Source organism: Lepus europaeus, chromosome 1, assembly GCF_033115175.1.
Source record: "Lepus europaeus isolate LE1 chromosome 1, mLepTim1.pri, whole genome shotgun sequence".
Classification (NCBI taxonomy): domain Eukaryota; kingdom Metazoa; phylum Chordata; class Mammalia; order Lagomorpha; family Leporidae; genus Lepus; species Lepus europaeus.
Genome location: NC_084827.1, coordinates 69,916,509 through 71,069,941, shown reverse-complemented (window position 1 = coordinate 71,069,941; position 1,153,433 = coordinate 69,916,509). Strand labels below are relative to the sequence as shown.

General features: G+C 37.1%; 1 protein-coding gene and 3 pseudogenes across 2 annotated transcripts; 3 read left to right on the top strand and 1 right to left on the bottom strand.

The window, feature by feature from the left end:
* The first annotated feature begins 249,465 nt into the window (after positions 1–249,465).
* On the top strand, positions 249,466–1,040,994 carry DPP10 (dipeptidyl peptidase like 10). Of its 2 annotated transcripts, XM_062199266.1 has the most exons (29): positions 249,466–249,537; positions 391,519–391,633; positions 438,405–438,500; positions 606,145–606,239; positions 646,192–646,266; positions 669,023–669,049; positions 678,264–678,278; positions 787,719–787,751; positions 861,577–861,629; positions 861,726–861,807; positions 923,299–923,419; positions 936,783–936,937; positions 943,431–943,528; positions 952,442–952,565; positions 962,063–962,101; positions 969,405–969,512; positions 984,510–984,601; positions 985,008–985,055; positions 989,393–989,514; positions 990,817–990,864; positions 1,001,327–1,001,425; positions 1,001,533–1,001,602; positions 1,023,748–1,023,942; positions 1,024,614–1,024,668; positions 1,034,129–1,034,228; positions 1,034,478–1,034,536; positions 1,034,632–1,034,704; positions 1,038,517–1,038,590; positions 1,040,860–1,040,994. In XM_062199266.1, exons 1-29 carry the CDS (start codon positions 249,466–249,468, stop codon positions 1,040,992–1,040,994), a joined length of 2,478 nt encoding a protein of 825 aa, XP_062055250.1. The 2 variants fall into 2 exon arrangements, with proteins under 2 accessions (XP_062055250.1, XP_062055258.1); XM_062199274.1 differs by lacking the exons at positions 669,023–669,049; positions 678,264–678,278; positions 787,719–787,751.
* LOC133766285 (rab GDP dissociation inhibitor beta-like) lies at positions 517,673–521,570 on the top strand (annotated as a pseudogene).
* On the top strand, positions 892,929–913,385 carry LOC133765884 (ribose-phosphate pyrophosphokinase 1-like; annotated as a pseudogene).
* On the bottom strand, positions 1,028,472–1,029,026 carry LOC133765710 (securin-like; annotated as a pseudogene).
* Positions 1,040,995–1,153,433: the final 112,439 nt, after the last annotated feature.

The following is a 1,153,433-nucleotide window of genomic DNA, read 5'->3' as shown; positions in this document are numbered from 1 at the left end:
TCTCACATGCAGAGACCCTTCATGTAGGACTTTTTTTTTGCCAAAATATCTTTGCTTTCCATGCATCAAATGCCGTTGTGGGCTTTTCAGTCAGATCAGGATGCCTTAAAGGCTGATTCTGAGGTAAAAGTGCTACTTATTCTATAAGTATTGTTATTCTATAAGTCTGCTGTGTGAACTGCTTCCCATGTTGGCACATTCACTCCTTTTTAATTCTATTTATTATTATTACTAGACAATCCTAATCATATAATCACGTTAACACTTAATCTATATAAGCTTGCTTTATTTTGTTGTCTAATTTTCCTGGTTGTATCTTGTAGTATAATTCTGAATAGAAGTAGTGAGAGTGGCCACTCTTGAAGTGTTTGTGCTCTAATTAGAAAACCAATCAGTCCTTAAAATTTTTAGTATGATGCTATCTTGGAGAATTCATAGATGCCTTTTTATTGGTTGAAGCATGCTTCTGTTTCTAGTTCATTGAGGATCCTTTTCATGAAATGTTTTGAATTTTTTTCTTATTCTATTTCTTGGCTATTGAGATGATCAGTGGCGTTTTTTCTTGAGTATATAAATACATCTAACAAGAGGGAGGTTTCTCTACAGCTATCCTCTTTATTTCAGAGCCATTACTAGAAGTACCCTTAAAGTTCATATTACAAGCATCCTTCTTAACATTCCTCCATCACCTACATATTGCATGGTTCTAAAGCCTCTTGCATATTTCATGTGTCTTGCTTTTTTTTTTTAAATCAAATATGCATTAGTCAATTGAAGATGCTGAAATTAAATGCCACAAACTTTCTAATTTTTAAGAAAACCAAACATGATGAAAACTGCCCTTAATATTTTGGAAGTTACAAAGTCAAAGATCAAATAATTTGCAAGATATATTTCTTTCTGAGACCTCTTCTGTATTTCCTTAATATAGAATATTATTTTATTTATTTTTTTTGCTAAACAAACCTTGCATCCTTGGTATAAATCACACCTGCTCAGGGTATGTATGCTATTTATATGATGCTGAATTTAGTGTGCTGGTAGCTGAATAAGTTTTCTGCCTTTTTTCAGAACATATATTTTTCAATTTTCTTAACATGTCTTTGTCTTATTTGAAGTCAAGACGTCATAGAAGGAGTTTGGAAGTATTCCCCTCTTTTTTATATTTTGGAACAGTGTGTGAAAGATAATTTTATTTCTTCAAATGTGTGGTATAATTCAATAGTGCAGCCATCTGGTCCTGAGATTTTATTTGTGGGAAGTTTTAAGATTTCTCATTTATTCTCTTTGCTTCTTATCAATCTGTTAAGACATTTAAATTCTTTTTGAGTCAGTGTTGATATTTTGTGTGTTTCTAGAATATTTTCCATTTTGTATATATTGTCTGATTTGGGGCATATACTTTTTTGTTGAATTTCCTTGTAATCAATTTATTAGGTATTTCTTTAAGGTCAATGGTGATTTTAACAATTTCAATCGTTGTTTCTTTTGGATAAATCCAGATGATATTCCTCATTTTATTTATTTTTAAATCATGGCTTTTACTCCTTGACTTTCTCTATCATTTTCTATTCTGTGTTTCATTAATTTATATCCTATTATTACTCTGTATGCTTGTTTTAAGGTTAATATTTTTTTCCCTTTTCCAAGCAGGTTAGAATGGAAAATTAGAGTGATTATTTGAGATATTTATTCTTTTTGAATACAGGATTTACAGATATAAATGTCTTTTTTTGTGACATACTTTATATTTTTTAAAGATTCATTCAGGGGCCGGCACCGTGGCTCATTTGGCTAATCCTCCACCTGCAGTGCCAGCATCCCATTTGGGCGCCGGGTTCTAGTCCCGGTTGCTTCTCTTCCAGTCCAGCTCTCTCCTGTGGCCTTAGAGAGAAGTGGAGGATGGCCCAGGTGCTTGGGCCCTGCACCCGCATGAGAGACCAGGAAGAAGCACCTGGCTCCTGGCTTCGGATTGGCGCAATGCTGGCCGTCGCAGCCATTTGGCGAGTGAACCAACGGAAGGAAGACCTTTCTCTCTCTCTCTCTCTCTCTCTCTCTCTCTCTCATTGTCTATAACTATACCTGTCAAATAAAAAAAATAAAATAATAAAAAAAGATTCATTCATTTATTTGAAAGACAAAGATACAGAGAGCAGTGGGTGGGGGTGGGTCTTCCTTCAGCTGGTTCACTCCCCAGATGGCCGCAGCAGCCAGAGCTGCAACAATCCGAAGCCAGGAGCCAGGAACCAGGAACCTCTTCCGGGTCTCCCATGCAGGTTTAGGGGCCCAAGGACTTGAGCTGCCTCCTACTGCTTTCCCAGGCCATAGCAGAGAAATCTGGATTGAAAGTGGAGCAGCTGGGATTTGAATCTGTGCCTATGTGGGATGCCGACACTACAGCTGGCAGCTTTACCTGATATGCCACAGCACCGGCACCAATGATCTACTCTTTAATAGATTATTTAACCCATTCACATTCAATGTTATTTGTCTTTTAGAATTCAGAAAAGCAATTCTTTTTTTTTTAATTTTCTATGTGGCCTGTTTCCCTCTGTATTACCTCTATTTTCATTTCCACTGGATAAATATTTATAGTGTAACATTTTAAGCATTTTGAGTATTTTGAGCTACACCTTTTTCATCTAGTTTCTTAGCAGTTACTCTAGAGCAGAAGTAGGGAACGTCCAACCCAGAGGCCATAGAAGATCCAAGAAATCATTTGATCTGACCCTGCCAAGGCAATCTCAGGCAGGACTCAAAATTCAATAAGTGTATAGCTGACAAATTTTAAGTCGATTGGTTTTGTATGCCCTCTAATGACATTATAAATATCAAAATGACTCTTGTCAGAAAAACATCTTTCTGCCTCTGCTAGGGCTTGCAACACACACTTTATCTTCTTATAATTTATATCAGCTTTATACTAACTTAATTTCCATGAGTGTGATAAGCCTTCCTCTTACCGAGCTCTTTGACTTACAACTTCTAGCAGAATATCTGTAACTATGATATAATTGCTTCCTAAAATTTCTAATGTTACTATCTTAGCCTGAATTATTCTTTGAAAAATATTTTAACATTTCTAGTGGTTATTAATGGTGGGCTATTTCTTCTGTGTCTGTCTCAGTAGATTATATATTTCTAGAAAAATGTCCTTTAAACCTGAATTTTCAAGTTTAGATTTCAAATTTTAAAAATTTGTTAGATTCCACATATGTAAACACACACACACACACACACATTCTAATAAATGGACCACTGTGTAATTTTGTCATTATGTAAATACCATAGTGTATTGTATTTATAACACCAAGACAGCAAGGATATCACTGAGTAAAATAATTTTATGCAATTATCATCATATAGGTGGTCTGTTGTTGACCAAAACTTTAATATATAATACATAATACATGGCTCTACCTTAATATTATAAATCAAAATTTTTTTTCTTCAACCAAAAATTAATTTTTGTCCAACTTTAAAATTAGAACATTTTGGGGCCCCTAGGCTATGTACTCTACACAGTTTATCTACTGTATCCAATCAGTAATTTGACTCTAGAGGAAACAACATGACTCTGTCAACAACCAGATTTGGAAAAAAAAAACAAATAGAACTTCTAGTGTTTAAAAAAAATTCATTTATAAAATTTAAAGGCTTAATATATAGTATAATAGTTAATTGGACACATCTGAGGAAAGAATTACAGTAGTATACTGATATAGATTTTTAAATATTCATCATGTGTCACAGAAATAGGAAACAAGAAAATAAAATAGCAGATTAGAATACTTAGAGGAAAAAGTAAGAATATCAAACACACACATCTTATCAATGTTCCAAAGGGACTATTGAACAATAATAGGTGTACATAATGGCTAGGAAATTCTTAGAATTAATTAAAGATAGAAATCTTCAGTGAATCTGTAGGATGTACTAGTTGACTTCAATTAAAATAGGGACAGTACTTTCAATTTAAACAGCAAACTAAATTTCTTAAAGAAGTAACTAATTAAAAACTGAAGACAAATGATATCCCTAGTATTCTCATGGACACTAGTTGAACAATAATGGACAGAACCAACAAATATAATTTGATAATCTGTTATTCAGCTTAAAAGAAGAATCATTATATTGAGAATTTCAGAATCAACACAATTTGTTAAACAACCATCCATAGATAGTAACCAGTAGTTGGACATAATCTAAGTATTGAAGGCTGACTTTACAGGGAGTAAGATGTGTTAATTAACTATGATTGAATTACATGAAAACTGAGGGGATTTATTTTTGCAAGCTTCCCTTGCAATCTTTTCTATGTCTCTTGAAAATACAGTGTTTATAGAGTAGCCTGAGTCATATTATTTTTCTTGGCAGAAGTGGCTTCAGTGTATTTTCATTTGTTGCCTATTTTTCGATAGTGCAAAGCTCTGTTTTGCTTATAACATTTCTTCAGAATTACCCAAAGCCTCTGAGTAAACTGTCTGCCCTTTATTCTGGAATTAATATTTTGTTGTTACTCTTAGTGGAGAACATCTGCTTTGCACCTTAGCATTCTTTATCCTTTTGTGAATTCCTAAGGATCTAAAAAGATGCATTCTCTTTTTGAAAATTGACCATTTCTTTAAAAGTCTAAAATGTTTTTAGAATTCTGTTCCTTTAAGAACGCTCTTATCTATTCATGGAATTTTAAATCTCGGAAGAGATCTTAGAAATAATTCAGTTTGGCCTTCTCATTTTACATCTGATAACACTGAGAGATGAAGCCATTTGCTCAAGGTCACCTAGTGTTTCAGATGCACATTCTAACTTAAAATACATTTTCTCATTTCCAATGCAATAATGTTTTCTGTAAATTCTGTTTTTTTAACAGGGCATTTGATAGTCATTTGTTTTTTGCCAAAAAATGTGCTCTATGGAATGAGAAGACACAATAGTAAATATTTATCTATATTTATAGCCATATCTATATCAATATCTGATCCATGCCCTTTGGAAATCCCATAAAGCTTTGTGTCCAGAAAACCTGTAGCAAGAAACTTTTAAAATAAAGGTTAAAATAAAATTGCACCTTTAAAATATAAATGTTCATGCTCACAAACATCCAGTATTGTTTAGAGTATACCTCTTTTTTTTTTTTTTTTAAGTAGGTAAGACTTTATTTTAGGTGTGTCAGAATGGGGATGGAGGAGACAAAGAGAGTGGGCATTGAGTCTGCTGGAAAAGAGGTCAAGGGGTTTGAAACCAGGCTTCCTTCCATTTGAGCAACAGGCAGAGTATCGAACTTAAACTTTCGAAGTTTTTTTCAACTTTGCCTTGAGCTTTGCTTTTTAAAATAATCTATAATTATTTCCTTTGACTCTCTTCCCTCTAAGAAGAGAAGACTTTGAAAAACTATATGGCCTTTTCCTATTGTTTAAGATTCAAACGTAAAAAAAAAAAAAAAAAAAAGATTCAAACGTGGCTTTTGCTCCAACTATAGATAACCAATTTATGTTTTTGACTTATTCAGTAGGTAGTAAGGCCTCATAAATCAAGGAATACGCCTAATATGGTCTCTATCCCTTCAAGTGACTTTCATGGTAATGAAATACTATAGGGCAAATAAAATTTCAAAATCAATAGAAAATAGAGAATCTTCACTTTTGATCGTATTTTTAGATTTTTTTATGTGTCTTGAATATCCTTTCAAAGCCCAGGTGACAAATAAAAACCTACAAGCAAATATGAAATCTGTTTTTGAATGATTGCATGTATATGACCCCAGTGAATCCATTGACTTGTGTATTTTGTTCTTTAGTAGAAATCTATTGGCTACCCTCTCTTTGTCAAACTTAATGCTTACCACTAAAAATAAAACATGAAGAGTAAAAAGATCTCTGTCTTCTCGGATTACAGTGGAGTAAGTGAAAAATAAATAGGTAGCAAGTAGAATAATTGATTCACGATTGCATGGATTATGAACTAGGTATCAGAAAGGAAAATACACAAAGGTAGTTACTTTAGATAAGATTTCAGGAAAGCCCTCTTTGGGGCAGTAATGTTAATGTGGGGGTCCTGAGGGTGTGAAGAAGCCAACCATGCTCAATCAGGGAGTAAAGCAATGCCTGCAGAGGGAACAACCCTGCCAAATCCCTAGGTGGGAAATAAATGGAGTGGCCATGGAACTGAAATGATGTCATATCACGGGAGCTTTATAAGGCATGGTGGGTAGGCTACTACAGTGGGAGACTGGGGTCTGTTTTAACCAGGAGAGCAATAGTGAGATTAATGTTTCTTTATGCTTGTTTTTCTGTGAAGAATGGGTGGGTGAGGCAGCGTGCAACAAGAAGAGGTTTTGGGATGCCCTGGTAGCAGCCACATTGAGATATGGTGAGGACTCTGACTGGATATAGACCTATAACGATAATACCTTTATGTTTCTACATGGTTAACTCTCTGTGAGTGAATTTTACTAAAACTTTGGACCTTGCCCTAGTAGTAAAAGCTTTGGAAGTTAAAATATGATTAATTATGAGGCTGATGCTGTGGCACAGCGGGTTATGCCATAGCCTGCCGAGCTGGCCCATATAAGTGTCAGTTCAAGTCCTGACTGCTCTACTTCCAATCCAACTCCCTGCTAATGTGCCTGGAAAAGCAGTGGAAGATGGCCTAAGTGCTTGGGCCCCTGCACTCATGTGGGAGACCCTGAGGAAGCTCATAGCTCCTGGTTTTGGCCTGGCAAACCCTGGTCGTTGTGGCTATTTGGGGAATGAACCAGCAGATAGAAGATCTCTGTCTCTCCTTCTCTCTCTGTGTAACTTTCAAATAAATAAATATATTTTTTTAAAAAAGTGTCAACCCAGCCCAGTCACTCAGCCACCCACAGGTGTGCCATCCCCACCCTCAGGGACAGGCACAGAGAGGGGCCCTGTACATCCTGAACCTTCCAGGAACCCTGGGAAAAAAGTGTGATTAATTAGATAGTCATAGGTTATCCAAAAAGATATACCTACATAGTAACTTTGGATACAATTGTCTTATCATCCACCTGCAAACACAGTTGTCCCTCAGTACCCACAGGGGATTGATTCCAGAATCCCCCTTGGATACTAAAATGCACAGTTACTCAAATGGCATAGTGTGTGCATGTAACCTGCATACTACTCTTGTATACATTAAATCATCTCTAGATTAATTATACTACCTAATAAATGCAAATGATATATAAATGTCTGTCAGACTATATTGTTTAGGGAATCATGATAAACGAAAAAATCTATATCCATTCAGTACAGACACATTTTTTTCAAATATTTTTTATCCATGCTTCCTTAATTCAAGACTGTAACCCACAGATACAGAGGAATGAGACAACACTTTAGAAGTTCCATTTACAAGCCAGAGGACATGAATTAAGGGGCCTTTCAAAGTTGAATTTTTTTCAAACTTAAGAGCAAAAGCTTTTTCTGCATTTTTTAGGAGAGGTGGCAAAACATCTTTCCCTCCACTATATTACCATCTGTATACATGCTGTCATGATTCCTCATCTACCATGAGGATCCTATAGTGTCAGATAAAGTCTAACTCCCCAAAAATTGGAGCAGTGTTGCCCTACAGCCATTAATCCTATGAATACATAAAATCTGTCTATTGTCTAGAAAGCATTATGTTTACATTCATGAAAATACTACTAAATATAGATGTTAGTTTAGTCAAAGACTAAAAGTAGACAGAATTGAAAATATTTTTATTGTGATACAAGAAAATTTTCTGATGTATTAAGCAAGGATTGGGGGATAAAAGGAATGGTCAATGATGACTCCAAGATTTAATTAAGTAGTTGAATAAGAATGACATTATTTCTTGAGAAGAGGAAATACTAAGAGAGAAGCAGATAGTGGTTAGAAAAATGAAAACCTCTTTCAAGTGTTAGATAACTATAAGGCATAACAATAAGTTGTCGGATAGACAATTGAATGTTTGTATTTTAGTTGGGAAAATTAGCTACATATTGTACTCTTAAGGGAATTTTTAATTACATTATCACTTTTATTTCACTATGGCCTAAAAATATTCACAAATATGGCTTGCTTTTTAAACGATAAAGAGTCAAATGACCACTCTGCTAGCTTAATATGACCAGACCTTAAAGAATGATAGGAATTTCCTAGAGCTAACTTACAAACTAATCTTTTATCTTTCACACTGCTATATACTGGAAAATATTTAATATTTTAACTCTATAACTTCATAATTATATGATTCTAATTAATTTTATTAATTTTTATTACTAAATACATATAGATAACTCAAGTTGCAATTTTATGTGAAAACCTTCCTGTGAGGTTGCACCAAACATTGTTCAATAAATATTGTAGAAAAATTTTGTAGAAATTGACAACTCTGGTTAATAATTGCTTCTAACAATTCACCCCAAAAAAAGAGCTGCCTTAAATAGTTATTGCAATCTATTGACTGGCATAGCGGAATAGTTCTCATTTGATCTGTTGTTTAACTGCAGTCAGATGGCTTTGGACTGGAGACATGTGAAGACAGCTTCAATCACATTTTTAATGGCTGGGCTAGAATGGCTAGATAAGATGGGTGTGAGCTGGGCATTTCTCTCTATATACAGCTACAGCCTTGTCAGATAGCTAGCTTGGGTTTCCTAAGAGCCTTGTATCAGCTTCTTAGGGCATCAGCTTCTTTCATGGAAGTTAGCTTTTTTCATGTGATCCAAGAGACCTGAGTGGAAGTGACATTTCTTTCACTGATTTGATCACAGACATATCACAGTCACAATTTTTATTGGTTAGAGCAGTCACAGAGAAATGGAGCAGACTCCATTTCTCAATGGTTTGTTTGTATAGGAAATAGAAAGGATTTGTAACATTCATTTTGGAAACAATCTACCAAATCAGTGGAAAACAGGGGAGCTGAACAGATGCAGTAGCTAGTGGGCTGATAATGGTTATATGAACAAAATGAGTAGGTCTATTTCTGCTCTACTTTTTTATCACTTAATGCTGTTTTACTTATTTCTTATTAGTTTGATTTCACCTTTGAACTGTAGGTCACAATACTTCTAGGATAATGCCTTTCTATCATGGTTATGCCCCAGTTGCCTAACATAATGCCTCACATTTAGTGGACATTCAATAAATGAATAAAATGCTTGAATGAATGGGTACCTAAACAAAAGGACAGATGTATAGAAGGCAATGGCTTTCTTACTTAAATTTCTTCTGATTTGTGTCTGATCTCCCTACTCAAGTATATCTGGAGGTTTAATGTTTTTAATATTAATATCTTTATCATGATGCTATGCTATCCATTTTGCTAGAATTTGAAGATGCTACATGTTATTTGGTTTACTATTCAATTTTTTCAACCAAAGTTTTATTTAGATATAATTTACATACCATAAAGTTAATTCTTTTTATTTTCAGTATAAAATGCAATTTTAAGTGAATTCTATAAAATTGTAAAGTGATCACTGCTCTCTAATTTCAGAACATTACATGCAACTAAAAAAGAAACCTCAGACTCAGAAGCAGTCATTTCCACTTTCATCCTTGGTAACTACTAATTCCCATGTGTCTCTACAGATTTTCCTATTCTGGACAATTTATATAAATAGGATCATGCAGTGCATAGTCTTCTGTGACTGGATTCTGTCAGTTAATATAATATTTTTTAAAGATGTATTGCTTTATTTGAAAGTCAGAGTTACACAGAGAGACAAGGAGAGGCAGAGAAAGAGAGAAAGAGAGAAAGAGAGAGAGAGAGAGAGGTCTTCCATCCGCTGGTTCACTCTCCAGTTGGCCACAAAAGCCAGAGCTGCATCAATCCAAAGCCAGGAGCCAGGAGCTTCTTCCGGGTCTCCTACATAGGTACAGGGGCCCAAAGACTTGAGCCATCTTCCATTGCTTTCCCAGGCCACAACAGAGAGCTGGATCAGAAGTGGAGCAGCCAGGACTTGGACCAGCACCCGTATGGGGTGCCAGCACTGCAGGTGGCAGCTTTACCTGTTATACCACAGCACCAGCCCCTATCAGTTAATATAATATTTACAAGGTTCGTTTTTCTTGTAACATACATTAGTATTTCATTGTTTAAAAATTGCTGAACATTATTCCTTATTATCAATATATCACATTTTGTTTATCCTCTCATCAATTTATTGGCATTTGGTTTTTTTTTTTCACTTTTCAGTGATGAGAACTAATGTTGCTCTGAGTGTTTATGTACAAGTTTTTATTGACCTATATTTTTTTCTTATGTATTTAAGGAGGATAATAATTATTGGGTTATATGATAACTCTTTGCTTAACATTTTGAGGAACTCATGACTGTTTTCCAAAATGAGTACATCATTTTACAATTCAACCAACAACATAGGGGGTTTCCACTTCCTCCATAACCTCACTAAAAATCATTGTCTTCCATTTTGGATGACAGTCATTGACTTGATCAGCTCTTGTCCTGACTGTTGATGTACAATGCAGTACCAGTGGTTTTGAATTGCTTTTCTCTTATGACTACTTACGTTGAGTATCTTTTCACAGAATTAATGGCCACTTATTCAATTCTGTTGGAGAAATTTGTCTTCAAATACTTTGCCTATTTTTAAAATGGGTTGTCTGCATGGTTTCTTGTTACTATGTGATCACTCTGTGGAAGGCACTGTGGTGCTCTAGGTTCTGTCGTAGTTTGTGATGCTGGCATCCCTGGCCCAGCCCTGGCCATTGTGGCCCTCTAGGGAGTGAACTAGCAGGTGGAAGTTCCTTCTCTCTGCCACTCTCCCTCCCTCCCTCCCTCTCTCTCTCCCTCCCCCTTAGTCCCTCCCTCCTTCTTTCTTCTCCTTCCTTCCTCCATCTTCTATCTTTCAAATAAATAACTATTTTTTTAAATGTAAGTGTCCTTTATGTATTCTGGATACAAGTACATCATAAAATGTGTGATGTATAAATACTTTCTCCAGTTTTGTGCCAATTTCTACTCCATTTTTCTTCATAGTGTAGTTTACAGCACAGTTTTGAACAATTTGGATGCAGTCCAATTTATGTACTTTTTCTATTGTAATGTGAGCTTTTGTTGTCATATCTAAGAACACTGCTTTAGTTGTAATTATACTTGTTAAAAAACATAAGTCATGGCCATCCTAATTCACTTGCTCTGTGTGGTTTCCCTCACATCGAGTGCAAATCTGATAGCTAGAACTGCTATATGTTTTCTCTTAAATAAAGCTATAATGGAGCATGCATCACCAGAAATACCCCTCCTACTGTCTGAGACCTACAGATCCTTTTAAAAATGGCCAGAATAGTGGGCTTGGCTGCCACCTGTGACACTGGCATCACATGTGGACACTGGTAAGAGTGTTCCACTTTTGATCCAGCTCCTTGCTAATGCACCTGAGAAAGCAACAGAGGATGATCCTGGACCTTGCGCCCCAGCACTCACGTAGGAGACCCAGATGAATCTCCTGGCTTCTGGCTTCGCCAATGTGCCTGGGCCATTGAGGCCATTTGGGGAGTGAGTCAGTGGATGAAAGATCTCTTTTTATGTAGCTCTCCCTCTCTGTGTATCTCTATGCAACTCTACCTTTGAAATAAAAGGTGGGGGTGGGCTTTGCTAAATTTCAAAAAGCAAAAGTGAGAAGCAAATAAGGAAGAAAAGCATAGGAGAATGTAAGGGTCTTTTAGTGTGAGAGTCTTGTTTTTTCTAGAAAAAGAAACAAGACCGGTCTGGTGGAGGTGATATCACCTTTCCATTACTAGCCTTACAATGAGGATTCCAAAATGAAATGCATCAAACATTTCAGGATAATAACAAAACACACCAAAAAGTGCAGCTTCTGAAGGTGTGAAATAACTGTAAGCACATGGTGATGAAGAACAGTGATTCTCATACTTTATTGTACACAGGGATCTTCTGTTAAACCCAAAAATCCTGACTTAGCAGGTCCATTGAGGAGACTACAAAGGCTACATTTTTATTTATATTAATACCTATTTGAACATTTTTATGGATTATAGTATAATATTTAAATATGTATTTACAGCACAAAATGATCAAATCACAAATTATCACTTCCATTTCCTTATCTTTTCCTATATTTGGAGTCCATGAACTACTCTCATATAATCCTTTAAGTGACATATAATGTAATATTGTCAACTTTACTCACCCCACTATCCTGTGGAACACTAGAACTTATTACTTTTATCTAATTGTGTTGGGTTATCAGTTATCTAACCTCCCTCTATCTCTCTCCAGTGAAACTTCCCAGCCTGTAGTAATCATCACTTCAAGTTCAGATCAACTATTTTAACTTTCACTTTTAAAAGAGGATATATGCCTTTGTCTCTCTGTGTCTGACTTATTTCACTTAACATAATACCTGTGGTTTCATTCATTATGCTTCAAATGACAACATTTAATTATTTTTATGGCTGAATGTTATCCCATTATTTGTACATAGTATATATGTATGCATTATATATATATATACATACATACATACAGTATATAATGTTTTCTTGTTCCATTCGTCCATCAGTGGACATCACAGCTGATCGTCTATCTTGGCTAATATGCATAGTGCTGCAATGAACATGGGGGTGTGAGTCTCTTTCTGATATGCTGATTTCATTTTTTGGATATACCTACAAGGGGGATTGTTGGATCATATGGTAGATCATGTTCAATGTTCAAAGGAACATTCACACTCTTCTGCATAATGACACCTTAATATACTAAAGTGCATTCTCACAAATAGTGTGTAAGAGTTTTTTTTTTTTTTTTTTTTTTTTTTTTTTTTTTTTTTTTTTTTTTTTTAAGTCAACACCTATGTTGGAAAGAACATTAAGAAAATGGCTGGCCAGTGTTTATAATGTTGGACTACAAAAGAATCCTGAACTGACAGGCAGCAAGGGTCACAGTTCTGTCTCTTTAAAAAAAAGTATTGCTATTATAATAAAAGACTTCATGTATTTCATACATACAATTCTTTTTTTATTTATTTTATTTTTTTGACAGGCAGAGTGAACAGTGAGAGAGAGACAGAAAGAAAGGTCTTCCTTTTTCCGTTGGTTCACCCCCCAATGGCTGCTGAGGCCGGCACCTGAAGCTAGGAGCCAGGTGGTTCTCCTGGTCTCCCATGCGGGTGCATAGCCCAAGGACTTGGGCCATCCTCTATTGCACTCCTGGGCCAGAGCAGAGAGCTGGACAGGAAGAGGAGCAACCAGGACAGAATCGGGTGCCCCAACCGGGACTAGAACCCGGTGTGCCGGCGCCGCAGGCAGAGGATTAGCCTATTGAGCCATGGCGCAAGCCTTCATACATACAATTCTAAGAAGATAGCCATACTTGCCTCTTTTTCTCCCTCCATCAACCTCTCCTTCTTTTCTTTCTTTTTTCTTTTTTTTTTTTTGTTTAATTTTGCTGTAACATTTTTTGGATTTCATCTATATAGTTTTGAAAGCATAATGATACTTCCCATCACATTTTACTTCTTTCTCTCACACCCATGCCCCCTCTACTTTTCTTATTTCTCTTTTAATTTTTGCAATCACAATCTTTCAATTTTCCTTGTAATCACAAGCTTAACCCTGCACTAAATAAAGGATTCAGCAAGTCATAAGTAGAAAAGAAACATTGTTCCTCAAGAGTATAGACAAGGGCTATAGACAATAAAATCCCAAAATGTCATCTCGGTTCATATACATTACTTTCTTTTGTACCCTGTATATTAGTTACCACAAATCAGGGAAAACATATTATATTGGTCTTTATGTGATTGGCTTATTTCACTAAGCATAGTCTCCAGTTGCATCTCAATGAAGACAAAATTAGAGAAATGGGATTACATCAAGCTAAGAAATTTATGCACACCAAAGGAAACACTAAACAAAGTAAATAGGCAACAAATAGAATGGGAGAAAATATTTGCAAACTCTGCAACTGATAATGGATTAATATCCAGGCAACTCTGCAACTGATAATGGACTAATATCCAGAATCAATAAAGAGCTCAAGAAATTACAACAAAACAAGCAATCCAGTTAAGAAATGGTCTAATGATATGAACAGGTATTTTTCAAAGCATGAAATATAAATGGACAATAAACACATGAGAAAATGCTCAGGATCACTAGCCATTAGGGAAACGCAAAAAAAAAAAAAAAAAAAAAAAACAAAAAAACCCACAATGATATTTCACCTCAGTGCAGTTAGAATGTTTATCATTCAAAAATCAAAAAAAAAATAACAAATGCTGGTGATGATGTAGGGAAATAGGTATCCTAATACACTGCTGGTCGGACTACAAACTAGTACAACTATTATGGAAGACATCATGAAGTTTCCATAAAAATCTGGAAATAGATCTACTTTATGACCCAGTCATTCCAATCCTGGGAATTTACCCAAATAAATGAAATCAGTGGATGAAATATTTAGATGTATCCTAATGTGTATAGAAGCGCAACTCACAATAAATAATATATTGAATCAGCCAGATCTCCATCAGCTGATGACTGCATAAAGAAATTGTGATATATATATTCATGGAATACAACTCAGCTGTAAAGGAGTTCTTTTTTTTTTTTTACAGTTCCACCAGAATTGGTTATTTTTTGTCTTTTTGTTTATCTTATATGAATGAGGTGATACTTTATTGAGGTTTTCAATTGCATATCCTTGATAGTGAGTTCAAGCACATTTCATGTATTTCTTGATCATTTGTTTTTCTTTTTTTGAGTAGTGTCGATTCAGATCCTTTGACCATTTCTGTACTGGGTTGTTAGTTTTTGGTGTTGCTATTATTGAGTTGTCTTGAATTCTTTACATATTCTATTAATCCTTTGTCAGGTGAATAGTTTTCAAATATTTTTCCTGCTGTGTTCTTTTCATTCAATTGATGGTTTCCTTTGCTGTACAGAGTACCTTTGTACAATATAATCCCTTTTGTCAAGCCTGTTTCTTGCCTGTGCTTTAGGGTTCCTACCCAATATGGCTTACCTATGTCAATGTCTTGCAATGTTTCCATTAGGTTTTTTTCTAGTTTACATTTTTAACAAGATCCAGGTACTGCCAATGCTTCTGGTCAGCCACCACAATTGGAATACCAAGGACATAGAAACCTAATGGAAGTAAATAATGCATTCTGCCTGCAGAAGAGAAGGACGTTTCACTTTTCAGTCAGGCTGTTTTTCAAGATGACCTTTTTTTGCATGTGTTCAGACTTAAAGGTCAGATTTGTTTTCTTTTCTGCAGCTGCATGGGAATTGCTCATCTTGCACATGCTGCATAAGCGTTGATCAGAAAGTTTCACAATAGCTTGAAGGAAAAAGACAAACAACCTCTAATAGCTTCCAGCACTCAAGGACTCAACCAACTCTATACAGGCAAACTTTCAAAGGCAACTTCTCACTACATCTCTGGCCCAAAAGTGAGGGCCCAGAAACTATCTCCCCAAGAACCTTTTTGATTGTGTGTGTGTGTGTGTAAGTATGTTGTAGATCCTGTTCTCACTAATAAATCTCCGTTTGGGAAAACACTGTCCTCAAACGTGCCACTAAAAGCTTCCACAAGCTAGCATAAAGCCCAATTGTACAAGGTAGTCTGTCCTTGTGGACTACAGAGGAAAACCAACCAACCTGACATACACTCCAGTGTATGTAGTTCATACGAAGCATAGTGTGAGTGTCCAAGGTACATAGATTAGAAAGTGATCTCCAAAGTACACAGCTTCTTGATGTGACTGACAGACAACTGCAGTGTAATAAACTGAAGTGGTGTCAGGCTTAAACACAGATTGGAGAGAGGTCCTTTTTAGCCCTAAAGGCAGGAAGTGCAGGGAAAACAGTTGGTGGGATGGGCTTGACCTTTCCTTTCTCTTTCTTTATCCTTCCAAATGTTATATATTTTCAAAATTCTTCTCTTAAGAAGAGAGAATCATAACAGTACCTTCATTTGATGTATTGATGATGGAATAATCTATGATACCTGATCTAAGTACTGAACCTTGCATTTCAAAATATTTTCAGCACTGCAAACTATTCTTTTTTTTTAATTTTTCTTTTTTTCTTTTTTTTATTAAAATTTATTTAATGAATATAAATATCCAAAGTACAGCTTATGGGTTACAATGGCTTCCCCCTCCCAAAACTTCCCTCCCACCCACAACCCTCCCCTTTCCCGCTCCCTCTCCCCTTCCAATCACATCATGATTCATTTTCAATTCTCTTTATATACAGAAGATCAGTTTAGTATATATTAGGTAACGATTTCAACAGTTTGCCCCCATATAGCAACACAAAGTGAAAAAAAATACTGTTGGAGTACTAGTTATAGCATTAAATAAGGGTGTACAGCACATTAAAGACAGAGATCCTACATAATATTTTTTTAAAAAAATTAATTAATTCTCTATGCCATTTCCAATTTAACACCAGGTTTGTTTTTTTTTTTTCATTTCCAATTATCTTTATATACAGAAGATCAATTCAGTATATAATTAGTAAAGATCTCATCAGTTTGTACCCACGCAGAAACACGAAGCGTAAAAATACTGTTTCGGTACTAGTTATAGCATCACTGCACATTAGACAACACATTAAGGACAGATCTCACATGGGATGTAAGTACACAGTGACTTCTGTTGCTGACTTAACAATTTGACACTCCTGTTCATGGCATCAGTAATCTCCCTAGGCTCTAGTCATGAGTTGCCAGGGCTATGGAAGCCTTTAGAGTTCGCTGACTTTTCTTAACATCAAAGACCAAGATAATAATAATTGAGTCTCACCTCTTAACATGATATAATATTAGGGGGCTTTAACCTTTATTTTATTTAGAATCCTTAAAATCACACCTGTAGGATGACTATTGATATTTATCAGAATCTGAGTCATCCTTTAAAAGTTTTTCCTGGAAGAGAGCTCTCTTCTATGAGCTAGCAGATTTATCTGGGCTTGCCTTGGTTTTTTGTACTGGAGGTAAATTTTTCCCATATAAATGTGGTTCAAATATTGCCTAGGACATACTTATACTAAAATTTATTTTCTGTTTGAAATTGAAATTTAACTGTGCACCCTCTATTTTCTTTGCTATAATCTGAAAATTTTAGAATCAGTCTTGATAGGCCAGTTTAAGGCAAAATAAAATTTAACTTTAAAATCTCAATGAAACATTCTAATTAGCCATTTGTGATTCTCTAAATATAGCCCTAAGTCAAGCAGCAGCAACATTACCTGGAAACTTTAGAAATGTGATTCACTGGATCCAATCAGATATACTGAATCTGAAATTCTGGGGGTGAAACATAGCAATCTGTGTTTTAGCAAGACTCCTATAAGACCCTGATAGACTGACATTTTGAGAACCACTGGGCACATTTGCAGAATAGTCAGAAGCTAAGCTTGTATCTGTCATTGTAGCCTAAAAATTCCACTACATTTTCTCTTACCAAGATAATTAAGTTCATTTTCTACCAAAATACATTTTTGGAATTTTCAAAATGGCTTTATATATAATAGCCCAAAGATGAAACAACCGAAATATCCATGAACAGGAGAAAAGATAAAGTGTGCTATTTATAATATAACACTGAAAAGGACAAATGACTTATATGGGAAACAATCTGGCTGAATCTCACAACCATCATTTCGAGTGAAAAGAGTGATGCACAGAAAATATGCCCCAGGAGATTTTATTTGTATAAAGTTCCCAGATGAGGTAAATCTCATCTATTTTGATAGAAATTGGAATAGAGATTTCTAGGTTCTTGTGGGGGATTGTATTGAGTAGGAAGATATGAAGAACCTGCTGAGATGCTAGAAATATTTTGCATCTTGAGTTGGCCATGATTACACAACAGTATTCATATGTGTAGATTTATACACAAGTCACTCCAGAATAGTATGATTTATATTTACATAAAGAAGAAAGGAAACATCTTGACCTGGTCATGGATACATTGTTATTTTGGTAGAAAAAAATTGAACTCTATGTGCAGTTTTTTTCATGATAAGAATTTTTATTAACTTTTTGAAGACCTCTCATGTATATATATTTACACATATAAATTTAAACACATGTGCACTTAATACTATTGTACTTTATATATGTTACCCCTCAAAAGGAGGAAAGAAAAATGATTATAGGAAATCTTAATGGCTAAGACAACAAAAATTTTGCTTTGGTCCTATTACAATGGCAGTTAATGGCTTCCACTCAACTCACATGATGCAACCATTTATGTGATATTGCCTGGCTTCAAATGAGTAGAACAATGCATCTTTCCTAGTGGGAGGGTGATAGAGTAAAATATACGTCAACAACCTTAGTGATTCCAGTATAACTATTTCTTGGATTTCTATGTATAAAACAAGTTTTCATTCTCATTAATTTTTCAACAAATGTTTACTGAGTACCTAATATAAACAAGACCCTTTGTTGGGCATGTGAGATCCATGGATGACTGAAATAGAATGATCTTGCCATTATAGGAATTATACTCAAGTTAGAAAAGAGACATTAACATAGACTACAGAATTATTCTTAGAATTAATTAGAATTCATTAAAATTGATCAAGCTAGATTTTGGCCACTATTTCTTACCAGTTTCTTAACTTCTATGTGGTACTCTGGGAGCAGCAGCTAAGGTTTGTGTCAAATAGGCTAAACTCATCTTTTCCCATTCTTCAATACCTCAGGAACTACATGAGTCATCATCAATTCATACATGAAATAGAGGGTAATATTATCCATACTGGTGTTAAAAGCAAGAGATTGAGACGTTAGCCTGCCTCAAGAGCTGAATGCAGAATTTTAAATGATTGAATAGGCAAAGAAATAAGTCAAATGAGCTTTACATTCACTGCTGATCCTCTGAAAGCCCAGGATCCAAGCAGATATGGAGAATCCACTAAGCAGGCAACAGTGGAAAGCAGAAAAATGTAATGGCAAATAAACCAACACAGAAAGCAACAGCAGCAACAGCAAAATATATCAAAGGGTGAAAGATGTGATTAATATAGCCAGAAAAATATTAAACATCAGCAACAGAACTTCTCAAACTTGAGCGTGCATCAGAATTACCTGGAAGACTGGTTACCAGGTTGCTGAGCCCTACACCAAGTTTCTGATCCAGTGGATCCAGAGAGGAGCCTAAGAATCTGCAATTCTAGTAAATCCCAGGTCATGCTGATGTTATCAAAAATTGCAGACCTACAGTTTATTTTTTTAAAGGTTATTTATTTATTTGAAAGGCAGAGAAAGAGAGAAGTTTATCTTCCATCTGCTGGTGCAGTATCTGCAATGGTCAGGGCTGAGCCAGCCTAAAGCTAGGAGGCTGGAACTCTGGGTCCCCCATGTAGGTAGTAGAGAACCAAGTACTTCAGCATTCACCTGCTGCCCCTTGGGTTATGCATTATCATGGAGTCAGAATTGGAAACAGAGACAAGACTTGATCCCACACACTCTTGTATGTGGCAAGGGCATTCCAAACATTGGCTTAACTCGCTGAACAAGGGCTGCTCCTAAATTAAAATCTTAAAACCATGTCACTCATTCCCTTGAGATTCAACCCCAATGCCTCCCATTTTTGTCCTGCTATATTTTATTATACTCTGTTATTCGATTTCTTATCTCCCCCTACCCTCCTGATCATCTTGTCAGTTTATGTTCTCTTTCGTAGTCCTGTTCCTCCTATTGAAAGTTAACATCCTCTCAGTGCCTTTAAACTCAACTCACCCTTATCCAACTTTTGAAATCTATTTCCACTAAAACCTCTTACCTCCACTTAAACCCAGAGACAGTACTCTTGTTCTGTTAAATTCTTTAGGACCTAATGTGTCCATAAGGCACTTAATTGTGTACAGTATTACATTTGTATTGAATCATGTCTTGGATAAGCAGCATCCTCCCCTTGAGATTTTAATCTATCAGAATTAGAGATAGGATTTGCTGTCTCTTAGCAGAATTTTCTTTCCAGAGCAGTGCCATTTAGGGCTGCATAATTTCCTCATAGACACCATGATTACAAGTTGATCAGTCATCTCCAAGCATCTCGTGGATTGCTTAAGTGTGTGTGTTTTGCATGTGTATGTGTATGTGAGTGTGTGCGTGTGTATTGTTCATCCCTGCCTAAATCTTAGGTCTACTATATCAGAATTTTAGGTGATCTCAGAATTTCTAGTACTATGTCTAGGGAATTTGTATTTTATTTATTATTTATTTTCACTTAATTTGAAAGTGAGAAAGACACACAAAGGTTTTCACATGTTTAGGGAAATTAAGAAATGGTGACTTAGAGTATTCTTTCATTAAGCATTCATCGAATTGTTCTTTTTGTGAGTTATCTCTTTGAGGCTTATTCATAATTTGTAAGAGAGAGTTATATAATGAACATCCGTATGATTATTGTCCCTTTTTTGCTTTCATCATGCTCATACCCTTTTAAAAGATCCTTAATGAGTTTTAATGTTAAATTTATCAATCTTCTTCAAGAAGCTTCCTGTTTTTTTAAAAGATCCACTTATTTATTTGAAAGTCAGAGTTTATATATATATATATATAACATATTGATATACATTTTACATCATTTGTGTTACCACATCTTCATCATAGATATGCATACCAGATAGCACAGTCTTATTTCACTTTTATAATGAATTTAAATATTTTTATGCCTAACTACACAAACTACTTATAGTTAAAGATAATGAAAAATGAATTTAACACATAGTTAAAAATTCACAGTAAATTTCCACTATTTTCCAAACTACTTAAATCAAATTGATATACTTCTTTTTTTTTTTTTTTTTTTTTTTTGACAGGCAGAGTGGACAGTGAGAGAGAGAGACAGAGAGAAAGGTCTTCCTTTTGCCGTTGGTTCACCCTCCAGTGGCCGCCGCGGTAGCGCGCTGCGGCTGGCGCACCACGCTGATCCGATGGCAGGAGCCAGGTGCTTCTCCTGGTCTCCCATGGGGTGCAGAGCCCAAGGACTTGGGCCATCCTCCACTGCACTCCCTGGCCACAGCAGAGAGCTGGCCTGGAAGAGGGGCAACCGGGACAGGATCGGTGCCCCGACCAGGACTAGAACCCGGTGTGCCGGCGCCACAAGGCGGAGGATTAGCCTGTTGAGCCACGGCGCCGGCTGATATACTTCTTTTAATAGTGAAGGAAGTTATTTCATTTTTGCTGGCTCATATTTTATAGATGATATGTAACTTGTGCTCTGCTATCTTTGGACATTTTCCGCAGGTTCCTAGCCTCTCTGCTTAGAGGTTTTTAACTTTACAAAATACTTTGATGCATATCTCTTGCTCATACCAAGGGTATTGTAGTGAAATCAACATTTGATTTCAGACTGTATGCTTTATGTACAGAATGTGATTCATAATAAAATTTTCTGAAGCACATTTACTGCATAAGTGGAGGACTATGGGTCTACAGAGGGTCATGAAATACATGTCCAGAATATTCTAATTGGCATCTATGGTAAAATGAAACACACAGACAGCAACAGAACAGCCTCTTCCATTGATCTCCTGTGGCATTTACTTATTCACCCTGCATTTGTACAAGGGAAAATCAAAAAGTTTATTGAAAAATGGAATTAAAGTATCATGTAGCTTTTTCATGAACTTTTTGAAGGACTCTCCTATTTATTACACATGCATGTTAATTCCCAGAAATTATATAAATATTGATAATATGCACACAAACAATTATTGAAGAGATGTCTTCCTTCCAGAAGCAGCGAAAATCAAAGGTTACTGTACAATCTAATTTTGCCCTTTCAGGATCAAATCTGTAACTGTTACACTGGAAAAATCTCAGAAATCGCTCTATTCCACCAAGAAGCTCACACTGCTGTTTGGCATACCACCCTTTGGTATGTCCATCTTGTTATGTTTCAGTTGATACAATAATCAGTTAGAGGCCAGACACATGTGTATTATTATAGCAAACAGAGTGCATCTGCTGTAGGGATCAGAGAAAGGAAGATACAAGATTTGACAGCCATAAGCTTCTAAAAACCAACTGGCCTGAAATGAAAAATTCTGGAGCTAGAGCAGTTAGTGTTGTGGCAATCAGTTTATATCTAAATAACAGAATCTCTATCAAAGACACTCAAAGAAAACGGTCTTTTAATAAGACTCTTGCACGTTTGCATTGGTTCAGCCAACATGCAGTGTAGCAAAGCTCAGATCGAGATATGAAACTTTGCCTTTACCTTGTGTTGAGGGAATATCAATTAGGTAGAAAAGAAATTAAAATGTCAGGCCTTGATAATATAGCATTAAATGATAAACTGAACTGCCAAGACAGCAAAGCCATTATGTTAACGGTATTGCGCATTACTATGACTTCTGTTTACTCCTGTGCGGCACATATTTTATTCTGACTGTGCATTCTAGTCTCTAGCCTCTTAAAATGATTAAAAGCTGTAATTTTTCCTTAAATATATCTCCTAAGTCACTAATTACATTCGCTAGACTCTTACATTCTTATTCATGTGACCATTGCTTGTATTTTACAATGGGGCTATTGTCAGCTGAACAATCCCACTTAATACCCAGGCAAGGCCACACACTCTCAATGCTAAATCACATTACTGAATACCTTCTTCCTGGAACTTGTTTTATCGATCACTTGAGAGAGGTTTAATTGTAACAGTGCTAAATGGGAAGCCAAAGAATGTATTCCTTTTTTCTAAGTAAAGTTGAAATTGCTGTGTTTAAGGCAAGTAATGTTGCCTGTGATGTGCAGTGTTCCCAGACCCTGCTCAGATCTCCCTGGGCAACACCTGTGCTAGGTACCAGTCTTGTCAAGTGTTCACTCACAGTGTATTTGCTGAAAGGCACTAACTTTATTTAGTGACTCTGAGCTCCTGTTTTCTTTTTCTCAATTACATATCATTCAGTTGTAAAAATCTAAATATCAAAGAGGTACCCAGAGGAGTCTCATCATGAACAATAACTGCTTATTCCATAAACGAGCCAGATGTTCCCAAGAAATTAGTTATTCTTTAGATATTACAAGTTACCAAACAACTATTGTGAAGGTATTTCACTATAGGGGATACACTAGCAGTAACTATAATATTATTATTATTTAACATACCTAGAACATTTCATGATCTCCAGATACTTCTTCATCTTTATACGAAGAGAAAATATGCTACGATTGTTCAGAAGTTTGCTACATTACAACAGATGCTAATTTTTTTAGATTAATTCAATATACTCTTACAGAAAACCGTTATCTGTCATTCACTTGCCCAGTGTGTCAGGTAATGGACTCCTTGTTGACAGGCAATTGAAAAAGCACACCCATAGATGCCAATAGCTATAAGATTTCATTTTTTCTGTCACACACATGATGACCTCTATGGGGGAGCTGTGAAACATGGGGAATGTGGGAGAATTTTACAATGACCTATATGGAAAGAGTTTGGGGATAAGATGAAATTAATATGGAGACGGTGATCTCAAATAACCCCTCTTGTATTTTGTCAGATCAAAAATTATGAGTGTTTAATTGTATAATTATTCAAATCTTCAATTGTATAATTGTTTAATATTTAACCAATTCAATTCATTAATCTATATGGGGAGGATGATTGAAGGAATGAAACCAATGTCTATAATGACTGCATTAATTATTTTTTATTTGATTTCTTGTTTTTCTAGACAGTATTTGCTATGCCTACTGCAGCTAGTGTAGGCCCTGTTGCTTTGGTCAAATTGTCAATTGTATATCTTAATTCCAGAATTATCTCCCATAAACATTCCTAGGGTAATAACAACACCCATTGCTGTTACTATTCTCCTTTACTTACAAATATATCTGTGACCATTATACCTTGTCAATCTCTGAAATACAAATAATATATGCTAAAACAATATTATTATGGGCACTCATTTTTGAAGCTTCATAGTAAGCCATGCTTGCAAAAACCTAGTAAGAACTGAATTACTGAAATAATTATTTTATGTAAAATGTATTTTATATACATTAGTTTATATCAAAATAAAACTTTTTGTAATATAACATTTATTGTGAGTGTTATAGAAATGCATAAATATGAAAATATTTTAAAATAAGCCATCATTCTAGAAAAAGCTGTCACTAAGATGCTACTGTATATCCTTTTATTTAAAAAAAATCATTGAGCCGGCGCCGTGGCTCAACAGGCTAATCCTCCGCCTTGCGGCGCCGGCACACTGGGTTCTAGTCCCGGTCGGGGCACCAATCCTGTCCCGGTTGCCCCTCTTCCAGGCCAGCTCTCTGCTGTGGCCAGGGAGTGCAGTGGAGGATGGCCCAAGTCCTTGGGCCCTGCACCCCATGGGAGACCAGGATAAGCACCTGGCTCCTGCCATCGGAACAGCGCAGTGCGCCGGCCGCAGCGCGCTACCGCGGCGGCCATTGGAGGGTGAACCAACGGCAAAGGAAGACCTTTCTCTCTGTCTCTCTCTCACTGTCCACTCTGCCTGTCAAAAAATAAAAATAAAAAATAAAAATAAAATAAAATAAAAAAAAAAATAAAAAATCATTGAATATAAATATATAAATAAATATAAATACACACACAGCACAAACATTTTCCAATGTTGTTATTGTTTTGCTTTCAATATAAGATATGGTTGCAAGATATCATGCTGTGTTAGTGTGCTGTAATATATTTATTTTTTTTATTATTTTTTATATCATTATATAATTTTACAATAAACATCTTCGGGTGAGCTATTTTCTCTTCATTTCAATTTTCTTCTATATAGTAGTTTTCCATTTGTAGAAAATTTTACATTAAAAGTATTTTTGACCAATTTGCTTTCCCTGTTATGTACATTTACAGAAAATATTATTTTCTTGCTATTATTAATAATTCAATTAGTAATCACATTTACAGATTCTACACTGTTAATGCTATGATGCATATCAGTAGTGCATGTAGATTACATTTCTATTTCAATATTTTCTGGCTTTGGATAGCTCGTCTCATTTCAAAAAACAAAAATTGTACTGCCATTTCATTAGGGTTTAGTTTGCATGGATACAGGTGAATTTGACATGTGAGATAGTTTGTTAAGCATTCTCACTTCACTTTATAAAATCAATTTTATATTTAACTGTCTACTCTTTAGATTCACTTGCATTTCATTCTTTTTTATCTTAAATTATATGTTTTCTTGCCCTACTTTGGGAATATAGGCACATCATAGTTTATACCAGGACTCTTTTACCACTACACAAATATTTCTTAATATTTCTTAGGGCAGTGTTAAAAATGCTTCTCTTTCTATTAGAACTATGAATATTTTTTTAGATTTCTATACTTTTTATTTCTATCCACAGTATAAACAAGGCCAGAATATGTGAAATTGTGCACTAATCTGACATTTCTGTCTACTACATAAATACACACAACTTACTAATACTTTTCAGTTTCTGTTGTTTATTTGCTACCGGAAGCCAAATGAGGGTACTTTAACAAGTTGTTGAAAACTGGAATTAAAAAATATATTTATTTGGTACAAATAAATTTTGAGATCCATATGTTGAAGGCATCCTCAAGAAGTTTGTGGAAAATTCACATTATTTTTTCAAAGTTGAATAACTACTAGATACTTTGTAATATTTGATTTTGTCATGTTCTTATCTAATTTTGATCTCAAGAGTTTATTATGTACTTAAATGCATTCAAAACCTTCCACAACTATAAAATTTTTCTCCTTAAGGGGAATTCCATTGATTGATTTTGTAAAAGTGAGAAGCCAGTCATTTAATTCCTGGAGTGCATTCACGTTTTATTATCTTTTTAATGTAGCGATGAATTTAGTTGGCTAATATTTCAATTAGGATTTTTGTACATATATTAATGAGGTGTAATTGATTGTCTTCTGAGGGCCAACATTGTGATACATCAGGTTAAGCTGTTCCTCAAGATGCCAGCATCACATATGAGTGTGGATTTGGGTCCAGGCTCTTCCACTTCTGACCCTGCTACCGGCGAATGCCCCTCAAAAAGCAGGGGAAGATGGTCCAAGTACTTAGAATTCTGCCACCCACATGAGAGATCCAGCTGGGGTTTCAGGCTCCAGGCTTCAGTCTGGCTCAAGCCTGGCAGTTGTGGTCATTTGCAGAATTTGGGGAATGGACCAATGGAAGGAAATCAATCAATTCTCTCTCTCTCTCTCTCTCTCATCTCTCATGTCTCTCTGTGTGTGTGAATCTTCATTTTAAATAAAAATTAAAATCTTTAAGGAATTATCTTCTCCTTTTTTAACATTCTTTTTTAACTTTTATTTAATGAATATAAATTTCCAATGTACAGCTTATGGATTACAATGGCTTCCCCCTCCCATAACTTCCCTCCCACCCGCAACCCTCCCCTCTCCCGCTCCCTCTCCCCTTCCATTCACATCAAAATTCATTTTCAATTCTCTTTATATGCAGGAGATCAATTTAGTATATATTAAGTAAAGATTTCAACAATTTGCACCCACATAGAAACACAAAGTGAAACATACTGTTTGAGTACTAGTTATAGCATTAAATCACAATGGTGCAAGATGGCGGAATAGGAAGGGAGCACACTGATAGTCCGGGGAGAGACAGTTTAATATAAGTGGAGATACTGCAGGGTCAAGGAAGAGTAGGGGAAGAAACAGCTAAGGAAACTCTTCCGGAACTAGTGATTCACAGTGGACCTGTGTGGAGAGCATGGGAGCCCAAGTTCGGGACACCAGCGGCAGACTCAACACACCAGTACTGGAACGTGAGGTGAGCCGAACCTCAATAGCCCGAGACACCAGCGGGCAAGTGGAAAGAGGAGACTAGAGGGAACAAGGCTTGAAACCCGTGGGGAAAAGTTCACCAGGCTAACTAGAAGAGAGAGAGAAAAAGTGACCAATACGGACACGAGTTTCTCTCTCTCTGCTCACCTCTCAAAGGCTAGCAAGACAAAGAGCAGTCGCCATTTTGGACATACGTCATAAGCAGAGCGTCCGCAGGTCTGCACCAGCCCTGAGCCTAGCAGAAAAACCTGACTCTGGGGGGAGGGGTGAAATAACAGGAGATTAGGATTTAATGAATGTGTGGTGCTAATGAACTGCGACTGTGAAAAAAAGAGACGGTTGGGGAGAGAACTTACAGTTGTGGAGAGAACTTACGGAATTCACGTGAGTACTCTCCAGAGAAGCTACAATTCGGTAACCTTGGCAACCCAGTGGGAGACTGCAGGAGAATTTGAGCCCACACTGAGGGCAGCAGAGATTCCCTGTGTGGTCCTTGAGTAAGAGCTTCCAATCTCTGGCTCCTGTGGGTATATCATTCGCCTGCTAACTACCTCCAATTACGTTCAGCTGTGTAGAATTACTTCCCTTTTGAATCAAAGAAAGAAAGAAAGAAAGAAAGAGAGAGAGAGAGAGAGAGATTTACCACGCCTAACCTGGGAGTGTCACCTTTGACACACCCTCAACCCTGAGGAACCCAACAGAGCTCTCAGGCCACACCCATCTCAAGTCTCTAAGGCTCCATCGAAAGCAGACAGTCCACTTATTCTAGAGTCACAGGATAAAAAGAAAAAAACACCACAGTGAAGAAACCAAAGAATATCTCCAATATGTCAAACAACAAATGCAAAAACCGAGGTAACAAGAACAAGGAAGACACTATGACGCCCCCAAATGAAAAAGACACCCCAATTCAAGATTATGAAGATGATGAGATCGAAGAAATGCAAGAAGCAGATCTCAAAAATTTGATAAGAACATTAAGAAGTTCTCAAAAACAAATTCTTGAACTACAGAAATCCTTCATGGACAAGATAGAAAATCTCTCTCATGAAAATGAAATATTAAGGAGGAATCAAAATGAAATGAAATAACTAGTAGAACAAGAAACTGTGATAGTGACAAGAAATCATAATGAAATGAAGAATTCAATAGATCAAATGACAAACACATTAGAGAGCCTTAAAAACATTCTTATAAAAACTTTGAGGTTATATTAGCATTATAAAATGTTTTGAAAAGTGTTTCCATCTCCTTTTGCTATGAGGGTAATATAGAATTGATATTATTTGTTTCTTAGATATTTGAAATAATTTTCTAATGGAAATTTCTTAGTTTATAGTTTTATTTCTTAGATAGATCTTAAAAGTGCATTATAGTGCTAGGCTGGGTTAAGTTGCTGCCTGCAATGCTGACATTTCTATGGGCACCAGTTAGAGTCCTGACTGCTCCACATCAGATCCAGCTCCCTGCTGATGTGCCTGGAAGAGCAGCAGAGCAGGGCCCAAGTCCTTGGGCCCCTTTACCCACGTCAGGGAACCAGATGAAACTCAGGATGCTGGCTTCATTCTGACCCAACACTTCCGGTTGCAGACATCTGGTGAGTGAACAAGCACATGGAAGATAGATCTCTCTCTGTCTTTCATTCCAGCTCTTGCTCTCGCTCTCTCTCTGTCTCCCCTCCATACACTCTGTAAGTCTGTCTTTCAAATAAATAATTATTTTTATGCAGTGAGTTGTTTCATAAACATTTCTAAGAATCTTCACATTTTCTATTTCTTATGTCAGTTTAAAAAGTGATGTTTTTCAAGGAATATGAACATTTCATCTATTGTTCAAATGTCTTACATGAAACAGGGGTGGGGAGACTTTTTATTTTTTATTTTTTTTTTGGCCAAGACCATTTGGATAATTTTTTTGGTAAACATTTGTTTTTATTTATTTGAAAGGCACAGTTACAGGGCAGGGCGTGGAGGGTTGGGGGCAGATAGATCTTCCATCTGCCTGTTCATTCCCCAAATGGCTGCAACAGTCAGGGCTGAGCCAGACTGAAACCAGGAGCCAGGACTTCTTCCAAATCTTACATGTGCGTTCAGGGGCCCAAGAACTTTGTCCATCATCCGCTGCTCTCCCAAGTTCCATTCGTTAGGAGCTAAATTGGAAGTGGAGCAACCAGGTCTTGAATGGGTGCCTATGTTGGATGCCAGTGGTGCAGGCAGCAGTTTTATCCACTACACCACAATGCCAGCCCCATTATTTGAATATTTATATCATTATCCACAGATCATACAAAATTTACAACTTTAAAATTAGCCTGTTACAGATGTATTGAATTTTGAATTCCAAATGAAGTTGCCTTGGCAGGATCAGAACCACTGATTTTGCCCAGATGGGTGGAAGAGGCCCAAGCATTTAGGCCTCTATTGCCTTTATAAACTTATTAGTAGGAAGCTAGATCTGCAGGGAATTAGCCAGGATTGAAATTGGCACTCCTCTATTGGATGCTAGCCTCATGAACAGTTACCTGCACCATAACCCTGGCCCTTCCACATCTATTTTTAAACATTAATTATTCATATCCCCATGTCTACATATCCTATTTATTTATCCATTTTCCTCAAAAATAAAAAAGTTCTTTAAGTTTTTTTTTTTTTTTTTTTTTTTTTTTGTAAACTACTCTCGATCCCTGTCTAATGTGTTGGAAATCTTTTTCCTTTATTGTTGCTTGGGTTAACATTAAAATTTTGCTATTTGCCTATTCCTGTCCTCATATTTATTTTGGCTTTTATTTCAGCTATTTCTCATAATAACCCTTTTCAAGAGGATTTTAATCAGATGAATCACCTGAATATGTGTAACTTGTTAGCCTCTTCATTTAAAAAAGTAATTCTCATAGACATACATTCTAGGTTTAATTATTTTTTCCTGACATATACTTCTCTGTAGATTTGAGCTATTCCCCTCAAGAAGCTTTGAAATTTTCTTTTGATTTTTACATTATTAAATTTAATTTAGTGTGTTCACAAGCCCCTCACCTTCTATCTTTTTGGTTCAGTAAAATAAGAATCCTTTAATCTGAGGTCATACAGCTTTCTTTAGTTCTGAACCATTTGTGGTCACTCTTCAAATATTCTTCTCTCTCTTTAGTAATCTCCTGGGACAACTGTTAAAGGACTTCTCTCTTTGTATCTTCCATGTCTCTAACCTTACCTTTTCTTTCTCTTTATTCCTACCCTTTGCCTTCTGGGAGAATTCCTGGACTTAATTTTTCAGCTTATTAATTTATTCTTTAGTTGAATTCATTTACCCTTTAACCCTTTAGTTTAAAATATATTAATTTATTTTTGTTTATTTGAAAGGCAGAAAGTGAGAGGCAGAGAAAGAGTGTTCTGGTGTGTTCCCAAGCGTTTATAATTTGAGCCTGGGGCAGGCCAAAGCCAGGAGCCTGGAATTCCCATCTGGGTGGCCTATGTGGGTGCAGACATCCATGTATTTTAGCTCCATCTGCTGTCTCCCAGGATACAACATAGCAGGAAGCTAGATGGGAAGTAGATACCCAACTTGAAACCAGGCACTCTGACATGGGATATGGGTATACAAACACCAACTTAAAGGCTGTGCCAATTGCCCACCTTTTAAAATTTTTTTAGAAATGCATTTTATTTATTTGAAAGAGTTACAGACACAGACAGAAGGAAAGATATTCCATCTGCTCGTTCACTCCCCTGATGGCAACAATGGCCTGGGACTGGGTCAGCCTGAAGTCAGGAGCCAGGCTGTTCTTCCAGGTCTCCCATGTGGGTAACAGAGGCCCAACATTTGGACCATATTCTGCTGCTTTTCCTAGGTTATTAGCAGGAAATTGGATCAGAAGTGGAGCCACTGAGATTTGAACTACCACTCATATGGGATCCTTTCAGGCTTAACCTGTTATGCCACAACTCTGACCTGTATTTTTAATTTCCTATTTCTTTCTGTACTAAGCGCTTCTCTGCTTTTTTTTTTTTTTTTTTTTTTTTAGTGCTTGCTGTCAGTTTATATTTCCAATATTGTGCTTATCTCTACAAGTATATTTATTTTGCTTTTTAAAAAATGTTGTCTCTGGAGCAAGTGCTATGGTATTGTAGGTTAAGTATCTGCTTGTGGACCTGGCCTCACATATGGGTGCAGGTTGGAGTCCCAGCTACTCCACTTCCAATCCAGCTCCCTGCTGCGGCCTGGGAAAGTAGTACAAGATGGAACAAATACTTGGGTTCCTGCACCTGCATGGAAAACTGGGAGGAAGCTCCTGGCTCTTGTGTTTAGTTTAGCTCAGCTCCAGCCATTGTGGCATTTGGGGGAGTGAACCAGTAGATAGAAGATCTCTCTCTCTCTTTCTCCCTCTCTCTGTCTGTAACTCTGCCTCTCAAATAAATCTTTTGAAAAATTGTCTCTTACTGCTTATTTAATTTTATCTCATCCAGTTTATTGTTGTATAGCTTGCCTTCCTAAAATATTCTTCAGATATTACACAATGTAAAGATGAATCAAAATAACACATGATATGCTATCAATAGGTAGAATGTTTCTGGGTCTGTTAAAACACCTTGTTAATAAAAATCACTGAGAAAATTCTGCTCATCAGTTGCCTTAGCTTGCCGTTCTGTGGTGCAGTTCTCCCAGGGATCACAAACGCTTATAATCATCTATATTTGAAAGAATACTAATATCTTCTGCTCTATCTGGGACTTCAGGGACAGATGGAGCATCTGACCAGAGATCTGAAATACCAAAGAGGTGGACCAAACCACTTCCTTTTTCCCTCCTGCCAATGACCATTTTCCCTTAGGGATTCTGTTTCTTGATTTATTACTAACCTATCAAGAGCTGCTGTACTATGAAAAGATAGGCTATTGCTGGCAGCCATCCTAGCAGGACTGTAGGGCTTGTCATACTTGAATGTTTATCGGAAGCACCAGGAGGGTTTGTTCATACAGATTAGTGGGCCTCACTTCAGAATTTGGATTTTCTTAAGATTCAAAGGTGGGGCTTGGAGTTTGTGCTTCACATGCACTCAAATGTGGCCCATGCTGCTGAACTGGGACCATCCTGGACAATCCCACATTTATTAACTGAAACTCTCTGGCCAGAGTTGGGCGAGTTCTGCTGTTTATCCTCTCTGTTAGTTGTCTGTCTTTCAGAGCTAATGATAGAGGGAGAATCCATTCACCCAGTGCAATGTGGGGCTCAGGGTGTGACAGAGGGAGCAATGTGAGAGTTCTTTCCCACCTGAGCTCATGTGCTGGAATTCAGCTACCAACCACATGAACCTCCTAAGAATCTTTAGTTTCAATGTTACCATCTAGCAGTCATGCAGTTGCTTGTTTCTGTGACATCTTCCATTAGGACAGATTTCTGGATATGGACCCAGAATCTTGGTTGGTTCACCATCTTTTCAGAATTTTGAAATACAATGTGGCTTGATGTAAATTCTTAAAAAGTCATTAAACACTATTTCACATAGCTATATGCCATTTAATTGGCTAACCACTTGTATTTAAGATGGTCTATCCTAGCTAACAATGATTATGTCAGTGTAAACTCTGGACTCATGCAATTTACTTCAGTGAATTATGTTTTTTTATATATCCTTAAGAGTTTTTGTGGTCAAATGTAAAATTGTCAAGATCACTGATCTACTTGAACAGCAGTGTAGTGATTTGAATTCAGCACCTCAACTTTTTTTTTAATATAACACCTTCAATAAATTTTATATCTAACATCATGTACACAATTAGAATACATCTGAGGTTTTTTTTTTTTTTTTTTTTTTTTTTTTTACCATGCCTTCCACATGTAGAACCCCATTTAGATACTTAGGTTCCATGGCTTCTCGGCCTTTTGGCTAAGATCAAGTGTAGATACTTAGGTTCCAGTGTAACAACATTTCAATAGGATGATATGTTTTTCCAGAGCATGAATGAGTTTGCCAAATCAGGGCCAGGGTTTCAAATACTGTAAAAGGTTGGAGTCTTTTCAAGGACTGGAAAATAAATGATATGAAAAGACAATATATGACAATGAGACAGATGTGAGCTCATTTCTGGTAATGAGGGTCCACAGACCATTTATTTAGTGGGTTGGCCTGACATTTGCATTTATGTCAATTCTATGGATTATAAGGAAAGCTTCTCTTGTTGGGATGACAATAGCAAGACACAAAGCAACAATGGAATCTAATTGTTATTAGCTATTGCACTGGAATGTCAATGAGGGGTTGCATTGTGCAAAAGCTGGCATTGGCGAAGTTATTAAATTGGTTGGTTCATGAGGGAATATAGTACATTAGTGAGCTATTCAGCCGTGACTGAGTGCATGCATTAGAAAGCAAGCCTTTGTAAGTTTCCAACATCATAAATCAAGGCAAGATTTAGTATACAACACTCGCAGGAAGGGGCAATCATATATTTTACCAGGCTTAGCTCAGGTAAGCTCAACCTTCAATCATATTTGGGTCAGTATTTCATTTTCATAATTTGCTCCATACTATTGTCATGTTTATTAAATTTAGTCCTTGTACAAGAAGCTTTATAAATGTGATTAGAGCTGAGTGATAAATATAAAAAAAAATCCCTGTATTTTTCCGTTGAATTCCCTCTCTGCTTGGTAAATAAATAGTGTTTTTTGACTTTTAATTATATATGCTTAATACCGATCCTAATCAACCAACTTTGCATTTATTTCCCATAAGTAATTCCTCCAAACTATTAGATACACATCTAAATATTGTAAAATCCCCTTAAGCCAGACTGAAAATGAAGGGTTTTTTTTAACAATAAAAGAACAGAATTTTTAAGTAACAAAATTAGAAGTTTATTTTTGTATTTATACGATTCTAGTCCAAATATCTCCCTCTTTTGTCAAGTCTTTTCTGGCCTTTTTAATCTTAATTATTATCACATCATTGGACCATTGAACATTATTACTCCATTTTACATTTATTATAGTTCTTAACTCATTTGGCTCACATTATAATTGTCCACATATCTATTTCTATGACTGTTTCTATCAGCCTGTTGAAAACAGGAAGCACATAAGCTTAATTTAAATATTCTTTTTTCTCTTTCCTGTGATACACTGACATTTCAAAACTCAATATATTTTGTAAGTAAGTTAACATTTATCTTATGTTAAGTATAGGACTTCTTAAAATCTTATCAAGTGCTTGCTTTGGCTTAGTAATCATTACTGTATTATAATTGCATTCTGTAAATATTAGTTTATTATGTCGTAGTAAACCATGTTTAGATATATAAACTTATTATATACCATACTAACAAAATAAAATATCAACAAAAGATATTTTATTATAAAATATTCTGTTATTAAAATATGCATCCATGTGGAAGAGTTCATATGCATAAGCTTATAAACATGAGCTTTTATTTAAAATTCACATTTTTATACAACACATATATACAAATTGTAGAAATGTATTCACAAGCATGGCACACACACAAAACAAACCTTGTTTTGTAGTTTTCCATGAAAATACACATAAATACCCCATTCATTATTGTTTTCATGATGAAATATTAGCATGTTAAAGACAGTATCCTGTGGTAGACAGTGTGACTGCCTTAAGGATGTGAGGCTTAAACTGTAATCTTAACACAAACAACTACTATTTGTTAATTAGGAAATTGTCTAATTTTTCTAGTCGCTGATATCCTACCCCTCTAAAATATCTATGCCAAATTCAAGTTTTACTCTAAACCTTCTTCTAAGGCTGCCATATCCTTAGCAGTATACCGGGAATTCTGGAGTCTGTGTGTTTGATACGATTGAGTACAACCTTTATCAGGAGAGAATAACACAGAAAATACACAGCGAACACACTTGCTGTTCATGAGGAGCTACAAATTTGCTGGCGTAGGTGTAGATACGATTGCCCAATAAATATTTATGACAAGCCTAGAATTATTTATATACACTAGTCGGGCAAGGCCTTTGGAGGAAGCATCATCTAAATGGGCTTAAAGGATAGAAGAAACAATGTGTGCCTCATGAAAACCTTCCCTGCAAATAAAACATAAGCTACAGACATGTGAGACACAATAGGCTTTGCTCTTTTGAGTTTTTGTTGTTGTCTGTCCTGTGTTTCTGTTGGGTACTGTGGGAAATGTTCCAGGACAGAAGCCACATACTCCCTGCCCATCCTCAAGGGATACCTGCCGGAACCCCTGTTTGCCTGAAACTGAATAGTATGGATCTCTCTATATTTTGTTTTTCCTATACAAACATGTGCAACTTAAGGCCTTTTCAATCTTAATATACATCTTAGCCAGAACTATCACCGTTTGAAGGTTACAGTAAAAGTGGTGCCAATTTCTTCCTCCTCACATTTTCAACACTAAAAATTTATTTTATTATAGATTTCAGCAACTGAGAATTTGTTTTTGTTCTTTCCACATTAAGCCTAGAATTTCTACCTTTATGGCATTTATTGATAGCATGCCTACCCTTGCACTTTGTGCCATCATTAGGCAAAATGAGAATGACTTGAGCATAAGCACTGCAATACCATGACAGTTTCACAAATGGCGTGGATACTAAGTGGCTAACCGTCAGGTGGAGCCTAGACACAGACATACTGTACAGCAGCACTTCCTGGGTAGGATGTGGTGGGATGGCGCAAGATTTCATCACATTGCTCAGAACAATGTACAACTTAAATTATCCGTTGCAGCAGGCACTTAGCTTAATGGTTAAGAGGCCTACATCTCACATCAGAGTACTGGGTTTGATTCCTGTCTCCATCCTGGTTTGTGTTTGTGTTCCTTGCTTCAACCCTGGCCCAGTTGTGACTATTGTGGGCATTTTGGTAGTGGAACAGCAGATGAGAGCTCTGCCTGTCTCTCTGTGTGTCTCTTTGCCCCCCAAATTTAAAAAAAAAAAAAAAAAAAAACTTACTTAAAAAAAAAACAAAAACACATGAATCATTTGTCTCTGGAATTTTCCTTTTAATATGTTCAGATTGAAATTGTCTATGGGAATTGTCTACGGAAAGCAAAACTCATATAAAGGGGGACTACTGTACCCAGAAAACCAACAATCTTTTGTAAATACCATTAAAATGCTAAATAATTCCTACTTCTAAAACTTTTATAAGTGTTACAATCTTGCATAAGATAATAAAGCAATAGAACTTCAGATATGAAAGGAACATCTACATGAATCTAGTCCAGTGGTTTTCAGTGCAACAATCTTATATTTATTTAGAAACTTATTAATAAAGTCTGTTTCCTTCATTTTTGCTAAAATTTCAATTTATGAAGGCAAAAAATGAACTGTGTTATAAACCAAAATATTAGCATATGAGACATCATCAACATAATAACTTTTGCTCCAAGTCTGACATTTTGTTTTCTGAGAACTTCAGAGTAAAGCTTTTCCTACTTTGCATATGTGTGCCATGTTTAGAACTAAGATATTTTGAAAGGTTGCATCCAACTATTGGTATTCTCTGAATGTAGGCTTACATGTGCATATTCTCATAAACTTAACAAGAATATTCATAGCATGTACATGTTATATTTAATTGCATTTTAGGTTGAAGTGGACCCAAATTTTTGGTATGTGTTATAAATGCAAATAATAATTACTTCATGACAACTAAATAAAAAAATTAGTCACTTTAATGACACAGTATTCCTGGAAATTGTAATGTTAATTATTTTGTATATTTTGATTCAACATTTAAATTTATGATATATAGTATTATTTTCTGAAATTTTTAAGTAGAAATTCTTTCGTAATTCTAGAATCTTTAAAGTGAAAAGACATTATAAACATATCATTTAGACTGTTCACAGCTATTTATTTTTATAAATCAGATTTTCTTGAAATTGTTAAACCAAATAAAAACATTAAATAATTCCTGCTCCTAGCAATCAATGTGTGAAACAAGAAATTAAAAGGGAAATAAAATGAAAATGAAAACACAAAGTACTAAAACTTACAAGATGTGGCAAAGAACATTTTAAGACAAAGATTTATAAACCGTGAGTGCTTACATAAAATAATCTCAAATAAGCAATATAATAATACACCTGGAGGAACTGAAAAGCAAAACTAACCAAAAGGAAACTCAATAGCAGCAAATAAATAAATAAATAAATAAATATCACCACAGAAATAAATGAAAGAGACTAAGACAATAGAAAAGATCAAAGAAACTGAGGTATTCTTTGAAATGAAATGTAAATGATATAACTTTCTTCAGACTAAGAAAAAAGATTCAAGTAAATAAAATTAGAAATGTAAAAGGTGTTAGTACAACTGATACCACACAAGTACAAAGGTTCATAAGAGAACACTATGCCAGTCAATTGGATAACTTAAAAGAAATGGATGCAATTCTAGAAACTTAAACTTAAACTGAATAATTGGGGCTGGTGCTGTGGCGCAGTGAGTTAAAGCCCTGGCCTGGAGCGCCGGCATCCCATATGGCCACCACTTTGAATCCCGGCTGGTCCTCTTTAGATCCAGCTCTCTGCTATGGCCTGGGATAGGAGTAGAAGATGGCCCAAGTCCTTGGGCCCCTGCACCCGCTGTGTGGGAGACCCGGAGGAAGCTCCTGTCTCCTGGCTTCAGATCGGCGCAGCTCTGGCCGTTGCAGCCTTCTGGGGAGTGAACCAGTGGGTAGAAGACCTCTCTCTGTGTCTCTACCTCTCTCTGTAACTATGTCTTTCAAATAAATTTAAAAAAATAAATATTTAAAAAAACTGAATAATCAAGAATTTTTTTAAAAAATCTCAATAGAAAAAGAGTAAGTAAGGAGACTTAATAATTTTTTAAATCCCATCAAAAATTTAGAAAGCACAGGAACAGATGGTTTCACAATGAAATTCTGTCAAACATTAAAAAAAAAAACCTAATATCAATCCTCCTCAATTTCTTCCTAAAATTTTTGCTCTTATGAGGCCAGCATTATTGTGATACAAAATCCAGGAAGTAATTAATTGTGTAATGAAAGAGTTTTTAAAACAATATTCCTAATCTATTTTATGTAAATATCTTCAACAAACATTAGAACTAATAAATGGAATAAATATACAAGGTAGACAAGCAGCATGCAGAAATCAGTAGTACTAACAATAAGCTATCTGAAAAAGAAATTGAATAATCAATCCCATTCACAGTAGGATCAAAAACAAATACTGACTACTAGCTTTAACTAAGGGAATGAGAAATCTATAGTCAAAAATTATAAAATATTGTCATAAGAAATTGAAGAAGACACAAATAAATGGAAAGGTACCTGATGCTTATAAATTGAAATTAATGTCATTAAAATGTCCAAACTACCCAAAGCAATATACACATTCAATGTCATCCATATCAAAATTCCAACATCACTTTTTACAGAAATAGAAGAAGCATGACCCAGCAGTTAAGACACCAGTTAGTTGGAACATGCATATGCCAAATCAGAATGAGTGAGTTTGACTCCCTGCTGGTGCAGACTTTGGAATATAGTATTCTTCGTTCAAATGAATTCTTCCACCCAGGTGGAAGGCCTGAATTAATTTCCCTGCTCCCAGATTCAGCCTCAATTCTTGTCTTCACAGGCATTTGGAGAGTGAAGCAGCAGATGAGAGCTCTCTATCTCTCTCTTTTAACTCTCTGTGTGTCTGTGTGCCTCCCAAAAATAAAATAAAAAATTTTAAAAAGAAATAATCCCCAAATTTCTATGGAACTACAAAAGGTCCTGAGTGCAAAACCCATCCTGAGAACAATAATACAGATGGAAGCATCACTTTACCTGACTTCAAAATCTATTACAAAACCGTAGTAATCAAAACAGAATATTACTAGTGATCTTGAACATTTTTTCATGTGTCTGTTGGCCATTTGGATTTCCTCTTTGGAAAGATGTCTGTTGAGGTCTTTGGCCCATCTCTTAAGTGGGTTGTTTGTTTTGATGTTGTGGAGTTTCTTGATTTCTTTGTAGATTCTGGTTATCAACCCTTTATCTGTTGCATAGTTTGCAAATATTTTTTCCCATTCTGTCAGTTTCCTATTCACTTTCCTTACTGTTTTTTTGAAGTACAGAAACTTCTCAGTTTGATGCAATCCCAATAGTTAATTTTGGCTTTGACTGCCTGTGCTCCTGGGGTCTTTTCCAAGAAGTCTTTACCTGTGCCTATATCTTGCAGGGTTTCTCCAATGCTCTCTAATAATTTGATGGTATCAGGTCGAAGATTTAAGTCTTTAATCCATGTTGAGTGAATTTTTGTGTAAGGTGAAAGGTAGGGATCTTGCTTCATGATTCTGCACATGGAAATCCAGTTTTCCCAGCACCATTTATTGAATAGACTGTCCTTACTCCAGGAATTGGTTTTGGATCCTTGATGAAATATGAGTTGGCTGTAGATGTTTGGGTTGATTTCTGGTGTTTCTATTCTGTTCCATTGGTCTATCCATCTGTTTCTGTACCAGTACCATGCTGTTTTGATTACTACTGCCCTGTAGTATGACCTGAAATCTGGTATTGTGATGCCTCTGGCTTTGTTTTTGTTGTACAAGATTGCTTTGGCTATTCGAGGTCTCCTGTGTCTCCATATGAATTTCAGCATCATTTTTTCCATATCTGAGAAGAATGCCTTTGGTATTTTGATTGGTATTGCATTGAATCTGTAAATTGCTTTTGGGAGAATGGACATTTTGATGATGTTGATTCTTCCAATCCATGAGCATGGAAGATTTTTCCATTTTTTGGTACCCTCTTCTATTTCTTTCTTTAAGGTTTTATAATTTTCATCGTGGAGATCTTTAATGTCCTTGGTTAAGTTTATTCCAAGGTATTTGATTGTTTTTGTAGCTATTGAGAATGGGATTGAACTTAGAAGTTCTTCCTCAGCTGTGGCATTGTCTGTGTATACAAAGGCTGTTGATTTTTGTGCATTGATTTTATATCCTGCTACTTTGCCAAACTCTTCTATGAGTTCCAATAGTCTCTTAGTGGAGTTCTTTGGGTCCCCTAAATAAAGAATCATATCGTCTGCAAAGAGGGATAGTTTAGGGAAATGCAAATCAAAACCACAATGAGGTTTCACCTCACCCCGGTTAGAATGACTCACATTCAGAAATCTACCAACAATAGATGCTGGAGAGGATGTGGGGGAAAAGGGACACTAACCCACTGTTGGTGGGAATGCAAACTGGTTAAGCCACTATGGAAGTCAGTCTGGAGATTCCTCAGAAAACTGAATATAACCCTACCATTCAACCCAGCCATACCACTCCTTGGAATTTACCCAAAGGAAATTAAATTGGCAAACAAAAAAGCCATCTGCACATTAATGTTTATTGCAGCTCAGTTCACAATAGCTAAGACCTGGAACCCACCCAAATGCCCATCAACAGTAGACTGGATAAAGAAATTATGGGACATGTACTCTATAGAATACTATACAGCAGTCAAAAACAATGAAACCCGGTCATTTGCAACAAGATGGAGGAATCTGGAAAACATCATGTTGAGTGAATTAAGCCAGTCCCAAAGAGACAAATATCATTTGTTTTCCCTGATCAGTGACAACTAACTGAGCACCAAAGGGGAAACCTGTGGAAGTGAAATGGACACTATGAGAAACAGTGACTTGATCAGCTCCTGTGCTGACTGTTGATGTACAATGTAATACTTTATCCATTTTAGTATTTTTTTGTTCTAGTACTAGTGGTTGAACTCTGTAATTAACACACAATTATTCTTAGGTGTTTAAATCTTAACTGAAAAGTGATCCCTGTTAAATATAAGAATGAGAAAAAGAGAGGGAGGAGATGTACAATTGGGGACATGCTCAATCAGACTTGCCCCAAATGATGGAGTTAGAAATGTGCCAGGGGATTCCAACACAATCCCATCAAGGTGGCATGTACCAATGCCATCTCACTAGTCCAGGTGATCAATTTCAGTTCACAATTGATCATACTGATAGATCTAAGAGTCAAAGGGATCACACAAACAAGGCTAATGTCTGCTAATACTAAATGATAAAACCAAAAAAGGAGGGAAGGATCCAACATGGGAAGGGGGAGACACAGCAGACTCATAGAATGGCAGATGCCCTAAATAGCACTCTGGCCTCAGAATCAGCCCTTAAGGCATTTGGATCTGGCTGAAGAGCCTATGAGAGTATTTTAGGCATGGAAAGCCAAGACACTCTGGGAAAAGAAGAAGAAGAAGAAAAAGAAGAAGAAGAAGGAGAAGGAGAAGGAGAAGGAGAAGGAGAAGGAGAAGAAGAGCTAAATGAAGGATCTCAGCGAGTATGATCCCAGTGGAAAGAATGGGGCCATCAAGGTAGGAGGTACCTTTCTCTGAAGGGAGGAGAGAACTTCCACTTTGACTATGACCCTGTCGGAATAAGATCAAAGTCGGCGAACCCTAAACTCTTCCATAGCCTCGGCAACTCATGACTAGAGCCTAGGGAGATTACTGACGCCATAAACAAGAGTGTTAAGTTGTGAAATCAACATCAAGAGTCACTGTGTACTTACGTCCCATGTGGGATCTGTTCTTAATGAGGTGTCCAATGTGAAGTAATGATATAGCTAGTACTGAAACAGTATTTTTACACTTTGTGGTTAGGTGTGGGTGCAAACTGATGAAATCTTTACTTAGTATATACTGAAGCGATCTTCTGTATATAAAGATAATTGATGAAAAAAAAAAAAAAAAACCCTTGGTGTTAAATTGGAAATTACATAGAAAAATAATCAATTTTTTTAAAAAGATATAATGCAGGATCTCTGTCATTAAAGTGCTGTACACTGTTATTTAATGCTATAACTAGTACTCCAACAGTATTTTTTCACTTAGCGTCGCTATGTGAGGGCAAACTGTTGAAATCTTTATATATACTAAACTGATCTTCTGTATATAAAGAGAATTGAAAATGAATCTTGATGTGAATGGAAGGGGAGAGAGAGTGGGAAAGGGGAGGGTTGCAGGTGGGAGGGAAGTTATGGGGGTGAGGAGCCATTGTAATCCATAAGCTGTACTTTGGAAATTTATATTCATTAAATCAAAGATTAAAAAAAGGAAAAAAACCAGAATATTACTATGATAAAAGCGAACTGATTAATAGAACAGAATAGACAGTAGAATACAAAGTTAACCAGTGGATGGAAGATCTCTCTCTGTCTCTGCCTCTGTCTCTCTGTAACTCTTCCTTTCAAATAAACGAATAAATCTTTTAAGAAAATGTGTTTCCAAATTAATTTGCTAGTTGACAGTCAGTGCCTTTCCAAAGGCAAGGCAGTTATTTTTATGAACTTTCACTTTGAAAATGATAGTTGGAAACAAAGAGATGTAGTTACAGTTGGTTCTACCTATCAGAAGTAGATTTCTAAAAGAAAATATTTGTGATGGACGGCAGAGGAGATGCATCAGTGTCTCTGGGCAGAGTATAGGTTGAACATATATATATATATATTTTTGTTGCATGAGACATGACCAAAATTCTACTGGAAAATCAAGTTATTGATTTATTCTTTGTAAAGTTAATTTTACTCATTTAAGGAAATATAGGTACTTTTATTGCATTTATTTTAAGGGACTGGTAAGTGAGAAAACAAAAAAAGCTTACAAAGGTAGAATCTTGTTGTCTATCCTGAAGAACATTTAATGAAAATTCAGTAGTAATCATAATTACATAATAACACTCTACACAGAGGTTATAGGCTCCATAGAATTTCTGCTCCAGTGAAATTCTATTTTTAGAAAATATTGTATGCTGTTCACTTGCTGGACATTCAAGTGTAATGGGATGTCATTTGTATAAGCAATATGAACTGTAATCTTCTGTCAAGTGGACATGTGTTCAAGAACAGGTGACTTTGAAAAATCTTCTATTTGTGGTAGCTGACTAATATATTTTGTTGGTTATTAATTTCAGATAAGTTCACTGAGTAGTGATGATTCGTATTTTATTAAAAATAGACAACTATCAGTAAGATTAAAACAGATCATACAAAATTCCAGAAAATGTGACTTCTGCTAGGTAATGACCCTATGTCTCAAAGGGCGCTGATAACACCTTTTTAGAAAATGTAATCCGAAGATTTATCACACTGTAATTCTGTGTGTGTGTATGAGTGTGTCTGTTGTAGAGGAACCTGAGAAATAATTAAAAGGTAAAGAATATGCAATTCATCTTCATTTTGCCAGCACCTAGTGCAGTGTCTGGCATTTAAAAAAGCATCTAGTTTTAATTCATGAATTGATTACTAGAGCATCTTTGTTAGATTTGCTGCTGTGACTACTACCATTATCCATGTTATTGTTAACTGTTATTTATTGGTTGCTGATTATGTACTAAGATATTTTCATTTTATATCATTTAATCCGCATAAGTGTGTATCATATGGTGTGCTTATTATCTCAGTATTTTCCATGAAAAAAATGTAGTTGTACAGAAACTAATTCCAGGAAGAGACTGTACTTTTATAAGGTCATTTTTGATTTGTGCGTGTGTGTACATCTGTGCATTGGTTCATGTTGTTGCCACATACAGAATCTGTAGAAAATGTGGATGTAGGGAGCTGGGATCCAGCGTCTGTCTCAGACTCGGGCACATGAGGTTTCACTCCGCCCCTCATGTTTGTGTGGCTAGGAAAAAGGGGAGTGGAGATGTACATGTGATTCTTTAGTTCAAGCTTCCAGGAGAAAATATCATACCTTTTATTTGTTTTTCCTGTTCCAAAATCACACTACAAAACATGTCCAAAATGGATATAGTAATCACTAAATATTTATATGAAGTGTGCCTGCTGCATATTTTCTTTGATAAGGAATCATGGTGACAATACTTTGGATTGTGATGTCTGCCTTTTGAAAGAAAGAGAACTCAAAGTAAGCGCAGCCTATCTCAGCTTGCTGGAGATATGAATCTCTTGGCACCTATTAGCATAATCTACTTATGGAAGAGACATAAACGTGGAGTGAAAGACTTGCAAGATGATTTGCTGGGCACTGTTGTTGAGCCCTAATTTAAATCTCTTGGTTTTTTTCAATTATTATTCCAAAGCCTCATCTGAATCCTTCTGACACTAAATGTACTTTATAGGGACAATATATCCCCATAACTTGCAGAATCTTTAGTGTAAGATTTATATATCTTCTGTGAGATGGATGAGAATAATTACTTTGAATCTTGTTAAGTTCCTTCAAGCAATGCTGTTACACATTTGTATAACAGAAAGAATTAAAATGTCATAAGATATATTTCTGAGGATAACAACCATAGCATTTAAAGACATCCTTATGCACAGAATTTTTAAAACAAAATCCACAGATTTTCTTCACATATACTTACACATGAGGACAATGTGCTTTTTCTGAAACCATTAGGTAACTATACTTGTGGTTCATTGTAAGTATGGCTCAGATTGATCTATGTGGAGGAAGTTGGCTAGAGTCATGGGATCACTATATTTTTGTTTGAAGATTTATTTATTTTAATTGAAAGTCAGAGTTACACAGATAGAGAAGGAGAGGTAGAGAGAGAGAGAGGTCTTCCATCCACTGGTTCACTCCCCAGATGGCCACAACGGACGGAGCTGCGCCAATCCGAATCCAGGAGCCAGGAGCTTCCTGCAAGTCTCCCACGCGGCGGGTACAGGGGCCCAAAGACTTGGGTCATCTTCTGCTGCTTTTCCAGGCCATAGCAGAGAGCTGGAGTGGAAGTGGAACAGCTGGGGTGCGAACTGGCGTCCAAATGGGATGCTGGCACTGCAGGGGGCAGCTTCACCTGCCAGCCCCTGGGATCATTGTATTTTAATCAACAAATGTTAAGTCATATCACTGAAAAAACTTGGAAAGCCTGAGTACAAACTCCATTACCTGCCAGAGAAAGCATAATAAAAATTAATTTACCAAAAATTATTAATAGAATCCTTTTTTACCTATAGGAGAGAAAATCATACTCTCCTGTGTCAAAGAAAAGTACCTCTCCCACAATGGTATCTTTTCAAAATAAAGATGTTTAGATTTCTGGAGCAGCTATTTGACCTAGCAGTTACAACACCACTGCTTGAGATGCCCACATATCACAAAAGGGTGCCTGAGTCCTAGTTCTGGCTCTGCTCAAATTCCAGATTCCTCCTAATGCAGACACTGGGCGACAGCTGCAGTGGCTCAAGTAATTGCATTTTTGCCACCCTGGCCATCATGGACATTTGTAAAGTCTTTCTCTGTGTGTCTTTCTCTCTCTTTCCTTCTGTCAAATAAAAATATGTTAAGGCTTCTATGCCAAGAAAGAAGTATTAGTTCCATCATATGTCATAATCATATCGGATTTTAAAATATGTGGTTTGCTAAATACTTGCAAAAGGAAAGGCAAGTGGAGCCAGAAACTTCTAGCTGCATCACTGAAAGCTTGGAAGTTCACTGAGCTATCATCTTTAGAAAATCACAATTTATTATACCTAATATTAGTTTCATTTTGCTTTAACTTGAAAATTCATACACTTGTGTATTGCCTATTTGTTGACTTTTTGTAATGTGCTTGGCACTGATCTAGACACACTATGCAGTGAGCAAGAAAATAAAAAAATTCCTTGCCCTCATAATGCTTATTTTCTGGTGAAAGAGATGAGACAAACAATTAAATAATGGTCCCATATTTGGCTATTACTCAAAATGAGATGAACAGACACTGGAGCACTTTGAGCAGGGGAATGACACAGTATGATTCAGTTTTAATCAGCATGTGTTGGCTGATTTGTGGAGGATAGACCAAGGAGAAATTAAGAAGGTAGTGCAAAACTGTAGATGAAGAGAAGGTGGTGACTTGACCCAGGGTTGGGACATATAAAATGTTAAGATGCAGGCCGGTGCCGTGGCTCAACAGGCTAATCCTCCGCCTAGCAGCGCCAGCACACTGGGTTCTAGTCCCAGTTGGGGCGCCGCATTCTGTCCTGGTTGCCCCTCTTCCAGGCCAGCTCTCTGCTGTGGCCAGGGAGTGCAGTGGAGGATGGCCCAAGTGCTTGGGCCCTGCACCCCATGGGAGACCAGGAGAAGCATCTGGCTCCTGCCTTCGGATCAGCGCGGTGTGCCGGCTGCAGCGCGCTGGCCGAGGCGGCCATTGGAGGGTGAACCAAGGGCAAAGGAAGACCTTTCTCTCTCTCTCTCTCTCTCTCTCTCTCTCTCACTGTCCACTCTGCCTGTCAAAAATTTTTAAAAAATAATAAAAATAAAAAATAAAAAAAGTTGAGATGAAAATAAGATTCTACATAACTTTAATTGTCCAGCTGACAGATCTGCATGTGAATCAGACCAACTATGCAAAAAATTCAAGGAAAAATATGCTTTTATTTCAGCTACATATGTAGATGTACACACTGTGTATCAAAAATTTAATGTATTATCTTATTTAAATGAGGCAAAGATCAAGGTAGATATTCTACATGTGATAAGCATTTTTGAAGTTTGATATGTGTACATTCTTATGTGGTATCTTTAGCTCACATTTCAATGTTTGTTTCATGTCATGGGAGCAAATATGACTTTGCAGATTGTTTTAATGACTTTACAGCCAATGTATCATATCTTCAAGATAGTACTTTTAACCATGGGTGGAGTATATGTTTTAATACAGATATGTGTACGTTTGAGGGAATCATACTCTTCCTTTAAAATGAGAAAAGTATGCATGTCAATTCTATTTCAGGTGAGGTTGGCTTGCAATGTACAGATGACATGGTAAATCTATTTAAAGGGATAATGTAGTGTTGCTCAAGAAAAAGAATTAACTTGTACAGCTCATGATTCTTCGTGGTGCCTATGCCAGAAAGGAAGTAAAAGTCAACAGATTTCTGCCACAGCAAAGGTGAAGCAGTGCTTTATTACGCAGTTCTCTTGAGGAAACTGAATTTATGGCAGGATAAAGGTTCACGAGCATGTGAGATTTGATGTTGAACGGATGAGAGAACAGCTATGCAAGATTTACTTTGACACTTGACCTCTCATTGGAGCTATGTTAGTTAGGAAAATGAACAAGAATGAGAGGCTGTGATTTAAATGACTATTCTAAATTGAAAGGACTTGCTTTGCCTTTGATATATTAGGATAACAAAGTATTTCATATATTAACAAAACATGCTTGTCCCAGTGTCAAAGGTTTTCATAAATTCGTTCATTCATTTTTCCTTGAAAAGAATGAAGTAAAGAAATTAAGCCTGGATTCCAAGAGGTGCCTCTTTAGGAAGAATTTTTATTTAAAGAATAAATTAAAATAAAATGCCCTTTATTATCTTAATAGAGTTAGATTTATGGTGTGTGTGTGTGTGTGTGTAGGAGAGGGAGAGAAAGAGGGCAGGAGAGAGAGAGAGCTGACACCAGAATCTGATCCCACAGTATTGCAGAGGCTGGGTAGGCATTATTTGTAAAAATTCTGGCTTTCACAAATAACCCTGGAATTGGAATCCCACAGAGTTGGGAAGAGAAGAAGGGGACAAGGAACAACTGGAAAATACACAAGCTGAAGCCCATGTGGATGAGCTACAATCCATGTCAGCCCTGTTTACTCTAACTCTGGTTATGAGTATGGATGACTTGGAGTCCTGTATGGTAGACCTGAACTCACATTGTGTTCAGGTGTGAGAAAAGCTGCAGAGGACTGAAGGGAAAGCTAGGCAGTTGCAGTCCCACTGCTGCCTCCCGTGAACCAGGTAAAGCAGCAGGTCAGTGACAGTGTAGGAGGCACCAGATACCTGCTTCTTCCCTCTTGCCCACCGTGTCCCTCACCAGAATCTCTATAGTGGCCCCCCTACCTGAAAACTTTTTGTAAAGAGAATTCTTGGAAATGTAGTCCAACTTAGTCAGCACAATTGATGTATTTGGACATGTGTGTCTAGACACAGGAAAACTGGGCTCAAATCTCAGGCTGCTGCTGAATAATTATGAATTTGGAGGGTCATACTCACATAACCTGTTGTGCTTGCCTCTCTAATCCGCAAACTGCAGTTAATAATGGGTAGTTGGAAAGATTAATGTAGATGTTGTGTTTTCAACAAATTAGAAAGTATATGGCTCATTTTGACAAATAATAGCACTAATTTTATTTATCCATGTCCTATTAAAAAGCTCCCATATGGGCACCAGTTTTAGTCCCGGCTGCTCCTCTTCTGATCCAGCTCTCTGCTATGGCTTGGGAAAGCATTAGAAGATGGCCCAAGTCCTTGGGCCCCTGCATGCATGTGGGAGACCCAGAAGAAGCTCCTGACTCCTGGCTTCGGATCGGTGCAGCTCTGGCCATTGGGGAGTGAACCATTGGATGGAAGACCTCTCTCTCCTCTCTCTGTGTAACTCTGACTTTCAAATAAATAAATCTTTAAAAAAGTAAATTAAAAAAAAAGCAGTGGTCATTATTTATTTCATAGCTGTCTTTTAAAATCATAAAATAATACTTTTCTGAACAATGTTTAAACTGGAGCTAAAACATTCCTGAGAATTCTAAACCATCTGACTTTTTAAAAAAAAGATTTATTTAATTATTTGAAAGGCAGAGTTACACAGAGGGAGAGAGAGAGAGAGAGAGAGAGAGAGAGAGAGAGAGAGAGGTATTCCATCCACTGGTTCAATCACCAGATGGCTGCAATGGCCAGAACTGCACTGATCTGAAGCCGGGAGCCAGGAGCTTCTTCCAGGTCTCCCATGTGGGTGCAGGGGCCCAAGGACTTGGGCCATCTTTTACTGCTTTCCCAGGCCATAACAGAGAGCTGGATGGGAAGTGGAGCAGCCAGGACTAGAACCGGGGCCCATATGGGATGCCAGCAATGCAGGTGGCGGCTTTACCTGCTATGCCATAGTGCCAGCCCCAAACTCTCTTTAAAAGTTGAGTCTTAAATGCCCTAAATAGCACTGTGACTCAGAATCAGCCCTTAAGGCATTCAGATCTGGCTGTACAGCCCATGAGATCATTTCAGGCATGGAAAGCCAAGACACTGTGGCAAAAAATCATCTAAACGAAGCATCTCAGTGAGATCCCAGTGGAAAGAAGGGGCGATCAACAAAAAATGTACTTTTCTCTGAAGGGAGGAGAGAACTTCCACTTTGCTTATGGCCCTGTGTAAATACTGACAGAGTTTGTGGAATCAAAAGGCTTCCATAGCCTTGGGAGCTCATGACAAGAGCCTTGGTGATCACTGAGATAAATAAGAGTGCCAATTGTTAAGTCAACAACAGGAGTCACTGTGCACTTGCTCCCCATGTAGGACCTCTGTCCTTAATGAGGTGTACTATGAGAATTAACGATAAAACTTGTCTTCAAGCAGTACTTTACACTTTGTGTGTCTATGTGGGTGTAAACTGTTGCAATCTTTACTTAGAATATAGTTGATGTTTTGTATATAAATATAATTAAAAATGAATCTTAATGAAGAATGGGATGGGAGAGGGAGTAGAAGTTGGGACAGTTTGGGGTTGTGAGGGCAGATATGGGAGGAAGAACTGCTATATTCCAAAAACTGTACCTATGAAATTTATATCTATATAAAATAAAAGTTTTTTTAAAAGTTGAGTCTTTTTGATTATAGTACCCGATGAAAATATTTTAAAAGCATGAATAATATCCAAATGCTTATATTAAATGATATTTAAATATAGAACTTAAATACCTTTGCTGGAATCCAAATTTATCATCTTCTCTGAGAAAAATAAATAAAAATGGTAATAGAATGTGAGAAAAAAGCCTAAGGGAAAATGGACAAAAAACATTGATCCATTGTTAGATTAAATATACAGGAGTAAGTACCAGTATATAACACATACACATGAGACATATAAAATTTATATGGGACAGTAAAGCACCACCTTGTAGATTCCCTTCTCTCCATAACCAAATTGATGCTTTGAGCCAATGTAAATAATTCAGTTATTACAGCTCTTGGCCCAGCAAAAAGCAAAGGGATTCAGAGTAATGTTGCCTTGAGCTCTCACCATTGCAGTATCAGGAGCTGAGCTGAGAACTTACCTACAGTTTGAATAAGGCAGTAAAAAGACTTCACCTAGAGGATCTGGAATCTACAGAGGTTTTCTGACGATACAAAAGGTGAAGGGTGTTGAGAAACCTGGCAGAGTAGAACTATAGCAGCAGTTTTCTAAAGCAGAATCTACAAGTAGTCTTTGTAGCAAAGGTACAGAGCAGAAAGAATGGGTTGTAAAAGTGCTTTTGGGGGCCAGCACTGTGCAGTAGCAGGTAAAGCCACCATCTGCAGTGTCAGAATCCATATGGGCACCGGTTCGAGTCCTGGCTGCTCCACTTCCAATCCAGCTCTCTTCTGTAGCCTAGGGAAGTAGTAAAAGATGACCCAAATTCTTGGGCCCCTGCACCAGTGCAGGAGACCCAGAAGAAGCTCCTGGCTCCAGGCTGCTTGTCTTCATTACAAAAAGCTTATGAAGATTAAATATGACAATGGATATGAGAACACTTTACAAAAGTAAAATCTACATATAAGTGTGAGCTATTATTCTGTTAACTTTCTTTCCTTTTTCCTTTACTTTCTTTCCACTCAACAAATATTTCATGACAATTTAGTATGTGCCAAATATTCAATATCCCATGTGTGTAGATAAAATTCCCTGCCCCGATAGAGCTTACAGTTAACCTAGAGGACCATAAAGCAAACAAAATAATGTATTCCATGAAATCATGTGCTATGGAGAATAGTAAGTAAGCAAAGGAGGATTGAAAAATTGAAATATTAAACTGGGTGGGCATGAAAGTACCTCCTGAGAAAGTAACAATTTATTAAAGACAAAAATATATGAAAAATGAATCATGAAACTTTCTGGGATAGTACTACCCATACAAAGGGAAGAAAACTTGCAAAGGACCTAGGGCAGAAAGAAAGCTAACTAATTCCAGGATTTTCAAGAAAGGAAAGTAAGGTTGGAACAAAGAAGAGAAGATAAACTAGAGACGATGTCAGAAAGGTAATGGGGACAGATCACCTGGAATCTGCAAGGTCTTGGTGAGGATTTTGGATTTTCCTCTGAATGCAAGGGAAGCTGGACACAGCCAGGCAGCTCACTTTGAATTTCAAATTGAGAATAGACCCAAGAAATCCAAATGTTTAAAAAGCCACCTGCTAAACATAAACTGAAATAATTCAAGTATAGAACTATTTGATGTGGAATAGAGTTATAGCAATGAAATTGTGAAAAAATGTAAAGATTTATTAATATAATGTTAAAGTAGACAGAACTCAAAACATTAGTTTGAGGTTTGGTGAAGGTTAATAAAGAGATTAGGTAGCAATGAGAAAACCGAAGGATGGAGTTGATACTCACTGAGAGTGGGGGAGGAAGGCCATCAATAGTTCACCTTTGAACAGATTAATTTATGGAAGTATATTAAATGTCTAAATGGAGATTTCAAAGAGCCTTTGGATAAAAATCTAAAGGCCAGGAAAGTACATCTAGTTGAATTTGGGCATTGCTAAAATAGAGCTGATTTTTAAAAATCTATGAAACTGGTTAAAACTGAGAGAATGATGATAGAAAGAGCAGGGATCAGGAGTCCATGGGAAGGAGTTGTACTGAAGAATGTCTGGGAGCCATGCTCTGAGGAAGCAGGAAAGGCAGTACACTGTGTGGACACAGTTGATTTTAGGTTGGATGTGATGGGAAGCACCTGTAGAGGCTCTCTGTTGAGTGGCTCTAAGTCCTCAAAGGAAAATGAAATAATGGTAAGGCTGCTACTGCATTTATGGATACATACAGTAGATGGTCCGAAAGTGGGAGAGAAAATGGACTGGAAAAGTATAGTTTGATAACTGGGCTGTATTCCATAGAATCCAGTAATAGGAAATTCAAAGTACCCCAAACCTCAATGCCTTGTACTTTCCTGAATATACCCACTTTCAACTGTCAAATTCAGATAATGAGTATGCAGAGGACTTGGTTTAACCAGGGGTCTTGTATATCATAGTAAGTGCAATGTGTTGTCGGGTAAGGGAGCTAGGGGACTAGGCAATGAGGTCAAGTGATCACAATTGACCATTTAAGCAAGGTGAAAAACAAGTGAGAAATGGAGGTAATAGGGGATGAATGTGAAAGATGGTGAAAAGCTGGGAGGTTTGTACATCCAGTAAGGTAGAAGGATTATTTGCACATCTTCAAAGCCTCATATTGGTCCTAAGACAACATAAGTCTTGATCCTTCCTTTTGCCAAAAAAGACTTCATTTTCTTTTTATCCTTATTGCCAGTGCCTTATTTTGTGGTATCATTATTATGGGCATATCTCAGAGATAGTGCTGGTTCAGTTCTAAACAGCTACAATAAAGCAAACATCACTATAAGCAAAAATGTTTGGTTCCTAAGTGCATATAAAAGTTATGTTAATGTCCATCTATTTGACCTAGGCATTAAGAGTGTCTAGATTCTACTCCTGGCATAGCTCCTAAAACACCATCCTGCACATGCAGATCCTGGGAAGTAATGGTGATGACTCCAGTAATTGGGTTTATGCCACCCATGAGGGAAACCTGGATTGCATTCCACTCTCTTTGTTTCAGCTACCCAATCATTGCAGACATTTGGGAAGAGAGCCAGCTGGTGGGCTCTTTCCCCCCATCTCTCTCTCTCCCTCTCAAATCAATAAGTAGAAAGGTTATGTTTACATTATACTAGGTCCACTCCATATACAATAGACTTATGCCTTGAAAAAGTACATACATTAATTAAAACATCACTAAAATACTAATGATAATCTGAGTCTTCATGAGACATAACTTTTTTGGAGATTTTGGCCTTTTGGTTGATAGTTAATGACTAGACAGGGGAGTGATTGCTGCATTTGGGATGGTTATGGCAAGTTTCTTAAAACAAGACAGTAGGCCGGCGCTGCGGGGGTGAACCAACGGAAGGAAGACCTTTCTGTCTGTCTCTTTCTCTCTCACTGTCTAACTCTGCCTGTCAAAAAAAAATAAAAAATTAAAAAATTAAAAAATAAAACAAGACAGTAAAGCTTGCCACATCAATTGACATTTCCTTTCACAAAAAGATTTCTCTGTAGCATGCAACATGGTTTTGGTAGTATTTACTCATAGAAGAGCTTCTTTCAAAATTGGAGTGAAACCCTGTTGCTGCTTTATGAAATATTTACAATATTCTGAATCACTTTGGTTTATTTACAGGATTCACAATATTATTCTCTGAGAATAGATTCTATCTCAAGAATCCACTCTTGGCCAGCGCTGTGGCTCACAAGGCTAATTCTCCGCCTGCGGCGCCGGCACACCGGGTTCTAGTCCCAGTCAGGTTCCGGATTCTGTCCGTGCACTCACATGGGAGACCAGGAGAAGCACCTGGCTCCAGGCTTCAGATCAGCACAGTGCGCCGCCGCAGCGCACCGGCCGCAGCGGCCATTAGAGCATGAACCAATGGTAAAGGAAGATCTTTCTCTCTGTCTCTCTCTGTCCACTCTGCCTGTAAAAAGTTAAAAAAAAAAAAAAAAAAGAATCCACTCTTTGTTCATCCATTGGTACAACTCTTTATCTGCAAAAGTTTCATTATGTATTGGCAGGAATTCAGTCACAGTTTGAGACTTCCATTTGAATTATTATCTTACTATTTTCACCTTATTAGCAATCACTAACTCCACAGAAGCCATCCATGAGAATTGGAATCAACGTCTAGATTCCTGTTGATACTGATTTTTTTTTAATCATCAGTGTTAATGTCATTTAGAATGGTGAATCCTTTCAGAATATTTTCAGATTACTTTGTTCAGATCCATCAAAGGTATCATTATTTGTGGTAGCTGTAGCCTTATAAAATGTATTTCTTAAATTACAATACTTCAAATCAAAATTAAACATTGATCCAATGGTTGCAGAATGAATGTTGATGTTGTATAAACAGGCATGAAAACAACATGGATCTCCTTGTTCATCTCCATCAGAGCCCTTGAGTGACCAGGGCAACTTTCACCGAGCACTATTAATTTTAAATTTTTCTTGAGCAATAGGTCTAAACAGTGGACTTAGGATATTTGGGAAGCCATGTTGTAAACATGTGTGTTCCCGCCTAGTCTTTGTTACTCATTTATAGAACTCAGAGTATATTTGGTAAAATTCTTAAGGTCCTAGGAATTAAATGATCATTGGCTTCAGCATGATGTGACCAGTTGCATTAGCCCCCAACAAGAGCCAGCCTATCCTTTACATCTCTGGATGCAGACGTTATCTTCTCTCTAGCTATGAAAATCCTAGATGGCATCTACTTCCAAAAAGTATGCTATCTATTCTATATTGAAAACCTGTTGTTAATCTTCATGAATTCTCTCAGCTAGGTCTTGCTTCTTCTCCATCATCACTTGTTGGTGGATCTTGCACTTTCATTTGATGGACGTGGTTTCTTTCCTTAAATCTCATGAACCTGCCTCTGCTAGCTTCAGATTTTTCTTCTGTAACTTTGTCACCTTTCTCAGCTTCCACTCACAGGATTGGTGAGTGTTAGGGCCTTGCTCATGGGAATGTTGTGATCTTCCATACAGACAACTAAAACTTTTTTCATATCAGTAGTTAGTAAGGCCGTTTCTTTTTTTTTTTTTTTTTTTTTCCATCTGTGTTAACACTGGAGTAGCACTTTTGATGTCCTTTAAAAACTTTTCCTCAGCAAACACAGTTTGGCTATCTTTTGGCAAACGAGTCTAGCTTTCAGTGTATCTCAAATTTTTGACATACTTTCCTCTGCAAGGTTAATCATTTCTACATTGCTTGTTAATTTAAAGTGAATGATGTGTGACTTTTCCTTTCACTTAAATACATAACATGTTGTTAATTGACCTAATTTCAATACTGTTGAATCTCAAGGAATAAGGAGGACAGAGGAGAGGAAGAGACATTGGGGAAATTATGGATCAGTGGAGTAGTCAGAGCACATTTAATGATTTAGGTCTGGCATCTTATATGGCTGCAGTTTGTGGTGTTCCAAACAATTATAATAGTAACATTGAAAATCTGGATCATAGATGATCATGACACATAATAAAAGTAATAAAATAAAGTTTAATATATTGCATGAATCACCAAATGTGACATAGTATACCAAGTGGGCTATTGGAAAACTAGCACTGATAGATTTGCTTGATGTAAGATAATCATAAAATTCAATTTGTAAAACAATGCAAATCTGGGTGGGCATTTGGCCTGGCAGTTACGATACTGGTTAAGACCTTTGTGATCTGTATCAGAGTGCTTAGGTTCCTTCCCCGGCTCTAGCTCCCAACTCCAATGTCATTTCAACTCAGGACTTCGGAGGTGATGGTTCAAGTAATTGAGTCCCCACCAGCTGTTCGGGAGGACTGGGTTGTGTTACTGGCTCCTGGTTATGATCCGACCAAATTGTAGGCATCTGGGGAGAGAATCAGCAGACAAGAGTTCTCTCTCCTCTCTATCTCTCTTCTCAAATAAATAAATAAGCATAATGTATTTTTAAAAATGTGATATGTGAGAAATGCAATAAATAAAAGTATGCCTGTTTTTATAGAGAAATTTCCATGATTTTGCTATCATGCTAACCCAATTATCGCATAGCAGCAGTTTAAGCATCATTTGGAAGCTTACTAGAAATGCAAATTCTTGGGCCTCCATGTAGGCATATTGCACAATAATCTTTAGGAATGGAGCTCAGGTGATTTTTCCATATGTAACGTGTGAAAATCACTGCTCTTACTGCATTCCATTCTCCATACAGACACCCTAGGGATTTGTCAAATAGGCAAATCTCATATGTGAGGTTTCTTTTCAAAATTCATCTCTGTGTGTCCATTACCTAAAGCATAACATCTAAAATCTCTTGCTTACTTTGCTCCTGTATCCACACCTTGTGCTCTCATCTTGTTTTTTTCTTTTCATAAGTTCATGTCTTAGCCTCTGCTGCTCTGTTCACTCTGGAGGATCCTCTTTATCTTGCTACACAGACAGAAAAAAATATTACTCAGTTTTCACCTCCAAGTTGAAACCTTTTCTGACTTCCTTAGGTCAGATCAGATGTTCCTTCCCTTTGATTACATTGAATTTACTCTACATTTCCATTTTAATAAGCATCTCATTATAAACTTAATTTTTGTTATTAGTTCTCTCCAGTAGACAGAAAGCTTCTTGATGGTTATGAAATTTTTGTTTTGTCTTTGTAGACCAGTATCTTGAACAGTTATCAGGTATGCATTATGTATTTTTGAAGGATAAGCAGCTGAATGAGATATTCCAAAGTAAAATGATTTCTGAATCAAATGCTGTGCCATGTCCAAATTTGATTCACAGAAATTTATTATGTATTGAACATAGCCATAAATAATGAACAATCTGTATTTTCTTATACCAGGTTATTTATTTATTTATTATATCTTCATTTATGATGATATTAAATAATTTAAAGTATTTTTAGTCCTTGAATGGTAAAATTAAACAAACCTTTACTGATATTTCAGGATTATGTTTTGATTTGACTGACTTATTTTATTTGAACTATACAAGAGTTTTCCCAACTATTCATATTCTTTCCTCAGAGTATCCTTGATGTCCCTGACAATATTTATAACGTGACTAGCTGTGGATTTTGTAACAAATCTTTTCAGTTTGAGCAAAGATTGGGGCCATGATAATGACCTCATGAATTACACATTCTGGACAACTAAGCCACCCAGGCTCATGCAGATTTGCTGTGCAGTTCATTTCATGGGGTCATACTAAGCAAACATTGCTGTTAATCTCTGACAGCTGATTAAACTAACACATTTAAACAGGAGAAAAGATATCATTGGACAATGGAGATATGAAATGACAAAGTGATTAATTTGCTTGTATTTGTATCCAATGGCATAACTGAAATTTAGTCTTCTCATTTATTCTTGGTAGGTAAATAGAATCATCTGAAAGGTAAACTACTGAAGATTTTGGTTCCAACATTTCTGGTTGATGACATATACTTTCCAAACAATAATACAGATTCCTGTTACACTCAAATGGTTATAGAAAATGTTTGACTTGCTGTAAGAACTAAAATTGGGGCTGGTGCTGTGCTGTAGTTGATAAAGCCACTGCTTGGGATGCCCACATGCCATGTTGGAGTGCCAATTCAAATCCAGCTACATGGTTCACAAGTTCACAATCCAGTTTCCTGCTAATGTGCCTGAGAAAGGTAGTGGATGATGACCCAAGTGCTTGAGTTTCTGCTGCTAATGTGGGAGACTAGGATGGAATTCTTGGTTCCAGGTTTGGGCCTGTACCATCCCTGTCTGTTGTAGGCATTTGTGTAATGAACCAACAGATGGAAGTTACATCTTTCCCTCTCACTCTGTCACTCTGATTTTCAAATAAAGAAATAAATGTTTTTTTTTTAAAGAATCAGAATTATATATTACTCTACAGTATTAAAGTATATATATATTTCAGAACATCTATTTGTTTTAGAAGAGGATTACAAACTTTATAAGTGAATTCACACAGCTTTCCTAAGAACCTCGTCCTTTAGATTTTGTTTTCTCATTTATACAGAGATTAACACCTAGCATCTATATATTTATTTATATGTACATACAGTAAATTAAAATGACCTGTCAAGGATTCATTCATAAAGTTACATAGCCTTAGGTTGATACTCTTAAGGAATATTTGTTTGAACTTTTCAAATCCCTCATGGCTAGATTTTCTCTCTTACTGAGTACAAAATAGACTATAGCTTCCAGAAGTCTTACTGTGTGGCTTAAATCTGGTCAATGTAATATGGATGAATGGTACTGATGTATGGCTTTTCTAGACGAGTCCCCCCATTCCCCAGACATCCCTAGCCTACTTTTCCTATCAGGCTGAATGAAGAATATTCTAAAGATCTAGAAGAGACATCTCACTCCAAACTTGCTCAGTGGAGCACAGTCCCATGAGACCCTAGTCTCCACAAATCCACACTGAATTGTTATTTGATCAAGAAACTCACATTATTTTGAACCACTCCAATTTCAAGACTTATCTTATATAGATACTTCTATAATTTGTCTTCATTCACATCTGAATCTATTCTGCACAACTTAGAGCCATTATTCTCCTACCATTTCTGTTTTTTTTTTAAGTTTCTTTTATTTTTATTTATTTGAAAAGCAGAGGTACAGAGAGGAGGATACACACACACACACACACTTTACTTTCCAAATGACTGCAATTTCTATGGCTGGGTCAGGCCAAAGCTCAGAGCCTGGAGCTTCTTCTGGGTCCCCTGCATGGGTGTAGGGGTCCAAGCACTTGGGCTATTTGTTGCTGATTTCCCAGGCACATTAGTAGTGAACTGATTTGGAAGTGGAGCAGCCATGTCTCAAATCAGTGCCCATATGGGATGGCAGCATCTCAGGAAGTGTTTTAACCTGCTATGTCAGAAGTAGAGCGGCTGGACTCAAACCAGAGGTTTGAACCAATGTATCACAGTTCTGGCCCACTCTCTTACCCTTAACTCTACCTCAAGTATGTTTAAATGTCCCAGCTCTACTTGGCAAAGATGATTTAATAAATAAGAGAAAAACTGAAAACTTGGGCACAGATAAAGGCAAAAGATGACCAAACTTCACCTGGAGCAGGAATAAGTTTTGAAGTTAATTATTGACAGGTTTATTTATGGCCTAATAATGAAATGAGTAGAATATTACAATGTGAAAATAAATTTGATTTAAGAATACCCCATGTGAAGAGATAGATAGGTCTGGGCCTCTTAACTTACAAGGCCTAAAGCCCAACAGATTATTATCAAGCCCCTTCTATCAGGTTCTATTTGCCTCTCAATCAGAAAACTTAATTGTAGCTTAGACAGCACCTTTCTTAGCTCCTCTAATAATGACTCTGTCCTTTGTTCTAGACCCTGTCTAGCGTACTTGGGTCTCATTCCTTTGTAATCATAACCTCTACTCTACCACCAATGGCTCTACTCCCAACCTGTGTGTACTGATGGTCCTCTTCCCCACTTAATGCTGTATAATCGTTCAAACCTGGTAAATGCCACTCTTAGGATCATTGGTTACTATCCTCACTCTGTCTTTTATGACCTTGTCTAAATATGATCAGAGTCGGCAAACTTGGAAGGCTTCCATAGCCTTGGCAACTCATGATGACAGCCTAGGGTGGTTACTGGCACCATAAACTAGAGTGTCAATTTGTTGGGTCAACAACAGGAGCCACTGTGCACTTGCTCCTCATGTGGTATCTCTGTCCTTAATGTGCTGTACATTTTGATTTGATGCTATAACTCGTACTCAAACAGTATGTTTCACTTTGTGTGTCTATGTGAGTGAAAACTGTTGAAACCTTTATACTAAATTGATCTTCTGTATATAAAGAGAATTGAAAATGAATCTTGATGCAAAAGGAAGGGGAGAGGGAGCGGGAGAGGGGAGGGTTGCGGGTGGGAGGGAAGTAATGGGAGGGGGAAGCCACTGTAATCCATAAGCTGTACACTGGAAATTTATATTCATTAAATAAAAGTTTAAAAAAAAATTTAAAAAAAGAATATTAGTATGGCCTAGATTAATGTGGGGTATGAGACAATAACGGAAACTTGCTGTAGGATTTTATACTATATTAATTTATTGATCAAAGCAAATGTCAGCATGCTCTGACCCATTATAGCTGCTGTGTGTTTTAAAAGACCTCCTTTATAAAGATGAAAGCTGTTTCAAATGTTGGTAATTTTCTGTATATGTATTTCAATGTATTTTTCTTCCCATATATATTTGATGAAAATATGTTCATGAAAAAATGGATTTAAAAAAATTTGTGGTAGAAAAATATTTTGGTTTCCATGTACAATTAATATTTTCTATGAAATTTTTGAAGAAACTTCATACTTGATGGGGTTGATGCATGAACAAGGATTCATGGACAGTAGGTAATCATTATGGTACTTAATTTCCTACTAGTTATCAGATTAGTTTCTCAGGACAAAAGAAAATCCACCTGCATTTTGCCTAAAACCATGGGATCTAAGCATTTCTTCCCATCGATTTTCAAAGAATTTTAGCTATTCATATTGACAAATATTTCATTCTTAGTTACAAAGTACTATTAATGCAACTTTGTTTATTTCACTTCAAATTAAGTAGGATTTAGCAATAAATTCATTGGGTTTTGTTTATTATTTCATGTAAAACCAAGATTATGCATCTCTAGTAACTTAATAACAGTCTTGAACTCAAAGCTTAGTGGAATTGACATGCAAGTGATTGATGGGTTAAACACAGGATCATAATAGATCAAATAGAGTGCAAACTAAGTAATTAAGTTATATGCATGTATCTAACTTGCAGACTAGGGATGGAGGAGGAGCACTCATAAGTCTCTGTTTAAAAAGTCATGATGGCCGGCGCCGTGGCTTAACAGGCTAATCCTCCGCCTTGCGGCGCCGGCACACCAGGTTCTAGTCCCTGTTGGGGCGCTGGATTCTATTCCGGATTCTACCCCCAGGCCAGCTCTCTGCTATGGCCCGGGAAGGCAGTGGAGGATGGCCCAAGTCCTTGGGCCCTGCACCCGCATGGGAGACCAGGAGAAGCACCTAGCTCCTGGCTTTGGATCAGCACAATGCTCTGGCCGCAGCGGCCATTGGAGGGTGAACCAACGGCAAAAAGGATGACCCTTCTCTCTGTCTCTCTCTCACTATCCACTCTGCCTGTCCCCCAAAAAAAGAGAAAAAAAAGAAAACAAAAATTAAAAAAAAAGTCATGACATACAAAAGACAACCCAATTACGTAAATCATATAAATGAGTTTTATAACATGTATTTTGCAAATGTAACAGACTTTGTTGCTCAATACATGTTCAATTTGACTAAGGGTCAAGAGTGAACAACTTTTGTGTATCTGATGTGGTGCTCCATGCTTTATAAGTGTTGTCACCCTAGGAGCTCATGACAGACCTGCAAAATTGATGTAAAATTTGAGAAATAAGAAATCAGATTTGAATTTAAAACTGATTGAAAATCTAACCAGATACCCTGATTTATGGCTTTCTAGTTAATTTCATAAAGTAATGTCTTTATTTTTTCAGCCGTAGTTTAACTTGTTAGTTTGCTTTACCTATTTACCTATTATTTTGTCAAATAGGCAAACTAGATTATAATCACATGATACCACTGTGATCCCTTGGAAAAGAGCTTTCTCATCCTCTTAAAACCACAGCTACCTGCTCACATACATTTTGAATATGTTTTAGAAGGAATGAAGGTATCTTTCCATTACTTGAGTTGCAACTTTAGAGAGAATACACTACTTGGAAGAATAACCACATTAAAACTGATACATACATATATGAGTATCACACTTTATTTTCCTGTGACAGGAGCAAAATTATAGTTTATTTATACTGTAACTAAAAAGTAAAAACTAGGACGATCAAGTAGAATTAACAAAATGGAGAGAAAATTGCCACGAACTTTATAAGAGTCACAGGTAAAACACAGGGCAAAAGATATTGAATAGAACTCTGAGACTATTCATTTTCTCTAAGGCATAACCTATTGAGATGATTGATTTTTCATCATTAAAGTATATAACCAACCAAACTTTAAAAATAATTGTTTTTCTAGATGAAACATATCTATTATTTTAAATATTGAGACAATCAAGTTTTATTCATTCATGTTTTTGACTAAGTATTGTAATAAATTGCTGAAGGGCATTCTCATGGAGTATGATGAAAATCAAGCCAGAAAACTTGGATTATCTAGTGTTACTCATTTAAAACAAGTTAGAGAACTATGAGTAAGCTTTTCTCCATGATTTTATATACTGCTTTGTTAAAACCCGTGTGAAAGAGGGTGATTTACATGGGGATCATAACTATTCTAATTGCTAATCCTTCTTGAGGCATCACTTTTTGTTGTTGTCCTGAAGAGTCACCAGTTTTTAACTTGTTTCAGTTCATTTTTATGGCAAGTTCTAAGTTGTACAGAAATAGTTGAATCCATTCTCACCACTATTTTTACTGACTTAATTTGAATTTAATGAAACATCTCATTAGCGCAAATCCTTGAATGCCATATATGTTATATTCAGCTTTTAAAAAAATTAATTAATTAATTTGAAAGGCAGAGCAATAAAGACACACTAGTTCACAAATGATCACAACAGCTAGGGCTAGACCAGGCTGACGTCAGGAGCCAGGAACTCCACCTGGGTATACCCTGTGGGTGAAAGGAACACAAGTTCCTAGGCCATCATCTGCTGTCTACCAGGCATGTTCTCTGAAAGTTGAATCATAGGGGTGGCAGGACTTGATCCTAATTGGGATATGGGTGTCCCAAATTGTCACCTGCTCTTCCATTCAGTCTTGAAGGCTGTTGGATAGAAGAATCACTACAAAAGTGGTTATAATTGGCCGGCGCCACGGTTCACTAGGCTAATTCTCCGCCTGTGGCGTTGGCATCCCAGGTTCTAGTCCCAGTCGGGGCGCCGGATTCTGTCCCGGTTGCTCCTCTTCCAGTCCGGCTCTCTGCTGTGGCCCAGGAGTGCAGTGGAGGATGGCCCAAGTGCTTGGGCCCTGCACCCGCATGGGAGACCAGGAGAAGCACCTGGCTCCTGGCTTCAGATCAGTGTGGTGCTCCGGCCGCAGTGCGCCACCGGAGTGGCCATTGGGGGGTGAACCAAAGGAAAAGGAAGACCTTTCTTTCTGTCTCTCTCTCTCTCATTGTCCACTCAGCCTGTCAAAAAAAAAAAGTGGTTATAATTATATTCAACTCTACATTTGGGTATTGTTTATTATTATAAGGTATGAAAGACTGGTAGTCTTAATTGACATGTGAATTTGTCAATGAGGATACATCAGGTATCTACTCAACCCAACTTAATGTACTGGAAGACATACTTGATCATCTAACAGTAGTATAGAGGGTAGGATGCATCACAGAGCTGGTAATATCATTAGCTCAATGCTATTAAAGAATTCAACAATCATTTCCCCATGTTATATGTCATCTTATATTGCTCTTCATTGTAGCTGAAGGATAATTGGTATTAGAAGAGGAGGCCACATGTTTGCATATATATATATATATATATATGTATATATACACACACACACACACATGCACTCACATGTGTATGCATGTTGAAAAAAAGTTTCTGTTCAATACCTTAATCAAAATGAGTTCTACAATTTAAAATGATTGAATTTTCTTTTTTTTTTTTAATTTTTGACAGGCAGAGTGGACAGTGAGAGAGAGAGAGACAGAGAGAAAGGTCTTCCTTTGCCGTTGGTTCACCCTCTAATGGCCGCCGCGGTAGCGCGCTGCGGCCGGCGCACCGCGCTGTTCCGATGGCAGGAGCCAGGTGCTTATCCTGGTCTCCCATGGGGTGCAGAGCCCAAACACTTGGGCCATCCTCCACTGCACTCCCGGGCCACAGCAGAGAGCTGGCCTGGAAGAGGGGCAACCGGGACAGGATCGGTGCCCCGACCGGGACTAGAACCCGGTGTGCCGGCGCCGCAAGGCGGAGGATTAGCCTGTTGAGCCACGGCGCCGGCAAAATGATTGAATTTTCTAAATGCTATGGCCAGACTTATTACTGACAGCAGTGTTAGGAGACAACAATATGCTAATTATATTCCACTAAAGCACATGGAACATATGAAGGACAGATTTCTTAGTTATTTCAAAAGGAACAAGGGTCAATATTTGTGAATTTACAGCCCAAATTATCCACAATGGCCTACTGAAAATTTGATTAGGATGTACTCTTCATTTTATTTTTGGTTCATGGCTTGTAGTTTTGTTTATTTTTTTAATTGCACAGTTAATAAGTAGTTACATATTGATAGTTAATAATATATATACTAATATATGGTTATAAATAGTACAAATATAGTACAGACTCATAGAAAGACAATCGCCTTAAGTAGCACTCTGACCTCAGAATCAGCCCTTAAGGCATTCTGGTATGGATGTAAAGCCCAGGGGAGAATTTCAGGCATGGGAAGCCGGGACACCTTGGCTAAAAATTTTCTACATGAAGGACCTCTGTGGGTGAGATCCCAGTGGAAAGAAGTGGTCATCAAAGAAGAATGTACTTTTCTCTGGAGGAGAGAACTTCCACTCTTCTTATGCCCTTGTCGAAAACTGAAGGAGTTTGTGGATCCAAAAGGCTTCCATAACCTAGGCACCTCATGTCAAGTGTCTTCAGTGATCACTGACATCATACATAAGAGTATTAATTATTCAATAAACAACAGGAATCATTGTGCACTAACTTCCCATGTAGGACCTCTGTCCTCAAAGTGTTGTATTATGAGACTTAATAGTAAAATTTGATCCCAAAGAATTACTTTGTTTTAGTGTATTAAGTGGAGGATATTCTAATGTCTTATAAGTGATAATTAAGTCTAAATCCTCACAAAAGATGTATCATTCTTGGGTTCAAATTAGTGAGTTGTATTACTGAGTTTCTTAACACTGGTGTTATTTTGTGTGTGTATGTGTAAACATACCATCTAACCTCTCTCTATGCATATATGTGTATTGAATAAACACTAAACATAATGTATTTATGTATAAAAATACCACTTAATGTCCCATAAATATTTGCAATTTTTCACACACATATGCGCACACACATATATAATGAAAGCTTAAGATAGTAACATGTAAGAATGAGATCACACTTTATGCTGTTTTATAAGGAGGACCATGGAGGTTTTCTAAACTGACATCTGTCTGATTGCCTGTGAGGCAATGAATGTTCAAGAATAATAGGCAACTCTCCAGTATATTCACACACTTTGGTTGCTACCTACTGAGTTGTGCATTTTTAAAGAATTAGGTTTTTTCCCAATCATACCTATACAATTTATACTTGCTCTTTGAATTATACAGTTTAATGATATATTATATAAACTGATAAAACATGAGGTTGTAAAAAAATTCTATCTACAAAAATAAAAAGGAATGTTTTTGAAAGACTTATGCAAATAAGTTGTTAAAATTTCTGTGAAATTTATGTGGGTTAGGCAAATATAAAATCACTGAAATGAAACCAGAAAAATTTCAAGAGAAATTTGCAATTAGACCACATATCAGTGGATGTGTACCCAAAGAAACTGTCCTACATCAAATAACTAATGAACAGTGACTAGTGAAAATAGGATTTCAGATTACATAAAAATTTGTTTATCTTTCCTATTTTAAGTTAATAATTTTAAACTCAGTTATCAGTTGCTATAAATGAGATGTGTTTTAATGTTTTTTATGTTACACAATTCAACTAAACATCAATTAAGCCAATTCAATTTTATTTTATTTTAATGCAACAAAATATTTTGAATAAAGATATTAAACAGAATTTAAATAAATTATTTTATTACAGGAATTTTAAATACCCCCCAAATTTTTAAAAAGTGAAAAATCATTTAATTGCTATGTTTAAGCTTCATATTTCATTTTACAGGATCAGTTGATTCTTTTCTGTGGAAGAGATGCTGAATAGTAATTTCTTCTTCCTTATTTTATGCTCCCACTTTCTATTCTGATTTTTTGTTTTATTCAATATTTATTTGTCTTTTTGGGTCCATATGTCATTATCATTTTATCTAAGCATAATATGCAATTAAATCAATGCTTTCTACTACCTTTTCTACTACATTGTCTCCAATTTTTAGTTATTCCATTCGGTTGAATTTTACCACTTGGGCAGTTAATTATTTTATCCAAGAAGAATATGAGCACAGAATTCCCTGAAATCTTTTTGGTTCACATTTAAAAATTGTCTGTTGTTTTTTTACTCAAACGTCAGTGTAATTGGAAATAAGTAGAATTATTGAATCACACTTTCCTTTTTGAACTTTGTGGTTTCTCAGTCTCACATTGTCTTGAAGCATAGAGCATTACATTGGGGAAATTTGAAAATCTACTGCTTCCCCTTTGCAAGTGACTGTGCTATAAGAATTCGTTCTTTATCCTTGAAGTTGAATAGAAAATTAGGACATATATGCATGCTGGTAGTTCAGTGACAAATTTTCATACTTTATGTTTATTGTATCTTTTATGGCCTATAGTTAAATGCTATCCTATTTCAGGAAATTTTTCCCAGTATTATCTTCTTCAATACCTTTTCCATTTGTTAGATTTTCTAATTAGAGAACATCAAATACCTTCATGTTTAATCTTCCTTGTCAACCCTCCATATATCTCATCTTCTAACTGCTTTGATCAATCTTTCCATTCACTTTGAATATTTCTTTCCCTTCATGCTTATGTCCTTAATATTCTGAGACCCACAGTACATATCGTGGTTTCCATGCATTATTTACACTTGTACTGATATTATTTTGATATTTATAAGTTTGGATATTTTTTATCCTCTACTTAGCATTTTTCCTTTTTGTTGAATATATTTTTATGTTTATTTCTTCACAATTTATCCTCTGCAAATCTATTTAGATAAGTTTCAAGCCATTTAAAAATCACACTCATTTTTAAGATGGACTTCACTGCCCACACCTTCTATTAAATTTGATGTGTTATGGATGAATACTTGACACTATCACCATCTTGTATAATACTTTTGCTTTTTTCTTGAGGTTTTAATTTGAATAGTGGCTTCTGGGTTTAATCTATCTTTCATATCTAAAGTCCTAAAGACAGGGAAGGGGACTGTAATAGATAAAACTGACAATTCTTTGCCGGACCATCTAGCTGTGTTCTCTTCTTTGAAATAATATTGAAAGTTTTGTACTAGAGCCAGCTCTCATAGTTAGGTAAGTGAATAAACCTTTTCCCCTTTCTGCAGCTTTTCCTGTATTTTCCAAAGCTTTATCAATACTGTAGACTATGTACAATACACACACATATATATGTATTACTTATATAAATGTATATATAAAGTCCTCCAAACGTAAAAGATAATTTAATTCAAAAAAATTTCTACTTAACTGTTTCCATTTTTAGTATGTTTCCTTCCAAACTGCAAACTGCTAAATATTATTAAAGTTATGTATACCTAACTACCTCCTCTTCACTTGGTTATATTGTACCTAATTCTAGAATCTTCTGTCTTTTCCCTGATTCTTGTTTTTATTTTTTTTTAACTTTTATTTAATGAATATAAATTTCCAGTGTACAGCTTATGGATTACAGTGGCTTCCCCCTCCCATAACTTCCCTCCCACCCGCAACCCTCCCCTCTCCAGCTCCCTCTCCCCTTCCATTTGCATCTTGTTTTTAGATGTTTATATTTATTTACTGCTGCTGAATCTTATCAATTTCTTTTCACAGTTTATTTTATTTACTTGAAAGAGTTTTGTTTTGTTTTGTTTTGTTTTTTACTTGAAAGCGGATGGTGGGTGGAGAGAACTTGCATCTCTTGTTTCACTCTCCAAGTGGTCACAATAGCCAGGGCTGGGCCAGGCTGAAGCCAGGAGTGAGGAACTCCATCTGGATCTCCTATAGTGATGACAGGAACTCAGGTGCGTGAGTCATCAGCCTCTGCTTCCCAGGTGAATTAGAAGGGAACTGCACTGGAAGTAGAACACCCAGGACTTGAGTTGGCACTCTAATATGGGATGCAGGTTTAACCAGCTGTGCCACAACACCAGCTTTTTGTCAATTTTTGACTGTTTTTGTACTGTGAAAATTTAAGAGAGAGATTTAGCAATACAACCTCCCTCAGACACCTTATCCCCAAATTCGCTGGTTTACAGAATAACATTGTTTACCATAAACATGAAGTAAAAGGAACAAAGCATAGGAAAGAGTTCTAGAAGATTTCAAAAAGTTAAGATTAGCAGGATGAATTCAGCAGTTTGAGGAATTGTCATGATCCAGGCAGTGTTACCTAAGAAATTTCTATGGTAATGTAAATATTCCATATCTTTACAGCACAATATGGTAACTACAGGCCAAATGTGGCCTTGAGGACTTCAAATGTGCCTAATATGGGTGAATATCTTATTTTAATTTGAACAAATCTAAATGGTCCATGTGGCTAGTACCTCCCACATTGAGGAGCTCATCTATTGACCTTGACATTTTAGCATGCATAGCAAGTCTCTCTGTGTAGATTACTGTGCTTCAGCCCAATGACTCTCCCTCACTAGGCCTGGGTTATGACCATTGACCTGTCTAGGTTACCACACTCTGAAAAACAGTGAGCTAGGTAAGTGACATTTCTTAACAAATCAAAAGCACATCATTTATAGAATTGTCACAGGAAAAGTACCAGTGGGCTACAAAATCATGATACTTAGTGATAGATTCTTGAGAATCTCAGGTTATGGTCTCCAGGAAAAGGGAAGACTAAGCTCTCTGTCCTTTCCTAATTAAAAAAAAAAAAAAAAAAAAAGCTACTTTCACTCTTCCCCACCCCTTTTAATTTTCACCTGGTGTCTTACAATAATAGAGTTACAAACTTCCAAGTCCTACTTTAAGATTTTAAAGACCTTTTAATATTTGGGTTTACTTCCAAATAGAAGATAATGGCATTAATATTTTAATATAGGTGTATATTCAAATAAAACCTCCATGACATTGCTGGATAATTTTATCCATAATTCAGTGAGGCCACTGAGAATTGAAAGTGTTTTATGTCATACATACCTGTCACCAACAACAATGCTAGGATTGTAATTATTTCTTCTTGTCACACTTACCCCTGACACATTTGACATTTATAATGGTTTTGTACCCTATAATTCAGAATGGCTTGTGCCACATAACATAGGACAATTTATTCAGTTTATCATGTTCTTATACAGAGAAAAAATTTTTTCCAGAATTTCCTAGAGAAGAAAAATCAGCAACATCTTTTTTCCACTGAATAATCTCATATTATAGTATCATTGGTCTGATGGAGTATTTATTGTATGAATTAGTTGAATTTTGGAACCATTTTTAAAAAATGTTTCATTGAGAAATTCTTATGACTTGAAGTGGCAAATTCCTTCATCAGTCTTTATTAGAAATGTTAACCAAGCTCATAGGGAAAGGAGAATGAAGAATATCAGGACAGCTATTTTGAATATTTCATTTAGAAGTTTTTATCTTTACTATATGATAGAATCCAACAGTTTTCTTTTTTCTTTTTTTCTTTTCTTTTTTTGCCCAGGAGAGGTTTATTTGCTGTGCACGCCGAGGTCATCTGCACTTTCACACCAGTCCACAGCCAGACTCAGCTCTGGCCCTGCTGCTGTCGCTGCGAGACCTCCTCTAACATTTTTTATTAAAGATGTATTCATTCATTCTTTTAAAAGGCAGGGAGAGACTGGAGAGAGAGAGAGAGAGAGAGAGAGAGAGAGAGAGAGAGAGAGAGAAGATTGGTTCTCTCAACTAATTGCCCCAAAAGCTCAAGTTGAGCTAGGTTGAAATCAAGATTCAAGAACTCCATCCAGGTCTCCCACATGGATGACAGTGGCCCAGGCTCTTGGGCCAGTTTCTGTTGCTTCCCCAGGTGTATTAGCATGGAGCTGGATTGGAAATGGAGCAGCTGGGAATAATAAGCACTCATATGGGTGCTGATGTCACAGGCGGCTCCCCAACCTGCTGTGTCACAACACCAGCCCCTCTTTTAACGGTTCTGATTTGTCCTGTCTTCTTTCTCATTTTTTTGGTCTTGATTTGCATTATTATTGGTTGATTTTTTTTTTTAGTCTATTTTCCCTATTCTTGCTGTGGTTTTGTGCCAGTTATGTTAGTTTTCTGTCACTGATTAAGTGAAAGTATTTGATATTTGATGATTACTGAAAAATCTGTCATACAACATAATAAGTAAATAGTAGTGCCATATAACCTCATCGTTTGAAAATCTGCTACTGCAAAACACACGCTTTAACCTTGAGTGAGTCACCAAGTGAGATTCATTCAGGGTTCATTTTAAGTTTTTACCACATGCATGAGTATGCTGCTTTGAAGTTTACATGATAAACAATAAATGATAATTAGCTACATTTGTTAATATGCCAGGCAATTAGTGTGGAGGAATCATTTTAAACTTGCAAAAAACAATTTTAACAGTAAATCCTGCATTTAGTTGTAGTTACTTTATAATCTAAGTAGGCAGAATCAAACATTAATTTTCTGCCTGTTTAGCACAAATGTCAACTGGTTTCTTTCTATGAAAATTTTGTCTTTTCTACAGATTTTTTTACAATAACCAATAGGTATTGTGGGCTTGAGGTTTTTCTTCAGTTTCTTTTTTGCTTGTTTTATTGTTAAGCCTGCATTAACCAAATATAATGAAGAGAGTCTTTCAATTTTTTAACAGAAGTGCCTTTGTTTCTTCACCTTTTATAACTGCTTTTTTAGTATTATCAAAGTACAATTGATAAATAAAATTGGCATATAGCCAAGATGGAAAACGTGATGGTTTAATCTATGTATACACTTAGAAATTTCAATCAGTTTTCCTTGATTCTTCAATAACATAGCCCCTCTGTGAGCAAGAGATGTAGATGCAGCATGTGTGTGTGTGTGTGTTTTACTACTTCAAACCAAATATCTAAGAAAACAATGGGAAGCAAGTGGAAAAAGTAAAACTCTGTGATCTTAATTATATTTTAATAATTAATATAGTCATGAATCTTATTTCCTCTAATACTATAAATGACTGAGGACATATTTTAAATTTCACTGTAAAATTACATTGACATTCTAGAATGATTAAGATTTATTACTCTGGGGCTGGCATTGTGATGCAGACAGGTGAGCCACCACCTGCAAAGCTAGCATCCAATACGAGTGACAGTTTGAGCCCCAGCTGCTCCCCTTCATATCCAACTACCTGCCAATGCACCTGAAAAAGCAGTGGAAGATAATCCAAGTGCTTGGGCTCCTGCCATTCACATCAGGGACCTAGATGGAGCTCATGGCTCCTGGTTTCAACCAGGAATAGCCCAGGTGGTCATGGCCATTTGGTAATGAACCAGTACATGGAAGATTCTCTCTCTCTCTTTTTCTCTCTCTCTCTCTTCTCTACCTCTTTCTCTATCTCTCCATCTCTACCTTCTTTTGTCAATATGCCTTTAAAAATAAATATTTAAAAAAACACTTTATAAAATCATCAGGATTTCAAATGACTGTTGGAAAAATTAATTTAGCTTATACAGCATACAGTTAGAAAAAGACACTTTTTATAAAGAGCTCCTAGAATTGAAAGAACAAAAGAAGATACTCCAGAAAAATAAACAAAGCACATGATGAAAAAACCTCTGAAATCACAATCCAAATGGCCAAAACCCTATTCTACTCTCAATTAAAGCAAGTCTCCAAACTGCAGACACAAGAATTTAAAACCAACAGACTTTTAGAAAACATAAAGATTAATAAAACATTGTGTTATGGAGAATAAAATAAGACTGGACTCATCATATCTTATTGACAAGAGAGTATATAGCCACAACCATTTTGCAGAACAATTTGACATATTTCTTAAGCATTTAAATGCTCAAATCCATCAACTCTATTGATAAATTCTGTTTCTAAGAATCAGTTCTGCAAAGAACTCAACACACTGGTGTAATTGGCTCCTGAAACAATGCAAATAATGGTTAAATATTGGAAATTATCTCACTTCTAATCTCTGGTAAATTAAATTATCATGAATCAGTAGAATGATTACTTGCAGCCATCAGAAAATGTGAAACTTATTTTTTACTTACAATTAAAAAATGGATTTAATTATAATTCATTTATTTTTCACATAAAATATATACCCATGTATGAATATGCATTTATGAATATATATGAATGTCTAAATTATGAGTCCATGTGTTTTGTAAGTACAAGAATATGCTTGAAAATTGTACATTGTTAACCACCAAGAATTTATATAATCTATCGTTTTATGTTTTAAAAAATATTTAAATTACACAACCTTATTCAAATATATAATATCATTGTTTTGGTCTGAAACTAAAATATAATCAGGTAAATTAAATATGTATGTCATATAAAAACTTAATAACTTGAGGCAAGTTTTTTGGGGGTAATATATCAATTTTAACTCTTCAGTTTCTGTAACCATTATTACCAAAGTGTATTTTAATTTCTAACATTGTAGACCATTAATATTCCATATTGCACAATTTCAGATAGATATGCCATTATATTTTGGAGATTCTTCAACTCTTCCATCTATATACAAAGTTTATATTGATCTTTAAAATGTCTCCCAGGAAGAGAGTCAGTAAATTTTGATATAACTACTGTTGTGACATTCCTATTGTATAATGTCACTACTTTATTGCTCTAATGGTCGAGGTGGCTGTAATGAAATAGTGACTGAATAAAATGAATACTTCTAAAATGAATGAAGTTTAAGCAAAAAAAAATTAAGGAAGTTCACAATTATTTATGCTTCAGATATAATACAATTTTTCTTATTGAACTTTTACATGATTATTTTTATCACTTACACATTATCAACCAACTAAAATATTACATCTACACATTAACTATCCTCCAGTGATTTTGTTTAGGATCAGAATCAATTTTCTTTGACAGGATAGTAATGGCACTATTGAAAACTAATGATGCATTATATATTTGATTATTACTTTTTTGTGCTTTTTTTAAACGAATGGGAAAACTAGATATGAAGAAAATGCCCATGGTCCTTATTAATGTGAAGGTTTCCTTTCAATGACTTTAAATTAGGTTTACCAGATGATCTAATTTCTTCCTGAAAGGTTTAATTACTTACATTTGTTGATAAGTTTCACATAGTTCCTAGATGCTTTATATTTAAGACTTTCATAATTAAATGTCATATTATAAAACCTGTTCTTGCTTCTGCATTAACTTATTAAAGGATATTGAATTAAAACATAAAGCCTAATACTTACTGATGAACATTGAATCTGGACTAATAAACAGTTGGCATATGGACATTCTTATTGAAATATAGCACATTTTTACTGGCAAATACACTTTTCCATTTAAAAGTTTTTATGCTGATATAATATAATTGGTTCCATTAAGCCATTACAATATAAATTGCATTCCCCTAAGGTCATTTTAGCCTTTACACATGGTTGAAGGCTTTCATCCGTTGTATAAAATTGAGTGCTGCCAATGAATTTTCCTCTTGAGTAGTGGACTGCTCAGGAAACTGAATAACTGAAAAAAGAGGAGAAAAAGTAAAGTAGTGATAAAAAAAGATAACACTTATGTAGACCTTCAAATAGGCAATTTTATATTGCCCCACCTATGTTAACTCATCTAGTTTTCTAAATAACCATATCTGTATTAGAGCTGAAGAAACTGAGGCATAGAGAGATCAAATGACTTACCTGATGCCGTATAGATAGTTCGAAATTAAGCTAAACATAACATGATCTGTCTCCCTCGGGCATTCTCTGATTTAACCATTAGGTCACACTGTCTCTCCATGCAAATTGACTTTGTGTGACTGACATAGGTACTTGCCATCAAGTGACAGAAAACTGCAGACACAGATGAACTGAAATTTCATGACTCCAATTTGCTTCCATAAACCCACTGTCCAGAATTTAGGAATGCTGGTTCCTCCACTTACTTTTACTTAATTAGGCTACATCAGTAAATCTGATTGGGTTCCATTTTGTTGACAGCAAGTGTTAAAGTCTGAGGAGGTGCAGTTGGAAGCTTCCAATGTCTGACAGACACTGAAAGTAAAAACAGACGAGCTTTCTCGTCAAGAGCATTGTTGCTGGGCCTTCATTTCAGGGCCTTATTTTTCTTTTTTTTTTTTTTAACTTTTATTTAATGCATATAAATTTCTAGTGTACAGCTTAATGGATTACAATGGCTTCCCCCTCCCATTACTTCCCTCCCACCCGCAACCCTCCCCTCTCCCGCTCCCTCTTCCCTTGCATTTGCATCAAGATTCATTTTCAATTCTCTTTATATACAGAAGATCAATTTAGTATAAAGATTTCAACAGTTTGCACCCACATAGAAACACAAAGTGAAACATACTGTTTGAGTACTAGTTATAGCATTAAATCAAAATGTATAGCACATTAAGGACAGAGATCCCACATGAGGAGCAAGTGCACCGTGGCTCCTGTTGTTGACCCAACAAATTGACACTCTAGTTTATGGCGCCAGTTACCACCCTAGGCTGTCATCATGAGTTGCCAAGGCTATGGAAGCCTTCCAAGTTTGCCGACTCTGATCATATTTAGACAAGGTCATAAAAGACAGAGTGAGGATAGTAACCAATGATCCTAAGAGTGGCATTTACCAGGTTTGAACAATTATACAGCATTAAGTGGGGAAGAGGACCATCAGTACACACAGGTTGGGAGTAGAGCCATTGGAGGTAGAGTAGAGGTTATGATTACAAAGGAATGAGGCCCAAGTACGCTAGACAGGGCCTAGAACAAAGGACAGAGTCATTATTAGAGGAGCTAAGAAAGGTGCCGTCTAAGCTACAATTAAGTTTTCTGATTGAGAGGCAAATAGAACCTGACAGAAGGGGCTTGATAATAATCTGTTGGGCTTTAGGCCTTGTAAGTTAAGAGGCCCAGACCTATCTATCTCTTCCCATGGGGTATATCCTAAGGGAGGTGTGAACCTCCTAGGGGAAGGCACTCTGCTGACTTTCATTACTTGGCTGGCCTGGGAGGAGAGCTGGCCAGGTAAAGGCAGGGGGCATCTCTAACAAGAAATTTACAGTTCTGCCTGCAATGTTGCTGACCCTACTTGACCATCCCCTCAGCTGCAGTGGTCACTTTGGAAGTTGGGCTGAGTGAAGGGCTTTTCAGCTTAGAGTCAGGGCCTTATTTTTCTAATATTTTTGTTAGGAGACACAATTTGCATTTAAAAAGCAGACTCTGGCTTGTGGAGTGGGTGAGGCCCTTGCACATTTGTGATTGCTGCCTTTGGGTTCAGAAGACCAGACTGAACCACAAGGATTGTTATTTTAGATGACTGCAGTTTACAAAACTTTTGTGCTAAAAGCAAAGGGAAAAGACGCAGTTCAATGGAATGAGTCATTCCCCAGGCATATTAAAAATGAACAGGGGCACCTGTGTTGTGGCACAGATTAAACTGCTGCTTGCTGGCACTCCATATCAGGGTGCTTGGTTCCAGTTGCAGCTGATCTGCTTCTGACCCAGCTTCCTGCTGGTGGGTCTGGGAAGGGAGTGGAAATGGTCAAGTACACTGGCCCTTGCCACGTACCTGGGAGACCAGAATGGAGTCCGTGGCTCATGGTTTTGGCCTGGTCCAATTCAGGCTGTTGCAGCTATTTGGAGAGTGAATCAGTGGGTGGAAGATTCTCTCTCTCTCTCTCTCTCTCTCTCTCTGTTACTCTGCTTTGCAAATTACAAAAAAAAAAAAAAAAAAAAAAAACCAAAAAAAAACCTCTTTTTTTTAAAAAACAGAGACTGAAGATAAAAAAACATTGTTATCAAATAAACCATCAGACACTTTTGACCTACTCAAAAAGCTAACTAGAGTATTATCTTAATTTATTCTTCTTTTTAAAAGATATATTTATTTATTTGAAAGGCACAGAGAGAGGGAAGGAGGGAGGGGAAAAGAAAGAGAGAGAGAGAGAGAGAGAGTCACAACAGACAGTGGTAGGCCAGACTGACACAAGCGTTAGACACTTCATTTGGGTGACTATAACCCAAGCACTTGGGCCATCATCTGCTGTCTCCCAGATGCATCAGCAGGAAGTTGAAATTGAAGCAGAGTTGCTGGGAATTAAATAGGCACTCTGAGATGCCAGTCACAAGAGATGGCTTAACCCATTATGCCACAATACTGGTCCCCTTAATTTCTTCTTTCTTTCATTCCTTATGCTGAAATCAGATGTTGTTAGGAAACTCAGATTCTTGTCTTGCTTAAAATTTTCTTCTGTGAAAATGAGAAAATTCCAATGAATGTTAGGATAAAATTTATACTCCTTGGCTTTTTCTAATCCAGTCACTTTTTTTTTTAAGATTTTATTTATTTATTTGACAGAGTTACAGACAGTGAGAGAGAGAGAGAGAGAGAGAGAGAGAGAAAGGTCTTCCTTCTGTTGGTTTACTCTCCAGGTGGTCGCAACGGCCAGAGTTGCACTGATCTGAAGCCAGGAGCCAGGTGCTTCCTCCAAGTCTCCCATGTGGGTGCAGGGACCCAAGCACTTCGGCCATCTTCTACTGCTTTCCCAGGTCATAGTAGAGAGCTGGACTGGAAGAGGAGCAACCAGGACTAGAACTGGCGCCCATGTGGGATGCCGGTGCAGCAGGCGGAGGATTAACCTAGTGTGCCACGGCGCCGGCCCCAATCCAGTCACTTTTTTTTCCCACACCTCTCCCTGCCTGGTTACTTATTATCCATTCTACTCTCATATTTTCCAAATATCTTTATACTCCTTGACTGAGTGTTTTTATACATTTTTTCTGTCTTGAATTCTCTGCTCAAGACCTTTGAAGGCCCAGTTCAAGATCATTCAGGTCTCAGTTCAACATCAACTTCAGAGAAGATTTTGCTCAACTCTGAAAAGATTCCCAATGCTTAAATTATCTCTTTGATTGCTTGCTTATGTATGCATTGTCTGCTCTCTGTTCCACTAGGCTGTATTCTTTACCAAAGTAGAGACTACCTCTGGTTTATTTGGACTGTGTGCCTTATGTTGAGTAGAATGCCTAAATAGCACATGTGTGTCATGCACAAGTCAGCTGACTGAATGAAACTGATGGCGACCTGTGTCAAGAATTAGGTCAAGGAAATGGCTCAGAACTGAGACCACGTCATTTTAATGTTCATGCTACCAGAGAGAAATGCTGGAGGAAGTCTTATGTGGGCTAAACTCCCTAAAATGTATTCAGCACAAAGTAATAAAGTGAAGACAGGGTAAAAAACCAACTGTTTATACTCTTTATCAGTCTATGTAGTTTGTGGATGAAATATTGTCAGTGGTATCCTTTCATAAAATTCACATAGTATTTGGTAGTTTTCAAACAATTATAAAATGATCATAATTAAAATAGCAATATAGATTTAGAAAATTAATTTAATATATAGATGCATATCATTTTGCCAGAAATTAGAGGATTTCATTTCTTTTTATGCCAAATAATATTCCACTTTCTATATCTACTATATTTTCTCTATTCACCTGTTAATACACACCTTGGTTGAGTCCATATCCTGGCTATTGTAAATAATGCTGTAGTAATCATGCTGTACCATATAACTACTTGATAAAATGATGTCATGTCTTATATATATATATATATATGTGTGTGTGTGTGTATATATATTTATATATGTATATATTTATATATGTTTGTATATATATTTATATATGTATATATTTATATATGTATATATATTTATATATATATAAAAACATAAACCAGATACAAATACCACACATTCTCCTAATAGGCAAAAGCTAAAAAATACTCAGTCTGAAGAAAGAATAGTAATTACCATAGAACGAGAAGTGTCATGGAATGGGTGGAGTTTAGATAACGTGTAGTAAATCAGAGTTAGATTGAAGGAATAGGACCCTAGTGCTACAGAGCCCAGTGGAATTACTTCAGTTTACAATAACTTGATGTATGTTTCATGAGCACAAAGAAAAAAAAACTCCCAAACTCCAATAATCAAGGAAATGTTGATCATCCTGATTAGATAAGTAAACATTGTTTACATGTGTTAGAATGCCACACTGTATCCCATAATTATGTATAATTATTTTTTATTTTAAAAAGATGGGACTAGTATTTTGGTATAGTGGATTATGCCACTGAATGCAATGCCGGCATCCCATATGGGTACCAATTTGAGTCCCAGCTGTACTACCTCCAAGCCAACTCCCTGTTAATGTACCTTGGAAAGCAGTGGGAGATGGCCCAAGTGCTTGGACCCCTGCACCCACGTGGAAGATCTGGAATAAACTCCTGTCTCTGGGCTTTGGCCTGGTCCAGCCCTGACATTTGGGACCATTTGGGAGGTGAACATTGAGACAGAAGATCTCTCTCTCTCTGTCAATCCCTCTATCTCTCTAAAAATCCCTTCTTCTCTCTCTCTCTCTCTGTGTGTGTGTGCGTGTGTGTGTAAAACTCTGCCTTTCAAATAAAAACATTTTAGAAAGCAAAACACATGCTTCTAAGAATTTGGAAGTTGAAAATTAATTGATATATCTTGATTATCATATCAGATTCAGCAAAAAGATTCTTCTATCACATTACATATTCATTGAAATATTATCATTTTTGTGTTTCAAGGTTTCAGATGACTGACTTACAGTTTGAAAGAAAAAAAATTTTTACTAAAACTAAACTGAACTGGTGGCAGTCATATTAGTTAAATTTTAGAACTGGCAAATACTTGGGAGACATTCTGGTTCTGCTTTAGACTCAAAATCCCTGCTGATATGTGCCCCAAGAAGCAGCAGGTGATGGTTCAAGTATTTGGATCCCTGACACCCACATGGGAGATTCAAGATTTGAGTTCGGGGCTTTAGCCTCTCAGAGCCTCTGCTATTTCAATCATTTGGCAGAGTGAATCATGGATAGGAGATCTTTTGCTGGCTGGCTGGCTGACTGCTTTTCCAATAAATATAATTTTAAGAAAAATTAGAATGCTGTCTTTAATAGATCCCATATGTGTTTTATTTGTCGTTCAATTTTTGTATAATCAAGCCATTCCAGAAACCTGCAAACACATAGAAATGTGAGAAAATCTGAAACTGAATTGACAATTATTCCTATGTGTAGAATTTCTAGTCAATTTGGACTGGGCCTTAGGTTTGCAATAATTACCACAAAATTTAATTAAAGCTTAGCAAACTTTTAAGGTGGAAGTTATTACATCCGTGCTATTTGCAGAATTCTGTGCAATATCATTTACACCCTATTCCTGAGGTTAAATTTCTTAAAACCCTTCTGGATATAATTATGTAGGGAGTAAAAAAAATCTTTGCAAATGGTTCCAAGAAGGCATTCAGGATTTTTATTATAACTGGCATGACCAATCAATTCCAAATACAATTTTAAGAACACAAGTCCATAAAGATAACAATAAAGTTACCAAACTCATTATTTATTAAGAAAAAAGTAAAACAATACAAATAAAATAATTTAATAGCAAATGATAATGTGGGTCTACAAGTTTGAGAGGATCCATAAAAGGTTTTTACAGATTCATATTAGTAGGATGGATTTCCTAATTGCCTTTAAGGAGTTTGGAAAAAAATGGCACATCAAAAACTCATTGAACTATACACTTATCAGAATGAATTTTATGTTATGTCAGTTGTACTTAGTAAAGTTGTTAGAAAAGCTATATATCCAAACTTTTCTTCCAGTCTCATCTCTTCTCCATGTCTTCCAATGTGACCAGTCAATATCATAGTCTCTTTTCTCCTGTCCACCATGTACTTGTCTTTTCCATCATTTGCTTGAATCCAAATTTCATCACCTGTTTAATTAAATCTTCTAACACTTTATACTTGATTTAACCTCACAGTTGAGTAAGCTTTTCTTAATCATAACTTCATATAACTTCACCTTTTGATTTTCTTTCTTCTGGTATCATTTCCTCTTCTTTTTTGTTCTGTTTTTATTTTATTTTAGCTATATTATACATTTATTCTCTTGTTCACCCTTAAAGTAGATAAACTGTGAAGGGCTAGTGCTTCTTTGAGATTGTCCATACTTCGGGTTGCAAATTATTATCAGGCACTTTATTAAGAATGAAATTAATAGAAATTACTATTAATCTTTTTATATAGGAAGCATATTTGGGGTTTTTTAAGATTTATTTTATTTTTATTTGAAAGGCAAATGCACACACACACACACAAAGAGAGAGAGAAAAAGAGAGAGGTCTTCCATCTGCTGATCCACTCCCCAGATGGCCGCAACTGCCAGAGCTGCGCCCATCCAAAGCCAGGAGCCAGGAGCTTCTTCTGGGTCTCCCTCATGGGGGCAGGGGCCCAAGGACTTGGGTCATCTTCCACTGCTTTTTCCAGGCCATAACAGATAACTGAATCGGAAGAGGAGCAGCCGGGACTAGAACTGGCACCCTTAAGGGATGCCCGCACTGTAGGCGGTGGCTTTACCCTCTATGCCAGAGCACTGGCCCCAAGGAAGCATATTTGATTTCATCAGGATGCTAGGTCTCATTGCCATCAAGACTATAATCCTTGAGTGAAGAGAAGGTGTCTAACTTGCCTTCCCATGCATCTGCCATACCTGAACATCTAACACAGTAACCAAAATCAGTAATCACTAAATTTTACAAATGAATAGTCATGTTTGAAAGCTGTGAATGATGACTATTAAAAATGTCAAAAAAGTGTGTAAATTTACTCATATTCAGGCAAGTTTACAGAGTGGAAGTGACTTAGCTGGAGCAGAAACAAGCATGGGCTTAGAGTATACCTGTGTAAATTGAAAATCAGGCCAAATAAAACAATTATGAATCCAAAATCAATGGCCTGAAAACTAACCCCTGTTCAATAAAGGCTATTGCAGGAGCTGAGACATATATGTAAGCCTAGTTAAATGAGCACAGAAATGCCATGCTAAGGAACTCATGGTGTCTTAAAAGGACTGATATAAGTATATAGGCAACTGAAGATCATAATTAAGACTGTCCTTCACATTCCCGAACAGCTTAGATTTCTGCACCTGCAATAACTAACACACTTATAGAATAAAAATAAGGATTAAAGTCCTGACCCAAAGTGCAGATCCAAGGGACATTTAATGTCAAAATCAATAGAGTTTGGTGATAAAATTCCTTTATAAGGAAAATAACAGAAAAGTGAAAAAGCAAAAGTAACTGAACAGTTGTAAAGTTGAGAACAAATGAGAAGGATATGGTAAAATCAATAACTAGGAAATTAACTGTTCTATTTGTGATTTGCATGCCATCCACACATGCATGTTCTATTTATTCAATAAACTTGGGTATTAGTATCTCAACTATTTCATAAACAAGTGATATTTGGCTTTCTATATTGTGTTCTCTCAGGGTTGCTACCCAATTGTCAAGTATTTTGAATATTTTCAATATACATTGAATATTGAATAATATATTGACTATTTTATACCCTCAAATGTGTGTATATTTGTGCTCAAGTTGTTTATCCATCATTGAGTAACATTTTCTCATTTATATAATATAAGTTGTAACTGTAAATCCTCGTAATCAAAAAAGACATCTTCAGGTTTATTTTTTCAATACTTTCTATTATAAGCTTCTCCTAATAGTCCATTGCCAATTTTCAGTCTATCATATTAGTGATTTTATTCACTTTTTTCATTTCTATAGATATTTTTAAAATTTAGCAATTTTTAACATTTTGCCACATGCACTCCATACATAGATATTATAGACACATATATATAATTGAAAAGGACAGATATCATATGTTTTCCCCGACCTGAGGTAACTAATAGAGTACTTAAAATGTAATGTTTAAGAGTGAAATGGATGTTTTGACATTGAATTATTGTTTTTTTTTAACTTTTATTTAATGCATATAAATTACCAAAATACAGTTTATGGATTACAATGGTTTTCCCCCCCCATAACTTCCCTCCCACCCACAACCCTTCCCTTTCCCGCTCCCTCTCCCCTTCCATTCACATCAAGATTCATTTTCAATTCTCTTTATATACAGAAGATCAGTTTAGTATATATTAAGTAAAGATTTCAACAGTTTGCACCCACATAGAAACACAAAATGAAAAATACTGTTTGAATACTAGTTATAGTGTTAAATCACAATGTACAGCACATTAAGGACAGAGATCCTACATGAGGAGTAAGTGCACAGTGACTCCTGTTGTTGACTTAACAAATTGACAGTCTTGTTTATGGCATAAGTAATCACCCTAGGCTCTTGTCATGAGTTGCCAAGGCTATGGAAGCCTTTTGAGTTCACCGATTCTTATCATATTTAGACAAGGTCATAGTCAAAGTGGAAGTTCTCTCCTCCCTTCAGAGAAAGGTACCTCCTTTGATGACATTGAATTATTGTTTACAGCCCTTGTCTCTTCTGTTGAAGAACAAATTTTTTTCATAACATTTGTTGAACTCTTTTACTTAGTGTAAGGTTAATTATAAATCATTAAGCAAACAAAATAGATCTTTGTAATAATTAAGAATGTGAATGTGAGAGGGAGGAGGAATAAGGATTGGAGCTTTGGTGAGAGGTAGCACAGGTATATATAAATCCATATATATGAAACACATGAAACTTATATAACTTAAATAAAATTTTAAAAATCACAAAATCAGGTATTCATGACAGTTATTGCAACATGGGGAAATAAGATTATACTATCATGTAGGTATAGTTTAATAAAGCAATATTTATAACTATAAACTGAATGATATAATGTCCTCATGATTTTAATTTTGTCTCTCTTTATATATGTATATATATGTATATATAAACTTCCACAAATAAGAGAAAATGTGATATTTATATTTCTAGATATGGCTTATTTCACCTAGCATAATCTCCAGTTCCAGCCATGTTTTTGCAAATGGAAGGATTTCATTCCTTTTTGTAACATATTCCATCATGTATATATACCACATTTTCTTTATTCAACATCTGTTGATGGGCATCTAGGTTGATCACACATATTTGCTATTGTAAATTGAGTTGATATAAACTTGGGAATATTGGTATTTCTTTGATTTGCTGATTTCACTTGCTTTGGATATATTCCCAGGAGTGAGATAGTTGGTTCATATGGTGAGTTTATTTTTCATTTTCTGAGGAATCTCCATACTGTTTCCCATAATAGGCCGTAGTCTACCATAAGTTCCAGAAAGTGGGGTTGTGACATATCCTTCATTGCATGCTTTAATTTGTAGTATACACTATGAAGATAAAATAAACTTTTCAGTATTGTGGTACTTAGCTGTTATGTTCAATGTAGCTAAGGGATGGTTTCTTTTTTGTATATTTATACAATGTAATTAATGTTTTAATATAAGTATCCATTCCTTTTTATGCAAAGCCAAATTGCACAGTATACATATAATTTTCATAGTATATATATGTTAAAAATAATTCATGTTCTGCTACTTTTAATCTACTCACATGTTATATAACTGTCTCATCAAGGGCATGTGTGTGTATGTATATGAACATACGAATCTGTATACATCATGACACTGGCATAGCCTTTATTTTAGTACAGTAACCTCATTTCCATAAAACCAAAATAGTGAACTGAATGCTGTAAACCTGGGTTTTGTTGTTGCCATTGTTGACTGACAAACTTAAGTATTTATTTTGGCTGTGCCTGATATAATGACTGATATATATGTATAAAATGTAAAAGGGATTTCGAAAGCACTTGAAACGTGCATTAAGACTTTGAGTAGAGAACAATGACTATGTCTAACTGTTATGTGGAGTAGCGAGTAGCAGAGTAGATCTTAGATTACATGAGTAATTTACCTGGAAATAAACACACACATATACATATACATGCATGTGTGTTTTATGTATATATGTATGTATATGTTTAAAATGAATATGATCAGTACTGAGTTTCAAAAACAGTGTGAAGAAATAGGAATTATACTGAACATTGCTATAGTTGCCTTTTTATATCCATTTCTCCATGCAACCAGTCCCTTCCACACTTCTCATTCCTCCTCCTTTCTCAACTCAGTTAAAACCTACTCCAGTGAGGAATTATTTACCTTGACATGTCCACTGCTTTCCCAGGTGAATTAGCAGAGAGCAAGATGAGACATGGAATGGGAAGTGAAGCATATGCAATGCCAGCAACACAGGAAGTAACTTAATCTGCTGTGCCACAATGTCAGCCCACAGAAAGTATTTTCTAGTATATAGCAATTGTTTAAATTGAATTATATCTATTATCTATTTTATCAACTTTAATATTGTACTTATAACACTGCACTTATTGCTGTATATAATTTTTATGTTATATTGAAAAATAAATGACTCTAATTTATTAACCCTCCCATATCCTTTTACAATGTTACTTCTGTTAGGTGCTCAAGTATAAGCTTGACCATGTAATTTACTTTAACCATGGGATGTTAGAAAATGTGATGTAAGCAGTGGTTTGAAATGAGCTTGTGCATTAAGCCTTGTTTGTTCCTTTCCCTTGATGTTGCCATGAGAATTTGCCCAGATTAGCTTGCCAGAAAATGATACATTGAATGGAGCCATATTACCTCTGTCATCTGTCATAGCCATCCTGGATCCAATGCTGTTTGTCAGTATGGTTATTACACATCATCAGAGTGAAAGATAACTAATGAAATTGCTTTGTCTCTATTTTGTGCATTATATATAAATCATCTATGATGTTATTAACCCTGTTTGTTTTATGCCTAGAAAAGTTATTGATCTAATATGTTTTACCTATATTGAACTTGATAAATATCATTTAATCCTTTCCCAGAGGAAGTTAATTTGATATCTTAGTTCTAATTGATAACTAAAATATTTGATGTCTTGCTTAAAGAAATTCTATATAAAAAATAATGGGAGAAAATTAAATAATCTCCCTAAAGGCATAAGGATATACATACAGAAGTTCACCTACCCCCGTTAGTCAGAGGCTTATCAGAATAAAATCTTATATATGTTCCTTAGCAGTCATTAAGTAGTGTTTTTAAAAGATTTATTTATTTATTTATTTATTTGAAAGACAGAGAGACAGAGGCAGAGAGAGAGAGGCTCACTCCCCAGATGGCCACAACAACCAGAGCTGCCAGCACTACAGGTGGCAGCCTTAACCACTATGCCACAGCGCCAGCTCCAGTAGTGTTCTTTATCTCTCTAAAACTGACTGTGGAGCTTTTGGCTTTTTTTAGGGTGGAAGGAGGAGAGAAGAAGTTTGGAGCCATCATACATTTCCTTTTTTCACATTTTTTTCTATAAAAAATAATAGAAACTGTATGTCTAATAAGTAATAGCTAGTGTTTCATGTGCTTGATAAAGTACGATTTCTCATATACATTGCTGAATAAAATTATCTATTAATTTGCAAGACCAGCAAGTATAACTAAATCAAGCAAGTTTTCACTTTTGTCTAAATAACAAAAATCCCACACCCAAAATATGAATTTTCTGGAAAGATTAGGAACTCTAGGATTCAGCATATTTGAGGAGATTGCTCTGACCTCTTGCACAAAGGACTTTCCTTTTGAGCTGTGAGGGAATCAATCTATGTAAGGATATTTCTCTAAGCTGCTAGTCCAAAAGTAATAAACATCAAGCTTACAGATGGGTGTGGAAACTGAATGGCTTTGCTTTTCTTCTGAGGGATTTAATTTATTTTTAATATCACTGGTGGCTTGAGGCAAGGTGTAATCATCTGTCACTCTTCAGTTAAATCATATCACCTCACTTCTGAAATATTCTTTGATCTCCCTACTTGTAAATCACATTCTACTTTCTTTGTCATAGACTGCAGTGTGTAGATGTAATAATGGCATTGCAAATTGCCCAAGAAGGTGGGGAGTAAATCCATTTAAAAGATGACTGAGAGACAAAATACATTCAAATACTAACCCAGAAATTCGCTTTTTAATTTTTTTCTTTTTTTTCTGGGTTCACTTGCCAAAAATTAGAAATTATATTAAAGTATAAAGACATTTTAAAGTTATTTAAAAGATATCAAACATTCGTTTTGTGTTTGTTTATATTTTAGATGAAACTGGTGATTCAAATCTGGCATTCTATACTTCTGAAGTTCAGGTTATCCACTGAGCAGATCCATAATTCAAGTTGAGCTTTTCTACATGTATTTAATGTTAGCATAATAATATTTGATATTAATATATCTTAATTTACAAGAAATTTCAAAAGGGATAAATAGGTATGGTATGCCTGGTTATTTCACAATAAAAAGAATCTTTGCTCCCCCAGTCAATATAATCATTAAATAGTTTATAATAAATTTGAGTATTATAAAATGCTACCAATTCTCTTGAATGATGCTCATGAATGGGCTGCATGATCATCACTGATTCATGAAAAAATGTGTATATATATATATATTTCCTATATATGATCTGTTGAAGTGAAAAGCAGAAAAACGCACTCTGAAAACAGCTTTACTGTCTAAATGATAAGGTCTGGCAGTGAGAATGAATGGAATGAATGGAAGATACACATTTATAGGAGGAAGGAATTCTGGAGAAATAAGGAAAAGTGAGATGTGATCTCTGCAACCACAGTGTCTAATAGAAACTATTTTAAATTTGATATCAGCTGCTGAACGATTTTAAATTATGAGACTAGTCAAATCACAGCTAGCGTCATCAGAGGAGCAATAATTGCTGAAAAACTTAAGCATTAAATTCATAAAGATTAACTTATGTGAATTTATGCAAAGAACTATAACATTGATTCTACCAACAAAACTACATAAGGAGAGTGGCATGAAGCAAATTTATTACTTTCTTTTATTAGGTACAACCGGGCTGAAATTCTGTCTGTATTTACAGCTATACAATTGAAAGGACCAGCTTGAACAGGAATCACATGCGAGTGGTTTTGTTTCAAAATTAGAATTTTTATATTTTCTTTGTGTATGTTAGACATGTAACAACACAAATGTGTCAATTGATATCTACATGGTTAATGTATATCCATGGAAAACATATACTTGGGATTCAGGTAGCCAAATGCTACTCCAACCTGAGCAAGAGTTTTTACAGGCTCATAATATGTAAGCAATTAAACTAATCTGGGCTTGTAAGGTTTTAGAAATACAGCTTGTGATGCCCACATAAGGCAGTAGGGAGATTCATAATCCCACCCAAAATCTGTTATTTTCCATGGATATCCTATTTTAAGAATGTCTAGCTTTGAGGTGGTATTATAAATCCTCATTGTCTAGGTTTTCTCTTTTGAGCCTCATAAGAACTTTATAAGGCAGTAGTTAGAACACATTTAAATTATAACTGCTTTACAAATGAGCAAAGTAAGGTTGAGTAATATATATTCTTGCTCAGAGTAAGATACTATTCTCCAGTCTATCTCCTGGGCTCTGTGCAACACTGCTCCTTTCCCTCCACAGTCAACACCTGTGTTGAACAGTCAACACCTGTGCAGAAAATGGCTGGCTAATATTTATATTGTTGGACTAAAAAAGAATCCTGAACTGAGAGTCAGCAAGTGTCACAGTTCTGTAACATCTTATTTTAAAGTGTTTATTAATATAAAGATTTCATGTATTTCATAGATACTATTCTTTTTTTAAAGATTTATTTATTTAATTGAAAGTCAGAGTTACACAGAGAGAAGAGAGGCAGAGAGAGAGGGATGTCTTCCATCCACTGCTTCACTCCCCAACTGGCTGCAATGGCCGGAGCTGGGCTGATCCGAAGCCAGGAGTCAGGAGCTTCTTCCAGGTCTCCCACATGGGTGCAGGGGCCCAAGGAATTGGGCCATCTCCTACTGCTTTCCCAAACCATAGCAGAGAGCTGGATCAGAAGAGGAGGAGCCAGGACTCAAACCAGCATCCATATGGGACACTGGCACTGCAGGCAGCAGCTTTACCCACTACACCACAGATAAGATAACCATACTTATCTCTCCTCCTCCCTCTCTCAAACTACCCTTCTGCATTCTATTTTTCCCTTCAACTTTTGCAATAACTTTTTTTTAATTTCACATATACACTTGAAGGAGCACAATGACACTTCCCACCATATCCTCCCTACGTCCTCCTTCTTTTCTTATTTTTCTTCTACTATTTACAATGACATAGTTTCAATTTTCTTTATAATAATGTGCCTAGTCCTACACTAAAGAAAGAATTCAACAACTAGTAAGCCAAAAAACCACTAACTGAGCACCAAAAAGGAAATCTGTTGGAAGTGAAATGGACACTGTGAGAAACAGTGACTTGATCAGCCCTTGTCCTGACTGTTGATGTACAATGGAACACTTTATCCCTTTTAGTATTTTTTTTTCTTCTAGTACTATTGGTTGAACTCCGTAATTAACACACAATTATTCTTAGGTGTTTGAATTTAACTGAAAAGTAATCCCTGTTAAATATAAGAGTGGGAGTAAGAGAGGTAGGAGATGTACAGTTTGGGACATGCTCAATCGGACTTGCCCCAAATGGTGGAGTTAGAAATGTGCCAAGGGATTCCAATACAATCCTATCAAGGTGACACGTACCAATGCCATCTCACTAGTCCAAGTGATTAATCTCAGTTCACAATTGATCACACTGATAGGTCTAAGAGTCAAAGGGATCACACAAATAAGACTAGTGTCTGCTAATACTAACTGATAGAATTAAAAAGGAGAGAACAATCCAACATGGGAAGTGGGATACACAGCAGACTCATAGAATGGCAGATGTCCTAAATAACACTCTGGCCTCAGAATCAGTCCTTAAGGCATTCGGATCTGGCTGAAGAGCCCATGAGAGTATTTTAGGCATGGAAAGCCAAGACACTCTGGAAAAAAAAAAAAATACAACACCTAAATGAAAGATCTCTGTGAGTGAGATCCCAGTGGAAAGAACAGGGCCATCAAAGAAGGAGGTACCATGGCTGGCACCATGGCTCAATAGGCTAATCCTCCACCTGCAGTGCCTGCACACGGAGTTCTAGTCCCGGTTGGGGCACCGGATTCTGTCCCAGTTGCCCCTCTTCCAGGCCAGCTCTCTTCTGTGGCCAGGGAGTGCAGTGGAGGATGGCCAAGTTCTTGGGCCCTGCACCCACATGGGAGACCAGGAGAAGCACCTGGCTCCTGCCTTCGGATCAGCGTGGTGCGCTGGCCACAGCGGCCATTGGAGGGTGAACCAACAGCAAAGGAAGACCTTTCTTTCTCTCTGTCTCTCTCACTGTCCACACTGCCTGTCAAAAAAAAAAAAAAAAAAAAGAGGTGCCATTCTCTGAAGGGAGGAAAGAACTTCCACTTCGACTATTACCTTGTCTAAATAAGATTGGAGTTGGAGAACTCAAAAGGCTTCCATAGCCTTGGCAACTCATGACAAGAGCCTAGGGAGATTACTGATGCCATAAACAAGAGTGTCAATTTGTTAAGTCAACAACAGGAGTCACTGTGTACTTACTCCTCATGTAGAATCTCTGTCCTTAAGGTGTTGTTCAATGTGAATTAATGCTATAACTAGTACTGAAACAGTATTTTACACTTTATGTTCTGTGTGGGTGCAAATTGATGAAATCTTTACTTAATATATACTAAATTGATCTTCTGTATATAAATATAATTGAGAATGAATCTTGATGTGAATGGAATGGGAGAGGGAGTGGGAGATGGGAGGGTTGTGGGTGGGAGGGAAGTTATGGGGGAGGAAAAGTCATTGTAATTCATAAACTGTACTTTGGAAATTTATATTTACTAAATAAAAGTTTAAAAAAAATTTAAAAAGCAAAAAAAAAAAAGAAGAAGAAGTGATATTGACACTTAGAGAAGCAATGAGTTGAACAGCACCTTCTTGACTGTGGAGGAACAGTATTTTTTTTTCCTTAATGGAGAATGGAGAATGGGAATGGGAATGGGAGAGGGAGGATGAGGTGGGGTTGGAGTTGAGGCGGGAGGGCAGGCATGGTGGGAAGATTCTCTATATTCTTAAAAAGTTGTACTTAAGAAATTTGTACCTATTTAATAAAAGGTTTCTTTGGAAAAAATTAATATTCATGCAAACTCAAAAAAAAGATTACTTATTATATGTTTTATGAAGAACTGGATGAGGGAAGCTCATTCCCTCCAAACATAAAGCAATGATGAGGAAATTGAAAAGCTAATCACTCTGCTTTGATCATTATCCACTGTGTACATGTGTTGAAATATCACACTGTATCCTAAAGATATGTACAATTAATGCATGTAAATCAAAAATGTATAAAACCCAGTAGAATATAAATGAATAAATTAAAATCACAAAAAAGGAAAAAAAAAGGTCTATAAACAATAACTACATTTCAGAATGTCAGTTTTTATACATTATGGTTTTTGTACTTGGTATATTAATAACCACAAATCAGGGAAAATATATTTATTTTGGGATTGGCTGATTTCACTAAGCATTATGGTCTCCAGTTTCATCCATTTTGTTGCTAAAGACAGGATTTCATTCTTTTTTTTGTGTCTGAATATTATCTCCATGTTTATAGGAGCTCAACTCATAATAATTAAGATACATAATGCACCCAGATCTCCATCAACTGATGCTGGATAAAGAAAATATGGTATACGTACACAATGAAATACCAGTCAGCTAACTCCTCTTGGAAATAGTACAGCATGCTACATAGGCAATGAACAATTGTCAATACATATACTAGAATATAGTACTCATCATGCCAGCATTGGTCATATTCATGGTATTTTCAAGTTATTTTATAATATTTCTTTTTCATGAAAATGCTGTCCTAATATTTATGTTATTAGATCAAAAACTGACAAGCATATTAGAGGGTATAGGATTCTCAAAATAACTGTATTATTCATGGTTTATTTATCTGAATATTATCAAATTCATTTCCCAATTATTCATAGTACCTTTTGTCACATATCTTCAAATTCTTACATCAAGAACATATTATCCCTGGATTAATGGAGTTTCTTGGTAATGAGGTAGCATGCTTTTAGTTGGAAGTAAAATTAGTTTTTGAAAACTGCTGGTTCGAGCAGTCATGGTAAGCAGCAATGCACTCAGGTCTCTAGAAGTACACAAGACAAAAATTGCTCTAACAGAATAATTTAAGTACTCTCTCTTTCTGCCCAGTGTTTCTTAACTGAATTCATCTTATCAGTCAGTGTTGATCATAAGGAGTCATTTCCACTCGGAGGCCTGAAGGTGCAGGGAGAGAACAGGAAGCTCTGAGACAGAAGTTGCATGGAGGGGAATCCAATAAGGTACGCATAACCCCCAACATCTCAGAACATGCACTAAGAAACCCTCTGATGATGTCTTTTTTTCTTTTGGACATTTCTTCTTTGTTGCATCACCCGAAATCCTCTCCTCCCATCTCTCTCATCACAGCTGGGAAAGGTTTTCTACTTTTCAAGATTTATGTAATTAGATTGGAACCATAAGAGTAACTCATGATTATCGCCCCATTGTGAAGTCTTTAACTGACATCAGCAAAATCCATTTTATACTGTAATGCAACTAATTCAGAGATTCTATGTATTAGGGCATAGAACTCTTTTGAGTGGTTCTGGCTACCATAATCCTGAGTTTATTATGTTGTTACAAGGAATAAATGATAAAATGCATTAAAAATTTTGGAGGGTCTGGAATTGTGGCATAGTGGGTTAAGCCACTGCCTGGGATGCCATCGACCCATTTGGGTGCCAGTTCAAGTCCAGGCTGTCCCACTTCCCATCCAGCTCCCTGCTAATGGCCTGGGATAAGCAGCAGCAGATGGCCCAAGTGTTTGGGCCCTTTTACCCATGTGAGAGACCTGGATGAAGCACCTAGTACCTGACTCCTGTCTGGTGTTGCCCTGTCCATTGCAGCCATTTGGAGACTGAGGTGGCAGATCAAAGAATCTCTCTCTCTCTCTCTGAACTCTGCCTTTCAAACAAATAAATATTTTTAAATATTTGGAGTAGAATTTTGCAAACAAAAAGAGATTGTCAATAAAAGTTGGAGGACAAGACTTGAGGTGCACAAGTTAAGCTGCTGCTTTGGACACCTCCATCCCATACTACAGTACCAGTTAAGGTCCCAATTCCTTTGCTTCCTATCCAGCTTCTTGCTAGTGCTTCCTGGGAGATAGCAGATGATGGCTCAAGTTCTTGAGTCTCTACAACCCACATCGGAGATCAGGACAGAGTTTTGGGCTCATTGTTTTGGACCACTTCTAGTTGTTGAATGCCTTTGGGGAATGAATGAGTGGATGGAATATTCCTTTCCCTCTCACTCCACTTTTCAAATAATTAAAACTACAAAAAAGTGTTGCAACTGTAATACATTATGAGTAGGAAAGCAGTTTACTAGGAAAAATAAGTTAAAGTAATATATGTTTTTTTAAAATCTATTTATTTAATCTAAAATATCTGACCTTTTGCCTCAATGCTTGAAATATCATCAGAATCATGTTTCTTTTTTTGGAGGGAAGCGGGGGAAGGTTCTAGAATAAAAACTGTCCTGAAACAATTAAGGCTTTTTTTGACAGGCAGAGTGAGAGAGAGAGAGAGACAGAGAAAAAGGTCCTCCTTTTCCGTTGGTTCACCTGCAGCGGTGCAGCGCGCTGATCCGAAGCCAGGAGCCAGGTGCTTCTCCTGGTCTCCCATGGGGTGCAGGGCCAGAGGACCATCCTCCACTGCACTCCCAGGCCACAGCAGAGAGCTGGCCTGAAAGAGGGACAACCAGGACAGAATCTGGGGCCCTACCAGGACTAGAACCCGGTGTGCCGGCGCCATAGGCGGAGGGTTAGCCTATTGAGCTGCGGCGCCAGCCTAATTAAGGCATTTTTAAAAGTACTTTTTCAGCATAGGGAAGTTGTTCTGAAAGGATATCACCTTGCTGAGAGCAGAGATTTTGTTTTTTTCTTTAACCTCAGTGTAGAGAACAGCCTTTGGCACATACAAGGAATGAAATATATATTAGTAGAATGAATGAATGTTGAATGAATGAATGTGTGAGTGAATGAGTAAAGAGAGCCACTTTGAGAGGCTAGGTTTGTAGTTTGGAGGAGCAGTGACAGGGCAAAGAGTGAAGCGGCTTCAACTACATAACCAGTGCTGCTCTGGAGGCTCTCGTCTCCCCACAAGACTGCCCAAAGTCCCTGTGTGCTCTCCCGCATTATCTGATCCTCATTTTACAGCTAGAATGGGGTTCCTTTTAGCAAAACCTCTCGCCTGCCTGGTTAAATTCCAAGCAGGATTCCCTTTAGCCAGTTGAAAAACTCAAAGTCCTACAACTTTCTTTAGAAAAAAAAAATTATTTACGTATTTGAAAGTCAGAGATACACTGAGAAGGAGAAGCAGAGACACAGAGAGAGAGAGGTCTTCCATCTGCTGGTTCACTCCCCGACTGGCCACAACAGCCAGAGCTGTGCCGTTCCAAAGCCAGGAGCCAGGAGCTTCTCACGGGTCTCCCATGTGGGTACAGAGGCCCAAGGACTTGGGCCGACTTCTACTGCTTTCCCAAGCCATAGCAGAGAGCTGGATGGGAAGTGGAGCAGCCAGAACATGAACTGGTGTCCATATGGGATGCCAGCACTGCAGGTGGCAGCTTTATCCACTATACCACAGCGTTGGCCTCCGTACACTTTCTACACACATTTTTTTGTTTGCAGATACGGGTATGTTTTCTCTTTGGTTCTGCTTATCTGGATGTCTTCATGAACATCAATTCCTCTGATATATACTCTCCATATTGATATGCCCCTAATCAGCACCATATTTTCATTTTAAAACTCAAGAAATGGGTTCCAGCCTTCATGAAGCTTCCTGGACATCTGAGCTACAGTACTGCTCCTGCAGCACAGTCTGTGTGGTTTTCTCCACTCTCGGAGGATACCCTATCCAGTTGTTTTGGTCTCTTTCCTATCAATGTAACCTGGGCAAAAACAAAACAACATAAAACGAAACTTTATTTTAATTCTTTTTTTGTATTCCCCTTATTTGGCATAGAACTTAAGAAGAATCTAAATGACAAATGATCTAACAGTGACAAAACAACAGATGTCTTACTTTACCAAGACAGGTGTTAGGAAAGTCAGATATTAAATAACCAAAAATATGGGAAGAACACCTCTACCCTGCGATTGCATACCAGTACAAGGAGGTCAGAACTGGGGAAAGAGTAACAGACCATTCATTGACGATGTAGGCCTGGGCATATTGCTGCACTTTCTACTCTATATCCTCATTTGCCAAAAATCAATGTAATAGCTTAATGCTTAGAAATTGTGCAAGGACTAACTGAGAAAAAAGGTATGTTTAAGAAAGAAGTCCTATGCAATTATGAGATTTATAAGATCTATATATATTTCTGAAATTTATTTATAAGTATCAAATTCACAAAGAAAAAATAAAAATGTCCAATAAATTTGTGTGAACAGTGAACATTCTTAAACCAGCAGTTAGAAAGTATGATTAAAAGTGATAAAATTAGAATTATTTTCAGATTATAATTATTCTTCAGATTATCATTTAAGATTTATACAATCTGGTACTAGCAAGAAAAGTATACAAAAGAGAGGAATCTATTGCTGAATGGACTAGCATTACAGTATTTCCAAAAGAAGGAGATCTTCAAGTTTTTATTTGAAGATTTAATTAATTAGCATTTTTAAAGGTATGCTAACTAGTCGATATGGAGAAACAAAAGCTTGTGTTTAGTTTTTCTGCACTTGTATTATTAATTATGCTTTAATTTTAATTTTGTATTAGGGTATAGGGATGCTATAAAAGTTTCAGTACTTATAGTCCATAATTGTATTCTAGCTTAGGATAGAAATATAGATTATTATAAATTGGTATTATCAGTTATAATAAAATGTGTAAAGATTTTCAGAGTATTTTGTCAAGCAGCTCCAATTTGGGAAATCTATTTTATGGCAATGGCAGCATAAATAAATCATTTTATATTAAAATATTTGCTGCATACTGTTTGAAGTAAAAAATCTGAAATCAAGCACATTTCATCAATAATGGCAAGGTGAATAAAATTAAGGTAACTGCATCTACGTAAAGGAATGAGAACATATAATTGTAACTGTGGAGACACGCACATGTCATACATTTGAGATAGGTAGAAAATTCCACTTTTTGTGAATAGGAGCTTCTCTGTTCCGCTCGTCTACTTCCACATCTGTAAATTAGCCATGGCCATCAGCAACTCTCTCACATAATCCTCCTGAATGGTGCCTGTGGCTTCTGATGATGTCTTCAGGGTCAGTGCCATTCAACTTCTCACCAAACATCGTGGCCAACACAGTGAAACTGATGGGCCTAGAGCCTCATTCATCACGGCATCAAGGTACACATCTGTGGTTCTTCCCCAGAAGCAGAAACTTGGGCAAATCTCTTGTAAGTGAAACCATCTGGGTTCTGATCAATCGTGGAACTCCTGAATCTGTGACCAGTCAAACATAGCAAACACACTGGATATTTCAATCTGAGGGTGCATCTTTGTGGCCTTGTCTTGGTCTTTTTGCCTGACAACATGGCTGTTTAATTCTGGGGTCAGACAGGAGAACAGGGGCTGCCCTGAGTGAGAGCATGAGTGACTGGGACCAGCACAGGGCTGTCATAAATTGAATATTCTATGTGACAAATTCAATTTATTTTAATTATTCATTTTATTTATTTACTTTTACTAGTATAAAGGGAACAGATTTCATGTATTTCATAGGTACAGGTTCAATCACACTGAGTTCACAGTTATCCTTAAACATGGAGCAGAAGACAAGGGTGACTGAAAGAACATTAGATAAAACCTTCTCTGACTGCCTCACTGTATTTTACATCTCATACATTTTCCCCACCCTCATAGAACCTGTTGCATGCAGCTTAGTTTCACAGCTTTTCAGGTGTTTTGAGGTATTTTTTCCAGATCTTTCTGCCACTTAGCACTTGTATAATCAGAGCAGAAATTGGGACAAAGTTGTAAATTGTATTGAAAAAGAGATTTCAAGTAAAAATTTAAAAAACTGAAAAAATTGAATTAAAAAATAAAAGTAAAAAAACAAGTTACAGATTGACGCAAGTGGGAAAATCATTAAAATAAATAGAAATATTATATATGTGATGTGTTTGAATGAGTACAGAGATAGTTGTGGAAAATTATGTATACATCAGACTTTAACTTGGATCACATCAGTGGGTGCGGATTTAGAGTGCAATGTTAGAGGACATATAAATTTTCTAAGAATTTAAATATTATTTTTTAATTTCAAACTAAGAATGATAAAAACATCTACAAGTTTAAAATAAAATTTCAGATTGTATGACTTGCTTGATGTGAAGTATTAATTGAAAAAAGTGAGAGAAATCTTGGAGGTGATAGAAATGTTCTTTATCTTGGAGGTGATAGAAATGTTCTCTATCTATGATAGAGTTACATGGGTGTGTGTATGTGTGTGCATGTATATTTAGCTAAATTAACTGAGTTGTTCCTTTCTGGTACATTTTATGCTATGTATGTAAGAACATGTTAATGTAGATTTTAAAAGAAAATACAAATTACAAAATAATTTATTTTTATCCCCATTTCCACATTTAGATGTGCCCCAAAAGGTATTAAGCATACTGTTTACTTTGAATAGTTGCAATATGCTGTCAAAAAGTGAACACCATTGTGACCCATAACAATGTACAGTCAACCATTCAGATCTGTGCTCTCTACTTTCACAGATCCAATCAACTATAGATTGAAAATGTTGGTGAGAAAACAGTGCTGTCCATTTATAAACTCTTTTTTGTCATTTTTTCCTAGACAATATAGTAAGACAACTATTAACATAATAGTTAATAACTAGTAACATATATTAACATAACTTGAACCAGTGCATTGGAATATGTGTCATAAATAACCTGAGCATGATTTAAAGTACATAAGAAGATATCCAAAGGTTTTATGTAAATACTGTAATAAGAAACTTGAGTACCTAAAGTTTTTGGCATCCATGGAATATCCTGGAATACGAACATCAGAGACAACTGCATGAGTCTTCCTGCCAATGCAATCCAGTTTTCCCTAAGGAAATGCTATCCACGTGTATATGATTTTACTGTTTTGTTCATTATTTTAACCATGAGATTTTTGATATTAATTGTTGTCCTTTTCTCTTATTACTATCTAAACACACAATCAAATTTCCAGCTGAAGACCAGCATTTGCTTGAGCTGTTAAGTCTCCAAATAAGAGATTCACTTTGGAACCAGCACTGTGATACTGTGGGTTAGGCCTCCAGTGTCCACAATACTAGCATCCCATATTGGAATGTCACTTAGAGCCTGGCTATTACGCTTGTAATTCAGCTCCCTGCTAATGTGCCTGGGAAAACAGCAGATGATAATTTGAGTACTTGGGTGTGACCCTGCCACCCACTTGGAGAATCAGATGAAGTCCTAGTTTCTAGGCATTGGGTGTGGTCATTTTGGGGATTGAACCAGCATATAGCCTCTCTCTCTCTCTCTCTCTCTCTCTCTCTCTCTCTCTCTCTCTCCATTTCCTTCTCCCTCTCCCTCTCCCACTCCCTTTCCCCTCTGTGGCTTTGCCTTTCAAATAAATAAAATAATCTTAAAAAAAAAAAAAAAAAAAAAACCTGTCCTACTCCTGACTCCAGCATTCCTGCTAATAAGAATAAGACTCAGTAAGGCAACAGTGATGCCTGTTGTAGTTTGGTCCCTGCCACTTAGGAGGGAGACCTGAATTTCGTTTAATTCTCTTCTTGTTCAGGCCATCATTGGCATTCAGAGAATGAACTAGTAGATGGTCTGACCCTGCCTGTCTCTCTCCCTCACTGTCTTTTCTGTTTATTTGCCTCTCAAATAATAAGGAAAAAAAATCCAGCTCAATTACATTTAATCTGGTTTATTTTATAATCTTTACATTTGTGTTTTCTCATCCAACTTCTCAATCTAAATCCACACAAGAATACAGTGTTGAATCCCCATTTTAATTAGCTTTTAGCTTATGTTTAAAAATTCTTGTTTATGCACATTTTTGTGATGTCTAACGTGATTTGTAGTAAGTTTGTATTTTTTATTTATCTAGAACTAACTAAATATGAAAATAAGCAATCCCACCAAAAAAATTAGGGAACCTAGGTCCTAGAGGTGTGAATTGTTATCCTCAATATTTTCCTTTTTTAGAAATTAGCAACTCCAGAAAACAAATATTTCCAAAAAGGCTGTGTTCTGTAATATAGGGAAAAAATAGTTAGCTTATAAAGATGTTTTTTCAGTACTTATATTTAAGAATAAATTTATATTATTAATTTTGATTCCTGTTCTTACAGTAAACAGCCTTGGATGGTAATAATCCACTCTGTTTCTTGTAAAATGGATTTGTTCTATTCATCATTTGTTCCGTAAGTTGCTCTTTATTTCTGTTTGTTGCTTCCATGCTCATAAAAGATACTACTTTAATAGTTTTTAATCAAACAATAATACTATAAAACAGTATCTGAGGTGGTTATCTAAACCATTTTAATGCTGAGACAAAATAATTAATTTCCTTCCTTTATATGTCTCAAGGCATAAAAAAGTGAAAACCTCCTTCCTGGAAAAATCCAAAATTCTGTCCAATTTAGTTTGGGGCTACTAGTAATTGCTATACAGACAAATCATTTCCATTGTGCAAAAAGAATATAATTAACACATGGAAACTTTCTCTATCCTTTATTATTTTAAAACTGAGAAAATCAATACATATTTTGTATCTTAGTTTTGTGACATGAAAGTATTCATGACTTTTCAGAGCAAAAATGTAAATAGAACTCATCATATAAAATTTGAGAGCCATAACTTCTTTTACTGTACCTCCACAGTATTCTATAGTGCTACATTAACATTCTTTGTATTGCTACTTTTTAAAAGAAGATATATTTATTTAATTTACAGGTAGAGTGACACAGAGAGAGGGAGACACAAAGGAAAACTGAGATCTTCAATCTACTGGTTCACTTCCCAAATAGCCACAACAGCCAGGGCTGGGCCAGGCTGAAGCCAGGAACCAGGAACTCCTTCCTGCCCATGTACTTGGGACCATCTTCTGCTGCTTTCCTGGGTACATTAGCAAGGAGCTGGATTAGAAATAGAGCAGCCAAAACTTGAACCAGTGCCCATATGGGATCCAGGTCTCACAGCAGCAGTTTGATCTGCTATGCCACAACGCTGGTCCCTGTATTGTTTTGTTTTGTTTTTTCAACTTTTATTTAACAAATATAAATTTCCAAAGTACAGCTTATGGATTACAGTGGCTTCCTCCACCCCATAACTTCCCTCCCACCCGCAACCCTCCCATCTCCCGCTCCCTCTCCCATTCCATTCACATCAAGATTCATGTTCAATTATCTTTATATACAGAAGATCAATTTAGCATATATTAAGTAAAGATTTCAACGGTTTGCACCCACACAGAAATGCAAAGTGTAAAGTACTGTTTGAGTACTAGTTATAGCATTAAATCACATTGTATAACACATTAAAGACAGAGATCCTACATGAGAAGTAAGTGCACAGTGACTCCTGTTGTTGACTCAACAAATTGACACTCTTGTTTATGGTGTCAGTAATCACCCTAGACTCTTGTCATGAGTTGCCAAGGCTATGGAATCCTTTTGAGTTCGCCGACTCCGATATTATTTAGATGAGATCATAATCAAAGTGGAGGTTCTCTGCTCCCTTCAGAAAAAGGTACCTCCTTCTTTGATGGCCTATTCTTTCCACTGGGATCTCACTCCCAGAGATCTTTCATTTAGTTTTTTTTTTTTTTCTTTCCCAGAGTGCCTTGGCTTTCCACGCCTAAAATACTTTCATGGGCTCTTCAGCCAGATCACTTAAGGGCTGATTCTGAGGCCAGAGTGCTGTTTAGGACATCTGCCATTCTATGAGTCTGCTGTGTATCCCGCTTCCCATGTTGGATCATTGTCTCCTTTTTTTGATTCTATCAATTACTATTAGCAGACACTAGTCTTGTTTATGTGATCCCTTTGACTCTTAACATTTGTGTGCTAGGGTACTCTGGCAGTAGATGGTAGATCTTTCAATAATTTCTATGTGTTCTTTAGCTTGCCAATTCTTTCATTTTGTTGAAACCAGTTGCATTTGAATACCTTTGTCCTATCTTGAAGATTTTGCCATTTGTGATTGGTTTATAGAAGTAGACAGGTTTATGATTTTAAAATATTTTATTGTATAAATTCTGGATCCAATAAAGTAATGCAATCCAGAAATTTGAATGCAAAGTTTATTGTAGATAGCAACACACTGTGCAACATTCTGTACACATGAATGAAACAATCAAATTACATTTTCAATTTATCTCTGCTGGTAGATAATAGCAGGGAGTCAGGGAGATTGATGTGCACTTGCTATTTATTCAGTCTGACGTTGTTTTAGACTAAGCACAATGCGTAAGGCCTTTTTTCTGCCTCATTAAATAAGTTAATCATGTAAATCACAGGGAATTTTAGAAAATAGGGGTATAGTTTGAACATAAATGAAGCACATTTCATTGCTGAGAATAAAAACAGATGTGACAATACTCAGGTGTCAGTTACAAAACATTATCATCCTTCGGTGTCTAATGCTAATGAATAGATAACGCAAGGTCAATATGTATGTATCTATTTGACCTTTTATATTGCTATCTGTGGAACATGATCAGCACTACAAATCATTCTCCATAATTAAAATCAGTCTACAGGGTTTAATGTTGTGAGAAGAATTGAAAATAAGATTCAAACCATATTTTAAATTGAATTGAAACACTTTTAAAAGGAAACAACAAAAATTCACCAACTAATCACCGAATAATCTATTAATACAAATATAAGGAGTTCATGATAACAAATTCAGCCTGGCAAGACCCTTTATTCTTCCTAACCCTTCAGTCTTGCACATGTCTTCTATTATAACATGGGAAATTTGCCAGACAGAAAGTACAGCACCACATTAAAAAAAAAAAAGAATATATATCAATTTTCTTTTTTTACTTTTTCTCTTTTTTGTTTCTTTTTTTTCTATAAGGGTTGTCATTTTCAATCAATTTGAAATACTTTTCAGTTATATTTTGATTTCTTATTTGATCTATAGGCATTTCATTTTAAATATTTGGTGATTTTCCACAAATATTGTGTTTCTTGTTTCCAATTTTATCCTATGGTGACCTGAGAACACTCTTTGTGTGGTTTTAAATATTTTAGACTTACTGAAGCATTTTGTGACTCAGGATATGGCCTATCTTGTTAAAAACTTTGTGGGCACTTGAAAATGAGGAGCATTCGTTTTCTTCTATAAATGTCAGGTAAAGTTGTTTATGGTGCTGTTCACATCGTATGTCCTTACTGATTTCCTCTACACTATATTAATTATTGAGAGAAGAGCCTTAAAATATCTAAACGTAATTGTAGATTTGTCTGTTGTTCATAATTATACTATCATGTTTGATTCACAAATGTTGCTTTATTCTTAGGCAGATAAACTTTTAGAACTGTTTTGTTCTCAAGAGTAACTAAACTTCTTTATCTTCGATACTATTTTTTGCTCTAAAATTTACTCTGCCTAGTATTCAAATAATTCACCTAGCTGTAGTTGACTTAGTATTAGCATGGTATGTTCTAGTCCATGACTTTAATTTTAACCTATTTACATACTTATATAATTAGGGGGTTTCTTATAGAGAGTATATAGTTAAGTCAATTTTAAATCTGGTTTAATAATTTCTATTTTCAGTTGGAAGAGTCTGGCTATTTACATGTAATATAAATATTAATATGGTTACTGACAGCTTCCTATTGCTTTCATTTCTTCTTTGTACCCATTTCCCTGTTTTCTGATTTTTTATCATAAAATTTGATGAGTCTAGTTTATCTGCTTTGATTGTAAATTTTTATTAGTATTAAAATTTAATGATTGATTTAGGAAAGATAGAACTTAATTCAAATTATATCTATACCTTGTCACATAGAGTGAAATTCATTCCAAAAAAATGCCTCCAACAATTGTGCTATTATTTTGACATATTGCATATATATATATATATATATATTCTAAACTTTATGATATTTTGTGGTTACCTTATATGGTTAAATATGTTTTATAAATAAATAATAAGAAAAGTATTTTTTTGATCACCTAGTATCAGGACTTTTTAAGATTTTTTTATTCATTTATTTGAGAGGCAGTTACATAAAGAAGGAGAGACAGAGATAAAGGTCTTCCATCTACTTGTTCACTCCCCAAATGTCCCCAGTGGCTGGAAACAGGACAACCTGAAGCCAGGAGCCAGGAGCTTGCCCTAGGTCTCTCACGTGGATGCAGGTGCCCAAGCACTTGGGCCACTCTCCACTGCTCTCCCAGACCCTAAGCAGAGAGCTGGATCAGAAGAGGAGCAGCCAGACACAAGCCAGAGCCCATATAGGATGCAGGGACAGCAAGCATAGGCACAGCCTCTTAAGCCACATTGTTGACGCTAGTATCAGGTTTCGGTGCCTTTCATTCCCATGTACCAATCCAAGATTCTATCTGGTATCCTTTTTCTTCTATATGAAGAACTTCCTTGAATAGTTCTTGTTATGTGCTTCTGCTAGTTACAAAGTTCAGTTATTATGTTTATAAATTCTTCATTTCATTCTAATTTAAAAATGGTTTTACTTGATCTAGAAATCAAAGTTGAGAGATTATCTTTTTTCTGATAGTTCAATAGTAAAGGTGTTACTCACAGGCCTTTTGATTTCTGTAGATTCTGCTGAGAGACTGCTAACTTCTCTGTATTATCTTTTTCACTACTCATGGGTTGTAAAATTTTACATTTGTCATTGATTTTAAGTGGGTTAATTTTAATGTGGCTTGGTATCATTAACTTCTTTGGATTAGAGTACTTTGAGCCTTTCTTCTGTGGAATATGGTTATCATTAAATTTGGAAAAAATATATTTCTCATTATTTCTTCAAATATTTTTCCTACACCCACTCTTCTCTCCTTTAAGGATTCAACTACATGTATGTTTTGCTGCTTGATGTTGTCCCATTGCATACTGATGATCTGTTCATTGCTTTCTCAGTCTTTTTCTGTGTGTATTTCATTTTGAACAGTTTGTATTCATTTCTTTTCATATTCAACAGTATCCTGTAGTGTTCATTTTCTGTTTCTCTCACCCAGCATTTTTCTTCTCAATCATTATTTTCATGTCCTTGTAGCAGCATTCATTGTGACACAATGGGTTAAGCTTGGGACTCCCTCATCCTAAATTGGAGTGATACCCTGCTTACAATCCAGCTTCCTGCTAATGCACCCTGGAAGTCACCAGCAACTTGGGAGTCAGTGATTGGACCCTTGCCACAGGTTTGGGAGTCCTAGATGGAATCCCTGGCCCCTGGCTTCAACCCAGCCCAGCCCTGGCTGTTGTAGGCATTTGGGGAATGAATCAGCAGATAAAGAATTCCTCTCTTCTCTCTTTCTCTCTCTCTCTCTCTCTCTCTCTCTCTGCATTTGTCTCTGCCTCTCTGTCACTTTGCCTTACAAGTAGATGAAAATAAATTTTAAAAATAAACACTTCAAGTTCCTTATATACTATTCTATCATTGTGTTTTTAGGAAGGTTTCCTTAGCTTTTCTCATTTTGAGTTTTATTTTCTTGATTCTTCAAATGCCTCATTTTTTTTTTAAAGTTTTATCTATTTGATAGACAATCCAACAGAATATTAGAGAGAGACAGAGAGAGATCTTCTGTCCATGGATTCACTCCTCAAGTGGCTGTAACAGACAGCATTTGCCAGTCTGAAGCCAGGAGCCAGAAAATCCATCCTGGCCATGCACATGGTTGACAGGGGCCTGAGCACTTGGGCCATCACCCACTGCCTTCCAAGGCATATTAGCATGAAGCTAGATCAGATGCAGAGAACCTAGGACCTGAACTGGGCCTCCAATATGGGATGTCAGCATTGCAAATGGTGGCTTCACTCTCTGGATCACAGTGCTGGCCCCAGAATGCCTGAATTTACTGCATGACAAAACTTGTGAGTTTTATCATTTTTGAATGCTGAACATTTTCGTATTCATATAAACATGATTGCTCTTTGTTATAAGATGTAGTCAAATTTTTATTTTCAGTTTGACTCCTTTACATCTTACATTTAAGCTTTATTTAGCAGATCAGAGTATTGTTTATTTAGCCCAAGTCTAATTTTGCCCCATTATTGAGGCAAAATTTCTGAGTCTGCACCTGAATGCCCTGTGAATTACAAAAAGGAATTCTTTCGCTGACTCAGGGAGCATCTAAAGGGACCTTCTGCAGATCTCCAGTGGTGTTCCAATGCAGCTCTCCCCTTGCCAGTTCTCTGCCCAGCAATCTCATGGAAACTTCACCAATGATGACTTGCCACTACTATTTTTTTTTTCAACTCAGAGAGGCCTCAGGATTCTGCCTACAACATTCTTCTGGCAGTATGTCCTGGGACCTGTCTCATTAGTAAGCTCAAACAATCTGAGGACTTGTTTATTGAGTATTTTCTCTCTCTCAAAATCATTATCCTTCATTGCTTGATATAAAATGTCATGAAAAATATTGATTCATACTTTTTTTCTAGTTTCTTATATTTGTTTTCATTTGCCTTTGTTTTCATTTTCAGTTTTGTCTTGCAAGATATTCCCTGTTACTGAATTTGCTCCTGAAATGGATATATTCAATGTAGACTACATTTTACCTTGTAAGACAGGGTTCACTTAAGAATATAATTTCCAAATATGTCATTCAATGTATAATATAATTATTCTCTAATGTTTCACTTGATCATTATATCAAAATATAGCCTCATAATTCTATGGAATTTATTATTATTGAAAAACTCTTGCCATGTAGTCCCTAGGATGGAAGCGCCCATGTCATAAAGAATGTGCCACACATATGCATCAATACTGCATTTTCTCCAGAAAATTATTTGTCATTGTACTACTCTTACAAGAAGTACTTAGAAATATTTATACAGTCAATTCAGTGCACACCTGGAGGCAAGAATGTGGGATAAATTGAAAAATATGAACTTGGGTCAATCTTTATGTGGCATCATGATACTGACTACTCAATCTTCATTGGTAGCTGGTGAGACTTACAGGCTGTCTAATTGACTTATCAGAGCTGACTAGAAGTACTTTGGTTTAATTTTGCCTAATCAAGATGTATTTGCAATGCAATTAATTAATTTTTTCCTTCCCTCTGTTGACCTTCAAGGAAATAAATAGTGATGTTCCTAGATGGTTGAACCTTAGCTTTCTCTAATGTACAGTAATTCTTCTGTATGCAGGTTTCCTATTGAACCTAAATAGTTTCATGGATGTTTATTTTAATTGTTAAAGTAAAAAGAAACATTTATGACAGTTGAGCATGTTTTTTCTGTTTAACTTCTCCAATGATTTCACATAAGGGTAAACCTTTACAAAAATTCCAAAATATTATAAGAATTTTAAAAAATTATTAGCTTACTGGGGCCGGCACCGTGGCTCACTTGGTTAATCCTCCGCCTGTGGCACCGGCACCCCGTATGGGTGCCGGTTCTAGTCCCAGTTGCTCCTCTTCCAGTCCAGCTCTCTGCTGTGGTCTGGGAGTGGAGGATGGCCCAAGTACTTGGGCCCTGACCCACATGGGAGACCAGGAGGAAGCATCTGGCTCCTGGCTTCGGATAGGCGCAGCGCGCCGGCCGTAGCGGCCATTTGGGAGGTGACCAACGGAAGGAAGACCTTTCTCTCTGTCTGTCTATAACTCTGTCAAATAAATTTTTAAAAATTAGCTTACTTTTATTTATTTGAAAGACAGAAAAAGAGAGGAGAGGGAGAGGGAGAGAGAGAGATCAAAAACAGCCAGGATGGGAACAGGCTGAAGTTTAGGAACCTGGAACTTTCTCTGGATCTCCCACATGGGTGGAAGTACTCATGTACTTAGCCATCTCCTGCTATTTCCCAGGGTATGTGTTAGCAGGAAGGCTTAGTGGAGAATAGAGCTCGGACTAGAACCCATGCACTCCAACAGGGGATGTAGTCATCTTAAGCAATATCTTCACTGCTGAATGAAAGTTTGTCACCTCAGAATTTTAAAAAATAAGGTGAACAATGTAGCTTTTAGTAGTTTAATATTTCTTTTTTTAAAAGAATATTTATTTTATTTATTTGAATGTCTCAGTGACAAAGAGAGAAGTGGAAAGAAAGAGATGTTTCATCTGCTGGTTCACTCCTCCAGTGTCCATAACAGTCAGTGTTGGGCCAGGCCAAAGCAGAATACTGGGACTATACCTGGGTCTCCCTCTGAGTTTAGGAACCAAAGTACTTGGGCCATCTTCTGCTACTTTCCCAGGTGCATTATCAGGGAGCTAGATCAGAAGCAGAGTCGCCAGGACTCAAACTGTCACTTCAATATAGGATGTGGATGGGGCAAGTGGCAACTTAACCTGAACCATAATAGTGTCCCCAGTAGTTTAGTTTTTCTTTTTTTCTTTTGTTTAAGTTATACAACTTTTATGTATGTCATATACATAGATTTAGGAACATAGTGACACTTTTTCCCCTACCCTCCATTTCTCCCATGCTCCAACCCTTCCTCCTTTTTCCTCTCACATTCTCACTTTTAATTTTTACAAAGATCTATTTTCAATTTGCTTAATAATTGTATAGTTAACCCTACACTAAGTAAAAAGAGTTCAATAACTCATATGAAGAGAAAAAAAAAAAAACACTGTTCCTCTTTGGAAGAGACAAGGACTATAAACAAGCATCAGATCTCAAAATGTGTATTTCACTTCAATACATTGCATTTCAGGTACTATATTAGTTACCTTGGATCAGGGAAACCATATGGTCTTTTGGGGACTGGCTTATTTCACAAAGCTGCATCTATCTTGTTGCAAAAGATAGGAATTCATTATTTTACAGCTGAATAGTACTCCATAGTATATATATATATATATATATATATATATATATATATATATAATAATTTCTTTATCCAGTCAATAGTTGATGGACATCTGGGTTGATTCCATATCTTACCTATTGTGAATTGTGCTGCAATGAACATGGAGGTACAGATAACTCTTTCATATACTGATTTCTTTTGGTTTGGGTAAATCCCCAGGAGTGGGATGGCTAGATCCTACCCCAGGCCTATATTCAGATTCCTGAGGTATCTCCATACAACAGTGGTTGCACCAGTTTACATCCTACCAACATTGCACCAGAGTAGTTTTCCCCTACATCCTTGGCAGCATTTGTAGTTTGTTGATTTCTGTATGAGAGCCATTCTAAGTGGAGTGAGGTGAAACCTCATTGTGGTTTTTATTTGCACTTCTCTGAGGCTAGTGATCCTGAGCATATTCTCAAGTGTCTGTTGGCTATTTGAATTTCCTCTCTTGAAAAATGCCTATTCAAGACCTTTGCTCATTTCTTAACTGAATTGTTTGTTTTGTTGTTGTTGAATTTCTTGAGCTCTTAATAGATTCTTGATGTTAACACTTTATCAGTTACATAGATTGCAAATATTTTCTCTCATTCTGTTGATTGCATATTTTAGAATCTTTTTTTTTTATTTCACAATTGAAAGTTTGACTATGATGCTTTGTGTTGTAGATCTTTTCTTGTTATGTCTGTAAGGAGTTCTGTGTACCTCCTATACTTGGACATCCTTTTCGTTCTCCAAATTAGGGAAGTTTTCTGTAATTGTTTCACTAAATAGGCCTTCTAGTCCATTTTCTCTATCCACACCTTCAGGAACTCCTAAGACTCATATGTTGGTTTGTTTGATAGCATTCCATAAACCTTCAACACTGTTTTTACGTTTTATATTTTCTTCTTCTTTTTTTTTTTTTAGTCTGACTATAAGATTTCCAAAGATTTTTCTTCTAGTTCAGATATTCTTTCTCCTGCCATGCCAAATCTGCTATTTAGAATTTCAACTGCATTTTTTACTTGATCTATTGACTTCTTCATTTCTAATATTTCATTTTGATTTCTCTATAAAATCTCAATTTCATGGGAAAAAAATTTCTTCATGTCATGTATGGTTTCCTTTAGTTCATAGATTTGCTTCTGATTGCTTTTTGAGTAATCCTACAATTAATTTTTTGAATTCCACTTCTGGCATTTCCTCAATCTCTTCATCTTCACATTCTAATACTGAAATGTTGAAATGTTGTGTTCCTTGGGAGGGGGGGCGGTCACGTTGTCTTCCTTATTTTTGTTTCTTGAATTTCTGCATTTGTTTTTAGACATTCGTGGAGTGGATTTTTTTTTTCCTCTGATGGCTTATCTTTGAGCTATGCCTCTGTGGTATAGTGGAATGTCTGCACTTTTATTGAATACCAAGAGGTGTATGGTAGATGTGGCCAGGGAGCTCTGCAGGTTAGGTTGAGTGTCCAGAATAACTCCCATGTTGGGCATGGTAAACTCCAATGCCTGGGTGTTAACCCTCAGTGTATTCAATATTCATCTGTGCTACATATGAACCACACAATGATCTGCTCAGTCCTCACTATGAGAACAGTTCCCGCTACAAAGACCTGACGTAGGCAACCAATAACTCCAGGTGTGTGGAGCAGCACCCAGTAACTGCCAAGAGACCCAGCTATACCCTGTCCTCTCTCATGTAACCACTGTGTTCCCACATCTTAGCACACACGGCTCCCACAGTCTCTGGGTCCAGAGATTTTGTTCTGCCCTGACAACCTGTCCAGTCAACAGAGAGGCACATGTTCCCTGAGCTAACTCCGCCTAGGAACCTTGATCCTGGGAGGCTGTGGGCTCCTCACCATTCTATGTAGTTGCCCAGCCATCTCTTAGCCAGACTTAAAGTCAGTGGGGACTGCAGATTTTTCCTTCTACCAGAATATCTGGATCACAGATGTACACAAGATCTGTTGGCTGAACAATGCTCTCTCCCAGCCACTCCTGCCAGTACTTCCAAAAAGATGGCAGCCTGTCTTAGCCAGTTGCTGTGTGCATGCATAAAGTCTTCAACAGCTCCTGCCCAGACCCAACAAGGCATCCACTCTTTCTCAGCAAGGCAGCAGACGCTGTTGTGGGGAAGCTGGAGCGAGATAAATATTTCCCCTCTACTTCTGTCGGATTCAGGGCAACCCCTAGCCACTGCTAGCCCCAGGGCTCCAGTCCAGACTCACGCCACACTCTCCCTACATCTATATCACCACAGGCTGCTGCAGTTTGGTCTTGCCTCCATCTCCAAGATGCCACCTGTTCTGGCTCTCAACTGCTGCAGTTATACTTGTGTTTGTGCTATGCAGCCACATCCTCCACACAGGTCCTTGGCATTCCTCTTAGCAATTCCCAGTGCGGTTTTCTCTCCAGTTCTCCCCAAGAGTGTACTTGCTACACTTTATTTTACTTTTTATCCCTAGCCTAGTGCAGTATCTCATTCCATAATCCACTATCTTGACCTGTCCTGGTTTAGTATTTCTAACATTGCTTTCTGACTTATGGGAAAATCACTTTGGTTTCTTCTTTATCCATTATTTATTTGAAAAAGCAGAGAGAAGGAGAGGGAGAGGGAGAGGGGGAGGGAGAGGGAGAGAGAGAGAGAGAGAAATAGGTGTGGGGGGAAGGGAGGGTGGGAGACAGATTTTCCATCCTTCAGTTTAATCCCCAAATGCCTGCAATAAGCAGGGCTGGACCAGGACAAGCCAGGAACCAGGAACTTTGTCCATATATACTATGCCGATGGCAGGGACTCGTGTATTTGTGTTATCATCTGCTGCCTCCCAGAATGCACCTTAGCAGGAAGTTGGAAAGAAAGCAGAGGAATCAATCAAACTCAGACCCTCAGATACATATGGCATTCAAAGTGATGATAGAAGCGGCACTAAAACAACTGCATCAATTATTCCTATTTTTAATATTTGCCATGGTATTGAATGCAATACTTGAAACTATTATATATGTGTAAATGTATTATTAAAACACTAAAAGATGAATTGCAATAGAATAACAAGTATCTCTCTGAGTTCAAAATAATCATCACAAGAATTATGATAATATGGCTGAAAGAAAAAGCAGACAATATTTGCTAATGATAAGAGAAAACAATCTGGAATCCATTTTTGTTAGCAAAAGAAAGAACACTTTTCATGTCAGGTCCACTCTGGAAGTCATTATTTCCCTAGCAAAATGCCAAGAATCTCCATACCTTGAAGGAGAGATCATGCAAATCATGGAAGTCATTTCCAGAGGATGTCCCCGTAATTGACATTTTGAAGAAGCATTTGAAAAAGAAGACCTTGGAATTTTAACATTATATATTTCTGTGTAGTTATTTAAAAAATTAATCATAATTTTCATAAGACTATTCCTTGAACCATTATATATAGTGGGGCTAAAAATACATGAAGTTAAATATTTGTGTGAACATTGTGATTCAGAATACAAAACAGAAATTGCCCTTAGCAATAAATAATGAGTGTAAATATTCCTCGAAATGGAGAATATTTATAAACTGTACAAAATATTTTTAAAATAATAAAAGCAAGTTCCATGTATATTAAGAATATAAGGTTCCATATCAGATAGCCTTTATAATGATTTTTGCCCAGTTTTCTTCTTTGCTTTAATCAGAAAAATTAGTGATTTTATTCTTTTCCACAGTGACTTGGCACTTTTTTTTCTAGATTTTTTTATTTTATTTGAAAGACAGAGTTACAGAGAGGCAGAGAAAGAGAGAGAGAGAGAGAGAGAGAGAGACCTTCCATCGCTGATTCACTTCACAAATGGCCTCAATGGCCTGAGATGGGCCAATATGAAGCCAGGAGCCAGGAGCTTCTTCTTCTGGTTGCCCATGCTGGTGCAGGGGTCCAAGGACTTGGGTCATTTCCCCTGATTTCCCAGGCCATAGCAGAGAGCTGGATCAGAAGTGGAGCAGTCAGGACTCAAACCAACATTCATATGAGATGCTGGCACTGCAGGCAGCAGCTTTACTCACTACACTACAGTGCTGGCTGGTTTTTCTTTTTTAAGATTTTTTTATAATAAAATCCTGTGTTTTGCAACAAAATGAGTGCAACTGGCAACCATTATCTTTCTTAAAAATGTTCCCTTCATTACCTTGTTACTCCTAATCTTTTTTCTACATAATTTTGGTTATCTTTTTATCCTCTCCTCTTATTTAGTTCCAAGAATTCCAACCTTTATTCTCCCTTATTTTTTTGTGTAGTATCATTGACTCACACAAAAAGAGGCCTAAATTTTATCTCCAGCCCTGACTCCTTAATGTAGGACCTGTATCATAAAGAAAATGGTAAGCATCTCTTGAAAGCTATGTGGGCTTCTCAAATATTCTGAACAGCAAGCACATGCTTTCTCATTTCTCTGCATATTTTTCCTTTTTAATTATCTATATTTGAACTGAGAATGACTATTCTGTTACCTAAGCTTAAAACCCAAGAACCTTCTAAGTTATTTAAAACATTTAACATGTTTAGAAGCGATTGTATGTTGCAAGCTCTCAATAATTATTATTGAAATGGCTGACTTTGTTGAATGACAATAAAATTACCTCTGACTACTTACTCTTCTTGACTTTCCGTATGTTTCTGACCTCCAGCTGGAGGCAATTCTCTCAGTCTCCTAAGTCATGGAACTCCTTGATTCTCTCTCTTTATTTGTTACCATGTTTTATTGCCTTCATTCTACCTATTTTGGAATACCTGAACCAGTCTCTTTGACTTGAGATTCTAACCATTACCATTCTAACATTCTAAATTACAAACACTCACTGCGTACAGGTTATCCTGCTAAAATCTAGGTGGGTTCAGGTATCCTCTGTGGTAAATTCTGTACTCATGCCATGGAAGGTCTTTCCCAGCCTAGAAACAAGCTACCATACCAGTCACACCCACTGCCATTTACCCTGTAACACACTTCACATTATGTTCCAGTCAGAATTACTTCTCAAAGACTACCCTCTGCCTTCCCTTCATGCCCTTTAAATTTATTTTAATATAAAGAGAACAGATTTCATGTATTTCATAGGGGTAAATTTAAAAGATAACCATATTTCGTTCCAATTCTCTCCCTTCTTCAATCGTCCTTCCTTCTTTTCTTTTTTCTCTAATTTTTACAAGAACATAATTTCAATACACTCTTTATCACAGACTTAATGCACCACTAACCATAATATTCAACAAGTTAGAGGTACAAAGACCATAGTTCCACAGGAGTATAAAAGGCTAAAACAGCACTGAAATCACAAGTTATCTGTTTCATTCCTACACTTTTTTTTTTTTTTTTTTTTTTTTTGGTATTCCACATTAACTGCCACGTTTCAGAGAAAAGATCATACTCTTTTAATACACATACTTTCTCTTCTTTTCTTTTGGCTAAGAAAACTTTTAATAATGAGTTTAAACATCAGTATTTTTCCATCTTTTGCTGTAGCTACTTCTATTGCTACTCCTATCAGTTGGAATGGAATGCTATCTCTGCAGAGATGCTAGGCAAATTTTTGGAGATCAGTTTTATAATGGAAAGTTTTTAAAAACAATTATTTCTGTAATATCAAAGTTTTATAATATTATTTTTATACACATTGTGTAATGCTAATTACAACCATAATAAATGTCAAAAGAGAAAATTTAGTCTTATTTATCTTTGTAGCTTCAGACTCATTCATATTCTGGCACTTAAAAACTTAGCAACATCTCAAAATGTTTGGGATGAATGAAATTGAACAGCTCTTAGGGTTTGTCATCTCAGATAACCTAGTGTTAGTAATCACAGTAGATACTGCCTTTACAATTTATGCCATTCATCACATACTTTTGAATTTACCCCCAACATGAATCTCTAGGAAGTCTCTATATAACTGTATGCTTTAATTTCTTCCACTGTCAAATGCTGGAACTATTTCATGAGGTTGTCATGGAATTTAACTTTATATACATAAAACCTTTATAACTGACATCTGTCTAATAGCTAATAAAATTAACTGTTACTATCATTACTTATTTATTTTCATGTTCTTATTTCCTCTGCTATGTTTGTGTGCATTGCTACTAGGGTTTTCATAGGTTTTCCCCACATAAAAAGGCGTGATCAGTGATTCTACTTGAAAGTGGAGAGACAAAAGTTGTTTGTCCATCATATGCTCCTTAGTGAGAAATGATGAGAGTTTTAACTACAATAGTAAGGACTTTTAGTGCTATTATTTTACAATTATGATAAACTCTTAGTGAATTTATAGTCAAATTATTATAGTCTCCTGTTTAAAAAAAAAGTATCGAATAGTTCTAAAGGTGCAACAAAGGAAATCTGATGATGTTGCTCTTATTTTCTCTTAGCATCTACACCTGTAAACTATTCTCCATTTTTTTGGATTATTCTCAGTTAATGTTGCATGTGATCACAGTGGTTGTCGATGGTTGGTGGTTGGTTTTACATCATTGCTTGTATTTTAAGCACTTTATGCTCATCAGCCTATCATCAACACACAGATTTCAATGCAATTTCTTGTTATAAGTTTCTTTTAGTACAGTGAAGGGGACCCCCAATCTTCTTCAAAAAGGGAAAAAATATTAAGTAATAGAGAAAAGGATGTATCTGTGACCTTCACCAAATCTAGAAGGTATGAAACACCTCTTATCACTCGCTCTTACAGGCTACAGGCTACAACAGGCTCTGAACGAAGATAATGAGGTGGTTTTTCTGAGAGAGGAAAGCAGTGGAGGCATTTTCCGTTTTCTCATTATCCAAATGGATTCAGCTGCAATAGAGCCCATTTGTGTACTAAACCCAGAGTAACTCATGAGCAAAACCTAGGTCACATGAGATACAGGAAGCAGCAACCGTTGAGGTGTATGAGAAACTTACAAACACTCTTGTTTGATTATCAAATCATCTAATATTTATACTATTTCAATTGTTTATGTCTTACTTATTATTTTTGATTGAAAATGAAGGACCAGCAAATTGTAATTGATGAATATACTGATATAGTTATATATATCATATATACATATGTATGTATACATACTATGTATATACATAGACAATGATTTTTTTCTTTTGTTCATTATTTCTAAAATTTCAGGTGATATGCTGATCTGTTCATTTTTTTTTTATTTCATTTGTAGGGCATATCACATTTGACAGCCATTAATTTCCAATAGCTTTACTTGGCAAGAAACTAGAGAGAAATAAGACTGCCTGGCCAAAATGAACTTATACTTGGTGATTCGGAAAGTGTAGTCCTTCTTATCTGTATTGGGAGTACTTTGCCTGTTCTTAGGCGTGTACACAACTGGCCTCAAAGTGTATTTAAACAGCTTCCTAGTTTTTTTCTCTTTTTTTTATAATTTTTTACACTGATCTATTGCTTTACAGAAAGTCAGAAATGTTTCTCAGGCACACCTATGGAAAGGGGGAGTATTATTCTAGTCATAGATACAACCTGTATAATAAAGAGCATAAAATATGTGAGGCCACACTATATATAAGCAATTATTTAAAAAAGCTTTAATTTTGTGGGTGTACATTATGGTAAGTGGAGTAAACAACTGCTTGAGAGGCTCAAATATCAGAGTTCCAGTTCAAGTCCTGGCTACACTGCTTCTGCTCCAGCTTCCTGTTAATGTACCTGGGAAGTAGTAGATGATGACTCAAGTACTTGAGTCTTGACCACTCACATGGGAGACCTCCATGGAGTTCCTGGCACAGTCCAGTATCCTGCAGTCATTTGGGGTGTAAACCAGCGGATGATAGAACTTTTTTTCTTTCTCTGTCCTAACTATATTTGTCTTTCAAATAAGTAAGTGGATAAATCTTTCGGAAATTTTTTTTTTTATTTTTAAAAGTTCCACCACACTGATTTCACCTAGAAACAACAAATGGACAGCATTTCCTACCCCAATACCATCTTAATTAGACTCTGCATTTTAATTTGTCATTAAAGGTGTTTTTTCCACTTTAAAGTCTGAGAAGCACTTGTCTAGCCTATTTCAGGAGCCAACCACATGATGAAATTATGTGGTAGATTAAAGAATGCTGTGTGAAACACCCCTTACAAATATACTCCAGAACTTGAATTCTACCATCATATTTTTCCTATTTTTAACAGTTATCAGGTGAATCTGTTTAAATAATTTACTTGGATTTCTTGGTGTGCTTTTTTTTTTTTTTTTTGATTACTCAAATTTTTTAAAAGTATATATTGACATTAAACTTTTTTGGAAGTTTATTATTTATTTGAAACGCAGAATTGTATATATATATATATATATATATATATAGAGAGAGAGAGAGAGAGAGAGAGGGAGACAGAAAGAACTTCTGTCCACTGGTTTGCTCTCCAAATGACCCATGACAGTGGGGCTGGGCCAGACTGAAGCTAGGAGCCAGGATCTCCATCTAGGTCTTACAAGTGGTTGAGAGGGGTCCAAGTACTTGGGGCATCTTTTCTGCCTTTGTAGATGCATCAACAGGGAACTAGGAAGTAAGAAGAGAGCTGTAACTTCAGCTAGAGTTGCAATATGGGATGCTGGTGTTGCATGCAAAAGATTAACGCACTGCACCATAACACAGATCTCTAGCACTAAAATTTGTAAATGGAGTAATGTGCACCTTTCACTGAGTTGCTTAGTGTCTGAATCCCTGTTACTGGTTTGATGAAGGGGGATTTGGATGAGGAATATATACAGATTATTTATTATTTACAAAAGTAAACACTAGAAGTGAAAGGGGGCTCAGCCTACCTTCATTCTTCCATCCATTTTATTCAACAAGTATTTATGCAGCTTCTTTCATCATTCAAAGATTTAAGGAGTATTTAAAATATTAATGAAAGTATTTAAAATATTAATGGTCCAAATACTTATGGATAATTTTGGCTACATATGGGATACTATCCTTAATTGTTACATGTGTTACAGCTTTTAATTTTCATGACACTGTAGTGGAAGGATTGTGATTATGCCTGTCATACAAGTGAAGAGGATGAAGCTTAACAAGGGACAGGCAGAGAGAGAGAGAGAGAAAGGTTACTTGCTCAAAGTCACCTTGTTAGAATGCTATAATGAAGGTAAATTGACCCTTGAACTCACATCTGCTTTATCAAAGTTCTTCCTCATAACTGGTATGCTGTACTACTGTACAGAAAGCTGGGAGTTACACCACCAATATTCTTAATTAGACACATGAATGAAAATGACGGCCATGCTAGTTTTGAGGCAAACAGGAGGTTTAGTGGAAGCACGAAGGGAAGGAAGATTTCATTTGATGAGTCAGAGAAGACTCGAAGATGTCTCCTGGGTGCATTTATGGGGAGGTGTCAGAATTTTAGCCATCTGGCACAGCATGCACAATAGCATCAAAAATCAGGACTCTAGGGCATGTTGAGACAACTATAAATTTCTTTGTCCTGCAGGAGTATAAGTTTTGAGATGGAGGGGAAGTAAGAAATAGTGGACAAAAAGTAAAGGGCTAGAATTTGAAGAAAATTTTATTCTATGCTAGGATTCTTGGATTTCTTCTAGAAGTGATGCAAGAAGATTGAAAAATTTTGAACAATTTATTCTAGTTCACCTTATTGAAATTGATTTTCGAAGATGATAATTCAAAGTACCTACTTTTAGATAATTATGAATCCAAGTGCTTGGTACTCCAAATTTTAGTCTGGGGGAATACATTAAAAAAACAGCTGTGTTTCTAAGCATTTGCAGGTATTCTGGCCCTGAGGCAAGAGTAAGTGTGATGTGACTTCTCCTACTGGAAAACAGGACTTTCCCAATCATTTTTCTGACCTGGGTGATTATGTGTGAACATTTTTTCCCTGTGGGTCATTATTGCTGCTCTTGTACGTCAGCTGCTTTCAAAAATTATTTTATGTTTACCCTTGTAAAGATGACTGGTCTTTAAGCCACAATTTAAAAAATAATACCTAGGTTATTTGGCACTTTGGGGTTCTAGAGACTATAATATGTTTATAGGACTTTAATATGTTTAGAATACATAATAACTACTTGTTCTAGACTCTACTGACATACCAATGTACATATCTATAAGCCAGTCTTTGTAGAGCAATTTTAGAGGGAATATCTTAGTACAACACCAACTCCAAGTACAAAGCAACACAATACCTATAAACCTCTACTTGCTGAAGCCATCCAGGAAACCATTTGAAGACCATGCAATACAAGCATAGATGATGCCACAATCCTCCTCTTCTTACCCCCTCATAAGGTCTGTTCAAATCTACACACGTGTACTTTTATCCTAAAATTTTTTTCAAAAAATTTTTATTCTAATTTATTTAAAAGTGAACTAACTTATAATAGACTTGGCTTATATAATATAATTGGTTATAATTTTGAGTACACACTAATGGGGAAGGAGGAGGACTTCAACAACTGAATGACCAGGTCTGAGGGAGGTATTTTTGTGCTCTTCTGGCAAATAGAATGCCATTACATGTGGATGTAGTCTTTTTCACTAAGTAAATTTCAAGAAATACCATTTGTGCTATCACTGATATGATTTCCAGTATCTGATACGTTCATCTTAATGCAGCAAATAATCATTGGTTCCTCACTTGGTGGTTGGCCTGGCATTGGCCCAGGAAAGAAAGGCTGTTTGTCATTTTTCCTAACCATGAGATATTGCTTGTGTGATAAGATAAAGCAGACAGCATCTCCAGTTTAGTGGCTTTTTTATGACCCAAATCAGGATATGAACTCAAGCATCGCTGGCCTTATGCATTGACAAGCTATATTCTTTATACATTTTTCATAGTAACAGCACTATTTCTTGGTGTTTCTTTGCTGTTCCCCTCTTTGTATCATAGTGGAGCTCATCTACTTTGCTTTTTCCACACAGTATATCTTTCTAGGTCACACCCTTGCTGCCTCAAGAATTTTAATGAGAGTTATAAATCTACAGTGTCCGGATACCTGGAAATCTCTTCCTGACCTTATCCTTCATAATTTTTACATGAGAATTTGGTGTGACTTTGAGTAATGGGGTGTTTTAAGAAAACATATTATGGAAACAGGTGGTGCACAACAAGGAAGCCATCAGCTCCCTGGCCTTCTGTTAATAGGTCATTTTGCTGGTTGCTGGTTTTCCAGCAGTAGAGATGTCATTATAAAACTCTAATTTTCTTTTTTTACATTAAGCTGTGCTATTGCGTTTGTTTTATTTGTTTTCTTTTAATCAACAACCTATATTTCAGTGAAAATACAATGGGAATTCAAGAAAAATGCAGATTTGAAATCAGGTTTCATCACCTTCCTGTTAAATGATTCTCAGCTACCACATCTGTGAACTGGCTAAAACAAGGGCAAATTCTAAGGATTGATATAAATTTTAAACTATGCACCAAGTAAAATGCTACTTCTGTTTTTTTCTGTAAGAACAGTTCTCATTAATACTTACAGCCATTGCTATCACAATATTTTCAACACATTTTTTACCCTTGGTTGTTGACTCATAGTGTGTTAGAACTGAAACATATCATCATTTTAGTCCCTCATGTTGGATTTTAGGAAAGCATGGGGTAGAGAGGACGTATGAGTTGACAGCAAGGGGTCACAAGGGGCCTCAAAATGCCTGTCACACAGCTTCGATTTGTGCTATAATGTATTTTATAACTCCTGCTTCAGCAGTATTCTTCTCCCTGCTCTCCCCTTAGCATTTGCTTCCATCCATTTGAATTTAATAATTGATTCTATCTAGTAATGCCCTGGATCCTGTCTAGTGTTTCCTGTAGAATTCTGAGACTTCATGATATTTTGCATGTTAAATAGCTGCACAATTTTAATACTTTGTTTCATTAATGAGGTATGCAAAATTACCTTATGGTGTCATCAGACCAAACCCACAGTCCTCAATACAGAGATACAGCAGGTTTCCCAAGCTTAGTAGTGCCGGAATATATTTAAACCTTAGCATTCAGAAGAGCTACAATGATTCATTGAGAGAATTATGAGAAACAAATTATTTTTGAGAATACCTAAGTGATAATTTGTGTGATGTCCAGGAAAATTTTATTTTTTCAGCTTTTTCTCTTTAAGAAATATTGTAATATGCCATGACTGATCCAGCTAACCCTGATTGTTAGAAAAACATGAATTTCCAAAAGGCCAGATTTACTGGAAAAAGCAGTTGATTGATATTAAAAGAACAAAATCTCCAAGATCACTGAATTTGAGAAAGGCCTCATGTTTTTGCTTTCATTTATTTGTAAGCATCCTAATCACATTATGTAGACAAGCTAATATTAACAACTTGTGGATCTATTCATTGAAAAAGTCTTATTCAGTTAAAAGCATATAAAGCTTCATAGATTCAGTGACTGCCATTCACCCACCACATGTAACTATCAAAACCATTGGTCGTGAACTCTCAATTACTCGGGGATTATGCAGTCTGTCAGTATATATGAGTTTTTGATTTTTGCTTCTCTCCTTACTGCATGTACTGTGGTTACATTAGTACTCATAAAGAACTCAAACAGAATGATGAGATGAAACTAAGAAAAATACAAATTAAACTATCATATTTTTAGCATCATGCTTACTTTAAAAATTTAATGGAAATCATTTGGAATATTGTATTATGTGTAGAAAACTGAGACTCTGTATATGTGAGATATCAAAGCTCTTCCTCTCCATTATTTTAGCTACATGAAGGACAGAAATAATGATTGACATATAATTTATTCATGTTTTTGTTGTTATGATTATTGATGATTTGGTTTCTTTTTTACTGATTTTATGTGTAATTGTGTTTGTACAAGAGAGGCATATAAATATTTGCTGGAAGGCTGTGTGCATGTGTGTGTGTATGTGTTATACTGTGAAATAAATTCAAATATTTCTAATTTTGAATTTATCAGCATTTTATCATTTAGAAGTAATGTTTTTAGTTAAAGTGTGATAGAACTTAAAACTCTGGCACTTGAGATATAAGCATCCCTAAATTGTTTTCCTAAGTGAAATAATAATTTTCACAAATAATATATTTTAAAGCAATAATGTAGACTAGCTCTGTTTATAAAGTTGTTATTTTTGTTTAACATATTTACTCAAAATCATTCCATTTCAATTCTTGGAATCTGACAAATTAAAAAAAAAAAAAGATCTACTTTTCACATCCCAAGGGAATTTCTTAAAATATTTTATTTATTTTATTTGAAATAGAGAGAGAGAGAAAGCAAGAGAGAAAGCGAGAGATAGTATCTTCCATCTATAGGGGTTCACTTTCCAAATGACCACAATAGCCAGGGCTGGGCTGGGCCAAAGTCTAGCACCATGAGCTTCTTCCAGGTCTCCCATATCATTGCAGGGCCCAAGCACTTGGACCATCTTCCTCTGCTTTATTAAGCATGTTAGAAAGGAGTTGAATTGAAAGTGGATCAGCTGGGAAACAAACCAGCACCCTTTTGGGATGTAATCTAACCCACTATACTACAACACTGGACCCCCAACCATGGGTATTTTTAAAAAGCAACATAGTATGATTCTTGACTTGATGAAGAAATAAAATAAAAATTTCTCTTTAGAATATCTTATGTTATAGTCAATAACAATGACTCTCTGAAGTTATCCTAAATCAGAGAGAGTGATAACTACAATTTCCAACCTGAGATTCCATCTTAGTTTGTAACCTGAAAAGTACATGCTTGGTAGTAGCCACCAATTTAATATGGGAAACATCTAAAAATTCCTTGTATATAAAGACCAAAACATTCAATTGTCTAAAAATACTACGGACAGAAGGATATAGCCAAATATAGATTTAAGCAAATAATGTTGTTACATTTACTAAAAAAATTTTTTTTTTTTTTTGACAGGCAGAGTGGTTAGTGAGAGAGAGAGATAGAGAGAAAGGTCTTCCTTTTTGCCGTTGGTTCACCCTCCAATGGCCGCCGTGGCCAGCGCATCTCGCTGATCCGAAGCCAGGAGCCAGGTACCTCTCCTGGTCTCACATGCGGGTGCAGGGCCCAAGGATTTGGGCCATCCTCCACTGCCTTCCGGGGCCATAGCAGAGAGCTGGCCTGGAAGAGGGGTAACCGGGATAGAATCCGGCGCCCCAACCGGGACTAGAACCCGGTGTGCCGGCGCCGCAAGGCAGAGGATTAGCCTGTTAAGCCATGGCGCCGGCCCATTTACTAAAGAATTTATTAGTTGTTGTTTTTCACAGTTTTTAATTATTTTAGTTTATACTTTCTCTTCCTGTCCTTGTGATTTACTAATCAAAATCGCCATTTATATTTCATGTTTTTATTTTTTTTTCTTCTATAAGATTTATCTTGTTCATATTAAACATGGAATATACCCTCATTGAATCATGCTCTGAAACCAAAGTTGAAGAGTTATTACTATTATAGTACTTTTCACCATTTATTATTTATAATAATTGTCAAGAACTATAACTTTAATAGTACTAACATGTGTATACATGAAATCTTTCAAAGTTTTATGGGAAATATATTGTATGTAATAGAACTATGCATAATTTTCAAAATTTTTAGAATTCTAATTCTAAAATTAGAGAATCTGAAAGTAACATATATTAGTAATATCTGTAACAAAGAGGCTAGTATAATTTTTGTTAGAATCTACTGCAAATATTCCCCATCAGCCTTCACAGATTGCCTCTTTGTGAAATTACTCCTCACTTGCTTATTCCAGACCGAGTTACCCTCTACAACCACAGTTCACTCAGTGTTCTGAAAATAGTATACAATTCAGTTGCATGATTTACTTACTATCTAGTGGTATCTCATCTCAATTTTGCATCAAAATGTCTTATTTTCTTAACTAAATTTCAGAGTCATTGAGAATGAGGAGCAAATTATACACAGTTGGATTGCCCATGATATCTGATTTGCACTGTGGCTAATGACATTATAAATCTAAACTTGGATGTTTGGATAAAGTTGAATAGAATAACTTATTTATCATCAACTTCTCTTTCCTTGCATCCATGTATCTCAATTGAGTAGCTTCCACATGTTTCCCATTGGTCCAATCAAATAAGAGAAATTATCATCCCCAAACTAACAAGTAAGAAAGCCCTCTCTAGTACACATTCTTAATATATCTCGAACTAAACCAGTCACTTCCATTGCTACTGTCCTAGTTCAACTCACTGTTATCTATCACCTAGCTAACAGTAGCCGGATACATGGTATCTGCTCAGAATTGCTTCTCTCCAACACTTGTTTGTTCTGTATCCAGAACAAACTAAATTTTCTAGATTGAATGCTTAAGTGCATAAGTTAATATTCTCAAATTATTAATGATTTTCAACTTTATTCTTGAAAAAACTCAACAGGATAGTATAAAAAAAAAACACCTTTTTTTTAACTATCTGTCCTCTGCCCACTTAACCACCTCATAACAATCAGGTCCCATGATCCCTCTTGATAATTTACTGTATGAAATTACATCAAATACCTTTCCATCTTATACAACACTAGGCTTTTTATAATTTTAAATTGTCCTTACATCAATTTTCCAACATTTTTAGACTTAGCTATTTTCAAAAATCTTAGTTCATCCCTCCCTTTCCCATTTTTGTGCTATTTGAAGTTTTTTACATAATTTCTTCTACATCATATAATTTATTAAACTCTCCCTATTTTAATATTTGTCACCAACAATAATTTAAGTTTTCTGTTCCCCAAGTTTTCCATTGTAAATTAAATGCAGAGAACTATGTTTTACCCAGAGTTTTATTTGTAGCACTTAATATAGTTACAGTCAAAAATATTTTTTCATGAGTGAATGTATGATTGGATAGATGGCTGATTAGATCAATAATATTTTTTAAAGTTTTTTTTTTATTTATTTGAAAGTCAGAATTACACAAAGAGAGAGGAGAGGCAGGGGGCATGTGGTTCCATCCACTGATTCACTCCCCAATTGACCGCAATGGTCGGAGCTGTGCCAATCTGAAGCCAGGAGCCAGGAGCTTCTTCCAGGTCTCCCACGTGGGTGCAGGGGCCCAAGCAGTTGGGCCATCTTCCACTGCTTTCCCAGGCCATAGCAGAGAGCTGGATCAGAAGAGGAGTAGCCAGGACCAGAACCAGTGCCCAAATGGTTTGCTGGTGCTTCAGGCCAAGGCGTTAACCTGCTGTGCCATAGCGCCAGCCCCTAGATGAATAATTTTTAAGACAATAAATGTGTTGAATAAAAAATAAAATTATATAACATTGATACAATAATGTATAATTTCCTTTAAACTAGATTATAAATCAACTTAATAACTCATTGATTTAATTATATTAATAATAAAAATAATGGGATTGAACATCAAAAATCATTAGAAAAATATTGTGGACCAATCACCATCAGTCAGGTATTTTGATATATATATTTCTTTTACTACTATATGTGTTGCACTTAATTGCTGATTTTCTTACCAAGCTTAAGAAAAGAGTAGTTCAGATCATAGAAATATAGCAACAGTTTCTGTTTCAACACTCAAACTTTTTACTTAAAGTTTTTCATTCTTTCACCTTATCTTTGCAATGGAGACAGTATTTGATGACTTTATGACAAAATAGTTGTAAGAAATGAGGAACAATGTTGAAAATGATTTTAAACTCTTAGACTATAGAAACTGGATATATGTCATTCCTTTTCTAAATTGTAGTTTCTGTTTCTCCAATATAAGGAAATAGTGTTACTCTCATTCATATCAAAAGTACTCTACTTGTGAACCTTTCATTACAGTCAATCTGATATACACACTGTATTCCAAATAGCCATGAAAGACATATGTGAAGTCAGAATTATATTGTGCATTTCTGCATTCTTTCTCCTGGGTTCAACCAACAATTTAGTTCTGATAGTTCTGTTTTCCTAACTTCTTTGTCTTTATAGATTTTTTAAGTGGCATTTGGATGTATGTAAGTCACTCCAAATCCTTTTTTTGTGGGGGAACAATCTAGGAGGATAATGATCTAGAAATCATGGAAATAAAATATCAGAAACAAGGATTGCCTCAACTATCCAGTTATATTATTTTTTAACCACCACATTAGTGTCTATGGAGTGAATTATTTCAAAAGATATTTCCAATACAGCAGATATGGCACAGTAAGGAACTGAAAACTCTGTATCAATAAAAACATCACAGACGATGGCAAAAACTGTCTGAATTGATATTAGGACCTCTGGAAAATAAAATTTTTCATAGATCAGAGCAATACTTCAAGAAAAAATACCAGCTAAATCTTGGTAAGAATGATGTATTTGGTGATGTTTTAATTTGCCCTGGTCCCAACCCATATTCTCATCAGAGTGGTGGCAGTGCAGGACATATCCAGTGTTCCCAAAAGAGGCATCAGTACTTTGGGGAGCAGAATAGAATTCATTCACAAGGAATTTTTGTTTTGACCCACCTGGTAGCTTCGTGTAAGACCTGGGCAAATCAGTCATAACTTAGAATTCTATGAGGGTAGGGGCCGATGCCATGACTCACTTGGTTAATCCTCCGCCTGCAGCACCAACATCCCTTATGGGCACCGGATTCTAGTCCCAGGTTGCTCCTCTTCCAGTCCAGTTCTCTGCTGTGGCCTGGGATAGCAGTAGAAGATGGCCCAAGTGCTTGGGCTCCTACACCCTCATGAGAGACCAGTTAGAAGCACCTGGCTCCTGGCTTCGGATCGGCACAACACTGGCCGTAGCAGCCTTTGGGGAGTGAACCAGCAGAAGGAAGACCTTTCTCTCTCTCTCTCTTTCTGTCTCTCACTGTCTAACTCTATCTGTCAAACAAACAAACAAACAAAAGAATTCTACGAGGGTAGATGGAATTTGTCAAAAATAGATACAGGAAAATGAAGTAGTCATTATTGCCTGGGGCTGTGAACATCAGATCAAAAATAAGTTAACCAAATGCTTATATTGTAAGGCTTGGGAAGTAAGATGCTTGAGGGAATAATGTTTTGAAAATCTCCAACATATATCTGAGAATGTAAAGGCAGGGTGCAGTGCAGTTGTTCACGGAAAGTCTGAAAAGGCTGTGCTCTCTCACCTCATCCTTCAGACCCTGAGTCAGCAGGAAGTTAAGTACTAGGGCAGAGATGTAAACTGTCAGACTAGTGTTGAACACCCAAACTCACAGAGCTTATGCCCAAATACTGGAAGGTTGTTTTATTTTATTATTATTATTATTATTATTATTATTATTATTATTATTATTTAGTTATAGGCTTGTATTTTTTTCAATTACTAGCTTCCTACTAAAATAACTGAAAAGGGACTTCTTTGGTCACACATGACAAAGAATCCTTTTTTTTTTAATACATTGAAAAGGAGAGACAGAGAGAGAGGGATAGAGAGAGGGAGAGGGAGAAAGAGAGAGATCTTCTATCCACTGGAGCTGTGTCAGGTTGAAGCTGGTAGCCAGGAGATTGATCCAGGTTTCCCACATGTTTTCAGGGGCCCAAGAACTTGGACCATCTTCTGCTGCTTTCCTCTGTCCATTGGCAGGGAGCTGGAACAGAAGTGGAGCAGCAAAGACTCAGACAGACACCCATATGGGATGCTGGCATTGTAGGCAGTGGCTTCACCCATTACTCCAAAGGGCCAGCCCCCAAAGAATATATCTTTAAAATGTTAGTTCAGGGACTGGCAACATGGTACAGTGTGTCAAGCCACCACCTATTATGAGCCAATTTGAGTTCCACCTGCTCCACTTCTAACCCAGTTCCCTGACAATGGGCCTGGGAAAGCAGTACAAGATAGCGCAAGTGGTTGGAAAAATAAAAAATTAGAGTCCAGAAAGAAATCCACAAGTCCATGGCCAATTGATTATCAATTAAAGTGTCAAAACCAGAATAGGGAAAAATTTATTTTATTTTGGGAAAACTTGCATAGCCACAAGGAAAATAATGAATTTGGATACCTCTTTTATGCCAAATACAAAAATTGATTCAAGGTAGAACAAAGATCTATATGTAAAACCTAAAACTATAAAATTCTGAGAAGGAAACATGAGTGTAAAATATTTTTTTGTATTTCAGTTAGGTGATTTTTTTAAAAGACACTAGAAGCACAAGTGGTAGAAATATATTGGTAACTTGAACTTAACTTTGTACATCCAAGGATATTATCAAAGAAGTATAAATGTAATCCATACACAGGAGATAACATTTGTAAATAATATATCTGATAAGGATCTTTATCCAGAATGTATAAAGAACTCACACAACTTAGCAACAATAGGAGGGGCAAACAACACAATTGAAAAATGATCTGCATAAATATATCTCCAAAGAAGATGCATATAAATAACCCATGAAAGGAAGCTTAGTATCATTAGTAACCAAGGAAATGAAAATCAAAACAACAATAAAATATAATTTCAGACCTATGTTAATGGCAATTAGGTTTACCTTTTTTTAACCCTTTTAATACATGTTTGTTTATCTTCATCTACTTGAAAGGCAAAGATAGAGAAACAGAGAGGGAGAGAAAGAGAGAGGAAAAAAAAGGGAAAAAGAAAGAGAGATTTTTTAGCTTCAGTTCACTTCTCAAACACCCGAAGTAGTGAGGACTGGATCAGGCAAAACACAGGAAGCTAGAATTCAATCTAGGTCTCCCACCTGGGCAGCAGAGGCCCAAGCACTGAGTTGTTTTCTGCTCCCTCCAAGAATGCATAGCAGAAGGCTCCATCAGAGGAGTAGCCCAGAATAGAACCAGCATTCCAATATGAGATGTGGGTAACCCAAGTGTTAGTCTGCACCTCCTTTGCTATAGTGCCTCTCTCTGGATGACAATACTTTCTCTTTTTTTAAGATTTATTTATTTATTTGAAAGTCAGAGTTACAGAGAGAGAGAGAGAGAGAGAGAGAGAGAGAGAGCGTGAGAGAGGTCTTCCATCCGCTGGTTCACTCCCAAATTGGCCACTGGAGCTGCACCGATCCAAAGCCAGGAGCCAGGAGCCTCCTCCAGGTGTCCCATGTGGGTGCAAGGGCCGAAGCACTTGGGCCAGCTTCTACTGCTTTCCCAGGCCACAGCAGAGAGCTGGATTGGAAGTGGAGCAGCCAGGTCTCAACCCAGCATCCACAGGGGATGCCAGCACTTCAGGCTAGGGTGTTAACCTGCTGTGCCACACAGCTGGCCCTGACAATACTTTCAAAAAATGGAAAATTATGAATTTTTCTGAGATGAAACAACTACAACTCTAACATATCATTAATGGACATAGAAAATGAGCAGCAAATATGAAGGACAGTTTGGTAGATCCTCCAAAATTGAAACATAGACATATTATATGACCCAACAATTCTATTCCTAAATACAGCCAAGAGACCTGAAAATAAAAGTTTACACAACAAATTGTACACAGATATGCATGGCAACATTGCTTCTAATAGCCAAAGGTGGAAAGAATTCAAATTCTATCAGCTGATGAATGTGTAGACAATATGTGGCATGTGCATGTAATTGAATATGATTCATACATAAAAAAGGGGAAAAAAGATACAGGCTACAACATTCTGGAATTCTGAAAACATTATACTATACTAAGCAATAAATCTAGATGCAAAGGCCACGTGTTGTAAGATTCCATGAGTATGAAAAGTCTAGAATACATAGACAGATGCTTAGGGATGCAAACAAGTTAGTGCTCAAAAGAGCTAAGGACTGAAGTGTAATTGATAATGACTCCTTAATTATTGTGTAATGTAATCATTCTAATGTGATGAAAATGTTTTGAATGACATCATAATGATGAACAAAATTGTGATTTTAATAAAGGCTAAGTCAATATGTATCTTCAAATGGTTAAAGCGGCAAAATTCATTCCAGTTTGAAAACATATAGAAAAGATATTTCTGGGAGAATTAAGCCTAGTGAACGAAGCACCTGCATCCATCCCACATCTGAGTGCCTGGTTTCTATTCCCAGTTCTAGCTCCTGACTCCAGCTTCTCACCAGTGCAGACATACGTAGGCAGCAGTAATAACTCAAGAAAACTGAATTCCTGCCACCCTTGTGAGAGATGTAGGTTGTGTTCCAGATCTTGGCTTCAGTTCTAGTTCAGCCCTGGCCATTGCAGATTGCATTCACTTGGGGAATGAACCAGTTGATGAGAGCACATTGTTTCTCTCTCTCTCCCTCTCTGTGTGTGTGTGTGTGGGTGTGTGTGAGTGCTTGCCGCTCAAATAAAGTAAATTTTTAAAGGAAATTTCTAATACCAGTTGTGGGGGAAACAGGGAAAGTTATTCCATTGGATGTTATATGTTTACTCCAAGATTTCTTAAAAGATAATGCCTTTCTTTCACTTGTTTTTATTCTGAAACTTGTGTGTTGTAACACTAGCATTACTCAATAACCATTTATAGAGTAGAGGCTAGAATATATTATCTTTCCTAGTAATCTCTAAGCATCTTTAAGATATGACTTTTTTATGATCAATTTAGTTGACTCTTAGAAACTCAGTCTCTTACAAAGAATAAGCATATCAATAAATAACTGATTTCGTGGCTTTGGGGAGCCTTCAAAAAATTCATAGAAAATGAAAAGGTTTCAAAAATTCCTCTGCACAGAAATAAATTTATCTTTTAATTTTTCTACACAATTTTGTAGTTTCCTACTGTGTTAACACTTGACCATTTCTTGCTTTTAGATTTGAATACAACAAGCATGGTTTCCCTTCATATTTGCAGGTAGTATAAAATAGCTAACACATGTTATGTTCAAAGAGATAGCTCAAGCACTAAAAATATACTAAATTTGAATTAAAAAATTCAGATACCCATAGAAACATCACCTCATATGGTATGAAAAGTTATTGTCATCATTTCTTTCAGTACTAAAACATATATAGCTTCTTAAATCCTAGGATAAAGTAAGAGAATTTGGAGAATGACCCACTTTCAAATAAATGAGATGAATTTCATATTCAGCTCTTATTTTGTAACTTTTTTTAAAGTATATGTATGCTTTACTTACTCCAATATCATTTTCTTTTTTTAAAGATTTTTTTTTATTTATTTGCAAGTCAGAGTTACACAGAGAGAGGAGAAGCAGAGAGAGAGAGAGAGAGAGAGAGAGGTCTTCCATCTTCCATCTGACGGTTCACACTCCAATTGTCTGCAATGGCCGGAGCTGCGCTGATCTGAAGCCAGGAGCAAGTTTCTTCTGGGTATCCCATGCAGATGCAGGGCCCCAAGGACTTGGGCCATCTTCTACTGCTTTCCCAGGACATAGCAGAGAGCTGGATCAGAAGTGGAGCAGCCAGGACTAGAACCAGAGCCCATATGAGTTGCCGGCACTTCAGGCCAGGGCTTTAACCCACTGCGCCACAGAGCTAGACCCTCATTTTCTTTTTTTTTAAATATGAAATATTTGTTAAAATATAGACTAATTGTCTTATGCTTAAATGTCAGTGTGGCTATGTGACTTCCATATACTATAACTAATTGTAAGGGGCTCTTCACAAATGCACACAGCACAGAAATAAAATAAAAATAAGCAGACCCTGTCCAAAAAAAAAAAGAAAAGAAAAAAGAAAAAGAAAAAAGAAACAACTGCCAGAACAGGGCTATTTCAGACATGATCCCCTTAAAGTGGATACATGCTAGAAAATGGAATTGCACATTCTTTACATTTTCACCAACATTCATGGGAACAGTCTATCACAGGCAGAAGGGTCACTATGACCACAAGTCTCTTTATACTTCCTATGTGGTTTTATATTTGAGCTATGAATATCAGTTATCAGAGCCAAACTTCTTCTTGGCAAGTAGAATTTTTTATGTCCATTCCATCTCTTATCCTTTCTGGACCTATTCATTTGCAGAAAGGAGTGGACACCATAACCAGGTTCATCTCATGCATCCAAGTGTGATGCCAAGTCTTCATATGCTCTCTAACTTCTGTAAGACAAAAGCAGTGACTCGCAGCAGGGCCGTGTAGCTGAGGAAGTTCTACATGGAGCATATCATATCCTGGCACATCTTCCATTTCGTCTCTGGGTCCAGCTTTGGTGCAAGGCCCTCCATTCAGAACATCTGTTCACTGGCTTCCAGCTGCTGGCAGCACTGTGCTCTCCCCATCTCAGGGGCCGCCTCACACCAGAACTCCCAATGTCATTTTCATACGTGGTACTTCATTGCAAAGTGCATCAGGTAACACAGTAAAATGACTCCTCCATATTATTGGAAACAAAAGTGAACTGATGGATTAGTTTCTGTAGTTTCTTGTAGCATCCTAATTTAAATTAAAGCTTTAAACAACTAAAGTTAACATCCCCTTTCTTAATTTAACTCCTTGTCTGTTATATTTTCATGGCTGAGCTTAAACATAGAAATATATATCATCACTACTATACATATTTTTTTTCAAAATATAATGTATTTAATTTTACTTTTTATATTTCTTTTCCCATGTACTTTTTTTTTCTATTTTTTTTTGACAGGCAGAATGGACAGTGAGAGAGAGAGACAGACAGAAAGGTCTTCCTTTCCCGTTGGTTCACCCTCCAATGGCCACCGCGGCTGGCATGCTGCGACCGGCGGACCGCACTGATCTGAAGGCAGGAGCCAGGTGCTTCTCCTGGTCTCCCATGGGGTGCAGGGCCCAAGCACTTGGGCTATCCTCCACTGCACTTCCCGGGCCACAGCAGAGAGCTGGCCTGGAAGAGGGACAACCGGGGGACAGAATCCGGCACCCTGACTGGGACTAGAACCCGGTGTGCCGGCGCTGCAAGGCGGAGGATTAGCCTATTGAGCCGTGGCGCCGGCCCCATGTACTTTATTTCAGCATTCTTTTTAAATTGCCCACTCTTCTTTAACAATATTGCTGATATTTATTTTTGTGGTACTTGAATTAAGAATATTCTACTAGTCTACCTTGTGTGCAATTTCTCAACCAGGTTGTTTTCTTTCCCTGAGTCTAGCTTCTACTAAAGCAAAAATATGATGTGAACTAGCAGTATCTTGGCTACTTTATACCCCTGAAAACTGTGTTTTTCATTATTATTTTTAATTTTCATATAAATTGTCCTGATTTTAACCCATTTTTCATAAGTTATTGAGTGATGCAACTCAACATAGGAAGTAACACAAATAAAACTACTTCCAAGGACTATCATTAGGAAATTTTGAATGAAATTTGTTTTGTTATGAATATAATAGAATTACAGTTTATCAAAGTCATTCTTGGAAATGTGATTTTCTTTTTCAATGACGGCAGAATGTACTTTGACACAGTGGTAGCAAAATAAAAAGGTTAAAACTCACATGAATGGGTAACTTTTAGAGTTCTTTAATGAGTCCTTCCAACTTGAAATTCTATGCTCTCAAGTTCATAATTTTTATAGTAAGCCTCCAAAATAAAATGGATATTTAATGAGCAAAGTATTGGGAAATATTTTCAACCAGTTGTTGAACAGTGATTTGAGGAACGTCAAGGAAGGAAGGAAGGAAGGAAGGCTGGCTCTATATCTTCTTTAGTTTCTTTTCTGCAAAAGCTGATTCCTGAAACAAGTTGTACAATTGCAGCTGCTATTTCCTACTCAGCCCTTCCTTGATTCTCTTAGACATTAACTGAAAGAGAATTACGTTCAGGAATCACCTTATGGCCACTGGATATCCCCCACTCTCCCTTTACCCACTACCTGGGCTGTACTACTCTGCTACCTGAGGTGGAATTAGAGTTCTGACTGCAAAATGACTTCATCTTGCATTTATTAGGTGTGGTAAGATATTATTTTTGAGTTGAATGATAGGCTGAAGGAACTATTTTTAGAAACCTTACATCTGACTAAAGAGTGATAAAAAGTTCTTTCTTTTTCAAAGTCAACAGTTTTTATTTATTAGCCCAACAATTCTATCAAAGTAGATAATTAGATATAATAGAATCATTCTAAGATAAGCAATCAGAGTCTGAGTGACTTCCTAAGAAGTTATGGCCCTGATTATTTTGCTAGGTGGTGTTGTTTTGCTAAGGAAAGGACAGAAGGGCAGAGTTTGTTTCAGTATTTTTGCTTGTTTTTAGTGAGTGCTCATTTAGTGATAAAGAACTAAACACTGAAGAAGCAGGATGTGGTAAATTATTCACTTTATGACTTCAAAAAGCTTCTACATTATGGACAGCAACCTCATAAATCAATAGATAATGGACATAAATAAGAATTTGAAAGTAGGAGTTGGACAAGAGTTTTGAGGTCATTCTGGGTAATCCCTCCTAAGGGGCTGCCCTATTGGAACATTTCTGAGAAAAATTTTGACTTGATGTAAGCTTGCTTTATCTTTGGCTTTTCACAAAGCAGTAAATAAACAGGCCAAGGACAACAAAGAAGCTAAATTCTTTAAACTGGCCATAAATGCGCTCTGGGTTCACTTTGGCACAATCTTCTCTTACTTGCCCCTGTTCTAGAAGAGCAAAAGACTTCTCAGTTTGCCCCATTCATGCTTCCTGTGAGCCACCTTGCCCATGATCCAGAACACACAGCCCAGACTCTGTGAGAACATCTGTTATAATAGGGAACTTGACGATATCACCAACATGTCTCTTTCAATTTTGGAAACATTAATTGTCAGACTTTCCTCTCCAGCCTTCTGGCTGATATCTAAACTAGTTTTGAATCCTGTAATGTCAGAAAACATATCCCGGCCGACGCCGCATCTCACTAGGTTAATCCTCAGCCTGCGGCGCCAGCACACTGGGTTCTAGTCCCGGTTGGGGCACCTGATTCTTTCCTGGTTGCTCCTCTTCCAGTCCAGCTCTCTGCTGTGGCCCGGGAGTGCAGTGGAGGATGGCCCAAGTACTTGGGCCCTGCACCCACATGGGAGGCCAGGAGGAAGCACCTGGCTCCTGGCTTTGGATCAGCGCAGCACCGGCCATAGCGGCAATTGGGGAGTGAACCAATGGAAGGAAGACCTTTCTCTCTCTCTCTCTCACTAACGCTGCCTGTCCAAAAAAAAAAAAACAAAAAACAAAAAACAAAAAACAACAACAACAACATATTCCTCAAAGATTCCCAGTTTCTACGGCTTTGTTGGCAGCCCCTCCCTTTCGTGGAGACAAGAAAGTCATCTCTTAAATTTCAGATTCTTTGTCATGCTTTTGCAGTTTGAAACAGCACAGAAAAAGCCAACAATTTAATTTTTTTTTGCAGCACAACCATGCAAATTTTTGGAAGAATTACTTTCCCTCTATAGTCACTTCCAGATTTGATCTTAATTCTTGTATTTCTAGTCTCTCAAACCTGGTACAACTTCTCCATAACAAAAATTATTTTTCCATCGTGTATGTCTAGCAGAACATTCTCCATTTTTTCATTTCCAGTTGCAAAGTGCAGATCTCATAGCTGACCCTACCTGAATCCCAGTCATTTTCCTAGGATATCACGATTTTACCAGGAATTTATTTATATCATGATAAAGAATCCCATACAATTGGTCCCTGATGATGGCTTCACTTACGATTTTGACCTTACAATGATGCCAAAGAGGTCCAAATTTCGAAATAATCCGATGCTCATTTTGAAGCAGGCTGTGTGTGTGTGTATGTGTGTGTAGCTGCTCTTACTATTGGTAAACTCCTGTCTTGCTACTTTTTTTAATCCTACTTTGTCAACTTGCTTTTTCTCATTTCAAGGGATTTTTTAAGTAGTAACCTGAAATTGTGTATTTAGTCTACACATTTGATCCAGTTTACAGTATGTTTTCTAGTTAATTTTATATTTTTGTTAGTCTTTATTTCTATTTAAACTTATTTGTGTAATAAACCCATCTTAGTTAATTGAATTATGAAAATAAAGAGTTTGTGATAGGGTAAGCATTTAGACTAATGGTTAAGACACCCATATTCCAGATCATTGTACCAGGGTTCAATTTCCAGCTCTAGCTTCTGATGTCAGCTTTTTGCTAATGCAGACCCTGGTAAATAGCAATTATGCCTCAAGTACTGGGTTCCTACCACTCACATGGGAGACCTGGGTTCCTGATTGGTTCTTTTTTTAATTTATTTCTTTTGTGGCCAGCGCTGTGGCATAATGGATAAAGCTGCCACCTTCAGTGCCAACATGCCATATTGGCGCCAGTTCAAGTCCCAGCTGCTCCACTTCCAATCCAGCTCTCTGTTATGGCCTGGTAAAGCAATAGAAGATGGCCCAAGTCATTGGTCCCCTGAACCCATGTGGGAGACCTGGAAGAAGCTCCTGGCTTCGGATCGGGTCCACTCCAGTCATTGTAGCCATCTGGCGAGTGAACCAACGGATAGATGAGCTCTCTCTGTGCCTCTTCTTCTCTGTGTAACTCAGACTTTCAAAATAAATCTTAAAAAAAAGATTATTTTCTCTGTCTTCTAAGTCTGATATTCTCTCTTCTGCTTCACCCATTCTGTTTTTAAGGCTCTCTAATGTGTTTGTCATTTGATCTATTGAGTTCTTCATTTCATTATGGTTTCTTGTCACTATCACAGTTTCATGTTCTACTAGTTGTTTCATTTCATTTTGATTCCTCCTTAATGTTTCATTTTCGCGTGACAGATTTTCTATCTTTTCCATTAAGGATTTCTGTAGTTCAAGAATTTGTTTTTGAGAACTTCTTAATGTTCTTATCAATTTTTTGAGATCCACTTCTTGCATTTCCTCTATCTCTTCATCTTCATAATCTTGAATTGGGGTATCTTGTTCATTTGGGGTGTCTTGTTCATTTGGGGGCATCATAGTGTCTTCCTTGCTCTTGTTACCTCAGTTTCTACATTTGTTGTTTGTCATGTTGGAGATAATTTATGGGTTTTTTTGTTTTTTTTGGCTGTGGTGTTTTTTCTCGTTATACTATGCCTCTAAGTGGGCTGTCTGCTTTGATGGATCCTTAGAGGCTGTGATAGGTGTGGCCAGAGAGCTCTGCTTGAATATTCAGGTTTAAGGCTGTGTAAAAAGTGACTCACCCAGATTGTTCTCTCCCTTGCTCCTTGCTGGATCTCTCTTTTTTTTTTTTTTAAACTCAGTTGGGAAGTAATTCAGCACAGCTGAGTGGAATTGAGGGTAGTTGAAATCTGGCCTCTGTGAGTATTCGTTTGATCTACCCCTGGGGCCACACACAGAGTTTATGCAGCCCTCAATGTGTTCTCAAATTTCGCCACAGTCCCAAGGTTACCGAGTTTGTGTACTGGGTGAGTTCGCTCATCCCCCTCGGATTTTCACAGTCGCAGATCATTAGTTTCACCTGTTTTCACTAGATTCTAACCTCCTGTTATTTCTCCTGACCAGAGTCAAGTTTTTCTGCCTGGCTACTCGAAGTTGCCACTTTACATATGTAAAATGGCGCCTGCTCTTTGTTTTGCTCGGTTTTGTAAGGTGAGTGGAGAGAGAGGCTAGTGTCCGTGCTGGTTCCCCTGATTTATTTGTTTTTTTTTTTTTTTCTCTCCTCCAGTCAGCCTGGTGAACTTTGCCCAGTGGGGCCTCAGGCCTCTGCCTTTCCCTGCCAATGTCTTGGGTTTCTGATGTTTTTGTCTTACCTCCGATTCCCGCGCCGGCAAGATTCTGTGGCTCCTCTGTGTCACATCCACTAGATCCGGAAGTGTTTCCTCTGCAGTTTTTTTCTTGAGTCTTTTCCTGAGGCTACAGTAATTCCACTTTTATTAAACTATCTTTTCCCAGACTATCTGTGCACGTCCTCACTATCCGCCATCTTGACTTCCACTTTGACTATGACCCTATCGGAATAAGATCAAAGTCAGCGAACTCTAAACGCTTCCATAGCCTTGGCAACTCATGACTAGAGCCTAGGGAGATTACTGACGCCATAAACAAGAGTGTCAAATTGTTAAGTCAGCAACAGGAGTCACTGTGTACTTACATCTCATGTGGGATCTGTCCTTAATGTGTTGTCTAATGTGAAGTGATGCTACACTTCGTGTTTCTGTGTGGGTGCAAACTGATGAGATCTTTACTAATTATATACAGAATCGATCTTCTGTATATAAAGATAATTGGAAATGAAAAAAAAAAAACAAACCTGCTGTTAAATTGGAAATGGCATAGAAAATTAATTAACTTTTAAAAAAAATATCATGTAGGATCTCTGTTTTTAATGTGCTGTACACTGTTATTTAATGCTATAACCAGTACTCCAGCAGTATTTTTTTCACTTTGTGTTGCTATATGGGGGCAAACTGTTGAAATCTTTACTTAATATATGCTAAACTGATCTTCTGTATATAAAGAGAATTGAAAATGAATCTTGATGTGAATGGAAGGGGAGAGGGAGTGGGAAAGGGGAGGGTTGTGGGTGGGAGGGAAGTTATGGGAGGGGGGAAGCCATTGTAATCCATAAGCTGTACTTTGGAAATTTATATTCATTAAATAAAAGTTTAATTTAAAAAAAGATTATTTTTATATTTGAAAGGCAGAGTAACAGAGAGGCAGAGGCAGAGAGAGAAAGAGAAGTCTTCCATCTGCTGGTTCGTTTCCCAAGTGGCCACAATGGCTGGATCTGAGCAGGTCCAAAGCCAGTAGACAGGAGCTTCTTCTAGGTATTCATGAAGGTACAGAGGCTCAAGGATGTGGGCCATGTTCTACGGCTTTCCCAGGCCACAGCAGAGAGCTGGAATGGAAGTGGAGCTGCTGAGACTCAAACTGGCACCCATAGGGGAAGCTAGCACGGCAGGCAGTGGCTTTACCCATTATGCAACAGTGTCGGCTCCCCTGATTGGGTCTTGACTTTAATGCAGCCCAATCTATGCCATTGCTGATATTTTGTGGACAGACCAGTGAATGGAAAAGCTCTCTCCCTCCTTCTGTTTCTGTCTCTATCTCTCTTTCTCTCTCAGCCTCTCAAATAAAACAAAGTTTGTAGAAAATATAATTCAAGGATAAATTTATTTTGCTGCAAAAATTTTGAAGTTCATACATTTGTTGGATCTTCAAAAAGTTCATAGAAAAGTGTACTATGAATAAATTCTGCATGGGTATTTTTGGTCCACAATGAACTTATCATTTAATTCTATTCCCCACAAACTTTAAAAGTACCCTCACAGTATCTTTCAGCCTGTTGAGTGAATAATATTATTAACTATAGAACATGTTGACATTGACATTTACACAGCTATTACCTGTCATCCTGTAGTGGACTTATTTTCTCAATTGGAGCTATATTTAATTAAAGTGATACATAAATAAGCAAAGTATTTAGACCTACCTTCACTCTAAATTCTGTGATTTGACAAGTTACATGTTACTGCCTGTGAATAAAATTAAATATGGAAATTTTATAAGGTATAAACTATTTATATGAACCTAATCTTGTAAAGATATCATGAATAAGAATTCAGACCCATATATTCACATATATGTGTGCATATATTATACATTATGACTAAAGATTATACTCAAGGAAATTCAAAATACCAAAAAATACAAATAAAATATGAAGTCCTAATATAGTTATTTGTTCTACCTAAATATAGAATTAGAGCATGCCTCATACATCTAATGGGATTAGAGTTCCCTTAGATGGTATGACTGACTTAAAAGGAGAATATCTCTCAAATTTTGAAACTTACAACTTGCCCTCAATTTAAATCTAATGAAAACAAAAAATGTGAACAGAACACATGACATCAGCCAAGTTGATTCTAAAGGACCACCTGTTCCTCATATCTGTAATTTCCTCAATAGATAATTATTGGGGACACGTTATTCAGTACCATATCAGGCCTTATAAGATAGACAAGGGAACAAAAGAATTCAAGATGATTCTTTTCTTAATATTTCCCACAATTTTCTTGAAGTATAATTGACACACACATATTATTTATATTTACAACGTATTATGTAATATTTTGATATGTGTTTGCATTGTGAAAACACCACCATAATAATCCTAGTTAACATATACATCACCTCATTTAGGTCTTCTTTTTTTTTTTTTCTTTTCCATGGTATCTTGGCTTTCCATGCCTACAATACTCTCATGGGCTCTTCAGCCAGATCCGAATGCCTTAAGAGCTGATTCTGAGGCCAGAGTGTTGTTTAGGATGTCTGCCATTCTATGAGTCTGCTGTGTATCCCACTTCCCATGTTGGAACTTTCTCTCCCTTTTTGATTCTATCAGCTAGTATTAGCAGACACTTGTCTTGTTTGTGTGATCCCTATGATTCTTTGACCTAGCAGAGCCATCGATTGTGAACTGAAATTGATCACTTGGACTAGTGAGATGGCATTGGTACATGCCACCTTGATGGGATTGTATTGGAATCCCCTGGCACATTTCTAACTCCATCATTTGGGGCAAGTCTGATTGTGCATGTCCCAAATTGTACATCTCCTCCCTCTCTTTTTCCACTCTTAAATTTAACATGGATCATTTTTCAGTTAAAATTTAAACACCTAAGAATAATTGTGTGTTAATTACAGAGTTCAACCACTAGTACTAGAACAACAACAACAACAACAAATACTAAAAAGGATAAAGTATTATATTGTACATCTAGAGTCAGGAAATGAAAGATCTCTGTGAGTGAGATCCCAGTGGAAAGAACGGGGCCATCAAAGAAGGAGGTACCTTTCTCTGAAGGAAGGAGAGAACTTCCACTTTGACTATGACCCTATCGGAATAAGATCAAAGTCAGCGAACTCTAAACGCTTCCATAGCCTTGGCAACTCATGACTAGAGCCTAGGGAGATTACTGACACCATGAACAGGAGTGTCAAATTGTTAAGTCAGCAACAGGAGTCACTGTGTACTTACATCTCATGTGGGATCTATCCTTAATGTGTTGTCTAATGTGCAGTGATGCTATAACTAGTACTGAAACAGTATGTTTACACTTTGTGTTTCTGTGTGGGTACAAACTGATGAGATCTTTACTAATTATATACTGAATTGATCTTCTGTATGTAAAGATAATTGGAAATGAAAAAAAAAACCTAGTGTTAATTGGAAATGGCATAGAAAATTAATTAATTTTTTAAAAAAATATTATGTAGGATCTCTGTTTTTAATGTGCTGTACACTCTTATTTAATGCTATAACCAGTACTCCAGCAGTATTTTTTTCACTTTGTGTTGCTATATGTGGGCAAACTGTTGAAATCGTTACCTAATATATACTAAACTGATCTTCTGTATATAAAGAGAATTGAAAATGAATCATGATGTGATTGGAAGGGGAGAGGGAGTGGGAAAGGGGAGGGTTGTGGGTGGGAGGGAAGTTTTGTGAGGGGGAAGCCGTTGTAACCCATAAGCTGTACTTTGGAAATTTATATTCATTAAATAAAAGTTTAATAAAAAAATAAAGTGGTAAAGGAGAAAAAAAATTCAATTCAATTCAATTCTAAATATATATATATATATATATATATATATATATATATATCACCTCAAAGAGTTATCTTTTTTCTGTGTGTGGTTAAAATAGTTAAGAACATGTGTCTTGGTAACTGCCTCAAAAGCAATATGATATCAGTAACTATAGTCACTATTAATCAGGTTTCCAAGAGTGACTCAATTCTGCATAACTGTAACATTGTGTCCTTTGACAAAAGTCCCCTCATTTCCCCCACCCCCAGTCCCTGGAAATCATGATTCTTCTCTCTGCTTCTATAAATTCCACTTTGTGTAGTCTGCTTGTGAAATCATCCCTATTTTATTGTACTTCAAATAGTATCTCTTGTGCTTCTCCATGTTATTTCAGATAACATAGAAAACCCCTTCTTTATTAAGCTAAATAATACCCAGTGTGTGTATTATATATTCTTTGTCCATGCATTCATCAATGGGCACTTAGGTTGATTCCATATTTTGTATCTTATGAATACTGCAGTAAACATGCCAATACCATGTTTCATATCTGTTTGACATACTGATTTCATCTCCTTGGATATGAAATTACACACTAGTGGGATTGATAAGTCATGCAGTAATTCTACTTTTAATTTTTGAGGAACCTACATATAGTTTTTTAAACTGGCTGTTCTGGGGAAAGCATTGTGATATAGTAGGTAAAGCCACTGCCTGTGATGCCAGCATCCCATATGGGCACCTGTTCATGTCCCAGCTACTTCACTTCCAAGCAAGCTCTTCCATGATGACCTAGGAAAAGTAGTAGAAGATGATCCAAGCCCTTGGACATTTGCCACCCACATGGAAAACCCAGATGAAGCTCCTGGCTTCATCCTGGCTCAGCCAACCCTGGTCATAGTTGCCACTTAGGGAGTGATTCAGTGGATAGAAGGTCTCTCTCTCCCTCTCTCTCCCTCCTCCAGCCCCATTTTCTCTCTCTCTCCATAACTCTACATTTAAATAAATAAACAAATCTTTAAAATTTTTTAAAAATAAATTGGATGTACCATTTTATTCTCACATGAAGAATGCATAAGAGACCCATTTTCTTAAAAGATAACACTAAGTTTTTTGGATAGTAGTCATTCTAATAGGTATGAAGTGATATATGAGTTTTAACATGCATTTCCTTAATGATTAGTGATTTTGAACATATTATTGTATACTTGTTAACCATTTGTCCTCATTTGTTTTCTTTTGAAATAGCTACTAAGGTCATTTGCCTATATAATTTTTAAAAAATTTATTTCATTCACTTGAAAGAGTTTCAAAGAGAGAGAAAGAGAGAGAGAGAGAGATCCTCTACCCACTGTTCTTCATCTCCCAAATGGCCTCAAAGGCCTGGTCTGGGCCAGGCCAAAGACAGAGTTAGGAACTCCCAACTGGGTCTCCCACATGAGTGGCAAGGTCCCAAGCATTTCAGTAGTGGTTTAACACATTTTTTTTTCCCCTTTGCCCAATTTTAATTGGTCATTTTTATTGCTATTGAATTGCCTGAGTTATTTACATATTCTAGATATTAATCCCTCACCAGATATATGAATTACAAATGTTTTCTTTCTCCTACTTCATAAGTTGTCTCTTCACTCTGTTAACTATTCCCCTTGCTGTGCAAGGCCTTTGCATTTGATGCAATCTGATTTGCTATGTTTTATTTTGTTTCCTGTATTTTAGTGGTCATAACTAAAAACACTGCCCCTCAACAGCTTTACTCAATGTGGAATTCTGGTAATCTTAAAGATTTGGGTCTTTTTGGCTGGCACCACGGCTCAATAGGCTAATCCTCTGCCTGCGGCGCCAGCACACTGGGTTCTAGTCGTGGTCGGAGCACCAGATTCTGTCCTGGTTGTCCCTCTTTCAGGCCAGCTCTCTGCTGTGGCCTGGGAAGTGCAGTGGAGGATGGCCCAAGTGCTTGGGCCCTGCACCCCATGGGAGACCAGGAGAAGCACCTGGCTCCTGCCTTCGGATCAGCGCGGTACGCCAGGCGCAGCGCACCGCTCCAGCCGCGGTGGCCATTGGAGGGTCAAACAACGGCAAAGGAAGACCTTTCTCTCTGTCTCTCTCACTGTCCACTCTGCCTGTCAAAAATATATATATATATATATAAAATTTTTTTATATTTCTTTAATCCATTTGTATTGAATTTTGTATGTAGCATGAAACTTACTGCAATCCCTAGGAGATTTCCAGTGGATTCAGTCTTCTGCATGTCCAAACACATTCATTGAGGAGAATATCATTTACCTGTTGTGTGTGACTGGTACATTCCCTGAAGAGTCATTGACCTTAAGTTCATGGGTTTATTTTTATATCTCTATTCTTTTACATTGGCTTATCTATTTATTTTATGCCAGTATCATGCTGTTTTGATTGTATTGTTTTGTAGTACATTTTGAAAGCAAGTAGTTTCATGCTTCCAGCTTTCTTCTTACTCAGAATTATCTTGGTCATTTGGTGAAATTAATAGTTCTATATGAATTTTAAGATTTTGTTTCCCATTTCTGTGCAAAATGCATTATAATTTTGATCGGTATTACATTGCATCTGTACTTTGGGCAATTTGGACATTTTAACAACACTAATTCTTTGAATTCACTAACAGGATATCTTTTCACTTACTTGTATCTATTTTTTTTAAGAAAAGTGGTTTATTTAGTTCATAGTATTGGCTTCTGTTGAGGGCTTCATTGTGGGAGGTCTTTTTTTTAACTATGACATTTAGGCATTCTTTAATAAATATCTATTTAATAAATGTTTACAGAATTAATTAAATTATTTTTTAAATTTCACAGATTCAATGTAGTTCATAGATATAATTCTCATAATATAATGATACTCCCTTTTTCCTTCCCACTCTTGCTGTTTTTCCTTTTTTTTTACTGTCTTTCTGTCTAGTGTTTGAGACAATTTATTTTTAACCTAAGATTCTAATCAATGGCTTATTACTCCTTTAAATAAAGAAATCAATGAATAAAAAGTAAAGACTCTATTTAAGCAGGAATATAGCCATGTGTCGTACTAAATTTCATTTAATGAAAATGTATTATTGCTTTCATGGTATAGGTCTTTCACCTCCTTGATTAGATTTTTCTTTCCTGTGTGCTATTGTGAGTGAAACGCCCTCTTAATTTCTTTTTTGGATTGTTTATTGCTAAGATATAGAAATGCATCACATTATTGCATGTTAATTGTGTTTCCTGCAACTTTATTATTAATTTTTATTGATTTTTAAAACCTTTTTGATGGAGTCTTTAGTCTTTCTCAATATAGAACAACATGGCATCCTCAAACAGAAACAATTTAACTTTTCATCCTCTAGTTGGTTTAGTGTTTGCAGAAATTACAATTTCCACCTCAATAATCTCAAAAGATTTAAAATACAAATAAAATGATCAACATATCTTTGCTTTTGTTGGAAATAGAAAAATTTTCTTTTATTCAGTTTCTCATAGCAATAGGTTCTACAGGCTTTGACCTTAGACCAATGCAAATTCTCATTCTGTTTGTTCTCTTACATTCTTTGCTGATGGATTTAGGAAAACTAGCTAACCTGACTGAGAATCTTTTATTCTTTTATGATTTTTAATATCAGCATAATGGTCACAATTGTATACAGTTAATTTTAGGATCTCTTGAAGAGCCCTTTGCATATGTATATTTATTTTATCTATCTAAATTAATATAATACTTACCATAAAAGCATCAAAATGATTTTAATATCCTTACTTGTAAGTGTTCATTGTGGTATGTATTAAGAAATCTAGTGTGTGTGTTTCTAGTGTCCAAATTTAAATAAATACATTTGAACACTATAGCCTGGACTATCAGGCTTATATCATCACAATCTATTAGGTTTAAACGCTGATGCTCTAAAATAAACACAATGAAACTGCACAAGCTCACAAAAGTAGACTGAGAAATATATTAGGTGGTGACAAGAGCTAATACTTCATACAAATATTGCATGACACACCCCTTTTCATTCACAACCATTCTTCGCAGCTATGCAAGTGCTAGGCGTTATTTCTTAACAAGGGTCCTTAAAGAGCAAAATGAAGAAGATTCTATATTTCACTCAGTTGGCACATTATTTTATTGTAGCTTTTAAATAAAACTAAGAAGAGTAAGATCACATTACCATCTTTAATCAACATTCAGAACAAATGTATTGCAAATAATCATTAAACGATATCTCGGGCCGGCGCCGTGGCTCACTTGGTTGATCCTCCGCCTGTGGCTCCAGCATCCCATGTGGGCGCCGGATTCTGTCCCAGTTGCTCCTCTTGCAGTCTCGCTCTCTGCTGTGGCCTGGGAAGGCAGTGGAGGATGGCCCAAGTGCTTGGGCCCCTGCACCCACATGGGACACCAGGAAGAAGCACTGGCTCCTAGCTTCAGATCGGCATAGCTCCAGTCATAGTGGCCATTTGGGGGGTGAACCAGAGGAAGGAAGACCTTTCTCTCTGTCTCTCTCTTTTTCACTGTCTAACTCTATCTGTCAAAGAAATAAAATAAAATAATAAATAAATAAATAACAATATCTCAAGCAGACTGTCCAGAAGACATGCCATGTCAAATCACATAAGCTAATTCAGATAATAAATTACAAAAAATGTATGCTGATGTTTTATCTCTGAATTCTAATAATGGGTATACAATAATGTAACTGTCATTCATTAAATATATTTATTAGCACTCTAACTTTCCAGTAATCATAATATTGACTATCCAACAGATAAGAAGACATAACTGTAAAAATATAGGTTATTTATATCATGTTGGTTCAATTACCCTAGGAATAATAATTATAAAGATAATTGTAAAGGGCCCAGCATGACTCCTGCATCTCATAGGGGGTCCAGTTTGTGTCCTGGCTTCTCTGCTTCTGGTTCAGCTCCCTGTTAATGATCTGTGAAAAATCTCAATACATGGCCTAAGGATTTGGACTCCAGCCACCCACTTGGGAGACCTGGAAGAAGTTCTTGGATCCTGGCTTTCGTCAGGTCTAGCCTTGGCCATTGCAGCCATTTGGGGAGTCAACCAGCAGATGGAAGATCGATCTCTCTCTCTCTCCCTCCCTCTCTCTCTCTCCGTCTCTGTAGCTCTTTCAAATAAATAAATAAATCTTTTCAAAAAAGACATAGGTATATAAACACTAGTTTGTTAATAACACGTGCTTTAAGTTTATTCTACTTGCCCATTCTACTTGCCTCCCTCAGTTACAAAAAGGAAATATATTAAAATCTTTGAATTTTCTCAAATTCATTTATTAACTCACTTAGCCTTTACCTAATAACAATGTTTACTTGGCTTCAGGCAACGAACTTACCAGACAGTCAAAAATCTGTCTGCCAAATCAATGCCAATAATCTTCTTTGTATTTTGAAAATTAATATTTATGAAGGGAAGGCTACTTTTGTAACTTTGTAATTAGATGTCTATTTTCTCTTCATAAACAGAAATTAATGACTTGATGTTTATGCAATTGTCTGCTTTCCAAGTAAACATTTATCTTAGAAATTCATAAAAGTCCCTGTTTTTTTTTTATGGTTTCACTTTATTTTCTTGTTTGGTTTCATTTTATTTTTTTCTCTTTTATTGAGATAACATTTAAATTTGTATTATAGTCGAAGGCATAATGTTCCACTAAATTTAGTAATATACAGTTCTTAACAAATATTTAAAACAAAGCTTGACAAAATATTATAATTACAACAAAAGTGGTGCACAGGCATTTCTTTCTTTTTTGTTTTTTTTTTATTTTTATTTATTTATTTATTTTTTTTTTAGTTTCAGCTACCTCATATACCATCTAGCCTTGCTTTTTGAAGAGTCAACAACGGAGTTTTCCTGCTTTTCCCCCTTCCTCTAACCTTCCTTCTTTCTCCTGAACCATTTGTCTTTCCTTTTCTTGGCCTCATATTCCTTGCTCTTGACTTTTCTTCATTCTCCTCATCCTCCATGAAGTGAGTGTCCGTTGGTGGAATCACATGAAGTAATGTAGGAAGCAGCCAATGGGGTGTGACAGAGGCAGAGGAGAGTCCTAATGTTCACAAGGCCAGGTCACCTTGGTCAAATCATTTATACCAGAGGGCAAGGTTCCTGGTCCATAACCTAGGGATCCCCTCAAATTTTTCATTTTGTTTTTCTCAATAAAGGGAGTGATACCTGACCAAATTTTTCCCTCTCATTGGCAGTGAAAGAAAGACAGGGCCAATGAAGCAAGAGTTTAAATGGACAACAAGGAAGAGTTCTTCAGTTTTGTAAATTTGATAAGTTCAGATGCCAGTTGAGATAGTATAGTGGATCTGCACAAGACAGGGTATAGACAGAGGGATGTATAAAGAATAGAGGCTTGGCCGGCGCAACAGCTCACTTGGCTAATCCTCCACCTGCGGCGCTAGCACCCCGGGTTCTAGTCCCGGTCAGGGCGCCAGATTCTGCCCCGGTTGCTCCTCTTCCAGGCCAGCTCTCTGCTGTGGCCCAAGAGTGCAGTGGAGGATGGCCCAGGTCCTTGGGCTCTACACCCAATGGGAGACCAGGAGAAGCACCTGGCTCCTGCCTTCGGATCAGCACAGTGCGCTGGCCGCAGCGGCCATTGGGGGCTGAACCGACGGAAAAAGGAAGACCTTTCTCTCTGTCTCTCTCACTGTCCACTCTGTCAAAAAAAAAAAAAAAAAAAAGAAAAGAAAAAGAATAGAGGCTTTCTGAGGGGGGAAAAGGCATTGTAATCCAAAAGCAGTACTTTGGAATTTATATTTATTAAATAAAAGTTAAAAAATAAATATAAATCTTTTTTTTAAAAAAAGAAGAGGCACAGTAGAATTCAGCAGTTGGTTAAAGAGAGACAGAAATGAACCACAGATTGGAAATGGAATAAATGCACATTTATGCCGTCTTCCCCTGCTGTTTTTATAAAAAGCACATATATTACCTGATGGTTATCTGAGAGAGAGCCTGGCCGAAAAGGATGACAACCACACTAAGCCAAGCAGACAAGGAGCATTGCTATGGGGAACAGTCCTAGAAACGGGTTTTACGATTTAGCATAGATATGTCTTTTTTTTTCTTAAGAGAAACAATCTTGGCTTATATTTTATTCATAGAAATCATTCTTTACTCCTTTGCCTTGAGTGAGTTTGGCTGCGTACAGATGTGAGCCTAGTAGCTTTAAATTCACCTGTGCCCTTGAAACAGCAGTCTGTAGTTCGTTCCACATTGTTACACTGTCTGCATCTATTCTGCTTTCTATGTGAGCTCCTTATGCATCTCCCCTTCTTAGAAAATCGTGTTCTGATATTGTTGTTGAGTTAACACTTTGCTTAAATGTATAAACACACACACATCTCACAGGGAATATATAAATAACTCGAGAACAGCAAAATTGTGTAGTCTTCAGGAAAAGCAATTAAACTGTCTAAAACATTTGTATTTATCCAAATAGAGGACAAATGTGCAGGGGTTCATTAATAATGAGTGAACATGATTCCTGTTAAACAGAAAGTTAAAGTAGGTATTTCCTTCAGACACAAATAACAAGCGTAATCCTCCTGATTTTGCTCCCACATTAACAATTACCTGTTGTATTCTCAAAATGTAAAGTTCATTTGTACATTGAACTCTAAAGTACAAGGATACATCCCCAAAAAGAATTTCAGTCATGATTCCAAACCTTATTTTCACATTGGAATCTTGTGTAGAGTTTTAAATATCACTAAAATTTGAATTTTTCCCTGAGAGATTCTAGTTTTAAAATTCTGTTCAATTTAATGCATAGCCAAACCAAGCATCACTCTATAAGGGCCTGCATTTGTCTGGGAAAAAAAAAAATCTCTCTTCCAAACTCAACTAACTATAAGAAGGGATGTGAGAGGGCAGTTCTTTCTGAACGTTAAATGTAAAATGAACCACTCAGTTTATAATTATTTTGTTGGATAAGCCTGGGTTGAGTTAATCTGGACCACCCCTTGCTTAGAAAAAACATAAGCTACTTGCAAGAGCAGGAATTTTACAACCCACCCCAACTGGAGACTTGGCTCTGGCCAATTGCTTGCTGAGATACTTTGAAAAAATGATTGGGTCTCTTGTGGCATCAGTCTCCTCAACTATAAATTAGAGGGCTGGCACCGCGGCTCAATAGGCTAATCCTGTACCTTGCAGCGCCGGCACACCGGGTTCTAGTCCCGGTCGGGGCACTGGATTCTGTCCTGGTTGCCCTTCTTCCAGGCCAGCTCTCTGCTGTGGCCCGGGAGTGCAGTGGAGGATGGCCCAAATGCTTGGGCCCTGCACCCACATGGGAGACCAGGAGAAGCACCTGGCTCCCGGCTTCGGATCAGCGCAGTGCGCCGGCCGCATGGCGCCAACCGCAGCGGCCATTGGAGGGTGAACCAATGGCAAAGGAAGACCTTTCTCTCTTCTCTGTCTCTCACTGTCCACTCTGCCTGTCAAAAAAAAAACAAAAACAAAAACAAAAACAAAACAGACAAAAAAACGTATAAATTAGAGATGATAAATTAACAATTCTGAGGCTTATGAAGTTAATAAAAGATATTCTGTATAATATTTATCACAAAGGAAGTACTCAGTGTGCATTAATTTTCTTCTTCTTTACTACAGAATTGTAGCATTTACCTACCATCTTGTGCACCTGAGTGGAACAGGCAAAGTCAAGTGAAAGCAGTCAAAAGCAATTTAGCACATTGGATATTTTGGCAATGTTCCTGTAACAACTGGGGAGAGAGTTGGAACTTTAAAGGGAGGGAAATGATTTTTTTGGAACACAAATAGCAGAGCATTTTTGTCTAAGTGCTAAGTTAAAACACTTACCATTGAGAGCTATGATGCCAAAGATGTTGCTGCTACAAAAGTTTTCATGTCCACCCAGGTGGAACTGTTTTCCAGAGAGTATAGTACAAAATTTAGACTGGTGATAACATACAATGGCAAGAGATTAAGGATATTAACTAGAAAAAAAAGACAAGTTTTCTCCCTAGAGTTTACCTTCTAGATGAATGTGGATTTTTATTCAATAATATCATGGATATTGAGAATAAATAAAATGGCATAATAGGAAGAAAGGAAATGTGGAAAACAATGGATCATTTAAAAGGTAATTGAAGTTTTCCAAGGAGAAAGATGATAATGTCCTGGCCCAGGTGGGGTCGTAGAGATAGAGAACTGTAGACTTATACAAATTGTTTAGAAGTAGGGCAAATGAGGCTTGAGTATGTGGGATTCATATATACTACAGTAGACTTACATGCAGCAAAACCTGTAAAAGAAGCTTGTGCACGAAATGTCTTATCTGAGCAATCAGAGGAGTGATGCTGCTAGTCAGTAAAATCAGGAGAACTAAATACATCTCTTATCTGGAGTTGGATATCATGTTTTGAATATGGTGTGTTTGCAATACCTTTGAAGTATCCGAGATGAGATGCTAGATGAGTAGTCGGGGAGATGCCACAGTCCCACAGAGGAGAGATCTGGGAAGCAGGCACCCACAGTCACTGAGTGCAGATGGCAAGGTGTCCAATGAGGCCATGAGTGTGAGAAGTCCTATTCCAAAAAGGCACACAATGAGAAGGCAAACTCTACAAAGGTTTTGTTAAGGACTTCCAGGGATAGCATTGACTGCCCATCATGCTCATAGTTTGCAGAAAACAGCTTAATCCAACCTACACATTCCCTTTCTTGGAAGTTGTTTAGAAGGGAAAGAAAAGTTTCTCTCCAAGAAATGTCTCTTGCATATATTTGGAAGCCCTAGAAAAGAAGCCAGAATTTCCAAATGGTCCTTTACAGAAGAGATGTCAGCGGAAATCCCAACTTTGAAGATTGAAGAACTTTGAAGATTGTCTTGCCATTTGTCTTTCTAGCTAACTCCAGAATCCTGAGATTTTTTTGTTCCTTAAAAACATAGTCACCGCTTGAGATTTTTTCAAAATAGTCTTCTTGAAAAAATAACTTTCACATTTTCCAGATGCAGTCTGCAATTGAAAATTTAATTAGGGATGCTAAATCTCTCTTGAATCTATCATTCTCTTAACCACTTTAAAGACATCTAAACTTCCCAGTTCTACCTATCTTAGTGCAGGGAAAAGAGTGAAAAAGCAATGATGGATGAATTTTCCTATGTTAGGCAATTAACTCTCATACCTAAAGCAGAAAATATCCTTTATAGTTATATATATATATATATATATATATATATATATATATATATTTATAGGTGAACAGGCCATCAAAGAAGGAGGTACCTTTCTCTGAAGGGAGGAAAGAACTTCCACTTTGACTATGGCCTTGTCTAAATATGATCAGAGTTGGCAAACTCAAGAGGCTTCCTTAGCCTTGCCAGCTCATGTCAAGAGCCTAGGGTGATTACTGACATCATAAATAAGAGCATCAATTGTTAAATCAACAACAGGAGTCACTGTGCACTTACTCCTCATGTAGGATCTCTGTCCTTAATGTGTTGTACTATGTGAATTAACAGCATAACTAGTACTCAAACAGTACTTTATACTTTGTGTTTCTGTGTGGGTACAAAATGTTGAAATCTTTACTTAGTACATACTAAATTTATCTTCTGTGTATAAAGATAATTGAAAATGAATCTTGATGTGAAAGGGGTGGGAGAGGGAGTGGGAGATGGGATAGTTGCAGGTGGAAGGGAGGTCATGGGGGAAAAAAGCCACCATAATCCAAAAGCTGTACTTTGGAAATTTATATCTATATAATAAAAGTTTAAAAATACATTAATTTTAATATTAATTTTAATATATTTTATATATACATTTAGTTGAGTAGTTGAATTCTTACAATGAAGGGACAGTGAATTGATTTAAAATTCTGTAAAGTAAAACGTAGCCTGCATCAAAAAATTTAAACTTATGCTTCTTGTTGAAGCATTAAACACTCAGATTCTAAATAAAGTACAGGGAGCACCTGTGAAGGGTGCTATTGTGAACCGGGCACCTTGTTCACAATGGAAAGTTGCTGGTTTCCAGTGCCCCGCATGGCACTCAATGGTTTCTGATCCACTGTCTAGGCAATAGAAACATTTCTCAGCTCCTTAAATCCATAACTGTCTTGCAAAGATGTGGTCTCTTTGTTGTTTGTTACCATCAATTTTAAGGTTTGTGGTGAAATATGTCAAACACTCAGTTAAGAGTAAATTACTATAAAAAGTTTCATAACATTGTATTTCTTTAACATTTTATTTCAGAATAGTTTAAATTTACAAAACCAAAATAATGAGGTAGTAATAGAATGTTCTGGTCTACCCGTCATTCCATTTCCCCTTCTAACAGTTTACACTAGTACGTTTGTCATGATTAATGAACCACACCCAGCTTCCCCTATATCAGATTTATCAAATGTTAGTCGTAGGAAGTATTGTTCCATGATATTTTCAGAAAATAAACATTACAGATTTAATTAAGGTTCTTTTTTTCTACCCCCTCCATATAATTTCCTCACTTTTCCTGCAACAAAATCACAATTAATAATTCAGCACACATAAAACCAACGTTTTTGTGGGAAGCCTGAAGGTTTCCTAGTCCCTTACCAGTGACGATAGAGGGAGGGAACAGAGAGTGTGATGAATTGATAGGTGCTGCCCTAAAGCTAAAATATTATAATTATTTCTATATGTGTATTCTGCACTTGAATCACATAGTCATGTATCTGTAAGTATTTGCTGTTTGGGTCACCGCTTTTGAAATAGTCTTGTAATATTTGTAACATTTTACAGCTTACTTTCACTAAATATTTTTTTCGAGTTTTATTTATGTTGGTAATGGTAACTCTAATCCACTTCAACTACTGTATTTCTGAGTATATCACAGTGCTCTTCCATGTTCCTACTGATGAACTTTAGGTTGTTTAAAAGTCTTTATTATGAATAATGAAGCAATGAACATTATTGTTTTAGCACAAGCCTTGTATCCACATAAAAGAGTTTTATATATAAGATTTTTTAATTGATGTGAATAATCACATTGCTCACCTTTAGCTGTCACATTTTTTGCTAAATTACTATCTGATGCTGGTGTGCAAATTTGTACTCTCAGTAGCAGTGAATGAGAGTTCTCATGTTTCCTTATTTTTGCCCATATCTAGTGTTTTCTTTATCTGTCTTTGCTAGGTTTTAGATCAGAATTTCATAGCTGAGTCTATTGCCACTGCCATCCCTCCTTGACAACACTAGCTCCCTGCCTTTTCCATATGGGCAGTTCTTGAATACTTAGGTGCAACAAAATAGGCCAAACAGTACGTGGAGAAAGACTACAGTGATCTGCTACATAACTGTGCAAAATTAAAAGAGCATGTATAAAATCTTTATATTATTATTTATATAAATATAAATTATATAAATATAAATATAAATTTATGAAGTATATAAATATATAATATATATTTATATTATATATAAATATAAATCTTTATATTATTATATTATTCATGATATGTTAGCTAAATGGTGACAAATAATTATAACTCCATTGGATAATAAAAATAAGAGTGTTATGTAATTTTGATGAGAACCTATCTGAGAGATATGCAAAATCTTGCTCTTGCTTGGATCAGATACAAAGGCACATAAAAAGTTTGTGGAGTTAATGTGAAAGACCTATACAATTTATGGAGTATAGTGAAACAAAGATAGTTGCAGTGATAAAATAGTTCACTTCTGAGTTGAATCATATTTTTCCAAAATTAATATAATACTTTTATTAATCACATACACATTAATTAAAGTAAAATAATAATTAACACTTTCTAATGTTTATAAAAATTGATTAAATGACAAGTTTATTTTCTTCAAAAATAATGGAAATCCAGAGGCCAATGTTGTAGCACAGCTAGTTAAGCTGCTACCTACAATGCCAGCATCACATATGGACACCAGTTTCAGTCCTGGCTGCTCTACTTCAGATCCAACTCCTGCTAATGCTCTTGAGAAAGCAGCAGAAGATATCCCAAATTCTTAGGGCCTTTCCACCTACATGAGAGACCTGGAATGAGTTTCAGCCTCTTGGCTTTGGTTTGGCCCAGCTTTACTTTTGTGACCATCTGGGGAGCAAATCAAATAAATAAGTCCTTGAAAAATGGAAATATATGCTGTTTTTTTTTTTTTTCAGAAAAGCACATTTTCCATGAAATTTTTGAAGACTATTCATATATTCATCTAATCACAATAGTAAACTAGGAAACTGATCACATTATTAAACAATTCTTTAGCTTTGTACAGCTCTTCTTTGTATCCCTTATTTTTTATAATAAAAAAGAATGTATTAACAATATTGCTAAAACTCCTTATTTAAAATTTATAAATGAATTTGTCAAATTGTGAAACTCAGCGAGACTAAATTCATACAACAACCTTTCACCTCTGCTTTTACATGATGATTTCGGAAGGAAGACCCTGCAATGTGCTGTGCTCATTGCTGTCCTCTTGCCATCAGGAATAGCTCAAGAGATCAAGATGCCTCTGACCCACTTATTTACTATCTTAACTATTTCACTTATAATTCCAGGACTTCCCCCTCACTAATCAGGTAAAATAACTAAGCCAGCATTGAAAGTGCCTAAATGCCCTGTCCATTTTTCACATTATCCAAGAGAGAACTTTCTCAGTTTCTTTATAAGCCTCCCAAAATATTATTCAATAAGCACCAACTTAATCTTCTTAAATGCATGTGGGGAATGGAAATAATTTTTAGCATTTGTCTTATTTTAATTTTCCTAGATACCTTTAAAAAAACTCCACCCCATAAAGGCCTAAGACAATCACAATCACCATTTAAACTCAGAGACAAGCACAGCATGCTAATGGAACTAAACAAACATGAAGGTAGCAATTTGTTTTTAATGTAGATTAAATATTGTTAAATTATAATGAAACATTTAAGAAAATATATGTGGCATTCAAATAAACACCAAGTGATTTCATTTCACACCAGTCAATATTAAATTAACTCCATATTACATGAAAATGTTAAACATTACTGGAATAAGCAATAAAAGAAAATTATGCTGTAATATCACAAGCACATCATGGATAGAAATTTGTTATTAAAAAAAGATTAAGGCATATATTGTAAAAATGTTTTAAAGTCAATTATTTTTAAAAGAATTAGAAGAAAAAAATTATCATGTGAGTAGTTTTATTAAGTGTTTTAAATTAATGAACAAATGAAACACACTAAAATGTAGGCAGTCATAAACAAATTTGTACAATGCAATTCTTATTAAAGATTATTTAAGTAAGATATTAAAATTTAAACAACATTAAGAGTCTTTAAATGGTTGCTTTTAGAATCATGCATCACAATTAAAAGTTGAAATAATCAACCAAGGGTTGTTAATCAGTTCTGAATTTTTTTTAGCTACTCATATAATTAATCAGCTAATATCAGTATTTAAATTGTTTCAAAATATGCACTAGATAAAACAGAAATTTCTTGGGTCTTTATATTCATTCTCATTATTTCTACACATTCACTCAAGTGAAAGACATTATTTAAATATTACAGATAACTTAAATTACTCCAGTGATCAGTTAAATTGCTGAAAGAGTACACCATCATTACTATACAATAATATTTTGATTATTTTGACCTCTTTCTAATCATGCTCAAGAGATATTTATGTGCTACTTGATTAATGGGTGATTTTTATTTAAATTGATTCTATGATAAAGTTATGCAGTATTTTTTTCTTCAACCAGTAATTCATTCACACATGCACACATACATACACACCTTAATTCACTGCCCACTCTACACAGTCCTGGGACTCAGAAATAAGAGATCCACAAGGAAACCACAGCCCATTGTGGAAGGCAGATGAACAAGGACGTGTTTGATGCACTATGCCTGGGGACACTAACAGCACTATGGGGGGACAGAGAAACCAAAGGCACTGAACCTGATCAGCATCACTTTCTGGACAAAGGTTTGCTGTGGCCTGAGCTTGAAAGATTAAAAATTGTCAACTGGACAACCTGGGGTAGGTGGTTGTGGATAGGTGCAGACAGTCCATCTCCTCGGTACTCAGCACCCAGGAGGCAATGCTGCCTATGTGTGCTATGTGAGGAGTTTGGGTCGAGGAAGAGGGAGAAATATCTTGGGAAGAAGGGTGAATGCCAGATCACAAAGGCCCACAATGTCAAGGTGAAAAATCAGAACTTCAGCAGCCATTGTAAATAGGAAAACAGCATTATCAGATCTGTGTTTCAGAGGATGCATCCCAGCTGTTTTCATTGTCACTGAATATTTCCTATGGGGAATGCTTTTGATGATCACTCTGGGCTTTTCTGTGAGGGAAGTATCAGGGCTTCTCTGATGGAAGTATCAGAGCCCTTGCTGAATTTATGGGTATCAGCCCTGTGTATATTTGTCTAAAAAATAAAGAAAATATGTGAGCTTTCTGAATTATTATCCCTTCTTCCAAAGTTGGGAGGTAAACTAAAAGAACTCAAGAAATAGAGCTCAAAGTTGCCTTATGTGAAAAGTCTGAAAACTCTGATCTCCAGACCACATAAGGCCCACTGTCTGATTCTCTAAGCAGAATTTTATTGAAACTGCATCTCATTCTCGTTCATTTACACATTGTCTGTGACTATTTTTGCACCATAATACAGAATATCACAAACAGACCATATGGCATGAAAAGTCTAAAATTCTTACAATCTGGCCCTGTAGAGAAAAGCCTGCCAACCCCTTACTTACGAGATCACTCAGTCTACAGTGTATTATTTTGCACATATTTCCTCCCTTTTTTCCACTTCATTCCTTCTTAAACCTCAGCTATACCTGGGATCACTTTCCTTTGATTTGAAGGGAACCTTTCCAAATGTCTGCAGTGGAAGTCAGCCATAGAGACCCTCTTAAGATTGTATGAAAACTACTTTTATCACCAACATTCATGACATATTCTGTGTGCTGTAATCCTTATTGTTTAGTGGCATTAAAAAGATTATCCAACTCCTTACTTCATTGCTATTGCTTCTTTGAAGGTAAATTGCTTTTTCTATTCACCTTTGACCTCTCTTATGATTTTTCTCTTAGTCTATTTTTTCCCAGCAGTTTCAACATGATGCATTGATTGTAGATTCCTCTATAATTTTCCAACATGGAATCTGTGGGCTTCTTTTTTATATATATAAAATTATTTATGTATTTGAGAGGCAGGCAGACAGAAGAGAAAGACAGAAAGAGCACCCAAACGCTGACTCACGCCTCAAATGCCCACAATAGCTGGGATTAGGACAAGAAAAGTCAGGATCCAGGGACACAGTCTGAGTCTCCTATATGAGTGACAGGAACCTAATTATGTGAGCCATCACCACTGCCTTCTATGGTCTTCAGTGACAGGAAGCTGGAGTCAGGACAGGAGGCTGGGTGTTGCATACATGGATTTAACTGCTGTGTCCAAAAAAAAACTACTTCTGGGCTTAATGTATTTACCAATCACTGACTTTCAGATACAGAAAACCCTCAACTGCTTTCTCTTCAGATACATGGGCATCCCATATTCTTTCCTTTCTACATACAGGACTCTAATTGTTATATTTCCTAAACCTTAATTTGGTGTCATCCATGTATCTCTCTCATATATATTCTTCCTTGGGTATTTTGCGATTGAACTCAGTCTCTTCAAGTGATCTTCATAGGTTCTGGTCTACTTTTAGCTACCTTCAGTATTTTATTGTTAAGGTCACTCACAGAGATTGTGATTTCCATTATGTGCTTTTTCCAGTTGTTTCTCATTATTTGTCCCTTTTGGCATTTCCCTATCATTTGCAGATATTGTAACCTGGTCCTTCATTTACTTAAACATTGTTGACACAGTTGTATTAAAGTTGCTAAGTATTTCAACACCTGCTGTCTTTATCTTTTGCTACATCTCTGGTTTTCAAATATTCTGGATATTTTCTGCTTATTTTTATAGATTAACATGTACATGCACACTGTTACCACTTTTGATGGAATAAACATTCTCTTTGCAAAACTGTTTTTTAACTTTTATTTAATAAATATAAATTTCCAAAGTACAACGTTTGAATTATAGCAGATTTTTTCCCCCATAACCTCCCTCCCACCCGCAACCATCCCATCTCCCACTCCCTCTCCCATCCCATTCACATCAAGATTCATTTTCAATTATCTTTATACACAAAAGATCAATTTAGCATATACTAAGTAAAGATTTCAGCAGTTTGCTCCCACAAAGAAACATAAAGTATAAAGTATTGTTTGAGTACTAGTTATGCTGTTAATTCACATAGTACAACACATTAAGGACAGAGATCCTACATGAGGAGTAGGTGCACAGTGATTCCTGTTGTTGATTTAACAATTGACGCTCTTATTTATGACGTCAGTAATCACCCTAGGCTCTTGACATGAGCTGGCAAGGCTAAGGAAGCCTCTTGAGTTTGCCAACTCTGCTCATATTTAGACAAGGCCATAGTCAAAGTGGAAGTTCTCTTCTCCCTTCAGAGAAAGGTACCTCCTTCTTTGATGGCCTGTTCTTTCCACTGGGATCTCACAGAGATCTTTCATTTAGGTCATTTTTTTTTTTTTGCCACTGTGTCTTGACTGTCCATGCCTGAAACACTCTCATGGGCTCTTGAGCCAGATCCGAATGCCTTAAGGGCTGATTCTGAGGCCAGAGTGCTACATAGGACATCTGCCATTCTATGAATCTGCTGTGTATCAGGCTTCCCATGTTGGATTGTTCTCTCCTTTTTGATTCTATCAGTTAGTATTAGCAGACACTAGTCTTGTTTATATGATCCCTTTGACACTTAATCCTATCATTATGATCAAACATTTTGCAAAAGAGAATATTTGTTGTTGCATTAAGTTCGAGACCAATAATTCAGTATATGATTAATTCTACTCTGGCACTTCCATTCAGCCCTACCTGCCTGTTAACATGGTAGGATCTCATCTTACCAAGTAAATTATTGGACCTCTCCAGTTTAAATAAATTTTGGCTTTAATTTCAGTTTCTTTCTTGGAAGACTACTGCTTAGAAATCAAATATCTTTAGGGCAAAAACGGGTCTTGTGCTGTCACAAATTTCTAATCTTTCATTAGTCCTTCTGTTTTGTCCTGATAGTTTCTTACTTTCTTGAGTAATACTTTTAAGAATTTATTTTATAAAATTTTATCTAACTCTTTTAGATTTTGTCAATAGTAGTGTTTATCAAAACATGCTGGCACTGTCATTCCTATAAACTGAAATTCTTCTGAACATTCAACTTAAAAGTGAGAATATCATGTTAAGTGAGGCTTTAAATAAAGACCTAGCTTTCTGCTGAGGACAAAGCTTCCTCTGCTGCTTTAGTGAGCAGTGGTGGGGAGGGGTTCTTGATCTTTCACTGTTCTGTAGACTTTAAGGGTCATAGTCAGACTGTGCCATTTTCTCCTCCAACATGGCACAAAGACTGTGATAAAACAACTGATTGAAGCCATTTTTGTCTGTAAAGGGCTATGAATACAGTAAGTAACCCACAATCTAAGAATTCTGCTGATGTTGTGGTATGTTGCAAAAATGGCAATCCATTCTTTGCAGCTATTCGTGCTGCAGAGTCTATTTCTCCACCCTTTGAATCTGGACTGCTTTGTAGCTTTCTTGGTTAATACAATGCTACAGAAAGGATTTTGTATGTGTTATGAATAGTCTGGAGAGTGTTTGGTCATGGCTATTCTTACTTTTGGAACCCTGTGAACTTCATATGAACAAGCCAGGAATAGATTGCTGGAGATTATAAAACATGTGGAATGAATCCTTATTCACTCCAGGCAGCAAACTCACCAGCTGACCAACAATGGATCCATGAGCAAACCCATATGAGATCAACTGCGCTTAGCCAAGTATGGTCCAGGGTAGAAAAACCACCTAACCAGACATACCCTAGACTGCCAACCTGTCGATTTGTGAACTAGGTAACTAGTTGTTGTTTTAAGATGCTTATTCAGGTGAGATCCAGTTTGCAGGAAAAGTTAACACTTAAAGCTGTATTACTTCATTCTTGTTAAAGTCATCAATAACCTCATCTTGTCAAATCAATGAACATTTTTCAGAACTTATCTAATGAGAACATTTTTGCATCATCTGAGAGTGTTAATGACTCTTTAAAAATCGGTATTCTCTTAGTTTTTGTGACAGCTTAGCTCTTGCTTCCATCAGACCTTCCATACTTTTCATTTTCTATTTCCCTTGTGGATTATATTTCCTCTTGTTTTTACTATAAGTATGCACTTACCAGGTTTCAATCACCTTACCTCTTTTTCATCTACAAACTCTCCTTGTTGAATTTCCCTCACTACTTTTTATTTCTATTGCAACCTACATGGTTATGATAACATAAGCTTTACCTTTGTGTGTTACAGATTTAAATATGTAATCTGACAGTTAGAAAACAGTCACATATATGTACCCAGGTCCTAAGATTCCACATATCTCCCAGTCTGTAATCATGTCCTTCTCTGCCATCTGCTGGCTGGAGGCCTCTCTTGTGTTTCACGTAGTGTCACTACCAGTCACCCAGAAACTTTGTATAGCACTAGGCTCATCTTCTTCATCATAGCTAGATTAATGTCCTCTGTTTCCCTCATGAAGCCTTCACCCAACTCTTCCTTGGCTCTCCATGAAACTCTATATTTCCTAAGCACTCTCATATATTTTTCATATTCCTTCTAAATTTAGTTGCCAAAATAAGTTATTGAACCACAACAATCACCACTTTCAGAGTCTTAGCATTCACTGTGGCAGGTTTGGCCAACAATAAGCTCTTATGCTACCACAGTTACTTTTTCTGGTCATGAGCATGATCTATAAGAGACTTCTGCATTGTTTACATGTAAAGACTATAGTACGACCCTACACAGACAGCCATTACTATAGGGTTAGCAGATAGCTTTAAAGCTGAAATTGATTTGTCTCAGGATTGCCAAATACAAGCAATGCTGGGCATTAGTTGAAGTGGTCAGGATACATTTTACCAATAATACACTGTTGCAATAGTATATTGAAGTGAACTGATCTTTTTATTTGTTTTGTTAACTGGAGAGAGAGAGAGATCTTTTATGCTAGGTTACTTTCCAAATGTGTGCTGTAAAACTATGGCCAGGCTGAAGCCAGGATCCAGGAACTCAATTCAGATCTCCTGTGCAGGTTGCATAGCAGGAACCCAACCACTTGTGCCATTACTTGTTGCTTCCCAGGGTAACATTAGCTGGACACTAGAATTTGGAGAGCAGCCAGGGCTCGAAACTAGGCATTGGGATAGGGGATATGTGTATCTTAAGCAGTGTCTTAAATGATAGACCGAATGCCTGTCCCAAGACTCTTTCCTAATCACATTGCAAAGGAATTGCTTAATGGTCCGTGGCAAAGGCACTTCTGAGTTGTAGGTAAAGAAAGTATTCATAATTTTAGGCCTATTGTCTGAAGCCTATTGAATGTCAGCATGAACAGTAAATTTAAATTTCTTTTGGCGGACTTGAACTTCCACTGGCAGGCACCTATAGTTGATCTGAGGTCATCCTAGGGATATAGTCTTTTTTTTTCTTTCTTTCTTTCTTTTTTTTTTTGACAGGCAAAGTGGACAGTGAGAGAGAGACAGAGAGAAAGATCTTCCTTTTCCATTGGTTTACCCCCCAATGCCCGCTGTGGCTGGCGCACCACGCTGATCCAAAGCCAGGGGCCAGGTGCTTCTTCTGGTCTCCCATGTGGGTGCAGGGCCCAAGAACTTGGACCATCCTCCACTGCCTTCCCAGGCCACAGCAGAGAGCTCAACTGGAAGAGGAGCAACCAACCGGGACAGAATCCAGGGCCCCAACTGGGACTAGAACCCAGTGTGCCGGCGCCGCAAGCGGAGGATTAGCCTGTTGAGCAGCGGTGCTGGCCTAGGGATATAGTCTTTAACTATTAGAAACTGTATTGTTGGGGTCTGCTTTGTGGCATAGCAGGCGAGGCTGCTGCCTGTGATGCTGGCATTCCACATAGGCACTGGTTTGTGTCCTGGCTGTTCCACTTACAATCCAGCTCCCTGCTAATAGCCTGGGAAAGGCAGCAGAGGATGGCCCAAATACTTGGGCCTTTGCCACCCACGTGGGAGATCCAGAGAAGGCTCCTGGCTCCTGGCTTCAGCCTAGCTCAACCCTGGCTTCTGCAGCCACCTGAGAAGAACCAACAGATGGAGGACTGACTCTCTCTCTCTCTCTCTCTCTCTCTGTCTGTTTGTGTGTGTGTATGTGTGTGTCTCCCTCTCTCTCCATAGCTCTGGGTCTGACTTTCAAATTTATATATTTTTTAAAAGAAAACTGTGTTGGTGTTTGATTATTGTAATGCAGAAGATGTGGGAGGAGAGACCAAACAACTTGCTTTGAGAATTTGTAGTCTCCATAGGTCAAGGTGGAGGCCCAGTTTAGAAGAGGGTCAGAGAAATTTATCTATAGGTTTGTAAAGAAGAAAATCTTTATTGGTATTAAAGTTTAAATTTCATAACTTTAGATTATAAGAACATAATAAGCACTCTGTCAAATTTAGTGATTGTTCTGGTTAATTATATTGTTACCAACTAAATAAACACAAAACATTGTGTCTAGAGGCTGGCAGATTGGTGCTGGCTGGAGGCTATGAGTTCAGGCTGTGCAGCTGATCGGGAACTGCCATCCTTCTCTGTGGCATAATGTGTCTCTACATGTGGTTACTTGGGCTTCCTCACAGCATGGTGACCAGATTCCATAAACAAAAATGATGAGAGGCTTGTGCTATGAGAATGGTTAAGATACTATTTGGGAAATCCCAGGTCACTTTTTTTATCAACCAGATATTAACACCAATCCAAATTCAAGGGCAGAGTAATCTACTTGTTGATGAATGGAATGTAAAAAAACATGTGGCCATTTTTAAATTGGCACACTGAGCCTCTGAATAAATGAGTAATAAATCAATGAATACTGTATTAAAATTTTCCAATCTATATCTTTTAAATTATTTTTTACATTCTTTCCTAGGGATTTTATATAAAAATAAACAAATCCAATCCTTGTCTTCTTCATATACCACCCTTTCTTTTTGCTTCTGTGTCTCTGTTTATGCTGCTGCTTCTACCAAGACTATCCTTCTATTCTCCTACAATTTATTCTACTTACCACTATACCTCTTTAACAATTTAACTCAGTTTTCTCTCAGGTATCATTTTATGAACCATATAGTGTCAGTTAGAGGCTATATTTTTGTTATCCTGTCAAAACCTGTGTGGATTCCTATAAATACACCAGCATTCAATTTTGCAAGTATTTGATGATGTATCTATTTATGTCATTAGAATGCTTCAGAATCAAGTGTTGTATCCCCAATATCTTTGTATGCCCAGCATCTAGCATAGTACTTCATATTTATTGCCACTGATTGATTCTAAAATTCAGGTGACAAAATCTTAAAATACTTTTAAACTCAACATAATCTGGTAACTGGTCACTCAGCAGAATTTTGATTCCAAAATAACTAAGCCTATCGATAACCTATTCTCCTGTCTCAGGAAATAGCCCAAAAAGTCCTACTCTTTGTGCACATGTGTTGTCGGACAAAGGGTTGTGATATCCGTTCCACAGTTCCCTCCGGTTCTGCTAATGTTATGATTACAGCGTCTGAGCTTCTTGAATTTCCTGGGCAACTGTACACCATGCTGTAATAATTCAGAAGCTGTTTTTGTGTTCTTGAAACATATGGTGCTAGCTCAGATTTGTCTTGGGAAAAGCTGGTCAGGAAGAGAAACTGCTGAAGAGCTGAAATCTCTCCCAGCAGCTAAGGAAACTAGGAAGGGGCACTGGCGTCCTTCCTCAGGAGCTCGGGCTCCCTGCCAGTTTGTGGTCCATATGCTGAACACTGAAAGCCATCTCATTCTAATAATGATTGCTTCAAGTTGTGGAAGGCTGGTAGTTCCCCAGAGATCTCAAGTTGTCAATCCTACCTAAACGTACTGGTTTGAAAGCACGGACTCAGAAAAAAAAAATAGATTAATACTCCTAAGAAAAGCATTTGTTTTCATTCTTCCTGGTTACAAAGCTGCGAGTTGCCTTGTTCAGAAGGCGTTCTTTTTTGCATCATACTGACGTTCCGTTGGATACAGGTTTTTTCCTAGGGAGCGCACACAGCACTAAATGTGGTGGTAAGTGGCAACAGAGAAAATGCCAAGTGCCTCCTGGTTTATCTCTTTGTATTTACAGTGGGGCGAAGACCACCTGAATTGAATAACAAATTGAAACTTCAGTCTGAATTTCACAGGGTAACTTATTGTCTCGTTATATTAGATTAAATTTGAACCAACAAATAGTTTGCCCAGGGAATAAAGAAGTCTTACTTGAGTTGTTTTGCATGCTCTTTTTAAATACTTGCTTCATCTACTTAGGCAGAACAACAAGCTAGCAATGCTAGAATCCTTCATTTTTATTCCTTCCTTTCCCTTCCCCATACATACATAGGTGTGTGTGTGCATGTTTGTGTGTATGTTTGCATCCAATCTGTTATGACAAATAAAGCATATCATTTTCTAGAGCAGGTTAAGTATTCTCCCTAGATATTAAAATGTTTAGAATATCTATTTCCATAAAGAATAAAAGTGAAAATTTCAACCCAGTCTTTTCCAAATTATAATCAATGACTCCGGTATGAATAAATGAGTTTATGTAATTATTTTTAGAATATGCATAGATAAAAGGAAACATCCTAATAAAAATGATACTTTAAAAAAGCTGCGTTTCAGACTGAAAATTTGGTAGGTACAGCCTGAATATTGGGCGATTGTCACTAAGATACAAGTTAGGAAAACTTTAAGTTTCTTAACATTCTCATTTTAAAAAAAGTCCCTTCAAAAGTATATGCAGGTTCCATTTAATTCCAACTCATTAAATACTGTTTGTACCCAAACTATTTTATCAAATATATATGTGATAAAATATATTACCTTCAGCTACATAAATAAAAATAAACACATAGTATGTACATTAGATAAATATGCACCTGAACACACTCCCCTGTACTATCCAAAATGTGCTCTCAACCCACAAGGCAAACCCTGTAGTGTGTGTGGCATGTTCTAATATGATGAGTATTGACTGGTCACAGTACAGACATTCTCAGCCAATGGGTACTTTGTGTGTGTCAAGTCAATGGTTCCTTAATATGTTTTATTTATTTTGTTACACTTTATCACTCTGTCATTTATTTTAAGCAGTTTTGCTCCAATATAGTTAAAAAAGATGAATTTGCTAGACTAATATAGTTTTAAAAAGTAGTGTTATGATAAGTGCCTTTAAGGAAGATTGAGGAGAGAAATGTTTATGAAGGATCAGTAGAAATCCTGTAATACATCTATAGATATCCATGAAACTTCACAAAATGAATTACTACCAAAAACTTCCAGGGCAAGTGTCTTCTAGCCCAAGTGTGCCTCAGAATCACATGCTAGGATAATTCAACCAGAGATTGCTGGTACATCTCCAGAGTCTCTCTTGAGTAAATACAGTGTATGTTCTAAGGACATGCATCTCTAAGGTGTTCCCAAGCTGATGCTATTATTGATGTTTTAGTTTATTTGAGCTGCTACAACACAATAACATGAGCTGGGTAGCTTGTAAATCACATAAAATTATTTCTCACAGCTGGGGAGGCTAGAAGTCCAAGATCAAGACTTCAGAAGATAAGGTGTCTGCTGAGGTCCCACCTTTGGGTTCACAGATGGCAGGTTCTCTCTTTCTCCTCACATCATGGCAGGGGTGACCAAACTTCCCTGTGACTCTTCCAGAAGACACTAAGCCAAATCTTGAGGGCTTCACCCTTGTCACCTATTCACCTTCCAAATGCCCAATATTCTAATTCCATCATTGGGAGTTAGGATTTCAACAGAATAATTTTCAGGAGACAGAGAAGCAGTAGAAAACACACTTGGAGAATGATTGTTCTAAAGTAAGACCTAGAGTGTTTTCCAGTCTGGATTTCATAAGGATTACAGAAATGTTATTTGAGAAAAACAGAAATAGTATTAACTAGAACAAAAAATACTAAAATGGATAAAGTATTAAATTAAATACTATTGGTTGAACTCTGTAATTAACACACAATTATTCTTAGGTGTTTAAATTTAACTGAAAAGCGATCTCTGTTAAATATAAGAGTGGGAATAAAAGAGGGAGGAGATGTACAGTTTGGGACATGCTCAATTGGACTTGCCCCAAATGGTGGAGTTAGAAATGCACCAGGGGATTCCAATACCATCCCATCAAGATTGCATATACCAATGCCATCTCACTAGTCCAAGTGATCAATTTCAGTTCACAATTGATCACATTGATAGGTCTAAGAGTCAAAGGGATCACACAAACAAGACTAGTGTCTGCTAATACTAACTGATAGAATCAAAAAGGGAGAGAACAATCCAACATGGGAAGTGGGATACACAGCAGACTCATAGAATGGCAAATGTCCTAAATAGCACTCTGACCTCAGAATCAGCCCTTAAGGCATTCGGATCTGGCTCAAGAGCCCATGAGAGTATTTTAGGCATGGAAAGCCAAGACACTGTGGCAAAAAAAAAAAAAAACCCTAAATGAAAGATCTCTGCGAGTGAGATCCCAGTAGAAAGAACGGGCCATCAAAGAAGGAGGTACCTTTCTCTGAAGGGAGGAGAGAACTTCCACTTTGACTATGACCTTGTCTAAATAAGATCGAAGTCTGAGAAAAACAGAAATAATGCCACCTCACTCACTTTCATCCAGAAAACGAGACAACTTTTTTTTAAAAAATGCAGTGTGTTTCTATTAACTATGTATTCCTTTTCCACTGAGCAATTAATAAATGTTTAGTAAAATTTAAGCCAAAAGTTAACTGAGAAAAAGACTTCATGCTGACATGACCTGAACTCCTGGACACAGTTGGCTGACTATCCTATGATTTCCATTGCCTTTGCAGCCCTCTCATTTCATAGTAGGTGATGGGAAAGTAGACAAAATTTAAGTGCTCAGAAACAAGGTGGATCCATCATCTGGACTTTTATGTAAAATAAAATAGATAAGTGGATCTGCTCCACTGAAATAATTTCTTGAATTTTCTCCTAAAGTGTGCTGTGAGGTTTGTGTCCACTCTGACTCATTTTCATATCTACCTCCAGCAGCTAACTTGATACTTTTCCATCACAGAGCCCTCTCCTAAATGAGTCAAAGGACCTTTCCTCTTTTGCAATTGTTGAAGTTTTACTGGCCCTCACTTTGTTTCCATAGTTATGGCCTCTGAGTCTTCTCTTCTTGAGTGGCACTTTTTGCATTATGTTTTATTTGCTTATCCATCTGCCAAATATTCACATCTCTTTTTAAGTAAGTACAAAAAAGACATAAAAGTGTAAAGAATCCTACTCATCCATAAGTAACCATTGCAAGTGTGCATCCACCGAATGACATTTTGGCAAACCTCAATGCATATTTAAAATTTTCACTCCCTGGGTCTTATTCTGTTATCCCTCTGTTATAATCCCATTTTCAGAGAAGTAGAAAGGTTGGGTTAGAATTCTCCCTACAGTGGCTCTTTGAAGATAATGCTTCAAATATAATTACCCATATGGCAGGCATTTTTTTCCATGGAGGGGGCGACACTGACACTCGCCTTGGAACAACCTAAAACATTATTTTGAGTTTGGTTTCTCAAATATACTCTCACAAAATCTGTTACGTCCTCTCCTTAACAGTATCTAGCTGTCTGTTCAGCTTTTGACTTTCGAATAAGACTGTGGAACACAGCTAAGTCTATGATGGGATGGGATGATTACTGCCTCCTCTTCCTCCTTGTTCTCCTGTGTCCAACCATGCCTGTGTATCAAGAAGCAGGATGGATAAGAAAAGCAGCAAGCATGTCAGCATAATCCAATGTTAGGATCCCCTTTCTTCTTCTACTCTGTAGTAGTGGTCCTCTACTCAGTCACTCTCCCCTCCTCTCCTCTCCTCCCTCACATCATCCATATGTCTAGACTTTGTCAGCATTCTCTGCAATTTGAAACAATGGTTAAGACATCATTCGGGGCACCTGAATCATATATTAGAATTAACAGGTTCTAGTATGGGCTCTGCTCCTGATTCCAACTTCCTGCTAAAGCACACTCTGGGAGGTAGCAGGTGACTCCCCAAATAGTTGGATCCCTGCTAGCCATGTAGGAGACACGGATTGAGTTCCCATCTCCTGGTTTTGGCCTGAACCAACACCAGACATCTTGGGCATTTAGGGAGTGAAACAGAGGATGTTCTCTATATGTCTCTTTCTACTTGTTTCTCAAATAAATAAATCAAAATTAAAAAGGATCATTGGAGGTCAGTATTATAGTACAATGGGGTAAACTACTGCTTGAGCTGCTGGCATTACATATCAAAGAGCAAGCTCAAGTCTGTGAGTTCTCTCCCCCACAGTCTCTTTTTTCACAGTCTCAGTTCATTAGCACCACGCATTCACTAGGTCCTAATCTCCTGTTATTTCACCCCCACCCCCCAGAGTCTATTTTTTCTGCTTGGCTGAGGGCAGGCGCAGACCTGAGGTTGTGCTGCTTGTGACGTATGTCCAAAATGGCACCTTGACCTGCAACTCAATTCAATTTCTCTCTTTGAGTACACATGTTCAGCCCAACTACATATTAATGGTGTTATCTGTCATTATAGCTTGTTTGTTGTTAGGTACTGAGGGTAGCATCCTGTCAGTGTAAGTTTAAAAGAGTTGTGATGGTGTTCTGGAAACACCTTCCCAGGCAACACCATTAGTTATCCTGACTTCAGCAAGCTAGGGATACTACTATTACTACTAACTTACCAATAACAATAACTGTGGCCACATATTGAGTGCATACATCACACCAGGTACACTGCTAAGGGCTCTTATATATTCAAATCTTTTCAGAAGCCTGATACATGTCTGCTATATCCATATTTCTAAAATAAATAAACTGAACCTCAGAAAGCCTAAAAGATTTGTGCTAGTTCATCACACTGATAAGTCGTGGACTCTCTTTCACTCCAACATCTATATTCTTGAACACTGTCCAAACTAATACAAATAACTCACTCTCCAAACACTACATGTCCATTATCACCTCATTAATTAGTTCATTTTATTGCTTATTTCCAGAATGGTGCTGCCACTCCTCTTAACATAAAGCATCCCATCCACTCTTAAAGAGCCAGTTTATATCTCATTTAATATCTTATCCTTCCCCTGATTATGCAGCCTGAATAGTCATTCTTCTGTGTTACTGGGTATGTGTGTTTTTTAACACTTGCTTTTAATGTGTCAGTTCATTTTATCATCAGTGCATTTTATCACCTATAGGTCTCAGAGCTGTATTTCTAGTCTCTCACTATTCCTGGTACAGGACTGTTGTTTTGTTTTTGCTTTCAGCCTTGATATAAGCACATAGGGCGAAAAGAGGAAGAAGGGTAAAATGAAAAAAATAATATAACCATAGATATAGGAAGATTATGATACAATAAGTTCAATTTTAATATTTACTGGCTGTGTAATAGTAGAAGATGCTACAAGCACCACTGGACATCAATATTGTCAACTGTAAAAATGATCATCATAGTAAAACTACTTCTTTCACCTTTCATTGAGTTTTTAAGAGAAAATCAAATACAATGATTGGTATAGATGTGTTTTATAACTCAAAGTCCTTTGTAACAGTATTTTGTCATTGCTAATAAAAATAGTTGATTGATCAATTGATTATTTCATTGACTTTTAGGCAGGTATGCAGTGAGCAGTAAAAGAAATATAAAAACCAAGACTGAGAACCTGAAATAGGGCTATAAGAGTTGTTGATGCTCTTTCCTTCAGCTGAAGTAACTGGATTCTGCATTGCCTCCAGGGTTTCCATCATCTATTAAGATAAAAGGCTGTAAGATAAAGAACTGGGAAAATTGTAGAAGTGAGGTTAAAGCCTATCTAGAATTCAGTGAAGCAAACCAAGATAAGCAAATTTTTGGAAAGGAGGCCTGAAGATTTGTGAAAATTGTCACACTGAGTAATTGTCACTCAGTGAAATAAAGTTACTTTTAAAATGTCATAGGGGTGCTCCTGTTAAATCAGCCAACATGAATTAAGTCATATAGGTAAAATCATATGATCAGAAATAATACTATAAATGTCAATAATTGGTTCTAAATTGATTTGACTAATAACTATACTATATTATTAATGTATATTATTTGCTTTTTAACATAAATAAAATTTAAAAACAAATTTTTGTTTGTAATCTGGATTTTTAAATGAATGATAGCTACAAAATTTATTTTGCTTTCAAATGAATGCAAATTGGGAGACAAATCTGTGTTCCAAAATACCTAAGAAATAAGACCTGTTATATAATATATACTTGTTGAGTAAATAAATAAAGAGATGCCACTAGCATAAGCTGAAAATCCTTTGTGAGCAAAAGACAAAGCTGAAACAATGATTCCTATATCTTGTAAGTGCTAAATTGTTAATTTTGCACACACACACATATAAACTTTAAAAAATTAAATTTTAGAGAAAAAATAATTTCTTTAGATTTACTTGATCTATTTGAAAGACAGAGTTACAGACAAAGAAGTAGAGACAGAGAGAGAGGTCTTCCATCTACTGGTTCACTCCTCAAATGGCCCTAGTGGTCAGAGCTGAGCCAATCCAAAGCAGGAGCCAGGAGCTTCTTCCTACTCTCCCACATGGATACAGGGGCCAAAGGCTTTGGACCATCCTCTGCTGCTTTCCAAGGCTCATTAGCAGGGAGCTGGATTGGAAGGGGAACAGCCAGGATTTGAACCAGCACCCATATGAAATGCCAGCGCTGTAGCCCAGGGCTTTAAACCACTCAGCCACAGTACCGGCCCTAAATAATTTTAACTAGCATTTCTACTGTTCTGCTAATTTTTTTATTTATGAGTATAATTATTATAACTTGTGTTTGTGTAGATACATTTATAAACCAATTAATATAATATTTTCTTTTAAATTTACCCCCAAATTACAAAGTTTAAAGAATTGTATAAAATAGAGTGTATAATTTACTCACAGTGTGATTTCTTTTATGATGGAATATGAGGCCTGAAGTCATATCTACTATTTTTTAGGGGAATCCAGTACAAGAGTAATTAAGTTATGAATGTGAGTGATGGAGTTCAAGTTTCTGTGAAACCTAAGGAGACAAATGTTCATATACTAGTCAGTTTAATTGTTACTTTATACCATGATGTGCAAATTAAAATTAGTAACATGTCATTTAAATGGGCTTAGGAGTTACCCAGAGTTAGAAATAAGACAGCAGCTGACCTTTATTGTTATGTTTTAATGCAAGAAAAACTTGCTGGATGTTATTCAATTTCCAGTATGAATTGACTCAGGGTAATAAATGAAGTCAAATCTCTGGGCAGAGGTATATATTTTAGGAAAAAGAAAAATTACTTTCTTACCTTCAGTAAAATTTCTCATTGATCATAAGAGTCAAAAGGAAATTTTCAATTCTAACTTACAACAGGTGGTAAATACTTTGATTGTAATCCATAAAATGAAATGCAAAGGTGATATTCCACAAGTAAAATGAAGAGACTCTGTTGAATTGTGAGACTATTTTCTGATTAATTTTTGCATCTTTTGCCCTAGAAAATATCTGTTTAAAACAATGCCTCTTTGGATGCTCGCTAAACTCATCAGAAATTAATTATATACTCTTCAATATAGTTAAACTACCTTGAATTTAAATAGTCCTACTTGGCTGATAGTGACAACCCTAGCATAAAACTGGCCTAGCAAGTATCTGAGAGATAAGTGAACATCTTCTGTACAGGGCCACATGGTAAGTTTTTTAACATGGAATGTTGGAAAGCAAAGTACAGGATACTAGGCAGGGACATATATAACAATGTAAAACGTAACTTTAAAAAAAGTCTTAGATCATAAACCATGGAAAAAAATGAGGCAGACATTTTGTGTATGAGCTATAGTTTGCAATTCCCTGAGTAGATTTTTTGTGCAACAAAATTGAAGATTATGTCCACAGAGTTGACATAAAAAATTCCACATATTTGGTCCTCCAAGATGCAAATTTACATAGATAAAAATGGTAGTCAAGTGAAGGATTGACATAAATTTCTTGTGAGCTTAGAGAAAACAATTGAAACAAATTATTCAACTATGTCTTCAACTCACCAAATATGTGTGCAACTTCTGTCAGTCAACTAAATAATATGTATAAAAAAAGGTGTTAAGTGAGTGGGGCCTCTACTGAGCAGTACTCCATTATAAAAAGAGGAAAAAAATCCAATGTATTCTAAAGTATGTCTTTGAAAGACTATAGAGTTAGATAGGGAAAATCTCTTCCCTTGGGTATTAGGAGGAAGGCCATACTCAAATGTGCTTTGGGAGGAGTATGAGGATGAATTCACTGGAGCAGGAACCATGTAACCCTTGCCTGGATGTCTGTAGAAGGTTGTTCTTGAGGTCTATGGTGCTGGGAAGCTTAAGGCAGAAGAAGATCTCTTCAGGAAACTGTGATCACTCCTTCCCAAAAGGAATTCTGTAGTTCCAACTGAACAAAAGATGCAGTAAAGTACATATAAACAAAGGAAGTAATTAACTAGTCAATTAATTTATATATTTTGAATGTGATTCATTATGGAACATAATCATTATCTTGCAAATGTAGCCACAAGTAATTTTTCTAGACTATAAATTTTTACATGTAGCAGCACTGAGTAGCATATTAATAAAATTTAAAAGAATACAAAAAAGTAGTAAGATAGGCAAGGCACTTAACTTTTTTGAATCTTAGCTTTTCATGGAAGAAAACTGAAGAGGTTTTATTTAATGACTGTCAGAGATGTATTTATATTTTACAATATGAAGAAACCATGAACTTTCCATAGTTGAATATCTAAAGTGCAAAATCACTCACAAAACCACTGCACTCATATGTACTCATGTACTCACATATTACTTAGACCTGCAGGTCTTGGACTGGATGTGAAACTACCATGGGAAACAGACAGCTGTGAAAACTCCTACCTGAAAGTTGATCAGTTTTTTTTTTTTTTCTTTTTTTTGACAGGCAGAGTTAGACAGTGAGAGAGAGAGAGAGACAGAGAGAAAGGTCTTCCTTCCATTGGTTCACCCCTCAAATGGCTGCCACGGCTGGTGCATTGCGTCGATCCAAAGCCAGGAGCCAGGTGCTTCTTCCTGGTCTCCCATGCGGATGTAGGGCCCAAGCACTTGGGCCATCCTCCACTGCCTTCCCAGGACACAGCAGAGAGCTGGACTGGAAGAGGAGCAACCGGGACAGAATCCAGTGCCCCAACCGGGACTAGAACCCGGGGGCCAGCGCCGCAGGCGGAGGATTAGCCTAGTGAGCCGAGGTGCCGGCCGAAAGTTGATCAGTTTCAACTTCAGATAGTTACCTTCCATTATGACAGTTGCTGTGACAAACAGCAATCACCACATGAAAATATGAAGGTAGCAGTTTTCAATCTGATTTCAAAATTTGAGATATTGTGTAAGAATCAAATATGTGTCAGGACATAATCACTTATTACTTTTGGTGGGGAGAGATTTACTTAATAAAAAAATCTGATACTTTGCACATCCTGGCAGCACTGACAAAAAATATTTGCAAGACACTAATAATTCCATGAACCTAGACATTTTAGGAACCTCTGGAATTGTGTATATACATCATTACTGGATCAATTTTCCCCAATAGATGTGTTTTCTCAAGATCACTAGTACAAATATTAAACATATCTGTCATAGATATTGTGGGTCAAACACCACAATTTCATGTGTTTCATCTGAGCTATTCTACTTCAGTACTTTATACTCATAAGATTAACCCTACACTAAGTAAAAGTTCAACAAATAGTATGAAGAAGAAAAACACTGTCCTCAACAGTATAGACAAGAGATGAAAACAATCAAACCATCTCAAAATGTGTATTCCAAAAATCAGGGAAAACATATAGTGTTGTGGTTGATTCGTTCTGAGAGGAGGAGCGTGATGGAAGCAAGAGGCGCGGAGTCACCACACAGACCCCGGGAGTTGGGTGAAAGCGGGCCATAGGTGAACAGCCCACAGACTCATTTATTTTGGTTGGTACAGCGGCTTAAATAGCCAAGGCAGCCAATCCGGTCAAGGGGAAGTTTATGCCCTAACCAGTCACAGCCTGTTGCCAGGCAGGCTCTATTTGCCATGTGGTTTCCAAAGCCATCCAATCACAGCCTGTTGCCTGGCAGGCTCCATTGTCAGGTGAGTTTCAAAGCCATTCCTGAGTAACTGACGCTGGCTTGCCAGCGGCCATCTTGGCATGGCCTTCTCATTCCACCACAATATAGCATCTGTCTTTTTGAGAGTGGCTTATTTCACTAACTATTATAATTTCCAGTGCGTCCATTTTGCTACAAAAGCTAGGATTTCTTTGCTTTTTCTGCTGAGCAGCATTCCATAGTGTATATACATAATAATTTCTAATCCACTCATCAGTTGTTGGACATCTGAGTTGATCCCATATCTTAACTGTTGTGAATTGAGCTGCAATGAATATGGAGGTAGAGATAACTTGATCATCTGCTGATTTCATCTGTTTTGGTAAATTCCAAGGAGTGGGATGGCTGGGTCATATTGTAGATCTGTTTTCAGACCTCTAAGGCATCTTCATACCATCTTCCACAATGGCTGCAGCAGTTTACATTCCCAACAAAAGTGGATTAGAGTACCTTTTCCCCACTTCCTCAGCAGTTTTTATGGTTTGTTGATTTCTCTATGAAACCCATTTAACTGGGGTTGTGGTTTTGATTTGCATCTCCCTTATGGCTAGTGATCCTGAGCATTTTTTGTTTTTTCGTTTTTGTTTAAAAAAAAAAAAAAAGCTCTTCATTTCACTGATCTTTTGTATTCTATTTTGGTTTAAATTTTGTTTACTTCTTTTCTAACTTTAACTATGTATTTCCTCCTACCAATGGTGGGTTGGATTTGTTGTTATTTTTCTAGGTCTTTGAGATGCATTTATGGCTCATTTATTTGGTGCCTTTCCAATTTCTTGATGTAGGCATCAATTGCTATAAACTTCCCTTTTACCACTTCTTTTGCTGTATCCCATAAGTTTTGATATGATCTATCATCTTCTTCATTTGCTTCCACAATTTTTTAATTTCTCTTTTGATTTATTCAATGACTCACAGTTCATTTAGGAGTATGTTGTTCAGTCTCCTTGTATTTACATAAGTTCTAGAGATTCTTAAGTTGTTGATCTCCAGCTTCATTCCATTGTGTCAGAAAATATGAATGATAAGATTTTGATTTTTTGTAATTTATTGAGACTTGGTTATGTCCAAGCATATGGTCTACCCTGGAGCAAGTTCCATACACTGATGAAATGAATGTGTATTCTGCAACTGTGGGATGAAAGGTTTGTACATACCAAGTCAATTTAGCCCAGTGTTGATCAGCCCTGATGTTTTTTGTCAATTTTCTTTCTAGTTGATCTGTCCATTTCTGAAAGTGGGGTGTTGGAAGTCCCCCATTACTATTGTATTGGTCTATGTCTTCCTATAGATCCATTAACATTTCTCTTAAATAGCCAAGTACTCTGGCATTGGATGCATATACATTTACTTTAGTCACATATTTCTATTGAACTGATTCCTTAAGCATTACATACGGTCCTTCTTAGTCTGTTTTAACAGTTTTTGTGTTAAAGTCTATTTTGTCTGATATCAATGTGGCTACACCTTCTCACTTCTGCTTTCTATTAACATGGGATATCTTTTGCCACCCTTTCATTTTCAGTCTGTGTGTATTTTTGTTGGTAAAGTGTGTTTCTTGTAGGCAGCAAATAGATGGATCTTGTTTTTAAATTCATTCAGCTAGTATATATTTTTTAGTTCTAGAGTTTAGGCTATTTACTTTCAAAGATACTATTTTTTTTTAATTTTTTTTTTTACAGAGTGGACAGTGAGAGAGAGAGACAGAGAGAAAGGTCTTCCTTCCATTGGTTCATGCCACAATGGCCACTGTGGCTGGCCCGCTGCACTGATCCGAAGCCAAGAGCCAGGTGCTTCTCCTGGTCTCCCATGTGAGTGCAGGGCCCAAGCACTTGGGCAGTCCTCCACTGCCTTCCCGGACCACAGCAGAGAGCTGGACTGGAAGAGGAGCAACTGGGACAGAATCCGGTGCCCTGACTGGTACTAGAACCCCAGGAGCCGGCGCCACAGATGGAGGATTAGCCTATTGAGCCGCGGCACCGGCCCAAAGATAGTATTAATAAATAACAACTTCTCCCATCCATGTTTCCATAGATATTCTGTCTTCTTTGGATTTCCTTTGTACTTTTACAGGGAGATTTTTTTGCCTTCACTTTCTTTCATAGTGATGACCATGTTTCTGTGTTTCTGTGTGGAGCACATCCTTAAGCATCTTTCACAAGGCTGGATGAGTGGTGACAAATACTTCCAATTTCCCTTTGTTAGGGAATGTTTTCTTTCACCTTCATTCATAAATGAGAGCTTTGCCAGACACTGTATTCTGGGTTGACAGTTTTTTTCTCTTGTGTCTTGGGCTGTGTCTCTCTATTCTCTCCTAACCTGTAGGGTTTGTGATGACAAGTCATCTGTGAGTCTAATTGGAGATCTTCTGAAAGTAATCTGGCATTTTTCCTGTATACATTTAACAATATTTCCTTTCTGTTTTACTGCTGAAAATTTTTCTGTAGTGCTTTGTGGTGAAAATCTTTTCTGATCCTATCTAAGGAGTTATATGTGCCTCATGTACTTGGACACCCCTTTCTTTTCCCAAATTAGGGAAGTTCCATAATTATTTCACTGAATAGGCCTTCTACTTCATTCTCTCTTTCCACATCTTCAGGAACTCCTCAGACCCATATGTTGTGTCGTTTGATAGTATGTCATAAATCTCCAACACTGTTTTTAATTTTTCTAATTCCTTCTTTTTTTCTATTGATCTGACTGAAAAATTTCCAAAGATTTGGCTTCAAACTTGGATATTTTTTCTTCTGCTTCACCAATTCTGTTGTTAAAATTTTCCGTGGTATTTTTTATTTGACACACTGAATTCTTCATTCCTAATAGTTCATTTTGATTTCTCTTCAAATTCTCAATTGCATGGGAAAATTTTTCATTCATGTCAAGAATAGATTTCTTTAATTTGTGAATTTGTTTCTCATTATTTCAGTGTTATCACTATGATTAATCTTTTGAATTCTGTTTCTGGCATTTCATCAATCTCTCATCTTCACATTCTAATATTGATGTGTTGTGTTTTGGGGGGAGGGTCATGTTGTCTTCCTTATTCTTATTTCTTTAATTTCTGCACTTATTTTCTGGCATCTGTGGAAATGCTTGTGGTTTTTTTTTTTTTTTTTTTTTTTTTTTTTTGTGCACTTGTGTTTTTTTTTTTTTTTCCCAGAAGTGTGTTCTAGGTGTGGCAAGGTAGCTCTGGTCAGTACTCCAGGTTGGGGAAAGTATCCAGGTGACACCCAAGTTGGGCATAATATATCTCCTCTTTTTAGCAGAAAAGAGAGTATTACTATGTCTGTTTGCATAATGACACCCTTGCCTCCTCTCTTCCAAGATAATCAATATTCTTGTGTTAGCCCACAGTGAGTGTAACACTCATCTGTGCTACCATATGAACAGCACCAATGATCTGTGCAGTACTCAGTGTGAACACAGATCCCATTGCAATGACACCCTCCCCACTTCCACCCAGGCAATCAAGGAGCTCAGGGCATATGGAGCTGCTCACATTGATTACCCAGAGTCCTAGCTACACCCTGTGCCCTCTCATACAATCACAGAGTTCCCACAGTCTCAGAACACAAGGTTCTGATAGTTACAGGGTATGGAGGATCTGCTCCATCCTGCTTGCCTGTCCTGTCCACAGAGAGCCAGAAATGTTCCCAGAGCCAGCTGCCTGTGGGTACTCCACCTAAGAGGTTTGAGCTCCAGAGCCTGTGATATGTTGAGAGGCTCTGGGCACCTCACAGTGCTACATAGGTGCTCAGCCATCACTAATCCTCCCAGCCAGACTCAAAGTCAGTTGGGAACCCAGATTTTTCCTTCTGGTAGAATCTCTGGATCACATGCATGTCCAAGAGTGACTGGCCACCACCCTTACTCATTTCCCATGTAACTTTTTCCTCACCAGTTGCTGACTGTACACCCCCGAGCTGCTGCCATCACTACTGCAAAATGGCATCATGTCTTGACCAGTTGCTAGGTGCACACATCGGAGCTTCCACTGCTGCTGCTTAGGTCCAAAATGGCACTTGCCCTCTCAGTGACTTTTACAGGAACCATTGTGGGGGTATGGAGAGAGAGAAACGTGACCCCTCTTTTTTTCATTGGGCTAATGGGTACCCTGTCCCCGTCAGGGCTCCAGACCAGACTCACACCAAACTCTCCTATAGGCTATATCACCAGTGGCATGGGCTCCTGCAGTCTGACCTTGCCTCACTCTCCAAGGCTGGCTTTTCCTGTGGCTTGTCTGTGTGTGATCCTGCTGTATATCCACACCTTCCACACAAATCCATAGAATTCCTCTTCCTTCTGTAGAATTTCCACTGTGGTTTTCTAGCTCTCCTCTGAGAATGTACTTCCTCTGCTTTTTTTTTTTCTTTTTACTATTTACCCCAGCCTAGAATAGTATACCCTTCCTATTCTGTCTTGTGTGATCTTTCTAATCTTATCCTGTAATTCCACATACTCTTTTACAAGAGATCGTCAAAAAGTTTATGGAAAATATTGATTATGAACAGACTATGAATGGATTTCAAAAAAATTTTGAGCAAAATAAACTTATCTTTTAATTCTATTTTTCCATGAAGTTTTTGAAGTACTCTTATATGTACAATAAGAATTTAAAGTGTAGAATGAGAACTAGGAGGAGAAAGAGCATGAACAAGGGGAAATTATTAATGATTAAGCATCTGAACAGACAACCTACATAAAATAGCAAGGGTTAGGTCCAATCAGTGAATATGATTGCACAGTTGTTAGCCATTAGGACTAGAAAACCGATGTGGTCATTCAGGAAATTGGACTTTCCAAGTAGCTATGGACAATCCTTTAAAGAAAAAGAAAATTTCAGACCTATCCTAATTAAGTGATTATTAAATACAAGACTTAGCTTGATGCTGCAGGAAGGTGTGCTATCATAAATAATTGTACATGGTAGACATTGGGAAACAAAACACAAACTAGAAGCTGAACCAAAGTAACAAATGCTGAATATATAACAGTCACTGTTCTCCTAGGCAGAGAAAAATGTTTCTATTTGCAATGCAAACAGGAGGAAAAAAAAAAAACAGAATTTGTCCAGAAAAGGGGACCGAAATAGAAGACATCAGCAGAAAGGCAGGTGTTTCAATAATTTATCTTAACAACATACAGAAAGAGTCAAAGACACCCCACAAATGATAAATTCCTAAGGCAGTAATATTAGTAAATACAGTGGGTCTATTAAGGACATATCCTGTGAAAGATCAATATAAACCAGACTTCCAAATTCAAATGTCATAGGCAACAAGAATGAGAGGATGTGGGTTACTAGCAGATGTTGCTGTCAGGATGTATCAGCAGGGACCAGTGCTGTGGTGCAGTGAGTCAAGGCGCTTCACGCGGCGTCAGCATCCCATATGGGTGCCAGATTGAGTCCTGGCTGTTCCACTTCAGATCCAGCTCCCTGCTAATGCACCTGGGAAAACAGCGGAGGATGGCCCACATCCTTGGACTGCTACCACACATATCAAAGACTTGGAAGAAGCTCCTGACTCCTAGCTTTGGCCTGGCCCAGCCCTGGCCATTGGGACCATTTGGGGAGTAAACCAACAAATAGAAGATCTCTTTCTCTCTCCCTACCTCTCTGTAATTCTGCCTTTCAATAAATGATAAAATCGCTAACTTCCAAATTAAATCAGCCACTCCCAAGCCTTTTTTGAATAATTGTCAGATGGAAAAGAGCTGTTAGTATCACCAGATCTCCTAACTTCAGATAAGTCAGATATCTGAGTTTTGTAGTATATACAAGTTGAGCTTCCCTAAACCAAACATTTGAAATATGAATGCTACAAAATGTGGAAGTTTTTAACAATGACATAACATCACTAGTAGAAAATCTCACATCTGAGTTCAAGTGTCAGGTCCCAGTCAACCTTCAGATGAGCTAAAACTATATTTACCTTTAGGCTATTTAAATATTATGTGTATGAAGCATAAATGAACTTCATGTTTAGACTTGTGTTTCTAACTCCAAGATATCTCATTATGTATATGAAAATATTCCAAAATATGAAAAAATATGAAATCTGAACTGTTATTATTAAGTATTTATATAAAGGGATATAAAATACTGTGCCATTTTTAAAAAAATCCTAGTGCATAAAGATTTGTTGGCTGGTGCCACAGCTCAGTAGGCTAATCTTCCACCTTGCAGCGCCGGCACACTGGGTTCTAGTCCTGGTCGGGGCGCCAGATTCTGTCCCAGTTGCCCCTCTTCCAGGCCAGCTCACTGCTATGGCCCAGGAGTGCAGTGGAGGATAGCCCAAGTGCTTGGGCCCTGCACCCGCATGGGAGACCAGGAGAAGCACCTGGCTTCGGATCAGTGCGATGAGTAGGCCTCAGCGCACCGTCCGCAGAGGCCATTGGAGGGTGAACCAATGGAAAAGGAACACCTTTCTCTCTGTCTCTCTCTCTCTCACTGTCCACGCTGTCAGAAAAAAAAAAAAAAGATTTGTGATCTAGAAATAGCTTTTTTTAAATATGAAAACAATGTATGTGTGTGTGCATTGAGAGAAACACATCATAACTGCCAGTTCTTCACTAACACTTATAAAGTTGGGACTATGTTTTTCTCAAATGTCTTCCAAGTTATCTGGACAGAAGTCCATTTCAAGGAAGGCTGCTGACATGGACCAAACTTGTCTGAGAATCTTGGTGACTTAATAAAATTTAACTGATTAAAATAGTGACTGGGATTAGCATTCATAGCAAAACTATGTACTTTCTACCTAGACATAATACTAACATTTTAAATTAATAATTCAAAAATTTTAATTTTCCAGTCAATGACTAGAAGTACAAAATTAGAAGTATCAAATGAAAACTGAGAACATAGGATTTTAAAAATCTATTTGATCACTTGGTATAGGGAAAACTGTCCCATAAAATTATATTTGTCAGTAATCCCAAGGACATTGCTATTTTAGAGGTTTGTATAAATAATACCAGAGAATAAAATGATGAATAATGTAAGCTATTTTATAATCCCATATTCTCTACAGAATGGCAGGATGAAGTGCTAGGGAAAGTTACAAATTTTCTACCATGAATATTTCCAATTTTCAAATAGTTTGTTTTAGAAGTGCCAGAAAACACTTATGTATTTATTTGAATGCCAGAGTTACACAGAGAGGGAGAGACAGAGCAAGAAATCTTCCATCCACTGGCTCATTCTCCAAATACTTGTAAGAGCCAGGGCTTAATCAGGCCAAAGTCAAGAGCCAGTAGCCTCTTCTGAATCTCTCACATGGGTGCCAAGGGCCCAAGCACTTGAATCATCTTCTTAGTCCTTTCTCAAACTCTGATCCAAAGTGAGACAGTCAGTATACCAACTGGTGCCCATATTGGACACCAATGTCACAAGTGGTGACTTAACACATTATACTATAACACTGTTCTCCTGGAAAACATTTTACATTAGCAGTTCATTCCCTGAAGTTGACAGCTAATATCACTGCTATATAGGATATAGATGAGTGTGGTACATTGTGAAAAACTGGCCATGCATCCTTCTAATTTCTTTATTATAGATGTGATTTTTTCCAATCCTCCCAACAAGAAGTGGATTCAGTTGATACTTGATTGATCTCACATGATTTGCTATAGCTAATAGAATTTGACAAATGTGATAATCCAAATTCACAATCCATGTTACCTTGTAGTTTCTGTTCTTGTTTTCTTGGAATTCTGCCCCTAGTAGAAACATGAGAAAAAAAACAGAATTCTTAAGGATAGAACACCACGTGGGAGAGTTTCTAGCCAACAGCTAGCATCAGACACCAGACAGAGCAGTAGGGCTTTCTTAGACCTTTCTGAGTGATCAGCTGACTTCAATTGTGTTAGAGAACCCAGAACAGACCTGCAGAAAAATTAACCAGATTGATTCAGTCCAAATTGTTAAAAATCAGTTTTGGGATCTAGTAATGATGACTACTATTTTAGTACAAGAAATTTCAAGATGGTTGCTTACCTAGCAAAAGATGCCTAGTACAATGAAGATATATCAAGGGCATCAAACCTTTTTTTAAATGGCTACATCATTAAATTTTAGGCTTGTGGTTCATACAGTTTTCTACATACCCACTGGACTCCATTATTATAATACAGAAACAAATATAGATAATATGTAAACAAATGAGCAAGGCTGTATTATAATAAAATATTATTTGCAAAAAGAGAAGGCCAACATACAATTTGTAATTTATTTAACTGTGGTATACATACACATATAATTATATGTATACCATAAATGCATGTGTCCATATACTTTCGAGAAACATACAAATACGTAGAGAGTTCCATGATTGATGAATAAGGGAGTGAAAAAGGAAATAATAAGTAGAGAAGATTGTAACAATAATAGGCAAATACTTAAGTGATGAATGGGGAGAAGAAAGACAGGAGCTAGGCTATGACATGGGTTAAAAGGAAGGAAAATCACTGATCATGGAAAAGAGGTTGACACATTTGTTTTATATAGATAAATAAATATTTATGTCTCCACATATGATTCATTATCATATATATCCACATATATACATATATATATCCTTAGAAATGTATATGAAGAGTTTAATAATTTCATTATATATACATATATTCATATATATATATTTGCATAGTATATATACATGTCTGTATTTATGTATTTAATTTTGGTTTGCCTATGAAATATTGCTTGTAAGTTTGTTAGTCATTCATGGCAACAACTCATGTCAGAAGTGATAGATATATCTAGAGCCTATTATTCTGAAACTTGTATAAAGTTTTAAGGATAAATAAATCAATGAATGTCCACTTCAAACCTAATATTTCACAAGTTTGAACTCATTCCCTTGATGTTGTCTCTTAAGTAGTAACAAAAGGTTTTGTGCAAGCAGAATGCTTGTTTAGTCTACACATTATACTCTTATGAAAATAACCACTTTGGTGAAAAAGAGGTAGATAACCTGATAGAGATTAAATTGTGACTGCCATGTGTTTGTGTGGCTAACATTCAGCTGGCCATGCTATCAAACTCCAAGATGACATAACATTTTCTGTATATAAATAAAGGTGATAATGGCAATAAGGCTGTTGCAATCTTGCTATCAGAGAACTTCAAAACTCCTTTCCACTTAGTTGTATCTCTGATCCTAGTTAAAAATCAAATTTTTAATATATGGAGACCTCAGATCTGTATCTGCATTGAATTCTAATGTAAGGACATTTGCTAGAATGCTTTGAAAGAGATTAGAAATATTGATTTTCATTTAAGTACTCGTAGATCATCAAAATCTCACTAATGAAGAATTTCTTTAGATAATGAGTCCTATTGGCTAGTTAACAAACTATATCATGAACATGTAATACATTAATCCCTCAATAAACATGACCTGAAATCCCTAAATTATAAAAGTATCCTTTGTCTTTCTTCCTGTAATTGATTAAAATAAAGCACTATTCTTCTTACTCAAAGTTCATATGAACATAATTTTTAAGGAATAATAGGGCATCAAAATATATTAAAAATTTTATTTGACTAACAGGTTGGGAATTCGAGGTACCGTTGAATCACCTTAAGTGGCAGATAAATTACAGAGAGAATATAAAGTTTGCATTTCTTCCTAGAACAGTTTTGTTTTCTTAATAGTTCATGTTATAACTGAATCCTTCTAATTACTCCAGCCTCAGACCAAATACTGTCCTGGAGAGAGATAACTTTTTGATCTCTTCTTTTTTAAAAAAAATTACTTATTTATTTATTTACTTATTTATTGTAAAGAGTTACACAGAGGAAGGAGGTAAGGCAGAGAGAGAGAGAGGTCTTCCATCCACTGTTTCACTCCCCAATTGCTTGCAATGGCTGGTGCTTTGCCGATCTGAAGCCAGAAGCCAGGAGCTTCTTTTGGATCTCCCATGTGGTTGCGGAGGCCCAAGGACTTGGGCCATCTTCTTTTACCTGAGAAATGGAGCAGTCAGGTCTTGAGCTAGTACCCATATGGGATGCCTGTACTGTAGGCGGCAGCTTTATCTGCTATGCCACAGCTCCGGCCCCTTGATCTTTTCATAAGTAGGGCTCTCTTATAAGTTAGACTTGGGACAGAAATGTGCATGTTGAAAGTTTAACAAGAAAAGCCTTTTTTTAAACTTTTATTTAATGCATATAAATTTCCAAAGTATAGCTTATGGATTACAATGGCTTTCCCCTCCATAACTTCCCTCCCACCCGCAACCCTCCTCTTTCCTGCTCCCTCTACCCTTCCATTCACATCAAGATTCATTTTCAATTCTCTTTATATACAGAAGATCAGTTTAGTATATATTAAGTAAAGATTTCAACAGTTTGCACCCACATAGAAACACAAAGTGAAAAATACTGTTTAAGTACTAGTTATAGCATTAAATCACAATGGACAGCACTTTTAAAAAGCCTTTGTAATTAACACCTGTTGAGGAAGGAAGGATGCTGGACTGGGCTAAGGAGTCAAAATTAATTAAGACCTTAGCAATTCCATCTTTCTTACCAGGAGTTCTAGTGCTGGGATGTACTTATAGAATTATCCCAACTTTCCCCAGGGCATAGGCGTTTATACCCCCTTAACAGTCAGTTATTGAGTGTGAGTGGGGCATCATCATGTGTGTCCTTGCCCTCAAGGCTTAGATCAATTCCCTAGTTAGATCATGGATGGCTGCTGCCCACCAAAAAACACTTCCAGAAGTTGGAGCAGTAAGTGCCTTGGACCTGAAGGGAAAGTGGATGGCTGAAATTTGTGGGGACAGGAAGCACAAATTATCTAAGTAGGTCCATATATTGCACTTGTTGAAGACACAGTTATGCATAATAGTCCTCTACAATACAATGCATAATGTATCCTGGAGGACGCACTCCATCATCTCAGGGAATCATTTCTAAGCTAGTGTCAGTATTGTGTCTCCATTAGGAGCTTCTTTGCTCTGTTTGAGTGACAGCTTCTGACTTGACGATTGAATGACATACAAGAGAACTAATAGGATCCATGTGTCTTCACTGCATCTCCTTTGCTGAAGTATAGGTTCATTGGTTCAATATGAACCGTGCAAGCATGGGTGAAATGTCTAACAGTCTTTATTCCATTATCTAATAGTATTAACACAGTCTTCTTGGTATTTGGACAATTCCAGCCAAGACATATACCATATATAGGGCTTCAATTTGTAAATATGGAGGGAATGTGTTCTGTCCATAAAATGAGGAAATTCTGTTAAATAGTCCTTTTTAAATTTTTTATTTATATAAGGGGAACATATTTAATGCATTTAATGTATACAATTTTAACATATTTCCCACCTTCCATCTCCTTATTTCTTTTTTACTTTTAACATACTTTCAATTTACTTTATAATCATAAGCTTATTTCTCCACTAAATAAAGAATTTAACAAGGAGTAAGTGGACAGATCGCTGTTCCTCAAGAGTACAAAGTATAAACACAATCAAATCTCAGGATGCCAATTTCACTTATATATTACATTTTTGCACTATATATAGTACAAATCAGAGAAAACATAGTATTTGTGCTTTTGGAACTGGCTATTTCACTAAGCATAGTGGTTTACAATGCATCAATCTTGCTGCAAGACATATGATTTCACTCTTTTTTATGGCTCAGTACTATACCATTGTGTATATTTACACCACGTTTTCTGTTTCCAGTCATTGGTTGACAAACATCTGAGTTTTTTCACTGATGAAATGAGAGGGTCACAAAGTCAGCATTGCTCCAAACCATCATATTCTTTTCACATAACATTCCACTGTCTGCATCTGTAACAGTTATTTTGTTGCTATGTAAACGACAAACAAGGAAAAAGGGGGCCAGTACACTGAAAATAGCTAGAAGGTGATAATCTTCCAGGATTTTGATAATATTCTTAAACTATGAAATTTGAGCTGGGACCATTTGTGTTATTTAAGATAGCAGTAGATGCACAGAATAAGTTCTACAAAATTAATAACTTGATACTATAAAAATTATATCTCTGCTTCCTAAGAGCTAAAACACGCAGTTTCCAATTGGGTCCCTCTTCTTTCAACAATGATTTTCCAAGACTTCTTTCAAATTTTAGCTATATCATCCTTAAAGCCTGGCTTCCAAAGTTACCCTGGGGACCACCTCCATTTCAGCTGTAAGAAAGGGAAAAATATGGTTGATCATGCATTGAAAGTTTTTAATGGATTAAGCCTCGAACCAAGACATGTGATCCATCTTAACTATAAGAGAGAATATGAAATTATATTTCCATATAGAAGCAGAGTGTGTGTGTTGATTGGCTGAGAATATAACCGTCTAGTCTCACATACGCTTTTTCTGCTTTTTTCCACGTTAAACACATTCACTCCCTCTACAGAAAGACAAAGTCCCAAACAGCCGCGCTACCTGCAGCTCTACATTCAGGATTTTCAGGTGCAGTGATAGGTTTCCTTTCAGCCCAGTTTTGGCCACCTATCAACCAGCAGTGAAATTGTTTCTGACTTCTGACCTAACATGCCATGAAGGGTCCAGCAGACAATAACGGAAGTGAAAATTCTCATTCAGGAGCAGAGCAGAAGAGTAAAAAATACACAGTAAACCTTGGCCTCTTATTACTTATGATGCCTTGTTAGGAAGGAGTCATGAGGGTTTCCTAAATTGGGGATAGAGTTAGTTCTGTATCAGATTCTGATTCATCTTTCTGTCAGAAACGCCTCTTGTTCATATCCTCTGTGGTCCCTGACTCCCCTCTCCGTGGCAACATCTGAAGGAATGTTGTGAACTCATGTAGGAGAAGAACATCTCTCAGCATGCCTCCTGCTCATGAAAGCTTTTGAGCACAAGAGTTGTTTTCAAGCTCCACATGTCAAAGGCCTTTTTAAAGAATAAGTATATGGAGGTCTTGGAAATACAATTCCTTCAAAAATTTTGTAGTATATGACCTGTTTTGTTCTACTCAGTTTCCTAAAGCTGTAATTATTCCAGACATGTTTCTCAGGCTTAGTCAGTTTGTTTAATGTTTGCATTCATGCTTTGTATTTTATGGAGTGATGATGATTGGGGTTTTCTGGCATAACAGTTGTGAGTGAAATAGCCACAGACATAATCTGATCTTTACTTTAGGACCAGATACGTATTATCACTTATCAATCAAAGTCTGTGTCTTATGTGTTACTATTTGTAGTCTAGGCAGTACACCTCTGGAAGCATTTAGGATTCTCAAATTGGCATTCTCAATTCCTTTTTATTTCTATTGTCAATTTTTCTTGTATAACTGTCTCAAATTCACAATTATTCTTACCTTTTCCACCCATTTTCTATAGAGCTGCTTACTAACTGGGCACTCAGTCTGCTTTCCAAGTTACTGCAGACAACAGTTTTACCAAATGGGTTTTAACTATAATTATATGAGTTCTCATATGATCTGTTTCCAGTATCAGTTCCCTTGGTGCTTTCTACTCAACCACTAGCCACTGAAGCATAGTTTATATGTTTGTTATGAAAGGACCCTATTTCCCATACCAACCTTTGTTTCAGGCTTATCAGTGCCATTTTTTTTAATAAAAATCTCCAAATCTCATTGGCTTTACGTGCACAAAATAATATTTCTTGCTCATGATAGTGTCCCTGGATTTTTCTTAGCAGGATCATTCAGAAACCAATCCCTTTCATTTTATGGCTGCAAGAGATAATTCCAAGGATATCTGGAGATCAGTTAGGCATCCCTACTTTAACATGCTGTCATGACAAAGGAAGGATTTTCTGTGCAGGTATCTCAAAAAGATCACTTCTGACCACATTCTATTGGTTAGGACTAAAGTTAGCTTGGCATGCACAGTGTAGAGAAAAGGGGGAAATCAGTAAAGTACTTAGTGAGTATCTCAGAATTGATTAGCTCTGTCCAGAGAAGGCTGCCCTCATCCTTCGTGCAAACCATTCTCTCTCACTCCCTCACTTTGTTTCTTCATACCACATCCCACTATCAGAAAAGTTCACATTTGTATTGTTTTCACTTTTTTTGCTGTCAGCCCTTTCCTATTAAAATGTAAGTTTTGAGGGTGAAGATCATGTCTTTCATGGCCTTATCCTGTGCCTAGAACAATGCCTGAGTCATAGCGTAAACTTAGTATATAATCATTTAATACATGATCTTCCTTGCTGTTTCATAGGCAAGATCGTATTTCTAAGTCTACAAACAAGTCTTGCAAGCATTTTATACGATCATACTGTGAGGTCCTGCTTATACTCAAACTCTGAATTCTAGAGAAATAATTAAATTGATTTTGTCAATTATTTATAGATCATAATTTCATATATATTGGGGCCGGCGCCGTGGTGCAGTATGTTAATCCTCCTCCTACGGTGCCAGCATCCCATATGGGTGCCAGTTCTAGTCCCAGCTGCCCCTCTTCCAATCCAGCTCTCTGCTATGGCCTGAGAAAGCAGTAGAAGATGGCCCAAGTCCTTGGGCCCCTGTATCCATATGGGAGACCAGGAAGAAGCTCCTGGCTCCTGGCTTCGGATCGGTGCAGCCATTTGGGGAGTGAACCAATGGAAGGAAGACCTTTCTCTCTGTCTCTCCCTCTCACTGTCCGTAACTCTCTCAAATAAAATAAATAAAATCTCAAAAAAAAAAAAAAACCTTCCCCAGCCATCAGCTTCCTCTCATTTCTTTTCTCCAGCCTGCTCTGAGTACAAAAAAAAAAAATCCATATATATGCATAATTTCATATTATACAGAAACATAGGCAAATAAAATCCTTAGAAGAAATATTGCATCCTCATAACAACACAAAGCTTCTAATTTATATTTGTATATACTGACAATAGCAATCTGCCATCTTCCTTAGTAACATTATATATGATCCCCACGGTTCTTCATACTGTGTGAGGTCTCATCAGTGTTTTATTAAGAGTTAGTCTTTCTCATTTTCTTGCCAATAATCAGAGCTTTGTTGTCCAGCTTAACCTTAAAAATGCCTGACCAACTTAGTAAAACATTTACTCAATCTTCTCTTTTGTTATATAGCAGAAAAACTGTTTTGTGAGATCAGTGTTTGCTTAATTTGGTTCTATTTCCCCGTGTTTACAAGGGAAAAATATAGTTTGTCAAAGATGAATTAGAATTGATGTTCTATTTCCTGCTTGGGTATATGTCTACATCTATATTAATTGTGCATCCTTAATTTTTTTCTCTTATATGGCTATGTCATGATCCTAAAAATGTGTATGTTTGTATACATCAAAAAAGATTAGCACAGGTATAAATCATCTGATGATGTGCACATACATTTGATATGCCATTCTCTTCTCTGTTTATTCCATTTTAATTACTAGATTTTAGTGATTATACTGAAAAGCATGCAGGAAAAAGATTCCAAACAAACAAATAAAAGTCCATCAGAGAAATATTTTATCATTATAGCAACACTAAGCTTCTAATTCATTTTTTAATGTAACTTAGGTGCTTCAAAGAACAGATTAGACTAAATACTACTTAAGGTTTTTCTTTACCTAAAGACATGAGCATACATATAATATCCATCTTCTGGGGTGTTTTGGAATCACTGTTTTGGAATCACTGTCATGGCCTATTGTACTTCTGCAAATTATTTTATCTCCTTTGCTGGATTATACTTCTTTCAATGCCACATGTCTGATAATGTCAATTTGAACCGTGATTGTGGGAATGTTCATAGCTACTGATAATTTTCAGACATTATCTCCTAGTGAAGAGGATATTTTCCATTCTATGCAAGTATTATAAAGTGACTGATTTCCTACAAGATGGCTTTCTTGGCATCCAATACAAAGACTTTAATCTCAAGAGAGAACTCTATGTACAAATCAGAAATGGAGAAAAAAAGTTTCTTAAAATAGAATTGCATTGGAAGATGTGTTCTTTTTTAGCAAGTTCCAGAAACAACTATTGTCTATATAACTAGTTAATGATTCCTACAACCCCAAGCACAATATAATTGAAGTAAAAAATATTTTAAAATCTTTTTTCTTGAGTTTTTTTTTTTTAATTTTATTTGTGTATGAAGAGAACAGAGACCACCTATTTGGGGGAGTCTTCTTTGGACTAATTATGTGTTCACAAGGCTGAGAATTTTACAAAATCTTAAAGAAAGAAATAGAGGAGGATACCAAAAAATGGAAAAATCTTCCATGCTCATGGATTGGAAGAATCAATGTCATCAAAATGGCCATTCTCCGAAAAGCAATTTACAGATTCAACACGATACCAATCAAAATACCAAAGACATTCCTCTCAGTTTTGGAAAAAATGATGCTGAAATTCATATGGAGGCACAGGAGACCTCGAATAACTAAAGCAATCTTGTACAACAAAAACAAAGCCAGAGGCATCACAATACTAGATTTCAGGACATACTACAGGGTAGTTGTTATCAAAACAGCATGGTACTGGTACAGAAACAGATGGATAGACCAATGGAACAGAATAGAAACACCAGAAATCAATCCAAACATCGATAGCCAACTTATATTTGATCAAGGATCTAAACCCAAATCATGGAGGAAGGACAGTCTATTCAACAAATGGTTCCTGGGAAAACTGGATTTCCACATGCAGAAGCATGAAGCAAGACCCCTACCTTACACCTTACACAAAAATCCACTCAACATGGATTAAAGATCTAAATCTACGACCCGACACCATCAAATTATTAGAGAACATTGGAGAAACCCTGCAAGAGTTTATTTGAAATATTAAAACTCGAAGGTTAAGCATAAATTACTTAGTAAGAGAAGAGAGAACCCATGAAGCTGATAGGAAAGATAATAAAAAAGAAGTAAAAATAAGCTTTAGAATTTGTTATAGCTTTATTATTATTTTTTTAATTTTAGGGGCTAGTCATGAAACTTGTCATATATCAAAGAGGCAGAAAATTAAAATATATATTTTTAAAAACCAATTATAAAATGTCAACTGATACTATTTTAATATATTTCACATTAGGTAAATTAATGGATAAATAAGACATAAACAGGGCAAAATCTTTTTCAATTTAACTCAAGATGCTCTTATTCATTACCATATTATCATAATCTCAAAATGTAATCTAAAATGTTAATTTATAAAAAATACAATGCCTAAAGCAATTTTACAGTATTTGTGATTTCTGTCATTACTTGCTTGCTTATAGATTCAAAAGACTTTTAGAACATTTTGGTAAGTCAAGAAAATCTCAGCATGCAAACCACAAAATAACACATTCTCTTTAAAAATCAATGTATTCATATAATTTTTGGAAGTAAAAATTAATTGAAGTGACTTTAGTCTATTTCAACTTATTGAATCCACAAGAATCTTGATCAGCATAAATTTTGAGATTACCACTTACAGTATTTTTTCATAATTATTTCATAATTATTACTTACCACATAGTAAACCAGTGATTTATTGATTTTTTTTGTGATTTTTTAAAGGGAATTTCCAATGTGATATATGCATCTTCTCTGGATATTTGTTCCTGGGAATAAGAATCTATCCACCTCCAATATTTTTGTGTCTTAAGTTATTTAAATTAAAAAACACGGAAAGGAAATTGTAGATTGAAAACCTAGAGTAGAATCAAAGGGTCATAGTACTTGTAGACCTAAACTTTCAAACTCAGGTGCCATTTGGGGGCTTAGCAGATAATGCCAGTGTACTGAGCAGGTAGGTATAAGCTAATAAGCTGTGGTGACTGTGAAAGGCCATGCCAGGGTCAAACCAAAAGAACGTCTTCAAAAGTCAAGCAAATTATTTCTATACTTAAATGTGGAGTAAACCTTATCAAGATAGGAAGAGAATCCATTGTTTTATTTCCAGAGTTAAAGTAGGTAACTAAAATCATTAATGTACAAACCACATAAAAGGTGTATCTGAAGAAATGTGACAAAGCATTAGCTTTAAAAACTATAGTTTTCCAAACATTGAAACCTATGCTAATATTTAGTGTAAGAATTACAAATGCTATAAGAGGAATCTTACAAAGAAGTAAATTTTTATTTTAGTTTAAAAATCTTTCAACACTATTTGGTTCTGCATTCTGGCATTTCTTAATGTCTTACACAATTTAACTTTATTCACTTACTTGCTCACAGGCCTCTGAATACCCCTTCAATTGTAACTAATGTTAATGAACAAATCTCAAGGCAATGTTGATGTTGAGCACTCAGCAGTGGAAGAGAGAGTATATGTATGGTTGAGTATTAAGAGTTTTAAGAGATTGATTGACAGGTTGTATCATGGAACTGCGACAATATACTTTATCTATCAGGTGGGGAACATATTTTTATCCACTTGGGTATCCATAAATACATTAAAAAAAAAAAAAACTTGAATTCACACCAGTAAAGTGTTTGATGTTAAAGTAGTAACTGATCGCTGGGAACCAAAGAATAGGAAGGCAGGGGCCGATGTGGTTCCAGACTAGGTTAAGCTTCTTCCTGAATTGCTGGCATCCCATATGAGTGCCTGTTTGAGTCCTGGCTGCTCCACTTCTGATCCAGCTTCCTGCTAATGTGCCTGAGAAAGCAGTGGAGGCTGACCCAAGTGCTTGAGCCTCTGCACTCATGTGGGGAACCTGGAAGAAGCTCCTGGCTCCTGGCTTTGGCCTGGCCCAACCCAGACATTTGTATCCATTTGGGGAGTGAACCAGCAAATGGAAGACCTCTCATTCTCTCTCTCTCTCTTCCTCCCTAACTCTATCTGCATCTGGCTTTGTCCAGGGCAAATAGGGGAACAACTGTCTTACCTAAGTCATATGAGGAAAGATGTCTCCTTGCAGTAACACTTTTCCTGAACACAAAAGTGTTATACTTTCCTTAATCAAAGGTTGAATTAAAATTCATCATTCTCACTAAAAATTTTACAGCAATGTTTAAAGAAAAAGCTAGAAAGAATTTAAATTCAAGGAAATTAAGTCTCATGGATGAGAGACCCTATAATACACCACAAGAAGATAATCTATGTCTGTAGAACACTCAGCAGGGGTATCCCTTTCACCATGTCCCCAGGGGATGTCAGGAAGCACATTTGGTTGTCATAAATGGAAGTGCAGATGTTACTGTCCTTGAGTGGGAAGAGACCAGGGTTACTGATTAATCAACATCCTATAAATACAAAAAGGAACGATCTGGCCCCAAATTTCCATACTGCTGACTTTGGCAGATTCTACTGCATGGGGAAAACACAAGTTTGTCATTTTCTAAGTGACTCTCACAAGTAACTTTGCTACATTGAGTCTCAATTTCCTTTCATGATAACTGAGAACAATACTACATATTTCGTAGGGGTTGTAGTGAGGATGAATGAAGTAAAATATGCATAAGTACCAACCACAGCTCCTGGAAAGTAAAAGTCAGGTAGAAAATTGTAATTTCTTTTCCATTTCCCATTCTTGCATGTACCCCCCCCCCTCTTTATTTCAGTGATCACTCATTTCACAATGATTGGGAAAGGAGACTAATGAATATTCTGGGGTTAGAAGGAAGGAGAATAGAGCTTTAGCCAGCAGTAGTTTTATGGCCTTTGGGAAAGAACTGTACTCTCCCTGTCCTTTAGTTGTCATAACTGTCAAAAGAGCAGGACATTTTCTCCTACCTGTTTCAGATGCAAAGAACTGAGTTACAAAGGAAAACAATGGTTTCCCCAGAATAAGTGATCAATAAATGACTTCCACAACACATAAAAGTACTTTTAGAAGTTATGCAAGTTGAGTTCCAGAGGTGTGGTGTAGTAAGTTAAGCTATTGCTTGTGATGCCAGCAACCCATGTGGGCCCCTGTTTGTGTCCCTCCAATCCAGTTCCCTGCTAATGTGCTGGGAAGGCAGTGGAAGATGGCGCAAATACTTGGGCCCCTGCCGCCCACACGGGAGACTTGATTGAAGCTCCTGGTTTCAGGCCTGACCATTGTGACCACCAGGGAGTGAACCAGAGGATTGAATATCTCTCTGTCTATCTGTCTGTCTCTCTCTATATATATATAACTCTGCCTTTCAAATAAAAATCTTTAAAAAAAATAGACGTTATGCATGTTATTTAAATTGAAAAATTTAAATGGCCATTAAAATTTATTTTCCTATATTCACCCAAGTTTTTGTTGACAAGGAAGCCCTTTACCTTGAAAAAAATACATGCTTTAAATTAAAGAATCATCTGTGATATTCACAAATGTATATATGCTTCAAATTGAGATTATAAGAGTGAGCATTTGGTTCAGCAGTTAAGATGCTGTGTCAGGGCCAGCGCTGCGGCTCAATAGGCTAATCCTCTGCCTGCGGCGCCGGCACCCCGAATTCTAGTCCCAGTCAGGGCGCCGGATTCTGTCCCGGCTGCTCCTCTTCCAGTCCAGCTCTCTGCTGTGGCCTGGGAGTGCAGTGGAGGATGACCCAAGTCCTTGGGCCCTGCACCCATGTGGGAGACCAGGAGAAGCACCTGGCTCTTGGCTTCGGATCAGCACTGTGCGCCGGCCACAACGCGCTGGCCATAGCGGCCATTGAAGGGTGACCCAATGGAAAAAGGAAGACCTTTCTCTCTGTCTCTCTCTCGCTGTCCACTCTGCCTGTTAAAAAAAAACAAAACAAAAAAAAAAAAACAAAAAAAAAAAACCATGCTGCTTCAGACAACCGAATACCATTTTGAAGTGCCTGGGTTCTTGTCTCCAGTTCTTGATTGGCTTCTTACTGTGTTTACCCTGGGAGGTAGCAGGTGATGATTAGTTGTGCCCCTGCCACCTGGGAGATCCAGATTGAGTCCCCAGTTCCTGGCTTCACCCCAGCCTGCCCCACGTGCTGCAGGAATTTGGGGAGCTCCTCCTCTCTCTCTCCCTCTTTCCCGTCCCTTCCCCTCTCCTCTCCTCTCCTCTCCTCTCCTCTCCTCTCCTCTCCTCTCCTCTCCTTTCCTCTCCTCTCCTCCCCTCTCCTCTCCACCTTTTCTCTCCTCCCTATTCCTCCTCTCTCTGCCTTTCAAATAAATAAAATTTTAAAATAAAGAAGATGAATTCTTCACACATGGATGCCTATTTCTATTCTGGATAGTCAATTTCTTTTCATGGTAAAGTATGTTTTATTTTTTCAGGTGGTGTTCTTTTAATATTTTTATTTTTGCTTTATGAACTTCATTCAGTATCATTGATTCCAGTTTTCAAAACATATAGTGACTTGGCCAGCCATATATTCCTTCTCCTTCTCCTGAAGTTTACTGTTTACATGATTATTTTAACTTTGTATGTTTGCAAAGTTTGTATTGGATATGTAGCTAAATTTGTGTGTCATTTTATTATATTCTGATTCTAAAAGTCTAAGCACAATTCAAATTATATTTATAGTTTTTTAATTATGTAAATTATTCCAAATGAAGCTGTGGAAAAGATAATCAATCCTATAATATTGAAATTTTAATGATCAAAGGAAAATATTCGAAATATCCTCATCCAATGGCTTTTCCTTTCTTGTCTTCTGACTTCATATTTTCTGCATACATCTTTAGTGATCGCTAAATCATATTCATATTCTTTCTCATTTTCTTTCCTAAGTGATCTTTGTAAAAAAAAATACATTCTTCTATGTAACTTTCTTAGTACAAAGTTTATCTCTCAGAAAGTAGGCTTTGTAATAGAGGCTTGTGCTTGAGAAATTGATGGGATCTTATTTCTAAAAGTCAGCCTGCTGCGGGAGGAGGAGAGGAATTGAAAAACGAAGTCAGGAAGTGACATTGAGCCCAGGTTTAAGATGCTTGCCTCCCATGTCCAAGTGTCTGGGTTCCATTCCCATTTTCCTGATCTTTACTCCAGCTTCCTGCTAATGCAGACCCTGTAAGACAGAGGTTTTGGCTCAAGTCTTTGGGTTCCTGGATTGTGTTCTCAACCCTGGCCCAGCCCCTGCCACTGAACCATTTCTAGAGTGAGCCAACTGATGTAAATAATGTTGTTCACTCTCTCTCAAATACATGCATATATTAAAAACAAAAACAGAAAAGAAAAGGGAGGCAAGTTTGTATAAAAGGAAAAGCTGGACTGTGACACAGTCACAACAGAGGCTCAACAGATCTGAAGGAGGTGTTACATGTGGGTTACATCAAGGAAGACTGGTGACTTTGGGCATGATAAGTCTCATTAGCCAATATTGACAAGATTTGGGAAATGAACGAGGGGAACCCAACTGCAAAGTGTTGCCCACCAGTACTGCAGCATCTGGTAGAATGCAAATCTCAGTATGAAAGGAGTAATAGCTAGGGAAGGGATCAGGCAGCAGGCACTAGGATCCAAAAAGTCCTTGTGGTGTTTCCTTTCTTTATTTTTCAATTTTATTTAATAAATATAAATGTCCAAAGTACAGCTTTTGGATTACAATGGCTTTTTCCCCCCATAACCTCCCTCCCACCAGCAACCATCCCATCCCCCCCTCCCTCTCCCATCCCATTCACATCAAGATTCATTTTCAATTATCTTTATATGCAGAAGATAAATTTAGTATATGCTAATTAAAGATTGCAACAGTTTGCACCTACACAGAAATACAAAGTATAAAGTACTGTTTGAGTGCTAGTTATACCGTTAATTCACATTGTACAACACATTAAGGACACAGAGACCTTTCTTATGAGATCCTTCAATATTTTTTCACATGACTTTTGTATTTTGTCTAATACTAAAAGAATTAGTAACAAATTACTTTTAACATTCCTCAAAAAAAAGAAAAATTCTCACCTGATTGTGACAATGTGTTTCTACTTTGAGAGTTACCAGTGTTGCATTAGAACAACCGTATAGATTAGTTCCTTGACTTAAGGAGAAAACCGCTAACATGGGAGGTGAGAAAAAGTGTTCCAATGCCTGTGAATTACAGGCTTTATTAGCATGCCACTTTCTGAAGACATGAGGAGCCATAAGATAGTATATTGGTTTAGTACTTGAAATGGTACAGGTACACTTTCTCATCTGTATGATTGTGTTGTGTATGTTGGGAAGCTGGGGACAGGTCTGTAGGAAACCTTACAGAAAACTGTTCTTTCTTCACAATTTTGCTAGGTTTTCCTTTTGTCCTCCAACAACCATTGTGTCCATAGGTAAAGGAGCTGTAGAGCATTGTTTGAGTAAATGACTGAGCTGTGGGAAAAAGTAAATGATCCAAAGGCAGAAAGATATGAAGAGACCTGCCAAGCCTTCAGTACCTGACACTCTGTTGCTGTGGCAACCATTCTTAGCATAACAATAAGATCCAGGGTTACCTTTATGGTTGTGTTGAGTTTTTGGAGAAAAATTAGAAAAGAATGTGGTTCATCCATTCTCAGGAGAGCCATCTGAATCACTGAAGCTTAATGTCATTTGTCTGTATCTCTTTCAACGATTCAATCCACATATCAATTTGCTTAAACGGTGGGTGTACTTGCCAAATCTAATTATCCCTTACCTCACAAAGTCATTAATCATTCCTATCCTTTATTCATTGACTACCAAGAGCTACTCCAAACTTTAGTACATGAAACTTCAATACATATTATAATACAATATTTATAAGTGGCATTTTCCCTGAAATCACGGAATTCTTAGGTTACACAAAATATTCTTGGCATGAAAACCTTTGATATATCGTGAGGCATCACTTGCATAACTTGTAAAATTAATTCTATAAAAATACTATGCTAAGGACAACTCTGGACCCTATCTATAACTATTTATTGTGATGTTTACTAACACAGTGGATTGAAAATTGTATGCAACCTAAACACTACCTAAGGATGTTTACTCACTTTAAAAAGCAATCTTAAATTATCAAAAACATCAAAAGGAGCTCTCGTGATGTGAATATTAGATTATTTAAAAGATATGAATAATATGAAATTGATGGCGATGCTATTATTCTCCCATAATTTTACATCCTCACCTGCTGTACTCGATACAGTTGATACTGCCTTATGTGCACTTCAGCCTTTCGTGTTCTTCCAAAATCTTCTAGTCATTCTGAAATAGACATAAATAATGATTAAATAGAAACTCCATTTTTTTTTACCAAACACACTTAGAGAGTCTGTGGCTCAAAAGAGATTTTCACAGAGTTCCACTGACTGCAATTCAAAGCCGTTTCATCCATGACTAGTAAGAGATAAAATAAAAAATTTTTCAGGGTCTCCTACATAACCAGTTATTCACAGAGTAATTACATCCCATATTCCAAAGCAAATTTAAAAGATTAATTTATCTATTTATATATATGTATATATATATATATATATATATATATATATATATAACACTTAGTCTGTCTATTTGTATAGTTGAGGAAATTGAGGATTATCTGGGTAAAGTATCTTGACCAAAATTCCAAGGACAAAGAAGGCTGCCATGATTTGAATTTGACTCTGTCACATTCCTACTGTAATGAATACAATTCTGAAACTCTAGATTTTATTCATTTCATAGCATGCTGGGCAAGAAGGAGGAGATTATTCTTTCTATATATAAAATCTAATGTGATATTCCATAGATAGCACATAATCAAATTTCCCCATTTTAAAGATGAAAAAACTGAGACTCAGAGTAGGTACCTCTTTGAAAATATATAATTGCTTTTATTTTTATTAATATAATGAGAAAGAGAATAGATTTCATGTATTTCATAGGTAGAATTCTAAGATAACCATAATGCCTCTCTGTCCCCCTCCCTCAAGCCCCCTCCTTCCTTTCTTTTTTTATTAGTTTTTTCAAACCCATAATTTCAGTCCACTCTATAATAACAGGTTTAATTCACCACTAACCATAATATTCATCAAGTAAAATCTATAAAGACCATAGTTCCACAAGAGTATAAACAAGGAATAAAAACAACAATCAAATCACAAGATTTATGTTTTGTTCCTTACTTTTTTTTTATTTTATATTAACCACTACATCTTAGAGAAAACAAATGATATTTGCCTTTTTGGGACAGGATTTTTCACTAAGTATAATGAGTTCCAGTTGCATCCATTTTATTTCAAAAGACAGGATTTCATTCATTTTTATGGCTGAATAGTATTCCATAGTGCATATTTTCTGTATCTAGTTATCAGTTCATGGACAACTGTGTTAATTCCCTATCTTAGCTATTATAAATTGAACTGCAATAAACATGGGGTACAGACAGATCTTTCATATGCTGATTTCACTTTGGGTAAATTTCCAGGAGTGAGATGCCTGGGTCATATGGTAGATCTATTTTCAGATTTCTGAGGAATCTCCATACTGTCTTCCCCAAAGGCTATACTAGTTTATATTCCTACCTACAGTGGATTAGGAAATTTTCCCCCACATCCTTGCCAGCATTTATTATTTTTTAAAAGAGTTTTTGATGATAACCATTCTAACTCGGGTAAAGTGAAATTTCATTGTGTGTGTGTGTGTGTGTTTTGGTTTTTTGTTTTGTTTTGTTTTTTTGTTTTTTTTTTGTTTTTTGTTTTTTTAGGCTGAGAGAAAGAGAGAGAGGGAGAGAGATTGATAGTCCATCTGTAGGTTCACTCCCCAAATGGCTACAACAGGTGGAGCTGTGCCAAGCCAAAGCCAGGAGCCAGGAGCTTCTTCCAGGTCTCCCAACTGGGTGTTGGGGCCCAGTACTTGGACCATCTTCCACTGCTTTCCCAGCCACATTAGCAGGGAGTTAGATGGGAAGTGGAACAGCGGGACTAGGACCAATGCCCATATGGACTGCTGACGCAGCAGGCAGAGGCTTAACCTACTCTGCCACATTGCGGTTTTGATTTGCATTTACCTGATGGCTAGTGATCTTGTGTGTTTTTTCATGTATCTGTTGACCATTTGTATTTCATATTCTGAAAAATGCCTGTTCATATCCTTTGTCCATTTCTTAATTGGATTTTGTGTTAATTGAGCTCTTTATAGATCATAGATATTAATGCTTTATCAATTGCATAGTTTCAAATATTTTCTCCCATTCTATCAGTACTCTTCACTCTGCCTATTATTTCCTTTGCAATGCAGAAGCATCTTAGATTGATGTAATTTGTCTTTTTTTTTTTTTTCTTTTATTGCCTGTGCTTCTGAGGTCTTTTCCAAGAAGTCTTTGCTTATGTCAATGTCTGGTAGACTTTCCCCAATGTTTTCCCTTAGTAATTTGATGGTATCAAGTTGTAGATTTGGATCATTGATCCACTGTGAGTTGATTTTTGTATAAGGTGTAAGGTAGGGGTCTTGCTTCTGACTTCTTCATGCATAGATCCAATTTCCATAACACCATTTATTGAAGAGACTGTCCTTCCTCCAGAGATTGATTATAGCTCATTTACCAAAGATTATTTGGTTGTAGTTTAACAAATTAATTCCTGGGGTTTCTATTCTGTTTCATTGGTCTACATGTACGTTTTTGTGCCAGTATCAGGCTGTTTTGATTTATAGCTGCCCTGTAGTGTGTTTTGAAATCTGGTATTGTTATGCCTCTGGCTTTGTTTTTGTTATTTAATATTGCATTAGCTACTCTCTGTATCTTGTGTTTCCATATGAATTTAAGCATTGTTTTTTTCTAGGTCTAAGAATGCCCTTTGTATTTTGATTGGTATCCCATTAAATTTGTGACTTCCTTTAAATATTAGACATTTTGATTATAGTAATTCTTCCAATCCAGGAACCTGAAAGATTCCTCCATTTTTTGTGTTTTCTTCTATTTCTTTCTCTCTATTTTAAAGAGTTATTTATTTATTTGAAAGTCAAAGTTACACAGAGAGAGGAGATGCAAAAGGGGAGAGACTCCTTTCATCTGCTGGTTCACTCCCAATTGGCTGCAATGGCCAGAGCTGCGCCTATCTGAAGCCAGGAGCCAGGAGCTTCTTCCTGGTCTTCCAAACGGGTGCAGGGGCCCAAGGACTTGGGCCACCTTCTACTGCTTTCCCAGGCCATAGCAGAGAGCTGGATCAGAAGCAGAGCAACCGGGTCTCGAACCGGCGCCCATATGGAATGCTGACACTGTAGAATAGGGCGTTAATCTGCTGCACCACAGCGCTGGCCCCGTTTCTTTCTTTAATGTTTTGTAATTTTTATTGTAGAGATCTTTCACATTCTTAGCCATAGCATTGTCTGTGTATACAAAGTCTAGTGAATTTTTGTGTGTTGATTTTATATCCTGCAACTTTACCTAACTCTCTTATGAGTTCCAATAGTCTCTGAAGACTCTAAATAGTTGTTAAAATTGTGGTAAAAGACATATTTCTTAATATTTAGTATTATTAATATATTTCCTACAACACCATACTCATAATTGGAATACCATATTATATTTGTATTTTTCATTTCCTTTCCTTCAAGCTAAAATCTCTACACAATGTAAGAGTGAGCTTAAAAATCTATATTCTGTAAATTCTTACCAAATTACCAAATTATCCTTTTTTGGAGCTAATATAATATATACATGGAACAATTAATCTTTATTAACTTTCCTTTTTTTATTTGTCCCTCCTCATAGCCACTCATCCCGTTTTAAGCATACTTGTTCCATACACTACGTAATGTTCTATTATAAAAACACACACTTCCTTGCAGCTTCTGACCGGGTCTGTTGTATTATCTTTACCAGGGTGCGCACTCAATCAGTGTTTTGTGATTGCTAGATTAATGCTTGACCAGGACATAGAATAGATTTTTTAGTTTATTTACAAGGTACAGTAAGTCAAATAATATGTGGTTTTATTATTAAAAAGGGAAAAGAGAAATAGACTTTGGAAATTCAGTGCAGAATGCCATCAGCTGCTATAGAAATAGAAAGCCAGAACAGCAGTATTACCAGCCAGCTATTCCTATGGTGTGCTTCTAGAACAGTACACTCAATATTTTGATGTGAATTGTTTTAAAAATAACTGTTGATATTTGTATTTCAAAATGTGTCCATACTGCACATATTTATCACACATTTGTAATACTGAGTTTTGTATAGATTCCTAAAATGTCTTTGTAAACTCAACACAAGTTGAAAAGTAAGGTGACCTGAATCTGACCTGATCTGGCTACAAACTGCTGTGAAGTTTAAACATCACCTGATACAATTGGACAAGGGAGTTCAAGAAAAGGGGGCGGGAATTTAGATGTCTTCTCTCTCTTTTGGTCCTTCTCTGCATGTATTGATTGTCTCAAACACCTTCATAGTGACCGTATTGAGAGAAACATGGAAAGAAACTAGGAGAAGTTAAAAATAAGTAAATAATAAAGCATGATTAACCAAATATAAAGAAAAACTTGATATCTGAATGCAGGTATCTTCTGGGATAGATTTTCCGAAATATTTGTGTCACAATATCTTTTCCTTTAACAAAATAGTTTTCATTCCGTAAAAAGACAAAATTACAAAAAAACACTTATAGTTCTAAATGACTGATTTGTGATTCATTATTCAGGACAACCTACATTCAATGAAGCAGAGCAGAATTCCCACTCAGCAACAGCATACCAGTGGGTTATGAAGGGTAGAACAAGCAAGCAAAGCAATAGGAAACAAGTGGATTCATTAACTTCAGTTACCTCAGGCTACTTTTTGTACAAGTTAAAGTAGAGGGAACTTCCTTATTTCCATAATTTGGGTAGACTGATCTCTCCAGTTTTTATGAAAAATACTCTGTTTGGAAATCTTTCTCCTTCTTTAAAATTTCTGTTTGATTATTTGGCATTTAGCATGAGTGACTCCAGAATGGTTTGATCGGGTGTGTAGAGGTCTAGTGCAGGTCCTGGTATGAGCAATGACCTCCCATGGTTTTCTTTAACAACTCTTATCTGCCTTGTCTCTGGGTTAGGTTATTACTGATAAATTGTACCACCATCCACCCACCTACTCAAGCTCAAAACCTGGATATTATGGTTGACACTTTTCTCTCTGTTGCTTACTAAATCCATCACCCATCATCTTCTATTAAGCCTCTTTCTCAAATATCTCTTCAACTTTTCCATTTCTCTCCAATTTGCTACTGTCACCAAGATCTAAACCAATTATATCTACTTAGACCATTTATTCTTCAAACTCATTTTCATCCCGTTATTAGCAAATAATTTTTTATTAAACTTTTATTTAATGAATATAAATTTCCAAAGTATAGCTCATGGGTTACAATGGCTTCCCCCTCCCAAAACTTCCCTCCCACCCACAACCCTCCCCTTTCCCGCTCCCTCTCCCCTTCCATTCACATCATGATTCATTTTCAATTCTCTTTATATACAAAAGATCAGTTTAGTATAAATTAGGTAACGATTTCAACAGTTTGCCCCCATATAGCAACACAAAGGGAAAAAAGAAAATACTGTTGGAGTACTAGTTATAGCATTAAATAAGAGTGTACAGCACATTAAAGACAGAGATCCTACATAATATTTTTTTAAAAAATTAATTAATTTTCTATGCCATTTCCATTTTAACACCAGGTTGTTTTTTTTTCATTTCCAATTATCTTTATATACAGAAGACCGATTCAGTATATAATTAGTAAAGATCTCATCAGTTTGTACCCACGCAGAAACACAAAGTGTAAACATACTGTTTCAGTACTAGTTATAGCATCACTGCACATTAGACAACACATTTTGGACAGATCCCACATGGGATGTAAGTACACAGTGACTCCTGTTGCTGACTTAACAATTTGACACTCCTGTTCATGGCGTCAGTAATCTCCCTAGGCTCTAGTCATGAGTTGCCAGGGCTATGGAAGCCTTTAGGGTTCGCTGACTTTGATCTTATTCCGATAGGGTCACAGTCAAAGTGGAAGTTCTCTCCTCCCTTCAGAGAAAGGTACCTCCTTCTTTGATGGTCCTGTTCTTTCCACTGGGATCTCACTCACAGAGATCTTTCATTTAGGTCTTCTTCTTTTTTTCTTTTCCATGGTATCTTGGCTTTCCGTGCCTACAATACTCTCATGGGCTCTTCAGCCAGATCTGAATGCCTTAAGGGCTGATTCTGAGGCCAGAGTGTTGTTTAGGACATCTGCCATTCTATGAGTCTGCTGTGTATCCCACTTCCCATGCTGGATCTTTCTCTCCCTTTTTGATTCTATCAGTTAGTATTAGCAGACATTTGTCTTGTTTGTGTGATCACTTTGTTTCTTAGACCTATCCAAGACATCTAATGTGAACTGAAATTGATCACTTGGACTAGTGAGATGGCATTGGTACATGCCACCTTGATGGGATTGTATTGGAATCCCCTGGCACATTTCTAACTCCATCATTTGGGGCAAGACTGATTGTGCATGTCCCAAACTGTGCATCTCCTCCCTCTCTTTTTCCGCTCTGAAATTTAACAGGGATCACTTTTCAGTTAAAATTTAAACACCTAAGAATAATTGTGTGTTAATTACAGAGTTCAACCACTAGTACTAGAACAACAACAACAACAACAAATACTAAAAAGGATAAAGTATTACATTGTACATCTAGAGTCAGGACAAAAGCTGATCAGGTCATTGTTTCTTATAGTGTCCATTTCACTTCAACAGGTTTCCCCTTTGGTGCTCAGTTGTCGCCGATCAGGGAAAACAAATGATATTTGTCTCTTTGGGACTGGCTTAATTCACTCAGCATGATGCTTTCCAGATCCTTCCATCTTGTTGCAAATGACTGGGTTTCATTGTTCCTTACTGCTGTATAGTATTCTATGGAGTACATGTCCCATAATTTCTTTATCCAGTCTACTGTTGATGGGCATTTGGGTTGGTTCCAGGTCTTAGCTATTGTGAATTGAGCTGCAATAAACATTAATATGCAGATGGCGACACAGAAGACCTCGAATAGCCAAAGCAATCTTGTACAACAAAAACAAAGCCAGAGGCATCACAATACCAGATTTCAGGGCATACTACAGGGCAGTTGTTATCAAAACAGCATGGTACTGGTACAGAAACAGATGGATAGACCAATGGAACAGAATAGAAACACCAGAAATCAATCCAAACATCTACAGCCAACTTATATTTGATCAAAGATCCAAAACTAATCCCTGGAATAAGGACAGCCTATTCAATAAATGGTGCTGGGAAAATTGGATTTCCATGTGCAGAAGCTTGAAGCAAGACCCATACCTTTCACCTTACACAAAAATTCACTCAACGTGGATTAAAGACTTAAATCTACGACCCGAAACCATCAAATTATTAGAGAGCATTGGAGAAACCCTGCAAGATATAGGTACAGGCAAAGACTTCTTGGAAAAGACCCCAGGAGCACAGGCAGTCAAAACCAAAATTAACATTTGGGATTGCATCAAATTGAGAAGTTTCTGTACTTCAAAAGAAACAGTCAGGAAAGTGAAGAGGCAACCAACAGAATGGGAAAAAATATTTGCAAACTGTACTACAGATAAAGGGTTGATAACCAGAATCTACAAAGAAATCAAGAAAATCCACAACAACAGAACAAACAACCCACTGAAGAGATGGGCCAAGGAACTCAATAGACATTTTTCAAAAGAGGAAATCCAAATGGCCAACAGACACATGAAAAAATGTTCAAGATCACTAGCAATCAGAGAAATGCAAATCAAAACCACAGTGAGGTTTCACCTCACCCCTGTGAGAATGGCTCACATCCAGAAATCTACCAACAATAGATGCTGGAGAGGATGTGGGGAAAAAGGGACACTAACCCACTGTTGGTGGGAATGCAAACTGGTTAAGCCACTATGGAAGTCTATCTGGAGATTCCTCAGAAACCTGAACATAACCCTACCATTCAACCCAGCCATCCCACTCCTTGGAATTTACCCAAAGGAAATTAATTTGGCTAATAAATTTCTTTTTTTAATTTTTTTTTTAATTTTTGCAGGCAGAGTTATACAGTGACAGAGAGAGACAGAGAGAGACTTATAGACAGTAAGAGAAAGAGACAGAGAGAAAGGTCTTCCTTCCATTGGTTCACCCCCCAAATGGCCACTACAGCCAGCGCGCTGTGCCTATCCGAAGCCAGGAGCCAGGTGCTTCCTCCTGGTCTCCCATGCGGGTGCAGGGCCCAAGCACTTGGGCCAGCCTCCACTGCCTTCCCGGGCCACAGCAGAGAGCTGGACTGGAAGAGGAGCAACCAGGACAGAATCCGGTGCCCGGACTGGGACTAGAAAGCCAATAAGTTTCATAAATGATAGTGTCAGCTTTCAACACAGACTGTTCATGCATTAGCTGAGTGAAATTGGGGGAGGGAGGATTTCTTAACTTCTTGTAAATTGGAAATGATAATGATATTTACCTCACCGAGTCTTTATGAATACTAATGTGTCTAGGAGTGCTCAGCAAATATCAGATGTTATTATTACGGTGTCCTTGCTTAGAGATATATAAAATATCTGATTTTGCCCACCTTTCTTTTAAAGATTTATTTATTTATTAAAAGTCAGAGTTACACAGAGAGAAGGAGAGTCAGAGAGAGGGAGAGAGAGGTCTTCTATCCACTGGTTCATTCCCCAATTGGCTGCAACGACCGGAGCTGTGCCAGTCCGAAACCAGGAGCCAGGAGCTTCCTCCAGATTTCCCACGTGGATGCAGGGGCCCAAGAACCTGAGCCATCTTCCACTGCTTTCTCAGGCCACAGCAGAGAGCTAGATTGGAAGTGGAGCAGCTAGGACTCAAACCAGCGCCCATATAGGATGCCAGCACTGCAGGCAGCGGCTTCACCTGCTATGCCACAGTGCTGGACCCTTGCCCAATTTTTTAAAGCTTAAAACCATTTGAAGACTTCTCATAATTTTTGAAATGAATTCTAGAATTCTTAATACAGCTCTAAATGAGCTGGCTAGATGTTCTCCCCTGCACACTTCTCCAGCTAAGTTTTGCTATTCACCCTTTCCACTATTATCTGATCTTTGGTAGTAATTTTTGATGTAAATTTCTGAGACACATAGGACTGATATTTTTCTAAGCTCTTACATATTCAGCTCTCTTTCACCTTTCTTGGGTGGACTTCTCATCTTCCCTTCATTCCTGATTTTCTTTTATGACCCAATTTAAGCAGTATTTTCTAAATGGCATTAAATTATGTGATAATTTTATGTAACTACTCAAAACTATATTAGGGCTCACTTTTATGCAATTTTATAACACCTAGATTTATAGCTAATTAATTACTTACATAATTACATGTCATTATTCCTAACATGTTAAATTTTACATTTATTTTGTCGCAAAATGAGTAATACCTATTTTTAACCATTGATCAATAGTGCCTTAAACAGTATCCTAAAAATAGTTCATACTTAATAGATATTGAATAAGTCGATAGCACATCAAAGGATTAGAAAAACAACTATAAATTGGCACCCATTTTGATCTTTGATTTTTTTATAGGTCCATCTGGATCTACTTATTAGTGGGAGAGCCAGGGTCATGATCATTCATCCCTAATCTGCATTTCACAAATATATCCAGATAGTCCATGCAGCAATAACAAATGTCTTTCTCAACATTTGTCTTCACAAGTTCTATTGTTTTTCTATTATAACTCCAAAAGGCATCCCATTTTTTTTAGATTTATTTTTATTTATTTGGAAGGCAGAGTGACAGAGGGAGAGAGGGAGAGATAGAGAGAGAAAGTGATCTTCCATCCAGTGGTTCATTCCCCAAATGGCCACTACCCTTGGGTCCTGGGCCAGGAAGAAGCCAGGAGCCTAAAACTCCATCTGATTTTGCCCACATGAGTGGCAGGAGTGCAAGTACTTTGGGCTGTCTTCTGCTGCTTCCCAGGCATGTTAGTAGGGAGCTGGAACAAAAGCAGAGCAGCTGGGACTTGAACCTGTGTTCTGATGTGGGAGGCCGGTATCCAGGTATGGGCTTAACCTGCTGTTTCACAACCCTGGTCCCAGGAATCTCAGCATTTAACTTGGGCATTAGTGGGGAGCTATTCTCTTCATTCTTGTTCTGATGATGTTTTCTGTTCCACTTCGTGTTTCACTGACATTTTATTCTTTGTTTCTTAACTTCATCTCTCTCTGATTACAGGCCTTGTGTTAATTACTCACTGTGATTCCAGGGTGCCACAGAAACAGCTTTGTTCTCACATCTGCAAAGGAGTATGAACCATCAATATGCAGTAGGGAGTTCTTGAAAATAACCCGTGACCTTTGATAATAGATATTCCTCTAGTACCTAAAAACTCAATAAAAATATGCATCCAGTAAGTGTACTTGTGAGATTCCATACACTTCTCAAATGAATTTATTTACAATGAAAAAATGTTCATAATACAGTAATACAAAAGTAAATATTTTATCAGTTCACATGTAAAGATGGAAATGTCTAGTAAGTCGAATGTTCATTACTCTGGGGTTAGAACTTCTTTTTCTTTGTTTTTGGAAGATTTTATCTATTTATTTGAGAGGTAGAGTTACAGGCAGAGAGAAAGGTCTTCTATCCTCTGATTCACTCTCCAAAGGGCCACAACAGCCAGAGCTAAGCATATCTGAGGCCTGGAACCAGGAGCTTATTCCAGGTTTCCCACACCGGTGCAGGGACCCAAGTGCCTGGCTGTCTTCTGCTCTCCCAGGACATAGCAGAGAGCTGGGTCAGAAGAGGAACAGCTGGGACATGAACTGGCACCCTTATGGGTTGTCAGCACTGTAAGCAGAGACTTAGCTTACTAGCCATAATGTCAGGCCCAGACTTTAGAACTTTCTACCAAATAGAATGCAAAGTAATAACATCTCCTAATTGCGAAAAAAAGAAAGTTTATTATTGTTGCATTTTATTTCATGAATATAAAAAAGAAGCAGGCACACTCTGTAGAATCTTGAGTGTTTGTTTTGTTTTGTTTTGTTTTTTGCCAATGGAATTCTGACACTAGAGTTAACATGTTATGCCCTATTTTCGAAAAAGCAGATGGTATCCCATAATACCTGGGTTGCTGTCCTCTGCTGAAAAACATGAACTCAGTCAACTTTAAGGTATTACAAAAGCCACTGCTTCACAGCGGTGGCTGGGCCCTTGCAGGGAGGTGGATTCTCCAGGTCATCTTCAACTCCATGTCTGTGCGTGTCCTACACACACTAAACATAAATCTGGGTGGCATTACTCTATTGTTTCCCTAACAATAAAGTTTGGGGAAAAAGTATTTCTATCATGAGTGTTACAATTAAAAAGAAACTCAATAGTTGCATGTTTCAAGTACAAGAGAAGTAGTACAAGGATGAAGAATATTTTTATGAAGGCAAAGAACATTCCATGTATATAGTTTATAATGGGATCTATGTAAAAAAACACATCTTTAATATAGGACCCTCTATACTTTTCTGTGCACATTTATATTAGCTTTCTCTCCTCGTTGGAATTTAGTTAACAGCCACTGTGGCTGCAATATGTCAACCATAGCAAAAGCTGACTTTTAGAAAATGGACATCTGAATATGTGCATGCTTAGAAAAAAGTAGCAAATAATGTACTCATAATGTCAATTCTTTATATCCATTTAACCAGATTATGAGTGATTTTAACTTGTTTACTTATTTATTTTTTTTGTTTTGAATTTTTCATCATGTTCTTATATTTAAAAACAGAAAAACAATGAAATAAGACAGACTAAAGATATGGTTTGGTTAGAATGCTAAAGACAAATTCCCTGTTTGTTCCCCTCTGGATGCAATTAATGCATACTTCAATCTTCATAGAGCACAACCCCAAATGCAAGGGTCTTTATAATCAGCCTTCCCAAATTGATTTTCACTCAATCAAAACCCTTCTCTCCAGGCATATTGATTTTCTCATTGTTTTTTAAACACACCTGAACTCTGAACCATTTTCTCCTCCACATTTTTATTTATTCTGTTAACCCTCTTGACTTCCATTCCAAGCCAGAATATCTTATTTTGTTGATGCATCAAATACACATATCATTCAAGCGAGCTAAAACTCCTTAGTCATATGATTTCCCTACATTCCTAAAATGATTGCTCTTCTAATTACAATTATACTAAAGTGATTGTAGAAAACAATTTCATCTTTACAATAATATTTCTTGATTTTCCCTTGAGGAACACCAAGATCCTAAGATATTCATATAACATATAAAAAGGTTCTCTGGCTTAAACACAAAACAAATATCTTCTGAATTCTGTCTTAAGGAGAGTTAACTAAATTTACTTACTATAGTACTTCTTAGGACTATTAAGATATGCATGCATGCTTTCTTATTATTGAAGAAAAATGGCTTTAAGGTACATTATTTTACAAATTCTTGTTGGCAACAAACTCCCTTTTTTCACACTTATTTTCTGGTAGAATTTCACAAAATGTTACTCTGTGCAAGGCTATTCAGGAAATTCCAGCACATAATATAATTTTATGTTTATTCCTTTCTTCTAACCAAGCTAGCAGATTTCTAAAGGCAACAGACTTGTTCCCAAAAATCTCTTTGTGCTTTAAAATTCTTGAAAAGTTACAAACTGTTGGAACAATAGCAAGAAGGGTGCATTCCAGATTCAGAGAAAGAAGAAACCCCTAACAAGCTTGAGGTGATCTCTGAAGGCCTACCACTGTTTCTCTCTTCATCACACTTGCTCCTTGCTGCTCTTCTGCCTAAACAAAATGATTTCAAGCTCATGTTTCCTGTAGCTTCACTACTGTGAGAGAGGCTTAAGGAGATACCATCACTTCAATTCAAGGTGCAGAGTCAGTTTCCCTTCTACTATTCACAAATTGATAAGAACTTAACATCTGTCATGTCTTCCTTTGAAGATGACTGTAGGGTGAGTGGATGATAATGTACTTCAATATTTATTCAATTTCAAAATGAATGACAAGCTGAAAACCCTTCACGAAGTCAATCCACGGGAGCATTAGGGCTGTCTACTCACCATCTCTAACAGATTTGAGCTTTCGTTTTTTGCTGGAGTACTGACATATGCATGTATTCATTAATGGAATTGTTCATTTTATCTCATACATGTTATGATATCCTTAAACTTCCAGAGAGCAGACTCAATGTTTCTTAATTGATTCTTAGCAAAGAAACATGTACAGGTTAAGTAGAATTGAGCACAAGATTAACAAATATTTGTCAATTGTTTTAGAATGCATTCTTGTTTCTCCAGCACATCCATGCCATGTCAAACTATCACAGTTTCTGTCTTTTGTCATACTGAAAGAAGTTCTTATTTTGCATTTACACCAGATAAGCCAGCTTACTTGAGTTGGCCTATTGTCCTCTGTGTCCTTATTTTTCAAAATGTTGTCAAGGAACCGATGGCTTAGACCCCACCCTAGGACCCATCAGAAATGCAGGATCACAGGTTCAACCCCACATATATTAATTTGGATTACACATTTAAACAAAACGGAGGGCTTAGGCATGTGGCTCATAGATTTCTGTCCCTTCTGCTTTTTCCTGTTCTGGAGGATGTCTTCAGCTTTTCTTTCTTCTCCCTTTCATCAAGACAGCATGCTTAGGATTCACTAAACTATGTTCACAGGTACTTTTCTATGCAATTCATACTTGCCTGCCTGTATATTCCCATTACTACTCCACAAATAATTGGAACCCATGTATCCTATTATTAGCTAACTCAGGTAGAATTCCTTCAACAGTATGATGAGTAGCCTACTTCACTTCCCAGACATTTCCAGTTCATTGTCTGCCTTCCTGCTCCATCATTCCCCGGAAACCTCTTCAATTCCAATTACTTAAACTGCTAAACATATACAGCGCTTTTCAAACTTCACTTGCCTGGCCATTCTGTGGCCTTTGATGCTGTTGATGAGTTCTTCCTGTAAACTCTCTTTTCCCTTGGCTTCTGTGGAGAAATCCTCTTCTGGTTCTATGAAGACTTAGGTAGCTCCTCTACTGCCCACCTCTGCATTCCCATTAAATTTGCAGTCTCCACCTCTCCTCAACTTTCTTCTTTTATCCCTCTTCTATTATCTTTAAGGGATGCTACTGACTCTAAAAGTGTCAATTATCAGATTTAGAGCTAGTAGCTTATTTTATCTATGGGCCATCTTTTCTCCTGAGCTCCAGGTTCAGGCTGCTCCCTGCATGTCACATGCCCCTCCCTGTCATTATGGCCTAAAGTCAATTCACTTTCTATTCTTTTCTCCCATTCTATATTTCTTAGCAGGGCTGGTAGAATCAAAAAGTATTTCTCAACACTTCCTTTTTTGGCCTGCACACTCAATTATCCTCTGAGCTCTGACAAGTCTGCAGCCTTAACAGCTCAAACCCATCCTGCTTCCCTTTCTCATTGTTACCAACTTACTTGAGTGTTTCTTCATCATTTCTCACTTTCACTGTCATAATTGTTCCTTACTAGGTTTCCCTGCTCTTCACCTGCAGAGTTCTTTCTAATCAATCTTCCTTCCTTCCTCTACAGTGAAAATGCTCCCTTGCTCCCATTACTGCCACTTTAAAGGGCTTCTTCATACAGGACCAGGCAGTCAGAAAGGTCACCCAAGGTCATCCCAATGTGAAAGGTCAGGAGGGTAAATAACTCAAAAGAGATATGAACTTTTTGGCCCACAATGTGATATAACATTGAGGAAAATATATAAAAAAGATCAAGCAAAATTAAAAATATATTAAAAATAGCAAAAATGACAGGAAAAACAATAAATGAAGATATAACATCTATTATACATCAAAAAGATGTTTACATACATTCTTTTTTTTTAATATTTTATTTGTTTACTTGAAACTCAGAGTTACAGAGAAGCAGAGGCAAAGAGAGAGAGAGAGAGGTCTCCATCCGCTGGTTCACTCCCCAACTGGCCGCAACTGCCGGAGCTGCACCAGTCCTAAGCCAGGAGTCAGGTGCTTCTTCTGAGTCTCCCATGTGGATGTAGGGGCCCAAGGACTTGGGCCATTTCCACTGCTCTCCAACACCACAGCAGAGAGCTGGATTGGAAGTGGAGAAGCCAGGACTCGAACCGGCGTCCATATGGGACAGCCTTACACACTCCACCACAGCGCAGGTCCCAACAAACATTCTTTTTATTTTTTAAAAGATCTGCTTATTTATTTATTTGAAAAGCAGAGTTATGCAGAGAGAAAGAGAGAGAAGGAGAGGCAGAGGCAGAGAGACAGAGGTCTTTCAACTGCTGGTTTACTCCCAAATTGGTCGCAACAGCTGGAACTGGGCTGATCCAAAGCCAGGAGCCAAGAGCTTCCTCCAGGTCTCCCACATGGGTGCAGGTGCCCAAGGACTTGGGCCATCTTCCACTGCTTTTCCAGGCCATCGCAGAGAGTGGATGGGAAGTGGAGCAGCCAGGACTTGAATTGGTGTAGATATGGGATGCTGGCACTGCAGGCGGCAACTTTACCTGCTATGCCACAGCAACAGCCCCATCAACAAACATTCTTAATGTTGTCTATTTTAGCCTTTGCTCAGTGATTATTAAAGTAAGTCCCACTAATTACCTATCCAATTTTGATATGATTTATTCATTCATGTGAAACACCCTCCACTTTCAAATTTTACACTGACACTTAAAAACTGTTCAGGGATTATCTCCTTTCATCCCTGTATTATCCAACCCCAAGTAGATTTATCAATTTCCTTTTCCCAAACCTAACTCTTCTGAAAGGGAGTCTCGAAAACTATCTTATATTTTAGACTTATGGGCTAATGTCAAGACATGGAAAATGTTCCAGGAGTTTGTAATGAATTCTAAAATCTGAAGACAGAAACCTAAAAGTCAATATTTTATGACCCAGAGACAGGGATCAGAATTACTAAACAAGCCCCTCAAATATTCAATACCAAAACTGAGCCTTATGACAGCAGTAATTCAAGATCCTGGTAGATAAGAGCATGTGTAAGGAGAAAAGTCTATGGCAATTGCTTTGCATTACTGTTGGTTGGGCATTATACAGAATGGGTTGGGGTGGGGGCTTCCGAGGCTTGCATTCATGTTCTGGCACTTTTTGAGTATATGGGTGACCCTGTCATATTTCACAAAACTGGATTGAGCAGGCATCATCTCCTATAACCTTTTAGTGTGGGCAAAATAGCTTTTATTTTCACTGTAGGCTTTATTGTCACGACATACCTATGTCTATATGAGGAAGCCCAAGCTAAATGAGGAAGTATAGAATTTCCTAGATTAATAATGGGAATGACTACAATTTCAGGTAGCTTGCCTAGCAGTGTGAAGAAAAGATGTATGCCACGCTGTGTACAAACTCTGAAAGACATTGGCATTAGCAAAGAGTTCTTGGAAAAGACCCCAGAGGTGCAGGAATCAAAGCCAAAATTGACAAATGGGATTACATCAAATTGAGAAGCTTTTGCACTGCAAAAGAAACACTCAAAAGTGAAGAGGCAACCGACAGCATAGAAAAAGTTATTTACAAACTATGCAGCTGATAAAGGATTGACATCCAGAATATACAAAGAGCTCAAGAAACTCAGCAGCAATAAAACATACAACCCAGTTAAGAAATGGGCAAAGGACTTAAACAGGCAATTTCCAAATGAATAAATCCAAATGGCCAATAGACACATGAAAAAATGCTCAGGATCATTAGCCATCAGGGAAATGCAACCACAATGAGGTGTCATCTCATGTTTAAGATGTTCCCATTATACCCTTCCATGTGGATAGATTTGGGGCTGTCTTCAAAATGGAGTCAGAGTTCAGAAAGCTATAAGTCAAATTAAAGAATTTCAGTGTCATTGCCACAAAAGTAAACGCATAAGACATAATTTCTTATGTATTCAGGTACAGAAGAAAATAACATACAATCCATTAATGTTTTATTTTGCTCTCCTCAATGTCCATGTGGAAATGTGTTAACACATTAAAAATTATCTAAATGAATAATCTTTCCTAGACTCCAAGACCTGCCATTGATGATTTACATATGTTTTCTAATTTAATCCTTATACAACTCTGCTCTATGTGGAGGAAAAATTAGGACAAATAAATGAAAATAAAAATACTTATTAAGGGTTAACTTTACTAAGTAACTTGGGGTATTCATTATATAAGTGCTTAGATCATGGTCTAAGAAAATGAGTGATTTGCTCAAAGAAACACAGCACTTAACTGGTAAAGGAAGAATCTGAAGCTTTGTTTATTTGACTTGAAGTCCAATTTGTTTTCGTTATAATCATCTACAACCTTTAACACAGATGAAGGCCATTTTGGACACAGGGGACCTGAATTGCTTCTCTAGGTCTCTCTGCAATGGTGTCCTCCAGCTATTTTGTATTCACCACACAATACCTAGGACTGTGCTCTACAACACACAACAATCAATAAATGTTTGCTGAATAGATAGATGTGTGCTATTAAAGAAACTCCAGAGACTATTTTGTTGTCCTGTTAATAAACACCTGTTTATGACACATTTCTTTTTTTTTTTGACAGTCAGAGTGGACAGTGAGAGAGAGAGACAGAGAGAAAGGTCTTCCTTTGCCGTTGGTTCACCCTCCATTGGCCGCCGTGGCCAGCATGCCCACCGCGCTGATCTGACCTGGAGCCAGGTGCTTTTCCTGGTCTCCCACATGGGTGCAGAGCCCAAGCACTTGGGCCAGCCTCCACTGCACTCCCGGGCCACAGCAGAGAGCTGGCCTGGAAGAGGGGCAACTGGGACAGAATCCAGCGCACCGACCAGGACTAGAACCCAGGGTGCCGGTGCCACAGGCAGAGGATTAGCCTATTGAGTTGCAGCGCCAGCCTTATGACACATTTCTTAAAGAAAATAAAAATCACTCTCCTCTGGAAATACATCCAGTTTAAATGAGAATTTTCCTATTACTTGGTTTGTTTTTTAACATATTGATATTAAATACAGTTAAATAGCTATATAACTGAGAATAACAGTAGGGAAAATACCTTATGAGACAAATAAAGAATAATTTCTTGGTATACAGGTTGCAATACAAATTCACACCAATATTTTTGAAGAATATTCTGATTCATTGTTTTGTGATCAAGTACCCAATAAAATGTTTTAATGGATAAGTTCATATATATGCTACTCACCAGTGTACCTCAAGTAAGCAAATTTAACACTGTCCTCTACAGATTAGGAAAGTGAGTGACATTTGTTGTACGTCTGCTGTGCACTAAGTGGCTGGCTCACTTGTGCACATGGATTAACATTGGTATTAAAAACAATCATATGTGTTACTAGGGTCACATTTAGATGGGAAAAGAGATTCAGGGAGAGGCTAAATGGCCTGATTTATATATGCCTTGTATATGTTAACGTCAGAATTTAAACCCACCTATCTGATTTCAAAGTCTTTGACCTTGACACTAACTTTGTGACATAGAAAGTTAAGCTAGCACTTGTGAGGCCCACAGCCCATATTGCAGTGCTAACTCAAGTTCCTATTCGTATTCTTCTGATATAGCTTTCTGTCAGTGGATCCTGGGAGGCAGAGCATACTGGCTCAAGTGCCTGGGTTCCTGCTTCTCATGGAGGAGACCCAGATGAACTTCAGCCTGGTCTAGCCTTGGATTTTTCAGGCATTTGGGGACTGAATCAGGGGATGGAAGATCAATCTCTCCCTGTGTGTGTGTGTGTCTGTCTGTCTGTCTGTCTTTCTCATTCTGTTTCTCTCTCCCCTCTCTTTGTCTCTCTCTGCCTTTCAAGTAGATAAAATAAATAATAAACATTAAAAACAAAGTCTTTGTCCACTCTACTTCTACCACATTGTCTCCAATAGCCCAAAATATAAGGAAGGCACTGTGATACAACTAAGGCCTTTACCAAAAAGCTCAGAGTAATAGGGTAAGGATAATAAAATATTTACAATATCAACAGCGTCAAGGATAAATGCATTTTTGGAAAAAGAAAAAAAAAGGACTGGAAGGAAACACCACAGTGTGAACAGTGGTTACATTGCAATACATTACGTTTCGCTATTTTAGTAATGGAAAATTTTAAACTCAGGAAAGCAGAGTAACTGCATTTTTAAGCCCGGATATACATTCTATCAAAGAGGAATTCTGGGAGATGAGCAGTGTACTGCATCTTCTTGCCTGGGTAGAGGCAAGGAACATTCCACACTGCTGTCCTGACTGAATACAAGTGATGGGGTGAAGCACCAACTTGTGAAATCACACATTAGTTTCAAACCCATATTAGAAAGGCAGTTTCGCTGGAGAAGAATGTTGCAGAAGAGAGTGATGGTGTGGTTCCTTTTACCACAAACAGATGGACAGGTTCTACACTGATAAGGTAGGCAGCATGATAGATGTTGGAGGAAGCAAGTTGAACACAGGCAGGTAGAGAAGTTAAACATGATGTAGGAGCAAGGGGTTCCACTCCATCTGGGCTCTACACTTTCATGAATACTCTGGAGAGAGGCACTGGGAATATGTATTTATCACAAGATGCTCACATGCTATCTTCTTGCAATTTGAATGACTGTAGAATGGTAATGAAAGCAAATAGAATTTAGTAGATGTTTTCCTTCCTGCATATCTTTGACCCTTCCCTACCATCCTCCCATCTTCTCAAATACATACTTTCTGCTTAAATTCCCCACCTAATTCCTTATTAATATTTTGTGCAGCTTTGAAGAAAATATCACTTTTGGATTTCCTTATCAACAGTATGCAACCTATCTATATTATTAAACAATCCATGCTTCATTTATTCATTTGTTGATGAAAACCTTGGCTGATTCCATATCTTTGCTATTGTGACTACTGATATAATAAATATAGTGGTGAAGTTGGGTCACTGATAAAATGATTTCATGTCTCTTGGATATATATATATATATATATATATATACATATACATATATACATATATATGTATGTATATTTCCTCTATATTTTCTTACAGCAACTTCATAGCTTCAGATTTACATTTAGGTTTTTGATCCATTTTTCAGCCATAAAAAAGAATAAAATCCTGTCATTTGCAACAAAATGGATGTAAAGAGGACATAGCATTTAATAGAATAACGCAGACATAAAATGACAAATGCTGCTTATACTTTCTCAGATGTGGAAGCTTTAAAAATGTCAATCTGCATGCAGAATAGTAATTACTGGAGGCTAACAGAAATGGGGGCCATTAAAGAGAGGTAGAAAAACAGATATCAACTCAAAGAGAGAGGGAATAGGTTCCTACTGTTAATATGGTAAAGTAGGATGACCATAATTCACAATATACTAGTATGTATTTTCTGAGCAAATAGAAGAGAGAGCCTCCAAGGCTCTGATCATAAAATAATGACATAGAGAGGAAAACATTATTCTGATTTGATTGCTGCACATTGTTAAATGTATTGAAATGTCACAATGAACCACATAAGTATGTATAATTATTGTTAATTGTAAAAATCAATATTTATAAATTACGGCAAATAAATAAAAATATTGCAAATAAATAATATTTGAAAAATTTTAGATTTGTAAAGCCCATGTCTTGCATTCTATTTTTAACTTCCAAGAAGAAAAAAAAAGGCATCATTGGAGTGCTACCTAATGATTATAGATATAATGACCCATTGTTGAAAACACTATTTGGGGCCGTTGCTGTGGCTCACTAGGTTAATCCTCTGCCTGCAGTGTCGGCATCCCATATGGGCACCGGGTTCTAGTCCCAATCGCTCCTCTTCCAATCCAACTCTCTGCTGTGGCCCGGGAAGGCAGTGGAGGATGGCCCAAGTGCTTGGGCCCCTGCACCCACATGGGAGACCACAAGGAAGCACCTGGCTCCTGGCTTCAGATCGGTGTAGCTCTGGTTGTGGTGGCCATTTGGGGGGTGAACCAATGGAAGGAAGACCTTTCTCTCTGTCTCTCTCTCTCTCTCTCTCTCTCTCTCTCACTGTCTAACTCTATCTGTGAAACAAATAAAAAAACAAAGAAAGAAAACACTATTCATGATTAAAATGGAGCATTATAAAACCCATTGAAATCCTTCCTGGTCTCCAGTAAAATGAACTTTTCTTCTATCAGCTCCGGAAGGGTCGGCCTGAACATGGTAAATTGGGGCCTTTCAGTTGTCTGGTTGTCCTTGTGAATAAGACCAGGTCTTCAACCTGGTCCCGGGAACAATTTCCTGTGAGTCTAACATACTGAGTAATCAGTCTTTTTTTATTTTTTATTTTTTGAGATTTAAAAATATTTATTAGAGTCAAAGGCCTCCAGCCAGAGTGGATGGAGGGGGGGATTCCAAACCCAAAGGGACTGGTGGCAGTTGGCTTTTTAAGTACAATTTTGAAGGAAAAAAAAAAAAAAAACTTGACAATCAGATTGGTATTCAGTTACCAGGCTGAGACCAAAAAATATCAAAAGACCTCATTTTCAATTCTCCATCCTGTCTGGCCTGCTAAGAGTGGGATAGGTAACTTTTTTCACAATAAACTGTGAGCTCAGGAAGAGCTCCTTGCTATTCTCATGGTAAATTTGGAGATTCCAAAGGAGGGCTGCCTGTTCTGGTCTGTTCTTGCTATAGATAACTTTTGAGGGAAGGAAGCAAATATTTTACACCCCAAATTCTATTGGGATCCCCTGACTATCTGTTAACCCATCTGACTCCTCACATTCCCACTTCCTGAAGATGGAAACCCTAACATCTGTTAGGAGGAACTGGGTGATGATCGCTCTGGCTCATTCATGCTGAAAAGGGGCCTCAGTGGGATGGGGAGCTAAGACAGGGTTCCAGCAGGAGGTGGCTTCTCCAGGGGGATGCAGTGCCAGCTTACAGAAACTGCTTCCATCAGAGGTTTCATGTACATGGCCACCTAGAATTTTACTTATTTTAATTCTGGAGAAAACAAATATAACAAGCAGTTTAAACCCACAGGATCTAAAGCCAAGGACAGAGTCATTAGTACAGGCCCTAAGGAAAATGTCTAAACCATGAGCAAGTTTTTTCATTGCTAGGCAAATACAAACTGACAGGCCTTGAGAATAATCAGGTGGGCTTAAAGGGCTTGTCAGTTATGAGGCTCAGATCTATTGTCTTCACAGGTGGTACATCATAAGGGAGATGCCCTGTTGTCCTCCATTATCTAGCTGGCCTGGGAGGAGAGCTGGCTCAAAGAGAAGGTAGTCAGCATTTCTAAAAGGAAAACATTTATTAGTTAATATACAATTCTCCTGCAATCTTGTTGACCCTATTTGGCCATCCCCTCAATAGCAGTGGTTACTTTGGAAGCTGGGGTGAGTGAAGGACTTTTCAGCTTAGAGTGAACGAGGTCTGTGGCTCTGACTTAGAGCTCTTTGACTCCAGGGCAGGTCCATTTCCAGTGACCCATGAGTAATCGGTCTTATATGATCTACACATAATCCCTGGCTGTATTACTAAAACCTCCTTAGTTTGTTTTAAATATTTATTTATTTTAGTATTGAAAGGTAGAGTTACAGAGAGAGAGAGAAAGAGAAAATGAATATCCAATCCATTGATTCACTCTCCAGATGCTCACAATGGCCAACTGTGCTAGACCAAAGCCAGGAGCCAAGAGCTTCTTCCAGATTTCCCACATGAGTGGCAGGGGTTCAAGCACTTGAGCCATCTTCTGCTGCTTTCCCAGGGTCATTAGCAGGGAGCTGGGTTGGAAGTGGAGCAGGTGGGAATCAAAGAGGCTCTCACATAGGATGTCTGTTCTGCAGGCAGCAGATTAACCAGCTGTGCCACAGCACCAGCCCCCAACCTCCTTGTTTTCTATGTTAAAAAGGGAGGGTATGAAATACATGAAATTTGTTCACCTTAAACAAAATCTTTTTAAAAATAAAAAGAAAATAATGAAAGGAAAGTGTTTTCATGGATTGTGACTCTTAGGTGGAGAGTGAATGTATGGGAAGGCAGCAAGCAAGAAAGGAGCTTAGCACATCTCCTTTAACTTAAGTTGTCTGGGGCTGCTCATTCAGCTCCCTACTGTTTCTTTCACCAAGAGAGTTCTGTGAGAAAAGAGAGGCAAAGCAGTTAGGCAAATAGATTGACTTAATTATTTTTAAGCAGAAGAAGGAACTGGAATGATTAAAGATTTACACTGTGTCTCTGAGGAGTTCATCATGTATTAAACTTTAGGGTACAAAGTAACAGTTTCTTGATTTTTCCTAAAAAAAAATATGTGAATGCAAATCATGATGCAGCAAGAACTGAGCAGGGCTTTGCAAACCAGATACATTCAGCATAGCTGAGTGTGTTAGTTTCCATTAACAAGAATGTATTTGAGTCTGTGCATGGAAGAATACACCTGTGTGAGCTCTGTCACAGGATTTCTGTGATGGTATGTATGTGCTATTAAGTATGATATTTGGAATGAATGGCAGTGTTTTTCTAGTCTTGATGTTAATCCCTTGGTATTTACAGGGACACATCAACTAGGCAGAGATGCAGCTATGAGAATAAAAAGCAAAGCCATATATTCAAAAATCATTCTCCTTAAAAGCCCATTCTCCTTAAAATCCCATATTCAAAGGGTGTCTCCAGGAGCCTGGCCAGAACCAGTGTATCTTCATGTTATGACCTATTCTGTCAAACATGGTTATCTCAGCTCCCAGGTCAAAACATTTTAACAGGGTAACTACTTTGAGTAATTGGCAAAGGTGGAAAATGCAAAAGGAGTGGGTGGAGAAATCATTAAACATATAAAATGATTCTCAGCATGACACAGTCTATAGGCAGATGTTTGAGAAATCAGCAACTACATCTATGTTTAGAATCTTTGGGTGCATAGCACAAAAACTTTGTTCCAGATGTTGACCATCATCATGAAATCATCATGTTTAAAATCCCTAGTGTAAGAAAGAACAGTATAATAAATTTAGAAAACTGTCCATCTAGAAAAGGTTTTTGAAATAGTTTAAAGTTTAAAATATACAGATTTTAAAGAGGATATTTCCTTTACAAGTGTTGTGGGATAAATTAGGAGTTATTCTATTTGGTTCCAAAGATTATTTAGCTCAGTTATTTTCAGCATTTGGAGAAGGTAATGGCTACTCCCTTAAATGGTCCAGATAGTCCACTCTTTTTCAGCAAGGCAATGCAGAGCAGTTATCATGCAAACCATGTCCAGGTGTATGTGGGAGGGAGGGAGCTGATAGTAAGAGAAGGTTGTCTGTGCTAATGGAAAACAAACTCAAAGACATACCCAGCAGCACCTTCACATGTGAAGGGCATCTATTTGGAATTTCCATTTTCTGATATGAAGTGGTAGCATTACAACTAATACAATAAATAAATAAAGCTTTAGGAACTACAACAAAATAGTTTCAACCCTGGCCACTGATTTGATTTGCTCTAGTTTATCAATTTGATGGAGCCCTCTGGCAGGGAACCAGCATATCACAACACCAATGAGTGTAGTGTTGAGGTAGGCTAGTCCCTTAGCAAACTCACTGGTGGGAAAAGTGCAGGGTGTGTCAAGGCTGAAATAGACAAATACCAGTCTGCAGTGGCTATCAAAACAGAAGAGAAAATAGTGATGCATATTACTCTTATTGGAATATTTGGCCAGGCAAGCTGTGAAATGGGCCTAGTGTCCACACCAAGGGATGTCTTAACAGCAGGTGGCCAGGTATGAAGGGAATTAAGACTCTAGTTAAGAGTGACTATGGTTTGGAGAATGTTGTCCATTTGTAATTTGAGTGGGGCAGGCATAGGAATCAGAAACCATTCCCTAAAGAGATGAAGAGTTAAGAGAGATGGACTGGACTCTAATTCCCCAAAGGAAGAACCAATTAAGAGACTGATTAGACTGCAACTAAGAGGGCTTACAAAGGAACAGAAAAGCTCCAAAGATAGATAGGAAGTACATGGAGACTGTTGTGATCTAAAGGTTATACAACTGAGTATTTCCCAGGAGCACCTGTGCTATTAGACCATGAGAGCAAGAGCTAATTCAAAGTTCCATTCAACTCTAGGACTTGGCTATCAATACTTCCCACCATGTCACACTTTACTGGGATAGCTTTGCACAGAGAAATACAAAGCTACCTGCATAAAGATACACAAGTTCAGAGGTAAAGAAGTAAAATGTAGAAGCTGTAAGGTGAAGGAACTGGTACACAGTATACTGGATCAAATAATTTTCTCGTTCTAATTTGCCTTGCCAAATGTTATATGCATAAACACTTGCATTGCTTCATTTCATCCAAATGGGGAGCTGGGATGGCTATCTGGAGGAAAAAGGAAAAAAGCTTATCAGTTATTTTTTTAGTACCCTATTGAACACATCACTGCATTTTAATCTGGGACAGAGGGTTGAAAATGGCATCTGGTTAATCAGGGGTTCATAGATTATTTGGTGATACAACTTAACTGTGTTGATGATGAAATGAGAAATGGTGTGACTTCCCTAGAGCAGCATTATAAAGCATCCTGGCTGGTGCTTAAAATTGATTGTGCATTATATTGGTTAAAGAGTAGCATTTTGAAAATAAAATTAGGGCTGATTTGCATTTGTGCTGAAATAGTTGCACATGCATTTAATAAGAATAGTTTTTTTCTTTTAGAACACATTTATAATTTGCATTAGTTTACATTAACTCAATGTTTTCTCAACACTGTTTCAAAGGCAAGACAAACATGGATATAATTGCTCTTAAGGAAAACAGCTTATGATTGAGAATGATTGCTATGTATTTCGTTTGGGAAAATAAAATGCAAATGTATTTTTATTAAATAGAGCACATGCAATACCTCAGCAAATTTACTAAGGTGATTCAGTTTTTTTAATTGACAGCTTTAGAAAGTATTGAGATGCATTATATATTATTAACTTTCACATCTAAAGTTACATTTTTCAGATACTTTCAGAGTCTTTGATCAATATCTGTTTATTATGATTTAAGCTCCATGACTTAGTTGCATTATGTTTTATTTATGTGTATTTCCTTGATTCACAATCTATAGTAAATTCTTACTGCTTAGATCTGGGCAAAATGTCTTTAAAATTATCAATAACTTCCAGGCAGTAGAAAAACTGAATTCCACATTGATGAAAAAGCACAACAAACTGTTCATTTTTATACACACACGTTTATTAACTAAACAAGTCTTCCACCTTCACATGTAATGAGTTGTATATTCTTTCTAGAAAAATTCCATTTTTCAAGGTAGTGTTTGCAAAGACATTTTAGTAGCAATTAAGATAGCAACTCTTGAAGTAATTGTAATAAGAAACTTGGAAATACATGAAAAATAATAGAACAACTATCTTAATGAATTTATAGTGTATTACATTATCTTTGAAAAGGGACTCAGGGGACTGGCTGTTCAAAAATTTTAATCACCTAATGAAAAACATATTGTTATAGAACTGGTGTTGTAAGCTGGTGCTAGAGAGAAAAATATTAAGGAAGTTTATCTATTTTGCTTTTGTGTTTTGTTATTTTGTGTTAATCATTAGTGGACTCTGAGAAGACATAAGCAATCTCCCCCACCTCCTCTTTCCTCTCCCCTATGTCTCCACTCCTACACACACACAAACACACACACACACACGTTAAAAGCTTTACATTTTAAAAGACCAGGCAAATGCTACTAAGACAGTAAAATATATAGTAAGCACATGGTTGTAAATCTAACCATAATCATCTAGAAAGATTGGCTATAAAATGGACATTTTGGGCTGAGTGTCAAAGGTTTAATAAATTAAAGTTTGTCAGGCAGGAGAGGGAATTGAGTTTCAAAGCGGCTCAGAGGTGAAACGCAAGCATGGTGTATTAGTCAGATTTTGTCAGTATAACAAATACCTGAGAGAAACCACTTATGAAGGTATGAAAGTTTATTTCAGCTCGCAGATTTAGAGTTCCTTAGGACAAGGTCAAGTGGCTCCATTGATCTGGCTTCAGATGAGCACCATGAATGATAGAAAGGGCATAGAAGAAGGGTCACATGGTAAGCCAGTAAGCAGAGAGGGAGAAGCTAGGAGAAATCTGGCTTATATAACCAATCCTCCCATAGGAATGCCCTTTCTAGGACTCATTCCCAATGACTTATGGACCTCATGCTAAGCCTACTTTTTATTTGTTTGGTTTTGTTTGTTTGTTTGTTTGTTTTAAAGAGAGGCAGCGAGAGAGGTCTTCGATCCACTGGTTCACTCCCCAAATGGCTGCAATGGCTGGAGCTGTGCCATCCAGAGCCAGGAGCCAGGAGCTTCTTCCAGGTCTCCCACCTGGGTGCAGGGGCTCAAAGACTTGGGCCATCTTCTGCTTTTCCAGGCCATAGCAGAGAGCTGGATTGGAAGTGGAGCAGCCGGGTCTCAAACCAGTGCCTATATGGGGTGCTGGCACTGCAAGCGGCCTTACCCACTATGCCACAGAGCTATCCCTGCTAGGTCCACTTTCTAAACCTCATAATTACATCAAGTCTCTATCCTTAATCCAATAACCATTAACATAAGACTTCAAGGATGCAGGGTTTGGGGTAACCCAAACTAATATCTAACATGGAAAGGGGGTTTTGTGATATACTTAAGGAATCCTGCTGAGTAACTTTCATTTGGAATATAGATCTGAGAAGTGAAAATTATAAACTCAATCGTGAGACTATTTGTTGTAAAACAACTGGATGATTCTGCATTAATAATACAGGAGTCAATCTCCTACCACTGAATTTGATCAGTGAAATGGCTGTAATGTGAACCTTTTTGCCAAAGACAAACATTTGTAACACAGAAAGTTTAAGCCATTGAATATGGTATCTAATTAGATAGGACATGGCATTCATGCATCATAATGCACAGGTACCCATTAAGGGCTGCTCAAGGGATAGACACCCTACAGGATTCCTAAGGCATATAAGTGAACAAGATAGAAAAAGGCCCTGAGATGTGGACTTTATATTACACCAAGAGAAGGGAAAAGATAGAAAAGCAAACAACTTCTATGTGGTTGTGGGCAACCTAAAATTAATGAGTTGGAGTAAGGAGAATAGAAGTAAGAGGGATGATATTGTAGAGGAGATGACAGGAAAGATCTTCCAGTCATAGTGACATTTGACAGAAACCTGGGATCTGTGAACAATGAACAATGTGGGATTTTGTTATAGAAGTATGCTCCTGGCAAAGGAAACAGCAGTAACAACTCAGTTTGTTTAAGATCATCAAAATAGCCAGCGAGACTGAAGACCTAGAAACAACAGGGGGGAATGATGAGAGGTAGAGCCTCAGAGCTGGTGGCAGTAAAGGGGCCAGGTCAGTAAGAGCCTTTGGGCCACTAGCAATGCTTTTTCCTTTCACTAAGGCAAGAGGCCATTAGACATTTTTAGAGAAAAGAGATGGAATCTGATTTTTCTTTTAAGTAGCTTATTTTGCCTGCTCTGAGGAAATTGGAAGGGAAGCAAGTATGCAGAATACATAACAACAAGATTATGCAACAACCTAGACAAAAGATGCTAATAGTTTGGACCAGAATTCTAGCAATAAAAGTAGTGAGAAGTCAAGCTATATATTGAAATGAGAATGAATGGGATTTGCTGATAGGTTCTGTGCATCGTGTGAGAGGGAAGAGAAGTAGTGGACACCAGGTTTTCTGATCTGACTAATTAAAAGGCTAGAGCTGCTATTTACTGAAGTTGGGTACATTATGGTAATGAGGCAAACCAGAAGTCCACTTGGGGAACTCGATCATTTTGACATGCCTATTAGACATTCAAAGACAGAGCGGGAGATGTGATGAATTTGTCTCAGAAACAGGATGAATGGATTAGAGGAATATAGCAATATTACCAGGTAGCCCTAAAAATCCTCCAGAGGTTGTCTATATTCTCCAAGCATTTCTAATTTGCCATTCGGAATAAGAACTGTTGAGTTAGGGCAAGAAGGTGAGGGTGTTTGGTGGAGTGGTTAAGGCTCAGGGAAAAAAAAATCACTGGAAATATTTCACTGTATTCACAAAACAGGGGTGTGTGGGATTAGGGGATGATATGACAAATTACATGGTTTGGCAATGTCATTTGGTTGATTCTTACTGCTCCTTTCCAAGATGCTTATCACTAACATAAGTACAGAGAGAACATCTCTTTCAGGAACATTCTCTCAAAGCACAGAGATGGGCCATTCAGTAAGGTAAGGAAAGCTGTACTGGAGGAATGGCTGTTGCAATCCAGACACGCACTGTGCTTCTTTGCTCAAATTATCTGAGTTAATTACCCAACTTGTTTTTGAGGTGGAAACTCTTATTTTCATCTTAGAGGTGAAGAAAATGAGAATAAGTAATTAAATTCACATAAGATAGGTAGGTCAGGATAGAGTCAGGACTTTGGAGTCAGGATAGAGTGAGTAATTTTTACCCAAGGGATTCCTCCAAATGTTTTGGTGTGAGATGGTGTACATAAATACTTAAGCTAATAATTTGTCTTAGTAGGCAATATATGTGTACAGCAATACATTAATTCTGGAAAGAAATAGTTTTAGAATTTCTAGCTTCATGAGGATATATAGTCCATGCTGTCTTAGATACAGGCATATTCTTATATTTTTCATTCATCTAACATTCTTTCAGTGCTTACAATAGGCAAGGAGTTATGTACTCCATGGCTAAATAAGACACAGTTCTTGTTCTCAAGGATTCTCTATATGGAGAGTCAGATAATAGCACACTGTTTCTGATTTAAAGGCTGTACTCCTCTTGCCTGTTTAATATTCATCAAGCGCCTATAATCCAGGGCTTTGCAAAAATCATTCACTGCTTTCTTCAGTGATCAGTTAATCAAGCAAGGCCACAAAGGGACTCAAGCAAGGATTGTAGGTGGTTGGATTCTAGAATTCAGGAAAAGCCTCTGCTATAGCCAGAGCCTGGTTTTCTAAATATATAGTCAGAGGCTAGGAACAAAGCAAAGTGTGCTCACAGGTAACCTGAGCCATAAGATCAGCCCAGGGATGGAAGATCAGATGGAAGCCAACACTGTTGGTCTCAATAGAGGCAAACCAAGTTTAGAAACTGAACCACAGAGGCTCAACTATTTCAAAGAGGAGATTTATTGCTTTGAAAAAATATAAAATGAAAAGCAGCTGTAGGTGTGCAGAGTCCCAAAGCTCCCACAGAGCGGGTGCTAACTGGGGCACCATGTGTGGCCCCTTTGGCTTGAGACTTTTCTTCCATCAAGACCCAGGGAAAGAGGGGCTGTTCCCTGGGAGTACTTACTGCTACCAGGTAGAAGAAACAAAGCTACAGTCCCACATATCCCCAGCTCCAGAGGCCCTTGTGAGTTGTTGTTCTAGTTCAGGTCCACTATAAACATGCCTTGCTTTGAGAAGTGTTTTCTTCCTCCAAGAGGTACCTAATACCTTTGCTGTTGATGGGAGATATCTTATATCTTATTACCTGCCTCTGGCTACTTCATAGAGTCAGAGTTGAACTTAAAGTTTCATCAAGTGACAAGGTGCTTATTTTTTTCTGCTTTCTAACAAAACCCAATATTGCACACTGTACAATTGGCCTTTGGATTTCTGGAGATACTACCTTTTCTTACTCTCCCTGCTGGATTCCCCTGCCTTAAGATATTCCCTGGCTCTAGGAGGGAGAGTTTGCTATTCAGTGGCAGCAATAGATGATCATAACATTGTGAGAGGCTGGCTGGAATGTCTCTGAATAAAGCAGAGGAACAACAGGTCAGAGCACATACTGTTGGCATCTCATGAGACAGCCCATGGATGAAAGGAAAAATGATGGCCCCTGTCAGAGGCTGGATGTTGAAACAATGGCTAGGAAACTAAAGAGAATAGAGAGCTAGCTAGAATGGTGACTCATTATGATTATTAAAGCAATGGCACCAATAACAATCCCTAGGCTAAGGGGATATTCAAAGTATTAAAAGATGCCCAGGTAGAATAGGTCTGATCCACAAAGTTGAAAATTTCATTAAATATGGGGCAAAAACTAATCGCAGAAAAGGAAAGCATTGGATCAATGGATGAATCACTTTCCAAGATGTAGAGTGATTTTCACAAGGCTTTGAATTCTGTAACAGCAGTTTATGTCAGGGAAAGGACAAGAAGTTTAAAATGCACTGGAATCCTAAATATACCAACACAGTGCAATGTCCAGGATGCCTGATCCTGCTGGGAATGGTCCTGTCTTGAGTTTAGTCTTCTGAATCTCAGACCATTGGTATGGTCTAAAGACATGGAGATGTGTGGTATCATGTGATATTGGAGCAGGCTCCTTAGAAACCTAAGGGAACCTGGAGCATCTCCTCTTGTTCTTATCCTGCTACAAATAGAAGTTCGAGTAGCTCTCACATACAACTTATGCCAGTTTGTAGATTGCTTCAGCCTGGTCTTCATGTAGTCACAGGGAGATGGTCTTTGTTTCTCCTTTGCCTGGTACCAGTTTGTACTTCATATTCTGTCTGGCTAAATGGTGAGAAAATGCAGACATACTTTGAGCTGAGACCCTTTGTGCTACACTGCATTATAGAAAATCATAAAGCATATGTACTTCATGGGGTGGGATTCCCTTGGCTTATTTTCAACACTTAAAACAGGAAATTTTGTTTTTAAACAAATGATTTGATTGGTTCATTCAGGTACCTGCAGAAGGTCTAAAGCTTTTGAATAACTTTGTAACCCTCCCCCTCCAGCACCACCCCATTAAGCAAAGTAAATAAATATTATCACCCTTGGATGAGTATACCTTACTCTCACCCATGATTCCAGTGTCAGTGTGAATAATTTTTCCATATCTAGTACTTCTCTTCACTATGGATTTTACTTATCTAGGACCATTGTTATGTGGATAAAATATTGTTCTTCCATGCACATGTTAGGGTTCAGAGCAAGTAGTCTCTTAGCTCTTGTCATGTAGAATAGTTCACAGTCATTATCATTCAGCGAATTGTAATATTGAGGGGTGTGTGTGTGTGTGTGTATATATATATATATATATATATATATATATATATATATAATCAGTTCTTGTTCTCTAACCCACGTCTGTAGTCCACAGGCCAACAAAAGAACTTGGCTTATTTTACATGATATTTTAATTGCCCTTCAAGGCTGCAAGATACAGACCGAAATCTTTCCCCTGGATGGAAGCTGGAAAAACAGAAAACTCACTCAGTGCTGCTCCCTCTTGCAAGTATTGACTCCATCACATAATTTGACTTCTTTTTCAATCACCAGTAGCTTCAACTGGTTGATTTTTGTAGTTAGTTGTCCAGTGTTCATGGTTATTATCTGAAAGAAGGGCAGTCTGAACAAAATTTAGTCAGCCATTCTAGTAGGCACCCTTTAGGAAACAGAAAGATTTTGAAATGCTCTTTGCCTTGATGTTAAAATAGTATACAATTACTTTTAAGTTTGTTTGCTCTTGAATGCAAATGATCAAAGCCTGTGTGTGTGTTCTCCAATTTTAGTTAGTTTGACTTAAGTTTTGACTTTATTATGACACAAAAGCATACTCACACAGCCATTTGGTTAGTAAAATACTCAATAAGTTCATGATATACTCAACATTTATTGTAAAATAGAATTTTTGTGATTTTTTTTTGCTCAACTGTGGGCTAATGCAATTGTTCGAGTATATTTAAGATAGGTAGGCTAAGCAATTATGTTTGGTATATTAGTTGCATGATATGTCTCCAAATTATATTTCCAAAGCACAATGGGTTTGTTTGAACACAGTATTATCGTAAGTCAAGAAGGATCTGTGTATCAGAAAAAAAAAAAGAGGAAATAAAGGAAAGGCATTAAGAAAAATGAATGGGAGAATGTGAAATAAAGCAAAGATGAGACAAGCAAAGAATGCAGAAATAATTGTGAGCTAATAGTGGGCACATTGGGAGCACTTAAGAGTAGGTACCTGAGAGTCTACTCGGGTGACTGACCAAGGGAAGAGTGACCATCTTATAAGGGCTAGAGCCAGGGAAGAAAGTGAGAAGAGCTGGGAGGAAGAGGAGAAACCCAGCTGCCAGTAAGAGACATGTGACAAACACACACAGGAATCCAACCAGGATTCCAATAAGTCATATCCTTAGGTACTCCCTTTCCCTTGAGTGTAGGCAGAACCCATGGCTTGTTTCTGACCAGAATACTCCTGTATTTACATGACTTTAAATGAGGGGACTTCAAAGAGTTTGTAGGAACATGCAATTAAAAGATACATACATTTTGGTGTGGAAAATTTTTAAATTCATGTATAGTTTTTTCATAATACATATGTTCCATGAATTCTTTAAAAGCACTTCATATCAGAGTCCTTTTTTGCAAAATGGAGTGATAGTTGCTCCTGCTGACTTGAGGTAGCAGAGAGCTATATTGTAAGCTGCCTATGAAGAGAATCGTGTGGTACGGAGTAACTAAGGGTGCCCTCAAAGGCTTCAGGGCAGCCTCAAGTCAGATGTTGGGAAGAACCAGTGTCATCATTCATAATACAGAGGCAAGAAGATGAGCTTGCTACAAACTGAGTGAGCTCTGAAACAGATTCTCTCTGAGTCTAGCCTCCAGATGAGAACATAGTCTGACACTTTGATTGCAGCATTACTGAATCCCAAGCTGAGGACTAAGCCAAGCTGTTCCTGTAGCCATCATCCATGGAAATGCTGAGATAATGCACATGTTACACAGTAAAGGAAACTAACGTGGGGTATAAGGCAAAACACACTGTTCGTGAAAATTAAGAGTACCTCCAAGAAGTCAAGAACATGACTGTTCAGTCTGGATACTAAGGGAACACACCAGAAGTCCAACTCAAAGTTAAATTGGCGAGTTACTTGTAGGGGCTCTGGAGGCGACTCAGTGCAGAGGTTGTGATTAGCAATGGAAGATGGAAAGATGAGGCGATGCCTGGAGCATTAAACTGGTATTGATTGTTGATTAGAATCAACAGTGCGAAAGTGATAATTAAAACGTTTTGATTATAAAAAAAAAAAAGATCAATACAAGAAAAAAGAGTGACAATGTTGATGAGACAGTGGCACCACCAAAAGATGGCCATATACTACATACTTAGCGGCCAGCGCCACGGCTCAATAGGCTAATCCTCCACCTTCGGCGCCGGCACCCCAGGGTTCTAGTCCCAGTCGGGGCACTGGATTCTGTCCCAGTTGCCCCTCTTCCAGGCCAGCTCTCTGCTGTGGCCTGGGAAGTGCAGTGGAGGATGGTCCAAGTCCTTGGGCCCTGCACCTGCATGGGAGACCAGGAGAAGCACCTGGCTCCTGGCTTTGAATCAGTGCAGCAGCCATTGGAGGGTGAACCAATGGCAAAAGGAAGACCTTTCTCTCTGTCTGTCTCTCTCTCTCTCTCACTGTCCACTCTGCCTGTCAAACACACACACACACACACACACTACATACTTCGCTAAGAATTTCATAGATGAGCACTATTCAAGAGAAAGTAAGCAAAATATAAAATTTAATTTGAAAGAGTTACAGAGAGGCAGAAGGGAGAGAGAGAGAGAGAGAGAGAGAGAGAGAGAGAGAGAGAGAGAGAGAGAGATTTTCCACCCACTAGTTCACACTTCAAATGGCTGCAACGGCCAGAGCTGAGCCAGGCCAAAACCAGGAGCCAGGGACTTCTTCTGGGTCTCCCACTGGGTGCAGGGGCCCAAGCACTTGGATCATCTCACACTGCCTTCCCAGGCACATTAGCAGAGAGCTGGATTGGAAATGGAATTGGAATGGCTGGGACTTGAACCCACACCCATATAGGATGCCAGAACTGCAAGCAGAGGCTTTACCCGCTATACCACGACACTGGCCACAATTTAAAAATTTTCAGTAGCCAAATTTAAAAAGGTAAAGAGAAATGTGTGAAATTAATTTTGACAATATATTTTATTTAGTTTAATATATCCAATATGAAGTTGTAATTAGTAATCAATAGAAACATTATTAGTGGGGCTGGCACTGTGGCATAGTGGGTAAAGCCACTGTCTGCAGTGCTGGCATCCCATATGGGCTCCAGTTGGAGTTCCGGCTGCTCTTCTTCTGGTACAGCTCTCTGCTATGGCCTGGGAAAGCAGTAGAAGATGGCCCAAGTCCTTAGGCCCCGGGACATGCGTGGGAGACCTTGAGGAGGCTCCTGGTTCCTGGTTTTGGATCAGCGCAGCTCCGGCCACGGCGGCCATTAGGGAGTGAACCAGCGGATGGAAGACTTCTCTCTCTGTGTAACTCTGACTTTCAAATAAATAAATAAATCTAAAAAAAATTATTAATTAGAAATTTCCCTCCTCTTTGTAATTACATCTTTAAAATCCAGTTGTGTCTTTTTCACATAGAACTCATCTCAGTATGAACTAATTACATATCAAGTGCTCAATAGTTGCATGTAACCTGCTGTACTGGACAGAATATTCGTAGGTGTCATCACACAATAAAACAAACTCTCTGCAGTTGTTGTCACCCATTTCATAGGAAGAGACAGAAATTTGGAATTATTATGAAATTTGTCCAAGTTCACACAGCTGAAGCATAGAGACACAAACTTCAGGTACAGTCCTGAGCTTATTTGATGTTGTGCTTTCATATTTGGACATTCCATCAACAACTGCATTTTACATTTTATTTCTAAATTAATTGATTTCAATTTTTACAGAAGTTTTAAGTGTACAAAAAACAAATGAATAGAAACTACAGGGTCCCTATACACTCCTTACCCCACCTCATACACACACTCAGATGGCCCTACTCTCATTAATTTTTAATGATTTATTTATTTATTTGAAAGTTAGAGATACAGAGAGAAGAAGAGAAAGAGAGAGAGGTCTTCCATCCATGGGTATACTCTACAGATGATGACAATGGCCAGAACGGAATAGACCTAAGCCAGGAACCAGGACCTTCTAAGCATCCCATGTGTGTGGCACAGGCCAAAGCACTTGAGCCATCTGCTGCTGCTTTTCCCAGGCCATTCGCAAGGAGCTGGATCAGAAGTGGAGCAACCAGGACACGAACCACACTGTGTACATGGGATACCAGCATGGCAGGCGGTGGTTTTACCCACTATACCACAATGCCAATCCCTGTTTGCCCTGTTATTATATCGAGCTTTAATGTAATACGTTTGTTATAACTGATGAAACAATATTAATACATCATTATTAACTAAGTCCAGTCTTCGCAATTGTCCTTTTTATGTTGTATATTCTATGGGTTATGATTTATGTGTAATGATATTTGTAAAATCACACCATCACAAAAGAGTTTCACTGCCCTAAAAATCCCCTGTTCTTCTTCTATTTATCCTTTTCTCCTGTCAAACTCCTTATGGCCATTGATTTTTTCAGTATCTCCATAGTTTTGCTCTTTATAACAGGTCATATAATTGGAACCATACAGTTTGTAGCCTTTTAAGATAGTTTTTCTTTTTCATACTTAGAAATGCATACTTAAAATTCCTCTATGTCTTTTCATGACTTGATACCTCCTTTTATTTTAGCACTGAATAATGTTTCATTTTTCGGATGTACCACAGTTTTTCCTTCCTTTGGTCTACTTAAGGATACCTTTGTCATTTCCAAGTTTTGGTAGTTAAAAAGTGTTATCAACACCTCGGTACAGATTGTTGTATGGATGTAAAGTTTCAATTCATTTGGGTAAACACCAGAGATTGCTATTTCATGTGGTAAGTACATTTAGTTTTAGTTTTAGAAATTGCCAAAATGTCTTCCCAGGGTGGTTTGCCATTCCCACCATAAATGAGAGTTCCAGTTGGTCCATATTCCAGACAGCATTTACTGTAGTATTTTGTATTCTTGCCATTCTAGTAAATGTGCAGTGAAATCTCAATATTTTAAATTGCCATTCCCCAGTGACATAGGAAGCTGAAAACAAATATTTTTACAATTATAAATAAATATAATAACTACTAATACTTAAGTACACTTATTTTGTCACTTCCTATGTATCAGGCACTAAGCAATCACTTTCCAGGTATACAAATGATACAAGAAACAAACAAAATATCAAAACTAAGTTTTAGAAAAGTAGTTTTTGAGTATAGGTTGAAACTATTACTCTTGGATCTTTATGACTCAAAACCTTATTTCTGAATTTCTACATCCTTTTTTCTTCAGAGTATCATTCCTGACTGTCCTACTTACAAATCATTTCACATATTAGTAAAAATACAAATTTCTAGACTCTATACTACTGCATCAGGATCTTTTTACAGGGGATCTAGAATGGAAAATCTGAGGCATACCAGTGCTGAGAACCAGTGTATCACCATACTGGGATTACTCAACCCAATAAAAGTTTTGTTATGTTGTTTGCATGTTATATCAAATATATAGCCTTAAGTATACTTATAAAAACACAATTACTTATAAAAAGTAAATTATACTGGAGACAATGATAATATATCTTTTTTTTTTACTTTTTTATTTATATAAGGGAGAAATACTCTACCTTCCCTTCCTCTCTCACTCCTACTCTCCCTCCTCCAACACTTCTTATTTTTCTTTTAATTTTTATAATAGCATACTTTTAATTTATAATCACAAGCTTAACCATTATAAAAGGAATTCAACAAGTAGTGAGTAGAAAAACCATTGTTCCTCAAGAGTATAGATAAGGGCTATAAAAAATAATGAATCTCAAAATCAACTTCACTCACATAGATAACTCTTTTTGTGTTCTGCATATTAGTTGCTACAAATCACAGTAACATATAAGAAATCATGAAAAACATGATATTTTTCTTTTGGGACTGGCTTAATTCAGTAAGCATAATGGTCTCCAAAAACTGTGATATATATATACATATATAATATATATGTATTTATATTTATATTTATGTTTATATAAATATATATGTATTTATATTTATATTAATATATGATATATATTGCATATCATATAATATATATGATAGAATACTACTCAGCCATCAAAAATAATAAAAATCACAGTGAAATGGATGCAACTTAAGAATACATATTAGGGGCCAGCGCCGTGGCTCACTTGGTTAATCCTCCACCTGCGGTGCTGGTATCCCATTTGGGCGCCATGTTCTAGTCCCAGTTGCTCCTCCTCCAGTCCAGCTCTGCTGTGGCCCGGGAAGGTAGTGGAGGATGGCCCAAGAACTTGGGCCCCTGCACCCACATGGGAGACCAGGAGGAAGCACCTGGCTCCTGGCTTTGGACTGGCGCAGTGTGCCGGCTGTAGCGGCCATTTGGGGGGTGAACCAATGGAAGGAAGACCTTTCTCTCTGTCTCTCTCTCTCACTGTCTAACTCTATCTGTAAAAATAAATAAAAATTTTAAAAAACTAAAAAGAATACATATTAAATATAAGTGAATTGGTTATTTTCTATGACCTTCCATTAGAAGATCCCATAAAATCTTTTCCTCACCAGCTTCCAAACTAGTGATACATTTGATAACTAAGGAAAGCTTCTGTAGAACATTTTCTACATGCTGAATAAATTCATATGCTGAGTTCTAAACACCAATATATTGGTATTTGTGGGTGGGATCTTGAAGAGATAATTAGGTCATGATGGTGGAGACCACTTAAATGGGGTTAGTGCTTTTATAAAAGAGGCCCCAGTATCTTAGGATTCACAGCCTGTATAACTATGAGAAATAATTTTCTGTTGATTATGTGCCAGCATGTTTATGATATTTTTGTTATAGTAGCCAAAGTGGATTAAAATACTTTCTGTACTAATAAATTTGACAAAAATAATACAAAGTACTTCTGGGTTTTTGATCAATTGCTCTACCTATACAAGTATATGTTCTTACCTTCATATTATTTAGCAAACACTGTGTGTATGTATATGCACTTTATGATAATTCCAGGCTATGCAAAATGTCAGTAAAGCAGGCACTCTATGAAACTTGAGTAACATAAGCCCACATCTATTATTTATGACTTTTGATCTAAGACAAGACACTATTAAGGTTACTAATAGTGGGATTGCTTGTGTTCAAATTCCTGTTACATCTATCAATAGTTTTGGGTCCTTAGGCAAGCTTCAATATCATCTTATAGGTCTTGGTATACCTGATGCTGAATGAAGATAGTGATATCATCTATCCCCTAAAGTTATTGCATTAAAAGCATTTGACAGTACCTGATTCCCATAAAGCAGTCAATAAATATGAGCCATTATTGTTTTCACTGTTATTATAATTCACAGGAAAAATTCCAAAATGGGAATGGACTCAGCAGAGTGGTAGAGTGGAAAGAGGACTAGCATGGTACTGAGATAGCTAATGGTATAAAGGAATAAATGGCATGTGACAAATGCACAGTGTAGAAATTAAGTACGCAGGGAATGGAAAACAGAAGAAATCACTTTTCACTGGTGTAGGCAAGGATAACTTCTTTGAGGAAGCTACATGAAATTGCAAGCATTTTTAGATGGAGAAAATGAATCTTTGGAATTAGTGTCCTTAGGCATGTGCAAATTCTGAGGTTTTGGCACTTATTGGCAGATAAAGAAACCTCATTATACATTAGACACAGCCCAGTGTGCCAAGACACAGTAATGTAAGAAAAGATGTTGCCAAGACAGATGCTACGTAAGATGGAATATTGGACTTGTGAGGAGAAGGCTTCATTCTAATATTAATTGAAGCTCAGTTTGAATAGCAAGCTACATGCTCATTTATTGCCAGACAATTGCAGATTGAAAACCATAGACCTTTAAACAAGCATATCACTGACCTCAGGAAGGCAAGAGACAGAGTTATCGGAAATCTCAAATCCTGTGAAGAAGAGCATTAATTGTTCTCTGGCTCACAGACTTTTTAGTTCTGTAATCAATAGGAAAAGCGTGGGTTCAGGTTGGGACTCAATGCTTTTTCTAGGTAAGTGTGCCATTGAACAAATAGTTCTCAATGTACACTTTTCTAGTGCTGGTTAAGTTTGCATGATGTTTAGCAACATTTAAGTGAATTAATGCTTTGCAATGAGGACCTCCAGCAACAGGAAGTGCCATTCTCCCTACCTCTTTGGTCTGTCCTGGTGTTTGCAACCTCTGGAAATATAAACAAGGTTACCATTCTGTTTCACTGCCATAAGTGAATTTTGGAAAGGCAGGAACAATTTTATAGCTGTACATATATAGGAGAGAGAACTTGAGCCTCTAGAGCTGGAGGTTTCTCATCACTTTAAAAGATAATAGTTTGAAAGAAATTGTTATAAATGAAGTCTCTGACTTTTACTTTATATTCCTTAATAGCTACCTTTTATTTACTATGAGCCAGGAACTCTATTAGGCTCTTTTTAAACTTTCATTTTAAAATATGGCACAGATACAAACAAACACATAACATGATTTTAAGGAAAATATCATTTTAGCTGCCATCCATGTCAAAGATTGAAACAATATTAGCAATCCAGAAGTTTCACAACATTTTCTGTCCTGTCTCCAAAAATAGCTGTTTCCTAGTAATCTCTTTATCGTATTTCTTTGTTTTTTGGAATTTAAGTATGCTTCCCATAGTGTATTTGTCAATTAACAAACTGAGATGTCATTCAGCTACAGTTTAATCAACATGTCATCTCTGTTGTCTTCAGAAATACCCTTTTTCTTTTCCTTGAAATGAGTATGTTGACAAATTTGATCTGCCTGTCCTGTTAAGTTTTTCCCAGGTGAGTTTAATGATTGCATACTCATGGTGCCAATTTACATGTTCTTTTCTTCTCTGCATTTCCTGCAAATGAACATCAAGACCACTGATAAGATTCAGCTTTGATATCTCTGGCACCACTATAGGTATGCTGAGTTCTTTATAAAGAGGCACGCTGATGCCTCCTACATAGATTAATTGTTTTTACTGAAAATTCAAAATTGGTAATACTCTATCCATTATTTTTAAACATTAGCTTAAACAATTTTACATATTATGAGATGCTTCTTCTCATCTAAAATTTGGTTACCTGTGGTATAAACCCCAGAAAGGAAGAATCAAGAATTGATTTTTTCATTTTACCTAGTTTTTATGTTAACAAATTGATCCCTCATTGCTGTGGTTATGTTATTGAATGCCCCTAAAGGCCCACGTGTTAGGAGTTGGCTGGGTGATGTTATCACAAAGTGTGGAACCTTTAAGAGGGGTGAGGACTAGTGGGAGGTCGTTAGGTTATTGGGGAAGTGCCCCAGGAGGAAAGGTACCCTGGGAGGGTTGATACAAAGCCTGAGTTTGGCCCCACCTGGTTGCGCTCTGCTCCTACATTGCTTTGTGATTCTTCTTATGCACGTTCTCTACCACACAAACTGAGGCCTTCACTGGGTCCTGTGTCCTACCATTTGAACATTTAGCCTCCAAAACTGAGTTGACTACTCCTCTCTTTTCTTCTTAAATAGATCATTTAAAGCATTTCATTATGGTAATGAAAAGCTGGCTAACACTCATCATTCTCAGAAGACAACCAATTAGGGGCCAGTATTGTAACCTAGCGAGTAAAGCCACTGCCTGCAATGCTGGCATCCCAAATGGGTTCTAGTTCAATCCCCAGCTGCTACATTTCCAATCCAGTTCCCTGCTAATGGCTTGGGAAAAGCAGCCTAAGATGGCCCAAGTATTTGGGCTCTGACACTCACGTGGAAGATTTGGATGAAACTCCTGGCTCCTGGCTTTGTATGGCCCAGCCCTTCCATCTGGGGAGTGAACCAGTAGGTGGAAAATCTCTGTTTCTTTCTTTGTAACTCTGACTTTCAGATAAATAAATACTTAAAAAAAAAAGAAAACCAACTAGGGTTTAAACAGATCTGATGACTCTTGGTTCACTGTAATGTTTGACTTCTTCAAAGCTCAAACTTCTTGTTATTTTTCCAGCTGGAAGCTTTTCAAGGTTGGCTTCTTGTTTATATATTTTAAGGTAGTTTGAGAAGGAAAAAGGGGAAAAAGAAGCTTTCCATTCACTGTTAACACTCCCCCATAATGGACAGGGTTGGTCTGGGCCAAAGCCAGGAGTTAAGATCTTAATCCAAATCTCCAGCAGGAATCCAAACACTTGACAATGATTAAGATGCCAACTGAGATACTCACTTTCCATATTAGAGTACCTTGGTTTGATACTCAGCTCCTGCTCCCGACTACAGCTTCTGGCTAAAGCAGATCCTGGAAGGTAGTGGTGATGATGACTCAAGTAATTGGGTCCCTGTCACTCTCATGGGAGACCTCCACTGGATCTTCATCTCCTGGCTTTGGCCGGATCCAATCTAGTCACATTAATTTCAAGTTTGGAGAGTAAGCCAGTGGATGGAGTGCCCTGTCTCTCTCTTCCCTCTCTGTTTCTATCCTTCTCTTTCTCTTTCTCACAAATAAGTTTAAAAATTAATAGTCACAAATGGTCCACATATGACATACCTATACTAAAAACATTATTTTTAAATCTGGAAACACAAATTTTACTGGTCCCTCTGTTTTAAATGATGACTACTATTAAATAGATCAATGCTTTTATATTGCAGTAAGTCCTCTAAGAAGCAGGTGCAAGTAGATGTGAAAGAGCAATTGGAGGATATGTCTGTGAGGAAGAAAGAGACAGAGGTCTTCCATCCGATGGGTCACTTCTTAGAATGCCACAATGGCCAGAGCTGCGACAATCCGAAGCCAGGGCCAGGAGCTTCTTCCAGGTCTCCCACGTGGGTGCAGGGGCCCAAGGACTTGAGCCATCTTCTACTGTTTTCCCAGGCCATAGCAGAGAGCTGGAGCGGAAGAGGAGCAGCCAGGACAAGAACCAGCGCCCATATGGGATGCTGGCACTTCAGGCCAGGGCTTTAACCCACTGCACCACAGCACTGGCCCCCACCCTCTCTTTTCTAGAATGTCTTAAATAGATTGCTTTAGTTTTTCTTTTAAAATGGAATTTTTGTGGAAAAGTTTAATTATAATCTAATATTAATCCCTTCTTAAGTATTTTTGCCAAATAACCAAATAATTATTTTTTTTTCTTTAATATCTCTTCTTATTTCATATGAATGTCTGTGTTGATATTATCAGGTACACTATGTGATTTTTTTCCAATAAATTTAAATTGTTCTTTATATTTCAGGATAATTTTCTGAATTATAGTTTCTAGTATTTGTTATTTCAATTTACTTTTTGTCCTTGCTGTGTTCTTTCATTCAGGAACTTCCATGACTCACATGTTAGATAACCTTTGCCACTTATAATATATGTCAATTTTCTTGAAAGCGCTTTATTTCTTTCTTCATTTCTCTTTATAAAATTTTTATCCTTCCTATTTGATTCCTCAGACTATCTTTGTGTCTATTTTACTATATTCCTTCTAGATTAGTTCTTATTTCTAATGTGATCCTCTTATTTTAATTATTTTTAAATTATTATTTGTATTTATTTGAGAATCAGACATGTGCACACAGAGAGAGAGAGAGAGAGAGAGAGAGAGAGAGAGAGAGAGACATCTTTCATCTGTTCGTACTCTCTCCAAATATCCCCAGTAGCAAGGACTGGGCCAAGCCAAAGCCAGGAGCTTGGAACTCAATTCAGGTCTCCCACATGGGTGGCAGTTATCAACTACTGGCGTTATCCCTGCTACCTCCTAGGTTATGCATTAACAGGGAGCTGGAATTGGAAGTGAAGCTAGGACTTGAAACCAGACACTCTAAGGGATGCAGTACAAGTCAGTGTCTTAAGCACTCTGTTAAATGTCTTCTTGTTTTAATTCTTTCTTGAAGTCTACCATTGCTTAAAGTTATAATTAAGATGATTCTTCCATGTATCATGATTTCAATAATGTCCTTTAGCTCATTTTGAAGTAGGATGTTACAATTTTAAAACTTCTTCAGCATGCTAGTTTTAAGCAGGACTTTTATTTGTCAATAATAGAAGTTGTCAAACTTCTTACAAGACTTAAGACTAAATAATTTACAATATACAAACAATTTTGTTTCTAACACAAATATTAGATAGTTTCATTGTAGTCACTATAAATGATTAAGTATGATTATGGTCCAATAAAGCTACTTGGGGGCCAACGTTATTGTGTAATGGGTTAAGCCTCTGACTGTGACACAGGCATCCAACATGCACATAGGTTTGAAACCCTGCTGGTCTACTTCCAATCCAGATCCCTGGATGGCCCAGGTGGTTGGGCCCCTGCACCCATATAGGAGACCTGGAGGAAGCTCTGGGCTCCTGGTTTTGACTTGGTCCAGCCCTGGCCATTTCAGCAATTTAGGGAGTGAACAAGCAGATGGAAGATGGCTCTCTCTTTCTCTCTCTGACTCTCCTCCTCTGATTGTAACTGTGCCTTTCAAGTGAATAGAAGAAAATCTTAAACAAACAAAAACATGTGGACTGATTTGGCTCATTGGCTATTGATTTGCTAATTCCTAGTATATAGGGACATCATTGTCTTTTTTTATTTATAGTAACTTTGCATCTGAGGCTGAACTCTACATGTGTTTTGAAATGATAGCTTTCTGTGGCCCATTTTTATATTAGTTTTCTTGAACTTTTAGGTAGTTAAAATTTCAGATATACTTTTCAACTTCAATGAGATCCTTCTCATGTTGTTATATAGTGGTAAAAAAAATATGTTGGCTGGCTTTCTTAGATTTCCATGATCTGTTCACTTATTATCTGAATGTTCTCTTTCTTTGATCTTTTCTAATTCTATTCTGTTCAACTTTGATCCCACTTCCAGTACTTTCTCTCAGTGTGGAGTCCTGTGTTGGAAAGGAATCATGGACGTTCACTTTAAAGAGTCCATAGGATTTAGACAGCTCCACTTACCTAAGCTCTGATATAGGTTTCTTAAAAACTATAAATATCTGCAATTTTGTAGTGATTACAACCTAGTTGTAGCCTAACTGTTAGTTAGCCTAACAGTTTCAGGATGTTGGCAAAATACATGAGACTCCTGCAACAGACACTAAGAGTCTCAATACTCTTGGTGCAGCAAATAATGAGAACATCAGCATATTTGTGTTACTTTTCCTTGTCCTGAAATCAAAGGAGGGGAATAATTGAGCCCTGATGGATGCTTGCTTGCCCATTCAGTAGATTGTGACATTAAAAAAAAAAAAAAAATCCTGAACTTAAGGAACCCAATCTTTTATAATGGGAAGTATGTGAGCCTGCTGTTTGCAATAGAGGGAGACATTATCTATTCTATACTGCACATTAAGAAAGCTTGCCTATTGCTCCACAGGGAGACACTATTCCCTCTTCACAGGCTACCTACAATGCATGTATCCTTCAAAAAATGTTCTAGAACAAAGATGTTATAGAGCAGTTTTGTTCATAATAAAAATGCAGGCATGTTAGATACCAATGGAACATTGGTTCCCAGTAAGGCTCCTTTCAGTGACTATCATAGACATAAATCTATTTTTGTTGAGTGATCTTAAAACGGTCCACTGTGCTTTCCAGTGATTATTAATTTAATGCATCTGATTCTCTCCTTGAATATTGCGAATTTCTCATGTCTTTCATTTGTCCCACAGCTTTCTTCTGTTTACTCCCTCTTAAAGGTATACAGGCTATACAGTTTTTGGTATTTAGGCATTTGTAGAAGTTTCTTTTTATCTAGAATTATCAATTTTGTACTTTTGATGCTTATATCTAATTTCCTATCTGACTTAAATCCATGCTGGCATCACTATAGCCCATTTTCCAAATATAATCCTGTCTTTTAAAAACAGTATGCTAAGCCTAATTTCACATACTTGGAAGGTTTCATTTTTTTTAAAGATTTATTTATTTATTTGAAAGTCAGAGTTATAGAGAGAGGAGAGGCAGAGAGAGAGAGAGAGAGAGAGAGAGAGAGAGAGAGAGAGAGATCTTCCATCTTTTGGGTCACTCCCCAGATGGCCGCAACGGCCGGAGCTGTGCTGATCTGAAGCCAGGAACCAGGAGCTTCTTCTCAGTCTCCCAAGTGGGTGTAGGGGCCCAAGGACTTGAGCCATCTTCTACTGCTTTCCCAGGCCATAGCAGAGAGCTGGATCAGAAGTGGAGCAGCCGGGACTAGAACCAGCGCCCATATGGGATGCCGGCACCGCGAGCCAGGGCGTTAACCTGCTGTGCCACAGTGCCGGCCCCGGAAGTTTTCATTTTGAATATCAACCTTATTGCATTGGTTTAGTTAAACCCTAAGGTCTTACTAAATTCCATAAGGTTGCTTGTCTGTCTTCCCCTCTCCCCACACTAAGTATACTGAGTTGTTATCTTAAGTGAAGGGTCCAATAGTTTTTTCTATAAGAATATCTGCTTTTCCTCCTTTCTACACTTGTGTATCTCATCCAACAATTATTCTTAGCATTTTTAAAAACATTTAGTGCAAAAACTATTAAAATAGATAAACAAATTGGTTTAAAATATATGCAGAGTATGTAAAGAAAAATAATCTCTGAGATTGGGCATGATACTAGAAGATTATATCGAACTTTGACTCTTTTTGGCACTATATGGACAGCCCATAGGAATTTAATCTGCATTGTGTAATATTGCAACCTTGATAATTTTGCCTAATATAACTCCTCCTCTCTTAATTTCTGGATATTAGTTAAATATTATATAAAATATTATTTAAATATTAAGTAATCATTCAAATTATTTAGTTATTTTAATTATTAAAAATATTTAAGTATTATTTAAATATTAGCAGATAAATAGAATAAGTTATGAGTGATGTTATCAATATAACTTGAATGAGGAAAGGATGTGAGAGGAGCTGGGTCCTAACAGAGCAATTATGTTTGGGAAGATAGAAAAGTGAAGGAAAGGCTGCTTAGGAGAAAGGATTGGTGACCACTACAGAGAACTTCTCATCCATTCTGTGCGGTTTTTATGTCCTAAAAACTAAGGTTAAACTCTCACATAAGCACTGTTGAGCTGATGAAATGATTAAAGGGTATTTTCCACATCATTGGTTTAAGTGAACTATTGTATTTGCTATATTCTTTTTGCCTCCTACACTAACCCTCATGCCAACTTATTAAGCAGAATAAATGTTAAAATATTATAAGAAAATAAACTTGAAATTATTGAGAATGTCAAATATAAATGTTTATATATAAAAATGAGCAAGTTACAGATTGGACTCTAAAGAATAATGTATAAAATATACATAGAATATAACCATTGACCAGTGCATTCAATGTTTGAGACTTGGCCAATAATATTTATGGTACTTTATAGTCCTCACAAGAGTATTTAACAAATAAAAGAGTTAATATACCCTAACACCCCTAACATCTTCTTAATATATTGTCTTGGCTTTTCCCCCTCCTTTTTTCTCTTCTCCCACTTCTTGTCTCTTCTTCTTTGCTTCTCCTTCTTTGATTTGATTGAAGAATTGACTAAAGAATTTGAGTAACAATTTGCAGGATAGAAATTGAGTGACTTAAAAACCTTTCTGTAATCTAAAATGTATATAGATAAGTGAAAGATAGACACAAGAAGGGACCTATATCACCAGGGAGCAACACACCTAGGCTAACAGAACAGTGTTTAATGGTAATATACATTTTAATTTATCTCATTTCAACCTAGGTGGCACCCCATGATGTCCTGAAACTATATTATTGTTTGTACAATCTAAATGGATGATTCTATGTACTGAAAGGACTAGGCTAAGAAACCAAAGGCTTAGCTTCAAGTTTCCTTTGGAGACTATAGAACAATTCCAGTGGTAGAAAGTTAATTGGTGGAGAAAAATTTTGAGGCCTATTTGATTTCAGTGGATGCCCTACCACCATGACATGCATGTATCTTTATTTGATGATCCTAAACTATCTTTTGTTTTGAAGAGGAAAATTCATGGAGGAATCTGAGTATAGTACTGAATCATTAAAAATAAATTGAGCATTGTTAAAGGGTTATAAATGATACCAGGAGTGTTAGAAAAGTTCATGGAAATATGAATATGAAATAATTATGCATGAATTTAAAAAATTTTGCACAAAAAAACTTATCTTTTAATTCCAGATTTAAGTATGCTTTTTAAAGTATCTTCATAGAAACCCACCCTTCAGACCAAAAATTAATGCAAATCTTTCAGTAACGTTTTCTACTTCAATTCATGAAAGATTTCCCAGAATGGGAATTTTGTTTTGTGCTCTTCTGGACATTATGTGGAGAAAAAAAAAGGCAGGTAACCACTGAATAAAGGAGCAGGCTCAGTAATATTGTACTTTGCAAAGACAGAGAGATTATTTTGAGTCATTACACAATCATTTTGGTTATGAAAACAAAAAATACCAGGTTCAGAGAAATTTATTCATCAAAGGCAAACGCATTATCTGAAAGGGACAAATATTATGCCAGAGTTCCTAAATATTCTTCCATATCTGTCACTTGTAGAAAGAATCTGATTTGGAAAACTTATTTTTTCCTAAAGAAATATGAAGATTAGGAATATAACCACTAATAATAATAATAATCACTAATACCAGCTAGAGAGATTTTTCACTTTTATTATTACAGTATAACTAATTCATTAAGTTATTACTATTTTTTAAGAAATTAAAATAATTGTAAGTCCCATGTTTAGACTTAATGGATAAAATTGTAACAGCTGGGGCCGGCACCGTGGCTCACTTGGTTAATCCTCCACCTGCAGTGCCGGCATCCCCTATGGGCACCGGGTTCTAGTCCTGGCTGCTCCTCTTCCAGTCCAGCTCTCTACTGTGGCCTGGGAAGGCAGTGGAGGATGACCCAAGTACTTGGGCCCTGCACCCACATGGGAGACCAGGAGGAAGCTCCTGGCTCCTTGCTTCGGATTGGCGCAGCGCTGCCTGTAGTGGCCATTCGGGGGGTGAACCAGTGGAAGGAAGACCTTTCTCTCTGTCTCTCTCTCTCACTGTCTAAATCTATCTGTCAAATAAATTTTTAAAAAAAATTGTAACAGCTGGTAAATTTCTCACAGTCAAAAACTGTGTTAGTGTTCTGAAAATAATCATACAGGGAAATGTTCGTCTGCACTGTTTTACTTTCTCCATGTACATATATTTCTCAATCTGCATCATGGAAGGGCACAGGGTAAAAGTAAGATGTGAGGTCTGTGCAAACATAACAACCAAAGGGATTCTCCAGTATGGGAACTCAGGATGAATACGCAGTTTGTCAATATCTTCAGGTCTCTAGTGAATAACAAGAATGGCTCTCAGGATATTGCAACTCTGTCTGCTTCCACCAGAGATCATAATTGGGCTATGAATTTTTATAACAGGAAAGTCTTGCTGTCATAGACAGACAAGGACAAAAAAATTTTTACTAAATGCTAAATAGAATCTCAAAGCTGTATGAGAAATGCCCATGAATATCACTTAAATATGCAGTGTCTTTATGTGTTTTCTTTCTTTTAATTTAAATATCTCCCATAGTTTACTTGTTTAGAGTTTCTAAAACAAAGCTTGTTTTTGAGGATTGCCCACCATACCAGTTTTCTGTCCAAGGACATGATAGGCAATTTGGGGAATTTAAGAAGCCAACTGAGGTGAGTAGAGGTGATTTATAAATCGAAACTAAGTGATAGCAGAAGACATGCACTAAAGCTATTTCTTCATCTGCAAAGAACTAATTGGGCACATTTCAGGCCAGGTCTCCAAAGACACAGCTCATGAACCCTGTCTTCCTGATACTGTGCTCATTACAGACACTCGATAGAGGATTGGTTCATTCTCGGGGAATTCCATTAAGATGGCCTTTACAATGATGCTGCAGATTTACCTCAGGAAGGAGAGAGAAGAAAATAGTGAGAGGTTTTAGAAAACTAGCTGCTTACCGTCCTATTTGCCTGATGTCATTAATCTGAAACTGAAGAGTTTATTTCTGAAGTCTACCCTGCCTCACAGATTGACCCAGGATATTTGTCTTACTCTGTCAAATCGGACTTTTTCCAAACCTTATTTGTTACCTGGTGGTTATTAGTGTAAACTTCAATTATTTGTTCTCCTGTCTATGATTTGATTTGAAAGACTGAAGACACAATGTATAACTCACATATTTTTCAAAAAATTCTTGTTGCCTCTAATGCCAGTATATTTTAATGATAATAATTAAAATGTTGTCTACACCTTATAGTCTATCCTCAATTATTCACCTTAACATTTCTAAGTAAAAAGAGATGTACTGCTCTTGTTTTTCCCTTTTCAACAACCAAATATCAAGGAAAAAAGGACATTGTTCAGTGTTATGTGTGACAAGATTTCTGAGTGACTTCAGAATCCCAAATAAATATATTGAAGAAGCAGCTTTGTAGGTTATATTTACATGGGAACTGGAAGCTAGGATTTGAGGCAAAACAGTTTTTAGAGGGAGGTGGTAAGATTTGAATCCAAGGAAATCTTTCAGAATAAAGTGACCTAGTTTTCAAGGTTTAAACATTTATAATTCAAACAGAGAAAATTTTACTGGACAATCACTCTAGAATTTTTCAATTATAAGAATATGTTTCCAACCCATGAAAATAGTAGTGAAATTTGATTGATCATTGCATGAGTATTATAAAATATATGTTCATCATAATAGTTCATCAATGAATGATATGATAAAAGCAATCTGTTTGGATTTTTTGAGCATTTGATTCTCCCTGCAAGTTTCAAATGTATATGGACGTATTCAGAAAATTCACAGAAAATGGTATTATGACAAAACTATGGATAGATTTCAAAATTTTGACATTAAAATAACTTATCTTTTATTTCCATGTGCTTCTCAAATTTATTTTGAACAAATAATTTATTCAGATGATTGTCTATTTATAAAATACAAAAAATATAGACATTGAGAGAAAAAAGGATCATACTGGCCATACAGCTCAAACCTTTACTTTTTCCAGGTAAGGAAGTAGAGGTGATGGATAAGGGATCCTGGCCCTCATCTCCAAGCCCTGATGAAGGAAGAGCTCCAAGTTGCTGATTTCTAGTCTGCTTCTGGTCCCTCTTGCCTCTACTGCATTTGGGTTATATCTACTTGAATGGTTTTAAAATTTTGTAAACATTTGATTATAAATCGGTGTTTCTAATTTTTGTTTTAATGATAACATCAGACACTCCACATAACAGAACTGCAAATATCTTTTTCTGTTAGGGTGCAAGGCATTTCTTCCTTTTGGGAGGGTTTTAAAGCAGCCATTGAGGGTGAACCAACGGAAAAGGAAGACCTTTCTCTCTGTCTCTCTCTCTCTCTCACTATCCACTCTGCCTGTCAAAAAAAAAAAAATGCATAATAAGAAATTAAGTTGGAATCAAAGGAGAGAAGCTTACATTATAATCCAAGCATATCACATAGCAAAAGTAAGTAGTGAAGTTGGGACAAATTTATATATGATTAAGTTTTAGTTAGTGCTCTTAGTCTAGATCTCAAGAGCTAAAAGATACCATTCTTAGCTTGAAAAAATAACCCAACCCAAAAGATAAAGAATTAGAGAAATTCCCTGAAAAAAAAAAGATTCACACATACTTCACACACACACACACAGAGTATATGAAACATATAATAAATTACATCTTGATTTATAACCAAAGTGAATTTTATGCTGAATACTGAAAATGGATGCAAGTTCAGCTGTAAATTCAAATAAGAAATCTTAAATAGAATGAGGATAATTCCCTCTGGTGTATACTTGTCCTGTGTAACAGAAATTTTTGTCAGAAAGAAAATTTCTTCCAGTGAAGCAGATTGTGCAAAATGGAAACATTGAAAATGTGAATATACTCAAATAATGAACAGGAGAAAAAGTAGAAAGAAGTATAAACACTTTTTAAATAATGCAGATCTTAACCTCCCTCCCCCAAAGTTCCATGTAAGAGAAAATCTGGATTGAAATTTTTATTGGATGAACTTCCTGATAGCTATTTTACTTCATTGTTTACATTTGTTTTCTATATTTACAAATGGCAGTTTTTCCTAACAAAAAGTTATTTCTATTAAAGTGAAACAAATAAAGCACTTTGGTACTCACTGGAATATATATTCTATCTGTACACTACAGATCACTTATTTCTTTAAAAAATGTACTTTAAAGGAACTGTAGTTACAATTAATGCTCAAAACAAGCATTATAATTCATGTTTGAGGAAGGGCCCAGGCATCTGCGACAATCCTACAACAGCCCCTCTGCTAAGAAATGCCTAGCTCCTAGGCTGAGTGACGCTGAAGGGAGCCAGTCCTTAGCTAATATAACCCAACTTGGTGGTGGTGGTGGTGGTGGGGTTACAGTTCTCTGTCCCTACTGCCAGAATTGCCTCACAGCAGTTGTCTTGAATTCATTAACATCAAGATTTTTTAACTCTCTCCTGCCTTTTCCCTGGTGAGCAATTCCCAACTAGCTGCGTCTAAGCCTGGGCAACGGCCCCTAGTCTGTCTGCTTGAGGCAGAGCCTTCCTGGCACCGTGGGGAAATCCACTGCTACTGGACCTGCAGGAAACTGGCGGACTTTGTGATACACACTGCCAGAGAGCTACCTCTACTCACTCACAGACTTACTCCCTGATCTCCCTCTGACAGAAGCTCTGAGGATTTGAGTAGGTTTGTCTTATAGCTCAGTCTCTCCCTTGTAGTCCCTCTATTTTGTGGTGTGTTTGGCACGTGATAGGTAACCACTAAACATACTTTGAATGGGAGAGGGTTGTGTTTACCAAAAGGACTTAAAAATCACAGGTTTTTCTACATGCGTCCAGCAAAAAGGATAAAGGGAAAAAAGTGTCAGATTATTATCATGATGGTTATTAATGTTTTTAACCAACCTTTCGAAATTCCACTGGCATTAACCAGGCAGCTAGCAGGGAAATGCGAGTTGGAGAGTAAAGGGTGCCCATTGCCCCCAATCAAGAGGAGCACAGCCTCAGGTCACGATCCGGGACAATCCCTCAGGTCTGGACAGGGGCTGCCGGCCTACCCGCGGACCCTGTCCCCCGCTGCCCTCTGTCTTCGCAGAGCTCTGGAGCATGCCCAGTGGCCGCGCCGGAGGCATCGAGGGCTTCTCACGGGTGCACTCCGCTTCTCCGGGTTTTAGCAGGAGCCCACGGGGGGCGGAGGGGCTGGGGGGACCCGCGGAGCCCGGCTGCACGGGCAGTGCGAGTGGGGAGCTCGCGCGCCGCGCAAGGCTCTCTCCCGCGCTGCGGTTGCTGGGGAGATGCTGGAGCGCGGCTCCGGGCTGCTCCACCTGGTGCTCTGAGCGCCGCGCCGGGAGCCCCCAAGGGCGGGCGGCGGTGCGGGCGGGCGGGGGGCGCGGACTGCGGTAGAATGCGAGCCAGGCTCCTCCCGCGCTGCGAGACGCCGCTCCAGCGCGGTCAGGTGCCGGGAGCCCGCCGCTCGCCGCTCCACTAACTTGCCACTTGGTCGCCTCCGGCCCCCGAGGCTCTCTGCGCTTTGGGGAGGAGGGGGCAAGGGGAGAGGGGAGTTTGCGGGTCTGCGGTAGCCGGAGAAGGCATCGTGCAAGGGGGGAGCTGCTTGCCGCCGCGCTACTTCCCCTCCCCGACGCTCCCCTCCCCCCACCCCGTCGCTCTGCCTTCCGCCAATTCGGGGAGAGAGACGGGCGCCTGTGACATGAGACCGCTGCCAAGTGACGGTCCCCGAGTCTGAAGTGCCCGCGAGGAAGTGAGCGCCAACGCGGGCCGCCAGCGATGACAGCCATGAAGCAGGAGCAGCAGCCCACCCCGGGGGCCAGGGCGAGCCAGGCGCAGCCGGCGGACCAGGTGAGAGTTGGCGGCTGCGCCCAGGCCCTCCGGGGAGGGGTGGCTCCAGCCCGCGTTTCCCCCGCCTCTCCCCCACCCGGCTCGGCCCCCACGCCTCCTTCTCCCCACCCTCCCCCCCGCCCCAGTTCCAGGCTCTCCTCCGCTCATCCATGGACTCCGCAGGAACTTAGAGCATCTTAGTGCGCTCCGGGGCCGGGAGAGAGGATGCGCAAGGTGGAGAGCCGCGGGGAAGGGGTGAGAGAGGTAAAGGCTGGGGATGCCCCGGGGAGCCCCCCGGCGGGCGGGCCACCGGGGGAGAGAGGTGGCCCGGCCAGGGAATGGGGTCTTGACTCCCAATTCACTAGCGCCGGAGGAATCAGACGCGCTCCTGGAGACCTCTACTTGCTGTGATCCAGCCCGATCTGCTGGGAGCCGGGGCGCACGCTGGCAGAAGCGACCCGAGTAGGCAAATGACCTTTAGGCCGGCGGAGTTTTTTCTTTGCTTTCCCGTTTTCTTTACAGGAGAGGAGGGTGAGGGGACCGGGGCGCGGGGTGGGGGTGGGGGTGCACCGGGCATCTGTAGTCTGCTGAGTGAAACGGAGCTAAGGGGAGCAGGAAGGCATTCGTTATGAAGGGGGAGATGGGAAAGCGGTCGCTGTGGTGATTTGTTGGGTCTGGCTGTGCTGTGTCTGCAGAGGTGAGGTCCCCCGTGCTGCCTGGGTTATTCTGTCCCCTGTCAGTCCTTAGGCATCCGCCACCTCCTTTTTGTTTCAGTCCCCAGGGTACTGTAGCATATCCGTCGGGCAGATCCCCATCTTGTCTGTGTTCCTGGACTGGGGGGGGGGGGGGGGGGGGGATCTGGGAGTTCCGTGTCGCTTTTTGCCAAAGTTGGAGGGTCGGAAGCGCCCAGATGCCCTGGTGAGGAGGAGGGAGGCTGCGATAAGCCGGCTGCAGGTGCGATCATGTTGACATCAATTAGACTCCCGGGCTGAGAGAGCTGCACTTAGGTCAACGGGTAACCAGGAAGCTGGAGGGCCCAGGCACTGGGGTACCGGGAGTGGGGCTCCTTGCCCGAGTGCGTTGTCTAGGGCCGCCGCCAGAGGCGTTCCCGGCAGAGACACTCCCAGCTCTTCGCCAGAAGTGGGGCGATGGGGCTTCAAGCAGCTCGGCCCCCGCAGCGGCTCGGCTCTTCGCGGATGCTAAGCACTGAAGAGCATGTTGAGGGAGCTGTCCAAATCTCCCAGGAGTGGCGGCGAGGCAGCGGAGGCGATGCCAGAGATGCTGATATTAATATTCCAGTCTTGGTCATCTTGCCTGGCTTGTGGTCTCTTTTCTCCCTGTCTCTTCCCTTTTCATTTCCCTCACATATGTTTCACACAGGTGGTGGGAATTACTCAATGTCTTAAAGCTCTCTCTCCCTTTACAGGGGCAAGGACGATACATGTTGCAGTTTTTACAAAGCATTTTGTTTTCTTAAACCATCTTTTTTTGCTCTGTATCCTGTGATAAGTACAAAAAGCCCAAGATGTTAATTATCTTTCCCTTCCTCTTGTGCCCATCTCCCCATACAACACAAGGTAGAAACTAGTATGTATGTGTGAATGTATGTGTATAATATATATAAATTATATATAGTTATTTTATATAAAAATATAATTTCTGGACTGGAGTGTAGATTTAACATCCTCTTCCAGGCAGACTGCTGTTAAATTTCATTAACAAGCCCCTGAGCCTTTCTACTGCTTTTGGAATGATGCTACCAATAAGAATGATTAGTCAGATGAGAGTCCCCATGTGAAACCTTTGCTCACTAACCTGTGACACCAGCTGGTTACTTGAGGTGCTGCAAACAGTTCAGTGATGGTGGAGGCAGGGAGGTAGATACAAGGCAGAGCTGAAAATGTACAAGTCAACTATGGACAAGTTGTATATGCACAGCAAGTCTTTTTGTGGGGAGGGATCTGGAAATTACAATTCATATGAGGAATAAATTCAAGCTTGAATCCATTTTTTCTTGTTAGGCATTTTTTATGGTCACTACAAGTATTTGGGGTGTGGCCATTTGCAAAATTATTGTTCTAATTCAGTATATTTAAGTCAGTTTCTGAGCATGTACATGGTTTTAAAATGTCAGTTGTATTCATTTTGTAAGAGAGATCAATTCAAATATGAGAGACTGAGTCTGCAAGGGGAAAGAAAGTCAGAGTGAAATATACAGGAAAGCAATGCTGTGAGATTTTTCAAGTGCTCCCAGGAAATACCTAGTTCTAGCATTCTTTGTTCAAAGCTTGACATAAGAAATCTTGGCTAAATAGTGTGGGTGATTGCTGTGAATGCTCATCCTACCTTCTGCAAGACTTCTTATGCACGATATTGGTCATTACAGCTTAATTCTACAGTTGACACAAAACTTTCACGTAATACCAGATATAAAACCTCTGTAAAGATGTGACTAATTGTATTGGTTTCCATGATATTAAAGGAAAAGGTCTCACAAACTTAAATGAAAATGTACCTTTATAAAATTCTACCTAGTGATTAAATAGGGAGCATGTTCCATCTAATCACTCACTCTGTATTGATTTTGAATGATTTAAGCCTTTGAATGTTGTCAAACTTGTCTTTCACTTTCTGTGGTTGAGATTTTTATGGAACCCTAAAGAAACTTTGTCCTGAGCCACAAACAGCTACCTCCACCTACAGCACAGAAGAAAACCTTAGTCTTTTCTCTGTGTGAGCATGTTTATGAATCATATAATTTGGTTATTGTTACAGTCCTGTAGAGAGCTTACCCTTCCTGTTCATTTATTTGTTACTGTCCTCTGCCATAGAGTGCCATGGCAAGAGGCAGCCCTTCCCAAGGAGCCAACAGTGATAAACATGTCAGGGACTGTATACTTTTATGACTATTCTGAATCATTGGATATACTTTTTTTTTATTATCTAATGATCTTTCTTTTAAAGCTTCATTGATTAAAAAATGTCTACACAGGTATGTTTTGTTTTCATAAAACTGCGCATTGACAAGAGTAGCTATAGTCATTTCCACTTAACAGGATCAATATCCCATTTTCCATTGAGGTGGCTAAATATAATTTATTATTATTTTAAAGAATTACCTCCTGAATATTTGCCACATACAGAGCGTTGTTCTGGGCATTGATATGGTAACATTTGTTGAATGGACTTGGCTGTCTGATGCTCAAAACAAGTTTTTGAGGAGTATGCTGTTGCTATCCCCAATTTAGAGATGAGAATAGAGGGGATTAAAGAAATCAAGCAAGTTGGCCAAGCTTGTCTTCAAAAGTGAAGAAAGTGAGATTCAGCCCAGATCCCATTTAAGTCTGAAGTTTCACCTCCTGAATTCTACACAATCACAATAAAACAGATTCCTATGAAAAATAACTGCAAATTGTGTGTATGTGTGTGAGTAGGCACGAATTTACCTTGAATGTAAAATGGATGAAAAGTTTGTTTAAAGCTTCAACTAAAAATGTAAATAATTATTCTTGAAACTTTGAAGTTAATATCCTCTTAATTCATCTGAATAATACTAAAAAAAATCCAAGTAGAACCTCATAAGTACATAGGGAATTTTTAAAAATAATCTTTGTATTATTTGCTTTTTGTAAGAATGAAACTCAAGTTTGTTAAATTAAGTACTTTTTTGGTAAGTCAGAGAAAGCTTAGATCCTGCTAACATTTCCACCAGATGGCACCCTTCTGCTGAATCCAGTGGGTAAAAATATTGCCTTAAATACTTGACTTTCCTTTCATCTCCAAAAACCAAACCAAAACAACCACACAAAAGCAAAACATTTAAAAAAACTTACATTCTAGAGTATGACTAAATGGTGCATTTTTAAAAGCAACTACTTGGCTGCAAAGATAGCATTAATTATAGTTTTCTTTAAAACATGCAATTTTATGGAAAACCAATACCTGACAATTGAACATCATAGCATTAGGTCTATTATTTTAACATTTTACAGCCTATCACATTTTCAGTACACAAATTTTTATGATTACATATGAATTTGTGCATGCATGTGTATATTAATAGTTTTGAAAATCATGCCTAATTAGGCAGACATCCAGGATTCAAAATATGCTGTTCCATCCTTATTTCCTTTCAATTAAAACTTGTTTCGGGACTGGTGTGCCACGGCTCACTTGGTTAATCCTCCGCCTGTGGCACTGGCATCCCATTTGGACGCCGGGTTCTAGTCCTGGTTGCTCCTCTTCCAGTCCAGCTCTCTGCTGTGGCCAGGGAGGGCAGAAGAAGATGGCCCAAGTGCTTGGGCCCTGCACCCACATGGGAGACCAGGAGGAAGCACCTGGCTCCTGGCTTTGGATCAGCACAGCACCAGCTGTAGCGGCCATTTGGCGGGATGAGACAACGGAAGGAAGACCTTTCTCTCTGTCTGTCTCTCTCTCACTGTATAACTCTATCTGTCAAAACAAAACAAAACAAAACAAAAACTTGTTTCTTTACTGTCCTACCCTGTAAGGGGTCAGGCTGAAAGTAAATACTGGCTACTGAATACATTGCATGTTGTTTTCAATGCAAAGCACTTCATAAGAAAATTAGCATTATAAAGAGGATATTGGAAGAAAAGAGAGATGTGTTAAAGCAGAGAGTGAGATTTCAGTCCAGGTAGCAGGAGAATTGCATTGCAGTGGAAACTTTAGGACTCCAGAGAGGGTGGCCTTAAGACTGTTAATGATGTGTATGTGGGGGCATGGGTAGATTGGGCTATGCATAATGCAGTTGTTCACACAAATTTGTCTACAGATATTTCTATACAACACTTAAACACACATGCCACTTCTTGATATTCCAACTATTAAACCTCCTACTACATATATTCATACTTGCAGAATTACTTTGTGTGTTTTCTAACCAATTTCACATACTACTTCAACTTTATAATAGGGACATGTACAAAGATGAACATCAACCAAGACAGTTTAGAGTTTTTTTCCCCCATCTCACGACTTGTATGAGGTCCAAAACAGGCCAAAGAAATGAAGGAGGGAATGCAAACTTCTCTACAGAAGAAGAAGTAAAAGTTTCCTTAGGTGAACTTGGAAATGTCTCCGCTCTAATGTAGGCAGAAGCATACAGCTTAGCATTGATTATTAGCAGCTCACTATTATTTTAAAGTTTGCATTGTCCTGATGCCAAACACTTCAGGTTTATTTTTTTTCTATCTTGATAGCACCTGTTCACTTGGACTTTTAAACTGAACACCTACCTTCCCTCCACCTGGTAGCCATTCTTATCATCCAGCATCTGCTGACCATAGGAAAGCTTTTTGTTTCCCAGCAGTAGGGAAGGCTGGGACGTAGGTTCAATGGGCAGCATGAGGCACTTAAGAGAAAGCTCTTCTCATGTAGTTTTTTTTTTTTTTCTTTTCTCCTGTGTTAAACTGCCCTGAATTCACAGACATTCATACATATCCAAATGTACTAGTACAGATAACATCTACTGCCATACTAATTATAGAAAACATGGTTTTCTCCAAAACTGATCTTGTAATTGCTTTGTTTTGTGCTGTTTGTTCAGTAATTGTTAACGGAACTCTTTGTTTCGTCTTTTACATAAAATGACTTTCCTTTTCTTTCTGTAAGTGTGTGTATATGTGTGTGTATATACATATATAGTCAATATCTAAATGTCATTGGTATTTTCTAGTTCCATTATTACAGAGTATTAGATAAAAATCAAATTGTGCCAACTTCATTTTTTCCCACTATTTTTAGGTAATAATTTTTGCTTCCCCAAAAGACTTTGTATCTTGTTTGGTCATGGTTTGGTTTATCATTCTCTTTCCAAAAGTTTTCTCAGCAAGAATTGACTTAAAAATTCTTTACATAAAGTAAATGATAAGTTGAAATTTAAAAGTTAGTTAAATGCATAATCAAATCTGATTTTACATTCAGGAATATTCTTCAGTCAAATTGCATTTTATCTGCCTTCAATATTATTGTTACTTCATGATTTTCAATTTTCTTAGGAGAAAAAATTATGTATCAGGTTATAAGATAGCAAATGAATAAAATAGGGGAAAGGTTACTTTTATTATCTTCATCACTACCTCTTTTCTGAGCTCTACATAAAGATTCATTTTATTTATTACAACTAAGGGTCTTTTCTCTGTAAACAAAATGTGACAAATGTGAATTACATAATTGAGAATTTGAATGGCAGGTTCTCTCATGATTGATTTTCAAATAATGGACCAGAGAGACCACTTGAAGTTGCATTAATAATGTTTGTACAGGGAGAAGTAGGCCTTTCCTGTTATTGGAACATGAGTTTACTTTTGGCAAGAGAAATGAGTAAGTGAAAACTCTGATACACTTCCATTAATCACATTTTACCTCCAGGAATTATTTTAATATAAGCTGATGAATGCAAGACATGACTGTTTTTCTTTTCATATGTTTGGAAGCAAGTACTAGAAATCTTTTCTATAAACAACCTTTAAATCAATGTTCCACAAACTTGCGTAATGATACTTCTTTTTTAGATATGGAATTGAAGATTAGGAACTGAGGTAATATTGAAACAGAGATCTAAGATACAACTTTTCAAGAGAAAAAACATTCTGAAACCCGTAAAGAATTTCTCAAATTTAAAAATAGGCAATTCATTTGACTTTGTTAGTCTATATTTCAGGTTTCCTACGATCTCTAAACTTATAATAGTTTTTCTGTCTGTTCCATAACTTTCAGGGGTTTTAGAGGAAAACTAGATATTTCAGTTCTTTGTTCACTTTTTGAGTACTGGAAAAGAAATGTGTTCCGAGAAATAAATTGAGTACATTTTAAAGGTATAGTCTTCATCGGGGTTATTTTTTTTCTCTAATCCTAGAAAGTGTGTGTATGCTACTTCTTCTGGTCATGCCTTCAGTGATAAGCATGTGTGATTCAAACTTAGAGTTTAAATGGAAGAGATTCACCATCTGACTTCATATCTATAGAGTTTGTTTACAGCTGCCCTAAAAAGAGCCTTATGCATCTTTGGTGCCATGAGTGATTTGTTCTGCATATGCTACTTCTTGCAAATTTCTCTTTGCTCACAGAGTCAGTCTCTCTGTGACACAGAATGGTACTTTTGATTCTTTTTTCTCTCCTTGCATCTGTGCCATCTCTAAACCCAAAACCAGTTTCTGGCACTTTCCTTTATTTCCAAGAGCCTCTTCTTCCAAAACCTGATTTCTGATGTGTTGAATATTTTGACATCAGCCCCCTTGCCTTTCCAAACTCTTCCCTTTAACTATATATCACATATATATTGTTAAGATTTCAAGGAACTGTTCTTCCTGACTCTAACACCGTTGTTTTCAGATTAGGAAACAGACTATGGAGAGTTTAAGTGATTTGTCTAAGATCACACAATTGGAAGCATACTTGGTTCTAGGTATCTTCACATATGACCATTTTCTGTGTGTCATCTTTCCAGACTGAATGGTGACATAACAGCCCCGATAGTGTCTGGATGGCACATCTGTCTTCCTTAGCTCTTGACATCAGTGTAACCAAATGTGTATATCCATGTATGTCTGTGTCTCTCTGTGTGTGTCTTTAAAAGTGTTGAGTCCATAGGTAATACTCACTTGACATTTCCTGATTTTTTTCCTTTGTGAGATTTTAGTTCTAAACTATTTTCCTTTAGTTTTGGCATCATCACAAGACTTAAAGAGCTGCATATACATCTTCTCCAATTTTCCATTGTCAGGGAATCACCACCGGAGCCATAAAGTCATTCTGAAAGTCAACTCTGAGATCAACTGCTCCAAGAAAATGACAACACCTCCCACTACACAAGCAGAAGCTGACTTTCCGGAAGATTTCTCTTGTCCTCAGCTTGAATGAGCAACTATTGATTATACACTCAGCATTTGAAGTTGCAACTCAATAGCAAAGGAGTAGCGAGTGGATGATTTCCTCATGAAGGAGGGATGAGCTTAAGAACTCTGAAATCCATGCTGGTTAATATTAGAACCTTCTTGGACAGTTAATAGAAACAAACAACTTCTAAGTCACTGAATTTCTTGGTAGATAAGGCTTTTCCAGAAATAGAAATTGTGATTTTTTTCTTCCTACATGTGTTTGTCTGAGTACCAAGTTCCAATATTAGACCTGAGAAATATTTATATGGTAAATAAAAGTCCAGTTAAAGAATTGAGTCAGTAAGATTTTTTTTTTAATTCATTTGATCTGACATCAGAGTCTAGCCCTTTAATTTACTAGTTTGAGCAACTTACCTTGTCTGTCTCTACAATGGATACTTTGTCTGAAATTGGAATGATTATTACTTCGCAGAATTACTGGTAGGGTTAAAAATGTTATAGGTTTATTATCCAATAGATGTTCAAAAATGACAGTACTTATTATTTGATTACTAGTATGTGTTCTGTAGCAATACCAGACAAAGGCAGAGTGATGGAAAATCAAACAACACTGGGTATTCAGTTTCCCAGAAGTTAGAAATTCCAGTTTTAAAGTATCTTTCTCCATTTTTTTTTTGTTTACCACATCAAAAACTTATGGCCTCCTTTATTATTTAGTTCCTGTTTTTATTGATATGGAGATTTTACAATGTCATCTTGGCTCAAAAGCAAATGTGGATTATGAGTTGATTATGAAAATTTATGGTATACATTTTGTATGCCATATACAAGTGCAGAGAAGCTGACAAAGTTTGGCTTTCAAATTTGGAGAACTAAATATGCATTCGCTCTCTTAAATTTGTACATTTCTTTTCCCATCCTGTGGTTAAATTCCATCTCATGCTTATAATACATTCTGTATTCTGTGTGCTGCTTCATTCCTTCTCAGAACTACAATTTTTGAGCTGTAACAGTGAATCCAAAAATACTAATGTGGAATCACAGATGGTGCAAATATTTGAAAATAGGTAAATACAATCTAGGATTAGCTGCTTGGGCTCAGAAATGTCAGCTTCACATTGCTTATGGGTTACACAAAGCAATTTTAGTTAAGGAAAATCCAAGGCAAAGACAGCATGATGTAAAATTGCTGATTTGGAGTAGTGCAACATAGCAAGCCCATAATTGTTATGTAAACCTCAAAATTAGTCATGCTATAATAAGAAAAATGTATTTCAGAGGAGTCAAAAAGTGCCAAGAGGTTACACAGGTGATAAAAAATTAAGTACATAGCATGGTATTGTTACACAGTACCATCTGCTGATTTCCATTTAAAACCAATTTTTAAGGAGAAACTATCTATTATTTTGTGGATAAACACATATTACCTAAGCTTTGAAAGCAACATTGCCAGAATAATCTTCAGGTGATGGTTATTAATAACATGTTCTTTGTGCTCCTCGTAACCTAGAATTTTAAATAATAGAATAGGCTCTCAATTTTTCTTCTTTAAGGGAAATATGTCTTTAAAAATTTTATAATTGGCACATGATTAAGTCAAGTACTTTACTGTTAAAGACACTGAGAATGGCAAAGACCAACTCACACAACATCTCACCAGAGATGAGTTTTGTAGATTAGAGCAACAGTTCCTCCCTACTTATTTGGATGCTTATGTACCTGTCAGAATCATAGATGTCATTTGTTAGTCCGTAGTAATATCAGTTAAGGAAAACGTTGATTAGAATTAAAGAAGGAAGTTCCAGCTGTTTTAATGATTTTCCAAAAATCTTTTTCTGGGCCATATATTTATTAAGACAAGATCTATTATGTAAAGTCTATCCAGAAGCAACACTGTTACCTGTGCCATGGTTTTAGTGACATTTTGATTTTTTGCAATTTCTCATTTCTCAGACGAAAAAGACTCCCAAAGACTAGGGAGACCAGCTCCAGATAAGACATGGAGGTCTATGAAGGTCTATAGCATTAAACCTTGTCAAAGTAAAAGGTTATAAAAATGACTCATTTAGATGTGTAGTAAACATACATCAAGAACTAACTCATTAACAAAAGAACTACCAAGTTGGTAAAGTGTTTCAGAGAACATTTGTGGAGGGTGGCGATTATAATCATTCAGGAAAAGACTTGCTACCAAAGTTTGCAGAATTATACACAAATATGGTTATTATCTGACAGAGCATTTAAACTAACACTTTTGGTTGCCTTTTTTAGAAAGCAGTATTCTTTGGCAACCCATCTATCTTCAATACATAACATCTAATTTCATATATTTTGCGCATCTGTTACATAGTAAAAATTGTAAGTCAAAGACACACAGTGTCCTAAAGTTATATAATCTTCGTGTGGACTGATTAAATAATGCCCTAGTTTGACATTGAAAAGATGGACCTGCAGACAGACTTGAGTTTTATTCACAGCCTCAAGAATTTTTATTGACTTTTCTAACTTCAGAAAAATGGTGCAATCTAGGCTTATACTTGGTGTCACAGCCAGCTTCTTAAGCAATTTTATCAAAGCTTTCTACAAACCCCACGGAGCTTCGATTGTCAGATTTGATTCACCAGCAGCAAGGTGTTGGAATGTAGCCAGTAGGCCAACCCTGCTTGTCACATTCATCCCAACAAATTGGTCCAGGTGTCTTTGAAGGATAGTGCAGAACAATTTGGTAAACCCAAATTGCTCTTCTGTGGAGAAGATGAGATAGGATAATTGCACACAAGGAAATGAAAATCATTCTTTAGGATTTCGCAAAGTATGGTTCAGATCAAGTTGCATGGTAGGATTCTACCTAAAGATGGCTGCCTTCAGTGCTTCCTTTAGAGAAGAGATAAGTCATCCCCATGAACTGATTTCAAATGTATCAGAAGTTTTCCTTCCTCTGTCATTCACTTTCATGACCACCAGTACCCCAACAGACAGCTTTTCTAATCTGTTTCATAGATCTGGAATTCCACCATGACTTCTTTTCTTGTTACTTTTTTTCTAATTTTTGATTATTCATCTTTCCATGATTGCATGGTATATTCTGTCTTTAGAACTGATCTTGTAGGGAGGAGCAGAGAAAATAAGTACTTATGAATGTAACAGTGGAGGCAGGAGAAATAAACAGAGAACTGGGGCTGTATAGAGAATGAGCACCTGCACATGGAGCAAGTCATTCCCTTCCCTGGCGCTCAGCTTTCTCATCAGCTCTTTCTTTAAGAAAGTTAGGTTTAGAATGACAATTTGTCTGTGTACACAAAGGGTTCCAGTGAATTATTTTTGTAATTAAACTTATTGAATTATTGAAATTATTTTTCTAAAATATATTTTTCTTTCTCATAAAAAAAGTCTAGAGCAGCACTGTCTTGTACATTTTGGAGTGATGAAAATGTTCCATATTTGTGCTTCCCAATATTGGTAATCAACGGCCACTTGTGGCTAGTGGACACTCAATTTTATTGCTATTATCGCTGAAGAAATGAATTTAAAATTTTATTTAATTTTAATTAGTTTAAATTTAAGTATGTGGCTGGCGGCTAGTGTATTTGTTTTACATCATTATTTTTCAAATTTTAATATTCATGTGATTTATTTTGGGATCTTGACAAAAAGGGATTCTCCTAAACTTTCTTGAAAATTTAGTTTATTGTTAGTTATTTTTTAAAATAAAATTTTTATTTGACAGATAGATTTAGACAGCGAGAGAGAGAAACAGAGAGAAAGGTCCTCCTTCTGTTGGTTCACCCCTCAAATGGCTGCTACAGCCAGCACACTGCACCAATCCGAAGCCAGGAGCCAGGTGCTTCCTCCTGGTCTCCCATGTGGGTGCAGAGCCCAGGCACTTGGGCCATCCTCCACTGCCTTCCCGGGCCACAGCAGAGAGCTGGACTGGAAGAGGAGCAGCCGGGACTAGAACCCGGTGCCCATATGGGATGCCGGCACCGCAGGCGGAGGATTAACCTAGTGAACCACGGCGCCGGCCCCTTATTGTTAGTTATATGAAAGACAGAGAGACAGAGGCTGATAGAGGGAGCTGTTTCATCTACTGGTTCATTCCCCAAATGCCCACAATATCCAAGGCTGGGTGAGGCCAAAGCTAGGATCTGGGAACTCAATCTGGGGCTCCCATGTGGGTTTCAAGGAACCAAGTACTTGGCCATCACCTGCTGCCTCCCAGGGTACACATTAGCAGGAATTCTGGGATCAGGAGAAGAGCTAGGGCTGAATACAGGTGTCCAAGGTGTGATGGGGTCAATTCAAGTATCATCTTAACCACTATACAAAATGCCTACTGCATCCTCTGTTCTCCCCCCAAAAAGCAGATTCTAATCCAGTACATCTGGGGTCAGGGCCAAGATTCTACATTTATAGCATGTGCCAGATGGTGGCTATTCAGTGGACCATATGCTGAAATGTGACATTTTATTTATTCCCAGCAATGATATTTTATTGTAATTTATGATTTTGGTCATGCTGGCATTTGTTATAAAAGAGGAGTCTGTGGGGTGAGCATCGTAATGCAGCAGGTCAGGATATACTCTGAATGACTGTATCCCCAGAGTGCCAGGGATGGGATCTTACCTCTGCTTCTGATCCAGTTTCCTGCCAATACACACCCTGGGTGGTAGTAGATAACAGCCCAAGGACTTGGGCTCCTGCCACTCACAGGAAAGACCTGGATGGAGTTATTGGCTGCAGCCTGGCCCAACCCTGACTGTTGTAGGCATTTAGTAAATGAATTAATGGCTTCATATTCTCTCTCTCTCTCTCCCTCCCTCCCTCCCTCACTCACTCTCTATTTCTATCAAATAAATAAAAATAACTAAATTTAAAAAAATGATTCTGAAAGGCCTGTAGCAAAATCACAATGTATGACTTTCCAATTATAAAAGTAAAGTAATTTTAGCACCAAAATTATTGGCCTTTTGTGATCACTGACAATAGCTAAATTTTTATGTATATACTATTTATTTATTTAAGAGGTATAGTTACAGACAGAGAGACAGAGAGAAAGGTCTTCACGCTGCTGGTTCACTCCCCAAAAGGCAGCAATGGCACAACTGGGCTGATCTGAAGCCAGGAGTCAGGAGCTTCTTCTGGGTTTCTCAAAAAGGGTCAGGCGCCCAAGGACTTGGGCCATCCTCTACTGCTTTCCCAGGCCATTAGCAGAGAGCTAGATCATAAGAGGAGCAACAGAGACATACACCATTGCCCATATGGGATGCAAGTGCCATAGGCGGAGGCTTAGCCTACTACGCCACAGTTTCTATCCTATGTGTATACTATTTATGTGTATAATGCAATTGTCAAATTCCTAAATCAATTTAGTAATCACCTTAATTCTACATAATGGATGCTGCATTTATTCCAGTTTGGCATAAGAGCTAAGAACTGAAAATGTTATAGATACCCACAGTAGTAGCACAGGTAGTAAATGGAGAAGCTGTCTCTGAGACATATGCAATCCTATGTATCATAATAATCATCAATAACTTTCCTTTAATAAATTGAGGCCAGTGGTTTGCTATATGTGATTGACAAATCGATCATATTTGATGGTAGTTGTAGTAGTAATGCTTATTAGAATTCTCTTATGTTAGTGTCATCTTCATTTTAAAGATGGAGAAAAAAGCTCAGAGAAGTAAAAAAAAAAAAAAATTCACCAGGGCCTTGTGACTGCTGAGAGCAGGATTTCTGTCTTTTGTGTGTCCAGCTGGAAATGAAGTTTGCTTTGAAAATTTTAGCCATGTAGAATTTCATGCTTGTCAAAAATATTTTTCAGACTTATGTATTTATTTTAAAGGTCAATTGAGAGAGAGAGAGAGAGAGAGAGAGAGAGAGAGAGAGGTCCTCCATCCACTGTTTCACTCCCCAAATTGCTACAATGTCTGTGGCTGGGCCAGGCCAAAGCCAGGAGCCAGGAATTCCGTCTGGGTCTCCCACATTGGCAATACTTGGGTCATCTTCTACTGCTTTCCCAGGTGCATTTACAGGGAGCTGAATTGAAGAAGATTGAAACTGTTGCTCTGATAGGAGATGCCAGTATCACAGGCAGTTCCTCATTCCACCATTCTCTCAATAGAATCACTATTATTATTTTCATTGTTTTTTTGTTTCAGATAAAGTTTTATGTGATCAGGCTAATCCAGACTCTTTCCTCACTTTTCTTTTTATATAAGTATTAGCAGACACATTCATGTAAAGTATACAATCTTTTTACATTTTTTATTTTAAAGTTTGGATGCTATCTAAATAAGTTCTCTACTGTTGGCTTTTTTAAAACAATTCTTCGCCATTATTTAGGATGTGTATCTCATAAACTTGATACAGGAGTATGCATGTACACTTGTCTATAGATAGACAATGCTATCAACACTCTGCCTGTAAACAGTGGCCATTCACTGTATACCTGAGAGTGTGACTGAAGAGGCAGACAGCCAAGTTTCAAATCATGGATCTAACATGTAGAAGCATGTGATCCTAGTCAAATTATGTTCTCTGAATTGGTTTCCTCTTCTTTAAAATAGAGGCAGAAATATTAACTTACAACAGAATTCTAATGAACATTATGACTATAACTATTATTATGGCTACTACTGCTATAAATTGTGGGAAAGAATAAAATATTTTATTGATACACCACATGCAACAAATCATTGGCTTCAATTTCATAGCATAAAGTTATTGATGATTATTATGATATGTGTAATTATATGTAACCAAAGTCAGTTTCTTCATTTACTAGCTTTGTGATCTTGAGAATCTTTTAACCTCTCTGAACCACAATGCATCATTAACAAAACTAGAAGAAGGTAGCAGGTGCCCAGCCTAGTGGTTAGGATGTTGACCTCCAAATATGAGTGCCTGCATTGTTGGATTCCCAACTCTGGCACCGGACTGCATCTTCCTGGTAATGCAAACACTGGTGGGAGGCAGAAGTGATAGCTCAAGTAATTGGATTCCTGTCACCCACATGGAAGACCTGGATTGTGTTCCCATCTTCAGATATGGCCCTGGCCCAGTGCCAGCACTGTGGGCGTTTGGAGAGTAAACCAGTGGACAGGCGCTCTCGGTCTCTTATTCTCCCCTTTTCTCCTCTGCCTCTCAAAATTTTTTTTTAGATTTATTTTACTTGAAAGTCATAGTTACACACAGAAAAAAGGAGATGCAGAGAAAGAGAATGAGAGGCAGAGAGAGAGGTCTTCCATCCGCTGGTTCGCTCCCCAGATGGCCGCAATGGCCAGAGCTGTGCCGATCGGAAGCCAAGAGCCAGCAGCCTCTTCCTGGTCTCCCATGTGGGTGCAGGGGCCCTAGGCCTTGGGCCATCTTCTACTGCTTTCCTAGGCCATAGCAGAGAGCTGGATCGGAAGTGGAGCAGTCAGGTCTTGAACCAGCACCCATATGGGATACTGGCACTGCAGGCAGCAGCTTTACTTGCTATGTCACAGTGCCAGCCCCTCAATTTTTTTTTTAATCTGCAATAAAAATATTTTGCTTGTGGGTATTCACCTCAATGTGTTTGAATGTGCATACAGTCATCCCCCAGTATTAGAGGGGCACTGGATTCTTAGATACCAAAATGCAGATGTTCAAGCGCCTGATATGAAATGATATAGAATTCACATATAAGCTATGCCTATCCTCCTATGTACTTTTAGAAGCTCTATATTACTTAAAACACCTAATACAATGTAAATTCTATGAAAATAGCTGTTATATTGTATACTTTAAGGAATTGTAGCGAGAAAAAAAGTGTCTGTACATGTTTAGTGCAGGTGCAACTTTTATCTATATACTTTTGAACCATGGTTGGTTTAAGCCACAAATGTGAAACCTATGAGTGTGGAAGACTAAATGTACATATAATATCTTTATTTATAAAAATTGGAATGTATGTATCAATAGAGGGTTTTTTTTTTTTTTTGGAAGGAAGGTATCTTCTTGTTCACCCTCAATATTAGCTTCAGAAATGTCAGCATTTTCACATTCTAATTATTTGAGATAATTGATGAGCCTTTCCCAGTAGAAAGGTAAAAAGGAAATGAGCTACTATTTTCATATTCTTAAAAACATTTATATCTTATGAGATCTTCATGTTATGGAAATAATGAAACAATATTTTGAATTTCTAACATAGAATTTAATAAATACTCTGCACTTTACATTATTATAAGGAATGGGTATATTTGAAGATGTATGGATAATACTAACAACACTAAAACCTGCTAATGGACTAGTTCCAGCATTGTGAAAATTTTATATATTATATTATTATTAAGTAATATAGAGAATCTCAGTATATGATGAAGAATACATGAGATGCATCCTATAGGATTAATGTAACTTGGGAAATTGGAGGTATATCTTCAAGGAATACACTGTGTACCCCATTCACTTGTCTTATTTAGTCTGGAAAGACTGCTAGTGCTCTCAGACACCACTGTTCACCTCAACCCAGTGAATACAAAAGAGGATTCTAATGGTTGAAAGAGAGATTGAAGACCTCAGTCTGTACAGCACACATTTTTTTATTTCCAAAGAAAAATTACCTCTGCAAATTATAAATTCATGAAGTTTCTTGTTTTTATCACTGCATGTATTCAGGTTGTTGAGAAATTTTTGAAGCCAGTAAATTTATTTGGCCAAAATATTCCTCTCCATTCCACCAAGTAGTATTGAAAATTATTAACAAGCATACCAGGAAGAAAAATTGCGATGCTGAAATGTTTTATTGATCCACTAAAGATGACCAGCTGTACCAAGACTGCAAACCATTTCACAGGGGGAATTTTTAGTTTCTTAACAATAGGAAAAATAAGTTTTTTATAAAAAAAAGTTTCATTTAAGATTCTATAAAGATTACAGAGCTATTTAAAATCAAATAACCTCTTTTCTCTGTAAAAGTTTAAAGAAAAATCAATTGTTTTTGCAATACACCTGCTGAATTACAGAAGGTCATACTTGGTAACTGCTGGTCTTTGAACACTAGGCTAAAAAAAGTTTAGTTTCTAATGCTTCAGTGGAGTCAAGCTACTGAATGGGGAAGTGTTTTTTTTTTTTTTTTCCCGAGTTCAGATCAGCAGATCAGAAATTAACACTTGAGTTACTTTTTGAGATATTAGAGGAAGACTTGGGGATCGCAGTGCGGGGAAATGTGCATTGATAGAAATCAAGGATTACTTACATTTCCTTTAATTTTAAAAACTATATATAAATCACACAGAAAGGTGTATAAAATGATATCAGGAGGATTCTTTATCCTGTGATATAATCTAGTGGAAGAATATGACCTAAACTTTATTGGTTACTAATTACATATTGATACATATAAGCTAGGTAATGATACCAGTTGATTTTATTATAAGCACACTCAACCCTCCTGAGTGTTCTAATTCAGATCTCTTAGGTTAGACCAATTGTATTTGCAAATTAGTTTGTAAATCCTGTCAGGTAATATAATTTACAATAATTTAGGGCAGTTAATCAGGAAGTCAGGATTCCTCTGTCTTTTGGAATTTTAGTGTGTTTTGGTGAAACAATGAACACTCTATTATGCTCTGATACTATCTAACATTAACATCCTGTCACCAGAAATCCACAGATGCATTTAGACACACAGTCTTATACTCCTAGAAAGCTCTTCTTAATTTGGGGTGGGGGGGTGGGGGGGAAGAAGTGCGAATAAACCCTTTCTGCTAATTTTATCTCAATATCCTTTTAGGTAAGTATTCAGGACAACCTCAAGTTCTCTTGATTATAATAATCTCTTCCTCTCTCCTCCCTCCCTTCCTTCCTTCCTTATGCAAAGATGCAAGATGAAATACAGAGATGAATACCAATCATTCTCTTCTTCTAAAACAAAAACATCTCACCCATATTTGATGAATAAAGACCACTTAGAAGCTGTTTTCTACCATGCAGTGACTTTACATGTAGATCTTGTAATGCACATATGCTCTTTCTTTCTTTTTTTTTTTTAAATTTTTTGACAGGCAGAGTGGACAGTGAAAGAGAGACAGAGAGAAAGGTCTTCCTTTTTGCCATTGGTTCACCCTCCAATGGCCGCCGCGGCTGGTGCGCTGCAGCCGGCGCACCGCGCTGATCCGATGGCAGGAGCCAGGTGCTTATCCTGGTCTCCCATGGGGTGCAGGGCCCAAGCACTTGGGCCATCCTCCACTGTACTCCCGGGCCACAGCAGAGAGCTGGCCTGGAAAAGGGGCAACTGGGACAGAATGCAGTGCCCAGACCGGGACTAGAACCCAGTGTGCTGGCGCCGCAAGGCGGAGGATTAGCCTATTGAGCCGTGGCGCAGGCTAACACATATGCTCTTTCTTATCTTGGATTCTGAAAAATAGTTTTCAGACAACCAGTGTGGGTGTGAAAATACTTAAAATGGCCAATTTGCTTTGTTCTTTTAAGTTATCACAATGGAAGGTTTGGTGAATTATTTGCTAACTTGCAGGTATTCAGAAAATATTTTATGCGGCTTATCTTTTGTCTACTACTTTATAACACTTTGCTCTATCATTTGGTTGCTTAAAACACCCACTGTTTTGATTTCTTTATAGTTCTGTTGGACAGAAGTTAAAGCAGGACTTGGTAAGCAACACTTTTGCTCCAGGGGTTATTGGCTGGAGTACTTACCTCATCTGTATTCAGCTGGTAAATGGGCAGTAATGGAGACCAAAAAGGCTTCATTTGTATGTCTTGGTGCCTTTTCAGGTGATGTTTATGCCCTCATGGATGTCTTAGACTTTCTTATGCACAGGTAGTTGCCTTCCAAAAGGGAACACTCCATGCAATGAGGGCAGAAATTGTTCTTTTAAGGCACAACCTTCGAAATTGTAGAGAATCTCTTCTGTCACATTTTGTTGAACAAAGCAGGGCATAGGATCAGTCCAAATACAAAGGGAGGCTAAATGGACTCCTTGTTCCCTTAAGAGAAGTGCTAAAGAGTTTGCAAACATCTCAAATACACCAAAGACTTAATATTGTTGGCCAAAACCATAGTAAATGGAAATATTCTCTATAGGCATATGTGAATAATTTAAGGGCATTCAGATGTTGAAAATATTATGAGTAGAGTGATTCCATGATGTCACTGCTATACTTAAGTGCTGTACCATAATTCATCAATATATGCTCTTTGGTATGTGAGAGTGAGTTATAATTGATAGAAAACTGTCCTTCATGTACGATGATGCTTAAAAAGATAAAAAATTATATTTCACTATAAAATGGAAATATAAAACAACTGCATTTATCTAGATGTAGTTCAGGAATAAATTTAATGTGTTGTTTGATTTAAAAAGATGGTATTTTCTAAATAATATCTTAGCTTTGGGGAAATTATGACCATCTAGATTAATTTGGAGTCATAAAGTAAAACATTTAATTGGACTTTTACACTTGGTCTTAGCAAAAAGGCTGAGAAGTGATTAACTGGACCTCTGTGTAGGTGTATCTTATAAATTAAATGGCAATGTGTACTGAGAAGTCAATTATTAAGGCTCTAAAAGTACTTTAATTCTGAGATGTGAGGGTACTTCAAAGGGCTCATGGAAAATTGAATTTAAAAGATTTTTATTTTGATGCAAAAATTTTGAATTCCATACATATGCAAAAGTTAATAGAAAATGTGTGCTATGAAAAACTATGCATGGATTTCAAAGGGTTTTTTTGCACCAAAATAGCATCTTTTAATTCCAATTTTCCATTGAATTTTTGAAATGACCTTGTATAATTAACTTTTTTTTTTTTTTAACTTTTATTTAATGAATATAAATTTCCAGTATACAGCTTATGGATTACAATGGCTTCCCCTTCCCATAACTTCCCTCCTACCCGCAACCCTCCCCTCTCCCGCTCCCTCTCCCCTTCCATTCACATCAAGATTCATTTTCAATTCTATTTATATACAGAAGATCAATTTAGTATAAAATACTTCAACAGTTTGCACCCACATAGCAACACAAAGTGAAACATACTGTTTGAGTACTAGTTATAGCATTAAATCAAAATGTACAGTACATCAAGGACAGAGATCCCACATCAGGAGCAAGCGCACAGTGGCTCCTGTTGTTGACCCAACAAATTGACACTCTAGTTTATGGCGCCAGTAACCACCCTAGGCTGTCGTCATGAGTTGCCAAGGCTATGGAAGCCTTCCAAGTTCCCCGACTCTGATCATATTTAGACAAGGTCATAAAAGACAGGGTGAGGATAGTAACCAATTAACTTTAAGGAAAACCACAGTGAAATCTTTTATATTGTTGTATTTCATTTTAGAAGAAGCAGCTGAGATGCTATTGGTTGGGTTCTAAAGATTTCACATAAAGTAAGCTTTGTCAGATGGGGGAAAATGATCTGGGAAGAAATCTTGGGAGTTCTCAGAAAGAAAATGTGTCTCTCTGTGGAATGTCTTTTTTAATTGCCCTGGTCCTCCTTGCACATTAACAGTGCATGGAAGATATCTGTTGTGAATTGTATAACTCTTTGAGAGGGACTGCAGTACAAAATGTGAATAGCCCTGACCATGGAAAATGTCTCTTTTGTGGACAAATTTCTCTTTTACCCCTTGGATCAGGTAAAGACACTTTAACTCCAAGGGAAGGTGGGGAAGCCACCTCAGAAGAACACACCTGCAGAACTTGAGAGATGGCGGCTGCCTTTCTTGTGCTCTGCCCTCCTGCATGATACCTGCTCTGCCTAAAATATTCCTTTATCCTCCAGTTGTCCTTCACTGTCACAGCATATGGATATGCAGAAACTAAGATGTCCCAACGTCGCTGTCCCACCTGAGAAGAGCAGTGTGGCATATGCAACATAGACAGCAGGCTCCTGGGTGTCTTTTATGGACCATGAAACACTTACACACATACATAAAGAAAAAGAAAATTTACTCCAATACTTCCCTTGGTGTGGTAGCATGCATTCTATATGAACTAGTTGTGACCATGCTTTAATTCAGTCTCTTACAAAAAGTGGACAAGAAAAATGACGAAAAGCAGAAAAGAACATAGAGGAAAATCATCCACTGCTGTAATGTGATATTACTCAACCCCAGATTCCATGTAAAAATTTTCTTCCATTTCTTAGAGATGTTTTCCTCAATTAACACTCCAAAATTTGTGAAAAAAAAGAATACATTCTTCCAAATTGATTCTTACCTGTGGAACTTGGGAATAATGGTACATGTTCAAGTTGAGCCCACCCATCTGAGAGACTGTGGCTGTGTGTCCTGCAGAGGTGCTCCTGAGCACAATTTCTCCCCTCCATCATATTTTGAAACCACCTGTTTCCTGGTCTTTGTCAAACTTTGTTAATTCTGAATCATCAATGAGAAGTCTCAAGAATATTTGTGAATTTGTGTTTGTAGTAGAAATGTTTTGAAGGGAAAGGAGTTTGGGATTTAGGACAGGGGCCCCGTGGCAATCTTTATTAAGCTGATCAGTATCTACCGTATCCTCTGACCTGTGCATCCTTGTAAGAGTACCAGACCAGGGAAGCTGACAAGGCCTGATAATCTCAGCCTGATACTTGTAATGAATATTTAGCCTTTTGGCATATAGCTAAGTCTCACAGAGAATATCTAAAGTGAACTGATGTACATCAGAAGGACAAGAAATGTGTCGGAAGAGCTTTATAGGAACTGGGAAGAGCAGATTCAAGAGACACAAAGTCTACAGGGTGCAGGGGTGACAGGGATCTGTGTTTCCTGTGATCCACCCCAAGTCCCCTGGAAATAATGCCAGTAATGAGAGTCCCCATGGGACCATAAAGTGAAGCACACAAACTAATCTGATATCTACAAACCAATATCTATGTAATATCAAGCTAAATTGATACCCACAAACTAATATCTAGTATCTAGACAGCATTGCAGCATTTGTTTTAACTTTAAAATGTAATCAACACCTCTGAAAGTGTGGCTTGGAGAGAGAGAAAGAATTGGGGATTGAATGACTTTTTGGAATAAGCAATAGAACCAAACACTTTTTAAATGTAATGATACGAATAATGGGCCCAGGGAGTAGGACCTGATCCTGAGGGACGTTATGGGCCCAAATCGAGACAGCACTTTAAACTTGTGACCAGTCATCTAATGTGTGTAAGCTGTGGCCATTACTACTTCTTTACCATAATGTAATATGAGACATATTGTGCTTCCTGATGGGGGTTTTTCTGTGCATTTGTGCTGACTGTGCCAACTGCATTGGATAGGGATGAAGAACATGTAATTTCAAATAAAAGGAGAAAGTACAGGAAGGTGGTTATGGATATCTTCAGATGACATGTGTGAAGTCATATTTCTTGTGTCTTGGACTTTTACAAGTTGATGGCAGTGGCAATCAGGAACTTAACAAGAGTAACACTCTTATAGGAGACTGCCCTTGAGGACTGTTTCCATTTATCACATCCGAACAGAAGTCACATAGGGGAGAACAACAACAGGCAAAGCCAAGCCAGCTGTAATTAATGACCCAAGTCAATATTGGTCTTTGAAGTATTCAGATATTAATAAATGTAAGATAAGAAAGCCAACTATTTATCTCTTCACACAAATACGCCTTCAAACATTTGTACAAGAGATAGATATTCTAATGTAAACATTTGCAGCCTCACATTCCGTCAGAATCTCTGAACTGTGACAAGTGACAAACAGGTTGCCTTAATAATGGCAATGAGGCAGAATCTAGTAGAAGCTATTGTTCTCCAAAGTAACATTTTTCTAAAAAACATAGTCAAGAAAAAAACCACTAACAGTTTTTAGTAATTCATAATATGAGACTCGAAAAGAATTTTGAGGTATGGACATTTATTTATGTATTCAAGGATTTTTGTTTATTTATTTGAGACTTAGAGTTATAGACAGAGGGAGAGACAGAAAGAAAGGTCCTCCATCCACCAGTCCATTCCCCAAATGGCCGCAATGGCCAGAGCTGAGCCGGTATGAAGCCAGGGACCAGCAGATTCTTCCAGGTCTCCCACATGGATGCAGGGGCCCAAGCACTGAAACGATCTTCCACTGCTTTCACAGGCCATAAGCAGAGAGCTAGATTGGAAGAGGATAGCCAGGTCTCAAGCAGGTGCCCATATGGGACGCAGGTGCTGCAGATGGAGGCCAAGCCCACTATGCTACAGTGCAGGCCCTGAGGGATAGACATTTAGATACACAGTGAAGACACCAATTAAGATGTCCACATCCTATATCAGAGCACCTAAATTCAATATCAGGCTCTGGCTTCTGACTCCTGCTTCCTGCTGATAAAGACCATGGGAGGTAGAAGATGATGGCTCAACTAGTTAGATCCATGGTACCCACTGAGATTTCTGGATTGAGTTCCTGACTGGTGGCTTTGGCATTTTTTGAAAGACTTACAGAGAGGGAGAGGTAGAGGCAGAGAGAGAGAGAGAGAGAGAGGTCTTTCTTCCGCTGGTTCACTTCCCAAATGGCCACAGCAGCTGGGGCTGGGCCAGGCTGAAGCCAGGAGCCAGGAGCTTCTTCTGAGTCTCCCATGTGGGAGCAGGGGCTCAAGCACTTGGACCATCCTTTCCCAGGTGCATTAGCAAGAAGCTGGGTCAGATGTGGAGCAGCCGAGACTTGAATCAGCACCTGTATAGGATGCCAGCACTGCAGGCGGAGGCTTTACGTACTAAGCCACAGCGTCGACTATATCCAGACCAATTCTTGTTGCTCACATTTGTTAAGTGAACTAGCTGATCGCTCTCTTTCTCCCTCCCTCCCTGTCTTTGCAACTTAAATAAATCAATAGTTGCAAAAGCAATATTAAGACTTTAAAGAATGTTTATTGTCAAGTTTCATTACTGCTTGAGAAAAGTAAATTTCCTATGGTATAACATATTTCAAGGGTTTAATTCTAGAGAAAGGAGTAGGAAAGTTTTTTTGGTGTCTTTTTTTTTTACATTGTGTTTTACATTTTAAATTGTTGAACATAAAAAAATTACAGGAGCCTGATATATGCTATTAAAGGGTTGGAAGCTGAACTGCACCATATTCATTATCAATGACTTAATGTTTAAGAATTTAAATTTCCAGCCGGCGCCTTGGTTCACAGGCTAATCCTCCGCCTGCGGCGCCATACTCCAGGTTCTAGTCCTGGTTGGGGTGCTGGTTCTGTTCCGGTTGCTCCTCTTCCAGTCCAGCTCTCTGCTGTGGCCCTGGAAGGCAGTAGAGGATTGCCCAAGTGCTTGGGCCCCTGCACCCGCATGGGAGACCAGGAGGAAGCACGTGGCTCCTGGCTTTGGATTGGTGCAGCGCACCGGCTGTAGCGGCCATTTGAGGGGTGAACCAATGAATGGAAGACCTTTCTCTATGTATTTCTCTCTTACTCTCTAACTGCCTGTCAAAAAAAAAAAAAAAAGAATTTAAATTTAATTTCCAATGCCCATTAACACATATTAAGAGCATTCAGCAAGAAAATAAATTGTCAAAAGTTTTAAAGCTCTGATAGAATCTCTACTGAAAAAGAAACCATGGGATATTACTGAACCATTTAACCAAATTTATTATGCAGAACAATTATCACATTTAAAAACGATGAAGCTGTTCAAAAGCAAAAGGGACATAAAATTTGTTATTTAGAATTTTCTTAAGTTTATGTAACTATATTAAAATTGTACATTTGTTATTTTCTGATGAAAATTACATTAACAGTATATAGATATTTTAGAATTATAATAAGCAAACCTAATGGAAAAAAGCATAAACATACATATATATACATATATGTATACATATACATATATATATATATATACACACACATTTGATATTATCTAGTTGGGCATAGATAAAGATGGCTCTTATTCATTGTGACAGGAACTCCAGAAAGCTAATTTTAACAAAAGGATGTAATATGGACCATATTAAACATTCAGGTCCCTGAATTTAGAGGCAATTACTGTAATTTTAAGCCTACTAGTGCAGGTTGCATTGCAAGTGTGTTGTATTAGAGATCTACAGGAATTATCTCCACTTCTTTGTGAAAAATATAAAAAATTAATTCAAGAATAAAGCTGATGGCAGTACAATAGTGTAACTCCCCAGCACTTCTACTTGTAATAAATAGACCCCACATTAAGATATTACTTATGAATTTCATGAAATGCATCGATTAGTTGAAGTTATGTTATGCTGATTTACTTTTTTCTAACTCTTTTACAAGTAAATGGAAATTTTCTTTTATGTCTTCCCTATTCCTCACTCTTACTTAGTAACTCCACTTTCTATGATCTTCCTCATTCCTGGTCTTAATTTTCTTTGCTTTGGTCTGTTATATTTGTAAGCTCCTTTTTCTGTGGAACCTTTTCAGTAAGGCATATTCTCTGTTCTTGGGACAATAAACAGATGCCGAGAGTGACATGAGCTCCTTTTGAGCTTACAGAGGACTATAGGCAGAAACATCCGCACAGTGGTTTGGTGCCTGTAATAATGGATGCAGCCAATGCTGTGGGTCTCTTGTATGAGCTTTGCTTAGCTCATTCACGTTGGTAGTATTGGAAGGGAAGCAAAGTGTTTTTTCTGGAGCAGGTGATCTTTGACTTCACCCTCGTGACCTTTGAAATAAGAGCAAACTATTGGATGAAGAAGGGAGATGATAAAAAGTGGTCATTTCATCTCTTTTTTTTTTTTAAAAAAAAAAACCTATTTATTTGAAAGGTAGAGTTAGACAAAGAAAGATAAGAGAGAGAGAGAGAAAGATAACAAATCGATTCCATCTGCTGGATCACTCTCCAAGTGGCCACAATAGACAGGGTTCGGAAAGGCTGAATCTAGGAACCTAGAATTTCATCAGGTCTCCCACATAGGTTGCAGGGACACAAGAACTTGGGTCATCTACTGCTGCTGTCTCAGAGGCTTTAGCAGGAAGCTGGATTGAAGTGGAGCAGGCAGGGCTCAAACCAGGGCTCATCTGGTATGCTGGAATTGCAGGTACAGCTTAACTCACAGCACCACGATGCTGGATCCAAGGTCTTCATTCCAAGAAGTAGGCAGCATCATGGGTGGATTTTTTAGGACCTAAATACATGATATTTATGGAAAAATTACAAGCAATTTTATCTAAAGTTGAGGAAAATAATGTATGATGAGGTTGGAGAAGCAATTCATAGAACCTGTTGAAGGATAGTCACAGCATTCGGGTCTTTACTCTAGGATACAAAAAGCCAGTTAGAGGACTTTAAACAGATAACCAAGATGATTGACTGCAAATGTGTTATTTTGGGTGCAGGATGGACCCAAGAGGGTAGGGCACCTAGACAGATTCTGCCAACAAGTTTCACCTGAGATAACAAAGGATCTGAACTAAAATCAGTGTCCAGAATGTTCCAGTTTTTCTACCTCTATAGACTGAATTAAGGGAGATGTGCAAAGACTCAGCATACATATGGAGAAACAAATCTGGGTGAGGAGAATAACTTAGTATTTGCTATAGAAAGTCTGAAGTGCTTATGGGTATTTTGCATATGAATAAGTCTTGAAGCAAAGAAGGAAGAAGACATAAATTGGGGAGCTACCAAGATATACATAGTAGTAAAAGCTAGAAGTGGATGAACAAATGTTTAAATTTAGTTTATATAAAAGTCATTGGTAAAAAAATGACATTGGTATTCCAGGCAACAGTCTCAGAAAAAATATCCAAGGTACAGATGGAGAAAGAGAAATTCACCAGGACCACCAATACCACATGGCAAGAACAGTAAGTGTAAAAAAGGGAAAAGATGTCATGGAACCCAAGGATGAAGGAGATTTCAATTATCAGGGAGGAATTTCCATGTTAAGGGGAATAGAGTGAGCTGAGATTGATATCGATAAATTGCATAGCATGTTTGGAAGGAGAAATGATTGAAAAATTGAACGGGTTGAAGCATCAGGAAGCACATGTGAGAAGCAAAATTTCGAGAGTTTTGAGGAGCTAGGAGGGAGAAGAAAGCAGAGACATGGAATTCAGAATATTTTCTTGATATTTGTTTGACATTATATGTGTAATTTTTTTAATTTTTTGTGACAAAGAGAATTGAGGCAAAGAGTCAGTTGAGACTAAGGTTGAGGCTATTGGAGAAGAGGGATCATTAAGGAAGGCAGGTCTTGAGAAATGTCAAATATCTTTCTGTACAAAGATAAATTTGGGCTGATATCTAGAATTACATTACAGTTGTTGACCATTCATTGGATTTAACTGGACAATGTATTCAGGATGCATTCAGGACAGATGTGTCCATTGAGAAGATTCATGTACCAGGACATAAATAAAGGAAACATAAGAAGGGTCAATAATAGAGAATAGTTAGAAAAATGAAAATTTTCCTGATCATATACAATGAACATCATATGTGCTTAGAAAAAAAGAACAAGAAATTTGAACTACACTGAAATCTCATTTGTCAGTTTTTGGATTGGCAGAAGTCCCAAGGTGTGGCATTATATACGGTTGTAGGAACTGCTGATAAAATGCAAAGTGGAATTTTCAGTTTGGTGAAGTTGTCTGTACATTTACCCTTTGACCTTAGAGTTTTGTGAATATTAGCAACAATATGAAAAACTGCACACAATGTTATACATTTTAAATCCATTTGTAAAAGACTGTGAATACAGCAACTTTCCTTTATTTATTGTAATACATTTACACAATTGCAGCACTTTGCTGTCATAAGATGATTGAGAAATATAAATATAGGATATAGTCATCATTAAATTTGTACAAATATTATGTGTGTCTCTGTGTGCGTGTATACACAGATACTGCATGACTTAGGGTTACATCCTGATAAGCTCATGGTAAATAAACATATTCTAAGTAAAAAACGTGTTTCCTGCACCTAAACTGATCGTCATTGCTCAATAACGCAGCACACTGCGAAGGGTCAGCTGTTTCCCCTCTTGATGAGTGATTGGGTGCTGCAGTTCACTGCTATTGCCCTGCATCATGAGAAACAATCATGTTGCGTATCACTGGCTGAGAAAAGGATCGGAATTCAGAGATGGACCGAGGGTCTCTATTGAATGTGTATCACTTTTGCACTATTACAAAGTCCAAATTGTATAAAATGAACCATTGTAAGTTAGGGACTGTCTCTAATGTATAAATATATAAATATTATGCATGCACACACATATATTTAGGGGAAAGCACAAAAGTGGAGAAAAGTTTATTTTTGTATCAGTGACCCCTGTATTTTCAAGAGGAGTGATGTGTTTTCTTGGTACATAATATATGTGGATAGTTGTATACACATTTATTTCTGCAGTGAGTGTCAGAAAATCGCGAGCATATTCTTCTTAGACTATACATTATTTTGCAGAATTGATTTTGAATGTCTGTAAATAATTTACCAAATTTAGTTGTGAAAAATTAAATCAAAAGAGGAATTCATTAATATTAAAAAGGAAGACAGACTGATAAACCTAAATATGTATGCAGTTTGTGACACAATTGCACCTGGAAGGAGTTATTCCTAGTGACCATAAGATACAGCTGCCTAAATATTGTATGCCTGTGGAGTATCCTTTGATTAAAAAATAAACTTCTGTCAGAAATGGAAACAGTTTTCAGTTACCTGGGTTTTGGAGTGTCACTGTCGTTATTCTGGGACTTGTGTGAATCTGTGATGTGTGCTAGATGTCATAATCTGTAACGTATGGATGAAGAAAATGAGTTCTAGAGAGGTATGAAAGTGCAAACATTGACAGAGCCAGCTTCAAGATGAGATCTCACAAGTGTATCCTCTGCTGTTCCACCACTCTTGTTAGATCCTACAATTATTCTCAAGCCTTTGTTACCTGCTACTTTATGATCTCCTATGAACAGCTGTGGAATATAGACTGGATGCTTATGGATGACATTTCATATGATATCACATGTTTGATGCAGCAGAAAATTACTCTGTGTTTCACAGTCTTGTACACTAGTATTTATAGGCACAGTGTCTATGTTTGTCAGAAGGCAACACTTAATGAAGAACCTTCACAGTTATACATAGGGGAAGAATTGCGGTAGGCCACTTTTTGGTGTGGAGGTTTGCCTGTGTGATAAATTTAAACTGGGAGAGATAAATTGAAAAGGGATGCATATTTAGGGGCATGCTTTGGACATTTAGTGCATGTTTCTAGCAACCACTGACTGGACAAACTTACGTTGAATAACAGCATTGTAATTAGAATATGAGAATGACTTTGTATTTCAAAACCCATTATACCTATGAGAAAGTGTAGGGAATTCTAGTTCTGATTCAATATGCTTTTCAATAAAGATATTTATATAACATCATTTGATCCTTGACTTGCCATGCTTTTTTTTAAATTTTTGTTTCCTCCTGAAGATGTCACAAGTAAATGTTGTTTATGTTCTAGTGTGCTGACACCTTGTCCCCATCCCCCAAACCTTCCAAAGTAGTCTACTAGACTTAGAATCGTAGAAGGTGGAGGCTTATTTTGCTCATTTGTCTTTTAAAGGTGTGTTTGTATTTCTTGATATCATTTTGATCATGTGTTTCAAAATGTTATGCACACTGCATCTAAGAAGTATGCACATATTCACGTTCTCATGTCTGCTTGCACTCATTTGTTTATGTGATTGCTGTATCATACACACTGCGTTTACCTTTGGTTTCTGTATGTATTCCTTCCTGTAATAGCTATGCAATGTATTTTGTGACATTCCACCCTAAGCAAAGAACAGGGAAACTCTTCAGTGAATTTTAGAAGTGTCTCAATTCCCTTCCACATTTACTCGTGTACCAGCACACAGTGGATCTTTTACTTTACTACTTCCAGTCTAGGGAAGAAGTGGATTTGTCATGACAGCCAAGTAGTTAATGGAACAGAGTTGTAGATAAAGAACACATCTTGAAAGGAATACACAGAGCAATATTTCATGTCAATCTGAAGTGTTTTCAGTTTTGAGGAAAAAATACATATCTTTGAAGGGCCATTTATTTTCAGGGAGCAGATGTTCATTTTATTTATTAATTTTGGACAATCCCTCAAACCCAGCAATATTTTCCCAGTGATTTTGTGCTATGGTTTTCCAAATTATTTGAAATGTAGAAAAAGAAAAATTTCTATTGGACAAGAAGAATTAGAGTTCCTCTTGCATGTATTCAGTCAGTGCAGCATATTCGCTCTCCAGACATCAAATATCTAACAAAACATGGTAACTTTTACTTTGCTTGAATCACTGGTCTGTTAGACTTCTGTTAACTGAACTTATATGTTGACAATCACATACTTGATACATTTTCTCTTCTCTACATTATGAAGCATATGTTCAAAGCTTTTCTATAAGATCAAATCTATTTAAAACATTGTTCAAATAACTGTAGTTTGAAAAGTTTAATTTTCAAAATATATTCATAATTTTGCTTTCATTTTATTGACCCACAACAGCTAAGATTAAATTTACAGTTAAAAAATTATATTTTGCTTCATTTTAGTAGGTGGCTCTCACCATGCAAGAAAAACACTTTTTGAAAGCTGACTTTTACATTTATTGTTATTATAAATACAATCAGAAAAAATGCTGACTATGTTCTCTTCGATATCAAGGCATTGCTGAATCTTTATGGGGCTCTTAGCTTGCACTTTACTGGAATTTATGAAGATATGGGTGTGGTATGCAGACTAACTGTCCTGAAGGAGCTTGTCAGAGAAATACTCAGAGGACAGAGCACAGTAAAACTGAAGCACAAAGTTGAACATAACCACATCCTATGATAACCTATGTACGGTAGAAAAGAGAAGAACTTCCTAGCAAGGGTTGTTTTATTGCAACATTAGAACTAGTCAAATCTTATGTGTGTTTCAATAAGGTTTATCATGGTGTTGCTGAGTTGGTGGACATCACTGGCAGGTTGATATTACATGGACAGAGGTTTAATCATGCTATATCCAGAGAACTGGAGTAGAGTTGAGATGCTGGACTCATAGACTTACATCTAGGAATTAATGGGAGACTTACACATCGACATGGGACATAGTCAACTGCAACCATTTTTAGTCACTGCAATTTAGATCATAATTCAAATTTTAGGATAATATATCTTATTAGCCATTTCCTCATGTTAAGAATTCCTTTACTGAATTTAAAGCCCATCGTAAATCATAGCAGTTGACTTGATTCATATCTGTGGCCAAAATTTGGATGCTGGTAAACCTAAGGATTTGAGAACTATCTCAATCTACATCCCATTTCAATGGAGAAACTGGATTTTGGAGTCTTGAAATATCTTGTTTGCTGTGAGTCAGAATTTCAGCTACCTTTGTCTGTATTCTTTAAGACATTATCAATAACTTTCATAGTGCTTCTCAAAGAGTGATTTCAGTAATTTTTGGTATATATAGGCCCATGATAAATGCTATGACTTCACCATAATTTGTAATAGTAGTGGTTTTCACTGTATAAGATTTAATGAGATTTGCTGATTGATTTAGGACATTGCTTCTCAAAGGTTTTTTTTTTTTTCTGTGTTTCTCATTCACTTTATTCTCATCACAATTTGGTGATCATATCAATCTCAGTTCCTTGTAAATAATCAGATAATTGCCAGACTAATTAAAATAGGTATGTCTGCACTGAATAATTAGGCTAAGGTTTCGTTGAGCAACTTTCAGCTAAAAATACTCCATCTTGCTCAGAGTAAAATCCAAAATTCTCAGTGCAGTTTATAAGACGCAAGATGATCTAATACCCAGCTTCCTGAATTTTTCTCTTCCCTTTCTGTCTTAAATCATTCATTTTAGTGGCACTGCTTTGGGTTGAGCTGGGAGCAGCAAAGAAAATGTAGTCTCAGTTTAGAGCATGTGTGTAGTATTCATGTACTTTCACATTTGGAAAGTTTTTACCTCTTACTGTAACTGCATACCAATCTGTATATACAGCCTGGAATTCCTGCTGCTCCTCACCTATTCTTTTGCTATTGCTGTTCCATTTCTCCGAAATTGTCTGTCCTCAGATTCTTCATGGGTTACTCCCTCAGCTTCTTAACAACATCGTTCAGGGGCCAATGTTGTGGCATGGCAGGTAAAGCAGGTGCCTGCAATATGAGCATCTCATCCCGTATGGAACCTGGTTCATGTCTCAGTTACTCTACTTCCAATCCAGCTTCCTAATAATGGCCTGGGAAAAGCAGCAGAAGATGGCCCAAGTGTTTGGGCTTCTGCCAGCTGCGTGGGAGACTTGGAAAAAGCTTCTGGATCCTGGCTTTGACCTGTCTCATTACTGTCCATTGTGGCAATCTGGGGAGTGAATGAATGGAAGATTTTCTCTTTCTCTCTCTGTATGTGTGTGTGTGTGTGTCTCTGTAAATCTTTCAAAGAAATAAATAATTAAAAACACATTTTTATTTATTTATTTATTTAATTTTTTTTTTATTTTTGACAGGCAGAGTGGACAGTGAGAGAGAGAGAGACAGAGAGAAAGGTCTTCCTTTTTGCCGTTGGTTCACCCTCTAATGGCCGCCGCGGTAGCGCGCTGCTGCCAGCGCACCACGCTGTTCCGATGGCAGGAGCCAGGTTCTTCTCCTGGTCTCCCATTGGGTGCAGAGCCCAAACACTTGGGCCATCCTCCACTGCACTCCCTGGCCACAGCAGAGAGCTGGCCTGGAAGAGGGGCAACCGGGACAGGATCGGTGCCCCGACCGGGACTAGAACCCAGTGTGCCGGCGCCGCAAGGCGGAGGATTAGCCTGTTGAGCCACGGCGCCGGCTAAAAACACATTTTTAAAATTACTTCTCAGTAAAACTTACCATGGAGGGATTTACTTAATTAAATCTATCCTCTTTATATTATTAAAGCTTTTTTGAAATGCACCACTTTCTTTCCAATATGCTTGATCCCTCCTTCTCCCTTTATTTATTTATTTATTTTTTTGGTCACAGCACTTACCATCATCTACCCACAGGGGCCAGATTTCATACATCGACTACCATCTAAATGTATTCTTTACTTATTTATTCCATTTGTTATTTATGCTCCATATCCAGCCACCCTGGAACATAAATGCAGTGAAAAACAGGATTTTTCCTTGTTGTTTTTCATTACCGAATTTCCATTCTACACATTAAGACATGAGGTTTAATAAACGTGTGTTAAGTGGATGAAGGAAATCCTCTTCTAAAGAAGAATCTATCATCTATCAGCTCTTAAGACAATAAGAAGTGGAAAAGCTCTTTTTATTTTTTATTGCAGTTCAAAATTTTTGCGATGCTTGAAACATTAAGTGGAACCAAATATCTAGATTTCTTTCTATTTACATCTCCAAACATTTCCCATCTATTTAGGAGAAAAGGTACAGGATAATCATGATGATGTAGATAATAATATAATAGCAATAGTGATAAAAATATATAAGATTTGTTGAAGCCTTTTTAACCTCATAGTTTTTATGTAATCATTAGTAAATTTTATTTATTTAATATGCTATGGACCAATATAATGACTTCATATTCAGTGTAGCCTAGCCGTAACGATTCACAGGACTCTTAATTCCCTTTCTTTTTTATGTATTTACTTATTTAGTTGTGTGCATTTAGGTATGTATTTTCTATTTGAGATCTAGGTAGATTTGCATGTGGATTGTATCATAGACATATGAGTTATTTCAAAAAGTTTATGGAAAAAATAGAATGGAAAGTGTGAGTTTATTATGGTACAAAACCAATTTTAAAATCTGCAGTTTTTTATAAAATGTATTTTCACCACATTATAAACATTTTTTGCAACAAAAGTCTTTCTTATGCCAATCTAAAGTCATACTTTGAATTCCATGTTTCTATGAATGTTTTGAACTACACTCATTCGTGGTATGGAAAGTATCAATGTTAGGCAAATTCTATTATTTCTTTTGTAATCTATTGGATTTTAAGCAATAGGCATCCAAAGCAAACATAAATAACTATTAAGCTTTTATTTGCCTATTTTGACTATTTTTAACTTTGTGAACTAAAGAAATCATCATTCATTACCTCATTTGACTGTCTGACTCTTAGGTTTGAGTATAACACATATCAAGGAAAGGTTCTTTGCTTAGCAAGAGCTGTATACCTATATGTTTGTTTTAATATCATACCTTCTTCTCACATTTACTTGAGAGGAAATTGTGATTCTTTAGTCTTAGACATTTATTGTTTCTACAATTTATGTTGCTGTCCGTTTGTGTCCACACCCACTTTCATTATCTTTGTGTTCATAACATTGCATTCTTTTTATTTATTTATTTAAATTTTTTTTGACAGGCAGAGTGGACAGTGAGAGAGAGAGAGAGAGAGAAAGGTCTTCCTTTACCATTGGTTCACCCTCCAATGGCCACTGTGGCCAGTTTGCTGCGGCCTGCACACAGCGCTGATCCGAAGCCAGGAGCCAGGTGCTTCTCCTGGTCTCCCATGCAGGTGCAGGGCCCAAACACATGGGCCATCCTCCCTGCACTCCTGGGCCACAGTAGAGAGCTGGACAGGAAGAGGTGCAAGTGGGACAGAATCCGGTGCCCCGACCAGGACTAGAACCCGAACCCGGTGTGCCTGCGCCTCAGGGGGAGGATTAGCCTATTGAGCCGCTACACCCGCCCATTGCATTCTTTTTAAATTTGTACTTAAACTGCAGTCAAGTTGAAGAATATAGTCCTATTTTTATTCATTTTTCATGCATTTTCTTCATGGAATAATTAAAATATATGGACTCCATAAGACATAACTTACAGCTTGTAGATCAGACTTTGAGTGCCTGTAGAATAATATAAATATAACCCCTGCTTGATATGCTTGAGATTAAAGTTCGTCAAAACACCCACAGTGTTTTAAAATAAAGCTGGGGGTCAGCCTCCTAGACTGTAGACCTTTAGCCCAGAGGAAGTACATGCATTGTCTGTGGAGTGGAATGATAATATTCCAAAATTAGATTACACAGAAATGATGCTCGCGATTGATTCCAATGCTAGATTGTGCAACAGTTGTTCGTTTGAGATGTGGAGTCTTTTTGTTCCCCTACAGTTCATCTAGTTTGAAGTAAGAAAATTTCAGAGTGCAGCAAAACAAACAGCCTTTTCCAGCTGAACTCTATCTTCTCTGACAGATGGTTCTGTTGGGCGTCTTTTCCTTCCAGAGCAGTGCTGAATTTGAAGAATGAAAGCACTGAGAGAGAGATCATTTGTTGTCGAGAGGCAGAGTTTCAAATAACCCTTACTAGTGCCAATCTCTACTGCAACTCTTGGATTTTCACATAGGTATACAACAAGCACTGTGGTGAATTTAAGCATTCAGCTAATGTGTTTTTTTCCCCAAAGTCATTAACCACCTAACATTTAATCTATTATATATGCAGATTAAAAATGAAGGTTGATTAAGTAACAACAAAAGGAGATTCATTCAGAAAAACTCTGGCATACTCTTTGGTGTCTTTGTGGAAATGACAAATTTATTATGCAGAACAATAAGGTTTCTTTAGAATGGTATTTCCTTAAACAGGCACAGGACTTGAGAAAGTTATGGAAAACCTATATTCCTGTGCAAACCTGTCCCTCTGGTCATTTCTCCAGCCAGTGCCTTTGTCTATTTTTGACACAGGATTTAGGGCTTCACGCTAGTCTAGTGAATACAAATCTGGCACTGGAGCCTTCCTGATCCCTTTCTTGAGTATGGAGATTTGATTATTCTGTTTACTTGTCTCTTAGGTCATTCCACATAATGGGAACTTATTTTTTATATGAATTTAAGCGAAGATGCTTAAATACTAACTGACTTACTTAATACATTTGTATTTTCTTGAGGACCTCAGAGCTTTATCTCAAAAAAAAAAAATAATCTTAAATCATGAGAGGCAGATGTGGTAGTTGTACATTGGAGAGGAAGGAGGCAGAGATCATTATTTGGAATGAAGGGAGATTTCCCGGTTCTTCAATTCATAACATTTACCCAGACTTATTTTAGATCATCCTCTTAATCCTATTAAGAGAATGAATAGGACTCCAGCATTACAAAACCTAAAACTGCTTTTAAAAAAATCTCAACAATATAGAATGAAAAATAACTTTTAAGCTCTGTTGTTGGGCTTACTAGCCAAAACACATTTCACAGGTTTTTGTGTTTTGTTTTGCTTAAGTTTTTGTTTATTTCAAAAGCACAGAGGTAGAAACATAGGCAGGGAAAGGAGAGAGAGAGATTGAGATATAGATGACAGAGATGATAGAGAGAGATCTTCTGTCCGCTGTTTAACTCCCCAAATATCTGCAGAGGTCAAATTCTGGAATTAAATCCAGGTCTGCCATGTGAATGGCAGACATCCAACTACCTGAACCTTTACCTGCTGCCTTCCAGGGTCTGTATTAGGTGAAAGCTTGAATCAGAAGAGTGGGGACTCAAACTCAAATATGAAATGTGGGCATCCCTAGCAGGGGGATAACCACTATGCCAAATCCATGCCCACATATTTTACAGTTTTAAATACACAAAGCCAATCTGTTGTTCCCTTTGGTAACTGTTCAGATTTTTTCACGTGGCTTCTGCTAATTGTGTCTGGATACACCAGCAACATGGAAGTGAGTTCATGAGAGGAAAAGAATCATTCCTTGACAAGTAGACTCTTTTCTTTCTGAGAGCCAATGGAATCCTCCAGGTGTGTAGAAATCCTTGTTGTGTACTGTTCTCCATGGCAGAGCAGTAAGAGGGGGAGAGAAAGCTTGTGTCTTCAGGAGTAATTCTTTCGCATATCCACCATTGCGACTTCTGGAAATCTGGAGGTTGAAAGACTTTATTTGAAGAAGTGAATGAAATATTAGAAAATTTTAGGATAATGTCTTTCACTTCCTCCTATATTAATATCATTCTTTAATATGTAGTGTGCTCTATTTCTTAGGGAAAGATTCCTGTGATGTGAGGGGCTCTAATTTTGCATTAAATCAGTGGATTCTTACTTTATGAATTAGCAAAGTACTCTAATTTTTTTTTATCAAAACACAACTTCAGCCTACCCCAGTAGGTATTGTGGTGCCACAAATTAAGTTGCCATTTGGAATGCCTGTATCACTTAATAAAAGTGTTGGTTAGAGTCTGAGTCCCTCAGCGTGCAATCCAGATTTCTGGTAGTGTACCTGGAAAAGTAGAAGATGATGATCAAGTATTTGGACTTCTGCCACCCAGTTGGGAGACATGGATAAAGTTCTTTGCTCCTGGTTGTGGGCATTTGTGGACTGAACCAGTGGATGAAAGATCTGTTTGTCTCTCCCTTTCTGTCTCTCTGTCACTTTGCCTTTCTAATATATTAATAAATACATATTTAAAAATCAATATATAATAAATAATCTGTTGTATATATATTTTTAAAATTTGGCTGCAGTTTCATAATGTTTCTATTGTTTAACTAATTGAAATTTCAAAAATAATGGCTGCTGAGTTTAAAGCTAAGCTGTTTTCTATGACTAGCATTCTAAAGTACAACCTTTTCTGTTTTGTAATGGGAAAATCATGGCTTTGTGAAATTGAACTCATTTTTTCAGTTTTCTGATTAAAGTCCCCTGGAATTTTAATCTCATCTAATTCAACTTCTTACTGAGAATTTTTTTAATTTGATAGCTTTAGTCTAAATACTTCCAATGGGTCTATTTCTCTGTTTTTCTTTTCTTAGAAAGTCTGTATCACAGAGTTGCATAACTTTGATTCAAAGTTTGATTTTATATTACTTTACTGGCTGTGTGTTCTCCTCAGAGGAAGACATAGTGAACTCTAGAAGAACGTTCCCTAAGATTACCTTGTTTTATATCTATCCAGTGCTGACATTTGGACTTGGAACAAGTGTAGCTAAATAAATGAATTTTGAATTTTATCATATTTTAACTAAATTAAATTAAAATAGGTGTGCATGACTAGTGTTGCTATATTGTATAATGTAGTTCTAGACATTTTGCTTTCATCAGGGTTACAGTTTTAAAATTTCCTTTTATAATTTCATTTCATAAATATTTTGGGAAAACAATGACTTTTGGAGTTAATTTTTTGGTTTTGCACAGAGACAAAGGCGTTAGGAAAATTGCAATGTATGGCCAACTCAAGCTTAGAAAATAGTTCTCTATGGTAACTGATCAAGGAAGAGATGGATCAGGAAGGTACGAAAGGAGAGATAGAAAGAAATCACTTAAGGATTCCATGTTAGGGCAACCAAGCAGTAGCAATAATCCAACCACAGTGACCAAGTTCATGTTTTTTGCAGGAATGAATGGGCCTTTGGTATGAGGAATAGGATTAGCCTGGGTCTAGTCTTACAGTTTTTTTCTGTCCATTCTTATATTTCCCCCAACTCAAGTTGCAGCTAGTGTGCATAATTAAGAATAGCAGTGATAGTTCTTTAGCTACCTCTACTGAAAAAAGACAATGTGCTATTGAGTTGAGGGGATGGAGGGTCATGCACCTTAGCTGTCATCAATTCTGTTAAAACCAACAAAATGTAACTTAGTGACTCCTTCCATAATCTGTTCACCCTGGAATAAAGAACAGAGGAAAATCATAGACAAGTTCAAAGAGAAGTGTGTAAGAATGGTATCCTCCCAGAGTACTATTGGATTCTTTTTTCAGCTTCATGCAACCCATGGAGCTAGCACCATGCCTTGAGTGTTTCATGTCTCTATGATGTTCTTTATCACTTGCCTCATGGTACCTGTCCAAACATAAAATATTTTACACTATATATTTTATCACATTTTTCTCAGGATACATCTCTCTTGCTGCACTCTGTTCAGTTGAAACTCTTTCTTATTTATAAAGGTTTACAGAATGATTGAAATTGACATCATTATCACACTAACGTAACTCATAATAAATTTCTCCCAAAGAAGTTATTTATCATTACAAATATCATAGAGAACTTTCATTCTTCCATTGAGTATCCAGATGATTGACTTCTGTAGGGATGCAGGACTGAGCAGAACAGATTTCCCCTTGTTTACTTGTGAAGAAAAATATATTTCACTAATTCATGAAATTGTCATCCAGTGTTAAAAATGTATTATGACTTGTCCCTGTTTGGGCTATAAAGCTTTGTGTAAGCTGGAGCTCTCTTGAAGCACTAAGTTGACTGATTGTAATTAACACAAAAATAAAAGAACAAGTAACAAAGAGATTCATTTCACTCACTCTAGGGAAGTCATTCTTTAAATGTGCACCAAGTGTCAGACATTATCCTAAGTATTCACAGAAAGAAAAAAAAAAAGATAAAGTCTTTCTTGCAGCTGACAGAGTCAGTAGAAACTATGTGGACAATGTAAATCTAACTTCTAATTTTGGTGATTCTCTGATAGTAACAAAATAAAATTGTATGTTGAGATTTTAACAATGTCAGGACTTTACAAAGCATTTTACTTACTGACAAAGGTGGCATCAGCAAAGCAACCCCCAAAGCATATTTTTTTCACCTTCATTTTACAAGTAGGGATTTTGAAGTTCAGAGTGGTTTCAATAGATGAAAACTCTGGGCTCTGAGCCTGGTTGCAAGAATAGACAGAAAACAAAGTATCCATTTATTTAGGGCAAACAGGTCACAAAAGAAAGAGGAAGTGGATCAATTTCTTTTCCTACCTTTCCTATCAGATAGTGACAGCTCCTCCTTAGGGGAACAGTGAATTAGTGAGTGAGAGGAATACAAAATGTGGAGAAGCGGCTTCCCAATCCAAGAATGTTTTCTTTCAGAACTACAAAGGAATTTCAAAAAAAAAAAATTGGTGGGAAGTTCAATTAAAAGATAAGTTTATTTTGGTGCAAAAATTTCCAAAATCTATGCATAAATGGGTCATAAGAAATGTCATGGAAAATACATATTGTGAAAAAACTATGAACGGATTTCAAAATGTTTTTGCATTTAAGTGATCTTTTAATTCTGTTTTTCCATGAAGTTTTTGTAGTTCCCTCATGTTTTTATGTACATGCACACTTGAATACTTAAATTGTTTTATAAGAGTATGCAAGGGTTCAGCATTGTACTATAATGGGTTAAGCCACCATCTGCGATGCCAGAATCCCCCATGGGTGGCAGTTCATGTCCCACTGCTACACATCCCAACCAGCTCCCTGCTGAAAGCCTGCAAAAAGTGGTGGAAGGTTTTTGGGCCCCTTCCACCCATGTGAAAGACTCAGATGAAATATTTGTATATGTTTTATACATGCATACACGTTTTCTTATGGGAATAGGAGAGTAAGGAAATGATATGTCCCCTATAAGATGAGTGGTATGCTAAACTGATGTATTAGGCAATATGTTAGTGTGTGATAATGTACTAGGTCCCACTGGAAATCAGTTTTATTTTTTTAACCACCCATCACATCTTGAATTGACAATTTCTATTACGATTTCCACGTTAAAAACTATTCTCTGGGACGGCGCCGTGGCTCAGTAGGCTAATCCTCTGCCTTGCGGTGCCGGCACACCGGGATCTAGTCCTGGTTGAGTCCCGGTTGGGGCGCCGGATTCTGTCCTGGTTGCCCCTCTTCCAGTCCAGCTCTCTGCTATGGCCTGGGAGTGCAGTGGAGGATGGCCCACATGTTTGGGCCCTGCACCCGCATGCGAGACCAGGAGCACCTGGCTCCTGGCTTCGGATCAGCGTGGTGTGCCAGCCACAGCGCGCCGGCCACGGCGGCCATTGGAGGGTGAACCAAGGGCAAAGGAAGACCTTTCTCTCTGTCTCTCTCTCACTGTCCATTCTGCCTGTCCAAAAAAAAAAAAAAAACTATTCTCTGAAACAGAGTTTCATGAACAGTTTTATTTAAAGCACATATGGAGAAATTTCTATGAGATTCTTTTCCTCAAAGCTCTGAGAAGTACTGCAATAGAGAAACTGCTGAGTTTGTTTAAAACCTTTCTTTCCTCATTTCCCACTATGTTTGATTATCTTCCAAAGTCAAACTTTTACCATATCTTTTCTGCATAACACATTTGAGAAGTGGTTCATTAAGCCAAAGAGGTGAGAGATTTGGGAAATACAGGTATCACGGCGAGATTAAAGAAATTTTTTTGACAGGGTGTGGGTTGTGATCATCCATTTATTATATAGTTTATCTAGGTTTTTACCTCTGTTTAGATGGTATAAATATCTAGTTTTCTGGAGAAAAAAAATGAATTGTTTATTTCAGTTGTCACCTAAATGCTAAAGTGTTTTTAAGCAATAATGCTAAGATTATGTACAAGATTTTTGTTTAATCTAATTACAAGCTTGGTGCTGATCAAGAGTTATATAATTCAGCTAGGCTTTGGGTGCTGTCTCTTTTTGTTTTAAAGATTTATTTATTTATTTTAAAGTTAGAATTATAGAAAGAGGGACACACAAACACACACACACACACACACAGAGAGAGAGAGAGAGGAAAGAGAGAGAGGTCTTCCATCTGCTGGTTCACTCCCCAGCCAGGGCTGTGCCAGGAGCAAAGAGCCTCATCTGGGGTCTGCCTCGTTAGTGTCAGGGACTCAAATAATTGTGCCATCTTCCTCTGCTTTTCCCAGCCCATTAGCAGGGAGCTGGATCAGAAGTGGAGCATCCAGGACACAGAAACCAGCACCAATATGAGATGCTGGAGTTGCAGGTGGTGGTTTTATCTGCTGGGCCGCAACACTGCCCCTGGTGCTGTCTTTTGAACAGTCTTCACCTATGGGATTATAAAGCTTGTAGAACTAGTTGCAGAATATGACTAAACAAATATGAGGGTTGGAAATTTTTCCAACTGCCAACAAGTGTTTTGTTGACTGTTCCAGACTTTTAAAAGTGCTGTAACTTCAACATTCGAATCTCCTTTTTGTGTGCATAATAAACATTCCTGCTCTGTGTAATTTTAACTAGACTGAACGATGCTTACAGTTTCCAGATACCAGCTGTTGAAGCAGCAACTTTCAAATGATTTTGCAGATCGGCAAACACATTATATCATTGTGTGTTTTGCAGCTGTCTCTTCAGTTAGCCTTGCTTTGCTTTTTGCAGAATAACTTGTGTACAGTTACAGAAGAGCATTTGTTTTCCTCCACCAGTCTTGGCAATTAGTGCTTTCCTAGTTCCAGTTTTTCTTCACTGTACTAGGTAGCTTGTATTGTGGACCATTTACGTATCAAGGTAATGATTGAAATGTTTACAAAGACGAACTACTCTACCCTCTCCCTATCAAAGGGAATACCCTGCCCTGGCTTAAGTCATTTTATTTTATTTTTTTTTACTTAAGAAATATTTGTGTTCCTAATATGTTATTGGTGTTCTGCTAGATGTTTTTCATCCATTGAGCAGTAAATATTAGAAGTTAGTTAGATAAAAAGTAAATGTGAATATTGTTCTAATGCACACAAAAATTTTGATGATCCATTAGAAGGAAACCTGGTGAGGTTCCAGAGAACAGTCCAAATGAAAACATCTTAAAATAGAACTGGGAATGCAAGGGGTAGATTGTGGAAGAGCTTTGAGTGCAACTGAATTTGGGATTAATGAAAATCCTTTGGAGGATCTTCAGCAGAAAGGTATAAAGATCAGATTTTTCTTCTGTGAAGAAATCCATTAGTATGATTGGAAGAATCAATTCCAGGGAGCCAGACTGGGTGTCAGTAAAGCAGGAAGGATGGCATTGCCTGGTTCCACCACTGGGTTGGCAAGAAGGGGCCAGTGGAGATGAAGAGTCCTCATTAGTTTACTTAGTAAGTTTCTAGCTGATGGGCAATTATCAGTTAGAGAATGATATCAGTTTAGAGCTGGAAAATCCACTAAAATCTAAGCTGCTGGTTTACGATATGGAAACTAAGTGCCAGGGAAATTCGATCACCTTGCTAAAAGTTTTAAAGCCAGTTAGTGCCAAGCTAGAGTCAGAATCCACCTGTCCAGGGAAAGTGCTCTGCATCACCTCTCCCTTTGTATTTTATTCTGTAGTTTATCACCCTCTTCATTTAGTCTTTTTTTATTTTTTATTTTTATTTATTTATTTATTTATTTTTAATTTTTGACAGGCAGAGTGGTTTGTGGCCGGCCCCGCAGCTCACTTGGCTAATCCTGCACCTGTGGCACTGGCACCCCGGGTTCTAGTCCCGGTTGCTCCTCTTCCAGTCCAGCTCTCTGCTGTGGCTGGGAAGACAGTGTGTAAGACCCCTTAAGCAGGCGTCCCACAAACCGGACCCCAGAAACACAGACTCCACTCCAATCGATGCAAAAGCAAGAGGAAAGTTTATTACATTTGCAAATGGGCCGTCTCAGCAGCACCCTCTGGTAGGGTGCAGAGAGAGAGCGGCCCCGAACAATAGCTTTACAGAGTATTTAAAGCTAAAAACCACAACATTAGCATACTTAATTGTGTTACAATCCTATTGGGCAAGCTACAGGTTACTAGCATTTTATTAGGTAAGTTAATGGTTGCTAAGGTAAGGGGCTTGGGATGGGGGTCACGGGCAGTTTCTTCTTATCAGCTAAAGCAAGCAAGGACGAGGATGGCAGTACAAAACCTTATTGTAACTCTTTTCCAGACTCCTGCAAGTGTTATCGCGTGAGACCGTTACACAGAGCAGTCACACAAGGCAGTTTCCCAAGGTTATTTTGCAGGCAGGTGGAGACACAGTTATCTTAAGGAATGGCTACTGTCAGCAGCCAAACTTTTTAACCCTTGCTAAAATTATTTTAATATTTACTTTTAGCAGGGGTCTTATAAGTGGAGGATGGCCCAAGTGCTTGGGCTCCTACACCCACATGGGAGACCAGGAGGAAGCACTTGGGTGCTGGCTTCGAATCGGCACAGTGCCGGTCGTGGCGGCCATTACGGGAGTGAACCAACAGAAGGAAGACCTTCCTGTCTCTCTCTTTCTCTCTCACTGTCTCTATCTCTACCTGTAAAAAAAAAAAAAACAAAAAAACAAACAACAAAAAAAAAAAAACCCAAAACAAACTCCCTTCAAAGTGACATTGGAAAGTATAAGTGGTCAATGAATGAATATTTATAGTGCACCTACTATGCGCTAAGGATTATATTACATCTTAGAGGTTTCATGATGCATAAGATATTGAAAAGAGATAGTAACAGCAGAAAATGTGCCTGTGTCCATTTAAGTGGCTTAGTTGGTGACTGAAGAAAATTCTTCTTTCCAGAGTACAAATAACTGGTTTCAGGTTATGGCAATTGAATAACAATGAGAAACCAGTTTTGAAACCAGAGTGCAGTAGAGGATGGCCCTAGTCCTTGAGCCCTGCACCTGCAAGGGAGACCCGGAGGAATCACCTGGCTCCTGGCTTCGGATCGGCACATCGTGCCAGCTGCAGCGCACTGGCCATAGCGGCCATTTGGGGGATGAACCAAAGGAAGGAAGACCTTTCTCTCTGTCTTTCTCTCTCACTGTCTAACTCTGCCTGTCAAAAAAAAAAAAAAAGATTAGTTTGTTTATTTATTTGAAAAGCAGAGTTACAGAGAGAGAGGAAGAGGCTCTTCAAATGGCTGCAATGGCTGAGACTGAGAAGGCTGAAGCCAGGAATCCCATGTGGGTGGCAGGGGCCCAAGTACTTAGGCCATCATCTGCTGCTTTCTGAGGCACTTTAGCAAGGAGCTGGGTCAGAAGTGGAGCAGGTAGAACTCAAACAATGGCTCATGTGGAGCGCAAGCTCTGTCACAATATTGGCCCCCATCATTTAGTATTAACCAGAGTTGAGTTAAAAGGGTTTTGTTTTATGTATTTTTAGTTGTTTGGAGATTTATTTATTTGAAAGGAAGAATGAAAGAGACTGATCTTCCATCTGCTGGTTTGTTCTCCAAATGGCAGCAATGGCTGGAGCTGGGCCAGGTCTAAGCCAGGAGCCAGGAAAACCATCTAGGTCTCCCAAATGGGTGGCAGAGGCCCATGATGTTGGGCCATCTTCTTCTGCCTTCCCAGGTGCATTAGCAGGGGTATGTATGGGAGGCAGAACAACCAGGACTTGAACTAGTGCTCTGATACAAGATTCTGGAATCACAAGTAATGGTTCAACCTGTTGTGCCACACCATCACCCTACAAGTGTTTTATTTTAATTTCTTTGCTTATAAAATACTAAACATGAGGTCTTAGACCAGTGGAGAAGTGTTTCATGGCGGCAGCTTCCTCCACCTCTTGTTACTTCACTTGGGGAATTGTATTTATTCAGCTCCAAAAATCTCATTGATAGTTTTTATTATGCCAGTCTCACTTGTATCTGTTATTCAGTGAGTAAATATCAATCACAAGTTTTGGGTATACATTACAGGTGAAGCTCTGTCCTTGAGGTTTTATTCCGTGTAGGATAAAGGGACAAGGTTGAAAGACTAAGCACAGCTGCTCTGAACCTGTGGTAACAGGACATCCAGGCTGTTCTAAGGAGCTAAGAAAGGTTTCTTGGTGTGGAATTTGCTTAAGGGCGATGCCAGTGTGATAGTATCAGGTTGTCTGCAAGTGTACGTTTAAGAGAAAGTTTATAAATCTACAGAGATTTCATATTTCATGTTTGTATGTAGTACCTGACCTTTGTCATTGGCTCCAACATGTGCATTTAACTGGGACTGACTTTGTGTGAGGACAATATGTGGGTTCCCAGATCTGACAGTTGAGCTAACCAGTACAGTACTGGATTTCTTGACCAGGCCTTACTGCTTAGTTGTGATGCCAAAGGTGCTCAGCTCTGGATTTTCTTTCTGATTCCAGAAAATGTCAACTTGATTGAGAGGAAATGTCCTTGGTCATAAACACCTCCCCTCAACATTAGGCTATGATTGAGTTAAAAAGCCATATATTGTCATCTCAAAGACAGTATTGCTGTTCTCATATAAACCACATTCTTTCCAGAGGCCAGATACATCCCTGCAAGAAACATGAGCATGTTGACAAAGAATAAGCTGGTTACAAATCTTACATTTGCTTTCTGAATACTTTTTCTTTGTCCAGTTTAACTTTCTTCTTTTATGTCTTGCTTTAATCATCTGGATTTTGCTTTTGTTCATCCCCTGAACAGTCATATAAACGTCTGGGCAATGTCATCTCACTGCCCAGAATAGCAAAGAAAAAAAATACACATCCCAAGAACTGTTAGGAAGAAACTGTGTTTCCTGGAGAGGAATTCTTGCCAAAGCAGATGCAAGGAGAAGCTGCACTGGCAGAGACAGGGAGAATTAGAGATGTCTCTCAAGTTTATACTTCTCAGAATTCAGTCACAATGATTATAGTAGAGGAAAAGCATTGCCTTTCTACTACATCCTATTAGAGATTCCAGTAATAAGGTGAGAAAGAACAAATAAGTCAAAGCAATACAAATAAGAAATGTTCAAGACAATTGTGTTTAACACAATTTGTTTACTTTGCAAAAAGCAATATAAAACTATCTGTGGTATAATTTTTGCTACAATATTTGTTCTATGCTCAGAATTAATGTATAACTTGAATAGTGCTACTTATTAAATTTTGCTAAATGAATTATTATAATTTGCTAAATTTATGTGTTCTTTGCAGACGGATGATTACTGACTTATTTTCTTTTATTGATCTCATTGATGTGTTGTTGCTGCTTTGTTTTTTTGTTTAGGTCCTACCATTTCTTATAAGAAATTATTTTTAAAATGACAATTTATTAGTGAGCCTTAAAAAAACACAGTTTTCCCACAGACTTAAAATCTTTGACTAGAAAAAAATCAATATTCTTTTTGACCCAGAAAATTTGACATTATATGTGACTTTTCCTATGGCAATGTTTTTATTTCTTCTATTTTGTAGAAAAAAAATCATTGTTATTTATATGTAACACATTTGAAAATTTAAAAAATGCAATTAAAACTACAAATAACAATGTCACTAAGTTACTTTCAAGCAGTCCTGTTTATTTTAAACTTTGAACATAGTGATTATATCCTAGAGAAAGATCCAGATTGAAAAGGAAATATTAGAGTTTTTAATGTATTCTAGGATTTTCTTAAATCGCTCTTACAACTACTAGATTCACTAATACAGATAAAAGACTGCTCAAGTGATTTAGAGGATCAGCTTGTCAACATTCCGTCCAAGAAGCAGAAGTTTGCATTGCTGCTTCTTCACTTTGTGACATAAATAAATTAGGGTGCTCTCTAGGCCTCATGATTCTTAATTGTAAAATGACCCAAATATCGTTTCCTACCTGAGAAGAACTGTGAGACAAAGCATGAAAATTCTTTAGCATGGCTAACCTCTAGGAAGGACTGAATAAATTGCCTTTGGTTATTATTATTATTATTATTATTATTGTCATTTCTATAAGTTGTACTAGTTCCTGCTTATGAGATTAGTCATCCATCACCCATTCTCAAGGCAGGCATATTTTGGAGTTAATTACATTGGCTGGTCTTTCTATTGAATTTTATCTTGCTGACATCAAAATCCTTCATTATAAAAATATATATTTTTGCTTTTCTCCTTGAAATATTGGCACAGGAAGGGGACACTTACCCTCTGTGCTTTCATTTAATATGAGAGTAAACTGTCATATGACAGTCAGCCTTTACTGTCAACAGAAGCAATAAATTAAAAAAACCACTTCAGTGCATTCATATTTTGATATATTTTCTCCTTATAATTAGAATCTCTTTTAAGAAACAAATGATGTCTATACTTGAGCTCAATAGAGTGGAATATAGTCTAAGTTATTTATGCTTTTATTTTTGTGTGTGTGTGTGTTGGGAGCAGCCAGTACTTTGAGCAGTTAGAATATTTTCATATTGAATTTCTTCTTCTTTTCTTGATTAAAAAGCATATGCAGTTAAAGCCATTTGATGCTGTGACTGTTCAGCTCTTCATGCAAAAGAGAGGTCAAAACCATTTGATTTGTTTAGCTGTGTATTCAGCATTAACCAAAAGCAAGAACCCAGGATGCATAGCATAACTCTGATCTTAGTCTGCAATTACTTCTCAGTGAAGCTCTGCCCTGTGTTGCCTTTGTCAAGTACTTGTACTTTATCCATAAATTAGCTAATTTTCAAGTTGTAAGGTTAATCTTTTCTATGTTACCTTTAAGCTAAATACTTATTGTTCCCTAAAGCACTTTAGTGCTTTAGAAAACAGGGGGTGAACCTCTTTGCATGAGTCTGTTATGTCATAACCTTTCATTACAGACTCTTTTGAAGCTGTGGGGCAGTTTTACATTAAGCAAAGACTATCTCAGCTCTATGGAAAGAAAGAATCCGACCTACATGACTTGCTCCAGTACTTCCCTTTGCCAAAGGCCATGTGCTAATAATTCAGAACACAGCCTACCTTATGTTACTGTAGACAAAATACTCCACTTCATCCTACCTCCTCTAAAATTCAACATCAACTTTGTAAAGCATGCCTTTGAAAAGTCCATGCTGACACCTGGAGAAGTCACTACATAACAGCATGCTCTTTTAACACACGAGGCAAAGTGATACTTTGCATAGTACTTTCGTGTTCAGTGGAATGGTCACACATGTAGTGATCAAACAAAATCAGTTTTTTTTCCATTGCTACATACCTGAAGCACAATCAGATATGCCAAAATGCCTTTCACCTTCATGTATTTATACTATAATTTACATTAGTATGCTTAGATATATTTGAGTGGAGTTTTCATCAATCCTTAAAATGGTATGGTTATATATGCTGTGTCAGAAATATGTTCAATATGTTATTTCAGAATGAGAAATGTGTGTTATTCATATTGAGTTCATATATTTGCAGTTGAAAGACGCTATTTTGTTTTCCTTTCAAGCTACATAAATAGTTCAGTTGTATAAATACCAAATAGAGACTCACTCCATAACTAGCCCTGCTCATCCATTAATATGTAATTTTCATCATCCTGTTATCCTTGAAATGAGTTCTTAAATGTAACTCTTGCAAGGTCAATGGAGTACATTCCACAGATTATAGACTGTTAGGGTAGAATTTCCAAGAAGACTATGAAAAAGTCTTTACTGAGGATGTTCTTGGGCTATCCTGGATATGTATCTGCCCTCTGCTGTAGCAGCACACCATGCATTTTCATTTCCCATATTTTGTCACAGAATCAATAATAGATAATTTGAAGCTGGTGATGTGGCGTAGCGGGTAAAGCCTCCACCTGCAGTGTCCACATCCCATATGGGTGCTGGTTCAAGTCCCGGCTGCTCCACTTCTTATCCAGCTCTCTGCTATGGCCTTGGAAAGCAGTAGAAGATGGCCCAAGTCCTTGGGCTCCTGCACCCATTTGGGAGACCCAGAAGAAGCTCCTGGCTCCTGGCTTCAGATCGGCCCAGCTCTGGCCATTGCAGCCAACTGAGTGCCAGCATCCTAAATGGGCACCAGTTTGAGACTCCGCTGCTCCACTTCTGACCCAGCTCTCTGTTATGGCCTGGGAAAGCGGTGGACGATGGCCCAAGTCCTTGGGCACCTGCACCCGCATGGGAAGACCTGGAGGAAGCAGTTGAGGCCAATTGGGGAGTGACCAAGCAGATGGAAGACCTCTCCATCTCTCTCACTGCTTCTCCTTCTCTCTGTGCGTAACTCTGATTTTCAAATAAATAAATAAATCTTTAAAAAAACAATAGATAATTTGGAGGAGGCAACCACAGTATTCTTGAATAGCATCAATTTAGAAGAAACTGAGGTTGTATATGCAAACATATTTGGAGATCCATTTTACAAATCTCATACTCATAAAAAATGCCTCATATAATTACCCTGATATCTACCTTTAGTGTGACAGGGTAATGTTCTTAAGGCTTCTGTTTTTTTTTTTTTTTTTTAAGTTTTCCTGAGTCTGTGCATGTGTACTATTTCCATCCTTCCCTAATCATATGCTGCTTACCTTTCCTCTTTTCAGACTTGTTTTTCTTTTCATTTGTTGCTTGTGAGTGGATACTCTGATGTTATTATTCCATTGAGTTTTGATTTATGAATAAACCTGTGTTTTGTGTGTGTGTTGTGTGAGTGCCCGCATGTGCCACCTAACTGGAAATATGTGAGCCTACTATGGATTTCTAGTGAGGGAGAAGTTGATGTTTTTGTTTATCATTTCTTCCTAATTACTTCTTGATTTTATTGTTAGTTGTATCACTGCAGTTAATGTTAACACCTATGTGCTTAACCCAAGATGAGTACTATCATGACAGATTACAGTGTATAGTATGTCAAGATGATGCCTGAGTATTAAGTATTACCACAGTAAGCTCAGGTCTCTAGGACCTAGACTACAGTCATTTCAGTCTTACTACAATCAGTAGATTTTTAAAACATATTTAAGAGCTATATAAACTGACTCAGATTCCTAAGGTCTGTTTATTTTATAGAAATAAAGGCAGGTTTTATAGTTGGGAAAAATCAGCAGAAAGCTGTGTTGAACATAAAAGCATTAGGGTAAAATGAATTCTGTAAATAGTATTTAACATTTGGATTTTAGTTTTGCAAATAAATTCTGTGTTTCAGATGCAGTCCCAGAGTTGGGAAGCAAACTTGGGAAGGAAACATAATATTCTAGCAAATGTGGCCAGCAGGTTGGAGAGTGCCATGCAAACTGAGAACTGAGAACAGTTGTGGATGTGGAATGAATGGGGGTTTGGTCTGAGTGCCAAGTCAATGTAAGGAATGAAAGCGACATCCCATGAAGATGGTTTAGTGACAACTCTGGCTTTCAGCAAGTTGATGAAAAGCTTTATTATTCTAATTCTGCTGCAGTTGCAGGAATCTTTTCAGGGGTTAAGCTTACCCAAGAGTATCACACCATTGCCAAGTGAGAAATGGTATGAAATTGTTTAACCCTGTGGATTTAGAATGTCATCTATATCAGAAGAAATGAGATCATTTTTTGATTAATTCTATTTCAGTTAGTTTGAGAGGCAAGATAGGGAAATACTAAACAATAATATTATGGGCTGTGTGTTTTACATGTAATATACTTCCTTGTGTTATTGAACATGTGTTTTTTCTGGAATTCATAAGAGGTTGTCAGATTCTGACCTTAATTCTGACTGCCTTCTTCCTACGTTATTCAGAAATACTCAATGGACCTCTATTGTTCGAAATGTGAAGTTCTCTGTCTCTGAGGGACTGTGAATGATTGGCCTGATTTTCTGTACCAATTCATCAAAGCACTTCCATTCCCATACCACCCTCCTATGTTCTTCCTTGCTTGACAGAAGTGTCACCCCTTTGTGTCCCTTCAACCTCCTGTTCCCAATTCACTCAATCTGATGATGCTGATAGACTCCTTTGTAACCACTGTGCGCATCTGGTAGAGAAGCTGCTATCTATGATGTAGACATGGCACAAATCAAGAAAAATGGGCTTTTAAAATTTGTGCTTTTACTCCATAGGAGGCAATTTGTGTTGTGATTTATCCATATTGGTACTATTTGTTGAACGTTTTCAATATTAATTATCCAAATTTGTCTCAGAACAAAGATGTTGCCATTATTCTATAGGTTAGTTGTTATATTGTGCTTTGATTATGCCATTTCAAAGAGTAGCTTATTGTATTGGACCAAATCACTTTATTGGACCAAATTATATTACATTATATTCTATCAAATTAAGAAACATTCTATTCCCATCTAACAGGAATTCACATAATTTTTTAATAATGAAATTTTTGTGGCTGGCATTGTGGCACAGCGAGTTAAGCCACTGCCTACAATGCTGGCATCCCATATGGGAGCTGGTTCCTGTCCTGGCTGCTCTACTTCTGATCCAGCTCCCTGCTAATGCTCCTTGGAAAGCCACAGAGGATGTCCCCAAGTGTTTGGGCCCCTGGTACCCCTGTGGGAGACCCAAATGAAGCTCCTGGCTCCTGGCTTTGGCCTGACGCAGCTCTAGCAGTTTTGGACATCTGGGGGCTGAACCAGCTTCAGATCTCTCTTTCTCATTCACTCTCTGGCTTTCAAGTAGGTAAATAAATCTGTTAAAAAATGAAATTTCTAAGTTCTTCAATGTGACTGGCTTATTAAGTTGTAATTTTAACATTGAATAAAATAAAGTATTATAAAATTTGTCATATGATTTTAGATGGATGTGAAATCCATGGGGAAAAACTTAAATTTTAAAATAGGATACATATTGTTTTAACTGATGTATAGATGGAAAAACTTAAATACAGTAAGGTCTATGGAGAGGTCATGGATGTTCAAAATTTTAGTGAGCAATTTTATAAATTTGTGCATCTCTCTGACTTAACATAAGCAAGACCATGCTCTGAAATATTTAAGAGCTTAACTCAGTATGTACTATGTGTTTGCATTTAGCCTTTAATCTATCTGACAAACTTCTATTTATCCTTAAGACCCCATTCATGTATTGTTTCCCATCTTCTCACAGATGAATTGTTTTCATCAAATAATTTTATTGAAACACTTCATAATTAGGAGAAAAGTATCAGAAAATTTAGGTGTTTTTAAACATCCATTTTATTTATTTGAAAGACAGAGTGACCGAGAGAGGGAGAGAGACAGAAAGGTAGAGAGATCTTTCATCCACTGGTTCACTCTCCAGTCAGGACTTGGCCAAGTGGAAGCCAGGAGACCAGAACTCCATCTGGGTCTTCCACATGGGTGGGAGGGGTCCAAATATTTGGGCCATCTTCTGCTGATTCTCCAGACACCTTAGCAGGCAACTGGATCAGCAGTGGAGACTCAAACTCATATGGGATGCTGGTTTCCCAAACAATGACTTTAACTGCTGAACCACAATGCTGGCCCTGACAATTTAGTTTTGAATCCTATGTCTGTTAACTACTGGTATTCTAACATTAGGATACTCACCCAATAGTTTTTCCTTTTCTTTTTTTTTAATGTTTATTTATTTATTTATTTGAAAGGCAGAGTTACACAGACAGAGAAGGAGAGGCAGGAAGGGAGAAAGAGGTCTTCCATCCTCTGGTTTACTCTCCAAATGGCCACAACGGATGGAGCTGAGTCAATCTTAAGCCAGGAGCCAGGAGCTTCTTCCAGGTCTCCCATGTGGGTGCAGGGGCCCAAGGACTTGGGCTATCTTCTACTGCTTTCCCAGGCCATAGCAGAGAGCTGGATGGGAAGTGGAGCAGCCAAGACTCGAACCGGTGCCCATATGGGATGCCATCACTGCAGTTGGTGGCTTTACCTGCCATGCCACAGCGCCAGCCTCACCCAGTAGTTTTTATATTATAATTTCTTCATCTGCAAAATGGTACAATACTAGCTATTTAATAATAATACATTATAATAAATAATAATTACCAAAATCCAAAAATAATATGATGGTAAGCACATTTAGAGAAATTGCCACATAAGGTTCACTGCATATTTTGTTTTTCTGGATGGCTCATTATTATGGTTGATTTGGGATGTTGGCATTATTTACCGATTTCCCTGTATAACTCCTTTAACTACTGAACTGGAACTATTTCCTAACAGTGATGATTGGTATACATTGGTATTCCTCAGGAGCTGACACATGTCAGAAATATAGTAAATATTTAATTAATTCAGAGAAAATGAACAAAGAGTACGATTTCTTTACAAAACACCAGCAGAGGAAGTCACTAGGTACACGTGTGATTTTATTTTAGTTTACTGTTACCTGTCACTGTTTGTAAGGAATCTCATCTCCTGCACATGAGAATCAAACTCTTTTAAGAACTTCACTGCTCTGATTGGCTCTGGTCACATTATCCACTCCTTTTTTAAACTGAATCATTTTGTTCTCCAGAGCCCACTAAAGGTTTACCTGTATTTTGGCTTTTGCTCATGTAATTATTAGCTACTTATGTCTAGACTTGTCCTTGCCTATTTATCTGTCTGACTGACTTGCTTCTTTCAGACCTGGCTCCAGCATCATCTTCCCTCACACCCAAGTCAGGTGGAAGTGCTCTTCCTGCATGTTCTGACTTGCAACTATAATAACCATTATAATCATTAGTTGCTTTTGTCTTTTACCCCTGATATTATATTCTCTTCAAAGGCAATGACAGTTTTAATGTTTTAATTAATTATGAATGCTTTGCTAGAGAGTTAGTTCTTAGCCTTTTCATAAGATACAGTAAAATGTGTTGCACTGTACTAAATATTTTATATACAGTTCTACTTTCTTGATGTAGCTTCTTGACTTGAATTCAGAAGGATACAATTTATATTTTTGCATTTGGCTGTGTGAAATGTTACTTTGTGGACTTTGTATCTTAGCTGTCAAAGTGAAGTAAAAACATAAACTCAAGAGGTAAATAGCTTTGAGGTTTGGGGAATGGAAAGAATAAAGACTTAAATTCTTCCTGAAGCATGATCTCTAGACACACATATCTTACTTTTGATTTTAATCAGTGTATAGTAAGATAGTTGTGCTGGTTCCTTACATTTTCTAGAAACATTTTTATTCCCTGACTTCTACTATCCCTTCCTTAGAGCATTGCGTTGCAATGAAATTTGTACCTTAAGAAAAGTGTATTTCTTTTAAGCTGTGTGGTTTTCAGTATTCTGCTAGCATAACATTCAAAAGTAGAGACCCAATGTCAAATCTTGGGAAGGAAGAAAATATCCTTTAATAAACTGCAAAGTAAATTGATTTCTTTTCCTAAACTTCTCTCCTCTTCAAACAAATCCAAGGACAATCAAAGTAACTCTGTTACTGTGAAGATTCCTGTATTTTTTAAATATAGTAATTGGGGAAGCAAGTTGTTGTTGCCTTTTTTTAAGATTTGCTTATTTATTTATTTGAAAGGCAGAGTTACGCAGAAAGAGAATGAGAGGCAAAGATAAAGAGAGGGGTCTTTCATCCACTGGTTCACTTCCCAATTGGCCACAAGGGCCAGAATTGCGCCAATCCAAAGCCAGGAGCCAGGAGGAGCTTCTACCAGGTCTCCCATGTGGGTACAGGGGACCCAAAGACTTGGACCTTCTTATACTGCTTTCCCACGTCATAGCAGAGAGCTGGATTGGAAGTGGAGCACTTGGGACTCGAATTGTGCCCTTACAGAGGCTTACCTGCTAATCATAGTGCTGGCCCCTTGTTGCCTTTCAGTTCACTGAGTCAGGCTCTATCATCCATCTAAACTTTTTTGTTGAGAATAATATTCATAAAACATGGGCTCTCTTTGTCTATAAGAGACATCTTCTGTAAAATTGCATACCGTGGATATACTTATAATGAAATATACTATTGATTTCTTATGTAAATATTTAGTTCTCTAATGTACATGAACTTTATAAATCAGTTTTGTGTTACTTGCTTTTGAATCATAATTTCAACAAAAGTATGACTGGATTAATTTGTTTTTAGCAATAAATGAGAAGTTAACCTTTATAATATATTTTACTAAGAAGGGTTAGTATCATAGGTTCCAAATAGAATTTGAATTGATTATCCTGTTAGAATTAGAAGCATAAATATCACACCTCCTACTATCCATGACTTTCATCCACCAAAGCACGTTAAGTGTCTGCCATATACCAGACTCTGTGTTTGCTGGTAATAATTATCTTATTTATAAAAGTGTCTAAAATCTTATCCCTCTTTTATAGCTACCAAAAAGACCCACAGAAATGTCAAAGTTGCATTTGAACAAAATACCAGGTTAATAAATGGAATTATTCCATGGTAATAAACAAATACTAATAACACAATGTTGCAGTTAATCTGCTTATTTCATAAAGTTCTAGGCTGAGCAGTTTTGGTTTTTGGAATGAATTCCTTGAAAATGAACAGTTACATTACATTTATTACCTCACCATTACATTAAAGGAATTCCATGGATTCTTGTATTGGACTCCAGGATCCATGCCAATATTTACATGATTCAAGATTTTTTCAGCTCTGACTCTAAAATACTTCACCTGTTTTTCCTTTTGTTCTAGGCTGCCAATAGACATCTGTATCTTTACTAAAGATTATTCTCTGTCCATAGTGCTGAAACAAACCAATAAGCTGTTCCATATAGCAAAATAGATAATAAAGCCTGCTATATTTATCAACAGCACAATGTTTGATACTTATCATACCTAGTATACAAAACAGGGATATTTTTGTGTCTTGAAATTACACTCACTCTGAATTCTTAATTTAAAAGTTCTGATGAATTAATAGCTAGGAGAATAAAATAACCTTAAGAATGATTGTGAGGAAAAGCAGTCTAAAAGACTGGCTGAATTTTCAGAAATAGTTTGCAATTCAGGTTATAGGAAAACCTTAATACACTGACTTGTTCTGCTATCCTTCAAAGAGTTTATCTTGCCAATCTCTTTGCCAATAAAGAGAAAAACTGTCTTGGAAAATGTGGATGGCTGAATTTTTAGCAGAATTTATCATCTTTCATCAAAAACTGGAGATATTTAAGCCATTTAGCCTATCTAACTATTTTCTGTTATGGCAGTGACTGTAACAACAACAACTAGCATTTATGGAGCACTTACTCTGATCTGTATAAACATCATTTATTTAGCTTTTAGTTCTATACCATGAAACTAAAATTTCCATTTTGAATATGAGAAACATGTTCTTTGGGGAGATTTAGTCGCCAGTTTTCTTTGGCATTTGTGCCATTTCTTTGTTTTTATCCAAGTTATCTATCACCATAAAGTAAAGTCTTAATAATTATTCTATACTATCTACTTTATTTCATATTTCTGTTTCTACTGGTAACTATCAGAATTGTAGGCATTGCCACTCCAAAGACTACCTTTCTGATACTCTGTGAAACAGTAATCTAAAAAAATAGTGTATTTCCAATCAGTGCCCTTTGTGAAGTTTTTCTATGTGACAGTATGAGGATGCCTTGAGTTAAATGCAACCTTAAGGAAAGTAAATTCAGAAAGAATTGTGTTACAAAGTAATTTGCAGATGACTATGTGTAGTAGATACAACTGATCCTTGATAGAGCAGCAATACGTCACTCACAGAAATGAGCTTGGACCTAACTTAACTTGGAATTTGTTTAGTTGATGTTGCCAAAAAAGAAAACACAACACAACACAACTATGCCTTTGATAATTCTTGAGAAGTTTAAAAAGGAAAAATAGTATCCCACTTCCCTGCCAGGCACTGTACTACAGAGTTCACAAATTTTACTTCTAATTATCATGGTCTATCTATCTCTCTATCTCTCTATATCTATCTATTTATCTATCTATCTATCATCTATCTATCTATTATGTGTCTGGTCCATATGTATGGATTATATATACTATGTATTATATATACTAATATATATCTATGTATTATAAATACTAATATATATCTATGTATTATATATACTAATATATATGTATATATATATATTATGTATTATATATCTATGTATATATGTGTATTATATATACTATATATCTATGTATTATATATACTAATACATGCATCACTTAATTACTTATATGTAACTAAAATCTTACATAGTTAAGGAACAACACAGTCAGAATTGTAATTGGTTTATTTTAATTCCAAATATGTATGGCTGGGGACTGGCACTATAGCATGGTGGGCTAGGCCTCTGCCTGCATCACCGGCATCCCATATGGGCACTGGTTCATTTCCTGGCTGCTCATCTTCTGATCCAGCCCTCTGCTATGACATGGGAAAGCAGTGGAAGATGGCCAAAGTGCCTGGGCCCCTGTACCTGCGTGGGAAACCTGGAATAGGCACTTGGCTCTTGGTTTCAGATTAGCCCAGCTCTGGCCGTTGATGCCATTTGGGGAGTGAACCAGTGGATAGAAGACATTTCTCTGTCTCTCCCTCTCCCTGTAACTCTACCTCTCAAATAAATAAATAAATAAATAATTTTTTAAAATAACGTATATGGATGCCATCAACATCAGATGTTAAAAACTGACCAAAGAGTCTTATTGCAAAATATATTGCATGTGTATTTCAATATGTATATGTATATATTTTGTATTTGTTGCCACTGTTGGAGTTTACTGATAGCTTTTCTAAATTAGGTAATTTCATAAAGACATACAGATTTCAATCTCTTGAAATATTAATAATCTGACAATAATGAGCTCACATTCATATGTGGATTTATTGACTCAAGCAAAGTGGAATTTAAATGAGAATGCTTATTTTGAGTACCCCAGAGTCTCCACTTGGCCCTGCAGACATTAAAGTTTGTTACTTTTGCTTTGTGCTCAAATGCACTAAAACAGGCTTCATCAAACCAGGACAAAGGGACAGCCTATTTTTAGGTATGAGCCAAGGATGAATTCTACTTTTTCAGAGGGTTAAAGAGAAGAAAAAGTGAGTGTGGCAGTGACTATATGTGGTCCAAAAAGCCTAAAATATTGATCATCTTGCCCTATATTGAAAGCTGGCTGATTCCTTCCTTAGATGATTGTCTGTATCCTGCTTATCCTACACTGGTTTTGACTCTTTGAAAAAGTATTAAAAGTATCGATAGTATTACTTAAATCAATGATAGACCCTAGAAAGCGCTTTATCTGTAGAGAATTGCCTGGCTATGTTGGACAAAATTAGAAACTTTGATGCTTGCTCTGCTGTTTTTCTCTGAACTAGCAGAAAACAATGGCCTATATTTCTATAAACAAAACTAATAGCTCCACATGGACAGCTGAATTCTGTTTACCTCTGCTTCTAAAGCAACACTGAGTATCAAAAGATTGCCTGAAGTGTTCATTGGAACTATTTGTTTGAAGATGATTAATGTGATGAAAATTCTAAGTGTGAGTAAGCCATGTTATTTCAAACTGGGCTTTGTGGACTTTTTCCAGCAGAGGGACCTAATTTAGCTGTTGGAAAGGGTAAAGCTTTCTTGTTACTGGGAATCTTGGAGCATTTTGGAGATCAAGTTCAGAAACAGAGGTTGAGTATGAAGCATGGTACCACTATAGGGTGAAGTCTTCTAATACCTAAGAGGTTAATAAGTATTGTACATGAGCAAAAAGGGCTAGAAATGAATCCCTAATGTTCTCTCAGCCAAAGACTTTAAACAAAGGAGAAGCATGGTAAAGAGCATTATGCTCATTCAAATCAAAGAGGCTTCTGGTTCAATTTAGACAATATTTTAGTTTAGAGATTCTGGTTTAGAGTCAGTCTCTGAGTATGAGCAGAAGATATTTGAAGACAAATTTGTCCATTTCCATTTCATCAAGAATGAGCAAAAAAATAAAAAAAAAAAACTAAAAATTAAAAAAAAAAAACAAAGACTCTCCCAGGTTCTCCTTAGAGTCAGTGTTGTGATCTAGATATCTTGCTTAAAATTCAAGATCGTTGTTACTACATTGTCTGATTACATTGATATTTTTCTTCTAACAAGCTTATACAATCAGACTTCTGGTGCTTTTGAGGCTCATGCTAGAAGTAGAAATTTTCTAAACTAAATAATAAATTTAATGAACATTTATAACACTATGTAAATGTAGTTTGATTCATACTGATAGATTCTGGGTTCACATGATGCATCTGTACATAATCTTTTACCATCTTTGGATTCACATCTTGCTTGATGAGTACTCAGATAAATAAGAAAGCCAGGGCATCATGTCGGACACAGAATTGACTCATTGTAAAGATGTAATAAACATAAGAAAGGCAACAGGAGGTCCCTCAGGTCAGTTTTGATTAAACACTTCAACTTTAGGGAAGTCTATTTGAGTTTGGAAATCACTATGGCACCATATTTCTTATTAAAATAGTCACCGATTAATGTGTTGATTTTTAGGCACAGCAGTGTGTGTGTATGTGTGTGTGTGTGTGTGTGTTTCAACAAGTAGGATTCAGGAAAGACAAAACTTAACTTTGTCACAGTATATGGGACAGAGATGACAGGGCCCAGTGAAAGAGCTAGGAGGCATGGTTTTAGTAGGGCTGTGCCCATTGCTCAATGTGGGGTTTTTAGCAAGTAATTTAAATCCTAAATCTGCTAATTTCCTAAAAGAAGAATAAAGTATTCCTAGGTACATACCATGAAATATATGGGAATCTAAAAATTAACAATTCATATAAATGCTTTTGGAGAAATCAAAAGGAATGAGTATTTTTAGTAAACTCTATTCAAGAGGATGGTGAAGCAAAGACATGCCCACCAAAAAAAGGAGAACATTAAATGATAACTATGAAACATAGGAAGATGGTAAGCAAGAATGAAGTCTAGAAGCAGTAACACACTGGGGTAGAAAGCTCTTAGTGTCAGACTGAAGGAATGAAAAGCAATTGCAGGGGAAACTTCGAAAGTTTTCTGAGAAATAATGATAAATTGCACTGAGATACCTCAGAATTCCATCACACTGGTACTATCATGGAATTTGGAAGTAATTCCACTTTAACCAAAGTTGTTGATTTCATAAGCCACATTGCCACATTCTATAAATATTTTTGGAATATTATGAAACTAGTAAAGTTTTCTTACATAAGTGTATCCATTAACAGCAAAGGTATAAATCAGTTAACTTATTTATAAAATTTTACTTATGCCCTTTTATGCATGGTTACTGAAGATTCAATGATGAATCAAAATTAACACAGTCTCTTTCAGTTTTCAGCAAACAAGGTGTGTCTATGCTGAACATCTTGCTGCTGAGAATACCATTTGCATTTGTCTGGTTCACAGAGTTGGTTGTCAGGCACATTTAGGAACATTCTGGGCATGTCCCAGCAAGACTCTCTCAATATTATCTTATAATACTGTTTATCATGCACTGTTTGATGCGTTCTTTATTAACAGACTCAATTGTTTATAGTTTTAGATATGTGTGTTAGTGTATTGTACATATGTGTAAATGTGTACCAAAAATATTTGTTAAAGCTGATAGATTTCTACAAAAATACAGTGGAACAAAGGAGATAATGATAAGTTTTCCGTTAGTCAGAGAAGTCGCCATTTAGTTATCATATTCTATATTTCTATATTTCCATGAAACTCATTTGGATCTATGTAAACTAATATATATATTTTTTTGACAGGCAGAGTGGATAGTGAGAGAGAGACAGAGAGAAAGAGAGAAAGGTCTTCCTTTTTGCCGTTGGTTCACCCTCCAATGGCCGCCGCGGCCAGCGCATCTTGCTGATCCGAAGCCAGGAGCCAGGCGCTTCTCCTGGTCTCCCATGCGGGTGCAGGGCCCAAGGACTTGAGCCATCCTCTGCTGCCTTCCTGGGCCATAGCAGAGAGCTGGCCTGGAAGAGGGGCAACCGGGATAGAATCCGGCACCCCAACCGGGACTAGAACCCGGTGTGCCAGCGCCGCAAGGTGGAGCATTAGCCTGTTAAGCCATGGCACCGGCAGTAAACTAATATTTTAATGCAATATTTTTAATATGCTGTCAGTGATCAAGGAAACCAAATGAAGCTTTAAAACTGTGAACTGGGCTGGTGCCGTGGCTTACTTGGTTAATCCTCCGCCGGTGGTGCTGGCATCCCATATGGGCGCCGGGTTTTAGTCCCAGTTGTTCCTCTTCCAGTCCAGCTCTCTGCTATGGCCCCGGAAGGCAGTGGAGGATGGCCCAAGTGCTTGGGCCCCTGTACCCGCATAGGAGACCAGGAGGAAGCACCTGGCTCCTGGCTTCGGATCGGTGTAACTCCAGCCGTGGCGGCCATTTGTGGGGTGAACCAACCGAAGAAAGACCTTTCTCTCTGTCTCTCCCTCTCACTAACTCTGTCAAAAAAATTTAAAAAATTTTAAAAAAACTGTGAGCCAAGTTTTATCTGTCATGTAATATTGTGTCAAGTAATTTTATTTGGCTATGAAACACTTAATACTTTATAAATGACATTTTACTGAGCACTTCTATCTATATTTGAGTTTATGAAAGTGTTCATTTTAACCACTTTTAACAGTGTACCACTGTAGTATTTCCACAAATGTAGTTGGAAAAAGCTTAATGTGATAAGTATCTGGGAGGAGGAAATTGATTTTGGAGCAAAAGTCATTTTTTTTTCAAATTACTTTTGCACTTAAGATTTTGCTCAGTGCTAATGACATTACCTTCACATAAGCAATTGTAATGCATTAAACTTTCCATGTACCCTAATGAATCTGTTCATGTCTGAAGAACTACAGATATCAATTAAAACCAAATGAAATAAGGTGTTTCCAAAACAAGGCACTGTAATACATATATCAAAGCACATTTAATTTTTTTGTTTAAGAAATTATTTTTTAATTTTACTTAAGTTATACAAGTTTGTTGTATTTCACATATGCAGATTTAGGAACATAGTGACACTTCCTCCTTCCTGTGCTGCAACCCTTCCACCTCCTCCCTCTCACATTCCCACTCTTAATTTTACAAAGATCTGTTTTCAGTCTACTTAATGGACGTAATCCTACACTATGTAAAAGAGTTTAACAGATAGTATGAAGAACAAAAAAAAAACACTGTTCCTCAATGGAAGATACAAGGACTGTAAGCAATCATCATCTCTCTCTCTTTTTTAAAGACTTTATTTATTTGAGAGGTAGAGTTACAGACAGTAAGAGGGAGAGGCAGAGAGAAAGGTCTTCCTTCTGTTGGTTCACTCCTCAAATGACCGCAACGGCCGGAGTTGCGCCAATCCGAAGCCAGGAGCCAGGAGCTTCTTCCCAGTCTTCCCACATGGGTGCAGGGGTCCAAGGACTTGGGCCATCTTCTACTGCCTTCCCAGGCCACAGCAGAGAGCTGGATTGGAAAAAGAGCAACCAGGACTAGAACCGGCACCCATATGGGATGCCGGCGCTGCAGGTGGAGGATTATCCTACTGCTCCACAGCAATGGCCCCCATCAAATCCCAAAAATGTCTATTTCACTCCAATACATTACATTTCAGGTACTCTATTAAAAGCTGGCAGAGCCGGTGTTGTAAAGCTGCCAACTGCAGCACTGGTATCCCATATGGTCACCAGTTCATTTCCCAGCAGCTCCTCTTCCAATCCAGCTCTCTGTTGATGGCTTGAGAAAGCAGTGGAAGATGGATCAAGTGTTTGGGCACCTGAGTCCATGTGGGAGACTCAGAGGAAGCTCCTGGTTCCTGGCTTTGGATCAGCCCGGATCTGGGCATTCTGGCCATTTGGGGAGTGAACCAGTGGTTAGAAGACCTTTCTCACTGTCTCTCCATTTCTCTCTCTCTCTCTCTCTCTCTCTCTCTCGCCCTGTGATTCTGCCTTTCAAATGCATAAATTTAAAAGAAATAGCCATAAATCCTATATAATCATGTCACTGGGATGTTCTTATAGGCAAAAATAGGACAATTTATTAAAAAAATAAAGACAACCACATCTTCCCGCACTATGAGTTCAAAACTTTCGAACAGTATTGATCTTCTCATTGTTTTTATTACTTAATGTAATGTAATTATTTTGCTTATTTCTGTGTGTGAGGGAGAGAGAGAGAGAGAAAGAGAGTGAGAGAGAAAGAGAGGAACACTCCTATCCACTGATTCACTCTTGAAATGCCTGCAACAGCTGACACTGGGCTGGGATCAAAGTCAGGAACTAAGTACTCAACTCAAGTCTCCCATGGTGACAGGAACCAAACTACACTTACAGGAAGCTGAGGTCACAGATGTAGGAACTCTAATGTGGGAAATGTGCATCCTAACCAATGTCTTACCTGCTAGGCTAAATACAAGCCTCAATTTAAATTTAAATTTTTTGGGGGGAGTCATATTTGAAGCTTGCGTGTCCTTCCTTCTCAAGTTACACAAAATAAAATGTTATGCATAGAGTGAATTATATGAACATGTGAGATTCTAGGGATATAATTCAACAAATGTATTTTTCATTTCAGTACAAATGCTATTTTTAGTATTATTTGTCAGTAAGGTCAGTTTTCAGAGTACATGAAATCCTTGAGAAATAATTATCTTGTAGTACAGAAATTGTGGGAATCCAAGTTTTCTTTTCTTTTTCTCTTTTTCTGTTGTCATGCCTTTTAAGATGAAATTTATGTACTTGTTCTTTCTACTAACCTGTTCTAAATTTTGACCAATATGTTTGGTCAAATAAGTGCTACCAAAGTTCAGATACAGAGCATTTGCCAGGACCACCTGTGCCCCTCTTCAGTCACCTTTCCTTGACTCTCACTCCTTGAAAGAAACTCATTTATTTTCTATGCAGACAGCTTTGCCTTCTCCAGATTATCATAAAAGTAAAAACTCCTCAATATGAATGTAGCCTTTAGTGACACAATGCATTTGATATCCCTCATGCTGCTATGTGAATCAGTAATCCATTTCTTTTACTACTGAATAGTATCCCGTTGAATGGATATGGCAGTCTGTGGAGTTGTTCTATGCTTTCTTTTAATTTTGAAGGTAGTGTTCCTACCATGAATGCCAGCATTAGTTAACATTTTCACTAATTATTGTTTTGACTACTTTTCTTCTGGGATTTTTCCAAGACGTCTTATGATTTTGGTCTTTAGAAAAAAGGGAGCTTATATTAAATTATCATATTATTGTCATACATTTACATATTAATGAATATTGCATTTTGTGAAGAAGAAATTGTGTTAGGAAAGATTCTACTAAAGCTGCCAAGATCTGGTAATTATTTGCGTACTGTATATTTTGGGGGTGCTTTTTGATATCAAATTAAATGTAAAATTTGCAAACTGCAGATACATATAAAAGAAGAAGAATCTATAATGCTCTAATATTGCAGATAGTTTGCTAGAAAGGAAATATAAATAATTTTTCAGTAACACATTAAAATCAATTTTGAAGATTGATAGCTACTGACATGCTCTAGTAGAAACTTTTAAACCAAAGTGAAAATTAATTCATTTACATAATTGAGGGGGGGATGGAAGCTGAGCCTCCAGAGTAGGGATGAGGAAAACGGAATGCTTCAGTGTTCAAAGCCATAAAGAAGAAAAAGGAGAAAGAAGAGAATTTAACAAAGAGGAAAAAGAGAAAACTGTATTTTATTATTTGAAGTAGACTCTCTCCTGTGGAGTTGTATGCTTTTATTATCCTATATTTCTGTGTTTGAAGTAATTTTTTAAAAGATTTTCTTATTTATTTTTTTAAAGATTTTATTTATTTATTTGAGAGGTAGAGTTACAGACAGTGAGAGAGAGAGAGAGAGAGGGAGAGAGAAAGATCTTCCTTCCATTGGTTCACTCTCCAGGTGGTCGCAACGGCCCGAGCTGCGCTGATCGGAAGCCAAGAGCCAGGTGCTTTTTCCTGGTCTCCCATGAGAGTGCAGGGGCCCAAGCACTTGGGCTATCCTCCACTCCTCCACTGCTTTCCCAGACCACAGCAGAGAACTGGATTGAAAGAGGGGCAGCTCGGACTTGAACTGGCACCCATATGGAATGCCGGCACTGCAGGCAGAGGATTAACTGCATGGCGCCGGCTTTGAAATAGGTTTAAACTGAGATATTTTAAATTCTCTAGTGGAAACAAAGTTAATATAGAATAATTAACGAAAAATAAGTCATAGAATTCCAAATCTGAAGTTATTTAGTAGGAATCAGTAACTCTAAACTTGATAGATTAAATCAAGAATGTGTATGTTCTTTTTCCTTTATCCCTTTCTATAAAGATATGTGTTTGACTTACCAATGTGTATGCTTATCATAAGCTGCCTATGTTGTGTAAATTGTTTTGATTATATTTCTCACATTTCATGATAAAGAATTTAGTAGTTTTGGGTACTATATACCTAGTTTCAGAGGTGGAGAAAAAAAATCATCATACTCCAAGGGTTTCATTTTTCTAAAGAAATCCATCTCTTTAATAGGAAAAAGAAAGTTCCAGTGCATTTAAGGACCTTCAAGTCCCAATTAGGGATCTCTCCTATTCATCAATCCATCATTAGGCTGCAGTGAATCTCACCAGGCTTCTTTGCATAATGTGCTCTAGTCCCTAAATATTGTGTTTAAGAAGTAGAGCTCTGTCAAATAAACCCAGCCCTGCTTGCTTTTTCCCTGGATCTCCCCATCTCTGCTCTTCTCTGGTCCCCTAACCATGGTTCTTGATCAGCCCTACCGTATCTGTCATCAGAGCAATGGTTCTCAAAGCCTAGTGGTTATTAGAATCACTTGGAGAATATTGATAAACATCCAGGTCCATGCTCATTGAAGTAGAATAGGACCTGAGTCTGTTTTTTCCAGTTCTCTGGGAGATTTTCATCCCTACTAAATTTGATCCCATTTTAACTGAAGTTTAGAAGTGCTTATGAGTCTCCTGCATGTGATTTCCCCTTTCCCATTCTCTTCCTTCCTTGCAAGTGGAAATTGACTGATAGAAATCTACGACTAGGCTAGGTTCATTGTTTCATTCTGAATAGGTGTCACTGGCATCCACATTGCGTCACACCTTCCACCAGAGCACTCAAGGCTTTGGCCTACATTTCTAGCACACCTGAGCTCCTCTTTGAGATGAAAAGATGAAAGTGTGATTTCTGTTCTCAGAAGCTTGAATTAAACTTATAGCTACTTTAATGGAACATTACTGGGCCTCACCGTATTTTTCTTGAAAAAAAGACAAAATTGTGCAGTTTTTCTTTGTTTTAATGAGCTTTGAATGTCATATCTTAGATGCTGAGATGCTGGGCATACGGAAAATGCATTTAATAAACTTGGGAATGATAATGTGATAGATTGGTCCAGAAAAGCATGTTATCCCTTTTCACATCTCGTTAATTTGCCTACTATGATTAACTGAACCTCTTGTTTGAGCTTCAATTTTTGGGTTTGATTTTTCTGATTCCCTGATGTCTTTGCATTTCCCAAGTGTGGTAGACCTTCTTCTTCAGAGCATGTGTAGCATCATCATGTAGAGACTGCTAACAAACACTCTGCCCTATGTGAGTGCTAGTGTGCATTCCACATTATCCTCACACAAAGCAACCAAGCCAATTTTATTCTTTTCATAATCAGTGAACATGACAAGTTCCCAAAAATGCATATTGAATGAGATGAATGCATTCATTTTGGGCTCTGAATCTGTATAAGCACTAATATTTCCTGTAATCATAATAACAGATGCTGTTTATTCAGTAGCTAATATGTTCTACCCTTGGTGCTAAGCATTCTATGCATGTTCCCATTATTAGATGTCCTTGCAACAAGTACTCTGCAATGTGTATGAGTTAACTTCATTTCAATATAAGGTTCAATCAAAAACAATTCATGAAAATTAAAAATCTTATTAAATCACAATAGTTGGTGATGACCAAAGTTGAGTCATAAAAACAAACTACTAGCAACTTTATTATAATCATCTTAATACTGACTAGGTTTTAGTGCACTTAAAGTAACAAAGCAAATAGGTAACTATATTGCCAATTTATAAAGGATTACATCAAAGAATATATTCTGTTACACAAATAAATGGTCACCTTTCAAGCGAGTTAGGCCAGTTTTGCAATTGTGTTGGTGTATCGTGTGTACATGTGTGGCTTGGGGTGTGTGTGGTGGATGTTTGCGTGCAGGTCAACTGAGGTTTGGTAAGTAGTATTATGTTCTCCAATAAATGCTCCCACAGTAAAATAATCTGATTTCATAGCATTTCAGACATTTTTGGTTATTTAGAGTCTCATGGATTTGTTAAGACCTGGTGCTAAAGTGGGATGTAGTCCTTTGTGTGTTGATAAGCTCTTGATTCCTTCCAGCCTTCGCTGGGTCCAGGTTGGACTGTAATGCATATGCATCATTAGGGGCTGGAGAGTGTCTGTTCTTTCTCTGGGCTCTGCATGTTTGGCCTACTTTTACCACTGGCGGTATACTTTACAGAGAACATTCAAATATGAGTTCCCTCTGAGATACATTCAGTAGTTTTTTAGAGAATCTATTTCCCATCCAAGATTTTCTAGCAGAGGGACTCCACCTCTGCCAAAAACAACTGACAACAGCACAAACCACAGGTATAAACTTTTTCCCAAATTTGCAGCACTGGAGGCCAATCCCTGTGGAATTTCAGCAGCATCCTTTGACTCAGAACATTCCCTGAACTTGGCCATAGCAGCTCTGCTGTTCCCTACTCTCTGACATGGACAGTGCCCCTGCTCACTTGTCTTTCCCTTAGCTCTTCTCCTGTTTGACAGTATCAAGTAGATCTAAAATAGAAAATTCAAGGCAGGAAATACAAATCAGTCCTCAAATCAGAATGAACTATAGAGGAGGGAGTAGGAGAAATACTTTCAGTTTACTTCAATATTAAAGAAATAAAGGAATTCCCATAAATGTAAGAATGAAGGTAAGGGATTTGCTGCATTCTCTCAAATACAATTATCCCACAGGTACTTTATCCAAATCAGTGCTTATCACTTCTTCCTCAGTAGTGTACACTAAGAAATATATTTAGCCTAATGTAGGGGAGAGATGAGAGAGAGAGAGAGCGCGCACTCCCATCTATTAGTTAGTTTCCCAAATGCCCATGGTGGTCAGGTCAGGGCTGAGCTGATGCCAGAAGCCAGGAACTCAATGTAGGTCTCCCACAAGGGTGACAGGGCCCCAATTATTTGAGCCATTACTTCTGTCTCCCAAGAGCAGTGCTCTTAGAACTAGGCTCTCAATTTTGGGATATGGGGGTTTCTTTTTCTTTAAAGATTTACTTATTTTACTTGCAAGGCAGAATTACAGAGAGAAAGGAAAAGACAGAGGCAAAGATGGGGGTGAGGAGAAGGAAGGTATGTGTGTGTGTGTGTGTGTGTGTGTGATAGAGAGAGAGAGAGATCAATCCTCCATCTGATGATTCCCTCCCCAAATGGCTGCAACAGCCAGGGCTGACCCAGGCCAACGCCAGGAACCAAGAACTCCATCTGGGTCTCCCATGTAGGTGCAGAGGCCCAAGTACTTGAACCATCTTCCTCTGCTTTCCCAGGCGCATTAGCAGGGAGTTGGATCAGAGGTGGAGCAGCTGAGTCTTGAACTGGCAACCTTATAGGATGCCAATATCACAGTCAGTGGCTTAAAAATACCAGGCTCGGATATGGGGATTCTAGGTGGTGTCATGACCACTAGGCCAAATGCTTACCACTCACATAATTTTTAACTCTAATGCATTTGTATGCTTCATGCTTTGTGCTATATTTTCTTTTCTTTTTCCGTTCAGCCCTATCAGTGTTTAAGACACTTGTTTCTTGACCCACTAAACTGATTAGATAACCTTTGGATGGGTCAAGTCTCACAATTAATAAAGCACTGCTGTAGAACATAAAGAGTATAAAGATGTTGCTTTGTCCTTTACCCTCTTAGTACAATGGATTCTCAGGTCAATAAGTGGACTTCCCTAAAAGTGGTTCTAAAATGTTGAAATTTTAATCCTCAACAGGACTTTCCTGTGCTGTAAACCCTGCACTATTGGGAAGTAAAAAGAGGAAAGAAATAGTAGGCATGCCATTCTCTCACTGTGTACCCTGGACTAGAGAAGAGCCACGTGAGCATGTATTTAGGTTTGCTGGATCAATTTTATTGTTTTCCCTGAAAATGACAATACATGGTTATTGTTGAAAAACTGTTCTGAAAGGTGGGAGAGCGGCAAGATGGCGGAATAGACAGGGAGCACACTATTAGTCCGGGGGAAAGACAGTTTAATATAAGTGGAGATATTGCATGGTCAAGGAAGAGTAGGGGATGAAACAGCAGAGGAAACTCTTCCGGAACTAGTGATTCACAGTGGACCTGCGTGGAGAGCGTGGAAACCCAAGTTCGGGACACTAGCGGCAGACTCAACGCACCAGCGCTGGAACGCGAGGTGAGCCGAATCTCAATAGCCCGAGACACCAGTGGGCAAGCAGAAAGAGGAGGCTAGAGGGAACGAGGCTTGAAACTCCATGGGGAAAAATTCACCAGGCTAACTAGAAGAGAGAGAGGAAAAAAATAAAAAAAGTGACCGATACGGACACGAGTTTCTCTCTCTCCGCTCACCTCTCAAAGGCAAGCAAGACAGAGCAGGCGCCATTTTGGACATACGTCATAAGCAGGGCGACCTCAGGTCTGCACCAGCCCTGAGCCTAGCAGAAACACCTGACTCTGGGGGGAGAGGTGAAATAACAGGAGATTAGCATCTAACTTGGCAACCCAGGGGGAGACTGCAGGAGAATTGGAGCCCACACTGAGGGCAGCACAGATTCCCTGTGTGGTCCTTGGGAAAGAGCTTCCGATCTCTGGCTCCTGTGGGTATATCATTCGCTTGCTAACTAACTGTGCGGAATTACTTCCCTTTTGAATCAAAAAAAGAAAGAGAGATTTACCACGCCTAACCTGGGAGTGTCATCTTTGACACACCCTCAACCCTGAGGAACCAAACACAGCTCTCAGTCCACACTCACCTGAAGCCTCTAAGGCTCCACTGAAAGCAGACAGTCCACTTAATATAGAGCCATAGTGTAACAAGAAAAAACACCACAGTGAAGAAACCAAATATCTCCAATATGCCAAACAACAAACGCAAAAACCAAGCTAACAAGAACAAGGAAGACACTATGACGCCCCCAAATGAAAAAGACACGCCAATGCAAGATTATGAAGATGATGAGATTGAAGAAATGCAAGAAGCGGATCTCAAAAAATTGATAAGAACATTAAGAAGTTCTCACAAACAAATTCTTGAACTACAGAAATCCTTAATGGACAAGATAGAAAATCTTTCTCGTGAAAATGAAATGATAGTGACAAGAAATCATAATGAAATGAAGAATTCAATAGATCAAATGACAAACACATTAGAGAGCCTTAAAAACAGAATGGGCAAAGCAGAAGAGAGAATATCAGACTTAGAAGACAGAGAACAGGAAAGGAAACAGGCAAACCAAAGAAAAGAAGAAGAAATTAGAAATCTAAAAAATATTGTTGGGAATCTACAGGATACTATTAAAAAACCCAACATTCGGGTTCTAGGAGTTCCTGAAGGCATGGAGAGGGAGAAAGGATATACTTTTCAGTGAGATACTAGCAGAAAATTTCCCAGGTTTGGAGAAGGACAGAGGCATCTTAGTACAGGAAGCTTATAGAACCCCTAATAAACATGACCAAAAGAGATCCTCACCACGACATGTTGTAATCAAACTCACCACAGTGAAACATAAAGAAAAGATCCTAAAATGTGCAAGAGAGAAACGTCAGATTACTCTCAGAGGATCTCCAATTAGACTCACAGCAGACTTCTCATCAGAAACCCTACAAGCTAGAAGGGAATGGAGAGACATAGCCCAGGTACTAAGAGAGAACAACTGCCAGCCCAGAATACTATATCCTGCAAAGCTCTCATTTGTGAATGAAGGTGAAATTAAGACTTTTCATAGCAAACAGAAACTGAAAGAATTTGTTGCCACTCATCCTGCCCTGCAAAAGATGCTTAAAGATGTGTTACACACAGAAACACAGAAACATGGTCACCAATATGAAAGAAGGTAAAGGAAGGAAAGGTATACATAAAACAGTTACTCAGCCTCTCTCACATCCATAGAGAAACCACTATTTTAGGGTTACTGGCCCTACACAACATAAACACACACACATGCTTGTATCTTAGTAGTCTTTTCTGTTGGACCCTTTTTATTCTTTTTTTTTAAAAAAAAAGATTTATTTATTTATTTGTAAGGTAGAGTTACAGAGAGCCAAAGAGCCCGAGAGCCAGAGGAAGAGGCAGAGGCAGAGAGAGAGGGAAGTCTTCCATCCACTGATTCACTCTCCAAATGGCCGCAATGGCCAGAGCTGGGCCAATCTGAAGCCAGAACCCAGGAGCTTCTTCCCGGTTTCTCATGTGGGCGCAGGGCCCCAAGCACTTGGGCCATCTTCTACTGCTTTTCCGGGCCATAGCAGAGAGCTGGATAGGAAGTGCAGCAGCTGATACTTGAACTGGTGCCCATATGGGATGCCGGCACTGCAGGCAGCTTTACTCTATAAGCCTTGACTCTTTTTATTCTGAAAATTGATCAGTGCAGGCAACATAACCTTGATTTGAAAATCTGCTCTTGCCCTGAACTTTAAACTGGCATCTTGCCAATGCCTTGAAGGATAAATTTATGATCTCTTAAGTGAGAATATGATTCTTTAGACTCTACTAGCTTTTCTCTAGCTTCTTTCTCATTTAACATGAAAATATTTGAGTTTCTCTTTGTAACTTTTTCCCAGCTTTTATTGTATAGTTGCTAATTTTGTTCTCAGTGTGACCTCTTTGATATACATAGGGAAGCACAAATGACTCCAGAAATCTCAGTGCAAGGAAGTTCAGAGAAATAGATTTTTTTTTTTGTAAGAACAATATGGGCTGGAGTTTGTTTACTGGGACACACAAAACTCTTCACGTATAACAAGATCAGAAAGTAGAAGTAATGATCTGGATGCCAAAAATAGCAATAAAGACTTCACCTCATTTCTTAAAAAAATTTATTTGCCATCTGATTAATTGCAATGTGAGTCTGTATTTTCTAGTCAAATAATCCCTAAATATGAAAAGACTATTTGTGATGAAGATTCTTTTAAAACACTATAACTAAGTAAATTTGCCTTACCTGATTATTTCCAGACCAAGTATGTGTGTGTGTGTGTGTGTGTGTATTAGGGATGTGGGAGCATTTTGAGGAGTGATTAAGATACAACTTGGGATGCGCACATTTTATATTGGAGTTCCTGGGTTCAAATCCCTCATATACTTCCAATTCTAGTGTTCTGCTAATACATACTCTGGGAAGCAGCCGTGATGGCTCACTTTGGTCCCAGTCACCCACATGGCAGATCCACATAGGGCCTCCTGTTTACGGCTTCAGCCTAGTCAGTTCCCACATGTCATGGGCATTTGGATAGGAGTTCTCTCTTTCCTGTCACTCTAAGTAAATTAATTGAAGAAATCATTTTTTAGAAAGACCAAGTATTTGATTCTATTTTGGAAGAGCTCCAGTTTACTCTGACATAGAAATGTATTCAGGATGTTGCCTCCCAAAATACATTGTGCATGATGGCTGTGGATTTTGTGCCCCAAGGATTATTTCTCTGTGAGGTATTTACATTTCTCTTTAAGTCCCAACACTACTTCCCTATCTTATGATTAAAATGAAAATTTCTGTCCTGGCTAAGGAGTACAGGAAACAAACAAGCAAGAAGCAAGGAAAGCAAAGCCTAAACATACTCTGCCCCCAGCACACACTCTCTAATGTAATGTTCATCAAGATTATTGCATCCATATATCCAGTAATTTTTGTCTGACATCATGCTAAACATTGGTGTTCAGTCCTCAAATGAAATCTTTTAGGTGAATGTTTTCCCTTTTATCGGTAAGATAAAGTTTTCATTTTTTGTTTGTTTGTTTGTTTTTTAGTCAATATCAGACTGGTGTTAACATTAATCCCAAGTCTTTCAGAATATTCTCAGTGCATGGGTGAAAGATAAATGTGCAGGTGTATAGTTGTCCGTCCTTGATTCATAGTAAGTGTCCTTTTCTATGTCTGGTGGGAATAAAGTAGCTATATTTTCTATCAATAATGATTAAATAGGTAGGGGTGCTGAGCTTTTAGTAGAGTGATTAAGAAGCCACTTGTGCTGCCTGCGTCCAATACTGAAGTGCCTGAGTTTCATTCCTGGCTCCACCCCCTACTTCTAGCTTGCCAGTAATGTACAACCTAAGAGGCAACAAGTGATGACTCAAGTACTTGGGTCCCTGCCACTCTCATGGGGTTTAGTTACCATTTCCTGGTTTTGGCCTTGACCTAGCCCCAGTGTTATGGGTATCTGGGGAGTAAACTGGTGGATGGGAGACTTGTCTCTTTGTCACTGTCTCTGTCTTTTTGTCTCTTTGCTTTTCAAAAAATAAAATGCTTCAAAGAATGCACAGTAATGTTTTCTTTGGTTCTATTTTTTCAGAACAAAATTTCTGTATTAGTCATGAACTCCCCGAACAAGCACCAAAGATTCTCACTGACTTTGTTTTCCTATGGCAGACACTGACCATAGAATTATCTTGCAATAAAATCCTCCAAAAACAGCACTCTAGCCAGATGGCACCAATCAATTGCTTATGACATCATAACTAAAACCAGTGTGCCACTGCCATTTTATTTTATTGTGTAACTATCTTATTAGTGATTGAAAAGGCAATTTCATGTTTGTCACTGAAATTCTGGAGACATGCTATTTTCAAAAATGTTTATTAAATGTTACACAGAATAAGCTGGTTAACTCATAGGCTGTCCTCTCTTGCACAGCTTTCTTTATTAATTGAAACAAGGTTAGCATCTTAGTGTCCCAGTGAGTTAAGAAGTTTAAGAAGGAGGCATTACGTTTATACTTTAGATTCTGTAACTGAACTTAAGCACGTTAAATGCAAAGATTAGGATCTTCAAAATCATTGTTTTTTTTTTTTTTCCTGGTAAGTCCTTAATATATGGCAGCAGCAACAACCACCATAATCATGATGAAACTTTCCAAGGTTACAGTTATGAAGCTAAGCTCTACACTAGGTATTCTCCGTGGATTCAAAAGCAATTTTCAGAAAAGTCACTTAAGATAGTTTCTTTCATTAAAAATCAAAATGAAGTGTCTGCAGTTCAGTAACTTACTGATCAACAACACAGCTATATGCTGATCTGAATTCTATCTTTTTGTTTTTAAAATTTGTGATGTAAGAACTAAATTGCAGGCAACTTTACTAAAATCAGTAGTGTTTACAATATCTCTAAGACTGTATGAATTGCATGTGTAAATTATATAAGTTGCATGCTTAAACATTTTTTAGACTGCAGTGTTTTGAATTTTTTTTTTATTTGACAGATAGAGTTAGACAGTGAGGGAGAGAGACAGAGAGAAAGGTCTTCCTTCCGTTGGTTCACTCCCCAAATGGCCGCTACAGCCGGCACACTGCGCCAATCCAAAGCCAGGTGCTTCTTCCTGGTCTCCCATGCGGGTGCAGGTGCACAAGCACTTGGGCCATCCTCCACTGCCTTCCCAGGCCACAGCAGAGAGCTGGACTGGAAGAGGAGCAACCGGGACTAGAACTCTGCGCCCATATGGGATGCTGGCGCCGTAGGCGGAGGATTAACCAAGTGAGCCATGGCGCCGGCCCTGAATGTTCTTTTGTTCCTTATAGGCATAAGTTTTCTGGACCAACCTTCTTTATTCTTATGTCTGACAAAACAAAATCTATCTCACTTCTTAAATCTTCAGAATATTGTTTTATACAAACCAGTAACATAAAGCGGTATATACTTTTCTATAAATATATATGTATAGATTTCTTATTTATAATAAATCAGTAATAGCACATTGCTCTCTTGCTGCTCTCCTTACTGGTCTTGGTGATATCTGTGGTGGAATTCTGTAAGCCATGGAGTAGTAATGAAAGGAATCTACATGCTAGCCTTCTGATGTTAATGAAACAATTTCTATTTCTCCTTGACTTTTCATTAGACTTAATTTGGATTTATATAATACAGAAGTACTTCATACTCTGGAGTTGAACTTGACTTTGAGTCTTCAACTTTGTTGTTTGACATTGGTTAAATCAGTGAATCATTCTGTGCTTTGTAAGTTTATTTGGAAATAGGGATAAATTTAAGTAAAAAGTTGTCATAAATCTTAATTTGTTCATTAGGAATTCCTTTGAATTTATGAGTGGACATTGTCTGGTATTATATCACAAGACTACTTTAATATATATAATGTGTGTAATTTTTAAGTAGCTGTTAAGCACATATGCTAAGATCTTTTATTTTGAACACAAGCTTGAAGGGAAACTATTCAACAGAAAAAGGAATGTTAGTATTGATTATTGAAAAACTTGTGGTATAGTTGATGGTATTTCTATCACCTCACACAAACTTCTCTTACATATCACATAAATCATAATAATGGTTATAGATATGCATATACTTATATATGCAAATATAAGGGAGTGTGTGTGTATGCATAGCATTTGTTGTGTTTTACTAAATAATAGGCACACGTTTTCCCTCCTGATTTATTGCAGAAAAGTTTCCCAAGTGTTTCATCACTGCATAACATGGAAAATAATCTTGCCGGTCTCTAATAGGCTTCTTGACACTAGTGGCCTACCTGCTAACATAATGGCAACTATTTGTGGTTTAATTGTGGCAATGTCCCAATTTTGTTACCTGTTTTGGCATAAGGTTGATTATGGCTGGCACGTTAACACTATTCACAGAATGTCTTATGTGACTGAGTACACAGAATGTTTACCTCTCATTCAGGCTACATGCCTGGGAAGATTGTTACCTGACTCTACAGGGCAACAATTCTTCTGATTGGTTATTCAAAATTCAGGTTCTTTCTACTTTGTGGCTTGGTTTTTTAAACACCAAGCATGGTATTACCATCCAAGGTACAGAGAACAGCAGAGAAACTCACGAAGATTTATACAGAATCAGCCCATATATGATACAAAGAAACTGGGAAATTCATATCTCTTGCTGATCCAGTAGAAGAGAACCAGATGATAGAGTACTAGGACTATTTATCATGCATGGTGGTTTTCAGAAGGTCGCATACAACAGTAAACTTTGGAGCAGAAATTTGCCCACTGTTTTCTATGTTTATTGATACTCAAGCCATTTTGAATGCTACATTGTGATGCTGAAAGAGACATTAAACTCAAGATGGAAGATTTATACTTATCTTGATTTTTTATTCTAAAAAAGATGAAATAATTTCCTTTTTTCATAATTTGTTAAGAGTTGTTATCATGGGGTCCTGTGCCGTGGTTCACTTGGTTAATCCTCCACCTGCGGCACCAGCATCCCATATGGGCGCTGGGTTCTAGTCCCAGTTGCTCCTCTTCCAGTCCAGCTCTCTGCTATGGCCCAGGAAGGCAGTGGAGGATGGCCCAAGTGCTTGGGCACCTGCACCTGCATGGGAAACAGGAAGAAGCGCCTGGCTCCTGGCTTTGGATCGGTGCAGCGCCGGCCATGGAGGCCATTTGGGGAGTGAACGAACAGAAGAAAGACCTTTCTCTCTGTCTCCTCACTGTCTAACTCTGTCTGTCAAAAAAAAAATTTTTTTTAAAAAGAATTGTTATCATGAGAAGGTGTGGAATTATGTGAAATGACTTTCTGGCACCTGTTGTTATGGTCATCTGATGTTTTTTAACCTTCATTCTGTTAATTGGGTGTATTACATTGAAGGAATTTACATCAACACAGTTAATAAAGTTGAAAGCCAGCATCATACTATTTAATGAAAACTGAAAATTTTCACTCTAATATCTACAGCAAGGCAAAGATGCACACAATAGTCAATTTTATTCAGTATGAGGCTGGACATCCTAATTAGGGCAATTATGGAAGTAAAAGTAATAAAAGGCTTTTAAAACAGAAAGAAATAATTAGAAGCATTTTTTGTAGGTAACATCATCTTATATTTAGAACATCCTAAGGATTCTACAAAATACATAAAACTAGTAAATAAATTCCAGAGTATAAAGGATACAAAATCAACATTGAAAAAAAAATAAGTTTTCTTTCTATGCACTAGCAAAAACATATTTCAAAATGGAATACAAAACAACCACATTTATATTAGAGACAAAAATAATTTAAAAGAAATATATGTATATATGTGCATATATATATACACACATATGTATATACACATACATATGTATACACACACACACACACACAGAAGCCCAGAGGCCCAGAACTCAATCCAAGCCTTCCACGTGAATGGCAGACACCCAAGTAATTGAGCCATCACCTCCTGCCTACCAGGATGTGCATTTGCAGGAATCTGGAATAGGAATCCTGGCTAGGACTCAAATAGGCACTCCTATATAGGATGGGACCATCCAAGCCCACCACCACCCATGAACTTTGTGAAGTAGCCTCATATACTTGAATATTATTCACCATTAAAAGGAAGAGAATCCTGCTATTTGCATCAGTATGAGTGAACCTAGAGAAAATTATGCTAAGCAAAAAACATCATACGCAGGAGAACAGGTACTACACAATACCACTTATATGAGAAATTTTAAATACTCAGTCTCATTGAAACAGACAGTTGAATGGTGGTACTGGAGACTAGGAAGAGAAGAAATGGGAGAGATGTCAGTCAAATGGCACAAAGTTTCAGTTATTCAAGATAAATAACATATAGAGATTTACTGTTTAACATAATGCCTATCATTAGGCATGCTATATTAGATATTTAAAATTTACTGAGAAGATAGATCTTTTTTTTTCTTTTTTATTTATTAATTTTTTCATTATAATATTTACTTTACTTAATGCAAGGTATGGAAAACAATTTGTATAAATTAAGGGTAAGTACCAAGTGTTTGAATTATTCAAATCTGTATCATGGTGCTGATTGACTCAAGATACTGACTTCTTTTTTATCGTTTCTTTCTCTATTTTCTTTTCTTTTTTTTTATTTCATAAATATGAATTTACAAAGTGCAACTTTTGTATTGTTGTGGCTTCCCCCCAACCTCCCTCCCTCCCACGGCCCTCCCCTTTCCCTCTCCCATCCCGCCCTTTATCGAGTTTCATTTTTAATTACCTTCATATACTGAAGATCAACTTAGTATATACTAAGCAAGGATTTCAACAGGCTGCATTCACACGTCTCTATTTTATTTTCAATCATTTTTCTCCTATAGCTACCAGAGAATGTGTATGGGCAGTTCAGATAAATACCCAACAGTGTTTATAAACAATATTTTGATTTTTAATTAATTTATTTAGTTAATTAAGTGGAAGGCAGAGTGAGAGAAAGAGAGAGAAACGGGAGACACCCTCTAGTCTACTCCCCAAATGCCCACAATAGCGGGGTTAGGACAGGTCAAAGCCCTCCATTCAGGTCTCCCACAGGAGTAGCAGGAACTCAAGTATTTGGACCAATGATTACTGCTTTCCAGATCATTAGCAAACAGCTAGATTGGAAGCATGAAGTAGTTGGGACTTGAACCAGATACTCCAGTGTGGGATGACACAACACCCATCCCTTAGTGTGTCATTGAGTGTGTATTTGTGCAAAAAGTAGTTAATTATGTTGACAAAATAGATAGTCCACAGTCCAAAATATATTTGGTAGACTACTTATAGAATCAATTGTCATTATTTTGAAATCTGAATGTATAATCTTCAGTCTTAAAATTTAAATCTCTTTATGAGTTTGCTGCTTATTAAAGAAAAGTGACATATTAAAATTTTAAAAATGCTACCAAAGTATGTACATTAATCAAAAATCAATTGATATTAAAATGAAATCATGTGGCATTTATTTTTGTATATGTTAGTTCTAGAACTAACAAACAGCAAAAGCATAGTAGATTATTTTTTTTTCTTTTTTGACAGGCAGAGTGGACAGTGAGAGAGAGAGAAACAGAGAGAAAGGTCTTCCTTTTGCCGTTGGTTCACCCTCCAATGGCCGCCACGGTAGCGCGCTGCGGCCGGCGCACCGCGCTGATCCGATGGCAGGAGCCAGGTGCTTATCCTGGTCTCCCATGGGGTGCAGGGCCCAAGCACTTGGGCCATCCTCCACTGCACTCCCTGGCCACAGCAGAGAGCTGGCCTGGAAGAGGGGCAACCGGGACAGGATCGGTGCCCCGACCGGGACTAGAACCCGGTGTGCCGGCACCGCTAGGCGGAGGATTAGCCTAGTGAGCCGCGGCGCCGGCCGCATAGTAGATTATTAAGTTTGGGAAACAATAAGGATAAACATGAATGTATATAGTGATACACTGTTTTTTTGAATTCTACAATTGCTATCTTTAAACCATAGTAATCATAAAATATTGCAAAGGGATATAACAGTTGCAATGATGAAGTTATAATTTAAAATAAGCACATTACACAATTAAAATTTGGCTTTATATCTAAATTTTTAAAAGTAATCATTGTGAACACTTCATAAAATGATAGAGAGAGAATGCATTTTGTTTAGAAGCTGAAGAAATAGAAAATATGGCATTTTCACATATCTTAATTCTTTATTTTCACTTCTTTGAATAAATTTCAATAAATTAAAAATGGATGGGTTAGCATTGTGATACAGAGGGTTAGGCTACTGCTTGTGACATTGGAATTCCCATATTTGAGTGCTGGCTTGAGTCCCAGTTGCTGCGCTTCTGATCTGGCTCCCTGCTAATGCTCCTGGGAAAGCAGTTAATGGTGGTGCAAGTACTTGGGCCCCTGACACTCATGTGGGAGATCCAGATGAAGCTTCTGGCTCCTGAATTCAGCTTTAGCCCAGCCGTGGCTGTTGTGGGCAATTAGGGAATCAGTCAGTAAATGGAAGTTCTCTATCTCCATCTCTCTATATGTCTGTCTATTTATCTCTCCCTCTCTCTGCCTCTTTCAAATAAATAAACCTATGTCTGCATCAATTTTATATACATTATATATATATATATATATATATATATATATATATATATATATAATCTTTCCAATCTGCATCCCAAGAGTACCATTGTCTTTCTCGTTGCTCTTAAATTTTTACATTGCAGAGTGATAGAAGTTATATGAAACAACAGAAGTACATTAGTTTGGTTGCTAACTTATGCATTTGAGGTTTCTCTCATGTAAAAGTCAGCCACAAAATTAATGAATCCTATGACCACCTTATAAATATCCTAATGAGGTCAACATTGAAGTGGGATATTAATTGAAATTTAGATACATAAGCTATTTCATATATAAGCTATAAAGTTTTGAATTGTGTACTAATGTTAGTTTTTATTGGGAAAACATATTCAGTGAGATTCAAACCTTCTGTTTACAAGTGATATTTTAAAATGTGGATATTGAATACAGAAATTCTATTTAAAGATGCATAGGTGAAGAAAATACATTGGAATATAGGGATCAAATTTTCATATTTAACAGCTTTTAAAGCCCACCTCCAACTGGATACTTTTTTGCAATGAGAGATTGTGTGATCTGCTCTTCCCAGTTGTCTACAAAACTGGTTAGCTTTACCTCCATTCAGAGCATATTTATAAGCCCTTCATTCTATTTTGGCATGATGTTACATTCTGCTATTCAGAGATAAAATGAAGCTCACTGACATTGTAATAGGGAGCACAGATAATTTCCTGAATGATCTACCAGTAGAATTACCTAAGCACTTTGTTAGCAGAGAAGGAGAGCTCTACTATATTTGGGAGAACCAATGCATTTTCCAGAAGAGGAAATCCTTGGCTAAAGTTTTAAAGAATTGTGAGATGTTTTCAAATAGGGACTTTACTGAGAACACCTTAAACTAATTACATTGGCCATAAGTGACCTGGTAGAGGCAGCAGAAATGACCACTAGTTAGGTGCTCATTGCAAAAGTCTGGTGGAAATATAAAAAGGAAGAGTAATAAAAAAATGTGGTTGATTGGATGAACACTGAAATAGAGAGGGTTCAATGCATGGACACACAGATGCTGCTGGGCTAGAGGATAGGACATTGGAACTGAATTTGAACCCTTCTTTTACTACATTTATACTTATTTTACCTAATAGGATACAATGCACACAATCTGATAATAAAATAAGTATCACTACATTTACCATGCCCATAGCATGAAAAGCGTTGAAAAGATCAAAGGACCTACCTTCCATAAACTTGTTTTGATCCAGAGAGACCATACTCCATGCAGGATCCTGAGAAACCATACTCCATGCAGAAGGAAGAGGGAATGTTGCTATAGATTTGAAAGAAGGAATAAGGGAGTAAAGAACATTAGAGCCAGCGCCGTGGCTGAATAGGCTAATCCTCCGCCTTGCGGCGCCGGCACACCGGGTTCTAGTCCCGATCGGGGCCCCAGATTCTGTCCCAGTTGCCCCTCTTCCAGGCCAGCTCTCTGCTATGGCCCGGGAGTGCAGTAGAGGATGGCCCAAGTCCTTGGGCCCTGCACTCGCATGGGAGACCAGGAGAAGCACCTGGCTCCTGGCTTCAGATCAGTGCGGTGTGCCGGCCGCAGCGCGCCACCCGCAGCTGCCATTGGAGGGTGAACCAATGGCAAAGGAAGACCTTTCTCTCTGTTTCTCTCTCTCTCACTGTCCACTCTGCCTGTCAAAAAAAAAAAAGAAGAAGAAGAAGAAGAACATTAGAAAACTAGAAAACCTGCTGTTGGCACTTAAGCCAGTTCTTTCAAAAGCTTAATTAACAAAGTTAATAATAAATTAAAAGTGATAAAATTAGGGGAGATGTCTACATTTGTCACTGTTGTCAGAAGCACGTTATCAGAAGTAGGAAAAGGAAAGAAACATATATAACAAGTTTTTGTTTAAATTTTTGATGAATGGTAAGACTCTGAACAAGATAAAGAATGAAGCAGAAAAGTTAAGAGAAGCAGGGGAGAGACTTCAGGCAGCATCTAATTTGTTTCACTGAGTGTGAAACACAGCATGTGCTTTACACAGAAGTATGATTTTGTTTTGAAGCCAACCAAGATATAAAGACTATGCCATCAGTGTACAGATGGCAAGTGCTGTGGTGGGTGGACAAGTGATGTACAGGAAGTTGTGCTCATGTGCTAGTTTGAATATCATGTATAGAAAGAAAGTTAAAATACTAGGTAAAGTCATACACAGCATCTACTTAAGAGACTAAGAAGACTCTGAAATGAGCAAAATGTATTTATTTGACTGGCAATTGAAAGGAGTCATGGGGGGAAGGGTGGGAAGAGTTTCAGCATGGGATGCGATGTGAGCACTATATGGGAGAGGAATAGGATGAAACTAAAAAGAGGTCTTTGATCTTGCTCCAGAGGAGTTGATGGCATCTTGGGTTAGTACTTAGGTAAAGTGGTAGGAGATAAAATGAAAGCACAGGATGTTAAAGAGTATGTGCAAGTAAAAATAAAGAAGTTGAAAGAAATTTAGATATGATTAAATCAGTTAGAAAACTAGGATGCAAGTAAACTAGTAATGAGAAGATACTTTGAAAACAGGTTCATAGGAAAAAATTGCTGTATCTTTTATAATCTTCAGAACAATAATTTGAAGATGAAAGTTCTCCAAATTTTATTAAAGGTAAAAAAGCAGTGAATCTTGATATCTTCATTATTCTGAAGCTTATACCTCATTGTTGTTCATGAATTCTTTTTTGTAGGAAACAGGTTACTTATCAACATTTAGTATGTAAAATAAATGGCACTATAGTCATTTATTGCTGAATCTGATAAAATGTATATCATGTCTAATAAATATCGTTATGTAAGATGCATTGTAAAATATTAAATATCAGGGCCAGCATTGTGACACAGCAGATTAAGCTACCACTCACCATGTCAGAAATCATATTAGCATCACTTGTATCCCAGCTGCTCTGCTTCTTATCCAGCGTCCTGCTGAGGTTCCTGGGAAGGCAGCCAGTGATGGACCAAGTACATAGGCCCCTGAAACACATGTGGGAGAGCAGGATGGAGTTCAGTGCTTGTGGCTTCAGCTTTGCACATCCCCATCTGTTGGGGACTTTTAAAAAGTAAAACAGTGGATGGAAGATGTTTCTGTTCATCTTGCCTTCTGTCATTGCCTCTCTGCCTTTCAAATAAATAAGTAAATTTTAAAAACTATTACTTATTAAAAATAAACAAATGTTAGGTATTATAGGAAGGAACTGAAGATGTTCAAGCAGACTATGTACATATACATACTGAGTCTTTAAAATTTCACAGAAAATGTGCATAATTAAATAAAGTATGTATGAATTTTAAGATATTTTTGCACCAAATTAATTTACCTTTCAATTTCATTTTCAACAAATATTTTAATTATTTCCAAAGGAGAGAGAGAGAGCTCTCATCCAGTAGTTCATTCCAAGATGTCCTCAGGAGCAGAAGCTGGGATGGGGCCAATGCAGGAACTAGGTATGTGACCCAGGTCTTCCATGTGGTGGTCAGACCTAATTCTGGAAACCATCAGCACCACTTCCCTTGCATGTGTTGGTAGGAAGATGGAGTCAGAAGCTGAAGATGGGTATCAAATCCAGTTTCCCATATGTGGGATATAGGCATCTTAACTGGTTTCTTATCCACCCCACCATGAATTTTTTTGACATACTCACAGATTGTGGTCAGAAGAAGGCTTGTTACTTAGTATATACTGAACCGATCTTCTGTATATAAAGATAATTGAAAATAAAAAAAAAGCTTGGTGTTAAATTGGAAATTGCATAGAAACTTAATCAATTCTTAAAAAAAAAAATCATGTAGGATCTCTGTCCTTAATGTGCTGTACATTGTGATTTAATGCTATAACTAGTACTCTATCAGTATTTTTCACTTGATGTTGCTATGTGAGGGCAAACTGTTGAAATCTTTACTTAATATATACTAAACTGATCTTCTGTATATAAAGAGAATTGAAAATGATTCTTGATGTGAATGGAAGGGGAGATGGAGAGGGAAAGGGGAGGGTTGTGAGTGGGAGGGAAGTTATGGGTGGGGGAGCCATTGTAATCCATAAGCTGTACTTTGGAAATTTATATTCATTAAATAAAAGTTTAAAAAAATAAAAAAAGAAGAAGGCTTGTAAACATTAGGGCAAAAATATAATAATAAATAGTGCATAGAAATGAAAAGGAAAATATAGTGTGTTCCTAGTAGATAAAGCCACATAGTCAGTATGGCAGAAGATATTATGCAATGAGCACATCGTGTGCTTTATTTTGGGGGGAATCAAACAGTTTATGAGAGAAGAGAAATGAGGTTGAAAATGTAATCTGAAACCAAGTCATTGCATACCTTAATAAAAAGTTTGGTTTTATCTGGATAATTTCATCAAATCAGGCCAAATATCAAATGACACTTTCTAAGATTTTACAAGAAGTTACTGCAGACTGTTGAGTTATACTTTATTTTTTCCTTTAAAGAACTTCTGCAGAAGAAGATTCAAGGCCATAGATTAACCATCGAAGTAACAGGAACTTTGATTTTCTTCCTTAAAATGATGCCTAGTGGCAGTGAAAAAGGTCAACCTTGTTCCAGCAAACAGACAGTAAACCTCTGAGGTCAGGAAAGCTATTGTGGTGAATGAATAGCTTCATAAAATGATCAAATAGTCCTGAATGACTGTGATTATGGCAGTTGAGCAATGCTATAATTGACTTGTATTTATCAAATTTTTGCAATGGGTGAATTATCAGACAGAAAAGAAATCTGTCCAGTAAGCTGATCAACCACTAACCAGACAATAAAAGTGGGATGCTTTTGGTTTTGGAACTCACTAAGCATTTCCTCAAAACACTAGTTATTTCTTTTTTCTTTTTCTATCTTTCTCTTGTTGTCTCCTGATTGTTCATGAGCTATTACTTATTCTAGAATATATTTCATGACCACACTTTTTCTTATGTATCTTCCGGGTGGCGATTGATCCTGTGGATGATGTGCTTTCTTTATTTTATGGAGTAAATATATACTGAGAGACTACAGTGCAGCAGACCCTTCAACCAAGATCAGTTAACCCACTGAATGACACTTATCAGGTAGCTTCTCCACTATAAAGCTGCATGGAAATACAGATCTTGCCTTCCATGGCCAATGTTAAATCTAGAAGTTCACCTTAAGGAGTAAAAGTTAATAGAGACGTGTTGGACCATGTACAAAGATCTTTGAGCACAAAGGCCTGTAGAAAAGAAAGAAAGGAACAGACATGTGTGGGTGCTGCATGAAAGGAACAGAGAATCAAAGAGTAATTATGAGTGATGGAAACTTTGAGGCCATGTGATATGGCAACACTAGCCCAGATTCTCAGGATGCTCATGTTATACCCTCTTCTTAGGTTCCTGGAGAGTTTTCCTGGAACAAAATAGTGTTGCCAAGGATGTCAACATATAAAATGGCTTATGCTTCCAAATTGCATTCATTAGATAACTATTGGAACTGTAGGACTTCATTCCAGCAATAGTGAAAAGGGAAATGAATGTGAGAGAGAAACTGGGATCACTTCTGGGAAAATGGCATGACTTTCTTCCCCAGAAGCTTGGATGAATATGTTGCTGCAACTAGAAATAATGGTACCAGTAGGTACCTAGAGCTAGGTCTGTGCACTTTTTTTTTTTCTAACATGAAGGTACAAAGGGATCATAAATTTGGTGGAAATAATTTTTTATATTCATTGTGGTTACAATGTGATGGACAATTACATATTTTAAAAATAGTCAAAGCTATTTCTATACACCAGGGGAAATCTGATGGATTCGATGTATCGTTTGCCTTAAATAATTAAGGTTTTGTTTTAAATTAAGTCATAAGGATAAGGAGTTGTTGGATTTTACTTTATGTTCTTGAATGAAATTAGCTTGAATTATTCAAATCTCCAAAGTCTCAAATTAATTGGTTTCTCTGATGTAATGCTTCTCTCTCTTCTGATTGCATTGAAATGAAAAAATATCTTGCTAACCCTCCAGCGAGGAGTTTGCCCAAGGCAAAGTTGTTAACAAAGATTTTTATTTCTGACCCATGATTCTAACATTCTTTCCATTTTAATAGTTATTATGAACATAATATGTTTCAGGATGTGTGACATTTTATCTTGAAATGTGAAAAACTAGGTAGAAACCATATCATTTTCAAATAGGCATAGAATTTTTTCCTGTTACATAAATTTATTATCTATATTAATCCAAATGACATGAATCTTCTCTGATAACATCTGTTAAATTGCTGTCTAAATTTATTACATAGGTTTTTTAAAGTCAGTGATGTCAATGGAATTGAATTTAAAATTATAAAGTATTAAAAAAGATATTGCTGTTAAGGAAAGGAATCAAGAGGTAAAAAGACAATGTACCCTTATTCCAGTTGCAACCAAAATGTTTGTAGCCTGACTGTTCTCTTCCCATCTCCTCTTATTACTCTTAATCCTTAAATAGAAACAGCTGCCACAACAATTTGAAAATATTTCTGTTTAAACTGCAAATATACTTCACTGATGCCAGGAGCAAGAATAAAACAAATGCACTTTCAAAATATTAAATTAGTCATTTTAGTAGTCTACTAACATAGGCTTTCTTCTATTTTATGTGTCTGTATTAGCATGTTACAGAAAAAGATTAGAAATGGAAGACTTAAGCAAGTCAACAATGAAGATGCTACCAGTAGCTAATATTAATTGAACACATGCTGTGTGTGCCAGCTACATGCATAATTCTCTCTCAATTTTCATGGCAACCCACCAAAATTGGTGCCATTCTTAATTTATATGTGGCAAAGCTATTCCAATAATCTAAATAACTGACTGGAAATTAGAAGAATATAGATAAGTATTCAGGAATAAATAAAATTTTAAAAATATTCTAGATTGAAACCTCTAGAATTCAATTTGGCAAATCAAATCTCTATAAAACTTAAATAAATTATAATTAATTTCAAATAATGTTAAATATAATATTTAATAAGTATACATTCAGTATGTTAAATGAAAAAAGCAAATTGTACAGTCCAGACATAATGATTCTATTTTTTAAAATATACTTATATTCAAAAATCACTACTGAATATTTAGTTCAAGCAAATTTAACAGGATAACACAAATAGCAGAAATTTTAGCAAAGTCAAGTTATTTCTGTTTCATGTAAGGAAAATCCATATGTAGTCACCTGAGGGCAGTCAGAGCAACAGTCATTGTTTCTTCTACCTTATTAACCTGTCCAAATTGAGGATCATTTTATAATGTGGAGCTGCTATTGGAGTTGCAGTCATTGTGACTACCTTCCAGGTAGCAGAAGCTTAGAAAGAGCAAAAGAACCATAATTCAGCTAATAAGGAGACTATCCAGGATAACTTTTAAAAAAAGGCCTTTTACTTATATTCTCTTGTCAAGGACTTATTCATATGGTCTAGCTTAGTTGCAAGAGATTTTAGGAAATAAATTCTGTGTACCTAGAAACTGTTTTGCTCTAAGTATAATTCTCAGGTGACTAATTAGCAGTCTCTCTTATGATGTATTTTCACTAATATGCAATGATTTTTAAAGGACACACACACACATATATATGTGAAACGAACTGTATGATATATGACATATATTACTACATTTACTAACTGCATATTTCTGTGCTTCAAATGTTTAATTTAGTCTTATTTTCTTGAGTGTATGTAGTAGTGTTAGATTAATGGAGCATATGTTTTCTTTTTTAATTCTATAATTTTTAATATATTTCAAAATCATAGATGTTTGGAAAAAATTATTGTAAATTTTTTCTATTTATTCACTATTTTTCTAAAATAACACTTTCAGAATTAAGCAGATACTGTAATACTTATATTATTAATAAGTCACTGTTTTTCATAAATAGTATCTATTTATATCATTTATATCTATATATCTGAATCTGTCTATGCACTTGTACCTATATAACATAGGAGTAGTTTTTTCAAGTATTTTGTTAGTATCAGAATGTCTGATATAGAAGTTAGGAAATTGGAAATGGGTTCAAATCGTTCTGTTTGTAGTGATTTGGACTTCTTTTCTCTCATGGTATGAAGGTTTCCTGTTGTTGCTTACTTTTTGTCATCCTAAGTTGAAGAATGGGAAGATCATGTGAGTGTACTTGTAATTCAGTTGAAGGTCAGATGTCCAACTCAATAAAGATTTGGCAAGAGATTCACTGTGCTATAAAGGGACCCCTTAAACACAAGCTACTACCAAGGATGAAACAGAGCAGATTTATGTGCTTTAAAACATCTCAATGATACATAGGATGGTTTGTTTCAGTATAAGTACTCATATTCATGAATATGTTTAGTTTAGAGAACTGGACTCCAAATTTCTATCATACGAATAATAGTCTGTGATTAGTGAGGCAAAAGTAATTAATTATATGAATTTTACATCCCCTTTTTGTTGCTGTTCTTTAGAGTTTTATTTTCTGAGTTTTTTCACCATACATATATTTTAACTGAAAGTGTGCTTTTGAAAAGTGAAACTGAAAACTTAGGTGGGGTAATAGTTTTAAAGTCAAGATCTACTCTTGAGTTCATTAGTTCATTCAATTAGGAAATTAAAAGGAGAAGAAACTGACAAGGAAATTGGGACATACTGTGGAATTGCTCTCAAAGCTAACCATGAAAGTAAAACCGTGTCAAAATCATAATTAGTATTTGTCCTTGAATTGTCCTTGTTAACAGAAATGGAACAGTGGAAAATACTGCATAGGAGCCTTGGCTGGAAACTGCATTTCATAGCCAATAAATCCCAACCAACTCAGTGGAATGTAATTAAGAGGAGGAGCTATAATCTCTGAGGTTTGATTTAAAAAAAATTAAAAAAAAAAAAAAAGCGGAGCACATCCTGCTCTACGTTTCTAACTTGCATGATGGAATCAGTTGAATCTATGCCATTTAAGATTTAATTGGCACCAGTTAAAAAGTGCACAGGGATTTTAACAAAATTTTAGTTGACCCATTTTTGGTGAACCTAAATTGCTTTGTTGGATCATTTCCAATTTGGACATCTCTCATGCATAGACTGAGTGTTTTAGGAAGCTCTTGTGAAGAAGTGTGGTTAAATGGACCAGGAAGTTTGGAAACTTTGGGTTCCTGGAGAATTCCCATTCAAGCTTGAACATTTTAAACTGTGTTGTCTTTTTAGTCTCAAGACTAAATTGCTTTGCTTGTTAAAAGGAAATAAAGTTGTTATAATTTCTTGAGTGTTGGAGAGGACAAAGAGAGGGAGTTTATTTGTATGGAAACCAATGTTTTGTGTATGTTGCAAAATCAAGAGTGTTTAAGGATGATGAACAGTTTGATAGGCATGCTATCCCCTTGATCTACACGTAGTGACTATTATAAAGTTTCTCAAAAAAAAATAAAAAAAAATAAAAAGAATAAATAAAAAAGTTTCTCAGCCCTTGATTATCCTTTTACAAATTCTACTGACTGTGACACAGAATTTTGTTTCTTTCCAGATTGCCATGTCATTTGCAATGTTTAGTTATAGTATTACAACTCTTCTCAAAAGGCACAAGCTTCCTTCTAAAACATGCCTCATCAAGTTTTACTGGATAGGTAGAGACTGCCTTCCCTTGACCTCAGGTAATCAGGGTCTCAGAGGGTTTTGTCATTTTTAGATTTCAGCTACAGACAACTGACAAAGGAGAGAGGGAACCCAACAAGCAGACCAAAGAACTAATGCTTCCATGCCACTAACTTCTAAAACTAGAATCCTGAGCTTACTGTTCTCTTTTTTGAGGTACCATTTTCACATGATGATTCTATCTTTTAACACAATTAGGTAATTTAATTAATAGAATATAAGTATTTTAAAATGTAGATATAAACAATTAATCTCACATTTCCATAACTAATAGGAGGAAGAGGGCATACATTGATTTAATGGATCAATTTGAAAACAGTCAAAAATCCTTGAGCTATTTTTTTAAACTTTCTTTTCATTATACACATCTGTGACTTTGATTAAATTTCTTGCATTTTCTTCCAATATTTTATTACCAATTCGAGTCAAAATAATTATTTGCTACCATAATTTTCATTTATTCACCATTTTTGTTTTCAAAAATATTCTTTCAGAATCCTAAAATCTCAGTGAACATACCTCATTTTAGCTATGTGTATAGAAAGTGACTTAATCTAAAGCTGTAATTATGAAATATTTATCTGCACTTGAACCTGTTATTTTTTCAAGATTTTTTTCAAGGATTTTCAAGAGTGCTAATGGATATTTCTAATACATTTTTTAGATTTATTTTATTTATTTGAAAGACAGAGTTACAGAGAGAAGTAGAGACAGAGAGAAAGGTCTTCCATCCTATGGTTCACTCCCCAGATGGCCGCAACACCTGGAGCTGCGCCAATCCGAAGCCAGGAGCCAGGAGCTTCTTCCAGATCTCCCACATGGGTGCAGGGGCCCAAGGACTTGGGCCATATTCCACTGCTTTCCCAGGCCATAGCAGAGGCTGGATCGGAAGTGGAGCAGACGGGACTAGAATCAGCGTCCATATGGACCAGGGCGTTAACCCGCTGAACCACAGCACTGGCCCCTCTAATATATTTTTAAACATTGATTTAGTGGCTATATTGTGATAGTTTAAAATATTAAATGTTAGTCAGTTTTTGCTCAAATAGTACTGTGTAACAAATAATCCCAAATCTCATTGATTAATGACATCTAACTATCCCTCACTGAAATATCCATATGTTGTTTGGTGTGACTCTGTTTCAGGCTATTGTTTTTGCTCAAGTCGCCATGTGTCTCATTTTGGGACCTGTACTTGCTTAAGTAACAATATTTGTATAATGTACTACAGCATTGCATACACAAATCAAAACACACATGTTGAATAAGATTCCTTATATATCAACATACATCCCATTAGTCATGGCAAGTCAGAAGGTAAAGCCCAAACTCAGTGTAGAGAACAAAATATACATTTGGCTAAACCAAAATATACTGTTTAAAATAGGGAAAGAAGAATTTGGAACGAATTATTTTATTTTCCATGTGAAATACACTTGGTAATATTTCATTTTGTTTAGGATTCTTCACACAATAAATTCAATTTATACATTTAGAAAGAGTAGACAAAAGATGCTTTGTGTTTTGAAACTGTATTTTTAAACAAATGGTGCTTTTACAGCTTGTCAGTTATTTAATATTTATTTATATGTCATCTTTATTTTAAAATATAAAGCTCTGTTTACAAAGTGGAAGTGAAAAGTAGATACCAAATTCTATGCTGTGTAATAGGACAAGAATGGAAATAGTCTTAAGAAAATAATGAATTTATAAAAAACACCATTGATGGATTTCATTAAGGATGCTAAATGTTTCAGCTTACACATGAAAGAAAAATGAGTCCTATATTTCTGTGCAGTATGACTTGTTGCTGTAGATTACATTTGAGTTGGAAAAAAATCCACAACAATGGCAAGGGCCAGTCAATGTTTGATGACAATGCTGAAGCCTGCACTCAGTCCGGTCTCTCCCATGTGAGCCCAATTGAGCCATCACTGTTGCCTCCCAGGTTCTATATAAGCAGGAAGCTGGAATCAGGAGCCAGGGCTGAGAATCAGACCCATGTACCCATGTGCACTAAATGCCTGGCCCAAACATAACATTTAGATATTTAGATGTACCGTGGAACTGTTAATTCAAACTAATTGACATATCCATTGTCCCACATATCATTTTTTGGTGGTAAGAACTTAAAATCTGTTCTTGTCACTCACCATCCCTACTTGTGATGATCACTGACATGTACTGTGTATGTTAAGATTTTTGTATGGATTGGTTTTTATTTAATCTTCAGAACAACACTGCTATGAGGGAGGCTCTTGTGTTATCTCTGTTTTCCAGAACAAGAAAATGAGAGTTATACAGGTTAAACTGCTTGCTTAAGTGTCACTAGATCAAAGAGAGGAAGCTTGAATTCAGCTCTGAAGACTGAATTCTTAGAGTCTGGGCACTCATCCCGCACTACACTCCTCCTATTATTCCAAGGTCTCTTTCCCGTTGGTGCTGAGGTGCTGCCAAGAGGACATGTTCCCTGTCAGTCACCCACCTACTCCTCCTCTCTCAGCTATCTCCTGTTAAGGCAGTAGGGAAGACATAACCACACCCTAAACAAGCCTATCATGAGGCAAATGGATAACAGACAGAAGAGCATAGATCAGAGAGTTGAGAATCAACTACAGAAAGCAGGAGGAGGAATTCAGAGAATGATAACCAATGAAAGTGTTAGCAACCTGAGGGCAGCCAGAGAGCACCATCACCATCTTCTGCTCAAAGGTGACTGTGCTTATCATGTACCAGGAAGCACTCTCAGAAATACAGGGACGCACATCTGGGTTGTCAATACTGTCCTGTGGCTATATATATATATATATATATATATTTCACTACCTGGTCTTTATGAATATTCTATACTATCTGGCCCTTAAAAATAGCCTGTATATGGATTGCATGAATTTTATATGCATATATATATGTAAAATATACCCCCAGTGTCACTCCGTTTGTGCCCTACCCCTTTTGAGCATCTATTTAAACAAACTTCTTTATTAAACACTTTAAGTAAGTAGGAAACATGTTTCCATAGGATGATGACATTCAAGCTTTTTATAACAAAATCATGACACATTATAGGAAACAGATTTTCACTACAATCTGCTGTACATATACATAAAACAAAAGTTTCATACCTAATAGTACTCTTACCGCATGTGATACATTTTGATCTATTCTATTTTGTTCAGAATAAGGATTGGTAGCAATTCACTAAATCAGCATCAGTCTAACTAATGTGTTTCATCTCACTTTAAAATTATGCATTCATATATTTAGATTCAACTGTTGGCCATAGAAAAAGGACTGAGGCAGGGACACCCTCAGGTATTCTGATATCATTAAAGAGTTAATAAATGGAGCAGATCATAAGTGATAAAACTGTTTAGAAAAGGAAAAAAGTAATTTTGGCTAAAATAGTAAACATTAGACCTTAATAAGGATGAAGATGTGGAAGTTGTGTTTTATATTGGTGTCTCAGAAAAAAATCGATATGAGAAGGCAATTTAATTGTTATATATGGCCATCAGCATGACATACTTTAGAGACCACAGATTAGATGAGAAGGGTTAGTGATAGTGATTCGTTTTGATAATAAAGATAAATATGAAATTAAAGATGTATTTCATATCATGTCTGAACATGAATTCAAGGCCAAGTATATTAACTTTATCCTCTGGGAAATTTCTAGGGTTCTTATTTGGAGGCTGGGATGATGTAAGTTGTGTTTTAGAAGATGAATTTGGTATGTAGCATGGTTTGCTATCTGGTATTATATTTTTTCATGTTTTTCTTAGATTTTCAATACAATTTCACCACATCAGCTCTGAACTTTTACTTTTAAAAGGAGTTAAGCTAAGTAGTGATTTAACTCTATGGAAGTGGTAAGTATGAACAATCATGAGACAGATGTCCAAGGGGATGTGATGTATTTATTGTACAGGTCACAGGTTCTATCCTGAGAACTCTCTGGGTTGTTTAAAGCAATATTCCAAGTGGCTGATATATGCCAAGTAATGGGCAGATTGGATTGTCTCTGGTAGTAATCATTTTGAGGACTATGTAAATCAACTTCAAATTTGAGAATATGGCCTTTGTGCACTGACTCATCAATTTATAAGGAGGTTTTGAAAGGCCAGAATAGCATAGAATATCCATAGAGAACAGATTGTGAACAATACTGAGTTTTTGTTTATCCTCTTAAACTATTTGACTGAGAATATAAGCCAGTATCTTGTGTTTTTATTTCTTTTTGAGTGGGAAAATTTGATTATATTTTAAATTATTGATTTTTATCTTATTGTAGATAAGACATTCATTTTTCAGAGTATTGGTCATTATCAATGTCAGAGAAGTGTGAAACTGGCTATCTCATTTCCAACTCTGGGGGGCTCACTACCTTAAAACTCCTTGAATGCCATACATCTTTGAAAACTTTCTTTAACTTCCAGAAAGATGCTGATATTTATTCATCAGAGGAAATCAAGCACTGATTAGAGGGACTAATCCTGTATTTTCTAAACTATCATATTCTAAGCAAATCATGCTTTCTGTGAGATGTTCCTCAGTGTCTCTTTAGGAGACAGGTTAAAAGGCTGTGATGCCATGGGTCTGCCCTCTGGGTGAATTTAGCTTAACTGATTTATTTTTTGAAAAAGTTTGTTCATTCATTTTCACTTTACTTTATTTGAAAGGGAAAGGCACACACACACACATACAGACAGAGAGAGAGAGATCTTCCACCTGCCTACTTATTTCCCCAGAGACCCACTGTGGCTTAGATTGGGAGAGGCAGAAGTCAGGAGTCCAGACTCAATCCACATCTCCCATATGGGTGACAGGGACCCAGTAGGAGACTTATCATCTGCAGTCCCCAGAGTGTGCATTAGCAGGAAGCTGGATCACAAGCAGAGGAGCCAGAACTCCAATCAGCACTCTGAGATAGAATGCTGGCATCGAAGCAGCATCTTCAATGCTGCACCAGCTACATACCCTAGCTTAATTAATTTATAATATATGAATGTCATCCTTGATTAGCTACCCCCACCCCCACCCCAGTCTTCATAATCTGGCCTTGTTTGCGGCTGTCCTACAAATTCTAAGTGGTGTGCTTATTTTCTGAGATTGTGTTTACTTCTGCTATTTTAGCACTAGATGGCAGCCTAACGTGAGGTTTGCTGTAAGTCAACTGTCAGTGCATTGTCACTATTTCAGTACTAGAGGGCCCTCAATGCCCAGAGATGCCCCCAGTTCACCTGGGTTTGTTGTTCAGAGTAAACTGATGAAGTGTCTACAAAGTGAACATCTGTTCCTTCAAGCCTCTTCCCTGGCCCAAAGAAGGCCTGATGTCTAGTCCAGTGGCCACTGGTGCTGCAATGGTGGACCACTCCCAGAGACCCAGGCTGAGGAAATCAGCACAGCAAAGGGATGAGACCAAATTCCGGTCTGGGCTGACTGCTGCTGAGGAGGACTCACAATCCAAAGCTGTTGCAACCCAAGCCAGGAGTGGTGCTGACTGGGGTATGCATCCACTCAGCTAGCGCCACAGAACTTGTCAGTAGGGCAGGTCCAAATTTTCCCATCTTGGGGGTTTTACCATCCAGCACTGAGTTCCAAGACACAGTTCTGTGGCCACTTGCTGTCTGCACAAGGTTGGGGAAAAGGTTTTAAAAGCAGCCTATTAGCTGCCTAGGTTGCTACCTAGCTGAATCACACCTGGGTCTCACAGTCACCAGGCCCTATGTCAGTCTCCAGGGTACAAACAAGGACTACATTAGGACAAGATCATCCCACCATGGGGCAGGTCCCTGTCTAATGCCAAGGCAAGTCTCTAGGCTGTATCTTTAAGCCCTGAGGGCACAGAGATCTTTTGGCTTGTCAGGTGATGAATATCCCCAAGGATGGCCCAGCTATGATCTCCAAACCAATATCCAAAATTTCTTGACTTTCCTTACTCCCCAGAAGTTGGAGTTTTGTTCGACTCTCTGCTGGAGATTGATAGAGGAGTAACAGAGGTTTCTCCTCAACTGTGTGGCTAAGGAGTTTTTAAAGACTCAATCTGCAGATATAGGTCTGGGGACATGGGGCTTTGTGGCTCTGTTTTGTATCATGGAAGCCCCGGTACTGGGGTGCAAGTCTAAAGACTGGACTTATTTATTCTCCTCCATTACTTGGAGCTGGGTGAGGGGAGGTGCAGGCAACTCTTTCTTTCCTGCTTTCTTCCATATGACTTTCTTACTATGATACCAAAACAAGAACCTGTAGCCTTTCACCTGGCTTCTTTAGCTCTTGGGTTTGCACTTGTTTGCAGTTTCTTCAATCATGATTCTCTTCATCTTATAGGTAAATATTATTACTAACCATTTTTTCAAAATCCATCTGAAATCACAGAGTCTTCAAGAAGTTTCTCAAAGCTTCCATCATAATTTGATGTCCCCATCTTTGCCATGATTTGTGCTTTTTATTTGTTGTTATCCTTCTTTGTCTCATTTCATGGTGACTGCATGTGTCAATTCCCCTCATAATGTTCTACTTAGGTCAAGGTCTATGTCTGCCTCATGTGTATCTTACTCTTCAACACAGAGATTTATACATAGCTGGCCCTCAGTGTATATTTAAATTGAATCTTGTCTGTGAGTCAATTTTCAGTCTATCTAGGACTTTAACCATACTTTATTCATGCTGTCATTTAATGAGAAATCTCTTTCAAAGACTGCTTGTGCTCTGATATTGGGTAGTGTTTCTTACTTCCTGTCCTCGTGTGTAATTTCCATTTATTGCATTTAAATTATATACCAGACTCACCACTAATTCTGAACTTGATATAACTCATTTTGTTTCTTTTTTTAATTTTTTTTAAAATTTATTTGACAGGTAGTTATAGACAGTGAGAGAGAGAGAGAGACAGAGAGAAAGACCTTCTTTTCGTTGGTTCACTCCCCAAATGGCCGCTACGGCCTGCACTGCGCTGATCTGAAGCCAGGAGCCAGGTGCTTCTTCCTGGTCTCCCATGTGGGTGCAGGGGCCCAAGCACTTGGGCCATCCTCCACTGCCCTCTCAGGCCACAGAAGAGAGCTGGACTGGAAGAAGAGCAGCCGGGACTAGAACCTGGCGCCCATACAGATGGTGGTGCTGCAGGCAGAGGATTAACCAAGTGAGCCATTGGCAGTGGCCCAACTCGTTTCATTTCATTCAGGATAACTCTCTGAATAGGTGGGCGTTAATATCTACAATATATGGAGAAAACAAAATACGGATCAGAGACCAAATTTACTTCCTCAGGTTTTAACATGCTAGTAACTGATAGAACCAGGATGAGAGCTCTGGAAATTCTGATTTGGGAAGCATCACTTTCTGCAAAACCAGAACAATTGAATGAATGAACAATCATGAACTTGCAATTACAACATATGTCCATCAGGATAGAGAAAGCTCTATGTCACTTCTCAAAATAAGATGCATTAGGGGCTGACATAGTGGACTCCCTCTTTTCGACATCTATTTGATTGAATCTACTATGCTTAGCAGTTCTGTGAATCCTGATCTTGGGCCATATGAGTTGTCAGGTTGTGACCCCTGGAAAGAAAGATTCTGTGTCTGGGTTCATTATCCATGAGAGGCAATTCAGTGGAAAAATACAATGGGAGATAGATGGTGGGTCCATTTATTATGGATGGAAGGTGATTTATCATAATTTTGTGCTGTGGGTATTTTTTATTTTCTTCTTCATTGTAAGTTTCTAGTTTATTGTAACCATTTTTGATAAAAGGATAAGGTGCTTTTATATCTGCTAAAATTGTACACAGTATGATTTATGAAACAAAATCAAATGTTACTTGGGAGAAAGAGATAGCTGGTGAAAAGCTGTTCTGAACTAAGAGTAGAAGGGGTCAATTAGAATTACCTTTACACGTGGTCATCTATATATGAATGCTGAATTATTTTAAAATGAAATAAAAGTTGTTGTTTACTTCATGTAGTACAAATTCACTCCAACAGCAGGTAAAGCTTCGACTTGCAGTGCCAGCATCCAGTATGGGTGCCTATTTGAGTCCCTGCTGCTCCACTTCCCATACAGCCCTCTGCTATGGTCTGGGAAAGCAGCAGAAGATGGCCCAAGTCATTGGGCCCCTGTACCTGCATGGGAAACCCAAAAGAAGCTCCAGGCTTTGGATCAGCAGCTCTGGCCTTTGCAACCAACTGGAGAGTGAACCAGCAGATAGAAGATCTCTCTTTCTCTGCTTCTCCTTCTCTCCCTTTTTAACTCTTTCAAATAAATAAATAAATCTTTAAAAAAAGCAAGTCTAAATTATGCTCTATAAAATAACATAAGCAACAAATTATTGAGTTCCTGTTAAGGCATTGCAGGAGTAAGAATACAGGCACCTATTTTAATTATTAAAAACGTGTGGCTTTTAACTAACCTTTATGCTCTCACATTTTCTTTGGTTAAGCACCCAGTACCTCTGATTTAAGGGTAATAAGCTTGAGGTCAAACAGGTGGCAGGTGCTGCAGTCTCATCAGGGGATGGCTGAGAGGGAATCTACTTCAAGGCTCCCACATGTGAATCTCAGGCACTCTCTGCCTGTGGCCCAGAGCCCTCTCTGTTGCTTCCATAGAGGTTACTGCAGACCTGCTGCTGGATTTCTCCAGGTTGAGCAGCCCAGGGAGTGTTTATCCGAGATAAAAGGTGCGGTGCTTTTTTCTTTTTTTTTTTTTTTAAGATTTTTTATTTGAAAGGCAGGGGAATAAATAAAGAGAGGGGAGAGAAAGGAGAGAGAAGGAAGAGAGAAAAGAGAGAGGGGAGAGAGAAAGGAGAGAGAGAGAGGAGAGAGGAGAGCTGGGGAGAGAGGGAGAGAGGAGAGAGAGAAATCTTTCATCAGCTGGTTCACTTCCCAAATGGTTGCAATGGCCAGAAACTGGGCCAGGTTTAGCCAGGAGCTTCTTCTGGATCTCCTACATGGGTGCTGGTCCCATGTATTTGGGTTGTCTTGTGCTGCTCCTCCCAGGCACAATAGCAGGGGGCCAGATTGGAAGTAGAGTAGCTGGGACTTGAACCAGTGCCAATATGGGATGCCAGTGCCACAAACAGAGGTTTACCTGCCACGCCACAGCGCTGGCCTTGGTGCATGCTTTAATAATCCAAATTGGAAGTGGCTTTTCTTCACTTCTGCCAGATCCTCTTGCTTTGTAGTAAGTCACATTATCCATCTCACATTAAAGACAAGAAAATTATAGGTCATAGATACTAGCAGGAAAATCTGGGGGATCCATAGCCATTCTCTCTACTCATTGCTTCTCTCTAATTTGTTCTTGAGGACTCTTTCTAGAGAGTGGCTATAAACTTTGACCCTGCCTGATGGATTTTGGGAGAGTTGGTTGTGGATGTTTATAATGTGCCTTTCACGGGGTATTTCTTCATTGTATTGAACTGCGTAATGCATATGTGTCTGACCCATCTTCAGGTGCCCCTTTCACTAGAAACGTGTTTATACTGGCAGACACCCTTGGGGCTCTTGTCTCATCTGTGCCCAGTTTATTACCATTCAGGATAGCAAGTCTAAAAACCTTGATTAGGATGAAAATTAGTCCAGGTGTCTCGGTGAAGTGAGGCAGATGAGAAAGCACAACACTGCCTAGGACATGACAGAGCAATTTCTTAGTCACAGGTCCTGGGGATGAGAGGGATCCAAAGGAGGGCAGGCAGGGAGGTTGCAGGGGCAGTGTGCGCAATCCTCAGCTGAGGAGTCCTAAGAAAGAGAACTCTGGGTGTTCTGCATTATTAGAGGTCCATGGTGGTTCTCTCTCAGGCTTCCTTCTAGGTTTGCAAATTGGCTATTTGTTTAAAGAAAGCACAATCGAAGAGGAGGACTTAGTCTCAAGGCTCTGGTGTTGCTATTAGAATTAGTGCTTGCTGGGGCCGGTGCCATGGCTCACTTGGTTAATCCTCCGCCTGCGGTGCCAGTATACCATATGGGCGCTGGGTTCTAGTCCCAGTTGCTCCTCTTCCAGTCCAGCTCTCTGCTGTGGCCCGGGAGGGCAATAAGAGGATGGCCCAAGTGCTTGGGCCCCTGCACCCACATGGGAGAACAGGAGGAGGGTCCTGGCTCCTGGCTTCAGATTCGCACAGCGCTGGCCGTAGCGGCCATTTGGGGAGTGTACCAACAGAAAGAAGGCCTTTCTCTCTGTCTCTCAATCTCTCACTGTCTATAACTCTACCTGTCAAATAAAAATAAATAAAATTTAAAAAATGAATTAGTGATTGCCAACTGTGGAGTATGTTGAGTTGTGAATCAGTAAGAGGAGGAACAAGTGGACTAAATTGCAAACAACCAAGATGGGATGGGCAGTTTTAACTAGTCCAGGCACAATAGGCAGGACTGGTTACACATAACTTCTATCCCAAGCCTAAAGTAGAAGTGGAGCCAGAAATAAAAGAGGCTATGTGCTCATGCTCATTGGACATATTAGAAATTGATCATATTATTTTCCACTGAGAGTAGGCTTCAGCCAATAAAATCATTCTCAACTTGATGTCCTAGGAAGCCACCTATCGGTATTCATTTTGAGTTGGTGCTCCATTTGTAATCTGTCCTTTCTATTATAAAAAAAAAAAAAAAAAAAAAAAAAAAAAAAAAAAAAAAAAACTTCCTAAAATTCCTGAAAACTAGATCTTCTAATGCCTCTTTGGAGAATCAACAACAAAAATATTAATAAATACCAAAATTATCCAGTGATATATTTGTAGCCAGTATGTTCAAATCCAATTCAACCTACTGAAAAATGTTCCAGCTCTTTGCATTACATTATAGCTCTTTCAGTATTTCCTTATTGCACCTTAAAGGAAGGTCTTATTTAGATATGGGAGCAATATTAACAAATTGATGTTACTGGTACGACTTTTGACTTTTTGGAAGAAATTGAATCCAATTAGATTAGGTTGGATTGAACAGCAATAAAGAAAATAGTCATCATACTCTATATTTATACCCATTACTGACAATTTTATAACAGTCAGATGTATTACTAGTAGGTGAGATTTTGGAATAAGTAAATACAGATAGAAGTTATAAATAGTGTGTTCTTTATTCTTTCAAACTGTGAAAACTATGCACTTTCCATGAGAGTAGATTTTAAAGTCACACAAGGGATCATGCTGAAAATTGACTTCTAGAGTCTTTGCTCTGCAGGTTGCTGCATTTTTTTCTGTACTATTGAACACTCCTTGTTCATGTTTTTTTTTTTTTTCTTACTGCTTTCTGAAGTGTGGTGCCAAGCTCCAAAATTCTACAGAAAGAATAAGTAGAGATGGTATTGAACAGCTGTGGTGTCTTTTGAAGATATTTATTCAGTTGAACTAGAACTTCAAAACCTTTCTGAAAGCTAAAATATAAGTTCAAAAAACAAATGCAGGTTTGAAATAAACTATAGGTGAAAAATTTTTGAGTAAGAATGTAAGAAAAAAGCATATACTTTGAGAATTTTATGGCTTCAATAAAGCATAGTGCTTATATTTTATTAAAATTTGACAAATATTAACAAAATATAAAAGTGAAAATTATAAATGTTTTAAGTATAAAATTGACAGTATCTTAAAAAAATCTTCTATGATTTCTAATTGGAGGAGAACATTTCTTATTTAATCAAATATATGTACCTCATATTTACTAATAATCCTTTGAGTTTATTTTTAAAAATTTACTTTTGCTTGAAAGGCAGATTTGCAGAGAAGGGGGAGAGGGGGAGAGGAGGAAAAGGGGAGAGGGGGAGGGAGGGAGGGAGGGAGGGAGGGAGAGAAGGAGAGAGCTCTTCCATCTACTAGTTCACTACCCAAATGGATGCAATGGCCAGGGCTGGGCCAGGCCCAAGCCATGAGCCAGGAACTGCATCTTGGTCTTCTGGATGGATGATAGGGCCACACACTGATTTTCCAGGTGCATTAGCAGGGAGCTGGATCAGAAGTGAAGCAGCTGGCACTTGAACCAGTGTCCATGTGGGATGCCAGCATTGCAGGCAGTGACTTAATTCATTTTGCCACAACATAGGCCCCCTTGTCAGAGTTTTAATAAATGATTCATGGTCTAACATTGTATCTCAGTGGGTTAAACTGCCACTTGTGATAGCGGAATCCCATATCAGATTGACAGTTTCAGTCCTGGCTGCTCTGCTTCTAATCCAGCTTCCTGCTAACATGCCTGGGAAAGCAGTGGAAAATGACTCAAGGACTTGTGCCCCTATTGTGGGAGATCAGAGTGGAGACTGAGATTCCTGGCTTAAGCCAGTTGTGGTCATCTGGGGAGTGAACCCACAGATGGAAGGTCTTTCTGTCTCCATCTCTGTCTGCCTTTTAAAATAAATAAATAAATTAATTAATTAATTAATATTTTTAGACAAATTTGGAAAAAAAATTATGTTACCAAAGTAAGCAACTATATGAAACTGACTAGTTACATTATATTTACATGCTGTTCTGGAAATAGTCTATTAATGATAGGTGTTTTAGAAATATTTACATAATGAAACTGAACAAATAGGCTTTTGAGGAAGGTGATGTTACTATTATGCAGGTCATATTGCTGTAAGCCATTCTTCATATAACAATATCTTATTGTGAGTATTTTCTGTGAAACTAATCCACCTTGGCACTTAAACCATGTAGTAGGAATTTGATAAAAGAATGCTAGATGAAGACATGTGGATTTGGCATAAAAATAGACATCCTTAGACCGACAGGGATGTTGGTCTATACTTTTAGTGCCTAAAAATGATCATGCCGAAATTTGATTATGAAAAAAAAAACCTGTTTGTATAACATGTAAAATCATTCAAAGTGAACAGAAAAACTGCATTTTACCTATAACGTACAGATTTCTTAATGCATAAGAATGTAAAATGTATATTAAATTTGAACTTGCATTTGCCATGAGCCATTAACAGGAAAAGAGAATATAAACACTTTTCAAGTGTTACTTTCAAGTTTCAAATTTTAGGAAAAGGACCTTGTTAACATCTCCAGTGAGTGATTCAGTGTGTATAATTTTTCTTCATTACAAATGAAGCAAGCAGTTATTCTAAACCACCTTCCAATACAACATCAGTGTTAAAGATATATCCCTTGTCCATTTTGCACCATTCTAGTTGCTAATACAACAACAGATCTCTCTGTTCTGTGTGCCACCCCCATGTCCAACCCTAACCCTGCCCATGCACTTACACTTGCTCACATGGCTGTACTTTGTCTGCTTGTGATGCTAAGTGGAAATGACAGCGCTATTCCAGAGGAGTCTGAAATGTTTGATTCCTCTTTTTATTTAATTCACTCAGAATCAGTAAGTTGAAACCTATTTGTGCTAAGAATGTGAAATGTTTTGTCATCCAAATATTTCTAAGTTCATTTATGAACTCAAATTTTGTTCTGTTGAAAACAAAAAAAACACCTGTCAAACTTACATCACATATGTCACACACACTGTCACATGTCACACATTGATATTGGAATATCTGAAAGAGTGGACTTATTGTCCTCTAACTTACTACCATTGTCTAAGGTTACATGGTAAAAATGAACATAGAAAATGTTGAATAAGCACAACTTTTTGTTTCATATAAGGTGTTTTGAAAATAGATTAGAGGCAGAGGCAGAAACAGAGCCAGAGCCAGAATCTGTATGCATATCAGCTTTTCTTCTGATTTTTTGGAAAATCTTGTATTTTCCTCTTCAATGGAAATTTGTTTGTTCAGGTATAGAATATATTTATTTTTTTTCAAAGCAGCACAGCTTTTCCTGTATTACTCTCTGATTAATTCACTAAATATGCACTTGAATGTATGCTTAGCACTGCTCCGGATGACCAACATTCTGCACTTTTTTTTTTTTTTCCAGTTACTGCAGGCTTTAAAAGAACTCTCAGAAACAGCATGTGCTTATGACTGGTTTTTGATCTAAAATGTTTTATCTCAGATTTTTTTTCTAGAAATTTGCAATAATGTTCTTAAAAAGCTTTAAACTTACTGATTGATGTGTTCTTTGAAGCTCAGTGGCCAACAGTATTCTGCAGGTTAAACGGGGAACATGAAGACAATTTAGTATTTTACTAAGCTGTTTTGAGGTGAGCACTAGTGCCACGTTTGTTTAATAGTATTCCCTGGCAAACAGATTTGGGAATTACCGAGGTAAGCCACTCTTCGCTGTCCTGTGGAAGACTTCGCAGAGCGCTCACGGTGCTGCGATGCAGCATGCGTGGTCCCCCTCTGGGTGCTGTTTTCAGCCTTGGTGGAACAGAGCGATCAAAGCAGTCCTGCCCCGCTCTGCAGAGCGTGCTGAGGAAAGAGTTTGGGTGTGGAAAATTTCCAGCTAGCAGTTACTGCCTTTCCCAGATCAGTTCTCTATTTGTATGGTGTTCCTATTGTTGGAGATGGTATAACTATAATTGAAATTACCACCTGATTTCCAGCTAGCAGTTACTGCCTTTCCCAGATCAGTTCTCTATTTGTATGGTGTTCCTATTGTTGGAGATGGTATAACTATAATTGAAATTACCACCTGATTGCTTTACTTGTTTAGTTATGTGAAAGAAGGAGAGGAAGACAGGGACAAAGAGAGAGCATCCCCAGGTTGATTCTCCAAGTGCCCTTATTAGCCAGAGCTGGGCCAAGCAAAAGCCAGAAGGCCAGAACTTAATCCAGACCTCCCACTTGCATGCTGTGGACTCAGTCACTTGAGGTATCATCCGCCTCACATGGTGTGCAGTAGCAGGGAGCTGAAACTGAGAGTAGAACCAGGACTTGCACCCAGATACCCATATGGGAAATGAACCATCCCAAGTAGTATCTTAACTGCTAAGCTAAACATCCCAAACCTTCTCTATCCACTTATTTTCAACTGTGAATTTAAAACTCCTCTATTAACATTTTAAAACTTCACATCATAATGAGATTCTTTAGCAAAGAACCTACAGACTACCTTCAACTCTGATATCACCAACTTTTTGTGAGGTAAATTTGTAGATGAGCTTAGATGTTTGGTTTGTTATTGCTCTTATAAAGTGGCCAAAGTGCTTTTCCCCATATTTTCATTTTTATTTCATCTGCAGAGAAGTTCTGAGACCTTCCAGAGCTCTGATGGAAAGAACTGTACAGTGCATCCACTGCCAAAAGATGTAATAAAAAATTTACACAGTGGCAGCCTTAGTTAAATGAATTATTCATTGAAAACTATCCATCAGGGAATTAGAAGTTTATGGCAACATGAACTGTGGAAAATAGAAAAAAATTACCCATCACCAACTTTTTAAATGGAAAACTCAGAAACTCGCAATTTGGATTTAACCCATGCACAAACAAAGACACTATGCAGACTGCTGAAAAGGGTGACAGATTTCTTACGCAACTCATTATTTGATAAACATATAATCAGCTGTCAATGACCAGTTGTAGGGCCTTGTTCTTTATATTCCTGCTTCCCTCTCTCCCTTTCTTCCATCTATCTTTCTTTCCCCTGTTAGGTATAGTAATAATAAATGTATAGGAAGCATGGCTTATTTTCTAAATTTAACAAGCCTCTCTAAGATCATATGTTCTTGGCACCCCAAGCTGGATTGTATTCCCAAAATAGATCCTATTTGGTTTTCCTTTATATTAGATACAGTGCTTTGCATCTTCACAAGGCATTATGAACCAGGGAAGAAAGGTCAATGATTTAAACCAGCTTTAGTCAAAGCATCTATAGAAGCTGTTTCTTAGCTTTCTGAAATGAGTTCTACAAATAATTCTAAATGAAAATACTTCATGCAGGTCACTTCAAAAAACAGACATTCTGAAGCTGCAGGTTGACCTGTACTGAAGAAGGAAAAGTACTCTGAGAGTCAGGACACTTTCTATCTTGAGTGTCTTGATTAAGTAACATTCTGTATCTTCCTCCCTTTCTCTGGCTAGTCATCCATTCATAAGCATGTATATATACATTCAAATATATGTTTCATAATTTATGTATATTAATGAGTAATTGCTATGAATTCAGCACATGCTGTGGGGATGAAATTTCATGTGAACTTTGCAAAATCTGAGGAAAAATAGGATTAGTAATATTTTTTTCATATAGCAAAACAGGTTCAAAAAGTTGTAGCAGTTTTTCACATTGACATACTAAGAGAAAAAGTTACTATGGAAATTACTTCAGCAGAAATGCCAATCTTTTTTTCTGGATATTTTATAGAAGTTATATAGGAAAAGGCTCTTTTTAGACATTTACCATAAGCACAGTTCCTCAGCTCCCATTATATTATAATATACTTCCTCTCTTTGGAGCAGTAATATCTTTCTTGAATCTCACCTAGAAGTGAATTGTATGCTCTCTTCTTTTAGCTGAATGAATATGTGGAGGGGCTGATTACCGTTCTGCGTTGCTCAGAGTTTTTAGCATAGTTAAATGCTAAACCTCAGAAAACCTCAAATGGCATGTTGCCAATCAAACATGAGAACGTAAATATCTAGCAGTCAGGTTTTAACCATTCTCTGTGGTTTCCGTTGCCAGTGGTCAGTCTCGGTCTGAAAATATTAAATGACACATTCCTGAAATAAAGAGTTAAAAAGTTTTCCATTGTCAGGCCGGCGCCGTGGCTCAGTAGTTTAATCCTCCGCCTTGCTGCGCCGGCACACCGGGTTCTAGTCCCGGTCGGGGCATCGATCCTGTCCCGGTTGCCCCTCTTCCAGGCCAGCTCTCTGCTGTGGCCAGGGAGTGCAGTGGAGGATGGCCCAAGTGCTTGGGTCCTGCACCCCAGGGGAGACCAGGAGAAGCACCTGGCTCCTGCCATCGGAACAGCGCGGTGCGCTGGCCGCAGCGCGCTACCGCGGTGGCCATTGGAGGGTGAACCAATGGCAAAAAGGAAGACCTTTCTCTCTGTCTCCCTCTACTGTCCACTCTGCCTGTCAAAAAAAAAAAAAAGTTTTCCATTGTGATTGGCGTGATAAAAATCTCAAGCTGTCAGTCTCCGCCATACACAGGATGCACAGCATCCCTTGTGGCCTGTGGCCACCCTTTATGTGCCCTCCCCCATCAGCCACATGCTAGCCTGCTTGAATATCAGATTGAATGCTGTGGTATCTAAGCGCTAGTGTTCAGATAAGCATTGTTTTACTTACCCACGGCCCCAAAGCACAGAAGCAGTGATATGATCATTTTAAAAATGTATATTGTGGCCGGCGCCGTGGCTCACTAGGCTAATCCTCCACCTGCGGCACCGGCACTCCAGGTTCTAGTCCCAGTCAGGGCGCCGGATTCTGTCCCAGTTGCTCCTCTTCCAGTCCAGCTCTCTTCTGTGGCCCAGGAAGGCAGTGGAGGATGGCCCAAGTGCTTGGGCCCTGCACCCACTTGGGAGACCAGGAGAGAGCACGTGGCTCTAGTGGCCATTTGAGGGGTGAACCAACAGAAGGAAGACCTTTCTCTCTATCTCTCTAACTCTGCCTGTCATAAAAAAAAATGTATATTGTGATAACTGTTATATTTGCTATTATTAGTTACTATGAAAATTTGTAAATTAAAAATTATCACAGGTATTTTGTGTAGGAAAAAAACATAGACTGCATAGTGTTCAGTACTGTTCACCATTTCAGGCATTCACTTGGGGTTTTTGGAAGATTTCTGCTGCAGGTAAGAAAGCCGCTATACTCAAAACCTAGGCTGTGTTAATTTGAGGCAATCAACTTTTTAGAAATGGGAAGGTCCTAAGGTTGCTAATGAATCCTGCCACTTGTATCCCTCAAGAAGAAAATTTTTAAATAGTTTGTAGAGAATACCAAACCAGAATATATTCTCTGAAAAGCTGAAAGCACATTATATTGAGCCAATTTTCTCTGCATTTTTAGTCTTAAAGAAAAGATGCTTTTAGAATTCCACAAGCAAATACATTTTTTTTCCTGGATGTAAGTTACATCCAGGGTTCTAAAGTCACTCCTTAGGGGGAGAACACAATGCTATGTTGAGGGTCCCAGTAGAGACTGTTGCAGGAGTTAGTACTTTAGTGAGAAAGGAGACATTATAGCCGAGGAACTTAATGATGCCATTTATTTCCTGGTGCTCCCAGGCACAGCTCCCATTTAGATGGATTACTCTGAGGATTCTGGGAGATATCCAGTGAGATACAATCACCTTTATTGGTGGCACTATAAAGGCAAGCCTCAGAGATTTTGGCAAGATCATCCTTTTTAGAGACACATTTATCATTTTCCTTTTTTCCCTCTTTATTAAGTAGGTGCTCATCTTGTTTCTGATTCAGTGCTATTCTACTCCCAGGACAGCACTAACAGGGTAATTTTCATAAACGTCTTGGCTGAGAACTCCTGTTATTGACCCTTGCCCCTATCTATATACGTTGACCCAGAAAGTGTCATAGCATTAAATACATGCCAACAAGAGCTTAAAGTTTAGACATTTTAAAGTCTGTGTCTCTTTCTTGTTTACCCATAAGAGATCTTAAAGTGAATGTCCTGAACAACTTTAGCAAGATTAAAAAATGCAAATCTTGTAAATTGGTATAGCTGTCATAATTCTCATATTCCATAATACTCATATCTTCTTATAAGAGAAATCAAGGAGTAAATTCCTAAAAAAAATAACATTTTGCATTTTTGTACTTCAGCATTGGAATGAAGAAGTACTATAAACTGAAGTAGGTAATGCATTGTCAATTGTCCGTCAACAGGGTCATGGTGTGTATGCTCCTTCATTTCTTAGAGGCCAGTAAAACCTGTGCAGGCAGATGCAGTGGAAGTAGCAACCTTATAAAATGACCAGTCTTTGAAGCCTGACAGCTGGGGAGACTGTACTATTTTTTAGCACAATGTGCTTTTTGAGATTGCTCTAGGGATCTAAGAGAATGATAATTATACTTAAATCCTGCCAGGTTTTTTTTTCTATAGTCACTAGCAATTTCCTTGTACTTCATACCTGTCATTACAGTATAGAATAAAGTGTCTTACAAAATGTTTATAAGTCATTTGGGTATTTTAGCTACTATGTCCTTGGATACTTATAAAAGAATACCTAGTTTTGTAGTAAAGACCATTTTAGTGATAAATGGGTACCTTACTGCTTTACTCATATGTTTCTCTGTTAGAAGTTAAATCTTAATGAAATATTAGATAAGGAGAGCAGTTTATAAGATAATTTCTAAGTTTTTAGAAAAAATTATGAAATATATATGCAAGATACTGTTTATGACCACTTTAAAACAGTCATATTTAACTATCATTGTAAGATTTTAATACAACTTCTGTTAATATTATCAGAAATAAGTAATGGTACTTATAAATAGGTGTTTCTTTGCCCTAGAGTGATGAGATGGTAAAGACCATGGTTTGGGAGACATGACAATCCTTAGACAAGGACTCCAGTCTTGGCCCACACATTTCTAGTTGTGCTGTTTGGGTGGCATATCACCTGTGCTTTCTTAGGTTCATTTTACTAGTCAGTACATGTGGAAATACTGTCTTTTTATAATAATGCTATTATGGGGTTTTGGTACCTTCATGCATTTGTGCAAAAAGTACTCTATGCGTACAAACATCATGATTGCTTCCCTGCGATAATGCTACTCAAACGATGATCGATTCCCAGCCTCTGATGTAAAGTTTTCCTGTGTGGCTGGTCTAGAGCCTGAGCTTTTCTGAAATGATCATTAGCTAATTATACTGCTTATTTCTCTGTTATAATCAGTTATAGAAGCCTTTTAGAATATGACTACTCAAGGTCCTCTTTAAAATAACAGCTTTAATGATGAAGTACATACTACATAGTTGGCCAGTTTAAAGTGTACTATTCAATGTCTTTCAGTGTATTCACAGAAGTGTGCTATCACCATCTCAATGAAACTGGAAACTTTAAAAGAAAATGTAGAGTAAATCTGCTTTATTTGATGTTAGGCAATGATTTCTCCAGTTTGACACCAGAAGCCCAAGTGATGAAACAGAAGATAGAAAAGGTGGACTGCAAGGGAAAATTTGAAAATTTTTAAGCTTCTTAGAGCATAGACAGCATAGTAAGTCATTCTTATAGTATGTGACTGGCCCATGGGCATAAGTTATGGACCAGAAACTGGTGTTAAACACATAATAGACTGACATAGTTTCACTCATGTTAAAATTTAAAAAGCACACAGGGAAATCTGAAATATAATCTCTTTGGACCTAAAAATTGCAAAATTAAAAAAACCCTATGAACTATGGAATAATGATGGTAAGGGTGAAACAGCAAATCAAAAAAAAGAGGAGGAGAAAGAACAGAGGAGGAAGAGAGAACAGCTTAGTTTAGGCTAGCACTATTCAAAACGTGTAGAGTAAATTGGTGCTGGCTCATAAAATCCTTTATTGTGGAAGAGTGAATAATTTATTACAAGATTCTGAATTTGGACTTAGATTCTTTTTAAGGCAAACAACTAATATGATAAATTATCATGGAAGTATCCAAAATCCTAATCATACTAGTAAGTAAAGAATAGTTTCTTAATATTTTACTAAGATATCCACAAAACCTTAAAATCTATGTCTTTTTCAGGCATGTAAGTGCAATTATTAGTAACCATTTTTCTGTGTAAATACACACACACACACATATATATATATATATATATATATATATATATACACTCTGGAAGCCTTGAATTTGAAGGCTAGAAAGTCAGGCATTCCCCAGGAGGACTGTGTCTTCTTGACACCTACAGCTGTACTCTGGGATTTTAAAGTTAAGTCCTGAGATATAATAAGTCAACATCAGCCTCAAAGTTCAGGGGTCACCTTTTATGATTTCTCACGCAAGAGCAATATCATGCTGATTAGCTATACACTCAACCAATATTTGGCTTCAGGAAAGTAATCTGTTACTAACCAAGATATCAGATTTGTTTTGTCTTTCACCTGTATTGAGAAATCATATTTCTTGAAGATTTCTTTAGTTAACCTTGGACCTCGCCTTTGCTGGAAGGTTTGAAAAACTTCATTTTCTCCACTCACTGAGATTTATTACAGATGTTCTGCTTCCTGGATTTTTGATAGAGAGAGGGAAAGAGAGAGAGAGAGTCAGAGGCCAGCAATATTATTCTTGGTTACCTAGGAACAATCCAATGAGGGAACACCTTGGTTATGCTAAATCCATTTCTGTGGATAACTTTGTATCTTTGTACTCATTTCTTTCACATTTCTTTAAACATGAGAATTATCTTATACTTTATAAAAGCTATAATTGAAATAAATTTGTCATTAAACATGGGAAGGTTAAAAGATATAAAGATAGAATGATGCTTGTAAACAATACTACTCATTCTCACACTGCATTTTTGTCCAGCTGAACGTGTGTAATAGATTTCATGTCTTCCTTCCTTCTTTTTTTTTTTTTGTCTACGTACTTCTGAACAGATTTATGCTACATTCCCCAAACTTTAATTTCCCTCCACTGTTCGCTCTTAGGAAGCAGTGGAGTTCTTTTATTTCATTAGGAGTTAGAAATGGGTGTCTTAATGAGGTAACCGTGATTCCATTAAAGTACTGGGTAAAACTTTGGTTTCTCATTTGAAAAGCAAAGATAAGCCTCTGTGCTTGCCAGTATATGTTCCAGAGACATTTTATTTCTTTTGGGTTTTTTTTCCCCATTATGTCTACTGGTTAGAAATGAGAAAGAATTCCCATGGGGTAATTGTCAATGAAAAAACACGAAAGCTTTATGGAAGAGCATCCTCCCTCCTCAGTGGAGCTCATTTGCTAACAGAAGTCATGTAGCAAGATGGGTGTAGGTTCGGAGTGGGATTCCTGGTATTGCTAGGTTTCTGGGTGAAATTACCTGTGTCTATCAGAAATAGGAAGAACCCTTGGAAGTAAACATAACTTCTCAGTTTTGAAAAGTACATATAATCTTATGCTTGTTTTTTAAGTTTTTACATTTATTATTGATATTTTGTCCTTATTAGTGTGTGGCAAAAAAAAACTCATAAAATATTAGTTGAATAATAAATGAATCTATTTAATGAAGTAATGTAGAATAAATTAATATTTTTATCCAGTGACTCACAGACTATTCACAGACTATAATACTGCAAAAACATTGGATATCTAAAAGCATTATAAAGTTAAGTATGAAAAATTATTGCTATGCTTTATGATTTATAAAGGAAGAATATGTACATATGAAATAGTTTAAAATGCCAAGATGTCTAAAGAGTAAGGTGGAGTTTTCAAATTCATGAATTCTGACCCAGCAATGATTTTTGTTTGATATTGAATTTGAATTTTCATATATGCCCTTTCAGTAACTTTGTTATTATTATATTTATATAGTATTACTCTTTTCAGTAATAAATTTTGCTTTGAGATGGAGTGAGAAGGTTGTTTAAAAGAGGAACAGAGTTGGGGCCTGCACTGTGGCGCAATGGGTTAACACCCTGCCCGAAGCGCTGGCATCCAATGTGGGTGCTGGTTCGAGACCTGGCTGCTCCACTTCTGATCCAGCTCTTCTGCTATTGACTGAGAAAGCAGTAGAGGATGGTCCAAGTCCTTGGGCCCCTGCACCCGCATGGAAGACCCGGAAGAGGTTCCTGGCTCCTGGCTTCGTATCGGCGTAGATCCGGCTGTTGCAGCCGTCTAGGGAGTGAACCAGTGAATGGAAGACGTTTCTCTCTCTCTCTCTCTCTCTCTCTCTCTCTCTCTCTGCCTCTCTTCTCTCTGTGTAACTCTGACTTTCAAATAAATAAATCTTCTTTAAAAAGATTTTTTTAACTTTTATTTAACAAATATAAATTTCCAAAGTACAGCTTATGAATTACAGTGGCTTCCCCACCCCCATAACTTCCCTCCTACCTGCAACCCTCCCATCTCCTGCTCCCTCTCCCATTCCATTCACATCAAGATCATTTTCAATTATCTTTATATACAGAAGATCAATTTAGTATATATTAAGTAAAGATTTCAATAGTTTGCACCTACACAGAAACACAAAGTGTAAAGTACTATTTGAGTACTAGTTGTAGCATTAATTCACATTGTACAACACATTAAGGGCAGAGATCCTACATGGGGAGTAAGTGCACAGTGACTTCTGTTGTTGACTTAACAAATTGACTCTTGTTTATGGCGAATTTATATTAACTACCAATCAACTGGATCATTTTATTTTATTATTATTATTCTTTAAATAACTATCCCTTGACTTTTTTTTTTTTTTGGACAGGCAGAGTTAGACAGAGAGTTAGAGAGAGAGACAGAGAGAAAGGTCTTCCTTTGCCATTGGTTCACCACCAATGGCCGCTGCGGCCGGCACGCTGTGGTGATCCAAAGCCAGGAGCCAGGTGGTTCCTCCTGGTCTCCCATGTGGGTGCAAGGCCCAAGCACTTGGGCCATCCTCCACTGCCTTCCCGGGCCACAGCAGAGAGCTGGACTGGAAGAGGAGCAACTGGGACAGAATCTGGTGCCTCAACCAGGACCCAGGGTGCTGGCGCTGCAGTTATTTTAATAACTTTCAAAACATATATGAATCCTGCCAACTTGTAGCATATTCTTTATAAGAGAGTTTAAAAAACAATCACGTTAGACTTTTACAATACAATTCTTTCTCACTTTTCTTGTTTTTGTAGTTTTCTAAGTATATGCATTTTATGATGAGTTGATTACACATTTTTTCCTTTTTTAATTTTATTTTTAGTTGAAAGAATAAAACAGTTTTGGTAGAGGTATACAATGTGCAGTGTCAAGGCAAAGTAATTAAAATGTCCATAATCTCAAATATTTATTCTTTCATTGGAATGAGGACATTTAAAATCTTTTAGCCCTTTTGACATATTCATTATTACAGCTGTAGTCACCCTGATATGCGATGGAACCCCTCCTACCTCATTGTAACTTTACAACTTATTGACCAACATCTCCCTTTCCCTAGCCACTCCCCCTTCCCAGCTCTTGCAGTCACCATTCCACTTTCCATTTCCAAGAGTTCCATGTTTTTAGATTCCACATAAGTGACATGAAAATTTCTCTGTGTCTCACTCATTTCACTTAACATAAATGTATTCTGGGTTCATGTATCCATTTTGCTGTAAATGACAGAATTATCTGTTTTTGTTTGTTTTTCAATATTTACTCATCTTTTATTTATTTGAAAGTCAGAAAGGTCTTCAGTCTGCTGATTCAATCCCCAGATGCCTGCAAGGTAGAGTACTGGGGCAGGCGGAAGCTGAGAGTTCGGAACTCGATCCAGGTCTCCCATGTGAGTGGTAGGTAGTGAAGTCCTTGAATCAACCCTGCAGCCTCCCTGGTTCTGCATTAACAGGAAGCTGAATCTGTTCTCAAACCAAGGCACTCCAATATGGTTGTGGGCAACCAAATCGACATCGTAACCTTTGCACCCAAAGGCATCCAAATTTGCACCCAAATGCAAAGGTTACGTTTTTAAGCATCCAAACTAATTTTTATTATGTTCAGTTAACAATATTGAGTTATAATTTTTATATAATAAAATAGTACAACCTCAAATATGCAATTTGGTTAGTTTTGGCAAATATATATAGTTAGATAACCATCATCATATTACATATAAAGCATTTACATTGTTCAAGGTCACTATGACATTTTATGATTCCTTTTAACATTTTTCTAGTTTAGATCTTCTGTTTAAGTCTAAAACCTTTCAATAGATGTTATTTTATGGAACATGAGAATATGAATACAGATTATTACTTTGTGTGAATAATCAAATATCCCAGCATCATTTGTTGAAAGATTATCTTTTTCCCATCAATTTCCTTTAAAATTTATGTTAAAAATCAATTAGCCACTTATGTGTAGGTTAGTTTTTGGCATTGTGTTCTATTTGATTCATTTATGTACCTGTCTTTTCCTCAGTATCATATTGTCTTGATTATTGTAGCTTTAACAAGTTTTGAAACAGGAAATATGAGTCCTTATGATTTATTTTTCACTTTCAAAATTGGTGAGACTGAATTTAAAAATAAAATTTAATGTTAGATGCCTGCATCCTACATTAGAATACTTGGCTTTGATACCTAACTCTAGCTCCTGACTCCAGCTTCCTGCCAATACCAGCCCTTAGAGAATGGAGAAATGGCTTAGGTAACTGGATTCCTGCATCCCAGATGATAGACCTGGATTGAGTTCCTAGCTCCTGGTTTAAGCTTGGACCACGGTCCATTTTTGGTAGTAAACTATCGGATGGGAACACATTGTCTGTCTCTCTCTGACTCCATCTCTCTCTGTGTCTGTTTCTTATATAAATAACTAAATTTTAGGACCAACTTGTCAATTGGTACAAAAAGCCTGGTATTGATAGAGTTGAGGTGAATTTATAGATCAATAAGAGGAGAAACTATATTTTAATATCAGATCTTCCCAATTAGTAATATGGTGAATCTTTCCATGTCTTTTTCTCTATTACTTTTTTCTCGGTGAATATTAGTTTCAGTGATCAGATATTCTACATATCTCATTAAAATTATTCCTAAATAGTCATATTTAATGGTATTATAAATGATCCTTTCATTTTAAGATTTATTTATTTGAAAGGCAGGGTGACACAGGGAATGGGAGCAGGAGAGAGAGATAGAAAATGAGAGAATCTTCCATCTGCTGATTTATTCCCCACATGCCAAAGTAACCAGGGTTTTGCCAGACCAAAGCCAGGATCCAGGGACTCTATCCAGGTCTCCTACATGCAGCGCAGGGGTCCAAGTAATATAAGCATCATTCCCTGCTTCCAGGAGGCATTAACAGAAAGCTGTATTGGAACCAAAGTGACCAGGTCTCAGACTGATATTCTGATATGGGTTGCAGGTATCCCAAGTCACAGCTTAATGATTCTCACTCTCTCTCTCTCTTCACATACATATAATATATACATATATTATATATATGGAAGACAGAGTTATGGCAAGAGAGACAGAGAGAGAAATGCAACTGATATCTTCTATCCAGTGATTTATTCCCCAAATGCCTACAGCATCCAGTGCTAGGCTTAGCACAGCCAGTAGCCCAGAACTCCAACTGGGTCTCTTACATGAATGGCTGGGGTCCCTGCACTTGGGCCATCATCTCATGACTCCCAGACTCATTTACAGGAGCCTGGATCAATAGTGCAAAGTGGCTGGGATTTGAACCAGTCGTTCTGATATGGGGTATAGGCGTGTCACGTGGCAGCTTCACTCACTGTGCCTCAATGCTCACACCAAATTATACTTTGCATGTGTATTATATTAATAGATTTAAAATATACCTATCATAAAACTAACTTTTGCTATATTAAGCAGATATACTCATACCTTACTATACTCATATAATAGTTCTTGAAAATTTTCTATAGATGCATTAGGTTGTTCTGCAAGAAGAGGGTTTTATCTTTGCTTTATCCTACTTAAATGACTAGGATTAATAAATTGATCTTGTTTTTGCTTGTGTATACTTTTCTGAAAGTATAATCAAAACTAATGAAATGCACCCTCCATGACTCTCACTTTCAACTATTAGAAAGCTATATTTCTTACATTTTATATTTATAGAAAGGGAGAGGGCATATAGAAAGGGAAAATAGGCCCTTTCATAAGACTGATTCATGCATTTGGTGGTTAGAATCACGAAGGTTTGTTACCCATCTCACCTAGGGAATAACCTGCCTGGAATCTCACATTACCTAAGTTTCCTTAAAATTTTCTTAGAATGTGCCACAGCCTACCTAAATGTGAAGCAAGTGTCCTTTCAGGTATTGTTTGGGAATAGGAGATGATATCCACTTTCAATCTATTATGATTTTACTAATAGCATGCACAAATTTTGAGACACATTTGTTTCAGGCTCGTTGTCAAAATACATTTCTTATTTCATACATTATTTCCTGGTTTGGGCAAAAAAATCTTCAGTAACATAAATACTCCTACAGACACACTTCTCTTTCCTCTCCTATATAAGAATCAAATATTGTATATGCTTAAAATCTGATTTAGACTATTAACTAATTTCTAAAGTGCAATGATAGTGCTATTTTTCAATTCACAAATTAGAATCAATGAAAAACTTTAATATAGAGATTTGCATTTCTTGAAATTCTAGTGGTTAAGAAGTAATATCTACTGAAGGTCGACATTGGTTGATTTTCTATATGCTAGCTAATTTTTTAAGATTTTTATTTTTTATTTATTTGAAAGAGTTACAGAGAGGGGTAGAGACAGAGAGGTCTTCCATCTGCTGGTTCACTCCCCAGATGGCTGCAACAGCCAGAGCTGTGCCGATCCAAAGCCAGGAGTCAGGAGCTTCTTCCGGGCCTCCCACGTGGGTGCAGGGGCCCAAGCACTTGGGCCATCTTCTACTGCTTTCCCAGGCCATAGCAGAGAGCTGGATCAGAAGAGGAGCAGCCGGGACTAGAACCAGCATCCAAATGGGATGCCGGCGCTTCAGGACAGGGCTTTAACCTACTGTGCCAAAGCGCCGGCCCCTATACTAGCTATTTTAGCTGATGATTATTTATTGTCATGTTGTTTGAGGTATTTTCCAATGTCCAAATAAGTATTCATTCTTAAAAACTGTTTACTACATTATATCTAAAGTAGATGATACAATTTTTGAAAGGTTTGATGATTAAAGGTTATTCTTAAGTGTTTACTCTTTGCTCTGAGTTTAACTTAGTCTGAGGTGAGGAAAGGGACAATATCCATATTGACTCTTAATCTGTCAGTATTTAAAAATGTAGTTTGTTAAATATATATGAATATGACATTTGGTTGTGATCATTTCTCCATTGCAAACAAAATATATATCACTATTATGTGATTCTAGTAAAGAATTCACAGAAAGGGGCCGGTGTCATGGTGTAGCAGGTTAAACCACTGCCTGTGATACTGATGTCTCGTATGGGTGCCGGTTCAAGTCCTGGCTGCTCCATTTCTGATCCAGCTCCCTGCCAATGCACCTAGGAAACCAGCAGAAGATGCCCCATGTGCTTGGGCCCCTGCACTGATGTGGGAGACGTGGTAGAAGCTCCTGGCTCCTGGCTTTGGCCTGGCCCAGCCCTGGCTATTGTGGCCATTTGGGGAGTACCCAGTGGAAGGAATGTCTGTTTGTCTCTCTCTTTCTCTAACTTGGCCTTTCAAATAAACAAACATATCTTAAAAAAAAAAACTCATAGAAAGGAGTATCTACATCAATTTGCTGAAAAATGCTATGTAGTTTCTATGTAATCTTGGCTGTTAGTAATATACTCTATTAATTTTTGGTGACAAAATGCAAATTACTTTCATAACATAACTGTTCTCTGTAGCACTCTGATTTGTTTCTATTAAACTAATTCAGTGGTGAAGATCTGTCAACTTATAAGTACTTCATTGTCTTTCAGAAACCCAATTATTGTTTTGCTTATAATCTCTGAGTAAACTCAGTAAGTCAAAACATGACCTCATATTCTAACTTGTCAGACCTTTAGGCATCAAGCAAAGTTTCTTGCACTTTTAATTAGCAGCACAAGAGTCTATCTTTAATGAACTATTTATGCTAATGACTTATGATACAAAATAAGACATAACTAGCTTTTGATTTAGCAGTGAAGAGAGAAGTAAGTGATTTTTTTGTGTGTGTTTGATGAAGTATATTGGGGATAGCTCTGTGACATAGTGGGCTAAACCACTGCCTGCAGTGCTGCCATACCATAGGGGTGTCCATTCATGTTATGGCTGCCCTTCTTCCAATCTAGCTCTCTGCCAATGGCCTGGGAAAGCAGTACAAGATGGCCTAAGTGCTTGAGTGCTTGCACCCACCTGGGAGACTGGGAAGAAGCTCCTGGCTCATGGCTTCAGATCAGCCCAGCTCCAGTCATTACAGCCATTTGGGGATTGAACCAGCAGTTGGAAGACTTTTCTGTCTCTCCTTCTCTCCTTCTACAATTCTACTTCTCAAATAAATAAATGTCTTTAATTTAAAAAAAAAAGATTAAGTATGTTAGAATGTTGTATCCAAAAAAATACTACTGAAATGAATTTATGGGTAAGGAAATGTGTGAGTTAAAATATGCAGTTTATAAACTAATATATCGAACAGTCATATAGAAGTGGATTGAATTGAGTCTGGTAGGTAGTCATTAGAGTAAAGAGATTGGTTTAAAACCTTATTTTGTTAATTGCTAATTTATCCTCTAGATTATTTCCCTTTAGTATTGTTTTCTTAGAAGTTACTGTTGTCCAAAATTATAAGTATTTCTCATAATTATGTAAAATTCAGTTTCTCAGTAGTGTTCCTTACCCACTGTGTTGTGATGCCTGCATTTCATAATAGCTAGTGTCAAAATAGCTATCTTGCTATGCATGTCCATAACATGACTGGTTATGTGTTAAGGGCTTAAAATTGCTTTACCTCATTTAAACCTCATAACACTCTGAAATTTAGACTTCTATAAACCCTGTGAATAAGGATGACAAGACTTCAGGAATTTAGTCACTAAGTCAGGAAAGTGGTGGAGCAGGCCTAGGGTCTGTCTACAGTAACACCCAGGCCTTTAACCACTGCTGTTCTCATATCACCCAGGAATTCTTTATTTTGCTGTCTTACAAAAAAGGAATTAGCACGAGCTATGTCAAAAGCAGAAAGATAATTTGCCCATGGTATTAGAATGCATATCTCTCATCATATATTCAAATAGCAAATAATAAACATGCATTGCAAAGAAAAAAGGAGGTTATAAGAGAAAGGATCCTTATCTGTATGTGCTGATTTATATTAAAAATTCCTTTCAGTGTACATTAGCATCTTGGAATGTGTGCAGGTTACACTGGTGACCTTTCTGCATCGAAGTCCAGTGAGAAAAGGCATCCCATTGTTAGATGAAATGCTTTTCATTTCAAGCATGTAAGCAGTACTACACTTGGTGGATTAAAGATCGATTGATCTCAGCAAGCAAAGAACATTGTTAAATTGGTCAGTCCTCCTTTCTGGCTCTCTTTCTTTGCTAAGAATGGCAACAGAAATGCCCTTGCTCTCTGTTCTCTCATACTGTTGTACCTAGGGCTACAATAGCTGCAAAAAAGAATTTTTAAAAAACCTAAAGAACAACTGGCTATGGTTTCCAAGTATAATTACATTATAGCTGCTTCTCTTTTGCCTGTAGCCACATTTGCAATTTGTGATTAAAGTATTAGTCGAAATGATAGGAAATGATACATTGCAGTTAATGAAACATTTTCTCTATTTGTTGTTTCTTCAATGCCTTTATTTTCGTCCACAGGATAATGTATTTATGTAATTTTTATGCATGCTGTTGTTAGGTTTCTGTATATTAGGGAAACTTTTGCATTAGCAGTAATAAATGAACTGTTAAGTTTTAAATCATAGTCTTTGAGCTACCTAATTTATATGTATTTACTCTTTTTCATCATAGTAGGAGGAAACATCCCCCGATGTTTTATTTTTATAATAAAATATGCTGAGAAAGAGTTATTATGGGTCCTAATACTGGTATGCAAACACCATTAAAGTTTATACAACAATAGCTTTTAATAACATTTGAAGAGATTTTGGCTGATGCAATTTTTGTGCTAATGTTTCTGCTTCAAGATAAGAAAAACTGAGTTTAATCTTTTCTAGAATTCTGGGAATATTGGTGTTATTTCTAAATGAAGATTTAGAAGCATTTAAGTAAGCTTCCTTTAAAAGTATACATATATACTCACATCTTTTTCACTTTGAAAGTTTTAAATATGATTTATCTTTCTGTGTCAGGTAGCCCATGGAGTTTAAAGTGAAAAAGATAAGCTAGGTCTGAGAATTGAACCAGTATTGACTCATTCTTAACTATGGCAATTGGCAAAAAGAGAATTTGAGAATGAGAATGTAAGGGTGTGTGTGCAAGAGGGAGGAGAGGGTACAGATATGGAGTAGCAGCCGTGAGACCAGAGAGCAGCAGGAAGGGAAAAATCTTGTTACATCCTGCCCTGCAAAGTGCTCAATACTTTGAATGGTCTATCTACTGTTGTGTTGACTTGCCATTAACAATGAATAAGAGGAGCCAATTTTAATGTGCTTTTAATAGCAAAGGAATTAAAATGTGCAAGTCCTTGGCAGGGGACTTCCTAAAGTCACATGACAGTAATCTACTATCAAACAGATGCACAGTAGCAACCTATCCTATTCAAATCCCCTGCTTCTGAGCACAAAGATCTCTCTGAGAGTTGGCTAAACTTTGAAGAATGTACAGAAACATTCAAAAGTACAAATCGATGTGTGCCTTATGAAATAGAAGGATTAATGAGAGTTTAATAATTGGATTTTTTCACTCTGGATATGCAAAAAAAAATGTTGAACCATAGAGTCAACACTGAGAAAATGAATAAAGATGTAGGTAAAGAGAGCAATGAAGGATAAAGTCCCATGAATATATATATCATAGTGTGTGGTAAGAGTCATAGCACTAGAGGCATTTGCTGAATTTTGAAAGAAACAAATATCAAGGGCAAATGAAAAGTGATAGCTGAGTCATTTGAGATTATGCACATTACTGAATTTCAGTGACATTTATCCTTAAAATTAAAACAAATACTCATAGTAAAATATAGTTAATGTTATATATATTGGGGTGTCAAGAAGTAAGGTTCACAGAATTCTTGGAGCATATCCAAAATTATTACAAGTTATCTTGGAATGTTCAAGTTAACCAAATATATATCCAAAATTAATAGAGATCAATGGATGGGTGGACTTAAAAGTAGTTTCATGGATGAATAGAGGCTGGTAAATATGGATAGATTGGTAGATATGTGATAAAGCAAATATAGTGAAGTATTAATTCTAGAATCAAGGAACTTGGTACAAGACAATTCACTGTGCATTTATCTCAATTCCCTATGTGTTTGAAAAATTTCATAATACAATTGGGTTAAAAAAGTAAAATTATCTGAAACAATGGTGAGAAAATCCATAATTCTATTTAAGTTATACTAGCTAAAAATGAAATTATTCAAAGAAAATATCATGGTTTATAAAAGCAATATTCATCTCCATAAAGGCGCCAATGTTCTGGCATTGTCCATACCCCAGACTAGACACAAAGTTAATTTAATCACAAATATCCCATTTTTATATGCTTTTGATGTAAAAGAAATTGTAGTATACAAATCCTTGGCAGAACATATCCTTAAGACCTGTGACACTGATCTCTAAATCAGATGTGTGGTAGCGGTATTTCATACTCAAATCCCTTGCTTCTGGGCATAGAGTACTTCAATACCTGGATTGGCTGCAACCTTGCCAAATCATTAGACTGGAGACTGAAGTCCGTATCTGGGAACTCTATGAGAACTAAATGGAAAATACTTTTTAAAAGGTAGGTATTTGGCCTAGTATTTAAAATTCTTGCATTGCACATTGAAGCACCTGGTTATAAAACCCTGCTCCAGCCCCTGACTACAAGCTACATCCTAATGTGGACCTTTGGAGACAACATGATTAACAAGTAACTGCATCCCAGCCGTCCACATGGGAGGTCTGGATTGGATTCCCAGGTTTAGCTTTCTGCTGCCCAGTCCTGGTCATTGTAGGCATTAGGGCAGTGAACCAGTAGATGAGAACTTGTTCTCTCACTTGCTCTCTCCCTCCCTCTGTCAAATAAATAGATTAAACCTTATTTAAAAAGTTAAATAGGCTTTAAGAGAAGATAACTTCTGTGTTCAAAAGACATCACTGACATAGGCTAGTATCTCTCTAAGTTGCTGTAGTATATACTTGGGGAGAAAGATACTTCCTTTTCTCTTCCTAAATCATAATGCATTAAAAAATCATACAGTTGCAATAAGGCTTATTTTGATTTACTCCAGCATTCCAGTGTCACTTGTGGGCAAAATTCTTCTTAAAGCTAGAAAGGAGTGTTCTGTCTACCTTAAAGGGAGATGAAGATAAAGCAAGTGACAATCTGTGAAGCAAGGTCGTCCCTGTAGCCTGCTGCTCTGCAGTCTCTCCACCTCCAAACCACGGGGAGGCACGGGGGCTTGTCTTCTGACTACAGATCATACGCTCTTCCTTTCTTCCCATTTGTTCCTTCTCCCCTGGACTAAAGAATCAACATCATTAATAAAATGTCATAACATTTAGAAACATAAAAATTCTAAGCTTTACTAACCCACATAATATATTGAATTTTTCTCACCACATATTGGTAAATTAATTATGTATTTGTTTTTCCTCTTTCAATAGTGGATGAAGTAAAGCCCAGTTGTATACTGACATCATAATCCTTGTCTTTGTGAACAATTTGTACAGCCAAAGTATCAACAATTTATTTATTCACATATTGTTCCACCAGCACCTTTACTTGAAGGATGGGTGTGTTGATGTTAAGCTCATTCATCAATAAGAATGAAATAACTACTGCTGGAAAACTTCTGTGAGTTATATAGCCATGAGAATTTCAGAACTGGTCTTTTATGGCGATGAAATGGTCACTGACCAAATCGTCAATGTAGACTCATTATTTTCGAAACATTCGTCAATTCCAAGGTCTTGATGGTGACTGGACTTTACGAATCTATAGCACTGTGCCACCGTGCGCTCCTTAACAATCTATTACATAGGATAGCCTATGTTTCCCCAAGCTTATGACAGGGAAATTAATAGCCTTTCCTGTAAGTTGATTCACTCAGAAAAACCTAGAACTGCAAAGTGTTTTATGCAGTCGCTCAGGTCAAGCATTTGTTTCCTTATGGAATTCTTTTTTAAACTATCCAACACAGACAGTGTCAGGTCCTGTTATAACATATTTATGGAGAAAATATTCCTTTTAAATAATGCTGTATATGTATCCAATCCTTAATTATGTCCAGTGAGTTGCCTCATTTTCTTTAGTGCAGTTTAACTTTTACTCATCTAAATTTCAATTCCATATAGATGATTCCCCCACTAATACATCCCCATGCTGAACATCATATATGCATAAAACTAAATATACATGCATAAGCAATAATACTTCTCTCAGTACTTTTTATAATGTACAATCAAAACTCTTTTGAACTTATTTTAGAGTGACACTTTTTTTAAATTTGACAGGTAGAGTTATAGACAGTGAGAGAGCGACAGAGAGAAAAGTCTTCCTTCCATTGGTTCACTCCCCAAATGGTCACCAGGGCCGGTGCTGTGCTGATCCAAAGCCAGGAACCAGGTGCTTCTTTCTGGTCTCCCACACAGGTGCAGGCACCCAAGCCCTTGGGCCATCCCCCACTGCCCTCTCAGGCCACAGCAGAGAACTGGACTGGAAAAGGAGCAACCAGGACTAGAACCTGGCGCCCATATGGGATGCTGGCGCCACAGGCGGAGGATTAACCAAATGAGCCATGGCGCCGTCAAGAATAACACTTTTTTTTTTTTAAGATCTATTAATATGAGAGGCAGAGCTCAGATGGAGGGAGGGAGAGAGAGACAGAGAATTCCTCCCTGCAATGGTTCACTCCCCAAATGGTTGCAATGGCCAGAGAGAGGCTGATCTGAAGCCAGGAGCCTCCTCCAGACCAAGCACTTGGGCCATCCTCCACTGCTTTCCCAGGCCACAAGCAGAGAGCTAGATTGGAAGAGCAGCTAGGGCATGCACGGGTGCCCATATAGGATACTGGCACCACAGGTAGAGATTTAACCTACTACACCACAGCATGGGCCCTGAAGAACAGTATTCTTTAAACTTCCCCATTATATACTCACAGTAGCAAGGAAGCTTAGAAATTCGATAAAAATGACTTGAAATACCTCAGGATCCAACTGTTTGTCTTAAGACATGCATGTGGTTTTTTATTATTCCTCCATAATGAAACTTTTTTTTTTTGCTTTAAAACACTGTATTTTAACTTATTCATTAGACAGAACACTTCTGCACATCAAGGGCTTGTGTGCAATGAATTCTGTTTGGATGAATTTTGGATCTGTAGTATCACTTCTCTTACCCCTGCTAATCTGTTCCTGCCATAGTTATGTATCCAAAATATGAAGACTGTAGCTTCAGTGGCTCACAAGCATGATACAGTCCCATATTCCTTACTGACTAGGGCCTTGTTTGAAAACTACATTGTGATGCAATTTTGTTGTGGGACACACATCACAGGTATACTTTCAGAAACCAAGGTGGTGTGGCTTATCACATGCCTAGGCTATGTGGTATGTGTGTGTGCTTGATATAGATACATAAGTATGTAGTAATACCTGGGCTGTATGGTACATGCACACACACATAACATTGGTCAGTACTCAGACTCTCAGTAAAATCAACTGTGTGTGTGTACCATATAGCCTAGATATATAACAAATATGACAGCACACATATATGAAGGTACTTCAAAACTTCATGGAAAATTGAGTTAAAATGGAATTAAAAGACATACTTATTTTAATGCAAAAAGTTTTGAAAATCATGCATACTTTTTTCATAATCATATTTTCTATGAACTTTTTGAAGATTTTTGTGGGATATATATATGTGACATGCGATTGATTCCAGTGCTATGCCTAGCAAATCAACACAAGGTTAGATCAAGCACAGAAGATTATGCAGAGATGTGGAGAGCTCAAGATGTGCAAGGCCGCTACCAGCAAAACAGAGAATACTGGCCGTTGCTGCGGCTCACTAGGCTAATCCTCCGCCTGTGGCGCCAGTACTCCAGGTTCTAGTCCCAGTTGGGGAGCTGGTTCTGTCCCGGTTGATCCTCTTCCAGTCCAGCTCTCTGCTGTGGCCCAGGAAGGCAGTGGAGGATGGCCTAAGTGCTTGGGCCCTGCACCCGCATGGGAAACCAGGAGGAAGCACCTGGCTCCTGGCTTTGGATTGACGCAGTGTGCTGACCGTAGCGGCCATCTGAGGAGTGAACCAAAGGAAGGAAGACCTTTCTCTCTGTCTCTCTCTCACTGTCTAACTCTGCCTGTCAGAAAAAAAAAAAAACCAAAAAACAGAGAATAGTGTTCTGCAGAATATTTTTTAAAAATAAATAGTTGTTAAATTTAATATAATTGTTAAGAGTACAATATAATAAATATTTAAACTAGTAACATAGTTAATTATTGCTACTGACTATTAAAAACATAATGATATGTGCTACACTTTTTTATAACTGGCAGCACATAGTTTTGTTTACATCAGCATCCCCAGGTGCACAATACAATGTGTTTCATTAAAATACTGTGATGGCCGTGACTCTACCAGGTAATTGTAGTTTCTCAGTCTCATTATACTCTTAGGAGACCACTATTATGTGCAGTCTGTCATTAACCAAAACATTGTTACATGGCACGTTGTTGCATATCATCATTACTGTTACTATTGTTGGTGGTGTTGCTGTTTACCAAAAATAGTCTCCTATAATTTTCATCATGTTATCAAGTTGAACTATCTGATTTTACTAAGGGTCTGAGCATTGTCCAATGCTGTATTAGTTTGTACTGTTGCAAAATACCCTTCTGACCATAATGGCTGAATACTTGGAATATTTTTACTATGAAAGTTTGAAAGGCAGGTGAAAGCCAAGGTCAGGCTATCACTCAGCAAAGTCAACTGGCTGGCTGCCCACATTTCTCATAACATCCCATTTACTTTGATGGATTCACCCAGGTACAAGTTTTGGCACTCAGGTTTGGGGCACAGATACTTTGATGCTTATAAACACATTAAATGGATTCATCTCTTGGGTACAGATTCACATTAACCAAGGGCACAGAGACTAGCAAATAAACCACAGTGCTAAAGTGTAAATTGATAAAGAAAAGAAAAATAGATTTGCAGCCTGCATGAAGTACATCAGTATTTTCAGATCTTTCTGTCACTATTGGTGGCTATTTTGGGGAAAGAAAATGAACTATGTTGTATAGTGACTATCAATCGGAGTATAGAAAGTCAATTTTAGGATGAAGATATTTAGTAGTATGAACCAAATGCTTCCTTAAACAATTTCTTCAATGAGGATTTACATGGGGGAATCAGAGAAAGCTGGCTCTTGCCTTCTGATCATGTCACAGATCTTCTAGATCGATTAATGTATTAGTGTAATCAAGACATAAGCAGTGTCTTTCTCCTTAGACTGGACCAATTCCATTTCTATGACTTGTCTCTGAGAAGGTGGTTCTTGATTCTACTCCCTATATCTTTGTTGCACCACCACATAATGCAAGCAACCTTCTTGCAAGGAACAAATGAAGGGAATTTCACAAACTAAATTTAGTGACACAGAGCAGCATTGAAGCAATGAATCTCATCAGTGGGAGGACAGGTAGAATGGATATTTGGAGATGATTTTTTTTTTGACAGGCAGAGTGGACAGTGAGAGAGAGAGAGAGACAGAAAGAAAGGTCTTCCTTTGCCGTTGGTTCACCCTCCAATGGCTGCTGCGGCCGGTGCACCGTGCTGATCCCAAGGCAGGAGCCAGGTGCTTATCCTGGTCTCCCATGGGGTGCAGGACCCAAGCACTTGGGCCATCCTCCACTGCACTCCCTGGCCACAGCAGAGGGCTGGCCTGGAAGAGGGGCAACTGGGACAGAATCCAGTGCCCCGACCGGGACTAGAACCCGGTGTGCCGGTGCCGCATAGTGGAGGATTAGCCTATTGAGCTGTGGCGCTGGCTTGGAGATGATTTTTAAGAAGGGAGGAAGAAAGGGAGAAAGAGACAAATGGCAGTTATATTACTCTTGGGTCCTGAGTGATTTTATAGAAGTTCATATTTGTCTCCACTATGGTTTGCTGCCACCAAAACTCTTGATGAGGCTTGGTTCCCAATGTAACAGTGTTGGGAGGAATTGGGGCCTTTAAGAGGGGTTAAAGCCTTTGTTGTGGGAGTTGAGTTCTTACTCTTGTAGGATTGTTTGGTTATCCTGAGAATGGGTTGTTAACAAGAAAGCTTGTTACCCCTCATTCGTCTGTCACACACATGTTCTTCTGCACACAAATGTTTCCACCTTCACTGTTCCACAAGGAGTTGAATTGCTCCTTTTCAGAAGCCAAGCAGTTATTGAGACCATGATCTTGGAGTGCCAGAACTGCAGGCTACATATAGTTCATTCCTATACAAAGTACCTGAGAATCAGGCATGTAGTTATAGCAAAAAGGAGTAAGACAATTGCTGGAATCTGAATCAACATGGATGTCTCTGAGTCTCTATTTTTGCTGAAGGAGTAAACTAAGGCTAGAGAGAAGCATATTGTTATTGATTTACAATTGTTATTGATTTCCAAATCAAAGGAAAGAGATAATAAGGAATTTTATAATGTGAAAATTAATAACAAATATCTTTCCTGAAAAGGAAGCTACTACATCTCACAGTTAGTGGGCATTTCATGCTAGTCATTCTCACTCTGTTCCTCTAGTATCTAGTGATTGAAGAAATGGTCTAGTGGAAGAGGTGCAGAAAACTGGACAATCAGATGCAGTTTCATAAGTGCCCCAAATGGATAAGCCAAGGTGCCATGAATAAACTCAAGAGAGGACCTCATCTAGCCTTAGGGTTTCCCCTAGATCATTCTAGAAAGGTGCTTTAACTAATGGGTTAACCAGTGAGTGCAAGTGGAAGTATGCCTTTTTATATAAAGATGTATGTGTTTATTTGAAAGAGAGATTTTCCATCTGCAGGGTCACTCCCCTAATTGTTGCAAGGCTGGCGCTGGGCCAAGCCAAAGTCAGGAACCTGGTATGCCTTTCAGGTCTCCAATGTTGGTAATAAGGGCCCAGGCTCTTGGGCCATGTTGCACTGCTTACTTAGGACAACTCCAGGGAGTGTGAATGGGAAGTGGAGCTACTAGGACTGGAACTGACACTCATTGGCACTCAAAAGGGATGCCAGATTCACTGGCAGTGGCTTAACCAGTTGTGCAACGATGCCAACCGCTGCCTTTGGTATTAAAAATTATTTATCTGCAAAATACATGCTTCAGTTCTTCTACACCTTAGACTTTGATTATAAAATGGATACAATGAATAAAAGAAATAAATACAACTTGCATGGAGTTCATGTATTAGGTAGATTTCATTTATTTTTGGATTTGCTTCTGTAATCTTACATCTGGAAGGATTGTTATTACTGTTTTTTTCTTCTCTCTTTATCATTTATGTATCTGTCCATGCCCCTCTCGCCCCGTCCACCTCCTCCTCCCCCACCCTTTTTCCCTCTCCCTTTGTCCCCTTTCCTCCGTCCCTCCTTCTCCTTCTCCCTCCCGCTGTGGTATTTTGTGGGGAGGCAATTTCCAAAATACTATTTAAGCCTTTTCTTTTTCAAAAAATAGTTCTTCAATGTATCCTCACACATCTCTTCTGAAAAATATAACAACATGGAACTATACTGGGTCTACAGCAGTAGCTTTTCAATTGTGACCATTCACACAGATCCTCACCCTGTGTGTTTTCTGAGAAGCATGGGCTGGACTTGAGACAACTATTACACATCTTTAAATCCCCAGAGTGCTTTTAGTGTACTGATAAGGGCTAGCAAAATGAATTGATGTTTCTCATGTGGCCAAAGCAATGATAATTTTACTGGAGAGGGAAACATGAAGTTGGTTTTCTCTTCCTAGCAGAAGGGTTGGCACTTCACCCACCCCCACCTCCTGCCCAGACAAGCTGAAAATGGCTGACATGATTTTGTTTTCTTCTGTCAGGAGATAAAAATATTGTGAAAAACACAAAACAAAACCCTAATTCAGATCGAATGTACCTGTAATCTAATCAGTCAGGCAGAATGAATCTTTAGAGTAAGCTTCTTTTAAAAATACATGTGGGCGGGGCTGTTTTTGACTAGTGACACAGAGAGAACATTCGGAGACTGCTTCAGATGCTGGGTAGTCTATTTACAAAGACTAAAGAAAAAGAAGGCTCTCTTCAGTAGATGAATGGAAACATTGACTGGCTTTGGGTCCAGTAATTGCCTTACTCCTCCATACAAAAATTTCAGCCAGAGGACTCCTAGCTGAAGCAGAGCACAAATGATGTATGATGCATACTTATGAAGATGAAGTGTAACGTACCTTGGGCTTATTGATTATTACTGGTACATAGAGAGTCTGAAAGAATATCCAGGAATAACAGATTCAAATCAAAGGTCCATATCTTTGTTAACTTCTTTTTTTTTTAAATTGTGTATTTTGTATGTCATATATGTGTGTTAGAATTGGTTACTAACCATCACGAAGTCATGGAGAAGTTAAAACAAACATATTTTTTAAAACTTATATTTAAACAGGAATATTAATATGTGGGGATAAGACATTTATTTTTTTGAATAATCTACTACCATTTTTAATGGCCAAGCAATAATTATAATTAAAATAATTTTCAGTTTCTATTCTGCCTCATTTCACTAATTCCTGCTTTTGTTTTTCTTTTGAAGAAAAGTTGTAAAATTAATTCAGCTATAGTTGCATTTTTCAGTTATTAAAATTCCAGTGTGAAGAAGGTATTAGAAAAATTTTCTTCTATACAATACTATCTTTCAACTTAAAATATAAAAAGTGACTATTTCTATTGCTCCTTTTTAAAAGGCAGAGTTGAATTTTTTTACAGTACATCAAATACACAAAGTTTATTACATTTGAACTTTTCAGAGTTAGTATTATAGATGTTCAATAATAAATGTATGGGAGAAACAATGCTTGAGTTATATCAAATATGTCTGTTTCTGTTTCAATATTTGTTTTGGCTCCTGAGAAAGCCAAAATTTTTCCTACTGAAAATGGAGAATTCTTCCTAGTCAGAAGTTTGTGCTCTGGAGAACTAAACAGAAATGATATCTTAGCTCTGGAAGCCAAAAGAATTCCTTGATGCTATCTTGCTGGGAAGGTTTTTGGCTTGGGACTTAGTGGTGGGGAAAGAGCTCAGTTAGTCAGGAGTTCAGGTGAATTGCCAAGCCTTTCCCCAGTAGCTCAGCAGCTTCTAAAGGTCAGCAGCATTATGAAGGGAGAATTAATAATGCAGGGCGTGAATCTACCTTGAAGCCATAGCAGCACTTGTTCTTTTCAAGTAGTTGCATTTTGCTTAACCTTTGTTTGGGATCATATTTGACTCTTAGCAATTACTGGTACAACCTTTAACTAACACTACAAAAGGGAGCATATTAAGTACTCCTTGTTCAACCTGAAGAAATAACAGGAGGTTGGGAGTTCCTCAGGCCGCAGTGACCTCCTGCTTTTCAGAACTGAGTTCCTTCTGATCTGCATTCTGTAGTGGGGAAAGGGTCAGAACAGAGTTGATCTTCAACCTGTTAGCTCTTAATGCCATCAGGGAGCTCTCTTTCTTGATTTCCTTTCACACTCAACTTCTTGCACAATGAGGATTTTTAAAAATGTATTGTTTTCTCTTTCATCTTTCCAATGTCTTAATGAACTATTACTCTTCAAACTACTAAGCCATGAGGCATCCACCACATACCACTGAGTCTAAGACAGATCAGTTTAGCAGTTCCAGGACTTTCACTCTCCAGGACTTAATTTCTGTAGTAGAGATTCTCTAACTATAGTGTGAACAGGAATCATCTGGAGAGTTTGTTAAAAAAAAAAAAAATATTCAGTCCCTCCCTAGAAACTCAGTAGATTTGGGTCCGATAAGAATCATAAGTGTTTATGCAAACTTAGAGGTGACATTGCCCATACTTTGATTATCATTGACCTTGAGGGATGTTTCTCAAACCGTAGCATGCAGCAGGATCACCTGCAGAGCTTGTTAGGAGAAACTATTGAAGCTGTCCTGGCTCTGGAGATTCAGACGTGCTATAATGGGACTGAATAATTTTTATTTCAAACAAGCTTTCAGATGATGCTGACCCTGCTGCTCTAAAGATTTCATAGAGCTAAAAAAAACTGTCTAAATAGGTGAATAAAAGCAACCTACTAAGAAACCTAATTTTGAAAAATGTAAAACTTGAGACCAAAATATATGATGTACTTAGCATGGAGCCCTCTCATCACAGAAGCTGGAAAAAAGGTAGGAAAGGGTGAGTGGTGTAAATCTCAAGGACAATTTTGAGAGGCAGTAGGCACTAAAAATAGAAAAATGCTGTTGATATGTAAGGAAGCTGTTTTATAGTGAGAGGGCGAGAGTAGTACGTTTGAAGGATGTTGTGATACAATTTGTTTTCTGCAGTTATAAGTCAGCTTTCTCTTTTTAAGTATATATTTTCCACACATTTTCTTATTAATATAAACATGCAAAGTTGACAGAAAATTTGAGTGAGAGAAGAAGTAATGATACACAGTGTTCACAAAAAGAAACGAGGTGCGCCAAGGTCATGGCCTGGGGAACTCGACAGTTCAGATGAATAGAAGTTATTAGCAGTGGGTATAAAAGCAAGAGAAACAGGGTGTATGGTCATAAGAGACAAGAAAAAGCCCTACTGAGAGGCCTGAGAAATGAATAGATGGGACTGCTCTAAGCAGTGTTGTAAGACAACAGGTAAATTAACTGTATGACAGCACCATGGAGCTCGGGAGGTATATCTTTGGAATGTTGTCTACAACTCCAATTATCCTTCGTTGAAGAAAGAAAGTGCAATGAAGAAGTGGAGACCAAAATATAAATAATTCTGTCTGTATGTGTTTCTGTGTGAGATATAGTTTATTTTCTAGTTTTAATTCTTATATAGTATATTTTATTTGCATCATATGCTTTTCAATAACTGATACCCATCATAGTATTTTTTACAAAATTATTGTTTTTAAATTGTGAATTTAAAATCATTTTGTTTAGAAAAAACTATTTTGGTTAGAATTTTCCATCATAAGTTCTTTTAAAATTTAGACTAATATAAGAAGATTGAACATATTTGCCCTGTTGGAATTGGAACTATTTAATATCAATTTGATTATATTCTGTGTGGTTTTTAAAATTCCCCAGTAAAGTCTCATGGTTTTCTCTTTTTGGACACCAGAGCTTTCTTAAGTCAATTAATATATTTTTGCTGTTGTGAATGTTGCAAGTCTTTTTTTTAAAACTTTTATTTAATGAATATAAATTTCCAAAGTACAGCTTATGGGTTACAATGGCTTCCCCCCTCCCACAACTTCCCTCCCACCCGCAACCCTCCCCTTTCCCACTCCCTCTCTCCTTCCAATCACATCAAGATTCATTTTCAATTCTCTTTATATACAGAAGATCAGTTTAGTATATATTAGTTAAAGATTTCAACAGTTTGCCCCCATATAGCAACACAAAGTGAAGTCTTTTTTTAAAGATTTATTTCATTTTATTGAAAGCCAGAGTGACAGAGAGAAAAGGAGAGACAGAGAAAGAAAAGAACTTTCCAAATGCTGGATTAAGCCCCAGATGGCTGCAATGGCCAAAGCCAGACACCTGGAACTCCATCTAGGCTTCCCATGTCTCTGGCAGGGAACCTATCACTTGGGCTATCGTCTACAGCTCTCCAAGGAACATTATCAGGGTGCTGGATTGGAAGCAGAGCAGCTGGTACTAGAACCAGTGCTTAGATATGGGATGCTGGTGCTGAAGGTGGCAGCTTATCCAACTACCCCATAATATGGGCTCCCAATACTGCTATTTTTAAATTTTCTAAATTTGTTATTTATTTGGAAATCAGACAGAGGCTGCAATCTTCCATCTACTGGGTCACTCCCAAAATGCCAACAACTATTAGAGTTAGGCCAAGTAAAAGCCAGGAGCCTAGAACCCACTTTTAGGATCCAGATGCATGGCAGGGACCCCAGTACTTGAGCTGTCAACGTTGCTCCTCTCCAGTGCACATTAGCAGGAAGCTGGAATTGGAAGCTGAGCTGGGGCTCGAACCCAAGAACTCCACTATGGAATGTCAATGTCTCTAGCAGTGTCTTAACCACTGTAACAAATGCCCACCCATGAATGTAGCTATTTTATATTTTAATGTTTTGTATCTATATATACATATATATATATGTATATATATATATATATATATATATATATATATATATATATACACCTCTCTATATACTTACAGCCTCAAATTTAACATTTTAATCATCTCAAAATGTACAGCTCCATGGAAGTTAGTATGTCATGCTGTGTTGTCATCACCTCACCTTTCTTTGGAACTTTTGTCATCTTCTCCAACTGAAACACCTATTAAAAAACCCTCATTTTCTCTTCCTCTCAGACCCAGAACAGTAATACTGCACTGTGTGTCTGTTTATTGGGCTTTGCTGGATACCTCATCTGTGTGAAATAAAATTTTTGACTCTTTCCTTTTTTGAAAAATGCATATTTTTTAAAAGTTTTTATTTAATGAATACAATTTTCATAGGTGCAGCTTTAGGAATATAGTGGTTCTTCCTCCCATACTGACCCTCTCACCACCACTCCCTTCCCACCTCCTACTCCCTCTTAATCTTTATTACGATTAATTTTTTGTGACTCTCTTATTTCTCCTAGAAAAATGGGTTTATGGTTCTTCCATATTGTAGTGACTGTCAAAACTTTCTCAATTTTTAAAGCTGAACAAGATGTGTTTGTGTGTGTGTGTGTCTGTGTGTACACATACAAAGGGGCTATAAGGAGTTGTGGAAAAGTGTGACTGAAAAAAAAATTAACAAAGATGAGCTTTATTTTTCAAAATAAGCTCCATAAAATTCAAGACATATTTTTAAGTTATTGTACCAGCCATTTCATCCAACTCTAAAGAATTGAGCACCCTGGAAATTTAACCATGCCCTCTCTCTCTCTTTCTCTCTCCCTCCCCTCTCCCCTTTGTCCATCCCCTTCCCTCTCACTCTATTTTTTACAGTACTAACTGAAGAAGAGTGAGTACCCATCAAAGATTTTTTTTTTATGACTAGAAGACAAAAAGTTAAAAGGAGCTATATCAGAACTGAGGGTGGATGCCTAATTATTTCCCACCACATCCTTTACAAAACGTCCCTTGTTTGAAGAGAGGAGTGAGCAGGAGCATTGCTGTGGTAGAGACAGACTGACTCTATAATAAAGAGCTAACTTTCTCAAAATATCCTCACAATAAACAGATGTTACTGTTCTTTGGTGCTCCAAAAAGTCAACAAACAAAATGCCTTGAGCACCTCTAAAAACTTGTTACCATGGCATTTGCTCTTGACGGGCCCTCCTTTGGTTGACTGGACCACTTCAACCTCTTGTTAGCTGTTGCCTTGATGGTGCTTTGGCTTAAGAATTGTACTTACAATGTTCCTTGTCCTGTTACATTCCTTCAATTAATGCTCCAGGATCTTAATCCGATTTGTTTAAAATGTCCACTGGAAGCTTGCTTAGTGTCTGCCTGTGATCTGTGTGAAATAGTTTTCCCAATCTTGAGTAGAAAGCTTGTTCCGTTTTAACTTTTTAAGCAGTCTTTTATAAGCTGGACAGATTGAGATGTCTATGATGTTGTCTATTGTTTCTGCTTTAGTCATCAGTCTTCTTCAGTGATGTCATGGATTAAATTATTTTTTCTTTGAATGATGATATGGTTTGTCTATTGATCCTAAATGTTTCCAGAATTACATATATATAACCTCTCCCAAGATCTCTAAAACATGACACTTGAAATATAAACTAATACTGTATAATATACTGAGGATAGCTGGCATCTTTGTTTTGTTTTTAATTTGAAGGTAATACATCTAAGTGTGTGTTCCAGACAATCATAATTATTTGGGAGTTATATGTACCAAAATTCAATGGATGTAATTGCTATGTCATTTATAAATAAATTAATGGTAAACAAGTAAAACCAATCAAAGTAAAATAACAACAACAAAGTAAGGCAAACTGCAACAAAAGACACTCTGCTTTTCTAGCAAATTTGCAGGTAAGGTCCATGCTGCTATTTCTTCCAATATCACTGATTCACAATGCTTTATATAGATCAATAGCACAACCCTAAAATGAATATAATTTTGAAAAATGTGTAACTTGTAATCATCTACAAGCATGTACTTACCAATGAGGCAAGATAAATAATGAAATTTTGAATCATGATCAATTCTAAAAAGTGTAGGTACTATGAGTATTAACTGAAAATTACATATGACACATATTCCCTATGATTTTATGTGTTCTTCATTGATAGTCTTAACTATGACTGTATCTCCTAATAGTAGCCAATATACAAGTCCTACATTTAATTTACTTAAGTTTGTATTTGCATTTAATTATGTAATTGATTTTAAAATTTTTGTAGCATCTTTTCAGATATAGTATCAAGAAAATATTAACAAAATTTTAATTTTTTACTTTTTTCAAAATGTTATAAAATTTATCAGATAGCATAGAAATTATTTACTTATTGGAGAAAAAAATCTTTGGCCTTTAACTTTTGGGAGCTTCTTGAAAACGTTCTCAGATTTTTCTATTTTTATTGATCTGTTCTCATTCATAAATTTTGTCAATTATTTTTGCTTGAAGGGGAAAAATGCATACTTTGTTGAGACTTCCAGATATCTAAGCATGTATTTTTATATACCTGTTCACTTAAAAAACTGCTCTTTCGAGAACTTCCACTTTGACTATGACCCTGTCGGAATAAGATCGAAGTCGGCAAACACTAAAGGCTTCCATAGCCTCGGCAACTCATGGCTAGAGCCTAGGGAGATTACTGACGCCACAAACAAGAGTGTCAAATTGTTAAATCAACAACAGGAGTCACTGTGTACTTTCGTCTCATGTAGGATCTGTCCTTAATGTGTTGTCCAATGTGAAGTAATGCTATAACCAGTACTGAAACAGTATTTTTACACTTTGTGTTTCTGTGTGGGTGCACACTGATGAAATCCTTACTTAGTATATACTGAATCGATCTTCCGTATATAAAAATAATTGAAAATGAAAAAAAAAACTTGGTTTTAAATTGGATATTACATAGAAAATTAATCAATTTTTAAAAAAATATCATGTAGGATCTCTGTCCTTAATGTGCTGTACATTGTGATTTAATGCTATAACTAGTACTCCAACAGTATTTTTTACTTTGTGTTACTATGTGGGTGCAAACTGTTGAAATCTTTACTTTATATATACTAAACTGATTTTCTGTATATAAAGAGAATTGAGAATGAAGCTTGATGCAAATGGAAGGGGAGAGGGAGCGGGAAAGGGGAGGGTTGCGGGTGGGAGTGAAGTTATGGGGGGGGAAGCCATTGTAATCCATAAGCTGTACTTTGGAAATTTATATTTATTAAATAAAAGTTTAAAAAAATTAAATTAAAAAACTGCTCTTTCACTCCAGATTTTGTATAGCTAGCTAATTCCACCATTTATAGCACCTTTTTTAAAAAAAGAATTGTTTATTTATTTGAGTAGAGTTACAGACAGAGAGGGAGAGATAGAGAGGTCTTCCATCTGCTGGCTTACTCCCCAAAGAGCCGCAGTGGCTGGAGGTAGGCCAATTCAAATCTAGGAGCCAGGAGCTCCCTCCAGTTCCCCTTGTGGGTACAGGGTCCCAAGCATTTGCTCCATTTATCACTGCTTTCCCAGGCCACAGCAGAGAGCTGGATGGAGAGAGGAGCAACTGGGACTCCAAACAGCACCCATGGGATGGTGGCACCACAGCAGAGGCTTAGCCTACTATGTGACAATGCTTGCCCCTACAGCACCCTTTTTAATGAAATATTGATTAAATGTGTAAAATGAATATCTTATAGCAACATAGTGAAACTAATAACTAATACTCATTTTTCCTAGCAAATTTTTATATTTTGTACTTTATCTTATTTATGTAATATTATATTGGTCATTAGCAAATCCTTCATTACACTTTATGCTAACTGGTGATATATCTTATTTTCATTTGTATTCCCAATTGCATGTAGTGCAGTATTCAGAACCCTAAAATATTTCTGTACATGCTCTTCAACGATAAGTAGGATTATATAAAGGGAATTAGCTAATCCCTAGATTTCAGTTTTGAAATCCTGTATTTCCACTTTGAGGAATTTCACTGGTTTTATTTCACAAAACATGGAGTGTCTTTGTTTGTGAAGAGCTAAGCATATCAGAAGGTTAAAGTGAAGAATTCAGGTTTTGAATGAGTGGGTGTACTGAGAATCAATATGAAAAAAAGTTAATATTCTAAGCCTAAAAAACAAAGTTGACTTTTCAAGCAGGAATAAAGGTTTTTTTAAGGAAACTTCCTAGCACTTCACAAAAAGTAAAATATGGTTGAAAAAAATCTTTTATTAAAATTCATCCCATCTAGAGACATAATTTCAATACCTCATTGTCTTTTTTTCCTTGGATTTGCTGTAAAGCCCCATATTTATTTTAGAGAGGATGGTCAGGCAAGGTTTCTCTGAGGAAGGAACATTAGAAAGGAGACTAATATGATGACCTAAAGTGGACATGTATTTCCACATATTTTGAAAGGAAACATCATAGGCAGTTTACTTAGTGTGAACTTCCTTATTTTATACTTAGATAAGGGTTCTGTTTGAGTTATATCATCTTAATCCTTGTAATATTTAAAAATTAATCATCAATATTATTCCAATTATTTGAATTTTTTAACAAATGAGATTCAGAAAAATTTTAACATGTTTATAATCAAATAACTATTAAATAGCAGAATTGGATTAAAACCTGTTGGTACAATGTATTTTGGGTTTTTTAATTGAATACTGTAGCAAACTTTCAAGAGGGATACATTTGAGCAGGATGTTGAATGACTGACAGTGTCAAGAACTGGATGTATAGGGCAGGCATTGTGGTATAATGTATTAAGCCGCCACCTGCAAAGTTGGCATGCCTTATGGATTCTAGCTCAACTCCTGGATGCCCCATTTCTAATCCAGCTCCCTGCTACTGTGTCTGAGAAAACAATGATATGGCCCAAGTGTTTGGGTCCCTGAACTTATGTGAGAGACCCAGATGAAGCTCTTTGCTTTGGCCTGGCCCAGCCCCAGCTGTTGCGGCCACTGGGGAAGTGAACCAGAGAATGGAGGATCTGTCTCTCTCTCTCTCTGTCTCTAACTCTGCCTCTCAACAAATACAATAAATCTCTTTTTTTTTAACGATTTAATTATTTATTTGAAAGGCAGAGTAACAGAGACAAAGAGCCAGAGAGAGAGAGAGATCTTCCATCTGCTGATTCACTCCCCAAATGGTCATAATGGTGGAGCTGGACCAATCCAAAACCAGGAGCCTGGAGCTTCTTCCAGGTATCCTACAGAGGTGCAGAGGCCCAAGGAGTTGGGCCATCTTCTACTGCTTTCTCAGGCTGCAGGAGAGTGCTGGAGTGGACTTGAGCCCGCACCCATGTGGGATGCTGGCACTGCAGGCAGTAGCTATATCCGCCACGCCACTGTGCCGGCCTCTAAATACAATAAATATTAACAACAACAATAATAACAACAGCAAAAATAAGATGAAGAAAAATGGGATGTGTATGGAAGGGGTTGAAGGACGAATTAGGAAGGAAATGGTGAGGTCAGTGTTGAAGTACCTGAGGGAACTTGAGAAATGATCTTCATTGTATGTGATACAAGGCTTTTTCTCTAAAGAACATCATGCTGGGTGAGGAGACTGGAGCTTGAATATAAACAGGTATTTTTATTTTTCTAGACCCATGCACTTTTATTTTATTCTTTAGGTAGTGAAGGGAAATTAAAGGACTTTGGACTATAAGGTGGCATAAGCAAAACCACGCTTTGGGGATATTATTATTGAAGAGAATGTAAGGTAGATCGAATGGCGAGTGTTATCAGTCAAAGGAGTTCGTTAAGTTAGTACTCCCTAAACAGGGTTTTTTAGATGCTGTGGGCATTGTTGAGTCTTTATTTATTTATTTATTATTTACTTATTTAAAGATTAATTAATCTTTTGAAAGTCGCAGTTATAAGAGAGATTGTCTGGTTTACTCCTCAGATGGCTGCCATGGCTAGGGTTGAGCCAGAATGAAGCCAGGAGCCAGGGGTTTCTTTGAGTTTCCAACATGGGTGTCAGGAGCCCAAACCCTCAGGTGATCTTCAGCTGCTTTTCTAGGCCATTAACACAGAGCTGAATTGGAAATGAAGTACATGGGACACTAGCCAGTGCCCATATGGGATGACAGCATCATAGATGGCAGATTTACCTGCTATGCCACAATGTCAACCCCTGTTGAATCATCTTAGAGGAGTCTCACGTTCTTATGTGCTTTATGAACAGAAAAATAACGTTAATGTACAATTATATTAGATATGAGTCCAAGTAATACACTGATTTTGATTCCTTAATTCACTTGTTGTATAAGTGTTTATCTTTAAAAGTGGCATATTAAAATGGTTAATATGAAACTTAGTCAAACTGGACCCCAAGTCTCTTACTTATTGACAATATATGAATTTGCCACTTATTTCTCTAAATTGCATTTTTTGTCTTGTGCAAATATGTCAAAATTTTAGTCATCTCACCTGAATATCAGGGGGATTATGTGTTATTACAAACGTAACACCCAGTACAATACTAGGCGCATAGAAAGACACCTAAGTTGTCATTCTGTGTTAGAGAATGTTGGTAAACATTACATGGTCCTATCATGCTCAAACAGTGAGCAACAATCTGAAGTCATTTTTCTCAAAGTTTACCTTTAAAGTGACCCTGAATGCAGATCGCAGTCAGTCAATTTGAATTCAAAATTTATCCTGGATTCTTTTACTAAATCAAAAGCTAAAATTTCTGAATCCATGTTCCATTTCCTTTCCTGTGCACTAAGAAGTATAATGGCTGCTCATGACCCTTCCAGGTTCCAGATATGAACGTGTTTATGATCCTCGACATAGGCATCCACTTGCGGGTGGTTACTGACTTTCCTTTCACTCTCTTCGTTCTCGAGTTCAGTGTTCCACAACGTTCAGAACTATTGAAGGCTTTGATTTTAGCTGTGGCCTGCCTACTTCTGTGGCTCTGGCTTCGGAGGAGCCTTGAAGTAGGGTATAATTATAGGAAATCCCTGTTCACCACAGCACACACATTCCGTGAAGGAATTCACCAAGAACCTTGCAGGAACACTACATTTGGAAAAGGTACTGGGGCAACTTTTGCTCATCTTGATGATGTTGCTTCTCTAAATTAATCATTTGGAAGAGCACTGTCTTGATTTATGTGGCAAATAGGGATGGAAATTCTAACTAAAGTACAAGAGCAAGTGTCAGATAACAAGAATTATTGGAGGGGGTGTAGAGAGACTAATTTAAAAAAACTGATTGGAATTGACTTCTGCTGCATTTGGGTCATCAAAATGACACATGCAGCTGTCTGGAGAAGGCAAATGGGAAAAGCAACAAAGCACCCTCTGTGCATTTTGGGTTCCATTTACTTAGAGCCTTGATATTTAAAACTCGAATGCATTTATGGCCGAATTCAATGCCAAAATCAGGGAGAAAATTAATGTTTTAATCTGTGAGTCACAGGAACCCATTTATAATTAACTAAACAATTGTTATTCTGTTTAATTCTGTTTAAAACAATTATACTAGGGTGATTTTGCATACCTAGTGTATAGACACCTTCATATTTTGCTTCATTATTCTTGAAGTAAGCTTTTTCTGAATAAAGATTGTATTGGGAAAGGAAGGAAAGAGGTTGAGTAATGGGATTGGAAGAAAGAAATGAGGGGTGTATTTTATAAACTTTATTGCAAAGAAAAACTGGCATACATTTCAATCTGGTGTGTTCTGTGGCTCTTGTATGATGCTCACACATTTTGAGTTGACTGACTAGAGCACAGAAAATGTGAAAAAAAAAAAGACTAGTTTCAATATAGGCATTGTGAGAGATGTCCAAGTTTCTCTTGCTCCTTCACTTTCATCTCCTTGCCAGTATCATGCATATTGCCCAGTGAGAGAATATTGTGAACCATTGGTGGATATTTTATTGCTTTTATGACTGGTGAGGAAACTGTCTAAAAAGGTCCCACTATGTGGACAAATATGCAGTGATCTGCAGTAAGGGGAATTCTGAATGAATTTCCCAATTCTGTTCTTTTCCCCTGACCAGTTACAGAAGTAGTTTTACGTGATTCAAGCAAATCTGTGTTCAAATATTTATTGGAGGCTCCATTGTGACAAGAACATATGCGAACAGATGCACTTTTTTTCCCATAATTATTTTGCAGAGTATGTTGGCAATAATCCTGGTATTTTCAGTCAAGGCATTTAACCCTGTCTACATTTTGGATGGCAGTCATAAAGCTCTACTGCTTTATCTCATAGAGAAATAAGATTGCCCCCCAAAAGGTAGTCATTTATAAAATATGCACCTTTGAATAATTAAATGAGCTACCAAAGAGGAACAAACTCTAATCAGCTTTCACACTGTGATTGTGCCATGTGCTGAATCATTCCGTTATGAATATGTTTCTCTTGGAGCATGTATAATTATGGATTTTTTTTTCTGTCTTGGTAGGAACTGGGAAGTAACAGCCCTCCACAGAGAAACTGGAAGGGAATTGCTATTGCCCTGCTGGTGATTTTAGTTGTATGCTCACTCATCACTATGTCAGTCATCCTCTTAACCCCAGGTAATCTGTCTTTATTCCTCTCTTATTATGGTATTGTGGATGATAATTGCACATTCAAATGCCTTAAGAGGGTAGCAATATATGGGATCTCAGCGTACATTAGCTTTAGTTGGAATTCTTTAAAAATAAAAAAGCTGTATCAGACATTTTGCAAATGGCACAGTAGTTCTGCAGTTCAAAATATCATGCCGACTTCTGGAGGAGGTGAAAAAAAGTAAAATACATAAACGAAAATGCCAAGGAGATTTTTTGTCTCCATTGCTGCTTAGAGACTTCTTATGTTTGTCAGTTTGATAACTGCATGGGGGCATTTGAGTTTTATTGTGATTTAATGAGGGCAGAGTGGATCTGGAAGTTCTCATACATAGATGGTAGATGACTATTATGTTGTATGGAAATGTAAAGGGAGGAGTAGAGAGAAAAGATCAGCTCAATTGAGAATCTGAAGTTTTTTTTCCTGAATTTTTTACACTCTGAATTTTCCTTCTGTGTAAAGAAACTCTCCAAATTGCTCTGGTGATGATCTTCAGACTGTATTCTTCAGATGAAAGAGTTTCACTCTGATACATAAATTAACCAGTCAGTCAGTAGTATTCTAAACTATTTTCCATGACTTTTACACTCTATAGTTGTTGATAATAAAGAAGGCAGAGATAAGGGGCTTACCTTTTAAACTTCTTAGATTGTCTTCTAGAAACAAATGAATTTGGCACACCCAGCTTTTTTCCTCAAAGACCTGACACCCATACATACATGAGTCAGAATGATGGAAAATGGTCATTTTGTCCAAAAATCAACTGAGTGGTTTTTACTTAAACTTCAGTTGGTGACCCATCTTTTGTATTTTAAGAACGTTCAAATGCAGTGAACTTATTTGCCAATGTACAAAATGTAATTAACAGTGACTCTTTTTCAGTCATTTAATCAAATAATTAGTGACTAATTATACCTATAGTCATTATCAATCATTTCAACGTGATACTTTGTGAAATATCTCATCTTGGTTAAAATATTGGCTTTGAAATATATAAATTTCAACTATAAACTTTTTTTCTTAGTGAAATAAGCAAGTCCCAAAAAGACAAATACCTTATGTTTTCTTTGATATGTGGCATTTAATATAGAATATTAAAAGACTGTATAGGAATGAAATGGACATCTAGTGATATAATTGCTGATTTTAGCCCTTGTTTATACTCCTGTGGTACTGTGGTCTTCCTACTTTTTACTTGTTGAATAGTCTGGTTAGTGATTAATGAAGCCTGTGACTATACAGTGGACTGAAACTATGTCTTTGCAAAAATTGAAGGAAAAAAGGAAGGAGGGGGATTGAGTAAGGGATAAATTGAGAGAGGGAAGTATGGTTATCTTCTTAGAACTGTACCTAGGAAATCTTTCTTTTTACATTATTAAAAATAAAAAATATAGCCTGTGCTGCGGCTCAATAGGCTAATCCTCCACCTGCGGCGCCGGCACCCTGGGTTCTAGTCCTGGTCGGGCACCGGATTCTGTCCCAGTTGCTCCTCTTCCAGTCCAGTTCTCTGGTGTGGCCCAGGAGTGCAGTGGAGGATGGCCCAAGTGCTTGGGCTCTGCACCCGCATGGGAGACCAGGAGGAAGCACCTGGCTCCTGGCTTCGGAGGATCCGCGCATTGTGCTGTTGCCCTGGTCACAACACGCTGGCTGCAGCAGCCATTGAGGGGTGAACCAACAGAAAAGGAGGACCTTTCTCTCTGTCTCTCTCTCTCTCACTCTCCACTCTGCCTGTCAAAACTAACTAAATAAATAAATAAGTAAAAATATATTGCCAAAAATATGGCTTGTGATTGTTATTTAACATTTGAAGGGATTAAGAAAGAAATTAAGAGAACCAAGAGGGAGGAAAGAGGAGAGAAAGAAAAGAGAAGAGGAAAGGAAAGAAAGAAGGGTGTGGGGAGGGAGAAGGAACATTTCTTGGGAAGAGCTGGTTTATTCACATTGACTTCAGGAACCTTCTCTTAACTGCACCATTTGTGCATGTATAGCACAATATAATTGAGCAATGTGATGGCTCCAAGGTGCTACGGGATGCCACGGATCTTTGTTGCAATAGATGCCCTTATGTTCAGCATAATGTTTCACTTGATGTATGAATTTAGAATAATTAGAAAAAACGAATGACTTGGTTTTGCCAGGCAGAAAGGATTTGTATATAGTGCCTATATATTTCTCTTGAACTCCTTTCTTCAATCTTGATTCTAGTGTCCTTGTTTTAGTGACTCACTTGCTCTAATTCCTTGTTACTCATTTAGTGATACTTTGGGGTCCTTAAGAGTTTGACACAACAAAAAGCATATAGTTTGTCACTCACTAAATTAAATACCCCCTACACAACTCTGTCCATCTTCTTCCAGTATAAAGCCACAGCAGAGTTCTGTACCTTTTGTCATGCACTTGTTCATTTATTAAAGCAGGAATTTTAGCAACAAACCCTTTCATTTAAGTTCTGGCTTTTCAATTCACTAATTTTGGAACTTGGTAGATTAACATAATTTCTCATGCTATTTGTGTTATAGGTATAATATAAGAGCAATAATACACTGCAGGTGTTTAGTGTAGCGCCTAGCATTGCTGCTGTTATTCTGATTATTCTTATTGATTACCAGACGCTGTGCAAACACTGTGTTACAGACCGAGTATTTCCCCAAAGAATGTGTCAAGTGTCTGTGACTTCAATTTCAAGTTAATAATAAATGGAAAGGGATTGAATACAATCTTTAATTTGTCTTATTAAAGGATTAGGATCAAAGGAGGATGTAGCAATTAATTAAGAAGAGAGAGCTTAGTTGAATAAGGTTATAAAGCACACACATACCACATGTCAGCTTCCTCAAATACTTTAAATACCACAACATGTAGTCATAAAATTATATATAAGAGGAGATGAATTGTAGTTTAATTGTTTTCTCATTTGTTCATTCATTCCTTGACATTCTAGTTACTGTGATGGTTGGCCTTACATTTCTGCTGTTTTATATCTTTTATATCCAACCCTCTTCCAATTATACAAACTCACAAATCAGAAAACTCACATACTCTCAGTCCAAATGCTTAACATCCTATGGGATTGATCACTCATGGAATTGGCAATTATTGTTTAGATTTACACTTCACATATCACATGTTTAAATGTCTTTGGATTTCACTGTTGTTTTTGAAAGGGAGAGATTAAAATAAGAAATAAAGTCATTGTGCTGGAATAGAAAAGTTGTTAGTTTAAGAAGCAGACACCTGTGTTTTCCACCTTCTTTGTAAATTCAGTGCCACCAAGGGCTGGGAGGATTACATAAATTTGACAGAAAAGGTAGGTGTAGTGATAGTGATTAGGACTTCTCTTGAGTTGTGATGAAGCTTAATATCATTCTCTCTACACGGCCTTATTGTGGATTCAAACCAAACTATCAGAGTAACAGAAAAGACAAGAACTCTAGTGTTTTGTAGCCAAGACTTGAATCATAAGTGGGGAAGCACTCTTAGAAGTTACCTAGTCTTACTTCCCTCATTGGACAGGGAAAAATGAAGCAACATGAGTTTGCATACCTTTTTCTTCTATGGATAAGAAATATCTTCCCCTTTTTTAAGATTTATTTAATTGAAAGTCAAAGTTGTACTAAGAGAGAAGGAGAGGCAGAGAGAGAATTCTGCCATTGCTGATTCACTCCCAATATGGCTGTAACAACCAGATACACTTTTTAAAAAGATTTATTTAATTATTTGAAAGTGGGAGAGAGAGAAAGAGAGAGAGAGAGAAAGAGATCTTGATCTTCTATCTGCTGGTTCACTCTCCAAATGGCCACAATGACCATGGCTGGGTCGGGTCAAAGCCAGGAGTTTCATCTCCCAAATGAGTCGCAGGGGCCCAAGTACTTGGACCATCTTCTGCTGCTCTCCCAGGTTGTTAAAGGCAGTTGGATCAGCAATGGAAAAGCTGGGACATGAACTGTTGCCCATATGGGAAGCTGGTGTGGCAGGTGGCAACTTTACTCACTAAGCCACAGTGCCAGCCCCTAGTGTACACGTTGATCTAGCACATGTGTGTGACTGTACATACTTTATTTAGGTACTAATTGATTGCACCAAGCCTTCCTTTTCTAACCATTAGGCTGAGAGCGCCTCCACTGTGTGAGGGAAAATTCATAAGGAAAAACGTCTGTCTGGAAATAAAGTATTAGGACACTTCCTTTCAAATCCCCCCTTGTTCAATAAGACATCCCCAAGTCCGAGCTTTCTAAGCAAAACCACTAAGATTGGCAGAAATTTTCAACCAGGAAAAGTAATCCATGTCAGGAAGAAAATCTGATTTTGAAATTAAGAAATAAAATATTGGACATTTTAGGACACAGGGCTGACACTTCTTCCAATAAGGATGAAGATCAGAAATTCATAAGGCTTTTATAACTACCTAACTTTAGGAAAATCACTTACCTCCTTTGTCAAGTGTTTCCTTTATAAAAAGGCACCTTTAGTTTGCTAGAATGTGCTCTCTTGAAGTTTATTATAAGTCCTTTGCCTATGAACTAATGTAATAATAGCAACAGCAATCATACTGGCTTTTTTTAGTGACAGATAGCAACAATTTAAATCCATTGTGCTCTTTCAGTAAGCCTTTTATGCCACACACACACACACACACACTCACACACACACATATAGTGTTTTTCAATTTTTGAAGAGGAAGGCAAACAAAAGTTATCTAGTCTAGGAAGTGATTTAGAAACACTTTTGCTCAAAATAGCAACGTAGTTTGCAGGAGTGCTAAGGAATGCAAGCTTATAACCAGAGAACCTTATGTTCATTGTAATTTTAGTTTGATTGCAAATTTTATTACAGAAGTAATTTGACACAGGTGCCTTAATTTCCAAGATTCTCAGGATCTTCCTTACCTTGTGAGGATAAATTCTAATTATTTTTGAAAGTATTTCCCTTATTAAGTAATTATTTCTGAAAAGAACCTACTATTCCTTCCACTTTTTTTTTTTAATTAAAAGGCAGATGTGGATGCATTGATCAAGCCCTACATATCTTTAGATTATTGGATTTGTTTAAAGGAAAAAAAAGAAACCAACATTTATTTTCAGAATATATTAACTATAAGATCAATAATAATTCTTTAGAAATATATGGGAGTACATTCATGCTTGAAGTTGTGCAAACCAACTAATGTAGCTATGCATTTATTTTAGTCTAATTTTGACATTTAATATGAGAATGACCAGGCTCTGGAAAACATTTCATGTAGAATACATTTACTGATTTTGATCTGCTTTCAAAAGAGAAGTGTATATTTTATGAGTGAAAATGTATTTGTAAAGAACAATCCTCAAGCTCTACAATTCATCTCCCACTTTGACGTTATTACCTGTGGCCTGTGTATACTCCACAATCTTTCAGCAACAGTAGCCTGTATGTTTGACTGTGTCTGCAATCAATCAATGCCAAGACAGACTCATCATGCTCATTTACTATGGTGGCTGACAAAGGACAAAATTGTGAAGTTCGTGAATTTTGTTTTCCTTTTTACCTCTCACTCTTGCTCCCTTTGGCAACTACCCATCTAGATGAGTATCTCAGGCTGCTCTTTCCAGGTTTATCAGAGAATCAAGCATTTATGTGTGAACCTTCAGAGATCTGCTTGACATTAGTTGAACAAGAATTTAATAGGAATGGTTCCATCAGATGCCCTTATTTTCACTCTAGAAGTATCTCTGATATTAAGCATTTTAGCTAGGTTCAGAAGCCATGTTGGGAAATAATTTCCAAAGATAAATTGCCACAGTGTTGTTCATGGTTATCCAACTCTCATCAGATAGAAAGTAGATTCTTGAAGCTATGTTCAATTATTTCATTTGACCAAGATACACAACTAAGGAGGTAGAGGATCCCAGATCGATAAAAGCAGCCCTATGCAGAAAAATGACCAAAACAAACAAAAAGTTGAAGTCAACAATTAAGGAATTACACCTCTCTGTGAATAACACACACTTTAGTATGTGCATGATTATCTAGTGTAACCATCATAATTTTTCCCACATTATGATCATTATCATAAACCATCACTTTGTGATATTAATATCTCTCAAGAAGAAATAGTATATATGTGTATGTATATAATTTCTGCATATGAAGTAAATATGTCAAAATGTTAAAAAGTGTTAACTTTTAAAACAAAAAAAGTTATAAGAAAATTCCGGTAAAAGCTTAAGTGAAACAATTCTAGTGCAAAAGATTATGTAGAAATATGTTGCTATTTCTCACATGACTGAAACAAAGGGAAAGCAGAATAATTTTCTAACTAACACAGGAAAGGCCAGAAGATTGGGATCATTTAGGCAGCTAATTTGAGAAGGAAATAGAATGGTAGATGGCATGATTAAATCATTGTTGGTATCAGACTGGATTGGATGCAGGCCTTAAGCTTGATATTTGCCTACAAATATGACTTTGAGGTAAGGAATTCTGTTTCAACTGTTTAAGATTCGATATTTAAAAATAATAATAATCATTCGACCTTTTGAAAAAAAAGTGTTCAAAATATTCAGGTGTTTGAGAGACAAAGAGAGAGCATTCTCTGGAAGGCTTTGCTAAAATAAGAACTTCATTGAACTAGTGACAGCTGATTTGTCATTGTTATGCATAAATCCAAAGCAAGTTTATTCTAGTTACTATTATGCTCTATCAAAATAGCTATCAAAATAGCTTCTGGTAGTAGTTAAAATGTCATGTTATGTTATGTTGGAAAGGATCTCTTGACAGCTGTAATTTCAAAGGTGTCATTTAAGCATATGACCTGTGTCTTAAAATGTCAAAGCAACAATTAAAGCACCCCATTATGCTTTAATATGAGGAAAACAATGTTTTACTGATTTTGAGATTTACATTACTTGTAAACATCAACATCAAACAAGATTCCTATTGTTGATTTTATTTTGTTGAATTAAATAGATAGGACATGTTGTATCAATAGGCATAAGCTAATATGCCTCTGCTTGTATTTTCCAAGAACAGCACAGATGAACATATTTGAATATAGATTTATCCAGGCATATCAGGCTGCCAAAGAAAAAAGGACAGATTCTAACAGCTGCCCCACCCACAGAAGCCAGGAGCCCCTGTTTACATGGACTGTCATTGGTTTTTAAAGAGATCTGTTTCTGTTGTTGAGAACATTTTCTCTAGGATTAATACAATAAGAGCATTCGTATTTTCTTCTTTGCTTTCTAGTTGCATTTCTATTTTATCAAATTGGGTTCCCTTCTTCTCATCATCTTCTCTTGTCCAGTTAAATAATAATTTTAGTTTACATTATAAAGTGTTCAGTTTTACAGGAGTCAGAAAGGAATGTGTTTTAATAAGTCATATTTATTTATTCCTGCTGGTAACATGCCAGATGTTATACTAAGTGCTTGTCATGTGCTATTTTATTTATCTTCATACCACTAACATAAAATAGATACTATAATTTATTCATACTCCACAGTACTCATTCAAATATTAAAAATAAATTGCCCAGTGTTACACAACTAGAAGGTACAGAAGTTGAATCCCTTTTCCAAGTTGTTTTGGCTCTTGCATGTGTCTCAACGCTTTTAATATGGGTGGAGATATACTCTAGCCATGGACAATGTGGATCAAAAATGTGACACAAGTTAAAAATAAGCTCTGCTTTATTCTGCTCCTGATTTTTTAAATGAATGAAGTTATTTGATGTAAAGTAAATGCAGAGCAAAGAAGGAGTTCAGCTGCAGCTGAGGATAGAAGTATAAAAACCTGGACCAAGGACAGATAGGAAAGGAGTGATGAAGTGGGAAATTGAAATTCATAAACACAAAACCCATATGAATTTTCCATAAGTTATATTTTCTTAGGACCTCAGATTCCCATGATAAAATAAATGAGCAAATTTTCTTTCCTAAACCACGTTATACTAAACTATTTAAACTTGTATTTATTTAATTTTTAAAGTCAGAGGGTCACAGAGATCTTCCATCCACTGGTTTATTCTCCCCAGTTCCCACAACAGCCTGAGATAAACCAGACAGAAGCCAGGAGCCAGCAACTCCATCCACATCTTCCACAAGGGTTGTAGGGGCCCAAGTAATTCAGTCATCATCTGCTGCCCCTCATTTTGTGAATTAGAGGAAACTGGATCAGAATCAGTCAGGACTCAAACCACACATTCTACTATGGGATGTCAGTGTCACAAGCTGTGTCTTAACCCCTGTGCCAAACATCTCTCTAATTAAAATATTTTAAACCAAATAATATGCCACTTTCTTTGTTCTAGAATATGAGAATTTAGTTGGAGAAATTTTAGTATTTCTTCACTTCTTTAGAATATTTAACCACATACTTCTCTTCATCCAACAGTCCAATTAAATGAATTCTCTAGAATAAGGGGAACCAGGGAAGCCAGAGCTAGGAGACATGCTTATTTAAATAGAAGACTGCAGTTTAAATCCGAGAATCACAATTTGGTTTTTGCATGAGTTGTAGACAATCTTTGACCCAATATTTGTAGCTTATCCTTTGCTTTCCTGAGACATCATCAATAACTACATAATACTAGAGAGACAATGTTAACTATTTCATTTGAGGTATATCTCTGTGCTCAGGAGTAGTAGTTAAGTCCCCATCACATTCATCATCTTTCTTCATGTCAAATCAATACTGCTGATAACTGATAAAAACTCATTGAGATGAAATTCACATTACAAAGTTATCCATTTTAAAGTAAATACTTGGGGCTGGCACTGTGACGTAGCAGGTAAAGGCACCACCTGCAATGTCAGCATCCCATATGGGCTCTTGTTCATGTCCCGGCTGTTCCACTTCTGATCCAGCTCTCTGCTATGGCCTGGGAAGCAGCAGAAGATGGCCCAAGCAGCAGGGTGCCTGCACCCACATGGGAGACCCAGAAGAAGCTCCTGGCTCCTGGCCTTTGGATCTCATCTTCGGCTGTTGCAGCCATCTGGGGAATGAACCAGCAGATGGAAGAAGTCCCTTTCTCTGCCTCTCCTTCTCTCTGTGTGTAGCTCTTTCAAACAGATAAATAAATCTTTTTTAAAAAATAAAGTAAATACTTCTGGACCATTGAGTACATTTAAAACATGCCCAACATGTCAAATCACTCCCTCTATCTAGATCTAAAATACCCCAAAAAGAAATCTGTGACCCATTAAGCAAATACTCCTTATATTCCCTTGTTCTCAGCCCCTGACAATCACCAGTCTGCTTTTTCAGTCTCTAAAGACTTGCCTATTCTGGATATTTAATGTAAAAGGGACCAAACAATATGTGACCTTTGATGTCTAACTTCTTTCACTTAGCATAACTTTTTAGGAATAATCCACATTTTACAACTGTCAGTATTTCATTTTTTTAAAAAAGATTTTATTTATTTATTAGAGAGGTAAAGTTACAGAAAGTGAGAGGAAGAGACAGAGAGAAAGGTCTTCCCTCCACTGTTTCACTCTCCAAATGGCCGCACAGCCAGAGCTGCACCAATCCGGTGCCAGGAATTTCTTCCAGGTCTCCCACGTAGTGCAGGGGCCCAAGGACTTGGGCCATCTTCTACTGCTTCTATAGCAGAAAGCTGGATTGGAAGAGGAGCAGCCGGGACTAGAACCGGCACCCATATGGGATGCCGGTGCCACAGGCAGAGGATTAACCCACTGCACCTTCATTTCTTTTTAATGACTGCACAATATTCCATTGTATAGCTTTTTCACAGTTTGTAAATTTAACCACCTAATGATGGAAATTTGAATTGCTTTCACTTTTTGATGAGGAACTGTGTTTGAATACTTGTTTTTAGTCTTTCTGGTTATCTATCTATGAATGGAATTGCTTGATCATATGACAACTTCATACCTGATTTTTTGGGGAATTTTTTCCACAGTGCTGGATTGTCTTACATTTCCAGCATCAAAATACATGTGATCCATTTTCTCCACATCCTTGCCAACATTTGCTGTTTTACAATTATTTTATTGTAGGCATTCAAGAAGTGTGAAATGGGATCTCATTTGGTTTGAATTGATATTTCTCTGATGATTAGAGATGTTAATAATCCCCTTTCTGGTTTATTGTCCATTTGAATAGCTTCTTTGGATAAATTTCTTTTATTTTTAAATTTTTTTTAATTTTTTTATTTTTGACAGGCAGAGTGGACAGTGAGAGAGAGACGGAGAAAAAGGTCTTCCTTTTTGCTGTTGGTTCACTTTTCAATGGCCGCCGCGGCCAGCGCGCTGCGGCTGGCGCATCACGCTAATCTGAAGCCAGGAACCAGGTGCTTCTCCTGGTCTCCCATGGGGTACAGGGCCCAAGCACTTGGGCCATCCTTCCCTGCACTCCCGGGCCACAGCAGAGAGCTGGCCTGGAAGAGGGGCAACCGGGACAGAATCCGGCGCCCCGACCGGGACTAGAACCCGGTGTGCCGGTGCTGCAGGTGGAGGATTAGCCTATTGAGCTGCAGCGCCGGCCTGGATAAATTTCTAAAACAGTTTATTGTCCATTTTTAAAATTTATATTTGAAAGCAGAGTTACAGGTAGACAGAAGAAGACTAGAGAGAGAGACAGAGAAAGAGAGAGAAGAGATTGAGGGAGAGAGAGAGGAAGAGATCTTCCATCTGCTGGTTTACTCCCCAAATGGCCGCAACCACCAGGGCTGGGTCAGGCGGAAGTCAGGAGCCAGAAGCTTCCTCCTCGTCTCCCACATGGGTTAGGGGTCTAAAAATTTGGGCTTATCATCCTCTGCTTTCCCAGGTGCATTAGCAGGAAGCTGGATTGGAAGTTGAGCATCCGGGACTCAAATCAGCACCCATATAGGATTCTGGTACTACAGTCCATGGCTTAACCAGCTGTGCCACAGTGCCAGCCCCTATTTTCCATTTTATAGTAGAGCTGTTTTTATTGTTGTTGCTTTGCATTTTTAAAATGTTTACTCATTTATTTGAAAATCAGATTTTATGGGGGAAGGAGAGACAGAGATCTTTCATCTATCTGTTGATTCACTTTCCAAATGGCAGCAACAGTCAGGCCTGGGCAGAGCCATAGCCAGAAGCTAGGATATTCTTCTGGGTCTCCCACATGGATGACAGGAGCCCAAACACTCGGGTCATACTCTATTGCTTTCCCAGACCGTTAGCAGGGAACTGGATTGGAAGTGAATCAGCTATGCCACAACACTGGCCCATGTGTTCTGGATATTAATCTCTTATCAGATCTATGATTTTCAGATAGTTTCTTCTGTAATATAGGTTGTCATTTTCCCTTTGTGATAGTGTTGCTTTATGCATAAAAATTCTTAATTTTTTTCTTTATTTGTTTCTCATGTTTTTGAGCGCACTTATATTTCTAATTCCAGGCTCATGAAGAATGAATTCTGTGTTTTTTAAAAAAGAGATCTAAGATTTTAGCTTATCTGTTTGGGTCAATAATCTACTTTGAATTAATTTTTGTATGATTTGAGGTAAGGAGTCTATTTTCTTGCATGTGGACATCCATTTAACCTAGCATGATTTATTAAAGAGGCTATTTTTCCCCCACTAAATACTTTTGTCACCCTTTCTGGTTGCTGTTGGTCATAGATATATAAATTACTTCTGCATTCACTATTATTCTTTTGAGTGTTACCGTGCATATAGTTGATACCTTTATACCCCTTTGTGATTTATCATTGCTACTCTATAGAAACACAACTGACTTTTGAGTTTAAATATAATCATCTACTTTGTGAATTGCCTTATAAGCCCTAGTATATTATTGTAGATTCTTTGGAGCTTTTATTTTGGTAAGTACAGAGCATCATGCCATATGTAACTAGAGATAATTTTACTCCTTCATTTACAAGTTGACTGGATTTTACTGTTTATTTTTTCTTGTCTCATTACTCTGGATAGAACTTCTAGTCAATGGTGGATACCAGTGGTGAAAATGGGTATCCTTGTCTTTCCCCCAATCACATGGAGAAAGTTTCAGTCTTTTGCCACTGAGAAGTCTTAACTATGACATTTACTAAATGCCCTTTATCACTTTGAGGAAGTTTTTTTCCATTCTTAGTTTTAAAACATCTTATAAGAAATGGTCATTAAACTGTGGTGGATGCATTTTAGCAATCAGTTGACATGATCATCTTTTTTTTTTTAATCTTTTTGTAGTTATGTGCATATCACAGTGATAGTCTTTTATTAGACCAGGCTTAAATTTCTTGAATAAATTCCACTTGTTGAGGTGGGTGTTTGGTGGAGTGGCTAAGTTACCACTTGGAACAACTGCATCCCATATAGAGTAACTGTTTGAAGTCCTCATTATTTCACTTCTGATTCAGCTCCCTGCTAATCTGCATTCTGGGAGACAGCAAATGATGACCCGAGTTCTTGGGACCTATCTACCAACATGGTGGACCTGGCTAGAGTTCTGAGCTCTTGGCTTCAATCTAGTTCTATCCTGGCTGCTGCAGATATTTGGGGGAGTGAATCAGCAGGTAGACGATCTCTATTTCCCTGTTTCTCTGCCTTTCACATAAAAGGAAAATAAATAAAAGCTATTAGAAAACTAGACTTTTTCATGGTGTGTAAACACTTTCTTATGTTGAATAATTCCATTTGCTAATATTAAGCATTTTGCCTCCACATTCAAATAATCTCTAATTTTCTTTTAAGTCTTTGATATCAGAATAATTCTAACTTAACAGAATCAGTAATTCTTCTGGAAGGATTGATGCTGTTTTTCCTTTAAATCATTCATAAGGGAAGTCATTAGTCTTGAGCTTTTCCTCATTGGGAATTTTTTGATTAATTATTTCACTTAAATGCATTTTATTTGTTGGAATTCTGTTAAGATTGTTTATTTCATCTTGACTCAGTTTGGTAATTTGTATTTTCTGAAAAGTTTTCCATTCCATATATATCTAAGTTATATAATTTTTCCATGTTCTCTCATGATTCTTGTTTCTGTAAAGTGTGGTTATGTTCCTACTCTCCTTCTGAATTTCTGTTTTTATGCTCTCCATTTTTCTTCTTAGTCTACTTTAAGGCTTGTTTATATTGATTATCACAAGAATTCACTTTTCATTTTTTTGATTCTCTCCATTGTTTTATTTATTGCAACTCTAATTTTAATTTCCTGTTCCCTCCCTTCTGTTAGTTGTTAGTCAGTATTCTCTTTTTTTTCTAACTTCTTAACATGAAAAGTTATTGTTTTGAGATAATTCCTCTTTATTATTGAGGGTGTTTATATTCATAAATTTTAGTTTTATTTTTTCAATGAATTTTTGAAATACCTTCATATCTATCATTATTTATAAGATTAACAATTTACAAATTTATTTCTGAGTTTTAAGACATAACATTTAATAAGTCCTTTAAAATAAAAATATTTAGCAAATACATGTAAATGTAAACAGCATGTAATAAATAGTTATCTTTTTAAAAAATCTGGAAAAGAGGTACTCTTTTGCATTTTTGCAAATATATTAACTATCTGACCCAGTGGAAGATAGCAGAATTCTATTATGTATTCCTCCTGCAGCAGGTTGTTTTCTTTGAGTTACATGAAGGAATTCTGTACTTAAAGATGTACTTTAAAAACTAGTTCAGAAAATTATAGATGTTCTTCCCTGACATTTTTTGAAAACTAGACAAGTGGTAGATTCTTGAATTTTTTTAGCATTTGAAATCTGAATGGAATTTCAGTACTCTGCTACATTAAAATATCATTAATTATCTACCAATGTGTCCATCATCAGATGAATGTGCAAGGAAATGTGTAATGTCTACTTACACACATACTTACACACACATGAATATAATTCAGCCATAACCATAAATTAAATTATCATTTACAACAAAATGGGTGGAACTGGAAGACACCATGTTAAAATAAGCCAGACATAGAAAGACAAATGCTGCATATTCTCACTCATATGTAGAAGTTTAACAAATAATCTGAGCACAGAATGGTGATTACTAGAAACTAGGAGGGATGATGGGATAGAGAGAACTTGGATAATGTGTACCAAATCAGTGTTAGATCAAAGGCATACATTCCTAGTATTAAATAGCATAGTGAGGAGACTATAGTTCATAATAACCTAGTCTATATTATAGCATCAACTATAAGGAAGAAGCTGTAAGCCACCACTGAAAAAATAATGACAAGTGGGAAATGATGATTATGATTATCCTGTTTTGGTAATTAAATTGGTACACAGTAGCCCATAAATATGTACAATTATTGTTAATAAACTTTAAATTCATGAGTGGATTTTACATCTTAAAGGACCTTTAATCCTTGCATGACCCTAGACATTTGGAAACTATTAGTTCCCTGGTATATGCTCATATTCCAAGTGGTGGTGGTGTTAAATATATAATAAAAATCAATCATGATTACTATTATCAAAGCATTCACTAGGAAAGTCTCATTAGGCAAATATTATAAAGAAATTAATCTCAAGGTAGAGAATAACATGTTTCCCTATTTTTTCTTTGAAAGACTGAATTTTTAAAAAGATTTTATTTATTTATTTGATAAGCAGAGTTAGAGACAGAGAGAAATGTTTTCTATCTGCTGGTTCACTCTCCAAATGGCCACAATGGCCAGCGCTGGGCCAATCTGATGCCAGGAGCCAGGAACTTCTTCAGGGTCTCCCACGTGGATGCAGGGGCCCAAGTGCTTGGGTGATCTTCTACTGCTTTTTCAGGCCATAACAGAGAGCTGGATCGGAAGAGGAACAGGTGGGACTAGACTCAGCACCTATATGGGATGCTGGGGCCACAGGGGGAAGATTAACCTATTGTGCCACAGCGCAGGCCCCAACATCCTGAGTTTTATCATTTCTAACAAATATAGCCAGTTGCTCATTTTTCTTTCTTTTTAAAATTTGTTTGACAAGCATACAGAGAGAGGGATAGAGATGGACAAAGTATTGACATCTGCTGGTTCATTTCAAAAAATGCCCACAAGGGCTGTGGCTGGGCCAAGCCAAACTCAGAGCTGGGAACACAATCCAAAGCTTCCACAGGGTAACAGGACTCCAACTCCTTGAACCATCAACTGCTATCTCGATGGTAAGGATTTGGAATCAGAAATAGAGCCAGGACTCAAACCCGGGCACTGTTGTATTGGATGCATGCCACAGCAGTGTTTTAAACATAGGGTCAAATGTCTTCCCCAGTGTACATTTTTCTGAAAAAAAAAAAAAAAAAGATTTACTTCATTCATTTTAAAAAATAATCAGAAAGATAACTGAGTATTTAGTTATTCATTCCTTTTAGGAAACGTGATTTTTCATGGAAAAAAAGGTGATGTGTTCAGCTCTTAGGCAATTTCTCACATGGCATTTCATGAGACAACTATTGTGTTTGATATATGGTGAAAGTTATTTTAATTTTGCCACACAGTTATTTTTTATTTGACAGGCAGAGTTAGACAGTGAGAGAGAGAGACTGAAAGAAAGGTCTTCCTTCCGTTGGTTCACCCCCCAAATGGCCGTTACAGCCGGCGAACTGTGCCAATCCGAAGCCAGGAGCCAGGTGCTTCCTCCTGGTCTCCCATACGGGTGCAGGGCCCAAGCACTCGGGCCATCCTCCACTGCCCTCCTGGGCCACAGCAGAGAGCTGGACTGGAAGCGGAGCAACCGGGTCAGAACCAGCGCCCAACCAGAACTAGAACCCGGAGTACCAGTGCCAGAGGTGGAGGATTAGCCTAGTGAGCCACGGCGCTGGCTAGCCACACAGTTATTAAAAAACAAATCTTAAGAAGGTTGAGGTTTGAGATATTATTTTAGTACATAATCAAGGTAACAGTATTTCATCTTAATTTTAGAATTTTTGAGATAAAATATTTATAATTTAATTATAATCAAAGACTAAATGTGTTGTTGACTGAATAAATAGTTCAACAAATAAAAACTACAAACCAGAGTTGTGCAGAAAAATAGGTACCAGTTATAACCAATAATCAAAGGCAAAGATGTTTAACTTCACTCATTTAAAGTAAATTTTAAAATAGAAAATCATTAAAAGTATAGTAGTAAATCATTCTTTTATTTTTTAATATAGCTTTTTATTTTCAGGTAGTTTTTTTAAAAAAGATTATTTATTTATTTATTTGAAAGTCAGATTTACAGAAAAGAAGCAGAGAGAGAGAGAGAGAGAGAGAGCGCTTTCATCCACTGACTTACTCCTCAGATAGCTGCAATGACCAGAAATGGGCCAGGCTGAAACCAGGAGCCAAGAGTTTCTTCCAGGTCTCCTACATGGGTAGCAAAGGTGCAAGCACTCCGGCCATCTTTTGCTGCTTTTCCCAGCCCATTAGAGGGAAACAGATTGGAAGTGGAGTAGCTGGGACATGAACCAGCACCTACATAGGATGCTGGGGTGGCTGGCAGTATCTTTATCCTCTATGCCTCAATGCTAGTCTCTTCAGTTAGTTAGCTTTCTTTTTTTTTTTTTTTAAAGATCTACTTATTTATTTATTTGAAAGGCAGAAATACAGAGAGAGGACGAGAGGAAGAGAGGGAGAGACAAAGAGAGAGACTCATCAAAATGCTGATTCATTCCCCTAATGGCCAAAACAAGGACCTCCCTTGATCTCCCACATGGGTGGCAAGGGCCCAAGGACTTGGATCATCTTCTGATGCTTCCCCAGGCTCATTAACATTGAGCTGGATCTGAAGTAGAGCAGCTAGTACTTGAACTGGTGCCTCTGTGGAATGCCTGAACTGCAAGTAGTGGCTTAACCTTCTATCCCACAGCACCAGCCCCTTTAGTTATTTTTTTAACAGATGTAATATAGTTTGTAATAAAATTTTAAGAATATAATAATATTCCCACCTTAACTCTACCTCCTTCCTTCTCTTTCTCTTTCTCTCTCTTTCTTTTTCTAGTTTTTCATATAGCGTATTTTAAATTTCATTGCTGTCATGGGATTAATGCTTCACCAAATAAGAGGTTTAACAAGTAAAAAGCAAAAAGACCCTAATGTAGCAGGAATATAGGCAATGACTATAAGCAATAATAAGTGGAAAGATGACTATTTAATTAATATACAGTAAATTTTAAAATAATCATAGATCATTAAAACTATAGTAGTAGACCATTTCTAACTATTGATTTGAAAAAGGAATGAAACAAAGGTTGACAAAACTGTATTTGCAACAATATTGATACACACAAGCATTTCTTTTTTTAAAAAAAGGTTTATTTATTTATTTGAAAGTCAGAGTTACACAGAGAGAGGAGAGACAGAGAAAGAGAGAGAGAGAGAGTTGTCTTCCATCCGATGGTTCACTCTCCAGCTGGCCACAATGGCTGAAACTGCACAGATCTGAAGCCAGGGGCCAAGGACTTCTTCCAGGTCTCCCACATGGGGTGGGGGCCCAAGGACTTGGGCCATCTTCCACTGTTTTTCTAGACCATAACAGAGAGCTGGATCAGAAGTGGAGCAGCCGGATCTCGAACTGGCACCCATGTGGGTTGCCGGTGCTTCAGGCCAGAGCATTAACCCATTATGTCACAGCCCCTGCCCCACACAGGCATTTCTTTTTCATTTTTTACTTTGCTTTTAGTTTTTTTTTTTTTTTTAAATTTTAGCTCCCACATATATGTCCTCCAATGACACCCATTTTTTATGCAAATGGTAGAATTTCATTGTTTTTTATAGCCAAATAATATTCCATTGTGAATATATATCACATTTTCTGTATCCATTCACCTGATGATGGACACCTTAATTGATTCCATGTTTTGATTATTGTGAACAGTGCTGATACAAACATGATGGTTCAGGTATCTCTTTGGTAAAACGTGTTCATGTCATATACCCAGTAGTGGGATTGCTGGATCATATGGCAAATCTATTTCTGGTTTTTAAGAAATCTCAGTAGTGTTTTCTACAGTGGCTGTAGTAATTGACATTTCCACCGACAGTCTATAAGTATCTCCTCTTTTCCACATCCTTGCCAGCATTTCTTACTGTTTTTTAACCATTTTGACAGAGATGAGGTAATATCCCAATAAACAGTTCTCAAAGGAAGAAATACAAATTAGCAACAAATACGTGAAAAAAAAAAGTTCAACATCACTAACAATCAGTTGTGCATAATTCTTAACAATTTAAATAAGATTTAGCCAGCGCCACTGCTCACTTGGCTAATCCTCTACCTGTGGCGCTGGCACCCCGGGGTTCTAGTCCAGGGCGGGGCACCGGATTCTGTACCAGTTGCTCCTCTTCCATTCCAGCTCTCTGCTGTGGCCCGGGAGGGCAGTGGAGGATGGCCCAAGTGCTTGGGCCCTGCACCCGCATGGGAGACCAGGAGGTAGCACCTGGCTTCTGGCTTCGGATCGCCACAGCGCGCCGGCTGCAGCGGCCATTTGGGGGGTGAACCAATGGAAGGAAGACCTTTCTCTCTGTCTCTCTCACTGCCTAACTCTGCCTGTCAAAAAAAATAAAATAAAATAAACAACAATTTAAATAAGATTTAAAATAAATTTGAAAAAACACTGTATTTGCAGCAAAACTGATATACACAGGAATTTTTTTAATTTTGTTTTTGTTTTTGATTTTTTTAAATTTAACTTTCATGGGTTGGCACTGTGGCATAGCTGGTGATATAACACCTGCAATACCAGCATCCCAGATGGGTGCCGTTTCTAGTCCTGGCTGCTCCAGTTCTGATCCAGCGCCCTGCTAATGAGTCTGCGAAAGCATCAGAAGATGACACAAGTCTTTGGGCCCCTGCCACCCATTTGGAAGACCAAGAAGAAACTGCTGATTTTATTTATTTGTTTGAAAGGCAGAGTTAGGGGGAAGGAGGAAAGAAGGGAGGGAGGGAGGGAGGGAAGAGAGGGAGAGGGAGGGAGGGAGGGAAAGAGTTAGGGAGAGAGAGATTGAAAAATGGAGATTGGGATTGAGATTGAAAGCATCTTCCATCTGCTGCAACTGATGTTGGGCTGTCAATGCTGAGTCAGGAGCTTCTTCCAGGTCTCCTCTGTGGGTGCAGGTGTCCAAGCATTTGGGCCATCTTTCCACTGATTCATCAGGGATATCATGGGATTCTGGCATTGCAGGTGGTAGCTTAACCCACTACACAACAATGTGGTCCCTGCAATGATAGTTTGATGTCACACTGTCGACTTTTGATAGGGTGCCTTGAGTTTTAGTTATCATTTGTTTGTACCTGAATGGAAAATCTCAATCCAGTGAGAAGGAAGACAAGTCTTTGCATTTTAAATAATCCTGCTTTGTACACACATGTTGGGAGTAGAGCCATTGGTGGTAGAGTAGAGGTTATAATTACAAAGGAATGAGGCCCAAGTGCACTAGACAGGGCCTAGAACAAAGGACAGAGTCATTATTAGAGGAGCTAAGAAAGGTGCTGTCTAAGCTACAATGAAGTTTTCTGATTAAGAGGCAAATAGAATCTGATAGAAGGGGCTTGATAATAATCTGGTGGGCTTCAGGCCTTGTAAATTCAGAGGCCAAGACCTATCTATCTCTTCACATGGGGTATATCCTAAGGGAGGTGTGAACCTCCTAGGGGAAGGCACTCTGTTGACTTTCATTACTTGGCTGGCCTGGGAGGAGAGCTGGCCAGGTAAAGGCAGGGGGCATCTCTAACAAGAAATTTACAGTTCTGCCTGCAATGTTGCTGACCCTACTTGACCATCCCCTCAGCTGCAGTGGTCACTTTGGAAGTTGGCTGAGTGGTCCTCTTCCCCACTTAATGCTGTATAATTGTTCAAACCTGGTAAATGCCACTCTTAGGATCATTGGTTACTATCCTCACTCTGTCTTGTATGACCTTGTCTAAATATGATCAGAGTCGGCAAACTTGGAAGGCTTCCATAGCCTTGGCAACTCATGACGACAGCCTAGGATGGTTACTGGCGCCATAAACTAGAGTGTCAATTTGTTGGGTCAACAACAGGAGCCACTGTGCACTTGCTCCTCATGTGGGATCTCTGTCCTTAATGTGCTGTCCATTGTGATTTAATGCTATAACTAGTACTCCAACAGTATGTTTCACTTTGTGTTTCTATGTGGGTGCAAACTGTTGAAATCTTTATACTAAATTGATCTTCTGTATATAAAGAGAATTGAAAATGAATCTTGATGCAAATGGAAGGGGAGAGGGAGCGGGAGAGGGGAGGGTTGCGGGTGGGAGGGAAGTTATGGGGGGGGGGGAAGCCATTGTAATCCATAAGCTGTACACTGGAAATTTATATTCATTAAATAAAAGTTAAAAAAAAAGAATAAAAAAAAATAATCCTGCTTTGATATCTAGGACCTCTGTTGCCCAAGAACATATCAGATACACACTGAAAATTCTGCTGTAGAATAATGAAAGCATGGAATAATTTTACTCATATAAGAGTTCAATGTAGAGCTATAGTTCAGAGTAAAAAGAAAGCACTGTTCAAGTGTGCAGTTTTCCTATCCTTGTCAGAGTGCAAAAATCCTTCCTGCAAATCCATATCTCTTGTTTAGATTCTTCACTCAAATTCAGGAGATTTTAGTTTGAAGAAGGTCTCAAAAAGAGGTTTGAGAATCATTAGCATTTCAAATAATTGGCTAATTTGACTAATTAACCATATGAGTAAATCTTAAAGCTCTTGAGTTATTTATTCAAGGGATGATAAGTTTGAGGTAGAATTTAATAATTAACCTTCAGAACATGGAAGTATAATTCTTACTCGATGAGCTTTTTAAAGTCTGATGAAAACAAGAAGAAAAGCTACTAGAAGACAAAAAAGAAATTAGAGGATCTTAGGGATGCAAGATCTTTGTGGGCCATTGTGTGTGTCTGCACGTGTGTTGTGTGTGTGGTGCATGTATGTATGCATAGTGATTCCAGTGAAATTCTGTATAAACAAACTCATTAAAGCAGTAAAGGTTTGATCCACATGAAATCAATCCTTTAACCCTCTCTGTACTATAAGAACTTCTAGAAGTCTCAGATCACAGTCAGGAGTGATTTATGCCAATCTTTTTACATAAGAAGAAACTTATTCCTAAAGAAATGGAGTGACCTAGCCAAGTGTATATATGCTAGTGAAAGGTTGACCTAGAACTAAATTCTGATCTCCCAGCTCTGACTCCAGTTAATGAAGCAAGACTGATTGTCTTAGTTTGAGAATACAGAAGGTAGACTAGGTTCTTTACTATGTTTGGGACATTCCAGAAAAGATGAATGAACTGTAGGTAGTAAAATTCATGGAATTTATAATTGAATCTTTTAAATTCAATGTAAGGTTCCTAAAAATTTTCACAAATGAAGTGAAAAAAGGGTAGAAGTTAGGGGAGTGGGTAGTGTTCTGGCATAGCGAATAAAGCAGATGCCTATAACACTGGTATCCCATACTTGGCATCAGTTCATGTCCTGGTTTCTCCACTTCTGATTCAGCAAGGAATGGGTGGAGTGAAGTTCACAATACTAAGTGACAAGGTACTTGAAGTCTCCTTAATTAATGAGAAAATCTAAGTTATTATTTGATTTATATTTTGGACTTCAAAATTCAACATGGTAAAAGACTTCTATTTTTCTAGAGACTTTCAGGTCACTTTTTCATTTCACTATATTTTTTCATTAACTATTGAACAACAACTCAGTATTATACTTCTGGTGTGTAAATATAAAATAAACATGGTAAAATTTAGACTGAAGAGAATGAAGGAAGAGACAACTATTCTTTTTTTTGTTAAGATTTATTTATTATTTATGTTTTATTTATTTATTATTTATTTATTTGGAAGGCAGAATTACAGAGAATCAGAGAAAGAGAGAGGTCTTCCATCCACTGGTTCATTCCCCAGATGGCTGCAAAGGTAGGAACCTAGCTGATCTGAAGCCCAGAGCCAGGTGCCAGGAACTCCCTCTGATTCTCCCATGTGGGTGCAGGGGCCCAAGGAATTAGGCCTCCACTGCTTTCCCATGCCATAGCAGAGAGCTGGATCAGAAGTGGAGCTGCTGGGACTCAAACTGGCACCCATATGGGATGCTGGCGCTGCAGCTGGTGGCTTACCTGCTATGCCTCAGTGCTGGCCTCGAGACAAATATTGTAAAAGAATGTAAAGCTATTCTCTGTGATTCTGAAGTTGAACAATAGAAAGTACCTTATATTGTATTATACATTTTAAACCGTAATAATGATAATACTAGACATGAAATGGTTGAGTACTTTGAAATTTTTATTATGTAAAAAATAAAAAACAAAGTTGACGCAATTTTATCATGACATATCTCATTTTGTTCTGCTGTAATAATACATACTTCTGCTCCTTAAATTTATATTAAGAACCACATATTTTTTCTTTCTTTTTCTCTGCTTCTTTTTCATTTTTATTTTTTTTAATTTTAGCTCTCACATATAAGGGAGAACATGTGGCATTTGTCTTTTTGGGTTTGGCTTATTACACTCAATATGATGTCATCCAATGGCATCCATTTTGGGGCAAATGGTAGAATTTAACTTTTTTTCAAAAGCTGAATAATATTACATATGGTATATATACCATATTTTCTTTATTTTTTTAAGATTTATTTATTTGAAAGGAAGAGATATAGTGAGAGCCAGAGACAGAGAGATAAAGAGAGAGAGATCTTTTTTTTTTTTTTTCAGATTTATTTACTTATTCCCCCCCTACACACCAAAGTAACCTTTTACTTAAGGAATACAGACTTCATGCATTTCATAAGTACAACTTTAGGAATATAGTGTTTCTTCCCTCTGTACCCACCTTCCCATGCTCCTCCTCCTCCCTCTCCTATTCCCAGTCCCCTGAGAGAGATACCTTCTCTCCACTGATTCTCTCTCCCAAATGGCCAAAATGGCAAGGGCTGGGCCAGGCTGAAGCCAGGAGCCAGAAGCTTCCTCTGGGTCTCCCATGTGGGTGCAGGGGCCCAAGGACTTGGGCCATATTCTGCTGCTTTCCCAGGTGCAGTAGTAGGAAGCTGGATGGGAAGTGGAGCAGCCAGGACTCCAACTGGCACTCACATGTGATGCCAGCACTGTGGGCTGAGGCTTTACCTTCTATGCCACAGCGCTGGCCCTGCTACATTTTTTTTATCCATTCAAAAGAAAGAAATGTCTGTGTATATAAGTATTGCTACAAATCTAGTTTTTAAAAACTTTGTTTTATATCTTTGTCAATGCAATGGCCAAGAATGTTTTACTACTATAGTTTTAATGACTTGTGGTTACTTTGAAAGTTACTATACATGGGTGAAGTGGTCCTTTTTTCATTCAATTGTGTGTAGCTGTTGTCTATATTCCCACTAAACTGAGCTCTTTGTTTGCTTTTTTGTTGTTAAATTTATTATTTGGTGAAGTATTAAGCCTTTTTACTGTAATTGAATTTTGAAATACGTAATCTCGAAAACTAAAATAAAGGGAAAAGGAAAGAGAGTGGGAGGGAGAGAAGGTTAGGGAGGGAAGAAGAGACTATCATTATGTTCTTAGAATTATATCTAGAAATCCCATTGAATCTGTTAAAAAACAATTAAAATTAAAATTAAAATTATAATATACTCCCCTCAAAAATAAACAGCATGATTTAATTTCTTAAGAAGAAAATAGGAAAACCTTGTTATTTTCCTAGTTGACAACCTTAGGAAATATTAAAAGAACTTGTTATCTTTCATTGATTTGAAATGGTGTAATTTTTGACAACATCTAATTTTCTGTGTAGTGTTTCAGTATACAGAGATATTTTCAGTGAGCTATTTAATAATATTTAAAGTGGAAATGCGCTAGAAGACTCACTGATACTTACATAACCGTGGAAAATTATAGCAGTGAAGAATAAATGAAGACATACATTGTAGCAGTGGAAATGGAGGTGTTGGTATGGGGAAGGGGGAATGAAGAGGGCAGAAAGGGAAATGACTTTGTTCTTCTTGTGGGAAATTATGAGTAACTGCCTGAGTAGACTTTCCTTTTTATCCCTGAACTAAAAAGAAATTATTTCAAATAGGGTTTAAATTAAAAGTAGTCTTTCTGAACCTCTGATATCAAGAATAAACTAGATAAAAAGTTACACAATTTTCAATAAAGAGAAACCAAGAACTAAAAGTAATAAATGAATTTTTCTTTAGTTCAATGCTGAAGAACGTGTTTTTTTCTTCTAAGATTATGCAGCCAACTCATTTCAAAAGGCCATTTAAAAGCAAGATTGGATTTTTGAAAGACAGCACAGAAATACCAATAGCAGCCTATGATCTTAAATGACAGACTGGAGAAGAAAAGAACATGGAGTGAATTATTCAACTTTAGGCCTGACCACATTCACAATGGCAGAGCTGAATGTTTTGGTGATTATTTCCCTTGTAACTATTTAACAAATAATTATGTTTCCAGTTCTGCAAATAATTGGGATTATTAGACTGTGCACTTCTATGGATGTTCTGCTGAGATTCATAATCATAACATAGGGTTTTAAAAAGTGAGCAAATGTTTGCCCTTTTTAAAAGATTTATTTATTTGGAAGGCATAAAGGTAGGAGGAAGGGAGGAAGGGGACAGAGAGAGAGAGAAAGAGAGAAGTGGGGGAATCTTTCTGGTTCACTCCTTAAACGCCTGTAGTAGGCATAACTGGACCAGGGCAAAGCCCAGTCTCCCATGTTTGTAGCAGGGACCGAATACTTTGACTAGGCACATTAGCAGGAAGCTAGATCAGAATCAGAGGATCCCGGACTGGAACTGGCACTCTGGAATGGTATGCAGGCTTTGAAGAAGGGACATTACCTGCTAACTGCAATGCCTGCCCCTATCTAACTGTTTAATAACAACTCTTAATACATAATATATTTTCACAGTTTTATATGAACACGAACACTAACACACCTATGAGAGGTGTGCCATACTTAGGTACTAAATAATCAGAAAAAAGATTTATTATCAGATACCTTACTAGTATAAAGCCTATGATAAGTGAATATTAAATTTTAGCTACATTTTCTTTGTACTGGGGACAAGGTATTGATTTTAGAATTTGGTCTTCTGATAATTAATAAGAAAATAACTTTATATGATGCAATCTCTCAAAATGATTTGTAATATTACTACCAATTAACTTCTGAGCTACCTTCTCAGTAATCAGTTGTAACAGGGATGAATAATTTGTATCTAAGATTCTCTGTTTACTGATGCCTTAGAGTTAAAATACAAAGAAAATGATTAAAATTACATTAAATAGTAAGATTACTCCTGCTAACTAACCTACCTTTGATTCTAACATAAATAAAGGTTCTGAGAATGTAATGTGCATTATAAATATTTGCTGATGAGCTGTGATGCAAATGATACAGAAGTTACAACTCTTTAAAGAGTGCATACCAATGAGTAGAGGGCAAATTTGGAATTTGGGGCTAGCATTTTGTACACAAGTTTCTTGAAGAAAGCAAATAAGTGAGTGCTGTGACACTGCTCTGTTTGAGAAAGAGAGGGAATATGGTAATGCCACCTGCATAGTCACAGAGAGGCAAACTGGGTTGCTAATGAAGTCCAGAAGTACAGACCCAGAGGAGCTGGATTCCAGTTGAGAGGAAAGTTATTGTAGCTGAAAGGAAATGGGAATATTCTTCAAATATTATTTACAAAATTGTAGATTGTCTTATGAAATAGCAAAATTAATATATGATGAAAGAAGGGGAGAAAGGACATTTATTTGGGGAGATAGCAAATGAGAGAGAGAGAGAGAGAGAAAGAGAACCTAAAGTCAAAGAAATAGGCTCCGATTTCATCGCGGTCACTTAGTAGCCATCTGATCTTTGTTGACTTTTCTGGGTTCATTTGTCTATGACACCAGGGGGATTTGGGGGCCTTTTGGAAAAGAGAGACTGATAACAAAGGATAAACATCCCAAAGGGTTATGATGAGATGTGTTCTTGAAACAGACAGGAGGTGGAAGCCTGTTTCAGAGTTTGTTAAAGAGAAACTTATCTGTCCATTACCTGCACTACAAGTCCTTAATCTAGCATGGAAAAAAATCAAGAGATATCATATCAGATATAGTGGAAACTAAAATCTAAAAAGAAAACAAAAGCAAAACCTAAGAGAAATATCTGTGTGTATCACTATTGCTGCAAATATAGTTTTGTCAGACTTTTACATCTTTGCCAAACAATGGTAAAGAATGATATGCATAGGCTGTGGCATAGCAGGTAAAACTGCCTCCTGTGACACTGCCAGCACCACTTTTGGGCCCGTTTGTGTCCCAGCAGCTCCATTTCCAATCTAGCTCTCTGCTGATGGCCTGGGAAAAGCAGTATAATGTGGCCCAAATACGTGGGCACTTGCCACTCTTATGGGAGACCTGGATGAAGCTGTTGGCTCTTGGCTTTGGGGTGGCCCAGGCTTGGCCATTGCAGCCATCTGGGGAGTAAACCAGTAGATGGACGATCTTTCTCTTGATCTCTGCCACTCTCTCTGTAACTCAAAGTAAATAAATAAATCTTTTTTACACTTGATCTCAGCCAAAAGGCAGAGAAGCGATAATAAATCTCTTTTTAAAGGAATGATATACCACTAAAGTTTACAGATCTTGATTATTTTAAAATTTACTGTACATACTTGACACCGATACCTTTTCATGTGATTATTGTACATAGTCCTTGCCTGTATTCCTGATGAACTATGGTCTTCTTGACTTTTTACTTGTTGAACTCTTCCTTTAGTTTAGCATTGAGCCTTTGACTATAATGTGAATTAAAAATATGTTATCTGGGCCGGCGCCGTGGTTTAACAGGCTAATCCTCCTCTTTGTGGCGCCAGCACACCGGGTTCTAGTCCCGGTTGGGGCGCCGGATTCTATCCCGGTTGCCCCTCTTCCAGGCCAGCTCTCTGCTATGGCCCGGGAAGGCAGTGGAGGATGGCCCAAGTCCTTGGGCCCTGCACCCTCATGGGAGACCAGGAAAAGCACCTGGCTCCTGGCTCCGGATCAGCACGATGCGCCGGCCGCAGCGGCCATTGGAGGGTGAACCAACGGCAAAAAGGAAAGACCTTTCTCTCTGTCTCTCTCTCTCACTATCCACTCTGCCTATAAATATATATATATATATATATATATATATATATATATATATATATGTTATCTGAAAAATAGAGGTAGAAGAAGGATGAGGAGGAGGAGAGAAGGGAAGAGAAGGAGGAAAGGGCACAGCAAAGTATTACATTTTTTTTTAAAAAAGTATTTATTTGGAAAGCAGAGTTACACACAAACACACACACATACACACACACAGAGAGAGAAAGAGAGATCTCCCATCTGCTGGTTCACTCCCTAAATGGGCGCAATGACTGGGGCTGAGCCTGGCCAAAGGCAGGAACTGGAACACCATCTGGATCTTCCTTGTGTGTGGCAGTGGGCCAATCCCTTGGGCCATCTTCTGCTGCCTTGCTAGGTGCAATAGCAGGAAGCTGGATTGGAAGTGAACACCTGGATTGGAACTGGCGTTTAACATGGGAGGCCTTTGACACTTACCAGAGTGTACCACAATATCACTGCTATGTTCCTAAAATTGGTCTAATGAACTACATTGAATATGTTCTCTATTAATATCACGTTAACATGAGAATTATGTTTTAAAAACCTAAACAAACAAAACAGTGCAGGACTTAGGGAAAATGATGACAGCAGAACAGGAACAATGAATGGAAAGGAGTTTATTCTCTTGGGCTCATATTCCAGAAGATGCTCTGGGAGCTGTTATCTTGCAACACTGGACTCAGAGGTGAACAGAAAAACCACAAAAAAGGAAAATTGCAAAAACTGTCAGTGTCTGATGTTTGAGCATGCATTGTATAGAAATGTATGTTGCTGAGCAGGAAGGGCCCTCTTACTTCCCCTTTTCTGCATCCTGAACACTCCCTTAACTTTTGCTATAAAAGTCTTGGCACACTGTTTCTCTGGGAGTCACTTTCCTCAGGGAACAATACCTTCCCACTGTCTCCTTTACTTGTCACAAATAAATAGAATCTTGCTTTGTTGGCCATCAGAGAATGATGTACTTTTCTCTAAAGAGAGGAGAGAATTTCCATTTTCCTTATGGCCTTATGCAAATACTGATGGAGTTTGTGGATTCAAAATGCTTCCATAGCGTGAGCTGCTCATGTCAAGAGCCTCAGGTGGTCACTGACGTCATACATGAGAGTGTTAATTGTTAAATTAACAATAGGAGTCACTGTGCACAAACTCCTCATGCAAGACCTGTATCCATAATGAGTTATGTTATGACAGCTAACTGTAAAACTAGTTCTCAAACAGATTTTTTTATATGTGTGTGTGTGTATGCAAATTGTTGAAATCTTTACTCAGTATAGAGCTGGTCTTCTGTGTACAGAATTAATTGAAAATAAATCTTAATGGGGAATGGGACTGGCAAAGGGAGATGGAGGAGGAGAAGGAGGGGTGGGAGTGTATGTGAGAGGGTGGGTATGCTGGGAAGCATAACCATATTCCTAAAGTTGTACTTATGAAATCTGTATTTCTTTTTTTTTCTTTTTTTTTAACTTTTATTTAATGAATATAAATTTCCAAAGTACAGCTTATGGATTACAATGGCTCCCCCCCCCATAACTTCACTCCCACCCGCAACCCTCCCCTTTCCCGCTCCCTCTCCCCTTCCATTCACATCAAGATTCATTTTCAATTCTCTTTATATACAGAAGATTAGTTCAGTATATATTAAGCAAAGATTTCAACAGTTTGCACCCACATAGCAACACAAGGTGAAAAATACTGTTGGAGTACTAGTTATAGCATTAAATAACAGTGTACAGCACATTAAAGACAGAGATCCTACATGATATTTTTTAAAAATTAATTAATTTTCTATGCAATTTCCAATTTAACACCAGGTTTTTTTTTTCATTTTCAATTATCTTTATATAAAGATCAATTCGGTATATACTAAGTAAAGATTTCATCAATTTGCACCCACACAGGAACACAAAGTGTAAAAATACTGTTTCAGTACTAGTTATAGCATCACTTCACATTAGACAACACATTAAGGACAGATCCCACATGAGATAGGACTCTGGCCTCAGAATCAGCCCTTAAGGCATTCGGATCTGGCTGAAGAGCCCATGAGAGTATTGTAGGCATGGAAAGCCAAGACACCCTGGGGAGAAAAAAAAAAAAAAAAAAAAAGACCTAAATGAAAGATCTCTTCCAGTGAGATCCCAGTGGAAAGAACAGGGCCATCAAAGAAGGAGGTACCTTTCTCTGAAGGGAGGAGAGAACTTCCACTTTGACTATGACCCTATCAGAATAAGATCAAAGTTGGCAAACCCTAAAGGCTTCCATAGCCTTGGCATCTCATGACTAGAGCCTAGGGAGATTACTGACGCCATAAACAAGAGTGTCAAATTGTTAAGTCCACAACAGGAGTTACTGTGTACTTACATCTCATGTGGGAAATCTGTATTTCTTAAGAAGAAATTAAAATAAAATAAAACTTAAACATGCACACACACACACACACAGAACCTTGCTTTTAGTGCCCCCGCCTGAAGCGGATTATTTGTTGATACTGCTTGTGAATGGACTCCTAGTGTATGGTAACACCATATAAGAAGATAATAAAAGTAGTTATTTTTAAAAAAAAAAATTAAAGATTTTCTGTCTCTTGACCTCTTTCTGTCTCTCAATCTCTCTGTCTCTCAGCCTCTCTTTCTCAATCTCTTTATCTCACTCTCGATCTCTCTCTTACGCTCTCCTTCCCTCTCCTTTCCTTTTTTACCCCTTCCCTCCGATCTGTTGGGTTTCCCCACCAATAAACCCTTTCCCTTAAAAAGAAAAAAAAGTTAAAGAAATAGACACAGAAACAAAACTAAGCAAAGGAGTGAAGTATAAAGTTTACTTTCTCAGTGATAAATAAAATGAAGAAATCAATCAAATATATCTGCTTAAAGGGCAGAATTAAACAAAATAATTGAATTATTTGAAGATTGACTTTAAAATAAACTGCAAGGAAAATTGAAATTAAAAGAAAAAGTCTTCTAATTAAAAATATTAAACTATTCCAGATAGCACAAATAAATGAAAGCTTAAAAGTATTTAATGTTTGAAAGGATAAATATGTTTAACCTGGTTGAACATTTTACAGTATATACATGTAATCAAATATCACATAGCAACTCATAAATATGGACAACTTTATATTTGTGCTAAATTTTTTAACAAAAAATTAAAAGTTTAAATTTTTAAATATATGATGATCAATATAATACAAAATAGAAAGGCAGTGAATATGTAATTTCATTTATCAACAGATATCTAAACATTTAAATAAAAGTCCAGCATATTAACTTAATGTTATAATGATGTGTGATCAATTAGACTTTGCTGCAGACGTATAGTGTGGCTGGAAATAGGACATTTCCTTTACACAGGTTTATGTTAACACATTAATTGAGTAAAATTATGTTTACATAAAGGAACATGGAAGTATATATCAGGACATAGCAACAATTTCTAATAAAAATTCTAAGTGATAGGAACATAAACAACTGTAAAAATTCTCTGGAAAGTTAGAAAAAATAACTAAATGTAGAAATATGGGTGATGTTGCCAACTAGAAGGAAAACATTCAGAGTCACTGCAACCGTTGTCACACAGACTTACTTTTCACATTAAAGCCAAGAAAATAATCACTGAAATGAAATGACTGCTTTCAACAAATGGAAATGGGCATCCAAAGGTAAAAATAATAATAGTAATATTGATAATACTAAAGACATATGTATCTTCATTCCATGTACAAGCATGTAGAAGAAGAAACTCAAAGCGGAGCAGGAAGGTACATTAAAAATATAAAATTGCATATATTTTAAGAGAAAAAGAAAGCAATCTAGGACTAGATGGAAGAATTACTGAAGTTCACACTATAGCATGATTCCTCATGGGAAAAACAATAAATCAGACCTCATTAAGATTAAAAATTTTTCCTCCAAAAGTATTTTTTAGAAGTGAAAAAATAAATTACACACTAGGAGAAAATATTTGAAATTCACATATTCAATAAAAGACTTGTATCCGAGAAAGACAAAAAACTCTTCAGACTCAGTAGTTAAATGAATACATCTGGCCGGCACCGCGGCTCACTAGGCTAATCCTCTGCCTTGCAGCGCCGGCACACTGGGTTCTAGTCCCGGTCGGGGCACCGGATTCTGTCCCGGTTGCCCCTCTTCCAGTCCAGCTCTCTGCTGTGGCCCGGGAGTGCAGTGGAGGATGGCCCAAGTGCTTGGGCCCTGCACCCCATGGGAGACCAAGAGAAGCACCTGGCTCCTGGCTTCGGATCAGCGCGGTGCACCGGCCGCAGCACACCGGCGGCAACGGCCATTGGAGGGTGAACCAATGGCAAAAAGGAAGACCTTTCTCTCTGTCTCTCTCTCTCTCTCACTGTCCACTCTGCCTGTCAAAAAAAAATTTTTAAAAAATTAAAAAAAATGAATACATCGACAAAAACAATCCAATCAGAAAATGGGCAATTGACATGAACAGATGAGGATAGTCAAAATCACAAATAAATACGTTAACAGATGTCCACTATCACTAGCTATTATAGAAATGCAAATTAAAAGCAAAATGGGATATTATTCTACATCTACCAGAACAGATAAAATTAAAAGAAAAGAGACAAAATATAGCCAAGGATGCAGAGAAACTGCTGAGAATTAAAATGGGCCAACTACTCTAGAAAAACACAATGAATTAGAAAAAAGAAAAAGAAAAAATAAACATGCACTTATTACTGGGTCCAGCTACGAAATACTTTTGTCACAAAGTGAAATTTATATTCACACAAAATATCCAAAGAAATATTCATAGCAGCTTTGTGCCCCCAAACTGGAAATGACAGCAACTCAAATATCCTTCAACAAATGAATGATTAAACAAATTGTGGTATATTCATAGCATGTAATATTACTGAGTAATCAAAGAGAATAAATGATTGATACACAACCACTTGGCTGGATCTTAAGGCAATTATACTGAGTGAAACAAGCCAATCTAGAATGGTTACCTATTGCATAAGTTAAATTATACAGCATTTTTGAAATTACAGAATTTTAGAGATAAAGAATCGAGACATATTTCCAAGGGGGTGGTGGAATATGGAAACTAAAGGTTAGCTCAAGAGATCATGGTGATGACACTGTGCTTTACCTTGATTGGGGTGCTGGTCTCTTCTGAGTAAACTGCAAAGAATTAAATGCAATTCTACACAAATGAATACATGCAAGCAGTGAAATATGAATAAAACTGGTGGAGCATATCAATATCAACTTCCTTTGTGATATTATTGTACAATATGTTATTTATCATTGAAGGAAACTATAATATTCACAACAAATTAAAAGTTACTCTACAATTATCTGCAAAAATTGTTTATAGAGTATGACATGTTTTTAAACTTTGATAAAGAAAATCATAAAAGACTTTTAAAACCAAATAATTGAATATGTAGGGAAATGAAATACTCAATTACTGTTTGTCTTCAGAAAATGTGAGATTATATATAACATAATCATTACTTTTATAAATAAACTAGTTAAACTGTATAATATTCTGTTTACAATAATAGTAAATATTTTGGACTAAATCTAGTAGGAAACAGAAAGCATATGTATTAAAATTAAAAGATAAAACATCATGAATGTATGATTGGATTAAGTATATCTGAATGAAATGCCTTGATTTGGTACTAAAAAATGTTTAAATTTTTCCAATTTACAATTTCTGATTAACTGAGTTGCAATTTGGCTTCAAAGCTCAAATGAAAGAAATATTTGAGAACCACCAAAATACAATTTGGAAAATTATCTGAAAATGGTAATTTTTGGTACATTTGCTTTATACTTTTTATATTAACATCTATATAAAAATACAGTAAATAAAATATGTAGAATTCATTAAGAATGGACAAAATATTTTTGGAATTTAAAAAGATGCTTGTATATAAAGAGTATTCAAAAATAATACAATTAAAATTGCAATTTATTAGATAATGATAATTTGTTTAATGATGTGTTAGCATAATCTCTTCCATTGGAATGGACAATTTGATGTCTACTGTGGCCTTTTACCTATATAAATTCATTACATCAAATAAATAAATTTGATTCAAACAGAGATGGTAAGAAATAATTCCTTTTCCCCCTAAAGACACCTTTAGTTAAGGAATACAGAATTCATATATTTCATAAGTACAACTTTAGGAATATAGTGGTTCTTCCCACCATACCACCCTCCCAACACTCTACCACCCATCCTTCTCCTCTGTCTCCCATTCCCAGTCCCATTCTCCACTAAGATCCATTTTTGATTAACTTCATACACAGAAGACCAACTCTATACTAAGTAAAGTGTTCAACAATTTGCATCAAAAAAAGCCAAAAAGAAAGCAAAAACAAACAAACAAAAAAACAATAAAACTGTTCCTCAACAGTTGAGACAAGGGCTGTTCAAAGTCATTGAATCTTGAAGTTAATTTCACTTTTTAAAAAATTTATTTGAAAGACAGAGTTACAGAGAAAGGTAGAGAAAGAGAGAGGTCTTCCATCTGCTGGTTCACTCCCCAGATGGCTGCAATGGCTGGAGCTGCGCTGATCCGAAGCCAGAACCAAGAGATTCTTCCAAGTCTCCCATGTAGGTGCAGGGGCCCAAGGACTTGTGCCATCTTCTACTGCTATCCCAGGCCATAGCCAAGAGCTGAATCAGAAGAAAAGCAGCCAGGACTAGAACTGGTACCTATATGGGATGCCAGTGATCATGCCATGGCTTTAACCTGCTGTGCCACAGTGCCCCCTACCCCTTTTTTAGAAACTTCATTAACTATAAAGAAGCAACCAAGAATGATACATCTTTTGTGGGTACTTAGACATTAAATATAATATAACGCTTTGAACATAGATGTTCTGCATGGGAAGTTAGTGATTCTTGTTAATTTAAAATTAACACTCTTTCAATGTGGTAAGCCTGGGCTTCAGCAGAAGTCAGCTTGTGAAGAGCCCTGGCAGCTCTGCCAAGAGTTGGATCACTGGAAATGGACCTGCCCTGGAGTCGAAGGATGCCCAGGTCAGAGCCACAGATCTTATTGGCTCTAAGCTGAAAAGCCCTTCACTCAGCCCAACTTCCAAAGTGACCACTGCAGCTGAGGATATGGTCAAGTAGGGTCATCAACATTACAGGCAGAAGTGTAAACTTCTTGTTAGAGATGCCCCCTGCCTTTACCTGGCCAGCTCTCCTCCCAGCCCAGCCAAGTCATGAAAGTCAACAGAGTGCCTTCCCCTAGGAGGTTCACACCTCCCTTAGGACATACCCCATGTGAAGAGATAGATAGGTCTGGGCCTCTTAACTTACAAGGCCTAAAGCCCACCAGATTATTATCAAGCCCCTTCTATCAGGTCCTATTTGCCTCTCAATCAGAAAACTTAATTGTAGCTTAGACAGCACCTTTCTTAGCACATCTAATAATGACTCTGTCCTTTGTTCTAGACCCTGTCTAGCACACTTGGGCCTCATACCTTTGTAATCATAACCTCTACTCTACCACCAATGGCTCTACTCCCAACCTGTGTGTACTGATGGTCCTCTTCCCCACTTAATGCTGTATAATTGTTCAAACCTGGTAAATGCCACTCTTAGGATCATTGGTAACTATCCTCACTCTGTCTTTTATGACCTTGTCTAAATATGATCAGAGTCGGCAAACTTGGAAGGCTTCCATAGCCTTGGCAACTCATGACGACAGCCTAGGACGGTTACTGGCGCCATAAACTAGAGTGTCAATTTGTTGGGTCAACAACAGGAGCCACTGTGCACTTGCTCCTTGTGTGGGATCTCTGTCCTTAATGTACTGTACATTTTGATTTAATGCTATAACTAGTACTCCAACAGTATGTTTCACTTTGTGTTTCTATGTGGGTGCAAACTGTTGAAATCTTTATACTAAATTGATCTTCTGTATATAAAGAGAATTGAAAATGAATCTTGATGCAAATGGAAGGGGAGAGGGAGTGGGAGAGGGGAGGGTTGTGGTTGGGAGGGAAGTTATGGGAGGGGGAAGCCATTGTAACCCATAAGCTGTACACTGGAAATTTATATTCATTAAATAAAAGTTAAAAAAAAAATAAATAAAAAAAATAAAAAAAATAAAATTGTGATGTCAACTTTAACCTTAAATACACTAAATTAAATCTACAAAATGAGACATCACAGACCTTTACTGATGAAAAAGCTTTTGCTTTCCAGTGGTCAGATTACCAAAAAGCCTATTGTTTTTGTGAATTAAAGCCTTTGTTATTACTCCTGCTTTGAAGATGATAATATTCTGTGTGGACAAAAAAAAAAAAAAAATTAACACTCTTACGTATGACATCAGTGATCACCTCAGGCTCTTAAGATGAGCTGCCTAGGCTGTGGAAGCCTTTTGAAAGCACAAACTCCATCAATATTTAGATAAGGCCATAAGCAAAGTGGAAGTCCTCTCCTCCCTTCAGAGAAAAGTACCTCCTTCTTTGATAACCACTTTTTTCCACTGGGGTCTCACCCACTGAGGTCCTTCATGAAGGACATTTTTTGCCTTGTTTCTTGGCTTTCCATGCCTGAACTGCTCTCCTGGGTTTTTCAGCCAGATCAAAAGGCCTTAAGGGCTGATTCTGAGGTCAGAGTGCTACTTAAATGACTGTCAGTCTATGAGTCTGCTCTGTGGACTGCTTCCCATGTTGGAGCATTTACTCCTTTTCAATTCTATCTATTATTATTACCGGACCCTTAATCCCATCCATATGATCACTTTAACAATTAGGATGATATTTTCACCACCTAGCTTAAGGGGATTTGCGGTCTCAGTTTATATATTGTACCCTTAGAAGTAAATCCATAGGAATGTATGCAGAACTATACTGCTATACTTTAGGAACATGGTGATCTTCCCACCATGTCCACCTTTCCACCCATACTCCCAACCCCCATTCCTCCTTCCTCTCTTATTCCCACTCTCATTTTCTACTGAGACCTATTTTCAACTGAATTTATACACATATGTTTAAATCTATGTTAAGTAAAGAGTTCAACAAGTAGCATAAAAAAAAAAAAACTGTTCCTTGTTGCTTCCCAATGTGTCAATTTCACTTCTATAGGTTGCCTGTTAGGTGCTCTATTAGTTATCATAGGTCAGAGAGAACATGTGGTATTTGTTCCTTTGAGACTGGCTTATTTCACTAAGTATGATGTTTTCCAGATTCATCCGCAAAGGAGGACCTTTCTCTCTGTCTCTCTCTCTCACTGTCCACTCTGCCTGTCAAAAAAAATTATCTCTTTAAGTCCTTTGCCCATCTCTTAACTGAGTTGTTTGTTTTGTTGTCTTGGAGTTTCTTGATCTCTTTGTAAATTCTGGTTATTAATTCTTTATCATTTGCATAGTTTGCAAGTAATTTCTATCATTCTGTCAGTTGCCTCTTTACTTTCCTGTTTCTTTTGTTGTACAGAAGCTTCTAAATTTGATGTAATCCCATTTTTGAATTTCAGCTTTGATTACTTGTGCATCTCAGATCTTTTCCAAGAAGTCTTTTCTTATGCCAGTGTCTTGCAGGTTTTCCCCAATGTTTTCTTTTTTTTTTATTTCAAAAATACCTTTATTGCAGGAAGCAGTTATTAACTGCTTCCCAATGTTTTCTAATAATTTTATGGTACTGGGTTGTAGATTTAGATCTTTAATCTATTTTGAGTGGATTTTTGAGTAAGGTATAATGTAGGGGTCTTGCTTCATACTTTGTATGTGGAAATCCAATTTTCCCAGCACCATTTGTTGAAGAGACTATTGTAGCTCCAGGAATTTATTTTAGCTCCTTTGTCAAAAATAAGTTTGTTATAGATGCTTGGATTGATTTCTGTTGTTTCTATTCTGTTCCGTTGTTCTGTCCATCTGTTTTTATACCAGTAACAGGCTGTTTCATTGTAACTGCCTTATTATATGTCTTGAAATCTGATATTGTGATGCCTTCTGCTTTGTTTTTGTTATAAAAGATTTCTTTAGCTATTCAAGGTCTACTGTGTTTCCATAAGAATTTCAAAATCATTTTTTCTATGTCTGAGAAGAATTTCCTGGGTATTTTGATTGATCTTTTATTAAATATGTAAATTACTTTTGGAAGTATGGACATTTTGATGATATTGATTTTTCCAACCCATAAACATGGAAGATTTTTCCATTTTTTGTATCTTTTTCTATTTCTTTCTTTTGTATCTTCTATTTCTATATCTTCTTTATATTTTTTTGTGATTCACATAATAGAGATCTTTGACATCCTTAAATTTAAGTTAAATTTATTCCAAGATGTTTGAATTTTTTTGTAGCTATTGTGAATGGGATTGATCTTAGAAGTTCATTCTCAGCTGTGGCATTGTCTCTGTATACAAAGGCTGTTGATTTTATTGTATTGATTTATATACTGTGACTTTACCAACTCTTCTATGAGTTCAGTAGTCTCTTAGTGGAGTCTTTTGGATCCCCAATATATAGAAATATGTCATCGGCAAATAGGAATAGTTTGACTTCTTCCTCCTAATTTGTATCCCTTTGATTTCTTTTTCTTTTCTAATGACTCTGGCTAAAACTTTCAGGATTATGTTGAATAGCAATTTTGAGAATGGGCATCCTTGCCTGGTTCTGGATCTCAGTGGGAATGCTTTCATCTTTCCCCCCATTAAATAGGATGCCTGCCATGGGTTTGTCATAAATTGCCTTTATTTTGTTGAGTAGTGTTCCTTCTATATGCGATTTGCTTAGAATTTTCATCATGGAAGGTTGTGGTATTTTATCAAATGCTTTATCTGCATATATTGAGATAATCATATGGTTTTTGTTCTTCAGTTTGTTAATATTATATATCACAATGATTGATTTGCAGATGTTGAACCATCCCTGGGATAAATCCCACTTGGTCCTTGTGAATGATCTTTTTGATGTGTTGTTGGATTCGATTGGCTAGAATTTTATTGAGGAGTTTTGTATCTGTGTTCATCAGGGAAATTGGTCTGGAGTTCACTTTCTCATTTGCATGTTTTCCAGATTTAGGAATTAAGATGATGCTGGCTTCATAGAAATAATTTGGGAAGATTCCCTCCCTTTCAATTGTTTTGAATAGCTTGTGAAGAATTGGAGTTGGTTCTTTAAATGTCTGGTGGACATTAAAGCAGTGAATCCAACCAATCCTGGGCTCTTCTTTGTTGGGATGTGCATTATTAATGATTCAGTTTCCATTCTGGTTATGTGTCTGTTTAGGTTTTCTGTACCTTCCTGGTTCAATTTAGGTAGTTTGTATGTGTCCAGGAATCTATGCATTTCTTGTAGGTTTGCCTATTTGTTGCCATACATCTCTTTGTAGTAATTTCTGATAATTCTTTTTATTTCTCTGGCATCTGTTGTTATGTTTCTTTTTTCATCTCTAATTTTATTAATTTAGGTCTTCTCTCTGTTTTTTTTTTTTGTTAGTTGTGCCAATGCCTTGTCAAATTTTGTTTATTTTTTCATAAAACCAGCTCTTCATTTTGCTAATCTTACATAATTTTTTTTCAATTTTGTTGACTTATTCTCCGATTAAATTATTTCCTTTCTCCAACTAGTTTGTCTTTGATTTGCCATTGTTTTTCTAGATCCTCGAGATACATCATTAGTTCATTTATTTGGTGGCTTTCAAATTTCTTGATGTAGGCCCCAATTGCTATAACCTTTCCTTTTATTACTGCTTCTGCTGTGTCCCATCAGTTCTGATGTGTTGTATTGTCATTTTCATTTTGTTTCAAGTAATTTTTTTTATTTCACTTTTAATTCCTTCAGTGACCAACTGTTCATTAAGGAGCATATTCTTCAGGTCCCATGAGTTTTCACATATCCTAGGATTCCAGAGTTGCTGATTTCCAGCTTCCTTCCATGTAGTTTGAGAAGATGCATGGTCTGATTTTGATATTTTTTAATTTGCTGAGACTTGCTTTATGGCCTAGCATGTAATCAATCCTAGAGAAGTTCAATGCACTTGTGAGAAGAATGTGTATTTTCCAAATGTAGTATAGAAAGTTCTGTAGATATCTCTTAGTTACATTTGGTCTAATATGTCAATTAACTCTGTTATTTCCTTGAAGATTTTCTGTGTGGTTGATCTGTCTATTGCTGAGAATGGGGTATTATAATCCCCCAGTACTATTATATTGGAGTATATGTCTCCCTGTGGATCCCTTAACCTTTCTTTTAAATAGTCAGGTATCCTGTAATTAGGTACATATTCATTTATAATAGTTACATCTTCCTGTTGAAGTGATCTGTTAATCATTACATAGTGCCATTCTTTGTCTTTTAACAATTTTTTTGTTAAAGTCTATTTTGTCTGATATTAGGATGTCTACACCAGCTCTTTCTCAGTTTTTGTTAGCATGGAATAACTTTTTCTATCCTTTCACTTTCAGTAAGCATGCATCTTTGTTGGTGATATGTGTTTCTTTTAGGTAGCAAATAGATGGGTTTGTTTTTTAATCCATACAGCCAGTCTGTGTCTTTTAACTGGAGAGTTGAGGCCATTTACATTCAAAGTGACTATTAATAAGTAATGACTTTGCCCTGCCGTTTTTCTATAAATATTCCTATTTTTTACTCTGGATATTCTTTGTACTTTTTCTGGGAGAAATTCTGGCCTTACCTTCATTCATAGTGATGACCATGTTTCTGTGTTTTGTGTGTAATGCACCCTTAAGCATCTTTTCAAGGCTGGACAGGAGGTCACACATTCTTACAATTTCTGTTTGTTATGGAAGGTCTTTATTTTACCTTCATTCATAAATGAGAGCTTTGCATGGTACAGTATTCTGGTTTGCCAGTTTTCTCTCTCTCTCTTTTTTTTTCCTGACTGTATAATTGCCTGTGATTTGTATTCTAATTTAGATATTCCTTCTTCTGCTTCACTGATTCTTTTGTATGGCTTTCCACTTCATTTTTTATTTGTTCTACTGAATTCTTCATTTCCAAGATTTCATTTTTCTTTCTCTTTAAGATCTCAATTTCATGGGAGAAATATTCTTTCATGTCATGTATAGATTTCTTTGGTTCATGCATTTGCTTCTAATTACTTCTAAGTAATCCTATAATCATTTTTGAATTACATTTCTGGCATTCAAACTCTTCATCTTGACAATCTAGTTTTGAAGTGTTGTATTATTTTGGGGGCATCATGTTGTGTACCTTGTTTTTGTTTCTTGAATTGCTGCATTTATTATTCAGCATTTGTGGAGATACTCATTGATGTCTTTTTTTTTTTTTTTGACTTTTATCTTTAGACTATATCTGTGTGGATTGTGGAGTGTCTGCCTTCAGGGAATACCTAGAGGCATGTGGTGGTTGTGATCAGGGAGCTGTGTTCAGTGCTCTAGGGTGAAGGGAGTATTAAGGTGACACCCAGACTAGGTGTGTTAAATCTCTCTCTCTTTTTTTTTTTAATCAGAGGGGATGTTTTTCTCTTCTGTTAGACTAGACTCAGCTCATTTCCTCTTGTCAAAGAGACCAGTGCCTGGGCGATAGCCCCAATGGGATTAATATTTGTCCTCACTTCTACAAGGACCACAGAAAGGATCTGTGCAGTGCTTGGTGAAAGCAGATTCCCTAGCACTGTTCCTCACCAGGGAAACAGGGAGCCCAGAGCATGTGGAGCCTCTCACAGTGACTGCCAAAGTCCCAGCCACACCCTGAGCCTTCCCACACAGCCTCAGTGTTTTCAAAGCCCTGTAGTCTCGGAGTTTTCACAGTCCTGAGACACAAGCCTCCCAAACTCAGGAGCACCCAGCCCCCTGTCAGTTCTCCCTGCCAGACTCAGGCTTCTCCTCTCAGCTGGTTGCTTGGTGTGCAGACACGAGCTGGCACAGCTGTTATGTTTGTCCAAAATGACCTCTGCTCTGTACTGGCTTGTTACAGGATGCCGTTTTAGAGTGGGGAGAGAGAAACATGCCCCCCGCCCCGTTTTTCTCCCCTAATTTGGTGAGTACACTATCCTGCAGAGGTCCCCAAGCTGGATACCCCCAGGCTTCTCCTGCAGCTTTATCACCAGTGGCTTGGGCTCCTGCAGTCTGGTTTCACCTCTCTCTAAAGCTGGTTCTGAGGCTCTCGGCTGTTGGGGTTCTGACTTGTGCATGTCCACATCCTCCATGTAAGTCCACTGTGTCCCTCTAATTTGTATGGAGTTTCCTCTCCCTTTTTCTCCTTAACTGTTCCCTGAGACTTCACTCTTTCCACATTTTAAAAAAATCTAATAAAATTAACTCTGATTAAAATCTCCAACTTATGTGATGGAAAATGAATTCTAGAATTAAAGTTTCTTTGGTTTTTCAGACAACGTTCATCCTTTTATTTCTCCTCTTCTCTTGCCTGTGACATTCCCTTCCTCTGTCTTTAGAAGCCTGTAATGTCCAAGTAATTTTATTTTTTCCTAGATAATTTTTAGAAAAGTTTTAGGTCCAAAGCAAAGTTGAGAGGAAGGTACAGAAATTTTTCATATATGCATTCTGCCTACTGATGCCCCTTCTTCTCTAATAACACCTGAGTGGTACATTGGTTACAACTGATGAACCTGCAGACAGATCATTATTACCCTAAATCCATATTTGACATGGTGCATATTCTAAGGGATTGGACATATATTTACCATTGCTTTACTATACAGAGTAGTTTCCCCTAAAAGTCATCTGTGCTGGCCTTTTCATCTTTCTCCCCAATAACCCCTGACAACCACTGATCTTTTCCTTGGCTCCATTGTTTTGTTTTTCCCAGAGTGTCATTTAGTTAGAATTATACATGCGTGTAACCTTTTCAAATGGTTTTTCACTTAGTGGTATGCATTTCAGATTCCCTCATGCCTTTTCATTGCTTGATAGCTCATTAAAAAAATATGAGCACGGAATGATAACCCATTATTTTTATATAACACAGTTTACCATCCATTCACCTAATGAAGGACATTGTGATTGTTTCCATACTTTACCAATTACAAATTAAGCTCCTATAATCACCCATGTGGAATTCATAAGTGTGGTCAAAATTTTTAACTCTTTTGGGTAAATACCATTGACAGTGATTAATGGGTTATATGATAATAGTATGTTTAGTTTTTTAAGAAATCACAAAATTGTTTTCCAAAGTGACTATTCCTTTTTTTTGTTCTTACCAGCCATTTTATTCACCGAAGCATTCCTTGACTACTTTAGCCAAATATTTCTCTTTCTCCAAACTCTTAGTACTTGGTGTCCTTATTCTGACAACTATCGCGTTCTTTGCTGTGTCAGCATAAGCTCCTCAGAAACAAAGAACAGAAATATCTCCTACCCCATACAGTACTTCAGTTGTTATCTTAAAATTTTTTCAATGAATTTAGAAAGGTCACATTTTTGTGTGCTCTAGTGTCATAAAAATAATATGTATCAGTGCTTAATTTGGAATCAAATCTACTAATTTTTGCTACTAATGTATATGTTAAATTATTTCTTGACTTATTTTGTAGGCTAAGTCCATGATTGATTCATGTGAAAAAGAATTGAACTTTTAAAGTTATTAGCTCTTTGTCCCAGCTTTTTACCTGAAAAACATTGCCCTTCCTGTAGTAAGTGCTGAACATTTTACAAATACACAAAAATAAAATCAGAGGAAGTTAGTATACATCTTTGACATTTTATTTTTAGCTAGAATGAAGGTCACAGCTGAAAGGTCACAAAGATGATTTTATACAGCACATAATGCATTTTTTGCAAAGAAAATGAAATATTGTCTGTAGCCTTTTGCATCTAAAAGATAATGTCAGGGGTTATTTTTGATATTTAAGCTCTATTGCTCTCCCATTTCTCAGAACTTTGAATCTAAAAATGAGATTACACTTATCTGTCAAGTACTAATGTAAAATTTGTGCTTTTCATTGATATCCTAGGTTTTATTACTTAAACTATACCTGTGAATCTTCAATCTGTTTAGTATTTGTTGGTCAGTAATTGTTTGCTGGAACCTGGTGTTTACACTATTGATTTGGTGAATTTCCTTCTGGGATGCAAAGTTTTCTTTATATGTTCAGGTCCCTCAACTATTCTGCCTTTGATTTTACAACAAACTGTCAATTTACTGCTAAAGAGAATATGCCAAAGTGAGTTTGGAAAGTGAGAGGGTAGTTTATGGTTAAAACATGAAAAATGTGTCATTTTAAACATAAAATACAATAGGATTTCAAAAGTGCTTTCATATATTTTATTACACTACATTATATGGGATTGATACAAAAATCTGTCATATAGCAAGGGACTTTAAAATTAAAATAAAATTTAATTTAGTAAAAATGTGTCAAAGTGATTGCTTTCTATTATTATGCAGCTAACAGATTTTTGGAAACAATAAAATTTTAAGATTTTTAAATTTTATTTACTTTTTAAGATTTTTTTTTGTTTGAGCTGCAGGGAACATCAGGGTGCAGATAACTCTTTCATATACTGATTTCATTTTATTTGGGCAAATTCCCAGGTGGGGTACCTGAGTCATATGGTAGATCTATTTTCAGATTTCTGAGGATTCTTCATACTGTCTACCACAATGACTACTAGTTTACATTTCTGCCAAGAGTTTATTAGGGTACCTTTTCCCCCACATCCTTTTCAGCATTTGTTATTTATTGATTTCTGTGTGAGACACATTCTAACTGGAGTGAAGTGAAACATCATTATGGTTTTGATTTACATTTCTCTGCTAGCTAGTGATCCTGAGCATTTTTTCATGTGTCTGTTGGCTATTTTAATTTCATTCTTTGAAAAATGCATGTTCAAGTCTTCTGCCCATTTCTTAGCTGGATTGTTTGTGGTGTTGTTGAGTTCCTTGAGTTCTTTGGAGATCCTGGATATTTATCCCTTATGTGTTACATAGTTTGAAAATTGTTTTCTCTCATTCTTTGGTTGCTTCTTCACTTTGTTGAGCTTCCTTTGCAGTGTAGAAGCTTCTTAGATAGATTTAATCCCATTTATCTATTTTTGCTTTGATTGCCTATGCTTCTGGGTTCTTTTCCAAGAAGTCTTTACTTATGGTAATGTCTTGCAAAGTTTTTCAAATCTCCTTTAGTAACTTGATGGTATTAGGTCGTGGATTTAGATTCTTAATCCATTTCAGTTGATTTTTATATAAGGTATAAGGCAGGGGAGTTGTTTCATACTTCTGCATGCGGAGAACCAGTTTTCCCAGTATCATTTGTTACAAAGACTGGTGTTTATCTTGGGATTGATTTTAGCTCCTTTGTTAAAGATTAGTTAGTTGTATAATGTGTGAATTGATTTCTGGAATCTCTATTCTGTTCCACTGATCTACGTGATTATTTTTGTGCCAGTACCAGGTTTTTTTGATTATAACTTCCCTGTAAAAATCTTGAATTCTGGTATTATGATGCCCCTGGCTTCATTTTTGTGTTTAAGATTGCTTTATATATTTGGGATCTATTGTGTTTCTATATGAATTTTAGCATCATTTCTTCTAGATGCAAAAAGAGTGTCATTAGCATTTTCATTGGGATCACATTATCTTTAAATAGCTTTCAGTTATATGGACATTTTGATGACATTAATTCTTCCAATCCATGAACATGGAAGATTCTTCCATTTTGTGTGTGTGTGTCTTCTTTTGTTTATTTATGGAATCAACCCAGATGTCCATCAACTGAAAACTAGATAAAGAAAGTGTCCTATATATACACTATGGAATACTATTCCAATGTAAAAAAAAAGTCTTTGTAACAAAATAGATGTGACTGGATACCATCACACTTAGTGAAGTAAGCCAGTCCCCAAAAGACAGATATGTTTTCTCTGCTATGTGAAAACTAATAAAATAGCAAAAAGTGTAATGTACATGAGTGAAATTGACATTTTAAGATTTTAGTATTGTTTATAGCCCTTGTCTCTACTGTTGAGGAACTTTTTGCTTGTTTTTCATTTTACTATTTGTTGAATTCTTTTCTTAATTGAGTACTTACGATTATAAAGTAAAATGAAAATGTCATTGTAAAGATTAAAAGCATTAAGAAAGTAAAGCGGAGGGAGGGTGGGAACATGGGCGGGATGGAGGGTAGGGTCGAAAATATGACTATGTTCCTAATTCTATATATATGAAATACATGAAATTTGTTTACCTTATATAAATAAAATATCATTAAAAATATGAAAGAAGATAAAATGAAGGAATAGAGCTTCAACAATCAAGTAAAGAAATTGGAGATATCTTTTAGGAAATAGGAAAGGATATTCTTTAAATTACTACATTATTTTACAAAGAAATGTCACAGTTCAAAGGAGAGAATGTGAATAACTGTTTTCTATCTCATATGTGCATTTAACATTTTTCTTCTTTGTAATATTGTTGACTCAATGAGACAAGATAGTTTCTATAATTTCTTCTAATGCAACTATAATATATAAATTTACCTAATAGTAATATAAATATAGTAATTTTAATGCAATAGTAGAGAGGTAAATTCTTAAATGTAGTTTATGTATTACAGGCATGGTTCAACATGAAATGACACTACCATAAAAAGAATATTTGCCTATACCATTATTAAGCATAATAGCATTATAGAGAATTATTGGCATTTCTAAAAGTATAGGTAAGAGTGAGAGCTATACATCTGCCTGACAGTTTTCTCAGATTTTTAGGGAAATAAATCAACCAGTCAGTTGGTAGGGAATACAGTGGCCACAGCAAACAACATGATTTTATTTATTAATATGTTCCATCTTTCATTCTAAAGTTGGTAGTTCTATTTCTTTAGTTCATAGAGGATGGTTGGAAATGAAATGTTGTTTAGTATAACATTGAAATTAATAAAGAAAAAGAGGAAAAAAGGATAATGAAAATAGAATTGGGAGGGAGGAGAAGATAGCTGAAATAGAAAAGGTGGAAGAGATGGCAAGAAAGAGGAGGGGGATGAATTAAAAAGTGAATAAGAGAGTTGACGCTTTTTATGTGTTTTTTGGCACACTCCAAGAGAGTTTAGGTTAAAAAGCTTAAGCAAACTTTCTATCTTAGGTAATCAATACATAGATGAAGACTTATTTTCCAGGTACTACCAAAATTTTCCATTTTATTGACTTCTAGCTTTGAGTGATAAGCTTGTGCAAACTAGAAAGAAAAATTGGGGGAGAGAGAGGAAGATTAATGGAAGTATGGTTATCTTCTTTAAACTATACTGATAAAATACATGATATCTGTTCTATTTATGTTATTAAAATTTATAAAATTAGAAAAAAATGAGTATATGAAAGATTTTTAAAAATTTTTATTTATTTGAAAAGTAGAGAGAAAGAGAGAATGAGAGAGAGAAACAAAGAGAGAGAGAGAGAGAGAGAGAGAGAGGAAGATCTTTCATCTGCTAGTTCACTCTGCAAATGGCCGCAACTGCCAGGGCTGGGCCTAGCTGAAGCTTCATCTGAGTTTTCCACGTGGGTACAGGAGCCCAACCCTGGGGCCATCTTCCAATGCTTTCCCAAGTGCAACAGCAGAGAGCTGGTTCAGAAATGGAGCAGCCAGGACTTCAACCAGTGCCATATGTGATGCTGGCATTGTAGGCAATGGCTTGACCCACTGTGTCACAGTGCCATCCCCAATTTTTTAAATTTTAAAACCAATGTGAGATAGTTATCTAATGTAGAATTTCTTTTATTTTAGATGAACTCACAAATTCATCAGAAACCAGATTGTCTTTAGAAGACCTCTTCAGGAAAGAATTTGTGCTTCATGATCCAGAAGCTCGATGGATCAATGGTATGCATTACTTATATTCAATTTGACTTCTGTATAATTAAAAATAATGTTCTTTATGGTTAATATTTTAATTGACATGATTCTTAAAAGATTAAATATTTTAATTTAAAATTAAAGGTTTGCCTATGTATTAGAAAATCAATTTCTAAAATAATGCAGCTATAAAACTATACTCCAAATATTAGGACGACTATTCTATACCTGCATTTCTCTTGTGATCGTTAGTTGTGTGGCTTTAAGAATGTGTTACATCTCTATCACTTCCCTGAATACTCTTCTTAGCATAGTGCGGTAGATTTTGGTAACCTGTATATATGTGCAAATGCTTCAAATTTGACCACATAATTAGTTTTCATTTCTCTCTTTGTTCCTTTTTTTTTAAGCTTAAGTGCTGCAAACTAGAGAGATTATTTGCAAAGTTGAAATGACTTGGAAATGATATGAAAATATATATACCTTGTCTTTTTTTCTGGTCTGGCAAAGAAACAACCTCAGTTTTTCATAAGTCATTTCTTAAGATTAAAATAACAAGATAAAATAAAATCACCAGGAGCCACCTTGGGCTTTTGTTTGTCTTTATGGAAAGTTTTAAGGGTTCAGTTGATCAAATGAAATATACTTGTGAAAAGGTAGTTAGGCACTTATTCCTTGAATATTCTGATTTCCCTAACAATACTCATCATTGTGGTTGGATAGTTGTTAATCTTTTTCTTTCGCTTCATTTAGACATAATATCTTTGCTTATTTTCAAGGCATAGAGTCAATTATATGTATGATAGATAAAAGGAGCTTTGCCTTTTTATCTAATAAAGATGGTCTCCTTTGTAATACATTCCTCTTTCTCTAGTATTCTAATTAAGTACATTTATGCCTGCAAATTACAGTTTAATTTATGGAGACTATAAAAAGATTGTAATTTAACTCATGGGATCAGGAACCAAGCAACACTTGTTTACTGGAACTGATATTGTCCCTCAAGATCAATGGGCATTGAAAATTTGTTTTTTTTTTTTTTTTTGAATAAAAGAATGAATGCTTTCAATTGAAGTCCAGGGTCATTTGCCCATAAGTTTGTGTTTCAGTTGAATTCAGTTGGAATATGAATGTGTATTATGGTGTTGATATAGAACCGGATAGTGACTTCCATCTCTAGTTTTGTGTTTTCATTTTGAATTTCGAGCTATATGTCTGCCTTTGCAATATTATTGCTTCAGATTTACAGTATGTTTAATATAAAGGAACACTATAACTATACAAGGCTGGAGAAATGTGTATTATTGCCAAGCATTAATACACAAATCTCTCATAAGTCATTTTTCTGAGGTGCTATTGTAATTATGCAAGCCATGTATTTACTCTCTAGTTAGTATGTTCTATTGAGCGAGATGGCAAACATGAAGGTTGGCAGCATTTTTAAAAAGTCATATTGAGAATTATTAGATATGAAATGTGTAATCTTCTATTTTATTCACAATTATTTTGAATAAGCAATAGAAATTTGTGTAGCCTTGGACTTTGGGCAAAGGAGAAAAAAATCATGGGTCTCATCTCCCTTCTCATATCAGCTTGGACTAATATTTAAAGAGACATTTACTCCTATGTGTAATTGACACTTTGCTTTTGAAGCTCCTAAGGACTGAATGGATATTTAAGCAGTGAACGGCATGCTGAATTAAGTCAAATTTCAATATCTGGGACACAGATTTTACTCTTAACACTTCATAAAATAAAATATATTTGAGTTCAGCATTTTTCTGAATTTCCTGAGCAATCATTGGTAAACTTGATCTTGGTAAAGCATACTGGGACAAACTATTTTAGAAATTCTTAAGAAATATAATGTTTATATAAGATTTTGATGTAAAATGATGCTTTAAAATGGAAAAACAGAATTTGAGTTCTGAAAGCATGTGCTGTTTATGAATTCCATGGAAGGAATGGGCTCACTGTCAATAATTTGTGTGCACTGAATTGCTTTTTGAGTAGTGAAATGAATTTGTGCTCTCATCAAACCTCGATGTGCTTTCTAACAATCACTAGATCTTGACTTATTTCTTTATTCCTCACATACTCAGGTCAGAACATATGATAAGTATGTTTGAACTTGGCCTTGTGGTCACCAATTATATCTAAATGTGAAATTTAAGCTTTTTCTTTATTTTCAAGAAATGTTTTAGCAGGTTTTCTTAGAACATAAGTCATTTGAAGGACTCCAAGAGAGGCTTACTTGAATGCTTCATTTAATTTTTGGAGGGCATCATATAGGAACACTTGTATTACTAGTCAATGGGAAGGGGGGAGTTGAAATAGCCTTGGCATGTGCAGGCTGTAGTGAAGCCATGCCATTCATTATGCTGGTTCTCAAATAGTTATCTGACAATGTCATTGCAATCTTGAATGATTTTCGTGTTCATGGTTAACTGAACTTCCTAACCCCAAATCTCATTTCCTTGAAATCTCCATTTTTATAGCAACTTCTTCCTACTTATGTCACCTTGAAACACGGCAATGCATCTTGTTTAAAATTGGTCAACTTCCCACATACATTTAATGATCAATGGATCATCAAAGAAAGACATAACATTGAATGTTCATATGTTAAACTCTGTGAAAGATGCTTTATATTCATATTTTATATAATAACATATGACATTAAAATTAAACACAGAAAACTGAAAGTGAACCCAGTAATTTATCCAGAGACAAATCTAATAAGAGGCCTAGCCTGCTTCAATGATCATGATTAAGTATAAAACTTACCCAATTTCATATTTCAGTGCAACATGCCACTCTCATATATAATAGAAATGAGGGCACATCATAAAGTTTTTGGAAAAGAAATTAAAATATACATAAATATAAGTTTGTTTTGGTGAAAGCATCTTTTGATGGTCATGAATAACTTTGTTCATAATACACACTTCTCATGAACTTATGTAAAACCCCTCATATGTGAATTCCTCCCAGACAACCTCATTTCTTCACTTCTCATTGTTATTGAATATTTTGTGTTTAGTGTTACAATTATGTATGCATCTCCCCAAGTATAACCATGTAGTATGAACTTATGCAGTCATTAAAAATCAAGTAGAAGATCCTACTTATTGACATGTTCACATTTGTGTTCTTAAACATTGATCAAAGATGACTTCCAAATAGTGCTGGTAGGATGATTTATCATGTTGCCCATGCTGTATAAGAGGTACTGTCTCCAGATTATTATTATTTTTTTGCCTGGTGCATTTTTCTCAATTGATAATGATGAGACAAGATATGGGAGTTTTCCACCCAAGAACAGTGTCGGATAGCCCCTAGCTAGCACTTTTTAGTGTGGAGTACAAACAACTATACACACAGGCTAGCACATAAACATGGTAGTATAATAATTAAAGCTTATTAAAGGAACAAAGAAAACCAAGCTTTAATGTTCCATGACAAAGGGTGGTGAGGTGATCCACATCATGCAGTATGTTTTGATCTATATCACAAGTATTCAAAGCCTAGCTCAATATTTCAAGTTCCCGAAACCATCATACATCACTGGTGACAGATTACCCATCCTGCTGCTTCATTCCATTGGGAGGGTGAGCCCTCACCCAGCCTGCATAGGCAGAGGCAGGACTGCCGCCATGTCCTATTCCAGCAGAGTTTGCTTCCCTGAGGACATTTGGGCAGCATCTTCTACACTGCATTGTCAATTTTCTTCAACAAATGTGTTTATATGGTTGTTTATAAATAATGAAGAAGAAAAAGATTGTCTTCTCTGTTTTTAGATTCATGAGTTTCCAATTGGTCTAATTAGTTTCCTGCAAAATACAACATTTTAAGTTTCAGTGAATAACTGTGCTTCTCAAAAGCCATCTGAGGAACCTTTTTAACCAACTTAAAAATGTGCCGCAGTCCTCCCTTTGTATTTCTTTTTTGTTTAATTTTTATCTATTATTTATTTGAAAGGTAAAGTGAAAGAGTGACAAAAAGACAAAGAGAGACCTTCTATCTGGTTTGGTTCACTCCCCCAATGCCCACAACACCAGGGCTTGGCCAGAGTGAAGTCAGAAACTCAATCTGGATCTCCACTTGGGTGACAGAGACCCAACTACTTGAGCTGCTTTCCCAGGGTGTGCATCAGCATGAAACTGGATCAGAAATAGAGCCAAGATATAACCAGGTACTCGGATATGGGATATGGGTATCCCAAGCAGCATGTTAACTACCACACCAAATGTCTGCCCTTCATATATATTTTTATAAATTTTTATTTATTTTATATGTTTCACTCAGTTTATTCACTTTGACTTTTGTCCAAGATAAATCAAATAATATTGATTTTTTTAAACTTTTGCTTCAACTCTGTAGCTGTAGCCAGTTCCAAAATTTATCTCATAGAATATAAATAATTTAAATTGCCTCTTGATAAAATTAGATTCCATATTTTAAATGCGTTGGGGGTACATACAGCAGGTGAACTAACCTTAAATTACAGAATCTTGTTATGAGGCTGTGCTGTGTACACTACTGCACCATTTGTTCATCCCCTGAATTTGACAACATCAGCTTTGTAAGATTTGTCTAGTTATCATGTGTTGACTCTTATACCATTGTCTAATTGCTATGATGCTTAATCTCAAACTTACCCTGTTCCGGACAAGTAACCAACTGGCTGCAGTCTGCAAATGACACTCAACACAACTCGACTCTAAGGGATAGTAAACCATGGAGAATAGGATTTGTGCACTGTCACATTTGAGTCAACCCAGCTATTTGCACATTGCCTGGACTGCCACAGTGCTCACTAAAGGGTAGGGTTGTCACATGAGAAAAATGATTGCATTTGCTTGATGTTTAAAGGTGGACCCATTCGACCCATAATCATTTGTGTTAATTATGGTACTTTTCCCAATGTAAGGCGTATCTATTTCTTTTTTATATATATACTTTTAATTTTATTTTCTTCTTCTTTTTTTAAATTTTATTTAATGAACATAAATTTCCAAAGTACAGCTTATGGATTACAATAGCTTCCCCTCCCATAACTTCCCTCCCACCCACAACACTCCCCTCTCCCCTTCCATTCACATCAAGATTAATTTTCAATTATCTTTATATACAGAAGATCAATTTAGCATATATTAAGTAAAGATTTCAACAGTTTGCACCCACAGAGAAACACAAAGTGTAAAATACTATTTGGGCACTAGTTATAGCATTAATTAAACACCTAAGAATAATTGTGTATTAATTACAGAGTTCAACCAATAGTTTTAAGTAGAACATAAAAAAATACTAAAAGGGTAAAGTATTAAGTTCTTTTTTTTCTTTTTTTTGTTTGTTATATAGTTATTTTTTTTATTTAATAAATGTGAATTTACAAAGTGCAACTTTTGTATTGTTGTGGCTCCCCCCCCCACAACCTCCCTCCCTCCCACGGCCCTCCCCTCTCCCACTCCCTCTCCCATCCCGTCCTTCATCGAGTTGCATTTTCAATTACCTTCATATACTGAAGATCAACTTAGTATATACTAAGCAAGGATTTCAACAGGCTGCACTCACACAACCGCACAAGGTATAGGATATTGTTCGACTAGTAGTGTTGTTTTTAAGTTTCATAGTAAAACACATTAAGGACAGAGATCCTACGTGGGGAGCATGTACCCAGTGACTGCCGTTGTTGATTTAACAATTGGCACTCTTATTTATGACGTCAGCAATCACCTGAGACTCTTGCTATGAGCTGTCTAGGCTGTGGAAGCCCCTTGAGTTCACCGACTCTGAACTTGTTTAGTCAAGGCCGTATCACAGTGGAGGTACCTTCCTCCCTTTGGAGAAAGGCACCTCTCTCCTTGATGGTCTGCTCTTTCTGCTGGGGTCTTGTTCACCGGGATCTTTCATTTAGATTGTTTTTTGCCACCGTGTTATGGCTTTCCATGCCTGTGACACTCTCATGGACCTTTTAGCCAGATCCAAATGTCCCAAGGGTTGATTTTTTTTTTTTCATTTGCATAAGATGAGTTCAGTATATAATGTGATGTGAGTTGTACACCTCTTTTTTTTTTTTTTTTTTTTTTTTAAGTAGCTGTTTGGAATGAGTGGTGGAATCTAAGACTCTATTGTGACTTGATCCTATTAGACTCCAGTTGGAGCCAACTAGACTCATTTGCCACATGATATTTAAACATAGACATTTAAACATGTTATCTTTTAAGGAGCATGTGAGTGTGTAATATACCGAAATGTTAAAGGTGCTAAACCGAAGCAAGCCAGGGTCTTTCAGGAAGTTATTTAAGCTGCTTGAGGCTTTTTGTTGTTGTTATTCTTGTTTCCTTTTTGTTCACCTCAAGTGGGAATAATACTATCATAGCCAGAATCATATTGAAAATAAATATGAAAAATATGTAAAGAATAAAGATAGAAAGTCAAAAGGTAAAGAAAAGAATAGAAATAAAAGGCAAATGTCTATAGCTAAGTAGATCCTTGAAAGTTGGGATCTATATGACTGCTTTTAGATTCATTCTGGGCATCTGACATTTCATAATGGAATTTTATCAAGTATTTTTTTTAGAGATATATTTATTTATTTGAAAAGTTGAGTTACTGGGAGGGAGAGACAGAGAGAGAGAGAGAGAGAGAGAGAGAGAGAGAGAGAGGTCTTCTATCTGCTGGTTCACTTCCCAAATGGCTGCAATGGCCAGGATTTGCTCAAGCTGAAGCCAGGAGCCAGGAACTTCACATGGGTTTCCCATGTGGCTGCAGGAGCCCAACACTTGGACCATTTTCTATAGTTTTCCCAGGCCACAAGCAAAGAACTTGATTGGAAGTGGAGCAGCCGGAACTTGAACCGGTGCCCATATTGGATGAATTGGCACAGAACACAGCTTAACCTGCTACACCACAGTGCTGAACCCCTATCCAGTATCTTGATATGTGGTGAAAAGTTACTGTTGTAACTTTTGTAAAAAAAAAAAAAAACAAAAAGAGAATTAATAAGGAGAAAGGAGATAAAATAAATAAGTCTATTTTATTGTTTGCTCATTTGTTTGGTACTACTTAATTAGGCTAGGATTTTTGTCCATCAAGTTAATTGTATTGAAGAAGCTGTTGGGTTTTTAGTGCACAGAAGTTTGTTTAGATGTCCATCAGCATTATTGCTCCTCTCTTACCCTACACTCAGCCATGATCAGAATTATCTTATTTATTTTATCTCTTGATCAAAAGTTTACTTGTTTCAATTAGCAACCAAAATGAAGTTCAATAAGTTAGAGTTCAGTTTATGTCTATGAGGCTATTAAAACCAACATATTAGGGAAGCATTGTGGTGCAATTGTTTACACCACTAATTGTAACGCTGGCATCCCATATCACAGAGCCCATTTCTGATCCAACTCCTTCTTGATGCTCCTGGAAAAGCAATGAAGAATGGCCCAAGTACTTGTGTCCTGGTCACCCACGTGGGAGATATGGATGGAGTTCTAGACTCCTGGCTTCAGTCTGGCCCAGTCCTGGCTGTTGTAGCCATTTAGGGAGTGAATAAGTGGATGGAATATTCATTCTTTCTGTCTCTCTCTCTCTCCACCCCCCATCTCTGTTTCTTTCTGTCCCTCTGCATTTCAGATAAACAAAATAAATAGTTTAAAAAGTAAATAAAGATAATATATGTTTTATTATAATAAGATTTATACAAAGAATTAAATATTAAATATACAAAAGCGACATGATTAAATAATCATTTTTATATTAAATGGAACAGCAGGAATCCATTAAGTTAATCATTTGAAAGAATTAAAGACAGTAGAACATGCTCAGAATAAAATATTTAATGAAAAGTGTAGAATACAGAATATATATTTAATGTATTCACAACAGCATCACATGTATATACTTGAATATGCAAAGCAAATAATAGCATAATTAAATTCCTGAAATACCCTATAATATTCTGATATAATAAATGTGAATTGCTGTTTTTACTTTTGTATCTTTGCCTAGATCTTCCAAGTTTATAAAAAAAATGACACTACTATTATAAAAGCAAAGGTGTTATTAAAATTCTGATGAAAATGTCAATACCCTCAGGTAGCCAAATACACATACTTTGTTGTTTTTTATGGGACTTGTTTTTTATTTGAAAATAAGTTAGAGATGCAGGTCAAAATGAGGATTGTTGAGTGGTTTGGAGGAGTCACAGAGCCCTAAAAGGTATGCAAAGGGGCATATGTCTTATGTAAGGGTTGAGATACTTGTTGGGATGTTCAAGTCCTCATCAGAGGGGGTTTGATGCCCAGATTTCTCTCCTGACCTCAGTGTAATGCTAATAGGAACCCTAAGAAGCAGCAGTGAGGGATTAAGTAGTTGAATCCCTGCTACCCAAGTGGGAGACCTGGATGGATGGAATTTGTGGCTCTAGCTTCAGTCTGGCCCAGCCCAGTCATTGCAGGCATTTAGGGGTGAGCCAGTGGACGGACTATCTCTTTCATTCTACCTTTCTCTCTCTCTCTCCTTTTCTCTCTACATCTCAGCAAAATAAATTTTTTATAACTTAGAAATTATAAAAGATGAAGAAGGACATGGGAAGTATAGTCTCATGTGTACAGGAGGCCTAAAAAAGAGCCCCCAGCTCCAAACTCTAGAATGAAAGACCGATTCTCTTCCTTGTTTTCTAAATCCTCACAGGAGAAGGGGCCTACAGAGAGGAACAGCACATTGTTGCTAACTATGAGAGAATGTGAAAATCTCAGCAAAAGAAAAGGGGGTATGATACTTCTCTCAGAATGACCAACAGATGTTTATTGCTATTTACCAAAGTTTAAGTTTAATTTCATCTATATTAACACTATTTGAAATCACAAATAAAATAAAAATATCTTCTGTACAAACCCATGATGTGGCAATCATTTATATTAACTGTAGGTAATAAAACTTTTGTTTGAAATTCAAATCTAAACAGTTTCTTTAAGTAAATGTTTTTAAGGTCCCAGTTTATCTTAAAATGGCAATATTTATGTCAAGAGAGAATAACACTAAGAAAAAGGAAAAGAATTTGCCCATAAAACCCACTGTTAACATTTTAGAAAAAAAAAAAAACTATCCCAGAAAAAACTCTGTATATTTTAGAAATATAATGATTATACTCTTTAGAAGGAATTTGAATTAAAAGCTGAACTTTATAAGAACTAAACATGATGTTATCATCAACATGTTGAAATAGAAAACTAAATCTTGATTTTTTAACAGAAGAAAAAAAGCCCGAGCAAATGAGATTAAGCAGTTACATTTATAGTTTATTTACCACAGTTTATTGAGTTCCAAATATGTGTCTTGTACAGAGCTTTGTATATTCCAGGAGGGATCTGTTGATACTTCAAAGGTTTGCAGTAAAATAAATGATATCTCATAGTCCTATTTCATTCAACACAGTTGTTGTTGGCATTAGCATTGTTGACCCAGGAACGGTGTATGCTGATACAAATGCAGACCTGTAGACATGTTAACATGTTGACGTGGACATCCTTCTTCCCATATACATATCCATCTATCTTTCCATTTATTCAATACATATTTATTCATTTTATTGATTCATTGCATTTATTCCTGTTATAGGGATAGAAATAAACATATTCCTATCACTCATGGAAATTATGAATAGGATTCTGCCCCCAATCTTGCACAATATTGTCTCTGAATTCTTGGTAATACAAAATGAAATTAGTAATCAAAAGACTGAATGGACCAGGAAGTAGAGATTATTGGAGAGTTGCAAGAAATAGTCAACGCAAGCTGTGAGGGATTTGATTAATCATCTTTTCCCACAAATCCAAAACACATTCACATATCACAAAACTCTGTTCACTATGGTACAGGGAATGCACACTATTTTTTTTCTTTTCTCTTTTCATTTAACAGTCTTCATGTACATATATGCTAATAGTTATGATTAAAATATACATGTATCACTAGCATGTTCAAAGAAAGTATAAATATAACTATGGTGTCCAGAGGATATAGAAACTAGTTGAAAATAACTGATATTGCTGGCGCCGTGGCTCAACAGGCTAATCCTCCGCCTCGTGGCGCTGGCACACTGGGTTCTAGTCCCGGTCGGGGCACCGATCCTGTCCCGGTTGCCCCTCTTCCAGGCCAGCTCTCTGCTGTGGCCAGGGAGTGCAGTGGAGGATGGCCCAAGTGCTTGGGCCCTGCACCCCATGGGAGACCAGGATAAGCACCTGGCTCCTGCCATCGGATCAGTGCGGTGTGCCGGCCGCAGTGCGCCTACCACGGCGGCCATTGGAGGGTGAACCAACGGCAAAGGAAGACCTTTCTCTCTGTCTCTCTCTCACTGTGCACTCTGCCTGTCAAAAAAAAAAGAAAAAAAAAGAAAAAAAAACTGATATTAAGCAATTAGACAATACTGAAGTGGTACATTTTTGGATTACAATTTTTGAAAACAATTGTTGGGACTGTGAGGAATCAGTTTCAAATAAGAATATTTTGATCAGTCTTAGAGAAAAGATGTAGTTTAGTCTTGGCACATAGATGGTAGATGAACCCAGAGGATGAAAGAGGACAGTACTAGAAGAAGAACAAGTATGACTTATGATGGAATAATGGATAACGTAGTATATAAGATTAACTGCGAGGAAAATGTGTGTGTGTGTATTCATGTATGTGTATGTGTGTGTGTGTGAGAGAGAGAGAGACAGAGACAGAATAAAGTTGATGACAGATTGGCATGTACTTAAAATATTTATATTGATAAAGTTAGTATAATAATTAAACCTCAATGTACTTTCAGATTTATAATTTTATTAATTATAGTTTTGAAACTGAATAATCTGAATTTGTTTATATAACAAATTTGTTTTATTTTAATGGGAAGATATTAGTAATATAGATTTTTATCTAAAATGTTGATAGTTTTTGCATACATACATGTTTCTACTTTTCTAGGATATTTCTGTATATTTATTTGTTTGAGTATTTCTTTCAAAAATTATACTTGAGAAGCAGAGTTAGCATTAATTTTGCCTTATAGATAAGTAAGTTAAGACACTGAAAAGAATTTTCCACTTCTCCTAGCTTCAACATCAGTAATGAGTTCTGGCTAGTAGCCAGGTCTTCTATGTTCAGCATTAGGTGGGATGCATGGTAATAGAGAAAATGTTTACAGTAAATATATAGTATTATTATGAAACTAACCTTCAATAATGTTTACATATTAATTTTGTAAGTATCTATAGATTGATGAAAAAAAATATTAAGGGAAGGACAAGTAATGATATGGGAAGATATCCCTGATAATCATATTAGAATTTTGGGTTTTTTGTTTTAAAGATGTATTTATTTATTTATTTATTTGAAAGGCAAAGTTATAGAAAGAGAGGGGGAGAGAGAAAGCATGTCCAGAGAGAGACAGAGAGAGATCTTCCATCCACTGGTTCTTCCCCCAAATGGTTGCAACAGCCAGGGCTGAGCAAGGCTGAAGCCAGGAACCCACAGCTTCATCCAGGCCTCTGACATGGGTGGAAAGAGCCCAAGCCCTTGGACCATCTTCTGCTGCTTTCTAGGCACACTAGCAGGAGCTGGATCAAAAGTGGAGCAGAGCAGCTGGGAGAGGAACCAGTGCCCAAATGGTATGCTGACCTTGCAGGCAGTGGCTCAACTTGCTGTGCCACAACACAGGCCCCCATATTGGAATATTTTAATTTCATTAAATTGTTTAAAAGATACTGAGAAAATGTAATCATTTATATTTCTTTAAGTGTAGCTTAATTTTTTAAAAAAAAAAAAAAGTAGTCTGAAACTAGCCAGAATAATAAATTCACAATTAGGACAGATTTTTCTTTTAATCTTTTAATTCAACACATTTGCTGGGGTCATGTTTTCCTGTGTGGGTATGTATATGTGCATTGGAATTTTTGCTGAAGGGATAGTTGTACTTAATCGAGTTAGTTATAGAGTTATATGAATGAGCCATTGAGACTTTTGGATAACAAAACCAAGTATTTTAACCCTTTAGTTTCTATGGTATAAATAGACATTAATCATAAAGGCATCTGCCAAAAAGTCTTTAGATAAGTAGAAAAATTGCTGAAGTGAATATTATTTATAATCCAACCTCTAGACTTCGCTATAGTGAATCATTTTAAGACAAGTATTTAACTATCTAAAATCTGTTCATGGTGTTTGGTTTCATGTGTGTCTATTTGTGCATACACAAACGTAGATCTAGTAGATCTAATACTTCTGCTCAATACAATTTGTCTTTTCATTTTATTCTTTTTGAAAATTAATGCACAAAAATAAAGTAGTAATGTCTGCCTTCATCCATTCATTTTTACTTTTAGTAATATAAGTTGTGTTTAGGGGCCAGTGTTGTAGCATAGCAAGTAAGACACTGGTGTCTTATGTAGGCACCAATTCATGTCCAGGCTTTTCCACTTCCAATCCAGCTCCCTACTAATGGCCTTAGAAAAGCAGTGAGAGATGATCCAAGTGTTTGGGCCGCTTCCACCCATGTGGGAGACCTAGATGAGGCTCTTGGCTCTTGGCTTTGGCCTGGTGCATTGCTGGATGTTGTTTTGCGGCGGCCTTACAGAGGTGGCATCCAAATAGTAGCTAGGCACCATGCTTTGTGTATTTATTTTACTATAGATAATGTTTATAGTTTTCTAACTTAGATAGAACTATGCTCAAATCTGGGTGGGACATGTAGCAGCAGAGAAATGTTTAAATGTATACTATTATTATGAAAGTAATGCTCACTTTATAATGAAGAATTGGAATTTATACAAATAGTTTACTTAGTCAAGGCCATACAGCTAGAAGGCAGCAAAATCTTATTTCAATTTGTATATTCTACATGCCACAGTGAGCACAGTAGTCATGACCACAAAAGGTTTGAGGAAAAGAATATTAAGGAAATGAGAAATAACATGAAAAGAAATAATTTTCAGGCACATTAAGTGTATGCTATTTAATTAATATAGGGAAAATGAAACTTTTGTAATAAATTTACACAGGAACTCTGAGATAAGATGACACTGACCTAAAATTTGAAAGTCTGTAAGGGAATAGGAAATACAGTTTGTATTGAGAATCAGGAAGCCTGGCTCAATGGTTGAACCTTAGCCTTGGGAAATACTCATCACTTTGTTTGATCTCATATCCTTTGTCTGCATGATTACATGGCTTGACTGAATGACGCATGATATTTTCCCAGTTTTCTTATTTTGAAATTACCAAAATCTGGATTTGTAGTCCCTGGAGCAAATGACAATGTGTTTCTAGTTTGCTTAGTTCCAGACTTCACATCACTTTGTTCAAGTGGGAGTTTTATTATTATTAGGAGTACTGGTAGTAGAAGTATTTTTACAGTTCTTTGCTATCAGTTTTAAAACTTGATTCTATTCTATCTTCTAGTAGACTTGCTAAATTATATGAATCTGAGTAATAATACAAGTTATGGTTTTATATAATGTGGAATTTCTTATATAATCATCAATAGTTTAATGCCCTTAGAGATTTTTACTGATATATATATAATAAATATTATAAACATAATTATTATAACTATTACATTAAAATACGTTTCAAATGAGAATCAAGAGTTCTATGCAGTGTGAAAAGTGTATGAAGGGAATGTTCTTGTCATGGCACCTTTTCATAAAACTTTTTTGTGTAAGTATTTTCCATGATACATGAAAGTGTATGGTATAATGAACTTCCAGGTATTCATTAAAACTAGAGAATATTTCTCAAAATTTTATGAATCTCGTTTAATCCAAGGAAATAAATATAAGTGCTGACTTCAAGGGTTAGAAAATCTGAAGAGATAACTCTAATTGGAACATAGGGAAGAAATGGTGATATTATTGAAGATACAGTTAAGAAGAGAGTTGCCGGGTTGGTGTTGTGGCACAGCTGGTCAAGCTAATGTATGAGACACTGTCATCCAATAGCAGATTGCCAGTTCAAGTCTCATTGCTGCACTTCTGATCCAGCTTCCTGCTAATGCACCTGGACAACAGTAGAAGACTGGCCAATTAGTTGGGCTCCACCATCCTTGTGGGAGACCAGTGTGGAGTTTCTGGCTCCTGATTTAAGCCTTTCCCAGACCTGTCAGTTGTAACCATCTGGGGAGTGAACCAGGAGATGGAAGATCTATTTTTCTCTCTTTCCCTTTCTTTCTCTCTGCCTTTAAAATAAATAAATCTTTAAAAAAGAAAACAAAATGAATATTTAAAAATAAGAATAGACTGATAATATCTAATTTCAAGAATCATCTTAATTCTAAATAAGGCATTTTATCATTAAGTGCATAAGTTTGGAAATAAATCATAATCATATACTGGAATCCCTAAAATCAGGTTTAAAAATCAGAGCTAAAGAGACACAGGATTAGAGATCTTATCAGACCCAGCTTTGGGTGTAGAAGACATCTTGTACGTTAGCAATTTGGTTTATCATTTAGACTTTAGAATGGCTCAACCAAATGAGGACATATTTGGCAAGTCTAGTGTTCCAACTTTTTTCTTTTTCCTAGATTGAAAACAGTACATTCTCCATACCTGCTAATATTGTATAGAAGTTATATGATTATGTGATAAAAATAAGTGAATGAGATTTATTTAATCGATATGAAATTGTGTAAGATGACCTGTAAATCCAAGTGTAGTTTCAAGATTTCATCATTTTATCTCCATATCAACATAAAGGTTTGCTTTAAACTCCTTTTAATACAGTTCTTTGGTTTTGGAGATCAATTGTTACATTGGTGTAGGACATTTCCTAGGGTTGACATCAGCTTTCACAGAAATTCCTTCGATTCTCATTTCCACACAGGAAACCTCCAGTGTGTGACATAAAGCTTTCTTCTTTTTGGTTTAACTGGCCACATGGAGTTGCAGAAAATAATTTAACTCTCATCTGGTTTCAAAACTTTTTAATTGAAAGGCAGAGAGAGACGGAAAACAATCTCTCATCTCCTAGTTCACTCTCCAAGTGTCTCTAACAGCTAAGGCTGGGTTGGGTCAAGCCAAAGCCAGGGGCCTGGAATTTACTCTTGGTCTCCCAGATGGATTTCAGGGACCCAAGTACTTGAGCCACACCTGCTGCCTCCTAGATTGCACATTAACAGGAAGTTGGAATCGGTTTGTAGTTCGCACTGGTAACACCTTGATATATCTGTTTGTGCTGTCAATACTCATGCCAGTTTTAATGAGCTTGAACATTCCTTACTAGCACTGTGTGTTCAAGCCATTAACCTGTCACTGCTATGTGCTTGCAAACAGCATCCTAAAGTAGCTTGTTTGCACCTCTCTGGTCTCTGATGATGTTCAATTTGGAAGTGAAAAAAATTACATATGTTAATTTGTTACATTCATTTTCTGTCATTACCAATGCTGCTAATTGTTTTAATTTTCTTCTGTTTCTGTATAACCATGATGAAACTTTTTTTTTACATTGTACTCCTTTGGGGGTGAGAAACATCTGGCCCAAGGGCCATATAAGGTCCCCAAAATCATGTGGTTGGGCCTACCAAGGCAACTGCAGACATGACTCAAAATTCAATGAATCTCTAGCAGGCTAATTTTTAAGTTGATAATTTTGTATAGCCTGTGAGTGAAGTTGTAAATATCCAAGTGGCTCTTGGCAGCAAAAAGGTTCCCCATTCTTTCTAGTTTTCATTCCCCTCTAGCATTTAGCATATTCAAGAGATTGAAAGTATTATCTCTTATTTCGAAAAGGGAGCGAAGCATTGGGAGCATAAGGATTGCGTTATTCTCAGAATCATTATCCAGTGGCAGCACTGCTCTGAACCATTTGGCTGTGCTATTCTTGGTGGCACAACCAGGCATCAGGTGGAGAAGGAGCCCATCTGTGTGTGATGTTGGAGGACCTGGCAGGGGATAGATCAAACTCCAGAAATCAGAGCTTGAGTTATGTATCAGTCTAGCTGACTCACTCAGAAGACTGAGAAGATAATTATTTGTATGTCTTTATTCTTAAGGCAATGAAAGCATCACAAGACATAGATAGTCTCTAAAACTTTTAAACAACGTTGAATAATTTGCCTCTATTTTTATTGAAGAGTAAGATTGATTTTCACTTCACTGGACTCTATGGCTTTGAGCACCCAAGCCCGTATTTCTGACTTCTTTGCATCATTGTCTTCAAAGCACCAGAGCGATACAGCAACAACTGGTTATTTACTGGGAATTGAGGATGTGCCAGGCACTGGGCCTGTAAGGCTATGCTAATGATTTTATGTACTCCTCACAACAACCGTATGGATTATTTTTATTATTTCTACTTTACTGCTGAGCAGAATGAGCAGAGACAGTAACTTTCTACAGGCTCACACAACTAATAACAAGTATAGCTGGAAGTAAAAATGTTGGAATTAGTAAGAGAAGACAGACTGGAATAATTCAGAGCTTGGCCTGGACCATTCATTTCTCTATGATAGAGAACAAAATAGTTGCTGTTTCAGTTTTATTTTGACCAACTTTGTCCAAGCCTTTATGTCCCAATGGTACTGCTTAACTGCTGTGAAATTCAAACTGCTATTATACATTTAGGGTCCAAAGAGCAGAGAAGCTAATCAACATGGTATGAGGCGAACGTGATTACCACTACACTATGGAAACCAGGTAATCAACAAGGTGGAAAAGGCTCTTCACTAGCTTCTCTAGGGAGCTCAAGCTCATGCTATGTCGAGGTTTCTGTTGTTTAGAGACCCTGTAACTCACTGGAAGAGCTAAAAGCCCTGAATTTCCCTCCTGTGCCAATATGTTATCTCCCTGCACTACCCCTTTTCAAAACGTTTTCAATGGGCAGTGTTCAAGTCAGGCAAAGTGACAACATTGTTGTTTATATCCCCAAACCAGATCTGTTTTTCCAGTATTATGAAAGCATTATGAAAGAAATATAAAAACAGTATTGTGACAATTAAAATTATAACAAAATATATGGCTTCCTTTTGTTAAAAATAAAACACATATATCAAATATTCATGTATAAATATATAATCTAGATAGGGACTGAGGCCAAATTCAAGCGATATCTTTTTACATGATATGTTTCTTCCTGAAATTTATTCTCTTTTGTATACCAAAAGCAAATTCTTGTTCTTCCATATGAAACATTAGTTCTGCACTATAGTCAACCATGACTTTCCCAAAAACTTATATTAAAAAAAACAAGCTCCCTAAACAATTTTTAAGCTCAACCATCTTTCAATTCCACTCTTCTATATTTTCCCTTTATTTATTTTATTAATATAAAGATAAAAGATTTCATGTAGTTCATGATACAATGCTTAGAATGTAATGGTACTTCCCTCCTTTCTCCCTCCCTCCCTCTCTCCTTCCTCCTTTTTCTCTCTTTTTACATTTTATGATAATATACTTTGACTTTATAATCACATGCTTAATATGACATTAAATAAAGAGTTCAATATGTAAAGAGTAAAAAACCACTCCTCAGCAGAAATCTAGACAAGGGCTTTAATAGTAATCATGTCTCAATATTTTATTTTCACTCATATACATTAAAGGTTTTTTGTACATTATCTATTAGCTATGGCAAATATGAGAAACCATGTGATATTTGTCTTTTTGGATCTGGCTTATTTCATTAGGCATAATGGATTCCAGTTGCATCCATTTTAATGCAAAAGACAGAATTTCATTATTTTTATGGCTTACTACTCAGCCATAAAAAGAGAGAGAGAGACAGAGATACCATATTTTCATAATTAATTTTATCTGACCAAATTGGGTCCATATCCACCAGTTTCCAGCACCTAACTTCATCATTTCAAGCTCCATTTAGAATTTTAAAGAAAGTCAATTCTAGGATGATTATGGCTTTTCTCATGGCCACAAAAGCAGAGGCAGTTACATTTAAAACATACAGGTTGGTTGCTTTGTATTTGTTATAAACCAGTACCAATACATGACTAGACTTTCTGACCTACTATAATGAAAGTTTCTGATTATACATTTATTGACTTTTTGAAAGTCTGAAAGGTCAATTTTAAAGACCAAGGACACTGACAGTGATTGGTAGTCAGTACCTGAGATTTGCTGTCAAGTGGTGCATCATGAATTAAGTACTGTTTTCTTCCCCAAAGATTTCTACAATGCTTTGGATGACACTTAGTCTGAGCCTTTAGTGTCTATCATCACATCCCTTATAGATATTTCCACTATCCTTCATATTCTGACAGCTTTCCAAATTTGCCTTCCATTATTAGTTACATTTTTATAACCCTCATTAAAACATTTTTTAATTTTAAATTTTGGTTCCTTAATGAGTAGTTACACTCCTTATTGTCCTCATTCTATAGTCTTTTTTCTTCTTGTTTTCTTCCTTAGAGTTGTATACTCTATGCACAATGTACGTTGGTATATATCCTTTAAATTACTAAATGGATTTTAACTGTTTTTAAGGAAAAAATATCTAGTCTTTTTGCTTCTTTTCTGAGTCCTCAGGATGAAATTGTAAATTTTTCTTCATAAACATGAACTTATTTTCCTTATTTGTCTTCTGAGGGAGGACCATTTATCTGTACTCAGTGTTCATTCCTCTTGACTCTGCCAGATCAGTCAAGATCCACAAGAAAGACAAGTGGAGCTACCTAGTTCTCAATTCCCTTCTCAGTGTCTAATAAACCAGTGGATCAGTATCAGATCCTTTTCTGTTCTTCCAGTTCTCATCTCTAAATATATTGTCTATGACAAATCACATTGCATTCACAAGAATTCCCTTTCAAGACGATGTGTCCTGTTTATGCCCACTTCCATAACTCTTAACTTTTAGGACAGCACATTGTATAGTATGTGAGCATTATCAATGTCTCTCTCTACCTATCTTATATATAAGGATATTTTAAAAAGTTTTGGACAGATGGAGTTAAAAGATAAGTTTATTTTGACAAAAAACTTTGAAATCTTATTTTTTTTCTGAAGATTTATCTACTTATTAGAAAGGAAGAGGCAGAGAGAAAGAAATCTTCCATCCACTGGTACACTCTAAAATGGTCACAACAGTCAGAACTGAGTCAATGCAGAGCAGGAGTTTCTTCTGGGTCTCCCATGCAGGTGCAGGGGTCCAAGCACCTGGGCCATCTTCCACTGCTTTCCTAGGCCATAACAGAGAGCTGGATTGAAAGTGGAGAAGCCGGGACTGGAACTCGTGCACGTGTGGGATGCCAGCACTGCAGGTGGCAGCTTTACTCACTATGCCACAGCACTGGCCCAAAAACTATGAAATCTGTATACAGTTTTTTTTTTTTCATAATATACATTTTGTGTGAATCTTTTGCAGTACCCTCAAATTCAGATGTTTTCTGGAGTTTGGCATACCTAATGGCTTTTCTAAGAATGATACTGTGGGTAAGAATGAGTTCAGAAGCATTACAGGTCAGATAGTTCAGGTAGTACCTAAGCAGCCGCCAGAAGGCACCTAATTATCCAGCTGATACACCATTTGGATTTTAGGTCTAAGGAACATAGTGGTGGTTTTGATTTTGTTGAATTTCTTTTATTGATAGCAAGTTTTTAGGAACATAGCCTAATATTTTGATGTAAATATAGTGACATTTGGTACAATTCCTATAGGTCATCGAAATTCTATGCAGTTTCTTAGAGGGTGACAGTTACAGCTTTGAGAGTAGTATTGTATTTAGTTAATACAACTACATTTCTCTCCATTTACAATTGAACAAGTGGTAGGTACCACTAATTAGATACCATTAAATATTAGCAACTTAATGACATTGTTTACTGTTGAGGTTTTTTATATGTTAACCATCTTTTTTAAAGAGCTTTTATTTAATAAATATAAATTTCAAAAGTACAATTATAGCAGTTTTGGATTATAGCAGTTTTCCACTCCATAACTACTCTCCCACCCACAAACCATCCTGTCTCCTTCTCCCTCTCCCATCCCATTCTTCATTAAGATTCATTTTTAATGATCTCTATATACAGATCAACTTAGTATTTACTAAGTAAAGATTTCAACAGATTGCACCCACACAGACACACAAAGTATAAAGTACTGTTTGAATACTAGTTTTACCATTAATTTGCATAGTACAACACATTAAGGACAGAGATCCTACATGGGGAGCAAGTTCTCAGTGATTCTTGTTGATTTAACAATTAACACTCTTATTTATGACATCAGTAATCACCGTAGGCTCTTGTCAGGAGCTGCCAAGGCTATGAGAGCCTCTTGAGTTCACCAACTCTGATCTTATTTAGACAAGGTCATAGTCACAGTGAAAGTTCTCTCCTCCCTTCAGAGAAAGGTACCTCCTTCTTTGATGGCCCATTCTTTCCACTGGGATCTCACTCACAGAGATCTTTCATTTAGGTCATTTTTTTTGCCACAGTGTCTTGGCATTCCATGCGTGAGATATTCTCGTGTTCTTTTTAGCTGAATCCAAATGCCTTATGGGCTGATTCTGAGGTACTGTTGAGTTTTCAAAGTCATTTTTTGGTCTTGACCACTTCAAAATTATTCAAATTACTAAATCATCTCTTGTAATTTAAAGGAAAGATAGAATCAAATCACTTGAACTTCTGTAAGATGTACTATCAAAGTAACTTCTACTTGTAGTGGTATGAAAAGTCTACCACATAAGGTTCAATGTTATTTTTTATCAATATATAGTTTTATAAAGTATTCATTGTCTTTTTCCAGTCCATTATTCTAAACACCATCCCATAGTATACTTATCATTAATTTGCAAGTTTTTTTTGCAATATTTAAATTGTATCACTAATTTGGGTTGAATTTTATAAACAGTGAATTAGTTGAAATACTAACTTGTATAAATGCAATGTGGAAAATCAAGACATTTTTATGATCAAGTGGATGTGTCAACTTGTTTTAATTCATGTGATGTTTTTAACCAAAGGGCTGCATGTTGTTATTCATCCTTACAAATATGTGGTGATTGATTTCTTTTTTAATTTGAAGTACTTCAAAGTATTTCTTTAAATAAAATATGACACTGTCATGGGCACTAATATTGATGGGCCACTTTATGTAGTAACACTCATATTTACTGTACTTGTTACTGTATATAATATATTTGCTATTTTTGTTAATTATATCAGTTACTTTATGGCTCTGAATATATTAGAGGTTGTTTAAGTTCTAGAGTTACTTGCAATGACTTCCCAAGAATTTATTGCATAAGTGATGATAATCTTTCTTAGAATAAGGTGGAATTTCAGATATCTAATGACAGATGATCATACTGCTACACAGACAGTGAGATTTCTCCTATTTTGTTAGACTTAAAGTATAATTGAAAAACTTTATAGCACACACTTCTGATAAGGAAATACCTTCAGAAGTATTTCAAAAATCAAGATTATTTTGTAAATATATATATATATATATATACTCACAATACAGCAGAAAGTTAAGACTTGTATTATTATGAAAAAAATCACTCATCTCAGCTACCATCAATTTTTCTATGAATCCTTTAAAATTTACATGGATAATTGCCTGATTTTTCCTTTTTAGTTTTGATTAGTTAAATATGTATTTGTTGAATGCCTATTATGCACCATACCTTTATTTGGTGTTGGAAATAGAAAGCTATATAGAGTCTCATAACAATTAAAATGATGAGATAGCAATATTGCTAGATAATTCCAGTGAAATGTTTGGGTATTAAGTAATTATGAAAGCAGAGAGATTGACTTTTCGTGGTCAGATCATTGACAAGGAAGTAGAGCTTTAGTAGTCTTTTCAAGAATGGACAGAAGTTGCTAAATGAAGAAAGAAAGAATTAGAGTATCTTTAGGCTAAGGGATTAATTGTGCCATTGCTTGTAAGTTGTGGCCTGAAGGCATTTCTATTTGTAGTGAAATTCAAGTTTTTCCTGAACATTTGGTAATTGAGCTTGCTGAAACTTACAATAGATTAACAGAAGAAAAGGCAAGCAAATGCATGAACTTGCATATGTATGTGGGAGCCATAGGAAATATGAAACTCAGAGGGACCAAAAATTTGAGACTTAAATGCACTCTTTCTAGGACAGAGTGAGATGGTGAGGAGGAGATACTATAGGCAATTGTGGAGGCAAACCTCATGCGTTTTAGAGGAGAGAATGAGCTCAGAGAATAGATGAGGGCATGGGGCGAAGTTCCTCTGGGTTTTCTAGGTATGATGTTTGACTTTTAATCTCTTCCTTTGTGATTTGAGTGTAATCTTCCTTGGTTGGTGTAATTTCAGTGAGAATGTTAAAGACGATTGTGTTTCTCTTTTGGGGATCTTGTCTTTAAGTAGATAAGGGAATGTCAAGGAAAGCCCCCTTCCTGTAGTTTTGGAGAGAATGAGTATCCAGAGAAAGAAAAGTAGTAGTTGAAGGGAATGAAGTAGGCAGGCATACAGGCTAAAATCATTAGATTTGTGAACTGGAAGTCCACACCTTCGCCACACCCCTGTGTGACTTCACACCCTACCTGATACCTTTGCCATGCCCCTGTGTGGCCTCTTCCCCCTAACTGGCCACACCTGGGTGCCCACCAGCCAATCAGGTTAATTAACTACTCCCCTTTGGAAGTGGGTTAAGAACCTGGACACGGTGTGGCCCAGCCCCGCTCTTCTTCCCTGGCCTCTTGCTAGAAGGGGGCTTGCTGTAGCCCTGTGCATCCAGGGCGCATGGCCTTCAGGCCATGTGCTCTAGGCTTCCTGGCCCAGAAACAGGCCTAGATGCTCTTCCACGTGGCTGGTTCCTGGTGCTTGGTATGAACCCCTGTTTACCTCTCTCTCTCTTAAATAAGTTCTCACTCCTATGCATCTTTCTCACTAAATAAAAGCTTAAAACCTACCATGCTGCCTTGTTTATCTGTACTGGTATTTAGAATTCTTCTCTAAATATTAGGCAAGAACCCTCTTGGGCTTACTAATATTGGGGATTTATTAGTAAGCACATGGATAAATCATATGGCACCCCAAATTCCGGTAGCATGGTGGCACCCCAGATAGCACTTCTGGGGAATCTAAAGGGGCCACATTTTAGTGTAAATTTTAGGGGGTCTTCTCCGATTTCAGGGAAGAGAGGCCTGGAGGCCACTTTTGTCAGCCTGTCAAAGCAATGCTTTGGAGTGTGAGTTTCTCAGCCCAAACATGCTCAGTACCTGAGAAATTTATTATTTCTCTCTTCTGTTGTTCATTGTACTGGCTGATTAATCTGTCCAAGCAAAAACATTTTTCTGTTCATGTTAATTCATGTAAATCTACCTGTAGAGATACTCGCAGAAGGAAATGCTATAAATCAATGCTTTTACACTTACATGTGCAAAAATTTGATTTCCAAAGATATATCTTTGGAGCTATGAAAGAAACTGCTGTGTGAAAACATTTCTTGATACTCTGCTTCAACCAAAACAATTGCAATTTAAACTAGTTTTGATATCAATGTTTCTCATTATTTGGAGTTAAAAAACAGCATTCATTTGCAAAATGTAAATATGTTTAACTAAAATCTCCTATCAAAGATTTACCTTTGTGGTCATTTTTTTTTCTTTCTTAATCTATTCCAGAAGACAGGAAAATTGAGAACTTGTTTATATTCTTGGGAACACTTATCCTTTGAAATCCATATCTACTTACTTGAAGGTCAGTTGTTTTTGCCCCCTGATGATTTTAGAAAATGTCAGGAAAGCAGACATAGCAATTGATCACGTTAGGATGGAGTGAATCCACAAAGCATTGAAAGTTTGGTCTTGAGGGCAAGATGGCGGAATAGGCAGGGAGCACACTTAGTCCGGGGGGACAGAAAGTTTAATATAAGTGGAGATACTGCAGGGTCAAGGAAGAGTAGGGGATGAAACAGCAGAGGAAACTCTTCCGGAACTAGTGATTCACAGTGGACCTGCATGGAGAGCGTGGGAGCCCAAGTTCGGGACACCAGCGGCAGACTCAATGCACCAGCGCTGGAACGCGAGGTGAGCCGAACCACAATACCCCAAGACACCAGCGGGGAAGCGGAAAGAGGAGACTAGAGGGAACGAGGCTTGAAACTCTGTGGGGAAAAGTTCACCAGGCTAACTAGAAGAGAGAGAGGAAAAAAATAAAAAAAAGCGACCGATACGGACACAAGTTTCTCTCTCTCCGCTCACCTCTCAAAGGCGAGCAAGACAGAGCAGGCGCCATTTTGACATACGTCATAAGCAGGGCGACCTCAGGTCTGCACCAGCCCTGAGCCTAGCAGAAAAACCTGACTCTGTGGGGAGGGGTGAAATAACAGGAGATTAGCATCTAACTTGGCAACCCAGTGGGAGACTGCAGGAGAATTGGAGCCCACACTGAGGGCAGCACAGATTCCCTGTGTGGTCCTTGGGAAAGAGCTTCCAATCTCTGGCTCCTGTGGGTATATCATTTGCCTGCTAACTACCTCCAATTACGTTCAGCTGTGCGGAATTACTTCCCTTTTAAATCAAAAAAAGAAAGAGAGATTTACCACACCTAACCTGGGAGTGTCATCTTTGACACACCCTAAACCCTGAGGAACCAAACACAGCTCTCAGTCCACACTCATCTCAAGCCTCTAAGGCTCCACTGAAAGCAGACAGTCCACTTAATATAGAGCCATAGTGTAACAAGAAAAAACACCACAGTGAAGAAACCAAATATCTCCAACATGCCAAACAACAAATGCAAAAACCAAGCTAACAAGAACAAGGAAGAAACTATGACGCCCCCAAACGAAAAAGACACCCCAATTCAAGATTATGAAGATGATGAGATCGAAGAAATGCAAGAAGCGGATCTCAAAAAATTGATAAGAACATTAAGAAGTTCTCAAAAACAAATTCTTGAACTACAGAAATCCTTCATAGACAAGATAGAAAATCTCTCTCATGAAAGTGAAATATTAAGGAGGAATCAAAATGAAATGAAACAACTAGTGGAACAAGAAATTCTGATAGTGACTAGAAATCATAATGAAATGAAGAGTTCAATAGATCAAATGACAAACACATTAGAGAGCCTTAAAAACAGAATGGGCGAAGCAGAAGAGAGAATATCAGACTTAGAAGACAGAGAACAGGAAAGGAAACAGGCAAACCAAAGGAAAGAAGAAGAAATTAGAAATCTAAAAAATATTGTCGGGAATCTACAGGATACTATTAAAAAACCCAACATTCGGGTTCTAGGAGTTCCTGAAGGCATGGAGAGGGAGAAAGGATTAGAAGGCGTTTTCAGTGAGATACTAGCAGAAAATTTCCCAGGTTTGGAGAAGGACAGAGGCATCTTAGTACAGGAAGCTTATAGAACCCCTAATAAACATGACCAAAAGAGATCCTCACCACGACATGTTGTAATCAAACTCACCAGAGTGAAACATAAAGAAAAGATCCTAAAATGTGCAAGAGAGAAACGTCAGATCACTCTTAGAGGATCTCCAATTAGACTCACAGCAGACTTCTCATCAGAAACCCTACAAGCTAGAAGGGAATGGCGAGACATAGCCCAGGTACTAAGAGAGAAAAACTGCCAGCCCAGAATACTATATCCTGCAAAGTTCTCATTTGTGAATGAAGGTGAAATTAAGACTTTTCATAGCAAACAGAAACTGAAAGAATTTGTTGCCACTCATCCTGCCCTGCAAAAGATGCTTAAAGATGTCTTACACACAGAAACACAGAAACATGGTCACCAATATGAAAGAAGGTAAAGGAAGGAAACCTCACAGCAAAAGATCACAGGAAGCTCAATTTCTCTTTGACATAGAATTAAACTCTGATGCTCTGTTAAAGCAATGTGTTAAAGTAATCTATTATGTTCTCTTGATGTCTGTTAAATTCTAATTGTTCAAAAACAGCTGAATTTTTATTAAGAGCTATGGGTTATTTAAATATGTGCTTTTTTCAAAAATTTGAATAATCACCTTGTAACAATGATCAAATTTGGTCTATGTTATGTCATGATTTTAAGAAATCTTATTTCAACCAGATATTTTGGATTTTGAGCCTTCTTGGCATTCTTGACAGGCATTCAAAAAATCAAAGTTTCAAACAATCTGGTCTCTAAAATTTCCAGTAAATCCTGGACTTTGGTTTTTCCAGTTTGGGCCCAACTGAAAAAATCGAAGGACCTATGTCTCTCATCTTATAGAGACACCAACTAATCAGTCTATTTGGAGTATATTAGAAGGACTGTCAAGATGTGATGTGGTACCAGACTTTAAGTTTCTAGAAAATGCTATTAATACAAATGTTTGAGAATTAAAAAGTCTAATGATCTTGTGTTACTAGACATGATAGTTATCTTAATGAGAAAGCCCCAGAGGCTTAAAGGGTTAAATACTTGTAAAATCCTACAGGTGCTTTCAAAAATACTGTGAAGTAAGCAAGTGCCTCTTGTTGGTTGATGAGTTTATAATTTTAAACATGGCGACTTAAAGTCTTTTGTCATCCACAGTTATATATGATCTGCTGCTCATAAAACTAAAGCGTTGTTGGTTCTGGGTTTAGCTGTCCTCCTATAGGTTCCTATGGACTTTTTCCAGCCACTTTTATTGTATTCAGTACTTTGGGATGGCTCTGTAAACAGATGAAGCCAATAATGTATTAACAGTACCAACTGAGAGAAAGTATGGTTAACTGAGGTTACTAAAAAGAAAAAGCAATTCAAATCAATTGGCAATCTACAAAAAGAGTTAAAGATTTTAAAAGCTATTATTAAAATTGCTATATTGGTCTATTACGCTATGTTATATGTGTGTACATATTGTATGTCCACATGGGGAAATTTTATTAAGAGTTTTATTTTAAATGGCTTATAGATAAGATTGTCCATAAATTTAAGCTGCTAAAATCAATCAAAGATACATTTTAATTTGTGTGACCTGAATCTGTGTATCATATGTTTTAGACTTGTTGGTAGAAAGAAACTAAAAACATTTTAGATGGTTGTGCTTAAGTTTACTGGCTAAACAAACTACACCATGTTAGATATTTCAGAGGTGTTTTCAAATACATGATTCTTAAAATTTATAGAAGGCATTGGACCTTCTGGTAAATGTTTTCTTAAGTTGTTATCTAATGGTTGAAACTGTTTGCTAAGTATTCATGTGATATTGCTATTGTCAGCAAGCGATCTAGGACTTGCTCCCTCATTTCTCTATTCTAAGCCCAACTTGTTCTTTCATTTCTCTATTCTCTTCAAGGTAGGAAAATAATTCTATTATGAAGGAATCTGTAGGATGCACAATTTAATCTTTAGACCTTATAAAAGAGATGGCTAACATTTTTCTGCAATAGCATAGCCAAAATAAGAACTTAAATAATAATCTCATAGCTAGATTCACTTCGCCATCAGCGAAGTATACAGTAAGTAGAAAAAACCTCCCTTTCAGACCAAAGGGAAAGAAAGTTTTAAAGTGAGAATATAATTTTCCTCATGGGCATTGTCTACCTTAGAAAAACTACTACAGAACATGCCTGTGACTATAGACTTGTAGTTCAGGCCACCGAAGATTAGAGATGGGACTTGGGCACTCCCTTGACTTGCATCCTCTGGTCTGCTTTAACACAAACCAGGAGGAAAAGAAAGCTAGGCATCAGAAGCAATGGGTGGCAGGCCTATTAATGGCTGATCTGTACAGTGATCTGCCCTCAAGGAGACCCAACAGGCCAGTCCACTGCAGTGGCTTTCAATGTGGTAAGCCTGGGCTTCAGCAGAAGTCAGCTTGTGAAGAGCCCTGGCAGCTCTGCCAAGAGTTGGATCACTGGAAATGGACCTGCCCTGGAGTCGAAGGATGCCCAGGTCAGAGCCACAGATCTTATTGGCTCTAAGCTGAAAAGCCCTTCACTCAGCCCAACTTCCAAAGGGACCACTGCAGCTGAGGGGATGGTCAAGTAGGGTCAGCAACATTGCAGGCAGAACTGTAAATTTCTTGTTAGAGATGCCACCTGCCTTTACCTGGCCAGCTCTCCTCCCAGGCCAGCCAAGTAATGAAAGTCAACAGAGTGCCTTCCCCTAGGAGGTTCACACCTCCCTTAGGATATACCCCATGTGAAGAGATAGATAGGTCTGGGCCTCTGAATTTACAAGGCCTAAAGCCCACCAGATTATTATCAAGCCCCTTCTATCAGGTTCTATTTGCCTCTCAATCAGAAAACTTAATTGTAGCTTAGACAGCACCTTTCTTAGCTCCTCTAATAATGACTCTGTCCTTTGTTCTAGGCCCTGTCTAGTGCACTTGGGCCTCATTCCTTTGTAATCATAACCTCTACTCTACCACCAATGGCTCTACTCCCAACCTGTGTGTACTGATGGTCCTCTTCCCCACTTAATGCTGTATAATTGTTCAAACCTGGTAAATGCCACTCTTAGGATCATTGGTTACTATCCTCACTCTGTCTTTTATGACCTTGTCTAAATATGATCAGAGTCGGCAAACTTAGAAGGCTTCCATAGCCTTGGCAACTCATGACGAGAGCCTAGGATGGTTACTGGCGCCATAAACTAGAGTGTCAATTTGTTGGGTCAACAACAGGAGCCACTGTGCACTTGCTCCTCATGTGGGATCTCTGTCCTTAATGTGCTGTACATTGCGATTTAATGCTATAACTAGTACTCAAACAGTATGTTTCACTTTGTGTTTCTATGTGGGTGCAAACTGTTGAAATCTTTATACTAAATTGATCTTCTGTATATAAAGAGAATTGAAAATGAATCTTGATGCAAATGGAAGGGGAGAGGGAGCGGGAGAGGGGAGGGTTGCGGGTGGGAGGGAAGTTATGGGGGGGGGAAGCCATTGTAATCCATAAGCTGTACTTTGGAAATTTATATTCATTAAATAAAAGTTAAAAAAAAAAAAAGCAAGTTTGGTCTTGAAGCTACAGTGTACGTCATGAGGATTTGTAGAGGAGAAAATAACCAAACACCTGCAGAAAGCAGAAAAAACACAAAGAAGCTGTGAAGTGTCAAGGACTGGATCACTGGTCCCAATTCCATCCCTTTATAAACAAAATGAACAATGGAATGATGAGGTTGCTTTTCTGGATTGCATGTTTTGTAAAACAGAAAGATAGATTTAAACAAGAAGATAAATTTAAGCAAGCATTGTGTATCCTGGAATTCTTTATCCATCTATTTCACCTACTCTCAACACATGAAGTAGAAAACAAGGATAAATCAAACTTTATCATGCATCAGAATCATTTGGGGAGCTTGTTCAACATAAATTTTTGGCCCTTACTCTCAGGGTTTCCAAATGAGTATGTCCATGGTGGGCATGAGAATTTGCATCTCATAAATGTCAGGTGGAAAAGCTGCTAGTTCCAGAGATAATTCAAAGAATCACTGAATTAAGCAAACCACATGAGTTTCAATTCCTGATATTTAGTCTTCAAATAAAAAAAAATAAATAAATAAGGCTCATCTTTCTGCATGAAGACTTACGGAAGCCATTATTATAAACAAATTAATTTTATTTCAGAAATTAAAAAATTTAAGTATGTACAAATAGCCACTGTTTTTACTTTAGCTCATTTTTCAGGCTCCTGTGACAATTTCCTGTTGTGCTATTCCACACGGTTTGATGAATGCATCTGTTTCACCCATTCTATACCTCTGCTTTTATCAGATTCCTGTCATGCAGATTAAATTTAACATTTAGAGTTCCAAGATGAACTCTCAAGTTGAACTCTGTGCCCCTCATATGCTTGTCCTATAACGTGAATAAATGCTAACAGATGAAAAAAAAAATATCTTGGGGCCGGTGCTGTGGCACAGAGGGTTAAAGCCACGGCCTGCAGCACTACCATCCCATATGGGTGCTGGTTCAAGTCCCAGTTGCTCCAGTATAGATCCAGCTCCCTACAGATGTACCTGGAAAGCAGCGGAGGATAGCCCAAGTCCTTGGGCCCCTGCACCCATGTTGGAAACTGGAGGAAATTTATAAATTTATCTATGTATTTGAAAACCGAGCTACAGATGGGCTGAGGCAGAGAGAGAGAGAGAGAGAGAGCTCTTCCATACACTGGTTCTCTCTCCAAAGGCCACTATGGCTGGAATTGGGCTAGTCTGAAGCCAGGAGCCCGGAGCCTCTTCCGGGTCTCCCACGTGGGTGCAGGGCCCCAAGGAATGAGCCATCTTCCACTGCTTTCCCTGGCTATAGCAGAGAACTGTATCATAAAAGAAGCAGCTGGGACTTGAACCGGCACCCATATGGGATGCGGGCACTACAGGCGGTGGCTTTACCTGCTACGCCACCGCGCCAGCCCAGGTACTTTTAAATCTTAGAGCTCTAAGTAGGAGAAATGTTATTCTCAACATTAACTAAGGAACAAAAACAATTTAAAAGATGAAAAAGAAGAAAGAAAGATCTTAGAAATGAGAAAGAACACAAATACAGGAAGCATCATTGGGTTTAAAAGTTTTAATAACTGACTTTGTGAAAGTATTTTGATAATTTAAATTTTGTTTGGGTTTCTTTCACTTCTGGGTGAATGAAGGATAATCACTGCCACTCAGTGGTGAACAAAAATCTCAGGTCTTATAAAACCTATTTGATTTCAATAAACATTAAAAGGTTTTGTGATTTTACAGGGTTCTGCATTCTGTGTAATGCCAAGATTGATTCTGCTCTGAGCTCAGCAGGATGGATCTCTTAGCAACTATGAAACGCTTTTAATTGGCCCACATCCTTTCAGTGGGATGCTCACCCAGCCAGAGGCCATTACTTGTAGTAACTGGCTATTGATTCCACAACTGGACTAGAGAAAAAGGATGTTAATGAACATTTATAAGAGACCAGATTAGCTGGCCAGCCCCTGGAGTTGATAATCCAGCATATGAAATAAACATATAACTGTTATAAAAGTCAGTAATTAAAGCGTTTTACTTGAAGGCCATGTTGTGTAAGAGGAATGAGTACAGTCATTTCTGTCAGACATGTGTAGCCAAGACATTTGCTTTGACACTATGCCAACATTTTAACTGAAGCATTGGAAATCTAAATGTACTCAAGATGTACTTACTCTCTGCGTTCAAGGTAGTTATGATCAATGTGATCAGTTGTTGATGCTGCCAAGTTATTGATATCATGATTTATAACATAGTCTGTAGACAATTGCAATAGAGATTTATAGTGAAATGATTATTGCCATAAAGTCTGTCCTTGGAAGCCATTAGAAGATGGCCTGATGAAAGAGATCAAAGACTGTTTCTGAAACCAGAAGAAAAAGTAGAAGCAGTAACTCTTTAGTAAATATTTATTGAGTACCTGTCTCTCAAGAGTTAAACACTCAGATAATAAGCATATATATTAACTACTTTAGTAGGACACACCAAGAAAATAGGAGATCTTATCATTCCCTTCTTCTGGATGAGAACTGAATTCATAAAGAATTTATATAAAGATCTTTTCTTGTACAACCTATTTTAGTTGAGCTAGGAGTCACAGTGAAGTTAATAGTTTCAATTCCTATGCAATACTATAGAGTTTTAGACAAATGGAAACTCAAATCTGTTCTCTAAAGATTATATGGTAGCTTTGAAAACAGATGAGAATAATTGCTCACAGAAAGAGGGGGGAGAAGATCTGAGCACTGTACCAGGTGCTCCCTTCCCTTAGGAGGGAAGAATATAAAAAACAAAAATAGCCAAAATGTAAGTGAAGAAACTATAAATGGGAAGAATGTTTCAAAGAAAATATGCACAACAGAGGTACATGGTCCAGGAATTAAGCGAGAAGATAGAATAAAACTCTGATGGATTTAGCACTTTGCAATTCACTAGCAGTGCTTGATGTAAGAGTATTTATTAGGCTGTTGAGAGTGGAAATAGAGAAACAAAGATGGCATTAGTGGACAGGTATTGAGAGCAATACAATCTATTTTTGCTTAAATCATTGGTGAAAGTACAGAAGTATGTATGAACACATTAAATAAATATGTATTTGTTTGCTCACAAGAGACATTTTAAGGAAATTAATCCTCTTGCTGCTATTACACCATTTTGTTCTCAATTTTTGGAATCTCATAGGAATACAAAAGCCTAAAATATAAATTTCAAAATTATACTGCGTAAATTTTATGCATGAACACCTAGAGGTATTTTCAGTTTTGTTCTCTGTATTAGGAAAATATGTGATTTCACAAGAAGCCTTCCAAGGATTAGAAAGCCTGGCATTTGAAATATTACCAAGGGAATGATGTGTCCTTTTTGATTTTGGTATGTTTTGTTTGTTTTAGCTCTGTCCTTGGATAATGACATTCAGAACTTGAATTTCACAAATGAGTTCTCATTGATTCTAATGATCACTTTCTAATGCTATGCCTGGGTTTAGCTTGCAAGACTGTTTTCTTCTGGTAAATGGCTTTTAATAAAGGACAGATGTGAAGTAAAGTATGGACATTTTACTCTCAAGCAGAGCTTGAATTGGATATTTAAAAAAAATAAAGAATGAGCTGGACTAGTTATTGCCTTACTGCCTCTTCGTGTTTCCATTTGTTGACACAAATTCAATTATACTTTTAAAGGAGTCTGGAGGAAGTTATGGGGAAGTGAAGAGACTGAAGACAAGAAAAGTTAGAGAGGGTATTTTAGAACAAGGTGTAGTAACTGACTTAGAGAAAAAGTGAAGTCAGAGGGCACCAGAGTCTATCCTTTCTGCTCTTTGCCCCAACAGATTTGAAGCAATGCTTTTGGTAATAATCTGTATATCAGATATGCTATTACCTGACAACTCCTTAGCACTATTGCATTTATCATCACATTTAAGAGTTGTCTGGAGAGGAGCCTACACAAAACAGGAGGAACAGTGGAGAGCAGCTAATATTGAAGGGTAATGGGTTATGATTTCCCAGATTGAAGTAAAACAACAACAAAAACGTCTGAGGCCTTGAATTATATAATCACATAGAGATTGAGGTTTTGATGCAGCAGTAAGACATCCCTTGAGACACCTACATCCCATATTTTTGTGTTGGGGTTCAAGTTGCAGCTCTGCCTCTGAGTCTAATTTCCTTAGAATGTGCATTTTTGAAGGTAGAAGGTTATGGCTCTAGTGCTTCTGTCCCTACTACCTAAATGGGATACCTAGACTGTTCTAGACACCAGGTTCTGTGCCAGGCCAGCCCCAGTTGTTGTTGGTACTTTGGGGAGAAAGCCAGAATATGGAAGATCTTTATTTCTCAATCTGTCTCTCTGATTTTCAAGTTAATAAAAATAAATAAATAAGCCATTTTTAATCATCACAATGTGTATTGAATGGAATAAATAATAATCCAGCTACATGAACCTGGAAATATTGTTTTGCTGAAGATGATCAGGCAGGATTTCTGCCATTTGAGATGAGAATAAATTAGTATTTTTAAGATTTCTCCTAATTTCTACTCACCAATTCTAGGTGGGAACACTTATTTTACCACAGTATTTGCAATTCATGTATATTAAAATATTAAATACTTATTTAATGATTTGATATATAATTTGTGTTTTATAGAATAATTACCATTAATATACTGCATTAAAATGGATTACTCTTCAGCTGTCCCAGTGTTGCTTGTTTTGCATCAGCTAAACAAGTTTAGGTAAGATGATTTCCCAGTAGTGTAGGGCTATTTTGCTCAAAATCTATCTTATCTATTTTTCTGTTTACCCATAAAAATAAATATAGCATAAGAAAAATGACCTTATGGTTAGACAAATAAAATTCTGCATCCTTTGCCCACATGCATATATAATGTATAAATACATTTTCGTGTTTTTTAAACAAAATTACCAAACACAAACAGATGGGCTGTAATGATATTCCATGAGTAATTTGCCTCCTGGGAGCAAAGTTGACAATGCAGTCTGGGATGAATAGTAAGATTTATTAAATTTATTGCTTTAAACGTTTTAATGCTATGGTATAATTAGTGATTTGGCGGTTTATATACCTTAGACTCATTATAGAAAATCCTGTGGGAAATTAATTGTATTTGAAAAGATTATAAAGAATAGTCGTTTAAATATTATTAATTAGAAGCTTCATTTCAGGTAGTTAAGTTTTTCGTTTCCGGTGTTTTAAGAAAAAGTAGAAAATTTTGTGTCACAGTGTAGAAGAGGAAAAAATATTTTTTCTCTCTTAATCTAACCACTATGGATTGGACTTATAAGATTGAGGAGAGATAAATTTACAAGAGAAAAACAGAAAACACCTGGACTTGGGAGCACTCATTGATGAATAATTAGAGTTTGTTTCAGATCTTAGCAAACAGCATTAAATTTTTAGGGAAAGGACAAAACATAGCAAAAGAACTTTGTGCTGCTAGGGGCACAAATTGTGCAAAGGCAAATATATGGGAAACTAATGGTAGACAGGTACTATGTAGTCAGGTGTGCCAGGTAGATTCCTGCCATGCCCATTCTGTTTCAGGAATAAGCGGTCTAGTCCAACAATAATTACAGGAATTAATTTCTATATTTCTTGGTAGAGGAAGAGGAGAAACTCCTTCACAAATTTATGTCCTGATTGTAGGCAAATAAGGGCAGGGAAGAAAATTTGTTTTGTATCTGTTTCTCCTCAGTTATCTTCAGTTAATAATCATTTTACAAAAGTGACAAATTGGGTAGCTTATTCTGCTGCTTTCATCAAATTTATCTTTTTCAATATTTTCACCAATCAATAAATACTTATTGATTACACGTCACTTCTCTAAAACCAGAAAAAATATGTTGTGTGAGCATATTAAAACATGAAGTGTGCACTGCCTCATCTTAAAGTGTTTCAAATTTAGTTGAATATATCATTTCATGCACACAGAAGTGAAGAGAAAAATGTAATGAGATCTCTGCAGCTCTTGGGCTGTTTGTGCTTCTACATTCTCATTACTTCAGCCTGTTCCTCTGTGGGCTCTGTGGTGAGAGAGCCAGATTCTTCCAGGGTGATTTTCAACACCAGTTGCTTCTAACAATGGAAGACTCCAGTGGCTCCAGTGGGAGATATGAGGAAGAAAATGAAAATCCCCAAGGATTTTCTTTCCTGCCTTTTATAATTTTTGCCTTCAAAGAACATGTTGACAGATTGCCTTATTTGTTTCATGAGCTCTTTTTTTTTTTTTTTGCTTAAATAATTTAAAATGAATTATAGTCGTCATGGTATTTTAGCTATAAATAAAACTGCATACATCTGTGGGAAAAACACTTCTTAGAATGGTTTGACTTAATGATTTAATGATTTGATTGAATGTACCACTTTATGGTTGTGCAAAATGATAGGCGTTTGGCAGAAGCCATACTTTGAATTTTGAAGTTGATCTTTTCCCAAGGTAGGGGTATGCAGTGTAGTTCTCTCTCATGGTTCTGGGTGGAGGCAGTGAGCACAGCTCCTAGTCACCTGGCAATCACCAGGGGAGCACATCTACTTTAAAATCAACTTGTAATGTTCTCAATCTATGGTAGACCATAACCCTATTGTATGTCAAGGAACATCTCTATACCCATAATATCACTTTTAGTGTTTTAATATTCCTAAATCTCCTAAAAGTCTCTTTATGACTGGTTTATTTGAATCCCACTCCAATAAACACCATCACATTTTAATACAAGTGGGTCACAGACAATTAGGGACAAATTTATATTAAAATAACCTTTTTCTTTCTCTACTATTAAAACTCAGATTCAGTGTTCTGTGTTTTTATTAAATCTAGTAATCATACTCACATTTCACTTGGATCTTATGGTTTTATAGATATTATTGGTCACAAATTTTAATAAGCTCTGGTTCAGTAGTTAGTGGTAAATATGGTAAGATAGCCAAGGAGCAATGGGCCTTACATTAGATTTAACAGTGGCAAACAGTGATAAACAATTAAGTAAAAAGATATTGATCATTGCAATACAGGAAAAACAAAGAAAAGTGGTGAAAGTGACTGGGAAATACAGATTCACATACACTGGGAATTGTGGCCAGACTTCTCTGAGGAAGTGAGAAAGTGACATTGGTCCAATAGCCAGATTATGGAAAGTACTCCTACATGGGTGATTATTAATAAAATATTGAAGGGATGGAAAACATGAACTTCTTGAGGTAGGAACCAGTATAATTTACTGAACAAATGTAAAAAGCTTTTGAAGGCTGAGAAATGTTGAGTATGGTTGGAGTAACCCAGAAGGATACTTTGAGATAGCATTCAGGCAGTAGCTAGGTGGGATGTTTATTTTATTTTATATTTTTAATTTTATGTCCTGAAGTGGGGAGGTATAATTTGGAACCTAATCTAAGTATGTTAAAAGCTTTAACATAAAAGAAGGACAAGGAATAGTTTCCTGTTACAGGCTAATCTAGCTGCCAATGATTATTATATAAGTCAAAGGTAGAAGCCTTGGGCTGCCGGCGCTGTGGCTCAATAGGCTAATCCTCCACCTGCAGCGCTGGCACCCCAGGTTCTAGTCCTGGTTGGGGTGCCGGATTCTGTCCTGGTTGCTCCTCTTCCAGTCCAGCTCTCTGCTGTGGCCCGGAGGTGCAGTGGAGGATGGCCCAAGTGCTTGGGCCCTGCACCCGCATGGTAGACCAGGAGGAAGCACCTGGCTCCTGGCTTCAGATTAGCGCGGTGCGCCGGCCACGGCGGCCATTGGAGGGTGAACCAACGGTAAAGGAAGACTTTTCGCTCTGTCTCTCTCACTGTCCACTCTGCCTGTCCAAAAAAAAAAAAAAAAAAAAAAAAAGCCTTGGGCTGACTAGGTGGGCATGTTTGTGGGAGGTTAGATAAGAGATATCTGTGATTCAGACCAGAATGTAGCTGTGGAGGTGGAGAGAAAAGGATGGATTCAAAACGCTACTCAAATAGTTGTTGACTTTTCAGAACTATTTGACTGGCTCTTCTTAGTTCTTTCTTTATGCTTCCAACAGAATCATGAGTGAACTTCCAGGATATCATCTAAAACACCATATTGAAATTCCTGATTATGTAATCTCCCAAAAAAACAAGACTGTAAACTGCTAGAGGATAGAAACAATGGGCCTCTTATAGCATCTTACTCATAGTCAATGCTCGATGCTTAATGGGAAATTCATTTAACAGTCCATCACTTCACTGTCCACAAATGCTTTTCAAAAAATTGTTCTCCTAAAATTCTGATAATTAAAAAGACTTCAACATTAGACAAAATAAATTATTGTCTGATATGTAATTATTATAGAAACTTTAAATCATGTTTCTTTTTAAATCTTCGAAGCCTAAGCTTGAGAAAATAAGTTCATGAGCTACTGGGGTCAAAGCAAAAATAAACACACAGAGTTCTTAGCCTTCTGTGGGAAACCAGTATGACTTTTTCTTTTTCAAGGCATATTACTGATACCTGAGCTCTTCTTTTCTCCTTTGCAATTCAGGATACTCCAATTCTCCTATTATCTTGGTGAAAAATGTTTTATGTGACATCTTGACATACCAGCTTAATGAAATCTGATTTTTAAATGTTAGGGCAAACACAATTCACAGAGCTACAACATTCACCCTATTGCAGTTAGATGCAGTATAACTTCTAATTTCTTTCAAAATTGATTAATTGTTTTTGTGATAACTTGCTTAAATTTGTGCTAACCCCTTAACATTCCAGGAAAGAATAATTTCTACTTTGTTAATTTACTATCTGCTACCCTTCATGTGTGCCTGATACTTGGACTTCAACCTATTTTAATGAATAAGTATAATATATAAGAATATATAAGAGCTAAGTCACAACATTATAGAACTTAATGTTATAAACTCAGGATTAGTAGTTACAATAAGACTGTGAAAAGGGTGAGAGAGTGCCAAGGGTCCAGTTAGTGTAATACCATGAATTACAATATCTTCTAGTAACAAAAGAAAAAACCCTCATGTTCTACAGTAGCTCAAAATCATCTGTGAGGATTTTGGGTAACACTTAAGAACACTATTCATAAGAGTAGTGTTCAGGATATGCTTTTTTTTTTTTATTTTAGAGCCTCTGTATGAATATCTATTTGGTAGAAATATAGATTTATAAAATTATCCAACATGATCTTTTAAAAATTGACTAATTTTTTATTTATTTCTCTTGCTCATTGTTTGTTTTAAAATGCCCTCTATTCTTTTCTAAAACTAAATTCTTAAATATCAAAGCTAATTGATACCTTTTTATCATAAGTAGGGTCTTGAGGATGGTAGGAAGAACACTTATTAATAAGGAATGAAGTACATTGGCATTCAAGACTCATGTTTTAAAAATGAGCTCAAGTTTTCTAGTATGATATGCCTCTCTAGGTCTTCTTACAGCGATTGGCATCTTAGACATACTCGAATACTATTGTCATGAGTTGAATGAAGAAATGGCACTTGAGTTGAAACTAGGAAAAGGCAGCTCTTAACAGCAATGCTTTTTGAGTACACATAAACACCATACTGATGCTGAGACATCCAAATAAATAAAGCTAAGCTGAGATAATTTTCACAAGGCTATTTTTAGTCAGTAATAATTATTCCAACTGGTATTTTCTGCCAGAGGGAGATGGCATTTCAGTGATGATAAGTTGCATGTGCTTTCCGGCTGCATCTTCATGGCACAACAGCCTTTCTCCAAGTCACTCTGTAATAGGTCTGGAGTTGTTCAAATAGCTTTGCTTGTTTTGTCATTCCTCTGCTTTACTCTCCACTTGATGTGAATAAGGGTACTGGTGATTTCTTAAATGATAATTCTTACTATTTTCCCTCACAATATCAATTTTTTTCTAATGCTGAGAGAAAAATGAAGGATGCCTCCTTTCCCAAAAGAGTTCTTTGGTGATTATATTTAATTAACAGGATAAACATTTTTTTCTTTTGAAGACAAAATAAAATAACCCACTTGCCAAGGTTTCACACTGTGTGGATGAAGATTTATACACACATATTTAACTAAATGCCAAAACCATCTAAAACCCAGTTAAAAGTAGAATGTAACCCTTATCATTTCAGTTGAGAAGTTTAAATTAAGAAAAGGTAAATAATTTATCTGCAATCAATCATCTCAGAATTATTCACTCTATTTAAATTTTCTCTTTTGTCTCAGTGAATGATATTTTTTTAACAAAACCCCCATGTTTTCTATGTATCATCCTATCTATCTATCTATCTAATCTATGTATGTATTTATTTGAAAAGTAGAGCAATGAAGAAACAGAGAAATAGAGAGAGAGTAATAAAAGATTTATCAATGAGTTCATATTTAATAGGTTTTTTTTTATTTTAATGGCCATGATTTGAACTAAAGTATATATTTAAAATTTGCATACTAATATGTTGTTGAAGAGATGTTAGTTCTTTCAATTCATAATCATTAAATGAGTTTTTCAGTATAGCATACATGATATTTTTTCTCTTATGGGTATTTCTTTATAAAAATCATTTTTTTACTTAAAAACATCTATTATCCTCAAAATAGTCAGAATGTTTTTTATTTATCAGTAGGAAGAACTCAAACTATTGTTATTTGTATAGTTCTATTCATTGTCCTTTTGTTTTTTATATCATTTCCAGTTCTGTTAAGCATATTTGTGAATAAATAAGATTAAAATGAAATATATCTAATACTACTAAATGAAACTGATAAAATTGAACAATTTAGCAAGGTCTGAATGACATAGAATGTTCTAATGATAGGCAAGAGAGTGACACCATTTCCCACTACTGCAAAATGTTGACAAATTGTGACAGAACTCTGCCCAAGGTCTTTAAACCCTTGAATTCTAGTTGCTGTTAGAAATCCCGTATTGAGGTAAGTTGGGGCAATTTTAGAAAGGACAATACTGAATTTGTTAAAAGCCAGTCTGTTTTTGTTGCAATCCAAAACTTTGTAAATTCTAGGGCAAATTCTAGGGAGCTTGGAACTTGTTGCTTTTTCTATTGCACAGTTCATGCAAGGCAGACCTTTCTTTCTTCTGGCTTGGTTAAAGGGTTTAAGAAGAAGGTAGGTCAACATCTCAGACCTGATGTATCTGGAGTGCTTTCTAAGAGCAGAAAATTATAAGTTAGTGTGGGAAATGTGAATTGAAGTTGCCCAGGCCAAGAAACAATGATGTATTAGGGTGCTTGGGCTGATGGAATCACATATAGGGGAGTCTATAGGTAAAAGACCATAGTGTATCCTGGACTTGAAAGAAGTCCGTAGTTAATGAAATTTAGACATGGAGTTTGCTGGATAGGGGACTGGGGATTCATGGGATGAGATGGGAGAATGCGGGAAAATTATAGTATTATGAATATTTTTATTGCATACACAATGAAATTTGTATTTTGATTCTATAAGCTGTGAAGAGTTAACAAAGTGGTTTTAGTGGAAAGGAACCTGACCAGATTTCAATTCTGAAACTTGAAATTTGAAATTGTTTGAGTTAAAGCATTTTAGAACCTCTTAAAGCTAGGGGACAACAGTTGGCTTGCTGATATTTCAAATGAGAATAGAGATCTCCAAAGATGTGAAATGACTTGCCTTACATCACATTCCTCTTAAAAATATTAGTGAAAGGAACTGATAAAACCCAGACCACCGCTCCCAAGGGTACTCTTATAGGAGTATAGAAGATGCTAAAATTTTTAATTAAAATTACCAGTTTATTATAGATTATTATGAGTGATTTAACCTTATAAAAAAAGAAGTAAAAATAAAAATGAAAACCCTGAATGTTGTATTTCAGTGTGTTAAGCTTCTGCTTAATTCCCATTAGAGGATGCTGGTTCAAGTACCAGGTACTCTCCTTCCAATCCAGCTTCATACTAATGTGCTCAGGAGGCAGCAGAAGATGACTCATGCTTGGGCGCCTCCCACCCGCATGGGAGATCCAGAGGAAGTTCTCTGTATCTCTCTGTGTGTCTCTCTCTCTTTCACTGTTGCAAGCTGGGCAACTCAAGTAGATAACAATGAAGTGTGTAAACATCTCCCCATAACATTAACATTTAAAAATTTCCCCATCAACATAACATGTCATCTTCCTATAACATTAATGAAATGGATGAAAAAATATTTAGGAGCATTTATCCTAGGGTGCACAACATTCTTTCATGATAAGAAAATGGAGAATTAATTATCAAAATTGTTCATATCAGGTGCAGTCCTTTTCCTGAGAAACAAAACTATTACAGAATGTGACTCTAAAGTTTTGTTTCTTTATTTTGAGAAGCAGGAAGACAGAAAGAGAGGGAAAAATGGAGTGTTTCCATCTGCCAGTTTACTTACCAAACGCATGTAATAGTCGCTGACTAGGACCTTAAGCTAGGACACAGGAACTCAATCTAGGTCTCCAATTTTGGTTATCTAATAAATTGAGCTATCACATCTGCCTACCAAGGTCTTCATTAGCAGGTGCACCTCAGAGAATCTTCTTGTACATTCAGATTTCCTCTTCTTAGAGTGACAGTAATCAAATTGGAGTTATACTCACTCTAAAGACAGTGTTTTAATTATCTCTTCAAAGACTTTTTCCAAACACAGTTAACTTTTGAGGGGCTAGTGGGTAGTGCTTCAATATATGAATGTGAGATGGCCTCTATTTAGTCCATAACAACCTCCAAAGGATCTAAGGTCACCTTATAACCAACTCAAAGTATCTCCAACTTTCTTTCTAGGCCTTAGTTTATTTGCCTTGCCCCACTAATTAAAGTATATGCATCCTTGCATGTGAGGCTTGGCTTCCCAGTGAATACCTACACCATATTTCTCAACATTCTACTTAGTATTAGCTGTATCACTCAGCTCTATGTCTTCTAACTTTCTTTATAGATAATTTTCCTCTACAGGAAATTCACAATAAAGTCATACACAAATTTCCACTTAATTTTGTATGCTTTTTCCTCAGTTACTAAATGTCTATTTCTATTATCTATCTATCCACAGTCATTGATGAGGATATGAATGATACTTTATATTCGTTTTGTATCTTTGTATGTGCTTTACATATTTCATACAGCAATAGTGTTGTGTACATATTATATTCTCAAATGATCTTATGTGATTGAATTTTTGATTCATGAGATATGCACCTACTTCGTTCTGCTTTTCATTGAGAAAATCACTCTTTCATTCACCATGTTATTTTATGATACTCTATACAGCTGGAGCAGGCTGAACATTTGCTGCATTAGAAAGCATTCTAGGGAGGAGGAAGGTGTATGGCCTTCTGATTGCGAGGCTTGTTTTTCTGACGTGGATGATTATTTGGATATCTTTGTCAACTCTCAGCTCTCTCCTGTATGCCTTTTCAAGAAGATGACCTTACCTGTCCCAAACTTTGTTTGAGTCAAGTTTATGCAAGCATCTGTGCTCTTTGTAATAATCTTGAAAGTCATTGACACTGTTGGGCTGGATTACTGTGTTTGGTGAAAGATTTATCTTGATGAATTATCTATGTTAATTATAAGAACATTTGTGGAATAATGATTGGAAAAGATTTGCTACCTGAACTAAGTATCCGGTAATTCAAGTAATTTCTCCCAAGTGATTCCTTAAAATGGAAATCATATAATCTGGCTCCTTCACCTTGAAATAATACACAAAATGTTATCATGGAAAAAGTCCCTTGGTAGTTATTGCCTCTTTACCGTTTATTCTTTGTTTGTTGCATTGTCACTTAAAGAGAAAAAAAGCCTTTAGTGTCAACAACTCCCACTGTGCTAGTTTTTTACTGTCCTGACATATGTCCTGTGTTTAAAAAAGGAATAAAAGGTTGCTGCTTCCACAGTCATTAGCTTTAGTTGTTGTAGTCAATCATCCATAGAGGTCACAGCCATATCAATTTTTTCCATCATCTTTGCACAAGCAATTCTAGCCATTGTTCTTGGTTATCATTAGAGGAAAAATGACTCAAGGAAACAGCCATGACTCAAAAGTGACAACAATTGTTGCCACTTATTTGAGAGAGGGTGCCACAATTGTATTGAGTAAAAAATAAAAATATGACAGGTTAGCACTATAAATGGAATTTTAGTCATATCAATGTCAAATAAGTTAATTAGTTTTAAATGCTTTCATTCACGAAATGATGTAACTGGCAGAGATTCTTAAATAAGATAAAAGTTCATCTTGTCTCAGATGACTTGATCACTTCTAGTTAGGCCATAGTTATGAAAGTCAGCAATATGATTTCATCCATTTGTTGTTTGATACATCTACAAAGTCAAGAATTAAAAGCAAAATACATTTGGCAATATTTGAATGCTCTTACTAGGTTATGTAACCTTGAAACAATTTTAACATGAGTAAGGATATCAAATTAACAAACTCTCTGTGAACAAATAAATTATAAATATAAGCATTTTTATATTTACTTTCATCTCACCCTCTATTTTCTATGCATTATATCATTTTAACTTAAGAATTTTCATTTATAATGTAGTTTGCATTTCTTACATTCTAATTCCAAAACGAGGTAGTGTGACCACAGTCATATATAATTATAAGCAATTGGAGTTACATTCCAAGTCTTTTGACATTTGATAAAAATGTAAAAATTGGGTTAAGTGGATGTGGATTACGAAACATACATTTCAATGTGGGCATCCAAGCATGATTATGAGAACTGTACACAAGTGGCCATACCCATTACAAGTTTTCTCAATAAACGGGCAGAAAGGGAATGATGTGGAAATTGTTACTCATGCTCAGCTTCCACTTTACTCCCAGACAAGATTTGTGCCAGGATAATTTTCCTCTGCTTTTGGCCAGAACTCTCTGATTACTGAAACTACTGCTGCTTTTAAAATGGTAGAAATCATTTAAACTATAATCGTATGTATTCCTATCAATGCCTTATATGAGTGAAATTGAACATCTTTTCATTTGATTATTGTTAACCCTATTTTACTGCTGGACTATGATCTTTTTACTTTTTATTTGTTGAACTCTTTCTTTAGTAGTGCCATTAATCCTTTGACTATAATGTAATTTTTTAACTATAATATAAATTTAAAATATGTTATCTCAAAGAAATTAAGTAAAAAATACCTCAGTAAGTTGCCGGCTTATTATCGTGAGGATTGATCTGGCAATGTAAAACACAGAACAAATATTTATGACTACTTTCTAATTTGATAGAGTGGTGATATTTATGAATACTTTGCTCATGACGATGGCCACCATGTAAATATTGCATATTATTTCAAAATTTATTCATGAGATTGACCTAAGGACGCCTGGTGTAAAAAACTAGGATGGTAATGTCACAAACACACACATATAGATCAATAGAAATTAAGACAAACATTTACAATCAATCAATTTTCAGAATATTCTTTGGAGAAAGGATAGTCTTTTCAATAAATAGTGCTGGAGAAAGTGCAGATTTTGAAATTTGAAACCTCACACCTTATACAAAATAACTTCAAAATGGAGCAAGACCTAAATGTAACAATTAAAAATACTAAACTACTAGAAGAAAATGTGGGGAAAACATGTCAAGGTATCAATAAAGGAAATTACATATTTTGATAAGACCCAGAAAAGCACAGAAAACAAAAATCAAAGCTGGACAAATGGGATTATATCAAACTCAGAAGTTTCTGCACAATAAGAAGAGACAGTTAACACAATGGGAGGGCGTATTTGCAATCCAATCATCTGACAAAGGATTGCTTTCCAGAATATGTAAAGAACTCTAAAAACTCAACAGCCATAAGATACCAAACAATCCAGTTAAGCATTTGAAAATGACATGAATAGGCATTCTTCAAGAGGAGAAATACTAATGACCAACCAATACATGAAAAAATGTTCGGCACTAGCCATTAGAGAAACACAAATAAAAACCACAATGAAATATTATCTCATTCTAGTTAGAATAACTATTATCAAAAAACAAAAAAATACTGGCAAAGATGTGGAAAAAAGGGAACCCCTGTGTACGCTTGGTCAAATATAAATTAGTAAAGCCATTCTGGAGATTAGTGTGAAGATCCCACAAAAACCTAAAACTAGATCTACCAAATAACCCAGCTCTATTCCACTTATGCACGCATATATGAAGATCATGAGGTCATCGTATGGAAGAGATACCTGACTTCTATATTGCATTATTCATAATAGCCAAGATATGGAATCAGTCTAGGCACCTAAGTTGATGGATGAAGGAAATGTGGTACACACACACACACACACACAGAATGGAATAGCATTCATTCATTAAAAAATGAAATCCAGGACCCAGAATTGTGAGGTAGCAAGTTAAACTACCACTTGCATCCTAGGCACCCCATATCAGAGTGGCAGTTCAAGTCCAGCTGCTATGCTTATGAGCCAGCACCTTGCTCATATGTCTGGAAAAAAGTGGGTGATGGTCCAAATACTTGAGTTCCTAAAACCCACAGACCAGGATGAAATTTCTGGCTCCTGACTTTCGCCTGGCCCAGATCTGGCTGTTGTGGTCACTTGGTAAGTGAACAAGAAGAAAATCTTATGCATGTGTATTGTTAATTTTCTAAAAAAACTGGTTTAGAGATTCTTTTGAATGTATATCTTTGGTTTTTAATTACATGTAATTTTTATCTTGTTCTTTTATCTGTCATTATATTAAACTGTTTCTGACTATTAGCACTGCTTAATAAATTAGAGTATTTCTTTCCATATAAATATATAATAAAACATATTACAGTGTATATAATTTATTAAACTGAGTCACCCCTGAAGAAATGCATTATTTAGTAGTTAAAAAAAATTCATAACATGTCCTTAACACAGTGAGAGTGCCTTAGAGGAGCTTATTCATGCAATAAATATGTATTTAACAAAATTGCTTAAAATGAATCACCTTAATGAATTTTTATAATTATTGTTCTTATTTAAGACTTAGATATATAATGCATAAATAACAGGATGTGTTTTTCACATAGGGTTGTGGTTTGTTTTTTAATGAAAATGGTAATATATTTTCTTTGTGAATATACAATAAAATGCTTTTTTGTGTCATTGAAATTCCTTCATAGGCTGTGGTGACCTCACACACAGTCTCTACACTATGCACAGCTACATTTCTACTTTGAGATTTAAAGGGACATATACAATTGGAAAACTTAATGTGATTTTCAAACTGAATATTGCACTCCTGTTTCAAGCATTTGGTTGTGAAATGGATCTCTTAAATTTTGACTTCTATGTTTCCAGTCAGATGTGTTCAAGAAAAAAAGTGCCATCTGAAATAGAGATGCTTCTCCACTTACGTCACTTTTGGAGATATATTACATAAAATGGGCAAGCCTCCCAAGACAACTGGGATAATTTTCTCATGGGTTTTATCACAAAGTAAAAACCACTGTAAGAGATGTACTTTCCATTTTGCTAAGTATTTATTCACATATAGATTTGTGCTGTTACTTTAGCATTAAGCACTTTGACGAAATAGTCTGAGTCATTGTCCTTGACCTTTTTTTGCTCTTGGTGCTCTTCTCTCTTCACTACTTCAGTATCATGTATTATAATTACTACAATTAATGTGTGTTTACACTGTGTCTAACATTAGCAAAAGTACTTCTTTTTTTATTTATTTTTTAATTTAATTTAATTTAATTTAATTTTTTATTTTTTGACAGGCAGAGTGGACAGTGAGAGAGAGAGAGACAGAGAGAAAGGTCTTCCTTTTGCCATTGGTTCACCCTCCAATGGCCGCCGTGGCTGGCACGCTGTGGCCGGCGCACTGCGCTGATCCGATGGCAGGAGCCAGGTGCTTCTCCTGGTCTCCCATGGGGTGCAGGGCCCAAGCACTTGGACCATCCTCCACTGCACTCCTGGCCACAGCAGAGAGCTGGCCTGGAAGAGGGGCAACCGGGACAGGATCGGTGCCCCGACCGGGACTAGAACCCTGTGTACTGGCGCCGCAAGGTGGAGGATTAGCCTATTGAGCCACGGCGCCGGCCAAAGGTACTTCTTTTAAGTACATTGCAGATAAATAAACTGAAACTATTTGATTTGAAAAAAAATGCACAAAGGAAATGGGTTGGAAGAATAATTATTTTTTCATTATATATGTATTCAATTTGTAAATACAAATAGTTAACATTGTAAACTACCATCTAAATTGTTATTGATTGAACATTTACAATGCAATACATGTGCATTCTTTAATTTTTTATATTTATGATTCATTAAACTTGTGTATTTGAATAATATTAAAATCATTCTTTGCTTTTTAAAATACTTTTCTTGCATCCCAAAGAATATTAAAATCTTAAACAGGCCAAGAAATATTTTTCACAACAATTCTTAAACTATTTAATTTTGAAAATAAAGGTTTAATTTTGGGGCCAATGCTGAGGTTTACTGGGTAAAGCTGCTTCCTGATGCGCTGGCATCGTATATGGGCACCAGTTGAAGTCCCAGCTGCTCCACTTCTAATCAAACTTCCTGATAATGCACCTGGGAAAATTGCAGAGGATGGCTCAAGTACTTGGGCCCCTGCACCCAGGTGGGAGACCCATAGGAAGCTCCTTGCTTCTGGATTCCAATTGGTCCAGCTTTAGCAGTTGTGGTCATTTGGAGAGTGAACCACTGAATGGAAGACATACCTTTCTTTCTTTCCTTTTCTTGTAACACTGCCTTTCAAATAAATATTTGAAAAATATTTAATTTTGGCTTGAAATCCATTAACAGTACATATTACAGTTTTCTTCATCTTTTTATTCTGAAGTTTGTAGTATATTAATTTATATGTTGGAAGTCCACGTGGATGTGACGTTATTTGATAAAAAATAACTTGAAAATAATTTTTATTTTATCACAACTGAATCAAAGTCCTTTATAATAATGCTTAGATTTTCCTGACTGGAAAATTTACAAGACCAATTGTGAGAGAAGAGAATGAATTCTGGACTGTAAATGTATTTCAGGTTAAATATTTTAAGAAAGTAGAAGTACATTTATATTTAAATTAATTTGTAATAAGCTTCCAGTTACATCTGCATGAAGATGTTGTCAACTTATCCTAAAATATCAAATATAATATGGGAAGAAATTTGTCAGGCACAATTTTTCAGGGCACTGAATACCAACCAAAAGTAGACAACAAGTTGCTAAAACAGTTACTCTTGAAATTGATGTAGAGCCAGCACTGTGGAACAGTGGTTAAGCCACCTCCTGAGACATTGGTATTATATATGAGTGTCAGTTCAAGTCCTGTCTACTCCACTTCTGATCCAGCTCCCTGCAAATTCACCTGGGAAATCATCAGGTGATGGCCCAAGTACTTGGGCCCCTGCAGCCCATGTGGGAGACCTGATGGAGTTCGAGGCCCCTGGCCTTGGCTTGGCCTAGTCCTGATCATTGTGGCCATTCAAGGAGTGAATCACAAAATGGAAGATCTTTCTCTTCATTTTCTCTCTGTAACTCTGCCTTTCAAACAACTAAAATTTTTAGACATAAGTATTGAAGCTGTAGGTTAGAAGAGTGAACATTCATGCCGTTCTTGTGAAGGCAGCTCCCATTTTCACTCACTATTCTTCTAAGGTGAGCAAGAAGTTTTAAGCTCTCATTGAAACCCATAGATTGGAGGATGCATATACCTGATTCAGTTTGGAGTAGTAAGAGAAAACCTATGCTTTGCTAGCTAAAATTGAAAACGCAGGTGAGATGAATTCTGAAGCACAGAGGTGTGTTAACCTAAGGCAGTGCTCCTGTTTAGTGAGGGCAATGAATCATCCAGATAATTAACCAACAGATTGTGGAGATAAGAGAGCCATAGAGGGGCTCAGATGAATTCTCCCTCTGTCACTGCCTGATATGGGAAGCTGTATACATCTGTTTGCATGATCTGAGAGGCATTTGAGAAATTCTGAAAAAAGACTTGAGAACTAGCTACAATTTTTTTTATAATTTTTTATTAATATGGACAATGGATTTCATGTATTTCATAGGTTCAATTTTAAAATAATAACCATTCTTACCTCCCTTCCTTTCCCTCTTTCTCCTCAACCCCTCCATTCTTCCTTTCTTTTTTCTTAATTTTTGCAAAAACACAATTTCAGCCCACTCTATAATCACAGGCTTAATGCACCACTACCGCAGGCTTAATGCACCACTAATCATAATACTCAAAAAGTGGAAATACCACAGCTCCACAACGGTATACACAAGGGCTAAAGACAATAATCACGTCAAAAGATGTCCATTTTCATCTGCACATTAATGTTTATTGCAGCTCAATTCACAATAGCTAAGACCTGGAACCAACCCAAATGCCCATCAACAGTAGACTGGATAAGGAAACTATGGGACATGTACTCTATAGAATACTATACAGCAGTCAAAAACAATGAAACCCGGCCATTTGCAACAAGATGGAGCAATCTGGAAAACATCATGCTGAGTGAATTAAGCCAGTCCCAAAGAGACAAATATCATTTGTTTTCCCTGATCTGTGACAACTAACTGAGCACCAAAGGGAAACCTGTGGAAGTGAAATGGACACTATGAGAAATAGTGACTTGATCAGCTCTTGTGCTGACTGTTGATGTACAATGTAATACTTTATCCATTTTAGTATTTTTTTTGTTCTAGTACTAGTGGTTGAAATCTGTAATTAACACACAATTATTCTTAGGTGTTTAAATCTTAACTGAAAAGTGATTCCGGTTAAATATAAGAATGAGAAAAAGAGAGGGAGGAGATATACAATTGGGGACATGCTCAATCGGACTTGCCCCAAATGATGGAGTTAGAAACGTACCAGGGGATTCCAATACAATCCCATCAAGGTGGCATGTACCAATGCCATCTCACTAGTCCAGGTGATCAATTTCAGTTCACAATTGATCACACTGATAGATCTAAGAGTCAAAGGGATCACACAAACAAGACTAATGTCTGCTAATACTAACTGATAAAACCAAAAAAGGGAGAGAAGAATCCAACATGGGAAAGGGGAGACACAGCAGACTCATAGAATGGCAGATGTCCTAAACAACACTCTGGCCTCAGAATCAGCCCTTAAGGCATTCGGATCTGGCTGAAGAGCCTATGAGAGTATTTTAGGCATGGAAAGCCAAGACACTCTGGAAAAAAAAAAAAAAAGAAGAAGAAGAAGACCTAAATGAAGGATCTCAGTGAGTGTGATCCCAGTGAAATAACGGGGCCATCAAGGTAGGAGGTACCTTTCTCTGAAGGGAGGAGAGAACTTCCACTTTGTTTATGACCCTGTCAGAATAAGATCGAAGTCAGCGTACCCTAAAGGCTTCCATAGCCTCGGCAACTCATGACTAGAGCCTAGGGAGATTACTGATGACATAAACAAGAGTGTTAAATTGTTAAATCAACATCAAGAGTCACTGTGTACTTACGTCCCATGTGGGATCTGTCCTTAATGGGTTGTCCAATGTGAAGTAATGATATAGCTTGTACTGAAACAGTATTTTTACACTTTGTGGTTAGGTGTGGGTGCAAACTGATGAAATCTTTACTTAGTATATACTGAATTGATCTTCTGTATATAAAGATAATTGAAAATGAAAAAAAGAACCTTGGTGTTAAATTGGAAATTACATAGAAAATTAATCAATCTTTTGTAAAAAATATCATGCAGGATCTCTGTCATTAATGTGCTGTACACTGTTATTTAATGCTATAACTAGTACTCCAACAGTATTTTTTCACTTTGTGTTGCTATGTGAGGGCAAACTGTTGAAATCTTTATATACACTAACCTGATTTTCTGTATATAAAGAGAATTGAAAATGAATCTTGATGTGAATGGAAGGGGAGAGGGAGTGGGAAAGGGGAGGGTTGCGGGGGGGAGGGAAGTTGTGTGGGGGGGAAACCATTATAATCCATAAGCTGTACTTTGGAAATTTATATTCACTAAATTAAAAAAAAAGATGTCCATTTTCATTCATATATGTTTTTTGTATTGTATATTAACTATTACATTCCAGAGAAAATAAATGAAGGCTGTCTTTTGGGGACCAGCTTATTTCACTAAGCATAATGGCTTCCAGTTCCAAAAGATAGGATTTCATTCTTTTTTATGACTGAATAGTATTCCATCATGTATCTATACCACCTTTTCTTTATCCAGTCATCAGTTGATGGAAATCTGTATTGACTCCATGTCCTAGCTATTATGAATTGAGCTGCAATAAGCAAATAATACAGATAACCCTTTCATATACTTATTTAATTTATTTTGAGAAAATTCCCAGGAGAAGGACTGGGTCATATGGCAGATCTATTTACATATTTCTGAGTAATCTCCAAACTGTCTTCCATTATGATTTCTACTAGTTTACATTCCCAACAATGATGTATTAGGGTACCTTTTTCTCAGCATCCTCGGCAGAATTTTTTTTTTTTTAATTTTTGGATGATAGCCATTCTAATATGGGTGAAGTGATATGTCATTTGTTTTTTATTTGCATTTCTCTGTTGGCTAGTGATCCTGAGCATTTTTTATGTCTATTGGCCATTTGCATTTCATTAATTGAAAAATACCTATTTCTTAACTGGATTTTTTGTTTTGTTGTTGAATGTCTTGAGCTCTTTATGGATTGTGAATATTAATCCTCTATCAGTTGCATAGTTTGAAAAAATTTTTCCATTCTGTTAGTTACCTCTTCACTTTATTGAGTGCTTCCTTTGCAGTGCAAAAGCTTCTCTGCTTAGAGTAATCCCATTTGTCTATTTTGACTTTGGTTGCCTGTACCTGTGCCTTTTTTCCAAAAAGTCTTTGCCTATGGCAGTGTTTTGCAGAGTTTCTGTAATGCTTTTCTCTAATACTTTGATGGTATTGGGTTGCAGATATAGATACTTGATCCATTTTGAGTTTTTTTTTTTTTTAATGAAATGTAAGGGGTTTTGTATCATACTTCTGCACTTGTAGATCCAGTTTTCCCAACACTATTTATTGAAGAGACTGCCCTTTCTCCAGGGATTGATTTTAGTTCTTTTGTCAAAGATTAATTGGTTGTAGCCCTGTGGATTAATATCTAGTGTTTCTATTCTGTTCCATTCTACATATCTATTGCTATGGCAGTACCAGGCTGTTTTGATTATTATTATTCAAGTTGAGGAAGGTAAGCACCTTATGAAAACAAATAGTTTTAAAAGAATTTTGAACAATAATTGAATACTAAATCATAAATACATGACAGAGATTCCTAGAAAGACATAAAATGTATAATAATAACAAATATAAAATCAAGTATAGAATCAGTAGCTGCACACATGATAAAGACAGATTACACACTTAAGTTCAAGGAGTTAAAGAAACACAGAGATATAAAAAATTCCATTAGTTGGTATATTTTCTAAAATGTTGTTTTTTTTTATAAGAAGGTTTTTTTTTTTTTTTTTTTTTTTTGACAGGCAGAGTGGATAGTGAGAGAGAGAGACAGAGAGCAAGGTCTTCCTTTTTGCCATTGGTTCACCCTCCAATGGCCGCTGCGGCCACATCATGCTGATCTGAAGCCAGGAGCCAGGTGCTTCTCCTGGTCTCCCATGCGGGTGCAGGGCCCAAGGACTTGGGCCATCCTACACTGCCTTCCCGGGCCATAGCAGAGAGCTGGCCTGGAAGAGGGGCAACCGGGATAGAATCCGGCGCCCCAATCGGGACTAGAACCCGGTGTGCCAGCGCCGCAAGGTGGAGGATTAGCCTGTTATGCCACGGCGCCGGCTCTAAAATGTTAAGTTTTAACCAAAACTTCTGAAGTATTCAAAGAAACATGAAAATTTGACAAAGTCTCAAGGGCATTGCACTAATAGAAAATGACTCTTCCTAAGGCCAAGTATGGAATCATTATGAAAAATTCAAAACAGCTATGTATTTTAAAGAATTATGAAAACGATTTTGAAAAAAATAAAGAAAAAGTGCTGGAGTTTTACTGTAGCAAGTAAAGCTGCCTCCTGCAACACTGGCATCTCACAGGGTCGCTGGTTTGGCTTTCAGCTGTTCTACCTCTGTTCCAGCTCCCTGGTGATGGCCAGGGAAATCAACAGAGTATAGCCCAAGTGCTTGGGCCACTGCACCTATATGGGAGATCCAGGAGAAACTCCTGGCTCCTGGCTTTCAACCTGCTCAGCTCCAGCCTTTGCAGCTATTTGGAGACTGAACCAATGGATGGAAGACTTTTCTCTCCCCCTCCCCGTCTCTCTCTCTCCCTCTCTCTATGTGACTCTGCCTTTCAAATAAATAATTAAATCTTAAAAGGAAAATAAAGGATATAGGGGTGAAAGTTCTGGCATAGTGGGTTAATTTGCCGCCTGCATGCTATATTTGTGCCAGTTCAAGTCCCAGCTACTCAACGTTCAATCCAGCTCCCTGATGATGCACCTGGGAAAGCAGTGGAAGATGGCCCAAGAACTTGAGCCCCTGGCACCCATGTTGAAGACTTGGATGAAGCTTCTGGTTCCCGGCTTCAGCCTTGCCCAGCCCTGGCCTTTGAGGCCATTTGGAGAATGAACCAGCGCATGAAAGATATCTCCCTCTTGATCTCTCCCCTTTCTCTGTAACTTTACCTTTCAAACAAATAAAAAATAAGTCTTTAAAAAAGAGGGAATGAAGTGCTCCATAAATTACAAACATGATGATAAATATATAAAAGATTGAGTCTGTGTTCTTGTGCATGTGTAAAATTATTTTCTTGTTTTGAAAAATTAGATAATTTGAAGCAAGAACCATGAGATTGCATTTGTAGAGTTATTTATATTCATAAATATGTATTTTAATATATGTATTAATAATATAAAATAGTAGAGTAAGAATGTAAAATAACTCCATTGTAGGAAAATTAAATCATCCTTAACATGAAGTAGATTTTAATAAGTTATACTTACTTATCGTAATCCCCACAGCAAATACATATACACAGATACACAGGATCAGTCAGAAGCACACAAAATAGGAGTTAAAAGGGTAAAGTAAAACTATTTGCTTAAGTAAAAAATAGGCAGTTGATGATAAACAAGAGGAGCAAAAAAATGACATGAGATATACTAAGGCAAAAAATGGCAAAATGACAGGCCTGAATACAACCATTTCAATTCTAACTGACTGAGAATGGCCCTAGCACTGTATTCAAAAACAGAAGAGGGCATGTGGCCTAGTAGGAACAAGTGCATGACCTGGCAGGTAAATCACCAGCCTTGCCTGTCAGAGTACCAGGTTCAATTCCTGGCTCCACCTCCTGACTCCAGATTCCTGCTAATGTAGTGATGGGAAGCAGTGATGGTAACTCAGGTAATTAGGTTGCTGCCAGGTGTGTTGGAATCCTAGATTGAGTTACGGATTCGTGGCTTCTGAAAATAATGGCTTTTGTGGATTTTGAGGGAATGAACCAGGGGATGGGAGCTCTTTCTATCGGTTTGATTCTGTGCCTCTCAAATAAATAGATACAAAGTATGCCTTTTCATAGATAACAAGACAGATCTGACTCTGTTCTGTATATAAGAGATGATATTCACTTTAGACTGAAAGACAAAAGGAAACTTTAAGTAAATTGACTATAATCCAGATTGGGGCAGGTGATTGGTTCCCGGCTTTGGCACCCATAAGGGATGTTGTAAGCATTCGGGGAGTTAACCAGGGGATTGGATTTCTCAGGGGATTGGGTGTGTGTGTGTGTGTGTGTGTGTGTCTGTGCGTTTCTCTCTCTCTCTGTTTCTCTCCCTCCCTCTCAAATACATACATAAATGAATATCCTTTAAAAACAAAATAATAAAATGTGTAAGAGAGCTGTAGGGGTCACATTAAAATCAGACAAAGATATACTTTATAAGGTGGAAGATTACTAGTTACAAAGAAGAAACCTTTTAAAAAAGCTTCACTACATGAAGAAAATAATAAGGACTGAGGTTTATATGATAACTTTTTGTATTGCTACCTAACAATTTTTGTGGTTTTTTTTTTAATTTAAAACTATTCTGAAATAAAATGTTAAATAAAGTATACCAACACTATAAGTTTAGAATGTATGGAACAAAAACAGAGAATTGAAAAAAGTAGAAATTCAGCATTTACAATTGGGATTTCATTTCTCTCTCTTTTTAAGATTTAGTTATTTAGGATATCAGTGTTATAGACAGAGAGAGACAGACAGAGAGAGACAGAGATCCTACATCAGTTGGTTTGCAATGGTCAACACTGGACCAGGCTGAAATCAGGATACAAGAGCTTCCTCTGGGTCTCCCCCATTTGTGGCAGGGGTCCAAACACTTGGGGCATCACTGATTTTTCCAGACCGTTTAGCAGGGAACTGGATCAGCAGCATAGCAGTTGGGATATGAACCAGGGCCCATATGGGGTGCCATTGTAAGTGGAGGCTTTACGTGCTATTCCAAAAAGCTGACCCTGTTTCACTTCTCTAAATGATTGATAGAACAAAAAGAAACTATGGGGCTGCCATTAGGGTGTTGCTGGTAAAGCCACTACCTGCAACAACAGAGGCATCCCATGTGGGCACCAATTCAAGTTTCAGCTGTTCTACCTCTGATCCAGCTCTTTGCCAATGGCATGGGAAAAGCTGCAGAAGATGGCCCAAGCATTTGGGGACCCCAACCACGTGGAAGAACCATCATAATCTCCTGGCTTCTGGCTCCTGACTTCAACCTGACCCACTCCCGACCATTAGTGCCATACGGGAAATAAACCTGTGGATGAAAGATCTCTCTGTCTCTGTCTCTCGCTCTCTCTGTGTAACCCTTTCAAATAAATAAATAAATATTATAAAAAGAACAAACTAAATAAGTAAATATATAGACAACTTAAAAATTATATTAATAAACTCTATTTAATAGACATTTGTAGCTACAGTACATTCTTTTCAGGCATGGAAGGTTCTCAAAGATGGACTATGTACTGGGCAGTAACTATCATCTTAATGAACTTAAAAGTTGGACTGAAATCATATGAACTGAGTTCTTAGATACCTATCGAATCTTGTTAGGCATCAAAAACAGATTGATGTTTCGAAAACATTAAAAATTTGAAAATCAAATCACAACTTTCTATATCCATTGTGAAAGAAGACCCCATAAGTATGCAAGGAAAATATTGACCTGACTGAAAATAGAAATATGAAATATAAAAAAAAACTACACAATTTAGGGGCTCATGTTGTGGAGTAATGGGTTAAGCTGCTGCCTAGAGTGCCAGGATCCCATTTGGGTGCCTGTTTGAATCCTGGCTGCTCCACTTCCAATTCAGCCCCCTGCTAATGCACCAGGGAAAGCCGTAGAAGGTGACCAAGTCCTTGGGACCTTGCACTCAAATGGGAGACCCAGAAGAAGCTCCTGGGATTCTGCTCTCACCTCACTCTCCATAGCTGGCGTATCTTATTGCTCTTGGCTACGAGGGTCATGTGTGGTCTCTGTGCTGGTTTCTGTGCATCTGTCCTTCCTATGTTGCTCCACAGTGTCCCTCTTTATTCTGTAGAATTTCCACTGCAAATTTCTCTCCAAGTCTTCCCTGGAAATGCACTTCCTCTGCTCTTTATCCTCTTTTTCTAAAGCAGTATGTCTTTTTCCTTTCAGCCAGTTTGGAATCCTTCTGTCTTATTTTTTGAATAGACTAACATATTTATTTCAGGTTAATTTATATCTGAGAACAGTAACTATGAAAACTTCAACATAACGATAACGATATTTTTTTCTATAGCACTGTTTTATGAAATGTTTGAATATACTGGAATTTGAAAGAAAAATTGGTGGAGTGGCCAGTGCCACGGCTCAATAGGCTAATCCTCCCCTGCGGCGCTGGCACACCAGGTTCTAGTCCCGGTTGGGGTCCCGGATTCTGTCCTGGTTGCTCCTCTTCCAGTCCAGCTCTCTGCTGTGGCCCGGGAGTGCCGTGGAGGATGGCCCAAGTGCTTGGGCCCTGCACCCACATGGGAGACCAGGAGATGGACCTGGTTCCTGGCTTTGGATCAGCGCGGTGCACCCGCCACAGCGCACCACCAGAGCAGCCATTGGGGTGTGAACCAATGGCAAAGGAAGACCTTTCTCTCTGTCTCCCTCTCACTGTCGACTCTGCCTGTCAAAAAAAAAAAAAAAAAAAAAAGAAAGAAAAAAAAAAGAAAGAAAGAAAGAAAAAAGAAAAATTGGTGGAGCACCATATCTACTATCAACATTGAAGGTTGATAGTAGTTTACCTTATTTGTGACATCTATATACATGCAACATTGATCTACATATATAGTACCATTTAAATTGAAGTAGGCAACATCATAGTATAGCATTTGTAAATGCTTATGCATGCAACTCTACTCATATTTTATTCATTTAATTGGATTATGTTTTACTATTTTTTAGACTTATTTATTTATATGAAAGTCAGAGTTAAACAGAGAGAGAAGGAGAGGTAGAGGCAGAGAGAGAGAGGTCTTCCATCCGCTGGTTCACTCCCTAATTGGCTGTAATGGCCAGAGCTGTGCCGATCTGAAGCTAGGAGCCAGGAGCTTCTTCCAGGTCTCCCACACAGGTGCAGGGGCCCAAGGACTTGGGCCATCTTCTACTGCTTTCCCAGGCCATAGCAGAGAGCAAGATTGGAAGTGGAGCATATGGGATGCCAGCACTGCAGGTGATGGCTTTTGCTCTATGCCACAGCACCAGCCCCACTATTTGCTTTTAATCCCAGTCTTTCCTCCCTCCTTTGTAATTTATTTTTTATGTGTTTGTTTTTTGTCTTAAATTGTCTTGGAGAATGTCACATATTTCAGATCAGACTTTTTCTCATTTGTGTTGCTTGCTTTTTTCCAAGACCACTTTAAATATTGCATACTGGAAGTTGAATTTAAGAAATTAATTAAGCCATTGTGACACTTGAGATACCCACATCCTGTACCAGAGTGCCTGGAATGGAGTGGTCTCTTTTACTGCTTTCCAAGGCCATAGCAGAGAGCTGAATTGGAATTGGAGCAGCTGGGACTTGAACTAGAGCCCACATCATTGCCGGCACTGCAGGCGGTGGCTTTACCCACTAAGCCACAGTGCCGAGACCTGTTGTTGGTTTTGTAAAAGCAATTCAGAAGTTGCTCTATATATTTTACATTGCATCACATCTCTGAACACATTTTGGCGGAAAGTTCATTTATTAGGATGCTGAGTTTGATGATTTGATTAAGGATGTGCTCATCAGATCTCTCCATTACAGGAGTATGTTCTTTTGAGTTGAGCAAGTAATCTTTAGATGCTCAATTCAGTGCACACTTCTCAACTACAACCATTCACTGAAGGATTTGAAAATACATTTGTAACATTTACGTAAGTTAGATTTTAAATTGGAACTTACATAATTGTGATTGTTTTCATATTCCTATCATTCAGGTTATATTTTTATATATCATTTTATGAAAATGAATTTCCCCTTATCAGATGTCAATAAGTACATATCTCCTTTAAAAAGTTAAGGAAATACTAATATTTATCTTTTTCCTTTTTCCTTACCTGCCATTTTATTAAGAGGCTATATTTATGGTAAATGCTTGTCCTTTTCTGCTTTCCTTCTGTTTCCCCCCCCTCCCTCTCTTCCTCTTCCCCTCCTATTTGTCCCCTCTTTTTCCCTCTCCCTCTTTTCCTCCCTCTCTCTCTCTGTTTGTGGACACATTACATTTTACTATCAGTCTCAATTCCAAGTTCAGAAAGAATTAATCCTTTCTCCAAAAGACTTTGTTGTAGTGGATTTAGGGAGCTAGTATTTTAAAAAACAACATTGAGAAGTAAAACACATATATGGCTTAAAATTATGTATATATGTATATAAATATACATTTTAAATTCACACATTAATTTTAACACTCAATCTTAATAGTTTCTTCCTGAAATATTTTGTATTTGGAATCTCTGTTTTCTTCTCTAGAAAATTTTTATTCCTGATAAATATTAGAATATTTACTTAGTTCATCACCTTATAATATTCATACTTCTTTCACAGTTATAATAGAATTTTAGTAATAACATAATTGGATGAACTACAATCCTCTTTGAATATAAGAATATAAGTAAATGCCATGAAACAACTTAGACAAAAGTCATTTAAAATAATTATCATCTTAAAATAATTTAAAAGTCACAGAGTAATTTTATGTTAGTCGTTGCATTAATTTTCCTATGAAATTAGATTGACTTGTCTTCCATTTTATGATAGTCTTTGCTTTTTATTTGATTACATGTAATTTGTGAAACTTTTCTGTAGTTCAAATCTCAAAGACTATATTTTGAAAAAAAAAAAAACACACACACACACAGAAAAGTTTCACTGTATTCTATGCATTTTTGGAATGCTAGTTGACCTATAGCATTTTCAAAACAATTACTTAGGGACAGGAGTTTGGCACAGAGGTTAAGATGGTGATTAGGATGCCCACATCTGGTATTGGGGTATCTTGATTTGAGTCTGGCTGTGCTCTTGGTTCCAGGTTCCTGCCTATGTACAACCTGGGGACAGCAGGTGATGGCTTCAGTAGTGGGATACCCATATTGAGTTTCTAGTTCTTGCTTTGACCCAGCCCAGTCATTTAGGAATGTGAACCAGTAGTTGGGAATATGGGAGTGTGCAAATGCTATCTCTTGCTCTCTCCCTCTCTCCCCTCTGACCCCCCTCTTAGATAACAAACTATAAAAACCCACAATTGGTTAATTCAAAACTTTTGGGTATTCCTTCCATGGTAAAAGACTCATATCTTTACAGAGCCAGTAAATTCTTCAGTGGGAAGTGCAAAATAGAATTATTTATAAGATTTGGTATATGATTTAAAATTTTTTATAAGAAAATGAATAAGTATGAACAAGATTTTTATATGACAACAGTTTCAGTTTAATTAGTATTGTATAGCAGGTGTTTTGTGAGGAAGACTTAAAAGTGTTTGGGAGAAACTGAACAAATCGATGCTTATTTATTTGACATTTCCAGGAAGTTCATGGAATGAAAAGTTATTGCTAGTTTTTTATTTTTTTTCCTTCTTGCACAACTTGCAGGAGTAATGAAGCCTTATGGACACAGCCAGAGAAGTCACTAAATTCTGAGGATATAGGCATACACTTTTATGTTGTACATGGCTTATATTATGTAACTTGCATTGTAAGTTTCTGGGGGATTGGTTTTGATATTCACCATTCATCCCGAATTCCTTTCTTTCCTGTACGTTGCTATTTTTATAGTTTCTTCATTATTCTTATCATCTCAGGTTTATTTTTTAATCTAATTGCAGAGATAGGCTAACCTTTTAGACAGTTATTACATCTCACTACACATTAACCTGATCATCTGCAATGAAACACAGAGGGCAATAGGCTTTATGGCTAAAAATGATCTAAATTTTTAAAAAATGAGCTTTTACTCCAAGTAAATACTTACTTCAATGTCCAGGTTACACTGCCGAAGTTATGCAATTCAAATGAAAGAGGCTTTCAGGAATAGGTAAAGAGTGGGAAGGGGTGGTGCTGGCACCCAGGTTCTAGTCCTGATTGGGGTGCCGCATTCTGTCCCGGTTGCTCCTCTTCCAGTCCAGCTCTCTGCTGTGACCCGGGAGTGCCGTGGAGGATGGCCCAAGTGCTTGGGCCCTGCACCCGCATCGGAGACCAGGAAAAGCACCTGGCTAGTGGCTTCGGATCCGCACAGCATGCTGGCAGTAGCGGCCATTGCGGGGTGAACCAACAGAAAAAGGAAGACCTTTCTTTCTGTCTCTCTCTCTCACTGTCCACTCTGCCTGTCAAAAAATAAAAAAAATAATAATTAATTAATTAAAAGAAGGGGGCTAGTGTCTAGGGACTATATGTTGTCTGTAGACAGTTGCTACATCCATTGATCAAACTAATGCTTATAAAGATTTTCTTTTTGCATAGGAATAAATTAAAATGGATATGGTATGAAATTTATATAATTTTAACTGCCTTCTAATTAAAACATTCTAGATTCATGAACCATAGCTCATATCTTGGTAGTTTGACTTAAAAGAGCAGACTTTGAAGAACAAAAAAATGTTTTGTAAAAACAAGCGTGTACTTGTGGGGTCACTAAAATTTAAATCTGTTCAGAATTCTGCTCAGTGAGTTTCAACTAATATTTTCATCTGAATCCTTGCAGCATTATTAGTCTAGGGTTGGAGTCTTTTCCCTTTCAAGTGAATCTGGGTGGCTGAATTAGGCATTTTCCTTGCCAGAAGACTGGGACATATGTGATCTACTTAATGGAGAGCAAATACCTGGGATTACTCATCCTTGTCTAATTAATGAATTGAAAAGTGCTTCCCTCTCATATTTTTCAACATGTCATTTATGATAAATAAGACCTTTAACAATTATTAGGAGAGGAGATGCAGACATTCATTCATTCTAGATAAAGTAGTTGAGTACTTCTTTGCATTATTATAGGGAATTGAGTTGAGAATTCATGTTCTATCAGGGCACAGTGCAGTATTCATGACTATTTGTAATGTGTTTATACTTAGACCATAAGTAATTCCTCTTAATGTACTAACATCAGGTATTCTGCCACATGTGATTTCCTTTTCCTGAGCTGTGTCAGTGTGGGTACCATTGCCAAATCCTTGTTCTATGTTATCCTCTATCTAAAGGCCATCCAGCACTGTACCATGCAGCCCTCCAAACCCCACTACAACTAATGAGACCTAAGAAACTCATCTGTGCAGGTGACAGTTGTCAGTAGGCTAGTCATGAGGTTACCCAGGGACCTCACTCAAGATTGCTCTACTAAATAATGATTGGTCAGCTATTCAGTAAATCCTGCAGTATTTCAATGTAGAGAATAGTGAAGGCAGGTATAAAGAGATACACAGAAAACGTTACTAAACAGAGGCCATGAGCCTGCAAACTCCATGAAATTGAGCGATGTGAATATCAACATGCAGAAAATAGTGGCAGAGTTCTCTCCATCCAGTGAGGTTTGTTCATATTAGATTTCTGTCTTTACATTTTCTCTGTTTTTAAAATAGTTTATAAGAAGAAAACATTACTTTCATGATTGGAATGATATATTCAAATTACACAATGTTTCTAAAAATTTTAAAACTCACTAGTTTTATTTAACAGACTTTTCCTTTGTATATCATCATGACACTGCAAAAATGACACCATCTGTGATTTTTATGAATGAAATGCTGATTGGGCTAGTTAAAAAAACAGTTTTCAGGATATCCTAGTTAGGCAACTCCAAAAGCCCAATTACTGAGCCAGATGTAGGCTTCTACAATGTGTTTCAGTTAGGGGCAGTCGTAAACAGGGATAAGGTCAAGTCTGTTAGTCATCAAATTCAATTCCTATTGCACACATTTTGTTTGTTTGACTTTTTCTAAGAGAGGTAGTTCTATGACTGAATTTTTTTCTACCTACATTTCTCTGTCATAATTGATATCTGATTTCTGACTAGAGCCCATGGAATTTGATATATGTGTCTTATTCAGTGGTCCAAGAAGTTAAAGATGCACATTTTATTCTGAGAAAGAACCTGGAGCTTTTTCCTTCCATTCAGTGCAAATTTAGCTAATGCCAGGTTTATTCAGGAACAATTTGAGTGATTAACAAAAACTGTAGTTATCATGCCCCAAATTCATTCTTTGTAGGACTGGATTTAAAAACCTGATTTTAGCCCAAGCATATTTTGGAAATAATTTAGTCTAACCCTTTTCTTATAAAGGTGAATGAATGCTTTCTAAGACAAGTAAACTAATTGTCAATATTATACTAAAGTACATGGCAGAGTCTAGCTATGTTCTGTCATTTCTACCTATTTTTAGTTCTATGATACTTTAGGAGAGGTAAATTTTCATTGATCTCTTATCATAATATTTAATATATTCCCCAATTGGTCTCCACCATAATAGGAGACTAATTAATGCTATTTCAATGAATACTGAATACATACCATAACATATATCAAAGAAGCATATGATTTGCTTTTGGAAAACTTTTTCCTATAGTGTACATTGTTATGACAATATGTGATACTAGTATATAGTTAAAATCAAAGAACCCTTACTATAAACATGAATTATACCTGACGTTTTACTGAGATTTGTCCAAAGAAAGTATTATAAAATTAGTTTTGTTGGCCGGCGCCGCGGCTCACTAGGCTAATCCTCCGCCTTGAGGCGCCGGCACACCGGGTTCTAGTCCTGGTCGGGGCACCGATCCTGTCCCGGTTGCCGCTCTTCCAGGCCAGCTCTCTGCTATGGCCCGGGAGTGCAGTGGAGGATGGCCCAAGTGCTTGGGCCCTGCACCCCATGGGAGACCAGGAGAAGCACCTGGCTCCTGCCATCGGATCAGCGCGGTGCGCTGGCCACAGCGCGCCAGCCGGGCGGCCATTGGAGGGTGAACCAATAGCAAAAGGAAGAACTTTCTCTCGTCTCTCTCTCTCACTGTCCACTCTGCCTGTAAAAATAAGTAAATAAATAAATAAAATAAATAATTAAAAAAATTAGCTTTGTCTTTCTAAATATTTACTATCTCACAAGAAGTCAAGAGAGAGAGAGAAAGTGAGAGAGAGAGAGAGAGAGAGAGAGAGATCTAAGTAGAAAATGATGAGTTACTGAGAACTTTTAGCAAGGCATGCATCAAAGACCAAACTGAAAGCCCCTTTTTCCCAGATCAGATAAGGATGCAATGCTGTCATTAGGAAGAGGCTTGGAAAAAAGCACTGTTGGGAGGCAAAATATCTAGAATCCATCTGATAACTGATGATTGTTAAATGGGGATGGATTTTTTGGCAGTGCAACTGCCAAGATCAACTTCGACTTTTCCTGTATCTTTGGGAGACTTCATTATTATCTCAGAACCTATCATTTCTGGTGCCCTTTCTTATTTTGTAACCCTTGCTTGTTCTTGCAGTCTACGATCCTGTTGTTACCCTGTCCTTAGTTACCTTTTTTCTTGGTAAAAGATGTATTTTCCTCTGCTCAAATTTCTGCTTTGTATGTCCTAATTAGCCTTTCATCATCAGTTTATCCTTCTCTCCTTTCCTTCCTCCTTAACTTCTTTCCTTCTTAAAATTTTTCCCTTTTTTCCTGCATATAATTATTCTGTCTCAGCACCTGTTCATATGCTTTAGGCAATTTCATTTTTTATGATCATTTGGTTTTATTGATTGCCTATACATCATTCAAGTTCACCTCTGCTGGAAAATTTCCAGCTCCATCACGGACCAGGCATTTACAGTAACAGCTGCCTCTGTATCTGCATTTTAGCATCTGTGCTCATGTACATTAATCCTTTATTAATGGCCGTTTCTAAAGGGTTAATCATTAAAGTCTGTCTCTGTGCATATGATATCTGATAAAGTGAAATGAGAAGTAACAAGGTCTATATTAATTAAAAGGTCCATTAAGGGCTCAATGCCAAGAATTGAATAGACAAAAGCTTGCCAAGTACACAGGTCCAGAAGCTTAATTGTGCCTTTCTTTAGCAAGAGTTCTATAAGCTGTGTTCTCAAATATATGACCTTTCTTTAATTTTGTGCTAATGTATAAAATGAAGGTCATATTTGTTTTTGTGTTTTCATGACATATATGCATGTATGTCATAATCGAGCTTGTGTATATATATGTGAAATTATAGTTCATGGCTTCATGTCAGTACAAAATAGATTGTGCACATGGATCTGTCTGCATATCTTATATATATAATGATGTAAATATATGTGCATTCAAATTTATTTTAATGGAAAAACATTTGAGAATATTTACAATGAGTTTTTTTTTTTTTTTTTTTTTTTTTTTTTTTAGTGAATATAAATTTCCAAAGTGCAGCTTATGGATTACAAAGGCTTTCCCCCCAACAACTTCCCCCCCCACCCGCAACCCTCCCCCCTCCCACTCGCTCTCCCCTTCCATTCCCATCAAGATTCATTTTCAATTCTCTTTATATATAGAAAATCAGTTTAGTGTATATATATATATATACATATATATATATATATTTCAACAGTTTGTCCTCCCATAGCAACACAAAGTGAAAAAATACTGTTGGAGTACTAGTTATAGCATTAAATAACAGTGTACATCACATTAATGACCGAGATTCTGCAAGATATTTTTTTAAAAAAAAGATTATTTTTCTATGTAATTTCCAATTTAAAACCAAGGGTTTTTTTTTTCATTTTCAATTATCTTTATATACAGAAGATCGCTTCAGTATATACTAAGCAAAGCTTTCATCAGTTTGCACCCACACTTAACCACAAAGTGTAAACATAGCATTATGTATTCTATTTCTAGAATTTCACTATTTTGCTGTACAACCTCTAAAGTAATCATTACACAAAACTTAAAGCAAAACAGTAAACTTGAAGTCATCTATGTATGTTTTCTGAGAATATCAGGATAATTAGACTGAAGAGTATTTTTTTCCAAAACTTAAATTATATTTTGATACTTACAACTAGATTACATTAAAGAAAGTGTGTATGTTGCCATGAAATGGTCACTCCAATGGCTGTTGAGGAACCATTTTTCATAACCAAATCACAATGGTAAGTAATGATGTGGATTCAATGTTGGTAAAATTCAATGTTGATAAAAGATCCAGTCCACATTTTCTGGTTCCCTGTTGTACAGTAAAATGTGCTCTGGGATTTCAGATAAAGGTTAATCAAAGTATTTATTCCTTTATTCTTATAATTTGCTGATGCAGTTTCATAACCATTTCAAGCAGAAAATGATGTAGCTGGGCCAGCGCCGCAGCTCACTAGGCTAATCCTCCGCCTGTGGCGCCAACACCCCAGGTTCTAATCCTGGTTGGGGTGCAGGATTCTGTCCCAGTTGCTTCTCTTCCAGTCCAGCTCTCTGCTGTGGCTTGGGAAGGCAGTGGAGGATGGCCCAAGTGCTTGGGCCCTGCACCCGCAAGGGAGACTAGGAAGGAGCACCTGGCTCCTGGCTTCAGATTGGCGAAGCACGCCAGCCGTAGTGGCCTTCTGGGGGGTGAACCAACAGAAGGAAGACCTTTCTCTCTCTCTCTCTCTCATTGTCTAACTCTGCCTGTCCAAAAAAAAAAAAAAAAGATGTAGCTGAAAAATGGTACCTTCCTTGCTGAGTATCTAATGTAAGTATATAAGCAACACTGAAGCCATGACTGAATCTAGTCAATGCATGTGCATAAAATATTAATATGAACAATTTGGAAGATCCTGATCCATACTACTCTGTAACATTACTTTATTCTTATCATTATCTTCATCATATATTAACTACTAACTTAAGCTTATACTGAAGAACAAGAACTAGGAAAATCTCCTAGACATTCAAATACTCAGTATTCCTTACATGACCAATCAGTCAATTAATTAAACCATATTTGTCTACTTGTGATGTTGTGATCACTTGATCAGCTTTGGTCTCATTAGAGATAAACTGTTCCTGCCTACTGAGATCTCAGAGGCTATTGTGGGAGTCAGACCAATTATTAGGTTGCTGTATAGGTTTTGGAATAGCAATTTCTAATAGCAATGACTAAACTTCTCTGAGAATTTAATCCTAGGAAGGGCTGTTTTTTCAGACACTATGCCGGAGCAGGGCATGCCCTTTGCCTTCTGTTGATTTCCTGTGGGCCTTTTTATATATAACATTTTGGAAACTTATTCTGAAGCTCAAAAACAGGTGTCAAATTCTGTCATTTCCACTTGTGCTTAATATGTTAGCTTTTTTTATGAAGCACTGGTGTTGGATACAGCTTCATATGATTGAATTTAAGTGGTCCCCATTACAAATGTGTCAGAGCTCCCAATATTGATTCACGGCTTTCCTAAATTTGTGGCGCTGTATAAAATAAGTTGTCAAGAGACCACCAGAAAAAAAAACACATGTAAATGTAAATGTCCAAAGTAGTAGAAAAATATCATCTCTCTTGGTTCTTGGGTAGCGATGTCAGCTTCTTTGTAAGTGATATGTTTTTTACGGAAATGAGAGAGGGGTGCAATTTAAACAAGACTTGGAAGTAACATGCATTTTGAAAAAGAGTTACATATATAACATATATTAATATATCCTAGTCATTTACTTTAATATTAATAATAATTACAAGGAAAGTTCAAAAAGTTCATGGAAATGTTTAGGAGGAATAGTTTAAAAGCTTGTATAAATATATAATGTGAAAATCTGTGGATGCATTTCAAAAATTTTTTCATGAAAATAAACTAATCTTTCACTTGCATTTTTCCTCAGTTTTTAGTATCTTCATATCACAATGGTATGCTTAGAATAATATATATGTATGCTTAGCATATCTTAATCCTTTTGATTTATACTAATCTGTGAATTAGTTTTTTGTGTTACTTATTTTATATACAAGAAAGCAGAGGCAAAGAAGGTCAATATTATCCAAGACCACATCCAATAAGTATCAAAGCCTAAGCAGAAATCTAGGCAGCCTACTTCTAGGACCCTTAGTCTTAACCTCATTCACTTGATACTGTCTCAGAATTTGTGACACCTTACTTCATCTCCTATGCTGTTATAATAACACAATAGTCTTTGTTAAATTTTCAATCAAATCACCTGTATTTGATTGGTGTGCAGTCATGCCAGCCATTTATTTTTAACTGTTACAGTTGAACAAATTCACTCTGGCTATTTGTGATGACCATTGCCTCCAGGATATGTGACAAGGGTCAGTCTTGCCTTAGTAGGACTACTTCGGTTGTTTTTTCTATGTTATATTGGCTTTGAGGTTATGCTACGTATTCTTACAATGATAATGTTCATTTAAGTAAAGTAGCTTCAGTAATCTCGCTGAAAGTTAAGAGTGTGAGGACAGGTAGCCAGAGTCTGTCATTTGAAAGGCAGAATTTACAGGAGTTTCCGATGGTTAGAGAATTCAAGGATGACCTACTTGTATTTTTTGTTGGATTCAGCTGGTCTGACAAATTAAATAGAGGAATATTGCATTCCTACTAAGAATGGGAGATGTGGGAAAAGCAAGTTTGAGGGGAAGATCAGGAACATGTATTTATAGATATCTCCGCTTTTGCCTAAATACAAAATTTGCAGCGCAAACCTCCGAGCTCGAAATTCTAGCAATAGTTCCTTTTGAATTCTCAAGTCAGAAGGCAGTCTACAGGCAGAATTCCGTTCCTTTCAGAGAACATCATTGTTTTCTACTGAGACTTCAAATTATTGTATAAGTCCCACACACAATCTGAAGGACAATTTGTTTTCCTCAAGGTCTACTAATTTAAATATTAAAGGTATCTAAAAATACCATCGCTGTAACATCTAGCATTTGACCAGTGAGACATCACAAATTAATCAAGCTGACACATAAAATTGACCATTACAGCATGTTGAGGTTTTAGATGCCTAACATTCCAGTGGAGATATTACATAGCCATTACATACAAGACAGAATTCTAGGCAACAGACATAAATACTTGAGTCTTTACCACATAGTTGACATTTAAGCCTTGCCATTGCATGAGAAAGTCTTGTTTCAGCATTCAAATGAAGAAGGTGGCTCAAAGAGGGGTTGATTACTTACATTAATGCTGCTGAAAAGCAGACTACTGATAATAGTTGTATAGAAGTCATCATTGTCTTTGAATTTCCATAGAGTAGTGTATGACTGGTTGAGGCAGAACCAAAGGAGAATGAAAGGAGAGAAATTAGAAAAAACTCTTTCAAGGAATTTTGGTGAAAAGAATAATAGTAAGAAGGGGAAGTAGCTGTGGCTGAGGAGAGATGTGAGATCCACTGAATTTTTTTAATTAAATGTATTTTTCCAAGCTGTAAGCTAATATAAATGAGCTAGAGATAAAGCCCACTATTAGCTTCATGATTTAATGCTTTGTTCAACTTATCATAGTATCCAAATTGTTAAAGACAAATTATTTAATAATGCATCATATATCTGCTCCTTTGACTTAAATGACTCAATTTTACCTCCAAAATATACATGGTGCTTGAATTTTATAGAAAACAAAAAACTAAATATGAAATCTTTAAAATGTTACCTTGTGATATTTAAAACAAAAAATAGGGCTACTACTTGCTTAAGTACTATATTAATAATGTGATGGTTGGCTGACTCTTCTCCTGGGGTTCTAGAACTTTCCTATTATAACTGTATATAGTCATAAATCATGTTTTTTTTTAAGTTAAAGACTTGTTTATTTAAAAATTAGAGTGACAGAGAAAGAGGGAGAGACAGAAAGTGGAAGATCTTACATCTGTAGGTCCATGCCCAAATAGCCGCAACTGCCAGGTCTGGGCCAAGCTGAGGTAAGCAGCCAGGAAATCCATCCTGGTCTCCCACATGGGTGATAGGGACACAAGTACTCAGGCCATTCTCTGCCACCTTCCCAGTTGGATTAGCAGGGAGCTACATCAGAAGTAGAGTAGCTGGAATTTGAATCAGTACACCAACATAAGGTGCTGGTATAACCAGTTTTGTCACAATGCTGGTCCCAACATCTATTATTTTTTTTTTAATATTTTTTTATTTTTTTGACAGGCAGAGTGGACAGTGAGAGAGAGAGACAGAGAGAAAGGTCTTCCTTTTGCTGTTGGTTCACCCTCCAATGGCCGCCATGGCCAGTACGCTGTGGCCAGCGCACCGCGCTGATTCGATGGCAGGAGCCAGGTGCTTCTCCTGGTCTCCCATGGGGTGCAGGGCCCAAGCACTTGGACCATCCTCCACTGCACTCCCGGGCCACAGCAGAGAGCTGGCCTGGAAGAGGGGCAACCGGGACAGAATCCATCGCCCCGACCGGGACTAGAACCCGGTGTGCCAGCGCCGCAAGGCGGAGGATTAGCCTAGTGAGTCGCGACGCCGGCCAATATTTTTTTATTTATCTGAAAAGCATAGTTATAGAGAGGCGACACAGAAAAAGAGAGAGGTCTTCCATCCACTGGTTCACTCCCCAAATAGCTGCAACCGCCGGAGCTGAGCCAATCCAAAGTCAGGAGCCAGGAGCTTCTTCTGGGTCTCCCATGTGGGTGCAGGGACCCAAGGACTTGAACTGTCTTCTATTGCTTTCCCAGGCCATAGCATAGAGCTGGATTGGAAGTGGAGCAGCCGGGACTTGAACCAGATGCATATGAGATGTGGGCACTGCAGGTGACAGCTTTATCCACTATGCCACAGTGCTGGCCCCCAACACCAACTATTTTTAACTAAAGTATAAAGAATATTTTATGGAAGTATTTTTGACTTAGATGAATACACTTTATGAAAAATGTCAAATGTAAATTATAGTGGCAAAGGCAAAGCTTTGGCATTTTTACAAGATATTTTGGTTCTTTACATGATACACCCAAATTCTGTCCAGCTACTCACAAATTCTTCCCATGGTGTTTTGGAGAGACTCTGTATTTTAATATCAACATATCACTTTAAAAATAGTGACATGCAAATGCCTTATGATGCAATGCAGATATTGGGACAAAGGATGAGTTCACCTAAACCTTACAAGAATTTTATATTTCTCTCCTTAATGTTGATCTTACTACTAGAATAACAAGCATATGTGCAATAAAGAAGATGAGATTTCTGAGAAAAAATAATCTATTGTTTTTGTAGATAATGCAGAACAGAACTGAAATTGCAAGGTAGGGGCCAGGAGGGAATGGATCATGGATGATTGCTATTGTGAAGGCACTTTAATATCCTAATAAACGCCTTCTATTCTGACTAATGAGATTTTCAACTCATTCTTCATGGAAAAATCTCAAAAAAGACTTGTTTGAGAATAATGTCAGACGCGAAACATAATGTTTTGAAGATGTTGGACTTCTTTAGTCTTTCAGCTCAATTGATGGAACTTAGTGACTGGCTACTACTTTGCAGGGGTCTGCTTCAACTCACTAAAGATATGAAGGAAATAATGAAAAATTAGGAAACTTAAATGACTTGGCTTGATTTTCTAAGCAATTCAATAGATCTACCACTGAAATCTGATTCTGAATTTTTTAGACTGATACCATTCATATGTAAAATGGCTGTTTTCATGGGATTCTGAAGTGTTAGGCCTATTGGTGAGAATATACTACTGTGAGTCTATTTCCCATGTAAGAATGAGGTATGACCTAGAAGAAAACTATATTTAATGCATGTAAGTTTTTTGTGACTTGACCCAAAACAGAATCTGTGTTGGATAGAGTTTTATACAAGAGATGTTGGGATGAGGTCAGGATTTGGATTGCACATGCAGCCAAATATCCCTGACTCATGTATTCCACTGACATAGTCTTCATATATAAGACATGAAGGAATTAGAGACTGGGTATGGCACTAAAGGGTCAGATAGTGTAAGGCATAAAGCTCAAAAGCTGTACTGCAGGTTGTCTGTCAAGCAGTTTAACAAAAGCAGGGTGAGATTTTTGCCTCTTCAGTCTAAGACGTGTTACTTGCACACAGTGGAGCTCCGAAAAAAAAAAAGTGCAAATACGGCTTTTGTTTCTTAAGAAGACTATCAGCAGCTACTCCTGAAAGCAAAGACTGGTCATGGAGATCTCCCCTGAGACAGAAACCTGTGATCAGAAAGCAGAGTGGCCCTGGTTCCTTTCCAGGTATCAGTGGCAGGAGTGATTTTTGAGAGGCAACAGCAAGCTTCTCTGTGACAGCAGGAATTTCAAGGCAAAACCTCAGTCCGTGGGCCAGAATAGATGATGAGGAAAATATCAGGTATCAAAGGAAATGGAATACATCTCATAGTTCCAAGAAAATATCAGATGATTAAGAAATGACTCAGCAGACAGCAGGAATTCACAATAGCAGGTAAAAATAGAAGCCAAAAATGCATAATTAATTTTACTGCTGGTGTGATCTAATCTGTAACACCTCTCCCTGGGCTAATCTGAAATCAGAAGCTGTGGCAAACAGAAGGTTGCTGCTGCCTCTGTTCCAGAAGACAGCAGTCACATTTTTAGCTGGTGCTGCCTCTGTTTATATTTGTGGCTTGTTTCCCACCCCTCCTTCTCTTTCTCAAGTGCCTTTAGTTCAACAATTATTTATTAAATTCTTAGCATGTTTGTACGGTTAGGAAATTTCTCACTGCGTTTATTCCTAGGAAGGCAAGCCTGAAAATGATCTTCAGTCATATCAATTTGCTTAAATTAATTTGAATAAATTAGACTTAAGCAAATAGTGAAAATTATAGGAGGGAATTCCATGAAGGACTAAATTAAATATGGATTCATAATTTTCCACACTTGCTAAAATATAAGGGTGTCAATTTCAGGGCCTCTTTAAACATGAAAATTTTCTTCCATCTCTAAATAAGTATATAAGCTCCCTCTGACTCTTATAGATTAGGTGATATAAATAGTTCCTCCAACTCACTTGGTTTTATTCCTAGAGCAGATGAGAAGTGACTGCTCTGTGGCAGCCACTATGGGAGATTCCTTAGCAAACTCACATGCATTTGAGGGAGAAAATTGTTGGTGCAAAGTGGTTTAATGAGTTCTGTTATTTCAAGGTGACATCAGTCCTTCCAAGGATTATTTACTGTGAGAAACAGAAGGGAAATACCTTAGTGTGGTAAGTTGTTATGTTGATGTTTATAGCACAGGCAATATAGAGTTCTCAAGTTTGAGTCAGTTTTTTCTTCCAAGCGAATGTAATTTAATACTAGTTATTTATTTCAACCATGGGTATTTGGGAAAGAATTTTCATTTGGGAATTTTCTTGGCTTGGTGGTTTAGGTAAGAAGTCTGTGTGACTATACGAACTGATATTCTTTGTAACAAGAATATGCATTATCCTGTCGAAAAAGGCAAAATTATTTACTCAACAAACAAAAATTATTGGAAAACTGAAAACTTAAAGAAAAATTCTACCCATAGCTCTTCATTGCCTATGACTTTAATTCTGTCCTTGTGGTTCAGGAAATGGCTTGATATAGTTCAACACATGTCACAGTTCATCTTTGTAATCTAGCTTTTTAAAAATATTTTAAACCCTAAATAAACTCTCTCTATCTTTCCATCTCTCTCTTTCTTTAACTCTTCCTTTCAAATACATAAGTAGATCCTTTAAAAAAAAAAAAAACTTGTATTGAAAATGAAGAGAATAAATAAGATCCAGTATGTCAATTTAGATATTGTGTGTTAATTAGATTAAAAAAAAGAATTAAAATGATAGAAATTTATATCTCTATCAGTTTCTTAGTGGTAGAACTATTTGCTCAGATTTATTTACATTTATTCCACATTTTTGAAAAAAATTATTTATTGATTTGAAAGTCAGAATTACAGAGAGGGAGAGACATAGAAAGAGATTTTCCAGCCACCGGTTCACTCCCCAAATGGTGGCAATGGTGTGGACTGGGCCAGCCCAGAGCCAGGAGCCAGGAGGTGGGTGCCATCTTCTGCTGTTTTCCCAGGCACATTGGCAGGGAGCTGAATCGGAGGTGGAGCAGCCAGGACTTGAGCAGGCACCCATATGGGAAGCATAAACTACAGGAGGATACTGAACATTCTACGCCACAGCACAGGCCCTGAAATTTGTTCCACATTTTAAAACAATTTACTGTTGAGACAGTGAAATCCTTTCAGTGGGCACTTCCTTACAGTGTCTGGCCAGTTCTGAAAGCATCCTCTCTGTGGTATGAGAGGCTCGTTGCCTAATTTAAATGTGAGTCTTCAATACGAACCTCAAAATTGACAAGTAGCCACATAGAGAAAATAAAACAGGCCAAATTAATTTTAATAAAATAATTTCATTGACTTAATATATATGCTAGTTTCATCAAATAACTAATATAAAAACTATTACTTATATACTTTATATTCTCTAGTATAGTTCGCATTTTAACCTTATAAAATATTCCAGTTCACACAAACCACATTTGAAGTGTTCAGTAGCCAAACATGGCTACTGTGACTACTTTATTTGTACATACACCATCTAGGGTTGTCTTACTGTAGATCTAGAAAACAACTATTTTGAAAAATTATCATTAGAAATAAGACACTAAATTGCTAAAGATAATTCTATTGACATTCATGTTTTTTATAATTGTGTATGTATAAAAACACACAGTGCAAATTCATAACTTGAAATAGAAATTTTCTATCTATAGATAGCTCCCCTTTCTGTGAAAAATTTCTTTAGAGGAAAATGAAATATGAGGAAAAGAATCATTTTGTCTGTGTTAGTGGTTGAGAAAACTGAGGAAAGGACTAATTAAATGAATTTTAACTTAAACATGAAGCATCATAAATTTCATAAGGAACACTAAGTGAGAGAGATAGCATAATTGCATGTTATGCTGCACAATTAGGTGTTTCACTAGTGTAGCTTTGCCTTATTACTGCTCTCTGAGTTTTGCTTTCCTGCTGTCAACCACACTCTGAAAATATTCAATGAAAAATTTTAGCAATAATCAATTTCTGTTTTATAAACTGTGTGGTGTTCTGATTTATGTGATGAAATTTCACACTGAACCTATCCATGCTGCCTGGGATTTGAATCATCCTTTGGTTCATACTGCTCACAATATATGCACTCTCTGCCCATCAGTCACTTGGGAGTTGTCTCAGTTATCAGATTGACGGTCATAGTATCTAATACTTGTATTCAAAAAACCACCCTTACTTTACACAATAACATCCTCACAGTACAAGAATAGAGATGCTAGCGATACTATTAAATTTTATTTTTATAATTTTCCTATTTTGTTGTTAATTTCTTACTGCATATAATTTATAAATAAGACTTTATATAGGTAGGTGTATATAGGAGAAAATATAATATTTATGTGAAGCGGATGGTTGCTACCATCTGCAGCTTCAAGTGTCCACTGGCAGTGTTGCAATTTTTCCCTTGTAGGTGAAGGGTACACTACTGTATTGCCCACTGATACTAGTTGAAAAAGCAGTTATTTGAGAAGTATGGTTATTTTATTTTATTACAATTGTCTTCATAAGCAATATATATAGTGACTGTTATATTTCCTTATCATTTTTTATTTTAACTTGTATTGATTTGTCTTTGGCAAAGGCTGATTTTATAAAAAAAACAAACTATAATTTGCATATCTCAGTAAGCCAGACTCCTCAGGGACAGTTAGCTGCCAAATACTAACATCTTCTGGCACAAAGGAACTTCAGGACCTGATGATTCAGAATCTAATCAAAATCATTGTTGAAATCGACAGAACCTCAGTCCATTGGGAGTCTTTGTAATCTTCCTCCAATCTGGCCAGAAGCCAACTAGCCAGGTGATGAGACATCATGATAGAAAACATGCCTTTCAAAGATGACCATAGCAACCAGCATTCAATATTGTTAAAAGCAATTCTAGGGGTAGATGTTTAGTGCAGTGGTTTTGCCACATCCTATTTCATGACTGCTTGGGTTTGAGTCCTGGATCCTCTTTTGTTTCACCTTCCTGCTAATGTGCATATGCATCATGGGAGGAAGCAAGTGATGGCTCAAGTAGTTGGGGTACTGTCAATCATGTAGACCTAGATTGAGATCATAGATCCAGACTTCAGCCTGGTCCAATCCTGGCTGTTGCAGACAGTGAATTAGCAGATGGGAACTCTCTCCCTGTCAGTCTCTCTGTATGTCTCACTGCCTTTCAAATAAATAAAATAATAAATTTTTAAAAAATCCTAAATGTATTCAATTTTTCCACTTGTCAATATAATAAAAATAATAGTATTACTATATTTAACATTTATGTTTTCTGTAACATTAGTTTTTACATTCAGCAGAATTCATCTTTTTTCTGAAAACACAAATGTATTGAACTTTACATTGAAAAGCCTGATTGAATTAGAATATGTAATCCAATACCTTTGCAATATATAATGTTGTATATTTGAGAATATTATTATTTTAATCACATATTATTCTCCTTTAGTGTAGTGTTGATTATTTCTCAACAGGTAAAGACTATTAAAAAGAAACTTAAGTGAAATGAACTATTGCTGTGGCTCCTAGGAGTCTGTTTTATTAAATTACTGTTTTCTAGTCACTTTTTTACTTTTCTGTCACCTTACATTGGTATCTATTTTGTCTAGTAAGATGTGTTTTAAATACAAATAGGAAAGGATAAATGTACAATAAAATCAAGAATAATGAAATAATGCATCTACATACATATCTAATTAGATTGTTACAAGCATATTTAAAAGACAGATCTTAGTAGCTGATAGACGTAACGATATATGGATCTTGATTTTATTGGCACCAGTCACTTAGATAAAAACCATCTTTTTTATTGCTAAGGTCAATCTGAGTGATTTGGGGGTCTGACTAATGGCTTATAATCTACTGGCTGTAGAAAGGAACTGTGGTGAGTCTGAACTAATGGGCTATTTTTGAGGGATATTTTGCTCTGCCCAAGGGATCTGAAAAGTAAAATATGTGCATAATCAAGTGACTGGAAAAAAGAAGTAGCATAATTGAGCAATGAATGGAGGAAGAAGATGATGCCTTGCAAGTGCATCGGTTGCTTTCTGAGGAAGTAATCCCATGATTATGTTCAAAGGACAGCAAAATGCACAGAAGAGAAAGTGGGCTATAAGAGAAAGCAACTGGACAGGAGGTGCTGCCCTTGAAGAGTTTCATTCCATTTTCTAATTGACTGCTTTCAGGAGAGAAGCAATGGGCTTGCCAAATTCAATGAGATGACAAGTGACATACATAAAATGTAATTGGAGGAATATAGAATGGGCAATTGCAGATTCTGCTGCAGGTATTAAAATGATTTTGATTTGAATTCAAATGCTGAAGATATGAATACTCAACATAGTGCCTATCATTAAAGAATATCTTTCCTTCCATTTTACCATTTTTGGAGACTACATAATTTTTTCAAAATTGTGTATCTTGGAATCTTGTCCCAGTAATAAACATTTGATGTCTTGCATCAATGCTAATTTCAATCTTCTTTAAGAGTTGGAAAGGGGGTCATGCTGAAAGAGAAGGAAACTTTTTTTTAATCACCGAAGTATTGGTGGAGGCCATTTCCTTTTTCTATAAGACAATGGCTAGATAATGAAGTAAGAATGTGGATAACCTGACTCTTCTTCCTGTATTGTAAATTGGAGGACACTAGTTGCAAGAAATGTGAAAGAACAGAAAACATGTACAGAATCTTGGAAACTACATAAATTTATGGAAATGAGATGACATTTTTCTGAAAACTAATGGATCAAAGAAGAAACAATGGAGAAAAATGAAAAATTGTCTTGGAATAAATGAGAATGGAAACACAACACACCAAAGCCTTTGGATATAGCTTAAGAAATACTAAAAGGGAAGTTTATAGAAATAAATAGCTGTATCAATGGCTTGAGACATCACCTCATGCCAGTGAAGAGTACCTCAGTGCCCCATGTCAGCAGAAGTAGCTCTAAAGACAGATCATCATCCCTCTGCCCCTCCTGGACTTTTGGGACTAATGTAATCCCATACAACTCCTGCTTTATAAAAAACAAAAGGGGGGAATGTTAGTAAAATGGCACAGTCTTATCTATGGCATGATCTACACCCTGACACCATCCTAGGCTCCAGCCCCCGCTGCCATTGCTTGAAGCCAGGTGGCCACATGGCTCAACCATCAGTGTCAGTCCCACCCCCATCCTAATGGGCTTTGCTGCTCCTTCTTCCCTGCCCACCCCTTGGCAAAGTTTTAAAAGGACCTGTTTCTGAACATGTGGCTCTCTCTCTCTCTTCTCTCTGTCTCCTGATCTGTGTCTCTCTCTCTGTCTTTTCTTCTCTCCCTTCTCCTTCTTCACCCCTTCTCTCTGATCTGTTGGGTTCTCTCTCAATAAACCCTTTCCCTTAAAAAAAAAAAAAAGAAATATCTGTATCAATAAGACAGAAATGTTTCAAATACATAACTTATCACTGTAATTCAAGGAACTAGAAAAAAAATAAACTAAATCCAAAATTGGTAGAATGAAACAAAATAAAACTTGGAGTAGAAGTAAATTACAAAGGGATTAAAAAACTACAAAAAAAGAAATGAATAGCCAATTCTTTGAAAAGATAAGGTTGATAACTTGTTGCTAGACTAACTAAGATAAAAGAAAATTCACAAATAGATTTGAAAATGGTGACATTGTGACTGACACACCAGAAATACAAAAGAATGTTAGAGATTGTTATGAACTACTATTTGTTAGCAAATTCAGTAGCCTAGTAAGGATGTGAAAGGCATCTAATGAAAATTCTAAAACATTAAAGAAAGAAATAGAAGAAGACAAAAATTTGGAAGAATCTTCCATGCTTATGGATTAGAAGTATTAATATCATCAAACTGCCCATACTATCCCAAGCAGTGTACAGATTGAATATGATCCCAATCAAAATGCCAATGAAACTCTTTTATGATCAGGAAAAAATAGCAAAAATTCAAACTGAAACATAAGAGATCCTGAATAGCTAAAGAAATATTAAAGAACAAAAACAAAGCCAGAGGCATCACAATGCCAGATTTCAAGACATACTACAGGGCAGTAATAATCAAAACAACCTGGAACTTGTACAAAAAGAGATGTGCAGACCAACGGAACAGAATAAAAACCCCAGAAAGCAATCCACAGAGCTATAACCAAATAATCTTTGATAAAGAAGCTAAAATCAATCCATGGAAAATTACAGTCTCTTCAACAAATGGTGTTGGGAAAATTAAATCTATGTACACAGAAGCATGAAACAAGACATCTACACTACATTTTATACAAAAATCAACTTTAAATGGTTCAAGGATCTAAATCCATAGCCTGATACCATCAAATTATTAGAGAAAATAACAAAAAAAATCAGAAAAGCATTGGCATAGGCAAAGATATTTTGGAAATGACCCCAGAAGTATAGGCAATCAAAGCCAAAATTGACAAACAAGATTACATCAATATAAGAAGCTTCTGAACTGCAAAGGATACACTCAACAAAGTAAAGAAGCAACCAACAGAATGAGAGAAAAAATTTGTAAACTATGCAACATGTAAAAGATAAATATTCAGGATCTATAAAGAACTCACAAAAACCATCCACAATAAAACAAACAATCCTGTTAAGAAATAGGAGAAGGTCATAAACAGACAGTTTTAAAATAATGAAATACAAATGGACAATAAACACATGAAAAATGCTCAGGATCACTAGCCATCAGGAGAGTTTAAAGAAATACCACAATAAGCTTTCTCCACACACCAGTTAGAATGGATATCATCCAAAAATCACAAATAAAATAAAATAAATGCTCGTGAGGATATGGAGGAAAAGGTACCATAATACGCTATTGGTGGAAATATAAGCTCATAAACTAGCACAACCATTATGGAAGACACTATGGATGTTCGTAAGTAATCTGAAAATAGATGTACCATGTAATCCAGCCATCCTACCCATGAAAATTTACCCAAAATAAATAATATAAACGTATGAAAGTGTTATTTGTACCTCCATGTTTATTGCAGCTCAATTCACAGTAGCTAAGATATGGAATTGTCCATCAACTGTTGACTGGATAAAGAAAATTTGGTGTATATGATTGATAGAGTACTACTCAGCCATAAAAATAATGAAAACCTGTGTTTTGCAACAAAATGGGTACAACTAGAAACCATTATGCTAGTAAAATAAGCTGGTTTCCAAAAGACAAATATATGCATTCCCTGCTATGTAGTAGTGGTATAGAATATGAACAATCTGGAAATATTTTCATATGATTGTTTTCTTTAACCCTTGTTTATACTCTCATAGAACTGTGGTCTTTCTACATTTTACTTGTTGACTAATATAGTTAGTGCTGTCTTAAGTAAGTGATTATGCAGTACACTGAAATTATTTTCTTCTTTCTCTTTATTTAAAAGATTTATTTATTTATTTAAAAGTCAAAGTTACACAGAGAGAGGAGAGGTAGAGAGAGAGAGAGAGAGAGAGAGAGAGAGAGAGGTCTTCCATCCGATGGTTCATTCCCCAATTGGCCACAACTACCAGAGCTGCGCCAATCTGAAGCCAGGAGCCAGGAGCTTCTTCCAGGTCTCTCACGTGGGTGCAGGAGCCCAAGGACTTGGGCCATCTTCTACTGCTTTCCCAAGCCATAGCAGAGAGCTGGATCAGAAGTGGAGCAGCCAGGTCTCAAACCAGCGCCTTTATGGGATGCCGACACTTCAAGCCTTGGTGTTAACCCGCTGGGCCACAGCACTGGCCACTGAAATTATTTTCTTGCAAAAATTTTTAAAAGAAAGAAAGGTGAGTAATTGAAGGAGGGAAAGAAAAAGGGAAGGATGTATGGTTGTCTTCTTCGAATTGTCTCTGAAATACATAAATTTGTTAGCTTTATATTAATAAACATAAAAATAAATAAAAGATATGGACAGATTCTGGGAAACATATATTTGACCAAGATTGAACAAAATAAAATACCTATTGCTGACAAGGTAGCAAGTAATGAGACTGAATCAGTAACAAAAGTTTTTCCAAAAAATATTCCAGGGCCAGATGGCATACATGCTGAATTCTACCAAACTTTTAAAGAAGAATTAACACCAAATCTTCATTAAGTTGTTTAAAAAACAGAAAAAAAGAGGAAATTCTTTCAATTTCATTCTATGAGTCTGGCATTCTTTGATACAAAAACCAGACAAGGACAAAATGAAAACCAGAGTTTCAGACCAATATCTTTGATGAACATAGATTGATAAATCCTTAATTAAATACTAGTAAATTCAATCCAAGAGCACATTAAAAACATCGTATGCTATGATCAAGCAGGATTCATCCTTAGGATGCAAATATAGTTCAATATATGCAAGTGTATAAATGTGGTATACAACAACAAACAATGAAGGAAAAAATCATATAATCATTTAAATAGATGCAGGAAAGACACGTGATACATTTAAAAATCTTCATGATAAAAACTCTGGTTACAGTAGGTGTAGAAAGGAACATAGCTCAATATAATGTAGGCCATATATAACAAGGCAACAGCTAGCATCATATGAATGGGAAAAAGGTAAATTTTTTCTCTGTAAGATCAGGAACAAGACAAGGATGGCCTCTGTCACTGCTTTTATTCAATATAGTACTGATAATTTTAGGGTAATTAGGAAGGGAAAAAATAAAAGGCAAAAAATAAATTAAAAAAAAAAATCCAAATCAGAAAGGGGGAAGTCAAATTGCCACTGTGATCTTAAAAACAAAACACAAAGATTCACCAAAAATCTATTAGAACCAATTAATAAATTTAGAAGATATATAAGATACAAAATCACTGTACAAAAACCAACAGCAGTTATACACCAATAGTGAATCATCTGAGCAAGGAAGCAAGAATTCAACCTCATTTCTAATAACTATAAAAACAAACAGATTAAAAATCTATAATGAAAATCATAAAACATTGATGAAAGAAATTGAGGACACAAAGAAATGGAATAATTTCCTATCTTCATGAATTGGAAAAATAAATATAGTTAAAATATGCATACTACCCAAATGAATTTATATATTTCCTATAATCCTAATCAAAGTCCCAAAGACATTTTTTTGCATACATAGAATACACTTATAAAATTTTTATGGAACCACAAAAGACTCTGAATTGCCAAAATGATCTTGAGATAAAAGGTTAAAGCAGAAGGCATTACACTTCCTGACATTAAAATAAATTACAAGTAATTAAAGCAGCATAATATTAGGATAAAAACAGTTGCTTAGACAAATGAAACAGAATGGAAAACTAATGGCACAGAACCCAGAAGTAAAACCAGACATCTTCAGTCAATTGATCTTTGACAAAGATGCTAAGAACATACATTGGAAAAAAGATAGACTTTTTAATATCTGATGTTAGTAAAGCAGTATATCCACATGCAGAAGAATCTTGGACTGCAATTGGATTTTAGGAGCAAAGTTGTAGTGCAGTGGGTTAAGCCACGGCCATCCCATATGGGCATGGGTTAGAGTCCTGGCTGCTCCAGTTAGAATTGAGCTCCCTGATAGTGTGCTTGAGCACCAGAAGATGGCATAAACCTTTGTGTCCCTGCTTCTACCTGCGAGGCCCCAGTAAAGCTCTTGGCTCCTGGCTTTGGCATGGTCCAGCTGTATAGAGATGAATCAGTGGATGTAAGATATTTCTCTCTCTCTCTCTCTCTCTCTCTCTCTCTCTCTCTCTCTAACTGTGCCTTTCAAATAAACAAAACAAATATTTCAAAAAATAAAATATAGACCTAAATTTGAAACTTTGCACTTACAAAAAGAAAACAAAGTGTAGACAATTTATGATGTTTGAATGGTAAGGACTTTCTAGATCAGACCCAAAAGCACAGGAAATAACAGCAACAAAGACAAATGGATTACATCAAAATAAAGCACTTTTGCACAGCAAAGGGAAAAACAGAACAAAGAGAAAATTTAAAGAATGAGAGAAAATATTTGCAATGTATGCATTTGACAAGGGGTTAATATCCAGAATATATAAGGAATTCAAGCAACTTAATAGAAAACAAGCAAACAATAATATGATTTAAAACAGGCAGTAGGAGACAGGGCAAAAGCCCATAGCTTTATCTACTCTATGGCCTTGTAGGACTGCCACAAGGATCTGCAAGGCTGAATGCTGTTTATGGTCCTACCTATATGCTGAATAAACATATCATGGAATCATGTGCAGAATGGGAAAGTGGTTGGTGTAAAATCCAAAGGAGAGATTGCTTGCTGTAAGTAGCTCATCTGTGACTGAGCTACATAAAAGATCGAATGGAGAAAGTGGGCCAGGCGATCAGTTATCTGCATCTTTAGCCACCCCATCAAGAATACCAGTGATGCCAACTCCTGCCAGAACATTATTCTACAAAACCAAGTCAACTGAAAGTCAGATATCTATGTGTGCATGATTTCCTCTGCACACGGTGTGACAGCACAAGGAAAGCACATTGTCATAGTTAATACAGCTGTGGAAAGTAAGGCACCTAAGGAGGAAATCAGATCAGCTCTGGAGCTCTTGGAGCCAACTGAACAGAAATTTGTTAGCATCAGTGACCTCCTTGTACTGAAAAATTTGGGAAAAGAAAGCCAGATCTTTATTTCCTGCACATATGATATTACAACTCACTTTGAGACAACTTGTAATAATATTCAAAACTTCTGTAAGAGGATGACAGGATCAGAGTTTGTGTTTGAGGAAATGAAATTCAAGAAAAAAAATGACATCTATGGAAAACACTAACAACAGTACGTATTACCAAATTAGGGCAAATTTAAAATTCATCAAATAACGCCTATTGTATGAAATCAATATTGTAAAGCCTGCTTTTGTAATCAAAATGGAGGAACTGAAGAGTGTTGTGCCAATAAATGTTAATCCCCCTTCATCTTTCTAATCTTGGAGTGGCTATTCAGAACTGGCAGCTTCCCACATTCTGCTCCAATTTAACCAGACAACCCCATGCTCTGTGGAGGATCAGGTTTAAACAAATTTTATGATACTGATGTAGTGAACACAATACAGTATTTGTATCTTTTAATCAGCGTACCTTTTTCAGTTGTGCGCTTCTGCTGCTCAAGGACTAGATCTGTACAACATGTGTGCCATTTGTCCTTTTGACATTGAGATTATATACTGAATATTTCATAATTTGAAACAGCACCCCCACATTCTCCCTATAATTTTGTTTTGCTTTGTACCAGTTGTTATTATATGGCAGGTATTGTTTTGCATTTTATCAAGTATTATATATGTCAGGGCCCAAATAGTATAGCCACAGGTTTGGATTATGTAGGCATAATATTCTAACCATCTCCAAACTTAGGGGTCATTTTGGAAGAAGCAAATTTGTGGTATTTTAACATAATGAAATTAGACCAAGGAGAAAGGAATCTATCATAAAGCAGGTAAAATGTAGAAGCATCTTTTATATCACAGGTGTGGCTTCTTCAGTGGACCAAGCTGCAATGTCATATTGATTTGACAGAGCCTCTACTTTAGTCTGTCTTAAAATGGCTCCAGATGATTTCTGTACTGCAAAATAAAACCATATCCTGGGGGGAAAAAGGGTGGTAGATCTAAACAGAAATTTATCAAAGGAAGATTTACAAATGGGCAACAGGTATTTGAAAAGATGCTCAACATCACTAATTGTCAGGGAAATGAATACCAAAACCACAATGAGATAGCACCTTACTCCAATCACGTTGGCTATTATAAAAAACACAAAAGATATCAAGTGTTGACAAGAATGTAGAGAAAAGGAAATCTGCACATAGTAAGGGGGAATATAAATTAGTACAGCCATTGTGGAAAATAGTATTGAAGTTGCTCAAAGAACTAAAAGTGGAGCTCCCATATCATCCAGTTATCCCACTCATTGGTATATAACCAAGAGAAATGAAATCCATCTATCAAAGAGACATTTGTACTCTCATGTGTACTGCAGAACTGTTCACAATAGCCAAGAAATGAAAACAGCTTAAATGGCACCCACCAATGAATACAGAAACAAAATGTGGTAACGTATATACATATTAAATGTGGTGTGTGTGTGTGTGCGTGTGTGTTAAAAAAAAAAAAGATGAAATCTTCTCATTTGCAACAACATGAACGGGACTGGAAGCTATTATGTTAAAAGAAACAAGCTAAGCACAGAAAGACAGAACGTGATCTCACTCATATGTGTAATCTAAAAACAAAAAAAAAAGGATGATCTCATAGATGCTGAAAATTTAATGGTCATTACCAGAGACTGAGGAGGGAAGTGAGGAGGGAGAAATGGGTAAATTTTGATGGGTGATAAATTGTGGATAGATATGAGTAAAAAGTTCTGGGTTTCTATTACAAAGTTGAGTGAATATAGACAATGTTAAATTATTGCATATTATATATGAAAATCGTAGAAGATAGTTTTTGAATGTTTTTGCTATAAAAACATGTTAAATGCTTGGAATGATAAATATATTTACCCTCACTGGCATGATACCATATACACATGCACAAAACATAACGTAATACTCCATAAGTACATAAATTTTAAAAAGAAAACACTTACTGAGAATGTAATAAAAGCCTTGAATATGAAGTGTGTTTGAAACTTATCTTAGTAATGAAAAATGTAGGACAAAAAGTAATTGGAGACTCAAGATAATAAAAATTAATAAAAAGGAGGGGAGGAAGTTTGAATTTTCAGTACCTAGAGAGGTTAAGAATACCCTTTGTGGAATTTAGATGAAAAAGACATGATTGTATATTCGAATGTATGATTTATATGGCATTGTTAATTTTTTTGGAAGTGAGAAGTTCTAACAGTGCAGTTCTAACAAAATTTTGATCTACATATTTCTTAACCAGCAATGGGATTTCTAGGAGCTCAGTCTTCAAAATTACTCACTTCAAAGGTATATTCATAATAATAGTTCTTATAGAATTATTTATCACAGGACAAATTAAAGCTCGTCAAAGTTCAGTAAATAAGGAAGTGGTTAAAAATTAGGTATCAGTTTTATATATTACTCCACTTTTTAAAAATGAAGCATATTGTTAAACAAATGAAGAATTCGATTTGTTTTTTTTTTTTAAATTATACTTTGTGGATTGATTGGTGGATAGAAGGAAAAATAAGCAGAAAGGAAAAAGTGCTTATCAGTGTACAGAAGAAAGTAAAACAAAGAAAGACTTTAAAATGATAAATGAAGTTATTTTTTTAATAAACTTGTAATAAGTACATGATAATTCTTCAGGATTTTGTTGTTGTTGTTGTTGTTTTTGTTGCTTTATCCATTTAAGAACTTTCCCCTTAACACCAAAGCTAATATGCAAACTACAGCAGTGATATTCTCTGTTTTTTAAGAAATGCTGAAGGCATGGGAGCTGGGGCTTTGCTGTGCTTGAGTTCCCATTTCTGCATGACTCTATTTTTGCTCTGTTAGTCTATTTATCTATTCTGGCACAGACATCGCACTTTTTTATTATTAGAGACTTAAAATATATTTGGAAATCTAGAAACCTATGTCTTTCCCCATGTTCTCAAGATGCTCAAAATTGTCTTGACTGATATTGTAGACTAAATGTTCCACACCAAATTTATAATCAGCTTTGCATGTTAATTAAAAATCCTTGAGAATGTCAGATAGATAATAAATTATTTATAAATCTAAGCAATTATTTTTAAAATAAATTTATAGTTTGGTGTCTCATTGCTTTCTTTTTTTATTTATTTATTTATTTATTTATTTGACAGGCAGAGTGGACAGTGAGAGAGAGAGACAGAGAGAAAGGTCTTCCTTTTCCCGTTGGTTCACCCTCCAATGGCTGCTGCGGCCGGTGCGCTGCAGCAGGCGCACCGCGCTGATCCAATGGCAGGAGCCAGGTGCTTCTCCTGGTCTCCCATGCAGGTCTCCCACTGCACTCCGTGGCCACAGCAGAGAGCTGGCCTGGAAAAGGGGCAACTGGGACAGAATCTGGCGCCCTGACTGGGACTAGAACCGGGTGTGCCAGCGCTGCAGGCGGAGGATTAGCCTATTGAGAGCCGCGGCGCCGGCTCTCATTGTTTTCATAAGGAGACAAACTTAAAAAAGAACTTTCCCCTCTCAATCTTTTTATATTATATCTGAAATACATTAAATAAAGAAGAGAATGAACATGTTTACATGTATATACTTATTTGGGAATTTCTGTGATATTTAAACTGAATTGTATTCATTAATATACTCATTTTGAGAAATGAATTAGAGTTTACAAAGATATGTAATGCTCAACAAGCTACAGTACATAAAATTCATGCGAAAAATAAATGGCAAGGCAAGATGTAACCATAAAACAGAGTAGTGCTATGAATTTGAAATGCATAACGTGCAGTCCAAAAATGTGGTTTCATCATAACTTGCACATAATAAGAACTGAAAAGAAGAAGTATTTATTTTACGTTCCTAATAACAATGGCCAAGTGACAAAAATAAGGATGCCGCTGAAAAGTTAGGTATGTCCTTATCATAGAATTTTATCTCACTTTTTCAAAAACGTTGAATTTAATAATTTATTATGTTTTTAATGATAAATAACTGATTAATGGGTAGAAATATATAAGAAATAAAGCTAAAAATTAAAAAAAAACATTAATTCAGAGAAAGAACAAGAAAAGTATACACACAGGAATTTCAAAAATTCTTGTATATTTTAAAAATGGAGAAAACATTAAGAATTTGACTTCTGTACCTGCTTTCCTAGCATCCAATCTTCTCTCAAACACTCTCTTGATTGATTTTATCAGTAATATATGTAAGAACCTTAAACCAGTTTGTGGAAAATACATATTATGAAAAACTCATGGGGCCAGCATAGTGGTGTAGTGGGCAAAGCTGCTGCCTGCAATGCTAACATCCTACATGGGTGCTGGTTTGTGTCCTGGCTGCTCCACTTCAGATCCAGCTATCTGATAATGAATGTCCTGGGAAAAGCAGTGGAAGATGGTCCAAGTGCTTGGGCCCCTGGCACCTACATGAGAGACCTGGATGAAGCTCCTAGCTCCTGGTTTGGCCTGGCCCAGTCCCAGAAATTGAGGTTATCTGGGGAGTAAACCTATCTGTTTTTCTCTCTGTCTCTGTCTCTGTTTCTCTCTCTTTCTCTTTCTCATCTCTCTGACTCCCCCTCTTTCTGTATTTCTGACTTTCAAATAAAAGTAATTCAAATAAATCTTTTTAAAAGTTTATGCATGTTTTTCAAGATTGTTTTACACCAAAGTAAACATCCTTTAATTATATTTTTTCACAAACATTTTGAAGTACCCTCAAAGGGAAATTGAACCTTCACCTTGGAAAATACAATTAAGTTGAAAGCATTAGCAGCATAAGGTAGACAATGAGACAGGTTTTGACTGAGAATCATCTAGAATATTGAATGGCACTTGTATCACATGTTATTCTGTTGAAAAAAAAAATGCCTGGGATACTATATGCAGTTCTGTTTTTATTATTTAAAAATCCTTGTGAAAAACCCAGGCATGTTTATTTTTTATTTTATTTAAGGTATACAGATTTCATGTATTTCATATATACAGATTTAGGAACATATTGATACTTGTCACCCCATCTACCCTCCCCACTGCCCACACTCCCACCATTCTTCTTCATTCCCTCTCCTATTCCCACTCTTAATTTTTACAAAGATCTATCTTCAGTTTACTTTATACCATTAGGATTAACCCTATACTAAGTAAAGAGTTCAACAAATAGTATGAAGAAAAAAAGTGCTGTTCCTCAACAGTAGAGACAAGGGCTGTAATCAATCATTGAATCTCAAAATGTCAATTTCACTCCAATACATTAAATTTTAGGTACTCTACTAGCTACCACAGATCAGGGAAAACACATGTTATCTATCTTTTAAGGACTGGCTTATTTCACTAAGTATAATGTTTTCCAGTTGCATTCATTTTGTTGGAAAAGACAGAATTTCATTTGTTTTTACTACTGAGTAGTATTCCATAGTGTATATATACCATAATTTCTTATCTATTCTTCAGTTGATGAACATCTGGGTTGATTCCATATCTTAGCTATTGTGAATTGAGCTGTAATAAACATGGGGTTACAGATAACTCTTTCATATGCTGATATAATTTTGTTCATAAATCCAGTCATGTTTAGAGGAATATGAGTGGAAGGGCATATGACAGAGAATTGAAGTATTTCTTTTTGGATACCTACAAGAAAGAGTTGGGACACAAGAACTGCCTGATATCCATTTTCAAATATTTTAAAAGACATTTTCAAATACTTTAAGGTAACTCATTAGTGGAAAAATGAAATAGACGCATGAACGAATTAATACTTGCAGGTGGAAGGTGTTTTAGGATTGACCTAAGATTTTGTAATGAGCAGATTTATCCATTGATTAAATTAATTGCCTCGCAAAGTACTACCTGCTATTTAGCTTACACTGAGTGATCACAAGGTTGGGACTCAAACAGAAAACTTTCCTGAGCTAGATTATTCTAAGATCTCTGATGTATAATTAAACATCCTTAATTCTTTCTCAATCGTTAGTGGGTAGGAAACTAATGTGAAATATCATGAAGCATAAAAGTGCAAAATGGCATCGAAATATTATATCTGTTAAGGTAGCATAGGGAAAAATAATATTTTAACCTTGAAAAAAATAATGTTGTGATCATCATCTAGGTAGATTCTAAAGCTATTTGTCAATACAATTTTTAAGCGTATGTAGAATCCAGCTATTTACCTGAAATAGGATAGGCCAAGTAATACAAACAGTATATTACACTCTTATATATTACATAATCTAAAATATTTTGAATCTCAATGTATTTCTGAGTGTGAAAAATTAATTTAAGAACTCACACTCTAATCCTAGGAGGAACAAGTGAGAAAACAGTACTCGTTTTACAACATGTATGAAGAAGCAACTGAATTGATCATCTCAGATTTTTACTTTGTATTGAATTTCCTAACTGCAAAGCCTTAGGTGGTACTATTTCAAGAATGGTGTTCTCTTCATATATGACTTTAATAAAGACAACACACTACTGGCATACAGGACACGGTGGATGAGCAAATTGCTCTGTGTTTCACTGTTCACTCGACTGCAGCATTCATAGTATTTGATAAGCAGGACTTAAATGGTTGCACTCATACATTCACTTCTTTTTCTTGTAACGGACCGTTACTCTGAAAACTTAAATGAAACATGCTAAGATAAGGTAGCATATATTTCCCTCCTTATGTACTAACATGCAGTACATAACATTCATCCAGTACTGTGTTAGGTACATTGTTTAAGTTGGATAAACAGATATGATAGTAGCATTTTAGAGGAAAGAAAATCATTCAGCAACAAGGTAGAGATACAGGGTTCTTACCTGCCAGTGTACTGTGATTCTTCATAAACTCTTGTCTTTCAGAAAGAAGGCAGGGATGCTGTGTTAAATACTGGATGACATGTCCTGCCCAGAGATTTAAGGGTTGAAGTCAGTCATGAGAGGTTTCCAATGGTCTAGAGGACAAGACCATGGGTCGGTGATGTCATAAGAAGGAAGCAAACACTATCACCTGGGCATGGGTGCAGTCAATAAAAGTAGACAGCCAAAGGAATGGCACAAGAGATAAAAGGTCAGTGTAACAGTGGGACTGTTCACCCTAGTATAGGATAATCACATCATGGAATCTATAGTCCCAACAAAAACTTCTGCATAATAGTAGATCAGGATCTAGATAAGGAACAAAGTACACATGGACTGAAAGAATGATGTTTGTTACTGAAGTTATATAGGGCTGGTGCTACCTGCATTATTCTGCGTGAGGCTGGATATATTAGGGTGAGATTGTCTGAAAGTAAATGGCTTTTAGAGGTTTTTTTAACAGAAACTCTTCACATCTTCGGAAATTTTGTTCTTTCAATCATGCTAGTCATAGTAATTGCTAGTCTCTCAACACTTTGAGAGTCTAATCAAATATTTTCCTTATATTTCTGACCCAACTTGTCTCCAATGCACAGGATGTAGATATCAACCTGCCATTTATCTAAACCCAATATGATCTCTACACTCCTTAGAGATCTGAGTTTGAAATAGTTTTTGCCCAAATATTCATGTGAGCTGTATTATGAAGAGTAGCATCCTGAATCTTTGTTACAGCAGAGTATCTATGAATCTAAGTTTGGAATTTATTAGAGTAATGTCAGGATTATTAATAATAAATAATCTTTCAAAGCTGAGCATGAAACTAATATGCTTTATTCCAAGAAGCATCATATCAGAAAGTATGATCACAAAATCTCTATAAATTAACAATACTCCAGATGGAAGAGGAGACAAAACACAGCCAGAAAAGCGATGTCAGATGGCACAGTCAGCATCAAAACTTGATTTTTATATGCTGAAAGCCATTGTTGTCTATTAATTCTATCAATTTTTCCCTTAGATAAGATCAAGTTTATGAACAAGTATACTTGATTATATTCATTAAAATGCTTAGCTTCAGGACAAGGCTCATCAGTTGACTGTTCTTTTATTTAAACTATTATAGACTTAACCAAAATCTGAATGAAAGTAGAAGAAATTTTTCTAGGAAATAATGTTTGAAATGAAAGGCTTGATTTCAAGTGATAATGATACATGTGAACAGAAAGACAACTCATTAGCTGTCTACAGCACATTTTATCTCAACAAATATTGAACAATGAGGCATTTTTACTATCAAAGGTAATGGAGGATAGTAATACCTTGTGGTTGGAGGCCACAAATACTGTAGAAGATCCATATGTGCACAAAACAGCTGTCCTGCAACAAATAATTACATGATCCAAAATATCAACAGTGCCAAGATTATCAAATCCTGAAGCAAGCTAAGGCATGGATTGGCATTATACCACATCCTGCAAGATGTAGTAATGTAAGTGGAAGTGGTTTATCATCTAAATCACGCGGCATAATCCTTTGTGTTCCCATAAGGAAAGGGTCTCTATTTCTTGTCTCATATGGGAAGGGTTTGATTGGAGATCATCTTTGTCCACCTAGTTGACAACACACCTAATTATGAGGTTAACAGTCATGGTTAGAGAATTCAATTTACTTTTAATAAGCATTTTCTTTGTGCACTATTGGAATAATTTTCATAAATATTGCATGGTATGTGAAAAAATTACATTTTTCATTTACAGTCCACAGCATTATATATGTATAAATAAAATTAGTATTATAAATTGCCAGTTAGTTCTTTTATACCAATAAGGAGACTTTCATTGATTTATGCATCTTAATGACTTTCTGCATTCAAGGAGGGATGATTTCACTATCTGTGTCTGTATATATGTGTGTACAAATTTAAAATAAATAAATATGTAAACATAAAAAAGCAAATGTAAAGATATTACTAAAAGAAATACATTTTTTACTTCCATGATTACTTCCATTAGTAAGATACTATTCTCTATGTAACACACACATTTTTTTTTGTAGTTAGGATTTACATTCACTGAATGCTTTAGGTACTCTTGATTGCATTTTTAACATAGAACATTAGGCTAACATATGGCTGTTTTTTATATTGGAACAACCCACAATGTCACAAATACTGAACCATCCAGTCCTTTCTTTTCCCTTTATGCCATTTATTTCTTTAGTGACGAGAAGCTGAAGATGGGTATTTCCAATAATGAAGCTGTCTAGGTGAACTACCTATGTAAATGTATTTGACTAAGATCCCCCTTCATATACCCTTCAGACAGTGTGACTTTTGTGGTGAAATCCACATTCAAATTTTTGTTTTATGAAATTGTGTTTCTGGAGACCTGAATTCAATCTGACTTCACCAGTCATTATCTCTATGTCTTAGGTAAGTAATTTCTACACACTGGATCACTTTACTTTTAAATATTCTAATCATAGCTTTTTCCTTAGTTTTCCTCAGAAATAGAATGTAGTTGTAAATATTAAAGGACTCTGAAACACATTAATGGCTATGGAAGATGGTGGAAATATAATTTATACATTAGACAGCAAAAACAAGAGCAAAACAAAGATAAAATTGAATAGAGCCCAAAAAAGGCTATTGTATAAAATTTTCTGAGAAATCTTAGTATTATGTCATATAACCAACTTATAATTCAGAATTGGTAAATGGGTTTGATCTTCATTATCAAGCTTCTGAAACACTAACTAATATTATGGCCAACTAAATTGTGTCTTTTTTCATACAAAATTTGATTGGATACCTGCCTCTTGCCAGATGTTGCATTAGATTTTGAGAGAATCAGGAAGAATTAATTTGGTTCCATATTCTGAGGAAGCTTCCAGGACAGATAAAATGAAATAACAACTGCAATAATGGATCTGTATAGGATGAAGAGTGGAGCAAACAGAAGCTCTGATAAACACTCCTTGGTAAGGGATCTCCTGAAACACTCCACAAAGGAGGGAATGCTTGAGCTGGTATTTTCTGTGTCTGTACTTATCTTGAAGATGGTATAAATATTTCTATACAATCCTTACTTTGAAATTCTGGTCTGTTTTGGAGCAGACATTTATTGTAAGTGCAATAGAAACTATCATTGAGACTGGACCAGTATTGCTACCTCTGGACTTGAGACCACATTGGGGCATCCTCTACTGATGCCCTTTAGGCTATGGGTTTGCCATCACTGTGATCATTGAAACTTGAAATGCTGTTGAAAAATTATTTAAGAAGAATTTTTCTGAAATTAGAGATTACACATATTGAACACCAAAAAGTTCCTTTTATGTTTCATCCTATGTGAATTATTTTTCTATTTTGTGAATGAAAATTTTCTTTGCCAAAAAAGCATACTTTGATGTTCAGCATTTATAAACATGCACTAAAGGTATACTTTGGGTATGTTCTATATTTCCAGAAAATATTTCAGAAATTTAAGATATTGTTTTATTTGTCTTTTTAAGGCAATCAGTTATATAAGTGTCAATGTAACACATTTTTCAAAGTAGTGTTTTCCCCTTGTACTTATCTCTAAACTAGTATATTCTTTGAAAATGTGTCCCTCTTCTAATTGCATATTAAAATTACTTTACAAGTGTTTGATACAAAAATGCAAAGTAACTTTTTTACTTTATAGTGAAAAAATAATGTGCATAAAATGATGCTTTCAGCAGATAAAAGCTCTTTGGAGATAATTTAAAATGAGGATACATGCTCTGCAAGCGTAATCTGAAATATCTGAGGCACTGTCCTATTAACAACTAAGAACCTGGATTGGATTTTTGAATCTCAATCTATTTCTGAGTGTAACAAATTGTTTAGAGAAGTTTCCTCGATCTGAGAAAGCAGGGTTGAGTCTTTGTTCCCCTGACCTTCTCTCTCAGAACCGACCTACTTCTCTTTACTTACTTGATAGATGTAGGTTCATTTTTCATCGCTCAATAGGGTCGTTTTCTTGATTAGACCTTTTCAAATCTCATCTTCCTGTACCTTCCTTCTTTCCTCAGTCTTGCAGAGCTGATCACATGTCCCTGGAACCCACATTTGCTCAAATTCTAGAGCAAGCCTGATGTGTGCTAGGTGGCAATTGTTAAATAGAGGCTTAATTATATGCAAACATTGCTTAATGGCTGATGAGCCCTTACAAGAGTTACTTCCATATTTCTACAGTGTAGTAGGCTATAGGACTCTCTATAATTTTTATGTTTGAATGAATGTGCTAGGCTCTCTACGGCCTGAAGGATGGGAAGGAGTTGTCTGATGAGTGCAGAGTATCACAGGGTTGGGGTTAGGGTTGAGGTTTCTTTTTTTTTTTTTTTTTTGACAGGCAGAGTGGACAGTGAGAGAGAGACAGAGAGAAAGGTCTTCCTTTTGCCGTTGGTTCACCTTCCAATGGCTGCCGCGGTAGGCGCGCTGCGGCCGGCACACCGCGCTGATCCAATGGCAGGAGCCAGGTGCTTCTCCTGGTCTCCCATGGGGTGCAGGGCCCAAGCACTTGGGCCATCCTCCACTGCACTCCCTGGCCACAGCAGAGAGCTGGCCTGGAAGAGGGGCAACCGGGACAGGATCGGTTCCCCGACCGGGACTAGAACCCGGTGTGCCAGCGCTGCAAGGCAGAGGATTAGCCTAGTGAGCTGCGGCGCCAGCCAGGGTTGAGGTTTCTAGCTCTAGAATTTCTGAACTATTTCTGCAATTAAATTATAGTGTAAGAGCAGGCTGTGATTACGTTCTCTGAGTTCAGCCACTTATTTTGTGTCCTGAGAAACTCTATGGTGTGCATTCATATGAAATTACTGATATGATGCACTCTTCTGAAAGAAAGAAATTGGTTCTTCTGAGGGTGGGTCCATGGCTATCATTTTGAGATCACTAGAAATCAATCTGGAATCACTGTTTGTGAGTTAGATTACAGGGGGTCGTTGCCCTGCTGCATTTACTGAAGCCATCTGGAAAAGAGATTGTGCATTTGGAGGCAGGGAAAGAAACTTGCTCTGCAAAGTATTAGTAGTTCTGATGAATTTTGAAACTTAGAAATGAATTGAGAAGCCTAAGAAGAGTTTTTCAAAAGATAAATATGTATACCAGGTTGGTTTTGCCCTTGAGGATAGGATCATGATAAAAATCAATAATCAGTCAGTCTTAATTCTCATTTTTTTTCACTGTTAACTGCTGCCTAGCTGATCTTTGATCATCACTCTCACATTTATGTGAAACACAGAAATATGTTTCTTTAACTTTTCCAAAGTCTACATATGCTGTCAATGCCTAGATTTCTTCTTACACTAAACACTCTGTAACTACTATTTTTATTTACTCCACTCTCTCCATTTCTTCTTTACACTTGTAATGCACTCATGTTCTTTGATCCACCCCTCAACTTTTCCTGCTCCTTTTGTTCGCTGTAGCCATGGTGGATGATCTGTCTTACTATTGCAATCCTCAATTATTTCCAATGATTGTATACCATACTGTGTGTATACCACAGTTGATATACATCTGGGTTGATTCCATATCTTAGCTATTGTGAATAGAGCTGCAATAAACAGAGAGGTACAGATAATTCTTTCAAATGTTAATTTCATAATCTTTGAGTTAATTCCCAGGAGTAGGATGGCTGGATCAGATGGTAGATCTATTTTCAGATTTTTGAGGAATCTCCAGACTGTCTTCCATAATGGTTGTACTAGTTTACCTTCCCACCAACAGTGTAGTGGCCCATAAAAAAGAATGAAATCCTGTCATTTGCAACAAAATGGATGCAACTGGAAGCCATTATGTTTAGTGAAATAAGCCATCCCCCAAAAGACAAATATCATGTTTTTCCTGATTTGTGGTAATTAATATACAGGGCATGAAAAAAAATGTAATGTATATGAGTAAACTTGATATTTTGAAATTTGATTATTCTTTGCAACCTTGTCTCTATTCTTAAAGAAATGTGTTTCTTGCTACTTGCTACTTGTTGGATTCTTTATTTGGTAGAGGGTCAAGCCTAATTACAAGATAAACTGAAAGTATGTCGTTGCAAAAATTTAAAGAAAAAATAAGAAAGAGAGGAAGCAGGAGAGAAGATGGGAGCATTGGCAGAATGGAAAATGGTGTAGGAAATATCACTATTCTCTAACTTTATATATGAACTACATGAAATTTTCTCACCTAATATAAATTTTAAAAATTGAAATTAAAAAAGAAAATAAATTTGGATGATTAGGCAGGTCTTACAAAAAATTATAACCATCTATCTTAGTGTTTGACAAATGTCACTAATCGTCAAGGGCATTTTGATATACAGTTCTTACATTAGAACCATCGACAGTAGATGTTGATAGTTATAAATTTGCAACCTGGGAAGTCAAACTGTAAGGTAACACTCCAACTAGTTTTGGTTATAAGCCAATTTGATGGTCCGAAAAACAAATGTATGTGTGTGCATGTGTGTGTAGAGAAAAATGTATATAGAGAGTATTATTTACTAGTTAAAGATGGGTCTCTTTCATCATTGTTTCAGCTGTGTCACAGGCATTGCTTTCTCCTAATATGTGTTGGAAATCCTTTAAATTTTTAAGGCTAAATTATACATCATGTATGTATATACACATATTATTCACATATCATTATACAGTATAATATAACAATACTGTATATTATTGTTATTAATTATATGACATTATAATATGAATACAATGTGTACCTTCTTATCACATTACAGATAATGCTTTTTGAACTGAACTGAATTTAAGAAGTATTTCTGGTACTTCTGATTTTTTTTCTAAATAAGTGGAAGGAGGAATGTTGGAGTGCGGTTTTAGCTCATAGGGTGAAGCACCTGTTTCATGGCAGGTGTTTTGAGTGAAGTAAATAAGAGGGAACCAGTGTCACTGACGTATCTTGGCTCAGTTAATGAATGAGAATAGCAGCAGAAGTGTCCCCAAGTTTCTATTTTAAGCAGGAAAGCTGGCAAGGTACTCATCTTGGTACAAAACACAAAGAAGATATTGGAAAGCAAAAATACACATGCATACACATATACAATCAGTCCTCATTTTTCAGTTTGAATTCAGTTATCATGGTTTAGCTGAATAGTATCCATTTTCTAACAAATGGCTTAAATTCCAGTTATCGTGGTATATTAGCTGTGAATAATTTGCATAATACACATTAATGATAGCTCTTCAGCCCACAAATCACTATGTAAATAAAACATTTGCATCATGATCTGTGACCAATCATATCACTTCTTTCAAAATATGTGACTTGTCACTGTGTATGCATCTGCTACAGAGTTCACACATAGACGACAAAGTTTGCTGTCTCAAATTGATGAACACATGTGGCATCTTACAAAAATGGATTGTTGAATGTGGAAATGGGCTCACCAAGATAAAAGTACATCAATTAAATGAAAAGTGACAATGCTGGAAATGAAACCAGAAGGCATGGAAATGGAGTTGTAGAAGTAGCTGACTTGGGAATGTTGACACTGCTGCCATCCAAAAGGCTGCAGATATGCAGCTGGGAGAACTGAGTGAATGTGAATACACTGAGTGTATTATTAAACTCAGGATGCTATAACAAAATACCATATGCTGGTGACTAACAGAATCCTATTTCTCTCAGTTCTGGGAACTGAAAGTACAACATCAAGGTACCAGGTGACTCAGTTACTGGTGAGGATATAACCTTTCTGGCCCATGGATGGCTGACTTCCCACTGTATCCTCACATGGAAGGGCAAGACTAAGCAAATTCCCTGGTGTCTCTTTTTTAAAGACACTGATCATATTTGACCAGAATACCATTCATTCCCTCTTCTAAACTTACCTCATCTCCAATGTCTACTCTCCAAATTCTATCACGCTATAGGTATGTAAGGCTTCTATACATGAATTTTGGGGGTGCACACACATTTGATCCGGAATATCAACATAAATGAGCAAAATAGTTTTGAAAAAAGAGAAGATATCCTGGAAAATATGTGCTGACCTAAAAAACTTAACACTAAAGGCATTTTCAGAGATAATTCACAAGATTTAAAGTACAAAAGATAAGATGTTAGGGGCAGACCTAAGCTTAGAAAAGACTGTAACCTACATTGACCCTGTTCTTTTTGTAATAATATGGCCCTAACATGAAGAAAAAAATAAAGTTAAAAAAAAAAGGAGAAAGAGAGAAGAGAGACAAAACTCCTCTCTGCTGGTTCTCTCCCTAAATGCCACAATGGATCCACCCTGAGGCTGAAGCCAGGAATCAGAGACTCAATTCCAGTCTCCCACATGGGTGATGGCAACCCAATCCCTCGAGCCTTTGCTGCGGCCTCTCAGTGTGTGCATTTTCAGGAAGCTGGAATCCGGAGCAGAGTCAGGTTTTAAACTCAGGTGTTCCACTTAAGGGATGCAGACATCCTAACAAGCGTCTCAACCATAAGACTAAATACCATACCTGAATAACCATTTTTACAGCCCCGCTTAATTTAAAAGGGAGGGTTGCTTGCATATTCTCTGATGCTATGTCTGAGTTGGCAAGAAAGTAAAGGGAATCCCTTGAACCAGGAACAAAATAACAAGTGCCACGCTAAGAATATAAGCACTAGGAAAATCCATGGATCCCAGGCTTTGAGGACTTATGAGTAAGAACATCCTACACAGATGGAAACAAACAACAACAACAAAAAAAAAAAAACAAGAAAATTATTGTTATCATCATGGTTTTTGTAAAGACAGTATTGGCGTGCAGTTGTTGGAAATGTGAGGTGAATGTTAGCAGTGATGGGATTCCTAGATTTTTTTTTTTTTATCTAGTGACAAATTTGGAATTTTCTAGATCAAAAGCATTTGGCAAAAGCATTTGGACAGATGGCATTGAAATTGGCAATATCGTTTTTTAAGTTTTATTTATTTATTAGAAAGTCAAAGTTATACAGAGAGAGAGAGAAGGAGAGGCTGGTTCACTCCCCAATTGGCCACAACAGTCGGAGCTGTGCAGAGCCGAAGCCAGGAATCAGGAGCTTTCTCCGGGTCTCCCACGTGGATGCAGGGCCCCAAGGACTTGGGTCATCTTTCACTGCTTTCCCAGGCAGAATGCTGCATCAGAAGTAGAGCAACCAAGACTGGAACTGGCGCCCATATGGGATGCTGGCACTGCAGGCGACGGCTTTACCACTACGCCACGGTGCTGGCCCTGGCAATATCATTTTTGCTATTTGAAACAACTCTGATCTTAGTGTAAATGTTAGGAAAAAATGAAAACAAAAATGTTTTTCAGAGATACCAGTAAAAACTACATCAGTGCAAAATAAGTTGAATATATTACGTGAAGAATGATGAAAAAAATCTGAAATCTTAGTTAAGAAGTTCCTTTAAACAGGCCATCAGAGAAGGAGGTACCTTTCTCTGAAGAGAAGAGAGAACTTCTTTGATTATGGCCTTGTCTAAATAAGGTCAGAGATTGTGAACTCAAGAGCTTTCCATAGCCTTGGCAGCTCATGAAGAGAACCTCGGGTGATCACTGACATCATAAATTAGAGTGTCAATTGTTAAATCAACAACAGGAGTCACTGTGCACTTACTCCCCATATAGAGTCTCTGTCCTTAATGTGTTGTACTATGTGAATTAACGGTAAAACTAGTCTTCAAAGACTACTTTATACTTTATATGTCTGTGTGGATGCAATCTGTTGAAATCTTTACTTAGTATATACTAAGTTGATCTTCTGTATATAAAGATAATTAAAAATGAATCTTAATGAAGAATGGGATGGGAGACGGAGTAGGAGAGGGGATGGTTTGCAGGTGGGAGGGAGGTTATGGGGGGAAAACTGCTATAATCCAAAAGTTGTACTTTCAAAATTTATATTTATTTAATAAATTTTTTCTAAAAAATATTTCTCTTTAAAAGCAATTATCATGTTGCAAATATAATATGTGCCTATCTCTGTGTTCAGCATCATCTATAAAGTAAGTACAGTGTTAAACTTGATGGAGTTTGGTTTAAATTTCAGTGTACAAATTTAGATGTAAAAGTTTAGTGTTTTGGATGTTATTGATCTTGAGACAAATAAATTGCAAATAGATCATTTTAATTTTCTTTAAATTCTCAGGTGTTGAGTGTAACTTACAGAAATGCTATTAAGTGGCATAATTTAAAAATTTAAATATTGATTTAAGAATTTAAGTCTCAATTAGAAAGTATCTGCTTTCAGAAAATTGATGGATGCTTAGACATACTTGTTAGAGCTCAAATATTAGATGTAGGCAATCAGCCACTTTTAATCACTATTTATAGAAGAGCATTTGGAGTCCTGGCTTGGTAACATTTGGATGTTACACACTAAATGGTGCCTGAAAAACAACATGGATTAATAATGGTAAGCTCCATGGGGCCAGCGCTGTGGCATAGTAGGTTAAGCCTTTGCCTGACATGCTGGCAACCTATAGTGGCATGGTTCAAGTCCAGGCTGCTCCTCTTCCAATTCAGCTCCCTGCTAATGGCCTGGGAAAGCAATGGAAGATGGTCCAAGTGCTTGGGCCTCTGCTCCCACATGGGAGACCTGCATGAAGCTCCTAGCTTCTGGCTTTGGATTGGCCCAAATCTGGCTGTTGTGGCCATTTGGGGAGTGAACCATAGGATGGAAGACTTTTCTCCCTGCCCCCCTGCCTCTTTCTCTCTGTAACTCTGCCTCTCAAATAAATAAAACTTTTAAAAAAAATAAATAATGGTAAGCTACAGAACAAGCACAGGAAGAATTTTACAAACATGGGAAGCTACTTGTCTATTTGAAGTTTTCTTCCTTTCTGGACTTCACTTCATGTTGTGTGAATAAATATGTTTTTAAATAAGCATGGCATCTATAAGAAGCACATCCAAACTGAAGCATACCTAGTTCAATTAACAACTTATCCTACCCAAATAATAGTTCATAATCCAACCTACCTACAGTAAATTCAACTTTTGGCCTTGTTATATGTAAACAATGGCAATTTCACAAAGTGTAAGATACAGTATTTCTCTAAATGAAACATATGGTTCCATTGATAACTGAACACTTTGACTGCATGACGTTAAATCAGAATCTTATTTACTGCTAACTACATGTCAAAGAAGTGCAAAATTTTTAGAGTTATAAGAGATGTCAAATGTTACCTCTTTCAATCATCTACTTGACCTCATGAAAAATATATCTGAATTAACCTAACATAATTGGTGAATAAGGTGAAGACATTCCCTAATATCACCAAGAGAAGTCACTGTGAATTATTTTTGTGTAGTGCATAGATCAAAAGCAATCTCAACCCTCATTTATCCGTACAAAATACCTTGTAATTGAAACCTTGTAGATTGGCCTCCGGCTTTTAGGAAGAAATTATTTGCCATTTTTAAAACTTCATAGAGAAAATTGAAAGGGTGATCTGATGTACTACCCACTGTTGTCTCAAGTACAGACACTTCCTTCGGGAGCCGCTCCTTGTTTGGAGTACAGCAGGTATTGGTTAAAGTACCTGGAGAGAGTCTCAGCTCTTCCTGGAGACTCAAGTCGTGACAGATTCAAAAGAAGGTGTCTGTGGAGTCAGAGATAAATGAAAGTGATTAAAAGAGGAGCTTGCTCAGTGACATAAGCTGTTTAAATGAAATGTATTAGTAGATGATCGGGGAGGAATCTAACAGAGCAGAGAGAGCAGTCACAACCACCTCCCATGTGTTCAGGTTGATAAGAGGAGCTTTAGTGTTATCTAAGTTATTTATGACTACAACAGTCCCACAGATAAATGTCTGTGTGGTGGTTTTAAAATTGGAAAGTGATGCTGGATATCAAAACAGGTGGAAACTGAAATATTCATAATCCAGTGTCTCTTCATCTTAATCATGTGGTAATCAACAGCTTGTAGTTCAGTGTAGGAGATCGCATTAACAATGTGAGGAAAGGGACAATTAAGTCACTGCCTGGGATGCTCATATCCAATATCAGGGTTCTTGGATCTAGTTGCAACTCCTCCACTTCCGATTCAGCCCCCTGCTAATGTGTACCCTTGAAGGCAGCAGGAGGATGGCTGAAGTACTTGGGTTCCTACCACCCGTGTGGAAACCCACGTGGAATTCTGAACTCCTAGTTTTGGCCTGGCTCAGCCCTGGCTGTTGGAGGCATCTCTCCCAAATGAAATGAAAATACATGGAAAAATTGTGATAAGAATATGACTAAATTATTTAACATTTTTAAGGAAGTAAATGTTAACTTTCAAGGTAATAAATGTCTCTTTGGAAGGTATTCTAACATCTCTCACTAATAAATACAAGAACTAAAATAATACAATATTTTCCTAGTGTCTACACTTTCATTCAAACACAGTATAATTTATTTCATAGTATGCATTTTATTGAATACATCTTTTGTACCACACAGTGCCAAACAGCTGACATTCAAGCACTTCAAGAACAAAAATTTTGTCTTAAATTGTATGTTGAAAATAATAACTCTTGGCCAGCGCCGTGGCTCACTTGACTAATCCTCTGCCTGCAGCACCAACACCCCAGGTTCTAGTCGCGGCTGGGGCGCCGAGTACTAGTCCCGGTTGCTCCTCTTCCAGTCCAGCTCTCTGCTGTGGCCCGGGAGGGCAGTGGAGGATGGCCCAAGTGCTTTGGTCCCTGCACCCGCGTGGGAAACCTGGAGAAAGCACCTGGCTCCTGGCTTCGGATCAGCGCGGTGCCAGCAGCCATTGGGGGAGGGAAATAACGGAAGGAAGACCTTTCTCTCTGTCTCTCTCTCACTGTCCATAACTCTCTCTCTGTCTCTCTCACTGTCTAACTCTGCCTGGCAAAAAATAAATAAATAAATAAAAGAATAACTTTCTTTATCTAAGGGTTCAAGGTCTCTTTATTTTATCAGAATTTCAAGTTAAACAAAAACTGTGATTTAAAGGGCAGGAATAAGCCCATGAAAAGTTGCTCAGCATCACTAATCATTAGAGAAATGCAAATGAAATCCACAGGGAGATATCATTTCATTCTTAGTAGGATGCGAATGATCCAAATTAAATACACACAAAACAAAACAAAACTGAAATGAAAGTATTGGCAAAGATGAAGAGAAACTGAAATTGTTTTGCACTCCTTATAGAAGTGCAAAATAGTGCAACCACTGTGGGAGATTTGATTGTCCCTTCAAAAGTTAAGCATGCAAGCATATGGAAATTCCACTACCTGGTTTATATTCAAAATAATTGAAAGCAAGGACTCACACGGGCATTTGTACACCAGTGTTCATTGCAGTATCATTATGTGTAGCCCAGTGGCTAAAAACTACCCAGGTTCCTTGATGGATAAATGAAAATGTAGTACATACATGCTGCAAAATATTATTCAGAAGGAAATTATGATATATGCTACAACATGAAGAAATCCTGAGTTACTACTGAAGGTAAAACAAGACTAATCTGTAGGAATATTTGTTGAGGCCAGCATTGTGCAGCAGGTTGAGCTAGCACCTATAACGCTGGAATCCCATATGAGTGCCTGCTTGAATCATCGCTCTTCCACTTCAAATTCAACTCCCTGTTTGAAAACAACACAAAGTGAAATAACAGAAACAAGAAATATTTTGTGACTCTATTAATGTGAAGTCTCTGACAGTCAAATTCATGTAAATAGAATAGTGACTACAAGAGTCTGAGCTGAGGGAATAACAGGAAATTATTGTTTAATGGGTACAGAATTTCAGTTGCCATTTGGAGAACTGAACTTGTTCTTTTGCATGGCAATTTTAAGCTATCAATCATGAAATAGTTCATCATTTCGAAAGACAGTAATGTATATGTGTGTTTCTAGGTATATGAGTTTAGAAATAGTACATATATTATATAAAAAGGTGAATTTTAGTGGCAAGAAATGTTTTTCCAAGAATAAACACCTTTCTTCCATTAAGATAGTAAAGATTATTGAACTGACATTGTGTTCGTCTTACATTCATTATCATAAATTTCAGAGGCATGTTTAACTGCATTAGCTATCTAGAGTTAAATTTATCTATTTCATTCCTTTCCTATCTTTTTTCCTATATATTCCTTCTTTGTCTGCATTTTTTCCCTATTGGTTTTCTGTAATGCATGTTTTATTATTTTACAGTAGAGTTTCTTACCTTAACTCCAGAAAGATCTTGAGGTAAATAAATCATGAAATCTCTACTTTTTGGGTATTTTCAGAGATTTGTTTTATTTGTATTGGAAAGGCAGAGTTACAGAGACAGGTAAAGCACATAGAGAGAGAGAGAGAGGGATCTTTCATCCACTAGTTCACTCCCCAAATGGCCAAAGCTAGGCCAGACTGAAGTCAGGATCCAAGAGCTTCATCCAGGTCTCCCATGTGTGTGCAGGGACCCAAGTACTTGCGACATCATCTGCTGCTTTCCTAAGTCCATTAGTAGGGAACTGGATTTGAAGTGGAGCAGCTGGGAATGAACTGACTTCTATATGAGATGCCAATTTTGCAGGTGGTAGGTAAACCCATTATGACATATCACCAGCCCCAAATCATTAATTTTATAAAATAAAATTATAAATTGTCACATGGAAAGATAGATAATGTACTGTTATGGGTGAAAAATGAGTTGAATAAAAGGTAGTTCTGTAGGAATCTGACATCAATGTTAACATGACTTCCAGTTGTAGTGCTTTAGCAAACTGTGGTATACATATGTTACATTTAACTTGTGATACAGGGTTTGTTAGGAGGCAAACATTTTCTTATGTGAAGTTTTGACTGATGGAGTTTGGAAGGGCTATTGTATTTGGTCAATAATTGTCTATTTGCCATTTGAAGTCAGACTAGCTCCCAACTTTTCTTTGAAAATTTTCTTAATTCCATCTGTTAACGTTTTGGGCAAATAATAACTATGATTTATCTGAGATGCCCTTGAATATTACTTCTCCATTTAATATTTCACACTAGCAATGTTCGATAAAATAGCTACTAGGACAAATGTGGGTATTAAGCATTTGGAATGTAACTACATTTTAGCTTTGCATTTCCCTAACCACATGGTAAATGTAACTCTAGACTGCAAACTTATGAGGAAACATAAAACTAGTAATTTAATTTTTCATGATCTGTTTGTTGCTCAGATCTGGATCAAGAGAAGCTCTTCTAATTTCTTTTTTTTAATTAATTAATTTATTTATTTTTGACAGGCAGAGTGGATAGTGAGAGAGAGAGAGAAAGGTCTTCCTTTTGCCGTTGGTTCACCCTCCAATGGCCGCCGTGGCCGGTGTGCTGTGGCCGGCGCACCGCACTGATCTGAAGCCAGGAGCCAGGTGCTTCTCCTGGTCTCCCATGGGGTGCAGGGCCCAAGGACTTTGGCCATCCTCCACTGCACTCCCTGGCCATAGCAGAGAGCTGGCCTGGAAGAGGGGCAACCGGGACAGAATCCAGTGCCCCGAGCAGGACTAGAACCCAGTGTGCTGGTGCCGCAGGCGGAAAGATTAGCCTATTGAGCCGTGGCGCCGGCCCTAATTTCTTTTTATTAAGATTTATTTGCTTATTTGAAAGGCAGTGTTTCAGAGGTGCAGAGGCAGAGGAGAGAGAGGTCTTCCATCGACTGGTTCACTCCCCAAATGGCCACATTGGCCGGAGCTGTGCTGATCCAAAGGCAGGAGTGAGGAGCTTCTTCCATGTCTCCCACGAGGGTGCAGAGTCCCATGGACTCGGGCCATATTCTACTGCTTTTCCAGGAAACATATAGCTTATAGCAGAGAGATGGATTGGATGTGGAGCAGCCAGGACTCAAACCGGCAACCATATGAGATCCCAGCACTGTAGGCAGCAGCTTTACCTGCTAACCAAAGCACCAGCCCACTCTTGTTAATTTCCTGCATTGATAAGTAAAGTTTTTTTTTTTTCTTCAATGGATTTGTACTTGCTTAAAGTCTTAGTTTCAATTCTAACCAGTCTTTGAAAGTCCAAGATCTGATCTTCCCTCTAAGGACATAATAATCCAATTCCCTTATCATATCTAGATCTGGGCTCCATTGCTTCTATCAATAAGCTGAGCAGCTTGCAGCTCTTGATTTTTATTTATTCTTTCACTCATGAGCACAACTATACTATGGTATCTTTGTGTGGATGTGTGTATGTGTTTCAGTCAATATTTGTTGGAGTTATTGCAGGAATTATTCTAAATTTAAATTCTCGATTTTCTGGGTCCAGAAGATTTTTGATAACAGTATTGTATTTAGTAGAATATCATTTAATATTTTTTAGGAAAGAAAGATACCAAAAGATCAAAACAGTACTTTAGAAAAACTTGTCTAGTTATTCGCATATGAGTAGATGAAAGAAGAAAAAATAATAAATCAAGATGCCACTTATTTAATGCATTTGATTATTACTAAGAGATATCAATTTAGTTGAACACAAATCAAAATAATTTTACTACATAAATTTTGTCTTTTACATATCTATATCTATATCTAGTCTATATAATGTCTATATCTAGTCATTCTTCTTTGCAATGATATTTAAAACTAGTATCACATTTTTCCTCAAGAGGCTTCATTTTTAAGAGAAATGTAGAGGGGAAAATATGTTACTGGATGCTTGTCAGAATTAGCAATATTTTGTTAATAATCTATCTAAAATGAGGTGTCTTCAACAGTTCTGTATACCATGTGTCTCCAGTTTGTCTGAAACTATCAGAAGGTTAGGAAACTAAGGCCTAAAGCCCACCAGATTATTATCAAGCCCCTTCTATCAGGTTCTATTTGCCTCTCAATCAGAAAACTTAATTGTAGCTTAGACAGCACCTTTCTTAGCACATCTAATAATGACTCTGTCCTTTGTTCTAGGCCCTGTCTAGCACACTTGGGCCTCATTCCTTTGTAATCATAACCTCTACTCTACCACCAATGGCTCTACTTCCAACCTGTGTGTACTGATGGTCCTCTTCCCCACTTAATGCTGTATAATTGTTCAAACCTGGTAAATGCCACTCTTAGGATCATTGGTTACTATCCTCACTCTGTCTTTTATGACCTTGTCTAAATATGATCAGAGTCGGCAAACTTGGAAGGCTTCCATAGCCATGGCAACTCATGACGACAGCCTAGGGTGGTTACTGGCGCCATAAACTAGAGTGTCAATTTGTTGGGTCAACAACAGGAGCCACTGTGCACTTGCTCCTCATGTAGGATCTCTGTCCTTAATGTGCTGTACATTGTGATTTAATGCTATAACTAGTACTCAAACAGTATGTTTCACTTTGTGTTTCTATGTGGGTGCAAACTGTTGAAATCTTTATACTAAATTGATCTTCTGTATATAAAGAGAATTGAAAATGAATCTTGATGTGAATGGAAGGGGAGAGGGAGCGGGAGAGGGGAGGGTTGTGGGTGGGAGGGAAGTTATGGGAGGGGGAAGCCATTGTAATCCATAAGCTGTACACTGGAAATTTATATTCATTAAATAAAAGTTAAAAAAAAAACAATTCATACACACACACACACACACACAAAAAGAAGGTTAGGAAACTAGAGATGACAGTGACAGGGTAAGAAATAAGGTCTATAACAACGATTGAGGCTATTGGCTTACATTGTAAATATTTTATTCATTTATACTATTTTTCTTTTTTCTTTCACCATCCATCTAATAAAAAGACTTTTAAAAATTTTAACATGATATTCTAATAAGTCTTTTCTTTGATTTGGAAAGGCTAATTTATGAGACAGTCATGAAATGTTCATTAATATTAATCATGTATAAATATTTTAGAGTGACTTCTTAAAAGCTATAAACAATTTAGTACAAATTTATTGATGCTTTTCATATTCAAGCAGTAGATAGCCCATAGTAGCCAATGTCATCCCCAGGTTTTTAATCGGTTAATATTAATACGTATGGGGCTGGCGCTGTGGTGCAGCAGGTAAAGCCAATGCCTGCAGTGCCAATATCCCATATGGGTTCAGGATTGAGTCCCACCTGCTCCACTTCTGATTCAGCTCTCTGCTGTGGCCTGGGAAAGTAGTAGAAAATGGCCCATGTCCTTTGGCTCTGCACCCACATGGAAACCTGGAAAAAGCTTCTGGCTCCTGGCTTCAGATCGATGCAGCTCCTGCCATTGTGGCCATCAGGGAAGTGAACCAGCAGATGAAGGATCTCTCTCTCTCTCTCTCTCTCTCTCTCTCTCTCTCTCTGCCTCTGCCTCTCTGTAACTCTCCCTTCCAAATAAATAAATAAATAAATCTTTAAAAAATACCTATAACTAAGTAGCACTTTTTTGTAATTGAAATGGACTCAGAGATAAGCAACTCATTGGCTTTAAAATAGTATAACCATTCTAAAATTTAAGCTCAAAAAATCTCATTCCTTGCAAATTTGACTCCTGCTGTGTGAATATGCAGTGCTGAATTGGGCAGATTTTGTTCTGATGGAGTTTAGAATCTAGAAGAAAAGAAAGACATCACATATATAGCTTTGGATATGACACATTGTATGGAAACAGGAAATATCAACTTTTATGAGTGCTAGAATTGCAAATTCTAGAACTCCACCCAAGGCCTACTGATTTAGAACTGTTAGAAATGGCACTAATCAATCAAACAAACTCTCCTGGTAGTTCTAATGGCTAGGTTGTAAAAACAGTAGCTTCCCAGGGCAGGTTTCCCAACTTGCACACTCTTGCTATTTGAATCAGATCATTCTTTGTTGTAGGAGCCTCTTGGTGGACAGTAGTTTGTTTAACAACTTTCCTGGCCTCTAACCACTAGATGCCAGTAGCATCCCCCGTAGTGATAGCCAAGGATAGAAGTCCAGTTATGTTTACTTGCTTCTCACCTCACATTTCCATACAACATTCAAATAAGTAGACCTATCCTTTATTTTGTTACCCTCCTGTGTGTAGTAAGTGCTCCAGAATAGTAAAAGGAACTTCACCGTGTTTATTCATCATAAAAGTTCTAAATGAGTTGGATCTCAAATCCACAGATGATTTATAATCTGGTCACTTAAATTTCCTTTTTTTTCTTGCTTTCAACCTATTTCTATTCTCATGGCAATAAACATATGTATTTTTATTTGAAAGATAGACTTAGAGAGAGAGACAGAGAGATATTCAGATCTTGTATCCACTGGTTCACTCCCTAAATGACTGCTACAACTAGAGCTGGACCAGGCTGAATCCAGGATCCAGGAGCTTCATCGGATTCTTCTATGTAGGTGAAGGGTCCCAAGAACTTGGACCATCTTCTGCTGCTTTCCCAAGCAAATTAGCAAGGGGTTGGATTGGAAGTGGAGCAGCCAGGATTCAAACAGGTGCTCAAATGGGATGCCAGTGTTGTAGGTGCCAGCTTAACCTGCTGTACTACAATGCTGGCCCCAATAAATATTCCTATGGATTAGACTTATTTTGACATTAAGTAGTAAGTCATTCTGTTTATTTTTTTAACTTTGTTATTTTTGTATGCATTTATTTTTCAAATTCATGTGGTAATTACACGAGATTCACTTTCACATAAATTAGATGGAAGCAACTGCTCTTTTGTAACATAATTAAGGACATGAATGGCACAATTTTCCTTTTGTCTTTTTTAATAATATGTTAAAAAATCTTCATTGATGAGGTATGTTATAATAGAACATTCTGTCACTCTCTTATTCTCTTCACAATTTGTTTCTTACCAAAAAAAAAAAAAAAAAAAAAAACAGTCTTTTCTGTAGTTACTCATCAACCGTATTTCATAAGTTTTCCAAAGTTATGGTTATGGAGTAGGATGATTAGGTTTCTGATGTCTCAGAAACAAATTCAAACATGTTTTAGTTTTCTGGGTTTTCAATGATAGAAGTCAATTTTGGGAGAGGAGGCAAAATACACAAGAGGAATTGCAATTAGAAAGCAGTAGTGCATTTTAATAGATTCATAAACGTGTACACATTCTAAACATTCTAAAATGAATAGATTGCTTTGCACCTACCATGTTTCCAGCAGGTTAATAGTTATGCTGATAAGCCTGTAATAAGACTGTGATTTCATTAGCATTTGGCTGACCTTAGCTAACTGATAGGGACCAAGGAGACTCAAGGATATTGTACGTTGAGTAACAACAGATTCTTAAGTAGGATGACAGTAATACGTTAAATGGCAGAGGATGTAATGATGATGATTATGATTTGATGATAACCATTATATAATTGGAACAAGCTTCAAAAAGGTATGTTTTATAGACTGTAGAAGTTTGAAAAAAAATGGACAGTATTAGAATTTATAGAACACCTTTTATGGCCCTGACAGAAGTGAAGAACCGACTCTGAGTAAGGAAGACTGAGGACAAGTGTGATTGATGGTGATTCATCTTCTCAGCTTCTAGGAAGACTAGGATGAATTTCTTGGAAAATTCATAGGAAAGAAGAGGCAGACATTAAAAATTCCACTATAGAGAGGAAGCAACCACACTGGAGAGCGAAGATGTCCCTTACATGGTCAGTGGGTTAGGAAAAAAATGAATCAACCATAATGAAGAGAACACTGTTCAAACAAAATATTATCAAAGAATAGAAGATGTCAGTTAAAAACAGGTCAGTGATAGCAATCACCAAAAGCAATAAAACCTAAAGTCTGTGTATGTAACAGAAACTGCACAACTGCCCTTCTGTGTAACAAGAGAAGCATGTACTCTTGAACCATCTCAGCCAAGTGAAACACTTAAGCCCTCAAGCATCATTTGTTATTGCAAAACAAACATAACAAGACATGTTTAATCTGGATCAAAAAGAAAATAGAAGGCAACATTCATTAAACTTCCTTTATAAAGAAAAATATCACCTACACTTGCTGGACAACTAAAGTTTAAGATACAAAACTCCAGGGAGAATGCATTTTTCCCCGTTAAGATATCTGTGTCTCACACTAAAATTCCTGGGTTCACTTCTCAGTTCTGGTTCAGCACCCGGTTCTAGATTCCTACCAATGTAGACTCTGGAAGGCAGCAAGTGATGACTCAAATAATTGAATTTCTGATACCTACATGGGAGATATGGGTTGCATTCCATCTCTTGGATTCTGCCTTGGGCCAGCTTCATTTAGGAAGTGAACCAGTGAATGAGAATTATCTCCCTCTCTCTGTCCAATCTCTCTTTCTCTTTTTCTTCTCTCTCTCTCTCTCTGTCTGTGTATCTGCCTCTCTAATAGATAATTTTTTTTCATTCTTACATTCTCTCTCTGTCTCCCAGATACATTAAATGAATAAATAGAAATGTTAAAGTGCTGATTCCATTCTGTTAAGTGTTCGGCTGAACTAAGCACTGTTGTTATGGCTTCTCAGACCACACCTTCTAACTTTTCCTCCATCATTCTGTTCACTGCAAATATTACTTCATAAAGTTTAACCATATAATTTCTTTAGTTTATTTTCAGTAACTTCTACAATATATATACCATGTAAGCAGTGAGTTCATTTGTTTTAGCTTATGTCTCCTATCTAAAATAATGCTAGCCAAATATAAGGCACTCATTAAATATTTGTTGAGTGAATGAATCATTGAATGAATTTTATTAAGATATTTTGAATACATTTCCATATGAAAGAAAATGAAATGATGAGCTTTTCATCAGATTTATGTATGTATTAGCAGTGGGACCAATCCCTTTACTTCAAGTTCTATATAAAAATGTTTGGAATTCTTGATACTATAATTATAACATGAGAATAATGTTTTTTAAATAACTAAGCTTGCACATTTTGCAAAATATTTGGCATAAGATATGCTGGGAAATTGCCCTGAGATCTTGCCAATAGATTTTTTATTTTGCTTGCAATTTTAATAAAACAGTAGGATCACTGATATTGCTTCCCTTCAGAAAGAATTATTGAAGCAACATATGCTTAGAGGAGAGATGAGAATGAAGAGCACAAAGTCTACTTGACCTCAACAGTTGAGGCAATTCTATTACGATGGGGAGTGGGCAGAACAACAGTGCTGTTCTGGTTTGAGTATTCACCATCCTCTTGTCCTTGATGCCAAATCTCGATGTTTTATAAAATGTGATGAGAGAATGGTTTATCTTTCCCTTTAGTTAGGACCTATATAATGTTTTTACTACATGTGTTTGACACTATGATGAACACATCCTAACGTCCCTACTAGTTAAATGTTAAAATTAGGATCAAGGGGTTACATCCTTTGAAAGGTTGACAGAGGTCCTGATTGCCATTTAGGACTAAGGTTCATACCATCTAACATGGATTGCAGAATTGTCCCCACAGTGCTGCAAAAGTGTAAGCCATGGGCACTCCATCAGATCCTCAGCACATATAATTGGAATTTATGACTGGAAATAATGGAAGTCATGGAAGTTACATGAAAATTAGTCTGTGTTATAGTCATAGGTATTTATGGTAAGAGTATCATTAAATTTAAGACATTTTCATCTGGAATTTTCCTTTCTCTGTTGAGGAACACATACAGTAGAGCTGTGAGGAGTGAAAGTTTTTTCCTGAAGCTCATTGTTCATTAGCAGAACAAAGGCATAAACTGAAGCCTCCTGACTTTCAATTCTTTGGCACTTTCTTATCTATGGTACTTATCTATAAAGAATCAACTAGAACTAATGGGATAATAATGCCACCAATTAATATTCTTAATGTAAAACTTTTATTTGAAACAAATTAAGATAAACATAGATGTATCCTGGGCCAATCCTTACACTGTAATAGGAAATCAAACCTTAAAATAAGATTTTATGTTAGTCAAGTTTCCATATTACACTAGATGCTTGACACAGGCTACTTGTAAAGAAAATTTATATATAGATTTATATAGAAAGATTTATATAGGCTAACAGTTTTGGAGGTTTTAGCCCAAGATCAAGTGGACGCCACTGATTCAGGATTTGGAGAGACTGGAGGATGACAGTGGTGGAGCATGGTAAATATGATGTGACATGTACTTTTTCTTTGCTTTTTGCTTTTTATTTTCTTTTTGTGTAAAAGTTGTCTTTAAGCTGAAAGAAGCTGCTAAGTCATTTATATACTTTTTGATGATTTAGAGTTCTGAAAACATAGTCATTTCCAAGTTGTCTACCTAGAGCTCTCTTTCCTTCTTAACAACTCATCTATACATAATTTTATATCTTAATTGTTTTAATATTGAAAATTAGAAACAATGAAAATATTAATGTAAATTTCTAGAATTTATAAAATATTATCTCTCATTAAATGTAAAATCTTGAACAATAGAACCAGTGTCCTATGGTTGTCTTATTCATAAGGGAATCTGAGGTTCATAGGTTTTGTTTTGTTTTTAAAGATTTATTTTATTTATTTGAAAGAGTTACAGAGAGAGGTAGAGACAGAGAGAGAGGTCTTCCATCCGTAGGTTCACTCCCCAGATGACCGCAATGGCTGGAGCTGCGCCGATCCAAAGCCAGGAGTCAGGAGCTTCTTCCGGGTCTTCCAAGTGGGTGCAGGGTCCCAAGGGCTTGGGGCATCTTCTACTGCTATCCCAGTCCTTAGCAGAGAGCTGGATTGGAAGAGGAGCAGCCAGGACTAAAACTGTTGCCCATATGGGATGCAGGCGCTTCAGGCCAGGGTTTTAGCCCGCTGTGCCACAGCACCAGCACCGGGCCGGTTCATAGGTTTTGATTTGACACAAATTACAAACAAAACACAGGGTGGGGCTTCTAAAGAAAACCAGCATTTTTCTACTGTGTTGCTTGCAACATCTATTAACAGTCTTATTGTTATTTTAAAAACCCTGTCATCTTTTAAAAGCAAATTATTATTTAAAATGTTTTCTAAAAAGTGTCAGCATAATAAATAGTGTATTCTATTAACAAGGATAGGTATTTTGAATTACATATAAAAGGTTAAATGGTAGAATTTTAAATATATATAATTTATTCTTTAAGATACTTCTAATAAAGAAGATTCCTTTTCTAGAACTTCAGTAAATGTATTAAGTCAGCATTCTCAAAAATTTTTAGTCTGCCAAGTTTTGTGGATTAAAATATAATTTCTTGAAAGCATCTTACCACTTGTTTTCTCTCATTTTTGTACTGAAAGACTTGTAGGGGTATTACAAATTATAATTTTCATTCTACAATCTCCCTAACATTATATTTTAAAAGAATAAAAATATATTTTAAATATTTATATTTATATTTTATATATATTTATATATAATATATTTAAAATATATTTTAAAAATTAAAATAAAAACTGAATTAAAAATATTCAGAGGGTAGCTAAAATTTAAGAAATCACATTAAATTATCTGGATCCAAGTACCATGACAAATATATCCTTTGATTAGTTTTCATTCACATTCAAGAAATATTTGTTTTGTATACTGGTTAGTACTTGTTTTAATATGTGAAGGAAAAATTTGTGTTAAATACAAAATAATGATGAAAGAGACTGGTGCTGTGGCTTAGCAGTTTAAAGCCCTGGCCTGAACTTCCAGCATCCCATATGGGCGCCAGTTCTAGTACCGACTTCTCCTCTTCCTATCCAGTTCTCTGCTATGGCCTGGAAAAGCAGTGGAAGATGGCCCAAGTGCTTGGACCCCTGTACCCATGTGGGAGACCTGGAAGAAGCTCCTGGCTCCTGGCTTTGGATCAGCATAGCTCTGGCCATTGCGGCCATCTGGGGAGTGAACTAGCGGATGGAAGCCCTCTCTCTCTCTATCTGTAACTCTGTCTTTCAAATAAATAAATCTTTAAAAAAAAATGATGAAAGCAAGTAAAAGAATGTAAATATTGATGTTTCTATATATGTGAATTTATAATAAAAATAATTTTTAAAAAAATATTTATTTGAGAGGTAAAGTTAGAGACAGTGAGAAGGGGAGACAGAGAGGTCTTCCATCTGCTGGTTCACTCCACAAAATGACCACAATGGCTGGAGCTGGGCCAATCGGAAGCCAGGAACTACTTTTGGGTCTCCCATGTGGGTGCAGGGGCCCAAACGATTGGGCCATCTTCTATTGCTTTCCCAGGTCATAGGAGAGAGCTGGTTCAGAAGAAGAGCAGCCAGGACTAGAACTGGTGCCTTAGGCTATGCTGGCACTGCAGGCAGAAGATTAACCCACTGCGCCACCATGCCGGCCCCAAATAAGAATGTTTTAGGATGAGCAAAATATGGACTGTACAGAGGAGTGTGTTTATGTGTGTGTGTGTGTGTGTGTTTAGAGAGATGTCAAGAATCCATTTAATCCCAAAAAAGGCTGACCTGGGTTGTGATATTCCAGTCTATCTGGCCTCCCTGGACCACTTTTCTGATCAACAAATCAGATCTAAGAGACTATAAAACAAAATTTAAAGTTACATTTTGTCGGTAGCAGAGGCAAAACTAGAAGATGAACTTCTCATTCTTGAATGAGTTCATTTCTCTCATTACTCTGTTCATTCTTCAGTTTTAGTTATATAATTTTATTAAATGTATAGCTCATTTTTCAGCTGGCATACTGGCATGCCTATGAGTTTTGCTAACTTGCTACATGTGATGCTAAAGGGACTACTATATGGAGAATCTTGCAGGGAATTCCCTTGTACGCAGGGAATTTTCTTAGTCATAACATTGATATATGATGACTATCAATAACCACTTGGAAATCTATAGCATGCTCCACAATCCACACCTTCAATTTGAACATGTTGGTACAATAAGGGCCTGTAGCCTCCACACTCCCTAATCCATAACACTTTTCTTTTCCATCCTAATGTAAATCAAGTCTGATTGAACTTGGTCAGTGAAGAATCCTTGTAAGCAGAATGACAGCTCATGATAATAAGATAAAGTCAGTCATATGGGTCATCAATATCTTTAGCATTTATACAGCAGACAGCTAGAGGGAAGGTCCTACTCAGTGCTTAATGTAAGAGTTATTATATTTGCTGAAATAAAACCTTACCTTATGTATGTTTTCAGATGTACTTGCCTTAATCCTTAAAGAGGGCACATTTTTTGCAGTGGCCTCTTTCTTAAAATATTGTTGAGTAGTTATTTCTAACTATCAAGTCACGGAATAATTAAATTTAACTCAAATGACTGAATGTTTACTTTTGAAAAATATATTATTGCCAGAAGAAATGTATATTTTTAATCAACATAGTCTGTATTTATCCGTACTTTTTTATCATATCCGCAATTTTCCAACTAACAAGGACAAAAATTTTTCTCTTGGAATAACAATAAAGAAAATCACAATGTTCTAAGCTAAAAGTGAATGAAGTTTCTCCCCATTAGAATAGGTATGCTCCCTTAAAAAACAGAATTAGAGGTCAAATACATAAATAAATTTGAAAAATGCCCAAATATTTGCAAATTTTAAAATTCACTTCTAAATACCAAGAAGTCAAAAAGGGGTAACAGAGAATAATAAAATATTTTGAATTACTTAAAAGCTAGCACTCAACATTCATGTGATTCCATTAAAATAGTGTTTAAGGGATGGTACCAATCATAATCCCAAAAGACAAAATCCCAATGTTGAGATCCCAAAAGATTAAAATCCCTAAAATCTAAAACTTCTAAAATCCAGAATCTTTAAAATCATAATCACAAATGGAGAGCGGCAAGATGGCGGAATAGGAACGGAGCACACGATTAGTCTGGGGGACAGACGGGTTAATAAAAGTGGAGATACTGCAGGGTCAAGGAAGAGTAGGGGAAGAAACAGCAGAGGAAACTCTTCCGGAACTAGTGATTCACAGTGGACCTGCGTGAAGAGCGTGGGAGACCAAGTTCGGGACACCAGCGGCAGACTCAACACACCAGCGCTGGAACACGAGGTGAGATGAACCTCAATAGCCCGAGATACCAGCGGGCAAGTGGAAAGAGGAGGCTAGAGGGAACGAGGCTTGAAACTCCGTGGGGAAAAGTTCACCAGGCTAACTAGAAGAGAGAGAGGGGAAAAAAAAAGTGACCAATACGGACACGAGTTTCTCTCTCTCCGCTCACCCCTCAAAGGCTAACAAGACAAAGAGCAGGCGCCATTTTGGACATACGTCATAAGCAGGGCGACCTCAGGTCTGTACCGGCCCTGAGCCTAGCAGAAAAACCTGACTCTGGGGGGAGGGGTGAAATAACAGGAGATTAGCATCTAACTTGGCAACCCAGTGGGAGACTGCAGGAGAATTGGAGCCCACACTGAGGGCAGCACAGATTCCCTGTGTGGTCCTTGGGAAAGAGCTTCTGATCTCTGGCTCCTGTGGGTATATCATTTGCCTGCTAACTACCTCCAATTACGTTCAGCTGTGCGGAATTACTTCCCTTTTGAATCAAAATAAGAAAGAAAGAAAGAGATTTACCACACCTAATCTGGGAGTGTCATCTTTGACACACCCTCAACCCTGAGGAACCAAACACAGCTCTCAGGCCACACTCATCTCAAGCCTCTAAGGCTCCACTGAAAGCAGACAGTCCACTTAATATAGAGCCATAGTGTAACAAGAAAAAACACCACAGTGAAGAAACCAAATATCTCCAACATGCCAAACAACAAACGCAAAAACCAAGCTAACAAGAACAAGGAAGACACTATGACGCCCCCAAATGAAAAAGACACCCCAATTCAAGATTATGAAGATGATGAGATAGAAGAAATGCAAGAAGCAGATCTCAAAAAATTGATAAGAACATTAAGAAGTTCTCAAAAACAAATTCTTGAACTACAGAAATCCTTAATAGACAAGATAGAAAATCTCTCTCGTGAAAATGAAATGTTAAGGAGGAATCAAAATGAAATGAAACAACTAGTAGAACAAGAAACTGTGATAGTGACGAGAAATCATAATGAAATGAAGAATTCAATAGATCAAATGACAAACACATTAGAGAGCCTTAAAAACAGAATGGTTGAAGCAGAAGAGAGAATATCAGACTTAGAAGACAGAGAACAGGAAAGGAAACAGGCAAACCTAAGAAAAGAAGAAGAAATTAGAAATCTAAAAAATATTGTCGGGAATCTACAGGATACTGTTAAAAAACCTAACATTCGGGTTCTAGGAGTTCCTGAAGGCATGGAGAGGGAGAAAGGATTAGAAGGCATTTTCAGTGAGATACTAGCAGAAAATTTCCCAGGTTTGGAGAAGGACAGAGGCATCTTAGTACAGGAAGCTTATAGAACCCCTAATAAACATGACCAAAAGAGATCCTCACCACGACACGTCGTAATCAAACTCACCACAGTGAAACATAAAGAAAAGATCCTAAAATGTGCAAGAGAGAAACGTCAGATTACTCTCAGAGGATCTCCAATTAGACTCACAGCAGACTTCTCATCAGAAACCCTACAAGCTAGAAGGGAATGGCGAGACATAGCCCAGGTACTAAGAGAGAAAAACTGCCAGCCCAGAATATTATATCCTGCAAAGCTCTCATTTGTGAGTGAAGGTGAAATTAAGACTTTTCATAGCAAACAGAAACTGAAAGAATTTCTTGCCACTCATCCTGCCCTGCAAAAGATACTTAAAGATGTGTTACACACAGAAACACAGAAACATGGTCACCAATATGAAAGAAGGTAAAGGAAGGAAACCTCACAGCAAAAGATCACAGGAAGCTCAATTTCTCTTTGACATAGAATTAAACTCTGATGCTCTGTTAAAGGAATGTGTTAAAGTAATCTATTATGTTCTCTTGATGTCTGTTAAATTCTAATTGTTCAAAGACAGCTGAATTTTTATTAAGAGCTATGGGTTATTGAAATATGTGCTTATTTTCAAAGATTTGAATAATCACCTGTAACAATGATCAAATTTGGTCTATATTATGTCATGATTTTAAGGAATCTTATTTCAACCAGATATTTTGGATTTTGAGCCTTCTTGGCATTCTTGACAGGCATTCAAAAAATCAAAGTTTCAAACAATCTGGTCTCTAAAATTTCCAGTAAATCCTGGACTTTGGTTTTTCCAGTTTGGGCCCAACTGAAAAAATCGAAGGACCTATGTCTCTCATCTTATAGAGACACCGACTAATCAGGCTATTTGGATTATATTAGAAGTACTGTCGAGATGTGACGTGGTACCAAGTTTTAAGTTTCTATAATGGAAAATGCTATTAATACAAATGTTTGAGAATTAAAAAGTCTAATGATCTTGTGTTACTAGACATGATAGTTATCTTAATGAGAAAGCCCCAGAGGCCTAAAGGGTTAAATAATTGTAAAATCCTACAGGTGCTTTCAAAAATACTGTAAAGTAAGCAAGTGCCTCTTGTTGGTTGATGAGTTTATAATTTTAAACATGGCGACTTAAAGTCTTTTGTCATCCACAGTTATATATGATCTGCTGCTCATAAAACTAAAGCGTTGTTGGTTCTGGGTTTAGCTGTCCTCCTATAGGTTCCTATGGACTTTTTCCAGCCACTTTTATTGTATTCAGTACTTTGGGATGGCTCTGTAAACAGATGAAGCCAATAATGTATTAACAGTACCAACTGAGAGAAAGTATGGTTAACTGAGGTTACTAAAAAGAAAAAGCAATTCAAATCAATTGGCAATCTACAAAAAGAGTTAAAGATTTTAAAAGCTATTATTAAAATTGCTATATTGGTCTATTACGCTATGTTATATGTGTGTACATATTGTATGTCCACATGGGGAAATTTTATTAAGAGTTTTATTTTAAATGGCTGATAGATAAGATTGTCCATAAATTTAAGCTGCTAAAATCAATCAAAGATACATTTTAATTTGTGTGACCTGAATCTGTGTATCATATGTTTTAAACTTGTTGGTAGAAAGAAACTAAAAACATTTTATATGGTTGTGCTTAAGTTTACTGGTTAAACAAACGACACCATGTTAGATATTTAAGAGGTGTTTTCAAATACATGATTCTTAAAATTTATAGAAGGCATTGGACCTTCTGGTAAATGTTTTCTTAAGTTGTTATCTAATAGTTGAAACTGTTTGCTAAGTATTCATGTGATATTGCTATTGTCAGCAAGCGATCTAGGACTTGCTCCCTCATTTCTCTATTCTAAGCCCAACTTGTTCTTTCATTTCTCTATTCTCTTCAAGGTAGGAAACTAATTCTATTATGAAGGAATCTGTAGGACGCACAATTTAATCTTTAGACCTTATAAAAGAGATGGCTAACATTTTTCTGTAATAGCATAGCCAAAATAAGAACTTAAATAATAATCTCATTGCTAGATTCACTTCGCCATCAGCAAAGTATACAGTAAGCAGAAAAAACCTCCCTTTCAGACAAAAGGGAAAGAAAGTTTTTAAGCGAGAATATAATTTTCCTCATAGGCATTGTCTACCTTAGAAAAACTACTACAGAACATGCCTGTGACTATAGACTTGTAGTTCAGGCCACCGAAGATTAGAGATGGGACTTGAGCACTCCCTTGACTTGCATCCTCTGGTCTGCTTTAACACAAACCAGAAGGAAAAGAAAGCTAGGCATCAGAAGCAATGGGTGGCAGGCCTATTAATGGCTGATCTGTACAGTGATCTGCCCTCAAGGAGACCCAACAGGCCAGTCCACTGCAGTGGCTTTCAAAATGGTAAGCCTGGGCTTCAGCAGAAGTCAGCTTGTGAAGAGCCCTGGCAGCTCTGCCAAGAGTTGGATCACTGGAAATGGACCTGCCCTGGAGTCGAAGGATGCCCAGGTCAGAGCCACAGATCTTATTGGCTCTAAGCTGAAAAGCCCTTCACTCAGCCCAACTTCCAAAGTGACCACTGCAGCTGAGGGGATGGTCAAGTAGGGTCAGCAACATTGCAGGCAGAACTGTAAATTTCTTGTTAGAGATGCCACCTGCCTTTACCTGGCCATCTCTCCTCCCAGGCCAGCCAAGTAATGAAAGTCAACAGAGTGCCCTCCCCTAGGAGGTTCACACCTCCCTTAGGATATACCCCACGTGAAGAGATAGATAGGTCTGGGCCTCTGAATTTACAAGGCCTAAAGCCCACCAGATTATTATCAAGCCCCTTCTATCAGGTTCTATTTGCCTCTCAATCAGAAAACTTAATTGTAGCTTAGACAGCACCTTTCTTAGCTCCTCTAATAATGACTCTGTCCTTTGTTCTAGGCCCTGTCTAGTGCACTTGGGCCTCATTCCTTTGTAATCATAACCTCTACTCTACCACCAATGGCTCTACTCCCAACCTGTGTGTACTGATGGTCCTCTTCCCCACTTAATGCTGTATAATTGTTCAAACCTGGTAAATGCCACTCTTAGGATCATTGGTTACTATCCTCACTCTGTCTTTTATGACCTTGTCTAAATATGATCAGAGTCGGCAAACTTGGAAGGCTTCCATAGCCTTGGCAACTCATGACGACAGCCTAGGGTGGTTACTGGCACCATAAACTAGAGTGTCAATTTGTTGGGTCAACAACAGGAGCCACTGTGCACTTGCTCCTCATGTGGGATCTCTGTCCTTAATGTGCTGTCCATTGTGATTTAATGCTATAACTAGTACTCAAACAGTATGTTTCACTTTGTGTTTCTATGTGGGTGCAAACTGTTGAAATCTTTATACTAAATTGATCTTCTGTATATAAGGAGAATTGAAAATGAATCTTGATGTGAGTGGAAGGGGAGAGGGAGTGGGAGAGGGGAGGGTTGCGGGTGGGAGGGAAGTTGTGGGGGGGGGAAGCCATTGTAATCCATAAGATGCACACTGGAAATTTATATTCATTAAATAAAAGTTTAAAAAAAATCATAATCCCAATGATTAAGGTCCTGAATGTTGAAATGCTGAATAAAGACATCTCAAAACCATAACCCTATGAATAAAAGATGCCACATAATGTGAGTTCACAGCCGAATTGTGATGAAGGGATTTGCCAGCAATACAAGAAGGAGAACTTCAATTTAGGAATGTGTCATTTTTCTGCACCAGCATTCCTTCCAGCTGATAGTTAGAGGAGTTTTTAATGAATTAACCTATACATGCCAGAAGAAACCAGAAAAGCTACTGACTGCAAAATAATTTTGTGCAAGGTAGGATAAGAAGTCCTTAATAGTGTTGTTATTTGATCACCAGTATTGTTTCCCCACAATTTTTCATCTGAATATGGGTGCCTGCACATACTCAGAATAAGATAGAAGCATAGCACAGAAGTTGGGGAGCGTGATATGAAGTGTTCATGTTGGTGCAAATAACAGAATAATTTCAAAACAAGCAGAGTCAGGTGGAAAATGCGTAAAAATATAATTCTCTTTTAGGAAAGCCAAGCCCTAAAAGGACAAAAGAAAAAGCAATTATTCATTGCCCTACAAATCTTTTGAATGCAGTTACCGTTGTAAATATTAGCAAGTTATTATGCATTACATCTATGCAATTTCCAATATTTTATCCCTTTAATATACATTCTTTTATAGCAAATTTTCCTTTTAGCTTTAGATGTCAGTTTTATTACTATTACTATTTACAGTTCACTGTGCATTTTATCTTCTGTTTATAACTTTTTTTAGATTTATTTATTTATTTGAAAGACAGAGTTACACAGAGAGAGGGAGAGACAGCGAATCTTCCATGCACTGGTTCAGTCCCTATATGGCCGCAACAACCAGGGCCGGGTTATGATGATGTCAGAAGCCATTAGCTTCATCCAGCTCTCCCACTTTGGTGATAGGGTCCCAAACTTAGGTCATCTTCTGCTGCGTTTCCCAGACCATTAGCAGGGAACCAGATTGGAGATGGTGCAGCCTAGAATTGAACTGGCCCCATATGGAATGACCCAGCATCTCAGGTGATTATTTTATCCACTATTCCATAATGTTGCCCCAGTTTACACAATTTTAAAGAGTTCCAATTCATCTCATGTATGTTTTGCAAATTTGATCCCACGAAAAGTCCATTATGGCGAACTTGATTGTGTGTAAGCATTGCGCACATATAAAGGTATTGAAACTTCTTAAATTAATAAAATGATGCCACTTTTGTACATCCACATTTAGGAAGAATGTTTGTCAATATCTCAGCACCATAGTTGACCGTATTACATGATCATGACCCAGACTGGCTTTTACTGATGTCTTGAAAGAATTCAAGTGTTCCTCATGGTAGTCCTTTTTTTTTTTTTTTTTTAATATTTATTTATTTACTTGAAAGTCAGAGTTACACACAGAGAGAAGCAGAGGCACAGAGAGAGACAGAGAGAGAGAGAGATCCTCCATCCACTGGTTCACTACCTCAATGGCTGCAATGGCCGGAGCTGTGCCGATCTGAAGCCAGGAGCCAGAAGTTCTTCCAGGTCTCCCAAATGGGTGCAAAGGCGCAAGTCATTGGGCCATCTTCTACTACTTCCCCAAGCCATAGCAGAGTGCTAGATCAGAAGTGGAGCAGCCAGTTCTCAAACTGGTGCCCATATGGGGTGCCGGAACTGCAGGCAGTGGCTTTATCTGCTAAGCCACAGCACTGGACCCCCTCATGGTATTTCTAATGAAAATAGTTATAAGTCTGAGTGCACACAATTACTGACCTCAAAGATAAGTCTTCATACGTCTTCCTCTTTGACCCATCTCTTTATGAATATAATTTTGTATGCTCATAACTCAAAGGATTATGACTCTTGTTAGTGAATCTGAGTATATATGCTTTCAAGAATATGTTAATATTGTCTGCTCATATTTTATTGTGTAAAGTGGCCTTTGAATGTTCTGTTGTGTTTCTATGTTTCTCAAACAAATCCTATTTTGAAATGAAAATGTCATTTAAGATATTTTAAAATTAGTCTTCAAAAATGATATTATGAAAATCTGATTTTTCAGGTTTTTAAAAGTTAAGTAGTGTGATGTTTGGGCATTTCAACATTCTAGAGTAGACAACTGAGATTTTTGTTCAGTACCCTCACATGGGCACTTGCACTTTTAAAAACAGCCTAGTTCATTAAAGAAGAATGTTCTCAAATTAATAATTTCAGCTTAAATTCACGAAACTAGAAACTAAAAAAAAAAAAAAAAAACAAAAAACCTGATTCAAAGTGAGCATATGGAAGGAAATAATAAAGATAATATGGAATTAAATAAAAACCAAAAAATAAAGTTCAATTCTTTAAGAAGACAAAAATGGTAAAACCTTACCTGATTAAGCAAAAATATATGAGAAAAAATACATACAGTAAGACTGAGAATGAAAGAGGGAAAATTGCTACAATCTTATAGAAGTTTAAAAATATTTTAATAGAATATTATGAAAATTTATTATAATAAAATAGGAGCAGAAGATGGAAAAGTCATAAAAGACTCAAATGCTAAACTAAGGTCAAGAAGAATTAAAAATATGAATAGATCTATAAAATTGAATTAGCAATTTAAGATCTCTTAAAACAATTCCTAGATCAAATAGCTCTAGTCATGAATTCTCTAAAACATTTAATGAAGAAATAGTACAGATCTTTCCTACTATTGCTGATATGAACCACCACAGTGTTTATGCTATGGAAATATTGCATCAATTCTCACATCAGACAAAACTGTCACATGGAAAACAACAAGCAGATATGAATAAAAATATATAACTTAATAGTATTTAATATGTTAATATAATATGCCAATCAAAACACGCTCAACACCATATAAAAAGGATTATATATCATAAAGTAGGATTTTTCCCAGAAATTGAAGGTTGATTTCTTGTTCAAAATTGCATAATGCTCTAGTCATATTGACAGAATAAAGAACAAAATTATGTGATTATCTCCCTCATACAAAAAAAAAATTTTTGAATAAAATCTTATACTCAGTCCTGATTAAAAACCCTCAGCAAACTAAGAATAAAAGAGAACATCTTCAAACTGATAGATGATACGTAGATCAGAGCTAATGCCATTCTTACTGATGAAAGAGAGAAAATTTTCCCATTAAGACCTGGAATAAGATAAAAATGTCTTTTCTGATCGTTTCTATACAGTATTGCACTAGAAGATCTAACCAGTGCCTTAGAAGGGAAAGAGTAATTGACAACATCCATATTGAAACGCAAATGTAACATTCTTGTCCTCAGGTGACATGCTCCCCTCCCATATACAAAAATTGCAAAGAAGCCCACTATAAAGCTTGTTGAACTAATAAACAAACTTACCAATGTCACAGATTATAAGATCAATATAAAAGCATTATTGCTTTTCTGTATAATAGTAAGAAACGATCCAAAATTAAGTTATAAAAACAATTCCGTTGGTAACATCATGTAACCAAAAGAGCAATACTTGTGGTGAAAATCAGAAAATACTGCTGAGATAAATTGTAAAATAGCTATATAAAATGAGAAATATCCCATGTTCATGAATTTTTTCTCTAAAAGATTGCATTTATTTATTTGAGAGGTGGAGTTACATACAGTGAGTAGTGAGAGGGCGAGACAGAGAGTTCTTCCACCTGCTGGTTCACTCTCCAAATGGCAATAACTCTACTGCTTCCCCAGGCCATAGCAGAGAGCCGAATTGGAAGAGGATCAGATGGGACTAGAATCGGCGCCTATATGGGATGCTGGTGCTGTAGGCAGAGGACTAACCTATTGCTACATGGCACCAGCCCCGCATGTTCATGAATTGTAAGACTTTCATATCGTTAGGATGGCAAAATTTCCTAAAATTGAATCACAAATTCAATGAAATTTCCATCAAAATCTAATAAACTTTTTCGGGGAGACAAAAATTGATGAACTGATCCTAAAATTTACATGAAAATTCACAATTTTTTATTTATTTTTATTTTATTTGAAACACAAGGGGGAGGGGAGAGAGAGAGAAACAGAAAGAGGGAAACAGAAACAGAGAAAGAAAGAGAAATCTTTTACTCACTGGTTCACTTCTCAAATACCCACAACTGTCATGACTGGGCCAGGCCAAAGCCAGAAGCTTGGTACTCAGCTTGGTTCTCCCACATGGTTGTCAGGGACACAAATAGTTGAGCCATTACTACTACCACCCATGGTGCACATTAACAGAAGACTTGATTGGAGGCAAAGAAGACAGAACACAAACATGATACTCCAATATGGTATGTAGGTGTCCCCAAAAGCATCTTAGTTGTTGTGCCAAATGCACATGCCAACATGAAAATTTAAAAGCTAAAATCACCAAAATAATTTTGAAAAAATTAAAAAATTGGAGGAATTACTCTACCTGATTTCAAAAGTAATTAGGGACCAGTGCTGTGCTGTAATAAGTTAAGTTTCTGCCTGTTTAACCAGAATCCCATGGGGGCACCAGTTTGAGTCCTGGCTGCTCCTCTTCCTATCCATTTCTCTGCTATGGCCTGGAAAAGCAGTTTAAGATGGTCCAAGTGCTTGGGCCCTGCACCCATGTGGCAGACTTGGAAGATGCTCCTGGCTCTTGGCTTTGGATTGGCCCAGCACCAGCCATTGCAGCCTCTGGGAGAGTGAACCAGTGGATGGAGAACCTCTCTCTGTCTCTCCCTCTCTTTGTCTATAACTCTGCCTCTCAAGTGAATAAATAAATCTTTTAAAAATGTAATTATAGAGTTAGAGTTGTCAAGAAAGCTTTACCATTAAAATGACAGACATATATAAATTGATGGAATAAAGTCAAAAGTCAAGAAATAGCTCTGAAATTTGTGGTCAATTGAAATATAAAATGGTAACAAAACACTTCAATGGAGAAGAGGTATTTTCAGCAAATGCTGATAGAACAATTGTGTAACTACTTGTAAAAATGTGAATTTTGGTCCTTTAACACAATATTTTAAAAAATTAGATGTTTTCTTTTTTAAAAAAGATTTATTTATTTATTTGAAAGGCAGAGTTACAGAGAGGTGGAGAGAGAGGCCCTCTCTTCTCTGATTCATTCCCCGAGTGGCCACAACGGCCGGAGCTGGGCTGATCCGAAGCCAGGAGCCAGGAGCTCTTTCTGTGTATCCCACATGGGTAAGGGGCCCAAGGACTTGAGGGCCATCTTCTACTACTTTCCCAGGCCACAGCACAGAGCTGGATTGGAAGCAGAGCAGCCAGGACTCGATCTGGTCCCTATATGGGATGCCAGCACTTCAGGCAGCAGGCAGCTTTGCCCACTAGGCCACAGCACCGGCCACTTGAGGTTTTCAAAAGATTCATAGAAAGTGTGTATTATGAAAAACTGTACACAAATTTAAAAATTTTTGCATCATACTAAATTATCTTTTAATTCATTTTTCTGTGAACCCCTCATAGGCTAAATGTTAATTAGGAAACTCAATCAGAACCTAATATTGCCCTATATTACTCCACAGTAAAACTAGAAGTTTTCAAAAATTTTTGTGATTAATAGTATAAAATAGTGCATTTCAACTTTGTGGTCAGTTGGCACTTGCTGGCTCATGAGGGAATCCACACTCTTTGTGTATCCTCAGCCTGCCATGGGTTTCCACGTTGTGGCTTAGTTTACTTCAGCTCTGACTGTATTCCTGTTTCCTTTATTTTGGAATATATCTGAAACTCTGACTTCCCTCTTATTAATTTGTCACCTATATTTATAACTATGCCAATTTAAAGTGTTGTTCCTATTATTTATTAGGCTTAATTTCTGTTGTAACAGAGAATGAAAATCGATAAAGTCTCAGGGAGTCCAATCATGATCAAATAAATGGACTGAGCATCCACATCTTTGAGGTGTATGTATGAATAACTAAGCTCTCTAATGGTTCAATCAACTTATACACCAGGCTTTTAAAAATTTTTTATTTGCATATGGTGAACGATTTCAGATATATAGATTCAGAACCTAATGATACTCCCCACTCTACCCTTTCTACCGCCCACGCTCCCAATCCCTCCTCTTCCACCCTTTATTTATTTATTTATTTTTTTGACAGGCAGAGTGGACAGTGAGAGAGAGACAGAGAGAAAGGTCTTCCTTTGCCGTTGGTTCACCCTCCAATGGCCGCCGCGGCTGGCGCACCGTGCTGATCCGAAGCCAGGAGCCAGGTGCTTCTCCTGGTCTCCCATGGGGTGCAGGGCCCAAGCACTTGGGCCATCCTCCACTGCACTCCCAGGCCACAACAGAGAGCTGGCCTGGAAGAGGGGCAAACAGGACAGAATCCGGCGCCCCGACTGGGTCTAGAACCCGGTGTGCCAGCGCTGCAAGGCAGAGGATTAGCCTATTGAGCCGCAGTGCCAGCCTATTTTTTCTTTTAATTTTACAATTACATACTTTCAGTTGGTTCTCTAATCACAACCTTAACCCTCCACTAAATAAAGAATTAAGTAATAAGTAGCAGAACTATTGTTCCTCAAGAGTGTAGACAAGAGAAAATATCAAAATATCAATTTCAGTCATATACGTTACAGTTTTTTTATATTCTGTATATTATTTACCACAAGTCAGTGAAAATATATATTTGTCTTTTTGGTACTGGATTATTTCACAAAGCATAATGTTTTCAGTTTTATCTATTATGTTGCAAAACACAAGATTTCATTTTTTTAATGGTTGAGTAGTTTCCATAGTGTGTGTGTGTTCTTTATCCAGTCATCAGTTATGGGCATCTGGGTTGATTTGATATCGTTGCTATTGTGAGTTGGGCTTCAATAGACATGGAGTATAGATAACTTTCATATGCTGATTTAATTTCATTTGGGTAAATTCCCAGGAATGGATACACCAGTTTAGGCATTGCTAGACTATTGGAACTTTAGGGTTGTCTGGTATTGTAAAGTTACCCATGGTATACAGAACAAAAACAAGAAAAATAACTTTTTGAAAATGAAAGGAATGCGTTCATACTATGAATATATGGTGTATATGTCTCATTTACATGATACTTAATGCATACCTGTAATAAATGGACTTGAATTATTTTATAAGGTTCTTTTCTAATCGTAAATTTTAATTTAATTAAAACATTGTCTTTTCTTTTTGCCAACATGCTAACAGCAAAGACAATGAGAAAATCCAGTGGCATGGTGCAGTATAGTAAAAACTTACAGTTGAAAATTACTCTGGCAAACAGTATTTATTAGCACTGTATTAAAATTGTTGGAGATGCCATTGACATCATAGACCTATAGCAGTCAATTGTCAACATTGGAGTAAGTCAGTTTTCATTTTGCAAGTTTAATTTCAATGTAAAATATTTTAAGCCTATGAGGTGGCTTCCATAGATTCATTATTGTGCCTACCACTGATATTTGCATTTTTTCGTGCAGTTGGTATAGCATTGTGAAACACAAAATATGTACTAAAACTTAATCCTCTGAGAGTAGCCACTAGTCCTCCCCATAACAGGTTGATCTCTAAAGATGAAAAAAAGCAGTAAGAGGAAATATGAACCAGGAAGTTGCCTGTAATATATTGCTAAAATGAAAATTTCAAGAAAAAAGAGAATATACTATAAACAAAATTGTGTGTAAATTTCCAAATACAATCTGTCCCACTTCAAACAAGTTGAAGAATCCTGATCACAAGTTGGAAAGGACTACTATGTCATCAGATTACCCTTTGGAAAAATTGTTTGCAAGAATTACATAAGGAATATGTGTATATATATATATATATACACATATATATCTTTGTTCATATCACTACACTAGATTCTATGGATACAAAATAGAAAAAAGATAAAAACTGTTCTTAAGGATTAAAAATTATTTTTCTTTTTTCTCATCAAATAACTGTTAAATGCAATAATTTTCCTTTTGATAATTAGTAACCAAGTAATCATTTAAATACTCGGTGGTGAATAGTTTCAACATTTAGTTTTTATTTTTATTTTATTTTATTTTTTTGACAGGCAGAGTGGACAGTGAGAGAGAGAGACAGAGAGAAAGGTCTTCCTTTTGCCATTGCTTCACCCTCCAATGGCCGCCGCGGTTGGCGCGCTGCTGCCGGCGGCACCGCGCTGATCCGATGGCAGGAGCCAGGTGCTTCTCCTGGTCTCCCATGGGGTGCAGGGCCCAAGCACTTGGGCCATCCTCCACTGCACTCCCTGGCCACAGCAGAGAGCTGGCCTGGAAGAGGGGCAACCGGGACAGGATTGGTGCTCCGACCAGGACTAGAACCCGGTGTGCCAGCGCTGCAAGGCGGAGGATTAGCCTAGTGAGCCGCGGCGCCAGCCTCAACATTTAGTTTTATAGACAGTTCCTAGTGACTGATATAATAGGTTTCAGAGCCCCAGTCACAACACTTGGTGTCCACAAAAGAAAGCACACAATCTATTATGTGGATGGATTACATTTTTTATAATGAAATGCAAATATAAAACCTTTCTTTCTCCTTCTTAGCTATTCTCTCTTGGCACATAGTAGAAAAGACATAATGAAGTATCAGGAGCTTTATCTATTTAATCTCAAGCAGTATCTCCCAAGGTGACATTCTTATGGTAAAGAAAAGCAGTCTTCTTGGTTTTTTGTTTTAAAAAAAATTTATTTAATCTAGATTTAGAGGATACTTTTCTGTATTATTTTGGAAATGCTGAGCAGTCCTGAAGTTAAGCATTATTCTTTATAAATATATTCAGACTGACTCTCTGTTTTCCTATTTTTGACTAGTTATCTATACATTTCTCTAAAAAAAATTGCATCATGCTAACCAGAGAATAGTTTCATAATAATGTCCCTACTGTTTGATTCTGGGCTCTCTAACAATCAAAATCATGAGAAATGGCTGAGGAAGGTCACTGGAGGTCTGGCCAATGATAGGCCTTGTGAATGAGAAGACGTTGAAGTGCATGATGAGCTATTGGATTGCTATAAAGTGAATCTTAACAGGAGGTATTGCCTGGTAGCTCCAAGGTCTTTTTGTGAATGGGATTATTTTAAATGAGTCACAATTTTTCAGGGAAGTGACTATTTCAAACAAAATTTCAGTTAAAATGTACTGTCTATTCTATTCATTCTGAGGACATACACCAGAAGAAAGATGAAATTAAATGCAGTAGAAGTATGTTAATAAATGTAACAATTAGTGTTTAACAGTTTTGACTGACTAGTTTCTCTGTGATCTCTATGTTGTGGACAAAGAGATGAATAAAATAAGCGTAAACCCTTATCATCTATAAATTCCAAAGTACTCTTCAACATATTAATATTTAAAACCTAGTAGCTGAAGAACTATGAATGTTTCTTGTAGTACAGGTGCTTCGTATTTTTGCTTGTAATTTTAGTTATATTCTTGCATATATTTGTCAAGATCCATTAAGCTATAGTTTTAAATGGAAGGTTTTTTTAATTATATATTTATTTGGTAGAAGTACAGAGTAGGGGGGACTCCCCAGATAGCCTCAATGGCTGGGTTTGGGCCAGGCCCAAAGTCAGGAGCCAGGAGCTTCTTTCAGGTCTCTCATTTGGGTGCAGGGACCCAAGCACCTAGCCCATCCCCTGCTCCTTTTATCAGGGAGCTGAATTGAAAGTGGAGCAAGCCAGAACTCTAACCCATGCCCATACGGAATGCTGACATTCACCCACTATACCATAAAACCAGTCCCAGGAATAAATTTTATTATGTGTAAATTACTTTCAAAGAAAGCTGATATTAGTCAAAATATACAAGTTTCCAGTTATGTATGGATAAGTTCTGGAGAGCTAATGCACAACACAATGATTATCATATTGTGTATCTATATACTGCTAATACAGTAGATCTTAAGTGTTCTCACCACATACACAAATAAAAAATGACAACTATATGTGGTGATGGATATGACAATTTGCTTGATTATGACAATCATTTCACAATGTATGCCTACCTCAAAACAGCATATTATATACCATAAGTACACACAAGTTTATTTGCTAATTATACCTCAATAGTGTGAAACAGATAAATAAAAATAGTAGCTTATATTTACCTCTTACTAATATGATAGACAATTATTACTTCAGGAAAATGGTATTATTATGCAGAATATTTCCAGTATATATTCATGCTCTAACAAATTATTTCTCCTTTGATTCGATGACTTAATTATGGAATAGTTACTGAATGTATTGTCAATTCCAGTCTCTCTTTCTGTTCCTCTTATTCTGTCTTAATCACATAAACAGAAAATATTCTTTGAGTAATAGAGTAATTTGTTGTGGGCCTCTCTGACACTATCATACTTTGGAATGTCTTTTATTTCAGTAAATTTTACAAATTTTGATTATATTTAAAACCTTTAACATTTTGCTTTAACATTGCTTTTCCACCAAAGAAAGGGATCTATTTATTTGTATTAATACAAAGAAAACAAACTTTATGTAGCTCATAGATATCATTTTTAGATGATCTACATCCACCTCAAACTCAGCAGGTTGCAAGTTGAACTCCCTATCCTTCCTCACCAACTTAGATCTTCTGCTTTCTAAGTAGTGATACCATCACTTGCCACTCACACAAGACAGCAGTCTTGAATTCTTCCAGGCCTCTTTTACTGATCCCCTATTTCCAAATGAAATCCAAGTTCAGTTAACTCCACGTCCTTACCACTTCTTAAGTCCATTCCTTTGTAGTCATAATTTTACTTTCACCTCATTCAAGATCCATTCATCTTTTCCTAGTATAGTGCTTGTACTATGTGTTCTTACTGTCTTGGCTGCCTCCAGTTCAAACAGCAACAGCAGCAAGATGATCATTATAATATCAGAATGGTTGTGTCTATTCCTGGCTTGAATCTTGACCAATTTCCCAATGTCAGCTAGATCAATATCAAAAGTCCTTGATATAACATCCAAGGCCATCAATGACATGGAGCTTGTCACTTCTTCAGTAATACTTACCAAACCCAACCATATTGAATAGTTTGATGTCAGTACCACCAAATGTCTTTATTTGTTTCATCTACTTTGAATGGCTTTACCCAAATGGGGCCAACTAGTAATGTAACTTCTTAGCTCAAATCAACCACCTTTGAAAAATTATCCATATTGTTGAAACATAATTGAACAGTATTTTCTTATGCCACCCCCAGCATCCTGTTTCTATGAATTCATCCCTTTATATGCAACATCCATGACTGTTTCATCTCTGAAATTCCTACACCAACCCTGACATCTGACATAAGATAATCACCAAATCTTTGGCAAGTTAATGATGGTTATTCATTTCTTTTATTCATTTAGGCTGAAAAATTATGATGTTTCAAGGGCTTGAATAACAGGCTTTTAAGATCAATGATGCCCTATCAAGTTAATTGAATAATTGGTGTCTGTGGTGTTTAGGCTGGTAGGATAATAAAACTGTCAGTAGCCATTCCTTTAAAAATATAAGAGTGATATACAAATATATTTATACATGAGTAGTAGTATAGCACAATTACTTCTACTTCAAAGAGAAAATTTAACTTACTTTTTCTTTAACTGATTTGAACTTCTATATGAGCTAAGTACTGAAAAAGTATACTTCATTTTTGTCCACTGACATCTAATTATTACATTAACATATAATACTCTAGATTCAGCTGTCCCTTTATACAATGCTGACTCTCTTAGTTAAAAATGCTTACAGTCTCTCATCTAGTCTACTTCTGACTTATCTAGGGGAATGCTTGAATTTTTAACTTTGTGGTGTCGAGATAAGACCTGTGCATAATAAATGTGGCAAATGTGAATTGAATTGCTCCATGTTTGTTTTGTTTTATTTTCTCCTGTGTCCCTGTGATTGCTGCTGAGCTGACCCTATGGCTGAGTTCCTAAACTGAGTCCAGAGTAATATCTTTCATCTGCATTGCAGATGAACTGGACGTCCTGTCTCGCTTTCTCAGCTTCCCTTTGGCTCCCTCAATCCTGACTTCAGTTTCCTTCAGGTTCTCACCTTTCAAATTCTGGGTTACTTTGCCAGCTCAACTCTAACTCATGACTCCCCAATAATAATTCAAATGATACGATTCCATTCCTATTGAGTGGTGATAGGATCAGAGCAAGCCTAGTCATAACATCCTTTGGAATCAGAGCAAGAATGTAAAAAGAAATACCTTTTTACCTTAAATGATTATTTCCTAAAGCAAACTGATTGTCTATTAAATAAAATAATTTGCATCCTCCTACCATGACAAAATACCTCCTGAGCCATCTGGAAAGTCAGGGTTGAAATGAAAATCTCAGACTCCTTTCAGTTCAGCACCAAAACCAATGGCACAGAGGAGGAGCCCCTTGCATCTTCTGTATATCCAAATCCCCTATTTGTCTTCCCATTCCTGCTCCTTTTAGTATCTTGAGGAGCCTTAAACAGATGTGAATGATACTGTAGCTCCATGCTGAAACTGTTTACACCATCCTCTAAACAAATATCCTATGCCATTTCTCAGGCCCCACCCACCATACAGGTGGCTCAGTCTGTGCCAGAGGACTGAGGAAGGAGTTCCTAGAGTTCTGGACAGTATGCACTCCAGCTACATGTATTTCCCATGGGTAACTATGGCATCCTCTTGTCCAAATGGAATTCTTGTCCTGTGAATTCCTTCCACCCAAAGGAAGGATAGAGGGCCTAGGATGTCCTTCAACTAAGGCCTACATGTAGTCAGTACACAGGAGAATTTTCAGAATTACAAGATCAAAATGTATGTGCTCCTACCCACCAGTACCTTTATTTCCTACTCTATGGTCTTCTCTTTAGCTATCTCATGGTCTAGTTTTCCATTTATCTACCTGAAGACAATAAATCACTAACAAAACCCATCTGGGATTATTACCTTTGATCTCATAGAATAAACAAGATAAAAAAGATTCAAGGTAAAAATAATACAGAGAGTATTAGTGCATGTGACTTAAATATGTGCAGTATATTTTAACTGTTAGACATATCTTATAATTGGCTCTAGGCCAGATTGATATGGACTCAAACATTCAGTTGTTAACTACTCTGGTTCTAGAAATAATGTTGTCGATTAATTCTTTAAAACATACAGTTTCCCCTATTATTCAGTGTGAATTTTGGAAAAAAATAAAATATAACTGTAAGTGAAAGATCTAGTATATTTTCCACACAAAGAATTGAAAATCTATTTAAGTAAATTGTGCTGTGGGCCTGCGCCGTGCCTTAACAGGCTAATCCTCCACCTGCGGTGCCAGCACACCGGGTTCTAGTCCCAGTCGGGGCGCCAGATTCTGTCCCGGTTGCCCCTCTTCCAGGCCAGCTCTCTGCTATGGCCCGGGAGTGCAGTGGAGGATGGCCCAAGTCCTTGGGCCCTGTATCCACATGGGAGACCAAGAGAAGCACCTGGCTCCTGGCTTTGGATCAGCGTGGTGCGCCGGCCACAGTGCGCCGGCCACAGCGGCCATTGGAGAGTGAACCAATGGCAAAAGGAAGACCTTTCTCTCTGTCTCTCTCTCTCTCACTATCCACTCTGCCTGTCAAAAATAAAAAAAATAAAAAAAATTTAAAAAAGTAAATTGTACTGTGTCAAAGTGTTAAGGATAGGCCATAATGCTTAATGGCAATAGTTGAGTATCCTTATCTAAGTATGAGAAATTAAAATTTAAGTCTTGATGAAATTATAAATATTTTGAAATGGGAAATGTGAAATAATAAGCAGAATGTTTTGATCATTGGTTGATTTTTATTCCTATAGGTTTTGATTTTACTATGAGTAAAACTTTATGGTTCCCCAAATGAATTAACTTTCATTATAATTTGCCTTTATAAACACTTGATACAGAATTCCATCTGAGGTAATACAATTAATTTTATTTTAAAAGAATTAGTTGTAACTATTTACTAAGTTGAAAGTAACAAAATATTTATTTGGATCTATATCACACAGATGTTTTCCAATAAACACGCACAAGTTATTTCTAATCTCTTATAAAAGATATATGTGTGCTTTACAAACTCAAGTATGGAAAATTTTAACCCAGAGAAATCTTTGTCTTCTTGTGCCCCACAGAGGCCTTTTCAGAAACTTTAATGTGCATTTCGAAATGTCTAAGATAAGATTTACAATGCAGTGGGCCTGAATTTTCAAAATCATAGTGTTGGGGAGGCTGAATCCGGAGAGGCCTAGAGGAACTTCCTAAGCCTGCCTTGAGTTTGAAGACCTGTCTTTAAGTTTCAAATCCCTGGCAGCAAACAACCCAGCCCCAGAGCACTTTTGGCTAATGATCACTGAGGTGCTATAATAAGGTTGGCTAAAACCCTTTTGCGTCACATCACCCCACCCCTTGCCCGCATCCTCTCTGTACAGCAGCTTTATAAACACCTCCCTTTTACAATAAAGTGAGATCCTGCTTTGACTCAACTTCCCACCGTGTCTGATCGTCCCCTGGGTTCGGGGAGGCTGAGTGGCGGGTGGTGCACTTCCCCTCCTCAGCCAAGACAGGCTGTAGGCAGCCTGCCTAGTTCTCTGGCGGTGAAAAGGAAGAGTCACCAAAATTTAGACCACCAAGTAACATTTTATAGAGCTGATATTCCTCATAACATGCTTTGAGAAATCCTTTAATGGAAATACTTTATATGAATAGGAAATTTTAGGAATATTGACATTCCCAAATTATACTGAAACCTACTCTTATTTGATTTATCAGTGATGCAGTGGCCTATTTCAGTATTTCAAGATCATTGCCAAAGCTTTTTTTTTCCCATAAAAATATCCTAAAATAAGTTCAGTACAGTCTGTTTGTGGTGCTGATAATTTGTACAGTATTATCTGAGATGACTGGGTAATATAAATCATGTTTGTGAAAATAGAAATGACTACAAAAGAAAACCTTTATTTTCTAGAATTTGGCTTTCTTGAAGTTTGCAAAACAATGAGATAGCACTAAGCATGGATGTTCCTGGCAGAAAACTACTTCAGTCTTAGGCTTTTCTCTTATTATCAACATGACTAAGGGCAGATTTGTTTAATCATAAAAAGTGGAATAATATCATCTTCCTAAAATAGTTGTGACATTAAAGAGATAATCTGTATATGTAAAGTAACTGCCACCATCTTATATTTCATATATTATTCCTGAGGAATCACCTTTAGGTAACAGTGAAGGTCCTTAACTCCCAACAAAGACTCCAAGAAAGGAATGAGCTGTGCTGTGATGCTTAGTTTTGAAAGGTTGAAGTTCAGAAATTTGGAATATTGGGGGAAAACTTAGGGGAGTAATAGAAAAAGAAAAGGAGAAATGTGAACAGCTTCAGTCTTAACAAAGTGAAAGCATAAATATGCAGGTACACTCATACATGCCTAACCACACGTGCACACATTCATGAATGCTCACTAACCACAAACATGCTCACAGACAAGGAAGAGACACTAAAATAGAGAATGGACTTTGATGCTCACTCTTCATATGGAGTTGATATAACTAAATGAACTGTGATTCAGCATGGCAAACTTTAATGTACAAGACATTTTGAGTTAATATTTTTTAATATGAGACGAATTTTATTTGAATCTTTTACTGGTATTAGGAAAAGAGTGCAGATTGATGCCTCCTCACATGGAGCACCAAAAATGCTATACAACTAGTGGCACAGAATAGAGAGGAAGCAGTATATGAATCTATAGCCAGACCAAATATATTCAGAGAAAATAAATTCTCAGAGGCGGGTGAGCGACTCCCAGCGTGCACATTGAAACAACATGTGACAGAAGGCCCCGCCCCAGGGGCCAGGCCTTTTTATATCTTAGGAGAGCTAGAAATGGGGGAAGAGGACAGCAGGTGGAAGTGAATTCCTGGAGCAGGTCTTTCAGGTGGCCAAGCAGCTGGTCTTTCAGGTTACCTCCAGGGCCTCCAGTATCTGGGGAAGAATGTGGGGGTAAGGTATGAAGGCAATAGAGTGTGAGACATAATTGTGATTCAAGGACGAAGAATAAATTACAATGTTTATCTATCATATGGGCAAGGAGCGATAATGCTTAAGGCTTATGTCTTTGTTCCATCAACTGTTAATTTCCATGGCAAAATTTATTATGTAGAGTATTCTGTACACAGGCAGGAGTTTGTGAAGCAAATTTGTAAGGCTCAATGACTAGGAGCAATTACAAAAATACTAAACTAGCAGAACAAAGAACTTATTAGCATGCTGTGTTCTCCAATTTCACTGAAAATCTGTTAAAGGAATTTAAAGAAATAGAGTATCATGAAGACATTATCAAGAAAAAATAAAGCAATGATTTTAAAAGATTTATTTGTAAAGAAAAACCAAGGAAGTATTCAAATTAAAATATTATTAAATAAATTTCAAAATTAAATTTAATCTAGCAACACATTTCTTATTGAATATTAGATAACAATGTACAAAACTGAAAGAGTGAAACCACATGACAAAAATTTATTGGTTGTCACTTTGTATTTTGTGGTTTTACACTCAATAAATATTAAAGATCTGGTATTTAGGTGTTTTCCCTCTACTACGATGACTAAACCTTTTTAACTTTAATTTTATCTCTGTACAAAGAATCGATATCCTTTGAAAAGTTCTACAGTTGCAGATTGAAATTATTTTTGAAAAACTTTAGCCTCCCCAGGTTCTATTTTAAAAACTAGTTTCTTAAAAATATAACTATTAGTTAATGCTTGTGAATTTTATTGCATTTTTAGTGCATTGAGTGAATTCATTGAATGAAACATGTGCCAAATCTTGTTTTAAGGTGCAGAGACTTCACTACACAGAATGTTACCTTGATTTGTCCTTTTATTTCAGAATTTTCAAGAATATGAAGTGGTTACTTATAGTAAATAAACTTCTCATCTATAAAATTTTTTCCTACACAAAAATTCTGAATTTGTGGATTTATATTAAAAAATTTCCTTGTTTATAGATACAGTAGGTATTAGTTGTTTGACTTAGAAACAATGAATGTGTTTCAGGGAAGGCATGTTAGCAAAATTGTCTCTGTTGCCAAGAATCTCAGCGGACAGCCTGACCTTTTCACATGATGAGTCGCATTCATCACTCTGTCACTGCATCATCCCTTTCCAGGTTCATCCTGGCCCAGGCTTTCATGGCACAGAAAGTCAGCTGGGCACCAAACTCTAGCATAGGAACAAGTGGATGGCCCAAATGCATGAAAGCACAAACACGCCTCAGTCATTGGGCACTGATTGAGAGAGTTTTGAAGCCCATTTTTTTTGCAATTTCAGTTCAGACTAGGAACTGTGTCCAAATGAGAAACAATTTGAATGTTGTATGGATTTGGATTTTGATAGCTTCTGTCACATTCCATCACTGAGTGAACATTCTGCAATCCACCATCCCAACGTGGAAGCCATTGCTGCATCATTTTTTCCCCTCTGTATTGCTTGTAGATTTTTTTTTCAATTTTTAAATTTTCTATTGTTTTCTTCCCCAATTTCAGTTAGCTTTGCATGCAATATTATGATCAGTAAAAATATTAACTCCTAAGGAGTTAGATCCTGAAATGACATTGAACTTGACATAAATAATCCATATTGATATTTATATTTTCTTTCCTTTTTATTTGTCACTATCTGAAGATGCAGTCTTAGCTAGAATTTCAATATTCTCAAAATTATTTGATTATGTCATTCACAACCAGTAGTATGAAAATGTAAGATGGGAAAAGTCATAAATGGAAGGAAGACAGTAATGCTTACCCATGAATGAATGGTGAATATGGGCTGGACTTGAGACTGTGCTGGACAGCTCTCTGTAGTGACAAAAGGGGTGTGCCTGACACAAGGGCAAAGCTGCTGGCCGTCAGTGCCATGTTCAGTGCCACTCCAGGTGAAGTATGATGGAGAAATACTCCAGGTGGAGCATGATGGAGAAAAAAAACCTACAAGCAATACAGAGGGGAAACCAACTTGGAGAAGTCTGCTAATAACATTCTCCAAAGAAATACCTCAGGTCTCTATCGTGATCTCACCAAGTGAGAGCATGTACCCTGGCATGTCATAGAACGCAGCAAATTAAGACAGAGAACATTAAAGGCAGAGAAATGCAGTCTTCCTAGGGGAAAAAGAATAGGAAGACTGTAATCAAACTTAACTATTTTGGTAGTATTGCCTTTTATTTATTGTAAGTTTCCCCTGCCAAAAATTTAACACATAGTGTGTAGACATATATTTGTCTTTTGCTTTTATATCATTATCCTATATATCTTTTTTTAAGATTTATTTTATTTATTTGAAAGAGAGTTACAGCAAGAAGTAAAGACAGAGAGAGAGGTCTTCCATCCACTGGTTCACTCCCCAGATGGTCACAACGGCCAGAGCTGTGCCGATCCAAAGCCAAGAGTCATTAGCTTCTTCCAGGAATCCGTGTGGGTGCAGGGGCCCAAGGACTTGGGCCATCGTCTACTACTATCCCAGGCCATAGCAGAGACCTGGATCAGAAGAGGAGCAGCCAGGACTAGAACTGGCGCCCATATGGATGCCGGTGCTTCAGGCCAGGGCTTTAACCTACTGCACCACAGCGCTGACCCCTATCCTATATATCTTAATATCCTATATATCTTGTATTTGAAACTTAATTCACCTGAAGTTAACTTTCTTATTATTTGATTGCCATCCTGCCATGAATATGTAACTACCTAGAGCTCTAACAGAAAGGAATAATTTCAAAAGATCTTGCAAACTTTTCCCTTGACCTGGTGATAGGTCTGTCTAATTTTAATTTGTCCTTGAAAGTTATAAACATACACTTGGAGTCCATCAATAATCATAATAGAATCTGAGTATTAATATTTATTTTGGTGGGCCATAGCAATTTCTAAAATCCAACATTTATTTTCATAAGTTAGCTTATAGTAGATGGGTTACATGAGTACAAAGAGCTTGTTGCCTTAATAGGCTCAATCCACAGAAAAGGATAAGTGGCTACCTGCACAAAAATATCCATACCTTAAGAGTCAGATATAGGGGAAGGAGAAAATTAACTTGAATGTTCAGAAATGGCCTTTATGTTTTAGTAATTGCCTACGCGACTTCTTATTCCCATTGCATTTGTCCTGTTTGTGTATTACTTTGGACTCATCTGTGACAGGATGGTCAGTTTTATACAGAGAATATAAAATTTCATAAATTTCTTATAATATAGTGTATATAGCATATAGTGAGCTGGCTCTACACTACCTCTAGGATCACCACTGCTTCCAAACAGTTTGCAATCTTATTCCTTGAAAACCATTTTTTGTTCCTGGAATGGATCATAGTTGTTTCAAGTGTGAGTGACTACTTCTATTGTTCCCTATTCTTGGCATATTCTACTCCTCCAATTTCACTTGGACAGCTTCCTAACATTTAAGGATTTACACAAGTGTAACTTTTGTGGGTTGAGTTGGGTAAACTTTCTATGTAATAACTTGCGCTGTGCGTACTTCTTTAATACGAACGGAACTTCATATGTTTTAAGTCATTTTCTAGTCCTTACAATCCTGCTCAGTAAACAACTGTAATTATCAACAGTCCCGTTTTGTACATGGGGAAACTGCAAATAAAATTAATTAACTTGTCTAACATCATACAGCTACCAAGTGATAGAATAAACTTGAAGACGTGAGGTTTAGCATCACATTCCATATCAGTGCTGTTCAATAGAAACCTCGTGTGAACTACAAGTGCAAATTTAAATTTTGTTCAAATATATTACAAACCTAAAAATAAACAGGTACAATTAATTTTGTTAATATATTTTGCTTAATGGGATATATCCCAAATATCATTTAAACATGTAGCCATTATATAAAATAATGAAATATTTATATTTTTTCATGTCATGTTTTCAAAATCCAGTGTATATTTTACATTTACAGTGATCTCGCTTCACATTGGTACTCTAGTCTAGAACCAGCACATGTGTCTTATGGTTAACTCTAGCTGACAAAACACATCTTTGCTCTAACAGAATTTACTTTGTATTGAAATGGTTTTATTTGAACACATCCCTCATTACATTTTATACTGCTTTACTGTATGAAGAATGTGTTGTTCATCTATTTTTATTCCTAACACTTAGACTAAAGTTTAACATACAGTTAAAATAATAAATGTTTATTAGATTTCACTGGTGAAGGATTGCAGTCACTTCAGAATATAAAAATATATGAATACATTTTTTGCAATTTGTTGAGTTGAAACTCTCTAAGAGATTCAAAATCCACAACCAAATTTCTTTTAAGGTATCGTTTGCCACTTCTGAGTAGGTCATATGAGAAAATTAGAAAGATATCCAGTAAGTTAATTGTAGCTCTCTCACACAGTAGAATATGTCAAAAGGTCCACGTTAAGAATGGATGGAAATGAGATTAGTTTATAGATATATGATCTAAAAACGTTTTTGAAAATGTTCCCAGTTATTATATAACACTACTTATGTTACCATTGCTTATTAGAAAAGGGACACAGAATTAATATTGTAATGCCAAACTGGTGAAATCATGAATGGAAGTATACCTCAAACATAAGAATTGCCTAGTAAGTATTACCTCATTTGATTTATTGGAACTGGTTTATGAAGCTCAGTTCCTACAGGTGTTCATTATTTATCTGAAAGCCTATCCAACTTGCCCTCAACTGGGACAGGCTGGGACAGCTCCTTAAAATGAAGTCCATTATAGTCAAATTGTTCCATCTGTTTTCCCTAAATGAAAGAAGCTTCCCTTGGTGCTAGTCAGAGAGTGAGGGCTCCTTGACTCAGAACCAGATGCAGGCTTTATACGAGCCTTTCATTTCAACCCAATTACATTCTTGGCAGCCAGTGAGACTCATGGGGTAAACTTTTTATAACAATTATCAATATCAGCCAATTTTTCAGAATGGGCAGGAATAAACTTCAATGGCTCCAGGGTGAGTTTTCTATCTTCCAACGGCTCTCTTTGGCGGGCTGCCATGGAGAAAATGTAGCAGCAAAAAGGCTGTAGTTTTCTGTAACATTCTAGAAATCAGCTGACTTTATCTACTTAGATTGTTAAGATTTTTTTTTATAAAATTAGCTATTTAACATTGCCTGGGGCAATGTTTTTAGAATATATGGAAAGTGATTTTTTTCTTTGATATTTTTGTATATGGAATGCCAGGTGAGTGTGTGTGTGTGTGTATGTGTGTGCTAATGATTTAGCAATGTTTGCATACTGGCCTATCATTGACTCCTTTACAAAACTATTGTAGAAGAAAAAAGGAAAACATATTACTGATGGGCTATAAGTTCAATAAAAACCTGGAATTTTAGAAGTCTCATTGGGTGGTTTTGTATGTATTATGATGGAAGGTTCTTTTGAAAGTACAGATGGAATTTAGGGTGCTGTGATGTATTTTGTCTTGGAACCCAGGAATGACTAAATCCTGTAATTATCCTATAATCCCTATGTCTTGTGACCTTAGGAAGATCATTTAAAAAGGCAAATGCCAATTATATGCAAGTACTACTCTATTATTCATGGAATGTCTATAACCACACAAGGAAAAAAAAATTAAAAGACTTATTTTTATTTAGTTTGAAAAGCAGAATTAAAAAAGAAACACACACATAGAAAGAGAGAGAGATATCTTCCCCCAATTGCTTCACTCCCCAGATGCCTGAAACAGCCAGTTCTGGGCCAGGCTAAAGCTAGGAGCCAAAATTACATCCTAATCACCAGCATGACTGCCAGGAGCCCAAGTGTTTGTACCGCCACCCATTGCTTTCCCAGGCGCATAAGCAGGAAGATGTATTGGAAGCAGAGCCTAGAACTGGGACTTGATGAGGATGATAATGTTGCAACTATTAGTTTAATCCACTATGCCAGCCCCAGAAATGAGGCTTGTGATAACTATTTGGAAGGGAGATAATTATGGTGCTTTGGGCAATGCGAGAGACACTGGTCCATTTGAGGGTCAAAGTAGCTTTACAAAGCCAGTAACGAAGATTCAGCAAGTGGCTGTTTTAACGAGGTGTCAGATCCATCAGTCAATAATAAATTCGGAAATATTTAATAATTTAATAATTCTTCATACTGTAATAATTTTCAGCCATTACAAAAATGCAAAACAGTATTTAGTCTTCTAGAATGACTTTTCCATCACTTCAGATAAAATCAAGTCATCATACTATCTGGATAAAAGTCCATTCAGTATGATATAAAACTTTTCTTTTATTTTCTAAAATGAATTGTGTTGCTCCTCAGGTCATAAAAACAGGATAGGGGATTACAGGAGGATGGCAGAGCAGGACCCACCAGGAATCTCTCTCCCTACCCAGACAAAAATTACACTGACAGAGTCTGTCTGATGTAACTATTTTAGAACTCTGGAGTCTATTGAAGGCTTGCCATTTCCAGGTGCGTTGTTTGAATGGTAGGCTGTGGTTAATATCAGTTCATTTCAGCTCTTAGCTCAGTAGCAGCTACCCATTCTCAGTCAACAGCCCTGTGGCAGGCAGCTGTGCATGTATTCATGGAGCAGTTTGCATGTAGCTTGTAGGAGCCAGTGTGAACATAAAGGACCTTTTCTCTACATAGGAGAGTCCTGGGCTCTAATCATTGATTGCTGCTTCTGTTAACAGAAGTGCAGACAGAAGATGTGGCCATTAAGTCTGTCCCTCATCCCATTGTTGCAACCCTTCCCATCTTGACTGAAATGACGCGTCCCAGGGGATGTAAAGGACAAGAACTCCTTTCTTCTGATTTTTCTCTTTTTTTTATTCTAAGGGTCAGACATGAAAGATCAGAACATTTAAAAATAACAGCATATAGAGGGAAAATATACAGTCACCGTGCATGACAAGATAAAAGAACGGTATCAGAAAAGGCCTGAGAAGAGCTTAAATTTACACTTTAGACTGTTCCCCTACTCAGGGACTCATCACATACAAAGGGCCTTCATTAAGTTATCAGTAGATTTCTCATCAGAAACATTGGAGGCCAGGAGGAAATACTCTTAGATATTCAAAGTACTAAAAGAAAAAAACAAACATAGAATATTATATCCAATAAAACTGTGAGGCAGGAATTAAGGCTTCCCCTCAAAAAGTTGAGGAAATGTGCATTACTACTAGAACTGCCTCACAAGAAATGCTGAAGGGAGCTTCTTGCAGTTGATTTCAGAGCACATTGCATGGTAATCTGCAGCCGCATGAATGTAGACAAATCCGAGTAGAGGCAAATGCATGGGAAATTATACATGCTAGTACTGTAACCATGGCATTTCGTTTTCAAGATGATTTAAGAGACAAACTCTTTTAAAAGCAAACTATTAATCTAAAATAAATATTGTAACTTTGACTTGTAACTTTATATTGTGTTTTTTACATCTAATGAGACCAAAGAGTTGTTGGTTTATGTTTATGTTTATGGGATATAGTATAAAAATAAATAGTATTATGACATTAGCAACAGAAAGTAACATGATTAGTCCTGTAAAGGAGCACAATATGTGTATGATGTTAATGTTAATCTGGTACAAATTCAACTTAGAGCCCTATAACGTTAGAATATTAGATGTTGCCCATCACAACCACAAATAAAACAGTATATGAATACACATGAAAACAAATAAGAAAATATGTAAATGCTTCATGAAAAGCATCAACTAAACGCACAGAAAAAATACATTAATATAGCAAATGAGGGACAAACAGCAATAAGGCGTATGAAAACAAATAACAAAAAGATATATATTGCTCCTATCAATAATTATTTTAATATAAAAAATTAAATGCTCCAATAAAAAGAAATTGGAAGAATTGACTTTTTAAAAAGTGTCTAAGAACAGCCCATCTATAATAATCTTTCTTTAGATAAAAAAAAATACAAATAATTTGAAAATGAAAAATGTAAATGTTACAATGCAATACTAACCAAAAGAAAGTTGGGTGGGTATATGAGCATAAGACAAAATAGAAATAAATTTGAAAGCATACAGAGAGAAAAACATACATGATATATCAATAAAAGTTTCAGAACAACAAGAAGATAAAACAGTTCCTAAACGTTTTCGTGCCTGGTAATAGATCATCAAATCACTCATTTATGAGCAAAAAAATGACATAACAGGAAGGAAAAAATAATTGACATAAAACTCTTAGATGAAAATATAGGACAAAGACATCAAGACATTGGATTTGTTAGTAACATTTTTTTGGTTATGATAACAAAGGTACAGGCACTAAAAGAAAGAGTAGACCAATTGGGCTTGAATTTTTTTGAGAAACATTTTGCATCAAAAGACACTATCAACAGAATAGTAAGGAAATCCAGATAATGAGAGGAAATGCTTTAAAGTTATTAATAAAAGATTAATATGCAGAATATTTTGAAAACTTTCCAAACTCAGCAGTGACAATGGGGACAATAAATAACCCAGCTTATAAATGAGCACAAGACTTGAATAGACATTTCTCAAAAAAAGATATACAAATGGTCAATTAGCACATGAAAAATTGCTCTCCACTGATGGATGAATTGATATGCAAAATTTAGTATACACATAAGATGCAATATTATTCATCTTTAAAGAGGAAGTCAGTTCCAACAAATGCTACCACATGGATAGGCCTTGAACACATTGTTTTAGGGGAATTCAGCTAGACAAATACTATATGGCTCTATTTAAGTGTGGTACTTAAGAGTATTCAAACTCTTGGTTACAGAAAGTACAATGGCTTCCCTAGAAGGGGAGTTCTTCTCAGGGTCCACCATTGAAGAGGTTGATTAAACCAATCCAAGTGTAGATGTAGCATTGTTACAGTAGAATCTAGAAGGGCCCAAACTTGCAGAAAATCTATGGTAGTTTTGAAGTTCAGCTACTAAAAAAATGGATATTTTTAGTAGTTGAATATGGGACATGTTCGCAGAGAATGAAAATGACATTGCATTTTATAAGCACTGAATTCTACGTAGAAATACATTGTCTTAAAGTAAGCTCTTTAAAATTGGCAAAAAAAAAAAAAGTAAAATGGTGTTTCCACAGGCTAGGGATAGAAAATGGAGAGTTATTGTTTATAGGTACAGATGTACAGATTTTTCAGTTTTGCAAGATGAAGAGTTTTGGATATGGATAATGTTGATGATTGTCCAACAATATTAATGTATTTAATACGATTGAATTGTACAATTGTAATGGTAAATGTTATATTAGGTGCATTTTACTTCAATAAATATTTATAAAAAGGAAGAAAGTAAACAACCTTGTGTGTACCATAATTACTTTTTAAATTAAAAAACGCATATATATGTCTTGGATATGAAGACATGGGTTCTTGTATAAGACCAGGGGGAGTTATTCAAATTGACTCTAGTCTCATGATTCTCTTTTAATCTGTTGCACGTGTCATCACATCCTTGCTGAGTACCAAAGATATGTTTGCAATCAATCTGGCAAGGACTGTACTGTTTGCCAGCTGCTGTTGTGTTGCTATCATGGTTTCTCACAAGAAGCTGATAGCTGACACCTGCGAGATTGAAAGAAGCACTAGAATGCACCCTAAAGAATAGAAATGGATGTGTATACGCCTTAATTTGCCATATTCAGACCTCAGTCACTTCACACAATGGAGCAAATGTGGATACTACAAGGACTTTCAGGATCCTCCCATTCAGCTGCTGCCTCTGAGAGCTGCAGGTCTGGCCCAGGTGGGATGTGTGGCACAAAGGGATAGAGATCATGAAGAAGCATCCCTTGGAATTTACTCCGTCTCTCATTGCCAAAGTATATTTGCAGACTGTCAGAATTCTTGCTCCACCATTCTCTTAATTGTATGATGTTAGTCCAGTTAATTAAGTTTCCTGCAGCACAATTTTTCATATTTCAAAAGGTCCTTATTGTGAGAATTAAATGAGTTAAAAATAAATGCCTTACAACATGCCTTTCCCATTGTAGGTCTTAACAGATGGCTTAAAAAAATATCAGGAACAACTCAGCAGGTTAAGCCACTGCTTGGGACTCCCATATCGTGTATCAGTGCCTGGACTCAGTCCTACCCCCACTTCCAATCCAGCTCCCTGCTAATACATGTGAGAGACAGCAGATTATGACCCAACTACTTGATTTCCTGTCACCCACATAAGAGATCAGCATGGAGTAACAGCTCTTGGTTTCACCCTGCCCAGCCCTCTATGTTGGGGGCATTTGGGGAGTGAACCAATGGATGGAAGAGCTCTCTCGCTGTCTCTGTCTCCTCTGTCACTCTGCCTTTCAAATACTTTTTAAAAAAACACAATATTTTGTCTAGATATTAGTGCCTTGTTCCTTCTCTTTTTCATTTCCTAAGAACATCATAAACACTTAACAAATGCTTGATTGAATTTGAAAAATTGTGTGCATTATCTTGTTACTTGTTTGCTACATCAAAATGGTTTGATAACAAAAAACTGCATATTTTCTGTATCATATCTGTATCTGTAAAGCAGTTATCTGCTTTTTATTGGATTTGTGCTTCCAGCTGTGCCCCAGAGCAAATGTTATGAAGTTAAAATGCAGGTGAAGTGAGGCAGGATCTGCAGATTGTGGCTCTTATCTGCTTAATGATGTGTTCAGTAAGTGTTGTATTAGAGAGATGAACAGGAAGGCTCATCTTTTTGAAACAGAAACATTATGTTTGGGCAAAGCATCTCATATCATGTTTTTGAGAAGATCACGGGAGAAAAAAATAGTGAAATAAAATGCTGATGGAGAGACATCTGTTCTCTCTGATTCTTTAACTCACTTTCACCCTGAAGACACAAAGCAAAGGGACAGTTTAACTCTTGTGTTTTGTCAGGTCCAGATCTTTAGCTCCTGCATAAAAGTGAGCAAGCTGCCATCTGTACAAACAGGTGGCTTGAATTAAATATGATGCTGAGTATTCAGAAAAAAAAAATCATATTTAAACAGATGACAAGAAACAAAGAAATTATATAAACTGCTAGTATTTTAATAAGAAAAGAAATGTGTACCATCAACTGTAAGTTGGAAGTATGAAAATATTTGGTCAAAAGATTTTAAATGCTTTTATACTTCACATTTGCCCTTTGGTCATTTTTTAAAAGATTTATGAACTTATTTATTTATTTGAAAGGCAGAGCTACAGAAAGAGAAGGGGAGAGAGAGAGAAAGAGAGATCCTCCATCTGCTGGTTCTCTCCCTAAATGGCCACAACAGCCTGGTCTGGGCCACTCCAAAACCAGGAGCCAGCAAGTCCATTGTGGTCAATTCCATGTGTGGCAGTGACCCAAGTACTTGGGCCATTCTCTACTGCCTTCCCAGGTACACTAGAAAGGAATGGATAATAAAATTTTAAGCCAGGGCTCAAATCAGCACTCTGATACAGGATGCCTGTGCTGCAAGGAGTGGCTTAACCTAGTACACCACAATGCAGGCCCTTGCCCCCTGGTAATTCTATCATCAGTGTACTCACCCCAAAACAGCAGATGAAGCATAGTTACTCTTGTGCCCCTTCAACAGCTTATAGTGGACCAATGAAGCAATCTTGAAACAGTAGTGGGAAAAATGTTTTTGTAACAAAATTACTAAAGCATTGCTCACTGAAGCCTTAATGACTTAATACTAACTCTCTTTGTTTCATAAAGTACATTCTTAAACATCGTGAAGCTAAGTGAAAAGTCAGTATCACTCATTTGTTAAGAGATAACTCGTTTGTAGAAACTGCACTGGACATGAAATCCTAATCTGAGAGCTTTACTTACTTATTCCACACTGGGTTCACCTACTTTTTAACAGCTTTTATTATTGTTGTTATTAAACAGCAGTCACTAGACAAGATGACCTCTTTGGTCTCTCCCATCTGTGTAAAGTATTGTAGAGCCATTTAAATTGTCAATTTTATTCTCAAGGCTCCTTTATAGAAATAATATATAAAAATTAATCACAAGGCCATTAAATAGCTTAGTACATTATATATGACTAAAATATTAAATATTCACAGTTCATTCAGGATCTGCTATTTGTAGAGCCCTGCATTAGTCAAAACAAGGATGAGAAAGTTTGAAGAAGATGAGATATAGATGGCAAACATAGGACAAAAATACATGGTGTGTGTTTCAGAGCTGATGAGTTTAATTTAATTTTGATGATTGAAACAAATACCAGTCAAATACCACGTTTTTTAATTGTCTATTTCACTTATAGTTTTGATTTTATAATGCAAAGAATTTTAAAGTTTTGTATTTTAAATATTTGATATCTCAGTCTGTGGTCAGTAGTTCATTTTTATAATTTACATTGTTTTTACATGAAATAATTATGAAATGAAAATTAGTATTCATAGTATTCATCCCTTTAAAGGATGAGGGAACTTCAAAAAGTCCACAGAAAATATAATTAAAAGGTTGATTTCTTTTGGAACAAAAACATTTGAAACTGAAAAGTTCTTTCATAATATACATTTTTTTTAATTTCTTTTTATTTATTTGAAAGGCTGAGTTACAGAGAGGCAGAGGCAGAGAGACAAAGAGAGAGAGATAGAGAGAGAGAGAGAGAGAGAGATCTTCAATCGACTGATTCACTTTCCAGATGGCTACAATGGCTGGAGCTGCGCCAATCCGAAGCCAAGAGCCAGGAGCCAGGAGCTTCCCCTGGGTCTCCCATGTGCATCCAGGGCCCAAGCACTTGGGCCATGCTCCAAGGCCTTCCTAGGCCATAGCAGAGAGTTGGATCTGGATCGGAAGTGGAGCAGGCGGCCCCACCCATCATGCCACAGAGCTGGCTCCCATAATACAAATTTTCTATGGACTTTTTGATATCCCCTTCTCTGGAATTCATTGGTTTTTAATATTATCACAGAGTTATCTAACCAATATTAATCTTTTTCCAAAATGTTTTCAGAAAGAGAAACATGGTACATATTAGCAGTCACTTCTCATTCTCCATCCCTACTAGCCATTAGTGATTACTAATCTACTTTGTCTTTCTGTGCATTTTCTTATTTGGATATTTCCTTTGCGTTAAGTCATATAATTTGCAGCTCTTTTGACTACCTTTTTCAATTAGATTTTTTTTTTTTTTTGACAGAGTGGATAGTGAGAGAGAGAGAGACAGAGAGAAAGGTCTTCCTTTTTGCCGTTGATTCACCCTCCAATGGCTGCTGCGGCCGGCACACTGCGGCTGGCGCACCACGCTGATCCAAAGGCAGGAGCCAGGTGCCTCTCCTGGTCTCCCATAGGGTGCAGGGCCCAAGGATTTGGGCCATCCTCCACTGCCTTCCTAGGCCATAGCAGAGAGCTGGCCTGGAAGAGGGGCAACCGGGATAGAATCCGGCGCCCCGACCGGGACTAGAACCCGGTGTGCTGGCGCTGCAAGGTGGAGGATTAGCCTGTTAAGCCACGGCGCCGGCCATCAGATTATTATTTTCAAGATTGATTGCTGTTTTTTTTTTTTTTTAGCTGATAAAAACTATTCTATTACATGGAGTACCACATTTTATCAATTCATAAGTTCATGATACTGGATTAGTTTCCACTCAACATTGCCTTGTGACCCTAATACCTTCTTATTTTTTTTTATTAGTGTATAATTTAACCTTTATTATTTATTCTTTTTGCCTAAATGCCATCAAATGCATAAAGGACCCATAAAGCTGTGGGAATTCAGATTAAATAAATGCAAACTTTTCATGAAAAATTTTTAAAGATTTATCTATTTTTTTTATAAGGCAGAGTTACAGAGAGAGAGAGCACACATGCTTCCATTCACAGGCATACTCCCCCAAAAGGCTGCAATGTCTATGCTGGGCCAAGACAAAAGCAGAAACCAGGAGCCTCATCCAGGTCTCCCTCGTGAGTGGCAGGGGCCCAAGCACTTGGGCCAGCTTCTTCTGCTTTAGCCAGACCGTTAACAGGGAGCTGGATCAAAAGTGGAGCAGCTGGAACTCCAGTCTGAGCCCATATGGGAAGCCAGCACTGCAGGGGCAGCTTAATCTGCTGCTCCAGAGTGCCAGCCTCTTTCCATGAATTTCTGAAAACTTTTGGTATGTTAGTTATATAATACCCAAGTGGAAGTATTTAGACATTGCTTCAATAAATTATATACATAGCCAGTCCACTCCTTACTATCCTAAGGTAATTTGTATCTCTCCTTCTAGTGGAACACACTCATTTTCCTGATTAAAAATGTCTGATAACCGTAAGGATGGGATATAGATAGGTAAAGTAAAGTAAAAGTAAAGTAAAAGATCACTAACTAAATCACCACAGCTAACAGCACTACCACTGTTATATTATATCTAGATCACATACTGGGCTATTTCTCTGTGCCAGCTACTGCATCTTTAACCTATATTATACTATTTGATCCTAAAGCAGCATACCAGTATTTAGGGCATTTTTTTTCAGTTGATAAAAACGAGTTACAGATAGCTAATGTAACCATTCCCCCAAATTAAACAGTTACAGGAGTCAGATTCCTCCCAAATGTCTGAAATAAACTTTCATACAAACCAATACAGATATAGAAATGGATATAGTTACATAAGTGTGTGTTTGTTTATGTGCCTATACATATGCAAATCTGGAATTGTTTGGAGAGAATCTGTGATTCATGGGAGGAATAATTTTGAACTTGTCTGTGATGTTTAAAAGGGAGATTCAATTAATCGTAATCAGAGGGAGGTGCAGTCAATAATTTGAGAAAAATTAGCAGAGCAATAAAATTACACTTTGGGACTGCCATTTAGTTTACTAGTTAAGACACCCATGCCCCACATCAAAGTGTTGATGTCAGTTCCTAACTCTGGCTCCTAATTCAAGCTTCCTGCCTATGCAGATCCTGGGAGGCAGCAGTAAACTTCAGTAATTGGGTTTCTGCCACACATATGGGAAATCTGCTGGCCAGGCCCTGACTATTGTAGGAACTCTCTAATCATTTGTCTGTTCTTTATCTCTCTGACTCTCAAGTAAAATTTAAAAAATAATTGTAAAAATTGTACTTCCTGTTCTAACACTGATGGATTTTAAAATTATGTTTAGAATTTATCCTTATTGGCAGGACTCATTTGTAAATTCAGTCTATTTTTTGTCAAATCTGAAAACTCCTAACAACTCAACAGAAGACTCAACACTTTAATGGAGATTCATGATCCTTCCAGGTCATATAGTTGCATATTATCAGAAGTCGCAGTCTGATTTGCTTCCAACACATGTTCCCCCTCTCAGTAGAATGAATTCCTCCCTACATTACCTGGCAGAAGCACACAATCCTCCTGGCAATATTACCCTATGAACACCAACAAATTTGAGATTTTAGGCAAATAATTTTTCTCCAGAGGAGATATGACTTAGATAGGTGGCTGACCTTAGACAAACTGCAAACTTTGATCAGAAGTTTTGAAATTATTTAAATCTATTTCTTATTATGGTCTTGTTCTTTGGCACCAAGTATATGCACATTTTCAATCAGTTGAGCTGCACTTTGTGCATAATGAAATGCCAGTTTATAATAAATTTGGGAGGCATTGTTTTCGTTACAAATAGCATTTGTAATAAAAGTAAAAACATCTACCATCAATGCACCCACACTGTGAAATAGATGTATTGTCTGTTTCATTAGCTAGCTTTTACCCTTTTTCTGGCATTCAGAGCACATGCCAGCACATATGCCACCCTTAGCAGGAGTGGGCATGCAATTTAGAACTGTGCCTGTCAGGGCTGCATACTGCTAACACAAAGGCCTGTCTGAATGGAACTAACAATGGCAAATCATATCCCAGATCCCTGACAACTTCATTGGTGCCTGCATGAGGTAATGCTTTTCTACATGAAGCCAGATATAGTCATTTGGGAGATTATGCCATTCAGGGTTACAGTTCTGATACTTGAAAAAGAAGTGTCTTTTCTCCCACTTCCTTCCCTGAGATAGAAACACTGACAGTGACTTATCCATGCATTTTTCTGTGATCGGCCTTCTTCTAAAAACATTAACTTGTATAATAGATGTTTACAGACAAATTGCATCCTGGGGTGTGGGTGTGGATGTGGGTAGGGGGAAAACTGTGGTGTACAGGTTTAAGCCACCACCTGCAACACCAATATCTCATATGAGCAAGATTTGGAGTCCTGCCTGCTCTGTGTCCAGCCCAGTTCCCTGCTATTGTGCCTGAAGGAAAAGGCAGCGCACCGGCCACGGTGGCCACTGGAGGGTGAACCAATGGCAAAAGGAAGACCTTTCTCTCTCTCTCTCTCTCTCTCACTGTCCACTCTGCCTGTCCAAAAAAAAAAAAAAAAAATAGTCATAGAGAGAGCTGTAGTTTTCTGATAGCTGTAACCATGCTGTGACTATTTCCTAATATGTAGTTTCTTTTTTTAAATTTATTTGACAGGTAGAGTTATAGACAGTAAGAGAGAGAGACAGAGAGAAAGGTCTTCCTTCTTTTGGATCACTCCCCAAATGGCCGCTATGGCCGGAACTACACCAATCTGAAGCCAGGAGTTTCATATATCCTATATTTCCACAGTTCTTCCCAGAAACTGGTTCTCTTTGACTATTTGAATTTTATTCATTCCTGTTGTCATATTTTTCAAAGCTGTTTCTCTTTAAATCAATGAAATACTCCCAGTTTATTCAAATAAGTCAATTTTCTATTCAATTAAGTCTTACCTTATGGTTTAATTATATACTTGCTGGAGTGCCGTGATCGATTTTCCTCTCTAGAGATTTAATTGAAATATGCTGAAATTGATAAAGGTATGCTATTATGCATTTGAACAATAACAGCATCTGTTGTTTAGATGTAGGAATTAGTTTGTCAGACAATGAAATTCTTCAGTGATACTTTATGTAATGATGTTCAGGGTTATAAAATCTTCATTTCCACTTTTCTGCATTTTAAATATTGCCACATTTTCTTTTCTGTATTTCCAATTATCATGTTTCAATTTATTTTTCCTTCCTGAAAGGACAATTTGAGTTGAGGATGTTAGGTGTTTGAAATAGCCAATGGAGAATTTCAATGTTAGAATATAATGTTGATCTTTGATTTTAATGGAATAAAGGTCTATGTAAACCTTGGTATACATTGTGAATGCAACTAGGAGTTTTGTAAGGGAATGGCTTTTGAACATCCCCATAGTTATTTTTCTTTCATATGTTTGCATCATACAAGTTTTCCTCAATGAAAATACACACACACACACGTATCTGTAAAATAAGAAAAAATTAACGAATGATTATTATCTTTGTTCTCTTGTCTTTTTATTTTGTCTTCTTAGACATGCAAATATTAAGCATGATTGCAACAACATATCTATAGCATTAGAAAACATGCTTAATATTAGCTGGAACCAGATGCATAAACTGTGTTCATCTATATATTCAATTGAAAGGTCAATGGAAATATTGTTTCCTGATAGTGAGGGTGAAATGGCTGGTGGTAGAGAAAATAGTAATTCGGCTCTTTGATCACATGGAAGAAGAATCTCCAAGCTCAAAAGGCAGAGAGAAAAGCAATATTTATTTTAGTCAGAGACCTCCTGACAGAGTGGCTAGGAGGGGTGCGCCAAGAGAGGTAAAAACCAAATGGGGCTGGTGATAGTAGGGTTTTTAAGCACAATTTAGGGGAGGAAAGAAAAAAAAAAAGAAAACTTGACAATCAGGAACAAGGTAGGGACAAAACCCACAAAAGGCCTGATTTTTAATCTTATTTATACGTTCTGGGTTGCTCGTGATAAAATGCCATCCTAGGGTTGAGATAGGTAACTTGTTTTCATGGTAAACTGAGCTCATAAGGCTGAAATCCCATTCCCTTGCTGGTCTCATGATAAGATTGGGAGCTCCAAAGAGTGGGACAGGCACTTTTAACTTCCTTTTTTATTTTTTTAATTTTTTTTTTTTGACAGGTAGAGTGGACAGTGAGAGAGAGAGAGAGAGAGAGAGAGAGAGAAAGGTCTTCCTTCTGTTGGTTCACCCCCCAATGGCCTCTACAGCCAGCGCGCTGTGGCCAGCGCACCACGCCGATCTGAAGCCATGGGCCAGGTGCTTCTCCTAGTCTCCCATGGGGTGCAGGGCCCAAGCACTTGGGCCATACTCCACTGCACTCCCGGGCCACAGCAGAGAGCTGTACTGGAAGAGGAGCAAAAGGGACAAAATCCAGTGCCCCGACCGGGACTAGAACCCAGTGTGCCGGCGCTGCAGGCAGAGGATTAGCCTATTGAGCCACAGCGCTGGCCACTTTTTAACTTTCTAAAGATAGCTTTTGGGAGAAGCAAGCATTTTACATCCTCAGTTTCCACCTGGACCAACCTGATTGCCTATTAGCCTGTCTGAATTCTCACAATAGGAGGAAATACCCTTAACAAAGATGCTGGACAGTAAACATGTTTGTCAGTGGGACAACTTCTATACTCAATGGAAACCAGCGAAAGGTCATGGGCTGCCCATGAAGGGTCCATGAAGGATATCAAAACAGCTGAGCAGTGGATGACTCACTTTTTCCTGATAGATACTTAAATAGTGTAATGTAGAGCTTTAAATGACACTCCATGTTGCAGGATCAAAGCACAAATGAGATTTGTGCAGTTCACTTGAGTTTCCAATTTATAAGATTGATGAAGGTTTATTTGATTTATGATTAAGTTAATGAAAAATTACCATGCAATTTGAAGCCATTTTATTAGTGGTATAAAAATTAAAATTAAAGCCTCAGTTAAAAAAAAAGAGTGGGAGGGATGTTTGGAACTGAGGAAAGATAACTTTCAAATGAGTAACTATAATGTCGGAGATTTTACTCTGCTTACAAATATAAGTTGGTCTGCTGAAGTGATTTGTATAAATGTAAACATGAGAATTCCGGGTGAGAGACAGGAAAGTTTATTAACCATAATGTTGCAGATTTTTCTTTCTGTTGAATTTTTAGAAATGCTATAGCTCTTTTGTGTTACAGCTCTTACTCTCGACTGGGTTCTTTGTCTCAAGACCACAGGGAAAGAGAAAGCAAAAGTGAAAGAGCTCGGGGCCATGCCTGCAGGGGTCCCAGAAAGGCAGGCAGAAGAAGGCCTCTGTAAGGTTTTTTTTTTTTTTTTTAAAGTTTTTAATGGGCTTTCCCGGATTGGTTACTATATAGGCTAATAAGGTGAAAACCTCTAGTACTGGATATGTACCACTCAGGGAGCAGCTGCCAGAATTACCTTGTTTTGCATAGATTTGCTAAAGAGGTGAAACTTAGGCCCTTCTCACAAACTGCTCAGAGATCCAGCCACTCAGAGGTCAGAACTGGAGGAACTCCTTTTCCAAAAGGAAGTTGTTAGTGTTCAGACAGGTCCTTGTTGGCCCAGTCCTTTGGCTGATGGGACCTTCTCTGGTGATTCCAGTGATTGTTATTATTCTTCCTCAAAGTCCCTTGTCCCTCTCTACCTGCCTGGATTAAGAATTTGCCAGTGTACTATCTCTATCAATAGCAACAGACAAATTACCCTGGGCAAATGTGAAGAGAGACACATCTTACCTATACAAGCAGTGGTGTGGCTTACTGGATAGAACTCCCAGATAGAAAATTCTCTCTCATGTGGGATTGCTGGTAACCTGCCCATTCTCCTAAAACACAGTTGGAAACTGAAATAAACTTCTTTTACTCTTCTCAGCATAGGCAAGAAACTGTTGAGATGATAGTGGATGACAGAAAAAACCAAAAAGAAATAGGAGAGGAGTAGTTAGATATTTTCTCAGTCTTTTATTTTTTCTTCATATTATAAAGTTCTCATGCTTTAAATAAACTGTTGGCTGCATATGTCACTTCTGTGTAGACTTCAAGCCTTTGTATTTGTTTTATATGAGATGCTTGGTGGAGATAAGACATAATTCTGCCTACACCTTTCTTTGCCAACTTATTTCTATAGACTTGTTGTTGAGTATATTGGTTTGAAGTAAAGAAAGCTTTAGGTAAATGTTTTGAGTGAAAAAAAACTTCAGAACCAATTAAAACTGGTGCCTAGGGTACTGTTATGTAAACACCTTTTCTGAGGGGAAAGAGGTGTTTGAAATTCTAGGGAGAGGTTTTACTCTCCTCTTATGTGATCCTTTTTTGCAAATAATCTGAAGAATGCAATGATCTTGTGAAAATTGTTGCTATTCACATTTTAGATACAAATCAGAAAGACCTCATTTAGTTGAGTGGCTATCAACTGCTCTATTATCTCTCCCGGAAAGGACTCTTTATCACTGGAAGTGCCATTCACAGGACCGACACTTCCATATGAATTAATGATGATTGCTTATAATTAAGACTGCTTTAAATGAAGATAACCTTTATTCTGTTACCCTTTAGGAAAACACATGTATTTTTATGTACTAAACTTTATTTTATTTACTAGGAATTTTATTCATTTTATGGAAAATATATTCCTTGTGCCAGGTTTAGTGGAAAAATCCTTTACAGGGTATGGATATCTTAGAAATTTTTAAGAGCAGCCTTTTAGTGACATTATAGTGGTCACTGACTACATTAACATTTACAAATATAGGAAGGAAGAGTGTGTTCTTGGGATGAGGCAAACAGTTCTAGGAGTAGAGGCCAATAGATTTTTTTCTCTAAAAGACCATGAGGAAATATTTTAGGTTTTGTGGGCCACAGGATCTCTGTTGCAACTACCTAACTCTGCTGTTGTAGTATGAAATCAGTTGATACATAAATGAATAAACTTAGCTGTGTTATTTATTTACAAAAGAGGAATAGTTGAGCCAGTCTTGGCCCACAACTACAATTTGTGATCCCTGGTCTGGTACAGATAACTGGATAGGTAAACAGATTAGATAGATGATTGAAAGACAGATTTTTTTTTTATTTGAAAGGTAGAGTGATAGGAGGTAGGGAAAGAGAGAGAGAGAGAACACTTCTATTTGTTTGGTTCCTCCTCAAATGTCTGGAGCAAGCAGAGCTGGGCCAGGCTGAAGGCAATAACCAAGAATTCCATCCAGATATCCCTTTGAAATCGGACATGACCTCCTAAAATCTATACAAAATGTGGCCCTTTAAGGTTCTCCAGAAGCGCCATCTGGGATGCCACATATGCTACCAGAATTTGGGGTGCCATACGATATCATCATATGCTTATTAATAAATCCCCAATATTAATAAGCTTGAGAGAGTTCTTGCCTAATATTTAGGGAAGAATTCTAAATACTGGCACAGATAAACGAGGCAGCATAGTACATTTTAAGCTTTTATTTAGTGAGAAAGATGCGTAGAAGAGTGAGAGCTTTATTTAAGAGAGAGAGGCAAATCTGGGTTCATACTGAGCACCAGGAACCAGCCACCTGGAGGAGCATCTAGGCCAGGAAGCCTAGCGCGTGTGGCCCATAGGCCATGAACCCTAGAGGCACAGGGCTACAGCAAGCCCCCTCCTGGCAAGAGGCCAGGGAAAAGAGAAGGGTGGGACACACTGTGTCCCAGGCTTTTAACTCACTTCCAAAGGGGAGTGGTTAATTAACCTGATTGGCTGGTGGGCACCCAGGTGTGTCCAGGTAGGGGGATGAGGTCACTCAGAGGCTTGGCGAAGGCATGGTCTTCCAACTCACAAGCCTAATTAATTTTAACCTGTATGCCTGCCTACTTCACCTTGTGGGTTGCAGAAAGCCACCCGAGTAATAGCCCATCAACTTCTGCCTTCCAGACATTGTAGCAGAAAGTGGGATCAGAATTGTGAATTTAATGCTAGAACATTATGAAATAGATTATACAAATTTATTTTATAAAGTAATATGAAAAAGCATCATGCTGCCATTTATTGAACCCTCAAGGGAGACTTTATTCAGAACTGTTATATTTATAATAGGGGAGAGACTGAATTCCACTCCAAAGACAGCAAAGGCATAGTCAATGAGCAGAGTGGGCATCAGAGGACGGAATGTTACTATGAAGGGTTAACAAGGGTTGGGGAAATCTTAGTGGACTGACTTAACAGTGTTCTTGCTAAAGGAAAGCCAAAGGCTTGGATTTCAAAAATGAAGAATTTAAAATTTGATCAAATATCAAGGGGCGGGAACTTTTACTAAATCAGCCTAGCAGGATTCTTCCTCAAAACAGGCCTAGGTGGGGGCTAGTCAATAAGAGGATTCTGATGAACCTGACTAAATTCTGGCCAAGGGTGGTATCTGTGGAGTGTTAATGTATTTCCAAATCAAGTCATAAGCAGAGAGCTGGGTCAGAAGAAGAGCAGTCAGGACATGAACTAGTGACCATATGGGATGCTGGTGCTGCACATGAAGGCTTAGCCTACTACCCCACAGTGCTGGGACCCCCAAATCAAATTATAACAGTAACTATGTATATACATACATCACACATAAATATATAAATGATAAATGTACTCAAAAATAACCTCATAGTTACGGGGAAACAGCAGTGGAGAAATTATTATTACCTCGGTTCTTTGTCTCACATGGAAGAAGTTCCAGGCAGAAAAGCAGAGAGATTTTAAAAAGCAAGATTTATTAGAGTCATAGACCTCCAGCCAGAGTGACATGGAGAGAGGCTTCAAGAGAGGAAAAAACCTGAAAGGGTTGGTGGTAGTGGGGTTTTTAAGTACAATTTTGAGGAAGAAACTGTCAATCAATGAGGTGGGGACAAACCCAACAAAAGACCTGATTTACAATCCTTTATTCTGCTTGGCTTGCTCAGGATAAAATGATAAAACAAAAGAACCAGCACAAGGGTGGGATACTAACTTGTTTTCACAATAAACTGGGAGCTCAGAAGGGTGGAGTCCCCACTCCCAAGATAGGATTGCAGCTCCCAAGGAATGGGCAGGCAGGCACTTTTGACCTTGCCCAGGATAACTTCTCGGGGGAGCATTTCCCACCCTCAATTTCCAGACTGCTTATTAACCCATGACTCCTCACAATAGGAGACAAATAGCTGTTGAGATTTTTCCATGGACCAGCAGTTATATTATATACCATATAAATTGAAATATTTGAATGCTGGCTCCCCAGATACCACCACAATCACCTGCTAAACATGCTGAAGCATTGCTGAGGTTACCCCTACTTTGATAGTGATCACTGTTCTCACAGAAAGGGAGCAGCTTGTGAAAAGGAATGAGCAACTGAGGTCTGTTTCAGTTTTTAGAGGTTTCAGCTTACTGTTTTCTTTTGAAGATTTTTTTTTTTTTTTTGAAAGGCTGAATGACAGAGAAAGAGAGATCTTCCATCCTCTGGTTTACTCTCCCAAATGTCCACAAGCCAGGAGCCTGGAACTCCAGCTGTCTCTCCTATATGGGTGGCAACAGCCTAGGTTCTTAGACCATCATCTGCTGCTTTTTCAGGTGCATTAGCAGGGAGCTGAATCAGAAAAGGAGCAATCAGGACTGGAACTGTCACTCTGATAATGGGATACCTGCGTAGCAGCTGGTGGCTTAACCCACTGCTCCATAACAGGTCTTTCAGTAAATACTATTGATTAGAATTCTACAGAATTTATGTTGTAAGAGTTTAGGGTTGGTGAATTCAGGGAGGTAAGGGCTTTGGATTGGCTCTTGATTAGTAACCAGTCATTTGCCTGAGCTACATGTTCTGAAAAAAGAAATATTTACTCTGGTGAACCTTAGTTGAGCAGTCTATTTTTCAAATAAATGGAGTTTCAGAAAGTTCCTTAAATAACCGATGAAGTTATTTGCAACTTCATCTCTTGCCAAGAATTTCCTGAAATATTAAAGTCATATTAATGCCGGCAGTTGAATAGTAAACTCATGTTGACGTACCCAGTGAAGAGTGTGGGTGTAGATCATTTCAGTTCTTAAAGGAACAAGAAGTAGATGTCTTTGAGTTTATAAAGTAATTGAGAATCTAAAACAAGCACAGCAAAATTAAATAAAAATGGACAGTAAAAAAATGTTGAAAGTAATTATATGATTAAATATTAATTGACTGCCATAGGAGTTCAGAAGAGGAAAACAGTGGATGAGTGCTTGAAAAGTCTTGGGAATTTTAACAATGCTTTGAAAAAGATGCAAAGTCTAAGACAGGACCTGGGGTGCTTGTTAGTGGATATCATAAGCAAGTATGTCTTAGAATGAGATACAAGATTTGTGGATAACTGCAAACAACACTGGTGAATAATATATATGGAAATATGTGTTGAATATCGTAATTTATTATTCAGGAGCTGTATTTAAAAACTTATTTAAAAGGCAGAGTGACAGAAAGAGGAAGAGAAGGAGAGAAAAAGACCATTTTTCCACCCAAATGGCTGCAACAGCCAGGGTGGGGCCAGGTTGAAGTCAGAATCCAGAAACTCTGGGTGCCCCACATGAATGGCCAGGGCCCAATACTTGGACCATCATCCACTGCTTTCCCAGGTGCATTACGGGTAATTGAATTAGAAGTGGAGCAGCTTGGACTTGAGCCAGTGCTCCAATAGGAGATACTGGCAGTACTAGTGGCAGCTTAATTTGCTGTGCCACAATGCCGGACTGAGAGTCATAAATCTTTTTGTCGCATGTAAAACAATATGAAATATTGTGTAGAATACATTGAGCTGCATGATGGGACTAAACAGAGGCATAGAAAACAGTTAAAGGATTAATAATTGCTGAGAGCATATAAATAACAATATTGAGGGAGGAAATAGAGAGAAAACAGGTATTGAATTGAACAGGGTATGTATGTATGTATGTGGAATTTGGAGGCAGGATATAGCCAAAAATACAGTGAGGAGTATAATTTTAGCCTCACAAGTAACAGTGTGATTTATTATAGAACTAGAAATATAGAATTGGTATATGGGAATAGTTGGATTTGAGTTGAAAGTTTAAGAATCAATACAGTCAGGTGAAAGGATCACTCAGAGGGAAGCTTCTGGAAAAATAAAACGAAAGCCCAGAGCTGAGCTTTGAAGGATGCTTTTGTTTAGATAGTAATTGGGAGGATAAATCACATAGACATTTTTAAAGAAAGAGTACCAGGCCACTGCAGTGATTCTAAGTCTAGGGAAGAGGATTTCAAAACCCTTTTGTTTGTCCTCAGCATCTCAGGCTGTGAACATGAGGGAGAGGAGACTCACCTTAAGCATGTGGCAGGAGTGTATTGGATTTGGTTACTGCAGGTCAGGGGTGATGTGGGAAGTGTGATGTTTCAGAGTGAGTATTGTAATTGCACTGCAGATGTGAAGAGTAGCATGTATGATGTGTGTTCAAAAGAAGGCCAAAACCCTTTTACATAGGATCTAGTAGCTTTTTTGTGCAAAGGAGAAGGAACGTGCTTGTTTATTATTTTTAATATACAAAAGGACTATATTTCTTAAGAAAAGTATAAGTATCTGGCAAGAGAAAGCAGAAATCAAAGATTTTTAAGAGCTTAGAGCACAGTGATTTGGTTATAGATTTTGTTACAGAACAGATATTTTCTTTGCAAAGGGCAAAGATGATCACCCAAGCATTTGGGGAAAAAGAACAGTGTGCATGGAACGAGATTTTGAGTTAGAGAAAAAGGACGGGGAAGCCATTTCTTATAGACCTCAATTTTCTTAGGTAAATTTTTGGAGGCTAGAGCTCCTGAAAAAATGTTACTGGGTGAAATTAGGCTTCGGCTGCTTGAAACTGAACAATCAGTTCACCAGAGATGAGAGCTGATGCATAGGAAAAGGTTTACTTAAGAATCAGGCCTTCCTGGGGGAGGAGCAGACCTCATTGGTCTAAAATATGCTACTCCCCTCCAGCTCATTAAAAAGGAGAAAGGGGATTTGGAGAGAGGTTAGGGACAATTGCTATACAGATATCTGGGGTCCCAGGTGGTGTCAGTTAGGTGGAGGCTTCTTTGATATGAAACTTGGCGGAAGCTTTTTTGATATCACACCTGGCCCTTTCCAGTGGTGGTCAGAAATTCTTCATTTAGGGTCTGCTGCTTCAGCCATCGCCTTGCAATCAGCTTCTGAAACTCCTAGGCCTGTTGAATAAACATTCTGGTTAGCCACAAGTGAGCTTTTATTAATTAGACTGTGAAAAGAAAAGGAATATATACTTTTTTTTACAGTTGCAAATGTGTGACTGTTCAAAAAATAATCAAAATGTGAAAAGGAGAATGAAGATGTATTCAGTATGGTTACAAAAGTGTGGAAGGTTTTGCATCCTTGTGAGCATGTTTTAGGACAACTGAAAGAAAGGCTGTGTTTCTATTATAAATAGCTAAGTCAGATTCTGGATTTACCGATGATTTATTCAGTTAATTAATAAAATCTTAACTATTTAATAATTTCTCCCTAATTTCATTTGAAAATTTTCTGTGATAACTATTTCATTATTTTGTTCACAACTTCTAACTTTAATTTCTCAGATTATTGTGCAAGTGTGTAGTTTCTATTATAAACATGGATGATATATAACTTTTACTTTAGTATTCCAAAAATAGATTGTTTTAAATGAAAATAGTGTTTGGATTAAAGTGTCTCAGAGAACTCATTTGCCAGGATTTTTCCTCTTTTTCAAAACTTTTTATGGGTAAATAGATGATGAATATATAGATTGATTTAAGTTTGAGCCCTTAAAAGAAAATTTGTCAAAATGAAAGCATACTTACAATATGAATAATAATAACAAGAAAGAAAAAACTAATAAGATGGCTTTACATTGATATATCTGTAAGATGAATTTTGTCACTATTAACTTTGAGAAAACTTCCAGGATAATCTGTTCAACAACACTGAGTTTATTACTTCCTGCTTTCAAGGAGGATAGCATCTTGCAGGAGTATTACAGCGCCCAGAATTGAGGGGACTAGGGAGAGGTAAGGATAGAGACAAGGATCTGGGTTGTAGTGATGAAGATAGTTCTTTTGATGTGATGATTTGGTTAGTGACACAGAGAGGAAAGTACCTTAAAGTGATTTGTTTTTCAATTGAGCAACTTGCCCAGATTTAGGAATTTATGATACAGGTAAATTAATTTTAAACAAGTTACCAAAAATCAATGAAAACATGTTTTGATTTAAAGCCTTGACTTAAGAACAAGAACATCCTGAAACAGTGAATTACACTGACTTGACCACCTTGCTCTTGTTCCTGATAGTTAAGCAGATGCAGAGGTTACCATGCTTAATATCATTAACACTGAGAACTTGCCTATGGTGGAAAATGCCTTATTATTTGCTTTTTGTGAAGATATATAAGGTTGTGTTTACCCAAGTGACCTTAAACTAGGATATACTACAGTATCCTTCCTTTGGTTAACCAAATTATAGGGGAAAAAATCAGACAGAAATCAGAATAATGAATATTTAGGTGTATTGCCGACTGAAAATCCATGCTGGGATCTTCAGAAGGAAATGCTAGACAGTTAGTCCTACTTTTCATTAAAAAAAAAAAAAGCTGATTGAGAGGTAGGCATTTGATATAACAATTAAGAAGCTGCTTGGGATGATTGCATCCCATGTCAAAAATGCCTTGACTACTCAGCTTCAGATACCAGTTTCCTACTAATGTACATCCTATGAGAGAGCAGGTGATGACTCAAGTGCTTGGGTCCCTGCTACCCATGTTGGAGACCTAAATGAGTTGTGAGGTTCTGGCTTCAACCTGGCTCAGCCCTGGCTTTTGCAGGCATTTGGGGAGGGAACCAGTGTGTGTAAAATCATTATCTCTTTGCCTTTCAAATAAAATAAAAAGTATATTATAAAAAAAAAAGAAATAAAAAAAACTGAGTTCAGGATAATTGGCTTTTAACTTCCAATGAGCTGAAAAGAAGGGAACAATAACTTAAAGTACTATATAGACATGCATAATTATTTAAGAATACTTCTAGTGCCCCTACCTGAATCATCCTGTATTAATTCACTTTATTCATTGATCTGATTCATTCATATTTCATTACCTAACATTAAACCAAATATGAGATAGTTATTTTGAATAGAGTTTCTGAGTAAAATGTATCAATACGGGAGTAGGAGTTATCTAAACTAGGAGATTCCATTTGCAATTATAAGTTACACAGCAAAGTAGGATAAGTTTGAGACCCAGAATAACAGATTGTCTGAGGGCATTCAAAATGTTCATGACAAAATGGAATTTAAACATTTCTTTTATTGCAAAAAAATTGATTTTCTTCCAGAGTTTTTTTCACGATATACATTTTTTTAAGAATTTTGTAGACAAATTTTTTTCAGAAAGGACAGAAAACATTAAAATGAATTAGTAAAAGCAGACATTAGGTGCTTTTTTTTTTTTTTTTTGGCAGATAGAGTTAGACAGTGAGAGAGAGAGACAGAGAGAAAGGTCTTCCTTCTGTTGGTTCACCCCTCAAATGGCCTCTACGGCCGGAGCTACACCAATCTGAAGCCAGGAGCCAGATGCTTCCCCCAGTCTCCCATACGGGTGCAGGAGCCCAAGCACTTGGGCCATCCTCCACTGCCTTCCCAGGCCACAGCAGAGAGCTGGACTGGAAGAGGAGTAACCGGGACTAGAATCCGGCATCCATATGGGATGCCAGCACCACAGGCGGAGGATTAACCAAGTGAGCCACAGTGCCGGCCCCATTAGGTGCTTTTAAAATAGCATGCAAGGATATTAAATACTAAACTGCATAATTATAATTCCATTAAAGATGTGTCTTCTAATGCAGCACAAGAAAGTCTAATGATAAAATTTACAGAAGTGTAGACCTGAAGGTACTTAAAAATCTCAAATCTGTGTCGATTGTTCTCAAGTCCAAACATAGACTTTACATAAATCAATATTAATTAAAGGTACATCTTATTTTAAAATCTTATAGGACTCTTTCTGAATTCATCCGTCTGGCCCCAGAGAGTTAACTGAAAACATCCCCTCCTCAGCTCCTTCCTCCCTCCCTGAAACACCATTTGTCTGTCCCTGTCTCCCAGTCACAGTCTAGCATGTCACTAGCCTTACCCCTTGATATGAAGACCAGGAACCATCAGACCACGATGCCATCCTTGCCTCTAATAGAGCAGTGATATTGAACTTTTTGTCTTTTTAATGAAACACTGAAGAAAAATGACATTTTTCTACTGTTAATTGCCTCTCATTGTATAGATTCTGAGTGTTACTGTTACAATATTGAAATGACTAGTGAATGGATCACAGAATCTTGTTATGCCAAAAGTATCAGACATGTCCATGTACATCATTGTGGTTAATCTTCATAAGCTATCACACAGTACTTGTATTCCCATGATGCAGTTAAGACATTCAGGTTCTGAGAGACTGTAATTTATGCAAATTCATTTTCTGTAAATAGTGTCCCCAATGCTCTTTTTCTCAAGAATGGACAGGGAGTTGGGAAGTGTATGCTGTACTATGGAAAAGGTTAGAATTGGCTAAAACTGGAAAGTACATTATCACTTTAAACAGAAAAAAAAAATATTCAAGACCACTTTTATTTGGCTGTGTTTCTTTTTTACCCAATTTTATGCACAGTAATAATATTTTTAACTTCCAAGTATCCTGTTGTGTGATCAATTTTCCTCAGGTTAATAATTTTGATCAAAGATATTTCAATATGACTTATTTTTTACAAACATGGCTAAATTTTACTAAAAATATATAAAATCTATCATCCAGAAGCAATGTGACTATATCAAATGAAAACATTATTCTCCTAACATTGACAAAGTGGATTCCATGCTATGGCTTGCTAGCAGCCTCAAAAATTTTGAGTTGTGATCACGCAAATCAGAGTAGATACCAGAGAAAAAAATTAAACCCCAAAGTGGAAGTGATAGAATAAAACTTGAGTGGTTGTAGAAGGACTAGGTATGCAGGAATTGAGTCAGTATGAGGAGATTTAGGATTGCTGTGTCATAGTACACTGGCAGCCCTTAGTGAAAGTTAAAGATACATCACTCTTCAATACTAGCTGACTTTGGAAAATTGAGGCACTTCTTTTAATCCCTCCTTTCACATTAGAATAGGAAACAGATTGCTCATATTTTAATTAATTTTTACTTGTTAAACCATGAATCTCAGTGGCCCTCCTGCTAATCCTGTGTTTATTACACAACAGACCATGTTTAGGAGGGCTTCTTGATCTTTCAAGAGAATTAATGTGAGCCAAGTACAGAAATCAGCTGGGGATATTGAAGGCTAACAATGATTGCTCTGGTGTGTCTGTTTATTGTACCCATTTTCTCCCCTACAGTTGTTATATTACCTAGCCAATGGATCTGTCATTGTTACTGTCTTTGTTGTTGCAGATACAGATGTGGTGTATAAGAGCGAGAATGGACATGTCATTAAACTGAATATAGAGACAAATGCTACCACATTATTATTGGAAAATACAACTTTTGTAAGTAATGAAAACTTACTTTATGCATTTCAGAACTGTTTAGAATGCTCCCTAGGTGTCCAAATTAATGCTTCAGCTTCAGCACTTGTATGTCATTTCAGTTGGAAAGACAGGATTGAAATGCTAGAACTGGTAGAATGATTGACCAAAAATAATTCTGTGACCATCTTGTCCCCATTGACCCTTTTTAGTAATTGAATATGCATTTCTAGAAATAAGAGCTGCTTAGACTGAATACTTTTTTCAACATTTTTATGCAAGATTAGTCACACAAATGTGAAGACTAAAACATGGTTAGCCTAACCCTTTACTTTTTACATTCTTCATTTATCCTCATTCTGTTCTTTTCTGGATCAGGCAGAAAGATAGCTTTATAAAACTATCCTTCTGTGCTGGCATTTAATGTTTTAGTGTTAGAAGTGACTCTTTTGTTGTCATCAATCACTGTTTGACCAACAATGTTTAAATAACTGAAAATATTTATATAACACTTATAGAAGAAGGTAGCTATATCTTTCTAATAAATCTAATCCCTCTGAGGTTAGAAAATTTAGCTAGAATTACCTATTGAGCAAGTTATAAATGAAATAACTATTGAAAATGTTCAAAATCTAACTACCAAGCACCTTTGAAAAGCAATACATAGTTATTTCTTCATTTTTATGTATCAGAGTTTCAATGTATCATCTACTCTGTGAGCTTATATGATACAGGCAAAATAAACCAAACAGCCTCAGAAGATTTCCTTTACAAAATAAAACAATAAGCAAAATCACTGGCTATTTCTTTTATTTATCTCACTTGTAAAATTAGAAAACACATTGAAACTTTATAATTTTTATATGATGGTCAGTTGGAACAGATGGACTAGGAATATTCTCTTGTTTAGTGGCTTCTGCATTAAAAAATAACCATCACTGAAATGATGGAGATTGAACACACACTTGTATATCTTGCACACACACTTGTATATCTTGCTAGCTAAATGTAACCATTACCTTATATACATTAATAATTAAGTCACTAACTGGAAGAAAAAATGGCATTTCTGTTTTTTAAACTAATCTATTAGTTCACAGATATTTGAGGAATAGCTATTTTGCATGCAACTTCTTATAGCACTTATGGAATATCAAAGAAGCTATGATGAGCATTTTCTGTGGTCATTTAGGTGTCACTTCAGATGCCCACATCTGATATTACAGTGCCTGAGCTCCAAATTTGACTCCTTCTCTAATTCCATCTTCCTAGTAATGTATACCCTGGGAGACAGTAGGTGGTGGCGCTGGAATTTGACCCAAACAGAGGAGACTTAGACTGAATTCTAGACTCTGGCTTTGGCCTGGCCTTGCCCCGGATGTTGCAGGCATTTGGGGAGTAAACCAGTGGATGAAAGTTGTCTCTCACTGTCTCTTTCTGTCTCTCTCTTTCTGTGTGTTTGTGTGTGTGTATATGTGTTTGTGTGTGTGTACTTCTCTGTCTTTTTAATAAAATGAAAATAAATAATAAAAATTTTAAAATATATTTATATGTAAGGCAGATGGCTCACTAGGAAAATGGATTCCCTTTAGTAAGATAACACTAGCCCTCATGGAATATCTGGATAAATAGCACAGAGCAGAATCTAATCTTTCTTCATTGGAGGGGCGTCAGAGATACTGGAGAAGAGGCAAGGGAATTCATGAGAGATACTTTCTTCAGTGGACAAGAATTCCTTATTGGGAAGATGGATGGGAGGCAGAATTCAGGAACTGATAATGATGATGATGAGAGAGTGTTTCAATGATACCCTTATAAAGCCAATATGAGTTTTCTGTCCATGAATTATTTTGGGAAAAATTTAAATGTCTTCTCAGTTTGGTTTCCTTTATCAACATGTAAAGTTTTTTGAGTGAAGATGATAGTCAAATATTCGGAAACTTAGCTCATGAGTATCTTGTTATATGACTGTTCATTACTGATCATTCCTTAAGTTTATGAAGTGTTTTCATTGATTACTGCTTATGTGTCTTTTTATCTAGCATTTGTTCAGTGTTGAATTAGACTCCAGGGAACATCAAAAAGAAACAAAAGCATATAAGTTATTATTCCATTATTCAAATTCTTCAGTTGATTTTACACACCACTACCCACTCATCTCTTTGTAGATTTCTACATGTGCTAATTAATTCTGTTTTATCTTTATGCCTATGTATTTAATCTTCTTAAAATCCTTTGGAGGTCTGTTCCTGTTTTTCTCTTTGTGGCCATGACTCTTAATTACAGAGTCATATTTAGAAAACTCACTAAGTTACTGATCTTTTAAGACTCATAGGCTCCCTGAAGTCATTTATGTCACAGCACAGATAATTAAACAATTTATAAGTCCTAAAAGTGTCAGAATATGATAGGGGTGGGAGGAGTCAGTGGAGTGGAGAATAGCATATATTTGAAATCAGTTAACCCAAAACTGAAAACAAGTATGCACATTATCATGTTTTCAGAGGAATTAGTTTAATAATTTCCTCCACGCTTCAAAATAACATTACTGAATACAATTGTGTTTCTAAAGCTCATATTAGGCTAAAGTCTGAATTTACTTTTTCTCTCAGGTCATCCTGTTGAAAAGAAATCTCTACACAGCTAACATTCGTATTCATACTGCAAGTTTTTCTGTAAAAATTATCAATATTTTAATTAGAATCATAATCAATTGGATCAGATCATTATAACAAGTTTTTGTACTAAGAGGATACCAAGTCAACTGAGAAAATAAACTAATAGAATGTTGGTTTAATAACAATATTAACCAGCTCTAGCATTCTTGATTTTTAAAAATGAAAACTGAGGCAAACCCATTTTCAATAACTGTGAATTCCTTCTGTACTAAAAAAGCTTAAATTTTACTTTTCCCAAATAAATATATCAGAAATGTAGGTATTCTCTGTGTTTTTCTGAGAATAAAATCTCAGATGTGGAGTGCTGTTTAATAACAATATTATGCTAAGATATCACTGCCAATTTATATTAATAGTTAAGATAATTTAACATTTCATTAATATTTTCCCAACTTAATCACATTTTAATAATGGGTAGCAGACATTGAGTAATGATAATACTGGCTATGGCTGTTAAAAATAAGACCAAAAATAATTTTCATGAGATAATTGTATTAAGGTGTTCTTTGGGCTTGAAATTAGGTCAGTTTCTGATGAAGGAGGAAATTAAAGAGCATATAAGTTTTTGAATAGGAATATAGGGGGAAAAAGTGATTAGTCCCCAAACTGCTCTTAATCATTCCAAAGTGTTTGGAGCTGTTATCTGTTAAAGTCAGAACTGTTTCAGAGAAAAGCTCATTCACAATGGCATAATGAGGAAAAATGTTCCATAAGTATTAGCTGTACCGTTTCTGCTGTCAATAATTTGATATCATCATTGGTTTTGGCAGAAAACACCAGCAGCTATAAATTATTTTGTCAAATCACTTTTTGAAATTAGAAAAGAATTGGAAATATGAGTCTGAATTCCACACATTCAAATTGTATAAAGCATGAAAAAAGAGAGATTATATGTACTAGTTTAAGAAAGAGTAACTGAGAGATAAGACTAATCTTAAATCTCTGAAAATGCACAAGCCTTTAAATATATTCTGTGCAAAAAGCCTAAAACTAAGAGGATGGAGGAAGTTCCTATATGGCAGCAGATTGATTCCAAGGAAAAGATTTTCTATGCATTTTCTTTCACCATTTAGAGGCCATTACAAAATAATAGGTTTGACTGGAGCCAGGGAATATTCAATTGACTTATCATTAGAGTACCTATTGGTCTCCCATGGGATTCTGGAGTGTTGTTTTGTTTTGTTTTATTTTGTTTGTTGTTGTTGTTGTTTGTTCTTTTGGTTTTAGTTCCACTGGGTATGTGGGGTGATAAAGCCAACTCTTTGTGCTACAATCAAGAAATTTATATTCTGTTTTGTGTTTGAGGAAATAGAAGTTCCATGAAAAAAATAGAATAATGCAAATGAAGTGTTGTTGGATAAAGACACCCAGAATTCTCATTGGCCATGTGGCAACACATAGGGCTCTAGTTACATTATTTTCTTAAGTTCTGGGCTTACCAGTGTATGTCAAGTGTCCCAATATTAGTTGATATCAGCAGTGCAGTTAATACTGTTGGAGCAACAGGGACTATCTGGCTATGAATGTTGGTGTGTTCTGAACAGTACAGCTCTTTCCTTAGATAATAGCTCTCCTGCCGCCCCCAGGAGACATTCAGCAACTCTGGAGGTATTCCTGGTTGTCTTGATTGGAGTGAGGTGTTTGATCTGGAGATCCAATGAGTAGAGGGGAAGAACAAGCATCCTACAGTGCCAAGACAGTACCTCACACTCGCAGCAAAGTCTTATCCACCAGAAGTGTCAGTGGTGTAAAAAAATGAAAAACAAAAACAAAAAAACTGTGTTCTAAACAGAGAAACCATATGATGATTGGACGATTTCATTTATTTATTTTTTTTATTTTTGAGGTGAGATCAAAGTAATAATTCTTGAGTAGGTAACTGTAAGGATATCTTTTCTATATTTATTTATTTAAAAGGTGGAATTACAAATAGAGAGGGGCATAGAGAGAGAAAAGTCTTTCATCTGCTGGTATACTCCTGAAGTTGCCGCAATGGCCACAGCTCAGGTTTCCGCGTGGGTGCGGAGGCCCAAGCACTTGGGCCACCTTTCACTGTTTGTCAGGCATTTTAGCATAGAGTTGGATGGGAGACCGAGCAGCCAGGGCTTGAACTGGCTCCCATTTGGGATATTGGCACATCAGATGGCAGCTTAACTGGCTAACCACAACCCTAGGCCCTCTAAGGAGATCTTAAGTTGTGGCTTGCAGCTTCTTTAGGTAGAGATATATTTCTTATTTATAAGAAATTTTTTTAAAATATTTTTTTTAATTTTTTTAATATTTATTTATAAGGACAGCTCTGCATGCAGGAGTAGGATCACGTTGCTTCTATTTCTTTGCCTTTCTACATCACCAAGTATAGGCTAAATGTGTGGTTCCAATTTTCTTATAATATTTTGTAGATATTTCTAATTCAGGCATTTTTTTTTTCCAGACAAGTATCACTCACCTAGCTTTTGCCAACTCTCTCTCTCTCTCTCTCTCTCTCTTTCGTTTAAATCAGGAATCAGCCGTTGCTTTTTAATATAGAGGATACAAACTGTTGCCTCTGAAGACTCCAGACAGCTTAATAGCTTTAATTAGTATAGTGTGTTAATGAATAATTGACTTTCATAGTCTTTAGATTGGGCAGTTACAACTCCCTTTTGTTGGGCACTTCCATGTTTCTTGTATTTTTATTTTCCACTTTTATAATGTCTACATAAATTTTTATATCCACATTACTCATTCTGAAAATGATTATTAAATTTATTTATAATATTTACATAGTTTCCAGCTGTTAGTCAACAAAACCAAATCTTTATTCATATAATCTATGCACATTTAGGAAGACAAGTGAAGTAATGTCTGTATCAGCAAAGACTGAAATGTTTTTCTATGTTCATTTAGGAAGTAGACTTAATTTTATCACAAATATTTGGCTGTGAAAAAGAATAGCTGTTTTTTTTTTTTCCCCAAAGAGACCTTTTATTTAAGGAGTACGCATTTCATAAGTACAACTTTAGGAATATAGTGATTCTTCCCACCATACCTGCTCTTCCACCCCCACTCCAACAACAACTCCTCCTACCTCTCCCATTCCCAGTCCCATTCTCCATTAAGATTCATATTCAAATAACTTTGTACACAGATGACCAACTCTATATTGATTAAAGATTTCAACAATTTTCACACACACACACACACACACACAAACTGACAACAATTTTTTCAGTTAACTCTCATAATACAACTCATTGAGGACAGAGGTCCTGCATGGGAGGTTAGTGCACAGTGACTCCTGTTGTTAATTTAACAATTAACACTCTTATATATGATGTCAGTGACCACATGAGGCTTTTGAAATGAGCTGCGTAGGCTATGGAAACCTTTTGAATCCATAAACTCCGTCATTATTTAGATAAGGTCATAGCAAAGTAGAAGTTCTCTCCTCCATTCAGAGAAAAGTGCATCCTTCTTTGATGGCCACTTCTTTCCCTTGGAGTCTCACTCACAGAGGACCTTCATGTAGAACATTTTTTTGCCACAATGTCTTGGCTTTCCATGCCTGAAATGCTATCATGAGCTTTTCAGCCAGATCAGGAAGTCTTAAGGGGTGATTCTGAGGTTAGAGTGTTATTTAAAGTGATTGTCATCCTAGGAGTCTGCTGTGTAGACTGCTTAACATGTTAGAACATTCTTTCCCTTTTAATTCTATTATTATTACTAGGCACTTGATCCTATTTACATGATCACTTTTCATCCTCAATTGATTTACCCACATGTGATTAATTATATGTTAAAAAGTAACACATGGCCGGCACCGTGGCATAACAGGCTAATCCTCCTTCTTGTGGTGCCAGCACACCGGGTTCTAGTCCTGGTTGGGGTGCCGGATTCTATCCCGGTTGCCCCTCTTCCAGGCCAGCTCTCTGCTATGGCCCGGGAAGGCAGTGGAGGATGACCCAAGTGCTTAGGCCCTGCACCCGCATGGGAGACCAGGAGAAGCACCTGGCTCCTGGCTTCGGATCAGCACGATGCGCTGGCCGAGGCGGCCATTGGAGGGTGAACCAACAGCAAAAAGGAAGACCTTTCTCTCTGTCTCTCTTTCAGTATCCACTCTGCCTGTAAAAAAAAAAAAAAAGTAACACATATTATGTAAAGAGTTCAAGTTCAGCAAATATTATGAAGAAAAATAATAAAAGAAGCCTGCTTCTCAAAAGTCAAGACAAGAGCCACTCAAATCATCCTTTCTCAAAGTGTTCATTGCACTCCTACTGAATACATTTTAGGTGCTCTATTATTTCTCACAGATCAGGGACAATATAGGGTGTTTTTCCCTTTGGGATTGCTTTACTTCATTAAGTGTATTTTCCAGATTCATCCATTTTGTTTTAAATGATCATATTTCATTTTTTTACTGCTGTGTAGTATTCCATAGTTTACATATCCCATAATTTTTATCCTGTTTTTGGTTGGTGGGCACTTAGGTTGATTTCATGTCTTAGCTATTGTGAATTGAGCTGCAATAAATATGGAGATACAGATAACTCTTTACGTACTGATTTCTTGTCCTTTGGGTAAATTCCCAGGAATGGGATGGCTGGGTCATATGATAGGTCTATATTCAGATTTCTGACATATCTCCATGTTGTCTTCCATAGTGGTTACCAGTTAACTATCCCAACATTGGATTAGGGTACCTTTTTCCCCACATCCTCACCAGCATTTGTTGTTTCTTGATTTCTGTATGAAAGCCATTCTAACAGGAGTGAGGTGAAACCTGATTGTGGTTTTGATTTGCATTTTCCTAAGTCTAGTGATCCTGAACATTTTTTCATGTGTCTGTTGGCCATTTGGATTTCCTCTTTTGAAAAATGTCTGTTGAAGTCCTTGGCCCACATCTTAACTGGGTTGTTTGTTTTGTATTTATGGAGTTCTTAATCTCTTTGTATTTTTATTAATCCTTAATCTTTTTTATTAATCCTTAATCAGTTGCATAATTTGCAAATAATTTCTACCATTCTGTTGATTGCCTCTTCACTCTCTGTTTCTTTTTCAGTATAGAGCTTCTCAATTTGATGTAATCCCATATGTTAATTTTGGCTTTGATTGCCTATGCATTTGGGGTCCTTTCCAAGAACTCTTGGCCTGTGCCAATATCTTGCAGGGTTTCTCCAATGTTCTCTAATAATTTGATGGTGTCACATTGTAGATTTAGATCTTTAATCCATGTTGAGTGAAATTTTTTGTAAGGTATAAGGTAGCAGTCCTGCTGCATACTTTGTATGTGGAAATCTAGTTTTCACAGCACTATCTGCTGAATAGACTGTCCTTGCTCCAGGGACTGGTTTTAGCTCCGTGGTCAAATACAAGTTGGTTGTAGATCTTTGGATTGATTTCTCACATTTCTATTCTGTTGCATTGGTCTGTCCATCTATTTTTGAACTAGTACCAGGCTGTTTTGATTATAATTGCCTTGAAGTATGTTGTGACATCCAGTATTGTGATGCCTCCGTCTTTGTTTTTGTTGTATAAAATTGTTTTAGCCATTCTAGGACCTCTGTGTTTCCATATGAATTTCAGCATCATTTTTTCCAGATCTGAAAAGAATGTCTTTGGTATTTTGATTAGTATTGCATTGAATCTGTATATTGCTTTTGGAAGAATTGACATTTTGATGATATTGATTCTCCTAATACAAGAACATGAAAGATTTTTCCATGTTCTTGTATCTTCCTCTATTTCTTTCATTAATTTTTTGTAATTCTCATAATAGAGGTCTTTGACATCCTTGATTAAACTTATTCCAAAGTATTTGATTTGTTTTGTAGGTATTTTGGTAGAATTGATCTAGAAGTTCATTCTCAGCCTTGTCATTGTCTGTGTATACAAAGGCTATTGATTTTTGTGTATTGATTTTATATCTTGATACTTTACCAAACTCTTCTATGAGTCCAATAGTCTCTTATTAGAATTCTTTGGATCCCCTAAGTAAATAGTCATATCATCTGCAAAGAGGGATAGTTTGACTTCTTCCTTCTCAATTTGTATTCCTTTAATTTCTTTTTCTTGTCTAATGGCTCTAGCTAAAACTTCCAGAATTATATTGAATAGCAATGGGAAGAGTGGGCATCCTTGTCTAGTTCCAGATCTCAGTGGGAATGCTGCCATGGGTTTGTCATAAATTGCCTTGATTTTATTGAGGAATGTTCCTTTTATAAACAATTTGTTTAGAGTTTTCATAATGAAAAGGTGTTGTATTTATCAAATGATTTCTCTGCATCTATTGAGATAATCATATTTTTTTTCTTCATTTTGTTGTTGTGATGTATCACATTGATTGATTTGCAAATGTTGAACCATCCCAGTATACCAGGGATAAATCCCATTTGGTCCTTGTGGATGATCTTTCTGATGTGTTGTTGGATTCTTTTGGCTAGATTTTTGCTGAGGAATTTTGTATCTATTCTCATCAGGAAAATTGGTCTGTAGTTCTCTTTCTAATTTGCATCTTTTTCAAGATTAGGAATTAAGGTGGTGCTGGCTTCATAGAAAGAATTTGGGAGTATTCCCTCCCTTTTGATTGCTTTGAATAGTTTTTGAAGAATTGGAGTTAGTTCTTTAAATATCTGGTTGAATTCAGTAGTGAATCCAACCGGTCCTGGGATTTTCTTTGTTGGGAGGGCCTTCATTACTCATTCAATTTCCATCTTGGTTATGTTTCTATTTAGGTTTTCAGTGTCTTCTTGGCTCAATTTAGGTAGGAACCTATCCATTTCTTCTAGATTTCTCGGTTTGTTGCCATACAGCTCTTTATTTGTGATTTCTATGATTCTTTATATTTCTGTGATGTCTGTTGTCTCATTTCCTTTTTCATCTCTAATTTTATTAATTTGGGTCTTCTTTCACCAATGATATGTCAATTTTTTTTTCAAAAAACCAACCCTTCGTTTTGCTGATCATTTTGTTTGGTTTCAGTTTTGTTGATTTCTTTTCTAATTTTAATTATTTCCTTTCCTCTACTAGTTTGGATTTTGTTTGCTATTGTTTTTCTAGATCCTTGAGATGCATTATAGCTAATTATTTGGTTCCTCTCCAGTTTGTTGATATAGGCACCAACTGCTATGAACTTTCCTCTTTACACTGCTTTTGCTGTGTCCCATCAGTTTTGATATGTTGTCATCTTATTTTGTTTCCAGAAAGTTTTTGATTTCTCTTTTGATTTCTTCAATGACCCACTGTTCATTCAGTAGCATGTTGTTCAGTCTCCATGTGTCTGCATACATTCTAGAGATTCCTGAGTTGCTGATTTCTAGCTTCATTTCATTGATTTTGATATTTCTGAACTTGCTGATATTTGCTTTATGGGCTAGCATGTCATAAATCCTAGGGAAAATACCATGCTGGTGAGAAGAATGTGTATTCTGCAACTGTAGGATGGAAATTTCTGTAGATATCTCTTAGATCCATTTGGTCTAACATGTTGATTAACTCGGTTGTTTCCTTTCTGATTTTCTGTCTGGCTGATCTGCCCATTGGTGAAAATGGAGTATTGAAGTCCCCCACTGCAATTGTATTTGATTCTATGTCCCTTTTATATCCCTTACCATTTTTTAAAAGCCATGTGCTCTGTATTTAGGTGCATATCCATTTATATTTGTTATATCTTCCTCTTGAATTGACCCCTTAAGCATGACATAGTGCCCTTCTTTGTCTCTTTGAACAGTTTTTGTGTTAAAGTCTATTTTGTCTGATGTTAGGATGACTACACAGGCTCTTTTTTGTTTCTGTTGGCATGGAATATCTTTTTCCATTTTTCCCCTTTCAATTGCTTGCATATTTGTTGGTGAGAAATGTTTCTTGTAAGCAGCAAATAGATGGGTTTTGTTTTTTAATCCATTCAGTCATTCTGTGTATTTTGACTGGAGAGTTGAGGCCATTTACATTCAATGTGACTATTGATAAGTAACGACTTTGCCCTGTCATTTTTCCAAAGATATTCCTATTTTTCACTTTGGATTACCTTGTACTTTTACTGGGAGATTTTATTCCTTTACCTTCTTTTGTTGTGATGACTATGTTTCTGTGTTTCTGTGTGAAGCACATCCTTAAGCATCTTTTGCAGGGCTGGACAGGTGATGACAAATTCTTTCAGTTTCTGTTTGTCTTGGAAGGTCTTTATTTCACCTTCATTCACAAATGAGAGCTTTGCAAGATATAGTATTCTGGGTTGACAGTTTTTTTTTTTCTCTTAAGATTTGGATGATGTCTCGCCATTTTCTCCTTGCCTATAGGGTTTCTGATGAGAAGTCTGTTGTGAGTCTAACTGGAGATCCTCTGTAAATAATCTGGCATTTCTCTTGTGCACATTTTAGAATCTTTTCTTTATGTTTTACTGTAGTGAGTTTAATTACAGTGTATCCTAGCAAGGATCTTTTCTGTTCATGTCTATTAGGAGTTCTATGTGCTTCCTTTACTTTAATGTGCCTTTCTTTTTCCAAATTAGGGATGTTTCCTGGCATTATTTTACTAAAAATGCCTTCTAATTCTTTTTCTCTTTTCACGCCTTCAGGAACTCCTAGAACCTGTATGTTGGGTCATATGATAGTAAACTATAGATTCCCAACAGTGTTTTTTAGTTTTCTAATTTCTTCTTGTTTTCGGTCTGACTGTATAATTTCCTGTGCTTTGTCTCCTATGTCAGATATTATTTCTCCTACTTCACCAATTCTGTTGTTAAGGCTTTCCACTGCATTTCTTATTGGTTCTACTGAATTCTTCATTTCATTTTGCTTTCTCTTTAGAGCTCCATTTCATGGAGAAATTTTCTTAAATATCATATACGGATTTCAGTAGTTCATGCATTTGCTTCCAATTACTTCTATGTAGTCTTTTTTTAAAAAATATTTATTTATTTACTTGAAAGTCAGAGTTACACAGAGAGAAAAGGAGAGGCAGAGAGAGAGAAAGGACTTCCACTGCTGGTTTACTCCCCAGTTGAATGCAATGAATGGAGCTGTGCTGATCTGAAGCCAGGAGCCAGGAGCTTCTTCTAAGTCTCCCACAGGGGCCCAAGGACTTAGGCCATTTTCTGCTTTCCCAGGCCATAGAAAAGATGGATCAGAAATGGAGCAACCAGGACTTGAACCGGCACCCATATGGGACACTGTCACCTCAGGAGATGCCTTACCACTATGCCACATTGCAGGCCTCTTCTATTTAGTCTTATGATCAATTTTTTGAATTGCATTTCCGGCATTTATTTGATCTCATCATCTTCACAATCTAGTATTGAAGTTTTCTGTTCTTTTGAGGGGCATCATGTTGTCTTCCTTATTCTTGTTTCTTATATTGGTGCATTGGTGGAGATGCTCGTTTGTTTCTTCTTTGTTACTTCACTGTGGTTACCTTCATCTTCATACTATGTCTCTGTAGACAAGTGGAGTGTCTGCTGTAAGTGAATATCTAGAAGTGTATAGTGATTGTGGCCAAGGAGCACTTTTCAGTTCTCAAGGGTGAAGGGCATGTCTAAGGTGACACACCCAGCCTTGGCATGGTAGATCTCCTCTTTTTTTTTTTTTATCAGTGGGAAGGTTCATTCTGCTTAGCTGAGCTTCTCTCCACAAGGGAATCCAGTGCCTTAATGCTAGCCTCAGTCATAATATTCATTTTCTTTGCCACAAAGACCACACAAAGGATCTATTCAGTCTCAGTGTAAGCTCAGATTCCCCAGCAATGTCCCTCACCAGGTAACCAGGGTTCCCTGAGCATGTGGATTCTCTCACAGTGACTGCCAAAAGTCCCAGCCACACTGTGAGTCCTCCCACACAGCCTAAGTATTTTCACAGTCCTGGCACACAAGCCTCCCACAGTTATGAGCACCCAGTGCCCTGTTAGTTCTCCTCATGAGTCAGGAGTCTCGACTCCACTGGTTGCTGGGCACAGACAAGAGCTGGCAGTGCTCTTACATATGTCCAAAAGGGCACCCACTCTATCAGCTTGTTATACTGCACCATTGCAGGATGATCAGGATAGAGAAATGTGCCCCTCCTTCTTTTTCCTCTACATTGGCAGGTACACTAACCCCCATGGGCTCCATGCCAGGTTCCCTCCAGGCTCTTACTGCAACTTTAGCTCCAGTGGCTTAGGTGACTGAAGTCTGTCCTTACCTTACTCTCCAGCGCTGGTGCAGAAGCTCTTGGTGGCTGGGGTTCTGAGTTGCAGATGTCCATTCCATCCATGTAGGTCCACTGTATCCCTCTAATTTGTGTAGAGTTTCCTCTGCCATCTTCTCCCTAACTCTTCCCTGAGACTGCACTCTGTCCACTTTTTTAACACTATCTTCTCCTAGACTAGAGCAGTAAGCTCCCTCCCTACCCTGCTATCTTGGAAGCCTTGGTAAAGCAGTTTTAAAAAATAGATTTATTATTTATTTATTTGTAAAACATACTGACAGAGAAGAAAGATCTTCCATATATTGATTCACTCCCCAAATGCCTATGATAGCCAAGACTAGGCCAGGCGAAAACTGGAAGACAGGAAGTCTGTCACAGTGTCACACATGTGTGACAGGGACCCAAGCATTTGGGTCATCATCTCTCCATTAGTATTTAGACAAGGCTGTAAGGAAAGTGGAAGTTCTCTCCTCCCTTAAGTGAAAAATTACTTTATCTTTTCAAAGTGATAGTCATGAAAAATAAGGAAATTGGGAAAAAATGTTGCCTTGGGGATTTACTCAGTCACAAATTCAACTTAAATTATGAGGAGAGATAATATTACTATCTCCATGTGTTTGCAATGATGACATGATTATTCTTGGGTTCCATAGAGTGATTTATTCATGTAGTATGTCCTAGGTGAAAAGAGACTAAAACAGTACTCCATTTTTATGTTTCACCCAAAATTATCATTGAGATTGATCTAGAAATTAGATTTTATGACAAATTTTATCATTGGGCAAAATATTTCAGATGGCATAATCATTTTAATTCTGAGTCAATTGTTCCTAAGAAATCCACATCTATATTTAATCATGAGCATTCTTAAAAAGTATCTCGACAGAAATGAAAATTATCTAGATAAAATGTCTAAAGGTCTAGTTTAACAAATTAAAACCATGTAAATATTGCATTTTTATTATTAGACATCACTTGTTTAACCATTTGAATAAGATCTTGGTTCAGTCTTGTCTTTGCCTTATATATGCTCTTAGATATGAGAAATAAAATGACTACAAACTCCAGTAATAATTTTTTTTGGAGATTCACATTTACTCGTTTTGGAGCTTGAGGTGTGTGTCTGATAGGATGCTGGAAGACAGTAGGTAAACAGATCTATTTCAATTACAGTGATTACAATTGTTTCAGAATTTGGCTTCCAGAGGAGTCAGCTATCTGAATTGTAGCCAGGGTCAGTCAGTTGTTTTGAGAAATTTCAGTCTCTAGTTACATCCCCTTGAACATCTGGGAGACAATTCTGCTTTCATTTTCTTTCCCAATAGTTTTATATATGGCTGACTCTAAGTCATGGTAAAACAATTGAAAACTTTTTTCTAAATGTTAGTAAAAAAAATAAAATTTCAGATAGACATGGTAAAAAATTTTTGCCTGGCAAGGTATTACCATAGTTAATAATAACATAAATTTCAAAATTGATGAATATAAATTTCAAATGTCTAACCACAAAACAATAATGAATAAGGGAGGTGATGGATATCTTAATTACCTTTATTTATCTTTCATGTGATATTTATATAAAACATCAAATTTTACCCCATATATACAATTATTATTGATCTGTTAAATAAAAAATTAAAAGATACTTAAGATTTTTAATTCATGTTGGAATTCTTTTTCAAAGATTCATTTTATTTGAGAGGTAGAGTTACAGAGAGAGAGAAAGACAGAGACAGAGACAGAGACAAAGGGAATGGTCGTAATGGCTAAAACTGGACCAGACCAAAGGCAGAAACCTTCTTTTGGGTCTCTCACATGGGTTCAGGGGCCCAAGCAGTTGGGTCATTTTCCACTGCTTTCCCAGGTGCATTAGCAGGGAACTGGATCATAAGTGGAACAGCTGGAACTTGAACTGGTGTACATATGGGATGCCAGTGTTGCAGGCAGCAGCCACAATGTCACTATACCACAGCACCAGCCACCATGCTTAAGTGTAGTTTAAGCAAACAAAATACATTTTTCAAGAGATCTTTGAAGCTTTTAAGATCATTATATTGAAATAATCTATGCCTTCCCACTCACCACACCTTTTGACTGGTCAGAACATTTCACTCTATGCAACTTTGTTTTAAAACCAGCCACTGATAAGAATTCTGCAACTTATAATTATAATGGAATACAGATAGTTTAATAGTATAAAACAAATATGTTAATATTTTGGTTTGCTTGTGGAACATGTATCAGTATTTGAAGTTCAATTTTTGATTAATATTATGTGATAATGGCAATGCATTCTAGATCTGGAAAGCATTGGGTCTCCTATTTCATTTTTAATAAAAATAAAAATAGACCCAGAAATAGAGACTTGCTGGGTGCAAGTCTTCAAACTAGAGTACAAATATCTTGAATCACAGTTGAGGGTTTTCTTAGAGTACCTCAGTATTCCATTCAAAATCCCTTTCAAAGAAATGCTGAAATAAATTACAATTCCTTAGTATTTTATATATAAAAAAAATTCTTTGTATTTTGTTTTTATACTTAAGTCTTTTAGGAATATGTATGTAAGTATTTATCTGAGTGTTTGATCAATTGTTTGATTACATGTTTTGTATCAAACACTTCTTTATTTTTTAAAGATATATTTTCTTATTTGAAAAACAGAGTTATTGCGTAAGAGAGAGGGAGAGGCAGGGGGTAGGGGTGAGAGAGGGAGAAAAGGAGGGAGGTGTCATCCATCTGCATATTCACTATCCAAATGGTCACAATGGCCGGGGCAGAGCCAGGTGGAAGCCAGGAACCTGGAATTTGGTATTTTTTGTTTTCAGTTCATTTTCATTTTTTGCTTTATGGGTGAATTTTTGGCATTCTGTTATTAGTTTCCTATTATTTAAAATTGATATATTTTCCTGATGAAATTACTTACTGACCAGTATGGATTTCTTTGTCTCCATTAACAAATTTTGCCTTACAGTCTATTCTATATGATATTGGTGAAGCCACTTTATCTCTTTTTTTTTTTTTTTTTTTGACAGGCAGAGTGGATAGTGAGAGAGAGACAGAGAGCAGAGAGAAAGGTCTTCTTTTGCCGTTGGTTCACCCTCCAATGGCCGCCGCGGTAGCGCACTGTGGCCGGCGCACCGCACTGATCCGAAGCCAGGAGCCAGGTGCTTCTCCTGGTCTCCCATGGGGTGCAGGGCCCAGGGACCTGGGCCATCCTCCACTGCACTCCCTGGCCACAGCAGAGAGCTGGCCTGGAAGAGGGGCAACCAGGACAGGATCGGTGCCCCGACCGGGACTAGAACCCGGTGTGCCGGCGCTGCAAGGCAGAGGATTAGTCTAGTGAGCCGCGGCGCTGGCCCTCTGTTTTGTTCATAACATGTGTAGCATATCTCCCACCCATTTTATTTTCAACATTTTTATTTACTGAACCCAGAATATGCTTTTGTATATGACATATAATTGGATGATGCTTTTTAAAATGGCAGTTCTGTCAGCCTCCAATTTTGATTCAGGTGTTTAATCTATTTGCATTTAATGCAGTTTCTTATAAGGAAAATTTATGACTGTCATTCACTTTTCTCTATATAGTTTTTTTTCTGTGTCAGATTTTCCTCTATTCTTTGATTCCTGACTTTAGTTGAGTTAAACAGATATATTCTACTGTATGTTTTACTTGTCATTATTGTTTGCTATTTAAAAATATAACTGATTTGAGAAAGAGAGAGAGAGAGGGAAATGGAGAGAGAGAGAGAGAGAGGGAGAGAGAGAGAGGGAGATGGAGAGAGAGAGAGAGAGAGGGATAGAGAACCTCCATCTGCTGGATCACTTGCCAAATCTCTGTAATTGTCAGGAGGATTCAATGGGACCAAAGCCAGGAACCAGCAACTCAACTCAGATTTCCCACATGGGTGGCAGAAACTCAACTGTTTGATCCATCATTACTGCCTCCAAAGCTCTGCATTAACAGGAGTCTAGAATCTGTAGCTGGAGATGGATGTTGAACCATGATATGGGACACACGTGTCTTAAATAATGTCTTAACTGCTATGCTGAATGCTCACCCCAGTTTTACTAATTTTTGTCATGCATTTAGTCATTTGGCTTTTGATGTTACAACTAACATCTTAATTTAGAATAATCTAGTTCAGATTAAGTATCAATTTAATTTGAGTGGTACATAATGTTTTCCTGTGTACCTGCATTACTTCTCTCTCCTTTATTCTATCATTGTTAATCAAGTTATAGCTATACACAACATAAAGGTTTTATTTAGTTATAAATAGTTTAATTTATCCATCATAATTTTTATGTCTATTCATTTTAATTTATTTGAAAGGCAGAGCAAGAAAGAAAGAGAGAAAGGGAGAATGACAATGAGAGATTGAGATTGAGATCTTCCATTTGGGAAATCCCAAATGCCTGCAGTAGCCTGGATTAGACTCAGCCACATTTGGAAGCCAGGAAATCTGTCCAGGTCTCTAACATGTGTAGTACAGACTCATGTTTAGCTATCATCTGCTGCATCCCCAGGTTCACTAGCAGGGGTCTGGTTTGCAAGCACACAAGGAGACAGACCTCCATCCCTGACACTCCAGTTTGGCATGTGTGTGCCCCAAGCCGTGGCTTAAGCTAATGCACCACAGCACCAACCCTCCCCTCATTTTCAAAGGAGCTTTTACCTAAATGTGGAATTGTTTGCGGTCATTTTCTTATAATACTTTGAAAATATCATTCTAATTCTGTTCTGTCCTCTGTGGCTTCTTATGAGATGATGTGAAGTTACTTTTCCCTTGCTCTTTTCATTATTTTATTTTTGTTAGAGTTTTGTTATTTTGATAGGATGTATCTGTGAGGATCTTTCTGAGTTTGCTATATTTGGAATTTGTTGGGCTTCCTAAATAAGTACATTAATATTTCTTACCAAATTACAAAGTTTTGAGTGATTAGTTTTTGAATTTTTTTCTGCTTTTTTCCCCATCTTTAGTCTCATACATGCTTTTTATGTGTTATATTCTGCTTTAATGAAACAGAAAGGAGCAAAAAGAATTTCAAAAAATAATATAGACTAAGTCTAACATTAATTGATGTTCTCTGCATAACAATTACAACATCATTTCCATTTTGAAAAAAATGGCTTAGAAGATTTTGTTTTGTGTGCTGTGTATTTTTTTATTTAGATAATAGGTTTTCTTATATTAATTGAATCATTGCATCCTCTCATTCATCAATGGTCAGAAAGTAACTACTTGAATTAGAAGAGACTATAATGAAAATTTTACCCTCTCAATTGGACTAATATGTATCTTTTTTAGCCTACTTCAAATTCATAAACTAACTTAAAAAAGGCTCTCCTTTATTTATACTAATTTAAAAAGTGTCTTTCAGAACACACACGTTCTAAACCATTTTTGTTGGGATGTTTTTGATGGTTGTGATTAATGTGCTTACCTTAAAAAAAAAAAGAAGAAGAAAGGTCCAGACAAAAATATACCTATCATGTACACCACTGCTTAAAAAAAAAAAAAAAAACTATGGGAGAAAAAATAACTAAAGTAAATTAATAACTGCATTATAATTTAAGAATTTACATTATTATAAATGCACATTGTAACTGAAGGGTGGGAAAATCATGTTCAATGCATAATGAGAAAGATTATTCACTTCATTATATATGGGTAGTGCTATGATGATATTGTTTTAAAATACTTGAAATCACATTCTATTTACTATAAAAATAGCAAGTTAAAATGTAATTATTATATATACACATATAATTTTATATTATTTTTAAAATTTATTTAAAAAGCAACAGAAATTCATATTGTAAGTCTACTTTAGAGAATAAAATATTTATTTTCATAAGCTGTAAGTAAATGAGAACTTATTTTTGTGACACTGTTTTTTACACGTCTATGTCATTGCTCCATTTTTATTTGTGATTATGTCTCTGACTACCACTTATAAATGTTCTTTAAAAATAACTTTAATTGGTATTTTAATAAAATATAGTGTTAATTATAAATGCAAATATTACTTTCAGTCTCTGTTGACTTTTTTTTTTTTAACATTTTAAGCTTAAGCTTTTATTTAGTGTGAAAGATACATAGGAGTGTGAGGACTTTATCTAAGAAAGAGAGGTAAATCTGGGTTCATACTGAGTACCAGGAACCAGGCATGTGGTGGAGCATCTAAGCCAGGAAGCCTAGGGCAGGTAGCCGGAGGGTCATGTACCCTGGAGGTGCAGGGCTACAGCCAGCCCCCTCCTGGGCAGAGGCCAGGGCAACGGAGGGAGGAAAAGGCCGACAACCCTGTTCCAGGCTGCTAATGCACTCTCAAAGGGGAGGGGTTAATTAACCTGATAGGCTGGTGGGCACTCAGGTATGGCCAGGTAGGGGCATGAGGTCACACAGGGGCGTGGCGAAGTCTTGGTCTTCCAGCTCACAAACCTAGTCAATTTTAACCTGTATGTCTGCCTACTTCATTCCCCCCTCAGAGACTCCATCCCTTAATCCTAAGGGAAGTTGACGGACGTCGAATCATCTCTTCTGTAACTGCTTCCTGCTTATGAGGGGCATAGTGCAGGCCCTGCCTGCCTATCCAGGGTCTGGAAGTCTCTGTCTATCCTATCTACAAATTCGCTTTGTGAGCAGAGCACTCTCAGTCATTGCCAACGTCTGTGTCCCCTGTGTGGTCAGTTACTCCCAGAAGTCCAGTTCTGAAACATATAAGTTTGTTATTAGCATAAGCAGAACTGGAACAAAACCAATTATAAATGGGGTGCCCCTTTAGATGAAAAGAACATATCTTACAGATTCCCAGATAGTGGGTAGTGATAGGCTACCCTTATGTAGATTATAAACCCATTTAGCTTGAGTATAGAGAATTATAATAGAAGAACCCATTGGGTAGCTTTATTATCAATAACAGTTCCCAGAGATAATAGAAAATGCAGGTACGGTATGTTTGTCTTAAAGAGACAAAGGCAAAAGTCTTTCTTATCCTTTTTGCTTTGAAGAGGTACTAAGGTTTCTGATTGGCTTAAAGGAACAGTCAGGCATGTCTTTCGCATTCACCTGTGAAGACTTAAGAGGTAGAAGTTTAATCCTAATTGTATTGTGGTAGTCGCTCTCAGTAGCACCTGGTAAGGGCCCTTTTATTTAAGCTGAAACTGATCCGAAGAGGATCTTCTTATGAATGGCTTTTTCGGGAATTTCTAATGTTGGAGTTTTTGTTAAAACTCCTTGATTCCTTGGAACACCTTTTGTAGCTCCCCTGTCCAGCACAGTGTGTCTGTGTCAGAGGCTTTTAAAACAAACACAAGGCTTAGAATCCAAATCCTGGAATCCATAACAACTTGTGTTGCTACTCTTTTCAGTACAGAGTCTGTATCAGGGAGTCTTTAAAGCTATATACAAAAGCTTAGAATCCAAATATTGGAATCCAAATTCCACAGAACCCTGTCATCAGCAATTCCCAATACTGGAGCTTTAGTTAGAAGCTCCTTAGTTCTCTGGAACAACTTTTGCAGCTACCCTTTTCAGTACAGAGTCTATATCAGGGCTTCTTTAAAGCTATATACAAAAGTTTGGAATCCGAATCTTAGAATCTGTAGCTCTTTGATAACAGAGGTCCTGCATGGGAAGTTATCAAAGAGCTACAGTATTAACTTTAATGATAAAACCCGATTCCAAAGATTTACTTTGTTCTATTATGTGATATTATGCATATATGTTCTAGTTATTTCTAAGGTCAAACTCCATTGTCTGTATTCCTTAGTTCTCTGGAACAACTTTTGCAGCTACTCTTTTCAGTAGAGTCTATATCAGGGTGTCTTTAAAGCTATATACAAAAGTTTGGAATCCGAATTTTAGAATCTGAATTCCACAGAATTTTGCCATTCCCAGAAATCTCCTCGGCTGCCTTTAAATATCTGATCCTATGTTAAAACATACAATTTAATCTTTAGACCTTATAAAAGAGATGGCTAACATTTTTCTGTAATAGCATAGCCAAAATAAGAACTTAAATAATAATCTCATAGCTAGATTCACTTCGCCATCAGCGAAGTATACAGTAAGTAGAAAAAACCTCCCTTTCAGACTAAAGGGAAAGAAATTTTTAAAGTGAGAACAGAATTTTCCTCATGGGCATTGTCTACCTTAGAAAAACTACTACAGAACATGCCTGTGACTATAGACTTGTAGTTCAGGCCACCGAAGATTAGAGATGGGACTTGGGCACTCCCTTGACTTGCATCCTCTAGTCTGCTTTAACACAAACCAGGAGGAAAAGAAAGCTAGGCATCAGAAGCAATGGGTGGCAGGCCTATTAATGACTGATCTGTACAGTGATCTGCCCTCAAGCAGACCCAACAGGCCAGTCCACTGCAGTGGCTTTCAATGTGGTAAGCCTGGGCTTCAGCAGAAGTCAGCTTGTGAAGAGCCCTGGCAGCTCTGCCAAGAGTTGGATCACTGGAAATGGACCTGCCCTGGAGTCGAAGGATGCCCAGGTCAGAGCCACAGATCTTATTGGCTCTAAGCAGAAAAGCCCTTCACTCAGCCCAACTTCCAAAGTGACCACTGCAGCTGAGGGGATGGTCAAGTAGGGTCAGCAACATTGAAGGCAGAACTGTAAATTTCTTGTTAGAGATGCCCCCTGCCTTTACCTGGCCAGCTCTCCTCCCAGGCCAGCCAAGTAATGAAAGTCAATAGAGTGCCTTCCCCTAGGAGGTTCACACCTCCCTTAGGATATACCCCATGTGAAGAGATAGATAGGTCTGGGCCTCTGAATTTACAAGGCCTAAAGCCCACCAGATTATTATCAAGCCCCTTCAATCAGGTTCTATTTGCCTCTCAATCAGAAAACTTAATTGTAGCTTAGACAGCACCTTTCTTAGCTCCTCTAATAATGACTCTGTCCTTTGTTCTAGGCCCTGTCTAGTGCACTTGGGCCTCATTCCTTTGTAATCATAACCTCTACTCTACCACCAATGGCTCTACTCCCAACCTGTGTGTACTGATGGTCCTCTTCCCCACTTAATGCTGTATAATTGTTCAAACCTGGTAAATGCCACTCTTAGGATCATTGGTTACTATCCTCACTCTGTCTTTTATGACCTTGTCTAAATATGATCAGAGTCGGCAAACTTGGAAGGCTTCCATAGCCTTGGCAACTCATGACGACAGCCTAGGGTGGTTACTGGCGCCATAAACTAGAGTGTCAATTTGTTGGGTCAACAACAGGAGCCACTGTGCACTTGCTCCTCATGTGGGATCTCTGTCCTTAATGTGCTGTACATTTTGATTTAATGCTATAACTAGTACTCAAACAGTATGTTTCACTTTGTGTTTCTATCTGGGTGCAAACTGTTGAAATCTTTATACTAAATTGATCTTCTGTATATAAAGAGAATTGAAAATGAATCTTGATGTGAGTGGAAGGGGAGAGGGAGTGGGAGAGAGGAGGGTTGCGGGTGGGAGGGAAGTTATGGGAGGGGGAAGCCATTGTAATCCATAAGCTGTACTTTGGAAATTTATATTCATTAAATAAAAGTTAAAAAAAATTAAAAAAAAAACACACTAGATGGGCCGGCGCTGCGGCCCACTTGGCTAATCCTCCGCTTGCAGCACCAGCACCCCAGGTTCTAGTCCTGATTGGGGTGCCAGATTCTGTCCCGGTTACTCCTCTTCCATTCCAGCTCTCTGCTATGGCCCGGGAGTGCAGTGGAAGATGGCCTATGGATCTTATTTGGTTATTGAATACATCACTTGTAGCTTATATGGATGAAGGATGAAATTTTTAATTTTTAATTACTTTAATTAAAAATCAAATTAGGGGTTAATGTTTTGGCTGCATCCTATGTTGTGGTATCTAGGTTCAAATCCCATCTCCAACTCTTGACTCCAACTTCCTATTAATGCAGATCTGGGAGGCAGGAGTGGTAGCTCTATAACTCACATGAGAGATCTGATTGCATTTCTAGCTCCTGGCTTTGACTGGGACCCAACACTTATTTTTACAGGTATCTGGAACATGTGTGGGAGTTTTCTCTTTCTGTTTCCATGTCTTTCAAATAAATGAACACAGATTAAAAATAAACTAATACAGTTAAATAGCCACACGTGGCTAGTAACTATTTAAGTATGCATTTTTTTTTCTTGTTTTAAAACCTCCCTGGGTGAGACCCCAGTGGAAAGGAGAGGTCATCAAAGCAGGATATACTTTTCTCTGGAGGGACGAGAGAACTTCCACTTTGCTTATGGCCTTATCTAAATACTGGTTGAGTTTATGGAACTCAAAAGGCTTCCATGGCCCAGACAGTTCATGTCAAGAGCCTCCGGTGATCACTGATGTCACACATAAGAGTGTTAATTATTAAATTAACAATAGGAGTAACTGTGTACTAACTTCCCATGCAGGACCTCTGTTATCAAAATCCTTGGCTACCACATTGGACAGTGAAGTTATGAAACATTTCTAACATTTCTATCATTATAAAAAGTTCTATATAGGTGTATATATACTATCTATAATAAAAAAATTCCCTTCATATCACTCAGTGTGCCTTTCTGAAGATAATCATGTATTATGTGTACATGTCCAAAAACCTCTAGAAATATATCTGCTTGGCTCTTCTTAGATTTTATGTAAACAATATAATATTTAAACAACATATACACTCTTCTGTCTATATACCTATGTAAGTGTGTATGTTGATACATGTGATTGTGCATATATATATCTAATTTCAACAATATGGATGGCCTATACTTTTTATCTAATTAATAATGCAATTTGAAGATTCTTTTAACATAAACTCTTTTGTTTATCTATATTATCACTTAATGATGTAGACCTCATGATGTGCTAGCATTTACTTATATAATTTTCTTACTTATTTTCTATTATTATTTCACACCTGATGAAAAAATTAATAGGCATTTTTAAAGTATTTTTGTAGGTGAAATACATAGAAGTAAAATTGCTAAGTCAAAGGAAAGATCATTTGAAATTTAATAGAATACGTCAAATTGTGTTAATTATGCCCACCAAGAGTAGGAGAGTTCTTGAAAAAGTTTTGCAGGAAAATGAAATTAAAGAAATTCATTTTGGTCGAGAATGAGAATCTTTTAAAATTCAATAAATTTTCATAATATGCATTTTCCAAGAATCTTTAGAAGATTCTTTATATATACTATTGCCTAATAATGTATTTTTGCTCTCACTGATTATTGTCAAAATTTTAATTTGTATCGATTGTGCTAATGAGTATTACGTTTAATTTGCCTAGTAATTTGTAATTATTTGAGAATGAGTGAGGTTGAGTATCATCTTTTCTTATGTGCTTTGACAATTTTTTTTGAGTGAGATACTTTGCATAGTGCAAAATGCTAATCCTGGCAAGTGATAGTTATTTGCAAGTGTTAGTCATGAGCAGCAACATTTCTTCTTTAGATATCTTTACTGAGTTTGAACTTTACTGGAATCATTCATTCTCTATCATTTGGAAAATCCAGCCCAAAGGTCTCAGCGTTTCAGATTTCTTAGTCCTGTGACTGCTGTTAAGTGTCTGAAAGAAGAAATGAGTGAAGGAAAAGGAAGGTAGTACAATAGGAAAAGTTGGGAGCAAATGCCTGCAACCAACTCACTCAGCTAGACATGCTTTGATAAAAGCTGCAGCACTCATCTACCCACTAAGACCTTGGCATTGTAATCCTTAAATGTTCCTTCAACTTTCCACACAAAATAATGAAGTGACTGACTGAGACTGACTGGTCCTGGTGGTGAAAGAATTCACTAGAACAGTCGGAGTTGCAAAGAGAGTTATTTATTGAACATGCTGCAGGAGAGCAGTGGGCAGGCAGCACGGTGGGGCTGACTGTTGTGATGCAGTCTGTAATCCCCGGAGTAGGGCTGTAAAGGCAGCCTCCTCGGAGTTAGGATGAGTTTGTTCTCTTGCAGTCCAGTGGGTTCTCCCAGCTAGCCACTCTGCCTTTCTCGTCAGAGAGAGGAAGTTTTTATTGTGCCCTGGTGACCTCCACAAGAAAGAAATGTGTGGACTGAACACCTTCTCCAAGCCTTATGCTTAATGCAACTCTTATATGGACCTTTAATATCATGCAGAAATGACACTAATCTTACCATTCTGTACATCTTATAACACAGCTGAAGCTATTGATGAACATTTCGGAGGAAGTGAACGATACAAGAAATGACCTTTGGCATTGGGCCGTAAAAACGTTTAGTAAATGATGGCTCACCTCCAGGAAATATCTGACTCAGTTCCTAAGCACAGCTGAGAGACTGCGGGGTTTGCTGCTGTGACTATGAGACAAGAAAATAAAACCAGATCTCACTTCAGAACTTGGAATGTGAGCTCCAGAAATTGAATAAGGAGGCAGCTCCTGATTATTCCTTATTGGGGTTGCACTGAATTGGACTCCATTTTATAGACCCTCTCTCTTTCTCCAACAGAACAGGATGTATTGTGCCAGTAGGGATGTACATCCAAAATTACCAATTTCTTTTATATTGTTCTTTGCTTTTATAGAGAGGGGCCATTTACAAATGGTGACAAATGACCTAGAAACTGTTTTTATGAGTCCTAAGCATGAAGAGTAATATCCCACTTTTTAATATATGCAACAAATATTGATCTTCAAAGCTAGGCCTGTGTTTTTTGGCTTTGTCATATTCCTATTATTTTTGTTTCTTGCCTATCTCTATTACAGATTCCTGTAACAAATACAAAACCAGAGTATTTTAGTATACCAATGAATGCCAAATGGTTAATAATAAAGACATGGTGAAAAACACTAGTTAACTGAGAAAATTTTAGTGTAATCAATATAAAGAACACTTCCAAATCAATTAAAAATGAACTAAATAGGGGCCAGTGTTGTGGCACAGTGAGTTAAACTACTACCTGCTTCTCCAGCATCCCATATGAGTGCTGGTTCAAGTCCAGGGTGCTCCACTTCCCATCCAGATCCATGCTAGCATGCCTGAGAAAGCAGTGAAGGTGACCAAGTGCCTGGTCCTCTGCATCCATGTAGGAGAGAGACCCTGAGGGAATTTCAGACTCCTGGCTTTGGTTTGGACTGTCCCTAGTCGTTGTGGCCATCTGGGGTAGCAAACCAATAGATGGAAGATCTTTCTCTCTCTTTCTCTGTGCATCTCCCTCTATCTCTCTGTAACTCTGCCTTTTAGATAAATAAATATGTCTAATTTTTAACAAAGAGGCAGACATGTTGAAAAGCAAATCAAAAATGGTTAACATTTATAAACAAACATGTTTATGAACAAGGGCATAGCATTTGCATCTGTCCCGTAGGGAAAGCTTAACGCTCATGTTCATGACCAATGATTGGATAGAAGGTGGAATAACAAGGTCTCTTACACACTGAAAGTGAGAGTGTAATTTATGTTTTACTTTGCTAAGACTGCCATTATTATGTGGTGGAACATTCACATACTTACATAACCCGCCAAGCACTCTCTTAGTATGTACCATAAGAAAACAGTTACAAGCATCTGCTGGTCTTTTCAGCTGTACCTGGGAGATATTAATGGACTTTTCTGAGCATATGGAAAATTAGGAATGACTTTAACACTGAATAATTATTGTGCAAGTTTAGTACATTACAATTCATCTTTTAAACTAATTCACTCCATAAATCATTCTTATATTTGGGCCTCTGGCAAATGCTTAAATTTGCTTTGCTACTTATAAATGCTTGCCTACATGACATATTATTTATTCTTAATTGGCTTTGGACTTTTAAAGGAGGCATCTGTGATCTTCATATATTTCACTTTATAATTCAGCATTCTGTTTCTCAATTGTGCATATTTGCGTTTCGTTGTAATTCACTTTTCTTCACAACTAAGGAATATTCCATTCTCTTGATGTGACTTTCATGTTTATATGCTTTATCAATATTTTAAGAAATAACAATATGTATCTGTTGATTAACTGATGTCAGATTTAACTGCGATCTTGTATTTTGATTTGATAAATATCATGATTGACAGTATGTCAAGAGACACTTATGGGAGCCAGCTCTGTGGCACAGCGGATTAAAGGCCTGGTCTGCAGCACCGGCATCCCATGTGGGTGCCAGTTCAAGTCTCGGCTGCTCCACTTCCAATCTAGCTCTCTGCTGTGGCCTGGGGAAGCAATAGAAGATGGCCCAAGTCTTTGAGTCCTGCACCCACAAGGGAGACTTGGAAGAAGCTCCAGGCTCCTGGCTTCAGATCAGCCCAGCTCCAGCCATTGCAGCCATTTGGGTAGTGAACCAGCACGTGGAATACCTTTCTCTCTCTCTTTCTCTGCCTCTCTGTAACTTTGCCTTTCAACTAAATAAATAAATCTTTTTTTTTAAAAAGGAGAGACAGTTATGACTAATCTAATTCAAAAGAGAAAATGGAAAGGAAAAAGTAGATATCAAATATAGTATTTTGAGGAATATATGAGAAAATATAAAATCTAGCACAAGTAAGTTTTTTTTTTATTATTAACCTAGTTCCTCTTGTTCTTTGGAATTATTAATGCTAATGCTAAATTCTGGGATTATACCAGTTTCAAATAAGCCTTTGAAATAAGAAAAATTGATCATTTGTTAGGAAGATTTATTCTTTTTTTTTTTTTTTTTTTTGACAGGCAGAGTGGATAGTGAGAGAGAGAGACAGAGAGAAAGGTCTTCCTTTTTGCCGTTGGTTCACCCTCCAATGGCCGCTGCGGCCGGCGCATCTCGCTGATCCAAAGCCAGGAGCCAGGTGCTTCTCCTGGTCTCCCATGCGGGTGCAGGGCCCAAGCACTTGGGCCATCCTCCACTGCCTTCCCGGGCCATAGCAGAGAGCTGGCCTGGAAGAGGGGCAACCGGGACAGAATCCGGCACCCCGACCAGGACTAGAACCCGGTGTGCCGGCGCCGCAAGGCGGAGGATTAGCCTGTTAAGCCACAGCGCCGGCCAGGAAGATTTATTCTTTAAAGCACTACTTTATTAAACATTTAAATTTCTGAATCAAATCAATATTGGTCATATATTTTACTTTAGTTTTACTAATATCAGATTTGCAAAGTTTTTGTAAGCCATGTTCTTGCCTATACCAGAAATAAAATCATATTAACAGAAATACTTGAAATGTACATATCATGCTTTAAAACATTAACTATACTACTAAGGTTTATGAAATCCTAGTCTGTGCAATTTGATGAAATATCATAATAAAAATGAATTTAAGTAATTTTATGGAAAACTTAAGTAATATTTTGGAAAATTTCTGGAAAACTCTAGTACACTCATCTATTTTGGTAAGCATTGTATCAAAAATTGTTTAAGGCCATGGTAGAGAAAACTGATCCTGCATTTCTAATGTGATATATTTTAGGATTTCCATTGCTTTTACTTTCTTCTTCGTGTTAAAGGTTTATTCATTTATTTATTTGCAAGGCAGAGCAACAGAGAGAGAGGGAGAGACATCTTCCATCTACTGGTTCAATCCCAAAATGGCCACAATAACAGAAGCTGGTCCAGGCCAGTTCCTGGAGCCAGGAACTACATCCAGGTCTACCACATGTCTGGTAGGGGTCCAGGTACTTGGTTCATCATCTTCTGCTTTCTCAGATACATTAACAGGGTGCTGGATTGGAAACAATGCAACTGAAATGTGAAGCAACCAAAACTCAAACCAGTGCTCCAGTGTAACATGCTAGCATTGCAAGCTTCAGCTTAACACACAGCACCATGATGCTGGCCTTTAATCTTTCTTTCTACACTGTGTGCAGCTGTATTTGAATGTGACAGCACCATTTAAGAGAAAAATATATTTGAAATATGATGATTAGAAAGCATTAAGACAATTCAAAGATTCATTAGACCAAGACAAACTGAACTTCCAAGAAATAATTTGCATAAATATGCAAGTTACAGTATCTCTTTCTTTCCTCAGCCATAACTTTTCTAATTTATTGACTTTGTGTGGAGAAATGCTGGCATTCTTCTCAAAGTCACCTTGTCTACTCTGTTTTTAAATTTTATTTTATTAATAGACTTCAGTGGCCATTAATTTTAATCTTTTTAAAAAAATAAAACATTGTTTTATAAATATTTTATATACAGCCTCAGCCTATGTCTGTATTGATTCTAAGTCAACATAATATAATTTTGGCTTTCATATTTATTGAGCAATGAATATATATATTCATTGCATATATATATATATATATATGTACATGCAAGGCAATCTACATGGATTAGTAAGTACTGATTCAATAGTCTTAAAATCTACCTGGAATGTTCTGCATTGAGTTGTTTTATAAAATACTCCAGAATCAATAAAATATATGTGACCAAAGAAAACAAGAGAGAGATAGACACATAGAGAAAATGCATTATGTTTACATAACACAACATGGATTCTGTGAATGTTATAAAGCAAGATAATTAATTAATCTAGTAATTAATTGGATAGCTAAGAAAAGACAAAACAAGGGCCAGCGTTGTGGCATAGCAAGTAAAGCTGCCACCTGAGATGCTGGCAGCCCATATGGGCACTGATTCGAGTCCTGGCTGTTCTGCTTCCAATCCAGCTCCCTGCTAATGTGCCTGGGAAAGCAGCAGCAGATGACCCAAGTGCTTGGACCCCTGTATCCCCGAGGGAGACCTGGAGAAGCTCCTGGATCCTGGCTTCCACCTGGCCTAGCCTTTGCCATTGAGGCCATTTAGGGACTGAACCAGAAGATAGATCTCTCTGTCTCTCACTCTCTTTCTGTAACTCTGTTTTTCAAATAAATAAAATAAATAATTTAAAATAAAGGACAACACAACAAATGCACTATAAAAAATTCAATAGTAAAAATGCCCTGTGTAGAAACTCAGTTTGCTATAGTAGACAAATCATGGGTTTGTTTAGAGGTAAAAGATAAAAGCCTATCTATCTGCTTCTTCTTTGATCATTTGATTTGAAGTGAGGCAGTGGAAAAGAGCCCATCTTTGGCCTCATACCATGGACTGTAGTTTGGTCACTTTGTTTTCCAACTTCTTTTTATTTTCCTTTTCTCTACCTCAGCTGAATAGTCACTCGTCTCCCTCCTCCCACCAACTTCATGTCAACTGGCTTTGAAACTCTCCCTCATGCTCAAGCAAGGGAATTTAATTATCCATAGACTGCACTATCAGAGAAACTGATTCATAATATATACTTAATTACACTTCAGCAAAATTAATCATTAATTTTCCTGCAATGATAAATGACTCTCTAAACATTTTTGTCAGTTATCAATAAACTAGTAATGAGATTGAGTAGTGAGGGAAGGCATAACTCAAGTCAATTAAACATTGTGTGTGTGTGTGTGTGTGTGTATGTTAGGGAGTTTGGTGGAGTTTGAGGGAGTAGAAATAAAAAAAACCATAGGGTTCATTACCACTTGCATTCTTGTTTTCATTGTTCTCTGTTACAAATATATGCACATGGAGGCATTGTGGTACAGTGAGTTAAGCCACCACTTCTGACACATCCCATTTCAGAGTGCCATTTTGAGGTCCAGCTACACCACTCCTGATCCAGTTCCCTGCTAAGAGGTCTGAGAAGCAATGGATGATGGCTCAAGTTCTTGAGTCCTTGCCACCCACAAGGGAGATCCAGATGGCTTGGGTCCAGTCCTTGCTTTTGCAGGCATTTGGGGAAAGAACCAGTGGAGAGGAGATCTCTGTCTTTCTCTGTCTCATACTCTGCTTTTCAAATAAATGAACAAAAAATAAAAATAAAAAAACTCCAACAAATATATGTGCCTACTTTTTTTAGACTTAGAGGATTCTTCAGCTGAAATTTCTGGGTCAAGATATTTTCATATATAGAGATGTCTATAGTTTTTTTTTTAACTTTTATTTAATGAATATAAATTTCCAAAGTACAGCTTATGAATTACAATGGATTTCCCCCCGCCCCATAACTTCCCTCCCACCCGCAACCCTCCCCTTTCCCACTCCCTCTCCCCTTCCATTCACATCAAGATTCATTTTCAATTCTCTTTATGTACAGAAGATCAGTTTAGTATATATTAAGTAAAGATTTCAACAGTTTGCACCCACATAGCAACATAAAGTGAAAAATACTATTGGAGTACTAGTTATAGCATTAAATCACAATGTACAGCACATTAAGGACAGAGATCCTACATGATATTTTTTAAAAATTGATTAATTTTCTATGCAATTTCCAATTTAACACCAAGTTTTTTTTTTCATTTTCAATTATCTTTATATACAGAAGATCGATTCAGTATATACTAAGTAAAGATTTCATCAGTTTGCACCCACACAGAAACACAAAGTGTAAAAATACTGTTTCAGTACTAGTTATAGCATTACTTCACATTAGACAACACATTAAAGACAGATCCCACATGAGACGTAAGTACACAGTGACTCCTGTTGCTGACTTAACAATTTGACACTCCTGTTCATGGCGTCAGTAATCTCCCTAGGCTCTAGTCATGAGTGGCCAAGGCTATGGAAGCCTTTAGGGTTCGCCGAGTTTGATCTTATTCCGATAGGGTCATAGTCAAAGTGGAAGTTCTCTCCTCCCTTCAGAGAAAGGTACCTCCTTCTTTGATGGCCCTGTTCTTTCCATTGGGATCTCACTCGCAGAGATCTTTTATTTAGGGTTTTTTGTTTTTTTTTTTTTTTTTTTTTTTTTTTTGACAGAGTGCCTTGGCTTTCCATGCCTACAATACTCTCATGGGCTCTTCAGCCAGATCTGAATGCCTTAAGGGCTGATTCTGAGGCCAGAGTGCTATTTAGGACATCTGCCATTCTATGAGTCTGCTGTGTCTCCCACTTCCCATGTTGGATCCTTCTCTCCCTTTTTCATTCTATCAGTTAGTATTAGCAGACACTTGTCTTGTTTGTGTGATCCCTTTGACTCTTAGACCTATCAGTGTGATCAACTGTGAACTGAAGTTGATCACTTGGAGTAGTGAGATGGCATTGGTACATGCCACCTTGATGGGATTGTATTGGAATCCCCTGGCACATTTCTAACTCCACCATTTGGGGCAAGTCTGATTGAACATGTCCCAAATTGTACATCTCCTCCCTCTCTTTTTCCCACTCTTATATTTAACAGGGATCACTTTTCAGTTAAAATTTAAACACCAAAGAATAATTTTGTGTTAATTACAGAGTTCAAACAATAGTACTAGAACAAACAAAATACTATAATGGATAAAGTATTGCATACATCAACAGTCAGGACAAGAGCTGATGAAGTCACTGTTTCTCATAGTGTCCAATTCACTTCAACAGGTTTCCCCTTTGGTGCTCAGTTAGTTGTCACCGATCAGGGAGAACATATGATATTTGTCCCTTTGGGACTGGCTTAATTCACTCAGCATAATGTTTTCCAGATTCCTCCATCTTGTTGCAAATGACCGGGTTTCATTGTTTTTGACTGCTGTATAGTATTCTATAGAGCACATGTCCCATAATTTCTTTATCCAGTCTACTGTTGATGGGCATTTGGGTTGGTTCCAGGTCTTAGCTATTGTGAACTGAGCTGCAATAAACATTAATGTGCAGACAGCTTTTTTGTTTGCCAATTTAATTTCCTTTGGGTAAATTCCAAGAAGTGGTATGGCTGGGTTGTATGTAGGGTTATATTCAGATTTCTGAGGCATCTCCAGACTGACTTCCATAGTGGCTTAACCAGTTTGCATTCCCACCAACAGTGGATTAGTGTCCCTTTTTCCCCACATCCTCTCCAGCATCTATTGTTGGTAGATTTCTGAATGTGAGCCATTCTAACCGGGGTGAGGTGAAACCTCATTGTGGTTTTGATTTGCATTTCCCTGATTGCTAGTGATCTTGAACATTTTTTCATGTGTCTGTTGGTCATTTGGATTTCCGCTTTGGAAAAATGTCTATTGAGGTCCTTGGCCCATCTCTTAAGTGGGTTGTTTGTTTTGATGTTGTGGAGTTTCTTGATTTCTTTGTAGATTCTGGTTATCAACCCTTTATCTGTTGCATAGTTTGCAAATATTTTTTCTCATTCTGTTGGTTGCCTCTTCACTTTCCTGACTGTATCTTTTGAAGTACAGAAACTTCTCAATTTGAAGCAATCCCAAATGTTAATTTTGGCTTTGACTGCTTGTGCTTCTGGGGTTTTTTCCAAGAAGTCTTTGCCTGTACCTATATCTTGCAGGGTTTCTCCAGTGCTCTCTAATAATTTGATGGTGTTGGGTCAGTACAGAAACAGATGGATAGACCAATGGAACAGAATAGAAACACCAGAAATCAATCCAAACATCTATAGCCAACTTATATTTGATCAAGGATCCAAAACCATTCCCTGGAGTAAAGACAGTCTATTCAATAAATGGTGTTTGGAAAATTGGATTTCCACATGCAGAACCATGAAGCAAGACCCCTACCTTTCACTTTACACAAAAATTCACTCAACATGGATTAAAGACTTAAATCTACGACCCAACACCATCAAATTATAGTTATTTTTTAAACACCAAATTGTTTGAAGAACTACAGCAATTCTTAACCCAAGAGCTCATTTCCTATGCTTATGCCGTTTCTCAGTTTTAAGGCAATCAAGTCTTTCTCACCAACATGTGTTAATTATTACCACATCTTTCATTCTCCTCTTGCTCTGTCCTTTTTCGGCCTCAAGCCATTTGAATGCATATTTCATATTTTCTGGCACTTCTGACATTTAAGTTTGTGTTTAATGATTTCTTGCCATGGTCTTTAATATCTGACATCTTGGAACACCATCATTATGCTATTTCTACCTCTAGTTATAATGTTTCTGACAAAAGTGAATCATTGCAATGGAACCTCTTAATAGGAACATTACTGTAGCAATAAAAGATGTAAATTGCAGTTCCAAACAACTTAGATGAGTGATCACGAATCAGTGATCAATTGTGAGATGAGCTGCACATATAATAATATACATATGAGGTCAGATGAATAAGTTGAGCTAAGGAGGACAGGGAAGGCTTAAAGGAAGAAGAGTACAATGATATTTTACAGAAAGCTTTGTACAGTTTGAATAGGGAGAAGAGAGAGGTGAAGGTATTTTACCAAGCGGAACAGGTGGAACAAAAGTAAGGAGAAAGAAAACATTCATATTTAAATGATAAAAGTAATGTTAAATAACATCCATGACAAATTCAGTGTTACTATCCATTCCTGTACAGGGTGTTGGTCGAGTAGTTTCATTCTTTTCTTTAAAGGGGATGGATTTGTATTGAATATGAATTTTTGTCTAATAATTCTTATAGTATATTAAAGATGAGGCTTCCAGATAGCTCTCTTTTTTACACAAATCCTGAACATTTCCTATTGGATGTCTTACAGCAAATATAACCCTGAAATATCTAAAATTGTCATGTTGGGGTAGGGTTTAGCCTAGCACTTCAGATACTTGTGTTCCACATAGAAGTACCTGGGTTTGTTACCCAGCTTTGACTCCTGAATCCAGCTTCCTGCCAATGTAGATTCAAGGAGGCAGAAGTGACAGCCTATATGATTGGGATTCCTGCTGCTCATCTGGGAGATGTGGATTGATTTCCCAGCTCCTGGCTTCAGCCTGACTAAATCCTGGCCATTGTGGGCATTTGGAAAGTCAACTCTCTCTCTCTCTCTCTCTCTTTCTGTGTGTGTGTGTCTTGCAAGTAAGTAAATAAATTTCCATCTCTAAAGTATAACTCAAAATATTATTCTCTTCCCTTTTCTCCCAGTTTGGGTTCACCCGGTGATAAATTAAAAAGCAGAAGTTATTGTGTATACTTCCTTCTTTGTCATTCTTAAAATATAACCCAATGAGGCCGGCGCCACTGCTCAATAGGCTAATCCTCTGCCTGTGGCGTCGGCACACCGGGTTCTAGTCCCGGTAGGGGTGCCAGATTCTGTCCTGGTTGCCCCTCTTCCAGTCCAGCTCTTTGCTGTGGCCCGGGAGTGCAGTGGAGGGTGGCCCAGGTCCTTGGGCCCTGCACCCACATGGGAGACCAGGAGAAGCACCTGGCTCCTGCCATCGGATCAGCGCGGTGCGCCAGCTGCAGCGCGCCGGCTGCGGTGGCCATTGGAGGGTGAACCAACGGCAAAGGAAGACCTTGCTCTCTGTCTCTCTCTCTCTCTCACTATCCACTCTGCCTGTCAAAAAAGAAAAAGAAAAAAATATATATAACCCAACGAAACGAATCTTTTCTTTTTGTGCACAGTCTTCTTTAAACACATACCCTCTTCTGTATGCCCCCGCCCCCCCTTTGCTTCTTGACATGGCAGGTCTGGATTGTCATGAGAGGCTTTTCAGGTCCAACTCATTTTAACCCAGCTACCAAAGTGAGGACTCTGAGTTGGGATCTGATTTTGGAGCACCTTTGGTTTAAATGTTTCCTCATGTGGAAACAATGATGGGCTGCACCATATTCACATTGATAATAACACAAACACTACTTTTTTAAAGATTTATTTATTTATTTGAAAGGCAAAGTTACAGAGAAGCAGAGGCAGAGAGATCTCCTATCCGCTAGTTCACTCCCCAGATAGCCGCAATGGCTGGACCTGTGCTGATCCGAAGGCAGGAGCCAGGAGCTTCTTCTGGGTCTTTCGTGTGAATGCAGGGCCCAAGGACTTAGGCCATCTTCTACTGCTTTTCCAGGCCATAGCAGAGAGCTGGATCAGAAACAGAGCAGCCAGGACTCGAACTGGTGACCAAATGGAATGCTGGCACTGCAGGTGGCGGCTTTACCTGCTATACCACAGTGCGGGTCCTAACACAAGCACTGTTAACATGAGCAATCCTCCAGGGCACTGTCCCCAACCTCCCCAGTAGTTTTTAAAGCTTTTTGTGCATTTTGTTTGGAGTGTATCATTTCATCTAACTAGCAATCATTGGATAATGAAATTTTCACTTATGTTACTACCAAATACATAAAAAATTTTTTAAAGATTTACTTTTCATTTATTTGAAAGAGTTACAGAGAGAGGTAGAGACACAGAAAGAGGTCTTCCATCTGTTGATTCACTCCCCAAATGATCACAATGGCTGGAGCTGAGCCGATCTGAAGCCAGAAGCCTGGATGTTCCTCTGGGTCTCCCATATGGGTGCAGGTGCCCAAGAACTTGGGCCATCCTCCACTGCTTTCCCAGGCACATTAGCAGGGAGCTGGATCAGAAGTGGAGCAGCCAGGACTCAACTGGGGATTGAGTGGGATGCCAACACTGCAGGCCAGGGCTTTTACACACTGCGCAACAGCACTGGCCCCAGATTTTGTTGTTTAAACCTGATAGCCTGTCTTTTCTCTCTTCAGTCAATCTTATATAAAGTATTACTTAACCAAAAAATTAGTCAATTGATAAATCCAGGAAAGAATATAGTCCTCAAATGACTGCAACAGCTGCAGCTGATTGAGCCGAAGCCAGGAGCCCAGAACTATATCTGGGTCTCCCTGTAGGGGTTGTAGGGGGACCCACCTTTTGCACCTTCCCTGGCAAATTAGCAGGGAGCTGGATCAAATGCAGAGCAGCTGGGACCTGAAGCAGTGCTCCAACATGGGATGCTGGTGGCAGCTTAGCTCATTGCAGCACGGCATTGGCTCCTAGATTACAAATTTTAAATCATAACATTTTAACTTAGTCTTGACTTTTAGCTTGTAAAATATTTTGAAATGTGCCAATGTTTATTTGTCTCACAAGACAGTTCTTATCTCTAGCTGAGGGGCCACTGCCCCTTTTATACAGCTGGACACTCCATCTGTCCTCTTCTTGCCCAAGCAGGTTCATTCTGACTCTCCAAACCCAGCCCTTTAAGGCATTTAACATTTGGGTCCTGGGTCCAGCACTGTGGCATAGAGGGTAAAGCCACTGCCTGCAGAGCCGGCTTCCCGTATGGGCTCTGGTTGGCATCCCAGCTGCCCCACGTCTGATCCTGTTCCCTTCTAATGTACTTGGAAAGCAGCAGAAGATGGATCAAGTCCTTGGGCCCCTGTACCCATGTGGGAGATCCAGAATAAGCTCCTGGCTCCTGGTTCCTAGCTCCTGGCTCCTGGCTTCTGATCAGACCAGCTCCGGCCACTGTGGCCATTTTGGGAGTGAACTAGCAGATGGAAAACTTCTCCCAGTTTGTAACTATACCTTTCAAGTGAAAAAAAAATGAATCTTAAAAAACAAAAACAAAAAATAAAAGATTTGGGTCTCACCGCCACCACCACAACCATGGACTACAGTCACTCCTGGTGCTTGATTTATCCTGCTCAATATGGGATGGAAAACACAGTTTGATTCCCTTCTACCATCATCAGTATCTACTGTGGTGCGGTGCTTATCATGTAGTGAATGTGGAACAACTGAGTTTTGGTGGAAATGAATGATACATTCAAATAAGGCACCAAAACACACTCACAAGCTGTCTGAAAGCAAGCTTTCCTTTTTTTAACTTGGTCAAATGTCTTGTCTTTATTGTTTAATCGGTCTAGCTAGTCCCCTGCATATTTACTTTCCTGTGTTTATCCTACCTTGTCTAGCTGTAATGTTCCTACATGTCACAATTCGTGAATTTTTATGCTCTCTTCACTCTGGTGTCAAATATGTATAGGTAGACATCATTGCTGAGTAATGGCAATCAATAAACACATATAACTACTGTTTCTGCATCTTCTACTATCTCAATAGTGATTAGCTTATCAAATATGTAGGTGATATATAGCATTATTGGCAATAATTTGCTTCCCAAAGCACTAATTTGAAGCCATGTTGAGCAGAGACTAAGCAGAATTATATTAATGTCTGCAATTAGGGTCAATGTCAACCAAGGGGTCTCCTGTGGCTGGTTGAAAAATCTAATCCCCCAGATGCAACAGAGAGACCATTATTGGCTTATCCTAAGAGGGATTTGCCAGAGACACTCAAAGTCCCTTGAGTAAGCCATTAGGGTGCTTCTTTTACCCCATCATCATAAGGCTCTTCACAGCCCCAGTTATCTGCATACCACTCTGTAAATTCAAAGATTCAGCAGCTTGGGTCCTTGCAAAGATATTTGGAAGCTTTCCCAGTTTGTGTGCTGCATAAGCTGGAAAGAGTATACTGATAATTAATAAAGTGCCAGCCTGGCTAATTGTAGAAACTGTAAAAGATACTAAAATGTTGTTAATGAAGGCCTAGACACACCTGTGAGAGCGTGAAGTTAATTTGTGTGAGAGACATTACATGAGGGTGGTTGAGGAGAAGGAAGGTGAGATTTTGTTTAAATAATTTAGAACCCAAATCGGGATGCTTTTTGCAAAAACTGTCTGGTGAGATGATACAAGGCTTATGCAAGGCGACCTCCTGGATGCTCTTGATGTGTTTGCTTCTCTTCGACCTTGAAAAAGATTAACAACTAGTAAGTTAGAGAAGTCTAATCCCAGTAGGATGCAGGACATTACCTTCTTAACTGATTTGTAAACAACAATAGGCTTTCTGATACTGTCCTCTTAATAATCTCTCAATAGAACAATACAGTTCTAGACACAGTAATGTTAGGAGAGCTGACCTTGTGTCTTCAGTGTCTCCCTACATTCTCCCACAGACCAATTGCTATCAAATTTCAATGCACAATAAGCTGATGAAGGGGAGGGTGGGGAATGAGGATATCTACTTCACAGTAACTCTCTGAGGACTATTAGGATTGTGATAAGCACAAATTTCTTAGCAACTGGCAGATCATGATAGATGACTAACCAATGGTAGCTACTAACATTGTTACTATTGTTGCTTTTATTACTATTGAAATGGGTCTTTTAAAAATGAAAGGCAAAATTCTTTTTTAAAAAAAATATTTATTTATTTTGAAAGGCACAGTGACAGAGATCTTCCAGTTGCTCAGGTTCACTCCCCAAATGGCTACAACAGCCAGGGCTGAGCCAAGCTGAAACCAGCAGCCAGGAGCTTCTTCCAGATCTCCTACTTGGGTACAGGAGGCCAAGGAGTTGGGCTGCCTTCCTCTGCTTTACGAGGAACATTAGGAGGGAGCTAGATGGGGAAGTGGAGCAGGTGAGAATCAAACCTGAAGCCAGCGCTGCAGGCAGTAGTTTAACCTGTTAAGCCATGAGGTTCCACTGCTTTGATCTTTATACAATGATGCAACCGGGAGTAGGCTGGTGTTAGCCAGTTACTTTTCTATTGTTCTGTCTCCCTCTCACCACCTTATAAGGAAAGTAGCTTTGTTCTTTGTTTATGCTTTTTTCAGCCATTCTTATTTTATTAATTTTATTTATGTTAAACATAAATTCTTAGTTTATTCTTATTTTTTAATTTATTTATGTTAAACAAGTTTCATATAATTCACATACACTGATTTAGGAACAAAGTGGCACTTCCCCCCCTACTCTCCCTCCAACCTACCCTCTAACCTTTCCTCCCCCTCCCTCCTGCATTCCCACTCTCAATTTTTACAAAGATCTATTTTCAGTATACTTAACTATTCTGCTTACTCTATTGGAACACTTATTACATTTTGTGGAATGAAGTGTCACCTCATTCTAGAATAAAAAATGGGGTGAGCATTTCCTTATTTGTTAAGATGCTCATGTCCTACATTGGATGGAGTGCTTGGGTTTGATTGAGCTTCCAGCTTCCCACCAAGACAGAACCTGGGAGACAGCAGGTGAGATGGCTCAAGTAGTTGGGTTTCTTTCCACCAAATAGGAGAGTAGGATTGAGTTCCCAACTCTTGGCTTCACTCCCAAGTGTCAGCTTAACCTGCTGGACCAAGAATCTTGCCTATTTATAAGTTTTTATATTCAGTATCATGACCTCCACCCTTCTCCAAGTTTTTATATCCATTACATAATCATACATGCCCGTATATATATGCAAATATAGAATAAAAATGAGAATGTCTATTTGACAGTGTTATAATGAGAATTGAAATTTCTTGATATTTATGCAAGAGGATTTTCAAAAGCTCAAGGAATAATAGAATTTAAACATACTTTTTGTTGTAAAACAATGTGAAATTTATATATAGTTTTTATAATAAGTATTTTCCATAAAATTTTTAAGGTCATCATATATCCAAATACATGTTAATTTCTTTGTTATTAAGATTTTTAAGATAATTCTTTCTCTTTTTCTCTAGGTAACCTTCAAAGCATCAAAACATTCAGTTTCACCAGATTTAAAATATGTCCTCCTGGCATATGATGTCAAACAGGTAAAAGAGTTATTTTCTTTCAATAACACATTTCTTTGTGATGCAGTCAGTTGATGGTTCATAGTTTTGCTTAGCCATCTACACGTGTAGGGAAAACTTGGCATATCTAATAACTGCAGAGGGACACTGCCAGCCAGGTTGCACAACAGAGGTTTGAAGACAGTTTTCTTTTTTTCCACATCTGGATAGCAAGTAATTGGAACAATTTGTCTGGTGCTTGAGCTGATCCAAGTCCATTCCTTTTCAGAGGGCACAATGTCAGGCTTTAGGAAATCCAACAATGAGGGCTTCTGAACTTTTCGGGTTCAGCTTTACTATATAGTTGAGTACTTTCTGTGTGTGCAGATCAGGAGGTTGCTGCTGACGGTGCTCTGAGCTGCAGTATGTATATTGGGAAGGGACTGGTGAGAACATTGTTTCAGTTTGTGGCCAATGGACTCCTTGGTGACATTTGATAGTAGGCTTTATGGTTGTAATTATGCAAGTAGGGCAAGCCAAGAAATTAATTCTGAACAAATAAAATGTTCTAATTGCAATTAGTGTTTCATTATTCTGTGTCAGCTCTAAAGCACAATTAGAGCAGTATGTATGGTTGCTGAGTATTTTGTACTTAGATATAATTTGCGCAGTTAAAAGCAAAGTAAATGTTGGAAAGACAATTCAGCAGATTAGTTTCTGTGGAGAATAAATGATTGGAAATCATTCAAGAAAGTTTTATGAGCTTTACAATAGACAATAAAAATTTATGGACTTAAGGCAGAAAGACTCATAATGCTTTCAAAGCCTTGGAACACATGGAATTTCACAGTTCAAAAGACCTCTTTGAAGGTTTTAGTCTATTGGACTATATTCATGCATATGGTCTATTCTTATAGGAGTTTATATTTTCTCATTTAAAATTAATTTATGCTGACAAAGACAGGGACATTGTAACCAAAGACATCTTTTCCTAATATTTATCAGGTTTTGGCCTTTTTCCTTAACTTTGATTCTATGCTATTTCTAGTCATTGGGAGATTGTAAGACTCATCTTTCAGTGAAAAGAAAAAAATACTCTTATGAATAAAAATATTGAATATCCTAAAAAGTTATTAAAATGACATCATCCACCTATAGATTTAAATTTAAAGGGACTGCTATGTGTATAATGATAATGAACCTTAAAAAAATATTTCAATGACTGTAGCAAGCAAGGGTGGATCTGGCAGCATCATAGACACAGATCAATGAATGCGAATAGAGAACCAAAAAATAGGTCCTCCCAAATATGTCTGATTGATTGTTGGCAAAGGTGCAAAAGTAATTCCATGGATGAAAAATGGCCTTTTCAACAAATGAAACAGGAGCTATTGGATATCCATTGGCAAAACAGAAAACACACAACAAAACAAAGACAGCATGTAGACCTAAGCCTCACATCTCTTATAAACTCCAAATAAATCATAAATTTAAAGTAAAATATAAATCTGTAAAACTTGGAGAGGAAAAACAACATAGGAAAAATGGAATCTAAGGCTAGGAAAAGAGTTACTAAATTATACACTAAAGGTATGGTTCATAAAAAGAAAAACAATTGCTCCATGTAAGACCCTGCTGTGAAGACAAAAATACAAGCTACAGTCTAAAAGAAAATATTTGAAATTCACATAGTACTTGATAAAGGACCAGCGTTCTCAAGTTAAAGAACTCACAAAATAGAACTCTTAAAAACAATAAAGAAAATAGAACAACAACAAAATGAGAGCAGTGACAAAAATGGAACAACTATGCAATCAGCAATATGTCAGCCGTGAACAGACATTACACTGGAGAGACTAAGTAGGAGGCAGAAGAGTACATGAAACTATTTCAACATCAGTAGCCATCAAGCCAGTTAAAACCACAATGGCATGTCACAACAACACACCTTTCAGAATGGCTAAAACAAAGAAAAATAAACAGCAATGCCAAATGCTGGCAAGTATGCACTGAAACTTTTAGGATTGTATAATGGTGCAGCTTCTCTGGAAGATATTTTGGTAATTTTCTGAAATAATGGATACGCAACCAACATCCAACCTAACCACCACATTTATCTGAAAAAAAAAAAAAAAAAAACGAAAATTTATGCTCCCATAAAAACCTGCACACAGTTTATCATGATTTTATTTATAGTAACCAATACTTGAAACAAGCAAGATGATCCTCAATGGATGAATGGCTAAACTGTGTTATGCCCATATAATAAATGCTTTGAAAAATCAAAAGGAACAAATTTTGATGTGTGTAGCAACTTGGAGGAATCAGTGAAATTTTTCTGAGTGAAAATATAAGCTAGTCCTAAAAGAAGACTGTTTATGACATTGCATTTGTGCAACATTCTGGGAATGATAAAATTATAGAAATAGAGTACAGACTACTGGCTTTCAGAGGATAAGGAAGGAAGGAAGAATGGCCTTATTTGCTTCATGGAGCAGTGTGAAAGTTCTTTGTGGATATGGAAATATTCCGTTACCTTGTTTAAGTATAGGTCAGTCTCTTGTTTGCCATCATGTGCTCTTTTGTGAGATGCTGTGATCAGGGAGAGCATGAGGTTGCTTTGTGTTATTTCCTACAACTGCATGTGAATCAGTACCTACCGCAAAATAAAAATTTGAATTCATAAGAAGCTATTGCTGATTAATTTCTTAAAATGAAACTGATAATTAGGAAAATTCAGGTTCCATTTGTTACATCAAATATATAGATTATGCCAAGTCTCTGAAATCTTAGGCCTCAAATATGTGGGTGTAAAGAAGTGAGAAATGTTTTAGTTCTGACTTTCATGTTTATAGTTTTATACAAATTTGATATGGTTTTCAAAGAATTGGGAATGATAAAGTTTAAAAATAGAAAAACATGATAATTTATTAAGCATACTTAGTACCATTACTTTGAGAAATTTCCATCCCTGTCTATGTCACTCAATGTCTATTTAGATAAGTTTTTAGTATTGCTTTCAGATAAGTTGGTTTACTGTGTATGAAAAGTAAAGCTATGCCATGCCACATCCACTCATCCCAGATAATATCATCGATGAGCATGCTCTAACCACAGAAATTGACCATGTTTTTTCATCCTCTGTTTTTACCTACTAATTTTTTGTAAATCTAGGGTTATTTTTGAAGAAAGACATTATTTATAAAGTAGAAAAAAACTAAATTAACTTTGGATATTTGGAGAAAACATACAAAAATAAGTGAATATAATTAATAATATAAGTTTATACTTGCAACTCAGTCTTCATTTTATTGTATTTTTTAACTTCAGAAATAAAAGATACTCTAAGACAGCACAATCACTGTAAGTGAGAAGGTATTTAAAAAATAAAAAAAAACTAATTTTCTCAGTCTTATTTCATTCATTGATTGATTTTATTTATTCATCATCTTCCAGCTGCAAACCACTGGGCTAGACATTATGCAGTATGTGTGTGTGTGTATGTGTGTTTATGTTTATGTTTGTGTGAACCATCTCCTTCAAGAAATATTTGAGGAATGGAATTAAAAGATACATTTATTTTGGTGTAAAATTATTTTGAAGCATATACTTGGCTTTTAATAATACGCTTTCCTCCATGTTTGAAGTACTCTCATACAATCAAATAGAGGTAATATAACACAGACATTTATATCTACTGCATGCAGCGTTGTATGATGTAACACGTGAGTGGTAATATCAAAGAATAGAGAAAATTTCCACTCTAGGCAATCATGTTGGAGAGGGAAGATTATCCTGAGCTTTGAAGAGCAGCCAGATAAAGATGGATAGAAAAGCATTCCAGTTCGGCAGGTAATATAGAACTTCAGGGAAGTTGCATTAAGTATGAGGGATAGCAGTCAATTCAAATGAGCTAGCTAGAGGTTGACAATTTAGAAAGAAAAAAACCTGGAAATCTCATTCAGTCTAAATTATAGAAGAACTTGAATCCCATTTTATTTGATGCAGTTTATAATGAGATAGTAATTTGAAGTCATTGATGATTTTAAACAGATGCTCTGGTTAACTTCTATGTGTATGTATGTGTTGGGGGGTGGTACACCCATGTTTGTAATAACCATTAACAATTATGGGAATAAAATTAAGAACAAAGAAAATATAAAATTAAAGAAAGGGAAATATCATGTATTAAGCATTGTATTAGACAGATACTATTATTCTAATTTCAATAACAAGAAAATCTAATCTCAGAAAAACTGTAAAAGAAGTGTATTTGTATGTGTATACAATTCTAAGACTATAATGATATTCCCTTCTCCCCTCCCTCTTGGTATATGTTCTCAATTTCGCTGTGAATAATTATTTTTAAAACTCCATTTGTTTATCTTCTACAGACTTTTATTTTTTAAAACATCAATTTCTATAAATTATTCATTAAATTTTCATTTTTTAAAATGTTACTAATTTAGAGGCTTTAATTATTTTTTAACAGAAAATTTTAACTTCAGAATAAAATCTTTTACTTTGTTTTCTTTAGTCTCTAGACTTAGGAAATGACCACCACTAAGATTAATACACATTATTGTACACTTGTTCTATTTTTGTGTGTTTTTATACATAGATGCTTTGTTTTCAATTGTTTATGGTGACAGATGATCAAAACCTATCTTCCTTAAATATTATTATATTCGAAAGTATGTCGTTAATAATGATAATCATATTCAGATGCCTTGACAGACTCTAGAGGAACATTTTTGATGTACCCTTAGGAGGTCCCACAACAAAATTGACAGGTGTAATCTGAGTCCTGCGTGCCTCCCATATCTTTAGTCAGTTTTTTTTTTTTTCATGGCTATGATGAAGGGGAAAACATGAGCACATCTCAGATTGACTATCTTGAATACCTGCCTGGTGTAAGGAGAAAGGCATATGCTAATTAAGCCAGTGCTTATATGCTTGATGGAGTAACTATAAAGTATCTAGCACATTTTTGGTTTGTTTAGGATCAGCATAGATTGTTCCCGAAAGCTATGTTAATGCTTCCTTCCTAGTATCATCCTTAATTGAGACAAATGTTAATTGTTTAGTGTAGGGCAATTTAGAAATCTGTCTTTATTTTTCAGGCAGCAAACGTTCTAAGCATGACTCAGTCAAGGTTTGTGGGACTAAATCAGACATTCACTATGGTGGGGGTACCGGTGAATCACTTGGAGAATTTTCAAAAATTATTCTTAGTGCTACTCTGCAGAAAAATCTAGGTTAATTGATTGGCAGTGTAGCTCAAACCTTGGATTTTGAAAAATTCCCTAGGGGATTAAGTGTACAGCCAAGGTTAAAGACAACTGAATGTAAGTGAGTTGGTCTCTTCTATCGGTTGGGAACTTTCCAGACTTCAGACATGGGAAAGGTTGGAAATAAAAATAAAAATAGCTGCTTTCTAACACTGCATCTACTTTGTGTCAGTCTTTACTTGCACACCTTTAATCCTTACAACTTCTCTTTATAGATGTTGGTGTTATTCTTGTTTTATTGGTGAAAATATAAAGGCTGAGATCTTTCTAAATTTTCTTAATGTGAGTTAGGATAAAAGCCTTTATTTCTGGACCACTGTGTTTCAGTGGCTAGCCTCAGCATAGCAGTTGGGAGTTTATGAGAAATGTCCACTGTCTAGTCCCAGACTCTCAGTGGGTATGTCCCAGGATTCATGGTTTGAGAAGCACACCCAAGTGAATCTGATGCACACCCAGCACTGAAAACCCCTGGTTTATAGGAGCCAAATCTTTAAAATACAAGAGCTTTACCTGTGAACACCTTAGCAACCAGAACCTAACAACATACAGGGAAAGGATTTAGAGAAAATATCACTTAAGAGCAATGATTTTCTTTGTGTGTGTGTGTGTGCATGTGTTTCACAGTCCCTTTTTCCTATTTAATCTCCAACTCTTCCTTTCTGACCTTGGATACTGGAATGGCCTCATATACCCTTCTAAACTGATACTTGATGTGTCATAATTACATATGGCATAGTAGATCATGCATGGAACTTAGAGCAAAATATGTGTTTAGGGGCCGGCGCTGTGGGGCAGCAGGTTAACACCCTGGCCTGAAGTGCCAGCATCCCATATGGGTGCCAGTTCTAGTCCTGACTGCTCCTCTTCTGATCCAGCTCTCTGTTATGGCCTGGGAAAGCAGTAGAAGACAGCCCAAGTCCTTGGGCCCCTGCACTGCATGGGAGGCCTGGAAGAAGCTCCTGGCTCATGGCTTCGGATTGGTGCAGCTCCGGCCATTGCGGCCAATTGGGGAGTGAACCATCAGTTGGAACACCTCTCTCTCTGCCTCTCTTCTCTCTATGTAACTCTCTGACTTTAGAATAAATAACTAAAAAAATCTTTAAAAAATATGTGTTTAACGTCAAATTATTCATATTAAAATTCATTTCGATATCTACATGAAGGAATTTTCATATATTTCTATTTTGAGGATTTCCTGATAGATTTTGGTAAACTAAACACTGCCCTTTACCCATCACCCAAAAGAAGCAAAACATTGCAGTGCTCCTTTGCAGTCACTAATCATTACAAGTGGGACCACTGTCTAAATAATAGGTTAGTTTTGCCTGTTTTTGTGTTTTATGTAAATAGACCCATACAGGATAAATGCCTGCATACCCTCTTTCACAAACTTTTCAATAGTTGCATGGTAAAATGTTCATTCTTAGGAGCCGGTGCTGTGGTTCAGTGGGTTAATGCCCTGTCCTGAGGCGCCAGCATCCCATATGAGTGCCAGTTCTGGTCCCGGCTACTTCCAATCCAGCTCTCTGCTATGGCCTTGGAAAGCAGGAGGAGATGGCCAAGTCCTTGGGCCCCTGCACCCACGTGGGAGATCCGGAGGAAGCTCTTGGCTCCTGGCTTCTGGCTCCTTGCTTCGGATCGGTGCAGCTCTGTCTGTTGCGAAGAGTTGGGGAGTGAACCGGCAGATGGAAGACCTCTCTCTCTCCCTCTCCTCTTTCTGTGTAACTCTGACTCGCAAATAAATAAATATTTTAAAAAATTAAATGTACATTTTTACTGTTATAGAGTATGCCATTGCATATAATAGTACTGTGAAAAGTTCATGGAAACATGAAATTAAAAGATAAGCTTATTTTGATGCTAAAATTTTGTTTAAACATTTTTGTCATATAGTATATATATCAATAAATGCACATAAATTTGCAGATGAATGAGATTTTTTTCTCTGATCACACTGATAGCCAGTACCCAAATTAAGAGCATAGCATTACTAGTACCCCAAGAGTTCTGACTTCACCCTCTCTCTATTTCTTTTTCTTTTTTAAAAAAGATTTATTTATATATTTGAAAGACAGACTTTACAGAGAGAGGGAGAGACAGAGAGATTTTCCATCCTCTGGTTCAATCTCCATATGGCCACAATGGCTGGAGCTGGGCTGGTTCAAAGCCAGGAGCAAGGAACTTCTTGCGAGTTTCCACATGGGTTAAGGGTCCAATAACTTGGGCCATCTTCCTTTGCTTTCCCAGGCCATTAGCAGGAACAGCTGGGATTCGAACCAGAGCCCTTAGATGATGCCTGCATCACAGGCGGCAGCTTTCCTTGCTCTACCCCAACCCTGGCTCTTCTTTCTTTTAACGTGGAAAGAATAATATATTGCAATTTATATAGTGAAACAATATTTATAACTATATACCCAAATGATATGACATTCACACAATTTTTATATTCTGTATTAACTACATCATAAAAGAGAAAACATGTGATAATTGTGTTTTGGGTTCTGGCTTATTTCAGTTAACATAATGACTTCTGGTTGCATTTATTTTATTACTAGTGTTAGGATTTCGTCCTTCATTATGGCTGAGTAATATTCCATCCTGTCAATATCCACATTTTCTTTATCTGATCACCAGTTTTTTTTTTTTTTTTTTTTTTTTTTTTTTTTTTTTTTACAGGCAGAGTGGATAGTGAGAGAGAGACAGAGAGAAAGATCTTCCTTTTTGCCGTTGGTTCACCCTCCAATGGCCGCTGCAGTAGGCGTGCTGCGGCCAGTGCACCACACTGATCCGATGGCAGGAGCCAGGTACTTCTCCTGGTCTCCCATGGGGTGCAGGGCCCAAGCACTTGGGCCATCCTCCACTGCACTCCCTGGCCACAGCAGAGAGCTGGACTGGAAGAGGGGCAACCGGGACAGAATCCAGCGCCCCGACCGGGACTAGAACTCAGTGTGCCGGCGCCGCAAGGCGGAGGATTAGCCTGTTGAGCCATGGCGCCGGCCTCTGATCACCAGTTGATGGACATCGAGGTTGATCCCATATCTTAGCTATCATGAGTTGAGCTGCTATAAACATAGAAATACAGATAATTCTTTTGTATGCCGATTTCATTTCCTTTGGATATATCCCCAGGAGTGAGAATGCTGGTTCATTTTGTAAGTTGATTTTTAGGTTTTGTGGGAATCTTCATACAGTTTTCCATAATGTTGTGCAATTCGCATTCCCAATTTTTGAAATCACAGTTTATTCATTATTCTGTTGATTAGCGTTTTAAAAATATATACACAGAAAAGAGCTGTTTGGCCAGCGCTGCGGCTCACTTGGCTAATCCTCCGCTTGTAGTGCCGGCACCCCAGGTTCTAGTCCTGATTGGGGCGCCAGATTCTGTCATGGTTGCTCCTCTTCCAGGCCAGCTCTCTGCTGTGGCCTGGGAGTACAGTGGAGGATGGCCCAAGTGCTTGGGCCCTGCACCCCATCGGAGACCAGGAGGAAGCACCTGGCCCTGGCTTCGGATCGCCACAGCGTGCCGGCCGTAGCAGCCATTTAGGGGGTGAACCAATGGAAGGAAGACCTTTCTCTCTGTCTCTCTCTCTTTCTCTGTCACTAACTCTGCCTATCAAAAAAAAAAAAAAAAAAAAGAGGTTTTTGTGTTGTGTTATTTCTCTGTTCATTCCTTTCCCATGCTTTACCCTGATTCTGTTTTGACAGTTACTTCAGACAAGTGATTATAGGAGTGAATGCTTGGCACGGTGATTATTACAGCACTTGGGATGTCTTCTTCCCATTTTGTAGAGCCTGATTTGAGTGCCTGCTACTCCACTTCCAGTCCAGCTTCCTGCTAGTGTGCAATCTGTGAGCAACAGTTTATAGTTTAAATGCTTGTGTCCCTTCAGCCGACGTGAAACACCCAGTTTGTCTCTTGGCTTCTGCCTGGCCTAGCCTCAACTGTTTCCAGTATCTGGAGAGTAAGCCAGTGAATGGAAGAGCTGCATTCTCTCTGTCTGTTTCTCTGTTTCTTTCTCTTTGTCTCTCTGCCTTTCAAATAAAATGAGATTTTTTTTTTTTAATTTTAAATAATAGATTGTTCAAAAGGGAACAAACTCTTGCTGAGTATTTATTGCCATTGACATGGGATGTGTGTTTATCACTTTAAACCTTCCAAAGTCTTTATCTCTTGGATGTGATATCTTATGTTAGAGAGGAGGAAGAGCTAGAGATGTTAACTACTTTTCTCAAGAGCCCTACTTCACAGTTGCAGAACTGAAACTAAGTGCCATAATTGTAACTCCAATGTCTATAGACTTTTTATTACACTATCATTTTGAGAAAGGGTTTGCGTATCTGCATAGATTTATTCCATACTCTGACATAATAATTCCCTCATTGACTTGAAATCTTATCAGCTGGCTTTGCATTAATTTAATCGAAGGCAAGTGAATGTTACATTATATATATATTATTTTTAATATTGGCTGGCATTTATTATACTTCTCCAGGTTTAGAGAGTATGCTTTTGATTTTTGTTTCTATTTCCTTTTAATTATTTCTCAAAAATAATGAACTAGATAACTGCCAGATGCATTTCAGTGCACAAGATTGAAATATATTTTTCCAAAGAGAAAATATTCCAAAAATCATGAAATTTTGATATGCTAACATGTTAGTAATAATACTTGTGATTATGAATTATCATCTTGTATTTTGGCATTCATCATTTTAGCCTATAATTCTCGATTTGTCTGAATCATGCATGCAAATAGTTTAAATTAAACTATAAAACCTGTTTTATTTCAATATATTTAGAATTATTTGAATTTTTTGAATTGTTTAACAATTGTTTTTCTAAGTCATTCTTGGAAAGACATTAGAGTTTTATATAAAACATTTCCTTCATGTTTTTTTTTTAAATTTTTCATGAATCTATAATACTGTACACCTTCATTGGACACAGGAAATATTTCAACAACTGCAAAAGCATAAAAGAACTGATAAAATCAGGTATGAAGTAGGAGCAAATATATTTTAGCAAATCTCCTTAAGCTAATTCTCAGAGTTTTCTTATTGCATGTTAAGTGAACTAGTTAACTATTTTACACTGTCAACTTTTTCCTTAGCATGTCTTACAATTGTGATCAGAAACTTGAATTTACTATTGCTTCAACATAATTAGAATGTATACGTGCACATAGAGAATTAGCTACTTATGAGTATAAAAGTAATACTTGAGGCCGGCGCCGTGGCTCAACAGGCTAATCCTCCACCTTGCGGCGCCAGCACACTGGGTTCTAGTCCCGGTCGGGGCGCTGGATTCTGTCCCGGTTGCCCCCCTTCCAGGCCAGCTCTCTGCTATGGCCTTGGAGTGCAGTGGAGGATGGCCCAAGTCCTTGGGCCCTGCACCCCTCGGGAGACTAGGAGAAGCACCTGGCTCCTGCCTTCGGATCAGCATGGTGCGCCGGCTGCAGCGCGCCGGCCACGGCAGCCATTGGAGTGTGAACCAACAGCAAAGGAAGACCTTTCTCTCTGTCTCTCTCTCTCACTGTCCACTCTGCCTGTCAAAAAGAAAAAAAAAAGAAAAAAAAAGTAATACTTGAATGATTCCTTTAAACTCCATCTAATGAAGGGAACAAATCAACTATTCCTATGCTGCATCTGCTGGATTGGTATCTTGTCCTCCAAATTTGATGCTCTGAGGAAGAATGATAGCATTATGCACTTATTTCAGTGTAGAACTATAAAAGTCGTGTAGCTCTGCAGACAAAATCTTCAGTATGATAAATATCTATTTTAGCTAAAATTTAATCACTGTAAAATGAATCCTGCATGCACCGCTGCTTGAAAAAGTAAGTCTTCTCTAGTGAGTTATCTAATTACGTCCTGGGCTTAGTATTCAGTGCTCTACAATTACAGACACATAGTTCAGAAGTTTGTGGGAGAGCATGATCTGGTCATGGGTTTGTCTAGGCAGTTAAGCTTCATACACTTGTGGTACACTAATATTTCAAAAAAAATCTCTCTAATGACAAACTTGAAGAAAGTACAGTCTAGAAAAATGCCTGTATCCAAATGTGTGGGACTTAGTGTTCACACTGAAGTCCCCCTGCCTTCCAGTGCCTATTGAATGCCTGTCTTTCTCTGTTGTTCTTGCGGCTGCTACCAGATTGCTTTCTAGTTAACCTTTTTATTAAAGAAAGATGATAATGTGTGAAAAATATGTTAGTATCAGTTTTGGCTATATTGTACTTAGTTAAAGCAGAAGAAAACAAAAATTCCTTAGAGGGGACAATAAATGGAGAGAAGGTGGGAGGAAGGGAGGGAGGAAGGGAGAAAGAGAGGGAGGGGCTTAAGAAATTTGAGAAAGATTTTTGAAAGCCAGTTTTTACAAATTTTCTTTTTTTGTGATAGATATTAATACAGGTACAAATTTATCACAGATTCAATTAAATTTTTAAAAAATATTTATTTATTTATTTATTTATTTATTTGAAAGTCAGAGTTACACAGAGAGAGGAGAGGCAAAGAGAGAGAGAGAGAGAGAGAGAGGGAGGAACTCCATCCGATGGTTCACTCCCCAGATGGCCACAATGGCCGGAGCTGCGCCGATCTGAAGCCAGGAGCCAGGAGCTTCTTCTGGTTCTCTGCTCTTCTTCTGGGTGCAGGGACCCAAGGACTTGGGCCATTTTCCACTGCTTTCCCAGGCCATAGCAGAGAGCTGGATCAGAAGTGGAGCAGCTGGGCTCAAACTTCACCCATATGGGATGTCAGCACTGCAGGCCAGGGTGTTATCCTGCTGCACCATAGCGCTGGCCCCCAATTAAATGTTTTGAAATTATATTTTTCTTTTTATGTATAAAATAATGTATGTATATTATAGAGAATCTGAAAATACTGACAAAAATAAAGACAATAATTATCTTTTTTCATCACTTTTAGGAAAAAGCCACCGTTGATACGTTGGTTTATCTCATCTAAGTCTAGTCTTTTTGTCATTAATATGTATATACATTTCCATGGGTAGATAAAATCATAGTGTAGTCTAGTACAGTTTACTCTTCTGAACATTCCATCATGAGCTTTATCCCTGAAGTATTTTTCAGAAACATAATTTTTCATTGCTCCACATTCCTTTCAAGAAGTTATACAGTAATTAATTTATTCATTTTCTTCCTTTGATATTAAGAGCACTTTAATCCATCACTATTACAAAACAACTGTGGCATTGAACATCCTTGTATTTAATAAATGCCTTTGATTATTTCAAATTAATTAATGGAGTTGGAATCAGTAGATTAAATATTGGTTGCACAATTAAAGTTCTTGGGGCATATTCTAAAATGCCCACTAGAGAATGTATGTAAAAAAGAATGCTTCTCCCACAAATATACAGAATTCAAAGTTTATTTCATTTCAGGATTTTGTTTCAGGGGACATTGGTGTTATCTTAAACTAAAGAAATAAAAACATAATATGAAATAACTTATCAGTAAGAGAATCTCTGATATGTGCATAGAGAAATAAACTCTATAATATATAGTATATAGTATAGACACCTAAGCTCAAGTAATTGGGAAAGTAAGTGTTTTTTGTTTTGTTTTTTAAAAAACAGTTTCAGTTTCAAGTAATTGCTCCAGATACTCTGGTAAAATATCACCAGAAATAATAAAAGAATAGAATTAGCAAATGATGGAGTACAAACAGTTTTCTAGGTAGCAGAATTTTTTTTTCTTGAGAAATTTTTGCTGCCCATGGCAGTCTTTTAATAGTAAAATATAATAGAATCCTCATTTGTATTTATATACTAGTGGTTTATTTCTCCCAAAAACATGTCAGGTTTTGATTTTCAACTACAAGATAGAGCACCCAGCTTTAGTTCTTCATATGTTTACAACATACATGTAGATATATACATATATGTATATATGCATATATATGTTATATATATGTTAAGTCAATTGAATCTTTAGTTTTTTATTTCTCTGGAAAAGTCTGATACTTACTTTTTCTGTCATAAGGATCTAAGATGATTAAATGACCTATTTCCTAATAGTGTGTTGTATTAGTAAAAAATTCCTCATTCTTATAGAGGTCCACAAAAGTATAATAGGCTTAATATGGTGGGAAAAAGTAGAGTCTATGTGCATTGAGGAAGTGACAGACTGAATTATGGTTCAGCAGAGATCTCTACTAAAAGGCATCACAGACATTTTAATCAACTGCATCAAAAATCATCAAATGGGAAAAAACATATTCAGTGTATCTCAAACTCACTCAACATTTTTTTTTTGAGATTTATTTATGTATCTGAGAGGCAGAATACAGACAGAGATACAGAAGGAGAGGTCTTCTACCTGCTGGTTCATTTCCCAAATGGCTGCAATGGCCTGAGCTGTACCAATCTGAAGTCAGGAACCAGGAGCTTCTTCCAACTCTCTCATGTGAGTGTAGGGGCCCAAGCACTTGGGCTATCTACCACTACTTTTCCAGGCCATTAGCAAGGAGCTGGATCAGAAGTGGAGCAGCCGGGACTTGAACTTGCACCCATATGGGATGCCAGTGCGACAGGTGGAAGCTTAACCTACTGTGCCACAGCACAGGGCCCCAGAACATTCTTTATTCTTGGATGAGTTTATGAGACATACTTTGGGAAACACAGTATTTTTTTAAGATCTATTTTATTTATTTGAGATTCAGAGTTACACAGAGAGAGGAAAGGCAGAGAGAGAGAGAGAGAGAGTGAGGTCCTCCATCCGATGGTTCACTCCCCAGATGGCCGCAATGGCTGGAGCTGCACCGATCTGAAGCCAGGAGCCAGGAGCTTCTTCTAGGTCTCCCACGTGGGTGTAGGGGCCCAAGGACTTGGGCCATCTTCTACTGCTTTCCCAGGCCACAGCAGAGAGCTGGATTGGAAGAGAAGCAGCCGGGACTCGAACTGGCGCTGATGCCACAGCGCCGGCCCCGGAAACACAGTATTAACAAAAGATTATCATACTAAGTACTAAGATGTTATTTTGTGTTCCTAATGCTGCATATGCAAAAAATAATTATATACAATAGTAATTTATCAAGATTATGAATTCTGTATATGGTGACTTCTGGAAAGGTTTGGATGCACAGTTCCAACTTGAGGTATCTTGTGTGATTGATGTCAGTTGTGGCAACTAAAGCCATCTAAGGCTTGACTAGAACTGGATATTCTGTACTTCAGTAGGGGTTCAATCACATGACTGGCAATTAGCTACCAGCTGTGGGCTGAAAAGCCTCAGTTTCCATGTGAACCTCTCCACAACGCTACTTGTGGGTCCCAATAGCGATTTATCTGTTTTCCCCCAGGGAGGGTTAAATTGTGATAGTTGGGCCAGGTGAGGTATGCATGCTTTTTTGGACCTATTCTTGAAATGTATAAACGATTACTATTGCTATTTGTTATATAGAAGCAACTGTGATCCAGGTGAAAAGAGAGTGCCCGCAGGCATGAAAATAAAGAGATGAGAATCACTGATGGCTCTTTTGGTTACCATAGGTCCTAAGACGAAGGAAGCAAGTTGTGTAAAGGCTTTGGATAATATGAAAATCATTGTGGAGTAGGGAAGAGATGATGTGGTAAATGCTCATGCAGTTAGGCAGCTTTCAATCTGGCTAAATCGCCATGTCTAGAAAATTATAATTTATACATATATATGCCAGGGCCTTATGTGTATTATTAGCAGATATTGCTTTCTTGACACTCTCCTTTAACATATACTTAAATGACATTTAAATAGAGAAAAGAATACTTACTACAGTTTTGAATGAACAAATGGGAATGAGAAGTTGCTTTAGTAAACTAGTGATAAGGGTGAATTTAAGCATTCAGTTTATAAAAAATCAGGTTCTCAAAATATAGATGAGAGATAGAAATAGACATGCTAATTTAGGTGTTTTTTTTTTTTTTTGAGATTTTATTTATTTATTTGAGAGGTAGAGTTACAGACAGTGAGAGGGAGAGACAGAAAGAAAGGTCATCCTTTCGTTGGTTCACTCCCCAGATGGCTGCAATGGCCGGAGCTGGGCAGATCCAAAGCCAGGAGCCAGGTGCTTATTCCTGGTCTCCCATGTGGGTGCAGGGGCCCAAGGGCTTGAGCCATCTTCTACTGCTTTCCCAGGCCATAGCAGAGAGCTGGATTGGAAGTGGAGCAGCTGGGAATTGACCCAGCACTCATATGGGATGCCGGCATTGCAGGTGGAAGATTAATCTACTGCTCCATGGTGCCGGCCCTTATTGACCATAGCTCCATATGAATTTAGGGTGTTACATGAACTTTAAAAACACTGATGAAATTTTGGATTGGTAAGCTAGCTAGAAGTGTGCTTCTAATTCTGTATCCACCAGGCACATATATCCATTGGGTACTTGCAATGTACTAGTCTGAATTGAGATGTAAAATGCCCACTAAAGAATTTGAACATTTAATAAAAATATAAAAATTTAAAATATTAATAATGTGTCATATCCATGAGATGTTGAAACAATATTTTGGATATACTGGGTGAAATGAAATATATAAATAAACCTGAACCCAGTCTCTTTATTTTTTATTAATATGGCTACTAAAAATTAAGTTTGCATATGTAGGGTTTTATTGTTTGCCTTTTACTCAGTGATACTCTGAAACACAGGCTTTGCATGTTCCAGTGTTCTACCTGCCAACTGGAAGTCCCTGGGCCACTGTATGCACTTGGAGACTGAATAGAACACAATCACAGTTCTCAGAGCCTTAGAAATTGGGGTGAAAGGGTTATAAATGCAGAAGCAGAACACTTAGCAAATTATAAGGAGAATAACAGACACCTTCAGTGTTGAAGGACTTTCGCAGAACAGAAGTCAATGTATTTTCCAGCATGAAACTTAGGCAATTCACAGCTGTTAACGAGCTGTTTGGATTTCCTGGGTGCCAGGATGGCAGTGGGTGAGTGTGAGTGCTGGCTGTACTGCTAATGCACATGCTGGCAGGACGCAGATGAAGCCTTTGACAGACCTAGACTGAGTTCCAAAGTTCTGGCTTTGGCCTCTGACCCAGTTATGTTGATACAGGCATTTGGGAATGGGACAGCTGCTGGAAGGTTTTTTTTCTCTCTCTTTTTTTTTTTGGACAGGCAGAGTAAACAGTGAGAGAGAGAGACAGAGAGAAAGGTCTTCCTTTGCTGTTGGTTCACCCTCCAATGGCCGCTGTGGCTGGCGCTCTGCGGCCGGCGCCGCACTGATCTGAAGGCAGGAGCCAGGTGCTTCTCCTGGTCTCCCATGGGGTGCAGGGCCCAAGCACTTGGGCCATCCTCCACTGCACTCCCGGGCCATAGCAGAGAGCTGGCCTGGAAGAGGGGCAAGCGGGACAGAATCCGGCGACCCGACGGGGACTAGAACCTGGTGTGCTGGCGCCGCAAGGCGGAGGATTAGCCTCGTGAGCCGCGTGCCGGCCTTTTCTCTCCTTTTCTCTCTGTCTCTGCCTTTGAAATAAAAAAAAAAAATACATGAATCAATAAACAAAAACAAAGACTCTTGATATCAAACAATATGGGAAGGCAGATTCTGGCCCAGCATGAAGAAATTCTCTATGAAACTTATTTCTTTACTAAAATGGCCTGGATGTCTATATTTCTTTAGAAATTTTCAAAAGGTGGGTAAATGTCCTTCGTAGGCATTATGTTACGATGTTAAGATATCTTGAACCAATGAACTATGTTGTCGAATTTCAATATCTTTCATTAATCCAGGAAGAATAACAGTTTTCTCTCTGAATACAGGGGGAAGAGATATGACTTTTAAAATAATATGTCATGTTTAAAATCTTGCGGGTTATATGGTCTTTGAATTTTCATGTTCAAAGTTCAGCCAAAAGCAGGAGAGTTTGATCCATATATATTCATATCTATTTTGAAAATTGTCAAGTATAGGATGACTTTTCAGAACACAATAGCAATAATAATTCTTACTGGAAGTGGAAAACTCCAAGTAAAAGGAAAAAGAATGCAAACATAATTTGCACACAGAATTCAGAAGCAATGTTTTCTGCTTATACTGACACAGTAATGTTGTGATTCCTAATTGGAGTTATGCTAATTAACTTTAACTGCTTTCATGGTGACTTTTTTTTTTAAACAAAAACAGTTAAAGTTTGTATGTGAGCACATTAACCATCTCATGATAGTGTGTAGTGTGGGAAGGTCTCTTAATTAGCCAAATGGAAAGGACCTTAATGATTCCGAGAACAGAAAGAGTAGAGAACGTAATTAGAGTCACAGGCCAATGAATTCTTCAAAGACCTCAGCCAGAAAAAGACCACACTATTGTGAACTTCAATTGTAAGTGAAAAATTTTTGTTGAGTTGTGAGGTTTTATTCACTATAATGAAGTAAGTATGCTTCACTGTATTTAACTGTATTTATAGTTAATTATGCTTAATTTAAATTTTCACATATTTTACCTCCTTGTGCCCTTGAATCATTTAAAGTTTTAGCTGTAATTAGAACTACAATTCTGTGTGGTATCTCAAAAAACAAGCGTAATATATGTGAACACAAGAGTCTTGTGTTTGTATCTTGAATAAGTGAACAATCAGAGGATAAGAAAACTTGTCTTCTCAGAGAAAGAAAGAACATAAATTTATTCCTTGCCTCTTCTTATCTCACTCTCAAAGAACCTGTTTGAAAATAAGAGATATTTTACAGGCTGATGAAAAATGAGTGGTATTTGTATGAATTTTGATCTTCATAAAATATAAATAATTGAAATTTTCACATATAATTTTCCAAGATATACTAGGTTTTTCATATTTAACTTCAACTTAAATAGATAAATAGTGTTTGGCAATGAATTTCATCATTTTTTTCTTTTTGGTCTAAAAAAATTATTTCTGTCCAAATATATTTTCTTTTTTAAAAAAAGATTTATTTATTTATTTGAAAGGGAGAGCTACAGAGAGAGAGAGAGAGAGACAGAGATCTTCCATCTGCTGGTTCACTCCCCCCAGATGGCTGCAACGGCCAGAGCTGAGCTGATCTGAAGCCAGGAGCCAGGAACTTCTCCTGGGTCTCTCACGTGGGTGCAGGGGCCCAAGGACTTGGGCCATCTTCTGCTGGTTTCCCAGGCCACAGCAGAGAGCTGGATCAGAAGTGGAGCAGCCAGGACTTGGACCGGTGCCCACATGGGATGCTGGCACTGCAGGCAGCAGCTTTACCTGCTACACCACAGCAATGGCCCCCAGATATTTTCTAAATGAAAAAATATTTCTGTCCAAATATATATTCTAAATGAATAATCATTAACAATAATTTTCAGTATGGGTCTATCACTTTGTCATTGTTAGTTTTCCTTATGGAATTTAGGAACAGATATGTTTTTCTTTCTTTTTTTTTTGCTTTTGAGATAACATTTTTATTTTACAATATAGTCAAAGACTTAATGCTTGACTACATAAAGAGTTCAATTGCATTTCACTTTTTTATGTTGTTAAACTTTAATGATTTTTTATTTATTTTCATTTTATTTGAAGGGAGACAGAGAAAGAGGGGGAGAGAGAGAGAGAGAAAGCGAGCACTTATCTGCTGTTTATCTGCAAGAGCTAGGAATGGGCAGGCTGAAGCCAGGAGCTGGGAAATCAATCTGGGTTTCCCAAGTGAGCAGCAGGAACCCAACTACTTGGACCATCACCTGCTCTTTCATAAGATGCTCAATAGTAGGAAGCTGAAATCAAAAGTGGAAGTGAGACTTAACACCCAGGCATTCTGATATAGGGTGTGGTGGTTGCATCTCAACAGCTGGACCACCCACCCACCCTGCATTTCATTTAATCTACTTGCTTGGCATGTTTGATAACTCTTTTTGGGAGAAGGTATTAATAATTCACATTGTTTACAGATTCAATTATGGCATGAGATCAAAATAATGGAATTCACACTCACTCTTTCTTTTAATTTACAAATTAAATATTTTCCCATTTATTTGTATAATGGAAAATATAGGTATGTTATAGAAGATACTGTTAAAAGGGAACTTTAATAACTAATAGATACAGTGGCAGACATGATGTTGCTGAAGAATAGACATTTGAGATATGACTAAGTTATTGTGAATTAGAACTCTATTTACAAGTAATTCCTTCATAAAATTAGATCTTTGTTTTCAGAAAAATGCTCCAAATTATGATATATTACACCAAAAATATATAGACCTTTATTCATTATTGGACATTCAGGTTACTTCAAATTTTCCAACTTTTTTTTTTTTTAGTTATGTGTTTATTTGAAAGGCATGACAACAGAAAGAGATCTTCCATCTGCTGGCTCGTTCCCTGAAGGGTCACAGCAGCCAGGTCTGGGCCAGCTCAAAGCTGGGAGTCAGGAACTCCATCATGGTCTCTCATATAGATGACAGGGCCCCAAGTACTGGGACCATCTTCCACTCCATTCCTAGGCACATTAGCAACAAGCTGAATTGGAAGTGGAGCAGGTGGGGTTTGAACTGGTATTTCAGTATGGAATGCTGGCATAACAAGTCACAGCTTAACATGCTGAGCCAAAAGGCCACTCACCCCATGGTTATTAATAATGCTTTGATGGTCATCTTGGCACTTAAAACAGTAGCTACATCTCTGATAAATCACTGTGTCATATACTAACTTTGTAAAGGTCATTGGAATATATTCATTTGTAAGAAGTTTATGTGAAATGATATTTCTGCTAGCTGTGTATTATAATATGATTTTTAGATTCAATATCTTAAGCATTATTAATTTATTGAATGAGAAAAGTATACAAAGTTTCAACTGATTTAATAAAGCTCTAGATAGTATCAAAGCTAGCATCATAATCAGAGGTCATGATAGTAGGAATAATAAGATGATTTTAAATGTATTATAGATATTAATCATAATATAGTATTACTTCATAGAGCTTTTTAAAAAAGTTTATTTATTTATTTGAATGTCAAAGTTACAGAAAGAGAGGGAGAGAGATCTATCAATTGGTTCATTCCCCAGATGGCCTCAATGACCAAGTGTGTGCCAGCCAAAGCCAGGAGCTTCTTCCTGGTCTCCTATGTGAGTGACAGAGGCCTAAGCACTTAGGTCATCTTCTGCTGCTTTTCCCAGGTCATTAGCAGGGATCTGGATAGGGAGTGGAGCATCTGGGACACAAACCAGCACCTATATGAGATGCCAGCATACCAGGAGGTGGCTTTATCTGCTATGCCACAACATTGGCCCTCCATAGAGAGCTTAATGTGTACCCACTATTGCACTATGTGCCATGGATACAGCATGGAACAACGCAGGTGAGAATCCCTGGCCTGCGTGGGGCTCACATCCTAGTGGAAGAGAGACAGAATAAAGGAAATAAACAAGTAAATTATGTAGCATGTAAGATGATGCTAAGGGTTAGAGAGGATCCCTTTTACTTTCCATTTTATTTTTATTGCTTTTTATATATAAACTCATAGGACTTTTAAAAAATAGTATGGAAATCACTGTCTCTTATACCCCTCTGAATGGCGACATCTTGTTTAGTAGCAGAACATTATCCAAAATAAGAAACTGGGGCCGGCGCCGTGGCTCAACAGGCTAATCCTCCGCCTTGCGGCGCCGGCACACCGGGTTCTAGTCCCGGTCGGGGCACCGATCCTGTCCCGGTTGCCCCTCTTCCAGGCCAGCTCTCTGCTGTGGCCAGGGAGTGCAGTGGAGGATGGCCCAAGTGTTTGGGCCCTGCACCTCATGGGAGACCAGGATAAGCACCTGGCTCCTGCCATCGGAACAGCGCGGTGCGCCGGCCGCAGCGCGCCTACCGCGGCGGCCATTGGAGGGTGAACCAATGGCAAAAGGAAGACCTTTCTCTCTGTCTCTCTCTCTCACTGTCCACTCTGCCTGTCAAAAATAAAAAAAAAAAAAAAAAAAAAGAAACTGAGTGACTCAATACTTTTTTAGATTATAGATCTTATACAGGTGTACCAATTGTGTGCATACACTTTTTTGTTGTTTTTGTGTGTAGTGCTTTACATGTCATCATACTTCACGATCGGCACAAGCATCACCACCACAACTGAAACACAGAACAGTTCTAACACAAAGGAGGTCTCTGATGCTGCCCCTTTAGACTCACACCCTGTGTCTCCTCCTCTAAGAATCTGGCAACCATTGTTCTCCATATTTGTAATTTTGTCATCTCCAGAATGATATGTAATGGAATTGTACAATAGATAATGTTTTGAAATTGGCCTTTTTTTATTATTCATTATAGTACCCTTAAGGTGCATCTAAATTGTTCACTGTACCAATAGTTTGTCCCCTTTTATTGCTAGGTAGCATACAGGGAAAGCAAGCAAGGAAGAATATGCCATTCTTCAAAGGTACAGATTTCAATACAGGGGCTGGCAAAGACACGCAAGCATAGACTTAAGGGGGTGACAGTGACCTCCTGTATGTGTTTAGGAGAAGAGTTGCCTGTGTAACAGGAACTTCAGGATGTTTGTCCTTGGTAAAAATTTACTGTTTCAAGGAAGCACAGTGCAGTCTTAGGAAGGGAGAGAGTGCAAGAATTAGGAGATGACATCTAGGCTAACAGGAGGTAGTGCTTGCTGTGGAACTGAAGTCATTGCGTAATAGTAGTGCCTCAGCATCTGCTCATAGAGTTGTTTCCTAAAGCTGAGAAGATGAAAAGACTCCCTTCCCTGACAATGTAGCAAAATTTCTACTTTACAATAGTGAAATGCCTCTTGGAATTTTATCTTTAGAAGAGATGAAATGAACTTTATATTCCATTTATGAAGTTGCTATGTTGCTTTCATCAAACCTCAAAGCAAATTTGGCATGCAGCGAGAAGCACACACTATTACTTTTCACCATTTAGGCTTAGGGTACAAAGGCTAAGAATTTACTGGAAGAACAGAGATGACTTCCTCCTGTGATGCAGAGGTCATTGCATCAGGATGGGGGTCCTCACACAGCAGAGAGTATCATGGAAGGCAGGGGAATGGAGATGAAGTCTTTCCTCACAGACAATAGCTCCAGTTCTTTGAGGTTATGTCAGAGAGCACACACTAAGCAGGCCCACCATAAAATCCCTGTCCATTTGCGAAATTATATGACCTAAGCCAAGTCCCAGCCTTTTACCATGTCTAATAAAAAGTGTACAAGTCCTTTTGGCAGGTCTCTAAAGCATCTAAGTAAATGAACAAAGCTCAGGAAGTCAGAGTTGCCAATGTTAATGGAAGGACTGAATTGAACTGGTGGCTGGAGGTCCTCATCTGATTTTCACAAACATGCCAGTAATAAACTCTGAAGTGAAAGCACAGCCAAATAAATAGAAATGCATTCATTTTGGCTAAACACTAGCTTGGCCATGAAATTTAGATTTTTAAAATTTCTATGCTGTGTAATTGGATACCAATCCCTTGGTGTTTGTTATGTGTTTCCATCATCACTTATAAGCTCCCTGAGGGCAGACATTCTGCTAACATTTTATTCATTTATTTTCCCTACTATGCTCAGAATGCAGTAGAAAGCAGTAGTCACTCTGTCACTTGTGAAAAGAATTTCTGGCCGGCGCCGTGGCTCAACAAGCTAATCCTCCACCTTGCGGCGCCGGCACACCGGGTTCTAGTCCCAGTTGGGGCGCTGGATTCTGTCCCGGTTGCCTCTCTTCCAGGCCAGCTCTCTGCTGTGGCTTGGGAGTGCAGTGGAGGATGGGCCCAAGTGCTTGGGCCCTGCACCCCATGGGAGACCAGGAGAAGCACCTGGCTCCTGGCTTCAGATCAGCGCGGTGCGCCGGCCACAGCGGCCATTGGAGGGTGAACCAACGGCAAAGGAAAACCTTTCTCTCTGTCTCTCTGTCTCTCTCTCACTGTCCACTCTGCCTGTAAAAAATAAAAAATAAAAAAAAAAGAAAAGAATTTCTTTCTTTAACATCAAAGAACTACTTGCTCTCAGGTGCAAGAGGCAGTGTGAGTGCTGCTGTGAAGACATCTACATAATACCTTCAGTGAGTATCTGTTCTGATTAATATTCCTCCTACTTAGGACAAAATATTAACAGATGAGTTCTAACAGCCATGAATCAATAGGGGGAAGAAATCATTGTGCTGATTTCAATGGCAAGTTACATTAATATTAATTTTATTTAACAATTTTATTTTCAAAAGGGACAGAAAAATTAATTACCTGAAAAAATTCCCAAGCCTTTCCCCCTGCTGTACTGGTAAGAAGGAAAGAACAAGAACAACAAAAATCCTGAACACTAACACTCAACTGAGTGCTTTCTTCCTGAAAGTGGTAGACAGTAAAAACTGAGAAATAATTTAAAATGTGTTTTTTTTGTGTATTTATAACATTGTGTCACAAAACATCCATGAAAATTCCATATGGTGTTCATTTGTAAAATATTAAATAATCTTTAGAAAACTATCAATGTGGTCAGCTCTTTGGAATTACAAGTATTTGTTCTTGTTGCTATTGTTCTAATTTCTTGTTTTTATAAGATTTAAATCTCCTGGGCTACCTCCGGCATCAATGTCCATGATGAAACATAAAGTTTTGTTTTTGCAAGTCTTCTCATGCTGAGGTCATGTTTCTCATTTTCTTCACAGTAATTCATACTCAAGTCTTTAAAATAGGTTGGCGAGTTTCCTCTCAATAGAAGACTTGGGAAATACAAAACAATCTGGTGAAGGTTTTAACCCTCTCTCTCTTTTTGTTTTTTTTTTAAACCTTTTTTTTTAAGATTTATTTCATTTTAATTATTTGAAAGACAGAGTTACAGAGAGAGGTAGAGACAGAGAGAGAGGTCTTGCATCCACTGGTTCACTCCCCAGATGGTGCAATGGCTGGAGCTGCGCTGATCCGAAGCCAGGAGCCAGGAGTTTCTTCTGGGCCTCCCACGTGGGTGCAGGGGTCCAAGGACTTGGGCCATCTTCTACTGCTTCCCCAGACCATAGCAGAGAGCTGGATTGGAAGTAGAGCAGCCGGGACTGGAACCATAGCCTACATGGGATGCCAACAGTTCAGGCTAGGGCTTTAACCCACTGCGTCACAGCGCCGGCCCTTTAACCCTCTCTTATGGGATTATTTTGTATTTGACCCAGAATTCATTCTAGCACAAAAGGGAACTTCCAACACACCCTAAAACTATTTATTCAGCCACTTCCTCTTTTCAAGAGTTAAACTCTGATTGCAGGCTTTAAATCTATCTCAGGGGTGGTGCCTATGTTAAGGGTCAAAGCCAAATTAGATGACTCGCATTTAGACTGGCTCAGACTTACATTTGCCATCCTTAAGGGCAACACAACACAGGAAACTCATGCATATTCTGCTGCAAAGTGGGACTTATGTAGAAACCAGTGCACAGTGCTACTCACTGCTGCCAAAAAGAAATTGCGTTTTAGAAGTGAGGTTGTTGGCAATTTCAAGATGTTTCATTTTACTTTGTCTTGTATTTTCTGATAGAGAATGGAGACTGGTTTTCTAATGAAAATTTGTCCTGATTGTTGCCTAAATTGTTTCCTTTATTCTAGATAAAAGAAAGTACTCTGGCATAGTAGTCATGAAATTACAGCATTTTTTTTTTTGTTAGAGGGGACTGAAGACCCCCTGATTATTGCTGAGGAAATTGAGGCCCCAAAACTTCAAATGACGAAGACCTAGGCAGTGGCAGAGTTTGACCTACAATAACAGGTTTCCAAATCTCAAATAAGAGACTTTTGCACCACAATATTATTTAAAATATTCCACATCTGGGGCTGGTGTTGTAGCCAATGCCTGAGTTGCAAGCATCCCATCCCATATGGGTGTCAGTTCATGTGCTGGCTGCTCCACTTCTGATCCAGCTGCCTACTAATGGCCAGGGAAAAGCAGAAGATGGTCCACTTACTTGGGCCCCTGGCATCCATGCGGAAGACCAGAAGAAGCTCCTGGCCCCTTGCTTTGGCCTGGCCCAGACCTGGCCATTGCAGGAATCTGGGGAGTGAACCAGTGGATGGAAAATCTCTTTCTCTCTGTATCTCCCTCTCTCTCTATAAAATCTGACTTTCAAAAATAAATAAACAAATCTTAAAAATAAGATAAAATTTTCCATATCAGTGAGAAAGGTAAAGATTTACTCCCTCCTGAAATATTAGAAAGGACATGCTTATCTTAATCCTTATTAAACACTATTACCTAGCTTTTTTCCACACATCTAATGATTCATATTCAAATAATTAAATTTCAGAAAATGTGCTAGGCACTAAGACCAAAAATAATTATGTGTAAATCCTGTCTTCCATTTAAGAGTTCACAGTATAGTGGGGGGAATTGTACAAATAGAAGAATTATAGTGCATTGGGGCAAGTAAGCCAGGAAAAGCTCAGTATTCCAAGATGGTATCCAAACTGTGTCATGTAGATTGAATAGGAGTTTTCTAGGGTTTGAAAATGGATCTAACGGAACAGATTAAGAAACCCAGCTCCAGCTCCTGACTGCAGCTTCCTGTCAATGTAGATCCTGGGAGGCACAGAGGTGACTCAAGTGATTATATTTCTGCCATCCACATGGGAGTCCTGGGATTTAGGTTCAGATACCCAACCTTGGCCTGGTCTTCTTTCACTGACTGGAGGCATTCAGTGAGTGAATAAAAGTGGGATTGCCCCCCATCTCTCTTCCTAATATCTCTGTTTCTGTCATCTCTCTGTATGTGCCAAATAAATTAAAAATGCATATTTAAAAATGGAACCATTTAAATGCATATTTAAAAAAGGGAACCAGCATAGTGGCTTAAACTGACACCTGTGATGCCAGCATCCCATGTAGGTGCCAGTTCAAGTTCCAGCTGCTCCACTCCAGTCTAGGTCTCTGATAATTATGCCTGGGAAAATGAAAACAATGGAGACCTGGATGAAGCTCCTGGTTCCTGGCTTTGGCCTGGCCCATTTGAGCTTTTGGAGACATTTGGCGAGTGCACCAGCAGATGGAAGTTCTCTCTGTCTCTCCCTCACTCTCTGTAACTCTGACTTTCAAATAAATAAGTAAGTATTTAATAAAAAGAATAATCTCCCATTCTAAAGAGAAAGTGAGAAGATGCTTTTAGCCATGCACAGAACAAATCCTGAAAGTTTCTAGCATGTGCAGACAGAACAGTGAAAGACTTTGTGTGGTTGGAGTTTTGGGAAATAGAGTGGACATGAATCAGAAGTTTAATCGAGGCATTTGCTAATTACTTTCAATCTGTGAAGTGAGTTGTGATGAGATTAGATGACAAATCTCTAAATCCTGAATCCTCTGCAGGCTTGTGATAAGTATATGAGCTGTTCGATCAGGCAATGGCTGCCTGCTTATTATGTAGGAGTAGTCTTGTATGACACTTCTGCCCCTCACAAGCTTTGCAAGATCACAGCTTCCAACTTGTGACCTAGAACTGCAGTAGTATTGATTGCCTTTCTTCCATGTTCTCATGCTTGGCACTGAGGGTCTATAGAATGCATCTTGGCCTTTCTAGTACCTTTTCTAGCAAGGTAGGGAAAAAGGGACAAGAGGAAGATCTGAGCAAGCCATAGATTTAGTAATGATGCTTAAACCTAAGGTCTCGTTCTGTTTTGGTGAGCAAGTACATCTTTTGTGGTTTTCTGCTTCTGCAAGTCAGTGACACTGATGAGTCCCACACCCTTCCTCCCCAATTGACCACTGAAATATCTGCCCAAGGCAAAATAACCAGTACCAGTTCTGTTCCAACCCAATATTAAGTATGTGTTATATATATATGTATTTGTGCATATATATATATATGTGTGTGTATATATGTACATATATGTCATTTTTGTCAGGAAATCCTGTAGTTGTTTTTGTAAAGTGTCATCTGTATAAACCAAAACTTAGAAGAAATAATGGGTTCCCTTGCTAGGGGATAGAAAATGTATTTCCTTCCCTTCCCACTCATTCATTTTGGGTTCCTGTCATTGTATCTATTAATTCTTTCAACATTTTACTCCTCATTTATTTTATGCCCTGGTAATCACAACTAACTAAGGATAATCTACTCTCACTAGGATGCTAGGTAATCATGGTCCTTATAAAATATTCATATAGGTGTAGGGATAATAAAAAAGAAGACACAGGTAACAGAAACTCTCATAACCAGAAGCCACGTGCATTCAGCTCCTTCCTTTGTAGACTATAAGAAGCTTAGGGAGTGTTATTTAAGGAATTAACGTTCTAAATCTTTGGGAAGACTTGTCAAAGATGATGCTATAGTGGACAGCAATAAAATGTTGTGCCTTAGGAAAAGTGATATGTTCCTATTTCATTATTGTTAGAGTACAAGACCCCAGCTCATCCTATTATCTTTGCATAATTTTAGGTGTATCACATGCACAAATGCACTTTTATTCAAACATTAATTATTGGACTTCTTCTAATAGATCTTAGAGCTATTGAGGCTATTGGGGTTGACAAGAAATGCACATGAAATCCTTAGAAGCTATAACCCTGGCCTTTGAGAAGTTTATAATTTGATATTCTCTCCTTGACTTACATTTAGTTTTGCATACTATGCTTTATTTCTTACATCAAATGTCACTCTCTGTCCATTTGCATCCCAGTATTATCCTACAGAAAAGCTCTAACCAAGACATGAATGATAACTTGTAATAAAATTCTAGTGAGGTCATTCTTCATCTTTCATTTGTTAGATAATTGGAGAACAGTATTTTAAAAGCTGTCTGGCTATAAATACAAAGCCATTTTAGAAGGATGCTTTTGCAGACTTATAGCACTGAAGTAATTTTTATTAGAACTTCATAATCTTTGAAAAATTCTCTTTGTAAGTGGGAATATTTAAGATTTTTATGAATCAGAAGTAACATATTAAAAATAATGCCTTATCTCGTTTTGCTGTTTTTAAATTCCTTCATAAGTCTGTATCAGATGCACTATTCTTAAAATGGCTTAGAGCGAATTTTATTAGAGCCAAATGTTAGAGGATCTGCCATATTTAATACTTCTTTACATGTAAGAAAGCGACTCACCTAAAAGTCTTAAATAAAATTGGCATCTTAATTTAAAATAAAATCTTTATCTTTTATGTTTAGTTTTATTTAAAAATCCAATTAGACCTGAAAATAGAATGATTATGTGATTTTAACTTTTGCACAATAAAACCTGGATTAGTTAGAATAAAAGAAACTAGAATTATCAATTAGCCAGAAGGAATTATATATATATATATATATATATATATATATATATATATATCTTCTCAATACCATTTGTGTGTGTGTGTCTATATATATATATATATATATATGCACTCAAAAGTGTCTGGAAAAAACTGGGGGAAGTATAATGAAGGTTGTAAGCAAGCATACAAATTTGATGTAGTTGTTTTTGTTGTTGTTCTATCATTATTCCTTAGATATTTAAAATCTTCTGGAGTCATTAGAGTAAACTTTCTTTTCTGCATTGAATTTTTCCTACAACCTGAAAAAATGGAATATATTTGTCAGCAACAGAAACTAAAAGAAAAGATTCTGATGGTTCTTAAGTAACTTGGAACCTTCCGCAAAACTCTGCTTTCCCAAACTTGAAATGCTATCCTGAAAATTCACACATAGAGGAGATGGTAGCCTGGAAAAGGAGTTAGTCAAGTGGAAACTAGACAGTTTAAGACAAAGAAGTATGGGCCGGCGCCGTGGCTCAACAGGCTAATCCTCCGCCTTGCGGCGCCGGCACACCGGGTTCTAGTCCCGGTCGGGGCACCGATCCTGTCCCGGTTGCCCCTCTTCCAGGCCAGCTCTCTGCTGTGGCCAGGGAGTGCAGTGGAGGATGGCCCAAGTGCTTGGGCCCTGCACCCCATGGGAGACCAGGAGAAGCACCTGGCTCCTGCCATCGGAACAGCGCGGTGTGCCGGCCGCAGCGCGCTACCGCGGCGGCCATTGGAGGGTGAACCAACGGCAAAAGGAAGACCTTTCTCTCTGTCTCTCTCTCACTGTCCACTCTGCCTGTCAAAAAAAAAAAAAAAAAAGACAAAGAAGTATGTATAAAGGCTCATTGTATATAGGGGTATTCTCCAAACATCAGTGTAGAAAAGTCAGTGATGCAATGAGGTGCTCTCTATAGGAACGGTAACTCTAATCAGCCACCAGGCCTTTCACTATTACAAACATTCATGTCTCTGATGAAGGTATATTTCTTTGCTTCCATGAATTTATCATCTTATGATAGATGGTCATGGGAAGTCAGTAATTGAATTAGTAAAGCAGTCATCAACAAAATCATTATCATTTTAAGTATCTATGATACAAACACACGTGGATTTTCAAACAGCTGTGTATTCATTTGAACATAGCACTAGTCCCATCTCAGATCCAAAAACATGTTGCTTAATTCTATGAAGGTATGGCAATAGCTTCATGTATGACAGATTTAAACTACTGGTATAAGCGGTATAATTATTCTCTTCTTTTGTCAAGCCACAATATTCTCTTGATTTTTCTGTTTCTAGTAAAAGCATCATTCCCTACCTAACTAACCAAGCTTGAAGACTCAGATATCTTTGCACCATCCCTATCACTCATCCACTTGTGTTTAACTAGAAAAAAAAAAGCCATTTTTTTCTCTGCATTTCCACTGTCAAACTTGTAATCAGCTCCCTTCCAGTCCCCTCTTTAGTTCTAATTCCAGAAGCTATGGCCCTTCTACTACCAGTTTTATACTAGGAAAGCATAACTTTGCCCCTTGGAGACATCATTTTCCTGAAAACGTTAGCTGGTTTTGTGTCTTCTGATCAATAATGTACACACCAATCAATCGGTATCAAGGTCAATGCTGTAAGCCTACAGCTGCCTTTCTGACATCACTTTCCATATCTGCGTTGTGCTCCCTGTGTGTCCAAATCTGTGTGATTATTCCTCACCCTTCTCAATACCATTTGGCCTGTCTTATTAACTGTAGTCACTTACAGATATTGCTTCTTTGACTGTCATCTCTTTCCATGTATCCTCATCCTTCAACATTTAGTCCAAAGATCTTATCTTCATGCATTCTTTCTGTTTGCCCTCACTTTTGCCACAACAATCTCCTTCCCCTCCTGTGTTACTATACATATTGAACTGTAGGAGACTAAGCATCCATGTATCACTGGGCTGTGACGGTTAATTGCACTTCTACACTATCACACTAGCCAGCACCTTTATCATCTTTCCTTTGGATTGCTACAACAGACCCTTGACTGGTCTGTCTTCTGTTGCAGTATCCCGTCTTCTCTCTAGAACACTCTCCACACAGAAACCAGAATGATACACACACATGAACACACACACAAATACAAAATAAATCACTTGCTTAACATCTATCAGTGGCACTGCATGTAGGATTAGCTTCCTATTCTTCACAAAGTCTACAATGATTTACAAGCCCTGGCTTGTCTACGTCTATAAACGTTTCGTTTCCCACTAATTTCTAGGCATATGTTTGAGTGTATTGGATGCTCCTTTCTTCAGTCTTTGCACATCATTTTCCTAACTGCTAGGTTGTCCTCTTTCCCATCCTTGGGGCAATCATGGTGAAAATGGAATTCCACCACTCAGTGTAGACAAATCCAGTCCAGTATGTAAGTTGGGTGGAATTGCAAGTCATTTAAGTCATTCAAAAAGAAGGATCAGCAATTTATCAAAGGGAATTCCAAATGTTAGAAGAAAAGAGTTTTTGTGTTAAAGCCTATTATGTCAGATATTTGAAATACTTAAAACTTATATAACTTAAATAAAATTTTTTAAAAAAGAAGAAAAGAAAGGAAATAGATACAAGATAGGCAAAAATGAAACTTCACTACAGTTGGTAGCTTATATAATAGAGAATTACAAAACTTCTTTTAAAGTGGATATGTAGTATAGTGAATTAGATAGTGAGGTACGAGTGAAAATGAAGAAAATTCATTATCGTACCTTGCATGCATTTAGCTAAAGGCTAAATGGTGACTTGCTGCTTTGTCCCAGTTAGAAATTTTTACTCTTATAACACCAATGATTTTAACATTACTGTTATCATTGCACCTATAAAGTTTCTTAAATATGTTTATTTATTTATTTATTTATTTTCATTTACTTGAAAGGCAGAGTGGGGAGAGATATCTCCTTTTCACTGATTCACACTCCAAATGCCCACAGCAGTAAGCCAAAGCCAGGAGATCAGAGCTCCATCTGGATATCAAATAGGGATGGCAGGAGAACAAGTACTGAGTCATCTTCTGCTCCATCTCAGAATGACTTAGCAGATAACAGGGATTGGAAGAATAGCCAGGATTCAAATTAGCACTTCACTATGGAGTATGGGCATCTCAAGTGACAGCTTAACTTGCTGTGCCACAATACTGAGCCCTATAAAGCATTTTTAAGATTTATTGGGGCTACTGTGTGGTTCACTGGATTACGTCACTTGCTTGTGCAACTACCATCTCATATTGGAGTGCAAGTTCAAATCCTGACTGTTTTGCTTTCTATACACCTCCTTGCCGATGCACCTGGGAAAATAGCAGAGTACTGAGGCCCCTGCCACTCTTGTGGGATACCCAAATCAAGTTTTCAGCTCCCAGTTTCAACTTTCTCCAGTCCCAACCATTATGGCCATTTTGAGAGAGAACCCGCAGATGGAAGATCTCTCTTTCTCTCTGTCTCTGTCTCTGTTTCAGTGTCCCTCTCTGTGTCTCTCTTTCAAATAAATCTCCAAAAAAGTAATTGTGGGCATCTGGGGGGTGAACCTGTGGATGGAAGATATCACCACCCCTTGTGTGTGTGTGTGTGTGTGTAACTACTTTTCAAAAAATTAATAAAATCTTAAAAATGTAAGCATTTTGAGAATGAACCAGTTGATGAAAGAGCTCTGTCTCTGTTATTTGTTTTATTTTTCTCTATTCTGTTAAAATAAAATGAAAATACACAAATGAAAATTTAAGAAAATCATTTATATCTAAAGTAAAGTGTTTCACATTTACAAATTGTGCTTAAAGCTGTGTCACATGGTGATGCACAGCACAATATTGAGGCAGAGGAAGAGAGAATCTGTGGTGCACTTTGCCACCGAGAAATATCAAACTCACTTTCTAGAGGTTTTTTTCATGCAGAAACTGACCCTCATTCTTATATTTTTTGCATGAAATTCACAGTAGCCATCTGCTTAGGCTGTGACCTATTTTCATTCTCAACTTTTCAGTTGAAATGAGAATCAACTTTAAAGCTTATTTAAAGGAATGTGAAAAAGCTAAATATGGGGTTGCAGCTGGTTCAGACTTTCTGTTGCAATTCTCATGCCCCGATATTGAGATCTATTTATGTAATTGTAGTGAAGTAGAAAAACAACCAAAGAAAGCTGTTTGTTGCATCATTTTGTCGAAGGGAGATGATTTTTTTTTTTTGAAGATTTATCTATTTATTTGAAAGTCAGAGTTACAGAGAAAGGGAGAGCAGAAATCATCCATCCACTGTTTCATTCTCCAGATTGCCACAATGGCCAGTCTGAAGCCACGAGCCAGGACATAGGTGGCAGAGGCCCAAACACGTGGCCCATCTTCCACTGCTTTTACCAGTCCATCAGCAGGGAGCTTGATCTGAATTGGGGCAGCTGGGACACGAACCACAATCATGAGTTGCTTCACACACTATACCACAACACTGGCTCCTAAAAGGGATATTTCAAAAATGACATTGTCTTGGTATTCTTATGTGAAGAATTTGAGTCTACAATTGTTATCTGGCTCACTCCCAGACATGTTTGGGCTGACCTATAGTTTTGGCCCAAACATTGAGTAAAAAATTCCAAAAAATATTAGTTGCAAGCATTTACAAATTTTAAAACTTTATATAAAAATCCACATTCCTCATTTTTTCTCTTGAAAACTTGGATGATTTCTCAATATACACCTACCAAGATGACATTTTCTGATATTCATCACTGATTCTCCTCATAGTCAGGCATTCCTTCTTCACTCGGCTTTCATAATTTTCTCTGATTATTGCAACTCTATTTGTTTATACTACTTGTTAAACCTCTGTAGATCTTTCATATTTAAATAAGTGTCACAATATGAACTTCTGAAACAAAGGATTTGATCAAAATGAGCAATGTAAGCTCAACGTGCAATATCAATTTTAAAGGTTAAAAACAAATCTCTCAAGTGATTAAGCCCAAGTTATAAACTCATTTGAAATCTTTTCAGCTATAAGCAAAAAGAAAACTCAAACACAATTGGTTATTAATTTCACATGATAAGATGTCTGTAGTTTGCAGCTACTGTTTTTTGTTATTTGCCTTTACAATAGCAGAGCTGGCATCTATAAAAGCCCTGAACCCTTCCTCAGGCTGTTACTTTGCTGTTATAAAACAGTTGCAATAGTTCCAGCTTCTATAAAACTACTGAAAGCAGAGTAGTGAAGGGAATCAAAAAGGTAGGAAACAAGGCATTTCATGTAGCCTCAGCTAGGTGACTTTTTTTTTTTTTTTGACAGGCAGAGTGGACAGTGAGAGAGAGAGACAAAGAGAAAGGTCTTTCTTTTGCCTTCGGTTCACCCTCCAATGGCTGCCGCGGCGCCGGCACACCGGGTTCTAGTCCTGGTCGGGGCGCCTGATTCTGTCCCGGTTGCCCTTTTTCCACGCCAGCTCTCTGCTATGGCAGGGAGTGCAGAGGAGGATGGCCCAAGTACTTGGGCCCTGCTCCCATGGGAGACCAGGAGAAGCACCTGGCTCCTGCCATCAGATCAGCTAGGTGACTTTAATTAGAGTGAATCTCTGGGCAGAAGAATGAGATTCTATTGTTCATTTGGAACAATCATAACGTATCCCCTGGTGATAACACAGGGATTGTCCTCCCTGAGACTGTGTTTCTTTCCCAAGATTTGTAACACAGAATCTGAGGTGGAAGTGAAGTAGTTAATGTGAGCAGTGGACAAAGTCTGTCACCTAAACCTTGTATGCCCCATCAATTTCAAATTGTATTATAAATTTCATTCTTAGTTTTAAGAAGGCTCCTTCCAGAATAACTACTGTCTCACACTTTACATCTACAGTGTCAATCCAATCCATATTTTCTGATAGGTGAGGCTGCTGAGATGTTTATTCTGCAGGTCTCCTTTCATTTTTACCTCTTCTATTGGATTGCGGATGACCTTAAGTCAAATGTATGTTGAAGGAGGTGAAAAATGTTTCTCAGACAGTATTATTTTAGGATGTGCTAAAATCAAGGGGAAAAATTTTAAAAGTGTCTTTGTTAACGTAAAGGCCATCATTCAATATGTATGTAAAATATTCATGGGTGAAAAATCTTATTAATTCAGAAAATTAAAGATCACAATTCATACTGGAATGATGTGAGAATGGATGAATCTGAGAGAAAAGACAAGGGATAACAAAATTTTCCTATGAGTTCTGTCTGTTTAAAATACACTTTCTAGCATGATATCAGACAAGAAGACATTACACAGTTTATACAAAAATTATTTATATTTTAAATTCCTAAACTTGGAGTTCTTAAGTTGAAAACTAGATGTATTGGACTGTGATGAATCAAATGAAGATAAGAGAGTAGAGGACTCAGATCCAAACCTTCGTGTGACTGTCATTGCCTGGTCTGGGATACAAATAGATTTTAAGGGAATTTATTATGCCAGAAGCAATTCAGATAAATTTAAAGTGAACATTTCAATGTATACTCTTGCATTATTCATGGACTATCCAGATAATATTACTTTATATGCAAGTCTAAAGTCATTTGACTCTTAAGCATATCCTGTGGATAACAGGATTGATACACTTGGTATAAATCATGAAATCCCACTATAACATTTCTGTGATCCTTTATATTCAGGTATACATAGTACTTGAATATAGTAGCAATTCTTCTTGCTCTTCTGAATAATGTGATACCAAAGTAAATTACATTTATAGATAGGAATTACCACTATTTTTGAGATTAATCAATATATTAAAACATTGATTTTTTCCAAATCTATCATTTCACACATTTATTATAGCTTTTTCTTAAGAAATGCATAACTTTTTTCATTTGAATCTTGAAAGGATACAATGCAGTATCAAAATAGCATAAAATATATGATTATTGAATGTTATATAATTCTGTGGACCTCCTACTTGAAGAAACAGCATCCTAATTGGATTAGAACATGGATTAAATGCATCAGTGAATAAATTGAAGGTAGTGTTTACTGAGAAAAAGATGGTGTATTTCACTCTATGCCTGTTGCAATCTTCATAGCAAAATAATCTGTTCTGATTCTGTTTTATAGACCATCCCAACTGTATATGCTTTGCATTCATGGTGAGCTGAGGAGATACACTTATGGATGTTCCTTTGGCATCCAGAATTATGCTGAAGTGCTCCTTGCCTTAGTCAGTTGTTAATATACTATTCAAGTAACTTCTTAAATAAGCCACTGTATGCTGAATTATTAATATCCAGATTGTTGCAGATAGGGGAGAGGAACAGATTTAAATTCAGTTCTGAGTTTCGACATAGCTTTCTTTCTATTACACACACACATACACACACATACACATACCAATTGAGCAGCTTTCTCCCGGTCCACAAACATATTTGTTAGAAAATCCTATCTTGGTTTAATGTCAATGATTATTCAAATATCCTTTTTTCAAACCTAGTACATTATCTACCTAGCATTATGACATTACATTTGGCAATATTCATAAGTAAGATTGGTCGTAATTTTTAAAGTTATATCATCTGAGTAACTGGAATGCAAAGTTTACATGTGCCCATACACATGTTCACTATAAGCAAAGCAAACAATGTCTAGAGAATCCAGTTTCTCTTTTTAGTTCCATTGTAACTCGTACCCAATTGAAAACAGCCGTTCATCATTCCTGAGAAGGACATCACCAGAGATGTCATTCTTTAGGCTCACAAGTACATTTGAAGACTGGTATTTGTTTTTAGACAACTACAATTTAAGAGTTCACTGCATGTTGGGAAGATGAATTAAAGAAACTAAATTCATGTATTCCACATGGTCAACAATTACCTGCACTGACCACAGAAGCCCTACTCTGTGCTGTGTTCACATGTCACTCCTGTTGACTCAGGAGCTTAGCACAGTATCATATGCCATGAATAACTGTGGTAAATGGTTGCTCATATATCTTCCCAGAAATATCTCTTTTCATAAACATGTGTGCACTCACATATGGAGTCATTTATACACAGTGGAACTAGTATCCTACAGGCTGTTCAGTAGGGGACCTTATTTATATTTATTACTTTTCATATAATGTCTTTGCATGGAAAATTGCAAACATAGGGCTATTATTTTTCATCAAATAATTTTAAAAATAATTACCTTGACTTGCAATATAATCTCTGTCTCTTGTACAACCTCTACCTATTTTGCTACACAAATCTCACTGCTTGTTGAATTGAAATCTTTGCTAAGATTCCTTTCCCAGAAATATTTTCTCCTACTATGGGCAGCTCTGACTCTTTAGCTACTTCTGGCTGCTGACAGAAAATATCTAATTCCAGCATTAATACTCAGGTTTTCACGTCACTGGAACAGAGAAGAGAAAGTAGCTGTGGCCTGACACCAGGGTTTCATTCCTGCTTCTCAGACTTTAGCATCATATATTCTATATGGATGTCAATGTAGGAATTTATTCCCAGTTCAAAATTCAAGGAGCAAAAAAGTTTCATTTAAAGGACATTACTTTCTTTTTTTAAATGATTTATTTTATTTATTTGAAAGAGTTACAGAGAGAGGTAGAGACAGAGAGGTCTTTCATCCAATGGTTCACTCCCCAGATGGCCGCAATGGCCAGAGCTGCACCGATTGGAAGCCAGGAGCCAGGAGTTTCTTCCAGATCTCCCATGTGGGTGCAGGAGCCCAAGGATTTGGGCCATCTTCTACTGCTTTCCCATGCCATAGTAGAGAGCTGGATCAGAACAGGAGCAGTAGGGACTCGAACCGGCGCCCATGTGGGATGCTGGCACTTCATGCCAGCATGTTAACCCACTGCACCACAGTGCCGGCCCCAAGGGTATTACTTCTGTTTCATGTTTTGTTCCTTAGAAACTTAAAACACATATGTAGGGGAGGAAAAACTTTCCAGGATTCTCGTAGGTTTTACACCTAGGGGCTGCAGATTAAAATAACAAAAGACAGATAAATGGAAATAAATACATCTACATTTTATTGATACTAATATTTAAAATTTTACATGCATAAAAACTCAGAGAAAAATAAGTAACAAGCCCAAATAAATAACTTGATTCAGAGGCTTAACTACTATTTTAACAAAAGGCAATACATTATGGGAAAGTGATTATAAAAAGATAGAGAGATGGACTTCTTGATTGACATATTGTGGGAAAATGACTAGAAAACAAATAAAAGAAACTAGTGATACGTGATGGTTATTTAGTAAGATTGGTTTATTCAGACCCATGTGGGAACCCATTTCAACTCTGTTAATAATGACTGTTCTCATTCTGGTTATAGGAAAAGGAGACATCTATACACAGAAACCTGGGTCTCACCTGTAGTTAGATTGGGGGAAGGCAGAGAGATCTTTCTGTATTTGACTTATCTCAGTTATCTTCACTTCAGAACAATTGTTGGTGCAGGCATTTACCTGAGTGTTTAAACTCCTTGTGTCCATATTGGAGTGTATGGGTTTCATACTTGTCTCCTGTGAGCTTCATAGTAAAGCAGACTTGGGAGAAAATAGTGATGGCTCAGAGTTTCAGCCCTGGGTTTAGTTACTAGCTCCTGTCTTCAGCCTGACTCAGTTCTGTTTTCATGCACATTTTGTGGAGATGATCCAGCAGATGAGAGCTTTCTCCTCCCTACCCCTCCGGCAAAACAAGCAACCAACCAACCAAACAAACAAACAAAAACAATCCTGGGCTGGTGCTGTGGCAGAGCAGGTAAAGCCGCCACCTGCAGTGCCGGCATCCCATATGGGCGCGGTTCAAGACCTGGCTGCTCCACTTCTGATCCGCTCTCTGCTATCATCTGGGAAAGTAATGGAAGATGGCCCAAGTCATTGGATCTCTGCACCTGTGTGGGAGAACCGGAAGAAGCTCCTGGCTCCAGATTGGCATGGCTCCAGGCATTGCGACCAACTGGGGAGTGAACTATCGGATGGAAGATCTCTCTCTCTCTCTCTCTCTCTCCCTTTCCTTCTCTGTGTAAATGTTACGTTCAAGTAAAATAAATAAATCTTTAATATATATATATATATATATATATGTATATTAAAATAATCCTGATGCCAGTTGGCTTATTTTGGGATGGCACATTTTGATACCATTTATATGATTATATTCTTTTTTTCTCACCTAAAGACTTCATCCTTAGCCTTTTCCACCTTCTCACAGACTGGCAGTTTAGCATATCATCTTACAGTGTGTTGGGGTAAAATACATGAGCTGTTTTGTCATATATATATGACATGTATGGTGTTGGTTTTGGAGGGTCTCTGGGAGAGATTTCTCTGTAACTTCTAGCTTCTTCAACTTTACTGTGAAGGTATAGTTTTCTTTCTGTGATTTCCAAGTGATTGCCATTGGCATAGACCAACTCTGGAATTACCTGTTGAGAGTCCCTAGAGTCTCTGAATCTTGGCAGTAAGAATACGTTTTTTTAAATATTAAAGGTCTAAGTTACAGTTAACTTGTAAGCTTTTGTCTTTGTTATGCCTTTGCCTGAATTGTACAAGAGATTAGCAAACTTTTCTAAGTAGGACACGCTTCACACTGTGAATGTTATTATGGAAAAATTAAGTGAAAGCTGTCTAGAATGTGAGGAAAGAACATGACATCTGAAAATATGCCTTGCTCACAAGTGACACCAACACCAAGATCTTCACTGTGTGCCAAAAGAAATAACACTATTGATTCTTCCTGAGCCAACAAAGGGCATAGTTAGAACAATCAGTTTTGAGTGTCCATTCTATATATTACACACTCTCATATGATTAAATCATTAAAATGTAATCTATACCATACCCATTCCAATAAAGACACTCTGCTTAAACTATGCTATCTAATAAATAATTTAAACCAAGGTGATAATATTGAATATTTTCACCTCTAAGGTAACATTTACATTTTAGAGTTACTTTCACAGTCTGAAATGGGTCCAAAACGGATAGAATAACTTTCTGTTTACAGCTTTATACACTATTAAGGAGTGATAAAATGTAAAGCTTGCACAGTCTTCTGATATAAGCATTTTTATGCCATTTTTAGTTAAGGATAATAAGATCTTGTGCCATTTGCTCAAGGTCAGAAAGCAGTGATAAACTCAAGTTTCAAATACTTTGTTCTGCCTGCAATAACTGCTCTTTCCCACATTGCTAAATAAGCACTGGCAATGGAAAGTTTCAGCTGCAACTTAGAGCTACTATGGGGATTTTACAAATAATAGTTTGTATGTTATGAAAAATTAGCTTTGAAACATGTGGTGAATACACACACACATACACACCCATACACATACACACACAAATCAGCTGGATGTAATAAAATTCTGTCAAAAAAAAGTTCTAGTAGTATCACAACCTTTTTTCAAAAATATAACACTATGTTGCTTTTAAGACCTTAGGACTAATAAGTTTTTAAACTTTCAAAGAATGTGAGAGCAAAATTGAGGAGAGATTTCTGTATGGGAAAGAGGTTGAAATGCCTTTCAAAAGAGATTAACAAGGTTGGCATTGTGGCAAAGTGGGTTAAGCCAATTTCTGCAACATCAGCATCCCATCTGGGTGGTGGTTGGAATCCTGGCTGTTCCACTGCCAATCCATCTCTCTGCTAATGGCCTGGGAAAAGCAGCAAAAGATGGTCCAGGTGTTTGAGCCCCTGCCAACCATGCAGGAGACCTGGCTTTGGCCTGGCCCAGCCCTGGCCATTGTGGCCATCAGGAGAGTATACCAGAGAATGGAAGATTTTCTCTCTAACTTTTTAATAAAGATTTATTTATTTATTTGAAAGGCAGAGTTACAAAGAAGCAGAAGCAGAGAGACAGACAGAGAGAAGGAGAAAGAGAGAGAGAAGTCTGCTGTCTGCTGGTTCACTCTCCAAGTGGCCGCAACGGCCGGAGCTGAGCTGATCCAGAGCCAGGAGACAGGAGCTTCTTCCAGGTCTCCCACATGGATGCAGTTTTCCAAGGACTTGGGGCATCTTCCACTATTTTCCCAGGCAATAGCAGAGAGCTGGATCAGAAGTTGAGTAGCCAGGACTCGAACCAGCTACCATGTGGGATGCCGGTACTGCGGCTTTACCCCCTATGCCACAGCGCCAGGCCCCAGATTTTCTCTCTTTATCTCCCTCCCTCTCCCCACCCACGCCATATGTGTGTGTGTGTGTGTGTGCCTCCCTCTCTGTATAACTCTGACTTTCAAATAAATAAATGAAACTTTAAGTGTCTGTGAAGGGAGAGATAGATATCAGCAAACTGTCTGCCACTTTGACTCCACAATGGACAGCCGTAGAATGAGCATCTCTTCATAAATAACCCTGTCTTCCAGCTCTTCAAGTATTGCAAATTGAGGCACCTCTTCATTCGAACTCTTCCTGTTACCTTAACCCTGGCTTCCTATGATTGCCCTCCTGAATGCCATGTGACCTTCCTTTGCTTAGTGTATAATTTTCTGTAATCAGTTGAACTGGCTTTAAAATTTATGACCATATTGTAGAAATACTCGGAGAGAAGCTGCACCTATTTCCAGATATTCCAGAGGTCATAGATGCATCTCACATTTTAAGACCTTTAGTGTAGAAAGATGGATCAAGGTCGAGAGAAAACAGAAAATGGCCTGCTCACATTTGTCACTTACTCTGAAGTGCAGAGGCTTATTCTTAGAAACACATTTTTAAGCTATGGAGAGAATTTTATTGATTGTGAAGTTTGCAAGTGTCATCTTAAATTCAATATCAAAGCTCAAAAAGGAAAGCAACATTATCTGGTGAAATAAACATGAACTGCTACACTAGAAAGCCAGTTATCAAAGGGTTTCTTCATCTCCATTACGTACAACCTGTGGGCAATTTGGTTAGTAATGTGTACGTTTTATGTATACATGATAGTGTGTGTTTACATGTGTGTGTGTGTGTGTGTGTGTGGTCCTGCAGGAGAACTAGGATGGGTTTAGATGGGCAAGGTTTTTGTTAGGGAAAAGCAGGAGAAAGATGAAGAATATAAAACTCAAAGTTACAACAAATTAAAAGATTTTTTTTGACAGGCAGAATTAGTGAGAGAGAGAGACAGAGAGAAAGGTCTTCCTTCCGTTGGTTCACCCCCCAAAATGGCCGCTACAGCCAGCGTGCTGCACCTATCCGAAGCCAGGAGCCAGGTGCTTCCTCCTGGTCTCCTATTTGGATGCAGGGCCCAAGCACGTGGGTCATCCTCCACTGCCTTCCCGGGCCACAGCAGAGAGCTGGACTGGAAGAGGAGTAACCGGGACAGAATCCGGTGCCCAATCCGGTGCCCTGCCCGGGACTAGAACCTGGGGTGCCGGCACCACAGGCAGAGGATTAGCCAAGTGAGCCACAGCACTGGCCTAAAAGATCTTAATTTGCTTTTGTATGACTCTAAAATCAAACAGTATTTGTGTTCTGATGAGCTTGGCTTTATATACACATAGTGGAAGAAAAAGCGCACAAAAATCAGGGATTTGTTGTTTCAAAGTTACCTTCTTTATAGTTTTAATGCAGGAGAGACTTCCTTAGTATGCTGCTAAGGTGAACTGGGCCCCTTTTGATGGTTGCTCTGAATCTCTTAGCTTTCTGTTTGTTTTCATACTGGATCCTTTCAAAGTTCAGTTTTAGTATGTGACACCTGCTGTGAGTGACTCTGTTCTGGTTTGGTCTGGTCTACTGGGACCTGGTGTAAGAAGCCTTCCGTAAGTTTTACTTGACATGGGAAAAGAGCAGAAGTAGAAATACACATCGGGTTTTAGCACTGTTACGGCACTTGTAGGAAAACATGGGCAGTGAAGAGGAGTTGGTTGGGTAGGAGGTGTCTCAGACTGCAGAGCCGCTCTGAAAAAATTTCAGACAGGGTGGCAGTGAAGCATCCTGAGCCGCAATTGCTGTGGAAGGAGTTCCACCTTCTTCCTGCATGATGGACCTGCCAAGTTCTCTCCTGAAAATAAACCCAGGGAGACACCCGGCCTCACTATGAACCTGGCAGTGGATCCTCAGCCTCCACAGCTGGGACTGTTGGTCAGCTCTGCTCCACACAACAGTCTTCTGAAGGAGATCCAAGAGTTGCATTTTCAAGCGCTGTAGTATGTGAACTAGGAGGTACACAACCAGTTTAAAACTAAGTGAGAAGGTGACTTTATGCACTTGCAAGGATTCTTGAAGATGTCACTAAATGCCATCATCAAACAATGGCAAGAGCCCTTATTAATGAAAGCCATCTGTCTTCTATTGTAAGCAGGCTTCTACATTGCAGGGTACATGAAAGTACATTCAAGTGTTTGCTAAAAATGTTAGTCCTGGGCTCAGAAATTGTGATTCAAAGGATAGGTAATGAGTATGAGCGATTTGCATTTAAACAAATAACAAAGGGGATTGAATTCTGAAATGGGTGCTCTGTATGCCACAGTTTGAGAAATCTAGACCCCCCCCTAAGTTATAGAGAATGTATGAAAGGGCATTAAGAATATTAGTTAGGGTTTCAAATAAAAATTTTTGTTTGCAGAATTGAGTTATTCAGAAAATTGTATATGGTGTATGATATCATAGCATGGAACATAGCATAGATAAGTCATTTTATGAAAGCTGCAGAACCTGATGACCTTTTGGAGGACTTCTTGACCCTCCTCAGTGGCATCTCTGTACTCCAGGTTCCACTATCTACTTTAATCATACTAAATGTTGGGAGGTGAACAACTGAATTTGAGAAACAGGTGTCTGCTTAAGCAAATGCATAGTCTACAATAGTTTAGTTTTTCAAGATTTCTAGGTGAAGTATGGCATTTCCCAAAGAAAATACTTCCATTGGGAGAAAAAATCATTACAGCACATCCTTCTATTTTGGATCTCAAGTAGTGTTTTTGTCATTAATTTGTTTCCCCAGTATTAGATTGACTATGGACATTCTTTTCTTGAAATGAGCACTATTTTATTCAGCTCTGTCATTTTCCTCTTGTTCAACCTCACACCAATACATTCAAATGGGATGGAAGTTCCAGTGAAAATGACAGCCATAGGAAAGCCAAGTTCAGTGTAAATGAAAATGGCTTTATTGAAGTACTACAAAATGTTCTAAAAGGGACTGAGTGAATGCAAGCAAGCTTTTTAAAAATTGACTTTTAATGTTAATGTTCCCATAATTTTTCAATATCATGAAAATGCTAACTGGTGACAAAATGACAATTTTATGACAATAGCTTTCTTAGTTTGAGATCATTGAGTGAACTAATAGAGGTCGTTCTTATTTGTTTTGCAGTTTTATTTCTATTTTACTAAGTTGAATGAGAGACTGCCTTCCTGGCACTTGAGTTAATCTAGGGTAATATAAGTAATGTTAAAATAATAGAACACCACATTAGACTTCAGTTTCTGTTAATAATCAAAATAATTGGGTTTGTGGTTTGCACATTTTCCTTATAACTGCACAGAAAAAATTACACATTTATTTTCTAAATTATATGCAACCTGGTAGAGGACCTTTGTTCACATTATAGCTGCTGTGGCCAGATAGCTTTCTGAAATCTCTTTTACATGTAACAAGGTCAGATGAGGAAGATGAACAGCCCACTGAACAAATAATATAATTTGTCAGAACATTTGTAAATTCTTGTATAAAACCTTGTGTCAAGTTCTTTCTAATATTTTAACCTAAGTTTTTATTAGACACCCTATTAGACATGGTGACTATAAAGAGTGTATTGTTTCATGGTTTTAGAATTCTGACTTTAATATATCTATGGACACATATACAGGAGTCTAAAGAGATAGAATCCATTCTTCTGTGTGAACTGGCAGACACTGCCTACTATACGTTGTATCTCTTAGGCTTGAGGTCATTGTTCAGAGAACAAGAGCCCACAGCATCTCCATGGCTTTTTAAGTTGGTAAGACAATTACTAATTTTTTTTTTGCAAGGGAAATATATTTACTGTCTTCAAAGATTGTTTTGTTGATGCTCAATACTTAAAAAAAAAAAAACAAAAAACAAGAGTTTACAGTATCCTAGCCCCTCTGGTGGTCTATTTAGGGTAAGTGTTGCCTACTCTCACCCCAAAATGAGGATTCCTAACCTTATTTACTTCCTGTACTCATTATGACCACTGAGACTATTGTGAAACTTCAAAAGAAAGAGCAAATAAGAATCAGCTTAATATTCATTATTAAACTCATCTATTGTAGTCATTATGATCATTAATTCTTACATTCTAAAATATCTTTAAGTGGATCACAAGGCCTTCTTTGTTTGAGTCAGTGGTCTTGATATTTCATGATTTGGATACCTTTGTTTATTTAGAACTCTCTCGCACAAACCCCACTCCCCAGTAAGAGAGACCAGAAGAAAGATCAGGTGGTCAGTAGAGTCCGGACTTGAAGAAAACAAAGGGTTTCAGTATTGTGTAAGTCTTTTGTTAATAGGAGTCCTATGGAAACTAGCCCATTGACTTTATTGTGTTGATAGAATTTTTTCATAACATGCTTTGAAAGACTAACCCGTTGCCAAGTTATTTCATCCAAAATAGTGGACATTTTCACACATTGCTTTGAGGGAATTAAGACAATTTTATGAGAACATTATTTGGAAAATATACATTTATTTCATATTTTCAAAATGGTGTAGTTTAGTACAAGGCTTCTAAGATAAAATTTATATGAATTATTTACATGAGTGCATACATTGTAGAAATAATTCTTTTTTTTTCTTTTATTTAATGAATATAAATTTCCAAAGTAACGCTTATGGGTTACAATGGCTTCCCCCCTCCCATAACTTCCCTCCCACCCGCAACCCTCCCCCCTCCCGCTCCCTTTCCCCTTCCATTCACATAAAGATTCATTTTCAATTCTCTTTATATACAGAAGATCAGTCTAGTACATATTAGGTAAAGATTTCAACAGTTTGCCCATATAGCAACACAAAGTGAAAAAACTACCATTAGAGTACTAATTATAGCATTAAATAACAATGTACAGCACATTAAAGACAGAGATACCACATAATAGTTTTTTTTAAAAAAATTAATTAATTTTCTATGCCATTTCCAATTTAACACCAGGTTGTTTTTTTCATTTCCAATTATCTTTATATACAGAAGATCAATTCAGTATATAATTAGTGAAGACCTCATCAGTTTGTACCCACACAGAAACACAAAGTATAAAAATACTGTTTCAGTACTAGTTATAGCATCACTTCACATTAGACAACACATTAAGGACAGATCCCACATGGGGTGTAAGTACACAGTGACTCCTGTTGCTGACTTAACAATTTGACACTCCTGTTCATGGCGTCAGTAATCTCCCTAGGCTCTAGTCATGAGTTGCCAGGGCTATGGAAGCCTTTAGAGCTCGCTGACTTTAATCTTATTCCGATAGGGTCACAGTCAAAGTGGAAGTTCTCTCCTCCCTTCGGAGAAAGGTACCTCCTTCTTTGATGGCCCCGTTCTTTCCACTGGGATCTCACTCACAGAGATCTTTCATTTAGGTCTTTTTTTCTTTTCCATGATATCTTGGCTTTCCATGCCTACTATACTCTCATGGGCTCTTCAGCCAGATCCGAATGCCTTGAGGGTTGATTCTGAGGCCAGAGTGTTGCTTAGGACATCTGCCATTCTGCGAGTCTGCTGTGTATCCCACTTCCCATGTTGGGTCTTTCTCTCCCTTTTTGATTCTATCAGTTAGTATTAGCAGACACTTGTCTTGTTTGTGTGATCCCTTTGACTCTTAGACCTATCAGAGCCATCAATTGTGAGCTGAAATTGATCACTTGGACTAGTGCGATGGCATTGGTACATGCCACCTTGATGGGATTGTGTTGGAATCCCCTGGCACATTTCTAACTCCACCATTTGCGGCAAGTCAGATTGAGCATCTTCCAAATTGTACATCTCCTCCCTCTCTTTTTCCACTCTTAAATTTAACAGGGATCACTTTTCAGTTAAAATTTAAACACCTAAGAATAATTGTGTGTTAATTACAGAGTTCAACCACTAGTACTAGAACAACAACAACAACAAATACTAAAAAGGATAAAGTATTACATTGTACATCTAAAGTCAGGACACGAGCTGATCAGTTCATTGTTTCTTATAGTGTCCATTTCACTTTCTATTTCTAGAAAAGAAAATATTTTTCTTTAAAAACATATAAGCCATCTTCCAAATCAGCTTTGCAGTGAATATTAATTGTTTTAGGAACATGTAAAATACAGATACATTTTATTGGTCACTTTCTCAATCTTATCATTTTTTTTCTGGAAAACTTTGGAAAATTAAGACAATAAATGAAATCATATGCTATACAAATTTCTCTTCTTCTGCACTGTCATAAATGCAATAACATTTGTCATTCTGTGTCATTTTTGAAGGCTGTAGTTTCTGGCTCAATGTTTCTATTCATCTCTGCTCCTAACTCTTTGTTCCAGTTTGCAGCATCATGTGATTCTAAAATCTTAGGCTCATCATCCTTAGATTTACCACCCACAACTTTTTTTCCCACTTTGGTTTATCCTATCATTTACAGGCTTGTTTTATCATTATTAATAGCACCCATCTATGATAAATCATAATTCCAATAATTCTACATGCTAACAATTTTTGTCTGTCTTAGTCACCAGTTAAAATCATCCACATTTCTGACAGTTACTTTTGTTAATTTTTATTTTTCTGTTTTCAGCCCCATCTCTTCAGTTAGCTTAAATGCTCTCATCTAAAATAAGAAATACTTCCTTGCAAACAACGTTAGCTATTTGCCTTCTTCCCTTTTCTTTTTTTTTTTTTTAAGAATTACTTATTTTATTTTAAAGGCAGAGTTATAGAGAAGCAGAGGCAGAGAGAGTGAGAGGTATTCCAACTGCTGGTTCACTCCCCAGATGGCCACAATGGCCATTGCCAGGAGCCAGGAGCTTTTTCCAGATCTCCCACGTGAGTGCAGGGGCCCAAGGACTTGGGCCATCTTCTACTGCTTTCCCAGGTCATAACAGAGAGCTGGATCGGAAGTGGAGCAGCTGGGTCTCGAACCGAAGCCCATATGGGATACCGGCACTATAGGTGGCAGCTTTACCAGCTATGCTACAGTGCCAGCTCCTGCCTTATTCCCTTTTTAAATCAGAGTCATCTGTCAGATCTGGGTTTTGTGAAATTAATTACTTATTTTCATTTTTAAAATATTCTCTCAAGAGTATACTCATATTATTGAACACTACTAATGCAGTTTTCTACTCTGTAAGGTTATATTTTATACTTTCTTTTTGTTTAAAATATTTTATTTATTCATTTGAGAAGTAGAGTTACAGACAGAAAGAGAAGCCTTCTATTCACTGCTTCATTCCCAAAATGGCCACAATGGCCCGAGCTGGACAGATCTGAAGCCAGGAGCCAGGAGCTTTCTCCAGGTCTCCCACGTAGGTGCAGGGGCCCAAACATTTGGGCTGTCTTCCACTGCTTTCCCAGGCCATAGCAGAGAGCTGGATCAGAAGAGGAGCAGCCAGGACTAGAACCAGAGCCCATATGGAATACCAACGGCTCAGATGGATGCTTAGCCTAGTATGCTACAGCACTGGCCCCAGGTTATTTTATACTTTTTATTGCCTGCCTAAATTTTAGTTGGTTTTCTCAAAAGCCATACTGATATGAAGAGTCAGATAATTTCCAAAGCTTTCAGTTTCAATTTACTGTTATTAGATGACCATTAGAAAGTACAGTGATCAGGGGTAAACTAACACAAATCTTCCCACTAACAAGTATTTTAAGTTGGTTTTCTATGTTTCTTCTTATATGTGAGTTATTCACATGTAAAATGGAAAATTTGACTACTTTTTCTAGAATATGTGTGTGTTCAATAACTTATTTCAAATTTTCTGAACATTGTAAACAAAGCATGAAAATGTGGAGTAATCATTTCTTTCTTTCTTTCTTTCTTTTTTTTTTTTTTTTTTTTTTGACAGCAGAGTGGACAGTGAGAGAGAGAGACAGAGAGAAAGGTCTTCCTTTGCCGTTGGTTCACCCTCCAATGGCCGCTGTGGCCCTTGCGCTGTGGCCAGTGCACCATGCTGATCTGAAGCCAGGAGCCAGGTGCTTCTCCTGGTCTCCCATGCGGGTGCAGGGCCCAAGCACTTGGGCCATCCTCCACTGCATTCCTAGCCCACAGCAGAGAGCTGGCCTGGAAGAGGGGCAACCGGGACAGAATCCGGTGCCCGGACCGGGACTAGAACCCGGTGTACTGGCGCTGCAGGCGGAGGATTAGCCTATTGAGCTGTGGCGCCGGCCTGAGTAATCATTTCTTAAAACTGTCAACAAGTTACCATACCCAAGGGCACCGTGTCTTTATGCTTCTTTCTGGAGCAGGGAGTGTTTTCTATTCTGCATTATACTCGCAAGACTTGTCCTAACCTTGAGTCATAGTAGATGTCTTAAATGTAGTTATTTGAACTTTATGTTTTATTTTGCTTTTGCATCCTATAAATGTCAGAATTCTAACAATATGAATCCATAAAAGTCTCTTTTCATCTGTATTATTTTTGGTATATCTATTAGTGGAATATTATATCATATGTTTTCTGAGAGGGAAAAAGCAAAAAGCATCCCAGATCTGAAAACAGTGGTTATAGTCTAATGAGAAATGGAAAGGCAGACAGAGAATATAATTCCCTTACAACCATGAACAAGGATGTAGAAAATGTCCTGGCTTTGGGGCAGTATAGGCATGACTTCTATACCACTTGGAGTCTGTGTAATATTGTAATACATACGATACGTCTCTAAAATACTTAGAAAACACAGAATCTGAAACATAGGAGCCACTAATGCACATTCACCCTTTCTCTTCCCCTACTCCTTTGTGCAAAAATATTCTGGAGATGGCTGGTGTCGCGGCACACTAGGCTAATCCTCTGCCTGTGGCGCTGGCACCCTGGGTTTTATTCCCAGTTGGGGCGTTGGATTCTGTCTCAGTTGCTCCTCTTCCTGTTCAGCTCTCTGCTGTGGGCCGGGAAGGCAGTGGAGGATGGCCCAAGTGCTTGGGCCCTGTACTCGCATGGGAGACCAGGAGGAAGCACCTGGTTCCTGGCTTCAGATGAGCGCAGCGTGCTGGCCGTAGCGGTCATTTTGGGGGTGAACCAACGGAAGAAAGGCCTTTCTCTCTGTCTCTCTCTCTCACTGTCTAACGCTGCCTGTCAAAAAAAAATATTCTGGAGATAGCATTAAGTTTAGAATCAAGGTAACAGGGACCAGCGCTGTGGTGTAGCGGGTTAGGCTGCCACCTGCACTGCCAGTGTACCATACAGGCTTCGGTTCAAGACCCGGCTAGCTCTCTGCTAAGACTAGGAAAGCAGTAGAAGATGGCCCAAGTCCTTGGGCCCCTGCATCCGCATGGGAGACCTGAAAGAAGCTCCTGGCTCCTGGCTTCGGATTGGCACAGCTCCAGCCATTGCAGCCAATTGAGGAGTGAATCATCAGAAGGAAGACCTCTCTCTCTCTCTTTTTCTCTCTCTCTCTCTCTGCCTCTCCTTCTCTTTCTGTGTAACTCTGACTTTCAAATAAATAAATCTTTTTTAAAAAAGAATCAAGGTAACAACCGCTTGAGTGAACTTAAGAGACATAAGTCAATGTCTGTAACTTATATCAAAATGTCATGTAACAATTTGGGTCAAGCGGAATTTGCCCAAGCTACTGTATCAGTGGCAAAACTGGCATGAGAAGACAAATTTTCTCTAAAACCAAATAACCCAATCAAGAATTTCTAAAATGATGATATAAAGCTGCACATATATATTCAGGATTTTCTTTAAATTTTCAAGATTGATTTACAATCTATGTTTGCTATTTCTCTTTCTATGAGTGGCGCTTGACTCAATTTTGAAATGGATAAATCTTTTTTTTTTCCTTTCTTTTTTTTTTTTTATTAAACTTTTATTTAATGAATATAAATTTCCCAAGTATAGCTTATGGGTTACAATGGCTTCCCCCCTCCCACAACCTCCCTCCCGCCCGCAACCCTCCTCCCTCCCGTTCCCCCTCCCCCTCCATTCATGTAAAGATTCATTTTCAATTCTCTTTGTATACAGAAGATCAGTTTAGTATACATTAGGTAAAGATTTCAACATTTTGCCCATATAGCAACATAAAATGAAAAAACTACCATTGGATTACTAATTATAGCATTAAATAGCAATGTACAGCACATTAAAGACAGAGATCCCACATAATTTTTTTTTTCAAATTAATTAATTTTCTATGCCATTTCCATTTTAACACCAGGTTGTTTTTTTTTTTTTCATTTCCAATTCTCTTTATATACAGAAGATCACTTCAGTATATAATTAGTAAAGACCTCATCAGTTTGTGCCCACACAGAAACGCAAAGTATAAAAATACTGTTTCAGTACTAGTTATAGCATCACTTGGCTATAGACGACACATTAGGGACAGATCCCACATGGGGTGTAAGTACACAGTGACTCCTGTTGCTGATTTAACAATTTGACACTCCTGTTCATGGCGTCAGTAATCTCCCTAGGCTCTAGTCATGAGTTGCCAGGGCCATGGAAGCCTTTAGAGTTCGCTGACTTTGATCTTATTCCGATAGGGTCATAGTCAAAGTGGAAGTTCTCTCCTCCCTTCGGAGAAGGGTACCTCCTTCTTTGATGGCCCCGTTCTTTCCACTGGGATCTCACTCATAGAGATCATTCATTTAGGTCTTTTTTTTTTTTTTTTACCATGATATCTTGGCTTTCCATTCCTGCTATACTCTCATGGGCTCTTCAGCCAGATCTGAATGCCTTGAGGGCTGATTCTGAGGCCAGAGTGTTGTTTAGGACATCTGCCATCCTCATAGAAATGGATAAATCTTAAATTTGCCTTCAACTATTTTCTCTTGTTTCTCAATTCCAGAGTCCATTTATTCCGTGTTCTAGATGCTATTCTCAACCATTTTCACTCTATGTTGCATTTGGTAAAATATGCAAAGCCTTCAATATCTCAATAAATATATGTCCAAGTACAGAAATACATAGGATTAAGTAAATTTAATTAAAATAAGTTTATGATCATCTTTCCACTCAAATTTTATGTCCTTTTTCTATTTTAAAAACATTTTCTTCTTATTTTAGTGACAATACTGGTTGAAGAAGAAAATAAAGACTCTAAAATGTATTTAAATATAAACTTTTAACAACTGCTGACATTAGGAACATCCTTTTGTGATTTTTTTCCACATTAAACACATATTCACAAGAATAGAAACATGTTATTTATGCTAGTGTACACACAGATTTCTTACTAATATATAAGGGACAGTTTTATTTTAATATATACATAGGTTATTTCATTAGTTTTGAATGAGTTGGATATAAATATAAAATAGTCTGTCTACCATTCTTGGAATTTTTGAGGCCATTATAAATCAAATGGATTTTTAGTCATAACAATTGTCTGAACACTTATCACACTTGGCACAGTGTTTTCAATTGTTTTACTCAAAAGAGAAAATCTTGAAAACTATACCATATGGCAAAATGTCAGTTTGAAGCAGTGTTTCCCACACGAAAAAGATTAACTTTTTTCTGTTTTTTTCAAATTTAACTCTCAATTTAAACAGCATTTTTATTCTAGTTCATCCTCTGTTTAAAGAAGAGTCAAGACTATTTGTCAGCTGGAATACAGTGGGATTTCTCAGTCGTTAATGGACTTGACAGTGTTAAGCGGCTTAGCCAATGATTTCATGGGTTTTCCTCCAACTGTGTTGTCTGATGTGTTCTCATGATCAGCTTCTGGCTGTGTACTTTTGACAGTCACACTATAGAAGTGATGTTATATTCTTCAAAGTGCAGCAAATCAGGAGTCTCATGATGCCTATAGGTCCCTCTAATGGATATAGTTATTTTGATCATTTGATTATACTGTTTGTAGTTATTAATAGTTTTCAGTAGGAGAAAAATTTGATATCATATAAATCCACATTTTAGATAAAAGTTTCCAAATGTTTTAGCATCATTAGCTTTTCTTAAAAATTATTATTGTGCTATTCTGTAAATGGCAATTTTCTTCCTTTATTTCTTGGGCATTGATTAACTTGAGTTATAAGGAAGCACTTGAACATCTTCTGCTCCAATTCAAGATCAATCATATTTCACTTTTTAGTAATGAATGTTATTTAGGAACCAAAAATTGGGGTTTAGGTTTGTTAATTTCTAATATAAGGACTTATACACATATTTTCATAAATGTAGTTATACACACTTTCCTGTATCTGTCTGTAGACCTATATTAAAGTCAATTAATTCATATTAATATTCCAATTCTAGTTTAACTCTGTGGAGTAAATTTCATCCTCCCTCTTTCTATGATTGTATAGTCTTTAACAGAAAGGAATGTGGATCCACTTTAGAATATGTATAAAGTCATTAAATTGCTAAGCTGTGCCACTGAAAAAACTAACCAACTCATTAAAGTTCAACTTTAATCTGAGGTTGTAGCTCAAAATACTCTTTTAAACTTTAATCTGAGGTTATAGGTCAAAATATTCTTTCAAAGTTTACTTGAATCAGGTAGTTTTCCTTAACACATACCTGGATTATTGATTTGAAGTCCAATTTTTCACAGACTTATGGATTTTTTTTTGATCTATGGATTTATTTTTGTGTGCACATGAAGCTTTAACATGATTCTGAAGTTGAAATTTATACAAAAATTTATGTTCAAGGAATTTTCACCATCACTGTTCCTTTTCTGCCCTCTCTTCTTCCTTCCAGTCTTGCATATCTCTTACAGATAACCCATCTCCTTAGTTTCTGGTGTTCCCCTTCCATAAACTCACTGATACATATATATTATATCCCTTGCTTTTTCTTTTTTTTTTTTTTTTTACAGGCAGAGTGGATAGTGAGAGAGAGAGACAGAGAGAAAGGTCTTCCTTTTGCCATTGGTTCACCCTCCAATGGCCGCTGCGGCTGGCGCATAGCGCTGATCCGAAGCCAGGAGCCAGGTGCTTCTCCTGGTCTCCCATGTGGGTGCAGGGCCCAAGGACTTGGGCCATCCTCCACTGCCTTCCCGGGCCATAGCAGAGAGCTGGCCTGGAAGAGGGGCAACAGGGATAGAATCCGGCGCCCCAACCTGGACTAGAACCCGGTGTGCCGGCGCCGCAAGGCGGAGGATTAGCATGTTAAGCCACGGTGCCGGCCCAAATCCCTTGCTTTTTACATGAGACTCTGCACATTTTTTTTAAAAAAGATTTGTCTTATTTATTTGAAAGAGTTACAGAGAGAGGTAGAGACAGAGGAGGTCTTCCATCCGCTGGTTCACTCCCCAGGTAGCTGCAAAGACCAGAGCTGTGCCAATCCTAAGCCAAGAGCCGGGAGCTTCTTCTGGGTCTCTCACGAGGATGCAGGGGCCCAAGGACTTGGACCATCCTCCACTCCATAGCAGAGAGCTGGATTGGAAGAGGAGCAGCCGGGACTAGAACTGGTGCCCATATGGGATGCCAGTGCTTCAGGCCAGGGCTTTAACCCGCTGCGCCACAGCACCTGCCCCTGAACATTTTTTTTAAAAAAAACTTTATTATAAGGACAAAAGGCATTTTATAACAGTATAGTTACATTTTCCTATCACTTAGGTAATCTGAATTTATCCCAGGTGTATAATAACGAAAATGCAAATAAAACAACCTTAACAAAAACATACAAAACTTCCACTGTTCTTTCCTCCTTGTATCACTTTTGACTTTGCCTTTTCCATGTATCTTGAATATTATTCCGTAGCACTTTATTTTCCATGTTTTTACAACTGCACAAGATTCTATTATGGAAGGTATGCAAGTTTACCGACTTTCCTTTTATATAGACATTTGACTTTTTCCAGTTGTTAGCAATTACAAACAAATCATTAATGGAAAAAAATTGTTGGCCGGCGCCATGGCTTAACAGGCTAATCCTCTGCCTTGCAGTGCCAGCACACCGGGTTCTAGTCACGGTTGGGGTGCCGGATTCTATCCCGGTTGCCCCTCTTCCAGGCCAGCTCTCTGCTATGGCCCGGGAAGGCAGTGGAGGATGGCCCAAGTCCTTAGGCCCTGCACCCGCATGGGAGACCAGGAGAGGCACCTGGCTCCTGGCGTCGGATCAGCGTGATGCGCCAGCTGCAGTGGCCATTGGAGGTTAACCAACAGCAAAAGGAAGACCTTTCTCTCTGTCTCTCTCTCTCATTATCCACTCTGCCTGTCAATAAATAAATAAATAAAAGAGAAGAAAAAATTGTTTTGGAAGATAAACCATTAAAAACTTTATTAAATGTTCACTTCCTGGTTCAAAAGTAAATACATATGCACTTTAATAAAATGCTTCTAGGTTCTCCCCTATAAAGGCTGTGTCCATTTACATTCACATTAGCAATATTTCATCCTGAGGAATTTCATCCTGAGAATTTTGCAAAGGTGTAGGTAAAAAACAGTATTTCACTGTATTTTCATTCACATTTCTCTAATTACAAATGTGGTAGAATATCTTTCCTTTTAACTAAAAGCCATTTGGGTTCTATTGTGTGGACTGATTTTGTGTATTTGTGTAGTTAGTCATTGTGGAGGTAATATGAAATTTCATTTTAATTTTGGGTTTGTTCATTATGCATAAATTGGAGTGTTTCTGCAGTTTTAATTTGCTCTTATTGTTGTATAACTTTTTTGAGAATTATATAGAATATATCATTGTTCTCAGGTAATTGGAATATCTAAAATATACATACACACATTTTATCTGTGATGGATTTTTTTATTCTTATAAGTCATAAAACAGTGCGTTTGCAAAATTTCTTATATTGTGTTTTTACACTGACATTCCCAACTATAATCTCTCATTTCCTCCCAACATGGTCCTAATAGAGCAAGCTTCAGAAGTCTCATTTTTTTTTAAAAATTTATTTATTTATTTGAAAGGCAGAGTTATAAAGAGGCAGAGACAGAGAGCAAGAGAGAGAGAGTGAGAGTCTTCTATCGCTGAATCACTCCCCAAATGGTCTCAATGTCCAGAGCTTGGCCGATCTGAAGCCAGGAGCCAGGAGCTTCTTCCCGGTCTCCCACATGGGTACAGGGGCCCAAGGATTTGGGCCATCTTCTGTTGCTTTCCCAGGCAATAGCAGAGAGCTGATTCAGAAGCAAGAGTAGCCAGGGCTTGAACCAGTGCCCGTATGGCATGCCTACACTACAGGCAGTGGCTTTACCGATGAGCCACAGTGCAGGCACCTAGAAGTCTCATTTTAATAATGTCATTTGCATACTCAAAAGTCTTTAGAGTTATGATTATTCATCTTTAAACAACTTCAAAATATGACACATCACTTTTTGGGGATCCTGTGTTGTGTCCTCATAGTCCTTGTTTTTGTTTATTCCCAGGGAACTAATCCATTTGTGTTTTCTCCACTGATGCTCCACTAAGGCTAGTCTGTAAATCAATGCATTACATTCTGCTTTCTTTTTTTTTTAAAGACTTATTTATTTATTTGAAAGTAAGAATTACAGAGACTTCTTCCATCCACTGGTTCATTACCCAGATGGCCTCAACAGCCAGAGCTGCGCCGATCCAGAGCTAGGAGCCAGAAGCTTCTTTCCACTCTCCCATGTGGGTGCAGGGGCCCAAGGATTTGGACCATCTTCTACTGCTTTCCCAGGCCATAGCAGAGAGCAGATTGGAAGTGGAGTAGTCAGGATTTGAACTGGCACCCAGATGGGATGTAGGCACTGCAGGCAGTGGCTTTACTCGCTGTGCCACAACTCCGGCCCCTCCTAAAAACTATTTAAGTAAATTTTAATGACCTCAAGTGAGCATTGCCAAAATAAACTGAACCTGCACTGGTCCTGTTAATTAGAGGGAAACCCCATTTACTCCTTTTGGGCTCTATGTTGTAGTCTCTTCTTACTTTGTAATTATCTTTCCTTGGCATCAATATTTTTAGATGTATACATTATAGTCTTCCTTAATTTCTTTCTACTCTCTGTGCCATTAAAAAGGCCTTTCCTTTCCCAGATGTTAGATATATACAGTCAATATCCTAAGTCTCAGTTTTGCACCATTCCACTTACATTTTGCAATTGCATGAAATATGTACATTCACTAACCAGTTAGCTAACTAATAAAAAAGAAAAAAAAAAGTTACAGAGAATGAAAGTACTTTATTGCCTATAGACAATAATTACTTCAACCAAGCTTTAACCCCAGACAGCCTATTTTCAGAGCTTCAATTCAAAATCGGGAATCCATTTGCTGTATGATATGAGCTGATTTTGAAAATTTGAAGACATATAATACTGTATCCAAAGCATTTAAAAAGACAAAAGTGTGTCAGTTAATACATTAGGTAAAGAAGGTACCTGATTTTAATTAAAAGGGCAAAAGTATGCTGCAGTTCATTTATTAAATAATTACAATTCCTGAGTGTCAATGGTTTGGAAAATTAATTATACTTCACTTGATATATCAAATATTCATTATAGTTGGTAAGGGGAAAGGAATTGATGCAGAATTCAGTAACAAGAAGTTGCGCTGGTTTACTTCAAAATATACTTAGATACTATCTACATGATTGAGGGATATTTTTGGTCCTTTAGGATCAAGAGTTACAGAATCCAATAAGAAATAACCATTGGGGAAGAACAATTTCACTTGATGAATTTTACTTAAGTTAAATAGATCTGGCACGAACCAGTGTTGCACTCACGGCATTAACATCTTCTCACCACTCGGGGGCACTGTGGAGTAACCTGAGTGGGAAATCACAGAAAAGAGCCATTGTTGTTGTGCTGCAAGTTAAGCCAGTGCCTGGGACACTGGCATGGAGTATGAGCACTGATTGAAGTCCTGGCTGCTCCACTTACTAACCACCTCCCAGGTAATGCACCGAAAGCACCAGAAGATGGCCACAGTCCTTGGGCCACTGCCACCCATTTGGGAAACCCAGATAGAGTTCCAGGCTCCTGGCTTTGGCTTGGCACAGCCTGGGCTGTTGAGGCCATCTGGGGAGTGAAAGAGAGATTGGAAGATATATGTCTCTCTTTGTCTGCCTGCCTCATTGTGAAATTCTGCCTTTCAAATCATAAAATGAATCTTAAAAAAAAAAAAAAAGAAAAGAAAAAGAAACCATGGAGAATCTAATGGGCTAATTGACATTGGTTCACAATTAAGATCCTATATACAGGCCGGCTCCTTGGCTCAACAGGCTAATCCTCCGCCTAGCGGCGCCGGCACACCAGGTTCTAGTCCCAGTCGGGGCTCCGGATTCTGTCCCGGTTGCCCCTCTTCCAGGCCAGCTCTCTGCTATGGCCCAGGAGTGCAGTGGAGGATGGCCCAAGTGCTTGGGCCCTGCACCCGCATGGGAGACCAGGAGAAGCACCTGGCTCCTGCCTTCGGATCAGCGTGGTGTGCCGGCTGCGGCGCACTGGCCGCGGTGGCCATTGGAGGGTGAACCAATGGCAAAGGAAGACCTTTCTCTCTGTCTCTCTCTCTCTCTCAGTGCCCACTCTGCCTGTCAAAAAAAAAAAAAAAAAAGATCCTATATAGAAATTTCATTGATTAGTTTTATTACAAATATGAAGTAAAACTAGTTTGAAATAGAACAGTAACCCACCATTTATGAGTGCTAATTATTTAAAACTGAGTAACTTAAAAATAAGATCATCAGAAAATACATCTTATTACCAAATTTTGTTAAATTATACTCATTGCAATCAAAATTACCTTGCAGTGATCTTTGAGATAGAAAATAAAAGATCATCTAAAGAAGAAATTCTATTTCCTGAATTTCTCTTGGCATGGAAATGTTACTTTCTGAGGAGTCTATTCTCACAGGGAAATTAAGACACCTGGAAAAGTCTTGTCTCCTGTGACTGTTGATTTCTTATTTGATACAAGGACCATTCATCATAGGTTGGTTGATCAATGCTGAGCAAAATATGAAGTTATGAGTCTATGTCTGTGGAAGCAAAATCAGTGGAAAGCCTTAAGATTATCACATGGACTCAGCATAGTAAGAATGTTACCGGAGAAATTGCAGGGTTCTTGTCTTCGTGCAAGAAAGAATTCAGGTGTGAGACAGAGTAGTGGGAGGTAAAATAGCAAGGTTTATTAGGGAAGGGACATCCGTAAGGATGGATGAGCACCTCTCCAGACAGAGCCCGAGACTGAGAGAGTGCCCATTCGCTCAGACTGGGGAGGGGGGGAGGAAGGAACAAGGTTACATGGTAGAGTGGAGAGATTACACCTGGCCAGTCCAGGCGGGCAGCTCAGCAGAGGCAGAAGGCTGAGTGCACAGTCCGGTTGAGGTCAGGGGAGGGGGGGGGGCTCTATATTTTCCATTGATTTCATCTAAAGTAAATTGTGTGATTGAGTCCTCCAAGCATTTTGGTGTTTGAAGCAGTTTATCCTTCAATCACACCAGGAGCCTGCACCCCACTGTCTCTCTGTGTCCCCATGATTCAGGAGAACTTCAGAAACTAATTATGCAGCCAAAATACTGAGTAAAGAAATTACTCCATCTCCATTTGCCATCTTTCTCTGTGAGCTTCAATTCAATGCCACATACTAGTTCTTAGTTATTGTTGTGCGTTGTAGTTATTCTAACCTCTCAATATGAAACTGTCAATTAAAGGAGAAAGAGGCTCCAGAATAAATTTCTTCTATTAAACGTAGGATTTAAAATTGCTTTTCTCTTAAGTATACTTATTGGCAAAACTACAGAAATTAGTGCTGTAATTCTCTATGACTGGGACTATGTAAATTTAAATAATATAAAAATGAGACAAAAGTGGCATTCAAGATATCTCTTTCTCACATACTCCCTGGTAGCATTCTTTGCATGGATTAAAGGATTTCAGGTGGCATGTGTTAATGCACAGAACCCCTCCACTGCAGCTCGGAGAAGGAAGTTGATGGACTTCAGTCACAGGGCGAATCAGGATGTGGAGAAGCAGAGGCAGCCACTTGCCTTAGGCACTCACACACCTAGTTAGTGTTTGAAGAATCCAGGCCCAGTTCCCGTGTCACATTCTCTCAGCTTAGTTAGCTTAGTTTTCTCAATGGACTCACTAAGGAAGCCAAATAATTAGCTCCTTGGAGATATTAAGTACAATTCAATACAATGCAAAACCATCAGAGCAGCCAGTCATTTATCACTTTGATTGTCACTAACATCTTTAATCAGATATCTTTAATGAGGACAGGTAGGTTAGGAGAATCCCTATTCAGCAGTGTGCAGAAGATGGGCATTGACACTAGGTTACTTCACTCTCCCTTATTACAAGGACCCTGCCCAAGTGAATTTGGTCTTTTATTTCAAAACAATTTTTACAGTTATTTGTTGTCCTTTCTGATTTTAGAAAATATATTCTCATTATGGAAAGTATTAAAATGTGGAAAATTTTAGAAGAGAAACAAAAATCACACATAATCTAAAAAATCAAAAATAACTCCCAAAGCAATTTTTGTAGATTTTTCTCCAATATCCATGTGTGTTTGTGTGTATGTGTGTTTTAAAATTAAAATTGACAACTCTCAGATGGGATATAAAGTAAACCATTTCAGCTTTCCAAACTAAATTGTTAAACAACTCCTTTTTTGTTGGACAATCATATCACCAATTTAAATACTAAGTATATTTCTCAGCTATTGTCTGAACAAACTTAAGCAGACTAATTACAATATTATATATTGTGCTCTTTAAAAAGCTTGACATATTTACAGATCAAAGCATATAACAGTACACCTGGGTTGCTATGGAAATGCCTAAATTTTATCAAGATAAAAAATTCTTTAACAATAAATGCATTTTTATGAGCATGCTAAAGACTTACCATAACTTAAACAGCCACATTTCTTTTGCATAAGTATGCTGGGGAAAATCCAGGTGCGAGATGTTATATATCTCTTAATTAGCTACATTTTCTAATTGCATGCCTTTTATTCTTCAGATGCATCCTCTGTACTAACATAGTTCCTTAGTTTAGAATTGTCAGTAAAAATAGTTATGCCCTAAAAAAATAGTTATGCCCTAAAAAAAATAGTTAGGCCCTGCAAAGTTTTTGAACTTGATTTGCCAGATTGATAGTGTAACGAATGGAGGAAAAAATATACAGATACTCACACGTGTGCATATGCATACACACATATACAGTTATCCCTCTATATCATTGAGGGATTGATTCCAGGATACCCACACTTTGCAGAGAATGCAGTATGTATATAAACATGTAGACATGCTATGTGCATGCATAGGTACATGTTTATTCGCGTCTGCTTCTCTATGAATGAGTGGAATGATAGCTTGAAGGCTCTTAAAGTGTACATGGGACTGAATCAAGGTCACATGAGCTAAATATGAGTAATCACACAGACTCATCACTTTGAAATTACCTGACAATCTAGGGAGGACTATTCTCTAGGGACCTGGAAATTTAGAATTGTGGTTATTGACAGTCTCTAAAAATATGATTATTGATGAGCACAAAGTTTAGCATTATCATTCTTATTTGTTTCATTTTCTGAAAATTTATTTATTTTAAAGGCAGAGCAAGAGAGAGAAGGGCTGGGAGAGAGAGAGAGAGATAGAGAGAGTGTGTGTGAGAGAGAAAGATATATTCCATCCTCTTGTCCACTCTCCAATTAGCCACAATAGCCAGGGCTGGGCCAAGTTGAAGACAGGAACCTGGAACTCCATCCAGGTCTCCAACATGGGTATCAGGATTCCAAGGATTTAGGCCATCCTCCTCTGCTTCCCCAAGCACACTAGTAGGGGACTAGATGGGAAGCAGAGCAGCCAGGACTGGAACCGGAGCTCCAATATGGGTTACCAGCATTGTAAGCTGAGGCTTAGCCACTGCACTACAATGCTGGCCCCTGTTTGTTTCTTTATTCCTTTGTTTTTTATTTATTTATTTATTTATTTTTTTGACAGGCAGAGTGGATAGTGAGAGAGAGACAGAGAGAAAGGTCTTCCTTTTTGCCGCTGGTTCACCCTCCAATGGCCGCTGTGGCTGGCACATCTCGCTGATCCGAAGCCAGGAGCCAGGTGCTTTTTCCTGGTCTCCCATGCGGGTGCAGGGCCCAAGCACTTGGGCCATCCTCCACTGCCTTCCCGGGCCATAGCAGAGAGCTGGCCTGGAAGAGGGGCAACCGGGATAGAATCCGGCGCCCCAACCGGGACTAGAACCTGGTGTGCCGGCACCACAAGGCGGAGGATTAGCCTGTTAAGCCATGGCTCCGGCCTATTCCTTTGTTTTTTAATATTTATTTATTTGTTTATTTGGAAGGTGGATTTACAGAGAGGGAGAGAGAGAGAGAGAGAGAGAGAGAGAGAGAGAAACAGAGAGACAGAGAGATATCTTCCATTTGCTGGTTCATTCCCCATATGGCCCAACAGCCAGGAGCTATGACAATCCAGAACCAGGAGCCAGGTCTCCCAAGTAGGTGCAAGATCCGTACTTGGGCCATCTTCTGATGCTTTCCAAGACACATTAGCAGAGAGCTGGATCATAAGTGGTGCATCTAGGACTTGAACTAGTGTTTATATGGGATGCTTGGGCCGCAGGTGGGCACTTTACCTGTTCTGTTACAGCGACAGCTCCCTGTTTGTTTGTTTTAAAACAAACTTTGAACGGTTTTGAGATAAATGCTTGGTCTTACTGAAAATTAATGACTTGTGTTAGTCCTAAGTACTTCATGTTGCCATTTGCAGGAAAGAAGAGGTTGCCTTAGAGCCCACCTATGCCATCTGCATGTTGAATGTTTACTGTTTATTGCTTCAGTTGTGTCTAAATGCTGTGTTAGAGTCCTTTTGAAGGGTCAACATCAATCTTGTAGTCCTTTGGAGGAATTTTAATTAGAATTTTCCAGTCAGATTCACTAGGAAGCAGGACTGATATTGGGCTGAAATGATACCCAGGATAGAGACTGAGATAACCCATTACAATGGTCTCCCCTTGTTGAAGTGGCTTTGTTCTGAGAGGAGGAGCATGGTGGGGGCAAGAGGCGTGGAGTCACCACACAGACCCCGGCAGTCGGGTGAAAGCAGACCAGAGGCAAGAAGCCTGCAGACTCGTTTATTTCAGTTGCTACAGCAGCTTATATAGCCAAGGCAGCCAATCTGATCAAGGGGTAGTCTATGCCCTAACCAATCACACCCGTTGCCAGGCAGTTTCTGAAGCCATCCAATCACAGCCTGTTGTCAGTCAGGCTCTGTTGTCATGTGGTTTCTGAAACCATCCAATCACAGCCTGTTGCCAGGCAGTTTCTGTTGCCAGTGGCCATCTTGGCATGACCTTCTCATTCCACCACATCCCCTTATTACAGGGAGATATGACCCAAGGCTCTCAGGGGATTGCTGGAATCGCTGACAGTACTGAACCCTTTATACAAGCGCTGATATGCTGTCATGATTTATCCAAGTGACTAATGGGAGGGTGGTGTATACAGTGTGGATACCCTACATAAAATGATGATTTACCCCTGATGGGATGAAGCAGAATAGTATTAAGATTTCATCACACTATTCAGAATGACATATGATTAAAAATCATGAATTGTTCATTTCTGAAAGTTTCCCTTTAATGTTTGTGGACCTTGATTCACTGCAGTTAAGTGAAAATGGAGAAAGCAAAACTACGCATAAGCAAGGACTACTGTAGTGGTAAACAGGAGATACAGCAATCAGAATGTGGTGCTACTGTGTTAGTGGACAGGGATATCGCGGGAAGGACCATGCATTCCTACTATAGAAAGGCAAACTCTGCAGACGAACATCCTGCATGAAGCCCAGGCTTCCTGTGATTTTTAAATCCCTGAAATTCTAATGTGACTGTCAGCTTCTTACTGTCTTTTACCTTATAATTATCCCTCCCTTTACTTGAGCTCACCTGGGTCTCTCTATCTATAACCACTGAAGGTTAACTCAAATGATGCCCTTTCTAACCACAGCCCGTGTCAAGTACAATAATTTTCTTGGGCTATTGTAAATTAATTCAATCACCAGTCATCCACTCATACACATAATCTGGGGACCTAGGGGTTACATTTCATTGTTCTTTCCCCTTCACCAGTGTGCTCCTGTCCCCTGTCTCTACTCCACTCCTGTTCTGCCTCCTCAGTCTTGCTGTGAATTAACTCTCTCCTTCTCTCAGCACAGTAACACCTCTTTTCTGAACTATTCACTGTTCATCCTGTTCACTGGTCCTTTCCCACCAATTTGAGCTCCTTATTATTCCCTACATTTTACTCACATTTAATCCATATGGGACATGAATATGACTATTTGTTTTCTACATAAGTTTCTTGCTTTTCATATTATGTTCTCTCTTATTCTCCAGCTTTAGTCCTTCCAACATTTCCTGCCCCATTGCCTCTGATTCAAAAGCCTTCCCTGTCTTTATTTTCTGGCTGCCTCTCATTTATTCTTCAACACTTAATTAAATGGTCGTTTTGTCCAGGAATGCTTTCTTAAACAAGCTGTTTGGATCTCTGCTGTGGTTCTGTTGCTGCGCTACCTCTAACTTAGCACCTATCTCCATGTGCTGTATAACTACCTGAATTGCCTGGCCCTCCACAAAGTTGCCAACTTGTTGATGGTGGGGACCACCTAATATTGCTCCCAAAACCTGGATCAGGGCCTGAATATGCCAGTGGCCAGGAAACATTTGTTGGATAAATGTACCTTAGCCATTTTAGTGCTTAGATTGAAATGACTGCCAGGGACCTCATGCACCGACTGCTTAATCTCAATTCTTGGCAACAAGATTATCAACGGCAGCTCAATAACCTGCTGTGCTAAACCCATTTTGTGGCCAGCACTGGCTGCTTGAAGATACGTGGACACAGTCCCAGAGACTCTCATAAAGTAGTCTCTATAAAATATAGCTGGCCTTGGTGTCCATGGGGGTTTGATTTCAGGATTCTCCAACGATACTTAGATCCACAGATGTTCAAGACTCATACAAAATGGTATAATATTTACATATAACCTATACACATTTTCATATATACTTCAAATTATCTCCAGAGGTGAGCATGGTGGTGCATCGGAGTACCACCAATTCAGGTGCCTGCATTCCATATTGGAGTGCTGAGTCTGAGTTCTAGCAACTGTTTCTGGTCAAGCTTCCAGCTAGTGTGCCTGGGAGACAGTAGATGATAGCCCAAGTACTTGGGTTCCAAGAGAGACACAGTCTGTTCAGAAATTTAGGAACCACTAGCATTTTGATTTTACTAAAATCATCTTTTCCCATCAGTTTTCTTTTAGTGCACCTTCAAATTTATCTTCCTGTAATTGATAATGCATCCAAAAGAATGCTTCTGTTGTTGCTTTCTTTTTCATTCACACTAGAAAAAAAATTGCTCTTTTTAAAAGATATGTTTTGATACTAGGAGAAGGGACTAGCTAGCCAGGACCAAGTACAGGGAAACAAGCATCACCTCAGGCATCAAACTCTTCATGATCAGATTTAGGGAAATAAAATAAATTGGATGAAAAAATCTTACTCTCCCTTTACTATATTAAGTTTTGATTTATTGGATAAAATGTGTCTTTAAACATCATCATAGGGAAATGCATGTTTGATGCCACTTGGAATTTTAACTTGAAAAGGTTTCAAGTGTGAGGAGATGGCTTCCTCTGGAAACATTTCACAGGCACCATCATTAGTGTCAAGTGAGCAGCAGGGGGCTCCTTTAAGTTCAGGTCCTTGTTCCTAAGGATCAAGTATAGCTTTTCCTCATGCCAACAGTAGCTAGGAGCTTGCCACTTCCTCAAAGAATGCCAGCTCTTTGGCTGAATACAATCTGCGCTCAGAACTGCCTGAAGCAGAATTTTAGACCTCACCAGAACAGGCCCTGAGCCTTGCAAGTACCCTCCTTGCGTGGTTGTGGTAGGCAGAATAATCATCTTCCCAGATGCTTGCATCTTAAACCCCAGAACTTGCGAACTGTACAAGCCCTGAAAGCAGAGCAGGAAGCACGAAAAGCCACTGTAAGACACATGACAACAATGTAGGGATGGAGGCATGAGCCAGAGAATGCCAGCCGGCAGCCTCTAGAAGCTGGAGAATTCCCCAGCTGACAGCCAGAAAGCAAACTTCAGCCAACAATCTGCATAAGCAAGGAGAGGGATTCTTGCCTAGAGCCTGTAGAACACCTGCCCCACTGACACATCAATTTTAAACCAGTGAAACCCATGTTAGATTTCTGACCTACCAAACTTTGAGATAACAAATGTGCTTTGTTTGGGTCACCAAGTTTGTGGCAATTTGCTACTCTCCCATAGAAAGATAAAGCAATTCATCTTTACCACCTTATTCTTAATATGTACATAAATATCTTCAAGCATGCTGCAATGTGATTGTCGAGGAAAGATTAAAAATGTGTGGAGATTTCAACAATGATGAAAGAACAAGACAATATTTTCTTTCCTTTTTTTTTTTTTTTGACAGGCAGAGTTAGTGAGAGAGAGGGACAGAGAGAAAGGTCTTCCTTCTGTTGGTTCACCCCCAAATGGTTGCTATGGCCAGTGCTCTGTGCCGATCCGAAGCCAGGAGCCAGGTGCTTCCTCCTGGTCTCCCATGCGAGTATAGGGCCCAAGCACTTGGGCCATCCTCCACTGCCCTCCCAGGCCACAGCAGAGAGCTGGACTAGAAGAGGAGCAACCGGGACTAGAACCCGGCGCCCATATGGGACTAGAACCTGGGGTGCCAGCACCGCAGACGGAGGATTAGCCTAGTGAGCCGCGGCGCCAGCCAAGACAATATTTTCAGACAGCATTTGTTTTAGTGGCATAGAGCAGTGCCTGATAAATTGCCAAATGAGGTCTGCAAAATTTTAAGCAAAGCCTTAACAAATATGTAGAAAGAGATGACTTTCAGTTTCCTGATTGAAAGTATATACTCAAAGTTGGTAGAACATGTCATGAACATTGATTTTTATAAGGCACAATAGCATTATGACATTAAGTTGAACACCTCTATCATTTTTTAAAGATTTATTTATTTATATATTTATTTGAAAGTCAGAATTACAGAGAGAGGGGAAGAGATACTCAGAGAGAAACAGAGAGAGAGACAGAGAGAGAGTTATCATCTGCTGTTTCACTTCCTAAATGGCCACAATAGCCAGGGCTGGGCTAAGTCTAAGCCAGGAGCCAGGAGCTTCTTCAAGGTCTCCCACTTGGGTGGCAGGGACTCAAGCACTGGGCCATCTTCTGCTGCTTTCCCAGGTGCATTATCAGGGGGCAAGATCAGAAGTGGAGCCACAGGGACTCCAACCAGTGCCATATGGAGTGCTGGCGCTGCACACAGTGGCTTAACCTGCTGCACCACAGCGTCAGTGACCATTCTTGAAAATGAATGCAGGAATGCAGAGAATCCAGTCAGAATTTTCAGTAAAATGCCAGGGAGACTGAGTCAGAAGCAAGTATTAATGTACAGGTTGGATGATTGGAAGCAAAAGGGAGAAAGATACCTTCTAGGAGAGAACAAACTGATTAGCATTTCAGAGTGGCTTATGTCTGTATCACCTTGTAATAGATCAAGGACAATGCACATTTGCTGAGAGCCATGCACAAAATGATAATAGTCCCTCCTACACATGGGTCCTTTACCCCTACACACACATACACACACACGCAGAGAGAGAGAGAGAGAGAGAGAGAGAGAGAGAGAGAGAGAGAGAGGACTTAAGGATTTATCACTTCAACAGTGAAAGATGCACAGTTTCTGAAAATGAATTAGAATTTAGAGTAATCCATCACAACCTCTTTCTTTAATCCAAGAGAGACACCGTCCAAGCATTAAGAAATGTAGGAATGACTAGCATTTTGGTGCCTAACCCTTCTCATGCTGAAGAAGAGGGAAGATCATTGGAAGTCAAAGAGAAATAGTCAGTCAATGCTACCCTTCCAGACAATTAACCAATTAAGAGAATATTGAAGGAACAAGTGTGTTTCATGATGGACAAAGACAGTTCTTAGAATGGTTGCTAATGCTTCCTATGCTCCAAAGTGGATATTATCAAGGCAGAGGCGTGCCCCCGCCCATCAGACGTTGCTTCCAAGATGTTCCAGCTGTTTGCTGGCACTCAGGATTAGCAGTAGCCAGTCTAGAGGCAGACACTGCTTCTAATTAATGTTCCATGTGGCCAAGTTTTCTGGGGAAGGAAGCTTAGGAAAGCCTGCTGGGGCGCTGGTGCTGTGGGGTAGTAGATAAAGCCGCCGCCTGCAGTGCCGGCCTCCCATATGGACACCGGTTCAAGTCCCTGCTGCTCCACTTCTGATCCCACTCTCTGCTATGGACTGGGAAAGTGGTAAAGGATAGCTCAAATCCTTGGGTCCCTGCACCTGCATGGGGGACCCAGAAGAAGCTCGTGGCTCCTGGCTTCAGATCAGCACAGCTTTGGCTGTTGCGGTTATCTGGGGAGTGAACCAGCAGATGGAAAGCCTCTCTCTCTCCCTCTGTCTCTGCCTCTCTGTAACTATACTTTTCAAATACATAAATAAATCTTTAACAAAAAAAAAAAGAAAGCCAGGTGGAGTTATGAAAATATCATGATCCTTTCACTAAGAAGATATGGTTTGGGGCTGCCTCTGTGGCATAGCTGGTAAAGCCGCCCCCCTGCAGTGCTGGCATCCCATATAGACCCTGGTTCTATACTTGGCTATTCCACTTCTGATCCAGCTCTCTGCTGCGGCCTGGGAAAGTAGTAGAAGATAGTGCAAACACTTGGGCCCCTGTGCCTATGTGGGAGAACTGTAAGAAGCTCCTGGTTCCTGGCTACAGATCAGCCCAGCTCCAGCCATTGCAGCCATGTGGGGAGGGAAACAGCAGATGGAAGACTCTCTCTCTATGTCTGCCTCTCTGTAACTCTGACTTTCAAATAAATAACCTTTATAAATTTTTCTTTTTATTTTAATATTTTCTCTTTTTAAATATTTATTTATTTGTTTGAAAGTCAGTATTACACAGAGAAAGAAGAGAGGCAGAGAGAAGGGGAGGTTTTCCATCCACTGGTTCACTCCCCAACTGGCCTTGATAGCTGGAGCTAAGATAATCTGAAGCCAGGAGCCAGGAGCTTCCTCCAGGTCTCCCATGTGGGTGAAGGGGCTGAAGGACTTGGGCCTTCTTCCACTGCTTCCCCAGGCCATACATAACAGAGAGCTGGATTAGAAGTGGAGCAGCCGGAATTTGAACCAGCACCCATATGGGATGCTGGCACTGCAGGCGGTGGCTTTACCCGTTACACCACAGTGCCGGCCCCTTCTCTTTTTTATTTTTTTTAAGAAATGCAAATTCCATAAGTACAACTTTAGGAATATAGTTATTCTTCCCACCATACCTGCCTTCCCACCAATATTCCCTCCCCTATCCTACTCCCTCTCGCCTTGGCAGTACCATTCTCCATTAAGATTCATTTTCGATTAATTTTGTACACAGATGACCAACTCTATACTAAGTAAAGATTTCAACAATTTGCACACACACGCACACACATATAAATTGTTTGAGAACCAGTTTTACATTTAACTCTCATAATACAACTCATCGAGGACAGAGGTCCTGAATGGTGAGTTAGTACCTAGTGACTCCTGTTGTTAATTTAACAATAAACACACTTATGTATGATGTCAGTGACCACCCAAGGCAACCTTTAAAAAAAATAAGATATGGATTGAATTTCTGTCTTCAGCATTGTTAACAATGGGATTTCATGCCAATTATTGAACTACTCTGGGCTCTAGTTTCTGTACTGTTATAATGGCACTTGACAATACCAAAATACCTCTCTCAGAGTAAGTACTCATGTATTGAGTTTGATGAGATCTTCTAAACCTTTAGTAACATTTAAAGTGACATCATTTATTATTATTGTACACATTGTTGCTATTTTATTATTATATTATTTTGCTAGGTCTGCCATAATAAAGTTCCACAGATTATGTGGCACAACCAAAAAATATTATTTTCTCATAGTTCTGTAGACTGGAAATCCAAGAGCAAGTTACTCACAGGGTTGGATTCTTTTTTTTAACATTGAAGATTCTTTTTTTTTAAAGATTTATTGATATGAAAGAGTTCCAGATAAAGGGAGAGAGAGAGAGAGAGAGAGAGAGAGAAAGTCTCCCATCCACTGGTTCCTTCTGAAGCCAAGAGCCAGGAGCTTCTTCTGGATCTCCCATGTGGGTGCAGGGGCCCAAGGACTTGGGCCATCTTCCATTGCTTTCCCAGGTGCATTAGCAGGGAGCTGGATTGGAAGTGGAGCAGCCAGAATTCAAACTGGCACCCATATGCGATGCTGGCACTGCAGGATGAGGCTTTAACCCACTGCAGCACAGTACAGGACCCAGGGTCGGATTCTTCTTACGCCTCTCTTAGGTCATCTCCTTACCCACCACCAAGTGATATCATCTGTGCAAATATGTGTCTGAATCTCCTCTTTGTAGAAGAACACCACTCTTCATTAGAACCTATTCTAATAACCTTCTTTTATCTGAATTATTTTTATAAAGACCCTTTCACCAAATAGAGTCCCATTCTGAGATACTTGGCATTAGGAGAACATAATTCAGCCCATGTCACATTATTATTACTATTCCAGTTCAATGGTTAAAGTATTTTCTTGATTATTATTGCCATACCTATAATCTCTGAAAATAACTTCATCTATTAAAAAAGTGAATTCTGTTAAAAAAAATGAGTGTGTATCGCATGCTCCTTTGACACCCTAGGGTCACAATAGCAAGGGACAATAGCAAGCTGGCAGCCTGGGTCTTATGCCTCCTGTTTACTCACATAGCCACTGAAGCTAGTGCCTTGGCCTCTATGGGCATTGTCACCTTGATCATGAAAGATTATTATCTGATTGTTATGCACATACTGGCATCCAGTTTATAGAAGTTGACTCTGATGTTAATATTATGGAAAGTAGCAACTGTTATGCAGTAACTTAATTCCCTTGTGAGTAAACACACACACACCCACACAAACACACACACACAGTGTCATGTTTAATTGGTATTTCCTCCTAAACCTTTACACTGTATTTTTCTATTAAAGCCTTTCTCCTGTGCCTACAGAGACTACACTGAGCATTTAGTGAGAAAAATTGTAACCCAAACTCCCTGTGGACCCATTTATACCCAGTCCTCAAGTAAGCAAAGTCAAGGATAGTTATCTTCGGGAAAATGATCAAGGAAGAGAAGCCACCTAGATAAAACAAGTCAAGGAAATCTGCATACTCAGAACCAGTATTTAAGATGCTAATCATTACAGAAGCACTTTATTCATCTACCTAATTTGATTTGGGAACAAATATCCCATAAGGATTTGGGGATTTTGCAGACCTAAGGGAATGACACACAAAGTAAAGTTGGATTTTACTACATTAAGTGTCCCTGTGGAATCAGTTCATTAGGGCTTCTTATAACTAAAGCAGTGGCTTTCAAACTTTAATGTCATTAGGAATTATCTGGAGACCTTGTTAAAATGCTGTGGGTTCCAAAAGATTCTGATTCATGCAGCCTTGTCTCAGATGGAAAAATCTGCATTGTATCAAACCCCTTCCTCCAGCCTAGTCAATTGAAACTTTTCATGTAGTATTTTATGTATGCCAGAGACTAGTAAGCATTTGACATCAACTTACTTGATGTCACTGAAATCCACATTTTTGTATACAGATTTTACAGGTGAACAGTGGAAGCAGAGCTGCTTACCAAAGAGCAGTGCTGGGATTTGAATCCAAGCGGTGTTGTTCCAGAATCTATACTTTTGTCCAGGGAATTAAGCATCCATCTTACTTTGATGCAGATTTCTAATCATTCATCCTTTGAGAAACACTACACTGAAAAATGTTCACACAGATGTAACAATTGATCCTAGAAAGCAAATAATTTCTGTCAATCACACACACACACACACACATACACAGGGGTAAAACAAAAACGTTTATTTAATAATTATTTCATGTCAGGGCTCAGGTAACCAAACAACTATTCAAAGCATTATAGGATCAGTGTTGTGGTGTGGCAGATTAAGCCATCCCTTACAATGCTGGCATCCCATATCAGAGTGCCAGCTGGAACACTGGCTGATGTGCTTCCCACCCAACTTCCAGCTCATGCCCCTGGGAAGACAGTGGTCAATGGCCAAAGTGCTTGGGCTGCTGCCACTCATGTGGGTGACCCAAATGGAGTTCCAGGCTCCTGGCTTTGGCCTGGCCTAGCCCTGGCTGCTGCCATTTGGGGAGTACAGCAGTTGATGAAAAATTTCGTTTTCTTCTTCCCCCTCTCTCTTTCCCTTAGATATTCTTCCTTTCAAACATTATTTTTTGTTTTAAATAAAAGTACTATAAGAACAATGCTAAATTACAACACTAGAACTTTATTTCTGTGTCCCACGAAGTAGCAGAGGTCATCCAATGGAGTGAAGGTCAAAGTTGCTGTCACCAGATGCTAAACTACTGCTGGATACAATCTTGGACTTGGGCCAGTGCAGGAGTTATGAATTTGTTGTTTTATAAATTTTACATATTTATAAATTTTTAAACATTTTTTCCTTTGGAAACAACATAAAAATGGCAGACACACCAAAAAAAAATTAAAATAGTACAAATCGCCCAGAATTACACACTATTAACATTTTACCCTAGTAGACCCATATTTTCAGAGCACTTTATCTGTCTCTGTCCCTATCTATATAACATACACAATTATTTTTTGACCTGTTCCTCCAGTAGGCATTTCCTCATGAGGAAAGTATTGGCATTTTCTCTGAGATGGATTAACATATAGTAGCAAGTTGGTCATAGTATATGTAGTTGCCACCGTATTCTTGGGACTTTAGAAACTCTGGTGGTGTTTAGCTACATATGCACAATTGCTCATCGAATGTCCAAGAGTGCTTCTTGCTGCTTGGATCAGATGATGTCTTAGGAGCTGTCTGTGAGGCTGGGGTCACCGAGAACTACTGAGCAAATGCCACACATGGTCTGTTGAACATGATGATTTCACAATAGTTGGATTTCTTCAGAGAAATAGCATTCCAAAGGGAAAGGAAGGTGGCCTAAGGCCTAGGAGCAAAATTAGCATTATTCCCCATAATTTCTGCTGCTCAGTGTAGTAGTTCAGTGCCATGGCCAGTTCAGATTCAAGGACAATGTCTGTGTGTCTGTGTATGCAGCAGAGGGGAAAATGCCAGTGGATATGTGGCCATTTTTAATCTTAAAAAAGTTGATCTCACATAGAAGGTAAGAGTATAATAATAGTTACAAAGTATAAGGATTGTAGTGGGGAGTTAGGGTTGGGGAAAGCTTATTTAAACAATACTAAGTTATAGTTAGATGCTAGTAAAATGTTCTTGTATTCCACTACAGATTGATTTTGATAAGAATGATGTACTTTCTTTGAAAAAAAAATTTGCATGTTTTCACCATAAAGAACTGTTAATATTTCTTTTTCTTTTGATATTTATTTTTAGCTTTTTAAAAAAACTTTTATCAATGAATGCAAATTTCATAAGTACAACTTTAGGAATATAGTGGTTCTTCCCCCCATACCCACCCTCCCACTCCTTCTCCTGTCCCCCCTCCTACACCCTTTCCCATCCCATTCTTCATTAATATTCATTTTATTTAACTTTATATACAGAAGGACAACTCTATACTAAGTAAATATTTCAACAGTTTGCACCCACACATACACACACAATGTATAAAGTACTATTTGAGAACAAATTTTGCAGTTAATTCTCATAGTACAACTTGTTAAGGACAGAGGTCCTACATGGGGCATAAGTGCACAGTGACTTCTGTTGTTAATTTAATAATTAACACTGTTATTTATGATGTCAGTGATCACCCAAGGCTCTTGTTATGAGCTGCCAAAGCTATGGAAGCTTTTTGAGTCCATAAACGCCATCAGTATTTAGACAAGGTCATAAGCAAAGTGTAAGTTCTCTCCTCCCTTCAGAGAAAAGTACATCCTTCTTTAATGTCACCTTCTTTCCACTGGGATCTCACTCACAGAGATCCTTCATGTGGGACATTTTTTTTTTGCCACAGTGAAAAAACTGTTAAATGTTTGAGGAGACAAATGTGTTTGTATTGATAAGACATTACACAATGTATGGTATCAAAATATCACATAAAAATGTGTGTCAGTTCAAAATAAACTTGTGAAAAAGAAGAAAATTACCAGTAATCTTTCCATTTTGCATAGTTCTACTCAATCATGATGAAAAGGCTGACATCTGCCTGGTCATAGCCTACACTCTCCACCAAAGGATGGGCTGGATTAAACGTGAAGAGTGATGAAACTATTAGAATGGGTTTCTTGAATCCAGGGAGAAGGTTTTTCTTGGAAAAACATAGAAGTAGTTAGAGTCAATCTCTGAGATCCTCCTGTCATTTTTTTTATATTGATCTTGTCTTCATGGTGTGTGTTTTAGCAAATATACTGGGTAGATGAATTCTGTTATAGCAACCAACTCCTGTGATGGCCAATTCTACTAAACCTTCTGAGTCAGTGTTTCCCAAATTGCTGTATCTGTGTTATGTTACACATTTTTACCAAGTGAAACTCCTTGAAGTTATTGTTACATATTTTTAATTTTAACTGACTCTTTTTAACTTCATTTTTAAAAATACAATTTTATCACTCTTACAAATGAGAAACCATCATCAGTTGTCATCAATAGGGATTCTTCTGAAACTAAACATAAGAACTAAATATTTTGAAAATATTGTGACTCAATTCTGATGAGAGATTGGCAATCTGACAAGAGATAGAATGTGAAGGTTCAAGCTTTAAAGACATACTATCATCAAATAAAAACATTTCTCTTGACTTACAAATGATTAAATGATATCTGGAAAAAGACTAACTTTGTATGCCAACTAAGGTTATACAATGTTCTTCCTGAAGATCTTATAACATCATCTGTGGCAATAATAGCATGGTCTACAAGTGAACTGAAATTTTTTTGTTAAAAAATTGAATTAAAAAAAAGTTTGTTCTGTTACAAAAAATTGAAATTAATGCATATAAGTGGCCTTTCAAAAGCTAATGAAAATGATTATTATAAACATAGTATATCTGAATTTCTAATTTTTTTCTAATTTCCCTCCTTTTTGATATATTCTTCAAAAACTGGTTGGAGGCATTGTTATACAACCTTCAAACTGGGTTTACTCACTGTATGTATAGAAAGCCAATCACTGACATTGGGGTGGTAGAACAAGGTAGATATTGACTGCAAAGCGCAGAACAAGGAGCTGGGCAGCTAGTACTTAATTCCCAGGTTCTCCAAGGAGTTAGGGGTGAAGGCTCTAATTGATTGAAGTTAGGGTGAGCAGGCACATGATCAGCTCATGTCAGTTTCCTGGTTGGTTAGTGGTGTTCATGACCTTCCTATGATTGTCAGTGATGCCATACTTTTTACGACGGCCAGGTAAGCTCCATTTTGTCTGAGGTTACATGAAGGTGGCAGCTACATTTTTCCTGGACCTGCAATTCTCCCACAAAATCCAACCCTCCACACAAACCAACCCCTCATAAACCAACAATACTGGCCATCAGTGTTCCAATCTCTTGGAGAACCAAATGACTCCTTGAGTCTGGTGATTAGAAAACTGTAAGGCCGGGGCAGGCGCCATGGCAGGCACCGTGGCGCATTAGGTTAATCCTCTGCCTGTGGCGCCAGCATCCCATATGGGTGCTGGTTCTAGTCCCAGCTGCTCCTCTTCCAGTCCAGCTCTCTGCTGTGGCCCAGGAGGGCAGTGGAGGATGGCCAAGTGCTTGGGCCCCTGCACCCACATGGGAGACCAGGAAGAAGCACCTGGCTCCTGGCTTAGGATCGGCTTAGCTCCAGCCATTGTGGCCATTTGAGGAGTGAACCAACAGAAGGAAGATCTTTCTCTCTGTCTCTCTCACTGTCTGTAATTCTACCTGTCAAATAAATAAATAAAATCTTTTAAAAAATAAAGGAAGACAGAAAACTGTAAGGGCAGCTGAATCACTCTGTCAAGTCAGTGAATTCTTTTTAATAAAGGATAGGCAAGGACACCTTGTGCTAAAGGAGTCAGACAACAGGTTGGGTTCTGCTTTTTTGTTTTCCCCAGAAAACTTTTATTTAAGGTATACAAACTTCCTGCTTTTATATGCTAGGGATTCTGTTTCAATATGTAGATTGCATCCCAAAACCTAGCAATATAAATAGCAATCATTCAGTTTCCCATCCATTTGTGGGTCAGGAGTTTGGATTGAACTCATCTGAACAGTTGCTTGCTGGCCCACACTGTGTCATCCAGCTTCATATAAAGATGGATAGGCTCAGAGAGAGTATCTGAAACCTGGAACACTTGGCTTTTCGAAGGGACTGGATTCCTTTCACCACATGAGCTCTCATCATGAAGGATGATGGCCCAGGCTTACCCACGTGATGGCATTCCTCAAGAAGGCCAACATTCTGAACCTAGAACGTAAGCAACATTGCTGTCACCACATTCCATTGGTTATCAAAAGTCACCACAATGCATTGAGTGGATAAGTACCTTCTATCTCTTTTTGGAAAGTAGATACAAAGAGTTACAACCATGTTCATTCTCCCAAGGAGAGAGCATTTCTTAGAAATTAAATAGCAAAAGAATTATACAAAATATATGCTGTTTGTCTTGTAAAGTCTTGACTCCATGCCTGGACTGGGCTAGAGTATAATAGAAATCTCATTTGTCCTGCAGAACGTTAAATATTCACTGTGTCCTATCACAGAGAAAGTATGCTGATTTTTTTCTCTAGAGCCACATGCTTTATTTAGGTTATGCTTCCAATACAATACCATGGGCTTATGTTTGCTGCCTACTTGGACAGCTACATTTGACACATTGTAGTTTTGTGAGTAGTTAGGATTCAGCAAAAATAAATATTTTGGAAACAAACACACAAAACAGGAAGCTCCCAATGTTATTGGAAAATTTTTTACTATAAAACACATTTTGGGCCAGCACCGTGGCTCACTAGGCTAATCCTCCGCTTGTGGCGGTGGCATCCCAGGTTCTAGTCCCGGTCGGGGCGCCGGATTCTGTCCCAGTTGCTCCTCTTCCAGGCCAGCTCTCTGCTGTGGCCTGGGAGTGCAGTGGAGGATGGCCCAAGTGCTTGGGCCCTGCACTAGCATGGGAGACCAGGGGGAAGCACCTGGATCCTGGCTTTGGATCGGCACAGTGCGCCAACCATAGCAGCCATTTTGGGGGTGAACCAATGGAAGGAAGACCTTTCTCTCTGTCTCTCTCACTGTCTAACTCTGCCTGTCAAAATAAATAAATAAATAAATAAATAAATAAAACACATTTTGAAACACCACAGCTTCCATAGGCACAGTTAAAGTCATCTAATAAACCAGATCTACTTAGAGTTTGAAAGATTAAATGAGCACAGAGCTCTCTAATCATGGCCCTAATGCCCCCAGTCCACAGACAGAATTTTTGCTCAGCTGTGGCTGCCCATGTGAAGGATTATGATTCTGAGCCTTGGCCTTGAGCAGAGCTTGGAAAGTCATTTTTTAAATATTTATTTATTTATTTGAGAGGCAGAGTTACAGATAGAGAGAGGGAGAGACAGAGAGAGAGAGAGGTCTTCCAACTACTGATTCATTCCCCCAGTGGCCACAACAGCTAGAGCTGGGCCCATCCAAAGCCAGGAGCCAGGAGCTTCTTCTGGGTCTGCCACATGGGTGTTGGGGCCCTAGCACTTTGGCCATCTTCAGCTGATTTCCCAGGCCATGAGCAGAGAGACAATTGTAAGAGAAACAGCCGGGACATGAGCCAGTGCCCATATGTGATACTTGCACTAAAGATGAAGGTTTAACTTACCATGCAGCAATGCTGGCCCCAAGAGTCATTCTTATTCATGTAAGATGAGTATATGACTGTTCTTTTTTTGGTTAAACATATTTGCACAATCCTCCGGAATCTAATTTGCCTATCTTGCCTTGTTGCCAGTTGGATCACATTATGTTAATGAAACAGAAGATTCCAGCCTATACTCTGGGATTGGATCAACAGTTGCCAGCTTTATAAATACATAATGATTTTAATTGTGTCCCATTGATCATAACTATACTAAAACTATCCACACTGCCAAAGATATATTAGAAAACACCTTACTACAGAGTCATTATCATGTGGGCCTGTGTGTCATAGAAATTTGTTAGGAAAAATAATCATTTGAAGGCTCTGTGGGCATCAAAGGGTAAATATTGGTTATCAAATTCATTCAGGCAGGGCCAGTTTTATGGCATAGAGGGTTAAGCCACTGCCTGTGTCCTGGTTATTCCAATTCTGATCCCACTCCCTGTTGCTGGCCTGGGAGACCAATAAAAGATGCCCGAAGCAGTTGGACCCCTGCCACCCACATGGGTGATCCGGAAGAAGCTCCTTGCTCCTGGCCTTGGCTTGGCTCAGTCCTGGACATTGTGGTCACTTGGAGAGTAATCCCATTGATGGAGGACCTCTCTTACTCTATCACTTCCTGTCTCTCTGTAACGCTGCCTTTCAAATAAATAAATAAATAAATAACTTTAAAAATCGTTCAGCGAATATTTCTTAAATCCCCAAAGCAGGTGTGAGCTAAGCAGGTGTGAGTAAATAATTTAGTAAGGATTTAATGTTAACTAAGGTTCCAGTGGTCTTCAACTTAATAAAATATCATTATTAACTCAGATACTTTTTCAATTGCACACATAGGTAATACAGATGAATGACACCCCGGAGAGATATAATAGAACAAAACCAAGTAGTACCAAAAAATGCTCATACATTTTATTTAGCCAATTAATCAAGAAGATTACTTATTGTTGGTAATTACAGTGTTTCCCCAAGGAAAACACTGCATATTCTAATGTGTCATATCATGGGAGCCTGACAATAACCAAGGGAGATAAATACAAATTTCATACAATTTTTCTTAAATGAATGACACTGAACACTTAAAGCACTTACTATCCACAGTGTTCCCGCTAGAAGTCCCTAACCACAGAACACCAAAGCATTCCAGCTTTCCTTTTAATAGATTGCCATTTGAGGACACTTCAAAACCTGTGCCTGTGGAACTATGGTGTTAAAAGATGGGTGTACTTTGGTGCCAAAAATTTTTGAAATTCATGCATAGTTTTTTCACCTTCCTTTGAACTTTTTGAAAATTTCACATATTTATCCATATAAATGCAAATATTATTATATATTTTTACATATTATTTTACATATTATTACATTATTTGGGTAATATATGCTTTAATGTCTTTAGAGGTTTGAAGGGGAATATATAAGCTGAGGAAAAGCTTAACAATACTTCAGTTAATGTTCAATGAGGTGCACAAGCACAATGCAAATGCTAATTAAAGTTTGAAATCAATATGAATGGAGAACACTTGAGGTCATTCACAGAGCTCTGTTCAGAGTCCTCTGTATTTTCTGTCAATAATTTCAGTTGATGCAGAATTGACTTTAAAAATATAACTTATAGACAATTTAAATCTGGAAGAGTGGGGAGCACCTTTCCATTTTTTGTGTGTGTGTCCTTCATGATTTCTTTCATCAATGTTTGTTAATTTCATTGTAGAAATCTTCTTTGGTTAAATTTATCTCTAAATATTTGCTTTTTTGTGGCTAATGTGAATGGAATTTCTTTATTTCTCTTTCTGTGACTTTATCATTAGCACATAAAAAGCAATTATTTTATGTATGTTTATTGTGTAGCCTGCTACTTTAATGAATTGGTATAGCAATTCTAACAGCTTTTTGGTGGAGTGTTTAGGTTTTTCCATGTACAAAATCTTTTCATGTGCAAACATGGATAATTTGAATTCCTGTTTTTCAATTGTGATGCTCTTTATTTCTTTCTCCTCCCTAATTGCTTTCATTAAAACTTCCAGTACTATATTGAATAAAAGTGGTGAAAGTGGGCATCCTTGTCTTTTCCAGATCTCAGGGGAAATGCTTTAGGCTTTCCCCATTCAGTAAGATATTGGCTGTTGGTTTGTGATATATAGCCTTTAAACTTTTGACAAATGCTCCTTTTTTTCCTAGTTTGTGGAGGTTTTTTTTTTTTTTATCATGACAGGGTGTTTAATTTTATTGAATGCTTTCTCTGCATCTATTGAGATGCCATACGATTTGTGTTCCTCATTCTATTGATTTGATTTTTGATATTTATTGATTTTGTGAATGTTGAACCACCCTTGCATTCATGGGATAAATCTCACTTGATCATGATGTGTGATCTTTTTGATGTGGTTTTGGATTTGATTTGCTAGAATTTTATTGAGAATCTTGACATCCAAGTTCATTAAAGATACAGGTCTGTAGTTTTCTTTTTGTGTTGTGACTTTGTTTGGTTTAGGTATTGAAGTAATGCTGGCCATAAAAAGAATTTGGCAGAATTCCAGCCTGATCAATATTTTAGAATAGTTTGAAGAATATTGTAGTAACTTCCTGTTTGAATGTTTTATAAAATTCAGTAGTAAAGCCATCAGGTCCCAGACTTTTTCTTGATGGAAGACTTTTGATTACTGCTTCAATCTCATTGCTTGTTATGGGTCTGTTTAGATTGCTCATATATTCTTTTTTTTTTTAAAGGTTTTATTTACTTATTTGAAAGGCAGAGTTACAGCAAGGCAGAGGGAGAGAGAGAGAGAGAGAGAGGTCTTCCATCCGCTGGTTCACTCCCCAGATGGCCGCAAGGGCTGGAGCTGCACCGATCCAAAGATAGGAGCTTCTTCCAGGTCTCTCACATGGGTACAGGGGCCCAAAGACCCAGGTCATCTTCCACTGGTTTCCCAGGCCATAGCAGAGAGCTGGATCGAAAGTGGAGCAGCCGGAATTTGAACCAGCACCCATATGGGATGCTGGCACTGCAGGCAACAGGCAGGTTTACCCACGATGCCACAGTGCTGGCCCCAGATTCTATCTATTCTTGAGTTAATCTTGGTAGGTTATATGAATCCTGAAATTTATTCATTTCTTTGAGACTTTCCAGTTTATTATCATACATTTCTTCATAGTATTTTCTTATGATCCTTTGTATTTCAGTTGTAGTGTCTCCTTTTTCATCTCTTATTTTATTTATTTGAGTTTTCTCTCTCTTTCCCGCCCTCCCCGTTGTTAGTCTGGCTAGAGGTCTATCTATTTTGTTTATCTTTCTTTTTATTGTAATGTTTAATTTTTGATTTAAAGGCAGAGTTAGAGGAGAGGAAAAACAAGTAATTATGATAAAATGTCGGATCAGTGCTGAGAATCAGAGGCTGAATGTCACAGAAACACTAACAAAATTCAATCTAACTGGAATCTAACAGGTTGGCAATCTATATTTTAAAAAGAGAATCATAAAAGTGTGCTTGTAAGAAGCCATAAAGCAGCAGAGATTCAGAAATAAGTGTGCAGAATTTCAACACAAGTTAACACTAAAATTCAAAGTATCCGTGCTACAAGCTCATAAATCAGTTGACTAAGTAAGTCTGAGCTCTTTTTCTGCTCAGTTGATATTTGCCTGTGCTTGTACTTTCTGATAAATACTGGGATCAGTAGTGTTGTTCTTTAAGCTTTTTTTCTTTTTTAAAATTATTTAAGCTATTCCAGGCAATTTATATATATGTAAAATTTTAGAATCACTTTTCAAAATGTACAAAAAGCCTGCTGCAATTTCTTCACATTTGTGAAGAATTTTTAGGTCAATTTTAATAATTGACATTTCAAAAATATTGTTTTCCATCCTATGGATATGATTTATGTCCACATTTTATTTAGGTTTTCTTTATCTCAGCAATGTTTCATAGATTTTAGCATAGAGGTTCAGAACATTTTATAGTTTAATGCAATTTTTTATTATTTCAGAGGCAGAGATTCAGAGAGAAAGAGAAATCTAAATATCATCAGAGAGAGGGTGCCCAATCTGCTTGTTCCCCCAAAGCCCACAATACCAGAGGTTAGACTGGTTCCAGAGCCAGGAGTCAGGGACACAACTGAGGTCTCCCACTTGGGTGGCAGGAGCCCATTAATGAGCTACAATTGCTATTTTGCTGGAGTTAGGATCCAGAGTCTAAATGCTCCCTGGAAGATATTTTAGTGAATTTATTCATTATGTATTATTTTTGGTGCGATTGTAAATACAATTTTTTTTTTAAATTGTCTTCTGATTGTTTACTACTGGCATAAGAATAAATTTTTTTCTGCATTCGTTTCATATCTACTAAATTCGCAGAATATACTAATTCTTAAAGTTGTTTTGTAGATTTCTGGGAATTTTTTTCTAAAGAATCTTATCTGTAAATTGACTCTTTTTTAAAAATATTTATTTATTTTTTTGAAAGTCAGAGTTACACAGATAGAAGAGAGGCAGAGAGAGAGAAGTCTTCAGTTCGATGGTTCACTCCCCAGATGGCCGCAATGGCTGCACCGATCTGAAGTCAGGAGCCAGGAGCTTCCTCTGGGTCTCCCACGCGGGTGCAGGGGCCCAAGGACTTGGGCCATCCTCTACTGCTTTCCCAGGCCATAGCAGAGAGCTGGATTGGAAGAGGAGCAGCCGGGACTAGAACTGGCGCCTATATGGGCTGCCAGCGCTTCAGGCCAGGGCGTCACAGTGCCGTCCCCTGTAAATTGACTCTTTTAATAATCTCATTTTATGTTTTTTCTTTCCTTGCCTCATTGCAATGTACAGACTTTCTAGTAAAATCATGAATAGAAATTGTGAGGGTAGAAATAGATATTTGGCCTAGTGGTTATGACACCTGTTGAGAAGCCGATTGCCATAATAGTACCAGTGTTCATTTCCAGTTCTGGCTCATGATTCCAGTTCCAGCCTCTTAAAAATGCAGACCCCGGGTGAGGGGGTGGGAATGGCAGCTGATGGCTCAAGTAATTGGGTCTCTTCCACCCACATGGGAAACCTGGATTGAGTTCCTGGCATCTGGCTTCCAGTCAGCCAGTCCCTTGCCATTGCAGGCATTTGGAGACTGAACCAGCAAATAACAGCACTCTCTCTCTCCAACTTCCTCCCTACTTTCCTCTCTCCCTCCCTTCCTCTATTTCCCCTCCCAGATTACCTATCTGCTCCCCTCCCCCTTCCTCTCACTTGCTCCCTCTATCCTTGTATATAGGTGTATCTCTGACTGTCTCTGTCTGACTCAAATTTAAAAAAAAAAAAATGATAGGGTAGACACCATGCTTTATCTCTGCTTTTAGGAGTGTTGCTATTCCATCACTGAATATGATTTTATTTATTTTTTTATTTAATTCTATTATAACATTTAAGTTATTTTCTACTATTTATAGTTTGTGGAAAGTTTTCAGTATGATGTTAAAATGTCACATATATTTTCTTCATTGTTGAAAAGATCATGTGGATATTCTTTAATGTGGTGAATTACAGTAATGAATTTTCAAATGTTAAATCAATCTTAAGTTTCTGATTCAATCCTGTGGGATCGACTTGCTAAGGTAATTACACTTTCATGGTTATGTGCACTATTTGTAGTAAAGTATATTGTAAGACCTTTGTCTATGTTTGCTACACAAGTAATGTTAAAGTCACAATGAATTTAAAAATGTTCTATTTCCTGCCAGAGTTTATGGAGAATTGCATATACTCCTTCCTTAAATGTTTATTAGAATTCACCCATGAAATCATTTGACTCAGTCATTTTCCTTGCATTTCACTATTATTATCTCAATATATGATCAATTATGGGCTATCCAGGCTATCCATTTCTTTTTGAGTGGGCATTCACATTTTTTGTCTTTCAGATCATTTTTCACTACATCTAAGTTGAAAGTTTCTCAGCATAGTTTGTAATATCATTTCAGTATTCTTTCAAAGTCTAAAGGATCTTTCATTTCTGATATTGGCGGTTTGTAACTGCTCAGTCTTGGTTGAATATTTTGATCCTAATCTTTATGATGGGTAAGCTTTGTAATTGTTTCTATATTTTGCCTTTTTTTTTTTTTACTGTGTTTTAAATTTTTTGTTTATTTATTTGAGAGAGAGAGAGCAAATGCTCCCATGCACTGGTTCACTCCCCCAATTCCTATAAGGTTTGGGGCTGGGCTAGGTTAAAGCCAGAGCCAGGAATTCTATCCAACTCTCTAATTTGGGTGACAGGAACTCAGTTACTGAAGCCATCAAAACTGCCTTCCCTAGCAGGAAGATGGGATCCTGAGATAGATATGGAATTCAGGCACTCTGATGAGGAACACAGGTATCTGAACTGCTTCTTTTTATTTTTTTTTCTTTTTAAAGATTTATTTGAAAGGTAGAGTTACAGTGAGGCAGAGGGAGAGGGAGAGAGAGAGAGAGAGATATTCCATCCACTGATTCACTCCCCAAATGACTGTAGCAGCCAGAGCTGGGAGTTTCTTCTGGGTCTCCCACATGGGCGCAGAGGCCCAAGCACCCAGGCCATCCTTCACTGCTTTCCCAGGCCACAAGCAGAAAGCTGGATAGGAAGTGGAGCAGCTGAGACTTGAACTGGTGCTCATATGGGATGCTGGCACTGCAGGTGGCAGCTTTACCCACTACACTATAGCATGGGCCCCTGAACTGCTTCTTACTTGAGAGAGAGGGAGGGAGGAGAGAGAGAGAGAGAGAGAGAGAGAGAGAGAGGAGAAAGAGGGGGAGAGAGAGGGAGGGAGAGAGATCTTCTATTTGCTGGTTCACTCCCCAAATGGCCATGAGGGCCAGGGCTGAAATCGGCTCTCACAAGGGTGGCAGGAACTCAAGTACTTGAGCCATCATCTATTGCTCCCTAGGCACATTAGCAAGGAGCTGAATAGGAGGGAGAACATCTGGAATTGGTACCCCCAGATGAGTTGCAGGCATCCCAAGTGGCAGTTTAACCCATGGTGAAACAAGTCCCAGCAATCTTCATGTATTTTGAGCTTCGGTTATCAGATATGAAAGCAAGTATGATTGCTGTGATTTGCTGTTCTCTTGTCATTAGTAAACATGTCTCTGTGTGACTGGCAATATTTATTGAAGTCATTTTTATCTGATATAGCTATTGCTACTGTAACTTTCTATGCTTACTGTTATATGCTATATCTTTTCTTTTTACTATCAATATATTCGTGACTTTAGTCCATCTCTGTTCTAGTTTTTTTCTCCCCAAAGATAATCAATATTTTAGATTTTGGAAGGCAATTTGCCTGTTTGGCTTCAAATTGCAGAGTTCACACCTGCAGTGTGTAGTAGCTCATATCTTACTTGTTTTGTCATTCGTAGTTGTGAGTTTGAATTTTGCACACCATTCTTTGTGAGGTCCAACCAGGACCTGGGGCTAAGTGTATGCATGAAACTAACAGTTCCTTATCCTCAGAACTCTCCTGTCTCCTATTCTTTATGAGCCCTTGTTACCCCAGAGATCTTTCACCTGATTCTTCTGACCAGAAGTCATTTAACCTGTCTTCACAGCAACTGTAGCTACTGTAGAGATAAATAACCAATGATATGGGGATTTTAATTTTTACTGATCCAAGCTTTGACTCCTCTTCAGAAACCATTATCTTTGTTCATCCTCCAAAGCCCTTATCTATATGGATTGTGAATTTTACTCAGTGTACATAGCAGTTATTTGTGTGAGCATTGGAGTTTTAAGAGCTTCCTCGTCAATTTCAAACACACAAATTTTGTGTTTAATTACTTTTCTTTAACTAAGTTAGTAATGAGTAGTTTTCTCTCAAATGAGGGATAAAGATTTTGATACATTTTCTCAAGTGCATTAGAATGTATTTTGAAAGAACATTAATCATGGTTCTTTCCTGAAATTTTAATTTATATATAAATTCTGTTAAATGTGTTAGTTGATTTCAATGTACATATTAAAAAGCACAGGACTAAATTTTTCAGATAATGTGTTATTACACACCTTTTGGGTAAAAGATTTCTGCTTCAGTGCTTCTAAAGCATGGTTCAGTCACGTTTAATTAACTTAAGAATAAGACACTTGTAATATTAATCCACAAAGCTGAACTTAATTTGTAAGAGATGGCAACTTTGAAGTTGACATTTCTTTCACATCAATGAGATTGCAGATGAAGTGCAAATGGCAAATTATACAAAATAAAAGTTTAATCATGAGAGGGAACTTCTGTTGAATAATTCTGTTTGACTAATAATCTATAAGCAGATATCATGCTATTTAATTTTACAGAAAAGTATAACTGCTACTGAAAAATTGCTGCCATTTGTCAAGGATACCCATCCAAGTTCTTCCCCCATCCTGTATGCACAGTTGATGATTGTAATCACTTGGTTTTGAACTGGCTTTTTTGGGCTTCATAACTCCATCATAGAAAAACAATTAAAGATTTCACTATGCCCATTCGCCTTTTATTTTTTCCCAGTCTTTTCTTAGTCCTTATGAAGCTACAATTTTTTTCAATCTTATCCCAGTTACCTACTTCATAAAAGATATAAAAGTCAACAAAGTATGAACTATTGCTGTTGTTCACTGGGGAAATGTTCTATTTTGTCAAAGACTGTCTGAAAATGGTCAGAAGGATTGAAAATAGAATTTACTCCATTAACATGGGTTCCAAGAAGCAGGCGTTTGGCCTAGCAGTCAAGTTGCTAGTTGAAGCACCTGCATCCCATACCGTAATAGCTGGATTCAATACCAAGCTCAGGCTCCCGACCCCAACTTGTTGCCACTGCAAGCGCTGGGAGTCAGCAGGTGATAGCTCGTTTATCTGGATCCTTTCCACATCCATAGGAGACCTTGATTGAATTCCTGTCTCCCATATTCAGTGTGGACCTGCTCCAGTCTTCATAAGCATTTGGGGAGTGAGTCATCAGATGGGAGCTCTCTTTGTCTCCCAAATAAATAATAATTTAGAGATAAAATGAAAAAATAATAATAATTTTAAAAATAATAATTTAGAGATAAAAAGCGTGATGTATCTTACTTGTCACACTATCTAGACTTTAAAATGTTATTAAGGTTTCCTAAGATTGGATGAGGTTATTACTTAGGGCTACAAATATTAAAACCTATCACACTTTTAACAACAACACAAACATCAACTACCCAAGCGGAAGTAGATAATTAAAAGCTATCTTTCCACATTAAGCATTGTCAAATCTGAGATGTAGTATCTGAATGTTATGTAGATCAGTACTTTAAATTTATTGCCATTAAAATTGATCATACTTGTGAAATTTTTATTTATTTTTGAAGATTTAGTTATTTGAAAGTTACACAGAGAGAGAATGAGAGGCAGAGAGAGGTCTTCCATCTGCTGGTTCACTCCGCAAGTAGCCGCAATGGCCAGAGCTGCGCTGATCTGAAGCCAGGAGCCAGAAGCCTCTTCCAGTCTCCCATGCGGGTGCAGAGGCCCAAAGACTTGGGCCATCTTCTATTGCTTTCCTTGTCCACAGCAGAGAGCTGGATTGGAAGTGGAGCAGCTGGGACTCAAACCAGTGCCCATATGGGATGCCGGCACTGCAGGTGGCGGCTTTACCCACTATGCCATGGTGCCAGTCCCCAAATGGTCAAATTTGACCATCTGACAAAGTTATACCTCAATAGGTAGAAACCAATAGAGGGAAGATAAGGAAGTATTACTTGAATTAATCTTTGTAACGGGATTTAGAATGTCTGATTGCTAACTACAGTCCTGTCTACCCACAGTTCCACGTTCATAGATTCAACTAGTTTCAAACTGAAAATATCCAAAAAAATGTTTCTTACGTAATGAACATGTACAGCTTTATGCTTTCATTATTCTCTAAACAATATGAGGATGCTTAATCAGTTTGTGGGCAAATGGAATTGAAAGAAAATGAACATTTTCCATGAACTTTGTGAAATATACTTGCATAGTATAGAAACTATTTATATGCATTTACATTGCATTAGGAATGATAAGTGATCTAGAGATGATTTAAAGTATGTGAGAGGCTGTGTTCGGCTTATATGCAAAAACTGTTGCCTTTTAAATAAGGGACTCAAGTGTCCTTGCCTTTATATAAAACTTTTGTATCTTTGAAAGCCGCAGAAACAAATCCCCTGTTAATACTAGGGGACATCTTTATCTATATAACAATAACTAATTGTCTAGCTTGAGCTGATTCAATTAACCTCTAAAGTGTCTGTTTCTTCAACTGTGAAATTAATTTTTTTTATGAAATCACCTCTAAGTTCTCCTTTTTCTCTAAAAATTGGCATTTCCATAAATAAAAGTCTTAATGTAAGCAAGAAATTCTACACCAAGTGAAAGTCTCTTTGTGGTTTAGAGAACTTTAACAACAATTCTCATAATTATAGTTACCTGTCTGTGTTTTGAGATCTCAAAAACAATTAGTCTGTGTCTTAAAGGAGCTATTTTTATTGAATCAAAAGGTAAGTATATGAAAATATAATGAGCAATTCAGAAAGTGTTATAGGAATGCATACATTTTAGATCATAGAATATTTAAAAGATCTTACAATCTGTATCACATCAAATAGAATATTTAAAAGATCTTAAATAGTTCGTTTCAGCCCTGTTTTTCTTTTTTGATTTTTACTTCCGTGCTCTCTAAGAAAGATTGTCTCATTCACTATACTTTAGTATTTCAAACTGATCTTTTTTAAAAAATATTTATTTATTTATTTGAAAGGCTCAGTTGCAGATTGAGTTACAGAGAGGCAGTGGCAGAGTTAGAGAGAGAGAAAGAGGTCTTCCATCTTCTGGTTCACTCAACAAATGGCAGTGATGGTTGGAGCTGGGCTGTTCTGAAGCCAAGAGCCAGGAGCTTCCTCTGGGTCTCCCATGTGGGTGCAGGGGCCCAAGCCATTAAGCCATTCTCCAGTGCTTTCCCAGGCACATCAGCAGAGAGCTGGATTGGAAGCAGAACAGCCAGTACACAAACTGGTGCCCATATGGGATGGCAGCATTGCAGCCTGTGGCCTTGTCTGCTATGCCACAGAGCCAGCCCTGGCTGATCTTATGCATCATATAAGTCCTGCCTTTACTTTTTCTTCTCTTTCATATGAAGTCACTGATCTTATGATACTGACATTTTATGAAAGAAAAGATCATCCTTCTCCCATGTAAAAGTTTGGACCTTTGAACAAACTTGATCCACTTGTAAGAAGTATGATAAGTACAACATTCGTTTGTTGTGTAAGACACACATTGATGAAATGATTTTTATCAAGGGACCCTTAATAAGTAACCATCTTACAGTTCTATGTGTGTGTGTATGGGCAGGTATCCATCTGCTTGCTAGGTGACAGTTCTTCTAAGAATCACTCATGACACAGCCTGCAGTTACATAGACCACAGCTGTACCAACAAGGATGATCACAAACTACTTGAATCATATTCACTGTGAATTCATTTAGTATGCTGAAAAAGTGAATTAGTCACTGGTTATTTTAAATTATATTATAAAAATACACTTAAATCTTATAACTCTCTTATTTCTTTGCAATGATTTCTATGGACTATAATTCTTATTTAAATAAGTTAAAGGTCAATAATTTCAGAGAGCTAAATATTCCTGAATTTCTGGATGTACATTGACATTGTACCTGAAATATTCAGGAGTAATATTTCCCTTCAGAACTCTAGCTCCTGAATATTTGCACTTTGAAAATAAATATATTCATATATGTTTTGCTATCAGATAGTTGAATATGTTGCACATGTTCTTTTGGAGAAAAAAGGCTCTGCTTCAGTCACAATTTCATGGTTAAGATACAGTGTGTCATTTTAAATTTTCCTCAGTTGGGGACAAGGACACAGTATTGCCTGCAAATTGTGAGTTGGAATAGCCAAACACTTAGAAAAAAAGTCTAGTTTTAGTTGTGACAGTGGCAGTGACCAAGAAAATAGACCAGAACTGTTTTTTTCAGCTTTCTCTGTGTCTGAGGGGCAAGATAGGAAGTCAGCTCATGCTCCACTGTAGCATTTGGACATAACACAACGTGGATGGAAGAACTTGACCTCCCATAAGCTACATTTTCCTCTGGCTATGTAAGTCTAGGATCAGAGTACAGGAGAAAAGCCATCAGCCCTGCTAAGTGTGTGGCCAGAATATATTTTAAGGTTTTATTTATTTGAGAAGTAGAGTTACAGAGAGAGGGAGAGACAAAGAAATGTATGCCATCCACTGATTCACTCCCCAAATGGCTGCAATGGCTGGAGCTGTGCTGATCAGAAGCCAGGAGCTTCTTCAGATCTCCTACATAGGTACAGGGGCCCAAGCACTAGGGCCATGTTAACTGCTTTCCCAGGCCATAGCAGAGAGCTGGATCGAAAGAGGAGCAGCTGGGACTTGAACCGGCACCCATATGGGATTTCAGTGCCGCAGGTGGAGGATTAACGTACTTCGCCACAGTGCTGGCCCCATCAGCGTATTTTTAAAGCAGCCCTTTATACAGGATAAAACTTAGTCATTTCACAGCATCGATGTTTGTGTATCACAATTTGGACCTTTGAACAAACTTGATGCACTTTTAAGAAGTATGGTAAGTACAACATTCGTTTGTTGTGTAAGACACACATTGATGAAATGATTTTTATCAAGGGGCCCTTAATAAGTAACCATCTTTACAGATTCTGTGCTTCAGGCAGAGCTGTTTATGCAAAACCTACATTACAGTAAGTAGGTGTTTACTTCTTAAGAATACGTAAATTTCAACAATGTTGCATAAGGGCATATATTATAGAGACAAGTTTATAAAAATAAAGGTAAATAAACCATAGTTTAATGGGGGGCACACACCAAGACCAGGGACAAGCTACTATCTGAGTAAAGCTCCTTTCTACATGTTTTATTTGAAGACGGTAGCTTTTCAGACGCTACGGTTCCCTTTGTAACAAATGAATACTCTGTGAACTGATCACAGGTTTTGTTACATTGGGTGATGTCAGCGGACTCTCAAGATCACCTTCCTGAGTGGGTAGCCCTGGACTCCACTTTCCGAGTCTGGCTATTCTCTTAACTTCCCTGTATGACTCACAGACTTCAGTCTCCTGCTTATCAGTCTTACATTACAGCATTAGATTTGTTAGCTAAGAAACTATCCACCTTCTGAGTTAAGAATCGGACTGTCTTGTGGCAATTCTCATGCCTCTTATTTCCTCCAAGAACTCAGAGGAACTCTCAGTGTAACTATCTGCCAACTCGATGCAATGAACAGCCCTCTCTCAGACTGAACTGTTTACCTACCATACTTCTGCTCCTCCACGGTGACTGTTGTCATGATTCACAACCTTTGTCTCTTTCCTTCAAGGAAGTGTCACTCAGATTTATCCTACCTCCTTCGGTCTAAATTGAAGCCTTATTATTTCATGATTCTATACCTACAATGGTCTTTAAGCTGTTATCTTGCTCTCTGTCAATTTTCCAATATAAATATTATAGTCCATTATGCTTTTATCAGATCATTTTTTGAAACCATTAACTACTTCTTTGCTACCATGTTATTGAAGTATCAGTATGAGATTTACCATCTCATATACAAGATTTATGTTTACTTAAAAATCTGTCTCCAATTTTATCTCTTGCACATATAGACACAAAAAATTCAGAAAACATTAGTTACCCAACTTTAATTATGATATTTTCAATCATATTTTATTATACTTTTAAGAATACTTGCTATAATGTAATAAATAACTTCATAACCCACTGTTAACTTTTTTTTATAACTTATTGCTCAAATAAGAGTATGATATAGATTGTCATATCTCCATAGAACATGAAGATTGATAGATGACAATAAAGTTACAGAGAAAAATAACTATAGCAATTCACCTATTCTTCAGGAATAGCTCATGAAATACTTTTGGAAAATAAGGGAATTGGCAGATTGTCTTTTTTGAGCAAATAATGATCCCCATGCATTTACTGAGTGGAATTAGTGTCTGGGAAACCAAAATGCTTATATAACTTAATGCTTATAAGAAGCATACTAGTCCCATTGTTTGTCTTGTTTTGAAGATGGGAAAACTATGAATTACAGAAATTATGTTTTTTTATAACTTTTCAAGATGCTACAATCTCTGCATGGGAAAGTTACCATTTTAAAATCTTTTGTCAAGGTGACATGTACCAATGCCATCTCACTAGTCAAAGTGATCAGTTTCAGTTCATAACTGATCATAATGATAGGATTAAGAGCAAAGAGATCACATAAATAAGACTAGTGTTTGCTAATACTAACTGATAGAATTAAAAAGGAGAGAATGATACAACATGGGAAGTGGGATACACAGCAGACTCATAGAATGGCAGATGTCCTAAACAGCACTCTGGCCTCAGAATCAGCCCTTAAAGCATTCGGATCTGGCTGAAGAGCCCATGAGAGTATTGTAGGCATGGAAAGCCAAGACACTCTGGTAAAAAAAAAAGATGAAGAAGAAGAAGAAGAAGAAGAAGACCTAAATGAAAGATCTCTGCGAGTGAGATCCCAGTAGAAAGAACGGGCCATCAAAGAAGGAGGTACCTTTCTCTGAAGGGAGGAGAGAACTTCCACTTTGACTATGACCTTATTTAAATAAGATCAGAGTTGGCAAATTCAAAAGGCTTTCATAGCCTTGGCAACTTAAGACAAGAGCCCTGGGTGATTACTGACGCCATAAACAAGAGTGTCAATTGTTAAGTCAACAACAGGAGTCACTGTGCACTTACTCCCCATGTAGGATCTCTGTCCTTAATGTGTTGTACAATGTGAATTAATGCTATAACTAATACTCAAACAGTACTTTACACTTTATGTTTCTGTGTGGGTGCAAACTGTTGAAATCTTTACTTAATTTATACTAAATTGATCTTCTGTATATAAAGATAATTGAAAATGAATCTTGATGTGAGTGGAATGGGAGAGGGAGCGGGAGATGGGAGGGTTGCGGGTGGGAGGGAAGTTATGGGGGGAAAAAAGCCACTGTAATCCAAAAGCTGTACTTTGGAAATTTATATTCATTAAATAAAAGTTAATAAAAATAAAATAAAATCTTTTGTCACTCTATGACTTTTCCTGCAGTGTTCTTTTTTGTTTATTTTCTCTTTTGATAAATATTTTCACAGTTCTGTATGACTTGAAGGTCTCTTCATAATCTGTGTCCATGCTAGCAGAAACAAGTGCATTTTTCTCTAAAAATTAAGTGAACGAGTTGACATTTGAACTTTTTTACAGTTGACAATTGAATTTTTTTTTGAAATTTTACTTTTTCTGAATATAAAATAAACTGAAGATGAAATTAGTGGACAGGAAGAACAGAGAGAAAAGGCTAATGTAAGCAGTTTCTGCACATTGTCAAATCATGGCATTTTCCACTATAGAACGTTACCCAATTAACTAAAATTTACTCAAATATTACAAACAAAAACCAAGAACTTTTATCTTGCCTTTGAAATTCATCCAACCTTTGTGCAGTTTATACCATAAGATAGGATCCTAAGGGCCGGCACTATGGTGCAGTGGGTTAACACCCTGGTCTGAAGTGCCGGTATCCCATATGGGCGCCAATTCTAGTCCCAGCTGCCTCACTTCCAGTACAGCTCTCTGCTACAGCCTGGGAAAGCAGTAGAAGATGGTCCAAGTCCTTGGGCCCCTGCATTGCAAGGGAGACCCCCAAGGAGCTCCTGGCTTCGGATCAACATAACTCCGGCCATTTCGGCTAATTGGGGAGTGAACCAGCGGATGGAAGACCTCTCTCTCTGCCTCTCCTCTTTCTGTGTAGCTCTTTCAAATAAATAAATAAATCTTTTTTAAAAAGATAAGATCGTTTTCTTATCTTCTGACAACATTGAATGAAAATTATGAATTTTTTATTCATATTTTGCAACTAATTTATGATAAGGATGTGGTGAGTGAAAATACACAGATATTCAAATCATACAGTTTCATGGTTTAATATCTTCATTTCAGATGTCACTATATATTGTGTCTCTCAAATTCATGTCATATAGCTTTTTGTTAAAGTGAAGCCCATTAGAAAAATTGAAATTGGAATACATATTAATAAAAATGTTCCAAATGTTAATATAAAAATTTATTATGAATTTTAATAATTGAAAATTTGTATTGACACTGGTTCACAAAATTGGAATTTTATTGTGTAACAAATAAATTGGTAAACTATTTCTAAGAGCTGATAATAGTTTGAGGTGCAATCTTAATTATTGAAAGCATGACTTTATGATTCTACAAGTAGAACTCACGTATTAGATCTTTGTATTTTAGTAAGCACCTTATGTCTCTTTTGTTTTGAAATTGCAAAGAGGAGGTATCATTATTTTTATTTTAAAAATGGAGTCAAACATGTCTAAAGATAAAATCAAACTAAATCAAGCAATACTACTTATAAAGTGTTAGGAGGCAGAAATGTGTTCTTATGTTTTCTTGTCTACATCTTGTGTGGCTTGTCACAGAGTGCTGATTAATTTCTTTGGAATTGTTTGTCTCACTTTCCTCTGGAGAGCTGGATTGTTGACTCTAACAGTGGATCACAGCTCCTCATAAATACTTGGCTGGAGGACTCTCATCCTCTTTAATAGACTCTGGAGTGCAGTGAGCCTAGAAATTCTGCATGGAAACCCTTGAAGGAGTGAGGAAAGAAGGGTGCATTTTTTCTTAGACCCATTCCTGCTTTAACAATATCACAGAAGTCAAAGTTAAAAATGCAAGATATGACTGCCAGCACTGATGACCTGGGCTGGTTCTCATGGAGTGTCCTTTAGCCCAGGTAGGGGCGATATAAGCGCCTCTGCAACAAAAATACAGGGATCTGTGCTCCTGTGTTCTAAGACTATAACAAACTTTGTCTCTTACTACTTTGGGAAGTAAGAAATAGGGAAAGGGTTAGGCCAGAGGAAAGAATGAGAGCTTTCATTTTTCCTCCCCTGCCTTGATTAGAAGCCATTAAAGACAACATATGACATTTGATTGTCTCAAGCTGAATATCCACTGGTCTGTGATACCAGACTATTAAGGGATTGGGAAGCAATGGGTTCCAAGGTAGAAGACTTAGGACTCGAAGTTAAAATAATTTCTAAGAGTTATTGACTAAAATAGCCTACAGAGACCATGTTTACTTACAGCTTTGCCCTGTGATCCCTTCCACTGCTTCTCAGTGACTCGGATACTAATGTGATAAAGATGTGCTTGTGATATTTGGAGATGATTAAGCATGGGAGATTTCGCTAAGATCCTTGAAGAAGTAATACAAATTTAATTCAAATACATCACAATATTATGTGAATCAGATGTTTCTGCATAAGAGAAATTTGAGTAAAAGACTTGCATATGAAAGGATATGTATTTACACAAATATGTAGGTAGAGATACTATTTGATAACTGTTACATGAGAAATACATGGATATTTTAGTTATTACCTTTGGTGCAGCATGAACAAATAGAATCATGTGGCGTCAAAAACATTGTTATATCATTTTAATCCATTTTTGGAAGCAATGTATTAAAATTGAAAGAATGAATAGTTCTGTGGCATTATGCCTTTATTATGTCCTTTAGCATTGGTTACAACTTAACATTATCAAGTTCTTGTATCATGTTTATCTTTTCTATTACACCATAACCTTCAAATTACATCTATTTCATTCACTAGTACAGATTCAACCAGTACTTACTACAGTATCTGGTCCAAGATATATGTTATTAGTGTGTGATATATGGCATAAAAATTTAATGAACGTGATATAGAAGACTTGTGGCCTGAGTGGAGTAACCTAATAAATAGACTCAAAATCAATATGAAGAGATCGTTGAAAAACTAAATTAAATTCAACACATTATTACTACCATGAAGCTAAGAAATAACCCCAACTAGAGTATCCTAGCTTTATTATTAAACATGGTAGAATAACAACTTTTTGTTTATGTATAGCTTTGAACACATGCAGTCTGAAGGCACAAGTAGGCACAAAACAGGGATACCCTGACAGTTTCAGTCTTTATCCCAAATGATGAGGCATCTCTGACTCTTTCTCAGTTGAGATAAAAAGCTTGCCTGCTAACCATACTCTGTCATGAAGAGAATGGGAAGGCTTTTATCTGAAAATGAGGCAATAAAAAAGATGCACAGATAATAACAGATGTTACCACAAGTGAAATATGGCAGTCTGGTCTCTCTGCAGTGAGGACTGTCATTTCTCAAACTACTTTTATGACAAGAAATTGTGGTGAGATTTCAGTTTCTCTCTTAAATTTGAGTGGACAACCATCAATGGTTGGATATTAACATGAAAGAGAAAATAGTAAGAAAGCTAGAGAGATAGAACATGAAAATGGGAAGCATAAGATGAAAAGTATCAGCTGTGGCATTGCGGCGCAGTGAGTAGTATCTTAACGTTGTAGCTCCAGAATGAGTCCTGGTTGCACTGCTTCAGATCCAGGTCCCTGCTGATTCAGGTGAGAAAGCAGCTGATTATGGCCCAAGTAATTGCACCCTTGCCACCTGCATGGGAGACCTAGTTGGAGTTCCTGGCTCCTGGCTTCAGCCTGGTCCTACAGCAGCCATTGCAGCCATGGGGGAGTGAACCAGTGGATGGAAGATCTCCCACTTTCTCTCTCTCTCTCTCTCTCTCTCTCTCTCTCTCTTTCTCTCTTACTCTGCCTTTCAAATACATAGCAAATAATATTTTTAGAAGAAAAATATGAACATTCACCTACAAATTATTTTGCTGATGACAAGATCCTATAAAAAGGAACATATAATTAAAGTTGAAGTTGAGGACATTGGAAAAGAACCAAAAGACTTAGGTATGAAATATAAATATGCAAATACAAGACAAAGAGAAGCTCAGTCCATAAAGGTCCACAGGGATTACAGAAAGAAAATAAGATGTAAAAATAATCATTTTCAAAATAATTCAAAAAAGCTTTATATATTTTAAAGATAATTGTTTCTTTAAGATTTATTTATTTGGGCCATCGCTGTGGCTCACTTGGCTAATACTCCACCTGCAGCGCTGGCACTCCGGGTTCTAGTCCCGGCTGGGGCGCCGGATTCGGTCCTGGTTACTCCTCTTCCAGTCCAGCTCTCTGCTGTGACCCAGGAAGGCAGTGGAGGATGGCCCAAGTGCTTGGACCCTGCACCTGCATGGGAGACCTGGAGGAAGCACCTGGCTCATGCAGCGCGCCGGCTGTAGCAGCCATTTGGGGTGGTGAACCAAGGGAAAAGGAAGATCTTTCTCTCTGTCTCTCTCTCTCTCTCACTGTCTAACTCTGCCTGTCAAAAAAAAAAAAGAGATTTATTTATTTGAAAGGCAGTGTTACAGAAAGGGTGGGAGGGGGGACAGAGAGCAGGATATTCCATCTACTGTTTTAATCCCCGTAAATGCCTGCAGCATCTGGGACTAGATAGGTAGAAGCCAGGAACCTGGAAATCTATTTGGATTTTCCACATGGGTGTCAGGGCCCAAGCACTTGGACCATTTTCTGCTTCTTGCCCTGGTGTATTATCAGGGTGCTAGATTGGAAGTGGAGCAGCTGGAATTTGAAAGGTTACTCATATGAGAAGCGAGTATCTCAGACTTTGATGTATCCCACTAAGCCACAATGACATCCCCTAGGAAAAAGTCATTACCATAGGAAATGGCTGGGGAAAAAGAAGAAAGAATTCATGCTACAGACTGTCTTTAAGAAATTCCAGAATGTTGAAAATAGATTCTAAAAATTTACAGAGAATAATCAAGTTGGCAATACAGAGGATAGAATATCCAAAGAGTATATTGTTTTTTTAAAAAAAATATTTGAAAGAGAAAAAAAAAACAGACTGAGATCTTCCATCTGATGGTTTATCCTCCAAGTGACTGCAATAGACAGGACTAGACCAGTTCCATGTCAGATGCCAGGAATTCAATCCAGATCTCCTTTTCATGCACAAAGACCATAGAAAGACACAATTAACTTATGTGTGCAGGCTTGCTAGACTCAGGTCTCAAGAATTAAGGCCAGATCCTTTGTCTTTCCTCACTTACATACCCTAAATTTAGCAAGGCAGTAAGGAGGTAGTTTCCAGGGATTCTCAGGGCAGTTTCGGGGAGCACACTCTTCCTTAGCCCTCAGGGATTAACACATCACAGCTGCAAGGTAGGACCGTTTTTATAGTACAAGACTCAGTAAATTTTAACTTAAAGGCAATTTTCCAGGAGGCACACAACTAGCTTAGATATGTGGCTCTGGAAGGTGGGGAACCAGTTTCTAAAGTCAGTATGGGTTTGCTTACACCCAGCTGGCCCTTTGATAATAAGCGGAATGGAGTCTGTAGCATTCCCTCAAACTGGCTCTGTTATTGTCCAGCAATAGAGGGTCTGTAACATCCTGTGTGGATGGCAGAGACTCAATTACTTCAGCTTTCACTGATGCCTCCCAGGGTGTATATTGGAACAAAGCTGGAAATGGAAGGAGAGCAAGGCTCAAACCTGGGCACTCCAACTTAGAATGCATGTGGCTTACAAATTTCTTAACAACAGCACCAAACATCCACCCTCAGAAGGGGTCTTCTACTAGCCATGATAGGTATTAGAAGACATTAACAAAATAGTCTCAGAAACTAAAGGTCAATATTCCGCAGTTAAAGATCCATATCTATCAAATAGAGTATGATATAAGTATTAAGGTATTTTTAGATACATAAGATTTAAGAACACTGACCTTCTCAGGAAACTTCTAGACAATATTCTTGTTGCAGCAATAATAATTGTAATAACAGTGTGTGAAAATAACAAAGAAGGAAGATGAGATTAGTGTTCACGAGCAACAAAGGTTAACTGTCACCACAGCTGCTTCCCAGGGCATGCCTTAGCAGGGAGCTAGAAATGAGAGTGGGCCTGGGCCTCTAAGAGGTGGTCCGGTATGGGACGTAGCTGTTCTAAGTGGTATATTAACTGGTACACCAAATTCTCCCCCAAACAATGAGTAATTCACTTTAGAGAAGTCGAACTTGTATCGAATCAATATAAATAATGGCTCAGCTCTGGATATTATTTATATAGTCATTAATAATGAACATACTGAATACTGATTTATTTAAAACATACCTATATTGGATGGATGAGGAATAATCAGAGATTTTTTTGGAGAGAATGTAATTGAATATTTGAAAACAACATCTTCATCTTCTTTAGTATGAATCAATAGAGCAAAAATTTTACATGAAAATTCTATATAATAGTTACTGATCGCTACATAATTGTTAAAAAAAATAGAAGTAGCTTAAAACAACATAACAGCATTATCTCCATAGTTTCCGTGGGTCTGGCGTATGCTAGTGGCTTCAATATGTGGATTGGGTCTCTTATGAGGCCAGAGTTAAGATATCAGCAGCGCTGCAGTCATTGAGACATGATTGGCGCTTAAAGATTTGCTTTCAAAATGACTTATTTGTGTGGATGGTAACAGGCACCAGTTGTTAGCAGAAGGTCTGCTTCCCCGCAAGCCTGTTTAAAATGCAAGATATGGCAGCTGCCTTTCGAAGAGTAAGTGATTTTTTAAGAGAGTCTGTATGAGAGAAACGTCCGCAATGATTATCCTCAGAAGTCAAACGTTATTTTTACAATATATCCTTTGATACTGCACTGAGCTCTGTTCTTCACGAAAGTGGCCTTGACATGGGTAAGGACACCAGGCTAAAAAGATTACAGGTATCATCATGGAGACTGGCAACCCCAAGCAATGTTAAGAGTGAAGAGCGTGTGTGTGTGTGTGTGTGTGTGTATTCAACATAAAGTCAATCCTACAACCAGTCCAAGCAACGAAGGGCTACATGGGCAGAAACAGATCTCAGTATTTTAGAAAGACTATGTTTTATAATTATGCATGTTACTAGAAGTGCATATCTGAGGTCTTCTCTTCCTGAAATGCAGGTGCATATTTAACAGCTTCATTTGTTTGCTTTGTTATTATTGAAGGAGATCTTGAGTTACCTGAGGGCCAGCTGCCTCATTTAAATTCTGTGTACAAAAACCATGGTGAAAGTAGGAGTAGGAACAATTGGTTGTTGAGTATTAATGTCTCTAACAGAACTGCAAAGCTTCAAGTACTGAGTAGGATGATAGAGAAAAACAAAAAATAGACAAAGAAGGAAAGGAAAAACAATAAAAAATAGTAGTAGACTAAATGAATATTTTTAGAAAGAATCCTTCTTAGCACAACATTTATATTTTTAGACATTTCAGGAAATTAATCCAGCCACTTCATAATGGTTGAAAATTGGTATCTTAAGATATAGGTCTTTTTTTGCTACATATCTATATTATCAGATCTATATACCTTTCATTTTCACATTAAAAAGGAAATAGAATTTTAACAAAAGCCAGCTTGTATGACAATATTCTTGAATTGTAGTGCATAAAAAAATCCTCATGCAGGAAATGAAAGAGAAAAATGAGATGCTAACTTTTCATTTGGGAGTAAAATATAAAATGATTATAGAAAATAGATCATTTTCAAATTAATATTCTGCACTTCAGGAGAAGAGCATATTTTTCTACTGCATAAAATATTTGGGAACACATTTCAGAAACCTAATCTTAATCTAAGTAATGAATATTCCAGAAAGAAAATTAATATCTTCAAGGAATGAAATACATTGTGTTAGGGAAGCAGATTTCAGTGCTACAGTAATTATGGCTTGGCCAACAGTTCCGTGTAAAACCTGATTTTGAAACTATTTTTTCCCCTCCATAGCCTTGTTAACAGAATTTAGTGACCATCCTAGGCTTTGAATAAAAACCTATCTATTTTCTTTTTCATTCTAAGATTATGACTTTCTAACTTCTTCAAAAATATATGTTTCTCTCATGCTTCATGTTAGGAAAAGAGTTGCGGATTGATGCCTCCTCACATGAGGCACCAAAAATATTGGGAAAAGATGCTCAGAATAGAGAGGAGGCAGTTTAAGAATCTACAGTCATACCAAATTTATTCAGAAAGAATAAGTTCATAGAGGTGGGTGAGCAACTGCCATTGTGTGCATTGATGGAACACTTGGCAAAAGGCCTTGACCCCAGGGGCTGGGTCTTTTTATATTTTAGGAGGGCTGAGGATGGGGGTGGGGGTAGGAGGCAGCAGGCAGAGATGAATTCCTGGAACTGGTCTTTCAGGTGGACTTGTGGGGGCCTTGGGAACCTGGGAAAGAATGTGAGGATGTAAAGTCAATAGGGTGTGAGACCCAAATGATATTCAAGGGCAAGGGATAAATTCCGATTTTATCTATCTTTTGAGCAATGAGGGAGAATGACTAAGGCTAATGTCCTTGTTCCATCACTTCATCTACTCTAACATATAGATATGAGAATCTCACTGAATCATTGGATTTTAGACGTGTACTTGGAAACATGTGACTGAAGTCAGATCATGAGGGAGAAGCAGCCTATGAATATGTGAGGTCTTCAAACATTCCACGGAAAATGATATAACAAAATTATGCAAGTATTTCAAATTGTTTTACACCAAAAAGCTGAAACTTATTTTATACTTATTTTTAAAATTTCCTATTTGCACAAATGTTTTGAAGTGCTGTTGTATTCAAAAACACTTGTCTTAGAGTCACAAGGCTGTTTCTGACTAGCTACTTACTATCAGTGCTTGGGTAAATCAAGTCCCTTTTGGGTTCTCTCAGTTACTCTCTTTGCAAACATCTGCAAAATATGGTGAGCATTGAACTTGACCTGAAAGGTCTCTGTCATCTTTAATAATACTCAAGTTTGAATACAGAGTTAATGTGAAAACAAATTTAGAAAGTACATTTCTTATCAATTTGGTATTTTATCTGTATTAGATTTAGGATTATTCAGAAAATTTCTTGTGTATACACTTCTAGGCATATGAGATATATGACTATCTGGTAGGAAAATAACACCCATTTGGGACACTTTCCCACTATGCTGAGAGGGAAGGACATGTGCCCCACCAGAATTAATATTTTTATAACCCCAGCAACTGCTCTGTGCTTGATTGACTTCCCTTCTTGTGTTCAAACTTACATCTTGAAGAAGAATAAGATAGTCCAAACAGAATATGTATGTATTTGGTGACTATTAGCCAGAAATTTACTCCCTGAAGCAAGGCATTCCAGAAATGAAGAATGTTTGCTTAACTAGAACTAGCAGCGTTTTACTTTAGTGTGTTGTTAATACATGTGAATTTCTAATCAGCTATCTGCAGAGTTATTTTATGAATATGGTTGGGCTATCTGACCTCAACCAAAAGCCCCATTTCTCATCGAAATTTACTAGAAAATGTGTCAACATTTCACTTTCATTTTTATTCATCATATGTAGTGGAGTAGAATACATCATTATAGTTCTTAACAAAAAAAATAAATCCTCTAATATGGTGGTATTTTCTGCCATCACATAGTGAGAAAGTATGCTTTGCAAGATGGACCTGAGTTAAAATATTATTTCTGCACTTCCTAATGATTATGATCCTAGACAAAGTACTTAATTTCTCCAAGTTTGTTTCCTCATCAATAAAAAGGGAGTAACAGTACTTCTTTCATAAAGCTTTACATGTGAGCACTGATACATATTCTAATCACATGCGAGGCTACTTCATGAAAAGTAGAATTAAGAGAATTTTTAGTGAAACTGAAAACAATGCAGTTTTTTCACCATAATTACATTTTCAATAAAGATTTGTATGTCTCACACAAGTACATGCCTTAAAATGCTAAAAAAGATATATTTAAAAAACAAACTTCTCATCATTTCCCATTCAATGCAATAAAAGTTTACAACGGATAATTTCTGAAGCATTTTACGACTGGAGGGTGTGTTAGAGATGTGATGCGGGGATGAACCAAAGAATATGTCTCTTCAGTGATTGTGAGTGTGACTGCTGAGGACTTTCATGCACTGCTGCTGCGTCAGTGGCTATTCATCCATTTGGGTCACATCTCCAAAATGCACAGTGGTTGCTTCTACAACTTACTGCTGGAGTGAATTCTAGGATACTCTTTTGATAAAGACAGAAAATGAACCCTTTGGTTTTTGGAAGTTCTTGGGATATCTTCTGGTTTGGTGATTCAGCAGGTTGGGAGTCTCCAGCAGACAGGAAGTATTTAAAGACTAACATTGGTATAACATATCTGTTTTCTGATTTTAGATATACTGACAGATTATCTTTCAGCATAAACTGGCGTATTCTGTTTGCTGTATACCGAGTCTTGTATTCTTGGATCAGAGAACAGTTTTGTGTATTCATCTCCAAAGTTTCTTTACAGCTTGAGTGTTTGCAAATTGTTTATCTAATATAACTATAACTACTGCCTCTCCACTATGTGAAATCTGCACTTTGATTCAAAGGGATACCTGCCTAGAGTAAACTGTTCTCCCATGTTCTCTCTTTTTCACTCCAGTTCCCTAATGCATGCCTCCATCTTTAGTGAATCCTGTCCTGACAGCTTGATGAAATACTACTAAGGCATACTCCTTCTCCTGAGTCTCTTTACTACTTTACAATATGTTACTCTTTCAATTTATTTTCTTATCAATGCAAACCGGAAGGAGTGGATTTGAGTGTAAGTAGATTATTTGGAGATGATACTTAGAAACCCTAGTGAGAAAGTGGAATAGGAAAGGAAATGTACAATAAAGGATACATTTTAAAGCATATTAGCCTAGTGAGCAACTGGATGTTAATCCCTCTTGAAAATACCAAACAGCCCAAGGCTTAAAGCTACTTTCATGCTTGCCTACAAGATGGAGAAGGGTAGACTCCATCCCGGGTTTAAAGCTGATATCAAGACATTAAATTAATTACTAAGCACTTTCCAGACTACTGAAGGTGAGACTCAAGACAACACTGGGAGAAAGCAACACATATGTTACACTGTGGAATTCAGGACATAGAATTCATGAAATGGTGAGAATCAAAAGAATGTGAGCCGAGAATCATAGTGTCCACCACAATCATTTCTCACAATCGCCCCTTTATGTATTTGGTGCATAGCTGCTTGGGATGCACCTATCTCAGACTGGAGTGTGGGGTGAGTCTCAACTCTTCCACTTGCAATCCAGCAACCTGCTAAGGCACACTTTGAGAGCCAGCTGTGATGTCTTGGGCCCTTGCCACCTGTGTAGAAGACTTGGACTGAATTCTAGGCGTGTGGGATCAGCTCTTGTAGGCCTTTTAAAAGTCAACCAGCAGATGGAAGAGCTGTATCTATCTCTCTGTCTTCAAAATAATAACGACGACATATAAAAGTTAAAATAAATTTTAGAATTGAAGATAATTTGAGAGATGGGTTCCTATCTAATGACTCTCAACAAGATTGTTGATTGCATTTTACATGTGATAATTCTTTGTTGGATGAAGCTGTGTATGCACATTGCAGGGTCTACACATTAAATATCAAGCACCCAGTTACCCTGAATGCAAAAATCACTACTTACATTTTCCATTTTATTTTTTTGATTAATTATTCCTTTGAAATAACAGAGTTAGAGAAAGAGCGCAAGACAGACATCCCATGAGAGAGCACTTCCATCCACTGTTTCACTCCTCAAATGGCCAGAGCTGGGTCAAGCTGAAGCCAGGAGCCTGGAGTGCTGTCTGGGTATTCCACATGGGTAGCAGGGGCCCAAATATGTGGGCTGACTTCTGTTACTTTCCCAAGGAGCTGGTTTGGAAGTGGATAAGCTGGGACTTGAACTGGCAACCATTTGGGATGCCAGTTTCAAAGGCTAGAGGCTCAACTCACTGCACCACAATGCTGGCCACTCTTTACATTTTCAAAGGCCTTCATATAATGTGGTTGTTGGTGAAGATCTTTCTTAAGTCCAAAATTTTGATGGAAGGAATTCTCTCTTAACAAGACTAAGTGGCTTGAAGGCAATTGTCAACTAAGGGGCAATTTTCCTGAATTCCTGTGTAGTGAGTAGAGATGTCATCTTTTTGAAGGAGACTACGTCTAAGTCATTTTATGTATACATAAAAGTGAATAATGGGTATGTATAAATGTAAAATAGTGTTTGAGTACATAAAATATTAAATTATTATGTGGGATAGCTAAACATTCATACAATAACCTATCTCTGAATTTTTCTCTTTCTTTCTTATAACATGATTAAATAGACATAATAGCTGAGGCAGAGCAAAAATGGATTTATTTAAATAATTAGACATGTTTGTGAAATATTTGCATATTAGAAACTTGAAGTTTTTGGAAATACTTTGTTATTATGAGCTCTAAAGTTTACATGACACCTGCTTTAATTCCAGAATGTCATCACAAAGAAATGTTTGCTCCCATGTGTAGCAGCTTCACCTCTTTAGGCAAAGCAGCATTCATTTGAATGAGTGGGTAACTTCTGGTTTCATGGATTCTGGAAGTTGGTGGAATGTGGTTGGGAAAGGATGGCTGATACTTACGTGAGGGCATTTTCAAATAATGCACCCTCCACTCTTGTGGTATTTCTCCCTTCTGTTTGCTTGTTGTATTCTCCATTCTTCTATAGGCAGATGATTTCAGAATATCATTGGTGTGGAAGAGAGATAATAATCTATTGGGTCTGTAAATGTTTAAAAAATAATCATAAACCATCAGGATACAGAAAAATAAAAATAGCTGAGGAAAAGTAGGGATAAATACAAATTTAAAGGAAGAATGTTGAGCATGTCAATATGAGAAACAAAAATAAATTTACTATGACTACAAACAAGAATAAAAGTTTAACTATTTCCTTTCATTCAATAAAATTCACTTTATTTCTTTTCAATTTATAGTTTTCCCTTTCATGTTAATAAACCAAATTTAAAAATACTAACATGTATTGAAATATACAATAACTATTAGGAAACAATGAAAATTAAATATTTAATTTTAAAAGCAGGATCACGGATGAAAATTGTACATAAAACTTGTTGATAAAGAAATAGATTAATTCAATTTTACTCACAGAGTAATTTTTTATTTCAGATTCTTTTACCTCTAAAATAGAAGTGCTTATTTTTAATTTTTCACCAAAATTACATCACATTTCATCAACTAATTATGCATTCTAGAATGGCAAAGTATTAGGAACTGCATCACAAATGGATCTACCAGCTAAACAAATCCAAATACTCCTAAAATTACAGTATAACCAAATAAGTATCCTCTCAAGAAACTATAGTTATCTTGGAAAATATAAACTTAAATAGGAGCATAATTGATAAGGAAAAAGGATGGAGCAATATGCTTAAAATATATGTATGACATGTAAACAATTTTATATAACTAGAAACCACTACAAATTAGGAATGTATAACTATTTAATATCATGAGTTATTTATGGGGATTAATAAAATTAATTCTAAATCTAATATTTAGTAAAATGACTCAATTAATTAACATGGAATTAATGGTTTATTATGGAATTCTATTCCTTTTTCTTGGAAGAGCAAATTGAAATGAAGATCATATTAGAGAACTGAGTTTGACATAAAGAAAAAAAAATGTTTTATTAAGTAAAGGTGAGAAATATATGGAATTAGTTTGAGTTGTTGAACTGACCATTTAAAAAAACTAGAGATATTTCCTCTATAATAAAGGACTTGTGAAATCATTAGCAATTTTAAATTATTCAGACCTATTTACGTTCAATGAGTTATGATTCAGATGAATTAGAAAGTTACTCAGTTTGTGTGAACTGTATAAATTAGGATAGTCAGTTTTATTTTCTCTTAGGTATGCCAGAATACCTTTGAAGCTCATTTTCTGTGAAGAGGGATACCATGGTAGACAAGGGAAATAGACAATGATGATAAAAATACTAGTCTGTAAATAAAGCAAAGATTTATTGAGTGTTATTTATGTGCTTAGGATTTATGGAAATTATCTCAATAATTCTGATGAAATCTGATGGGTTTTGTTATATTTTCAAAATGAGAACTGAATCATGGCAAATTAAGTATCATGCCATGCTTATGCAGCTAATATGCAAGGAAGTTGCTTTAACTCTCCAGTGTCCCTGGTCTAACCCAATTCAGAATATCTATAATAACCTAACTTGGCCCTAACACATTTCAACCTCAAAAAAAAAAAAAAAAAAAAAAAGGGAGTGGGTGTGGGGGACTGGCACTGTAGTGCAGAAGGTTAAAGTCCTGGCCTACATCACCTGGGATGGCAGCAGAAGATGACTCAAATGCTTGGGCCGCTGAACCCACATGGGAGACCATGAAGAAGCTCCTGGCTCCTGGGTTCAGCTCAGCTCAGCTGTGGCTGCTGTGGCCTTTTGGGGAGTGAACCAGCAGATGGAAGGCCTTTTCCCTGTCTTTCCCTCTCTCTGAAACTTTGTCTTTCAAATAAATAAAATAAATCTTTACAAAAAAAAAAAAAAAAAAGAAAACTCTCAAAGAACTTTTCCAACACTAAGTCAGCAGTTATTCATCTACAAAAGATTATTTACTACAGATTTTTTTTTGATATTTCCTTACTGACTCTTTATTTGATGAAGTTGGCCAGTGTCTCTTTGGATACAATTATTCCCCTGCCCTCCAGGACAACAAGGCTCTTCTAAATGTCTTCTTATTACTTTGATGATTATGTATTTGATTTCTTTAGCGATTTCTCTACTGAGTTTCCAGTAAATCCTGCTGTTCTGTGGCATGTTATTTTTGAACTTTTTTATTCAAAAGGCAGAGCAACATAGAGAAAGAGAACACACTCAGACACATACACACTCATGCACAGAGAGAGATTTTCTAACTGACGTTTTATTCCCAGCCAGGGCTGTCCTAGGTCAATGTGAGGAGCCAGGAACTCCATCTGGGTCCCCTACATAAGTGGCAGGGTCTAAAATATTTGAGCCATCATCCGTTGCCTTTCCAGGCATGTTAGCAGAAAGCTGGATCAGAAGCAGAGGGGCTGAGACTTGAATTGTGACACTCTGCTAATGGAATGCTAGCATCACCAATGATGCCTGAACCCGCTGTGTGACAGCATCAGCACCATCTAAGTGTATTACTTTTGTGCTATATATTATCCTCAGGCAACTAATCATATTTATTCTCAATCTGATTCTATTGACTTCCAGTTTTGACTGCTCCAGAATTTAGACTAAAATGTTCAATTGCATGCTGGATACCACCATTGAAAACTGGGTGTACACAAACAATCTTATATTCACATAATTGTGATGTTATGTCTAGTTGCCCATGTTACAGCCCTTAAAATTCTATTGAATTCCCCTCTTTTTCACAGGCTGTCATGTTACACATCATTATTCCATATTGTTTTATTCAGTAATTCTTTATAATTTTTGAATTTTTTATTAGAAATGTTTCCAAGTGCTGGAGACACAATTACAGCATGATTAATTACTGTCCTTCTGAGGATTACACTCTCTTGGAGGGGTTGGGGTTGAGGAGACAGTACATCTGTCTTTGAAGAGATAAGTGATATGCTTTCTACTCTGGATGAGTAATTTGAAACAAAATGAAACAGTTAAGTGGGTAAAGACTGAAAGGTCATAGTATTTTAATCTAAAATGTGCCTTGAGTGATAAATATCAGTTAAATGAACTATACTTACTATAAAGTAACTTTGGTGCTCCCAGGAATCTTGAAAGTCTTCTGGGGCATGATGCTTTGTCTCAGTTTTCATTAACAAAATAGTAGAATTAATAAAGAGTTGATGATGGCCATTGCCGCAGCTCACTAGACTAATCCTCCGCCTTGCGGCGCTGGCACGCCGTTCTAGTCCCGGTCGGGGCACCGATCCTGTCCCGGCTGCCCCTCTTCCAGGCCAGCTCTCTGCTGTGGCCAGGGAGTGCAGTGGAGGATGGCCCAAGTGCTTGGGCCCTGCACCCTATGGGAGACCAGGAGAAGCACCTGGCTCCTGCCATCGGATCAGCGCAGTGCGCCGGCCGCAGCGCGCCTACCGCGGCGGCCTTTGGAGGGTGAACCAACGGCAAAAGGAAGACCTTTTTCTCTCTCTCCCTCTCTCACTGTCCACTCTGCCTGTCAAAAATAAAAAATAAAAATAAAAAAATAAAAAAATAAAGAGTTGATGAAAGCAAAATGTGCAGCAGGAAGGGAAAATTGAAACGTCCATAGAAAGGAACAAGTTCAATTTTACTACTTGAAATATTTTTCTTTCCACTGTCTCCTGTCTTACCAGGTACTCTAAGCTATGACTTTTCTTCCTCCAAATCCATTATTCTTTATTCAAAGTTCCACATTTATCTAACACACAAATGTATGAGATTTCAGTGCTTAATCTTTCTAAGATTCCAATGTACAGATGTGTACTGCAAAACACAAAGGATATCCTTCATTTGTGCTCCCTAGATCATGTGACATTGTGATCCTGATTTACATATATCAACAGCTGGGTTGGGGTTATATATCCTTTAAAACTTCGTTTTCTACTTGTTCCTGACTACATTTGCTGTCTTCCTATTTCTGAGTATTTCTTTATGCTCCATCATGATAGTTTATGTTTCTATAAGTATTTAACATATATATATATACACACACACACATATGTTTGGATGTACATGCCCACACATATATCAATCCACCTATCTATCCAGCTATTCATCTATCTTTCTACTTAGTAGCCTTCCTAATGGCTTCCTTGTCTGGTTAGCACCTGTTCATTCTGTCATCTCAGCTCAGTTATCACCTCCATAGAACAGCCTGCCTACATCTAGATTAAATGCTAGTAGTGCAACTCTACTCATTTGCCTTTCAATTTTCCACACCAATTATATTTCATTAATTCAATCTGGACTTATTAGTTCTCTGCTTAAATGTAGTATGTACCTCTTTCTTATGATTTAAAAAGACTACTATCCTTGATATTGCACTGTCTTCTTTTATCTTCTTATACTTCTCTCAACTCTTTCATAAAAGATCCATATTCAGGTCCATTCTCACTTTTACTTTTTTGAATAGGCTTAGTAGTTTCCAGCATCCCTGCCATTACTCATGCTGATTTCCCTGTGTAACCACCTACCATTCTCCCATCTGTTCTCTGCTGCACTCTGTGGACATCTGTCATGATAGCTTTTATCATCTATTGAGTTTAGTGATTTACTTTTCTGTCTTCTTTGGTATAGACACTGAAAATGGAATGTTTCTGACTTTGTTTTCCAACAATGCATAAAGTTGGCCCCTGAATTACTTATTATTTGGATAGATAAATTAATGATTTTGGAAGTTTGAAAAAGGCATCAAAATGGGCCCCATAATTATAATTTTGTTCTTTTATATAACATGGATGAATAGGAGATTTATTCTGTGAGTTTAATTTTCCCTCAATGTAAAGTAAAATTATAGTTTACATGTTGCCTGTTGGAATGTTCTGCCACTGCTATGTTACTGTAAAGGGGTTGTCCATCTCCTACTTCCTATGTTCATTGTTCTTAACATATTATCAGCTATCCTACAGCAGAATGGGCGGCAGCTCAAGGAATCAAGCCTTGCTTCCCAAACAGAGTACTGCACCAAGTTCAGATTAGGAATCTAGCCACTCATTGTTAGCTATACACAAGTGTCTATTTCCATATTATCCATCTACCCTTTGCACATATACCCACACATTCCTTATGCACAAACAGGATGTGTGGCATTTAAATGCTTGTGGCCATAGTGATAATTTAACTAAGAAAATTCAGATTAGAAACCTACTGTGAGCCACTTTTAGTTCTTTCATTGCATGTGTGATGTAGGATTTCTGGAAATTTAGTTTCTCAGTTTAGAGAATCACAGAAGAGAAACTAGAGAGTAATGCAAAATGCAGGCCAAATGTTATGGTCAGAAGTCAAGCCTGCAAAGTATTGTCAACTGGACTGAAAGTTTGCCACATTTTACTGTCATAATTCCTTCTTGCTTATACTAATAATTCTGGTTTTGTTGATGACTTTGAACTGCCTACAGAATCATAGTTCTCTATCCATTTACATAAAAGTGTGTTTGTTTAAAAATTTTATTATCCTATTTTGGATAAAGATCAATGATGTTTTCTTTATTTAGAAGTTACCTCTATCTCTGTTTATGATCATAGAAATGTGTCAGTTATAATAGGCTATTGACATACTTCCATGTGGAATATGGTACTAGGGTAGAGTGAGCATAAGTTTAGCAAATTAATGCTTATAAAATGGACCAGGCACCTGTGTTACATACAGAGAATTTTAGTACTTTAGCATGTCTTCTTGAATCACATAGCAACAATTGGCTAACAAACTATTTTAGATACCATCATAAATGCTTTTTATTTTAGGTGTCTTTTTACTTATATGCCAGATTTCAGAAATGGTAATAAGCATAAATACTGTAATTATCCTTCTAGTACAAAATATTTTAATTATAGTAATTTATTGCTACAAATATTCAGATGCATAATATTTTACTTGTCTTTAGTGATAAATAGGCAATACTTTGTGGTACAGAGCTCACATGATGCATGAAATATGTCTAAGTAAGAAAACAAGAAAGTGAGCCCCATTAAATGTGAAGAGAGTTTTTTTTTTTTTTTACATTGACTTTACATCCCTTTTGATATATTTTGGTTATAAGCTTTATGGATTGTGTAAGAGATTTTAAGCATTTAAGGATATTTCTATAATGGAATTCCATAATGTCAAAAAAATATGTAAACTTCAGAATAGAAGAAATAATTCTTAGGGTGTATTGCCAGTCCCATCTATTTGCAGTCACTCAGAAAATACTAGAGAGGTAGAGATAAATTAAATTTGCTCTTGATCATCTATGAATATGTTCTAAGTTTTCTTTTACATCTTTTGTATGTATGGCCTTATTCTTCCATGGAAAATAACAGAATATGTTCTACTTGCTTTGGGATGTTGTTCTTTCTACTCTGTTACTATTATGGTGGGGTGAAAAATTGCCAAAGATAATGAATACCTCTGTGATAATGAGTGGCTTGTTGTTGTTTGTGGTGTATTTTTATTTTTCTCACATTTCTTTAATATTTCTACTAGAAAAATATTTTTAACTTCCTTGTTTGACCTTTGAATAATAGCATAATCTTCATCTTGGAGTTTAAGCATTGCTTTTCAAAATGTGATATATACAAAAATATCTGACCCTCAACAATTCCAAAGACAAAAACATTTTGGAAATATTAAATGTGTTTTTTATAATACCTCTTAGAAAGTATCATTATATTGTTAGAATTGTATGTATGAACTTCATTGAACCTGTTCTCTTTTTATTAATATCATATTAACATGAGAATTGTGTTGTAGTAATTGTCATACATTTTCTGTGACCCCAAGACTCTAATGTATTAATAAATTCTTTTTAAAAATTTGTCTGGAAGAGATGGAACAGAAAAAAGTATTGGGAATTGCTGGCTGAAAAATACTTGGACTTTTTCTGTGAGAAAATTTCAGGCATGTAAAGCTGAGAACTGTAGCAAAAATGTTCTACATGAAGGATCTCTGTGAGTGAGACCCCAGGGGAAAGAAGTGGCCATCAAAGAAGGATGTATTTTTCTCTAAAGAGAGGAGAGAACTTCCACTTTGCTTATGGCCCTGTCTAAATACTGACAGAGTTTGTGGATTCAAAAGGCTTCCATAACCTAGGAAGCTCATGTCAAGACCCTTGAGTGGTCACTGACATCATATATGAGTGTTAATTGCTAAATTAACAACAGGAGTCACTGTGCACTAACTCCTCATGCAGTACCTTTATACCCAATTAGTTGTATTTTAAAAGCTAACTGTAAAATTAGTTCTCAATTTTTTAATGTGCATGTGTATGCAAGTTGTTGAAATCTTTACCTAATATAGAGTTGGTCTTCTGTGTACAAATTCAATTAAAAATGAATCTTAATGGAGAATGGGACTGGGAAGGGAGAGGGAAGAAGTGGAGGGGTGGGAGTGTGGGTAGGAGGGTGAGTGTGGTGGGAAGAATAACTGTATTCCTAAAATTGTACTTATGAAATTTGAATTCCTTAAAAATTAATTTAAAAAAGTACTTGGAGTATTTTAAACATTTCTCACAAAAGAAACTCCATTGTGTGTAACACACACTGCTCCTACTATTAAATTAGTATATGGGACTTTGACAGAGTCTTTATGCCACAATGTCATTGAAATTTGGGATAATGGATTCAGCCCTGTCCTGAATCTTTTGTGCAGGTTATTTAGGACTTACATCCCATTTGTCATCAAACCAAGTGAATCAAAATCCATCCCCACTATAAGGGGGAAAGAGCTCAATAGGTGTTGAGTATAAGAACATGGTGTTTCTGGGCTGGCGCGTGGTTCACTTAGTTAATCCTCTGCCTGCATGCAGCACTGGCCTCCCATATGGGTGCGGGGTTCTAGTCCAGGTTGCTCCTCTTCCAGTCCAGCTCTCTGCTGTGGCCCGGGAAGGCAGTGGAGGAGGAGGAGCCCAAGTGCCTGGGCTCCTGCACCTGCATGGGAGACCAGGAGGAAGCACCTGGCTCCTGGCTTTGGATGGGCAGAGTTCAGGCCATGGTGGCCATTTGGAGGGTGAACCAATAGGAGGAATACCTTTCTCTATCTTTCTCTCTCTCAGTGTCTAATTCTACCTGTAAAAAAAAATAACATGGTGATCTCTCAGTACCTATAGTAGTGTATATAGTAGTGTGTAGTGATTACTTTCCTTGGGTTTAGTTTTTATGTTGTAATTAGCATCAGAACAGGATAAAACAGAGTCCTGCCAACTCCCAACACATTAAATTTTTGTTGTAATTCTGATGTCATAACATATTGGTAAAATAATTATTAATATTAATAGTAGCCACCTATGGCTAAGAATCTTCTTAAATCATGTGTCCAGAAAATTGCAAATAAGCACACACACACACATATATATGTATATATATATACATACACAATTGTACATATAATTCTCTGGACTATCAATCCTTGTAGTTTATCCTTGGATCCATGAACTGTAGGGTTAAGAGTCTTATGAGACTCAAGTGTCTGCTATAATTTTTTACTGCTATATGGTTTATAAGCTTAATATCAACTTGGAGGTGATAGAATCAGTTTTTACTTATTAATTAAAGTACTATTGGCATTTCCACAGCATTTATTAGAGTTTATGCATCTCTTTTGCATTTACTTTGAGGTGGATAGGAAAGGTTGCCTTCTTCCATTTCATTTCCTATGAGGCTCAGATAGAGAGTGTAGCCACATGCCAAAGGTAGGTTTCTAGAGATTTTAAAGCTGGTACTTCTAATTGTAAATCCTGTGCTCTTTTTATTCCCTGGATTTTATTTATATTAAAAATAATTTTTGATAGGTGGTAGGTCAAGCTATGGAGTCTGTTTCAATGACCCAATCAGTCAGGTACTTACAATCTAAAGACTAGCCCAGAAAAATCACAGGGAGTTCCAACAAAAAATAATGCATTCAAAGTGAATGGCTAATTAACTGTCAGGTGAGCTAGAGGATACATGTCTTTACATCCAGATACTTTCTTCAATTCATTGACTATGATTTACCTCAAATGTGGAATGAGAGCTTCTCATCCCTCTACATATTTATTTTTATATGATATGTGTATTCTGAAATATTATACATAAATAAGCTTTTGGAAAATTGAATTATTTCCATAGGAAAAAGAAGCTTTATGGATCAGCACAGAAACTGGAAATTCTCTGCCACTTAAAAGAATATGCTGTGGTTTCTCCTCACTTTATTGAGATACGATTTACATTCCATATCGTGTAAAGTATACAGCTCATTAGTTTTTAGGCTGTTTTCTGAGTTGTACATCCATTATCATAATCCATCTTTAAACAATTTTCTTCATTCCCTTAAAAAGAAACCTTAAATGTATTAGCAATCAATCCCCATTCCCTGTGCTCTCTACCTCTCACCCAGTCCTCTAGACATAGGCAAGTATTTATCTTTCTGTTCCTGTCCCTATATACGTGCCTGTTTGTGTCTGGCTTTTTTTCTTAGTGTGATGTGTTTGAGGTTCATATGTGTTGAAGTATCTATCAATACTTTATAATAATCAATTAATAATAATTTCATTGGGGTGAGCATTTGGCATAGCAGCTAAAATTTTGCTTAGGAATAGGAATCTCGTGTCTGAGTGACAAGATTTGAGTCTCAACTCTACTCCAAATTATAGATTCCTGCTAATATGTACTCCAGGAAGCAGCAGGTGATGGCTCAAGTATTTGATTCCAGCTACCCACCTGGGCAGCTGGGGCTGAGGTGTTGACCTGGAGTTTGGCCTGTCATAGTCAGGCTTTTACAGGCATTTGAGTAATGAACCAGCAGATGGAAGATCTGTGTCAGGCTCTACCTCCCTTCTCCAAGATAAATGCAAATTTTCCATTTACGTATCCATTCTTCTGATTGAGTGTCTGGTCTCTGTGCTGAGGTGTACAGCACCTCCCTAGGGTTCTAATGGGCCTCTGATCTGTCTACTGAGGCCGCTGCCTCTGACAAACGGGCTTATGATTCTTGCTCTGATCACCACAGTATCCCTGAAAAACTTTCTTCACCAGGGCTCCCACATTTATGTTAAGGACGTCTGATCCCTGTAAGACATCCCCTTGCCTACAGTGCTTTCAATACCTCTATTTTGTTGACATATCACATGATTACACACTCTAAACCAATTTAACTCCAAGTCCAGATGCTTCGCACTTTACAGTCCAGAGGATACCAGGGACTTCTGAGGACAATTCAATACTATAACGGAGACTTAAACCCATTTTATTTTTTAATAGCATTCTGAGTCATGTTAGTGACCAATGAGAAAATCAACAGAATCCCTCAGGTATTCCTCTTTTGTTCCTAGAAATGCACTGAATCAATAAACCAACAGACATTAAACTTCTCCCTAACATTTTGACCTGGAATCAAATATGAAACAAAGAGCCAATTCCTTTCTCCTGAAAGCTTCTGGTTTACAGGCACTTGGATCCATCCTTAGAGATAAATGCCACATTTGACTGAAATAGATGGAGAGATTACCATTGCAAATTGTGTTAACCTTCTTACTGCATGGTTGGCCATCACCAAAAGAGTTCAGCCTTCCAGACTGCAATCATATATAATATCAGAGAATTAAATCACCCATTACCAACCCTTCAAGCGCAGTTTTAGTAAATGTGCACTTGAAATTCTAAGTAAGTTTTGACTGAACAAGAAATGTGCAATCAACTGATAGACTTCAAAGTCCCAAGATACTTTTTTTCCAAAGAATCACAAAGCAGTACCCATTAAAATTAGGCTGAACCACAGATGCATATGAAGCTGCATACATCTAGAGATTTCACAAGATCTATGCAAAGGAAAAGTGATCTTCAGATTCTAAAGATTTTTTAACCCTTAGATTCTCATATATGCCCTGGAGTTAAATTTAACTTAGAACAGGATTTCTGGGTGTTTTTATACATGTTATCCTCTTACATAATGACTCAGTGCTCTAAGTCAACTTACATTTGAATTATACTAACTGAATGTGATAGACAGTGGCTAATGGAGCTATACTTTACGGCACCAATGGTAATATTCAGATTTACTACACCTTCACACAAGCTTCATGTTAATCAGTGAAAACTGTGGACCTGCTTCAGGTCCTAGAGGCTCTCTCCCAAACAAAGGCATCATTTAAGCAAAGCTTCATGCCTGTGAAACATGCTGCATTTCAGGGCTCACAAGTAAATCCAATGACATTTTTAGTATTGATTCTCATAAAGTAGTCTTTATTTTTAATGTGGAGCTGGTAAACGTCTTCAGTTCTTTGAAATTCTCTCTTAACAACATAATGCATTGGTGCTTCCAAACTCTTGAAATGAGCATTTGGTACAGCAGTTAAGCCACACTGGAGTCAGCCACACCACAGGTTAGAGACACATTCTCATTCATGTTCATGCTCATGCTCATTCATTTTCTCTCTCTCTCTCTCTCTCCCCTTCCTTTTCAAATAAATATATTTCTGTCACTGTTGTGCAATCACTCACTGTCATTTGTATTGTATTGTTCATACTCAGGCAGGCTCAGTTTCCTGACTCTTGCTTTCTTATTCCTCTTTTCTCTTCTAATTTTTAAATATTTGTGCATTATGGAAAAGGTCACCAGTAATGCCAGCATTCCATATGGGCACTGGTTTGAGTCCCAACTCCTCCCTTTGTTATCCAGCTCCCTGATAATACATATGAGAAAGCAGAAGATGGCCCAAGTACATGGGTCCCTGATACCCATGTGGGAAACCAAGATGCAGCTCCAGGCTCCTGCCTTTTGCCTGACACAGCCCCAGATGTTACAGCCATTTGGGGAGTTAACCAGCAGATGGAGGCTTCCTCATTCACTCTCTCACTCTCTCTCTCCCCTTTCAAATAACTAAAAAATCTTTTTAAAAATGGGCCTGGGCAATCGCTGTGGTGTAGCAGGTAAAACTGCCTGCAGTGAAGGCATCCCATATGGGCGCCACTTCAAGTCCCAGTTGCTCCACTTCCAAATCAGCTCTCTACTATGGCCTGGGAAAGCAGCAGAAGATGGCCCAACTCCTTTGGCCTCTGCACCCATGCTGGAGACCCAGAAGAAGCTCCTGTCTCCTGGCTTCAGATCAGCCCAGCTCCAGCCATTGCAGGCAATTAGGGAGTAAACCAGAGGATGAAAGATATATATATATCTCTCTCTCTCCCCTCTCTCTTTCTCTCTCTCGCTGCCTCTCCTTTCTCTGTGTAAGTCTGACTTGAATTTCAAATAAATAAATAAATCTTTTAAAAAAATGTGGGGGCCGGCATTGTGGTGCAGTGGGTAAAGCCACCACCTGCAGTGCCAGCATCCCCTGTGGGTGCCAGTTGGAATCCCTGCTGTTACACTTCTGATCCAGCTGTCTGCCATAGCCTGGAAAAGCAGTGGAAGATGACCCAAGTCCTTGGGCCCCTGCACCCATGTGGGAGACGCGGAAGCTCCTGGCTCCTGGCTTTGGTTCGGCCCAGCTCTGGCTCTTGCCATCAACTAGGGAGTGAACCAGCAAATGGAAGAGCTCTCTCTCTCTCTCTAACTCAGACTTTCAAATAAATAAATAAATCTTTTTTAAAAAATGCCTTATGTTCATGCTTCCAATTATCCAAATTATCCTACTTTATCTTAACAACATTGAAGATAATTTCCCAACTTTCCAAAGCAGAGTCCACTATTATTTTATTTACCTTACTATTGATATGTATGATTTTGCGATCAGTTTTTTCCACTTCATAAAAATCTCATTATGAATGCATCATCTCAAATGATACAATCATCATTTATGTACTAATATAATTATCCATATTTTCTTCTTTTATCACATTCTTTCATATGATACTGTTGTGGGCAATAGGGTTTTTGGCTTTGCTTATCCTAGGCTCTTGTGTCCATGCTTGAAAGAATTCAAGAAGGCAGGTATACATTCAGCTGGATTAATTTAACGGATACTGCACACTCAGATATAAGGATGGGCAATCTCTCTGCATAACTAAGGAAGGGCTGCTGCCCCCACCAAAGTTGACATCATCGTTTAATAGGGTAACAGGTGATGCTCTAATTAAATATTCAGATAGAGCAGAGTTTGGGCAGGGTTTGAGTACCATTTACTTGTGTCATTCTTTTTAAGGGGGAGTTTCGGAGGTGTCATGGTGCATCCATGTGTGGCTGTTGCAAAACACATCATGGCTGCTTGTCATGATGGGAAGTGAGGGTCAGGTGCATGATGCGAATTTGTATTCCAAGCCTGCAGTCTTGTTGGATCAGCATGGAAGGCGGTGGGGTTTGTGTGGTGAGGGCTGTAGCACAGGTGCTACTGGCAGGTTCAGCTCCTCCTCACTTACTCATTCCCCGACTGCCCATGCCAATATCATTTTCTTTCTATTTAAATTATACTTTTAGTATTTGAGTATTTTTGTTTTATCTGTTAGTATTTTTAATTTTTCTTATTTTGCCATTTTTTATGAAAGATGTAGTTGCTATGTATGTAATTTTAAGCAGTCTCAGCACACTGAAGATATTCTATCTTTGGTTTCTCTTCATTGTTGAGAAGTCCATTTAAGAACTTTTATCTTGAGTAAAAGTTGAAAGAAAAGTACAGAGAAGACCTAACTATTCTTCATTTAGATTCACCAGCTCTCAATACGTTGCTAAATCTGCTCCCTCTCTTTTTCCCTCTTTCCCGCTCCCTCTCACCATACAGATTTTTCTTGTCAAGTAATCTAAAGTAGGTTGTCTAATCATAATATTTCAGTGAATATCTCCCAAGAAGATATAAACACAATAATATTGTCACATCTAGGAACATCAATGTTAATTTAATACCATTAGTAAACGTACAAGGTATAATTAAATCTTGCTAGCAGTCATATAAATACTCCTTATACCATAATTTTAATTCCATAATGCAAAATGAATACTTTGCATTTGATGGTTATATCACTTTAGTCTTTCCTAATTTATTATAATTGATCTGCCCTCTTGTATTTTTCATCTACTAAATCTTTTGAAGGGTTGAAGTCAGCTGTCCTGCAAAGTATCCCACATAGTGTATTTGTCTATTGCCTTATTATACTCAGGTAAACACTTTCGGTAAGAATATCATGTAACAAATTTGGTACATCTGTGATTCTTCATGAAAAGACAAAATAAGTTAGACTTTAGATCACCAGAAATGTCAAACTTATAATTTAAATCATATGTTTAGTTCTTTCATAAAAGTGCTCAATGGATCACACTGAGGACACTCAATACACTATGCTTCAACAGATCCAGAATAATTTCCTTTTAAATGTCATACATCTCTTTCTAGTGTAGATCTACCCAATTTTAAGTGTAATTGTTCTATTTTTCCTTCATGATCATATGATAGCATGATACCTGTACTCATTTATTATTTTGTATTAACCTGATTTTGCCATCTGATAACTAAGAAAGTGTGGAACTATTTGTATTTTCTTTGGAGAATCATTTGCATTTTCACCAAGAATGCTGTCTCTTTAAGAAATATCTCAATTTATTAGATCAATGGTATGAGGAGGAAATTATAAAAAGGTCCTTCAAAAACATTGTGAATTGTGATGGTGTTGTGGTGTAGCAGATTAAGCCTCCACCTGGGACATCAACAGTCCATCTGGGCAATGGTTCAAGAACCAGCTGTTCCATTTCTGATCCAGCTCCCCGATAATGCACCTGAGAAAGTAGCAGAAGATGGCCCAAGTTCTTGGGTCCCTGCATCCACATGGGAGACCTAGAAGAAGCTCCTGGCTTTGGCCTGGCCCAGCCCCAGCCATTTGTGGTCATTTGAACCAGATAACAACCCTCTCTGTCGCTTCCTTTCTCTCTTATAACTCTGCCTTTCAGATGAATAAAATAAATCTCTCAAAAAAATTGTCAAAAACTCTTTATGAATAAATGGAATTAAAAGATGTTTATTTTGCTATAAAGAGCTGAAAGCCAAGCAGTTTTTTTCATAACATGCATTTCCTATACCTTTTTGAAGATTCTCTTGCATGCCTGATTTCAAAATTTCACACCATTAGTAAGCTCATCCTATAATTTAATTTTCCATGAACATTTTGCACTCCACTTATATTTGCTGCATACCAATCATCTACCTGGAACCTCACAACACTGAAGTATCTATAACTTTATTGATCATATACCTGAGGAATCTTAGTTAACAGAGAAAAGCAGTTATGCATGTAAAGTGCATTACAGTGTCAGCTTCTCACACTCCATAATTGTTACTGGCTGCAAACAGCAGCAGTTGAGTTGATCTTATAGACTGCTTACTATCCAATACATTGAATGTTTCTAAGCTGAAACTTCTTAACAGTGTCTTTGCCTTTTGGGACAAAAGAATTATGATAATACTTTTGTGACTGTTATCCAGCTTTACGTTGGTCAAGGAAGAAAAGTGTTGGAAAGAAGAAAAAAAAAAAGATCAAAAGATACTCTCAGCCTTTGAGAACCTAAACTCTCACTTTGATACATTTTAGCTATGTCAATTTAACAAAAAGGTAAGGAAAAATCATTTTGAAAGCGTAAGTGCTCAAGAAAGGATAATCTATTATATTATCTGTCCTTGAAATTTCTTCTCCACGATCTTAATGTACTTCAGAAGGACAGATATGAAAGACAGGCATTTAATAAGGAAAAACTAAACTTCAAAGGTCCTTTGAATGAGGCATTACCATAACTAATTTTCAGGCCTAGCATCTACACAAGGAAAAGTTTTACTATCTAAAAGGTCACACTTTACCAGGAGACAAAAGGTGTTGAGTATGTGATCTCATTTTGCTTTCAGGAACTTCTATGAATCTTTTCATCTGTGACTCCACCCTTGAATAACAAAATTCTACATCATTTCCTCCCCTTGAAAAAGTTCTATTGGCTGTAAAGTGCTCCATCAAACTAAGAGATGCATTGGTCACAAAACTGGGAAATACTGCTCCAGATGTGTTATGCACATTTTCCATACTGAGGTTCTGAGAAATAATACAGAAAAGGACCAAAGATATTGGACCAGCAAATGGTTTTACCCTCACAACACTGAAAAATATTCTTACACTGGGAGAAGCACTATTTTGAACACTCCTTCCACTCACCCTTGTTCATTTACTTTCCAAAATCCCCCACACTTAAGTTCCATTGGGTACTCACTTCCCTCTAGTGAAGACCAGTCTCAGTCTTTCCACAAATTGTACACTGCATTAGGAAGAGGCCTTGTCTATCAAAATTGCAATATCCCCTGTGTCTAACACAGTTACTGACACATGGTATGACTGATAATGCTGAATAAATGAATACTTAATGAACATAATGGATATATATGAGTGAATAAGAGAAACTTAAAACCAATCACATAATCATAAATATATCCAAAGAAAATCCTTTTAATCATATCTTCCATGTATAATATGATACAATTTTAACTTTCACTAAGCACCCTGATACATGGAAATTCACTTGTAACAAAACATGATTGAGGACATGAACTTTTGATTTATTAAAGCCTAGATTCACAAACCTTTTCTGTAAAGGACCAGATAGTAAATGTTTTCAGCTTTGTGTGCCATGAAGTTTCCATTGCTCAACTATTCCATCATACTGCACAAATATCCACAGAAGATAAGACTAAATGAATGGCTACAGCTGTGTTCTATTAACATTTTATTTACAAAACCAGGAAGAGGTGCTCAATTTCATGAGTTGCTTACTAAAATGTCAATATTAAAAAGATGGATACAGGAGGCTGGTATTTTGATGTAGCAGCTAAAGCCACCATCATTCCATATAAAGCTGGTTCCTGCCCCTGCTGCTCCACTTCTGATCCAGCTTCCTACAAACAGCCTAGGAAAAGCAATGAATGATGGCCCACTTAGGCCCCTGCCACCCACATGGGAGACCCAGATGAAGTTCTGGCTTCAGTCTGGCCCAGACCTGGCCTTTGCAGCCATCTGGACATTGAACCAGTAAATCGAAGATTTCTCTCTTTGCTCTTTGTAACTCTGACTTTCAAATAAATAAATACACCTTTCTTTAAAAAGATGGATATGTGTTGGCAAATCTATGTGAAAAAATGGAACCCTCATTAATTGCTGATGGGAACAGAAAATGGTACAGCAACTTTTGAAAATTATTTGGCAGCTTTTCAAAAGGTTAAACAGAGTTACCATAAAAATGAGAAATTCTACTTCTAGGTGGAATTCTTCCCAGGAGAGAATGAAAACATGTGGATTCCTCAAAATGTACACAGAAAATGCATATTACAGATATATATATATATATATATATACATATATATATATATGTAGATTTCAAAAGCTTTTGCATCAAAGTAAAATCTTTTAATTCTACTTTCTAATGAACTTTCTGAAGTCTCCTGGCATATTCAAAAAGTATTTTTCATGAATAGCAGTAAAATCAATCAAAAATTGAAACAACTCAACATTTGCCATCTAACAAATGGATAAACAAAATGTGTTATATCCATAAAATTAGCTTTTTAAATTTAAAAAAATAACTAATAGACTAGATGTTGATATCTATCAGAGGAAAGAAAATTGAGGCTAGAGATGGCAAAGTAATCATGTCTCGTATCTCATATAAATGAAGTGGCTCATATTTTAATTTAGATCTGTTTGGCTACAAATTCATCCTTTGAGTGTTGAATAAGATAAAGGCTGTAGGTTTACTGAATTACTGCCACACTTACTTAACATTGATCAGTGAGATCCCTCAGGGAAAGAAAAGTCATACTAATCTCCTATTATGGTAGGTCTGTGAGTATTTCTAAGAAAAGTTCTAGGGGTCAAATTATCCCCAAAAAAGAAGTAGTAGTGAAGGACCCAAAGCTGGCGGGGTCCTTGGTAGCACCCTGGGGACCCAGAAATTCAGACTCCGGACACCGGCGATGCAAGCACAAGAGGTGGTTTATTTACGTTTTGCACAAAATGGACCCCTCCCTCCTGAGAGAGTGAGGTACTGGACTAGGGTTACAGGCAGTATTTAAAGGCAGAAACCACAAAATTATCTTAAGCAAGTGAATACAAAGGGGAATGGGGTTTTTGTTTACAGTAATTTCACTTATCTTAGTATACAGCAGTTTTACTTATCTCAGTACACATCAGTTTTACTTATCTTAACCATTGCACAAGGGGGGTTTCCAAACTGGTATTCCCTGTTATCTGCTAAGTTGCAGTTTCCCAGAAACTGACCTTTCTTAAAACTTTCTAACTGACCTTTCTTGAAACTTCCTTGTTTTTCAGCAGGTAAATTTTCACAAGTACAAGTCCTTCATTAGGAGACACAGATAGGGCGTGAGAAAATCACTCCCAAGGCAAATGAGAATTTCATGTTTGTCCCCTTCCTTCCTCCTTCACTTCCTCCCTTCCTCCCTTCCTCCCTTCCTTCCTTCCTTCCTTCCTTCCTTCCTTCCTTCCTTCCTCCCTCCCTCCCTTCCTTCCTTCCCTCTTTCTTCTATTTCTCTCTCTCTCACAATACCCTTTTCTCTCAGCCTCTCACACCCATCTGTCAATTACCCCCCACCCTATATGCAGGTATATGACCTCCTATTTTGTTCATTCTATTCTGTAGTGAATCCTGACACAGAAACATTTCAAATTATGAATTTAAAATATCCTGCTGAGAAAATATTACATAGCCAATACAAATATTTATTTGGTTATTAATTCAGATAACAGATTGGCCCCATCTGTCACTATGAATTAGAAGATAAGTAATACTAAAACAATTTAATCTGCATTTAAAAGAAATTTAATTAAATAGATTTCCTCAGGTTTACCAAGTAAAGTACATTTTCACCCCTAGCATTGAACTTCTTTGGGAAAAGTACAAAGAGCAAGCGTGACAACATTAGCATTCAGTGAAACTAATGACCTTAGCTGGTTAGTCTTTTATAAGCTGTTACTGGGTACAGCTCATTGCTGTAGTTCGGTTATGTTCAACACAATTTTTCTTCTTAATTGCTTAAGGCATTCCATTGTGACACTGGCTACTTTGGCTACAACAGTGATAATGAAGAGAGATTAAAGTCATTGTATCTTACATTTAACATGATTACTAATAAAGAACAGTGGTGGCATGGACAAATTATAGCGAGACAGTAAAACTAAATGTTCATGAGATCTACCTGTGTAGATTGTGAAGTGCATATTCTGCTAACTGATTTGAAAAGGTCATTAAAGATGAAACCATAATATGGTAGATTGACACAAAAATCAATGTGTCTATCTAGAACAAAGGATGACGTTCAGGGATGGACACATAGTGTAATCAACAGAATTATTTACCAATTATTTACTATTAGTAGCTTTCATTTTGCCCCCAAACGCAGCTATCTTCAGCCTACTTTCAGTGAGCTTATCACAAGATGTCAGTTTTTGTGTCTATGAAATGCCTTTCAACTATTCACAGGCTTTTGATTTTGTTAAGATGGCCATTAATTTAGTATATATGAATTCCTACTATGTACCAGATACTGGTGGACTTAGTTATTTTTTTATGTTGTCACAGATAATTTGAGACAAGTCAGTCCATCCTCTTGTCAGAGTAGTTTGGAATATTTAATGAGAAAATAGTGGAAATCCACTTTGAGATGCTAGATGTGGTTCTCCTGCTCATTGTATTGGTCTCCTCCTGTCATTGTTGCAGTCAATGGCACTATCAGCACCTGCTGACTTTCATTTCCATAGAGCCACTTTGAAGTTTAAACCCAATCTCACACTGCATACCAAGGTGGTTGATTATTCAGTAAAAACAACCACCACCACCACAAGCCTTTAACCCTGGCTAACACCCAAGAAAGAAACATTTGCTTAGTTGATGTATTCATTTAATGGAAATATTGTGTTGGGTGGAGGTTGGCAGTAAGTGTAAATTATCCCCATAGTTCACACTGTAAATTATCCCCACCAAAGATTTACTTATTCCTATTGAATCATAAACATATACTTATCAAGCAACATAATTTGAGTCTGTTTCTTTGCAATAAAAATTGGAAGAAAACCTACAGAGCACCAAAGTCAGAGTTTGAAGGCAAATTGCATAGGAAGTTGCCTCTGGAGATTATGATATTGCCTCCTGTTATATTAAGTGTTCACCTTGGTGATGCTGTAAGATGTATTCAGTATAGGGATGTTATAAGAAGCCAAATATTTACTGTTTTACATGCAAAAACCCTGAGAATTGCCAATGCCTTGAAGTTCTAAATCCTTTCCTGATAGGTAAAGTCCAACCCCCAAATGTGCTTTGCTCTGTTCTACTTTGTTGTTAATGAATACAAATTGTTAAAAACATTGCAAATGAAAAAAATTTGATGCAACTCTTCTTTCATTTTTTAAATAAAATATAGAAAATCGTGTGTACATTCTTGCAGGACCACAATCAGATTGCGCTAACAACCTGGATCACCTTTCAGAAGACATATTCTGTGGTATCATTTCACATTGTCTTCCTGGGCCCTGAAATTAAATGGGATTGGACTCCCTTATTTATTCTGAATCCTTCATTTTTTTTTCCCATATAAAAACTGGGGGTATGATGAGGTAATAGTGATTACCTGGAATCCTTGAATGGTGGAACATGAAACCTGTTCATGCTATGTCATTATGTCATTTCTCCTTTCTTGTCATAAAATGTTTTAAATTGTTTGGTCTGTATGCGTATAATGAAAATAGAAAATATAATACAAAATCATTAAGTCCTCACCCACCCTTGCAAAAATCATCCATCATGTGATATACTATGTTCCAATGTTACATAAGCAGAACCATGTTGGGTTTTCTAGGAAGCTTTCACTAACTCTTTCTTCTCCTTTCTCTTCCTCCATAAACCATTAAGGTGAATTTGGAGCACAGTTATTGGGATAAAAAACACAATTAAGGTGTTTTAGTCAGGAAAAATAGAAAAGCCTGAGTATGTTAAGACTTTGTGCTTGGCTATTTGTTAAATGAACCAAATATAATTCTGATAGACATGGATGAGTATGTTTTCCTTCCCCTCTCACACAGAGTTCTTGTTTCCTCTTCCAATTGTTTCCCCTAATTCAGCAGAGAGTTACTAGTGCTTATGCCAATCACTACACTAACCCTGTTTCTGTTTCTGACTGGGGGAGATCAGACTGTGACATTTTTGTCCCTGGATCTCATAAGCTCATGAAAATTAAAGTCAGACAAAATAGCACATTCTATCTAGATCTTTAAAAATCATTACAGTGTAGCTAATAACACCATATATGGGGACACAGACTGATTCTGATAAGAAAGGTATTGAAGGCACTGCTTCTAAGAAATTCTGTGTCAATAAAATTAAGAGATAAGGTGACAAAAGTCAATAAACAAAAATAAATATGGTAATACTGTCACACTTGTACTATTTTGCTACAACATCATGCTCTATATATTAGATATGCGATGTAGTACCATTCAGACATGGCATGAATATGTGTGTGTTTAGTATACATTTAGGTATTTCCTTAGCCCACCTTGACTAATAGGCAAGAGAATATTATGTGTGTGGCTATACTGAAATTTAATTTAAAATATTCTTAGGTCTGCTGCATAAATCATATTTTTAAGTTGTTTGGTGTAGATAGGTTAAACAAACTGTTCTCAAACAAGTTTTAAGGAACTTGGTACCTCTAAGCCTCCGTTTTCACCACAAAAATTGTGCCACTATTCAGTACCTACCAGATTGAGCACAATCAGAAGTCCATAAAATCTGTCGCTAATGCAGTTTGATTTTTCTGCCTGTGTGTGCATGCTGCTCGCTTCTGAATTAATCTCAACAGATGAGGGAGATCATGGTAATATAAATTCATCAAAATGGATATGCCATAAATAAGAAATAATAAATAAGAAATATCCCTGTTGCCATGACCACTAAAACATTATTCCATGAAATTGAGGTGAAAGAAAAACAATACCTCATTCTGGAGACTAGAGACATATATTTATGATGTGTATGGGCTCCAGATGCATAGACAGAAAGAAGAAACAGAAGGATATGGAAGTCTGAAGGTATGTTGGGGCCTGTACCTTCCTTAGTTTGGAGCAGTCAAGGGAGCAAGACTGTCATGGGTATAACAGATTTTTCAAGCTCCCCTTGACGTTGCCCAGAAAAAATGCAGTCCTAAAGTTAGATTTTCAGGCAGTTGAAAACACTACACATAGGAAATTTCTTAGATTTCCCCCAAGAAGCTATATGTGATTACACTAATTCATTAGTAGTTATTTCAAAGAATGATTCAGCAGCTAATATGTGCAAGTCTGTGCTACAGCCTTCAGAAATGGCATTATACAAGGCAAGATCTTTGTGATAAGAAGTGAAAATCTTTGGAATATAGCAATATGAATGCTATGTTAAAAATAGTACATGAGAAAAAATAATGAAAGGCTGTGATAACATTGTCAAGGATGTGTCTTAGGCTGCTTGTGCTGCTATAACAAAATAGCTGCTATAACAAAATGAGTAATTTATCAAGAGTGAAAGTTTATTTATCACAGTTCTAGAAACTGGGAAGCCGAAGAACAATACATCAGAATTTGGTCTTGGGAAGGCCATCTTTGTGTGTCCTCACATCACAGGAGGCATAAGGGTAAACTAGAACAAGCTGCATGAAGCCTCTTTTTATTTTAAAATTTTTAGAGATTTGTTTATTTGAAAGAGCTACAGAGAAAGGAGAGACACACAGAGGGTATCTTCCATCTGCTGGTTCACTCCCCAAATGGCTGTAATGGCCGGAGAAAGGCCAGGCTGAAGCCAGGAGCCAGGAGTTTCTTCCAGGTCTACTTCATGCTTTTCCAGGTGCACTAGTAGGGAGCTGGATAGGAATTGGAGCAGCAGGGACTTGAACCAGCACTCATAAGGGATGCCAGCACTGCTGATGGCAAAATATCTGTCTGTGCCACAGTGCCAGCCCTAAAGTATCTTATTAAAGGGTGCTAATCCCTCATGGTATAATCCCCTGTGCAAAGTCCCACCACTTAATACTGTCACATTTGGCACCTAAATTTTGGAGGTGATTACATTTAAATAAGAATCTTGGGGGAATAAAAACAACCAAACAATAGCAGAATGTGACTAATCCAGGGAAGACCTATCACTTTCAATTCTGTGGTAAGAAGGAAGAACTCAGCCAGCGCCACGGCTCACTAGGTTAATCCTCTGCCTGCGGCACCAGCACACCGGGTTCTAGTCCCAGTCAGGGCGCCGGATTCTGTCCCGGTCACTCCTCTTCCAGGCCAGCTCTCTGCTGTGGCCCGGGAGTGCAGTGGAGGATGGCCAAAGTGCTTGGGCCCTGCACCCGCATGAGAAACCAGGAGAAGCACCTGGCTCCTGGCTTTGGATCAGCGTGGTACGCCAGCCCCAACACGCTGGCCACAGCAGCCATTGAGGGGTGAACCAATGGAAAAGGAAGACCTTTCTTTCACTGTCCACTCTGCCTGTCAAAAAAATAAAATAAAAAGGAAGAACTCATTTTATGCTGTTATTGTAGCCTACGTGACTAGAGGTAGAACAAGTGACTCCCCACCACCTCCAAATCTCCATCTAGCTGACCAAGAGGAATAAAATCAATTTTCTTGGGGCCAGTGATGTGGTGAGCTGATAAAAAGCTGCCACCTGCAGCACCAGCATCCCATATGAGCACCAGTTCTAGTCCTGGCTGCTCCACTTCTGATCCAACTTTCTGCTATGGCCTGGGAAAGCAATAGAAGATGGCCCAACTGCCTGGGCCCCTGCACCCATGTGGGAGACCTGGAAGAATCTCCAGTGTCTTGATTTCAGATTCTCCCAGCTCTGGCCATTGCAGCCATTTGGGGAGTGAACCAGCAGATGGAAGACTTTCTCTCTCTCTTTCCCCTTCCCTCCCTCTCTCCCTGCCTCTGCCTTTCTCTAACTCCACCTTTCAAACATCTTTTTAAAAAGGTGATTTTCTCACCTAAAGAGTTGGTAGAAGGTTCTACCAGAGCAAGAATGATAAACCTTTACAATATTTTTATTGAAGAATAATCCCTTTATGTAGAATCTGGAAAAGGTGAACTCACAGATGCAGAGAATAAAAGGGTGGCTACCAGTGGCTGGTGGAAGTTGTGGTGACTAGGGGATTGAGGAAATGTTCCTCAAAAGATTCAAAATTTCAGTTAGACAAGAACAGTAACTTTAAGATCTCTGTTGTACACAATTCGACTATAGTTAATATAATATAGTCTTAAAATTTTCCAAGCAGTCTTTGGGTGCTGTTACCATGAAAAATTATGTGTATATATGGATAAAATTTTAAAAGATTTATTTTTTATTATTTGAAGGAGTTAAAGAGAGAGAGAGATGAAGAGACAGAGAGAGATCTTCCATCTACTGGTTCACTCCTCGAATGGCCACAATAGATGGGTCTGGGCCAGATTGAAACCAAGAGCTTCTTCCAGATTTCCCATGAGGGTGCAGGGGGCCAAGAACTTGGGTCACTTGCTGCTTTCCCAGGTGCATTAGCAGAGAGCTGGATCAGAAGTGGAGCAGCCTAGACTCAAACTGGCACCCACTGAGATACCAGAACTGCAGGTGGTAGCTTTACCTGCTATGCCATATCACTGACCCCAGAGACAATGTATTTGTTAATTAGTTCAATTGCGCCATTCCATAGTGTATGTGTACACTAAAACATTATCATGCATGATAAAAATGTAAGATTTTTTCAATATTGAAACCAAAACCAAAGGAACTTTCTGTAGCCCAGGATGTCCCAATTCACACCCGTGATTCTGGAGAAGGTGTGGTGGGAAACTATAGAAACAAAAACAAGTTGAGTTCACAGATCAGTGGTGTAGGACTCCAACCCTTTGGAAGGTGAAGCAATTATTTAAATGATATGGAGGCTGCTCATCTTCCTTCACATCTAGAATAGTAAGAATCATCCAGGACTAAATAAGTTTTAATGGAGTAGAGACACCAACCCAGCTAGAAAGCAAAATTAACACCAGATGGAGGTAAAAAGACAGTCATGGACACTAACACTATGAACTTACTTTATTAGGGTTATTCTCTGAAAAATGTCTTTCTAAAAATCATGAGGATAAAGAAGTAAAACCTAGGAAGAATTCAATGGCATGGGGGAAGAAGATAAGAAACAGAAAATGCAAATAGCAAGAATAAAAGTATTAATGAAAAGAAATTATGTATCTTTCCTAGAAAGTTTAGCAAATTAATGCTTATAAAATGGACCAGGCACCTGTGTTAAATGTTCAGTATAAGTGAGAGAAGCTACTCTTATATTGCCTTCCTTGAGTTCATTTAAAGCCCAAAGGGATTTTAAGGGGCTTTGATGGGATTATATAAGGATTGGCAGTTCAGTAAGATTGGAGTCCATTATGGAGACTATTGTATTTTAAGATTAATATTAAATTCACAAAATACATTTTAGAAGCTATATTTTGTTTTTTCTGAGTTCATATTTTTTTGTATTTTAATCTTTATTTCCTCTTTAAAAATGTTCTATAAAGAAACATGATCTTTTGTTTAGAAAGAAAGCTATTAATCAATTATTTTATATCACCTTTTAAAATAGGATTAAGCTGATTTAAACTTGTTTAAAAATAATCATTGGGGTTAAAATGTTCTGCTTTTAAGCAGTGAAAAGGGAGAGCAGTTATTCCATTAAATATTATATTCCCTCATAATGTGGGTTTTTAAGTACCATGAACTATGATTTTTGCTCTAAATGGTGTAATTAGAATGGAAAATCTCCCCATAAATTTGGCACATTTATGTCCTTGTTTTTTCAGATGAATTAAAATCCTGACAAAGTAAATATACCTCAATTCTTCCTTCTACACTCTTACCTTATATTGGCTTCTAGCCAGCCACTGATTTTCTTTCTTCCTTGAATATCTACAAAGATTGCAAGCTTCTATTAAGTTAATCTGGCAAATGTCATGCAATACAGTCTGAAAGAACCAAGACATATTTTTCTTCATGGTGTGTCAAGTGTGTCAATTTAATGAACTTTTGGGTTTGGTTGTAGAATATCGAGACCAAGAAGCAATGATTGATATTCTACAGGTTCTCAGTGTTAATTTGTTGATACTCAAGTCCTTCTTTGACAGCATTGCTTTAAGAATAGATTTTGCCAGCGCCACGGCTCACTAGGCTAATCCTCTGCCTTGCAGCGCCGGCACACCAGGTTCTAGTCCCGGTCGGGGCACCGATCCTGTCCCGGTTGCCCCTCTTCCAGGCCAGCTCTCTGCTGTGGCCAGGGAGTGCAGTGGAGGATGGCCCAAGTCTTTGGGCCCTGCACCCCATGGGAGACCAGGATAAGCACCTGGCTCCTGCCATCGGATCAGCGCAATGCGCAGGTCGCAGTGCCAGCCGCGGCGGCCATTGGAGGGTGAACCAACGGCAAAAGGATGACCTTTCTGTCTCTCTCTCTCACTGTCCACTCTGCCTGTCAAAAAATAAAAAAAAGAATAGATTTTATTTTTTATTTTTACTTTTTCCAAGATTCATTGGAAAAGTGGATAGACACAGAGATCCTCCATTTTCTTTTTTTTTTTTTTTTTTTTTATTTTGATAGGCAGAGTTAGAGAGAGAGAGAGAGAGAGAGAGAGAGAAAGAGAGAAAGGTCTTCCTTTCATTGGTTCACCCCCCAAATGGCCGCAACAGCCGGAGCTGCACAGATCCGAAGCTAGGAGCCAGGAGCTTCTTCCAGGTCTCCCACATAGGTGCAGGGGCACAAGCACTTGGGCCATTTTATACTGCTTTTCTAGGCCACAGCAGAGATCTGGATTGGAAGAGGAGCAGCTGGGAATGGAACTGGAGACCATATGGGATGCTGGTACTGCAGGTAGAGGATTAACCTACTGCGCCACGGTGCTGGCCCCAACACTGTTTTTTTTTTGTTTTGTTTTGTTTTGTTTTAGATTTATTTAATTCATTTGAAAGACAGTTACAGAGAGAGGTAGAGAGAGAGAGAGAGAGAGAGAGAGGTCTTCCATCCGCTGATTGAGGCAGAGTGGATAGTGAGAGAGAGAGAGAGAGAGAGAGACAGAGAGAAAGGTCTTCCTTCTGTTGGTTCACCCCCCCCCCCCCCAAATGGCCACTACAGTTGGTGCTGTGGCGATTCGAAGCCAGGAGCCAGGTGCTTCTCCTGGTCTCCCATGTGGGTGCAGGGCCCAAGCACTTGGGCCATCCTCCACTGCCTGCCCGGGCCACAGCAGAGAGCTGGACAGGAAGAGGAGCAACTGGGACAGAATCTGGCGCCCTGACTGGGACTAGAACCTGGTATGCCAGCGCCGCATGGGGAGGATTAGCCTATTGAGCCGCAGTGCTGGCCCCAATAGTCTCTTAAGACAGTCTTGATTCATGGCATCTGCAAATAGGGGTAGTTTGATTTTCTCCTTTCTAATTTGTATCCCTTTGATTCTTTTTCTTGCCTAATGGCTCTGGCTAAAACTTCCAGGATGATATTGAATAGCAATGTCGAGAGTGGGCATCTTTGCCTGGTTCTGGATCTTACTGGGAATGCTTTAAACTGTCCTGCATTCAATAAGATGCTGACTGTTGGTTTGTAATAAATTGCCTTAATTGTGTTAAGGAATATTCTTTCTATACCCAATTTACTTAAGGTTTTCATTGCAAAAGGATGTTGTATTTTATGAAATGCATCTCTGCATCTATTGAATAAATCATATGGTATTTATCCTTCAGTTTGTTAATGTGATGTATCACATTAATTGATTTGGAACTGTTGAACCATCCCTGCATACCAGGGATATATTCCACTTGGTCTGGGTGAATGTTTCTGATGTGTTGTTGGATTTGATTAGCAAATATTTTGTTGGGGATTTATACATCTATGTTTCTCAGAGATATTAGTCTATAGTTCTCTTTCTCTGTTTTATCTTTTTCTGTTTTAGGAATTAAGGTGATTGAGGCTTCACAGAAGGATGATTCCTTATCTTGTAGTTGTTTTGAGTAGCTTGAGAAGAATTGGAATTAGTTCTTCTTTATATGTCTTCTGGAATTCAGCAGTGTATCCATCTGTTCCAGAGCTTTTCTTTGTTGGGACAGTTTTTATTACTGATTCAAGTTCCATTTTGGTTAGTGTTCTGTTTAGGTTTTCTATGTCCTTGTGACTCAATTTTGGTAGATTGTATGTATCTATTCATTTCTTCTAGATTTCCCAATTTGTTGGCATACATTTCTTTGTAGTAATTCATGATGATTTTATTTAAATGGTAGCTGTTACATTTTATCTTTCTTCTCCAATTTTTACTTGGGTTCTCCCTCCATTTTTGGTAAGTTGTGCCAATGGTGTATCAATTTTGCTGATTTTTTTTTTCAAAACAAAATCTCTTTATTTCACTGATATGTTATATTTTTTGTTTCAATTTTGCTTATTCTCTAATTTTAGCTATTTCATTCCTCTTTAATTTGGGGCTTGATTTGTTGTAGTTCTACATCCTTGAAATTCATTGAAAGCTCATTCATTTGATGCCTTTCCAATTTCTTGATGTAGGTACCAGTTGCTATTAACTTCCCTCTTTATACTGCTTTTGCTGTATCCTCTAATTTTTTTTATATATTCTGCCATCTTTGTTTCCAGAATTTTTTTTCTATTTTCATTTCTTCTATGACCCACTATTCATTCAACAGCACATTGTTCAGTCTCCATGTGCTTACATATGTTCTAGAGAATCTTGGATTGTTATTTTCAATCTTCATTTCATTGTTGTTAGAAAAGATGCATGGTGTGATTTCAATTTTTCTGAACTTGCTGAGACTTGCTTTATGGCCTAGTATATGATATATTCTAGAGAAATTTGCATGCACTGTTGAAAAGAATTCGCATTTTATAGCTGTGGAATAAAAAGATTTATAGATATCAGGTCCATTTGGTTCATAATGTTGATTAGCTCTGTTTCTTTGTTGATTTTCTGTTTGATCTGTTCATTGATGAAAGGGGAGTGTTGATGTCCCCCATCACTATTGTATTGGAGTCTATGTATCCCTTTATATCCATTAATATTTCTTTTAAATAGCCAGGCATATACATTTATAATATTAACATCTTACTGTGAATTGTATAATTAATATTACATAGTAAACTTCTTTGTCCTTTAACAGTTTTTGTGTTAAAGTCTATTTTGTCTTATATTAGGATGGCTACACCTGCTTTTTTTCATCTTTCAGTTTTAGTATCTTTGTTGATGAGGTTTGTTTCTTGTAGTAGCAAAAGATGAGTCTTATTATTTAATCCATTCTTCCAGACTGTATCTTAATTGGGGTATTTAAGCTAGCTACATTCACAGATATTATTGGTAATTAATAACTCTGCTGTGACATTTTTCTGTAAATATTCCGATTGTTATCTAGGGATTTCCTTTGTACTTTTACTAGGAGATTTTCTGCTTCACATTCTTTAATAATGGTTATTATTTTTCTGTGTTTCTGTGTGTAGCACATCTTTAAGCATCTTTTGTAAAGGCTATATGAGTGGTTACAAATTCTTTCAATTTCTGTTTGCCATGGAAGGTCTTTATATCACCTTTTTCATAAATAAGAGCTTGGCAGGCTATGATATTTTGGTTTGACAGTTTTTTTTTTCTTAAAACTTGGACTATGTCTTGCCATTATCTTCTTGCTTGTAGGGTTTCTTTTTTTTTTTTTTTTTTTTTTTTTTGACAGGCAGAGTGGACAGTGAGAGAGAAACAGAGAGAAAGGTCTTCCTTTTGCCGTTGGTTCACCCTCCAATGGCCGCCGCGGTAGTGCGCTGCAGCCAGCGCACCGCGCTGTTCCGATGGCAGGAGCCAGGTGCTTCTCCTGGTCTCCCCTGGGGTGCAGAGCCCAAACACTTGGGCCAACCTCCACTGCACTCCCTGGCCACAGCAGAGAGCTGGCCTGGAAGAGGGGCAACCGGGACAGGATCGGTGCCCCGACCGGGACTAGAACCCGGTGTGCCGGCGCCGCAAGGCGGAGGATTAGCCTGATGGAAGTCTATTGTGAGTCTAATTGGAGATCCTCTGAATGTAATCTGACATTTCTCTCGTGTACATTTTAGAATATTTTCTTTGTTTTATTGTTGAAAGTTTGACTATTATGTTTCATGATGCATATCTTTTCTGGTCATATCTATAGTATTTCTTTGGACATCCCTTTCTTTCTCCAAATTAGGGAAGTTTTCTGTAATTATTTCACTGAATAGGCCTTCTAATCCATCCTCTCTTTCTATACCTTCAGGAAATCCTTGGACCCATATGTTGAGTTGTTTGATATCATCCCATCAATCTCCAACACTGCATTTAATTTTTCTAACTTCTTTTCCCTTTTTTGATCTGACTGAAAAATGTTGAAAGATGTGTCATCTAGTTCAGATATTATTTTTTCTTCCTTATCAAGTCTGTTGTTAAGATATTCCATTGGATTTTTATTTGACATATTGAATACTTCATTTCCAATACTTCATTTTGATTCTCTTCAAAAATCTCAATTTCATGGGGAAAATTTTCATTCATGTCATGTATGGATTTCTTTGACTCATGAATTTGCTTCTTCTTGCTTCTGAGTAATCTTATTATTAATCCTTTGAGTTCCATTTCAGGCATTTGATCAATCTATTTATCTTCACATTTTAATATTGAATTGTTGTTGTGTTCTTTTTTTGGGGGGGGGTCTTATTGTCTTATTCTTGTTTCCTGAATTGCTGCATTTATTTTTTTTAACTTTTATTTAATGAATATAAATTCCCAATGTACAGTTTATGGATTACAATGGCTTCCCCCTCCCATAACTTCCCTCCCACCCGCAACCCTCCCCTCTCCCACTCCCTCTCCCCTTCCACTCACATCAAGATTCATTTTCAATTCTCCTTATATACAGAAGATCAATTTAGTATAAAGATTTCAACAGTTTGCACCCACATAGAAACACAAAGTGAAACATACTGTTTGAGTACTAGTTATAGTATTAAATCAAAATGTACAGTACATTAAGGACAGAGATCCCACATGAGGAGCAACTGCACAGTGGCTCCTGTTGTTGACCCAACAAATTGACACTCTAGTTTATGGTGCCAATAACCACCCTAAGCTGTCGTCGTGAGTTGCCAAGGCTATGGAAGCCTTCCAAGTTTGCCATCTCTGATCATATTTAGACAAGGTCATAAAAGACAGAGTGAGGATAGTAACCAATGATCCTAAGAGTGGCATTTACCAGGTTTGAACAATTATACAGCATTAAGTGGGGAAGAGGACCATCAGTACACACATGTTGGGAGTAGAGCCATTGGTGGTAGAGTAGAGGTTATGATTACAAAGGAATGAGGCCCAAGTGTGCTAGACATGGTCTAGAACAAAGGACAGAGTCATTATTAGAGGAGCTAAGACAGGTGCTGTCTAAGCTACAATTAAATTTTCTGATTGAGAGGCAAATAGAACCTGATAGAAGGGGCTTGATAATAATCTGTTGGGCTTTAGGCCTTGTAAATTCAGAGGCCCAGACCTATCTATCTCTTCACATGGGGTATATCCTAAGGGAGGTGGGAACCTCCTAGGGGAAGGCACTCTGTTGACTTTCATTACTTGGCTGGCCTGGGAGGAGAGCTGGCCAGGTAAAGGCAGGGGGCATCTCTAACAAGAAATTTACAGTTCTGCCTGCAATGTTGCTGACCCCACTTGGCCGTCCCCTCAGCTGCAGTGGTCACTTTGGAAGTTGGGCTGAGTGAAGGGTTTTTCATCTTAGAGCCAATAAGATCTGTGGCTCTGACCTGGGCATCCTTCGACTCCAGGGCAGGTCCATTTCCAGTGATCCAACTCTTGGCAGAGCTGCCAGGGCTCTTCACAAGCTGACTTCTGCTGAAGCCCAGGCTTACCACATTGAAAGCCACTGCAGTGGACTGGCCTGTTGGGTCTGCTTGAGGGCAGATCACTGTACAGATCAGCCATTAATAGGCCTGCCACCCATTGCTTCTGATGCCTAGCTTTCTTTTCCTCCTGGTTTGTGTTAAAGCAGACCAGAGGATGCAAGTCAAGGGAGTGCCCGTGTCCCATCTCTAATCTTCGGTGGCCTGAACTACAAGTCTATAGTCACAGGCATGTTCCGTAGTAGTTTTTCTAAGGTAGACAATGCCCATGAGGAAAATTATATTCTCACTTTAAAACTTTCTTTCCCTTTTGTCTGAAAGGGAGGTTTTTTCTACTTACTGTATACTTTGCTGATGGCGAAGTGAATCTAGCTATGAGATTATTATTTAAGTTCTTATTTTGGCTATGCTATTACAGAAAAATGTTAGCCATCTCTTTTATAAGGTCTAAAGATTAAATTGTGCGTCCTACAGATTCCTTCATAATAGAATTAGTTTCCTACCTTGAAGAGAATAGAGAAATGAAAGAACAAGTTGGGCTTAGAATAGAGAAATGAGGGAGCAAGTCCTAGATCGCTTGCTGACAATAGCAATATTACATGAATACTTATGTATTTGTTGAGATAGTTATTGGGTTTCTCCTCTGATAGCTCTCATCTTAACTACACATCTGTGGGTTAGTGGAATGTCTAATGTTTCCTTTTTCCCCCCAAATATTTATTTATTTATTTATTTGAAAGGCAGAGTTACAGAAGCAGAGAGAGAGAAAGAGAATTGATTTTCCACCCACTGGTTCACTACCCAAATGGCCACAATGACTGGAGCTGGACCAAGCCATCGAAAGTTGTCAGGAGCTGTTGCTTCTTTTTTTTATTTTTTTACTTATTTATTTGACAGGTAGAGTTATAGACAGAGAGAGAGAGAGAGAGAGAGAGAGAGAGAGAGAGAGAGAGAAAGGTCTTCCTTCCATTGGTTCACTCCCCAAATGGCTGCTATTGGCAGAGCTACACCAATCCGAAGCCAGGAGCCAGGTGCTTCCTCCTGGTCTCCCATGCGGGTGCAGGGACCCAAGCACTTGGGCCATCCTCCACTGCCCTCCCGGGCCACAGCAGAGAGCTGGACTGGAAGAGGAGCAATTGGGACTAGAACCCGGTGCCCATATGGGATGCTGGCGCTGCAGGCGGTGGATTAACCAAGTGAGCTACTGCGCAACCCCAGGAGCTTCTTCCCATTCTTTCACATGGGTGCCAGGACCCAAGGACTTGGGCCATCTTCTACTTCTTTCCCAGGTAATAGCAGAGAGCTAGATCATAAGTGGAGCACCCAGCACTCAAACTGGCACCCATATAGGATGCCGGCACTGCAGGTGGTTGCTTCACCACTACGCCACAGCATCTGCTCCCAGAATGTCTACTGTTACTATGAATATCCATATTTTTGCTGGTTTTACCTAGGGGCTCTGGTCTGTGCTCCACAGTGAGGTGACATCCAATTTGAGCATGGTAAATATCTTCTTGTTAACAGAAAGGAAACTATGAATACCCCTCTTGGCATAATCACAGCCTCTTCTCCTCTCTTCCAAGGTGATTATGCTCAGATGTTATCCACCGTGGGTACAATATGCATCCATGCTGCTGCATAAACTGCACCAAAGTTCTGTGCAGTCCTCATTGTGAGCATGTGTCCCACTGCAATGACCCACCCCAGGCTATCAGGAAACTCTGAGCATGTGGAGCTGTACACGTTGATTGCCCAGAGACCCAGCTACACCCTGTACCCTGTCATGCAGTCAGAGTTCCCACAGTCTCAGCACACAAGGCTCTCACAGTCATGGCTGCAGATGACCTACTTCATGCTGCCAACCTGTGCCAACCACAGAGAAGAAGAGATGTTCCCAGAGGCAGCTGCTTGTGCTGTTCTGCCTAGGTGGAACCCCATGTGATATGTTGAGAGACTAGGGGCACCTCAGATACCTACGTGTTTGCCCAGTCCCCCATCAATCTTCCTAGTCACTCTCAGAGTCCCTGTGGAACGTGGATTTTTCCCTCTGGTAGAATCCCTGGATCACACACGTGCACCAGAGCTGCTGGCTGCAGCGTCTACTCATTTCAGAATGGTGCTTTCCCCATGCCAGTTGCTGGTTGTGTACAAGAGCCTCTGTAGCCGGTATTGATGTTAGAATAGTTCCTTCTCCCTGCCTGTTGCTGGGTGTGTGCAGCTGAGCTGTTCCCCTGCCACTGCTACTGCTGTCAAGATGGTGTCTTATCCTTGCTAGTTATGGCAAAAAATGACCTAAATGAAAGATCTCTGAGTGAGAACCCAGTAGAAGGAAGAGTGCATCAAAGAAGGAGGTACTTTTCTCTGAAGGGAGCAGAGAACTTCCACTTTGATTATGGCCTTGTCTAAATAATGTCAGAGTTTGTGAACTCAAGAGGCTTGCATAGCCTTGGCAGCTCATGACAAGAGCATCGGGTGATTACTGACGTAATAAATAAGAGTGCAATTGTTAAATCAACAACAGGAGTCACTGTGCACTTGCTCCCCATGTAGGACCTTTGTACTAAGAGAATTTACAGTAAAACTAGTCTTCAAAAAGTACTGTATAATTTGTGTGTCTGTGTGGGTGCAAACTGTTGAAATCTTTTCTTAGTATAGAGTTGAACTTCTGTATATAGAGATAATTAAAAATGAATCTTAATGAAGAATGGGGTGGGATGGGAGGAGTAGGAGATGGGATGGCTTGCAGGTGGAAGGGTTGTTATGGGGGGAAGAACTGCTATAATCCAAAAGTTGTACTTTTGAAATTTATATTTATTAAGTGAAAGTTTTCTATATATAAAAAAGCTCCTTATATCTAAAATGGCATCCACCTTCTCTCAGCCAGTTATTGTCCTCCATTGTTGGGGGGATAGGGAGAGAGAAATGTGCCCTTTTTTCCACTGGGTGAGCAGATCCCAGGCTAGACCCAAAAGTAGTGTAGTCCAGGGCCAGTGCTGTGGCATAGTGGGTAGGGCCACCACCTGCATTGCCAGCATCCCATTTGGGCGCCGGTTCGTGTCCCAGCTGCTCCTCTTCCGATCTAGCTCTCTGCTGTGGCCTGGGAGAGCAGTGGAGGATGGCCCAAGTCTTTGGCCCACTGCACCTGCGTGGGAGACCCAAAGGAAGCTCCTGGCTCCTGGCTTCAGATCAGTGCAGCTTCTGCCATTGCAGCCAACTGGGGAGTGAGTCAGCGTATGGATAACCTCTCTCTCTCTATCTCTCTCTCTCTGCCTCTCCTCTCTGTGTGTAACTCTGACTTTCAAATAAATAAAATAAATCTTTAAAATAAATAGTGTAGTCCAGCTGGCTCTCCCTCTGGCTGTATCACCAGTGGCCCAGGCTGCTGCAGTCTGATCTCACCTTGCTCTCCAAAACTGGCATTTTCTCTGTGTCTCAGCTGCTGGGATCCTTTGTTGTGTCAGTGCGTGTTGCTGCACATCTGTACCTTCTATGAAGGTCCATGGCATCCCTCTTCCTTCCATGGAATCTCCCCTGCATTTTGCAGTTTTTCTCTTTCTCACCTGAAAACATTCTCTCTCTCTCTCTCTCTCTTTATTTATTTATTTATTTATTTATTTATTTATTTTAATTAAACTTTTATTTAATGAATATAAATTTCCAAAGTACAGCTTATGGGTTACAATGGCTTCCCCCTCCCAAAACTTCCCTCCCACCCACAACCCTCCCCTTTCCCGCTCCCTCTCCCCTTCCAATCACATCATGATTCATTTTCAATTCTCTTTATATACAAAAGATCAGTTTAGTATATATTAGGTAACGATTTCAACAATTTGCCCCCATATAGCAACACAAAGTGAAAAAAAAATACTGTTGGAGTACTAGTTATAGCATTAAATAAGAGTGTACAGCACATTAAAGACAGAGATCCTACATAATATTTTCTTTAAAAATTAATTAATTTTCTATGCCATTTCCAATTTAATACCAGGTTTTTATTTTTTTCCTTTCCAATTATCTTTATATACAGAAGATTGATTTTACTATTTTTTCCTAGCCTATAGCAGTACAACCTTTCCCTATTTTGCCATCTTGGACTCCTCAATCTCAAAATGATATTTGTATGTGTCTTTTATTCAGTACAATTCAGTGTATGTGTGAATGATTTTCTAGTCTCAGGGTGATCATTCCAGGAACATCTTTAAGTTTTCAGTGTATAACTTTTTTGATATGACAACTTTATATATAATTCATCTTGGAAAATTGACCTTGAGATAAAAGCACATGTTAGCATATGGGTGAGAGTGAGGGAGTAATGAACTTGGCATTTAGTAAGGATAATTGTGTTTTTACCATTTTTGATAAATGGGCTATTAACTTATAGACCACATTATGACTATAGTTTCTCCTTTTATTTTGTTATACCTCTTATTACCAAAATAATATGTCTCATGTAATTTGTCACAAAACACCCCTGATTGAAAAAAAAAAAAAAGCTTCCTAATGTGTGTCAATTATTTATATTTTTTCTGATAAAACATGTGTCCTATCCCTTTATGACCCCTACTTGGTCCCCCAGCCTCATCCAGGTATGTCTCCCCATATTCTCTGCTGCTGCAATCCCTGCTCCCCAGAGTGTCCATGCTTTGGTCATGACCTTTCACTTATAACAACATCGAAGGAAGAGAAGGGAAAGAGAAATTTCTGCTCATTTCTTTAGATCTGAGTCAAGTATTTCCACTCCAAGCCTTTCCTAAATGCTTTGACATGCAACCCCATCAACCACTAGCACATTATATAATATTGCAAAGTGTTTTCCTACACATAACTTTCTCTATTGTAGATGACTAGAAACTCTAGGGAAAGGTTTGAATCTTGTCTGTCTCTGTGTCCCCTGTCACCTGGTAGTAATTGAGTTTAAAACAAGTTCATTCAGAGAGAAAGAACAAAACAAAAACAAACAAAACAGAATAAATTTACTCAACTCTATTTGTAAAATCTATGAAGACATCTAAATTAGTCTTTCCAGTTGGTAAATTGGAAAGAAATTAATGATCCTGAAAATGAAAGGTAGGACATGCATTTTAAGCTTCTCAGGAATATCCCTGGAACATTTTATCCTTTTGTTGTTCTTTCTGTTTCCAAACTGAATTATCTTCTAAAGTGGTTCACCCAAGTAAAAAGTTAATTACTTTTTATTAAGCAATTAGAGGAAGAAAAGTAATTTTCATTTTCAAGTCAAATAATTGTAAAGAGTTGACTCATGGTAAGGAGTGGCTTAGAGTCCAAACATTTTGCACGTGTACCAAGAAAAACAGACTATACAACACCATCAGCCTAAGAAAAGGCAGATGTATCTGCTCTGTCTCTTGGATCTTTCCACATAGGGACTGGGTGAAGAGGATGTACATTCTTTTACTAATATTCTCCAGTCTCCCTTTAACTGAGCAACTCACTGTGAAGAGAATGAGCTGTTTCCATTATTGAACAGCCTTTTTAAGTTTTCCCAATTTTCATTCTTTATACAAACAAGAAGTGGCATGCTCAGTTTATCAAGATATCAGACTTAAATTGAATTGAATTTTAGGGTTCCTCTATCTATAAAAGTAATGATTCATGGGCCAGGAGTTTGGTATAGCAGTTATGTTACCAGTTGGGATACCTGTGTATATCAGAGCACCTATGCTCTAGTCACAGCTCCTTTCCCAATTCTGGCTTCTGCCAGTGTAGCTTCTGGGATGCAACAGGGGATGGATCAGGTTTTTCAGTTTCTGCCAACCATGTAGGAGGTATGTATTGAGTTCTCAGATCCTGGCATCAGAATGGCCCAGCCCTAGCTATTGTGGGCATTTGGGGGAGTGAATCAGTGGATAAGAGTGCTTATTCATGTTCCCCTCCCTCCTTCCCTCTAACTCTTTCCCTCACTCTCCCTCATAAATAAAATAAATAAATATATTTATTTAAAAATTGGTGGCTTTTTCCAAAGACTTTCCCTGGAATACCTGAGTTCTCTGGCATTTGCAGGTTACAGACAGCCCTAAGACTCAGACACGTGTGGATTGAAATATAATCTAGTGATTGACCTTTTCTGTGATATTGGATAAAATTGAGGAGAAATGAGAAGAAAATATGGGAAAAGTAACATAAGGGAAATAATTAGATTTTGGGGAATTCATGCTGTCTAAATGCAATTTAAGGTCCTCTGTATACAAATCAGTATTCTTTTTTTTTAATTAAACTTTTATTTAATGAATATAAATTTTCAAAGTACAGCTTATGGGTTATAATGGCTTCCCCCTCCCACAACTTCCCTCCCACCCACAACCCTCCCCTTTCCCGCTCCCTCTCCCCTTCCAATCACATCATGATTCATTTTCAATTCTCTTTATATACAGAAGATCAGTTTAGTATATATTAGGTAACGATTTCAACAGTTTGCCCACATATAGCAACACAAAGTGAAAAAAAATACTGTCGGAGTACTAGTTATAGCATTAAATAAGAGTGTACAGCACATTAAAGACAGAGATCCTACATAATATTTTTTTAAATTAATTAATTTTCTATGCCATTTCCAATTTAACACCAGGTTTTTTTTTTTTTTTTTCATTTCCAATTATCTTTATATACAGAAGATCGATTCAGTATATAATTAGTAAAGATCTCATCAGTTTATACCCACGCAGAAACACAAAGTGTAAAAATACTCTTTCAGTACTAGTTATAGCATCACTGCACATTAGACAACACATTAAGGACAGATCTCACATGGGATGTAAGTACACAGTGACTTCTATTGCTGACTTAACAATTTGACACTCCTGTTCATGGCGTCAGTAATTTCCCTAGGCTCTAGTCATGAGTTGCCAGGGCTATGGAAGCCTTTAGAGTTCGCTGACTTTGATCTTATTCCAATAGGGCCATAGTCAAAGTGGAAGTTCTCTCCTCCCTTCAGAGAAAGGTACCTCCTTCTTTGATGGCCCTGTTCTTTCCACTGGGATCTCACTCACAGAGATCTTTCATTTAGGTCTTCTTTTTTTTTTTTTTTTTCCTTTTCCATGGTATCTTGGCTTTCCATGCCTACAATACTCTCATGGGCTCTTCAGCCAGATCCGAATGCCTTAAGGGCTGATTCTGAGGCCAGAGTGTTGTTTAGGACGTCTGCCATTGTATGAGTCTGCTGTGTATCCCACTTCCCATGTTGGATCTTTCTCTCCCTTTTTGATTCTATCAGTTAGTATTAGCAGACACTTGTCTTACAAATTCTTGAACTACAGAAATCCTTAATGGACAAGATAGAAAATCTCTCTCGTGAAAATGAAATATTAAGGAGGAATCAAAATGAAATGAAACAACTAGTAGAACAGGAAACTGTTATAGTGACAAAAAACCACAATGAAATGAAGAACTCAATAGATCAAATGACAGACACATTACAGAGCCTTAAAAAGAGAATGGGTGAAGCAGAAGAGAGAATATCGGAATTAGAAGACAGAGAACAGGAAAGGAAACAATCAAATCAAAGAAAAGAAAAAGAAATCAGAAATCTAAAAAATACTGTCAGGAATCTACAGGATACTATTAAAAAACCCAACATTCGGGTTCTAGGAGTTCTTGAAGGCATGGAGAGGGAGAAAGGATTAGAAGGCCTTTTTAGTGAGATACTAGCAGAAAATTTCCCAGGTTTGGAGAAGGACAGAGACATCCTAGTACAGGAAGCTCATAGAACCCCTAATAAACATGATCAAAAGAGATCCTCACCATGACACTTCGTAATCAAACTCACCACAGTGAAACACAAAGAAAAGATCCTAAAATGTGCAAGAGAGAAACGCCAGATTACTCTCAGAGGATCTCCAATTAGACTCACAGCTGACTTCTCACCAGAAACCCTACAAGCTAGGAGAGAATGGCGAGATATAGCCCAGGTACTAAGAGAGAAAAACTGCCAGCCCAGAATATTATATCCTGCAAAGCTCTCATTTGTGAATGAAGGTGAAATAAAGACCTTTCACAGCAAACAGAAATTGAAAGAATTTGTCGCCACTCGTCCAGCCCTTCAAAAGATGCTTAAAGATGTGTTACACACAGAAACACAGAAACACGGTAACCAATATGAAAGAAGGTAAAGGAAGGAAACCTCACAGCAAAAGATCACAAGAGTCTCAAACCATATATTAGAAAAAATCTTTGGCAAATGACAGGGCAAAGTTACTCCTTCTCAATGAAATCAGTATTCTTAATACTTTCCATACTCTTCATTTCCAGTTCAATTGCCTGCCACTGTTTCTCTCATATCCATTAAACTCTAACCATAATTAGCTATTCCTAATTTCTCAGGATTACAATGTATGAGGATATTTAAATAATTCATAGAAAATTTGAATTAAAGCATAAGTTGCTTCAGTACAAAAACTTTTTATGATTTTATTTATTTGAAAGGCAGAGTGACATGGAGAAAGGGAGAAACAGAGACAAAGAGAATCTTTCATCTGCTGGTTCACTCCCCAAATGGCTGTAACTGCCAGAGTTTGGCCAGGTCAAAGCCAGGAGCCAGGAATACCATCCTGGCCTCCTAAATAAGTGTCAGGAGCCCAGGTAATTGGGCCATCTTCTGTTGCTTTCCCAGGTACATTGCCAAGGAGCTGGAACAGAAACTGAGGAGCCAGGACCAGAAATAGTATTCGGATGTGGTATGCTGATATTGGAAGCCATGGCTTAACTCACTGTGATATTATGGCAGTCCAGGAGTAAAATATTTTTGAAATCCATGTAGTCATTTTTTCATAGTATGCATTTTTCATGAACTTTTTAAAGACCCCCAGCTCTGCTTTTCCAAAAGGTGTGTCCTATTCCTTTGAAGCAAGTTTAAGTTGATAACGAAAGCAATAGGAGTGATAATATGGAAAAGAGGAAAATGATGGTACCTGTAGCTCATTATTATCATTTGTTTTTTACCAAGCCCTATAGAGGATTACCCCAATCACACACTTTATGTAATTCCTTAAATAAACCCAATTTATGTTATTCATAAATTATGTTTGTGGAAACTATAGCTAAGGGAAATCAAATGACCTTTTCAAGGTTATCTTGTTAATATAAAATACTTCTAATTCAGTCTGAATTTCAAACACACTCTGCAAACTATCCGGATTGATTTTTTTCTAAGAATGTTTAATAATAAAATATTTAATGTTCATAAAAACTTCCATATTCTCCATACTCTGTATCTAGTCATATTAGAACTATTTGCACATCCATCTAAACAATTTGATGTTGAATTCCTTGAACAGAAATTGCTTCCATTCATCCACTTTCCCTCATAAATTACAGTGTTAATTTCATCTCAATCAATTTATAATCTTTCATTAACACAAATTTATTATCTTTCATTAACAAAAAATGAGAAAAATTCTAAATCCAAACAGATGAAGACAACAAACCCTATAGTAAAAATAAGAAATCATAGGAAATTGCCTTTGTCATTCTGAAAATTAGGAGAAACCCTTATTAAAATCTCCATCTATTAGTATGTTATAGATGCATCATTGGATAAAAGTAAGTATAACATACTTTGAAAGTCTTTGAAAGGAAAAGTTCCAAAGATAGAAAGATAAGAAAAATACCAACTTGAAAACTTACCAAAGCAGTAATGATTATATTTTAGGGTTGGTGCTGGTTCTTGTGTTAGTCACAAAAGTACTGAAATTAAATAATAAACTATAAATAATCTTGCCATGATGAAACACAGCATGCTTCTTCATACTTCATTTCTTAATGAATCCCTTGTGTGAACTTCCCATTAAGAGGCAGGAGAGTGGTCTTTGATTGTTTATATCCCAATCAATAGCTTTCAATTCCAATGTGTAACCTCTGTCACTGTTAAGACATCAGAGGGCAAAGGAGGTGCAATGAATATTAGCAGGTACAAGATGAAGTACCAGGTAGACTCATTAGAGTAATTATCAGGGATAGAGAGAGCTGTCTTCTGACTTCAATTCCCACAACTTTGACTTTTAGAGTAAATCTCTTTGAGAAATTTAGCCTTACTTTCCCAATTAAAAAAACATGTATTTATTCCCTAGTTTCCCTTGTCTGTTTTAGGATGTCTTCAGAAATTATCTCTCCTCCTAGTGGATACTTGGAAAAAATTACTGTGGTTTCTTCCTGTGATTTTGATTTTTATGTGAGTGAAATTTTTTGCAGACAGTGTGGAGTTGAAATTTAGTTCCCTGTATCACTTTATGCTAACGTATACATTGCTTACAGGTAATTTTTACAGTTTCACATATATGCAAATTTTTAGCTATCGTTTTTGGCCAAAAAGCAGAGTCAATATTTTGGAGTCAGATTTTGAATAACAACAAAAGAACTCAGTGTCCTTACAGTATATAGTCTTTGTGTGTGTGTGTGTCAGTTTTATTTATTTCCATTTTGTCTATCCCTTCCCTTGCTTCTGACTGGATAGCTCTATCTAGTGATTCGTTCAAGACTATGAAGAAATATTGTCAAGTCATATGGACCTTTGTCCTCTTCCTCCTTTTACAAATTTCTTTCAGACTTAACAATTCTTTTTTTTAAAAAAAACTTTTATTTAATAAATATACATTTTGAAAGTGCAACTTTTGGATTATAGTGGGTTTTTTTTTTTCCCTCCATAACCACACTCCCACCCACAAACCATCTCATCTCCTACTCCCTCTCCCATCCTATTTTTCATTAAGATTCATTTTTAATTATCTTTATATACACAAGATCAACTTAGTATATACTAAGTAAAGATTTCAACAGTTTGCTGACACACAAAGTATAAAGTACTGTTTGAATACTAGTTTTACCATTAATTTGCATAGTACAGCACATTAAGGGCAGAGATCCTAAATGAGGAATAAGTGCACAGTGACTCCCGTTGTTGATTTAACAATGGACACTCTTATTTATGACGTCAGGAATCACCCAAGGCTCTTGTCATGAGCTGCCATGGCTATGGAAGCCTCTTGAGTTCACACACTCAACATTATTTAGACAAGGTCATAATCAAAGTGGAACTTCTCTCCTCCCTTCAGAGAAAGGTACCTCCTTCTTTGATGGCCTATTCTTTCTACTGGGATCTCACTCACAGAGATCTTTCAGTTAGGTCATTTTTTTTTTTTTTTTTTTTTGCCACAGTGTCAGACTTAAAATTCTTATTCAGAGAAGGGGAACCTGCTTTCTGCCAAGGGCCATTTGGATATTTATAACATAATTTGTGGACCATACAAAATTATCAACTTAAAAATTAGCCTGCTACAGATTAAGTGAATTTCAAGTCATAGCTATGGTTCCCTCGGCAGGACAAGAACAAATTTTGTGGCCATTAAATGGCCCATGGGCTGGATGCTCTCCATCTTTGAATCAATAACAAGGGAAAATTAATAAATATGCAACTTATTAAGAAGTTGATCACATAATTTCAATACCTTCCCATTTACTTGGTTTTAATCTTGGGAGAATTAGTTCATTGAACAAAGAATTACTTGTTGAATTAGACAATTTCTTAATGGATGACTGGGAAATTAGACTGAAATAGAAGGGGCCTTGGTGATTGAGCATTGAATACTGTGTAAAATGGTGAAACTCACAGAAGCAGAAGATATAACAGTGGTTGCCAGCAGCTGGTGGGGGAAAGGGCAAATGGAAATAATTTTTCAACGAATATGAAGTTCCTGTTAACTAAGGTAAATAGGTTTTAAATATCTGCTATACAATATAGTACTTACAGTTACCAAAATGATATCATGCTCTTTAAAACATGTGAAAAAGATAGATTTCATGTTAAATATTCTTACCAAATGCACACATACATAAACACACACACAATCCAGACATGGAAATATTAGGAAGTGACGGATATGTTTACTATATTTATAATGTTGATAATATCACAGGTATGTGTATATGTGTGTATATATGTGTATCCAGAAGTCACCAAGATATATTCCATGAATGTTTACAAATTTTAGCATATCAATTTTGCCTCAATAAAACTAAAAACACTAAAGGTCAGTAAACGGTAAAGCATTGCAAGATATTGTTCATGTTTTAAATTGCCTCTCCTTAGGCTCAAAGTAAACATTTGAAGCAGGGTTGGCACTTTATCCTAGCCATTAGAAAACCAGTTAAAATGCCCCATCCCGTATTGGAGCATCTGGGATGTGTCAAGGTCTCCATTCAGGTAGCTGGAGTCAGGTATTGAACTCAGGCTGAACAGAGGCCAGGTATTGAACTCAGGCTGAACAGAGGCAAAGTTGATATGCAAATATTTATAACCTTAAGAACCTGTTTCACTGATTTTGATTAAAACTGTGGAACAAACTTCCAAAGACTTTGAAACTATGCATTTAAAAATGCCATCATGTCTCAGGTTCAGTATTTATTATTGTATTGTGTCAATATGAAATGATCAAAAATAGTTTTCATTTAATTTATGAGACTTATAAAATGTGATTATTCCTTCTAGTTCTTTTGGAGACATGAATCCTTTTGCTTTTATTGACAGTTTTCTCTTTTCTGTCTTCATCACTTATACCTCTTCCCCCAATTCTGTCAGTTTTTTCTACATTAGCGTCTTATGTTCTGCTTCTGACTCTCAACCACCATTCCAGACAGGCTTCTCCAGGGCTTAAACTAATATTGTGGTTTGCACGTTGGTTGTTGATTTTTCCTTTTAGAGATTCTTATTTTAAAGTTCAACAATATCAGTGCATGAAAGATATATAAAATGATTTTAAAAATATAAATATAGGGGGCCGGCGCCATGGCTCACTTGGTTAATCCTCCGATGGCATCCCATGTGGGCGTTGGGTTCTAGTCCTGGTTGCTCCTCTTCCAGTCCAGCTCTCTGCTGCAGTCCGGGAGTACAGTAGAGAATGGCCCAAGTGCTTGGGCTCCTGTACCCACATGGGAGACCAGGAGGAAGCACCTGGCTCCTGGCTTTGGATCGTCACAGTTGCCAGCCATAGCAGCCATTTAGGAGTGAACCAACGGAAGGAAGACCTTTCTCTCTGTCTCTCTCTCTCACTGACTATAACTCTACATGTCAAATAAATTAAAAAAAAATAGAAATATAGATTCATTTTAGTTTTTTAAACATTTATTTTCAACTACTTGAAAGAGTGATAAGAGAGAGAGAAGAGAAAAAGATAGATATTTAGATAGATAGATAGATAGATAGATAGATGATAGAATGAACTTTTATACACTAATTTAATCCACACATGCTAAAAAACAGTCTGGTCTGGGCCTCGAGGGAGCCCTGAGCCTTAAACTCCATCCAGGTCTTCCAAATGGATGGCTGAGGCCCAAGCAATGAAGCCATCATCTGCTGCCTTCCAGGATGTGCATTAAGTGGTAACTGGATCAGAAGTGGAGTACCATTACTAAGATATGGTATGTGTGAATCCCAGCAGGTGGCTTAGTTTACTGCCACACAGCACCTGTGCATTATTTTTGGCTGTGTTCTTCCATGTTAATGCCTATTAGAAAAAATAATATTCACAAATTTCCTTGAAGACTTTCAACATAGGCCATAACTTTTCAAACAACAATATTTAAGTCTACATGTGTGAGGAGAACACTTTTAATGGCTATCAGAACCTATGTAAATGTTTCCTTTTTTTTTTCTTTCAATGTTTCAGACATTACATATGATATCTGGGTTGTAGCTTTTCAGGATAGTAAAACTAATTATTGTATTATTCATATTTATGTGACAATGATGTATTAATCTCTTAGTAAGAATTATGTAAACTATTCTTTTTGGAAAACATTCCTCAGACTTCTGTGCTGTATTTGAAAGTACATATCCAAAGAGCAGCACTTTATCTCTGTTCTGAAAGTTTAGAAAATGCAGCTGCAATCCAAAAAAATCAACTGCAGTTGATTAAAATGACCATAATTATCAATTGAGGAAATCTTTACAGTGGTTTCTTCCAGCTTTTGCTAGTCCTGAATAATGCCTTTAGATTTGACCCATTCACATGTCCTTTCTCTACCCCCATCTCTTTCCAGAATTTCTTTAGGTTGACTTGGCAATCCTTTTTGTTGGAGAATGAATTAGACATTTTAACATCTCTCTTGGTTTATTTATTTTAGTTTGACAGCAGACATTAATTATGGCTTGCTATATTTCACTCTCCAAAGTGTTAAAATCAACCATAAATTATGCTCAATGGGAAACATTGGTTGTTTTCTATCACTAGGTAGTAATTGATGCTGATTGAATAAAAAAATGTGAAGTTTGCAAAGCTATGACCTTGTGAGTCAACTTGGGTGCAAATCTGTTAAATCTATAGGAACTGAATTTTAAGGGTAACTGAAGCAGGAAGTTAGCTTAAAAAAGTAAAAGTGTCTTTCATTTTACTATTCTTTTCTTTGTCAAGTCTAAAAATTTCACAGAAAATTATTACTTGTCTTCCTTATGTGGGATCATAGACTAAAAACAAGACTTTCCAAATATTAATCCTTGGAGATGTCTTGATCATTCTCTCATTAAATAAATACACTACATCAATGTAAAAACAACATAGGGTAAATTGCTCCAGTGTGGTGAGTCTTTAGCAGACATGGACCAGAACTCTGTTTTCCTACCAACTTCCCATTACACTTTCCACAAAATGCCATTTTTATACCAAAAATAATAAAATACATAGTTTAAGATTTTTTCAATATCCTATATTTTATTTATTTATTTATTTATTTTGTTTTTTTTTTAACTTTTGTTTAATGAATATAAATTTCCAAAGTGCAGCTTATGGATTACAAGGGCTTTTCCCTTCCCATTAGTTTAAGATTAAATCTATCTCCAGTTATTGCAAAATGAATATAGAGTTCACCTTAACATCTCTGTAAAAAGCTGTAATTCAGTCAAGACCCTAGGGCCACATACAAGAATAACATTTATCAGCTGTTTTGTTTAGGCACTTTTTCCCAGTTATGAACTTGATCTTGAAATAGTGCTTTCATAAGAAGCACATAAGTATAAGATGATGGTCTTAATGTTTATAATAATTAGATAGGTTTTATAAGTCTGAAGTACTTAGAATTTTCCTAGGAATTTGTCTTTGATATAAGTAATTCAGTAAATGTCTTTTTTTTCATTTTCAGTTCTCTTTATATACAAAAGATCAGTTTAGTATATATTAGGTAACGATTTCAACAGTTTGCCCCCATATAGCAACACAAAGTGAAAAAAATTATTGTTGGAGTACTAGTTATAGCATTAAATAACAGTGTACAGCACATTAAAGACAGAGATCCTACATAATATTTTTTTAAAAATTAATTAATTTTCTATGCCATTTCCAATTTAACACCAGGTTTTTGTTTTTTTTTTTCATTTCCAATTATCTTTATATACAGAAGATCGATTCAGTATATAATTAGTAAAGATCTCATCAGTTTGTACCCATGCAGAAACACAAAGTGTAAAAATACTGTTTCAGTTCTAGTTATAGCATCACTTCACATTAGACAACACATTAAGGACAGATCCCACATGGGATGTAAGTACACAGTGACTTCTGTTGCTGACTTAACAATTTGACACTCCTGTTCATGGCGTCAGTAATCTCCCTAGGCTCTAGTCATGAGTTGCCAAGGCTATGGAAGCCTTTAGGGTTTGCCGACCTTGATCTTATTCTGACAGGGTCATAGTCAAAGTGGAAGTTCTCTCCTCCCTTCAGAGAAAGGTACCTCCTTCTTTGATGGAGGCCCAGCAATTTTAAGCATATGTTCAATAGTCAAATGACTGGGAGAATGAAAGAGCCATATTTGTTCCCAAATGTGTTTTCATGTCTTCACATCTCTGATTTTGTAGGACTGAAAAGTTGATCATAGAGCATTTGGCTTTCAGCTCATCATCACTAAACATGAATAATTGTAGCGATAGATATGAATAATCGTGTGGTCATTTCTAAAAATCAAATTTCTTTGTTGCAACTATTTTGACAACAAAGCTGATTTTTATGTTCAGATGTTTCAAAATTGAACTGAATTAAGTGAATACTGGAAAAATATGACAAAAAAAAAAAAACCACACCAGAATAAATGCCCATTCAGTTTCTCAGGGTAGAAGACCAGCTACATAATTGAAGAATCCAGTGCAGAATGAAAATAAAGATCTTCTTATTCCACTAAAGGCATTAAAATAGGAACGTATTTTCTTCCTCCTTCAGCCTCTCAATTTGTTATGGCTTTTATTTTTTTATTATGTTGTTACATTCTATTTAAAGTAACTATACATAAAAATTAAAAATTTATTAGGATAAATTTTACCATTCATACTTATATTGTACAATGCCAGTTTAAAGCCAAAATATCATCTACCTCAGTGCAGAATTGCTAAAATTATATATTCCATATTTTTCAGTTTGTGTAAGCAGAAGTATCTCTTATCAGAAAAATGGAGATACTATACAAAATTAGATCTGCTGTTTTATTTTACTTTCCTTTTTATAAATGGTTTGTTTATATATATTTGTTTATATGTTTGAAAGTCAGAGTTACAGAGAGAAAGAGGGATCTCCCATCTGCTAGTTCACTCCCCAAATGGTTGCAACAGCCTGGAGCCAGGAAACAAACTTCTTTCAGGTCTCCGATGTGGTTAGCAGGGGCCAAAGTACTTGGACCATCTTCTGCTGTTTTTCCCATGCCATTAGCAAGGAGTTGGATTGGAATTGGAGCAGTTGAGACACCAACCATCACCCATATAGGATGCTGGCTTTGCAAGTGATTTACTCACTACAACATAAGACTGACATATTTATTTAACTTTCAGTATGCACAGATTTTATGAACACCTTTTACCTTTGGCTTAAAGATCAGTAGGATAAAACTTAAAAGGAGATTGTAGATCATTATATTTTTCTCTTTTGTATAATGGAAGGTACATCATGTTTAGTGTAAATGGTTGATAAACATAGGGAAGTAACACAAAGAAATATGCAAGCAGAAAAGAATATGATGTGTTTCCTTGGTCACTTATGTTTCTTTATTCATAAAAATTCTGGTTCAGGGTCTGGTGTTGTGGCATAACAGGTAAAGCCAAAGCCTGCAGTACAGGCATCGAATGTTTGCCAGTTCCTGTCCTGGCTGATCCATGTTCAATTCAGCTCTCTGGTAATGTGCCTGAGGAAGCGCAGAAGATGGCCCGAGTGCTCATTCACTTCCTCAGTGTTTGGCACTTTCAAGGAAAAGATAAATTCTTTTAGACACTTGGCCTCATTTTGCAAATTTCTAGGACCATTTTAATGTCATTATTGAATACAGTAACAAATCAAATGTCTGGATGTAAAAATTGAGAAGTGTGGGGCCAGTGCTATGGCACAGTGGGTTAATCCTCTGCCTGTGGAGCCGGCATCCCATATGGGCGCTGGTTCTAATCCTGGCTGTCCCTCTTCCAATCCAGCTCTCTGCTGTGGCCTGGGAAACCAGTAGAAGATGACCAAGTGCTTGGGCCCCTGCACCCACGTGGGAGACCAGGGAGAAACACCTGGCTCCTGGCTTCGGATAGGCATAGCCCCAGCCATTGTGGCCATCTGGGGAGTGAACCAACAAAAGGAAGTCTTTTGTCTCTCCCTCTTACTGTCTGTAACTCTACCTCTCAAATAAATACATAAAATATTTTTAAAAATTTAGAAGTTTAACTTTAAAAAGTTAGAAACTTTTCTCTGATTCAAATTTTCATTATATAAATGTCTCAGGAAGGTGACCATACTTTCTGAAGAAAAAGATTCTTGTCACTTATTTATGAAATAACTCTTCAAATGTACTTAATTTCTTAGTCTATTTGAAATTACCATTTTATCCCTTTATGCTTTATTTTCATTTCCTCTGGTTGTATATAATCTTTAATTTTTATTTTCATAACTGCATTGCACAGATGTGTATAAATATTTATATATATATGGCTTTGTTTTGATCATGAATCATATCTATTTGGAAGTAATAAAGTAGAACTTATAAATAAGAATACCCTCTTTGAACTACATTTAGAGGTGAATTTCTTAATTTTTGGACTATCATGAACACTGGGACATTTCTTAAAAATCAGATCAGGAGTTTCTGCTTTCCTACAGAAGTCAGGAATAGTCACAATGAGAAATAGGTGTACATCAGCTAATATTACATTTGCTGTTGACTATAACATGAAATGTTACATTTAAGTCAAACTTTGTAATGGATAGCACCGCTAAATTGACTTTCATCATCTTTTGATGAGACTTTCTATAGTTTTCCTATTTCTATGTTTTCAATCCAGAAATCAAATTAGGAGGCAGACATGAAACCTAGACCACCAGTCAACTGAATGTTAACCTGAAATTGGTAACATATGTGTTCATAGGGATAGTTCGGCTTTCACCACCATCAATTGTTACAAATCAACCTCCTAGAATAGGAGAGATTTTGTGGAATGAAACAGGTAGACTTTTCTATAACAGCTCCCTGTAGTAATAGTGGATTTTTTTTTTTATCAAAAAGTTTTACAATGTGGTTTAAGTCAACATTTATTTATCCAACAAATCTGCAAGATCCTCATTACTTTCTAATTTTCTCACAGCTTCATTTAGGTAGAATTGATAAGTAACAATTATATTCATTTAAGATGTACAATATAAGTTTGATGTATATGTGTATTGTAAAATAACTATCACCTTGGGTAATATCATTTTGCTGTGGTGGAAAATAGTTACAATCTGTCCTCTTAGCGAGTTTGAAGTACAAAACAGTATTGTTAACTATAGTCCAAAATATTGTATATTAGTTCTCCAGAAATTATTCATATTACTTATCAGAGACTTTATACCCTTTGATCAGTATCTTCTTAATTTTCCCAACCCTTATCTCCTTGACAGCCACCAATTATTTTCTATGAGTTTGATTATTTTAGATTCCACATGTAAGAGAGATTATACAGTATTTGTATTTCTGCATTTAGGTTGTTTTGCTTAGCATTTGTCCTGGAATTTCATCCTGCTGTTACAAATGACAGTTTCTTTCCTTTTGAAAGCTGAATAAGATTCTTTATATGTTACTTATTCATTCATCAACAGTCATTTTAGTTGTTTCCATATCTCCACTATAGTGAATAATGCTGAAATGAACATGGAAGTGTGTATTTCTCCTCAAGGTATTGATTTTATTTCCTTTTCATATACAGCCTAAAGTGGATAGTATATCATAAAGTTATCTATTTTTTGTTTTTTGAGAAATTTCCGTATTGCTGCACAGTGGAAGTACTACTTTATACATTTCTCTAAAGAAGTCATACAAATGGAAAACAGTTATAGAAAAGGTGTTCAAACTCACTAATTATAAGAGACATGTATGTCAAGCTGCAAGGAAAAGATCACATTATGGTTATTCAGAAAAAATATAACTGTTGAAAAGGAGATAGAAAAAGAAAGATGAAGTATAAAAGGAATCCTTGTACACTGTTGGTGAGAATTGTACAGCCAATACATCTTTAAAACACCGTATATAAGTTGAATTAGCTAAAATCCACTTCTTTCATCATAATCAAGAATACTGACACAGCCTACCTTGAGTCTTTATTGAAATAACGGACAAGAAGTGAGTATATATAAATAGCAATATGTATTCAGCTAAAAATTGAATAAAGTTTCTGATGATGAAACTACGTATTATTTTCTAAACAAATATGTAGTCAATTGGCAAGTAGTCTTAGATGTAACACTGTCTAAAGAAACATATTAATGTGTTTCAAAACATATTTAAAATTTAAATCATGATTTCTCTAATGTACCCATGGGGTTCATAGTCTTACCTACCTGTGTAAGACTGCAATTTTATACTAATATTTACAAGCAGTAATTTTATGGGCAATGGTGTAAAATAGTAATGAATGATAAGAATATATATTTGGAGAATAAATTGGTTGCTTATTAATGTATAGAAAAACAAGTCATAGGATCCTGGTGGTGATTAGTTTTAGTCCAAAAAGGCAAATTCAGTCTGCTGGTCTAAGATTGGCACAGGCTTTGTACCTTTTCTCTGATTCTTTTTTTTCCTTATTTGATTTCATACACAGAATATTTTTATTATATATACTACAATCTAATTTTACCAATTTTAAGCAATATTATTAACTTTTAAAAATAATTACAGAACATTAAACTAGATAAATAATGTGAAGATGAGAATTCAATAGGTAGAATTCAATCACTACTCTGAACATACAAAATGTTATATTAATTTATATCTTGCCATACAATTCTTTAGTACTTAAGGTAAACAAATTTGATGGTTTTCATATATACAGATTTAGGAATATAGTGATTCTTCCTGCCCTACTCTCATTCTTGCCCACACTCCCAAACTTTCTTCCCTTTCTTTTATTTCCTCTCCTAATTTTTATAATGATATCCATTACATTTACTTTATACTGATTAACTGAGCACTGATTAAAAAGTTCAAAAAACAGTAAGAAGAAGAAATACTATTCCTCGACAGTAGAGACAAGGGCTGTATATAATCATAGAATCTCAAGATGTGAATTTCACTCCCATACATTGCATTTATGGTACTCCATTAGTTATCACAAATCAGGAAAAACATAATATTTGTCTTTTGGGGACTAGCTTATTTCACTAATTATAATGGTTTCTGTTGCATCCATTTTGTTGCAAAAGACAGTATTTCATTCTTTTTATAGATTAGTAGTATCCCATTCTCTTTCTCTTGCTACATGCACACACACTCACACCCATACACACACACAAAACCTTAAGTTATTTGTCCAGTCATCAGTATATGAAAGTCTGGGTTGATTACATAACTTAGCTGTTATGAATTAAGATTCAATAAACATAGGGGGTACAAATAAGTTTTTCATATGCTGATTTCATTTTCTTCTGGGTAAATTTCCAGGGGGGGAGCCATGTCATATGGTCGACCTATTTTCAGCTTTCTGCAGTTTCTTCATACTGTATTCCACAATGGCTGTATTAGTTTACATTCCCGCCAACAGTGGATTAGGGGACCAATTTCCTCATATCCTCACCAGCATTTATTTGTTGAATGAGAGCCATTATGAGACCCATTCTAATGGGGTGAGATGAAACCTCATTAAGGTTTTGATTTCCATTTCCTTGGTTGCTAAGTGATCCTGAGAATTTCTTCATGTGTCTGTTGGCCATTTAAATTTCCTCTTTTGAAAAAGTCCAGGTCCAAGTCCACTGCCCATTTCTTACCTGGATTATTTGTTTTGTCGTTGTTGAGTTTGTTGAGCTCTTTATAGATTTTGAATATTAATCATTTTTCAGTTTTGTAGCTTGCAAATGTTGCTCCCATTCTACCAGTAACCTCTTCATTTTGCTGAGTGTTTGCAATGCAGAAGCTTCTCAGCTTGATAGAATTTTTTCGATTGCCTGTTTTTCTGAGGTCTTTTCCAAGAAGTCTTCCTATGCCAATGTCTTACAGAGTTTCTCCAATGATCTTCTCTAATAATTCGATTGGTCTACACATCTGTTTTTGTGCCAGAACCAGACATTTTGATTAAAACTGCCCTGTAGTGTGTCTTGAAATCTGTTATTGCGATGCTTCTGGTATTGTATTAGTTGTATAAAATTGCTTTAGATATTTGTGGTCTCTTGTTTTTCATATGCAATTTAACATTGTTTTTAGAGACCTGAGAAGAACATGGTTGGCATTTTGATTGAATCACATTGAATGTGTAAATTGCTTTTCTTTTGATGGTATTAATTATTCCAATCCACCATCATGGAAAACTTCCATTTTCTTGTGTCTTCTATTGCTTTAAAGTTTTGTAATTTTCATTGTAGAGAGTTTTTACTTCCTTGGTTAAGTTTATTTCAAGTTATTCAATTTTTTGTAGTTATTGTGAATGTGATTGAACATAGCAATTCTTTCTCAGCCATGGCATTGTTTGTTTATACAAAAGCTATTGATTTTTTTGTGTTAATTTTATATCCTGCAACTTTACGAGACTCTTTTATGAGTTCCAACAGTCTCTTATTGGAGTCCTTATGTTTTCGCATACATAGAATCATGTCATCTGCAAGTAGGGATAATTTGACTTCCTCCTTTCCAATTTGGATCCCTTTGATTTCTTTTTCTGACCTAATGGCTCTGGCTAAACTTCCGGAACTGGATTCAATAGCAGCGGTGAAATTGGGCATTCTTGTCTGCTTCCAGATCTTAGCAAAAATGCTTCCAACTTTTCCCAATACAATAAGATGCTGACTGTGGGTTCATCAAAAATTCTGTTGAGAAATGTGCCTTGTATACCAAATTTGTTTAAGCTTTTCAAAAAGAAAGGAGGTTGTATTTTATCAAATGCTTTCTCTACATTTATTGAAATAATCATGTTTTTTTGTTCTTCAGTTTGTTAATGTGATCTATCTCTCTACATTTATTGAAATAATCATGTTTTTTTTGTTCTTCAGTTTGTTAATGTGATCTATCACATTGATAGTGATAAATCCCACTTGGTCTGGATGATTAATCCTTCTGATATGTTGTTGGATTAGATTACCTAGCACTTGTTTATTATTTTGCATCTAATTCATCGGAAATATTGTTCTAAAGTTCTCTTTCTCTGTTGTATATTTTTCAGGTATAGTAACTGAGGTGATAGTGGCCTCATATAAGGAGTTTGGTAGGATTTCCAACCTTTCATTTGTTTTAAATAGCTTGAGAAGAATTGGAATTAGTTATTTAGATTTCTGGTAGAATTCATCTGTGAAGCCATCCAGCCCTAAACTTTTCTCTGTTGGGAGGGTCTGTATTACTGATTCAAACTCTGTCTTGATTATTGGTCTGTTTAGATTTTTTCAGTGTCTTCATGACTTAATTTTGGAAGATAGTATGTGACCAGGAATCTATCCATTTCTTCTAGGTTTCTGAAAAATTGGCATTTAGCACTTTGTAGTAATTCCTGGTGAGTCTTTATTTCTGTGGCATTCATTGTTGTAGCTCCTTTGTCATATTTGATTTTATTTTTTAAAGATTTTATTTTTTAAAGAAGGAGAGGCAGAAAGAGAGGTCTTCCATCCGATGGTTCACTCGCATTGGCCGGAGCTGTGCCAATCTGAAGCCAGGATCCAGGAGCTTCCTCCAGGTCTTTCATGTGGGTGCAAGGGTCTAAGAACTTGGGCCAACTTCCACTGCTTTTCCAGGTCATAGCAGAGAGTTGGATGGGAAGTAGAGCAGCCAAATCTTCAAACAATGCCCATATGGGATGCCGGCACTGCAGGCTGCAGCTTCACCTGCTACACCACAGTGCCGTATCTGATTTTATTAATTTGGGACTTCCTCTTTTTTGGTTGGTTGGATCAATGATGTATCCGTTTTGTTCACTTTTTTTTTTTTTCAAAAAAAATCAGCTCTTTATGTGACTGGTCTTTTGTATTGTGTTTTAGTTTCAATTTTCTTTATTCTCTAAGTTTAATTATTCTTTCCTCCTATTAATTTTAGATTAGGACACTTTTGTAGGTCATTGATATGCATTTATAGCTCATTTATTTGACACATTTCCAATTTCTTAATATAGACACCAATTGCTAAAAAAATCCCTTATTTTTAATTGTGTGTAAGTTATATGTTTCATGTATTTCATATATATATATATATATATATATATATATATACATACATACATTTAGGAACATAGTGACACCCCCCAGCCTGTGCTCCAACACTTACTGCTACTCCCTCTCACATTCTCACTCTTAATTTTTACAATGATCTATCTTCAGTTTACTTAATGATTGTATAGTTAACTCTACACTAAGGAAAAGAGTTCAACAAATAGTATGAAGGGAAAAAAACACACTGTTCCTAAACAAAAGAGACAAGGGCTGTGAACAATCATTGAATGCAAAAATGTTCATCTCACTCCAATACATTACATTTCAGGTATTCTGATAAGCAAGTGTATCAGGAAAAACATGTCAGTCTTTTGGGGACTGGGTTATTTCACTAAGTATAATGGTTTCCCATTGCATCCATCTTGTTGCAAAGACAGAATTTCATTTATTTTTTACTGCTGAGTAGTATTCCATAGTGTATATATATACCATAATTTCTTTACACAGTCAACATTTGGTGGAAATCTAGGTTGATTCCATTTCTTAGTTATTGTGAATTGTGCTGCACTGAACATGGGGTACAGATCACTATTTCACATACTGATTTCTTCTAGTTTGCATGAATTCCCAGGAGTGGGATGGCTGGATCATATGATAGGTCCATTTGCAGATTTCTGAGGTATCTCCGTACTGTTTCCACAGTGGCTGCACCAGTTTATATTCCCACAAACAGTGGACCGATGTGCCTTTTCCCCCATATCCTCATCAGCATTTGTCATGTGTTGATTTCTGTATGAGAGCCATTCTAAGTGGAGTGAGGCAAAACCTCACCATGGTTTTAATTTACGTTTCCCTGATGAATAGTGATACTGAGCATTTTTTCATGTGTCTGTTGGCCATTTGAATTTCTCCTTTTGAAAAATGCCTGTCCAAGTCCATTGCCTAATTCTTGCTTCGATTTTGTGTTTTGTTGTTGTTGAGTTTCTTGTGTTCTTTATAGCTTCTGGATGTTAACCCTTTGTCAGTTTTGTAGTTTGCAAATATTTTCTCCCATGCTGTCAGTTGCTTCTTCACTTTGCTGAATGTTTCTTTTGCAGTATAGAAGCTTCTCAGTTTTATGTAATCCCATTTGTCAATTTTGGCTTTGATTGCCTGTACTTCTGGGGTCTTTTCTAAGAAGTATTTACCCATGCCAATATATTGCAGAGTTTCCCCAATGCTCTCTAGTAATTTGATGGTATCAGGATGTAGATTTAGGTATTTTATCCATTTTGAATTTTTTTTTGTGTGTGTGTAAGGTGTAAGGTGTGGATCAAGTTTCATACTTTTGCATGTGCAGATCCAGCACTCCCAGCACAATTTGTTGAAGAGATTGTCTTTCTCTGGAGATTGATTTTAGTTCCTTTTTCAAAGATAAGTTGATTTTAGATGCATGGATTGAATTCTGGAGTTTCTTTTTGCCATTTCATGTGTCTACAAGACTGCTTTTGTGCCAGTACCAAGCTGTTTTGATACAACTGCTCTGTAGTATGTCCTGAGGTCAGGTATTGTGATGCCTCTGACTTTGTTTTTGTTGTATAAGATTGTTTTAGCTATTTGGAATATCTTGTGTTTCCACATGAATTCTAGCATCATTTTGTCTAGGTCTGCAAAGGCTGTGTTTTGTATTTTAATTAGGATCCCACTGACTCTTTAAATTGTTTTTGGTAGTATGAACATTTGATTTTTGTTGATTCTTCCAATCCATGAACATGAAAGAATTTTCCATTTTTAATGTTATTTTCTATTTCTTTCTTTAGTGTTTTGTAATTTTCATCATAGAGTTTGACATTCTTGTTTAAATTGATTCTAAAATATTTAATTTTTTGAAGCTATTGTGTATGGTATTTTTCTTAAATTTTTTTTCTTGGCAAAAACATATAGAAATGCTATTGATCTTCCTTGTTGATTTTATATCCTGCTACTTTACCTCACTCTTATGTGAGTTGCAATAGTTTCTCAGTGGAGTCTTTTGGATCCACTATTTATAGAATCATGTTATCTGCAAGTGGAGATAATTTGACTTTCTCCTTTCCAATTTGTATCCCATTGGTTTCTTTTTCTTGTCTAATGGCCCTGGCTAAATCTTCCAGGCAATATATTAAACAGCAGTGGTGAGAGTGGGCTTCCTCATCTGGTTCCAGAACATAGGGGGAATGCTTTCAGCTTTTCCTTCTTCAATAGGATGCTGGCTGTGGGCTTGTCATAAATTGCCTTGATAGTATCGAAGAATATTCCTTCTATACCCAATTTGCTTAAAATGTTTTCAACATGAAAGGATGTTGTATTTTATCAAATGATTTCTCTGCATTTACTGAGATAACCATATGGTTTTTGTTTTTTAGTTTGTTAATGTTATGTATCATAATGATTGATTTCTGACTTTTTAATGATCCCAGCATACCAGGGATAAATCCCAGTTGGTCCAGGTAAATGATCTTTCTGATATATTTCTGGATTCAATTAATTAATATTTTGTTGAGAATTTTCACATCTATGTCATCAGGGATATTGGTCTATAGTTTTCTTTTTCTGTTGTAACTTTTTGTGGCTTAGGAATTAAGGTTTTTCAGCTTTCTTAGAAGGAGTGAGTTAGGGAGTATTCTGTACCTTTCAATTTTTTGAATAGCTTGAGAATTGAAACTAGATCTTTAAATATCTGGTAGAATTAGCAGTGAAGCCATTCAGTCTTGGGCGCTTCTTGGTTAGGAGGGTCTTGTATACTGATTCAATTTCTGACTTGGTTATTGGTCTATTTATGTTTTCTATGTCTTCTTGACTCAATTTTGGTAGAGTGTATGAGTCTGGAAATCTATCGATTTCCTCTAGGTTTCCTGATTTGTTGGCATACAGCTCTTTGCAGTAATTTCTGATGATTCCTTTTATTTCTGTGGTGTCTGTTGTTACATTTCCTTTTTCATATCTGATTTTATTGAATTGTGTCTTCTCCCTTTTTTTAAAGTTTTATTTTATTTATTTGAAAGTGTTACAGAGAGAGCTAGAGACAAAGATAGAGGTCTTCCATCCACTGGTACACTCTCAAGATGGCAGCAATGGCTGGAGCTGCACCAATCCAAAGCCAGGAGCTTCTTCCGGGTCTCCCACATGTGTGAAGGACTTGGGTTGTCTTCTACTGCTATCTCAGGCCATAGCAGAGAGCTGGATTGCAAGAGGAGCAGCCAGGACTACAGCCCGCACTCATAAGGGATGCATGTGCTTAAGGCCAGGGATTTAACTTCCTATGCCACAGCGCCAGCCTCTTTCTCCCTCTTTTTTGGTTAGTTAGGCTAATGGTATATCAATTTTCTTTATTTTTTTCAAAAAATCAATTTTTCAGTTCAATGATTTTTAATTTTTTTTTCAAATTTTTTTCTAATTTTAATTATTTTTTCCTGCTGATTTTGGAATTGGATTGTTGTTGTTTTTTCAAGGTTTTTGAGATGCATTGATAGCTCATTTATATGGTACCTTTCCAATTTTTCAAGTAGGCACTGATTGCTATAAACTTCCCTCTTAACACTGTCTTTTCTATATCCAATAAGTTTTGATATAATCTATTGTCATCTTAACTTGTTTCTAGAAATTTTTGGCTATCTCTTTTCATTTATTCCATGACCCACTGTTCATTCAAGAACATTGTTCAGTCTCCATGTTTGCATATTACCTAGAGATTCTTGAGTTATTGACTTTCTTCTTCATTCAATTGTGGTCAGTAAAGATGCATGGCATGATCTCAATTTTTTTATGTTTCTTATGGGCAGCAAATGGATTGGTCTTGTTTTTTGATTTATTCAGCCAATCTGTATCTTTTAGTTGGAGATTAGAGGCCACTTACATTCAAGTCACAACTTGATCCTGCCATTTTTCCATAAATATTTCTTGTTTTTTAGGACTTCCTTTGGACTTTTACTGGGTTGCTTCTATATACTAAGTATTGTGAATTGGGCTGCAATGAATATTGGGATACAGATCACTATTTTATATACTGATTTCATTTGATTTAGATAAATTCCCAGGAGTGGGATTGCTGGGTCTTATGGTGGATTTATTTTCAGAATTCTGAGGTATATCCATAGTCTTCCACAATGGCTGCACCAATTTACAATCCCACCACAATGGATCGATACCTTCCCCCATCCACATCCTTGTTAGCATTTGTTGTTGGTTGATCTCACTATGAGTGCCATTCTAACTGAGGTAAGGTGAAACATTATTGTGGTTTTGATTTGTATTTCCCTAATGGCTAGTGATCCTGAGCATTTTTTCATGTGTCCATTGGCCTTTTAAATTTACTCTTTTGGAAAATGCCTATTCACCTTTGTCCACTTCTTAACTGCATTATTTGTTTTGTTTTGCTTAAGGTTTTCATCATGAAAGGATTTTATCAAATTTTATTTTATCAAATGCTTTTTATTTTTTCTATTTTATCAAATGCTTTTTCTGCATCTATTGAGGCAACCATATGGTTTTTGTTCTTTAGTTTGTTAATATGATATATCACAATTGTTGATTTTGGAATGTTGAGCTATCCCTTCATACCAGCGATAACTCTCACTTGATCTGGGTGAATGATTTTTCCGATGTGTTATTGGATTCTATAGCTTTCATGATGTTTAGGATTTGTGCATATATGTTCATTGGAAATAATGGTCTAGAGTTCTTTTCTCTTTTTTATTTTATGCTGGTTTAAGATTTAAGCTAGCTACATAGAAGGAGTTTAGGACGATTGCTTCCCTTTCAATTTTTTGAATACCTTGAAAAGTATTGGATTTAATTCTTCTTTAAAGGTTTAGTAGAATTCAACAGTGAAGCCATCTAGTCCTGGGATTTTATTTTTTAGAGAGGGACTTTTTTATTGATTCAATCTCTTGATTATTCTTCTGTTTTGATTTTCTATGTCTCTATGACTCAATTTTTTTGTGGATTGTATATGTCTAGGAATCTATCCATTTCTTCTAGATTTTTCAATTTGTTGACATACAGCTCTTTGAAATAATTTCTGATGATTCATTTTATTTCTGTGATAAATATTATTACATTTCCTTTTTCATATCAGATTTTATTTTTGGGGGCCTTCTCCCTATTTTTTGTTTACTAGAGTCAGTCATATATCAATTTGTTTTATTTTCAAATAACTGGTACTTAATTTGAATGATTTTTGTATTTTTGGGAGGTTTCAATTCTGGTTTTTTTATTCCCCCATTTTAATTATTTCCTTCTTTCTAATTTCTTCTTACAAATTTTTGGTTTGGTTTGGTTTGGTGTTGTTTTTCAAAGTCCTTGAGATGCATTGGTAGTTCAGTCATTTTGTGCCTTTTCAATTTTATGATGTAGGTACCAATTGCTGTAAACTTTCTTCTGAACACTGCTTTTTGCTGTATCCCAGAAGTTTTGATTTGATCTATTGTCATCTTCATTTGTTTCCAGAAAATTTTTGAGATCTTTTGATTTCTTCTATAACCCACTGTTCATTCACGAATATGTTGTTCAGTGTTTGCATATGTCCTCAAGATTCTTGAGTTGTTAATTTCCAGTTTCATTCCACAGTGGTCAGAAAAGATGCAAAGTGAATTCCAATTTTTTTTGAGTTGATGATACTTGATGACCTGGTATGTGGTCTATCCTAGAGAAAGTTCCATGCACTAATGAGAAGAATGTGTAATCTGCTACTGTGGGATGAAAGGTTGTCTAGATATCAGTTAGGTCCATTTTTTTCTATAGTGTAGATTACCTCTTGTTTCTTTGTTCATTTTCTGTTTGATTGATCTGTACACTGATGAAAGTGGGGTGCTGAATTCCCCCATTACTATTGTGTTGGAGTTTTTGTGTTCCTTGAAATCCATCAAGAATTCTTTTAAATAGCCAGGCAAATTGACATTAGGTGCATATTTAATTATTATAGTCACATGTTTCTGTTGAATTCATCTCTTAATCATTACATACTACCTTTCTTTGTTTCTTTTAACAGTTTTTGTTTTACAGTCTATTTTGTCTGATATTAGGATGGCAACACCTGCTTGTTTCTGCTTTCCATTAGCCTGAAATATCTCTTTCCATCCTTTCACTTTTACTCTGTGAATCTTTGATGGGGAAGTGTGTTTATTGTAGGCAGGAAATAGATGGCTTTTGTTTTTCAGTCCATTCAGCCAGCCTTTATCTTTTATTTGGTCAGTTTAGGCCTTTTACATTCAAGGTTACTATCAATAAGTAACGACTTTCTGGTCATGTCTACTAGGTGTTCTATGTGCTTCATGTACTTGGATGTCCCTTTCTTTCTCCAAATTAGGGACATTTTCTCTAATTGTTTCCCTGAATAGACATTCTCATCCATCAGTTTTTTCATATATGTAGGAACTCCTAAGACTCATGTGTCAGGTCATTTGACAGTATACCATCCATTTCTAACACTATTTTTAATTTTTCTAATTTCTTTTTTTTTGTCTGACTGAAAAATATGCTTCTATCTTAGATATTCTGCCTCACCAAGTCTGTTGTTAAGGCTTTCCACTATATTTTTTATTTGAACCACTGAATTCTAATATTACATATTGAGATTTTCAAAATCCCAATTTCTTGGGAGAATTTTTCATTCATGTTGTGTATGGATTTCTTTAATTCATGGATTTGCTTCTTATTGCTTCTGAGTAATCCTATGAGTAATCTTTTAATTCAGTTTCATGCACTTTATCAGTCTCTTTTTATCTCCACATTCTGATATTGAAGTATTGTGTTCTTTCAAAGGGGTCATGTTGTCTTTCTGATTCTTGTTGATTAAATTTCTGCTATTATTTTTAGGAAGTTGTGGAATTTCTTGGGTTTTTTCCTCTTTTGGCTTTTATCTTTTAATTATGCCTCTTTGAATTATTGGGGTGTCTCTCTTTTAGTGAGTACCCAGAGGTGTGTGCTGAATGTGCCTAAGGAGTTCTTATCAGTTCTCTGGTGTGGGGTGAGTATCCAGGGTGACAGCCAAGTTAGGCATGGTTGATCTCTTATTAACAGAAAGGGGAATATGCTCACCTCTGGTATTATAATCACACCCTCAGTGGTTGTAGTACTCTTCCATGCTGCTGTATGAACCATACAAAGGATGTGTGCAGTCCTCAGTGTGAGCATGGATCCCAATACGATGGCCCATGACAGGCAATAAAGGAGCTCTCAGCATGTGGAGCCATTCACACTGAATGCCCAGAGACCCAGCTACACCCTGCACCCATTAGTGCTGTCCACAAAGTTCCCACAGTCTCAGTACCCAAGCTTCACAGTCACAAGGTACAGAGGATCTACTCTGTCCCCTTAGCCTGTCCTATCCACAGAGGGGCAGAGAAGTTCTCAGAGCCAGCTGCCTATGTGTGTTCCATCTAGGTGATTTGAACCCTGAAGCCTATGATATGTTGAGAGGCTGGGGGCACTCACAGTCCAAATGGGTGCCCAGGCCCCTGTCAGTCCTCAGAATCAAAGTCAATGGGGAATGTGGATTTTTTCCCTCTGCTAGAATCTGGATCTTGCACATGCACAAGAGCTACCTAACAGTTGTTGTCTTCTTCCCGCTTGGTGCCAGGTATGAACACCCAAGCTGCTCCCACCAATACTTCTGACAAGTTGGCATCTTGTCCTAACCATTTGCTGGGCATAGACACAAAAGCTTTTGCTGTTGCTTCTTATGCCCAAAATGGCACTACTTGCTTTAGATGGTTGCCGGGTGCCATTGTGCAGTAGGATGGGGAGAGAATATCCTCTCCACCTTAGGGTACCCTAATCCCTCTGAGGACTCCACATTTGACTCATGGCAGACTCTCCCTCGGACTATTTCACCACTGACATAGGCTGCTCTAGTCTGATCACATCTCACTTTCCAAAGTTAATAATTTCTCTGACTCTCAGCTGCCAGAGTCATGTGTTCTGTCCATGTTAATGCTGGGCGTCTGCACCTTACATTCCAATCCATGGTGTTTCTCTTCCTTCCATCAGCTTTCCACAGTGGTTTTCTCTCTAACTCTCCCCTGAGGATGTTCTTCCTTCACTTTTTTTTTTAAGTGCTGTTTCTTTCTTATAATTGCCCCCTCTCCATGGGTATTTTCCATCTGAACATGCATTTGTTCCGTACTTATAGCTGAACTTTAGTATATTAATCATCCATATATTTATTATCCTACCTGATAAGGCCAAAGCCTATGGTGTATAGGAGAAAAAGTCTGTTGACTATTTTCTGTCTTGATAGTTATTTTACTTACTTTTTCAAGTATCTTTTAATTTGGGTTAAAGCAGATATTTTGAGTAGGGTAGCAGAAACTTAGGTAACCAGAAATGGACATGTTTTTGATTTTGCTTTCAGCTAGTCCCTTATAGTAAGGAGTTGTGCCTAGAGCTGGATATTGAACTTGGATTTTTCTGTTTTTGTGATTACTTGCACTTTTTCACACACTCCCATTACTTAAATACACTTTGTATCTAAAGCAGGAGTAGACTATCGGGTAGTTTCTCATGAGCTGTTTCATCCTCAAATTCAAATCTTCCTTGTGTTCCTATTTTTCAGATAAGGTCTTTTTTCCCCACAATTGTGAAACTCTTCAAATAGTAGGCTGTTACATTATCAATCACTTAAGAGTTTCTGGACTCATGTCAGCAGAATGGAAGTATAGAATTCTCTACTTTGCTATCTTGTTCTCAATCTTAGTGAGGGATTGTGTCATGGATCTTGGGGTCAGACCCAAAATGATGATCTTGCTGTTCTTTCAGTATTGGATCTTTAATGATCTTGTACCAAAATGCAGTTCAGCTCCTCCTTCTAGATCTTTTTCCCTTGTCTCTTTTTCCTGATGGTAAAAATATTTGCTGTGCTTTCTCAGTGGCTTAGGGCTTTTTGTTCCATAGTTAAGATAGGGCAAATCAATCTGGGTGGAGCTTGGTGCCTTTCTTACAATTCCTGCTCTTACCTTTTACTATACTTGCATGAGAATGAGGCCCATGGTATGTTGCTGTACATCAAATTTTTCACATGAATGTTAGTTGAGGGTTGTGCAAAATAACTTGTTAGTGGCTACAAATGCCTCTTGTCTGTAGCTCTCAGGGGATTCAATATGTCCGTTTTAGATCACCCTTGAATTCTGGTAAATTGCTCTAAAATATTTATTTATTTTTAAATTTATTTGACAGGTAGAGTTATAGACAGTGAGAGAGAGAGAGACAAAGAGAAAGGTCTTCCTTCCATTGGTTCACTCCCCAAATGGCCTCTATGGCCAACACTGTGCCAATCCAAAGCCAGGAGCCAGGTGCTTCTTCCTGGTCTCCCATGAGGGTGCAGGGGCCCAAGCACTTGGGCCATCTGCCACTGCCTTACCAGGCCACAGCGGAGAGCTGGACTGGAGGAGGAGCAACTGGGACTAGAACCCGGCACCCATATGAGATGACGGCGCCACAGGCGGAGGATTAACCAAGTGAGCCACAGCACCAGCACCCTAAAATATTTACTTTATACTGTCATGTGTGGCATCTGATGTCAAAACACACATATATGTGTATGTAAATGTATGCATATATAGTAAGATATATATGTTACATAAAAGTCAGTAATTGTGCATCATCTCTCAACTCTTGTCTTTATTTAGAATGTGGATTAGAAAAAAAAAAAAACCTCCCTTTCAGAACAAAGGGAAAGAAAGTTTTAAAGTGAGAATATAATTTTCCTCATGGGCATTGTCTACCTTACAAAAACTACTACAGAACATGCCTGTGACTATACACTTGTAGTTCAGGCCACCGAAGATTAGAGATGGGACACGGGCACTCCCTTGACTTGCATCCTCTGGTCTGCTTTAACACAAACCAGGAGGAAAAGAAAGCTCGGCATCAGAAGCAATGGGTGGCAGGCCTATTAATGGCTGATCTGTACAGTGATCTGCCCTCAAGGAGACCCAACAGGCCAGTCCACTGCAGTGGCTTTCAATGTGGTAAGCCTGGGCTTCAGCAGAAGTCAGCTTGTGAAGAGCCCTGGCAGCTCTGCCAAGAGTTGGATCACTGGAAATGGACCTGCCCTGGAGTCGAAGGATGCCCAGGTCAGAGCCACAGATCTTATTGGCTCTAAGCTGAAAAGCCCTTCACTCAGCCCAACTTCCAAAGTGACCACTGCAGCTGAGGGGATGGTCAAGTAGGGTCAGCAACATTGCAGGCAGAACTGTCAATTTCTTGTTAGAGATGCCACCTGCCTTTACCTGGCCAGCTCTCCTCCCAGGCCAGCCAAGTAATGAAAGTCAACAGAGTGCCTTCCCATAGGAGGTTCACACCTCCCTTAGGATATACCCCATGTGAAGAGATAGATAGGTCTGGGCCTCTTAACTTACAAGGCCTAAAGCCCACCAGATTATTATCAAGCCCCTTCTATCAGGTTCTATTTGCCTCTCAATCAGAAAACTTCATTGTAGCTTAGACAGCACCTTTCTTAGCTCCTCTAATAATGACTCTGTCCTTTGTTCTAGGCCCTGTCTAGTGCACTTGGGCCTCATTCCTTTGTAATCATAACCTCTACTCTACCACCAATGGCTCTACTCCCAACCTGTGTGTACTGATGGTCCTCTTCCCCACTTAATGCTGTATAATTGTTCAAACCTGGTAAATGCCACTCTTAGGATCATTGGTTACTATCCTCACTCTGTCTTTTATGACCTTGTCTAAATATGATCAGCAAACTTGGAAGGCTTCCATAGCCTTGGCAACTCATGACGACAGCCTAGGGTGGTTACTGGCGCCATAAACTAGAGTGTCAATTTGTTGGGTCAACAACAGGAGCCACTGTGCACTTGCTCCTCATGTGGGATCTCTGTCCTTAATGAGCTGTACATTTTGATTTAATGCTATAACTAGTACTCAAACAGTATGTTTCACTTTGTGTTTCTATGTGGCTGCAAACTGTTGCAATCTTTATACTAAATTGATCTTCTGTATATAAAGAGAATTGAAAATGAATCTTGATGTGAATGGAAGGAGAGAGGGAGCGGGATAGGGGAGGGTTGTGGGTGGGAGGGAAGTTATGGGAGGGGGAAGCCATTGTAATCCATAAGCTGTACACTGGAAATTTATATTCATTAAATAAAAGTTAAAAAAAAAAAAAAGAATGTGGATTAGGGCCTAAACTGTGGTGCAGTGGATTAAGGCACTGCTTATAAAGCCCATATCAGACTCTAGGTTCAAGTTCTAACTTCTGTGCTTCCCATCCAACTTCCTGCTAATGAGATTTTATAAAACATCTGAATTTTTGTTGTGAAGAAGGTAGTGTCATTCATTTCAATTTTCTGTCTCCTAAAGAAAAGAGTTGTCTATTTATATGTTTATAATTTCATACTACAGGATTCTTCAGTGTTGGTAATCTAAATATATAAATATTTACAAATATAATATATATAAATAATACTGAGACCAGTATGGCTGGCTATCCCTACCCATCTCTAGTATTACTTCATACCTACATGAGAAAGAGCTTTGTGATAATTAGCCATCATCAACTTCAGTTCTCTTTTTGACTAAAGTTATGAAGATTTGAAGAAATTCTAGAAGCTTTTACAATATTATTTTACTATTATGTATGGTATTATAATGTATATAAAATAATATATAGATAATACTCCATATAGTATTATATTGAATATATATTATATGTAGTATAAAATCTTTTATATGAGAGTTCCGCTATATTTCATACTTCTTTCACATTTAAAATTTCATGTGTACTTTAAATCTCCTTGTAATTTTGAAATTATAAATTACACTAGATATAGAGAGAAAAATGATGTTAAAGGAGAGTACTTAATTTTTTTTTGTTTACAGATATAATTAATAGAATGGTAAGACATGTTACTCATCTTTCTCCAAATATCATGACCTCACTTTTATGATATTCTTTCTTAACACATTATAGAACAAAATGACCTAAAATAGCAGAAAAGTTTGTACAGAATAAAATACTTTATATATTTATTTCTAGAACTGTGGTTACCTGATTCCATAATGGCAAAGCTTTAACACTGCTAATATTAGAAAGACTAACTAGGCAGAGAAGCTGAGTGATATGGGAATTCCTTAGTGGGGAAATATGCATTTTGGTACTTTTATTGACTAGGGCATTGTAACAAATACAACCCATAGCTACTAAGAATGATATTGGCACTAAATACACATTCAGTTTTGGCTATGAGTTGGGAGATGACCTACAGAAAATGTAACTCAATATATAAATAAATAAAGCCATAAAATCTTATTTTTAATTCTTATTTAAAAATAATAAAATTATACCACTTTACAGGGTTCTATATGATGTTTCCTTATATGTATATATTGTGTAATAACTAATTAAGGTAAATATATTTATCTTTTCAAGTATTTAACATATTTTTATATGAAAACATCCAAAATCCTATCTTGAGGATATTTTGCTAGCGAAATCTATAATACTTTAACATTTTCTATAGCCACAATGGAATCCCAGAATTTTTTACTTCTATAACCTGGTACCTATCTATCAACCTTTCCCCTTGCTCCTTACCCTTTTCCTTCCCTAGCCTCTGGTAACCATTATATATGTATGTGCATATATCTAATCACTTAAAGTACTAAATATAAAATCACACATGTATATATACAAATATATATAAAGAGATAAGAGATGAACTTCCAAGGAGACTGGAGCTTTTTCCAGGTATCCCACATGGGAGCAGGGCCTCAAGGACTTAGGCCATCCTCTGCTGCTTTCCCAGGCACATTAGCAGGGAGCTGGAATAGAAATGGAGCAACCAGTTCTCAAACCAGCATCCATATGGGATGCTTGTGCTTCAGGATGTAGCTTTAACCCTCTGTGCCACTGTTGGTCCCAATCATTAAATTTTTAACTTCCATTAAATAAACTTTTTTTTTTAGATTCTACATATGAATGAGATCGTGTGATATTTGTTCCTGTGCTTGACTTATTTCACTCAACATAATGACATCAAATTCCTTCTATGTTGCTACAAGTAATAATTTTCATCTTTTTTTGGCTGAATAATATTCCATTGTGCAAGTGTGCCACATTGTCTTTATTCATTGGTAAATGGACACCTTGGTTGTTTCTATTTCTTGGCTACTATGAACAATGCTACAATAAACCTGAGAGTAAAAATATTTTCTTGACAGGTGAATTTCATTTCTCTTGGAAATCTGCCCAATAATGGGGTTGTTAGATCATATAGTTATTCTGTTTTTAGTTTTTGAGGAGCCTCTATACTGTTTTCCACAATGGGTGTATTAATTTATATTCCCACCAACAGTGTGCAAGTGTTGCCTTCTTTCCACACTCTTGGCAACACTTGCTGTCTTTTCTTTTTGATAATCACCAAGCTTGCTAGAGTGAGGTGATATTATGTTATGGTTTTAATTTGCAATTTCTTGTGATGTTGAGCATTCTTTCTATGTACCTGTTGACCATTTATATGTATTCCTTTGAGAAATATCTTAGATTCATTGCCCATTTTAAAATTGGATTTTTTTCTATTTCTATTTAGTTGTTTGACTTCTTTATATTTTTTAGATATTAATTCCTTGTCAGATGTATAGCTTGAAAATATTTTTGCCTATTATACAATTTTCCTCTTCATTCTGTTTTTTTTTCCTGCTCTGAAAAAGCATGTCAGTTTGTTAAAATTATATTTGTCCCTTTTTCCTGTTACTTTGCTTTGGAGTCTTAAGATCTAGAAAATCTTTGCCCAGTTCAATATCCTTAAGAATTTTCCATATATTTTCTTCTAATAGATTCAGAATTTCAAGTCTTACATGTAGGTCTTTAATCCATTTTCTTTAATTTTTTTTTTAACAGGTAGAGCTATAGACAGTGAGAGAGAGACAGAGAGAAAGGTCTTCCTTCCATTGGTGCACTCCCCTAATGGCCGCTACGGCCGGCACTGCGCCGATCCATAAGCCAGGAGCCAGGTGATTCCTCCCTGTCTCCCATGCGGGTGCAAGGACCCAAGCATTTGGGCTATCCTCCACTACTCTCCCATGCCATAGCAGAGAGCTGGACTGGAAGAAGCAACCGGGACTAGTACCCGAAGCCCCAACCGGGACTAAAACCTGGGGTGCCAGCGCCGCAGGTGGAGGATTAGCCTAGTGAGCTACGGCATCAGCCCCATTTTCTTTAATTTTAATTTTAATTAACTTTTAACAAATTTAAGGTGATTTGCAGATAGAAGTCTAAGAACATAATGATATTGCCCTCTTCCCACCTTTCCTTCCTTCCAATCTCCTTCCTTCTACCTTTCATATTTTCTTTCTTTTTTTTATTTTTGAGATAACATAATTTAAGTTTACAGTAAAGAAGCTTAATCCTTCATTGAATAAGTTTAACAAGTAAAAAACAAAAAACCCTACTTTAGAAGGAATATAGACAATGACTCTAAGCAATAATTTAGTGTAGTTCAATCCATTTAGAGTTGATTTTTTACATGATGAGATGCAGGGCCTAGTTTCCTTCTTATGCATGTAAGCATTCAATTTTACCAGCACCATTAATTAAAAAGACTACCCTTTTCCCAATGCACTTTCTTAGCATGCTTGTCAAATATCAGTTGGCTGTAGATGCATGGGTTTGTTTTCAGGATCTCTCCCGTTCCTTTGGCCTATGTATCGGTTTTTAGGCCAAAACCAGGCCATATTTAATTATAGTAGCTTTGTAATTTATTTTAATGTCAGTGTAATGCCTTTTGTCTGTTCATTTTGCTCCATTTCTCTTTGGCTATTTTAGGTCTTTTGTGGTTCCTACGCATTTTGCTAGTGTTTTCTCTAGTTCCATAAAAAATGTATTGGTATTTTCATAGAGATTGCATTGAATGTATAAATTGCTTTGATTAGTATGTACATTTTCATGATATTGATTTTTTTTCAATCTATGTGCATGGGGTGCCTTTCCTTTTCTTTTTTTTTTTTTCATCAGTGGTTATAGAGCTCTTTTATCTCTCATTAAATTTAGTCTTGGTATTTTATTTTCTCTAACTATTGAGCATGGGGTTGACTTCTTGATTTCTTTCTCAGATAATTCAGTACTGGTATAATCAACACTACCGATTTTTGTAGATTGACTTTGTATCCTGCAAGTTTGCTAAATTTGGGTATACTAAGAGCTTTCTGGTACAGTTTTGGGGTTTTCTACATATTTAAGATCGTATCATCTGCAAACAGTACAATTAGAAGCCTTTTTTTTTTTTACCTTTGTCTTGGCTAATTATTTTATGTAGGAGTTAGACTGAATAAAAGTGGTGAAAGTGGGCATCTTCAACTAACTAAAAACTAAAAACTAAACTAAAAAACTAACTAAAAAAAGAAGAGAAGACCCAAATCAATAAAATCAGAGATGAAGAAGGAAAAGTAACAACAGATGCAACAGAAATAAAAAAAAAAATCATCAGAAATTACTACAAGGACTTGTATGCCAGCAAACAGGGAAATCTATCAGAAATGGACAGATTCCTGGACATATACAATCTACCTAAATTGAGCCAGGAAGACATAGAAAACCTAAACAGACCCATAACTGAGTCAGAAATTGAAACAGTAAGAAAGGCCCTCCCAACAAAGAAAAGCCCAGGACCAGATAGATTCACTACTGAATTCATGAGACATTTAAAGATGTAACTCCAATTCTTCTCAAACTATTCAGAACAATTGGAAAAGAGTAAATCCTCCCAAATTCTTTCTATAAAGCCAGCATCACCTTAATTCCTAAGCCAGAAAAAGATACAGCATTGAAAGAGAATTGCAGACCAATATCCCTGATGAACATAGATGCAAAAATCCTCAATAAAATTTTGGCCAATAGAATGCAACAACACATCAGAAAGATCATCCACCCAGACCAAGTAGGATTTATCCCTGGTATGCAAGGATGGTTCAATGTTCGCATATCAATCAATGTGATACACCACATTAACAGACTGCAGAAGAAAAAACATATGATTATATCAATAGACGCAGAGAAAGCATTTGATAAAATACAACACCCTTTCATAATGAAAACCTAAGCAAGCTGGGTATTGAAGGAACATTCCTCAGTTCAATCAAAGCAATTTATGAAAACCCACGGCCAGCATCTTATTGAATGGGGAAAAGTTGGAAGCATTTCCACTGAGATCTGGTACCAGACAGGGATGCCCACTCTCACCACTGCTATTCAATATAGTTCTGGAAGTTTTAGCCAGAGCTATTAGGCAAGAAAAATAAATTAAAGTGATACAAATTGGGAAGGAAGAACTCAAACTATGCCTCTTTGCAATGATATGATTCTTTACTTAGGGGATCCAAAGAACTCTACTAAGAGACTATTGGAACTCATAGAAGAGTTTGGCAAAGTAGCAGTCTATAAAATCAACGCACAAAAATCAACAGACTTTGTATACACAGGAAATGCCATGGCTGAGAAAGAACTTCTAAGATCAATCCCATTCACAATAGCCACAAAAACAATCAAATACCTTGGAATAAACTTAACTAAGGATGTTAAAGATCTCTACTATGAGAATTAAAAAATCTTAAAGAAAGAAATGGAAGAGGATACCAAAAATGGAAAAATCTTCCATGCTCATGGATTGGAAGAATCAATATCATCAAAATGTCCATTCTCCCAAAAGGAATTTATAGATTCAATGCAATACCAATCAAAATACCAGACATTCTTCTCAGATCTGGAAAAAATGAATCTGAAATTCATATGGAGACACAGGAGACCTCGAGTAGCTAAAGCTATCTTGTACAACAATAACAAAGCCGGAGACATCATAATACCAGATTTCAGGACATACTACAGGGCAGTTGTTATCAAAACAGCATGGTACTAGTACATAAACAGATGGATAGACCAATGGAACAGAATAGAAACACCAGAAATCAATCCAAACATCTATAGCCAACTTATATTTGATCAAGAATCCAAAACCAATCCCTGGAGTAAGGACAGTCTATTCAATAATTGGTGCTGTGAAAATTAGATTTCCACGTTCAGAAGCATGAAGCAAGACCCCTACCTTTAACCTTACACAAAAATCCACTCAACATGGATTAAAGACCTAAATCTACGACCTGATAGCATCAAACTATGACAGAACATTGGAGAAACCCTGCAAGATATAGGCACAGGCAAAGACTTCTTGGAAAAGACCCCGGAAGCATAGGCAGTCAAAGCCAAAATTAACATTTGGGATTGCATCAAGTGGAGAAGTTTCTGTACTTCAAAAGAAACAGTCAGGAAAGTGAAGAGGCAACCGACAGAATGGGAAAATTATTTGCAATCTATGCAACAGATAAAGGGTTAATAACCAGAATCTACAAAGAAATCAAGAAACTCCAAAACATCAAAACAAACAACCCACTTAAGAGATGGGCCAAGGACCACAATAGACATTTTTCGAAAGAGGAAATCCAAATGGCCAACAGACACATGGAAAAATGTTCAGGATCACTAGCAATCAGGGAAATGCAAATCAAAACCACAATGAGGTTTCACCTCACCCCAGTTAGAATGGCTCACATTCAGAAATCTACCAACAATAGATGCTGGAGAGGATGTGGGGAAAAAGGGACACTAACCCACTGTTGGTGGGAATGCAAACTGGTTAAGCCACTATGGAAGTCAGTCTGGAGATTCCTCAGAAACCTGAATATAATCCTACCATTCAACCCAGCCCTCCCACTCCTTGGAATTTACCCAAAGGAAATTAAATTGGCAAACAAAAAAGCTGTCTGCACCTTAATGTTTATTGCAGCTCAATTCACAATATTAAGGCCTGGAACCAACCCAAATGCCCATCAACAGTAGACTGGATAAAGAAATTATGGGACATATACTCTATACAATACTATACAGCAGTCAAAAACGATGAAACCCAGTCATTTGCAACAAAGTGGAGGAATCTGGAAAATATCATGCTAAGTGAAATAAGGCAGTCCCAGAAGGACAAATATCATATGTTCTCCCTGATTGCTGACAACTAACTGAGCATCAAAAAGGAAACCTGTTGAAGTGAAATGGATACTATGAGAAACAGTGACTTGATCAGCTCTTGTCCTGTTGATGTACAATTTAATACTTTATTCTTTTAGTATTTTTTTTTCTACTTAATACTATTGGTTGAACTCTGTAATTAACACACAATTATTCTTAGGTGTTTAAAGTTAACTGAAAAGTGATCTCTGTTAAATATAAGAGTGGGAATAAGAGAGGGAGGAGATGTACAATTTGGGACATGCTCAATCAGACTTGCCCCAAATGGTTGAGTTAGAAATGTGCCAGACGATTCCAAATCAATCCCATCAAAGTAGCATGTACCAATGCCATCTCACTAGTCCAAGTGATCAATTTCAGTTCACAATTGATGGTTCTGATAGGTCTAAGAGTCAAAGGGATCACACAAACAAGACTAGTGTCTGCTAATACTAACTGATAGAATCAAAAAGGGAGAGAACGATCCAACATGGGAAGCGGGATACATAGCAGACTCATAGAATGGCAGATGTCCTAAACAGCACTCTGGCCTCAGAATCAGCCCTTAATGAAGAGCCCATGAGAGTATTTTAGGTGTGGAAAGCCAAGACACTCTGGCAAAGAAAGAAAAAAAACAAAAAGGACCTAAATGAAAGATCTCTGCGAGTGAGATCTCAGTGGAAAGAACGGGGCCATCAAAGAAGGAGGTACCTTTCTCTGAAGGGAGGAGAGAACTTCCACTTTGACTATAGCCTTATCAAAATAAGATCAAAGTCGGCGAGCTCAGGCGGCTTCCATGGCTTTGGCAACTCATAACTATAGCCTGGGGAGATTGCTGATGCCTTAAACAAGAGTGTCAATTGTTAAGTCAACAACAGGAGTCACTGTGCACTTGCTCCTCATGTAGGATCTCTTTCCTTAATGTGTAGTTCAATGTGAATTGTTGCTATTACTAGTGCTCAAACAGTATTCTGCACTTTGTGTTCTGTGTGGGTGCAAACTGATGAAATCTTTACTTAATACATACTAAATCGATCTTCTGTATATAAAGATAATTAAAAATGAATCTTGATGTGAATGGAATGGGAGAGAGAGCGGGAGATGGGAGGGTTGCGGGTGGAAGGGAAGTTATGGGGGGAAAAATCCATTGTAATCCATAAACTGTACTTTGGAAATTTATATTTACTAAATAAATGTTAAAAAAAAAGAATTTGTTACCACTCATCCAGGCTTACAAATGATTCTTAAGGATGTGATACACACAGAAACAGAGAATGAAAAAAAATTTAAAAATTTAAAAAAAGAAAGAAAGTGGCATCTTCATTTTGTTCGAGATTTCAGAGAATAAAGATTTCTATTCCTCATTGACTAGGTTAGTTTGTTATATATTTCCTTTGTTATGTTAAGGTACATTTCTTCTATACATAATTTGGTCAGTTATTTATTATATAGGAATATTAAATATTATCAAATGCCTTTTCTACATCTATTATAATGATCAAAGAATTTTTGTCCATTCTGATGATGTGGTATCTCACATTATTGATCAGTTTAAGTTGAGGAATTCTTGTATCCTTAGGATGAATCCCATTTGATCACGGGGAATGATTTTTTATTTGGAATGATTTATTCCTTTTTTTGAAGGAGAGAGTGACAGAGTGTGAGAGAAAAACAGAAAGATCTTTCATATGCTGGTTCACTGCTCAAATGCTATAATGGCCAGCATTGTGCCAAGCCAAAGCCAAGAGACGTTAACTCCATCTGGGTCTTCTACATATGTGGCAGGTACCCAACCACTTCAGCCAACATCCATTGATTTCCCTGTTGCATCTGTATGTAGCTGGATTGGAAGCAGAGCAACTTGTGCAATAATACTAGATTATTAAATTTATTGCCTTACAGTTCATAGTAATCTCTAACAATCCTTGAATTTCTGTGATCAGTTACAATGTGTCTATTTTCATATCTGATTCTTATATTTGAATCTTTTCTCTTTTCCTTCATGGTTATTCCAGTAAGGGTTTATCAATTTTTTTTAATCTTTTCAAAGAACCATGGGACTGCATACAGTAAGTAGTATAGCAGATAAAGCTGCCACTTGCACTGTGGGCATCCCAAATGGACACTGGTTGGAGCCCTAGCTACTGTACATCTGATCCAGTCCCCTGCTAATGTGCCTGGGGAGGCAGCAGAGGATGGTCCAATTGCTTGGGCCCATAGAACCATGTTGGAAATCTGAGGTTCCTGGCCCTTGGCTTCGAACAGGCTCAGGCTATGCTGTTGCAGCCATTTGAGGAGTGAACCATGGATGGAAGATCTCTCTGTCTCTCCTCTCTATCTGTAACTGCCTTTCTAGTAAATTAATAAATCTTTTAAAAATAGCATAACAACGATTTTTATATTAATTGTTTTCAGTCTCAATATTTTTGTCTTGAGTTTTTATTGCTTATTTTCTCCCATCAAATTTGGATATGATTTGTTTTTGTTTTACTCATTCCTAAAGGAGCAGGGATAAGTTGTTTATTAGAGGATAAGTCATTCGTATGAAATCTTTGTATTTTTGTGTAGGCATTAATTGCTATAAACTCCTCTAGGTACTGCTTTTCTCATATCCCATAAGTTTTGGTATATTTTGTTTCAATTTTCTGTTATTTCAAGATTTTAAAAAAAATTCCTATTTTTTTCTTCCTTGATTCATTGGTTGTTTGGGGTAAATTCCATGTGTTTGTAATTTGCAGAGTTTTTCTTGTCATTGATATCTAGTTGTAGTGAATTGTGGACAAAAGATATTCAAGTCTGGTGCCATGGCTCAATAGGCTAATCCTCCACCTGCAGCACTGGCATCCAGGTTCTAGTCCCGGTTGGGGCACCGGATTCTGTCCCGGTTGCTCCTCTTCCAATCCACCTCTCTGCTGTGGCCCTGGAAGGCAATGGAGGATGGCCCAGGTCCTTGGGTCCTGCACCTGCATGGGAGACCAGGAGGAAGCACCTAGCTCCTGGCTTCGGATCAGCGCAGCATGCCAGCCTTAGCGGTCACTTGAGGGGTGAACCAATGGAAAAAAGAAGACCTTTCTCTCTGTCCCTCTCTCTCACTAACTCTGCCTGTAAAAAAATAATAAAATAAAGATATTCAACAGAATTTCTCATTTAAAAAATTTATTTATTTATTTGGAAGGCAAAGTGACGGAGATGGAGAGGGAGATGGAAAGGGAGAGGAAGAGGGGGGGGGGGAGAGAGAGAGAGAAAGAAACAATTTACTTGTTTAGTTCCCATAAGGCTTCTGGGTCAGGATAAAGCCACAAACAAGGAATATTTATGACCTCCCATATAGGTTACAAGGGCCCAAATTCTTGGGCCATTTTCTGCTGACTTCCCAGAAGCATTAGCGAGAAACTGGGTGAGAAGTGAAATAGGTGGTACTCAAACTGGCATCAGTGTCTCAAGCAGCAGCTTAACTTGCTATACAGTGATGCCAGCCCCAGAATTTCTATTCTTTCAAATATTTTGAGACTTGTGTTGTGACGTGCCATGTGATCTATATTGGAGCATAGTCCATGCACTTTTGAGAAGAATATATATTCTGCAGCTGTTAGAAGGAATGTTCTTTTTTAAAATTTTTATTCATGGCATGCAAATTTCATGTATTTCTTATATTCAGATTTAGGATCATGGTGATACTTCCCATCCCACCCTCCCTCCTGCCCTTGCTCTGACAATTTTTCCTCCTCCTCCTCCTATTCCCACTCTGAATTTTTACAAAGATGTGTTTTCAGTTTTCTTTATACTTATAAGATTAACCCTACACTAAGTAAACAGTTGAACAAATAATATAAAGAAAAACACTATTCCTTTAGTCTCAAAATGTCTATTTCAGTGCTATACATTAATACATTACATTTTAGGTACTCTATTATTTACCACAGATCAGGGAAAACCTATTGTATTTGCTTTTTTTTTGTTGTTGTTGTTGTTGTTTTTGGGTTTTTTTTTTTTTTTTGCAACTGGCTTATTTCACTAAGTATAATTGTTTCCAGTTTCAAAAGACAGAATTTCATTTTTTTAACCACTGAGGAGTATTCCATTTTATACACATACACACACACACACACACACCAAAATTTCTTTATTCAGTCATCAGTTAACGGACATTTGGGTTGATTCCATAGCTTAGCTACTTTGAATTGATCTGCAATGAATATGGGGGTAGAGATAACTTTTTCATCTGCTGATTTCAAATTGTTTGGGTGAATTCCCAGGAATGGGATGTCAGGGTCATATGGCTGAGCTATATTCAGATTGCTGAGTTCTCTCCATACTGTTTTCCACAATGGCTGTACCAGATTACATTCTCACCAACAATGGATTAGGGTATTTTTATCTCCTGTCCTCACCAACATTTATTGTTTGTTGATTTCTGTATGGTGTTTGTTGATTTCTATCTGGGGTGAGATATAACCTCATTGTGCTTTTGTATTTCCCTGATAACTAGTGATCCTGAGAATTTTTTCATGTTTGATGGATATTTGAATTTCCTCTTTTGAAAAATATCTGTTCAAGCCCCTTGCCCTGACATTGGGTCCATATATATGTATTATATTCACATCTTCCTGTTGAATTGATCCCTTAATCATTATGTAGTGTCCTTCTTTGTCTCCTTTAATAGTTTTTTGTTAAAGTCCATTTTGTCTGATATTAAGATGAGTATACCTGCTCATTTCTGTTTTCCATTAGCATGGACTATCTTTTTCTATCCTTTCACTCTGTCTGTGTATATCTTTATTGGTGAAATGTGTTTCTTGTAGGCACCAAATAAATGGGTCTTGTTGTTGGTTTTTTTTTTTTCCATTCAACCAGCCTATTTATTTTAATTGGAGAGTTTAGGCCATTTATATTCAAGGTTACTACTGATAGGTAATTACTTAGCCTTGTCATTTTTTATAAATATTCCTTTTCTATGTTTTTGTATTTCCTTTGAATTTTACTGATGGATTTTCTGCCTTCACATTGTTTCATAACGATGACTATCTGTGTTTCTGTGTGTAGCACATCCTTAAGCATGTTTTGAAAGGCTGGATGAGTGGTGACAGATTCTATCAATGTCTGTTTATTATGGAAGATCTTTATTACCCCACCATTCAAAAATGAGAACATTGCAGGCCACAGTATTCTGGATTGTCAGGATTTTTTTCTCTCATTCCTGGACTGAATCTCCATTCTCTCCTAGGCTGTAGTGTTTCTGATGAGAAGTCAGCTGTCAGTCTAATTAGAGCTCTTCTGAAAGTAATCTAGTCTTTCTCTCATGCAAATTTTAGGATCCATTCCCTTCGTTTTACTGTTGAAAGTGTCATTGTGAAGATCTTTTCTGTCATGTCTGTAAGGAGCTCTATATGCTTTGTAAACTTGGACGTTCCTTTCTTTCTTCAAATTTTAGGGAAATGTTCTGTAATTATTTCACTGAATCAGCCTTCTAATCCATTCCCTTTCTACAGGTTCAGGAACTCTAAGACTCTGTGTAGGATCATTTGATAATATCTCATCAATCTGAAACACTGTTTTAAACATTTTAAAGCTTTTTCTTTGTTTTTGGTCTTACTGAAAAATTTCCAAAAATTTGGCTTTTATCTCAGATATTGTTCTGCCTCACAAAGTCTGCTATTAAGGTTTTCCACTGTATTTTATATTTGACATACTGAATTCTTCATTTCTAATATTTCATTTTGATTTCCCTTCAAAATCTTAATTTCATGGGGAGATTTTTTATTCATGTCATGTATGGATTTCTTCAACTCGTGAATTTCCTTCTGATTATTTCTGAGTAATCCTATGATTAATCTTTTAAATTCCTTTTCAGGCATTTCATCAATCTCTTTGTCTTCACATTCTAATATTAAAGTGTTGTTTTTCCTTTGGGGGGTGTTATATTGTCTTCCGTTTTCTTGTTTCTTGAATTTCCACATTTATTTTTAGACATTTGTAGAAATATTTGTTTTTTTTTTTTTCATCTTATGGCTTTTATCTTTGAAATATACTTCTGTGGCTTAGTGGAGTGTCTACTCTTTCAGTGAATACCCAGACATGTGTAGAGGGTGTGGCTTGGGAGCTCTGTTTGGTACTCCAGAATGGGGCAAGTATCTGAGGTAGTACCCAAATTGGGTGTTTTAGATCTCCTCTTGTTAGTATAGAGGAAGGGATAATCACCTCTTTTGTTATCATGCCCTCACCTCTTCTTTTCCATAGTGATCAATGCTTGGATGTTACTACACAGTGGGTGCAATACTCATCCACACTGCCACATGAACCACAAAATATCTTTGCAGTCCTCAGTGTGAGCGTGGATCCCACTCCAGTGTCCCACCCCAGGCAATCAAGGATCTTGGAGTGTGTGGATCCACACACAGTGATTGCCCAGAGACACAGCTATACACTGTGCCCTCTCCTGTAGCCAGAATGTTTCTACAGTCCCAGCACACAAGGCTTTGAGGATTCATTCTGCTCTGTTGGTCTTTGCCATCCACAGGGAAGCAGAGATGTTTCCAGAGCCAACAGCCTTTGGGTATTCCACCTAGGCAGTTTGAGACCCAGAGACTGTAATATCTTGAGTGGCTAGGGTACCTCACAGTCTTTTTAAAAATATATATATTTATTTATTTATTTATTTGAAAGTCAGAGTTACACACAGAGAGAGAAGGAGAGGCAGAGAGAGAGAGAGAGAGGTCTTCCATCTACTGGTTCACTCCCCAATTGGCCACAATGGCCAGAGCTATGCCAATCCAAAGCCAGGAGGCATGAGCTTTTTCTGGGTCTCCCACACAGGTGCAAGGGCCCAAGGACTTGGACCATCTTCTACTGCTTTCCCAGGACATAGTAGAGAGAAGCCAGGACTCAAACTGGCACCCATAGGGGATGTTGGCACTGCAGGCAGCAGCCTTGCCCACCATGCCACAGTGCTGGCCCCAGAACCCTGGTACCTCACATTCTTACATGGATGCACAATCTACTGTCAATCCTCCCAGTCAGACATAAAGTCAGTGGGGAACACAGATTTTTCCCTCTGGAAAAAATCCTGGATCACACCTTTGTCCAAGCACCACCAGCCACAGCCTCTACTTGTTTCACAGTGGTGCCTTTTCCCTGTTGGTTGCCAGATTGCACACCCAACCTGCTTCCATGCTACTGCTGACAAAATGGCATCATCCTGGTCAGTTGCTGTGCCCGGGCACAAGAGCTGCCAAAGATGCTACTTATGTCCAAACTGGTACCTGCCCTCTTTCAGCCAGTTGCTGAGCACTTGGTGGGAAGGGGCGGGTAGAGGTGGTGGTAGAGAAACATACCCCTTTATTTTCACTGGGTTAGCAGGTACCTTGTCACCTTTAGGGCTACAGGCCAGCCTCACAAAAGGCTCTCCCTCTGGCTATATCACCACTGGCATGGACTGCTGCAGTCTGATCTCAGCTCGTTCTTCAAAGCTGGAACTTTCACTGGCTCTTGGCTGCTGAGGTTGTATATTTTGTCTATGCTCGTTGCTGCGTGTCTACCCTTTCCACACATATTCACGTCATCTCTGTTTCTTCCATAGAATGCCTGCTGCAGTTTTCTCTCTAACTCTCCCCTGAGAATGTACTTCTTCACTTATTTTTGTTTGTTTCTTTTACTATTTTCCCCTAGCCTTGAGCAGCATGTCCTTTCCCTATACCTCCATCTTGAAATCCTCAGATGGAAAGTTCTGTACTTATTTTGTAGGTACACTTGATCTAGAGTGCACTTTAATGTTTCTTGCTTGATTTTTGGTCTAAATGTTCTGTCCATTTGTAAAAATAGGGTATTAAGATCTCATATTATTATTATTGGAGTATATTTCTCCCTTTAGTTCTATTAATATTTGCCTTATACATGTGGATAACCCAATATTGCATGCATATATATATTTTTTGAGATTTAAAAGTATTCGAGTCAAAGGCCTCCAACCAGAGTGGTTTGGAGGGGAGCTTCCAAGGGAGGAAAAAATCCAAAGGGGCTGGTGGCAGTGGGCTTTTTAAGTACAATTTTGAAGAAAAAAAAAAAACTTGACAATCAGATTGGGATTCAATTACCAGGCAGGGACAAAAACCCATCAAGAGGCCTCATTTACAATTCTCCATACTGTCTGGCCTGCTAAGAGTGATATAAGTAACTTGTTTTCACAATAAACTGTGAGCTCAGGAAGAGCTCCTTTGCTACTCTCATGGTAAATTTGGAGATTCCCAAGGAAGAGGGGCCACCTAGTTGTTCTTGCTAAAGATAATGTTTTGGGGAAGGAAGCAAATATTTTATATTCCAAATTCCTTTGGGATCCCCTGACTATGTATTAATCCATCTGACTCCTCACATTCCCACCTCCTGAAGATGGAAACCCTAACATCTGTTAGGGGGAACTGGGTGATGATCTCTCTGGCTGCTTCATGTTGAAAAGGTGCATCTTTGGGAAGGGGAGTCAAGACAGGGTTCAGTTTTTGCAAACTGGCATCCCGCTAGAGAAGCCACCTCCTGCTGAGAAGCCACCTCCTGTTGGAACCCTGAATGCATATATTTATAACTTTTTTTTTCCTCTTTCTGGAGTCAATCTTTGATCATTGTATGACTTTGTTGGTCTGTTTTTACTGCTTTTGATTTAAAATATTTCTTTTTTTATCTAATTTTTATTTAATTGATAGTAAGATTTAGAGAGAGAGGGAGAGACAGTGAGGTCTTCCATCTTCAGGTTCATTTCACAAATGGCTTCAACAACCAGAACTGAGCCAGGCTGAAGCCCAGAACCAGGAGCTTCTTCCAGTTCTCTCACATGTGTACAGGGGCCCAAGCACTTGGACCATCCTCTGCTATTTTTCATGGCTCATTATCAGGGAGCAGTATCAGAAGTGCAGCACCTGGGAATGGATCTGGCACCCTTAAGGAATGATGGTGCTGCAGGAGGATGCTTAACCCACTACACCATAATGCCAGCCTCTAAAGTGTACTTCATTTTATGGAAGTATGAATTCCACTGCTTCCTCTGCATAAAATAGCTTATTCTATCCTTTACATTTCATTCTATTCATGTCCTAAGAAGTTAAATTAGTTCCTTGTAAATAATATATAGTTACATTCTGTTTTTTAATCCATTAAGCCACTATGTCTTTTAATTGGAGAATCTAGTGTATTGGCATTTAGGTTAACTATTGGTAGGTAAGATCTTTCTATTGCCATTTTATATATATGTTTTACATTTTTGTTGTAGCCTCCTTCTTTCTTTCTGCCTCTCTTGAAACTGTCATTAGTGTTGAAAGAATTTTCTCTACCAGTGTTCTTTTGGTTTTTGCTTATCATTTTTGGTCAGTTTACTAATGGTTTCTGAAGGACCCAAAGCTGGTGGGTTCTTGGTAGCACCCTGGGGACCCAGAAATTCAGACTCCGGACACCGGTGATGCAAACACAAGAGGCGGTTTATTTATGTTTTTCGCAAAACGGACCCCTCCCTCCTGAGAGAGTGAGGTGCTGGACGAGGGTTACAGGCAGTATTTAAAGGCAAAAACCACAAAATTATCTTAAGCAAGTGAATACAAAGGGGAATGGGGTTTTTGTTTACAGTAATTTTACTTATCTTAGTATACAGCAGTTCTACTTATCTTAGTACACATCAGTTTTACTTATCTTAACCATTGCACAAGCGGGGGTTTCCAAACTGGTATTCCCTGTTATCTGCTAAGTTGCAGTTTCCTAGAAACTGACCTTTCTTGAAACTTTCTAACTGACCTTTCTTGAAACTTCCTTGTTTTTCAGCAGGTTAGACTCACAATTTTCACAAGTCCTTCAGTTTCTACTTTGTTATTACATGTTTTACAAAAGGCTTTTTTTTAGTTATGAGAAGCAATCTTGAAATGGTAACAACATTGATTAAAAAGTTAGGGAGACAAAGATATAAGAATCCCAATAAAGAGCACTACAGTTGTGCTCCATTACTACCTAACTTTTTGAATTTTTGATGTTACATATGACCAATTTCTATCTTGCTTGTCTCTTAACATTTTAATGTAGTAATTATAATTTCTGCTTTAATCTTCACAGTAAAGTGACAAGCTATTTGCACACCATATTTACAATATTAGAGCATTCTGGAATTTCTGGTATAGTTATTCTTACCAGTGTGTGTTTACTTTTTGACATGTTATTCTCACTTTTTGTTATCTTTTTATTTCAGTTTGAAGAATCCTCTTTAGTATTTCTTATAACACAGTTCTGGTGGTGATAAATTTCCTCAGCTATTGTTTGTCTGGGAATGTCTTTATTTCTCTCTCATGTCTGAAGGATAGCTTTGCTGAATAGGGTATTCTTGGTTGGCTTTTTCATTTGTTTGTTTTCCTTCAGTAGTGTGGAAGTCTAATCTGCTCCCACCTGGCCTATAAAGTTTCTGTTGAGCAGTGTGCAGTCAGGTGAATTGGGACCCCTTTAGTTGTAATTTTTTCTTTTCTCCTGCAGCTTGAAAGCTTTCTCTTTTATCCTTCACCATGGAGAACTTGATTGTAATATGTTTTGATTAGACTTGGTTGAGTTTATCCTAGCTCATGATCTCTAGTCTTTTGTACTTGGCTAATTGTATCTTTCTATAGATTTGGAGAATTTAGTTATCTGTAGATAACTCTTTGAACATGTTTTTTCCCCCTGTGGCATTCTCAAGTCCCTTTGAAATCCCTATAACTTGAATATTTTCTCTTTATATACTAACCTCTATTTCCATAAGTCTTCTTCATTCTTCTTGATTATTTTCTCTCCTTCAACTGTGTGTTTTCAAATAGCCTATATTTGAGCTTACTGATGTTTTCTTCGGTTTAGTTTATTCTCCTATTGATGACTTGGTTATCTTTTAAATTTCACTTCAGTTGAAAGATTTCTGCTTGATTTTGTTTACTTACTTTCATCTCTATAAACTCTGAATATTGAAGTTTTTCTGTTTTTCCTTGAATTTCTTTTTAAGAAGTTTATTTCTATATTTTCTTTCCTTTTTAAGATTTATGATTTACTTGAAAGGCAGAGTTACAGAGGCAGAGAGAGAGAGAGAAAGAGAAAGAGGTCTTGTATCTGCTGGTTCAAGAGAGGCAGAGAGAGAGAGAGAGAGAGAAAGAGAAAGAGGTCTTGCATCTGCTGGTTCACAGCCCAGATGGCCACAATGCATGAAGCTGTGCCAATCCAAAGCCAGGAACCAGGAGTTTGTTCCAGGTCTCTCATGTGGGTGCAGGGGCCCAAAGACTTGGGCCATCTTCTACTTCTTCCCAGGCTACAGCAGAGAGCTGGATTGGAAGTGGAACAGCTGGAACTGGAACTGGCACCCATATGGGATGCCAGTACCATAGGCGGTAGCTTTACTCACTATGCTACAGTGCCAGCCCCTCCCTTGAATTTCATTTGTTATCTTTAAAGAGCCATTTTGAAACCTTCATCTGAGCATTTGGAAATTTATGTTCCTAGATGATTGGTTTCTGCAGGTTATTTTATCTTTCAGATCATAGTTCCTTGGAAGTTCATGGTGCTTGTAAAAGTATGACATTGTCTGTGCAGTGAAGGATTATTTTTTGTAATATGGCTTCATTTGTGAATCTTTATAAAATTCTAAGTAGTCTATTTATTTTCTCTGAGCCTATGGATACTTCTGCTGCCTCAGCACTAGACAACAGCCTCTGTTGAGGTTTGCCCTAGGTCTGGATGCTGATCTTTGTCTACTGATTCCATTTTATAATACTCCCCAAACTTGAATTTCTATCAAATCCATTGTATATATATTATTCAGTATAGACTGAGGAAGTGCCTAAAAAGTGGGCAGTTTGCCCCTCCAGGCCTCTTCCTGGGTCTGTGGAAGACTCAGAACCTTGACCTATATCAGTCAATGCCATGATGCTAGATCACCTCCTGAGCTAACAGTCCACCAAGACCAGTGCAGCTTGGTCTGTTTGCTGCTGAAGTAGGATATGGTCTGTTTACTGTTGTAGTGGGTTCACTGTTCAATGCTTCACCTATCAGCCACTGGCTGGCTGGGGTATAAGAGTGCCCAACAAGAACCCTGGAACTGCACTGGTCCAGAGGCTCTGTCTTCAGGCAGTGGGTTGAGGACAGGAATAATTAGGATCTGTTCAATGGTGGCTCTTAACACTCTAGCACTGGGTCTGAAACAGTCTTGCTGTTGTGTGGAGTCAGATGGATTAAGGTAGTCAAGGTGGTCCCAGTGGAATTTGGGTATAAAATAATTGCTTCCTCCCCCTAAATGTTATCTGTAAGAAGAACAAACAGGCCACCCTCCTTCCAAATTTACCATGAGAATAACAAGGGGTGCCCTTTCTGAGTTCGCAGCTTATTGTAAAAACAAGCTACCTATCCCACCCTCTGGGTGTTGTTGTTGTTGGTTTATCATGAGCAGCCAGACAGGATGGAGAATTGTAAATCAGGTCTTTTTATGGGTTTTGGCTCCACCTGGTAACTTACTGCCCAACTGATTGTCAAGTTGTTTTTTCTTTTTTTTTTCCCTTCAAAATTGCACATAAAAACTCCAGTGCTATGGAGTTTTTTGTTTTTTTCCTCTTGGCAGCCCCCTCCACACCACTCTGGCTGGAGGTCTTTGACACTAATAAATCTTATTAAATCTCTCTGCTTGTCTGCTTGGAAATTCTTCCATGTGAGACAAAGAACCAATATAATAATAATTTCTCTGCCACCATTTTCCCATAACACTGTGATTCCTTATGGTCTGCCTAAGGTTTTAGTTTTAGGCAAGCACTAGATGGGTGAGTCACACCTGGGTCTCACAGTCACCAGGTCTTGTCAAATCTCCAAGAACCTTCTCAGGCTAATTAATATTGGGGATTTATTAATAAGCATATGGTAATATAATATGGCACCCCAAATTCCGGTAGTATATGTGGCACCCCAGATGGCACTTCTGGGGAACTTTAAAGGGCCACATTCTTGTGTAGATTTTATGGGGTCGTTCCCGATATCACTTAGGACCTCACTATGGAGCTCACAGCTGGGCCTACTGTATAGAACCCAGTACCAAATAAATCCCAAAGGCCTCTACTGTGCTAGCAGGGGTCAAACACTGAGCCTCTAGGCTTACCCAGGCTAAGATCTATGCTTGATAGATTAGAATCACTTTGGTTTGTATAGGGCCTACCACACGAGGCTGAAGGTGATAGATACGCACCCAAAACAAGTCTTTCACACCTGGGTACAGATCTCTGTTACTGAATAAAGTTCAGAGACTATCCATAGACATTGATCTAGGAATGACTTTAGCAGTCTGACAATGAATTCCAAGATAAATTTTCACCCAATTTTGGAGGAGAGTAATAAAAGCAACCTTCTGGCTGCCCAAATTGTCCCAAGCTGCTCACAGGTGATATAATCTGTGGCCTCACAAATTCCTGGGAGTGCCCACCATGCCCTCTGGAGATTGACAGTGATACAAACAGTATATGATATTTTTAAAAGCATTGCTATTTTGTTTCAAACCCTATGAGTTACATAAAACCACCTTCAACATTTTAAGAGTTCAAAATAATAAATTCACACATTTTTTCTTTATATTACTGTTAAAGTTTATAATTTCATCAGTGCACTTAGCATGATTTTTGTTGGAGTTAAGAAGTGTAAATCCATTGTTGTTTTTGTATCCCAAATGAACGGGTAGTTGCCCAATGAATTACATTCAGTAATTTACCTTTTTTTCTTTATTGTGATAGCACTCATATCTTATATATAAATACTTTTTTGTACTATTTTGACCTTTTGTATTTGTGTTTTCCTGACTAGAAACACATTGCAAGTTTAAAACACATTTAAACATCTAGTTTTTCTTCTAATATTTATTTATTTGAAAGGTATAGTTAGAGAAGGGAGACACAGAGAGACCTTCCATCTTTTGGTTCACTCCCCATATGGCCTCAAGGATCTTTTTTTAAAGACTCAAGTAATTTCTTAAAAGCTCATATTTTTATTGGTTATGAATATCACTTACTCAGACTTTTTAAAGAGGATTTATTTATTTGGAATACGAAGTTACAGAGGGGGGAGTCTTCCATCTGCTGTCACTCCCCAAAAGGCCTCAATGGCCAGAGCTGAGCCAATCCAAAGCTAAGAGCTTCTTCTGGGTGTCCCATGTAGGTGCAGGGGCCCATGGACTTGGGCCTTCCACTGCAGCTTTCCCAGGCACATTAGAAGGGAGCTGGATTGGAAGTGAAGCAGCCGGTCTTGAACCAGTGTCCATGTGGGATGTGGGCACTGCAGGCTGGAGCTTTAAACCACTGTGTCACAGCCCCAGCCCCTCAGACATTTTTAATTATTATGTCTCATCATCACATTGCTGACATATTGCAGTATACTGTAACAGTAAGTTTTGTAGGTTGAATGTTGCCTCAGTTTCTGGTCAGTACTGATAGTTCCCCCCAAAACTCAATGGTTTTCTTTTAAAGGATAGGAGGTTATTGGAGGAGTTAATAAACAAGACTCTTGGCAACACAAAAGGTTGTGGGATGAAAATATTTGACAATAGCTAACCTTGGAATAAAAAGAAGGCAGACACACATAAAGATTAATGTTCTTTATATGCTGCTTATGAAAGGTGACCTGAATACTTAGGTGATGAGTAAGATTTGCTGTTCAAGAGAGAAGGGAACTCTAGATACAGTGTCTTACAGTGTAATTCTGATGGCAACATTAATATCTGAAGAAAGTTATTTTCTGATAGTAAAGATATCACTCTACTGATTTCCGATATAAAAATCCTTCTGACTTCTTTTTCAAAGACCCAGATGACATTAAACTCAAAAACTTTAGAAGCTGATTTTGAATATCAATTTGTACATATGTATTTGGAGAACTGGTTCATGATCCACAATAACCTGGTTATTGTTAAAAGCAGAAGTTTCTCTATGAAGTAGTCATATAATCAGCCGAGAAGTTCAACCAAACCAGTTGACCTGTCAAAGTTGCCAAACATCCAAAACCACCAAGCAGAGCAGGTTGCAGCACCTGAGGTCCAAACATTGACTTCTTTTTCCCCTAAGGAAAGCTACACATCACACACATGTAAGTATTTACGGGAGGAGACAGGTAAAGATCAGAACATAGGAATACTGTAAAAATCTAAAGTATACAGATTCGTTTTCTTCACTTTTATGATAAATTCTGTTAGGTTCTCGAAACCCATCCTAGCAACTTGACTGATTACTGTTTTATGACTCTAAATTTCCTTCCCTTTTAAACTTTTCAAACTTTCTGAATCATAAAAATTATTAGAAGTGCCTTATAAATATATAAATTCCTGTAGTCATCTAGATACAGAACTGTTTCTTTGTGTTTTACTGGGTTCCTCATGTCATCTTAATGTCTGGCAGGATTGGAAAATGCTCTTCTGCTCCATCAAATTTCCCATTATTGTGTGTATTTGACCTTGTCATTAAGATGCCAGTTTGGACCCTCGCATCCCATATTGGAGAGCCTGGGTTTGGTGCCTACCTCTAGCTTCTGACTGCAGCTCCCTGCTAAGGCATACCCTGGAGTGATGGCTCAAATAGTTAGGTTCCTGCCACACGCATGAGAGATCCAGACTGGAATTTGAAGCTCCTAGTTTCAAAATAGCGAAACCACAGTCATTGTAGGCATTTAGAGAACGAACCAGCAAAAATAGTTGTGTTTTTTTCTCTCTCCCTCTCAAAAAAATTTTTTTTTTGTTCCTGTTGTTTAGAGATGAACTAATTGAGCAGAAAAATTAGAGGCTGGACAAAGTTGATCAAAGTAAGGAGAAAAGAACTTCAGAGTCAACTCACTTACAGAATGGAAATAAACCATCCTTTTTCAATTTAGAATTACAATAAAATAGTTATTCTCAGCAGACACAGAGGTTTATTGTCTCCTTGCAATGCTATCTCATGCTCAGAACCCAGAATTACGAGTGAGACCACAGATGTTTAGTATCATTTCTGGTCCACATGAAATGAGAGGAAATCTAGGCTTAGGGTAAAAAATATCTGGCAGATATTCCAAGAAGTGTAGGCAAAATGTGGGTACTTCAGGAGAGTATTGCAGAGATTGAATAACAAGTAGATGACACAAGGTTAGATAGAAAAAATACATTTGTCCAATTAAATAGTTGTCACTTGATATGCTATTAGAATTTAATCTCAGCAACCTACTACATCTAAAATCAAGTGTGCCACATTGTAGATATGTGCAGCCCTAGGTTGCATCTCTGGAAAATAATGATGATGATGGTAACTCCCTCATAGGTGTGTTGCATGACTTAAATGACGTATATCATAGATGTCCTATAAATAGTAGCTACTGGTATTGTTATCTTAATGACTATTGTGCTTGAAATAATTAGATAATGTCAATTAATTTAGACATTTTAAACTATACTGAGTTTCAGTTGTACAACTCTGAGATAAGTCAATTCTTCAGGTATGCTTAAACATGTCTTGACTCTAAATACCTAGCAGCAATGACATTCAACATCATGGTGTTTGAAGTAGAGCAAACAGATGGTCAATGTTCCTTACAAAATCTGTTTTAACCTCTCTTCTTCCTACCTGGATATATTATCCATAAAATTAACTCACAGAAATGTGATAATTATTAGAAAGAACGTGATTAAACTATTCATTTTGAGGTTAAATAAGAGATAGACAATTGAAAAATATTCATTTAGTTGCATTGGCAACACAGCAATTATTGTTTATTAAGCCCTTAACTTAATCATTAATGACTATACTGTTTTAAAGACTACACTGCAAGTGAATGTAGGCTAACGTTGGCTTCAGCTCTGCACAGAGTAGATGCCAGGAAACACTGTTTTAACTCAGCTATCTGAATCCACTCAATCACTCCTATTAATAGAAACCGAAAGAAAAATCAAACAAGAAAGGGAATGAAAGCATTAGGAGCAAGATAAAAAGAAAATGATTGTACTTAGTCTCTTTTACTGCACATAATTTTATTATGGTATATTAATGTATGTCTTCACTCCCAAGACACTCATCTTTTTCTTGTGTCCCTGTCATTCATTTTCAGAATTTACAATTACATCCTAATTATTTATATATATAATATGTTTTTCACAAAAAATGTATCATGACTCTCCATATACAAATAATCAGACCTTACTATACCATAGCAAAAAAATTACAAATGCAGGATACTCAGTTTTATCTGTTAAGAAGAGGGTACGGAAGCTATTTAACCAAAGGTTGCTTTTAAATATCAACTAGACATGACAAAAAACTAGCATGAGTGGAGGAAACTTAAAATGGTAAACACTCATTGGTAAACAACATCTTTGTTATTTACAAATGTGTTTAAATTCTTCAGAAACATGGATATTAAAAAATGATGAAAAAATGAGTTTCTGAAAGTTAAGTTAAATGGTAACAATGAAACATCTGACTATAATAATATTTTTGGGGGCCGGCACCGTGGCCCACTTGGCTAATCCTCTGCCTGCAGTGCTGGCATCCCATATGGGCACCAGTTCTAGTCCCATTTGCCCCTTTTCCAGTCCAGCTCTCTGCTATGGCCCGGGAGGGCAGTGGAGGATGGCCCAAGTCCTTAGGCCCTGCACCCACGTGGGAGACCAGGAAGAAGCACCTTGCTCCTGGCTTCAGATCGGCGCAGTGCCGGCAGTAGTGGCCATTTGGGGGGTGAACCAATGGAAGGAAGACCTTTCTCTCTGTCTCTCTCTCACTGTCTATAATTCTCTCAAATAAAAAGTGAATAAGATCTTAAAAAATAATGTTTTTGTTTGTTTCTGGCACTGCCATGGACTGAATATTATATCTTCCCAGGATTCACATGAGAAATCCCTATTTCCCAGTGCAGTGTTTCTGGAGATGGGTCTTCTGGGAGGTAGCTAAGTCATGAAAATTGTGACCTCATGACAAGGCTAGTGCCTTTATAATAAAAGACACCTGAGGGAGCTCGCTTCCTCTCTCTGCTCTCTGCTACATCAAAGAGAAGAGAGAGATCTGAAATGGGGAAGCAGACCATCTCTGGACACCAGATACATGGATACTTTGAATTTGGACATTGCACCCTGCAGAACTATGAGAAATGAATATTTGCCATATGTAAGCCACTTCACTGTAATTTTTTATAGCTACCACAGCTGACTAAAATAGCCACCTAACATCAGTTAGTCCTATTTCTCCAAACGACTTCTAATTTTTAGGAAAATAGCCTTTCTATACTCTTAATGTGTTTAAAAAGCATCTGGCTCTTCTCTCATACAAGGGACAACATGTGACAGGATTTATCAATAACAGCATGAGATGCTGAGGCCATGATGAATTTAATATAATCTTAAAACTATCCTGAACCATTCAAAGTCATAACAATATAGGACTAAACATTCAGAACATAGGAAAACATTCTGCTTTCACTTCAGTCTGGAAAATGGTGGGATTCTATTCAAATCATCTTTCTACCACAGAGGATCACCTATCTGAAAAATGATCAAAATTATAGGAAAATAAAGATAACAAAAGAAACAATGAATCCAGATAACATTATTTTATCATTTTACCAAGTCACAGTTGAATATCTGGGGATTTTGTGGCGGCATGATCCATTAAGTTCTGTTTTCTGTAAGCCATTCTGGAAGAGTATTTTAATCATTTGCAAAGAAAAATGTTCTAATTGATACACAGGCTAATAACTGTCTTTAATTTTTCCCATTTGTATTCTTGTCCTTTCTATTAACTATAGTGTACCACTAATCTGAATTTCTGTTCTACGCTTTGCAAAAGTAAATTTTTCTATATCTCTGAGCACTGAGTTAGTGTGTTGATAAGACAGTTTAAAATAATAACAGGGAAGGCAGAGCCAAGACAGTAGCTGAATAAAAAGTTCCAGCAACCTCCCAGCCGGGGAGACACCAGTGTGAACCATTACATACACACCACGTCACCTTAACAAGAGCTATTGAATACAGGTGAGAGAACACAGTACTTCCCCTTGTTATAATCCTGAGAAAACTAGAAATGAAGAAAATAAGAAAAGAATTATGTACATGACCCCTCCCCAACTTCAAAAAGCACACTGTGGAAGAGATGCCTCTCAACTTGGAAAGGAAGAGTGAACTGAACTCCAGTGCCAAGCTGACTGCACAAAAGTTCACTTGGGTTGTGAACCCCATTAACCTTGGACATGCTTCCAGGTCCCTAACTGTGGAGTAAATATTTGAATCCTCCACAGTTAGGTGGCCTCCAACACCCCACCCCTAATTGTCAACAGAAAATGAAATTCCAAGCAATTAGAAAGGTTGAGAGCAAATCCTTAGTGTAGTAGGCAGGCATATAGGTTAAAATTGATTAGGTTTGTGAGCTGGAAGCATGCCCCTGTGTGACCTCATGCCCCTACCTGGTCACACCTGGGTGCCCACCAGCCAATCAGTTTAATTAACCACTCCCCTTTGGAAGTGGGTTAAAAGCCTGGGACATGGTATGTCCGGGCTTCTCTTCTTCCCTGGCCTCTTGCTAGGAGGGGGCTTGCTGTAGCCCTGTGCCTCCAGGGCGCGTGGCTTCCTGGCCTAGATGCTCCTCCACATGGCTGGTTCCTGGTACTCGGTATGAACCCAGATTTACCTCTCTCTCTTAAATAAAGTTCTCACTCTCCTATGCATCTTTCACACTAAATAAAAGCCTAAAATGTACCATGCTGCCTTGTTTATCTGTGCCGGTATTTAGAATTCTTCTCTAAATATTAGACAAGAACCCTCTCAGGCTTATTAATATTGGGGATTTATTAATAAGCATATGGTGATATTGTATGGCACCCTAAATTCTAGTAGCTTATGTGGCACCTATAACCTACTGTGGCGCAGTAGGTTAATCCTCCACCTGCAGCGCCAGCATACCAAATGGGCGCCAGTTCTAGTCCCAGCTGCTCCTCTTCCAGTCCAGCTCTCTGCTGTGGCCTGGGAAAGCAGTAGAAGATGGCCCAAATGCTTGGGCCCCTGCACCCACGTGGGAGACTGGGAAGAAGCACCTGGCTCCTGGCTTTGGACCAGCCCAGCTCTGGCCCTTGCGGCCATTTGGGAGTGAACCAATGGAATGAACACTTTTCTCTCTGTCTCTCCCTCTTACTTTCTGTAACTCTAGCTCTCAAATAAATAAATAAATAAAATCTTTAAAAACAAAACAAAAAATCCAAATATCATATACAGATTTAAAATGTCATTATAGAAACATACAAAATGAAAAGGAAAGCATTATGTTTGATAAAATGTGTGTTTATGTAAATAAAGTTACAATGTATAATATAAAGAGTTTTTGAGATTAACATGATGTTTACATGCCAAAGTATAAGCAATAAACAGGAGAAACATTAGTTGACAAGTAAAAATGAAAACAAATACAAGAGATTACAAGGATATAGTAGGATAGCCTCGCTTAATCATAATCATATTCATATCTAAATAATGGTGCATTTTTCTGTTTTGCCTTTCAAACACTTCAAAGTAGGACAATTGGTAACATGATTTTACTGTAGCATTTTTACAAAGGGGACATATTTGTGTAGCACAAAGAAGTGAAAATTGTTTTCAACTTCTATTTACAATGGTTTTGTAATATGAATCAAATGTAAAATTATCTTGTGAATTAAAAAGATTTTTATAGGGATGTATCCTAGGGATATGCATAAATATGCATTAAAAAAGGATTCCTGATTTTGAATACTATTCAAAGAATCTAAAGAGTTAAATAGTTAATATTTAAAATACAGTAATTAGCCCACATTTTCATAGATTGTATTTATTATAATTACTTTTTAGTATTTTAAAAGTCATTCAAAACATGTGAATATTAATTATATATGGCAGTAAAATGTTTTGAAAAGTTAGTAATAAAACCCATTTTAAGGATTTCTTTTTTTTCTGTCTGGTAATAAGATTTTATTGATGGGATTACAATGTTGCAACTGAAATAGATTTTATCTTTTCTGGCTGTACTGTCTTGGGTTAGCCTCATGTAATAACTATACAATTATGGGGCCAGTGCTGTGGCGCAGCGGGTTAAAACCCTGGCCTGCAAGTGCCGGCATCCCACATGGGCACTGGTTCTAGTCCCGGCTGCTCCTCTTCCCATCCAGCTCTCTGCTAAGGCCTGGAGTGGCAGTAGAGGATGAGCCGGGTCCTTGGGACTCTCCGCCCACATGGGGGGCCTAAAAGAAGCTCCTGGCTCCTGGTTTCGATCAGCGCAGCTCCAGCTGTTGCAGCCATCTGGGGAGTGAACCATCAGATGGAAGACTGCTCTTTCTGTCTCTACCTCTCTCTGTAACTCTTTCAAATAAATAAAATAAATTTTAAAAATAACCATACAATTATAATATAATTTGTTTTTTAATCCTCAGAACAAAACAGTTGGATCTGTATTCCTTTCTCCATTTCTTGATGAATAAATTATTTTTAAAGTAATGTGCTCACGAAAACACAATAAAATATTTGATCCCATTGAAATAAAGAATCTTTCCATGACAGATACTGAAGAATATAGTAATTACTTTTCTAAATCATATACTTGGCTCAGTTAACTAAGGGCTGCAAATATTGTGTGTTGAAACAGTAGTTTTTCTCCTTTCCTTTTATTCCCAACACTAAGTAAAAATAAGACTGAGAATTTGATATTCCCCCTGTCCTATTGCAAACTGTGTATTTCTGCATCAACATACTAGAGAGAAAGCTAATGTGTTGATAGTAGCATAGTGCTTAAATATATTTTAGTGTAAACTGAAAACCTTCCTGTACATTTATTAGTAATCACGCTTTAAGTGTTATTCAGGATATCAACTGAGATATTTTCAAATGTTGGTAGGTAGGAAATAGTTTAAAGATAATTGATGTGGAAGGTGCTTACTTGCATTAACTAATGAAGAAAAGTCTGATACTTTTTTTTTTATTATAAAAAGTGGCATTGTTGTTACTTTCCTCAGAAGTATGTTATGGTGAAAGCAACATGTTAAATATAAATCGTTGACAAACTGATAATGTAGACCATCTGCAAGATGTAACATATAGTAGTTTCACTATAATGTGATGCACTTGGTTAGCAGATAATATATCAGGAAATGATGGATTGTGCTCATTTAAAGGCTCTTGTGGTATAATACACAGATTCTTCTCATGATGGCTGCTGTTAACATGTAGGCTATTTGGATTAAGTCCTGCAGCAAACAGTCCTACCTAAAAGGAAAAATGTTGCAGACATTTCTGATGGCTCATCTTCCTTTAAGATTTGAATCATTAGCCACCCATTCTCCTGATTAGAAGAAATATATTAAATAAAAATATTTATGTTGTATGTTCTCATTATGTTGTCAGCTTTTATCATATTAAAGCATTGCTGAGAATACTTTGTTTCAATTCAGAGTAAAATAATTATAAATGATAAAACTAACAAATATCCCATTGTTTCCCAAAGGAAAGTCTACTCAATCCAAATAAAACAATGAAACATAAATGTTCCTTTAATATGTATCTTGCATGGGTTGACATCAAGATGCCTGGAAGCTAACAGAATAACTAAATTGCTTTTATGGCAAATAGTTTGGCTTCTTTATATTAGCAAATGTATCCTTATTTTATATATTTTAGCATAAATACAGTCAAATTAAACAACACCTAAACTTTATATTCTTTATCAATATTAATTTCATTCTCAGTATCTTGAGGACACATGGTAATGCAGCTGAAGAATGTTACATGGTTCTTCTCTGTTGACTCATGGCAAAATGATAATTGTATTTTCCCTTTATGATAATAACAATGACATGGTTTTGAAAGCTGTAAGATCTTGGTTCCAATACTAATTATGTTAGTTGTGTATCTTGATTGAATAGTTGCAGCTTCTAAAGTTATGGTGATCATTACATTAGAAAACTTACAATAGTTTTAAATATTAACAAATACTAATTTAATTCTCCGACATATTTATTTTCCCTTTCAAACAATATTTGTTGTTTAACATTAACAAAGCTTTCCTAAGCATTTTATAAGGATTTTTGTAGAGCTTTAATTTATAATTTTGTAAATAATATTTACAACACTATGCCAACTTGACATCATCAGTACCCACTCCCAAGAGAAACAAACCCCTTTAACCTATATTTTCTTTGACTGGCATTCTTTCATAAGTGTTATTTATTCAGTGGCTTCCTTCCTCACAATCTAGTTTCCTAATATTTTGAGTCAATGGCAAATCAATAATCCTATATTAAATATTCTCCAGGCAATGAATATAAGTGTAATTTATATCACTTCAGCAGTTTAACTGCAGTGCAGAAAAAAAAGTCTTTGGTGTCCAGAGATATAAACTTCTGGTATAACAACAAATTACTAGAGTACTGGTTCTTTTTATCTTGCAAATGTAGCCGTCTTTGACATGAATCCCCAAGATGTTTTAAGTAATTACTGATGTTCTAAGAAAAAAAAAAAGTTGTGAAAAACAGCTACAGGAGAAGAATTTACATTTTAATCTGATGTATTAGAATTTCTTTCCAAGTTAAATCTTACTTAACATTGGTAATCATGCATATTCCTGCGAATAAATCTTTGAATGGTGATTTATTTGGTCTTTTGTAAATGAATCTCTTGCAAAGCTACAGCCATCTTTCATGTTCCAGTTGCTGAAACACATTGTCAGAGAAATTAAATCACAAAATATATTGTAATCAGATGGACAGGGGCTCAGATAGTGACTCTGTGGTAAAACTTTGCTTTAGATTTAAACTGTGCACAGTCCATCCAGTTAATTATGAACAACATCTACTTCTTGAGGTTGAATTACGTTATATAATATAATGCACTTCAAAAAGTTCATGAAAAACGAATTAAAGAATAGATTTATTTTGGTGCAAAAATGTTGAAATTAGTACATAGTTTTTTTTTTTTTTCATAAGAAATGTTTCCATGAACTTTCAGAATATGACTCATCAACATAGATATCCACATACAATTAGCACCAAAATAAACTTAGATTTTAACTCCATTTTCTAAAAACCTTTTGCAGTACCCTGGCATGTGAAGCATTCAGCAGAGTCTGATCCATAGTAAGTGCTCAATTAAAGAGTTGTTGATGGCCAAGGTGGAGCACCAACCTCTGTCACAGTAGTAATTGACTCCTGGATTGGGGCAGTGAAGCAGAGAATGGATTCCCATCTCCATGTGACTATGAGGATCCTATGACTGTGCAATAGGGCCCAGGGTGTGGTTGGGTCTGTGGGCAATCATTGGGTCCAGCTCCAGAGACTAAAGAGGTCCCTGAGTTCTTGGGAGGATCATCATTGGAGTGTTGTGTATTCACGCTGAGTAGCATATAGATCGTTTATGAGGTTTGTGCACTTTAGTGGATGTGGTGAGCGAGCACTGTGAGCTCACCCTACACCATTGGTTCATCTTGTGACAGAGAGGCTAAAGCTGTGAACACTGTATCCAGCAAAATCATATTCTTCCAGCTACTGATTACAGAGGAGATAGACCATACCTAACTTTGATGTTGCTCTGGATCTCTGCTCCAACCTCCAGAACTGAGCAGAGCACCCTGGCCCCACATAGCATGCACCTGTGGATATGCACTGAATCAGCAGGAACAACACTAAGCCATAGAGGCACATTTCAAAAATAATATCTTCAGAGGAGAAAATCAACAAGTGTTTACACAGATGCCTGATAATTAACACAGAAATACAAAAAAACGTGAATATAGAAGACAACTTGACCACATAGAAGGACCATAATAACACTTCAATATTAGAATGTGAAGAAAATAAGATTGATAAAATCATTGCAAAGGAATTCAAAAGAATGATCATAAGAACTCAGAAACATGGAGAACATGTGAGTAAAGAAGTCCATATATAACATGAATTAGGAAATGTGTAGGGAGATAGAGATTTTAAAGAAGAATCAAATTCAAACATTGGAAATTATTCAAATGTCAATTTAAAAATAAAGTGGAAAACTTTAACAACAGATTTGGTGATGTAGAACAATGAATACTAGAACTATAAGACAAATCTTTGGAAATATTTCATTCAGATAAAAACAAAAATAAAAAACAAAAATAGTGCTGGTTTATGGGATAAAATCAAATGATCACACATGTATGTCTTAGGAGATTCTAAAGGTATGAAAAAACTGGATTAGAAGACCTCTTTAGTAAAATAATAACAGAAAAGTTCCCTAACTTGGAGTAAGATATACACATCCCATTTCTTAACTGGATTTTTTGTTTTGCTGCTGTTGAATTTCTTGAGCTCTTTATAGATTCTTTATCAGTTGTGTAGTTTGCAAAAATTTTCTCCCATTCTGTCAGTTGTCACTTCTTCTTGCAGAAGCTTCTCAGCTTGATGTAATCCAACTTTTAATTTTTTTTTTCATTGATTGTGCTTCTGGTGTCTTTTCCAAGAAGTCTTTGCCTATGAATATTTCTTGCGGTGTTTCCCCAATGTTCTCTAATGATTTGATGAAATCAGGTCATAGATTTAGGTCTTTGATCCATTTTGAATGGATTTTTGTGTAGGGTGTAAGGAAGGGTCTAGTTTTATACATTTGGATGCAGAGATTCAGTTTCCTAAGCACCATTTTTAAAAATTTTTAAAATTTATTTGACAGGTAGATTTATAGATAGTGAAAGAGAGAGACAGAGAGAAAGGTCTTCCTTCCATTGGTTCACTCCCCAAATGGCTGCTACGGCCAGCACTGCACCAATCCGAAGCCAGGATTGGGTACAGGGGCCCAAACACTTGGGCCATCCTCCACTGCCCTCCTGGGCCACAGCAGAGAGCTGGACTGGAAGAGGATCTACTGGGACTAGAACCTGGCGCCCATATGCGATGATGGCGCCGCAGGTGGAGGATTAACCAAGTGAGCCACAGCGCCAGCCTCGCCTAAGCACCATTTGTTAAACAGATTATTCTTGCTATAGGGATTGATTTTAGCTCCTTTTTCAAAGAGAAGTTGGTTATAAATGCATGGATTGATTTTTGGAGTTTGTGTTCTATTCTATTGGTCTACAAGTCTGTTTTTGTGCCAGTACTCAGCTCTTTTGATTATAGCTGTTAAGATTATAACTGTCCTGTGGTATGTCTTGGAATCAGGTAATATAATGCCTCTGGCTTTGTTTTTTTATAATATTGCTTTAGCTATTCAGGGTCTCTTTTGTTTCCATATGAACTAACAACATTTTTTTCTAGATCTGCGAAGAATGTCATTGGTGTGTGGTTGGGTCTGTGGGCAATCACTGGGTCCAGCTCCAGAATCTTAGAGTTCCCTGAGTGCTGGAGATCACATTGAATATGTAAATTGATTTTGTTAGTATGAACATTTGGAAGATGTTGATTCTTATAATCTATGAACATGGAAGATTTTTCCATTTCTTAATATCTTCTTATTTCTTTCATTAATGTTTTGTAATTTTCATCATAGAGATCTCTGAAATCATTGGTTAAACTTGTTCTAAGGTACTTGATTATTTTTGGAGCTCTTGTGAAGGGGCTAATTTTTTTTTTTTTTTTGACAGGCAGAGTTAGACAGTGAGAGAAAGAGAGAGAAAGGTCTTCCTTTCTCTGTTGGTTCACCCCCCAAGTGGCCGTTACGGCTGGTGTGTTGTGGCTGGCACGCTGCACCGATCAGAAGCCAGAAGTCAGGTACTTCCTCCTGGTCTCCCATGTGGGTACAGGGCACAAGGACCTGGGCCATCCTCTACTGCACTCCCGGACCACAGCAGAGAGCAGGACTGGAAGAGGAGTAACTGGGACAGAATCCAGCGCCCCGACCAGAACTAGAACCTGGGGTGCTGGCATCGCACTCGGAGGATTAGCCTAGTGCACCGCAGCACCAGCCAGAAGGTGCTAATCTTAAAAAGTTCTTTCTCAGCCAGGACCTTGTCTATCAACAAAGGCTGTTGATTTTTCCATATTGATTTTATACTCTGCGATTTTTCCAGATTCTTTTATGAGTTCCAATAGTCTCTTAGTGGAGTCTTCTGGACAAATGAAGATGATAGCACAAAGTACCAAATCTTATAGATTACAGCAAAAGCAGTGTTAAGAGAAACGTTTATAGCAAGTAGTGCCTATATCCATAAATCGAAAAGGTATCAAGTAAATGACCCAATAATCTATATTGAAGATCTAGAAAAACAAGAATAAACCAAACCAAAACCAAATTTAGTAGAAAGAAAGAAATAATAAAAATTAGAGAAGAAATAAATAAAATTGAAATTAAAGAAATGATAGAAAAGATCAGTGAAATGAAGAGCTGTTTTTTTGAAAAAATAAAATTGTTAAAGCATTTTCCAGCTAACCAAAATAAGGAAGAATACCAAAACTAATAATATCAGATATGAAAAAGGAGATGTTACAACTGATACAATAGAAATTAAAGAATCAAAAAGAATTAGTACAAACAGCTATATGCCAAAAAATCTGAAAATCTAAAATAAATTGATAGATATCTGGACACACGCTGTCCACAATTGAGGTCTGAAGACATAGAATACCTAAAGAGACCAGTAATCAAAACAGATGTTGGTTAAGTAGTAAATACCCTTCCAAAAAAAGAAAAGCTTAGGTTTTGATGGCTTCACGCCTGAATGATCCTATATGTAACAGAAGAGACTTCATTAAGAGATTATTGGAAGTCATAACATCATTTGCAAAGTTGCAGGATATAAAATAAACTCAAAAAATCAATAGCATTTGTCTCTACAAACAATGCCACATCTAGGAAGGAATTTGTAAGATCAGTTATATTCACAATGGCTATGAAAATTTAAATACCTTGGTATAAATTTAACCAAGAATGTGAAAGATATCTAGCATGAATATTATAAAACATTAAAGAAAGATATAGAAGAAAAGAAAAAATGGAAAAATCTTCCATGTTCATGGATTGTAATAATTAATATTGATTAAAATTAAGTTAAATTAATTGTTACAATATCCATACTACCCAAAGTAATTTACAGATTTAAGGTAATCTTAAATTATCAAGGACATTTTTCTCAGATCCAGAAAAATCCTAAAAATCATAATGGGTGGGGCCTGTACTCTGGCATAGCAAATAAAGCTGCCATCTGCATTGCCAAGATCCTTTTTGGGCACCAGTTTGAGTGCCAGCTGTCCCAATTCCTATCCAGCTTTCTGCTATGGCCTGAGAAAGCAGTAGACAACGGCCCAAGTACTTGGGCTCCTGCACCACATGGGGAACCCGAAAGAAGCTCCTGGCTTCAGATTGTCCCAGTGCCAGCAACTGCCACCATCTGGGGAGTCAACCAGCAGATGAAAGACCTCTATCTTCCTCTGCCACTGCCTCTCTGTAACTCTGCCTTTCAAATAAAATAAATATATTTTTAAAAAAAAATTATAAGGAAACACAAAATACCCTGAGTAGCTAAAGTAATCTTAAGCAATAAAAATAAACTGGATACATCACAATACCAAATTTTAAGACATATTACTGGGCAATTATAATCAAAACAGCTAGGTACTGGAATAAAAATAGACATGTTGGGCAATGGAACATATTTGAGACCCCAAAAGTTAATTCACACATCTGCAACCAACTAATCTTTGAGAATGAGCTAAAATCCATCCCTGAAGAAAGGACAATATCTTCAACAAATGATATTTGGAAAATTTGATCTCTGTATGCAGAATATGAAACAAGACCCATACCTTACAACTTTTACAAAATTCAATTTATAATGGATCAAGGATCTAACCTAAGACCTGAAACCATCAAACTACTAGAGGAGAACATAGAAGAAACATTTCAAGACATGGGCTTAGTCAAGAACTATTTGGATGACACTCTAGAAGCACTCTAAAAGCAAAAAATAGATTAAAAAAAAAGCATCAATAGGTATTACATCAAACTAAAAAGCTTCTGCAAGCAAATGAAACACTCAACGAAAGAAGAGGCACCTGACAAAAAGGTAGAAATATTTACCTACTACATATTTGATAAAGGATTGATGTCTAAAATATACAAGGAGCTCACAAATCTCAAAAACAACATTACATGGCCAGCGCTGTGGCTCAATAGGCTAATCCTCTGCCTGTGGCACCCACACACTGGGTTCTAGTCCCAGTCAGGGCACCAGATTCTGTCCTGGTTCCCCTCTTTCAGGCCAGCTCTCTGCTGTGGCCTGGGAGTGCAGTGGAGGATGGCCCAAGTTTTTGGGCCCTGCACCTGTATGGGAGACCGGGTGCAGGCTTCGGATCAGCGCGATGTGCCGGCCGCAGCACGCTGGCTGCGGCGGTCAATGGAGGGTGATCCAACGGCAAAAGGAAGACCTTTCTCTCTGTCTCTCTATCTCACTGTTCACTCTGCCTGTCAAAAAAAAAAAAAAAAAAAAAAAAAGAACAACATTACAAAAAAATCCAGGTAAGAAATGGGCTAAGGATATAAGCAGGCCTTTTACAAAAGTTTATATGCGAATGGCCAACAGACACATAACGATGCTCAGGATCACTAGCTATCAGGGAACTGCAAATCAAAACCACCATAAGATTTCACCTCACTCCAATTAGACTGCTTATCATCCAAAAAAATAACAAATACTGTTGGGGATGTATAGAAAAATTTACCTTAATACACTAAACTAGTGTAACCATTATGGAAGACAGTATGGTGATTCCTCAGAGAGCTAAAAGTAGATCTATCATGTGACACAGTCATTCATACCTAGGGTTTTACTCAAAGAAAATGAAATAAGCTATGGAAGAGTTTTTTGTACCTCCAATTTATAGCCACTCAATTCGCAATAGCTAAGATATGGGATCAAAAAAGATGTTCAACAACTGATGATTGGATAAAGACATTATGGTATTGTATTATATACACAATGGAATACTACAGAGTTCTGTTTCAAAATGTATGCAATCCGTAGTGAAATAAGCCATTTCCAAAAAGATAAATATATGTTTTCCTCCTCATTTATAGCAACTAATAAACAAAACACAAATTTATGTATATGAGCAACTGCTTTTTAACAGATATTTTTATTTCTTTGAAAGGCAGAGTTACCAAGAGAGGAGGTAACACATACACATGCACACACACATGCACACATACACACACACACAGTGAGAGAGAGAGAGAGAGAGAGAGAGAGAGTTAGATTGATTATTGATTTTTCCTCTGCTGGCTCACTCCCCACATGGCCACAACAGCCAGGTCTGGGTCATCTGGAGCCAGGAGACTGGAGCTTCTTCCAGATCTCCCATGTGGGTGCAGTGCCCCAAGCACTTGGCCCATTTTCTCAGGTGCATCAGAAGGGAGCTGGTTAGGAAGTGTAATAAGCAGGACATGAACTGGTACTCATATGCCTGGCATCTCAACAGAGTGTGCTATACTAACATAAAGCTTCTTAGCCTTGTTGACCAGAATCCCAGGTGGATCAGAAATTCCTTAGAACAGGGATCACCTTTGTTTTGGGTTTGACATTCTTCCAGGTGACTAACTTATTAGCTCACAAATAATTCAGGTTCAATAGTTGTTTATAAATGGACAGATAGATGTATGTGTTTGGTATAGTGGTTAAGGTGCCACCTGGGACACCTACATCTCACATCAAAGTTCCTGGGTTCAATTTTTTAACTCTGATTGTAAATTTAGTTTCTTACCAAGGCACACCCTGGGAGGCATCAAGTGAGGACTGTAGTAAATGCATCCCCACCATCTGTGTGGGAGACCTGGGCTGCTTCTGATTCCTAGCATTGCCCTGTCTAGGCCTGGCTGTTGTAGGTGTGGGAGGAGTAAACCAACAGATGGAATATCTCTCTTTGGACCAATAAAATAAAATATAATTTAACTGACAGCATAGTATAAGCAAAAATTATGAACTGAAAACCTTGTATTTTATACTACTTTTAATGTTTTTATTATATTCTCAATAAAATCATAATGTAGTGCCTATATAAACTATTGTGTTTAATAGGTATTTGCTAAATAAGTACATGCAGGTAATTTTCATATAAGAGCATGAATGCCACCATTCTGGATAAGTTTTCTACTTATTCAGGTTTCAGCAGAACTTTTGTATGTTTATTTTCTTTTCCTTCTTTCAGTAATAACTCATGCTATGTTTGTGTTAATAGGACCATCAGACATTATTTGTGAATTCCTTATGGATAAATTTGCCTCCTCAATGAAATGTACTTCCTAGGTGCTTTTGTAGTTATTTGTAGTTATTCATAGACATGTGCAGAGCAGCTGAACCTTTGACCTCTGTTGTACAGTTTCCAAGCTAAAATTGAACTAGTTGACACTGTACCTTGTTGCAACATTTACACTATAAACAAGTGTTCTTTTCAAGGTCAATTTTATGCCATGAGCTTTGGATTTTGTGCAGTTTTTGATGACTTTGCTGTTCAAGATCACTCCCCACCTTTGAATTCCACTCCCAAGCACAGTGATGTGACAATCTTGGGTTCCTTAGTGCAAGAAGGCTTTGACGAACTTTATGGAGAAAATATCTGTGTTAATAAGCTTCATTCAAGCATGAGTTACAGTGCTGTTAACCATGAATTTCATATCAATGAATCAGGAACATATATTACATAAGCCTATGTCTTTAAGCAGAAACACACATGAAATGAAGTTATACATTGATTGGCTAATGAAAATATTGTGAGCATAATTCCACAAGAACGTTATTTCTTCTAGGGTCAGTGTTTCCATATTTTATACTTCAGTGTTGGTGGTTACACTGTAAACAGTAACAACTGCAAATAATCAGAATTGGTTATTCCATTCTGAATGTTCAACTCTAATAATCAATTATCTTCTCAAGGCTCACAATGTAATGTGAAGATGATAGGCACCAGATTGAATTGCATGCAAATGATGCTTTCTGAATCTATCAGTACCTTTTGGTACCATGTGACTGATGGGGTTATCTCAAAGCCATCTTGATCAATTTTTTATATGGTCTATCCCAATTCTTACCACTCAGTCTTTGCTGTTAATATTCAGCCTCTGTAACAAGTGGTGGAACATCCCTTGCAGAAATGGAATGAATATACAGTTTCTGACAGTGAAATGGTGAAATATATTTATCCCCAAGGATCTCATCATATCCTTAGTTTGACTCTCCATTGTGCAACAGCCTATCTTAATAGAATAAAGGAATGTTATTCTAGGCTAAAAGACTCAATTTTCCTGGTTATCATGAAATGAATTCTATTTAGTTAATATAGAAGTGGAACCTCAGATAAAAGAAATGTTAAAAAAATAGAAATACCATCCAAGAAAGAAGGGGGAGTGAGAGAGAGATTACCAAGTGACTTAATACAGATGTGCACTAAAACTAAATCATGTTATTAATGAAACACACCTTCTAAAAATCTTTCCAAAAGTTTAATCAAGAAAAAAGGTAAAAGAGTCACTTCTAATCCTGTGTAAGATATTCCCCTCTTCCTACAGAGTACTCCTTGTATTCTGTTGTAAGCAAAGAATATTTAAATTATGAAAACAAGAACTATTTCAGATATGCTAGAAATGCACAACATGCACACACATTTATACATTAAAGATATTGGAGCCAGCGCCATGGCTCAACAGGCTAATCCTCCTCCTAGCAGCGCCAGCACCCCGGGTTCTAGTCCCGGTCGGGGCACCGGATTCTGTCCTGGTTACCCCTCTTCCAGGCCAGCTCTCTGCTATGGCCATGGAGTGCAGTGGAGGATAGCCCAAGTGCTTGGGCCCTGCACCCACATGGGAGACCAGGAGAAGCACCTGGCTCCTGGCTTTGGATCAGCGCGGTGTGCCGGCTGCAGCGCGCTGGCTGCAGTGGCCATTGGAGGGCGAACCAATGGCAAAGGAAGACCTTTCTCTCTGTCTCTCTCTCTCCCACTGTCACTCTGCCTGTCAAAAAAAAAATGGAAAAAAAAAAAAGATATTGGATTTAGAGAGAGTGGCTCCAAGCGAGGAGTGAAGGGCTAGACTCTCATTACCTGTAGATGGCTGAGTCTGTAGGACACATATGGATGAGACCAAAATTATAACTTAGGACTTCAACTTGTGTGAGTTTTGCAAGCAAGTCAGAGTGTCTTCTTTTTTTTTTCCATTTTATCTATGTTATATAAGATTCATGTATTTCATATATACAAATTTAGGAACATAGTGACACCCCCACCTCCTGCCCACACTGCCACCCCTCCTCCTCCTCCCTCTCCCATTCCCACTCTTAATTTTTACAAAGATCTACTGTCAGTTTACTTAATGATCTTAAGGTTAACCCTACACTAATAAAAGAGTTCAGAAATTGTATGAAAAGAAAAAAAAAAAAACAACAACAACACTGTTCCTCTACAGAAGAGACAAGAGCTGAAAAATCATCTAATCTCAAAATGTCCATTTCACTCCAATACATTATATTTTTAAAAAATATTTATTTGAAAGTCAAGGCTACACAGAGAGAGAAGGGGAGAGAGAGAGAGAGAGAGATAGAGAGAGAGAGAGAGAGAGAGAGATTTTCCATCTGCTGGTTCACTCCCCAATTGGCCGCAGGAGCTGCGAAGATCTAAAGCCAGGAACCAGGAGCTTCCTCTGGATCTCCCATGGCGGCGCAGGGGCCCAAGCACTTGAGCCATCTTCTACTGCTTTTCCTGGCCATAGCAGAGAGCTGGACCAGAAGTGGAGCAGCTGGGACTCGAACTGGTGCCCGTATGGGATATCAGCACTATAGGTGGCGGTTTTACCTTCTACGCCAGGCCCCCAATACATTATATTTTAGGTACTCTCTTAGATACCTCTCATCAGGGAAAACATGATATTTGTCTTTTGTGGGGGCTGGGTTATTTCACTAAATATAATGGATTCTAGTTGCATCCATTTTGTGATTTTCTACCTCAACACACCTTCTGAGAGAATCAGATGTTTCACAGGTTAAGCAATGCAAAGAAAAAAGCACATTTATAGATCCCCTTTTATATTCACATCATTTGGAGGGCATTTACATGTTAGAGGAATACTATAGAAGGAGATTAACATTCAATAGCTATACTCAGTCATGTCTCCGAGGGTTTGGGTAACCTGTTTTGCCTAGAAAAGAAAAATACACGGCAGCTCTTTCTCTCAGGATAGATGTGAGTCTAGAAATCTGGAACAGTGTGTTAGATAATTGACACATAGGATGGATAGTCTCTTTTTATTCATAACTTTATTGACAAATTTGTCTGCTTTGAAGACCAAGTCCCTATTTGGCTTTTTGTTTTGGCAACAAAGCATTCTAAGACAGAAATATGTGCTAACAAAGGCAGTCTTATTACTCATCTTTTTGTCTACTAGAGTAGTGTATTAAAGTTTTAGAATTCGCAGTCAAATATGGAACTGTATAGAATAAAATGTGAATGGTAAAATAAAAGGTGGGAAAATTATCTTTGCCTCCATAACCACACAGTAAAGGCAATTTCTGATTTATATATTCCAAAAAGAGTGGAACAATAAAGCTTCCTTGTTAAACACGATATAGCAACAATCTGGAGGCAGGTTTGCAATTTCAGTGTGCTAGTGTTATTTGCCAAATAGGTGGCCAGTCATGTTTGATTGAAAGTACTACTGCAGTTGATAAGAAATTACAATTAGACTTCTGTGGAGTTTAATTGACAGTATTATAATATTTGTGCAATGTATATCTAGTACAGGAATAAAAGAAGGTTTTATAACTAAATACTAAAAATGAAAATATCATTATAACTTCCATAAATCCTATAAATGAAAATATGATTTAATATACCCAGGTAAAGAAAAAAATTCTTAGCTAGATTCACATAGCTTAAAGAAAAATAATTTACACTTATTAATATATTCACTCCTTCCCTATCTTTTATAATTTTACACATTTACTCTGTATTCCAAGATTCTAGTAAATAAAAATCAAAATATAGAGAATTTTTTTGCATTTATTACTGATTAATGTTTGAGATTTAATGTCACTTTGTCACAGGTGCTGCAATCCTTGGGAAGGTTTGTTTAAAAAGAAAAAAGGCTAAGATGTTTGGGCTGGTTAAGACATCACTTGGGATGCATATATCCTATATTACAGTGCCTAAAGTTTTAGTTGTGGCTCAACTCGCCATTCCAGAGTTCTGGTAAGGCATACCCTGGAAGGCTACAGTAGTTCTTAAGTACTTGGATTCCTACCACCCTGTTCAGATATCTGTATTGAGTACCCAGCTCTAATGCTATTGTGGGAATTTAAGGATTAAACCCTCTTTCTCTCTCTGTCTCTCTATTTAACCCTAAAATTTAAAATGTTGAATTTTAAATGAAAAGAAGTAATATTTTAAGGATAAGACTAAAATCTCTTGAAGATCACATAATTCTCCCAGCTATTCATAATTTAAAAAATGGATTCTAGAAGAGAAAGATCTTCCACTGCTAGTACAATCCCCAAATTCCCACAATTGCTTGGGCTGAACCCCAGGTCAGAGCCAAGTATGAGATACTCAATCCAGATCTCCCATGTAGATGGCAAGGGCCCAAATGCTTTAGCCATTTCTTTCTTTCTCACAGGATACTTATTGGTAAGAAGCTGGACTCAGAGGGTTGAAGCCATGAATGGAATTCAGGCAGTTTGAAATGGGACTGTGGTATCTTAACTCGCATCTTAATCGTTAGATCTAATGTCCACCCTATCAGCTAAACATTTGATATATCATCTCCCATCATTACTCTGCGGGGAAAGGGCTATAACCCCACGTTGTTTTAATCAACACATACTTTAACATGTGTGAGATTTTCCCTATACGAATCAATAAACATCAACTGCATGTTACACATGAACATGACGCTGTTAGATGTTGTGGGTGATGCAAGGGTAATGCATAACTGTATCTGACAACACGCTAGTGAAAAAAGGGGACATACTTAAAATATTTATATAATTTATATTACAGGTGAAAGTTAACTGTGATATGAAAGAGATGAGTTTCAATGAAGAGGATGAAGCTGAGCTAAATGCAGGGGCTATAGGGTCCTGAAATAGGTGGAAGTCTTCCAGAATTAAGATAGGATATGCTAGAATGATAAAGTAGAAATAATTTAGTATATAAAGGCATAATTCATCCAATTTAATTGAAGTATAGACTAAGTAAAATGAGGTAGTGAATGACAAGTGTGTGACAACCATGTAGAAATGAAAACAAAAGCTTTCACTTAAGATGGAGCATTTTTGGCTGCAGCTCACTAGGCTAATCCTCCGCCTGTGGCGCCGGCACCCCGGGTTCTAGACCCAGTTGGGGTGCCGGAATCTGTCACGGTTGTTCCTCTTCCATTCCAGCTGTCTGCTGTGGCCCAGGGAGGCCCAAGTGCTTGGGCCCTGCACCTGCATGGGAGACCAGGAGGAAGCACCTGGCTCCTGGCTTTGGATCGGCTCAGCGTGCCGGCCATAGTGGCCATTTGGGGGGTGAACCAACGGAAGGAAGACCTTTCTCTCTATCTCTTTCTCTGTCTCTCTCTGTCTAACTCTGCCTGTTTAAAAAAAAAAAAAAAGATGAAGCATTTTTGAATTGATAGGCAATGGTATTTCGTTAAATTTTGATCAGGAAAGCAATATACTCACAATTTTATTAAGGATAAAATAGATTGAATAAAGGATGGGATTGATTGTAGGAAGCTAAGTTAATAAACTCCAAAAATTATAATATTTCACTTTTTATTTTCCCATACCACTAATTACTGGTTTTCCTGGATTTTATTAAGCATATGCATATATATTATATTTATACATATATATACACATCAATACACAGATTAATATAGCAATTTTATTATATCAAGAAAAAATATAAATGTGGATTAAGATAGAGCTTTTATTTCATACAATGTTTGACCTCTATTCTTTTTCTAAAATTTCAGATATTTCATTATTCGTATACTGCTTCATATGTGATTTACAACATACATACTAGGTAAGTTCTTTGGTTTTCTAGATTTTATGGGAAATTGTTGGTGTAGATGTAAATTTTTTCAATTTTTTCAAGTAAAAATATTTACATTTCTTCAAGGGAAGTTTGGGAGTTAAATCCTCCAGAAGTAGAGGACTCCGTCTTGCAGTATGCAGCCTGGGGTGTCCAGGGACAGCAGCTGGTAAGCACAGGTTTATGCACCAAATACTGTCAGTTGCAGCTGTGGGAATAATCTTTACAGAAACCATTACCTTGTAAAAATTGATGTTTTTCTAGGTTCTTTTATAGCTTTTACCTGATAATCTAACTTACATATCAAATGATACTAGTATTATAATATCAATTAAAACAATAAATTTATTAAATTATATATAATTAAACTGTTAACAATGGAACTGGAAGAGATCGAAGGATAATAGGGCCAAGTCCTGTGCAATTTCTATTACCTACCATTATCAATTTTCAAATAAAAGCCAAACCCAAAAGATACTATTCTTAATGCATTCCTCAGGCTCAAAAATTTAAACAAATTTTCAGTAGTCTCTTAAGAGAGACTTTTTCATCAATTATTTTCTGAAGTTATCACAGATTAAAAAGAGAATTATTGATAATTTTAAAAAAATCATTCCAAAATTCTATATGTGTAGTACCAACATAAAGATTTACTCAAGGAGATTATGCCTGGGGACAGGTATTGCCTGCTTCCACAGCATGTGCATTCTGAAGTGTATTAAGTATTGCCAAATTGATTTCTAAATTTTCTGGTGTTTATAAACCTGCTAGGGCCGATGAAAGAGTTTTATGACCTTATCAGCACATTGTTTTTCCTTTTTTAAAGCAAAATCATTTATTTAAGAGAGAAAGGTAGAAATAGATATTTGGGTTTGGTGCCCTAATACTTCTAAGAGCTGAGGCTGGGCCAGGGCCAGAGTTGGGAGCCTGGAAGCAATACAAGCCTGACATGTTGGTAACAGGAATTCAATATTTGAGCCATCATGGATGTTTCCCAGGGTCTGAGCTAAAACTGGGAATAGAACCCAGATATTCTGAAATGAAATATGGGCCTCTTAGCACCAGAATGCTTTCTTCTCAAATTTTAAATTGGTATTAAATAGTGTTTTATGTGGCTTTATTAACAACATTCTTAGTTTGAGCAAGGGTAACTTTTAAGGTAGTTATTGGCTAAGTTTGCATTGCCTAATATGTGAGAGAACTATTAATATATTTTGCTCATCCTCATTTTTGTATTTTTTATTGCAAAGAGTTCCTTATTGTCCTGGTTATTAATACATTATTCAGCATGTCTTCTCTCAGCTGTTGTGTTTATTTAATGCTGTCTGTTTTTCATTCTACAACAGAATTTTGTAATGTATATAGACTGATTTCTCAACTATAAGATTTGTATTTTCTATTATTTAAGAAATCCTTACAATTAGATCCTACATTTTTATTTCAATCATGTTCTCCTGAAATGATTCAAGAGTGTCATCCATGCCGTAGTCCTTGAACCATTTGAAATAACTTTTTGGGTATAGAGTTAATTCATTATCCATTTTTACGTACTTTGCAAATGGTCAACAATCAATCATCCCATTACATTTTATTGACTGCTTCATCTGCAGTGTTATCTTCCATATGTATATGAGTATTTTTCTGGCAATTTTTTCAACATCTCTGTCCAAGTCCCAAGACAACAATGCATTAATTAAAATATTGCTCACTAACAGATCAGGCAATTTCATATCCTTTTTCCACTTTCTGATTGATTTTAGCTGTTCTTGACTTTTTCATCATTCATGTGAATGTCAAAATAGGCTTGAAACTTACATACTTACTTTTGGAACTTGAATGGCATGACTTTAAAATTGAGCCAGAATTGGTAAATTAACTTTTTAGTGATTATTAATCTTTATGTCCATAATCATTTTAAATATCTTCAGTAATTTGAGAGTTCTTTAATATAGCAACAGTTTTTATAATTTTCTATCTAGATATTTAAATCTTATAATTATGGTTGGTGTTTTGAATGCTTATATTTCTTAGTGTTTTAAGAATTGGTTTGTCACTGGTGAGTAGAAATGTCCTCAAGTTATTTTTTGGTTTATGTATATAGTAACCTATTTAAGCATAATGATGTTTCATTTGCTAATTATGACATTTTATTCATTTCATCTTTTATATATTTCTAATTTTATAAACTAATTAATCACTAGGTAACCTATGAATGTACCTAGACATAGAAATTTTTTTGTGTGTGATATTTTAAAAATTGGAACTATTAGGACTGCAGGATTAAGTTTCAAAACTTCTTAGTTACTTTTGATAATTTGCTCACTTCAAAAAATGTACCCCACACAATTTTTCAATTTTTAGTATGGATTCACATTAGAGTGTTTCATTATCCTTTTCTTAGAATTTGTGTTACTTTTCTTCTTCATTCCTAATGTAATTTGTAAGTACTTTATATTTTTCCTAATCACCTTTGGTAAGTATTTGTAAATTTTATATTCATCTTCTCAATGCTCAAGTTTTAAATTTATTTTATTTATAACATCAGTGTTTTATTTCTTTTCCAACATAAACATTAAAGCTGATAGAATTCTCAATGAATTAATCCTAATCTTCACCCAATAAATTTGATAGTAGCATTAAATAGGACTTTAGTTATGTTTTTCAATTTCCAATATGATGTATTATTAAGGACAATTATATTGTTGTCTGTTTTAAATTTATTTAAAAAGTAGAATTTGTTTAAAACTAATATGCAGAAGTCAGAAACAAGAATTGATATTTACTTTGAAATGGATATAACTGGTTTTATGGCTTAGTAGGAATTTTTATAAATGTTTTCTATATGAAAGATAGTTTTATGTATAGTGTTCTAAATGTGCCTCTTAACTATCATATCCTCAAGACTTATGTTTCCTTACTAATGGTGGATATGTGATTTATTTCGTTAGTAATCTGTCAAATTTACATTCCATAGTTTGAAGCATGCTTTTAATAATAAGGAAGCTTTAAAATGATAAATAAATCTTAATGATTTTAAATTGATTCTTGATAGTTTGATCAATGTTTTTTTCCTATTCATCTTTAATAATTCTAAGGAAAATATAACTATTCTCCACAATGTTTCTTAAGCTGATTGGTGAAATAGGAAATATTACTAAATATTTCACATAACAGGAAGACTGTGAATTAACATAATATTACTGAATGTTACGTGTTTTCATTGGAACAAAATTCTAGACCATGGAATATTCTGTAAGTGAATATACAAAATATATGGTTTCTGCTAGTGATTGTTCATGTATCCTTGGCATGGTAAATTTTCCTCATGTTTGACATAAGTAAAATGAGAATTAACTCTGCTTTGTGGCCTCAGTCATATAAATTTAAATTGTTTTTAATTTATAAAATGCTTTTGGAATACTTTTTGTTTTCAGAAAATAAAAAGGGTCAATAAAAGAGTTACTGAGTAGTTTCCATGATAGACTGTTCATTTTTAAAAATCATAGCTTTTCATACAGGAATATGTCCAGAGACATCTGTGCAGATTAGTTTAACATATGAAACATATCTTTCATATACATAAATGACATTTATCATGTTTTGATTTATGGATTTTTTTTGTTACCATTTCACCCATATAGACATTTTGCTTTATGTAATGTCAATTAGTCATTCGTAATTTTCCCCCAGAAACCTCTTATTTAAGATATTTAAGCTTCATGCATTTCATAAATACAACTTTAGAAACATAGTGGTACTTCCCACCCCCACTCTGACCCTTCTTCCTCCTCCTATTCCCATTCTTATTTTTTACTAAGATCTATTTTCTATTTTCTAATAACTTTATACACATAATATTAACTCTATACTAAATAAATAATTCAACAAATATTACGTTAAAAAAAAAAAAAAAACCTCTTCCTCGACAATGGACATAAGGGCTGTTCAAAGTCATGGCATCTAAGTGTCAATTTCACTTCTACAGATTACTTTTAGATGCTCTATTAGTTACCACAGATCAGGGAGAATATATGGCATTTGTCCTTTTGGGACTGATTTATTTCACTAAGTATAATGTTTTCCAGTCCAATTGTTAGAAAAGACAGGGTTTCATTTTTTTTTACTGCTGTATAGTATTCTATGGTGTACATATTCAATAATTTCTTTAACCAGTCTTCAGTTCATGGACATTCGGGTTGATTCCATATCTTAACTATTAGGAATTGAGCTGCAAAAAACATGTGGGTACAGATAACTCATATGCTGATTTAATTTTCCTTGGGTAAATTCCCAGGAGTGGGATGGTTGGGTCATATTGTAGGTCTATATTCAGATTTCTGAGATATCTCCATACTGTCTTCCAAAGTAGCTGTACCAGTTTACACTCCACCAACAGTGGATTAGAGTACACTTTTCCTATATCGTTGCCAGCATTTGTTATTGATTTCTGTATGAAAGACATTCTAATGGTTGTGAGGTGAAATCTCATTGTGGTTTTTGATTTGTATTTTGCTGATGACTAGTGATCCTGAGCATTTTTTCATATGTCTGTCGGCCATTTATATTTCATCTTTTGAAAATATCTGTTAACATTCTTTGCCCATTTTTTAATTGGGTTGTTTATTTTGTGGTTGTTGAGTTTCATGAGCTCTTTGTAGATTCTGGATATTAATCCTTCAACAGTATCAGGTTTTGCCATTCTCTCGGTTGCCTCTTCACTTTGCTGAGTGTTTCTTTTGCTGTATAGAAGCTTCCCAATTTGATGTAATTCTATTTGTCAATTTTGGTTTTGATTGCCTGTGCCTCTGGGTATTTTCCAAGAAGTCTTTGCTTATGCCAATGTCTTGTAAGCTTTCTCTAATGTTTTCTACTAATTTGATCGTATCAGATCATGGATTTAGAACACTGATCCATTTGGAGTGGATTTTTTTGTCTGGTAGACCCCTACCTTAATTCTTCATACTTCTGCATGCAGAGATCCAGATTTCCCAGCACTGTTTGTTACAGAGACTATCCTTGTTCCAGGAATTGATTTTAGTTCCTTTCTCAAAGATAGTTGGTTGTAGATGCGTGAGTTGATCTGGAGTTTCAATTTGTTCCGTTGGTCTACCCATCTTTTTTTGTGCAACTACCAGGATGTTTTGATTATAACTGCCCTGCTGCATGTCTTGAAATTTATGATCATCAGGGAAGTGGTCTATAGTTCTCTTTATCTGTTTCATCTTTTTCAAGTTTAGGAATTAAGTTGATGCTGACTTCATAGAAAGAATTTGAGAGGATTAGCTCCCTTTCAATTGTTTATTATAACTTGAGAAGAGTTGTAATTTGTTCTTCTTTAAATGTCTGGTAGAATTCAGCAGTGAAGCCATCTGGTCCTGGGCTTTTCTTTGTTAGAAGGTCTTTATTTCTGATTCAATTTCCATCTTGGTAATGGGTCAGTTTGGGTTTTCTGTGTCTTCATGGCTCAATTTAGATAGGTTGTATGTGTCCAGGAATCTATCCATTTCTTCTAGATTTCCTGATTTACTGGCACACAGCTCTTCGATGTAATTTCTGATGATTCTTTTTATTTCTGTAGTATATTATGTTATCTTTCCTTTTTCATCTCTAATTTTATTGAACTGGTTCTTCTCCCTCTTACTTTTTTTGGGTAGTTTGGCCAATGGTGTGTCAATTTTTTCTTTCAAAAAAAGAAGCTCTTCATTTCACTGATCTTTTGTAAATTTTTGTTTCAATTTTGTTTATTTCTTCTTTAACTGTAATTATTTCTTTTCCCCTACTAATTTTGGGTTTGGTTTGCTATTGTTTTCCTAGGTCCTTGAGAGGCATTGGTAGCTCATTTATTTGGTGCCTAATTTCTTGATGTAGTCAGAAATTGCTATAAATGTTCCTCTTAAAACTCCATTTGCTGTATTCCATAAGTTTTTTTTTAAAGATTTTTTATTTATTTATTTGACAGGTAGAGTTACAGACAGTGAGAGAGAGAGACAGAGAGAAAGGTCTTCCTTCCATTGGTTCATTCCCCCAAATGGTCGCTATGGCTGGCACTGCGCTGATCTGAAGCCAGGAGCCAGGTGCTTCTTCCTGGTCTCCCATGGGGGTGCAGGGCCAAGCACTTAGGACATCCTCCACTGCCTTCCTGGGCCACAGCAGAGAGCTGGACTGGAAGAGGAGCAGCCGGGACTAGAACCCAGCGCCCATATGGGATGCCAACACCACAACCAGAGGATTAACCAAGTGAGCTACGGTGCTGGCTCCATGTATCCCATAAGTTTTGATATGTTGTTTTGTCTTCTGCATTCATTTCCAGAAATTTTCTTATTTCTCTTTTGATTTCTTCTATGACTCACTGTTCATTCAGGAGCATGTTCAGTTTCCATGTTTTTGCATATGTTCTAGATATTTTTGAATTGTTGATTTCCAGGTTCATTCCATTGTGGTCAGAGGATACATGGTATAAAAAATTTAATTTTTTTTATTTGCTGAGACTTGCTTTATAACCTAGCATATGGTCTATTCTAGAGAAAATTCCATGCATTGGTAAGAAGAATATGTATTCTTCAACAGTAGGGCGAAAAGTTCTGTGGATATCTGTTAGGTCCATTTGGTTTATAGTGTCAATTAACTCTGTTGCTTCCTTACTGATTTCCTGTGTGGTTGATCTATCCATGGCTAGAAGTGGAGTCTTGATATCTCCCATTACTATTGCATTGGAATCTATGTCTCCCTTTAGACCATTAACATTTCTTTTAAGTATCCAGGTGCCCTCTAGTACGTTTTAATATCTTGTATTGTGATGCCTCTGGCTTTGTTTATGTTGTTTAAGACTGAGTTAGCTGTTCTGGATCTCTTGTATTTCCATATGAATTTTATCATCATTTTTTCTAGATATGAAAAGAAAGTATGTGGTTGGTATTTTTCTTGGATAGCACTGAATGTGCAAATTTCTTTTGATAATATGGAAATTTTAATGATGTTAATATTTCTAATCCATGAACATGGAAGTTTTTCCATCTTTTGTAATCTCTATTTATTTCTTTAATAGTTTGTAACTTTCATTGTAGAAATATTTCATGTCCTTGATGAAATTTATTATAAAGTATATAAAATATTTGGTAGCTATTGTGAATGGGACTGATTTACAAATTCTTTCTCAGCCATGGCATTGTCTGTGTATGTAAGGGCTAGTGATTTTTTTGTGTCAATTCTATCCTGCAACTTTACAAAACTTTCTTATGATTTCTAATAGTCTCTTAGTCTTTAGGTTCTTGTATATGTAGAATCATGTCAGCTGCAATCAGGGATAATTTGACTTCCTCATTTCCAGTTTGTAGCCCTTTGCCTTCTTTTTCTTGCCTAATGACTCTGGCTAAAATTTCCAGTACAATACTAAATAGCAATGGTGAAAGTGGGCTTCCTTTACTGGTTCTGGATCTTAGTGGAAATTGTTTCCACTTTTCCCCATTCAATCTGATGCTGGCAAAGGATCTGTCCTATATTTCCTTGATAGTATTGTACAATGTTCCTTCTAAACTCAATTTCCTTCTAAACTCAATTTCCTTAAGGTTTGCTTCATAAAAGGATGTTGTATATTTTTTAAAGTTTTATTTTGTTTATTTGAAAGACGGAATTACACAGGAAAAGAAAGAGAAAGAAATATCTTCCATCCACTGGTTCAGTCCCCAAATTGCTACAGTGCCATGGCAAGGCCAGATCAAAACCTGGAGTCAGGATCTTCTTCCAGTTTTCCACATGGGTGCAGGGACCCAAGGACTTGGGCCTATTTCTGTTGCTGTCCCAGGTGCATTACCATGGAGCCGTATTGGAAGTGGAGCATTGAATGTGTAATTTTCTGCTTTCAGCTTGTTTCATAATGTTTAGCAAACTTAAGCATAATTAGTAAGGCTGGATGAGTAGTGACAAATTTGTTCAATTTCTGTTTGTTGTGGAAGGTCTTTTATTTCACCTTCATTTATAAATGAGAGCTTTGTAAGGTACAGTCTTAATAGTTTTCTTTTTTTTTTTCTTTTAAGACATGAACTATGTCTCTCCATCCTTTACTTGTCTGTAGGGTTTCTGATGAGCAATCAGCTGTCAGTGTGATTGGATATCCTCTAAAGGCAATCTGGTGTTTCTCTCATGCACATGTTGGAATCTTTTCTTTATGTTTTACTGTTGAAATTTTGACTACAGTGTGTGTGGAGAAGATATTTACTTGTCATGTCTATTGGGAGTTCCGTGTGTTCCCTGTACTTGGGTGTACCTTCGTTTCTCCAAATTAGGAAAGCTTTCTGTTATTTCACTGAACAGGCCTTGCAATCCATTCTCTGAATTCCTAATATTTGTATGCTGGATCGTTTGAATGTATTCCATAAATCTCAAACACTGTTTTTAATTTTTCTAATTTTATGTTTTTGGTCTGACTATGAAATTACCAAAGATTTGTCTTCTAGCTCAGGTATTCTTTCTTCTGCCTCACCAATCTGTTGTTAAGGTTTTCTGTTCATTTTTATTTGACATATTGAATTTCTTGCTTCTAATATTTCAGATTGATTTCTCTTCAAAATTTCTATCGTATGGGAACATTTTTTCATCCATGTTATGTGTGGATTTCTTCAACTCATGAATTTGCTTTTCATTGCTTCTGAGTGATCTTGTGATCATTCTTTTGAATTCCTTGTCAGGCATTTTATCAATCTTCTTGTCTTCACATTCTAATATTGACATATTGTGTTCCTTTGGAGGAGTCATTTTGTTTTCCTTGTTCTTGTTTCTTGTATTTATTTTAGCCCATTTGTTTAAATTCTTGTTGATTTTCTCCATTGATGGCTTTTGTATTTGAACTATGCCTCAGTAGCTTAGTGGAGTTTCTGCTCCTTCCATGACTTCACAGCAGTGTGTGCTAGTTAGGGCCAGGAAGCTCTGGTTAGTGCTCAAGTGTGAAGCAAGAATACAGGGTGACACCCAAGTTGGGCATGGTTGGTCTCCTCTAGTGTTATCAGCAGGGAGGGTATTTTCATGTCTGTTGACATAATCACAACCTTATCTGCATCTTCTAAGGAGATCAGTGCTCAGGATTAGCCCAGTCCTCAGTATGACCAAAAATCTTCCACAATAACTCATCCCAGGCAATCAAGGAGCCATGAGCCTCTGATGCCAGAAACAGTGATTGAGCAGAGACCCAGCTTTACTGCATGACCTATAGTGAAGTCACAGGATTCCCATTACCACAGCACATGAGCCTCCCACAGTTACACAGTTCCGCTCTCTGCCATGTGAGCCTGCCCCATCTACAAAGAGAGCAATCATTTCCTGATGCAACTGCCTGTGGGTGCTTTGCCTTGGCAGTTTGAGCACTAGAACCTGGGACAGGTTGAGAAGATGGGGGCATCTCAAAATCTTAAGTGGGTGACCAGCCAGACTCAAAGTTAGTGGGAAATGCAGAAATGCACAATTTTCCCTCTGGTAAATCCCTTGGTTGTGTGCATGAGAGCCTCCACAGCCTCTAATGGTGTCAACATTATGCCTTCTCCTAGCCAGTTGCCAAGTGCCCTTGTAGAGGGGTGGGCAAATAGAAAGATGGTTTCACTTTGCTAGGTTAGGTGGATACCCTACCTCCTGCTAGGGCTCCACCTGGACTCAAAGTCAGCATCATTCCCAAGGTTCTCCCTAATACAATATCACCTCTGGCACAGCCTGCTGCATTTTGCCCTCACCTAGCTCTCAGAAACTGGCATCTTCTCCAGCCCCCAACTGTGGGAGTATGTATTTTATCCCTGCTTGTGCATATATGGGAAGTGTCTGCACTTCTCATGCTGCTCCATGGCGTTCTTCTTCTTTGTGTAGAATGACCACTGCAAACTTCGCTCCTGCTCTTCCTTGGGCATACATTTCCTCTGCTTTTTTCTGCTAGCTTCCCCTGGTTGAATCATTAAATCTTTCCCCTATTCAGCTGTCTTGACATCTCTCCAAATCGATGCATTTTTTAAACTAACTGTGAAATGTAATATTAACATTTGTGAAAATTTTATTGTAGGGATGAAGTAACAGTACAATAAATAATATTATTCTTGGTCTTTAATATTCCATGTATTTCAGATAGGACTTAAAAGGAACACCGAGAAAATTAGGGTTTGCTTAAACTATTGAGCACCCGTAGAAAAAGTTCCCAGACAGTAAACATGAGGTTGCTAAAACATCCTTATCATTGTGTTTCAGAAAGAAATACTACAAAACATTCTATATTAATTTTCATTTCTGTGCTAAATGGTTGAATCGTTGAAAAAAATTATATAAAAAACAAACCATGAAAGAAAAATGAGTGCATTGGTTCACAAACTGAAGATTTTAGACAGGATATGTTCTTTTGTCTTGTGGATATTCAGAGAAATTTTCAAAGAATATTTTAATCTGCCTTTGTGGGGCAATCTCTAGATCCATTCCATTGTGATATGCCTGAAAAGTGGAGGCAAACTTAGACTTATGCAAGATATAAGTATATCCAGTTTGATTTACAGAGAATTGTGATCAAGGAATTCACAGAACAATGGTGAGTGGACATCATTGAGGGGGCAGGTACTTCAACCCCTTTGCTTCATTCTGATGCTGGGAACAAAAGACCTAGCCTTTAGTGCTCCCGGCAAATTCAGGACACAAAATATTTTAGAATCAGAAATCCAACATAATTTCACCTTGGTGTTACTGGATAGTCCTTTGAAAATCATATGTTGACAGGTTAAAATGAATTATTCTCCAAGAACGTGCATACATTTGCCAAAACACTTTGATAAACTAAGGAAGTAGCATTAATTGCATGTTTTTGTTTTGTAATTCTTATTTGTTGTTGATTCCTTAATTTCAGTATATTTGCAAGAATTAAACAGATTCTAAAAATATACAAAAAATATAAGTCCTCTCACAGAAGCCATTGCAGATAATTGAAACCCAGATCAACTGCTTAATTGCTGTTTGACTTGTGAACATTATTTAATAACTATATACCATAATCTAATATTTAAAATGAATATAACAGTAGAATTTTCAATAATATTGTGATATTTTATGTATTAATATGTATATAAACACTTTGAATAATATCTGATCTATAATAAATATTTTTTTAACTTTTAATTAATGAATATAAATTTCCAGTGTACAGCTTTTGGATTACAACGGCTTCCCCCTCCCATAAGTTCCCGCCCACCCGCAACCCTCCCCTCTCCCACTCCCTCTCCCCTTACACTCACATCAAGATTCATTTTCAATTATCTTTATATACAGAAGATCAATTTAGTATAAAGATTTCAACAGTTTGCACCCACATAGAAACACAAAGTGAAACATACTGTTTGAGTACTAGTTATAGTATTAAATCACAATGTACAGCACATTAAGGACAGAGATCCCACATGAGGAGCAAGTGCACAGTGGCTCCTGTTGTTGACCCAACAAATTGACACTCTAGTTTATGGCGCCAGTAACCACCCTAGGCTGTCGTCATGAGTTGCCAAGGCTATGGAAGCCTTCCAAGTTTGCCGACTCTGCTCATATTTAGACAAGGTCATAAAAGACAGAGTGAGGATAGTAACCAATGATCCTAAGAGTGGCATTTACCAGGTTTGAACAATTATACAGCATTAAGTGGGGAAGAGGACCATCAGTACACACAGGTTGGGAGTAGAGCCATTGGTGGTAGAGTAGAGGTTATGATTACAAAGGAATGAGGCCCAAGTGCGCTAGACAGGGTCTAGAAAAAAGGACAGAGTCATTATTAGAGGAGCTAAGAAAGGTGCTGTCTAAGCTACAATTAAGTTTTCTGATTGAGAGGCAAATAGAACCTGACAGAAGGGGCTTGATAATAATCTGGTGGGCTTTAGGCCTTGTAAGTTAAGAGGCCCACCCTATCTATCTCTTCATGTGGGGTATATCCTAAGGGAGGTGTGAACCTCCTAGGGGAAGGCACTCTGTTGACTTTCATTACTTGGCTGGGCTGGGAGGAGATCTGGCCAGGTAAAGGCAGGTGGCATCTCTAACAAGAAATTGACAGTTCTGCCTGCAATGTTGCTGACCCTACTTGACCATCCCCTCAGCTGCAGTGGTCACTTTGGAAGTTGGGCTGAGTGAAGGGCTTTTCAGCTTCGAGCCAATAAGATCTGTGGCTCTGACCTGGGCATCCTTCGACTCCAGGGCAGGTCCATTTCCAGTGATCCAACTCTTGGCAGAGCTGCCAGGGCTCTTCACACGCTGACTTCTGCTGAAGCCCAGGCTTACCACATTGAAAGCCACTGCAGTGGACTGGCCTGTTGGGTCTCCTTGAGGGCAGATCACTGTACAGATCAGCCATTAATAGGCCTGCCACCCATTGCTTCTGGTGCCTAGCTTTCTTTTCCTCCTGGTTTGTGTTAAAGCAGACCAGAGGATGCAAGTCAAGGGAGTGCCCAAGTTCCATCTCTAATCTTCGGTGGCCTGAACTACAAGTCTAAAGTCACAGGCATGTTCTGTAGTAGTTTTTCTAAGGTAGACAATGCCCATGAGGAAAATTATATTCTCACTTTAAAACTTTCTTTCCCTTTGGTCTGAAAGCGAGGGTTTTTTTTCTACTTACTGTATACTTCGCTGATGGTGAAGTGAATCTAGCTATGAGATTATTATTTAAGTTCTTATTTTGGCTATGCTATTACAGAAAAATGTTAGCCATCTCTTTTATAAGGTCTAAGGATTAAATTGTGCGTCCTACAGATTCCTTCATAATAGAATTAGTTTCCTACCTTGAAGAGAAGAGAAATGAAAGAACAAGTTGGGCTTAGAATAGAGAAATGAGGGAGCAAGTCCTAGATCGCTTGCTGACATTAGCAATATCACATGAATACTTAGCAAACAGTTCCAACCATTAGATAACAACTTAAGAAAACATTTACCAGAAGGTCCAATGCCTTCTGTAAATTTTAAGAATCATGTATTTGAAAACACCTCTTAAATATCTAACATGGTGTACTTTGTTTAACCAGTAAACTTAAGCACAACCATATAAAATGTTTTTAGTTTCTTTCTACCAACACGTTTAAAATATATGATACACAGATTCAGGTCACACAAATTGAAATGTATCTTTGATTGATTTTAGCAGCTTAAATTTATGGACAATCTTATCTATAAGCCATTTAAAATAAAACTCTTAATAAAATTTCCCCATGTGGAGATACAATATGTACACACATATAACATAGCATAATAGACCAATATAGCAATTTTAATTATAGCTTTTAAAATCTTTAATTCTTTTTGTAGATTGCCAATTGATTTGAATTGCTTTTTGTTTTTAGTAACCTCAGTTAACCATACTTTCTCTCAGTTGGTACTGTTAATACATTATTGGCTTCATCTGTTTACAGAGCCATCCCAAAGTACTGAATACAGTAGAAGTGGCTGGAAAAAGTCCATAGGAACCTATAGGAGGACAGCTAAACACAGAACCAACAACACTTTAGTTTTATGAGCAGCAAATCATATATAACTATGGATGACAAAAGACTTTAAGTCGCCATGTTTAAAATTATAAACTCATCAACCAACACGAGGCACTTGCATACTTCACAGTATTTTTGAAAGTACCTGTAGGATTTTACAAGTATTTAACCCTTTAGGCCTCTGGGGCTTTCTCATTAAGATAACTATCATGTCTAGTAACACAAAATCATTAGACTTTTTAATTCTCAAACATTTGTATTAATAGCATTTTCCATTATAGAAACTTAAAGTTAGGTACCACATCACATTTTCACAGTACTTCTAGTATAATCCAAATAGCCTGATTAGTTGGTGTCTCTATAAGATGAGAGACATAGGTCCTTCGATTTTTTCAGTTGGGCCCAAACTGGAAAAACCAAAGTCCAGGATTTACTGGTTACTTTAGAGTCTAGATTGTTTGAAACTTTGATTTTTTGAATGCCTGTCAAGAATGCCAAGGAGGCTCAAAATCCAAAATATCTGGTTGAAATAAGATTCCTTAAAATCATGACATAACATAGACCAAATCTGATCATTGTTACAAGGTGATTATTCAAATCTTTGAAAATAAGCACATATTTAAATAACCCATAGCTCTTAATAAAAATTCAGCTGTTTTTGAACAATTAGAATTTAACAGACATCAAGAGAACATAATAGATTACTTTAACACATTGCTTTAACAGAGCATCAGAGTTTAATTCTATGTCAAAGAGAAATTGAGCTTCCTGTGATCTTTTGCTGTGAGGTTTCCTTCCTTTACCTTCTTTTATATTGCCGACCATGTTTCTGTGTTTCTTTGTGTAACACATCTTTAAGCATCTTTTGCAGGGCAGGATGAGTGGCAACAAATTCTTTCAGTTTCTGTTTGCTATGAAAAGTCTTAATTTCACCTTCATTCACAAATGAGAGCTTTGCCGGATATAATATTCTGGGCTGGCAGTTTTTCTCTCTTAGTACCTGGGCTATGTCTCGCCATTCCCTTCTAGCTTGTAGGGTTTCTGATCAGAAGTCTGCTGTGAGTCTAATTGGAGATCCTCTGAGAGTAATCTGACGTTTCTCTCTTGCACCTTTTAGAATATTTTCTTTATGTTTCACTGTGGTGAGTTTGATTACAACGTGTCGTGGTGAGGATCTCTTTTGGTCATGTTTATTAGGGGTTCTATAAGCTTCCTGTACTAAGATGCCTCTGTCCTTCTCCAAACCTGGGAAATTTTCTGCTAGTATCTCACTGAAAATGCCTTCTAATCCTTTCTCCCTCTCCATGCCTTCAGGAACTCCTAGAACCTGAATGTTGGGTTTTTTAATAGTATCCTGTAGATTCCCGACAATATTTTTTAGATTTCTAATTTCTTCTTCTTTTCTTTGGTTTGCCTGTTTCCTTTCCTGTTCTCTGTCTTCTAAGTCTGATATTCTCTCTTCTGCTTCGCCCATTCTGTTTTTAAGGCTCTCTAATGTGTTTGTCATTTGATCTATTGAATTCTTCATTTCATTATGATTTCTCGTCACTATCACAGTTTCTTGTTCCACTAGTTGTTTCATTTCATTTTGATTCCTCCTTAATATTTCATTTTCACGAGAGAGATTTTCTATCTTGTCCATTAAGGAATTCCGTAGTTCAAGAATTTGTTTCTGAGAACTTCTTAATGTTCTATCAATTTTTTGAGATCCGCTTCTTGCATTGCTTCTATCTCATCATCTTCATAATATTGAATTGGGGTGTCTTTTTCATTTGGGGGCGTCATAGTATCTTCTTTGTTCTTGTTACCTCGGTTTTTGCGTTTGCTGTTTGGCATGTTGGAGATATTTGGTTTCTTCACTGTGGTGTTTTTTCTTGTTACACTATGGCTCTATATTAAGTGGACTGTCTGCTTTCAGTGGAGCCTTAGAGGCTTGAGATGAGTGTGGACTGAGAGCTGTGTTTGGTTCCTCAGGGTTGAGGGTGTGTCAAAGATGACACTCCCAGGTTAGGTGTGGTAAATCTCTCTTTCTTTCTTTCTTTTTTTGATTCAAAAGGGAAGTAATTCCGCACAGCTGAACGTAATTGGAGGTAGTTAGCAGGCAAATGATATACCCACAGGAGCCAGAGATTGGAAGCTCTTTCCCAAGGACCACACAGGGAATCTGTGTTGCCCTCAGTGTGGGCTCCAATTCTCCTGCAGTCTCCCACCGGGTTGTGAAGTTAGATGCTAATCTCCTGTTATTTCACCCCTCCCCCCAGAGTCAGGTTTTTCTGCTATGCTCAGGGCCGGTGCAGACCTGAGGTCGCCCTGCTTATGACGTATGTCCAAAATGGCGCCTGCTCTTTGTCTTGCTCGCCTTTGAGGGGTGAGCGGAGAGAGAGAAACTCGTGTCCGTATCGGTCACTTTTTTTTTTTCTTCTCTCTCTTCTAGTTAGCCTGGTGAACTTTTCCCCACGGAGTTTCAAGCCTCATTCCCTCTAGTCTCCTCTTTCCGCTTTCCCGCTGGTGTCTCGGGCTATTGAGGTTCGGCTCACCTCGCGTTCCAGCGCTGGTGCGTTGAGTCTGCTGCTGGTGTCCTGAACTTGGGCTCCCACGCTCTCCACGCAGGTCCACTGTGAATCACTAGTTCCAGAAGAGAGTTTCCTCTGCTGTTTCTTCCCCTACTCTTCCTTGACCCTGCAGTATCTCCAATTTTTTTAACCTGTCTCTCGCCCGGACTAATAGTGTGCTCCCTTCCTATTCCGCCATCTTGCCGCTCTCCTATAATAAATATTTTATAGACTTTAGTTTTTATGAAATTCCAAAAAAGGCATAAAAACCCTTTGTTATATGGATTTTAACATCTGAAGGAATTTTAGTATAAGCAATCTTGTGAAAAATTAAGCCCAAATAATTTTCAAGTTCTTTTGAGTAAGTTTTGGGAGGTAATCAGTATTTGTTATCTTTTGTATGTATGCCAGCCTGAATTCAAATGAAATTTAGGACATATAATTACAAATGGCTACTGGTCCATTTCATTTAGGTATGTCAGACTGTCAATACTTGAATCCACCAGAAAACACAGCAAATCTGATTTTATTAGAGAAGAGTAATTACAATGTTTTAATTCATTTTGAATGAAATAAATTAGAGTCCTGTTGTATTTACTAAGGGTAATTAATTCTTATCCCTAACTTTAAGTTTCTAGTTTTATTTGCCATGAAATAAATTACTGGCTATAGAAAAGATAAAGTAATGACATATGGAGTTTACAGATGGAGGCTACATAACTTAAAATACAAAACGCTGGACAAAAATTTCAGAGAACTAAATTGTGAGGGAAGTTGCTTTGGACTTGGGAGATTTTGTGGAAAAAGAACACAAAACAATCTAAAAATGCACATTCAGATCAGGTAATGAGTAGAACAATTTGGCTACAGTGAATGTTTTATTTAGATATAGATATAGATATAGATATAGATATAGATATAGATATCATACAAGACATGTATAGGTTGGAATAGGTTAAAGGACAAAGAGGTTTTATAAAAATAGTACCCAAAAGAGAGTAGAGATGAGCACACTAATATTTATTTAAAGTAGATTTTTAATTATAAAATGTTACAAGAGACATATTATATGTTAATAATATATCAAAGAGTTATAAAAGTATTTACATATTTAATAACAGCATTATATATATGTATATATATATACATATATATATATAACAAATAATGAGACAATCACAATTAAGGGAGGCAAAAGTATTTCTGTAATGATAGTTGGTGACTTCAGAAGAACAAAATAATAATGAATAGAACAGCCAGGTAAATTATGGATAAATAAGTGGATGTAATAAATACATATGGAACACTTTATTAAATAATGTTCACATCCTTTACAAGAATATATGGGATGTTCTCCAGGATAGACTCAAAAATTAAGGCTCAACATATTTAAATATATCCATATATGTCTTTACTGAAAACACAAGAAAAGCTGGAAATCAGTGAACAGGAAAACCGAGAATATTAAAAATCTGTGGAAATTGGGAGAGCGTCAAGATGGCGGAATAGGAAGGGAGCACACTATTAGTCCAGGCGAGAGACAGGTTAATAAACGTGGAGATATTGCAGGGTCAAGGAAGAGTAGGGGAAGAAACAGCAGAGGAAACTATTCTGGAACTAGTGATTCACTGTGGACCTGCGTGGAGAGCGTGGGAGCCCAAGTTCGGGACACCAGCGATGGAACGCGAAGTGAGCTGTACCTCAATAGCCCGAGACACCAGCGGGAAAGCGGAAAGAGGAGACTAGAGGGAATGAGGCTTGAAACTCCGTGGGGAAAAGTTCACCAGGCTAACTAGAAGAGAGAGAAGAAAAAAAAAAAAGTGACCGATACGGACATGAGTTTCTCTCTGTCCGCTCACCCCTCAAAGGTGAGCAAGACAAAGAGCAGGCGCCATTTTGGACATACGTCATAAGCAGGGCGACCTCAGGTCTGCACCGGCCCTGAGCATAGCAGAAAAACCTGACTCTGGGTGGGGTGAAATAACAGGAGATTAGCATCTAACTTCACAACCCGGTGGGAGACTGCAGGAGAATTGGAGCCCACACTGAGGGCAACACAGATTCCCTGTGTGGTCCTTGGGAAAGAGCTTCCAATCTCTGGCTCCTGTGGGTATATCATTTGCCTGCTAACTACCTCCAATTACGTTCAGCTGTGCGGAATTACTTCCCTTTTGAATCAAAAAAAGAAAGAAAGAAAGAGAGATTTACCACACCTAACCTGGGAGTGTCATCTTTGACACACCCTCAACCCTGAGGAACCAAACACAGCTCTCAGTCCACACTCATCTCAAGCCTCTAAGGCTCCACTGAAAGCAGACAGTCCACTTAATATAGAGCCATAGTGTAACAAGAAAAAACACCACAGTGAAGAAACCAAATATCTCCAACATGCCAAACAGCAAACGCAAAAACCGAGGTAACAAGAACAAAGAAGATACTATGACGCCCCCAAATGAAAAAGACACCCCAATTCAATATTATGAAGATGATGAGATAGAAGCAATGCAAGAAGCGGATCTCAAAAAATTGATAGAACATTAAGAAGTTCTCAGAAACAAATTCTTGAACTACGGAATTCCTTAATGGACAAGATAGAAAATCTCTCTCGTGAAAATGAAATATTAAGGAGGAATCAAAATGAAATGAAACAACTAGTGGAACAAGAAACTGTGATAGTGACGAGAAATCATAATGAAATGAAGAATTCAATAGATCAAATGACAAACACATTAGAGAGCCTTAAAAACAGAATGGGCGAAGCAGAAGAGAGAATATCAGACTTAGAAGACAGAGAACAGGAAAGGAAACAGGCAAACCAAAGAAAAGAAGAAGAAATTAGAAATCTAAAAAATATTGTCGGGAATCTATAGGATACTATTAAAAAACCCAACATTCGGGTTCTAGGAGTTCCTGAAGGCATGGAGAGGGAGAAAGGATTAGAAGGCATTTTCAGTGAGATACTAGCAGAAAATTTCCCAGGTTTGGAGAAGGACAGAGGCATCTTAGTACAGGAAGCTTATAGAACCCCTAATAAACATGACCAAAAGAGATCCTCACCACGACACGTTGTAATCAAACTCACCACAGTGAAACATAAAGAAAATATTCTAAAAGGTGCAAGAGAGAAACGTCAGATTACTCTCAGAGGATCTCCAATTAGACTCACAGCAGACTTCTGATCAGAAACCCTACAAGCTAGAAGGGAATGGCGAGACATAGCCCAGGTACTAAGAGAGAAAAACTGCCAGCCCAGAATATTATATCCGGCAAAGCTCTCATTTGTGAATGAAGGTGAAATTAAGACTTTTCATAGCAAACAGAAACTGAAAGAATTTGTTGCCACTCATCCTGCCCTGCAAAAGATGCTTAAAGATGTGTTACACAAAGAAACACAGAAACATGGTCAGCAATATAAAAGAAGGTAAAGGAAGGAAACCTCACAGCAAAAGATCACAGGAAGCTCAATTTCTCTTTGACATAGAATTAAACTCTGATGCTCTGTTAAAGCAATGTGTTAAAGTAATCTATTATGTTCTCTTGATGTCTGTTAAATTCTAATTGTTCAAAAACAGCTGAATTTTTATTAAGAGCTATGGGTTATTTAAATATGTGCTTATTTTCAAAGATTTGAATAATCACCTTGTAACAATGATCAGATTTGGTCTATGTTATGTCATGATTTTAAGGAATCTTATTTCAACCAGATATTTTGGATTTTGAGCCTCCTTGGCATTCTTGACAGGCATTCAAAAAATCAAAGTTTCAAACAATCTAGACTCTAAAGTAACCAGTAAATCCTGGACTTTGGTTTTTCCAGTTTGGGCCCAACTGAAAAAATCGAAGGACCTATGTCTCTCATCTTATAGAGACACCAACTAATCAGGCTATTTGGATTATACTAGAAGTACTGTGAAAATGTGATGTGGTACCTAACTTTAAGTTTCTATAATGGAAAATGCTATTAATACAAATGTTTGAGAATTAAAAAGTCTAATGATTTTGTGTTACTAGACATGATAGTTATCTTAATGAGAAAGCCCCAGAGGCCTAAAGGGTTAAATACTTGTAAAATCCTACAGGTACTTTCAAAAATACTGTGAAGTATGCAAGTGCCTCGTGTTGGTTGATGAGTTTATAATTTTAAACATGGCGACTTAAAGTCTTTTGTCATCCATAGTTATATATGATTTGCTGCTCATAAAACTAAAGTGTTGTTGGTTCTGTGTTTAGCTGTCCTCCTATAGGTTCCTATGGACTTTTTCCAGCCACTTCTACTGTATTCAGTACTTTGGGATGGCTCTGTAAACAGATGAAGCCAATAATGTATTAACAGTACCAACTGAGAGAAAGTATGGTTAACTGAGGTTACTAAAAACAAAAAGCAATTCAAATCAATTGGCAATCTACAAAAAGAATTAAAGATTTTAAAAGCTATAATTAAAATTGCTATATTGGTCTATTATGCTATGTTATATGTGTGTACATATTGTATGTCCACATGGGGAAATTTTATTAAGAGTTTTATTTTAAATGGCTTATAGATAAGATTGTCCATAAATTTAAGCTGCTAAAATCAATCAAAGATACATTTCAATTTGTGTGACCTGAATCTGTGTATCATATATTTTAAACGTGTTGGTAGAAAGAAACTAAAAACATATTATATGGTTGTGCTTAAGTTTACTGGTTAAACAAAGTACACCATGTTAGATATTTAAGAGGTGTTTTCAAATACATGATTCTTAAAATTTACAGAAGGCATTGGACCTTCTGGTAAATGTTTTCTTAAGTTGTTATCTAATGGTTGGAACTGTTTGCTAAGTATTCATGTGATATTGCTAATGTCAGCAAGCGATCTAGGACTTGCTCCCTCATTTCTCTATTCTAAGCCCAACTTGTTCTTTCATTTCTCTTCTCTTCAAGGTAGGAAACTAATTCTATTATGAAGGAATCTGTAGGACGCACAATTTAATCCTTAGACCTTATAAAAGAGATGGCTAACATTTTTCTGTAATAGCATAGCCAAAATAAGAACTTAAATAATAATCTCATAGCTAGATTCACTTCACCATCAGCGAAGTATACAGTAAGTAGAAAAAAAACCCTCGCTTTCAGACCAAAGGGAAAGAAAGTTTTAAAGTGAGAATATAATTTTCCTCATGGGCATTGTCTACCTTAGAAAAACTACTACAGAACATGCCTGTGACTTTAGACTTGTAGTTCAGGCCACCGAAGATTAGAGATGGAACTTGGGCACTCCCTTGACTTGCATCCTCTGGTCTGCTTTAACACAAACCAGGAGGAAAAGAAAGCTAGGCACCAGAAGCAATGGGTGGCAGGCCTATTAATGGCTGATCTGTACAGTGATCTGCCCTCAAGGAGACCCAACAGGCCAGTCCACTGCAGTGGCTTTCAATGTGGTAAGCCTGGGCTTCAGCAGAAGTCAGCGTGTGAAGAGCCCTGGCAGCTCTGCCAAGAGTTGGATCACTGGAAATGGACCTGCCCTGGAGTCGAAGGATGCCCAGGTCAGAGCCACAGATCTTATTGGCTCGAAGCTGAAAAGCCCTTCACTCAGCCCAACTTCCAAAGTGACCACTGCAGCTGAGGGGATGGTCAAGTAGGGTCAGCAACATTGCAGGCAGAACTGTCAATTTCTTGTTAGAGATGCCACCTGCCTTTACCTGGCCAGATCTCCTCCTAGGCCAGCCAAGTAATGAAAGTCAACAGAGTGCCTTCCCCTAGGAGGTTCACACCTCCCTTAGGATATACCCCACATGAAGAGATAGATAGGGTGGGCCTCTTAACTTACAAGGCCTAAAGCCCACCAGATTATTATCAAGCCCCTTCTATCAGGTTCTATTTGCCTCTCAATCAGAAAACTTAATTGTAGCTTAGACAGCACCTTTCTTAGCTCCTCTAATAATGACTCTGTCCTTTTTTCTAGACCCTGTCTAGCGCACTTGGGCCTCATTCCTTTGTAATCATAACCTCTACTCTACCACCAATGGCTCTACTCCCAACCTGTGTGTACTGATGGTCCTCTTCCCCACTTAATGCTGTATAATTGTTCAAACCTGGTAAATGCCACTCTTAGGATCATTGGTTACTATCCTCACTCTGTCTTTTATGACCTTGTCTAAATATGATCAGAGATGGCAAACTTGGAAGGCTTCCATAGCCTTGGCAACTCACGACGACAGCCTAGGGTGGTTATTGGCGCCATAAACTAGAGTGTCAATTTGTTGGGTCAACAACAGGAGCCACTGTGCACTTGCTCCTCATGTGGGATCTCTGTCCTTAATGTGCTGTACATTGTGATTTAATACTATAACTAGTACTCAAACAGTATGTTTCACTTTGTGTTTCTATGTGGGTGCAAACTGTTGAAATCTTTACACTAAATTGATCTTCTGTATATAAAGAGAATTGAAAATGAATCTTGATGCAAATGGAAGGGGAGAGGGAGCGGGAGAGGGGAGGGTTGTGGGTGGGAGGGAAGTTATGGGAGGGGGAAGCCATTGTAATCCATAAGCTGTACACTGGAAATTTATATTGATTAAATAAAAGTAAAAAAAAAATCTGTGGAAATTAAACAACATACTCTCATTAAATCATTGGTTAAAGAAAAAAACAGGAAAATTAACATTAGAGTCAGTTCAAAATGAAAGCAAACATGCACCAAAATTTATTTTATTCTTTTAAACTTTATTGAAGATATTCAAATTTCATGTATTTCATATATATGGAATTAGGAACATAGTGATAATTCTCACCCTACCCTCCATCCCATCCATGCTTCCACCCTCCTTCCTCCTCCTGCTCCTATTCTCATTCTTAATTTTTTAAAAGACCTATTTTCAGTTTGCTTTATATTTCATAAGATAAGCTATAAACTACCTGAAGAGTTCAACCAATAGTATGAAGAAAAAAAGACTCTTCCTCAATAGTAGAGATAAGGCTGTACATCATCATAGAATCTCAATGTCAAAAATTTTGCTCCAATATATTACATTTTAGGTTCTATTAGTTACCCCAATCTGGGAAAATATATGATATCTGTCTTTTTGGGACTGGCTTATTTCACCAAGTATAAAAGTGTCTAGTTGCATCCATTTTGTTACATAAGACAGGACTTCATTCTTTTCTTTAAATTTTTTTACAGCTGAGTAGTACTCCCTAGTGTGTGTGTGTGTGTATGTGTGTGTGTGTATATATATATATATATATATATTATATAGATAATTTCTTTATCTAGTCATCAGTTGATGGTCATTTGGGTTGATCTGCAATGAACATGAGAGTACAGATAACTCTTTCATCTGCTGTTTTCTTTTGCTTTGGGTAAATTCCCAGGATTAGGATGGGTAGATAAATAAAGGATTTATTTATATAGTTATTTGAAAGGTAGAGTTACAGAGAGTCAGAGGCAAAGAGAAAAAGAGAGGCCTTCCATCTACTGGTTCACTCCCTAGATGGCTGCAATGGCCGGAGCTGTGCCAATCCAAAGCCAGGAGCCAGGATTTTCTTCTGGAGCTCCCACATGAGTGCAGGGGCCCAAGGACTGGCCATAGCAGAGAGCTGGATCGTAAGTGGAACAGCCAGGACTCGAACCAGTGCCCATATGTGATGCCAGCACTGCGGCGGTAGCTTTAACTGCTATGTCACAGTGCCAGCCCCACGGTCTTGTTTTCTAATCAATTCAACCAGCTTGTATCTTTTAATTGTTGATTTTAGTCCATTTACATTCATAGTAACTATTGATAAGTAATGACATGGCCCTGCCATTTTTCTATAAATATTCCAATTTGCTTTGGACTTCTTTTGTACTTTTGCTGCTTCTGCCTCTCTCCCTGCAGTGTCTACTTCTCTCTGCTATTAAAATTATTTTCAATTAGTGAAAAGAAATGTACACTAAAATGATATACCATCTGTCTTCCATTAGAATTACTACTATTATAGAAAAACGGAAAATAACAAGTATTGTTAAGGAAGTGGCAAAATTACAACACTTACACATTGTAAGTAGGATAGTAAAATGGAATGACACCATGGAAAACAGTATGAAAAATCTTCACAAAATGAAATCAAGATTTACTATATGACCTAACAATTCTGCTTGGATATTTATCAAGAAGAATGGAAATCAAGATCTCAAAAAGATATATTAGAACTATTTTGTTTATTGCAGCACTAATCAATATGATCATGATGTGGAGACAACCTAAATGTCCCAAACAGATGACTGCATAAAGAAAATCTGCCATATAAGTACAATGAAGTACTACTGAATCATAATGAAGAGGAAATACTGCAATATGCAATAATTTGGATGAACTTTGAGGACATTATACTAACTGAAATAAGCTTTCCACTTATATGAGATAGTAAAACAGTCAAAGTCATAGAGACAGAAAGTAGAAGGGGTTTCTAGGGTCTGGATAGAAGAGGGAGGTACTCTTTAATGGATATGAGTTTTGTTTGTGCAAGAGGAAAGAGTACTGTGAATGGCAAGAAGTGATAACTTTATGTGCAACAATATGAATGTACTCAGGATCATTGAATTATTTACTTAGAAACCATAAACTTTGGGGCTGAAATTATGGTGCAGCATGTTAAGCTGCCAATTTACAGTGGCAGCACTCTATATTGTAGTACCAGTTCAGGCCTCAGCTGCTCCATGCTTCTGTTCAGCATACTTCTAACATGACAGAGAAGGCAATGAATGATAGATTAAGTACCTGGTCCCCTGCCAACCAGATACTTCTATCTTCTTTCTTTAGCCTGTCCCAGACTCAGCTGTTTCAGGTATTTGGGGAGTAAACCAGTGGATGGAAGGTCTCTTCCTTTCTCTTTTTCTCTCTTCCTCTCTGTCTCTCTCTCCCTCCCTTCCTCATTCTTTTCCTCCTCCTCTCTCTCTGCCTTTCAGATAAATAAATAATCCTTTAAAATAGTAAAATTTATATTAGATGTGTGTTACCATAATTTAAAAAGTGGACATAATATAGATTGGAGGAAGAAGGAAAGAGATTGAGGTAATTGGGCCAAACTAGGGAGATGTAGGGAGGCTGTGATAAGCAGAGGAATGTGACAGGCAGAGGAGAGTAACAGCACAAAAGCACATACTTATACACAGGGCTTTGATAATTTTTGTCCTTTATATGACAAATAAAACTGAGTTCCCACATCACAGGCGCAAATGGTATATTCTAGATGGGTTAAAGAACCATATGTGATATGCACAACTTTAATATTTCTAGAAGAAAATGAAGAAGACTATCCTTTCAATCTCAAGATAGGAAAAATTTCTATAACAAGATACAAGTGGATATACATATCAGGGTTTATAGATTCATTGAATCTTTTGAAATGGAAAACCTCAGATTGTGAAAAGTATACCACATGCAAAATGAAAAGCAAATCACAGGGGGTAAAGATATCTGAACATATATTTAATAGATTAATTCTAGAATGCATAAATAACTTTAATAAATCAGCATGAGAAAGAAACTGCCTTAAAATATCAGAAAAATGGGCTAAAGATATAAAAAGTAAATTCACAGTGGAGGAGATCATAATAGAGAGAGGAAAAACCTACCATAGAAGATCTTACTACAAAGTTTAGCCTTAGGAAGTTAACATTTTCAGTAGATCAATAGGATTGAACACATATGTCTTCATATGGTTTCATCATACTTACCCGAAAAGGATATGCCATAATGATCTACCATTTTATACTCATGCCATCCACAGATTTTTGACTCTGACAATACTGTTTGTTTGCTCTGAGAATGTGGGGCAAAAGGGACGTATATACACTGGCAGAGGGCTGACAAATGACACAATGACCATGGGGATCAATTTACTGGCATCTAATCTAGGTAAAGAAGTACATGTCCAATTCTTACACACTAATAGTGGAAGTGTGAAATAATACAGCCTCTAGGGAAAACAGTGTTCTCAAACAATTATGTATAAATTTGCCATAGGATTCAATAATTACATTCCTGGGTACATATATATAACCAAGGGAAATGACCACAAAACTTGTACATAGATATTTATAGCAATGTTTTTCATTATAGCAAAAGCATAATGAAAAAATAAATGTATCTCAATTAATGAATGCATAAACAAATGTGGTATATTCATACAGTATACTATCAGTTGTATAAAGAAATACAATACTGATAGGTTCTAATATTGGATGAACCTTGAAAATACACTAAGTGAAAAAAATCAATCTTCTTTTAAAAGTCAATATAGTATATGTATTCATGTGAATTCCAGAGTGGGTAACTCTATACAGAAAGAAGCTGTATATGTGGTTATTTAGTGGTTGTATGAGGGAATAAGGGGTGATAGCCAAAAAAACTTTGAGATGATGTAAAAAATATGAAACTGTAAATAGTTGCACAAATCTGTGAATACAGTAAAAGCCATCAAGCTGAGTATTTCAAATAGATGACTTCTGTAGCATGAATTATATCTCAATAAAGGTATTTAAAACAACCAAATGGGAGGTAATAAAACAAGAAAATATGTTAAGCATCCAACTGAAAGGGCTTTTGATTTTAGAAGTGCATCCATTTTCTTTTAAAAAAGAATCTTAGGCAGGCGCCTTGGCTTAACAGGCTAATCCTCCACCTTACGGCGCCGGCACACCGGGTTCTAGTCACGGTTGGGGTGCCGGATTCTATCCCGGTTGCCCCTCTTCCAGGCCAGCTCTCTGCTATGGCCCAGGAGTGCAGTGGAGGATGGCCCAAGTTCTTGGTGCCCTGCACCCATATGGGAGACCAGGAGAAGCACCTGGCTCCTGGCTTCGGATCAGTGTGATGCGCCGGCCGCAGTGGCCATTGGAGGGTGAACCAACAGCAAAAAGGAAGACCTTTCTCTTTGTCTCTCTCTCTCTCACTATCCACTCTGCCTGTCAAAAAAAAAAAAAAAAAAAAGGAATCTTATAAAACTCAAAACCACTTGTTTTAGAAAATAAATTAAAAAATAAATTAAACTCAAATAATTATTTAAAACAAAGAAAATGTACATACCTGTAATTTGAGTGAAAAAAAAAAAAAAAAAACCTGGAAGGATTTTGAACAACAGGTAAAGGACTTTGAGCTTCAGGTGTAGAATCAAGAGAACCATTGCTCAAACTCCTCTTCTTGCTTTGTGATTTAGGGAATGAATGTTGACAGAAATTTATGTTAAGGGATTGGCTCATACAATTGCGGAGGCTCACAAGTTTGAAATCTGAGGAGCAGGCCAGCACCTTAGAAACTCAAGTAAGCATTGATATTAGAGTCTTGAATCCAAAGTCCATTGGGCAGGCTGACAGGAAGTATAGGCAGGATTTCTTAAGGCAGAATTTCTTCTCCTTGAGGAAACCTCCTATTTTGCTTCTAAGATCTTTAGATAACTGGATGAGGCCCACTCACACTATCAAAGATTATCTCTTACACTTAATGTCAAATGATTGTAAATCTTAACGACATCAAAATATCTCTGTAACAACCTCCAGATTTGTGTTTTATCAAACAACTGCACACTATAGCCTAGTCAACTTGTCACATAAAATTAATCATCACAGCAGGTATGACACTTAATATAGTAACACTCAAAAATGATAGCTATTAATTTGTTCCCACCTGTTCTTGCCTACAAATAATTCACTTATTTCAGATTCTCAGCATTTATCACCTTAGATATGTTAGTAGCTTATGTTCTAATACCCTTTCTCATATCATTAGTTGCTCTAATTCATCCACCACCTGCAGAGATATGTTTAAAATGCTTATTCTTAGCAGACTCCCATGAGGTTACAAAATGTCATTAAAGTGATACACAGTGTCATTGATGTGACTAACGTGACACATCATCTGGCTCCTACCACTCCAACAATCAGTATACATTTCCCTGTGCTTGAGGCAAACTCATTGTAATTCCTGGATGATGAAACCCTGCTCCTCTTTGTCTCTAAGTCACACTCCTTTTTAAATCTGGTAATTTTACCCTTTTCCTTAGTTATTTGTCCAATATGTTCTCTCCTCTTCTTTGATAATTTTTTTCCCAGCTATTACTTCATACTAAGTGAAATGCTTGCTTTTCAGGATTCTGTCATCCCTCTAATTTATCTCAAATTATTTTATTCTAACAATACTTATATGTATTGTTATCTTCTACCATTGGCCAATAGAGTACAGGTTGAATCCAGAATACACTAAACATCTCTCTTTTTCTTTCTCTGTTTCCTTTACCTCCTTATACATAAAATTCTCACTAAAGGCAAATTATAAGTTTAATAAATTCTCATTGCATTGAGACCTTAATGAAAGTCTGATGTTGCTCCCTTGTTCAGTGGGAAACCAAAGAAGGTTTTGAAGCTGGCATAATATGCCAAAAAGATCATGAAAAGATAAGTCTGATAGAATAGTTCATGATATATGGTAAGCAACTGAGTTCAAAGATAGGGAGTTAGAGATAGGGGTTATTATAATCTAGAACTGAAATGATAGCTAAGAATATATTTAAGATTTAATTAACAAAGCTCTATGCTGAGTTCTAAAATTTGACTGCTGTCCAAATATGAAAATTATATTCATTCATTTAAATGAACTCAAGGAACTCTTAAAGCAATGCATTTCTTACGGATTTTTTTTTTTTTTTGCAAAAGAACAATGCTCTTTGAGATTCCATTTTTGATACTGCTGATATTTTTCATCCTATTCAGGGTAAAGCAAAATCTCAAATCATCTTCACAATCTAGTATTGAGGTGTTGTGTTCTTTTGGGGATGTCATTTTGTCTTTCTTGGATTGGTGTGTTTGTTACTTGGCATTTGTAGGGATACTCATTAGTTTCTTCTTTGATTTTTTTGCTGTGGTGACGTTTATCTTGGGACTATGTCTGATTGGACTAGTGGAGTCTCTGCTTTCAGAGAAAATGTAGAGGTGTGTGGTGGCAGTTGCCAGGGAGCTCTGTTCAGTGCTTCAAGGCAAGGGACGTATCTGAGGTGATACACCCAAGTCTGGCATGGTAAATCTCCTTTTTTTTTTTTCATCAGAGGGGAGGTTTCTTGTCTGTTGACATAGACTCAGCTGAGCTCCTTTCCTCGAAGGAGACCAGTGCCTGTGCGCTAGCGCCAGTGAGTATATTATTAGTTTGCTCTGCCACAAGAACCATACAAAGGATCTGTGCAGTTCTCAGTATAAGCTCAGATTCCTTAGCAATGTCTCTCACCAGGTAATGAGGGACCCTTGATCATGTGGAGCCTCCCACAGTGACTGCCCAATGCCCCAGCCACATCCTGAGTCCTCCCATGCAGTCTCAGTGTGTTCACAGTCCTGGCACACAAGCCTCCCACAGTCATAAGCACCCAGCCCCCTGTCTGTTCTCCCTACCAGACTCAGGAGTCTCTGCTTGGCTGGTTGCTGGGTACAGACACAAGCTGGTGTAGCTGTTATGTTTGTCCAAAATGGTGCCTGTTCTCTCTCAGCTTGTTACAGGATGCCTTTGCAGGATGATCAGGGAGTGAGAAAACATGCCCTCCCTTTGTTTTTTCTCCTCTAGTTTGGTAGGTACACTATCCCTTATAGGACTCCAAGCTGGATTCCCTCTAGGCTTTTCCTGTAGTTTTTGCACTAGTGGCTTAGGCCACTGCAATCTGGTCTCACCTTGCTCTCTAATGCCTGTTTTGAGGCTGTCAGCTGGTAGGGTCCTAGCTGTGTGTGTCTTCGCCCTCCATGTGCTCCACTATTTCTCCAATTTATGTGGAGTTTCCTCTCCTGTTTTCTCCCTAACTCTTCTCTAAGACTGCACTCTTTCTTTTAAACTATCTTCTCCTAGACTCGAGCAGCAAACTCCCTCTCTATTCTGCCTCAAATAAATAAATCTTAAAAAGTATTAAACCTCAGATTATTAATAGCAGTTTAATGTCTTGGGGAAACTTTAAATGTCTGTGATATAATTGCATACTTTATCATTAATAAAAATGCTTAACTATTTTATTGGACTTCCTATGTAGATTTTAATGTAGTACTTTTCAAACATTTCCTAAATTTCATGTTTCCAACTGAAAATCAATATTAATTTACCATATATTTCATTAAATATCCATGCTTTTTAAATTTATTTTTTAAGCTTTTATTTATTTATTTGAGAAGTAGAGTTACAGACAGTGAGAAGGAGAGACAGAGAGAAAGATCTTCCTTTCGTTGGTTCACTCCCCAGATGGCTGCAATGGTCAGGGCTGTGCCGAAGCCAGGAGCCAGGTATTTCTTCCCGGTCTCCCATGCGGTGCAGGGACCCAAGTCCTTGGGCCATCTTATACGGCTTTCCCAGGTCACAGCAGAGAGTTGGATCGGAAGAGCAGCAGCTGGGGCTAGAACCAGCACTCATATGGAATGCTGGCACCACAGGCAGAGGATTACTACTGCACCATGGAGCCAGCCCCCTTTTTAATATTATTTTAATTCTCATTAAGATATGTTCAAGAAGCATGTGACAAGTATACATAAATACCAGATATATATGCATACACACCCACATCCTACTAGTGATGCCATTTCCATTCTGGGATGAAACTACCAGGCTTAGAGTGCTAACATGTCAGGTCTATAATAGTAATACTGTAGCTGAGGAAAAAGGCCAATGACTGTCAACTTGTGTATCATATCAGTTCTTTACAGTTCGGAACATGGTGCTTACTCCTCGTAGAGTGGTACTGGAAGTCAACTAGGGAGTGAAGCCAGAAAAGTGACATGATTAACAAACTCGAGTGTTTGGAATACATAGTATGCCAAATAGATGAGTTTGGACTAATTTTTTTCCTTTGGTTTATTATGTCCCTCTTTATTCATAGAGAGATTTGAAAACAGGTTACCCTTTCTTTTTATTTGGAAAAAAATATTTTTCTAGTTACAGAAAATAAAAAACAGTCTTCCTTACTATATTTTAGATTAGCCAAACCTGAGGCATAAGAGTTCTATCATCAAATTTGAGATCAGGAGAAACAATAAATACAAAGAAGTTCATATTATTTCTTTACTCAGTATTTAATTGGGAAATACTGAGGAACCATAATGCACTAACTCTTAATTTAATGGGGAAATAATAACAACAAAAACAACTCAAGCATCTTGAGCAGCAAATTTGCAATGTATTCATGTACATATTTATATTATATATGACATATATAAATGTAGCAAAACAGGTTCTCATTTAATAAAAATACTCTAACAGTGTATGGGTGTGAAAAAAAGAATAAATTACGCAGTTACAATGTGTGATTTAAGGGAAAATGAATCTGCTCTGCTGTGTGAGTCACCACACATCAGGTAAGTACTCCCATAATTAGTTACATGACATTCTTATGACTTTTCCCTTTAAATTTTGAGATCTTCAAAAGAAATGAAAAATGAAGATCTCCTCAGTAAGTACTGATTTCAGACCATTTTCTTCCAGTGGATGTTGCATAAATCAGTGCAAGGAGGAAACCGAGTAACTGGAATACTGCTAACTACACTCGTGCTATCTGTTCAGGCCTTGTTAATAGTCACTTGATAAGTGTGTATTGCTTCATCTTGGTGCCTGCATAGGACTGTAAACTCTCTGAAGGCAGGAGCTCAAACTCTGTCATCCTCTTAACATGTATAAGTGTGTAATGAACTACAGAAGTGGCAAGCATGTTTTTCCCACTAAAAATAATAAAAAAGAAGCTACTCAGGGTAGATTGCTGTAGGCTGTGTATGACCAGAAGCTTGTTAGTTGCTGATGATTTCTGTTTCAGGTCAGTACTAAAGAGCCACGCAGGGAGAGGGACAAGAGATTGAGAGAGGGAAAAGGAGAAACAGAGAAAGGAAAAATGGAAAGAAGGGTGTGAAGGAAGAAGGAATCCACTACTTACACTGTATTTGTGATTTTTTCCCCATCATTTTAGAAAAATCAAAAGGGAATCAGTACTTTATCATAAAAATACCAATTTTAAAGATGGGAGAGCTGAACATTGCATTTCTCTTTTGGAGGTTAAAGAATAGTATTTACCACTGAAAATGTCATTGTGAAAATTAAAAAGGAAGAAAGGGGGCCGGCACCGTGGCTCAATAGGCTAATCCTCTGCTTGCAGCGCCAGCACATCGGGTTCTAGTCCTAGTAGGGGCGCCGGATTCTGTCCCGGTTGCCCCTCTTCCAGGACAGCTCTCTGCTATGGCCCAGGAGTGCAGTGGAGGATGGCCCAAGTCCTTGGGCCCTGAACCCATATGGGAGACCAGGAGAAGCACCTGGCTCCTGGCTTTGGATCAGCGCGATGTGCTGGCCACAGCGCGCTGGCCATGGCGGCCATTGGAGGGTGAACCAACGGCAAAGGAAGACCTTTCCTCTCTGTCTCTCTCTCTCTCTCTCACTGTCCACTCTGCCTGTCAAAAAGAAAAAAAAAAAGAAAAGAAAAAGGAAGAAAGGAAGGAGGAGGGAGAGTAGAGTGGAAAGTATCCTTTCATCTTTCAGGGGAGACCACTCTAAGTTGCTAGGACATTTTCCCCTAAGTGGTAATTTGAAAGCTGAATTTTGGATTAGAAAGCAGGACCATGAAGAGATCCTCAAATATAAAAGGAAATACAGTACACTTATACTGAATCACATTCCTTAATTCTTTTGTAAATATATTCAATACCAAAAAACTGAAACTTGGATATCACATAGAAATATGAGGGCACAGCGCTGGCTGTGGTGGCCATTAGAGGAGTGAACCAACGGAGGGAAGACCTTTCTCTCTGTCTCTCTCACACTGTCTATAACTTTCTCTCTGTCTCTCTTTCTCTCACTGTCTAACTCTGCCTGGCAAAAAATAAAAAAAAGAAATAAATTACAAGTATAAAAACACATCAACAGATTTGTGTTATAATAAGGAACCATTGTTTTCCCTTAATTTTGATTTAAATTCCTTTAAATCATATTTCCTCCAATTTATATTTAAGCGAATTATTAATTATTTAGAAATTACAAGACACCACAAAATCTTATCTGTTTTCCAACGGACATATCAATTTCTGCAGCAATTTATGCCTCTTATTGTTTCTAGCATGAAATTAAAAAGTAAATTGTAGAGTAACAACTATAAAATTGTAGATTTTTGAAATGCAAATCTATATCATGTATAATCCAATGCACCTAACACTTTAGATAGAACCTGCCAACCAAATCACTTGAGTGACATAACAATGCAGATGATAATCAGTGAAAACTCATAAATATTAGGCTTTCCTGTTTCATTGCAATTAAGCCCTTGCATACCTATTGTTCATCCATTTGACCATACAGGTTGTCCTACAACAATGTCAAGTTATATTCAGTTAGCAGTCTAAACAAAACTTTAAAGAGATAGATTATAATAATGTCTACTACAAAATGTGAACCACTTACACAACGTCTAGGATAAAAATATCCCAATTAGGGAGAATTCAGTATTTTAATGACTTACTGTACCGTATTAAATGGCTTGCAGAGAACTCCCTGAGGGAGACTTGTTCTGCATTAATGCCAGGGTTCTTCATGTCAGAAATAACTGTGGATGGTTTTTCAATGGTGTGGCAGAGGAGCTCTTCTCTGGCTCTCCTCCTTAAGAACAACAAGGAAAGTGAAAATATGAAAAGAAAAGCCCAGCTTTTCTAATACTGTTCATCAGCTAGTCTAAATGGTGATCTCTGAGGAACACGGTGTAAAACGTCCCCCAGAGCCAAGAAAGGATTCCAAGCAAGTACAAATTAGTAGATTTGGGGAAAAGTAGAGAACATATGTACAGTGTAACTATTCAGTACAGCAGAGTCTTCAATTAAAAAAAAGTGACCAAATTTGAATAAGTGGTTTTCCAATTCTGATATGGAATAGTGTTTGCTAGCAATCTAATTTTTCGTGTGAATTAATCTTTACACTATGGATAAAATAGTTTGTTTTTATTTTTAATTTTTACTTAATTTTTAAAGTTGATTTATTTACTTATTTGAAAGGCTGAGGGGGTGGGATCCAGAGAGAGAGAGAGAGAGAGAGAGAGAGAGAGAGAGAGAGAGAGAGAGAAACCATCCATCTACTGGTTAACTCCCCAAATGGCTGCAATGTCTGGGGCTGTGCCAAGCCAAGGCCAGGAGCCCAGAGCTTCCTCTGGATCTCCTACATGGGAAAGCTGACTCAAGCATTTGGGCCATTTTCTGCTACCTTCCCAGGCATGTTACTAGGGAGCTGGATTGGAAGTGGAGAAGCCAGGTCCCGAACCAGCATCAATAAGGTATGTTGGCATTGCCGGTGGCCCATCAACCTGCCTTGCCATAATGCTGGTCTCTATTTTTATATTTTTAAAGCCAAAATAACAAACAAAAATGCTATATAAGGAGTGTAGAGTCCAAACAGAATCAAATTTTGGAAGGCAGTAAAATTGATAAAAATGACTGGCAAAATATGGGTTCACCATTTTTTGTTTTGTTTTAAGCTTTATCCTAAGGACTGTTACAGTTGAGACAGACTCATGGTAGGAAAGATCTATGTTAGGGAAACCCACTGTTTTTCATGTAGGAGCAAGAGAAAGGCTCCTGGGTACCTGTCACTGCCAGAAAGTGAGGAGGACTCTGGGAGAGTTAGGAAAGAGGTACAATGAGGGGTAGGAAACAACTCAGCTAACTTTCCAACTAGATTGAAATACAGATGCCTGTTTGAGGTATAGTCTTTATTTTTTTTAGATTTATTTTATTTTTTTGAATGGTAGAGTTAGAGAGAGGAGAACTGAGAGAGATCTTCCATCCACTGGTTCACTCCCCAAACGGCCTCAATGGCTGGGATTGAGTCAGGTAGAAGCCAAGAGCCAGGAGCTTCTTCCTGGTCTCCTGCATGGGTGCAGGGACCCAAGCACATGGACCGTCTTCCACTGCTTTCCAAGGAGCATTAGCCAGAAGCTGGATTGGAAGTGGAGCACCCAGGTCTTGAACTGGCACACATATGGGAGGCTGGCTCCTTTACCCACTACACCACAATGTTGACCCCTTAGGTATAGTCTTTAAGGCTGCTATTCCCTGTGTATCCCCTGTGAATCAAAAAATAAATGCATAAGAGATGCATAGAATCATATGTATATACCAGATATTAGAATATATCTATCCTGGCCAGCGCTACTTTCCCAGGTGCATTAGCAGGGAGCTGGATCAGAAATGGAACAGCCAGTTCTTGAACCATTGCCCACATGGACTGTCGATGTCCCAAGTGGAGGCTTAATCTGCTACACCACAACACCGTCCCAGATCCACAATGTTTTTGAAGGACATTTTTATAATTTCCTCCTCATACCATTGATCTAATAAATTAAGAGATATTAAAGAGGCCGGCGCCGTGGCTCACTAGGCTAATCCTCCACCTTGCAGCGCAGGCACACCAGGTTCTAGTGCCGGTCGGGGCGTCGGATTCTGTCCCAGTTGCCCCTCTTCCAGGACAGCTCTCTGCTATGGCCATGGAGTGCAGTGGAGGATGGGCCAAGTCCTTGGGCCCTGCACCCGCAAGGGAGACCAGGAGAAGCACCTGGCTCCTGCCTTCGGATCAGCGCGGTGCGCCAGCTGCAGCACACTGGCCGCGGCGGCCATTGGAGGGTGAACCAACGGCAAAGGAAGACCTTTCTCTCTGTCTCTCTCTCTCACTGTCCACTCTGCCTGTCAAAAAAAAAAAAAAAAGACTATATCTATCCTTTGTTTATTTTGTTCTCTTCCCATCTACATTTGTTTATTATCTCTCTAATATATAGTATATTTTATATTTGTATATGCTCAAAATAGTAAAAAGGAAAATGTACCTTTTCAGAATAGTAAAACTATCTAAAATAAAGAATTGATTAAGAACAAAAAGGAAATGACAGAGGAGAGTTGGTGATACCTGGATCAGTATATATCACTTAATAGGAAAAATGGTGACAAGGTTAGAAAGAAAAGAGGCAGATGGTGTTAGCAGTGCTGCATAGTGGATTAAGCCACTGCCTGGTGGCTAGCACCTATATAGGTGCCAGCTCCTGTCCTGGCTGCTCCATTTTCCTGTCCAGCTCCCTGCTAATACACCTGGGAAAGTGATGAAGAATGCCCCAAGTGTTCGGGCCCCTGTACCATGTGGGAGACCTTGATAAAGCTCTTGGCTTCTGCCCAGCCCCACCCTTTATGGCCATTTGGGACTGAACCAGAAGATAGAAGATATCTCTCAATCCTCTATCTCACTCACTCTCTCTCTCACTCAGTCTCTTTCTCTCTCTCTCACTCTGCCTTTCAAATAAATAAAATAAATCTTTTTTTTTTTTTTTTTTTTTTTTGAAGAATGACAGAGACACAAATCTTCTACCTGAAGCTTCAATCCCCAAGTGGTTGCAATGGCCAGGACTTTCATAGAGGTCTCCCATATGAGTGACAGGGGCCCAAGTACTTGACACTGCTATGTTTCACTGGTCTTCAACAGGGAGCTATATCAGAAGTGGAGCAGCCGGGACACAAACTGGTGCCCATTTGGGATGCCAGCATTGCAGATGGCTGCTTTACCTGCTATACCACAATGCAGTCCCTAGATATATCTTTAAAAAAGGAAGAAAAGGGGCCGGTGCTCTGGCGCAGTGGTTAGCGCCCTGGCCTGAAGTGCTGGCATCTCATATGGGCGCCGGTTCTAGTCCCGGCTGCTCCTCTTCTGATCCAGCTCTCTGCTATGGCCTGGGAAAGCAGTACAAGATGGCCCAAGTACTTGGGACCCTGCACCCGCAAGGGAGACCCGGAAGAAGCTCCTAGCTTCTGCTTCGGATTGGTGCAGCTCCGGCCGCTGCAGCCAATTGGGGAGTGAACCATCGTATGGAAGACCTCTCTCTCTCTCTCTCTCTCTCTCTCTCTCTCTCTTTGCCCGCTCCTCTCTCTGTGTAACTCTGACTTTCAAATAAATAAATCTTAAAAAAAAAGAAAAAGAAAACAAGAAAAATGGGCAGAACCTCAGGGACTACTAGGCTGGAAATGGTCTAATATGTGTACCTGGAATTTTAGAAATAGAGAAGAGAATGTAGAAGGAACTATTTGAGGAAATAATAACCATAAATTCTAAAATTTCATGAAAGCCACACATAAATACTCAAGATGTTCAGTGAACCCCAGACACAAGCACCTCAGATTGTTAGTTGAATGATGATGATCAGATTGCCAGGTGAATAATTTTAGAATGTAAGGGTACATGATAGATATATAGTTTATTTTGAGCCATGAAACACCAGTCGGCAAAATCATGCATTCATAAATAGGGTTCATGCCTTTTATTACATTTTTATTTCTGATATGTTTGAAAATTAGATATAAATTATTATGAAAGTGTCTCCTAAATGATTTACAGTATAAAATTGTTGCCATTTATTCCCACAAGATTCGAAGCTTTTGAGGTTTTGGTTCTTTTTTGTTCCTATTACTAAGAAATAAAGTGTATTCTCTTGGTATCAAATCCAGTTTTAATCATGCAGTTAATAAAATATTTATCAAGTAATTCAGTTTCCCTGATAGCCTGTATTATTCCCAAAGGTCATAGCTCTCAATAATTTACTTCATAAAATGTGGAAAATGTTTCCTGTAGAAAATAGTACTTGAGTTTTTAAAGAATAAAGAGGTTTGTTTTTAGAATCTATAATGTGTGAGTCTCTCTGGGGATTCAGTTGGAGTGAAATTAAACAACTGCTGAGACACTGAAAATTGAGAGACAGAGAGGATAAGTCAAGAAATATTTTGTGCACAACTGGAATGTGTATAGCACAGTAACAAGGGGATGATGCTGGGTAAGCACATGTTTTTTAAGGGAGGAATAGAGGATTTGCTTTCTTTGAATCTTGGTTTTTTGATTTGGGGTTTGGAATTGGTATGCATGTATTTGTGGTAAAAGAAAGAGAGACTTTACAGGGTAAAAGTTTTGTTTGCAAAGAATATCGGATAATATTTGATATCTAATGTTTAAAAAAAAGAAAATTAAGACTACACTAAGAATTGGATTAGCTTGGCTGTCTCAGAAGTCCATGCTACATATTTACTGGGAATGTGAATTGAGAGTCATTCTGGAATCTTCTGTATCTCAAAAAGCAGTTTAAGGATCATGTAGCAGGGTTATTTAGGGTGAATTTATTTGGGTAGAGGAAGATTGCTTCAGATATTGCTGTCCCTCTTATCCATATTTGAAGTGCTAATTCCATATATGGGTGGGCTTGAAAATTTGCATAGTTTGCAAATGATGTGGAAAAGAATTATTTGTGTGGATTTTGATTAGAAAATGGGCATCTGAGGAGGGCCAGTAGATAAAGAGATTAAAATTAGCTTCCATGAGATGAAATTCATTATTATCACTGTGCTTTGGTGACATAGAATTGACCCACATCTTAGGAGAACTGTTCTGCAATTTGCAAGCTGTGAAAATAATTGATACTTAGGGTTGCACATTATAATGCATATACCATTCATTTTTACTAAATAGCATGCATTTTAAAATGTATTTTTAAGAGCTTTTCCTAGAAGCTTAAAGCACTGGATATTCTAATTTTAAACAATGATATTGCAAAATTCAATATAATATTTTGATTTCCAAATATTCACAATGAAATTGGAAAAACTTTGAAGTGTCTTGAGTTTAAAAAAATGAAAAAGAAACTGTTAATTGTTTTTAATGATTCATTTATTTGAAAGAGTTACAGAGAGGCAGAGGCAGGGAGAGAGGGAGAGGGAGAGAGGAAGGGAGGATGGGAGGATAGAAAAAGGAGAGAGAGAGAAAGAGAGAGAGAGAGAGAGGTTTTCCATCTGCTGGGTCACTCCCCAATTGGCCGCAATGGCCAGACCTGCACCAATCCAGAGCCAGGAGCCAGGAGCTTCCTCCAGGTCTCCCATGCAGGTGCAGGGGTCCAAGGACTTGGGCCATCTACTGCTTTCATAGGCTATAGCAGAGAGATGGATTGGAAGTGGAGCAGCTGGGACTAGAGCTAGATCCCATATGGAATGCTGGCACTGCAGGTGGCAATTTTACCCACTACATCACAGTGCTGGACCACAAACTGTTAATTTTTTTTAAAGATTTATTTATTTATTTGAATGTGTTACAAGGAGAGAGAAGTAGAGACACAGAGAGAGAAAGAGAGTTCTTCCATCCACTGGTTCACTCCGCAGATGACAATAGCCAGATCCGTGTTGATCTGAAACCAGAAACCAGTAGCTTCTTCCAAGTCTTCCCCATAAGGGTTCAGGGGGCCAAGGACTTGGGCCATCTTCTACTGCTTTCCCAGGCCATAACAGAGAGCTGGATTGGGAGTGGAGCAGCTGGGACTCGAACCAGCGCCCATATGGGATGCTGACTCTGAAGGCAGCAGCTTTACCCTCTACGCCACAGTGCTGGCCCCCAAAACTGTTAATTTTTGAATGCACTGTTTCTCAGGGTCAGCAAACTTTTTCAATAACAGATCAGGAAGTAAATATTTTTGGCTTTACAGGAAAAAGACAAAATCAAGAATAACATGTTCATTTATCATGGCAGTAAATAAGTTGATACAAAATTTGAATAATTCAAAGTAAAACAATAATTAAGTACAATGCCTTATAATGCAAATCTGTAAATAAGAAAACAGAGGCAAGTATTGCAATGCAGTTGGTTAGGTTGCCACTTGGGGCATCCATATCTCCTATTGGAATGCCTGGGATGGAGTCATGCCCCTGCCTCAGATCCACCATCCTACTAATGCACATCCTGGGAGAGAGAGGTGATGGCTCAGGTACTATCCCTGTGCCTATCCCTATGTCTATCTGTCTCTCTCATTCTTTATTTCACATAAATAAATAAAAATTTGGAAACAGAATAAAAAGTTTTGTTTTAACTAAGCATTCCTTGTCATTTGTTCAATTGCAAATGTTCCTCTACAAAAACCATCTTTAGCTTATAGAATACAAAAAACAGGGACAGAGTGAATTTAGTTCACGTACCATAATTTGTTAAATCCTCTTCAAAATGATATGACTTTTTTCTTTTGTATAATTCCTGCAGAAATGCTATTTTTGATAATTATAATAACTTCACTAAGATTCCAAAAAGAGGAGCAGGCATTTTGAGAAGCAATTAAGATGCCACTTGGGACATGTACATCCCATATCAGAGTGTTTGGGTTCTAGTCCTGGATCTATTTTTGATTCCAACTTGTTGCTGATATACACCCTCAGAGGCAGTGGTGATGCTCAAGTAATTGGGTCCCTGCTGCTTTTGTGGGTGACCTGGATTGAGTTTCTGTTTTCTGCTCATAGGGGGAGTAAACCAGTGGGTGGGATCTGTCTCTGTTTCTCTCTGTCCCCCTATGAAACTAGAAACAAAGATTCCTTAAGCCTTTGGGCTTTGCTATATTATAGAAATAAGCTATTTTCTAAATTTATTAACTCTTTTTCATTTTCACCTAAATTCTTCATCAATGGAGCAATGACTTAATCCCTGTCTCACAGAAATGTTACGCATGAGGACTGCAGTAAAACTGAAAAGGAAGTGGTGAAACTTACAACTGCCACGCCTCCATGTATTCCCTCCCACTACAATTTCACTTCTCCTTTCTTTCATCTTTAAACTTTGTACATTAAGAAATAAAAATATTTTCTCCCAAATACTAAGCATATATTTACATGTTTCTTTAAATATTGTAGAATTTACCTTATCATTTGACATCAGCAATTGATAGAAGTGTTATTTTATCAGGCAGTTTACTTACCTATTCTATTTAAGGTAGCTTTCTTTCTGTTTTCTGTGTCAGTGTCATTTCTAAGAAACAAGCAGATAAATACATTAATCCATATTTATGTAATGTCAAGTAGATGAGATTTAATATGATAGAAATTCTAAGTGAATTAAAAAATATATCCTAAACTGCTTGCTTTGCTGAGAATTTCAGCATGCAAATTTGGTCTCTCTTGTTTATGGAATGTAGAGTCTTACAGGCTCTTTTTTTTAATGGAACCATATCATAGTGAAAGCACTGACAGAAATCTTCTGCTTAGTTGCCTTACTGGAGGGATGCCAATGAGAATGAGATGAGGAAGGAAATGAATAATGTTTAGCAAAAAAAGTAAACATAAATTACCAACAATCAGAAATTAGCTTTAAAAAAAACCCTCCTATGTTCTTTTCATTCCATAAACAAAGTCATTACGGTATATTGTGTTGCAATTAAATGGACATAATAGTACCCCATTGTAACAGGTTAACTGAAACACCAGAAATAGCAAATTGTATATAATTTCACAGGGAGGAAAATCTACAGGAAAAGAGGACATGCATTTGGTCTAGTAGTTAAGAAACCTGAGTCCTACATTGTAGTCCCTGGTTCAGTACCAATTTCCAACTCCTGACTCCAGCTTCCTGTAATGCTGACTTTGGGAGGCACAAGTAATATTCCAAGGAATTGAGTTCTTGTCATCCATGTGGGGGATTTAAATTGAGTTCCTGGCTTAGTTTTGGGGGTTGCTGGCATTTGGGAGTGAACTAGTCAATAGGAGTTCTCTTCCTTGTATTTTTCTGTCTCTCAAATAAAATAAATAAATTTGAAAGAAAATTTTTTTTGAAAACTTAGAAAACATTGCACACGCTTTTTATTGTAGATCCTAAGTTATGCTTGAATTTAATTGTTCTCATCCTCAGATCATCATTGGTTCAGTTAAATTTAAGCTTATAAGAATGTAAACTAGAATAAACAAATTAATTCTGGACATAAACATTTCATTACCAAATCTACTTCTCTAGGATTATATTACTGTTATCCAGTGTTTTTAAAGCATATGACAAAAAACATTTGGATTCTTCTGCATTGAAAAAAAAAAAGCTGTACTTCTTCATTTGTGGCCAAGGATGCCTTAAAATTGCAAGAGGTTGAATAAAGAGTCTAGAGCTGTGGGAAAATGTGCATGGGAGATAGCCAAGCCTGGTTCCACCTTCTGCATTTTTCAATTTGTTTTCTTATCAACATGGCCATAAACTGGAAAGCATTAGGCACAAACCCATTGATAAGCATATGAGAATTTCTTCCAGTCACCCTCAACACTCTTTCATGGAATTAAAAAAAAAAAAAAAAAAAAACAACTTTGGAGACCCATTTGAAATAAAAGTAGTTGCAATACAAATGGTAAAAGAAACTATTTTAATATTGGATGCTAAAGTTCATATGCAGTATACTTTTTTGCTAATTTATGGTTAAATGAGAGGGAGTATAGCCAGCTGAGAAGAAAGGGGTTAATTGAGCTCACTCCTAACACAAATGAGAGGGAAGGATCCTCTTACCTAGGCTGAACTGAGGCATGCCACCTGCAAATTAGCAATTCATGTGAGCAACAAAAGTAGCTGAGGCTCACTTCAAGGGAAAGTGGATCTATCTGTTACAAAATGTATCTGAAAGGTGTTCAGAACCAATGAGAAGTTTAAACTCCAGGACTGGAAAATGATACGAGTTATGAGGGGCCAGGTATTTGAACAAGAGAATACGTTCAGGCAAATCTGATTAAGCTGCTGCAACTACAAGGTAATGTCAGTGTACCTTTGCCTCACCCATGAAAATCTACTGATGTTCTTGCAAATAATTTCTTTTTTTAAAAGTTTTATTTATTTATTTGAATGTCAGAGTTACACAGAGAGAGGAGAGGCAGAGAGAGAGAGACAGGTTTTTCATCCGCTGGTTCACCCCCCAATTGGCTGCAATGGCTGGAGCTGCACTGATCCAAAGCCAGGAGCTTCTTCCAGGTCTCGCACACAGGTGCAGGGGGCCAGGGATTTGGGCCATCTTCCACTGCTTTCTCAAGCCATAGCAGAGAACTGGGTCGGAAGTGGAGCAGCCAAGTCTCTAACTGGCACCTATATGGGATGCCAGCACTGCAGGCAGCAGCTTTACCCACTATGCCACGGCACAGGCCACCCTTGCAAAAAATTTCTAAACTACCCCTTCAAGCTCTCAAGATTCAGAGTCATAGATGGAAGAGTGTCCTAGGAATATTATATCTGGCTTATTATCCTTATGAATGGAGACTGACCCCTACTTCCCACCAAACTCACATAGTACAAGGATCCTTCAAAATGGGAAGAGATGTCAGGTGCTGAGTGGCCAAAGAAGAGAAAATCATGTATGGTGTGTAGCTGATAGAAAGAAACAGGGAGAAGGGTCATTAACTTATCTCCTTCAAATGCATAATGCTTCTTGTTGGGATAGCTGGATAAGAATTTGGTTCTTTAAATTTGTGTCTTCTGTGGCCAGTTTCTTCCTGCTTCAAATAATTAAAAGTGAATATCTATGTGGAGGTATACCAGCCAATAAACATGACCTGGTTTTCATTACTTTGAACGTTAAAAATGAAGTGTTAACATTATTCTTTTACAAGAGATGGAATCGAAGATCAAATAGGTGAGGTAAATTCATTCCCAAAATATTACAAAAGCAATTAGTGTTTTCAGGACTAGATACCATGTCTCTCTGAGATGGATCCCACTTTATATAAGTTATTGAAAAAATAGTTATCTTTGAGATAAACCATTTTCATGTAGATCAACATATAGCTCCTTTTCTGTGTTTTCTCAATACTCAAAATTTTGCTTTTATTTTCTATTTTGGATTCTATTGACATGACTTATATTAGGCATTACGATTTCTCCTTTAAAAGAAACAAGAAGAAGGGAGGGTAGAGGAGTAAACAGATACATGATGACTGGGCATTATCAGGTTCTAGTGCTTTGTCACAAAAATCAATACCTGGCCGGCGCCGCAGCTCACTTGGCTAATCCTCCGCCTGCGGCGCAGGCACCCCGGGTTCTAGTCCCAGTTCAGGCACCAGATTTTGTCCAGGTTGCTCTTCTTCCAGTCCAGCTCTCTGCTGTGGCCCAGGAGTGCAGTGGAGGATGGCCCAAGTGCTTGGGTCCTGCACCCACATGGGAGACCAGGAGAAGCACCTGGCTCCTGGCTTTGGATCCGTGCAGTGTGCTGGCCGTGGCAGCCATTTTGGGGGTGATCCAATGGAAGGAAGACCTTACTCTCTGTCTCTGTCTCTCACTGTTTAACTTTGCCTGTCCAAAAAAAAAAAAAAAAAAAAATCAATACCTAAGGAAATTTTGTATACTACTAATAGTGTTGGTGACTATTCACCATCCATAGGTTTCAGTTTATTTCTTTGGGTTTTAAATATTTTAATTAATGTTTTCTATTATCAAAATAATCAATGCTGGCCGGCGCTGTGGCTCAACAGGCTAATCCTCCGCCTTGCGGCGCCGGCACACCGGGTTCTAGTCCCGGTCGGGGCACCGATCCTGTCCCGGTTGCCCCTCTTCCAGGCTAGCTCTCTGCTGTGGCCAGGGAGTGCAGTGGAGGATGGCCCAAGTGCTTGGGTCCTGCACCCCATGGGAGACCAGGAGAAGCACCTGGCTCCTGCCATCGGAACAGCGCGGTGCGCCGGCCGCAGCGCGCTACCGCGGCGGCCATTAGAGAGTGAACAAACGGCAAAGGAAGACCTTTCTCTCTGTCTCTCTCTCTCTCTCACTGTCCAATCTGCCTGTCAAAAAAAAAATAATAATAATCAATGCATTGTGACGTCTTCTCTTAGGCTAAATAAGTCTTGAGGACTGAGGTAACCAAGAGACAGCCATTACATTTCATTGACTAGAGCTATTCTTTTACTAACTCGTATCTGGTATCCATTTGTCTCCTGAAAAAGCATGGATGTAAGATAAGGCATTGGGACTGGGAAGTGACTTACATAATTATGAATTTAAAACAGAGGAATATATTTCACTTTGAAAATGTATAATGTTCTGTAAAGGTTTTAAGGAGTAAGAACTCTTTGAAAGGGCTTCCTGATATGAATAATTGCAAATGTCAAGGGATGAGAGCTCCCTGATAGTGATTCTATTTCTAGAATGTCAGGTACTGATGCAAAGGTGACAAGAATGATTTGAATGAGTTGTTCTGTATCCGGGAGATGGTCCTGTAGAGAAGAGAAAGCAGCATTTATAACCAGCAGAGAGATTTGTTTAAGGCCAAATGTCAAAGGCAATCAAACCATTTAACTTGTGCTCATAGTTTTACTTTGCATTATACAAATGGACACATACCATTTATTGCATCAGGCAATTTAAGGAACATAGTTTTATAAGAATAATAAAGTTGAGTGCTGCATTGTGGTTTTCAGCAAAACATTGATAAGAAATTTATATGATAATATATTAAGTGACTTAGAAATACCAATAGAAATTCTGTATATTTTTTCCTTTCACTTTATCTTAGCGTACATACAGTAAAACATACAGCACTTCTATGAGCATTTTTGCAGGCTGATATAGATAGATAGATAGATAGATAGATATCATATAGATTTTTGGTTATATATATTCCTTGGATTGTTTTTGCTCAGTCATACAGTTATACATATGTTCTGCCTTATTAATGACTTTTACAAAATGTACAAATTTTCTCTTTCACTTGTTGTGCATGAGAGTTTTATTTGCTTCATATCCTTAGTACTATTAGCTCTCTTTCATTTTAATTCTAAAACAAAAATGTTGTTTTTGGTTTCTGAGTTCATATCTGTTGTTTTATCAGAGAATCTAAGTTGTATAAATCAAAATAAAGACATCAAGGCTGTGATGAGTAATTTTTCCAAATGTTTCCTGAAGTGTAACATACTGCTTAGAGCAGGAAGCATTTTCTTCTTTATTCAAAGGAATAGATCTGCTAAGTGAATATGTCTAAATATTTCAAGAATTTTTATTTGTTAAAAATTTAAATTTATCTTGCAACATCTTTTGTACATGAGGAGATTGAACATGGCTTATTGCCACATCTTTTGTTTATAGAAACCTTGTGTATATAATTATTCTCTCCATGATGAAACTTTTAATTTATTAAAAATATTGTTTTCTTCTATTTTTCTAAATTACTGTATAATTTTCATGTCTCATTTGTTTGCAAAATGATATTATATTGAATTCATCTTAATAAAAATAGTTTATTCTAATATGAATGCTTTTTGAATTTTTTATTTCAAAATTTTATTAGTTTTTAGCAGATTCAATGTAATTTAGATATTACTTTAGGAAATTAGTGATATTCCTTTCCTTCCAACAACCCTACTTCCCCCCTCCCCCTTTCTACCTCCTACCTTCTTTTTTTCTCCCTTTCTTTTTGTTGTTTCGTTTTTGCAATAACAGTTTACAGTTACAATAAAAAGGCTTAATACTTGAACAAATAAGTTTAACAAGTAAAACAAAAATACCCTAGTTTGGTTGGAATATAGACCATGGCTATAAACAATGTCTTGGAAGTGGTCAAAAGTTCGGAGCGGCAAGATGGCGGAATAGGAAGGGAGCACATTGATAGTTCAGCAAGACACACAGGTTAATAACAGTGGAGATACTGCAGGGTCAAGGAGGAGTAGGGGAAGAGACAGCAGAGGAAACTCTTCCGGAACTAGTGATTCACAGTGGACCTGCGTGGAGAGCGTGGGAGCCCAAGTTCGGGACACCAGCAGCAGACTCAACGCACCAGCGCTGGAACGCGAGGTGAGCCAAACCTCAATAGCCCGAGACACCAGCGGGCAAGCGGAAAGAGGAGACTAGAGGGAACGAGGCTTGAAACTCCGTGGGGAAAAGCTCACCAGGCTAACTAGAAGAGAGAGAGGAAAAAAAAAAAAAAGTGACCGATACGGACACGAGTTTCTCTCTCTCCGCTCACCCCTCCAAGGCGAGCAAGACAAAGAGCAGGCGCCATTTTGGACATACGTCATAAGCAGGGCGACCTCAGGTCTGCACCAGCCCTGAGCCTAGCAGAAAAACCTGACTCTGGCGGGAGGGGTGAAATAACAGGAGATTAGCATCTAACTTGGCAACCCAGTGGGAGACTGCAGGAGAATTGGAGCCCACACTGAGGGCAGCACAGATTCCCTGTGTGGTCCTTGGGAAAGAGCTTCTGATCTCTGGCTGCTGTGGGTATATCATTCGCCTGCTAACTACCTCCAATTACGTTCAGCTGTGCGAAATTACTTCCCTTTTGAATCAAAAAAAAAAAAAAAAAGAAAGAGAGATTTACCACACCTAACCTGGGAGTGTCATCTTTGACACACCCTCAACCCTGAGGAACCAAACACAGCTCTCAGGCCACACTTATCTCAAGCCTCTAAGGCTCCACCGAAAGCAGACAGTCCACTTAATATAGAGCCATAGTGTAACAAGAAAAAACACCACAGTGAAGAAACCAAATATCTCCAACATGCCATATAACAAACGCAAAAACCGAGGTAACAAGAACAAGGAAGACACCATGACGCCCCCAAATGAAAAAGACACCCCAATTCAAGATTATGAAGATGATGAGATAGAAGAAGTGCAAGAAGCAGACCTCAAAAAATTGATAAGAACATTAAGAAGTTCTCAAAAACAAATTCTTGAACTACAGAAATCCTTAATGGACAAGATAGAAAATCTCTCTCATGAAAATGAAATATTAAGGAGGAATCAAAATGAAATGAAACAACTAGTAGAACATGAAACTGTGATAGTGACAAAAAACCACAATGAAATGAAGAACTCAATAGATCAAATGACAAACACATTAGAGAGCCTTAAAAACAGAATGGGCAAAGCAGAAGAGAGAATATCAGACTTAGAAGACAGAGAACAGGAAAGGAAACAGGCAAACCAAAGAAAAGAAGAAGAAATTAGAAATCTAAAAAATATTGTCGGGAATCTACAGGATACTATTAAAAAACCTAATATTCGGGTTCTAGGAGTTCCTGAAGGCATGGAGAGGGAGAAAGGATTAGAAGGCATTTTCAGTGAGATACTAGCAGCAAATTTCCCAGGTTTGGAGAAGGACAGAGGCATCTTAGTACAGGAAGCTTATAGAACCCCTAATAAACATGACCAAAAGAGGTCCTCACCACGACATGTTGTAATCAAACTCACCACAGTGAAACATAAAGAAAAGATCCTAAAATGTGCAAGAGAGACATGTCAGATTACTCTTAGAGGATCTCCAATTAGACTCACAGCAGACTTCTCATCAGAAACCCTACAAGCTAGAAGGGAATGGCGAGATATAGCCCAGGTACTAAGAGAGAAAAACTGCCAGCCCAGAATATTATATCCTGCAAAGCTCTCATTTGTGAATGAAGGTGAAATTAAGACTTTTCATAGCAAACAGAAACTGAAAGAATTTGTTGCCACTCATCCTGCCCTGCAAAAGATGCTTAAAGATGTGTTACACACAGAAACACAGAAACATGGTCAGCAATATGAAAGAAGGTAAAGGAAGGAAACCTCACAGCAAAAGACCATAGGAAGCTCAATTTCTCTTTGACATAGAATTACACTCTGATGCTCTGTTAAAGCAATGTGTTAAAGTAATCTAAAAACAAAAAGCAATTCAAATCAATTGGCAATCTACAAAAAGAGTTAAAGATTTTAAAAGCTATTATTAAAATTGCTATATTGGTCTATTATGCTATGTTATATGTGTGTACATATTGTATGTCCACATAGGAAATTTTATTAAGAGTTTTATTTTAAATGGCTTATAGATAAGATTGTCCATAAATTTAAGCTGCTAAAATCAATCAAAGATACATTTTAATTTGTGTGACTTGAATCTGTGTATCATATGTTTTAAACTTGTTGGTAGAAAGAAACTAAAAACATTTTATATGGTTGTGCTTAAGTTTACTAGTTAAACAATCTACACCATGTTAGATATTTAAGAGGTGTTATCAAATACATGATTCTTAAAATTTATAGAAGGCATTGGACCTTCTGGTAAATGTTTTCTTAAGTTGTTATCTAATGGTTGAAACTGTTTGCTAAGTATTCATGTGATATTGCTAATGTCAGCAAGCGATCTAGGACTTGCTCCCTCATTTCTCTATTCTAAGCCCAACTTGTTCTTTCATTTCTCTATTCTCTTCAAAGTAGGAAACTAATTCTACTATAAAGGAATCTGTAGGACGCACAATTTAATCTTTAGACCTTATAAAAGAGATGGCTAACATTTTTCTGTAATAGCATAGCCAAAATAAGAACTTAAATAATAATCTCATAGCTAGATTCACTTCGCCATCAGCGAAGTATACAGTAAGTAGAAAAAACCTCCCTGTCAGACAAAAGGGAAAGAAAGTTTTAAAGTGAGAATATAATTTTCCTCATGGGCATTGTCTACCTTAGAAAAACTACTACAGAACATGCCTGTGACTATAGACTTGTAGTTCAGGCCACAGAAGATTAGAGATGGGATACGGGCACTCCCTTGACTTGCATCCTCTGGTCTGCTTTAACACAAACCAGGAGGAAAAGAAAGCTAGGCATCAGAAGCAATGGGTGGCAGGCCTATTAATGGCTGATCTGTACAGTGATCTGCCCTCAAGGAGACCCAACAGGCCAGTCCACTGCAGTGGCTTTCAATGTGGTAAGCCTGGGCTTCAGCAGAAGTCAGCTTGTGAAGAGCCCTGGCAGCTCTGCCAAGAGTTGGATCACTGGAAATGGACCTGCCCTGGAGTCGAAGGATGCCCAGGTCAGAGCCACAGATCTTATTGGCTCTAAGCTGAAAAGCCCTTCACTCAGCCCAACTTCCAAAGTGACCACTGCAGCTGAGGGTATGGTCAAGTAGGGTCAGCAACATTGCAGGCAGAACTGTAAATTTCTTGTTAGAGATGCCACCTGCCTTTACCTGGCCAGCTCTCCTCCCAGCCCAGCCAAGTAATGAAAGTCAACAGAGTGCCTTCCCCTAGGAGGTTCACACCTCCCTTAGGATATACCCCATGTGAAGAGATAGATAGGTCTGGGCCTCTTAACTTACAAGGCCTAAAGCCCACCAGATTATTATCAAGCCCCTTCTATCAGGTTCTATTTGCCTCTCAATCAGAAAACTTAATTGTAGCTTAGACAGCACCTTTCTTAGCTCCTCTAATAATGACTCTGTCCTTTGTTCTAGGCCCTGTCTAGTGCACTTGGGCCTCATTCCTGTGTAATCATAACCTCTACTCTACCACCAATGGCTCTACTCCCAACCCGTGTGTACTGATGGTCCTCTTCCCCACTTAATGCTGTATAATTGTTCAAACCTGGTAAATGCCACTCTTAGGATCATTGGTTACTATCCTCACTCTGTCTTTTATGACCTTGTCTAAATATGATCAGAGTCGGCAAACTTGGAAGGCTTCCATAGCCTTGGCAACTCACGACGACAGCCTAGGGTGGTTACTGGCGCCATAAACTAGAGTGTCAATTTGTTGGGTCAACAACAAGAGCCACTGTGCACTTGCTCCTCATGTGGGATCTCTGTCCTTAATGTGCTGTACATTGTGATTTAATGCTATAACTAGTACTCAAACAGTATGTTTCACTTTGTGTTTCTATGTGGGTGCAAACTGTTGAAATCTTTATACTAAATTTATCTTCTGTATATAAAGAGAATTGAAAATGAATCTTGATGTGAATGGAAGGGGAGAGGGAGCGGGAGAGGGGAGGGTTGTGTGTGGGAGGGAAGTTATGGGAGGGGGAAGCCATTGTAATCCATAAGCTGTACACTGGAAATTTATATTCATTAAATAAAAGTTAAAAATAAAAATAAAAATAAAAATAAAAAAAAAATCTAGCAGAAGCTCCCACCAGGACTTATCCCAGAAAACTGCTGAGCGCCTGGGCCTGGAACTAGGCAGGGTGGTTGGAAAGAAATTGAGCAACCTGAGATCTGCATGGAAATCAGCAAACAAACGCGTATGTGGAGAGATGTCTACATTGTATGGAGTGGCTGCGGTGAAATCAATGACAATCTGATGAAGCTTCTGATCATGATCGATGCCTGCAAGATTGCTTCAGCCAGCCCAGTGACTGCAGTCATCCCTGCTTCCCCTTATGCTCAGCAGGATAAGGAAGATAAGAGCCAGGCTCCAATCTCAGCCAAGCTTGTTGGAAACATGCTATCTGTGGCAGGTGCTGATCATGTCATCACCATAGACTCACATGCTGCTCACATTTTTTGATATCCCAGTGGACAATTTGTACACCAAAGCAGCTGTCCTGAAGTGGATCAAGAAGAACATGTCAAAGTGGAGGAACCGCACTATAGTCTTGCCTGATGCTGGCAGAGATAAGAGAGTGACCTGCATTGCATATCCCTTGAATGTGGACTTTGCCTTGATTCACAGACAGCAAAAGGCCCATGAAGCGGACTGCCTGTTGCTGGTGGGAGGTGTGAAGGATCCGGTGGCCATGCTTGCAGATGACATGGCTGACACTTGTGGTACAATCCGCCATGCACTTGACAAACTTAGCTGGAACCACTGGAGTTTATGCTATACTAACTCAGGGAACCTTTTCTGGCACAGCCATTTCTCACATAAATAACGCGTGCTTTGAAGCGGTAGTAGTCACCAATACCATCTCTCATGAGGACAAGATGAAGCATTGCTCCAAAACACAGTGATCAACATCTCCACGATCCTTGCAGAAGCCATCAGGAGAACTCACAATGGGGAATCAGTTTCCTATCCATTCAGCCATGTCCTTTTAGAAAAGTATAACTTCTCAGGCTTTTTCAAAATAAAATTAACCCCACGCCTTGTCTTGCCCTTGATACCTGAAGACACCTTCAGCAGAAGACCCAGCTTGATCCAGTGTAGTTTTCTCCATCCCATATTAGGTATATTACAGCTTATCCTAATGGGGAAAGGCAGATTGAGATGACCTGCTGGGATTTCCCAGCTGTCTTGTCTCATTCTGGCTCCCTTGATGAATTTGTTGTGAGCTTTGCAGCTTTAAGTACAGCACAGCTGCTGCAAGATTTCAGACTCTTGAGGGTGTTATGCAGGGATGCTTGGATGTGATGCTGGCTGCTCAGACTACTTTGCATGTGAATGTTCAGGCTTTCTTTAAGTCTACAACAACTAGCAACAAAGCCTCCCACTGTGTGACAAGCTCTTCAAGATCTGTGCTAAATTATAAGAGTCCTGGGTAACATCAAACCCAGTCCAGTAGCCTATCAGGAAGAAGCGGGCAATTCAGCTCCAGCAGTTGTTAAGTGGGATCCGAAGAGGGATGGGATAGCACAATACTGTAAATGCTTCTCAGGAGGAAGAAGCCTGATCCATCATCATCTTGCTTGACTATGGAGCTTCAATTCTCCTTCGTATCTATTCCTTTTGGTTTGGGCTTTACCTTCAGCCATCTTTTCCTTTCTCCTAGCCAAATACACTCTTGGGCTCAAGTGACCATTTCCCTGTGCCTTCCTTAAAGAAAACTTGCTTCCTGCTTGTAACTGCTAACTTTCACATTAGATGATTTGCCATAGCTTAATCTTCCTTAGCCTATTACCACTGTGGTCATAGGTTTCTAGGTGCCTTTGGATTACTATTTAATTTTCATCTTCCTCCCTAGGATCCGTTTGGCATCTCAAATGACATGAGATATCTGTTAAAAACATTGATGTGATTATTCCCTTTTAGATGAGTTTAATAAAGTGTCAGTGTGTGTGAAAAAAAAAAAAAAAAAAAAAAAAAAAAAAAAAAAAAACAATGTCTTGTACGAATACTTAAAGAAATTGATCAACTGGCCTGATAGAAAACTGAAATTTATTCTTAGTAAAATGAAAGACCTAAGATTCCCACAGAATTGGGAGCTAGGCTTGTAAAAGGGAGTATGGGGCTTCTGGAGTATGGTTGACATACTGGGAACTAAAAGGAGCTGCGGTAATGGTTTTCTGGATGTTCAGGAACTATTACTGAAGGGAAAAGGTGAGAGCTACAAATTACTTGAAGGATATACAACCAGGGCTATAAAGAAATGCTACAATGATTACCTATGGCAGATGAAGTTTAGAAGGATTCAAGTGACTGATGCTAAGCATGACTATTAGGATTTGCAAACATTGTAGACTCTTTATACATACTAGGAATAATGACTTCATTTGACACTAATCATTCTTTTTTTTTTTTTTTTTTTTTTTTTTACAGACAGAGTTAGACAGTGAGAGATAGAGAGAGAGAAAAAGGTCTTCCTTTTTCCGTTGGTTCACCCCACAAGTGGCCACTACGGCCGGTGTGTTGCACCGATCTGGAGCCAGGAACCAAGTGCTTCCTCCTGGTCTCCCATGTGGGTGCAGGACCCAAGCACTTGGGCCATCCTCCACTGCCTTCCCAGGCCACAGCAGAGAGCTGGACTGAAAGAGGAGCAACTGGAACAGAACCCGGTGCCCCAACCAGGACTAGAACCCGGGGTGCTGGCACCGCAGGCGGAGTATTAGCCTAGTGAGCCGCGGCGCCGGCCCAATTAATCATTCTTATTAAGCAGAATATTTGAGTTATCTGTCTGCCAGCAGTCTTCCATTTCCACAATCCATTCTTCAATTTCTACCAATTATTTTCCTAAAAGTTGATCAGATCATTTGTTCGATTATAACATTTAAAAGTTATCAATTACTGAAGAAGTTAAGCTCAAAGTTTTTGATCGAGCACTCGGGTTGCTCTCTGATTTGGCACTGGCTTGATCTTTAGAGCATTCATGGTGTACAGAGAAGTGCTCTTACTCTAGATAACTGTTCTTAAAATATTTTATAGTTGTTGGCTTTAGCTTATTCTATTCCTGCAGCCTGGAAATTGTTCCTCCCTACCTTCCAAAGCCCATGGAATCACTCTTTGTCTTTCATTATGTAAACTTAGCATCTCTTAAAAGTCTTTATGAACCAATTCCCCCCTACTCAGCCATGCCACTTGTGCTAAGACCTGTAATATGTGCTTTCTCTTTCTTGGGTTTTAGAAGTTTTCATGCCTATTTCTCATACAAAAAGATAATGTTCTGTTTATTTTTTAAAATATTTTTATTGTTTATTTATTCAAAATATAGAATGAGACAGGGAATGGGGAGAGACACAGAGAGGTTTTCCATCCACTGGTTCACTCCCCAAATGGCCACAACAGCTGGGGCTAGTCCAGGCCAAAGCCAGAAGCCAGGAACTCCATCTACATCTCCCACGTGGGTGGCAGTGATCCACGTTCTTGGCCATAGTTTGCTGCTTTACCAATCATAGTATCAGGAAGCTGGATTGGAAGCAGAGCAGCTAGGACTCAAACTGATGCCTCAGGCAGCAGTTTAACCCTCTGTGCCACAATACCAAACCATAAATTACAATGTTTTTTGAAGATAGGTGCTATACATTAAAAGCCTTTGTGATCACAGGAACGCTTAGAAGGATGCTTTGAAACAAGTTATGAAGTCACTTGGGGAAATAAATTATTGAATTATTTCATTTATTAAAGTTGTTCATGCAAAGAATTCATTTTCCTCTGAATCAATAGTTCTCTAGTGGAGGTGGCCCTTGCCCCAACCCATCCCAATCTCCAAGGAACATATGGAAAAATCTAGACACATTTTTGTCATTACTGTGGGATGGAAATGCTACTGGCATCTTATGTGTAGAAGTCCAGGATCCTGCTAAACATTTTGCTTGCAGAAGGCCATCCTCCACATAAAAATTACCTAGTCTTAAATGTCAATAGAGCCAAGTTTGAAAAACCCTGCCTTAGGTGAGGAAAACACTCTTATTGTCATCAGTTCCAAAAATAAATAAATAAACAAACAATGCCACTCATCCAGCCAATATCCTAGACATTCTATAACACTATAATTTTGTTTTCACTGAAATTAATGTTAGCACTTCATTCATACATGTACTAACTTGCATAATTTTTATACAAACATAAATGCAGTCACTGATTGTTAGGGAAATGTAAATAAAATGACAATGAGATATCACCTCATACTTGTCAGTATAGATATTATTAAAAATGAGAGAAAGGAGTCTTGGTGAGTATACAGAAAAATTCATTATTAGTGGTTGGAATATAAACTGGTACAGATGGTTGGCAAAACATGATGGACACTCCTCAGAAAGTAACAAATAAAACTACTTTATGATTTATTAATCCCAATTCTGAGTACATACTGAAACAAATTTAAAGCAGGATCTCAGAGAGATATTAGCACTCCTCTGTTCATTACAATACTACTCACAATAGCTGAGGTGCAGAAACAACTTAAATGTCTATCTGTAGATGAATGGATAAAGAAACTGCTAAAAACATAGAATGTGAAGCTATTGAGTATTTAAATATAAGGGTATTTTTCTTTTTTTTTAACTTTTATTTAATGAATATAAATTTCCAGTGTACAGCTTATGGATTACAACAGCTTCCCCCTCCCATAACTTCCCTCCCACCCGCAACCCTCCCCTCTCCCGCTCCCTCTCCCCTTCCATTCACATCAAGATTCATTTTCAATTCTCTTTATATACAGAAGATAAATTTAGTATAAAGATTTCAACAGTTTGCACCCACATAGAAACACAAAGTGAAACATACTATTTCAGTACTAGTCATAGCATTAAATCAAAATGTACAGCACATTAAGGACAGAGATCCCACATGAGGGGCAAGTTCACAGTGGCTCCTGTTGTTCACCCAACAAATTGACACTCTAGTTTATGGCGCCAGTAACCACCCTAGGCTGCTGTCATGAGTTGCCAAGGCTATGGAAGCCTTCCAAGTTTGCCGACTCTGATCATATTTAGATAAGGTCATAAAAGACAGAGTGAGGATAGTAACCAATGATCCTAAGAGTGGCATTTACCAGGTTTGAACAATTATACAGCATTAAGTGGGGAAGAGGACCATCAGTACACACAGGTTGGGAGTAGGGCCATTGGTGGTAGAGTAGAGGTTATGATTATAAAGGAATGAGGCCCAAGTACGCTACTCTCTCTCTCTTTTTTTTTTTTTCATTTTCAGTTCTCTTTATATACAAAAGATCAGTTTAGTATATATTAGGTAACGATTTCAACAGTTTGCCCCCATATAGCAACATAAAGTGAAAAAAATTATTGTTGGAGTACTAGTTATAGCATTAAATAACAGTGTACAGCACATTAAAGACAGAGATCCTACATAATTTTTTTTAAAAATTAATTAATTTTCTATGCCATTTCCAATTTAACACCAGGTTTTTTTTTTTCATTTCCAATTCTCTTTATATACAGAAGATCGATTCAGTATATAATTAGTAAAGATCTCATCAGTTTGTACCCACGCAGAAACACAAAGTGTAAAAATACTGTTTCAGTTCTAGTTATAGCATCACTGCACATTAGACAACACATTAAGGACTGTTCCCACATGGGATGTAAGTACACAGTGACTCCTGTTGCTGACTTAACACTTTGACTCTCCTGTTCATGGCGTCAGTAATCTCCCTAGGCTCTAGTCATGAGTTGCCAGGGCTATGGAAGCCTTTAGAGTTCGCTGACTTTGATCTTATTCCGATAGGGTCATAGTCAAATTGGAAGTTCTCTCCTCCCTTCAGAGAAAGGTACCTCCTTCTTTGATGGCCCCATTCTTTCCACTGGGATCTCACTCACAGAGATCTTTCATTTAGGTCTTCTTCTTTTTTTTCTTTTCCATGGTATCTTGGCTTTCCATGCCTACAATACTCTCATGGGCTCTTCAGCCAGATCCGAATGCCTTAAGGGCTGATTCTGAGGCCAGAGTGTTGTTTAGGATGTCTGCCATTCTATGAGTCTACTGTGTATCCCACTTCCCATGTTGGATCCTTCTCTCCTTTTCTGATTCTATCAGTTAGTATTAGCAGACACTTGTCTTGTTTGTGTGATCCCTTTGATTCTTAGACCTATCAGAGCCATCGAATGTGAACTGAAATTGATCACTTGGACTAGTGAGATGGCATTAGTACATGCCACCTTGATGGGATTGTATTGGAATCCCCTGGCACATTTCTAACTCCATCATTTGGGGCAAGTCTGATTGTGCATGTCCCAAATTGTATATCTCCTCCCTCTCTATTTCCACTCTTAAATTTAACAGAAATTACTTTTCAGTTAAAATTTAAACACCTAAGAATAATTGTGTGTTAATTACAGAGTTCAACCACTAGTACTAGAACAACAACAACAAATACTAAAAAGGATAAAGTATTACATTGTACATCTAGAGTCAGGACAAGAGCTGATCAGGTCATTGTTTCTTATAGTGTCCATTTCACTTCAACAGGTTTCCCCTTTGGTGCTCAGTTGTCGCCGATCAGAGGGTATTTTTCAATATGCGGCAATATTGATGAGGCTTGAGGACATCATGCTAACTGAAATAAGAAAGCCAAAGAAAGAAAAATATTGTGTATTCCACTTATATGTGGAATCTAAAATAGTCAAATTCATAGAATCAAACAGAGGAACAATAGTTGCCAAGGACTAGTTGTTATCTGAGCTAGTGAGTTAATTATAATATTTTCCCAAAAAGTAAGTAGTAGTAAAGGGCACCCAATTATAATATTAATTCCACTTTAACTTTATAGAACCTGTGATACCACTACAAACAAGGAGATATGTTTTTTAAATATCCATGTTATTTATAGGAAAGGCAATTTGACACCAGTGGAAGGGAGAGTTAGATAATGAGATTTTCTATCCTCTGACTCACTCCCCAAATGGCCACAACAGACAGGGCTCAAGGCTGAAGCTAGGACCAGAAACTCCATGTGAGTCTCTCATGCGGGTGACAGGGTCCCGAATACTTGAATTATTATCTGCTTATTTCTCAGTTGCATTAGCAGGGAGCTGGAAGGGAAGCAGAGACTTGAACAGGTGCTCTCATACTAGGTGCCAGCAATACAGGTGACAGCTTAACCTATTGTGATAATACCCTAGCTTTAAATGGAAATAATCTAATGATTCAGAGTTTTCAAAAGTAAATTTTTTTTTTTTGAAAATCACCCATCAGTGAAGATGGGATAGCTTTTCATTAATAGTTTTGCTAAAATAGATCTAATGTTCTATTTTATGTATTTTGCTATATTTTTCATTGAAGCAGGTGAAAAGTTTGTGATGGTATGTTATTCCTAGATTGTTTCTGCCATTGTCACTAGTTGAACCTGTCACAGTAGGCTGATTTACATTGTGATTACTCTTATCTCCCAAGTCTTAATGACTTTCAACATATGATGCCCACTACCAGTTGGCTGTGGTAGTCTGCTCAGCATCTCCTCACTCCACAAAAAAGGGTACCGGGATGTCTAGCATCTTGAAGCATTGCAGATGGTTTTGGAAAGAGGTAGAAAAAGTGGTAAAGTGGCCCTTAAAGCCCCCTGCTTGGAAAGAATACATAATGTATCCAATCACTTGGTCATGTGTGATATCAGCTAACATATTAATTAGAATTTCTTGGGACACTTATCAAATATTGCCAAGTGGCAACATATAGTATCTAGTTTCCTTCTGTTTCCCTTCTTGGCGACCTTACAAAATTTGAATTGCTTGGTGGGTAGATTAAGACCATTGAAGTTGAAAGCCTGGATAGTTGGCCTGCTCTGTGAATTAAAGAGTTAAAGATCTAATTGTGGTACCAATGCTGTGACTCAGTGGGTTAAAGTCCTAGCCTGCAGCTCCAACATTCCATGTGGGCGCTGTTTCCAGTCCTGCTGCTCCACTTCCAAACCAGCTCCCTGCTATTGTACGTGGGAAAGCAGTGGAGGATGGCCCAAGTCCTTGGGGCCTTGCATCCATGTGAGAGACCTGGAAAAAGCTCCTGGCTTTGGATTGGCCCAGCTCTGGCAGTAGGGCCATTTGGGGAGGGAATCTTCTAATGGAATACCTCTTTCTCTTTGTCTGTACCTCTCTCTCTAATTCTGTCATTCAAATAAAATAGATCTTTTTAAAAAATTAAGTTGCTCTTTATTTCTATTTGTTATGTTGGTTAAGAGGCTCATGGAAGGAATTGAACAATGGTATCAAATGATTATGGCAGTTAAATAGTAACTTTGGATAAATGACATTAATGTTTGTCATATTTCCAATGTGATTTATATCTGGTTACTACTCCTGATGATTGTGACTTGAGTACTATTTAACTTCATCAGTGTGCCTGGATAGTACATGTAGTATAAAGATCCTTTGAAAAGTTCATGGAACATGGAATTAGATATATTTGCATCAGTGCACAAAATTTTGAAATTGATTCATAGTTGTTTCTTTTTTTCATAATATGCATTTCTGTGAACATAATATGCAGTTATCAGATTGATAAGGCAGTAGTTAGAGTTTATAACTGACATAAATACAATTCAATCCAAAACATTGATAATTAACAAGTAGATAGGAGATTATAAATATACATTGTTATCAAAGCAGCCACTAATTTTGTGTCCACTCGAGGGAAGATCTTGTGGACATTCTCTGGTATTGCAGGTTTTCATAGAATGTCATTAAAATTCTGATTCAATACTGCTTGTTCTTTTACATTGGAGCAGATGTCAGTTTCGTATGGATTCTGAATATCATCCAATCTGTTCTTCAAATATAAATGTAATTACTGGTCAATAGTGTTGGATAATTTATACATCTGCTGAAGTCGTGGGGGTTTTATTAATTATTTTGAGTTAGAGTTTTTGTCTCATTGGAAAGCTGAAGATTAGGACCCTATTACTTTTGTGACATCACCCCTCACTCCTAATAATAGCTACATGCACTTGAACAGCCTTAGTGTTGGTGATCTGTACTGTTCTTACTCGGAAGTCCTGTTAAGGGGGTGAGGTACACACATGGTAACTGATGTGAAAACATTAAATATTATTTGTTAATGCGACTCTTCTGCCTCCTCCTTGACCTCTTCCCAGTGCTGCTACTACCGTTCTAAAACTGCTCATAATACACATTATGCCACTGACCAATATTTTGGGACTATTTATTCATTGAAACTGTAAAGGTTTTATTTTGATTTATAGTTTGTTGCCTATTGAAAGCTTAACTTATCTTGTGTGAAGTCAGGTTTGCTTTTAGTAACAGGCACACATTTTATATATTCTACAATCATCATCTATCTCATTTATTCTTAACAGTTCTGCAAGGTACATGTGAATCCTATGTACATTTTATAAAGGAGAAGACAGATTTAGAAACCTTACAAACTCACAAAAATCATTAAATTTAGTATTTTGAATTTAGTTTGCCTGATTGTAAGGCCCATGCTTTACAAAGCACCCTCCTATATTCATTGTCTCTGTTTTTTGTCCCCCAAGTTGGCATTCTTACCTGTAATATAAAGAACTGTGTTATAAGGGTGGAATGACTAACTAGATACACCCACCTATGAATGCTTGCCATATCACGGGAATCAAAGCAGAATATCAGGGGCCAGCTTTGTGGCACAGAGGATTAAGCTACCACCTGTGATGTTGCTATTCCATATGGGTGCCTGTTTGAGACAAGCTGCTCCATTTCCAATCCAGCTTCCTGCTAATGTGCCTGGAAAATCAGCAGAAGATGACTCAAGTATTTGGGATCCTGCTACCCATACAGGAAATCCAGAAAGAATGGCAGGCTCCTCGCTTCATCATGGCCCAGGCCTGGCTATTGAAGCCATCTGGGGAATGAACAAGTAGATGGAAGATCCCTCTCTCTCTCCCCCTCTCTCCCCCTCTCTGCCTCTGTAATGCTGCCTTTAAGTAAATTCTCTCTTTCATATATATATATATATATATATATACATATATATGACATTTTCTGGATATTAATATTATATTTTTCACCATGCACACTATTGTTTAAATATTTAAATATCTAGGACCTTATAATTATAGAGTTAATTGTTTTAGAAATTCTTGTGGTTTCTGTGTTTGGTATTATGTAATTACTCTAACATTCTGAACATATGGGCATTAGGCCACCTTTCACCTTTGTAGCAAAACATTTGATCTAAATAGCAATTTGGTTTGGTATAGACAATATTCTGCCTCCCCCAGCATGGAAGAAATGTGATTACATGGAAGGATATGTATGATTTACAATTTTATCTGGAATTGTTCATTTCAAAGGCACATCCTTTTGTGTAGACTGATACTGTTTATTTTTTTTTATTGTTGCTTTTTGTTTTGGGGCTGTTATTGATACTATTTTGGAAAACTTGCTGCTGCATTCAAATGAGAACTCTTCAGCTCTCAGGCACAAGGTTATGATTATTGCCTTACTATTTAAAAAAGAGTTACCAAGGATATTGGTGCATTGGGATCCATGCTCCACTTACGAGTATCAAGGACAGTTATTATAATTTCTTGTCATTGGTGATTCTGTGAGTCAAACTGCGTAGCATCAGATTCTCTAAAGATTACTATGTTCATCACCAAATACATTTTAGCAGTTGTAAATGACTCAGATTGGAACTTTTTTGGTTAGTTGTCCATTACTAAAATGGCATACTGTTTTCAGCTCTCAACCTCTTGAGTATGTAATAGTTTGCTCTAAAGTCAAATCTATTTTGTTGTGTGGCAGAGAAATTTTTAAGTAGATGAAACATTGTTGCTGAAAATATGAAATAAAAAAAATGTCAATTGCCACATGATTCCCAAATGATAACCTGATGTTGACATGATAGGGAGAGAAATAGCCATTAATATTTGAAGATAATACAAATATGTGTGGAACCAGTTTGAAAGCAAACAAGTAAAACATGTAGCTAGTCTGTGATCATTGTGTAACAGGAAAGTTTATTAAAGGTATCCTAACATGTTGAGTTTTTTGTACTTTTTCATATGCCTCCTGATCTAGATTTATATTTTTGAAAATAATATCTACTATCAACCTGATATAAAGAGCAGTTCACTGAGATTGACATCTTCTGGGAAAGAAGGAATTATTTTTAATGGCATTGCTGACTGGTTATATGAAGGTGAGTTGAATAGATTTAGTTTCAAAGGATACAAATGATCATTTTTACACATTTTATGAAAAAATTGTTCATTATAAAATAATATTTACAGCACTATTTCTTTTCTTCATTTCCCCTCAAGATATCATTCAGGCTTTCATATCTTTGTATATGCTCATGGTTTGTCTGTACTTTACATTTACTTCTGTTATTCCTTTAGGGTGTGTGTGTTTCTGTGTGTTGTTGAGATTACAAGGAGTTTATTTTTGATGAACTAATGAAAGTGAATGATCACCTTACATCACTATCAAAATAGATGCTGAATTTTTTGACTCTCTGGAAAATAAACAACTTTTTTTGCATGCATGAAATTCATTTGATTTGAGTCATCCTCATAGAGGCATTCTATAACATTTTAAAAATCATCACATAGAAAAGTAAAGCACTCCTAAAATGTTATTTTCAACAATGATTGAATCAAGTTCTAGTAAAATGTGAATGCATATAAATATATTAGGTCATGAAAATGTCTGTTTTTGATCATGTACCAATTATCAGCTGAGTTCTGGTTATAGATTCTGGTAAAAACACAAAGCTTAAGTTCAAGACTGCAATGGATCTAAGCAAAATATAAGAGCATTTTAAGTCAGTCTATTTAATTTTAAATTATAAGTTAAGAATCACCAAGGAAATCCATATTAGTAAATGCAGTCTCTCTACTTCATGTTCTATATTTATCATCTTGCAAGATAGGTGAATCATGTAGATCAATTCATTCCCTCACTCAGTGGATATTACTTAAGATCTACTACGTTATATATATTTATCTAGGTCCCAAAAAAGAGCAGGGAATGAAAACAATAGCTCTGAGGACTTTACATTCAAGTGAAAGATTTTGCTAGGTGAAGTTATTTTAATAAGTAAAGATGTTATGGTCCTGAAATATATATGTATGTGCATACTTATATACTTTGTAATATATTTATTCTTACCCAGCAACAGTAAATAATAAAAGACTTTTAGAGGCTAAATCTCAATTTAAGGAATTGTAAGAACCATTATGTATTATCAGTGATAGTTATGCTATGAAAAGTTTATTTTTAAAGAAATGCACAGGAAGGTAATTATGATTCTTTGGTTAATATGACTGAAGCTTGCTGTGACATTCCTATTTCAAAAAGATGAATTGTTGGAGAGACCTGGCATGGCCTACTGGATTGGAGAAGCAAATGGGGAACAAACTTGAAACTTGAGTAACTCTGGGAAACTGGGTAATAGAAACTAAGTGATGCCCTAACCTAGAGAAGCACAGAGACAGAAGCATACCCTTTATCTTTAAAAAGTTGTTGGCACTGTGTAAGATCCCTGCAGATAAAGACAAACTATCCATGCAGTGTGCTAAGTAGTTGCAATGCAGGAAACACAGGATTCTCAAGAATGATAAAGCAATAAGACAGACTGTTCTAGGAGATGACAAACCTTTTCCTAAAGGAGAAACCTTGAATTGAGCCTTAAAAATGAAAAATTGTTATACTTGAGAAGAAATAAGCAAGAAAAGACCAAGTAGAAGTAATGGCTTGCAAAAACCATAGAAGGATTAAGCAGCATAGCATATGCCAGGGAAACTAAACTCTACTTGAAATTAGTGAAGCATAAAATTAGAGAACTGGTAGACAGTAAGAACCAAGGGAAAGTGACCTCTAACAGGGATCTGCAATTTCAATTATTTTCTACTAGAAAAAAGCACGTAATAAAGTTTGTAGAAAATGGAACGAAAAGCTACATTTTTATTAATGCAAAATGTTTTTTGAAGTCTGTGCTTAGTTTGTTCATAATACAGCCTTTTCCAAGAACTTTTTGAAGATAGAAAAATGGATGAAAGATATTAGCTCTCCCATAAAATTGATCCAGTGGGTTGTGGTGTGAAGTTGCAACTGAATAGAAAGGACCACTGAGTAGCTAAAAGGGATGTTCTTTGCTCTAACAGGACATCATAAGCAATGGAACTAAAATCACACAGCAGGAGGAGGAAATTATAAAATTAATGGTGACAAAAAATAGATATGGATTGGTGGCTAAAGAGATGGAGTGCTTGAGAAGTCAAGAATGATTCTGGCTACTGCTGTAGGTCATTAATACACAGTGGTGGCAGACACTGAGTGAATATTAGCAAAGAATAGTAGATTTCCATGGGGAAGGGGAGTAAGTTACTGGAATGTGAACATTTTACACATGGCTAGCACGCAACATTGGGCAGCACAATGTGATCCTCAACATCAGTGAACTGGTAGGTTAAGCAGGCTGTACTAAATGTAGATTGAGTCTAGTTTTCTGATGTGATCCCTGTTCTAGACAACTTGGGCCTCTGTCCTAATGGGAAGGCTTCATATATGTTTTTTTTTTTTCTGTGTGTGTATAAATATTTTTTATTAAACTTTTATTTAATGAATATAAATTTTCAAAGTACAGCTTATGGGTTACAATGGCTTCCCCCTCCCACAACTTCCCTCCCACCCACAACCCTCCCCTTTCCCGCTCCCTTTCCCCTTCCATTCACATCATGATTCATTTTCAATTCTCTTTATATACAGAAGATCGGTTTAGTATATATTAGGTAACGATTTCAACAGTTTGCCCCCATATAGCAACACAAAGTGAAAAAAATTATTGTTGGAGTACTAGTTATAGCATTAAATAACAGTGTACAGCTCATTAAAGACAGAGATCCTACATAATATTTTTTTTTTAAATTAATTAATTTTCTATGCTATTTCCAATTTAACACCAGGTTTTTTTTTTATTTCCAATTATCTTTATATACAGAAGATCAATTCAGTATATAATTAGTAAAGATCTCATCAGTTTGTACCCACGCAGAAACACAAAGTGTAAAAATACTGTTTCAGTACTAGTTATAGCATCACTGCACATTAGACAACACATTAGGGACAGATCCCACATGGGATGTAAGTACACAGTGACTTTTGTTGCTGACTTAACAATTTGACACTCCTGTTCATGGCATCAGTAATCTCCCTAGGCTCTAGTCATGAGTTGCCAGGGCTATGGAAGCCTTTAGAGTTCGCTGACTTTGATCTTATTCCGATAGGGTCATAGTCAAAGTGGAAGTTCTCTCCTCCCTTCAGAGAAAGGTACCTCCTTCTTTGATGGCCCTGTTCTTTCCACTGGGATCTCACTCACAGAGATCTTTCATTTAGGTCTTCTTTTTTTTTTTTTTTCTTTTCCATGGTATCTTGGCTTTCCATGCCTACAATACTCTCATGGGCTCTTCAGCCAGATCCGAATGCCTTAAGGGCTGATTCTGAGGCCAGAGTGTTGTTTAGGACGTCTGCCATTCTATGAGTCTGCTGTGTATCCCACTTCCCATGTTGGATCTTTCTCTCCCTTTTTGATTCTATCATTTAAAGTATTAGCAGACACTTGTCTTGTTTGTGTGATCCCTTTGATTCTTAGACCTATCAGAGCCATCGATTGTGAACTGAAATTGATCACTTGGACTCTCTTTTTCCCACTCTCAAATTTAACAGGGATCACTTTTCAGTTAAAATTTAAACACCTAAGAATAATTGTGTGTTAATTAGAGTTCAATCACTAGTACTAGAACAACAACAACAACAACAACAAATACTAAAAAGGATAAAGTATTACATTGTACATCTAGAGTCAGGACAAGAGCTGATCAGGTCATTGTTTCTTATAGTGTCCATTTCACTTCAACAGGTTTCCCCTTTGGTGCTCAGTTGTCGCCGATCAGGGAAAACAAATGATATTTATCTCTTTGGGACTGGCTTAATTCACTCAGCATGATGTTTTTCAGATTCAAGGACATTTTTCTTAAGATTTATTTACTTATTTACTTGAGAGGCAGAGTTATAGAAGAGGGACGGAGAAACAGAGAGAAAGGTCTTCCATCAGCTGTTTAACTCCCTAAATGTCCTCAATGGCCAGAGCTGCGCCAATTCGAAACCAGGAACCAAGTACCTCTTTCAGGTCTCCCACATGGGTTCAGGGGCCCAAGCACTTGAGCCATCTTCTATCTTTTCCAGGCCATAAGCAGAGAGCTGGAAGGGAAGACGAGCAGCTGAGAAATGGACTGATACCCCTGTGGAATGCCGGCACTCAGGCAGAGGTTTAACCTACTATGCCACAGTGTCAGTTCCACTCAATGACATTTTACGGCAAGAAATTAGAGACTATTTTCTGAAAAGTAAGATAATTATTTTAATTAGAGAATAATATTCTATACATTTAGGCTGAGAGTGAATATCACGTTGGAGATGGAAAGACAAACAGATAACAAAAACTTTGATGCTAAACTGCAAGTCTGATGCATTCCAAAAGAGAAATGGAAAACATATAGTTTGTGCCATGCAGATTAAATTCAATATTTATGGCTCCCTTGATCAAGGGACAATAAGAAATCCATGTAGGTATGTGATTTAATCCTCACAATACTAGGGAATATAACCACTTACTAAAAAATCAAGGCTCACGCAAGGTTAGTGACATGGACAGGTCTAATGAACGGCAGAGTTAGCAATCGAATAGGTGTCTTCCTTTCCCTAGGCTACTCCACTTGTTACAGTGCGATAGTTTTCATTATTCCTGAAGACACAATACAGATTTTCAGGCCTAAACCATCAGATTTTGTTCATCTGTTTCCTCAGTCAAAGGTTTTGAACCCTAACACCTACACAATTCAATTCTTTCATTTCAAGGCGAAGTTACTGTACCAGAATTATTGCTGAAGTTTGGCAGTGGCACTTAAGCAAGTCAGAAGTTCTTGATTTTTCTCAGCATTTTGGCTGTCATTCCCAACCTGAGCTTCAAGAACCTTAGATGCACCCTAATCTCCCATTGTCACTTTGCTTTTCTTGTGTGCTGACAGCTACCAGACTCCAGACCTTTTCATTTCCCTTCAATGTGCTTGCCAAAACACACTGATACCACAAAGAGAATTCATGTGATCTGCAGTTCTATTCCTTTTTATTGCTTTACAGAAATCAATCAAAATCTACATTAGTATATGTGGGAGACTCAGAAAGTACACATAACATCAATTTTTTAAAATTGTGATTTTACTTTCTGTAAATATCATGGAAAAATGATGAGAGAAGGTATAACATATAATACAATAAATGTTTTTATAACACATTTTAAGGACATGGCTTAATCGTGCTAGAATCAGGCCAACCTGTGAGTGTTGCTATTTCTCCCAAACACAGTCAATATTATGAAGTCATTGAAAGTGTCATTTTAAGCTTCTATGCTTCTACTACTAGCGTGAGGAATATTTAGTTCCCACAGAGAGTAAAACCATATATATATTATATATATATATATATATATAGTACACATAAATACATTTAAAAGGGTTGATAAAGATGAAAAAACACTCAGATTGAAGATCATTTTCATTATTTGCACATCTTATGCTATTCATATAAATCATTTCTTTTAAACGGGCACTATAACTAAATATCAGATCAAAATTTTATTAAAAGAAAACATTGGGATGCAGGCATTTGCCCTAGTTATTTAGACAACAGCTGGAAAATACATATCCCATATCAGAGTGCCTTTGTACAGATCCTGTGTCTGCTTCTAATTCCAGCTTCCTGCTAATGTGCACCCTGGTAGACAGCAGGTAATGCCTCAAGTAATTTGGTCTTTGCCACCATGTGGGAAACCACAGTTGAATTCCTTGCTCCTGTATTCAGTCTGTCCCAGTCCTGGCTGTGGTGGACATTTGCAAAATGAACTGATGGGTGAGAGATCTTTCTGTCTGCTCTACCTCCCTCTCTCTTCCCTATTTGAATAAAATATATAAATAAATAAAAATGTGTAAAAAACTTAAATGTTGTTAAATGAAGGTAATGTTAACAGTTGTCATATTCACATCTTTAAAAGTTCCCATTAAGGATTCACTATATTTAATAGAAAAAAAGCATGACTCTCGCTTCCAAATATTTCTATATATGGATTATGGAACTACTATGTCTAAATGATTTACAATATTTTATGTGCTCATATTTTTAACGGAGTTTTTGAAATTCAACCCACAGCTATGGGGCACGAATATCTTTCAGTCATTATATGAGAATATGAAGAGGAATAAATGTTTCTTGTTTTGGTTGTTTCCAACTTAGTGGGGGTGATAAACTATTAAGAATTGTTTAGGAGAGGAAGGAACTATTCAGAACATGGTAAACAGTGGTATGAAAATATCTTTTCAGATAATAAATGTAATTATAAATAGAATTAAGCCTAAGAGGACTGAGGAATCTAAGATGTTTTATAGAATAAATGGACGTTGCGTTTATCCTCAAGAATGTTAAGATTAAGGAAGTGAGGGGAAAATTACAAGTTAAGCAATATCCTCAGTAGATTGCTATTGGAACACTTTTTCATTTAATACATAGTCCAAAATGTCTCTTTTTACTTTATTTTTGACCTTTTTGTGAACCCATGAAGTTACATTTATTCCTTCATTGTATTAATAAGTATTTACTGAGTATTTACTAAGACCTATCCATGGGGAAGTAACCATGGAAACCAGAAGAAGATGGAATTATTAGTGGTGGTGAGGCACTGAAGGTCAAACAAGCTAAGGATTAGAAAATTACTATTAGATTTGCTTCTATATATTTGATAACCCAAACAGCAGCAGCGTCAATCAATTGGTGGGGCCAGAGGCAAAACTGCAGTGAATGGAGGTGTAAGTGTGAAAGGAGCAGCATATAAACATAGGAAGTTCTTTTAAGAAAGTTGACGGTGAGATACAGAAAATAAGAAGAAAGAATCTACCAGAGCCCTACAGGGCTGGGAGTAACATCTTCAGGAAATCCTATCTGTCTAAATTCATAAACTATAAATGGATAAAACCAGCTTACTTTTCAGAATAGCATGTTAATCTCAACACAATAAGGGTATCTTAGTTTTCTGAAAATGCTTTGTTTTGAGGCTATGTTTTTAAGAGTCTGTGATATAAAACGACATGTGTTGGAAACTCCATCTGTTCTGCAGTGATGTTGCTTAAATCAGAGTAATAAAAATGAAGAAGAACCAAACCTACACTAAATTCAAATGAATGCAATTTGTAAAAATAAATTGTTTGTAAATAATGCAATATAATTAACATAGGACATCTCAATCCATGAGTAAATATCCCAATTAGTTATGATTTAAGAAGCTTGTGCTTTATCCAAGATAACTGTTAAGAAAATGCACATTAAAATACTTGTATTTATTTTTCACTCCAGTTAGCTTTATTTTTGCATATGAAGATAATTATATAAATTATTGTTTTGGTATGGTAATATTTTTGTGGGGAAGAACATTAGGCACAAATCAATTCAGTGTAATAAAAATAGGTGATACTTGTTTTCTGATAAAAATGTCCTCAAATCTGGGCCATGCTTACCCGTGAGGAATACTAAACACACATACTGAAGCACCTGTGACAGAACACATTTCCTAGAAATTCAGAGAGTTGACTTTATTTTTTTTAAAGATTTTTATTTATTTATTTGATAGGTAGAGTTACAGACAGTGAGAGAGAGAGAGAGAGAGAGAGAGAGAGAGGGAGAGAGAGAGAGAAGGGTCTTCCTTCCATTGGTTCATCCCCCAGATGGCCACAATGGCCGGAGCTATGCTGATCTGAAACCAGGAGCCAGGAGCATCCTCCTGGTCTGCGATGCGGGTGCAGGCGCCCAAGCACTTGGGCCATCCTCCACTGCCCTCCTGGGCCACAGCAGAGAGCTGGACTGGAAGAGGAGCAACCGGGACTAGAACCTGGGGCCTATATAGGATGCTGGTGCCACAGGCGGAGGATTAACTAAGTGAGCCATGGCACCAGCCTGAGTGTTGACTAACCAACAGATTATTTCCGTACCTTCAGTTCTCACAAGAATTAAAATTTAAACTCAATATACCCATAACATATTTATTACTATATTCAATTAGGCATGTGTATCTTATATGTCCTCAGCCAAATTATAAATTATTTATATAAATCAGGGTCAAGGTCAAAGCTGGGTAAAAATGGTACATTTGCAAGACAACAATTCCAAGAGACTTACTAAGGACAAGAACTATGGAACCTATGCTTTGTAAAGGTTTGGTCACTAAAGCCTGAAGTTGAGAGGGAAAGAGAAGGCAGTCACTGGAAATGAGAAGAGAGAAATCCTGTAGGTTTTCTTTCTTTCCTTCTTTTTTTTTCTTTTTAACAGTAATAGAAGAGTGAGTTTTGCTTAAGAAATACATTCAGACTCATGATTTAAATGTTAGAGCCAAGAAAATAACTTGTATACATTCCCTTCATTTAAATTCCCTGGTTTCATTTTGGCCATCCTCAACCAAAAGTGACAGAGTATGGCAATATTTTGTTGTTTAAATTAAGAGCTTGTGTTCCCAAAAGAGTAGGATACATACACAAATCCTATTTGCTACTGTTTCATTGTAGGATGATGTAAGTCCAATTAATTCATCAAAAACTTAAAGAGACAACCACAACTTATTGTTTTTACATAAATTTGTGAAAAAAACATCCAAATTAAGAAATGAACTTATCACGTGGCCTGGGTTTTTAATCATGACTGCATTCCTCAAATGCCCATTCCTTTTTCGTTTACTCTATCAGTATGTTAACTAGATACATTATTTGACTGATGGATTAACCTAATACTTCTTCTCAAATGTTTTTCCTTTTCATTGTTTTCTTAATTAGGTTGCTACAATTTCAGTTTTCATTTGACCAGTGTTATTAGAAAAGGATATATTTGTGAATCTCTTGAGCCTCCTTCTCTTCCTAAGTATAGAAATGACAAGTTTTACTCATTGGGAATGAGATAAATTATTAGACTGAGTGTAGTGACTGCTCTCTGTTTATTATTTATTTATTTGTAATTATGAGCCCAAAATGGATAGAGGGGGAATATCAGCTTCCAATTTAGTGTGATATGGATAGAACAGGATATGGCATCCCAAACTCAGGCAGACATTTCAAACACAAAGTCTTATATAGTTGTTTAATGCTAATGATTGAAAGATTAGGGTGGATATTTGATGCAATTATGATGGCTAGGAGATGGATCCTATGGGAGATCTTTATGGTTTTGGATATGTGTTCTCAAGGGTAGTTCTTTGCAGAAGGTTGGTAGTATAAGTTGAGTTTGGTCAAGTTTCTCTCTCTACTGCCTGGTTACCTATATGATTGTTCCTTTGCCTATATTCACCCATTGCAAGTCTCCATCACACACCAGATTAATGGGGATGCCCCATTTTAGACTGTGAACCTCCAACTGGAAGCCAAAATAAACTTTTTTTTTAAATTTTCCTTTCCTCTCATATATTTTAGTTAAGATAATGAATAGCTAAATAATACTTGGAATAACAGAAATTATGATTATATTCCTGTTGGAGACATTCAAACTTAAGCCAATGGGACTTCCAAACCTTCAATCTCATTCCTAAGGGAACAAAGTGCAAAGGTGTCCAGTGGATTAATGGTATAATAGTGAAAGCAGACACTACTTCTTCCTAACTCTTAGTTCTTAAATCTGGTTATGATTGACTATGCAGTAGGGGCATTTTGTGCTGTAGGATGAATCTCAGCTTCAACAAATTTTGTTTGTTGTCAAACAAAAGTACCCAAACTGAGCTAGAACAGAGTGCTCACTCTTCTATCAGTCAGGATACAAATAGCTAACAGAGAATATGAGAACAGTTAATTGCATTAGTGAGGCCATTGCTCTTCTTTTTGCCATAAAATATGTCCTATTTGGAAATTTAATGTAAATTCCTATGGTAATAGATAAGTTATTTTGTAAGTTTATACATGGTAGGCATGACAGGACTGTAAGCAGCAGAGACGATTGTACTCCCAGAATGTGTGTTTGTCCCTGTGAGTCCACTTGCCATCATGTAGTCAAATTATTCTGCTGAGAGGCTACAACTCCAACATCTCAAAGATGTACATTAGCATTAGCAGATAAGGGTGGTGCCAGAGGCTGGCTGACATAAAGGACTTCCATGGATCAGTCTTTGTGTCCATCTGCCATGACTGTGCTCTGATGGACATCAAATGTAATACTGGTATCTTCATATGTTCACTTGCTTGGCCCTTTGGGTAAGCCTGTTTTCTATTTTCTTAACCTCTTTGTTACTAAATTTATAACTGTGTTTTTCTCTCATCCTTGTTCAGATGATCTTTTTTTTTTTTATTTATTTGACAGGTAGAGTTATAGACAGTGAGAAAGACAGAGAGAAAGGTCTTCCTTCCATTGGTTCACTCCCCAAATGGCCGCTACAGCCGGAGCTGTGCCGATCCGAAGCCAGGAGCCAGATGCTTCTTCCTGGTCTCCCATGCGGGTCCAGGGCCCAAGCATTTGGGCCATCCTCCACTGCCCTCCCGGGCCACAGCAGAGAGCTGGAGTGGAAGAGAAGCAACTGGGACTAGAACTGGCGTCCATATGGGATGGTAGTGCTGCAGGCAGCGGATTAACTAAGTGAGCCATGTCACCTGCTCCTGATCTTTTGTTATTATGCATGAATCAAGATGGATTCATGCTTCAAGTCAGGTCTCCTTACACAAAAAGTAGACAAATATTTTCAAAATTCTGACCAAGAAGATTTATGCTTATTTTTATCTTTCAATACCACTGTTGAGTCAGATCATAATACAGAACCTGTCCAGTTCCAGCATCTTCATGTACATTATGCAAATTTGCCCAAAAATAAGGCCTACACTTACTTTTTTTCTGTCAACTTGGGTTCTGGTAAGTGGATCAGGTAACATCCCGTACATGATGGCCAGTTTGCATTGCATAGACAGTTGGTATCCCACAGTCAGGCTGATTTCCACGAGAGTCCAGTTGAGAGCTCTTTTTGAAATAAATAATATTTATCAGCAAAAGAGAGAATGATCTTTCTCTAAAACTCATAGTTCCTGTGCTGTAATTATTATATGGGGGTTCCCAGGGCTCAAGACACTTACATCACCATTGGATCTGGGAGGTCACAAGTTAGGAGTGGAAGAAAAGGTTATACCATGGCCTAGTTCTGTTGCAAAACCCTCAGTTGCTTGGGTTCTAGTTCTGAATAGAACTAGATGGTAGACAGCCTTACAGGTTAGCTGGAAAATAGAAAAGAATCATACAACGTGCAAATGTGGTTTTGTTGTATTCAAAATCAGGAGTCTTTATTTTCTTTTTTATGTGTAAGTGCAGTTTCAACAATGTTTCTCTCATATTAGAAGAGATACTTCTCTGAGTCCCAGACCACTAGGTCTCTACAAAATGCTCTGGTGTTTCAGATTCTTGAATTTTATAGAAAATGTTCTCCTATGCTCTGCAAATATCCAGAGATGGACTAGTTCCCTTGCTAGAGATTGCCTCTGTCACCAAGAAAACATGTGAGAATTTTGAGGTTAAGAATTATTGGCCATTAAATTTAGCTAAATACAGTAGTAGTCAAGTATAAAATGTGTGATTCATGAGACTGATCCAGAAAGCACAAGTAATACTGCATACCTTTTCCAAAATATCCTTATCCTAACTGTTAGGACCCTCATTGTTCTTCACCAGTATCTTCATTTTAGTTTGAAAGAACACATGGACATGAGCTCCTAATTGAAGTTGCATCTCTCTAACCTTTCCTGTATTTTCTTGGCCCTCAGCCATTTCTATCTTGCTACAGAAGACTGGGTTCATGACCATTTGGTCTCCATGTGCATTACTGATCTCACAGTCATGGTTTCAGTTTCTTGTTTTTCCTATGTTTCTCCCTGGGATGTCAGAAGAACCAGGTGCACTGTGTTTGTGTTCATCATTGATTTTGTTTCAACTAAGTGCCATAAACATTTGTTCTCTCAGTGTTCTTCCCCTCTACCTAAATTTTATTCCATGACATTAACATAGGCCATTGATTATTCACAATTCCACCCTTTGCTGTGGATTATCCGTACCCCAGTTCCTGCCAGGAAACCCGAGTATTACATCCCACGTACGAGTGTTATGTGTGTTTGTGTGAGCATGATTATGTGTATGACAAACCTAATCTCAAAATCTAATTTCAAGGGGCTCGCTTCTGAATATACCTCTGATATTAATTACTGAATCTGCCAGGTTTCTAAAAGGAAAGTGTTGGCACATTCAATAAAGTGATTTGATTTATTTACAAAGAGACAAATTTCAAAGGAGAAGGTATAGAGCAATTAGAAAAGAAAAGGCAGTAATCTAAACTAGTATCAGACAAGTTGTTACCACCCTGCAACTACAGAGAGTATCTATTGTCTGACAGAAAAGGAGACAATTGTATAGATGAGACTGCATTGACAGTAGTGGCATCATTGCAAGTGCACAGCCTGCCTGAGGTGACAATGCAGGAGGGAGCCAAGGGAATAACTAACCTGATTTTATTCTCTTCCTTCTACTCTTCTACTCTGCCAAAGCACCATAATGATCACATCCGCTGGAATCCAGCAGGTATGGGGACCATTTTGATGTAGTTTATAGGAAACAACTTTTAAATAAGTGGATAATAGATATCCAAGAGATTTCTTATCCTATTTCCCTAGAGTAATTGGAATAATTTATTAGGTCCTCAACTTGTTTGATGAAGAGAGAATGGAACCATGACTGCAAGCAAATAGGAATGAGTGATGACACATGGTTCTAGTCTGTGTCTTGCTCTTCAATCACTGTTCTTTTCCGTTTGACTACAGCAGTGCTTTTGTCGGCTCTGTTCACGTTGCTGACGATCCATGTAATCCCTATTTCACTGCTTCATTCTTTTCTTCCTTTGCATCTGCTTTTTCTGATGTTTAAAGAGTGTATAAAGGTGGCCAGCACTGCGGCTCAATAGGCTAATCCTCCCCCTTGCAGCGCCGGCACACCGGGTTCTAGTCCCGGTCAGGGCGCCGGATTCTGTCCCGGTTGCCCCTCTTCCAGGCCAGCTGTCTGCTATGGCCCGGGAAGGCAGTGGAGGATGGCCCAAGTGCTTGGGCCCTGTACCCCATGGGAGACCAGGAGAAGCACCTGGCTCCTGCCTTCAGATCAGTGTGGTGCGCCGGCTGCAGTGCGCCTGCCTCGGAGGCCATTGGAGGGTGAACCAACGGCAAAAAGGAAGACCTTTCTCTCTGTCTCTCTCTCACTGTCCACTCTGCCTGTCCAAAAAAAAAAAAAAAAAAAAAAAGAAAGAAAAGAAAAGAGTGTATAAAGGCAGAATTGTCAGGGAAGTTCATAAAAATCGACCATACTCTCTGGAAGGATACATGCCCAGTGAGGATTTCAAGGACGATTGTCTTTGGGTCACTAAGCCCACATCTCTACAGTTGGTTTCAAGTAATACTCATTTATTCTAGAGGAGCTTCTGCATTCTCACATCGCCCACTGGTGGTCACCAGACGGAGAGAGGCTTGCCTTCCTGATGATAAATGACTCACTGGTGCCTAACATGGTTATCCCTCGGTTTACTGGCGCGTTGTATCCCAAAGGGAAGCAGTATCCATATCCAAAGGTAAGTAACACAGCAGTGCTGGAGTGTTTTCTTTTACTAAGTGGATAGTGCTTTTTATTATAAACAAAATGTCTTTGGAGGAAAAAAGGAAGTTCTCTTTATTTATGGACATTTTCCAAGCTTGCAATAATTTATACCCAGACATACAGATGATACAAGAATGTCAGAACTTTCCCTTTTGCTACACTTCTTTTCTTCTGATGCTCATTTTGTATTTGCTCACCTCTTCCTTTAGAAAAGAATAAAAGGTAGTAAGAGATAAAAGGCAGCATTGATGGCAGAGTAAAATAATGCCAGCTTATGAGTGGGTAGTTGGTGTTACAAGGGAAGGGAAATCCCATGCTCAAATAAGATGGAAGTTCCTAGTTAAAATGGAAAAAAAATCAGCTCTCTTTCAGATGATTTCTTAGATAACTTAATATACCATATGTTAATGTGCATTATAAATCTCCGATAAAAACTGACTAAGCATAAAAATTCTCCAGTAAAGAATAAACTAAGCATGAAGAAACTCAATAAAGAGTAGACAAAGCATAAAGAATCACCAGTAAAGACTAGACTAAGCATAAAGAATTTCTTAGTATTAGTATTGATATCAGCATTATTTTGGCAGAGAATACTGTGGAACATACTTCATGAAATGCTGGTATTGAGTCATAGTCAATGGTAGTCAGGATAGATGAATGTGTTTGTTTGTTTCTTTGCTTGGTTTTGTTGTTGTTGTTGTTGAGAATATGGAAATTCTGCTCAGACAGCAAATATTTCCAGTGTTGTGTGAAGTTGCTAGAAGCAGGGTACAAAACATCTGGAGTACACTTGCTTTTCTTTTTTATGCTGTCTATTATGACTCAAGTTATGTTTCTAGAAATTTATTTTTCCCATGCTATGTAATAAAGAAAAAGGCTCAGAGTTAAGTCCCTATATTTTATTCATGTAAAATGTTTTAGTGAAAGCCCTAAAATTCTGCTTTACTCACTTCACTCTTAATTAGTTATATAATGCTAATTTTAACTGGAGGCTACTTTTAAGTAATTTCTTATGTGAGTAGTAGTTCATTTCTCCAGATATGGTAGGTTTTCTACCTTTGAATTTGTGCATTGTATTACATGGGCAAATTACCATCAGACTCCGTACTCTGAGCTTGCAAAAAAGGCTAAATTGGAGGTTAGGTATGTGCACTTCTCTTGCACTCAAATTATCTAAGGGGCAAGAAATGAAAGACTTACATAAGGAAAATCTGAGGTAAGATGAGCAGTTTCCTTAGTGAGCAACTGGGCGGCCTTTCCTCCATTCTCTACGATCTTCTTCTGTAGGCTTGGTATTAAATACAAGATTATGAAGAATCTGATTTTGCGAAATTTTTGTAACTTACCAAAAAGATGTTTGGTTCCAGTTGTATCTTCCTATATGCAATATAATTTTGAAAAGCTACATTTAGAGACTTTTATAAGATTGTAGATTAGAAGACACATATACTCATTGCTTTTCAGTAGAAAATGGCAATTTGACCCAACAAAAAAGTAATCATACTCGTCAAAATATTTTTATCATACCTACAAATTGATTTTTATTTTTCTCCAGTTATAGATTTCACAGTCCTTTTTGTGGATGGCAGTTTGTGCCTGGATAGCACATCTTTCTGTCCCAAGAGAAAAACTGAAGAAATCTCAAATATTTTAATCTCAAATTATTTGATTTACATAATTACTTTCACTTGACAATTAAAAAATAGACAACTAGTGGTAACTGTGAGAGGCACATCTCACTAGTCTAAAAAAAAAAAAAATGAGTCCTATGGAATGGACATCTTTGTTTAGTTCATTTCCCAAGCTGAGTGGGATTTTGAATTTACACAAAAAAGCCAAATGTTTTACCTACATTTTCTTTTTTTAATTTTTTTAATTTTTTTTTTATTTTTATTTTTAGACAGGCAGAGTGGACAGTGAGAGAGAGACAGAGAGAAAGGTCTTCCTTTTGCCATTGGTTCACCCTCCAATGGCCGCCGCAGTAGGGGCGCTGCGGCCGGCGCACCACGCTGATCCGATGGCAGGAGCCAGGTGCTTCTCCTGGTCTCCCATGGGGTACAGGGCCCAAGCACTTGGGCCATCCTCCACTGCACTCCCTGGCCACAGCAGAGAGCTGGCCTGGAAGAGGGGCAACCGGGACAGAATCCGGCGCCCCGACCGGGACTAGAACCCGGTGTGTCGGCGCTGCAAGGCGGAGGATTAGCCTAGTGAGCCGTGGCGCCGGCCATTTTAGCTACATTTTCAAATTACTTTTTCAGAGATGGATTCGTGGTGTTTAAATATAAGCACTTCTAGGTCTCAAAATTTTGACAAAACGCAAGCAACAGAGACATATGAGGAGACATATATTTCAGTAATTCAAAAGACAGTAGATGGAAATCCAAATACTTTGGTATTATTTAATAATTTGTTATTTAATTAGTTATTTATAATTGTCAATAGTAAATATATGTATTACTTAGTAATAATATTTATTAATTTCATAAATCATGTGTCCCAGAAATATACATTGTTTTCAGGGACAATTTTCATTAAATTTCTTTCTCATTTGATTTTTGTCACAATTACTTCATTTTACAAATGGGAACACTGAGAACCTAAAAGGTTAACTGCTTTTATAAAAGTCACAATTATGTCATCAACAAGAAAATGACTCAAATTGATTGTATCCCTCTCTATAAAGTACCAGAAATCAACTTGCCTTTCAGCATACAGGCAATTGCAACTGGAATCAAAACATCTCCTTGTCAAGCTATCAAATATTTGATGATTTACCAATTTATAAAAAATTTTGTGCTCCTTTTATTCCTAAAGACTAAGCTGCATATTGGTAGTATTTTGAGACTTACACCTGCAACATAAAGATATAACATGATGAAGGTCTGACTGTGTGGTAATGGCTTCCCTGAAGAGTGTTAGAAATGAGTCAGATACTGTAGCAGTTAAAGCCAAGAGAAAGAAATCTGAATCCTTGGATGGTAGTTAGGAGGGACACTCGTCCATGTACTTAAGATGACAGGACTCAAAAGTTTGTCTAAGTTTTGGTCCTTGTTCTCATAATACATTTCAATACTATATTGAGTGTGAGACTGTCATTTTTAGACTTATCATTGTCTGCTTAGATATAAAATGTGTTTTCTGTTTTATTTTTTTCACAACAAATATATTGTTCCTACTGCTGTTACACAATCATTAAAAAGGTGGTATTTTGAAAATTGAAGTAACACAGAGTTCATCTTAAATTGTGTTTTAGATTAAACTAGCTTAAAGTGATTATGGCAAATACCCAATGTGGTAAGACATACTAATGAACTACTTACACTAAACAAGTATATTTGTATTTTACTTAATTCAGCATGATTCAGAATGCATAAAATACTCTATGTTTAGCAATTCAGCACAATAGAGCCTCACACTGCTATCCCAGTAACCTCAGGTTAATCTTCTTAATTAAAACATTATCTTGTTTAATGACAGTTTAGTTGCCAGTAAAATAAGGTTAATTATTATTGAAGCTTTTGTTTCAGAACCATGGAAGTAGGAATTCAGCGGATTTACAATCTTTGTGGCGAATGTGACTGTAAAACGCAAACAGATGAACTCGTCTAGCTTGTGAACTGCTGAAATAATTCAAATATTAAACACAAAAATGAACTTAAGATTCATGCTCAATTTCAGAACTTCCACGGAAAGATAAACATCAGCTGAGTTAACAGAATGCTACAGAGCTGAACTCTGAGGAGAGCTGGTGCTAACCTGTTCACTTTTTGTTTAAACGCTGGCAACATGTGTATACAACTTTTAATTTGTGTTCATATAGAAGTTAGTTGGGATATAGATGAACGTGTGCAGGTATGAGCTTACAGTGTGATTGTCAAAGACAGCTGCCTTAAAAATGTGATAATAGCTTTGACAAAGTATGCCACAAATCTGTGCATCATTGGTAAGAGGTCACAGAAAGAGCAAATTTAATTTCCCTTTTGCTTTAATCACTGGATGATTAAGAATAAAAAGCACAGCCTTTCATTAACTAGGATGGAAAATTGTGTATCTCAATAATAACTACCATTTTAAATTCACCAGCACGCACTACTTTAGATGTTTTATGTAAGTCTTTTTATATTTCATATAACAAAACTATGAATATTTTTATCTACAGACAGGAAACCTCCTACTCAAAGCTTCCTTATGACACAATCACAGAGGGGTGTTTGTCTCATTTTTGATAATCAAATAAATAACATTTCACTATTTTTAGCATCTGCCCAATGTCCATGTTAAGTAAATAATGGACTTGGATTTTTACAGCTCTCAGATTCTATAATTGCCCTTTCACTAGCATGGGTGTACAGCATCAGGGAGAAAGTGAGTTCAACAATCAGTGGCTTAGCAAGCTCTCCAGGTCCTCTGAATGATTCTGATGTTGGCTCACCTTTGACAGTGAATGCACCGTGTAGATAGATAGATAGATAGATAGATTGATTTTTTTCAAAATTTGCCTACTCATATGAGAATCTTGTTAGGTCACTGTTTTTTGTAGGCCCACCTCAGAGATTCTGCTTCTGTTTCTGAAAATAGGTCTGGGGAGGGGCCCAGTATTTGTGTTTCTAAGGTTCCAGGCCATACTGATTGACACTACTGGTCCAAGACCCACACACTGAGTTGCACTGGTAAATACTGTGTGCAACTCTAAATTTTAACGCACTTGATCCAAATGTCCGAACTAAAAATCAAATGGATAGAGCTGATGTTTTTAGGGACAACCAGAACAACTCAATTAAAACAAAAAAATAATGTCAAACAGAGCTCCTAGGAATGAAAGAAGTCGAAATTACTCATGGCAAATGTGCCCAGTCCCTGGTGGGTTTAGGAACAAAATTAAAAGCTTTACAAAATCTGAGACTATAGCCTTTGGTGTGAAGCAGGGTCACAGCTTATCTCCCAGGAACCCCTTCCCTGTGTGAGCCATTCCCGTGTTCTCTCTTAATAGTTACCACATTTTTGTAATGAAACCCCATCCTAACTCCTTGTTTTTTTTGCACAAAACTTCTGAACTGTGTGTGGCTCACGCAGAGGTTATAGTCTCTTATGATAATCCAAGGCAGCAGCCCTTGAAGAGCTCTTTCAGACGTTAGTGGAATGGATTATTTTGCGTCTGGGCCTGATTTAACTCTGGGTTGTGTCAGTGCCAATTCTTTGAACATAAATCTTCATCATCTGTAGATCAACCTCATCATTTTATTTAGATTTTTGTCAGACCTGTTTAATGTTTAATTCACCTCATTTTAATCTCCATCTCCTTCTTCGTATATATCATAGAGTCCTCTCTCAATGCGTTGGTCGTTCCACAAAGATAATGCTGAGTTGCTTAGAAACACATAAACCATGATCAACAGATCCTGGGCACCACTTAATCATGTGGACATTCATTCATTCAAACTAATTGAGAGATATTGGTGAAAGTTCCCATTCCTGTATAATTTGGAGGTCTCATTGCCTGAGTATGTGGGGAAAAAACAACTGCAGCATTGCAGTTCAGAGAATCCTAAATTTACACAGTATCTCAGTAGCTCTCTGGGTTATCAGCTATTTCACCTGGCACAGTTTGCATAGCTTCTCCATGTCATCTGAAAATGATTATAATTATATCTAAGGACTATAGCAGAGACTTTTAATGACATAATTCATGTCTGTTAGTATATACCATGTGCCAGAAGTATTTCAACCATTATCCATGCTGGTTATTATTGATTTAATGCAATGTTGATTCACTGAACTCAAATTGTATGTCTTTACCATTGCCGTTCTGCGCTGCATTGCCAGGTACTCAGTGAGGGTAGTTTGCCCACCTCCCAGTAGTCAATTGTACAAATGACTCCATTTAGTAATCAATAAAGTTTAAAAGAGAAACCAAGGAGATTAATGCAGTTGAATAAATTAGGATTTCTGGGATTTTATACACGGGGTAACCTGGTTTGAATAAGCTTTCTTGCTTGCTTGCTTTCTTCTTTCCCTTCCCTACTTCCCTCCTTCACTCCCTTCCTTTCCTTCCTTCCTTTCTTCCTCCCTTGTTTCTTGTCTTTCTTCTTTTTTCTTAGATTAGCCAAATCTCCACATTGCAATTCACATCCTACAATGTGAGTAGCTACTTATCTAATAGCTACTTTGTACAGCCATTCTGGTGTCATTCTGGAGAAAGAACACAGTAACACTGCCTAATGAATGAACTCATCATGATTTCCTGTCACCTGTAATTGTCAGACAAAAATGCTTGAGAAACAGCATTCTGCAAAAACAATTCAAAGCCATCAAGTTGTAGAATTTAAAATCGTTTTTACTTTAGAGAAATTATACTTTTTTCCTCTGTAATACAAAAAAGTAAATGAATCAAAAATGTATTTTCTTTGTTTTTTTCAATATATTCTAATGTTTACTATACTTGCATTCCAACTTTCATGTTTTCCAAGGCAGGTCAAGTGAACCCAACAATAAAATTATATGTTGTAAACTTATATGGACCAACTCACACTTTGGAACTCATGCCACCCGACAGTTTTAAATCAAGGTATGCAACTCCAATTTCACTTTTATGTGGAAATAGATATTTTCTATTCAATTATCTTTTGCTGCAATTTGGAGAGAGAGGTGATCATCTTAACAAATCTACTTGGAAATAAAGCTGCGGTTTCCTGCATTAGTGAGGAATGAAATCGTTGTAGGGGGTCTGGCTGTTCCCAAGAGGAATTTAGTTTCAAGGTGATTAGCAGCACCACAAAATCACTAAAAGATACTGATGCTAAGGATTCTGCTGTTGGTTGGAGATTCCATAGAAACATGGGGACAAAGGATAATTTTTCATTCAATTTTCTTCTAAAAATAATTGTTCTATTAGTTTAAATATTGCTCTTTGAAAGAGTATAAATTCCCTGAAATTTGTGTGGTTATTCTAATTTTCTTCCCATAACTTGCCAAGGGTTCTGTAGTAGTATTCTCTAGATAGATAAATGTGATGATATTCTGTTTCAAGTTACAATAAATAAGAAGTCTTTCTAATTAAGATACTTGCACAGGGAGCAAAGAAACATATTTCCTGTGCCAAAGCAGAAACTTCTGTACAAAACAACTAACCAAATAACCACATGTACTTTGAAATCCAGAGTAGTCTCAAACTTTAACAGTGATTCTTCCAAATTCTCCAGCCATTTGGAAAGGTACCTAGTTCTCAGTGATACAGTTGATAGTGGAGGGATTTGTTCGCTAACCAACAAGGCACCAAGATGTTACAACTGCTAGTATACCTTGAGAACCTGTTCTACCTGCAAAAAAGTATGAGGCAGATGAATAAACCAAGAAGGTAATTGTTAGCAAAAAGTTTATTGAAAAGAGCAGAGGGTTTGAAAGAACAGAGTGAAAGCTCCTGGGAGCCACAAGAGGCTTCTTAAGAGGGCAAAAGCCATTGAAAGGAAGCAATCTAGGGGCTTTATAAGCTGCTGGAAAATTTGTACAAGATCCTTGAAGAAAAATGTTTCATGTGTGGTGAGCTCATTCTGCCATCTCTCCCATTTGGTTGTGACTTTTACAGGACAGAGCAAAATTTCTATCTTGGAGCTTTTTGGCAGGGAGGTTTGGAGGGTGGGGAGCTGCTTGTCATCACCGTTCTGAGACTGGTCACAGACAACTGCAGCCACCTGGCTTTCGGCATGGCCTTGGCCTTGGCAGCAGAGCCTGTTTTTCTCCTGACTAATCAAAGAAAGTCTTTGTCTCTTTTATTATCATGCTTGCTTTCTGGCTCAGGCTGGTTTCCCAGCCAAGCTAAGAAAATGTTCCACGTTACTAGAGGAGCCCCTTTGTTCTCTCCCCTCTTTATCATTCCCACTCTATTCCTTTCATCCACACAGGCGAAGTAGCTCATTTAGGAAAATGGTTTTACACTCTATTGGATGATGGGGGCTAAGTTCAAAGTCTGTTTTGATAATGTCTATAATCAGTGCAAGGTGACTGGTTCTGCAGAATTTCCACTCAAATGTTGACATATGTAACGACTTTTCATCTCAGTGGGGGAACTTTCGCAGAAAGTACAGCCTGATGTGTGTGGGAACTTTCTCTTCTTGAAAAGGGAATAAAATGCGTACACTTCATCAAATGTCTCAAGTGCATATACTAGAACTCCTTCACGCAATAACAATCTTTTCTTTCATTCTTTCTTTTTTTAACTGTCAGCTGTCTTGCAAAAAAGAAAAAGGGAGAAGGAGCTAATACATGATTCCCTTATTAATTGTCACTATACAGCTAAACTGAAGGTATATAAAAATGTAGATGCTTATGGGAAAAATGAAGCCCAGAGAGAATAAATAGTTGATATATAAACTCAGGACTAGCTGCTGCCAAAGCAGAACTTAGGGTAAGGACTCTCTCATATGTTACAGAACATTCCATCCAGGCTGTGATGGAAAACCTGGACAGTCCATCTGAATGACCATGCTTATCAAATCAAACAGGAACTTCTATCCCTGAGTTCCACTTACACCAGCTATGATGATTTTGCCACAAATGGAGAATCTACTTAAATAATTGACATGTTCAGGATCCCTTAACTCTAGCTTTTTCTCTTAATTGCTTAACCCTGAATAACAGAAATGGTACTACACTAGAAGAATCTCAGTCACACGTCTACTAGTATTTCATTGTGTCATCATGAACAAGTCATTTTACCTCTCTAAGGGTGAATATCATATTTTGGAAATAACTTCTAATTTTCATCCTTTTTTAAATATAATAAGGATAAATTTTACAATATCCATATTTCTTTCTGATAGGAACTAGTGTTCCCTTTGATTTTGTTACTATTTATACAAAATATATTTATGTAAGTAGACTTATTAGCAGCGCAATTTACCCACATCATATTAAATCAAATGTCTTATGTTGGTATTTGAGTTGTGTTCATAGTGTTATGAAAGCCTCAGTCCTTGTCCTTGTTGTGGAATCAATAAGGACCAGGTTTGAGGGTAAATGAAAGAGATAGTTAAATGCATTAACAGATGCCCACAATGGCAGATTATCCATCTCAAGCACTACTGTCCCATTTAGAGAGGATTTTTAGTGAAGCTGCAATGAAGAGGGGCTGCTTTCACAGACAGTGTGGGAGGAGCACCACACCTTCAGGGTAGCTCTGATAAAGGCCAGAATCGGTCAGGCATCAAACTTGCCAAGACCTTGCTGGTCAGTCCTTGAGAAGGTCTGTAGGTGGAGAGATTAACTCTGTCTGTGATTGTTGCTTCACTCTTGACTGCAAAGTAGTCCTGATATTTATTAAAGCATTCCTATGTATGAGCAACACCTGAGGCGTGAAGCTTAACATAAGCTAGTGCTTGGTCACAGTGGCTTCAAAGACATCATTTGTCTAGAATTAGTGAGGTAAAGCTGTGCACTGTGTGAATCTGCCACCTTACATTTGATTATGGCAAAAACCAGCTCATCATTTTTAGGTTGCTCTGTATACTGGCATTGCTACCTGTATCATCTGAGATACATAATACCCAAATGATTAATTTACTTTTAGCAACTTGCCTATTAATTTTTTAAAGTATGTTATTTAAGCATCTACATTTTTATATACCTTCAGTTTATCTGTATGGCAATTAATAAGGGAATCATGTATTAGCTCCTTTTCCCTTTTTCTTTTTTCCAAGACAGCTGACTCTCAAATATAACAATCTTGGAAGTTTCCTCACTCTAATAAAATCACCACGGAAACAGGAATGACAATTGAATATAGAAGGCTTCTAAAAGTTCATGGAAAATAGAATTAAAGGATAAGTTTACTTTGGTGTAACATTTTTTAAACTCATTCATAGATTTTTTATAATGCGTATTTCCTATGAACTTTTTGAAGATATTGCCTAAATAGAAAGTAATATTAATAAATGTTGGAAAATGTTCTTTTATGAATTGGACTACCTTATTGGTTTTATTCTCTAAACTCTACTCCAGAGATTAGATGTATTTGGGTTTGAGGGTTTGAAGATCATTGACCATTTACTTTGGATGGTTGGCTTATTTATATGTAACCACTAGTATTTGTAATTATTGTAGCGAGGAGCCCCCAAGGTAATATCATCTGATGATATGTCCTTTAACCAGGGACATAGATTCTAACGAAAGTCTGAAAAACCTAAAGTTCAATTTATTTATATTGTTTTTTTAAAAAAGAAATTAAAAGGGTAAGATAACTTGGATAAAAGCATAAATCTTATCTTCTATGATCCCTTCATCTAATTTATATATGCTCATTCAGCTAAGGACACTTTGTCAAACAAATGTAGACTACGAATATCAGTTTTCCCCAATGGTAGTTCAGTCCTGATTCATCTCATTATGATGCAGTTCTTGTGTATTTGCATCATGGTCTGTGTTGATTCTGGAAAAAGAAAAATAATGTTGCCTGGTAGGGACTAAGATAACCCGTCTTTAATTTTCCCCAGAACCAGCAGGAGTGATAAAGTCATCTCAACATTTTGCAAATTGTTGGACTGTGAGTTTGAGGTATTGCTAGCACTCAGCAGCTTTATTAAAAATATTAGGTGTGAATTTACAAATGTGTGGTTAGGGACTGGCATTTGGCACAGTGGGTTAAGCCTCTGCTTGTGATGCCTGCATCTTCATAATAGAGTACCAGCTCGAGTCTCAGCTGCGCTGCTTCCAATCCAGCTTCCTCCTAATACATCTGGGATGGTAGTTAATGATGAAATAGTTCTTGCACCCTTTCCACCCATGTGGAAGACCCAGATGAAATTCCTTGCTCCTGGATTTTTTTTTTTTTTTTTGACAGGTAGAGTTACAGACAGTGAGAGAGAGAGAAACAGAGAGAAAGGTCTTCCGACTGCTGGTTCACTCCCCAAATGGCCCCTACAGCCAGCATTGTGCCAATCCGAAGCCAGGGGCCAGGTGCTTATTCCTGCTCTCCCCATGTGGGTGCAGGTTCCCAAGCACTTAGGCCATCTTCTGCTTTCCCAGGCCACAGCAGAGAGCTGAACTGGAAGAGGTGCAACCGGGACTAGAACAGGTGACCATATGGGATACTGGTGCTGCAGGCGGAGGATTAACCTAGTGCACCATGGCACCAGCCCCTTGGCTCCTGGATTTCACCTGGTTCAGTCCTGGCTATTTCAGTATATATGGAGTGAATCAGTAGATGAAAAATCTCTCTTTTTTCTGTCTCCCTCCTTGCTTTTGTGTCCTCTGCCTTTTAAGTAAATATATCTTTAAAAAAATAAAGAATACATAGTTAAATTCTTGTGAATAAATTTTTATGATAATTAATCACATATATTTCCATAGACTTGATGTCACATTGTTTTGGAAAAGTGATATATTTTTGTTTGTTTATAGAGCTTTACAGTCTTTACATTTAAAATAATCTCTTTGATTTCTCCTTACACTGCATCTTTAACATCATTTATTAGAATTTTTTCTCCTCACCCACCTTTTGTGACCCAATGTTACCAGCCTGCATCATTGACATGTCACTGTCACGATTCCCCCTGTTTCTGGGCTTGATGCTAACATGCTTTCTATTCCATTGATGTATATCTAGATTACACATGGGGATATCTGTCTGTGTACATGGGAAGCGTCATAATGAACACTGTTGCAAATTATGCATAATTATTAACAGAGGTCTTTGTCAGATACTATCTTGAGTTGTTCATGACTGCTATCACCCTACATTCATGGGCAAATATCCCTGAATATTCTCAAAGAAAATGAACTCAGAGCAGCTATACATGCACAAAAATTGTTATGATTGCAGAGCCATCATTGGACAGGAAGCCCTTAAAATCACAGATATGACAGCTAACATACTTGTCTGCAGGTGAGACTGGGGCCTCCATTCCACCTATCCCTGTGAACAATTAGATCTCTGTGCCAGACCATCCAGCTGATAAAAAGCCTCTGTGGACTTGAGTGCAATCCCTCTAACCCACTAGTTTCTCTCTCTGTGGCTCAAGAGGACCAGATCCTCGAGGACTTCCTGGGTCATCCAGAGCCATGGAGACCAGGAACAAGCAGGAAAGCCAGTTGTCAGAAAGGCTTCTGCTGGCCACTGGCCACCAGATCTAATGTGTTCATGAGATGGAATTCTGGGAGGACGCCACATCTCAGCAGGCAGTCCAAGCAGTGTTACAATGCCAGGTAAGGGCACCACTGAACCTACTTCCTCATTCAGAGAAAACCAGTATACTCATGTCCAAAGGGAATATTGACACATATTCATGCAAATCATAGGGAAAACTGCACCTGGGATCATGGGACAAGGAAAGAAAGGGCACAGGAAATGATTTTTTTTAGTGAATTTCTTTTGTCTTGTATACATGTCAGACTGTACTTTAACTTTTATTTTGAATATTTCTAACATTTTAACACAGAAATTGTAATAGTTTGGAATTGCTCCATGTAAAACTTCATACATTTAATTTTGGGGAGATTACTTTCTCTTCAGATTGTGATTACCATTGCAAGATAATCTTCAGATATGAGTAATAAGTATACGAAGGTATTTCACATAAGATTAAGGTTTTGCTTGTGAACATGGTACCTTTTTATCACATTTTTAACATATGGTACAAATAGTCACATTATTTAATTAAATAGAAAAAGAGAAATATAGTTTATAGCTAAAAATAGTTATTTAAAAATGTTGCCCGGCGCTCCGGCTCACTGGGCTAATCCTCCACCTGTGGCTCCCGCACCCCGGGTTCTAGTCCCGGTTGGGGCACCAGATTCTGTCCCGGTTGCTCCTCTTCCAGTCCAGCTCTCTGCTGTGGCCGGGAAGGCAGTGGAGGATGGCCCAAGTGCTTGGGCCCCTGCACGCGCATAGGAGACCAGGAGGAAGCACCTGGCTCCTGGCTTCAGATCGGTGCAGCGCATTGGCTGTAGCGGCCATTTGGGGGTGAACCAACAGAAGGAAGATCTTTCTCTCTGTCTCTTTCTATCTCTAACTCTGCCTGTCAAAAAAACTATAAATAAATAAATAAATAAAAATGTTGCTATATTTATCTATTTGAAAGATAAACTAGGAGAGACATTGAGAGAGAGAGAGAGAGAAGGTAGAAAGATAGAAAGGTAGAAAGGTAGAAAGGTAGAGGGAGATCCCTTATTGAGATTACTGATTTGGTCTCCAAATATCTGCAATAGTTGGGGCTTGGCCAGTTTGAAATCAGAAGTTTGCAACCCAATCCAGGTCTCTCTGTATGGGTGGCAGAAATCCAACCACTCAAGCTAAAACCTCCCAGGTTTTGCATTAGCAGGTTCCTGGAATCACAATTGGAGCCAGAATTTGTATTTCAAAAAGGCATTTCAAAAGGGTATGAGGGCATCCAAAGTAACATTTTAACAGCTATGTCAAATATCTACCCTTAATGAGATCATTATAAGATAACAATTTTATAGCTAAGTTCATGTCCTCTTAAAAATTAGTTATTCCTCATATTTGCACTGGTTGTCTTTTAATTGTTTTCCAGATAGCACAACCATTCTGAAGTCAAGAACTGACATTGTAGTTAATACAGATAGTAACGTGTCAGTATCTGTTAAAGCATAGCAGAATGCTGTTGACAGCTTTCACTGGGGAGATATTTTGAAAGGGAGGGCATTCAAGATTGAATATCTGAATTCTGTTTTAATCTGGTTCATTTTTTAAAATTACTCATGTTTGTCAACCCAGTTTGCATAAAATATATTTATTAACTCTATCCAACTGAGATAATTTTCTGACTATATTTGAAAACCAACTATATACCAGTCTTATCATACTTTTTCCAAAAATATGTCCTTTCTCCTTTTGCAGTCTTTAGTTGTTTACAATCAAATTATTTTTTCTTCCATTTTGAAAGATATTTCTGTCAATTATTCAGAAATGTTCATATGTATTTTCAGTGTTTGGCATTTCTTTTATTAATTACTTATAGTACCTACTACCTCGTTATTGCAAACTAAATTCTCTGAATAAATCTATGAAAGAGTTAATACTATTTTCTGCTTTTAATATTCACAGTATCTAATATGCTAATATATGCAAAATAAATCAGTTTAAATAAAATGCAGTGGAAATGAACAGGACATTGTTCTGTGCAAGATCACGAGGCCATTTGATTTGACCAAAAAGTATGCCTTAACCGGCTGCATATTTGATTTTAAGTTTCCTTGTTAGCTCTACTTAAGGGCACTTAGGTTATGATCTCATTGGATTTCTAGGCACTTTTCAAGTGGGGCTTAGCTGATTGTGAAAGCTGCCACATGTCTTGAGGAGCTTGTGAAGAAAATATGGCAGGTTTCATTATCTGACAGGCTGAACTTGCCCTTCTCCTGACATCTTCACTTTGATGGGATAACAGGTTTCTAAAGGAAGTAGGAGCTATGTATTATTGTTAGAAAAGTGAGAGTCAAGTAACTGGACCTCTAACACAGAGGTGTTGAAGGACAGGTGATTTGTATCACAAGGTTATTCTTCCATAGTGAAATTTTCTGTCACATAAAACCTGAGTTGATTAGTTTCAGTATAATACTCGTGGATGCCACATTTCAAACTGCTTCTAAACTCATTTATTCTGAATCTGGGCAAGTTTGTAGAAAAGTATGTTTCTTTTTGCCATAAAATGAACCATTATGATTATATTTTGTTGCATAGAGGTTCAGAGTTTTGTGATATTTATGTAAATCTCCAAAATACAGGATCTTTTTGTCATAAAAGAAAATACATACACTTTTTCTCAATCGCCAATCACCCTGAGGACATCATAGGCCCCACTATCTTGTGATAATAAAATCTAATAGCCCCACATCCGCTACAGTTTGACACCTTGTTTTGACCTGCTTCAAATAAATGACTAACAATATTATAAAACATGTATATGAATAAAAGATTAAAAATGATCATTGTTCCACAACTGACAAAGATCAAGTTAAACCAGTCATACATCTGTAGCAAAAGTCCTCATGTGTGAATTAAAGTATCATGACATTAATGCCGAAGGCATAACTTTCAGTGAAGAGCAGGCTTTCCTTTGAATTGACTACTGATTGTGTTGTTGAAGAAATAAAATAAAATATAGTTTTAAGATGTATATCAGTTTTGCATATATATTGGTACTAATTTAAAATTTTTCTTGAATCTTTAGCATCTGATTATTTTTAGTTTTTGAAGAATAATTTTCTGGGAAATAATTTACTCAAATTTATTTTAAAATTTTCTGTATATTTGTATATATATATGTGCATGCATAGAAATATATGTACATACATTTTCATTTATATACAGACTATTTAAATGAAAAGATATCACATTCATAAAAATAAATATGACATAGAATTCTTACAGTGTTTTGGTTATTTTGCATAAAAATGGCAAGTTTATGTTAATTGTTCGATACAGATTCTCTGGTGCTGAACATGCATTTCTTTTTTGTTTCCCTACTAGAGAATACTATGTCACTATGGTTAAATGGGTAAGCAATACCAAGACAGTGGTAAGATGGTTAAATCGACCTCAGAACATCTCCATTCTCACCGTCTGTGAGACCACTACTGGTGCTTGCAGTAGAGTGAGTATCATTTAGTATTACTTTATGCTTAAAATTGAGTTTTTCCTCATCTCTGAAAAGAGAAATCAGAAAATCTTTTGTCAAATGCTTCATTATTTAACCTCCAAAGGCACTGAGGAAATAAAAGGATTATCCTATTAAGAGTGTGTATTTTACTCTGTAAGTCTTCTAAACGCTGAAATGAGTAGTATGAATGATAAACAGAGAACAAAGTGAGGTGAAAAAAATACATGAATTCTTATACAGCATAAATGGTAGTCAAGTCGCTTTAGTTTTATTCCTAGAGGTGCGATTTCTGTCCATGTTTTGTCTCTATCTTGAGAATTTAGGTGTCTTTCCTGTTTGTAAGCACATCTTTATCTACCAGATTTGTCTTATAAAATAATGATTTCTCTGTCCTTAAATTAAGTGAATACATTAAAAAACTGGTTCTTGAACCACCCCTTTTTGAAAGTATCTTATATGTTAATTTCTAAAAGCAGGTTTTGTAAACTGTAGTAAATTTGGTATATACCATTTTTTAAGGTTCCTTATAGTACAATCAGTATAAATTGTTATGTACTTGGTACTTGAAACGAATTTTAAAATTTCTGGTCTGGAAAAGATGAAGTATTTGTTAACAGACTTTTCTTTCTGTTATAAAAGAACTATAACATTGAAATATACATATATATATATACATACATGTGTGTGTATATATATATATATATATATATATTTCTCTGAAACTCTGAAATAATTATAGAGAGAGACAGAAGAGAGCTTCCATGTGATGGTCAACTTCCCAGATTACCACAATGGCCAGAACTGAGTGAGGAGCTTCATCTGGGTCTCCCATGTGGGTGGCAGGGCCCAAATATTTGGGAAAGTAGTGGAAAATGGCACAAATGTTTGGGGCCCTGCCATCCATGAGGGAGACCTGGATGAATCTCCTGGGTCCTGGCTTTGGACTGACCGAGCCCTGGCCATTGAACCCATTTAGGTAGTGCAGCAGTGTTTAGAAGATCTCTGTCTCTTTGTCTGTGTAGCTCTTTCAAATAAATAGTATTTTTTTTTAAAAAGGAAAAATTAACAAGTTTTTTTAAAAACTACACATTAGAAATTTTAATTGAGAAATATAAACTTTAAAAATAGAAAATGGAATTTCAAGAACTGAAAAATACAGTGTCTAAAATGAGAAAATGACAAGTGTTTAATAACAGGTTAGACAATGTTGCAAGAAGGGACATTGAAACAATCAAAATTGAAACCCTGGACCAGCAGAGTGGTGTAGTGGATACAGCTGCTGTATTTGATGGCTATGTCCCATATCAGAGGGCTAATAGGCATCTCAGCTGCTCTGCATCTGATCCAGCTTCCTCCTAACGCACCTGGGACCTTGTAATCCACATGGGAAACCTGGATGGAGTTCCTGACTCGTGGCTTCAGCCTGGCCCACAAGTGGTTATTGTGGCTATCTGGGAAGTTCACTAGTGTATGAAAGATCTCTCTCCATCTTCCCCTCTCTGCCTGGTGCTTGGCCTTATAAATGAATGAATGAATGAACAAAGGAATAAATAAACAAAAAAAAAATCCCTGATAGAAAAAAAGCTAACAAATGAATAAAGCATCAGTAGACAACACGGCAGTAAGAATTATTACATATATGAAGTTCTATACACAGAAGATAGGGTTTAAGATATCAGGGCAGGATATATTAAAGAAATAATTACATAAAATTTCACAGATTGAATGAAAATATATTTATCCATGTTTCCAAGAAGTTAACAAGTCCCCAACAGGATAAAGACAAAGAAACCATACCTAGACACTTCATACTTAAATTACTGTAAATAAAGGTTAAGACATTTGAAAGCATCCTAAAGAAAACCACATTATATACAGGAGATATAATAATAGAAATTGTTGGGGCAAGCACTGTGGAGTAGCAGGTAAAGCCACCACCCGCAGTGCCGGCAAACCATATGGGCACTGGTTCGAGTCTCGGATGCTCCACTTTTGATCGAGCTCTCTGCAATGGCCTGAGAAAGCAGTAGAAGATGGCCCAACACCTTGGGCCCATGCACCATGTGGGAGATGAGGAAGAAGCTCCTGGCTCCTGGCTTCGGATCAGCATATCTCCGGCCGTTGCAGCCAATTGGGTAATGAACCAGTGGATTGAAGACCTCTCTCTCTCGACCTCTGCCTCTCTGTAACTTTGACTTTAAAGTAAACAAATAAAATCATTAAAAAAATATAATGAAAATTGTTGCCTAGGTCTCATATGAAATGGTAAGAATGCAAAGGAATGATTTTTTAATGACTAAAAAGAAAACAATGTTAAATAGGAAGCCTATCTCCTTTGAAAATATCTTTCAAAAATGAAAATTAAAACATTTTTAGATAAATAAGAACTTAGATAATTCATCATAAGTTGAATGACACTAAAAGTAATAGAAAATGAAGTTTTTTAGGCTAAGGAGATTGCACCAGATGAAAACTCAGATCTAAATGAGAAAATTGCAGGTATCACTAATGGTAAACTTGTATTTTTTAGTTTTCATTTTGCTAAAGTATGACTGATTACTTCAGCAAATTAAGAGTTAATGTTAAGGCCGGCGCCACAGCTCAATAGGCTAATCCTCTGCCTGCAGCGCCGGCACACCAGGTTCTAGTCCTGGTCAGGGTGCCGGATTCTATCCCGGTTGCCCCTCTTCCAGGCCAGCTCTCTGCTATGGCCCGGGAAGGCAGTGGAGGATGGCCCAAGTGCTTGGGACCTGCACCCGCATGGGAGAGCAGGAGGGAGCACCTGGCTCGTGGCTTCGGATCAGTGCGGTGCGCTGACCGCAGTGCGCTGGCCACAGCGGCCATTGGGGGGTGAACCAACGGAAAAGGAACACTTTTCTCTCTCTCTCTGTCTCTCACTGTCCACTCTACCTGTCAAAAAATAAAAAAAAGAGTTAATGTTAGATATATTGCCAGAGATTAATAGAGCTATTTCATAATGATACAGTGTCAACTGATTAGAAATATTTTAAAGCTTGAAATACTTATGTACCTAATATCAAAGACTTAAAACACTTTAGCAAGTCATTAGCCAACACTAATAAAACCAAAGAAGAAGCAGAACAATTATACTTGAAGATTCTAATATTCCCTGATCCATATAGAATCATTAGTCAAAAACTGACAAGAATATAGAAGCTTGGACAACACTATTAACAACTTAGCCAAACTAATATTTAGAAAATACTTTATCCAACAAATTCAAAATTGAAAAGCTTCTTAAGTACTGAAGGAATATTGATAAGCCTCAAACTTTAAAGAAGTAATATCTTCAGATTACATATATATTTAAATATATATGTATATATATTTAAAGATTTATTTATTATTTGCAAGTCAGAGAGAGAGGGAGAGACAGAGAGAAAAATTCACTCCAGTAATGACCACAACAATCAGGGTTGGGCCAGGCTGAAGCCGGGAGCACAGACCTATATAGGCCTCCCACAAGGATGCAAGGGGCCCACAAGCACTTGGGCCATTATTCGCTGCTTTCCCAGGTGCATTAGTATGAACTGAGTCAGAAGCAGAGCAGCCAAGACGCCAACAGGCACCCCAATGTGGGATGCTCGTATTGAAAGTCGAGGCTTACCATGGAGTACATTTTTGATGACAAGGAGATTCAGTTGAAATAACTACTACTCATACTATTATATTTATATGTGGAATCTATAAACTAGAATATTTTGAAGTACAAATGAGAAAGGTGGTTACCAAAAGTTGGGGGTTGGGTGAGGGAATGTTTGTCAATTTGATTGAAAGAATAAATATTTGACTACTATTACATGAAAGAGTGTCTATTGTTAATAATAATTTAAAATACATTTCAAAACATTTTCAGCATTTGAAACACAATTTATAAGTAGATATAAGGAATAGATGTATTTTCATTAGTATGATTTAATCACTCCATATTGGTGCATATATCAGAACATAACTCAGTACCTTATAAATATTAATATTCAATTAACAAAGATAATTATAAGATGAAGGTACTAATTCAATAAAACACAAATTAGAAAACACAAATGTAAATTTCACTCAAAGCAATTAGAAAAAATTAAAAGAAAAAAAATAAGAACACAAATTAGTAAAAGTGACAACAAACTCAAAAGAAGCCCAATGTGAGAAAAAAAATGTTTCTTAAAAAATGATAAAATTGGTAAATCCTTACTTGTACTAATGAAGAAAAAAACACATTACCAATGTGCAAAATGACATCTCTATGAAGTTTTCAGATCTTTTAAAAATTTTGGTACTAACAGCCAAAATATCCTCAAATATATGACATGGACACTTTCTTTGAAAGAAACAAGCAACAAAATGGATGTTTGAAAAGGAAGCACATTTGAGTAGTTTTTTGTAAACTGAAGAAATTTAATTTATAATTAGAACCCTTCCCTTGAAAATTCTAATGATAGATTCAGTAATGAATTCTATCAAATATCTGTGAAAAATGCCATAATTTCTAGTTCATTTTATGGTTGGTACTATTTCAGAGTACTACAGACTGCCCAATTTGTAATGATGAGAAATGTATTGGCTCATAGTTCTGAAGGCCGGAAAGTTCAAGATCAAGAGTCCTCTTACGGCAAAGTCTCCTGAAAGATGGGCAAAGAGAGGGTGCAAGAGAGGCATCCTGTTAATAAGGAATCCATTCCAACATAACAAACCCACTCCCACAATAGGAGCATTAGCCAATTCATTAGAACCTCTCATTCATGGCCTCATCAGCTCTTGAGCCCCACCTCTTAATATTGTTATATTGGCTGCTGAATGTCAACATAAGTTTGGAAGGAAACAAACTCTAACATTCCTATAGGAATAAACGGATACTAAAGGATAGAAAATGGAGAAGGAAGGCCATTGGTCAATTCATTTGATAAGAATAGGATACTACCAATATGAAAATTAGACAGTGACATTACAAGAGGGAACATTTTGTACTAATAATGTTCATGAATTCACAAGACAATCCTTAAACATATTAATACCGAAATCTAGGACTAGGGATAGAGGATTGTATATCATGACCAAATGGGGTTTATCCCAGGAATTGAAGATTGATTTAATAATGAAAACCAGTTGATACAATCCTTTATATTAAGAGAAAAAAATACAGCCAGTGCTGTGGCACGGTGGGTAAAGTTGCCACCTGCAGTACCGGCATCCCATATGGGCGCCAGTTTGACTCACGGCTGCTCCATTTCCCATCCAGCAATCTGCTGTGGCCTGGGAAAGTAGTAGAAGATGTCCCAAGTCTTTAGGCCTCTGCTGCTGCATGGGAGACCAAGAGGAAGCTCCTGGCTCCTGGCTTCAGATCAGCACAGCTCCAGCCGTTGCAGCCATCTGGGGAGTGAACAGTGGATGGAAGCCTCTCTCCCTCTGCCTCTGCCTCTCTGTAGCTCTGCCTTTCAAATAAATAAATGAATCTGTAAAAAAAAAAAGTCATATCTATAGACGAAGAAAAGCAAACGATAAAATTCAATGTCCATGTAACTTTCAACATAACGAAAAGACACATTCTCTATATAAGAAAGAGTGCCCAGGAAATAACGTCCACACTCAACAGTGAAGCACTGAACTTTTTCCGTGAAAGATCACTGTAAGGAAGTATATCCATTCTCACCACTGTCCTGCAAACTATACTATAAGCCCTAATCAGGTTAATTTAACAAGAAAGAAACAACATAGTATTTGGAAAAGAAGGAATAAACCTGTTTTATTTGTGAATGACAGTTGCCTACATAAAATGTAAAAATTATTTTAAAAACCTAGACTACAAGATTACAACTTGTAAAATCAGTGTACCAACATCAGTGCATGTTCAATATCCTGATTTGATAATTTTATTATGATTATACAGGAGACTATAATTTTCTTCAGAAATGTTCACTGAAGTATCTAAGGGTTAAGAGTGCAATGCCTCCAATGTGTTGTCAAGTTGTTTTTCTTACAAAAAAACAGAAGTCTGGTTCTTATTTCTCTTTGAATGATTTTGAAAAGTGTGCTTCTATTTTTCTCTCAAATGATTTAGAAATAAGAGAGAAGGGAAAAGGAGGGGAGAGCATAAAACAAATAGAGCAAAATAATGCATGTGTCTGAAGGGTGTGCTCAGGTGTCTTGACATCATCTTACAAGTTCTCAGCTAGTTTGAACTTGTTTCAAAACAAAGGATTTTTTTTTAAAGAAATTTGTTTATTTTCCTTACTTATTTGAAAGGCAGAGCAACAGAAAGAGGGTGAGGCACAGAGAGAGGGAAATATTTCATTCACTGGTTCATTCACTCTCCAAATAACCAGAACAGCCACACCTGGCTAGGCCAGGCTAAAGCCAGGAGCTAGGAATTCCATTTTGGTGTTGCACATGGTTAGCAGGGTCCCACATCCTCTGACCATCTTCTGCTATTTTCCCAGGCACATTAACTGGAAAGTGGACTGAAAGTAGCGTAGCTGGGATTGAAACTGGCCCTCTGATTTGGGATGCTGGTATTTCAAGCAGTGGCTTAACCCAGTGCTCCAAAACACCAATTCCAAAATAAAGAATTACAAAACAAAAATAGATTAGCAATATACCAAAGAAAAATAAACTAAAATACCATCAAAATCAGTATACAATTAACAAGTAAGAATGAATTTATCACATATTATGAAAAAATCCCAATAATGAAAGCTACAACATTGCTAAAAGAAATTTTAAGAGACTTTGAATTGAAAGGCCTAATATTGTTAAGATGCTAATTCTACAGATGTTGAGCTATAATTTCAATATAATCCCAATGAATATCTCATGGAACTCTTTGTAGGAACAGACTAGATGGTTTCACATTTACAGAAAAATTCGGAAGACCTAGGTATGTCAAACCAACTTATGAGAGAGCAAAGTTGGACAATTAGCACTCTCTAGTCTCAGTAACAACTAGAACATCATAGAAAGCTAGACATAGTGGAAGACACTTAAGGACACAAAAATAGAACAACTGAATTGAGCAGTTTCCAAAACATATCCATATTAATCTGATAAATTGATTTATAAAATAAATCTGTGGGGATAAATTGTGCTGGAAAAAATGGCATTCAAAGGGAAAAATGATGTTTGGCACATATTTCATTTAATATTCTAAGTCAATCTAAGATAAAGTATAATCCTAAATTTAAAAGTTATTACTGTCAATCTTCTAAAAAAATGGGATGTAAATTCACTATATTGAATAGGTGAAATTGACTAATTATAAAAAACATACACAGGGCATCATCAGTATTAGAAATATCCCTTTGATGACCATATTAAAGAAATGATTAAACAAGCACAAACTAGAGAAAAATATATTGCAAAATGTGTATCTGACAAAAAATACAAATATAAAGAAATCCTGCATCTCAATAATTAAAAGACCACCCAGAAATACCATTAAAGCATGTGAAAAGACAATTATGAGGAAGATATTCAATACATGAAAACTACTCAACATTATTAGACCTTTCAAGAAGCCTTATGTAAGCAGCCAAAAATTTGGAGACTCTTCCAATATCTTATTAAAAGGAATGTATTAAAAAAAGAGCATAACTCCACATTGACATTCTACTCAACAATTTAACAAGAAGAAGATACAGAATACTGATACATTCAGCAATATGAGTGAATCTCAAAAACATGTGATATGGAAGAATACTCACACTAAAGAATGAATAATATGTACATAATAAATTATTTGTTTTCTGAATTTCTAAAATCTGCAAATCTAGTTTGTAAGGAAAATCAATGGAGTGGTCGTCTTTCTGGAACTTCTGTGAATTAGTATATGGGACTGTTTTGAGGAGATTGAAAGATCCTATGTCTGAATGGAATGCAAATTAATTGTGTTGAAACTCACCACAGTGTACACTTAAGATCTGTGCATTTCACTATATATCACTATTTTTAAAACAAAACTGTTCTGTTGCCTACAAAAGAGAGAAATAAATGAAACGTCTCTTTGATCAGAATGATGAGTATATATGTATATATAACAGAGATGAATTAATCATTTACTTTTGGGGTTTGATAATACTGTCACAGTAACATTGTATTATTAGCAAATTTATCTGTCTTCCTCTTTAAACCACCTAAATTATAAACCAACTAGCATTTCTTTATTTATTTAATAAAGTATTCTGATGATTTCTTACTCAGTTGATTACTAAATCATTTAAAAATTAGCATTAAGATGTTCTAACCAAGCAAGAAAAATCCTTTCACTTCTATGCAAGGATAATATTAATATGTTCATCACATATAGGTATCTGCAAAAGTAAAGTGATTCAATGAAAAATAGATGTAGAGATCATGTCATATTATTGATTTGATGCCCTGTTGATATTCTTTTATTCCATGTATGGTGTTGATTTTTTTTTTTTTTTACTTTCTGTTAATTCTTAGTAGCATTTAAGTTTTGAGATTTAATGTTTCTTTCAAAATTCGGTGATACTATTGAATACTGCATTCTCATTTATTTCATGTATTTTAGAGATACTATGAATAGTTATTGCTGAGATGTAAGTAGACTATCAAGAAATGACTTACTTAGGTGTTTTCCTGATTTATGTATGTAGCAAAAATATTTTTAAAAATTACCTTGAAAAGAGACAGTGGTCAGTTATAATATAATATTAATATGAGCTTAGTAAGATACAGTAGAGAAAAAAGACCCTATACATAAATTATTACATAGAGCATTTTGAAGTGTGTTCCTTTATGCACAGGAAATTATATAACATACTGTTATTTAGCTTTCTTAATTTGAATACTCTTGTTTTAGAATCATTTATTTCAGAAAACTATAACACAATTCATATCATTACATGGAGGCAGTATTAGTATAACATGTTATCTTTGTATAATTACTTGAGATTAAGTCAGTATAATATTGCTTGTTTTGTTATGATTTTGGTTATGATTAGCTGCCAGACTGTTTTAGAGAACATGGCATTTTCCTTAACACTGAAGCACTGCTGATAAGGAAACATGGCTGTGATTAAGAGGGTACTGAGTATTGAAAGGATGTCCATCCTTTTAATTTTATTACTGGCTGTTTGCCCAGTCCCTTTGAATGACTTAATAATTCTGCTTCTGATGGTGCCTAGAGGTGAAAAGAGGCAGCATCTGTTGGTTCAGAGTAGCTGGAATGAGGTAACCAGAACTGCCAAATGATCTCCCTTTCCTGGTGACATACTGCTAGAATTCTGAAGTCCAGCAAAGAAAAGAGTTTATAACTAAATTATCATATAATCCCAATTCTCTAGGTCACTTTATTTTAATTTACATCAAGAATGACAAAGGGATCAGTGAGATCACTTATGGTATTTCACCAGCAGAAGGCAGTGGGGAAATGTCTGAAGATAAGAGGCAAAAAGGAGCTTTGATCTGTGCTTGTTTTGGTATTTAGATGCTTCATAGAGTTAATTATTTTCTTTCAGAAATATGAGATGACATCAGATACATGGCTCTCTAAACAGGTAAAGTACTGTTTGTCTCTGTCACGTGTTGGCCTTTGTACTCATCCTATTCTCCAATTTATTTAATAATTTTCATAAGTTATTGTAGTTACAAGACTTGAAGTCTTTGCTGGGAGTGACAAAATAATCTTTTTCCATTACCATATTTATAACTTCGGCTTTCTGTGACATCATTTGTGAGCAGGTTACTTCTGTTTTTTTTTTGTTTTGTTTTGTTTTGTTTTGTTTGTTGTTTTGTTATTTTTTGTTTTAACAGGACATAAATTGAAGAAGTACTACCAAGAACTATATTAAGGTCATTCACATAAGTAAATTTTTGTGTCAATGTAGTAGGAAAGAATGCAATTCATTAAAGCTAGAAACCACCTGCATGGTTAAATTGCCCTTAAAATTGACCAAACCTCCACATAAATAGAACACGTGGAGAATATTTCAGATGAGCACCTTTTTCCTTACATGTCTACTGGTCAGTTTGTCACATAAGTAGACCTGGAATAAATATGACCATGATTGATAAAAAAACAAAATATCCACCAAATGTTCTTATACTACAGAATTCAGGAGAACTAAAAGAAGTTAATCGACTACAACTATGTCTGAATCCATTGTACTATTTATTCCATGACTGCTTTTTACAATGTCACATATTTTGTTTTGTTTGGGTGTGTTCAGGGGTTCTGTTTGTTCTTTAGAGTCCTCCTTATTTTGTATTTTCTCCCTAAGTGACATTCACATCTATGTTTTATTCACCACCACATGGTAAGAACACCAAATTTATAACCCTGGGCACTTGTACGATGAGCTCAGAAGCATCCATATTCTTATTTGTCAACCCCTCCTGAATCTGCAAGATGGTTCACATGTTCCTCAGATCCAAGGTCTCTTTTAGTCAGCCTTATTTCTTTTTCTAATAGGAGTCAAGGAGCCAAGCCATACAGCCTTTAAACCATTATCCTAATCATCCTTGAATTTTTTCTGATTTTTATCTGCATATAATTCATCATTAGGTTATTTGATTTTGCTTTCAAAATTGAGTCAATTTACTTTTTTCCAACATACAAACACCATCTTGGTTCAATGAGAGGTACTGCAGTTCCCTCTTAACTGACAAACTTTAAAAAAAAATCTTTTTTTTTTTTTAATACAGGGAAACAGATTACAAGTAGTTCATAGCTAGAATTCTTAGAGTACAGTGACACTTCATCCCACTCTCTCTCCACCTTCCTTTCTTTCTTTTTAACGTTTGCAATAACATTTTAATTTATTTTATAACCATAGACTTTTAATGTTCCAAGAAGTTTGCCAATGCCAATGTCTTGCAGCATTTCCCATTTCTTCTAGTAATTTGATGGTTTGAGGCCTTAGGTTTAGATCCTTGATCCATATTGAGTAGAATTTTGTATAGGGTGTGAAGTAGGGGTCTTGTTTCATACTTCCGCATGCAGAGATCCAATTTTCCCAACATCATTTGTTGAAGAGACTATCATTTCTACTGTCAAATTTAACTTCTCAGGTATCTGTCTATCTGTTCTGTACGCTGCATGCTGCCTGAGTGACCTCTTTGAAATATGCATTTGACTGTCATCATGCTTATTTTTATATTCTCACTTCCACAGCTCAGAACGATTTCTCTGTCTTGCTTCTGCCATTCATATAAAGACTCACATCCTTAAATGATCCAAAACATGTTAATTTGAATGTTTTTCTAACTCTGTATCATATCATCCTTACTGCTGCTTTCTCCATTCAAGTCAAAATAGTCCTTATTTCTGAACAGGATGTGTCAACTTCTTTCTCATTTGAAGTCAGTTCATGTTGCAACCTCGGGTTAAATCACCTACTCTAGAAATCACCCCCTCCAACCACCCTGACTAAATCTGATTCCTCAGTAAAAGTTGTCCTAAAGTCAAGTGCAATTATTGTGTGACATTTCAAGAATTACTTCTGACTTTTTTTAAGATACAGTATCAGCAACAATGTCCATTTTGCTCTTCATTGTAATCTAAATGATTAATGTAAAATCTGGTATATAAGGAGGCATGCCTTTGATGAATGAATAAAAAAGGAAAAAAGGCTGTAATGATACTAACTCCTTGTTGGTACAAACATCATGTATAACAAGACCTAGACAAATATATATATATATATATGTATATATAAAATGTGTATAAATATATATGTATGCAGAGACACTAATATCAATATGAACAATTTTTATTTTACTCATCATGTAAAATAATTAGAAAAATCTTTGATTTTACAGCTAATAATGGACTTTCACAAAATTAAAGTTAAATACTGAAAATAAAAACAATGACATATGGGTATTTTGTACTCTGAACTGTCCTGCATTATTAAACCTAGTTGGCTATCATTTTTATTTCCAGAGGCTTTCATTAGTGTTTAACATACATCAGTATAATGCATGCTCTTTTGAGATTGCCCTAAATCTTAAATACCAAACTTATGGATATTTAAGAGAAACTTTTTAAAACAAAGCATCTAGTTATCAATTAGTAAGTAAAAACTACAGTTAATAGTTTACCCTAGTTTATTTTTCTTCAGTTCAAAGTGGATGAAATTTATGAGATGAACAATCATGAGAAGCAGCAAATTTATACATAAACAAATTTAATACAATACAATACAAGAAAACATGATATTTGTCTTTTTGTGACTTGTTTAACTCACTAAGAACAATGGTTTCCTGTTGTACCCATTTTGTTGCAAAAGACAGGATTTCATTCATTGTTTATTCATATGACATTTTCTTTATCCAGTCATCTATTAATGGACATCTGGGTTGATATTGTATCTTGGCTATTGTGATTTGAGCTGTTATAAACATGGGAGTTCAAATAACTCTTTCATATGCTGATTTCATTTCCTTTTGGTACATTCCCAGAAATGGGATAGCTAGGTCATATGGTTACTCATTGTTTAGATTTTTAAGGAACCTCCACGCTGTCTTCCATAATGGTTATACTAGTTGGCATTCCACGAACAGTGTATTAGAGTACCTTTTACTTCACATCCTCACCAGCATATGTTGTTTTTTGATTTCTGGATGATAGCCATTATAACTAGGGTGAGGTAAAATTTTATTGTGCTTTTTATTTGCATTTCCCTGATAGCTAGTGATCCTGAGCAATTTTCCATGTGTCTATTGACCATTTGTATTTCATTCTTTGAAAAATACCTGTTCATGTACTTGCCTATTTCTTAACAAATTTGTTTTATTTTGTTGAGTTCCTTGAGCTCTTTATGTATTCTGAATATTAATCCTTTACCAGAAGCGTAATTTGCAAATGTTTTCTCCTATTCTGTCTGTAATCTCTTTACTTCATTGAGTGTTTCCTTTGCTGTGCTGAAGTTCTTTTAGCTTGATGTAATCCCATTTGGGTATTTTGGCTTTAATCGCCTGTGTTTCTGGGGTCTTATCCAAGAAGTGTTTGCCAATGCCAATATCTTGTAACATTTTCCCTGTGTTTTCCTCTAGTAATTTCAGGTCATAGGTTTAGATCCTTGATCCATTTTGAATTGACTTTTTTAGTAGGATGTAAGGTTAGGGATTTTCTTTCTTTCTTTCTTTCTTTTTTTTTTTTTTTTTTTTGACAGGCAGAATGGATAGTGAGAGAGAGACAGAGAGAAAGGTCTTCCTTTTTGCCATTGGTTCACCCTCCAATGGCCGCTGTGGCCAGCGCATCTCGCTGATCCGAAGCCAGGAGCCAGGTGCTTCCCCTGGTCTCCCATGCGGGTGCAGGGCTCAAGGACTTGGGCCATCCTCCACTGCACTCCCAGGCCATAGCAGAGAGTTGGCCTGGAAGAGGGGCAACTGGGATAGAATCCGGGCCTTGGCCGGGACTAGAACCTGGTGTGCCGGCGCTGCAAGGGGGAGGATTAGCCTATTGAGCCGTGGCGCTGGCCAGATGCATGGATTAATTTGGGAGGGTTTTGAATCTCTTCCATTGGTCTACATGTCTATTTTTGTGCCAATACCAAGTTGTTTTAATTTTTTTTAAACTTTTATTTAATGAATATAAATTTCCAAAGTACAGCTTATGAATTACAATGGCTTCCCCCCCCATAACTTCCCTCCCACCTGCAACCCTCCCCTTTCCCACTCCCTCTCCCCTAGTGTCAAATTGTTAAGTCAGCAACAGGTGTTGTTTTAATTTTTAATACCTTGTAATATGTCTTAAATCCTGGTATTGTGATGCCTCTGGCTTTGTTTTTGTTGTAAAATGTTGCTTTAGCTATTTAGGATCTCTTGTGTTTACATATAATTTTCAGGGTTTTTTTGGGATCACATTAACTCTGTAAATTATTTTGGTTAGTACGAACATTTTAGTGATGTTTGTTCTTCCAATTTATGAACATGGAAGATTTTTCCATTTTTTGTTTCTTCTTTTTATCTTTATATTTTTTAATATTCATTATAGAGATCTTGCACATTTTAGTTAAATTTATCCCAAGGTGTTTAAATATCTTTGTAATCATTGTGAACAGGACTGATTTTATAACTTCTTTCTCAGTCATGACATTTTTGTGCATAGAAATGCTATTGGTTTTTCATGAAGATTTATTTTCTGCAAATCTGTGAAACTCTTATGAATTCAAACAGCCTCTTAGTGGAACCTTTTGGTTCCCCTATATAGGATCATGTCATATGCAAATAGGTGTAATTTGACTTCCTCCTTTCCATTCGTATCCGTTTGATTTGTTTTCTTAGTTAATGACTCTGACTAAAACTCCCAGTATTATATTGAATTGTTAATGGTTAGATTACATCCTTTGCTTGTTCCATATCACCTTAATTCCAAAACCAGAAAAAGATACAACAAAGTAAATAGTACTATAGGCTAATATTGCTGATGAGCAGAGATGCAAAAGTCCTTAACAATATATTAGCTAACTGAATACAATGACAAATCAAAAAGATCACCCATCTGGACCAGATGGGATTCATCTGAGGAATGTAGGGATGGTTCAACATATACAAATCAATAAATGTGATACATTACATTAGCAAACTGAGGAATAAAAACCATATGATCATCTCAATAGATGCAGAAAAGCTTTTGATAGAATTCAATATCTTTTCATGATAAATATCTTAATTGGCTATAGAAGGAAATTGGTTACACAAGTAAAATACCTAAACCCAATAATGAAAGTATATGAAAAAAACCACAACCAGCAACATATTGAATGGAGAAAAGCTGGAAACATTTCTTTTAAAATTTAATTTTTTGAAAGCCAGACTTACAGGCAGAAAGAGAAAGAGGTATCAGCCTTCTATCTGTTGGTTCACTGCCCAGATTGTTGCAACAGCTGTGACTGGGCCAAGCCAAAGCCAGGAGCCAAACTTTCATATGGGCCTTTGACTTGGGTTGTAGGAAGCTAAACACTTGGGCCACCTTCCACTGCTTTTCCCAGACCATTAACAGGGAGCTAGATTGGAAGTGGAGCAACAGGGACATGAATCAGTGCCCATATGGATTGCCAGCAGTGCATATTGCGGCTTAACCCACTGTAGCACAGCACTGACCTCCTAATTATATTCTTAAAAATTAAAATAAAATACAAACTCAATGGGAAATCTTTTCTGCACAATAGAATAGCAAGTGAGGGCAAAGCCTATATGTTGGAGGAAATTTGGTAGATAGAGTGATATGTTTGTCAAATATTTTTGCTGATATATATATGTGGACTCATATATTCAGCAGTTATGAATTGAGTATCAACTGTGTCTAGAGCAATAGAGCTAAAGTGATGACATTGCAAATTTATTTTAATTATTAGATGCCTAGTAAAGGAAACCATCAATAGATCGGTATAATAAATGCATTCAATGTCATGAAAGAGTTGAATACAGGATACATTTTGGAATAATGAGGAGATTCCTTAACTAGGAGAGATCCCCAAACCAGGGAAATTTTGGAATGCCTTATGCTTCATGGCAATAAGTAAAATATACTTAGACTTAGTACAAAAAGAATGACAGGTAGATTGTTTTAGGTGGAAGAAACCCCACTTGTCACAGCAAAGCAAGAGAGATACCCCAGCCAGCAGGAGATGTAATAAATTTGACTCTATCCTAGTTGAAAGGGAACATACATACAAACACCCAAATATACAAAACATACCCTGAGGGAGTTAAATGCAATAGATAGAATAGAATGAAGTAAAAAAAGAGAAGCATATCGGATGGAGTTGCATAATCTGGCTTTGTTGTTGAACTTTATATTGGGTAATCAGGAAACTATTCATTAGTAAAGTGACATTAGAGCAGAAAAGTGAATCAGAGAGAAGGAACTGCCAAATAAAGGAAATACAAGTAGCAAAGGCTCTGGATCCACCGCATGTAGGAAGGAGAAGCCCAGTGAGGAAGCAAGGGAATGAGAGAGAGAGAGAGAGAGAGAGAGAGAGAGAGAGAAACAAGAAATGAGCATGCAGAGGGCCAGGACGTCTAAAATACTGGAAGGGTGTTTGAAAGATTTACAGTAGAAACCATATCAAAGCCTTTCTTTATATCATATAGTCATGCAGTCATATTCATTAATCAATCAGGTTGGTACTCAGTGTTTTGTCAATTTAAATCAATTTTTCTCAATATTTTCCCTGAAACAAGAGAAAGAAATCTGCATGTATGGCTTTCATCATTCAATTTTCATAAATATTCCTGTTGACTTAATATGCCACTAGGATTTCAGTAAAAATCACCAAATGAGGATTCACAGTTGCAGGCATTTGTGCTTGTGTGTAGGTAAAGGTGTATAGTAAAGATGGGAAATCTGAATGAAAAAATTTTCTATAGATACCTTTCAATTTCATGGGCTTTAAGTTTTTAAATTTCAACAAACTTATATATACTTCCTCAGTAACAAATCTTCAAGTAATTAGAATTACTGACTTAAAATATATTCAATATAAGTTATGCAGTTTTATAATTAAAAATAATTTTGATAACTGGCACAGGCATCAGATTTTCCTCAACTCAACACAGTCTTGTGTAGACATGAAAGTTGTTTTTTGAGCCAATTTAAAAGGGATCTTTAGTCTAATTGTAAAATATTGTTATACACTATGTAGGAAACTTCTGCATCCTTCCCACTGTGTAAACACATACATATTTGCAGTGTAGCATTACATTAATTTTAAAAATACTATCATACATCGATTTTATAAGTAATACGACCACTTTCCAAACTAATTTCAAATTGTACTTGGTACAACTCATGTATCACTTAGCAGTAGTTGACAGCATGTTGAGACTGTTATATGTCTTTCTATGTTTTAGAATGAGGAGCCTGTGTTTTCCAGAGATGGTAGCAAATTCTTTATGACTGTTCCTGTTAAACAAGGGGGCCGTGGAGAATTTCACCACATAGCCATGTTCCTTGTGCAGGTAAGTGCTGGTATTTTTTTTTTCCCTGTGGTTTGATTTCATTTTCATCATGTTCCTAAAGGGTCATTTCCCATGGCATTCTGAGCCTATATTTAACATCTGTGAATCTCTGTTACATATATCGAGATCACAGACAATGCAGGAAGAGCACCCTTGTCCACCGCCTTAACTGTACCTTTCTCTCTCTCTCTCTCTCTCTCTCTCTCTCTCTCTCTCTTTAAGATTTCATTTATTTGAAAGTCAGAATTGCAGAGAGGGTTAAAAAGAGAGAGAGAGAGAAAGAATGAGAGTTGTCTTCTATCCACTGGTTCACTCCCCAAATGGCTACAATGGCCAGGGCTGGACCAGGTGGAAGCCAGGAGCTTCTTTTGCATCTCCCACATGGGTGGAGGAGCCCAAGCTTTTGGGTCATCTTCCACACTTTTCCAGGCACTTGATTAGAGAGCTAGATTGGAAGTGGAACAGCCAGGTTTCAAATCATCACCCAAAAGGGGCTCTGCAGATGGTGGTTTAACTCATTGGGTTACAGTGCCAGTCACTAAGCTATACCTTGCTACAAAAATGTCTCAACAGTTATAAGGTTTAGTGAGCCACGCATGTGAGAGATGAACTGAGCACCTCAAAATACATTTAGTAAATGAGAAACACCCAACTTTCAAAGACCTGGGGACACCCTAGATAAGAGGTTTTACCAACAAATGCATGTTACTTATTTTGTATAAGTAATATCTCATGGAACACTCACAGAACAAACATCAATCCAGGTTTTTTTTTGTTTTTGTTTTTTTTTTTAATTTATTTGACAGATAGAGTTAGACAGTGAGAGTGACAGAGAGAAAGGTCTTCCTTCCGTTGGTTCACCCACCAAATGTCCTTCATGGTCAGAGCTACACTGATATGAAGCAAGGAACCAGGTGCTTCCTCCTGGTCTCCCATGCGGGTGCAGGGGCCCAAGCACTTGGGCCATTCTCCACTGCCCTCCAGGGCTGCAGCAGAGAGCTGGACTGGAAGAGGAGCAACTGGGACTAGAACCCGGCACCCATATGTGATGCCTGCGCTGCAGGAGGAGGATTAACCAAGGGAGCCATGGCGCTGGCCCCAATCCAGGTTCTTTTTAAAGCAGGATAAAATATATTATTGTAATAACAAAGACAGGCCAGCACCGTGGCTTAACAGGCTAATCCTCCTCCTTGCGGCGCCGGCACACCGGGTTCTAGTCCCGGTTGGGGCGCCGGATTCTATCCCGGTTGTCCCTCTTCCAGGCCAGCTCTCTGCTATGGCCCGGGAAGGCAGTGGAGGATGGCCCAAGTGCTTGGGCCCTGCACCCGCATGGGAGACCAGGAGAAGCACCTGGCTCCTGGCTTCGGATCAGCGCGATGAGCCGGCCGCAGTGGCCATTGGAGGGTGAACCAATGGCAAAAAGGAAGACCTTTCTCTCTCTCTCTCTCTCTCTCTCTCTCACTATCCACTCTGCCTGTCCCAAAAAAAAAAAAAAAAAAAAAAGAGTCTGCGTTATACTTTTAAGGACTTTGTGATAAAAGGAACGGAAATATTTTTTTCTTGTAATATCCAAAGAATGTTAATGGTCCATGTGATTTTATTTAACTATAAAAAGATCAATGGATATACAATGATTTATTTTCAGTTATTTGAAAGGCAGAGAGAGACAGATAAATTGCTCTTCTATCGGCTGATTTACTTCCTAAACGCCGGTAATCACTAGGGCTGGATTAGATGGATTAGACACAAGCCATAATATCAGAAATCCATTTGGATCTCCATGTTACTGAGAAGGGCTCACATGATTTCTCTCAAGGGTTGCATTATCAGAAATCTGGAATAGGGTGAAGGGCCCAGAACTCAAACACAGGTACTCTGATGTGATATGTAGGCCTTTGTTAATTGCTTTGCCTAATACCAACCCCAACAATAAGTTTTTAAAAATATGATTTGAATTTAATTCCTAACAGTAAAGTTTCATAAACCATAAAGCATAAAATAATCAAAAACTAATCTCACAGGAAAAGGCTATATAATGATAAATAATTGTGTCAGAATTAGAATATTTATGAGAGTTTTTCAAAGTAGCCAAAAATCATTTCATAACCATAAAATAGAGTGAATTTTAATGCAACAGAAAAGCCTTAACCAATCCATTAGTTTTCACATTCTTGGCACCTGAAAGTCTTGTACATATTCTCAAATGGTTACCTTAGTGGTTTCCACATATTGTATTGGGTGCTTAACACTTCAAATTATTAAAATCTTGCATCAATAGTTTAAAATTTAAATCTCAACCAAGATATATGATGTTAAAATAATTGTCACAATTTTAACTTTAATTTTAATCAAAGCTGAAATAAATAATTTGGAATATATATATAATTTCCGCAGTGGAAATGTAGATCAAGTTTCCTAGCATATTATTAGTGTAGAAATACAGTTTATACACTAATGTATGATCCAATTTATGCTCAAAGCTCTAAATAAACTTAGGCAATTACATATGAATAAAATTTTGGATTTCTGTATCAAGTTATTCAAATAATTGTATCAGGTAGGTAGGATTTTAAAGGGATATTTTCATTTTATGTAAATTGAGACACTTCACTAGTTAATTGTTTCATATGATTACTTTTGCTAATTTTTTGAAAGATTTATTTTATTTATTTCAAAGAGAGAGGGAGGCAGAGAAAGAGTGAAAGAGAGATTTTCCACCCGCTGGTTTCTTCCCCAAATATCCCCATTGGCAGGGTGTGGGCCAACATGAAGCCAAGAGCAAGGAACTTCTTCCAGGTCTCCTATGTGGGTGCAGTGGCCCAGGCACTTGGGCCATCCCCTACTGCTTCTGATCCTTAGCAGAGATCTGGATCAGATGTGGAGTAGCCAGGACTGGAACCAGCACCCATATGCTATGCCACAACATAGGCCCACCTTTTGCTAATTAAGAACAAACTTTATCATAAATGCTAAGAAAATACTTTAGCTCCCCCAAAATCACAGTTTTCAAACTTGTGAGTGACCATATCATGTTATAAAATTTTTAAACCTAACATTATGTTCAGATTGTGAATACTTATAAAATCCGAAAATAACAAAAGTTGTACAACACTTCCTTCTTTATATATAGAATTCAAAAAAGGAAAAAAAAAAACACTACTCAACATACTAGAAAAAAATTTTGTCTTTTTAAAAGTGTGGGGCTGTGGGGTTGACTAGGCAGTTAAGGCACTGGTTAAGACGCTCATGTCCCATATTGGAGTATCTGGGTTCAGTACCTCATGTCCATCCTGACTCCAGCTTCCTTCTAATACTGACCCCAGGAGGCAGAGGTGATGGCTGAAGTGACAGAGTTCCTGCCACCCATGTGGGAGACCTGAATTGAGTTCCTGGCTCTTAGCCTCAGTCTCACCCCAAAGGCCAATTGAGGAATGAACCAGCTGATGGGAGCATTCTCCCAGTCTGTCTGTCTGTCTGCCTGTCAAGTACGTACATGCACATGTAATTTTAATGCAATTGTGGTATTGGATGAGGTTATGATGTTGGCAGGTAGGAATGAGATATTTATGCAACTAACAGTGATGTATTTCTAAGCCTTGGGAAGAAGAGTAGCTCCTTTACCTCAATCAAACCAACCTCACCTGCCCCCTGATTCATTTTTACCCCTGAAATGTTTAGAAGGAAAACTTCAGAGAGCAGATATGTTCACTTTGTTCCTCTTCTATATGGAGACTATAATAAAGCTTTCATTGAAGTAGAAAACATTTTTCTCTACTCTGGTTGCTCTTTAGGGAATTTCTGGTTTGCCTCACTGAGAAATGAACATGACTGCGTGATTTCTTATGGATATTTTAGCAATGAACTGACATTAATCTACTTTGTTAATGAATCAGAGCAGTGCTTGGGTAGATAAAACTTACATTTAAGTTGAGACATAAAAAAAAAACATAATCACATACACACATTACTTTAGGAAATAGCTTGAATTCCCTTGATTCAACTTAGTAAAAGCTAACAAAGAACTATTTTATGAATTGCTTATAACTGCCTTATGAATATATAGTGGGAATTCAAAAAAGTTTGTGGAAATTACATATTATGTAAAAAAAAGTATGGATTTCATTTTTTTGCACCAAAATTACTTCTTTTATTTCAAAGGCATAGAGACAAATAGCCAGAGCGGGGGGGGGGGGGGGGAGGAGTCCCATATACTAGTCTACTACTCACATGACCTCAGTAGCCAGGCTAAAGCTATGAGATTGGGCCAGGCTAAAGCTATGAGATTAGGACTTAATTCAGTTCTCCCAATTGGGTGGCAGGGACCTAATTACTGTTATCTTCCAGGGTCGGCATTAGCAGGAAGCTGGAGTAGGAGCTAGAGCTAGACATCAACCCCAGATACCTAGGCTAAATGTACAGATCTTCTAATTACAAATGTTTAAGGTACTCCCATATATATACTCTTCTAAAAGAAATAAACTGAATAAAGAGTATATAAAATTATTAACAAACTCAGCACCCCATATTCTCATATCTTTAATCAATTGTTGCACATATTTCCAATTCCTTTTTACACTAAAATGTGTGTATTCCCTTATAGACTATAGTCATAATATATAGTGACAACATTTAAATAACCTATAGGCATTTTCTCATGTCATTCAACTTTACTCATAATATTTATATTTCATATTTTTCTTATTTTAATGTCTGTTCAGCATTCTATCAATAGATTTTGATGCCATATTTAAATGTTCCAATTTTATTCATTGTTAGTTTTTTTTTTTTTAAAGATTATTATTTATTTGTTTGAGAGGTAGAGTTACACATAGTGAGAGGGAGAGACAGAGAGAAAGGTCTTCCTTCTGCTGGTTCACTCCCCAATTGGCCACAATAGCCAGAGCTGCGCCGATCTGAAGCTAGGAGCCAGGAGGAGCATCTTCTGGGTCTCCCACATGGGTGCAGGGACCCAAGGATTCGGGCGATCTTCCACTGCTTTCCCAGGCCATTGCAGAGAGCTGGATTGGAAGAGGAGCAGCCAAGACTAGAATTGGCGCCCATATGGGATGCCAGCGCCGCAGGCGGAAGATTAACATACTACCAGCCAGCCCCACTCTGGTTTTTGATATAATAGGGGATGCAGAGATAAACATTAATACTTAAACTTTATTTTCTATTTGGGATTTTCCCAAAAATACATTTCCGGAAGTTAAAAGATAACTAGGCAAAGCATAAGCCTATGTTTACATTTTAAGGTTTTGATACAGAGTGTTAAATTGGCTCTATAAAAATAGCATACTAATTCACAATCTCAGAAGCAGTGTCTGCCAACATAAGAATCCTTGCACCCCTCCTCTTTTCCTTGCTACAATATTCCACTACAAATGGCTGCCCAGACATGAAAATGATAGACGTGTGAGGCTGGGAAGCCCATAGTCAGTAGGGAATACCACTGTTGCAGTAGTTTATGCTTAGTCGTATGAGAGAACTTCCTGATTTACTCAGCAAATGTGTATTTGTTTAAGTACCTTGATAAATGAAATTTGTAAATTTTTGTAAACATTTTACTGCCTCACACAATCAGTGAGTAGGTAAAAATCATTAGAGCTGAATTACAGAATTGTTGTTTCAGGCTATTTTCATTACAGAGAATGATGGTTGTCATTACAAACACTTTAATGTTCTTTTTTTCTCATTTACAGAAGTTCTTTCTTGTTAAAGTAATTTCAAAAAATAAAAACAAAAATAAAAATAACTTAGGTGTTTTCTTCCAACCTTATTCCTTTAAACATAATTGTGTTTATGTAAAACACTGAATTACATACTTACAGTTTAAATTAAATTTTAAACTTTTGTTTAAAAGTACCTTTTCTCCACAAAGCTAAATAATTTTGAAAAATAGTTCTTTACAAGATTAATATTTAGTTCACTAAATACTTAGAGGTACTTCAATAACCATTAGTTTCAATGCTTAATTTAGTGACAATTTGTTATAGTCAGAGGTTATACTGTACATACAGCTTATTTATAGTAAGAATTATTTGTTTAGTAATAATTAGCAGAACTGGAATCCCTGAATCAAAAGTAAAATATTTCTAAGCCCTTAGATATGTATTTCCAGATTACTTTCAGTATGAATATTTGAAAGCAGAATATGTGAACATTTTATCCATATTCAAATGTTCTATTATAGCAGTATTTTTAAATGTATGCCTCTTCTGAAAATTTATACAGCTAAAATATTTATTTTTCTGAATAGTGTATGGTTTATGCATGATAATTGTACTTTAAGCACTTCCTGAGTCACACATAGATGCAAAAATTCTTTTACCTCGGACCATCAAGTTTTTGATCATGCATTATTCTTTCCTTCCTTTTGTTATGTATGTAGACCTTGAAGTTCTGATTCCCATCTCTGCACCTGTGGCATCCTATATCCTGCAGTTCAATCTGCAGTTAAAGAGAAAGTTATATATTATTATTATTATTTCAAAGACATGACACCTTTTTCTCTTAAATAGGAGGTGAACGGAGTGTCTGTTATGTTAAGTGGCTCAGATTCATGGGTGTAAGCAATTGTCCTGTCATCTTTTAAAATTGTGTTAAATGGAAAATTATATGTTGGTGAATCCATTCACTTTCTCTATTCAGCAACATGGGGTTTTGCCCATGAGAGCTGATGATTTCACTTGGAACAATTTTAAGTGCCACTATTCATTACAAATACTGTAGATAATAGCATGTCCCCAATCCACAACTCTATCACCTAATCAACCCAATAACATTTTTTTTTTTCATTATGTTACACTGCTGTATCTGATTAGGACATTGTCTGAAAACAATTGGCCCATCTCATGTGATGAACAGTCAATGAAAGCATGCTATTTTAATCACTAAAACATTTTCCTTATTTGGAAGCAATGAAAGTTAAGCAGAATTCAATATGATAAATTTGAAAAATCCATGTGTAAACAGGTAAAAAGCATATGCCCACTTAAATGCTTACTGCAACCAATTACAAATAGAAATATGAAATTAATATTTAATTTCTCGATGTAAGATAAAATCTCTACCAATTGAAAGAGAGGTATCTGATGTCTATTGTCTCAAATAAAAAACCTTTATTCTATACTTAGCCCTCTTTAAAAAATGAGAGCACTAGTTTTACTGCTTTTCATTCTAAAAGTTGAAGTGTGAATTCAGTCTAATATATCTAGCTATGTTGCCTTATCAAAAATTTAATAGGTTTTATATTCATATTTGGTGATTCTATTCTACAATGTTAATAGTAGAGGTTATAGATACAAAGAAAGAAATGTTACTGTGAAGCAAAAATTGTTATTCTTTTCCACTGTGCTAAATTACCTTTACTGTGATTGTATTTCTCCCAAGGTGTTTGTAAACCTATTTGTATTACACATATCCTAGTGGACAAACAGGAAGCCCTTGATATCTCATTGTTTTCACTTACAGTATAGTAATCTACTATGGTCTGTTTTTGCATTATTTACTATAAGTCCAGTTCAAAATTAACTCACTGTTATGATATAAAGTATTTTGATATGTATTATAGGAAACTGATTTTATGCTATTATATATGAAACATGGGTTCAACTTTTCCCTAGATTTTCTTTGTCCTTTTAGGTATAAAGCAAACAAGGTGATTACACGTATTTGAAATAAAATCAAAAGGATATAATGGTGTTCTTAAAGCTCCCGACAAGTTCTTTTGTTCCAACACTTAGAAGCATGGTATTTTGAAGTAATGGATCTGTGAATTGAATAGGATAGAATTTTATTTTCATGCACAGTGTGCAGTTTTCAAAGCATTAGCAGCTATTCTTCTGTCTTTAAAACATCCAACGTACAAACTATTGAAATCTTTACTTAGTATATATTAAATTGATCTTCTGTATTTAAAGATAATTGAAAATGAATCTTGATGAAGAATGAAATGGGAGAGGGAGTGGGAGATGGGATGTTTGAAGGTGGGAGGGTGGTTATGAGGGGGAAAAGCCTCTATAATCCAAAAGTTGTACTTTGGAAATTTATATTTATTAAATAAAAGTTAAAAAAATAAACATACAAAATTGAAAAAAAAAATCCACACATGCCTTGAAAAATAGAAAACGATCTACCTAAAAATCTGTGGACTAAAACTATCTCTAAATATTTCTAAATATTGGGAAAATATAGTTAATTTTTTAGTGTTTTGAGATTTTTTTTTCCATTTTATAATTGTCATCTGAGATGCACTAAAGCATTGAAATTTTAGTGTGCTGTCCTTGGCTCATTCAAAGCTCAGCCTGTAAACGAATAAGGAAAGCTATGGCATTGATTATTGTCTTACAGAAAGTTGGCAACAAAATATCTAAGCTTAGAACTCCATCCTTGCCTTTGAGTTGTACCAGTCTCAAATGTCATAAATTGACTTTTGTGTTTGTATTTATATTTTTCTCAACAAATAAACAAAGGCATCAGACATTAAACAGAGTAGTTAACGTAAAGAAGTTATATACTTACTGTTGATCATACACAGCTGGGTGTCCAAAACACTGTCTTTAAGAACAAACAATAGGAGCTGACATTGATATGTAGTGAGCAAAGCTGTCGCCTGTGACATCAGCATCCCATATGGGTGGCAGTTCATGTCTCCACTGCTCCACTTCCCATCCATGGCCTGGCAAAAGCAGAAGAACATGACTCAAGTATTTGTGCTCTTGCATGCATATGGGAGACTTGGATGAAATTCCTGGTTTTGGTCTTGCTGAGCCCTAGCCATTGTAGCCACTTAGTGATAGAAGATACTTCTCTGTCTCTGTTTGCATCTCTTCCTCTCTCTCTCTCTGTAATTCTGACTTTCAAATAGATATTAAAAAAAAAAAAAAACAGTGAATAGACTAGGTAGTGCAAAGAAAAATATGTGCAAAGAAAAAAAAAAAAACAGAATTTTGCGACCATTAGTTCACTCCCCAAATGCCAGCAACTCCATCAGAGTATCCTATGTGGATGGCAAGATCACAGTTATTAGATCATCATCCATTGCCCCCCAGCATGCACTAGCAGGAAGCTATATCAGAAGCAGATCAGCCAGGACTTAAACTGGTAGGTACTCAAATGTGGGATGCAAGGGTCCCAAGCATCAACTTAACCTGAAGCACAACAATTCCTATCCCAGAATTTTTGAAAAACAAATTCTTATCCCTAAATAAGTCTTTGGTGAATTTAAAGCAAAACTGGAATTTTTAAAAAATATTTTATTTATGTACTTGACAGAGTTACAGAGAAGGAGAGAGAGAAATGTCTTCTATCCACTGATTCACTCACAGCTCTGGCCAGAGCTGGGTCAGTTCAAAGCCATGTGCCAGGAACTTCTGAGTTTCTCAGAAGTGGGTGTAGGGAGCCAAGCACTTGGGCCATATTCTCCTGCTTTCTGAGGCCATAAGCAGAGTGCTGTATTGGAAGATGAGCAACCAGGATAAAAACTGACACCCATATGGGATGCCAGCATCGCAGGTGGAGGCTTAGCTTACTATGCCACAGGGCCAGCCCACAAACTGGAAAATTGATAAAATAGTAACAGTAATACATGTAATAGAAAAAAAAGTAATACTTTATCTTAGACTGTGATCAGAATAAAACTCATAGCTCTAAAAATGATAAAAATGAAAATGAAACAGTGAAATTTAATGAGTGGAATTCTCAAATCAAAAACAGAAAATATAAAAATAAAAATGGAAATGTTTGATGCAAGATTAAGTTTCTATATAAAAAGAAAAATATATACGACTAATTAATAAAAAATTATGCTAGTTCTTTGGGAGCAAAGTGCCAATAAAATCATTAAATCCTGAAAGGAAAAGCGGTGAAAAAACAAAATGTTACATTTTAATAAATCAGAGTATTCTGCAGGATTATATGTTTATTAATTGGAAAAATACAGATGAAACAAAGGATTTCATAAGGAAGACAACTAACCAATACTGTCTTCAGGGGATACAGATTTTGAATTGACTAAGACCACAGACAGAATACAATGTTGAATGCACGAAAAAGCCCACACAATTTCTTGGGAGAATCTTACCAGTCTTGTTGTTGTTGTTGTTGTTGTTGTTGTTGAAATGCAGAGATAATGGGAGAGAGACAAAGAGAGGCAGAGACAGACAGGGAAAAATCTTATATTCATTAGTTTACTCCCTAAATGTCTGCAATAGGATGCCAGGAGCCAAGAACTCCATTTGGATACTCACATTATTGTAGGGACCCAAGTACTTGATCCATCACCTGTTGCCTTCCAGGTTGCACGTGAGCTAGACTTGAATTAAGGACCTCAATAATGGGATTCAGGTGTCCCAAGTAGCATCTTGATCACTTTGCCAACTGACTGCCACTCATACCAGACTTTGAAAGGCACTCCAAATACAATATAAATTGTTCTACAGCACAAATTTTCTTTTCCATAAAACCCTTTTCAAAAATGAATACCAATTTATGGTCTTAATGAGTTAAAAAGTATAAGATGTGGTAGAAAATTTTTAACATGATAAAATATGCATGCCTCAGTCCAAAAGCCAGTATCTTTTTTTTTTCATTTATTAAACTTTTATTTAATGAATATAAATTTCCAAAGTACAGCTTATGGGTTACAATGGCTTCCCCCCTCCCATAACTTCCCTCCCACCCGCAGCCCTCTCCTTTCCCGCTCCCTCTCCCCTTCCATTCACATCATGATTCATTTTCAATTCTCTTTATATACAGAAGATCAGTTTAGTATATATTAGGTAAAGATTTCAACAGTTTGCCCATATAGCAACACAAAGTGAAAAAACTACCGTTGGAGTACTAGTTATAGCATTATGTAACAGTGTACAGCACATTAAAAACAGAGATCCTACATAATATTTTTTTAAAATTAATTAATTTTCTATGCCATTTCCAATTTAACACCAGGTTTGTTTTTTTTTTTTTCATTTCCAATTATCTTTATATACAGAAGATCGATTCAGTATATAATTAGTAAAGACCTCATCAGTTTGTACCCACACAGAAACACAAAGTATAAAAATACTGTTTCAGTACTAGTTATAGCATCACTTCACATTAGACAACCCATTAAGGACAGATCCCACATGGGATGTAAGTACACAGTGACTCCTGCTGCTGACTTAACAATTTGACACTCCTGTTCATGGCGTCAGTAATCTCCCTAGGCTCTAGTCCTGAGTTGCCAGGGCTATGGAAGCCTTTTGATTTCGCTGACTTTGATCTTATTCCAATAGGGTCACAGTCAAAGTGGAAGTTCTCTCCTCCCTTCAGAGAAAGGTACCTCCTTCTTTGATGGCCCTGTTCTTTCCACTGGGATCTCACTCACAGAGATCTTTCATTTAGGTCTTTTTTTTCTTTTCCGTGGTATCTTGGCTTTCCATGCCTACAATACTCTCATGAGCTCTTCAGCCAGATCCGAATGCCTTAAGGGCTGATTCTGAGGCAAAAGCCAGTATCTTAACGAATATCAACATCATATCCATTAAGGTCACGGACAAAGATGCTTGCTATTTCTGCTATCTTATAATATTGTGACAGAGGTATTAGTCAATTCAAATTCAGCAAGGATAACAGCCAACTATAAGATGGCTGGAAAAGTATACAGTGAGACAAACAGGTAGATATTTAGCAATCAGAAATCGACAGCTATATTATATGCAAACAACAGCAACTAGAGACTATAATGCATGATGCCCTTTTTATGATTGTAATGTATAAAATATTTGATAATAACTATGAAGTTGAATATATATAAAAAGTATGAAACTTTATGCCTTTAAAACATTTCTGGAAGACGTTCAAGTGGGATTGAACAAATGAGAAGGTATCCTTGTTCCTGATTATTGGTTTATTTATTTGAAAGGTGGCAGTGTGGGGGTTCTTTCATCCACTGGTTCTCTCCCCAAATGGCTTCAACAGCCATGTCTGAACCAGGTCAAACCTGGAGCCTGGAACTCCAACTGATGTAAATGAGTGGCAATGATGTAAGTACCTGGACCATCATCTAATGCTTTCCCGGGCACATTAGCAGGGAGCTGGATCAGAAGTGGACTCAAGCCAGCACTCTGATAGGGGATGCTGGCATCACAAGGGTTGGCTCAAATGCCTGTGCCGCAACAATAGTTCTTGATCCTGATTAGAATACTATTCACTATAATCTTTATATTATCTTACTGGAAAGTTCCAAATTTTCAATTTTATTGAACTGGATATTTTAATGTTAGGTTCATTTTGAAAAATCAAATAATACTAATACTGAGAGAGATTCTGAGAAAAAGAATGAGAAATAACAAATCTTAGCAGAAATGATATCTAATAAAGATGTTAAAAATCTATAAAATGTGGCTGGCGCCGCGGCTCAATAGGTAATCCTCCGCCTTGTGGCGCCAGCACACCGGGTTCTAGTCCCAGTCGGGGCGCCGGATTCTGTCCCAGTTGCCCCTCTTCCAGGCCAGCTCTCTGCTATGTCCCGAGAATGCAGTGGAGGATGGCCCAAGTCCTTGGGCCCCTGCACCCGCATGGGAGACCAGGAGAAGCACCTGGCTCCTGGCTTTGGATCAGCGTGGTGCTCAGGCTGCAGTGCGCCGGCTGTAGCGGCCATTGGAGGGTGAACCAACGGTAAAGGAAGACCTTTCTCTCTGTCTCTCTCTCTCACTGTCCACTCTGCCTGTCCAAAAAAAAAAAAAAAAAAAAAAAAAAAAAAAAAAAAGGTGTGGTATTTGGAGACTAATGTAACAGCATAGAAAATACAGAGTAGATACAAAAATAGACATCTTTTCATTTGATTATTATCAGTAACTCTTGACTGTTTTACTGGTGAAGTATGGTCTTTCATTATTACTTGTGGGATTCTTTGCTTGGAGGCATTAATCCTTTGATCATAATGTAAAGTTAAAATGTTTATCTCAAAAATTAAGAAAGGGGGTGGAGAAAGAGGGAGGAAGAAAAGCATTGCTATTTTCTTAGTATTATACCTATTAACTAGATTGAATCTGTTCTCTTTGTATTGATATCACATTAACATGAGATTTGATGAGAATGTGTCGTAACATTATCATGAATTTGCTATGTCTCTAGGAATCTAATGTATTAAAAATTCCTGAAAAATTAAATATACTCAAGTACATATGAAAATTTAACATAAAAGAAAGTTAGATCTTATGTGACTGTGAAAAATGAACTTTTTATGAAACAGTTTGAGAAAATTGAATATCCTTTAGGGAAAATAATATTTGCTCCAAACTTTAAAATGATCAGAGTTCTCACTAAAAAATAAAATCATACACTTACTATGAGAATATTACTAAAGTATTTATAGCCTTTTATAAGTAGTCTTTAAGTTTGGGTCTACTCTCAGAAGAAACATAAAATTATATTGATAAATTATATTATATTAAAGATAAAAAAACTTTTGTGAAAAATACTACCATAAACAGTGTCAACATAAAGTTATAAAGTGGGATTTAAAACCACCTAAATGAATATGAATACATAAAATTCATTTATATATATATACTTATAAAATATATTACAACATAAAATATTTTATGTTTCCATTATATACATATTAAATTTTTTTCTAATACAAAAGCAAAATGAAGTTATAACAGCAAACCTATCACAAGTTAGGTTCTACAGAAAGCAAACAAACTGTGAAGTAATGATTTACCTGCAGGGCAGTTTTTGCAAAAAAATGTTGGAAAGGAGGGGAATGAAGCAAGAGTGTGCGAGAAGAATTTGCACTGTGGTGCTATGTGATTGAAGTCATTACCCCCTCCGAGAGTTCTGGCCCAGGAAGTCCCTTCAGATGGTCAGGAGAGCTGTTCTGTATTGATCAGAATGTCTTTAGTTGGGGGCTGCCCTTGAAAAGAGGGTTGATCTTGGATGAAGACAGCTTTCTCCTTCTAGGTATTTCAGTCAGCTGGTTTGACAAATACCATACGTACAAATACCATAGAGCAGCAGGCATTTACTTCTCACAATTCTGAGGTGGGAAATGCAAGATCAAAATGCAATTTGTTTCCTGGTGACAATTCTCTTCTTGGTTTCAGATGATGGGCCTCTTGCAGTGTCCTCACATGAGAGAGAGAGAGAGGGATAGGGATAGAAGGACAAAGGGAGATAGAGGAAAGGGAGAGAGAGAGAGAGAGAGAGAGAGAGACAGAGAGAGAGAGAGAGAGAGAATTAGAGAGAAGGGGAGAGGGAGAGGGAGAGACAAGTTCTCATCTCTTCTTAGAAGAGGACTAATCCTATTATGAGGGCTCTACCTTCAAGACTTAATTGCTTTCTAAAGGTGTCTGCTCCAAAACCGCCAAATTCAGGATCAAGGTTTCAAAGTACGAATTTTCAGGAGTGCAAGGAAGAACACAAACATTCAGTGCAAGGCACCAAACAATCCCCAAACACCGGCAGCTGATTATCCTTTTCCAGGAACACTTTTAGCCACAAGCAGAGTAGGTTCCTCATTCCAGTAGGAAGTGCTGATTGGTACACTGTAGTGTCCATCAACGCAACAACAGTATTTGTCATGTACCAGGTTGGCAAAAATTTAAACATTGAACAATATGTTCTGTAACATATCTATTGGAAAAGAGTCACTCTTATGCATCTTATGCATTGCTGGTAAATGTGCAAAATGATACTCCTCTTATGCAAGAATATACCCTGAAGATATATCTCTGCATGTTACCCAAACCAGCAAATGTGCACATGATTAAATCAATTCAGCGTTGGGAATCAGTTAATTGACTGTTTCCAATGGCACAGAATAAAGGTACCATCCTGCCTAGATCTCTGTTTATAAGAATGTGTGTGTATCCTTTATATTTAAACAGAAAATGGAATGTCAGCTGAGAATTAAAGTACTACAAGTAGCCCAGTTGGTAGTTTTGTGTTTATCAGGAAGATGCTGTTTAAATAAAAAGAAAATCAATATTTTCTATTTCTTTGCAGAGCAAAAGTGAACAAATTACTGTGCGGCATCTGACATCAGGAAACTGGGAAGTGATAAAGATCTTGGCATATGATGAAAATACGCAGAAAATGTGAGTGTTTTGTTTCTCTAGTCAAGCTGGAAGCCAGACAGGGCTGTCAAATATGATCTTTTCCACAAGATTATGTTTTTGCTTCCCATAGCCCTAGTTACAGCAAGCCAGTTACATAAATAACCTTTCCTTTAAAGACATTGTCTTTACTTCACACAGAGACAAGTTACAGAGACACATACACAATGTACATGCATACTCAACACTCAGAAATTGGGAAAGGTTGTGAGAAAGGTGATGCTCTGATAAAGAAAAAAAACATATTCAGTGGATAATCACAAAACAGCTCTTGGGTGTTTCTTGACAGTTTTGAAAATTCAAGTGGAAACTCAGGATGACAAAAATACATCACTATCTAATGCTCATGTTTTTGTTGTTGTTGTTGTTTTTCCCCTCCCCCGGACAGTTACTTCTTGAGCACAGAATCTTCTCCTAGAGGGAGGCAGTTGTACAGGTAAGCAGGGGGCAAGGATCTGCTGCCACAAATCAAGTTCCCCGTGGTCATCTGTAGCTCAAGGGAGGGATGTGAAGATCTGTAGTGCCAATTTCAACCAGGCCAAGAGACTGCCAACTGTGTATGACAAAACCTTACACTCTTTTCTGTCTCTTTTGACTGTGGCCCACTGTGAGGCTGGAGTTCTGTTTCCTGGATGGAGATCACCATCCTCCTGTGTTTTTTTTTTCCTGATTTTTTTTTTCTACACCTGAGTATACAGTTTCAAAATATCTTTTGAAAATGGCTTTTTCTCTCAACTCCCACATCAAAGGCATTTACATGTTTTCCCCAGTGCCTTTCTTCTGTTATGTCTCATTTTGAATTTTCAGTGCTTGAATGTATCATGTGCATTAGTTATTCCTGAACAGTATAATAGTGTCGAGGATGCTTAGTAGAGTGGATCAGAGGAAACTTTCCATTTCTTTACCATACTTTGTAAAACCCAGTGAGATTGTTAATGGAGGATATATCCTTATTTATGTCAGGAGAGCTCACTGCTTACTAAAATAAAGCATGTGTGAGTGAATATGTATATCTGCCCATTTTCCCAAATGTGAAGCTGAAGTCATGCAACAGCCTTAAAATTATACCTATTTAGTATGAAAAAAATCTCATGTAGAAAGCTTTACCAGGATCTCACAAGAATAACTTTTATTTCTGGCTGGCAAGCAACCTATTAATTCTGGACTTTATATATACTTTCTAATTTTCATGTCACAGATTTTGTTTTAAATTGTCAAAACTGCCATGGCATATTCTCATTGGAAATTCAACATCTTTGAAGAAGTGTTGCCACTGATTCTACAATGTAGGCCAAACTTCCCTTTGCAAGTAAAAAAAAAAAAAAAAGTTTTATATACCCTTATTTCTCCTAAGTCTTTCACACACTCTTATTCTTGTGGTTTCCTCTTTTCCCTACTTTTTCTTTTAACACTTGAAACGTAAAAGACAGAGACAGACAGACAGTTCCCACCCTCTGATTCACTGTCCTGATGCTTGCAGCTGCTTAGACTGGGTCAGGCTGAAGTTAAGAGACAGGCGCTCAATCTAGGTTTCCCCCATGGATGGCAGGGACTCAACTATTTTGAGCCATCATGTGGTATCTCCCAGAGTGTGCATTAGCAGGAAAGTAGGAATCAGAAGCTGGGCTGGACTCCAAAATGAGATGATGGTGTCCCAAGTGACATCTTTTAAGATATAGCAAACACATGCCTACACTGTTTGCTTTTATTTAAAGAAAGCCCCTCTTTTTTACTATCTATCCCAATTAATTTTTTTGTTAGATTATTTTTTTCTGTTGAATCTCCTGGGATTCATTTACTCAATCCTAATGACGTCTAGAGGAATAAAAGCTTTTTATTTAGAGATCTGATCTGAATTTTGGTTTAGGGGTATGGAACAAAGGACTGATCACTTTTTCTTTCTGGTGACCTGTAGCTTATCTTTCCTGAAATCTATTTTATGATTGATACTAAAAGCCATGAGCAACATTTTACACATGTAGAAATACTTGATCAGTGTTTCATTACTCTCATGGAATAAAACTCTTAGAGGAATGACCATGTCAAAGGATTAGACTTAGTCCAGTTCAGCAAATGGGACTGCCTCAAGTCTCTCTTCCACTTATTAGTCTAAAATGTGACTTGAATCCCAATGACTTCCTAGATCTGTGAGCTTGTCTTATCTCTCTAGTGACTGAGCAGAACAGTCAATATATCTATGACCTGTCCTAGTGTAGCCGACAGCGTTATAAAGAAAATGTAGTACCAATAAATTTTCCCTTAAATACCTCATCAAATGCCAGTTGGCCTGACTGTAAGATAATGTTAGTATTTGGCCTGGGAAACTCAATCAATGTCTTCTGCAAGGTATAAAAATGATCATTGACTGGTTTAATATATGGCTTTAGATAACCCTGTAGAATCAGAATTGTTACCATATCCAGGGTCACATATTTATGGCCTCAAAATTTGCATTTTTTATTTCACATTTTTTTATTTTTATAATCTAAAAAATGGGGAAATAACATAAATCTGTAGGGTACATGAAATTGAGTGCTTTGTGGAAGAGTGAAAAGAACAGTTTTAAACACTAGTAAGACAGTGAATAACTGGGTATAACTGGATTGATTTCTAAGATTTCTCATATGCATGAATTTTAAAAATTTTGCACCGAAATAAATTTACCATTTAATTTCATTTTCTAAGATCTTTTTGAAATATCCTCATATGTATTATTTGCCTTGGCCGGTAAAGGAAAATTTGAATCCTGATCAACTCACAGTAGTTCAGAGATGAAATTCACCTTGTAAAAATTAGTTAATGCTAAATCTTAATTGTTTAGGGTGTTTCTTTTTTTTAAGATTTATTTATTTGAAAGACAGAGTTACAGAAAGAGGTAGAGACACAGAGAGAGGTCTTCCATCTGCTGGTTCAGTTCACTCCCCAGAAGGCCGAAATGGCCAGAGTTCTGCCGACCCGAAGCCAGGAGCCAGGAGCTTCTTCAGGGTCTCCCATGCTGGTACAGGGGCCCCAGGACTTGGGACATATTCTACTACTTTTTCAGGCCACAGCAGAGAGCTGGATTGGAAGTGGAGCATCCAGGACCAGAACCAGAGCCCATGTGGGGTGCCAGCACTTCAGGCCAGGGCTTTAACCTGCTGCATCACAGCGCTGGTCCCATAGTGTATTTCTAGTACCGTTGTTAAGCCCCAAGTTTCTGTCCCTACGCCTGCAGCATATAGCACATCAAAATTAACAAGATTGTTATTCATTTGTTAATATAGAGCATAAATCATTTTATTCCAAACTGAATGGAGAATACTTTGTTCAATAGTTTTTTTGTGTGTGCTTAATGTATAATCCACATTGTTTTCATCCACTGGCCTGGGTAATTTTGCATTTAAATTTATTTATGTTATCAGTATCTCAAACATATGAAATTTATGATATGAACCTATGAAATTTATGATATAAACATAGGAAGTTTAACCATAGATGAATATCTTCATCTATTCATCGTTAAGCATTATTATCATAAAATAAAGATGATGATCATTTTTCTCTTTACCTCCTCAATATATCAAGCTATTTAGCATTATATGTACTATTATACAAAATAAGTCTTTTTCATGAAGAGCTTCAATGCCAGTATTTGAAGAGGGAAACGCTGGCACTGATATCTACTTCTGTTTTTTTTTTTTTAATTTCTGATATTCTTTCATTTTTATTATTAATTTAAAATTTTCAAAACACAAATTTGGGGCCGGCACCGTGGCTCGCTTGGCTAATCCTCTGCCTGCAGTGCCGGCATCCCATATGGGTACCAGGTTCTAGTCTCGGTTGTTCTTTCAGTCCAGCTCTCTGCTGTGGCCCGAAAAGGCAGTGGAGGATGGCCCGAGTGCTTTGGCCCTGCACCCACATGGGAGACCAGGAGAAAGCACCGGGCTTCTGGCTTTGGATCGGCACAGTGCTGGCTATAGCGGCCATTTAGGGGGTGAACCAATGGAAGGAAGACCTTTCTGTCTCTCTCTCTCACTATTTGTAACTCTACCTGTCAAAAAAAATCACAAATTTGTGAGGTAGTAATATAATGAGTCTTGATATACTGCTCACTCTATGTCCCCATCACTATCTCATATTAGTACATTTGTCAGATAAATGAGCCACATCAGCTTCCCCTATTTTTGTAAATCCAAACTCTTTTTTCTCTTTTTTATCTCTCCCAATCTTCCCAGGCTCAAGTAATCAACATTCTGTGTTCATATTGATTTTTTTTTTAATTTTAGCTCTCACATATGCAAACATGCATTATTTGTATTTCTGTTGAGGCTTATTTCACTCAGTGTTATTGAATTTAAACTACCATGAGCTTGAATTTTGTGTATGTGAGGAAGTATTTATTCATCCTTTGGACTAATATTTATTGGTCATTACTTTATTCTGGCATCTTTGGGCAATTCCCTTTAAGACTTTATACCAAAATGCCTATAAAGAAAATGCAGATAATAATATATTAATATTGAGTCTCATGGAAATGAGTTTCTTTATATCTATACATTCATGCATACACATCATATACAAAACGTATACACAGGTATATTTTTATTGCAGAGGAGAAAAGTCTGTATATCTTAAAATTAATAGTGGAAGTTGACTTTGCTTGTCTGTGGTGAGGCATGATTTACAAGAAACCCCTCTGCAAGCATTGATACAAATCTCCTGCTTACGCTGTAATGTATTTAGATAGGGCTGCCACACAGAAGTAGAATTTCTCACTTTTATTTTCTTCCCTAGTGCTTCTACTGAAGGCCTATTGAATCGCCAATGCATTTCATGTAATTTTATGAAAGACCAGTGCACATATTTTGATGCCAGTTTTAGCCCCATGAATCAACATTTCTTATTACTCTGTGAAGGTAAGCTTCTGTATGATTTCAGATTTTCTTTATCCATTATATTGGTCAGTACTTATTACTGTCATTAGTAAACTTAAAATGTTATATAAAATGGATTTACTGAAATGCCTACATTTGTTCATTTTTTTCATTTAGAAATAGAAACTGGGAATTAGTCATTACGCATACACAGTCAGTAAGGGGTATTTGAACATGGGCACTTAAAAATCAATAAACATTTATAGCATCAGAACCATGTCATAATAATAAACTGATTTACCTGGTCTTTAGGAAAAGCAATAGATTTACTGAAACAATAGCTTAATTGTTAAGGGATTTTGGATGAATGGGAATTGAATTCTTCTCCTACCTTCTTTGGTTCAGAGCAATTACATTCACCCCCTATGACTTCTATCTTGTACCAGTATGTTGTAGACTTGCATGACTGTTCAGTCCAGGATGTAGGCATACAAATCATTTTCTCTTTAACATGACACTGTATTTCCTGCAGATAAAAAATTCATGGGTCCTCCTATAATTTGATGAGTTGAGTGCTATTACTTCAGTTGGCTTCCTTTATAAAGACACAGTGAGAAATACACCAACATTTGCTCTTTTTTGGTTTCCTTTTTCCCTTGATATCTGAAATGAAGTGATCGAAAAAGAAAAGTGCTTATTTAATGGCAGCAGGACAAGAACCATTACAATTGTAGGTAGGGCTCCTTAGAGAAATGAAATTTCTAGGTGATTTTTATGATAAATTAACTAGTATATTTTAAATAACTGATGATTCTAGTAGTATACTTTTTAAATTAATATAAAATAATCCTTCAGATTTTATTTATCATGTGGATGAGATATTTCAAATATGCATGTTTTCTTTCTTTCTTGGCTGACTGTTATATTTTGATCTTGGATTACAAGATGAGGTGTGAAAGGTCTTAAAAATGTTTATACAGAGGCAGAAGTGACAACACAGTGAATTAAGCCACCAACTGGGAGCCTACCTCTCCTATTGAAGTGCCTGATTTAAGTCCTGGCTACACTTGAGCTTCCATTCTAGATTCCTGCTAATGTGCTTGAGATGCAACAGATGGTAGAAAAAGCTCTTGGGTTCCTGCTACTATATGGGTGACCTGCATGTATTTCATGGCTCCTGGCTTTGGCCTAGACTAGCACTGGATTTGTAGGCATTTGAGAAGTGAACTGTCAGATGGAAAATCTTTCTCTATTACTTGGTCTTTCCCTCTCTTTATCACTCCATCTTTCAAATAAAATAAATATATTTTCTTCAAAAACGTTTACACATATTTTTGAATCTAGGTCCAAGGGTCCCAGTGGTCAGCCTGCATAGTACGGACAACCCAGCAAGTAAGTACATGAGTACACAGGCTACTTATGGTTGACTTTGTCTTAAATGTTACATTATTTGTTTCTGGGTGCCATACTCCATAGTCATGTCTTCAAAGAAAGTCCTGTCATGAACCAAACTGCGTAAATAATATATACTGAATCATATATATATATGATTAATATTAATATATATTAATTATATATTTATTTAATATTTATATATATATAAGAGAAACAATAATGCAAGTGGTTTGATCTATGTTACAGCTGAGACTGGGACTTACGTGCTTGAAATGGGTATTTTCTGTTCATAATTCGAATTAACAGTGATTGATAGAGTAAGTATATTTCAGTCTACTGGCCCATAAGCATTTTGGCTTATTCTTTCCTGGGTTTCACTTAAATTTTTCCTCCAGAGTGATACCTTTTATGGACATTTGGGAAAAATAAGAAAGCTATATTATTTTATGTGTTTTCTACCCTTTTTGTTACAGACATCCAAAGTCTTTATTTTACCATTTATGCATTTATTCAATAACACATTTATTCAGTTATTTTTTAATTGAATGAGAATGCACTTTATCACGCAGTGTGACACAGGCTTGTTCTACATGGAAAAAATTGTCTTCTGTTAATCATATAGTGTGTGTAAGTACATAGTACTTTTAAAAACAAAGGGCCAGATAGTCTTCCTGTCTCCTTCTTTTCTTACATCTTTGCTTTACAATTTCATTTTCAAGGATTTACTTAATCACTACTCTTACACATTTGTGATTTAATATAGGCTACTATAAATTCATAATGAAGCTTATATTTTCAGACTCATTTAATCTTCAGAATATACCTGATACGGTTATTTTTAATATTCCCTTTTATAGATGAGAAAACTGAGTCATAGAGAGGTTTAATAACCTGACCAGAGTCATACTAATAAATGAAAGAGCCCTGAGATCTAATAAGAGAGTCTGACTACAGAATATGACCTAGAAGCACTGCAGTACAGTGACACTTTTTCTGTTGAGTTTTCTCTTGACAGAGAGTGGATGAGAACTCTATATTTGTCTCTGCCACTCAAATAATAAAAAGAAGCAGTGAAAAATCACTAGCATGTTATATTTAAATTAGTCACTTATTCATTATGATACAGTAAGCCCTACTTAATATTCATCTGTAGTAGAATTATAAAGGTAAAATTTAGGACACTTTATTATCCTCTTTTTAGTTTTCAAGTATCAAATGACATTGGCTTTTTAAAATGTAGAACAATTATTTTGTCTCCCATGATTAAGTTAATTTTTGGCAGTTCTTTTAACAATCTTTGATGAAAAATAGAGAACTTAATTAGTCACACTACAAACATTTGAAATTAAGTGAGAATGTATCATTGGAAATTTGCTAGTGTTTAAATAAACTGAATTTTTTAAAAATTATTAATATAAAGCAAACAGATTACAAGTACTTCATAACTATAATAACTGTAAGAGGATAATCATGTTTTCCTTTCTCTTTATCTCCTTCCCTCAATGCCCCTCCTTTCTTACTTTATTTCTTTCACTAATTTATGCAAACTTATAATTTCAATCCACTCTGTAATCACAGGCTTAAAAAACCACTAGCCATATTATTCAACAAGCAAAAAATAGAAAGACCACAGTTCCATAGGAGCATAAACAAGGGCTGAAAGTAATATAAAATATCAAATCTCAACATGCCCATTTTGTTCCTCTCTCTCTCTCTCTCTCTCTCTCTCTATATATATATATATATATATATATATATATAACATGTATATATATATATATGTTTTGTATTCTATATTAACTATTATACATAAGGGAAAACATGATATTTATCTGTTTGGGACTGGCTTATTTCACTAAGCATAGTACTTTACAGTTATACCCACTTTGTTTTAAAAGAGAGGATTTCATTCTTTTTTATGAATGGATAGAATTCTATACTGTATTTGTAGCACAAATACATATATAACAGTTGATGGACATATAGGTTGATTCTACATCTTAGCAATTGTGAATAGAACTGCAATAAACATGGGGGTTCAAATGACTCATATGCTGATTTCATTTCATTATATATAGTCCCAGGAATGGAATAGCTATGTCATAGGTTAGATTTATTTTTAGATCTCTGAGGAATCTCTATTCTGTCTTCCCTGATATTTGCACTGGTTTATATTCCCACCAACTGTGGGAATAGGATTAGGATACTTTTCCCTCAGATTCTTGACAGCATTTACTGTTTTTTGACTTTTGGATGATAACCATTCTAACTGGGGTGAGGTGAAACCTCACAGTGATTTTTATTTTCATTTCCCTGTGACTAGTGATCCCAAGCATTTTTCATGTGTCTATAGACCATTTGTATTTTATCCTTTGAAAAATGCCTATTCATATCATTTGCCCAGTTCTTAGCTGGAATTTTTTGTTGTTGTTGTCAAGTTTCTTGAAGTATTTATAGGTCCTGGATATCAGTCCCTTATCAGTTGCCTAGTTTGCAAATATTTTTCCCATTCTGTTGGTTGTGTAGAGTGTTTGCTTTGCAGAAGCTTCTCAGCTTGATGTAACCCAGTTTGCCATTTTTTGCTTTATTTTCTATGCTTCTAGAGTCTTTCCCAAGAACTCTTTGCTTATATCTGTGTCTTGCCTAGTTTCCTTGATGTTTTCCTCTAGTAATTTGATGGCATCAGGTCATGGGTTTAGATCCTTGATCCGTTTTGAGTTGATTTTTGTGTAACATACTTTAGGGGTCTTATTTCATACTTCTGCATGTATAGACCCAATTTCCCAGCACCACTTATTGAAAAGACTGTCCTTTCTCCAATGATTTATTTTAGCTCATTTTTCAAAGATTAATTTATTATAGATTTGTGGATTAATTTCTGGACTTTCTATTCTGTTCCACTGGTGTACAAGTATATTTTTGTGTCATTACCAGGCTGTTTTGTTTATAACTGCCCTGTAGTATGTCTTATAATCTGATACTGTGATGCCTCTGGCTTTGATTTTCTTATTTAAGGTCACTTTAGCTATTCGGGGTCTCTTGTGTTTCCATATGAATTTTAGCATCTTTTATTCCCCTTTTGATTGCCTTTATGACCCACTGTTCATTCAGGAGTGTTTCACTCAGTCTCCATATCTCTGCATATTTTCTAGAGTTCTTAAGTTGTTAATTTCCTTTGTTATCAGGAAAGATTCATGGTATGGTTTCAATTTTTTTTTTTAATTTCTTTGGTTGCTTTATGGCATAGAATGTGTATCCTAGAGAAAGTTCTATGCACTGATGAAAAGAACATGTATTATAAAGCTGTGAGAAAAAGTGTCCTGTGTATATTAGTTAAGTCCATTTGGTCCACAGTGTAGATTAGTTCTGTTTGTTGTTGTTGTTGTTGATTATTTATCTAGTAGATCTATACATTGATGAGAGTGGGGTATTAAAGTCCTCCATTATTGTTATATTGGAGCCTATGTCTCCCTTTAGATCTATCAACACTTATTTTATCTTATTTTCTTAAATATTTATTTTAAAGACAGAGTTACAGAGAGAGGTAAAGACAGAGAGAGAGGTTCCACTTACTGATTCACTACCCATATGTCCACAACGGCCGAAGCTGCACCGACCCAAAGGATCCTCTTCTGCTTCTCCCACGTGGGTGCTGGGGCCCAAGGACTTGGGCCGTCTTCTACTGCTTTCCCAGGCCATAGCAGAGAGCTGAATCATAAGAGGAGCTGCCAGGACTAGAATCTGTGCCCATATAGGCCAGGGCTTTAACCCATTGCACCACAGTGCTGGCCCTCTTCAGTACTTATTTTAAATAGCCAAGCATCTTGTCATTAAGTGCATATATATTTGATACAGTCAAATCTTCCTGTTGAATTTATCCCTTAATTGTTACATAATGCCCTACTTTGTCTCTTAAGACTTTTTGTGTTAATGTTTATTGTGTCTGATATTAGGATTGTTACTCCCTTTTGTTTATGCTTCCCATTATCAAGGAATATCTTTTTCCATCCTTTCACTTTCAATCTGTGTATATTTTGATGAGGTGTCTTTCTTCTAGGCAGCAAATAGATGGGTCTTGTTTTTACTACATTCAAACAGTCAGTATCTTTTAATTGGATAGTTTAGGCCATTTACTTTCAAGTTTATTATTGACAAGTAACAGTTGATCTGATATTTTTTAACAAATATTTCCATACTCTGATATGGATTTCGTTTGTACTTTTGCTAGTAGATTTTCTGCCTTTGCCTTCTTTCATGATAATGACTATCTTTCTTTGTTTCTGAATATAGCACATCCTTAAGTATCATTTTTAAGGCTGGATGAGTGGTGACAAATTCAATTTATTTTTGCTTTTGAAGTCCTTTATTTCATCTTCATTTATAAATGAGAGCATTACTGGCTATGGTATTCTCGGTTGACTTGTTTTGTTTTGTTTTGTTTTTTCTTTTAAGACTTGGAGTATGTCTCTGAAATTCTCTCCTAGCCTGTAGGGATTCTGTTGAAAATCAGTTGTCAATCTATTTGGAGATCCTTTGAAGGTAATCTGGTATTTCTCTCATACATTTGAGAATCTCTTCTTTTTACCTTACTTTTGAAAGTTTGACTATAATGTGTTGTACCGAAGTTCTTTTCTTATCTTGTTATTAGGGGTTCTGTGTGCTTTTTATTCTTGGATGTCCCTTTCTTCCTTCAAATTAGGGACATTTTCTTTCATTATTTCACTGAGTAGGTATTATAATCCTTTCTCTCTTTCCACACCTTCAGGAACTCTCAAGACACATATATATCATCATTTGATATTATCCCATAAATCTTGAACAATATTTTTGGGTTTTTCTATTTAATTTTTGTCATCTTTTTGTCTGAGATATTTCCAAATAATTTTCTTCTAGCTCACATATTGTTTCTTCTGCCTCACCAAGTCTGTTGTTAAAGCTTTGTACTGTATTATATTTCTAATATTGCAGTTTGATTTCTATTCAATATCTCTATCTTCTGGCAAAATTTTTCATCCATGTCATTTATTGATTTCTGTAATTCATATATTTGCTTCTCTGCATATTTGAGTAATATTATCATTCTTTTGAATTCTTATTCAGGCATTTCAGCAATCTTTTCATCTCCATATTATAATATTGAAGTATTGTTGTGTTCCTTTAGGGGTGTTATACTGTCTTCCTTGTTCATATTTCTAGTATCTCTACATTTATTTTTAGGAGTTCGATGAAACACTTACTGTTTTCTCCTCTGATGGTTTTTATCTCTGAGATATACCTCTGTGGCTTAGTGGATTTCTGCTCCTTCAGTGGATATCCCAGGCATAAGCTGGTTGGGGCCAAGGAGCTAAAGCCAGGGCTAGAGGGTGAGGCAAGATTACAAGCTGACGCCCAAGTTGGGCCCGGTGAATTTCCTGCATTTTCAGCTGAAGGGAGTGCATGATAACATTGGCTGACATGATCACTGTGACAACCTCTCTCTGGCAAAGTGAACCAACTACCACAGTGAGCCCACAAATGCCTAGGCACTACATTCATGCAGGCACGTGAACCACACAAAGGATCTCTGTGCTCAAACTGAGTTTCTTGATATTTTGAGAATGTAAGAATCCTTTAACAACATCTAATTTAACAGATTTATATTATAGAGGATAACATTTGTTTACCCAGAAAATGTTTGATGTATCTTGGATCACGTACAGAATTCATAGTCCAAAGAAAGAAACTCAAAATTAGTTGGTTATAATAGGATCTAATCATTTTTACTAGCAGTCAACATTGTTCAATGAATAAAGACCCTAGTGGAAAAGTATCTCAAGATGAAGTATTGTGTGTGTACAGATGTACAGAAGAACAAAAATGTTCACATCTTCAAGACAAAAGTAATTCAACGTGCCAGGAACAAAACATTTAAGGAAAAAAGCAAAGATATGAGATTCGAGGGATAGACTGGAGCTATAGCATAAAAGAATTATGTTTCTTTCTTATGACTTTGGAATTAATCATTCAGGTTCAGTGATAAGCTAATGACACTAATGATACTTTGTTAAAATGTTCTTATACTGGACACATAGTTACTAGATGATGCTACTTTACAACACCTACATAATTTACCTCACGAAAAAGAAAGGGAAAAGAAAACTGAATAAAACTTGAAACAATTGTTTTGAAAATGTGGACAATATTCTCACAATTTCTTGATTTCTTTGAGGAAAGAAACAAGTAAAATTTGGGTTGTGTGTTCTTTGGCTTTTTAGCTGGAAACTAAAAAGAATTTTCTTTTTTAAATTCTGAAAAGTTTTATCATGGAAACAGATTAAGAAAGGTAATTAAGCATGAACTAGTTTCATTCTTGATAAAAGTGTTATAAAATTGAAAGTAAACTAGTTTATAATCCAACTCTTTTAAAAGATTTATAGTTATTGAAGTTAGTATTTATTCCTTTGATAAACTATATTTGTATCTGGAACATACTTGAGCTAAGTGCAGTAAGGAATAATATTACAGAGTACAATAATACTCCTGAGTTAATGAAACCAAAATTGGTATTCAGAAGGGTTAAAGTTAATAGAATTTTCATATGGTGGGCAGACACTGGAGAGAAACAACTATGGATAAAGAACCCCAGGAATGTGCATCACACTGTGTAGGGATCACATTTAGTCTGTTTCTGAAAATACCCAGCTGACTATTAATTGGAAAGCATTCCATGAGCTGAGCAAAGTCAGAGCTCATACAGTGCTCGGACATGTTCAAGTTCCAGTCAAGGAGAATACCAGGCATTTTGGAAAGATTCCCGAAAAAAAAATCATAATTTTTAGTTGTGCTATACTAGCCTTAGAGCAAGGATCATTCAAATTCATACTAACAAGGATATCTTATAATGTCTTCAAATGATAAACCAGCAAGTAATCTAAATGCCTGCTAGGACAAACTAAAAAAAAAAAAAAAATTAAAAGAACACAAAAAATCAAGAATTTGAAAATGTAAACATCATCATGGTCCACATTCAATAAGAAATTGCACACTATGGGAAGAAAGTAGAGAATATGACTCATTTAGGACTGGGGCTGTGGTATAGTGTACTAAGCCTCTCCTTGCCACGCTATCATCCCATATGGCACTGGTTGAAGTCCCAGCTGCTCCACTTCCCATCTGGCTTTCTGCTAAGGCCTGAGAAAGCCATAGAAGATGGCCCAGGTGCTTGGGCCCCTGCACTCATATGGAAGACCCAGAAGAAGCTCCTGGCTTCTGGCTTCAGATTGGCTCAGCTCCTGCTGTTGCGGTCATTTGGGGAGTGAACCAATGAATGGAAGAGTTCTGTCCCTCTCTCTCTCTCTCTCTCTCTCCCCCCGTCCTTTTGCCTCTCTGTAACTCTGCCTTTCAAATAAATAAATATATCTTAAAAAAAGAAAGAGTAGCCCAACACCTGCACCTGTCATATTTATAATTGTTTTTAGAAATTGGTCAGGGGTTGCATAAAATATTTAACAAAGTATTGGCCAGTAATTTTTTCAAACATAAGGAAGTATTTTTTAAATTTTCAACAAATTTGAAGCAAGATAAAACCCTTGAAAACCATGCTAATATGCATTACAAGAAAATTACAGGAACCTTGTGATAAAGGAAAAGTATACTAAACCTTCAGAAATAAAAACACACATTGCCTCCACACATTATATGGATAATAACAAGGCAGACTGATCCTCAGACAAAAAAGTAAAATATTATGGAACAAAATATTTTATCTGATAAAAAATTAAACCGAACCAACCAAATATTCTAAACCTAGAGAGAAAATATCCTTCAAAAGGCAAAATAAAGTTTTAAGAAGATAAAAATTTGAGAATGTTTTCCATCAGACTTGTACTTCTAAATGACACATAGATCAAAAAAGGAAATTTTAAAACTAAATAGAGAATATTTTCAGCCAAAAGAAAATGAAAAATAGTATATTCAAATTTAAAGATAGGCATAGTTGAAGAAATTTGTAACTCTAAATTATTGCTTCATAAGAAATGGACTGTTTAATCACTGATCTCAGCTATCACCTAAGAAATTAGAAAATGAAGAGGAACTGAAGGCTGTGAAAAGTAACAGAAGTAGAAGTAGCAGAACAGTTTTAACAACAGTCATTAATGCAAAGCTTGTACAAACTTTCAGAAAATGCAAAGCCAGCATTCACCATATGCCAAATTCTGCCATAGATATTACCAGGACAAAAAAATGTCTGCAGTGCTGCCATTGTGGTGTAGTGGGTTAACATACAGTCATCCATTATAGGAGCCCTGGCTCCTGTCCAGGTTGTTCTCTGCTAATGCACCTGGGAAAACAGAGCACAATGGTCCAAGCACTTGGGCCCCTGCTATCCAACTGAAGTTTCAGACTCCTGGCTTCAGCCTGGCCAACCCTGGCTGTTGCAGGCATTGGATTTATCTATTTGAAAGGTACAGTGATAAATAGAGAGGAAGAGACAGATACAGAGAGTGAAAGAAAGGGAGTGGAGATGGATGTGGGAGAAAGAAAGAGAAACAGAGAAGAAGAGAGAAAGCCTGCAAGCTCCTATTTGCTGATTCACTCTTCAGATGGGTGCAATAGCCAGGAGCCAGGAACTTTACGTAAGTCTCCCAAGTGTTTGGCCAGGGCCCAAATACTTGGTCCTTTTTCCTGTACATTTCCCAGTCTTTAAGTAGGCAGTTGGATCAGAGGTGGAGCAGCAGCTGGGGCACAGACCAGCATCCATATGAGATGGCAGCATTGCAAATGGTGGTTTTACACACTAGACAAAACACAGGCCCCGAATAACTAAGTCTTTTAAAACATAAAGATCAAATTCTCTTGTGTTTAAATGCAAAACTTCTAAACAAAATATTAGAAACTCAAAAGTAGGCGTTTATACAAAGGATAGTATGTTACAATCTCATGAGTTTTACCCAAGGAATCCAACACTGCTTCAACAATCAGGCAATGTAATTCATATTACACTGAATTCTCAATGGATTTAGAAAAATTGCATTGGATAAAGTTGACAAATTATAAGAATACATTTATAAAATTACTAAGCAAAATAGAAATAGAAAATATAAACTCCTTAACTCAGTGAATGATATCTACAAAACTACACAAGTTGACATAATGTTCGATAGTGAGAGTCTAATGCTTTTCCCAAGGATTGGGAGAAAGGTAAAAAAAAAATGTTTACTTTCAATTTTACGAATATTGTCTTAGAAGAATCTGTAAAACAAATAAGAAACATAAATATAAGCTGTGAAATTGCTTTTATTAGCAGAAGGCATTGTGTTACTAACCAAAAACAATGAAGAAGCAATAAAAGTCTATGGAATAAAGCATATAAGATAAACAATTAGAAATAAGTGATTTTGTCATGATTACAAATACAAATCATATAAAAATTACTGTATAAACTATAATGCAAAATTACAAAGTACTTCAAAATATCAATTAAAATAGCATCAAGATCACACATTTGACTCAATGAGGTTAAGATGGTACTTAGGCTGGCAGCATCCCATGTTGGAGTGCCTGGGTTTTTGTCCCATCTCTGCTTGTGATTCCAACTTGCTACTAATAGGCACCCTGGGAGGCAGGAAGTGATGGCTCAAGTAATTGCAGGCTTTTGATAAATTAAGCAGCAGATAGATCTCTCTTTGAGTCTCTCTCATTGCCTTTTAAATAAGAAAAAAAAAGTTTTAATTATAGATAATAAAATATTATCAGAAGTCATATAATACCTAGGATATGTCTAATAAAAATGTACATGTTCTCTAAAAATGAAAGCTCCATGACATGGATAAGAGAAATTAGTGATAAATGGATATAGACATATACATGTATATGTTTATGCATTGGAGGTCTCACAGTTTAGTATGTAAATAGATGCATAGATATATTTATAGTAATATATATTTTACATATATATATATACAAATGTATATAGTATATTTAAAAATATATAACATGTTCATGCTATTCCTGCCCTGTTAGACACCTGAACAATAGTTTCAATCATTATTTGAATGTCCTTATTTGTGAATCACATCATCTTTGTGTCATTTCTGTCTTGTTTCTATTGATTAATTTTTATTCTTATCTGGAATTTTTGTATTGAAATCCAGATATTGTGAATTTTGTCTCATTTGGTGCTAGATACTTTTTTATTCCTCTAAACATTCTGAACCAGGATAGATAGTACATGCTCACATTTGAGTTTAAAAGATATAAATGCTCATTTTCATGTATGGGAGCAAATGAAAAAAATTGACTCAAAGAAGAAATTCCAGTTAGAAATATGTGGCAATGATTTAGGCAATAAATAATGACAGTTTAATCAGTAACTAGCACAGCGCTTGCCAAATTGTAACCATCATATAATTGCTGTGTTGTACTGATTCTTGACTAATGCATGGGGGTTAGCTATTTACATTCTTGTTTTGGTTTACAGAATATTTTATATTGGAAAGTAATTCTGTGCTGAAGGAAGCTATCCTGAGGAAGAAGATAGTAAAGTCAGAAATTAAAATCCTCCATATTGACGACTATGGTAAAGCTTTGTGCATGCTATGTTAGTCAAGAAAAACTTTTTCTGCATGTTATAATTGTACATGTAAATGATTCCCCATCTTTAATATTTTGCTCTTTCTTTAAAAGAACTTCCTTTACAGTTATCCTTTCCCAAAGATTTTATGGACCGAAACCAGTATGCTCTTCTGTTAATAATGTAAGTATTTTACTTGTTTTTGAAATAAAGGATTCTAGAGATTTTATAATTTTTCATATGCCTCCCATGACAGTGTTCTGATTGAAATAACAACAGAAAACCTATGTGCACATTTAACTGTGATAGCTGTCAGTTGCATGAATTCCTCAAGGGATCTGTCACTAAATATGTGTCAAGATCTGTAAATTTTGAGCTTTCTGCCTACTCAATAGAAACGTATGCTACCATTAGAAAGAGTAACCCCAGCTAGTGTGGTTTATGGATGTCTGCTCAATACTTGCCCAAGCCCTGTGTTCTTTATGAGCTGTTTATTTGACATTTAAGAAACATGCATTATTGGAAAAATTGTGTTCCCTTCCTGGAGGCATGGCCACCCGGAAGCAGCTCATGTTCATAACACCTAAATCTAGTATTTTCACCTTGGAATTGACTGTAGAATTTAATTTGTTCTATTTTCAATGAAATTATATTCTTAATGAGTAGTATTGGGCACAGAAGCCCCTGGCATATTATGGGTAGCTAACTTGATATTGATTTAGCATTGTTTTCCTGAGAGTTAAAATTATTTTCCTTAGTAAGAACCCCAGTAGCATATTACATGACAGTGCTTAAAATCATCTAGAGTTATATCTAGAATCTCAGTGGGATAGCAAAAAATGAAATAACATTATTCACTGTGATTATGGAGTGCAGAGAGTAAGCATTCGTTCCATGGAATCATACTGCCTGGGTTCCAAGTCTAGTTTTGCCATTTTCTATCTGTATGTACTTGAGCAAAGTATTTATCCCCTTGCAAGGCTTAATTTCTTTTATTATTAGATTAGCAGTAAAATACAAGGTTGACTTTTAGGTTGCTTTGAAGATTGAAGATTGATTTGAAGATTTGAAGCACAACATAGAGGTCTTTTGCACAGCACCTCACACAAGATTCATACAATTACTGGAATTGTAATTCATCCCCTTTAATATACACTGCATTGTGTTTATTTAGGTATTTTAATGTATAATACCAACATTCCCCTTCATTTTAAGAAGCCAAATAATACAGAAGTAAAGTAATTAATGTTGTCTCTCAAACAGTGTTTTATTCCTAAGTCTACAGACTTGATCTCATGTAGTTTTTCATATCTACACCTTTCTGCTTTGTCTATGCTTCCAGAAGCCTCTGAAAAATCTTGGTGTCTTCCTCAGGATGTTCTTACTTGCTCTTTCTAAATTCCATCTTTTGTCTTGTCTCTTTCACCTAGTTTTCTTCTTTTGGTTTACTAGAAAATAACGTTTCCCATGGAAAGGGAACTAACTAGGCACCCCTCAGTGCGTGCTTTTATCTTCACAAAGGAAGATAACAGGATTGGCTGTGCTCAAAAGCATAACTCTTTATGCAGATGGAAGGGTGGACAAATATTACTCCATGCTTAACTACTGCCTCTAGGACTGTGTCACATAGGATCTGTAACTCTTGTCCCAACATGTGACACAGCCCTAGAGGCAGTAGTAATCCCATTCACAATAGCTACAAAAACAGTCAAATACATTGGAATAAACTTAACCAAGGATGTTAAAGATCTCTACGATGAGAATTACAAAACCTTAAAGAAAGAAATAGAAGAGGATACCAAAAAATGGAAAAATCTTCCATGCTCATGGATTGGAAGAATCAACATCATCAAATGTCCATTCTCCCAAAAGCAATTTATACATTCAATGCAATACCAATCAAGATGCCGAAGACATTCTTCTCAGATCTGGAAAAAATGATGCTGAAATTCATATGGAGACACAGGAGACCTCGAATAGCCAAAGCAATCTTGTACAACAAAAACAAAGCTGGAGGCATCACAATACCAGATTTCAGGACATACTACAGGGCAGTTGTTATCAAAACAGCATGGTACTGGTACAGAAACAGATGGATAGACCAATGGAACAGAATGGAACCACCAGAAATCAATCCAAACATCTACAGCCAACTTATATTTGATCAAGAATCCAAAACCAATCCTTGGAGTAAGGACAGTCCATTCAATAAATGGTGCTGGGAAAACTGGATTTCCACGTTCAGAAGCATGAAGCAAGACCCCTACCTTTCACCTTACACAAAAATTCACTCAACATGGATTAAAGACTTAAATCCATGACCCGACACCATCAAATTATTAGAGAACATTGGAGAAACCCTGCAAGATATAGGTACTGGCAAAGAATTTTTGGAAAATACCCCAGAAGCACAGGCAGTCAAAGCCAAAATTAGCATTTGGGATTGCATCAAATTGAGAAGTTTCTGTACTTCAAAAGAAACAGTCAGGAAAGTGAAGAGGCAATCAACAGAATGGGAAAAAAATATTTGCAAACTATGCAACAGATAAAGGGTTTAAAAACCAGAATCTACAAAGAAATCAAGAAAATCCACAACAACAGAACAAACAACCCACTGAAGAGATGGGCCAAGGACCTCAATAGACATTTTTTCAAAAGAGGAAATCCAAATGGCCAACAGACACATGAAAAAATGTTCAAGATCACTAGCAATCAGGGAAATGCAAATCAAAACCACAATGAGGTTTCACCTCTCCCTGGTTAGAATGGCTCACATTCAGAAATCTACCAACAATAGATGCTGGAGAGGATGTGGGGAAAAAGGGACACTAACCCACTGTTGGTGGGAATGCAAACTGGTTAAGCCACTATGGAGGTCAGTCTGGAGATTCCTCAGAAACCTGAATATAACCCTACCATACAACCCAGCCATCCCACTCCTTGGAATTTACCCAAAGGAAATTAATTTGGCAAACAAAAAAGCCATCTGCACATTAATGTTTATTGCCGCTCAATTCACAATAGCTAAGACATGGAATCAACCCAAATGCCCATCAACAGTAGACTGGATAAAGAAAATATGGGACATGTACTCTATAGAATACTATACAGCAGTCAAAATCAGTGAAACCCGGTCATTTGCAACAAGATGGAGGAATCTGGAAAACATTATGCTGAGTGAATTAAGCCAGTCCCAAAGGGACAAATATCATATGTTCTCCCTGATCGGGGACAACTAACTGAGCACCAAAGGGGAAACCTGCTGAAGTGAAATGGATACTATGAGAAACAATGACCTGACCAGCTCTTGTCCTGACTCTAGATGTACAATGTAATACTTTATCCATTTTAGTATTTTTTTGTTCTAGTACTAGTGGTTGAACTCTGTAATTAACACGCAATTATTCTTAGGTGTTTAAATTTTAACTGAAAAATGATCCCTGTTAGGAATTTGGAAAACATTATGCTGAGTGAAATAAGCCAGTCCCAGAGGGACAAATATCATATGTTCTCCCTGATCGGTGACAACTAACAGAGCACCAAAAAGGAAACCTGTTAAAGTGAAATGAACACAATGAGAAACAGTGACTTGATCAGCCCCTGCCCTGACTGTTGATGAACAACTTAATATGTTATCCCTCTTAGTATTTTTTTTGTTTGTTTGTTCTGGTTAATACTTTTGTTGAATACTGTAATCAATACACAGTTATTATTAAGTGTTGAAACTTAACTGAAAAGTGATCCCTGTTAAATATAAGAGTGGGAATAAGAGAGGGAAGAGATGTGCAATTTGTGACATGCTCAAGCTGACTTGCCCCAAACGGTAGAGTTAGAAACATACCAGAGGATTCCAATTCAATCCCATCAAGGTGGCATGTACCAATGCCATCTCACTAGTCCAAGTGATCAATTTCTGTTCACAATTGATCATAATGATAGGACTAAGAGCCAAAGGGATCACATAAACAAGACTAGTGGCTGCAAATACGAACAGATAGAATAAAAAAGGGAGAGAACGATCCAACATGGGAAGCGAGATACACAGCAGACTCATAGAATGGCGGATGTCCTAAACAGCACTCTGGCCTCAGAATCAGCCCTCAAGGCATGTGGATCTGGCTGAAAAGCCCATGAGAGAATTTGGCATGGAAAGCCAAGACACTCTGTCAAAAAAAAAAAAAAAAAAAACAACTAAATGAAAGATCTCTGGGAGTGAGATCCCAGTGGAAAGGACGGGGCCATCAAAGAAGGAGGTACCTTTCTCTGAAGGGAGGAGAAAACTTCCACTTTGACTATGACCTTGTCTAAATATGATCAGAGTTGGTGAACTCGGAAGGCTTCCATAGCCTTGGCAACTGGTGATAAGAGCCTAGGGGGATTACTGATGCCATAAACAAGAGTGTCAATTTGTTAAGTCAACAACAGGAGTCACTGTGCACTTACTCCCCATGTAGGATCTCTGTCCTAATGTGCTGTACATTGTGATTTAATGCTATAAATAGTACTCAAACAGTATTTTTCACTTTGTGTTTCTATGTGGGTACAAACTGTTGAAATCTTTGAGAGCTTGTTTGGAGGTTCTAGCAGGGGAGCGGAGCTACTTGTATACCCTTGACCAAAGACTGGTCCTCCTCTAGCGGGGAAGGTCGTCCTCTTTGACCGCGTGTGCAGCTTCCGGATGGACTCACATGGAGCAGTGAGGGAGGAAGGGGACACCTGCCTAGCCAGCCAGATCAGCCAAATCAACCCTGGCGATCAATGGGGTGACAGATGTCGCAGCCAGATTGGCCTAACATCCGTAATCTTCACTTAATATATGCTAAACTGATCTTCTGTATATAAAGAGAATTGAAAATGAATCTTGATGTGAATGGAAGGGGAGAGGGAGCGGGAAAAGGGGAGGGTTGCGGGTGGGAGGGAAGTTATGGGGGGGAGAAGCCATTGTAGTCCATAAGCTGTACTTTTGAAATTTATATTCATTAAATAAAAGTTAAAAAAAGAAAGAAAATATAGCATATAACATATTTCTGAGCTATATGTAAAAAGTAAGATAATTGCAAAACCTCAAAAAAAAAAAAAAGAGTTACAGATCCTTTCTGTTTTCTTAGGATTGCAAAATGGCTCATCAGATTTGTGCTGTGGTCAGGTTCTTTTTTTAATACATAAGAGGAATATAAGGAGCTGTACAAGAAGCCTGTTTGAAGATTTCTCTTGTTAAGAGGGATATTTGGATCCTTATTAGGAGTAGGATAGTAAAGATGCTGGTTTTAGAGTCAGGTAAGACGGGATTCAAATAAAAATTCTAAGATTTATCTACATTCCCTAATTTCTCTATGTTTCAGTGGTATAATTTCTGATTACATATATACAAGTATGTTGTGTGTGTGTATAAATATATTGTGCTATTTGGTAGATCATAAATACTTCCACTTCTTGTTGAATAAATTAGAAGCATAACCATAGTTATTATTGTAGGTGATACTATTTTTAAATATATAAATTTACTAGTATAAATATTTAATATGTAATAAAATATCCATGAATTTTTAATAGATGATACTAATGCAGATAAAGCAGTGTAGTTAGCTCCATACAATAAATGTTGCTACTTTTGATTGGTGAAAGAATGAAAGCAAGTGAAAGCATTTCTACTTATTTATGTTTTTATACACTGATTGTTATTAAATATTAAATTACTTTATTCAAATTGCTTGGTTTTCAAAGGTAATTTTCTCAGGAGTTGTATATGATATGATATCAAAATCAAACCAAGGATATTTTTAAGTTTATATAATTTTTTAAATTGCCTAATTATTCCTGAGACGTTTATGCTTAGAAACTTATATGGGCCAAAATGAAGGAAGTATAAAATGTTTTGCAAAGAATTTTTAAAATTGCTTATAATTTAAAATCATATTTAGCTCTTAAGACTAAATCTTGTTTTCAGTGACAAATTGACTTCCCATTCTAAAAATAATAGTCATAACTGAAAACATTTGTAAAACATTACTAGACACTGTCAACACTAAATACCACTAAATACAGTGATGGTTACTTAAGTGAGTCTAAGAACAATTTAGTGATTTTGGTGTCATCTCATCCTTGCCTACTTGCTAAAGGTCGAACTCAGGAAGGCAGAGAATGTTCAATACGTTAAATAAATTTCTAGAATGCAGCATTGTCTATCAGACCTTCATGAATTGAACTTGCTTAAATCTCAGATAATTCACTGTCACTCAATAAGACATCTCCCTAAAGCCTTTTTTCCACCCTCTTCCTTAGTGCATCCATCTCTAATCACAGCCCCTAATACATGTCTCCTCCTACAGCAGTCAAAACCTTCCCCCAGAGGCCCTCCATAAGTCTTGAGTTAAATTGATTATTGTATAATTTTACATAATTTTTAGTGAGACTGTTTCACATGCTACATAGGAAATCTATGACTTCCACTTGATTTTGGACCAATGTTTCTAAAGGAGAAGTCAAAGAGAGTTTTAAAGAATTAATTTTTAAATTAGTCACTGAAATATCTAAACATCTTAAGAAAACAGAGATATTGAAATCTTTGGTGCCATCCACATATTAAACATTGTCTGATTCATTAGTATATTCCTTAGAACAACTAACTCTTACAATAACAATCAGTCCATGAATATGAGTTGAGTGTATAAGTGGATCATGTCTAGTTCCCACTAAGTACTTCTAATTGAGAATATCATTCACTACTATTTAGATATTTTCATCAATCAGTGTATATATATCAGAGTTCTATAATTTGGTCTTCTTGATTCACAAGAGTTATTTGTGAGCTGTATTCTGTATGATTGTTCTGTTAAATGACATGATAGAATTAATTGTTCCCAGCTGGCGCCATGGCTGAATAGGCTAATTCTCCGCCTGCAGCGCCGGCACACCGGGTTCTAGTCCCGGTCGGGGCGCCAGATTCTGTCCCGGTTGCCTCTCTTCCAGGCCAGATCTCTGCTGTGGCCTGGGAATGCAGTGGAGGATGGCCCAGGTCCTTGGGCCCTGCACCCCATGGGAGACCAGGAGAAGCACCTGGCTCCTGGCTTCGGATCAGCGCGATGCGTTGGCCGCAGCGCGCCGGCTGCAGCGGCCATTGGGGAAAGAACCAACGGAAAAAGAAGACCTTTCTCTCTATCTATCTCTCTCTCACTGTTCACTCTGCCTGTCAAAAATAAAAATAATAATAATTAATTGTTCCCTTCAGAGTAAATGACATTATCCTGTTACTCATACCAAGAAAGCATCATAACTGATTTCTCATATATAGATACATATATATATATATAATCATTTTCTCAGTGTGAAATGTAAGTAATATTGTGACTAACCTCAACCACATGGTGCCATAGTGTTTTGCCTTGACCTTTGAACCACTACTGTTTATTGGGTTTACCTTCTTCGAGGTGAAACTCATGAAATTCATGTGTATGATTCAATCCCAAACCCAATTCTCTTCCTACACTTTCTTTAGTTTCTCTGTCCTCTCTTGCTTTCTGTCTCATTTGCTTTTCTACTCTACCACTAAATTGAAACCCATATCTCAAAATGTAGCTCTGCTATCTCAAATTCTCCCCTCTACAATATTTCCATTTCTTTAGCATGGCATACAACAGTCTCCATTATCTATTTCTGACTTATCTCTTGATCTTCATCTCATAGTAGCCTCCACTGGAGGTAAGAAACTACTTCAGTACCTAAAATGTGATGTATTAGAGTGAAATGGACATTGTGAGATTTAATGATTGTTTATAAGCCTTCTCTCTCTCTCTCTCTCTTTTTTAGAAAAGTGTTTTTTATCTTCATACTATTTGTTGAACTCTTTTACTTAGTGTAGGGTTAACTGGTTAACTTTATGATCATTAAGTAAATTGAAAGTAAATCTTTGTAAAAATTAAGAGTGGAAATGGGAGGAAGAAGGACTGGGACATGGGTGGGAGGCAGGGTATGGTGGGAAGTATCATTATGTTCCTAAATCTGTATATATGAAATACATGAAAACTTGTATAACTTAAATAAAATTTAAAAAAAGAAAAGAAACAACTTCATTCTGGGAAATACACTTCCTTAATCATCCCCATATATTTCTATGCTATCTTCCAGTGTCTTTAGTTGCTTCGCTCCTCTGGGAAAGTTCTATTAGTACTTCATGACATATTTCCAGATAATTTTATGTTCACTTTTGTTATAAATGTGTAACCATACCAGATTACAATATTCATTTTCTATATCTTCTATTAGACTATAAATTCTTTGTTAGTAAGTACTCCTTTGGGATGGTTGATTTTCCCTTAATTCACTAACTGGAGCATGTTTGTGTTCAGTAAATTGATGAGTGAGTGAATATATAAGTGGATAAGTAAACAGATGTTAGTCCTAAACTTCTCATCAGGAATGAATGAAGTTTATATGGGAAGGGAGGAATCCATAAATGATTGGAGAGTTTGTAATGTTTATAAGGTCAGTCTTCTGGATGAGTCAATTTCTCTGCATTTTAATTTCCCACTCAGTAAAGTGGGAGATAAATTTCTCATGTTTCTTACATTCTTTCTTAATATTATATTGATTGATTTTCATGCTGTCATTTCACTATTTCTATTTATAATTTGATTAGTGAACTGACTTTTTGAAATAATGAAAATTATTATTAGATACTATTAACTGGGTGTTTTCTATTAAGGGGCAACATGATAATGATGAATCATTACCATCTACTGCAGATTATCCTTACAGAAACCCTGCAATTGAAATATGACTGTCCCTATTTTAACTCAAGAAAACTGTTACTAAAATATGTCACGTGTAACATCTCCAAGATAATGAATAATATAAAATTAGAGTTTGAGCCCAACTTCTTTATTTATTTTTTAATCAACCCTGTACTATTTCTATTATCCAAATGATGTCTTCTTACACAGAGTGTTCTTTAATGGTACTTATGTGCATATTACCAAAGAAGGCCTACCTGAAATAGAGGAGCCCTGAACACAGCCACACTCTTGGTTGCATGGAGTCCTAGATTATGTCAGATCAGATGGTGACAGATAAGTTTGCTTTGTTCCAAAGAGTGAATTCCTTTGTATTTCAAAACTCTCTGTCATTATTTGATCTTCCATTTATTCAGACAAAACACACATCAGCTTCACCCTCTCTTTTTTTAAAAAACAGAAACAGACTGTTTGATAAGGGTGAGAGAGATAATTACTATTTGTCTCAAAGAGTAATTATTATAGCTTAGCCATATAATGAGATCCAAGTTTAAAACTTAAGTTTCTAGGTTTTTTGTTAATCATCATCACTTAAATTGATAGAAAATGAATCTATATTGCAATGTAAAAAAAAGATTAAAAGGAGAAAAGACAGTGGCATTTAATCTAGTAATGGAAGGTGAAAGGTGATCATTTCTTTTCATTTTTATCTTGAACATATTTAACCTTGTTCTTTTATAAGCTGTAGATAATGTTTCTTAAATGTCAGCATTTGTCACTGCTGTTTAAATTTTACAGACTCAAACTTTATGTAATAAAAAAGGCAATAGGGGAAATTAAAATTAAAATTAAAATTTGTATATAATGCGTAAGTTATACTATTATCCTTAGTGATTCTTTTAAATTAAAAATACATATACAATGTAGGTGTTTTCCTCTATTAATATAGTTCTAAGATTTTTATGTCATTAAGTTGATATGAATGATATTATTTCACATGAATGATATGCATTCATTACTGATTACTGTTTAAACTATACATCTATGCTGGATATTTAATGTTAAGCTACTGAATTTTTTCATAAGAAATATTTCTGAATTTGCCTAGTTTTTAGAATTGGATGAACGCGTATTTGATTGCTTGTGGAACAGTAACCTAAAATTATTTTATTTTTTCCTTTTTAAAACAATTTAAGTTAAGCAAATTTTATGTATTTTATATATACAAGTATAGAAACATAATGATACTTCCCACCGTATCACCCATGCTCCAACACTTCTTCCTCCTCCCTGTCCCATTCCCATTCTTAATTTTTACAAAGATCTACTTTCAGTTTACTTAGTGATTGTAAAATTAACCCTACACTAAGTAAAAGAGTTCAACAGATAATATGAAGAAATAAAACACTATTCCTAAACAGAAGAGAGGTTTGTAAACACTCACTGAATTTCAAAATGCCCATTTCACTCCAATACATTACATTTTAGTACTCTATTAAGTAACTCAGATCAAGGAAAATATATGGTATCTGTCTTTTGGTGACTGGCTTACTTCACCAAATATAATGGCTTCTATATGAGCCCATTTTGTTGCAAATGACAGGATTCCTTCCTTCCTTCCTTCCTTCCTTCCTTCCTTCCCTCCATCTGTTCTTTCTTTCTTTCTTTCTTTCTTTCTTTCTTTCTTTCTTTCTTTCTTTCTTTCTTTCTTTCTTTCTTTCTTTCACAGCTGAGTAGTACTCCATAGTGGAATAACCTACATTTCAGTCTTTTTTTTAAGGAAAAGTTTAAGGAAAGTAAGATACAGCATTTTCCCCTTGACAATACAATACAGTCCCATATTTGAGGAACACATCAATAATGTTATGATATTCCAAGATTCTTTCCTATTCTACCTTTTTCTTTCTCCTTATGTATTTAAGCATTAGGTTATAAATCATATGAGGCTATTTAACATGTAGCTGAAATATAGGAGAATTAAATGATGAAAGTGATGATGAGAAATTATTCCAGAAGTATACTTTTCACTTATAGCAATATATATATATATATATATATATATATATATATATATATACACTTTCATGAGGAATGTGCATTATTCAAAATTACTCACTGAACACTGTGAAACTACCAGAATAAATGACACTGGGGAAGAATCTCAGAAATCCTGAATGTTTCAAACAAAACCATGACTCAGATAATTAAATTATCATTAAAAATACTAGTTAAGTTTTAAATAACATCTTTCTGTAGAATCAGCTCTGGATCACTTGTGCTTCTTCCTTAAGGACATTATCTTCCAAATATTTTTATTATGCCATTTGTATCATTGATAAACCTTATCTAAGTGTACCTGTCTTTATAATTCACTGTTTGTGTTCATATCTTTTAGTCTCTATTGATTGAAGCTCTCAATTGCCTCCAAAGAGACAAACGTAGAGGGGACATAGAAACTGCTAGATGAACCACAGCTCACCCGAAACATTGTGCTTTGGTTAATTTTTAACTGTTTTCTTGTGGTCTTAATTTATTTTTAAGAATTCCTCTTTAAATGTGAGAAAGTTTTCTTTCATTAACTTAGTATTTATTATTTTTGATATAAGGTTTTTAATTTATATTTTTTATTTGATTTGATATAAAGTATTTTTAATCTTGATGTGAAGTATTTTCTTTTACATTGAATTTACATTTAATTTTTGAAACAATGTATAGCATATATTTATGTAAAATATAAAGTATATTATAAAGTATTTTAATTTAATGAAGGTTTAACACTTCACTAAATAAAAAATGCAATGAATGAAAAATGAGAAGACCATAGTTCAGCAGGAATATAGGCACAGGCTATAAATAGTAATCAAATACAAACATTTTCAACTGTACTCAAATATGGTAAATTTTAAAGTAGTCACAGATCATTATAACCATGATAGTACATAATTCTTAATAATTTGATAAAGATTTAAAACAAAGTTTGACAAGATACTATATTTGTAGCAAAACTGACACAAAATTAATTTCTCTATTTTTTTTTAATTTTTGAAAAACATTTTTCCCACATATAAGGAATAAGATGTGGAAATTGTTTTTCTGTATCTGGCATCCTTCACTCAAATGCAATCATTTGATGCAAAGGATATAATTACATTCATTTTTATGATGAGTTTTATATATACACATATATAGATATATAAAATACATATTTTTTATCCACTGCTCTCATGATTGACACTTTGGTTGATTCCATTTTTGGCTATTATGAACAGCACTGCTATAAATGTGTTGGTATAGGTATCTCTTTGGTACAATGTGTTCATTGTTTTGAGTATGTACCTAATAGTGGGATTGCTCGGTAATATAGGAAGTCAATTTCTAGTTTTTAAAGAAATTTCCAGCTGTTTTCCACAGTGGCTGCACTAATTTGCATTCTAACCAACAATGTAGAAGAGTTCCTCATTTGAGTGTTCTTGTTTGCCTCCTAACAACTTGTTAGGAAGAGCTTTGCATCAACTACAATGATATCAACATTGTATTATCATAATCTACCTCTGACATATATTAAGTAAGTTGTGCCAAATAAGCAAGTTTTGCACAGCTCACTATGTATCTTTGAGAATTAAAATGTTGAATGCAGAGTAGGTGTTTGGCACAGCAGTCAAGATGCTGCTTGCAAGACTCGCATCCCATATTGGAAAGCCTGGATTCAAGTCCTGGTACTATTTCCAATTCCTGCATCCTACTAATGTGCACTCAGGCAACTATTGATAGCTCCAGGACTTGGGTCACTGCCGTCCATGTGGGAGACTTGGATTGAGTTCCTGGATACTGTGTTTGGTCTGGGTCATCCCCATGCATTGCAGGCATTTGGGGAGTAAATCAGTAGATAGAAGATTTCTGGCCCTCTCCCTTTACAATTACCCCAAAAAAAAGATATGAAAAATTATATGCTTCATAGGTTTTTTTTTTTAATATGTGTGACAGTCAATTGAATTTTAAAATATTTCTGCCAATGGTCCCTACCCATATTTATCACTGTTATTATAATTATTATATTTAATTGATGCAAAAAATAAGCTAAATTTACACTTTTCTTTTGTTAAATAGCCATATTTTCTAGCAGATAAACCGATTTCTACAATCCAGCTACAGGATTCTATAACTAGAAAAAAGTTTTGTATAACCACTATCCATTACTGAAGGTTTTGTGATAACTAACCTAGGTAGGGATGAAGTGCAGGTTCAATATTTGTATATAATCAGCATTGATTTTCTTTTTTCTTTCTTTTTTTTTAATTAAACTTTTATTTAATGAATATAAATTTCCAAAGTACAGCTCATGGGTTACAATGGCTTCCCCCTCCCAAAACTTCCCTCCCACCCACAACCCTCCCCTTTCCCGTTCCCTCTCCCCTTCCAATCACATCATGATTCATTTTCAATTCTCTTTATATACAAGAGATCAGTTTGGTATAAATTAGGTAACGATTTCAACAGTTTGCCCCCATATAGCAACACAAAGTGAAAAAAAAAAATACTGTTGGAGTACTAGTTATAGCATTAAATAAGAGTGTACAGCAGAGAGAAAGGTCTTCCTTTTGCCATTGCCGCCGCGGCTGATGCGCTGTGGCCAGTGCATCGCACTGATCCGAAGCCAGGAGCCAGGTGCTTCTCCTGATCTCCCATGCGGGCGCAGGGCCCAAGGACCTGGGCCATCCTTCACTGCACTCCTGGGCCACAGCAGAGAGCTGGACTAGAAGAAGAGCAACTGGGACAGAATCTGGCGCCCCAACCGGGACTAGAACCTGGGGTGCCGGCACCGCAAGGTGGAGGATTAGCCTATTGAGCCACGGCGCTGGCCAGCATTGATTTTCATATGATAAATCAATCATTTTCACTGATAAACTCATATATCCTGGGTGTTGCATGCCTAAGTGTTGTGCTCACAATATTCCCATAAACAATCCTTGAGAAAATTGAGAAATCTTGTCCGGCGCCGTGGCTTAACAGGCTAATCCTCCGCCTTGCGGCGCCGGCACACCGGGTTCTAGTCCTGGTTGTGGTGCCGGATTCTATCCCGGTTGCCCCTCTTCCAGGCCAGCTCTCTGCTATGGCCCGGGAAGGCAGAGGAGGATGGCCCAAGTGCTTGGGCCCTGAACCCCATGGGAGACCAGAAGCACCTGGCTCCTGGCTTCGGATCAGTGCCGTGCGCCGGCCGCAGCGGCCATTGAAGGGTGAACCAACGGCAAAGGAAGACCTTTCTCTCTCTCTCTCTCTCACTATCCACTCTGTCAAAAAAAAAAAAAAAAGAAAATTGAGAAATCTTAAGTCGGTTATGGAGAATAACACTTACTTATTTTTTAAGATGCACATTCTTTGTTCTACTTAATATTATTCCCATATTCTGTAAGCTGTCATGTAGTACATTTTCCATGATAATATCTAAGGCAGATCTGCTGCATAAGAGATTTAAATTACAGTATATGCACACAACAACTGAGTTAAATTCTCCTGTCCTTGATCTGTTTATAAAATGTGCTAAGATTTCATGTAACTCTAAGTAATTTAAGTGTGACTCTCTCCAAATGCAGGAGAATGAAGCAAATGCAATTTTAGCTGTCTAATGATATAATTGTACCCAGAGACTGAAAGCAGACTCTCCAATCCCCTTCCTTTTGTATTTTCTCACCCACTCTTTTAGAAATGCTCTGAGATAGAAATCAACCAAAGGATAAGAATTAATGTAGTAAGACTTTAACAACAGAGATGATTAGGAGATTGAAATGTCTTCCCATTTTATTACACAATTTCTGTTTGAGAGATGTCCCTAAGGTCTTTTCCCATTGGTTCTGTTCTGATATTTTCAGGAGCCCTCTAAGATGTTTATCCTGAGGTTAATTTTGTGTGGATAATACTAACAGTCCATTTTTGGGTTTTAGAGCTGCCTCATTAATATCCATGCTGTTCAGTCTTTCACCCTGTGCACTGAGAAAATTCATTTTCTTGGCTTCCTACAACATAACAATTTGATTTAAAAAACTAGATTCTGTGTTGTCTTCATTACTCTCATGATAGTCATGTTGCAGTTTTGCATCAGGGTATCTATTCATGAGAAAGCGAAATGGGATCAACTTTCCCTTCAAGATAGAGAAACATACCTTTAGTAGATTGTAACTGATCATGGAATGAGGAAAGTGATTCTACAAAAATAGGACAAAATGGAAGATAAATGGGAGGAGGAGGAGGGGGGTGATGTAAGAAGATTCAATCATATTAATGCAAAATAATTCAAAGTCAACATCATCAGTGATCTTAACTTATACTGAACTGACCCACATAATAATGATACATGGAAATGCTGAGGATGTTTTTCTTTAACATCAAACTACAACTCAATCTAGCAGTGCTATGGATCTTAACAATTGAAAAAGAAATTGTACAGTACTCCAATTCTCAGGAATTACACAGACTAAGTACTAGATAAGAAGTCAAAAATACATTTGCTGACAAAAATCCACCCTTTATAAGGAGCTGAGTTGTTGAATATGGTTGCAAGAATTATAAATGCAGAGCTGCTTAGGGGTAGTCAGATGTGGGATCTCTGCTTCTATGAGAAGAGTGAAAAGTAAAAACTTAAGTGCAAAACATTGTCTAGAACTAATATTAATGAGAACCTAATGTGGACCAAGCACTTTGCTAAGGAAAATCTATCTATCTATTGATTGATCAATCAATTGATCTATAGATCCATCATCTCTTTATTTATCCATATAATCTCACTTAATTACTTCCATAACTACACCAGATTGATGACATTGTTGTCATCATAACACAGATAAGCAACCTTAGGCTTAAGCAGAAGAAGTCACATGTCTAAAACTGCTGGGCTTGAGAGTAGATATTTGGCCTAGCACTAGACACCCACATCAGAGTCCAGCTTCAGCTCTCAATTCCGGCTTCCTGCTAACACAAACCCTGTGAGGCAGTGGTGTTTGCTCAGGTAGTTGGTCTCTTGCACATGTGGGAAATGTGGATTGAGTTCTCCACTCACTTCAAGTCTCCTGGCTCAGCTCTGACTGATGCAGGTGTTTTGGAGAGTGAATCAGCAGATAGGAGTGCCTCTCTCTCTCTCTCTCTCTCTCTCTCTCTCTCTCTCCCTCCTCTGTATGTCACTCTGACTCTTACATAATAATTTAATAATACATTAAGTTCACTGGCCCCGGGATCAGCTTAGTTTATTTTGATCACCCATCACCTGTAGCCTTTTCACAGATTGATAGCCTCACTTTGATTAGTGCGGGCAATTTTTCTGAAAGGTTTGATAATGGGCAAGGTATATTTATACAAGTACATGGATGACAGTGATTGAAGATTAATGAAATTTGAGAAAATAATTGCAAAAATATTTTTCTGTGTATTAACCAGGTAGGCTTCATTATATGACTTGAAGGAACAAAATCATAGGAACCAGATCTTAGGTCCTAGGTAGCAGAATAAATAACTTGATCATGTCAAACACTCTCCCGTTTATTAATCAAAAAAAGTCAACCATACATTATTTAGGAAATAAACTGTGGATCAGTAATTTTAGGATTATATTAATAACACCCTTAACATAAGAAGTTGAAAATCTGGAGATGAAAAAATGCTCTGATATGAAAAAATATTATCCCTTACATGATTAGTGAAATAGATGAAAAACATTTTTTCTACCATTCTTCATTTTAGAAAATTCATCCATGAGAAGAAATCTAAGTATACTAAAAAGAGAAATAGAAAGAATTGGTCCAAGAGGCCCTTAGCCAACATATGTGTCTGTATGCACATGTGTGAAAGAGGGCATAGATGTTCACATGCTACAAGTAAAAATCACTGATTGTACATCTCTGCAAAGTAGGTTTCAGAGTAAGGCAAGACAGGTATTCAAGCTACTGTATTCCTTCAAGCTCATGTTATTTTGTGAAATGAATTCTCTCCTGAGGAATGAAATCAGAAGCGTTGACAATTGATTTTCCGTTAGAATTTAGTGTGACGCAGATCTTTGTGAATCATTTTCCTTTGACTTACATCTATTTCTATTCTATTCTTTACTGCATTATATTTAGGAAGAAAAAGTATAATGCCTGGTTCTCAATGATTCTAGCTCTCAACCTGTCACTCATGTAGCAGAGTCAACACATTCTGGACTTAAAAGAACTAAGAAGTGTGATGAGTATAAACCATTCTATCTCCTCCTTCCATGGTGTAATCAGTGGAACACAGCTCTGCATCCAACAGTACATCACTTTTAAAATTCTGCCGGGCAACAGCCCAGTCGTGGCAAGTGTCCTCAGAATAATATATTCCTCTTTCCATTTACTGTAACTAAAACTAAAGGAAGGGCCTTTTAATAATGTACTGCAATGGTGACTTGTGATCTTACCTATTTACTAAATATTATTGAACAATGAAAACAATAAATAAAAATGAAAATGTATAGATTTGCACAAAATATCTCAGATGAGCGGAAACAAAGTACCAAACCCTTTTGTCACCTGAATGTAAATTCAGCTGTCTTTTAAGTTAAATGGCCGGGCTGGCCTTGTGATGTAGTGGGTAAAGCCTTTGCCTACAGTACCAGCATCCCATATGGGTGCCAGTTTGAAACCCAGCTGCTCCATTTCTGATCCAGCTCCCTACTAATGTGCCTGGGAAAGCAGCAGAAGATGGTTCAAGTGTTTGAGCTCCTGCCACCTACATGGGGCACCTAGAAGAAGCCCCTGGCTCCTGCCTTCAGCCTGGTCCAATCCCTAGCTATTGCAGCCATTTGGGGGAGTGAATCAGCGAATGAGAGATCTTTCTGTCTCTCTCTATCTCAGTCTCTCTCTGTGCCTTTCAAGTAATTTTTTTTTTAAAATCTGGAAAAAAAAAACCTAAAAAATGGCACTTTGTGAATCTAATTAAACTCTTTAATTTGATTTTGGTATATATAAAGGATATGTGCTTAGGGCATAAATAGGTGGTCAGTTCTTTTAAAGATCAATTGGATATGCATTATTTTATTCATCTTACTTTCTTTTATGATATGCTCATATGGTGAACTCTTCATTCAAACAAATATTTTTAGTGTTGAAATAGATGAAGATTGTGCCTGTAAGGCCTTAAGTTCTGTAGAAAATTTACACTCTTAATTTGATTCAGCTACATGTGTTAATTTATGGACAAGTTCTATATTACTATGATCTTTCCATTGCTTTAGGCAGATGGAATTATTCTTTTCAAGACAAATTTCAGCAAAGTTGTATGTCCCCGTGCAACCTTGAAACAGCTTCTTATGAGTATCCAAATATGTCTCAGACATGAAAAAAAACAGCAAACTAATATGAAGGAAAACAAGGAAGGTACTCAGAGAAAAACTAAAAGGAAACAAATTAGTTGGAACTCATTCTTTCTGCATAAATTGGCCAATATTCATGTGCATCATAATACCCTTTGAACTGTGGTTTGAGGACTCTTCATAAAGCTCATGGAAAATATGTACTAGGAAAAAATATGAAACAGGTTTATCCTTTAATTCCACTTTCCATGACCTTTTCGAAGTCCTCTCACATATCACTGATGGCAATTTCTGCCACCCAATATATCACTATTATTTAATTCTTCATTGAATAAGAAGTACTTGTTTAGCTTTGTTCACAAAATTTTATGTACAGGGGCCAGCACTCTAGTGTACAAGGTAAAGCTACTGCCTGCAGTGCCGGCATCCCATGTGGGCACTGGATTAGGTCCTGGCTGCTCCACTTGTGGTCTGGCTCTCTGCTGTGGCCTGGGAGGGCAATGGAGGGTGGCCCATGTCCTTGGGCCCCTGTGCCCACATGGGGGGGCCCGGGGGCGGCTTCTGGCTCCTGGCTTCAGATTGGTGCAGCTCAGGCCATTGTGACCATTTGGGGAGTGGACCTGTAGATGGAGGACCTCTCTCTGCCTCTACCTCTGCCTCTCTGTAACTCTGCCTTTCAAATAAATAGATAAATCTTAAAAACAAAACAAAACAAAACAAAAAAACATTATGTACAATTCATATCCACCATTCTCCTGCAAATGCCAGGTTTCTCATTAATAATAATAATGATTAGCCTCATAATTTGTGTTCTTTTAAACACATCATGAAATAGATTTGCCTGCATCATGCAGCAAAAAAAAAGAACACATTAATGTCCACAGGGAAATCCATTCAAAATTAGTGGTTCATGACACATTAATACTATTGTGTTTTGTAACATTAAAATCTTGGTAAGTAAAAGCTGAAGTCTAAAACAGCAGTGTAAGGGGGCAGTGAACCAGGGTGGTACACCGATATCCTATATCACATTATGGGTCTCAGATCTTGACTGCACTCCTGGCTCCTGCTTTCCAGTAATGCACATCTCGGAGGCATCTGGTGATGACTCAAGTGCCTGTTGCCACTGTGGGAGTTACCACTCCTGGTTTCAGCCTGGTCTAGTCCCAACTATTGTGAGCATTTGTGGAGTGAACTAGCAGATGGAACATCTCGTCTTCCATCTGTCTTTTCTACATTTCAAAAAATTAAATAAATACATTCTTTTTAAAGAATGCTGTTTTAAGGAAGAAATCAAGGGAGTGAAGGTTGATATTTTTTGCTCAATGTTGCAACCATGAGTAAGAGATTGAATGTTTTTATTTTGAAAACACTGTAGCCTTTTGCTGATCACAAAATTGAAAAGTGTGGTGTATTTTAAAGCTATATTTTATAATACTTTATTGGCTTGTTATCAAAAATCTGAATTGTTAACATTTTGATTAAACTTAGCTATGATCTCCCAAAATAGCTGGGAACAATCAATGGTCAAATATATGAATTGGGAGATTTTATCTTCTAAATAAGCAACATGTTTTATATTACCTTAGAGCTGCTGCCAGGGTTTTATGCCAGTCTTAAAAGGTAACAACACTTTACTAATTATCTCAAAGTGTCCATTGATTGCACTTTTTAATATATTCTTGTAAGGCTTTAGGAATCACTAGTCCATCTATAAAATGGGAATCTCCCTAACATGTTAGTGCACATAACACACCAATTGTGTTTTATCCACATATATTATCCAGATTAATTTCTACACAATTAATTAAATCTTACCTGGTCGTTCATTATGAAATATGCTAACCATAAACAAACTTGGCTTCAAATAGAATATAAACCAATTTTTATTGTTCTATATATCTAGTAATGTTTATATTGATCATATTTCATAGGTCATTTTCAAAAACATGGTGCCATTTAATGCTGACCAAATGTCTTTAAAGGAGACAGGATGGTATTTTACCATTGTTGTAGACATGAAACCTGAATCTTAGAATTTTAATATATTGCCTCTGTTGTCAGTGGAAATTCAAAACTTGTTATTTTAATGTTGTAAGAGTTGAAGTTAACCTTTGGTACCTTGTCCTCTATGAATCACTACATTTAGAATCAATCTTCAAACTTTAAAATACAATATCATTATGTTAGCTCCAGTCTTTCAAACATCTTTTTTATTTAAATTTCACTTGAGTCTATTTTCATTGAAATGGTCCAGTTCAACAAGTACAAGTTCTGTCCTACATATACCAGAAACTTCCCTAGGCCTAATGATTCACAGTAGTTTTCACTTGTTACACAAGCTGAAACATGGTCACCTAATGAATGAATGAAATAGCAATTGAAGTCTTCATTCTAAACAAGGCAACTAAAATTCCAGGTTAGATCATGTGTTTAAGTGCAGTTCCCAATTACCTGATCTTGAGTTAAGTTTATAAAAACTAAAATGAATTAATTATGCACATACACACCCATTCATAAAAGCTAAGGTGACTAACACTGTGAGACAAGGCAAATCCAAGTTTAAGTCACAAGGTCACCATTAAATAAATGATTTAGGAAGGATTGGAAAGGAGTAGTGATTACATAACTTCCATGGCACCAATCGATTATCTGTAGTATCTGTTGGAAGCTATGGGACAGGCAACTTCTTTCCCAAAAAAAGATTAATTAATTTTAGGCAATGTAAAGTAAATGGGGCAATGACTCTTAACTGCCTACACAACAGAAGGTCTGTGCATTAATTTGCTTAGGGTTGACGTAACAAAATACCACTGACTGTGCAATTTTTTTTTTTTCTCACGGTTCTGCTTGCAGTTCCAAGATAGGGGCCAGCAGGGTTGATTTCTCTCAAAGCCTCTCTCCTTGATTTGTAGATGGGCATTCTCTTACTGCTTCTCTCCACTATCATCCCATCGCACATCCACACCTCTGTAATCTCTGTGTGTCCAGATTTCCTCTTAGGAGAGTCAGATTGCATTAGGGCCTATTCTAATGACCTCCTTTCCCCTCGATTGCCTCTTTAAATGTCTCATCTCCAAATACATTCACATTCTAAGGTACTGAGTGTTATGAAATCAAGACATGGATTTTGGGGAAGCACAATTCATTCCAGAATAAACAAGAATTTGATTGCTGTATGATTTGTACTTTTCCTCTTTTGCTTAGCTTACAAGTTCCACACAGTTTCCGTAATTGCTCAGTTCTATTTCTTGTTGAGAGAGGTTGTTTGCTGTGGTAAATCTTATAAACTAAGAGCTTGTTAATGAGGATCAGTTTGTATATTGATGCTTCAAGGTAAACATTTACAGAAACTCAAAGGTAAGAGAATTTGAAGTGCCAAACTTGAAGACAGAGTAGGCTGGGATTTGTTATATATAACACAACTAGGATTGAATGTTTTGATCTTCAAATCTATCACATGGACACTTCCATTTTTGAAGTGTACCTAGATTTGGAATGTGATAATTTAAGTAATTTTTAAAATTTTCATCCAGATTTTCTGTATTTTGGAAAATGAAATAATAAGTACTGTTTAAATCTGACATTTTAAATTTGTACCACCTTTTTCCTGTGAAGAGAATGTATATTCTTTATAAATTATGTGTCTCTTTTTACATCTAGCTTTCACATTTTTCAAGCATATGTACTTTTGTGTCCTTTTATGTCATTTTTAGTGATGAGAAAGAATTTTTCTGTTTGCTTAAGTTCTTCTGAGTGACAATTCCACAATGAAAAGGAAAAAGGAGTTCAAGAAATATTAATGCAGTATTTCTTTTTGAAGCCAACATTCTTTAGGGTTGTACATTTCCTGTTAAATTATTATGAAGTTTCTGTAATTGATTCCACTGTCTGTAAGACCCTTCAACCCTTGTAAACCATCTGCAAGATAATTCTAAAACACAATGTCTGGAAGAAATCCAGTGAAGATAGACCTGTCTGTCAACTTGACAATTAGAAATGACTATGGAAAGTGCAATGCATTTTTCTTTAGGTTTCTGCTTTTAAATGAATTAAACAAATCTCTACATTGCAGTTTTAAGGCATACTTTCATTTCATTCAGGGAATATCCCATTTAAATTTTACTAAAGAAAATGGTATTTTTTTTACTTTCTGATTTATTGTCAAGAATTTACAAAAATTTCAATGGTTGACATAAGTCATTTCCATAACTTTGGTTAGCCACCATTTTTACCAAATTGTCAATTTTACTTGTTTTGGTCCAATGTCTATATAATTGCAGGGATGAAGAACCTGGAGGCCAGCTGGTTACTGACAAGTTCCACATAGACTGGGATTCTGTACTTGTCGACACAGATAATGTTATTGTAGCAAGATTTGATGGCAGAGGAAGTGGATTTCAGGGCCTGAAAATTCTGCAGGAGATTCATCGGAAGTTAGGTTCAGTGGAAGTAAAGGACCAAATAGCTGCTGTGAAGTAAGTGGTAAACTCCTTTACTGTTTTTTCTATGATATCAAAACCTATGTGTATGACTTATTCTACTACTTATTCTGACTCAGAAGCTGCTGTTTGGGCAATTGAGCAATTTTCTAACTTAATTACATAGCCTCCCACTGTGTTTTCAAGTACCCATCATATTTAGTGCTATAATAAGAAAATTATCAGGTTTTCTCTGGAATAGAATTCACTTTGGATATATGAAAATGGGATAAATATTATATCACCATATTATTTGTTTACAGTCACTAAAAATTTCCATTCTTTCCCTCAGTTAGTTACAATCATAAAAAATTCACTGATGCAGTTACCTCACTAGTATTAAAGAGTACATAAGAAAGCAAGAAGGACTTTTGCATGAGTACATAGAAAAAAGCTAGGATGTTATTAAAAATGTTTATATTGGTTTATTAAGCCTGGAATGGGGCCCAAGATTTTGCCTTCACAAAATGCTCCCAGGAGATATTAAACTACTGGACAATCATTTTGAGTAGCAAGGTTGTGGAATATATGTCCTTTTAACATGAACAGAATCATAATCAGTAGAGAATTTCTAATACTTGAGTTCTTAATGTGTATGTCAAGTACAAATTTCCATGTGCATTTGACTCAAGAATATAGAACTAGATTTTTTTTCTTTCTCATTGCAGATTTCTGCTGAAACAGCCATATATTGATTCCAAAAGATTAAGCATTTTTGGAAAGGTAAGTACTAGAAATGTTGAATTTATTTACTTATCTACATATACATGTTATGTATGTTTTCTATAATACATATATATATATATAATTACATTCTTCAATATACCATCATTTCTCTGTATAATTGTTATATTATGACAGTTGAATTACTGTTATATAATTGGTAATTTGCTAATTAAATACTATTTGCTGAGCATCTAGTTGGTGCTTGATGTCAAGGTATGACAGCAACAGGAAAGGGGAGCCGATTTTTTTTTTCTTCCTCTCTCTAAGAGAGGAAGTGATTAGTCAATTAGGACCACCTTCATGAGTAAGTTTTAATTCAGGTTCAGATGCGGAAATTTTTTTGAAGATTTTTTTTTAAATTTATTTGAAAGGCAGAGTATTAAAGATAAGGAGACACAGAGAAAGTGATTTTCCATCTGCTGGCTCACTCAATAAGTGGTGGCAACAGACAGTTCTGGGCCAGACTAGAGCCAGGAGCCTGGAACTGCTTCTAGGTCTCCCACCCGGATGTCAGGGGCCCAAGTACTTGGGTTATCTTCTGCTTTCCCAGGTGCATTATCAGGGAGCTGGATCAAGAGGAGCATTCATGATTCAAACTGATTCTCATATGTCATGACAGTATCACAGGCAGCAACTTAATACACTGCACCACACAACATGGGCCCCTTGGGAAAGGAACCTATTTTCATGAAGCTCACCTTCAAGAGTAAACAAAGAAATGAAAGGCATCATTTCACATAGTAATAGTTCATGTGAAGAAATTAAAATTGATGGATAATAGGTAATTGCAAGAAGAGCTAATGTTATTTGATTTGATGGCTAGGTCTACACATCTTTGATGAGTTGATTTTTAAGTCAATATTTAAATAGCAAAAGGAAGCTAGTCAACCAGTCTCTTCACACATATTCTCTACAGAAGGAACAACTACTACAGCCTTAAGGAGGACTGACACAGACTGGAAACTGAAGTATGCATAATAATGATTTCTGTGTTCTCCTCAAAATAGTTACATCTCATTGAATAACTGTTATTTGATATTCAACATCATTCTCACAATAGAAACATAGACCTTATATAGATACTTATTAAGCACATATTTTAAACACATTAAAGAGTAATATGCTTTAAGAACAATAAATCAAAAGTAAGAGACCTTGAACTATTTAGGTGTAGAGATGGTGCAGAATCTTGGTGTTCATGGATACAAGCATATTGTATTTTCTGCTAATCATGTGTGGACGTGAAGATCCCTGACATGCAATAACTGGTCATTTTACCAAGGCATGCATTTTAATAGTGCACACTGACAGACATGAACAGATAAAATGTAAGATGGATATAAAATATGAATTAGCACATGTCACCACTGTTCTTTCCCTTCTTCACACACCTGCATGTCTCTACTACATCCTCTTCTTATTGCCAGTGATACTCAGTGGGTCATTAAAAATATTTTTTTTATTTAATGATCCCCTAGTATAAATATTAACAAATAGATCAGTAAAAATTCATCACTAATGTTAAGCATGTTACTTTAAAAATGAAATTGTCTGAGAAAGTGATCATTTCATAACAATGGGAACTCTCTATATGTCATTAGAAGTACATCTTGTGAAATTCTGTCACATGCCTCAGTACTAATGATCCCTAAAGACATTGTACTAGGAGAAATGAGCCCACATGGATGGCAGGGACCCAATTCCTTGAACTGTCACCACCGTCCCACAAGGTGATTTAGCAGGAAGCTGGAATCAGGAGCCAAACAGGGTATGGAATTCTGGCACTTCTGAGATGAGGGCATGTTAATCATTGGTCAATTGCCCATCCACTATTTATACATTTAAAATTTATTTTTTGACTTTATGTACATGTCTCTATCTTTCTTATTTTTTTTCCTCCTTCCATTCATTTGTACTTAGGTTTATTTCATTTGCTTTTATTTCTTTCTCTAAATATAATTTTGTCTTGCTCATTTATATTGTTAATTGTATTAGCAAAATTATACCTCCTTTTATGACTAGAAAATAAGTTGTCTATTCACTTACCTACTGATTAACATATTTATTGTTCTGGGTTTTGCATGTTATGAATAAAATTGGCATAAACATTTGTGTGCATATTTGTGTGTAGATGCATGTTTTCATTTTCCTTTGGTAAATACCTAGGAATAGCAACACTGATTGCGTTCATCCTTATTTTTCCAAAGATTTGCCAAGATCCTTCTAAAACCTATAAGCATTATTTTTCAAAAACTGGAATATGTAAATATTTCAGATGATTTAAGTCCTCATTAGCTTTAGCATTGTCAGCCTTTTTAATGTAAACCATTCTGAGGTGAATAGAAGTATTCATATTTATTTTCATTCCAATTCTCTGATTTGAATAACTGAGCATCTTTCCATGTGATTATTGCCATTCAGATATCCTTTTTGTAACATCAAGTAATTTATTGCTTATGCCAGCTCTGCAACAGACACTGCCATGTCACATTTACTGTCAGAGGACACACATTCTAAGCACAAACCTACATGAATCCTCCATTATTTCATTCTTTGAGATATCATTGACACACCATCAAATCCACCCATATTATCTTGAAATAAAATAAAGTCATTTCATATTGTTCCTCCTTTTTAATGTTATTGTGTCTCATTTTGGTGTATGAACTTTATATGTTTTAGAATCACCCTTTGTAATTTCTAGGAAAATACAATATAGAGATTTTGGTATTAACTCTATGAATCCATAAATTAGCTAGGAAGAACTGATATCTTAGCAATTTTGAGTCTCATATTTTTCAGAAATTCTAATCTCTATTATTTTGTGTCTACAGTTTCTTGAAGAAGTGTATAGCTACGGATATCTTTCTATTAATTATGTTAAGGTTGCTGTATTGTCTTTGATTGCTTTCATCAATTTTGGAAAATTATCATCTATTATAAGAAGCATAGCTATTTTTTGGTCTGAAGTTGGCAGGCATACAGGTTAAAATCAATTAGGTTTGTGAGCTGGAAGACCAAGCCTTCGCCACGCCCCTGTGTGACCTCATGCCCCTACCTGGCCACACCTGGGTGACCACCAGCCAATCAGGTTAATTAACCACTCCCTTTTGGAAGTGGGTTAAAAGCCTGGGACATGTCCCTCTCTTCTTCGCCCTGGCCTCTTGCCAGGAGGGGGCTTGCTGTAGCCCTGCGCCCTAGGCTTCCTGGCTTAGATGCTCCTTCACATGGCTGGTTCCTGGTGCTCAGTATGAACCCAGATTTACCTTTTTTTCTCTAAATAAGGTTCTCACTCTCCTATGCATCTTTCGCACTAAATAAAAGCCTGAAATGTACCATGCTGCCTCATTTATTAATGCCGGTATTTAGAATTCTTCTCTAGATATTAGGCAAGAACCCTATCAGGCTTATTAATATTGGGGACTTATTAATAAGCAAATGGTGATATTGTATGGCACCCCAAATTCCGCTAACATATGTGGGATCCCAGATGGGGCTTCTGGGGAAACTTTAATGGGCCAAATTTTCGTTTATATTTTAGGGGGTCATCTCTGATATCAGGTCCACTAAATGAAATCTTAAAAAAATTGTTAACATTTTATAAATCAAGTGATGATTTCTGATAATTGAAATAACTAAGCAATTGAATGAACAGAAAAACCAAATCACTGTGAAACTGATAATGTCTACACAATTGAAATGGAACAGTCTACAGCGATTATAGATTATTTTTAATGTACATTAGAGAAAGGCTTTATGAACGAACACAAACACACACAAACTAAAAAGCAGTAAGAAATTTAAATATCCATGTCACAACACACAGGTAACACTTCAACATCCAGAGGCAGAAGAATGCTTGAAGGAGATGGGGGCAGATCAGATTCCCACGGTGGAGAAGCCATCTTCACAGGGGAAGGGACCCAGCTGTAACAGCTTCTCAGGTTCTCTCTCCTTATCTAGGATCATGAGTGGCAGTCAAAACTTTCAACATCTAGAGGGTGGAAGGGGAAGAATTTCCCTATTCCTGGATTAGTGTCATCTGAGACGAGAACAGAATGTTTTGCTTTAACATTCTTCTCAGTCATCTTTTAGCAACACTCGACTGTTTTTGTTTGAAGGTTCCATTCATCTTCACTGACTTTGTGCAGCTCTGTTGACACTTTCCAAAGCTTTTTCAGCAGGGTTAGGTAAGGCTGGTGGTGCATGAAACATTTTGCTGACAAGTGACACTGAAACCTGCGATCTCCCATCTAAGGATTGGAAGGCCAAGACCCCAGCTTCCACCCATCCTTAGGAGCCACATGGGTGCCAGATTCTTCATATTCCTTATCAAGAAAGATCAGAGTGGCCATTCTGGATTATCCCAAGTCTCTAATATTGGATGTTTCCGATCACATGAAAAATAGCTCCAATTGAGTATAGTGTCAATATGTGGATCCCTGGTTTTTGACTCTAACTGATAAGTTATTTTGAATATTAAAACCACCATCTTTTTTTGCAGCTAAGTCTTACATCACATCCTTGCTCTCTTCAATAACATATTTTCCAAAAATTATTTTGTATTTTTTTTGCATCCAGTGAATAAATATAAAATGGTTGAGAGGAAAGTATGCAATAGAAATTTCATTTGTTCTAATTCACTCTAGTGTTGATTTTCTTTTAAAAGTAGATTTCTCTGAAATTAACCAAATTAAAGCAGCATTTGAATTTGCTAAGTAATACAGAAAGAATTTTATTCAACAGTTTTCACTATCATTAAGTTTAGCAAATACTTAGATTCATTAAATCTCGAATGTTCGTGATGAAAAAAAGCAGTAAAATACAACCCTTGTGCAGCATCAGTAGAAGCACATGGCGAGGTGGATGTGGTGCCCACTCTCCAGATTCTGATTAAATTGCTTAGTGGGTGGGGGGAGCTTGATATTTATTTGTGAAGCTCTGCTACTCTAGGGAATGCTAGCAGGAGAAAGAAGATATTTCTAGTAGTTACCTTTAAGATTATGCTGAAGAATTTGTTATTCAAAATGTGGGCCAGAAAGAACAGGTATCTCCCAAGAGTTTGTTAAAAATGCAAAATTTTACACTCTAGATCTACTAAGTCAGAATCTTCATGTTAACATTCTCAAGCATTTTTCTTTTAAATTTTATTGTGTTATATGATACATATGGTACACGGGAATGTAGCAAATTAGCACAGCCATCATCTCACAAAGTTATTATATTTTTTATTTTAAAAATGTATGTTTGTCAGGGCTGATGTGATGTACTGGGTTAAGCTGCTGCCTGCAGTGCCAGCATCCCATATGGGTGCTGGTTCAAGTTCCAGCTGCTCCACATCCATTCCAGCTCCCTGCTAATGTGCCTGGGAGAGCAGAGGAAGATGGCCCAAGTGCATGGGCCCCCACACCCATGTGGGAGACCCTGCGTGAAGTATGCAGGCATACAGGTTAAAATCAATTAGGTTTGTGAGCTGGAAGACCACATATTTGCCACGCCCCTGTATGACCTCACACCCTACCTGATACCTCGCCACACCCAGTGTGACCTCATGCCCCTACCTGGCCACACCTGGGTGACCACCAGCCAATCAGGTTAATTAACCACTCCCCTTTGGAAGTGGCTTAAAAACCTGGGACATGGTGTGTCCCTTTCTCTCTTCTTCACCCTGGCCTCTTGCCAGGAGGGCGCAGGCTGTAGCTTCCTGGCCTAGATGCTCCTCCCAGTGGCTGGTTCCTGGTGCTCAGTATGAACCCAGATTTACCTCTCTCTCTTGAATAAAGCTCTCACTCTCCTATGCATCTTTTGCACTAAATAAAAGCCCAAAATGTACCATGCTGCCTCGTTTATTGATGTCGGTATTTATAATTCTTCTCTAGATATTGGGCAAGAACCCTATCAGGCTTATTAATATTGGGGACTTATTAATAAGCATATGGTGATATCGTATGGCACCCCAAATTCTGGTAGCATATGTGGCATCCCGGATGGGGCTTCTGGGGGACTTTAAAGAGCCAGATTTTTGTATATATTTTACGGAATCATCACCAATCTCAAGAGGAATCTCTGGGCTCCTTCCTTAGCCTGGCCCAGCCTTGCCCATTGTGGCCATTTGGGGAGTGAACCAACAGATCAAAGATCTCTCTTTTTGTGTGACTTTGCCTTACAAATAAATAAAACCCTTTTCAAAAATACATAAAAATGTCTCTGTCAAGAGCATCTAAAATCTCTTTGGCACTTGCATTTATTTCTGTGCTCTATTTTCCACTGGTGGATGCTTCTGTAGTTATGCCTATGAAAGAATGTTTAAGTTAAGGAGCATGGGAAAAGGATCTTCCCCTCTTTGGCAACTAGTATTCTTTCTTCCAGAGATAATCAGGCTCTGAAAAACATGAAAGGTGAGGCTAAACACTAATAATTTAGGCTATTTAAATATAATAGCCAATTCTGTAGATTGAAATGTTCATGATTTGAATTTCTCAAGGTAGTCAGGTTGTGTAAACAACCAGATCATAATCGCTGTCCATCATGGAACCGGAACCAGAAGTTTCATGGCTCCACTGAGAGGCACAATGCTTTCGTCACGTTAGGAATAGTCACTCTGATCTCATCTCTGTGAACTAGCAAGAATACACCAGAAATGCTCCCTCTAGACGCAGAACTTAAAGGGCTTTCCCCACTTTCTCTTATAATAGCTATTTACTTTCTTGTCCTGAGTGACTTTTTTGTTTAGGTATGCTACTACACTTAAGGTTGCTCCATTTCTGCATTTCCTGGCCTAAGCTCTTTGTCTCTCTCAAGAAAACTGAACAAAGGCACTTTGTGTGTGCTCAGATCTATAAAGGTATTTTCTTTCCTTCAGTTCCTAACTGTTGGAGAGGCTTCACTCAAGCTCCTAAGTACTGGCAAAATATTCCAGAACCAGAATAACATATATTATCTCAAGCACTCCAAGAATTTCTGAACTGCATTGGGTGATTCAAGTATGGATTTTTAAATAATATTCCTTATCATCAAGTTTTCATTACTATAACAAAGTATTCTAGCAGGCTACTTTATATAGAAAGGAAACTTATTTAGCTCACAGTTTTGGAGCTTAGAAATCCAAACTAATGGCTCAGTCTCTGACAGGACACACATTTTGGTTGTATGCTTGTCTGTGTTTGTATCTGTTCCCTGTCCTTTTTCTTATAAAGTCACCAGGGTGCCACCATAATGACCTAATATAAACCAAATCACTTTCCAAAGGTCCTGCCTGGAAATACCATGGTCAGATTAATTTGCCACACCATTTATACCATTAACATAAGCATAGCATGCTGTAAGTAAACATAAGGAAATTCTGTATATATCACTTCAGGAATTAAGTGAAAATGTCAGATTTCAAACTGCACCACACTTGAGTCATCTAAAAATCTTTCAAAAGCAAACCTCATGAAGAACAGACCACAACAGAATTTCTGGAGTTAAGAACTGAATGTCAGTATTTATTTATTTTTTTTTTGACAGGCAGAGTTAGACAGTGAGGAAGAGAAACAGAGAGAGAGTTATAGACAGTGAGAGAGAGACAGAGAGAAAGGTCTCTCTTCTGTTGGTTCACCCCCCCCAAATGGCCACCACGGCCGGCACGCTGCGCCGATCCAAAGCCAGGAGCCAGGTGCTTCTCCTGGTCTCCCATGTGGGGACCAAGCGCTTGGACCATCCTCCACTGCCTCCCCAGGCCACAGCAGAGAGCTGGACTGGAAGAGGAGCAACCGGGACAGAACCGGCACCCCAACCAGGACTAGAACCCAGAGTGCCGGCGCAGCACCGAATGTCAGTATTTTTTAACACTTCCCAATGTCCACTTTTAAAATCTAGGAACATAAAGAACATTGTCTGGAGCATAGCTAAAATTAATTTCTAAAATTGATAACATTTCACATCATTCACTTAGCATTTATATAGTTGTTACAGTCTTCTCTGGAACATTATTGATCATATTATGTACTATGAAATAAAACTTAACATGTATTTTGAGGATTTATTGCTAAATTATCCCACACATTTCAATATTTCAAAACTTAATTTAATCAGTCACCCAGCACATCTAACAAGCGACATTATCCATTTAATTCCCTGTCCTCCCAATATTTAGCTGTGAAATGTAGAGAAGGACACATAACTGTCTTATCCAATCTTTAAGAGTTCTTTGCTGGGATTCTCTGCAACAGAAGATACAGTAATAAAAGAAAAAAAAATGAACACAATTTTAGGAACATGTATAGCTCCTCCGTCCATGAGTGATTATACAGAGAAATGACTACATGTCTAAAGTATATCTGGCCGGTGCCACGGCTCACTAGGCTAATCCTCTGCTAGTGGTGCTGGCACTCCGGGTTCTAGTCCTGGTTGGGGTGCCGGTTCTGTCCCAGTTGCTCCTCTTCCAGTCCAGCTCTCTGCTGTGGTCCAGGAAGGCAGTGGAGGATGGCCCAAGTGCTTGGGCCCTGCACCTGCATGGGAGACCAGGAGGAAGCACCTGGCTCCTGGCTTTGGATTGGCGCAGTGCGCCAGCCGTGGTGGCCATTTGGGGGTGGTGAACCAATGGAAGGGAGACCTTTCTCTCTGTCTCTCTCTCACTGTCTAACTCTGCCTGTCAAGAAAAAATAAATATATAAATCAAGTATATCACATCGTTGTTTAGAATAGAGGTTTACATATCATCTTCTCTAAAACACAGAAGAAGAGTATGGGGAAGTATAGTTATTTTGAAGTTTTCAGGAAAGCATAACAGACAAGGTTGAGATTTATCCTGCAGAAGTATGCCCAGGTCTTCTCCACTGAAGAGTGATGGTGACTTGTAGATCCTTCTCTTCCATTTGCAGAGAGAAACATCCTTACAGATGGAGAGTTCCCTTAGGGAGCTAGTTTTTTCTCACAGCCTTGTCTTAAGAACTTTCTGTTTGTGCACTTTCTCAAAATATCCAGCTCAAAAATCTTACGGCCATCAGGAATTTAAAGCAGAATCTATATTTGTGATGACATATTTTAAATATTTTATTCTCTTTTCCAAATTCTATAGCACCATCATCATTTAAGTATTTTATTTAAAGCATGTCTCTATGAAAGTTTCTTAAGATGACATGTTTTAATAAATAATTTATTTCCCAAGCTTCAATTTATTTGAATCAAAAATGAAATTGAAGCAGCTTCCAAATGTACAGTATGAAATCATGCGGCAAATATTTGACATTTGTAAATATATAATTCAGTTTGTGTTTTACTTACTGTTATTGAAAGAATACATTGTATTAAAAATATAAACAACCATTCATATTCTTTGCGTGCACAATATGATTTCAGTACATTCTTTTCAAATTGTGATGTAATGAGATATTTTGGCATGTGCATCATCAAATAGTGATCAAAAGCTAATAGTGTCTCATGGAATGTTGTATTCTTTTTTCTTTTTGGCCAGGGGTATGGTGGCTACATTGCATCAATGATCTTAAAATCTGATGAGAAGCTTTTTAAATGTGGATCAGTGGTTGCACCCATCACAGATTTGAAATTGTATGGTGAGTATTTCTTAGACTAACATGAATAATATATTGAGTGGTAAGAAACAAAATTCTAATGCAGAAAAGCTCAACGGAGCTCAACAATCTTGTGTTTTTATTGCCTATTTTTGAGTTGCTTAGCACTTCCTTGATTCAGTTGATTTTACCACAGAATGTCAATTAAAAGCAAAATGTTGACATTAAATAATTAAATATGCTAGCCAAGGTTTTTATTTAATTCTTAAATTTCTGTTTCCTGGGGCACAGCTTCAGCTTTCTCTGAAAGATACCTTGGTTTGCCATCTAAGGAAGAAAGCATGTACCAGGTAGCTAATTTAAAAATAACAAAAAATTCCAAAAAATATTGTTCAGATTACTTTGATAGATGTGTACATACAGATATTTGTGTTTTCTTTTATAGGCAACGAGTGTGCTACACAATATTCATGGTTTGAAAGAGGAAAATATATTAATAATACATGGAACTGCTGACAGTGAGTATTATGTTTTCTGCTATTCTTTTATGCATTTGAACCAATTTCAAAGGGATACATCTGAGGACTTGCTTACAGGTATCCTGGTAAATCCTGTGAGGAAGAGAGTAGAGTGACACACGGAATCAGAGGCATGGCAGGAAGTGGGAAGAAGGAATTCAGGGCTAAGCAGAGAGGGGATAATTCTCGGATGGACGCACTGTCTGGTAAAACCTCCAGTGAGGGTGTGAATATTCTCTGTGTGCTATTGAACACAGTACTGACCACCTGTAGCCAGGTATAGTATAACAGAGGAACTAAACATTTGGTTTTATTTAATTTCAATTAATTTTGAATTTAAATGGCTGTATGTGCTAGGAACTATGCTACAGTGCCATTCAGCACACCTCGAAAGAACCAACCCAGAATGCAGAAGCCCAAACACAGGTGCAACCACAGCGATGGAACTCTGGTTAGATTCTACGATCCAATTAAGTAAAAACATTCCTAAACACTGTTTAGGAAACACTTTAAAAAGGCCATCTCATATAATCTCTTATTTTCTCATCACTTCAAACTTGAGAGATAGATTTGTCTGACATTAGTAGTGTTAAATAATATCATTTAAGGCTCACATGAAATTTTTAGGACTCAAAGAACTTACATATTTTTAATTCCAAATGATACCTTATAAGCAGAGAAGGATGAGCATTTAAAGTCACATTCATGGGCAAGAAAAATCAGTTTTAAGAAACAAAATGTATCCAATGTGCTTGCAAGTGAGACAAGATAGTCTTAAATCACTGTTCCCTAAACGTTAAACTTCTTTGAGGTTGCTGTCTACCTTGTTGTCTCTCAGTTTGTTGTCCCATTTTACAGAGAAAGACAATACAAAGTCTTCTAGTAATAAGCATACCATCTCTTCAACTTAAATTCCAAGTACCTCAAGCTGTGGTAAAATCAGAGCTTACATCAATACTGGTTAATTTATGAGATCACACAATTTATTAAAAAATGAATATTATAAAAATATTTATAGATTTCAAAATATTGCAGCAAAATAGCATTTTTAATTCCATTTACACAACATTTTAAGTACACTTGTGTGTATATTATATATATTTAATTTTTAAAAAAGAAAAAAAAGAAAAACAAATAGAAGGAAATGTTTATATATATCAGTTTTGTTTTTTTTTTAAATAGAGTGTTTTGCCAAGCTATGTTTTAAATCTTTTTGAACAAATTGTTAAGAATGGTCTACTACTGGGGCAAGTGCTGTGGCACACTGGGCCAAGCCTCCACCTTTCGTGCTTGCATCTCCTATGGGCGCCAGTTCTAGTCCTGGTTGCCCCTCTTCAGACCCAGCTCTCTACAATGGCTTGGGGAAGCAGTAGAAAATGGTAAAATGGCACAAGTACTTGGGCCCCTGCACCCATGTGGGACACCCAGAGGCTGCTTCTGGCTCCTGGCTTCAGATCAGCCCAGCTCTAGCCATTATAGTTTTTTGGGGAGTGAACCAGCAGATCAAAGACCTTCTTCTCTGTGTCTCCCTCTCTCCATCTGTAACTCTGCCTCTTAAATAAATAAATAGATGAAATCTTAAAAAAGGAATGCCATACCACTATCTTTAATGATCTTTGAGTATTTTAAAATGTACTATAAATACATGAAGTTGCCATGTTTTATTTGATTGATGTTTAAAGCCATTGCCTATATTCCTGCTGAACTATGGCCTTTTTACTTTTAATTTGTTGAAGTCTTTATCTGGTAGAGCATTTAAACCTTGGACTGTAATGTAAATTAAAATACGTTTATCTCAAAATAATAATAAAAAATTTAAATGACCTGATACAAGTGATTGGTGAAATGTTATGAAAGAGAGCATAAAATTTTGAGGGATATTAAAATTTTACATTAAAGTGTCAAGGCCTTACATATAGGTCAACAGTAGTAATAATGACTAATTATTACTAAGTGCTAACTGTATGTCAAACAGTGTGCTACAAGCTTTTGATATTAACTTGTTCTTGGCAAAAATGTTGTACAGTATGTATTTTCACTCTTCTTATTTAATAGATGGTTAAATAAATATTAGGAAGTTATATAATTTGCTAAAAAGCACAATCAATTGATTAGAAGAAAGGAGATTGGAATTCAGGTACTGAGTTTCTATGATCTGAATTCTCAATTGAATGAGCAAATATATTCCACCTTAAGTTATTTCCCATTCAACCTCACTCTGGAATATATTAGTATCATTTTAAATTTCTCACGTTGTAGCTATTAAAATGAATCATGCTGTTCCTGTCTGTCTCACTCCGTCACGGGTCTTATGATTCTGCAAGCAGATGAAATGAAAACTGAAGTTCAACCCATCACTGCCGAGGAAACACCTGCACATGCCTGGAGACCCACATGATAGCACAGCCATGCTCACACAGACACTCACAAACCACACAACCCCAGGAGCCTGCTAGGTTTTAGATTTACAGGTACTCCTGGAAAATACTACTGCTGTCAACATTTTCTTCAAAAATTATGAGCAAATGAGTCCTCTCAGCTAATCAGACCTTGAATGTCCATGTTTAGTTACAGGAGGAGGACAAAGGGAAAATTTCAACTGGTTTTATACTAGAAACTAACAGGAAAAAAATGTGACTGGAAAATGTATTTGTACATTTACCTTTGATCTGTATCCATACAGAGAAATGATGGAATCTTTTCCATGTGTCTTTCTTACAATAAGCATATGAGCTGTGTAAGCTTCATTTTACCTTGTTCTTCTCCCCTGTTTTTTAACATGTCTTATAGTTTACAGCTACACAGCAATTTGTATTTATTTAGAATTGACATGATGATTTTCCCATGAAGTACAATAGCAAGATTTTGAAAAAGATCTTGTGACTATTTGTAGAAGTTCTCTCCTTTTTAAAAAGACTTCATTTATTTATTTTAGAGGTAGAATTACAGACACAGAAAGGGTCCTCCATCCACTCTTTTATTTTTAGAAGTTTAAAATAAATCATTTATCCTCCACTGTATAAAATGATTACTCAGCATCATAGAATTAAAGCATTGAAAAAGCTTAAAATATTGATAAGAATGGAAAAACAGCTAAAAGTTAGCTTTGTTAGCTTAAAAATTATTTACAGAAATTCTAAGATATTCAGACTGCAGGAATGAGTTTCCCAGACATCACATAAGCTAGTTGCTGCACACACAGTGTTGACTGACTTGTCCAAGTCTTCAAACATATGACTGCTGAGCTATGTGTTTCACAGTTTTAGACCTTAGGCTTCACAAAAGAAAGATAGATGGAAACAGGAATAACTGATTTTTCTGCATTGAATAATGAGATGTATAGTATAGTTTCTCAACATATGATATTCTTTTCTAATTTAAAATAGCAAAGCAGAATGCCAGTATCTAACTGGGATATAATTTTAGGGTATCTAATCCTAAAAACAAATATAGCTGTTTTGCTGTATTAATACCAGGTAAGACATTTACAATGTCAGTTTTTTATAAGGTGAAATACGTGAACAATTAGAAATAGTAAATAATACCCAATAAATAAGCCTAAATACTACCCTGTACAGTTAGTAGGCTTACTTATAGCTCCCTTGTTGGTTTATTTAGTTTTTATGGGAAGCTCAAAGTTTTACTGTTTTATCTAACAACTTTTGATTAAAGTCAGTTATTCATCTTTTAAATGTGTAATGGCTATAAAATAAAATACTTGATATGTTTGAAAAAATAATTCTGAAAAGTGCTGGTAGTGATCAGTATTTTGTTTCAAATATGTTATTTATTTATTTATTTATTTTTTGCAGCAAAAGTTCATTTCCAGCATTCAGCAGAGTTAATCAAGCACCTAATAAAAGCTGGAGTGAATTATACTATGCAGGTGAGCCACTTTCCAGGTGAATGTATTTTCCCACTTTTGTTTTTCACTTGTGAGATACACAATATAATTCTATTAATCTATCATTTATATTTTTCTTTACCATATTCCCTAGATTGTGTTATTTGTTCCTAATTACACCAGTGCTTTACAAGTGAAGTGCATGTACCCTTTCAAATATGTCCTTTCCTCCTCAGACTTGAATTTTATCATTAACATTGAATTTCCTATTTTCATTCTTGTCTCATCTTCCTCCACATTATACCACTCTTTTCATAACTAATGTGAAAAAGGAAGTGATGAGGGAAAATTTTACAAGAAAAAAAAGAGAGGCTATACTATCCTTGACATTACCATTTACATATACATATTCACATAGTTAATAATTACGTATCAACAACTTACTTTACAGTGGATGGGCAACAAGACATTGTTGCTAGATGGGCAACAAGACATGTTTTATGCTGTCACAAAAATGTCAGTCTGATGGTGGAGCCATGGAAAAATAATAATTCTAATTTATCAGCATCAGAGGAACAAATAATAGTTTGACTTGTGCAAAACACAAAATACTGGGGTTAGGATTATGGAAGATGTAGATGAAGAGAGCAACAGATGATGTGTCCCACCCAAGCAATGTTACGGAAAATGGGACATTCCTAGGAGAACAATGAGACACAATTAAAAGACACAGAACTTGTTTGGTTAACATTTGTATTTTTGCTTATATTTTTATGTATATTTTAGAAGAATCCCTTTTCTGGAAAGGGTATAGTGAATGTAAAATAGTGGACCCCAAAATGTTAAAGGGCAAGGAACACTATCCGGCTCTATCGCAAAACGGGAGAGACTGAACTCAACTTTGTTGAAACAAAGAGATGAAAGATTTAAGTACTGAAGCAGGAGGAAGTATGAGACAGCTCTATTTACTAATTGGTCACACCCAATGGGAAAGTAAGTTGTGTTGTATCCTCATGACAGGAAGTAGTATTAGAACTTGGATCAACAGTGGGTTAATGCCCAGGCTTTAGGCACAGGCATCCCATATGGGCAACACTTCAAGTCCCAGCTGCTCCACTTCCAATCCAGCTCTCTGCTATGGCCTGGGAAAGCAGTAGAAGATGGCCCAAGACCTTGGGCCCCTGCACCCATGTGGGAGACCTGGAAGAAGCTCCTGGCTCCTCTGGATCAGCACAGTTCTGGTTGTTATGGCCAATAGGGGAGTGAACCATTAGATGGAAGACCTTTTTCTCTCTGTCTGCCTCTCCTCTCTCTGTGTAACTCTGACTCTCAAATAAATAAATAATTTTTTAAAAAAATTAAAAATTAAAAGTTTCTTAAATAAAAAAGAACTTAGATCAAGGCTCCTGTCTTTCCACAGAGCCTAGGAAACTGCAGTGCTACCTTCTTTTTTTTATTATTTTTATTTTTATTTTTGACAGGCAGAGTAGACAGTGAGAGAAAGAGACAGAGAGAAAGGTCTTCCTTTTGCCATTGGTTCACCCTCCAATGGCCGCCGTGGTAGGCGTGCTGCGGCCGGCGCACCGCGCTGATCCGATGGCAGGAGCCAGGTGCTTCTCCTGGTCTCCCATGCGGGTGCAGGGCCCAAAGACTTGGGCCATCCTCCACTGCACTCCCTGGCCACAGCAGAGAGCTGGCCTGGAAGAGGGGCAACCGGGACAGGATCGGTGCCCCGACCGGGACTAGAACCCAGTGTGCCGGCACCTCAAGGTGGAGGATTAGCCTAGTGAGCCACAGCGCCGGCCATGCAGTGCTACCTTCTTACATGATTCCATGGCAGTGAGATGGTTCCTTCGCCCATTAGCATTCCATGTTCGGAACAAGAGGTTGGAAGAAGGTTTACATAAGTTTAAAAAGGTAGAAAGACCATACAAAATGGCAAGTTTTATAAATTAAATACTACAAGGAAGGGGAAATCACCATCTCATGATCAGGAAGTAAAGCGATCTAAAACTAACCAGCTAGAGGAAAAATGTCAAGTTCATCTTAGTCAACATGAGCATGGAAATGTCTGCTTTGTTTTGCCCAATAAATCTTAATTTAACTACCAAATATGTTTTCCTTCAAATCTAGATTGTTATGATTATAATGTTTGAAAATTTTAGCAGAAAGAACTGAGACTTGAACTAGGTGAGATTTTGTATAGGTAGTATTTTCCAACATTCCTAGGCCATCAGGGCTAAAAGAGTGAATGCTGAGAGAAAGTAGCAGCTTTGGTAACTCGAAATCTTCTTTCCTCACATTATCTCAGGTCTACCCAGATGAAGGTTACAACGTATCTGAGAAAAGCAAGTATCATCTGTACAGCACAATCCTCAGATTCTTCAGTGATTGTTTAAAGGAAGAACTATCCGTGTTACCACAGGAACCAGAAGAAGATGAATAATGGACCCTATTTATACAGAACTGAAGGGGATATTGAGGCTCAATGAAACCTAAACAAGGGAATGTCATAATGTAGATGCTCCAGAATTTCAATGGCAGCTTAAGGAGATGACACTGGAACAGCACACTCAGAGACAATGAACTAGAATTTGAATATGGAAGTCCAAGTCTACTGTGTTACCAAGGGTGCAGAACCTGTTTCTTTGTATAAGGAAGGTCTAAGGGTTGGTTTCCTGGGAGAAATTAGTTTTACATTAAAATAGCAGTAGTGCATGTTTTATTCTGTTTTCCCCATTTGTTCTGTAACTAGTTGCTCTCATTTTAATTTCAATAGCCACCATCACCTTTGCATATGATGCACAACTTATCATCATTACTACAGTCCCTGATCTTGATGGCTGAGCTGCAATCTAACACTTTACTGTACCTTTACAATAAGTGCAATTCTTTCATTGTCTATTATTATGCTTAAGAAAATATTCAGTTAATAAAGCAGAATATTTTATGTAATTTCTGTTTTTAAAAAGGCATTATTAAATGAGTCAAAGGACATGTAGAAATATGGATTTCAGCACCTTCCAAAGTTCAGCAAGTTATCAGTAGATACATTATCTTTAAATCAACACACGAGTGTATGTCTCACAATATATATACGCACGTGTGCATATACAATCAAGGAGTTTATCTTTACGTGTTATCCATAGTATAAAGGGCAAACTTTTGATGAATTAGAAGAGATGCTCTTTTACAGACAATAATGGATACTTTGTTTAATGAGCCAAATATGATAAGACATTTTTTTTCCAATTCAGATTCTAGCTATTGCTTTCCTATAAATGCTTGGGTTGTGTTTCCTATTGTTTTTAGTGGTTAATAGTTTTCTAGTTGCAATTTAATTTTTTGAATATAATACCTTGTCACATGTAAATTAGATACTTAAATATTAAATTATAGTTTCTGATAAAGAGATTTTGTTAACAATGTGATGCCACTGAGTGCTATTTTGCTCTTTTGGTGGAGAAAGGTTTTTTAAAAACACTTGGTCCTTTTACTTCTATATCTTAGTGCAAAATAATTTCTTATTTTCCTTGTAAAAGCAAAGACCTCAATTACTTAATTTCCCAGTTCCTATTTAGTGCTCTGTGCCTGCCCAATTCATCTGTTACTCTTTAATTTAAATCCTCTGGTGAAAATTAGGAATGAAATATGTTTTATTCACTGGCCAAACATTCACCAACAGTAGTGTTTGCTATTTAATTTTATTTGAAGGCACAAAATGCATCAATTCCTGTGCTTGTTGATTTGCAGTAGTAAGTAACTGAGAGTGTAAAATAAACTCGACTATATGAAGTCAATTTAACTCATGAGAATATTAACTTTGCTGACTGAAGTAAAAGAGTCTCTTCTTACAGCATGTAAGGGATCTTCCAGAAGAATCTGAAAGTCTGTAATCACACTTTGAAGTTCACAAAAATTAGACAGTATACTGTGTTTTTCTATTTTTCAAAAAGTCTTTTGGATAGTCTAGAGTATAACAACATCAGAACACCAGGAGGAAATTTTAAAATGTCAAGAAATTGCTCAATACCTTCCTGTTTTGTTGAAGTATCACCTGCAAATACTTGGTATTTGAAAGCATAAGAATCATTGATTGAGTATTTACACTTCTGGATGCTTGATGTTTTGGGATTGTGTCTTCACTGCTCCATTGGGATCAATTTAAAATGGGATAGGCTCTCTCTTCTGAAAGACCAATTTTAGGTCTTCCAAGAATAGTAAACCCATTTTTTAACAGAATAAGTTGTAATGTTTAAAAGGAAAGTTTCACCTATTTTATTAAGATGGAAATTTCTTTTTAGGCTGATTTGAAGTCCAACTGAAGCTTTTTAATCGATATTTTAAATTTCAACCACTAGAATTTTATATGATGCAAATAATTATGTTGTCTGAAAGATGTGGTTTTCTGAATGTCTATGTGAGTAACATTTAAAAAGTATTTACCTCTTACTGTTCATTATTTCTCTTGTTTTATTATTATTATCAATGTTTATCTATTTTTCCATTAATTTAATACAGTTTCTAATGTGAAAGACATTTGTCTGGGACCCAGTTTCACCTTAAAGGCTAAATACTCTTAGAAATCAAATGAAAAATACTACTTAGTAAGAGAGTAAAAGATTTTTACCTCTGTGATTCTTTGAGTTTGAATGCTCACCAACACATAGTCACCAATTATTAAAGGAGACATGTTTTTTGGAATTGTGTATATGTGACCCAAATTGTAATTCCACTATTTCACACATATTTATGCATATTAAGATTTTTCCCAAGACTCCATTAGCAAACTTTCAAAGTTATTTTTTATAATTAAAGATAAGGAAAAATTATATAATAAAACATATGCAATATTTAATCTTTCACAGAAATAATACCACTTTAAAAGTATTTTGGACATGTATTTTATTTCACTTTGCTTCTAGTAAAAGAGCCTCCAACTAAAAATCCAGGGACCAAGGAGGCCACACTGATCTATTTGAGGTTCCCAGCAGAACTAGGGCAAGGAGATGCTCATCAAAAGATAAATTTCAGGTTATTCAAAGACTCTCGTTTAATTATAGCTAGCGTAGAAATCACCTGTGAGCATCTCTCAGCGTAGATCTACTAGGATACAACTTAAACATCAATCTTGACCATACAAAGAATCATGTAATCCATTGCCATTCAAATAATAGGTTTTAAAACAGAGTTATCTACCAGGCACTGATTTCTACTCAAGTCTTTAGGTTCATTGAATACATATAGCTTCTATAAGAATCATGTGTGAAATATTATTCATCCTTCCTTACATGCAGCAATTGCCTTCACATCATGCAATAACCAGAATTGCTAAGTGTGCATCTCAGCTGTGTTTCCTATCTTTCATTTTATGTTCTGGGAATCCTCTGGCTACCTATTAAAACCAACAGATTTATCACTGTTACATTACACCCCAGTGTAAGAGTGTTAATACCTTAACTGAAATCTGGTTAATGGAAGACAATAGTAGGTTGACTACATCCTTCCACACAATCCTCAGAAGGTTCCATGAACCCCAGTTGCCTACAGGTGTGTAAGTGTTCCCTCTTTCCAGTTTATTCTTCCCAACTCCTCTCCCCTCATTCCCTAGAATCACTTTCCAGAATAAATGACACATATACCGGATGTGTGCTGAAGCTGGGCTTTCTGGGAAGCCCATTCTTTCCCACAAGAGTTTATCAGTGTAAAATGTTACAGAAAGAAGAAATAAAATAAAAATTAAAAATGGTTGTTTTTAATAAATTGCTTCCACGTAAAATTTATTGAATTCTTACCAAGTGGCAAGCATTTGTTATATTCTTTGTATTTTTATATAAAAGGCTTAGGAGGTCACTGTTTTGGAGTATGATTCTGAACCGATATCCAACATTCCAAACTGAAAACCAAAATGGAGTCACCCATGCTAACGTTTCATCGCCAAACTGAAACTAAGCTGTTATCTAATCTTCTGAGAAACCAGTAGAGGTAAACAGCCAACTTTCTCCAATAATCCAGTTTCAAATGGCCTGATAATGAAGTTCCTTCTGCCTTAGTCTTAATCAGGTAACCTGAGGTAGCCTGATGTGAGCCAATCAGTTATTTATTTTTTTTGATATGACCAATCTGTTCTTTGTTCTTTGTGCTGCTTTTTCAGTCCTTTTCTGCTGATAAAACCAACCTCTTCTGCAATGCTCATTGAAACACTTGTTTTATTCTATGGAATGAAGTGTTGCCTAATTCTAGAATCAAAAATAAAGCCAATAGAAATCTTTACCTAAATTTTGTTGTAATTTTAGTTCTTTGAAAGATTGCATTATCAAATTGAATCTTCTGAAGAGGCCCGGAAACAAGGAATGTGATTCTTATTTTGGAGATAAGGACTCTGCATCTCAAAGAACTATGGAACTTATCCAAATTTGCACAAGTAATAAGTAAACAAACTAAAACCTCACTCTAACCAACTCAGAAGTAAACTAAAACCTGACTCCAACTAATTCAGAAGTTCATGATCTCGGTCTTCGTGCCTATGGTACTTCTGAAATAAGGAAAGGTTTAATCCAGAACAATCTTGTCTGAGAAAAGATTCTGTTTATTTAACCATAAAGTCTCAGATAATTTTTGAGAATGATGATATCAATAATAGGGGTAAAGGATATGACATGTTTCAAGTTGCATGAATTATCTAATACCAGGAGAATATATACAATAATAAATCATCTTTTCTATTTCTGGGGAAAGTATGTGAGTGTTATTCCTATCCATGAAAACTCTTGTTCACAGGACTTTTACTATATTCTTTGGCAGTCAGTAAATTCCTTGCTCAGGTGTAACAACATTCCAAAATTATTCCAAGAGGCATTCTTATACTACAAAAGCATTATGTTCATCAAAATACCCAGCTTGTGAATATGAAAGCCTCACATATCCTTCTAATACCACAAATCCAGAAAAGATATTACAGTATTTGGAGTCATAGCCAGAGCCTATAGTCCTATTTATAATTTGATTTAAGAAAACCACATTACCTACGCCTTTTTACCACCATACGAATTGGCTTTGATTTTCAACTGATCAGTCTGCTAACACTTTAATTTCTTTTGGTGAGTTTAGCAATTAGCAAAAAAGTCTGTGAATTCAAAAACTTCCTCTGTCATCAAAGATGAGGTCAACATATTTTAAGACAGAAATAGGTCATATCTAAGTACAATGTATATTATTTTTCTTTTAGATTTTCTGTTCAGTTTGTAAACATCACAAACTTTAGTTATAAATGTTCAGTTCCAAGGAAATTATCTGTGCTGATACCCTAACCTGTCCACTTCTATCAGATTGAGAGCACCATTTGAACTCACTTGTATTTGATAGGACTGAAGCTTGATATTGTAGACTCCCATCCTGCCAATAATGAAGTTTCTTATTGAAGTGTCATATTAAAGGAACTTATGTTTTTTACATGCTTAGGTTTCTGGACACATAATCTCAAATAGCTCTCAAACCAACTATGTGAGATGGATATCTCAATTCAGAGAAGTTAAACAATTTCCCAACTTTGCCAAAATAGTGTGTAAATGCTAGAAGCCAAATCTGAAGTCAGACTGTGATCATTTCAAATCCTCACATACAGTTAGATCATCATTACATTTGTATAGCTGGAGCATTGCTAAAGCTTATCATGCATATATTTAGTGTGATTCATCTTTTTGGTCACTCACTATTTATTCAGAAGTGTCAAGTTGTATAAGTATCTGAAAACATAATTTAAAGTTGCGTAAATCCTTGTAACTTAGTATATACATGACTTAGAGGTCACCTAGGTGTTATTTTTTACACAAATTATCAGCCAGGACCCTGGATCTCCTGAATCAGAGTCTGAATGTTAACAAGGCCCTCGAGTGATTTATAGCGATGCTAAAATTTGGGAAGCACTGGCTTAAATAATAACATGTATTGACTCCCATCACAACAGAGAACATGGTGCTTCCAGGGACAGTTTAACAGATGAATAATGGAATCAAAACTGAGTCTTTTCCCACATTAACACGTCTTAAACTTTGGGCCATTGTTTGTTCCATACAGTGTCTACTAATTAAAACTACCACTGCCCCAGTCAATATGTCCTTCCATAAGGGTGTCCAAAATTAGATAATCAAGGGGGTAACACTCTCCTACCTATATTTATTTTTCTTTTTAAGTTTTGGATTACCATGTGATACTTGAATATTTTAAGAGTACAGAGCCATATTTCAAAACATAAATGCAGCATAAAATGATAATACCAGGAAATTTGCATTTGCATTTCCTTTTATCTGTATTTGGGGCTTACTAGGTACTCTTTTCTAGTTCTTTATATGGGTGATTGTGCATATTATTATTAGCTATTCCTACCACACTACACTGCAAAACACCAGAAACTGTTACATTACCCTACTGTGTTTTGGAGCCCATTATCCAACTTCTCTGACTCTAACACCCCAATTCTTCCTAGCATTGAGAAATATAAATTTGAAATTCAGTTTTTATATCTGTCAATCATCTATCATTATATTTACACCTATCTATCTATATCATAATATGATTTTCACACATGAGGCAGAATAAAGAGTATTTGTCTTCTTCTGTCTGGCTATTTCATTTGATATAATGATCTCTTTTTCCATCTAATATCCTACAAAAGACAGAATTTCATTTTCTGTGACTGAATAGTGTTTCATTGTAGAGGTGAGTATTGTGGTACAATGGGTTAAGTCACCACTTGGGACATCTGTTTCCCATTTCAGACTGATCAGTCTGGCTGCTCTGCATCTGATCCAGCTTCCTGTTACTGCACTTGGGAAGGCAGCAGATGGCAGCTCTAATACTTGAGTCACTGCTACTCACATGAGGGAGTTCCACGCTCTTGATTTTGATTGGGTCAGCCATGCCTGTTATGAGTACTTGGGAAGTGAACAAATGGATGAAAGATCTCTCTCTTTCTGTGTCTCTTCCCCTTTCGGTCACTCTGCCTCTCAAACAAATAAACATTAAAATATGTACTGTATATTTTCTTTAACCATTCTTCTATCCATCACCATGTAGGTTGATTCCCTGTCCTGGCTGTTGTAAATAGTTCTGCAATAACAGAGGAGGGCAGATTTTCCTTTTATACATTGATTTCATTTCCATCAGATAAATATGAAAAAGAGGATTAGCTGTGTCATTTCATAGTTCTACTCTCAGTTTTTTGAGGAACGTCCACACTGTTCTCCATTATGACTACACTAATTTACATTCCCACCAACAGTTTATATGGATTTTATTTTCTCCACATCCTTGCTAGCATTTATTATCTTTGTCTATCTATTCAAACTAGAGTAATATACTAGCTCATCATAGTTTTGATTTATATTTTTCTGTTGGGTAATGATATTGAGCACTTTTTCATTTTTCGTTATTTTTTTTGTATTTTTCTGTCTTCTTTTGTGAATAGCTTATTCAGATCCTTTGCCCATTTCTCAATTGTATTGGCTGTTTTTGTTGTTGTTAAGCTTAAGGAGTTCCTTATACATTCTTGATATTGTTTCTTTGTCAGACACATAGTTGGCAAATAATCTCTCCCTTCCTGTTGGTTGTCTCATCACTGTGTTGATTGTTACTTTTGCTATGCAGAAGCTTCTCAATTTTATACAATGTTTGAGTCTATTTTTACTTTTGTCACCTGTGCCTGTGGGGTCCTATAAAAATGTGTATACCAGTAATGTCTTGAAGTATTTTCTCTATATTATCTTCTAATAGTTTGAGGTCACAGATTCAGATCTTTGAGGAGCTGGCACTGTGGTTTAGTGGGTAAAGCTGATGCCTGCAGTGCCGGCATCCCATATGGTCATGGTTTTGAGTCCTGACTGCTCCACTTCCAATGAAGCTCTCTTCTATGGCCTGGGAAAGAAGTAGAATATGACCCAAGTCCTTGGGTCCCTGCACCCGTGTGGGAGACCTGGAACAAGCTCCTAATTCCTGGCTTTGGATCAGTGCAATTCTGTCTGTTGTGGCCAATTGGAGAATGAACCAGTGGATAGAAGACCTCTCTCTCCCTCTGCCTCTCCTCTCTCTGTATAACTCTGGATTTCAAATAAATAAATAAATCTTTAAAAAATCTTTGATCCATTTTAAGGTGATTTTTTACAGGGTGAGAGGTTGGGGGTTTGTTTTACTTTTTACATATAGATTCTAAGTTTTCTCAGCAAGAGGATTCTGTCTTCTCTCCAATTTGCATCACCAATGTCATGTTGTTTTGGTTAAAATAACTCTATGGTGTATCTTGAAATTTAGTATTTTGATATCTCCATCTTTGTTCTTTTTCTTCAAGATAGCTTTGCTATCTGACTCTGGTGTTTTCATATGAATTCTATGTATGTTTCTTCTAGTTATGATAAGAGTGTTGATATTTTGATGAAGATTTTGTTGGATATGTAAATCACTTTGGGTAGTACGAATATTTTAATAACTTTCTTCCAATTCATGAGTATAGGATATTTCCATTTTTGTGTGTCTTACTCAATATCTTTCATAATAGTTTTGGATTTTCAATGTAGAAGTCTTTCACATACTTGATTAATTGCTCCAAGGTATTTCATCTGCATATTATAGCTGTTGTGAAGGAGATTGCTCTTATAGTTTCTCTCAATGGTTTTTTTTTTTTTTTGAAGATTTATTTATTTATTTGAAAGGCAGAGTTACGGAGAGTCAGAGGCAGAGAGAGAGAGAGAGAGAGAGAGAGAGTTCTTCCATCCACTGATTCACTCCCCAGGTGGCCGCAAAAGCCAGTGCTGCACTTATATGAAGCCAGGAGACAGGAGCCTTTCTGGGTCTCCAACGTGAGTACAGGGGCCTAAGGACTTAGGGCATCCTCTAAGGTTTTCCAAGGCCATAGCAGAGAGCTGGATTGGAAGTGGAACAGCAGGATTCAAACTGGCTCCCATAGAGAATGCTGGCACATTAGGTGGCAGCTTTCCCTGCTGTGCCACAGCGCTGGGCCCTCTCAGTGGATCTTTTGTGTGTGTGTGTGTATAAAAATGTTTTTGATTTTTGTTTAATGATTTGATTCCTGCAACTTTACTGAATTATTTTTTCTTATATATCATAATCTCTTGATTGAAACTTTTTGTTTTCTCTATATAAAAGCATGTCTTGTACAAAGAGACATGAATTCCTAATTGTAGATTCATTTTATTTCTCTTTCATTGTTACTAAAACTCCAATACTATATTGATGACCAGCAATCAGAGTGGACATCCTTGCCTCATTTCAAATCTAACAGGAAATGCTTTCAGCTTTTTTTTCCATTCAGTATGATCTTGATTATGGGCATATCATATATATCCTTCATTCTGTTGAGGTATATTCTTTCTATTCCTGATTTGTTCAAGACCAAAATAGATGTTGATTCTAATGAGTGCTTTTTCTGCATCTATCAAGATAATCATTTGAGTTTTATGCTTCATTCTGCTGAGGTGATGTACTGCTTTTATTTATTTGAGTATGTTGAACCATTTTTTATTCCTGGGATAAATCCCACTTGGTCATGCTGAATGATCTTTTTGATATTTTATTGTATTGGATTGGCTAATAAATTGTTGAAAATTTTTCTGTCTATGTGCCCTGAGATTATTGGCCTAGCATTTTTTTATGTTTTATCTTTGCCTAATTTTGGGGATCAAGATAACTGACTTCAAAGAAATAGTTTGGAAGGATTCCTTTCCTTTAAACTTTTTGGAATAGTTTGACAATTATTGGTGTTCTTCCTTGAACATTTGGTGGAATTCAGCAGTGAAGATATCTGTTCCTGGATTTGTTTGTTAGACTCTATTTTATTACTGATATATTCTCATTATTAGTTACTGGTCTATTGAGGTTTTCTATGTCTACATGATTCCATTTTCAGAGGTTGTATCTATACAGAAATTTATTCATTTATTCCAGGTTTTCCATTTTATTGTTATATAATTATTTATGATAGTTCCTTATGATTCTTTTAATTTTCTTGTTATCAGTAGCAATATCTCCTTTCTCATCCTCTTTCCTATCTTCTGTTAGCAAAAATAATTTTTCTCAGAAGTCTTCAGCAGAATTCCCTCAGGACCTCTAGTCCAGATTTTGGTTGCAAGTCTCAATCCTAGATGAAGGCAGACTGGGAAGTTCTTCATTGAAAGTGCAGTATCTTTAGTAAGAATGCAAGAGAAGAATAGGGGAATGAGTGCAAGTTCAGCACACAATGTACGGCATGTAAGTAAGTATATCCGACCCATGGCAATGGGATCTTTAATGTTGGTATTTCATTTAAAGGTATACTTCAATCTAATGTACAGCAAGGGTTGAGTGTTTTACCCAGAACTTTCATTGGCGGATGTGTCACGTTTCCTCCCTGAAGATCTGAAACATCTGTTCTACAGGGTTAGTAAGCTCTTCTCTAGTAGACATTTTCTGTTTTCACCTCTGCTCTTCATCATTGACAGCTTTTCCAGTGCATGCAGGCAGGCAGTTTTGAAATTTGATTGCTGTACTAGCAGTCCCATTTTGCAGGCTTTATTTGCTCTAACACGATTTATGAGGCCTTGATTATCTCCATATGGCCTGAATTTCTAGGCAAGCCATTAATTCTCCTGATTGATGGATTGTATAAAGCATATACCAATGGGACAAGATCAGGCCTGACAAGGAAACAGGTAACACTGCCTCCCTGTTCATAAGTACTTTTAATGGATGTAATTCTCATTACACTACAACTCTCTCTCCTTTAGGACACCACGTGTGACATTTAATGATCTATGTGATATAATTGGATTTCAAGCCCTTGAGGATAACAAATTTCAAATTCCCTTACCCAGATATAATAGAAAATTCAACACCTAGGTTGGTTTTAAATCATATAAAAAGAGGTGTTTTTTTTTTTTTACCTACTGTATTTTAGGACATATAAAATACAACATTATGATCTCTTTTTTTAACATTTAATGTAATTTGCCTATTAAATACATAGATATGTGATAGGTGAATCATCATTTACTAAAAAGTGTGAACATATTCAATCATATTTTTGGTTTAATTAAGTTATTTGTGATGCCCACATACTGATATGCCATTACTTTGGGCCCATCTTTTTTTTCAAGTGATATCATATAGAGAATCTGCTTAGTTTATTCAAGTCAAAAGGACTTCATAGCCCATTTCACAGTGAATGCTCTGATCTATATGCAGCTTCCCATCCCATTCTCAATTTCAGGAAAAATTTATAATAAAATCCTGCTATTTTTTGAAAATTACTTCTCAATCCAATTTGTCTGTGGCAGGGGAATTTTGGTTAAAAGTTCTATCTTGTTAGCTTTTGTTACTTTGTGGTTAGTCTTATTTATTTTTAACTCAGTTTGTGAAAGGTAGAAGGGAAAATTGAAATGTTATAGCAAAATAAATATATTTATAGAGTAAAAAATTAAAAAATCCCCTCCCTCTAGCCCACAACCTGCCCTTGAATCCCATTTGTGTTTGGGCCCAGCCAGTCTTTTTCTTTGTGCTTTGCTGATCTTCTTTCAGTATGGTTATTAGTCATTTCATTTATATTGTAATAAAATACTCAAGGATATTCATTAAGAAAATTAGGTTTATTTAGTTCACAGTTTTGGAGGCTGAGTTAAAAAATAGCATGTCACAGGCTCTGCCATGAGTCCCTTCATGGCAGAAGAAAAGGGTCATATTTGAAAAATAAGAAGCCAGAGAAACTGGGTAGGGTGAGGCTCTTGTATCACTCCAGCAAATAAATATTCACCTCTGAAGGTGGCACCTCCAATGACCAAGGGTCTTCAAACCAAACCACCTTCCAATATCATCATCACCCCGGGAACAAGCTGCCAACATATGCAACTCCTTGGGGGAACAACAACATCCAAACCATATTAGTATGCTTTTCTTTTTCCAAACCCAGGAAATGATGTAATTTTCATGATTGTATTTTGTCCTCAGGTTGATAAATATTATTTACAGTGAAAGCATTCAGTAGATGGAATTACTAGGAGTCAGAAGGATTAATAGGCAGTCAGGTTGGTTCTAGTGGAAATTAAGGAAAGGGGAGTTTCTCCAAGAGGGTGCAAAATGTTTGCTTCACCCAAAAGTTATTTTAGCAAGTCAAGGTGCCAAATCCCTCTGCACATTTCTCCCCTAAAGTTACCTTCAGCAACACAAAAGGGCCCATTCCCCCACTCTGAGTTTCTAGTTTCATCATGAGATTAGAAAGAAGTTACATATTCCAGGCTTTGATGGCTCTTTTATCATGAACAAGCCAGACAGGGCAAATAAGATTATAAATCAGGTCTCTTGATAGATTTCTTCCTCCCTTTGTAACTGATTGCTAGTCCATTGTCTAGTTTTTTTCTTTCTCTCTCAAAATTGTGCTTATAAACCCCACTACCACCTGACATAAATTAATTCTGTGCTTCTCTCTGCCTTGTCCACATGAAAATTCTTTTACATGAGACAAAGAACCAAGGTTGTCTCTTTTCTCCTCCTACTTCACTAATAACAGAATGAAATTATGTTTCTAGTTTCATCAGGACTTTAAGGATATTTGGAACCATTTCTTAATTCATATTTTCCCTTTTCTATCAAAACATAGCACTACTATCTCAAATACTATTTCAAATATTTTCAATTATCCTCAAGTCACAAATCAACCCATCATATTCTATTTTGTTGAATATAATGAACCATTCATATATACTTTTTAATGTGTATAATCTATATTATATCCTGCCTGGTTTACAATTTGCTAGGGAACTTAAAAATAAGAAGAAAACTAACAATAATTAGTCACTTAGTTTGTACCATGCCATCAAATATATCCATTAACAGACTGATTTAACCTGTAAAACAGTAAATAGTTAATTAGTTAATTGTGATCACTATCTAAATTTGTACATGTGGAAACCATGAACTTAATACATTTAAGTGAATGGAGCTCAATGGTGAGTTACTGGAAGACACACTCAGTGCAATAATAGCAAAAAATGAATTTCAATGATAAGAAAATAAATTATTGGTCAATACCATATAATCATCCATGGACAGGTGAGAACTGTTTTATGGTTCTTTTGAAGTAGGCAGGCATACAGGTTAAAATCAATTAGGTTTGTGAGCTGAAAGACCATGCCTTCACCACGCCCCTGTGTGACCTCACGCCCTGCCTGATACCTTCCCCACTCCCGCCCCTGTGTGACCACATGCCCCTACCTGGCCACACCTGGGTGTCCACCAGCCAATCAGGTTAATTAACCACTCCCCTTTGGAAGTGGGTTAAAAGCCTGGGACATGGTGTGTCTCGGCCTTTTCTTCTTTCCTGGCCTCTTGCCAGGAGGGAGCTGACTGTAGTCCTGCACCTCCAGGGAGCATGGCCTTTGGGCCACTCGTCCTAGGCTTCCTGGCCTAAATGCTGTTCCACATGGCTGGTTCCTGGGGCTCGATCTGAACCCAGATTTACCTCTCTTAAATAAAGCTCTCACTATCATTTGCATCTTTCACACTAAATAAAAGCCTGAAATATACCATGCTGCCTCGTTTATGGATGCCGGTGTTTAGAATTCTTCTCTAAATATTAGGCAAAAATCCTCTCGGGCTTATTAATATTGGAGATTTATTAATTAGCATGTGGTGATATCGTATGGCACCCCAAATTCCGGGGAACTTTAAGGGCCCACATTTTCGTATATATTTTAGGGAGTCATTCCCGATTTCACTTTCTGTACCTCCCTCAAGGGAAGCAAATGTTGAAGGTGACACACAGAGGCCAGCTTTCAATGGTCACCTCTCTGAATTAAAACGTGTTAAATTTGCGTATAGTCTGTTATTCAAGAGAGCTCTCAGAGTCCCCATCTTAAATGAAAAGGTTGAAAAAATTCAGGGAAACAAATGAAGACTTTAATAATCTCTAGTTATCAGGGAAAGAGTCCATCATTCTGGAGAGTCAATATTGTATTTGTTCTTTGAGTTCTCCTGCACAGAGAGCACAATCATCCCTTCCCTCAAGAAACACATCCCTAGTCCCTTCGGGTCAATGCCCAGGATTTCTGGGTACTGTGAAGTGATCTTTATGTTAAGTTCACATTAGATTCCTTTTGGTCTATAAACATTGGAACTATAAAATAATCAGTTTTCAGCCCTCTATTCTCCTAACATACAACAGAGGATCAGCAATGGGATAAATAAAATGAATACAGTTGACCACTGAACAGCCCAGAGAATAGGGACACTGATCGTAAGCACAGCTGAAAATTCATGTGTAACTTTGACTCCCCCAAAACCTTACAGACTGCCTATTGTAGATCAGAAAACTTACTGTACAAAGTTGAATAACACATATTTTGTATGTTATAGGTATTGTATGCATTATACATGGGGAAATATAAGCTACAATTGTGAGAGATCACTGCTTAATATGTACTTTATTGAGGAGACAAACTGCTCACAGAATTTTAAGCAAGTATCTGCAATGCTTGAGCTCACTGAATAGCCACAGGAGGGAGCTATGGAGCTTGTGAGGGCAAAGTGTAACTCATAGTCTATTTGTACCTAAATAAGGAAAACACATTCTTATTTTGATCTTTACCTCAATCTCCTCTTCAAAGGAATGATTTGTTAGACCTCCATGGTCTGAATCTCATTTAGTCTTGTAATTTTGTGTTTATAATCAATAACTGACTCTACAAACTGAAAAGATCCAGATAGCCAGACTCTTTCTGTTACTTTCTTCTTTGAATTTTGACTGAGAGAAAACTCACACACCATTTAATTTATCCTTTTAATGTGTAAAATTCAGTGGTCTTTAGTATATTGTACAATATGTTGTACAAAAATTATTCCTAATTTTTCTTCTCAAAAAATGAATTTTGTAACCCTCAATAGTCACCTACCATGTCTCTCTTTCTTCCTTCCTATGAATTTTCTAATTATAGGCATTTAATATAGACTGAAATATATAATATGTGACTTTATGAATTTTATATAATGCTTTCAAAGTTATTCCATTCTTTTATGAGTAAATAATATTACACTGCTTTATCATTCCTCAGTGGATAAACATTTGAGATTTTGCCATCTAGAGGCAACAGTGCTACAATGAACATTAATATGTAAATTTTTTTGGATATGTTTTCAGATGTCCTGGCTATATACCCAGGAGAGAAGTTACTTTTCATATGATAACTCTATGGTTGACATTTTAGTAGCTGCTGAATTTTTCCAAAGTGACAACAATATTTTATATTACCAAGAGGTTAACCAGAGGGTTACAATATCCCACATCTGGCCAAGATTTGTTATTTTATACATTTCTTTATATATATATATACATATATCATATATGTATATATATACATATATCATATATATGTGTATATATATATATATATATATATATATATCACAGCCATCCTACTGAATGTGAAGTAACTCATTGTATTTTAATTTTCATTTTCATAGTGACAAACTTTTTCACATGCTTGCTGGTCATTTGTACATCTCCTTCATAGAAGTGTCTAATCAAAACCTTTGTCTAGTTTTAATTGGGTTAAGTCTTTTTATGTTCTAGTTATCCATCTCTTAACAAATATATAATTTGCAAGTGATTTATTGTGTGGTTCATATTGTTTACCAGAGAATCTTTTTTATATCTGAAGTTCTTTTCTGATGAAGTGCAATTTATCTGTTTTCTTTGCAGCTTGTGCTTTTGGTATCATATATAAGAAATTACTACTTCATCTTAAACTCACAAAAATTTATTCATATATATACTTCTCAGAGTTTCATAGCTTTATGCTTTAGATATAAGTCTTTGATCCGTTCTTTTTAAAAGTATTTATTTATTTATGTATTTGAAAGTCAGAGTTATAACAAGAGAGTAAGAAATAGAGAGAGAGATTTCCCGTCTGCTGTTTCACTCCCCACATAGCTGCAATGGCCAAGGCCAGGCCAGGTCAATGCTAGGAACCAGGAGCTTTATCCAGGTCTCCCACATGAGTGTCAGGGTCCCAAACACTTGGGCTATCTTCAGCTGCTTTTTCCAGTTCATTAGCATGGTGATGGATTGGAACTAGCACAGCCAGGACACAGACCTGACACCTATATGTGATGCCAGCACGGCAAGAAGCAAATGGCAATTTACCTGCTATCCCATAGCACCAGCTCTTTGATCTATTTTGAGTTAATTTCTGTATATAATGTAACATGGGCATCCAAGTTAATTCTTTAGCTCGTAAATGACCAGTTGTCTTGAATTATTTGTTGAAAAGACTCTTCCTACTCTTAGATTTCACTCGGCCTTTTAAGTCAATTAACAATAAATGTAGTATTCTATTTTTGGAGTCTCATTTCTATTCATTTATCAATATATCACATAATATTAATTATTGTTGTTATTCAGTGTGTAACTCCTCCAAATTAGTTCTTTTCATGATTATTTTGGCTGTCCTAACTGGATCCAAATGAAATTTTATTTTGTAATTTTCTCTGTACAAATCTTGCAATTATTTTTTCTAAATAGTTTATTCTTTTAGTGATAATATAAATTGCTTCATTTATTTCTTTATTTGGAATGTTCTTTGTTACTATGTGGAAATACAGTTAATTTCTTTATATTGATCTCATATCTTGCAATTTTTCTGAACTCATTTATCAGCTTTAGTAGTTTCAGGTTTAGTAGTTTCAGTTTTAGTAGTTTCAGTTTTAGTAGTTTCAGGGACTTTTCTAGAATTTTCTAAACGTAAAATCATTCCTTTATCGAATACAAACAACTTTAGGTTTTTTTTTTCTATATAACATAGATAATTTTAATTTCCTTCCCTTATTACTTTTGTTAGTGTCTAGTAAAATAATGAATGCTAGTGTTATAAGGGAATAAATTCACCTCATCGCTAACCATGAGGAAAATGATAATTTTTCACCACTAACTATGATTCATCCTGTAGGTTTGTTGGAGATGTCCAGTATTAGCTTGAGGAGTGTTTTTCCTTTATTTTGTAAGAGTTTGTGTTATTGCAAATACTTAAAAATACGTACTTTAGCAGTGAAGACATCTCTCTTGTGTACTTTATGGCACTTATTCGGTGCCAAAACTTGTAAGTCCATTCAGATTTTCTATTTCTTTTAGAATAAATTTTAGTATTTTATGTCTTTCAGGAATTTGTTTTACCTGAGTTGCTTAGTATATTTGGAAACTGTTTTTCACAGTTTTACCTTATAATCATTTCTTTTTCTATGGAATCAATAGTAATGGCCTTTCCTTCATTCTTACCTTCAAAACCTGAGCCTTCCCTCTTCATGTTCATGGTCAGTCCAGCTGAAGGCTCACATACTTCATTGATCTTTTTTAAAAATCATCTTTAGACACTGTTTATTTCTGTATGTATTATTCTTTTTCATATTTTGCTTTGTAATTTTAATTCTTTAATGGCTTACACATATTAAAAATATATCATATTAAAAAAAAAGGGGGGGCCGGCGCCATGGCTCACTTGGTTAATCCTTTGCCTATGGCACCGGCATCCCATTTGGGCACCGGTTTCTAGCCCCAATTGCTCCTCTTCTAGTCCAGCTCTCTGCTGTGGCCCAGGAGGGCAGTGGAGGATGGCCCAAGTGCTTGGGCCCCTGCACCAGCATGGAATACCAGGAAGAATCATCTAGCTCCTGGCTTCAGATCTGCGCAGCTTCAGCCATGGCAGACATTTGGGGGGGTGAACCAACGGAAGGAAGACTTTTCTCCCTGTCTCTCTCTCTCACTCTTTATAACTCTACCTGTCAAATAAAAAAATATATATCATATAGAATTTCCCACGCGAATTTGGAGACCTAGCTCCAGGATCCCAGTACAGGATGAAGTTTAGAAATTTCAAAATACAGGGGATGGCATTGTGGCATAGCTAGTTAAGCAGGTGCCTGCAAAGCAGCATCTCATATAGGCACCAGTTCGAGTTCTGGCTGTGCTAATTTTAATTCAGCTCCCTGCTAATGCACCCGGGAAAGCAGTGGAGGATGGCCAAAGTGTTTGGGCCCTTGTACCCATGTGGGAGACCCAGAAGAAACTCCTGGCTCCTGGCTTCAGATTGGCTCACCTCTGGCCGTTGCAGCCATATGGACAGTGAACCAGCAGAAGGAAGACCAATCTCTCTCTCTCCCTCTAACTCTTTCAAATAAATAAAATAAATTTAAAAACATACTTTTCAAAATACAGAAGAAGATTCAATAGTTGGGTCATGTGCATGTAGAGAAAATATAAAATAGAATTAGACAAGTAGACAGGAAGAGATTTAGGAAGGTATTTAGATATGGAGAAGGAATTTAACTCTTATTCAAGTCCGTAGGAACTCATTGAAAGCTACTAAGTGAGGCTTAATAATTTATTTATATATTATAACTTTTTAAAAAAAGATTATCTTTTTTTATTTGACAGGTAGAGTTATAGACAGTGAGAGGAAGAAACAGAGAGAAAGTTCTTCCTTCTGTTGGTTCACTCCCCAAATAGCCACAATGGCCAGAGCTGTGTCGATCCAAAGCCAGGAACCAGGAGCTTCTTCCCAGTCTCCCATGAGGGTGCAGAGGCTCAAGAACTTGGGCCATCTTCTACTTCTTTCCTAGGCCATAACAGAGCTGGATTGGAAGAGGAGCCGCTGGGACTAGAACCGGTGCCCATATGGGATGCCAGCACCGCAGATGGAAGATTAACCCACTGCACTATGGCACTGGCCCTATATATATTATAACATTAATTCAGCTGTTATGGGGAGAATGAATTGGAAAGTATAAAAAATGGAGATAGAAAAACAATTTTAAAGCTTTGCAATTACCCAGAGAAGAGATGATGGTGTCTTTAACTAAGATATTTTCAATGGATATGAAGATAAGTAGATATACTGAATATTTATTTCAAATGTAAACCAAACAGTATTTGCCAATTCAATAGGTGTCTAGCATAAGAGAATGATTGGGCCTGAGGAAGTTACCCAGGATTTTGATTAAGTGCATGAAGCTGCTCTTTAGTGGAATGAAAGAAAATTAGGAGAAAAGCAGATTGAACTGGGGCAGATTGTGTTTCCAAAAATTTTGGTTTGGCCATGTTTGGAATTACTTATTATTTCTAAAGTGCAAACAAAACTAGGCAGTCCTGTAGAACATGGGTCCCTTGAGACGTTGTAGTTACATCTCTCAGTTGTGTATTTATCATCATTAATATTATATTTTAACTTGATAGCAAATAATGTTTTTGAGGACATTAGGGCTGATAGAAGGATGATTGTGAGGAAGCCTGCAGTCTTTTCAATATATATTAGGCAAGCAGAGAGAAGGAGTCTATTTAAAGAGAGCAATATTTAAAATCTATTTTAAAAAATACATATTTGAGAAGAAGGAGGAGGAGGAAGGGGAGGGAGGGAGAGCAGGAGGAAGAAGAGGAAGAATAAAGAAAACAGGAGAGGGGAGGGAAAAGTAGAGGAGAGGAGGGGAAGGAGAGGAGGAGAGGAGGAGAGCAGGGGAGAGAGAAGAATAGCTCCCATCTACTGTGTTACTCTCTGGATAACCACAGTGGTGGGATTGGGTCAGGAAAAATCTAGGAGCTGGAAATCCTATCCAGGTCTACTGCATGATTGGCAGGAACACAAATACTTGAGGCACCAAGGCTGCTTCCCAGGCTATGCACTGAAAAGCAGCTACAGTCAGGAGTTGAGAATTAAACCCATGTACTGTGATATGGGACACAGGTGTCTTAACCATTGTCTTTTTTTAAAGATTTATTTATTAATTTGTTTGTAAGGCAGAGAGTTACAGAGAGACAGAGGCAGAAAGAGAGAGAGAGAAAGTCTTCCATTTGTCGGTTCACTCCCCAAGTGGTCACAACAGCCAAAACTAGGCCATTCTGAAGCCAGGAGCCAGGAGCTTCTCTCAGGTTGCCTACATGGGTTCAGGGGCCAAGGAGTTGGGCCATCTTCTACTGCTTTCCCAGGCCATAGCAGAGAGCTGGCTAGGAAGTGGAACAGCCAGGACTTGAACCAGTACCCATATGGGATGCTGGCACTGCAGGCACTGGGCACGTAGCCAGTGTTTCAGCAGCAGAGTCCCTTTTTAAGTGACTTGTGGGGGAGGTGCAGAGCACCACAGGGACCCTAATAATGTGAGTGGGAGATGTGTAGAAATGCTCCTTGGTGCAATTTACTGTCTTAGCAATTTGGAATGTCCTCCGATGCAGGACTTTTGGAGTTCCACCAGCTTTTACATACACTATCTGCTCCAAGTTTCATCAGGACTAGAGGTTCAGGCCAGCTATCTTTTTGAGAGGGGAGTGAAGAGGTAAAGAGAGACAGACAGACACACAAACAAACACACACACACACAGAGAGAGACAGACAGACAGACAGAGATTGAGAGAGAGAGAGAGAGAGAGAGAGAGAGAGAAATAGAGAAATTTTCATTATCTGGTTCACTCCCCCAAATGCCTACAATGAGTGGACCAGGGATGAAACCAGAAGCTAGAAACATAAATGTAATCAAAATTTTCCATGCTGGTGTCAGGAACCCAATTTCTGGAGCCATCACAGCTGGTTCCTAGGGTCTGTATTAGCTGGAACCTGTGGTTAGAAGGCAGAGCCTGAAATTAATCCCTAGTGAATCCAGTGTAGGATATGGGCATTTTAACTGCTAGGCTAAACCTGCTTTCCCAGGAGAACACTTTTATTTGTATTTTATTTATTTATTTAAAAGGCAGAGTTACAGATAGAAGGAGGGAGGGAGGGAGGGAGGGAGAGAGAGAGAGAGAGAGAGAGAGAGAGAGAGAAATAGAGGTTCCATCTGTTGGATTCACTTCCCAAATGGCTGCAACAGCTTGGGTGTGACCATGCCAAAGCCAGGAGGCAGGAGCTTCTTCTAGGTCTCCCACATGGCTGCTGGGGCCCAAGGACTTCGGCCATTCTCTGCTGCTTTCCCAGGCTTGTTAGCAGGGAGCTGCATAGGAAATGGAAGAGCTGGGACTCGAACAGGAACTGATATGGGATGCCAACACTGCAAACAGCAGCTTAATGTTTGCAGTTGAAGAAGTAATGACCTGCTGTGAAGATTTTTACAGGCCCAGAAATCAGTACTAAAGCTCACTGCTCTTTCTCAGGGGATTGGTATCATTTTCTGGTGAATCCTATGTATTTCCATGTCATCTCTGACTGCCTTGCTTGTCTTATTGCATTAGTGAGGACTTCCGGCATGATGCTGAAAAGGTGTGTGTGTGGGGGAATTATCCTTACCTTGCTTCTGATCTCAGTGGGAAAGATTCGAGTTTCTCACCATCAGGGATGACTTTGGCTGTGGGGTTTTCATAGATATCATTTATCATATTGAGGAAGCTCCCCCCTCCTCTGGGTTTGCTGAAAAGTTTTTGACAGGAATGGGTATTAGATATTGCAAAATGCTCATTCTGCACCTATTGATATATGATGATTTTTCATCCTTAACCTGTTTTGGTGCTGAATCACATTCATTGATTTTTAAATGTTTAAGCCAACTTACATATCTCGGGCAATTCCTATGTGGTTGTGGTACATAATTCTTTTATACATTGCAGGGTTTGACTTACTAATATTTTGCCAAGGATTTTTACTTCTTTTGTGAGATAATTTAGGTACTCTTTTATAAACTTCCTTTTGCATGGGTATGAAAAAAGTAGGCCATGTTCTCTTTGTAATTCCTGCTCATAGGGGGGCTCACTGCTGCTGGATTGCTTGTTTCTTCTTTTCCAGAGGAAAGAGCCAGAAAATGCATTTTTAAAAAATTAAATATTTCAAATGCTAAGTTCAGTTCTCAATGAAAATAAATAATAATTTGATTTAAATCACAACTGGACATTACAGTCTTAGGGAAGAATATCAAATTTAGCACCAATAATATAATTATAACTGTTAGCTTAAGACTTTCTTTTTACCATATTTATAGAGTAAAATTACCATGTTGAAGAACCATTTGTAAAAAATGCATCCTTCAGTATGATTTTTTTTTCTTTTTTATTTATTTTTTTGACAGGCAGAGTGGACAGTGAGAGAAAGAGACAGAGAGAAAGGTCTTCCTTTGCCGTTGGTTCATCCTCCAATGGCTGCTGTGGCCAGTGCGCTGCGGCCGGCGACCGCACTGATCCAATGGCAGGAGCCAGGTGCTTATCCTGGTCTCCCATGGGGTGCAGGGCCCAAGGACTTGGGCCATCCTCCACTGCACTCCCTGGCCACAGCAGAGAGCTGGCCTGGAAGAGGGGCAACCAAGACAGAATCTGGTGCCCCGACCGGGACTAGAACCCGGTGTGCCAGTGCCGCAACGCGGAGGATTAGCCTATTGAGCCGCTGCGCCGGCCAATTTTTATTTTCTAATCTATATAAAGTTAGATTACTGGTTTCATTTTTCTTTAAATATTTAAGCTTTACTGATTATACTCAATTATGGAATATAATAAAGATATTTCCACAGTTCAAAAATTAATATAAGCTAGGTTCTATTTTTCTTTCCTCATTCTAGATATCATTCCAAAGAATTATTAGGATATATTCCTTATGCTTTTTTCCAGTATAAGTTATAGCAACATTGTAGTAATACTATTAATTATTTTGAAAGACTGTATTAAATTTATAAATTATAGCAAGAGAAACAAAATTGTTTTTATTAGTAAATTTTTATTTATTTTCATTTAATTTGAAAGGCAGAGAGAAAGAGGGAGGCAAACAGACTGACAGGAATATTTCATCCTCTGCTTTGTTCCCCAAATGCCTGCAATGTACAATGGTCAGGTCTGGGCCAAGCTCAAGCTGAGGTCTGGGAACTCAGTTCAGGCCTCCCGCATGGGGGCAGAGATCCAAGTACTTGATCCATCACATGCCACCTATCAATGCATGTATTTGAAGGAAGATATATCAGAACTGGAGCTGGAATTCAAACCCACTCACTCTGACATGGGATGTGGTCATCTCAAGTAGAGTATTAGCCACTGAACCAAATGCCCTCCTTGAGAAGTTACTTCTTTATATTGATGAAACTCCCTAAGAACCCAGTATGCTTTTCAAAATCTATGTTTTATTAAGGTTTGGTTCATAGTATATTTCAAATGGATTATCCATTTCTTGTTTTCACTAACATTTTAATTCAATCTATTTTCTTATAGCAAGTAGTTTCTTCTATTTGTTATAACTGGCTTTTCTTTGTACATAAAATAACCAAGCGTTTTGTAAGATGTTTTCCTAATTGGCAACTTTATTTATTTATTTTTTATTTATAATCATTTATACTTAAATGCAAGATTTATTTGTCAGAAAAAACTCATTTAGTGTTCATGACAGCTTTTTCTCAATTCCTTCAGGAACTTTTCATATATATATTATCTACAAATATACTTCTACCTCTATCATTCTAATTCTTACACTTCCCATTGTTTTATATTCTAAATGCTTTCTTTAGTCTGCTTGCCTTGGCTAAATATATACATATATACATATATATGCATATATACACACATACATAAATGCGTATATACACATACATATATACATACATATATTCACACACACACATATATATCTGCTACATATACATATATGTATATGAAGGTGCTTCAAAGAGTTCATGGGGAACTGAATGAAAGATCAGTTCATTTTGATGCAAAGTATTGGAAATCAATGCATAACTTTTCATAACATGCCTTTTCCATGAACTTGACAACCTCTTATATACCTGTCTCTTTCACTACAGAAAATAGCTGTTCATTGCATATATGTATGTTATACGTAAGAATTATACTGTTGTGGTGGATTAAGCTGCCACCTCTGATGTCAGCCTATCATACCAGAACTCCAGTTCAAGTCTTAGCTGCTCCACGTCCTGTCCAGCTCTCTGCCAATGCACCTGGGAAGATGGACAAAGCAGTTGGGCCCATACCACGATGTAGGAAAATCCAGAAGGAGTTTCCAACTTTTACTTACTAAAACCAGGATTCATAGACAGTAATAATTATAAATAGTTATAAATAATATCTATTTTGTGACTTAAGAGTAAGCTCCCACTAGTGTTTGAACAAACTTTACCTATAATTAAGTATTTTGAGCATTCATGTAAAAGTTCGTTTATATTATTATAAATTTTTATTAAGACAAAATTCATTTTCCAAAGGAGACTTGAAAAGAGGGACAGGGTAAACCCTTTGAATGTGGACTGGCTTTTAGTTATCTACAAATTAATATTTTTCTTTGTTGTTAATGGAATTAAATTATAAACAAAATCTTGCCTCTTCATCATATTTTCATGTGCAAGTGGAAACTTGTTTTTGAAAAAATAACATTACCCCATCAGAGACGATGAAAGAGCTGCTTAATTTACAACATAAGTGTTGAATTGTGAGGAACTATTTTTTTAATTTCTGAGCTCAAAAGAAAACTTCAATATGCAAATACCGTCTATGGGATCCTTGAGGGTAGAAATCAATTTTACATATCTTTGTGCCCCTGAGATTAGTAGAGAGTGACATTCAGGAGGTGCTCCTTAAAGATGTTTTGATTTACTGAAATGAGAGACCTACTTGAATTAGTGAAAACTATATTCAAACACATACTGAAAATACGATGTATAATTTTATGTGAAGTTGAACATTTAGAATTAGAGCGAAATTGTGATTTGCAGCAGGAGATTCTTATCGCCCCTCTTAAAAATGTAATTGGAAAAACAATTGAGCTCATTGATTGACTTGTGTATAAAATGAGGCTCACCATAGTACTGTTCTCCAGATGAAAAAAAAGTGTGAAAAATATGATTCCTTGAGCAATCTTGTTTTTGAAAAACAGCTTAATAAGAGCACAAAATTTACATAAACAGATGAAGTGCCAAAGGTAATCCTTTAAGTCCAATCTTTACCGAACAGGGATTCATCATTCTGAATCTAAAATGTCAAGTGAAAGAAGATGAGTAAGTATCAGAAGCCACTTTTAGCTGAAGCTATATATTATTAAATTTATTCATATGTATATCCATATGTCTAAATTTTTAAACGAGAACAAAATGTACAGGAAAAAGAAAAGGAAAGAAGGGAGAGAGGGTGGTAGGAAGGAAGGGGGAAGGGAGGGAGAAAGGTTCAGGAAAAGTAGCATATTTGTGGAAAAACATTTCATCTAATTGTTATAGAACACCCCCAAAATAGTAGAGGAATTGCTATACAACAAGCTGAACTGGGTTTGATGGCACAAATGAAGCAAGCAATTACTGAAAACAGAGTAGTGAAAGAAGGTACATACTTACTGCAAAGTCCAGAGCAATGAGCCACATAGCTATCATTTATTCCTAGACTCCCATTAAGGTTAGGGTAAAAGTTCTTATTGATAAATTTGGGGCTGAGAGGTGCATATTAAGTTCATGTCAAGGTTTCTTGTTGGTCTGTAGTGCTTGCCTATCTCTTTCAATTAAATGGCATTATTGTTTCTTTTAGGGGATTTTGATGATGGCATTGTAGGCACCAGTCAATCTGGAGCTGCTGCAGTTGGTGGTTACTTTTTGTTCAGGGCTAGGTTTCCTGGAAAAAAAAAAATCCCCCACATAAAGGACAAACATGAAGTTGTTATCTATAGGAGAAATAAATGACCTGATGATTATGATGATTAGGGACCTTGCACAGATGATTACACCACTCTCATAGTAGAATGAGTTAATTTTCATAAGAGGTTGCTTTGTAATCATAAAAGTAGGACAAGGAAATAAAGCTAAGGGAGAGGAAGTTGTAGGATTGTGGGATCCTAGAACCTGATGTTATCCAGCATCTGCATCCAAGGAATGGTGTAGGGGCTTGGTTTCAATTCTATTTCCTGTTACTTCTCATTCCTGGAAGAGTAGAGTGATATAAATTCTGGCTAGTTCCTACTGTTAAAGGACAAAGCAAGGTTTTTCAGAATGGGAAGACAGGAAGCTGTACTTGGCACTATTTTTTCAAGAAAGTTTCTAGTCCCAGGTTAACTAAGGAATTTGATGCATCATGATAGGGTTTGGCCTAATTGTCTCCACATAGCTTTTTCTTGCAAGTGCGTCATCATTGTACAGCAACAAGAAATCAACAGCATACTAATATCCCTATACATGTCACGCAAACCAAAATGATTAGGATTGGTAATTTCTGCTACTAGGGACTTCCAGTCCCAAATCAAGAGTAAAACCACTAAGACCATAGTGTGGGTAAGATATAGTGTTACTCCAGGTGTTTGTCATTATAATTTAAGACATGTTGAGTGTAACTTGCCATTATTTTAATGTGAAAAATAATACTCTCCAGTCCTATGTCTGGAACAAAGTTGAAAAGCAAATGGATTTACCAATAGAAGACATATTTGGTTCATCTCTAAAGCAAGTTTACAAATCAGTATTGTTTGTATACAGTTTTCCATCTTCCTTGAACACAAGGAAATCCACAGTACATCTTCTTGTCTATCCTAGGGGAAGTCATCACCATTCCTATTTCTTGGAATAGGATTGGTATGAATGTTTACTCTCTTACATCTTCTAAGGCATAAGGCATGAGTGAGGACTATAAGTTCAGCCTTTTGGGCCAAGATGCCTCATGACAATGCTTCTGTCTCCAAGGTTTTCTGGAGAGTTACTATTGCACACATCCAGCCTTTCGCTTTTTCTGGTACATGAAAATTCTGGACTTGGCATATCCAAGGGGATGTCAGTCAGTTCCAGCTTGCTAGGGCACACTTGTTCAATAACTTCTGAGCTGTCATAGATAGCTTTCCCAGATGGGTCTGGATACAAGATTGTTAATTATTTTTATATATTTATTTGACAGGTAGAGTTATAGACAGTGAGAGAGAGAGAGACAGACAGAGAAAGGTCTTCCTTCTGTTGGTTCACTCCCCAAAATGGCTGCCACAGCCAGTGCTGCGCCAATCCGAAGCCAGGAGCCAGGTGTTTTTCCTGGTCTCCCATGCGGGTGCAGGGGCCCAAGCACCTGGGTTATCCTCCACTGCCCTCCTGGGCCACAGCAGAGAGCTGGACTGGAAGAGGAGCAACCGGGACTAGAACCTGGCGCCCATATAGGATGCCAGTGCAGCGGGCAGAGGATTAACCAAGTGAGCCATGGCACCAGCCCCCAAGATTGTTGAATTTAAAGATGATATAGTTTTCAGGGTAACATCTTGGTATTACCAAGGGTATTAAGGGATTGTATTTCTCCATAAAAATGAGGCAAAGCTCCTGTTTTAGAAGTGACAGCGTATGGTGAGTTCAATTGTTGTAAGCTGCTAAGGAGTGAACTACTTTACCCCATGTAGTACAAAACAAATAATTGTTATCACTCTTAGACACAAAAGTTAGCAATGGGTGGCAATGTCCAGATTTTTGAAAAACATTCTATTGGTCATTTCATTTCTCCAAAATATTGATTTACTATGTCAGTCTTAATCTTTGCTTCTCATGTACAAAGAGGTTAAAGAACTTGCTCAGCAACTCTGCTTGGAAGCTCTATGTAGATTTAGTGTTAAGCGTGAGAATACCAAGTTTCAAATCTAGCTAGCATATCTGTTTTGAAATAATGATGCTCTATAGATGCTGTAGGTCTTTTGAGACAGTTACTAGTGGGCAGTCATTTGTAACTTCCTTCACAACCTCTTGATTTTATCCTATTTTGTTGAGGACTGACACAAGTGACTCTGTTGTGAGGGGTATGGAGGTGTCTCCAGCTGGATTTATTTCTGTCTTGATGTGAGAGATGAATTCAAAGCAGAGACATATGTAAAATTCAAGAATAGGAGCAGAATTTACTTAAAGAGATAGTACACCAGAAGTGAATGCAGATAAACTCATGAGGGAAAATTTCTTCCACTCAACTCTGGCCATCCCTTTTAATGGGTACAGGGTGGTTTCCTACTGAATATGCAGATGAGGTGCAGATTGAGTTCAGAGCATGTGGTGAGCTCTAGGAAGGCTTCATGTTGTCTCCATGTGGAGCTCAGCATACATGTGTCTTTATGGCATCATCTACAAGAGGGAGGAGGTTCAGGTTCATCCTGGGAATGTGGGTGTGCTGAATCTACATAGAAGGGAGTGGCATTTTGGTTGTGCATGGCTGTGGCAAAAAGACAGCTGGTCTACTCTTATCTCTTTTGTTCACTAAATAGTTTCCTGCCTAGACTATGGCACTCCATCTTGACATCTTTCCCTCCATGTTGTCATGACTTTTTTTTTTTTTCTGAAAATGTCATTTTCAATTATCCATATTGGATATTGGTGTTGTGACTATTGGCTACCTGCTATGCCACAATGCCAGCTCCTAACAGTACATAGAAAGCTTAAAAATTCACAAATTTCATTAATTGATAAATGTTTGTTAAATATTTATTTATTTATTTGAAAGGCAGAGTTGTGGGGAGGTGGGAGAGAGAGAGAGAGATGGATCTGCCATCTGCTGATTCACTCCTTGATTGGTTGCAACAGCCAAGGTTGGGCCAGGCTGAAGCAAAGAGCCTGGAATTCCATCAGGGTCTCCTACATGGGAGACAGGGACCCAAACAGTGGGACCATCCTCTGATGCTTTCCCAGTGCATTAGCAAGGAACTGGATTGGAAGTGGAGCAACCAGGACTTGAACTGGCACCCATATGGGATGCCAGCATTGCAGGCAGTGGCTTAACCCACTAAGCCAGAATACCAGCTCCAATTTTCATTAATTGATTCAGTCTATAATGAATTCTTGTTTTGTTTGATCTTCATTAAGTAGTTGTAAAACTTACAAGTTTTTACAATAGTTCTAAAAATTCTTACCTAGTCCACTGAACTTAAAGCTGTCAGAAACCTCTTTTCAGTAAAGTTTATTAGAGTCTTCTCCATGAATCTGACTGAAAATTTTTTAAAGAAGGATCAGAACTGTGGATAACTAAAAACTTAAAATGGCCATGGTTAGAATAAAAAACTGAGAAATTGACAAAGAAATCCAGTCATGTTTATTGCATATCGATTTTACAAAGCACCTGCAGGGTCTTACAAAGTTCTTACTATTTAAACCCCTGGGTATATGATATGAGGGTCAATATTAAAGATATTTGAAAGGCCTCAGGGTCCTTCTTCAATACGATATAATTATAGCTGATAACATTACATCAGGAGTACCAGTTTTATGAATTTTGTGTAATCTTTAGAACATTTATATCAATAGCATATCCAGATAATCATAAAGGTTAGCATCATTTCACAACTTGGCAATTCTTTCCATATAATCCAAATAAGTTTGATTTCTATTATCTCTGCCAGATGTTATACATCCTTTGAAGATCTCCAAGGACTCAATCAGAAATCTGAAAGTCAAAGGAATTTAGACCCTTGACTCTGAGAAATCCTGCTAAAGATGTCAAAAGGGTTTAAAAACAAGACCCCTGCTCATTGTGAAACAGCAGTCATCCATTTAATCAAGGTAATTTAACCAGCTATGGACAAGATTTAATCACAGTTATAAAGTAGACAACTAAATATTTACAAAATAAATAGATATGTTTAAAAATATTCACTACTTTTTGAAGACTCGGGCTCAGTTTTCTAAATCAAAGCCTAATAGACAGCTGAGAATACAAAAGATTGCCTTGACAAAACACAACATTTTAAAAATATTTATTTATTAATTTGAAAGTCACAGAGAAAAAAAGGCAGAGGCAGAGAGAGAATCTTTCATCCTCTGGTTCACTCCCAAAATGGCTGCAACAGGCAGGGCTGGGTCAGGCTGAATACAGGAGCCAGGAACTTTTTCTGAGTCTCCCATGTAGGTGCAAATGCCCAAGTACTTGAGCCATATTCCATTGCTTTTCCAGGCACATTAACAGGGAGCTGGATTGGAAGTGGTGCAACCGGGAATTGGTCCGTATAAGAGATGCCAACAACTGCATAATCTACACCACAGCGCCAGCCCAAACACTAAATTTTTGTTCTCATGTCCTGTTATCAAGACATAAAGTTACAATAAAGAATCAACTTATCCTGTTATGTAGACTTTTAAGATAAACATTTTTAGAGTCCGGTTATCATAGAGTCGGAACAGTGAGAAAAAGGACTCATAGTATCTAACTATAAAGTCAAAAAAGAGAGTCATCAATTAAATGCAAACTGTAAAAAAGGGAAACGTTCAGTGCAGAAGACGGTTGAAAGAAGTATATAAAAAGACATTTCCAATTTAACAGACCCAAACTTTTTTTAAACCTATTTTTACTAAGAGAAAACATTATTTCTTTAGCACAGAGGATCAAAATCTAGTTTTATGTCCTTGTGCTTTGGATTTGAATAATAACTTTCAAGAAAATCAAATAAATTAGTTTAAAAATTATAGTCAACTTTCTCACACACTTTGTTTTCTTATAGATTTATAGAAATCTTCTGTGATTTGTTGATTCCTTCTGCAATTTACTTAAGCCCTTAGTTTTTGCTCTATTATTTTCCTTTCCAGTCTAGAGTAATCCAGGCACTCTGATTTAGAACAAAACTTTTGCAACGTATTTTCTGTATCTAAAGCCTTCTCATGCCCTTTAGTGTTCCTAATCAAGAGTGCATTCCTTTTTATTATTAACTTAAAATTTACCAAATGAGAACTGTGAGGCAAAAACCCTCACCTTTTTCCCCAATAGTATCTAATTTTGGTCACAATGAACCACACTCAGCTTGCCCTATTTTTAAATCTAAACTCCTTTTGTCTCTCCCACCCCATCCAAGTCTCTAGCAACCAACATTCTATGTCCAGATTGATGTTTCCTTCCTTCCTTCCTTCCTTCCTTCCTTCCTTCCTTCCTTCCTTCCTTCCTTTTTCACTCCTTTCTCTTTCTTTATTTCTTTTCTTTTTTTTTTCTTTTTTCTTTCTTTTTTTTTCTTTCTTTTTTTTTTTTTTTTTTTTTTTTTTTGCTTTTAGGTCCAAAATATAAGGGAGAACATGTGGCATTTTTCTTTCTGTTTCTGGATTATTTCACTCAACATGATATCCTTCAGTTCCATCCATTTTGCTGCAAATGACAGGATTACACTTGATTTTAAAGCTGAATAGTATTCCATTGTATATTTACACCACACTTTCTCTATTCATCTGATGATAAGACATTTTGGTTAATTCCACATATTGGATATCATGAAAAGTGCTGCTGAATACATTGTGTAGTAGGTATCTCTTTGAGATCATGTCTTTTGGGTTATAGCTGGTAATGGGGTTGGGGTTGGTGGATTATATGGCTGTTCAATTTGTAATTTTAAATTCTAGAAATTTCCATAACATTTTCCTCAATGGCTTCACTAATTTACATTTGTGTGCTTTGCTTCTCTTTCCCTGCTGGTTTTCAGATTGTCCATGCTATTTGTAGTATTGATGTTTTCCCTCAGACATCCTTCTGGAAATATGGCTCTTCGCTTTTTGTTCCGAATCTTTTTTCTGGTATAAGTTGATGCAGATTCTGTCTATTCAGCCTTCGTGATTGATCATGGATCAAGAATATATTCTCATGATACAGCTTTGCTTTTGTTTCTCCCTTTCATAACTAATGGTTCCTTTAATTTACATTTTGAAATAATTCATTACAAATCTATGAATTAAGATAACATTTTCTCTTTTTTTTCAATAAGAGAGTATATGGAATTTTCAGTCTTGGTTATGTTGAAGTAATCTTTATTTGTCATATACAAACAACTTATGAAAGAATACTTATTAAAAGAACCAAATATATTTTCATTTTTAGAGAGTTTAAATGTATATTTAATGATTTATCTCATTCACATGTACTCACTTTATATTTAACAACTATACTTAGATTACTTAAGAAACTTAGATAAGTATGGTTATTGCTTTGAGTTATCTTTTTTTTTTTTTTTTTGACAGGCAGAGTGGACAGTGAGAGAGAGACAGAGAGAAAGGTCTTCCTTTTGCCGTTGGTTCACCCTCCAATGGCTGCCATGGTAGCACGCTGCGGCCGGCGCACCACGCTGATCCGATGGCAGGAGCCAGGTGCTTCTCCTGGTCTCCCATGGTGTGCAGGGCCCAAGGACTTGGGCCATCCTCCACTGCACTCCCTGGCCACAGCAGAGAGCTGGCCTGGAAGAGGGGCAACCGGGACAGGATCGGTGCCCCGACCGGGACTAGAACCCAGTGAGCCGGCGCCGCAAGGTGGAGGATTAGCCTAGTGAGCCGCGGCGCCGGCCTGAGTTATCTTCTTGTTAAAGAAAAACTCTTTTGGATAATGGATGCGGCTTGGGGCAGTACACTCTGTGTTCTATAGGAAGGTGGCATGGTTTGTTGTACATGACAGAAAGTAAGACTTAGCTACATTATGACGTTTTGGTCTGCTGCGTCCTCAGCCATAATGAATTGGCACGGATGATGACTGGCATGGATGGTGATTGAGATATTTTTCTAATGATTAAATACTAATGTTCAAAGTATGCTAATTTTAAAGATCAGCAGAACAAAGCAGAGATAAATATTATGTTAAAGCACTAAAGAATCAACTGTTTAGTTGAAGAAACAAAACTCAAATAAATTGGACCATGATGTTCTCAAACCAAAGTCTTGGTGGATATAAACTCAACTTAATGCTAAAAATCAAATTTTATGTTTCTCCCAGCTATTAGCATTGGACTTAAACTTTGTAATCTCTTGATTTATTACTTATAGAAATTCCCAGATTTACCTTAATAAATGTCTTTCAGATAAAAATCCAAGAGGCATCTTATGGTTTTCTTCTCCGGTCCTGACTTTCTCTTGTTGGTGACCTTGATAAAGTGAATCACTAGAGGGTGTCTCATTGCTTTCCTTGCCTAATCTGAACACTCTCCAACGATCTACAATCAAATATTCTTTTTACCAATTACTCAAAAGTTGGCAAAAACATTTTATATGTAAGTGTGGAGTATATGGCTACATTTTATAATTTAATCCTCACGCTGCTCATTTATGTACATACACAGACACCATCACACCTACCCCCCAACACACACAGACATACCACCTAGATTTTACTGAAGAAATGATTTTTTTTCTTGTGTCTCTAACTTCTCAGCACATGAGACCTTGAAACCAATCCAAGAAACCTGAAAGGAATGTAGGCAATTTTATTGATTTTTTTTTCTGAATCTAATTCCCTGCCAACAGTCTCATCCTTTTATTGAAAATGAAAGCCTTCACTTCTGTCTCTTTCAAAAATTTCTCTATTTTAAAAGTAGGTAAAATTTGAATACTGATATTGGCCCTGATAGGAGACCATACTACAAATATAACTATAGTTAAGCATCAAATTGTTAGACAAGAAGATGTAAGTAAAGCAGGAAAACAAAGTCTATACACAATATGTCTAGAAATTCAAGTAAACTCACGAGGATACAGTCTGTCTCTATATTAGTTGTGTCATCTTTCTTGCCTATATTCTATAATAGCTTTTGTCAACATTGTGGGCATTATCCTGAACCTTACATCCCATCTGTTTAGCAAACCATATGAGATTAGGATGAGGATTAATTCCAAGAAGCTCCAGCCATGCTTGAGAATGAAGACACATAGACATACACGGGTCCATTGTTGTGGCAAGATGAATGATATGCTCTGAATGAATAGATCTGGTTATCCTTAAATCAGTAGTTGAGATCAGCAATACATAAACCTGTGAACTGAGAGGCAGGGAAAAGGTATTTCCCATGTGGAAACAGAAATGTATGTACCAGAAGGAATGGCAAGTGATGGTGGGCAACTATGTTCATCTGAATTGGTAATAATGCATCAGATATGTTGTCTTCATCTTTACCTTTACAAATGTCTTTACATTACTAGCAGATGATAAAAGGGAAATAAAAATCAGAAATACAATAAAAAAGAAAGTTCCAATTTCTTAAAGATTTTCTCAGTTCTTATCTCCAGGACCTTAGATTTTACCCTGTCCTTTACACTGCCCCTTGAGGAGGCACATGCATCATTTCAATAAATATGTTTTTGCCTTTCCAAGTATTTGGCCTTGTAGTTTTATAAATGTTATAGGAATTGAGGTGGCCATTTTTTTTGACAAGCAGAGTTAGACAGTGAGAGAGAGAGAGAGAGAGAGAGAGAGAGAGAGAGAAAGAAAGGTCTTCCTTCCATTGGTTCAACCCCCAGATGGCTGCTACAGCTGGCGCCCTGCGCCAATCCAAAGCCAGGAGCCAGGTGCTTCCTCCTGGTCTCCCATGTGGGTACAGGGCACAAGCACTTGGGCCATCCTTCCCTGCCTTCCCGGGCCACAGCAGAGATCTGGACTGGAAGAGGAGCAACCAGGACAGAATCCGGCGCCCCAACCAGGACTAGAACCTGGGGTACTAGCGCCGTAGGTAGAGGATTAGCCTAGTGAGCTGCGGCACCGGCCGAGGTGGCCATTTGCGAAGAGAAGAAAATCTAGTGGCATGTGCTGCCTCAGGATGTTTTCCAGAAACATAATGTTAGTGTGATACTTTATCACCTCAGCAAATACCACACCTCTGAAGAGCATCTTGAACAGACATACCAAGTTTAGTGGAATCCTCTTCAGATATAGATGTTTGAGGGGGGTGCTGGTGTTATCTTCATCAATATTAATAAAAACTTTTGGAAAATCCATTGTTTTTCAAGTTTATGTAATATATAGCTTTGATAAGTTTTAAGAATTTATCTAATTCCTTGAAATTAATTTTCTAAAAGTTTAAGATGAGATATAGAAAAAAGATGCGTAGCCTTGAGAAGACAATCCAAACCCTGGCCATGTATCTGCTATGGTCTATACGTTTATCTGTGTGTAAGTAATGCTGGCTATTGATATTTCATTCTATTGTTAAAATGGGATAATAACTCTCCTCTATCCTTATAACATTATTCTTACAACATTGTAAGAAGTGCCTATAGGTATTCTTTGAAAAAAATTATCAAGTGTTTTACATATGTAAGATGTATATTCTTGGTATTATTGTATCATATCTGATTGTACCATATAAATCTATATGTAGTAACAACATGTCTGTTTCTTACAACCTTTATAGTCATACATTTCATTCTTCAGCTTTAAATGAATACTGATAACCTCTAAGTTATACCTTCAGCTCAAACTCTGCCCTGATGGCTAAATGTATATAGCCAATTACTGATTTAACAGATCCACCAAGACAGTTGATGGGCCTCTTACACTTAACATGTCCAAAGCAGAATTTGATGTTATTCTTCCAATCTTTTTCCACTCCTGTCATCTCCCTTGCAGTAAATTGAATTGCAAACCACCAGTTGTTAAGGTCAATAACCTGTCATTCATCTTTTTATCTTTCACTTGACTTTATACATCTCACTCAATTTCTCAGCAAGAACTCAAAATATAAGTACAACATAAAGATGTTTCACTACCTTCACTTTAAACCACTTTAAGAAGGCCTATCTTCTTCCACTTTTAGCCTTCTGACAGGTCACATCTAAGGAAAGCAGGCTTAAATAGTTCAATTTGAACAATTTCCATATATATTGTATTTGACAATAAAATCCACAAATCGACTGTTCTGTTGGTTTAGTCAGGAATTAAGGAGGATTTTTTAAAAAAATCTTTATATTATTTATTTGAAAGGAGGAAAGGCAGAGTTACCAAGAGAAAGGTCTTCCATCCACTTGTTCACTCCTCAAATGGCCCAGATACTTGGGCTGTCCTCTACTGCATTCCCAAGGGCACTAGCATGTAGCTGTATTGGAAGTGGAGCAACTGGGACTTGAACTGGTGCCCATATGAGATGCCAGCACTGTAGGCGGTGATTTTCTAATTTTTTTAAAAAAAATATTTATTTTATTTGAAAGATCGAGTTACAGAGAGGTCTTCCATCCACTGGTTCGCTCCCCATATAGCTGCAACACCCTGGGCTGTGCCCATCCAAAGCCAGGAGCTGGGAGCTTCTTCCAGGTTTCTCACATCGGTGAAGGGGCCCAAGGACTTGGACCATCGTCTACTGCTTTCCCAGGCCATAGCAGAGAGCTGGATTGGAAGTAGAGCTTCCGGGACTCAAACCAGCGCCCATATGGGATGCTGGCACTTCAGGCTGCAGCTTTACCTGCTATCCCACAACACCTGCCCTGGTTATAAAGTTTTTGAAAAAAATTTGTTGATTCTCTTTTTTTCTTAAAATAAACCGCCTTTAAGTTAGGCAACCAAAACAAGTCTATGCTCCTTACAGTTTGAAAAAGTAAAAGGATATCATCTAAAATAGTATTGGAGGTAATTGTCAAGCAATGGCTCCTCAGAGAGCTTGGAGATTATGGACCTGGCAATTTTGCAAGCATGGAAGTGGTAGCAGGTCATAGCCCATGGTTTGTCAATGAAGTTGATCATTAAGGTATCACCTGTATTCTCTTACATTAAACATATCTCAACCACAGAGAAGCTTTGACTACAGGTTTGGAATACTTTCAATGTGTTAAGTAATGTAGCACAGTAAAAGCAAATGTTTGCAACTCACCTCTTAATGAGTACACTAAGAAAAAGTAAAAAAAACAAAAATAAAATGTTGGAAATTCTTATTGCTATCATATATACTTATTTTATGCTTTCTATCAGAATTATGCTCCAAGAACACTTAAAACTGGCTCATAGTTTATATGCAGCACAGTTTTAAAAATTCCTAAAGTCACAGTCAAGATCAGAATACTGGTAGTCAAAGGGGCAGACATCCAGGAATTAGAACAGGATTAATTGGAAAGAATTACAAAGTGTCTCAGATATTTCAGAATACCATCATCTATTAGAATATAACTACTAGTACAGCAAAAGTTATTACAGTGTCCCATGGGCCAGGGAACAATATAAAAAAATCAGGTTCACAAGGAAAATTGGAAACAATTTTATATATTCCGCTCAAAGTAGCCAGGAGAGAATTAAGTGAATATGATTCCTGATGGAAAAACTTGGCAAATAGGCAAATATCACACAGAGATGATTGGTTGCTTGCTTGTTGGTGGAAGTATATGGGGCAATTACACACTGTTGAGAGGTTAATGTGAGTAGCATTCTATAGCTTTAGTATTTCCTTGAGTTAACTGATGCAAATTAGGCCCAGTGGTGGCCCATGTCACTAATTTGAAGAAATAAGACTAGTTATGAAAGGAGAGTATATCTATCACATATGTCTGGCTAACTCATTCCTGCTTTGAAATCCCTACTAGATTCAAAATACATTTTTTAAACTTCCATTCATTTTTTTTTAAAAAAAGGTGTCAGAAATGTAATTAGCCAAAAAGTGCTAGAGAGAGTAAAATTGAAATAAGGGGTTGAAGCCTATAAGGCATATGTTTAGTGGGGAATGAACATTACACTTGTGTTTAGTGAATTAGCCATGAAATCCCAAAGGCCTGGAAGAGCAAGGGTTTATCTCTAACTTAGGCTGTGTTGGAGAATGTGGGCTGGAAAGGCATGGCAGGATTTTTAGTAACTCAACCAGTCATTGACTCAGGTCACTTTACCTCACAGTCTGTTGGGTGGAACAATTGCATAGCACTGTCAAAATGTGAGGCAGCAGGAAAATCCCAAAGGAAATAGACGGTGAATGTTCCTGTTGCTGACATGGTCAGCCATTCTGGTTTTAAACTCCTCATTTATTCTCTTTCTCATGAATAGACTCAAAACACACTCAATCCTTTCCAAAGGGAGACAGCGCATGTATTTTTTATTCCGGATCAAAATTCTGGATTCCTAAGTGACATATGGTAGACTCTGCATTGATTTGCTGTTGTTAATCTTGGTTTCAAGACAGATTAACCTACAAACAAGTTGTCCCATCAAATTCAATATGGAATTTGGCCTGATGTAGATACCAGAAATCTTTCCATCTAGAATGAGGAGAAGCACATATATATTCTGCAAACCCAGAGGGCAACGTCTGAGCTCCACCCCTGAATGCAAGAGTTAATTAGACTCAGAGTTCTCCCCTCATTGTAGCTCTACCATCCAGTGTTCTTTCATCTTTGATATTCTTCCTTTTCTTTTGTCATTCCTGATTATATCTGATTTTGGATTTGTGAAATTACTCTTTTTGAGTGTTGTAAGGATTTTATTGCTTTTGCAGACAACCTACCTTTTTTTATACAAAACACTGAGATCCCCTTAGAGTCTCTTTTAGTCCAACACCTTCAACTTGGTTACTTTGCTTCTTCTGTTTCATTTGTAGCACATGCCAGTAACCCCACTCACAGTTCTACTGAAAATATTTCTCCTGAAAAGTAGGAATTATTAGCTTTATGTTTTCTTCTTTGTATTCTCTTCCCTTTCCACTGTCACTCACTTAATGTTAAATAGCATGGATGATATGAACAATTGAAATAGTATATCATATTACCAACTTTCCCTGTAATCATTTTATAAACTGAAATGATTTATTGAGCACAGAACCTTAGGGTGAATTATAAACTGAGATTATTTAACCAATTAAAATGTTTCATTAGATATTAGTTACTCAATGTCTTTTGTTTTCTAGAATTTCTTTGCAGTGACACTTGTATTTTCTAACATTGCAAAATCTCTAATCCCTTTAATTTTCTGTATCTCTGCTCATTTTCCCTGCTCTCATTTCCTGAGATCAACTCTTTCCTTCAGTGCCTTCCTGTTAGAGCTAGAAACAAGCAAAGCCCACCACCAATGTTCTTGGCCAAGCTTTTTGTCCAGAGCTAAAAGTTCAGTAATATATGACTTGACTTCCAATTTTAAACAAGTGACAGTATTACCCAATATATTACCAATTTGTTACCTGATCACTTCCTCTTCAATTTCTTGCCTAGGATACCTCAAAATATATCCTAGAATAAGGATACTTTTTGAAGAATAAGATTAAAAGATGTTTATTTTAATGCCCCCTTTTTAAAAAAATCCATACATACAGGAGATTTGATAAAGTTCATGAAAGATGCATAATGCAAAAACTAGGCATTAGTTTCAAACATTCATGCTCAATCGGACTGGCCGCAAATGGTGGAGTTAGAAATGTGCCAGGGGATTCCAACACAATCCCATCAAGATGGCATGTACCAATGCCATCGCACTAGTCCAAGTGATCAATTTCAGCTCACAATTGATAGCTCTGATAGGTCTAAGAGTCAAAGAGATCACACAAACAAGACAAGTATCTGCTAATACTAACTGATAGAATCAAAAAGGGAGAGAAAGATCCAACATGGGAAGTGGGATATACAGCAGACTCATAGGATGGCAGATGTCCTAAACAACACTCTGGCCTCAGAATCAGCCCTCAAGGCATTCAGATCTGGCTGAAGAGCCCATGAGAGTATAGCAGGCATGGAAAGCCAAGATATCATGAAAAAAAAAAAAAAAAGACCTAAATGAATGATCTCTGTGAGTGAGATCCCAGTGGAAAGAACGGGGCCATCAAAGAAGGAGGTACCCTTCTCCGAAGGGAGGAGAGAACTTCCACTTTGACTATGACCCTATCGGAATAAGATCAAAGTCAGCGAACTCTAAAGGCTTCCATAGCCTCCATAGCCCTGGCAACTCATGACTAGAGCCTAGGGAGATTACTGACGCCATGAACAGGAGTGTCAAATTGTTAAGTCAGCAACAGGAGTCACTGTGTACTTACACCCCATGTGGGAGCTGTCCCTAATGTGTCGTCTAAAGCCAAGTGATGCTATGACTGGTACTGAAACAGTATTTTTATACTTTGCGTTTCTGTGTGGGCGCAGACTGATGAGGTCTTTGCTAATTATATACTGAAGTGGTCTTCTGTATATAAAGAGAATTGGAAATGAAAAAAAAAAACAACCTGGTGTTAAAATGGAAATGGCATAGAAAATTAATTAATTTGAAAAAAAATTATGTAGGATCTCTGTCTTTAATGTGCTGTACATTGCTATTTAATGCTATAATTAGTAATCCAATGGTAGTTTTTTCACTTTATGTTGCTATATGGGCAAAATGTTGAAATCTTTACCTAATATATACTAAACTGATCTTCTGTATACAAAGAGAATTGAAAATGAATCTTTACATGAATGGAAGGGGAAAGGGAGCGGGAAAGGGGAGGGTTGCGGGCGGGAGGGAAGTTATGGGAGGGGGGAAGCCATTGTAACCCATAAGCTATACTTTGGAAATTTATATTCATTAAATAAAAGTTTAATAAAAAACATTTTTTACACCAAATTAAACTTATCTTTTAATTCTGTTTTCCACAATTTCCCTCAAATTAGTTTTCTCACTGCTACACTGAACTACTAAGGATAACAGCTAAGATAAAGCCATGTACCTTAGGCTTTTGCTTATTTCTGCTGATATTTCTTCCATATTTTTCAAATTAACCAAGATAGGGAAAGTATATTACAAGTATAAGCAATACCAAAAAATCAGTGTTTTTTTTAAAGGAACTAATATGTGACATTCATGGTTAATAAGGGAAACTTTTCCTTACTTACACTATATTCCATCATTTTGTGCATCCATCATTTGATAACAAATGTTCACCTCCTTTGATATTATATAATGGAAAGAGAGACTAGAGGGTGATGCTTGTTTGCAAAACTCAGCCTTACATTTTGCTTCCTGGCACAACCAATGGCCAAGCAGCATTGCTTTATAGGAAGTTTGAAAATCTGTGGGTACAAACAGAAAATATTATAAGCATTATATTTCTGTAATAGTAGACTCTGGTTGTGTCTTTTAAGCACTGAACAGCATGTGGTCATGGTTATGTGGCTAGGAAACATTTAATCCTTTTTAAAAATGTAAATAGAATAGATAAGGCATATTCATAGCTCATCTGTTAAGAAGGTACAAGTTAGAAATAGCCGGCTAGAGGAAAGAATAATCAAGAAAGGACATCTTCCCATTTGAAATAATATTTTAGCACATGACCCTCATAAAATTATCATAACCCCTTGATCAGAGAACATTTCAAAGCAGAAGGGCAGACATTTATAGGTGAATCACTCATTTGAAAATAGATCTTGTAAAATAGCTGTATACAAAAGGACCATCAGCTTGCTGGGTCAGATTGAGACAGACTATTATGTGATTGCAACCCTCTGTAAATTACTAACATCTTCACCTCTGTGAGGTCTCTCAGTGAAGCCTGACATGGCACACCCTTGTGTAGCTGCCTCTATAGACATTCAGCACCCATGTATTCACGATCTGCTCCCTTACACTCTGCTCTGAGACAGGCCTCCACTGTCAAAACAGTAAACCAAGATAATCCTGGTCCACCCAGCATGCCTGTCAGCACACTGACCTTCATCTTGACAGTGTTACACCTGTGGCTGGGAGTCAGCTTCCTATGACATGACCTCAGGAAACAAATGTCTTAGACTTTATAATCCCACCTCCCTCCATAAAAGGACCATGAGGAAATGTCTACTCCAGACATAGAAGATATGAGACTTACAGAGGGCCCGTTACCAGAAACCATAGAAACAAAACTAGAGTAAAACAGTAAACCAAGTCAGCTGAGTGCCAAACGTAGTAGAAAAATATTTTTTTCATGTACAGACTCAGGTCTCATAATGCATCTTCTGTTAACCGAGGTAAAGTGCTTGTATTTTTCACAACTTGACGGACTATGATCCCCACAATGAGTAAGTACATTATATGCCCTCAATTTTGTCCCCTGAAAGTTCAAGTGCCAAAGCTCTAACCCCCAATGTCGCTACACAGAGCTCTTCAATGTGCAGTGAGGTTACTTCCTCAAAAACCTATAAATTGAAAATATCGTATGTCAAAACCACATCTAACAATAGGCTTTTAGCCTAGAAGTTCTGCCCCTGGTTGGGATCCCTGAAATTCCTAGTGGAGTTCCTGGTTTTGAGTTTTGGCTCAACTCCCCAGTTCCAGGTTTCTGCTAATGTGCACCCTGAAAAGCAGCAGGTGATGGCTCCAGTTCTTGGTTCCCTGCCACCCACATAGAGATGCCTTAGGAGTTCTTGGCCTCTGGCTTCAGTCTGGCCTTGTCCAGCTGTTGTGGACATTTGGATGGTGAACCAGTCAGTGGAAGATAATTGTCTGTCGGTCTCTATCCCTTTCTTTCTCTGCCTCTTATATAAATAGATTTAATGCATTTATGACTATTTAAGTAGTTCAAGACTGCTTCAATTACTACCTGATTTGCCAGACATTCTCCCTTAGCCTAACCTACCTTAAAAATGCTCAGAACACTTTTATCAGCATACAGATGGATAGAATTACATAAAGGAAAATCCGTAGTCAGACACAGAATAGTTGTATGTGTGTCACTTTCATAACTTCAAAAATTCAAAAAATTTAATTTGAACCATTGAGTCAGATTGCACTGAAGATAGGGATGAAGGTAACTAAGATTAAATGCAGTTATAAGATTATAAGGGTGTAGATATAATGTGAAAAGACTGCTGCTATTATACAAAGATGGAATAGGTGGGAGGCTGTGCACATACTGGAGGCAAGACGGGATTAGCAGTTTCCTTTGGATCATGTTCAATTTGAAGTATCTAATATGTATCTATATGCAGAAGTCAGATAGATATTTTAACACTGAAGTTCCAAATTGATGTGATAAACATTCACAGAAGGTGCCAGTAAATGGAAAATGTTTAAAATCCTTGACACAGGTGATACCACAAAGAAAAGTTATAAACATTATAAAAAAAAAAAAACTGAAAGCAAACATTTAAGAGCTCAGCTGTCTGACACAAATGGACATTCTGATTGGATGCAGCACCTTTAATGGAGCTATTGTCAATTCTTTCATTTTACGTTTCTTGATTATATACATATACTGAATTTAAATGAATTTATAGAATAATTCTGGACACTTCCTTATTTAACACATAGGTTTCTTTTTTACATAAAAAATGTATGCCTTTGTGCTTGCTTAATTGAGATGCTTGCTTTTAATAATGTAGACCATTTTTATGTCCTTAAACTTACTTGTTTTATGAACTTTTTGGGGTATGTTTGTATTATACTTTTCAGATTTTATCATTCCAGATGTTTAAGTCTGTTCATATTTTTCAATATCACTTTCTGATAATATATGATAATTATAATTTTCAAAACATGTCATCTTCTATCTCATTGAAGCAAAAGAATGCTTCTTTTTCATTATTATGAAACCAGCAATAGGAAAACCACTTCATAAAAGGCACATAAATACAATTATTAAATAGATGAAAAGAGGTCTAAGGGAAGTCAGACTCACTGAACAAAGAAATGGACTGAACTAGTGTGGGGGGGTATTTTTATCTAGCTACAGTTAATTGAAAGACAGAAACCTGAATTATTCAAGATCTAATTTTAGTAGGAATTTAAATAAAATAATTTATTATTAGCACATAAATAGTTTGAAAATATGGTACCATTGATAATATTACTTTTCAGAGGAATAATTGTGTAGTTCTATGTCCTCTTACTCATCAATATAAAGGTAAAGAGGCAGAGAAAGCATGGGGCAGCTGTCTTCTAACCAAGTTTTATTCCATTGCATATTTGGTAAGAGAGTTTCTTGAAGTCACACTTAATGTTACAGTCACTATATTGACCAGTAACTAGAAGTATTACTAAGATGATCTATGTAAATTCATTCATTCATTCATCGAATTTTTGTTGAGTGACTTGTTCAAAGATTTAGCAACCACAAGATATGTAAAGTTGTTGTCCTCAGGAAGCCTGCAGCATAGTCAGCATCAAAAAGAAATATACAAATGGATTCAGATATGATGTGTGTTAGTTAAAAAAAAAACATAGAAGGTAAAAGGGACAGAGTAATAGTGGTGGGTGATGAACAACCTGTTTTAAGCAGAGATTAGAAAAAGACTATCAGATATGTGAACAGTGACTGAAATGATGTAAAAGATCTAGCAACTACACACACTGGGAGATCTGTGACAGAGAAGGGACTGCAGGTGTAATAACTGCATATGTTTTCATTCATTCATTTAATAACCATCTTATAGGACTTAATACTACAATTCAAATAATATAGAATCTTGATCCTTGAAGGTCTTATTGTCTACTGGTCTAATGAGCACTTCTATCAAGCTTTAATATTCAATATTAAAAACCAGTCACCTGAACTAGAACATGTGAGTTGAATTTTGAACAGATTTTCTTCATTCTTGTACTGATTAGGAGTGGCTAGACACATTGTCCCTATTCTTTTTTAAATCTGTTTCTCTCTGCTATTTATTCTTATTTATATGTTGTTGCAAGGATCTATATATTATTCATGAGTGATTTTCAGCATCTAGGTATACCACTAGTATATTATTGATATCTGTGTCATTCATTGTGTCTGCCTTCTATGTCCTGTACATTTTGAACCTTATGTAAAGTTCTTTGGGGTAGAGAAGTAGAAATGCCTTGAGCTACTTGCTTAAAAAGACTGGCATTCTTTGAATACCAGGCATTAAATTACATACTAAACTGATCACTCAAAGGCAAAGGCACACAAAAAGTATAATTTATTTGTGTTTTTTTTTTTGTTGTTGTTAAGGAACATATTATAGAACATTGAGACTTTAAGGAACATGGTTTCGTGACAACTTTTGAGGTATAAATTTACTGACTAATGTGAGCAGCATTGGGAATCTATAATCCCAATATGACTCAATGTCAATTCATATCATGTTAGTATGTTCTCATTCTAAAATATGGGAAACATCATTAAAAGATCTGGAGATAAGTTGATTCTTCTCTGTTTACCAGAACAGGAAGTAAGAAGAGAACATGGTATGGAACAGTCTTTGCTGATGATTATACAGATTAACTTGCTAATAAAGATTGACTATATTTTTAAACAGAAAGGATTATGAAGGATTGAATATATTAGAGGCGAATTTTCAACACTATAGACATCTTATAAAGTAGGTGCATAGGCATAACATAATTAAGGGAATTATCAAACTCATTTTACCATAATGGATCTCAATTCATGTGTAGGATGTCTTTAATAGCGGAAACTCAAGTACCCTATATAGCAAAAATGATAGTTCTCATTAGAGTCCGTCACTTGGTAAAAAGATAAGATTTATATAATTCAGGAAATAGCTAAATCTTTGCCCATTTATTGGGAACTCTTTGGAAAGATAAATGCAGAAAACTGAAACTTTACCTGACTTGATCCTTCAGACTTTATCTCATTTAATCTCATATTCAATGTCCCAGAGGCCAAACTCTAACAGCTTGAGATCATGAAACTGAATATACAATCCATGATTGATTAACCTCTATTTTTTTGATATCACACAATTTTTTTTTAATTACACAGCAAAAGATACCAAAAACTATTATGCAGACAAATGTAAACTTGGAAAATATTTTCAATACAAATGGAACCATGGGAATCATGGGTTCATCATACAAATATGAAATGCAAACTAATTGAAAGATAAATAATCAAAAACTGTGGCTAAAAAAGACAGTATTTCATACAGCGAATGGCCAAATAGCCATGCATAGATAAAGAGATCCATACTCATTGTAGTCAGAATGAGAAAAACAGAAATTCAATAAAATAGTGTAACATTAGTATGAATTAGTAAAGGAAATAGCCTCTAGTATCATAATTAGTATATTTCTTTTTAAATTAATTTATTTATTTGAGTGCATCTCATAAATTCGGCACTAGGAATATAGTAATTCTTCCCCCCCCCCCCATACCTTCCCTCCAATCCACTCTCCCACCCCTCTACCTCTTTCCTTTCCTGTGATCTGTCCTGTTTCTCACTAAGATCTATTTTCATTTAACTTTAAATACAAAGGATTAACTCTATTCTAGTAAAGAGTTCAATGCTTAATCTGAGAGAGAAAAAGAAAAAGAAAGAAAAAATAAACCTTGTTCCTCAACAGTCCTAAAAAGGGTTGTGCAAAGTTATTGCATCTTGAAAGTGATTTTGCCTTTTTCTCCCTTACTCTTTTCCCTTCCTTCCTCTCTCTTCTCTACTTTTAACAACTTAATTGTTTTTAAAGAAGAATCTAAGAATGATCCATCTTTTGCGAGCTCTTAGACATAACTATAACATGAAACATAAGAACATCATCCACTTAATACACTAAAAGGAAGTGATTCTTGAGAATAAGTTTTACCATTAAGTCACAAGATACAACTCTTTGGGGACAGAGGTCCTGCACACGAAGTTACTGCATAGCGACTCTTGTTTATTTTTTGATTAACTTAAGTATGAATTCACTGATCACCTGAGGCTCTTAACATGAGCTGACTAGGCTATGAAAACCTTTTGGATCTACCAGATCGACAAGACCATAAGCAAAGTGGGAGTTCTTTCCCACATTCAGAGAAAAGTGCATCCTTCTTTCATGGCTGCTTTTTCCGCTGGGGTCTCACCCACAGAGGTCATTTATTTAGAACAATTTTTACCACAGTGACTTGACATTCCATGCCTGAAAGGCTCCCCTAGGCTTTTCAGCCAGACCAAAATGCCTTCGGGTCTGATTCTGAGGTCAGAGTTTTACTTAAAGCAATTATCATTCTATGAGTCTGCTGTATGGACTGCTTCCCATGTTGGAGCCTTCACTCCTTTTTAATTCTGTCTACAATTATTTTCAAACACTTAGTTCTATTTATATGTTCACTTTAACACTTGATCTTATCTGTATGGTCATTTTACCACTTAATCCCATCCATTTGATTTCTATAACACTCAAGCTGCTATTTTTACTAGCCAGTTCAAATGAATTTGGAAACACATGACAAATTTTTAAACTGTACTCTTGCCCATTTCTTAACAGATTGTTTGTTTTATTGTTGTTGAGATTCTTGATCTCTTTATATATTGTGGTTATTTTTTTAAAAGTATTTTATTATTTTATTTATTTATTTATTTATTTGACAGGCAGAGTGGATAGTGAGAGAGAGAGACAGAGAGAAAGGTCTTCCTTTTTGCCGTTGGTTCACCCTCCAATGGCCACTGCGGCTGGCGCACTGTGGCCAGCGTATCTCACTGATCTGAAGCCAGGAGCCATGTGCTTCTCCTGGTCTCCCATGCGGGTGCAGGGCCCAAGGACTTGGGCCATCCTCCACTGCCTTCCCGGGCCACAGCAGAAAGCTGGCCTGGAAGAGGGGCAACCAGGACAGAATTTGGTGCCCCGACCAGGACTAGAACCTGGTGTGCCAGCGCTGCAAGGCGGAGGATTAGCCTGTTAAGTCATGGCGCCAGCCATATTGTGGTTATTAATCCTTTATCAGTTATATAGTTTGCAAATATTTTCTCCCATTCTGTCTGTTGCCTCTTCACTTTGCTAAATGTTTCTTTTGTAGCAAAGAAGCTTCTCAGTTTAATGTAATCCCATTTGTCTATTTTGGCTTTGATTGTCTGTGCCTCTGGGTTCTTTTCCAAGAACTATTTTCCTATGCCAATGTCTTGTAGGGTTTACCAAATGTTCTCTAATAATTTGATGTTGTTGGGTCATAGATTTAGGTCTTTAATTCATTTTCAGTGGATTTTAGTAAAGGTGTAAGGTAGGGGTCTTAATGCTTCTACATTTGATGATCCAGTTTTTTCAGCAGACTGTCTTTGCTACAGGGATTAATTTTAGCTTCTTTGTGAAAGATAAATTGGGGGCCAATGCTGTGGCTCACTTGGTTAATCCTGCACTTGCAGCACCGGCATCTCATATGGGTGCCGGGTTCTAGTCCCAGTCGCTCCTCTTCCAGTCCAGCTCTCTGCTGGAGGATAACCCAAGCTTGGGCCCCTGCACCTGCTTGGGAGACCAGGAAGAAGCACCTGGCTCCTGGCTTCGGATCAGCACAGCACCGGCCATGGAGGCCACTGGGGAGTGAACCAATGGAAGCAAGACCTTTCTCTCTGACTCTCTCACTCTGGCTATTAAAAAAAAAAAAGAAAGATAAATTGGTTGTAGATTTTTGAATTGATTTCCTGTGTTTCTATTCTGTTCCACTGGTTGGTCTATCCATCTGTTTTTGTTCCAGTACCAGGCTGTTTTGATTATAACTGCCTTGTAGTATATCTTGAAAACTAGTATTGTGATGCTTCTGGCTTTGGTTTTGTTGTATAGTATTGCTTTAGCTATCCAAGCTCTCCTGTGTTTCCATATGAACTTCAGTGTCATTTTTTTCTAGATATGAGAAGAATATCTTTGGTATTTTGATTGGTATTGCATTGAATTTATAAATTGCTTTCAGTAAATGGACATTTTTGTGATATTGATTCTACCAATCCATGAACATGGAAGATTTTTCCATTTCTGTATCTTCTTATATTTATTTCTTTAATGTTGTGTAATTCAAATTATAGAGATATTTGACAACCTTGGTTACACTTATTCCATGGTATTTGAATTTATTGTTAACTATTATGAATGAGATTGATCATAGAATTTCTTTCTCAGCCATGGCAGTGTCTATGTATACAAAGGCTGCTGATTTTTGTGTGATGATTTTATATCCTACTACATTTCCAAACTCTTCTGTGAGTTCCAGTAGTCTCTTAGGGGAGTCTTTTGGATACCCTATATATAGGATCATGTCATCTGAAAATATGGATAATTTGAACTCTTCTTTCACAATTTGTATCCCTTTATTTTCTTTTTCTTGTCTAATAGTTCTGGCTAAAACTTCCAGGAATATTTTGAACAGAAGTGATGAATTGGCATCCTTGTCTAATTCTGGAATTCTGTGGGAATGCCTCCAAGGTTTCCCATTTCAACAGGATGCTGGCGGTGAGATTGTCATAAATTGCCTTGATTGTATTGAAAAATTTTTCTTCTATTCTCAATTTGCTTAAAATTTTCATCATCAAAGGAGGTTGTATTTTGCCAAATGCTTTCTCTGCAGCTATTGAGGTAATCATATGGTTTTGTTCTTGAATTTGTTAATGTGATATATATATATATATATATATACCACATTAATTGATTTGCAAATGTTTTTTAATTTTATTTTTTTAACATTTATTTAATGAATATAAATTTCCAATGTACAGCTTATGGATTACAATGGCTTCCCCCTCCCATAACTTCCCTCCCACCCGCAACCCTCCCCTCTCCTGCTCCCTCTCCCCTTCCATTCACATCAAGATTCATTTTCAATTCTCTTTATATACAGAAGATCAATTTAGTATACATTAAGTAAAGATTTCAACAGTTTGCACCCACATAGCAACACAAAATGAAACATACTGTTTGAGTACTAGTTATAGCATTAAATTAAAATGTAGAGCACATTAAGGACAGAATCCCACATGAAGAACAAGTGCACAGTGACTCCTGTTGTTGACCCAACAAATTGACACTCTAGTTTATGGCACCAGTAACCACCCTAGGCTCTCGTCATGAGTTACCAAGGCCTCCATAGAAGCCTTCCAAGTTTGCCGACTCTGATCATATTTAGACAAGGTCAAAAAAGACAGGGTGAGGATAGTAACCAATGATCCTAAGAGTGGCATTAACCAGGTCTGAATAATTATACAGCATTAAGTGGGGAAGAGGACCATCAGTACACAGGTTGGGATTAGAGCCATTGGAGGTAGAGTAGAGATTATGATTATGAAGGAATGAGGCCCAAGTGCTCTAGACAGGGTCTAGAACAAAGGACAGAGTCATTATTAGAGGAGCTGAGAAAGGTGCTGTCTAAGCTACAATTAAGTTTTCTGACTGAGAGGCAAACAGAACCTGATAGAAGGGGCTTGATAATCATCTGGTGGGCTTTAGGCCTTGTAAGTTAAGAGGCCCAGACCTATCTATCTCTTCACATGGGGTATATCCTAAGGGAGGTGTGAACCTCCTAGGGGAAGGCACTCTGCTGACTTTCATTACTTGGCTGGCCTGGGAGGAGAGCTGGCCAGGTAAAGGCAGGGGGCATCTCTAATTTCTAACAAGAAATTTACAGTTCTGCCTGCAATGTTGCTGACCCTACTTGGCCATCCCCTCAGCTGCAGTGGTCACTTTGGAAGTTGGGTTGAGTGAAGGGCTTTTCAGCTTAAAGCCAATAAGATCTGTGGCTCTGACCTGGGCATCCTTCGACTCCAAGGCAGGTCCATTTCCAGTGATCCAACTCTTAGCAGAGCTGCCAGGGCTCTTCACAAGCTGACTTCTGCTGAAGCCCAGGCTTACCACATTGAAAGCCACTGCAGTGGACTGGCCTGTTGGGTCTCCTTGAGGGCAGATCACTGTACAGATCAGCCATTAATAGGCCTGACACCCATTGCTTCTGGTGCCTAGCTTTCTTTTCCTCCTGGTTTTTGTTAAAGCAGAGCAGAGGATGCAAGTCAAGGGAGTGCCCGTGTCCCATTTCTATTCTTCGGTGGCCTGAACTACAAGTCTATAGTCACAGGCATGTTCTGTAGTAGCTTTTCTAAGGTAGACAATGCTCATGAGGAAAATTATATTCTCACTTAAAAACTTTCTTTCCCTTTGGTCTGAAAGGGAGGATTTTTCTACTTACTGTTTACTTCGTTGATGGCAAAGTAAATCTAGCTATGAGATTATTATTTAAGCTCTTATTTTGGCTATGCTATTACAGAAAACTTTTGGCCATCTCTTTCCTAAGGTCTAAAGATTAAATTGTGCATCCTACAGATTCCTTCATAATAGAATTAGTTTCCTACCTTGAGAAGAATAGAGAAATGAAAGAACAAGTTGGGTTTAGAATAGAGAAATGAGGGAGCAAGTCCTAGATCGCTTGCTGACAATAGCAATATTACATGAATACATAACAAATAGTTTCAACCATTAGATAGCAACTTAAGAAAACATTTACCAGAAGGTCCAATGCCTTCTACAAATTTTAAGAATCATGTATTTGGAAATACCTCTTAAATATCTAACATGGTGTAGTTTGTTTAACCAGTAAACTTAAGCACAACCATATAAAATGTTTTTAGTTTCTTTCTACCAACAAGCATAAAAAATATGATGCAGAGATTCAGGTCACACGAATTAAAATGTATCTTTGATTAATTTTAGCAGCTTAAATTTATGGACAATCTTATCTATAAGCCAATTAAAATAAAACTCTTAATAAAATTTTCCTATGTGGACATACAATATGTACACACATATAACATAACATAATAGACCAATATAGCAATTTTAATAACAGCTTTTGAAATCTTTAACTCTTTTTGTAGATTGCCAATTGATTTGAATTGCTTTTTGTTTTTAGTAACCTCAGTTAACCATACTTTCTCTCAGTTGGTACTGCCAATACATTATTGGCTTCATCTGTTTACAGAGCCATCCCAAAGTACTGAATACAATAGAAGTGGCTGGAAAAAGTGCATAGGAACCTATAGGAGGACAGCTAAACACAGAACCAACAACGCTTTAGTTTTATGAGCAGCACATCATATATAACTGTGGATGACAAAAGCCTTTAAGTTACTATGTTTAAAATTATAAACTCATCAACCAACACGAGGCACTTGCTTACTTCACAGTATTTTTGAAAGCACCTGTAGAATTTTACAAGTATTTAAACATTTAAGCCTCTGGGGCTTTCTCATTAAGATAACTATCCTGTCAAGTAACACAAGATCATTAGACTTTTTAATTCTCAAATATTTGTATTAATAGCATTTTCCATTATAGAAACTTAAAATTTAGTACCACGTCACATCTTGACAGTACTTCTAATATAATCCAAATAGCCTGATTAGTTGGTGTCTCTATAAGATGAGAGACATAGGTCCTTTGATCTTTTCAGTTGGGCCCAAACTGGAAAAACAAAGTCCAAGATTTACTGGAAATTTTAGAGTCCAGATTGTTTGAAACTTTGATTTTTTGAATGCCTGTCAAGAATGCCAAGAAGGCTCAAAATCCAAAATATCTGGTTGAAATAAGATTCCTTAAAATCATGACATAACATAGACCAAATTTGATCATTGTTACAAGGTGATTATTAAAATCTTTGAAAATAAGCACATATTTAAATAACCCATAGCTCTTAATAAAAATTCAGCTGTTTTTGAGCAATTAGAATTTAACAGACATCAAGAGAACATAATAGATTACTTTAACACATTGCTTTAACAGAGAATCAGATTTTAATTCTACGTCAAAGAGAAATTGAGCTTCCTGTGATCTTTTGCTGTGAGGTTTCCTTCCTTTACCTTCTTTTATATTGCTGACCATGTTTCTGTGTTTCTTTGTGTAACACATCTTTAAGCATCTTTTGCAGGGCAGGATGAGTGGCGACAAATTCTTTCAATTTCTGTTTGCTATGAAAAGTCTTTATTTCACCTTCATACATTCATTCATGAGAGTAATCTGACGTTTCTCTCTTGCACATTTTAGGATCTTTTCTTTATGTTTCACTGTGGTGAGTTTGATTACAACATGTCATGGTGAGGATCTCTTTTGGTCATGTTTATTAGGGGTTCTATAAGCTTCCTGTACTAAGATGCCTCTGTCCTTCTCCAAACCTGGGAAATTTTCTGCTAGTATCTCACTGAAAATGCCTTCTAATCCTTTCTCCCTCTCCATGCCTTCAGGAACTCCCAGAACCCGAATGTTAGGTTTTTTAATGGTATCCTGTAGATTCCTGACAATATTTTTTAGATTTCTAATTTCCTCTTTTCTTTGGTTTGCCTGTTTCCTTTCCTGTTCTCTGTATTCTAAGTCTGATATTCTCTCTTCTGCTTCACCCATTCTGTTTTTAAGGCTCTCTAATGTGTTTGTCATTTGATCTATTGAATTCTTCATTTCATTATGATTTCTTGTCACTATCACAGTTTCTTGTTCTACTAGTTGTTTCATTTCCTTTTGATTCCTCCTTAATATTTCATTTTCACGAGAGAGATTTTCTATCTTGTCCATGAAGGATTTCTGTAGTTCAAGAATTTGTTTTTGAGAACTTCTTAATGCTCTTATCAATTTTTTGAGATCCGCTTCTTGCATTTCTTCTATCTCATCCTCTTCATAATCTTGAATTGTGGTGTCTTTTTCCTTTGGGGGCGTCATAGTGTCTTCCTTGTTCTTGTTAGCTTGGTTTTTGCGTTTGTTGTTTGGCATGTTGGAGATATTTGGTTTCCTCACTGTGGTGTTTTTTCTTGTTATACTATTGCTCTAAATTAAGTGGACTGTCTGCTTTCGATGGAGCCTTAGAGGCTTGAGATGGTTGTGGCCTGAGAGCTCTGTTTGGTGCCTCAGGGTTGAGGGTGTGTCAATGGTGACACTCCCAGGTTAGGCGTGGTAAATTTCTCTCTCTCTCTCTTTCTTTCTTTCTTTCTTTCTTTCTTTCTTTCTTTCTTTCTTTCTTTCTTTCTTTTTCTTTCTTTCTTTCTTTCTTTTTCAGAAGGGAAGTAATTCCGCACAGCTGAACACACAGCTGAACGTAATTGGAGGTAGTTAGCAGGAGAATGATATACCCACAGGAGCCAGAGATTGGAAGCTCTTTCCCAAGGACCACACAGGGAATCTCTGCTGCCCTCGGTGTGGGCTCCAATTCTCCTGCAGTCTCCCACTGGGTTGCCAAGTTAGATCCTAATCTCCTGTTATTTCACCCCACCCAGAGTCAGGTTTTTCTGCTAGGCTTAGGGCCAGTGCAGACCTGAGGTCGCCCTGCTTATGACGTATGTCCAAAATGGCGCCTGCTCTTTGTCTTGCTCGCCTTTGAGGGGTGAGCGGAGAGAGAGAAACTCGTGTCCGTATTGGTCATTTTTTTTTCCCTCTCTCTCTTCTAGTTAGCCTGGTGAACTTTTCCCCACGGAGTTTCAAGCCTCGTTCCCTCTAGTCTCCTCTTTCAGCTTTCCCGCTGGTGTCTCGGGCTATTGAGGTTTGGCTCACCTTGTGTTCCAGCACTGGTTTGTTGTGTCTGCCACTGGTGTCCCAAACTTGGGCTCTCATGCTCTCCACACAGGTCCACTGTGAATCACTAGTTCCGGAAGAGTTTCCTCTGCTGTTTCTTTCCCTACTCTTCCCTGAACCTACAGTATCTCCACTTTTATTAAACTGTCTCTTGCCGGACTACCAGTTTGCTCCCTTCCTATTCCGCCATCTTGCCCTTTTTCCCTAAATTAATTTTTTTAAGTATAGGTCTGGCGTTGTCTCGCAGTGGATTAAGCCACACTACCTGTGACACCAGTGTCCCACATGAGCACTGGTTTGAGTCCTGCCTACTCTCAAGCCCCAGCTGTTCAGCTTCTGCTGCAGCTCTCTGGTAATCGCAAATGTTGAACCATCCCTGCATACCAGGGATAAATTCCAGGTGAGTGATATTTCTGATGTTTTGTTGTATTTGATTGCTAGTATTTTGTTGAGGATTTTTGCGTCTATGTTCATCAGGGAAATTGGTCTGTAGTACACTTACTCTGTTGTATCTTTTTCAGGTTTAGGAATTAAGTTGATGCTGGCTTCATAAAAATAATTAGGGAGGATTCCCTCACTCTCAATTGTTTTGAATAGCTTGAGAAGAATTGGATTTTTTTTTTTTTAATGTTTGGTATAATTCAGCAGTGAAGTCATCTGGTCCAGGGCTTTTCTTTGTTGGGAGGGACTTTATTACTGATTTGAGTTCTCTCTTGGTTATTGGTCTGTTTATGTTTTCTATGCCTTCATGGCTCAATTTAAGCAGGTCATATGTGTCCAGGAATCTCTTATTTCTTCTAGGTTTCCGAGTTTGTTGACATACAGCTCTTCATAGTAATTTTGATGATTTTTTTTTATTTCTGGGGTATCTGCTGTTACATTTCTTTTTTTCATGTCTAATTTTATTTGGGTCTTCTCTCTCCTTTTTTGGTTAATTTGGCTTATTGGTGTGTCAATTCCATTTATTTTTTCAAAAAGCCAGCTGTTCATTTTTGCTGATCTTTTGTGTTGTTTCATTGGTTTCAATTTTGTTGATATCTTTCTAATTTTAATTATTTCTTTTCTGCTACTAGTTGGGTTTGGTTTGCTATTCTATTTCTAGATCCTTGATATGCATTGATAGCTCAGTTATTTGGTGCCTTTCCAATTTTTTGATGTAGGCACCAATTTGTATAATCTTTCCTCTTAACACTGCACTTACTGTATCCCATAGGTTTTGTCATCTTCATTTATTTGCAGAAATTTTTTGATTGCTCTTTTGATTTCTTCAATGACCCAGTGTTTGTTCAGGAGCACGTTGTTCAGTCTCCATGTGTTTCCATATGTTCTGAGGATACCTGAGTTGTTGATTACCAACTTTATTCCATTGTGGTCAGAGAAGATGCATGGTATGATTCTGATTTTGCTGAGTTTGCTGAGGCTTTCTTTATGGCCTGGCATGTTGCCTATCCTAGAGAAAGTTACATGCACTGGTGAGAAGAATGTGTATTCTGAAGCTGCAGGATGGAAAGCCCTGTAGATATCTATTAGGTCCATTTGGTCTATGGTGTTGATTAACTCAGTGATTTCCTTGCTGATTTTCTATCTGGTTGACCTGTCCATTGCTGAAAGTTAGTTATTGAAGTCCACCATTACTATTGTATTTGAGTATATATTTCCCATTAAACTCATTACCATTTCTTTTAAAAATTATGTAAATATATATTTATAATAGTCACAGGTTCTTCTTATTGAATTGATCCCTTAATCATTATATAGTGTCCTTCATTCTCTCTTTTAACGGTTTTTTGTTTGTTTGTTTGTTTGTTTGTTAAAGTCTATTTTGTCTGATATTAGGATGACTACATCAGCTCTTTTTTGGTTTCTATTAGCATGTATTATCTTTTTCCATCCTTTCACTTTAAGTCTGCATGTACCATTGTTGGTGAGATGTGTTTCTTGTATTCAACAAATAGATGTTTTTTGTTTTCTTTAATTCATTCAGCCAGTCTGTGTCTTTAAACAAGTGTGTTGAGTCTGTTTACATTCAAGGTGACTTTTGTTAAGTAATGACTTTGCCCTGCCGTATTTCTGTTAGTTGTCCTACTTTTTACTTTGGTTTTCCTTTGTACTTTTATTAGGAGATTTTTTGCCTGCACATTCTTTTGTAATGATGTCTCTGTTTCTGTGTTTCTATGTGTAGCAGATCTTTGAGCATCTTTTGTAGAACTGGGCAGGTAGTGACAAATTCTTCCAATGTTTGTTTATTATTGAAGGTCTTTATTTCACCTTCATTCATAAATGAGACTTTTGCAAGTTCAGTATTCTTGATTGACAGTTTTTTCTCTTAAGACTTGAAATATATTTCACCATTCTCTCCTAGCCTGTTGGGTTTCTGATGAGAAACTTGCTGTGAGTCTAATTGGAGAGCTTGTGAATGTAATCTGGCATCTCACTCATGCACATTAAAGAATCTTTTCTTTATATTTTACTGTGTAAAGTTTTACTACCATACGTCATGGTGAATATCTTTTCTGATCATATCTATTGAGAGTTCTATATGCTTCCTTTGCTTTGATGTCCCTTTCTTTCTCCAAATTTAGAAAGTTTTCTGTAATTATTTCATTAAAAAGGCCTTCTAATCCATTCTCTCTTTCCACACCTTCAGAAACTTCTTTGAGCTGTACGTTGGGTCATTTGATAGTATGTTGTAGATCTCCAACAGTGTTTTTTTTTTTTTATTTTTTTTAGTTTTCTAATTTCTCCTTCTTGTTTTTAGTCTTACTACAAAATTTCCAGCGATTTGTCTTCTGGCTCAGATTTTCTTTTTCTGCCTCCCTTATTCTGCTGTTAAGACTTCTGACTGCATTTTTTGTTTGATCTATTCAATTCTTCATTTCTAGTATTTATTATGATTTCTCTTTAATATCTCAATTTCATGGGAAAAATTTTATTTCATAACACATATAGTTGTGGTTTTTTTTTTTTTTTGTTCCTGAATTTACTTCTGATTGCTTCTAAGTAATCCAATATTAGTTTTCTGAATTCCGTTTCTGGCATTTCCTCAGTCTCTTCATCTTCACCTTCTATTATTGAAATGTTGCAGTGTATGTTTGGGCCTATAGTGTCTTCCTTATTATTTAAGTTTTTTCCTTTGTTTTTAGGCATTTGTATAGTGTTTTTGTTCTTCACAGCTGTGGGATGCCTCAGTTAGTCCCTATTTGTGCTTGTCACTCATTAGCACTGCTTAATAAATTGCACGATTGCATCTGTTATGAGCTGCTATAGGTAACTGAGGAGTTTGTGGGGTGCAGGGAAGGGCTATGTAGTTGCCCAGAAACTAGCTTTACTTTGTGTCCTCTTATTCTGTCATTATTTTCTCAGACTCAGCTCTCAGGGTAGGTTATTTTCTCTGTCTAGGTCTGCGGATCTAGCCCACTGGAGCCCCACCCACTGGAGCCCTGCCCACTTCTCAATGGTGGTGGGTGGGTAGGAGATTCCTATAGGCAGGGTTATCTGTCCCCTCCTTTTGTTGGGCACTGATACAGTATAGCTTGCATGGAGGGAGGAAAGAATTCTGAATTGCTGTGGTCCTGCTGTTTGGGTTGTGCAACCCCGACTATTGCTGGGTGCATGCATGGGAGATGGAGGCAGCAGCCACCTTCCTGCATCCAAAAAAATGGTATGACCCCCTTTCTGGCTTTCTGCAGGTCTCTGCTGTTGCAGGCTAGGGGTAGGGGACGGTAGTGTGCCTTTCCCTTCCTGCCTCTGCTCATTCTCAGTGGTCTCATGTGGAACTTCAAAAGCTATTAACCAAGCTCTCCCTCCAGCTATCCACAACACCGTGGGTCCATGGATTCCCCTCTCATCTGGTCTGTTAGAGCAGGCATTCTTCTCCAATGCTCTGATTTTAAGAAGAAAAATTTGTGAATTGCTTGTGGTAAAGATCTTTGATATGCAAAAGGGATACTTTTCACAGTGGGGCTATAAATAAGAAGGCCATGAGATTTTAGAAGAGGAAAAGTTGCAATTATTTTTGTTAGGATCAGCATTCATTTATGAAACTGTAGAATTCAGTTATACATTAGTCCAATTTTCAGATTCATAATGTGGTAGAAACAAAATGTGTTATTAAAGGAACAGGAAATGTGACTAGCAATCTGATTTGCTTGATTCTCATGGAGGAAATTAATGATACTAACCAGAAAGGAGACTCCAGATACTTACACAGAAAAGTTCTCAGAGTTGGAGCATGAAGCTTCTGAGTCAAGGAAGATACAAACTCTTGAGGTAGATGAGGGTGAGATAATTTGAAATCTGAGGAAAAGATGCCTGCCCTCAAAATCATGAAACTGCTGAATGAATATCATTACTTTTTGAACATTTATAAGATCAATGGTCAAGGTTCTTAAGTGGCTAGTAAGACCCAGAGAAACAGGAAGTAAGCAGGCCCTAAATAGAAGGAATATAGATACTTATCTTCCTATTTCTAATTTAGTCATTTTTTTGGACAATCACTAGATTTTATCTTTGGCACATGTAATAAGCAACCATGTATAAATATTCCTTTGCCATGTCAAAACTCTAAGAAAAACATGCTAATTAAATTTGTAAAGTTAATATGAAGGAATTCAAAAACGTCAAGGAAAAAATAGAATTAAAAGATAAATTTATTTTAGTGAAAATTTCAAATTCATGCATCATTTTTTCATGATATTCATTTTAACAACTTTTTGAATACTCAAATAGGAAACAAAAAATTCTTTAGAATCTTAATATTTTAAAGAGTTGGGAAAAAATAATTGTATCAACAAAAGTTTGTGTCCTTGATTATCTAAAACACAAAATTTTTTCTGAGTAGTAGAATGCACACAGGAGAAGCAAAAACTAACAAGACAGAAGATAAAGTTAAAAAATTATAACAATGTGGCTGGCACCATAGCTCACTTGGTTAATCCTCCTCCCGCAGCGCTGGTATCCCATATGGGCACTGGGTTCTATTCCTGGTTGCTCCTCTTCCAGTCCAGCTCTCTGCTGTGACCTGGGAAGGCAGTGGGTGATGGCCCAGGTTCTTGGGCCCCTGCACCTGTATGGGAGATGAGGAGGAAGTGCCTGGCTCCTGGCTTTGGATCACTGCAGTGCTGGCTGTGGCAGCCATTTGGGAGTCAACCAATAGAAGGAGAACCTTCTCTCTCTCTCTCTGTCTGTAACTCTACCTATCCAAAAAATTAAAAAAAATTATAACAATGTAAATAGTTAAAAACAACTAGATAAAAGGAAGACAAATTAAAGTTTCAACATATGTATGGACTCCAGTCTAAAGAAAAAAGAGGATCAAGTGAAGGAAACAATTAAAGAAAAGTATCCTAGTCTAAAGAAAAAATGATTATTGAGACTTGAATTACCTTACAGAATATCAACTAGGGTGAATATAATAACAGAGTGATTCTTCCTACTGCAACCAACCTCCAATCCACATTCCCTACTCTCTTCCTCCTCACTCTCCTATGCACAGTCTTTTTAAAAAAATATTTCATTTATTTTATTTGAGAGATAGAGTTACAGACAGTGAGAGTGAGAGACAGAGAGAAAGGTCTTCCTTCCATTTGTTCACTCCCCAAATGGCTGCAATGGCTGGAGCTGTGCCAATCCAAAGCCAGGAGACAGGAGCTTCTTCTGGGTCTCCCATGTGGGTGCAGGGGCCCAAGGACTTGGGCCATCTTCTACTGCTTTCCCAGGCCATAGCAGAGAGCTGGATTGGAAGTGGAGCAGCCAGGAATGGAATTGGCACCCATATGGGATGCCGGCGCCACAGGCAGAGGATTAACCTACTGAGCCACAGTGCCAACCCAACACACAGTCTTTTTTTGAATTAAGATCTATTTTGTATTAACTTTATACACAGAAGATTAACCCTATACTAAATAAAGAGTTCAAGAAATTGTATATATATATATATATATATATATATATATGTGTGTATGTATGTATATATATATATATATGTATATGTATATATATATATAATCAGTGCCTCAACAGTTGAGACAAAGGCTGCTCAAAGTCATTACATCTCGAAGTTAATTTCACTTCTTGTTTTTGAGAAACTTAATTAACTTTAAAGGAGAAGCCAAGAATGATACATCTTTATTTCCCAAAGAAGCTTTTTATTTAAGGAATACAAACTTCATGCTTCTCATAAATACAACTTTAGGAATATAATGATTCTTCCCACCATACCCATCCTCCCACCCACACTCCCATCCCTCATCCTTCTCCCTCTCCCAGTCCCTGTCCCATTCTCCAATAAGATCCATGTTTGATTAACTTTATACACAGAAAACCAACTCTATTCTAAGTAAAGGGTTCAACAATTTGCATAAAAAACCTGTTTTTCAACAATGGAGACAAGGGGTGTTCAAAATCATTGCATCTAGAAGTTAATTTCACTTTTTCAAATTTAATTAACTTTAAAGAAGCACCCAAGAATGTTACATCTTTTGCAAGCACTTAGACATAATTATAATACAACTCTTTGAGGACAGTGGTCCTGTATGGGAAGTTAGTGCACAGTGACCTGTGTTGTTAATTTAACAATGAACACTCTTATGTATGATGTCAGTGATCACCCGAGACGCTTGATATGAGCTACCTAGGCTATGGAAGCCTTTTGAATCCACAGACTCCTTCAGGATTTAGATAAGGCCATAAGCAAAGTGAAAGTTCTTTCCTCACTTCAGAGAAAAGTTCCTCCTTCTTTGATGACCACTTCTTTCCACTGGTGTCTCACTCACCAAGGTCCTTCATATAGGACATTTTTTGCACAATGTCTTGGCTTTCATGCCTGAAATGCTCTTGTGAGCTCTTCAGCCAGACCAGAATACCTTAGGGGTTGATTCTGAGGTCAGAGTGTTACTTAAAGCAATTGTTGTTCTATGAGTCTGCCATATGTACTGCTTCCCATGTTGGAGCATCCTCTCCTTTTTATTCTATTAATATTACCAAACACTTAATCAATTTCTTTGAGCTTACTCCCTTTATGTCCTAATATATTATCTATCCTAGAGAAAGTTCTATGAACTGATGAAATGAATTTGTATTCTACAATTAATAGATGAAAAGTTCTGTAGATATCAGTTAGGTCCATTTGGCTCACAGTATTGATTAGTTCTGTGGTTTCCTTTTGTTTTTCTGTTTAGTTGATCTGTCCACTGATGGAAATGGGTGCTGAAGTCCCCCATTACTATTGTGTTGGAGTAACTGTCTCTTTTTACATCCAATAACATTTGTTTGAAAAAGCCAGGCACCCTGGCATTGGATGCTTATACAGTTATCAATATTTATAGTCACAACTTCATGTTTAATCTATCCATCAATCCATAATGCCCTTCTTTGTCTCTTTTAACAATTTTTGTTAAAATTGAATTAAACTTTGTTAAATTAAAAACAACTTAAGTCTATTTTGTCTGATATTATAATGACTATAATGATTGTTATTGCTTTCTATTAGCATGGAATAGCTTTTTGCATCCTTTCACTTTCAGTCTGCATGCATCTTTGTTGTTGAGATGTGTTTCTCTAGACAGTAAGTAGATGGATCTTTTCTTTTAATCCATTCAGCCAGTCTGTGTCTATCAATTAATCAATCAACAAGACTGAACAAATTTCTCAGTGGAAGCCCTAAATGTTGAGAGAAAATGAACCATTTACATTTAAGGTTAAAATTGATAAGTGACAACCTGGCATTGACATTTTTCTTTTTTTTTTCTTTTTTTTTAAACTTTTATTTAATGAATATAAATTTCCAAAGTACAGCTTATGGATTACAATGGCTTCCCCCCCCCCCAAACTTCCCTCCCACCCACAACCCTCCCCTTTCCCGCTCCCTCTCCCCTTCCATTCACATCAAGATTCATTTTCAATTCTCTTTATATACAGAAGATCAATTTAGTATATATTAGGTAAAGATTTCAACAGTTTGCACCCACATAGAAACACAAAGTGAAACATTCTGTTGGAGTACTAGTTATAGCATTAAATAACAGTGTACAGCACATTAAAGACAGAGATCTTATATGATATTTTTAAAAATTAATTTTCTATGCAATTTCCAACTTAAAACCAGGGTTTTTTTTTCATTTTCAATTATCTTTATATACAGAATATCGATTCTGTATATACTAAGTAAAGATTTCATCAGTTTACACCCACACAGAAACACAAAGTGTAAAAATACTGTTTCAGTACTAGTAACAGCATCACTTCACATTAGACAATACATTAAGGACAGATCCCACATGAGATGTAAGTACACAGTGACTCCTGTTGTTGATTTAACAATTTGACACTCTTGTTTATGGCGTCAGTAATCTCCCTAGGCTCTAGTCATGAGTTGCCAAGGCTATGGAAGCCTTTAGGGTTTGCCGACTTTGATCTTATTCTGATAGGGTCATAGTCAAAGTGGAAGTTCTCTCCTCTCTTCAGAGAAAGGTACCTCCTTCTTTTCCATAACTATTTTGTCTATAATGTATTTGGTAAGCACCTTTTCTGATCATGCCTATTTGGGGTTATATGTGCTTCCTGTACATATATGTTTTCTACTTGGGAAAATTTTCTGCTATTACTTTCTTGAGTAAGTTTTCTATTCCCTCCTTTTTAACCATACATTGAGGAACTCCTATACACATATAGTTGTTTGTTTGATGGTGTCCTATAGATTTGAATACTATACTAGTTTTTCTAATCTTTTCTTGTTTGCCACTATCTCACTGAAGTATTTCAAAACATTTGTGTTCCAGCTCAGATATTTTTTTCTTTTGCCTCATTGAATCTGTTTCTAAGGCTTCCCATGGCATTTTTATCTGACATATTGAATTCTTCCTTTCTAATATTTCAGTTTCATATTTTTACTATCTCCAAATCCTTGAATATTTCTCATCCATGTGATGTATGAATTTATTTAATTCATGTAACAGCTTCTCTGTGTTTTTGAGTAACAGTACAATCATTCTTCTGAATTCTGTTTCAGTTTTGTCAGTGTCCTTGCCTTTGCTGTCCAGTGCTAACCTCAGAAGGAGAAACTGTTTCCATAAAAATAAATATAACATTATGCAAGGGTGTTGAAGACACAACAAGGTTACATACATTATTGTGGCTATTTATTATGAAAAGGCCACTTATCCTACTCACAAAGGTCCTGATCATTTTATGTGAATTATTGAGATCAATCCAAATAATTTACTTTTCCCAAGGAAGAGAAAAAACAGTGTATTTCTGTCCTCTTTTACCCTAAGTTTATCCTATAAGATTTTGTACCCTAATTGAGGTCCTATTATGTAAAGGAGTTCAAAACGTTCATTTGTTTTCCACACACACACACATATATATACACATACAAATATTGGTGATTATGGAATATTTTTTAAGAATCTTCAGGTTTTTAAAAACCCCACATTACATGTGAATCATGTCCCAATAATATTTTGGTTTTAGTTAGCTTGTAAGGCAATGTGTGTATTAGAACTAACATTTTGTATTATATTGCATTATTCTGCTCAAATTGCCATGACAAATTACCAAACACTGGGTAGCTTAAACGGTAGATATTTATTATCTCCCAGATCTAGAGCCTAGAAATCTAAGGTCAAGGTTCCAGTAGGTTTGTATACTGATAAGTTTTTTTTTTTTTTCATGGCTTTCTGATGGCCAGATTCTTACTGTTTTTCTTAAAATATTTATTCATTTTAACTTTATTTGAAAGAGAGGGAATTAAGAGAAAGATTTTCCATCTGCTGATTCTCAAATATCTGCAAAAGTTAGGGTTGCCCCAGGCTGAAATCAGAAGACTGAAGCTCAATCAAATTGGTAGGGACCCAAGTGCTTGAATTATTTGCTGTCTCCTAGGGAGCACACTACCACGAAGCTGGGTCAGAAGCAGAGCAGCCAGGACTCAAACCAAGTCGTCTGTTATGAGATGTCAGTGTGGCAGGTGGCAACATAACTGCTGCATCACAAACCATCTCCTTCTCAAGATTTTGTTAAATGAACTTTCCTTTGTGTGTATACCTTGAAAAAATTCTATGTGGTGCCTCTGTATAACATATACCTAAAAATGTGGATATAGCTTTGGACTGAATAATGGCTAGAAACAGGGATATTTTTAGGTGCATAGTGGAAAAAGTATAGTATATTTTGAAAGGACTGTGATACAAATATAAACAATCAAGGCAATTCTTATGTGGGTTCATAAAGAATAGCAAAAAAGCCATAGAAAAACTTTTGTATCAGAGAATACATGTGTCATCATGAACATAGTGTTGTTAGAAATGTAATGTTATGATGATTCTGGTGAGATTTTGAATGAAAATGAAAACATGTTATTGAAAGTGGAAGAAAGGCAATATTTGCTATAAAGTAGCAAATCATTTAGCTGAACTGTGTTTTAGTGATTTGGAAAAAGTAGAATTGATGATGAATTTGGATGTCTGAGGAAATTTCTAAGTAAAATGTTGAAGGTGTGGCATGATTTATATTTCTTTAAATTCAATAAGAAAAAGATATATTGAAAAAAAAAGTTAAGCAACAAGGAACCAGAACTTGATTTTTAAAAATATCTTAGCTTATCTATATTGCAAAACAAGAAGTACATTACAGAGAGAACACCAAAGAAGTGGCTAGACATTTACACTATAATCTTAATTTGATTAACATTAAATAAAATCTCAACACTTTGATTGAGCCAGTTACTTCAGTTTAAATGAAGAATGGAGGTAGGATTATATAAGAAGGAAAATGGACAGATCTGACTAAATGGAATGGAGAGAACAGGACTGAACAAAAGCAGGCTTTTGGATTTCCTTTGGTATACTACAGGCTGGGACAATAGAGATTATTTGGTTGTGAAAATATGCCTCCAAAGGCGACTCAGAGATCACCAGAGCAGTCACCCACATTGCTGGCCCAGGAGAAAAGGCTATTTCTTCCTCAGATTCAAAGGTTAAGGCCACCCCCTTGGTTCCAGTAAGCCACTTTTTTTTTCAGTACTTCAGGGGCAATGTCACTGCCACAGCCTCAAAGATGGAGCCAGTCTATGGAATTACTAGGGCAGGACCACACCTTGGAGCTGTGGTAGTAAAGCCAGGGGAGTAATGCTGCACTACCAGTGACTCCGGAATTAGGAGCATCCAGGCAAACATGCTTATTCTTCAGTATTTAAGATATAAAGAAATTACTTTGTTAGATCTTGGAATAATCTGGGAACTGTCAGCCCCTTTTTCCATTTCATTTCTCCCTTTTGGAATTGGAATGACTATCATATACCTGTCCCACCATTGTATTTTGGAAGAAAATAAATTGATTTTTACTGGCTCACAGTTGGAGATAAAGTTTGCCTCAAGATGAATCATACCCCGAATTTCATCCATACCTTATGTAGATAATATTGAAATAGGATTCTGCATTTAAATTTTAGAGATGACACCAGTGTAAGTAACACGTGGGAACCAATGGGATGGAAAAATCCATTTTACATGTGCAAAGGGCATGAATTTTATGAGGTCAGATGGAAGAATGCAATTGACTGAATCATGTTCTCTCAAATTCGTCTGTTGAAGACCTGAATCCCAATGTGACTGTATATGAAGAAAGTGACTTTAAGAAATTAAAAAAAGACTAGATGTGGTCACAGGGTTGGGTCTTGAATGTAATATAATTGTTGTCTTTATAAGAACTGGAATAGACATTAGGAGCTTTTTGTCTCAACCCTTGCACAGAAGAAAGGCCACGTGAGGACCTGAAAGAAAGGGAGTCACCTGCAAACCACAGAGAAAGACTGCACCAGAAACCAACTCCTATGCACCATGATCTGTGACTTCCAGCCTTTGAAACCAATAAAATAGGTTTCTATTGTTTATGCCAACCAGTGTGCGGTATTTTGTTAAGACACCCCAAGCAGACTACTATGGTCTATAAACACAAATGTCCAGATAAAATAATCCAATCTGTAAACTTCAAGACAGTCATGTCATTCTCCAAAGTAGATCCAAATGAATTCTTCGACACCTTTCTTTGTCTGGGTTAAGTAATTCAAATCATGTCATTAAATATATCTAGGGAGTTTACGCATCTCTGTGATTTTAGTCATTGCCTAGTGCAATGACTAAATATACATTCTCCAGAATCTTCGTGCTGCCCTGTAATTGGCCCCATGTCAAGTTATCTATTACTCATTAACTCATTATTCAGCAAGAGGAACATTAATGTCAGATTCTTCTCCAAAAGCAAAATATTGTTTCTGAGATGATAATGTTATCTAGAGATTGCAGTTATGGTGTTTGTCCACCGAGGTATGACTGCTTTGGTAACTGTAGGGGTCTTCTAATCAGCTGAAAGACTGAAAAGTGGTACCATAACCCCAAGTATAACCTCAGGTATAAAATTACAAGTTCAAAATGTTTTATTACTTTCATAATGCTTTATTTCTCACAAGTGCAATAATTTCTTCCCTAATAAATTATGTTTAACTTTTTCCATGTGATAATTCATTCCCTAACATATTAAGCCTTGGTTTATATCAAGCAATTGTTAATTCATATATTTCTTTTTTTCTATATATCAAATCTATCTTAAGGAGATAAAAGCTACATATTAGTATAGCATTTTATACCATTCTGAAACTTTTATAAAGATTTATGAAGTTACAAGCAGCAGAAGACAGGACTATCTTTATCAAGCTAAACATTTAAAATTTGATTTTACTATAATTCTGCTTTCTTTTATTGCATTTAGGCAAAATATTTTTGGGTGGCTATTTTCAAAATTGTTAATGACAAGTTAATCTCATTGATATATTTATTTAATTTCTCCAGTTAAATATGTATGTGCATGACAAATATGACAGGTGTGTTGGTTGGCAAACCATCAGATGCCCTATCTTTTTTCGTTACTGAAATACACTAGATATGGTCATGAATCATTAAATAAAGTAAATATTCCAAGGGGATGTATTATGATTAAAATAAATCAATTCTGGTGATCCAATTCTATTTTGCCAGTGAGTTCTAGGGACTGTCATATGAACCAATTTTCCAAACAAGGTGAAAAAGAGGAAAGATTCAGTATGTTCTAGGCAAAAATAAACAAAAACAACTTGATTTAAATAAATAAACTTGTCAGGGTTGGTGTTTAGTGCAGAAATTAATTTGTTGCTTTGGATGCCTGCGTAACTTATCAGGGTGCCTTGTTATAGTCCTTGCTATATTGTTTCCAATAGAGCTTCCTACTAATTAACATCCCACTAATGGTGGGAGGAAGCAGATGATGGCACAAATAATCGGGAGTCATGTAAGAGACCCAGACTGAGTTCTATGACTCTAGCATTGGCCTAATGGGGTGTGAGGGGAAGACCAGTAGATGGAATATCTCACTCTCCTGCTCTCATTCTCACTCACTTTGACTTTCAAATACAAATGAAAATAAATTAATAAAATCATAAAGAATGTGTAGAGTAGCCCTATTCCATTGACACTTCAACATATTTCATGGCCCCTGTTTACCTGTTTATATATATATATATATATATATATAAACTTAATTATTTGAATTGTAACACCCATTTTTTATCATGGGAGGGAATCTAATATAATTGCAGTGAAACTGACCTTGAAATCATTTAATTACTGAATTAACCAATTCTTGACTGTGCATTTTTGGATTTATTGTGTGCATATTTTAGTTTCCTGGATTTCTTATAATACAGACATCTTCCTGGCCTCAGTTTTCTCATTGGTAAATTTGGGATAACAATAGTATCTACCTTAGGAAGTTACTGTGAAATGGCTAAAATTAAAGGTGGTGGAAAACACTTAGAAAATGCTTTCTATATACAAAGTACTCAATAAATATCAAAGGTGGCTGTATTTTTTTGTTACCATTAAGCCTCCTTTATCAGGTGTTATGCTGTTTATAGTCAGTTGCATTCCATTTGTTACAATTAATATAGGCTTCATACATGCACCATGGTTTTCTGCCGAATATTTAACGGTATGGCAGCATACACTATAATGATAGACTGCGTTTATGGAGTGTTTTCCTTCAACTTACAATCAACATAATTTCTTATCTGTAGATGTTACTCAACTTTAGTTATGTCCCAATAAACCCCTCATAAGTTGAAACTATTATAAGCTGAAAATGTGTTTAGGTATACTTAGAAACCAGACATCGTAGTTAAGTTGAGCTTATCTTAAACTTACATCGACCTGCATTTTGCATTATATTTTAACAAAAAGCCCATTTTATAATAAAGTGTTGAATAGATTATGCAAGTTATTGAATACTGAAAGTAAAAAGATGGTTGAATTGTGTACGCTTTTACACCTTTATAAAGCAAAAAATACTACAGTTGAACCAACCTAGGTCAGGGCCCCTCTGTATTCCCATTCATTTTTGTATGATCTTTTTCCATAATTTCTACTTACTCAAAAGCATTAAGAAACTGAGCATCATTCACCACCCACCCCAGAGAAAAACAATGAAAAAAGCAGATCTAACAAGATTCTTGGTCCTCTCCCCATCATTCTCCTAAGACTATAATGAAACTCTTGATACTGCTGCCAGTTTTAATCCTCATTAAGGATGTATTTTCATGTGATTTTCTTGCCACTTAGCTGCATTTGTTTCTGTTGATTAAGTATTTTTTCGGAATGAAATAGCATCTAAATACAAAGAGATTCATGATGTCTGTGTTACATGCAGCTTTGTCAATGATTTTCCATCACACATTCAGTATCACAGTCTCTCTTTCACTATAAAAAGTGAACGTGTCTGAGTCTGGTGTAGGAAACGTAATTAGAAGTAGGGGATGGGGTTCTAGATGTTCCCTCAATATCAGTAGTCATTTTCCTTTCTATATTAGTGTTTTGTGACTAAAATGATATACTTGAGAAAATGAAATTTTTGATTTTTCTTTTTTCTGTTTTTATTTTTTATTATTTTAATTTTAGCTTTTAACAGATTCAATATGGTTTATAGATACAATTATAAGAACATGATGATATTCCATTCTTCCCTCCATCCATCCTCTATTCTTCTTTATCCTTTTCTTTCTTTAGTTTTTGTGATAACATTTTTTAAAAAACTGAATGATGCACTGAATAAGAAAGCAGTTACACTGATAGGTCTAAGAGTCAAAGGGATCACACAAACAAAACAAGTGTCTGCTAATACTAAATGATAGAATCAAAAAGGGAGAGAATGATCCAACATGGGAAACGGGATACACAGCAGACCCATAGAATAGTAGATGTCCTAAATAGCACTCTGGCCTCAGAATCAGCCCTTAAGGCATTCGGATGTGGCTGAAGAGCCCATGAGAGTATTTTAGGCATGGGAAGCCAAGACACTCTGGCAAAAAAAAAAAAAAAAAAAACCAAACCAAAACAAAACAAAAAAAAAAAACCAAAACCAAAACCTAAATGAAAGATCTCTGTTAGTGAGATCCCAGTGGAAAGAACGGGGCCATCAAAGAAGGAAGTACCTTTCTCTGAAGGGAGGAGAGAACTTCCACTTTGACTATGACCCTAGCAGAATAAGATCAAAGTCGGCAAACCCTAAAGGCTTCCATAGCCTTGGCAACTCATGACTAGAGCCTAGGGAGATTACTGACGCCATAAACAAGAGTGTCAAATTGTTAAATCAACAACAGGAGTCACTGTGTACTTTCGTCTCATACGGGATCTGTCCTTAATGTGTTGTCCAATGTGAAGTGATGCTATAACTAGTACTGAAACAGTACTTTTACACTTTGTGTTTCAGTGTGGGTGCAAACTGGTGAAATCTTTACCTAGTATATACTGAATCGATCTTCCATATATAAAGATAATTGATAATGAAAAAAAAAACCTGGTTTTAAATTGGATATTGCATAGAAAATTAATCAATCTTTAAAAAATATCATGTAGGATCTCTGTCTTTAATGTACTGTACACTCTTATTTAATGCTATAACTAGTACTCCAACAGTATTTTTTCACTTTGTGTTGCTATGTGGGGGCAAACTGTTGAAATCTTTTCTTAATATATACTAAACTGATCTTCTGTATATAAAGAGAATTGAAAATGAATCTTGATGTGAATGGAAGGGGAGAGGGAGTGGGAAAGGGGAGGGTTGCAGGTGGGAAGGAAGTTTGGGGGGGGGAACCATTGTAATCCATAAGCTGTACTTTGGAAATTTATATTCATTAAATAAAAGTTAAAAAATAAGAAAGCAGTTTAACAAATAAAGAGCATAAAGACTCTAGTAGGAATACAGAAACCAGATATAAACAATAGTTGAATGGAAAAATGATCATTTCACTCATACACAGTAAACCTTAAGGTAATCACAGATCATTAAAAAGTAGTATAACATTATTAACCATTGGTTTGATAAATTTATAAAAGATAGATTCTGAAAGCTATATTTGCATCAATACTGATTCAGAAAGAAATTTCTTCTTTGTTTGCTTTTGGGTTTTTTTGTTTGTTTATTTCTCTTTTAAAATTTTAGCTCCTAAATACAAAGGAGAATATCTGGTATTTGTCTTCCTGTGAATGCTTTATTTCACTTAGCATGATTGCTCTAGCTGCATCCATTTTGCTACAAATGGTAAAATTTCATTCATTTTTATAGCTGAATAATATTCCATTGTGTATATGTGTGTGTGTGTGTGTACACCACATTTTCTTTATCCATTCATGTGATGATGGATACATTGCTTAATTCCAGATTTTTGCTACTGTAAACAATGCTGTTATTAATATGGTGGTTCAGGAATCTCTTTGATACAATGTGCTCATGTATCCTGGGTATATGCCCAGTAACAGGATCATATGGCAAGTCTGTTTCTAGTTTTTTGAAGAAATATCCACATTCTGTTCCACAGTGTGGGCACCAATTTATATTGTCATCAACAGTGTATAAGTGTTCCCCTTTCTCTACTTCCTCACCAGCATTTGTTAATATCTCTGCATTAGATTTTCTCTATCTGTCAGGGGTGAAATGATATCTCATTGTGGTTTGAATGTGCATTTCCCTGATGGCTAGCTATGTAGAGCTTTTTCTTTTTTAATATATATATATATATATATTTCTTGGCAATTTGTGTTTCTTCTTTTGAGAACTGTCTAGTTGAGATCCTTTGCCCATTTCTTAACATTTTTTTAAAGTTGCTGATATATTCTGGATTTTAATCCTTGTTGGCTAAGTAGCTTGTGAATATTTTTACCATTCTGTTGTATGTGTCTTCATTGTATTGATCATTTCCTTTACCGTGGAAAACTTCTGAGCTTGATATAGTCCCATTTGTAAAGTTTTGCTTTTGTTGCTCATGCTTTGGTGGTCTTGTCTAAGAATTTATGCCTTACACCAGTGCCTTGGAGTGTTTCCCCTATGTTTTCTCATAGCAACTTCATAGTCTCAGATCTGAAATTTTGGTGTTTGATCCATCTTGAGTTGAGTTTTTAAAGATTTAGTTATTTATTTGAAAGGCAGAGTTACATAGAGGCAGAGGCAGAGAAAGAGAAAGGTGTTCCATCCAATGGTTCACTTCCCAAAAGGCCGAAGAGCTGGAGCTGGGCCAGTCTGAAGCCAGGAGCCAGGAGCTTCTTCCAGGTCTCTAACACGGGTGTGCAATGCCTTAAGGACTTGGTTCATCTTCCACTGCCTTCCTAGGCCATAGCAGAGAGCTAGATCAGAAGTGGAGCAGCTGAGACTTGAACCAGTGCCATATGGGATGCCAACACTGAAGGTGGCGACCTAACCCACTATGCCACAGCACCAGCCCCTTGAGTTGATTTTTGTATATGATGAGATGTATAAATCTAATTTCATTCTTCTACATATATACAGTAAGTCTTGCCAGCACCATTTGTTGAAAGAGATTATTCTTATTCAACTGCATGGTCTGAGCACTTTTGTCAAAAGTCAGTTAGCTTTATGTAAGCGAATTAATATCTGGGCTTTCTATTCTGTTCAACTGATCTATGTATTAGCTTTACGCCAGTATCATGCCATTTTAATTACTATAATTGTAGAATGAAGTCAGAGATAGGATCCCGCTAGCTTGACTCTTCTTCCTCAAGTTCATTTCGACTGATGTTGTGATTCCACACATATTTCAGGATAATACTTTTCTAATTCTGTAAAGAATTGGTATTTGTTTTAGGATTTCATTGACTGTAGGTTAGCTTAGGTATTATAGACATTTTAATGATACTTATTCTTCCAACCCATGAGGAAGGAAAATCTTTACATTTTTGGGGTGTTTTTGATGATTTCTTTCATCAGTGATTTATATTTTTCATTTTAGAGATATTTCAATTCTTTGGTAATTCTACTCCTAAATTTTGATTTTTTGTGGCTATTGTAAATGGCATTTTTTTCCTTAGTTCTCTTTCAGTGAGTTTATCATTAGCATACAAAAAAGCTACTGTTTTTGTATGTTTATTTTGTAATTTGTGCAACTTTATTCAGTTTATCAATGCTAACAGCTTTTTGTGGTGTTTTTAGATTTTCCCTGTACAAGATTTTGTAATACGTAAACATGGGAACTTTCACTTCCTCGTTTCCAATTTTGATGCCCTTTATTTCTCTCTTCTCCCTAATTGCTCTTGCTAAAACTTCCAAGACTATATTGAATAAGAGTGGTAAAAGTTAACATCCTTCTCTTGTTCTAGATCTGAGGGGAAATGCTTTCAGCTTTTTCCCATTGCATATGATGTTGGCTGTTTGTTCGTGATATATAACCTTTATAATTTTGAGGAATGTTCTTTCTAAACCTAATTGGTGGGAAGTTTTTATCATACAAGGTTGTTAAATCTTATCAAGTGCTTTCTCTGCATCTATTGAGATGAACTTATGGTTTTTGTTCTTCATTCTATTGACGCAACTTATGATGTTGATTGATTTTTGCATGCCTGGGATAAACCCAACTTGAACGTGATGTATGATCTTTTTGATGTGGTTTTGGATACAATTTGCTAGTGGTTGTTAAGTTTTACATCTGTGTTCATTAGGGATCTAGATCTGTAGTTTTCTCTTCATTCTGTGTCTTTATTTTTGATGTCAAAATGAAGCTGGAATTACAAAAAGAATTTGACAGAGTTCCATCCTGTTCCATATTTTGGAATATTTAAAAAATATTGGAGTAGGGAAGGCGGCAAGATGGCGGAATAGGCAGGGAGCACACTTAGTCCGGGGGGAGAGAAAGTTTAATATAAGTGGAGATACTGCAGGGTCAAGGAAGAGTAGGGGATGAAACAGCAGAGGAAACTCTTCCGGAACTAGTGATTCACAGTGGACCTGCGTGGAGAGCGTGGGAGCCCAAGTTCGGGACACCAGCGGCAGACTCAACGCACCAGCGCTGGAACGCGAGGTGAGCCGAACCTCCATAGCCCGAGATACCAGCGGGCAAGCGGAAAGAGGAGGCTAGAGGGAACGAGGCTTGAAACTCCGTGGGGAAAAGTTCACCAGGCTAACTAGAAGAGAGAGAGGAAAAAAAATAAAAAAAGTGACTGATACAGACACAAGTTTCTCTCTCTCCGCTCACCTCTCAAAGGCGAGCAAGACAGAGCAGGCGCCATTTTGGACATACGTCATAAGCAGGGCGACCTCAGGTCTGCACCAGCCCTGAGCCTAGCAGAAAAACCTGACTCTGTGGGGAGGGGTGAAATAACAGGAGATTAGCATCTAACTTGGCAACCCAGTGGGAGACTGCAGGAGAATTGGAGCCCACACTGAGGGCAGCAGAGATTCCCTGTGTGGTCCTTGGGAAAGAGCTTCCAATCTCTGGCTCCTGTGGGTATATCATTTGCCTGCTAACTACCTCCAATTACGTTCAGCTGTGCGGAATTACTTCCCTTTTAAATCAAAAAAAGAAAGAGAGATTTACCACACCTAACCTGGGAGTGTCATCTTTGACACACCCTCAACCCTGAGGCACCGAACACAGCTCTCAGTCCACACTCATCTCAAGCCTCTAAGGCTCCACTGAAAGCAGATAGTCCACTTAATATAGAGCCATAGTGTAACAAGAAAAAACACTACAGTGAGGAAACCAAATATCTCCAACATGCCAAACAACAAACACAAAAACCGAGGTAACAAGAACAAAGAAGATACTATGACGCCCCCAAATGAAAAAGACACCCCAATTCAAGATTATGAAGATGATGAGATTGAAGAAATGCAAGAAGCAGATCTCAAAAAATTGATAAGAACATTAAGAAGTTCTCAAAAACAAATTCTTGAACTACAGAAATCCTTCATGGACAAGATAGAAAATCTCTCTCGTGAAAGTGAAATATTAAGGAGGAATCAAAATGAAATGAAACAACTAGTGGAACAAGAAACTCTGATAGTGACTAGAAATCATAATGAAATGAAGAGTTCAATAGATCAAATGACAAACACATTAGAGAGCCTTAAAAACAGAATGGGCGAAGCAGAAGAGAGAATATCAGACTTAGAAGACAGAGAACAGGAAAGGAAACAGGCAAACCAAAGAAAAGAAGAAGAAATTAGAAATCTAAAAAATATTGTCGGGAATCTACAGGATACTATTAAAAAACCCAACATTCGGGTTCTAGGAGTTCCTGAAGGCATGGAGAGGGAGAAAGGATTAGAAGGCATTTTCAGTGACGTACTAGCAGAAAATTTCCCAGGTTTGGAGAAGGACAGAGGCATCTTAGTACAGGAAGCTTATAGAACCCCTAATAAACATGACCAAAAGAGATCCTCACCATGACATGTTGTAATCAAACTCACCACAGTGAAACATAAAGAAAAGATCCTAAAAGGTGCAAGAGAGAAACGTCAGATCACTCTTAGAGGATCTCCAATTAGACTCACAGCAGACTTCTCATCAGAAACCCTACAAGCTAGAAGGGAATGGCGAGACATAGCCCAGGTACTAAGAGAGAAAAACTGCCAGCAGAGAATACTATATCCTGCAAAGCTCTCATTTGTGAATGAAGGTGAAATTAAGACTTTTCATAGCAAACAGAAACTGAAAGAATTTGTCACCACTCATCCTGCCCTGCAAAAGATGCTTAAAGATGTGTTACACACAGAAACACAGAAACATGGCCATCAATATGAAAGAAGGTAAAGGAAGGAAACCTCACAGCAAAAGATCACAGGAAGCTCAATCTCTTTGACATAGAATTAAACTCTGATGCTCTGTTACAGCAATGTGTTAAAGTAATCTATTATGTTCTCTTGATGTCAAATTCTAATTGTTCAAAAACAGCTGAATTTTTATTAAGAGCTATGGGTTATTTAAATATGTGCTTTTTTCAAAAATTTGAATAATCACCTTGTAACAATGATCAAATTTGCTCTATGTTATGTCATAATTTTAAGGAATCTTATTTCAACCAGATAGTTTGGATTTTGAGCCTTCTTGGCATTCTTGACAGGCATTCAAAAAATCAAAGTTTCAAACAATCTGGTCTCTAAAATTTCCAGTAAATCCCGGACTTTGGTTTTTCCACTTTGGGCCCAACTGAAAAAATCGAAGGACCTATATCTCTCATCTTATAGAGACACCAACTAATCAGTCTATTTGGAGTATATTAGAAGGACTGTCAAGATGTGATGTGGTACCAGACTTTAAGTTTCTATAATGGAAAATGCTATTAATACATATGTTTGAGAATTAAAAAGTCTAATGATCTTGTGTTACTAGACATGATAGTTATCTTAATGAGAAAGCCCCAGAGGCCTAAAGGGTTAAATACTTGTAAAATCCTACAGGTGCTTTCAAAAATACTGTGAATTAAGCAAGTGCCTCTTGTTGGTTGATGAGTTTATAATTTTAAACATGGCGACTTAAAGTCTTTTGTCATCCACAGTTATATATGATGTGCTGCTCATAAAACTAAAGCATTGTTGGTTCTGTGTTTAGCTGTCCTCCTATAGGTTCCTATGGACTTTTTCCAGCCACTTCTATTGTATTCAGTACTTTGGGATGGCTCTGTAAACAGATGAAGCCAATAATGTATTAACAGCACCAACTGAGAGAAAGTATGGTTAACTGAGGTTACTAAAAAGAAAAAGCAATTCAAATCAATTGGCAATCTACAAAAAGAGTTAAAGATTTTAAAAACTATTATTAAAATTGCTATATTGGTCTATTATGCTATATTATATGTGTGTACATATTGTATGTCCACATGGGGAAATTTTATTAAGAGTTTTATTTTAAATGGCTTATAGATAAGATTGTCCATAAATTTAAGCTGCTAAAATCAATCAAAGATACATTTTAATTTGTGGGACCTGAATCCGTGTATCATATGTTTTAGACTTGTTGGTAGAAAGAAACTAAAAACATTTTAGATGGTTGTGCTTAAGTTTACTGGTTAAACAAAGTACACCATGTTAGATATTTAAGAGGTGTTTTCAAATACATGATTCTTAAAATTTATAGAAGGCATTGGACCTTCTGGTAGCCTTGGCAACTCATGACGACAGCCTAGGATGGTTACTGGCGCCATAAACTAGAGTGTCAATTTGTTGGGTCACCAACAGGAGCCACTGTGCACTTGCTCCTCATGTGGGATCTCTGTCCTTAATGTGCTGTACATTGTGATTTAATGCTATAACTAGTACTGTACTCAAACAGTATGTTTCACTTTGTGTTTCTATGTGGGTGCAAACTGTTGAAATCTTTATACTAAATTGATCTTCTGTATATAAAGAGAATTGAAAATGAATCTTGATGCAAATGTATGGGGAGAGGGAGCGGGAGAGGGGAGGGTTGCGGGTGGGAGGGAAGTTATGGGAGGGGGAAGCCATTGTAATCCATAAGCTGTACACTGGAAATTTATATTCATTAAATAAAAGTTAAAAAATAAATAAAAAAAAATATTGGAGTAGGTTCTGTATTAAATGTCATATAGAATTCATTAGTAAAGTTATCAGATTGCAAACTTTTCCCTGATGGAAGACTTTTGATTTCTGCTTCAGTCTCATTACTAGTTATGGGTCTGTTTCAATTGTCTATATTTTCTTGAGTTAATATTAGGTTGAAACATTGTCTCCACAAAATGACAGATCTTAGTTGTTATCTATCAGTATTAACCTTGAATGCAAATGGATTAAGTTCTACAACCAAAGCACTTAGGTTGGCTGAATGGATAAAAAAACTAGGACCTCACTATATGCTGCTTGCAAGAAACTCCACAAAGACACATACAGACTGAAAGTGAAGGTTTGGAAAGTTATACCAGGTAAGAAGAAAGCAAAAATGAGCAAGAATAGCGATCCTGATATTAGGTAAAACACACTGACTCAAAAAACTGTAAAAAGAGAAAAGGAAGGTAAAAGTTTGGTAAAAGTTTCAATTCAGAAAGAAGAAATAACAATAAATATATGTATACCCAAAAATGGCCAACGAGATATATACAGCAAACACTATTAGACATAAAGTTAGAAATAGACTCCAATACAATAATAGTGGGTGATTTCAACATCCTACTCTAATCAATAGAAAGATCATGCACACAGAAAATCAATAAAGATATGTTAGAATTGAAACATACTATCAAGCAAACTGACATAATAGACATTTACAGGACATTGTATTCAACAGCTGCAGAATACACATTCTTTTCATCAACACATGAAGCATTTTCCAGGATAAACCACATATTAGGCCACAAGTCAACAAATTTAAAAAGATTGAAATTATACCATGTACCTTCTCCACCATGTAGGAATAAAACTAGAAATCAACAAGAATAATAGAACACTCATAAATACTTCAAAATTAAATGATATGCTACTGAAATATTAATGGGTCATTGAAGAAGTTTAACAGAAGTAATCAATTTTTGAAATAAATGAAAATGAAAATACAACGTAAGAAAACCTGTGGAATACAGCAAAGGCAGTATTGAGATGGAAGTTTGCAGCATTTAGTGCTTCCATTTAAAAATGTTTCAAATTAAAGATTAAGGATGCATCTCAAAGACTTAGAAAAACAAGAACAAACTAAATAAAATCAGTAAGAGGTGAACAATAATAAGAGTATAAATAAATAATCAGAGGCCGGTGCTGTGGCTCAACAGGCTAATCCTCTGCCTTGCGGCACTGGCACACCAGGTTCTAGTCCCAGTCGGGGCACCAGATTCTGTCCCGGTTGCCCCTCTTCCAGGCCAGCTCTCTGCTGTGGCCAGGGAATGCAGTGGAGGATGGCCCAAGTGCTTGGGCCCTGCACCCCATGGGAGACCAGGAGAAGCACCTGGCTCCTGCCATAGGATCAGCGCGATGCGCCGGCCGCAGCCCGCCGGCCGCGGCGGCCATTGGAGGGTGAACCAACGGCAAAGGAAGACCTTTCTCTCTGTCTCTGTCTCTCACTGTCCACTCTGCCTGTCAAAAAATAATAATAAATAAATAAATAACCAGAGCATAAATAAATGGAATTGAAACTAAATAAACTACAAAAGATCAGCAAAACAAAAGTTGGTTTTTGGAGAAGATAAACAAATAGAAAAACTTCTAGCCAGACTAACAAAGACAAAAGAGAAAAACTCAAATAAAATAAAATTAGTGGGGCCGGTGCTGTGGCTCACTTGGTTAATCCTCTGCCTGCGGTGCTGGCTTCCCATATGGGCTCCGGTTCTAGTCCCGGTTGTTCCTCTTCTAGTCCAGCTCTCTGCTGTGGCTTGGGAGGGCAGTGGAGGATGGCCCAAGTGCTTGGTCCCCTGCGCCTGCATGGGAGAGCAGGAAGAAGCACCCGGCTCCTGGCTTCAGATTAGCGCAACGCTGGCCTTGGGGTCATTTGGGGAGTGAACCAACCAAAGGAAGACCTTTCTCTCTGTCTTTCTCTCTCTCTCTCTCACTGTCTAGAACTCTACTTGTCAAATAAGAAAAAGAAAGGAAAAAAAGAAAATTAGAGATGAAAAAGTATTTGGGTTTGTTGTTTTTCTAGGTCCTTGATATGTATGCATTGATATATCATTGAATTATAGTATTATTTTCTTCCTGGTTTGCTGAGCAGTTTAGAGTTCCCTTTTGAGACAGTCACTTAGCTCAATGGTTTAGATGCTGCTTGGGACACCTAGATCTAAGACCCATTCTTCCACTTCTAGCTCCCTGATAATGTACACCATGGGAGGCAGCAGATGATGACTTACGAAATGAGTTAGTTGCCAGCCACATGGTTGAACTGGATTGAATTTCTGGCTCTCAGCTTTGGCCCGGCCTAGCTCATTTTCAGGAGTCAATCAATAAATAGAATCTCCCTCTCTCTCTCTAAGTAAAGAAATTAACTTTTTTAAAGTTGCAGAAAAACAATATAGTAAATCAAATTTTAATTGAATATAATCCATTAATTTTATCTTGTCAAGTTGAAGACTAAAATGAGAACATCATTAAGAATCAAAACACATACTAGAAAACAGAGGTGAGGCTGGCGCCGCGGCTCACTAGGCTAATCCTCCGCCTTGAGGCGCCGGCACACCGGGTTCTAGTCCCGGTCGGGGCACCGATCCTGTCCCGGTTGCCCCTCTTCCAGGCCAGCTCTCTGCTGTGGCCAGGGAGTGCAATGGAGGATGGCCCAAGTCCTTGGGCCCTGCACCCCATGGGAGACCAGGAGAAGCACCTGGCTCCTGCCATCGGATCAGCACGGTACACCGGCCGCAGCGCGCCTACCGTGGCGGCCATTGGAGGGTGAACCAACGGCAAAAAGGAGGACGTTTCTCTCTGTCTTTCTCTCTCACTGTCCACTCTGCCTGTCAAAAAAAAAAAAAGAAAGAAAGAAAGAAAAAGAAAACAGAGGTGAGAGATTTTTCTATCACCAATTGACACAATAGGCTGCCTCTTGATATTCTGCCATAGTGTCCTTTTCCAATAGAAGTCAAGTAGAGGAAGCCTCGTTGATCATAAGAGAACCAAATATATGGAGCATTATATAATATTTCAAGGCTGAAAGACTCAATGGTGTCATTATATCATTTCTCTCCAAATTGACCTGTAGATATAAACAATCCTAGTAAAATTTCCAACAATTGACTCATGTATATATTTAAATTGATAATCTGAACTCTACAATTCATATAGAAGTATACAGGATCCTACTACCAAGATGTACTTGAAGTAGAAAAATGGGAGGCTTTGCTATATTCCACAATTTATAATGAAACCATAGTACGATATTAAACAGAATTACAAGGAGTCGCAAATAGAGCATTGTAACAAAACAGGGCCTAGAAATGCACTGCCATAAATATGGACACCTGAAGAGTCTATCATAACCTCCTTTCTGGTCACCAAATATGTGAAACCTTCTCTTTCCCACAGACAAAATGCACTTGCCCCAACTGCTCCAACCAATCATAGCAAATGCAAGTACCATTGTAAATGGGTGAGGCTATAACTTCAATTGCTGGTATGGATCCCATTAAACTAAAAATATCAGTCCTCCACTCCCTCCACAGCCAGTATAAAATTATGGATCAGAAAAGGTTAATTGCAATATGTATTGCTATTTATGAAAGTGAATAAATAAAATAAAATAATAATAAATAAAATTAAATAAATAAATAAATATAAAGAACTCACTTATCTGTAAAAATTTCACTGTGTTCAGCAGACATTTCTAAGCCATCCCATACCCTGAGATTAGTGGTTAAGGACAACCTTTTTAAGTCTGAATTATATTGATGAAATTCCCAAGTTAAATGCAGTGTGTGTGTGTGTATTTATGAGAGAGAGAGAGAGAGAGAGATGCTGTGAAGCAACATGTGTATTACTCACAAACTAACAAGTAAGCCTTACATGGTTTCTTAGATGCTAGCAGAAAAAAATGAGACTTCTGGCACAAATACAAAGAATCTGCTTGTACACAGTAATAACTCTAGCCAGAGTATCAGTATTTTCATATACCTGTTCCTGGATCCACAATTCCCCTAGAGTGGTACAAAGAGGGCCACATGACTTCTGCACATACAGTGGGATGTACTACAAACAGGGAACTCAACTCTTTCATAACGGATGTTGACAAAGTGATAGTGCTTGATTTAGAAAGATTACAATATCTTTGTATACTGGAGAGCAACACTCTAATTTTTTACTGAATATACTTTTTTTTTCAGGCTTCAAAACTTTTGCTATGTGAACATCTTTTGTAAGATAGTTCAAAAGAAAGCCAGTTAATGTTTCTGCCAGCAATGCACATAAAATATACAAAACTTATAGATAATTTTCTCCTAATACTTTTGTTTTTTTCTTCATCCTTGGTCACATCCAAGTAGGCATTTGAGACCAAGACTTCCAAGGAACATGGGACAGAGAGTTGAGGTTACTTTTATAATTGTTTCCTGCTTGTAGAAAAAAAAAAAAAAAAAAAAAAAAAAGCTTAGGCCCCAGGGATTTTCATGTATCTCATACAGAAAAAAATATCTCTGGTTCAGTGTCTTCGTGTCTTTGGCAGACACATTCTTCAAAACTTAGCTTCAAATATTATCTTCACATTCAATTAATCATGGGGAGTTCCCTATACCACTATCTATATACATAGATATTTTCTAGACATGTTTAATTTCCTGGATGTAGTAGGAATGTTCTTTTTTTAATTTTTAAGCTTTTTATGTATTAGAGAGAGGGGTCTAATCTACAAGTTTATTCCCCAAATGCCTGCAAGAGCCAGGGCTGAAATGGTATCAAAGCCAGGAGCCAGGAATAAAATTCAGGTCTCCCATGTATGTGGCAGGGACCCAATCACTTGATCTGTCACTGGTGCCCTCTAAGTTCTGCAATGGCAGGACTGGAGTCAGGAGGCAGAAGTGAGACTTAGGCCAAGGTGTATTTGTAAAAAATTAGAATGCGAATAGGAAAGCAAGGAGGAAGAAGGGTGGAATGCAGATGGGAGGTAGGGTAAGGTGGGAAGAATTACTATGTTCCTAAATTTATATATATATATATATATATATATATATATATATATATATATATATATATAGTGGAATGAGAAGGCCATGCCAAGGTGGCCACTGGCAAGCGAGCGTCAGTTAGTCAGGAATGGCTTTGAAACCCACCTGGCAATGGAGCCTGCCTGGCAACAGGCTGTGATTGGATGGCTCTGGAGCCTGCCTGGCAACAGGCTGTGATTGGATGGATTTGAAACTGCCTGGTGACAGGCTGTAATTGGATGGCTTTGGAAACTGCCTGGCAACAGGCTATGATTGGTTTGGGCATAGACCGCCCCTTGACCAGATTGGCTGGTCTTGGCTATATAAGCTGTTGTACCAACTGTAATAAACGAGTCTGCCGGCTGCTCGCCTCAAGCCTGCTTTCATCCGACTCCCGGGGTCTGTGTGTTGACTCCACGCCTCTTGCCCCCACCATGCTGCTCCTCTAAGAAACGAACCCACTGCAACATTGTTGAGAAATCAACGGCAACATATATATATATAAATATATACCTATTAAAAATATATATTTTATTAATTAAATATATTTTATATAATTTAAATTTTATATAATTTAAATTTTATATAATTTAAATTTTACATATTTTATTAAATGAATATTAAAATATATTTATATATAAATATATATGTAAATATAAATATGTATATATATATAAAATGTGTGAAGTTTTCATAGCTTAAGTAATGGTTTCTTGGCAAAAATAAAAAAAGTAAAAAATAAAATGCTTAAATATAAAAGAGAAAAATGATCCTTGCTATCTTGTAAGAATCATGTGCACACTGTAGCATCATTGGTTGTGGTCGTTCAGTTTTTGTAAAATATTTGTTAATGTGCTGTGAAAGGATGAACATTTTAGTTTGTAGTGTGCATCATATTAACTTGTGAACTGGTGTGCTTTGTTACAAATATTGAAAGATACCAGCACTCAATAGCTTCTTAAGGAATGTTTGCCTACAAATGCAAGGCTAGAAAGTCAGCACAATTCATTGTTGTTTTTTTTTAAAGATTTATTTTTATTTATTTGAAAGAATTACACAGACAGGTAGAGAGAGAGAGAGAGAGAGAGAGAGAGAGAAGTCTTCTATCTGATAGTTCACTCCCCAAATGGCCACAGCGGCCCAGCCAGAACTGAGCTGGTCCAAAGTCAGGAACCAGGAGTTTCTTTCAGGTCTCCCACGTGGGTGCAGGTGCCCAAGGACTTCTACTGCTTTCTCAGGCCATAGCAGAGAGCTTGGTTGGAAGAGGAACAGCTGGGACTCAGACTGGGACCGATATGGGATGCTGGCACTGCAGGTGGCAGCTCTACCCACTACACCACAACACTGGCCCCTTCAATGAGTTTTTTTTTTTTAACTTTTATTTAATGAATATAAATTTCCAAAGTACAGCTTATGGATTACAATGGCTTCCCCCCCCCAAACTTCCCTCCCACCTGCAACCCTCCCCTTTCCCGCTCCCTCTCCCCTTCCATTCACATCAAGATTCATTTTCAATTCTCTTTATATACAGAAGATCAGTTTAGTATCTATTAAGTAAAGATTTCAACAGTTTGCCCCCACTTAGCAACACAAAGTGAAAAAATACTATTGGAGTACTAGTTATAGAATAACAGTGTACAGCACAGTAAAGACAGAGATCCTACATGATATTTTTTAAAAATTGATTGATTTTCTATGTAATTTCCAATTTAAAACCATAGAGAATGAGTTGGTGGTTGTCACAGGCTAGTGGGGGATGAATGTCAGAAGAACTGAGACATTTGAGGGCAACAAATCTATTTTGTGTTAGGAGACAGCATCGCAGTGCAGTGAATTAAGCTACTGCTCACAAAGCCTAAATTCCACATCTGAGTGCCAGGTAGAATCCTGGTTGCTCCACTTCTAATCCAGCTTTCTGCTAAGGTGCCCAGGAAAGCAATGCAAGATAAATCAAATACTTGGACCCCTGTCACCTAACTAGGAAACCCAAGGGTAGTTCTGAGCTTCTGCCTTCAGCTGGATCCAGCCCAAGCTTGGGTGGATCTTTGGGGAATGAAGCAGCAGATGGAAGATCTCTTTCTTTGTTTCTTTCTGGCCCTCTTCATTTTCAGTAAAATAACTAGATCTGTTTAAAACATGATTTTGTATGGTAGGACAATGACAGCTATATGTCATTTCACATTTGTCAAACCCCATACAGTATACGCACCAAGAGTGAACCTTAATGTGTTCTATGAACTTTAACAAATAATGATGCATCAATGTAGGCTCATTTAGTGTAACAAATATACCATTGTGATGAAGCATGCCAATAGTAATGGAGGTTTTTAGTGTATCTGAGGACAGAGGGTACATGTAGATTCTATACTGTCCATTCAGTGTTTCTTTTCTTTTAAATTAAACTTTTATTTAATGAATATAAATTTCCAAAGTACTGCTTATGGGTTACAATGGCTTCCCCCTCCCAAAACTTCCCTCCCACCCGCAACCCTCCCCTTTCCTGTTCCCTCTCCCCTTCCAATCACATCATGATTCATTTTCAATTCTCTTTATATACAGAAGATCAGTTTAGTATATATTAGGTAACGATTTCAACAGTTTCCCACCATATAGCATCACATAGTGAAAAAAAAATACTGTTGGAGTACTAGTTATAGCATTAAATAAGAGTGTACAGCACATTAAAGACAGAGATCCTACATAATATTTTTTTAAAAAAATTAATTAATTTTCTATGCCATTTCCAATTTAACACCAGGGTTTTTTTTTTTATTTCCAATTATCTTTATATACAGAAGATCAATTCAGTATATAATTAGTAAAGATCACATCAGTTTGTACCCACACAGAAACACAAAGTGTAAAAATACTCTTTCAGTACTAGTTATAGCATCACTGCACATTAGATAACACATTAAGGACAGATCCCACATGAGATGTAAGTACACAGTGACTCCTGTTGCTGACTTAACAATTTGACACTCCTGTTCTTGGCGTCAGTAATCTCCCTAGGCTCTAGTCATGAGTTGCCAGGGCTATGGAAGCCTTTCGAGTTCGCTGACTTTGATCTTATTCTGATAAGGTCATAGTCAAAGTGGAAGTTCTCTCCTCCCTTCAGAGAAAGGTACTTCCTTCTTTGATGGCCCCGTTCTTTCCACTGGGATCTCACTCACAGAGATCTTTCATTTAGGTCTTCTTCTTTTTTTTTTTTTTTTTCTTTTCCATGGTGTCTTGGCTTTCCATGCCTACAATACTCTCATGGGCTCTTTAGCCAGATCCGAATGCCTTAAGGGCTGATTCTGAGGCCAGAGTGTTGTTTAGGACGTCTGCCATTCTATGAGTCTGCTGTGTATCCCATTTCCCATGTTGGATCTTTCTCTCCCTTTTTGATTCTATCAGTTAGTATTAGCAGACACTTGTCTTGTTTGTGTGATCCCTTTGATTCTTAGACCTACCAGAGCCATCGGTTGTGAACTGAAATTAATCACTTGAACTAGTGAGATGGCATTGGTACATGCCACCTTGATGGGATTGTATTGGAATCCCCTGGTACATTTCTAATTCCATCATTTGCGGCAAGTCAGATTGTGCATGTCCCAAATTGTACATCTCCTCCCTCTCTTATTCCCACTCTTATATTTAACAGGGATCACTTTTCAGTTAAAATTTAAACACCTAAGAATAATTGTGTGTTAATTACAGGTTCAACCACTAGTACTAGAAAGAGAGAAAGTACAGAGTGAAGTGAAATGGACAATATAAGAAACTATGACCTGATCAGCTCTTGTCCTGGCTCTAGATGTACAATGTAATACTTTATCCTTTTTAGTATTTGTTGTTATTGTTGTTGTTGTTGTTCTAGTACTAGTGGTTGAACTCTGTAATTAACATTCAGTGTTTCTGTAAACCTAAAACTGCTCTTCAAAACAAAGTTTATTAATTTGAAAAAATCAATTCTGGAACTTATTAGACATTGAGAAACATCCAAAAATCTACATGAAGAAAGAATGTTTATGGGGCCAGCACTGTGGCATAGTGGGTAAATCTGCCACCTGCAGTGCTGGCATCCCATATGGGTGCTGCTTCAAATCCGGATACTCCTTGGGCACCTGCACCCACATGGGAAGACCGGGAGAAAGCTCCTGGCTCCTGGCTTGGGATCAGTGCAACTCCAGCCGTTGCAGCCAATTGAGGAGTGAACCAGCCGATGGAAGATTTCTTTCTCTCTCTCTGCCTCTCCTTCTTTCTGTGTGTAACTCTTTCAAATAAATAAATAAATCTTAAAAATGGGAATGTTTGCTACCTTGATTAGCTGGATATCTGCATTGAGTCTCATGGCATGATATATTGAATAAATTGTGGAGATATAGAGTTATATAATCAATCATAGAGAAATGAAGCAAAAAGAAAGTTAATCTAACATTAAATTATGTAAAATACTCTGTACTCCAAGAATACAGGCTGAAGAATGCTGACATGCACTCCATCTCAATTCATTCTTCTTGTTTATAAAGGCATTTGCATAAATAGATCTAACTGGATGTCCAACTTCTTCCAGAAACATGTGACTAAGTAAGACATTTGTGTTATCACTCCAATAACATCATGAACACTTATGGAATTAATTAAGCTAACAATCAACTATATCAGAAGATATTCATATTTGAATTGCTATAATCAGTAGTGAATAAATCATTGAGCTAGGCATGTGTTGGAGCAAAGTTTTGGTAAGATATTTTCTTCTCTGTCTTCCCATGCATTTTAACTTGTAGAAAATGTGACAATGGAATAATAAGAAGCTATTTTGGACTCTGTTCTAAAAGAGGAAAACATTCAGAAAGAAGCAGGAAGTACACCACAGTGCATGTCTGATCTACATGATGCATGCTGTGCCAATTGTTGATTTATTGCTTTTTCGTTCCAAATACTGAAGCTACATTCTGAAGAAATTTATCCTTTGCATCTGTCTCCAATGTTAGGCTTTGTCAAAGAAGGACACTAAGGGACAGAAGGCTTATTGCTTCTAGTCTGTTTTTCATGAGGGCATGCTAGCCAACATTTCAGCAGATTGGAGGATTAACACTACTCCTTTCCAGGAGCCTTCATAGACTAGCTGTGATCCTCATCATTCAGTGAGATTATTTCACCCAATAGACCACTCTTGCTGCTGGACAAGTCACTCCTGTATACAGGCTCTGGACTGTCCCCTCTGGACAGTTCCTTCATTACTAGAAGACTGATTTGCTCATTCATTGAAATTAAGATGGATTTTAATTTAATTCTTTCTTTGTTCACATTCCCCTACATTTATGGATAGAGGTACCTGATCTACCTACACATTTGCTGCTTCCATACATCCTATAATTTCCCTTTAACCTTCTATTGCCAAATTAACAATTTTATTATTTTCCTCTTTCAAATTCTCCATATAGTTTACATCATCTGATTAGACTGACTCTCTCTCTCTCTCTCTCTCTCTCTTACACACACACACACACACACATAATTACCTAAAAGTGTAGAAATAAGAAATCTGAATGTGATAGTATGAATCAAATTGTTTTTATTAGTGGAGACTGGGGGAACAAACCATTTTCTATAGTACTGCTTGGTAAGAATTCAAATATTTAAATTGAGAATTTATACTATTGATGTGAGCAAATAAAACATTCAATATATGTAGCCAAGAAAATTTATTCCAAATGTGAAAAGACAAATGTGTGTGTTTATATATGAATGTATGCACTTTAAATCTTTTAAAAATTTATGTGAAAGTTCGAGTGAGAGAGAGAGAGAGTGAGAGAGAGAGATTTCATCCACTGGTCACTCCCCAAACAGCCGAAAAGATCAGGGCTGGCCCAAGGCGAAGTCAGCAGCCAGGGATTCCATCCTGGTCTTTCACATGTATAGCAGGGGTACACGTAATTGGGTGATCTTCAGCTGCTTTCCCAAGCACATTAGCAGGGAGTTGGATTAGAAATGTAGCAGCCCAGACATGAACCAGCTATCCTTTATGAGCTGCTAGCATTACAGGTGGCACCTTAATCTGCTGTGCCTCGACTCTGGCGCCAGTTTGTACACATTTGTAGCCTGTGATCTCTGAAGACAAACTCATTGGCTCTTTAATTTCTTTAAACATTAATGTAGTCTGCTGTACTTGTATAATTTTACCTCTATCAGGGACATGAAGGAAAAAGGAAATATGTTGATTTTTTTCTGACTACTATTAGATACACATGTTATTTTATGTATGCTTAAATATACCACTTTTTGTATTTTTTTACCACAATGGGAATTTCATTGTACTTCACATAGAGTAGACACGCAGTAAGCAATTGAACATAAATGCTTGGAAATATTTTAGAAAATGAGTAGCTGGCTGGCACCGCGGCTCACTAGGCTAATCCTCCACCTGCGGCGCCGGCACCCTGGGTTCTAGTCCCATTTGGGGTGCCGGATTCTGTTCTGGTTGCTACTCTTCCAGTCGAGCTCTCTGCTGTTGCCTGGGAAGGCAGTGGAGGATGGCCCAAGTGGTTGGGCCCTGCACCTGCATGGAAGACCAGAAGGAAACATGTGGCTCCTGGCTTAGGATCGGTGCAGCTGCAACGCACCAGCCATAGCAGTCATTGGGGGGTGAACAAATGGAAAAAGGAAGACCTTTCTTTCTGTCTCTCACTGTCTAACTCTGCCTGTCCAAAAAAAAAAAAAAAGAAAAAGAAAGAAAATGAGTAGAAATTGTTTGAAAGAAGAAGATTTTTGCCTTATTTACAACATTGATGGACACTTCTTACCTTCTTGTAAGGGTTTATCACACTTGACTTAGCACTATGAAAGGAACGTCAGAGAAATGTCAAACCCACGTATCCTATATTGCTCTGTCTAATACATATGTACAACTGCATTCATTTGGCCTTCTTTAATTCTAACCATTTTGTTTTCTATTTATATCACTCATTACCTACCTCCTTGATTTTCTCTATGACCCTGCCCTCACTCTATTGTGTTCAATGACTAGGCATTTTAGGGAGACAGTAATATATAATACAAAAATTCATTTTCCTGTCTTGGTGTTCAGATGTGGATTCATGTCTTAATCACCTCTATTAATACATCATCTTGGTTTGATCACTTAAATGCATCTAATCTTTATTTAAATAATGATAATAGTATATGGTTGATGTGAAATTTAAATTATATTAATCAGAAATCTGCCATCATAACACTGTATAACAAAGAATCTCATTATTTCCATGTTGATGAAAGCTCTGGAAGTTTTCAGAGATAACTCTATAATGTGTGCTTCAGGTTCATGTAAACTCTGTCTTTCACTTTATTTTGTTTATTTTCTTGAATGTCTAACAATATAATCTTTTTCATAAATACAACTTTAGGAATATAGTGATTCTTCCTACTGTACCCACCCTGCCAACAACACTCCCACCCCTCTTCCTCCTCCCTCTCCTGTTCCCATTCTTATTTTTTACTAAGATCTATTTTCAATTAACTTTTTATGCATATGATTATCTCTATACTAAGTGAAGAGTTCCACAAATTGTATGTAAAAAAAAATAACTGTTCCTCAAAAGTAAAGACAAGAGCTGTTCAGTCATTAAATTTCAAAGTGTTAATTTCACTTCTATAGATTACCTTTTAGGTACTCTACTAAAGTTATCACAGATCAGAGAGAACACATCAGATTTGTCCTTTTGGGACTGGCTTATTTCATTAATTATGATGTCCAGTTTCATCCATTTTGTTGCAAATACCAGGATTTAATTTTTCATTTTTCATTTTTTTACTGCTGTGTAGTATTCCATGGTGTACTTATCTCTTCATTCAGTCTTCAGTTGATGGGCATTTGGGTTAATTCCATAACATTGCTATTGTGAATTGAACTGCAATAAACTTAGGGGTACAGATAACTATTTCATGTACTGATTCATTTCCCTTGTGTAAATTCCTAGGAGTGGGATGGCTGGGTTACAGTAGGTGTATATTCAGATTTCTGAGGGATCTCCATACTGTCTTCAAATGTGGCTTTACCAGTTCACATTCCCACCAACAGTAGACTAGCATAGATTTCCCCCCACATCCTCTCCAGCACTTGTTTTCTGTTGATTTGTGTATGAAAGCCATTCTAACAGGGTTGAGGTGAAACCTCATTGTCATTTTGATTTGGATATCCCAGACAACTAGTGATCCTGAGCATTTTTTCATGTGTCTGTTTGGATTTCCTCTTTTGAAAAGTTAATGTTTAAGTCCTTTGTCAATTCCTTAACGGGGTCATTAATCTTGTTATTGTTGAGTTTCTTGATCTCTTCATATTCTGGTTATTAATCCTTTACCAGTTGCATGGTTTGAAAATAATTTCTCCCATTCTGTCAGTTGTATCTTCACTTTGCTGAGTGTTTCTTTTGCAGAGTAGAAGCTTCTCAATTTGATGTAATCCCATTTGTCAATTTTGGCTTTAATTGTATATTCCTCTGGGTGTTTTTTCCCCAAGAACTCTTTGCCTATCCCAATGTCTTGTATGATTTCTCCCAATGTTCTCTGATTATTTGATGGTATCAGGTATGGCATCTGTTGTTAATGCTTTCTACTACATTTTTATATGTTCTATAGAATTCTTCATTTCCAAGATTTCATTTTGATTTCTCTTTAAAATCTCAATTTTCTAGGAAAACTTTTTAATCATGTCATGTTTGGATTTCTTTAGTTCATGACTTTGCTTCTGATTACTTCTAAGTAATCCTACAGTCAATTTTTTGAATTCCGTTTCTGGCATTTCATCAATCTCTTCATCTTCACATTCTAGTATTAAAGTGTTGTATTCTTTTAGGAATGTTCTGTTTTATTCCTTATTCTTGTTTCTTGAATTGCTGCATTCATTATTAGGAATTTGCGGTGATAAATTTTTCCCCTGTAATGGCTTTTTTTCTTTGGACTGTGCCTCGGTGGCTTAGTGGAGTGTCTGACCCAGAGGTACATGCTGGGTGTGGTCAGGGTGCTCTGTTCAGTGCTCCAGGGTAGAGGGAGTGTGGTAAATCTCCTCCCTTTCCTCTTCCTCTTCTTTTCCTCTTCATCCTCCTCCTCCTCCTCTTCTTCTTCCTCTCTTCCTCCTCAGAGAGGAGGTTTGTTCTGCTCTGTTGGTGTACTGTCACTCTCACCTCCTCTCCTCAAAAGAGACCAATGTCTGGGTGCTATCCCCAGTGGGTACAATTTGCAGCCATGCTGCCAATAAAACAACACAAAGGATCTGTGCACTCCTTGGTGTGAATATGGATCCTGCAACAATGATCCTCACCAGGCAATCAGGGAGCCACCCAGAGTGATTGCCCAATGTCCTAGCCACACCTTTCACCCTCCCACAGAGCCATGGTGTTTTCCCAGTGCTGGCACACAAGGAAGGATCCCACAATCACAAGCAACCAGCCCTCTCAATGCTCCCAGCCAGATTCAGGTGTCTCCTCTTAGCTGGTTGCTGGCACAGCTGTTACATATGTCTAAAATGGTGCCAGCCCTCTTTTTGCTCATTATAGGGTGCCAGTGCTGGGTGGGCATGGAGAAAGAAATATACCCTCTTTTTTTCCCCTCTAGATTGGCAGGTATGCTCTCCCCTACACAGTTCTAAGCTGGGCCCTTGCCAGGCTCTTCCCACAGCTTTATAGCCAGTGACTTGGGGTGCTGCAGTCTGCTCTCACTGCACGCCAAAGCTGGTGCTGAGGCTCTCGGCTGCTGGGATCCTGAGCTGTGCATGTCCATACCCTCTACGTAGGTTCACAGTGTCCACCAAATTTGCGTGGAGTTTCACCTGCCATTTTATCCCTAACCCTTTCCTGAGATTGCATTTTATCCACTTTTTTTTAAACTATCCTCCCCTAGACTAGAGAAGTAAGCTCCCTCCCTATGCCATCATCTTGAAAAACTCTCTTTTGCCTAAGAACCTGTAACTACTCATGGTAGATGGGTCAAACCCAAAAGACCTGCTAAAAAAAATTACTATAAATACTGTTCATTTATTTGTTTCCATCTACTTGGAGAGAGAGAGAGAAAGAGAAAGAGGGGGAAAGAGGCTGGGAGAGAGAGAAAGAGACACGTCCACTTTGTAGTTCACTGCACAGCTACCTACAATAGCCAAGGCTGGGTCAGGCAGAAGCCAGGAGCCTGGAATTTCATTCATGTGTCCCAAGAGGTGGCAGGAACCCAACCCTTGAACAATCACCCCCTGCTTCTTGGGATATGATAGCAGAAAGGTGGATTGGGATTAGAAGTGCCAGGACTCAACTTTGCACTCTGGCATGGGATGCTGACATCACAAGAGCAGCGGTTAAGCTGGCTGTCCCAAAATATCTACCTGTAACTAAGTACCATTAAAGCCCTTGTGTGTGTTACATCCACTAATGTTCTTTTGTTGAAAAAAATTATACGATTATGCCAAAGTCAGTTGAACAAGCATGTACACTCTGCATATTTCTCCAGGATGCACTGCCAAGAGCACAGGAAATCTGTAAATGTATTAGCCTGTTAGAGGTGTCAAGTAAACTTTGGAAAGAATAATCCTATTAGCACAGTTGCTCTGCTTGTTCACAGGCATTTACTTCACTCCTGTATGTGAAATCATCACCCCAAACAAGACACAGAAATGTCATCCAATAACTGTGTGAATTTCAGATTTAGAATCTCAGGCATGGAATCATGATGGTATGTAGGTCTTTTTCTTTTGGAAGCCTGTGATGTAAAAATCAAGCTGTCTGTCCCCAACATCCCAGAAGAAAAGGAGAGAAGAGGTCTTCAAAGACAGTCCCACTTAGAAAGGAACAAGAGAAGTACTTAAAAAATTTATTTATAACACTTTTGTATCTTTTTGGGCAAACATTTTAAGGTCCACCCGTCAAGAGAGTTAGGGATAGTTCTCGACGAAGACTCTATTTTGATTCTTGTCAATAGATCCCAGACCAATTTTACCTACAATTCTTGGCTCTTCCCAGTGGGATCAGACTTGCTATGATATACTCTTCTATTGCATCCATATTACCTCAGCTAGCTCACTTCTGCTACAAATACTGCCAAAAAGCAAATCATTTGGAAAATGCAAACAAAAAAACATAATGGGGTAACACTTCTCATCTATGTGTCAAAAATAGTTAGCATCTGGTATAAAATTTCTAGAGAACCTGTCATTCATTCAAATGGCCAATGAAAGTGTAAATTGCTAAGTCACTTGGAGAGCAATTGGTCTCTATCTATTGTAAAATATATGCATCCTTCAGATACGTGGCGACAGTTTATTCACTGGATGCACTGTCAAGCAATGTCTGGAAATTTATGTAAAAAAGTTTTTGCAACATTTTTTAATATAAAAATTAAAAATAATTTAAATTTCTATTAGTGTGTCATTGTATAAACAAAATTTGTTTTCTACATACAACAGAAATCTCTGCAATTATTGAGAGGAATTAGAAGATCAATATTTGTAAAAATAGAAATATGTCTAAGATATTTTTGAATGGGAAAGATGAAACAGAATAAAACTAGTAGATAATGGGTAATGCTATTTATGAAATAAAATGTTTACTGATTTGATCATACACAAAAATTTTACCTCACTAGTTTGATATAGAAGAAGTTTTGAAGAGTGACAACTTTTTTTTTAAATGAGTTTCAAATTAGTTGAATTTTCCCAATAAGCAAATAAGTTTTAAAATGAAATAAAAATGAGAAAAGAAAGTCTATGACTATGAAGAGACTTTTAATGCTGAAGAGAAGTGTTTGGCATGTGCCAAATGAATATGTAGATACTAAGACCTAGTAGGATTCAGGAGTAGATGTGAAATAGAATTGCATGAAGAAAACAGATTTTATAATGGGTGCAATGTGTTAAGTAGAATAATATTTTAGTTGAAGATACAGCGGTGACTATTTTATTCAGGGAACCTCTATAATCTAAAAGTTTAGCAAAATGATTGTGTGGGATATTTGTGAACTCATTCAGAATGAGCACAATTCTAACATTTCTTGCTTGAGTGACCTTGTGTATGGTTTTTATGGTTTCCATGTCTCAATTTCCTCGTAAGTGAAATATAGTTGGCAATAGCAACAGCTGCATCATAAAGAAGTTGTGACAATTAAATGAAACATAACACAAAAGCTTTTGAAATAGTGCCTAGCAGATCATAAGCCATAAGTAAATGTTATGTCATAGTTTTCAGTTATCAGTACTTAAACTAGCTATCTATGGCCAAAGTAGACTGCCTTTTTAAAAATGAAACTCACATTATAGAGTGATTGAATGAGGGTCAGTAGAACTCTACTGCAATTCAGAAAATGCTTTACTGGATTTCATTTCCAGTTCTTCCCTACCACAAAGGATATTCTATTTAAGAGATCTTTAAAATAGAAGCTGATAATCTCTGACAGGTCAAACTTTTTCCCCTGTCTTTCTAACGGACATTCGAGTCACAGCACACACTTCTTTGGTCTCAATAGATTGGAAGAAAAATATAAAGAATTTAATTTATTACCTCCTATCAAAGATTTTCTCCCTGAACCTTTAGCTTATTTTCTTTAGATAGCTGGATTAACTCATACCTAAGAGTCACTGTGTGAAAGCCCCACTCATCTGTAATCCTAATATTTTCTTGGGAAAATAACCCACGCTTTTATATTTGTTGATGATACCTCATTCTAGTTCTTTACACCTAAAACAAAGCAAAGACAGCTCAGTAAAATTATTGCTCTTGTTATTCTTGTGTTTTCCTCATTTTTCCAAATCTATTGCTTTCCTAGGATGGTAAATCACACACTTTTTCTCTGCAATCATTGATTTTTTTTTTTTTTTTTGGTAAGTCACTTCGCAGTCTCAGCCAAAAGTCGTACAGAAACTGTTTTTGTACTCTCATTAAAAAATGAGATTTTAAACAGAAATAATATATACATTTAGATAAGCAACTTCTTCACATATCCTCTGCCAAATGATAAACAAACCTTTCTTGGTGTGCTCTTATAGAAAAGAATTATTGCAAGAGGGAAGGTTTTATTGTAATAAAAGGGGGATAATTCCTCCACCATAAAATCTGCAAACCTCTGAAACCTTTCACAAAAATGTGGTTTTTTTTCTTTTCAAATATAGAAATAAGTGAAAAGGGCTAGAAAAGACTGGGAACATGCAAATGAAATGAAAAAGAACATTTTATTCTGAATCAAGCCTATTCACAGAAAGCTCTATTAGGAAGGGTGTATACCACTGTGAAAATTAAAAGAAAAAAAAAAGAAAGGATGAGGGAGGGTGGGGGCCTGGGCAGGAGGGACAATAGGTGGGAAGTATCATTAAGCTCTTAAATCTATATATGAAAAATATGAAATTTGTTCACCTTATATAAATAAAAAATTAAAGAAAAAGGAAGGGTGTATATGTTGGTTAAAATTGAGTTTGGGTCAAAGTTCGGGCATCTTAACCAAAGAATGGACAACAAGCTGTGGAAACAAAGCAAACGGATCAAAGAGAAAAGCAAAGTCTTTGGTAGGGTTTGCTAAAGCAAGTGAATCAATTGCTACCACTTAAATTTTGGCAGAAACACTAGGGTAGGCAGAGAAAAAGGAAGCTTTATAATAAAAACAATGAAGACTGATGTGCCTCAATGATGGACGTTTGGCTGGGAGAGATGCAGGGAGACGATTGGAAGTGGCAGCATCCTATAGGATTGATCACGGTGCACAGTTGGCTTTCTCTGCTTAGTCCTGTTTTGAGAGTAAGAACAATTATTAAGTCCTGATCATTTTGGGTGGAGTGCAACAAAAATTATTGTTTAGTGTTCTGGAATGTCACTAGAGACAGTAATGAGTTTTTCCAAAAGACCAATTTACAGAAGACTGGCTTTCTGGATTATGTGTTGAGAATAAAGTGTTGCTTTCCTAGGAAGGTTACCATAGGTTGAGAATCATTGTTTTCATATGTGACTTGACCATTGCTTTCAAAGCAATTGTTCTGAAAAATTAGTATGGGCAAAACAATTCAGTTTAGCTTTTGTTAGAAATAAATGGAAACTTGGAGGGTCTGTAGCTAGACATATCATAGATAAACAAGGGGACATCTGTGAGTCTTATCTAAGTTTTATGGGGAGGGTAGTTCTTTACAGAAGACATTTTCTATAGCACCTAAGAGATGGGCAGTTTTCTTAACCACTGATGTTTACCAGGATCAGAGGACTGAGGTAGAGTTCAGCATTGACATTTCTGATCATGGACATAAAACAGCTCACAGAAATTAAGCTCAAAATAAATATATATGTGTGTGTATACACACACACTTAAATCTGTCTTTCATATATATTGTATATCATGTGTGTGTATTATGAACATGTCACCATATATAAAATCATCAAATTAATTATATATATGGAGAGCTACTTCATATGTATAATTTTATATATCTCATATATTACTATTTTTATAGAACAATTTTAGATACCTAGAAAAATTGAAGAAATGTAGACATATAATTAATATATGCCCCTTGCTCCCATACATGAATAGCCTACTCTATTATCAGTGTCAACCACCAGAGAAGTCTATTTGTTACAGTAAATGAAAATATTGACACAGCATTATTACCCAAAACTATGGTTTACATTAAGGTTCAATCTTAGTGTATATTCTGTGAGTTTGGATAAATATATGTTTACATATATCTATAACTATAGTGTCATAAAAACAGTTTCATTGCCTTAAAAGTTCAGTATGCTTTGCATGTTTAGCCCACCTTACACCTGATCCCAGGAAAATATGGATCTTCATACTATCTACATGTTTTTGCCATCTATTGGGAATCACACTAGTCATATCTAGTCTTTGCTCCTTTCAATGAGTAATGTGTTGTCCAGTCTCCTCCATGATTTCTCATATAAGTCATAGAGGAGAAGCTTGTACCTTCTTAGTGCTGGATAACATTACATTGTCTGAATGTACCACAGTTTATTCACCTATTGCAGAACATATTGGTTGCTTCCAAGTTTTTGAAAATATGAATCAATTATGAATAAATATGCTAGTTTTCTCCTTAAAAAAGATTTATTTATTTATTTCAAAGTCATAATTACAGAGAAAGAGGGAGAGACAGAGAAAGCTTCCATCTGCTTGTTCATTCCCTAGGTGGCTGCAAAGGCCAGGGCTGGGCCGAGCTAAAACCAGAAGCCAGGAGCTTCATCTGATTCTCTCACATGGGTGCAGGGACCAAACACTTGGGTCATCTTCTGCTGTTTTCCCAGGTGCATTGGCAGGGAGCTGGATTGGAAGTGGAGCAGCCAGGACTCAAAGGGAACACCTATATGTAATGCCAGCACTGTAGACAGTGACTTAACCCACTACACCACAGCACCGATCCCAGATCTGCTCGTTTTCAGCCCATGTAGGTACAGAGCAAAGTGTAAGAATTCTGAATGATAGATGTAAGTATGCTGAGTATTATAAGAAACTGCAAAATATATCCCAAAACATAGTGATACCATTATATATTCCCACCAGCAATGAATGAAAATCCCCATTGTTCCATATCCTCACTAACATTTGGTGTTTTCAGTATTCTGGATTTCAGTCATTCTAATTGTTTCCTAGTGGCATCTCACCATTGTTTACATTTGCATTTCCCTATTAACATATTTTGTGGCATGTCTTTTCATATGTTTATTTGCCACCTTTTTGTCTATTTTGGTCGGACATCTTGTAAGGCATTTGTCTCATTTTAAAAAGCTAATTCTCTATTGTTGAATTTTTTAAGAGTTCTTTGTATATTTTGAGTAAAAGTTCTTTATCAGATACATCTATTGCAAATATGTTACACACTCCATGGCATGCCTTTTCAAAGTCTTGGTGTTTTGCTGAGTAGATATTTTCAATTATCAAAGTGGTTATGGCATAATATTGATAGAAATATGAATAATGAAGACTTTTCTGATGAAGTTTCAAATAGACATGAGAAAAAGTGCTGGAAACTACAGGAAAAGCTGTCCTGGTTACAAGGTGACAAAGAGCTTGGCTGAATTATGTCTGTGTCCTAGGACTTTGTGGAAGGCAGAACTGAAGAGCAAAGGAAACTGTAAGCAGCAAAGTGTTCAAGGTGATGCACGACTCCTTTCAACTGCTTATAGTAAAATGCAAGAAGAGAAAAATGATGTGAAGTTGAAATTTATTATGAAGATGCAGAATGTAACGATTTCAGAAATTCTCAGGCTTGTCATGTACAAAATGAAAAAAGCATGTTTGTGAGAGAAAACCAAAGAGATTAGTGTGAGTGAAGGAAGCCAGATGGTACTCATCAAAACAATGAGTGCAAATTACCAAAAGCATTTTAGAAGTCATCAGTGCTACCATGTGTGTTACATGTTTATAGTACCATACCCTTGATAACAAAACTGCTTTAAAAAAGGGGGCCCAGGATACTGTAGAAACTTGAGGCTTCCCTCCCAAGACTACATCATTTTTCTACTCCCCATATATTGTTATAGTGCTCCTCAGAGACTTCAGCTGTGAGGTCGGCCCAGGTGTGACTCAGTCACCTGAAGTTATAGTCCCTAGGACTTAGCAGTGTCTGCATGGTGCTAGCTCTGTGGGCAAAATGAGTTTGTGAGCTGTGGAGGCATTGTTAGCTTCACTTAAATTTCAGTGTTACATCAGAGCACCTTATGATTCAAAGAGGAGCCACGGGGGTGAAGCTACCACAGGAGTCCCGACTAGGGTAATGCTTAGTAGAAACATGGTGGCAGGGCCACTCCTGAGATCCCAGATCTGTAGGACCACTAGCATGCAATTCTGTTCTTGGAGAGCTGCAGGACTCTAACTGCAAACCATGAGAGCTTGGCATGGGTTGTGCACAACAAGGCCATGAAGCGTTGGGGATAAAAATGCTGCCCCAATATATCTGGATGGCAAACATGCAGTCAAAGATTATTCTCTAGGCTTAGGATCTATTGTTGTTTGTCCTGAGGCATTTTGGACTCGGAATCTGTTACTGTTTCATCTAGCCCATTGCTCCCTTTTGGGATGATAATATCTATTCTATATCTTTCTCACTGTTATATTTTGGAAGCTGATAGCTTGTTTGAATTTGCAGGCTCAAAACCAGGAAACAATATGTCATGATAAACCATATCATGATTCTCACCCATATTTGATTTACATATTTAAATGAGACTTTATACCTATGCCTTAAAGTAGATACTGGAATGAGTTAAATCATTTGGGGTTATTAGGATGCAATAAATACATTTTGTATTTGAGAAGCACATGAACTGGGGAGACATGCATTGAATGTTTTGGTTGGAATGTTGTATCCCCTCAAAAAATCATACAGAAACAATGTCTAAAGTGCTAGTATTAAAAGGTACAGCCTCTTTGGAAGTCATTCAGACATAAGAAATCTGCACCTACAAATGAATTATGGCCCTTATAAAAGAGAGAGCTGACCCTCTCTGTCCTTTCCCTTCTTCCATGTAATAACATAGCATTTGGAAGACATGGCAATCAGGCACCGACTTGGAAATGAAGAACTGGGAACTCACTAGCAACCAAACTGCTGGTGCTGTGACCCTGGAATTTCTAGCCTCCAGAGGGTATGAAATACATTTCCTATGCGTATAAGTTATCCAATTAATAGCAGCACAAACAGACCAAGACAGAGCCCCTTATCAGATAAGGCTCTTGCATACATTTCCCCCTAGTTTATGGCTTGTCTTTTCATTCACTTAATTGTTTAATGGAAAGCAGCTGTATTTAATTTTAATGACATCAGTGTCAAAACATATTCTTTTACAGGTTTCCAGATAATGTCCTTGCTCTCATATATGAAAAGTCATCACCCTACCAAAGTCATCTAGTTTTTCTCATGTTATTTTCTAGGGATTTTCTATTTTGTGTTTTACTACTTTTTATGATCCATTTTGAGTTAATTTTTGTGAAGGCTAAAATATCCATGCAGAGATTAATTTTTATCTTTGAAATAGAGTTATCTCAGCATCATTTGTCTTCTGAGAGAGATTTTAGAGAATAGTACAATATATTTTTTTTAAATGTTTGATAGAATTCATCAGTGAACCCATTTGGGCATAGTCCATTCTGGTTCAGAAGATTGTTAGCTGCTGATTAAATTTCTTTAGTAGACATGGTCCTCTTCATACTGTCTCTTTCTACCACATACTTTTGGCAGATTGTGCCTTTGGAGAAACTGATCCACTTCATTTAGGTTATCAAAATTTGAAACTAGAGTTCTTTATACTATTCCTTTAATATCTTTTTTAATGTCCATAGTATCCATAGTGATATTGCCTTTTTCATTTCTGATACTAATAGCTCCTCTCCTCTTTTTCTTAGCATGGCTAGAGGCTTATCAATTATAGAAAAAAAATTTTGGTTTCATTAATTTTTATATTGATTTCCTCTTTTCATTGTCATTGATTTTTTGCTCTAGCTTATATTATTTATGTTCTTTTGCTTACTTTGTATTTATTTTGCTTTTCTTTTTTAAATCCTTAAGGTAGAAACTTATATGATTGATTTTAGATTTTTTCTTTCATATATATTTATATATTCAGTGCTATAAATTTTCATCTAAGTGCTGCCTTACTATATCCCACAAATCTTGACAAGTTGTGTTTTCATTTTAATTTATTTCAATATACATTTAAATCTTCTTTTGAGATCTCCTCTTTGCTCTGTGTGCTATTTGGAAGTATATTATTCAATTTGCATGTATGTTGGAATTTTCCAGTTTTCTTTCTGCTGTAAATTCCACTGCGTCCTGAAAGCAGACATTACATGACTCCTACACTTCCAAAATTTTAAGGTGTGTTTTATAGCTCAGAAAGTATTTAATCTTGGTGAATGTTCCATGTGAGCTTCAGAAAAAATGTATATTTTGCTGTTATGGGGTAAAATAGTTGACATATTCCAGTTATATCCTGTTGATTGATTGATGATGTTGTTGAGTTTTTTTCTTAGTCTGTTCAGACTGCTCTAGGAAAATGCATAGACTTGGTGACTTATAAATAATAGATACTTATTTCTCTCAATTCTGTTTGCCACGAAGTCCAAGTTCAAGGCTCTGTGAGATACAGTCTCTAGTGTGCATTCACTTTCTAGGAAAGGATGATTCTTCTCATTGTGTGCTAATGTGGATAAAGTCCTTTTTGTAAGGAAACTGATCCTCTTAGGTTCATAGAAAGCATTTTCTTTCTGTGTCTTCACATGGTATTCATCTCACAAAAGTCCCACATCCTTATACCATCACCTTGGAAATAGGGATTTCAGTGTATGAATTTCGGGAGAGGGAAATTCTTACTGTCCTTTTACCTGTTGAATTTCTCCTTTTCTGATGGAGAGTTGCTGAAGTCTCCAAGTAAAATACTGGACTTATCTATTTCTCCATGCATTTCCAACAGTATTTGTCTCATGTGTATTGATACTGTGTTGTTGGCATGCTGTGATGTTAAGGATTCTTTTCTTGGAGGCATATTTTTCATTATATAATACCCCTTTTATTCTTTTTTTAAACTTTTATTTAAAGAATATAAATTTCCAAAGTACAGCTTATGGATTACAATGGCTTCCCCACCCCAAACTTCCCTCCCACCCACAACCCTCCCCTTTCCCACTCCCTCTCCCCTTCCATTCACATCAAGATTCATTTTCAATTCTCTTTCTGTACAGAAGATCAGTTCAGTATATATTAAGCAAAGATTTCAAAAATTTGCCCCCACATAGCAACACAAAGTGAAAAAAACTGTTGGAGTACTAGTTATAGCATTAAATAACAGTGTACAGCACATTAAAGACAGAGATCCTATATGATATTTTTTAAAAATTAATTTTCTATGCAATTTCCAATTTAACACAAGGTTTTTTTCCATTTTCAATTATCTTTATATACAGAAGATCAATTCAGTATATACTAAGTAAAGATTTCATCAGTTTGCACCCACATAGAAACACAAAGTGTAAAAATACTGTTTTAGTACTAGTTATAGCATCACTTCACATTGGACAACACATTAAGGACAGATCCCACATGGGATGTGAGTACACAGTGACTCCTGTTGTTGACTTAACAATTTGACACTCTTTTTTTTTTTCTTTTTTCTTTTTTTTTTTTGACAGGCAGAGTGGACAGTGAGAGAGAGAGACAGAGAGAAAGGTCTTCCTTTTGCCGTTGGTTCACCCTCCAATGGCCGCCGCGGTAGCGTGCTGTGGCCGGCGCACCGCGCTGTTCCGATGGCAGGAGCCAGGTGCTTATCCTGGTCTCCCATGGGGTGCAGGACCCAAGGACTTGGGCCATCCTCCACTGCACTCCCTAGCCACAGCAGAGAGCTGGCCTGGAAGAGGGGCAACCGGGACAGGATTGGTGCCCCGACCGGGACTAGAACCCGGTGTGCCGGCGCCGCAAGGCGGAGGATTAGCCTAGTGAGCCGCGGCGCCGGCCACAATTTGACACTCTTGTTTATGGCATCAGTAATCTCCCTAGGCTCTAGTCATGAGTTGCCAAGGCTATGGAAGCCTTTAGGGTTTGCCGACTTTGATCTTATTCTGCTAGGGTCATAGTCAAAGTGGAAGTTCTCTCCTCCCTTCAGAGAAAGGTACCTCCTTCTTTGATGGCCCCGTTCTTTCCACTGGGATCTCACTCACAGAGATCATTCATTTAGGTGTTTTTTTTTTTTTTCCATGATATCTTGGCTTTCCATGCCTACAATACTCTCATGGACTCTTCAGCCAGATCCGAATGCCTTAAGGGCTGATTCTGAGGCCAGAGTGCTATTTAGGACTTCTGCCGTTCTATGAATCTGCTGTGTATCCCGCTTCCCATGCTGGATCGTTCTCTCCCTTTTTGATTCTATCAGTTAGTATTAGCAGACACCAGTCTTGTTTGTGTGATCCCTTTGACTCTTAGACCTATCAGAGTCATCCATTGTGAACTGAGATTGATCACTTGGACTAGTGAGATGGCATTGGTACATGCCACCTTGATGGGATTGTATTGGAATCCCCTGGCACATTTCTAACTCCACCATTTGGGGCAAGTCCGATTGTGCATGTCCCAAATTGTACATCTCCTCCCTCTCTTTTTCCCACTCTTATATTTAACAGGGATCACTTTTCAGTTAAAATTTAAACACCTAAGAATAATCGTATGTTAATTACAGCATTCAACCACTAGTACTAGAACAACAACAAAAACAAAAAATACTAAAAAGGATAAAGTATTACATTGTACATCTAAAGTCAGGACAGGAGCTGATCAAGTCACTGTTTCTAATAGTGTCCATTTCACTTCAACAGGTTTCCCCTTTGGTGCTCAGTTAGTTGTCACCGATCAGGGAAAACAAATGATATTTTTCTCTTTGGGACTGGCTTAATTCACTCAGCATGATGTTTTCCAGATTGCTCCATCATGTTGCAAATGACCGGGTTTCATTGTTTTTGACTGCTGTATAGTATTCTATAGAGTACATGTCCCATAGTTTCTTTATCCATTCTGCTGTTGATGGGCATTTGGGTTGGTTCCAAGTCTTAGCTATTGTGAATTGAGCTGCAATAAACATTAATGTGCAGATGGCTTTTTTGTTTGCAAAATTAATTTCCTTTAGGTAAATTCCAAGGAGTGGGATGGCTGGGTTGTATGGTAGGGTTATGTTCAGGTTTCTGAGGAATCTCCAGACTGACTTCCATAGTGGCTTAACCAGTTTGCATTCCCACCAACCTTTTATTCTTAATAACTCTCCTTTTTGGATCTCCCCTGTCTGAAATTAATAGTTTGTAGTTAATTATTCAAATCAGTTTTAGCTTGACAAATATTGCTTTATTGCTTTATAAGATTTCTTTATTTATATCAGAATTACAGAGTGAGTGGGAGAGACAGTGATCATTTGGGCCATCCATGGCTTATTTCCTAGGCCAGTAGCAGGGAGCTGGATCAGAAGTGGAGCAGCTGGGACTGGAACTGGAGTCTGTATGGGATCACAGCGCTGCAGGTGGCAGCTTTTCCTGCTATGCCACAGTGTCAGCCCCTCCTCTTCACTTTTTTTTCCCCACAGTAATCTGTTTTTTAGATATTTTCATGCATTTCATAAATACAAATTTAGGAACATAGTGATGCATCCCAACCTTCTTCCTCTTCCCTCTCCTATTCCTATTCTTATTTCTTACTAAGATCTATTTTATTTTTTAAAAGATTTATTTATTTATTTGAAAGAGTTACACAGAGAGAGGAGAGGCAGAGACACACAGAGGGAGAGGGTTCTTCCATCTGCTGGTTCACTCCCCAGTTGGCCACAATGATTGGAGCTGCGCCAATCTGAAGCCAGAAGCCAGGAGCTTCCTCCAGGTCTACCAAACGGGTGCAGGGGCCAAGGACTTGGGCCATCTTCTACTACTTTCCCAGGCCATAACAGAGAGCTGGATCGGAAGTGGAGCAGCTGGGTCTTGAACTGGTGCCCCTCCATATGGGATGCAGGTGCTTTAGGCCAGGATGTTAACCCGCTGTGCCACAACGCAGGGCCCAAGATCTATTTTCAGTTAAATTTATACTCATAAGATTAATCCTAAGTAAAGAGTTCGACAAATAGTATGAAAAAAATGTTCCTCAACAGTCAAGATTATTGTTTCAATGTATAAAATCCTAGGCTGATTTTTTTTTCTAAGCACTTCATATATTTCACTTAATTTTCTTGTTGCTTGCATGATTTGGGGGGGAAATCAGGTACAATTCCCATGTTTCTTCCTTAATAGCAGAGGCATCTCTATACCTAGCTTCTTTCAAGATTTTTTCTTTAATTTTAATTACCCAGGTGTAAGGTGTTCTTTGGGGGTATGGGGTGCCGTGGGGTTTGTACTGCTTGGTGTTCTCTGAGTTCCCTGGTTCTGTGGTCTGGTTTTTGATATTAATTTAGTGAAATTCTCAGTAATTATTTCAAACATTTCTTTCTATTCTTTTTGCTACTTCTTCCATTGTTCCCATTATGTTCTTGGATACATTGTTCTGTTTTCAAATATATTCTGCTTTTGAGTTTTTGATGGTTTCTATTAAAATAGTCAAGCTTACAGATTCCTTCCTCAACCACGCCTATTCTAAGAAGCCCATGAGAGCACCCTGCTTACATTCCATTTGCTCTTGCAAGCTGTCTGCTCTATGCATTAGAACCTGCACATGAAAATCATTGTTGTTTTAAACTCCAGGTCCAAGAATTCCAACACCCCTGCCATGTGTGGTTCTCATATTGGCTGCGTCTCTAATTGTGTTGTTTGCCTTTTTTTAGTGTGCTTTGTAATTTATTTCTTGAGAGCCAGTCAGGATGTAGTGAGTAAAGCAAGTATTTAAATGGGCAGTTAGTACTGTGGTGATAAGGTGCAGGGGGAAAAGAATTGTAGTTAGAACTCATGTGTTTAAGGTGTGGCTGTGCTTCTGTTCTGTATTTACACATGTTCCTCAGTTGTTTTCTCCACTCGGGTGAGACAGGTGGCCAGCTCCGGCTTGATTTAGGTATTTCCTCCTCCCAGGTCAATTAGGCTCTGATTGAATCCCATAGGTTAGGCTTAGGTTAATGAGCTTCTGGTGAGCTATGGCTTCTTAAGGAGAAAAACGCTGTGGTATACGTCAAAATGGTTCCCCTTCTCCAAAGGTGAAAACACAGAAGGTTTGATTATCTTATATTTCATTATAGAACTTTACGAGCTCTTGGAAGTAAAACAGAAAAGCGCTGGGGAATCTGCTATGACTAGCTTTCCATGAAGATTTTGACCGGCTGCGTGGCTCCCATGGAGTCGCCAGTAAATCGTCAGTTGCAGTACTGCTTTCCTGCTCCAGCACTGGTTCCGGAGGAGGCTGGATGTTGCGATACTCTGTATTCGCCCAGCTTTGCAGTTTCGGGGGGAGGGGGTAGTTTGGCCCTCCAGGTCTAAGTGCAGTTGTTGGTTTTTCAGTGTATTTGGCTTTTAGTTTCTAGGACGGAATGGCAAAACCTGAGCTCGTTGTACACAGACTGGAAAAATGCTACGTTGTATTTTTCATATTTTGTCTTAGAAGACAAAATGTTAATTTCTGAGCTGTTCATGTATTTGTTTCTTTCAAAACAGACCAGTGTGAATATTTGGGAGCAAACCAAGGTAATTTAATTGTTCATTATGATGGATGGTCTATTAATATCCAGATAACTGAGGAAGTTTGGATAATGTTACTCACCTAATGAGGTTTGTGCATTTTATATTTGAGCTTGTGCTTCAGGCTGAATTGAATATAAAAACCCCTTCCCATGTTACCAAATTAATAAATATCCCATGTTGGCCATGCATATGATTCAACTTACAGTTTCTGTGACTATCCTGCTGCAAATAAGAACCTCAGGGAAGAGTGCTTGGTATGAGATTTAACATATACTCTACTTTAGGATTTACCAAGAGTATGTTATTATTCAGAGCTCAAATAAAATGCAGAAAAGTTTCATTTATAGGATTCCTCATTATCCCTTCCATTTAGTTCTGCTTGCCTACGATGTCTCAATGGAAGAGCCTCAGAACTTGGAAAAGTGTTTAAAACATTGTGATTGCTTCATTTTTGTGGACACCTCTTTTGCCTCCTAAATCTGAAATAAATTAGATGGCGGCATTTCCCTTGTTGCTCTCACTGTTTAATCTATATCAAAACAATATACACATTTCAACCCATTTCAATCTTAACTCAATGTGAAGCTTCCAAAATTGAGCCATAAATCATTTTGAAAAAGGAATACAAAAACTCCAAATATTTATATAAAGGAAGCAGCATCTAAAATCTAATTTTGTGAGAATCTTATTTAGAAATATGAGTTATAAAATATGTGCCTTGAAATAGCTACTGAAAAAACACATGAGTATATGCAGGCAAGTAGGAGAGAACTGAAGAATTATATTTTGGTGTCCCTAATGTGAAACAGACCACATAATATCAAAGATGCTGGAGAAACTCCCTGACTCCCAAGATAGGTTGCTATATCAATTTAACTGAAGTGTACCCCCTACACACACCAGGAAAAAAGAATTTTCAACTATTGATGAGATAAATGACTGACTTTCAGGAATATCTGTAGATCATTAAGTCTTATGTGTAATTTGCTTTTTCAGTTGGTAAAGTTCCAAAAAATAGTTTATGGGAAAGAAAACTTTGTGGGAATGGCCATAGCCAAATATGGACATTTTTAGGGTCAAGAAAAGGAAAAAGAATGGCTAAATGTGGGCTATCAGGTTGAAGGACCCTTAGAGGGGGAGGGACAAGAAACTAGGCCTGGGCAAATATCAGGGGCTTCTTAAGAGGTTAGATGTTCCCAAGAGTCTAGCGGGCAGGACGTTCTCTGGGAAGGAAAAGTCAATCCCCTTCAGAGAATCTTTAGGCACGCCCAGAGCAGAACTGCCCCTCCCCTTCAGAGAGTCTCTAGGCGCGCACTTATGATGTCACTGCGACCGGCCAATCCTGTAACACCTCAGCACTCTCCCTCAGCATTCTCCAGTATGCTAATTGTCCCTCCGAACCAACCAATCCTGTAACACCTCCGCATTCTCCACCAGCACTCTCCACCAGCATTCTTCGCCAGCGTTCTCCCATATGCTAATGTCCCTCTGAACTGACCAATCCTACACATGTGCATTAGGAATATGCTAATTCGTTGCCTATATAACCTGTGTGAAACTGCCGCTCAGGGCTCCTCACCGCCTGAGGTGGAAGCTTGTTTGTGCAAATGTTCAATAAAAACCTCGTGCTTTTTTTTTTTTTTTTTTTTTTTTTAGTGGGAGGTAAAATAGCAAGGTTTATTAAGAAGGAACATCTGTAAGGACGGATGGGCACCTCTCCAGACAGGACCTGAGAGAGAGTGCCCAGTCCCTCAGACTGGGGGGGGGGGGCTGCATGGGTGAGTGGAGAGTACACCTGGCCAGGCCAGGCCAGGCCAGGCGGGCAACTCAGCAAAGATGCAGAGAGCTGAGCGCACAGTCCAGTTGAGGCTGGGAGTTTTTAAGGAGATGGGTCTTGCTTCCCCACCTCTGCTCCTCTTGGAACAAAGGGCTTTTTGGATGTAAATAGAAAAACTTCTCTTGAAGGTCTGAAACAAAGGACTTTATGGATGCAAATGTTATCAGACCTGAGGAAGGGAGCAGGGTGTTTGAGATGCAGATACTGGGCTGCACCTGGGAGATTGTGGAAGATTTATCAGGCAGGAAGCAGGAGGGGTGAGGGCCTCCACCTGGCAGGTTATCAGGTAGAAGGGGGCAGGGCAGGCAGGATGCGAAATCTGGGCTTCCCCTGAAACATTGTTAGGATGACTTTGAGATGCAGATGCATATAGATGTCTTCTCTTTAGGCCTGTCACACACACATAAGCTCATAACTGACTTCCTACCTAACATTCCCCCCTCAAGAGGTAATACCCAAAATTCTTTTTGGGATTATGGATGAAGTTCCGTCTTCTGTAACTTCTTCAAAGCTGGCATGTGGGCGTCGAGGGAGATTTGGGTATTTCCTCTTGCTATCTGTCTTATGGTGTGTGACAGTGGCCTTGGAAAGACTGTCCTGTTCAGTCCAGAGGGCTGCTCAGGTCATCCAATGGAATGGGCTGGAAGCCTTGTCTGAGGACCATTTGGAGTTTGACAGCCTTTAGTCTGTTAGAGACAAAAGGAACAAGGGCATTAAAAACACACAGTCCAAAGAGAAGCAGCAAGATTACAGACGTTATTGGGCCAAGGAGAGGAAATAGTCAGGATTTCCATCACCAGATTTCAGGCCAGAAATCCCAGCCCTGCTTGGCCTGGTCCTGGAGCTGTTTGGAATTGTCCAGGAAAAGTACAAATTTGGGTTTGTACCTGTCCAGTCTGATTGACCCAGAAACAACATTCTTCCTGGAGCATGGCACAGATACCCCCTGGAGCAGCAGTTAGCATGTTTAATACTTCTTTTTCTTATAACCTTTTGTGACTTCGTGCTTTTTGCATCAACCGGTCTGGAGTCTGTATCTTTGGGCATCCTCCTGAGCAAGTGGGCATCTCTGCAACTGAGAGGTCCAACAAGGTAAATTTTTAAAGCTATAGTTTTGGCTGAAAGTACTAATAGAACATTAAGGCTCATTTTGAGTCAGATTCTAACAGAAGCAAAAGGCTAATTAACTAAATCTGGGAAAGCTGAAGAGCTGTAGCCACAATGTCTAATAAAGAAACTTCTAAGCCATGTGTTTCCTGTGTGAACCATAAAGAGGATGCAGAGATGAAGTGTGAAATCAGATAAACTTGCCCCAAATTGCTCATCTCTTTACATTTGTGATCCAAAAGGCATAGCAATTAGACCTAGTGTGTACTGAGGTTTTGTTGCCTGAAAGAGTCAACTGCTCAATATTCAGCAAAAATTTAACTTAGATGGCCTACTAATGCCCCCTTATCTTTACCACTTCTGTGCAAGGTTATCTTACTTGCAACTGCCAGAAACTGTGTTTCCTTGCCTGAGGTATTTCTCCAGCTAATGAGCAAGCCTCAGCAAGCTAAGCATGGGGCCAGTTAGGCTGGGGAATGAGGACCACCTGGGAGCAGTGCTTAACCAATGACTGTTAGGGATATTTTTTCATCATCATCCTATCTCCTCTGTCTGCGTGAGATAACTTGGAGGTATGATCTTTACTCTGCCTCCTAGGGTTTCCTCAGCAGAATTAAGTTTCACTGACATATAATGGCAGCTGGCTTGATAATGAGCTTTTCTTTCTTTGTCTCATTTTCTACCCCCTACTAAGTGATTCCTTTACCTTTCAAATAAATTGCTTGTAAGAATCCTGTGTCTCAAGGTGTACCACTGAAGAACTTAAACTAAGATAAAAATTAACTGAGTACATTATTCCATATGGAAGTACTTCAAAAAGATCATGGAGAAATGGGATTGAAAGGTAAATTTATTTCTGGTGCAAAATTTCTTTTTGAGATCCAAGCATAAGTTTTAGTAGTACATACTTCCATGAACTTTTTGAAATATTCTCATATAATGCCAACATATCTGACTTAAACTCTTGCATTCCATAGACACTATCCCAAATTGATGAGTTCATTGGCTGATTGGATCTCTGAAGCCCCTCTTGTAGAAAAGACGAGAGACCTTAAGTGTTGGGGTAGATATAAGAAAACGAGACATTATTCTGTAGCCATTTTCAAGAAGCAAGGGATACTGTGTGCAGTAGCCTGTAGTTATGGTTAGTAATATGGGCACATGTATTGAGCCATAGCTCTGGCCTCCTCTCCTTCTGTGCTGCACAGCTGGCTTGGCTGCCAGAGGAGCCTGCTGTAGAAGACAGCCTGCTGGGCCCGAGATAAAACACACCTGCTCCTCATTTCTTCCTTCTGGGACCTTGCTTGCTAAAATGGATCATCTCTTTTTCAATAAACACTGGGCTCTGTTATAAGAAGAGAGCAAGCAGTGGGTGCCAGGACTGGGGGGAAAAAGCCAAAATCTGCACAGGGAAGTTGATAGGACATTATTCCAGGCAAGAAGAGTTGTATCTGCCAAATTATATTGGTCCCATACCCACTAGCATTACTGAGACATTTAGAGTTCCAAAAAGACTTTCAGGAGGAAAATAAGCCCAGTTCTCAAAGGACAACAGATTTGAATTTGTTTTCAGTGGTTTGCTGCCAGTTACATGGTTTCTCATTGAGATCCTTTAAGCAAAAATGTTAGGAAGACCTACTGACCACTTCAATTGCAATATATCATCTGTGTCCTTAAAATTAACAGTGCCCTTACACAGCATTTCCTCCTATAAAGAATTAATTTTTTCTGGTTCAAATTCTAATAGATTCTTTTTTTTTCCCATGAATGTTTTGTTTGTAGGTTTTGGAATCTGAAATTAACATTGAAGAAAGCTAAACCATTATTGGGAATATGTAAGTTTTGCTGAGTGTGTGATGTTCTTGATTCCTTGCCTCTGATGAATCAGTGGCAATCTAAGATTTAGGACAGGACAGAGATCACATCCCCAAGATATTGCTGAACTAGTGGGTCTGGTGCCCTAGGCCTTTCTTCTTCTTCTAATTCATTCATTCTCTCTTCCTTTCTCTCTCTCTCTCTCATTTCAGGCTGTAGAATTCCCAGGAAAATAGAACCTTGTCTTTAAGTCTCCTGTAACTATTTTTTCTCAGTCCTATGGTATCCTAATTATCTTGATTCACAAGCCTGATTTATAATGAAGAAGACCTGGACCATGTTTGAGACGAATATTGGCAAAGGAGGGGTTGTGGTGCAGCTGTTTAAGCCACTGCCTGTAGTACTGACTTCCCATATGAGTGCCAGTTTGAGGCCTGAGTTCTCTGCTTCTAATCCAGTTCACTGCTAGTGGCACCTAAGAAAGCAGTAGATGCTGGTCCAAGTGCTTGGGTCCCTGCCAACCATGTGGGAGACCAGGAGGGAGTTTCAGTCTCCTGGCTTCAGCATGACCTAGAGCTGGCTGCTGTGGCCATTGGAGGAGTGAACCAGAGAATGGAAATTATCTCTTTTTCTCTTTCTTCCTCTGTCTGCCCCTCTCTAACTCTGCCTTTCAAAACATTTTTTTTAAAAAAAACAATGAAGAGAATATTGGCTACATTTTATGGAATGTTGAAGGGCAAATGCTGGAGGCTCAGTGTTTCCCTTAGGAACCTGTTAGTCTCCAAGAAGTCCCTGCATAACAATTTTCCCTCTCCTTTGTCTTTATCTGTACTTCATGTTGAAGTTGATACAAAATTTAGCAACTCTGAATTCAGACAAATAATTGGCAAATTGTGTGAAATTTAGTAATATAAATGAACTCTAGGTATTATAAATATATGGAGATTTCTGCTAAAATTGATAGAAATAATAAATTATGCATACTTTGATTCCACCCATACCTCACCATAATACTTTTCGTTGATATCTCAAATCAGCAGTTATTTGTAGATACTGGTGTACATTCATTTGAGAATGAGAATCACATGGAAAGATAGCAAAATTTCTCACAGAAATATTCATTAGAAATATGCAAGTTACTGACAAGAAGAAAAATTTTTATGATACTTGATAAGTTAAGGCAGATTTCACTCATCAGAGGTCCCAATGATCCTTTAGGGACCACTGCAAAGGAAAATGGGCATGGGGAGAGAGACTGGGTTCCACTCCAAGGGCCAGTGGGGTTTTTCAAATAAGAAACGGAGTGGGGGTAGTTGAATAGATAATTAGTAGGAGGAAACATTAAGGAAAAGAAACTTCAGATTAAGTTAAGTTGATAGGATTATTTCTGAGGGCAGGCTGAGGTGGTAACATCAAGAGTAGTCAGATCTCAAGCTGGGGGGGGGGGTCTTATTTATTTTTTAAAGATATTTCTGTCTTATCATTTGTTCTCTTTTTTTTTTTTAAAGATCTATTTTATTCATTTGAAAGAGCTATAGATAGGTAGATAGAAAGGTCCTGCATCTGCTGGTCCACTCCCAGGATGGCCACAATAGCCGGAGTTGTGCCCATCCGAAGACAAGAGCCTCCCCTGGGTCACCCACGCAGGCACAGGGGCCCAAGGACCCAAGAACCCAAGGACCCGGGTCCTCCACCACCTTCCCAGGCCACAGCAGAGAGCTGGATTTGAAGAGGAGCAGCCAGGACTAGAACCAGTGCCCATATGAAATGCTGGCACCTCAGGCCTGAGTTTCAACCCACTGTACCATAGCACTGGCCCCTGTATGGTGGAATGAGAAGGCCATGCCAAGATGGCCGCTGGCAAGTGAGCATCAGTTACTCAGGAATGGCTTTCAAACCCATGCTTCAATGGAGCCTGCCTGGCAACAGGCTTTGATTGGATGGCTTTGGAAACCACAAGCAAACAGAGCCTGCCTGGCAACAGGCTGGGATTGGTTAGGGCATAGACTGCCCCTTGTGCAGATTGGCTGCCTTGGCTATTTAAGCTGCTGTACCAACTGAAATAAACGAGTCTGCGGGCTGCTCGCCTCTGGCCCACTTTCACCCGACTTCTGGGGTCTGTGTGGTGACTCCGCGCCTCTTGCCCCCACCATGCTTCTCCTATCAGGAACGAATCCACCTCAACACCCCGGGGGAGTTTTATCAAATTGTAAGGATTCTTCCTCAAATTAGGTTCCACAAGGACATTGAGGGAACCCAAAGTTGGAACT

Excerpts from the sequence above, each read along its gene's own strand:
- DPP10 (XM_062199266.1), top strand. The coding sequence starts at position 249,466 with ATGACAGCCATGAAGCAGGAGCAGCAGCCCACCCCGGGGGCCAGGGCG. Across the intron at positions 438,501-606,144 it reads AGAAGCTCGATGGATCAATG|ATACAGATGTGGTGTATAAG; the intron begins GTATGCATTACT and ends TTGTTGTTGCAG. Across the intron at positions 990,865-1,001,326 it reads TAGTACGGACAACCCAGCAA|AATATTTTATATTGGAAAGT; the intron begins GTAAGTACATGA and ends TTTGGTTTACAG.